Raw genomic sequence first — 1,153,433 nt, forward strand, 5'->3', positions numbered from 1 at the left:
TCATCACTAATTATATAATTCCAACCTTTACCTCATCAAGGTTGTTACTCATTTGAACAAAAGGGTCAGTGCCTGACCTATGGATTTTATAGAAAATGTAAGAGTAGTATATATGAATATCCTTTGTAATTACTAAAAAAAAGTACAGACTGTGTGCACATGTGGGAAATATATCTGAAATTTAAAAATGTGAAATTGGTCACGCCCATCACTGCCAGCAGCACAACTTTATCAGTTAATCCACTGCTGCCTTTTCAGGCTCACTTTATTCCTGAAGATTTCGGAGACTCTTTCACACATGTGTTGACTGCCTTAAACAATCATGCCTTTTTAATTTTTATGATTAAGTTATTTTTACTGGTTTAGCTCTTGGTCTTCAAATGCACCTGCTGTGGGAGGGTCCATCCTTGGACCCTCATACTCACTAGTTTTCATCTAGACAATCCAATCTGATTCAAGAGACTCAAATTATCATTCCTTCATAGCCAACTTCCAAACCTGTTTTGTCCCCGGCTCCATTATAAGTTCCAGGCCTACATTGTCAATCATTGACCAAAGATTTCCATCTAGATGCTATTCATTCTAGATCAGGTGAAACATGTTATCCTTCTTCTAATCCCAAAGCTCCTCCCACCCTTGGTTGCCACTCCCAGTAGCTGGCTAAGCAAAACTCGGAGTCATCAATAATTCCTCCATTCCATTGAACCCACCTCTGAAATTTCTAATTTATCTGTCCGCAGATCCATTTGAATTTCTACAGCTTCCTCTGAAACTGTTAATTTTTAAAAAAAAAATATCCTAACTAAGCTAGGTGGGGTGGCGCCACGCCTTTAATCCCAGCACTCAGAAGGCAGAGGCAGGTGGATCTCTGTGAGTTCGAGGCCAACCTGGTCTACAGAGCGAGTTCCAGGAGAGCCAGCTACACAGAGAAACCCTGTCTTGGAAAACAAACAAACAAAATATCCTCACTGCTTCTATTTTCTATTCAATCTCTCTTCTTTGGTCAGTCACACTCTGAGTCCATCTCATTAAACAGGATGCTGTGGCGTGAGGAAATCCTCTATTTTGATGCCTACTTGTGGCGAAAAAAGTAAACTGCAAATTTTCTTCATGATATGAGATCCTTCCTATTCTATTTCTGTGCTATTCGTCTAGTGCCCTGCTTACACTGTTGGGGGAAGTTATACACTTTCAGTTTCATTTCCTGGTTCCTGTTTTCTCTCCCCTCTGTGACTGTACTTTGTCGAAAATCTGTACATGGGGCTAGAGAGATGACTAGGTAGATAGAGTGCTTGCTGCTCTTGCAGAAGGCTGGAGCTTAGTTCTCAGCACCCACATTGGGTGCCTCACAGCTACCCTGTAACTCTGTAACTCCAGCTCCAGGGGATCTGACGCCTTCTTCTGTCCTCTGCAGGCACGGCATGGATTTGTGCATACAGACACAATGCGATATATACATACATATATTTAAAACTCCCTTTAAAAATTTGTACATGTTTTGGGCCCATACAAATTGTCATTTTCTCTGTAATATCTCCCCCCTCTTGACCTCTGAGCAAAACTAGTCCTTCCACCTTCAGTACTCATCTGTTTGTAAAATTATATTTTCGTTGTAGAAACAGTTTATTTCAATAAGAAATTTTAAAACATGGAGGAAATATTCAGCAAGGATGCACAAACATCAGAGAAGAACCAACTAAAATTTCTGGGAGTGAAAGAAGCAATCAAGTCAAAATCACATCAGAAAGCGTCGCTACCAGACAGGAGCAATTAGGAAAATGAATTTCAGGGGGGAAGACTAAGCTGAGACAATACTTCATTCAGACACATATAACGATTAAAACAAACAACCAATGATCCCCAAAAGTCTGGGGCACATTCAAAAGACAGAAATCTAAGAATTAATGAAGTAGTAGGAGCTGAGATAAAGTCAAAAGTCAGAGACAATTTATTCAATTAACTTATAAAAGAAATTTCTCTAAAATTAGAGAAAGAAATTAACATCTAAACACAAAAGGCCTTTAGAAACCCAGATAGCTGTAACCAGAGAAATTCTCCACAACATACCATAGCCACAAATGTCATAACCACAAAGCAAAGGCTAAAAGATGAGAGAAAAATTCCAGCTCATATACAAAGGGAGAAGCATCATAATAACATCATATCATTTATAAGAAACATGAAGCCAGGAATGTATGGAATTATATATTTCAAGCTCTGGAAGTAAATGATTGTCAACAAAATTTTAAACTGATGGAAAATTAAGGCAATTAGTAACAACCAAGCAGTATCACAGAAAAATCTTAAATGAATACTATATATGTAAGAAAAACAAAGTCTCATCTACAGAACACAGAAAAGAATATATTCCATGAGTGATCAAAAAGAGTTGGGAAGGAAGTAATAAGGTACAGCACAACAAACCAGAAACCCCTCATGCTAACAGAGAGGGAAGACCAGAAATACTATTAATCTAACCAACCAGAAAATCAACTAACAAAATCACAGGAAATAATCTTAAGTGCAAATGATCTCAATTAAACAATAAAAAACCCCACAGAATAACTGATGGACTTAATAAAGCAAGGTACATCCACTGTCTCTGAGAAACACACTTAGCCAGCAAAGACAAAAACCCACAAAACAAACCAAAAATAGTCAAAAAGTGAAAATCAATGTACCAAGCAAATGGAAACTGTGTACATGCTATGTAGCAATTTTTGTACCCGATGAGGTAGATTTCAAACCAAAACTACGTAGAAGAGATAAAGAGGGCCACTACCTATTAACAAAGGAACAGCTCCTCAGGGAGATATAACAGCTGGAAATATTATTCATTGAGTATTAGGACTACACGTCTGATAAGACAAACACTGAAAGACATAGAATGTCACACAGATTCTGACACGATAATGATGATAGATGTTGAAATGGCACTCTCTGATTTAGGTGGGGGTCTTCCAACCTAAAACCAGCAAAGAAACTTCAAAACTAAATTATACCACAGATCAACTGGAATTAAGTGTTGTCCATCCAACAGATAGTGAACACACACTTAGCAGAACAAGGATTGAACACTCTCTAAAATTTACCATAAAGCAAACCTCAGCAAATACAAAAAAATAAAATAAGAAAGAAAGAAAGAAGTTGACCCTTGTATCTTATAAGACCACAGCATAATAAAATTAAAAATCATCAAGAGAAATTCAGAAACTACACAAATGCTTGGAGACTAAATAGTGAATCATGGGGGAAAAAGTCATAGAGGAACTTTAAAACATTCCTAGGATCAAACGCAAAATGATAGCACAATCTATCAGACCCTCTAGGGTATGGTCAAGGGCTTCCTAAGAAGAAGGTTTATAATAACGTATCAAAAATAAATCCAGTAGATATGAACTATTTAAATAGACATATAATAAGCAAGAGATCCAAGTGCTAATTAAATCTCCCACAAAGGAAAGACCAGGACCACGTGGATTCACTGCTAAATTCTACCAGTCTCTTTAGGAAGATCTAGCAGCCACATTGCAAAGCTTCCCACAAGACAGAAAGAGCAGGATTACTACCAAACTCTTCCTGTGGACCAAAGGCCCTAACCGGAAATTCTGATACTGCTAGAGGGAAACATTCTGAGAAATCAGCATATAGAAGAAGTTTTAAAATAGGACTCTAACAGCACAAAAATTTGCAAATGGATTACATAAAGTAAAACCGATTTTGCACAGCAAAAGGAACTATCAGCAGTGCGGAATCTTTGCTAGCTAAACTTCAAACAGGGGCTTAGTACCCAGAACATACAAAAACCTTCAAACTAAACAATAAATCTGCCTGTCGATAAACGAGCGCATGAAATGAACAGATGGTTCTCGAAAGAACCACAAAGGTCCAGATCTGTATTGAAAATGCATCCAACACCTTTAGCCATCAGACTTCAAAGTTAAACTACTTTCAGATTCTACCTAGCAATAGTCAGAATCTCTACTCCCAAGAGAAAAAAAATGACGAAGCTGGAGAGATGGCTGAGATCACCGGCTGCTCTTCCAGACGGTCTCAGTTTGAGTCCCAGCACCCACAGGACAGCTCCTCTGTAACTCGAGTCTCAGGGGACAGAGATTCTCTTCTGGCCTCTCTGGTCACTGCACGCGTGTGGTGTGCAGACTATATGCAGGGAAAATACCGATACACTTAGAAGTAAGTAAATAAAATATCAAAAGAAAAATGCCAACAAATGCCGTTGAGGATGTGGTGAAAGCTGAACCCGTTTTCACTGCCGGTAGGAGTGGAAGCTGCAACAGCCATTATCGACATTAGCACGGAGGGGTCAAAAAATCAACAGTGAGGACATGAAGCTGGGAAGGGGACATGCTGGGAAAATCTGAGGAAGAGCTGGAGGGGAAATGAAGGATGGTTACGATCATATTTCACAGTATATGTGAATTAAATTCTCAGAATAATATATTTTTAAAAACAAACAAAACCAGAATAGCCTTATGACCCAACTATTCTGCTTCTGCGCATATACCCAAGACTCCATATCCTGCCACAAAGATACTTAAAGATGCACATTTATTGCTGTTCTAGTCACAACAGCAAGGAATTGAAATTAGCCTAGATGTTCATCAACGAATGGGTAACAAAAATACAGTACATACACTATTTTATTTAACCACAATGAAATTATCAAATTTATAGGAAAATTGATGGATCTGGAATTATTATGCTGAACAAAATAATCCAGACTCAGAATAACAAACATTATGTGTTCTCTCTCATATATGAAACCTTTAATGTTTATGCTTACATACACATACATGTATATGCATATATATGTATATATGTAGGTGTAAGTTTGGTTATAGATGTTGAACCTAGAAAGGGAAGATAAGGGGAAAAGAGGGGTGAGCAAGGAAGTGGGTAATAGAACACACTGACATGAAAGAAGGGATACTGGGAGTGGAAAGGGACACGGGGAGAGGGGGAGGGAAGGATCAGCAAGAACATGATGTTTGAAAATGCCATAAATGAAATCTACTCTTTCGTAAGGCAATTAAAAAATATATTCAGAAAGAAGTGATTATCTCTCCTACTGCATTTGACTCAAATGGAAAAGTTGCCTTTATTTTGATTCACTGTGCTAAGTCTCATCCCTAAAAAAAGTTGGCATCCAACAAATACTGAACTAAACAGACCTGGTCTTGATTTATAGATAAATACAAAGAACTAACTTGAGGAATAATATCACATTGATTCTCTCCTCAGTTGTCATAGGAATTAAACCAAGATCATCTGGCTGTGGGTAACAGTGAAAGTATACCCTAACGATGAATTATCTTTTGTGATCCTCTTGGTTTACAAAAGTTTCTTTGGCAAGCAGTGGGGAAGGATGCGGGAAACGGTGACGCAAAGTTCCAGTCAAGAACCTGTAAAATAGACAGAGATAAAACATGAGTGCCTCACTAGTGTTCTTAGAATATCAAGGTGGGAACCATCAAGTACATTAAAAACTAAAGATGGTGTGAAGAGTAAAGGATAGACGAATTGAGTTAAACTGTACAGAAAACTGGGTGTGTGCTAGAGGGTCAGTCCTAAATCATCGTCATGCAATTGTTTTATAGAAGTCTAGAAGGTCCTCCTTGTTATACATGGCATTAATGGGAGCATCAACTCATTCTCTTCTGTGTTGACAGCATCTGCTTTTGCTCTACAGTGGCAGAGTTGACTGGATGACAGAGATATCGAATGCTCTACACAACATCAAAGATTTACTGGGTCAGATTGATGATGCCATCAACCTTAACAACCTAAGCTGGATCTCTGGAAGCCATAGATAGTAGAAGAGACATACTCCTGAAAGTTGTCCTCTGCCTCCACACATGTGCCACAGCATGGGCACTAGCATGCGTGATGTGTGCGCGTGCGCACACACACATATAAACGCTGCAAAATATAATATCAAAAAGATTTACTATCTATCCCTTTTAAAAAAATTCCAACTCTACCATATTTGGCCGTCGGAAAGTCAGTTGATATATTTGTATATTTCTTATTCTATAAGTTAAAATCTTTATGCAAATTTTTATTATATTTTTCATTACTTAAAACAATTTGCAATATATTTTGATCATATTCTTCCTCTCCTCCAAGTCCTTTCAGATAATCTTTCCCTTCCTACACACCCAAATCGAAGTTCTTTCTCATAAAAGGAACAAAAACTCAATATAACATCAAACCCCCCAAAACCAAGAAAAAAACCACATCCAAAAAGAAAAACAAACAAAAAACTCCCAACAAATTGTAACTAAATAAAAGCACACACACACAAAACTACAGATTTCAATTATATGTTGGTCAACTACTCCTGAATATGAGGCCTGTCCTAGAATGGTTGATATACCCAGTGCCACTCCATTGGGGAAAACTGATTTTCCCTCTCCCAGCAGGTAAAAGTGGCAGTTCAGTTGTTAACCTTTACCCTAGTGGCTAGGTTTTCATTCATTCATTCATTCATTCATTCATTCATTCATTCATTCATTCATTCATTCACTCATTCATTCATTCACTTTTTAATACAACAAAATATAATAAGATGAAACAAAAACTATCACATCAAAGTTAAACAAGAACAGACTAACAGAAGGAAAAGAGCATAAGAGTAATCGACTCACTTGTTTATATGCTCAGGAATCCCATAAAAACACTAAACTAAAAGCCATAATATATGTGCAGAGGACATGGTGCAGACCATGCAGGTCTTTTGCATGCTGCTTCAGTCTCTAAGTTCATATGAGCTTTGCTCACGTTGATTTAGAGGGCCTTGTTTTCTTGGAGTTTTCCATCTTCTCTGGCTTTTATATTCTTTCCACCTCCTTTTCCATGGGGTTCCTTGAGGTTGGGGAGGGTTTTGATAGAGACATCCCATTTAGAGCTGTGTATTCCAACATCTCTCATTCTGTGTAATGTCTGGCTATGTGTTTCTATAATTGATCCCATCTGCTGCAGAAGGACGTTTCTCTGATAATAGTTGAACAAGGCACTAATCTATGAGTATAGCTGAATATCATTAGGAATTGTCATTTTATCATTACATTTTTTTCTTTTTTTAGATCAGTATTATTTGGTTTTATGGTATCAGGTTCTTGGTCACGCAGTGCCAGGTATGGGTTCCATTTTGTGGAGTGTTCCTTTGGTCAAATCAGTTACTGGTTGATTACTCCCACCGGCTTCATGCCACCACCGATTGCACTAGCATATCTTGGAGGCAGTATACCATTGTAGATGAAGTGTTCGGGGCTGTCTTGGTGCTTATGTTGCCTTTTGAGAGCATGCAGAGTATGTTCCTCTACCAAAGATGCTGGAACACAGAAGTGAAAGCTGCAGGTAGGCGCTGACTCAACATCTCCTTGTTTAATGAGTTGTGTATGTATTGTCTTCAACAATGGGACCTTGCTGTCAGTTTGCGGAGAGCAACCTATAATCTTGGCAACAATCTGGGTTATTTGGAGATTCCTGTGGGGCCCCTTGGGCTAGCAAGTTAATTAGATGTAACCAAACCCCAGTACTGGAAGCTTCATTTGACAAAAGATGGCCAACTGGGACTCTGTTTCTTCCATTATTTGGTGGTTTCATTTAGATTGCCTTCATATCTGTACATATTTCATTGTTTCTACTGTATTAGGTTTCCATCCTACCCCTCAAATGGCCCCTAATTTAGCTGTCTCTTCCTGTATCCTCCCCCTCAACCCTCCTCTCCTCTCTTTTTCCCTTGGTCCTCACATTCCACCCCCTCCAATCCATAGTTATCCATGCTATTTCTCTGTCCTAACAAGATCTATCTGTTCCCTCTAGTCCCTTACTCTATACCAACTCTCTGTAGTTCTACGGATTGTAGCTTGGTTATTTATCATCGCCTTCACAGATAATATACACATATAAGCAAATACATACCATATTTATCTTTCTGAGTCTAGGGCATCTCACTCAGGATTATTTTTTTTTCTAGTTCCATCCATTTGCCAGCAAATTTCAGGATGTCATTTTTTAAATGGCTGAGTAGTACCTCATTGTATAAATTTTCTTTGTCCATTCTTCTGTTGAGGGACATACAGGTTGTTTCCAATTTCTGGCTATTGTGAATAGAGCAGCAATGAACATGGTTGAGCAAGTGTTCTTGTGGTAGAATGAAGCATCCTTTGGGATATGCCTGAGAGTAGTATAGCTGGATCTTGAGGTAGATCAATTACCATCTTTCTAAAAAACCACCATATTGATTGCCACAGTGGCTGTACAAGTTTACACTCTCACCAGCAATGGAGGAATTTTCCCCTTGCCCCACATCCTTGCCAGCATGAGCTGTCACTTGTATTATAGATCTTAGCCATTCTGGCAGGTGTAATATGGAATCTCAAAGTAGTTCTGATTTGCATTTCCATGATGACTAAGGATTTAACATTTCTTTAAATGTCTCTCAGCCATTTGAGTTTCATCTTTTGAGAATTCTGTTTAGATCTGTACCCCCATTTTTATTGCATTATTTGGTGCTTTGAAATCAAATTTCTTGAGTTCTTTATATATTTTGGATATTAACCCTCTATTGGATGTGGAGTTGGTGAAATTTTTTCCCATTCTGTAGGACAGCCTCCTTTGCCATGCAGAAGTTTTTCAGTTTCATGAGGGCCCATTAATAATCATTGCTCTCAGTGCCTGTGCTAATTGTGTTCTGTTCAGGAAGTGTTTTCCTGTGCCAATGCAATCAAGTCTGTTCTCCACTTTCTCTTCTATTAGGTTCCATGTACCTGGTTTTATGTTGAGGTCTTTGATGCATTTGTAGTTAATTTTTGTGTAGCATGATAAATATGGCTCTATTTGGATTCTTCTACATGCAGGCATCCAGTTGGACCAGCACCATTTGTTGAAGATGCTGTCTTTTTTCCACTGTGTATTTCTGGCCTTATTATAAAAACATCAGATGTCCATGGGTATGTGGATGTATGTCTGGGTCTTCAGTTCTATTCCACTGATCAACCTGTCTGTTTTTATGTCAATACTATGCTGTTTTTATTACTGTAGCTTTGTAGTACAACCTGAAATCTAGGAGGGTGTTACCTCCAGCAGCATTTTATTATTCAGGATTCTTTTAGCTGTACTGCTTTTTTTCCCTTTTTTTGTATATTTCCATATGAAGTAAAAATTGTCTTCTCAAAATCTATGAAGAATTGTGTTGGAATTTTGGTGGGGATCACATTCAATCTGTAGATTGCTTTTGGTAGTATGGTCATTTTTACAATATTAATCCATTTTTTCATAAAACAAAAATAATGAAAGGTATAAAGATGTTATAATAGAAAATGTATAGATCAAGTTCACATCAGAGATAAAGACTTATAAAGGATTTTTTAAAAAGACTAAATTACTTTAAAACTTTTAACATAAGCCTACCTAATTATTCTTCATTAACCAGGGAAAGAAATGAATATTCTTCATCATAGAGTACATTGATGAATCTTTTCTATACCATTTTGCCACTTATAAATCAAAACTTGATTATTCTTACAGGGAAGAAGGAATATTGTTAAATTTAATTATTTTCTCAATGAAGGCAGGGACAGGCTGGAGGGGAAGAGGAGATGGGGGGGCGGGCATATGGAAAGAGACTGAAGAGAGACACCGCAGAGGAGGCTGTGTACCTCATTCTCTGATGGATATGAAGCCAGTCTGCGTCCCGAAGTTAAGGCCATCCCGAACATGGGAGAAAAACTTATCAGGATGGCAGGATGTGCAGAGGTCAAGATCTCCCTTCTGGTCTTGAATATTCTGTGGAAGAATTCCTCCTCGTTCTAGAAGAATCCTTAGAATAGAGATTTTTCAAAAGACAGCAAGAGTTTATGTTCCTGATAGTGACAGCAACATGAAAAAGGCGTGTTTATTTGAGTGGGCACATTCCAGGAAAGCCCTCAGAATGACGGAAGCTGCTGTTTCCTCGGCAACAGGGCTAGTCAGGAAATGGTAGATTCTATCAGCATTTATCACCAAAGCTCAGGTATGACCTGTGCAGTGATCCACACTGCCCTGCAGACCTGTGTTGGCTCTGGGATAGTGTGAGAAAATGATATGCTTGTTTGGGAAGAAGAGCATTTGGTTCAGACAGGGTATACTTTTAATCATCTAATCTCTCTCTCTCTCTCTCTCTCTCTCTCTCTCTCTCTCTCTCTCTCTCTCCTATTCACTAGACTTTTCACAGAAAACTTTGTTCATAAATATTCTGATATAAAATATGAATAAAATTAGTGACACATTTCACTAGTCACATTTAAGAATCAATTGTGATAGATTGAATCCTTTCTACTTGTGTGTTAAATGAGGCAGGGTCTGGGTATGGTTTTACTAACTGGAACAGAAACACAATTCAAATCAGACATCAGTTTTCTTCTGTAGAAATGACAATTTTCAACAGAGATTAAGAAGCAATTCATATATTCAAAATGCATAGGACCACAAATACTTAAGTTGTTACATATTTATATTACCTAATATTTTTATAAGAAATGTTTTCTAGTTAACTAGACAATAAGAATACTTTCAAAACATCAACTTACTTATAGTTTCTATTTCTTAAGAGAATTGACCTAAGCAATAGTTGTAAAGTAAAGAACATATCAGCTATCCTACACACAATTTAACTAGTTTTCTGGAGAGATCAACTTGCAATTTACTTTGCAGTCAATAAACTGTAACAGTCATGATATTATCTTTGATACAAATTAAGTAAGAATACATGCCTTGTTTAAAATGGGTTTTTCCATGTGTGGACGTTAGCTCCTTAAATATTTGCTACCTGAATTGTTTGGGGGAGTTACTTACTGTTCTCTAAAGTAATTTTCATCTCAGAAACAATAAGCCATAACCAAACTTCGGCACCACTCTGAAATCACACACCTGGTAGCTTTTCGGATGTCAACGTAGGGATTCATTGAGTCAAACTGTCGCACACATGAAGGATGAAGATTGTGAAATGAGGTCGCTGATTCTCTGGGAAGAGTAAAACAGCAAGGTCCTACTGAAGGTCCCAGAATGACAATAATGTCTTCCAAATTACAGCCATATTCTGCTACCATAGCATTCACAGTAGCCATGGCTACACCCAACAAGGTACCTTTCCAGCCTGGTAAACGGGAAGAAAAGAAGACAGGAGAAGTTAAAAATGTAGACTTCCAACTGCTTTTATGTCTCAGTGAAAAATGAACAGCGGTGGTTTGTGTATTCAAAGCCCAGGTCTAAGAGATGAACCACAAAGGTATTGACTCCATTCAAGTACCGTCATTACATTAGACACACTTTACAAAGCACCCGACAGAATCAACAATTAATAGGAGTTTCTTTTGAAAAATGGTATTGATGCTTAGTCTCCATAGGAATAATGTCCTTTCAACCTTTTCTCCCTCTCTTTCCTATTAACTAGAGTAATGAAACACATAAAATGTAACATTTAAGCCAATTAAAGTGTCCAGCTCACTATTAACATTTGCAGTATTCAATTTCTAGAATTCTTTCATCTTGCAAATTTGAAACTATATTCATAAATAATTTCTCATTTCTCTATGCCTACACATTTTTGTTTATGAATTTTAAATACTCTACATACTCCATGTGAGGTGCTTCATACTGAACTTGTCTTTCTGTGATTGGCTTATTGGATCAAGGTCTAGAAGGTTCATTCATTACTCATTTGTCACGGTACACTTAGGTTGCTTCTACCTCATGAATCTTATGGGTCAGGATGCTATCAATGGAGAAGCGAGTTCTTTTGGACATCGATCCAGAGTTAAAATTCTAGGTCATATGGCAATTCTATTTTAAACTTTTTAAAGAATCACCATACCATTATTTTAAAACTTGAGGTAGGGTCTCACTGTGTAGCTGGAATCCCCTATGTAGATCAGGCTGGCCTCAAACTCAGAGGTCTGCCTGCCTCTGCCTCCCGAGCGCTTGGATTAAAGTGCCATCATATCCAAATTAATTATAAATGATGTTGATTAGCTTTTCTTACACTTCTTAGCTGTTTACCAATCATTTTTAGGGAAAAAAAAACCCATTCCTTAATTTCTGATCTTCCTACCTCTACCTTCTGAGTGCCGGGATTATAGGTGTATGCCACCATACCTGGTATATATGATGCTATTGAACAGACAGGGTCATCCATGCCAAGCAAGCACTCTACCAATGCAATTACATCCCCAATCCCTTTACCTATTCTTAAACCCAGACGTTGTTTTATTGTAGAATTGCGGGTATTGTTTTAACAATTAACCCCTTATTAGATGTAATGGTTTGCAAATACTTTGTGCCATTGTGTGGGTTTCCTTTCTAATCCATTAATTATCCTTTGATGCACAAGCATTTTAAATTTTAATAAAGTTCAATTTACCTGTCTTTAAATTTGTTTTTTTTTTTTCCTGCTTGAATACCTAAAAACGATTTTTGCCTAATCCAAAGGTATGAATACTTACACTGCTGGGTTTCTTTTTTTCATTCCTAAGAGTTTTATAATTTTCTTACAGTTTAGGACATTGATCCATTCTGACCTAATTTTTTTAATATTGTTATGATAAGGTCAGAATCATTCTTTTGCTCGTGGGTGTCTGCTTCCCCAGTTCCACTGGTTCAAGCATCATTCTTTCCTCATCGGATAACCAGTTTGGCATCTCCGTGGAAAAGCTCTCAACCATAGTTCAGGGCTTATTTGTAACTGGTGGGCTCTCTAGTCTATCTTGTTGGTTTATATATAGTTTCAAATTTGCAAGATGAAAGAATTCTAGAAATTGAACACTGCCAATGTTAATAGTGAGCTGGACACTTTAACTGGCTTAATGTTACATTTTATGTGTTCATTACTCTAGTTAGTAGGAAAGAGAGGGAGAAAAGGTTGAAAGGACATTATTCCTATGGAGACTAAGCATCAATACCATTTTTCAAAAGAAACTCCTATTAATTATCATGTCTGTTATTTTTAATACTAGTGTTACATTGTTTTCAATATCACAGCTTTGAAATGAGTTCTAGAGTTAGAAATTGTGAAATGTCCAACTCTGAATCTTCTTTTACAAGATTGTTGTAACTATCCAGAGCCCCTGGAGGTTACATATGTAATTGAGGATGGATTTTTTTTCCTGTAAAAATGCAATTAGAGATTTGCTAGGATTGTACCAAATCAGTAGATGACTTTGGGTGATAGTTGCATCTTAATAATATTGTTTCCACCTTACAAACATGGGACTTCTAATTATCTCACGCTTCTTTAACTTCTCTTAATATTGCCTTAGAGTCTTTCCTCTCTCCACTTTTCACACTAAAACTCCTCTTTCCAACTAACCATCTCTTTGCACAGTTTTCTACTCTCTCTTTATTGTCTTTGGATTTCCTGGTGAGTTCTAAGATTAAGTTCCTCTCTTCACTCCTGCTTCCCTTCAGTTTCCTAAGGTAAAACCTAAGAGCATTACATTTTCCCTCCATTCCTTCATTCTGACACAAATTCAGCTGACTTAGTTGAACAATAAGGAGTCTCCTCACTCGCTCCTTTTCTCACCACTCCATATACCCATCCTTCTAAAACTAAACACTGGGGAGAGATCTATTTATTTATTTATTCATTCATTCATTCATTTATTTACTTTTTATTTATTTATTTACTTTTTAGATAAAAGGAAGAGATGGTGGAAGTAATAAATATTTAAATAAGAGTTTCAATGTCCATTGAAAACTCATTGAATATATAAGTGCAGAAAGAGGACCAGAATAAAATAGTAAGTTGTTAAGTTGGTAGATAAGATCTCCATAACAAAAACAGGGAAGCTTTGTGGTAGAAAAGGCTTTAGGAAAAGCATGATAAATTTTTCACATCATGATTCTGAGACACCTTTAGAAATGTAGGCAGTAATTTTCAGAAGAAAACAACTCAGTACAGATATTTTGATGACTGGTAAGACTTTTCTACAAATACAAGGATACCTTCCTTCCTCCGAATCCTTCCTTTATCTTCTCACCAGCACAAACATTCATATATACACAGCTAGTTTACAGTAATTTTAATTTCTTTAAATTCAATAAATAATTAAATTAATAAATCATTTATTTTAATTAAATAAAATTTAATTTTTATTAACTTAGTCCCATAGATGAAGTTTAGACTAACTGATACCTGGTAAGCATATAATGTATTCAACTGTATTGTATTTCATTGCTAATTCAGCAATGATTTGAAGTTCACAGTTACAGCTTCATTTTGACTACATCTTGGATATTTTCAGAATAAATGTTTCAAAACCTAACATATAATACTTCTTTTGAGTTCAGATTCAAATTTTAAACTACTTTTGACAATGTCATATAGTGAACCTGACCTCTCATCCGATTCTGTTACTTTAGCTAGGTCAAAAGAAATCCGTGCCACTGGATTCTGTGTATTCTAAAAAGCAAAAGTGTCATAAACTTATAAGTAAGATGAAATTCAAAAGATCGTGTCTCATTTTATATAGGATAATACACATGGAATAATCTAAATATTATTTCAGAATTCCTTCAGGAAAGAAATTCTATAAGTTTGACACAATCTAGCCTTTGAAAACGATTTTTAATCATCTTTAGGTAATAGTCATGGTTTAATACAGTTAGTTAGTTGAACTAAATGTGGCTTTCCATTCATGGTCATAGACAAAGCATGTCTTGTTTCTTGTTTTGTCTTGTTTTCAGTCTCACTGCCTTTCTTCATGTTCTTTTCTCTGAGGACTCTTTTCTATAGCATGCCTAACATTCCCACCCTGCCACCTAGACTTCAAGGATTCTCAGCCAGAGGCAGCCACACCCTAGAGTGTTTAGAAAAGCATAAAGGGCTGTCCTTTGGTTATTGCAAAGACTATGATTATTATGCACATTAAAAACGTCAAGGTCTAAAGATAATTCAATCTGTATGGCAGGATTATCTTGCGCCATATGTTAATAGCATATCCTTGCTTAGAAATACTGACAGACTTAAAACCTACAGATCCCTGAATATCCCTAAATACCACCTACTTAGGGAATACTACTCTGATTCATCTAATTTGACTTGTCTACTCTTTATATCTGTTTCTATAGTAAGAGTACACAGGCCTCATCCTATCACAAAGCAATACAATGAACAGCTTTCCATGCCCATCAAAAAATAATTACGAAATACCTCGTACTGCAAACTAACAAAATCTGAAATGGTTTGTTAAATGCACCTACCAGAGTGAGCAACCCCACATGCTTTCTTGGCAGGATCTGCAAAGATGATCGGTATGCAGTCAGCGCCGAGGGCTGTGATTGTGACTCCCCTCTGGTTGGTGATTATTCCATCGTAAGACTCAGGCTCCTTCCTCCCCATCACCCACACTCCATTGGCGTGGTCGGTCTAACACAAAACACAGAACAAAATGTTTTAAAAACAAAACCTCTTATACTTGGGCTTTTCTAAAAGTACTCATTTGGGCAGAAAATTAGATAATCATGCTACGATTATCCACCTTTATGAATAATAAAATACAAACTGTAACATCTCTGCAGATGCTGCTCACAGGAAAGCAGACTCAAAAGTCATGAACATCCCCCATTAGAGATGAGCAAATCTCTATATTGAGTACTTCTCTCACAAAAGGCAAGTTTCACTTTCTTTGCAGTAAAGTGAAAGTACCAGTGATATTTTTTTTCTTCCCTTTTCTTAGACTCAAGTAAATCTAGAATTCTTTATCAGATTTTTTCCCTTCACTTAGGACCTTAGTTCTCCTGGGTCTTCACTTAAAAACTAATAGCCCAAACATTTTTTTCTGATCATTCAGGGAACTTTCTTCTATACTGATAGGTCGGTAGTGGTTGTATACTCACTCAAAAGTAACTATACTTCTAGAATTGAGTTCTAGATGAGATACATATATACATCCACATATGCCTGTGAGCACACACATATTAATATTTGATCTTTAGGCTATAATGTACAAAGTAGAGAAAACTAATTACAGTATTATCCTAAATTTTTAGATGAAGCACCAGAAACAAAAATTAAGTAGCTTAAAGGTTATATAGTTATTGACAGAGTGAAAAACGCCAATATTTTGGAAAAGCAAAATACGTAACAAAAATTTACCTTTATGCGGTAAAATTTCTCCGCATTAAATCCTGCAGCCTTCGCCAACCTACGGAGATTTTCTTGAACAACTGCCTTGGGATCTCTGCGTTTGGAACTACTGAAAAGATTGAGGGAGCTAAGAGTGGGTATATAAGATATGCCACCTGTCCTTGTGGTAAATCCATGTATGAAGGTATCTGTTGAAGATAAGCGGTAAAGAGTAAAGAGATGCTCTGCAAAAGACAAAAAAGTATACAAAAGACAGTCTGAATCTGCACGGAGCCAACTTGTTTGTTTGGGATGGCTCCGATGAAGTCATCCCTTGATGCACCTGACCCACAAAGTCATAAAATCCCCATGTTGCAAAAGCTGAGCAGTTCACAAGAGTCAGCAGAAAAAAAGAAAAAAAGGAAGTGAGCAACTTCTGAAGAAAGTCTGGGTTTTCACTGCAGTGCAAAGGACTGAGAGTGAGGAGGATACCTGGAATCAGAGGAGATGTGATAATAGTTAAGTCCCCTTTCAGAGCTGGCAGGCTTCTCAAGTATGTTTCTATTTCACCCTGGATTTCTTCCAGTTGATGAGTTGTGGGTGCGTTAACTTCAGGGGATGGTTTCGACAGGTTCTCTCTCCAAGCTACCTGTAAATCTTCAAACTCAAAATCATAAACCTTAGTGAAGAGGTGATCGATAAAAGCCTTCATTAACATTTTCCTGTGCTCGGGTACAATCACCTTGATGTGGCTCAGATTTTTTTCGTCAATTTTTTGTTTAATTGTATACAAACAGGCAGCCACACTGGGGTTACTAACAGTCTCAAATTCTCTCATGAGAAGTGAAAATCCATTTCCTGCTTCCCAGTCACCAAGATCTTGTTCACCATCCCCTTCTTTGGTGACATTACTGCAACGCATTATGCAAAGGAACTTGGCCTTGGGGGCATGGTGGTGGTGAATACCATTCAATGTCTTCAGTAATGTCTGATGGCAGTTTTTCTGTGAGTTCAGTTTTAAACCAAAAAGATCAATCAAGACTGCTTCTGCCATCCTTCAATCACGCACTTTTTCTCCAAGAAAACCTTTGTGCCAAATCAGCTGTAAGAAAAATGATCACAAATAAACAATAAGTTGTACCAGTCTTCTTATAGACACAACAGAAATTTGTGGTGGACAGAAAAGGAAGTGATTTGTGTTAGCACAAAAAATAACCTAAATAAATCCAGAGCCCAGCCCAGAAAAGACACCAAGTCCGGCTTTTAAATTATAGGATGTCAATCTACTGCTATTATATCATTATTCCCATCATGCCTATAAGATTAGATCATATCTCATAGGAAACACTGAGGACTCACCTTTACCAGCAAATCTCTCAATCAATCTCTCTCTCTGTGTCTCTCTGTCTTTCCCTGTCTCTCTGTTTCTTTCTGTGTGTCTTTCTGTTTCTCTCTCTCTCTGTCTTTCCCTCTCTCTCTCTGTGTGTCTCTCTGTCTCTGTCTCTCTCTGTTTCTCTCTGTCTCTGTCTCTCTCTGTTTCTCTCTGTCTTTCCTTCTCTCTCTGTGTCTCTCTCTGTCTCTGTCTCTCTCTGTTTCTCTCTGTCTCTGTCTCTCTCTGTGTCTCTGTCTCTGTCTCTCTCTTTTTCGTTCCTCCCTCCCTCTCGTTTTGTTTTGTGGTTTTTCAAGACAGGATTTCTCTGTGTAGTCCTGGCTGTCCTGGAACTCACTCTGTAGACCAGGCTGGCCTCGAACTCACAGATCCCCACCTGCCTCTGCCTCCCAAGTGCTGGGATTAAAGACGCGCGCCACCACAAATCTCGCTTTTTAAGATAGAAGCCGACCAACACTATAGATAGGCTTTCCCCAACATTTACACAGTACCCCACACTTGGGATGACCACGAAAGCCACTGTCATTTGGATGGGGGGGGGCATTCCTGCCCGCTTGCTGATTCTTTGACCCGTCGTCCTCCCAGTCCTCCCAGTCCCGGCTGCAGCGCCCCTCTGGTGACCCTGGCCCCGGAATTCCTGGCGACCCCAACCATTGCTGACCGCCCCCCTCACACCACCCCACCCCTGCGCCCCGCGCCCCAGGGCACGGGCGCCGTCATTCATTCCCTCCGCCAGCTGTGCAGGGCGACCTCGGAGGAGCCTGTCGGGTGCCCGCGGGGTCGGCCCCTGCGTCCGTCCGTCCGTCCGGGGCTGGCTGACAGACTCACCGCGCTCTCCTCGGCGGTGGCGGCGGTAGCGGCAGCGGCAGCGGGCTGGGGTGTGAGCTGCAGCCTGGGCGATCGCACCCGGAGTCGCCTGCAGTCGCCGTCCGGGTGTCCGTCCGTCCCGCCCCAGCGCGCCGCGCGGCCTCTAGGCGGCTTCGGGTCCCCGCCGGCGTGCTGTTCCCGCCACGGCCGCGGGGCGGCGCCCGGGAGACGCCCGCAGGGGCCCCCGGCGGGGGATTCCCGCGCCGCTCAGCAGTTCCGGGTCAGCGGTCGCCGTCGGCCCGGAGGCTGGGGGAGGCCGCCCGAGGCGGGGGCGCCGAGGCCGCCAGGCTCGCGGGGCTGCGGGCGCGTCCCCGGCGGCGGCGAGCGGAACGGAAGAGCGAGCGAGCTTCCCGGCGGCCCTCGGGGACGGCCGGAGGAGGTGCTGACCCAGCAGTGTGGTCAGCACCCCGACCACCCCGTCACGTTAGCGCCTAGCGCCCTCCAATCCCGGGTCCAGGGAGGGGACGCCGGAGGGTTTTGTCGGGAGTTGGGTTTTGGTTTTTACTTTTTCTTTAGTTTTTTTTTTTTTTTTAAGTTTCCAGAAACAAGTGAGTTGATTCTCATTCCCCACCCCCACCCCCTTTCTGCTTATTCTGTGCTTTCGTTTGGGATCAACATCCTTGCCGGCCGGCCCCCTTCACTGTGTTGACGACATAGAGTTCTCCTAGGTTCCTTTATATATATATACCCTAATAGGACAGAATGCATTCATTCTTAGAGGAGTAATAAGATCAAAATTCAGTACCCTTTATCCTCCAGGGGTTTCATGCAATTTTAAAACGACACTATGGAAATCAAGAACCGTTGTAAATTGGACTATAGCTAACCTTCCACATAGAAGAGAACGTAAGAGAAGGCCTATTCTCTGTAGACTGGGCTATGGAGGAAGGAGAGGGTCCTTTGTCTGCCTTCGTGTTCCTGTGGGTGCTGACCATGTTTTTCCTGAACGAGGAGCCTCTAGTGTATCTGGGAGTTTAGAAGAGTTCTTATAAGTGTGCACCGACCTAGACTTGACTAGAGACCAAGGTAACTAACACACACAGGACCCACTCCAGTATATGTGACCACTTTGGGTTGGGGGGGGATCACATCTGTATTTTCACTGGACACTTTTAGGAAGCCTGAGTGGTAGATGATACACATCTGGTCAGACATACATGCCTTGGCATGAACTTGTTTTATGTCAAGAAGCGAAATGATATTTACAAAGCAGGTTTAGAACATGTTCCCTTGTTTTCTGTGCACAATGGTGAGAGTTCAGATTCTTTTATCTAACACCACTGGCAGTAACAAACAAAACTTTCAAAATAGGGAAGTTGTTCATTGTATTTGCATACCATTTCCTTCACCATCTGGCCTGTCTGATCCCCATTTCTTAATACTCTGACTCCTTTCTCACACTGCTCCCAAACTTCTCAGTCCCGGTTGCCCATCTGAACAAGTAGAACTTCAAAAATAACCAGGATGGAGGTACCCCACACACCCGTTGCGCAGTGAATCAGAATCTCTAGGAGTCAGGCCTGGGCATGTTTTGTTCTGCTTTTCTGTTTTCATCTTAGAGATGATTCAGATGCATAATTCATTTTGAAAAAGAACTGCCTTATTCTCCAGCCATCCAAGTAAAGGCTGTTTTTTCCTAGGCCACATGACGACATTCTTTACACTTGCTGTTGGTTGTACTCTGAACGCTCTTTTGTGAGCGAGCGTAACTGCTCCCGGTTGCTCAATACTCTTCAAGCTTAAACATAACCTTTCTGGAGGCCTGGTTGTCTCACTATGCAGAATAGCTTCCTTAGGACTTTCATATACAGGAAGTCCTCTTCTAGGCACAGTCCGATAAAACATTGAGAAGGCTTGTTAATCACTGAATTGTCCATTTTATAAGAATGAAAGTTATGGTATGTAGGTTATGTCTATGTAAAGCTTTTCACAAGAAAACAAAGCTAAGCCAGAGAATTGTGGAAAAGTGTAGTATAGTATTGTAAACTTATTTTAATCTACCTGCATGCTCATTTGTCAATCAATGAGAAAGTCGAGTCTTTTTGCACATGATCAACTTACTTTTCTGCATTACATCTCTTGCATAAAGCACACAGCTACCCCTAAACATAAAAGATTCCCCATTTCTGTTTCTTTAAGAGGAGACTAATTTAAAGGCACTCTTGAAGCAATCTGAATGCAAACTCATTCTTTTATAGTTTTCTCACACCCTTTACTGTGTCTTTTGAAATTATTAAACATAGACCTCAGAGAAACAAACACTTTATTTCTATACCATATAATTGGTTTGCATAATATTTAATTAAGTAATAAAAGCATAGTATCAAGTATAGCTGGCATGAACAGGTTTGAGAACGGATAATTTATGGTATGGTTGTGTAGTTCAATTGGTAGGCCGGCTCACCTGTGAGTAATTTCCTAACCATGGTCATTAGGCACGTTATGGGAATCAACCACTTAGGGCTTACAAAGGGAGTAGAAAAGGCGAGTTGATTAAAAGCCAAGTGCAAATGGGCTAAGAGCATCCACTCCACCTCTCTATTTTTAATTATTTGACCGTATGTCATAGAAACAGCATTTTGGGGATTGACTGTTAAGAAAAACCCTTGGGAAGTCCCTATATATATCCTTATAATTCTATTGTAAATCTTATGAGATGAGTAGAAATTTTAAGAGCTGTGTCCAATTTTTAAAAATTTGTATTTATTTTGTTTGTGTGTATGTGTTTGTGTGTGTGTGTGCATATGTGTGTGTGTGTGTGAGCTCATGCATGTGGCGATCAGATGATAACTTGCTTGAGTCCGTTCTCTTCTGCTGTGTGAATCTCAGGGATTGAATGCTGGCTCTCAGGGTTGGCTGAAAGCATCTTTACCCACTGAACCATCTCACTGGCCTAGACAGTTGTTGTTAAGCCATTTGAATGAAAGTTTATGGATCTTTACAGAATAGGCCATGTAACCCATGCAGATTTCTTTCTTAATAGCCCCCTGTTAAGTTTGTTGGGGCTGCCAAAATAAATTGCCACAAACTGGGTGACTAAACAAAAATGTGTTCTCTATCAGTTATGGAGAGCAAATAGTAAACTGAAGTGTTGCAACATCCTGGCATCATTTGAAGGTTTTTGTCTTTCCATCTTTTTTTTATTGAAAACATATTTTCATATGATATATTCAGAGCGTACTTTTTTGCTCTTCTAAGTCCTCCCAGATTCTCCTTGCCCATCCATCCAACTCCACATCCCTTCTTTCTTTTTTAAAAAACAAATGAACAAACAAAAACTCAAGAAACACACACACAACCCACAAATTTGAAAACCAAAGCATATAAGCAAAAGACCACCGAGTAAAAAAAATTGTCCAAACAAAGCCACATGAGGTCAAAGTCTACAAAAATAGCATTGAGCTTATTTAGTGTTGACGTCTACTGGTAGGCATAGGACCCACCCTGAAGTGTGGCTTACATGCCCTGTGAGACTGCATTGAAGAAAACGAATGTTTCCTTGGCAAACAGGTACCAACTGGAGACAGTTCTTGGTTAGATGTGGGATCCCATGTGAACTTCCCCCTCTCAGCGCGGGCCCCCAGCTGGCTTGAAACTGCAGACCTTGTGCATGCTGCCACAGTGAGTTGATATGTGCGTCAGCCCTGTTGTGGTGGAAAGACATTGGTTCTTTGGTGCCATCCGTTCCCTCTGGCTCTTACAATCTGTCTGCCTCCTCTCCCACCTAGGTCCCTGAGCCCTGAGGGGAGGGTTTGATCAAGGCATCCCATTTAGGACTGAGTGCTCCGGTATTTCTCACTCTCTGCACTTTGTCCTGTTGTGGGTCAGTGTTAGTTCCCATTTCCTGCAAGCAGCAGCTTCTCTGATGATAGCTGAGCAAGGTACCGATCTGTAGGTATAGCAGAACATTGTTAGAAGTCATTTTATTGCTATGTCCCTTTAGCTGAGCAGTGGTGTTTGGTTTTCCCCTAGCTCCATGGCCACCCTTGCTGTTTCATGTGTGAATTCCAGCTCACAGAGTTGGCCTTCAACCCAGTCAGAGAGCGGTTGGTTATTCCCACATTTGTGTCACTGTTACAGCAGCCTGGCTCCCACATGGTTTGGAACTGGGTTGAGGATCACCCTTCTCCTCTGGTATCATGCAGCGCACCTTCTAGTACCATGAGCTGGTACTAGTTAGAGGTGAAGCCTCTGTGTAGGCACCAGCTGGACCTCTCTGTGTTCTCTGTCACAACACTGGTAAGTGTTGTCTTTAGGGATAGGGTTGTACCATAAGCTTGTGGGGGCCAACCAATGGCCTAGGCAATAGCCTGAGATGTTGGGGGGTTTCTTTGGACTCCCTTTGGCTCAGCTAATTGATGGCACTAGAGGTTTCACTTAGTGACAGAAGATATCTATTTGGGGTACTGTCTCCCCCATTATTTGAAGACTATTTTATTTCTTTCATATATATATATATATATAATATTATATATATATTGTTGTTGTTCTGTTTTGCCTTGTTTGAGACATAGTCTCGTTGTAGCATAGGCTGGCCTCAAACATTATTTTGGGGGGGATGGGGTTATTGATGTTATTATTATTTTAAAATAATTTATTTTCTCTTTGTGTGCATTGTTTTTTTTTTTTTTTGTCTGCATGAATGTCTGTGTGAGAGTGTCAGATTCCCTGGAACTGGAGCTCCAGACAGCTTCGAGCTGCCATGTGGGTGCTGGGAATTGAACCCAGGTCCCCTGGAAGAATAGCCAGTGCTCTTAACCACTGCGCTATCTCTCAAGCCCCATACACACACACACACACACACACACAACACACACACACACACACACACACACACACACACATATATGTATATATATATACATATATATACACACACACACACACACACACACACACACACACACACACATGTAATTTCAGGATGCTTCTTCGGTGGCATGTTTCCATGTTGACCCTCAGATGGCCTTTGGCATTAGTTGTCCCTCCCCGATTCCCTCCATTCCCCATCTCTTCCATACCTCTCCCCATTTAATCCTCCTCCAGCTACCAACCCTGCCACACCTTTCCTTACTAATAAATTCTCTTTCCCTTCCCTTGGGATATCCTTCCCTTTCCCCTAGTCCCCCCACTCAGTAGCTAACCTCCATGGTTCTACTAATTGCAGAACACATGTTGAAGGCTTAAAAGCTAGCACCCACATACAAGAGAAAACATATAAATAGTATTTCTTTTATTTTTTGGTAGGGGGAGAGGGTGCTGAATTACCTTAGTCAAGATGATTCTTGTTTTTTGTTTTTTGGCTCCATCCATTTACCTGCAAAATTCCTAATTTCTTTTGTTTTATAGTCTTATAAACAACGTATTAATATCTCATTGTACCACATTTTCATTATCCATTCATTATTTGATGGGCATCTAAGCTGTTTGCAGTTTCTGGCTATTATGAATACAGCAGCATTGAACACGGATGAGCAAGTATTTGTGTAGTAGGATGTCGAGTCCTATGGGTTTATGTCCAAGAGTGGTGTAGCTGCACATTGGGGCAGATTAATTCCCAGCTTCCTGAGGAACTGTCACCTGATCTCCATAGTGGCTGTACAAGTTTGCACTCCCACCAGCAATGAGCAAGTGTTCCCCTTTCCCCACATCCTCCCAGCGTGAGCTGTCATTTGATCTACCGAGCTTGGCCACTCTGACTGGTGTAAGATGAAATTTCAGAGTAGCTTTAATTTATATTTCCCTGATGGCTAAGGATGTTGAACATTTGTTTAAGTGTTTCGCAGCCCTTTGTATCTCATCTTTCGAGAAGTCTCTGAGTAGTTCTGTACCCATTTTTTAATTGGGTTATTTGTTTTCTTGATGTTCAGGTTTATTTTAATTTCTTTATGTATTTTAGATATTAATCCTCTATCAGATGGGTGGCTAAAATCTTTTCCATTCTGTAGGCTGCCACTTTACCAGAATGATGGTGTCCTTTGCCATACAGAAGCTTCTCAGCTTCATGAGGTTTCATGTATTAATTGTTGTTCTTAGTGCCTGTGCTGTCAGTGTCTTGTTCAGAAAGTCTTTTCCTGTGCCAATGAGTTCAAGCCTATACACCACCTTCTCATCTATCAGATATTCAGGGTATTTGGTCTTCTGTTGAGGTCCTTGTCAATTTGGAGTTGAGTTTGTGCAGGGTGATGAATATGGATCCATTAGAATTATTCTACATGCAACCATCCAGTTTGATCAGCACCATTTGTTGAAGATGTTATCTTTCCTCCAGTTTGTATTTTTGAGTTCTTTGTCAAAAATGGGTGTTCATAAAGCCAGGCACTCAGGAGACAGAGGCAGGTTGATCTCTGTGAGTTCAAGACCAGCCTGGGCTACAGAGTAAGTTCCAGGAAAGGCTCCAAAGCTACACAGAGAAACCCTGTCTCGAAACCACCCCCCAAAAAAGGGTGTTCATAGATGTGTGTACTTATGTTTAGGTCTTCAATTCTATCCCATTGATCAACATTTCTGTTTTCGTGCCAATAACATGCTGTTTTTATTCCTATAGCTCTTTAATACAACTTGAAATCTGGTATGGTGTTACAATCAGCAATCCTTATATTATCCAGGATTGTTTTAGCTATCCTGGGGTTTTTGTGTCTCCATATGAAGGAATAATTTTTTTTCAATTAATGTGAAGAATTGTGTTGGAATTTAGATGAGAATTGTGGTCAATGATAACTTTGATAGTGTGGCTATTTCACAATATTAATCCTACCAGTCCATAAGCATGAGAGATACTTCCATCATCTGGCGTCTTCTTCAGTTTCTTTCTTCAATGTCTTAAAGTTTTTATTTACAAGTCTTTCACTTGTTTGGTATGGTGGTTTGAATGAAAATAGCCCCCATATGCTCATAGGGAGTGGCACTACTAGGAAGTATGGCCTTGTTGGAGGAAGTGTGTTACTGGGGGTGGGCTTTGAGGTTTCAAATGCTCAATCCAGGCCCAGTGTCACTCTCTCTTCCTGCTGGCTTCAGATCCAGATGTAGAACTCTCAGCTATCTCTCCAGTACCATGTCTGCCTGCATGCTGCCATATTTCCTGATGTGATAATGGACCAATCCTCTGAACTGTAAGCCAGCCCCAATGAAATGGTTTCCTTTATAAGTGTTACTGTGGTCATGGTGTCTCTTCACAGCAATAGAAACCCGAATAAAGACACTTGGTTGGAGTTATCCCAAGATATTTTGTTGTTTTTGAGGCTACTGTGAAAGGTACTGTTTCCCAAATTTTTTTCTCAGTATGTTTTTCATTTATATACAGGAAGGCTTCTGATTTATTTGTGTTAATTTTGTTTCCTGCTACTTTACTGAACATTTTTATGAGTTCTAGGAGTTTCCTGGTGGAGTTTTTAGGGTCTTTTCTACATAAAACTGTGTCTTCTGCAAATGAAGATACTTTGACTTCTCCATTTCCTATTTGTGTTCCCTTGATCTCCTTCCATTGTCCTCCTGCTCTAGTTAAGGCTTCAGCTGAAACTCAGCTTTAATCCATTGTGGTTGGATAGGATGCAAAATGTATTTCAATTTTATTATATCTGTTGATACTTGGCTTTGTATCCAAGTATGTGATTAATTTTGGAGAAAGTTCTATGAGCTACTGAGAAGAAAGTATATTCTTTGGTGTTTGGCTGAAATGTTCTGTAGATGTCTGCTTGGTCCTTTTGATTTATAATGTTATTTAACTCAAGCATGTTTTTTTCTATTTAGTTTTTGTTGGGATGACCTGTCTATTGGTGATCGTAGGGTATTGAAATCTCCTTCTGTCATTGTATGAGGATCAACCTGTGATTTTAGCTGTAGTAGTGTTTCTTTTATGAACTTCTCTGCCCCCTGAGTTTTGTGCATAAATGTTTAGAATTGCAATATTCTCTTCATGTATTTTTCTGTTGATGAGTATGTAGTGTCTTTCCTTATCTCTTCTGATCAGTTTTGACTTGAAGTCTGTTTTGTCAGATATTAAAATGGCTACATCTGTTTGTTCCTTGGTCCATTTCATTGGAATACCTTATTCCATCCTTTTATCCTAAGGCAATATCTGTTCTTGGTGGCAAGGTGTTTCTTGAATACAACAGAAAGATAGATCCTGTTTTCTAATCCAATCTGTTAGTCTGTGTATTTTCATTGGGGAATTTGTACTATTAATAGTGAGAGTTATCAATGAACTGTGTTTAATGATTCCTATTATTTTGTTGTTATGATGTGGGGTTTTTATCTTCCTTTTTACTTTTTGTTCTGGAATTGTTTGTTTCTTGTGTTCTTGGGTGTAGTTTTTCCTTTTCTGTTGATTGTGACTGATAGTTTTGTTGGGTATAGGAGTCTGGACTGGCATCTGTGTTCTCTTAGAGCTTGTAGAACATCTGTTCAGGCCCTTCTGGCTTTTAGAGTCTTTATTGAGAAATCAGGTGTTATTCTAATGGGTCTGCCTTTATGTGTGACTTGGTTTTTCCCCTTGCAGCTTTTAATGTCCATTCTTTGTTCTGTATGTTTGTTGTTTTGATTATTATGTGTCATGGGAATTTCTTTTCTGATCCTGTCTATTTGGGGTTCTGTCTGCTTGTACCTTGGTAGGCACCTCCTTCTTTCAGTTGGGAAATTTTTCTTCTGTGATTTTGTTAAAAAATATTTTCTATGCCTTTGACCTGGGTTTCTTCTCTTTCTTCTATCCCTATTATTTGTAGATCTGACCTTTTCAGAGTGTTGTGTATTTCCTGGATGTTTTGTACTTTTTTGTTTGTTTGTTTGTTTTGTTTTGTTTAAGATTTAACATTTTCTTGCACTGAGTATTTATTTCTTCTACTTTGTTTTCAAGACTTGAAATTCTCTCTTCCATGTATTGGTGAGGCTTAACTCTGAGGCTTTTGACTGCCTAAATTTTTCATTTCCAATTTTGTTTCAGTTTTTTTTTTGTTTGCTTGTTTTTGGGTTTTTCGAGACAGGGTTTCTCTGTGTAGCTTTGTACCTTTCCTGGAACTTGCTTTGGAGACCAGACTGGCCTTGAACTCACAGAAATCCACCTGCCTCTGCCTCCCAGTGCTGGGATTAAAGATGTGCGCCACCACTGCCCGGCCAGTTTTGGTTTTTAGTGACTCTATTTCTTTGTTAAATTCTTCCATTTTTACATTTTTTCATTATTTCATTCAACTGTTTCTTTATGTTTTCATGGTCTTCATTCCTCTTTATGGCCCTTGAATATGTTCACAATTACTGTTTTGAAGTCCTTGGCTTGTGCTTCAGCTCTATTACATTTTTTAGGGCCTACTGTAATAGGGTTATTAGTTTCTAATAGAGGCGTGTTATCTTGGCTGGTCATGTGTTTTTATACTGGAGTCTAGGCACCTGGAGTTAAGATGATTAAGAAGTTTCTAGGTTTTGACATCTGCTCTTGGCATTGTTGTGTGGGTGTCCTGTTCTTTGGTTGCTGTTGCCCTTTCTGGACCCTAGGCAAGTGATAGATGTGGGGTCTCTGGCAGACAGTGCTTCCACAAGTTGATGGGTGACAGAAAGGAATGGAGATGGCTAGGAGGAAAGGCTGAGAGTGGCTGTGGCAAAGAGTTAGGGGGATCTGGCCCACAGGAAGAGGTGGGGTCCTCAGGGAATGGGGTATGGTGGGAGGAGGGCTCCCACAAGCAGGCCACAGTAAGAAAAAGAGTAAGTCTGGAGAGAGGGATGAAAGGGCTAGGGGGCCCTGGATCTGTATTAAGAGGTGGGGTCTCCAGTGAATGATGTTGAGATGGGAGGAGGGGTCCTGCAAGCAGGACTAGGAGTAAGTCTGGCAGAGGATCATGAAGGTCCAGAGGGATAGTAAAATATCACTTACCTGAGTCGGAACCTGAGGTAGCCACGGCGGAGCGGGTGTGTGTGTGTGGGGGGGGAGCGTCCAAGGTAGAAAGTGTTTCTGGGCATTTGCAGCTGACACAAAGGAATGTAGAAGAGTTAGAAGGGAAGGCTGGGGGCCGGGAAGAGCTGAGCTGGAGCCCACCAAGAAGTGGAGTCCCCAGGGAGTGAAAGTATGTGGGAGGAGGGACATGTGCAAGCCGGCTGCTCCAAGACTCAGGGTGAGACTGGAGAGATTCTAAGGGAGGACAGGAAGGAGAGTGGGAATCTGTCCTTTTGTCTTATCAGTCTAGGCTATGTGTTTAGCCACCTTCCAAGCCTCCACTATGGTAGTTTTCAATGGTTTGACTTATGAATTTTTTTTGGATGGAGTCCAATAATATGCTTTTTTAAAAAGTGGATAATGACTGTGTATCAATTCTAATGAATTATCAGTAGATGGCAGTCATTGGTTTCTTTTCTTTCTTTCTTTTTTCCTTTCCTTTTTTTAGGTTCCACCATAGAGATCCAGAAAACAAAATAAAACCAAAAACACCACACCCCCACACACACCAAAAAAACAAACAAAAAACCCACAATCTTCTCCAATTTTTTTCAAGAATAGTTGGTGTAATTAAATGTTATGTAAGAGTTCTTCAACTGATATTGATTCATGATTCAGAAATAAATATCAAGAAATACCAGTTAGTTTCTTATCATATGAATCTAATGTTCTTCATTCTTTATGTTATGTCATCAAATATTTGAGGGAGGACATTACTAGAGTTAGTGAATTGAGGAAGAGGCAGTATTTCTGGCTTTCAGTTAAAGCAGAAAGGTAAAGCTAACGATCAGTAAAGAAGCTGGAGAGTCTGCTGAAGGTGGAACTTGAGTTTCAGGGAACACAAAGGGTGAGTTGGGGCATGCAGCTGTGTCAAATTAAGGAATGCACCAAGCTCAGTGGGGATGCATCTTCCCAGTAAGGCATGATTTGAAAGTCTGAAGGCTTCTCCTAAAGCCTGAGTGAGGAGGGATATGGAGTCCAGTGGGGCCAGTGACCAGCTTTGGGCCGATTGTGAAGTGGCACTGGTTCAGAGGGAGAGAGTAGACTTCCTAGGAAGAGAAGTCCATCTAGCAGGAACTTAGAGCATGAAGTTGGGTTCCCTCTTGAATCATGCAAATAGGGTGCTGGAGCCACCTGAGACAGTTCCTCAAACAGGGAAAGTGGGTACAGTAGTGTGAGTAAAAAGAAGAAGCTCAGAGGTAAGATGTCACGCACAAGGTCCTGGGGTCAATCCCCGGCACTAGGGAAAAAATGGTTAACAATCTAATTTGATTCTGACATGATATATAAAGACACGATTCTTCTCTTTAAAAAGCAGTACTCCAGCATTAAGTGCTACTAAAATAACATGAATTCAACTCCCATCACAATAGCTGACTGTGTAAGTTCCTTGATCTGTTTGTGCCTCAGTGAGCTTTTGGTATATATTTACCTCAGAGTCAAATGAGTTTACATGTTAAATACTTAGAACACTACCGAGAGCAGGATAAATATTATACATAATGCTTAAACAAGTCTGAAGTACTTAGCATCCAGCACAAGTAGGCATGGAAGATGCACTTAGCCCTGTAGTCAGTTGGAAGCATTGAGCTAGCTAGAGAGTATGCGTTTTCAAGGCAGGTAGGGAAATTAAGGATGAAGTCTGACCATAAGATGACACAAATAAATAGAGAATGTAATATTTGGCTCCACCAATACTAATCTGAGGCAGTTCTGTGTGTGATGAGGGAAGGACAGAGAGCAGAGGCATGAACAGGGAATGAACTCAGAACCAGGAAGACATCAAGAGTGAAGGAAGTTCCAAGTGAGATCTGAAGGGAGTGACATGAAGACATAAGAAAGAATTCAAACTTCTCGCATGCATCTGACAGTTCACTAGCTAAGCTTTCAGAGTTTCTTCTACTTGTTGTAAGATATTTCTGTGTAGATTTCAATCTTCTTGCTTCAGAAGCAATTCAGTTTTGATTTTCCTTCTTACTTTTATGTAACACATCTGTCATTTAAATTTTAGTTTAGAAGGCATGTGTAACTCAAGTGTGAGTGTGTTTGTGTGTTGTGTTGTGTTGTGTTTAATCCTTAGAAAAGATGCCCAGTGATTGCTGAAACTTCTCCGTGGAGGTTTTCTTCTTGTATGTGTTTAACATTTAGGATATATATATACATACATATATATATATATATATATATATATATATATATATATATATATTGGTCTTGGAAAGTTTGGAATCGTTTTAGTACTGGTTAGATTTACAACATCTATAAAATATTGGGGTTTTGTTAACAATTAGAAATTTCCTTCTGCACAGATGTTAAATAGAAGGTGGTAACTTCTAATCTCAGCAGTTTTTGTGGACATCGAGTCCACTTTTTCATCCTATGAATGTGTATCATTTCCTCTGGACAGACCAATTCTGATGCTGTTTGTCCTGACCCCGCAATGGCCTGTTCTGTCACCTTTCCACTCCTGTGAGTGCAGTTCCCTCTTCCTTTATTGATGGCTAGAGTCCGCATGCCTCCATCTTACCAGCTGCTACTAAGAAAAGGGTAAACAAAAGTCTTCAAACCTGACTAGGACGGCCCTGGTTAAAGTAACACTGGACAGAAATGATGAAATGTTCTTGGAATCATTTCTTACATGTGCTGATCAAAATCTTCTTCAACACAGTACTGGAAATTCCTGCTACTAATCCATAGTAATTACTCAGTGTATGTCAGGTATTGCGTGTGTGTGTGTGTGTGTGTGTGTGTGTGTGTGTGTGTGTGTGTGTACAAACAGGAGTGTGTTATAATATCTTTAATTATGACCTTGGCCCTCCGAGACTTCACAGATAAAGATACAGAAGATAAAGGAAAAAACTTCCTCAAGCTCCTAACAGCTAAAAAGCAGAAAAACCAAAATTTAAATATAGTTTTTCTTTCTTCCTAAATCTCACTTAATTATTGTGTTTAATTATTGATACTCATAGTCAACAGTCTTTAATCATCCTTGTCATGTGTTTAACAACTGTTAGGATCATGAATATGTGTCAGGAAAAAGGTAAAGTGAAACATTATCTCTATTGTTTTGTAGGAGTAAAGAAGGTGAACTAGTTAATCCAGGGAAAGGAGCTAGTAAACAAAGAATGTCAGAAGACAGAGAACAGAAGAAGGAAGGCATTCCTAAAGAAGGTAAGGGAGCAATCCTAATAAATAGCTGGAAGATCAGCAGCACTGACATAATGAACGAAAGGATCATGGTGGTAAAAATGGGAGCAAGTTAGAGGAGGAGGAAGCAGGTGTATTTCCTCAGGAATAGACATAGACAGGGTTTATATGCTTTGTGTAACGTGAAAAAACAGGACTATACAACTAAGAAATGCTGAGAGTATGTGTGAGGGGGGATTTCCCCATAGTAGAGCACACCACTTGGTTATCCAATAACAAGTGGTCAGCCCTGAAAATGTATATACAGGTTACATTATACAGACCAAGCAGGTTGTACTTATGCATTTATTAATATATATGTGTGAATATGTATGTATATATGTATGTGTGTATTTATATATGTTAATACATATATGTATTAACAACAATTAACTTTTAAAAAGACCATAAATTTGAAAAAAGAGTGAGGACAGACCAAGCAGGTTGTGCTTATGAATTTATTAATATATGTGTGTATATGTACGTATATATGTATGTGTATATTTATATATGTTAATACATATATGTATTAACAACAATTAACTTTTAAAAAGACCATAAATTTGGAAAAAGAGTGAGGAGGGGTACTTGGAGGAACTTAGAGGAGTTTATGAGTAATAATTTCAAAACATAAATAATTAAAAAACAGGACTACAATGAAAAATAATCAGTTCTAAGTGGTTTTCACTTACTATGATATCACTGTAATTATAACATGTGCAAGAGTTCTGGATTAGGAAATTAAGACAATCATATTTACTCTATTCTATAAAGAACTGGTACAACACTGAGGTAAGCAACCTTCAAGTGACATTACTATTGCCTTGATCTTGATTTTGCTTAGGGCCAGAAAGGGAGACTATCAATCCTAAATTTAGTTATTTATAAGAAAAAAACAGCCAGGTGGCGGTGGCGCACGCCTTTAATCCCAGCACTCGGGAGGCAGAGCCAGGCGGATCTCTGTGAGTTCGAGGCCAGCCTGGGCTACCAAGTGAGTCCCAGGAAAGGCGCAAAGCTACACAGAGAAACCCTGTCTTGAAAAAAACAAACAAACAAACAAAAATTTTAAGAAAAAAACATTGTTTTTAATGAACTTATAGAAAGAAACATGATTTCCTTAAAATATATGCATTTAATTTTTATTAAATACCTTATTCTTTATCTAGCTATGAGCAAAGAAGACACGTCTTCATTAACAGATGTTGTAGAGCAAGTTGCAAAACAACAACAATCACAAACATCTGAAATAGAAAAACATAAGAGAGTTCTGTTCTGTTTGCAGGTAACTATTTGATATATTCTTTGAAATGTCTCCAGCTTCTTCCGAAGCTTTAGTGAAATGTTGCTTATGGAGACTAACCAGGGGCTGGGATGACAGTTCAGTCGGTAAGGGGCTTGTCACACAAGCAATAAAATCTGAGTTTGATGGCCCATGTAACAAAGCCAAGCATGGTGGTATGGCCTTGGGGTGTGGAGAAAGGCTGATCCCTGTGGCTCACTGGCCAGCCAGCCTAGCCTACCTGGCAAGCGCTAAGCCTGTGAGAGACCCTGCCCCATAAAACTGAGTAGATAGTGCTTGAGGAACACCACCAGAGGTTGTCTTCTAGTTTTCACATTTATATACATACACACATGCATGTGCACAGACACACACACACACACACACACACACACATATACACACTCACACACCAACAGTAGCACCACCACTACCACAAAAAAAGAATGGTATTGGGAGGTTCATTTTAAATTCATATTTACTCCCTCCAGTTTTTGTTCTCCCAAAGTGGTCTATATGAATATTCTGGGTTTATAGAATATCTCACACTCCCATGCAGTGTCAATGTAGCTACAATGTCATTATAGCTATAATGTAAGTACATAAAACCCAGCTCATCACATGGAATCATTTAAAATTCATCCTATGGCATTTTCCATAAAACCATAAATTGAAGTAAATTAGTAAAACCATGTAAGCCAGTAAAGCTATGGTGTCTAAGTGACTAGCTGTTAGTGAACACCTTAAGTAGACGTCCTCTTAAGTTCTTTCCTCTTCATAATGTTCTCTCATCATTCTGCAAGGAACATGGGGACCATCTTCGTCTTGTATGAAACATAATGGAACATAATTACACTCTGTGAATATGACTAGAGAAAGGAAACGGTGTTTGTAAAGGTGTTATTCATAGGCCATAGAAATGAAAAGAACAGGGTTCAGAGCTGAACTGTCCTGCGTGCATGGCTAGGTTTGCATATTTAGCTCTAGACTGAATTTGCCAGTGCCTCTTCTGCCTCCTCCTTTGTAAAATGGAGGGATGATGGGATATTACTGTAAGGGTTTTGTGAGTATCAGTGTCTACTTGTAATTATATATAAGTATCATTTGGGGGGCCACAGTGGACAGTAGGACTTGATTTTGACATTTACTTAAGTATTAATGTATTCACAGATACATAGTAGTAATAATTGTATTGATGTAATATAGATGGTTTATATATACTAACGTTATGTTAGTCACTCCTAAAATATATTTGCAAAATAGAATATAATACAAAGCAATGTCTTAGATTTCTATAAAGAATTTTTATGACTTTTTATAAAACTTCAGACAGTATTTTATTTATGCTGAGAGCCTATTTTTGAATAAAAATTTTACAAAACATTATATTTATTCTTGCATTGTTCATCACCTATAGAGAAGGGAGACAAAAAAAATCAAACAAATAATTTCATGCCACATGGCATCGTCAATGTTAGAAGCATGAATTTCGTACGGATTTAACACAAGAAAGACTTGTCACTAAAGTGATCTTTCAAAGTCAAGATTTAACGGACAACTGGAGTATGGAATACTTGGGACAAGGTTCAGAGTGAGAGGTTAAGAGGCTAATATTCCAGAGATCTCACAGAGGCTGTCATAGCATTGGCATGTCCACAGCACTGGAAGAACTTCGGCAATGGCATAGCATAGAGAAGCCTTGAGAAATGATGGGAGCTTTATACAGTGATAAGAGACTTGTATTGTATTCTGAAGTTGATGAGGTCCAAATGGATTTTAAAGCAAAGATTCAATAAAAAATGTGAAAGAAGGAGAATTCTAGGTCCATAAAAAGTACTCATTACAACATCTACTTAGGACAAAAACTCTCAGCAAATTAGGAATAGACAAGAATTTTCTTAATCCAAAGGAACAGAACATCTGTGTAAGAGCAACCATATGCCTGAGGTTGAAGTAATATTTTCCTCTAGTGATCAGGAACAAAGCAAGGTGCTTCCTTTTATTTTTATTCTAATGATACCAGTAATTCAAAGCAGTGGATCATGTAAGAAGAAGAAGAATGTATCTGGACAGGATGAAGTAAACTTAAAAAGTTATTCATAGCATGGTTACCTTTAGAAAAATCCCAAAGAATCTTGAAAAGGCTATTAATATTAATAAGGGAGTTTTTTAAGTAATAGAATGTCAAGATTAGTATTTTAAAAACTGTATTATGTCTATTTATGGGCAAGAGATGATCAGAAAATTTTAAAACAACATCATTTATTATGGTACCAAAACTGAACAGTTAAGTAGAGATGAATTTGTCAAATAGTTAAGCAAGCCAAGTATGAAAAAAGTTAAAGACCTAAAAGATGGAAAGCTATACCATTTTCATGAATCATGAAAATGTTAGTTCTCCCAGTTTTATACCTAGAATAAAAGCTATCTCAAGCAAAAACACTAGCTCAATTTTGTTTTGACCAGCTGATTCTAGAATTGGATAGAGAGACAGAGAACCTACAAATGGCCAAAGCAACTTTGAACAACAATGTTGGAATTCTTATACTGCCTGGACTACTTTCCAGCACAGCGGCCAGTTTTCTAATTCTACAGATACCAACTAGATCTAAATAGTTCAATCTATTCTGACATTACCTGATGTTAGCATCAGCCCTCGCATGCACACATTCACCATTACACACATAATGATGACAGACAGACAGACAGACACATACATACATACATACATACATACACACACATAGACTAATTAATAAAATTTAAATTCAAAATCCATCAGATTTCAAAATGTAAAGATTTGGAATTTATTGACCTTGATTGCATCTTAATAAGATGGAACAGAGGGAGAAAAGGAGAGGTGGTGGTAGCAATATATTTCTAATTTAAGGGTGGAAATAGATCAAAGAAAACATGCTAAAGCTAGTAACAAAATATAATGGTCGATTACATTACTTTAAGAAAGAAAAGAGATGACCTAATTGGTAGAAATGTTATGTCTCCCTATACCAAGTTTGCACGCTAGTATCATTAATAACTTGACTGTAGCCAACAGAACATCTGTTCCCTTTTCTTATATATGTGTCCATCATTTCATAAACATTTATTGAGCTTTTACTTTGTGACAGGCACTGTCTTAAGAGGAAGGTGGTGATGAAGAAGACAGACAAGGTTCTTGTAGTCACAGCTGCTACTTTCTAATAGAGGAAGAAAACTGTAAGCTATTTGAAGGAGAGTCACTCATTGATATGTTGCAAAGGAGGTAGGATAGGGTAATATGTGAGAGTGATGGGGAGGGTGAGTAGTTACTTCTTATTTCAGTTCAACCAAGGTTCCCCTGAGGAATATAACAACTGACTGTGAATGGTGAGGGGCAAAGGATTTTAAACCATTTTGTTTACTGTTGTGGGATATTTGTACACTATGTGAGGATATATTGCTGTGATTGATTTAATATAGAGCTGAATGGTCAATAGCTAGGCAGGAGGTATAGGTGGGATTTCCGGGGAAAGAAAGGAAGAGGAGGAGGAATTGAGGGGCAGGAGACACAAGGAGACATGAAGGAAGCAGGATGGGTGCTACATCACAGAACACAGATTAATACAAATTTAAGTTATAAGAGCTAGTTGAGACAAGCCTAAGCTAAAGGCCAAGCTTTCATAATTAGTAAAAAGTCTCAGTGTTGTTATTTGGAAGTTGGCTGGTAGGACAGAAAAAACTTGTTACACATTATTATTGCATGTTTGTGTGGCATGTGAATTCGGGCACCCACATGCTACAGTGCAAGGATGGATGTCAGAAGATAACTTTGTGGAGCTGCCTGTCGTCTTCCATCATGGTGTCAGGCTTGCAAAGCTAGCACTTCAGCTGCTGACCTGTCTTGCTGGCCTGAGGCTGAGAATTTTATGGTAGATGGATCAACAATTACAAATGTCCTTAATTAAGAAGGAACTGGGCATAATGGATAAACAGGAAGGATACTGGAAAACAAGTGTGTAGTAAATGAGTAGGAAAGGCAGCAAATAGAGATTAGGATCAATGTATACATGGCTTTAGAAGCCACTTGCAGGGATTTAATTGTGTCATTAATGTGACAGGACACCATGAGAGGTTTGAGCAGGGAAGCGCGCCATGTGTTTTATGTTTTAAAATTTTTTTTCTGCTTACACATGGGACCTAGCTGGTGAAGAGGGGCAAGAATGGAAATGAGATGAGTCAGAAGTCAGGCTGTACCACCTATGATAAAGATATGTCAAAATAAATTTGAGGTATTTATCTATCTATCTATCTATCTATCTATCTATCTATCTATCTATCTATCTACCTACCTACCTATTTATTTATTTATTTATTTATTTATTTGTGCTGGGGATGGACCCCAGGGCCTCATGTGTGCTATACAAATGTTCCGCCACTGAGCTGCATCCTATCCATATATTCAAGATTTTGTTTTGATACCCCAATCATCGAGCTTTGTTGAAAGTGGCAAATAGAATGTAGAGGCAAATGAAAAGAATCAGGAATGACTTCTCAGCTTTTGACTACCCGGTGAAAACCAGTACAGTTTTCAGACATCAATGGACCTGTGGGAGGAGTGTGTTTGGTGTGATTCAGATATTGGCTGAATATGGATGCATAGTTGAGATGGCTCTGCCAGGAAAACAGCAGAGGAGTCTTCCATAGAAGGGTTTGAAGTGAGAGTTCACTTTTGATCATGCCTTTCTTCCAACCCTTCAAATTGATTTACAGGCAGTGACAGTAGTAGACAGAAAGAAAGAAGGAGGACAAGTGTCCTGCAGTTATTTAAGTGGGATTTGATGTAGAACTGGATGAACAACCAAATACAGAAACAAAAAAGGCTATAGACTAGACAAGGGTTGTTTCTCAAGGTGGTCCTGTGGATTATGTTTGTGACTGTGCTGTGCTGATGTGTACTTCTGGTCTCTTTATCTGTATACTCACACTGTGACATATTACTGTTAGGTGACAGATCCTCTAGTTGCCTTTCTCTTTCAGAGCTCAGGAAATAGCTACCCAGTTGATTAGGGTGTGCTGTGACCTCACAGTTCTTACAAAGGATTCTGTGGTCTCCCTCCCATTTGATGCTATGATGCCCGGGCCCCTTGATTTCTAGATCAAGAACTTTATATTTGTCAGTGTTTTCCTAACACAGCATGCAGGCCAGGCCAAGCCAAACTAGGTCACATGGTATAGAGCTTTCCCCTTCAAACAAGCAAACAAACACCATATAATTCAGAGAAATTTCCTTTGTTCTCAGGCTCTGAAAGGAAATGGGGTCTAAAGGCTCCCATGTATGTCTTTAGAGCACCCTCATGGCTGTCTGTGGGTATGATGCTCTCACTCTCCTAATGTTCTCTAAGTTCTCATGGCTAGCTATGAGTCTGTGACTCTCCCAGTAAGGCTCATTCTGAAGAACAAAATCATGTTAGCTTTCTTTCAATGAACCTGTTTTCTCTTGTAATTTATATGTTTTGTGTTCCCATTGTGCTGGACTCATTTCCACCCCTTGAGGCTGAGTTTGGTCATGTGACTAGCTAGAGTGTTAGCCCAATTGAGTCAAGCAAAAAGCTTTAGTAAAGCTCTTACATAGTCACATGTCCACTTTTTTGTGTTTGCTATCATGAGAAGGACATACCTCTGGAGCTTAATACATATAAGACAAAGCCAAGACACCCCGGCCAGCCCAGTTAAAGCCAGCCTAAATCGTCTTCCAGCCAGCACTCATTTAAGACAGCTCGTTTAGTCATTCCCTTCACCCTACTGCCCTCTGCATCTACCCCTTCCCTCTCCAAGTGGCTTCCTTTCCTCCCCCAGTTAGTCCACATTTCTGCTTTCTTTTTACATGTGTTCCACTACCTTCTCTATTTCCCACCTCTCTTCAGTTCTCTTCTTCCTCTATCATGATCCTCTTTCTAGTTTCATTACACATATACACACACACTCCCCATATGAGAGAAAATTGTCTTGTATTCCTGAGACAAGTTTATTTCACTCAATATAACTGTTTCCAGTTGCATACATTTTCCTGAAGATGTTGTGATTTCATTTTCCTTTATTGCTGCATAATATTCTGTTGTGCACATGTACTGTATTTGCTTTCTCCAGTTATCTGTTGGACATCTTGGCTGGTTCCACTTCCTGACTATTGAGATTAGTGCAGCTATAAACATGAAAGTACAATTTTGATTACTTCAGGTATAAACTCAAGAGTGGTGTAGCTGGGTCATAGCACAGCTCTGTTTGTAGAAATATTTCAGAAATACATACCGATTTCTATAGCGGCTGTACAAGTTGACATTCACTTTAGCAGAGAATAAAACTTCATCTTTCCCTATATCCTCCCAAGCACTTGTCTTTTGTTTTATTGGTCATAACCATTATGACCAGGTAAGATGAAACTCAAAGAAATATTAATTTGCAGTTGTTTGATGACTAATGAAGATGAACACTTTTTCAAGTATCTATTTGCCATCTATATTTCTTGTTTTGAGAACTGTCTATTCATATCATAAGCCCATTTATTGATTTGGATTTTTGATATTTAATGATTATAATTCTTTATTTATATATCCTAAGCATTCATCCTCTGTCTAATGTGGAGTTGGAAGAGATTTTCCCCCATTTTATTTGTTGATGACTCTTTCCTTTGCAGTGCAGAAGCATCTTAATTTCATGTACTCTCATGTCAATTCTCGGAATTATTTCCTGTGTTATTAGAAAACTAGTCAGGAAAATCCTTGTCTATGCCTGTGTTCTTCTGTGGGATGATGGATGTGTCTGTGTCAAGGAGGGGTGTATGGGATGTGTGTGCTCCTATGTGGGAGTACATGCATGTGTGTGCATGTGCATATGGAGACCAGAAGTCCATATCTGATGTCTTCGCACAGTAATTTTCTCCTTATCTTTAGAGACAGGGTCTCTCAACAAATACAGAGGTCACCAAGTTGGCTAAGCTGGCTGTTAGACCAGGTCCAGAGATTTGCTTCTCTTTGCTCCAATCCTACCCCAAGGCTGAGTTTGCACTGTAGTGTTCTTTTTTACTCTGTTGTGTAGGCTTATTCCTGGGTATTTTTAAAGCTATTGTGAATACAATTTTGTCTTTGATATCTTTCTTGATGCATTTGTTATAGAGAAAAAGCTACTAGTCTTTGTGCAGTGATTTTTTTTTTGCCTTACTATTTTGCTGGAAGTATTTATCATCTCTAAGAGGTTTCTGGTAGAATATTTAGGGTCTTTTGGGTGCATTGGATTATGTTATCTACAAATAAGGATAATCTGACTTCCGCCTTTCTAGTTTGTCTCATTTTATCCCTTTCCCTTGTCTTATTGTGCATACTGCACTCACAGAGGACCAAAGTGCAGTTCCCAGCACCCATGTCAGGTAGCTCAACTGCTTGTACTTCCAGCTCCAGGGGATCCATAACTTCTTCTGGCCTCTTTGGATAATGTACACATGTACAAAAATTCACACAAAGGTACATATATATCTATGCATAATTAAAAATAAACTATTTTAAAATTGAAAAGAATTTTAAAGAATGGAAAGAGTAGGTACCCTTGATCAAAATTTTAGAACAAACACTTTCAGTTTTTCCTTAGTTAATATAATGTTGATTATATGTTTATCAAATATAGCCTTTACTATGTTGATGTATGTACCTGCTACTACTAATTTCTTCAGGATTTTTTTTATGAATTTTTGTCAGTATTTATTAAACTTTAACAATTCACTTTTGTACATTCACTGTTGTGATCTTGTGGTTTCTTTCAAGTCTACTCATGTGCTGAGTTACTCGTCCCAGTGTACATGTATTGTACCAATCTTACATCCTTGGAATGGAACCAACTTGATCCACACACATGATCTTAATGTATTCTTGAATCCAGTTTGATAGAACTTTATTGAGAGTTTTTGTACCCATATTCATCAGTGATCTTGGTCTACAGGTTTCTTCCTTCTGTTCTCAGCTCCAGTCTGCTATTGACACCATGATGATGCTGGCTTTATTGAAGATGTTTGGTAATGTTCTTCCCCTTTTTATTTTATGGAGGAGCCTTAAGCAATAGCTCTTAAAGGCTTGTAGAATTTGACACTGAATGCATTTAGACCTGGAGTTTTCATTGTTGGAAAGTCTTTTTTTAATTGCTGCTTTAATCTCAGTAGTGATTATGGATCTGTTTAAGCTGTATTTTATTTAATTTTGGCAAGTCATCTATATCAAGGAATTTAACCATTTCTTCTAAAATTTCTAGTTTCTTGGAATATGAGTTTTAAAGTACTCCTTAATGATAACCTGTATTTTATTTCTATGTGTAGGAATTTATCTTTTTTTCATTTCTAATTTTGTTAACCTGTGTCATCTCTCATTTCCCCCCATTTATTTATTTATTTATTTATGCGAGTGTGTGTCCCTACATTGGTGTGCCACTGTGGAGGTCTGAGGACAACTTAGGGGGCTCATTTTCTCATTCACTCTCTCAGGATCGAACTCGAGTTGTCAGGCTTGGAAGCAAGCACCTTTACTTACCGGGCCATCTTGCTAGCTCAGAGCATTTTCTTTTGGTTAGTTTGGCTAAGAATTTGTTAATATTGTTTATTTTTTCAAAGAGCCAATTTTGTAAGTTTCTTTTAAACTACTTACAAAATGACTAGTTTATGCCATGATCTTTATTCTTTACTGCCATCTGCTGCTTTTAAGTTAGATTGTTCTTGGTTTTCAAGGACATTGAAGTACATCATTGGGTTATTTATTCCAGCTATTTTAAATTGTTTCATGTAAACATTCATTATAAACATTCCTCTTAGAACTGCCTTAGCTGTATCCCAAAGGCTCTAGTAAGCTGTGTGTTCATTTTCACTTCCGCATTAGTTACTTTTCTTTTCCTGTAATAAAACATCAGGTCCAGAGGCAACTTAGAGAAGGAAGAGTTTATTTTGGATTATAGTTCTAAAGGGAGAGCCCACAATGGCTATGAGGAATGGCAGCAGGTAAGTAGAACAGGAAGCTGAGAAATCTCATCTTCAACTGTAACTAGAAGCAGAGAGTGAACTGCAAGTGGGAAGATACTTTAAGTTTCCAAGCCTGCCCTCTAGGAAGGTTGTACCACCACCCCTAGAACCTCTGAAAGGGGTACCAAGTGTGCAAATGCCCTAGGCTAGGGAGACTGTTATTATTCAAACCACCACAATTCAATTCAAGGAACTTTTCATTTCTTCTCTGGTTTCTCCATTGACTCACTCATCATTCCAACATGTGCAGTTTAATCTCCATATATTTCGGTACTCTTTATATATTGTTCTATTGATTTTTAGTTTTATTTCACTGTAGTCTGATAAGATACAAGAACTTATTTTGATTCTTTTGTATTTGGTAAGACTTAATTTGTGTCCGGGAATGTGAGCTATTTCAGAGAAGGTTCAATGGCCTGCTAAGAAGAATGTGTGTTCATTTTCTCTAGGGTGGACTATTCTCTATATACCTGTTAAGTCTGCTTGATTTTTGATGTAATTTAACTTTAACTGTGCTACTTTTTAGTTTGGATGACCTATATATAGAGAGATTGGAATCACTCACTCCTGCTGTAGCAGGATTAGCTGACATTTTAGACCCATTATAGCAGCCTCAGTGTTTCATGTATGCATACCTACAATTATTTCATCTTCCTTATGTATTTTCCTTACATATGAGTATGTTGTGGTCTTCTTTATTTCTTCTGGATAATTTTGGCTCAAAATCTACTTTATCGGATACTAGAATAGGTATGTCAACTTGTGTTCAGTTTCTGTTTGCTGGGTAGATTATCTCCCGTCTTTTGACTCTCAGTTTATAGGTGTCCTTACCAGTAAAGTATTTTTCTGGAGACAACAGAAAGTTAGATCTAGTTTTTTAAATCAGATAACTCATGTCCTTTTACTAGTGAATTGGAGTCATGTACACTTAAGGTTATTATAGACAGATGTTTACTAATTGCCATAATTTTGTTGGTTATTTTTCTGGTTGGTTGGATAACTGTTCTGTACTATCCCTCCCTCCTATTGCATTTGATGGATTCCTTTGTTATCCATCCCTCTTCTGAAATTTATTCTTCCCTGTGTCCTCATTATTAAGACTGTCTTCCTTTTCTTTACATAGTATCCCTTCAAATATCTTCTGGAGTAATGGGCTGGTGGTCATGATTTCCCTTCATTTGTGCTTGTTTTGAGAGATATTTATCTCTCAATTTGGAAAAGGCTTTGCTAGATATAACATTTTTACCAACTCCCATTTGTTTATTAAATTTTAGATCTACTTAAATTTATAAAAAGACATGCCTCATATATTTATTGATCTAGCAGACAAAATAAAAATTGCACAGCCCAGGATCAAGCACTCCTAGGTTCAAAGTCGGGATTCCAGAGTTTGTCTCCTTTCCTATTTAACATCTCCGAACTCAGTTTTAATCACTTGTACAATAGTGATAATAATAACTGTTGAGGGTGTTGGCAACTCCTCCATGCTTTGCCTTCCTTCCATCTCCTTTACCTTTCCCCCTATTGAATGTTGACTCTTTTTTTCTGTGTAAATCCACGAGTGTCACAGCAGAATCACCTGGCAGTTCTGGTTTACACTTTGAGAGCACTCACACTGATTCTGGTAGTGACTGGACTTAACTACATTTCTACCACCAACATGTAGGTGTTCCCAGCCCTCCATCTTCTAGCTGTACTTATTGGTGTCTGCTTTCTTAGCTGCAGCACTCAGGAAAGTGGACCCTGCCCCTCACCTCTGCAGTGCAGTAGACCTGACCCTGTTGGTGGTGTGGGAGAGCCAGCTCCGAAGTTGTGAGCATGGGAGAGCTGTCCTCGTTACTCAACTCTCTTGTGGCGGGGGGTGGGGGTGGGGGGTGGTGGTGGGGGGGTTGTTGGGTTGCCCTCCCCCCTGCCCATACACACCTGAGGCAGAAGAACTCCGAGGTTAAAGGAGCAGGAGAGCTGTCCCTACACCTCATCAGCTGCAGCACTCAGGAGAGTGGCCTCTACACTTCACCAGGACAACACAGCAGAGCTGGCCCAGAAGGTGTAGGTGTGGGAGAACTGCCCCTGAGGATGTGAAACCTGGAGAACTGGCCCCTCCCCTCCCGTTGCTCATTGATGCAAGGGATGAACTAGCCAGGGCAGTGCTGGAGAGCTCCCCCTGGTGATGAGGACAGGGGAGAGCTGGCAGGCTGACCAACCCTGCAACTACCCAGGCCCAGAACCAGGGTTATGTGTTGGCTCACCCCAACATCCACCCTATTTGTGATTTGCTGGAGCACTGGGGTGGGGCTGGGCCTGGGGTCGGTCCTGTGGACCCAGGGCTGCAAGATCTCCATGACACAGGGCATCAACAGGATGTCCACGGAGAATCCCATTGAGGGCCCTCGTCCATGGTATAGCAGAGACCAGGGGCCTTGAACCAGACCGATGATTCTTTGTGATGAACATCTGCATGTAAAAATGTGTAGGTAAAGAGGTTTACTGAATAATTCACTGTGTCACTCTGCAGCTTCCATGATGAGATTTTCCCTTTCTCCTTTTTGCTCCCCCTTTCTTCTTTTAAATTATATTTTGTTTTATTTGGGGGTGAGGTGGGGAGAGATGGGTGGGATCAGGAGGCATGATGAGAAACACACAAAGAATAAATAAAAAGAAAGCTAAAAAGAAAACAAATGCCCTCCTTTGCTTTTTACACAGGCAGCCAGCCAGCAGCAGAGGTGTGCTTAGTTTCACGTGGGACAATTTAGTTTTCCCTTTTCAGAAAAACCAAGAGACGTAACTCAGTGAATACATATCCCATGTTTAAGGGGACTTAAAAGTGTGTTTTCCCTAAAAGCTACTTAACAGAGAAGTACAGCAACCCCCACACATAGGAGCAAACTGACCAAAATCAGCTCCCTGCTCTCAACCATATGCATCACCTAACAACACTAGCTTCTCCCGGGCATGTCCATGATAAATAACACTGTATTGTATGCCACTGAGGTTTTGTGCTTCAGCATTGATAACTGATACAGATAAAAATAGACTAGGAAGGGAGGAAGGAAAGTCTGATTTGAGGACATGATGAATTTGAAGTGACCCGTGGTAGATGGGTATAGAACTGAGTAGCCACACATAGTCTGTGAAGCATTAGCAGAAAATAGAAAAGATGGGACCATTTATGTAATTACTCAGTCTGTACATATAGAATGACAAGATGAAATGTGATGACTGAACACTGAGGAAATCCTATATTTGAAGGAGTTGTTGAAACCAAGAAGTAGTAAGAAATAACTGAGGAGCTCCAAAGAAAACTGGTGATGTGAAAACCAGGTTTTCACAAGGATGTGTGAGTAAACAATGACTGATGCCTCAGAAAAGCAAAATAGATACCTGTATATTCATTTTGCAAGTGAAGAAAGTGAGTTTGGGATGGAGTAATTAAGCTCACATGTGGTCATAGAGATTGGTAAAAAGCAGTAAAAGTACTGGAACCTAGTCTTTAGGTTACTTAACTCTGGGCTATATAAATTTTACCATACTGTCTTATTTGAAAGAATACTTCTGGTACCTATGAACACATTTTTTAAAATGACCAATTATCTCCTTTATGCATAAGATGGTAAACTATATAACTTTAATACTTGAGAATTAGATGAGCAAGTAAGAAATATACAACTCTGGGACCCTTCTGTGATTCTAAAATAAGTGCATATTATGATATTGCATGTCTCCTATTATGAATCATTTTTCCTATATCTTATAAATGTATTTTTATATTGTGACTTCTTATGTGCATTATGAATTAAAATAATGACTTTCCTCTCTGCTGAATGCAATGAATTAATAATTAACGATATTTATGAAATATATTACAGATTGAACTTCATGATCTTGAAAAACAAATAGCAGCTGTTGCTGCAGAAGCTAAAGAAACAGAGAAGCAAATGCACCAGCAAGATGCTGCCATGGAGAATTCCAAACTTCATTGTGGACTCTTGGAAGCTCAAATTGAGTCCTTATATTCGGAAAGTGTAAAGCTGAAATTTGATACAGAAACAGCCCAAGAACAATTTGAGGAACAAATGATAAAATATAATGCATATTATGCAAAAATAAAAGCCTATAAAGATAGTTTAGGAGAGACAGAAAGCAAATGCTCATTTATGACTGAACTCTATGAAAAACGAGAGCTCATCAAAAACCTAAAGACAATGAAAGAAGATCTTAGGGAAGATCTCCAGAATCCACAAGGAAGATGTGCAACACAAATACAGGTTTGAAGTGTTACTTATCAAACTCTTCTGTTGTTTGTAGTACATATAGTAATAATTAAATTAATCCAATACCTATAGTTCTACATTCAGAAACTTTTCACGATTTTTAAAACTTAAGTAAGTACATACAGCAATCAGATATATAAGTTAAATAACAATTTCCCAATGTGCAGATGCTTAAAGGAGATATAGATTATCTGTGGCTCTGTGTGTGTGTGTGTGTGTGTGTGTGTGTGTGTGTGTGTGTAATCACATATATGTATATATATGGTCAAAATCACAGTGAACAATTAATCCATTTACTGCAGAAAGTGTAATTCATGAAAAATGTTCACCCTCTATTCTGATAATTCTAGACGGAATAAATTCATGTGATTAATGCTGTTATGCAAACCAGCTGAATTCATAATTGTACAATGGGCATCTTTGTATTCCTCTCACTAATCTTTGAAAGCCATAGAGGACACAGACTTCAAATACCTACCACTCCTTGCTAGAGAATGAAAAAGTACCCTTTGCACTGTTCTCAGGGAATCAGCAACACAGCTATTGCTTCCCTTTGTGTCTTATTTTGTTTTCAAATCCAGGTTTGCTTTGTGGCTATGTTGTATGGCTATGGAAGTAATGTTTTAATCCTGTTTTCCAAAGTTAAATTTTGATTAGGCTAGTTTTCATAAATTATGAAAGCCCTGAAAGTTTTGAATTTATTTTGACCATTGGGTTTTTGACTTGTATATTTTAAATTTTACAAATATCCAGGAAGATATTTCAAAGCTAACGAATAAAATTATGACAGTAAAAGATTCAATCATTGAGAAAACATATTTTATTGAAGAAGAGAAAAAGACACATGAGAGACTAAGAAAAGAAATAGAGGTGAGTCTTAATTATTTATGTTTAAATATTTCATGAGACTGTGTCTTAAACTTATGTTATATTTGTATTTCTATAACTTACTTTTGATTTTCAAAACAGCCAGAGAACAAGGAAGAACTTGACTAAACATAAGCTACTAAAATATAGCAAGAGATAACACTTCTTTCAAGTCTGTGAAAGCATTCAAACAAAGCAAGTAGTCACATCAAATATGGTCTACACTAGGTATGACACATGCCTGTAATCCTAGCACTTGGAAGGGTAGAGTTTGAACCAGCTTGGTCTACAAAGTAATACCATGTCCAAAAAAAAAAAAAAAGATATCTGGTTTGGAATTCTCTGGAATTCATCCAGGTCTCATTCTACTAACCACTTAGTACCTAATTAATGGCTACAAAGCAAAGGCTTAGATGGTCAAAAAGAATGACCATTCTAGATATCAGAATCTTGAAAATAGAGCAAAGAGCCATAGAAAGCATTGTTGCTCTAAACTTCCTGATTTCATATTTGCAACTCTGAGGAGTCAAGTTTAAAAACAGCGAATATCTATACAAAATGAAAATGAGGGTGGGTACTGTGGTTCTTGCCCATCAGCCCAGCATTTAGGATACTAAGGCAGATGGATTGCCATAAATTAGAGTCCAGTCCTGGCTTTAGATTGAGACTCTGTCTCCAAACCAAAGCAAATAAATAAGGAAAATGAAAGGGAAACTAATTTTTTAACATGCAGTGCCACCCTAGACATTTGTCATTTGTATAAATGGAGAACAAGTATGGAAAAGAATGTGCTGTTAATAGCAAATGAAAAATAATTTTCACCTTTAACACAATAAATTGACATGATATGAAAACACCTAAATAATTTTAAGATGAAAAGCCTTTACCTTTATGTATTTTCTGAAAAAAACACCATGATTTTATCTTATAGTTCAGTAGGAATTCAAATTAGACTAAGCATTTCGTTTATAACTGTGTTCTTTTACACATCAATTTATTAAAATGTTGTAAGGTAGTCTATAAGTGGTGTGAAACTAGAAAAATGATTAATGAGACAGAGAAAAGCTCTAAAAGTAGTTCCTGTGCATGAATGACAAAATGGAATGAGCTGAACCGTGCCAGTGGGATGGTGGTGCAGCAGGTGAGTGTGCTTGCTCCCAAGACAAACAACCTGAATACCATCCCGTGAAGGAAGGACAGGCAGACAGACCGTGCTGGTGCAGCTTATCCTCTGACCTCCACACGTGGGCCACTGTGGCATGCACTCACCCTCACACACATGCATCACAGCACACAGCATTACATCATACCCAGCATTACACCATACCCACCCACCCCGACACACACAAATAAATGCGACAACATTGGTTCAACTATATAGAGGATGCTAAGTTGAATTTCCATCTTATACTACCTGTGCTTATTCTCTTAAGAGCACTCAAGAAATGCAAGAGAAAATTTAACTCTGTATTAAATAAACATTTTTAAAGACAAAAATACCTTCACAAACTCTATGGTTAAATATTTTCACTTCCCTAACACTAGAGAGGACAGACTCAGCTCTTAGAAAAATTTGTAAGACATATGAAAGAGGAGAAAAAGTCAAGGACATGTCAACAAAACAGAAACCCAATGAGTATGTGCCATAGAAATAATTAGTTAAGCGTGTGGATCTAAACAACAACAATAAATCAGCAAACAAAAAATGAAAAATCACTTTAACATTTTTTCTGTATTTTCTTTTTAAACAATATTGCATTTTTATTTTTAAATTGTCCTACAAATTAGGTTCCCAGTGCAATTTGCATATGCACTTCATTGTGGTTGTTATTCTTGCCCGTCCTCTGTCGTCCTCCACCCTCTTCTTTACTATACTCTTCATCCCCAGGGTCCCTTTCACTTTGGGCTCGTGTCTTCCTGTGCCCTCCATTCAGGGCTCTTTTCTCCAGGCTCTGATTTCCCCACCTGAGACACATAGTCAGCAGTTAGAGGCGAGGATCTACATATGAGAGAGATAAAGTCTGGTATTTGTCATTTGGAGCCTGGATTACATCACTTACTATAATGTTTTCCAGTTCTTTACATTTTCACAGAAATTTCATAATTTCACTTTTCTTTTTAACTTAATAAACTTTATTGTGTGTACAGACTACATTTACACTATCCATTCATATGTTCTTGGACAGCTATTTCTTTGTTATTATAAAAAAGAATAGTGATAAACATGGCTGTGGAAGAATCTCTGTAATAGGATGAGCGCTTGGGCATATGCCCAGGGGTGGTATATCTTGGCCATATGGAAGTTCTGTTTTTAACACTTTGAAGCATCCACACTGCTCTTTATGGTCGCTTTACTAAGTTGCTTTCCTACCAGCAGTGAACAAGGGCTCCTCCACTTCACACATCTGTCTAGTATTTGTTTCTTTTCTTGATACCGTTTAACTGGGGTGATATGGAATCTCAGAGTAGTTTCAATTTGCATTTCCATGATGGCTAAAGATATTAAACATCTTAAAAATACTGCCATTTGCCTTTCTTCTTTTGAAAATGGTTCATTAGCTCACTTGTTGATGGCACATTTTATTTTTGGAATTTCATTTTTACAGTTGTTTATGCTTTGTAGACATCAATCAGTCCTCTGTTGGCAGGATAAGCTAGCAAATATTTTCACCCATTCTGAAGCCATCCGTTCAGTTTGCTATATAAAACTTCTTAAATTTCATGTCGTCCCATGTGTTAATATTTGGGAATATTTCTTCTGATATTGGGGTCCTAGTCAGAAAGCTCTTGTCTATATGTACATCTTGACGTGAAGTGTATTCTCCGTGTTTTCCTTTAGCAAGTTCAGCATTCCCTATTTTCAATTAAGGTCTTTGACCAAGTTTGAATTGATTTTTGTGCAGGATGAGAGATATGGGTCTAATTTAATTCTTCTGAAAGTGACTATCTAGTTTTTTCTAGTACCATTTAACAATAAAATATTGATAGTTAAAGCTGTAATGTGGTTTATTTAGCTACAAAATTATCACTATTTATAGTTGGAAAGATGAAAAGCACCTTAATTTTAATACATCCTTTATATGACTGCAAATTGCTGAAAACATCTTGTTAAGAAATTTGATATTATGTAATAAGTTCTTACAATAACATGTTCTTAGGTGCCATTGTTAAAGAGAAAGTACATACATTTTAAATGCTTGGCTTAATTAATTTTGATTAATATCTGCACACATCAGAACTGCCTCTTAATCAAGATATTGAACTTCCCGGGCATGTTTAGAAAGTGCTTTTGTGTCTCTTTCTCCATGAAATTGGAATTTCTTCAGTGGAATTTTTAAAAAAACTTTATTGATAAATCACTACATGTAATACTATAATTTAGCATTTAAAGCATCAAATCCAAAGAATTTTAGTATACTTTCTGCCTGGTGTGATCATCACCAAAGTTAATTTCATACATTTCCATCACCCTTTTGTTAATTTAATTTTATCTCCTGCTCAAACTGAGTGATTTCTAGTGCTTTTCTTCTTGATTACTTTTTTTTTCCATTTTTCTCTCCAGTTATTGAGATTCACTGAGTTTTTCACTTAAGATTTAATCTTTTGGTTAAATCTTAAGTGAAAAACTTAAGATTTGGTTAAAACTTTAACTTTTGGTTAAATTCCACTTGATTTCTTAAATTTTCTGTTTAAATCTTTGCAAAGTATTTCTTCATCTTCTTATGTCTTTGACTTTCTGTTGCATGTGCATCGTGACTGCTTTGAACTGCTCATCAGATAACTGTGATGTGGTTACAGAGGTGTTGGTGCATGGGGAAGGTCATTTCTTATTCAGTTTGAGATCTCGGTTCTTTGTATGATAACTAGTTTTCTATTGACACCTGAATTTGTTGCCTAATAGGTTTTAAGACCTACATCATAATTACTTCCAGGCAGCAGCTTAAGTTCATATCTTCCTGGTAGTCTCTGTCGACATCCATTGGAGAGAGAAGAGTTTCTTTTCACTGTGAACCAGGTGTGGGTGTTCTGGCTGGCCCTCCAGACCTCTGCTGCTAGCACCCCATCCTGCACTTGACAGGTGCTTTGCCATTTCACACACACCCTCTGCTCTAATTACACATTGCTGTGTTAGCCCCGAGTACTGGTGAAGGCCCAGTACTGGTGAAGGCCCAGCTTTACTAGGCTTCCTCTGCTTTTACTACAACTTGATGAGAGTAGCGTCTTCATGGGCTCCACTGATTCCAAAAGACTTAGCTTGTTATTACTTAGAAGGCAACACAGCTCAGGACCGCCCAGTTAGCCCACTGAAACCACCCAGCAGCTGGACAGAGAACTTCAATAGTGCTAGCAATGACATACTATGGGATTGTTTTAGTGACTCCTCATATGTGGGTGGTGGAGAGCCACATCTTTTTTGTGGAATTTCTTTGGAGGAGAAGAGTTACTATCTGAAATTGTTCTGTCTTGGGAGGCTGCCATTTTCTTCATCATCTGTCGAGAAAGAGGAGGTTTCCCTGGAGACTTCCCTTCGAGTATTTATTGACACTTCTGATGGCTGTCTTCTCAAGAACCCTCTCTGGAGTATGTAAGAGAAATGGAAATGCATGTCATTCCTAGGGCCTGAATTCTCTACCTGTATTTCTTTTTTCTCTCTAGTTTTTCAGAGGCTTCTGATATTTGTTTTATGTTTGATATTTAGGGTTCTTAGTCACACAGGAAGAACCAGCAAATGAAGACATTTCTGTTTTGTCAGAAATAGTATGGATAATTGGTACTTTAAATGCTAAAGAATAAGAGGCCATTAATGCTAGATTTTGAGGAATTATCCCTAACATCTTCCATTTTTAAATTTTTTTCATCATAAAGTTTCTTGCTCTGAAATTTAATAACTTTTAAGCTTAATAGGGCTAGCTGTATTTTAAGCTTTTCAGTTGTAGTTTTATTGCTTCTAATGTATTAAAAAGTAATCCTCAACTTTGTCACAATATCATATTCATAAATTTAAGTTAAAAGTTTCCACAATAATTATTAAAATGAAAAACAAATACATTTTTGAAAACAATTGTTCTTACTAATTGTTATTGACTAATCATTCTTGTTCTGAAAATAACCAAATTTTTTTAAGAAGGTTGAATTCCAGTACTGGGAGGCTGTACTAGTTATTTCTTCCCGTGAATATTATTTTCTGTCCTTCCTGAGTTTTGTTATCCATGGCTCTGAGACAGTTCATAGGTCATTTTTTTTGCCTTAACTATACCATTGTTTGTTCTAATCTTTAATGTTTTCAAACATTTATGCATTGCATATTTTAGAGTCTGTATTCCTATCCTTTACATTTGTTGTTCAAAAAATAGAAACGGTCTTGAATTTCAATCTTTATCTGCCAAATAATGTTTTCAGTATTTCTAGGTCATATATGAAATGGGAAAAAAGACATTTCTAAATATTTATCCCTAAACGTCTTTCTTTCCTATTTTCTACCTTTATATTTTTAGAAGATGGAGGCAATAATAAAATATGAGTCACCAAGAAAAATTGAGAGAGCATGAACACAATGATTCAAATATAAAGCACTTAGCAACAGTCTGATTTTTTTTTAGCTTAAAGCATAACAAGTGTTATTTGCCAAATTCAAGGAAAAACTGGAGCAGTTTAAGATGATTTAGCAATCGATGAGCGTTTCGAGCAGTATCTTGTGATAACAGACATTCTATAAAGCACTGATGATCTACTGTTGCCTAAATTTTGTACAGTCTGGCCTTCACATTTCAAAGGGCGGGGGGAAAGAGTGCACTTCAGAGCCACTACAAAGAGTGTTTGACTGGGTGCCACACGACACTCGTCTATACAACTGACAAATACATCCATTTATGGATGTTAAGAATAGAAATGATTACAGAGTCAGAAGCCAGTCAATCTATATGAAAACTCCAGGGAAGAAAAGGAGAAAAGGGAAGCTAAAGGCAGTATAAGAATTATTCAAGTAGGACCTGGGAGCTAGCTGAGTGGTTAACAGCACTTACTGCTTTTATGGAAGACACAAGTTTCATTCCCAGCACCCATATCAGCTCTCAACTGCCTGTTGCTTTCCGATCTGGGGGATCTGATGCCTCTGTCCTCTGTAGGCCCTGAACTCATGTGCCCTCACGTGCACATACACAGAAACACACACACACACACACACACACACACACACACACACACACACACACACGCTTAAAGACAATAAAATCTTTAAAAGAAGCATTCAAGTAGATAGCATGATAACATGGTAAGAATTTAGTAATCTAGAGAAAATGCAAAAACAAAGGTTGAATGTTAATTGGTTTATTATTATTTTTCAGTTCCTGTATTTTCCAAAAACTTTATATAAGATATATAATTAAATCTTAATAATAATCTATGACACATAATTTTATAAGCTTAATAATTTGTATCTAATGAAACAGAACAAAATATGATCCCTGATCTGTTGAACTCTTTTTCCTAGTCATATTTAAAATGGAATATACTTTCCTTAATGAAAATGTAAAATAGTAGAGAGAACACTCTATCATTCCTTTGAAACTACCTCCTATTACTCTTTCCCATTGTTTTTACCTCTTACTCATGGTTTACACACAAACACACACTCACAACAAGACATGGGTATATTATATATGTACTGTACATATAATCTGACAACCAATTTACTTATTCATATCTGTCTTAACACAATTTCCATTTTAATATATATTAGCCCACCTTAATTTTTTAATTGCTATAAGACATCCAGCAATATTTCTACACCTTAGTTTCTATCATCCTGCTACATCTAATGAATATTTAACCAGTTTCGTTATTAAAAGTACTGTACTATACATATCTTTTTGTACCAGGAATTAGTACTAGAGAATCATAAGATCCAGGCTCTGTTACGTTCTCTTAAAAATTAAGTAATATTAATTTTTTCAGTAATATATTTTCTCTTAATAATTATGAACAAAATATCTTACATTTAAAATAATTTTATACTGTTTTATAGACTTACTCCCTCATGATATTAATTGGGTCAATAGTAAATTTGGCTTTACAAGATTTTCGTATTAGTTCCTTTCAAAGCCTTGTCTGTAATTTAAACTGGATGTGTGAATAAAATTCCAAGGTCCTCAATTGGAAACAGGTAGAATGTTAAGGAGCTGAGGTTTCAGTATCTGCTCGTAAGAGAATTTACCTTCTTCTGCTACTGCCGAACCCTAGTAGTAAAGACCGCTGTGCCCAAATAGATAGAAGGAACTCAAAGGAGGCAGGATTTCTTCTTACCTCACTGTTCAAAGGGTAGAGTCCTTGACAGGGAAAACCCAGCAGAGTTCATGGCAGTAGGAGCACACAGGTGGCACTCCTCATCTGCAGAGTGGAAGCAGAGAGCTCCTGCTGGGGGATGGCCACTCTCTAACGAACACCCTTCCTAGCCTGTGCCCATCAGGTAGGTCCCATGATCAAAAGATTCTACTGCTTTTCAAAATAATGTCATCAGCTGAGGAACAAATATTCAAACACATCAGCCTGTGAGGACATTTTTTACATTCAAATCATAACACCCATAATGATAACTGAGACAAAGGTGGCTAAAGCCCTAAATCCCAGGACAAAACAGAAATAGACATTCTACTAAGTATTAACTTTTACAAGTTTAAGATGATCTACCAGTGATTTAACTGAAGTTAGAACCAAACTCAACATTAACTGCACTAAAATGGTGACAAATGGTTTTCTAAAAGTCAGAAACAGTCGTGGCTAATAAACAACAGAAAGTTAGTGTTAAAAGAAAAAATACTGATCAAAAATTTTATATTTTATGACATACTTTTTCTTAAGTAAAGGTGAAATAATGAAATTGCCAAATAAGCAAAAGCTGGTAGACCTTATTTCTGGTATATTTTCACTAGAAATGCTAAATGACATTCTTAATGTGGAAAAGAATAATCCTGCAAATAACGTGAAGTGGAAAATATATGGATGAATAAAGGAATACTTTCCTTGAATTGCTTAGAAGTTGATTGATGGACTTCTAGATAACATGGCCGATTCAAACCACTTTTGAGCAAGCGGTGGGTAGTTATAGTAAGTGAAACAGGTTGAGCAGGACTACTATCCTGCTCAGACTAGCAACTCCTGCCATACCCACCACTCATCCTTAAACACCTAATGACAGTCAGGTAACTTGTGCTGACACCATGCAACTGTGCAGCTGTATAGGAGCCACAGTTTGGGATACTCCCTGTGGGCTCTGATTCCCTCTGAACCAACCTAGAAAGTGCATCTGCTAGCAAACAGCCTGCAGAACTTGCGCCACAAGTGAGTCTCTGCCTTGAAAGCACTCTCACTTACTACTGCCCCTGGAAACAGCCTGACCACCACGAATGAGCCCCAGCACCCCAGCAGCCACTAGTGGGCAATGGGTGCTCATGATAGACCTGCAGTCACCATCCCTGTCCCCACTTTATGGGGTCCAAAGCCAAGAAATTCCTGCTGAAAGAAATGTACATTACAGAAGTGCCTATCTGCAAGGCCACATAGGCGTCATGTATCTAACAGCTGATCTCACTGGAAGTCTCTCCAGGAACTGGGAAACTGATAACAATACAGGGGAGGGAGGAATCTCATAGTCCAGTGAGTGAAAAAATTGGACCCAAATCTTCTTTTGCAAGTTACTATCCTTTCCTTTGCTTTTGCTTGGTTTGTATATAAGTTCGTATGTTTTGGTTTTATGGCAGTTTTGTTTCTTTGTTTTTGTTATGTTTTGTCATATCTTTGTTTTTTATTTTCCTAATGAGTTAGTAGTTTAGTTTCTCTTTCTAATTGTTTAGTTTTATAATTATTTGCCATTTTGTATATTGTTAAATCACTGTGTTTTAGCTTTTATCTCATCACAATAGACCTTTCTAATTCTCCATCTTTTCTTCACCTACCTGCCTGCATTTCTCTACTTACAGTCTCTGCCTCCCCTGCCTTCACCCCATATGCCTTCCTTCTCATTCATGCCTTACCTCCTTTTATCTCTTTTCCTGTTCTTTTTCATTTCTCTACCCTTTGTATAGTGTGTTTTCTGATGCTGTGATACCCTTTGCTCTAGAAAGTCAATTACATTTTCTCCAACTAGTATTCTATCACCACTGTCTCTGAAGCAAAATGAGGAAACAGGACCAAAGGGCCTCCTACATCTAGGCAAAAACAGGAGTACTGATAAATAAGTAAGAGATAACGTCATGCCCCCCAAAAAAGCTGCAGAAAACGTAATTCCTAATGAAGACATCCCTATTGGAGGACTGAGACAACCAAATACATTTGGGAAGAGGGAGAGATAAAACAGAGGCATATCCATCAATACATGCACTGAACACAACTAGGAAACACAAAGAATAAGAGGCAAGGACTTACGTTGCTCCATTCCAAACTCCCAACTCCCACACAGTGGAAACACAAAGCCACCGAGATGGCTGAAATGTCTGAGAAAATTCAGATACTATTTTTTAAAAAGAGTTAATAGCTGCCATGTCCTTGCATGGCTTGGGTCCAGGAACCCTGATTAGGATCTATGAGGGACTAAAGAAAGGACAGACACATGTAGAGAAAGGCTGGGATCAGGTAGTCTCGGCTCTCAGAAGAAGAAACTACAGTACCCTGGAAGCTCAGTTTGTGTTTATTATATACATTTGAACAGGGAAGTGGGATTATTGCACTACAGATAAACAGGGTTATTGTGCATAGATGAACAAGGAAACAGGACTAACCTCAGTAAGACCAGGCTCTGTGGGGGAGTCTTCAGGCCATAACCATCCTGGAGGAGAAAGCTGCCGTGGGTGTTTTCTGCACACACTGTCAGCATTTGCACTTGGACCTGATGGATTCTTTGCCATCCCTCCGAACCTCATTCTGGGCAAGCTTTGCCAGTCCCATTGGTCTGAGGAATTTGGGTCTTTCACATGGCCATGCCCATGTCAAGCAACATACATTGACTCAGAACTTAACTTCCCAAATGGCCATATCAAGGATTTAAAAGGAAAAAAATCAGATAACAAACTAAGATCATATATTCAGGGTCTCAGTAAGACAGTCCTGAAAGGAACAAAACAGTAAATTGGTGTCAAAAGTTCCATATGTGGAGGGACATATAATCCAGGATATGGAAACCCTGAAAAGAAACCAGAATGAAATGCAGGAAATTAAGGAAGTAATCTCTCAAACAAAAACCACCACATAAAGTGTCACCAGCAGACACTGCATGCAAAAGAATGAATTTCAGGGTTAGAGGAACAGTTAAGATAATAACATACCTAGACATAGAAGAAGGACATAGTTAATAGGCATGACCAATACTTCCAAGAAGTCTGGGAGAGATTCCAAACCTTACAATCCATCAGATAGAGGGTAAGATAAAAACAAAACAAATAGACAGACTAATAACAAAAATCTCCCAAAAGCTGGAGAAAGAAGTCCACATCCAAACATCTGAGGCATACAAAGGGTAACAGTTTAGTTAACTTCTAGGTCTTAAGGTAGTTGTGTTCTAAGTCATTTGATTTACAAAGAACACCTCATCCTATTTATTTCTTCAATAGTCCACTCAACAAATTTGAGTGCCTACCATCTACCTATTACTTTTAAATTCTGAAGATAGAATGGTAACAATAATAAATAAATTAACAATAAGTAAACATAAAACCTTTTTTTGAGAATGAGGTTAAGGACAAAACTTGAACAGTGAAAATGTATGTAATGTATGTGGTTCAGGGAATGAAAAAGTGAAACACTGGATCTCAAAGAGAAGGAAACTTCACCAAGAAGCTCTCTTTGGAGAATCTCTTTGGCAAAAACCTGAAATACATGAAGGATCTAGTCGTGCAAACACACAAGAAAGCTTTGCAGGCAAAAGGACAACCAAGTACAAAGGCTTTCAAATGTGAATATGCTTGGGCTCATGGAATAGATGTGCAGTTTGTCTGGTATGGAGGCACAAAGAGAAAACTCACAGGAGATGAGATCAAAGTATGAATATATGAGGTCTTCTTCCCTATTTAGTTCAGGGTTTTATGTTGTTTCTACACCTAGTTCTCTTTTAAATTTTTGCCAGTTAGCAATAGTAACTAAATAAGAAGAGCAACCACACATTTCTTACAAGTAAACAAGCTTTATTCTCTATAGAATCACCACATTCTTAGCTACTTAATGGTATTCAAGTCATAAGACAGCTATCAAAATCAGAATGCCACCTGGAGGGGCTTTAAGAAGCTTACAAGGTAACCTTTCCTTCATGAAGTCACCTCTAGGCCAAAACTGCTTTTTAGCCTGTGAATTTAGAAATTTAACATTGTTAGTGTCTTAATGTCAAGTATCCCATATTACTATACAAGCAAACTCTATAGAGACAGGTAATTTATGAATCACAATACTGCATCTTCTTTATGAAAAACAGCTTGCATGGAAATCAAGTCAATTACATGCATCTGAGTGTTGTTGGCCTGTAGGCAGTCTGTGGGGGCATTTTCTTGATTGGGGCACTTCCAATTGATGTGGAAGGGCCTAGCTCACTGTGGGCAGTGCTATCCTTGGGTGGGTGGTCTTGAGAGGCATAAGAAACCACAGTGAGCAAGCTATGAGGAACAAACCTGTAAGCAGCTAAGCAGAGGGATCCTCAGTTGAAGAAATGAATTCCTCCATAGCCTCTGCTTCAATTCTTTCCTGAGCGCCTGCTCTGCCCTCCCTACATGATGGACTGTGACTGGACAGATGAACAGAACAAGCCCTTTCCTCTCAAGCTGCTTTTCAGTGTCTTATCACAGCAACAGAAAGCAACGTGCATTGTCATTAGCCTATTCTTTGTGCTCCAGTTTTATGCCAATGGGTTCTTTTTCTAGCTGTAGTAACATCTGCTGTAACAGCTAGCTGTGGCTTACCGAAGGATAATTTCACAAATCAGTTAGTTTGCAACTCTGATAAAACGGATTAACCATTTTCTGCTTGTTAGGCATCTAGGAACATGAATTTAATCATATTCAGTAACCATATTTTAAAGTATATTTTGTTAGATTATTAATGAATAAGCACACATAGTAGATACAGTATTTACAAATGAATGTTGTGTTTGTTAGTTGTTATCAACTTGACATAAACAAGAGTCACCTGGAAAGAGAGATTCTCAATTGAAGAATTGCTACCATCAAACTGGCTTATGGGCATGTCTGTGGGAGCATTTTCTTAATTCCTAACTGATGGATGTGGGGTCAGACCACTTTGGATGGTACCATCCCTGGACCTGGGCCTGGCTGTTGGGTAACCGAGCAAGCAAGTAAGCAGCATTTCTCCATAGTCTCTGCTTTAGTTCCTGCCTACAGGTTTTCTGCTTGAGTTCCTGCTCTGAAATTCCTCAGTGGTGGCCCATAATCTATAAGCCCCCAAAAGACTTTCCTCCACAACTTACTTTTGGTCATAGGGTTTATCACAGCATCAGAAAACACACTAAACAAATTTATACTTTTTAAAGAAATTCAATATATTGAAAAGCTTCTTTTGGATATAGTTTCATTATTTAATATGTTTGTTATGTTTAATATATTTGGCAAGCTGGGACTCTGTCGTCCCCCATTATTTAGTGATTTCATGTAGAGCACCTTCATATATATATTAGGAAGCATCTATTATATTAGGTTTCCATACTGCCATTCAAATGGCCCTTAATTTTAGCTAACTCTCCCTGTATTCTCTCATCATCCACCTCTCCCCTCCCCATTGATCCTCCCATTCTAGCCCTTTCCCACCATCCATAACTATTTATTCTATTACCTTTTCCTAACAAGATCTTTATCCCCCACCCCTTTGTCCCTTACCCTATACCCAACCTTTTTGGTTCTACAGATTGTAGCTTGGATATTATTGACTTAATAATAGCTAATATCCATATATAAGCACACATATATGCTATATTTGTTTTTCCGGGTCTGGAATACCTCACTCAGAAGGATTTCTTTTCTAGTTTTATCCATTTACCTGCAATTTCAGGATGTCTTTTTTTTTCAATAGCTGTGTAATACTCCATTGTATAAATACATCACATTTTCTTTATTCATTCTCCTGTTGAGGGACATTGAGATTGTTTCTAATTTCTGGCAATTATGAATAGAGCAGCAATAAACATGGTTGAATAAAAGTCTCTGTAGTAGGATAAAGTGTTCTTTAGGTATGTGGCCAAGAGGGGTATAGCTGAATCTTGAGGAAAATTGATTCCTTTCTTACTGAGAAACTGCCACAGTGATTCCCATAGTGGCTTTTTGCATTCTCACCAGCAATGGATGAGTGCTCCCCACTCCACATCCTTGCCAGCCTGAGCAGATGCTTGTTTTATTGTTCTTAATCACTCTGACTGTTTGATGAACTCTCAAGGTAGTTTTGATTTGCATTCCCCTGATACTAAGGATGTTGAACATTTCTTTAAGTGTTTCTCAGTCATTTGAGTTTTCTCTTTTAAGAATTCTCTGTTTAGCTCTGGCTTCGTTAGAGTTTCTATTGCTGTGAAGAGGCACCATCACCACACCAACTTTTATAAAGAAAACATTTAATTGGGGTGGTGGCTCATTTACAGTTTCTGAGGTTCAGTCCATTATCATCATGGCAGAAAACATGGTGGTGTGCAGGCAGATGTAGTGCTGGAGGAGTAGCTGAGAGTCCTACATCTTGTAGGCAACAGGAAGTGGACTGACACACTGGGCAGGATCCTGAGCATAGGAAACCTCAAAGCCTGTCCCCACAGTGACACACTTCCTCCAATAAGGCCATACCCACTCCAACAAAGCCATATGTCCTAACAGTGGCACTCCCTATGAGATTATAGGGGCCAATTACATTCAAACTACCACATTCCACTCCCTGCCTTCCATAAGCTTGTAACAATGTCATAATGTAAAATATATTTAGTCCAACTTTAAGACTCAATAGTCTATCACAGTCTCAACAATGTTTAAAAGTCCCAAGTTCAAAGCCTCTTCTGAGATTCATGCATCTCTTAACTGTCATCACCTGTAAAAATCAAAATAAAAAAACATTACATACTTCCAACATATAATGGCACAGGATATACATTACCATTCCAAACATAGGGAAGGGAGCATAGTGAATAAATTCTGGACCAAAGCAAGACCAAAAACCATCTGGACAAACTCCAAACTGCATCTTCATGTTTGATGTTAAAACACTCTTCAGATCTTCAATTCCATTCAGCTTTGTTGACTGCAACACACTTCTTGGACTGTTTCCACTCCCTGTTAGCAGCTCTCCTCAGCAGGTATCCCACAACTCTGGCATCTCTAACATCTTGGCTTCTCCAAAGCAATCTAGGCTTCAACTTCACACTTTCATGCACTGGCCTCTCTACTAGGCCTCTGTTAAGGGACACCCTTGACACATGCCTGGCTTCTATGACTTTCTTTAGGTGCAGAGGCAAATTCCAGAAGAAATTCCCTTTCTTCTATCTTTAACGCTAAAGTCAGAACCATGTGGCCCAAGCTGTTGTTGTTGTCATCGTCGTCATTGTTGTCATTGTTGGTGGTGTATGTGATGGCTTCCCCTCTTTTGATTTGCTAGTTTGGGATTATTTATTCTCTGAGTTTTCTTGGGTGTAGTTAACTTCTTTTTATTGGAGTTTTCCTTCTAGTGCCTTCTGTAGGGCTGGATTTGTAGATAGAAATTGCTTAAATTTTGTTTTATTGTGAAATGCCTTATTTTCTCCATCTACTGTGATTGAAAATTTTGCTTGGTATAATAATCTTGGCTGGCATCTGTGGTCTACTAAAGACTGTAGCACACCTTTACAGGCCCTTCTGGCACTTAGAGTCTTCACTTACAAGTCCAGTGTTATTTTCATAGGTCTTTTTCTCTTGAAGATTTTAATATTCTTTGTTCTGTACATTTAGTGTTTTGATTATTATGTGCCAAGGGGACTTTCTTTTATGGTTCAGTCCACCTGGTGTCCTGTATACTTCTTGTTCTTTGATATACATTTTTCCTTTAGATTGGGGAAATTTTCTTTCTGTGATTTTGTTGAAAATATTTTCTGGACCTTTGACATGGGCTTATTCTCCTTCTTCTATTCCTATTATTCTTAGACTTGTTCTTTTCATAGTGCTCCAGTTTTCTTGGATGTTTTGTGCTAGGAGTCTTAGATTTAACGTTTTCCTTGACTGAAGTATCCATTTTGTCTATTGTATCTTCAATGCCTGAGAATCTCTCTTTCATCTCTTGCAGTCATTTTATGAGGCTTGTCTCTGAGGTTCTTGTATGAGTATCTACATTTTTAATTTCCAGATTTCTCTCAGTTTGGGGTTTCTTGATTGATTCTATTTCCACTTTCATATCTTGAACTGTTTTATTCATTTCCATCTACTCTTTGTTTGTGTTGTCATAGAATTTTTTAAGGGATTTATTAACTTACTCTTTAAGGGCCTCTATCATCTTCATAAAGGCTATTCTAAGGTCTTTTCTTTTGCCTCAGCTTTGTCGAAATATTCAAAGGCTACTGTTGTAGCTTTGCTAGGCTCTAGTAGAAATATATTGTCCTGGCTGTTATTGATTATGGTTTTTATGCTGGCATCTAAGCATGTGGGATTGGGAAGATTGTAATTTTAGGTGATGATATCTGGTCTTGTCTTTGTTGGGTGGGTGCTTTGTTCCTTGGTTTCTGTTTTCTCTCTGGTTCTTAGGAGAGTGTAGTATCTGTGTGTTGCCTGATAGAAAATTCTTCTGGAGATCTGACAGGCATGGCCAGTGGGGGTTCTAAATAAAATGTGTTTTACTTAGGTAGTGGTAAGTAACATTTAAGAATGGGGATGGGATAGGGAGGGGCTTAGGGGTCCACAGGAGGGAGGAGAGCAGGGTGTTCCATCAGAATCTGCCTAGTCCCCTAGGAATGGGGCAGAGAGTGAGAGACCACAGTAGAAGGTCTGCTACAGAACTGAGGATGACTTGGGGATTGCACTTGGAGGAATGGAGGGAAGAGGTGAAGATTTTCAGTTAGCCTACTTGCTTCCCTGGTCAGAGTGGCCTGTGGGATTCTGGGGAATTCTGATATAAAATTCTGCTGGAGTTGAGGTCAGGGATAAAGCAATGAGTGGGTAGGGCACAGGAAGGTTAGTAGGGGAGCTCTGTGTGGTCCACTGGAGATGGGGGCAGAGGAGGAGAGGGGGCTTTCTGCTGCAAAGTTGGGCATGAGACTGGGGGATTGGATTCAAAGGAGCAAAGGGAGAGGTGAAGACGTGCAGTGAGCCTGCCTACTTCCCTGGTTGGAGTTGTCTGCTGGTTCCCAGGGAACACTGGATGGAGTTGGGGTCTGGGATAAAGCACTGAGTAGGGGGAAGGAGGTTAGGAGGGGAATATCTGATCCCCTGGAGAGGGGGTCAGGGGTGGGGATGGTGGCCATAGCTAGTTTGGTCTGCTGCAGAGCTGTGGATGAGGCTGGGGGGTTTGAATTTGGAGGAGCTGAAGGAGAGGTGAAGATCTCCAGTTAGCTTACCTATTTCCCTGGTCAGTCTATATTCATTTATTTTTAATCCTTATAAAGTCATTTTGTTTTGCCAGCATGTCAACAAGCCTGGTTTGCTAAGTAGAATATATCATCTGAATTTGCAAAATTAGCAAGCATGAATATATGTCTATACATGGTATATTTATATAACTTATTGCAATTTATTTGAAGTGTTAGTTGATGAGTTCTTACTTTGTTTTTATATCAGTATTTTAAAATGTTTACACTGTCATTCCAGTTCTGCTGCTGGTGCACAGTGATGTTTCAACATGATTCCTTTCCTTGGTCATCCTATTTTATTTTGTCTGTTTAAAAATATGCTCTATGAAGATGAAGTAGTATATAGTGTCCATCATACTATCAAAAGTATGTAGTCTGTAAGCACAGGAAAAAGCCCCTGAGCACTAATAGAGGATCTGAGAAAGAGACAGAAGCAAGGGGAGACTGAGCATGTGGCCCAATCTGGGTCCTGGTAGTATATATATATTTATAATAGGTACCTATCTCAGTTCTATTATTATGTAATTGTATTGTTAATTTAAGATAAATATTGAGCTGAAGAGTAGCAAATGCCTTTAAGCTTAACCTGAGTTACATCCCCAGAACCCACATGGTGGACAGTGAGAACCAAGTTCCACACATTGCCCTGTGACTTTCACATATGTTCTCCCTGACACACACACACACACACACACACACACACACACACACACACACACACACACACACACATGCACACGCATACACACACACACACACACACACACACACACACACACACATACACACACCACTAAGTAAATGTAAAAATAAATGTTTAACTATGAGATATCATTTTAGATACATAAGGATGGCTGTTAATCATAACAAATAGTAATAAATATTTTGAGGGTGTAAGGAAATTGGAACCGTCACATATTACAATGGGGAATGAAAAATGGTACTGTCATTCTGGAAAATAGTTCTTCAGAGGGTTAAACATGAAGTTACCACATGACCTAATAACTCTTTTCCTAGGTTTATAGGCAAGGTGCACACAAAATACGTCACACAAAGACCTATACATGAATATTCATAATAGTATGATTGTAACAGCTAGAAATGGGAAACAACTCAAACATTCATCAGCAGGTGGACTAGATGAGTCAAGTGTGATATATCATATGATGGGATATTATTTGACAGTAAAAAAGATGGAATACTGATACAGTCTACTTCATAGCTGATCCTAAGCCAGTTACAGAGAAAACCTATTGTATGATTCTATTTATATGAAATGCCCAGAACAGGCAAATGTATAAAAGGAAAATTAGATTAGTGGTTGCCTCATGCAAAGAGTGGGGTAGAGGAATGGAATTGAGTGCTAATGGTTACTTGTGTTTTAGAAAGTAAATGAAAATGTTTTAAAACAGATTATGGTTATGTTTATATAGTTCTGTGAACATGCTAAAAATAATTTGTCCAATTTAAATAATGGATTACGTGAATTGTTTAACTACCATGACCTATATTGCTTGGGTGTTGACCTGTGTTGCTTGCGTCCTGGAACTCTGACTAGGGGCATCCACACATGTACAAAGCTGGGATCAAGTTGGGGGATCTGCTACTTCCAGTGGAAGGTACCTACTATCACCATTTTGTTGTTGGGGGTTTGGCTCTGTTTTTTGGGGGGTGCACCACCCAGCTCCTAAGTAAATCGCACACGGAGGCTTATTCTTACTTACGAATGCCCAGCCTTAGCTTGGCTTAGTTTCTTGCCAGCTTCCTTAACTTAACTTATCCCATCTACCTTTTGCCTCTGGGCTTTTCCCATTCTCTTACTTCTGTAAATCTTACTCTGTTGCTTGTTGTGTAGCTGGGTGGCTGGCCCCTGGAGCTCTCCCCCTTCTCTGGCTACTTCTAGATCTCTCATTCCAGGTTTCTCTCTATACATATTCTCTCTGCCTGCCAGCCCCACCCATCCTTTCTCCTGCTCTGCTATTGGCCAGTTCTTCATTAGACCATCAGGTGTTTTAGACAAGCACAGTAGCAAAGCTTCACAGAGTTTAACAAATGCAACATAGGCAAAAGTAACACACCTTAAAATATTCTACTACATCACCCTAATTCAGAACCTCAATATGTTTATTAGGCATGGGGAGACAGGTTAGCTAGCCTTGGTAGGAGGACTGCAGGTGAGCAGTTGTAGGCTGTAGACATACTGGAGGAGGAAGCAGCAGTTGCTAGTCTTTGAACACACTAGTCAGTTGTTTATAAACAGTCAGACACTCTTTGGTACTCCTCTTCAGCCCGGTTGCATGGAGAAATGACTTAACCAGTTTCTCATGGCTCAGAGACCTTGGAGTCCTTGACATGGCTATGCCCATCTCAGCAATATACATTCACTCACTCAGAGTTTCCTCTGATTTTAACAAACATGATAGGAACGTTTTGTATAGTCAGAACTAATATAGGAATATTTTGTTTGTTTTTTCACTTACTATTGTTTGAGTATTTTATGCTATTATTATTTTTCAGAATCCTCATACACGAGTATTGTAATTACATCCTTTCCACCCCATACTCTCTCTACTACAACCCCTCTCATGACCTCCTCAATCCCTCTCAACTTCATGACCACCTCTTCTTTAATTATTATTATGTGTTTAGGGATGCCTGCTTGGGATTGGATATCAATATCTATCAATAGATATCAATATCTATTAGGGGGGCTTATTCCTGGAGAAGGCTGATTCTCCCTCTCTTAGTAGCCATTAATTCTCTATAGCTCTTCATTTAGGAGCTATATGAACATAAGGCCTTCATTAGGCCTTATGAGATGCCTCCCATCAATACTGAAATGTCAGCTGGTATTGTCACTGTGTAGGTCTTGTTTAGGGGACTATATTGTGAAGAATTCATGGTGTGACTCTGTCGTGTATAGAGGACACTATCTGGTAGCACATATCCTGGTCCTCTGGTGTAGTCGGAAGATTTTCTGTATCCCGGCCTGCCGGTGGTCGGGACAAATCTCTCCCACTCTCATTGCCCAAGTAAACACACACAGAGGCTTATGTTCATTATAACTGCATGGCCATGGCTCAAGCCTTTTGCTAGCTAGCTCTTATATCTTAAATTAGCCCATAACTATTAATCTATGTATCTCCATATGTTCCCTGGCTTACCTGTGTCCCATTACATGTTGCTCCTTGGGCGGCTGGCTGGTGTCTCTCTCCCTTTCTTCCTGTCTCTCCCTTTGTATTTCCTGCCTGCCTCTAAGTTGCCTTGCCATAGGCCAAACGGCTTTATTTATCAACCAATCAGAGCAACACATATTCACAGCATACAGAAAGACTTCCCCCATCACTCTGGCTCTTACAGTCTTTGGCCCCCATCTTTGGCCATGCTCTCTGAGCCTTGGTGTAGTTGTATTTCTGTGTATCTGCTGGAGACAGGTCCTTCACAGTCAGTTCTTCTCTACACTGTGACCAATTGCGTATTTCTGAAATGTTCATTTTGCTACTAAATGAAGCATCTTTGAGGGGTAAGGGCTATACTTATCTGTGGATAAGGATCTGTATTCGGAATGCAGTTGGGAATTATTCGGATTTAGGAAAGTAGCAGCAGTAAGCTTTCCTCTGGGGTCCATGACCTCTCCAGCTCCTCGTAGTTGACTACCTGGTGTACAGTGACAGGCGTGAATTCCCTCCAAGCACTGAGTGGGCAGTGAGTCCACTCAGACGGCTGTTCATCACCCTGAGATATAGATATACCCCTGCTTGTGCACCATGGGGTACGTCTTGTCGTGCTGGCCGTTGTTGTGGTTCATGGGCTTTACAGCCAGCTAAAGTTTTTAGTTTCTTTACACCCTTGGCATTTTTGGATGCTAAGAGAGCTAGACCTCAGGGAGAAGGATTCCAGGTCAGTTTCAGTTTGGTTCCTCCAAGCCCTGTGTTTGAAGTGTGTGGTGTCTTCAAAAATCTGGTCTTACCTTCAAATTCTCCACACAAAGTAGGAGAGAATCCTTGCCAACTATACATCTAATAAATGATTGCTAACCAGAATACACAAAGAACTAAAAAAGCAGTCAAAAAAACAAATTACCCAATTAAAAATAGGCTATGGATCTGAACACAGAGTTCTCAAAAGAAGAGAGAAAATTTGCTAAGAAGCATCTTTAAAAGTGTTCAGTATTTTTAGCAATTAAGGAAATGCAAATTAAAAGTACTTTGAGATTTCATCTTACCCTGCTCAGCATGACTGAAATCAAGTAAACAGCTAATAACAGTGCTGGTGAGGATGTGGGAAAAGGGAAACCTCATTCACTATTGGTGAGAGTCCACTATGGAAATCAGTGTGGTAAAGTCTCAAGAAGTTAAAGGTGGATGTACACATTATCTAGCTATAACTCTTGGCGTGTGCCCAAAGGACTCAACATCCGACTTCACAGGTACCTTCTCAGCCATGTTCACTGCGGCTCTATTCACAATAAATACCCAGGAAACAGAAACAAACTAAATAATCTACTCATGAATGGGTAATGAAAATGTAGCATGTATACTGAACTCCATTTAGCTGTTTAAAAATGAAATCATGAAATTTTCAGGTAAATGGATAAAACTTTGTTTACCGTTTTTGTGGCCAGACGCCACATCACTTGTCATTTCCACTGCTTCACTACCTTGCAGTGTGTCATTGTCTAGCTCAGAATAAATTTACTCAGCTACCTAAGGGCAAGGAAATAGACCACATCAGCTCTTACATCAGTGGTTCTCAGCTTGTGGGTCACAACACTCGATGGCCCTTTCACAGGGGTTTCCTAGGACCACCATAAAACACAGATATTTACATTGTAATTCGTAACAGTAGCAATATCACAGCTATGAAGTAGCAAGGAAAGTATTTTTATGGTTGGGGTCACCACAACATGAAGAGCTGTATTAAAGGAGTTAGGAAGGTTGAGAACCACCGACTTAGATCTTTTAGACATAGATAGATATAGATATATGTTTCTGTGAGCCACTAACTGTAGAGAACAGAACCGTTTCTCTTAACTAGTGGTAAAGCAAGACATCAGAACAGTTAAATTCAACTGAGTGTAATAGAACAATGAACGATCCATGAATTGGTAAGTCCTCAGAGCCTGAGGAGCTTCAGAAGGCTGTCAGTGGTGTGGGCAGGCAGCATTTCTGGGCAGTAAATGGTACTGAGCCTTACCAGCTGGCAACCGTGAGTTACTGAAACAGGGCTACTGGGATTTGCTGAGAATCAGCTGTGCTACAAACACATACTTTTAAGTTCTCAGTTTAGATGCTAAGATTGCAGCTCATCAGATAGGACTCAATAAAGAGGCACCCGCAGGCCACATTCACTTAACACTGGGTGACTGGCTTGACAAACAGGGTATTCCATCCTGGATGTTTCATTTGGGTTCAAATCCTAAACACCACAATTGGTGAGCTTTGAAATCGTGTTCAAATTACTCTGATTTTCAGTTTCTTCACACACACACACACACACACACACACACACACACACACACACACACACACACACTAATAATACCTACAGCATAAGGTATTATGGTCATTTCATGTAGGAAACTTTCAGCACTAATAATATTTTGAATACTTACATAATTCTTGTTTGTATTGATTATTCCAATGAATGATTTCTAATTGAGTGCTTCTCTCTAGAGGAGTCAGAGCATCTGTTATTAACTGTTGACTGCGCATGCTCATGAGCACTGTTGTTGTGTACTGTTTTCCTAACAGGTACAACATAAGAGAAATGATGCAATTCTTAAGCGTTTGCATTGCCAGGTGAACAAGATTCAGTTAAACAGGAGAAAATGGCAATGGAACATCCAACAACTGGAAAAAACTGCAGCTGAGTTAAAAAAGCGCCTCGGAGTGAAAGAAGCCCAGGAAATACAGAACAGACCAATAGCATCGTGGGAAAGAATATTGTAAAGACCCTTTGGGCTCCTGAGAGCCAGCACCCGGTGGCAGAGGCCTGTCTCAATGACCGATATTTTCTTTTTCCTCCTCCTCTTCCTTCTCTTTGTTTCAGTCAAGTATCTAATGGTTAAAGTGCCTCCTATCTATGGTGCACGGTAGACAGTAGCAGTGCTTACAGGAAGCGAGCAGAAGAGTGTGTGCAGTCAGATGTTCCTTACCCTCCTGATGCCTCCATATAGTAATGTTGAAAGTAAAAATTTAGAAGAAACAGTTGGGTTTCCAAGGACTTCAATTGCTGAAGTATTTAAAGAATAGTTGTCTGTTTCAAACTTTTTATTAGATTTTTTTACAACTGTCTTTGCAATAACCCATGAATATTAATATTCATGATAATATCATTATATGTTTAATGCATCAACTATTTTATTGTTTCCTCTTTTCTCCAGGAGGTAGCAATCATTTCCCTTTGTTTTTAAATAATATATTTTAGAGTGTTACAATACATAAAATTTGTGTTTACTCTTCAGTCTATAAATTCTTTATTCCTATATTGTGACTAAAATAAAATTATAGCATCATATAAAGCAGACATACAATAAAACTCTTCAAAGAGATATTTTTCCACATTGAAAGGCAAATTTTTTTGTCAATGGCAATAAATTGAATGTAAAAACACCTCTGAAGATAAAATTGCTCTCTTTAATGCTCTATTGATCACAACTACAGAGAAGCAAAAATAAATATTAATTACTAAAGACACAGTTTTAAAATATTCACTTGTGGGATTAAATAATTTCAAAGAAGCAACATTGAAAAGATATTTTGAATTCATTTCTCACCTTTCTATGTGCCTAATGTTCAGTAAATGTGTAGCTAATAGAAAACCTATATTAGTAATCTCATTATGCCTGGTGTTAAGAGTCTTAGCACAGTTCAGAATGGTTTACTACAGTTAACACTTCACATGGCTGGGCCTGTAACATAATCAGCTTTGCTCCAAGACTCAGAAGTGCTACTACAGATAGAAAGGGTTAAACTTACAGACTGTGCTCAGCTTGAGACAAGGTTGAACTAGATGCTGCATGTCTAGATATGTTAGCACAATATGCACGTTCAAAGCTCTGGTTTCCTATCTCCCTTTAAGTTTATAATTGTGATCACTAACAGCTTGAGTTATTGTGAAAGGACAGATACAGGCAGAAGGTGCTGCTAAGGAACCCCGAGTCAAGACAGTCCAAGGCTGCAGAGTATGCTTTATTGAGGATTATTGGAGGTTCTTTTCCTATTGTCCTGATAAAATAACCTGACAGAAGTAACTTACAGGAGAAAAGGCTAATTTTATTTGATAGTTCCAGGTTAAAGTTCATCTTGGCAATGAGGTCAGGGTATCAGGAGCTTAGTGCAGCTGACTGCATTACTTCCACAATCAGAAGAACAATGAATACATGCATTGGAGTGTTCTGTTTACAGGATGCCCAGCCCAGGGAATGAGGAATGCCCACCGTAGGAAGGTCTTCCCACCTTTAGTCAAGATAATCACCCAGCCATGCTCAGAGGTCCATCTTTCAGATGATTCTAACTTGTTAAGCAGGCAGTTAACCCTAACCATCACAAGGAATTAGACCAGAAGCATAGTCAAAAGTGGCTACTCGCCCAGTGAATCCCCATGACTTGGGTCAGGGAGAGCATGTAACAGAGTGGCTTGCTTCCAAGCCACAGTGCACCTGGTTTTATCTCAAGCTGGCGTCAACATCAGCATATTCCTGCTGCTGAAGGTACCATATCTAGTCTTATAGCTGCACATAGCACCCTTAGGTTTTTGTTTATTTATATATGCTTGGAAACTATGCAGAGGAGTAAGGAGTCCACCCAGGGCTTCTTGAGACAACCATAATGATTATAATTCAAGACCTGAACTGAAGTCTAGTCAAACTAGAGTCCTCCAGTTATACATTTGAAGCTTCCTTTTTAAATGAAGATACGAAGTAAATAAAGCTACTTGAGATGAGGAGTCATATTTGAGAAAACAATGATCAGCATACTTTTTATAATGATGCATGCACTTAGTTTCAATTTTATGAGAGTTATGTGAAAGATATATTGTTCTTTTTAATCATTAAAGTGATTTCAGATAATGAAAACTTTCACAGTAATCAAGAAGAAATAGTAACTGGATATGGTAGCTCAGGCCTGTGGTCCCAGCGCTAAGAGAGGCTTGAGGCAGTGGAGGTACAGGAGGAGTTTTCAGGCCATTCTGAGCTTCACTGTGGGACCCGATTTCAAATGAACAAACAAACTAACTAAAGAACTAACTCTGCTGGATGAATTTTTTTGTTCTGTTTTATTTTGTCAACTGGACACAAGCTAAGATCATCTGGGAAGAGGAAAATTCAGTTGAGAAAATGCCTCCCTCAGATTGCCCTGTAGGCAAACCTGTGCATCATTCTCTTGATTAATAATTGATGTAGGAGAGTTGAGCCCACGGTGGGCAGTTCCACCCCTGGGTAGCTAGTCCTGAGAGGTATAAGAAGGCAGGCTAAGCAAGCCATGGAGAGCAAGCCAGTAAGCAGTGTTCCTCCATGGCTTTTGCTTCACTTCCTGTCTTCAGGTCTCCACCTTGAGTTTCTGCCCTAGCTTCCCTGCATGATGTAAGATGAAATCAACCCTTTTTCCCAAGTTGCGTTTGGTTATGCTGTTTATTACAGGAATAGGAAGCGAGCTAGAACACCAACCAAACTCAAATATCCCTAAAATTTGAAATATAAGAAAACTGATATTTCAACACATTAATAAAGTGTAAAGTTAGAGAATTGTGTTATTTTTATTTCTACATAACACATATAGAACTACTGTTCTGTATTAGGCTATTCTCTGTTACTATAACAAAATGCCTGATCTGGGTACTTCTAAAGAAAGGAAATTCATTCACTATTCACAATATTGGTAGCTGAAAGTCCAAACAGCACAGCTTCTGCCCTGGCTGTGGATTCCTTACAGTATCTCCTCATGGTGGGTTGCATCATGGTGGGGACACAAACAGAATGACAGATTACATTGTCAAATATCAAGTCAAGGAGCTGCTGAGGATTAGAGTCCTAGGAGAACTGTATTGATCTCTTCTGAGGGCATATCACTGAAGAGGCAAGGGCCTACCACTAGGCCTCATCTCTTAAAGCCTGCACCACCTCAACATCACCGCAGTGAGGACCATGCTCAACACATGAGCTCTTGGGGAACATATTCAAGTCCTAGCCAATCTGTGACAATGTCTTTCTCACGAAGACTTCGGTTTCAAACTCTTTTGGGTAAACCCATAGTTATTTTCTTCTCTTTAGAAGTGCTCCAAGTTCCTGGGGAGGACCTACGTTGTTTTGTCAGCAGGGGTGGGGCTCCTAGGTCAGTGCCATTGTCTGACCTCTTTGGCCTCTGCAGAAATGTCATCTACTCCAACTGGTCTCAAACACCATCTTCTGGCTGTGCTGTACCTGCAGTTGCTTACTGTAGTCATGGTCAAGGTAAATGTTCTGTTTTTGACCATGGCTCTTTTAGTCACTTGACTAGTTGTGTGATTTTCCAAAGCACTACATATATGTCCAATCACAAGGCCTTTCCTCATCTATTCAATTCTGTTGTTGGATGTGCTTGCCAACTTTTAACTGACTGTAAATTGTTATTCTGTCCACGTACTCTTCTCCTCTGATTTCTGCTCTAAACTGACGGTTCTGTAGTTCTCCTTGCTTTGAGTGACTCAGAAGATTTTCTCTCTCACCAAAGCTACAATCTTCTACAGCTATGATTTATAGATATTTCTATTGTGGACTTTAAAAATCCTAATATGAAGCTCAAAACTAGTATGGGAGCTCTTGGTTCTCAGCAGCATGTGCCCTGAGCCTGCTAGATGATACCACCTAAATTATCAGAACCAGGTAATAAATGCAAAGAAACAGTGGGAAGAAAAAACCTGCAACCACTACCTCACAAATGAACTTACAATATATACACTGCATGGGTGAATTAGAGCTAACCAATGTGAAGAGACTGGAATTTTCCAGAAAGCCCTATTTTAATAATAATGGAGGTTCCAGATTGCATGTATTAAAGCCAGGCATGACAGTGTTAAGATGCTTTCATGGCCAATATAAATAACTTGTACATACTATCTTAAGACCAGATCTCATCCAGGCTATTGGCTAGTGGTGCTATTTTCCAAAACACTGTGTATATGAAACAGCAATAAGCAACAGCAATGTGCTGAGTGAACATATGCCTGATTTGGCAAATGGCATACATTATCTCTTCTAGTTCTCAGAATGCGGTTTAAGGTAGATTTTATTATCTCTGATTTGTAGGTGGGCAAATGCAGGCTTAGACATCATGTGTCTAATAAAATAAATTTGACCAAAGCAAAATAAATTTGACCAAAGAAAGAAAATTGATAGTTAAAACTGAGCAGCACTGAAAAGCACAAGTAACATTCCATGAGGGTCAGCACCTGAAAACCATTTTGGTTAAGGAAAACAGAATTTGCTTTGTAGACATTGTCTTGATGTAGATGTAACCATCTTATTAAATAAGAAACACAGAGGCAAATGCAGAGTTAAAAGTCCAAGAGGTCAGAGCAGTAGCTAAGAGCTGAGACTTAAAACCCTTTCTTACCCTTCCTGCCACTGCCATCCTTCCCCTCAGCAAGAGATCTACTTCCTGTGTGTCTGTCTTTTTATTGACTTTCTGTTCTGCCTTCTCATTGGTTGTAAACCCAACCACATGACCTCCTCGTCACTGCCTGTCTGTACAGACCTCCAGGTCATCTATGGTTGGTATTGAGATTAAAGGCATGTGTCTCCATGCTGGCTGTATCCTTGATCACACAGAGATCTGCCTGTCATGTGATCTGGATTAAAGGTGTGCGCCACCACCACCCGGCTTCTGCTATGGCTTGCTATTAGCTCTGACCCCCAGGCAACTTTATTTATTAACATACAAATAAAATCACATTTCAGTACAAATAAAATATCACCGTATCTTGAAACCTTTTAAAGTTCACACAGGAGATGCCCCTGAGACCTTCATCACCTTAAACCAAACACAGAATTCACTGTCCACCTATAGAAGTTGCAGAAGGCTCAGGCTAGTACAGTTTGGGACTAGCAGACTGGTAGTCTGTGATTCAGGAGCGCGTGTAAATTTGATTAGCTGCTTGCTCATTTTTCAGTTGCTCATTCAGTATTGTAAATATTTTATTTTTCATTAACCAAGCTAATGATTAGCAAAGCTAATGATCAGAAACTAAATGTTACGTGCCTGTCACAAATAACCCATGTTATTTGAATATATAATGTGTTTCTGGCAGCACCATTTTTGTCCTTTGCTGATGAATTGGGCAATGTCAAATAAAATCAGGTTTCCTATTTCGCATTAGCTACAGTACAACACTTTCTCTTTAGTGCTCCTGAACTACAAGCAACACCAAGAAAAATAAAGGTTGGAGCAAATACTCATAGCAGACTAGATCCATCCGACACATGGCTAAGAACGAGGTGCTGCACCTTGCTTTCTGTTTTCCGTAATGTTACCTTTAGGTGGTAGCTCTGAGCTCTAGCTCGTTAGAAAAGAAAAGTAGCATATGATTTGATAATGACAGGGTTGCTGTTTTACATAATCCAGGAAAGACAAGACACCAAGTCATGAGACTTCAACCTTTTAATTATTGAGATATTCAAAAGCAAACCAAGTTTGTGTGATAAATACCTTTTAAAAGGTTTCTTACTTGGACCCTCTGACATAAAAACCATGTCAAAATTTGAAGAGAACACTTAAATTACAGAAATTTGCCAGCATTGCTCATTCACAGAGTCCAAGGGAGTTTAGAGGCGGTGGTAACACACTGTCAATCTGAGATAAATGTCCAAGTCCATTTTCCAAAGTAAATAAAATGTATCCTCTACTTCATCTGCTATTATTTCTTTTTCTCTCAGAATTACTTAACATAGAATTGACATATACAGTCCTTGAAGAGGAGCTTCCCCAAGGTGTTTTCATTGTGGTTGCTCCTTGAATCTATGGTCCTTTGTATATTTTATACAGAAAACATAGCAGCCTACAACTGGTAAGGTTGCTTTGTCTTCTCCGACTCAGATTTAAGTAGCTCACGCATAGATGTAGCCATATGTCATCACATCCACTTGGCTGAACATATTTCCTCTTCATGTTATCATGGAACAGCCATTTTTTTCCTTTTTCTTTTTATTAAATTTATTTATTTTACATCCCAAACTCGAACTCAGTTTCCCTTTCTCTCCTCCCATTCCTTTCCCCCAATCGACTCCTCCTCTGTTTCTCTTGAGAAAGGGATGCCTCCCATGGGTTGCCAAGTCCAGCCCAACCTTCAGACAGTCCTTGGTATAAGAGAGTGTGGACTGAGAAATAAGAGATATGAGAAATAACGACGTAGACGTAAAAGGAAAAGACAGAGACACAGAATAGCTTTGGGAGGGCCCTGGGTCAATATCACAGTTGCCCGAGTTTATTCCTCATGGGCACTCTATACACCAGCAAGGGGAGAGGCAAAAGACCTCCCCTTCTCAAGGACACCAAGGTTCAAGTACAGACAAGTGTAAACACTTCTTTAATTCTCAAAACATCTAGTAGCCGCACCCTATAGCAAAGCATCCTGTAAGTAGGCCTTGAAGTATAAGACACCTGGTAACCACGTCTTAGGCTAAAACATCCTATTATACAGCCTTATGGGGTAAAACAATCTTGGACTCTCTAACCTTGAGTCAAGATGGAATAAGGCCACACTATGGAGTCTCTGTGGAACCCCACAATGGGTATCAACAAAGCATGGCATATTAAGTTGCAATACGACTAAGCTCCTCCTCTTGTATTAAGGCTGGGCAAGACAACACAGTATAAGGAATAGGTTCCCAAGAGCCAGCCAAAGCATTAGAGATATTCTCTGCTCCCACATTAGGAGTCTCACAAGTAGACCAAGCTATACAACTGTCACATATATGTAGAGTGCCTAGGTCATTCCCATGCAGGCTCCCTGGTTGTCTGTTCAGTCTCTGTGAACTCTTATGAGCCCATGTTGGTTGATTCTGTGAGTTTTCTTGTGGTGTCCTTGACCCCTCTGGCTTGTACAATCCTTCTTCCCTCTCTTCAGCAAGATACCTGGAGCTCAGCCCAGTGCTTGGATCTCTGCATCTGTTTCCATCAGTTACTGAATGAAGGCTCTCTGATGACATTTGGGGTAGTCATCAATCTGAGTGTAGCAGAATATTGATAGGTATTATTACCATGACATCTTTCCTTCCTTCCTTCCTTCCTTCCTTCCTTCCTTCCTTCCTTCCTTCCTCCCTTCTCTCCCTCCCTCTTTTCCTTCCTTCTTTACTTGCTTTCTTTCCCTCCAACCCTATTTGGTTCTGTCCTAGGTCTCTGGGCCTTCCAGGCTCTGGGTCGTGGCACTCCAGGCAGTGTCAGGGGTGGGCTCCCTCGTGGCATGGGTTTCAGGCTGAACCAGTCATTGGTTGGCCATTCCCATAATCTCTGTGCTACCCTTCCCCCAGCACATCCAATAGACAGGACAGACTATAGGTAGAAGGTTATGTGGCTGGGTTGGTGTCCCAGTCCCTCACTGGAAGTCTTGCCTGGTCACAGGAGATGTCCAGTTCAGGCTATGTATCCACTATTGCTAGGATTCTTAGCTGGGGTTATCCTTGTAGATTCTTGGGAGTTTCTCTTGTACCAGGTTTCTACTTGACCCTGAAATGCCTCCCCACTTTATAGTCATCTCTTTCAGTCCTCTCCTCTCCACCCACCCCCAACCTAATCCCTTATGTTCTCAACCCCACCTGCTCCCAGTCTACATATGAAATATCTTCTATTTCCCCTTTCCAGGGGGATCCATGTGTCCTACCTTGAGCCCTCCTTGTTACCTAGCTCTCTGAGTCTGTGGATTGTAGCATGGTTATCCTTTACAGTACAGCTGATATCCACTTATAAGTGAGTACATACCATATTTGTCTTTCTGAGTCTAGGTTACCTCACTCAGGATGATTTTCTCTAGTTCCATCCATTTGCCTTCAAATTCACAATGTTGTTGTTTTTAACAGCTGAGTAATACTCCATTGTGTAAATGTACCACATTTGCTTTATCCATTTTCTTTATCTCAGACGTTGAGGGACATCTAGGTTATTTCCAGGTTCTGGCTATTATGAATAACACTGCATTGAACATAGCTGAGCAAGTGTCCTTGTGGTATGATTGAGCATCCTTGGGGTATACACCCAAGATTGATATAGCTGGGTCTAAAGGTAAATTGGGTCCCAATTTTCTGAGAAACCACCATATTGATTTCCAAAGTGGCTGGTACCACCATTCTTAAGGGTCTTTCTTAAGGGAAGTCTTCTCTGAGGATACTTCCATCCCTTATGTGTGTGTGTGTGTGTGTGTGTGTGTGTGTGTGTGTGTGTGTGTGTGTGTGTATTTACTTTGCCAGACCATTAGATCACATTCATTTTAGTTATGGATCACACACTCCATCCTCAGAGTCATCCTTTTCCCAGCCTTTATATTAGATTATTTTTTCTAGTGTCAATATAATCTACCTATGCAGTCTCTTAATGATTAGTTTAATTCCTTCATGTCTATTTGTTTATTTGTATCTAAAACACCACTTTCTTACTCAGACCTTTCCTGTTTCTGCCCCCAACAGCCATAGTTTGCCCAGTCTTCAGGTTAAGTTCTCATTTTGGTACTCTGAAGCTTAAGTAGGATTTAGATTGCAAATACTGTCTTCATTTAGAGCTGGCCCAGGCAAGGAAAGGTATCTTGACTTGAAATGCTTCACAGAGAAAAATAGTACAATGATTCTCAATTGTGGATTACAACCCCCACAGGGGTCGCATATCAGATATCCTGCATATCATATATTTACATTATGATTCATAACAGCAAAATTATAGTTATGAAATAGCAATGGAAATAATTTTATGGTTGTGAGTCAGCACAACACAAGGAATTGTATTGAAGGGCCACAGAGTTAGGAAGGTTGAGAACCACTGGCTGACTTTGTCTAAAACACTGTAATAGGTTCAGAGCTCTTCCCAGATCTCAGCAGCTCTGCTGTAATCCCTCCTGAGCAGCCCTTTTGGAATCCAAGCATGCTTTTGACTCCTGCGCTCTTACTGAGACTTTCTTAGGGAGGGCTGTACCCTCAGAAGGACTTGACCGTGGCTTTGCATCTGTCTTCTTTACTGGTCTTACTTCCCTCACTGATTTCTCCTGGGAAGACCTCAGGAACGAATCACTTACTTAAGCATCTTTACCTCAGGGTTGACTGTGGGGAATCCCAAACCAAGTTACCTTGCAAAAATAATCCCACACTGAAATCTCTACTTTTCAAGCAATGAATTGTTCTCCTTCTGTGTCTTCCTCACCCCAGGTCAGCTTCACTCACAGCAGGGAAAGAAAAAAAAAGATGAAGAAACAAGAAAACACTAAGAACCCTGGAAATCTAATCACTGTCCCTCCGTCATTTGCTGTGATTTTAATATGATTTATTTATTTTAAGTAAAAAGGCAAGCCAATGGGCATTAGCATTATTACATATAACTAGTACATCAGTAACAGTACACCATTAGCTTTCAAAGTAATAAATCACTATTTTGTATCATTAATCTTTTTGATATTATTGTTCTAAAAAAGTGCCATGTTGATACCAACAATAAATTAAATAGATAAATTCTGACTCTAAAACTTGAAGATAAAGGTTAGTGTATTTTTCAGCTGTGGCAAGGTCACATGACTACAGATAGATTTATTAGAAAACTCATATAAGCAGACAAAAAGGTGGTATTTGGGGAAATTATGTTAACTGCTTTCATTCCATCTAGAAGACAATGTAAAATGTGTACACTTAAGACACCATGTCCTCATGTTCGCATCCTAGTTTTCGCAAACCACTCACTTCCTGTGTTTTCTAGCATTTAAAGTTAACAGTCATCACTCAGAATACTTATTATTAGTAGTAATAATACTTACTATTATTCCATCCATAGCTCAAGAGCACTAGAGTAACAATCTGGTGCCTACCATAAACATGAACTCAGCAAGATACAAGGACATGTGGATCTATAGGGCAGACCTTTGTAAAGTACAAAAGCCAGGGCAACAAAAATCACAGTAGCAGACAATTCACAGTGCCTTTAAGAATATTTATTGCCAACAATACCAGAACACATTGCTGTTTTTACTATGTCAAAACTTAAAGTTAGTAAGAATTTATCAAAAACAATTTTTAGAGTTGTAGGAATGATTTTTTCATCATTGTATCATCAGTATAACATTTCTCCTCCTAAACCACAAAACATTCAAAATATTAATATTGCTAGTTCTCAAAACCTATGGCATACATTTATATATATTAAATTATAATATATGCTATATATTATATATTAACTACATATTTATGTAATAGATAGTATATATTACATATATACTATGTTTAAAATGTTTAAACTGTTTAAATTATGTCTAAATTATGTTATTAATATAGATCACATACAATATGTTATAATTTTAAACTATTAAAAACATCACTAACTTTGACAGTAGTCAAAATCTATGGCATATATATGTGTAGTTTAAGATTATGTATAATTATAAGCCGGGCAGTGGTGGCGCACGCCTTTAATCCCAGCACTCGGGAGGCAGAGCCAGGCGGATCTCTGTGAGTTCCAGGCCAGCCTGGTCTCCAAAGCGAGTTCCAGGAAAGGCGCAAAGCTACACAGAGAAACCCTGTCTCGAAAAACCAAAAAAAAAAAGATTATGTATAATTATATATTATATAATATATATTATAATTTTAAACCATTAACTTCCCTAACATTAGTTCTCAAAACGTATGACATATATATGTAGGTTAAAAATAGATAATATATAATCTATATATGTAATAACTCATATATAATTGTAAACTATTAACAATGTTACACAAAATTGGGGAACAGATAGAGGAATACCTCTTGAATATTAATATTTATTATTCATCTAAAATGGAAAGTTGACTATGGTGAAGGACTCTACACAGCTTTCTCACTACTTCCTCATGTTAAGCCTTCTCTATGTTAGGAAACTAAAAATAGATAGGGTACAACACACACACACACACACACACACACACACACACACACACACACACACAGATACAGAGGGAGGGAGAGAGAGAGAGAAACAGTGAAATGTAAAACATTGCATTACAGAAGCCAAGCCTTTTTTTTTTTTTAACACAGAATAAGGAGTAATTAATTAATTACAACAAAGGAGAGGTGATTATAACGAGAGGTGACTTTTAAAGCTTGCTTCAAGGGAAGTGTTTGCTCTCATAGATATTTCTACTCTTTAAAATCTGAATGTTCCAGTTTCTTCTCCTCTGCTTCTAAACTAGCTGTAGATATCAAACATACAATAGGTATTTTGCGGTATTCTGGAAGAATGAATGAGCATGATAACCAGTCAATCATTCAACTCATCTTGTTACCCAAATCTCCCAGCATTCCTTTCTGATCTCTCCTTACTCAAATCTCACTGTTGATACCAGAACAGTTTTTGAATAAAGATTTACATGTGATGCTTCTTCTATAAAGAAAGAAAAAAAAAACACTTAGTATGGGCACAAAATCCATTTTATAAGCAAATAGTAAACACTTAAAAATCTGTCAGCAGCCTGCCTTTCCTTCCTCACTTTATCCTGCTCTACCTAACAAATAAACCCTATAATTCAGCCAAAACAAAATTCTAACACTTGCATAAGCATATTTTCACATATTTTTCTCTGCCTGAAATTACTCTCTCCTATACCCAGGAGTCAACACCGACTCAGCCTCTAGGATCAAGTTCAATGACTACATCTCTATAAAGCTGAATTACCATTTAGCAAGGCTCAATTTTTCTACAATGCCACAGTTTAGAATTATTTAGAAATCTATATCATGATTTCCGGGATAGAAATGACTGGATTATAGCTTAGAGAATTGATGCAGCACTTCTTGTTTGGAGTGGGTTGAAATAATTTAAACCCTAAAATATTGAGCTTCATTAAAGATATTCTGGAGTTTGCAATGTAATGCTAAATAAAAGGCATCATTCAAGTCTGTGGCTCTATAGCTTAATACAGTACATTGACCTAACATAAATGAGTCACTGGGTTCCACCCCCAGGAAAACACACACACACACACACACACACACACACACACACACACACATCACACAATACACATATATATGCACACACACACACACATACATACATCACACACACACATACACACCACACCACACACATACACACACCACACCACACACACATACATGTACACATACACACATCACACACACCACAACACACACACACCACACATAAACACACACATACATACACACACACCCCACATAACACACACACGCCAACACACACACACACACACACACACACACACACACACACACATACACACACACACACACATGCCCATACACACACACACCACAACACAAAGCTTTAAAGAAATGTGAAAACTAGCCTCATCTACTTCCAAATTCTACTTTTATATTTTTAGATCAAATCTTATGAACATTTGCCAGTATAAAATGTCTTCTAAGAATGCCTCTTAGGAAAATGGAGTGACACTTTCAGGTAGCTAAGGCGTGCTTAGCAAATGGCAATTTTTTGTATTTCCTCATTATAGACACTTGGAAGAATGCTTTGAAGGGGATTTATGCAGAGAAAACTTAGACACAGTATTCCTTCCTTTCAAAGAGGAAATGGTAAGAAACTCTCTGAAAATACTGCAAAATGAACAGGACTTTAAGGGAGTAAAAATGAAGTTATTAAAAGTGCAAGTCATAGGATTTCTCTGAATATAATAGTATAAATTAATCATAAAGGAATGAATATTTTAGATGATTCCATAAAGTGTCACTGTTTTACTGTTTCCATATAATTAGTAATAATTTTGGAATTTAACTGTAATTCTAATACAGTTTTCCATATGACATAATTTATATTTTTTCTAATTATATCTGTAGAAAAATCATCTTTCGGAAATTAGCCTTCTGTGCCAATTGTATTTTTTTTACACACTGAAGATAACTCTATTGCCTTTAAATGTTCTTAATCCCTTCCCCCCAAATAACAATATTCCATTAGCAATGATTTGAGGGGTTGGGGTACTTTTCTGTGTTTAGTCACTAGCAGGAGCCTCGGCCATACTCATTGAGCGTTGGAGACTAATTGTCTGTACAAAGCGATTTTGAGACTTTCATTATTAGGATGTTTCCCAGATATTTTAATTTTCAGATGCACTTTAGTATAATTATGGCTGCTATAATCAAGGATATTTGAGAAATAATATGCACAGCCAGATGGAAAAGCAGTGAATAACCAATAAGTAACCCACCCCATACTGGCTATATACTAACTATATATTATATACCATATACTATATGCTAACTATATACTAACATATACTGTATTATATATTAATATATACAAAAGTAAATATTTTGTGCTATTAAGAATGTAATTGCTAATATATCTGAATCTGAATTTCAAATCTAGCACTGTTAATATGGTGGATACAAATAAAGCCCAAATATTAAATATGGAAATAAAAATTTATAAATATGCATATTTTAAAAATATGAACTCCTTAGGTTAGTGAAGAGGAAACAGAGTATAAAACATTCTGAATATATTAAGAGTAATATATGTTCTACTTATTTTTATTAAAAACATGACTTGAATTATATTTCAAAGAGCTGGGATATTTCGGTCATTTGCAGGCTAGGCCTTGTTTTCCCCCAGGTTAAATGGTCCCAAATTTTCTATCACGATATGTGTAGTATAATTTCTAGTATTTCAGCCATACAAGCCATGCCTCTTTAAATATACTTGGCCTTGACATTATCCTACAAAAGATGCAGGGTAAAAAGCACCTCGGCTGTTTATGCTAATCCTAGCATGTGGTTTACCAACAGGTGATTTTGGCATACATAGGGTTAACATTTTGCCGCCCCATGGCATCATTGTTTGCTGTCATGTAAGAAGCTTTTCTCACTAGCTCACCTTGGACTATGGGAGAACAAATAGGGTAAAATATTTGAGAATAAACTTTGCCTTAGGATAATGTCTATTGTGACTTGAAATTAAATATTATTCCAAATAATAAAATATGGTTCAAGAGTATTCACAATAGCAAACGTGTTCTTTCTATAAAAAATCTCTAGATCTCTGTCTATCTATCTATCTTTCTGTCCGTCTGTATGTGTGTGTGTGTGTGTGCGTGTGTGTATCAGTTATCGCCATTGGCATCTTTGACACTTGTCCCTTTTCTATATACTTCAACCAGTGGAAGTTTCAAAAGGGCAGAGACCTAGAAATGCCTGGCACATACATAGTAAGTTCAGACCCATAATCTACCTTTCTCTACTTCACTTCACCATGTTTTGACAGAATAATGCTCCTTGCAACAGTTCTGATCATGCCTCAAAACTATAGATCTAGAATATAGAAACAAAACAGAATTTGCTTCGTGGGGTTATTATAATATTAAATATGATAATGATTATAAAAATTTGTACTGTAACTTTAATGCTAATCACCAATGGTGCCCGCCATTAGTACACAATTTGTAACTGAAATCACAGAAGTGAGGAGAAATCAAATCAAGTTACATAACTAGGATGTGTCAAAAGTGGAATTAAAACCCGAGCTACAACCTATTTTTCTTCCCAAATTCCTGCCTTTCCATTTCCTTAGTAAAGAGTAGAGTAATTTTTACTTGATGCTGTTTGTTTTAGATATGCCTACAGTAGAGCAGACTTTTGTGTGTTCAGGGAGCCCTTTCATGACTGGAATCAGTGGTGTTTAAACGAGGACTTTTGTGGTCAAAACATTGTGTATGACCTCCTCCCGAGAATCTTTTGGTACATTTTAGAGCTGAAAAGTCAGATAAAGCCAAGCCTAAGAAGGGGCCGCTGCCTGGGTAGCTAAGGTCTTGTGGCCGGTCGTGGGGCAGAAGCACTGTGTGTGACTAAGGAGTGATTGTATTCCAGCAGCATCAGGGACGGGACAGTTAGGTCAGGAGCAGTCAAGACCAGGCAGGCTTCTGAAACACGACAAGAACTCAGGAAGCCCTGGCAGAGGCGAAGGGGTCATGGTGGATAGTGGGGAACATTAACTCCTCAGGACCTACATTTCCATAAAGGGAGGAAAATGTCCACACTTCCCCAGGAATGGAAATCACGAGAGGAATGCAGCCAGCTTATCTTGGATCTTTCTTTTTATCTCAAGTAGAAGAGTGATTTATTTCTGTGGATTTGTAAGAAGGCTTAGCTTAACCTGTGACTCTTCTATAAGGCAGCCTGCACACCGAGTGCATTTTGGGCTGCTGTTGAAGGAGAAAATTCAATATAACAAGGCTTTTGGCCAAATATCTAACATGTTCCCCAATCGACTTCATCAGTAACAGAGTTAACATTCTGATTTCTGTTTGTTCGTTTAAAAAAATGATATGGCAAATAAGAGCCCAGAAATAAAACAACAACATAAAGGGTGTAAGAAGGATCAAGAAAAAGGACTTTCTCGAGTTTGGGAGATCTGTTATTTAAATGGTTATTCGGAGGAACGCTACGGAGTCCGTTTTTCCTTTGTACCCAGTGAATTCCAGGAACCCAGCTCAGGTCAGCAGGTGGGCAGCGAACACCTATACCCACTGAGCCTCTCCCTGCTGCTCGTTTGCCAATTTATTTTAAAGCCAAGTTCGGTATCTCTGATTCCAAGTGGAGTACAAATACCCAAGTTTACTGAACATCTAAGATATTGCAGACATACTCAAGAACACTACACAAATATGTAGCCTGATTTGATTAATCGCTCCAAGTGGTATGGTTCTGAGTCATTTATTCAGCAATTGCTCATTCTGTAAGTACATATCCCTACAACATGATGTAATCTACAGTGCCGGTCCTTTCTCTCTTTATCTTACACCCTGGTGAGTTAGCGACATGAAACAGTGTAGCAACACAGAACAGGGGATATAATGAGGTCCCCAATACGACCTGAATTTTTTGAAAAATTAACATAAGCTGTGGTTGAGGTGATAATATTTGGATGAAAAAGAAAATACAAGACTGTTTCAGACCAGAGCTGCTGTGTGCTAGAACAGCCATAGTATACCACATTGGGTGGGTGGGGGTCTACGATGGGGAAGGAGGAAGAGAGAATCTTTGAATTGGAGATTTACCAAGATGAGAGTGAGGCCCGGGGACATGCATACCTCTGAGGATCCACACGATTGCTTCAGCTGCTGCTTCTAGCTCCTTTAAGTTGTTTCAGAGGGGAACTAGAGTATCCTTCTTTATACAGTAGCCTGTGAATATTACTACCTCCAATAATTCTGTCAGACTGCTCTCCAAACATGAAATCTTGAGAGGGTGCTGTACCCTGCACCATTAAGCTTACCCCATTCCACAAGGCAATCCTCAGCTGAGCAACTTACTGCTTCAAGTTAACGGGGGACTTACTAACTTTGAGACAAAAAAAAAAAAAAAAAAAAGAGGCCTGTCATAGATCCAAACTTCTTCTTTTTTAAATATTTTAAGACATACAAAATAAGTATTATGAGATAACACTGTAAACAATATGAAGTTTTCTCTTAATAGCAAACGGCAGCTAGTAGATTAATCTTCCTCTAGAATGTGAAAAGAAATAGCCTGGGGAGTTTGGGTTTTGAAAATGATTGAACAAACCTGCTAGAATTCAGCCTCTAGCTCCCAGATCCCCAGCAGGTCATACACAATGACAGAGTAACCCTGGTCCACAAAGCCACTGACACTTGCTAGGTTGTAAAAGACCTCAGGAGTTCACTCGGGAGTCTACTCAGGGTCCAGATCATCCAGATTTCCTAGACTGTCTGGATGGGTTAGCTTGGTTCTGGTTGCTTCATTCCTGGCCTCCTGCATGCCCCCTGCTGTTCCAATCACTTTGACAGATTCACTGCGACAGTTAGCGAACGTGTCTTCAGAGAAGCCACATTCCACACGCTACAAGCATCCAGAGTGAAGAGGCACATGATTCCTGCAGTCTGGGAAACTTACTATTGATTAGAGATGGCAGATGTAAAAAGAAACCAAGAGGCTCACTATTTAATTATAAATATGGAATATTCTCTTCTGCCTGTCTTACTGCATCCATATGAAGTACAGGGGGAAAGGAAACATACTAGTGTATAAAATACATTCATGATTAAGTTATATTTCTTTATTACAGTCAATAGCAAATTACAACCAGAATAAGAAATAAAGAAGTATTACGTTTTACCGAAGATCCAAGTAGAACTGAATCATATTTTGATATAAAATTCACACAGGAAAGGAGGGAGGGACAGAGGTGTCTTTCCTTAGGAACAAAGGTCCTGGAGCAGGGAGGTGTCATAGGAACACGGAATAGCCACACATCGAGGGAGGCAGCAAAAGCCCAGTGCAGGATGGCTTCAGATGAAGGTTGTGACGAGGGAGGGATGCGGGGGTGAAGGCACCCCAGGGCAGCATCTGTAATTCAGAGGAAGAGAGTATATGGAAAGAGACCACACTCTTCGCAGAATACAATCAATGAACCACTACTTATCTCTGTTCAGTGGCTGTGTCCTCCCTACCACTTGGACACATTTCAGAGTGCTTTCCCTGCACTTCTGGTCATTGTCAATCACAGCCTCAGTATATCTTTATAGAACCCTGACTATAACTGATTTCCTATGAGGGCTAGAGTCTCCCCTTCTTTCAGCTGAGGTTTGACTCCATGCTTTGCTGGGGTATGAAGGGTGGGGAACTACAAAACTTTTCCCACTGCTGTCTCCTAAATTCCAGCTCTGGACATCACCACGCTTCACTCACCCCAGTGGAGGATAAAGGCTAAGAAAAAAAAAAAAGGAAGGGCCCATGCTGTTTGGAGATCTGTCTGGAAGGGCAGGACAATGCTGTCCCTCTCCTCTCCTCTGCATGGTTAGATTAGTTAAATCCTCTCACAGGAGGGGACTCGAGCCAGCACCATTCCCTGGTGACCACGGTGACTTCCAAATGACCACTTTGAATCTTCTTTGGTGCCTGGTGATGTGGCATAGAATCCCTGCTCAGGTCCTTTCACTTCCACAGGCAGACCCTGGCGATGACCCAAGTCTGGCTCCCCTCTGGTACCCACTTGGTGCTGTGCCGAGGCTCAGCTCGATGACACATTCGCTGCACTGCCTTGCCATAGCTGTGTTGTAGAACAAGACAGTTACCACTACCCATCAAGAAGCTGAAAGAATGACCATTCTTTTTCCATTTCTTCTTCCTTTCTTTTACCAACTTGTGTTTCGAAGGATGGCCCCAGGGCTCAGTATGTAGCAGAGGATGACCTTTAGCTCCTTAGTCCCTTAATTCCACCCCCTGGGTTCTGGGATTACAGGAATGCACAATCAATTTATAGAGTCAAGGACTGATTCCAATGTGTCAAACATGCTAACACTGTACCAGCTGAGCTACATTCTCAGTCTTTAAAAAAATGTTTTTTTTTTTTTTTTTTTTTTTTTTTTTTTTTTTTTTTTTTTTTTTTTTTTTTTTTTGGTTTTTCGAGACAGGGTTTCTCTGTGTAGTTTTGCGCCTTTCCTGGGACTCACTTGGTAGTCCAGGCTGGCCTCGAACTTGCAGAGATCCGCCTGCCTCTGCCTCCCGAGTGCTGGGATTAAAGGCGTGCGCCACCACCGCCCGGCTAAAAAAATGTTTTTAACCAACTTGTAACCTTATAAATTATATGACAGCCTATGAAGAAAATGGAATAAAATATTTTTTTTGTTTCTTTTTGTGGTACTAGGGACTGAACTCAGGGCCATACTCATGTTAAGCAATTGCTCTACCACTAAGCTATGTCCTGAGTCTTCTTTGCATTTCTTAAATTTGGGAACAGGGTCTCACTAAACTGGCGTTGTATTCTTCCTGTGGCCAATTCAGTCCTTGGACTTGGGATCAGCCTCCTGATTAGATGGAATTACAGAGTGACATCACTTAGCTCAGTTTAGAATTTTCTTTGTAGGGTAGAGAGAAATCACTTCCTCTTCTTTCTCATCCTAAGCTTATTCTGTTATCTTCCTTTCCTGTACTCCATCCCCCATTAATCTCCTCTCAATTCATTAGTAGTCTGAAATTCTCAAGTCACTGTTAGCCATTAATTGTCACAAAACTGGCTTCTGCTTGCCGTGTCCTTTCTAGACTTTCCCTTGTCCTTCTTGCAGCAGCTGGGGATCATCGTGTTTTGACAACTTTCTGTTCTCTTGATCTTGTGTAAATTTTGAAGCTAGCAAGGAAGCCCTTTATTCTGCTCTGGGTGGTGGGGAAGGGGTGCTCTTACCTGAGCACTTATCCAGTATTAATAACAGTTCTAAAGGATCGTGATTACACACTTAAAAGTGTATGATGCTACTGTGCATTCCACTTTATCTCTCAAGAGCTATCAAGTGCTGCTGGGTCAACTTTGACATGTTTAGTTAATGGGAAAAAAAGAACAAAGAAAATGAACCTACAAAAATGACTCTGGGAGTTAAAAAGGAGGCAGCATGGTTGGGGGTCTCTCAAGAATCACACATCTGTTTTCTGCCTCTTATCTTTCTTACTTATCAAATCTTTTTGACTTTTCGGTGACATATCTCTCTTTCCTTAGAATGGCAACAAAATCTAAACCCAGCAAATTCTGATAAGATAAACCTCAAAAAAGAAAAAGGAGACAAGGAGAGAGAGAGAGAGAGAGAGAGAGAGAGAGAGAGAGAGAGAGAGAGAGAGAGAGAGAGAGAGAGAACGAACAAAGCAGGTGGAAGAAATGACTGTCCACAGTGCATACAAATATGTTAGGAGGGTAAAGTGATTTCATATTAACTTTGGATCAGTATTTGATGAGCCTTTCCAAGACACATCCTCCAATTAGTTAGGAGTTCTTTTACAATTGTTTACAAAGTTCCCTATACACTTATAAAGGCCTATTCAGTGAAAATGGCAAATAAAAATGCTCATTCTTTAAATGGCTCAAAACCACATTTTATAAACAAATTATGTATTTCATACTAGCTAATTTTTCCTGATAAACTAGATGTTAGACATGTAGGTTTTATGTTATTATCATTTCCATTGATTACCAACTGAAATGGTAGGGTTCTAGTTGTGTGAAATGCAATTAAACAAATTTCAATGATATGGGAGGGTACTCTTTCTTAATGTGAGTAATTTTATCCTAATGATGTCCATTATACACACATTTATTAGCCATTCACATATACCCCAGACACTTTGTGTACTAGGCAAGATGTAGTGGTAGGCTGAGAGCTACCCCACGCTATTGTAATCAGTGGTAATTCACATCTAAAATCCTGGAAATAGCGCAAAGTGGGCAGTAACCCAGTTCAGCACGATCGTTGGCCTCATCAGCGTCTGGACAGCACTTCTGAGTGGGGGTTGCAGGTTCTAAATTCTGTCCAAGTCACATCCTCCTACAACAAAACAAAAACAAAAAAATCACATCTCTTAACTTGTATTTTGCCCCCAGTATATGTTGGCAGAAATGCTTAGGAAGACAGGGCATGTGAACAGAAAGCTGCAGGATTGTGTTTTACTAGAATTTTCTTTTTCACATCAATTTATAATTTATGCATTAACTAGGCAGGTTCTTTTACTTGTTTTGGGAATCCCAAACCTTGAAATTTTAAAGTAGCCAAGGATTCTAGCTATTTCCATAAGATGTCAGAAGTGGGTCAGAATGTGAATATTGTACGTTGTGTTTATGTAATTTGTTTTGTTTTAGGGACTTTATGTCCGTGTCTGCTTGATTTTTGTAAATGAATGAACTCACATGTATTAAGTTTTTAATATTTAACCCTTTAGCAGGGATTGTGGGCCAAGTTTAAGGAAGAAGGCAAACAGTATTTTCTTAGCTAAGCACATTATAAATTAGAAAGTAGAGTGGTCTCCATTTTCACTGACATTAGAATGACCCAGGAAAATGTTTAAAACAGTAAATCCTTGGCAACGTTCCAGGCCAAATGACTCAAACATGCCTAGGGAGCCTGAGCATGACCATTTTATGAAGTTGTGTTTCTCATATATAGCTAGAGTTGAGGTCCACTGGAACAGGTGAACCAGCCATGTAGTGGAAGACATGGCTATGGCTTTGAAAGACCCTGAAGAATGGGATGAAACATATTCAGAGAATAAGATTTACTGACAGGTATATTTAAGGTGCTGTGGGATGATTCTTCTGTATGCTATGACTGTGTGTTGCTCTCACTGGTTGATGATAAAGCTGTTTTGATCGATGATGAGGCAGCATAATGTTAGGTGGTACAATTAAACCAGGGACTGAGATGAAGAAGGGCAGAGTTGGGAAGATGTGAGTCAGCAGCTCAAGAAGCAAGATGCTAAAGGACCGGTAAGCCACGGGCCACAGATGAATAGAAATGGTTTAATTTAAATATAAGATATAGTAGAATATTATTTTAAGGTGTGTTACTTTTGTTATGTTGCATTTGTTTAATCAGCTGAGAGCTCTTCAGAGAATCCAGGTGTACCTTATCAATTTAAAACTTTGCTCATGCAGTCAAAAAAGGCTAAAAGACATGCAGTAAAAAAGATCCAGACAGAAAAACCTCTAAATAGGGTGTTTTACAATGTGCATAGGCTTAAGAAAGAAAAAAAAAGGTATGGACAGTCATAAAAAGAAGTAGTTTAAAAATAATAAAGTCTTTAAAGAGAGAAGTACAATAATAAAAAATAAGCCACATAGAGATGGGAAATACACAGGGAGTGCGGATCCTGTATGTTGTGTTGATTTTGAATTTTTTGAATGGTCATAAGCAAACAACAGTTGCTAAGAGACATGGGATTGAAAGAGGGACTTATGAAATAAATCAGCCTTTATTTTATACCTTAGGAATGCCTTAACTTTTAAAAACTCAAAAAATATATTTGTCAAATGGAAATTAAAAATGCTCTGGAGTTTTGTTTCCACAAAAGATGAGAGGCTATGGATTCCTTCAGGATTAAAATGGATCAGTTTTGATCAGGTGAGACCTCCTGAAACTTGACAGGTGATATCTATCAGCAAGGTTACTGCTGGTCTTCCCAGGGCTTGGTCATTATCTCAAAAATTTCTCTCTGGGACCCTAAAGATATTTCATCCACAGACAGCAGGAAGAAGTATGGAGAAAATTATGTCTACATTCCCAAGAGTTGGGGTCTATGGGTGGTTTTTGGTTATTTGGTGTGTTATAGATGTTTGTTATCATTTAGGGGAATATAGACCATTGATGCAAATTTAGAGTTATTTTTGTTATACTGTATATATGTTCCTACTCTTGTTTAAAGGATTTCATTTACTGATAAAAATTTAAGGTTATTTTTGTTATGACATATTGTATGTTTGTTTCTGGTTTTGTTTGAGATATTGTGCCTATGCAGTTCATTTGGAAATATAGGGTGAAGTTCTAATTTTTGAAAGCTATTATTATAAACTATATAGGATATTAAAAAACATAGATTAGTGGTTAGTCACTTATAACAATCAAAATTGTAGATATGTTAGGTATGCTTTCTAGATCATATGTATAGATAGATAGATGGTCTTAAAACCTTTCAAAGATGTACAGAATATGGCAATTGAAATGTTTTGTTAACTTAAGGCTTTCCATGACAATGAGACACATTTGCTCCTGGCAGCACCAATTTACTTCAGAGAAGATGATGAGCACTGAAGAAGCTCCTTTTGGAGTTTGCTTTCATTGTGGCAAGGTTAGCCACTGGGCAAAGAAACTACTTTTTCCTTGACTGTTTCTCAATGTGCTGTACAGACTGGACATGCAGGACACACAGGGAAAAAATGTTGAACTTTGCCCAAACAAGGCAGGACAGTCCTTCAAAATTCCTGCTTCACAGAAAAGTCTACCAGATAGTCTGCAGGACATAGAGGAAAGTGACTGATGAACTTTGCCAAAACAAGGCAGGACAGTCCAAAATTCTTGCTTCATAGAAAAGTCAGCCAGATACTCTAGGCCTATAGGCTAAACATGGATGTCCCAACATTGCAGAGGAACTTTGGGTGACTGTCTAGGCAGCCAAATGTCTCTGTTGTTAGATGATATTACATCCTTCTGGGTCTTTGATGGAGTTGAAGACTAAATAATCTAGTTGCAATTTCTCTTAGTTATGATAGAAAGTAAGTTAGGTGTAAAACTTTGGGTTCACCAATGAAACAAAGAGTTGGTTCTTTGAGAAAATCAACAAGATCGATAAGCCCTTATCCAGACTAACCAAAAGGTAGAGAGAGAACATCAAAATCAACAAAACCAGAAATGAAAAGGGAGATATAACAAATGACAATGATGAAATCCAGAGAATCAACAGGTCATACTTCAAAAACCTATACTCTACAAAATTGGAAATCTAAAAGAAATGGACAATTTTCTGGATAGGTAACACATACCAAAGTTAAATCAAGACCAGATAAACAACTTAAATAGACCAATAACTCCTAAGGAAATAGAAACAGTCTTTAAAAGTCTCCCAACCAAAAAAAAGCCCAGGACCAGATGGTTTCAAGGCAGAATTCTACCAGATTTTCAACACCAATACTCTTCAAATTGTTCCACACAATAGAAACAGAAGGAATGTTACCAAACTCCTTTTATGAATCTTCAGTTACTCTGATTCCCAAGCCACACAAAGATGCAACAAAGAAAGAGAATTACAGACCAATCTTCCACATGAACATTGATGCAAAAATGCTCAATAAAATATTGACAAACCAACTCCAAGAACATACCAAAAATATTATCCACCATGATCAAATGGGCTTTATCCCAGAGATGGTTCAACATATGAAAGTCTGTCAATGTTTTAAAACACTATATAAACAAACTGAAAGAAAAAACCCACATGATCATTTCATTAGATGCTGAAAAGGCCTTTGACAAAATCCAACACCCCTTCATGATAAAGGTCTTGGAGAGATCAGGAATACAGGGAACATACCTAAACATAATAAAGGCAATTTACAGCAAGCCAACAGCCAACATCAAATTAAATGGAGAGAAACTCAAAGCGATTCCACTAAAATCAGGAACAAGACAAGGGTGTCCGTTCTCCCCATATCTATTCAATATAGTATTTGAAGTTCTAGCTAGAGCAATAAGACAACAAAAGGAGATCACAGGGATACAAATTGGAAAGGAAGAAGTCAAGCTTTCTCTATTTGCAGATGATATGATGGTATACATAAGTGACGCCAAAAATTTTACCAGAGAACTCCTATAGCTGATAAACATCTTCAGTAATGTGGTAGAATACAGGATTAACAACAACAACAAAAAAAATCAGTAGCCCTCCTATATACAAATGACAAACGGGCTGAGAAAGAAATCAGAGAAACATCACCCTTTACAATAGCCACAAATAATATAAAATACCTTGGGGTAACTCTAACTAAGCAAGTGAAAGACCTGTATGATGAGAACTTTAAGTCTCTAAAGAAAGAAACTGAAGATGTCAGAAAATGGAAAGATCTCCCATGCTCATGGATAGGAAGGATTAACACAGTAAAAATGCCAATCTTACCAAAAGCAATCTACAGATTCAATGTGATCTCCATCAAAATCCCAACACAATTCTTCACAGACCTGGAAAGAACAATACTCAACTTCATATGGAAAAACAAAAAACCCAGGATAGCTAAATCTTTGGATTCACTATGACAGGATAGATAATGCATTATTTTCTCTGAATATGCTAACTGAAAATGGACAGAATATTGTGAATGTAATCCTTACTTGATGATTGTTATTGTATATCATCTTACTATGTTAAAGTTAAAAACCCTTTCATTTTTATTTAGACAAAAAGGGGGAAATGTAGTAGAATATTATTTTAAGGTGTGTTGCTTTTGTTTATGTTGCATTTGTTTAACTCTGTGAAGCTGTGTTATTGTGCCTGTCTAAAATACCTGATGGTCTAATAAAGAACTGGCCAATAGCAAAGCAGGAGAAAGGATAGGCAGGGCTGGCAGGCAGAGAGTATATATAGAAGGAGAAAACTGGGAGAAGAGATCTAAGGTCTAGGAGCCAGAGAAGGAGGAGAACTCCAGGGGCCAGCCACCTAGCTACACAGCAAGCCACAGAGTAAGAGTTTAGATTTACAGAAGTGAGAGAATGTGAAAAGCCCAGAGGCAAAAGGTACATGGGATAATTTAAAATAAGGAAAGCTGGCAAGAAACTACACCAAGCTAAGGCTGGGCATTCGTAATAATAATGTGACTCTGTGTGTGTTTATTTGGGAGCTGAGTGGTGGGCCCCCCAACAAAAGAGTAAAATACTAACAACCACAATAAGAGCTAGTTTGTAATAAGCCTGAGCCATTGGCCAAGCATTTATAATAATATAAGCCACTGTGTGGTAATTTGGGGAGTGGCTGATGGGGATTCAAGAACAGGTGAGTGGGAGAAAAGCCTCCATTTACAATAAGGGGAAAAGCCTGGTGAACCATTGTGAGAGTAGAAATAACAGTAAGTTTGAAAACAACATATTGGATAAAGAATAACTTGCCCACTGGTGTATTGCAGTGCAAGGCAATGTAATACTTTGTTTTTCCAGACTTCACAGGCTACCACATGGGCTCTGCAGTTAATTAAAAGCTGGCATTCTGGAAGAAATTAGTTGCCACAAAATCCCATCAAGACTGGGATAATGGAAGGAATCAGCTGATGGAGAATAAAAGCAACAGAGGAGCCCTCGAAAGCTACCCCTTGCCATGAGGAAGGAGGGCCCTGGGTGGGGAGCCAGCCAGCATATGTTGCCCTGTTCCTAGCCCTAGGACTGTCTTTGTAGGCACATCCTGAGGTTTCCCTAGAGCTGTAGTTGACCATGATCAGAGATACACCAGTGTGGTCTGGTAACCTACCCACTGGGTTAGACTCACTGACGTAGCACCTGGGAATGCACAACTGTCTGGAAGACAGAGATGGAGCTGATGTGTAACCATGGGCTATTCTAGAACAACATCCAAAGAAAAGTCCAGATCACTGTAGGCCCACACTGGGTGCCCACCCCCCCCCCAAATAAGAAGAGCCTGGAAAATGCAGAGATCCCTTGCATTTCAGTAAACTCTCCAAGTGAGGCTCACACTGTCATCCAAGGACCACAGTTTGAGGTGCACTGCACTTGGCTGTTGAATGAGTCCTTTCGAGCACCAGTGAGATGAGGTAGAGAAAATCAGGTGATCCAGCACATTGACTTCTCCCAGGGAGAGAGCTGTGGAAGATACATCCAACTCTGCTATGGTTGTAATACATCCCTCAGGGATCGTCTGTTGTAAGCTTGGTCCCCTGCATGGCAATGATGGAATGTGTCGAAACATTTCACAGATGAGCAAAGTAATTAGGTCACTGGGGCACTGCCTCCAGAACGGAATGATACTGAGCTCGCAGGATGGCTCAGTTGCTCTTGTTGAAAGGGACATAAAGAAAAGAGCAGACTGTTCCCTATCTGCTCTCTGATGCTCCCAGTATGGTGACATCTGCTGTGATGTGGCCTAGCCAAGGGGACGTGAACAAGAGTTTAAACCAATGGAGTCGGCTGCTCTCGGGCCTTCAGCTCATGGCACCTTGAGCTCAATGGACAGGTTTTCTTTGTAAACTCCCCTGTTAAGGTGTTTTATGATACAAGGAAGAAACGCAAACAAGCAACAACCAGGCTGGCAGAATCTCCGTTTCTATCAAGTGGGCAATGTAGACCAAGAATTCTGCATATTATGTGGGGCAGGGCTTCCTTGCCAGGAAAAGTGCTTCTCTTTTTCATTTTCTTTGTAAAGAAAACAATATTTTTGCCCAGATGTGGTTCAAACTGAGGTTAGAGAGGAGAATCTTCAGCTCAGCAGAGGGGTGGTTACTCCACAAACCTGGGGAGGTGTCTCTCGATTTTTACTTTGTCATGCCTCTATGCAGGAAAATGGTGTTTCCTTTGAGAAAAGGTTTCTAAAATATCGTGGCAGGTTTCCTTGAAAGTAATTGTTTCATTTTTATTTAGTAATTTGCAAACATAGGTGCTCGATTGTTTTTAAGTAGCTTGAAATCTTCATGGATGGTAACGCATGTGTTTTACCATATGTAGGTTAAGTATGCACAATACCATACCGTCCTCTTCAAAATGTAAAAGTAAAATTCCAGTAGATGGCACTGTTTACTTCTTTTTTACAAATCCATAGAGTGGCCTGCTTGTTCCTAAACTATGTTTTCACAATTGTATAAATCCAGCCAGCCATTCTGTTTAAAAAACATTATTTACAAGGAACCCAATCATTACATATTTTCTGAGTCCAAACTGGGTGACTCTGTCACAGTTTATTAACTAGAAAAGTGCTTAAGAGTTATCAATCTCGTCTAAGGACAGAAAGCATTTAACTTGATCCTCCTGTTCCTTTCTCCAGAACAGCTGTTTTCTCCTCCCCCACCAACTCACCCCCACACTGCAGATGCTAGCTGATCAAGATAGAAGCCAGGCATCAATTTCAGGTCACAAATGTGCTTGGGCTTAAGTAAAATTGTTTGTATTGAACACTGTCTTTTAAACATTGGAACCCATTTACGAACAGACAAACAACCGAGAGTTTCATATCACATGGAAACAACTAACGTAATCGTTGTAGGTAGAACCTTGAAATCAGAAGGGACCAGCTTTGGAGTTTGAGTCTCAGCTCTCATCAGCTAGCTCCTGGTCATGTGACAACATGTCCTTGTTATAGTAGCCATTCCATATAGTTAACATGAAAAAATGTAACTAGATCAATATGGTAATATCAATATATATATAACATATGGTAGCTATAGAGCATATATGTCATATAGAACACACACACACACACACACATATATATATAACGTATAACATATGGTAGACATTCAGTTAATGCACTTGCTGTTTATTTTATCATTCAAGTTCCATCTTCATTTGTCAGACTTGTCTTACATAAGACATTCTTCCACAACGTCATGAAAGAAAACTCCATCACCACCATTAGCAACATATTTACGTCCATCCTTCCTCCAAGCTAAGCGACGCTAATTCACCATGTTTTCTCATCATTAGCATCAAACCTGTATTTTTAAGCTTCCTGAGCTTTAAAAGCACACGGAGGCAATTCCAGAAGCATCTCTTGCTGCTGAAGGTTAAAGCAGCTGTAGCCTGTAATCTCCCACTCAGCCGCCAATACTAATTTAATACAGAGAGGTGAACACATGGCTAAAATGTTGAGTACGGTGTCTATTTTCCCACCGTGGTTTAAGATTATGAAAATTATAGATTGTCTACAGAAGCTTGTATTTCTAGTTAGTGATAGTTTCCCAACATCACATACTAAATACAACAAACTGCCAACATAGTCTACTATGAATTAAAATTTTATTATCTATCAGTGTTCAATTTGATTAAAATTCAGAAGCCAAGCAAAAAGATTAATACAATGAACGGGAATATCCAGAAGCAAGAAAAATAAATACCAAGTAGTGAAAAGGAAAAAAAAATTACCCTGAGAATTGCAGTTTCTATATTTGTCCATGTATATTTGCTTCACTTGGCTGTCAATTTTAATTGGTCTGCAGCATGCTGTGGTTCTAATATATTCAGAATTTCAATTGTTATCTTTTCCACTTATTATAGTAACCCCAAATGCAGTCTGTTCCTCACAAATAATAGAGGTTTCTCTTATTATAGGAATAAATAGCTTATTAAATCGACTGCTAGTTTTTATACCCAGTGACACCATTCTTCAGAGGTGCAAAGAGTGGGAACCTGTCTCCTTTACAAATTATGTTTACTTTCTGAGAGCAATGGTGATTTATAAAGGTTAGCCCATTGCTAATTAAGATGTAAAGGTTAAAACTAAGACAGGTATATACCAAAATGTTGGGAGCTTGCCACTGGTACTCATCTCTCTCCAATGAGCTTGCTTTTGGGATGTCAAGACTAGCTTTTAAAAAGATGCTGAAGACGGATTTTGGGGTGTCATTGGATCTCTTGGTTCTTCTTTCCAATCTGGCCTCACTGGATAACCCCCTCTTGCTTTCTACTTTGAGAGAGCCAGAGAGAGGGAAAGAGAGAGATCCTCTCTCCTCCCCAACCCGCTACCACACACAAGAACGTATCTGTAAAATGTTGATGGTTTTAGAATTTGAGAGGCCACACAGTGTACTAAAAAGGACAGAGCCTTCAATCAAAGATAGATCTGAGTCCCAGACAGATTTTAATACTTTCTACTTTTCTTACCTTAGCGTCTTATTCCACCTTTCCAAATCAGAGCTTTGTCATCAATTAATTTATTCCACCTTTCCAAATCAGAGCTTTGTCATCAATTAAAAAAATGAGATTAATAACACATTCCCTACAGGAAGTGATTGGTGTATTTTATCATAATGACTAAAATATTGGAGACGTTCAATACTTGATTAAAATTCACTCAAAATTTTAAGCAAAAGTGGGCCTTTAAATAACCTGTTAAACTCACCATCTGCATTTGTTGTTGCAAGTAGTTTGTAACAGTTATTTTTTAAAGATTTCCTGAAGGAAGAAAAAAAAAAAACAGAATCATTTGACAAGGCATGGATCTGTGCACTTAAAGTTTAACAAAAACTGAGCTGAAAATATGAAGTATAGCGAGGTATGTCCGCAGACTTACCCCCAAGAGCCGGCACTGTGGTGCAACACTGTTTGCAAATCCGTCATTTGCTCAGCCGTGTTAGTGAGCTCAGACACACCATGGGTGAGGCCTGACAAGCATTCTTCAATGCCTTGCTTTAATAAAATGATCTGTTTAGGAGTTCAGATTTATTTAGGCTAGTATAAGTATGTTACATACCTTACATATATTCATGTGTGTATATATGCTACCTGTATGTATATATCTAGTGTTACTCTTGCTGTTCCCTGTTTATAAAGCTTAACTAAAATGTAGCTAATCAGTGTATGAAGATTAGCTGGGAATTCAAGGTCAGAGAGCAAGGAGTTGAAAGTTCCAGGCCATTTTCACCGCATGTTTCTCAGACATCATTTGATATGGGAAACTGCTTGAATCCTCAGATGACAATTAAAGGAATAATGATCTTGAACTACCATATATTGATGCTGGCTGAATTAGTAAATTCCGGGCTGTGTATTTTATAGTTCCTGAAACATTAGTAGAGCATCTCCTATATAGCCTTTGTTTTAATAAGATTTTCTTCTGAGAGAAATAATTTGATAGATGATTTGTCCGTTTTTCTGGGAAGTGAAAAGCAGAACAAAACATGTGAAAGTTGTTGAACAACAACAATGCATGTTTGTGGGAGGGGCTTTGTGAAAGGGTGGGCGGTTGTGGGAGGGGCTTTGTGAGTGACAAATGGTGGGTGGTTGTGGGAGGGGCTTTGTGAGTGACAAATGGTGGGTGGTTGTGGGAGGGGCTTTGTGAGTGACAAATGGTGGGCGGTTGTGCGCTAGACTTGGTGAGTGGCAAAGGGTGGGCAGTCTCTTCTGAAATATGATAGCAATTTCAGTTTCCTCAATGAACTATTTTGAACAAAAACATTTAGCTAAAATGCTACCAAAATGCAGCTCAAAAGAGACAGTATGATGGAAAGGATGCACAGGATGTTGATGTCATCCCCCACGTGACTGTACAGATTAAAATAGACACACGATTATTTGATTTTGGCATAATCAGGGGCTGTAGGGCATTCTTAACAACCAATAGGCAAGCGTTGCCCACATCTAGTAGAGCCGACAAGGCTACCCACAGTTTCCTGCCACATCTGTGAAAACAGCCTCTGGGAAACACAGGGGCCGTCTCGTACCCCTCTCTTCATCACTTTCAACTATTGTCAACTATTCTGAACAAACTGCAAAATCCAATTTGTCCGCCCAGCCTCCTTTGAAGTTCACTCTAATACACAGCTGTCTCTCAATGCTTTTGTACCTCTAGCAGAAGCAGAAGACATGAATAGCAGACCCCCACCGCCCCCCATTACAAACCGCGTGCGATCTGGGATTGGTTATCTGGGCTTCTCTGGATGGTGGAGATTTCAACAGTAAATACTTGACACATTTTCTTAATGAAATGAAAAGTCAACCCATAACTCAACAGCCCTTGCATTTATCACAAAGTTAAATGTGTTAGGACAGTGGTCTATGGCCACAGACCTAAGCCAGTGGTTCTCAACATGTGGGTCGTGACCCCGGCGTCCACTGACCCTTTCACAGGGTTTGCCTAAGGCCATCGAAAAACACAGATCTTTACATTATGATTCACAAGAGTGGCAAAATTAGCGTTATGAAGTAGCAATGAAAATAATTTTATAGTTGGGGTCACCACAACATGAGGAACTGTACAGGAAAGGGTCTCAGCATGAGGAAGGTGGAGAACCGCTGCCCTAAGCTGTCGGCCACAGGTAGCGATGTGGTGAGAGAGCGACGGGCCTAGAGAGCAGCACTGAAAGGTGACAGTGCAAGTCTCACAAGTGCAACAGAAAATTCACGGCATGCGGGGTGTCCGGGGGTTCAAGCAGTAGCCCAGGTGACAAGGATGTGAAAGCTTACCACGGTCTCAAAAATTGCTTCTTGAGTCTCGATCATCGTCATATTGATTAATTGAGCAGCTATTTCCCAAGGGCTAGCTGTAGGTTAGCATCAAAGTTAAATGCTATCACACAGCGCCATCTAATGTATCTGCTTCTCGGCACGGTCAAGAGCCACAAGTGCTCACTGAGGTTTGGGCCACACTGGTTAAGAGGAGTTTGGGTTTTCTGTCCCCTGCAGCCATGATGCTGACCTGCCACAGGCCCTTGGACAAAGCATTAACCCTTCCTCTCATTCATTGTGGGCAAATGACAGTGATAGCCAAGCTGCACACTCTAGTTGTTTTTTTTCTTATAGTGTCACTGTGATGCACAAACGAGATAATTGATGTGAAATGCTTTGGAAATTATACGGTATACATTTTCTTTTCTCCTTACAATAGACAGAAATAATCATTTCCACCTATTCACCTCCCATGGATGCTGGTGCTTCGTGGCATGTATTGAACGACAAGGCTCTCTCCCTGGTCTACAAATAGAGGCAGACAGAGTTCCTGCCCCGTGGTTTACCCTGGGAAAACATGCCGGATAAAAAGCTGAGGAAACAAAGAAGACAAAAGCCAGCAGTGATCGTGGATGTGTTTGCAGAAGGCCTGAGTGTTCTTCGAAGGCAAATGCTATGTACGCTTTCCACGGTCCTTAGGATATTTGCTTGTGGTGCATAAATAGTCACATACCCAATGCAGAACCAGAAAAAATTAAAAATAGAAGAGGATTAAAAGGCAGTCAAGTTGAGTAGAGTGGAGAGAGTGAGACATAGTCCAGGTGAGTCCAACTGATGTGTAAGGCATATTATTATTATTATTATTATCTTACTTATTATCTACCTTACATTCTAGTGAGTCTGACATGGGCAAACACTGGTGTAGGTGTGATATGAACAGAAACTCACCTTGCAAGTTGACTTTTTTCTACAGAAACTATATCAAGTAGTTCAGCTTGTCATCAACTATGATACTATTATTAAGCTTTGAAAATATTAATATTCAATATTCTTTTTTTTTTTTTGTTTTTTCGAGACAGGGTTTCTCTGTGTAGCTTTGTGCCTTTCCTGGAACTCACTCTGTAGACCAGGCTGGCCTTGAACTCACAGAGATCTGCCTGGCTCTGCCTCCCGAGTGCTGGGATTAAAGGCGTGTGCCATCACCACCCAGCTACTATTCAATATCTATTAACCGAATATTCCCAAATGTGCCAGTATCTAAACAATGTCTTACCTTTTATAAAATACTTCATGAAAGCAATTGAATTATCACAGTAATGTTTTGAGATGAGCATTGCCATGGCCATCATCTCTAGTCTGGAACTGAAAACATTAGGACAGGAATTGTGAAAATAATTCAAAGTTAAGACTGTAAGGGAAGGGATCATGGCTGAACCTCGATTTGTGTATTCTCCTTCTGCAGGCCACATAAACTAATCACAGTCTAAAATAAAGCCCTTTTATGAAGGAAAGGAGTCTAGAAGTTAAATGTAAAAGCTCACTGAGTGCATGGGTTGAATATTGTCGTGTCTGTCCTCACTCCTCTCTCCCTAATCTACGCCAGCACCTACAAGGCAAGCCCATTGGCTTCCATGAGAAGGTCTGGTAAAATGGCTTCTGAGGTCTACACTGCACATCTCTGTGAGTCTATATTGGTGGATGGTGATTCTATGCATGAATACTACATATTTCTTTCACAATATTGTTGGGATGCCCAGAAGAGTGCCTTGATGTAGCATTCCCTCAAAATTCCAAGGTATTTAGTGTTTGTAGGCAATCCTATGAAGTACAATTTGAAAAGAAGGAAGCAATGATTTTAGAGAAAAATAAGACAAAGTCATAATTGACATTTCAATTTCAAGAGTTATATAGGATTCTTACAAATTTCAGTAATGACAGGTTAGCTGACTAAAACACAAACACATCCAAATAATTAAGCATGGCTGTCAACAAAACATCAGTAATTTCCTTTAAATTTCAGTTTTCTAGGCTCAAAACAGATTACCCCTTTTCCCCTTTGCCAGAGTCTTGGTGAAAGACTGTGCCAGATACTGTGGAAAACAAAACCCCAAAATACCCTCTGGGGTGCAGGCTAGCATTCCCAGCCACATTTATTTTTCTCTTTCTTCACAGTCAGAACAAAATTTCTAACAAATGGGAGATCTTATACTACAATAAGAATGGAATCTTGTTTCTCCTATTCTGGACCAGTGTTGCTATTCTGGAAATTTAAAATGTAAATTGCCCCATGAAGCAGCTGCTGAGGGCTAATTTCCATTTGTGTTTCATTTTCCCCTTCTATAATTGTCATAGAATGAAACTGCTGAAATTCTCAAGGATTAATACTACCCAAACCTACCCTTATTGCGTCACCGTCTGGAGTTTCTCTGCTACAGCATTAGAGAATTGTGTGATTAGAAGAGTTCCTGACTGATCATTACATACGGTATACATACTTTTTACTTAGATTCCTTTAGGTGGTGCTTCACAGCATGTGCTGTTACTTTTTTGTTTGTTTGTTTCTTTTGGTCAACTTCATATAAACTATAGTCCTCTAGGAAGCAGGAGCCTCAGTTGAGATGGTGCCTCTATTAGGCTGGCTTGTAGTCAAGTCTGCGGGGGGATACTTTCTTGATTAATGATTGATGTGGGAGGGGGGTCCTGCCCACTGTGAGTGGTGCCATCCCTAGGAAGGGCGTGGGTGGTGTAAGAATGTAGCTTGAATGAGCCATAGAGAACAAGCTGGTAAACAGTATTCCTTCCTGTTCTCTGCTTCAGTTCCTGCCTCCAGGTTCTGCCCTGCTTGAGTTCCTGTGGACTGTAATCAAGACATATAATCCAAATAAACCCTTTCTTCCCCAAGTTGCATGTGATTACTATGGTTATAACCACAACAGAAGGGAGACAAGCATCCACCATCCATCTCACCAACTCATTTTAGATACAGTCACTTTAATCGTCAGAAAACTCATCATTATACTTTAATCCCTTGCTCATAGATGAAGAAATGTAAATCCTGCACTGAATCTCAGCACACGGAGAGTTGACTCTTGGAAGGCCTCAAGTGTGAAAAGAACTTACATTCTTTTATGCCTAAAACCATATGGTTCCTATAATATGAAACTCTCTGAGTGCTTGGGGCTGGATTGTGTAAGACACAGCCCTTTAGCGATCTTCACAGTCATGGCTTAGTCTACAGTTTTACAGTTTCAATACACTGAATAATTGTGTTGTCCCAGGGGGGTGGATTCCTGATAGTTGACATCTTAGGAAACGGATGGTGTGATGGCAGGGTGGAGGGGCATGAGTTGGACAGAAGGCACAGGGAAGATGTGCGTCTTCTCCATCTGACTGTTCTTTTTCATATCTTTATATATCTGGACATTTAAATCCAATAGCATTTTCATTCTTCAGATTGCAGGTTACTCACAGGAAGTATGTAAAGGGAGATCATCTGTGATAAATAGATATTCTCAAGTTCATGCAGTAGGGTTCTTTCTGAGTAGAGACATAGCTAGTCAGGCTTATAAAATGAAGGAGAGAGATGGCATGTTGAAGAAATACAGAAAAACAGACAAGCGAGAAGGGGGAGAAACTCCACACCCTCATATTCTTTAGACTCACGCCAACATTAGAGAGTAAGGGAATGCCGAGTATTGTCTCATATCTTTACAGAAAGTCCTGACACATAAAGACACAAAATTATTCCTATTTTCAGATGAGGTAACCCAGGCATAGCGGGGTTCAGAAACTCTCAAGTTCACACCCTGTGATACAAATCCAGCCCAGTCTGATGATTGATATTTCCCCTTTTCATGTTGCCTATCTTACCACTAAATATAAATATCCATTCTGGTGATGGTGGAGATGAAGTGTATAGAGCATGCTTTAGCACTGCCACTGAAGTAGTTTAATAATAATAATAATAATAATAATTAATATTAAAATCATTTAACTTAAAAAATTTAAATTTCACTTGAGGATTTAGTACATGAATCCTGTATTTACATCATTTTCGTGTTTCCCTCTTCTCCCTCCATCTCCTCCTATGTCCCTTCACTCTGTCAAACTCATACCTTTTAAAATTATTATTGTGATATTTCATATATATATATTTAGATATATAATCCACTGAGTCCCTTTAATGTTGCTCCTATGTGCATATGTTTAGGGCTGACCATTCGGGACTGGGTAACCCATTAGGGGCTTGTCCCTGGAGAGGACTGAATCAATCATTTTCTCTCTGTCCCTCTTTTCCTCTCTCTCTCTCTCCCCCCAGTAGCCATTAATTATTTTTATCATTATGGTCAAATATGGTTTCGTTATATTAATTAAAGTCTGATTTTTTTTAAATGTAATCAAAGGGCATGGAAGTAACTGGCCTCTATGGGCTTCATATTAGCCACATACCATACAGGAAGGGCTTTCTATGGCTTCCCACTGCTCAGGGACTTGGCTCTGAATCACTGGCTTCATGCTGCTTAACAAATTTTTCTATTTCTGCCCTAATCCTTCTACTCAGGTTCAATGCCATAAATAAAGTCCGTCTCAGAAAGGACTCTGGTTTGTCTCTCTAAGACCTTTTTTGCTCCGATGTGGGTCTGTGCAAACAAACACGGAGCACATTCTACAAGGAAGAATAAAGAAACACGATTTCCTGCCAGGGGAATCTACTTTCCTAGGTGCCGAAATTCACAGGTTTGGTAAACAGGACTAGTTCCTCTGTCTAATTAAGGCTACATCTGTGTCATCAATTCTTAGATGTTTCTTTCACAATTTAGCACCCACCAAAACTTTTCTGTGCATATTGTTATTCCCTATATATAATTTCCAAGATATATTGGGTTTCACTACTCTTGCATTTTATTCAGTTTTTTTTTTCTTTGTATAGAATGCAATTCAGGATGGCAACTTACTTGTTTAAAACTCTCACCATTTACAATATAGGGTGAACAGTCAGTGGATGGCTATATTCCTGCAGTGACTTGAATGGGATGCTTCCTATATTTTTGGCAACTGAATACTTGTTTCCTAGTTTGTGGCACTGTTTTGGGAGGATTAGGGGGTGTGGCTTACCTGGAGGAAATATCATTGAGGGTGAGCTTTGATGTTTCCAGAGTGTGGGGGACCCACGCCCACCTTTTTCCCCCAGGGTACTCTTGAGGAGTGAGGGATGAGACTTAGATAGAAACATAGAGGGGAGAGAGAGAAAGATAGAAACACAGGATACTCTCGGGAGGGCCTGGATCCTTATCCACCAGCCCCTTCTATCTTTTCTAAAAGGCTTTTAAAAAGAATGTCAAGGGTTTAAAAAGAATGACAAAAGACCCTCCCCCCCACCACAGCCAAGTGCAGACCCTTCCAAACACCTGGTAACCATGCATGTGGTCAATCCATCCCCTTATGCAGCCCTGCTGGGTAAAGCAAGCTCAGGTCTCACTAGGAAACCTCTGTGGGCTCCCACACCAGAGTCATGCCCAGTTTCCAGGGCATTCTCTCTGCTTCATGCCTGTAGTCTGAGATGTGAGCACTCAGTTGCTGCTCCAGCCACCTGCTGCCAGCTACCCCCCTTTCTCCATCATGGACTATTTTCCTTCTAGCACCCCATGCCAGATAAACTCTTCCATGAGCTACCTCGGTCATGGCATTTTATCACTAAGACAACTCCCACAGACAAACCCACCTGATGTTTCGACCTTTCTCCTTGTCTTCCTCCCCTCTTTTCTTCCAATAGGTGTTTAGCTTTCTTTTTAAGAAAGACAACCAGATTTGCAGAGTGGGATGGTACGGCTTGAGGTATTTTTACTTTGGGGACCTGCTGCCATCTATGCAGTGAGCAAATTGACAAAATGATAAACCTTGCCACACTTTTTTTTTTTTTATTAAATAAAATATCTTCCTGGGGAAAACGCAACAAATCAACTGCAAAAGTAGGCGAGTCCATTGGAATTTTAGCTTTCATTTGCATTAATTATTGAGGACTGTTGGACACCTCTCCCCATTTTGCCTGTAGCAATGGACATAAAACATAGATTTAAATAATTCACCACCCCTGAGCCAACGTTCTGCAGACCTAATAGATGGTGACCCCAGTGACTGGTTTAAGACTGGTTACTTATTGAAATCAAGACTCTTTCCTGCTCCATCAGGGAATGCAGTACTATGTCCAAGGTTAGAGCTGGACCCGCTTTGGGGGATGGAGGTTAAGTAATGCAAAGCTTCCACAGAATGGCCAGGGGCCAAGGAGCATGGCTTGTGATTCCAGAACACGTCAGCAAGGTAAAATTAAACTTGTAGAGGACCATTAAGAAGGACTCAGTGTTAGAATGGGGAAAGCTGAGAAGTAAAGAAGTAAGTTTTCAAGGATGCCCAATTCAAATCCTTTTTTCCAAGGTCTTGCTTGAGTAACAAGCCCAACTTGAAAAAGAAAATGAATGGGAAGTTTTTTGAACTTTTTATTACCATCTTTGACTTTTTTCTTGCTATAATTATAACATTTAATAGCTACTGTTCTAGTTAAATAACATTTAAAGAAAATAAATATAAACAAATGTCTATGAGGGTATACATTAAAATATGAACCATGATTGGCCCCTACAAGGTAATGTTTCTGCATTTTTTCTTTATATATTTTTGTATTGTGTATGTTTTCTCCCAGTGAGCACATCTGTGGGCAGTGAACTGTCATTTTTTTTTTAAAGAAAGGAATTTTAATCACTGGTATTAATCTGGAAAATGAATGTTTTCAACTTAAATTAGGGGGCAAAACATCACCGAGGAATCAGAATCTGTATAGTAGAGAAAAAAACCATAGTAATTAAAAACAGATGAACAGAAAGGCTTGGGTTTTTGCAATAGTAGCAGAATTTACAGAATTACAGCACCTCTAGAAGATGGAATCTGCAATTTCCTGCATGTATCACTTTCTGCCAACTTTTGGTTGTGGTGGTGTTCTTAAAATATCCTTGGAAAGGACTCCCAGGAATCATCAACCCCATTCAGTGGTACAGTCTTGCAAAAGTTGCTACCCTTGTTTCAAGAGCTTCACAATCATGTCTGTCTTCCAAGTTTCTGCCACACACTTGATGTGGTGCCAATATTCCATAATTCCAGGGAACCCATCTCATGCTGCTTCATGGAAGTTTCTTAAGGAACCTATAAGGAAGGTGTTATCCAGCGTGTACAGACGAGGCAATGGAAGAGTGGTAGGTGAAGCCTCTAAGGTCACATGGCAGGTCACTGTTTGAAATGGGATTTGGACTCAGGTCTTATGGTAGAGAATCCTATGCCGTTCTCATGTTGTACAAAGACCACCTCTAAAAAGGTCAAAGGCCAGCATGACAGTCCTGGCTCCCCCACATGCAACCTCTGAAGCCTATAGGAAGGCAGATTATGTAAGTGTTTGGTACTTGAATTGTTGGGCTTTCAACATCCAGGTTGATTATGTAACTTTATGTTGATGGCCCCCTATATTAAGTGGGAGAGGCATCCTGGTTATACTGCTTTCCACCACTAAAACGTTGTTTCTGTGGATTACTGATTTTCTATTAATTATTTGAAAATCATATTTTTAAAGGTTATATTAACTAAAAATATCTCCATTAATAAGTAGAAATAAACCAGGTAGGAAGAAAATCACATGACCTAAGGATAATGGTAATACAGTCTTCTATGAAAATTATCCAAGAATGGATTGCTGAGTCTTCACAGGTAGGTTTCAAAATGTATCGTGGCCCGACATATCCCTTGATGGGTTAATGTAAGGTCTAGCATATTGTAATCTATTCTTCTCTGCCTAGGGAATCCTCAAAGATAAATAATCCACAGCTTCCCCTGTTGACACCATCCATTCTAACTTCTCAGCACTTTTCTTCACACCTTCAATTCAAGTTCAGATCACAGCACCAAAACAGGAGCTATGATCATGTAAACCATTACTATGAGGGAGTGTGAATGGGAAAATATGAGTGTGGACTTGGCCACTAATGTTCAATCATTGACCAAATGGTCTTCTTACCAACAGCTTCATTAACTCTCTTTGGTAATTAAAATAGAAGTTTATTTGCTGCAGGTGGTCAAGTGATAAATTTTGCATATGTTCACTCTTTTATTATTCTTAAAAATAATGTGAACTAAACTGCAGACATCTTAAAGCAAAGCACCTCATTCCTATTGCTAAGGAAGTCAGAGGAGCAGAGCTGATTATATAGTAGATACTTGGCAAGCACTTGTTTAGTTTACTGGTCTGCTTGTGCATCCTCTTCATATTGACAAGTAAGTCATTAGATTAAAATAAAGAATCTAAAAGAGGTAAGCTAGAGCTGAAAATTGAAAGGATGTAAAGGACCAATTCTAAGTCAAAGAGGCAAGACAAGGCTTTTTTTTTTAAAGTGAGGTTTATTGAAATATAAATGTGTATAATTATATATAATACATATACACATACATATATAATAAAATTTATCCTTTGGGTGTAAGCAAAAGAATGAGATACTAACAAGTCCCTAATTTGCTTTCCTACAGCCACAAATTGACAACATGTAAAAGGATCTATATTAAGCATGGATCTTTACCGCAGAATGTGTACCCATACCTCTCTGAAATTTGCTGCAAAGACGTGTATATTCCAATGTTCATTTTCCTGGAGAGAGACTCCTGTTAGCTTCCAGGAGATCTGGAACTCCACACAGCATTAGATTGATCAGTATGTAGCATGCCCACTGTGCCCAATATCAGCACTGATGGCTGAAATAGATACTGGTCCACTTCTGCTTGGAATAAACTGTAAGTTCCTTTCTGGGTTTTGCCTTTCCTTGTGATGTCTAACATCTGGTCTGAATTAAACTTCCCTAAGAAGTACCTGGAATAAGACCATGCTAACAGTAACAGCCTGGGTATACACTAAGTAACTCGAGCCTGCTTCTTGTTCAAGGTTCCACTCTGTACTGAGCTGGCACTTTGATTTTAGGTGCTGGTCAAGGTTCTTTTTATCATTTAAAACTCAAGTGGACTCAATGATCTGGGACCTAATTATGAGGGAAATCACCTGTATCCTTATGTGAACTCACAGCCACTAAAACCACAGCAGCACTTCAGCTAACGGTTCCTGCCTTCGCACTTCAGAGGATTTGGGGCTGTGTGCTCCCAGCAAGAGGAGTTGACTTTGAAATTCACAGACCATCTTCCTGCCGAAATCAGCTGGTCTTTGGAGGTGGAAGCAGCTGGCTTTTTATTTAGACAGACAGACTGATCAGGCATGACCAAATCAGCTGTAAGTGTTTGCCCTCGGGCTCTCTGTCACAATCCTGTGTTTCTAAAGAAGTTAATGTTTGACTGCTTTATAGCAACTATAGCACAATGAAGAAGAGCTGTTACATTAATGATTTTCCTTTTTAGGGACAAGTCTCCGGGCTATACATTTCATTACTGCCTACTTCTAAATAGCATGGAGATCTAGACACTGGTATTTTAGTTCTCACTACTCCTCCAAACTTTTATCTTTTAAACATATTTCTTTTGCCAGGCGGCAGTGGCACACACCTTTAATCCTAGCACTCGGTAGAAAGAGCCAGGTGGATTTCTGTGAGTTCGAGGCCAGCCTGGTCTACAGAGTGAGATCTAGCACAGGCACCAAAACTACACCAAGAAACCCTGTCTGGAAAAACAAACAAAATATTTCTTTTATTACTTTTAATTATGTGTATGCATGTGTCTTGCATGTAGGTTTGTGATCATGAATGCAGGTGCCAGAGGAGGCCAGAGGTACTGGGTCTCCCTAAAGTTGGAGTCACAAGTGGTTTTAACTGTGTAACAGCGACAGTGGGTACTGGGAACCAAACCTGGGCTCTTTCCAAGAGCGGTAAGCGCTCCTAACATCTGAGCCATCTCTCCAGCCCGGAAACTTTTATCTTTAAGTCAGCCAGAAATATTAAATGTTTGAAATTGCTATTCTTCCTTTTCATTGTTTATTTGTCCACGTCTATGATGTATCTTTTAAACAGAGGTGAAGTACAATTGTTAATGTGCCTACTTCTAAGACATTGGCCTCTTACAACTGTCTTGGTGGTGACAAGGTATTTGGAGAAGTCTCAGCTTTGCTGGCACTGGCCCACTCCAGCAGATAAGACAAGCATGTGGAGAACCGTTGTAACTTTCCAAGGCCTTGGAAATTATCTCGGAAGGCTTTGCTGTACATTTGTTGTCTACTTTGGCCGGGGTGGTGGTGGTGGAGGGGGGCATTCTGCATATCTGTTCACGAGTTTTAGAAATTCCTTTCAAGTAAGAGTTTTAGATAACCTAAGCTTCCTATTTAACCAAATGACAAGAATTCCAAGATCACAGCAAGTGTCTCCTAAGAAGACTGTAAATGGAGCGACAGTGGGGAAGTCATTGAAAAGAGACCCCTAAGAGAAAACATAAAATGGATTTATTTGGCAGCATTCAGATAAATCCTTTTTAATTTTCACTTTATTTCAGTTATAGTTCACAGCTGTGGAATAATGACTGGCGAGAGAGGCAGCTCATCGAAGAGCCTGAGTTCAAAGGAACTGAAATTGAGCGTGGAATGTGAAATGGAGGCCTCCTGCTTCTAAGAAGATGACTGGGAACAGTGAGCTGGAAGGCAGCAGCAGCCTTAGCAGCAGTCCGCAGTGACCTTGCACGGTGTGGGCCAGTGCTCAGGGCCTCGCGCCCCTGACAGAGGAAAGCTCGCTTCGGACCAGCTTTCAGAAACAGACCACCACATTTAAAATCTCCTTTCCTATCCTCTACTACAGAAGGGAGTGTGTCAACTGCTTAGTACGTGTGACTTGGTGACTTTACCATTTTGTTAGTTTAGGTTGGTGTCCCCAGGACCTTTAGCCTTCTCTCATGCAGAATATATCACTGAGTGCCTTTCTGAGTGCTCTTTGCATGAATCTTTTGGCAAACTTGCCCAATGGGTCAGCCTTCTCTTATTTTCTTTCTTTGCACCGGGTCCCTGCAGCCAGCCAGAGGGGGGGAAAGCCTTCACACAGGGAACTGGCCTAAGCTTAAATCAAGCAAGCCTAGTGGGATGGTAATGACATTCCCAGCATCCAAGTTTCTGCCTTCAGGATATGTGAAGCTAGAAAACAATGTCATTCATTCAACATTTATAGAGAACACACAATGTACAGCGGCACCGTGCAAGTACTGGAGGGCAGGCAGAGTGGAAAACACAACCCGAGCTTGAGGATTCCTGCCAGGAAGGGCATATCAGCTGTTACACAGGCCTTACACTCCTCCAAGGAACTCTTGGGTGAATAAAGTCTACTTATTTAAAACAAATAAACAAACAAACATACTGACAGGTCGATATACCTTTTAGGAATAGGACAGGTAAGCAATTTAACTATAATTTCTAAGATGTTAGAGTGCTCTGGTGATTAAGGAGTTCCTGGACCAGCCTACTTGAAAGATGCACTACTTGTATGCCTGAACAGTTGGCAGAATCCTAACAAAGAGAAGGCTGGTATTTTTTTTTTTTTTTCTTTCCTTTGTGGAAAGTGGATAACTTTGAGGGAAGTGGCTTCCAAGGAGATCAAAAGGTAACATTTCGTCTGCTGTGCTCCCAACCACTGTTGAGGTAACCTAACATCCAGAGTATACCCTCTCTGCCCAGGGTCAACCCTAGACTAAGCTGGATTGAGCAGTGCACCCCACGCTCGCAGCCCGGAGTCCACCGCGTGCACCCGAGTTCCCTGCACCCAGAAGCTCCGGCCTGGCGCCTCTAAAGTCGCCATGGCAACCATGGGGTACCAAGACCAGTCCCTGAACGTCCAGCCTAGAAATCCAAACCGGCAGCAGCGGCACGAGCTGGTCCCCCTCGGCCCCTCCCTCGAGGGGATAGCGCGATCCTGTGCAGCGACTTGGGCAGCATCGGCGGCCAAGCGCTCGGCGGGCCCCAGGCCGGCCGGGATCCCGGGCTGGAGCGCGCCACGCCGCCTTCTCGACTGGCTCCGCCGCGGGGCCAGCAGCTCCTCTGGGCGAGACAGGCGGCCCATCCTTCCTCCGCTTTACGGATTTCCGGGGGCGACGAATTTTGCCTCGGTCCCTACGAGCATCTCTCTCTGCGCTTGGCTCTTCCCCCCCCCCCCGCCCCTCGCGACTCCCCCCACCCCTGGGCGCGCGCGCGCACACTCACTCACACTGGCAAGGCGCGCGTGCGCACGCCCGCGCGCCCGGAGCCGCGGAGTCTCCAGCGCCCCTGAGCAGAGATCCCACTCTCCCGGGCGCTGCTACTCACACAGGCTTCCAGCCGCCACGGGGCGTCCTCTGTCTGCGGCAGCGGCGGCGGCGGCGCGAGCGGCGGCTGCAGTCTGGCCCCGTCTGGCTGCTCTGCGCCCCGGACGGAGTCCGGCAGAAGCGCGATCGGGAGGAGACGCCGAGGCGAGGAGGAGCCGCGCCGCGCCCCGCGCTCGCTTGCCTTGAATCCCCGCACCGTAGCCCCAGGTAAGCGGCTTCCGCGGCCCGCAGCATCCCCGGGGTTGTCGGTCCTCGCAGTCCAGGGGGGTTGGTGGTGGTGGGTTTCCCGGTCCCGCCCCCGCCGCGGCCCGGGGACCAGGAGGCACCGAGAGGAGTGGGCGAGGGGGGAGGGGAGCGGAGCTGGAGGTGAGGCTGGAAGGCAGCGGTGTGGGGGAGCCCCCTGCGCCCTTTTCCGCCGCTCCCCGGGCTCCCGCACTTTTACGCGCTGGGGGTGCCCGGCGCCCCACACAGCTGTTCTCCGCTCTTTTTGCCGCTGGCCGGCTAGTGTCCGCTCGGGCTCAGCGCCCGCCACGCACCAACCGCCTCCTTTGCACCTTGGACAGCGCACCCCGCCGCTCGCCTCCCGGGGACCGCACCCGGGACCCCATCCTGCCCGTGCAGCCCTCCGGTTGTCCCCTTCTTCCCACAGTGTCCCCCTCCTGTCTTGTATAGCATCTCCCTGCCTTGGCGGTCTCCACTCTGGCGCGGGCCAGAAACTTTCCTCCCCGCCCGGTCTGCGCGAGGTACTATTGTTGTTATTTGTGTCTGTCCCTCTCGCCGGGAACTGGACACATGGACAGGTCTTCCTTGGCGGCGGACGATCGCCTGCCTTGCCCAGTCCGAGACGGCACTGGGCAGCTGGACTCGGACAACGGGCCGGAGCCTCGGCAGCTGGGCGCCCGCGGGTTCCCAGCCTCTCTGGACACGTGCACTCCTCCCACGGACGCGGCCCCTCCCGGACCACCCCATGTCCTCCCCCTGCACGGCCACGGCCACCCCATAGGTTGGACACCCGGGATCGCGGGCTCTGATTGGCTGATGGCGTAACCCCGCCTCCTTGGAGGGGGGTGGTTCTGGAGTGTTGTGGTTGTCATCCTGCAGCGAGCACATGGGGGAAGTGGGGTCGACAGGTGGGGAAGCCCAGTTCTAAGGTATAGTCATTCCAGTGTGGGTAACGGAGCCACCTTCCTTCCTGTCGTTTACACCGTACGCCTTACTCCCTCTTCCGCAGTCTTCCACTGTTTAGAACCTTACAAATTTTTAAATTTGGCTAAGATTATGTTTGTTCATTGGTAGCGATTTTTACAAGTAGCTTTAGGAGAATGCAGGAAACAAGTGCACAAGACGGAGATTCACAGCAAACTGGGCTGAGGATTAGAGTTTGGTCCTTTGGAGGAAGTCATGGAAGGGTGCTTACTGGATCTGAAGAGGGCGGAGAAAGGAGAAAGGAAACTGATTGATGTCAGAGACCCTGGTGCTGAAGAAGCCCAAGAAGAAGGAAGTGGTGGGTCATTTGTAGGTGGAGACATGAAGTCCCTGTGAGCTGTACTGGGAGGCAGCTGCGTTCTGCCGGAGACCGCTCTCTGGGAAAGTAGTAATTTTTATAGTACTTAGGTAGTGATTAACACACTTTGCTTTTTGTTTTGCCAGCGGTGCACTTTTGATAGGAGACTTACAGTAATAATGTCTGCCCACATAATGGATATTGATTATTCCGCTTTCTTGTAATATGCAGATTTGCAAATGGTAATGAATTTCGTCCCTCTAGAGGGAAGCATTAAAGTGCTTTTGAAATATCGTGAGAGAAGACGAATGAGCATTGTGTAAAATCCAGACTGTCCTGACATTGTGTAGTTCCGTTCCAGAAATGCGTATAAATGATTTTGATTTCTCTTCACTTCAAAGCCCGATTGCTTCTAGCATTGTTGAGCTTTAATTCCTTCAGGCTGTTTTGATGTTGTGTCTGTACATCTTAAGAATATTGTAATTCTTATCTTTAGTAACCTTGTCAATGGGAAGCAGGCAGCAACCGACGCAGGGTAATGTTGACAACTTTATACTGAGTACACCATGTATTATTTTATTTGTAAGCTGGTGAAATATGCAAGAGGAACATAGCATGACTATAATTCCCCAGAGACTCATATCCAAACAAAGTGGAGAATCATGTGAGGCTATTCCGGGGAGAACAATTCAATTATTTTTTAAGACGAATAAATTTCAAAGATTCCTGTGTGTAAACAGCAACACTAGTTGAATGATCTTTGGATGCACTGGCAGCACATATTAAGTCAAACAGCTTATTGAATATGTGAGATGATCAAAGGTGATGGCACAGCTTCCCCACTTATTATTACATAAGCAGGGAGAAGAGCCTTGCCGTCTGGAGGACTTCATACTCAAGGAACAGGGTTGGACACATCTGATGAATCTGAAGTCATTGCTGTTGCTGAGAAGATGATTCTTACTGTGTTTTTATTTCTCTAGTTCATGCTGATTTTCCCACATGGATTTAGATGCTGGCTGTGGGCCTACGAAATCTAGATGTATGTAGACTAGGAAAGAATGTGTATCATAGCACAAACCTATGTGCAAAATATATATTGATATCTGCATACAGTCACAAATTGATACACATAATTTTAGGGTACATGCAATGTATTCATATATATGCATTATTGTCAGCCTTAGAATTTTTGCTTATCTCTTCTTGTCCGAAAGGTGGCCCTGTTTTAAACTGTAAAAGCATTATCACCAGTAGAATTGGCCAATAGATCACAGAAACAGACAATAGTATTTTGTTGCCAGGCAACCACCTACTGTGAACGAAAAACAAAGCAGTGACAGCTGCTTGCACATCCTGAGACTCAGCCTGTAGCTCAGGCATCGAAACCGTCCACATAAGACGTACCTACAAGTTGCATTTCAGACAGGTGGACCTATCTCTTTTTAAAACCGCTATTAAAATAATTTTGAATGTTTTGGTCGTAATAAGAATTATGTGGTTTTGCTGAGCGAAACAGAGCAGCTGATTTTGATTGCCCTCTTAATCTCGGTGTAAACAGAAACACCCAAGTGGGAGAGAGGTGTAGACCCTTCCCATTCTCCACTTCAGAATCGTTAAACATTGTAAACACATTTTCGCCACTGTCAGGTGCTCTTGGGATGTTATAAAAACTTGAGTTAGGTCTGTGAATAGATGGCAGCCTTTTACTGCTAAAAGATTCGCAGAGAGGGATGCTCTCTAGCTCAATCATTTAATTCTGTGCGTTACTGAGGAAGAAGCGGGGGGATGTGACAGCCTGGTGACAACCCACAGGATACCTTCACTGGGAAATACTTGACGATTTTCTCCTCTGAATCATTCTGTCTTCATCCTTTATTTACATAGAATTTGTAGCTGGGATTAAATCAGGATACTCAGAAAGTACAGCAGTAATTGCAAGTAAAGATCAGTATGGACACACAGGGCTACACTGTGGTCTGAGAGGCACAGCATACAATTTATTCTGCATCCAGTCCCATGAACCCACCTCTTTCCCAACACTTGGAAGCTCAATGCCTTGCTAGTTATTTATAGATTTGAACAGTCTTTAATAATCTCTTATTCTGTGTGAGAATTTTTTTGTGTGTGTGTGTGTGCGCGCGCGCGCGCGCGTGTGTGTGTGTGTGTGTGTGTGTGTGTGTGTGTGTGTGTGTACCTTTGTGTACAGGTTCATTCTCATGCAGAGACTAGAGGGCGTACTTGGATATTGTTCCATCTGCCTACGTCCACTCCACTTTATTTTCTGAGCCAAGGTCTCTTGCTGGCTTCAGGCTTGCTGACTAGGCTAGGCGGGCTGGCCGGAGAGCCCAGGGCTGCACTTGTCTCCACTGCCCCAGGGCTAGGCTTACCAGGATACACCACTATTTTTTTTTTAATTAGATGTGATTTTTGTCTTTTGTTTTTCAACAAATTCAGGTCTTTATGCTTGTTTAGCAAGTAATTTACCAACTGCATTATCTTAACAGTCCCAGTGTGTAAATTTTTGACGGTGGTGAGATTCAAGATTGTGTTGGTCAGTTTGTCTTTCTACAAGAGTGCAGATATCACAGTTTCCTACATCACACATGATCTAGGGTCTTAAGTGAAGGTGACACTGAATTTACCGTCATGTTCATTTTAGGGTTCTAGCGTGCCTGTAGAAGGTCAGTCTCTAAAGGTCTAGATGGTTGTAGTCTAGATTGTTCTCAGACTCAAAAATGAACACGAACATATTATCGGTGGTAAACTTAGAGCACCCTGCACAATTCCAGCATTTCTTCTAACCTGAGGAAATGGATTGCATGCATGATACGTTTTGAAGTTCTTTTTGCTAGTAAAGAATCTGCATTCCCCATTGCCCATCGTTGATGAGCAGAGTAAGCATTTAATGATAACACAAGACCTTCAGTACAGGAACCAGTGTGCACTGATGGGGGGAACAGTGGAGTGACAATATTAAGTACCATTGAAAAGACATTCTCACCAGAAAAGATGCACTTTAGCAGATTGGTAGGGGGGATAAATTGATTTGCAGCATGTCTAACTTAGCTTTAGAAGCCTGCTATTAATTTGTTCTAGCTAGGAAGATTTTCAAACAATAATAGCTTGGCAGATTTCAAGTGAACTCCACTGGTTTACCCAAATAAAAACACAAAATGTTTTCCATTGTTGGAGCATGGTTTGTCCACAATAGGTATTTGTTTTGGAACTTTGGAGAGTAATCTAAATTTTAAGGTTATTTAAGAAAAGAAATTCTGACACTTCTAAATGCATTTGTATAGTAGGGTGTTAAATATTTGATAACATATTTAATCTGCTGGAATCCTGGAATTTCGTTTCCCTCTCCTATTTTCTCTTATAAGATAATGTGTTTATAGGTACAAACAAATAATACACAACACTCAATGCCTTTTCCTTTTGCTGTTTATATCCTTATGATAGAATATAGTTGGAGTCAGTTTGCTTTTTTTTAAAATGTGCTGAAGAGATGATTTAAATAAAAGATGTTTACAGTTTCAATTTCCTTATGCCATCTTCTGCTCTTAGATCCTGTAAACTCTCACCCACCCAAATAGGATTATTACTGAAAACAAACAAGTAAATGCATAAGCAGCATGCCATTGCCACCCTGCAGGCTAGCCAGCCAAGCATCCCTTCCCACCCTTAGAAATGTGTTTACTTCTGTGCACATATACATGCATAGGAAGTTGAAAGGTCTATAACTCTTGTGGATAGAACTAGTATTTGACTGGAAGATTTGTGTGTGGTCATATTTAAGGTGAAGATAAACTATTCAGATTTTTCAAAATAGGATAGCATAGAAAGAATCAAGTTTACCCTTGTTGGAAAGTTTGTACAGTTATTTGATAATAAAACCAACTGTAGCAGCTGGAACAATATTCAGGACTCACAGCCGGGCATGATGTATGACACCCCAGACATGCTCTGTGGGGTTAGTCCATCTTCCCTTCTTCTCTGTGTAATAATGCAAATGTTTCAGTCTTCCTCCAAGTGAAAAGTAGAAGCTTAGACTATGGAGAAGACAGTACTGTCATTTTCTAATAGCTTTTATATTAACAAATCTGAAATAGCTAACTTAGCCAGTGATTTTTGGGAATATGCTTCCTCCTAGTGTAAAGTCACACCAGAATTATTGATTTTTTTTTCCACAAATATAGCCATCCCTAGTATGGAGCAGCTCTTTAAGAGCCCACAGCAACATAACAAAGGTTATGGCTGTAAGTCCGAAGGAATACTTTATTTGGCTGGCACTGGAGAGTAAAGTCCGCGAGCTTCATGTAATTATCCAGGCTGGAATGCAGCCAGGGCTTGGTGGCTAACATCCCAAATGGTGGGGAAGTACCATGGATGAGGTGTGTAGTGACTTCAAGTGCCTTGGTCTCATTTGCAAGGGGACACCTTGTGCATCTCGAAAGCCTCAGAAGCCATTGTGCACATACAGGACAGAGCTCAGAGTCACTGTTGCTATCCAGATGCCCAGGATTTATACCATCGAGAAAGACCTTTGTCCTGATGCGTCTTGGTGATGGAGGGTGGGTGAGGACCCCGGCCTGAGTTCTGATTGCTCATACCTTTACTTCCCACTGCTTGGGTGTTTGTCTCCTACGAAGGGTTTTATTCCTGGATGCATATCGGCACGTCTTTCATGACATGTAAGGTGATAAATGGTTAAAGTAAAGTTCAATATCCCTGGTTAGGAAGTCTATAGTCTACAAGTGGGAAATTCCATGCCTTACATTATGGGGTGGGGATGAGCTGCTGTCTAGATTGTGGGTATAATAAAAATATAGTGTGAAGTTTCCTTTAGACTACATGTATATAAAACATAACTGAGTTTTATGTTCGGGTCTCACCCCTAAGATGTCTCATTATATGTATGTAAATATCTGCAAATAAAATTCAAAATACTTCTGGTACCAAATAGTTTGAATGATGGATATTTTTAACCTATGCCTTCTATAGGGATTCCTGACTGCCTTACATATATATCAGTGATCAGTATACATTTGTCTGGTTCTAGTAGTGAAATTGTACTTACTCTTTTTTTTTAGAGCCATTTTTTTTCTTCCTGGTGTAGGGGCATTCATAATGCCATCTTAGAGACTATTTCTTCCACAAACATTTATTGAGCATTTGCTGTATGAATGGTACTGTACTTGGCTCCATGGTTTATAGACTCTTAATACTTCATTCCAGCTGTTTGGAGAGAACATTTTTACTTTCAGAAAAGTACACAAATTCATTGTGCTCTTCAAAAGAGTTGACAGGGTCCACCAAAGGTTTTGAAATTTAGTGAGTTCAGCCAGCCCATCTCAAATCTGCCTGTTCACAGGACTCTCATGCCATACCCGTCATAGTGCTAGTTTGCAGATCCTACCAAGACCCTTAGGAATGTGCAGAGACATAGCTGGGGGAGAGGCCAGAGTCAGCTTCATATTCGGCATCAGACACCCCATGCTTCTGTAAATATTTCCCCCTTCCCCTCTTATGTTGTTTAGCTTGGTAGTGTAGTAAGTAAATGGCCTTCACAGTGGACCTCAGCATAGCTGAGCTGGCTCATGATAACCATGATGGCCATGATGGATGCCCTGTCCTGTGTCCTAGAGTTGCACCATGAAACTGCTCCTCAGTAACCCAGAGAGGCTGTCTGGTACCCTGGGGAGTTAAAGGCTGTGTCTCTTCCCACCATTATACTGGTTCCCAGGCAGATAGCTTGCACTTACATTCTATCTGAGGTCTGCGGCAAGTTTGGGAGAGCCAGTGTCGGGTGATGATGGAGTGTTACTGAAGTCCATAGAGGAGGACATTGCACTTTAGATTGGGAGCTTAGAAAGATCACTCTGGCAGATGTGTGGGAACTAGATCAATGAGAGAGGGGTTGGGGGCACGAGACCAGCTGGGAAGCAGGCTTGCCCCGGCAGTGATAAGCACTTATGTAAAGGTAGTCAGGAGCACTTAGGCTGCAGATGGAGATGCAGGGAAGGACTGGAGATGCAGCCTAATGGAGCGCAGCCCAGAAAGTCAGCAAGACACAGACACCTATGGCATGTCACCCACTGCCATGCCAGAGAGGGTTCAGTCTTCCACCTTGTGCACCATCACCCTGCTCCGCCCATTAGGCTCGACAGCCCTGGGGTGGCTGTGGCCTCTTTCTGTTTAGCTTATAATCTTACCCAGGCTTGCTAGAGTCAAATTGTAAATTCAGACATAAATAAAAGACGACAAAAAGATAAATTGCAGAGTATAAATAATTCACCACCAGGTCATTAAAGGAGGAAGGTTATATTTTACAGGAAGGATTTGTGGAGTTGTACAGAAGAATTGGAGAGATCTTTGATGCATGTTCATTTCGTGATGAATAGTGATCTTCCTTCTCTCTTGCTTGTGGCCAAGAAGTGATGTTTGTCCACCGTCAGTTTCTGGGAGAGGACCATGGCTCCCTGGCTTTATGGCTATTGTTTTCCCTGCTGCTCTGATAGCAGGTATTTTAGCTAAGTGAGTGAGTGCTAGCTGGGGTGGGGCTTTCTTTTTCCTTCTCGTTCTGTCGTAATGCCCAGCTCTTGACTGCAGTTTCCCTGGCCAGTTTTTAGTCCACACGCTCCCAAAGGAGATCAGGGGGTACAGAGACCAAGAGAAAGAAAGCAGAAATCCATAAAGGGAACTGTTTTGAATTAAATGCCTAATTATGAAATGAGCGAGTTAGAGCTTGTTAGATGATATGAAATAAGATAAGGCGGCCTTCTAATTAGTATTGTGTGAATGCTAATATTCTGGCTCTGTCTGAGGTAAGACTGAAAGCTGAACAATCAAACAAGGGAAGCCTATCACCACCCTATTTTTTTTTTCTAAAGTGTCATTGAGTCAATGACAAACAAAGACCAAATTTTGAAGAGCTAAAGAATGGGTCATTGAAGAGCTTTCTGGTATATGATTAACAAGAAGAACAAAGAGTTATGAGAGCGAAAACACTGTGTGTGTGAGTATTGTAGAGGGCTGGAGCATTGTGGGAGAAAGAAGGTGAAAAGAGACGTTGCTGATGGAGGATGTTGTACATATGTGAGCATAGTAGAGGGCAGGAGCACTGTGGGAGAAAGACAAAGAAAAGAGATGTTGCTGATGGAGGATGTTGTACATATGTGGACAGTGTTTGAGTTGAATTATGTTTTTTTTAACTTTTAAATAATGGTGAATTCACATGTTATTGTAAGAAACAATGCAGAGACCTTATGCATCTCTTTAGCTAGGTCTTGCAAAGACAAACATCTTACAAAAACAGAGCATATAGCAGTGGTTCTCAACCTGTCAGTAGCAACCCCTTTTGGGGGGTTGAATGACCCTTTCACAGGGGTCACTGCCTAAAACGATGGGGAACATCAGATATTTACATTGCCATTCATAGCAGTAGCAAAATTACAGTTATGAAGTAACAATGAAAAGAATTTTATGGTTGGGGTCAACACAACATGAGGAACTGTATTAAAGGGTCACAGCATTAGGAAGGTTGAGAACCACTGGCATTTAGTGTAATCTTATAGCTAGGATGTTGAGGTTAGTATAATTCTACCAGTTATACTGAGATTTCACAAGGTTTTCTTGCTTGCATGTGCTTGTATGATATTCATTTATTTGTCATCATTTGATTTGAGACCGAGCTGGAAGTCACTACGTAGCCAGGGCTGGCTGGCATCAGTATTCAAGACCCTTCTTTCTCTGCCTCTCTAATGTTGAGATTCTAGGTGTGCGCAACTACATACAACGCAACACTTACTCTTGAAAGTCACATCATTTTCCATTTAGCTGGTCTGGATTGGTTCTGGCTAAATTGTAACCGAGGAAAGGATAATACAGAGTAAGTGCCCCTGGTGTCTTCCCATCCTTGGATTCTGCAGAGTGGCATCAGGGGTCACCTGACCATGGCGGGAAAGTCAGAGAATTGTTTCAGTTGCTTTGTTTGCTCCTGTGACCCTTGCATGGCCCTAAGAAGGCTTCTGAAGTGTTTTGTAATAAAAGCTTGCTCATGGAAACTCACGAGGATACCTCCTCCTACACTAGTATGTCTGTCCTTCCCTCTTCAGCTGGGTACACTGCCCTTTGTCCTTTTCTCCTCTTCTCTGTTTAGGAAGGAGCTCACTCCTGAAGGCTGCCTTCCCCAACCTCCAAGCCAGCAGGTGGAAGCTGGTAGTGAGAACGACCAATCCATGTTTATTTTTGCTTTGGGTAGTATCCATGGTGACAGAACCCCTCCTCTGTCTAATCGTTTGTGCTTCCACATACCTTCTCTCACTATCTCTACTCACTAGTGATGTAGGCCAACGATGTACTGTGGTCCCCCTGCTCTTAAGAACCTCTTCACCAGGTCCCATTGCTGAAGACAACACCTACTCAACTCATTGAACATGGAGATGTTGAGCTGGTACCTAAATAGAGCCTTCCTCGCTGCATTCCAGTGTGTTTGTAGAGCAAAGTATGCTGCATGCTACCAAAGAGAAATGTGAACACCAAGCCAGCCACAGACCCTTTGATCTACAATGAAATAATGCCTGTAAGATAATGTATGCTAGTGCAGTGGTCACGCAAAGCTTGTGGGAGTAACCGACCAATCGCTGACTTGACTTAAGGCCCGCTCCACGAGATGCAACCCATACCCAACCCTGCTTGGGTGACCAAGAACCTGAGACTAGATAGCCCAGGGACCTGGGGTAAAAGTCAAATAATGCAAGGCTAAAGAAAAAAAAATGTAGTGATAAAATGACTCCTAATGATATCCTGCCGTACTCATAGTTCAGCTCCTTGCTCAGCCATCATCAGAGAACCTTCCTCTTGCAGCGATGGGAACAAATATAGAGGCCACAGCCAGACATTATGCAGAAAGTAAGAGACCTTAGAGCACTCAGCCCTAAATGGGATGTTGCCATCAAAATCCTCCCGTCAGAGCTCAGGGAACTTATGGAAGAGGAGGCAGAAAGAGTGTAAGAGCCAGAGGGGATGGAGGACACCAAGAAAACAAGGCCTTTTAAATCAACCCGAGCAAAGCTCGTGAACTCACAGAGACTGAAGCAGCATGCTCAGGGCCTGTACCAGGTCCTCCGTGTATATAGTATGGCTTCCAGTTTAGTCTGTTTATGAGATTCCCAAGTGCGCAAACGAGTAGGTCTTTGGTTCTTGTGCCTTCTTTTGAGCTCTTTTCCCTCGGTTAGTTTGTCTTGTCCAACTTTGATGTGATGTTTTTCTTACTATACTTTTGAAAAATGAGTGAATGAAAATCTAGCCACTAGGGTAAAGGTTAACAACTGAGCTGTCATTTACACTTTCTGGAAGAGAGAAAAATCAGTTTTCTCCAATGAAGTGACACTGGGTATATCAACAACTCCAGGGCAAACTTATATGACCAACATATAATGGACTCCACAGTTTTTCTTTTTGGGTGTTCATTTTATTTTCTTGATTTTTGGGAGCTTTTGTTGTTGCATTGGATTTTTTTTTTTTTGAGAAAGAATTTAAAGTTGGGTGGATAGGGAGGGGGGAGTATCTTTAGGGACTTGGGAAGGGAAGAATATGATCAAAATATATTTAAATTTAAAAATTGTTTGAAATAATAAAAAAGAACCTCTAGACCATCTGATGGCTTGAAGCTGCCCATTCCTCTGTCATCGGAGTAAGCAATTTTCTGTTGTTTCCTCAGTGGGAAAGGTGTGAGGGGTTTCTGTTTCCTTAAGTGGACATCTTTCAGTTCCTTAAAGCACAGAGATGATGCAAATCTGATAATCCTGTATTCATAATCACACCACTGTACTCCAGTCTCCATCTCTTTCCTGACCATTTAGGACTTTGTTTCAAAGTACCAGGTTCTCCTTGTCAAATGATTTGGCATCCCGGAAGTTTCTTTCCAATGTCTTTGTTGCTGTCTTCTAACACTCCCTAACCCCCACCCTCCCTAACCTTTCCTCCTGCCAGCAGTTCTTTCTGAGCCCATGTCTGTGGAATACCCTTAACATATTAACGTGCTTGTGGGTCAAGTCTCTGCTGCATCCGGGTTTACATTTACTGACGTTGCACTTGTCTGCATTAAGATAGCTTTTGTGTGTTTTCTTAGACTCCTCTGCCTCCCTCCTGTAGAAGTATATGTGTTTCCACAACCAACACAGTGGTAAGAATGCTGATGAGAACGCTTTGGAAAGAAGAGAGCTGGACTCAAGTAGACTCTTTATCTATAAAGCAAGTGACAAAGGCAAATTGGGGGCCACCAAAGGTAGGACTGTAATGTACTCACACTACCTTGAGGAAGGGGCCACAAAATAGTTAGTTACTTTGCATCCTGAGAGATGGTGGTGGGGCAGTGATTGCTCAGACACCCCTCTCCCCCAAAATGGTCTTATTGGCCATTGATTGACGCCATATTGGTCCTTGAGCTTCATCTATCCATTCTCCAGGGCACCTAGCCAAAGATAGAGTTGGGTGTTGGAGCCCTTTTTTAAGAAAAAGATTAGAGCAGGGCGGTGGTGGCGCACGCCTTTAATCCCAGCACTCAGGAGACAGAGGCAGGTGGATCTCTATGAGTTTGAGGCCAGCCTGGTCTACAGAGTGAGTTCCAGGACAGGCTCCAAAGCTACAGAGAAACCCTTTCAGGGGGAAAACAAACAAACAAACAAAAGATTAGAGGTATCCAACCGAGATGCTCACAAGAGCACATCAACTATCTGAAGTGCTCTAACCTTAGATGCCAGAAACAGCCCACTGACCATTGCAGCCTGCATGGTGGATATTCTTAGAATTAACAACTATCTATATTGTCACCAGCCATACAGATGCAGAACGTGGAAAAATGCAGACCTTTGGTAAAATAAATTTAAGTATTGAAGGATGGCCTTTGGAATGGCCACTGAATGTGTTCTCCTGGCCTCATGGTGGGCACAGGGCATGGGGGTGTTTTGTGGGCTGGTGCACATGGTTATGAAGGGATGGGTCTGTCTGAAACCTGCCCATAAGGCTACTTGCTTGCCTCTGCTCTCGGTAATGATAAGAAGTGGTGAGTGCTGGGCTGTGGGTTGTGGATTAGGTGGCTCTGGACGAGCTGACAATGGAAAAGAAATAAGCTTATTTCAGATGAGCATAAGCTTCAAGGCAAGTAATTAAGACACACTTCAGCTTCATGGGAAAATTAGGATTCGAGTTAATACAAGTGCCGGGCTGGAAAAAGACGAGTCACCTGCTCACCTGTAATCAACGAAGAACTGTTTAGTAACAAAACATCAATTACGCTTGCGCTGGTGTGACTTTCTCCTCTTTCCCTTGCTATTATATCACTGAACTGACTGAGTCCAGACTCCTTTTCCCTCTGGTGACACTCTATGCACCTTTCTTTCTTCAAGAGGTCCATGCCTACACGAGAGAAAATAATCGTTTCTTGTGCTATATCTCCCACCACCCCAAGTCTTTTACCCATTTCACTTACATCCTTCTACAGAGATGCACACTCCCTCTCCTGGTTACACAGTCTGGTGCGGTGGTGTGTGGACAGAGTTTTAAACTCTACATTTCTAAGTTTTTGAGACTCAGTTTTGACGTGTAACACACAGTAGGTATTTGGAAGTCATAGACTCTGCTGATTCTGTTTATTGCTCAAAGTGCTCACCACTGTTAGTGTTGGGTGAGCTCTAAGTAGTTTCTGATTCTGAAAAGCTGCCTGTTAAAGTATTACTTTTGACCCATGCATTTTAAATCTCACACAGCATTGTGACCTAGCTTGATATTCATTTTGGAGTAGAGATTTAATGTTTTGGGAGAAAGGCATGCTAGATAGTCATTGTGCCAAATGAATAGGTATTTATTGTGCCAGGTTCACACTAGATGCTGAGAACACATTAGTGACTGATTATTCCCGGTTCCTGGGAGTTCATAGCTTACTGGTAATGACATTAAATAAGTAAACACAAAATAATTATATAATTGGAACTTGTGATAAGCTCTTGGAAAAGACAAGTTTTCTCTGTAAGAGTATAATGAGGGTACAGTGGTCAGGGGAGTCTTCTAGGGGAGAGTAATTTATCAATTAATGCCTGAAGGGTGGTTAAGATTATCCAGATGGGGAGTCCTATGTGTGGTGCCTAGAAAGAGCTTGGTTTTTGGAAACTAAAAAAATAGCCAGTCAACATTGCTGGGCATCAGATAGTGAGGGAAGGCTGTGTATAAGAAGGAGGCTGGTGAGACTGATAATGCCTTCTGCTCTGTGGCCTGAACTTAAATATTCCCTTAGGAGTGCTGGGGAGCTATTCAGAGGATATCATCTGTCCTTCTTTTCAAACTGAGGAAAGTTCATACAACATAGCGTGAAACATTTGGAAATGAACACTACAGTTGCATTTAGTGCACTTGAAAGGTTGTGAAAGTACCACGTGTGCATCCTCTAAAGCGTTTGTTTTTTTCTTTGCACATGGAAACCCTGTACTGGCACAGTCACCCGAAGAGGCAAGGGAAGTGCTGAGGACTGGTGTTGGTATTCATGATCTTTCTGGGGAGCTTAGAGAGGACTCAGAAGGGGAAAGGCTGGAAGCAAGAGGACCAACATGGGGATGATTTGTCAAGTCCAATGGTTATGGGCTCCTGAGCAAGGCACAGGGATAATGGGCCCAGATAGAGATGATTAGAATGATCTGAGACAGAGTCACACAATCACGTTTGATTATCTGCAAGTGATTGAACACTCTTGTAATTATGTACGTCGAGCCTGTCTGGAATGCTTGGTAGACCTATAGCTACTTGAGTCTAGCCCAGATAACTGGTGCAGAAGGACTAAAGATGGTCCCAGAAGGATTCTTACTGCGGTGAAGACATGAGGACCAGCCATGGTTTTCTTCTTGTTCATTCTGTACTGAAGATTAAAAGCGTCCAACTGCCCATCTCGGCAGGATTGCACTAGTCCTGGGTATAAAATAGACAAATCACAATTACACATATACTTAGAATTTTGAGTGGGATAAATGCTGTTTGGGGATTCTCTATAACTTGATGCCTAAGCTAAATATGCAATATAAATGTTTGGTTGGATAGAATTTATTTTTGATTTTTTTTCTTGGAACAGTATGACTCTCCCAAAATGCAACAGTAACGGACTGAATAAATGCAATATAGCCATTTATCATAAAAGAAATAAATTATTAGTGGAAATTAACTTGTAAAAAATATTACCTTATCTTTGTGAAATTCCTATTACTTTAAAGAAATGTTCATACCAATTAAACCGATTTTAGAAGCTAGGGTACTTGAGACTATTTTTTGGAGATCTAAAAAGCTATAGTTAAATTTACCAATAAACAGATCACAATTTTTATCTTGACTTCTGATCTGTTTGTCCACAATGGGTGTTCCCAGCCCAAGCAAATCTGTGGCACTCAAATGTGCGTAGCCCAACAGTGTTCAGAAATCTTTGAAATAATCATTCCTCAGCAGTCTATACCAAATGGGCTCAGTGATAACTTCAGAAACAAAACTAAGAGGGAGCCATAGTCTTTTGGTTCCCTTGAAACCATTACCTTGGGAAGGCTTAAGTGACTGAAATAAAGATTTGAACCTTATGGACGTGTTAGGGATTTGTCCAAGAAGAGTGTGGCTATCCAGCCTCCTTCGGGGATAAGCCAACCTTCTCTGCCCGGTACATTAGACCTGCGCCCAGCTGCCCTCTGCACCTCTGAGTGGCCTCCTTGATACGTTGTCTGTTTGCTCTGCCATCCTCTGTCTGTCCCGTGTGAGCATTCTTGGGTTAGATGAAGCTCAGTTTCTGAGAGAAGAAGCTTCCTCTTGATCAGTGCTATTTCCAGTCTCCTGGAGGATGGAAAGACACTTAGAAACCTCTGGCTGTGCTCCTCTTTCAACGTGTGTACATTCAGCCCTGAAAGAGGTGCCATTGCTTCATCACGGAATCTTATAATGGCATAATATTCTGAGTGCCTGGCTTGTTTCTTCATTATTTTTCTTCTCCCAGAACATTTAAGTTTGGAGAGAGCTTGGAGGCAAAGCTGTCCATTTATTTTGTAATACAGACAGAATCAGTAAATACCCAGGTTATTTTTAAGTTTAATTTTCTCCTCACAAAAAACGCATGCCATTATGAAATAAAACACTATAAAAGATGCGGGAAGAACAGACCATTCCTCAGAAGCCCCATAGACAACCGTTGCTGACACTTTAGAAAATGTGTCCCTCGCATACCTCCCACTCTGCTGTGTGTGGAGGTGGGTGGGAGTGAGTGGGGTTGAATTCACATAAACACTACATACAAACAACATTGTAAACAAATGGGAGTTTTGATTTATGTTTCTCTACAACCTGTTGTTTTTTTCTAATATAATGTAGGCATCATTTCATTTCAGATGGTGTGTATAATATATATGTATATATAATATATGATTTATATATTTTTATTAAGAAAATGTTTTCATTCATTTTATACATCAAAGATCCCCCTCTTCCTTCCTTCCCCCCGCCCTCTCCCAACCCATCCCCCACTCCCTTCCACAAGAAGTCAAGGCCTCCCATGTGGAGGCACATTCAGCAGAGGCAAGTCTAAGCCCTTCCCCCTGCCTCAAGGCTGCATGAGGTGTCCCATCATAAGTAGTGGGCTCCACAAAGTCTGCTCATGCACCAGAGATGAATTCTGAGCCTACCGCCAGGGGCCCTCCCAGGCAGATCAAGCTACACATCTGTCTTACCATGCAAAGGGCCTAGTCCAGTCCCATGCAGGCTCCACAGCCATTGATCCAACTTTCATGAGTTCCCTCTAGTTTGGTTTGGTCGTCCCTGCATGTTTCCCCATCATGATCCTGATGCACTTGCTCATAGAATCCGTCTTTTCTCTTTTTGACTGGACTCCTGGAGCTCTGTCTAGTGATTGGCTGTAGATCTCTGCAGGATAGCTAAAAGAATCCTGTACAACAAAACCACTGGAGGCATCACCATCCCCTACATTAAGCACTACTATAGAGCTATAGTAATGAAGACAGCTTGGTATTGGCATAAAAACTGACATGTGGACCAGTGGAATTGAATTGAAGACCCTAACATTAACCCACACACCTACGAACACCTGATTTTTGGCAAAGAAGCCAAAAGTGTACAATGAAAAAAAGAATGCATCTTCAGCAAATGGTGCTGGCATAACTGAATGTCAGCATGTAGAAGACTGCAAATAGATCCATATCTATCGCCATGCACAAAACTCAAGTCCAAGTGGATTAAAGACCTTAACATAAATCCAGTTACACTGAACCTGATAGAAGAGAAAATAGGAAGTAGTCTTGAACACATTGGCATAGGAGACCACTTCCTAAATATAACACTAGTAGCACAGACGTTGAGAACAACAATTAGTAAAGGGGACTTCCTGAAACTGAGAAGCTTCTGTAAGGCAAAGGACACAGTAAATAAGACAAAACGACAGCCTACAGAATGAGAAAAGAATTTCACCAACCCCACATCTGACAGAGGGCATGATTTGTATTTTTAATGATTGAATGCTTGTATTGGGTACCTTTGTGCTGGCTAGTTTTATGTCAACTTGACACAAGCTAGAGTGACTGGGGAGGAAGGAACCTTAACTGAGAAAATACCTCCATAAGATTGGGCTGCACACAAGCCTGTCAGGTATTTTCCTAATTAGTGATTGACTGGGGAGGGCCTGGCCATCATGGGTGGTGGAACCCAGTGGTCCTGGGTTCTATAAGAGAGCAGGCTGAGCAAGCCATGGGAAGCAAGCCAATAAGCAGCATCCCTCCATGGCCTCTGCATCAGCTCCTGTCTTCAGGTTCCTGCTCTGTTTGAGTTCCTGTCCTGACTTCTTTCAATGATGAACAGTGATGTGGAAGTGTACGATGAATAAACCCTTTCTTGGTTTGGTCATGGGGTTTCATCACAGCAAAAGTAACCCTGACTAGGATAACGTTCATGGTAAGAAACACAATTCTTGGGCCAAACTGGCATAATAATGATAAATCTATCGAAAAACTCTGCTGTTGTAATTTGAGTGTTCCTCTCAAAGGTCCGTGTGTTGAAGGCTTGGCTCCCAGCCTACAGTGCCCTTGGGACTGTGGACCTTTTATGAGGTAGGATTAGGACTCCTAATAAGACTATGACCTTTGCTCATCCTCACCCTGCTCTCTGGCTTCCATGTGGTGAACAGTGTTCTCGACTGTGTGCTGCCACCATGATGCTCCACTTCTGAGGCTTCCAAACCGTGTGGCTAATCAACCACAGACTGCAGCTTTTGCAACCGTGAGGGAAAATGAACCCTTGTAAGGTGATTTTTCTCGGGTATTTGTCGTGGTGGCAGTACAGCAACCACACCATTGCCATTTTCTCTCTGCCTCAGATTTAGGGAGTTTACGCTGATTCCATCTCACCCGCATGAGTTAGGAACTAAGTTCTGAAAAGCCTTTCAGAGTTGGTAGCTAATGGTGTCTGCTGGAATTTTCTCCAGTGTTGCTGACAGACATGAGTTTCTAATTTTTATTCCAGAAACCACGGCTGCTCTGAGTACACTTAAAATATTATCTTGATATTCATGTGGTGACAGCCCTTCTGTAAATTACTATTAAAAAATGTTGGATCCAAAGTTTACATCTTAATAGCCAGGAGCTATCTTATTTATAGCATGGTACTTTTGCTAATAATATGCTGGTATCACTCAACTGCCTGTTGGAAGTTTTTTTTTCTTTAATATTTATTTGTTTTGTTGTTGTTGTTTCAAGATTCTAAATCTTTTAAGTAGACGCTTCAGAGCTAAAGGAAGATCTCAGATGTCACAGTTTCTCTTAACAGAACAATTTTGAAATGACATCATTCGAAGCTGATCATAGCCGCTGTAGACAGAAGTGATGTATTCTACCAGTTACGAGCCTAGTTTCTGGTGGGTGATAGCCCAGAGGTTAACTATTTAGAAGCCTCTGGGTGCCCACCTTGTCTGGTTGATGGCAGGTGCTGGCTCATAGGAGCCATTACTATCTTCCTTTTCATTTCAGTATGTGTGGGAAAGACCAGTGAAGCATGATGGGAAGTCCAGGGGAGTTGATGACCATTCGTATGTTTTCTCTGTGCTCTCAACTAGTTTTGCTGAAAATCTTGTGGTTGAATTTATTGGAGAAAATTAGCTTTAGGGATCGGTGATTTCTGTAGCGGCCAGGCCTTGTGGAGGCCACACTTTTGAGGCAAGGAATAAGGAGACTTACTGAGCTGATGGACACTCAGGGACCCAGTGCAGACATGCAGTGTAGCAGAATTGCTTGGATTAGTGTGGGTGAGAAGGGTGTGTGAATAGAAGCCTGCTTGAAAAACTCAGCCTACCGTGAATATCGTTTTAAAAGCTTTTATTTATTTTTACTTTACTCAGGAACTGGAGTTACAAATGGTGGTGTGGTGCCGTGTGGGTGCTGGGAACCGAACTGGGTCCTCTGTAAGACCCCAACAAGTGCTCTTAATGGCCGAGCCATCCTTCCCGATCTGGTGGCGAATGTCTTGGAGTGTTCTCAGGCATGTGTGCATAGGATCCTTTTTCATCCCCACAGCAGCTGCTGATGTCAATAAGAGTAAACTGTAGCACAGAGAAGTCCAGTACCATGTCTGCTGTCCTTGCTGGTAAGTGGAGGAAACAAGAACGTGAGTCCTCTCTTCTATTGTGTTGTGTTCCACAATGCCCCTCTACTTTAACACAGAAACTACTAATAACCAGCTTTCTTTTATTTTACCTGATTTCAGAGAAAGGAATGCAACACTGAATATCAAAATAAAAATGCAGCGTTGGAGAGATCCTCCTGAGAACCGCTATTAAACATGTTTGGTATTGCAGAGGGCTCAAATGGAGAGGGTGACATACACAGGGAACAGGGAAGTCGGGTCACTGGCAGCGACGGGAACAGGCTTGCCTGCGGAAAATGACTCTGTGAGTTGTGAGTTTTCACAGGCAAGAAACACACGGAAGGAGGCCAAGAAATACAAAGAGACCAGATAAAGTGATGTGATATATGTCCATGTGTTTTAAACCTATAAATGTGTTAAAGAAATGCTAATAATTGCCAAACTAGAAAGGTTCATCACGGGAGCATGCTCACCTCTGTAACGGAAAATTTGATTACAGTTAGAAGTTTGGGGGAGTTTGGGAGGTGTTTGAGCTTGCCTGCTGTTTTTATTTGGATCGAGTGTGTTAGAGGGATGTGGATCTAGCAACTCAATCAAAATGAGACAGAAGAAAAGGACAACTTATACATAAAGAACACATTATATGAGGCAAATATATGAACAGAGGGGAAGAGAGAGCTTGGGCTTAGCAGAGTTAGTGGATAAGAATAATGGTTTCCTGGAGTTTCACAACATGGCCAGGCCTTCTGACATTTAGAATATGGAGGAGTTCTTTGGCAGTGTGGGCCAAGAGCTGTGCCCAGCTCTCTTCGCCTCCCTTGCTCCTTCCATATCTAATTGCTGGATGCCAGGTGGAGCTGGAGGGCACTGGCAGATTGAGTGGTCCTGGTGAGTCTCCTATTACATCTGGCAGCAAGTGCACCGCTCTCCACGGGCTCCTGCTGGCTGCTGCACACTGCCCGTGTTGGTGGAGTCAGCCAGTGGACAGCTGATTCAGAGCCATGGGGGCGTGCACAGAGCTTTGGCTCGTGGCCAGCTGTATATGGCAGACCCTGCTCACCGTTAAGTGCTTCAGGGGGAACTGAGTGCATTCTTTCCCACTGACGCTCTAATGAGCCCATTACAGAGTATTTGCTGCAGTGTCTCTTTAAGTCGCCTTTATTGATAATAGACTCTCTTGGCCAACTGCACGGATCCCTAGGAACTTCCCTTTAACGCGCGCTCTAAACTTTTCCCTCCAAGCTGGAGGCAGCTGCCGTCTGTCCCTTCCATCAGTGGCTGGGGATAGCCGTGGGCACCGATGACCTATTGTCTTAAACAAAAATCCCCAAAATAGATGCAGAGTGAAGTTGAGTTTCTGCATCCTTCAGGGCAGCCCTTCTGACCTCAACGTTAAGACAACCCGGGAGCAGCACGGGGCGTGTGTGTCAGTGAGCAGTGCATGCTTGAGTGGTCCTTGGTGTCCAGGGGGTGCACCCTCATCTCAGCACTGAAGATGCTGTTGCAAAGCCCCAAAGCCCCAAGTTTGTGCCCACATCTCTTTAGTCCCAAAATCTTAGCGTGAAATATTTAGTACCCTAGGAAAGCTAAATTAATGGTGAGTCAGAGTAATTAAGGCAAAGTAAATAATCTCCAAGGTTCTCACTCCCCCGTGAAACTAATTTCAAATCTTATCCTTCATGTGTTAAAAATAGTTCTCTGCTAATTCAAGATGCCCATGCACTGTGCTGGTGAAGTGCACTTCAGTTCTGTTGAAAGGATGCAGATTAGAGAGTTATTTTCAATTGGGCACTTTTTTTTTTTTCTCCAAGAGAGGCATTCATTCTGGCGTCCTGAAAGTGCGAATCTCTCCGGGTGAGCGGAGAGTGGAGTACAGCTGCAGCCAGGCAGATGACGGGCCAGCGAGCTTAGGGTAACTTGCTGCTGGAGCATCCTTTTCGTCCTTTCAGTGAGAATTAGTTTCCAGCCTCCTCTCCATCGATGAGGCTTGTTCAGCTTGTGCAGGGGTTTGATGAGCCAAAGCCTGACCTTGCTGTGTCTACTCATTTAGAAAATAAGTCCACCTGTGGCCCTGGGGGATGGCTCATCGGTAAACGACCCACTGCACAAGCATGAGGTGCTGAGTTTGGGTCCCCAGAACCTACATAAAAGCTAGGCTTGGTCTGAAACCTCAGCACTGGGTGTAAAGATGTATGTATATTACATATATTATTTATGTATTTTTATTTTATTAATGTATTTATGTATATTTATGTAATATGTATGTACATAAATTATTAGGATCCCAGAGCTCGTTCACCAGCCAGCCTGGCCAAATCATTGAGCTCCAGGTTCAGTGAGAGACCCTGTCTCAAAAAATGTGGTAGACAACAACTGAGGAAGACATTTGACATCTATCTCTGACCTCCACTTGCACATGTACACATGCACACACCTATATGAACATCTACACACACACACACACACACACACACACACACACACACACACACACACACACACACACACACACAGTGTATTTTGCTCCAGTGAGCAATGGAAACACTGGAACTGGAACATAACTTTAGTTGGTGTCTGAAAACACTTAGAGTTACAGGCCCACACCTGCTTCTTGTTTATGGATTTTAGAGGTCAAAGCACTAAAGCACCTTTGTGGACAAGGGAGACAGGTGCATTACTCTATTTGCCCAGGGCCTGAGGGGCGGAGTGATGGCTTGGATTGATGTGCTTCTTCCAGTGGGTGGAACTCTTCAGGGCTTGTGACCTTGGTCTTGATCAAGTGAGAGCACTTTCTCTTTCTTTGTGATAAGAGCATCTCTCTTGGTTGAGGAAGAAGAGCTGCCTTTGGAGAGAAACGTCTAACATTGGTCCTCCATCGCCTCAGCTGAACTATGAGGTCATGACCATTGCGTCGTATGCCTGCAAATCCCTCTGTGACCTCTTTCTCCAGGGCAATGATGCTTTGCTTTGGAAATGTTGTGAGGTGGTGGCACAAGAATGGAAGGCACAGGATGCCATGTATATCACACAGTTGCATATAGCCACCTGACCAGAGCTAAGCAGTGGTGATGCCTGTGGGCGGTGGCTTTAGTGAATTTTTTATCTTCACAGATACCTAGCTTTGGTACCACTTAACCTTTTAGAGGGTGAAATGCCTCTTACTAAATTTTTATTTCTCTTTCTAGCAAAACAAAACACATGAGTGTAGGCATGTGACATGTGCAAGGGATGATAACTTCTTTAGGGCATGTGAAGACATAAGACAGTCATGTTATGACTTTTTAACATCACTATTGATATCAGAGCAATAATGTGCATTTGTACAGTGCCCGGAAGTATGAAAAGTCAAATCTTGCTATTTAATTATCACAAATGAAGTGGGCAGTAGCCCTTCTGTTTTAAGGGCCATGATGATGAACTTTGGTCATTGTTTCATCTTTTTTTTTTTTTAATATCATACCTATTTACTGTGTGCTTCCTCATGTTAGAGGAGATTAGCTTGTACAGAGATGACCCCGTCCTTTGGGAGTAAGTAGGCAATAAGGGGAAATGGACAGCAGTGGGGAACAGTAGTAGGAAGCTGTCACTTTCAGATTGTTGGAAGGGTTCACAGACGTGCTGGGGATTAATGTTTAACGGGGGAGGCGGGCTGCCAATCATAGAAGTTAAGCCTGCCTCCAGAGGGGCTCTCCATGTAAAGAGAAGCCGCAGCACAGGGACAATGACCACAGTGTGGGCAGAGTAGTAGCATGAAGTAACCAGGACACCGAGGACATGTAGAAAGGCCAGGGAGGTGAAGCTTGTAAACGACAACCCGGAGGACACAGCATTTTCTGTACCCCAGCCGATGATTCTCCTTTAGAGTAGGGCCTTCATGTAGCCTCCCGCCCCGACTGCATCCCGAGTCCCTTCTGTACAGGCACATTGATGCATGCAACATGTAGGGATTTCACCCAGTGCACTTACCCCATTTAGCCAGAGGCATGAGCTTGTAGTTTGGTCAGCATAAGCCTCTGTGTGTCTCCAGGGATTAGTTCAGGCGCTGTGAGGAGGGCCGAGGCCTGGGTGTGCTCAGCTGAGTGGTTTTTGGCAGGTAAAGCAGGTGTTACTGTAGCCATGGGTAAATAGGTGGATTGTTCCTGCACGCCCCGCCCTGATGTCGAGGTCGCGGGGGTTTTATGTATTTGGTGCTGGGGAATATAAACACTTCAGTAATTAATTTGAAGGTGATGGTGTTTTGAGCTAATTCTGCTGGTTAAAAATAGGGTGTGGGTCTCAGAGATGAATAAGTGCTAGAAATAAGTGAAAACAACTTAAAGAGAGTGGGGGGGGGGGAGGTACAGCGTGTTAGCTGTTAGCTGAGACTGCGGCTTAAAAGCAGGCGATTTTGTTGGGTTTTGTACACTGTATGCTGTGTAAAGAACAAACCTTTCCATTTTTTTCTTTTGCCACCGAGAGCCATGATGTTATCTCTATAATTGAAAATAATCTTCTAAGGTTGCTCTTTAACTGGGTTTACACAATCCTCTTTCAAATCAGCTGCTATCTGCCCTTACATTTCACAGTAAATGCTGCTGTCTGCACAGCCCTTGCTAACAAGAAGATCAAGTGTAACTCCTTCATGTTGCAACCAAGTATTGCCATTGTAATGATCCCAGCAGGCTCCTGGTTGTGCTGTTGGGAGTGGGCTTCTTTCTCACCTGCGTCTGTAAGGCGTGTGAGCCCCTGTTTACAGCAATGTGCACTTTCTCAGATACCTTGAGGATTTCACTTTCCCAAGTCCTTTAATTGTTTTATGGTTGGAAATATTTTCGTAGCTGTTTCAAGGTTGTTGCTGGGGTTAGGGCAAGGTAGGTTTTAGGATTTTTTTTTTTCCTTTAGCTATAACAGATGTGACATACAAGAGAGCCCTACATTCTCTGTTTATACCTTCACTGACCTCATTTTGGCAAAGTTAGAAAAACAGCATGCCTATTAAGCTGCACTAGGCAGGTTTTGAATAAATGGTGGTGAAGGAGGTAAGCATTAAGGTATGCTAGCCCAGAATGCTGCTCAGAGCAACGGAATAATCTTTGGAATTCTTCAAGAGCAGGGCATATTCTTGTGTGCTCAGGATTCAGATTCTTCATGATTATGTGTCTGTGCAATATTCATCAGTCTTCCTAGACAGCATTCACATTTCACTGTTGTTACATTACCCCAGTTGCATTATTAATTAAAAAAAAAGATTTTAGTTCTAGCTTAGCAACATATTCAGTAGCGTTTTCTTCAAATCATGTCTGCCGATTGCTCACTTCCTTAGGGAAGATGTCAGTCAACAGCCATGTAAAGATAATGGCCCATCAAATCCTATTTAAATTAGAGCCCAAACTGGGCCGAGACATCACAGGAAGGTCCTAGCAGGTGTTGGCCGAAGATGCTTTGGGACATGGGCAAAGTTTGAGGACCTAAAGAGGGACAAGATAGGGAGGGACGACACTGAGGGAACTTCCTGTGCCTTGGTTCTCCGGCTGCTTTTAGATAGAAGTTTTACTTTACGATGTCAGTTGGGATGTTTGGATTAACAGCTGTTGTAGACTATTTGTGTCCTCCCTCAACTTCCTGTTTAAATAGCAGTGATGCTTCTAGAGGGTTGCTTGAAGCTTTGGATGTGATTAGGACGTAAGGACAGAACCTTCATGGGTGATATTAGTACCCATATCAAAGAGGCCAGGAGAGCACTCATCCCTCTCATCTTGCGAGGACCCAACGAGAATGTGACATCTGGGAACCAGGAAGTGGGCCTTCTCAGACACTGACCATACTGGCACTTGGTCCCTGAACTTCTTAGTCTATTGAGTTATAAGAAATTAATTGCTCCTGTACATAAGCTATCTAATATGCACCAACACAAATGGACTAAGAGAAAGCCTGACTTTTCTGTTTGACACCCATGTAACTAACTTCTACAGTCAAATCTAAATATCCTTGGGTGAGAAATAACAGAAATAAAATCAAATGGCCTGAAATGAATTTTGTACAAATTTGAGAAAAGATTCATATACTATATATACATCAATAATAAACAGTAGATTTATGCGTCATTTTAAAACTAGTTACTTAGTCATTCTAGGCTACCCATTGCCTTGATTAATGCCATTAGTAGGGATAATTGAAAATTGATTGACTCACTTAGACACCTTCCTAATCTCATTAACAAAACTATGATTATTCCATAAATACTTCATGTTGCATTTCACCAGCTACTTATCAGTGTGTGTTTTAGAAAAAAAAAACAAAGTATGCTCTGACTGTAGAATAACATTGTTATGAACAGTAAGTAGTAAGAGAGTGGACCTCCTGCCTGATTGCCACAGCTGGCTGCCGACAGGGCCCCTTCAGGATCCCAGGACTCTACTGGAGTCTTCCCTTCCATCTGGAAAGTGCATGCTGCCAGGTCACATCTGTGGGAGGCAGAGACCCAAGCTGTGCATGCGTCTTTCACTCTGTGTTGTACATAGACCAGTTCATTGCTTCCGTGGATCACTACTTTAAAGACTTACAGGCACAATCTTAGTTAAGTTCCAGATTTCACACCACAGTTAATGGACTAGACCAGAAAGAAGCTCAAATCTGCCTGTTAAAGGGCTGCTTCCTTTACCCACTGTCTTAGTTAGGGTTTCTGTTGCTGTGAAGAGACACCATGACCACAGCAACTCTTATAAAGGAAAGCATTTAACTGGGGCTGGCTAACAGTTCAGAGGTTCAGTCCATTATCATCATGGTGGGACATGGTGGTGCGCAGGCAGACATGGTGCTGGAGAAGGAGCTGAGAGTTCTTCATCTAGATCGGCAGGCAGCAAGAAGAGACAAGAAGAGATACATGTCCTCCCACAAGGCCACACCTACTCCAACAAGGCCACACCTCCTAATAGTGATACTCTGTGGGCCTATAGGGGCCATTTTCATTGAAACTGCCACAGCTGAAAAGTGAGACTTGGTGCTTTAGAATCCCCCACCCTGTATCTTCCTCTGTCTCATCAACGGTTGTCGTTGACAACATAGGGAGGGACTGAAAGGGCCTCCTTCTTTAGGTCATACGTGTCCCCAAGCTCTGAGCAGCATATCCTGCCAGAGGCGGAATGACTTGGTACTCAAGTTTAAATTACCTCAGGGCTACTTTAACTTAGAAGTTTCTCACATGATGGAGATGTGGCCAGCTGAATATGACATCGCTCAGCAGCTGTCTCTGTCTCAAACACACCCATGCACATTAACCATTATCCTTCAATGTGTGCCAAGAAGTCCAGCTTTATTAGGCATATGGTGTAAAAAAAAAAGCACAAAGGGAGTGTGTGTGTGTGTAGTAGCTTTGTCGGAGGTGCCCGTCTGACCTAGAGAAGGGTAGAAATACATGTCTGAACTTTCTAGATGGATGCCTGGATTTTCTCTCGTTTCCTCTCTCCCCGTGTTCCTGACTACTTGGAATGACAATCTCAATTCCTTCCCTGTAGAATCTGTAGTATTTTGCCTATCGAGCATGGAAAGTGATAGAGGCTTTGCTTAAAGTATCAAGATGACTGTGGTCATTTCAAAATGACAGAAATGAGGTGAGGGGGGAGGGCTCAGTGTCTGTGACCCAGTGGCACATCGAGAGAGGCAGTCCTAGCAGAACTGAATCCATTCTAGAAACAGTTCACTTGGTGATACCCTTGTAGGGAGTCAGCCAAGTGAGTGCGCAAGAGTGGACCTTTGATCACGCAGTGTCTTTTCTGTGCAAGTGTGCAGTATGTGTGTTGTTGGGAAATGATGTGGCTTTCACCACAGTATAAGAAGTATTGAATCACTAAATTGACTTCAAGCCATTTCTGGGTGCTCTCCAAGGGGTGAAAAGTCCATCTGGTGATGTAGACATATGGGAGGACTTCCTTTATAAAGTTTTAAATACTTTCTATACATTTATTTTTGTACAGCATAAAGATAGTTTCCTTCAGAATAAAAATACCTTTAAAAATTTCTAGTGAGCTTATTTCCAATGAATTTGCTTTTCTTGCCTCAACTTTCCCATCGGAGAAGAAAATTTGATATCTCATGTGTATCTGATCTGCAAGTTTTATTTTCTGGAAGGAAAACTAGGGTAGAGGGCAGGAAAACCCTCGGGCCCTACCTGTGACTGGCAGCATCTGGATGCTTGGTGCCTCGGTATTAATAATTGTATTTGTCTTTTCCTTTATCTCAGGGACTTGGGGAAAGTAAGTGACCCAACAGGGCAAATATATGAGCTCTTTCCATCCTCCAAATGTGCATTATCATAATCATAATTGGCATACGGCCCACTGCCAGGGAGGTGGTCCTTGTTTTCTCTACTTTGTGATATTTGTAATCCCGTAAAAAAGCCCAACAGCCCTTTTCCACTGAGGATATTTCCCACAAATACCACAAACTTGAACTTTGTTTTAGGCAGAAAGTCTCTTAATGTTAAGTTGGTGTGTCATGATGTCTGTTGGTTCCCTTGGAAACACTCCCTTTTGTTCTGGCTTATGGACCACAAGGTAGAGAACATAGCTAGAGTGAGCAGGCCTGGCTCAGGGAATGATGGCAGAACCAGGCAGCATGGACAGGTGTCTGTGGGCACAGTGGTCCCTAAGGGCGACAGTGCCTCACTGAGCTGGGGGCGTTTCATGTTGGGGCAACCATGCTGGTGTGCGCCCTGGGCTACATGGATTGGTGTGGAAGATGTGACAGATGGCATTCAGGATCATCAGAGAGAGCCCTGTTCCTCTGCATATGTTGGGTTGGTTCAAAGCCTTCTCAGCACGGATGCAGAGTGTTAACATTCGTAGTGATTACCAGGGATACTGGGAACGGTGCAAACTATAATCATTTGTCTATTGCATTGATATGAGATAGTGCATACTAGGTTGCATTTCAGAAGGATTTGTTCTTTAGAAATCGCAGGGGATGCACTCCAGCCTCATAGAGGATGCACATAACCAGGTCAGGATTCTTGCTCAAGGTAGCAGATTAATGATGGGGTTGTTTTCTCCTTGGATGGATGAAGACAGCATCCAAGAGAGGAAGAACTTAAAGCTTGCTTATGTCTACACATTGAGATGTCACTCATTGTCTTCCCAGTAACAAACAGTCATACCAATGGAAACAACCCCCGTGTTTAATAATCTTATCATATGACTGCGATGTGCCTTCTAGTGTTAGCCTTTGATAAAAAGTTTGACAGTTTTGTGCTATTCTGCAAGACAGTAGCGTCTCCATCGCTATAAGTTTAAAATAAATGACAACTTTGAAGCACAGACTGTTAGTAGCATGAAGGGTTGAACAGTTTAATGGAGTTAAGTTGTATGACTCCAGGATTCTGTGGTTTAAATCTGCATTTAACAGTCTGTCTTTGGCACATTAGAGTCTGGTCAACCCTGAGCTCTAGTGTCCATTACTTCCTGACATGTGACGTCTTGGTTCCATCCTGTAGCTTCTTGTAAGATAGAGTTAAGATAGAGTCGCTGTTCTCAGCGCTCTGGTCTTGGAGCACACAGACCCCCTTTCCTTCACTCTCTATTTTCTAATTAGCATCCTGATGGCACAAGCTGCTTGTTCCTGGCTTCATTGCTGTTAGGACCCAAAGATGACCTGTTCTTAAATAGATTCTAAATTTTTAATTAGGCGATGCCAATTTGTTTTCTGCTATGATTGCTACTCATATTGTCTATACTAACAGCTATCCATTCTCTAAGAATATAACAACCATTTCATTTAATTGTCTAATCTTAATCCTATTAAAAGTACTATTTGTTTTGTCCCCTTTTTATAGATGAGAAAACTGGGGTTTAGGATAGGTCAGTGACTTTCTCAAAGCCACCCAAGTAGTTAGTTTCAAATTAAACTTACTTTGTGATCAATTTAAAAATGCAGATATCAAGCCAAGAGGTGGTGGAGCACGCCTTTAATCCCAGCCCTCATGAGGTAGAGGCCAACCTGGTCTACGGAGTCATTTTTTTGGACAGCCAGGGCTACACAGAGAATCTTTGTCTCAAAAACCCCAAACAAACTATCAAACAAGTGCAGAGGTCTCCTGTACCCTTTCCTTACTTTGTCTAAAGATACATATGCAATAACGGTCAGGTCCTGAGAGCTGCAGTCAAGTCCCCTTTCTGTCTCCACAAGGATCTCCCACGTTACCTTCCATTGCCACGCTCACCTCTCCAGCTTCTTGCCCTTCCTGAACCATGTGACCCTTACAACCCTGTTTCCACAATTTTCTCTATTACAGAATGCTACATAAATATGATTTGTACCTTTTGGATTGGCCTTTTTTTTTTTTTTTTTTTGGTTTTTTCGAGACAGGGTTTCTCTGCGTAGCTTTGCGCCTTTCCTGGAACTCACTTGGTAGCCCAGGCTGGCCTCGAACTCGCAGAGATCCGCCTGCCTCTGCCTCCCGAGTGCTGGGATTAAAGGCGTGCGCCACCACCGCCCGGCTTGGATTGGCCTTTTAAAAAATAACTCAGTACCACTACCTGGTCACTCCTGAAAATTGTTGTGTGCTTCCATAAAAGATTTCATTTTATTGTTGAGTAGTCCAAGGATGAAAATGATCTTCCTCTTCCTCCTCCTCTATATCTTCCTCCTCCTCCTTTCTATTTGCAGTGTGGGGACAGGAACCCAGGACCTTGTTCATGCCAGGCAAGTGCTCTGCCACTGAGCTCATCTCCCAGTTCAGCAGTAGCTACAAAACATGGCACCACCAAATAGTGGGGAAATGCAGAGAAACGAGATGGTCATGCATTGTTGTTGAGAATATAAATAGTGCAAACACCATTTGAGATTTTCTTGTAAAGTTTAATGTTCAAAACATGTGGCTGCCTGCCAACTGCATTTTTGAAAATTAATACTGGGAAGAATAAAAACAAAACTGTATTCAAACAAAAACCTGTACAGGAAAGGTCCATTAAAACTTTATTTTTCACAGTAGAAATGTGAGGGAAAAGAAGAAAAGTCTTTCAATAGAGAAATAAGTTAAAAACTATTGAGCTGATGGAACTTTGATCAGATCAAATTCTTCGGTGGTAATCTTCTGTGTTTTCTCTGGCATCTGCTTCTCCCTGTCTTTCATGCTTGAAGATGATGTTTCTGTTAGTGATACTCACCTGACGACAGGAATACCACCGTAAATGCTCACATTCCACCCTAGTCCCTCCCAGTTAGGGAAGGACCTTGCAGTTCTCATCCAGTATGGAACAGAGAAGTGATTAATTTTTTTTTTCTTGCATGTTCTGAGCAGATACAGCCCCAGTGATGTGTCAGGGAAAGGACCACATGACCTCTGACCTTGCTTTTGGGGAGAACAAATGCAGTAAAGAAGGGTGTGGTGATTAGTTAAGCAAGCATCCTCCTTAGGGGCAACAGGAACAGCAGTGCATCTAGGTATTCAGGCAGTCAGCATGGCTTGCTATGTAGACTTTGCGTCTGGGACCAAAAAAATAACCATGCAAATTGCAAAGAGGTAGACAGAGAAAATACTTAGAGCCCAAGTTCTGTTACTGAAATGTTGGGTCTAGATTCCTATTCAGGAAGTGTGGTTATAATAGAATGAGGAAAAACACAAGGCATGCTGGTCCCCCTTGGTGCCTCAGTTGTGGTGAGGGATTACACTGCTTCACATTTCAGAAACCATTACAGGAGGGGCCATACACAATAAATCTAAAGTTTCCCCAAATCACTTGGCTGATGGGCTTAAAGGCTCACTCAAACTATCAAAGGCACAGGAATTCAGGCTATGTCTCTGCTCATCTCTCCCCAGCAAACTCGTTTCTACAGCATACCTTTTCCTGAGAGTGGTTATGATCAACTTTCTTTGTCCTCCAAGGCATTGGGATGTTAATCTTAATTCTTATTTCCAGTGTCCTCTGGCTGGGTTGCAGGATACAATATCAATATATAAAAATCAATTGTGCTACTATAGACTAGCAGTGAACAATCAGACACTGAAATAAAAATGCCATTTTACGATAGCATCAAGAATATGAAATACTTAGTAATAAATCTAATAAAAGATTGCAGCTAGAGTTTGTATCTTAGCAGGAGAATTCGACTAAGCTTCCTACGGTTCTGTCCCTGGCAGTGCCCAAAGGAAGAGTTCAGGACCTCAACAACAGAACCATGAACTATTTACTTTTTGGAGAAGTTAAAGGAAATTCTAAATAAATGGGGAACTACAATGTGTGCATAGTCAGAAGACACAATATTGTTATGATGCCTGTTTTTTCCCCAAATGGATATACGAAGTCAATATATCCCGGGAGGTTATGATATTGAAAAGATGAGTCTGAAAGGCCATTTAGAAATGGAGAGAACCCAGAATATCCAAAACATTTTTGGAGAGGATAGATAGGGCTGAAGGAGGATTAAGTCTGATTTGAAGGCTTCTGAAGTAATAGTAATCAAAAGGACTTGGTACTAGTGTCCCAACAGACAAATAGGAAAGTGGAACAGGAGAGAGAGAGAGCCAGAAATGGACTCACAACTTTATAAACTAACTTTAGACAAAGATGCAAAGACAGTCTGGGAAAGGTTTATTTCACAAGTGATGAAATGAGCACAGAGCTATTCCTTATGTAACATTTAAAAATTGAGCATGAAAATGGATCAAGACATGATTGTAACACTTAAAAGTATAACTCACAGAAGATAGAACACGCTTGGTTGGGTTGGACAAAGATTTCTTTAATATAATGTACACTTCACTAAAAAGACAAGTTAATATATTAAACACCATCAAAAAACATTCAGTTAAGAATGCAAAGACAAGCCACAGACTGGGGGAAAAGCAAAACCCCTATGTCTGATTGTCTGATTTGCAATTCAGAATATATAGATTACCCTCAAATTCTATGAAGAAAACAATTCACTGAAATTGACAAATGATTTGAATAGCTACACCACTCAGAAGAAGTATGGGTGTCAAATGAGCACGTGAAAAGATGCTGAATCGTGCTAGTCATTAGAGAAATGCAAATTAGAACTCCAGTGAAATCATGTAATAGACATATTAGAGGCTACAATGAAAACAAACCCTACTGAATGTTGGCAATTCTATAGAAGAAATGGAACTTTCTGTTATGTGCTCTTAGTAGGAATGTAAAATACCGTGTCCATTTTTGAAAATAGTTTAGCAGTTTGCTGCAAAAGGAAACATGTACCAGCCATGATCTACACCCTCCCATTTCTATGTGTGTATCTCGGAGGAAAGGGAACTTGTCTTTATGAAGACTTCCATGTGAATCTTCATAGCAGTGCCCTTCTAATAGCTGCAAACCTCAATCAACCCCACTGTCCATCAGCATTTGAAAAGATTCATTCCCAGCAGTCAATCCACACCCATGCTGAAAGTCCAGCAGTAAAATGTAATGAGCTATTGATTTCATGCAGCAATGTGGATGAATCTCAAAATAATTATGCAAAACTCTGACGACTACATACTGCATGACTTCATACTCTCAGAAATGATGATGTCCTATAAGATTAGAAAGGAAGTCGGCGGCTTGGGTGGGAATGGGGATGGGCAGAGAGAGGGATGAGTGTGAAGTAGAGCTGGCAACTTGGAGTCGTGACTGTTCATTATTTTGACTATTCTGATGGCTTCACAAGTGAACACATGGGACAGTTTAGGAAAATCTACACTTTAAAGAGTGAGTTTTCTTGTATTTGAATTATTTTCCAAAAAAGCTGTTAAAATTGTTCCTGTCAAACAGTGTGACGGCCAGAAGACCACAAGCGCTCCAGGACTTCGCATAAGTGCTCCGCCTCATAAGGGCTGTGAGTCCGTTTTTCTAGTGGAAATGGCTATAGCTCAGCCGAGAAAGTTGACCAAGCATTGTTGAAACTGCTACAAAGAGAAACTGTTCTAGGTGCGGTAGCAGTGAGTAAGGATTGAGGCCTGTGATGGAGCGTGGCAGAACAATGTGAGTATCCCCTGGAAGGCAGTGCTGGAGGGGCTCTGGCAACCATAGAGGTGGGTGGAGCGAGAGCAGAGAGAGGCCAGACTACACAGTTCATCTTGGCATCCTGTAGTGTGAGGATATTAGTTCACAGGCATTGGAGAGCTGCTAAAGGCGTTTAATCGGAAAAGTGTCAGGCCATGTTTATGTTCAGGAAAGATTATTCTCACACCAGAATGAATGTTCATGAAGATTAAAAAAACACAGGATTTTAATTAAGAATATTTTCCAGTCATAAAGATTTTTATTTGAATACTTCTTGTGTAATTATTTTGTTTGAATAGACTCCAAAGAATAGAGCATGTAGAATTATGCACTGAATGCCAGACACATAGCTGTATGCATGTGGATCTACATTCCTGATCCTCCTGGCTTCCTCTGACCTAGGTGACATAGAGAGAGCATTTCTCAGTCCTACTCCAATAGCCTTTTGACAAAAGTTTCCAGATCAGAGGTTTTGCCTAAATCTGAATTGTAAAGGTGCCCTGTGCAGAATTCCATCAGAGTGGAGTTGAGAATCAAGGTTGGCAGCCTGGAACTTGGGAAACTCTCTCAATGTGTTTGGATTCCAGCTCTGCGAGCATTAAATGCAGGCGCCTCTCTCCCTCCCTAGGGTGTGTGCAAAGTGCCCTGTAGTGTTGGAACCTGCAATGTGAGGCAGCATTTCATCCCTCAGCTTGGATGATACATTTTGGGCATCATTAAGGGATGCTGGCATTACAGTGCAGGCATGACCACTGAAGAATGGAGTACTCTGATGGTCACATCTGCCTGTCTCCGCCCTGAATACTTGACTGCCTGCTAATCTTTGGGTGCTAAATCTGCACTGTGCCAAATTTTACTTCCCTTTCAAGATATAAAGCTTCCTGTTTTCTCTCTCTCTCTCTTGTTCGCGAATGGACTTTTAGCCATGTATGTTGGAAAATAATGTCTGCAGGGGACACCTCTCTGTGCTTCTGGGAGAAACATAAATACTTCTTAAAGCTTATAACTTTATAATTATTGTAATAAAAAAAAGCAGATCAAGCATTTGGATGTTTTGTGAGTTCTGGACATAATGATGGACATTCATTTTTACAGTGTAATGGAATCACTGAGATATATGTCATGTGCTTTGAATATTCATTATACTATACATTGAGAGAGTTGAGATGACATACTGCAGAGTCTTGAATTTATAAAACTCCGAAGCAACAAACAACAACAAACACGAAATGGTGAAATATCAATGAGAACGGTTTCTTGCCGTCATTCCGCCAAGATGATGAAATATACTCAAATACCTAAAGCCATGGGAGAAGCAAGTGTTTCTTATCATTATTTTTACTGTTATTTTCACTTCAGAAAATGACATCATCGGTCCCATTCTCAGAGACCAGTGGTTAGTGTCGGTTTAAATTAAGTCACACCTACTAATTGCCAGTTGAGGATCAGGCCTTGTTCCCTTCTGGGAACCAGCTGAGGCTTCTGCTCCTGTGGTGTTGACGTGGGCCTTGCTGTTGTCATGAAGTCCAACGTCTCCATGGTTCCTTTCTCCAAGGCAAGTTCCAGCAAGGGCCTCAGAAGGCACCTGTATGCACATATTTAAAGAGCAAAGTTGTGTTTACCCTCAGAGTATATAAAAGAACCATTTCAAACTCTTGCTTCTTTCTTGCACAGGAATTCTGTGGTTATAAAGCCATGGGATGCGGGGCAGTTCTAGTCACTCGCTGGAAATACACGAGTCTGGACTGGTTATCTTCCTTGTCCTCATTAACATCAAATATTTTCATGGAATAATAAACCAGACCAACTGTGCTTTGTGTATACTAAATATTCAGTAACATTTTGATTCAAGAAGGGTGAAGAAGTTCTTTGTAGCTTGATGGGATACCATTATAATAACTACCATTGCAATAACAATACCCAATAATTACAAAGTGCTGTATACCAGGCACTTTTGCGTGTGCTTTACATATGGTTACTGATTTGAACCTCATAACACTCCTGGGAGATACGTGTCTGAGTTATAACCTCTGATAAATTGACAGAGCTTGGAAGTGGAAGAGTAAAATTCCAACCCAGGCAGTCTGTTGTGAAGACTTGGTGTCCTGAAGCAGTCTGCTGGTTGCCTCCTAGTAATAGACTCTTTTAACACTATAAATAAATGACATTAACCACTAGAACAGCGTTACTGCTATGAGAATTGAGTATTCACTGTATGAAATACTACACTGAGGGCTTTGCAGGTATTATGTAGTGCTGTGTGTGCACTGTTTAATCCTCTTAATGTTTTGAGCTGGTTGTTCTTTTTCCAACTTATCACAAACCTAGACATGTGTGGATAGTGGCGATCTTAATTGAGGAAATGCCTCCATAAGATTGACCTGTAGGCGAGGCTGTGCAGTATTGTCTTGATCAATGATGGATATGGGAGGCCCAGCTCACGGTGGGGTGGGGCCATCCCTGAGCAGGTGGTCCTGGGTTCTATAAGAAAGCAGGCTGAGCACCCATGTACAGCAAGTCAGTAAACACTATTTCTGCATGGCCTCTGCTTTCAGTTCCTGCCTCCAGGTTCTTCCCTTGAGTTCCTGCCCTAATATCAGTGATGCAGTGTGGCCTGAGAGTTCCAAGGTGAAACAAACCCTATCCTCCCCAGGTTGCTTTTGGTCATGGTGTTTATCACAGCAGTATTTCACTTCACAAATTACAGTCCGTCATAGAGAGAAGTCAGCGAGATCGTGAAGGAACAATTGCCGACTGGTTTGGTTTTCATGGCTTGCTCTGCCTACTTTTTTATACTACTCAGGACCACCACCCTGCTCCTGAGGGCTGGGCCCACCCACTTCTATCATTAATTAAGAAGATGCACCACAGACTTGCCTCCGGGCAATCTGATGGTGATAATTTCTCAGTTAAGTTTCCTCTTCCCAGATAATTCTAGCTGTGTCAAGTTGACAAGAACCAATCAGGACATGGGGTATATTATCATTCACATTGTATAGAGCAGAAAACAAGGTTTATAATGATGTGTTAGTAAATTTGATTTAGGGTTCAAACCCAAATCCTTGACAAAAATGTTTGTTTTAAACCCTATGGGAAAAAGTAATAAAAATAACTCAAGTTAAACTATTGTATGAGTAAGCTGCATTTAAAAAAAAATATAAATCATGTAGTTAGATTTGAACTTTCTAAATATACAAGTAATACATACTATAGTTCTATACACATAAATCCTGTGTATGTGTGTGTGTGTGTGTATTAGAATGTTGTGATTTCACAAATAGTGTTTTAATTTTCACATTTGAAAGTCTTATAAGTGATGGGCTTGATGACTGCATAATGCCTTCAGTGCTGGGGCCAGACTGCCAGGAGCAGGGTTCTTGCCTCTTGTGCTATGGACTTCTTTAGCTGGCTGCTGGAATCTGTGGCCTCTTCCCAGAGTGAAGTGTGTAAATGTATTGAATACCAAGCCTGATAGGGCTTCAGCCATAATGAAATAGTTGTCAAAGTATTTAAACACATTTGGGTTATAGCAACACATATTCCCCTTTGTTATCATATCTTAGGTCTTGTGGTGGCTATAATGGCCACTATAATGGTGATGAACATAGGTTATATTTTGACACACTTGCAAGAATTGCACTGAGATATGAAAGCATTCATGGCTTCTGTTGGTGACAAATAGACATGTGCTGTTACTTCTGTCATGAGTGCTTTAGTTGTCCAAATTCATAATTGAAATTCTAATCTGAGTTTAAATACTTCCATGAATTCTATCCATGGATCTCCTTAAGCTTCAAGGATGATTTAAGCACCTCTGGATGGTGCTGCTTAATCTTATACACTACAAGGGTCAGGTATGCTCTTCACATCTGGATCTTCAGGAATTTTGTCTCAATTTAGAAAGGATCTGGAGTTGCCTTACTGCACCATGTAGATCTTGACTCTAAAGGGCTCTTCCTGGACTGAAGGTGTAGAAATACTTTCCTCTCTGCATTGCTTGATGGTTACTTGCCTGCTCATGAACTATAAAGATGCGCTGTCCTCATTCTGGAGCTTACCTTTCTGAGAGAAGGCAACAGCTACAGAAATATGCCCCTAAGACTAAGGATGGTGTATGGTGGCAGTGAGGCTTGCTTAGGGGGAACAGTAACGACAGTGGCAGTTTGGCAGAGATGTTGATGATAAAAAGAAATTATATATTAGAGGGGAATAGACCCATGGAGAATGCCATTCTTTTCCTTCTCCCTCCTTGTATATTCATGGTATCATATGCTACCAGAGCATGCTGGTTTATCTACTCAGAAGCATTTTAGAGTATCTACTTTGTGTCAAAAATTAAGCTGTCATTGATATGTCATTGGAATCTCATAATTCTTTGAAATTACACCTGCTTTGTCAGAGGAGAGGCCTAGGGCAGATTGTGGTGATGATGTGGTTGCCAAGGGAAGAGGCCATCATCTGTATTATACCACTAGATACCACGTACTTTTGTCTCCATTTCCAGCCTTCTGTCCTGGAGGGGCAGACCCAGTAACTGAACAGTTTAGCGGCTCCAGTTCCAGGCAGCATCTGGGAAACTGACTTGGTCTAACATGATATATAAAAATGGTAATTTTTCAACAGAAATTTGATAAACTTGTTATGGATAGATTAACTGCGTTCTGAAGTTTGGGTTGCTGTCTGGAAGCAAGAAAATGGATTTCTAGTTAATGGATTTGGAGGCAGATTTCTTTGTGCTTGACTGGCTTTTGAAGAACTGGCAATGTGCTAGGAGTTCCCTCAGAAATTCTGTGTAATCTCCTGTTTTTATTCTGTGCTGTTTTATTTACTGTTATTCATTAATTTGTAGGCTCAATTTATTTATTTTTTTACTATCTACTTTCTTTTTCAGAAATCCCTTGTCACATTGTCTCACATCTTTATGGTCTTTTGTATACCATGAAATATCTTGTCTTGTGTTTATGGTCAGACAATGTTCTTATTCCTGCTTCCTGTTAGTGTGACTGGCTAATTACTACCTTGCTCGGAGCCCCCACTTTTACCATTACAAACACTGCCGTGAATATTCACATATCTTCTGATCTCTAGTAATCCTTTTTAAGTGTGTGTGTGTGTGTGTGTGTGTGTGTGTGTGTGTGTGTGTGTGTGTGTGTGTTTATGGTAAGTTAAAAGTTAAAGGAAATTTCAAAGGAAAATAGATATGCTCCTAATTCTGTCACTTACACCCAATGGCTTTGATTTCTACATATTTTCTGTCAACCTCTACCCTCTGTAATCCTAGTTTTATGCCTTTATCGTTTTGTATCTTGCTGTCCACATTTACTATTCTCTTGTAAGCGCTTCCCTATGTCAGTGCTCCCTGCCCCCCCCCCCCCACGTCTTTAATGGGGATAGACTGATCTTCGGCCGACTCGGTTGCCAGTTGCTTGTCCGCAGTGCCTTGCAGGTTCAGGTGCTATTTTACCTCACGCCTTAGTACCGCATCTCTCTCGAGAAGCTTCTTTCTCTTTGCTCTTGGAAAACCTGACCAGACTCCGCCAGCACCCTGCCAGCACCTCCTTGGGGCTCAAGGCCCCGTCACTCTACTGCTCCTAAGCCAGTGATGATCGTCTGTGAGTGAACGTACGGGGAGCGCCCACACTTGGAACTTTCCTTGGCACCAGAGTTCCTCTGCAGACGCTGCCTTCTGGAGAAGCCACAGGTAATCCGTAACACTAAGACACGTTGTAGCTGTAATTTATATTCACAGCCATCTACGCCGTGTCAGTTAGGCGGTTCGGCACCAAGGAGAGTGGCTGTTTGCTTAAGCTTAGGTTCAAGGTCAGTGGAGGGTTTACTGTTTAGGCCTCTGTGGGTGCTGTTGGCAAGATGTAATTTTTCCATAATAAATAAAAAGCCAAACCCTGTATAAACACACTTTAATAATGGTGAGAGCATTCACAGAGCTGTACACTGAGGAAATATTAAAGTTCGCACTCCTGTAGCTTCGACCTAATTGAAGCAAATAGTGGTCATATTTACACTCGGGTTGTTTGTTTTAATATCAGTTCTTGGAGTGCTTCATCACGTGTCACCCGTCCCTCTACCCACAACTGCTTAGCAGTCCATTCCAGCGTCCTGCCTGCTTTGTGTCTGCCTTCCAGGCCGGAGGACAGATTTACAGTCTCCTTTGTGTGCCTTGGAATCCTCGAGGTGGTATCCTAGACTCTTTTCCTCGGAACATCCATCCCAGTGCTGGAAGACACAGCTTCCTCATTAGCTATTGGTTCACTGGGGAAAATGACTTCAGGACTTATTAGGGTGAGCTAAACTCCCGTTGTCTGTTTCTATAACAGGTTCTTAGAACCATGACAACGGTGCCCAGAACCTGTTTTCCGAGAAGCCCTGAAGTCTCAGGCTTTTACTGGAAAGGAACATTAGCTCATGCCCTTCCTCATGCCCCGCAGATTGAGATTGTCACTGAGATGGAGACACTCTGTGGGATAGAAAGGAGTGGAGAGTGTTTTGTACAGAAAAAAAAAAAAAAAGAAGCAAACAGACCTTATGCAGACAAAGGAGCCACAGATCCAGGACTTATTTCCTCCCTGCCAGGGCAGCCCCTGTCTAACCCCCCACCCACCCCCAGCCAGGGAGGGAATCAGATCTCTTCAAGGGACACTAGAGCTGCTGGGGCCTTTCACAGTGTCACTGGATGAGCTTATTGATTGTGCCTTGACCCTCTTCTCAAGGGTTTTAATAGAGCTTGAGGATTTATGCTTGAGAGCCCCCTGGGCTGGACCTATTAGAAAATGTAGCACAAAGCATGCTTAGAGAATTTCTGAGTCGATAGAAAACACGGCTCTCCTGCTTCCATGGAAAATGTTCCAGCGGAGTGTGATTGGAGGGGTGCCTGCGTCCCATCTGCCCTCTGTCCCCTCACCTGTGGCGAAACTTACTGTTCTACAGTAACTTGTTTGCTGTTGGCCATTTTGTTTCTAAGGAAGAGGAATAGCATTTCAGTCCTCAAGTGAGATTATCAAAGTAGCCTCGTGATTACTCTTTCAGCTCTCCCTTATTTCTTCCCAGCTGTTTACCATACAACAGCCAAAGAGATCATGTTATAGACAGACAGAAACTGCAGTGTGCTGACCTCAAAACCCCAGACATCAGCTTGAGAGTCTCTTTGACACACTATATGAGGTACTTTTCTGTCGCTGTGACAAAACACCATGGTCAAAGCGTTTATAGAAGGAAGAGTTTATCTGGGGTTATAGTTCCAGAGAGGTAAGTGTCTGCCATGGCAGCAAGGGGCAGTTGTGTGGCAGGGGCAGAATCTGGGAGCTCTCACGTCTTCAAATGCACGCATGAAGCAGAGAGAGCAAATTAGAAGTAGGTGAAGGCTTTTCACTCCCAAATCCTTCTTCCAGGAAGTCCATACCACCCAAACCTTCCTAAACAGCGCCACCAACTGGGAGCCAAGTGTTCCAATGCTGAGCCTATGGGGGGCATTCTCATTCACACCACCACATGTGTCCATGTCCAGTCACTCAGCAGAACCCATCAGTTCAACTTGAGAACCACCTAGAACTTTAGCAGTTCTCACCACTCCCCTGTCCTGAAGGAGCCACCGCTGTCACTACACCTCTGAGGAAGTGATGACTAATTGTCTGTGCAAGCTTGACTAGGCTGTGGATGTCCAATTAACTGCCAAGATATTTACCAGTAAGAATTCTTTCCGCCTGATTTCTCATCTCCTACTCTGGACCACTGAGACCTCATACACTGTTCCTTTTATTCTCAGGCCTTTGGGTTTTAACTGGGTCTGTATCACGGGTAGTTTTGGTCACCAACTTAACTAGAATGTTACTGTATTATCCTCTCTGTTGTTGGTCTTTAACATATCCCCAGTACGCTTGAAGAATTCTGGCACAGAACAGACACACGGAGAATATTTGCTGAATGAATGGATCATGGAAGATGGCAGTGAGCAGCTGGGGTCAATTAATCTCCTTAGTTGGAACTGGGGAAACTAACAGAAGTGGTGGATAATATAGATTTTTTACAAAATATGTCTTTGTAGATGGGTGAGCATGGCCCATGAAGGGCAGCCCTGTTTAACCATGAAGATGAAAAGCGGGGATCCTGGGTGCTAGCTGAAAAGTAGGTTAGATGGAAGGGAGTGGAAGCAGAGGCAGGCAGGACCTAAGACAACGACACTTCACAGTTTTAATAGAAGCAAGTGCTAAGCTGCATTGCCGATCAGCAAAACTACTATGAATATGTTCGTTTCAGAACTTTTGAGACCAAGTGTCATTCACATATGCTTGCTGTAATGAGCCACCACAAGAAGGAATTGTGCACACAGAACCCGGGAAGAATGAACTACCGTCTTGCTGTCTCTCTTCAGCGTTAGCTTCCTTCATTTTTTTCCTCCTAAAACATCTCTCATATACAACTAAAGAGCTATTGGTTGTAAAATGCTTCTATCTGAAAAGAAGTTAATAAAAATGTTGTTTCTATTCAAATGTATAGGAGACATGGGATATATAATAGAGATAATGTGAGCTTTACCTTTAACATTTATAATTAAGAACCAATTCCATTGTTAGTCTATACAGTATGAGAGAAAGGCAGTTTACCTTAGAATAGAGACTTTGAGAATATGACGTTTTTTTTCATATAATGTTAAAGAGACTTTCTATAAATTATTATACGGACTGTATAATTGGCTACGTAACTGCCTGTTACTATGTTGGAAAAAACTGATTAAAGGCTTCTACATGTAAAACACTAAGGCTGAATTTAGAAAACCGTTCTCTTCTAGATGGTATCATATACTGTGTACTCTTGGGGCCTGGTTAAAAGGGCTTTTCACAAGAAATAGTGTGACATTTTTAATGCTTTATGATTACATTTGGAAAATGACATCTTTAAAATAGTGTTTTCCCTAGTCATTTCACTTAAAATACACAGAATTTGTAAAGAAACTAATTATGATGATGAATTTAGGTCTAAATTAAAGTTGAAATTCTTCAGAAAGAAAAGAACAGTAGTTTAAAAGTGTAACCCCATTTTCTTTCTGAACTGATTTAAGTGAACCTGAATCCCTGGTCTGTGTGGGATGTGGGAAGGAATGCGAATCAGCCCTCACACTCCTGCGTTTGCAGTGGAAGGTCCATTGTGTGTTCACTGGGATTGGGAAATTAGATATATGAGAATTTAAAATAATAAAAGTCAAACAGACTTAAGATATTGACCAATTATGACTTTTGTGGTGACATGTATATTTAATCAGATGGTTTCTTCTAGAAGGTCTAGCCTAATATCCTTTCTTGTGAAATGTGTTACTATATATAATTACGGAAATATACATTATAGGTAGAGTATGTAACTTGTGCCAGGAAGTGGTGTCCTTGGCCAGAGAAATTAGTCCTGAAGAAGTTGCCCTATCTATTTTGAATAGTTCTGTAAAGGACTCTGTCACTAGTCTCAGATCCTTGCTCTTTTGTTTGAGATGTGTGAGCCTCCATTAACATTCAGAACCACTGGGTCCAGAAGTGGCAGATATTCCCATTATCATCCAGGAAAGAGCAAATGTGAAGGACCTTGGAAAGCAGAAACACCAATTTAAGTTATTATTCTAAAGTTGATCCCTGATGCTGAGGTGTCTCGACTTTATTACACACATCGTTGCCTTGATATTGGAAATCACAAGATGCAATAGGAAATGCATTTGCTGGTCAGTGGCTTTTTCCCCCGTGTGTGTGTGTGTGTGTGTGTGTGTGTGTGTGTGTAAAATTGGCTTCCACTAGAAGTCTGTAGAGTGGATTAGGCCTGGGTTTAGGAATATACCTTCTTGTTCAAGTTGGCTGTAAGACTAGCCAAAGTGGTATTTCAGGATTGAGGTGGAGGAGGAAGTTAACAATCAGTTTTTCTCTTCTCATCTTAACCAGGTGTCTTTGTTGTCTCCATGTTTTTAATAAAGACTGAATATTACAATGCTCACCTCCACTGTTGGAGAGGCAGAGTTGGGGGGGGACTTTGATCAAAATGTATTATATACATGCATGAGATTCTCAAAGAATAAATAGAAACATTTTAGAAGTATTAATTTAAGTGGGATAAAGCATTTTTCCAGATACCATGTGGCACTTTGTCCATGACTGTTTGAACAGAAACTTAATTTATGATTTTTCTTTTCCCGGAAAGCTTGCTCATCTGATTCAGTTCTGCAGCCACACTGAGATGGAGCATTTCTTATTGCTGGGGTCAAGTTAGGGCCTGCCTATCGTAGTATTTCTGGAGATTAAGAAAAAAAATTCATCCAGTGAATCATTTAGGCTCATATTATCCTATCTTTAGAAAAATAGTTTTTAATACCAGCACCCTAGACACACAGCCTATTGCATGACCTTTTCAGAGGGACTGTGCAGGGTACCGTGCCTCATGTGCTGACAATTTTTGATCATTTTCTTTGCTATAATGTGGGAAAATATAAAAAAATTTACAATAAAGCTCTTCATGTTTTGTAGCCTACATTAATAATTAAAAGATCAATAAATGCACTATAGCAGACGTTTCTACCCCAGTATAAATGTGTACAATTGAATCAATAAGGTACATTAAACAATGTTCCCTGCAACCAAGCTGACTGAGAGCACACAGAGTGGATTTTTAAAAAGTCAATAAAAGGGGGGAAATGGAAGGAGGAGTTGGTCCTGAAAATGGGTTTTGATGATCATCCTCTGCTGCTCACTTCCCTTTTACAAGGCTGCACTTTTACGGGAAGTGAGGGGGAGCAGGTCCTTTCCAGTGCTGTGCTGGGGTCAGAGCTAAATGGACAAGCTGCTGTTGTAAGCCTTCAATGACCTTCTGGGATGATTCTCTCTCTCTCTCTCTCTCTCTCTCTCTCTCTCTCTCTCTCTCTCTCTCTCTCTCTCTCTCTCTCTCTCTCTCTCCCTCCCTCTCCCTCTCCCTCTCCCTCTCCCTCCCCCTGCCCCTCTCCCTCTCTCTCTCCCCCTGCCCCTCTCCCTCTCTCTCCCCCTGCCTCTCTCTCTCTCTCTCTCTCTCTCTCTCTCCCTCCCTCTCTGTATACTCGCACCTCTGTTTCTGTCTGTCTACAAGATCCCAAGTTGTAATCATGGCCTTTGAAAACTCTGTTACTAGATTTTTACCTTATATGTCATGCTTTCTTATGCATTTAAATGTTGGATATTTTGATAACTTTTTACATGTGTTTTATATGTGTCTATGTTTGCATATGTACACATGTGTGTTCCATGACAGGCATATAGAGGTCAAAATAAGACTTCTAAGAAGTCAGTTCTGTCAATTCTTTCTTTCCACAGTCTGGGTCTCAAGGATCGAACCTGGGCCAGGCTTAGTCACAAGGGCGTTACCCACTGAACCATATTTTTAGGCCCATGTTGATTGAGTGTTTTGACATAGTGTAGGAATATGTTCTCCATTTTTATTTATTTGTTATGTATACAGTGAGTGTTCTGCCTGCAGACCAGAAGAGGGCAACAGATCTCATTGTAGATGGTTGTGAGTCACCATGTGGGTGCTGGGAATTGTACTCAGGACCTCTGGAAGAACAGCCAGTGTTCTTAACCTCTGAGCCATCTCTCCAGCCCTCCATTTTATATTTAAATGATCAATTTCTTCTCTCCCTTCCTCTTTCTTCCTTCCCTCTCTTTTTACTCCCTTTCCTCTGAAACAAATCTGGTTTTATCTGGGCTGTTTGATGCATATTATAACCAAGTACTGCCACTCCCCCCCTCTTTTTATTTTATTTTATTTTATTTTATTTTATTTTATTTTATTTTTTTGAGACAGGGTTTCTCTGTGTAGCTTTGCGCCTTTCCTGGAACTCACTTGGTAGACCAGGCTGGCCTCGAACTCACAGAGATCCTCCTGGCTCTGCCTCTCGAGTGCTGGGATTAAAGGTGTGCACCACCACTGCCCGGCTTTTTTTTTGGGGGGGGGATTAAAAGCTTTATTTATTTATTATGTATACAGTGTTCTGCCTGCATGTATGCCTGCAGGCCTGAAGAGGGCACCAGATCTCATTATAGATGGTTGTGAGCCACCATGTGGTTGCTGGGAATTGAACTCAGGACCTTTGGAAGAGCAGCAGCCAGTGCTCTTAACCGCTGAGCCATCTCTCCAGCGCCACTCCCCCTCTTAAAGATTGAGCAGCATGTGAATTGTAGTTTGGTGGAGAGCCTGCCCAGCTCATGGTTGGCAGTGGTGTCTCACAGATGTATCTTCAGCATAATTTTCTCATCTATAAAACTAAGGTCCAGAGAGCTCTAAAAATATAAATAATAGCAAATTCTCAGATTTTGTTTTCTAGATCATTCCCCCCATTCTTGTGAATTTATCCCATGTATCTGCTCCAAACTATCCAAACAAGAGTCTCCTTCATGTCACATTTTTGTTGTTGTTGTTGTGTTTTTGTCCATTTTCTCACTTGCTGCTGATTTTATTGAGGGACAGACGTACCATCTATATGCTCATACCTGCAGAGTTAAAAACAAGTTCCCGTGGGCTCTAAAGCATGAAATGCAGGGTGGAGGTTGACCACTGGCACCTTCAGATCCACCTCATTGCTTTCTGCATGGTTCCCTTAGGAGGGAAGGGAGAGCAGCTTCCTGGATCCCAGTGATACTTGGGGTTTGAAAGAGTTGAATTGCATTAGAACTTTTTTGTTTCTCATTCCGTGGTGGATAAAAATGTCTAATATGGAAGGTCTTAGACACCGAGATAGTCCACCCATTGGGAATAATTCCATGCTGTTCTACTTGAAAGTCAAAACAAAACAAAAAACAAACAAAACCCCAAACTTAGAAGAGCCAACTCTTGAACTGATTTTCTAAGGACTCCTATTAAGTGAGGTGGCTTGAAACAACAACAACAAGGAAGAGCAGCTGGTGGCGCACACCTGTAATCCCAGCACTCAGGTAGCAGAGGCAGGTGGATCTCCGTGAGTTGGAGGCCAGCCTGGTCTGCAGAGTGAATTTCAGGACCAGGGCTACACAGAGAAAACCATATCTTGAAAAAAACAAAAACAAGCAAACAAACAAAAACCCAAGAAGTGCCTGGGGTCTGGGAGACTCAGGGTCTGAAATCAAGTGTCAGCAGGGCCGCGTTCCTCTTGTTACTGGTAGGAGAGAATCCTTGCTCCCAAACTTTATCTTCTGTTGGTTTGCTGAACACCATTGGCTATCCTTGGCTGTGCTCCAGCCCATAAGTCCTTGCACGACATTCTGTCTACTCTCTTTTCTCATAATGACATCACTTGTATTACATTAGGACTTGCCTAATGACCTCATCTTAAAAGACTATTTCCAGATAGAGCCAGAGCCAAAGGTACTGGATATCAGAATGTCCACATATTTGGGGGACACACACACAACTCAACTGATAAAAATTTCTGACTTCTTTTTTTCCATGTTGAAGCTGTTGTAGCAAGTCTTTGGGTAAGGGGGTCAGCTAGAGGATCAGCAATCCCAGCAGTGTATTTGGAAAACAATTTGTCCGTACAAGATAAAAGGAGAAAGCTTTTTAAGAGAGTGCTTTTGGTGCACTGAAAAAACTGGGTCTCCGTTTTCCTTTGGAGCATCCAGAGCCAAGGCTAAATCACCAATCGGGTAGGGCTTACTCTAATGCCTTTTGATGCTTCTGACATGTTTGTAAAGCCCAAGATTCGTTTGTGCATAGAGGTTATTATCTTTTAGTTCTTTGTGTAGAAAATAACCTAGCTGATGGCGTCTTCCAATAACACAGTCACTGTGTCTTCCAGAAAGTGGTTGCTATTAGGTCTCTGCACTACTTTTGCTGCAGAAGGCATTTTATGTACCATTTGTTGTACTTTTTCTTGTTGTTATTTCCCCACGCGGTTGGTACACAATTATTTGAAGGGTATGAAATCTTTATATTTTTGTTCTGCAATCCTGTAATACTCAGACTTTGGTAGGGGTGGGTATATGAACATATACCCATGAAGATATGAACATATATCTTTCAGTCATAAATTGATGATCTCAGGGAGGGACTAGTTAACAGCAAGATCTAGCTTGGAAGTAGCAGCCTCTTTTTTCTTTTTTTCTGTGTGGCTGCCCAATTAAGTATAATTTATGTCAGTGATGTGAGCTGTGGCTGTTTGCAGCTTGGACGCTGACTTTGCCACATTTGTAGCGGTCTGATAGACAGGTGGGAAACCTGTTTATTTTGTTTTCCTGGGGCAGAGTGAGGGCAGAGCATACTCAGTGGTTGCTAAGTGCCAATGCTCAGAACCTTCATCATCAGGACCATTGCCTGGCGAGCGTCCCACTCTGAACTTTTCAGGTCTAGCCTACTGATATTTGGGATTCTTATTTGAGAACACCTTGCTGCAAGATTTAATGGGGAATACATTTCAGCACCCTTTCACTTTAATAGAAAGTATATTGCTGTCTTATTAAGGATAGCTTGTGTTATTGGCACTTCAATGTTGAAAATTAATTCAATTTTACATTAAAAAATCGTAGGTGGCTGGTTGGGTAGCCAGTGTTTCTATACATATATTTTAATGACTTGGTATAAAAAATGAAGCTAATTACATGAGAATTCAATTATAGAGGCTTAAATTGTTTATATGTCAGTTTTGAATAGTAGTCTTTGGTAGTAAGGATTTGAGCGTGAGATAACCATAGATTCAGTGTCATTGTGTCCCTAGTCACAGGGAGTGTGGGAAGACAAGTGTCGGTCTTTGAATCATAAAACAGACATGCATCCCAGAGTTCATCTTGCCCCATCTTGTGACTTTGGGCAGTTCTGTCCTTTGTCCGTGAGGCTGCATGAGAGAATCTGAAAATGTGCGTTTTGGAGTTGGCCCAGTAGATCCAAACGCAAGGGGCATTAGGTGGGCCTGGCAGTGTGACAAGGTTTTCAAATTATCTTCACATTACAAATGACTCCTGTAATGTTTGAAGTGAATTCTGATGCTGTTACTATTGATTTTAATTTTCTCTTCCCTTTCCTTCTCTGCTTGGGATAAAATGTTAATTAACTCTCACCTGTGAAACCTGTGTGACTCATGTTGCTTGTTTAATTTAGATTACAAACCCATGGGGCCAGCTTCTTTTCTTTCCTCTGCAGTACTAAGGACCTGGAAGGCAGGAGCGCTGATGTTCTTGTGTATGTTAATAGTCGGGTGGTGCGCTTCAGATGTGCTTATTCAGAAGTGAAGAGTTCAGGTTGTTTTGTTTTGTTTTTGTAAACTGGAAAATACTTTATTTTGCTTTAGGCTGGTCGTACAGTGACTTCATAAGGAATGCTAAGCTAGATACTAAACTCAAGTTTGAATGTATTTTGAATTATGTTGGTTATTCTGAGCCAAAAGCAGTTCCGCCTTCCATGTAAAGGTTATTTTAATCATTTTCCAATCTCCTTTCATTCCAGAATAGTTAAGCACCCCCCACCCCTTGCCCCCACCAACACACACACACACACACACACACACACACACACACACACACACACACACACACGCCCCAAAGAAAGAGACAAAAACAGGGCTGGTATGAAACCTAAAAAGGGTTGGCTAAGGGAAGGAGTCGAGATGACAGGGACACAGGTGGCTGTGATATTCTGCCTAGCCATATCTTCAGCAGAAACTTTTTTTAAAAAATTAAAAACTTGCCGGGCGGTGGTGGCGCACGTCTTTAATCCCAGCACTTGGGAGGCAGAGGTAGGCGGATCTCTGTGAGTTCGAGGCCAGCCTGGACTACCAAGTGAGTGTCAGGAAAGGCGCAAAGCTACACAGAGAAACCCTGTCTCGAAAAACCAAAAAAAAAAAAAAAAAAAAAATTAAAAACTTAGTCATTTGGTATAGAAAGCTCAACACATGGAGCATGACCTAGAAGTAAGTCACATATTAAAATAATTCAGTCCCCAAACCACTCTATTTGAAGTATCTGAGTAGAGAAAACCTCTTTATTTAAGACAGACCTGGAAAAGCCAGCCAAATCAACATAGTTAGAGTAATTTGGAGTGTATCGTAATTTGATGTGATTATCCAGGGACATTACCTAGAACTTGGCTGAGTTCCGTGGCGTGGAGAGAAGCCCAAAGAGAACGGGCTTGTCATCTCCAATGACTCCTCCTATTTGTTCAGGAAGCATATTGTGTGTGCATCACATATGTGATCGTGCACTCTGCTAAGAACTGGGTGAGCAGAGGTGAGTCATGCCCTTGAGAATGAGAAACACCAGAAAGAAGAAAAGGGGAGCCATATTGAAGAACAGTAGGGGGTCCAGGTGGCGGAGGAGCACTGACTGAGGAGTGGTAACTAGATGTGTCCAGGAGACAGAAAAGCTTCCAAAGCAGGTGTTTTTAAGTCGAATTCTGCGGGGCGATGGGAGAGCAGGAGTAAAAGCACCCAGTGACCGAGGAAAGAGACTGAAGAATACGATAGAAGATGGAGAGACCTCCCGTGCTCGAGGATTAGAAGAATTAATCATTGAAAATTACGCTTCCACCAAAAGCAATCTACAGGTTTGATGCAATCCCAATACAGATTCCAAGGTCACTCTTCAAGGACACAGAAAAGCAATCCAAAAATGTATGTGGCTTGACTTTTATGTCTTTTCGTTTCTAAAGTTAGATTCTCAATTTAAGTGGACACATTTGACATTGTCATTTCATTTAATTTGTCTCAACATTAATTTTGAAAACTTGATCCCACTTTGAACGAAAACATTGGCTTTGTGGAAGTGATAGGAAGCCACATGACAGAGAACGCACAATGCTTTCTTAAGCTTATCTTATTTGTTTCTTTCTGGTATGGGGAATTAGGACCTCATGCCTACTAAGCTTTTTCTCTGCCTCTAAGTTACAACCCATAACACCAAGATTCCTTGATTAAGGGTATTTTAGATGCCAATTTATTTTTTAAGATACTCTTATCACACAGAATGGTACAGAAATGTTTTCATAAATAGTTGAAAAAAAATGAGGGTTTGGTTGGTTGCTATTAAAGTATTCTAAAATCTTTATTTTTGCACATTATATAGGAGTTAAGTATTTCAAGTGCTAACCATGTTTACATTTGGCACACATCTTCATAAATAATGCAAGGAATGCGTTAGTCTAGACCTACTTAAATTATCCAAAAACACCAAATTTTCAGAGTAGGAATGACTAGGTTTTCTATAATTTAATCCGAAGATTGATATTTTAATCTGTATTAAATAGATACTTGTTCAGATTCATAGGTTAACTTAGTATATATATTCATGTACAGAATACATATTGAGTGAATATGATTTGGGTTATATGAATATAAAATATAGAACTGTGGATTTCTTGTTCTTAGTTTAACCACTTCTTGTTGAAAAGCCTTAGAGAAAGCAGGTGTCTTCTTTGGGGCTTAGTTCTTTCATGTAAATAAGAAAAAGAGACTGAACTGAGTTACAGATTCTGTGGTTATTATTCTTTTTTAAATTGAGGCATGGAGCTCACCGTCTTAATGGAAGCTCATGGTGGTAACACAGTACATGTAGATGAGGTAAAAGGTCAAGGCAGGGCAAACAATCTTTCAGCTCCTCTAGCATCAACTATTTTCATGTCTTGTGAATTTCACCTTCTGGCCAGTTAGAAATGAGCTACCACCACACCATAGTTAGAATTGTTATCAAAAGACAAAATAACAAATGCTGGTGAGGATGCATGGACACGCTATGTAGCATTGCCAAGGAGTTAAATTAGTCTTACCATCCTTGAAAAAAGTGTGGAGATGCCTCAAACCACTACAAAGCAGGCTATCACATGACCATGAAGTTTCACTACTGGGTATAAATACAAAGAAGCAAAACAATTATACCAAAGAGATACTTGCACTCGCGTGCTTATTTTGCTACTAGTCACAATCAATAAAGTAGGGAATCAGAATAGATGTCCATCCGTGGATGTGTGGTTAGAGAAAAGAGCTGTATATATGCAGAATATTATTCAACCAAAAAAGACTGAAATCCCGTCATTTCAGCACTATAGATGGAAGGAGAGGTCAGTTACTTTCAGCATAATAAATCATAGAAAGATAAATAGTACGTGTTCTCGAACCCATTTGTGGAAACTCAAAAGTTCTTCTTGTAGAAGAACAGAGTGGAATAGCGGTCTTTAGATCCTGGTGGAGGCTGGTAGGACAAGAAGGGATAAAAAGGGACATCAAAATACAGAGGTGGAGAATCTCCTTCTGGTTCTGTAGCACAGTAGGGAAACCATTGATGAAAATAATCTTTGGTGTGTTGTATTTGATCAGATGAAGGAACCTGAGAGGGAACAAGCAGGAGCTTTGCTGGCCGAAGAAAGGACAGAATCTTAGGTCTCCCTTCCCTTCCCATTCACTCAGTGTGTGTGTGTGTGTGTGTGTGTGTGTGTGTGTGTGTGTGTGTGTGTGTGTTCATGGTGGCCAGAGGTCAACTTCAGGTGTTGATCCCCGGGATCTGTCTGCCTTGTGTTTTGTACAGTCTTTCTCTGGATCCTGGGGCTTGGTAATCAGGATACACTGACTCACAGGCCAATAAACCAAAGAACCCTCCTGTCCCTGCCTCCCTGCAATTCCAGGAAGGGGATGCTGCTGATGTCATATCACACTATCTCAAGCACCTGAATAGGTGTCTGTGTCACATGCAGGCCTGGTGCTCTCAGAGGCCAGAAGAGGACATTGCATCTGCAGGGAATGGAGGTACAGTTTTGAGCTGCCATGTGGGTGCTGGGAATCAAACCCTGGTCTTCTGCAATAGCCGGAATGTCCTTAAGTGCCTAGCCCTTTCTCTAGTCCCTTACTGAATTTCTTAATGACACTCATAATACCTTCCCGTTACCATTTGAAGCAACAGAGACTACTGCTTCTCTGCCTTTGGGCTGAGATCAAGTATACAATGATTTTTTTTCACAAATATGCATGATTGAATTGTAAATGCGGTTCATTTTTTCCCTACCTTGTTTTGTAGAACAAGTGTTAATGACATATTACCTCAGAGGAACGAACAGTTGGATAAGTCTTGAGAACTCCTACTTCCCATTCTATTCTCTTAGACATTTTCAAATGCACGAATAAGCTCCAAAACTTCTGTTGTAAACAAATGTGTGCTATTTTAAATAGTTCACGAATGAGTTCACAAAAAAAAAATCTTTTTTTATTTTCTTTCAGAATCTATTACTGTCCAGAAGAGTTCAGTCACAGTTTACATGTCAGAAAACACTGATCCCATCGTCTGAGCTGTTCAGATGATCTCTGAGGGGCGAGGGTTTAAATGCCAGGAGGAGTTCTAAGCAGTGACTGAGGTCTGGAAAACAAATTGAAAGTAAACACAAAGAAACAAAACACACATGCTTTTATATCCCGCAAAGCCTTTTACCTGGTACATGTTGTCAAGATTGCCCTTAATATCACATTAAGTAAGAAAATCCACCTACAGCCCTGAGTCTGGGGCCAGCAGATGTCTCAGGCTGCTGAAAGTGCTTTCTGTTCAACCTGACAACCTGAAATCAATTCCCAGGATCCACGTGGTGGAAGGAGAGAAACATCTCTCACATGTGTGCTATAATGTGCACATGTGTGTGCTCTCACACTCTCTGTCTATCTGTCTGTCTCTTTCTCCCTCTCAATAAATATAGTTAGCAAGACCCCAGTAAGTCATGTTTTCACTAGTTTTATTTTATTTATTTTGTGATGAAGGCCAGAAAAAAAGTTACTTTGGATGCCAGCCTGGTCTGATTCATCAGTCCCTGTTTCATCGCGTCCCCCGCCCTTTCTTTACCTTTCTCCAGGGACAAAATGGTAAAGAAAGAGCAAAGAAAAGTGACAGGGGGAGAAACTGGGTTTATCAAAGCCCAGAGGGTGTTAAATTCCAATTGCCAGCATCTGACACCACGGTCTCCGGTGCACTAGAAAACCATATATTTTCTATAATAGGAAATGCTGCATAAAGAACTCTGGTTTTAAATTTAAAGTGATTTCTTGTTAGGAATCGGTTATTTTGTATATCCATCTAACCTTTAAAAAATTGATTTCTCTAACATCAGAGACTCAACAGGCAAACGCATAATATTAATGCTTATAACTTCAGTGGATAAATTCATATTTAAAACTTTCAAAGGTTGATAACATTTGTCTTAGTTAGGGTTTCTATTGCTGCAACACAACACCATGATCAAAAAGCAAGTTGGGGAGGAAAGGGTCTATTCATCTTATACTTCCACATTGCTGTTCATCACCAAAGGAAGTCAGGACAGGAACTCAAGCAAGGCAGGAACCTGGATGCAGGAGCTGATGCAGAGGCCATGGAGGGGTGCTGCTTACTGGCTTGCTCAGCCTGCTCTCTTATAGAACCCAGGACCACCAGCCCATGGGTAGCACCACCCACCATGGGCTAGGCCCTCCCACATTGATTATTAATTGAGAAAATGCCTTACAGTTGGATATCATGGAGGCATTTCCTTAACTAAGACTCCTTCCTCTTTGATGACTGTAGCTTGTGTCAAGTTGACACAAAACCAGCCAGTACATTATTTTATGTGGTTTCTAATAATTAAGGATGATGACATTAAGAAGTGGGGGAGAAAGAAAGTACAGAGGGGCTACATAGTATTTTTCTATCAGATGGCCATCACCTAATTGAGAAATTCCTTTCTCCAGACTTGTGCCGGTCTTTCTTCCGAGTCCTCTGCTTCTGTAAGCACGTGAGCTTCAGGGCTGCCTTTTGCTGTGTGTCCTCTGCTGGCATTGACTCTGTTGATCTCAAGGAAGCTCGCATCTAAACAAACTTGTTACAACAACCTTGCAATGACTGTCCACTTGGCTGTGTTGTCTGCCCGCCAGTAGAAGGCGCGGACTGTATCCATTTTTATTTGTGCCTACTATGTCTACTGTGTGGGAAGGAGGAGAACGAGTCCAGTGTGGGATACCCCTTCCAAAGGCAGGTTCAAGTAAAGAGTGGGTGAGAATTGCCTCTTACTGCTGGATTCAGAGAAGGTGTTGTTCTTCAATTGCCATCTGGTTTAACAGGTGTGAAGAGGAATTAGTTCTAGAATGGTCACACACAGTATGGAATTTGAGTCCGTTAGTATGGTTTGCGGACATCTGCCATTGCTCTGCAGTCCAAGGTGGTGGGAAGTACTCCAGGAAGGAGCTTGCAAACATGGAGCATGCTGACACGTGTGACAAGGGGACAGCCTGGAAGGGCAGGGAGTTCGTTAGTGTCAGTCTTTGGATTACACACAAAAGTCAACCTCTCCTACCTAAAGAAAGTCATTTCCTGTTGCCGAGATGACTCGGTGGCAAAGGTGCTAGCCACTGAGCTTTATGACCAACACCCCCCCCCCCCCCCCCCCCCCCCGTGGTAGAAGGAAAGAGCCAACTTCTGTATGCTGCCCTGGACCGCTGTATGTACACTGTAGCATTTGCACTCACACACACAGGCACACAGGTGCGTGGATATGCACACGTGTGTACTGACACACAGAAGATGTAAAGGCTATGGATTTAAGGAATACACGGATTTAATTCTGACCCCAGTAGACTACCACTTCTACTGAGGCCAGTTATCTTTGCCCCTGCACACTGGTTGAGTAAGGTGCTGGGTAAGTTGTGATAGAACTGAATGGTAAAATTAAAAGCTTTCAAAACAGACTGTAAAATCTCATTGTTCCTTGTCTTTTTATTGTATGATTTTCTGGTTCTTGCTTTTTGTTTTTTCCCTCAACTTCGGGCCACACTTTTCCCTTTTTGTGCTCGTATATGGTTTACTTGAAAAAAAAAAATCACCATGCACTCCTATAATCATACGGGCACCTGGGAAGTTTAGAGCATGGAACTTGTCTTTGTATGGCTGATAACTGGTGACGAGCACCGAGGAGCTACAGAAGAACAGCGGAGGGGAGCAGCCACGTTCCTTGTGGAAAGCTCTTGTGAGAGAGAAGTGTGTCACAGGAGACGAAAGATACACCTTTATTTCTACGGTTCTTGCTGCCTGGCTCCTGCCCTCGTCTGGGAGAGAAGCATGGTGCTGGCTGATGACTGGGGAGCTCTTTCAAGCCTCATGTTTGGACCACCTGCCAGCAGGAGACTAGCACCACTACCCATGAGCTCTGGAATCTGTGCCGTTTAGGTGGGTGATGGTCAGTAGAAATGATGAATTAGCATGGCCCAGCCCTTCAAGTCATACATTTCAGGAAGCCAAGGTCCTTGAAAGTGTCCGTATCAGGCTCTTATCAATTGGCTTGAAGTTGCTTGGTCAGTGGGAATGGATAACTCATTCCATTTCCTTGAAAACACAGATTTGAAAGATACAACACTATGGCTGGTAAGAAGCGACTCAGTAAAGCGCTTGCTGTGTGAACACGAAGACCTGAGTTGAAATCCCCAACAACCTTGTAGAAAAATCGTTGTTGGCTGTATGGCTCTGTTACTCCAGCACCAGAGAGGCAGAGACAGGTGAATCCCAGAAGTTTACCAGTAAGCAAGCCCAGCTGAAAGGACAAGTTCAAGTTCAGCAAGAGACCCTTCCTCAAAAAATAAGGTAGAGAACAATAGAGGAAGACCACCAACATTGAAACACTCATGTGAAACATAACATTACCCCTCCCATCCCATACACACCACCACCACCACCACCACCACCACCACTACCACCACCACTTTTGGACTGAGGACATGGCTAAGCTCATTTGGCAAAGTGTTTGCTGTGTAATCATGGACTTGAGCTTGATCCGCAGCACCCACATGATGGCATGTACTTGCCATCTCAGGGCTGGACAAGAGGGAGACAGTGGTTCACTGGGCTCACTGGTCAGCCAACCCAGCCTAACTAGCAAGCCCTGCGTTCCAGAGAGAGAGAGAGACCTGATCTCAAAAACAAGGTGGATAGCTCCTGAGGAATGATACCCAAGGGTAACTTCTGAGCTCCGAGTCTATGTGCACATGTGCACCCTCACGTGCACAAACATACAGCCATGTACAATATGTGAATAAAATAACATGCTTTTATGCTGCCTTCTAAATTCAAGTCGTGAGGCTGGAGATATGACTTAATGGTTAAGAGAGCTTGACGCTCTTCCAGAGGACCTGTCTTGAGGCATCCATGTTCGGCAGCTAGCTGACACTGGCATGTAAGTCCAGCTCCCAGGGATTGATGTCCTCTTCTGGACTCCATGGGCACCTGCATTTAATTTAACCTACAGACAGACCCATACATATACACATAGTTAAAAATAATAAAGGGCTGGAGAAATGGCTCAGTGGTTTGGAGCCAGAGACCCAGTGCCCTCTTCTGGCCTCTGCGGGCAACTGCACACACATGACATACACATAGACAGCAACACATATACTCATAAATAAAAATTAAAAACACTATTTTAAAAGGGGCAGGGAGATGATCCAGTGGCTCAGAACACTTTATGTTCTTGCAGTGGTCCTAGGCTCAATTTCCACCATCCACATCAGAATCCTGTAATTCTAGTTACGGAGGATCTGACTCCTTCTTCTGACTGTGTGAGCAAAAAGGCGTTCATGTGGGATGTATACATGTATGCAGGCACTCACACATACTCATAAAATTGAAAAAAAAATATAAATCTCTAAAAGAAGTAAATCTTAAATGAATACCAGTCATCAAATCAATAGTTTTTTCTTTCATTCAAAAGCCAAAATAATCTAGATGTGCTATGTAATAATTAAGGGAGGTGAGCAGCACATCCCTATGATAATATTTCAGTTTTCTGTAAGCAAGATCTTTTATCTTGGCTTTGTCATAGCACACATACCTGACTCCTCCCCTTTCCAATCCACCTGTGCTCCCATGATGAGACCAGTAGGCCTGTTTTCCTACAAATGTCTGATTTCATTCTTCTTCACACCTGAGTTAAAATCTACACCATCTATACTTTCTTTAGATAGTCATCAGTTAATAGAAATCAGGTTTGATTCCATTTCTTAGCTTTTGTCAACAGTGTAGCAATTAACATGCACGTGCAAGAGTAGCTCTGGTGTGTTGCCTTAAAATTCCAACAGTGTGAAACCAGGGGTAGGATCCTGGGTCATAGGGCAGTCCTAGTTTGAGGCTGGTGAGGAACCTCCATATGGTTCTCTATAGTGGCTGCACCTGTTTGCATTCCCATCCCAGTGTATGAGGGTCGCCCCTCCCCTCCCCTGTCCCTCGCCACCAACACTCACCAGCGTTTGCTGCTTATTTTCTTGATGCTGGCAGTTCTTACAGGGGTAAGATAGAATCTCAAACCAGCTGTAATCTGCACTTTCCTGATGACTAAGGTTATCAAACACTTACTGGCCATTTATATTTTGTCTTTTAAAAAAAGATTCATATTCATTACTTTTTAAAAGTGTGTGTGTGTGTGTGTGTGTGTGTGTGTGTACACGTGTGGGTATGTGATTGTAGTTGCTTGCAGAGACTAGAAGAAGGCATCAGATCCCCAGGAGCTGGAGTTAAAAGCAAATTGTGAACTGGCTGCTGCGGGTGCTGAGAACTAACACTGGTCCCCTGCAGGAGCAGCGCCTCCTCTTAACTAATGAACCATCTCTTCAACCTCTTCTCTTCTTCTCTTGAGAGCTGTCTATTCAGTTCATTTACTGATGGGATGCTTTGGGGCTTTCTGTACTTAAGTTTAGAATTTTAGAAGTAGATTCTAGATTGGATGTACAGTTGGTAAAGAATTCCCCCCTTCCTGATGCTGTCTCTCCATTCTGCTGATGGCTCCTTCACTGCACAGGAGCCTTTTAATTCAATGCCTTCCAATGTGTCAATTCTTAGAATTATTTTCTATGCTGTTTGAGTCCTTTGCAGAATATTTTTTGCCCCTGCCCATATCTTCAATTGATTTGCTTTGAGATATTAGCACAAGCAGTGTCTTTGAATGGAACCGGAAGCCAGTATATCAAGTTAAGTAACCTAGACTCAGGAAAAAATAGCCCATTTTCCCCTTATTTTTGCAATATAGATGTGTGTGTGTGTGTGTGTGTGTGTGTGTGTGTGTGAGAGAGAGAGAGAGAGAGAGAGAGAGAGAGAGAGAGAGAGAGAGAGAGAGAGAGAGAGAAGTTGAAAGAATTTTGAGGGGGAAAGGAGATCTTAAGGAAGGCGGAGGAAGAAAAGGAGGATCATAACACATGTATGACATGAGAACAGGATGACTGCTTTTGCATTTTGAAAAAGGACAAAGTTCCAACAAGACCAGAAACAGGGGAATCAGGCAAAGTAGTAGGATGAATAAGAACAAAGTATAAAGAGATGTGTGAAAATACCCCAATGAAACCCATTAATTTGCCTGCTATCTTAAGAAAACAATAGTGTCAGTTTTCTATAGGTATGGATATTCCTTGCTCCATTCACAGCCAGCTGAAGCATTTATGCTGACTAGATGATGTAGAACTCTTTCTTGCATGGGTTTAAAGAGCAGCTAAGTTTGTGTAATGAATGTGTGAAGTGGGGGCGAGCTCTCTTGAAAGAAAACGTAAGTGTGAGCTGGGGAAGGACATAAAAACAGAAGGAAGAAAGGAAGGGTGAATTAGTTAAATATGAATTAGAAAAATTCCAGAGTCTTTAGCTTCATTTTAGTTTGCAGTTGAATTTCCTCCAAAATCCATTGCTGGAATCCATTATAGCGGCATTCTTGACTACTTTTCATACGATCTCTATTTCTTGATTTGTCTCTTGAGGTCCCGCTGTTGTGTTTGTCAAGGGAATGCAGAAACAGATAAAGAGGTCCTTGTGTGAAGTGCACACAGACTATTTCATCGTTGTGGTATGATCATGCTGCCAAGGAGCGAGGGATGCCTTGTGGTTCGGGGACCCCCTCCCTTTCCGTCGGTGTTGGAAGCACTGATGAGACATGCCAAGGAGGAGGAAAGGCAGCAGACTAATAAGAGGTAGGGCACGTGGAGGAGGCCAGGCTTGCTGGAACAAGCTCTCTGGGCCATGGGCACAAAGAGAGGCCATTCCTGTTTGTCAGCTGCATGCACTCTCTCATGCGTGAAAGCCTTTCGCACACATTTGATTTATTTAATTGAAAGGAACTGATGGAGAAGTAAAGTAGCCCCTTCCATTTGAGCAGTAACAAAAGAAACATGAAAAATGGATCCCTGGAATATTTTCCTGGTGTTCACAACATTATTTAAAAGATCTAATGTGATGTCATGTATGATTTATGTGGTGTGGGTGTTTTCCGACTGCGTTTAAAGCAGATAGGTATTAGAGTGTAATATATTATGTTGCTTCAAGTATCAAAACCGTTCTGGTGATGGGGGGAGATAAGGAGTTGTACTGCTGATCAGATAGCCCGGAATAACTGTCTTCAGTGGTAAAGCTTATATTGGGACATTTTTATCCTAATGAAATATTCAGGATTCTCATTTCCTTCCTCTTTGTAGCTTCGGGGTTTTGTCCAACTCTTTCTCTTACTCTGTGTCTGTCTCTCTCTCTTCTTGTCGTGTGTGTGTGTGTGTGTGTGTGTGTGTGTGTGTGTGTGTGTGTGTGTAAGGCATCTGTATAGGTGCTCTAATACCATCACCAGTGTGAAGGAGAGGAACAGCTGGACAGTCTGGGATCCCATTTGTAGCTATGACATCTCCCTTCTTATTTTAAGTACTTTTGGTGGCTCTCACTTCTTTACCCTGGCTTTGCATTATTTAAAAAAGCGTTTCCAAGGCACCTGTACTCATAGAGTGCTTTGTTGAGTATGAAAGGATTAAGAGTTTTGAATGCTTTTAGGAACAAGAGTTGTCTGTCTTCCAATTCTTAATTTTCAGTTGGAATTTGTGCTGAAGTCATCTCAAGACAACCCTAACAGGTAGTGTACATTACCCTTCTGCAGCTCTGGGCTGGAGACCTTTAAGTGAGCATCACAGCTTTGCTTCCACAGATCTTGGTTTGAGTTTTGTTCTGGGCTTTGCTGCTAGGGAAGTGAACAGTAGCCCACCAAGAGGTACTCACACACCTGCTACACTTCAGGGTTCCCAAATGTAGCTTTCCTAGATGGAGCGCTAAGATGTTTAAATATAAAAAGCTGCACAACATGCCTTCATATAGGACAGAGAGATGTTGCCTGAGGGGCCTGTCTCCCCCATGGCTGCCAAGGTAGAGGCAGAGGTCCAGGTTCAGTGATCCTTGCTTGAATACAGGTGAGTTCTGGATTCAGTCTTTCTGTGGATGAGCAGATGGGGGGAAACCTGGCAACTCAGTACTCAGGCTCATGCTCTGGGAGGTGGGGGATCCAAACACCTTTGTTTCTTTGCCTTTTCAAAGGTTCTGTTTTATAGTGATGTCATCCTCCTGGACAGACTCAGTGTGTCTTTTAGGTTTCCTCATGGTCCAGATGGATGCTGCCGTGTTTGTGTGAAAAGGATGCTATTTGGGGAGTGTTTCACATTCAGACTGGGATTTGTAATCATTCTCATTTCTTTTAGCATTTAGGTAAATGTGCCCAATTTCTCTGAATCTTGGAATTTGAATTGAATTCAGTAGAAGGGAGATGCTTTTGTGATCATGGACAAATGAATATTCTTCAATACTCTCAATAGCTAGAATTATGAGAAGTATTCCCTACCTCATGTATTTGTTGTTATGACTTAAAAAGATAGTACATGTGAAGTGCCTCTCATAGTGTCTAGAACTCAAGATGCACCAAGAAATAACATCTGCCACCAGTATTACTATTGATGCTTTGTGTCCAGTCTTTATCTAGTACTACATGTTCCTTCAAACTGTGTTTTTCAATGTACTTTTATTATCTCCAGGGACAGACAATTTATTATATTCCTAGACAGGTCCATGTTTGCTTCTTTGGAAATTCTTATTCATGTTGGTTTTTCTTCCTTATCGTTACTTTATTCCACTATTCCCTAAGTTTTTTTTTTTTTTTTAAATTTTGAGACAGGGTCTTGTTATGTAGCCCTGGTTGGCCTGGAAATCGCAGTGGTCTTCTCTGCCTCTGGAGTGCTGGGATTACAAGGCATTACTCCCCAGATCTTGACTGTGACCTCACAGAGCACCACTGAGCATACTCCCAGCTCTACATTGCGTCCTCTGTGTGTACATGTTTGTGTGTGTGCACGTGTGTGCATGTGTGGACAGAGACTGAGTTGGGTGTTTTCCTCCTTCATTCTTCATTCTATCTGTTTGAGACAAGGTCTCACTTGGCCCGGAGCTCACTGATTTGGCTAACTGGCTAGCCAGTGACTCCCAGAGATCCTCCTGTCTCTTTCTCCCCAGCACTGATATTACATATAAGTGTTGCCGCTGTGCCTAGCTTTTATGTGGGTGCTGAGTATTCGACCCAGGCCCTCATAATTGCATGACAAGTGCTGTCCTGGCTGACCTTTCTCCCCAGCTTACCTCGTGTTCATTCTTAAACTGTCTGCCCTGTGACAGACATCCAACCGCTAGACCTTGTTGGCTGTGTCCCCCCTAGGTTTCCTTAGCTTCCCCAGGTCTTGCTGTGAGGTCATCCACCATCCCGCTAATCTTCTGTAGAGACCTGGTAGCTTTTTAAACACAAGCACTTACGTACAGGAAGCATATTTCTAAATTGCTTTCCACGCCCATCATCTTTTAAAACATGTTATTGTCCCCGTTTCCCAAAAGTGAAAATTGAGACTCACCAGGGTTCCATCCATTCTGTTTGATTCCATAGCTAACAAGCTGCTGGCCTGGTTTGACCCGGTACCCTCTGATGGGTCGTTGTCTATGTCCCTGTCTAAATGCTGCCCTGTAGCTCTGGTACATCCACTACAGAGCAGAAGAGGGGACAGTTGTCTTCTGGCTTCTAAGATTGTAGTTGGTTTTTTTACTCTTTGGGGGCCTGCCACCCAGCTCCCAAATAAATACACGGAGACTTATTCTTACTTATGAATGCCCGGCCTTAGCTTAGGTTGTTTCTAGCCAGCTTTTCTAACTTAAGTTATCCCATTTCTCTTTAAATACTTTTTGCCTCTGGGATTTTATCTTTCTCTATTCTATATACCTTTCTTTCCTTCGTACTCCATGGTTGGCTGTGTGGCTGGCCCCTGGGGTCCTCCTCTCCTTCTTCTCTCGAGCCTGGATTTCTCCTCCTATTTATTCTCTCTGCCTGGCAGCCCTGCCTACCCCTCTCTCCTTGGCCGTTCAGCTCTTTATTAGACCAGTCAGGTGCTTTAGACAAAGTAACACAGCCTCACAGAGTTAAACAAATGCAACATAAAGGAATGCAACACATCTTTGCATCATTAAACAAATATTCTACAGCACAAGTGAATGTAGCACATCTTTAACTAATATTCCACAATATAAGATCTTTTGGTATTTGTCTTCCTCATATCTGTTGATGTAACCAACCGTCTTATTAAATAAGAAACACAGAAACAATGTAAAAGAGAAAGCCAAGAGGTCAGAGTTCAGAGCTGAAATCTCACCCTTCCTCCTGCTGTGTCCCAGCTTCCCGAAAAAGAGCTATTTCCTTGTGTGTCAGTCGTTTCAAAGTCATTCTGCCTTCTCATTGGTTGTAAACCCAAACATGTGACTTCCTTGTCACTGTCTGTATGTACAGCCCTCTAGGTCTTAAAGGCGTATGTCTCCAATGCTGGCTGTATCCCTGAACACACAGAGATCTATGGGATTAAAGGCGTGTGCCACCACCACTATGCTCTTTCTATGGCTCTAATAGCTCTGACCCCCGGGCAACTTTATTTATTAACATACAATCAAAATCACATTTCAGTACAATTAGAATACTACCACACATATCTAACAAATACTTACTGAAAACTGAATGAGCACAAAATGGTAGCATGTGCTACAATCACATAGATCTGTTCCTGGAGCAAAGGCCTTGTGTTCTGAACACGCCTGTCTTAGTGGCAGGCTCTCTCCCTCATTTGCTTGATCCAGTGCAGAGTGAAAGGATTGGAGCCCCCCATTCAAAATTCAGGAAACGGTGCCATTATTTCCTCAGACTCTTCATTTATGGTAGTTTTTTAAAAAAATTTGTTATTCAGTATAATTCAATGTGGAGAATAATTTAAATATTAAGTAATGACTGAGATTTACTCTCATTTTTATGTTATGAAATGCTTGTGTTAAACGTACACACGGGGGCTCTAAACTTGTAGAGGGAATCCCTAAAATTATGCAGTGAAAATGCTACACCCAATCATCAGTTGGTTTTGTTTCCTGGGATGTCCGTATTCTACCTGCTGCTTTCTACCTTGATGAAAAAGCAAAGTGAGTTGTGAGCGGCCCCACCTTTCTTTCTGTGCTGTGCTATCTGGGGTAGGGCGTTAGCTACTATTTAGAATGTGGTTGTCTTTTTTCTGTGTGACTCCCAGTCCTAGCTCACGGGAAGGCATCCTCCTGGGGCTGTCAGTGTGCTTACTCACTGCTGACTCACAAATGCACTTGGCATTGCATCTCACTCATCTCCCACATGTTTTGGAGTTCTATTTTCATGGGACACTGAGAAAGCCACATGCAAATGAAGTAGAAAGGAACAGTGGACACGTGACCTCCTCTGTTCACCACGTGTGTTCCTTTGTCCTGATAGACTTCATGCAGCAGATGTTCAACAGGATCATGGCAGAGTATAACCAAGAGCAGACCCTTGGAGGGTGGGGCTCTCTGTGGCCGCATAAGTAATGTCTATCGGACAGCCCTGCCTGGTGGGAAACCAGCAAAGGCTGTTTCAGGTTGAGCATCCCTAACACAGAAATCAGAAATTTGAAATGTCCTAAAATAGAAAACATTCTCCTTGGTGCTAACTTGAGACCACAAGTGGAAAGATTCTGTGCCTGACTTCATGTGACAGGCTGTAGTCAAAATATAAGCACACTAAAAATACCATGTAACATTTCAGGTATGCGTATGTGATACATAAATGAATTTCATGTTTAGACTTGGTTCTCATCCCAAGATGTCTCATTATGTGAATGCAAATGTTACAACATCTGAAAGAATGCAGAATCCAAAATGTTCCTCTGAAGCATTTTAGTAGTGATCCCCAAGCTGTCCCGGGCAGATGGAGCTGAGCCATAGTGAAGGGCTTGAACACCTGTGAGAGTTTGGAGGTGAGGGTGTTGTTTGAGCAGGTGGTAAGGGAGATCGCTCATAAGGAGGGGCATCGGAAGGGCTTCCACGGGAGAGGAGACCTGTGCCGTGCCCCTGAGGGATGGTAGACAGAACCTGGTAGTTCAGAGAGCCGCTGCAGACCAGAGTAGCCTGAGCAGAGAGAACGTGGTGTGGATATAGATCACTTGCCGTGTGCAGCGTGAGAATAGTGAATAAGATCGTTGCTTCCTCATTCTCATTTATATTGCATAGGGTCTATAAATCTGCAAACACAATCCTGAGAGAAACATCAGATTTATATGTGTGATTTTTCAATAATAGCCTATGTAATTTATATTAACTTTAGACAATTTCCCCCCAAAATGAAACACTATTAATTCTCTGCCTTGCTCTTGGAATGATTACAGTTAGAGAGATAAATCTTGATTTCTCTTTTCAAGTGTGTCGCCTTGAGGAGAAGATTAGGCATACATGCCACATGTTCTTTTCTTTATACCTGAACTTGGGAATGTTGCCCTCAGGTCTCAGAAGCAGGATATGAGTTCTGACATGTTCTCTGTCAGCCTAAGAGAGGAGGCCACAGTTAGCTTATTCAACTGGATAGGCTTCAAATTGGGAAGTATAGTTTATTAGGTGGCAAACTCCGTGGCCAAAAAAAAGTAAGGACTTTGGTATTTTGGCTGGTCCCAGAGGGTGCTTCTTGCTTTGTTTCCCCTACAGAGCTCATCCATTCTTAGTGAGCTCCATTAGGCTCTGGCGTTTGCTTCTTTGTATTTCTGTATCAGTGTGGGGCCTGAATCACTAGGCTTGTCTGTGAGTACCTTATAGCTTGGTACGTTTATGATATCCCCTCTTTTTACCCATGAGCTCTGTATCTCTTAGCCCTGGAACCACTGCATTGTGATCTCTAAGACAGGAAAATGTCAGGCACATTAGCCACTCAGAGCTGAGGTAGACACCCGGGCAGCTAGAGAGCAAGTCAGAATCTCAGAAAATGAAACTCATGAGAGAGTGTGTGTGTGTGTAATGCTACAACTCAATGGGAAATGTGAAAATAGTTCTTTATGAAATGGGGGTCTTCCTTTTAAAAGGCTTAGGAACCTTTGTGGAAACTTTTATCTGGCATTGATCTTATCCTGAGAACAAAGCTCAACATCTAAACATCACCCTAGAGGCCCCGCCTCCCAAATTCATGGCCCTGGAGCTGAAATATATAGCATATGAATTTGATGGGAACAAATTCAGACCATAACTTTTGACCCAGAGCCCCAGATTCATCTCCTCCTCCTCCTCCTGTCATTCTATCCCTTGGCTTCAGTCTCTTAATTTCTTCCAGCATCAAATTTCCCTGCAGCTGTGAGGCTGTGAGCCCAGAGGTCACATGCTTCTGAAATACAATGGAAGGATGGGCTTGCATTTGACATTGCCTTCTGACAAGGGGACATAGAAAAGAGGAATAAAGGAATGCAAATCCTTTGTAAGTCTTAAACCTGGAAATAATCTTGGCGTTTGTTTCCCGCCTTCCAGACCCACTGGGCTGAGGATTCATCCCCCTCTGCCCCAGGTCTGTTAAATGTAACCCCAACTTTAGTTTTCACACTGAAATTCTTTGTCTTCAGCTTTTCAAGGCTGACATTGCATACTGCTGGCTCCATGTTTAGGGGTTTTGGGGTAGCTCTTGCACGACAACTCCTGTAAATTAGCACCTCAAGATTCTGCCTAGGCCTGCCAGTTAAAGCCCTTTGGGGCAGCTGCCAAGATTCCACATGGCCCACTGGAACCACAGTTGGGATATCCAAGGAGTACAGTGCTGGAATGTGGCAGCCCTGAGCAAAGAGCCCTAAACCCCCATACATTCCCTGAACTCCTCCTCTGAGACTGTCCTGCTCCCCAAGCCCTATCTCCCCAGACTCAGGATGGGCATGACAGCCCCTCATAGTGAACTCTAAAATATTTATCAGCTCATCTCCCATTGTCCTTCTGAATTGGGTATGGTTTCTTCTCTCTGTGTTAACCCATTTACCCAATGGTTGTTTGGATACACACTTGGTTTTTCTTCCCTAACATTAGGCCTTATTGCTTACATGGCTTCGCTAAGAACGTCCAAATTTATCTTCTCCTTCCATTTCTGTTAATACCATCTTTAAATCATTTCTATGGACTAAAATTTTGCTGTAAGAAACAACACAGCACCTACCTCGCATGCTTTGCTGATTAGAGATTTCTTCTGCCAACTCTCCTAGTCCACTACTTTAAATTCTGCCTTCCCCGAAGTCTTAGGACACCGAGGGAACTCAGCCAAGTTCTTTGCTGCATCGTAGCAAGTTTGCCTCTTCCTCCAGTTCCCAGTACTTCACCTTCATTCCTTCTGAGGAGTGATCTCTTCGTATTTCTGTCAGATTCCCACCATCACTTGGGGAAGCCCTAGGATGACTAAGGACTTGCACTGGAAATCCTTGTCTTCTGACCATCTCACCAGCACCACCCCAGATGCCTGACTCACAGCAATCCTTGATTTCCTCGGTATTCACTTCAAAACTATTCTGGCCTCTGCCTGTTGTCAGCTTCCAAAGCTGCTTCCACTTTTTTTTTTTTTTTATTGTCATAGCTACACCCTACTTCCGTGGAACTAGTTTGGACTTAATCCATTTGTACTGTGGTGACAAAATATCTAGCTCTGAGTAATTTATAATGAGGAAACATTTTTCACAAGCGTGGAGGCTGGGGAGACCATGATCATGGCTCTGGCATGCAGTGAGGGCTCACATGGAAGTTGGTGCAAGGGTATGCATGAGAGAGTAAGCCTGCAAGCCCTTTTTATAGTGGCATCAGCCCAGTAAATGCCTCCTCTGTGGTCTCACTTCCCACCATGATTGCATGGAGTATTACGATTTGTAGCTGAAAGTTTTCCTGTGTCCTGCTTGGGCCCTGCAGTCAGGACGAATCTCTCCCACCTGCGTTCTGCAGCCACTTGGTCCCAAATAAACACACAGAGGCTTATATTATTTTTCAAACTACATGGCCTAATGACTCAGGCTTCTCACTAGCTAGCTTTTACATCTTAAATTAACCCATTTCTATAAATCTATACTTTGCCACATGGCTTGTAGCCTACTGGTACTTTTACATCTTGCTTCTCCTGGTGGCGGCTAACAGTGTCTGCCCCTCTCTCCTTTCTCCTCCCATTATCTCTCTTGGATTTTCCTGCCTGGCTCCATCCTGCCCTGCCATAGGCCAATGGAGCTTAATTTATCAACCAATCAGAGCAACACATATTCACAGCATACAGAAAGACAGCCCACAATGACAATTCAAACACATGAATTGTACATTTCTTTGGTAGTATAGCTTTTTGCTAAATTTTGAATAGAATCCTATAAAAATCCTTCAACTTTGCTCTTTTTCAGGATTTTTTGATAACCAGATCATTCATATTTTTGTATGACAAGAAGTTAGTGTCATGTCAGTTTTTGTGGAAATTATGTTGATAATAGCATCCACTTTGATACTATTAATACTTCTATTTCATCATCAGGTATATGGGCCATCACTTATATCTTCATGTTCTATAGCATTTTACAGTTTGAAAAAGGGGTCTTTCATGTTTGTTACATCTGAAAATGCTGTTAGAAGTGTAGAATGTTGAAATAGTCTTGCATTTTGGGTTAAATACTGTATCCATGGGGTACTATTTTTTATTTTATTTGCTAGTCTTGGTTTACAAACGCTTTCTTAGGAATTCTTGTTATCTTTGTCTGTGAGTTATATTGGTTTACAGTTTCCCTTTCTTGTAATGCAGGTACCACGCTTGGGTATTAGGGCAGTAGCAGAACTGCTGGATCATGCGTTTTCTTCTTTTTGATTTATTTCTGAGAATCAAGATTGGGTTTGCTGACATTTATTATTGTTTGTCTTTTTTCTATTTCACTTTTTTCTACTTTATTAAAGCTTCCTTTCTCCTTAAGTTGACAGCATAGATCATTGACATTAAGCCTTATTTAGTACTTAATATAAATCCTCAAAACTTCTAATCATTAGTTTATAAAGTGTTTTGAAAAATTTTAATATATTATTAGTATTCAGTTCTGTTTTTAACTTCGGCCTACAATTTCTTTTTGAACACACAGGTGGATTTAGAAAGATATTGCTCAATTTCCCAATATTTGGCATATTGGATTACATTTCTACACTATGTTACTGATTTACTTAAATGATTTATGAACAGGTAATATTTTATATGATTTGATTCTCTTATGGACTTTTATGTTCACATATATGATCTATTAAAATTTCTTTCTTAAACTAATACATTTATTTATTTGTTTGTTTGTTTGTTTTTTGAGACAGGGTTTCTCTGTGTTGTTTTGGTGCCTGTCCTAGATCTCGCTCTGTAGACCAGCCTGGCCTCGAACTCACAGAGATCCATCTGGCTCTGCCTCCGAGTGCTGGGATTCTTTAAAAGTTCTTTTGTGTTGGGACTGGAAAGGGCAAAGTACTTAAGCATCCTTGCTGCTCCTGCAGAGGACCCACATTTGGTTCCTAGCCCTGTGTCAGCTGGCTGACCTGTAAGTCCAGTGTCAGGAGATCCTATGCCATCTCTAGACCTCCACAGGTACTCACAGTGCTCGCTCGCTCTTTCTCTCTCTCTCTGTCTCTCTCTGTCTCTCTCTGTCTCTCTCTCTCTCTCTCTCTCTCTCTCTCTCTCTCTCTCACACACACACACACACACACACAGATATTTAATGGAAAGCATTTCTAAATTTATTCAGTTATAATTGCATATATATAATGTTCTTTGATCAAATCCACTTCCATTATCCTCTTGTCTCCCAATAAATGCCTTTTTTCCATGCCCACTCCGCAACTGCTTTGACATCTTTTCTTTGTATGTGTGAGAGATCCATTGAATCTGAGTTGCCTGCATGAGCAGGGGTCAGGGACTATTTTTCTTGAGTGGGAGATAAGCTACCAAGGAATATTTTTAAGTGTGCTTGGCAAGTATGTTTCCTAGATCAGTTCTGCTTTGCTGAGTTTAATATTCTATACATTTAGGTTAAACTTAGCAGATAATGTTATTGGGGGAGTCAGTTGGCCTTTGGGGTTCTTAGTCTCATTAATAAAAGAATTAAGAATGGACTCAGAAGGAAGCTTGATGACTATTTTATTAGAGTTTGGAAGGAAAGCAACAGAGCAGGCGAGGGGTAAATTTGTGCAGCTTGGAGAGAGAGGGACATGGAGAAGAGGAAGAGGCAGCTGTGTGTCTTGAGTTAGGGTTTAAGAAAACAGGGATAGTCTTCAATGGAGGTTGGCAAGCAGCTGTAGAAAGGGGTGTGTTTATGGCTGGGTGTGTCTTTAGACAGGAAAGTTATAAAGCCTTAAGTGTCAAGGAAAATAGACTTAGGTTCTTGGCCAGTATCTAAAAAAGAAACAGAAAGAAGGGAAAGAAAAAGCTGTGTGCTTTTTGAGGTAGAACTCCGAAAAAAAAATAGGCAGTCTTAGGGCTGTCCTGCCCAGCGGGAGCTCCGTAAACAACTGCAGGAAGGGAGTGCTTTCTGAAAGTCTAAGAATAACCTTATGAGGGGATAATTATTCTTCCCATCTCCTTAGAGTTTTTCCATCCTGTGGAGTGATCTCAAGGAGGAGTGCTTGGCAAGCCCAGTTGGATTCACTCTTGAGAGAGGAAGAGAAGACAATGGCATTTAGTGCTAAAATTTTGGAATAGATCAGAATGTTGTGTTTCTGCGCAGAGCCAAAAGACAGAACACAGATATCATTCCTTTGACCAGGAGAAGGTAGTTTTCCTTCAATGGGGCTCAACAGAGTCCAGCTACCTCCACCTTTTCTTATGGTACTTGCGATCCCAAGGAGGGACAGTTGTGATGGATTCCTTCCTGGTGTTGCTAGGGAAGTGGAAGGCGAGGCCCAAAGCTGACCACGAGAAGTCCACCCTTAGTGACCTCCCAGGCTGCTAACCCCTGCCAAGCTACTTAACATTAATGTTGTTATGATTAACTGTGGCCATATTGCGTTGTCACTTCCCAAGAAAGGAATGTTTAAACCTTACTCTTGCCAGTTTTTAGTGTAAATCATACTCTTGGGAGTAGACATTCTGGATGGGATGCTGCACTAAGGAAATGGTCCTTTCACTTCGATAATGGCTCTGCCATTGTAAAGTACATTCATTTCTTTCTGGAATTACTCATTTGTTGAAGTCTGCCTTCTTCAAGTATTCCCCTAGCCACATTCTTTTTCTTTTTTATGAATTAATGTTTGTTTTAATCTTTTCATTAATTTTTAGTTAGGATGTAAAGTAGTAGTTTCATCATGGCATCTCTCATCCATGTGTGTCATGTATGACCCCCCACTCCCTCCCCTACTCCCCTCTCCAGTGTCTCCCCCTCCAAGTGTTTACCTCTCCTCCTCCTTTTACCTTCCGCCTCTCTTAAGATTTCTTCCTACATTCCTGTTATTCTTTTCTAGTTCTATGTTTAACAAACACCCACACATAAATACACATATAAACACACACACGTAAATACACATATAAACACACACACGTAAATACACATATAAACATGTACATGTAAATACACATGTAAACACACACACATCATTTTAAATGTAGCTGCTGCATCTGAGGGAAAACAGTCCTGTTGGTTGTCTTCCTCAGTACTTTGCTTAACATGATTTCCAGTTGCATCCATTTTCATGCACATATTTCATCTCATTTTCTTTATGGCTTCAGAACATTTCATTGTGTGTATGTGTCCTGGTTCATCTGTTGGTGGACATCTAGTTTGGTTTTATTTTCTGGCATTCATATGTGTGAATGAATATATATATTATATGTTATGTATAATGTTATAGTTATATAGAGAGATATAAAAAATAAACTCTTCCTTCTGTCTTGAGTCACCTGAAGTTTACTTTTCAGACTGTGTAGTTGGCCGCTGTATTATATAGTATAACCATCTGTGTTGTAGAGTTGTGGTGTAACTATAGTCAGTGTATAGTCAGTGTCACTATTGGAGTTTTTCTTTAAGTGTGCAGCCCTTTGATTTGGCTTTTGGTGGTCTCTTCTGTTCTCATTTGGGATGATGTCATCTTAGGACTACTTTCTACTTACTGTTGGTTTTTTTTCTTCTTTTTCTTGTTTCTCTTTTCTAATTTCCTTTGAATTCACAAGATTTACTTTTGCTTAAAAACATTCATTCATTCCATTTAATATTCTATATGATCCTCCCTCATTTAAGATACTCTTACTTTTATCATGTCTCTGTTAGTAACTTCATTCAATTATTATCTACAACCTTCCTTTCTTATCAAGAAAAACCACCGAGGCTCTGATATCTCGTTATCTGTACCATTTTGGCATTTTAGAGTTTTAGGTTTTTTGTTATAAAAGACAATATTTTAAAGTTTGAGCATGAGTTGGGGGGCTTATTTTAGTTACCATTTTGTTAAATATTGGATAATGTTCATTTTAAAATATACTCCACTGGACTCAGGCTTGCTGTTAAAAATGGAAGGTGTGAACCTAATAAAGAAATCACTTTAAAGGAAGGCTCATAGAAAAGTGGTGAACAGTGTTTAGGTGGTGGTGGTGTTTTATAGTGATCCGTTTTTTTAATGGACATTAGGGGAAAATAAATCTAAGAGTTAATGCAGAATTTAAAACAAGTTCTTTCAACTCTGATTCTATCATCTGTTTGCTGTGTGTTTTGCCTTAAAGGATGGTCAGCTGCTCAGTAAAAATCTGTCTGGAAAGATTACTTAGATTTTTCTATAGAACTCAGGTATAGGTTCATTATGGAACATCTGGCAATAGAGAGGAAGAAGACAGATAACCTAATATTCTCCAAGAGTTCTAAAGACATGGCCAAGCATCGTTCTGGAGCTGCCTGTGTTTATGGCCTCAGAAGTCATGTCCATTCAAGGGGTTGGCCGTACTCCTTCTTACTTAGCATTGAATAGGCAAGCAATGGCAAAGTGTGGGCTAAAGAAGAAAAGGCTGGAGGCTTGGATGAAGCGGTTAGTCCACTTGTGCCGCTGTAGGGGAGGTACTCTATACACCATGCCCAGCAAAGGAGGCACGTGGAAAGAACCACCACATACTCCTCTGCCTCCCCCCTCATCCCTCCTCAGGGTCTTCAGTTGTCTGTCATAGGCAATTTCTGCTGTTGTAGCAAAATACCTTGGCCTGGGTAATTTATGGCAACAGAAATTTGTTGCTCACAGTTATGAGGCTAGACCTGGTATGGTTGACAGTAGCACCTTTAGTATCTGACGAGGGCCTGTTCCACATAGATGCTACCTTCTCTTTGTTCTCACATGCAGAACGGGTGAAGGAGTTTCACTAATACTACCTCTTAATACTGTTTCACCTTATGAAGTTGGTGGGTGTGCAGGCACATACAGACCAAAGCATCACATGAGATCACATTCTAGACCTCCAAGTCTGCTGGTCAGTGGTCTCCTGCCTATGCCAGTGAGTAAGGTTGAACCTAAGGAAAATCATTAGCCAACTATTTTAGCATCGGATAAAAAGCTCTCCTCTCAGGAGCTGGAATGATAAAGCACTCATAACTCCATTCCCTGGTGCCTGGCTCTATTTGTCCTCTTAATTGGTTTGGAACTTACAAAGGGTATTATTATCCATCCTTTAAGACTTCTATATACTTTTGTATTATGATGATCAAAATGATAGCAATATTTGATATCAATGTCAGTAGTAAGAAGAATATAAATGAATTGAGTGCTATGTATGTATGTATGTATGTATCTATCTATCTATCTATCTATCTACCCTATATATCTACATACTAATCTATCTACACACACACACACACACACACACACACACACACACACACATCTAAAGAGAGTTAGACCAAGTGAAAAGATCAAGTCAAGTCTCAGTAAGTTTCATAGTGAATGATTCCACTTATTTTTGAAATGATAGAATTACAGAGATCTAGAACAGATGAATGGTAGTCAGTGATAGGACGGGGTAAGTAATGTATGGGGATTCCTTGGTAAGGATGGAAGAATTCAGTGGATTATAATAGTGGTTATAAGAGTCAATTCACTGGATAAAACTACATGTGTCTGTGTATCCACACACTATGCTAATACTGGTAAAATTTGAATAAGACCTAAAACCTATGTATATACATATTATGCCAATATATTTTCCAGGACTTGGGAACTATGTAAGATGGCATCATGGAGGCAGATTGGACAAAGTGTACACAACATCTGTATTATTTTTTGCAACTTCCCTTGAATTGATAGTTGTCTCCAAATACAATATTTAGAAACATATACGGACATTGTCACTTAATCTCAAGTAAGAGTTAGTAAGCCAGGGGATGAACTGAAGTTCAGAAGGCTTCATGTGGAGGATATTTTCTAGGAATAAATTCTGTCTCTGTTTAAGTCATGATACAAATAATCTTGAAAACCCCCTAGACTGTCCATTCAATAATAAGTTTCCACAGTTCCACCAGTCTCTTCTAAAAGCTTGTTCATGGAATCCAAAACCCTTCAGTTCTTCTGTTGCTAGTTAGACGGGCTTGTGAATTGCCTGGCTGTCTTCCTTGGAGTCTGATACTTAAGAAGCTACGATTCATCTGTGAATGTATAAATGCATTCTCATTTAGTAATGGTTGTAACAAGAATCCAGATCCTTTCTATAAACAAAGGATTGGGGGAGGGAGTTCAGACTTCGGAACAAACAATCGCTGCCATTGGTAACAACTCTTCTCTCTCCAGGCATGCACCTGTCTGTGTTCACTCCTTAGCAGCATCGTAGACTTCGAAGCCTATTAGTCAAGATCTGAACCATTTTCTTTGTTCTTGCAATCTCTATATGCAAACTCAGTAGCCTTTGAGAGCTAATCTCCCTGTGTGCAGAGTAATTACAGCAAAGTAAATAATCTCCAGTGTTGGGATTCCCTTTGGAAATGGTTTAATATCTTATCTCTCAAAACTAGTTTTCATTGCACCCGAAAGGCCTGAGAAATCCCCTTAGTATTCAGAAAAGGAGTAACTTTCAGAACACTCTGGAGCCCCTCTCCAGCCATTGTTGTTGTGTGGGGACATTTTCCCCATCCTATGAAAAAACCAGCTCTCTGCTCCCTTTACCCAGCCTGTGCAGTGTGTGCGGGTGGGTGGGAGTACCCTCTGTATAGCCCACACTTCAGTTCAGATTTTGTGAACTGAATCAGAAGTTGCTGTGGGCAAGGAAAGTGATCTTTGTGACTGTGGATCCTTCTATGGGGGAACATCTTTTTCCATCCCCCTCTCTCAATTCTATAATGACACTCCAATATTTTATTAGGGGCCACCCAGCTTCCCACAACACGTTCTGAAGAAGCCTGTGTGACCCTGTAGGTGATGATTTCCTGGGATTTGTGTGTATGTCAGAGGGGTCGTGGTGCACACTGTAAACACTATACATATGCATGAGTTGGACAGAGGGCAACCATTGGGTGTCATTTGTCAGGGGACATTCACTTTTTTTTTTAAACCAAGGCATCTCCCTGGGACATGGACTTTACCAATAAGACTCAGCAGATTGGTCAGTGAGTCCCCAAAATTCTGCTTATGTCAACCTCCCAGGTGCTGGGTTTACAAGCATGTGGTACCTAGCTTTTTAAATAGATTCTGGGGATCGAACTCAGGTCCTTGTGCTTGCGCGACAAGTATTTTGTTCACTAAGCCATCTCCCCGGCCTCCTTACTGGAAGTAAAAGAAAATCCATTTATTTATTTGTTGTATGTGTGTACGCACACACGCATGTTTGCCATGGCGTTCATTGTTGAGCTCAAAGGACAACTTGTGGGAGTTGGCTCTCTCCTTTCGTCATGTGGGTTTCTGGGATCAAACTCAGGGAGTCCGGTTTTGGGATAAGTGCCTTTCCTGGCTGAATCAGCTTGCTGGACCCCCTGCTGGGATTTTTCAGCCTTGATAAGGGTTGTGGTGTTTGTCCCAGTCTCCCTACAGGCTTCAGGAGGGGTTATTTTGCTGTTGCTTCCTACATCCCATGACAGCCAGCACCTAGTCTGAGCTCTTTGCTCCTGTATCTGAAATGACGGATGCCAGACCTCAAAGTACCGAAGCAATGTTTGCTGTTTGAGCCGTGAGCTTGTTCTTCTCACAGGCTGTGGACAAGTGTATGGCTGGAAGCTCTGCCCTTTGCCTAAGGTTGGAACTACAGGAAGAACCTCCAAGCCTCCGTGACTCATGTTCTTCCCACAGCAGGACTGTTAGGCGACAGGTTGTTTGGAACAAATATATCTCTCATGAAGTGTGCAAAGACATGTGCTGCTAGCAGTTTGCAGCCGTTCCAGAATCGTGAAAAGTCTAGTGTTGATTGAAGCATTCTATCTTTGATCATGGTGTTAAGATGGTTTTTGCTCTTACTTTTCCCTCAATAAAATATGAGGAGGAAACAACTATTCATAGCTGTGGTGTTTTATTTCTATTAAACGTCAGCATTCTGGTGTTCTAACAGATGCCTTTTGAGAGCCCTGCATGGTTTGTACACATCTGTGATCGCAGAATTCTGCAAGTGGAGGCCAAAGAATTGTAAATGTGTGCTCCACAGTGAGTTCAAGGCCAGTCAGGGCTACAAGTAGTCTGGCTATTTCAGACCCTCTAAAAGGATTCCTTTAAATAATTTAAGTTGTTTGAATTTGAGCTCATACTGTTTCATAACCATCGAGTCTCACATTTTTGTTGTGATGTTCTTTGCTATTTTTCTGATTACGCTAAGAATTGTAGTCTTTGGAAATTTGTTTCCAATTTCATATAACTGGTGTTTTCCTTGTCTTTAATAATACTTTTTAGATCTAAGTTAACTGTTACTTTCTGATGTTATTCATGAAGAATGTGTCATTCATAAGGTTACAAAAATAAGGGAACTTGAGACTAACAAGCAAAGCTTTCCTTGTGACTGAGCATCATTGTTAGATACAGTTAGGTGAAAACGTTAGTGAAAACCAGTGAGGTGGAAAGGATTGCCTAGTGGCTTCTCTCATTCTTCTCCTTCCTCTATTTCTCTTGTGCTCCAGTTACTCCTCCTAACGCTCAATGCTGTTTGGATAGATTTCCTCTTCTTGTTTCTTTCTCTCTCTTCTCACTCTTCCCGATGTAGGTGTTCTTTGGGGATCCATCTTTGCCTTCCTCCACCCCACACGCTCAATTCCTTTCAGCTCTGAGCCTTTCCTGGGAGGACAGGAAGAACAATGGATGCTCCATCTACTGTAGCATATGAGAGCCCACATCAGTCATGCCTCCCTAGGCGGGGTGCAGAGAGAGGGGTGGCTGGGTTCTGATTGGTCCTCAGAGCCCAGCAATCTGTTCATCTTGATGTGTACTAGATCCTTCCTAGAACTTCATGCCTTCACACTAACTTGGCCCTCGACTAGACCTGGGGTGGATGCCACTCAGCTTCCGAGTTAGTAGCAGGTGATCTATTCTGAGACGGTTCACTTTTCTCACTGGAAATTCCTTTTGCCATGTGTCACAGGCAAAATTAAAACTCTTACAGATCAGTACTAGGTAGGTTGGTTAAGCCTAAGTTGATGATGTCCCATAGAGAGTTGTAGTTGGATAATCACTTGCCAATCGCAAGGCTTGCCCAATGTTGGATCAGTTTTCCTAAGTCCTTACACTCTCTCACTTGGTCTCCTTTGCAACCTTGGTGGCCAGAGTATCTGCTGCCATCGGTCTTGTAACAGAGTGTCCTGCTGCCATGGGTCTTGTAACAGAGTGTCTGCTGCCGTCGGTCTTGTAACAGAGTGTCTGCTGCCGTCAGTCTTGCAGCGGGCTGGCTTTCTTCTCCCTCTTCATCACTCTGAAGGTGTCAGCAATGGCTTTCACTGGGAGAAACATTTCTGAAGCTCCGATTGGCCTTGTTGGCCTACTGGGCCCCAGTTGCAAGTCCCCTGATATCTTAAACTCAATATATGTCTAAGGTTGACCTCTCTCTCTTATCAGCACCTCCTCTAGGCTTTACCTTGATGTTGTTAGTGACACAACCATATTTCTCATCTTCCACACCCAAAACCTGGAGTTACGTTTCCTTCCGTCAACTTCTTCACTTTTCCTATTCAGCCATCGGCAAAGGGTTGATCCATCACAGACTCTGGTAGCTTTTGAAAAGTCTTCATTCTTGTTTATTTAGTCTCTTTTTTGTTTAAATGGGTCCCTAAGCAGGATGTAATTCCTCCTTAATTTTCCCTCCACAACTTTGTTATTACTTAAGGGCCAGTAAAATTGTTTTCTGCTCCTTCAAATAATTTCCCTATGATGTGTCTGGCTGGAAATACTCTTTTTGAAGGAACAAAACAAACCCCACAATGTATTCCAGAGTTATTTTTTATGTCTGTTGAATTGTCCTTGGTATAATGAAAGAACTTGGGATGCAGATATTAGAGCCCCCGCCCACCCCTTTGTGAGTCCCTTATTGGCACAGGGAACCCCACCCAGATGGTCCTGAATCATTTCAAGAATGCTGGGCATTATTGGTATCTGGGCATGGATAGCCCTGATCTAAGCATCCCAGTAATTCTGTGCTTCTTTAACGCACCTAAACTATTTTGTTGTGTTTATATTAACAGAATGCCAAAATTTCCATTCTTTATCAAATATTTCTATAAGCACTTTCTTTTTCCTCAGCGGAACTTCTCAACCAGAATGCAGAGGGGGCAGAAATGAAGCAAGGTCCAATTGCAGAGAAAATGGTACCACCACTTTAGAGAACGGTTGACATTTACCCAGCAGTTCTCCTCCAGGTATGTTCCACAGAGAACTGAAAAATGCGTGTCCACATAAACAGCTGCTCACAGATAGTAATAGCACTGTTCATTGTTCCATAATAGAAAAAGTGGGAACACCCAAATATTCATTACCTGATGAAGGAATGGACAAACTGTGGTGTATCCATACAGCGGAATTTTATTTGAATATTAAAAGTGCTTAGGTATTGCATTATAAATGAATCCTAAAGACAATGGTCTAAAGCAAAAGTAGCCAGCAACAAATGATACCATGTTGTATGATTCTATTGATGTGAAATGTCTAGAATATGTAAATCCATGATTTTGCCTCTTGTGAGTTGTAGGTCTGGCATAGGCAATAATGTCTAATGAAATTTTTTTTTAAGATGATGAAACTTGTATGGAATTAGATGATATTTTATTAGGTTTCTGTTGCTCTGAAAAAGTCCGTGACCAAGATCAATTTGAGGAACAAAGGATCTTTTTTCATCTGACAGTTCCATATCACGGTCCATCACTGAGAGGATCAGGGCAAGAACCCAAACAGGGAAGACACTTGGAGGTAGGCGCTGATTCACAGGCCTTAGAGGAGTGCTGCTCACTCCTTGCTCCCCATGGCTTACTCAGCCTGCTCTCTCATAGTCCCCAGCCAACGCCCACGGACTGGGCCTTCCCACAGCAACTACTAAAGAAATGCTCTACAGGTTTGTCTACAGCCTGATCCTTTGGAAGCATTTTCTCAACTCAGAGTCGCTGTTCCCACGTGACTCGAGCTTTTATCAAGTTGACATAAAAGTAGCCAGCACAGATATTATGATAACGTCACAGTCACTTGAAAGCTGCCCAAGCTAAAAGGCATTGACGTCTCTTTTGAACCCACAAGGTGACTAAGAGCAGAATGAAATCTTGGAGCCTCTGCCTTCGTTTTTCTCGTCTCCTTTAGTTTGGGTCATGCCTATGCCTGCCAAGCAATGCCTGTGTCCCTCTCTGTTGTGGTTTGAATATGAAATGTTGCAGAGAGCTCTGCTTGAGGGTTTGAAGACTTGGTCTCCAGCTGATAGAGCGTTTGAAGAATGTTCTGGAACCTTTGGGGGTGAGGGCCTAGTGAGGAGAGGTCGGTATTTGGAGACAGGCCTTGGGGTTATAACTTGGCCCTACTTCATGTCCTTTATCTGCTTCCTGGTCCGTGGAGATATGAGCAAACAGACCCGCATCCCTGCAACCATGTCTTCCCATCATGCTGGACGGAACTGAAATGAATCCATCCCTGCTGGTGTTGCTTCTTCTTGTTCAGTATCTGGTAATTTCAATAGGAAAAGTGACTAAAACATGAACCTGTCTCTTCTTCCCTCCTCTCCCCTCTCATACACACACACACACACACACACACACACACACACACACACACACACACACACACACACACTAGCACTGAGAACACAGAGATACATTTTTATTCTAAGCATGCCCAATCTTCTTGGATTTTATGAACCAGAAAAGCTCAGAGGACAGAGCATTCATCCCCCATAGGTGAAGGGAATACCCTGGAGCAGAAGTATTCATTTTACAGGAAACAGATTGATCCTTCAAGCAAAGGCACGGACTCCTGAGAACCACCCTGAAGAACCACGACTGAGACAGTGTTTCCCTAGCTCACTCCTTTCTAAGCTCGTGTCTCTATCCTATAGGTGGACTTCAAGTTGCTAGGCCTTCTTCCTCCCGATGCAATGATTCGATTCATCCCCATTTTCTACTATTACTTGTCTTTATGATTTTCACATTGGAAAAGGCAGCTGAGTCTAGCTTCTTCAGGTAGCTGGAATGGTTGTTGTTGGCCCCAAACTCAACTTTGTGATTATAGTAAACAAACAAACAAACAGAACCTCTGAATTGTACACTTGGAAGGGTGAATATTCGTTGTACCTGAATTATATCCAAATCCTTTACTAATAAGCCAGGTGAATAAAAAGTTAGAGCATTGAAAATAACCAGAAAGTGTTTGGATATATTTTGTTAAATTATGGAGTCCTTCTTGTCACAGTTAGGTCAGTTTAAACACTTTACAAGTGAGAAAAGTTGCCAGAGGTTGGGTGACCTTACTTGGGTTCCTGCAGTGTGTGGTTGGGTAAGGGCCATTTTTGGAAAGACAAGCTTGTTCCACTGACGGTGTTGCCTTTCAGGGAGCACATGCCTTCTGTTAGGTGTGTCTGTGTGAACACAGCGCTCTGCAGGTATAAAACGAAACTCCCGGGAAAGAAACCAGACCTGTCGGAAAGGTTTTACAAGGCAAATGAGAACTGAGCCTTTTGTTCCTATCTCTGTCACTGACAGTATTTGGTCCGTAGGAAAAGACAGTTTTGTTAGAAGGGAAGTTAAACCAACACTGCATTATCTTCCCATTTCTTCTATAATGTGACTTGTCTATTGAATTCCCCAAACTAAATCTGATATAATTGCTAGAGAATAACCTGCCCCTTTAAGACAGTGGTCACTCTAAGAAAGCAGATTCCACAACCTGAAGAGATCGCAGTTCCCACAGCAACTCCCTGGGACAGAGGGCTAAGAGGCCGTCTGTGCAATGGCTAACAGCAGCCCCTGACTTACAGTCCCAACCAGTACCCCGATCTTCCACGTTCTCTGTCCTGTGTGATGTGCTATATGATAAATCACATGCTGTGATTTAGTGAGCTATCCCTTTGTTCAGGGGCTTTGTCTGAAGAGGCTTCTCTGCCCCATCTCTATGGCCAGCTCCCTGTTTCTCTCCCTATCCAAGTTTGAACGGGAAACCTCTCTGTCACTTTAAGGGACTGTTATGCTGTTCTTCATGTGTTATTCTTTCTAAGCTCTCACAGTTAACCCAGACCACAATCCTGAGGCCCTTTCTTCCAATAACTTCATTCCTGATGGGCAATTATGTGTCACATACTTTCCTGAGCCAACTGCTGCCACCACAGTATTATGTTTAACAGTGATGCTGAATAATATATCAAATGAAATTATTAGTTACAAATAAAAATATAGTAATTTGAATATTAAAGCCCAGTGTTTCCTAACATTACAACTAGCTGCTCCTCAGGACGTTATAGCTATACCATCAAACTGGCCAAAAGAAAACCTAGAATTTAAGGATAAATTATCTTCAATACTCCAAACATCAAGTACAATATTTATAAAGTGCTAGTAACTATAGACACAGGAGAAAACATATAATTCATTTAGTTAAAAAAATACAATTTTTGGTTTGCCTGTTTCCATCGTCTGTTGTCTTTAGTTCTTTAAACCACATTGTGTTCTTGCTTATTTTAATTTTGGGTTTAATACTCCTAATATACTTATATGTTACATATAAATGTTATGTCAGATATATAGGTTTGGAGGGATCAGACCTGGGTCATGATGACTGATGGATTTAAAGGGATCCACAGACTTATTTGTTCCTGGATTTACTATCCACTCCTAGAGATTGCTCTCTTGCCTTGTTAGCCTCATCTTTATTAGGTCCTAAGGCTAAGCTTCCCGAGTACCATGGGAGATCTCCACATGTTCAAAATGTGATTCTTAGCCATCGGGAATGTATTAGTTACTTTTATATCGCTGTGATAAAAGACCATGACCAAGGCAACTTATAGGAAGAAGGGGCTTTTCGGCTTGTGTTTTCCAAAGGATACGAGTCCACCATGGCAGAATGAAGCATGGCGACTGGAGGAAGGAGCTGAGGCTCCCATCTTCAAATAGTGTGGGTGGAACCGAGAACTCAAAATGGTGGGAGTCAGCCTCTCATGAAACACCTCCTCCAGCAAAGCCACGCCTCCTGAGCCTACCCAAGTGACATCACTAACTGGGAAGCAAGTTTTCAAATGCCCGAGACTGTGGGAGACATTTCATTCAAACCACTCTGAAGGGGAACTGGAAACTAAAGATTCCAGAAAAAAGGAAAAAGAAAGTTATACTTATGTTAGAACTTCCACTGATGGAAGGCTGATGGATGTACTAGAACTCATGAAAATTGGAATGCAATAGGTCTGAGCCAATAGGCTATCTTTATCCCTTTTAATACCCTTGCATTAAACAGCTCTGTGACCCAGTATCTTACTATATTGCAACTATTAGATAAATCCTTCTGAAATGTACTAACAGACCACTAGCTTCTACCAGCCCCAAAGCTAAGACTATCATCAGCATCTATAACCTGCTATAATCCACCTGCCCAGTGTGCAGCCAATGTATTTAAAGAGGGCCTTGATTTATAGCTTCCCTTTGTTCTTTAACTATAAACCTGTCATGAAAAAATGCCATGTTGGAGCATGGTATCTGATGTAACATTGATCTTTGTTCCTGGGTCATACTCATATTTGGCTCCACAATAAGCGATCTCTTATCTCTTTAGGGTGAGAGTTGTGTTTTTGTGTTGACAGGTGCCTGGGGATATGAGTTTGAAGTCTGAACTTACTTGTTCAAGATGAAACCCCATTATTGTCTTCCAGTGCCTTGAATAGTGTTGTAGATTGTGCTCATTAGTATTTTTCACCCCCCCCCCACATGTGTTTTCTATTCTCTACAAACAGACTGCTTGCTGGTCATGTCCATGCTTAAGGGTGGATTTCATTTCTTATCTGCAACATGTTGAAAAGTCAAAAATTCAACAGAGTAAAGTGAAGGATTTTAATGAGCCTGTTTCAATGGGAAGAATCTTCATCAACATTGATGAGTGTCTCAAAGATGAGGGAGAAATCCTGTATTTCATCTAACAAGAGGTTTGTGAAGGAAGCTTTATCTACAAAGGCTGACTTATTGATTAGAACTTGAGTGACTTTGGAGAAGTTGGAACATTGCAGGTCCAGAGACTAATTACTAATTTTCTTGGGCTATCTTTAATCCCCTTATATGACCATTTATTGTTCCTTCTGTATGTGGCCTAATACCCTTGCTTGTGGCTGGTAGGTAAATCTTGACATATATGAACACACACTTCCATAGCTTCCATCATCCCCAAGGCCAAACAGGTCTTGAAGTGTCACCTGAGCCATAGAGCAGAGATTTACCGTCTTTGCTATGACCCATCTTGCTATGTGCCAACCAATGTATTTGAGACATTTGTTGATTTATGGCATTTTGCTTTTTCTGTTATTATAAAAATTTTATGAAATTGTTCATTTGTCAGAGCATGGGATTTAGGGTAGTCTAAATATGTGTTCTTGGACATGGTCACTTATATTTGACTCCAGAATACACTACCTCTTATTCCCTTTGAGTTGATTATTGTTTTTAACTAAGTTTCTATTGTTTGATTTACCAATAAAGACTCGGGAGCCAGATACAGGTGTGAAAAACCTGCTAGCTCAGAGAGGCAGAGAAAGCACCTAGCTGACATTCCCTCTTCTACCTATGTCCCAGAAAGAGAATCTTCTCCTCTGCCATCTCAAACCAAAAGGATCTCCAAACTCAAAAGTCCCTCCCTACTATTTCCTGTGTCCCCCTCTTTCTCTTCCTCCCTCCCTCTCCCTTCCTCTCTCTCCCTTCCTGACTTTCCTTCACTCTCTATGGCTATTTCCAGTCAACTGGTTGCTTGCTCCTCCTGTTGACCTATGGAGTGTTGTTTTTATCTTATCCTATTTACCGTAAGCAGAAAGCTCTTGGATTAAAGGTATGTGCTAGGGCTGAGCCATGCCACAGCTAGAAGCAGGTTTTTCCAGCAAACACCACAAGATATCCTGAAACAGTTGATAGTTGTTTTTATACACTGACAAGTTACTGAGGAAGGGTACAAATGGGTTATGTCTTGGAATAAGAACAGGCAGAGTAGTCTCTTACAGTGCCTCTGTTTCAGCTCCCTCTTCTCTAAAATTAACTATCAATTAAAAATCATTCCCACGCTGGTGTCTGGTTTTATAAAGACAACGGCCATCTGGAAATATCACTTGAGGGAATTTGTTATCCCCATTTTACGGCTCATTGACCCTCTGGTGGTCAGTTTTAAAGGAAAATCAAAAGACCAAGTTAGAGTTGCTCAGAGGACAGGGGAGAGAAACTGGCTAGACAGTTTAGACCAGGGGTTCAGAAAGCAATAGTTGTCAGGCCGTTTTTGCCCCTCCCCGCAAGGGAGTTCTGGTTCTCAGTTCCTTGTTACATCTCACAATGTACACCCCTACTTAGAATCTGCATATGAGAGTGTGACCAGACGCTAATCCCTTTTGGCTTTGGAAGGGGACCTCTGGGTTCTTATGGTGGAAATGAGGCATGTCTGTTCCCCAGTTTCAGCCCAGCTCCTTCATAATCTTAGGGTACCCATTCTCCAGAGCAAGCTGTTAAAAAAAAATCGTTAAAGATCATTGATGACAGGCTCCTCCCTAATGGAATCTATTTCTGCCCCTGGGTGTAGACCTGACATTCTAATCTGTTCCAAAGGTTAGAACATTACAGACTGTTGTCTTCTCACTTAACGTTTAATCCATCTGGGCCTGTCAATCACCTGGCCAAGAGCTCAACCCTCAGGAAAGCTGCCATGCTAAGAAGATGGGAAGAATAATTATTCTCTTAATGAGGTAATGTACGTTCCCTTCCTAGGAAGGTTGCAGGGCTTGCATCATGTAGTATTGCAGAGCCTCCTCATCTTTCTGAATCCTAAATCAGAAAACCGTAACTTTCTCTTTTTCTTCTTTCTATTGCTTTTCTTTTCTTTTTTTTCCTTTCCTTTTTTTTCTCCCTCCAAGATAGGGTTTCTCTGTGTAACTTTTGTGGATGTTCTAGAACTTGCTTTTAGACCAGTCTGGCCTCGAACTCACAGAGATCGGCCTGCCTCTGCCTCCCGAGTGCCTGGCTTTCTATTGCTTTCCTAAGCACATGGTCCCTGACACATTGGGCTTCCTCTCTCTTTCCTAAGTTCCTCCCTGCTTACACGTGGCTGCTAAGGAAGTGAAGGGCTTCTTCTCAGTGGACTCCCGGTTTCCTGCTCTGTTGATTTTCTCTCCAATCCTAGTAGAAATGTCTGTGGAGTTCCTTCTGAGTCCGTTTTCAGACTACTTTGTTAAAGAGTGAGAACCTAAAGGGGGGACCCCACCTTCCGTGTTAACATGCGATGCCTACCCTGGGGCTCCCAAGGTTTCTGCTAACAGAAAGACTGCCTGTAGGGACCACAGTGACCGAAGGGTGTGGCCGCCGACTGCTCAGCTGGTGCCTGTGCAGATGGGTCATGTAGACTCAGCCTGCAAGGAGCTGTGAAGGAAATGGAATGAGGGGTTAATTTTGAGTATAAGAAGTGGTCAAATTTCCTAAATGTGGGGTTATTAAAGTGTGTTTTTGTTTTTCTTTTCATAGACTATCTCTATTACAAATTAGTCTTTTTTTGTTTTCTTTTTTTCCCCCTCTCTCTCTTTTTTTCCCCTAAGCCTAATCTCCATGATTTCACCATATGGAAACTGTGACTTTTAAAAAGAACTTGCTCTATTGAGCAAGCTTGGTACATTTTTCAAATGTTTCTTGACATTAACAGCTCTATTTCTCAATTAGCAAAGGGAATAAAGTTGATTATGCATATCCATGGGGTGACAATTTACATCTGATTAGCAGCTCTAAGGTAAACATTAAAAGGTCACTATAAATAACTTCTACTTCTTTTGTTCTCCGGCCAGTCACTGAGTCCCAGCTTCCCTCTGCTCCCGTGGTTGGTGGAATCCCATTTTTAAAATGGGAGACCTCAGTTTCTGTTGTACAATCAAATCTGTGGAATTTGAAGCTCAGTTAGTTGACATTTTGCTTGGTTCATTTTTCCTGTTCTTCCGATGCCCATCTGCTTTTGTGAGAACTATTAGTGACTCAGCTGTAAAACAACAAGAAACGCGGACAAGGCTTGAGCACATCTTGATGACTCCTTCATGGATTTCTCTTTCAGCCTAAAAGGTCTTCATGTTTTTTTTTTTTAAATGATAAAACAGGTAAATGAGTTGGGGGTGGTGGGGGCCATCCCACCTCTTGTGTTATGAAACTGATCAGCCATAGAGTACAAAGCAATTCCTTTTGTGCTCTGGAATCAGAACGGAAGCCGCCTTTTGTGGGGAGCAAAGAAAGCCCCGAGTGAGGGAAGTCCTGAGTCAGTGTGTACTGTTGACATGGCCATGGCCATGTCAAGAGTCCCAAAGCTTCGAGCTCAGGGATGGCAGAGCCGTCCTCCAGGGACCAAATGTGTTGACAGCGAGTGCAAAAAGTGTCCACCACAGCTTCCTCCTCCCAGGTATTTACAGCCTGAAGATTGTTTCCTTACAGAGACTGCTCCTCCTGAGATGAGCTGAACGGGTTTCCTTGATGCTGCTGTATTCTGTAAATCCTGTCTCCTAGTGTCTCTGTCTATAATAACCCTGCCTTCCTTTTTCGGCTGTGTGTATAACCCTACCTCTCTGTTCAACTCTGTATAATAAACACACTGAGCTTCCTGAAGGCTGAAGTTTCTCCAGTAGCCCTGACCACCCAACCCCCCCCCAACCCCCGCCCCTTTCTGACTTTGTGTGCCTGTTTGTCGTTTTTTTTCAATACCTCCTTACCCCAGTCAAGTCCATTCCTGGACGTGTGTGCATGAGAATGGTTCAGATAAGGAAATTGATAATATTGGTTCAGAGGAATTTAGGTAGTCCTGTGGATGTGCTTGGAGAGTCCTACTTTGCAATTGCTACAATTAAGTTAAAGAGATGTGGTCCCTTTAAATCTATGCATATGTAGACAGGATTTTGTCTTCTTTTTGTGTTGTTTTTTTTTTTTAATAGTGGTTACTGTTAATAATGATTTTTGTTATAAATTTAGAATTCTGAGGCAGTGTAGAGCCAGAAGGCAGAAAGAGAACTTCAATGGATGGGATTGTGTTTATTAGCATACACAGCCATGGACAGCCTCTTTCCTGTGGAGAATTGTGAAGTCTGCCCCAGGAAACAAGTTGGCTGTGCCCCTTTATAGGGGTGGGTCAGGGGCTTGGGAATGATGAAATCATGGCAGCTGTAGGGGACTATAAGTCCCTCTGTCCATCTTTCCTTCCTGAAATTGTTGGCTCAAGGTGAGACAGAGTATCTTGGGAGAGAGGCTGTCTCAACGGACTTTCCTTTCTGTACTGACCTATAATCAAATGACTGGTCAAAGGCTGAGCAAAGTCATCTGTAATCTCATAGGAATCCTGTGTAACAACCAGGGCACTCTCTAAATATATGCATGCTATTTGTAAAAACAATCATATAAACTTCAGGTATATGATGAAAGAAAGGTTTGAAAGATTCCCATTTCCACCTTTTAGAGATAATAATATACATTTTGCTAAATATTCTAAGGGTTTTTGTTTTGGCTTTCCTTTTCTTCTGAGCATATAAACATGCTTATTTTAAAAATAGAACTATATTATTTTAACCCAAATTTTGAAAAATTTGTAACATTCATCATTAACCCTGATTTATGGATATATGATATTATTATTAAATAACATGACTAGGTTTACTGTTCAAAGGGCTACTATAATTTTTGGCTCCTTGATGGAACTTAAGTTGTTTACTAGGATAAATTCTGATGAAGATTCTGAATACTTTTACACTGTTTGTGAGATTTTGATCAGTTCACTTTCCCGTGGTGGGGTTTGATGGTGTCCACTTTGCCTGGCCTTCGTTAACGCTTCGGCACCCTTCAATCCTTAGTTCTCCACACAATCACCATTGCAAGTTCGAATGTATTTAATTTTGAAGTTTAAATACTTCCAGGCAATTCAGAGGCATTTGTGTGCTTTTCTGGTCGTCTGGCTTACCTGTTCTGGCAGCAGGTTTTGGATTTTTGTTTGTTTTGTTTCGCTTTACAAGAGCTCTTTACATATTACAGAGATTAGCCCTCTGCCGATTAACTCAATATAAATTAGGTACTAGGCAATGTGCCAAATATGCACAACTCCCCATGATTGTTGTCTTTTCACTTGAACTTAGAACAGTCCCTCCATTGAAGAGATACTTAATTAATCAAATGTATTGACCTGGAGTATTGGACTGAAAAATCATTCCTGGGGAAAATCTTCTTGCCCTAAGATTATAGAAATTGTCCCTAAAATTTTCTTCCAGTTCTGTGATTATTAAACTATTTGGAATTAATTTGGGAGAGACATAGTTGGTAAGGATCATAAATTATTTTTCTATATTGCTTATTCCAACACTATCATTTTAGAATCCACAGTTTTCCATTTTTTTAAATTATTTATTTTTATGCTTGTGGGTGTTTTGCCTACATATGTGTCTGAGCATGATGTGTGCAACTGGTGCCATGCAGGCCAGAAGGTGGTTTTTGATCCCCTGGAGCTGGAGTTACAGACAGTAGTGAGCTGCCATGTGGGTGCTGGGAATCAAACCCGGGTCTTCTGGAAGAGAATCCAGTGCTCTTAACCACTGAGCCATCTCTCCAGTCCACTGAGCCATCTCTCTCGTCCCTAGTTTTTTTTTGTTTTTATCATACACAAAGTTCCCATGGGTCCTTGGATATAATTCTGCTTCTTCTATTTCATCCCATAGCTCTTTATTACCATTGGCTTATTCAGAGATACAAGGATGGATCATCAAACAAATATGTGGTGATATTATGTATGTGCTCTAACAAATAAAGCTTGTCTGAAGATCAGAGGGCAAAACCAGCCACTAGTTTATTCATAAAGGCTAGGCAGTAGTGGTACACACACCTTTAATCCCAGCATTTGAGATCTCCTGCCTTTGCTCCCAGTACTTGGGAGGCACACATACCTTTAATGCCAGCACCAGGAAGGTTGAGACAGGAAGTGATATGGCTGGGCAGAGGGAGGAATATAAGAGGGGAGGAGGCAGGAGCTTAGTCCCTTTTGGCTGAGGAGTTGGTGAGGTGAGAGGTGGCTGTGGCTTGTTCCTTTGTTTCTCTGATCTTTCAGCATTGACCCTGATATCTGGCTCCGGGTTTTTTATATTAAGACCAATTAGGATTCGTGCTATAGAAACATTAGGGTTGCTTCGAGAGTGGGGAGTCTGAGAGTAAGGCTTGCTTCTAGGAGGTGAGCATGAAGGAACTTGGAGGGCGTAGCAGGTAGGAGTGCCTAAGAGAGAGTTGGGGATGATGAAGAAGTGGAGAGACTTGAATGTGAGTGAAGCCTTAGAAATAAGATTTGGCTCTCGTGTGTGTGTGTGTGTGTGTGTGTGTGTGTGTGTGTGTGTGTGTGTGTCTATGCAGTAATATGAGGTACAACAAAAAGCTGGGCCAAGTTTGCTCCTATGGTGTTTGGAGGGTTTCTCCTGTCATATAATTAATGTAGATTTAGTCTGAAATAGTATCGTGTGTTTTAAGCAGATGTGAGAAACACTCTGTTTTGTGTTGTAGATAAGATTTTGGGCCGGGCGGTGGTGGCGCACGCCTTTTATCCCAGCACTCGGGAGGCAGAGCCAGGCGGATCTCTGTGAGTTCGAGGCCAGCCTGGGCTACCAAGTGAGCTCCAGAAAAGGCGCAAAGCTGCGCAGAGAAACCCTGTCTCAGAAAAAAAAAAAAAAAAAAAAAAAAGATTTTGGGTGGTTTTGTTGTTGTTGTTGTTGAAGATGAATTGGAAGGATTTTAGAAGAATCACCAACTAGGCAAGGATTCTACTGATCAGGAGTTTCTGTAGAACATGGCAGGGACCTGGACTAAGATGGGAATGACAAAGAGAAGGAGCAGAGGTAGATGAGAGATGTGCTGGTGGTGATTTGTAAGGAAGGATGGACAGTGCAGTTGGGAGAGCAGAACAGTTAATGTCTTCAGTCCCTAGACGAGGAGATGGAAGTGTCTTGTGAAGAGCAAGTTCTGGTCAGCTTCACTCCTGCAGGTCCGGGAATCTGACAGCTGTGAAAGATGTCACTAAACAAATTTGATAGGTTTCAGCCCGGGTGCCACCTCAAGGCATTAGATTTAGTGTTCAAATAGTGAATATTGCACTACTTGTTCCTTTGACCGACTGCCCAGGGAGTGTACACATCATCTCACCCCACTCGACTCCCACTCCTGCCCCCTTTTTTTCCCCTACACTAGCTGACAGATTCCAGAATGTTCTTCAAAGTATTTAACACAGAGAGGGGAAAGTTATGGTTTTCCTATTCCATACATTATCTGTATCATCAACAGGTTTCTAGATGTATCTTGCAGATGAGATTTGAAGCTTGCAGACGTTGAATAATGAAAACCCTGTAGAAGTCATAATATGAAAAAGTTCTTGGCTGGAGCTGATGGAAAATCTCATTTCAGAAGCCAGGGCACAAATGTAACTGTCCAAAGGTTTTCTTTGATTACATGTATCACCTCTCAAATGGAACACAGACTTAATTTGCTCACCGAGAAGCTAGTTCCAGTTGTTAAATTCATACCTGACATGGAAAGGAGTAAGCGACAAAGAGCATGTGTGGCCTCCGCTACGGAATTGCCAACCAAGTGTCGCCAAGTGAGGAAAGTGGGCAGCGTCGTCGCTCTCTTCAATTTACATTTATTGAATATCATGGTGTTTGAAGTCAGGCTTATAAATACTTGGTCACATTGAGTATGTTAATAGTTTAAGCTTGGCAACAGTTTATCAGCTTTATTATCTTTACTATCTGTGTACCTTCTGGACCGATGATCTTTTAAAACTCTGCTTGTCTGTTTTCCCTCAATCTTATTTATAAGCAAGACTGACGATCATTCTGCCAAAATGAGTATTCTTGATGCAGACCTCTCCGAATCATCTTTGGACCTCAAAATCCTTATGTTCTCAAGAGAAAGTAGAAGGTAGAGTGATGTATACCACTCTGCTGTTTGATGATGTGATGTGCCAGAGATTACGGGTTCTTATCTTTCTAGCTGAGGCCTCCTGTGTATAAGAGCCAAAAAGGGATCATGCGCATCCTTTATGGACTGTCCTGGGCTACAGACTCATATGTATTTTGTAAAAATGGAGCAGGGTTTGAAATGTCATAGAAGTTAGCATCTTTTCTTTAGTCTCCTCACTGTGAAGAGGTTTAGGTTGATGGTGGAGGCAAAGGCTTGGGAAAGAAGAGAGCATGGAGAGCCATGGAAGAATGGAAGCAAAACAGAATTGCATTGTGGTAAAGAATTCTGAAAGTCCTGAGTGCCTGTGTATACAGAGACAGGCCTACATTCACTCATCGTCACGTTAATATGTTTATGTCTGTAAGGTCACATAGAATTTTGATGCAGTATGTACATTTTATCTGTGTAGGTTGATGTATGGACATAAAACTGAATCAGAAAAAAAAATGAATACAATGATACGTAGCCCTGAAGCAGTCCATTTGCATGAGAATGAAAAGCTGCTTTTGGAGCAGCTGATTTTGCCATTTTCTCTTAAATGAAAGTTGGCTCATATTTCATCTAAATATTGGAAGTATCCAGTGTGTGTCAGCTTGTCGGAGACAGACTCAATGCTTAATGATTAAATTTGTACTCACTCCTGCATCTGTCCACCCAGCATCTCGGGCAATTTCCTGCTTTTATTTTTATTGTTAGTTATTCTGATTCTCTGAATCCTCTTTTTAATCTCAGCTTTTCTCTCGTCTTTTAAGCTCTGAAATGGGTCTCATCAGCTTGGCCTCTTGAGTTCTTCATTGTTTTCTGAAATCTTTTTTACCCATTATCTTAGTTACTTTTCTATTGTTGTGACAAAGCATCATGACCAAGACAACTTATGGAAGAAAGCGTTTGATTTTGGCTTACAGTTTCTGAGGGTCAGAGTCCATGATGGCAGAACAAGTGCATGGCGGCAGGAGCAGCTGAGAATCCACATCTTAATCAGCAAGTAGGAGGCAGAGAGACACTGGGAATGGTCTGGACTTTTGAAACCTCAAAGCCCATCCCCAGTGACATATCTTTTGCAACAAGGCAATACCTCTTAATCCTCTTCAAACATTCATACCAACTGGAGACCAAGTATTCAAACATGTGAGCCTTCGGAACCATTCTTATTCAAAGAACCCCATTCCTCTTCATGCCTTCCTGGGTTTTGTATGTATTTTTGACTCAGGTGCTAAACACTAAGCAACTGTTCACCAGATTCACTCTGTCTCAGAAGCACAGTTAATGCTGCTGTTTCCCAGCTTCCCCTGTAGTGGGGGTGTGGTCATGTGTATAGAAGCTCTTTGTAAAAATCTTCTACAAATGCTTCTGGCTTCCTCTTTCTTCCTTCCTTCCTTCCTTCCTTCCTTCCTTCCTTCCTTCCTTCCTTCCTTCCTTCCTTCCTTTCTTTCTTTCTTTCTTTCTTTCTTTCTTTCTTTCTTTCTTCTTTCCTTTTTTTTGTTCAGTGGAATGGATGCTATTATTCCAGAAGCTCCTGAAATCATTGTCCCCTTTTTCCTTATCTGAGTTCCTTGAATCATTATGCTGGAATAGATTTAAATATATTACTAAAGCCATTGAGTCTTGGTGATTTGCTAATATAACTTAGACTACTTTGCTGACTAGCTTCTTGTCAAGTTAATACAAGGTTGGGTCATTTGAAAGGAGGAAACCTCAATTGAGAAAATGCCTTAATAAGATTGCCTTGTAGACAAGTCTTTGGGTTGGGGGGATGTTCTTGACTAATGACTGGTTTGGGGGCTTTCTTAGTTAGGGTGAAGAGACCCCATGACCAGAGCATATCTTATAAAGAAAACGTTTAATGGAGGTGGCTTGCTTACAGTTTCAGAGGTTCAGTCCATTATCATCACAGCTGGGAGCGTGGTGACCTGCAGGTAGCCATGGTGCTAGAGAAGTAGCTGAGAGTCCTATATCTTGCAGGCAAAAGGAAGTAGACTGAGACATTGAATGGTATACTGGGCATAGGAAACCTCAAATCCCATCCCCACAGTGACACACTTTCAACAAGGTCACACCCACTCCAACAAAGCCACACCTCCTAATTATGCCACTCCCTATGAGATTTGGGGGCCAATTACATTCAAACTATCACATTCTACTCCCTGGCCCCCATAAACTTGTAACAGTATCATAATGCGAAATGCATTTCATCCAACTTCAAAAGTCCTCATAGTCTGTCACAATCTCAACAATGTTTTAAAGTCCAAAGTTCAAAGTCTCTTCTGAGGGTCATGCAATCTCTTAACTATAATCACCTGTAAAAATCAAAATAAAAAAGCAGATCACATACTTCCAACGTATAATGACATAGGATATACATTACCATTCCAAAACTCAGGGAAGGGAGCATAGTGAGGAAATACTGGACCAAAGCAAGACTGAAAATCAACTGGACAATCTCCAAACTCTGCAGCTCCATGTCTGATGTCAAAATGCTCTTCAAATCTCCAACTCCATTCAGCTTTGTTGACTGCAACATACTTCTTTTTCTTGGGCTGGTTCCACTCCTTGTTAGCAGCTTTCCTCAGCAGGTATCCAGCAACTCTGGCACTTCTAACATTTTGGGTTCTCCGAGGCAATTCAGACTTCAATTTCACAGCTTCATGCAATGGCCTCTCTACTAAGCCTCCATTCAGGGACACACCCCTGACACATGCCGAGCCTCAGCAGCTTTCCTTAATATCCAGGGGAAATTCTGTAACCTTTTTCTTCTATCCTTAACAGCAAGTTTTGCTGCTTGCTGGGGCTGGAACATGGCCCCCTTATTTAATTACATCTTCACCAGCTTTCTGCCCTTCACTGCCTAAGCTTGGCTGTCCTGAAACTTGTTCTGTAGACCAGGCTGGCCCCAAACTCAGAGATCCACTATGCTCTGCCATCTCACTGATGGGAATAAAGGTGTGCCTTGCTACACCCGGCTCGAAGCTTTTCTTTAGTTACTTTTCACAAGTTGGAAACTTAGCTGGTTGGGATCTTGCCCTGAGGTCACCACTCCTTTTATTCCATTTCTTACTCTGTTTATCTACTTCAACACAGGACTTAGCTCCATTCTACTTTCTGGTGTTCTTTTTCTCCTCAAATATTTTTCCTTGCTCAGCTTGTTCCTCTTCATTATAAATCTTCATCAGAGTTAACACTAATAACCACACAACAGAGTATATACTGTGTTGTTTTGAGATTTTTCTCTGCCAATGGTATTAATCCAAAACTCTTTACTTTGGATTAAAGAAAAAGGAGAAAGGCAAAAAAAAAAAAAAAAAAAAGCCACTTTGTGCACCAAAATATCACAAGACCAGTCTCTAGGCCACATACTAACATTCTTCTCCTCTGAAACCTCTTGATCCCCACAGTTCATCATCACATTCAGCACAACTGTCTTCTATGCTCCTACTTAGATGGTCTTTAGGCTATACTTAAAGCATTCCACTGCCTTCCTTATCCAAACTCCCGAAGTCCGTATTAATCTCCAAATAAAACCGTAGTCAGGCCTATCACAGCAATACTCCACTCCTGGGACCAACTTCTGTCTTAGGGTTTTTATTGCTGTGAAGAGATAGCATGACAACAGCAACTCTCATAAGGAAACTTTTTAATTGTGTAGCTCCCTTACAGTTTCAGAATTTCAGGCAGTTATCATCATGGCAGGAAGCATGGGGCCTGCAGGCAGACATGGTGCTGAAGAAGTAGCTGAGAGTCCTACATCTTGCAGGCAACAGGAAGTTGACTGAAACACTGGGTGGTATTCTGAGAACAGGAAACCTCAAAGCCTGCCCCCACAGTGACACACTTCCTCCAACAAGATTATACCCATTTCAATAAAGCCATACCTCCTGATAGTGCCACTCCCCATGAGATTAGGGGGACCCTACAGTCAAACTATCACAAGGGCTGAGCCCACTGTAGGTTGTACCACCCCCTAGACAGGTGGTCCTAGTCTGTATAACAAAGCAAGCCATATAAGCAAGCCTGTAAGCATCACTCCTCCATGGTCTTTGCATCCATTTCTACCTCAAGATTCCTGCCTTAAGTTCCTGCTCTGACTTCCCTTTATGATGGGCTATATTCAGGATGGACTTGCCATTCAAATAAACCTTTTCCTCCCTAAGTTTGCATTTGGTTATGGCATTTTATCATCATAGACGACAAACTGGGACAATGATCTTATGATCACTCTTGATTCCCTAGAGCCTAGTTCTTTTTTTCTGAAAGCAAGATTGAAATGTCTGTTCATGAGATGTGTCTTGAGTGGTACTCTTCAAGTGTCTTAAACTAGAGTGTATTTGAACTGACAGAGTCTCCTTCCTCCCCTGTCCATTTTTCCTGAAAGTCAAGCCATGGCTGTCCAGATGTCCAGGCCCCAGCCTGGAAGCTGTGCTTTGCTTTTCTGGCTGCCACATCCTTGATGGAGCCCAGAAGTTGGCATGTATCAGCCTTGGAGCAAATTCAGCTGCCTCCTCCTCCTCCTCCTCCTTCTTCTTAATAGATTTTTTAGCTGGAAGTCTTTCATTTGTATGGTTTTTGTTCTTGGTGTTGGTTTGTTTATTTTTAATGTCCTCTTTCTCATTAACAACAGAAGAACTGGGCAATAGTTCCAGAAATCATACACTGACAAAGCTTAAAGGTTTCTTACCTGGTCGTACTTAGTGTTTTCCAAACCCTTTTCTAGTCAGTTGCCAGAGTCTGCTCATGCTATCTTCTCACTGTTCTCTTGGACTCAATGGCTTCTTTGCATTTCCATCGTTACCTTTAATACCCCATTTAGAGTGTGGAAAAAATAACACCCTACATGGCCCCCAGTGTATTTGGCCCCAGAGTCTTGCAATCTGTTCTCAATTTGGTGGCCAAAACAATCCTGCTCAAAGGAAAATGTTGAGAGGCTGCTTGTTATCCTAATGATACAACTCCCAAATCCACATATCTTTATGTGCAAACCAAGTGTCTCTGAAAACTCATTAAAAAAATCACCATCTTGATTAAAACCCTCCAGTGCATTCCTTCACCCCCCCTCTGCCCAGACTGTCTCTTTCCTCCGTGCCCTTTAGCACTCACTGTTTCCCGTGTTACCACAGCTTCTGTTCTTTATTCGTCCTATTTTTTGTCTCTTCCTTCCCACTGACCATAACTTCCACAAGAACCAGGACCGTGTCTGCATAGGATGTTGTGGGGTCTGCAGCATCCATCCATCATACTTGAAACATGGTTAGCAGGCCATGGGCAGCACTGGAGGAAGGCATAGTCAGTCCCATTTCCTGCCCCCATTCGCCAAATCTTGTTGAAGTAATGATTCCCACTATTTAAATTACTTAAATCTAAGGAAGACAAGGCATAAGCCAGGCTGGCTTGATGGGTACAAGAATGTATTAAGAAAGGAAGAAAAGCGGGGGTGGGGGGGGTGGAGTGGGGGGACGACATGCCTTTAATCCCAGTACTCGGGAGGCAGAACCAGGTGGATCTCTGTGAGTTCAAGGCCAGCCTGGTCTACAGAGCGAGTTCCAGGACAGGCACCAGAACCACACAGAGAAACTCTGTCTCGAAAAACCAAAAGAGAGAGAGAGAGAGAGAGAGAGAGAGAAGGGAAGGATGATGTATGGTATAATCATCTATGAAACTCATTCATTAAGCACCCAGACATCCTGGATACCTAATCTTCCAAACAAAAGGTGACCCTTCCCCAATCCAGCAGTGTCAGTCATCTCTAGTCATAAAGAACAGAGGAAAAGTTGTTTTTTTTTTTTTTTTTTTTTTTTTTTTTTTTTTTTTTTTTTTTTTTTTTTTTTTTTTACCATAGAGAGAACCCCAGGGCCAGCTGTCACGGACTTGCTCTTCCGCTCAGTCTTCCATTTGTTTGTTTAACAAATGTTTGTTAAGTGTGATCCAGATGCCTGGGATTGAAATGGGAAGGGGGAAGGAGCTATTATATTACTTGGAAAGCAGACACCTAAAATCTAATTATAGGACAATATAGTAAGCACTGCAATTAGCAATTTGTACAAAGTAGTCGGGGAGCACACAGGAGGAAGCGGGTTCTGCTTTCACCTGCTGCTGGCAAGATGAAAATGGAAACGGATGTACATTTTTTTTTTTTTATGGAGAGCAAAAGATATGGATAAAATTTACCTCTGTTCTGCTTCAATTTTGCCTAAATAATTTCTCATAGATGGTATGCTGTTTTTCCATATGAAAATTTGCTTGCCAGATGGAATAAGTCACTGCATTTGGACCAGAAGCAGCAGAATTTCTTAGACATTCTTGGATGAGTCATAAGAGAGAAGACAGACATTCTTCTCATGATGTCACGCCTCCTCCCCGAACTCCCCAGGAGACACATAGGAGAACTCAGTTCCTGGGCATGGACCTTTTGAAATAGCTAAATGGGGGTGAATCACGCTTGAATAAGCGTGGTACCACATGAGCACGGCACAAGTCTGTAAAGGACTCTCTTCAGGGGTCACATGGCTGAGAACCGACCCCATGCGTTGTGGGCAAACTTTTATGCGGCCTGACATTAGAACCTCCTTCTGCCTCATTAAGCAAAATAACAGAAATGAACTGACAGTGAGTTTAGAGGGATCTGTCACCTTTTTACTTCCAGTTTCTTCAGTTTTTTTTTCTGGTTAGCTCTGTGTGTGTGTGTGTGTGTGTGTGTGTGTGTGTGTGTGTGTCCGTCCACAAGTGGGTGAGTGTGCACTTGTAGATGAGCATGTGGTTACCAGAGTCTCTCACTGAGCCCAGAGCTTGCAGACTCGTCTAATCTAGGGAGCCAGCTTGCACCAGTGTCTCCTGTGTTTTGCTTCTTGAACTCCCCTTGGAGCCATAGGTGAGTCACCGCACTCATCTAGCTTTTAAGTGGATCCCGAGGATCTGAGCTCAGGGCCTCACACTTCTGCTACAAGTGCTCTATCCTTTGAGCTGTCCCCCAGCTCCCATTCTGTTCTTCTTTGGTCTTTCATCTCTTCCCTCCTCCATTTAAATTTCATGGAAATAGTCTGATCCTGGTTGAAAATTTCCTTGGACAGTGATAAGCAGAAATAATTGGTAGCGTGCAATTTAGAGCCCATCTGCCGTTTACCTGGAGAAAGTGGAATGAGCTTCTTAAATTCACTAAGCCTTGATTTCCTCATCTTAAAACAAGATTCCTAATCAACGATTGCATTAGTTACTTTTCTGGTCCATGCGATACAAGCAGCTCCGTGGAACTGTTTACTTGGGCTCCTAGGAAATGGTTGTGGTGGGAAGGGAGTGGTGACCAGTGTGTCCTGTCCACGTGCATTTTATTGTCCTGGAGTGCATTTTATTCCCATCTTGGTGGATCGGGAAGCTGAGAGCTCTAGATTGTAATTACAGGTGGACGTCACTCTCAAAGGTACATCTCTAATGTGCCAGCTAGGCAGCGTATCTCAAAGGTCACAGAACCTCTCCAAAAAGCTGGGGGTCAGGCTCTCCAAACAGGAGCCTGTAGAGGACATTTCTAATTCAAACCATTTATCTCCACAGGCTGTTTGGAGGATTAAATGAGATAGTGCAAATAAAGTTCCAAAATGTCTCAAGAGCTTCTGGGTTATCTTTTGTTCCAGAGTCTTAACAGCTAAGCCTTGCTTTGATTTCTTCCCTGATTAGTAGATAATTTTTTCCTTTGTCATTCCAACCCCCACAAGAACAAAACTTCACTGAAAGGGTATACTAGAGCCCACGGGTGACTTTACCTTTCTTAGATGCTTGGTCAGTTTATTTCTTAGTTTTTTTTTGGCTGAGACTTCATTTGTGACTGAAAAGTTCTCTTGTTGATGTGTGTGTGTGTAAGACAGGGTTTTGCTCTTGATATTTGTTTCATAGTCCATATTAACCTTGAACTCCTATAATCCTGGGATTATAGGGGCGAGCCACCATGCTTATTTTATAATTTTCGATTTCAAAGAATTTACACTGTGTGTGTGTGTGTGTGTGTGTGTGTGTGTGTGTGTGTGTGTGTGTTTCTGGATTTTCTAAAAAATTGGAACAACTGTCCTGGCTCTTGAGCAGGGGCTGTCTCTTAAGTGATGGGCCAGGCCAAGTTCTCCTCTTCGAAGTGTCCTGGAGGCAACCACAGCTGAGCTCGGAGTGGAGCTCACAATCTTCAAGTCAGATGGAAACAGGATTACAGACGTCCATAACACATTAATATGTACCCATCTCCCAGCACCTTAGTAAATATAGATCTGCCATCATCTAGTGCCTTTTCCCCAGAATTTCCTTTTGAATTAATGCCTTCCATAGTTCAGAGTCCCAGCTGCCAAGGAGAGTGACTCACTTCTCCATTATGTAAGCCATTAGCAGATTACTGCTCAGGAGCTAGAATACCTTGCTCTAGGGGTAACAGCAAGGTGCCCAAATGACTCTCAGCTGTGCCCTGGCACTGGCTCACCTGGGTTCCCCAGAGAACCCACACTTAGCTCTCAGCTCTGAGTCTTGCACAGAGACCTCATTAGCATCACAAAGCCGCTCCTCTCCTCTGCCTTCCGGGCAGTCACCTGCCCAAGGGAAAAGGCAACTATGGAAGAGGAGGTGATTTGCAATTACCAAGAAGTCAAAATTCTTGCAAAAATTGCGCCTTGACTAGATCTGGATGTAGGGAAATAGGCAGAGATTCAGTGTGGGAAATGTCATCTGAGAGAACTTGAAATTTGAGGCAGACTCCTTGGCATCAGGTCCTGCTTAAAGCAAACACCAGAGAAAATGACCTTGGGGATCCTGGGAAATTGAAGAAGAACAACATGATTTACACAATGAGGCTGAAAGGAAGGGGAATGCTTAAGGAGCAGTCATTTCTAAAATGCTGTAGCTTTGAAAGCGATTTCAACGCTCAGATACTTATATATTTGCTATTTAGCTATGATTATGAAGTTTTTGTTGTCTGGAGTACAATATATGCATTGTAATCAGGCAAACAATATTGCTTCCCCCAAACCATAGAAGACTTAGTCAGTGTCTGTGATTGAGTGGAGCTGCAATGCCTGGAGGAGCCTTGACTTATTGAGCTCTTAATCCTTCCTCTCTGAGGAGGTCCTATCATTTGGTGTGCGAGATGCAAACACGGGGAATTCAGTTGCTTCTGAAGATTACCTGTTCTCTGTGGGGTGGCAATCCTCAGAGGAGGTCCAGGCCTCAACCACAGATATGATTATTATCTCCCAATGATTGCTACCACTAGAGTGGATTAGCAGTGCTGTGGGGACCGAGGATTTAGAAGCCAGTTTGCTTGCCATTCATGACCACTCAGAAGGTCATCAGGATGTGCTACATATCAAATATCGTGTTTGTTGGAGGCTTCCCGGGGATCAGTTTTTACTAGTCTTAATTTGCACACATTCTTCTTTCCCTTTGATTCTTCTGTTTTAGATTCCTGTCAGATAAAACTGGTGAAGTTCTTTCTATCTGGTCACTTTGGTTCCTCAGTGTTAGGTAGCAGTGAAACCTGGAACAAATGGCTGAGTGAGGCACCTATTTAACATCTCAAAGTAGATGCTGGCCAGTCTCTCTCACCCATACTTGTTACAGAGTCCTAGCTCTTCTCAGCACTTCTCACCCTGCCCCCTACCCTCAACCTCTCAGGCCCCTGAGCTTAGCTGACCTCCCAACTTCTCTGATTCCGATATAACCTCAGCCACGGTCAGCAGCTCCTCCTCAGCTCCCTCTCTCCTCCCTCCACCCCATGGCCTGGTTCTGTCTGCTGGCCATGTTCAGTTTGGACCCTTCCAGATGCCTCTGGCTGTTCTTGTCCTCATATCTACAATAAACCTTCTCCTCCATCATACCTGGGAGCAGTCATGTCCTCATTTTTCATTCACTTAGTAAGAGAGATACAGTCATCAGCCACACACACAAGAGTCAAGAACTTTACATTTCCTGACTGCTCTTATCGGTCATTAAAGCATTGTTTCTCGAAGAACCTAAGGAAAAAGACCAGCTGCACCAATAACTAACATTTAAGATACTTTAAAAAAGACAGACATGTTCAGGTGAGAGAAATACTGTTCCCTGTGAGGACTTTATGGAGTAGGTGACTTTAAAATGCCCACCCCCACACAATAATCCAAGTTTCTGCAGGTGAGGTTGTTTCCTGCCTGGATATGCGTCTTCATCATTGGCTTGACGGTCATTTCTGGAGAGGCAGAAGAAGAGTTCTTTATCCTTGGTGTTTTGTGACATGGTCCAGTGATGGACACAGAGTGGGAATCTAACATGTTCATTGATTTGGTCTTGTGCCAGAGGCAGGACATTAATCATTCTTTCTAATGGGAAGTGAAAAGTGAGATGGTACAGTGAAAATATTCAACTCAGTAGAAAACCAAAGGTGGTCTTTGTCTGGCAGCCCTGTTAGGACTCTTTAACAGGGCATTTTCCCTTCTACCTTTTTTGGCTTTCTAGACCCTAACTTCTTGGGTACCATACAAAAGAGGAAGTGAAAGTGAGTGAGATTTACAGCTTGAGTCTGGTGAAGCCTCTAGTCATCTTTGGAGAAGGTACCATTTGCTGCTTCATCCTGGGATGAAGAGATTGCAGGAAGCCAGCGGAAGTCGGTCTATTTCAAAATCTCAATGGCTTTAGCCTGGTTCTGTTTTCTTAGACATTGTTTGTTTTGCATCTAATTATGAAATGCTAAACTGAAGTCAAAAAATGGCCACCACTATTAGTGAGGTGAGCTCTGGTGCAATCTAGGAGTCAGGGGATACCAAGGCCTCCCCTCCTACCAGCAGACCTGCCTCTGTCACCAGGGAAACACAGTAGGGCAGTACCTTCTGGATTCTCCCCTTTCTTCCCACCCAGGTTCCCCAGCTATGGATTATTCCAAGGCCATTGGAAAGCTTGTGTGGCTCCCAAAGGTCTTCTGGCCTTGTAGCACCGGATTCCCCAAAGACTTCCTAGAAAACTACAAGAACTTCAGGGTCTACACATCAGCCAGTTATCAGAGGAAGCGCTTCACCAGTGTATGCCACTGGCATTGGCCTGCTTGATTCCTTCCTTCCTTCCTTCCTTCCTTCCTTCCTTCCTTCCTTCCTTCCTTCCTTCCTTCCTTCCTTCCTTCCATCCTTCCTTCCTTCTTTCATTCCTTCATTCCTTCTTTCCTTCCTTCTTTCTTTCTTAATAATTCCAAACATGAAGGCTGAGGTAACTATTAGATTTGATGTCCCACATTCTCCCTGTGAAATGAAGTTTGTATTACTAGCTAATAATTCTATTCTATTAAAAACCCAGAATTGATTTTATAAGCATGGCAACTAGCCAATACATGAAAAGTTCTCCATGGGCCCAAAGGAGAACATGTAAAATGCCATTTCAAGTGCCAAGTTCTTTTCTAATGCTTCTTGTTTTCTTTCACAGTATTTTGGAAGTGGCTTAAATCTAATTGGTTCCCTCAGGATCTCAACTCCTGTTATATTTGTGGAACATCTTTTATTTATTATTTTTTCTAGAGGCATCTGGAAAGAATGAGTTGCTGCTACTGGCTGGCATGCAGGATAGGATGATGCATGAAGCAACTTTTATTATTAATTAATTAATTAATTAATTTTATCATCATGAATCCTTTCTTAGGAACTTTCAAGTATTGGCTCAGCTCTTTTCAATCTTTGAATGTTTGCTTTTTCCTCTTTTTTGGGAAGCGTGCCTAATGTTGATTTTAAAGTAAGAATAACATCTGTGTCCTAGCTAGCCTGAACTGTCAATTTGACACAACCTAGAACTTTGGAGAAGGCAGTGTTAAGATCAGATCTTGGCCTATAGGCTGGTCTGTGGGTTTTTTATCTTGGTTGGTAATTGATGTGGGAGGGCACAGCCCACTGTGAGCAGCACCATTCCCTGGGTAGGTGATCCTGGCCTATATAAGAAAGGCAGCTGTACATGACCCTGGGCATTCTAGCAAGTTGTGTTCCTCCATGGTTTCTCCTTCACGTTTCTGCCTTGGCTTCCTTCAGCAGTGAACAGTCTAGAAATGTGAGCCTACCCTTTTCTCCCCTAGGTTGCTTTTGGTTGTGGTATTAACCCCATGAAACTAGAACATTCTATAGTCGTAACTACCCCGGGTAGCTGGCCCATCTCAGCTATGAAAGAAAAAGACAGACAGACACATAACAATAAAGGATAGAGTTGTCTAGAGTTCCCTCAGGGTAACACACACCAAGTGTGGCTCCATGTATATCTAGATTATGCAAAGCAAACATCTATTTCCACCGTGGAACTACGGTACTTTTAGTGGCCCAGCTTCAGGTGCTCCTGCCGTGTAAGGCACGGGATCAGAACCTCTCCCTTCATTATAGTCAGTTTGTACATTTTCAGCTCCACGTGGAGAAGCAAATATGCCATCTTGGTCCCAGAGAACGGGAAGGGGAGGGTGGGGCAGGCAGAGCTTTGCTGCTAGCTCTTAGCTTCTAAATGTTTGTTTTAGATTCTTATCTATCAGGCCCTGCAATCTAACAACAGGAAAGACGGCTTGCAGAGTTGTTTTTCATACATGACTGAGAGGCTCTGGCTTCGGAGCTTTACTATTCCGTTTCAGCGTGGAGGCTTAGCAAAAGGGAACATGGCTACCCAGGCACTGGCTGGCACAAAGCATGTTGCGGAAAGACCTTCAGGAACCAGATATGAAGCTGGCTGGCCAAACTGCTGAGCTTCTGGTGGCTCTGGGGGTAGAAAGAGCTTTGGTAGCACTGGGAAGTTCATTCCTCCTGCGGGGTGGGGGATCAGTATTTTGAAGTCTGTGTTGACAGCTGCATCTTCAAATATTAAATCCTTCCTGTCTTAAGCATGGGCTGGAAGAGTGACAGCGAGTTCTGAAGCTTCCTTTTTGATTAAGGGTCTCCTTTTTATTTATTTATTTATTTATTTATTTTATTTGTGTGTGTGTGTGTGTGTGTGTGTGTGTGTGTGTGTGTGTGCGCGCGCGCGCGCGTGCACATACATTATACATGCATTATAGTCTACACGCACAAGTAGAAGATCTGTTCAATTGCAATCTGGTGTCCTGTTACTGGTTGGGCAGGCCTTGTCCAAGCATAGAAAAACTTAATTTCAGGCTTAGCCAGCAATGAAGTTAATAATAAAACATATTTATTGAATTTAAAACAGCAAGATTCTTGCTAATTCATTTAAAAACATTTCCCCACATTTTCTTCCCAAGAGAAAAATTTATGTTTCTGCCAAACGGGACGAGGGCCAGGCAGACTGATGCAGTCCCCTTGTTGTCCTGAGGGAGACAGTAGGGGGGTATGGGATGAGTCCAGCTTCAGTGTGTGCATTATACAGCTGGCTCTTCCTTTTTCCCATGGGTAAAGTAACAGGTTTAGATCAGGTGCGTCCTCAGGGTCTCCCCACATCTAACATTCTATTAGAATAAACATGTGACCAGTAGGAAGAGACACACAAAGGAAGCCTGGGAACCCGGGCCTTGAGGAAGGGCATTTTCCGGGAGAAGGATGCTTGCTCTTCTCCCTGCACGTCAGCCCTTGCCTTCCTCGTGGTGCTGAGAAACTTCCACACTTCTCTTCTGTGCCTCCACTCTCTTCTCTGGAATGTTTCTTTTCAGTTCTCTCCCACCCCCAACCCCCCTACACCCCCCACTCTGAGGAATAGGCCTAGTTGGGATTTTTTCAGGCTCATGTAGGAATTATTGATGAAACCTGGAATATATTGGAATATAATTTTCTGGGCTATTTTTAACCTTTTTTCCAGGATTTGTTTTTTGTTATGGTTTCAGTTTTACTAACTTTGAAAATGATTTATTTTAGCTCCTGGGTTGTATGTTTGTAGTGATGACAATCATGATGATGATACCCTGAGTATTTCTTCCTAATACGCTCAGCTGTTCTTAATACTATGAGTATAACTTAGTTAAGCCTCATGACAATATTGTAAGAAATTTACTGTAGTCCCAATCACTGTTCCTATAAGGACACTGATTCAGGAAGGGTAAATAACCTGGCAAGGTTTGACATATAGAGGAAAGCTAAGATTCAGTCCTGGGCAACCATTCTCTAATGTCTGCCGCTCTTAGGCACTTGGTCTTATTGAGTTTCCTCTAAGGTAATGTGATATATTGTATTCATTTTCTTACACCCTTTGAATTGGTATAGTGCTCAAGGAAAGCATACTTTGTGTAGAATTGAATTAAAGAAATACCACCTATCTGGACACCATAGCTGAACATGCCTTCCAGACTAGACTCAGCTGGCCTCAGGTTTCTTGGGAGAAACAGTCCTCATAATACCCTCAAGTGTGCGTGTTGAGCAGTGATGCACTTATTACCTGAGTGTGTCCACTTTATGTGTGAACTTTATGAATTAATTTAATCTGGAGGTTTCTATTTTAATAAAATAAGGTTGGAGTTTAAGGAAGCCACATTGAATTTTCGTGCAAACACTGAAACTACTGTGTTATTTAAACAGAAGTATTGATAAGCTAATATATGAACCAAGTGTAGATTGAAGAAATAGCTAGGCCCAGAAGGTCAGTGAGAACTGTACTTAGTTATTAGAAAAAAGAAGCCTGCAAGATTCTGTTTGCCTGAGCACTGCTGACTTATTTTGGGATACAGTAGGCTTTTCAATTATTAAGAACACATGACACAGGAAAGAAAGATCAATATGTTTATACTCCTAGCTCAATATTTCTACCTTATTGGTGGTAAGAGAAAAAAAATAAGAGAGCTGATTTCTTTTATCTTTGTTGCCATGGTACAAAGTTAGTATCTTCTTATAGGATAGATATCCCATCAAGTGCATAAAATATATTGTTTATTCATTAGAATCTCCTATACCACACCTTTCTGATAGTCATATTTCCAGCAGTTCCACTCACTATCTGATACACACACACACACACACACACACACACACACCATGCTCATGTGTGCGTTTACTGTTGGAAATGCTTTTTAGGGATAATTGAGCGAAGTTGCCTTACTTTGCCGATGAAGAAATGCAGCCTCAAGCAAACAAGGGGCCCATCCAAGGATTATGTAAAGCTCTACACATAGGAAACAGCAATTACACAGTTTGTAGACTGTTGACTCTGGCCGGTCGGTCACTGTGTGAATAGTTTTGAGGTCCTTTTATTTTTCATGTGAGATTTTAGGGAGAGCGCAGTCTTCACTGGCCGAGAGGTGGTTGTTGGCTCCCTCAGGAGACACATGTGAGCAGTGAGACCACAGCTGCGGAGCACCCGGGGATTCATTCTTCTTAGGTCATTCTTCGAATGTGGCGATGGTGTGAACTCGTTCCTTCCTGGGTCTTCTGCCTTCCAAGGGAAAAAGCTGCTGACCATGGAAAGAAACAAGATGGGTGGATATTGCACAGAAGTCTGGGAGCATTCAGTGTAGCATATCTAGTTATTTTTTTTTTAATTCAAGGAATGCCTACTTTTTTTTTTTCCAACATCTGATCTAAGTTTACCACCATAGCCATAAATCAGAGAAGATTCTTCTTTCTACTTCTGATTTTAATATAGTGGTCAGAAGAAAAAAAATTTTTTTTAATGCTTTCAGATATAAAGAGTATTGCTGCCTAAAAGAATGAGCTTTAATTCTCTGGGGTGTTTACTTCACAAACATTTTCATTCCCTGGACACCTGCTGTGGGTGACAGCTGATCTCTAGACCGTGAACAGACGTGTTTGATGTTAGTGCAGGAAACTGTCAGTGCAAAGAAACTTGATGTCCTGCCATTAATTTTAAAACAGCCTTTTGTATATGGAAATACATTTATTAAGGTGGTTGTTATATGAAGCAAGGGGTCATGGGAAATGTGAGAAAATGAGAGGAGATAAATGGCCTCCATGAAATTCAGTCATGTAGACAGTATGCTGTCTGCAGTTTCATTTGTGTCTGGCCTAGTATTTAATATCATCCTCATTGCTTATGGGGAGACTTGGAATCAGGGGGTGAGGTCACTTAACCCTGATGACGTAGCTGGTAAGCAGCTGGGCCAAAGTCTCTATCTGAGATTTTCCAGTCCAGGATGGATCTATTGTGTGTACCCGATGCCAGTGGCCTTTAATTCCCCAGCTGACAGAGAGTGTTCGTGTTCATTACCTTTCTCACTAGTGTGACAAAATACCAACAAAGGCCACTTAAGGAGGAAGAGTTTGTTCTGGGGCCATAGTTTGAGGGAGGAATCCTCTATTATTGCCTTGTCAGTTCTGAATTAGACAAGTCCAGATGAGTGAAAGTCATAGGATGAATTCTTCTCAAATTATGATGGAGTTATGCCATGCAGTACCTGTAGTGAATTGAAAAAAAAAAATCTGAAGTCAAAAAGCATTTTATACCTTCTCACTGAACATCCTAGCTTAGTGATGGTGTTCCTTAGTGGATGGCCTCTTCACCCGGGTGGTCTCCTCATTGGCTGGGAGCCACGACACTCTATTGATGCCTGGCTTTGCAAGAGAACATTGACCCACACATCGCTAGCTCTAGAGGACATCGAAACTGACCATCCAGATGTCACAGTGTGTATAATTTGACTGATATAATCACAAACTGAACCACCATAAGTCAAGGATCATCTATTTATAAAGCACAAACAAAACAGATGAACAGTATTCTCTACAAAGCGCAGACCCTCCTCACAAGATCTTGGGTTTGCATGCCGTTTATTCCACAGTGGTGCACTGTACAATTTGTACACTGTAAATCTCTTTGGGTTTCTATTTATCTAATAGTACTTACGTCTGATTGTGAGATCGAAAAGACAAAAGAGTGCACAGTGCTTTTGACAAGAGAGCTAGTGTGTGCTGTTTTACAGGTGCTCCACAGTATTCACTGGTGTTTTCACAGTATCCAGTGTCACACAAAGATAAAGGGACATTTAGTGTGGGCTCACACTGAAGTGAAGACAGACACAGGGAGCTGAGGCAGGTGGTCTTCATTGTGAAGAGTGAGGACAAGTCAACATTTCCCTTTTCGTGACCACACAGCTCTTTCCATTGCCAGTGGCAGGTGCCGTTGCATTGTGAGTCCTTCTGTTCCCAACTTTTGAAGTCATTTTGAGATGCCTCGTGGTGGTGTGTTCTAAGGGACTCTGGCCAGCATGACTGATGTGGTGAGCGTGGCTCTGACTGGCCCTTCCCTTCTCCCCCATTTCCTCTTCCTTGCTAAACCGTTAGATTACATTCTAAAGCTAGCCAACATCTATTCCCTTATTTGGCCACTTCCTCTTCCTGAGACTGACTACCAAAGTCCAGCTGCCAGAAGCCCTCTTGGCTCACCTAATTAACAGGCCCAATTAAAATGAAACCCCTCATCTTAACACAAGTTTTCCCCGTGTACTGCCATTTTCTTATGTTCCATGCCTGTCTCCTCTCTATCCAGAGGCAGTCCATTGTCTTTTGGAACAAATACCACCCCCGTCCCTTGTTCCCTTCCCCTTCTCCCTCATCCCATCCTCTATCTCCTGTCTTTGTCTCTCGTTCCCTGCTCTCTGTCCCTCTGGAGCAAACAAATCTCCTTTGTGCTGAGAACTTGGACTTGAGGATCCTGAGCTGATACTTTTCCTTTCCGTGCTGGCTTCCGTCTTGGATCCTCCGTGTATCTGCGCCGCTTTCTTCCTGCCATTCCTGCTTATTTGTTCTCCAGGCCTCCCAGTCACAGCCCATCCCTGACACTGCCTTAGTACCGCCCAAAGATCAGGATCTTTGGGACAGACAGATCCCGTGTAGCTGGGTTAGTTCCAGTTCACTCTCTTCAGCTGCTGCTCTTGTACTCTCTTTGCACATCCATCACCCCACTCAGCTCAAAGAGGAAAGAACATTTTAATGTTGGAGGAAGGTAGAGGTGGAAACACTGTGTGCCCAGGCAGTGGAACAGTTTCTACAGGGCAGAATACACGAGGAAACAAGACCTGAACAGAGGAGCTTGGCTTGCAATCCTCAGCAGTTTCAGAGGGACCACCTGACTGTTTCTGTCATGTCAGGGCAAATCCCAGTTCTCATGAAAGCATTTGGTTAAGACAATCCGTGGAGGATGAGACCGAATGACTCTCTTAAGATACAGGAGTGCCATGTGTTTAGCCCTGAAGAAGGACTTTTCTAATCGAAGGCAGGGTACAACTGGCTAGGCTTCTCAAAGCCTCTCCCTGGACTCTCTTCTTGGAGTATTCTCAGTTCAGTTCTTGTGGGAACCAGTAAGCATTGTCCGTCTGTGGGGCTGTGGAGTCCTTTGGAAAATACTGTTGAAAAGCTGTAGAGAGGAGGTGGACACATGAGCAGGAAAACAAGCTCCACACAGAGGAACAAAATGCATAATGCGCGACTCCCAGGGCAGAGGTTGACACCCCTTCACTGTTTCCTCCAGACTACACACTGTCATAAGGTGGGTGTCCTCAGAGCTTCCAAGGAGCTTCTAAGGAGCACCTGGTAGGTGAGCGATGGAAGCCTTGCTTTAAAACTTGCCTCCATCATAGGCGGGCGGACAAGACAGACCCTCCAGGCTCCCCAGGTCTACCTCCAATGTTTGCTTCCTTTAAACTGGATCTGAGTTCCTTCAAGCTAATCTGTCTCCTCTAATCACCCCTTTAAATGTTACAGAGACCACACCTGGGAACTTGTGGGCTCTAGTATTGTTCTTTTCCTATAATTTGTTCAGTGGTTGTTTGTTTTTGTTTTTTGAGACAGGGTCTCTATATATAGCCCTGCTGTCCTGGAACTCACTCTGTAGAACAAGCTGTCCTAGAACTCTCAGAGATGCTCTTGCCTCTGTCTCCTAAGTGCTGGGATTACTTGATGGTGTGTGCCATCATGCCAAGCCTGTGCTCAGTGTCTTGTGTGTGTGTGTGTGTGTGTGTGTGTGTTTGCGCTTGTACATGCGTGGACACTGGGGCCAATCTCAGCTGTCTTTCAAGCATCCACCTTTTCTCTGGAGACAGTGGCCTGGAATTCACCAAGTAGACTAGACTAGTTGGCCACTGAACCCCCAGCATCCCATTGGGCTCTGCCAAATTCAGGGATTACAAGTGCGCACCGCCATGCCAGGCCTTTTCACTCAGACTCTGGGGATTTCACGCAGAAAAGTGAGTATTTTACTGACTGCACTCTCTTCAACCCTATTTTTAATTTCTCTTTGTGAGACAGGGTCCTGCCATGTAGCCCTGACTGGATTAGATCTTTCAGTGTGACCGAGCTTGCCTGGAACTTGGGGAGATGGCCCTTCCTCTGCCTCCAGAGTGCTTATATGAAAGGAGCACACTCATAGTGCAGCCTTGTTCAGTTCCTTCAGTGTGTTCTCTGAGAAGATAACTGAGAGCTCCAGGGGAGGGTGTGTACACAGATCCCGAGAGGCCTCCTGCGTGTCCTTCCCCAGATGGATTTTCTCTCCATGCATCCCCCAGGAGGGCATTGCATGAGCATGTGCAGTAGAGGCCTGCTCTTGATAATTTAAATGTCTATTTAAAAATCTGTGTCACACTGCACCTTAATATTTGATTTTCTCTCTGTGAGGCTGGCTTTGGTGTTAACGATTCTTTCATTTTCTCGGCCACATTTTATGGATTATTTAACGGCCATGGAGGACAGGATGAGACAAAGGGAAGGGACAGAGGAAGGTGGCAGCCTTGTCCCTCCCCAGCCCTTACCTCAGGAGAGGAGGAGGTGGGGGGATGGCCCCACACTGAGAGCAGTGCCTGCAGGGCACCCTGAGAGAAATGCGGAGGTGTGTGGTGCACAGAGTGTCGAGGAAGCCCGGGTGACTGGCTGTGAGATCTTAGGGGGACTTCTCATTGACTCTCAGCCTCCTTGAAGTTCATGGCGACCACAGCCGTCCTTTCTCTCCACTCCCTGGAGAACTGGTGAAACTGTTCAAAGTTTACTTGGAATTACACAATCACGATATTGAAGTTACATGCATTTACATACGATCACACACACACACATGCATATGCAGTCACATACATATATGTTGTTCGGCACAGCCTCCAATGAAGTGTGCTGGTTAATTTTTTTTGTCGTCTTGACACAAGCTGGGCCAACTGAGAAGGTGGAACTTCCGTCCAGAAAATGCCTTTATCATCCTGGTCTGGAGGTAAACCTGTGGGATATTTTCTTGACCAATGATCAGCCTGGGAGGGCCCATCCCATTGTGGGGCAGTGCCAGCCTGAGCATGTAGGTGGTCCTGTGTTACATACGAAAGCAGGCTGAGCTAAGGACGGAGAGGGCAAGGCAGTGAGCAGCGTTCCTTCCTGTTCTCTGCTTCAGTTCCTGCCTCCAGGCTCCTGCTGATCTCCGACCCGCCTTTGCTCAATGGTGGACTTTGCTCAATGGTGGACTTTTCTCAATGGTAGACTTTTCTCAATGGTAGACTGTGCTGAGGATGTGGAAGCCAAACAGCCTTTCCTCTCAGGTTGTTCCTGTCTCAGCATTTAGCACAGAGAGACTAGAACAAGAGGAGATCAAGCAAACAAAACTTGAGCTCTCCGATCTGTTTCCTCTCTGCAGTCATATTGCCACACCGTTGTCACCTGCCAGTGGCTTCTGTGAGGGTCCCTTCTCGGTGCTGCATATTCAGGAAATTGGGACACAGCAATGGCACATATCCATCACCATGGTATCACACACAATATTTTATGCTTTAAAGTCCTCTATGTTCTGCCTGTTCAGCTGTCCTTCTCCACAGCCCCTGGCAACCATTCCTGTCACATAGGTTGTGTGGCCTTTTGTCATTGGCTTCTTTTTCTTATGAATATGAATTCAAAGTTCCTCCACATCTTTAAAGGAGCTTAGGAATTCTGCTGTCCTCCCTCCCATCCTCCCCCTCCACGGCTTGATCGTGTAGTTACAGTGTATTTAACAAACATGGCTGTTGTATTTTCTTCATATCACTTCCTGCCCTCTGATGTTTTCACTTTTTTCTTATCTGTCCTTCTCACTAGAACGCCAGCTTAGTGGGGATGGAGTTCCAGTCTGCCTCGGGTCCTGGTATTCTCACAGCACCTGAAAAGTGTTTCTGCATAGTAGGCGTTTTCTGCATAGTGGGTGCTCAGTAAATGTTGTAAGAGTTGCACGCCGTGTGACCCGAACATGAATTCCCTTTGTCTCTAGTCTTCTCTCCTACTTGGTTTTAAAGGTGACAGGCTCTCTCATTCACTTTGCTCCAGATTTCCAGATTTTGTTCAGAGGATGAAGCAGAAATTCATGTTAAGTCACCGAGTCTGGGAATTATTCCTTGTTCACCTTTGGCTTCTGAAGCTCTGTGGGTTGTCTTCTGAATTTAATGGGCCCCAGGTGAAAGGCAGTTGGAAGCTTCGGTGGGAACCAGTCACGTGGCCAGAGAGAAGGCAGGCAGAGAAAACGATTAAGGGAGAGTGGCGGGGAAGTGCGTTCCATCATTTGTTGAGTCACACGTGGTATTCAAAGCTGTGTATAACATAAAACGGGAATTAGGGGACCAATCTGATAGAAAATGAGGGAGCACACGCAGCACCCAGCACTACAGGGATGAAGGCGTTTCTTTAGATGTTTGACTCATTTACCAAACTGTAGTGTGATCAAAATATAGGCTAGTTCCAGGGAGAAATAATACAGTCACTGTTTGTGGTTCAGTGGTGCCCTTAGGGGCACAGAGAGGCCTGCAATTTCATTATTGGTTTTCTAAGTAACTTTCTTTAAGGCTAACAGACTTTCTGGGAAGGCCAAACCAAGGGAAGCAGAGTTAATGTTCTCATTAAAATGTTAAAGAGGCCTTATTCATGAACGAAGGAGGCTGTACTTGCTACATCCTTGTGAACTATGAAAATATGTGTTGATCTTTTGCAGAGGGTTCCCCCGGGCCCTCTGTCACCAAAAGCTTTGCCTAAACAGGGCTTGGCCACTTCTGGGCATGGAGTCATTGATCCTCCGTACTGTGTCTTCTAGGAAGAACTGGTGATGGGGTACCCCCTCCATCAGACTGCTTTCTTCCTGTAGAACCTGCTTGACTGGGCTGAGAGGAGAAGATGTCTGAAGATGCTGCAGCGCTGGTGAAGCCAGTTGCCCTGCTGACTGTGGATGAGATTCCTCCCGGACTCTGTCATCCCTCAGCATTGCAGTTTAGAAACAGCCATAGGACTTTGTAGATACTGAATGCAGATGCCAAGCACAATGCTGATTTTATTTCTGGATCCCCCCCCCACACACACACACACTCCCCAGGCACTAAACATGAGTCTTTATTGGCTACAGCTAGTTCAGAGGGATGAAGCGGGAGGACCAGGTGACCTAGCCTGCAATGCTTCAACGGGCCGGTTAGGGGATGGAGAACTCGCCCAGGTAGCGGCCAATCGATCATCTCTGGTTTGATTTCCACCTGGCTGAAGGTCTTCCCGTTCTAGACACCCACCATGCTGCCTACCGTCTCGGGCAGGATGATCATGTCCCTCAGGTGGGGCTTCACCACCTCGGGCTTCTCCATGGGCGGTGCCTCCTTCCTGTTCTTTCTCAGCTGCTTGAGGAGCCAGCACTGCTTCCGCCTCTGGCGCACGCCGTAAAGCTGCGTCAGCTGTGCATAGGGCACGTCCAGCAGTTGGCCCAGGTCCACGCTGAGCTCGGTAGGTGAGCTTGGTGAAGGTCCGCTTCTTTTTCTGCTCCACTTCAGCATTCTTGGAGGCTGCTCTTGGAAATTGCTTTATACTGATATTTACATGAAACTGAAATTATAGAATGATGGTCTTCATACAGGTAGGAAACCATATCACTGGAAAACTCAACATGAAATTTAAGGAAAATCAGTTAAAACACCCTACCTTCACTCTAAATCCACGTTATTAGAAAGCCTTGCTTGTTGGATGGTAGCAAGTGCGACTCTCATGGTTTGTACCTGTGATAGTAAGTGTAGTTTCTGGGGAATGGTCAAAAGTATCAAAGAAGAAGAGAAGTCTAGCCCAGGTTCATGGCTGATATTCCCCAAACAAAAGACACTCATAAAAAGAAAGACATACAAAATTTTTCAAGTTTTTATGAGATAGTGGAGATTTCATACAATAATCACCCCAAACAGTTGTTAAGCTGGTGGGTTTTGTTGTTACCGAAGAAGTAGGTAGTTGTGGACAAAGAGGTTTGGGCAAAGGAGTGTGATCTACTGGTTGTAAATGGAAGGAGGTCTACCAAGGACTTTGATTCTTCTGGATGTCTCCATATCCTTGGCTCCTTTGATTTATATGTAGAGGGTTTACCTCTCATGTGAGGGCCTCTGTTTCAAGAGGTCAGAAAAATTCTCTCCCAAGTTCTAGTGGCCAGAATCAGGCAAGAAGGGCAGGAGAGAAGGTGGAGACCTTCCTGCCTCTGCGGTTTCTCAAATGTAGTGTCGCCATATTTGGGGGAATAGCCCTCAGTATTATTAGTTGTAAGTTAAACTGATGAGTTTTAAATATTCACTCCTACTCAGATCAGACTAATGTTGAAATATGTATGTCCTAGAAGCTGTCAAAGCATTTTCTTTTAAAGAATGAACTCCTTGTCCAAGTGAGTACCTGGCATTTGTAAACTGTTTCCAGTGTGAGAGCCAGAGATGTGAGTTATGACAGATAATCCTGAAAGATGGTTGACTCTGTAGATTTCTGAATTGCTTAGATAGAGGTGTAATGCTTTTAGTCCAACAATGATATGGATATTAGTGTTAAAAAGAACCTCTAGGCATGTCTGTGGAACACTGATGCTACATAGTGAAATACGTGCTTTTAATCCCAAAGCAATTTAGAGTGACATGTAACAAACTTGCAGGCTCTTCCTTTCACTCTTCGATGATTGACAAGTAGTGTCTTACAGTCACTGGGAAACTGCTCACCTGACCCAGACATTCAGAAAGTGGCTTCCCACAGTTCTATCCGGCATGGCTCAGCAATCTACATCTCCTCACTTTAGCCAAAGTAGAAATCCGGTAGTTGATGTGGTCTGTGGAGCAAGTGCATTCTGGGGAATTTCTTAGTTGACTGGAAAATGCTTGTGTGTGGTGTTCAGGCCCTTACTCCCACCTTTGAAGAAATGTGACTGTGATGAGACCTGAACAATGCACCTTGGAAACAAACAGAACCATTTGCTAATGTGGTACAGGATGCTGTCTTGTTAATAACGTTTGTCTGCTTTGTAGATTTTTTTTTCTATTTTCAGATTTGTTGTTTGAATGCTAGTGGTCACATCTGACTGCCCAAAGTAATACTTCACATTCTAGTGCAATTGTATCCTAGATCCTATGTTGTGTTTGTAACTAGGCCAAAAAGTTAAGGGAATTTTTCCAAGCCCATCAGTGTGAATTATTCTCCTCAACTAGACTATCTTAACATTTATAATCACCAGTGTGTTGATTGTTTGGCTACTTACTCATTTCTCCATCACATATTTAGGGCATATAGACTGTCCAGGCACTGGGATACAAAAGGTCAGCAAACTGGATCTTGTCTGGGTTTTATTCATAGTTCACAGGTTGACTATAAAAGATTGAACTACTTAAAAATTACTTTTCAGCAATTTAAAGATCATATGTGAGATTGCCACATTACAGCCTATGCTATAGAGTTCTTCTTCCTAAATGCATTGGACATGAGAAGCAGTACCAGGCATTTCTGTATTATATACAATCTTCATATTAAGCTGTACCTTGTGAGGCTTCCTGTTTGGACACTGAAGGAGGCTTCTTGTGTACTGTAGTGTGTGTTTATCAAGAACCACTTTGTAAGTGCCTGCTGGTGCCATTGAGGGGCCTTGTATGGGGGTGGGGCATGCTTCATCCCAGGAGGGTGTGGGATCCTTGTATGGGAGTGGGGCATGCTTCATCCCAGGAGGGTGTGAGGTCCTTGTATGGGAGTGGGCATGCTTCATCCCAGGAGGGTGTGGGATCCTTGTATGGGAGTGGGACATACTTCATCCCAGGAGGATGTGGGGGTCTGCACAGAGAGGGATGAGACTAAAGCCAGGATTGCTGTCATGGTACACTTAGGCAAAACTAGGGAGCAAATGAAACCTTTGCTCAGTGTATGTCACCCCCATATGGCTTCTAAGCACAATAGCTAAACATTCCAGGTTTGTCCTACAGTTTTAAATGCCAAGGAAATGCTAGGCTATTGCATTTATTTAAAAAAGTCTTCCTGCCCCAACTGTTGACCTGGCACAGGTTAGGAGGATGTGAGAAGTCCAAGCCTTACGTTGACATGATGAAGGAGTCCAGCATTTTCCCGGCCATTGCTAAGCTGTGTGTTTGGCTAGGCTGGCTGCATGCTAACAACAGCGACTCAGATCTGTGACAGGCAAGAGGGCACAGCAGAAGAGAATGAAAGCGTGGGTATAACAGGGAAAAAGAGAAAGTGGAAGGGAGGCACAGAAGCTATTTGATGTCCCTTCTTTCTCTCCCTTCCCTGTCCACAGAGAAGACAGGATAACAAAGCAGGTCAATTGAAGAGGGGGGAAAGAGTGACCGAGGCCGGGGGTAGGAGAGAGCTGGAGGTGGTAAGGGAACCAGAGAAGGCACAAGAATAAGTGGGAGAGAAGGAGAGATAAGAACTATTTAAATGCAGGAAAGAGATGGGCGCAGAGCACGCTTTGGTCCTACCGAGAGCCCTCAATTGCTCCCAGTGGTGCATCTACCAAATAGCCAGTGTCCCTTGCGGAGGGCATTCTCCTGGCTCTTGTATGAGCTTTAATGCGATTCCCTTTCTGGTCCCGTTATAACTGGCTGAGGTTTCATTGACACTCTGTGTGATCAAATGGCAAGCGTGGAGGCACAGCTCTGTTAGCCCTTGCTGGGCGCCGCAGACTTCTGAGTCGCTGCTTCCTGCATTTGATGTCTGCCATTCCTCCTTGTCTACAGGTAGGAGAGTTAAAAGGGAGGAAAGCACACCTCTGGGCTACCACGGTTATGGCTCACGCATACAGATATTCAAAGACGCTGAAAGAAAAAGAGAAAATCACAGTCCCATATTTTCTTGAAGTAAGGTAGTTGACTCTTTCGTTTCTGGTTCCGTTACATGCACTGACAAAGCCACACACTATACCCTCTGGAAGATCTAATTTTTGTTACAGGATTCACTGTAGCATGCCTTTCAGACAGCTGGTGCCGAGCAAGGCACTTTCCGAGTGGGCATGAATACCTAAGTGCATACCTTCCTGTTAGAGCAACCATGCCATTTTGTAATTTCTGTTTTCCCTCTTCTGACTCTTTGGATGATATTGGGTATAACTGAGGAGCTTTTGGATGTTCCTTCACAATTAGTCTATGCGTTCTGGAAAAGGAAGGGGGTTTAGTCAGCAGCAAAGGATTTTGGAGGGGTTGGGAGACCATTTGTCCTCAGATTCACACACCTGTGATGAAATTGTGGGCTTCAGATCTGGGGCGCTCCGTACTTGGATCCTAGGAACCACAGTCACGATGCTTGGGGTCCTTTAAAACTGGGCTTCTCAGGCTTCAGTCTGCCTGGGTACCAGCTGAAGCCCCCGTGAAACTGCAGAGTCTGGTGCTGTATGCCTCCCAGTGGACTCTCAGTCCAGGCTGATGAGTGTAGACCATGCTCGGAAAAAGAGGGCTCTGAAACCCTTTCCAAAAAAATCAAGTTTTATTCAATGAAAATATCTAAGTATATTTTATAGTTTGCAGGACAATAGATTTTCTTAGAAAAAAGCTTAAATAGCTAACTCAGTTCCAGTTGGAAATATATAAGATAAATAATGCATCTGCCTCCCCAGCTTTAGGCACTAGTGAGACCCTAGCCCTAACACCGGACTCAGTGTAGCAAACTTTAACAACTAGGGCTTCTTTAAAGCAGAACTATCCTGTGAGAGATTGACAGCTTAAAGGCTCTGTTTATGGTGAGCAGCTATTGATTGTTCCCAGGTTAGCATGGTGCAGAGCCCTTCTGCAAGGCCGTTCAGTTGGAATGGGCTGGGCATAGAAGGGGCAATGTTCAGCTCAAGTTCCTCCAAGTGAAACCTTGCATCTGCTTACACGTGTTCAGTTGGCTCGGAAATTGATGTTTGGAGTTTCTTCTAACAAGATGGCCTTTGTTTTGCAGGTCCTTGGCAGCCAGCATGGTCGTGTATTGATAAAGAGGAGAGAAACTCATCGTGCTAAGGTAAAGGAATGGTTTGTGTGGCCCAAATGACAAGCAGGGCTAATGTCAGGGGGCCACTGTATGAGGACTGACTTGACTTCATCATACAGCTTGAGGTCGCTCTCTCGCACAGTGATTGATGCCTGTGTTTCAGGGGTCTGTAGTGTGAAGCCTCAGTGAACTGACTTGCCTACGAGGAGCATCTGCAGGGCCTTCAGAAACCAACAGAAACACTGTCATAGGAGGTCATGTACCAATTTCTACAGAGTAAAGTAGAATTATGGCTGTTCCTCCTTTTTGTCAGAAATCTCTCTTTTCAACATTAATGTAAATACTGAAGACTTCAAATTAAGTCTTCTCATCTAAAGTTGTCCTAAATCCCCCCACCCCGCCCTTTTCGTTAAAATCCATACCTCACAACTTTGATCTGCCCAAATAGGTCGTTAAGATCAGTTTTCCATTAACTTTTGTTGATTTCTTTTCTAACAGTCTTTTCAGAGGATTAATGGTCTCCACTGAGAGAAACCATCTCTTTCTCATATGGCCTTTATAAATCTGACACAGATGTAGCAGTCTGGTTAACTGAACCAAGCTATGAGTAGAAGTGGCCCCCACCAGGAGTTGTATTGGCCATGACAATGAACTGGGCTTATTTCTTTGGTGATTGAATCTGTGTCATTGTCTCATAGTTTTGGAAGCTGTGTGTCTACAATCAAGGTGTCCTTGGGGTTTCTTTTTGGTGTTGTGAGGAAGAGTAGGGTCCAGCTCCAAATTCTGTTGTCTCAGGCATTCCTTGGCATACAGATGACACCTTTCCCCCAGGTGTCACATCATGTCCCTTCCATGTCTGTCTGTCTCTGTGTCACAGGGCATTGGGGGGATTCCAATGACCTACTCTTAACTTCATCATCCTTGCGGGCCCCATTTCTAAAGCAAGCTATATCCACATGTGCCGGAAAGCTAGGACCTCTGCATCTGTTAGAGGGACATAATCCACCCGCAGTCCTGTCCAAGTGGCACTTCTCTTGGTATCCACTAACAAGTCTTAATATTCACTGAATGAATGAAAGACCACATTGGCCGTGGTCAGACTGAATTAGGAAAAGCAAAGTGCACTTACCAGAGGTGTGCAGGCTTCATTCCACTCCTTCATTCCATTACCTCCAGTGAATGCCTCCAGTCTGTATCGTCTAAGTTACACTACACTGTAAGTAGATAAGATGCCTCTTTTAAAAGTTGTATAGAAAGTGGGTTTAAAAATACATATACAGCTCCTGTTGTGAGTGGTCCTTGCTTCTCTGCTGGCATCCAGGCTGAACCATCAATTTGCATACTGCCTCCATCAGTACCTCCAGATATCTTTGCAGCCAGTTCGGTGCCATTTAACTCATAGCTGGGCTGTTCTTCCTTCCCAGCTGCATTGCTTTGCACTTATTAAGTTTAATGTTCTGTTTCCTAGCTTTAATTCATAAATGCTATCCTGAGATGGATCTGCCCTCACGGCATCGTCTCCCATTTCTATGCTTCTCTAGCTCAAATTATTAGAAGTTACCTTTTTAGCATTTGTATTTGGGTATTGGTAAGACATTAAGACACTGATCCTCAGGTAGAACTTAATGGCTCTGTTTATTCCTAGAGATGTTTATTTGTGAAATTTTTACTTCCTCTGAACTCTGTGCTTTCTTTCCAAGTCTGCTGTTGTAGGGAAAAAAAAAATAGCTAAAAGAACTAAAAGGAAGCCTCCTGCTGAGAAGCATAAAGAGCTGGAGGTAGTTTTCTGCCTGGAATGAGTAGATGGTTTAGGAAACCTGTGAGTTCTCCTATGCCCAGGATGAGTGCTGTATGGAGCTGATGTGAGATGGAAGGACAAGGTCTAGAGATGGAGGGTCAGAGCCAGGCTGGGGCTTCCTGGGAGTCTACCCTGTAGGCCCCTTGGAATCACTTACGTGCGGACATTCCCAGCCCACAGGAGTTTCCGTGTTCCCTGGATGAGGCTGCCCCAGGGCCAAGTGGGTAACACTGGTTTCTAAGCTGGTGGCTTATAAATAGAACAAAAGATTGCTAGCCTTTTTCCAACCGATATTTGTCCTTAGAAAATTGGTAAGTCAGATGGCAGTTATTTATGACACGTGTGGTGTGTGCCGGCATGATCCCACCAGATGACATGGAGGATTGCTCAGCTTCATCTTGATGCCTCCACAGCTGTTTTCTTTGTTGCACTCAAGACTGCTGCCTTTGACTTAAGGGCTTCTGGAGCTTTCCATGTGCACTTCCCTTGTTTGGTCTATTGAGGATGTCTGTAGGGCTTCTTTAAAACAGTTCAGTGTGCTGTAGTTGCGCAAGGATCATGTCAGGGTGATGGTGGGGTTACCGTCTGTGGCTGCAGGAGGAGCGCAGTGAGCAGTCACACGCTGGTCATTAAAGTCTGCCGAACTGGGTGGCCAGCGACTGCGCTGTGCACTACCGTAGCGGTAAGATCTACTACATCTCATTCTAATAACTGCGTCATTTTGTGTGGACCTTATACTCCTCTGTTATGGAAACATCCCAGAAACAAAACCCCAAGCCCCTCTAGCATTTAAACCTTAGCTATCTTTGTTGCCTAATCTTTTCTTTGCTACCATTCTGTATTCTTCAGTTTCATTGATCTAATATTTGAGAACTTGGACATAGGATTTTCGTGGGATGCTAATATTTGTTGTTAGCTCTGATTTTAAAACCTGAGAAGTCATTCCTGTATTCACTTAGTCAATGGTTAACATGGTAGAGTTTTGTGTGTGTGTTTTAAACCTGTTAAAGGTTATTTATAGTATTTAGAGAGTATCCTAATTTAAACAAATCCTCTGTTTTGGGGATAGGGTCTCTCTATCCCATCTGCCACTATGCCTGGCACAATCGTGTTTTGACTCAGGCTTTATCAAACCTTCTTAGGACGGTTTTTTTTTTTTTTTTTAATGCACACAAGGTAAAATGGGAACCTAAGTGTTGGATTTCTCTGGGTTCATCTTTCGCCCATGGCACTCCCTTTGTTTCATTTAAAATCTGCGAGTCAAGTGATCCTGAGCTGGAAAGTTAAAGGGAGCGAAGAAGAGCAGAGGGCTCCTGGCAGGGAGGAGCTCAGAAGTCTGCGTTCTCCGTCATCTGTTGCTGTTTCTTGCATGTAGATAGCACTAGGCGTTGGCCAATTCCTGTAATTCATGTTTTTAAGCCCCTTACCCCAACTGCTTCTCTCCCTCTTCCTCTTCTTCTCCTCTCCTCCCCCTCCTCCTCTCCCTCTTCTCTCGTCCTCCTCCTCTACTCTTCCTTTTCTAGGTTTTTCTCACTCCCCCCTTTGCTTGCTTATTAGTTCCTTCATTCATTTGTGCATTGCCTTTCTGCCATGTACCAGAAATTGCTCTGGGAGAAAATGTTAAGCATATTATCATTCTGATGCTGATGGACAGTCATGCAAAAGCCACTGGTGTAATTCAGCCAGATACTTCACATGTCTTTCAAACAGGAAGCAGGACAGTAAAACTGGCTTGAGGGAGATAGGGAATGTTTTTATGGAGAAGATCGTAAAGAGGTGGAGATTGGGAGAATAGAAAAGATGCTGCCATGTAGTTGAGCACCATGGAATAAAAACCATTCCAGAGGAGAGGAGATGGGGCTGCAGGGAGCTGGGTGTGCTATGTACTGCATGTTGACAGGATATTCCTGGAGTATACAGTGGAAAGAGGGAGTGAGATCGGATGAGGCACTTTATAAGAAGGTGGGAAGTGGACCTTGCTGGTTCTTTTGCACACAGCTGAGCGGCCTTTCTATCTCATGTGCACAGCAGTTGCCGCCCATGCATCCTGCACATTGCAAGCAGACTGACGGTTCATAAGGGCATATATCCTCTTTCTTCATGACTCTCAACTCATTGCTTCTAAAGGAAAGCCAGGCCTCCTCAAACCCTTACTCACTCCATTAAGTTGTGTACTCAGTGAGACTTGTCCATTTTATTTCTCATACATCATTTCCTACTTTTGTCTCTCTGCTTCCATTTCCCAAATCCTCCTGTCCTTCAAGACTACCTGTGATATATATATATATATATATATATATATATATATATATATATATATACACATACATACATATATACACATACATACATATATATATATATATATATATATTTTTAATGGAAACTTTTCTCCTGACTGATCTTTTTTTAACCTCTTCTGAACTCCAGGATAACTTCCGATGACTTCTCAATCAAAATTTTCGTAGGCTTCTTTGAGTCACAAGCTATTTTTACAAATGCTCAGTAAGATACCCACACACTGAAGGGAAGGGCTTGATGTCTTTCATGTAGCCTGTCTATGTCAAAAGGGCAGCTTCTTGAGTTTAACAGACATTGCACCAATGCTTTTCCAGAGAATGGAGCTAAACAGAGTTTCTATAATTTGGGAGGCTCTTACTGTGATTGATTAGTTGTCATGGGGAGATGCAAGTGTTAATATGCTATCCATATGGAACTCTCTCATGGAAGACTGTCAGTGGAGGTGGAAGAATTGCCTTGAGCAAAAGGCAGACATAGTACAGAAAGGATGTCAGGTTTAAGGGGAAATCGGATGAACTACCCTAAGGTTTAGACATGGGAAGAGGACACACTCAGCCATTAGGCCACATGTAATTGTCTCTGACACTGAGTGACAAATGGCCCAACAGGCAAAAGCACCTACATTGCATTAAAATTATTACATGAAATGACCTCTGGAAAACTTGATTCAATTTAAGTCTTCTCAGTTACAGTCCCGGAGACAATCACAAATTCAAAAATATATTTATGAAACTGTGTTGCTACTGAGCTCAAAAGACCATAATCCTATTACTTGAGATTTTGAAAAGGGTAAACATGAGTAACTGCAAAGAGATATTGATTAAAGAAGTAATATGAACAGGAATAATGGAATTAAAGTAATTGAGGCAATATTGGGCCTAATGGACCTTGTTCCCTTAGTGCTTTTCTTCTGATTTTGCATTGAGTTGGCTCTAAAGTCGATTGGACTGTGTGCATCGAAAAAAGACACAATGGAAGAATGAACATTGCTGTCTATAAAAAAATCAATCTGTTTTTCTTAAGGAAGAGCATCAATCAGTCTGTGAAATCAATTAACTGGGGTTTTTTTTTTGCATTAGTTTATAACATAATGAAACAAATGATGAGACAAGACTATGTGCCTTAATCATAGTAGATCTCAGTAAACATTTCTTGAGTTGATGGAAGGCTAACAGGGATTTAAAAGTGAACTGGTGCAAGTCCCTTTGTTAGTGTGAATTTCCCCCATGTTCTGTTGGCTCGACAGCCTGTATCTGTAAAGGCAGATTACTCAACTTCATTGATTCTTTCACTGAGATGAGTTCTCTCACCTTCTGTCAGCAGGCCAGGCCAGCTTTGGTGACCTTGTATCTCTGGGTCATTCTGTGTCCTAAGTGGCTTTTTGGAAATCCTGACTGTCATAACTATGTTTCACTAAAAGATTTTACATTTTGGAATATTACTTTAGTGACAAAACTCCCTATGTATGTAACATCAGTATTTTCTTCCTGTCTTCCGGGCTCTGGGCTTATGTTTTAGAATGCATTCCCTATGGCAGTTCATTAAGATTTCTGCCACTCCTTATTATTAACCTCCACCAGTTTCTGCCCCTCCGGGGGTAACAGATTTGCTTTTCATTGTATCACTGCACTTTGGATAAGTCTGTGGTTCTACTTAAAATCCTTCTACATATATACAAGCATGTGTGCACTTACATACATATAATTAAAGCCAGTTCTCCTTTAGGCAGTAGTGAGGTTTTTGTTGGTTTTATCCACACTGTTAGAAAGTCATTTTAGTGGGATGAGTGGTCCTGGGCCTGGAGAGTTGCAGGTGCACAATACAGAAGGTTTTTTTTTTTTTTAAACCTGCAAATATTTCAAAAACCGTTATATTTTCAATCTCCATAAATGTATAACTTTAAAATCTGAACATCACTCAAGTAAGAAGTTTCCTTTCTCCTTTCATAGGATTGTAGGGAACTAAAGTGTTTACAAAATGTTTCAACATCTTGGTGATCCGCTTTGGTGAGAAATGGAGAATCTTAAGACACTCAACGCAGCTGTGTTATGTGCAGAAGGGTTTTCTTTCTTATGTGAAGAGCCCCGATGTATATATTCCTCAATCAATTAATCATACTCTGTTGTACATAGTGCAACCTCTGCAGAGAAATGTCTGGAGCCCAGGTTTTCAAAATTGAATCGAAACCCTTCTTTCCTCCGTTGCATTGGCTCTTCCCATCCCATTGTCTTGTCTGCTGGAGTTTGCTCTGAATGTCCTCTTTTAGGCCGATGATCAATGCAAAGTACTGCTCTCCCTTTGAGGATATGTTCTTATTTCCCACAATGAACAGTGCATTGTTAGGGCAATGGAACATACTGTTATGTAAGATGAATTGCTAAATGGTCTTATTAATAAAAAAATCCCAGAGCTAGATATTGGGGTAAAAACTGAAAGGTCAGGGAAGCAGAAAGAGGCAGCCATGTTCTTACCACTTGGAGATCCTCAGCCCAAGAGAGCTACTTCCTGTATACCCACCCACGCCTGTATCCTTTCTGTCCCTGTCATCTCACTTCCTCTCTCCGCCCAGCTGCATCACTTTACTCTTCCTGTCCAGCTCTGTCACTTCCTGTCTGTCTGTACAGACACCCAGACCTCTATGGTTAACTAGTGTTGGAATTTAAAGGCATGTGCCACCACACCTGGCTCTGTTCCCAATGTGGCCTTGAACTCACAGAGATCCGGATGAATCTCTGCCTCCCCAATGCTAGGATTAAATAGCATTAAATAGGCATATACTACCATAGCCTGCCTTCTTATGTTTACTATAGTGGCTGGCTTTTTCCTCAGATCCTCAGATAAGCTTTACTGTGATGCATAAATAAAATATCACCACACTATTACATAAGAACATTCAGGTACCAAATCGAGTTTCACCCAGATGTCCCAGTCTGTTACCCCTAAACATTGGATCTTATCCTAATGTTGAAAACAAATTGTATAATCTCAGTGTTCAAGGATTCTCAATGCCAGAGGCTAAACACTGATTGAGAGGTTTAAGATTAAAGATAAATATGGATGAGACCCAGGGTTATGACAAATAAAACAACAATAAATCTATAGATAGCGAACTTCATCTTTTAATAAAAGCCAGATGAGAAGTTGAAGCTAGAGAGCTGTAGCTTGCATTTCTGACTGCACTGAATGCTTTCTTGCTGCCTCTGTGGTGTCTGTCCTCTCAGGGGAGTCAGTAGGAACACCGAGTGTGTGAGTGGGTGGCTCTCTGTTTCTTGTGCCTTCCTTTGGGCTCTTTTCCTTCTCTTGGTTAGTTCTGTCCTATTCGGATGTGTTAATTTTTTTTTCTTCTAATTTTATTTTATTTTTATTCCTTAGAAACTCACTTGTTTTCTAATGAAGGACAGAAAGGGGATGGATCCAGATGGGAGGGGAGGTGGGGAGTAACTGGAAGGTGAAACTTTAATCAAGATATATTATGTGGTGGGGAAAAAAAATCTATTTTCAATAAAAGGAAAAAAAAAATTAAAAAGTGGTACCTCCCCCCCAAAAAAAGATGAATACATATGTTATTCCTGATCCTTCGGAAGCATAATTGAAATGACTTTTGAGGGATTTTTCTTGAAAACATGAGTCAGCAGCTACCTCATTTTTGAAGCTGGAATGGATCTGAATGGGGTGATGACTTAAGGGCTGAGAGAGTGGACTTTGAATCGGGCAGAGGAGAACAGAGGACAGTATCCCAGTTTTGGATTGAAAACCTCTGCAGAAGCTCACACCTAAGAATCAAGAATCCTCCTGAGCCACAGACTTGCTGTTCAGTTTCTGGTTCTCCACCCTTTTATATCAGCAGATGACCAAGGATCACTGGACTTTAAGGAAAACTATCCTGATAGGCCGAAGCTAGAGCATGTACTCAGAACAAGCAAACTTAGAGAAAAGAGAACTTTGTAGGAAATAGTCTTCTGAAAAAAAAAAAAAAAAAAACAAACTCAAACAGAAAACCTCTAGAGCGATAAAACAAGATTTCACAGCTATTGACTACACAGAATTTATAAAGATTAAAGATAATGCCATAAGAATTTCCTAGATAGTGAGTTAAATATAGAAGATAATAAAATAAATAAATAAATAAATAAATAAATAAATAAATAAATAAATAAATAAATAAATAAATAAATAAATAAATAGCTGATAGGATCTGTTCCTGAGGTCCAGTATCCAAAAATAGAAGCATCAGAGGGAGAGAATGTGGGTCAAAGCACTGAAAACTATCTGAGGGAAATTCAGCATTTCCTGCAACCTACAACTAAATGTAGGAAGTTTGGGGTCAAAAGAGAAAAATCATGTAATTGTGAAACTTTATAAATCTAGATTGTGTTCCAGTAAATGGCAAAATCCGCTAATAAGCAAGACCCGGGGTCTCAAAAATGGCACGAGATGAAAGCCCGATGGGGAAAAAAAATAGCCAAGGTGAAGACAGAGACATCTGAAGGCACAGCCAAGTGATGGGTGTTGGCATCAACTGATCTAAATGGTAGAGGGTAGAGAGGTTCAGGGGAGACTTTGATGATGGCAAGGCTGAGAAAGGAGGCCTAAAGAGTTGGAGAGGATTTGGAGGAAACATAATAAATTCATGGGAAACCACTCAGAGAGCACAGTGATTAGCTCTAAGACCCAATGTAAGGCAGAAAAAAATATAAAGTCATGGGATACGGTATGGCTTGACACCAGTAGTCTCTCTAGAGCTCTGTGACTTAAGTGTGGGCATAGAATCCAAGTGTGGTGCAATCCTAAGACTTCCAAAAATAGTCTATTCATATTTTAAAAAATTATTACATTTAAACCTGAATTTTTGTATTGTGTACATATTTGTACATGTGAGCATGGCATGCACTTCTTGTGGTGTGCTTGTGGAAGTCAGAAGACAACTTGGAGGAGTCTGTAATGAGTTTTTTTCTGTCCCACCAGCCAACTCCCCCAAATGACATGGAGACTTATTAATTATGAAAGTATAGCTTATAGCTTAGGCTTGTTCCTAACAAGCTCTTATAACTTAAATTAACCCATTTCTATTAATCTACCTTCTATCTCGTGATGTTACCTCTTTTCCATCTTGCACCTCCTGTTTTCTTTCTGTGTCTCCTGGTATCTTCTGTGTACCTAGATTCCTCCTCCTCTTCCTTTCCCTCCCTGGAAATCCCACCTGTACCTCCTGCCTAGCTATTGGCTGTTCAGCTTTTTATTACACCAATCACAGCAACTCACCTTCACACAGTGTACAAATATCCCACAGCAGTAGTCAGATCTTTCCTTCCATTGTGTGGGTCCTGGGAATTGAACTCAGATTGTCAGACTTGGCAGCAATCACCTTTACACTCTGGCTTGTATTACCAGCCCTCTTTTCAGAATTTTAACATAAGCTTGTTGATGAATATACATTTTCAAACACACTTTTTTGACCAAGACTTTAGTGATTCTCTGTCAGATATTTATTTATTAGTTGCTGTTGTGATTTGGCTTGTAAATGTATTGAAGATTACATCCTAAGGCAGTGCCTTTATTGGAGGGGTGACAGAGCCTTTAAGACATGGGCAGTATCTGGTGGGCAGTAATTGGGGGCTTAGCTTTAAAGGATATTGGGACCCTTTAATCTTCTCTTTCTGCCTTCTGGCCACTCTGAGGTGAACGGACCGTCTCTGCCATCTGTTCCTACCATGGTGTACCGTGATGCAACAGGCCCAAGGCTCCAGGGACAACTCGAATGACAAATTCTTAAGTCAGTTATGAGAGATATTTTGTCAGAGTGTCATAAACCCTACTGACACAGTCAGTGTTAGTGAAACACTACACAAGCAGTAATTTAGAAAAAAAAATCAAATTATCTCACTGCTGTTCCAAATTCTTCAACAGTTAAAATTATAATTAAAAATTTGACAGTCTGTCTTTTTCTTTGCTAACCCAATGCGATACTCCGGTAATTCGATGAAGTCCAAAGCCAGTTGAATTTCCCCATGAAGAATTATGAGTTAAAAGTAAATTATACTCAGTGGAAAAAACGTATTTGAGACCCAGGAATATGACAAATCAGATAACGTTAATTCTAAAGGTGGCGAACTTCATCTTTTAATAAAAGCCAGATGAGACGTTGAAGTTTGAGAACCGTAGCTTGTATTTCTGACTTCTCTGAAAGCCTTCCAGCTGCCTCTGTGGTGTCGCCTGAGGGAAGGTGGTGGGAGCACCCGCAGCCACTCTGGAAGTCCATTAGCTGTGAAGGGAGAGGAGCCATTGGGCCTGCGCACGGGGAACGCCGTGTGGAAGGGACTGTGAGCACTGCCCGATCGGCGCCCTTCATATTCGGCGCAGACACTGGAAACAATGGTGCTTTAATTTGGTGCTCAGCTAATGGCTGCTGATTTGTTCTCATTTTCCAGGCTTCTGCTATGTCCTTAGAATCCTCACAGGGGTGTTGTGCTTTTAGCTCGAGGTCTCTGTGCTTCATTTTCCCCTTTGTTCTTCAAACATGCGCTTGGCTTCACCCTGCTTCATCTCCTGAGAGGCTCAGCATAACGCGTGGTACGCACTGAATAATTTGGAGGAATCTCTGACATGTCTTGATGATGTTAAATCACTCAGAATCCTGGGAAATAGCCCTCGCTTGCATTAGCAGAAGATTAAGTCAGGTGAACTTTAAAGTCTTAATTTTTAAAAAAATTTACATTTTTACCAGTGGTGATTGAGCAACGTTGATATTCTTCCTGCTTGCATTACTGATTACAATTGCAAATGCTTGCAAAAAGTTCTAGAATGGCTTCTTGCTGCTCCATATGGAGTAGGCATTATTTTACCTATTTAATGCCTATTAAATATTAAAAACACTTTACCAAATATATCTCCATAACTATATGTAACGTGTGCATACATCATAATGAGAAGTATATTCTGATATGTATGCCTAACACTGGCTTCCTTAGGGTTATATTATAAGAGAATTTGCCAAGAAGTTTAAAATTTTGAGAGGTTTCTTATTTGAGACATCATTATGGGAAAAGGTAAAAATAGAGATGCTTGCCGATGAGGTCAGGATAGTGATTTTTCAGCTAGTTACTATCATTTTGCATCAGGACTTGCTGGACATGAGCCCAAAATGATCTGAACCAGGAAAAGTGGAAAACCATGGTAAGCTAGTTATTTGAAGGTGGGATCCAGGACAGTTACCAACCCTTGAACTTTCCCAGTGACAAATGAAGGGGTGTCATTTGTGATCTTACAGGAGCTCTGTTCTGGGTGGAGACTCAGAGGCCAGCATGGACATAGAGCTAGCTACAGAATGGGAGCTAGTGCTTCCCCATCATGTGGCAAGTAGAATGGGTACAGCAGGCATGGGGAGTGGGGGGAGGGTGGGCGCAGTCGAAAAGGGGAGGGTAGGCTTGCATATTTCAGGTGGAAATTTAATTTAAAGAGAAACATTTGGAGCATTTGAAGGTAAATGACATGATCAAAATGACATTTTGGGGTAACACTGTGGACTGTAAACAAAAAATTAGAGGAGGAGACAGCTGATTTCAGGAGAAGATGGGCTATAGGGAGACAGGTTGGACTTGGTGACAGGAGTGATGTGACAGCTGATAAATTACAGATAAGCATTGCTGTCTTGGAGAATACTCTATCTACAAGTCTAAAAGTAACTAATTACATTTTAAAGTAGAAAAAACCTAAGATAGCCAAAGGATTATCCAAGAAATATCCAAACGCCTTCTGGAATAGACAACCTCTCTTTCCAGTTGTGACAAGAGGACAGTTTGCAAAGACAGAAGCTGACTGAATCAGTTCCCTTAGGGATGCCTTCCCAACCCTTCATCTTCGCCTGCTCCCAGAAGATTCCCCCTGACCTCAACCAATAAAGGAGTGTGATAAGGTCAGAGGTCAGGGAAGGAAGGGTCTGCGAAGCACCTGTGCACACCAGTCATCAGATGCAGCTGTGTAGGTGGGCATTCCCTGATGGCCCGCAGACGGAGAGGGGCAGAGCTGCCTAAGCAAATACCTGGAGCTGCTTCATGGAGAGTCCAAGGACAAAGACAGAGGGAGTGCTTGGCATGGCGTTCAGCCATGAGCTTGCTCGCCTAAGCTAGACCCAGCCATTTGCGTCATTAGAGCAGGCAGTCCAAACTGTAATTTGAGGCTCTAGATGGAGGGCCATGTCATTTGTTAAGTGTAGCATCCATAGGAAATTCATAGGGTAAACACACAAGAATACAGCCCCAGAGTGACATGTGTGAGCATGTGTTCAGCTACCAGAAACATTTCCATAGCCTGTCCTCCACAAATGTAATTCTTATTCTAGAAAAGCTGTTCTTTTTAAAAATTATTAAAAAAAATTATTTGTAGGTTTGTGTGTATGTGTGCATTGTGTGTGTGTGTGTGTGTGTGTGTGTGTGTGTGTGTGTGTGTGTGTGAATATGAATATGTGCACATGGAAGCCGGAAGTTTAGAGGTTCGGATTTCCTGGAGCTAGCGTTACATAAGGTTGTGAGATGTCCAATGTGAGTGTTGGGAACCAAACTCCACTCCTCCGGAAGAGCAGAAGGTACACTTAACTGTTGAGCCACTTCTCTAGACCATAGCGTTATGTTTTTAAAGATCTTTTTGCTTATATATTATGTCTCTCTCTGTGCACATGCCTGCAAAGGCCAGGAGAGGGTGTCAGAGCTCCTGAAGCTAGAGTTACAGGTCTTTGTTAGCCTCCCAATGTGGGTGCTGGGAACTGTGCCCAGGGTCTTCTGGAAGAGCAACAAGAATTCTCTATCAGATTCCAGAATTGACTGATTTTCTTTAAATGGGTACCCAGGCAGTATACTTTCAATCCAAAGTAAAAGAATTACTTACACCAAGAAAGCATTAATTTTTATATTGCAATTAAAATCACTCAGCCCTGACCCCCACATCAGAATAGATTATAATCCCCATGAAAAAAAATTGAAACAAAAGGCCCTGGAGCCCTCTCCATATAATTGATTCACCAATAATTGGTTTTCAGTACTTGAACTCAATTCCCAGAACCAATATAAAAACAAAAAGCCAAACAAAATACAAAACAGAGGTAGGGGTATGTGTGCTTGTAATCCCAGCTCTGGAGAGCTAGAGACAGACAGATCCTGGAGGCTTGCTGGCCAGTCAGCTAGCTCCAGTGCCAATATCCAGGTCCCAAAAAGAGGTCCTGTTTCAAACAACAAGGTGTATGCTTCTCAGGGTCAGATTTCTCATGGCTTATACACACACCAAACAACAACAACAACAACAACAACAACAACAACAACAGTAAAACCTGGGAGGAGTTTTGCATTTTATATTTGTCACTATTTCCTGTTGAAAATGAATCTATTAATTGTCCTCTCATCCATCTATCTAATCTATCAACTGCCCAGTGTGTGTATAAAAATTATGTGTATGTGTCCATACCTATACACAGAAGACTGAATTTGAGGGAGCTACTAAGTCCAAACCTCACAGCCTAGACCATAGTCAGGAAACTCCGGCAGAAGTTGGTGTTGCATGGAATCGTTAGAGGCCAGGCCTGGGTTTCCATGTTCCAGTCCTGAGGCACAATTTCTTCATCTCTTGGAAACCCAGGTTTTGCTTTTAATACTGTCAGTTGCTTTGGCAAGGCTCATTCTCATAGCCAGAGTTGGTTCCTTTGCCTGACTTTAACCGATTTCAGATGTTAATAGCATTAACAAAACACTTAGGGGCTGGAGAGATGGCTCCGTGGTTAAGAGCACTGGCTGCTTTTGTAGAGGACCCGAGTTCTTTTCCCAGCACCCACATGGAGGATAACAACCGTCTGTAACTCCAGTTCTGGGATATCCAACACTCTTCTGGTTCCTGTCTCCACTGTATACACAGAAATACACACAGGCAAAATACCCATATACATTAAAAAATAATAGACAGCCACATCTCGCCTATTGTCAGCACCCACCACTCGTGTAGCCTTGCAAACACACACTGTCACCACAGCTCTTACTTCCGTTGTACTTGAAGAGGAGAGCATTTTGCCTGGTTCGACTGTGCTGTCACCATTGATACAGTGGTGGCAGTTTTATTGATGTTTTAATTTTTCTATCAAATCGTAACTAAGATAATATTTTTGAAAATCTGGACAATGTTAGCATCTTTTCTGTGTCCCATGCCCGTGGCTTCATCTGCCTCAACTTAGGAGTTGGCATGAACATGAATTAGGTGAAAACTGGGTTGTTTGTTTTGTGCCAGGGCATTGTGTTGCCCAAGCTGCCTTTGAATTCAGTAGATAGCCAAGAATGACCTTGAACTCTTGATCCTCCCAGGATACAGTGTACACAGTGCTAGGAATTGAAACCCAGGATTCCTGTGTGCTAGGCAGGCACATTGCCAACTGGGCTATAATCCATTCCCAGCCTGGGTGATGTGAATTTGGCAGGACTAGGTTATTGACTTCTGGAGTTCTGCAGTGAGACTGTTCAGCTGACTTTGTGACAGTCACATGGGATATGGGGAGTTAATATTTTCTGGGAAGAATTTTAATGTTAGAATTTACTGTCTTTTGCACATATAAATTTGAAGCCTTAATGTTATGCTCTTCTGGTTATTTGCATTTAATATGCATGCAAATTCACAATGTATACTATATGCTGAGAACATAATTTATAAATCGGTACTTTCCCTGGTTGTTAGCAATTTTGGCCGCTTTAAAAATTAATGCTTTGAAGAAATATATGTTTGCAGATTTATTTGTAGTATCTTTAGTTTCCCGAGGAAAAAAACCATATATTGTATGTTCTCTACAAGCGAGGCAGACCTCTGCTGTAATGTCCCCGGTGTTTAAAAAAAACTTATGCACAAAGGGAAACGTGAAAATGCTTTTATTTATCTTTCCTGTAAATGGGTTTGGAATAGATGTTACAGAGGTTTACGTTCACCAACAATGCTGAAAAATATGTGTTTCTGAAGCATGATTGCATTGTGCAGCATCTTGCTACAATTGGGTGTGAGTAACGTCAGTGCGGAACATGTTTTGAGTAAGAGAGGACATATTATAGTTGTAGGTGGGAGAAGATCCGTTCACAACATCATGGATAGCAAAGGCATCCCAGAGAGGGCTCTGGGGCCTCTCAGGCTGCCTTTTAGCCTTGTTGTCTTGGCAACTAAAACACAGCCATCCGTCCTTTCCCCAGGCAGGGAGCTCCAGTCATCCTTGATTCTGCAGTGACCTTTTCTCCTCCCCCTTCCAATCTGCTTTGAGGATCTGCCACGAATGTTCAAGGCAACTTCAGATTTCCTCTTCCCTGGATATTTTCGACCAGTCACCACATTCTTTTCTTTCCCTTTTGGACCATTACAACCTCATCACTGGATCCTGGCTGCTTAGGATCAGTTCCTCTTCCATCACTTCCCAGTAAGCCTTTCCAAACCTTCCTGTTCAGGGTAGAAGTCAGGTCAGTTCAACTTGGACCCTTGGGATACATTGTCTGCAAGGCGTAGACGCTCGCTTTCACCTGCAACAGTCTGCTCCAGCATCCAATGAAGGGTCAAGTTGTAAACATTCCCCTTCACTACTTAGTCACCTTCCATGCCTTTATCTGCCCCAAGGACTTCCCTGCTTTCTGTGTCTCTGAGTTACCCCATCCTTCTCTCAGAATCACTATTCTTTAAGTGGTGATGAACAAAGGCTCCTATAGGATCCTGAACTTTGTGTGACTCTAGTATTAGTGGTTGCAGGGAATGAGCTAAGTTCATCTGCCCTGCATGCGGTGACTCTAAAGGTAGGTGAGGGCCCATGTAATCATGCAGCCTGGCAAAGGGCAGGAGTCCTGAATTCTTGGCTCTCTTCCTCATGTGAGTGAGTGCAGAGGAGAGAGAATGAGCCATGGGAACAAGATGTCTTGGTTTTTCTCATTCATTTGTGGGCCAGGGTCATTGTCAATGACTCTACCGCTTGGTATTCTATAGTCCTTGACCCAGAGGATGTGTGACAGTCCAGGTGCATCAAAGTTAAGTATCCTGCTGAAGAGAAACTATCAAGAGGCAGAGCTTGCTTAGAAACCATGAATGATACAGAATCCTGCTTTTGAATTATTGGGCAGTATGTGACGAGTTTGATGTTAAATACTTAGTGAGAATAACCCAAATTGGTGATAATTGTCATTTAGATAAAATATTCTGCAATGGTTTCGCTTCCTGTCCCTTCCTTGGCATTTCTGTTTCCCTCTTCCTGCCTCTCCTCTTCTCTGTTTCCCTTTTCCTCATACCTCACCCCTTCTCCTTTAAAAAATAAGCTATAAATTGAAGACCCTGACATTAATCCATGCACATATGAACACCTGGTTTTTGACAAAGGAGCCAAAACTATACAATGGAAAAAAGAAAGTATCTTCAACAAATGGTGCTGGCATAACTGGATGTCAATATGTAAAAGATTACAAATAGATCTGTCACCATGCACAAAACTCAAGTCCAAGTGGATCAAAGACCTGAACATAAATCCAGTTACACTAAACTTAGTAGAAAAGAAAGTAGAAAGCACTCTTGAACGCATTGGCACCGGAGACTATTTCCTAAATAAAACACCAACAGCACAGACCCTGAGCACAACAATTAATAAATGGGACCTCTCGAAACTGAGAAGCTTTTGCAGGGCAAAAGACACAGTCAATAAGACAAAAAGACAGCCAACAGAATGGGAAAAGATCTTCACCAACTCTACCTCTGACAGAGGATTGATCTCCACAGTATATAAAGAACTCAAGAAACTAGACATCAAAATACTGAACAGTCCAATTAAAAAATGGGCTAAAGAGCTAAACAGAGAATTCACAAAACAAGAACTACAAATGGCTGAAAGACATTTAAAGAAATGCTCAACATCCTTAATCATCAGAGAAATGCAAATCAAAACGACTCTGAGATACCACCTTACACCTGTCAGAATGGCTAAGATCAAAAACACCAATGACAGCCAATGTTGGAGAGGATGTGGAGCAAAGGGAACACTCCTCCACTGTTGGTGGGAATGTAAACTTGTACAACCACTGTGGAAATCAGTATGGTGGTTTCTCAGAAAATTAGGAATCGAACTACCTCAAGACCCAGCCATCCCACTCTTGGGCATATACCCAAGGAATGCTGATTCATACCATAAAGATACATGCTCAGCTATGTTCATAGCAGCACTATTTGTAATAGCCAGAACCTGGAAACAACCTAGATGCCCATCAACGGAAGAATGGATGGAAAAAATGTGGTACATATACACAATGGAGTACTACTCAGCAGAGAAAAACAATGAAAGCATGAAATATGCAGGCAAATGGATGGAACTAGAAAAAATCATCCTGAGTGAGGTAACCCAAACCCAGAAAGACAGTCATGGTATGTACTCACTCATAAGTGGATTCTAGATATAAAATAAAGATCAGACCACAACCCATAGAACCATGGAATATATATATATATATCTATCTCATGGAGGTCTCTAGGACAACTGTGGCTTATAATAAATTTCAGTTTTACTCAATTATTGAAAAAAAATAGCCAAATGAATGGAAACACATGAACTATGAACCAAAGGCTGAGGGGCCCCCAGCTGGATCAGGCCCTCTGAATAGGTGAGACAGTTGATTGGCTTGATCAGTTTGGGAGGCAACTAGGCAGTGAGTCCAAGTCCTGTGCTCATTGCATGAGTTGGCTGTTTGAAATCTGGAGCTTATGCAGGGACACTTGGCTCAGTCTGGGAGGAAGGGACTGGACCTGCCTGGACTGAGTCTACCAGGTTGATCGCAGTCCTCGGGGGAGGATTTGCTCTGGAGGAGGTGGGAATCGGGGGTGGGCTGGGGGTGGGAGGGGGGAGAATAGGGGAACCTGTGGCTGATATGTAGAACTGAATGGTATTGTAAAATAAAATAAAATTAAAAAATAAAAAATAAAATGAATAAACAGAACAAAAAAAATAACAAAACAAAACAAAAAAAACCAGAAAAATAAAAAAAAAACAGTGGCTAATAAATATAAGGAGACTGTTACTGGCTCAGAGAGGCATTTTTCCTACCTGATAGTATCGTAGGCAACTCCAACCTCAGGAGTACCCTCCTAATTGTCAAAGAAAATTTATGGACATGGAAGTCTCACCCTGAGTCCAAGAAACCTGAGTCTACTTTAGTTTTGGACATGTTCTGATCACTCCCTTGGCTTAGTATTACCAAAGATGTTTGATCGAGGGGGCCATGTTGGGGTTCCTGAGAGAATGCCAGGAGTGAGGCAATTTTATGGGAGCCTGACTGAGTCATAGGGTCTGGATGCTGAGGGATCAGTGGGTCCTAAAACCTCCTTTTGCCGAATTAGCACCCACTAACCCCCGCCCCCAAACAACAATAGACACCCCTCCACAAAACAAGAAGTAGAGGTGGGCACAGTGGGACCCTGGGGAATGCCAGCCTGCTTCTTTAAGGCTCAAGTGTCAGGAGAGGTGATTTTTTTTTTTTTTTTTGAGATAGGGTTTCCTCTGTGTAGCCCTGACTGTCCTGGAACTCACTCTGTAGACCAGGCTGGCCTCAAACTCAGAGATCTTCCTACTTCTATCTCTTAAGTTTGGGGATTAAAGGTGTGTGCCATTGTACCCAGCTCTAGGGCTAGGAAATTTTAAAAATATATTTTAAAATAGTTACCCTTAAAAAGAACAGTATGCCACAGAGAAATATGTGGTCTGAAAAGCTAGAAACATTATCTGGCCCTTGACAAATAAGGAAGGCTGATTTCCATAAAGAACTAATCAGATATACTCAAAAGCCATTTTGGTAGCCCTGTTTTGCAAAAGTGAGGACCAAGGTTGGAACTGGGTTCCATGCTGACTGAGCCTTGAGGTTGGTGTCCTGGAGAACATTATTTGCCAGAGAATGTCATAGTTGTACTGATGTGACCTGTATGTGGCAGATTGGTCTAGATCTGTGAGGTAGAGGAATTCATGGGAGAACTGGGGAGAAGGGCCAAGGCCTGCTGCCAATTTGTGGATAGTGCTCAGAGAATTCCTACCTACCAAAGTCACAGCACATATGAGCACCATAAACGGGGAGGGTAGTGGTTTTCGGTTCACACTCTGTTTTTTGTAGTTTACAAAGTGTTTCTCATTTTGTAATTGTGAGAGCCGTTTGAGGCAGGAAGCGTGAGTGTTATTGTTGACCCCAATTTATAGAGAAAAAAAGGATTAATCTTTAGTCTGGCAAGTGTCTTCTTCAAGGTCATAGAGTTATTATGTGGTAGAGCTGGAAATCAAATCCAGACATCCTGGCTCCCAGACCTCAGAAGCAATGAATTCTCACTGCGCAGAGTGTCGACCCTATACGCTCAGCATGGAAGTATTCCTGCTCAGTATTGATTCAATATGCCGTGAAGTTCGTTGTGTTAACACAGGAAACAACAGGAATGAGTAGGGGCCTCCAGGCCTGGCATGGTCTGGTTTATCTCAGCCCAGACACCTTCTCATGCAGGAAGGTGGGAGTGGAAGGAGCTGTCACCAGATAGAAGAGGCAGTTGCAGTGTGCCAGGTTGTCCTTGCAGGTCTAGGAATACTTGGGTCAGAGAGCAAACATTAGAATTCTCTCTCTTGCATAATGAACTCATGAAAGAGGAAAGTATGAGAAGTTGCATCAGCTAATATAGAATCTTTCCTAAATAGAAGCTGTTTTCACTATTTTACTGTACATGTTGGACCATAGTGCTACTCAATAAATAATCTGAGTGGCCTGCGTTCTGCATTTGTGATTCACATATCAAAGACTATATTCCTATGTGATATGATAGGGGATAGGCTTATACCTCCTCACTCACCACCTCCAAACTTGGGTCTGTCGGTCAGGATGAAATGCACAGGAGAGCCAGCTGAGGTCCACAGAGATAGTGGTGCTCCCGGTCTGAAGCTGAGCCGCAGGTACCACAGCCCATGCCACTGATGAGTGCTGCGGCACTGGGAGATTCATCCCGGGAAAGGCAAGCAGCCTTTGCAGGGACTCTGACTACATCCGTATTCAGCCAAGGAGAACGGCGCTCCTGCTGAGAATGATGGCCAGGGGCTCTGGGACGGTGCTGCCTTTGCACTGTTCATAAAATATGTTAAAAAATAAAGCCTTAAAAGTCATGTTTGTGAAGAGTGAGGACAGGAAAATGAGAGCAGCAATTCACAGTGTACTTATCCTCTGCAGCCAGAAGTGGTATCAATTTTTAAGCATGGTATGTCTTGTCTCCTACAGATTCTTGCCGGGGGGTTGGGAGGTGGGGGGTGGATGGGAGGGGGAAGCGGGCAGGCCATCCATGGGCTGGATTCTTACAAGCTGTTCTGGAGCTCTGCCTGTCTGGCTCCTTATACCTTTCAGATATTAGCTCAAGTGTCACTTCTTGGAGAGCCTTACACCCACCCAGTCTGGGAATCCTGACTTCTCAGCTCTGGCCTTGGGGTTTTCTACCTCCTAATCCTGTCTTATTTTCTTCATGGCACTGGTTGCTGCTGGCAATTAATTTATTGATGGTTTGTTCAGTGTCTCTCTTTCTTCTGGACTGTGAGCTCCATGGGAGTGAAAGCCAACTGAAGCTCTGATTTACTGTGGAGTTGTGGAGCATACAAATAGTGTCTGGCCTTTGAGAGGTACTCAGTAAACTCACTGAGTAGATGGTACTCAGTAAACTCACTGAGTAGATGGTACTCAGTAAACTAGTGAGTAGATGAATGTGTGTGAATGAATGGATGGATGGATGGATGGATGGATGGATGGATGAGCAAATTTATGTTTTCCTGTTACTTAGTCCTTTAGTACAGTACCTAGCACTGGGGTCTCTTTCTACTAGGAGAATCAAGAGACTCTTAGTTATTCTCCTTGCTATGACAAAATACCTCTTGAGAAGCATCCTAAGGGTGGAGGGATTTATTTTGGCTCGTGGTTTGAGGGATACATTCCGTCACAGCACGGAATACATGGCAGTATTGGCAGTTCCAGGCTGGGGCAGTAGGCATATGAAGCAGCTGGTTTACATCTTGAGGGATGAGGAAACAGTGGTCTGCTGAACCAGAACTAGAAGGTTCACTCCACCAGTGACCCTTCTCCTAAAGTTTCTACAATGTTCCCAAGCCATGCCACCAACCAGGACCAAGCATAAGACAAAGGAGTCTACAAGGAGTTATTTCATCATCAAACCATAACAGAGGCTGTGCTTGTTTTCTGCTGTTGTAGCCACAATGAGGATAGCTTCACAGGCTTGAGCAACACAACACAGGTCCAAATACAAGTGTCTGCAGTGCTACATTTCTTAGTAAACTATCCAAGCCAAAGAATCTATTCTCCAAATGGTAGAGGCCACCCACGTTCTTTAGTTTGTGGTACCCATCCATCTTCAAAGGCAACATTAGTGGGTCGAGTCTTTCTCACATGTCTCTGGTAACCCAAAAAGTTCTCTGCTTTTAAGGACTAAGGTGGTTAGATTGATTATTACGTGAATAATCTTGAGTAATCTCAAAGGTCTTTAACCTCAATCACTAAGGAGGAGAGCAGCCAGCTAGCCTGATAAAACCACAGCTGCCTTGTTTTGGGTGGCATGCATAGGCATGTGTGCTAGCTACTTCCCACTGAGCCAACTCGGAGTCTACCGCTGCACCTGGTGATTGGTGATGCATGACCATAAGAATGCTGGGGGCCAATGAGAAAGAGACAACACAGTCTCCAGGTGCCAATGGGAAATCAGGAGGGGTTATATAGGTTCGCCCCATATCTACAATAAATGAGTCGACTGCTTGTTTCTCACCTGACTCCCGGTGTCTGTGTCATTGATGCAGCACCTTCTCACACCCTTCCCCAAGGGGTGTCCAGATAGGGTGACCCACAACAAATCACATCTACAAAGTCCTTTTTGCCATGTAAGGTATCATATGTAGATTCCAGGGTCAAGATTCTGGACCTTTTGTATAGATGTACAAAAACAGCAACAGCAAAGAATGGTGCTCAAGCCAATGCCTCATTTCTCTCCTAGGGTATTTATGGTGAGAGAGAGAGTCTTCCTAAGCTATCATTCACTCAGTGAGAACTAATTGTGAAGCTTGTCACATTCCTCTTGACAGCTTTGTTCCTAATGGAAGAATTGACCTAGGTTAGAGACCAGATTGCTAAACAAAATGGGACCAGTGGCCAATGTGTTCAAAGCGTATTCGGGAGTAGCTGTAGTGATAAAATGGTTATGGAAGATAATATGTGTTGTGTTTAGTGCTATTGGAGAAGTTTAAGATAGTATTTACAATCACCTTGTAATTAGAAGTACTATTTAATCCTCATTTTATAGATGATAAAACTAAGACATAGATGATTACCTAGGTAATGCCTGAGCCAAGATTAAAAACTCCAGGCATCCTGGCTCTAAATCCTGCTCCCTACCACAGTGCTTCTCTACCTCTCATGGGGGAAATTAGTAACTAGCTGAAGGAGCCTACGAGAGGGTCAGCATTGTTGTTGAAGAACAGAGCCTCAATTTTTATGCACATGTGTGCATTATTAGGGCTTCATGGTTTCTACCTTAGAATCCTCAGAACTCAGAACAGACCCCACTATGATCAGGCATAACTACCTATCCCCAGAGCCTGGAGATATAGAAGATGTTCTTACCTGGGAATCACCCAGCCCAGGGGCATTCCCTCTAAAGGGCTGGCATGGGTGATACTCTGTACTGTGTACCCTGCTAAGGCTTGTTTGGACTCTTGTGTCCTATGAAGAAGCCCTGACCTTGTTTGCTAGGCCTCGGCCTGGGTCAGCCACTTCAATACATAGAGCCTCTGTAAAGAGAGAATCTAAACAGTGTTGTCTAGATCTCTAACGTGAGAAAGGATCATGTGAACATTGAGAACTGCAGTGTTGGTGATAAGTACCCACTGAGTAAATGGGGTGAAGAGGAGAGCAAATATCATAACCTCAGGGCCCTGATGCTGACTGGTTTTGGTCACCCTGAGCTGAACTGGACAGCATGATTGAGGTAGGAAATCATCTCTGCACAGCTTCCAAGGGAGACTGACTGATTGCAGGAATTTTACAGGTCAGCCCATGAAAGCATGTAATCCGTCAGGGTGTGGGAAGGATAGCTCGTCTTTGTCATATAGACCAGGACTTTAGTAATCCAACTGTGGTTATTTTAGTAGCAGAGGGTGGCCAGGCAATCAATCCCATTTCTATTTTTCTTTTTGGATTTTCCTCCCTTATTTTCAAAGTTGTTTGACAGTTTCATACATTCATATAATGAATTTTACTCATGTCACCATTTTCCTCCTTCTCCCTCTGGCGTTCTTCTTCTCGGTGAGTCCCCCTCCTAGCTTGATGTCTTTTTTTCTGTGTGTGGCCCATGGAGTTTAATTATGAGTGTGAATGCGAAGTTATTCAGCACAGCGTGGGCAATCTGTGTCTACACTACTGAAGAAAATGATACCCTTCCCCCAGCAAGTGCTGCTAATAGTCCCTCCAGGTGAGGTGGGGCCTCATAGACCCCCTCCCTCATCTATGATAAAATATTGATGAGCCCAATCGTGTTCAATAACAGCAGCCCCCATGAATTCATGAGCACAATGGCCATGTCTTGTTTAGAAGACATCCTCTCATCCTCTGCCATCTCATATTCTTTTCACCTCCTCAGCTGAAATACTCCATGACTTTTGGAGGAGGTGCTGTCTTCATTGGGACCCAACATTCCACTATCTTATGCTTGGCACTTTGGTCTGTTACAGGTCTCTGTTGAGCTACCAACTGCTGCAGTATTATGCTTCTCTTGTGAAGGCAGTGCTAATCTGTTGGTATAAACCAGTATATTTTACCGTTGATATTTAGATGACAAAATGATATTTAGCAAATCAGTAATAGTAGGTTTGTTCCTAGAGCCCGTGACTTCCTCACCTAAGGGCTGTTAACTAGGTTTACAGAACCAAGCACGAGTTTTCTCCTGTGGAGTCGGCCTCAAATCCAATAAGATGGATATTGGTTGTCCCCATAACGGTTGTGCCACTATTATATTAGAAGCCACATCTTGCCTGATAGGATATTTATCGTAACTCACAGGGTTTAGCAATGATTAAGATTGTTGATGACTTACTTATTTTTCCCAGTAGCATGCATAGTACCTTTTGGGATCATGATGACTAACCACAATGGAGAATGCTTTCAGTTCACCTACAGCTTGATTTCTCCAGGACATGTAACTGAACTGTTCAGTGTCATCAACTTCTAGTGGCAAGACATTTATTGAATGATGATGCTGTTCTTTAATGGGTTTGTATCTAATTGCTTAGGCACAAATGGCAGATATAAGGTTAAGATTTTTTCATTGAACTTAGTGAGCACCTACAGATATTTATTTGAATAGTAAGTTACAAGTTTGTCTGTCAGGGACATTTGAGAGTTTACCCTGCCTGTGATGGTCTGAATGAAAATGTTCCCCAGAGGCCCATAGGGAGTGCCCCTATTAGAAGGTGTGGCCTTATTGGAGTAGGTGTGGTTTTACTGGGGAAATTTATCACTGAGTGTGGTCTTTGAGATGTTAGAAGATCAAGCCAGGCCCAGTGGCTCAGTTTCTCATCCTGCTGCCTGCCAGTCCAGGTGTACAAGTCTCAGTTCTTTCTGTAGCACCTTGTCTGCCTGTGCAGTGCCATGCTTCCTACCATGGAGATAACGGAGTGAACTTTTGAACCTGTAGGCCAGCCCCAATTCAATGTTTTCTTATATAAGAGTAGGCATGGTCATGATGTCTCTTCACGGCAATAGAACCCTAAGATACTGCTTGTAAGTCAACAAGTCCACAGCATCACAATGCTGACCCAAGTCACAGAACTAGAGCAGAACAAAGGATGTTACTGTTCCTGGGACAAAAGGCAGCATAAGCTTCTGTACTCTCATTGGCTTCCTTGTTACCCAGCTCTGTTGGAGCAGGGCACAGAGGTCCAGACCTGGTGGATCTGTCACAGCTGAAGATAACAAACAGTCTTTAGGAAATCACAAACATGCCAGCATTTACCCCAGGGGAAGGCCTCTGGCCAAGGAACAGAACCATTTCCTTGCCTGGAGGGAGATAGAAACTCCACCCTTACAGGCTCTTTGCCCTATAAACATTCTTGAAAAGGTCCTCTGGGACAAATAATGTTACAGAATGAGAATTGCTTCCTAATAGGAACTAATGCATAATTAGCTATATTTCTAATAATTATCCTCAAACTATTTTTCTTAAATATAGAGTTGTACCAGTGAGTTGATAAATTCTGAACACAGAGAAGGAAAAAAATTCTTCACTTCATCTAGAATTCAACTTAATAATTTGGGATTAGGATTCAATCAAACTTGTTGTTAAAAAACGCAGTTTCCATAGCATTCAGAACTTCCAAAGAATTGGTAATTAAATGTCATTTTAATGAGAAGTTATTTGTGTGGAATGTGTGAAGGGCATGTAATTGTCTCTCATCAGATGAGAGCCAATGCTCTGACAATGCATTATACTGATTGGTGCTTATGTAAAGATTTTTGTTGAGGAAAACATAACCTTTCCTTTGATTCCCATGGTAATGTTCTAAGCAGATCCTTAATAGGAAAATTATTATTTAGTGTACAAATTCCTTCATCTCTGATTCTTCAATTAAGTCCTGAAATGAATTGCCTTTTTAAATAGTCACTATTAAAGATAAAAGACTATTACTGCCTACTCAGTGAGTAGTCAGTGATAAATTGGCCCCAAGTGAATTGGATAGTCCACAGACAGTTAAGCGCAGAATATATTTTTTAAGTTGGAATGCAGTGCATGACTCATAGGAAAGTTCAAGGACCCCATATTCCATAAAGGTTGGTATTGTCCCGTGAACGTGGCTTTATGCACAGCTGGGTCTGTCTAGCTGTTAGACTTCCTACTGCAGCAATTCAGCCAAAATATCTGAGTCTCAGCCTTCTCATCTATAAATTGTAGCTAATGATTACTACATCAAGGAGTAGTTGTGCATCCTGCATGAAATAAGTTATTTGAGGCTGATGTATTCCTTTAATAATGTAAAAAGAATATTGAATTCAGTTCAGGACCATTATAAGATTTTTTTTGATTACTTTCAGCTTGGGTGAAGCTTTAAATTCTTAGTTAAATTCCTTTTCTAAAGCACTCATTTATTGTCTATTATTTTTCTAGTTATCAGGTGCATTGGGGAATTAAAATCATCATTTAAAAATCATCCCATGGATATCAAAAGCTCATAAATTGTTAGATGCTAATGGGAAAGTCAAGAATCTGCTCCAACTTATTATTGTAGGCGTGCACAGAGCTACCTCGGGAAAAGCAAGGGCTGGTTTCAATTCCCAGAATAAAACGCTTTGCAGAATTTAAAATATGTCACTCACTATAAAATTAATTCAATTATTTACCAACTACACACATACTAATCAGAGTTGAAAGTGTGATAGGCCATGGGGAAGAATGGCTGGTTACCTTTCTGTACAAGTGCCTACACAGAGAAATAATAACAGCTTATGTGTGTGTGTGTGTGTGTGTGTGTGTGTGTGTGTGTGTGTGTGTGTGTGTGTTACTCTTGGTTTTATGGGAAATCAGGATCTGAATATTTAAAAACTAATTACAATTAATTAAGATGACTAAAAGAGCTGTGACAGGTTGGGATTCTATTTTTATCAGTTTAATCAATTTCTCCAATGAAAAGTAGGAGAGAGGTTTTTAGATCTGACATGTGGCTCTAAAGCTTCTCAGTGAGAAGGGGTTGAGCAAGCACCGCAAGAGGGAGGCAATTTGGGCTCCTCCCAGAGGAAGAAATTCTGTAACCTCTAAAACAAGTGGCTACGGTACGCTTAATATCAAGGCAGACATGTCTGAAGAGGTGAAGAAAAGGGAAAGAAAGTTAATGTGTTTCAGTGGATGGAACGATAGAGGACAAATATAAGATGCCCACCTTCCCCTGTGTGATCACCATTTGCTGCTTCATACCATCATGCTAACTTTTATTATAGGTTTATACCTACTGGTATGTTTATCTGTACATGCCTACAGCAATACAGTTGATTTGTGTTTGTATAGATGGTGTGTATATATGGATATGTTTAGTATGCCTTCAGACTATGTATAAAATGTTAAATATTTTACTTAGTAGACATTGGGCTAAATATTTCCTACATGTGTGCCAAAACATTTAAAAAAATAGCAATTCCAAAGGAAGAGAACAATTTGGAAGCTGTGACAAAGTTATTTCAAGTTTCTTGTTCCTGATGGTCACTGGATCGTGCTTGGCTTTGTTTCTGTTTGGTCCATCTCACACTGAATAGGCATCTACCTTCCATGGGTAGGATGCCATGCTGGTTCTGTATTGTCTAAGCTGATCACAGTCACTAGCAAGGTTCCTCTGTTCACTCACACCAGAGAGTAGGCAGTAGAGACACAGAACTTCCTGCCCATCTCAGCCCATGGTAACCCATGAGAGAGGGGGTTCAGAGTCAAACCTTTGCTCATAATAACCTTGTCTTGCAGTGGAGAAGCCCCCATAGTGTTGAGGGTAGATGTTTTCAAATACTACATATTTCTAATTATTTTACCATGAAAGACTGTGAAATGAGTTCTTCCACCTCTTTTTTTATTATTATATTTTTCTTCGTATGATCACATACACACACCTTTTAGAAAAACACAGTTATTGTATAAATGAGGCTATTGGGCAAATATTTGAAGTTCTAACTCTGGTCTCTGTTAGACAAGGAAATGGATATTCCAGTACGTAGAGTTGTGGAGACCACGGCAAGTCATCCATACACAGCTGCAGGCTCATCATTTGTTAGATAGCATCTTGGATGAGTAGTTAATTAAGTAAAGGAATCCAATCCTCTCAGAATCTTGACGAAACGAGGTGTGTGTTTTCTTCTCCTAGAATAGGGAGGCAAATTGGTCTCTGATCTGTTGTGGCCATTTCTGGGGCACTTCTGCTGACTTGTGTTTCTATTTGAAAATCTTTTGTGTCTCAGTGACCTTCGTGCCAGGGATGCCCATTGGCTAAATTTAATTGCCTTTCTAAAAGTATCATCCCCGCCCCCCAGTGATTACCTCAGCTTACAAGTAATTAAAGCATGATGTGCTGGAAATGCTTTTGTTTCAATTCTCCCTGTTTCTCACCTTATTGATGTGCTTATTTATCAACAAATGACTGACTCCAGAAGGCAAGTATTTCTCTCAGCTTTGTCAACTGAGTCATTCTGGGGATGTTCAGGACAGACAATCTAGGAAGAAAAACAGTATTGGACCCTAGTGTTTGTAGGTGTGTGTGTGTGTGTGTGTGTGTGTGTGTGTGTGTGCATGCAGGAGATCATGAGTATTTTTTAAAGAACCATGTATACAATGTTTTGAAATTAGAGGCCCAATTATATAATAACTGTTATTCATATATGTATATATATATATATATATATATATATATATATATATATGCATAAGCTTCTTGAGAAGTTGTTAAGCAAGTCCCTAAAATTTTTATTTAGATATATTTATTTTATGTGTATGAATGTTTGCTTGTATGTGAACCATGTGCATGCCTGGTGCCCACAGAGTTCAGAAGGGGGCATAGAACCCCTGGAACTGGAGTGAGCCATGGTTGTGAGTGGCCATGTGGGTGCTGGGAACTGAAGCCCGAGCTTTTGCATGAGCAACAGGTGCTCCTTAACAGCTAAGCCTTCAGTCCAGCCCAGAGCAAGTCTTCTTTTGTAAAGGTAGGATAATGGCTAATGACCTTACTGTGGTCCAGATAATGAAATGCGCCCCACAAAGCGCCTGGTTTGGGGTAAACATTCAGTTCATGTTGTCACTGCCACTGATCAGTGTGGCCTTTGCAAGTGTTGAGTGTATTTTAGGACTTTGTCAAACTGGAAAGCTTCTTTCTATTTGAAGTCTCCTGGGAGGCACCCTGGACTAACTTTTTAGTGTTTTCTGTTGCTCTGTGTTCTCTCCGTGTCTAACTGCAGTTGACTTGATTGAAATCCCACAGCCATTACCAAGACTCACAGGCTTTGAGGGCAGGACTCCTCCAGGATTATGTTGGGACAGTGTTCTATTGAGAGAAGGCATTCAAACAAATTAGGACAGAACCATGCAGCAGGGAGATGTCACACCCGGGTTTGTTTCTTGTTACTTATTTGTTGTAAGGTTCCTAAGGTCACCTTCTAGGACTCAGTAGTTTTGAGTCCCCTAAAGCCACATTTGTAGACAGAGATGACGCGGGTCTAATCTGCTGATGACTGGTCCAACAGATTTTTTTAAAATCTCTAAATCTATGTTCCTTAAATATTTGATGAACCGGTATTTAATGGAGACATAATGATAGAAATGATTTTTAGTTAATCAAAATATATGCTAATGGTCTTAGTAACTCATTTGCTGTCTCGGGCCAAGGCAGGATCAATGACATTGTTGATTTTGCTGTGGGTTGTTTGTGTGTCTGTGTATGTTTTCTAAATCAGTGATTATGGGCCTTATTGAAGGCTATAAATCTTTGATGACAATACATCTCACCCCTTCCCTTCAGTTGAGCTCATTTGGTCTCCAGGTTTTAGCAGCAGTGCTGGGTGCTGCAGCCAGAGGGTAGATGGCATCAGCAGGCTTTCATTGACTAGGTGGGTGGGGCCCTGGCTTTGTTCCATTGGAGAGTGCTGTATTTGCATTTTCGGGTTATATAAAGCATCTCTGATTAAAGTCAAGTCGATTTGTACTCAATACTTTACATTCTGAAAACTGGCTCTCTAGGAATTGGCCCAGTGCTCTGAGCATGTTGGTGAAGGGTTTTTGTGTATCAAGCATCTGGAAGAATCTGTTAAGTAGTAGGTCTACAGAAAATTTATTTTTTTTTTCATGTCTAAGTTGCCATGGCTCTGGATGCACTAACTGTGTTAGGAAGAAAAAAAGAACATAGTCATATTTAATGCAGATACTGTTTCTAGAGGGTCTTCCTTTCTAAAATGTTAAAATATGAAAAAAAAATCAATATCCCCGAATTGCATGGGAGTAGATAGGATAGTGACTGAAATTTCCATTGTCGTTAGATAACAGTTTTAAACTATAAACTTTTAATAGCGTGTAAATTGTATTACATGGATTAAAACCAGACTCTCTTTTTAGAGGGTCTAGAGTCTACCTTTAATGTAACAAATTTAGGCAAATATTTTAAGATAAATTTTGCAACTTTGTGAGAATATATTTTTGGATAGTCATGGTAAATTTAACGATAGATGTAGAAGTAACCAACCATCCTATTAAATAAGAAACACAGAGACAGTACAGGGATGAAAGCCAAGAGGTCAGAGCAATAGCTGAGAGCTAAAAACCTTACCCTTCACTGTCGCTGTTATCCTACCTCTCCAAAAGAGAGCTGCTTCCTGTGTGTCTTTTTTATAGTGTTTCTGTTCTGCCTTCTCATTGGTTGTAAACCCAACCACATGATCTCCTAGTCACTGCCTGTCTGTACAGACCTCCAGGTCTTCTATGGTTGGTATTGAGATTAAAGGCGTGTGTCTCCAATGCTGGCTGTATCCTTGAACACACAGAGATCTACCTAGCTCTGCCTACAAAGTGCTGGGGTTAAAGGCGTGCACCACCACCGCCCAGTTTCTGCTATGGTTTGCTAATAGCTCTGATCCCTGGGCGGGCAACTTTATTTATTAACATACACATCACATTTTAGTACAAATAAAATATCACCATAGATAGATAACACTTTTACTTAAAACTGGATTGAAAAAAATCTAAATAAATCTCTTGAAGATATGTACTGTATTTGTTTTGCTTTGTTGTGGAGGTTTTGAGACAGTCTTAATCTGTAGTTCGTGTTGGCTTCCAACTCTAAGTCTGCTGTCTCTGCCTTCCTGCTACTGGGACTATCGTTGTGTGTCACCACACCGAGGCTGTGAGGGTGCTTTAAACATGAAGCTGTGCTGGGTTATACTCAGGTTGTCATGGTTTCAGTGAAGGATTCTGGGGAGAGCTGATCATCAGAGATGTAGTGCTGGTCCCAACTCAGATTGTCCAGTCAGTGCACTTGACTGATTTTAGTTAATAAATATAAATCTAACCAAATGCTAGGTATCTCAGATTAGTATCATTGCCCAAGACCAAAAAATTTATTACAAAACTTTGGATTCTTAAGTTTTGTGCAATAGCCATAGATGAAATCGCAGACTTTTGGAAAGTTTAAAATTGGTGCCCAAACCTCCCATGATTTGATTACACAATGTCACTACCATCAGTGATTTTTTTTGTCTAACCTGCTATTTGGATGCATTTCACCTGCAAAGAATCCTTTATTAAACTTGAGTCATCATAGTCTAAATATAGATTCTCCTCTACATCTATCCCTCCCCCTCCAGAACAAGTTATATATAGTATGCAAACAGATTGTGCAACAACCTTGGAGAATAAAGTACAGAGCCATAAATAAATGAAGACTTGGTGTTGCTGGGAGATATATGGACTAAAGAGAAAGCAACAACCCGAGCCATTTGTTTCGATTTTCACTTGCTACGCACTGCACAGACAGCAACATTTGGGTTTAGCTGGCCAGGAAGTTTATTAAGTTAGAAACCAGCTCCTTAAATTATAGCCTTTGCTAAAGCTTGATGCATTTAGAGAAACTCTTTGAATTAAGGGGTCAAATATTATAGTTTTCTTAAAAAAGACCCTGGACACTAGTGATGATAGTGTGAGTTAATTCCATTTCCTGGAGTGAGGTCTCACTGTGTGGACACAATGTACCACTTTGGCTGAGATGCTGTTTTCAATAAATATGGAAATTATGGCTTCCAGTGCAGTGGCCTGGTAGGAAGTCTCATGGGAAATAGCTTGGAACTATGTGATAGATTTGAAATTAATTCCTACCCCCTTTCTGAAGTAGCCAACCCATATGTACAAGATGTATCATTATTTTCAGGCCATCTAGAAGGAGGGTGAAATAGAGTTCTGTTTTGTAAAATGAGTCTGAAGCAATACAATTCTGGCCCACATGTCTTCCTCTGAGGGCAAGCGGAACAAAGCAGGTTCCGCATCATGAGGCAGCCCTCATGATGGTGGTTCTAAGTGCTACTTCCTGTTGACTCCTTCTCGCTGCCGCCGCCGCTGTCTTGGCTAGTTCTGATGACTCAGCAGAAAATGACATGCATGCATGCATGCATGCATACATACACAGAGAGAGAGAGAGAGAGAGAGAGAGAGAGAGAGAGAGAGAGAGAGAGAGAGAGAGATGAGAGAAACAGAGAGAGAGACAGAGACACAGAGAGAGACTGTGTAGTTTTCTACCTCGTCAAGTCTCTAAGATGGTTTTTCTAAGTTTGAGTTTCAAGCTAATCCTATGTTCTCAACCTCACAAAATCTGTGTGAACAAAGGTGAATGAAATGTGCCTGTCATTCAGATTAGAGGAAACATTGGAGATTTATTATTTCAAAGATTTGGAGGACACCTGTGACTAAGAGTCGGGGAAATGGGAACTGAGAAAGCCATTGGGAGGCTGGGGCTGTAGTTCAGTGGCACACCTCTTCTCTGGTAGGCATTGGTGGTGGGTTGGATTGGCAGCACATGACCAGGGTAAAGGTGTGGTTTAGAGGGGGTAATCTGAAAAACTCTTAGGATGACGTGGAGACAGTCAATAAGCATTCACTAAAGAGCCAGCACTAACACTCCTGGCATCCTGGCTGCTTCCCACCGAGGTCAGAGACACCCAGGCTGTCCATTCTCTGACCTCACCCACTGCTGTCAGTATCTGGGGACACAGGGACTTACGGGGCCTCTCCTCTGGGCCCTGGGAGCAAAGGCACCTGCGTGTGACATCGATTTCCCCTTCCCTAAGAACTATTGATTCTGGCTGTTCAATGCTCTTTCGTCGTTGTATGTGGAGATCTCCTGTTGTCTTTAATCCTGATCCACAAGTCTGACGAAATAGGCAAGATTGACTCTGTTTTGTTCATGTCTAACTCCATTCAGAGTTCATAGAATTAATATTCATGAAAACACATGTTTTGGGCGACTGTTGTGAGCTCTTGGGAAGTTGCCCGTGGATAACTTCATAAGGCCTGTGCATCATGATTGCTCGAATTCTGTGAAGGGTGAAGAGCCCTGGGCCCCATTCACCAGGCTTTCCTAAGCAGCACCATTAGAAGGGTGGCATTTACCTTCATACAAGTATGCCCTCGCGCTAGTTGGCTCTCTCCCACTCGTTTCAATGCACGAGATGCTGTTGCTGGAGGGCTTCTCTCCAGGTTCCCCAAGCCCCGCAGTCCCACAATCCACGTATAAAATAATCACTCAGACGCTTATATCACTTATAAACTGTATGGCCGTGGCAGGCTTCTTGCTAACTGTCCTTTTATCTTAAATTAACCCATTTTTATAAATCTATACCTTGCCACGTGGCTGGTGGCTTCCCGGCGTCTTCACGTGCTGCTTTTCTTGGCGGTGGCTGCAGTGTCTCTCCCCCAGCCTTCCACTTCCCAGAATTCTCCTCTCTCCTTGTCCCACCTACTTCCTGCCTGGCAACCTACTTCCTGCCTGGTCACTGGCCATCAGTGTTTTATTTATATAGAATGATATCCACAGCATTTCCCCTTTTTTCTTTTTTTTAAAAAGTAAGGTTTTAACTTTAACATGGTAAAATTACATATAACAAAACAATTATTGAGCAAGAATAACAGTTACAATATTAAAGAAGATGTCGTATCTATCTTATATTTGTGAATTTAAGGTTTTATATCTAACTTATCTTTTATCATAACTGAGGGAATTACAACTATCTAGTTTTCAACCACATCAAAGACCTGAGAAGGAACATAATGGTACCTGAGAAATGGTAGATGGATGCAAGCAACTTTCGGGAATCTTGCAAGAGTAGACCAAGACAGCTGGCAGCCTGGACAGTCACCTAATGTTTCTCAGCATTGTTGGTGCATTCAAATTGGCTACAGGCCTAGAGTATCTGACAGACCATTTTTAGAAGCAGGAATTCTGAGAGACCATCTTACCCTGTCTTGGCAGAGTACAGTGGTCGCTTTCCTTGTGTCCCGCTTGTCCAGAAAGGACAGCATTATATTTGTACTGTCAGCCGTCAAGGCAAGGGCAGTTCTTTGCCCAGTAGGCCATTTTGTGCCAAAAAGACAAACTTCCAAATGGAAATGTCTTAGAAGCCCAACATTCTCTCGGGATCAATTGGTGCAGCCAGGAGCAATTGTGTCTCACATCAACAGAATTCTAAGTTATTTAAATGCCATATTCTCTAGGTCTATGAAGTGTTTGAAGATTACCTATCTATCTGAAATATATCTATGTATACCTAGAAGACTTAAATAACATGGCTACAGATATGATTATCATAGATGACTAATTATTAATCTATTTTTTAATTATCCATTATAATTTTAAATGAGTTACATAAACATAATACCTCAAACAAGAATAGAAATATATATATATATACAGTATAACAAAATTAACTTCAAGTTTGTATCAATAAACTAAAATTTATACCAATGTAAAACATTTTAAACATAAACTAAAATCTATACCAATGTAAAACATTTTAAACAAGTTGTTCTTTAAAAGTAGGTTCATTAATCTACCCTTTTATCTTATCATCTCTATATCCTCCTATATATCTATATCATATCCTCTTTTCTTTTTTAGAAAGAGATCACATTTATAATCAACCTGTTTTAAATAAAAATATTGGGTTTTTCTCTGTCCCACACCAGAGGGCTCTTCTGATTTGGGACACAAGAATCTCTTAACCATTTTTTTTTTAAAGCAGTATGTCTGGGTTTAGAGGGGGAGTGAGCCAATTCCACCTCTAAAGCCAGCTTGGTATATTTGGGAATTTGGGCGTAGCATCTCTTACTACTTCCTGCTGGAGGGGGGCGCTGTATCTTATGGGGACGCAAAGAAAATTTTAGGCCTATGGGGTAGTCCGTGAGGCTGTATTGTGTGAACCAGTTGCCTTGAAACCGCTCTGGATGTTGGATCATCTGGGCCATGGTGTCATCGGAGACCTTTCAGGGGGTCTTGGCTGGTGAAACCTGATGTATCTTAATCTGGAACAAATTCACAGCCTCTGGCTTTCTGTGGAAACAAAAGCAGAATCTCTTTTCCAAAGCAACATGTCCTTAAATCCAAATTTTGAAGTGAAGGTACCTTTAAAATATACATTTTGGCATAACTCAACAGCTTTTGTAATCAAATGTTTTTTTTCAGTTACGAATATCAAAGAGAACATAATCCAGATTCTCTGTGTGGTAGCCATCTTGACGTGGCTTATGTTTTATATTACCTCGAGCCTATTGCTTTAAGCTGCACCATTGTAAGACTGAAACAGGGCTGTGGCTGCTGGCTCCGCCCACTTCAGCTTCCCAACATGGCGGTGGTACGTTTTCCGCCAGCTCTGGGAGCCATCAATTCTCAGAAATAGTGGGTCTAAGCTTTTATCAAAGCAGCATGTAGCCCAGAAACCTCTTTGTTTTTTTTTTTTTTTGTTTTTTGTTTTTTTTTTTTTAAATACTAGTAAAGACTAAATCTACCACACAGCTTAATTTGCCGCTGGCAGACGCCTCATTCCTGCCATACTGCCGGTCAAACGCACACGCCAGGAACCCGCCAGTGTTCAAACCTGCGTTTTGCTCTGTCTAGCTGCCCATATGAGACAAGAAGCAGGAACCTGGTTTTGGCTCTGTTTAGAATTGGTTACTAAATATTCTCAGGTTTCAGGTGGAAACTCGAGCCGTTGGGCGCCATTTGTTGCCGGAGGGCTTCTCTCCAGGTTCCCCAAGCCCCGCAGTCCCACAATCCATGTATAAAATAATCACTCAGACGCTTATATCACTTATAAACTGTATGGCCGTGGCAGGCTTCTTGCTAACTGTCCTTTTATCTTAAATTAACCCATTTTTATAAATCTATACCTTGCCACGTGGCTGGTGGCTTCCTGGCGTCTTCATATGCTGCTTGTCCTGGCAGTGGCTGCAGTGTCTCTCCCCCAGCCTTCCACTTCCCAGAATTCTCCTCTCTCCTTGTCCCACCTACTTCCTGCCTGGCAACCTACTTCCTGCCTGGTCACTGGCCATCAGTGTTTTATTTATATAGAATGATATCCACAGCAAGATGCCGTTTATTCTCAGCTGCCATCTCTGCCGTCACGATTCCCATCTTACAGATGAGAACTCCAGATTTGAAAAGTTATAACTTGGTCAAGTTTTCAGATTGGAAGGTGGCAGCATTCCTGCCCCAAGCTATTACTCATTGTCCCATCCTCTGCTGGGCACCACCTGACATGCTTGCTCGCTCTTTTCCTGCCTTTTCCCAAGCAGCAGCTTCTTCCCTAAAGATTGACAGCTGTGTCTCAGCACTTCTCCAGTGATGGTCTCTCCCCTCCCCTGAGCTCCTTCCTGACTTGTCAGCTTGGCAGTCTGCCCCTAAGACTTTGGTTTGCTGTTGTCCTGTCTGTGTTACAAAGGACTTCGGCAAAGCAAGCTGGACAATTTGAACATCTCTTGTGGATGTTTGGATATTTGCCGAATAATCTAGAGCACCAAAATACAGGATAATTTTTTCTTTTGAAATAGTGTTTCTTAGGCATGAATTCTCAGATTGGTTATCCAATACCAAGTTGTCAGTCCTGCCTGAAATTGTGTGTGTGTGTGTGTGTGTGTGTGTGTGTATGTGTGTGTGTAAAGTTATATGGACTGAGCAGGTCTATCTAGAAATAAATATTCACATATATGTAACAATAGTTACAGAAGTAGAGGCCAAGAACTTGAGAGATCAAGGCAGGGTGTGCATGGGAATTGTTGGGGGGAGGAAACAAAAGGGGGCAATGATGTAATTACACTTTAATTCCAGAAAAAGAGAGAGAATATAGGTTGAGCCTCTCCAATCAAAAAATTCAGGCTGATTCATGCTGACATTATTCCACAGTAGAGAATTCCAGGCTTAATCTCATGTGATGGGTTCTAGTCAATGGCAGTTGCATTAAAAATATTATAAAAAATTACATTTAGGCTTTGTATCCAAGGTGTGTGAGTGTGTGTGTGTGTGTGTGTGTGTGTGTGTGTGTGTGTGAGAGAGAGAGAGAGAGAGAGAGAGAGAGAGAGAGAGAGAGAGAGAGAGAGAGAGATAAGTGAATTTCATGTTGAGGCTTCAGTCTTATCCTTGGGATCTCTTCATCTGTTTATATATGTGTATTTGCATGTAAATGTGCACGTGTGTGTATGTTTATGTATGGATACATGCACACACACAAGTGCACATACACCACACACATACTCCAAATCTGAAAAAAACAAATGTGAAGCAAGTCTGGTCCCAAGCACTTGACATAAGGGATCGTCAACAAGTGTTTGCATTTTAAAATGCCATAACAAGAACTCTGTCTTCAGGAACTTTCAGAGGAACCATAGAGCATTGCAGTGGGCAAACTGAGGCCCTGTGTACTTAAGTGATGATACCAAAGTCAACCTGCTGTTCTGGGGTTGTGCTACTTCAGAATTGCAGTCTTGTGAAAGGGCCCCACTGCTCCCCTCCATGGCCAAATGACTTCCAAGACTTTCTTAGTTGGCTTCTTTAGGTTGCCCTGGCTCCTAGACTTCTTGCTTTCTGTCCCTTGGATTGAGGTCAGAATGAGGATTTTGTTGGCCACTGTCCAGATGCACACGAGCATGTGTACACATATACACAGTCCAGCAGCAAGGCAAATGCAGTCTGTTCCCCTCCACACTGGGGTTGTATTTTGCTACAAGAAGCTGCCAAAGTTCACCGGAATCCTGATATACATTTTTTACTGATGTTGAAAATTCTAAACATCATTTCTCGCTTCTCATGTGTGGACATGGCAGAAAATATATGAACTGAATGTATAGTTCCATATTTAAAATACCATTCTGTCACCATATCTTTTTCAAAAGACCAGAACTGTCATTATTCGTTCTTTCGATCCCCCCCCCCCACTTCTTTGCAGGGAGCATCAGTAGAAGCCGAGTTTGTTGATACAATTGCGGCCTTGTTTCCTATAATGGGCACTTGTTTAAACAAAGAAATGCTTATCAGGGGAAATGATAACTGTGATAAATTGCCTGGCTTTCGTGTTTACTTGCTGGTTTCTGGTGCTGCGAAATCAGTCTGAACAAAACGGAACTGCATGTCCTTTCCAGTGGCGCCGCCTTTCCCCACTGCTTGTTTGGAGATTTCCCCTCTTGTCCCTTGACTCAGACTCGGTTCTTTTGTAGCACAGCCCAGGTAGTAATCCCCCATTTATTCCTTACTGTTTACATGTATTTCCACACAGATTCTCCTCCACATCCTTAATGCGTCCCTCCATCCCTCTTTCTCTCTTTGTTTCTGACCTTCAAAACAGCTGCCATAGAAATGTGTGCCTGCGGTACCTGTTCTCGGCACACATGCCCCACACGTGGGAGCACTGACACCCTGGGGAGCCACCACGTTTGACTGACAAGCAGCAGGTGTGCCTCCTATGGTGCAGAAAGGTGCTCCAGAGATATGTCCACACGCACACCTTTTGTGTTTATGACCCATTATCATTGTTATAGTGTCTTGGACTTGACTTCTAAAGACAAAAGAACATGTTTATAGTGTCCCTGACTGTCAGGCCCTGGATCAGCCTTTCCCAATGCTGATCCAGGAAAAGACAAAGCATTGCCCATGAAGAAAAAGATTGAAAGGCGTGTGTGGTATTCCTAGAGGAATTAACTTATTACAAGGCAGCTGGAGCTGAATTGACAGTGACCGTCACCAGCTAACACTGTTTCTGTACAGTCAAGAACACTGGGATGGCCAGGTCCTGTGGCCAGTGCTTCGTGAATGTGTGGAATTTGTAGTCTGTCTTCTGTCCAGTAACTTTCTTTTTGCTATCTTCGTAGAATGTGAGTCCCGGACATTGATGACCTTGTTTGGTGAGGGGGGTCAGAAGGAAGAACTAGCCCCATATGGTTAAGTCTCTCTTCTTCCATCACAGCCATCACATGAGATCTAACTGGGTCTAACTGGGTGCTGGAAGAATCTTCTAGCCATGGATTCTGGCTTTTCTTGAGTTTTGTTTTTGGTGAAGGGTTGGGATCGACAAATAGGCAGTGATGGGGGTGGGCAGGAATCCCTCACTTCAGTAACTTCATTTAGTCTAAGACAGTAGTTCTCAACCTTCCTAACGCTGCAGCCATTTAATGCCATTCCTCATGGTGTGGTGATCCTCAACCATAAAATTATTTTGTTGCTACTTCACAACTGTAACTTGCCACTGTTATGAATCATAATGTAAATATTTTTGGAGACAGAGCTTTGTCACAGGTGTTGTAACCCAACCACTGGTCTAAGGTGAGTGTATGTAGACCCCAGGTAAGCAACAGGAGGACCCATGTGCCACTTCTTAGGCTTCCACATATGTATAATTCTCTGCCAGGTAAAGAAGAGACACAGACTTCAAAATGATACTGTGGGAGAAGGTACTATTAAAAGTGATAAAAGATTTAACATAAAATATAGACTCAGAATAGATAATAATAAAACACAACATACACTGTGCTGGTTTTATTTCGAAGACGATACTTGTATGGATGTGGCTCTGTTTCCCTGAATAATTTGTACATAGGACTTTGTGCAGAATGCTCTCCATCTTTCTACAGTCATGCTCTCACTTTGGTCCTCAGTACCCTTGTAGTTTATAAACTAGAGGGAGCATAGGCATGTGACCTAGTAACCATTCTAAAGCACCAGGGAGGCAAATATAGCTTTGTTCAAGCTGGGCAGGGCTTCCTCCATCCCAGGAAGGAAGTACTCTCAAGCTCCCTAGTTGGTTGCCAAGAGTATGCAAGCTTGCCCCTGTGGGCAGGTTCACCCACACTTGTGCTTCTCACTCTGAAAGGTAGCTTTGTGTTGCCAGGAGCTGCAGTCTAGTAATCTGGACTCTAACAGTATGCCCCACTAAGAAAATAACTAAGACATATGTGGAAGAGGATATGCATTATGGTGTTAATGAAACTGGCAAAATGTAGAAACTTAAATGTCCTCACATAAAGGAATGTTTAAATAAATTACAGCCCCTTTCTAAGGTACAGTATTATTATAGCCATTAAAGACATGCTTTTTAAGGCCATTTAACCAAATGGGAAAACACATTATCTTAAGTGAACAAAGTGGATTTCACAATGATATTTATGATAGGAACCCACTTTATCAAAAGAAAAAAAAAAAAAGATTGCCAAGAAAGACACTGGAGCAAAATACCCTGACTACTCAACTAATTTTGGTAGTTGGATGACATGGGAAGTAACATTTTTGTGTGTGTTTCCTTTTCCACAAATATTGTGCAGGGAGCAATTATTCGAAGATTTTATGTGTGTATTCACACAGCTCTTTAGCGCTCCAGGGAAAGCTCACAAGGAAGTCATCCTCTGCTTCCATGCACATGTGTTTTCCTGTGAAGTCGGACCTTCAGATTCTTGATAAGCAGAAACAAAAGCTTCTGGGGAGGTTGAGTGTAGGGTGGGATGCTTTAAGTGGGAAAGGGTGCCTCCATTGTATTTCTTCTTAACACTGCAGGGCATCCTCCTTTTACTAGTATTGTTCCTGTCTTGTTCTCTGAATGCTTTGTGTATACCAGTGTTGGAAGTTTTGTTGAAGGATTACCAGACAGACATGCCTGAGAAATTAGGATGTGATATAGTGAAGGCAAAGTCGGTGGATTGCTTGCTGTTGAATCCATGGTCTCAAACTCACTTCCTGGGGCCTTTGCAGATGATGCCTATGGTAGGCGTCCACTCAGAAGCTTCTTTGAGCTACTATCAGCAATATGCCTTCCACTCTTCAAATAGTCTCCTACATATAGATCAGACCAAAAGAAGCATATGCTGAAAGGAAAATGGAAAGACTGGGGAGTCATCCCAATAAAATGTCACAAGTAGAAAGAATTTTTTGAATTGAATGCAGCATGATGTGGAGTTAATTAAGAGAAGGTACCAGGAGCCAGAATAAAATGACCCTCCTTAGAGTAAACCATTGGTAGTGTGGATTTCTGTGAGTGAAGGTGGCTTTGAAAAGCTCACTGACAGCTTTCAGAGTAAATAAAGGGGGTAATAATCAAAGAAGGAGACACCTACCAAACACCCACTTATATACTCAATTATTCTTTATCTGTGCTGCAGTTTCCTGTAGGAATTCCTTGAATTGGCAATGAAGAAGTTGATGTGGGTGGTGGTGACGCACACCTTTAATCCCAGCACTCTGGAGGCAGAGCCAGGTGGATCTCTGTGAGTTCGAGGCCAGCCTGGTCTACAGAGTGAGATCCAGGAAAGGCGTAAAGCTACACAGAGAAACCCTGTCTCAAAACAAAACAAAACAAATAAACAAACAAAAAAGTTGATGTAGAACCTGGGCCAATCCGGTGTAAAGGGAAAAATAAATAGTAGCGGGCAACTTTTTAGAATGAAAGCTATTAGCATGAAGTGATGTCAGCTCTACAGAAATGTAATTGGCTCAATGGAAGTGTAAAGGCAAATTAGTCATCTATGAAAATCAATTAGCTAATAACTATTGAATTTTAAAAACACATATTTCCAGGTTAATGTAGATGAGTCCTGCCAGTTCTTTTCGTTCAGTGCAATTAAAAAGCCTTGGCATTACAGCCCAAACCAGTGAGCATTTGCATGCTGCAGAAGGGGGAAGGAAAGCTTAAGGGCACAGGAGGGATGGCCAGATGTCACAGTCCCAGTGACCTCCTACTGCCTCTGGCATTTGATGCTGAAGGACGTTGCTTCATCCAGGCTCACAAGCTCTTTATTTGAGAAAGCGAGTGAACCTGAACCAAATAAACCCAGAGAATCTTATACCAAGGAATAATTAAGCAGACCAAAGCAACATTCAAGAGGAGGTTTTGAGTAGAAGAAGGGAAAAGCACCACTTTCCCTATCAGACAGACAGGAGGACCGTGTACTGTTCACCAGGAAGGACGGACAACAAGGGAAGAGGCACCACGTGTGTGAAATGCTGAAAAACTATTAAAAAAGAATAAACATTTCTTAATATGGAGCCAGTCAATAACCCTCAGGAGGAAAGAGGAAGTGACAGCGGGCCCGGCCCAAGGCACAGCTAGAGGAAGTTCTCTCTGAACAAGGCGGAAAGAAGGAAAGAAAGGATGCTGCAAAACCAGGAAGGCAGGAAGAAGGACAGCCACCAAAAACAAGGCGAAATGCTACAGTCATCCCTTTCCTTCTGGGTCTCATAAGTTATGTTTGGTGGTTGAAATGATGATAGCAGTACTGCATCGTGTCCGTCTAAGAGAATGTGGAAAGTTGTTGAGTTTATTTTAAATGGGGATGCCAAAATACTAAGATGAGCAAGTTTCCTGTACTTCACTAGAGTTAATAAAATGCCTACCAATAAGACTATAAAAGTTATGTGCACATATGCAAAGTACCCAGAGCAAGCACTAAAAACCGTGCAAAGAAAAACTTGAGCCAACAGGGAATTCTGCATTTCTAACCTACTTGAAAAACACACATACAAAAGAAAACAGAGAATTGAAAAAAAAAAAAAAAGAAATAATAAGATGATAAACTTACAACCAAATACATTAGTAAGGAGAGTAAATTCAGGTAGTTTAAGACATAAATGGCAGGGTAGATTTTAAAATCGGCAAATGTGTGTATTACAGGAATGTGTCTCTACAGGGGCTAGAGAGATGGCTCGTCAGTTAAGAGCACAGGCCGCTCTTGCAGAGGAGGACTTGGCTTCAATCCCCAGCACCCTTATGGCAGCTCACAACTATCTCTAACTCCAGTTCCAGAAGTCTGATGCCTTCTATTGACTTTCACGGAAGTGAGGCATACCTGTGGTGAACATATATGCAGGAAAACTGTCATATACATAAAAATGAATCAAATTTGTTAAAGAAATGCAGCACTTCAGTTACATGCATTGCACTAGCATATCTTACAGGCAGGACACTATTGCAGATCAAAGTGTTCATAGCTGGGTTGGTGTTTATGTATCTCTTTTGGTAGTATGAAAAGTGCCTTCCTATACCAAAGATGCATACCCAATGGGGGTGAAGGCTCTAGGTAGGCACCGGCCAACCTCTCCATGTTCACTGAGTTGTGTAGATGTTGTCCTCAGCAATAGGACCTTGCTGTCAGTTTTTGGAGAGTAACCTATAGTCTTGGCCACAGCCTGAGTTGTTTAGAACTCAGAAGTAACCAATTCCTGGTCCTGGAGGCCTCATTTGATGACAAGAGATGTCCAGTTGGGGCTCTGTCTCCCCATTATTTGGCGATTTCACTCAGTATACATAAGTGACTTTAAAAATTCCTAGGCTTTCCTTTGTTGAGAGCATTTGGATGACTGATTTGATCTCATTTTTTCCTTCTCTTTAGAATTTTCTCTATCTTTAAAAAATTAATATATTTTAACTTATTGGTGTGCGTGTGTGTGTGTGTGTGTGTGTGTGTGTGTGTGTGTGTGTGTGTGATGCGTACATGCACTACAATGCAGATGTAAAGGTCAAAAGATAGCTTTTAGATGCTCTCAATTGCTAAGCTATCTCACTGGCCTTTGTTTAAAATTACTTTTTGTAGATTATGTGCTTCTAGGAATTTATCTTTTTCTCTAAGATTGCTGCTTCAAGAAGGTATAGCCTCTTCACCTTTTATTTTCTGTAGCTTTCCTTATGTTTTGTGCAGCTAAAGATTTGTCTGTTCTGTTGAACTTCTCAAAAGGTACTGTTACTTTATGTTTGTAAAATACTGTTCTTGAGAGGTAATTTATAGACCTTAAAATTTCCTCAAAGTTTACAAGCATGTATATACAAAGTTGTGGGACAATTATAGCAATATAATTTTGAACCTTTTCAGTAATAGGGTGGTACTGACCTACAAGCTTCATCCCTACTGGCCAGCTTTCATAGTGCTTAAAGGTACTACCAAAGGAGAACACTGTGACTCCTGCAAACTATAATTACAACTAGCCTAGCAACACATGCCCATCGGTGCAATAATGGCATGAACATCTGGAGAGTAACCAGTTAATTTCTGATGAATTTGAGTACTGATTCCCAAGATGAAATCCACACCTGGCACCATTGTTGAGCCAAGAACCTATGACTAGACAGGCCCCAGGCCCCAGGGGAGAATCTAGTACCATTCTGCTACATGGGCATCATATTAAACGGACTCCTACTGACTTATTATTCCCATAAAGTAATGACCCTCTCAATGTTCCTTAGAGAAGTTTCTATTTGCAGTAGATAGGGGTTTAACGGCAACACAATTCTCTGACCAAATTGCAGAGAATAGGAGATGGCAGAATGGTCAGCTCTAAACGGGACATTTATATTGCACCTCTCCTCTTCAGGCTCAGGGATCATTGTGGAGGTGAGAGGGAGTTGGAGGAAGAAAGACTGTTAAGATCCCAAGGCAATGGATACATCCAAGGAAACAGTATTCTCTGGACACAGCAGGAGAGATGCAAATATGAACGCACATTGACTGTTAGAGCATGTACCAGCCCGTTGTAAGCTCAAGCCAGGCCAAATAGTATGGAGAAGGGAAGTGGACATGAAGTCTCAGTCCTGACGGAGGGTGTATTAGCAATTGACAGCTGCTGGGAGAGGGAGAATCAGTTTCCTTTAAGAGCGTTGCCCTGGTAATTCAACCTCACTCTAGAGAAGGTCACACATCCAAGGCTACTTGGGCAGCACAGATTGGACTTGATAGATGAAAACAAACAAAACAGAAAGACAAAGCGCAGTTGCTAGTCACGGGGCAGAGGGTCTGGAAGGAGTCCGGAGGGAGGGGATTTGATCACAGCACGATGTATAAAATTCTCAAAGAAGTAATACCCATTTTAAATATTCATTTTCTTTTTTATGTATAAGTATGTGTGATGGTGTGTGCATGCAAATGTGTGTAGATACCCAAGGAGGTCAGATGAGGGCATCAGATCCCCTGGAATCTCTTTATTTACAGGTGGTTGCCAGCTACCAGTCATAGGTTCTAGGAGCCCAACTCTGGTCCTCTGCAAGAGCAGCAAGCACTCTTAACCACCTAGCCATCTCTTCAGAACCAAAGCCAACTTTTAATTGCTCAGATGCATAGATTCACTGTAAGTTAGGTTTATTGATGATATTGTAGAGCTAAGCATAAGGTCACTGTAAGAGAAATAACATGAGTGTTCCTTGTGTCACGTTTATGAAACCTAGTTCTATAGTCTGCTAGACAGCACTGTTAGTCAATTTAGCTAATTTATTTTGTGACTCGTGACATTAAAATCTCTTTCTGTTCACTTAAATCAGTCTGTCTGTCTACCTGTCTATGAGTGATAATCCAGTTCCTTTCCTGATTTCTCTGTTTTCTTGTGTGTTGTCTTAGAAATTGAACCTAGGACCTTATACATGGTAGAAAAGCAAAATACTCTGCCACTGAGGTGCATCCGCAGCCATCCCACCTTCTCAAATCATTAAGACAAGCTTTGCTAAGGCATGCTGAGCCCTGTGAACCATTGGGTTCAAGTGCAGTTCCTGTGAGGTCAGTCTGTGATTTCTTTGCTAAAATCCCCACCTATCAGGTGGTCTGGTCTTTGTGAGACCTGCTCCTCCACCTACTAGCTAAGCATGTCTTCTTCAAAGGAACTGTCTGTCCTACCTGAGGATGTCTAGAGGCTAGCTTCTAGAGCAGTTGAAATGGCTTTCATCTGCTTTCCTTTTCTTCACCCCTCATCAGCTTGGCCCATTAAGCACATTTCTAAGAACTCTTTAATGTTGTCACACTACCAAACATATGTAAAGATGACTATGATTGCTTAGATACGAAAGACAGAATTAACAAAGGGAAAAGGGAAAAAAGCATTCTGAATGTGCTACCAGACCGTTGGAAAGCAGGAAGAGAGTCTTTGTTGGTGTGATCAGTGCATTAGCTGGTTGGAAGGCAAAGCAGCATTTCCGGAACTCAAGAAAAAGAGGGAGGAACTGTGCCAGGGGCAAGCCCAGGCCTCCCGGCAAGGCTTCCGGCTTCGGGAAGGCTTATGTGTTTCCCAGACTGGACATGTCATTGATGGTTAAGCCACGGTCCATGGTTGCCAGCATTATTGTGCAGTGTGGCTTTGCCCAAGAAGCATTGCTAGAATACATTAGAACAATGATTGAAGATTTTACTTGCTCTGTTGAAATAAGTTGAATTACATGGTGCAACATGGTTTTTCCCAAGTGGCTAAAAGTCAGTGACTTAAGATATTTACAATGTAAGAAATGTGTGTTCCTGATAAGGTTGGGGAGTCAGCTTTACTTAAGGGAGTAGTGCGGGTCTTCATCATCGTCTAAGTAGCCCTTGGAGATCCCCCGGGTTGCGCCTTGATTTCTCTCATTATAAAGTACATCTGAAATGACGGTTGCATACAGACATCTAGAGGAGACCAAACCAGATGTGTGACAGAGTCATGTTTGCAAAATTCTTTCTTCAAATCCTTCCGTGTATATCTGGCATTTAACATTTAAACATTTACACTGAAGGATTATTCTAACCGTTGCAATTCTTGATGCCTGACAGATGGATTTGAGAGTGTGTGTGTGTGTGTGTGTGTGTGCGCGCGCGCACAGAACTAGGGTGGGGCATGGAGGATTCCCTAGGTATCCTGTGCTGGAGTATTTCTGGTCACAGTGGGGAAACAAGGTATCTTCTAACTCAGTTTCCCATATATATCAATCACTCAGACAATTCAAAACAACATTTAGTAAAGCTCTCTCAAGGGCTAGGAGGAGATACCTGCATTGTCACCCTTGTTGAACCATTTCTGTTGAGTATTTTTATACAGGTTTCAGAATCACTGGCAGTGTTGAGCTCTCTCTGCTGAGTATTTTGCACACTGCGATAGCAAGCTTCACCAGTGTTCCACTTTAAAATGGTCTCAACTTGACCGCTCCCTCTCTACTGAAATCTATATGCTGACTGGTGTTTCACAGAGGTTTGTTCTTTGGCAATGAATGATTAATTTTCAATATCTACATTGGAAAATTGTTACGTTGTTTTCTAAGAAATTGCCTCTTCTGATAACTACTAAATGAGACTTGAATTGTACGATCAGACTGTGGACTTGTGGGGGATATTCCAATTTGAAAGGCAAAGAGCAAAAGAAATTTGACATCTGTTTTATAACTTTGCAACTTCATCTAAGTGATCTGCCTCTGCCCTCCTGAGTAGCTAATGCTATCCCACAGTGCAAAGCTTTAAAAAAAAAAATGTGAGATGAAGAAGGCTGAAGCAAGTCAGAGCATGATAATTAATCAGCGTGTGAATTAACTCTGTGTTCTTAAGGGAAAATAAAATTTCCCTGACTCCACTTAGAGTAGAATGTATCACAGTGTCAGTTTGAAATAGCAGCAAAGCTTTCGTCTTCCTGGGCATGTTGTGATTGAGGCTCCCCGAGGTATGTTTATGTTTGTCTGTGGGCTGTGTGTATTAGAGGGCTCCATGTGCTCCATGGAGATGGGAGCAGGGAGGATGGCCAGTGGACAAGCGTAAACACACACAGTTGAATGTAAAACAGAAGAAAAGTACCCACATGCATGCCATCAGCAGGTTCCGTGTTTGGAAAAGCTATAGCTCATTTGTCACGGGCAAAATGCTGGGAAAAAACCACAAATGCCAGAGCACTTTGACTTTATAATAACACATTGGAGGTGATGTCTGGACCTTCTCCGGATGGTCAGAGCAGATGGTTGATACCATGTGCCGGGAACAGGCACTTTGCAATTCTCAACATTTGGAAATCTGCCATGTTAATTTGAAATGGATGAAAATTTTAACAGGATTTTTCGCAAACTTATGAAAGGCTAAAACAATTTAAAACTGTGGAGGATTGGAATTTATTTCCTGATAGAACAGCTCTACAAATAATATTTGAAATTCAGACGAATTGACTGAAGGCTTGCCTGAATGTAAAGGCGATGTGCTTAACGAAGCAGCTAAGAGAACAGGAAACTGATGCTTTCCCTACTTTGGTAATGGGCAATTTCAGTGTTTGTGTTGCTGCCCCTTACATTAATTCTTACGCCATAACAAAATAATAGTTATCACTTTTCAATGCAATTATAATTGTGTTCAAGTGTTAATGATTAAAATAACACGGCGAGGCCTATATTAGAAATAAGAGTGATTATTTTTTCAATTGCAAGTGTGAGGCTTTATGGAGAGAGTAATCAGATGCTGTATACATGCTGTACTCCATAACTGCTTTGCCTTTCCTATTTGCGTCTTAGTCTATGAGCTGTTGACACTAGCCGAGGGGGTAGCATCAGGATGGTGCTGAGGTAGTCTCTGGAAAGCCAGAGTTGCATATCCCTGACAGTGTAGCTCAGACTCAGCATTGCTCATTATGCTCAGATGTCTATAAAATATAAATACAGACAAAGTAACTATTTTATTAAATTTGAACCAGTGGGTAGATTTTATGAAAATATTACAAAATCCATTAAAAGTATTTTCCCCGTTTTCATGTGTGTGTCTGAGGTGTGAATATTTGTGTACATGGTTTTCTTGCTCCCCCCCCCCCCGTGTGTGTGTGTGTGTGTGTGTGTGTGTGTGTGTATGTGTACATGTGGAGCCCAGAGGTTGATATTAGGAATAATCCTTCATTCTTACCCCTTATTTATTGAGGTAGAATCTTTCAGTCAAACCTGGAGCTCACTGATACAGCTAGTCCACCTTGCCAGCTTGCTCTGGGGTTCCCCAGGTTCTATCTTTAGAGGATAGAATTACTTCTGCATATACCCTGAATTCACGTGGGTTCTGGGAATGCAGACTGCAATCTTCATGCTTGTACAGTAAGCACTTTCACCACTGAGAGCTCTCCTCAACAAAGAAAGGACTTTTAAGATATCACCCTCCATAGTTACAAATGAGTTACTTAGGCATAGACAAGCCTAATGAATAACACATGCAGAAGCGAAAGGAAAGATTTTCATCCATAGAGAGTCTCCAATAGAAAGTAACCAGTTGTGATCTGTGGGTGTGCTGGCCACAAAGATGAGCAGTATCTATATGTATCAACCTGATCATAAAAAGATGGAGAGGTTGGGGAAAGTGTCAGGTGAAAGAATGGCCTACAGCTTGCAGGGACTGGTCTCCTGCATTGATTGAGTGCCTGCCCTGTGGCAGGCTGTCTGTGGGGCATTTTATAGACATTGTGATATGAGAAGAACAAAGAAAGACAGATAGCAGGATGATGGGCAGAGAGGAGATTAGAAGGAGAATGCAGGTGATGTTGAAATATGTGTGATGAATGAGAAGTGGGTGGTTCGCATGGGTGTTAGTGAAGAGGCCATCGACGGATTGGCTCTTGCTGGGGGTATCAAGAGAGGACGGTCTCTGCGGCTGCTGTCTGTCACTCAGTGGTGGCTTGGGCCTGCTTTGTGCTTGTGCACAGCACATTAGTCTTGAAGCAGGTGTTTAGTTCATGTGTGGGATGAGGGAGGACAAGAGGGAGGATGGTGGACATCAGGAGTATTTTCTGTTTGTTCACTAATCTGTCCATCCACGCATCCTCCCACCTGCCTAATTCAAAACTCAGAAAGTGGTTCTCATCTAGCTCTTCCTGTGATCAGCAGCCCAGCTCCTGGGATCAGCACCCACTTCTAACTGCAGCTGTTTTCCGTGCTGTGCCCCCATATAGCATGTTCATTATGATGCCGCCTTGTCAACACAATGTAGCATAGCCATGAGATCCCTTAGTGAAGGTATGCACTGGCAAAATACACTCTAGGAAGATTTTCTTTTAGCCATTAAATTGGTGGTGTTTTGGGAAAATAAATCATCATTGTGTCTTTTGACACCTAGGACAGTGCTTTATAGATAGACAGACACAGAGACACATACACACATATATAGTGAGAAGGCCTTCTCACATCTGTCACAGCCTAACACCTACTCTGGATGCGACCAAACGTTTCTCCAGTCGCATCAGCATCCTCTGCTGAAGGAGCAGTGGGGTCTTGAGTATGAGGACTGCAGTGTTAGAACCCATGGTCCTTTCCTGGTGAGTGGCAACTGTGTGAGCTTTGGTTTCCATAGTGGTAGGAAGAGTATGATAATGTGTGCTCTGCAGAATTATCAGTCGAGGCATAGGAAACACTGTCTGGTGTCCTGGGAATTTTCTGAGCATCATTGTCACGGCGGCCAAGCATCTCTGTGCCCATACCCATCTGTGGCAGCTTTGCTCCAGGGCATGAGTTAAGTTGATAGCACTAGTGATCGTTGATAATTATAAGGAAGATTTTTGCAGTAAAACTGTTTTGGGACACTGATTACTCCAGGGCAGAGAAAAAAAGCACATTTGTAAAGGAGCCTCTGCGCACAGCGAGTGAGAACTGTATCTTCTTGGCCCACTTAGTCCAGCGCCTTAATGTCATCCTCCTCCTCAAAACCCCTCCCACCTTCCCCATGGAATCCTCACCTCCTCCACAGTGTTCCCCAAGCTCAGCAACACCCCCGTATTGCCATCTAAGACTGATTAAAGTCCCATTAAGACTTGTAAGTGGGCCAGCCCTGTCCTCTCTGGTAAAGGGATCTTGCTCAGCAGAGCTGGCCTCACTGCACCTGAGAGGACAACACACGTCCTCTGCAAGTCCGTGCCTGCTGGCTGTTGCCCTCACAGTTTGTCAAACTGCCCATGAGCTCTCAAAAAGAAACATACTTTAAAGGAATCTTGTCAGACATTGCCCTCAATTTGAACAAATATTTCCTCTAACTGTATATATGGCCTTGTCATAGTCTCTTCAATCTAATATTTGCTCTGGAAAGTTACAGTAAGAGCGACAGGCCAGGTTTGTGGTGATTTTTTTCCCTAGTCTACTCTTTTGCTGTTTCTTGGTTTGAAGAATGCACAGAGGCTGAGGCACCCTGGAACTTCTTAGATCTGTGCGTAAACCATGCGGGTGGAGTAGGCCCAAGGACACGGCTGTGCTTAACAAGAGAACATTCTCGACTCATCCCTAAAAGCAAAGGTGTTGTATTCTAACACTCTTTCAACTTGGTTGAATATAGGAGATAGAAAAAATATTAACTGATTTAGCCAGTGCTTATCTTACTACTGCTGTGTGCTAAGTAAGCATCATAAGTTCATTGGTGAAAGCATTGAACCTGGGCCTCCATGAAGCATACTCTTGTCAGAGAGGAGCCAGGAGGGTCATGGTCTAGCCAGGCATCCTTAGAAAAAAGCATTTCATTAGTAATTTGGCTCTAGATCAAAGAAAAGCCTAATTTGTAATGTTTGTGGATCATAGCCAACTTCAGGAAATGATCGTGACACTGGTGAACGAGAACTGGGAAGAAATGGGTCCAGTCAACTTGTGGAGCTGGAAGGAGATGGCAAGAGCAGCCATCAAATGGAATGAAAAGCTACCCCACACTGCTGGGTGTGTGTTAACATGAGCTGGAGGATGATAATGGTGCGGGGGAGAGGGAGAGGCAGTGCAGGGAATGGGATGGAGTCAGGAATACAGGAAGCAGGCCTGGTAACCTCCGGACAGATTCTAGAAGGAGGAAAGGAGCCAGAGTGCACACGCCCAGGAGAGAGAGTTCAGTGCATCAGGAGCAGCAGGTGTGGTTTGTCGGGGTCGCCTCCTGGGGAGGGCTTGCAGGGCTTGTTCGTGGGTGAGATGGGAGAGCAAGTGGAAGAGTGACATGGTCTGAACAGACGTTCTAACAAAATCCTTGAGAACAGGAACTAAATGGTGGCAGGGCCACAAACTAGGAGGTGAGTTAGAACTGGCGGAGTAATACACGTAGTAAATCTGGACTTAGTAAACCCCAATCCCTGATTTGGACCAGGGTTATGTTGTGTGAGAGCCAACGGGATATGAAGGCACGTGGCCGGAAGTGGCGCGTCGGGGAGGGCACCGGCACTTGGGCAGACTTAGACCCAGGGCTCTGTCTGCGTCTGGAGGCCTCCTTCCCACTTGTGTGTCTTCCGACTGCTCGTTTCCCTTTGCTGTTCATGGTCATGGTCAGTGAGCTCCGTGATGGCAGGACCATGCTCGTTCTTACCCTGTTGCTGGTGCCTCGTACAGGGCCCGCTGCGCCTCTGGTCCCCGGGGCCATGTTTAGTGAGCGTTTATTGTCCTCTCTTCATCATTCGTGATCTCCATACTGCTATCAGGTCTAAATGGTGACCCAGCTGCACATCTTGGCCTGAAGAAAAGTGAAACATGGAGTGTCTAAAGTTAGTTATCGCCAACATTAGAGGGTATCACTGCACAGAACCTAGAATCACAGCTGTCCGTATCGCTTGTTCTATAGAATGCTGCTAAAGGCTTTTTTTTTTTTAATTTTGTTTTGTTTGTTTTGATTTTTTAAGACAGGGTTTCTCTGTGTAGCCCTGGGTGTCCTGGAACTAGCTCTGTAATACCAGGCTGGTCTCCAACTCACAGAACCACCTGGCCTCTGTCTCACCAGTCCTGGGATTAAAAATGTGGTGGCTGCTAACATTTTGAACTCTGAGAAAGGATGCTGTTTTGCAGAAAACATAGTGGATTATTTTTGCCAGTTTCATTAAGTCTCTTTCATTAAGAGTCAACTCTTGAGTGACTCCAAAGCAGAGGACGGGCTTCCATGTCTAGAGGACAGTAAATCCGAACCAGTTCAACTGCATCACTGCAAATGAAAAGACTTTGTCCCCACGGAGCTTCCTTTCTGCCAATACTGTTTACGGTGACGATTGCTGTTTTAAAATTTTGAAACTGGAATCCAGCTGTAGTGGTGGAAAAAGCAGATGAGCATTGACTGAGTTGTGTGGGAGACAGACATGCAATTTAGACCCTAGCCCTCGACCCCCATAGGTCCTTCGCTCCTTTGCCCAAAATTTCCATGTCTGTATTAACATGACCTGAATGGTGACCATGGGAGAGGTGGGTGTGTCATAGCATCTATTCTTTCATCATTAACAATTGAAAAGCCCTTTGAAGACCCGAGACTGAGTTTAGCTGGGAACAAATGAGGATTTGGTAGAGAATGTCAGCAGCTCTGAAGTTTGCAGTTAGAAGCTGAGTATGAAAACCCAGGTGCCTTTCCAGGCGAATGTAAAAAACCCCACACACCCTGCAGAGGAGTCCACAGGCCGCTTGTTAAGAGTCTGTCCTCTGTTGGGTGATGGGGGCTGTGGAATCCACATGTGTCTCCAGAGGATCTTCATCTTCTCCTGTCACAGCATGAGTCCCCATCTGGGCCAGGGAGAAACAAACAGGTGCCAATTTGTCAGTGGCTTCCAAAGTTGATTGTTTAAGATGTTTTTTACCTAATTATAGTAATTATGATATGATGTATTTTTTCCATATAAGTACTGGAGCTTGTGTCTAGGGCAGGTCTCTAGGGAAGCTGTTCTGGAAGCAAACATCCTGTTGCTCTGGGAAGAGAGGCCTGCAGAGCTCCTTGTCTCCTCGTCTGGGAGAGGAGACCAGGCTCTTATATGTCAGCCTATAGTAAGTGTTAGTGTGGCTGAGTGTGCTCTAGAGTGAGTCAAAGTGTTAGTGTGGCTGAGTGTGCTCTAGAGTGAATCAAAGTGTTAGTGTGGATGAGTGTGCCCTAGAGTCAAAGTGTTAGTGTGGATGAGTGTGCCCTAGAGTCAAAGTGTTAGTGTGGATGAGTGTGCTCTAGAGTCGAAGTGTTAGTGTGGCTGAGTGTGCCCTAGAGTCAAAGTGTTAGTGTGGCTGAGTGTGCTCTAGAGTCGAAGTGTTAGTGTGGCTGAGTGTGCTCTAGAGTGAGTCAAAGTGTTAGTGTGGCTGAGTGTGCTCTATAGTCGAAGTGTCAGTGTGGCTGAGTGTGCTCTAGAGTGAGTCAAAGTGTTAGTGTGGATGAGTGTGCCCTAGAGTCGAAGTGTTAGTGTGACTGAGTGTGCCCTAGAGTGAGTCAAAGTGTCAGTGTGGCTGAGTGTGCTCTAGAGTGAGTCAAAGTGTTAGTGTGGCTGAGTGTGCTCTAGAGTGAGTCAAAGTGTTAGTGTGGATGAGTGTGCCCTAGAGTCGAAGTGTTAGTGTGGATGAGTGTGCTCTAGAGTGAGTCAAAGTGTCAGTGTGGCTGAGTGTGCTCTAGAGTGAGTCAAAGTGTTAGTGTGGCTGAGTGTGCTCTAGAGTCAAAGTGTTAGTGTGACTGAGTGTGCCCTAGAGTGAGTCAAAGTGTCAGTGTGGCTGAGTGTGCTCTAGAGTGAGTCGAAGTGTTAGTGTGGCAGAGTGTGCCCTAGAGTCAAAGTGTTAGTGTGGATGAGTGTGCTCTAGAGTGAGTCAAAGTGTTAGTGTGGCTGAGTGTGCTCTAGAGTCAAAGTGTTAGTGTGGATGAGTGTGCTCTAGAGTCGAAGTGTTAGTGTGGCTGAGTGTGCCCTAGAGTCAAAGTGTTAGTGTGGCTGAGTGTGCTCTAGAGTCGAAGTGTTAGTGTGGCTGAGTGTGCTCTAGAGTGAGTCAAAGTGTTAGTGTGGCTGAGTGTGCTCTAGAGTCGAAGTGTCAGTGTGGCTGAGTGTGTCCTAGAGTGAGTCAAAGTGTTAGTGTGGCTGAGTGTGCTCTAGAGTGAGTCAAAGTGTTAGTGTGGATGAGTGTGCTCTAGAGTCGAAGTGTTAGTGTGGCTGAGTGTGCTCTAGAGTCGAAGTGTTAGTGTGGCTGAGTGTGCCCTAGAGTCGAAGTGTTAGTGTGGCTGAGTGTGCTCTAGAGTGAGTCAAAGTGTTAGTGTGGCTGAGTGTGCTCTAGAGTGAGTCGAAGTGTTAGTGTGGATGAGTGTGCTCTAGAGTCGAAGTGTTAGTGTGGCTGAGTGTGCTCTAGAGTCGAAGTGTTAGTGTGGCTGAGTGTGCTCTAGAGTGAGTCAAAGTGTCAGTGTGGCTGAGTGTGCTCTAGAGTGAGTCAAAGTGTTAGTGTGGGTGAGTGTGCTCTAGAATCAAAGTGTTAGTGTGGCTGAGTGTGCTCTAGAGTCAGGCACAGATCTGATGATTGCTCAGGCTGATGTCATGACTTGGGAACTGGAGATAGTGTTTTCTTCTTGGGATTCTCATGGAAATTATTGAGTTAACGACTAGAGGGCAACCCGAGGCCCGAATATCCTGACCACTGTGTGTGAGCTGACAGTTCGATGTTGCATGTCCCATGTCAGCTCCCATGCTCTGCACACACCCTCATACACTAATTAACCTTTTGAATCCAAGTGCCAAAAACGGAATAATTCAGAAATTGCTGCTGTATTGCTCATCACGTTCAGTGGGTTTTTGGCTTTGGCTTTTACAAGTGTAACTCCCTTCTGTGCAGATGCTATTCTCAATATTCCTTGTGTTTACAGATTCGTCTTTCATCATGTTCTTCCAGGCAGCCACAGTCCAGTTAACATGGTGCATGAGAAGATACACTTGTCCTTGGTGTGGACATCCACGCCAATTGTTGTTTTCATCTTTGGCATTTATGCTGGCTGACAATGTAAACCCTCTATGTAAAGAGTTGCCCCCCTCCCCTGAACCTCGAATTCCAGACTTCAGAAGGAGCAGAGATATTTGAATGGGCGTATCTGTGCATCTTGGAAGAATTTCTTCTGCCTTCTTTCCTTGCATTCCACATCCCTCCCCCGACCTACCCAAGTGCAACTGGGGCTTGTGTTGCTAGGGCCAGTGAGAGAGGACCACATTCACCTGCCCACACTCTGTCCCCGCTCTCTGGCTGGCCTTAAAGCTTTCATGTGGTTCAGCCCTTTAACTTGGGAACGTCTGTCTCAGACAGGTCCCAGTTTTGACAGGAGCAGGAGTAGTAGTGTCCTCACTGTAGGATGGTTTTTAAATGGTCCAAGACCTTCCAGGGGGATGCCTGGCGGATTGTTTCAGATTGGCATTCATGCATGCAAAGGGAGGGGGAGGGTAGTAGATGGTAAATCTCAACTGGTCCTGAGGGTATGGATGCTGTTGTTTTCTTCCCCCATCCTTTGTGACCCCCACTGAGTGAGAATACCTCTGTGTACCTCCTTTTAAATCCCCCTCTTAGGTGAGCTGGGAAAGGCTTGTTGGCTTCATTTCATTTTAGAGGTTTCTCTGCAGACAAGGTAACCAGGATTCTGGGAACATTGCAGCTGCCTCACAGACCTTGAAGGGCCCATGATACCTCTCAGACACTCTCTCAGCTCACTCTCATCTCCTGAATATTTTATTTCTGATCCCATCAGTAGGTAAAGGAATTTGATGGTTTCCTCGCTTTGGTCCTTTTCCCTAGAACTCTGTCAGCCTGGGGATATATTTTGGATAAAGGAGTAGAATCACTTTGTTGCCAGTGATAAAAAAAAGTCTAAAAATGTGCAGGTAGGAAACAGACAGGAAAGTCATCCCTGGCAGCGGTTTCCAGCAGACTCCAGGCCACTTGTCTCTATGGCAGTAATTATTAGCAAAAGTTATAATCCAATTATAAGAGCAGTTTTTGGGATTAGCACACATTTCTCCTATCAATATATTAGCAAAACTTTGCAGCTGAGTAAGTTCTATGATAGTTACTGATGTTTTTTGAGCTTGTCAAGTATGTAAAAATACTCAGCAAAACAATTTCTCAAAGTATTTTTATATGGAGATCTGACAAAAGAATAATTATAAAGCATCTTCTGTTTGAGTGAGATCTGTTGTGTGCTAAAGGACTGTAGACTTTATCAGAATCAGATTCGATGGTAGGAGAGTGTGTGATAAATATTACTGTTCCCGGGGCCCTGCCTCTGCACAAGAGATGAGCAACCTCGCAGATGTCAGCACATTGCCTGAAATTGGCTTAGCTGGATCCTGGAAGCTATGTTCAGGAAAATCTTAATCCACTCATTCATCTGTCCCCTCCCTCCATCCCTAATGTATTTCATTATGGCTATCAGTATGTCTTGCATAGTGATGTAAAATCCAACCAAAGTAGGTTTAAAAATTAACTTTAATCACATAAGAATAGATACTAGTATTTTCTAATTGATGAGCAGATCAAGCTGCTATTATTTTTTCCTGCAGTTTTGTTTCTTCTCTGTTTTATACTAAAAATATGATAATGACATTTTAAATCACCTGTGAATCAAACCGCTGGAATGTCCCCATGAGTCATTCAGTCACGAATTTTCACTTGTCCTAGATGTCCAAGATTTTAAATGACTAATATAGACTAAGAAGAACTGGTTGCCTTGGTAAATATACCAATTAGCTGGCATACATTAATACAGTTCCTGAATCCAGAAGTCATATTTAAGCTGTTTCTGTACTTTATATATGTTGTTGGATTCCTTTCCCATCTCATGTGTAGGTTCAAGTGGGTCATTTCTCAACTGAGATGAGTAATTAGGAATTTGCTAATCATACACCATAAAAATACACGTGGCACTTTTTCATCCCTGTCTCTCCAGACTTACTCTTTTTCCTACTGCAGCCTGCTTGCAGGAGATCCTCCTGCCACCCTACCTCCATTCCCTGGTGACTTTATCTCTTGGTGTTGAGCTACGATCCCCCTAGCTCTTTCCTACAGATCCTCTCCTTCTTCTTTCCCAGCCTATCTTTATTGCTTTGTGCCACCAGCCACCAGGCATCAGAAACACTTATTACGAGACTCCCCGCTGGCCACACTGGACTGGGATGCAGGTGGGTAGTTTTTAATATCCTTCCTGTCCTCCAGTCTGCTTCTTTCAGAATTATTCTTAGTCGTGTAGCAGCCTTGCTGTAGGACCCTTCTTCCCACCATGACTCTACCATTTAAGGACCTCATCTCTTGGTGGAGACCCCAGTCATCCCAGCTAGTTCCCTCTGCCTCTCAATCTTTTCTCTCCGCCCATCTCCATTCCTTTCTGTCCCCACTGACCCACAGAAGCACTCTCTACCAGGGATCTCACAGCCACCACACTTGCCTAGGATCCAGAGTAGATAACAGCAAGCACAGGAAAGACACCCACCTATCAACCAGAAGACCAGATATGGACACCAAGACACACCTCAAACATTGTAACTCAAGATGTCTAGATCCCTGGCAAAACCACAAACATGGACAGCCTAAGTTTGCCTCCTGCAGAAGCCAGTAATACATTGTAACAGTTTCAGAGAAATGCAGATTAGCTGAAGAATAAGACAGGGACTTCAAAATAGCAATTACAAATAAGTTCAAGACCTTAAAGAGGACATGGACAGATCCGTTATTGAAGACCATAAAAACACAAACAGTTGAATGAAATAATGGAAACATTTCAAGTCTTGAAAGTAGAAATAGAATCATCAAAGAAAACCAAAATAAAACTAGAAATTAACAATTTAGGAAGTCAAACTAAAATCTCAGAGGAAAGCCTCACCAATGTATTACAAGACATGGAAGAGAAAATTTCTAGTCTTTAAGGTAGAAGAAGTAGATAGATCTGTGAAAAAATGTTAAATCTGAGAAATTCAGGCACAAAACATCCAGGAAATCTGGGACACTATGAAAAGATCAAATCCATGAATAATAAGGGTAGAGGAAGAAGAAGAAACCCAGGCCAAAGGCACAGAAGATATTTTTTAACAAAATCATGGACTATTTCCCCAATCTAAAGAAGGAAAAAACCAAAGTACAAGAAGCAAACAGAGCACCAAATAGATAGGGTAAAAAAAAATTCCCCATGTCGCATAATAATCAAAACACTAAAAATATAGAACAAAGAAAGATATTAAACACTGCAAGGGGAAAAGACCAAGTAACATATGAAGGCAGACCCATTACAATAACCTGACTTCTCAATGAAGACTCTGGAAGCCAGAAAGGCATGGAGGCTGTTCTACAAATCCTGAAAGACCATAGATGCCAGCTTAGACTACTATACTCAGAAAAACCATCAGTCACAATTAACTGCAAAAGAAATTTAAGCAATTTCTACTTATCAGTCTAGTTCTACAGAAGACACTAGAAGAGAAACTTGAATCTAAAGAGGTTAATGGAACCCCAGAAAACACAAGGAATAAATAATTCCAAAACAATAAAAAAGAGTGAGGGTAACAACAAAATTCCAACAATCAATAAAAAATAGCTTATTGATAACCCTCAATATTAATGGTCTCAATTCCCCAATAAAAAGATACAGAATAACAGAATGGATTAGAAAACATCCAAGAAACACATCTCAACATCAAGGATAGCATCACCTCAGGGTAAAAGGATGGAAAAAGTTATTCTAAGCAAATGGACCCAACAAGCAAGCAGATATAAGTATTTTAATATCAGACAATGTAGTCTTCAAACCAAAGCTAATCAGAAGAGATACACATCAAAGGAAAAATCCACCAAAGGATATTACCATTCTAAACATGTATGTTTCAAACATAAGGTATGCAAATTCATAAAAGAAACACTGTTAGTGTGTAACTCCAATGCCACATTTTCCCCAGTAGGTAGGTTATCTAGACAAAAATTAAACAGAGAAATGCTGGAGTTAAATATCGTCCTAACAGATATCTACAGAACATTTCACCCGAACACAAAAGAATATACCTTCTTCTTAACACCTTGTAGAACTTTCTCCAAAATTGACCACATCTATAGACACAAAGATAGTCTCAGCAGATACAAGAAAATTGAAATAACTGCATTCTATCTGGTCATCATTGTTTAAATCTGGATATCATCAACAACAAACAACACAATGTATACACAAATTTATGGAAACTGAAAAATAATTATTGACTGAAAATGAGTCAAGACTGAAATCAAGAAAAAAAAAACCCAAAATTTTAGAATTGAGTGAAAATGAAAGCACAACATACCCAAGCCTATGGGACACAATGAAAGTGGTTATAGCAGGTAAGTTCATAGCACTAAGCACTTACATCAGGAAACTAGAGAGATATTGTATTAATACTTTAACAACTATCTAAAAGATTAGAACAATAAGAAGTAATAATAGCCTATAGATGTAAGTTTCTGTCCCACCCGGTCCTGTAGCCGCTCAGTCCCAAATAAACACACAGAGGCTTATATTAATTATAAGCTGTTTGGGCTATTGCTCACACTTACAACTAACTAGCTCTTGTGCTTAAATTAATCCATAATTCTTGTCTAGGTTTAGCCACATGGCTTGATACCTTTTCTCAGTCCAGCATTCTCATATTAATTCCTCTGCACCTGACTGATGACCCCATCTCTGCCTTTCCTCTTTCCAGAATTCTTCTAATCTGGTTGTCCTGCCTATACTTCCTGCCTGGCTACTAGCTAATCAGCATTTTATTAAACCAATACGAGTGACAAATCTTTACAGTGTACAAGAGCATCATCCCACAGCAGTAGCCCAAAAGAGTAGGAGAAGAAGGCAAGAAACAAACTGAAATAATGACATAAAGACAAACAATGTCACCTCCAGGAACAAGAACTTGAAATTGATGAATTTCAGTCTCATGAATTTAAGAGGTGACAGCTTCTCAGAGGTGACATGTTTAGGAGATACAGGGGTGGAGGCTTCAAATCACTGCCTTTTATTCTCAGTTTGGTCTTCCAGGCCATGCTTTATAAAACCTATTGGAAACCATATTACAAGCTTGTATTTTGAGCTTATTATTTTGTTTTTTTAATTTTTATTTTTAATTATGTATTAATCTGTTTCTCTTTGTATATTTGCACATGGGTGCAATTGCCTGTGGAGGCCAGAAGAGGGTACCAGATCCCCTAGAGCTAAAGTTACAGGCTGTTGTCAGCTGCCCAGTGTGGGTACTGAGAACCAAATTCAGGTCCTCTGCAACAGCAGTGTACTCTCTTAACCACCTAGCCATCTCTCCAGCCCCTCTGAAAGAGTGATTTTCTTAGTCATGCTCATAATACAGGAATGAGGGCAGAATGAAGACACTAGCCTTTATCATATCAAAGACCTAGAGAAGTAATGTTATTGACTGGATTATGAGTGCATAAGCTAATATTGTGATCCTGTTAAGCCTATCTCTTGAATATATAAAAATTGTAACTGTATTTATGTGACTTAATTTTATCAGGTCAGTGGGAGAAAGTAAAAATAACAAATTTACATAAATTAATTGGAACAAATTCTGAATTGAGATTTTTTTCCCAAGAGCCATTTAGAGATGAAATTTTTTGTTCAGTTTGTACCATTTTACTTCAGAATTATGATTTTATTTTGCATTTCTATTGTTCTGTTAGAATGACAAACAACTTATAAGGCCCTCTCTGCCTTCAGCTGTGTCTTTCACATTATAGTTTTAAAAAAATATTACAAGGTTAAGGGAATCAAACTAAAACCCTTACAACTATAGCCACATTGTCTAAATCATTATTTCTGGTGCTTATGACTCCTACTCTGAAGTTTTATCAATGGATAGTAGAGGATTATTTATATTTATAATTAACTAAATTATTATGCACCTATATAACTATGTAACAAGTTTAAAAATAAAGACAACTGCCGGGGAACACTGTGGAGTTTTGATCTGAGTCTAATGCTTCTAATTATAGATTAGGAACATCAAGTCAAGTTGCGCTATATTGTCAGTGCACAAGATAGCTCTTTGTAAAAGCCTGAAGTTTTATTAGTTTAGGAAAAGCTGATAGACTATCCCAGCCTTCATAAAGGGTAGAATTGACATGCAGGCATTTTGCAGGTATAAAACCATTCTCACCTGCCATTTGGGGATATAAATCAGCAATATAGGGCTATTATCCAAGAGGGAGACAAGATCTGGAATTGCGTTAACAAAAATGTAGGACATGAGAGCCATGAAATAAGTCATGCACTATGTTCAACATTGATAAGACACATATTAGAGTCTAATTTTCAACTCCATATTTTAAATACAATATTAGGAAATTGGAGATGGGCTAGAGAAAAGAAAATGATTTGAAATTACAAAAGTTTGAAATCTGCATTCTATATAACCACCAAGGTAAAGCCTGTAAGGTATCATGGACGTAGGGTTGAGTGGGTCTCCATCTTTGGAGTAACTGGGAGTAACTTTTGCCTGCCGCCTTAAGTCTGTCTTTAAAGGTAAAATTTTAGCATTAGAAAAAGGAGTCACAATCCAAAGTGCAGTTTTCTGTTTCTCAAATCTAGTGCTGCTTACTGGAAATACAAGAGTCAATGGGGCATGTGTCAGACTATGAAAGACCTTTTCTTTGGGAGAAAGAAACATAATTATTATTTTGGTTCTCATGATAAACCATCATTTCATACATTGACTTGTTTATGTCTCAGAAAACTTAGGAGTAATTTTCAAGGTTCAGCTTGCTCAGGCTGAGTTTGGAAAGAAGAGTGAGTGGCCTGAGCTGAAGAGAGCCTAGGAATGAACCACAAGATGAAGCCCCAGGTCTGGGGTACCTAGAGAGGAGTATAATGAATGTCAGATGCAGCCTGCTTGGGTATTAGTGATTCATGTGACAGTGTGTCAGGGACAGTGATCAATGAAGCAGGATTTTTTTGAGGTGGCACCACAAATGTGGAAGAGCCCTGGTTGGTCTGTTTACTTCCCATCATTGCTCTTAGAAATGAGTACAAACGTAATGGCCTTTAAACAGAACAGTTGTAATTCTGGAAGCCAGAAGTCAGAGTGTCAGCAGGGCTGTCTTCACACTGGACGTCACAGACAGGAGTCCTTTGTAGCCTCTTCCTAGCTCTGGATGGCTCTTCACACTTATTTCTGCATGGTTGCTTTCAATCTTCAAAACTAGCAGTGACAAGAACATGTGTTTCTCACACTGAACCCCTCTCCCATTGCCCCTTCTAACTCTGTCAGGGTAATGTGATTACATTGAACCCACCCATGTAATCCAGTACAAGCTCCTGTATCAAGATCTTAAAGCTGAGGTTCTGGGAGTCAGTTTGTTATTCAGCTCACTGTAGTAGAGATGGAGACAGTAAGTTAAGTTCATGCATGAGATCTTGTCAATCAGCTGCCAGCTGGACAGCTGGTTCCTTTCTGAAGATGCAGGGGGTTGGGAACTTAGATTGTAGTTAGGCTGGAGAGGAAGCCATGTTGAAATGTTTCAGAACAAGGAGATGGAAAGAAAAATTAGCTGTAAGAGGTCCTTGCTAGCAAACTTAAGTTTGTCAACTTCTTTGTTTCAGTGACTTAAAATGTAATTCTAATATTCCATATGAATCAGAAACTTGTCATTTCATTGGTCACCTTTGCTTTTAAAGTAGTACTCAGTACAATGGAATAATGATGAATGTTCTGTTTCTGAGAACTGTGTTTGGAATACAGCCTTGGGGTGTTATTCGGACCCAATGTCAGTGTCTCATTTTAAAGCCCTATACTTCCTGTTCTTGAATATTCTGCTTCTAGCAAAACTTTGGGTGTATTTCTTACAGGGCTCTTGGCCGTGCTGCACACAATAAATTATATGTGCACTTTGAAAGGTAACACTATGAGTGTCTCCCAAGCCTATACCTTATCACTGCAGTATTAGAACCCCGATCATCTTTGGCCTTGATGATGATGTGGAGAGAATGTGGGTAGGGGGAAACATATACAAAGAAGAGCTTCCTTCCAAACAGCAGTGCGGCTCACTGCAGAAGCCAACAGCTCCAGCCCAGTTTCTCCACTCATCCTCACCCCGGTGAGCAGAACTGATGGTAGGTGCTGTTTCTGGGCTTGTGCAGTGGCTGTTGCTGCCAGCTCCTCCCTCGCTGGAGGTAATTAGAGTTCCTCAGTTCGGGGTTTGAGCGGGCTTCATGCTGCCCTATCTCTGGCTGCAGGAGGAGAGAGGACCAGGCAATGCCTGTGCCCTGCTGAGTCTTAGATTCTACCATTTCATTCTGTGCACCTGCAGGAACATTTGAAGGAAAAAACCACTGCTCACGGATCTTCAGGATCCTTTGGATTTTCTCATCTGAATTCTGATGTGTTCAATAAACTAAATGTTCACGTGTGGAAGAATGTAGACGTGGAGTGTTTGGGACCCGAGAGCACACAAGGCATGGCCCTTACCCTCAGAAAGAGCATCTTGTCTAATAAGAGAGGCGGGGGCTCTGCAGATGTCTGCAGTGTTGTAGTGGGGATGAGGGAATTGCGTGGCGCCAGCAGGAGAGAGGCTCCCTGTGCTGAGGAAAATTCGTCATCAGAGCTTTACTTCTTAAGAGTTAATATTTAACTGGGAGATTTCCTTCCAGCTAGCTTTGATAGTACTGGGAGGTTGCTGTGCAGACTACTGAGGTATAAAATGTAGCAATGGTCTTACCCAGCGCCAGACCCTCCATGCTTCAGAACTGACCTGGAGGCAGGATGTTTGCAGTGGTACAGTGGTGACATGACAGTTATGGTGACTGACACCTTTGCCATTGGATTTGAGGCTTATGGCTTCCGAGAGAATTCGATGTCTTGGTCAAAAGCCCATGGCTGGCCAAGTCATAAGCCCCAGGGTTATTGTTAGTTTGCTAGACAGTTGTGTTTCAAATTGCCTTCTCAGTATTTACACTTACACCCGTAGACCTGTGTTGCTGTCTGTCTTGAACAGAAAAAGCTTCCTTTTTGCAGTGATCTGCAGCCATTTGAGAGATGTGTAACTGATCAAAGTGCTGAGAGTAAAAGACTGTGAATACTCATCCCTAAATGAGACATCTTACACACCCCCACACACATGCATATGCACATGCACACACATGCACATGGAACCAGCACCATCACTACCACCATTGCCTCAGGGAGCATTGAGGCAGAAGAGGCGGAAAGAATGTGAGATTTGGAGGAGGGCTGGGAAGTGCTGTCTTCTGGACGTGACATATGGAATGGCTGCTGCACTTATGAGCTCACAAAAGCTGTGGATACCTGCACCAGACCTGGACAAGACCAAGCCAGATGAAATTCCAACATAGATAGGGAAGTGCTCGCCACACCAAAGCCCATACTGAGGTGTTATTAGCAGTTGATGGCTGCCAAAGAAGGGAGAGTCAGTCTTCTTTGAGGGTGTGGCCACTGTTATGTTTTGTATATTTCAGTGGATGGTTCCACTCCCATGCACATGGGCCTTAACTGGACTTAGTGGAGTATCCAAAAAAAAGGAAGGAAGAAAAAGAAAATGCAGATATGAAGTTGGGAGAGCAATGTTAGGAGGTATCTGGGGAAATGTCAAGAGGAGAAAATGGGGCTATATATGACCATATTTCATTGTACACACGTTTGAAATTCCCAAAGATAAGGGTTTTATTAGTACAGAGGATACTGGAAAGAAGTTTATATGGGTAAGAATCTGAACATTTAAATTAGCAGAGGTCTGGAGGTGGGGGTCTGGAGGTGGGAGGTCCGGAGATAGGGGTTTGGAGGTCTAGAGGTGGGGGGGTGTCTGGAGGTGGGGGGTGTCTGGAGGGGGGGAGTTTGGAGGTGGGGAGAGGTCTGGAGGTGTGAGGGTCTGGAGGTGGAGGTTTGGAGGTCTGGAGGTGGGAGGTCTGAGCAGAGGAACTGTGGTAACATGATTATGAGGGAAATGTACATTTTTCAGAAGATTTTTTTTGAAACTTTTGTTAAAAACTGATAGTTTTATCTCATGAAGATATAAGAATGTTTACTATATTTTTCTATTTTGGGGAAATCTATTTTTATATGTGACATAGTATAGATTAAATTTTATACTCATTTGATAGCTACTAGAAAAGAAAGTATTTTCTGTTTCCAAGGGGCAGATATGATATAAACTATCTTATGTGTATATGCTTACATTATATGTGCATTTATATGAGAATATGGAGATGTAGGTAACACTAGATAGGGCCTACCATTGTAATATGTTACCACTAACTGTGAAGAGAAAGAGAAGAGTACTCCCCTTCCCTTTTTCATCTTCTGTATTCTCTCCAGAGTCCCTGCAGACTCTGTAGGTGGGAAGGCTCTGCATCCTGTATACCTGCCTCTTCCACTGAGGGCAGATTGGCATCCATGACTTCGAGTAAAGACCAGATGAGTCTTCCTGCTTAACTTATAATCTAAAGCTAAGACAGTGGTGGCAAGGGCCACACCTTGACTGGACTGCTTAGTATGCATCTCTCTTGCTTCCTATTTACACCTTACTCTTACATCAGGACTGTGAAGATGGACTTGGGAAGTCAAGGATCCCTTTGTCCCTCCTCCCAGTGTGCTGAATGAATCTTCTTTTTATACCTTTTACCATTAGAACAAAACCAAGAAATATCTTCTATCAGAATAGTAGGGAAAATATCATTTGTAATTGAGAACCACTGATGTTTGGAAAATAGGTTTTTAAAATATTTTCCTTATTTATTTGGTAATTCTGTGTATCAGTAATAAAATTTTAATGTAAATATTTATATAGGTCTAGCAGGTTGGCTCGGTGGTTAAGATTGCTTGTTGTTCTTGCAGAGGACCCAGGTTCGATTCTTAGCACCCGCATGGCAATTCACGACATCTGTAATTCCAGGGCATTCAGTGCCCTCTTCTGATCTCTGCAGATCCCAGGCATGTGGTGCAGACTACATGTGAGCAAAATGTGTGTGGATAGAATAAAATGAAGCCAAAAAGTTTTAAATTATATATGAAAAAATGGGTTTTTCACTCCTCAGATAAAATAAAACCAGTGGAATGGTAGTCGTAGAAAGAATCATTAAGACCCACAGAGTGCTAAAATGGCTTAAGGCTCATCCCTTTCCTCATTCTGCCTTTATGCTTAGGTGTGAGCTACTATGCAATGTATCAAATAAGCCACTCTTCCAGTGACCTTAAAATAAGGTCACACCTTATCTTTCCACACTGAGTACTAACCTTTCTTACCACCTGCTTCCATTAATCTCCCAAAGGGCAAGCTTTATTAAATTGACAAGCTTTTGAATGCCCACAAAGCTTACTAGATAACATGAATATGTGGAAATTTAAAACTTCTCAAGGTTCCAGAATAAGCACATATAACCTTATGTTAATATGTGTACATGTTGGGAGGGGACAGAATATGTAGAAATTTCCCCCCTAAAAATAAGGACTGCATTTCCTTCAGTTCTAAATACACTCAGACTGTGTGCCAACAGTCCAAGAGCATGACAGTATTGAGGAACTTTTGGCTAGCTCATCAGAATTTGGATGAATCCCCCCAAATGTGTGGATAGGATTTGAAACAGCTTAACTGAGGCTAACACACACTGACATCCCGTCCTTTGTAAGGTGGTTGAAAATGACTTTCGCTGCTATAGGAAGGAGAAGAAGTATGTATTTTTAGGTATTCACCTGAGCATACAGAACTGTTCTTAGAGCAGCTATTCTATTCTGGTCAGCACCTGAAAATACCCCACATAACAGCTGCTCCAAATCTACTATGCTAAGAATTAAGTCGTACAGCTCCGTTAATGCCATGTAATGTTATTTGTTGGTGATAAAAGAGCTTATAGCCATTTACAGTCAAAAGGGGGAGCAGGAGCCGAGGGGTGACTGACCATGCACACAGATCGCTAAGGAGTAGAATATGATAAAATTCAATGAGAATGAATGTTAATGAAGACTACCAGTTATTAATCTTTTCTGATGTGGCCAGTGATTTAGGTCTATTGTTTATCTCAAAGTTGTGAGCATCCTAGGTTATGTCCTAAGACTGTAGATCTAGAAAGCCCCTGACTCATTCTCAGTCTGCACCTGCCCTAGGTTTTCCAGGTTGCCTTTCCTTTACAAGAGGGGTAGTCACTGGCTGGGATAGTCCTGCACACATAGCTTCCACTGCCTCATCCCTGGTGCTCTTGCTTATCATATTGCTGGCTATCTTGAGAATGGCCTTGAACTTAGAACCTCTGGGGGAGAGGTTGACGATTCGCTGTCTTGACTCTGCAACCTGCATTGGGATAAAGGATTCTTGGAGTTTTATGAATTTAAATTCTTCCTTTCCAATTAAGATCCATAGCATTGCTGGTTGGGTTTTGCTCTGCATTGTTTTTCTCTCATTTAAAAACCTCAAGGTCTTTGATTTTTCCCTCCTTCAGCCTTGCCCTGAGTTGTCTTTATCATGAACCTTCAAAGCTTAGCTCTGAGTTCTCTGTTTCTAAGAACATCCTTGCTCTAGTTCTCACTTCCTTTTTTTTAATAAAAAAAAGTGTTTAATTAGAAGCGTTCAGAATGTCAACAAAACAGCTGCATTTCCCCTACAATTCCAGAGCAATATTCGAGTAACAGAACAATTATTTCCATATACACTTCATCGGAAACAACTGCAGGTGGAGCAAAACAAAACAAAACACTGCTGTCCCCATGTATAACCAAATTGTATGCTGTGTACCAAAAAGGACTTGCTTTAAATTTCCGTGCCAATTTACAGCCCCCAGACTGTACCAGGCTAGGTCAGTGGCTCTTGGAAATACCACCAGGACAGGGCTAGCTAAAGCCACATTCAACAGTTTTATCTATATCTATATCTATATCTACATCTACATCTGCATCTACATCTATCTCTCTATCATCTATCTATCTATCTATCTATCTATCTATCTATCTATCTATCTATCTATCATCTATCTGTCTATCTATCTACCTACCTACCTACCTATCATCTATCTATCTATCTATCTATCTATCTATCTATCTATCTATCTATCTATCTATGACACTGTACAATTTAAAGACAAGTCTTTCACAACCTTACATTTCATTTTCTTTTTTTCTTAGCAGGAGTGAGTTTTGTACAGGGGACTAAATGCTTCATAGACAAGAAGAAAGAACTGTACTAGAACCAACTTATTCATCATCTTCCTCATCCTGTTCATCATCCCCTTCCTTCTCTTTCTTGCTCTTTCAGCCCTGACCAGGCTTTCTCACTGCATGAGGTTTCGCTTTAGTTCTCTGGGCAGCAATAGTCTCTCCCTGGTTTTCCTTCAGCTCGGCAGCCTTCTCCTCACAGGGCTGCTTGTCTTCCACAGCAGTGATGTCCTAGGTCTCTTCCAGCTTCCCTGCAGCATCACCGGTGGATAAGCCAGGGTGGTTTCCTTTGATTTAGGGTTGAGACTCAGAACATGACAAGATGCAGGATGACGAGGCCTCTTGGGTGCGTTGAGGTCTTTGCACTTTTTTGTATCCCCTTTTGGGGGATGTGGGCTTTCATTTCTCTTCCGTAACAAGCTTGTCAGCCTTTTCCATGTCCCCTGAAAAAAGCATCCTGTGCTTCTTGAGCTTTTCCCGGCGCGTTTGCACAAGGAACTCATGTGATGACATTTTTGCTCTCAGCTTCTTAGGATCTGGTCTCTTTTGACTGGATCTGGTTGGTTTTCCTCTGAGGCGCAGAGTCAACTAGTGCCTGTGCTTGCCCCAGCACACTCTCTATGGAGCTCAGTGTTTGTCCAGTTCTCATTTCATCTACCACTGATTCCTTCTGTTATCTTCGGGAGACAGAGATGTAGTCCCTGTGGTGAAGGCCAGCAGGAAGACATTGGTTCTGTTAGGAAGGGAGTGCAAATGCATTTGCCGGCGACTGGAGGCTGCCTCTTGGTCTACATCTGAGAATGCTGGTGTGCGAATTCTAGCATCAGTGGAAAGTATTAGCATGGTCATGGGAGTTAAGGGCTGGACAAGTTGGATGGGGGATATTAAAAGCCAGAAAATAGAGTGGCTTTCTGATGCATGGATCTCTGCAATATCTCCAGCAAAGTATAAAATTGTCTCCATCAAGCATCTCTGGGTACAGATAGGTTACTCCTAACACCAGTTGTTTCTCTTAAAGATAGAAATTCTTAAAATCTGTTAAGTCACCATTCCTCTTTTATAACTTTAACTAGACTAAAAATAAAACAATGGAACGAGAATTCCTATTTCCTCTCACAGTCCCTGGTCTAGTGTGCTTACTTAACCCCATGGAATCCGGAAAAACTTCTGGAACCAATGTAAGAAGGAGGAGGAAATGAGAGCCAAAATGAAGCCAGATATGATGCTTGAATTTCTTGTGCATCATTGACTTAACCAAGGTGCCCACTAAAGCATGGAACCTGGAAATATTGCAGATAAAGCTGTGGCCAGGACGTGCTCGATACACTCCTGCCGAGAGGTAAACAGAAGAAGTACTCAGATCAGGAACAAGGCACATGTGGGTAGAAACCAGAAAACAGGGAAACAAGGTAACTAACTGGATTATGCCTCTTGGGTGGTACTTTCAACAGGGTGCCTTTCTAATAAGGTGACATTTGACCACTGAGATCACTGTGACCAGGTGGTCACTATTTGGTGTTCCATTCATTATGATGAAGAATTGGAATGCTGGTGACGTAGCGGCTCAGTGGCAGAACACATGCGTAGTGTGTGCAAGGCTCCGAGATCAGGCCCTAGTACAGCATCATTCAGGAACACAAATGTTTTTCCTCAGTTGCCTATTGAATATGTGTTAAGTTGGAGTCATCTCTTGGTTGAGATTGTACTGACTATCGAACTGACCAAATCTCTGCTTCACATCCCCCCTTTCCTGTCATAATTTAAATGGTCTTTGTTCCGTGAGTTTTGTGGCCATGGACAGAGAACTGCAGTGCTGTGACTTTAAGGATCCAGGTTTTGTTTTGTAAGAACAATTAATTAGGGTATGGACAAGGGAATAGGCGGTTGTCAATTCACAGAGAATGAAGTCAGCCAGTGATAATATAAATGAGTTTGGGATCTAGACTATTCTGTGCATGAGTTGTGTGATCAAAGCAAAAATCAAAACTTTACTTATCTTTTGACAGCTTGGCAAAACCCTTCATTTTGCTGCCATTTCATCCTTTGGAGTTGTTCTGGACGCTCATTTCTTCACCTGTGCACATTCTCCATCTGGCTCCTGGCCTGCTTCATGAGCCCTGATATGGTTCTGTGGTTTCCTCATGTGTCATGACATCGTCATTCTTCAATCCATCTCTCTCTGTGCTGAGCTCTTTGAGGCTCGGGAGGAGGGACCGTGGCATCTCCTCCTTTGTTTTATTATTGTTTTTTTATTGGGTTGAAGGTCATGTCACATAGAGGTGACTGATTGAAAGTGAGTGATTCAGTGACTTCCAGTTCTTGACAATGCTGTGCGATCACCACCTCTGTGTTAGTCCCAAATACTCTCACATCCCCAGAAGGAAACTCTGTCCTTGCTTGGCAACTGCTCCCTGCTCTCTGCTTCCTCCCCAGACTCTGGCAAAGGCTGCTTGTTACATTTATATCCTTGGTGGTTTGCAAAATACCTTGCCAGAGTAAGTGCTTAACAACTTTTTACTGGAATAATAAATGGATTAAAAATTCCAAAGAGAGCTGTCTTGATTTCAGTTGCTTTATTCATCCAGACGATTTTGGACTGACCACACGCCAGGCCATGTGCTGGAGTGGGGGCTGGGGGGCAGGGCACAGGAAGTGAGCAATGTAGCTACATTTTTGCTGCCATGAAGACTATAATCTGACTCAGTGTTGGACAGTAGAAATATTATGTGTTTCACATATGATATTTAAATTTTCTAATAGCCAAACGTATTCATTTAATGTTGCTATTAAAGTTTCTGCAAACTAGTGACTGAAATCAGCTTAAACATGCTTTTTTTAAACTTATTTTTTGTTTATTTATTTTTTTAAGTTTTCTTTTTTAAAATTTATTTATGTTAATGTGCGTTGGTGGTTTTTTGTTTTGTTTTGTTTTTGCCATGGGTGTCAGGACTCCTGAAACTGGCATTACAGACAGTTGTGAGCTTCCATATGGGTCCTGGGAATTGAACTCAGGACCTCTGGAAGATCACTCAGTGCTCTTAATCTCTGAGCCATCTCTCAGCCAAACATGCTTTTTTAAATTTTAATTTTTTTTTATTTAATGACACTGAATAGCAGAAGGCTCATGTTGGTCCCAGTGCTAATTCAAAGTGCCAACAGGCTGTATCTCTCGTGGAGCAATGCATATAAATTCTGCCAAATTCCAGGTGAATTTTACCTGAAAGAACATCTCAGTTTGAGCTGAGCACATGTATTAGTCACCTTTCTCAATGCTGTGACAAGTTACCCAACGTGGCTTGTTTAGGTGCGCAGTTTGAGGGTACAATCCAGCATGGTGGGAAATTGTATCAGCAAGACACTGAGGCAGCAAGTCACGTGCCACCCCCAGTCAGGAAGCAGACCACGATGGCAGCTCACTGTACAACCCCCTTTTTCTACAGTTCAAGACCAACCCACCCCCAGATTGGTACTGCCTATATTTATGATGAGGTTTCCCACCTCAATTTATCTAATCTGGAAATTCCCACAGAACCACGGGCAGAGCCAGGTCTCGATCCTGCCAGGTAGACAACTAGCTGGGACCACACATGCTACATCTGACTCATGTCTTCCCCATTGCTCCTTATAGTTCTTGGGAGCTCCCTTGGCACTGAAAAAGTGATTTCAGGTATGGTGTGTGTCAACTAAAAGTATAGAATTCCACAAGACCATACGCCAGAGAATCTACGATCATGGTGAGGTGTGGGAGGTCCCCTAGAGAAATCAGAAAGCCAAGTTACAAGAAAATAGGGTCTTAAGAGGGTGAGGTTATACACCCCCTGCCTCTGTCTTACTTTTCTTTTTTTTTTTCTTTCTTTTTTTTTTTTCTTTTTGGTTTTTTGAGACAGGGTTTCTCTGTGTAGCTTTGCACCTTTCCTGGAACTCGCTTTGGAGACCAGGCTGGCCTCGAACTCACAGAGATCCGCCTGCCTCTGCCTCCCGAGTGCTGGGATTAAAGGCATGCGCCACCACCACCCGGCCCGTCTGCCTTACTTTTCTATTACTGTAACAAACACCACAACCAAGGCAACATATAAAGGGAAATGTCTAGTTGGGCTTATGGTTTCAGAGAACTGTAAACCCGGACGGTGAAGTAAGGCATGGCAGCCAGAACGGCAGAGAGCCCACATCTTGGTCTCGAATAGGAGGCAGAGGCACACTAAGAATGGCAGCAGTCTTTTGACATCTCAAAGCCTGTCCCCAGTGACACAAATCCCCCAACAAGGCCAAATGTCCTAACCCTTCCCAGACAGTCCCATCAGCATTCAACCATGAGCCTATGGTAGGGGTTCTCAACCTTCCTAATGCTGTGACCCTCTAATACAGTTCCTGATATTGTGGTGACCAGAACCATAAAATTATTTTCATTGCTACTTCATTACTGTCAGTTCACTACTGTTCTGAATCATAACATAAACATCTGTGTTTTCCAGTGGTGACCCCTGTGAAAGCGTCATTTGACCCCAAAGAGGTCATTCTCGTGTAAGCCACCAAACTGCCTTTCTGCCTTCAGTGGTGGTCTTCACTGCCCTATCACTGAAGTCCCAGTTAATGCTGTACCCATCTCAGCAGGAAAGAGAGAAGGCTGGAGTTGAATCTCTTAGACTGTTAATCCTGCTGTTTATAAATTCCCATTTTCTCTATTCTTAACCTTCCTGAGTATTGTGTTTTGATGGAGACAACATTTTTGTTGTGTTATTTTCTGTCACAATATATCCATTAGACCAACTCAGTTTATTTGAAAAGAATGTGAACTCTAATTATTCCTTAGGGTGTTGTTGTTGTTTATTTTTGTTGATTTAAAAGTATTACTTAAAAATATAATACATCTCAAGCAGCCATTTTCAGGACCCTTCTCCTGCCAAGGCACTTGCCTCTTCAGCACAGTAAAGTGGGTACCCTTCCCTCCCTCATCACTAACGCCATGGTCTTGGCTGCCCTTGTGGGATGACCTTACAGAGAGGAGTGGGAGTACAATTTCATCTGACCAAAGCAGAGATTCTGTTGAGTGCAGAAAACCACATCTGAGCATTTTCTAAATTACAGAGGCATCTGTGAGTCTTTCATCTGGTGGCAATCCTTATCCTGCTGCTCTGAGCCACGGGGACACACAATATATTCTTAATAACCACCACATAAGAATGGTTTGCAATGTGATGCTCTCCAAAAGAGTGTTCCTCTCAAACAGAGGCCACAGAAGGCAGAGCCACATCTTAGGAACCATTAATAAAACAGATTTCAGGTGGCAGGAGGGGGTGCTGGAATGATGCTAAGGAAATCTTCAGAGTTACCTTATAACACTTCCATGCGTACTCAAAATCTCCTGCTCCCACAGTCTGGCGGGAAGGTCACAGTAACAGTGTAGTGTTCTCACGTTTCCATATTTGGTTTTCTGAAAACCATGCTCTTCTGGCCAACTTCCCTCTCAACTCTCCTGGGTGAAGCAACTGATGCCTGCTTCCTTTCCCAAGGACAGCTCAGACATGAAAGGCAAGACATGAGACCAGACTCCCTGTTCCTTCCTTAGAGATCTAGTGCAAGCCTTAATCTCCTCCTTCAGGGCATCTTCATGGTGGTCCCATCGCAGTGACGTTAAATGTTAAAATAATAGGTGATACACTCCATTCTTAATGTGTGTTTCCTCTTGAAGCTCAATATGCTTCCAAATTATGGCTGCTTTAAAGTTTAGTCTGTGTGAACATTAGTCCAGCAAGCAGTTTTGAACAAATGGCTCCCACAGTACAACAGGGTCTCTTCCTCCTCTCAGCTCCCCGGGATCCATTGTTGTGTCCCTGGCTATTCTCACCCCACCTCCCACCTCTCACCAAACGGGCTGAGTCCTTCTACCTCTTACCCTCTGGTACTCTGCTCTTAGTCTAGTCTCGCTCATGCCCCACTGTGAAGAAATTTCCGCAAGGGAAGGAAACCAAATGCACGTCCCTCACAGGTCCATTTCCTCCCTGTCACATTTCCCTCTGCCACACAGTTTCTGGGATGGTAAGAGGTGCAGGCAGGATGTCCTTTGGTGTGTCACTACAAATGCCAGGCTCAGTGTCCCAATCCTGTTCACCCAGTATCTCTGCCCTGAATCCAATCTGTGAGAGTATCCTCAAGGACACACTGTGATAAGTATATTGGTGAGAAACCAAGGGTTTCACTTTGCAGGTCCCCCAGGCTTGATGGGTGTTGAAGAACACAATGCTTGGACTGGGATCAACATGAAAATGCATGCTTTAATCAGCTGTGGCAGTTTCTGAATGTTCTTCCTTCTCTTATAATTTCAGTGTATAGTAAAGTGCTGTATGTGTGATGCACACAGGAAGTCATTCCCATGACCACCGTCTAAGCATTGATTTGAACCAGCAGCATTAATTTTAGTGGAGTGAATGTGTCCTACCTTGGAGGTCAGTTAATTGAATATGTGTTGTGAAGGCTCAGGCTGGAAAGATTCTTCCATCTGTGGACCCTGCTGACAATGATGCACTTTCACTAATTGGATGTGGAAAGCTGTTTGGCAGTTCACTTTCCTGAGTGTCATTTTTATAACCTTCCATGACCTCTGCCTACCTGAAGCGTCCGTCACGTGGTCTCTTGTTTCCCCCCACCCACCAGTTTGACACACATATTATTACTTCCTAAATAGCACTTAGTCTGTCATATGGAGCATTAGCCTTGAAGATCTGCGGTCCATGTTGTAATTTTGAGGATGGAAATTGGTTAAATGACAGCAGAAATATGGTAGTTCATGAAGGAAACTCTTTGCAAGTTTCATTTCCTGTTCTGGCCATTCATATCCTTGTCACTAACCTCATTAGGTCAAGGGCTTCCAGGCATTTTATACAGAACTGGTGTGTGTTCCGGTGACTGTGGCGCACATTTTTTAGCATCTGAACAGTGATTTTCCTTCCTGTTTGGGAGGATAGTCTTTTTCAAATGTCTGCAATTTTTAACTTGAAAAATTAATATTGCACAATGAGTTTTGCCTCAGGAACCCTTTGAAGCTGGATTCTAAAGTTCAGCTCACATTTACCCCAAGTCTGAGAACTCCTCAGACTTGAAGGCAGCAGCTGTGAAGGTCAGGCAGATGAATTAACTTCCTTGTCAGGACTAGAGTTATTGGATGTTGTTCTTTTATTATTATTACTTTTATTTGCCCTAGTTCCCAGGCATCCAAGACAAACAATACGCCTATGCAATGGATTTGAATATTCAGGGATTCCTTCCTTATTGTCATAATGACTGGAAGAACAGTCAAAGTCATGTTGAATGTAGACACAGAGAGAAGCATGCATCTCCCTCTGTGCATGCCTGGATAACAGCCCTGTGGTGCTCTGCTGCCAGCAAGCATCTGGAGTAGTTCACCACCACCAAACAGATGTTGGTGTGAATTGGGTCATCGTAGTAGCAGAGCACGCACACATTTCTTTATTCTTGCAGTGACAGCCATTATATTTCCTTCATGCTAATTTTGACAGTGGCGCCCTGCTCTGAAATATGAATACATTTATTACAGTGAGGATCGGAATCAAGGGGTAAGATTCAGACTACCTCCAGAGGATTTATAAGATGCCGCCTCCTCGTTCACATAATTCTCTTGAATTTAAGGTGTGGGATAAGAGCAAGGGGAAGCGTAAGGAGGTGTGGGTTCTAATGTAGACATCGTTGGGACTTCCTGGTTGAGGATAACAGGAAGAGTGGCAATTCTTAGGGGAATATCAGTCCTCTGAAAGAAGTCACTCTTGTAAGAAAAATGGACAGCAGGAGGACGTTGAGCCGTGACATTCAGTGAGTCCTTGTCACCAGCCGTCATTAGCATGCAAGCCTGCTGTTAGTTTTCTGTGTTTTATGTTATGGTCTTGACCAAGCAGGAGCTCCTGAAACAAGAGAAGCAGTTAATATCACACAAGTTATTATTTCTTTCTGGAATGCTTTATATTTTTAGTACCAATGAGATCTTTCTCTTGTCCCAGTGTGCCTCTAAAAATTTAAAGAGAATCAAAGAATGCATAATTTATATCTGTCCCAGAGGTAACAGAGTGACTCAATGGTGTCCATGAAGGAATGATTTTAAATTTCATGTCTTATGCAAGAGGTGATTTTTATGTGAAAACTGCAAGGACCGGCCTCAGGGATCTCTAGGTAATTATCCCTCTGACAGCAGAGAGAGGTTCCAGCGGGATTATTGCTGAAAGCAGTAGTGAGTCAGCTATGCCCTTGTGAATCATGGTGCATCACGGTTGCCACAACGGAGCACATAGCAACGGATGCCCTGCACAGATCACATCTCCCTTTCACCCCCCTGAGAACTCCAGTGAGGCCCATGTGTCTCAAAAGGCGGGTGAGTCTAGATTTCCTGTGGAAGAATTCAGGGCAAGAATGGATGGACTTTCTGCTTACCACAGCAGTCCCTCAAATTTGTTTTCTTCACTCTGGTCCCCAGGACGCTTAATGATGAAGTCAGTGAATCTATTAGTCTTGAAGCCATGGGTATCCTGACTCCTCTCTGCTGCTTGCATTGTGCCAGAGACTCCTCACCCAAACCCCTGGGCATATGGGATGCTGGATTTGGAAAGGCCTTAGTGCTTCCAGGAGAAGAGGTGTTTGAATAATATGCTGCTTTCAGCTTTGTTAAAAATCTATGCTTTGTTTGGGGCCAATCTAGTTTTTAGCATGTGCTTTTAAGCATTTCACGGTAATTGTGTTCTTCTCTGGGAATATTAGGTGCCAAGGAACAAAATCATGTAGCCTAGTAGGGGATGGGACTTCTCTAAGCAGCAAAGGGCTAGTGGACCTGGGAAGAACTACATTTCTCTGTTGCCCCTTGTTTATCATTGTATATGGTATGTATGTGAGTGCGTATGTTTTTGTTTTGATATGGCAATCTTCATTTCTCATCAGAGAAGGCTTTTGTTCAGCTTGCAGTCTCTTAGTATGTGGAGTGCTTTCTGGGTCCTCTGTTCTCTTTGCCTCAGAGATGAGTGTGACTCCCAGCCCACCCCTTTCCTGTATGTATATGTGCACAATCAAACACAGATGGAGAGATTTGCCATTGCAACACCTTCATCTCTCAAACAAGAACTGACTGGAGCTCTTGGGTGCCTTATCTCTTTTTAAATATAATAATCTCAATCAAAAGTGATTTTAAGCAATAATCATTCAACAGAGCTTCTCCCATGAGTTCAGATCTAGTTAAGTAAATCAAGAGTCAGACAGATTCTCTTTGTGTACACGTTGAGACTTTTTTACCAATATGACAGAACTGGAGGATGTGGCACATGTGTACCAAAGCCCCCTCTGAAGCAGAGGACTCCTCTGCCATCCGTAGAGCAGCTTAGCCCCAGGCCTGTGTCCAGACAGCCTGTGCCAGGCACAAGAGAACAGTGGGCTGAGCCTGTGTATCTGAGGAGTTTAGGGGAGAAATGGACACATTGTGCCTTCTCCCGATGAACTGATTGGATAAATCATTAATTCTCAAGGAAAAATGAAAGTAGAGCCTGCCCTTCAGAGAGTTTACTTTGTCTTCCTTCCATGGGAACAGGAGGGGCGGGGTGGGTGGGAGGGGGACAGGAGTCACCATCACTAGGGACTGGGGAGCAGGTTTCCTAATTGTAGGAAGCACAGACTCTCTGCCTTTGCTTATCTGTGAATGATTCACCCCACCACTCACCCATCTTCCCCTCCACTGCCCATCTGGGCAGCCCCAGAAGGTTTCCCGCCCACTGAAAGTCTCTCTTGAGTCTGGCTGATACATACTCATTTGCCTCGATGGCAAGTTGTTTCACGTGCCTTTTGTCTCCAGTGATACTGCTGTCAGTGAGGTCCCACTTTCCCCTGGAAATTCTAAAGGTCTACCATGTGTGCTTAGTTTTTGTTTCTTGTTACTATCATGAGACCCTAACCTGGTCGATACCCGTTCTTATTCTAAATTTCACATGCCTTTGGCATATGAGGGCTCTAGGCTCTTCTCTACCATCCTCCTCTGTCATTCTCCCTGTAGTTTCTTTAGGGGTCCCCCCCATTTTAGACTAAATGTCAGGTAGACTCTTGGTCCCCCTTCTTTTTCTTGTCTTTCATGTGTCTCCTATATATCCCTGGCTTTTAACCCTGCCTATGTGTGGATGGATCCCAAATGTCTATCTTCAGCTCTAAACCCTTTGTCCAGTTCTTGTCTGAGGTTTCCAATTTTATGTTTTCTTTTCTGGTATATCTAACTGGGAGTTTTAAATTTGAATGTTCTCAAGTGAGACAAATGATATTTTATTTGATAATCTTTTATTTTTCCTTTCCTTTCCTGGTTAAAGTCATCAATATTCTATTTGCTCCCCAAATAGAAAGTCTTGAAGACATCCTCAGTTATATTAGTGTCTTGGACAATGTTGGGTATTAAAGAAACGGACACCTGGTAGGGGGATCCATGAGGATCAGAGGTTCAAGATCATCCTCAGCTATATGGCATGTTCAGTACCAACCTCGGTTGCATGAGACACACACACCCCATTCAAAAAAGAAAGAAAGAAAAAGGAAAGAACACAGAGACAATGGTAAGGATTTTGCTCATGATAGGTTCATAGGCATTGGTTTGAACTGATTTAAATTAGCTCATACAGATGTCTGTGACTAGAGAAATCTTTACGGGAGAGGCATAGGCTACCCCAGAGAAGGTAATGACTAACTTGTTCCTGGGTGTGGTGCAGGGTCACTTATGAACTCAGTTCTTAACTGAGTTTTCTCAAGTAGTTAACAAATGAACGCGTGCGAAAAGACAGGAAAGTCTTGGAGCTCTCGGAGCATCACGGCATGCCCAGGTTGGTTCAGGGAGAATGAGCTGGATGGAGAGCTGTGGTCTGAAGCTGAGCCAGGCAGCTGTGCCAGTACAGAAAGAATGTTCGTGTTAGGCTCAAGTTTTCTGTTCATACTCGAAGTAGAAGTTTGAATGAAGAGACATCGTCTCCATCTGGTTCTACACATAGTGATTTCAGGGGTCCCGTTCTTTTCTTAGCACCCTGCCAAGAGTATCTTCTGTGTACAGCCACAGTAAAATCAAGAGTTTGAAGGTGAAAATCACCAGGGCCAGCAAGATAGCTCAGGAGGTAAAATGCTTTCTTCTAAACCCCACAAACTGAATTCATTCCCCAGGATCTGCTTGAAAGAAGGAGAGAACCAATTCTGCAAGTTACCTTCTAACCTCCACATATAGTGCTGTGGCTTGTAAGTGTTCACACACACACACACACACACACACACACACACACACGCACACACGCACACGCGCACACGCGCACACACACGCACACACACACACACATACACAGAGACAGAGAGAGAGAGAGAGAGAGAGAGAGAGAGAGAGAATAAATATTAACTAGTAAATTGAGTAGTGAAGACAATTTGGATGAGTATTGGAGGTCTGTCTGTCTGCTTACACACTCATCAGCTACTTTGATCTGTCCATCTGCTTGTGTTGCCATGGGTGCTTCTGTTTTGTTTTTTTTTTCTTGTAACACTTTCTTTTCTCCCTTCTTTCTTGGAAAGATACAACATTCTTTTAGTGATTTGTTGATGTAAGTTTTATACTCTTCCTTCACAGGTTAGTGTAATCCTCCAGTCAGGCTTGTCCTGGAATTCTCTGTGTGGGGAGACTTGAATTCTGCTGCATTTCCATTGCTTTCTTAGTGGTCTGTTTAAGTTGTTTAAAATTTTTTGATCTGATTTTATAGGTCATATTTGCTTAAGAATTTATCCAACTCTTCTAGATTTTCCAGCTTTGGAGAATATGAGTTCAAAAAAAAAAATCCTCTAATCAATCTTTGGATGTCAATAGAAGTCAGTTGTCTCAACTGTCTTGTCCTGTCTAATTTTATTACTATGGGCCTTTTCCCTTGGTTAGTTTAACTAGAGATTTGTGAACATTGTTTATCCTCTCAAATGACCAAATCGTTATTTGACTGAATCTCTTTATTGTTCTTTTAGTCTCTTATTTCATTAATTTCTGCCTAAGTCTATTACTGATTGCCACCTCATGCATTTGGGCTGGGCTTCTTGTTTTTGTAGAACCTTAGATTGTATCATTGTATTATTTATTCAGTGTCTCTCTGTTTTTTAATGAAAGCACTCAAAGCTATGAATTTTCTTCTTAGAACTGCCTTATGTGTATCTGGGAGGTTGCTATCATTTTCATTTGGTTTTAGGAGTTTAAGAAGTTTTCTTCCTTATTTTTTTAATGACCCTGTATATTGTAGCTGGTGTGGTGGCACAAGCCTTCAATCCTAGCTCTTGGGAGGCAGAGGCAGATGGATCTTTGTGAGTTTGAGGTCAGCCTGGTTTATATAGTTCCAGGATAGCCAGGACTACATAGTAAGACCCTCTGTCAGAAACAAACAAAAAGGAAAAAGTGTATTGTTCTACCAGTATTTGTATAATATTTTTGTTGTTTTCTTGCTGATAGGAAAGTAATTGCCTTTCTCATTTTTGTATTTGTTACTGATTTTCTTGTGCCCTAGAATATGATCAGCTTTAAAGAGTAGATACTAAGAAGAACATATCCCCTCTGTTGGATGAACTATTCTGAAAATATATGTTGACTCCAGGTGACCAAAGTATAATTTAGCTTTTAAGTTGTTGTGTTTTATTTTGACATTTATATTTGGGTTTTATTTTGGCAATTTTTAGTTTGTGAAACCAATGTAAAGATGAGAGTTGATACAAAGTCTTTATTAGATCATCACAAAAAATTCCACATCTGGACATAGTACAGACATCAACAGATCATGGGGAGCCCAGCCCCAATGTATACATTTTCATTACAGCTCCTGTTTCTGTGGCCCGGGGAACATCCTGGATTAGGGGGAAGAAAGATTGTAAAGCCAGAACACCAGGAAGTCTGCTGTGTAACAGTCTCTCCTAGAAACGGCTGCATAGATAAAACCAGGACATTATCAGTGGATGTGATAACAGGCAAAGGGGGAAATTTCATGGAGTTCCATCCCCAAACAAAGCACTGGGAGCACTGACTGCTTGGAGGAGAATTAGCCTCTCTCAGGGATAAGGTCCGTCCCCCCCCCCCCCCCCCCCGTATTGAGTTCCAATACGGAACAATCAATCTTGAAACCATATACACACCACCAACAAAAACAGATCCAGCAGGTTGTATTCATATCTATTTTTGCATAGACAAATGTGCATATATATGTAACAATACCCCAAGAAATTGGCTATTGAGAGTGGGGTGTCAGGGGAGCGGGTTGAGGGCAAGTAGGTGGGTGAAGCTTGAGGGAAGACAGGGAGAGGGGCAAAATTTAATTTTATTACAATTAAAAACATATTTAAAAAGAAAAAAGTTTCCCATTGTTACTGCCTCAGGGCCTGTCTGAACTTTCATGCCGTTTATTGTTAGTTTTATGAAATTGAGAGCCTACTTACTCCTTGGTGCATATTTACAACTGTCATTACTTCTTCATAAACGTATTGATATGCAGTGGCCATTTTTCCTCTTCTAACTAGTTTTGGCCTAATGTGTACTCTCTCGGCCATGAGTGGACAGCGGCTTGTTTATGTCTCCCATTTGCTTGGTAGTTGATTTTTAGCTTTTGACTCTCAGTGTTTGACTCTCTTTGCCACGATGCCCAGAGCAGTCCTCAAAGACAAGAGAAGCTGGACCTTGGTTTTCTTTCAGTCAGTCACTCTGTGCCCTTTACTTGGTGAATGGGAGCATTTGCATTTAAGACTACTATTGAGCCGGGCGGTGGCGGCGCACACCTTTAATCCCAGCACTTGGGTGGCAGAGGCAGGAGGGTCTCTGTGAGTTTGAGGCCAATCTGGGCTACAGAGTGGGATCCAGGAAAGGCACAAAGCTACGTAGAGAAACTGTGTCTCGAAAAAAACAAACAAACAAACAAATAAACAAACAAGAGACTGCTATTGAGGGGTTGCTATTTCCTATGGTTTTGTTTGTCTGTTTTGTTTTTGCTTGGTTGGATTATTGGTAGCTATTTTTCTTCTTTCCCTTTTAATATTAGGGGTTTACTGGATTAGAAACTATGGACTTCTTCCAAGGGCTCCTCTACCCACCTATTTTTTTCCTTTTAAAAAGGTAGAAGTTCTTATTCTCGTGTATGTGAAACCATCTTTCTTTCTCTGTGTATGAATCTCTTTAAATCTCTTCCTTACTGCTGGTAAGGTTTTCATAAATAGTCCTTATTTGTGCTTGTCCCAATATTTTTATTCTTCAATACTTTTAAGAGATAACTTTTCTGGGTATAATAATCTCTGTTGACAGAGCTTAAAATACATTATCCGATGATTTCCTGGCTTTTAAGGTTGCTGATGAGAGATTTTATGTTATTGTGATGAATTTCTCTTATAGGTGAGCTGGTGTTTTTCCCTTATAATTTTAGGTATTGTCTCCTTTTCTTGTTGTTCTTTTTGGATTTTTAAAAAATGTTTCACCTATGAGAGGTCATGGAGAGGTTCTTTTCTAGTTGTGTATATTTGGATATTCATTTCTTTCCCCCGTTTGGGAAATTTTCTTCTATCATTTCATTCAACAAATTTCCTGTCTTTAGACTTTATCTTAGCTCCTTCTACCTGCTATGGGTTGTTTTTATGTGTTCAAAGAGATTCTAATTAGATTAAGTAGGAATGGGTTCTAGAAAGGGCTAACGTGAGCTAACAGTGTTATAGAAAGGCTATTTGGACAGCAGTGAGGCTGAGGAGGGGGAAGGTGGCCTTGGAGGGGAACCTTTGAACAGGCTATTGAAGTACTGTAGATGTAAGTGATGGATGGATTATGAAGGAATACACCCGTGTTTAAGGACAGAGAGCTCTTCCGTGTCCATTAACTGTTTCTTAAAGCTTCACTTTATGGCACAACACAGTTTATTCAATGGCTTTCTGAAATATAAACATTTACTGTCTATACATGCTATAAGCACAGAGGATTTGACAGGCTTATACTTGTGGGTAATAGACGTCATAAAAATCACCACCTTGAACTGTCTGCCATGCCCAGCCTCGTCATTCTTAAGTCAGACGTTTGGATTGGATAGCTAGCACTAGAGATACAAATTAACTTTTGGATGAAATGGGTCTCGTCTTCTCAATAAGATGAGTTTTTAAAACTTGATGGCTGTAGGCATGAAAATAAGAATGATATAATGATCACAAACTGGCAGATCTGTACAGGGACTTGACTTGCAGCAGATGGAGAACCTGATACTGGAGATTAGGACGCCCTTGGAATGGAAGGATGACTGAGTGTGGAGTGAGTGTCTCCCTCAGGGACTCCATTTCAGGAGCTTGGCTCTTTCTTACTTGTGCGGTCCTTCTTTCTTAACCTGTAATCTGCTTTGACTCTTTAAAGTTCAAGTGGAGTTGGTCCATCTAAGGAAAACATTTCTGAGCAGAGGTTGACAGACAGGTACACACTGGTTTGGTTGAAATCTGATTTTCTCCCATTTGGTGACCTGAATGATCAGGGGAGTCTCTGCCTTTCCTGTGCGAACACACTGGCATGGTTGCTGATCAACTTCTTTAGCACAGCTAGAATTTAAGCCAGGTTCTGAGTGTTCTTACTGTATATCATTCTCCATTGGGAATGTATGTGTCCTCGGCCTGTGTTTGTTCTAGAAGGTACCATGTATACCATGGTAAGGAAAAATGGCTTTTGAATTAGCCTTTCAAGGCAAAATATTTATCTGACAGCTTTTACCAAAATATGTGGCTCTAGTTATATGCCATCCTATCTAAGTCAACTTTATAAATAACAGTGCCACTTGTCAAAGAAGTGAGAAAAGAATGTTATCCTACCACAAAGGAAGATTCATTGCCTAGGGATTTTTCATATTATGTTTTTCAAGTACAATAGATCAAAATTTTTATAGCAGGGGAACATTTCTGTGGTTTTTAGAGGCCCAAAGTAAACATCTTTAAATGTCAGAATGCTTTAAAACCCAAACAGGCTGTATTCTCATTAGAGAGAAGCCTGGCTAGAATTCATAAATTGAAATACTCTGCCATAAGTTTATTGTAAACAAGAAACCTAGAAAAGGCATGTGTGTTATTCCATAAATATCAAGCTTTGGGTTTTACATGCAAAAAATGTGGGAAGTTACATAATCAACCCCTGACTCATTATCGTGATTTACAGATCTACTTTTGAAATGCCTTTTCTCCTCCTTGTGGACTGTGGGGAGGAGCAGAGGAAGCGCAGATTAAACACTGACCCCTTCCTTGGAAAGGACTCCTTTGCTCTTCAGGTCCTTTTGAGAAATTTTGATCATTCACGACGCTCTTGCTCCTCCTTTTTGTAAGATTAATTAATTAATTATTAGGGCACAGCAAAATAGAGGTAAGATGATCTTTGAGAGTTACATTAATCATTTCAAGTAATTAAAAAAATTTTAACAAAGCGCTTTAGGCAAGCAGTTTATTAGATACAATTTTGTTCATTTTAAAACATTAAATATTTAAACGTATGCTAGAATAGCTAGATAAAAGGGAGAATGATAGAATTCGTTGGGCTGAAGATCACATTATTTTTAAGACAATATTAGAGGGAAAATGAGATTTTAAAAAGGAGCGCTGGGCTGCGGAGATGGTTCACTAGGTAAAGCCCGTGCCATGCCAGCTTGGGGAAATGGCTGAGAATCCCCACAACGCACATCAAGCCGGGTGAGATGGTCACATCTATAACCCTGTGGCTGGAAGGGAGGTGGGGACAGGAGAATCCTCAGAATCTCACAGGCCAGCTGGCCCAGGGTATGCAGTGGGGACCAACAAAGGAACCCTGTTTAAAAAAGATACATTACACTCTGAACCTCTGGTACATACACACTTACACACACACACAGAGAGAGAGAGAGAGAGAGAGAGAGAGAGAGAGAGAGAGAGAGAATGCTGACGGAGTTTCCTCAGTGGTACAGCACTTGGAAAGCAAGCTCAAGGTGCTGAATTTCATCCCTGGAACTGGAAAAACAAAAAATGAATGCTGGTGTTGAGGAAAAGCTCTTAATGCTGACCTCCTATTTAAAAGCGTCCCTCTAGTGGCTTGTCTAGGTGCAGTGAGGATGTTCTGAGACCTTGTGGGTAAGATTTGCCTGCATGTTTCCCCTCCCTGCCTCCAGGCACTGAGGTGTTAGGAGTCTGCACTTGTACTTTCTCCCCTTAGTCTATCGTGAGTTTTAAAATTTCTTGGGAAACCCAGTCAGCAATTGGCATGGAGGCACTTCGTTCAAATTATAAATAAACAAATTGATGTCTTGGATAGAACAACACTTTTTCTTGGCTGTGTCTGCTTCTGGAAAAGGATGTTGGTCTGCTTGTTCTGTATATTTTTATTTTAGATAGTCTGGACAAGGTCACTGGAAATATAATAGGTAGGAGTTTAGCCACAGGAATTCCAAATAACTTAACTCCAAAAATAATAATGACCTACCCTTTTATTTTACAGGAGTTTATACTTGGCATATTCTTACAGATAAACATGAACATTTAAACTCATCTCATGTAAACGATAGACATGTTTCAGTAAATTGTTGAACTCATTAAAGATCTAGTCTGTGTTAGCATTCTGTCCTAATAATGACATTCCTGAGACAAATTAGCTTGTTGAGGGGAAAAAATGCTTCTCTGGGATTACAGTTCTGGAGATGTTAATCCATGCCTTGTTGAACCTGTTGTTTGGCACCTATGATGAGGCAGAACATCTGGAAGAAGTATAAGGTACCACAGTCTCACATCTGGAGCCAGGGGAACAAATAAACAGAAAATAGAAAGAACATCTCCCCAAGGATCTAACCCTCCCACAGGTCCCCACATCTCGTGGTTCCTGCCAGCTCTCCATCATGCCAGCCTGGGGGCTACAGTCTTTCCTACATGGGTCTTTGGGAAATATTCAGCATCTGCATTTCAGTGTGTCTTCTGAGAGTGGAGACAATAGCTGCAACAGCTTCTACGTGTTCTCCTCAGCTGATAGAGTCCAGATAGCTCAGTTCTTAAGTTCTGGCCTTGTAGTTAGAGTTTTCCTGCCTTGCCCACAGTCAGGACAAATCTTTGTCACCCGCCAGTCCCACAGCCGCTCAGACCCAACCAAGTACACAGAGACTTGCTTACAAACTGTATGGCCATGGCAGGCTTCTTGCTAACTGTTCTTATAGCTTAAATTAATCAATTTCCATAAATCTATACCTTGCCACATGGCTCGTGGCTTACCGGCATCCTCACATGCTGCTTGTCATGGCAGCGGCTGGCAGTGTCTCCTTCCTCAGCCTTCACTTCCCAGAATTCTCTTAATTCTCCTCTCTGTTAGTCCCACCTATATTTCCTGCCTGGCCACTGGCCAATCAGTGTTTTATTTATTGACCAATTAGAGCAATTTGACATACAGACCAATCCCACAGCATGGCCTTGCTTGTTTTCCTTCAGAAATACTAATTTGTTCCCCAAATATCCCAGTTATCTTTGTATTGCTTCAGCTACAAAGAGTTTTTTTTTTTCAATTACATCCTAACAGAAGATAGACATGACATTGACATTGAGAATAACAATTTGTATATTCTAAAACCATAAATAATATATGTTTATTTATCCTAGGTATTCATCTTTTTTGAAGATCAAGTAGAATGAAATTCATGTGATTAAGTAGCGACAAAATTCATGTGCCTCTTCACTGGTGTTTTTCTTTTTAAAAATTGCTATATTTGAAATCTTGAAAACACCTAGAATTTATAAGAAGTAGAATTTTGTTCCTTGTAAGCGTGGAACAATCAACCTTTTTGAGAAAGCATTATGGTGGCTGGAGAGATTGCTCAGTGTTGACAAGCATGTACTGCTTTTGCAGAGGACCCAGGTTCGGTTCCCAGCACCCACACAGGCCAGTTCCTAAATGCCTAGATAACTCTAGTTTCAGGTGTACCAATGCTCTCTTCTGGCTTCTGTGGATGGAGGACTATACTTACATCTATACACACATAATAAAAATGAAAATAAAATCTTTTTAAAAAGAGAAGGCAACATGACTTCCTAGGAAAAGTTGATTTTATTATTTTTAAAAAGTTTTTAAAATCTATTGTCTAATACCAACTGGCATATTAATTCATGGTAATAAATAACAAATGGAAAACACATGTAAATGCTGACATCCCCAGGGCAACTTATTTACATCAGAATTTGTATTAGAAAGCAAAATTTTAACACCAAAATGTGCAGTTGTAACTTGGCTCAAGAAAACAGGCAGCTCTTAAATTTCCTCATCACAATGACCACCAGCCATAAGATCCTTGCTTCTGTAATATGCTTGGTCGTTACTAACATTTAAAAAGAAGACCAACCAATGAGACAGAAAAAAAAGTAATCCCTTCAAAGGCGAGAGTCATTTTCTGTCCACCAGTGGTTTTATTTTTGGAGAGATCCCCAAGGTCCTTTCCTGAGGTGGTTGTTCACATATTTAAATGTCAATCTGGGAAGGTAGGTGGTGTTCCAGCACCTCCTTGGCTTCCTGTAGTCTTGATTTGCTGGAACCTCACTTTGTGATTTGCTCTTGTCTCAAGTGATTTCATCCACTATACCAACTTGAAAATTCAAACAAGATAAAGAAACCAGAAGCAGATTATTTTCCCCCTTAACAATAAAATTCTTTTTGACAAGTGTGGAAGTTTCTCAGCCCCATTTCCCAAAGAGCTATCCTATTGATGCTAAAGCTAGGAGCCCTAGTGAGTCTCTGTATGGAACCCCTTCACTTTTCTATTCAATGAGCACAGGAATCCTAAGGGCCTGTAGGTCCTGCAGAGAGAGTGCCCAGGTCATAGAACCTCTGAAGACCAAGAAGCCTCCCTATAGTTTTTCCCAAACACAGGGGAATGGTCACACCTCTCATGGCACATAGCAAGAAGAAGCCTCATGGCTAAAGCTGGGATGTTTTTAGCCAGGGTTGCATTTACCTTCCACTCACTGAACTCCAGCCTGGCTGACCCCCTTTGTTCCATTCCCAGCCTTAGCCCCCTGCTCTTGAGTTCCTCTCGGTTGGGGGGCTTCTCATCTAAGCCATCAGTCCATGGATGACTTCCTCAAAGAAGTCTCCCCACCTGGGACAATGACCACTTCCATTTTCTTACCAGCACCCAGGGAAGCAATTGTATTCCCCCTCTTCAGAGCTCTGTGCCCTGCCCTGTCTGTTCCTCTACTGCTCTTGGCCACACTAAAGTGGAAGCTCCTAGCGAGTGAAGACCTTGCTGCTCTTCATTCACCTATTGTTCCCTCGCAGCAGAGCTGGTGATAGCATTCATTGGATGCAACTGAGAAACTGCATCTGAACAGCATCAGGACCGCTGTCCTGGTGTGACGAGGGGCGGTAGTGACCAGTCTGCAGGGTTCTCCAGCCTGTGCAGCAGGGTTTCTGTGGGACAGGCTTTTGAAATATTCTTCTGATTAAACTTCAGGGAACAGCATTCCTTTATAAATTCAGGATTAGCTGTTCTGAATTGCAGCTGATTCCATTTCCTAGTTGAAAGGCAAGAATAAGTAAACATTGTATTATTTAAACCAATAGAACGCCTCCAAGAGGTTAACTTCTTGGCCATCTACACATCTCAAAAAGGCCCCTTCTGTCTAGAGGCACTCAGGGAAGCTTAGAGGTCAGGCCGTGTTTTTGTTGAGATTCTTCTGGCTTTAAAGGCATACCACTCTTTGCTTATTTAGAGCAGAGTATCAGATATTTTCCTTTGGCCTCAGATTGTATACATGAATTCTGCACCTGTATGCGTGTGTAGCTACATGAACACATTAAACATGCTTGCGTTGAACACAAACACACATAACCACAAATAAAATGCCTTCAAGTCTAGAAGATTATCCCCACTCCTAAGCAAACTGTAGCTGTAGTCACATGGAAATTAAGAAAAATACTTTGTTGTACCTGCAACAGATGATGGATGGGTTGATTACTTTGAAAGAGGCCTCAAATGTGATAAAATCCATCAGTCCAACAGAAGAAAATAAGAACAGGAATGCACAGTTCAAAGGAAAAGCTAGTATCTGACAAACTGCCTTATTAATGATGGAAACAAAATTGAAATTTAAAAGACAGTATTTTTGATTGTCAACTGAGGACAGCTTAAACTGCTGGTGAGGGGCTGGAAGACAGCTCAGACCCCTGCTGCTCTTGTGGAGGACCTGGGTTCCTTTCCCAGCGCCCAGATGGCTCACAGCCACCTGTAACTTCCCTTGCACTCAATGTAATGCCCTCTTCTGGCCTTCGCAGGCACTGCACTCATGTGGTGGTTACACACAAGGGCAAAACACTCGCACACATAAAATAAAAATCAATAAATCTGAAACTGTTGATTCTACTTCATAATTATAACCTGCCACACTGTTGGAAGGAGTGCATACTGGGAAAATAATTTTGAAGGTGCTTTAGTTGCATTTATCCCAACTACATACTTATAACTGCACTATAGCATTTTGCATATTTTTTGTAATAGTCAAGACTTGGAAGAAATATAAAAGTGTACTAGTGGGAATACAGAGGATGTAGTATATCTCTTCAGCATTATTGGTATCACATTGCATTAATAAGACTTTCCCTGTGATCATAAATATCTAAGAAACAATTTAAAAGGAAGAATCATTTCTTTTGACTCAAGGTTTTGGAGGTTTCAGTCCTTGGTTGCTTGGACCCATCCCTGTGGGCCTGTGGTGAGGCAGAGCATCTTGGTGGAGCATGGAGCATGTCATGAAGAAGCAGAAATGTTCACCTCATGGCATTTGAGGAGTAGAGGGAAGAGAAAGGTCAGGGATCAAGATAACGCTTTGCAGAGTATGCCCCAGGACCTTGTTCCTTCAGCTCTGCCCACCTCTTACCTTACACTGCCTCCTGATAATGCCACCATCTTAATCCATGTAAGGATTAATCCATTAGTCAGTGTGTAGACACTTGCCCAAAACCCATCGTCTGCCAATCAAGCCTTCAAGACAAGAGTCTTGGGGAGACATTTCTTATTTAAATGCAACAGCCATAAGTAAAACAAAGTGGTCTATGTCAATCATAAGGAGCAGTGCTCCAGAAGTATTTTATATAATAAAAAAGCATATGTAAATGGAATAATAAATGCTTCCAAATAGTTTAAATAGGTACCAGCAGGTAGGCACACCTGCTGCATTTATGAATGTTTGTTTGTACAAGGCTGAACATAATGTTGTTTATGTTGATTATTTAGAAAGTGGAACTGGTGGGAATGGAGCTGGCATTTTTGGATTTTTTTTAATTAATTAGTTTTTTTGGTTCCGACGTATAATACTTGTAAGAGAAGCCCAAAGGTACGCATGAAGCACTGACGAAGGAGATTTTATGCTAGTATTTCTAAAGAGTTAGTTAACAACAATATATGCTTACATATGTGTTTTATAAGTCACTTTTAATAAAAGGGAAAAATTGGAAACCAAATGAAGAAATCCACACTTGATTCATATTGTTACCCATACCTTTTTCCATGTGGTCCCTACTCATAGGATGTTTTAATTCCTATTAGAAATTAAAGTTCTTGGTTAAAATTTACATGCAGTCTGTATTTTGCTAGGCTCCTCCACACGGGATTTTCCTTCGGATGTGGATGTGGATGTGGATGTGGCTCTTTTTCAACTGTTTTACCCCTGGCAGCTCACCTGAGTGGGGATGGGGGTGCAAACCCACATATTCTCTGTGATTAGGCTCCCTGCTGCCTTGTTCATGGTCAGTTACCTAGGATTGGGGTGATTCACACAAACAGCAGCAGCATAGTAGCAGCAGCAGCATGTTTAAGGAAATACTCATTTCCTTGGTCACCCATTCTGCCTGAGAGACAAATTTGTGTTGTGATTCATCTACTGAGTTTGACTTTCCTGTGAATTGCATATTGTCATCCATCCCCGGTATGAAGGAAAGCTGTGTGTGGAATCCTGGATTCCAGTGCTATTTGTCAGCAGCAAAAGTACCAATTTTCTCCTAGAAGAGACTGAGCACTAAAAATAAAAGCTCACAAGGGTATGTGTGTGTGTGGGGGGGACATTTAAATAAGAATGCTTGTGTTTGGAGGGGCTGTTTTGTGACCCCTGTCCTTTGCACATTTGAGGGGTCAGCAGGCCAGAGGGCATATCTCACTGAGTACTGTTGACTGAGCCCTTGTTCCAGCCCAGCTGCATTCTGCAGGAACTGGCCAGTAGACCAGATGGGAGTGAGTTTGCCAGATTTAGCTGAGAGGATGTGCAGTGAGCTGGGAACATCCCTTGTATTGGATTTTTGCCTTGTGTGTGGCACCTTTTGGTTATAGACTCAAGTGCCTTCCAGAGAAGAGGAGCAAAAATCAGAAAGAACTCCTTTCTAGTGTTGTTTGTACTTCACCCTCTAGAAGAGGGAGTTTGGGAGAGAATTTAAGTGGTCAAAAGAAAAACCAAACCAAAACAAAAACTCTTTATCACAAAGAAATGTCAGCCCCGAAGACCATGTTGGCTGTCTACTGAGAAGTCTACTAGTTTCAAATCCAAATAAGAGCTTTCTTATAAAAATCTACCTCTCTTGAGTCCTTGTACCTCTTGTTGCCTTCCTGGCTAAATTGTGCTATAATCATCCATTTGGCTCTCCTATAAATGTGAGTGTGGGGGGAAACACAGTGAATGGTCCCGATCATGGCAGCAGAAAAGTTAAAGTGCCTCCCTGTCACAGAGGCAACAGTTAGTAGAGGAAAGTCGGCAGGGGCAGCAAAGGCGAGTGAGTGGCTGAATCACTGTGGCCTGCCAGCAAAGCGCTGAGCTGTCCCTGACACCAGCACAAACCCAGATCCATTCCAGAAGCACCCTGGCTCCTTCCAAGCACAGGGCTGAGTCGCTGTTCCAGCCTTGCTATGCCTCAAGGAAGTGAGCAGTGTGCTAATCATTTTCCACTTAACTGCTGCTTGAACAAGGACACCCAGAGGAATCGTTGAGACCGGAGACCGCAGAATGCTCCTGGCCCGTCAAACGCTGTCATCAGTGCATTGGCTGGTGGTCTTTGTGCTGAAAGTCTCATAGTTGTTATGGAGGACAGTGTCAGGGCAAACTGTATACTGAGCTGGTCATCTGACAATGATTTTAGTGGTCTCTATGAGTGGGCTTCTGGGCAGTTCATCTCCAGGCTTGTTTCCCAGCACCCAGACTGGACCACAGACACAACCCTCCAATCAGCTTAGCTCATACACACTTCTCATGTATGGTTCTTCTCTCACCACCTCCAGCTTATTTTCTTGTGATGCACTGTGGTGGGGCACCGGGCTGGGCCTCAATATCCTGAAATTTATCATGTGGGAGATAGTGTGAATATGGATGAGCATCAGTGACAGCTGGTTAAGGTCCAGTGGTCTTGGCTTCTTGGCTGATGTCTTCTCACCTTCTTGGTTTTCCACCTCCAGCCACATGTAAGTTTTCTTCTTTAAGCCCGGCTGCTGAACCTGGCAGGTGTTTGGCTATCAAGTGAGTTAGGACACAGCCTTTGCTGGATGCTGTGCCTCGTACCTAGTGCCCATCCCTTCTTCCTGTTTGTTCTTCCCACGCAAGAGAACTTGTCTTATATTGTCAGTCATACCTGTTCTTGTTAGGGAATGTTTTCCCAAACAACCATCCTCCTGGTATCCCTTCCCTGAAGCTGCGGCTTGCTTCGTTGCTCAGAAAGCCATTTTCTATGATAAGCAGACATTCTGCGAGTCAAAGACTCATTTATGGAAACACATACCCCCCTCTCCCCCCATTTCCCGCATCCCCCGTCATCTCTTGGTCACAAGCTCATTTGACTCTGCTTCATGTTCCCGGACTTAGAGCTGCAATAAGCATTCATCTGACCTGCCAAATCTCTTCCATCCTAAGAAAGAGGCTTGAGGCTTGAGACTCAGACAGTCTACCCACTGTCCTTGCTTTTGGGGACCTGCTCCTCATCTGCAGTGTCCATTCTCTCTGACTTGGGCTGTGTGCTTCCACCTGGCTTCCATCAAGCTTCCTGTACCGATTGGAATATGTGTCCCTTTCCTCCCTTATTTCCTCAGGTCACAACCAGCTCATTTACCACCTCCCAAGAGCCCTTCCCTGACAGCCTGTAATAAAGATGTCTTTTGAAAATCCACCACATCCCCCTGCTGACACATAAGCGAATATGGCGTTTCTGATCGTCACCTTTTTATATCATAAGCCAAATCTTCAGCTAGTTAACTTTTTATGTGTGTATGTCTTCCTTAAGAGTGTCAACCTTTTTGAGATTAGAAACTTCTGGACTCTTTTAAAACCATATAATTATCATCAAGCCTGTCTAACATTTAAGTGCTTGAAAATATTTGTTCAACGAAAAAAGTCTTAATTAATCACAAATGAACATTGTGAGTTGCTAGGGAGCTTGGCTTTTGTTTGCTGATGATCTCCCAGCTGTAAGTCCTCTAAACACATCTTAAGACGTGAGGTCTTCTTAGCTTAACGTCCCGAGGTTGGAGAGATCCCCAGTAACTTGAACTCCCAAGAAAAACTATTTTAATTAAGCACTGCAAGTGCAAAGCAGAAGCAAGTCAAAATATTGTCTACCCTCTCCCATGCCATCTCAATAAGTGAGGAACTACAGCGCTCCAAGGGAAAGGCTGATTTCCATGGCAACACTCTGCCAAATCCTTCTTTTGGTTTTTGTTACATGTGAGAAAAGACAAATAGTCTTGAGCTTACAAAAGAAAACTGGACCGGCAAGCCTAGCAACTTCTTCTAGTTGTTTGCATGTTTTCCTGGGACCCTCAAAGACAATGGGCCTGATTAAGGGGTTAGGGAAATTTACTGTTGTTCACACCCCTCCCGATACAGTGAGAACTCACCTCGGGATGCTGCGTACCATACAGTGAGCATCTATTGCTGTCGAAGTGCTTTTCATTTTAGGAAATGGGGCCCAAAGGATGGTGATTTAAGAAGTGTAAGTGGAGGGTGGTAGAAAGATTGAGAACTATTAACTGGGAGAGGAAGCCGGTTGTGACTCCAAACCATCCTCTGCTTTGATTTCTCCACTCCGTGCTCTCTCTAGAAAGCAGTATGTCATCCATAGCTGCAGTGGAGCAGATTCATACATATTTACTAGTTGCAAATTAGAAAGTGCAGCCTGGAGAAGGGCTGTGCTCTTTGTCTTTCTGCTTCTCTTCCCTCACTGATGATTCAGTGCTCTTTATACACCCCGAATCCAGAAACCGCTTCAGGAGCTTGTCATATTCCGTGTATACCAATAAGGTCTTTGTAATTTAAATAGAGTTTTATTTTCCAATTTGGAAGCTTGTAGGGGAGACAGACTGAGGTTTTCTCCATCCTGTGTCAAGACTTTGATGCAATGATTTATTAAGGTACCAGTCGAGATATTGATCCTGCTAATAGCTTCTGCCTGGCCTCACAATGTTTTACATTTTCCTCGTCTAAAAGACCATATTCCCTTTCTCCTCATCTGATTGACCATAAACGCTTCGGCCTTTCCTCAGTAATTATCTCACTCACTAAAGCAGTGGGTAAAAGTCAAGTATTTATAGACTAATTAGTGAAGTCAACATGTCTAAGTGGAATGTTTTACAGAATATCAAGAAGTACCACATAGTGCTGTGAAATGAACAAAATTTGGTCCACAGAGAGCGAGGGCGAGAAGACAAACGGTCGAGAACATGCACACTCCTGGAGGCAGCTGCTGGCTCTTGGGTGACTGTTAGGGCTCAACCCAGGCCCTGCTCTCCTGACGCACTTTTCCATGCAGCTTCTCACCTTGGGCGCTTTTCCTTTTTATTTTTTGTTGTTGCTCTTTTTTTCTTGTTTTTCTTTTTTTTTTTTTAACTTATGGAAGCTTTGGGATATTAGCATGTTCTGAGTCTATTTCATATTTGTTCTTTTTTTTTGGATTTTATTGTGTGTGTATATGTATGTGTGTGCCTGATATATATATACATATACATATACATATACATATACATATACATATACATATATATACATATATACATAAATACACACACACACACACACACACACACACACACACACACACACACACACACACATATATATATATATATATATATATATATATATATATATATATATATATATATTCCCTGTTTGCATGAATGCAGGAGCTTCTGGAAGCCAGAAGTAGGTGTCAGATCCCCTGGAACTGGAGTTACAGATAGTTGCAAACTACCATGTGGTGCTAGGAATTTACCACCGCCTGCTCCCTGCCCCCACCATCCTCTGCAAAAAAGCATTAACGTGCTCTTAACCTCTGGCCTATTTGTTCAGTCCCAAGATTTGTTTTTTAGACTTTGCTATCTCATGATATGAATGGAATCATCAATAGATCTGATAAAAATGCAGGAAAGAGCCATTTTATTGCATGTGAGGTTCCCTTGCACTTAGCAAATGTCTTGGAAGGTAATAATTCTTGCCTAAGGTAAAAAGGGCTTGGTTCTGAAAACAGGCAAAGTGCCACTGGTGTAACAATACATAGATGGGTGGAGGAGTCGGGAAGCCTGGTTCAGGGTGCGGAGGAGACAGCTCAGCAGGTGAAGAGCTGATGACCTGAGTTCAACCTTGGGACTCGAGAGGACATGGCAGGAGAGAATTCACTTCTGAAAATCGTCCTCTGACTTTTACATGTGCCCCATGGCACATGCACACCAGCACATTGCACACATAATACACATCATATATATGCATATCACACATACACATAAATAATAAATATATATGTGTATATATTTAATATATATATATAAATAATAAACATATATATGTGTGTGTGTATGTATATATTTTTTAAGGTAAGAAACCTGGTTTTCAGCCTGCATTTGTAACCAAGTCCACATGTTCTTGCTGCCATATGTGTCTTGTTGGTGTTGGGCAGGGTTGAGGTACCTATTTCTTTGTTTTGAAACTAGAGATATAAAAACCATTATAAAAATCAAAGATGATAATGTCTGCTAAATTACTTTGTAAACTGTGGAACTAGAGAGAAGTCATTGTTTTAAAAAGCATTTCCTGGGGCTGGAGAGATGGCTCAGTGGTTAAGAGGACTGGATATCCTTCCAGAGGACCCAGATTCTGTTCCACCCACATGGCAGCTCAGAGCTATCTGAAACTCCAGTTCCAGGGGATCTGACACCCTCACATAGACATACAGACACACACAGACACACATGCAGGTAGAACATCAGTGCACATAAGAGAAGAATAAATAAAAATTTACTTCTTTAAAAAGTAAAATAAAAAAAAAAAGCATTTCCAGTGGTTTTAAGGTCACTGAGGATTTCTTTCAAGGTAGGCAGCTTGCAGCCCTGAATACTGTTAAGTGAATAACAATGCTCCCTTTTTGTTCCTGTGTTCCTTCTGATCAAGTGGATACCTTTGCATCCTGTGTACATTTTTGGAGAGGTGAAAAATCTTACAGGGGTCACAAATATGCAGGAATGTTTCATTATGTAGGGCCCAAGTGCAATGCTTCTGTGTCCCTCCCTACAGGTGACATTTGCACACTTGGACAGGTACTGTGGGCTTTTGTTTAGTGTGCCAGGTCTAGATTGAGAAACAACAGCAACAAAACCACGTCTGCCTTAAGTGATGATCACCAAGTCTTTCTCATAGTTGTGCCTTCTGATTGTTCATTGTCTTTAAATCCCCTACTTCTCATTATTTGCAGCAACCGACAACTTGCAAAATCAGAAGCCAAAGCAGACCTGAGTCCCAACAGGGAGACCGCAAGGGGGCCCAGCACGGGAAGTGAGCTGGTTCCCAAGAAGTGGTGAGTATTACAAGCTTGGAGACAAGAGCTTTACTTTTGACCTCTCTTGGGGCAGCCAAGGGTCTAGCCCAGGCTGCCTGAAGAACTGTGCCTCCCTGCTCCCATCTTTGTGTGTGTGAGTTAAAATAATGGTGACCCTGCATTCAGTAGACCCGTGTTGTTACTGTATAGACGACTCAGTGACTGTTTCCCAGTTCAGCATGGTTGTCAGAGCAGGAGGATCCAGTCCTAAGTCCAACAGTGCTGCTTATGTTCAGTTGTGTGGCCATCATTGTGTCTTGCTTATCACCCAGTGGGCCTGGCACCCATGTGTAAGGACCAGTGGTGCCATTAGGTTGCCTGTGACTGCCCATATCTCCCCTTTCAATGCCCCTTTCTAACCCTGACAGAATATCATAATCTCCAGAATTAACTTTTCTTTGTAGGCATTCCAAAAATGCCTACGTTTTGATGATGTTGATGGTGGTGGTGGTGGTGGTGATGATGAATGATTAAGTCGGGACAAAATCACATCCCTAAACTAATTTATAATAAAGTTTCTCCTCCCCTAACTAAGGGTGTGTTTCTACTTTAAAGCTGAAAGTCTTCAAAGTTTGCTATTTATTTGGCTAAAGTATGGTTTGTTTATTCATTATCTTAGCAGAGCACTGAAATCCTAGTCTTATATTGATGTGTGTGAGATCAGGTAGGTCTTATGCTTGGGTTAGTCCTTCCACACTTAACTGGAAGGTTACAACCAGTCGTGACCTAGGCAGAAAGCATTATATCACCCTTATCATGTTTATACTATTTATTCCCTCTCATCAAATACAGTCCCAGTGGCCATGATCTTAGTTGGGCCGATCCTGTAGGCAGTAACAATTTTAGTAAATGGGAGGAGGAGGGGAGTTGAAGAGATGAACGGAGACAGAAGGAGGGCAAAGGGCAGCCAGAGCTTAACCTTAGCCCCCAACGTCTCTTCTGGCCCTGGGAGTTTGTGTAAATGAGAAAGAGAAGGGGCAGGAATAGGGGCAAAAGGAAAAGAGAGAAGGCTTTTTGAATACAGTAAAAGGCTCCAGGCTAATAAATATGTTATGATGTGTTGTTTATCTCTTAGACTAGAGGTGAGCCCTTTCCTGTGGCTGCTACGAATTTCAAAAATGAATCAGCTTGTAGCCTCCCTTGTAGGCCCCCTTCAGGACATCAGAGAAGTCTCCCTCAGTGAGGTTGAGGCTGTCAATGAATACTTCAGCATTTTCTTTTTAAGCATTTGCCTCCCTCAGTCAGAACCCTCAAAGAGGGTTGGTGAGAGATCAGATATCTGTCAGAGTGACAATGCTTGGGGCCTTGGCCCGTCCTACAGAGGATGGAGACTGAGATTTGGGCATCAGGGCATGGGGGGGGGGGGATCAAAGACTGGGATAGAATACCCAGACAGGTCAGCAAGATGCTGAAATACAAGGAGGCTCAGAGTAAGATTTAGTTTCTTAAACTCAGCTTTTGCGTGTGTGTGTGTGTGTGTGTGTGTGTGTGTGTGTGTGTGTGTGTGTGTGTAGAATTGAAATGCCCCTAGCTTACTGAGTGTCCCTTAACTGGAAATGGCTTCACCCTGTAGCTCAGGGGCATCTGTGCTGGTCATGCTCCCCTGCTCTGCCTGAGACAGCCATGGAAGAGGCAGCTTAGGGAGTCCCCAGCAGGCTGGAGCAGCAACCGTACCGTGGGACAGTGGGTATGATTGTAATTGCCATGAAGGTGCTGAGGGCTCTTCTGCGCTGTGGTCCTCCCCTCATCACATACAATCGTCAGGGACTGCAGCTTCTTAAACCTGTGACGAGCAAAGCTGACTGCACTGCAGTGTAACTTTTTAGATAAAAGTGGCTTTGGGATATCAAAATGCTCCATAGCGTTTAATATACCGGGATCATTTTGAAATAAATATGCCACCACGTAATTGTTAGAAGACAAATAAGCCCCCAAACCTAGTTTGAGAGTTCCTTCCTGAAGTCTTCTCACTGGCCACTGGCAACTCTGTTCTGGTAGGATTGAGTCCATAGAGCAGGGTTTGAGAAAGCATTTCCTAAAGAGATAAGATCTCCAATTTTACCTATATTAAAACCTTGAAAGTAAAGTCTCTGAGATGGCTCAGTAGGTAAAGGTGCTTGGCACTTAGCCTGAGAACCTGGGTTTGATTCCTGGTGCCCACATGGTAGAAAGAGAGAACCAGTTCTTGGCTATTGGACCACCATGTGTTCGCCTTGGCACACCTACCCCAAACATCATGCATGTACACACATACTAATAATAAGTGAAACAATTAAATAAACATTCTCTTGTGGTGGTTTGAAGGAAAATGGCCCCCCAAAGGAATGGCACTATTAGGAGATGTGGCCTTGTTGGAGTAGGTATGACGTTGTTGTAGGAGATGTTACTGTGGAGGTGGGCTTTGAGGTCCATATATGCTCAAGCCATGCCCAGTGAGACAGACTATTTCCTTTTGCCTGCCTATCAAGATGTAGAATTCTCCAGCACCATATCTACCTGCACACTGCCATGTCCCACCATAAAGATCATGGACTGGACCACTGAACTTAAGCAAGTCACACTAATTAAATGTTTTCCTTGTGAGAGTTACTATGTTCATAGTGTCTCTTCATGGCAATAGAAGCCCTACCTAAGACAGAAGTTGGTACTGGAAATGGGCATTGCTGTGATAGTCCTGACCATATATATTTGAAAAATACAGACTTGGGGAACTTGAGTTAGGAAATCAGTGGAATGCTTTAAGCACTGCTTAATGGGCCAAACGAGTAGGAACATGGAAGACGGTGGTGCTGAGTGTGATTTGATGAACTGTGAGGCCTTGCTCAAGAGGTTACAGAGGAGAATAATATTAATATGTGGCCTAGAGATTATTCTTGGGATATTTTGGTGAAGAATGTGGCTGCTTTTTTGCCCTTGTCCAAAGAGTCTGCCTGAGACTAAAGTGGGTAGTTTTGGGTTAGTTCCTTTGGCAGAGGAAATCTCAAAACAGCCTAGTACAGACTCTGTTCTATGGTGGTTAGTGTTAACTCTGATGAAGATTTATAATGAAAAGAAGCAAGCTGAGCAAGGAAAAATACAAAGTATACAGATTGAGAAAAGGGACACAGGAAGCAGAATGGAATTAAATCCTGTGTTTAAGGAGATAAACAGATTAAGAAATGGAATAAGGGGAGTGGTGACCTCAGGGCAAGACCCCACCCAGCTAAATTTCCAATTTGGGAAAAGGAATTAAAGAAAAGCTTAGAGCTGGGTGTGGTGGTGCACACCTTTAATCCCAGCAAGGGATGGCAGAGGCTGATTTTGAGGCCAACCTGGTCTACAGAGCAAGTTCCAGGACAACAAGCTGGTGAAAATGAACAAGGGGCCCATGTTCCAGCCCCAGCAAGCAGCAGAACTTGGCAGAATCAGCCATGTGGTTCTGGAGTTAGGGATAGAAGGAAGGGGCCATGGAATTTGCCTCCATGTCTAAGGACAGCCACTGAAGCCAGGCATGTATCAGGGGTGTCCCTGAATGGAGACCTAGAGAGGCCATTGCATGAAGCTGTAAGTTTGAAGCCTGGATTGCTTTCGAGTTCTCAAGATATTAGAGATGCCAGAGCTATGAGATACCTTCCAAGGAAAGCTGCTAACAGGGACTGGAACCAGTCCAAGAGAAAGAAGTGTGTTGCAGTCAACAAAGCTGAATGGAGTTGGAGATCTGAAGAGAGTTTTGACATCAGACATGGAGATGAGTGTTTGGAGTTTGCCCACCTGGTTTTAGGTCTTGCTTTGGTCCAGTATTTTCTCACTGGACTCCCTTCCCTTCATTTTGGAATGGTAATGTATATCTGTGCCATTATATGTTGGAAGTATATTATCTGCTTTTTGATTTTGATTTTATAGATATCAGTTAGAGATTGCATGAATCTCAGAAGAGACTTTGAATTTCAGACTTTTACTTAAGTTTGAGACTGTTATAGACTATGGGGACTTTTGCAGTTGGAATGAGTGCATTTTTTGCATTATGATGTGGTTATAAGCCTTTGGGGGCCAGGGAGTGGAATGTGGTGGTTTGAAAGAAAATGACCTCCAAAGGGAGTGGCACTCTTTGGAGATATAACCTTGTTGGAGTAGGTGTGGCCTTATTGAAGGAAAAGCATCACTGTGGATGTAGGCTTTGAGGTCTCATATATGTTTAAGCCATGCTCTGTGAGACAGACCATTTCCTATTGCCTGCCTATCAAGATGTAGAATTCTCCAGCACCATGTCTGCCTGCACACTGCCGTACTCCCAGCCACCAGGCTCCCCACTATGATACCGGACTAAACCTCTGAAACTGTAAGCTGCCACCACAATGAAACATTTTCCTTTGTAAGAGTTGCCGTGGTCATGGTGTCTCTTCACAGCAATAGAAGCCCTAGCCAGGACACTTGTCTATGGTGATTCAGGGATTCCAGAACTGTTACCGAAATACAGCAGAATTACAGTGGGAGGCTGTTCTCTAACCATTATGGATTACTTATGATCTAACTCACAAAAAATCAGGAGCCATATTTTGTGATATGAAAGCCTTGCTTTTATAGTACAAACTGATGGTTTAAATCACTGTTGTGATATCTCAAATGGTTTATTGAACCCAGATAGTTAATTCTCGTAAGGCAACACAAAGCACAAATTCTCTGCCTTATACAAGCATCCTGGAAAGAGCTGTTAGAAAGTTGTAAGGAAAAAAACGTTATGGCAGTGTTCATTCAGTGTGTGCTGGTGGGAAAGTCACATGACACCCCGGGAGCTCTGTCTTCTCAGGTACTGTGGTGGCTAATTCCTGCACCAGGCTACCTCGAGATGCAGGTGGAGCTTCATCCAATCTCAGGAATTGGGTGTACTTTGTCTACACCCGGGTAGAAGGTGAGAAACCTGTGTTAGCAGAACTTTTGAGATGCCCCATGAAGAATGGCACACTTGGGTCTTTGACTGGAGTCCCTGCATCGTCCATGTGCCCCAGAGCTGGAGTCGGGTGCTTAGTGGCATTTGAGTAACTCTTATTTGAGCATCACATTCAACATTGCGGCTTACAGCCTGACCCTCGTGCCTCAGTGTCCCTCCTGAAACAGGAAGACATGACTATGGACTTCAGGGTGGCCTAAATGGTTACTAGAACTCAAGCTTCCATGACGGACCTGAAACCTGCAGTTCTGGAGCTGGATTGTTATAGCAAGATAACATTTGTATTGGATACCTGAGAGGCTCAGCACACACAGACACACGAAAGAACCTTCTAGATTGACTTACATAGTCAGAGTATTTAAAGTAATTATAAATTTCAGTTATGTTAAAAATAAAACACCATCCAAAAAGTCACGCATCACTGACCCCAGGCTGTTTTTGCATGAGATGTCTTTGATCATAGTGGAGGCAAAACTCCTGCTTTGGTGAAGTGGGGAGATGGACTGGAGATCCCAATGAAGCTGGTAATAATAGTCATAGTTATTTCGATGGCTTTGGGGTTAAACACAAGGACCACGAATTAGCACTCAGTATGCTGCTATTCTTGTCTCTTTCGGGGCTTAATGGCTAGCTAAAAATACATTTGTCAGTCGGTGAATTTTCAAATTGCCACCAATCCACCATTCACAGGGCTGCTCTCTCGCCCTGCAGATCCCTGGGAAACCCTGGAAACTTCAGGGCTAAGGACAACTTTGTTGAATTATCAGAAGTCTGCTTTTTTTTTTTTATAATTCAAATCTGATATTTCGATGGGATATGATAAATATAAATTCTATAGTCATTCTTTTTTCAGTTAACTTGATTATAAATGAAGCATCTGGCTGGGTGTGGTGGTTCAAGCTTGTAATCCTAGCACTTGAGAGACAGATGCAGGACGATCAGGTTTTCAAGAACCATCTTTGACTACATAAAGAGATCAAGGCCAGCCTGGGCCACGAGAGACCCTGTCTCAAAATAAAAACGAACAAATAAAACCAATACAGAGCATAGCAGAATAAAGATATCTGGAAAGGTTCTCATCATGTAAGCACCTCGGTCCACCCATGCCCTAACCCATTAGGCTTGGATTTTTTCAGTTAAATCTGCCCATGAGTTCTCCCTGGTCCTCCTGTCACTTAGAATTAGGATTCTGTGACTTGAAACTGGAATGATTCTAATGATGGCTTGGGCAGGGATAAATGGACGGGCTGGGGATTGTTTTACTTGTAAGGAAATTTGTTCAATTTTTATTTAAAAAGAAATGATGCTACTTTCCTCATAGTTTGCTTCCTCTGAAAGAGACACTCCTTTTTAATGCGTTCAGATGATCAGAAATTGTTCCAAAGCAGCTGTTATTTCTGAGCATAGTTTGTATCTGTTACACTCAAAAAAAAAAAAAAAAATCTGCTGAGTGGTGGTGTTTACACGCCTTTCATCCCCGCACTTGGAGGCAGAGGCAGGCAGATCTCTGAGTTTGAGGCCACCTGGTTTACAGAGTGAGTTCCAGGATAGCTAGGGCTACACAGAGAAACCCTGCCTTGGAAGAAAAAACAAACAAACAAAAAAGATAAACACACACAAAAAATAATAAAAACCTTTAACCATGTATAGAAAACTGGCCTTTTGCCCGGCGGTGGTGGCACACGCCTTTAATCCCAGCACTTGGGAGGCAGAGGCAGGTGGATCTTTGTGAGTTCGAGGCCAGCCTGGTCTACAGAGCGAGTTCCAGGAACGGCGCAAAGCTACACAGAGAAACCCTGTCTCAAAAAACCAAAAAAAAAAAAAAAAGAAAGAAAGAAAGAAAGAAAGAAAGAAAGGAAGAAAGGAAGAAAGAAAGAAAGAAAGAAAACTGGCCTTTCTGTAATAGTTTTAATGGTTTTTGTGATCTTCTGGCCAGTCTCTTGCAGAAGAGAGCCCTACACATGTGGGAGTTGGGAACAGTGATGTGTAAGAAACAATTTAAGGTGTCCACCTGCCTTGGGCAACAGCACTGAGGGTCGGGGATGACTGTTTTCTGGGGTTCACAGACATATATTGTTATTAGCACAGCCCCCCACTTTCTGAGCTACCTGTCTAGATGTTAGCTATTGTTTGGTCCTAGTGTGGGTTGTATGAGCCTCTCAAGCTCCAGGATGTGGTGCATCAGCCATGGTTTGTAGTATGTGATGACAGCCATTAACTCCGGTTTCTAGACAGAAGTGTTCCCTTTGGGCCTATGTGAATGAAGTGCCCTGCAATTGCACCTGCATTTATCTCATTGGTGATTATTTAGGAAATTCACTTTCAGATCTTTCTCTTTGATGTCTTTGATGTCTTTATCAGTTCCCTTTTTCAATCAGAGATAACTTTTATCTTCACATCATTAATGAATGTATTTAAAGTTTGTTCTTCTTACATAGGTTTCTTGTCACTTCCTGGCAGCATGTAGTAAGTTACTATGTTCTTCCACAGGGCTCTGTGGGTTTTGTGAAATCATGTCATTTCCATGCTTTTGTCTTTGGTTTGTTTTCTATTAGGAAAACCAAAGAAGATACAGATTTAAGACAATGAACTTGACAAAACTAACACGAAAAGCAGATGGTGTTGCTAAAATCTTTTCTCCTAGAAGTAAAATTCAGACTCCGTTACAGGCTCTTCTTGCCCAGTTGGTGGATGGGCCCGTTCTGGCATTCTCAGAGACATAAGTTGTCATCAATTCTGAGGCAAGAAGATGTGCCAGGCTGATTCTTCTATGATTTTATGGTTGGCTGAGCCAGCTTAACCAACAATGCTGCAGGCATTGTGGGAACAATAAGCCTCAACAGACCCAAGGGGAGGTGTTGACAGCTCAGATGGGAAGTGGGTAGTGGAGTCCTGCCCATGGCTGCCCTTTTCAGAAGGCATGCACTTCCAGGGAATTCCCTGCAAATCAGGCCTGGGCATGCAGGAGCGGGGCTTGAGGGTAGGGGTGTTTATGGTGTGCAGTCACTGTTTTCTGGGTTTGGTTCTTTCTGTTCGGGTTGAGACAGTAAGGGATGAGTACACTAGTAAGTGGGAGATCTCTTATTTTTTACAGTTGGTTTATTTAGAACAAATTGTCTGTTTTTCTCCATTGAACTACAAATAACAAGAAAGCAGAAATTGAGGAGATGGGGAACACCTGAAATGCAGTCATTTGGTGAGGGTGGGGGTCTTTAGAAGTTGAAGACATCCAGAGAGGTGGCAAAGGACTTCAGGTCCCTTCTGGATACCTCCCTCACTGTGAGAGTGACATACGATCCCCTTCTGTACCCATAAGCCCTTGGGGGATGTGGCCCCTGCTGCTCACCAGTGACCTGGTACCTAAAACATTTAGGTAGAGCTCAGCCTCCTTCTGCTGCCTGGGCTGCTCTTGACCAGAACCAGGGCTTGGCAGGTCCTTCTGACTCTTCCTTTCCAGCCTGAGCGGCGCTGTTCTGAAGACTGCCTCGAACTCTGCCCATGATGGCTGGCACCCCATACCCCTTTACTCTCCATTGGCCACATGCTACCGTGTGTGTGTGTGTGTGTGTGTGTGTGTGTGTGTGTGTGTGTATCTGTGTGTGTCTATGTCTGTGTCTTTCTGTGTGTCTGTATCTGTGTCTGTGTGTGTGTCTATGTATGTGTGTGTGTCTGTATGTGTGGGGTGTGGGGGTGTGTGTGTCTGTGTCTGTGTCTGTGTCTGTGTATGTGTGTGTATGTGTGTGTCTGTGTGTGTGGGGTGTGGGTGTGTGTATGTATGTGTATGTTGTTTGCTTGTGTGTTTCGTCTTTCCAACCAGAATGCCTGTTCTATGAGGGCAGGGAACTTACTCATCACTGGATTTCCAGGAGCTCAGTATCACGTACTATAGGGTCTCTATTAATATTAGAACTTTCTAGACCTGTTTTAAGTGAGGATCCAGCATCTTATGTTTCCCATAAACAAAAGGTTTCTTGTTTTCTGTCATTTAAGGGAAAATTTCAGCCCGTTAAGATAGCTGGCCATGCAGGCAGAATCTGCATAGTCTCCCTGGGAATCGGGCAGAGAGGGAGCAGAGGCCATAGCAGGTCATGATACAGAGCTGGGCATGAGAGTAGGGGGTTGGATTTGGAGGAGAGGAGGTTGGAGTGAAGATGTGAAGCTTGCCTACCTACTTCTGGCATGGCTGGCAGGTTCCCGGGGAATGCCCTCAGGAGTGGAGGTGGAGACCAATGTGTGAGGTGGTGAGGGAGTTATAGGAGAAGATCTGGAGGTGGGGCAGAGAGGAAGGGGAGGCCACAGCAGATAGTTTGCTGTGGAGCTGGGGATGGGACTTGGGGATTGGATGTGGTTACTCTCCCCCTCCCAGTACCTCTCAGGGTCCCTGGAGCTCCACCAAGGTTGCTGCCTTTATGGAGTAAGGTGGAGGGAAGAGTATGCACAATTGGACATCTGTCACCTGTGTAGAGGAGGTAGGAATAGCATCCTCTTCTGTCCCCAGGGAGCCTGTGCCCAGCCACACAGCATAGACATTGAAAACATCAACAGGATCTCCAGAGTTTCCTGTCTTTCTCTATTTGTGCCTTCAACTTTATTTTATGAACATTTATTCCTGACACTCGCCAGAAAGTAGGAGGAGAAGCTGGCTTATGGGCTCTGACCATCAGGTGACCTCTCATAGGAGCTGGGGCCTCAGGTCCCAGGAGAAGCTAGCTCACACGCTCTGACCATCAGGTGACCTCTCACAGGAATTGGGGCCTCAGATCCCAGAGGCCATTTAGGATCCTACTCCTCCTCTATTCCTGCTCATCTGGGGCCTCATATTTATATCCTGAGAAAGGAGATAGAAGCTTGACAAAGAGATTACTTTGGTGTGATCGTTTAATTGCAGGATAGTCAGCAAATGGCCACCCTAGGTCCACTGCAAAGGTACATGCAGACAAATTGCATTTTCATTTTCACCTTAAAGACTGTGTGAAGGGGGAAGCCCAGTGGCTTCATATACTTCGGGATTCTTCAGAAATGTGCCGGGCGTTTACCCACCAACCTCACAGCTCCCCAGAGTTTTCTTGAGTGCGAGCAGCAGGAAATATTAGATAGAAGGATTTAGAATGTGGAGATGAACAGATAGAAAATAAAGGATATCCTCGAGAGGGCCTGGAACCTATTCCAATGAGCCCTGACTGTCTCTGCTCCAGGGTATTTATAGAAATGCCAAGTGGGTAGAGCAAAAGACCTCCCACCCCCCACTTCCCCAGCCCAGCCAAGTGCAGACCATCTCAGACACCTGCGCTCAGGCCCATGGTCCAGTCATCCTCTCTATGCGGTCCTGTTGGGTAAAGCTACGAGGAACCTGAAAATGGGCTCCGACAGAAATGGCTCTTATCTTATTCGAGTATGTAGAGCCTGTTTTGCCTGAGATCTCACTTTATTTTAATACTATCTGGAATTCCTTTGAGATAGCAGAGATATGTTCAGAGGATGAGTCTCACCTCCCCTGGACTCAGTGGTACTGCTGATGAATGTGGCGTCATTGGAGAGGTGACTTTGGAGGTCACAAAGGGGAGTTGGCTAATGATTTAGTGGACAGAACAGTGGGAGATGGTTTGGGGGTTTGGGGTGCTGGAGCAGAAGAAATGTTTTTAAAAGAGAACAGATTACTGGCTCTGCTTAAGATGGCTCGCCATAAGCTTGTTTCGGACCCAGACAATGGTTCTTTCTTATCATTAGTTCTTTCCTTTGAAGAGAAGAAAGCACATCTGTCCCTCCCTAGATTCCACTTGACCAGCAGGCACTTTCAATTACGAGCTTCTTCCCAGAGCCAAGTAACACACATTACAGTCCTGCCTGGTACGGTGACACTTACTTGATGAAGCTTGACTTTTGTCCCAGTGGTAGCTGGATCACGTGGAAGTCACATGGTTCCTATTGTGCTTGTTTTTCTACTCCCCAAATTTAGCAAGCTCTAGAGCCTAATGATTGGGCTTACAGTTATTTTGGCAATATGTCCATTGTGTTTTAAAGAAAACACAACAGCACCAATCCCTCGTTGACTTCTGTCAGCTTTTATCAAGCAGCATCTATGGATCTGAACATGCATGGGTCCCAAAGGGAAGAAAAGAGATGAACTCTGGTCTTCAGGTCAGCGGAAAGCAAGATGCTTGGTTGGGTGTCAAGAAGCCGAAAAACAGTGGCATGCCTTCTCTCTCATTTTATTTGGATTTTAAAGAATAAATGCCTAACTTTTGCCAACGTTTTGGCAAATATCATCTCTTTGCAACACATGCAGCCAAGGAGACAATATTAGCATTAATTTCCAGCCAAGGAAACCGAGGCTCAGAGCAGGCGAATAACTCTCCAGGTCTGCAGAGCTGGGAGTTAGTCTCATTCGCTAGGCTCTTGTTTTTCAGATGAGCAGTGATTTAGATGGGAATGTGTTTCCAAGTAGAGCCACCTCGGACACTAATTGGTAAGGTCATCCATGGAAGCGATAAAGGAGAGAGATGACCTTGAGAGTCTTTAAAGGCGTGCCTTTGGCTGAGGGACGTGAAACCTGCTCAACAGAGTCAGTGTGAGGTTTTGAGAGATAACTGAGTATTTCTGGACACTCAGAATCAATGTTTTCTTCTCTGCTCCATTTTTGGTAACAGGAATGAAAAGAAAACTCGGCGCTTTGTTCTGAAGATAAAAATACAAGCAAAAAAGATGACCAAAAGGTCTTTAGTGTAACAGTCCTTATAGTTGGAAAGAGGGGACAGGGAGACTAGATGCTATACTTTGGTGATTTTGGACCATAAACCACGATATATAAAGCATTTTATAGGAGAACTCGATGCCCATTCCTATACAATATATTAACGTGTATATGAAACAATGTCCTAGGTATCTTCCTCTTCTTCATGCCCAGGAGAACCATCCAGAGAGCAGACAGCAGACACTATAACCCTCCCTGCCTCTCTCACATTTCCATGTCCAGCATATGTCATCTTCTCTCTGCGGAGCACTGAATCTGTCTCCTCAGATTCATATGCTGACATCCTGTCCAGCAAGGCGATGGTGCCCGGAGGTGGGGCTCTGAGGTGTGATTTGGTCCTGAGGCAAGAGCCCTCACAAAGGGGAGCGAGTCCCAAGAGCGCTCTCTGCCCACTCTGCTAAGAGAGTACAAACCGGAAGTCAGCTGACTGAGAAGCAGGAAGCAGCCCCTCTCAGCAGGCCCCAAATTTGCCAGCACCATGTTCTTGGTCTTCACAGCCTGTTGTTTATGAGTCCATAGCATTGTGCTACAGCAGCTAGGGTGTTCTGAGACCCTGGGCCTTAAATTCCAAAGACCTTTGGCATCTCCACTGCCTCATTCTGGAGCTGAGGGGTGTGTATCATCTGTTGTTGGTGCTGTGCAGTTTATGGCTGCTGAGGGAGTTTCTGCTGCCAAAGGAACTCCCCTTTGGGGAGATGCTTTTTGACATAATTTTATCACTGGAAAGAGAGAAAACTTTGATTGTGATGCAGCAGCCTTCTAATCCTATTAGAAAGTTTTCCTGTATATTTTAGAGCTCAAAATTTGAAAACCCAGGTGCAGTCTAGGCCCCGTGAGTGCTTTGTGGGTTATCATTTTCAATTGTAAATTTGATTTTTATAACAGGAATGCCTCTTTTGAAAGTAGTGGTGCTGGAATGTTCTATTGAAGATAAATATAAAAATTATCTTTCTCCAGGATTATCTCTTTTGATTTTCTTTTTGTGTATGTGAAAATGCAATATAACAAAACTTTAATTTCTGTGGAGGCAATGTCAACCTGGCCTGAGTTCTGAAGGTTTCTGACTGAATTGTGTCATTTTTTTACTTTCTGAGAAGAATAGTCTGTGTTACACTGTTTAGTTTTATTTGAAATCATTTTCATTAAAATTATAGAGAAAAATATTAAGGAAGGATTGAAAAGGTTGAAACAGAGAGATTTTCAAAAATCTTGCAATTTTTCAAGTGTATTAAATGATGGGAATAAGTCAAAATAATAAACAATAAATTCGATAAGTGTTCTAGAAGTACTGGGTTTTACTGCAGATATGAATTTACCACAGATACTTCCATTTAGGCTCTTGATTGATAAAAACCACAGCTGTCTTCCTGGATGCCATCTTCTCCTGTTACCCCCACCCCACGCCTCCAGGGAAGCATTTCTGGGGACTCTCCATCAGAGCAAGCCTTTTCCACCTTCTTCTCAAAGGCACGACTTATGTGGGGAAACAGGAGTTACCTGAACACTAAAACACGTTCTTATTATCCACTCCACTCCAGCCTCGTTTTTTTGCTAATCAGTTCTCAGTATAGTGATTTCACTCAGTAAAAGGATTTCACTAGTGGTGTAGGTTGTGGTTGAGCACTTGCCTACTACACAAAATGTGGGTTTGATCCCCAGCCCTGAAAGTTAAAGAGGAATGGGAAGAGAGTAGACCCCTAGGCGGCTGGAGGGGTATTTCTAACCAAGTCACAATTCCCGAAAGCACCACAGGATCCAGCTTACAGCAGAGTTCTGTTTGCCTCTTGGTCTCTTTTCCATTCCTTTAATTATCTTGAGGTCTTTCCTCCCCAAGGCCTCCCATATATACTTCTGTGTGGCAAAATTACAAGCTTTGTTTCTTCAAAGGGCTCCACTTGGGAGATTGAATGTATATTATTTATTTTAGATAGAACCCCAAATGCTTTTCTGACACTGCATGTATTTTATGTCACAGAATTTGGGGACGATCTTCAGTGGAAGTGTGTTTAGTAACATGTTTTACTAAAACCAATGTTGACTGCGAACATTATAGTTTCCAAAGCACTTATACAAATCTCATTTAAATTTGGTTTAATCCTCCTTTGGAGATGAGAAGATGATAGACTTAAAGCCAAATATGGTAGCAATCATATAAATTGTAAATAGACATAATACTCTGATTAAGAGTCATTATCAGACTACATATTCAGTTTAATCCTGCTTTCAAGAGTTACATATAGAATTAAGTAAACTTCAAGAGTTATATCTAGAACTAATTAAACAATAGAAAAAAATGCAAGGACTGAGTTCTCACATATAAAAGATAGTCCCAGTAATGCTATTAGTTAACACCAATAAGACTTAAAAAATTACTGTCATAAAATTGTATTTTATAACTCTAAAAGCTTGATTTCACATGGAACCTGAAATAGTCCACAAGCTTTATTCAATGATACACAGGCCAACCAAAGGAGAGATTTATAGAACCAAGAGGAGGAAGAGAAAAATGCAGAAATGATAAGAGATTCCAGTTTCTTTATTGATTGAGCATTTTGTAAAGTAAGCATTCTGAAAGTTTGCATCGCATGATAGCCTTTATTTGGGGATGCAGAGACACTGACTGTCCAGAACAGAACAATCCCATCTTTTCCGGGACACGCAGAGCCCCTTCCTTCAACTTGGTTGGCTGGTGCATGAAAGTAACAGTCTGGAAGGACTGCAAAGGCTTGACAAGTGGATCGAAGGAGGAAAGAGGTCAAGAGTTGGCCTTGATTCATCAAGCTATAAATCAGCAACACCGTCTCTGAAGGCAACAGTAAAATCTTAAAGATTTCCACATTGTAAAATTAAAAATATGTTTCCAACTAAATAGTAGGTTGGAATGGAGATTGCAATGCAAATTCTCAACTATTTTGACCTGATTGATATTAAAAAATTTGACATATAAAATGTTTAAATGCAACTCGTGCTGTCTTTAAATGAATGTTACAAGAACAGCCGAACTAACTGGTAGTGGCACACCCCTGTGATCCCTAGTCCCAGCACTTGAGAGGGTGATTTGCAGGTCAGCCTGGTCTACAAAGTGAATTCCAGGACTGTTACACAGAAAAGCCCTGTCTCAAAACAACAACAACAACAACAAAAAAGCAACTGAGGGCAGAAATTTATAAAATGGAGATTAAGAGAACAATGCATAGAGTCAGTCAAACCAAGAATTAGTTCTTTGAAAAAGATAAATTTGACAAACCTCTAACCAAACTAACCAAAAGAGAAAGAAGACGTGGGTTCTAAAAATTTGAAAGAACAAGGGAGAGTAGTTACAATGCACTCCCAGTGAACTCTAAATGATCATTAGGTAATAAGGTGAAAACTTCCCCAAATCTGTAAAGTCTAAAAGTAATAGATAATTGCTAGGCAGAAAGGATCACCGAAACTAAACTAAGAGGATATAAGCAACTTCAGGGATCCACAGCAAGTGTTGAGATCGAAACAGTAAGTAAAAGTTGTCCCACAGACAGAAGCTTGGGGCTGGATGGAATCAATGTGGATCTAAGGGAACCTTTAACGGACAGCTACCACCAATCAGTGCGTCTCAAACTGACCCACTAAGCATGAAGGAAAGGAACACTACAGACTTAGTTCTGCAAAGCCAACATACTATGTAAGTAGACATAACTTGAGATATCACATATGAGCATCTCAGTAAATGTAGAAAAAGCACTTGACATAATTTATCCCTTTATGATAAAAATTCTGAAGAAACTAGCAATAGAAGGAACAAATCTCAATGTAATAAGGGCTATATAAAGCAAATCTATAGCCAACATTATACTAAATGGGGGGAAATGGAAGCATTTCCTCTAAAATCAGGAGTGAGCAGAGAGCATCTATTTTCTCTGCTTATTCAACACCTTTATGCAATCGAGCTCTTAACTAGAAAAGCAGGACAAAAGGAAGAAATAAAGGGGTAGGAGTAGTAAAGGGAGAAGTTAAGTTATTGCTATTACAGGTGAAATGATCAGACTCCATCAAAAGCGTATTAGATCTGATAATACTTTTAGTACAGTTGCAGAATCGAAATTCAACACATAAAAATCAGTAACTTTTCTAGATCCCAAAAATTAACTTGCCAAGAAAAAAAACCATCCTATCCACAACAGCTTCAAAGAAGTAATAAAGTGAGACTAAAGCTACCAAGGAGATGGGCTTCTTCTTCTCCAATGAAAACAGAAGAGACAAGTGGGAAAAGATCCTAAAGGACCGAAAGAGCTTCAGTGTCTGTGGACTGGCAAGGTAACATTGAAAATGATACTGAAGTCAGTCTGCAGATGAACCCCGGATTCCACTCTTCATAGAACGTATTAGTTACTTCTCTGTTGCTGCAGTAAATGCCACGGCTAAAAGCAACTTACGGTTCCAGAGGGCTAGAGTCCAGAAGGCATGGTGGGCAGGCAGGAGCAGGAAGGTGACAGCTTACATTTTAGTTCACACACAGGAAGCAGAGAGGGAGAAACAGCAGTGAGACTATAAACCCTCAAAACCCACCCCCAGTGACTTCCTGGAGCAAGACTCCACCTTCTAAATGATCCCCTAAGAGCACCACCAACTGGGAACCGAGTATTTAAATTATGAGCTGGGGGTGTGGGGCATTATTCTTATTCAAGCCACCATATATTTACTAAAATTCACAACCCAGCCCCCCAAATAGCCAAGGCAGTCTTTAGCAGCAGCAACAATGCTAGAGATATTACAATATCTAATGTAATCTTACAAAGTCAGCAGCAAACACAGCATTACCACACAAGTAAACCAACGGAATAGAGTAGGGGACCCGCAAATAAACACACCCAGCTACAACTACCTACTTCTTGACAAACTTGTCGAAAGCATGCATTAGAGAAAAGACTGCTTCTTTAACAAATGATACAGGGAAATTTTGATTTCCACATGTAGAAAAATAAAACTAAAGCCATAGTTTCCACCTTGCACAAAAATCAATTCAGAATTGATCAAGGAGCTTAATATGAGACCTGAAAGTTTAAAGGTACTGGAGGAAAACATAAGAACACTTCAGTCCACAGGCATAGGCAAGAACTTCCTAAAACTAACTCCAGTGGCCAGGAAATAATCCCAAGGATTTAGAGATGATATTGTATTACATTTAAAAGCTTCTAAGAAAGGAAAGAATACAAAAATACAAAAAGGGCCTAGAGACATGGCTCAGCAGTTAAGAGCGCTGGCTGCCTTTCTGTTGAACCTGATTCAGTTCCTGGCACCCTCATCTCATAATGTATAATCACTTGTAACTTGAGTTACAGGGGATCAGATGCCTTCTTGTGGCCTTGGTGGGCACCCACATGCATGCGGTAGACACACCAAACATTCTTTAAGTAAAATGCCTTCTTCTTTTTTAATATGCTCTGCATAGCAAAGGAAACTGTCAGCATAGTAAACAAACAGACTACAAAGTTGGGGAAAAAGTAATTTGCTAGCTACATACTGGACAGGAGATTAATGTCAATATATATAAAAATTAAACTCCAAAAAACCCCAAATCATTAACTAGTAAATGGGCTAATGAGTTTGAGTAGATATTTTTCATAAAGAAGGAATATAATGGCCAAGAAATAATACTTAGAAATGTGTCCAGCAAACATAGTAATCAGGAAAATGACAAAGTAAAACTTTTTGGTACATGTATGTTCTCCAGACATGATAGCGCATATGTGCACATGAGCCTACAGTAGCTGTGATAGCACATACAGGACTTGCAAAGGCTCAGGGCAGTCAAAATCCTAGCATGGAAGAAGGAACATGGGCATAAAGTCCCACCCTAACTGAGGAGCTATTAGTATTTGGCGGCTGCTGGGAGAGGGAGAGTCAGATTATTTCAATGGTGTAACAGCTGGTATATCAACCGGTATAGACAAACCCATGTCTAAGGTAGCTAGTCTATCAAAAATGGACTCATGGGGTTGAAAGAGAGAAAACATAAAGTTGCGTGGGTAGGCTGGTGCGGGAGTGTTTGGGAAGAGTTAGGGGAGGAGGATGGATATGGTCAAAAGCTGTTGTCGGAAATTCCTGAAGAATTCATAAAACATTATTTAAAAAAACAGTTCCATGGGATTGGAGAGATAGCTCAGCAGTTAAGAGCACTGGCTGCTCTTTCGTTGCTCTGGATTCAGCTCCCAGCACCTGGATGCTATCTCACAACCATCTACAACTCCAGTGCCAGGGAATTTGACAGCCTCCTCTGACTTCCAAAGGCACCAGGCATGCACATGGTACACATATACATGCAGGCAAAACATTCATACAGATAAAATAAACAAGTATTTTCAAAAAAATTAAACTGTTTTGAAATTCCATTTATCCCCAAACAGAAAGGCTACCCCACTAAAGTAAGAAACGGCAAGTGCTGGGAAGGGATGGGGAAGGAGGGATTCTACTCACTGCTGGTAGAAATGGAAACTTGTATAGGACCTGTAGACGTCAGTCTAAAATTTCCTCAAAACACTAAAACATAGAACTACCATATGACCTATCTATACCACTCTTGAGTGCATCCAAAGCATCTTTCAGTCAACACCACAGAGGCACTTGTACATCCTTGCTAATTGTTGCACTATTCACAGTATCCAAGAGACAGAATAATCAAACTAGGTATCCATTAACAGATGGATGGTTAAAATATGATACACACACAATGGAATTTTATGCAGCCATAAAGAAAAATAAAACCATGATATTTGTAGGAAAATGGTGCAACTGGAAATCACATTAAGCAAAATGAGCCAGATTCAGAAAAAAATGGCATATTTTCTCTTATATCCATGGTATTAGGGATGACAGAGAGCATCACAAGAGTTCTCTGCAGATTTTAAAATTAGACTGTTACAGACCGCCTTGTCAAGTAAATGTGATCTTTATGAAAAATATAATAGCAAGTTTGTTTACCACTTTAGCGGTCGTGGGACCTGGGAGAAGGGAGCTGATAAATGAGGCAGACTACAGTATCATGCAATAGCCACCTTTATTCAGAGCATCAGACACTATACTCTGAGGGTTAAGAAGAGTCATGTGGGTAAAGTATACAGTCACAAAGACGAGCCTCACAGGACAAAAACATGTTTTTCTATAGTGGCACATATACAAGTAACAAAAGCCAGCTGTAATGACTCATCTGAAGTCAACCCACTCCTATCCTCCTATCCAGTACACCTGGGAGGGGCATGAAAATGCATCCCAAGAATAATTTTATGTTTTTTTAAGAAACTGTGATCATAAGACTCTTTTCTTGGAGTTTTCTCACAAGCACTCAGAATTCTTCTCACACAATGGATCGATTGTGTTTCAACACAAGTTAAATTGCATGATATTAAAAATAAGTAAGTGAGAAAATTTGGTTTTTACCAGGTTGGCTTAATGTAAATTTTACAGTAATTTTGTAAGTATTCATTAAAAATCAACATTCATCTGGGTCAGTAATTCTTATAGCAGGAATACATGTGGTGTATGCACATGTCCACCCAAGTCTTCAGTCTACCAGAGGTCCCGCCAATGTTTAGTTACTCACCTTCTCTATGTATGGCTTATGAAAATGTTTAGAAAGGAATTGGAAGAATTGCGACTTTATTTTTGAAGCCATACAGAACTTGTTTGAAGACGGCTGTAGATGAGTTGGTTCATTGTGATTTTAAGTTGGGATTTACATGAGGACCTATATCAGCGTGAGGACAGACGTGGCGGGCATGATCAGGTGGCCCTCAAGGACAAGTGGAGGAAAACAACTAGTGTTGAGAGGATGCGTGGTCGTCTTCCGTCTAGGAGTTGTGTCTAGACCCCAGCGAGCACACTCATGGGAAGTTAGATGCTAAAGAAATACCTGGTACGTGGGTTCTGCCTCCAGGTGCATGTGAGGACTCAACTGGGAGATGCCTGCCCCACACAGCCCTCAGAGTTCAGGCAGACTGAATATTGCTTCTTGCCCGGTTCCAGTCAGTGATAAGCAGGCAAGGAAATACAATTTGACTGTGGCGTGCCATCGTGAGAAGATAGAGAAAACATTGATTTTCAGCCGTTTACTCCACCTAGTTTAATTTTGAGATACGTGTCTCATCTCAGGGAGACTTTGATAATTTAACTTGAGAGCTTATTAATTTTTAGTGAAGTATTTTGATACAGTTGTCCAGCTTCACAGCAGCAGTGCTGAGAGCTACAGGAAATGTGTGTGCGTGCGCGCGCGCACACACACAAACACATACACACACACACACACACACACACACACACACACACACACGCACTATCACAGTCACTATCCTCATTGTCTACCTTCCCTGCGTTTCCCATGCTCCCTCATCTTGGGGTGAAGACACATCTTCATGGCAGTTCTTAGGGTGTCTTCGGCTCCAGTGTAGATTTCTTGCGCACGGCTCAAGAGTGAGAGTCTCACATGCACTTTGTGCAACGTTTTCCCGATGAATGCTGTTCAGCAGCAAAGCTGTTCCATTTCCTCCTCAGCGACGGTCTCCCGGGGCTGCATCTCTTACCTGTGTGCCCCAAATCGTTGGTAACTTGGTAGGAACTGTGGCTGCTGACACTTTGTTAATCTAGGTGGTCATATTGATTTGATGGAGAAATGCTTAGGAAATTGGTCAAGCTCCCCTCTGTGTCTGGGAAGGTGCCTCCAGAGGAGAGCGGATCCTGGTCTGATTAGCATACTGATGGTTTTGGGAGGCAGGGGTAACTGGCAGAGGTACAGCCTATTTGAAAGAAGCAGGTCACTGGGCACATGTCCTTCGGAGCTATATCTTGTCCTGGGCCTCTCTCAGTCCTCTCCCTGCTTTCTGGATGCCATGAGGTAAGCTTCCTCAGCCACTTCTTCCACTGCCTCACCTCAGGCCCCAAACAAGGGACCCATCTGGAGACATGCCAAAATGCATCCTCCCCCTTCATTAGCTTTGCTCAGGCAGTTAGTCACTGTGCGAAAGACTGCTGCGGGTGCACACCCTTGGAGGAGACCCACCTCTGAGGCACAGGGGTCGTAGTCCAGGAGTAAGCGTTACCTCCATCACATTGGCAGATGCTACTGAACAAGTGTTACTCACGTGTTCGGTTTCTGGTGCTCAGTCAGACTGGGAATAAGTCACTCTACTAGCTTAGTTGTACACTTACTATAGAATCTCTCATATAAGAGTCTGGCGTGTACACACACACACACACACACACACACACACACACTTCCAGAGACCTCTCAGCGCTCAGGGTAGACACCATTGTTGTCAGGATTGCTGCCTTGTTGTGGAAACTTCTTTCCTTGTCACTTTGTTCTCTTCCACGTGGACCTGAGGAGGCTCCTTTAGTCCCTGCTGTGAAGTGGTCCAAAGAGAACCTGCCTCCCTGTCCTCTGCGTAACACACATGCCTGGCTCTACAAAGAGAGCCTTCACTCAGGTACCAGGAAAGACCGTTCCTTGCACTGACCTCAACTAAAGGTGATCAGTATGACACTCTCTACAGTTCTGTTTAAAATGCTCCTTGGTGGGCATATAGGGTTGTGAGTGACCAGAATAATCGTGCCGCCATACCAAAGATGATGCTGTGTTGGAAGGCGGAAGGTGACCATGCAGGCCCTTTTGTGTCTCTGTCGTCATTGTGGTTAAGAAGCATATCTTTTCTTGCAGATGAGGCAGGCTTTCAAAAATGAAACTGCTTTCTAGATACTCCAAAACCTAATTATCTTCTACCCTCATATGGTTTGAAGCCTGTAGGCAAAACATGGGGGTTTTGTCTTAGATGAAAGCAAATCAGTAGTGCCTGTCTCTAAAGCAAATGGTGTAAACTTTTCTATGTAAAAGGCCACATTTCTTAAATTCAAGACTAGTTACCTGCTTCATTAAGAAACATGAGTGCAAATAAATTTTATGAAAAAATTATGGAAAGCAATTGGCTAGAGAGTGATTCCAGAGGTTAATGTGTGTAGTAATTGGCTTATTTAGGATGTACCGTCAAACAAGATTCACCAATCATTTCTAGTTTAAGTAAATGATACAGCATTATAGCAATTAAAATATGATTCATTTTCCAAGTGTTTCCACATTAACTTAAAAAATAATCATTTGGGTTTAATCCAAATCAACAAAAAAATATACAGCATCTAAATGGGGCATTTACCTTCCCAGTGCTTTTTCCTGCTGTTGAATTTGTAGAACAGTGCAAGCTAGAAACCTGCTCTCTTCACTGCAGAGCTTAAAGGATATTCTCCTAAGGTGTATACCTTCCTCACAACCCCTATTTATTTATGCCGCAGGTCATAATTCCAGTGAATGTGACACTGCAGTCATTCTTACAGTCACAAATTATAATGTGTATGTGCAAATTATAACTTTCTTGCACAGAGCAAGGAGCAGAGAGCTGTGTGAGGTGAAATAAGAAGGATAAGTAAAAGTCATTTGATACAGTAATGAAAATAAATTACGATGGGTTTTCTAACGGGGGAGATCCTTTGCCCCTCTCATGATGCTTAGTTCTGCTGCATTAAGAGTTTCTAGATGACAAATGTCACAGTGCCATGGCGAGCAGGTAGCCTGATGGATGTGCTGACCAGCCTGTGGCTGAAACGTTGGGCCCGAATCTTGCATTTGGTGACATTTTAGCTCTACCCCCTTTCTGAGGCTGATGGGAAGGCATTCTCACTGGCATCTGTTGTTGTTGTTGTTGTTGTTGTTGTTGTTATGAGAAGAGCTGTGTTACAAATGCCTCGGGTACCAAAGTAGCATGTGGTGGAGAGGTAGCAGGAAAGTAGAATATGGGAGAACCCAACCAGGACCAGTGACACTTCCTGGGACCCTAGTGAAAAAAAAATGGCATGCTGTATCTCATTAAGAAGGGGAACCAGTCTTCCAATAGGATATATGCTTAGTTGGGTATGACACATTCCACATCTTATTCTTGTACTTTTGGATCCAAGTGCCATGCAAAGCAATCGAATATTTGATGATAATGGTGGTGGTAGCATGAGCTGGATCAGCTAACCTGTGGTTACTCAGCATGTTCTGTGTGTCAGGCAGTGTTTTCTCTGATGACTTTGTGGATGGGTTCTCTGTCCCTACACTTGAGGGGGAGGATTTCAGTTCCTTGCTCAGGGTCGCACAACTGGTAGCCGAAACCGAGCTCAGAATCTAATAAAGAAACCCTGCACAAGTGCAGATATCTTAGTGAACATCGCATGGCTCAGGACTTCGGTTTATTCCCATGAACTTGGACACATGTGTTTTGCATTAGATGAGAGCAAGTTTTCTCAACCTTTTGGCATTTCAGACTGCCTGAGCACATTAGGATGTTGAGCATTATCCCTCTCTGACTTCCCCACAAGTTTTTAATGGCAATGCTAAGCCACAGATGTCTACCACAATTTCCAAATGTCTCCGAGAGTGGGAATGTGTTGTCTGTTGAGAAGGACTGGCCTTGAAGACCCTCTTAGGTGTTGGTTGTTTAGGAGCACCAGTTCCTACTAGAGCCATCTGGAAACACTTGAATTTGCCAAGAGATTAAAAGCATCATTTCCAGCAAACCCCAGAAGACCTAGACTGACCTTCCTCTGCATGTCAGCATCACTGTCTTCAACCCCAGAGAGCGAGGGGATGGGAGGAACATGGTGTCTCGATTTCCCCCTCTTGTCTGTCTCTCTGTTACTGAAGTGAGAGAAGACAAAGGGACCAAGGTCAAAACTCACCGGAACCTGTGTGCAGTATGGAAATCACTTTCCTAATTGGGAAGCAAAAACCAGTAATGTAGAGGAGGAGCCATGAACAGAGTGCCGTGCTAGTGGGAAGAATTTGAACAAACAGTGGCTATCGAGAGCCGACCTTTTCTTGAGGACACAACTCTGGGCCCAAGGAACACTGGGGAGGGCCCCGTGGGTGATTGCACACTTCGCTCCACTCTCCGCTTTCTTGAGACTCTCTGTTGCTCAGGATCCAAACTTCCTGTAGTTGGTGTATCAAACAGAAACACATATGAGATCAAGAACTATGATTCGATTTACAGCTACAAGGGCCAATGTAGGTTTCTGAAAGACAAATTAAATTCATACCCTTGAAAAATCAGTAATGACATTTCCCATGTTCATTTTGCATTAAAATAAAAGCTCTGCCATAGGGGCTCATGGCTTTAGAACCTTTCATGACCATACTGCTCTTTAGTGTTGCTCTGTAGCATTCTGCTGTGGATCCCCTGGACTCTTTGAAAGAGCATAAGTATCTATATAAAAAGGGAAATTTCTAAGTACTTTAGAATACAATTGAGGAAGATGGTGTGGTTTAAAATTACTTAGGTAGGATCCCCAGAGATCACTTGAGCTTAATGAGGCTAACCATGTATATATTAATGTATTAACAGTTAATGTTAAAGAATGAGAGCAACATTTTATAGAAGTTATATATTTTAGAACTCCCTAAAGACTTTTAAACATCTGATTAATCAGAAGTCAAACAATCAGATGTAAGAGAATCTCTATTTATAAATCACAGATGGGGCCACAAGCTCCTACTACCACAATCCATTCTTACCCTGTGAAGAAAAGAAGAGGCGGGTTTAAAACAGTGTCTCTAATGCATAGAGGCCAATGCAGGTGGTCAGGTGGTAAAAATGGGAAGCTATCAAAGTGCCACAAAACTAAGGTGCCAGCATTTCACCTGACTATGAACCATAGATAAGGAGAAATATATTCAAGGCCCAGGGTATGTTAAAGAAAACTGCTATTGGACTAAATAAAAATAATTTTTACTCAAAAATCTTTCAACAAATTGGTAAGAGTCCTGGAAAGATGAGATAAATTATTGAAAAAGGAGAGAGGTGAAGCAGGAGGAGGATATAGTTCTACAGCTGGAGGGAACTAGAGTCCCTGGCCCATCTGCTCCTGAGAAGATCTCTGTGCCCCATGCAGCAAAGGCTCATGGGATTGGAAACTTCTCATTAGGCCCTTCGGGCTGTTCACCAGAAGGCTTCTTTTCCAAGATGTATATTCTGGAGTTAAATAAAGGTATGTTAATGAGCAACGACCTCCTCTTCCTCCTTTCTTCCTTCCCCCCTTCCCCCCCATCTCCCTTGAAAAGCCATTTCAGTTAAAGAGTACAGGGAGATCTAGCCTCACATAGGCCTGTGGTTATAAAGGGAGAACCTCTGCCCACCTTTTCACATGGTTGTATATATTGTTACTTGATAGTGCACACAAAACGGAAAAACTGCCCTGATCCTTTTTAAGCTGATGAGCTCTATCCACTTGGCTTTGCCATGTCAACTCAAATGTCAGCACACCGCAAAGGGAAGATAATGCTCTATTGTTATGAGAAAGGATTTTGTCTGCTAGACACTAAGCATAGATCTTAGGAATGCTTAGGTGTCTGCAGGTCATCATTTGAGAACTGAAGGTATGGGGAAACGTTTTAAAGTATAGAAAAGCACATGGTATACTGTGGAGTTCTAAAGGGAGAGAGGGATTATTGTCATCATTTTAAATTATATATTTAACTTAAAACATACATGATAAAACCAGAAAACAACAAAAGGTAAAACTACATAGAAGTTTTTTCTTTAATTTTCTTTTTATTTTTAAAATTTATTAAAGAAATTATTTTGTAACAGAGTTGAGTTGTTAATTTTTTCATCCTCTAAAAGTGAAACATTTTGAAAATTTAAGGAAAATCTAATCCCATTACTCTGAAAACATTTTCACGTGGCTATTTTTGTACTTACTCCTTTTTTGTTTTCATTTTGCTGGGTGTTTTTCATGAAGTAATACCATTTGTTTTTCCCCTTATTATTTCAGAATATTTTATATGGCCTGAAAGCTTTTTTTTTTTCAGTTACATATAAAATATTCAAAACTCTCATTGCTGGTACGAATCCTGGCTTATATTGAGATGAACTGGCTATTCTAACTGGCACCCAGTGATGTGAGCAACTGCACTGCTTTCCTGTAGGGGAGCAACAATGATTTTTCCTGAACCGAGTTTAAAGAAATGTAATCATCACATTAATATTCCAACAATTTTAGATCCTTAATTATGCTAATTTGATTTTAATGATTTAGCAAATTTCTGTTTGTTCTTAATGATGATTTAAAAATAGCCAGAGGTACTTTCAGTTCAGGCACAGTTTTGTTTAATATTATTGTTGCTGTAACTACACTCTTAACTTTTAATCACTCTCAGGCTGTCTTATTCTACACACAACTTGGGGCTAATGTGCAAGGGTAACTCCTTAGATCCAGGCAGTGCGTTAAGTCTGCATGTGAGAGAGCCCTGCTTCTTGCCATTCAAACATCTCCCAGCCCATAAAAATTTCATTTCTTGGCATTGCCCGCATGCTGAGCTGCATGCGAGGGAACTGTACACAGGTGTGTCTCTGTGGGGTCACTCCCAGATGGATTCCCATCAGAAGTCATAAACAGAAAGTAATGAGATGACAGCATCTCTCCTTTCTACAATTCTGGTCCTTTTGAAGAAAATTTTATCTGTCCATCACAGATGAAATCCCCTAAACATCTTGTCTACTCTGATTATATACTTCAGTTCTCCACGATATCTGGGTCAAGCGTGTTATCACCATAGCATCAGATGATATATGACAACTGATAGCAATTGTCGAAATGCTCTGCACATGGGATGTTTTGTTTGGTAGCTTCCTGTCTGTCCCTAGACAGTCTGTGCTCACAGGGCATATGAAGTGATAAGCGTCTACCGAAACACTGCACATCCATGAGGGAGCCATCCTCACATCAATTTACTGATACAGATGGATCCGGATTCCTAGCACCCGAACTCAGACTGCCCGGTGTTGGACAGCTTAGGGTAGCAGCTGCAGATGTTGGTCCTGTTTACATAGCTATGCAAGCATTAGTTTGTTGTCTTTTTAACCTGATTGGACTCTTGAGACAGTTGGTCTGGGGTTGATCCCAGATCTTCCACATCCAATGCCATCATTTAGGGAAGTCATTTAACCTTTTTCTGTCAGTGTCTTTATCTGAACAATGGGAATAACACTTGTAAGTATTAAGTGAGTTACTGATGTTATTTTTTTGGGGATAGCAATACTCAATATTAATTATACAATGGCCCACACTCCTATATTAACAACCAAAGCTAAAATGCTCCATAAGAGTTCATGTAGGCTGGGAATCCATACTATGTACACTAGCCTCATAAAATTGTACTCCTAATAGAAGAAAAATATTTGACTGCTCAGTCTTAAGAAATAAAGACACCGAATATTGTAGTCAGAGAGCAAAAAGAAGCTACTACTTTACAGTAAATATGAAATGTTCTTTACATTTAAAAAAAATCGATGCAGCAACTAAATAAAAGAACAAAAGATACTGAGTGTCGAAATGGGGATTTGGTCGCTCCTCCCCAATTACAAATCAAGGTGGGAAGCTGGTGGGAAGGGTAGGATGGAAAATCAATCCAGGAGGTCAGATATTTATTGACTAGGAGTTGCGGAAGGGGGAGAAAAATTGGAAAAGTAGATAATTATCAAAGAAATTATCAGAGAAATAATGGGAGATAATGGGTTTATCTGAAGATAGATTCTGTGCTCAACTCATTCCCTAGCCATCCTAATTGCTGCATCCTTTGAGCTTTTGGGACTTCTGGGGTAAAGAGAAAGTCCTGAATGTTTGTAGGTATGGGTCAGGCTCGAAGACTGGTTGGTGTCATATAAGGAAGAAAGAACAGCCTCATAGCTTGTTTGTTTGTGGCAACCCTGGGTCCTGCAATACAAAGGCTCATCTGGACGTTTCCATATAGTTCTCATGGGAAATAATTGTGAACCCAAGATTCTCCAGTGTGAGGCAAAGGGACTTTACAGGTTCAAGTGTCCTCTAAAAGAATAAACTACAGATCTACTAGAGAAAAATGAAATATAATGGTAGGATAAGAATTTGCATGTATTATGTATGTAATATATGTTTTAGTGTACATATGTGAGCTTGTGGGTGAAAAAGCTCTTGTAGGAATATATGTGAGGCCAGATGTAGACAACAGGTGTCTTTCTCACTAGCTCTCCATCTTATTTTTTGAGTCAGGATTTCTGACTAAACTTGAAGTTCACTGATGCAGCCAGATTAGTTGATCAGTAATTCCCGGGGAGCCGCCTGTCTGTCTCTCCTCTCCGCAATGTTGAGGTTATAGGTGTGTGAGCCACTTCCCGTGGGTTCATAGGTGCTCAGAACCCCAACTGAGGCCCTCACACTTGTATGCCAAGCACTTTACCAACTAAGTTATCTTCCCATCCTCAAGTAAGGCTCAAAAAATGGACAAGGAACTCAATTCGTACTGAATACTGAATTATAGAAATTGTACATATATTAAAATCACTAGGATGGTATATTCTGATACAGCTCTGTAATCCTATCATTTGAGAAGCCTGATGCAGGAGTATTACTGTGAGCTCAAAGCCAACCAGGGCTACCTAGGAAGGCTGTCTACGCAAGAAAATGAGAGATATTCATCTAATAATATTTAGTACTAGTGAATCCAGGATACACACTCATGCACACATTAAATTATAATAGTTACATAAGCTCTTTTTAGAAGGTAACATTTAAATGTACAGCCCACTGGATCCAGCACTTCTAGCTGTAGGTTTCAATACTAAAACAATAAATACCTGAATAAGTACAAAGAGTATGTCCAAGGGGCTTTATTAGATGACTTGGGTAACTAGGCTAAGAAGTACAATCTCTAGATTCTCTGTAGCACTTACCTCATTTAAATAGTTAGCTTTTGTTGTGTTTTGTTTTTTGTTTGTTTGTTTGTTTTTGAGAGAAGGTCTCATGTGGCCCACATACTTGGGGAAAGGTTTTTGTTTTTGTCTTTTAGGAGAATGAAGGTTAAGGAATCTGAAGAACACTGGACAAATGAGACAACTGAAGAAAAGGGACAAATCATCTATCCCAAGAAACAGAGTGAAACGGTGTATGGGTATATATTATCTAAAAAAAATTTTATGTCTTCCTAAATGTTTGTTTCTGCTTTTCTCTAAAGATTTAACACTACTGGTCTTCTAACAGTCCCAGTTCAATTAAAATTTAAAGCTGACTTTGGAGTTGGAGAATGGCTCTCTCCTTCTTTAAAATCAAGCATGTTGTTAAAAGGAAAATGCAAACTCCCTGTATCATGCCAGAATAAGAGCCATCTTCTGCTATGGTACAGGACAAAAGCAAAATTAATTAAGGGACTATTCTATTACTAATCTCAACTCTGATTCTATTCTGATTCTTTAAACTTTTCTCAAAGTATAAATTTTATATCAAAATTTACAAGATTAATATATATATATACATTTTAAACTTTGTTAAGATATGAATGGTCACATAGAGTACTAACTAATTCTAGAAAAAAGGCTAGCTGCATATATATGTTTTTGTGTTCGAGTCTCTTATCAGTTTTCTGCAGGAAATCATGGCCAGGCCTAACATCAACTGAAGTCTCCAGAAAGAAGATGGGGCCCCACAACAACAACAATTCCACGTGGACAATAATAATATCATTAAGCTGACAAACATCATCCACAGATCAGCTTTGAACTACAAGGTGCTCAGAGCAAATTTGAGATGACTAGCTGAGATGATCCAGTCTCAAAGACTACTTGAATAAGGACTTGAGATAAACCCTCAACTTTGGCATTATACACAGACTGGATAATGAAGGATATAGTTACCTCTCCTAGAATTTGACAATTAACCTAAAATTTTTCTTTCAGGATAAAGAAAACTTCGCCCATACCCAGCAGGAAGCAATTTTAAGAATACGACGCCCACATTCCCAAAGAGGTGGTGTGGGGCGGGTGGTTTTTTGGTCTTTTTAATGGGTTTTGGGTCTGGGATAATTTTCAGTATTTAGGGGGGTTGGTTACAAGTTATTGTCAAGGGTTAGGAAAAAGGCTAAGCAAAGGAGATTAGATTTAAGGTTCTTGTTTAAAAAAAAAAAAGAAAGAAAGAAAGAAAGAAAGAAAGAAAGAAAGAAAGAAAGAAAGAAAGAAAGAAGGAAAGAAAAAAAAAGAAAGAAAAGAGAAAGACAATTACTAGTTTTAAATACTTTACATTGGATTGAATTGTTTTATATTGTACACAAATTTGAAACTGATATTGTTAGAAAATGCTATATGTATATTTCTAATTGTATTTATTCCATCCATTTAACAATGTAATGCAAATTTCTGATCCTTGAATGTTATTATTATCAACTATCAGGATATAAAGAAATGAAAGCTAGTAGTTAGACATTATCATAGAACTTGTAGTCATATTAGATATGTTTTAAAAATTGAGCAGAGATGTTTTAGACAGGTCATCTTCAAACCCTTCAGAGATCTACAGAATATGGCATTTAAAATGTTTTAATAACTTAGAAAATTTTTCTTTTTTGAGACATGTCGGCTCCTGGCAGTACCAATCTACTTTAGAGAAAATATGGGCATTGAAGAAACTGCATATGGAGTCAACTTTCATTCTGGCAAAAGTTAGCCACTGGACAACAAAGTATCCTCGAATCAACAGGACAAAATGGACAGACAGATCATGAAACAAGAGACTACTGATTCTTGCCAAAACAAGTGTGGTTATGGCTTTATCAAAAGGCATCTTCTGAGGCCAGGACAATATGGCCCCATCCCTGAAGTGGCCTTCGCATCCGGAAAAGGTACGGTGCCCTTTTCTTCGAAGGCAGCTTAACAGGCAGAGGGCCGATGGATTCTGTTGTACAATGGAACAGCAGCTGAAAGCTCATGCCTCTCAAAAGTAGACTGGCATTTAATAGAGGGATGTGGAGAAGAAGGGGATGCTGAGATGAAGCCATATATACACAGCCAAGAAGAATGGACAGCTGAATTAAAAAACTGTCAACAATTTCCAGAATTTAAAATCCTGAATCATGACAGGACACTAGTGGAATTCAGGTGTTTCTGGTACGTGGACTGCTCTCACCCAATGTGAGGTTGAACTGTTGACCTTGTGTACATCCTACTTCACAAATGAGTCTGTCAGATACACTAAGCCTATAGGCTGGAGATGATGCCCCAACACTGCGGAGAAACCTCAGGTGACTGCCCAGGCAGCTGGCTGTTTCTGTCAACTCACAAAATTTTTTTGGAAGTTGCTTGCATGCACTTCCTGTTTTTATTTTTGTTAGCTAATATTATTCCCTTCTTGGGTCTCTGAGGGAGTTGAAGATTAGTTAGTTATGGTTGAAGATTAGTTAGTTATAGTTGAAAATTAATTAGGATAGAAAGTACATTAGATACATCTTGGAATTATCAAAATAGGATAGATAATGGAATTATTTTCTCTGATTCGTCAAATACCTGTTTAGGTATTTATTACTTGTATATATTGTATATAGTTATTGTACTTTTGTATATAGTTTTTCTTTTGTTAGTCATAACCTTTTGCTTTTTTTCTTTTTATTAAAATAGAAAAGGGGAAATGTGGTGGTAATCTAATTGTATTGAAATATTATTTTGATTTGTACTGAAATATTAATTTGATTGTATGTTAATAAATAAAGTTGTCTGGGGGTCAGAGCTATTAGAGCCATAGCAAGAGTGTGGCGGTGGTGGCACACGCCTTTAATCCCATAGATATCTGTGTGTTCAGGGTCAGAGCTATTAGAGCCATAGCAAGAGTGTGGCGGTGGTGGCACACGCCTTTAATCCCATAAGATCTCTGTGTGTTCAGGGATACAGCCAGCATTGGAGACATATGCCTTTAAGACCTAGGGGGCTGTACATTCAGACAGTGACGAGGCAGTCATGTGTTTGGGTTTACAACCAATGAGAAGGCAGAACAACATACTTTAAAAAAACGAACCGACAGGAAGTAGGCCTCTTTTCGCGAAGCTGGGACAGCAGGAGGAAGGGTGAGATTTTAGCTCTGAGCTCTGACTTCTTGGCTTTCTCTTTTACATTGTTTCTGTGTTTCTTATTTAATAAGACGGTTGGTTACATCTACACACATAGACCTGAAACTATCGATGTGTTCAAAGTTGGCACTGGACTCTTGACCCTTCTGCCTCCGTCTCCCCATTGGTTAAATCACAAACAAGCCCTACCACACACAGCAATGTGCTAAATGCCTAGGGCTTCAGACATCCTGTGAGTCCTGGGAAACTGAGGTCTCATTAGGAGAGAGATCACACCTGGACTGTTTCTCAGGCCGCACCCATACACTCAGCAGAGATGTTGAGTTGAATCTTCTCCAAATTCAAGTGAATCAAATCATTTGGTTTTGAGCTGAAATGAAGCTTAGAAAATTTCAACCCCAAAGGAAACCCTTTCTGGAAATTATGACAAAGTGAAAATTGGTTCATAATGGAAGTCGGTGTAGTCTGTAATTTTATGGTTTTCCAAAGAGTATATCATCTCACTTTGCATTGTGTTCACTTAATTAGGTGTTTGAAATATGGAAAACAATATTTAGAAGAAGGCAGAAACAGTCTTAATGAGACTCAAAGAGCATAAACAAAAAGAATACATTCAGGTGTCTTTACATTATAATCATACAAATAATAATTTGGGCGTAGGAAGGGAGCTGGCTCTTTTATTACTTGCCATCACTCAGTCTCTTTGTCACCTACATAATGCAGTTTTTTTTTAAAAGATGCATCAGTCTAAATTCACTGACAGAGAATGAAAGTTTTTTAAAAGTATAATATTTTTAGATTTCTTCCCAGCCAGGCTTAAATTAGATACGTTATGAACCATGGTTGTATAAAAGGATTTGGAAATGTAGGCCTCAGAACTAGCATATAAAAAAAAAAATCAAGTTCTCCTTATATAGCATACACTACCATTTTCAAAGGAGAGGAAATCTGTCGCTTTGATGAGTGGGTGGAGTTGGAGGGAGAAATGCAGAAGAGAGCGGAAGCTAGTGACAGGAAGTGACCACAGCTGCCTTCAGAGTTACCCTGGCATCGCGAGTGTGAAGCATCTAGTGCAAGGCGTTGCCTGCTCTGCTCAATACCTCCTAGATTAATACTGCATTATTTATTTGTCAAACTTCTGTTCCGTGAGTTTTCCTATGTCTGAGAGAAGGCTTCCCTTGGCCATGGATCTTTGTCTTTATTGCTTAAAGTTTGTTTTAACCTATTTTCCCTTCATTTTTGAAGTTAGAGTATAATTACATCATTTCTCCCTTCCTTTTTCTCCATCTAAATTCTTTCATATACCCATTCTTGCTCTCTTTCAAATTCATGTCCTGTTTTCATTGGTTGTTGTCATATGCATATGTCTATGTATACACATATATAACCCCAAACATAACCTGCTTAGTCTGTATCACACACACACACACACACACACACACACACACACACACACACACACACACACACACATGTATTATGTATGTATTCAGGATGGCTGTTTGGTATTAGATCAGCAATTGGTGTACTCTTTCCTGAGAAAGACTATTTCTCCCAGTATTGAGACTGTGGGAAGGTTTGTCTTTCCAAGCCATTTCCTACAGCACAAATACCTATGATAGGCCAAGAAAATAGACTATATCATTATGTCATCACCCAAGGGCTTCCCAAGACAGGACTTGAAGTTGGTCCCCTTGAAGTGTGGTATCTTCCAATTAGTATGAGTAGAAGGGTAGAGATAAATTATATCTTAAATTCATTTTAGAATATAAAAGGTGCTTTAAATTTAAATGCCTTGCTAGACACTGTGCTTGGTTTTCCCTTGGTTTTCTAGTTCAAAGATTTTTTTTTAAAAGAGTTTTAGGAAACTCTGCTTTTCTGTTATAATAGCGAGGAAAGTTGTTTTGGAAACTTTTGTGCTTTCGCTGTTTCTCATCCCAGTTTTTCAGGGCCAGAATAAAGACTGAAAATAATGAGTATGAAACAAAGGCTTTCGACTGTGAGATGCAAAGGTTTTAATTAAAGGATGATGGAAAGGCGATTAGTTCTCCAGATCTTTAATAAAGCTAGCCAGTTCTCCACCGACACTGTAGGAATTCTGCTCTAGTGAGCTGGGGCATTTTGCTCATAGACTAGCAACACTGTATGCTTTTAATTAACAGTTGTACTTTGATTTCTTGGCCACTATTGAAAGAAAAGTGATAGCAAATAATACATTATTTCATAATCATATTCAAAAACCTTTCATCATCAAGTCTATGTAGAGAATCTTACTCATTACGCATTGCATGGCTCAAATACCAGACAGTACCTCCTTCTCTTCAAGTCTACTGTCCTAAACAAAACTATTAGGCAGAAATTAATAGGACACCAGCCAATTCCAGAATTAAAATACATGTATTAGTATTAGTTAGCAGGTCACAGAATGAAGAAAATCTTTGCACATCGTATATCTGATGAAGCTAGTATTCCAACATTACAATAACAGCAGTCAAACGGACTGCTTCATTACAAACTAACCACAGCACTGGACAGACACTTCCTGGGAAAGATACGCAACTGACCACTACGTCTATAAAAGATGCTGCCGGTTCATTAATCACTGGAGAAATGTACCTCAAAAGCACAATGAGATGCCACTTTACAATTCTTAGCATGGCTAGTCAAAACAAAAGTTTTTTTTAAAAAAGCAAAAATAAAAAAAAACAGAAAGCAAATCCATGAGTATGTGTTGAAACAGAACCTTTGTGTACTGTGGTGGCAATATAAAGCAACATAGATGATGCTGAAGAAAGCATGATAGTCCTCAGAAATAGTCAAAATAGAAACCACCATGGATTCCAGAAATTCCACTGTGGGTCTGTGCCCCCAAGAACTGAAAGTAGGGTACACTCAAGCCCATAGCAGCAGCATTCATAATGCAAGTATCAGCAACTGTAATGTTCAATAATAGAGGAGCAAGCAAACTAAGTGTGCTGTAAATCTATAACAAACTGTTGTCCATCCTAAATGGATGAGCCTTGAGGACAGTTAAAAATATATGAGATACCTAGTATAGAAAGTTCACGTAGACAGAAAGTAGATAGGTGGTTGCCAGGGCCTGGAGAGAAAGGAACTATGTTTACAGTTATAGGATTTAAGTTGTGGAAAATGAAGAGTTCAGTGAGTGGGCAGGTGAAGTTATACAACACTGGATGTGTTTAATATATGCCTCAAAATGATTGAAGTTGTAACATTTATGTTACATGTATTTTGCTGCAACCAAAAATTAAAAGTATATGTGTATGTATACACACAGCATTAACCTCAAATGTGGTACCATGGCTGTGGCCTGCGGGCCTTAGCCAGACAGCTTTTGGATTTGGTTTCTTTATAACACTTGTCAAACAGCCCCTACTGGCGTGTGTGATTATGGACACTAGGGACATTAGCTGCTGTTCATGCTGTTAGGGAACTGATGAGGGCAAAACGACACAGTGAACCCCACAACCAGTGTGTGTGATTGAGCTGCAGGTGGTGAAGTAATAAATAAAATGAAGCAGCGGGTTAAAGACAGAATGCTAAAAGCACGGTTGAAGAAGTGATCAGGGAAGCCCTCTCTGAGTGAGTTTCTTCTAAGCAGAGCTATTAGTGCAGGTGTGTGCGTGTGTGCGTGCGTGCGCGTGTGCGTGTGTGTGTGTGTGTGTGTGTGTGTGTGTGTGTTTTCAGATATCTTGGGGATGTATTGTGGGGTGGAAGACACCCATTTAGCAACTAGAACTCACACAAAACATTACAAGCTGGTGGTGAGCTGGGCTGTGTGATGTCCTACATATGAATCACTGGTCTGGAGGGATCTGGTGGGTGACTGCCCATGCCTTAGTGCTGACTATAAGGGGTTGCTTGATGGGATGTTGTTGTTGGAATATTAGTTTAGGATGTGTTACATTTATTAATGCTGTGTAATATTTGTTTAATGATGTAAAGATGTATTCCAATCTTTTATGATGCATTTGTTTAACTTTGCGAAGCTGTGTTACTTTGCCTGCCTAAAACACCTGATTGGTCTAATAAAGAGCTGTACGGCCAATAGCAAGGTAGAAGAAAGGATAGGCAGGGCTGTCATGCAGAGAGAAGAGAAGAGAAGGAGAGAGGAGGGAGAATAGGAGAAAGGTAGGAGGGCTCCATGGGCCAGCCACCCAGCCACCCAGCCACCCAGCCACCCAGCCACCCAGCCACCCAGCCAGCCACAGAGTAAGAAGGAAAGAAAGACATATAGAATAAATAAGGTAAAAGGCCCAGAGGCACAATTTAGAAGAAGTGAAACAGGATAATTTAAGTTAGAAAAGCTGGCTAGAAACAAGCCAAGCTTAGGTCAGGCATGAATAAGTAAGAATAAGTCTCTGTGTATTTATTTGGGAGCTGGGTGATGGGCCTGCAAAGAGTTTAGAAGAAAAAAAAAGAACCAACCACAGGATGTGTTTGTATTGCATTCTCCAGAGCCAGAGCAACACCTCAGATGGCAGATGGTCCTTTTATCTTCTAGCATAGGGGCCTCCAAGGCGGTGTGGAGGATGGAAGGGAGAGAGACTGATGGACGGGGCTCCCTGATGCTGCTTCCAGTGTACCTCTACATTTGCCAGGAGATGCTGCCCCTCGCTCTGGATCTTCACTTCCTTAGCTGGCTACACCAGAACAAAGTTCGGCTCCCAAGAGAGACCCAGAGTCACTCTCACGACCCTTGATTGTCACATAGAAAACAGTTAGAGATGAGAGACTGCATTGAATGTTCCCTTCAGCCCTCACAGTTCTGGGCTTTCGTCTTGTTCCTCTGCATTCCACTTTTACACTTATTTAACCCAGACAGTTTAGAGCTAGACTCTATTTCCTGGGAATCTCTTTGGGGTGTGGCTGGGGGACTTGACCATAGATGATTCTGATACCATGAGTCCTGAAGCCACACTTTGAGAATAAACAGACTGGAGACATTGGTGTAGGGAAAAGCCTTTCAATGGATGGGATGGTAGCAATTATTATTGAACTTTATGGATTTAAAATAAAATAAAAAAAAACTCAGAGAGTAAAATGATGGATCCAGGGAGGCATTGCTACTATATCATGGCTAAGACAAAAAAATTCTATGTTCTTGCCCCCAAAACACTCCTTCCCAAATAGAGGCTTATGGAACCATGAGCCATATTGAGCAATTATAGAACAGTGGTGTTTATAAATAATCTCCATTTAGTCTGAGATTGTGACTTTCTAAATGTTTTGAGTATTATACTTTCACTAGGCTATAATAGTAATTGTGTGTAGTGGTGTAGTTTTTGAAGGACAGAGGACTGCAGGAAAAGATAATGTGGTTGGCAGACAGTGAAAGCCTGCTGTCCATATCTTCATAGTATCACCCTGGTCCTTGAAGGAGTTCCAGAGAACCCTGCTGTGGTGGAAAGTATATTCACACAGAGATGTGACACTGAGAAGCTGATCATATCTCCTTCATTAATTTGCTTCGTAACTTTTGGCAAATCACTTCATTTCTCTGAGTACACGCCATCATCTATGATTTTGTGTGCTTAAGGATAAATTTTTATATTTTGAAATACAGAGATCATTAAAATGGATTAGAGCTGATTTCCCTCATTAGGAGTAATTCATCAGCTCTGCCATATTTGTGTGAAATGACTAATACAAATTTTTTTTTATTAAACCCAGTACACAAAAAGCTTATTAAGCCAATACTGGCATACCCAAAGTGGTATTTTATTTAAGGCAATTGCTATTCCCTAGTAATCTAGATTTCTGTGGTTTAGTCATAAAATTATTAAATTATCTGAATATAGTTAATGTAAGACTCATTTTTCCCATGTCTTCATTTTTTTTTTGCATAGTTTTGCCTCTTATTTCAGGGAATGGGTACAACTGAGGCAAATTTCCCCTTGTCAGACTCCGACCTCTCGGAAAAGACCACCTTCCTGTCCACAGTGGCATTCCCATGATCTTGTCCATAAATGCACGGTCGTGGACTTAGGATTTGAGCAGATTCATGATGCCGTACACATTGCTCCGGGGATGTCTTTCGAATACTCAAATGCCCTGCCAACTGTTGAACTCAGCGCTTCTAAGTGTCGCGGCCCTCTCCTGACTTAGTGTCTGTTTTGTCACTTGTGTGTTAAGGCCTGCTGTCTGCTGAGCCCTGAGCCAGGTATAGAAGACACCATTCAGACTCCAGGAACTCTGGAGTTATCCCGAAAGCAAGTCAGTGTGGTGTAATACAATAAAAACATAGGAGCATGTGTGTCTTCCGCTAAGTGTTCACACCCAGGCTTTCTTTAACATTCAGACTAAGCGAGGAGATGTGGCTACGTGAATCTCAGGAGCAAACAAGTCCTCGGCAGAAAAGGATCCTTTGAGTGCAGGTGGTACCAGCTGTAGGGAGATGGTGCTGTCCTCTGGGAGATGGGGACAGCCGTCCATCATGTGAGAAAGAGAATGCAGGTGCCACCCTCCTACCCCTCCTGATGGGAGCAGGAGGATCCAGCCCTGAGGAGTCTTTGCTCTCTGGGATGAAGCTCTACCATCTCTGATGACAGTCCGGCTTGCTTCTCTCTGGTTCCCATTGTCAACCCTGATCACCCAAGAGACGATCAAGAACCCGAGACTTGGGGTTGCCCTGCAGACACTTTGTATAGTGGTTATTTCTTTGCTCTTTGCTCTAAAATTATTTTTTATTGATGTGTGTCTTTCATAATGTAGCTAAAAAGAAAATTTAACTGGTCTCTTAATGGGGGAGGGCAGGTTTCTAGACACAAGGAACCACTGTATCTCATGCCAATGGTCTGGGCCAGCGTCAAGCACCTTTTGCACTCTGACACAGTGAGATGGTGGGTCCAAGCATGCTCGCCGGCTTTTGTTTGGAAACTGGCTGTGACCTCTTGTATCTGTCCCTGCATAAATGAAAATTGTGTTTCTAGCAACGTGTCCAGACATCATTACTACATTGCTAGAAGTTCCTCCGCGGGTTTCCCTCCCACTCACCCTTCCTCCCTTCAGCTAAGTTTGAGGCTCTCTCATTTGGTGCGGCAGATGACACATTGAAACACTGCCACACTGGTCTTTTCATCTTTATGTGGGCGAGCTGGTAGGCTTGAAACAGCACGGAAAGGATCGGAGTTCCTGAGAGCCTGGGTTCCTCTTCCTCTGGACTCCTAAGGTTGTTATTGGCTGCATATATTTCACATTTGACGATACATAGGAGCGATTTTGGGTGTGGTTCTTTGAGGACAGAAATCCTCTCATGGACAGATCTTCAGTGGTGTCCATGTTAGTTGAGCCTGACTGAGTGGCTGAGAGGATGAATGAATGAGTCTTCTGATGGAGGTCCTTGTTGCTCCGTCTGCCAGCCCAAGGTAATTCCAGATAGTCAAATCTAGATAGTTATTTTACCCCACACCGAAGTATTTGATATCAGAACTTAGCCTCTGGAAGATATATTCAGTAGTTCTCATTCTCACTGACTTTGCTGATTTGGACCTAGGAAGAGGTGCCTATAAAAACTGAGCCTGTTCTAACTCTCCTGGCTCTTCCCGGAGGCAGAGGTGTCTACACCACAGTTCATGCTGTTTGGGGTACAGCCAAAGGAGGTTACAGGGTGCAGCAGCCCCTCGAGACACTGCAGCCCTCCTGGTTCTCTCCTGGCCTTTGTTCATCATAGCCAAGCGTTTGGCTCTTCATGACTTAGGAACAAGGACCTGAGTGCTCAGGTCAGGCTTGAGGTTCACTCCATCATTGTTTGCTTCATGGCCTTGGACAAACTACTGCTACCGTCCATTGAAATGATAAAGTCTGCCAGCCAGGATTGTTGCGGAAATTAAATAAGGCATCTAGTAAATGGTGGTTTCCCCTTTTCCTCTTCCTCTGTTGGAGGGACAGTGAGTAGCTGGAGCATTCCTTCTTTGGTCTGATTAGTAGATGTTCTATTTCAAATCTCTGCAGTAGTATCACATATTTTGAAAGCACAAAAGATCTCTTGTGAATTTGAAAAGATAATGATAAAATCTCCAGCAGCTAATAAAATGAGAATCCTTTTCTTTGCAGGGAAAGGCATCACATTAGCGCTTTTTTGTTTTTATTTATTTATTTATTTTTATTGTGGTCCACGATAGAACACAGATGTCTTTAAACACATCTGTGGGATGAACTACAGCAGGTTAGGACTTTTTGGCTTGATGCTTTCTGGGCCTATGCAGTTGAGCCTGGTAAACATGGGACTCTGCCACGTAATGTGTGTACCCTTGACCTTCCCACAGGTCCCGTTTCTGTGACTGGTCTGAGATGCTGCCAGAGGCCCCTCAGCAGTCCTGGTTTTGCCAGCCTACTTTCTTGTCCAGTCAGTGTGTCATCATGGGAAGTCTCCAGCATGGCTGACTGTTTATTAGCTGTCTTAGTTTACCAGTTTTTAAGTCCTGGTTATCCAGGGAGGAAGAGGGAGTTACCGGGAGATGGTTTCAGGAGCAGTGGTCAGTGCAGGTGATGGTCGATGGTCAGGCTGAGTGTGCTGTGTGGTCACTGTGCTTCCTAAATATGAGCCTGCTCTATCCCTGCCCTCCCATGGCGCCCGACCCAACCTCTCCTGGTTAGTGCTGGCATCGCTGCGTTCTGAAGCCTGGCACTCTGCCACTTCTTCTGACCCTTAGGCATTCCACTGTGTCTTTTATCTCGCTGTCCCCTTCTCTTCAAATCTGTCCATAAATAGTCCCTTTTATCTGACCAGGGGCCACCTTACACAACCATTGTACCTCATGTGAGGACAGTTCTCTGTGTAGGTATACATGCTGTCTCCTTCTCTATATAAGATCACTGAAGAGAGAGACAATGTTTTACTACATTCCAGACCCCACCCAGCTAGTAGTGACATTAGAGTATTTTAACAAATTCAAACACAGCATATTCACAAAATTATGCAAAGTAGCTTGTCCCTTTTGTAATGAGTTTAGAAAATGTGAACATGGAGCTTATGTGTGAGAGGGTGTGTCAGTATCACATTTATGGGCATATAATGAGCTAACAGTGAAGAGGTTCTGGGGAGATTTGCTGAGGAAGGCCTCTAAAGCCTGTTTCGGATACACTATGAAGGAACTGAAGAATGAGTATTATCCAGGGCCCTTTGATGGGAATCTAGAGCAGCAAGCAGGAAGCTCTGTCACATTGTGAAATTGTAGTCCATTTGTTTATTCGCTTATTTAGTAAACACCCTTCAAAGCATTTATTGTAAGTGAAGCAGTGACTGGGTACTGGGAACGTTAGATGAATGAGATCCAGGGCCCTTGGGCAAGCTTATACCACAGTGGGAAGCCAGACACATTAGTAGACGTTTAAAAAGCAATCTAGATGTTCAGGGATGAGGGAGACATTATCCATTTCCCCAGGGCCCAAAGGGACACTACAGACATAAGAAGTCCAGCTCCAGCTCCTTCGGCTGCCTCAAGAGCACAAAGCAGAGACAACTTGTATGGAAAACAAGGCCATAGAATATGAGCCTGAGACTGCCAAAACGCCGTGACATCCAAAATTCCCGACAGCACAGGGGACAGAGTTCTGTGGGCGTTCTGGCTTCCGGTCTGCTCCCTCTTGCTGCTGGCTACCTCTTCTGCCTAAGGCCTGTTCCTCTTCTCTGCCCCGGATCTGCAACCTGGATTCTCAGTCTTTGGAACCAAGTACAGCTTTCTGCCAGATGGGGATGGAGACCAAGAGGAACTTTTTACTTAGCTACAAGTTCTGGAGATGACAAGGTATTTCATTTGTGTGGAGACAAAGGACGGAGAGAGGACTCAGTGGCCAGTGAGACTGTAACAGTCCGTTAGATGAGCATGTGATTAAGAGGCAGAATCAGGTGGTGTCTGAGGGTGGGAGAGGCATGGGTTCAGCGTGTGATATCACTGAACTGAATTTATTCTGTGGCAGAATGAATTACCATTCATTCTGAGTATGAGCAAATATGTGTCCCAGATGACCTGACCGTATATCATGGGTGAAATTGTACCCAAAAGAGTCATCACTAACAGGGATGAAATGGTAATTTATATGCTGGGAACTAGCACCCAGGGATAGTTTGCTGTTTTCCCCACCTGTGCGCTTTTGAGACCCTCAGACTTTTTGAAAAGAAATAAAATTTGCCAAAGATTCTTGACTTGGATAGGGGGATTTTGATGTGGATCCCAGAACCACTCATTTCAATTCTATATTTAAAGAAAATGTTAAAACTGATAGAGATTCTACTTGTTTGTATTTTATATTATTTATCTTTTTTTCTAGGATAGATCCTGAGAATATGTATATTATATGAATTAATTTAATTCAAGATGTTTAGCAGGTACTTGAAGGACTCATAAAGTAGTTGCTATAAATTGTACAGTCATTATTATATCTAATCAACAAGGACATTGAGTTCTTTTCTTACAGTGTTAAAATGAATAATGTTTGATATTTGTACATTTTACACTGTTGCATGAATAATTATTTAAGAATCTAGGAAACAAAATTAAAATCTGGCCACCTTTTGAATAACTATGGATTTATGATTCTAAAGCATTTTACATGAAAGATGACTCCCCCATAGTAACTGAACAAACACTGGGTTCACACTAGTGCTCCACTTCCTTTAGTTACTATTGAAATCACTCCCTCTCAAGACACTAGAAGCAATGACAGAAAACTAGAATGGCTTTTCATAGACATGGTCACCTAGCTGTCCCTGTATCTTCCTGCTCATGGATGATGGGGTATGTGGTGGTGGGGATTTCAGAGCAGGATGATGGGAGAGGATACCTATATGTCTCAATTACCAGAAGGAACCTAAATGCCAATCAGTGTCAAATTGGTTAAGTTAATACACACAGCATGCCTACTGGGAATGACTGAATGAAATGGAAGGCGGGAAGAGTTTCCAAGAGAGGCAAACATGTTAGTGTGTTTGGTGTGTTCTTTATATCGAGCAGTGCATTCCTCTGATGAATTCTATTTGGAGGATGCTTCATCATCTCTGACTGTACATCTATGTTCCCTAACTTAGGGTGCCATCAGATCCCCTTTGAAGGACAAAGTAGGCATCTTGTCTACACTGGGAAAAGTAGGTATCTTATCTGTTGTGCTTTACCTTAGTGGTACAGATACAACAAACATTCGTTTCTCATAGTTCTAGAAACCATTCAGTCCACTATCCATGCAGAGTCAGCAGGTCTTGGGAGGCTCCTTTCCTTATTCCTATCTCTGATTTTACAAGATAGGAAGGACGAGAGATTGTTTGGGGCCTTATTCTAAGAACACTTGTCTCAATCTCAGGATATAGTGCTCCTCTGTCCCCAAGACTCACCTTCTAATTATATTGCCTTGAAGATCAAGACTTTACCATAAGAGTTTGGTGAGGGTAGGTGGTACTGTTAGACCATAGCAGCAAAGACAAATGACTCAGACCATGGTCAGTTAGACCTGTGACCTTGATGGCCCAGACCTGTGACCTTGATGACTCAGCCCAAAGGCAGTCTCACTCCTGAGCTTCGGCCCAAAGACCTTAGGTGGAACTTACTGTCTGAGGTACAGCCTTCACTGAACTAAACTCAGTACAGAATTTAGAGACCTGAAAACTATAAACTGCATACCTCTGGTGCCCAAACCAAAAGCCTTTAAACATATTTGCAGCCATGAAATGCACTTATGAGATCAAGTATAATCTGTGTTGTCTAGAGCACATCTGGGCTACTTGGTGGCAATCAGAGCTCTCCATCACTGCATTAGCATAATGAGTTGAGCTTGTTTTCATCTGAGGGTGCTGTTGAAAAGGAAAGATTAATACAGCGTGTTTCGGCTAACCCCAAATTCTGTTTTGTATTTCTTTGATACAGATTCTTTGATGTGAGGGCAAACTCTAAATCTCTTTTAAAAGAAGAAAAATGCCCCTGAGACTGTGTAACATGCACACAATCTCAAGAATGTAGGAGACTGCACAAAACGAGGAGCTAAGGTCTGTGTTGGGAGCTGGCAGCATTGTTAGTGGAATTTAATTACAGCTCAGCTGGCTTTCTGCTCGTGAGAAAATGTTCGCTAAGACTGCAGAATATTTCGCAGCTATCCTATGCAGTTGACTAGGCCAGAGAGAACAGGCCAGATAAACACTAGCTAGTGCTTTAGGTAAAGCACTAACCAGAGTCTCTAAAAGCAGGAGACACGGAACCAAAACCCAGTGCCTCTGTTCTTTTCTCTTACTCTTCTATGCAAAGGAATTTAGTCTCTCCAGATAGCACTGGTGATCATTATAGTCAGGAAAGCATGGCCTTTGTGTAGTCAGGACAGGAGAACTGAAAACTTTTGCTTCTGCTACTGGGAGAAAATGAGCCTGAATTCGTAGGCCAACCTTAACTTACCTAATCTGGTTGCACACTTATAGCTCCAAGGCTAATGTGCTCTAGGTACACACTCCTACAAATGCAGCAAATGCACACTTGAAATCCTGCATGGAACACATGTTCATAGACCCCAAAGTTGGAGTCCTCCTGACATACATTATAATCACACAGGCATTGTACCTGGAATTAGGTAGGTACTCATCTGTCAGCAATGGCTTTGATTTCCTGCACTGCAGACTTTTAGTCAGAAAATCAGTCATAGACCATGTGATCAGAGGGATTTAGAAACCTTTGGTGAATTCTGCCATGAAGGGAATCACTGTTCTTTATGTCATATACATGTGGCTTTCCACAAACTTTTTGTTCATTGCTAGACATGTAAAGTAGAAAATAAAGAAGCCTCAGTATTTGGCCAAAGGAGGGACTTCTGCCTCATCTTGCACCTTGATGGAGTGTTTGAGGTCTTGCCTGGGAGGAAGAATTTGTCACATGAAGAAAGAAGTCGAGCTGGATAAAACTTGCATAACATGTGCTCCTGTGAATGGAATTCTCAGTATTTTGAGGCCTCTAGAGATTGCGTGGATCTGCAGGACTGGCCTATGGAGTGCTGCCATGTGGACTCTGCAGCCACAAAACTGAGGACACGTGTGTAACCATCTCTCAGCTTCTCTGTGATTATATATGTGGGTATTGTAATATTATGTGGGTAAGGTTGTGAGACTTTAATCAAGTGACAGACGTAGCATGTAATGAAAACCGTGTAATCATTTATCTCGTTCATGAGATACTCAAATAATGAGTAAAGAGATCGTAGAAATGTTGTTCAGGAAAAGCTGGCTAAGGATCCAGTTGAACAGCAGAAGAATCAGAAGTCCTCTAGTTCTTCTGTGAATGAGAGTGCAGATTCTTGGCCCCACCCTCAGATGTAATTCTTAGAACTTGGCTAGGATCCAGGAATGTACATTATTCAAAACCCACCCCTAATGCTTGGTTACCATGTGGACTGTCTCGGAATCTTATGAGAGCTTCCTTGAGCTTTACCCTTTGGGGGCGTGCAGAGCTCCTGGACTCACAAGACCTGTTCTTCTCATCTTTGTTCTGCCGCATACTGGCTGTGAGACCTCGAGCATGTCAAGGAGAAGTTTGTAAATGTGAAGCAAAATATGTATCGGAAAAGATACCAATGATGTCATCCCTGCTGTGTGGTCTTGTTATTGACATTGAAAGTGCTTCAAGCTACAGTCTAGCAGAGAAAAGCCTGATTAATCACAGTGACATGGTTTCTTCATGAAGGAGAGTTGTGTTTCAGGTGGGTCCTACAGCTTTCCTGGAAACTGCCTGTTCATGTAGCCAAGTGGCTCCAGCTAATATTCCTGTGCTTCATGTACATGGGTGACAGGAATTATTAGACATTTGTTTTGAGAAATTTTTACAAAGTTAGCCCAAAATGGAATTGTCAATAGGCTTTCCTATATCAACTTAAACAACTTAAACATTTGGGAGATAATTCGAAGAGGTTGGATTGGCTTAGGACCAGAATCCAGCACGTGACTGTGGAATGCCAGGAGGAGAGCTGGCTGGCTGACAGCTAAGTATCCGCATCATTCTTTTCTCTACAGATGTGTCTGGCCCCGAGTGCCAGAGTGAAGAATGAGAGCAGATTTTTCAGGAGGGAAGGAAGAGAGGACACATTTTAAACTTTATTTAGATAAAAATATATTTACTGCTAGATCTAAACATTGAAATCATTCTTTCCTGAACTATAGTTGCTCCTGATTTAAGAATTTAGACACTGCCTTGAGGGATTTATTATAAAGGAGCTAAATACTTAGGACTAAAAACGAAAATAGGTCTCAACTGGAAATTTCGGATCTATAACACTGGTTTGGATTGTATCTTATTCTACTCCAGTTTTAATAGAACCCCATAGGACAAAGAACCAAAGGCTAAAATTGCCTTGGTCTCTAGAGGTGGACACAAAGGAGATGTTAGGGTTCTCCTCGACTCACAAAGATAAATGCTAATATGGCTGCTGCTATAACTGCTAAAAGAAACAGATGCCCACATGTATGTGAATGCAAAGGTAAACAATCATATGTGAGTATTTGTAAGCTCATCATTAGTATATGCATTTCATGATGTTGTCTTTGGCAGTGTTTGTTTATACAATTAGTAAATACTGAGTTTCAAGATTTTTTTTTAAAATTTGAATCACTTTTTAAGCTGTTATTAATAGCCAAGAGTTAATAGCTTCTTAAAAAGTGGTGAATTTTGTTGTTTTATTTTATTGACTTTAAGTACATTCATTACTTTTGCGTCATTGGCCCATTTCTATTTTTCTTCTGTGTTATTTTCCCTATTATAAATAATTTCATAAAGAAGACATAAACCATAGTGCGGATGTGCTTCCCACGTTGACCCATGATTCACAGGGCTCTCTAAAAATCTCCGGGTAGAGCAGAAGGACAGTCACTCAGCTGTAGATGACTCACCTGACTGCAGGAGAGGTCGGGATTAAGAACAATAGAATAGTCCCTACATTGTTTATTACCTCCTGAGAACATGTGGTTAGTTACCCTCTCCAGAATAGTAAAGCTGTAAATAGTCATAGCAGAGGAATCTAGACAGAAGATGTATCACAAAGGTAGAGATGGTTCTCACAGGCATCTGTCTCCAGCATGTTTTTATCCCCCTCTGCATGCTCTCTCCACTTTTTAAATGTCTCCTTCTTACTTGTCCTGGTTAGTCAATTGTTCTGTTCTTTGTGGTCCTCAATGCCTTTTAATTTTTCCTGACCTCCTACTATTTATTCTTAAAGTCTCAGGACAAATGTTCTTCTGGAACCCTTTGTGACCCTTCTCTAAGCTCCTTCTAGTGTAGCGTGCTGTTCTCCCTTTATCACTGCACTTGGAACAAAATCAGTCTCCATTCCTTTAACGTTGCGTCTTCCTGGCTAGGCAAGAAACTCCACATTGTCAGTGTCTCTGTTCTCTCTCTCTCTCTCTCTCTCTCTCTCTCTCTCTCTCTCTGTGTGTGTGTGTGTGTGTGTGTGTGTTCTCTGTCTTTCTCTCTGAATGCTCAGCCCAGTGCTTGACACATTTAGGGTACTTGAATAATGTTTTTTGAAAGCCTGATAAATGGAAAAATGAAATGTTCACAATGAGGATAGATGCTGACCTCATGAAGCAGTTTAGCCAGTATTATAATTTAGCCAATTGTATTTTCAAAGGTAAATAAAGATTGATTTGATTTGTTTATTAATGATCATGCAATGTGCAAGGGATAGGTAACAAGTAAATATGAAAGTCAAAGCCTCAAAGCTGATGAGATCAAAGTTACACTCTTGGGTAGAAGTGAAAAATAATGACAAAACAATAATAACAACAAAAATAACCTACAGCATCCACACAGGTTCTTCTGAACCAACCATACCCACATTGGTTCATCTGGAAAGCTTCTGCAGATGCATTACTAACATGGAATTTCTTTGAAAATGGCTTTGTTACTGAGTCATCCACTAGATACCTCTAGCATAGTGCTGGCAAGACTTTCCATCAACTGTGTGCTCATTGGCAAAGCGTTTCCAAAATATTACAGTGAACTTTGAAGTTGTGAGCAGCCTCTTCAGCAGCCTGTATGACATTTCCATATTGGTGGGTTGTTTTTTTTTTTATTGCATTTTTTCACACATCACTTGAGTGCTTCTTGTCAACCTTTGTTCTCAGGAGGTATAGGTTTGAATTCTGGATGCAGATGTGCAAAATGAGGCCAGCAAGATGGCTCAGAGGTAAAGGTGTCTGCAGCCAGGTCTGAGGACCTGAGCTCAATCCCCTCAGCCTAAAGGGCAGAAGGAGACAACTGATGCCTATGAGTCCATCCTCCCTGTGACTTCCACAAGTGCCTAGTGTGTGTCTGTCCTCAATACACAAAAAGGTCACTTAAATTTTTTGAAAAGAAAAAAATCTATACAGATTGGAATGAGCAAGTGTGTTACACAATAAAAGTGCCCAGTCCATAGCAAGGAAGGTGGGTGAGAATTAGCACTATGTGACTCTGGGAGGACCTCTGGGTAACTGCTGTGTGAACCGCCTCTGAGGAGCTGCTTAGGGATAGGAGAACTCAATCAGATCTTCTCAAACGATTAATACAAATAATAATATGGGTGTAATATACATAGTAAATAGGCATATGCATGCTGTAGGTGTAAATTGTGCACATAGAAATATATGTATCATGTTATGCATTCAGTTATGTGTATATATTACACATACATGAGCTACTGCAGGTTAGTTCAGTAATACATTGGTGCTGCACTGGGGTGTAGGCCTGATGGCCTGTGGAAAGGAAATGTCGCTGCTGCCATCTTGGATCTCCTAAAATGAACCTGGAAGATGATTACAGTTTGAAGCAGTTGCTGCTGTTGATGGTGTTTCCCCTACAAGGTGGTGAGATGATGCAGCCCAGTGGTCCAGCATTTCCCAGAGCACTCTAAAAGACTGAATCAAACTCAGTGAACTGGCATATTGCTCTGTGTCTTAGTTTAGGAATTTTAGAATTTCTTGGCAAACTACCATTCCCAAGGAGAACTCTCTGACCTAATTTAGCAAGTTCTAAATGAAGCGTCTTGCTCACAGCCTGGGGAATGGGGTTCAGATGGGGCAGGCTGTTTTCTTTCAGCTTTTTCCTTTTAAAGTTCCAAAGCAGTTCAGGTCACTGTGATTTGCTTATGTTGAACTCAACTGATTATTTAGAATTCAGCACTCATGGATGAAAGACGTGGTACAAATACAAAGGCCTAAACTCTGTCACGTCAATCCATAAACCATCCTCCTCTGAATGAAATTACTGTCCAAAAACACACCAGCTCTCAACTCTAAGAACAGGCGTAAAGCTGCTCTCAATTAAAAGAAAAAAATTGTTTTCCAGCTCAAGAAGCTTTCCATCTCCAAGTAACTTTGAAAGGGCTCCCTAAAAGAGAAAACACATTTACCAGTGTGCTGTGAAAAGCAGGCAGAGAATGAATGGGAACCCTGAGGCTGCTTCTGTGATTAAATGCCTCCGCTCATATCCTTATTTTATCCAAACACATCCTTTATTGGGCTGGCATTCCATTGGCCTCTTTAAGGAGCTAAATGTGGAAGAGAATAAGTTCATCAAGGTGAAAACACCAGAAGAATTCGGGAATATAAAATATGACCTTACCCTTGCATGGTACCAGTTACAGAAGTTCACAGTGTGGACATTGCTAGATTTCTTTGTATTTTCTTCCATGCCTATGACAGTAGGCACAGTAGCAGCCACCCTATGGACATCAGTGCTTACATTGTGCCAGGCCTGTTTTCAGTGACTTACATGGAGCCATCCACTTAATTCTCACAACAATCTAAAGAGCTAGCCACTGTTACCACCTCTTAATTTCCAGATAGCAAAGCATGAAGAAATTAAACAATGTTCTGATCATTTACCTGGTAAGGCAGTTGAAGGGATGGGATCTGAAACCAGGCACTTGCATTCCAGAGTTTATACTCTGAACAGTTCCAGTGTATCACATCTCATCTGGAAGAGAGTGTGATTTAGGGCCCAGTGTTTGGATTGAAATGGCTCTGTCGAAGTTCTTAGGTGCTGGCCCCAACAAGGATCCAGAAGAGCAAAGAGCATTCCAAGGTCAAAAGGGTTTAGATGTGCAAGCACTTTCATCTGGACTTGTCACAATAAAATTAGAAAGTTGCTACTCATTTTTTAAAGCAAATAACAGTATCTTAATGAATGCCAGTCTTCTAGACTTTCGGATTTAGCCACAAAAGATTCAGCATCCAATTCTTCTGCAGCCTCTAATTCCTGAAGAGAATTGCATGGTAACTGTAATGCCAGTAGCAACTATCGCTACGTCTGAGTACGGGATGGAGAGGGAAGCCAAGTCTTGTCCTTTATCAGTCCTAGAAAGCCTGTGAAGGATCACACAGGATGACATGTGGATGCTATTAGCTCTGATCCAACCTTCACTGGACAACCCTGCAACATTGAGAGAAACTAGTTTGGTGATGTCCTTGTCCGAGTGAGGTCTGCACAGGCACAGAGATATGCCTGAAGTCATCACTACTGGTGGAACTTTCTGAGACCTAGCTTTTGCAGAAAAAAACAAAACACCCCTAAAACAAAGGAGTAGCTATGTAATTATAGACCTGCCCGACCTTGAGAACATGTTCTGCAGACTTCTAAGCTGCTACGGAGTTCTAATTAAGGAAAGCATGGGGTGTGGAAGAAGCTCAGGTGTTTTCCCCTTTCTTCAGGACAAGCAAGTGGGCACCTGCCTTTGAAGCCCCTGTAGGATGTAGAGTATTGAATTCCATGTATTTTCCTGTATCAAATGACATTGGGGAAACAGGTCATTTAAACTGTTTAAACACACAGCAAAAGGAGGTAGGAAGTGACTGAGAATGCCACCCAAAGCCTCTACAATCCTTCGTCTTTGCATGTTTGCCTTTTCTTTTTTAATTTTTTTTATTTTTATTGAGAGATTTTTTTTCTATTCGTTTTACATATCAACCACGGATTCCCCTGTCCTCCCTCCTTCCACCCCCAGCCTTGCCCCCAACCCACCCTCCATTCCCACCTCCTCCGAGGCAAGGTCTCCCCTGAGGAGTCAGCACAGCCTGGTACATTCAGTTGAGGCAGGTCCAGGCCCCTCTTCCCTGCACTAAGGCTGAGCAAAGTGTCTCACCATAGGCCCTAGGTTCCAAAAAGTCAGCTCATGCACTAAGAACAGGTCCCGGTCTCACTGCCTGGGGGCCCCCTAACAGTTCAAGCTAAACAACTGTCTCACTTATCCAGGGGGCCTAGTCCAGTTCCATAGGGGCTCCTCAGCAGTTGGTTCACAGTTCATGTGTTTCCACTAGTTTGGCTAGTTGTCTCTGTACTTTTTCCAATCATGGTCTCCATAACTCTTGCTTCTTTCTCTCTGTCTCTCTCTCTCTCTGTCTCTCTCTCTGTCTCTCTCTGTCTCTCTCTCTGTCTCTGTCTCTCTCTGTCTCTCTCTGTCTCTCTCTCTCTCTCTCTCTCTCTCTCTCTCTCTCTCTGACTCCTGGAGCTCCGCCTGGAACCCAGTCGTAGATCTCTGCATCTGCTTCCATCAGTCACTGAATGAGAGTTCTAGCATGACAGTTAGGGTGTTTGGCCATCCGATCACCAGAGTAGGTCAGCTCAGTCACCCCCTTGACTATTGCCAGTAGTCTATAGTGGAGCCATCTTTGTGGGTTCCTGGGGACCTCTCTAGCACTCTGCTTCTTCCTGTTCTCACGGTGTCTTCATTTATCATGTTATCTCTTTCCTTGTTCTCCTACTCTGTTCCTGATCTAGCCAGGACCTCTTGCTCCCCTAAGCTCTCTTTTCCCCAACCCTTGCCTTTGACGTCTGCCTTTTCTTTTTAGCCTCCACTTCACTTGTACTTTCCTGAGTCTGGATTGTAGATTAGTAATCAACAACCCCAGAAGGTCCAAGCCACACTATAGCAGCTGTAGTAACCAGCTGTGGTAACCCAACTTGAAGTACCATAATCCGAGGCTCCCTGCTCTCCCCATGTCATTTCAGTTATATCATGTTCAGTGGTGAGGTGCCGGTCACTCTCATGTTGAAAACTGGGATGTGACTCACAGACAGTTAATCCCTGGTGATTTGTCATCTGGTCTGCTAGACTCATACAGGAAGTGAATTGCAGACTCGGGCTGTTTCAGGCTGGCCTCAGTGGCTGCAATCTCCCCATGCTGTATTAAAAAGCAAAGAGATCCATGTTAGGAGCAATGATACTTTAGGACAGTATTACTCACTACCTGGAGTTTTTACAAATATCTTGCCATTTCATTATCCCTAACAACTAACACCCCTGAGGCAGACCGTCTCTTTCCTAAAGTGTTGCCGTAGCACTCCTGTAGCAGGGCAGAATATCCGGATACCTCTGTGTGAGGTTTCAAATGTTATGTTTTCAGTTTTGAATTACCAGCAGGACCTTATGTAAATGCTGAGGGTTACATTATGAACCATAAATCTAGCTGGAAGATTTCCTGGTAGATTTATATTCATGTGAATAAATATTTTGTGTCTATTTATATCAACAGCACATATGTAAATGTTTTTAGAAATTAAAAAGAGGAAGGACTTACGATAAAAACTATGCTAGCTCCCACCTCCGGATTTATTTGCTCAGAGAAAAACCTATAATTATTTTAATTATTTCTATATTTGCATTTTTCGTTAACCACTTATAACTTCCAAAATATTGGTAGTATTAGATCATCACATATGTGTGCATATACATATGTACGTGTATGTGTGATCATAATCTCTTGCTTTATCAAGGTTCTTTGTTATTTGTTGATTTCATACCTGGGTGGATAAGTGCCTAACTTCTTTGCAATACAGTGTGACTTCTAGTTCTAATTATCTCTGTACCTTTACATAGTAGACATTGCTGTAGTTTCAGTCTGGAGTGTTTGGCAGAGGCCAACCTGTTGACTCTTGTCTTCAGCTTGGCATCACTGGTAAGTTACAGAACCTTTGAGAGGTAGACCCTGGTGGTAGCAGGTTAGGTTACTGGGGATCTATTCACTGGAAGACAGTATTGGATCTCAGCCCTTTCCTGTTTCATGTGTCACTGCCCAGCCAACATGAGATGAACCTCACTCTACCACACATCTTCTGCCCGCTTCAGACAGAACATGCCCTTCCTGCCAAAATCAGTGCAGCCAAGTAACTAAGGATTGAAATCACATGCCCTTGAGCCAAAACAACTTTTTTCCTTGTTTTAAGTTGGTTATTTTAAATCTTTTTATTAGAGACCTAACTAACAATGTGTTACTTCCTTTTTTCAACTAGAAAATAGTGGTTTTATTATAATGTAAGAGTATTCCCATTCTAGTTTCCTTGTGGTACTGTAACAAAACATCTGATGCTGAGCTATTTGTAAAATGCAGACGTTTAGTAGATCATTCTGAAGTCTGAAAATGGTCCAGATGACAGCAGTTTCAGTGCCTGGTGAGGCTTTGTTCCATGGATGGAATCATATATCAGAACTCTTACATAAATGGCAAAAGAAGCAGAGATGAACTTTGCATTTCTCCATTCCTGGAAAGCAAACTGAGCCTATGCTAGATCCCTCCAGACACATCAGAAGGCACTGATGCACTGAGTGATGGGGACGCTCTCCTGACATACTCTCTGAAAGGCTCCACTCTTCACAGGCATCTCAGCGGGCTTAAGTCTAAGTTTGTAGATTCTAAGAGGCACTTTCTGGCCATATCATTTACCCTTCTGTGACTTCTCCTTTCAGTGTCTTCCAGTTTCTCTTTACGTTATGAAGGGAAGCATAATTTACACAATATTTTTATCTTTATATTGAGATTTAGATGTTCTATCTATAGATATATTCTAAAGATTAACTTATAAATAAATTACTACTGTGTTGTTCTGTTGCACCAAGCCTTTTATCATTGTGTAACCATCTTTATCTCTTGCAAATCATGTTTAACCTTTACTAACCTTTACTGATAAAGAGGCCGTCCACCTCTGCTCATCCCAACTACTATTTCCCTGGACTATTTATACTTTCAGCCTGTGTCGGTGAACTTAAGTATTTCTGTTGGGGATATAGTTGAATTGTGTTTGTGTATTGCGTGTATTCAGCTTCTGCATATTTTATTGGTGAATCAAATCCTTTTATATCTAAAGTAATAATTTCTATTATTTATTACTAAATAAAGAGTGATTGCTATTTTGCTGTTTCAGCTTGTTGTAGTTCTTTCTTCTTCTTTTGCTATCTTCCTCTGTTGAGTTTTTATTTTGATATATTTCTGTCTTCCATACTTTCTTCTCTTTGTAATTAATCTGAAGTTGGCATAAAACCTCATGAGAGTCTGTTTTATGATAATTATTTTCATTTTCAATCACATATAAAAATTTATGCTTTTATTAGGCACATGTACTTGGTTATTAATATCTAAATTTACTTCTTCTTTTTTGAGGGGGGGGGTTTCGAGACAGGGTTTCTCTGTGTGGCTTTGGGCCTGTCCTGGAACTCACTCTGTAGCCAAGGCTGGCCTTGAACTCACAGAGATCCTCCTGCTTCTGCCTCCCAAGTGCTGGGATTGAAGGCGTGTGCCACCACCGCCCTGCTTAAATTTACTTCTTGTATTGGGCATCCACTAACAAATTTTTGTGTTTATTCTTCATCTTTTAACTTTACATACTAGTATTAGTGTTGTTAATGATTAATGTGCCACCATCTCAGTCTGTATTATTTGTATTCACCTGTATTTTCATTTATCAGTAAAATGAATGCTTTCATATTCTTTCTTGTTATGATTTGTCTCAAGATCTCCCTTTACAGCTCCTTGTAAGGGAGGTCTGGTGTTGACAAGTCTCTTTCTTTATATTTGCCTTGAAATGTTTTTCTCTCATTCAGTTCTAAAGGCGTTTTTCAAGGATGGTATTCCTTGGTGGCAGGTTTTTCTTTTTCTTTTCTTTAATCATATTGAATCTATCATCTTATTAGTACATTCTTATGTGATGAGTTTATTTTCTCTTTCTTCTTTTACATTTCTTTGCTTGACTTTTGACAGTTTAATTTTATGTTGTTTTTTATGAATGTGAATATTCCTTTATATATCTAAATTTGAATGATTTTCAACCATTTTTTTTTTTTTTTTTTTTTTGGTTTTTCGAGACAGGGTTTCTCTGTGTAGCTTTGCGCCTTTCCTGGAGCTCACTTGGTAGCCCAGGCTGGCCTCGAACTCACAGAGATCCGCCTGACTCTGCCTCCCAAGTGCTGGGATTAAAGGCGTGCGCCACCAACGCCCGGCTTCAACCATTTTTAAGCCTTCTATCTTAATTTCTCTATTTTGAGTTTTCTATAGTGCATGTCCATTTCCCTGATAATGCCTCATATCTGAACAACTTCAACTGATGTGTCTGCAAATGTATTTATTCTTAAGCTTGATTTAACTGTTGTTAAAGCCTCCTATGAAACTTAAGTTCATTCATGATAATTTAGGTGTTGACTCTTACTGTTGTTGAATTTTTGATTTTGTGCATTTATTGTTTCTCTGATTTTATTTAGCCGTTCTCTGTAGTTCACTAAAGTTCTTTAAGATGATTATTTTTGATTCCTTGCCCAGAAGGTCCTAAATCTCCATTTCTTTAGAGTTGGCTGCTGATATTTTGTTCCTTGGGTACTGTGATGGTTCATTTTAACTGTCAACTTGACACAATCTAGAAACACTCTGGAAGTCTAGGTAAGAGGTTGTCTAGATTGGGTTGCCCTGTGGGCGATTGTTTTGAGATGGGAAGTCCTGCCCACTGTGGATGGCACCACTCTCTAGGAAGTGGCTCCTGGAGTGTGTAAGAGTGGACAAAGTGAGCCGTGGACTAGAATGCATGTGTTAATTCATTGTTGATGCTTTTTTCTGTGTCAAACTGTGACCAGTTTGTCTCAGGCTCTTGTTCCTGTGACCCCTGTTATGATAGCCTAATTTTGAGTTGAATTCTTTCTTCCCTAAGTTACCTTTGTCAGGGAATTTTGTCACAGCAATGAAAACAGAATTAAGACAGATACTTTGTAACCTTATGTTGTTGTCTGTGTATTTGAAGCTGTGGCCTCCTTGTAGACTAGTGGTTTGTGGGAAACCCTTGGATGACCAGCTCAGCAAGGAGTTCTGGGCTGGCCAGTTGGTGTGGTCTGCCTGTTGGCTGGTTGATGGAAATCTATGAAGCACCTGTGGCCTGTTGAGGTTGATGCTGGGGTTGCATGTATGAATATTAATCTTAATTTATAAACACCCAGGCAGCCTATGTCTTTTTAGAAATAATTGTTGTGTCTGTTAGTGGTGATGATACTGCTTGTGCCCAGTCATGCTGTTCTTATCAAAACTAAACACTGAACACAATCGAATTACTACAGTCAAATGTTACTCTATCAACATTATCATGTACCACAAGTATCATATTTATTTCATCTTCATCAATATGTAGCAGTCTAATAGTTTTTCTTTCACTGTCAGGACTTTGACAGGTTTGGAGAATAACAGTTAAATATAGTCATTGTTAGTCTGAGGGTTCCCGGGAAGCCTGCTACAGAACTGAAGTTCACTCTTTGTCATCTCAGCAGCACCTGACACATGCTAGCTGTGTGACTCAAGTGCTGCTGTGACGTGTGACCACTGGTTGAGGCAGCATCTGCTGCCCCTCGCTAGTCTCTCTACTGGTCCCAGTTGGCTTTTCTGCACTGTGTTTATTTCAGACAAGCAGCTAAGTCCAGTATGCAATCCAGTGAAGTTCTGCCTCCTAGATTAAAGATGTTAAAAGGCTCTTAGGCTTGTGTTAAAGGTAGATGTCGGGGTTATGAAATAGTGTAAGGAGTTGCTTTCATGTTGTTTAATGATATTGTTTCTGGTTAAATGTTTTTCACATTTATTGTTCATCATTTGACCTCATCTATTGTGGTTACTATAGATTTCTTGTTACTATTTTCCTCATTCCTTTTACTTTTGAATTATACTTTTATTTCCTGTATATGAGTGTTTTGCCTGCATGTATGTTAAGTTCCCTGCATGGGTGCCTTGGTGCCAGTGGAGGCCAGAAGAGGGTGCTGGATCTCCTGGAACTAGAGCGAGTGACACTTTTAAGTTGCCATGTGAGTGTTGGGAACTAAACCAAGGTCCTTGGCAAAGCAGCAAGTGCTCTTACCTGCAGAGCCACGTTCCCAACCTCTCCTACATTTCAAAAAATTAGAATTCTCCAACGAAGACACTTGTCCCTTTTTTGTTGTCTGTCTGTCCATCTGTTCATTCATCTCTTTGTCCGTCTGTCCCTCTGTCCGTCCATCCATCCATCCATCCACCCATCCATCTATCTATCTGTCTGTCTGTTTATCTAGTCATTTTCCTGAAAGACTTTAGATATTATGTAATTATATGTTCTCATAGTATTGCCATTTTGAACCTCAAATTGTTCCAGTTTGTGGCCACTGGAAGATCCTTGAGCTTGGCTCCTGTGACTTTTGATAAACTAAACCCTAGTTTTTATTGTTTATATTTTTAACACTTCTATGCTTCCTTTCACTGTAGGTTTCCTCAAACTAATCTATAATTAATGTTGCTAATCTATAATTAATGTTAAACTAACCCACAGAGTAGGCTAATCAATAATCCCATAAATATTTATTGAGTGTTAAAAGACTATGTTCGATGCAATGGAGAACAATGAAGTTTAGGATATAATTTCTGCCTTCCAAGATCCTGTTAGGCCTTTTGCAAAGATAAAATAAACTAAGGGAAGATAATAAAAAATACATGGTAGAAAAAGATTAAACCATGAAGGCTAGTGTTCTCAGTAAAGGAAAAAGCAATATGTGACTTAGTAACTAATGAAAGGGGCCCAGAAAAATGGATGTCTGGTCAAATGAAATGGCAATGAGCAGACAGTGGGGAGATCATTACTACTGCATATAGCAAGCTGTTAAAGAATGAAAGATATCTTTGATGCAATAGACAAATTTCTTTTTTAGTAAGATAAAATTAAACATCTTTGATGCAATAGACACATTTCTTTTTTTTAGTAAGATAAAATTAACTAAAATTTATAAAAGAAGCAGAAAATGAGAATAACTATATTTTAAAAATAAGTAGAATTAGCAGCCGGGCGGTGGTGGCGCACGCCTTTAATCCCAGCACTCGGGAGGCAGAGCCAGGCGGATCTCTGTGAGTTCGAGGCCAGCCTGGGCTACCAAGTGAGCTCCAGGAAAGGCGCAAAGCTACGCAGAGAAACCCTGTCTCAAAAAACCAAAAAAAAAAAAAAAAAAAGTTTAAAAGCCGGGCGGTGGTGGCGCACGCCTTTAATCCCAGCACTTGGGAGGCAGAGGCAGGCGGATCTCTGTGAGTTCGAGGCCAGCCTGGGCTACCAAGTGAGTTCCAGGAAAGGCGCAAAGCTACATAGAGAAACCCTGTCTCAAAAAAAAAAACCAAAAACAAAAACAAAAAAAAAAAAAAAAAAATAAGTAGAATTAGTAAGGGAAATTATTCTAAAATGAGGATTCTAGTACAGATGCACTGTACAGATGCTGGTGAAATTCTCCTAGCATTTATGAAATAAATTATACTAATTTTAAGCAAATTCAGATGTAAGTAGAGATAGTACTTTTAAGACTTTTTAAAGACTAAAATATGTATTCAGTGTATAGAACTAGGGAACATAAACTACAAGAACATTTCTAGGATGTGAAGAATTAACATAGACATATGCTTATGAAATGCAATATACTTTTAGACACCATAACCGCTACACAGTCCTGTTTGTGCTATAACAAAAATCACACATTGATATTCCTTGTGATTACAGATGCAAAGCTGTTCCAGCACAGAGATGTAACTCCCAGTCACTTTAGTGACATAAAAAAGAATGAAGCATCATGATCAGTTTAATTTATTTCAAGTATATCAGCATGCTTTAATTTTTGAATATTAATAATGAATACTAAATATTAATTTGTGCTGGTGTGATAAAGTATACAACTCATCTGATTATTATAAATAGATTCAAAGACAGGACTCTTAAATGTTAATACATAATTATGATTAGAAACTGAAACTTTCTAAAAGTAAAAGAGATCTTCTTTAATCTTACTAAAAGAAGTCAGTGAAAAACATGTAAGTAATAATAAGGACATATTTTCTTTCAAAATCAATAAAAGGCACAGGCCCTACTCTGGCTGTTTTTAAGTAGCACTGTGTTGGAGGTCTGAGTCTTTTAATAAGGCAAGTAAAAAAAAAATAAAAAGCATAATTTTGTGGAAAAGGTTCACAAATTTACATATGACATGACTAGAAGTCCAAAAACTTCCACTTGAGCTGGGAAATTTGTTGAACATAGCAAGGTCTCTGGAATCAAGATCAGTGTAAAACATTCTATCTCTGCACACTCAAAAATTATAAAGTAAAATTACAAGTAATACCACTAACATTAGTATTAAAACCACATATACTTGATATTATGTTTAAAAAATGCAAAACAAACTGAAAATCACTTTTAAATGTATGAAAAATTTAAGAAGACAAATAAACAATCATATTGTACAGTGAAGACTGTTTTAACAAACTGATTTTTTTTTAAAAAAGATGCAATTATTGAATACAATCCCCAGCATTTTATGTGGCATTTAATAAATTTGTTCCTGAAATTTATATAAAAATACAAAGACTTGGAAATTTTAAGCCACTTTTAAAAATATATAGCAATACCAGGAGGACTACCACTCTGAAAGATGGCATTTCACATGAATCAGTAGAAGGAAATGGATTATCAGGAAATAGACCAATGTGCACAGTCAAGTGATTATTAACAAAGGCTACAAATGTAGTTTTCTGGGTTAAGGAAAGAAACAAAGTTAGTCACTGTCCTTTATTCATTGAAACAAAGGAAAAAACACTCACCCTACTCCATATAAAAAATAGCTCCCAGTTTGTAATAAACCTTTACATCAAAGGAAAATCTACAAACTTTCAGAAATGAATAGAATATCTTAGAATGACAGTAATTATTTATTAGGATACAATAGATGAGAAAAACAATAAGTTAAATTTAACAAATATGCAAAGTTCCTCATTGAAAACATTGTTCATGGTCCAGACACAGAGTGGAAACTTAATTTGCTGTACATTAATGAGAAAAATAAATCAAATAAAAATGTATAAAGAATCTTTACATCTCAATTAAAAATAAACAAAGAAGCTAGGTTCAGTGGTATAAGCCTGTCATACTAGTTGCTTGGAAACTCCTGAGGCAGGAGCATCATGAGTTTAACACTGGGCTGCAGAAAAAATTAAAGGCCGGCCTGGGTAACTTAGTGAGACCTTGTCTCAAAATTAAAAAAAAAAAAAATGGCTAGAGGAGTATGTTAGTGAGAGAGGCCTTGGGTGCAATTCCTAACACCACAAAAGAACTTTTAAGAATGCAAAGAAAACCTTTTAGTCAATGTGCAAATTACTTAAGCAGATCATTCATAAAAGAAGATGTAAGAAAATTCAATAAACATTTGAAAATGTAGTAATATTATTAGTCAACAGGGAGCTGTAAATCCAAGTAGGAGTTCACTTTCTTCAGAATCATTAAAACTAAAAGTACGAGACACCAAATGTTGATGATGTCCATGCTAGTAAGGGTATGAAATATTATAGCACTTCTTAATAATTTTCTAGTTCTTTATGAACTTAAACATGAACTTTCAGCATGGCTGAGCATTCTCATACCTAGTTATTTACTTAAAAACTTAAATGAAAACATACATAGTCCTTTTTTGTTTGTTGTTTGTTTGTTCATTTGTTTTCTGAGACAGGGTTTCTCTGTGTAGTTTTGGTGCCTGTCCTGGAACTCACTCTGTACACCAGTCTGGCCTTGGCCTTGAACTCACAGAAATCCTCCTGGCTCTGCCTCCCTAGTGCTGGGATTAAGGCATGCACCACCACTGCCTGCCCATGGTCCTTTCCTTAGTCACTGCTCTATTTCTGTGAAGAGACACCATGACCAAGTCAGTTAATAAAAGAAAGCGTTTACTTGGGGCTTGCTTACAGTTTCAGAGGGTGAATCATGATCATGGTAGAAAGCATGACAGCATGCAGGCAGGCTTGGGGCTGGAGGAGGAGCTGAGAACTACATACTGATCCACAGGCTGAAGTGAGGGGGGGGGAGATCGAGGGAGGGAGGGAAAGAGGGAGAGAGAGGGAGAGGGAGAGGAAAAAGGAGAGGGAGAGGGGCTGGGCTTGACATGGCTTTTTAAACCTCAAAAGCCCACCCCCAGTGACACATCTCCTCCAACAAGGCCACACCCCCTAATCCTTCCCAAACAGTTTCATTAACGGGTGACTAAGCACTCATGTATATGAGCCTATGGGACCATTCTCAATCAAACCACCATAGTCCAATATAAAAACATAAAGCCCCAAAATTGGAGAGATGAATCAGCAATTAAGAATCCTGACTGCTCTTCCAGAGGTCCCTGGTTCAATTCCCAGCACTAATAAGGAAGCACACACTGTCCATGACTCTAGTCCTGGTGGATCTGACACCCTCTTTTTACCTCCTCAGGCACTGCATACATGTGGTGCACAGACATGCATTCAGACAAAATATCCACATACAAATGAAGGAAAAATATAACTTCTTAAATAAGAATGTTCATAGTCACTTTTTTTTTTTTTTTTTTTTTTTGGTTTTTCGAGACAGGGTTTCTTTGTGTAGCTTTGCGCCTTTCCTGGAACTCACTTGGTAGACCAGGCTGGCCTCGAACTCACAGAGATCCGCCTGGCTCTGCCTCCCGAGTGCTGGGATTAAAGGCGTGCGCCACCACCGCCGCCCGGCTACACTTTTTTTTTTTTTTTTTATAATAGCCAAATATTGGACCAACCTAAATGCCAGTTATGAAAAATAGAAATGGACAAGAGAATGTGAAAGAAATTATCATAAGTTCATCCAGTAGGCTACTGTACATATGCAATGGAAGGGGACCATCAGAAGTGATGGAAATGCTTTTTATCACGGCTGCCTGAATGTTACTTGGGGTTGTACACTTGACAGGAATCATGAACTGTGTGCTTAGGATAGTGTGTTTGACTGTGTATCATTTACACACCAGTTAAATTGCTTGTGTGGTCATTGAGATTCTTAACTCAGTGTTCCTATGTCAGCATAGGCCAGCACACAATCACTCTTGCCTTCCTTTGCCCGGGAATATAGACACACCCAGAATCTGCTCCTCACATTTTGTCTGTCTTTCTAACCACTTCCCCATACCTCCACTCAAAACACTGCTGTGCTTTTGAGCTATTTCTCTGTTCTCATTTTCAATTCATCTAGCTGCTGAAATTTATTCTCTGCATTGTTCTGTTTCTCACTCCCTCCCCCCATATATTCCTACTGCTGTTTCTTAATTCCGTCAAGGGTCTCTTCCTGATTATTCACAATATTGATGGTACATTTGTCTCCACATCCTAGTCACAATCTGTCTGACAGAAAGTACTTCTAATTTATCCCAGACCACTCTACAAAATTTTCAACTTTGTTATGCTGGAATTTATATTAATCATGTTCTCCAACTACAAAAATAAAAATGTTCCCACTCTAGTCTCCAGAGTGATTTCCTGTCATCTCTGTTTCTTTGCTGATCAGATGGAACATTTGTACCATCTGACAGTTTTGTCACCTGTTTGTGTCCTTCTTGAAGAGATTTGAAATTCTGTATGAGGTTAATTTGGAAAATTGTCCTTTTTTAAATTATGTGAAGATGATGCTAGCAAAGTTTGATTACTTACTCGTTTTTTTTTTAAATTTAACTGAACAGATACATACTGAGCACCTAGTCCATGCCTCGGCCGGCACTGAGAGCCATAGATGAATTTGCAACTATCATGCATGTATTCTCTGAAAAGAGTTTGAAGCCTACCACATTAGAAACTTAAGTAGATACAGTTCATTCAGCATGTTAATCTCTCTCTCTCTTTCTCTCTCTCTCTCTCTCTCTCTCTCTCTCTCTCTCTCTCTCTCTCTCAAATTTTAATGTGCTAGTGGTCTTGTGGTCAATATAGAAAATTTTGACCACTGTGAGTTGCTTCGGGGTGTCATTTTTGGTTGGATTATAGGTTATGTAGGTAGTTGGTAAAAGTGTTAGTTTCATGTCCCAATAGGCTTTGAACTTTTTCCCTCTTCTACTGAAAGAAAAACCTAGTTTGTTTGACATTTAATTAGAACAATTGGACTGGTGCAGGTGTCTGTGAAGATGTTCCTGGAAAAGCATAGTGTTGGAGTCAGCAGGCTGAGAAGAGGTCTTCCCCAGTCTGGGTAGACAGCATCCTAGCACTGGGGCCTAGATGGAACAAGAATGCAATGGAATAGCCAATTCCTGTTCTCTTCCTTGGATCTATGATACCCTTCCTTTCTGCACATGGATCTTAGAGCATCCATGTGCTATAGGAATCCTATCATGGCCTCACAGTCTCTGACCATTGATCTGGGTTTGCAAGTTACACCATCCCCTAGTTCTAAGAATTCCAACTTGAATTAAGCCACATTTGAACTTCCTTGATTATCCAACCTATGTCTCAGTCTAAGCTGTTCCCCTAATAATTTCAACTCTGAGTGTGTCTGTATAGAAAGATGGAGAGCCTATCAGTCTGTCTCACTGGAAGACCTTGTCTAAAACAGTAAGGCTCCTCCAGAAAAACAGAGCAAATAGCATTTGTGTGTGTGTGTGTGTGTGTGTGTGTGTGTGTGTGTGTGTGTGTATGCATGCATACACATGTATACACCTAAGTTCACACATGGACACATACATACAAGTAAAGTCAAAGATTTATTTTGAAGCTTTAGCTCATGTGGTCTGGGAGACGAGCAAGTCCAAAATCTGTTTTGGTAGGCCAGCAAGCTAGAACTCCAGGGAAGAGATAGTATTGTAGATTGAGTCTGGGAGCAAATGATGTCTTCTTCATGGGATCTCAGGCTGTTTCTCTGCAGGGCTTTCTACATTATGGAATACAAGGTTCATGGAAACATCTACTGACTACAGCATTATTTTCATTTTTAAAAAATACCTTTACAGTACCTAGAGAGATGTTGGACCACATACCTGAGCACCAAGGCCCATATAATTGCCACAGAAATCTGGCCATGGCTTGGCTCAGACTCCTAGCTCCATTCTCTCACAAAGCTTTAATCAAGTCTTTGATTGCCAAGGCCATGGTCTTCTCTACTGAGCGAACTGGCTATTGGCTTAGAAACTTCCCCCAATTCCTCTCCATAAGATCATTCACAACATGGCAGTCAAGATCAGCGGAGCAAGAGCGATGCCGCTTCTCATCACTTTTCTCAGATTCTAATTCTGAGGTAGCCACGAGGCCTACCTAGCCTGTAGTTACAATAGTGTGAGACACCCAAGGGTATAATACAAGTATAGAACCATGCAAACAATCAGTGCGAGGCCTGGCCTTGCTGTGTGACCCACTTTCAGTCTCCAGACAGAGGGAAAGGGAAGAGTCTTTTCCTAGTACAGATAAACAGTGTACACTCGTGCTTGGTTTGGAGCAGGCGCACAGCACTAGAAGGAACTGGAATTACACGTCTCATGGAAAAGTCATCAGAATTAATGGTCTGGAGCAGTCTCAACTTGCGGATTGCGACCTCTTTGGGGGTCACACATCAGGTATCCTGCTTATCTGATATTTACATTATGATTCATAACAGAAGCAAAATTACAGTTATGAAGTAGCAATGAAATAAATTTATGGTTGAGGTCACTGCATCATATACTATATTAAAGGGTTGCAGCATTAGGAAGGTTGAGAAGCCCTGGTCTGAAGTGAGTTAGCTGTCTTGATTGGAAATTCTAAAGTAAAGACAAAGTAAAGAGCAGGCTTCTTGATCTTTCATTTACAGTCTATTTTGGATTGGCATTAAACATTTAATTAAATATTTAACATGAAGAAGGCAAGGGAAAAGACAATCAAAGTTTGCCTATGAGTCAGAAGTCAAAAGCCCCACACCTACCGTTGGAAACTTACATAGTACTTTCATCTCAGTCTGTAAAGTAAGACTGTAAGAAAAATTCTCTGGTTTGTTATTGCTGCTGTCTGTTGCACAATACACTGCCAATGCAGAGGTCCATAGGAAACAGGCGATGACCTCACTGAGAAAGAGAGTAGGGAGTGGTGGGGAGTATGAGGCTGGAAACACAGGCCTCTGTTTGCCCTCCTGCCTCAGCCCGTACCAGCCTTCGACATGAAGAAATCCATCCCATTGTTACCAGATCTTCCTTATTCATTAAAAAAAAAAAATGTCCATTAACCCAAGTGCTCTTATAACTGGGTAATTCTGATAGCAGCTTCCATGGCTGTGTGCTCTAGACACCTGAAGAATCATTAGCAGGTCCCCCCTAGGTGCGGTATTTTACCCCTTCAGAGAAGACTGTACATATCCCGGTTGGGACCTTCCATTCAGGAGGACTGTGGACTATCTGCCAGGTAGGTCAGGTACACCTGGGGGAACAAGAGAAGCAGGGGAGTCCATCCTACCTGTACCAGCTGGTTCCAGGGTTGGGGGTTCACTGTCCTGTAGCTAGTAGACTGCTTCCATAGATCTAGAGATCTGCCTCTGAGTACCTCTCTCCTGAGGCTGGAGATGATAGAGGAGCACACATTTCCAACAAAGAATTTAGGTCTGATCCTTGAGAAAATAGGATGCCCTTGTGGGCTCTTGAGTAGTGGAATGTACATAATTAGAACAGCACTAAAAGTTAGTTATGCATTCATTTACATTTGCATATGTATCACCATGTATGTGAGAGGATAACAAATTGTTTGGCGTTTGTCAAGATGACTACAAAGAGGGAAGCCTTGCTGAGAGTCTATGGTGATCCGTACAGAATGATGTCATGTTTAGAATGGGAGGGAGGAAGGGGAAGATTGAGATGGGCGAGAAGTATCCATGGCTCCATCCATTTTGTAAATGCTGTTTTCTTCTATTTTAGAGATTGTGGCAAAGGAACACAGACTAAGATTTGTACAGTAAAGGGATTTCTTTGCTCCCAAGAGGATGTTGTCTCTTCCACGTGGAGACTGTAGAAAATGGAGCTTCTGGCATGGAGAATGAGGCATCTTCTAGAAGGGCCCTAACCCAGTTAATAAGAACGGAGGAAGAAGGCCCTCAAGGCTCAGTCACATCTTCAAGTCATCACCTCTTAATAATGTCACGTTGGCAAGGGGCACAGTTAAAGCACGGCTTGGTCCTTGGCAAAGGTCTCAGGTGTAGGCGGCAGAGAGGGTGAGAGAATTGAAGCCACTCCAGGCTTTTTATTCTCCTGCTCAGTACAGTCTTGTGCGAGTCTGGTACAGACAAGGCAGTGTGGCTGGGTGAATCCTTGTGAGTGCATATATTCAGTGGGATTGTGTTTTAAACGTAGAAACAAGAAGATTCTTGCTAGGGTTCTTTTGAACTCCAGAACATAGAAGGATTAGGGATCTCCATTACTGCAACAAGAAGAATGATTTTTAAATGAATTTAAATTTATCTTTAAATGAATGATACAAAACCAAATAGAGTCTCGGTTTCCCTTGCTTCTTCTGGTGAATCACAGCCACCGTCAGCCACCATCATCCTGCTCCGTGCTTGTTAAAATGGAGCACATTTCATTCTACTTGCCAGGGTAAAGGGGCGTGTGGGTTCTCTCCACAGTGACAAGCATGTTTTCTTGAACAATACCTATTAAAGGTCACATTGACGATCTGAGTCAGAAGCCCTATGATTTAAATTTGAGCCTAAGTTTAAAAATGGCATGTCTAGAGCTTGCCAGTTTCCATTAAGAACCACGGTGTCGTTTTGAATTACTGCCGAACTGAGCAGGACCCTGCAGGATATTGTATCTCTTAGCAGAAGGCGTGCATGTTCTCCTTGGCTCCGGTCTCTGTCTCTGTTGTGGCAAAGAAAATGATGTCAGACTTCATGGACCTGCTTTCCTGTCAAGTCCCTAATTTTCCCGTAACATCTGAGATGGAAACTTTATCATGTCTGGTTCATAACGCTCAGCATGAATGTTGCTTTCCTTACTGAACCTTCTTGGCTTCCCTTCTCCCTGACAGAGGGAACCTCAAGCCCTCTGAGGTCACCAAGCATATGTACCCCCCCCCATGGTGTCACTAGACTCTCCAGCCACAGGGCCACCACCTCAGTCAGCTCTCCCTCACCCTTGTGGGGATCTTGCTTCTTGCTTAGGGAAGGCTGTGCAGGAGAAATGAAGTGACAAAGTTCGAGTCCCATGCCCAACGTCACACAGAATGATGAAACAGGGACTCTCCAGGAAAGTTGAATTCCACATCTCATTCTCATTAGTACCAACTTCTTAACTAGCTGTATTCCTCTATGAGACAGTCAATTTTCAGGGGCAGAGGAAGGACAGTCTTACTGTTTCCATATTTCTTGAATTTTATAAGTTCTTAATTGACTCATACATCTCCAGTGTGTAGTGGCGAAGTGAGTACTGTTGGGATTTTTGGTAAGCAGACACTCTTGTTACTTTAAATTTGAATGCTAGATTGTGTTGAAATGGTAATAAAGAAAGGAAGAGGTGGTTAGCCACTGTGGTCTGTTTCTTCTGCATTCCCATAACTTAGATTCTCCCCACCCCCATTCTCTGTCAACTTCATCTTCTTTCATGTGAAGTTGAACTCACTCTGTGTGTCTCTGTTCTCTTTTCTCCTGCATGTACTAGTCCCCAACTTTCCAACCTTGAAAACACCGTCAACTTCTTCTTCCTGTTCATTTATATGTGACTTATGTTTCACTGCCGAGTACAAAATTAAAAGTTTTTAAAAGTTATATGTGGCGATCCTAGCTCCTAGATCATTTTCCAGCCTTTCTGAGGTGCTTAACTAGTGCAGTGCTGTGGTATTGTGTTCCCCAAAATATTGTGCACCCTAATAAACTTATCTGGGGTCAGAGACAGAACAGCCACTAGATACAAAGGCTAGAAAATGGTGGCAATCATACCTTTAATCCTAGCACTCCAGAGGTAGAAATCCCTCTGGATCTCTGTGAGTTCAAGGCTCCATTGGAAACAGCCAGGCATGGTGACTCACGCCTTTAATCCCAGAAAGCCAGCCTTTAATCCCAGGGAGTAGTGGTAGAAAGCATAAAGGTATATAAGGCGTGAGGACCAGAAACTAGAAGCATTTGGCTGGTTAAGCTTTCAGGCTTCTAGCAACAGTTCAGCTGAGAGCCATTGGGATGAGGACACAGAAGCTTCCAGTCTGAGGAAACAAGACCAGCTGAGAAGTTGGCCAGGTGAGGTTAGCTGTGGCCTGTTCTGTCTCTCTGATCTTCCAGCTTCACCCCAATACCTGGCTCCAGGTTTGATTTTTTTAATAAGAACTGTTAAGATTCCTGCTACACAGTGGCAAAAGTACATGACATTGAAGACTTACACACCGAGGGAAGGTTTGAAGTGTTCAGTTGCTGGGTGTTGTTCAGAGGTTATGAGGATGGCTGGTAGAGGGCAAACCGTGAGGCTGTGTTGCTTTCAGAACCATGATGTTAATTGACTGAAAAATGGAAATAAAAATCCAGAAAGAGCCCTGTCAAAGCTTACTGAGGGCCCTCCAGTCATTCAGGTGGACATAGCCACTTGCCTACTTCACTCAGGGCATCCTCAGAGGACGTAGACTCAATTCCCACCATGTCAAAAGAAGGAAACTGTGAGTCGTGTAGAGGGGCCTGTGGAAATGAGAAGTGTGCGTTGCTCTTGTTGGCATAGCAGAGCAGACAAACTGCACTGTCACACCAGGGAGCTCCTTGGTTTCCAAGGAACTCTCTTTGTTTGCTTAGGAAAGAGAGTTGGAAGGGAAAACTGCATTGCTTAGGCCTGGTTGTCTGCTTTTCTCAGGGCCCAATAGAGTAAGACAATATTTGATATAAACCCAAAGCAAATTAGGAAACACAATTTCATAATTAATTTAGTAATATTTGAACTTGATCTCTCTGGAGGTTATGTGTTTCTCATCAGTTGTGTTTATGAAATCGTTTTCTCAATCTCATAGTCTCCATCATGAAATGAGAGGAAGAGGCGGCCAGAAGCACTCTGGGTTTTAGTAGAAACAGGACTTAACCTTGATCTCAGGAAGATTTGTGTCAGCTTTTCTCAGCTGCAGTGCAGGGTGGCCATCCCCCAGCCCTGCCCTCCATATGAAGGTCCTGCCCAGATCGATGCCTGTAGACATTTGGGGAGTAGCCATGCTGCTCTGGTGCTCACAGCCTGCTCAAAGCTTTTCAGTCTGAGCCCATGACATGAGGGGAAGTGGAGAAGCAGGATTGTTTATAAAATATTCTTGACTGTTTGCAGTTTCTGAATCCAATGCTCAAAGTTCTGTGTTTTGCCTCTCCATCTACCAATAAAATGATTGGGGGACAAATCATTAATAGAAATTAATAACATCCCACTAGATTAGTTAGGGCTTCTATTGCTGTGAAGAGACATCATGACCACAGCAACTCTTATAAAGGAAAACATTTAATTGGGGTGGCTTACAGTTCAGAGGTTTAGTCCATTATCATCATGGTGCTATATGGTGGTGTACACCCAGACATGGGCTAGAGAAGTAGCTGAGAGTCCTACATCTTGACTTGCAGGCAACAGGAAGTGGTCTGAGACACTGGGCATGGCTTGACCATATATGAGATCTCAAAGCTCCCACAGTGACACACATCCTCTAACAAGACCATGCCTACTCCACAAAGCCACACCTCCTAACACACCTCCTAATAGTGCCACTCCCTATGAGCTGATGTGAGCCAATTGCATTCAAACCACCACCTGTACTTTCTGAGCATGGAAACTGGGTAGGACAGGCAGTTGGTCCTGATGCTGGAAACATCCCCTAACAGTGTGCTTTTCTTTGCTTCCAGAAGCATTTGGCATGTCAGAACTATACTGTCTTCTGTGGGAATTCCTTTGAGCAGCTTCTATAAAACACTTTTTATGAATACGTTGTTTCAATCAAGACCTGAAAGGACAGATATCCATCTTCTTCTCTGCAGGCCATTTTAAGGTTTGTGTTATTTATTTCCATTTTTATTACCAGATATATTGTTAATTTTAAGGGATTTTTCTAAAAAAAATTCATTGATAATCCATTTCAATAAGAGCTCTGCAAGTAGATAATGCGCAAATTGTAAAGCTTTAATTTAACTGGGAGATAGACATAAATAAAAGAAAATATGCTGTGGTACATCTCATTCCCATTATCTCATGTTCTGTATGATGCTTCGAAGATATTAGAGATAACGTAGGTTCCACATTGGCTGTAAACAAACTTTATTTCTAGGTTTACAAACCCTTAACTGAATAGATTCCATTAGTTTATATTAGCCATGACCAAATATCAGATTTTGCTAGATATTTTTAATCAGCTAGTACTTACGCATAAATGCACTTTGAAATATCAAAAATCAAAACTGCATTTGTCAGTATTAACTAGTGCTGTCATCAGGGCACCCTTAAATGTAGAATCTCAGTGGACCAAGTGTCCTCATTTTGTTCTACCAGGAAGTATTCACCTTAACGTTTCTTGAATGATAAAGAAGGTGTGTGTGTGTGTGTGTGTGTGTGTGTGTGTGTGTGTGTGTGTGTGTTTGCATTTTGAAAAGCTAGCAATTCTTTTGCTCACTCAAGGAGCAAGCTTGCTGGCAGGGCACAGCTTTCATCTGGAAGTAGACTTGCCTCTGAGATTGCACCAAATAAAATACTTTTATTTTGAAGACACTGTCTGACAAAGACTATATTTGGTTCATGCATCTTTCATGGCTGGAGCAAGCAGCAGAGTATACAGAGTAAGGCCTGGAACACAGAGTGGACAGGAACTAAATAAAGAGCAAGTGAGAAGGCACATACGACCTCCCAGCCTGACACATCTTTTCCCCAAAGGCATTTATTTCATTTGGTGGGACTTTTATTCTGTCCAAGGTGACAAATGTTTTTTCCCTAATAGACCTTTACTGTGTTTTACTTTTTTATTTCTTTTACGTCTACTGAGAAATCAGAGCAAATTTTACTGCAATCCTGGGCTAAATTCCAATCTTCCCATTTCAAAACCTCCATTGTGGGGCATCTTGATTAGCTTGCCTTGGAGGGCATGGCTGTGGCTATTTATTAAGGGATGGGGGGGTTGATGGGAAGTTGTGCCCCCATCTCCTACTCCACCTCCAGCCTGCAATCTGGTAGCTTGCTGGATCCTGATGCCTGTGTCTATAGAAACAGACACACTGGGAGGACACACCTGAATGCACCTTCTCATCTGCAAGCAAGATTCTGCCTCACCTGTCTAGTTTTAACCCTTCATACCCAAAGATTTGGTTTCCTTTTATGATACTGTGAGATTATTTTTAATAAATCACAGAAAACATGAAATCTACCCCGTAACAAAATTTTAAGTATATGGTTAACTTCATGTATATTATGAACGTGTTCTTTGAGAATTGTAGTAGTTTGTCTTCCTAACTTAAATTCTACACCTACTGAAAAGCACCTCTACATAGACCTGGCGCCAGCCCCCACCCTGCTTCCATCTTCCATGAGTCTGACCGTGATTACTTGTCCTTCTGGGACAAACTTCTTTCACTTTGCTTCTTTTGTAATATCCTTTTCTGGGCATATGCTACACTGTAAGACATTCGTTTGTCATTGTGTTTGTGCCTGTGCACATGACGGGGAGTGGAGTGTGGGTACCAGACGGTGGATATGGAGGTCAGAGGGCAGCTTTGGGGAGGTGGTCCTCTCTTTTCACCTTTATGTGAGCTCAAGGACGCAGACTTAACCCACCAAGGTTTACCAGCTACGCCATCTCCCCACCTCTCCTTTTTTAAAAAAAATTATATGTTGGTAGTTTGTGGATCTACATGTTGATTATTAGAAATAACGTTTAATAACTAAGCCATGAGGATGTCTCTACAAAGCTCTTTTCTCAATTCCTTGGATATATACTCAGAAGTAGGATTGTGGGATCATATGATAATTCCCTTTTTAATTTTTGAAAAAAAAATTTGTGCTGTTTTCCTGAGTGATGATTAACATTTGAACACAGCCAACAGTGTTCAAGCACTATGGTATCTCTATGTCTTATCAACGCTTGTTCCTTTTTGCTGATTTAATAATATCCTTTTTGATAGGTGTGAGGTGACAGATTTCTGTAGCTGTGACCTGGTTCCATGATGACCTAACACAAGTTGACCATTACATATCTGCTTAGAGGATATCTGTTCTAGCTCTTTCTCATTGTTGTTTAGCTTTTTGGCTAAATATCATTTGCTTTTGGCTCTTGAGTGGCAGCGACCCATAGGTGTTGTATATTAACTTCTGCATGGATGGATGAAGAACAGGCTCCATATCACTCTGTCCATTGCTTTCTCCCACACACAGAGGCTTTTTACTTGATGTTATTCCATGTGTCCATGTTGCTTTGGACATCATTCTACCTTTGGTGTAAAAAAAAAAGGAAAAAACATAGGTAGAGATAATGTTAAGGAACTATTTGTGCATGTCTTCTATTCATATCTTTTTCGGGAGGTGGCCTTAGGTTTAAGTCTTCAATCAGTTGAGGGTTGGTTTTAGTATATAGTTTAAGATGAAAGAACATCTCATTCTTTCCCAGTTTCCACAAGATGGTAGAGAGACTTCCTTTACCTTATTTTGTAGCTACCAGGACTCAAACTGTCAGAGACCATTTGATTGAGTGTAGGTCCTTTTGTGACTGTCCTCTGTTGTCTTGATCTACTTGTCTGCTCTATATTGCATAATTTTCTTTTAATTACCATGGCCTTGTAGTCTATTTCCATGTGAAGAAGTATATTACAGGCCCAGAATGCAATTTTTGCTTCTCAAAGTAATTTGGTTATTATTGTTCTATGGCATTCCATATGAATTTCAGGATTATTTTTCCTATTTCTGTGGCAAATTCGATTGGGCTTTTGAAGAGATTGCATTGATTTTTGTGAATCACTTTGGTTAGCATAGATATTAGAGCAAAATTAAAGCTGTTAATCTATAAACATGAGGTCTTTCATTTGTTTATATATTCCCTTGGGTTTCTTCAGCAATATTTGGTAGTTTTCAGTATTCAACTATTTTGTCTGTTGCTTTTGTTCCTAAGTGTTTTCTAGCTTTATATTTTTTTATTGATTAATTTTGTTGTTTGACAATTTCATGCTTGTATACGCTATATCCTGATTACCCTCAGCCCCTACCCTCTCAAACTCCCTTCCTCTCTACCAGTCTTTCTCCCAGGTCCCAGACTTTTGGTTGTGTTTTGCGAATCATTAATTTTAAATGGGGCAATCTGTGTGACCATTGAAATAGAAGTGTTCACTAGATCCTGACCAGATCATTGGAGAGGGCACAACTGAAAACAGTGATTTCCTTGCTTTCTGAATCTATCAGCAACAAACAATTTAGCAGTGAGAGATAGGAGCCTCTGAATGAGTGCCTCATCCACTGATGCCTGACTGTAGACATGCCCATTCTTGTGCAGAACCAGTGTGGGCATCCAGAGATGCTATGGGTTTATGATTACATGGCTGCATCTTAACCATGAGATGACCTCTTACAGCCAAACTGGTCTTCTGACTCTGAGATTTTTTTCACTCCATCTTCTAAAATGTTCCCCAAGACTCAGAGGGTATGGGACAAATGTCTAGTGTAGTGCTAAGTTGTCACATAATCTTGGTATTTGAACAGCCATGGATCTATTCATTCTCATTCCCTGGAAAGGCAAGGCTTCTCTGATTAAGACTGAAAGTAGCAATTGTCTATAGGTAGAAACATGAATATTTAGCAGGCAACTCAACACCGTGTCAACTCAGCTAAACCACCTGTTCCTGAGTATTTTATGTCTTACGGTAAATGAGATTGTTCTTGTAATTTCCTTTTCGACTGTTAGTTGTTATTATGTAGAAACAGTGTACTTTGATGTTCATTTTCTATCCTGAAACTGTTGACTTTATTAGTTCCTATGCTTCTATGTGAAATCCTAAGAGCTCTTTATAAGATGATGTCATTATCAACAGGTGATTTTATTTCTTCCTTTCCCATAATGATGTTTTTAATTTCTTGTACCAACCAAATTGTATTAACTAGGACTTTTAATGTTATGTTGATAAAAATGTGTCAAAAATGGTATCTTTTCCTTGTTACTAATTTTAAAGGGAAAATTTTAGGTTTTCTTAATTGAGTATGATGCTCAAATGGGCTTTTTATTCATGACTTTTATTATGTCAAGGTAATTGCTTCCTATACCTAAATTGCTGAGTAGTTTTGTTTTGTTTTGTTTTGTTTTGTTTTGTTTTAATCATGGAAGGGCATTAAATTTTGACAAGTATTTTTCTTTATCTACTGAGATGATCCTGTGATTTTTATGTCTTTTTATTGTTAATATAGTGTGTCATATGGAATGGCTTCTGGGTGTTGAACCATCCTTGCAGCCCAGAGGAAAATCCCACTTGTCTTGGTCTATAATTTGGGGTAAGGATTTTTTTTAATCTCTGCTCATGGGAAACACTGGCCAGTAGTTTTCTTTCCATAGAGTATTTTCGCCTGGCTTTGGCAACAGCCTTGGCCTGTGTAAGAGTTTTTGTAGTAATCCTCCTCTTCCATTTTTTAAAGAGTTTGAAAAAAGATTAGTGTTGATTTTTCTTAAGTATTTGATAGTTTTCCAGTAAAGCTGCGTAAAGCCTTTCTTTGGTGAAAGGTATCTGATCATTGTTAACTTAGTAGGCAGTTACAGGTCTGCATAAGCCTTCCTGTTCTTGCAGAGTAACCACTGGTAGGCTGTAGTCTAGTTGTGGTCTAGGCTGTAGTCTGCTCCACTCAGACTATCCAACTTCTTGGTATCTGGTTGTTAATTTTGCATTGTTGATGTAGCATGGAATCTAATGCCCTCTCCTTTGCTCTGGTTTTACCTATTTGAATCTTTCTCAAGAAAAAAAAATGTGTATTTCCAACCTCTTGTGATACTAATGGATTTCTTCTTCTAGATAAAAAGCCCCTTTGTACCATTATAGCATCATTTTTCAAATCATCCCTTTCCCCCCTTTTGGGGAGAAAAGCCCATTTTATGTTGTTTCAATAAAATCTTTTTCCTGAAAAATTGTATAATTCAAATTTTAGCCATCTAGAGATCTTCATTGCTCCTGTTTTGGAGTTTCTTAAGTTACTGCATTTCACTTTAAGAGCACAAAGAAAGGAAGGGGGCATTAAATGTTATCTACTAGTATTTCTCAATCACCGCTTTGGGCGAGGCCATTCTTTGTGGCCTAAGATTGAATTATGCATTTTAGAATTTTTCAAGTCTCTGGATTTCAAAAACCAGAAGCTAGCAACTCCTAATAATTTCGGCCATTGTGATATATTCAGATCTCCCCGCCCAGTGCTGAGGAGGTCTGCCGATGCCTGCATGCCTCACTTGACACTGATGATGTAGTTGGCGAACTGAATACAGGCTGGGAATAGGCCTTTTCTGCTCTATCATATTTCTCGAATCCCTGGGGTTTCCAGCCATCTAAAGGTAGATGCCTCTATCTATGCTCTTTTATAGGACTAGTACTTTTAGTTTGGTACTTAAAGGAAATCACGTTTGTTTGATTCAAGAACATGTTTAAGAGGAAGATCATGTTAGTATTTAGTTCAGGGAAATAAGAGAGAAAGGGCATCTCTGAGGATGGAGAGGCAGCTGGGCCTGGACCTCAGAAGTGTTTGTACAGATATTACAGCCTAGCAGTGGTATGTCAGTTGTATAGATACCACAGTGGTAGTTGGTCAGTTACTAAAATCGGAAAAGGGGAAAACAAACAAACAAACAAACAAAAAACCACTGACATCTGAGGAAAGTGTATAAAATGAGGGATTCTTTTAGTACACACCTTAGTTTCTGTTTCCTTCCAGGTCATAGGCTTCCTCAAAACTTAGAAGATCAGTCTGTGGGGAGCTGGCTGGCAGACGCCTGGATTCTGATTTGCCTTGGCTACCTGCTCACTCTGCCCTCCTCTTCCTTCCTCTGACTTCTTGCTAGCTCATCTTCCATTCTTCATGCATTCTGAGTGTGGAGAAATGACTTGACCAGTTCTGTTCCTCCTCATTCTGCCCCGAGCTGGAGCCAAGTTCTTGATTATAAAGACAAAGAAACACTTGACCTTTGTGAATTTGCCCACCCTCAAAGCTTTGGTAAGGCTCCACCTCCTTGTGACTTATAATGATAGGTGTAGGACCTCCCCATGGAAAAGTCAATATTATTCCTTTTTGTTGTTTTGGAGTTAGTTTTATGTAAAAACAAATCACGGAATTCTCTACTCCAGAGGTTACTTCATAGTCTAATGAAAAAAAAAAAAAAGTCATGGTTTAAGGGAACAGAGTTCTAGGTTGGAACATCTCACTTTTATAGTGCGATTACCCTCAACATCTTTCTTAGCTTCCACAAGAAGACACAGAAAGCATGGAGATGAGCCCAAGACTGCTAGCAGAATATAGTCTTTGCTTCCTAATAAGATGAGAAATTCTGTGTGATAAGGTTTCTCATCTGTAAAAGGTCACATTTATGAAGAAGGAAAAATAACAACAAAGGACTTCCATTATCATACATTAGTTATTTATGGCTCCATGCCTTAGCTCCTTGGTGAGGTTTTTTAAAACAGTGTTTCCTTGTCTTGCTGTCTTTTGTACATAGGACACAAAGTTATATTTGGCTTCACGGAGTTTCTCATTTCCTGAAATAGACTACCAGCTCTGTAAACATTGAAGAATAAATATTAGCTTTATGAGAACACGTTTCTTTACTAGTTGAAAAATAGCATGTAATAAAAAATACAAGGATGTAATATTGAAAATTATAGATCAATATGCCTTCTTATTGTGGATGTATATCTAATCCTTACACGTGGAGTCTGTGTTTTCAGAAAAATGCATTCTGTATAATGCCACTTGTGTCTGTGATAAATGTCCATCCCTCATATTTAACGATACATCTCAAGTGACTCTTGCCTTACTAGTGAAATGTTTGGGCTTATTTTCCATTATGATGTTGAAAATGCTGTGGTTCATCGCTCTGAATGCTAGGAATTTCACACAATCCAAAGTTAGTAAAATGTTTGTAGATTCCTTCTTGACGAAACATCCCCACCTCACCCTCCCCCCAAAAAGGAAGCTGCCTTGGAATTACATTAGGAAATTTTGAAAGAAAAGGAAATTTTTGTGAGGGATGTTTTTAAGAGCCAGTTGTGACCTTGCATAGCTAGTCGAAACTTTTAATTGTGCAAACTGGCGTCCAAAATCCATTTAAAGTAGCAATGGAAATATGCCATCCATCAAGTATGGCTCCAAAACCTTCCATTCACAGCCCACAAGAAGGAAGAGTAACTCACATGAAGAGGGATGTGATGAAACCCTCTTTTCAAGGGAAAAAGCAACCTAATTGTGTTCCAGTAATTCACTCCCATCTAAGGATGGCCACCAGTTGTCAAAGTGCCACTGACTTCTTTCATCACATACAGCCTCTCTTCTGCAATGACTCTGTGTTGTTCTCATGCTGAAGACCGGAAGTGATCTTTATACTTTAGCTCAGAAATACGACAAGCAGGCCTAATAGGAATGTGTCTTTCTAATCATCTGCCTTGCTGCACTTTCTCCAAATGATTCCACAAAGCTGATCGACTGCTATTGTGAAGAGGTTTAAGTCTGAGTGAGAGCCTGAGTATCCACCCCATACTTTACAGCGTTGATGTCACAGCTCTGGTTTTTAAAGTTCAAAAGAAAATTGCCATCCTTCCTATTCTTCCTTCTACTGACTTAATGTTTTTCACTAATTGTGTGTGTGTGTGTGTGTGTGTGTGTGTGTGTAACTGTCATTAAAGATGTTTGTGTCTACATATCATGTGTTACTGTTTTTCAGTTTACATAGATGGAATCCTGCTAAATAGCCCTTGGCAACTTGTTTTCTTCTAAACACTGTTTTTAAGCAGTGTCTCCTTTATTAGCCAGTTTTCCACATAAAAAGTACCATATGTCCAACTTCACAGAATAGTATTTATCATTCTTTTGTATCTTATGGACAGTCACCTGCCTAGTCCCATCTCTTCTTGACATTAAATGTACAAATAAGCTTTTGATGTGATATGCTCAGCCATATGCTACTGCCAGAGACTCAGCAATGGGAAATCCCTGCTTTTTATATCCTATTGTTCAAGTCTTAGAAGGTCTATTAATAATATTAAAAAAAAAGAGCCGGGCGGTGGTGGCGCACGCCTTTAATCCCAGCACTCGGGAGGCAGAGCCAGGCGGATTTCTGTGAGTTCGAGGCCAGCCTGGGCTACCAAGTGAGTTCCAGGAAAGGCGCAAAGCTACACAGAGAAACCCTGTCTCGAAAAACCAAAAAAAAAAAAAAATAATAATAATATTAAAAAAAAAACACTAAGCCAGATGTTGGGGTGAATGCTGAAAGATCAGACAAGCAGAACAAGCCACAGCTAACCTCATCTTGCCGACTCCTCAGTTGATCCTCAAACTGAAAGCCTAGCCTCTGAGTCCTCATCTGAAAGGGTCTCAGCTGAACTACATTTTCCTGTAGTTCCTGTTTCCTCACATCTTATATACCTTTCTCCACCCTGCTGTCACTTCCTGGGATTAAAGGTGTGTGCCACCACTGCCTGGCTCTGTTCCCAGTGTGGCCTTGAACTCACAGAGATCCAGATGCATCTCTGCCTCTTGAGTGGTAGGATTAAGGGTGTGTGCCACCACTGTCTGGTCTCTATATCTACTGTAGTAGCTGTCTTTGTCATCCAATCCCCAGGCAAGTTTATTAGGGTGCACAGTATATCACTACAACATCCTAACAGACAGACAGACACACACACACACACACACACAGAGAGAGAGAGAGAGAGAGAGAGAGAGAGAGAGAGAGAGAGAGAGAGAGAGAGAGAGAGAACCTGTCTTTCTCATTTTATTGGCTTTTATGTTTTATTTATTTAATTTTGGGGGGCGGGTGGGTTTCAAGACAGTGTTTCTCTGTCCTGGACCTCACTTTGTAGACCATGCTAGCCGCGAACTTACAAAGAGCCTCTGCCTCCCACATGCTGGGACTAAAGGTGTGCGCCATCATGCCCAGGCTTGTCTTTCTTTCCTAACCACAGTTTCTGTTTTATATGGCTGTGTGTACAAGATGTATCAATCTTCTTTTTTATTTTTTATTTTTTTAATGAGTTGTTCTGAAGATGGTTTCCCAGCCCCATCTCAGTCCAGTCTAGTTGTTTCAGAAGGGTGAGCATCGCCAGCAGCAGCAGAACAGGGATATAGGCAAACTATGAAGAGTATAAGGGAGGACACCTTCCAGTCTCGCACGTCTGACATTCAGGTGGCGTCCACAAGGGATGCTTTTGGAAGTACATTTGCACATTTGTTCACACTCCATTATCTCAGAGGTCAGCTCATGCAGAGGCCTTTTCCATTAGACCAAGAAAATTTTTTCTTTTTGTCCTTGGATTTCGTAATAACATTAGGAAAAAAAATGTACATGATTCATAAAAGCTTCAGTACCTTGTTAAATATTTCAGACCAATCTCATCGTAAATGTTTTAGTGTCTGGTTCCTTCAGAAAATGAGAGCTATTGAAAATTCTCAGGTGAGGACTGGAGTGGTGGCTTAGCTGTGAAGAGCACATGCTGATCTTACAGAAGACCCTGGTTCCGTTCCCAGCACACTTGTCTGTAACTCTACTCTAGGGCATTCATCGCCCTCTTCTGGCCTCCAGGGGCAACTGCACTCGGGTGCAGTTACACCACACAGACATACAGGCACACATATAATTAAAAATAAAATGAAATTGGATGTGGTAGCCTACACTGTCAATCCAAGCTCTTAGGAGTTCGAAGTCGGCTGTTATCTAAGAGTTTGAGGGCAGCTAGGTCTACATACAGAATGTCACCAAACCAGTTGGGGGACAGAGTGAGACCCTGTCTAAAACTGAAAAATAAAAAATCTACATCTTTAAACCTTTTTTTTTTTAGGTGATAAATATTGGTGGATTTGGGGGATTTTTTATGAAGAATTTTTCCTAGCATCTGATAAATCTTATTTGAGTGATCAAATAAACAAATTAATTAGTATTTGTAGATGTACATGATCATTTATTCTAGTGGTATTTCTGAATTCTTTTTACATGTCTTTTATCTGTTAGAACAATGAACTTCAACACTTGAACCTCTGTGATTCACAACAAGTCTAATAAGTAAATGATCGGAGTTTACTGAGGGCATCAACTTCCAAGAGATCAAAATTAAAGTGTAGGGTTCCTAGTTTACTTGGGCTCTGAAGAAGTGTCCTCCAACATTAAAAGTTTACAGCACATAAAACTTAAGAACATAGGCTATTTCCAAATCCTGTTTGGTTTTGCCACTCTACGAAAGTACAACTTTTCTGGGAATTGATTATATTTTTGCACAAAAGCATGTTTTGAGCCAATCACTACCACTAAAACAAAACAAAACAAAAATCCAGCAACTTAAAAACCTGAGCTGAGAAGATGTTTCCCCTGGTAAAGTTCTTGGGAACAGGCAGGAGGATCTTCATTCCCAAATGTAGGTAAAAATTCAGGCAAGGAAGTGCATGCCTTTAATCCAAGAGCTAGGGAGGCAGAGATAGACGGGTCCTTGGAACACCCCAGTCAGGTAGCCTAGCCAAGTTGGTGAACTCAAGTTCAATGAGAGGCCCTATCTCAAATGATAGGGCCCAAGGGAACTGAGGAAGACTGAAGACACCTGACCCCAACTCTTGGCTTACACACACATGCACGCACACACACACACACACATATACACATGCGCACGCGAACATTCACATACACATGCATGTACACAAATTCGCACAAACATGCATTCAAATGCTTATGCACAACCCACATGTGCAAATACACACACACAAATTTCAAGAAAGAATAGAAGCAATTATATCTAGAATAGATGTAGTCTTTCTGGTTCAGTTACTGAGTTGTAAATGATTTTTTCCTTTTTGTATACTTCAGATCATGACAGTGTAAATGATCTTACCACTTTCCAAATGTAACTTTCTATCTTAAAAACACTTAATAAGTACTGAGCACTGCCTTTGGTCACCCTGGGCAATGCTCTGGTCATTACTGAAAGTCAAGTTTATAGGGCTCTTATTTCCACACTGCCCCCCCCCCTTAATCTTTATTTTTGTTGTACTTGATGGAATTCTGCTAAGCTAAGATTTGTGCCAAGTTTAGTTTTCACTAGACTTCTGTAGCTGAATATAAGTCCTCAGGAAATAGAGTTCCTGTCAGAGATTCGGACATGCACTCCCTATCGTTGCTCTGCTGCCTGCCAGTCATCACACTGCCTAAGGCCTTGTGTGGATGTATGCCATCAATGGGGAAATGCTTTCCAACGGTGGCTCCTGACTTTAAGTAGGACTTTCCTAGGGTAGTATGGTATTCATAGGGTAACATAATTTGTGCTGTTCTCTTACCAATAAGTTTATCACGTCTATCAGCACCAGCATCATTGGGTTCGTATTTAAGATGCTCCTTAGTAAATGTGATGTGTTCTCAACAGATTGTAAATTCTATTTCTGATTACTTTAGAAAACCAAACTGTCCATCCATCTGCATTACCATTACATCTTCATCACCACCGGACCTACAGCCTTCCATGTTTTCCTGTCCATTCTCTCTCAGGGGGCTGGAGTAGAGTGACTGACATTTATATAATTTCATACGTGTATGCAATGAAATATGGTCATATCTACCCCACATTTTCCTCTTCCAACCTCTCCCATCGCCCCCAACATGCCGCCCTCACAACTCATCATCTCCTCCTCCTATTTTTCTTTATAAAATAACTCACAGTCTAATTAGTGCTGCCCATATCATATGAGTATGGGCAGCCTACTAGTGGCTCCTGGGAAAGAAGCGGATTCTCTCTCCCCCATCAGTAGCTCCACTGTTAGCAGTTCAGCCTTGGGAGCTCCTCCTCCATCCATGCTGGGGATCACCTTTTGGAACTGAGGAAACAGGTCTTGTAAAGCCCTGTTGTGGTCCTACTGCTTTTATGCCTTTTGTTTTTATTTCAGAGCCCAGGTAAATTTTTGTAAGTAGCAATTACTACCAAGTAGCTTAGGGGGAGAAAGGTTGGTCATGATGTTGAATTATGCGTTTTTCAGTCAAAACTTGAGACAATATCCACTACAATCTGAAATGGCACATAGAAGAGTAGAAAATGAAAAGCATGGGTCTTTATTCAGATGGGAAAATCATCGTCTTCATTTTGAATAAGCTGGAACCTGAATTTGGAGTGTTTTGTGTGGAAACGCTGTGCAAGATTTAAAGATAATACATCATTACCAAAAGTGTTGAACAGACAAAATTAGATTAACAGATCTAAGCAGAAAACAATGCTGGTGTTAGGCACCTAGGAAAATCATTAATTTCAAGAGTGCTCTTAGTACATGCAACACAGAGATAAATACTTAGGGATGTCGAGCTTCAAGGTTGCTTGCTAAGAGAGAAATCCCTCCTGGAAAGCCTCCCAATGTGGTGAGTACAGTCATATTTTTGGAATCAAGTGATGCTCATTGTCAAGGGCAGTGGTACTCTTGGGTAACTTCTGTAATATAGGCTTACTGCTGATGGAAATCTTCACTATAGTACTAAACATCTCATCCTCATCATGAATCTTTAATTCCCCTCCAGTATTTTGACTCTAAGATGATCCACTCTGAGAGGAAATATGGAAGGCTGGACTTAGGCCAGCATAAGGAGATTATGTTGATTTATCCAACAGTGAATTTAAGTCACTTGTAAACTTCATTTGGATATAGGTCTCCTAATGCACTTCTTTTAAAAATGAGTACTGTTTACAGTGAAGAGGTGCTTTAAGACATTAGGTGTATTGTTGGTGTGGCCCAGAAAATAAGTGATTGTTTTCATTTACATATAACATTTGATTTCCTCTTAACAGTAACAGTTCAGTCTGGGAGAATAAAACATTGATGTACAAGTTACCTGACTTCTGATTGTATCTCCATGAGAGAAAGGAGTTATAGGTTCAGATATTTGTGTTCCACTAGCCTGAGAGATGAGAGAGGGGAAGATAAAGGACAATGGCCGACCAGCTTTCTCTTCCCCACAGTCCCAGGATTTGGCACACAGCCAGTGTTTCTATAATTTAATTTCATCTCCTGACAGCACTGAGTTGGTACCAGTGGCTGAAGTTAAGATCGGGAGTTTCTTTCTAAATAAACACAAGAAACTATGTTTGTTTGTTTGTTTATGGAAAAGACATTTTTACAGATTCTTTCCCAAAATGTGGATGACACTTGAATAAATACCGCAAGTGAAAATTTTCCAGATAATTTTCACAAGACTGTTTCCATTTATTTGGAATTTTCCACACACACAGACAATTTACTGAACAGTGAAATCACTGTTAGAAATTCCACCCTAGAGCTGGGGGTGGTCAGTCCAGAGGCAGACGTGGGTGATGTCTATGAGCTCTGGGCAGCCTGGGTAACATAGTGAGACCCTGTCTCAAGAAAGAAAAGCAAAATCCATCTCTAAGGTTTAGCAGGCTGTGAGATCATGCGTCTGCTTAGAAGGCTGAACTAAGCAAATGAAATTTTGTTTCACTTAACAGAATTTTATATCTTTAAATTTTTTGGAGTAAAAATCCACTAGTTAAAATTTTTTAGATTCCTCAGGAGTATATATATTTGACAGCTTACATGACCCCAGTCATAAGAGGAACAGGGCTCTCAAAACTCCGGCTCAACTTGCTCATCAGAAACATTAATTTGTAAGTCATGGATGTATTTTGAGAAACTCTACTTGCAGGGAGAGCAGTTATGTGTATAAATTCTGTAGCAAATACAGCTCAACTGTTTTCACTCATGCTTGTCTTAGCAAAGCAACCCAGCACACATAGAAGTTCTGGGGACCCTCGTCCTCAGTGAGAGCATGCTGTCCCTTCTGTGGGTTGAAGGTGTCAATGCTGCATTTCTATATGAAAAGGAGGTGACGAGACCCAGTGCCATTAACCTTTTATTTTTACTACACATGTACTTTTTTTTTTTTCTAAAATCACCTCACACAGCTTCATTTTGCTGAGGTCCTGGAAGGCATGTGTAGAAGTTGGCTCAGAGCAACTCACAGCAACCATTTAAGTGGTTGCTGGACAAATAAATAAGACAATTAATTAAAGGTGGCCACAGCAGGTGACTTAGCCAAAATCCTCTAACTTCCATGGGCTGGATACCAGATGGAAAGGGTCCCCTTCCGTGTTCCGTCTGCAAAGCCCAGTTCTGTTTATTGCTGTGGCTTTTGGCAGGCTCTCTTTTCTTGGCCCTGCATACTCCTTGCCGTGTGTGAGCATATTTTCCTGGAACAAAAATGAAGGAAATACTGTTTCTAAAAATATGCTTTATGAGTTTTTAAAACTGCAATCCTCCTTTCTACTAGTTCATTCACATAGGGATCCTGAGAGATGACATTCACAGGAGAAGAAAAAAAATAAAGGAAGAAAGAAAAGAAATGGCCAATCTGATTTCATCTATACAACAAATCTAACAATATTTTCATAAAATAGGTTAACTCTTCTATTTCTGGGAAATTTTATTTTTGTTGGTTTATAGACACAGGCACCCTGTTCTTACTAAAAATAGTAACTGTATTTTCTTATTACTTAGTCATACCAGAAAGTTCTCTTTGCACATATTAATGAATATAATTGCATGGTAGGTATTATTTGTTACTTAGAGTTTATAAATGAGAAAATTTAACCATTGACCTTTTAAGAAGCATGACTAGTAATGAGTTAATTTGGGGTCCCTCACTTTCCTTTTCTCCCCCTTCCTCCCATCTTCTCCCCTCCCTCCCCCCCAGTGTCCTCTCCTTTCCTTCTCTCTCTCTCTCTCTCTCTCTCTCTCTCTCTCTCTCTCTCTATATATATATATATATATATATATATATATATATATATATATATATATAATTTTCCCCATTGTCTTTTTTATTGCAAAAGATCAAGCTTTCGAGATACATTATTTTTATTTTCTGATACGGTATTGTGGAAAAATATTAATCATACAAAAAGTGGGAAGAGACGTACATTGACAGTTATATGTTACCAAGATAGATCATTGTAGCCTTCCAGACATACATACATGAATTCAACTTACTTCTGGGAATATTTTAAACTAAGCTGTAGACTTTACTACACGTCTGTACATATCTCACGTGTGCGTCATGGCTAGAATTCAAATTTCACATATAATAAAAATGCACAGTTCTCAAGTAAATATTTCCCTGAGTCCTGACAAACTTATATGCCTATGTCACCAAAATCTATATGTCACCCTAAAACGTGCCCTACTCAACCCCCAAGAGCAAACAGTACTTTTTCTAGAACATTGTATGGGTAGAAATCACATATAATAGACTCTTGTGTCTGGCCCCATTCTTACAGTGTGTCTGTTTCTCAGCTTGCCCTGTGTCTTGGTTTGCTGGTCACTGTTTCCTATTTATTGCTGTTGCCTTCTTTGCCTTGCCGATCCATCTCTTACTGATTGACACCTGGACTCTTGAGCAAATGTGAATGAGCTTCCAAGAGCATTCCTGTACAAGGCCTTTGATGAGCATGGACCTTCATCGGGCAACATCTAAAAATACTACTGTACACAGGTGCAGACTTGGTTTCAGGAGATTGCTTGCATTCCCATCAACACGTTATATTTTAGTTACCCACATCCTTAGTAGCACGGCTCTGTCGGTCTTTTTTTCATTTTAGCCATTCTGGAAGTTTCATAGCAGTGCTATATTGTATTCTGAAGTGCATTTTCCTTGACCAGTATATTGAAATCATTTTCATGTGGTTACTGTACATTCATATATCTTCCTCTATAAAGTGCCCATTAAAGTAGCTTCTCATATTTATACTGGATTATTTGTATTCTTATTTTTTTTAAGAAAAGCATTCTTTATATAAAAATATATACGTGTGTGTGTGTGTGTGTGTGTGTGTGTGTGTGTGTGTGTGTGTGATATTAGTATTCAACAAATATGTGTTTTGATAGTGTGGTCATTCAGACTGGCTTTGCTACTGATTCTCTCAACAATGCCTTTTGGTAAGCACATGTTTTCATTTTTGGGATATATTCCTCAAGATTTTTTCCTTCATTGCTTTTATTTCTGTTCTCATTTTTAAAAACTCTTCAACTCAAATCAAAGTAATTTTTATTAATTTAACCTTACAGTTTTATTCTTTATGTTTAGATTTATGCTTTATAGTGAGCTAATTTTTTGTTTATTATATGAGGTCAGTGTGGAATTAATTGGTCCCTATGTGGATGGTTAATTTCTCAGCAGTATTTGTTTAAAAAATAAATAAACCACTTGACTTTCCTTATAGAAATTCCTGGGTGCTATTCCCAAAAATCAAATACTACTATACTACTCTATGTATTTCTCTATCTGGGGACTCTGTTCCATTCTCTTGATTGTTTATCTCTTTTTCCAGTACCACAGTGTATGAGTTACTTTTCTGTTGCTGTGTTCAAACACCACGACAAGACAGTTTATAAAATGAAGAGTTTATTTGGCTTACAAGTCCAGAATAGTCTACAGCTTTGTTTGAAATATGTTCACAAATAAGCTGAATTCATGTATGGGAAGGGGGCTGCAGTGATAGATATACCTTGGTAATATATAAATATCACTGTAAAATTTCTTTCCATTTTTTGTGTGATTAATAGTTTTTTACAATACCATATCAGAAAATAAAAATAATAAATCTCAAAGGCTTGATATTTTGCAATTAGAAGGAGGGATGGGGGAAATGTAGGGAGAAGGAAAGAGAGGGAAGGGCAGGAAGGGGGAGGGAGGAAAGAAGGGGGAAGGAGGGGAAGACGGGAGAGAGCAGGGGACCCTAAATTAACTCATTACTAGTCATGCTTCTTAAAAGGTCCATGGTTAAATTTTCTCATTTATAAACTCTAAGCAACAAATTATACCTACTACATAGTCATGCTCATTAATATGTGCAAAGAGAAGTTCCTGTATAACTAAGTAATAAGAAAATATTGTAGTTATTATTTTTAGTAAGAACAGGATGCCTGTGGCCATAGCTCCACAAAAATAGAATTTCTCAGAAGCAGAAGAGTTAACCTATTTTGTAAAAATAGTTGTTAGATTTGTTGTATAGATGAAATCAGATTGGCCATTTATTTTCTTTTGGGGGGATGGATGATTTTGGGGGGATTGTTTGTTTGACTTGGGTTTTTTATCCATCAAAGTGGGAGGACATGGCAGCAAGTGACAGAAGCAGGAAGCCTCACATCTTCAAACCACAAATGATGCTGAAAGAGCAAACTGGAAATAGGATAAGAATTTAAAGTCTCAAAGCCCACCTCCAGTGACATATCTCCTCCAGCAAGGACCCCCCCAAAAAAACCCCCCCAAACAGGGCCATCAACTTTGAGAACAAATGTTCAAATATCTGAGCTCATGGAGGACACTCATTCAGACCATTACATATGTTGTACTGATTAATGTAGATTTACAGTTAGTCTTCTGGTCAGGTGGTATAAGCTATCTGTTCCTTCTTTTCAAGAAGTTTATATGTCCTGCTTCTTGTGACCTTTTATATACATTTAAGACTTAGATTGCTGGTTACTAAAAAATAAAAACAAAATCAATCAACCAAGCAGGATCATAATTGGGGATATGTTGATATTCAGCCTCAGATTGGGAAGAATTGATGTCTGAATATTGAATTTTCCAATCCATAAACTTAAAACGATCTTTCCACTCATATGGATCTTCTTCAATATCTCTGAAGGTATTTTGATGTTTGTATTTAAAAAAAAAGTCTTACATGTCTATTATTTAATCTTGGGGTTTATATATATACATATATATATGCATATACATACATATATATATATATATACACATGCATATATATATGTATATATAGTAAATGGTGAGTTCAGTGGTTTGAATGTATTTCTTGGCTGAGTTTACAGAGAAGGCCTGGGAATAGTGTGGCCATGGGAATATCAAGCATACTTGGTACCCAAGATCTTGGTCTCCAATATCATCAGCCATTGGTGGGAACTAGAGTTCTCTGGGAAGTGGCTGTTTTAATGACTGTGGTGGTAAACACAGAAGGTAATGTTGGAGCACCTGAGTTAAAGTGGCAAAAACAAAAGGATGCACAATGCCAAGGGGACAGGGGCCGACCTGAACGAGCCCAAAATAACGTAGTATGTGAGTACCGTGCAGAAGATGAAAAGAATATGTGTGAGTTCGTCTCGATACAGATAAACTACAGAAGGAAGCTCTTCCTTATAAAAGAACTCCACTTAGAATAGGCAGCTCTACCTGTCCTGAACCTCTCATAAGTGTAGATGCCAGTGGTCACTGACTTCCACAGGAAGTATAAGAATGCTATTGTGCAGAGACCTGCTAAAGATTGTACCCATCAACTAAGTGGCCAAGGTCACCAGTGAGGAGTCACGGTGGTATCACTTAGCCACCCCCTGCCCCCTGCACCATGCTGCTATGTGAACCTAGCCTCTGTGATAGTCTTTCCAGTAACTGTGGTCAGTCATCAACAACCCCAAGGGGGACAGTTTACAAAACACGTGGCCACTCCTTCTTAAGATAGTTAGCATCAAGGGAAACAGAAGAAGACTGAGGAACTACAGAACTGTCCCCATCCATAAGACACTGAGACTGGACGGCTTGGCACAGTGGGCTATCCTGGATTAGATCGTGGATCACAAAAAGGAAATTACCGGAAACATAATTGGGTTAAAGTGAAGGTGAGGCCAGTTAGCAGTACACTGATGTCACTTTCTTAATTGTGGCAACTGCATGGTAATTTCAATATTAACATGGTGTAAATGGAGGAAGAGTATCTAGGAAGGTGATGAATTTGCAACATTTCTGTTAATCTAAAATTATTATGAAGTAAATGTTATTAAAAATAGTAAGAATAATGAGTTAAAGACCTGGTACATGAATAAATGTTATCAAATATGCCATGGCTGAAGTAGGATCTCAGGTCCAGGGTCTCCTCACTCCTGTGGCTCCTTCCTTTCCTCCTAGGACTCCCCTGGATGTATTTGGTAAACTGTGATACTCCAGGATGAAATCCAAATTCCTTGACATCGTTTCTGGCACATGCAGTGTCTTACCCTTGCCTGGCTTTTATTTTCATACTTGTTGACCTCTTGTTCCATGTCTGTTTCCCTCATATATTCAGATGGCAATTCCTTTGATTCAGGTTGACTGTGACTTTCCTCTTGATGTTACACATACTATTCTTTCAACTTGAAGATTATTCTCAAGCTTAGTCACCCTCAGAATCTCTTAAAAATCACCCCAGACAGCTGCAAAAATGACTTGGGATAAGAGCCTTTGCTCTTGCAGAGGACCTAGGTTCAGTTCCCCACAACCATCGTCTGTAACTCCAGTTCCCAGGGATCCAATGCTCTCTTTTGGCCTCTGTAGAGACCAGGCATGCACATGATGCACACAAACACCTCCGGGCAAAACACTGATATGTATAAAATCTAATTTTTTTCAAAAATTGTCTTAGAATTCTCCATAACAGCACATCTTCTCTCAAAGGGCTCTTAGGAAGGGAAGATTCATCCTGAAATCATTTTCCCAGCAGCACATAGTCCATCCTACCCGCCTGCACACATACTTACTGCATGCATCATTCCTGAAGTAAAAATTCCTCTGATGTTCATGTCCTCGTGCCAGATAGTAAGTAAGCACAGTGCCTGGCGTGTATGCAGCATGGATGAATATGTGCATACATGAATAAAAGATAGCAAATTTATTAAAAACCAAGTTGTTTCCTCTTTGTTGTCTTTAAATGTATTTGACTCTGACTAGCACAGTCAATGAATTCAGTCTGTTAATCAGCAAAAGTATCCCAGTTGCCACCTTAAAAGGAAGAATGTTACATCAACAATCAATCATGGGTTAGGAGAAGCCCACAGGGCCTTACCTGATTGGCTGCTGGTGGACTCTGGGGGAAGTACAGTCATTGTCTTTAGTTGTAGACCCAGTGGGGTGCCCAGTGTCCACTGGGCTCTAATGGACAGTTCCAAAACAGTCACACTATTGATTCTGGTTATGCTCTGTAGTTCTAAGCAAAACCAAAACAAGTGAAAGTCTGAAAGGCAAGTAGAGAAGAAGGTGGAGTATTAGTTGAGATAGGACAGTATGAATGGAGAGTTGAGGTTTATAGTAATCAGAGTGTACTTTATATGTGTACAAAAGTTTCAATGAACACATGCCAATAAAAGCTATAAAATACTTTTAAAGGGCACTAGCCTTCCAGAAATAATAGTATAATAGTGATTCAACCAAGATACACACAAACACACACACACACACACACACACACACACACACACACACACACACACGATATGAGGAGTAGCTTTCTGACCCTAAAAATAACAGAAAGTCTGTTGGTATATAATTTATAGTGAGTGAAATAGGTACTATGCTGTTGCCATTCAATCTGTTGGTGTTAGAAGGCATCGTCGCTAATGCACACTGTATGCATTTATCTTCATTAGTCATTCCAAGGAGATGGTTTCTGATGCAGGTGGGTGAGCTACTCCCAGGCATTTTAATTTGCCAGTTATTGTACCCATAGCTAAGAACAAATAGTGATTAGTTTCACATTTCGCTCACTAGGCAGCTTAATGTTCTTGTCACCTTATATTGAGTTTTAAATGTGCAAAGCACAAAGAATGTCAAACATATTTCTCAGGGGTGCAGGGGTAGGGTCATTCCTAGCCATCTGAATTGCTTCAAGATACAGCAATTAAAGGATCTGGTGACTAGTAACAGCACAACATTACAAGATAATATAACAGAAGTGTATGGAAGATGGTACTATAAGTGCAGAGGGTAGATTATTAAGTTCAGATGACTCTTTTAATTTTCTTTCACAAAAGCCACCACTTGCTAGTATGTGGGATCTGCGTGCTGGCTTGCTGAGTTGGATTACTACCATTCAAAAAAAGAAAGAGCCCCTGGTGTGATCCCATTGATAAAATACCCTTTGCTTAAGCACTTTTCTTCTTTGGGTATTCTGAGGTGCCAGGGGTCACCCCAAACAGAATGAGATGTAGTGATGGTTAGCATAATGAATATTCACTACCTTGCATATTGGGCAAGATGCTCTAGCCATTACTCACTGATGTGTTTAAAACAAAACACCTTACCCTGCATGGTGGAAAAGTTCCCCTTGGAAGAGCCCAAAACATGGAGCAATTTTGTCCCTGTTCTTTTGCTTAATTGTCTGGGAATCAAATTGTCTCATTTCTGGAGACTTAACCTAGTGCCATTGTTAGCAGAAAAGATTATTTATTGTTTCAAGTGGGCATGGGGAAATGTTAAGCACACAGCATCCCAAATACAAACTTTATTTGTTTGTCTCTTAAAGAATTTGTTTGCATATAATGTTGTGTTCACACCACCGATAAGAGAAATGTATTTAATAACTACTCAGAATTAATATGCTGTAGTATGCATGGCTGCCTAATTTAATTTATCTCTGATTAAGCCTATTATGTTTGAGATCACTTTACAGAAGAGACTTTTGCCAGCTGTAAGCTTATTTGAATTGTAATATAAGTTAATAATGTGTGAAATAACCAGTGGTACCCACTTCTAAATGTTAATTGTGCCAGCTGACTTCCTGAGTCGATGCATGCCCAGATCATTCATTGACATTACTTAATATCTTGCATTAAAACCTGTATTAGAAAAATGTGAAAATTTACTTCTTTAGTAGGCAAAGACAAATGCAATAGTGCTGCTTTAATTCCAAAACCCAGAAAAATGCATTATAAAGGGGAATTTGAAAAAAAAATCAATGATTAATCATATAAAATGATATTGAAGATAATACTTGCATACCTCTCGTGTGATTTCTGTTCTAAATATATTCCTTCATTATCAAATCATGGGTGAATCAAATGAAGCATTAACCTCAGAGACTTGGCAGTGATTTCCCCTAGCATCTGCCTTGGTATCTAGGCCATCAAGTGTCTTCAATAGATTCATCAGGAGAGAGAAGGGCCTTTGCTATTACTGCTTGGTGGCTTCTCTCTATATTATAGAGCAAATTGTTCATCATGTTTATGGTATGCCAACTATGAATCACTGGCCAAACTAATTCTCCTTTTAAATCTTTTAAGCGGTTATCTACAAAACAGTTATTATGCTGTATTCTCTTCATAGTAATCATTGGCCTGGTACATAGTTCCATGCAACCTATAAATTGTATTGCTTCACATGTAAACTTAATTATCTATAAATGAATTTAGGTTTGATAATCTTATAGCTTCTTACTCAGCCTTTTTTTTCTTTCTTTTCTCCCAGTTTGGAATGCTTTCTCCTGCCATCTGATGTAATTCTACCCAGCCATCCAGGCCCTCTTTAAATCTTGCATGCCCATGACAGGTTTTCTAACCATCTCAGGCCGTTGGCTACTTCCTCTGTAAACTCGTCTTGTAAGCAGTTGCTCCAGCCATCTTGTTTTTAAAAATAGTGATATTAATAGCTGGTGATGATTGATGATCAGAATGCACATATGACAGGGGAGAAACATATGTAACACAAACCCTATATGAATACATACATGTTGACCGCTCTAAAGGCAGTGGACCCTGGAAGAATAGATCCTTAAAAGTGGGGCAGACTCATGCAATAGCCAACTTTATTGAGAACACTAGACAGTTTATACTCTGAAAGTTAAGAAGAATCACATGAGTAAAGTGTATAATCACAAAGACAAACCACATGTGGCAAAGGCATATTTTTCCATAGAGGCCTAAACAAATAACAATAGCCAATTGTAATGAATAATCTAAAGAAAACTCACTCCTATCTGCTACACCTGGAAGAGGCATGAAAGCACATTCCAAGGACAATTCTCTGTTTTTGAAGAAACTGAGAAACTCTTGTCTTGTTTTCTTGGACTTTTCTCACCAACATTCAGAATTCCTCTCATGCAACCCATTCTTGGACCATGTTACAACACATACATACATGTGAATAAGTATAAGCAGTTTATATGTTTCATTTGTACATATGAAGTAGATGTTGGCATGCTTGCTGCATTTTAAAAGGCAGAGTACATAGAGTGGATTTTGTTGTTGTTGTTAGAAGGGGCTGTTTGTGTACCTGTAGCTTGAATCTTGGTAAATGTAAACTATTGTTTCCAAGAAACACTGAAATACTGCTGGGTAATTAGAACATGCTTGCCACTGTTCTTCAGGCCTGTTGCATCAGGAAGGCATTTCGTGTTTAAAAAGCTAAGCAGATGATTCCTGTAAGTAGCCAGAATTGAGATCTACTGGTATCAAGGAAACATAAATGTCATTAAATCCATTCATCCATCTGGTGCTTTATTGCTTTCTACAGCTGTTTAGCAATGACAGAAGAGTACTTCTAATGCAGGGATTGAAATTGCAGCTCTCTAATGGTGGTATCCATGTCGCATGCAGACCTCCTCTCAAGCTGCCACTCAAGGTGACCCAGTTTGGGGACTATAAGAGAGTACTCTAATAGCAGAGTCTAACATAGTGGGGCATCAGTCCGTCCCAGGCAAACCAGAACTGTTGTTTGTCCTGCCGCCAACTCATTCATGTGCTTGGATGGTACAGAACTGGGTTTTGATACATTTTCTTCTAGTGAGGAAAAGGGTGCTGCTTTGGATAGACTTTTTAAATGGAAAGATAAAAACGGCTAAAACATTGAAACCTTAGCAGTCTGGAGAGAAACGAGACACTGGGGAAAAAAGCAGGGGATAAAAAAGAAAAACAAAAGATTCTCAGACTTTTTGAAATTAAAATGACACATCACAAGCATAAAAATATTCATTCACTCCTTATCTCTGGTATGTAGATTGATTAAGAAAGATTCTGTAATGAAGAAAGCATGAAGAAAAAAAAACCCCAAGTGTGTGTATATAATCAGCTATAAGTCTATAAACTCCTCGAGGGTCACTGGTTTTTGTTTTTGTCTTTTTTTTTCTTAAATGAGAGAAGACTTCCAGCAATTGCATGGAGACTTGCCAACAGCTGAGTTCCGGTTCCTGTCAGGAACCCAGAAGCATCTTCATCTGCCATACATCCTTTTCTTCCTACCAACACTTAGCAGTCTCTCCCTTTGAGATACAAGGAAATGTCAATCGCCTAATAGGAAGGGGAATGTATTTTCACTTTTAATAGTCTGATTTACATGATAGCATTAAAATGATTATGAGAATCCCTTTGAGTTGCATCTTGATGACATAACATGGTCCTGCAACCTGAGAATAAACTTATCCACTGTTGTCTCTTATTTTAGTTACATTGATCACTGAGCAGTCGGTCTGAGTGCCTCATGGTTGATTCATTTCATTCATTGATTGCCAAAATGGCCAGATGTGTTTCCAGCAATCTGACTGTCTTCATAACCAAATCAAATCAACTATGCAGCAATTCAGCCAACGGTTGAGTGTCCAGCTGTCCTAGATACAACTAGCAATGAGATATTAAGCTATACTTGGAAATGTCTAGTTTCGTTGAAATCATCATAGCTTTTTCTGATGCTCTGTAATTTATATGCAGCTATAGGAGGAAGCATCAATAAATAAAAACGTTAGCAGGCTGTACTCTGACTTCTTCCTCAATGAAAATAATCGAGCTAGATTTGTAAAACATGTTAGAATCAGACACTGACCATCAGCTCATTCCATCTTTTCATAGTCTGTTAATAGATGTTACCTGAAAGCAATGAAAGGAGGCCCTGTAGTCATATAAGTTCACATGCCAGATAAAACAAGATCAAACAGGAGCCGTAGAGAATAACATGTAGCACTGACCTTCCAGAGTGGTAGAGGGGAGGGCAAGAGATGGAAGACCTTTTCCAAATGATCAAATCTCAGAACTCTCCTGTGAATATGTAGAGGGACTCCATCTGACCTCCTGACTTCGTAGTTAAGCAAACTCCCTCCAAAACTGTGAAGAAACTGACACAGCATCTCACTTCTCTTTGTCTGGGGGCCTGCTTTCCTTTAACTACCCATAATCCTCTGTATGCACTTTCTCCCAGAAGGTGACTGACAAGAGTTTCCAGGTTGTCTGCTCATGGGAGTGAAAACTCTTCACTTTCCTTCCTGTGTTTTGAGAAACTGATGCAATAACTCCTCAATTGATGATTCGTTCCAACTTTTGGAGCCAAAGGTGAACTCATGGAAGGAGGTTTACTTTACTCTGTCTGTCATCCCCTAGAAAACAGCAGAGCGCCCCAGAGATGACTCAGCCATACTGCACCAAAGTTCAGTTCCCAACTCCCACATCATCACCACCTGTCACTCCAGCTCTAGGGAATCTGATGCCCTCTTCTTACCTCCACAGTCACATGCTGTCACATACAAAGAGATACACACATACACATAAATAAAAATAGACTCTTTCAAAAAAGGAAACAACCATAGATTAGGACAGTTGGGCAGTGTATACCGCTGCCCCCCCCCCCCCGACACACACACACCCCAGAGTCCTGAGAGAGTTAGCATTTGATTTGTGTGAACATAGGAAGTTCTTTGGGTAAACAAACTGGGCCAGACTAAGCATATGTCAATGCCAGGTAAAGCTGTAAAAATTGAAATTTCTGGTGTTGTGAGACTGAACGTGTGCGACTTTGTATTTTCCTATTCACGAAATCTCAGCAAAATTATAGAAAATTGTTCTTAAATCTATAAAGTTGAGACAGAGAGAGCAGGTGAGAGAAAACCAGTGATACCACTCAGAAGAGATGTCAGCCAGTTTGAGGACAATGATAGCAATTGAGGAGTAGCTGAGGAATGTGGACAGAGGCCATGGAGTCTTCCTTTGGGAACATCTCAGGGCTAAGAAGGACTCTAGGGGTGAGACTAGCTAGACAGGATGATTGTTTCATGTTGACAGGGGCATTAGCTCCTGGAGTAGTTACAAGGCGTAGTTAGCCTATACTCCCTGCCCCACCACGTGGAGCCCACATCCCATCCTCCCTCTTTACACCTTGAAAAGCAGTGATAGGCTGCACCAGTCAGAGATGCTTTGGACCCACCCGGGGAACCAGACCTGGGGAAGGAGATGAGGCTGCACAGAGAGGGCGAGTGGGGCCCTCTTGCCCCCTGGGGTACATGCATTAAGGGGCCACTTCCTAGGCAAGACTTTGAAGACCTGGAGAAACTGAGTGGCCCAAAGATTGGCATTTGGCATCTTACTCAAACAGATTCCAACCCAGTTGTCATCGGGGTCAGCACACCTGGTCCCATCAATGTTTTCCATGGAAACTACTCACTAAATACACAGGAATTACACGTTTCTATATTTAAGTATATACTATTTATAAAAATATCTTAAATGTAAAGAGTCACTGGTCACTTAAATAGAACTCTCAATATAAAATAAAATATAAAGACAGAGAGAAAGAAGAGAGAGAGAGGGAGAGAGAGAGAGAGAGAGAGAGAGAGAGAGAGAGAGAGAGAGAAGAGCAGAGACAGTGTTAAGGGGGCTGGGAGAGGATGACTTTGTGAAGTAAATGAAGGACTTTCAAAAATCTGTAACATTTTTCAGAAAGATGAAAAGCACTACTATAGTCATCACATAAACTAAACATTCTATAAAAAATGAAAAAATCAGAAAAAATATATATAATAAAAATTATCATTAAAGTATAATTTATATTATATGTACATATAAATATACATATAATAATGTGCATATATACATATATATAAATACAAATATATGCACACACACATATATTTGAATGTAGAAAATAAATTCAAGTTGATTTCCCAGAAAGCAACTTAACAAGCAGTGATAGAGGATGGGATGGGGTTGAGGTAAAAAAATAAAATAAATTAAATAAAACCAGTGAATTAATCCATAAGGTTCAATATTTTTCCAAAGGAGTTCCAGAAAGAAAAAGAACAACTCTGTGGGATACAAGATAAAAGATAATAAAAGAAGACATTTCAAGAGAGAACCACAGGTGTCTACAGATGTAAAGGGACAAAAAAGTGCCCAGAACATTGGATAAAAAAGGTCCTCATTATAATGGTGCTTAGTGTGAAACTTCAAAACAGCAGGATTAAAAAGAAGCTTCCAGACCCTTCAGAGAAATCACAAAAGTCACTCATGAAAGGGCAGGAATACCAATGGTGTGAGCCTTCTCAACTGTGGCACCGGAAGCCAGCAGGCACTGGAGTACAGCTTAAAACTCCTAGGAGAAAAAAATTCCTCCTTACTTACAGTTCATTTAACCAGGCGAACTGGCAAAAAGCTTGAGTCGAGTTAAGACACGTGCATGGTCTCAGCAAGTGTGCCTCCCATGGACTTTCCTAGGAAGCAGCTAGGAAATGTGCTGCCATAAACACAAGCATGTGAATGAGAGGATGGGATGGTGAAGGGTCCCGGACAGGGGGAACCAACACAGAAGAGCACAGAGAATTACGAAGCACAGTACTGTTTAAAAGAATGCCCTGGCCAACAGGTGGGAACACCTTTAAACCAGACAGACTGATCAGGCCTCTTGCTGGGAAATGGGTCTGACAGATGAACTGCTTGGCTTGACCTTATGAGAGGGAGTTTCAGTAAGGGTTTTGTAGTTCTTTGGATAGCTTAAAAACATTATAATAAGCCCAAAGAGTACAAGACAATAGCTGTATCAGAAGTGAACCCTTCTACTATTTGACTCTATTGTGCACAAGACTACATGGATATAACACTGTAAATATTATATTCATATAATCCCAAAATTGCCTGACACATTGGAAAACGAGGGAAGAAAACTATCTTGTTGGGAGGTAGTGATGGGATAAGAATGGTCAGTTTTTCTTCATTTTACATATTAGTAAGTTATGGCATAATGTCTAAATGGTATGATTTTAAAAATATCAGTGTATATTCTAGTTAAATAAAAGAAAACAAATATAAGAGTTGGAAGGTGAAAGTAGTGTCCTCTGTGATGGGACTGAATCTGATAGAGGTTGGGGTCAGGTTAGAGTTACTTATTAACAAGTCTTCCTGCACTTGGACAAGATTGTCGGTGAACCAAACTGAGAACAATGGGGGGAGGGGCAAAAGTCCTATAATATAAGAAGTTGCTCATTTTAGCAAATGAATACTTTTCATAATAAAAAAATGAGAGGAGGAAAGAAAAGAGGGAAGGAAAGAAAACAAGAAGAGAGAAAAGAATTAAAAGGTAACAAAAGACAAGAGTGGTCACCTCTGAGAGCAAGAAGGGGTTTAGGAGAGCGGTGAGGAGTCATTGCTGGCGGGTTTCAGTTAGAAGTCTTGCAATATTGCTATAGCACTGTGATGATATTAAGTTGCATTCTAAGTTAGTAGAATCACAAATAGAAGTTATAAAACGGAGGTGTCTACAAACACCAAATGAAAGTGAGAGCGTGATGCCTGGTGCTAGTGTCTTCCAGAGCCCCTTTGTTTCATTTCTAACAACAAAGTAAGCACCCAGGACCCTCTGCTACGCTTACTGCAGCTGACGTTTCCTGTTATCTGCACCAACTCTCCACATTCTGTATCCGAACTATACTCGACTTATGGGATCACCAATTAGTTGAGTATAGTTCACCTGGATCTTTACATATGATCTTTACCTATAATGCAGTTATTGCTCACACTGTGCTCACCCTCCAAACTCCCGACACTCAAGCTCACACCTACCAGACATCACTTCCCACCTTCCCTGCTCACCTCCATTCCCTGGATACTTGACCTGTTTCCTCTAGGCTCCGATTCCTCCCTGAGGGATTTGTGAGGCCTTCACAGCCTGGCACTGCCTTTGGCACCACCTCCCACACACTGCTGTGAATCATGGGAATGCCTCCCTTCCCCTGTCTTTGTAAGGGACCTGGAAGGTCCCGGGAGCAGGCAGCTTCCGACACTGTTTCTTTTTCCTTCTTGTGCTGCCTGGGAGAGCACTGATCTAACCTAGGTATTGCCTCGGATATTAATTAAATGAGTAAACTAATTCTTTATTAAATGTGAAATCTGTTCAATCATATGGCCCAGCGCTAAACATCTGCATCTACATAAATAAATATTACCAGTCAGTAAAAATGCTTTTCTTTTGGTTTTCGGGAGGCTCACACGTGTTCCCTCCAAGGAGGGGTCTCCTGAACAGAGCCTGCAGGATAAACTTTATCTGAGACTTCTGTTTATGCTGCCTTCATAGGGGATATGGAAAAACTGTCTTCTTGGAGGTTCACAGTTTAGTTTGATGGAGTAGGAGTTGCAGATGGTCTCTGGACTGAAATTGCAGGCTAGATGGCACCTGGGCCTCCAGGCAATGATGCCCTTAGACATCAGCCTGGCCTGATGCACAGCAGTGCTGGCTGAGATGGACCAGGAATGGCAAGAGCACTAATATGAAAAAAGAAGTCCAGAAATCCCCAAGGCTATATTGAAGTCACCTAAGGTTGGGGTAGAGCCATGGTTCTCAACCTTTCCTAATGTTGTGACCCTCTAATACGTGTTGTGGTGACCCCAACCATAAAATTAATTCATTGCTACTTCATAACTGTAATTTTGCTACTGTTATGAATCATGATGTAAGGTATCTGATATGTGACCACCGTGAAAAAGCCTTTCAACCCCCAAAGGGGTCACAACCCACAGGTTGAGAACCACTTGGTAGAGTCTTAAAGACCCTGAATCCACATGGCACACACCTTGTTTAGGTCCCTTCATGTTCAATCAGGTTTTATTCTACCATCCCAGATCTCTAAATAGCCACTCAAAATGACCATCTAACAAATCTCAAACATTCATTATTCAAGTAACACAGTGCCCAGAACTGTTACGGTGTATACAAATATCGGGAGAGTGTCCCTTGGAAAGAATGCAGTAGATCCACTAAGTCCTGGCATAGTGAGGCCTTTAGCACCACAGGCTGCTGCAAGAAAAGATTAGTGTGGAGCAGGAAGTCCTCAACTCCCACCCTTCCCATGAGGACCTCCCTACAGCTGTGCTGATAATTTCATGCAGTCCCAATTTCCCTGCTGCTTCTCCGCAAACATCCATCCCTATCTTTTTTGCTTGCCTGTGATTTCTCTTTAATGGGAAGCCATGTAATAAAGGATTTTGCCTCTTTCTTTACTGATTTTCTTTCAGTTTTTCTGGAATAACATGCTGAATTAATTTGTGTGAAGACAGTTTCTTTGCATAGGCCAGTTTAAGAAGGCCACACGAGTCTAAGGAAATGGTCTCTGAGCCCAGGGGCATGCCAGAGAAGGACTAACTCTTTATTGTGTGTATCTTACCAAGCACAGATCTTCCTTTTTTACTTTATTTCTGTTGTTGTGTGTATGTCTGTGGAGGTGAGCCTCCAGTTGTTGGTCACTCCTGTCACCTTGTGTGAGGCAGGGTCACTTTGCTGCTCACTACCGTGTGCAGGCTAGCTGGCACATGGCTCCTCGGGATCCTTCCATATCTGCCTCCATGGCACCACAGAGGCAGTGGGATACACACACGCACTGCCATGCCTGGCATTACGTAGTTTCTGGGGATTCGAACCTGTACCCTCACACTTGCTCATCAAACACTCTATCCACCGAGCATCTCTCCAGCTCTCATATACCCCTTTTAAAAAATAAAACAGTAGTTTAAGAGAGGCCCCTTTACAAATGTTTTATAAGTAAGCTGTGACAAATTTGCCAGCCACATAAGCCATTTATGTGTAGTCCTAAGAATGCACTTTTTAACTTCTCTTCTTTTCCAGAAGCCAGGTTGTAAATGGGCTGCTGTTGGTGTCCACAAACTTACCAGATTACGAATTCTTTACCAACTGTGTCTGTTTCTCATCTGAACAATGCCATCTGTGCCTAGGCTGTGCTGGAATTAAACATTGGTTTTCGGCCAGATACATTTTTCCAACTTTTCAGCCAGGTGACCCAGGATAGGTCTTAGATCTCCATTCCCTGATGAGTAAGATCGGGATAAAATTTCCCACGCGCAGACAGTAATTGAAGAACAGGCCCAGATGTGTGTGTTTGGTGGCTCTCAGCAGCTGGTTCAAGACAGGGCTTCAACATCAGGTTCTGTCCCTGTAGAAGGTCACCAGAGTGAAAATTCCTGGTAGGTTTTTAATCATTAGCTACTCAAAATGTGGCCGTAGTGTCACCAGGAAGTTTGTTAGAGCTACAAAGTCTTGGCCCCGCCTGCTCTGATGGATCAGCCTTTGTACTGTGCACTGGACCCAAGCCAGGCCTATGCACAGGAAGTCTGAGTAGCATTTTCTACCTGTAGAAGTCTATAAATTTTATTTCTGATTTTTAAATTTTTTCTGTCTTTTATATTTTTATATCTTATGACCTTATGGACTTGAGTGGAGACAAGTTCTCCTGGTGATAGCAAATTGCTTAGAAGTAGTAAATAATTCTCTGAGCTCTACTTTGCCAGACCAGATAATTCCTGTCTAGATAATGCCTGTTCTTACCCCGCCGCTGCCTCTCTCTGTCAGCTTCCTCCAGCCTGGAGATTCTCCCTATCCTAAACACCAGAGACACCACACCTGTACCTCACGGTCTGCTGAAATCCTCAAACCAGCCAATCCCAAGCCTTCCTCCACGACTCACCTGTTCTTTCCCAGGAACAACAATCTCAGCTCACTCTCTCTGCCTCCCGACCAGACCAGCGTGGCACTTCCCCCGTGAGCTTCTGGATAGCCTGAAATACCCCTCAACACCCATTTGGGGTATTATAGCCTGTTGTCATTATCATGGCTGTCATTTGCTGAGCTGTGGGCTTCCCCATATAGGAATAAAACCTGCAATCCTAGTGACACGCTAGAATAAAGCTGCCCTTCACACTTTTTAGCAGCTACTTTTCAAGCCTTTTAGAGCAGCGAGGGTGGCCTGCAGAGCCAGGTGTCCTAGTCGGGTACAGCCAACAGTAGAAAACTCTACGAGAATGCTAAGCTGCCTCATCAGTCTAAACTAGCTTTTAAATAAAGATGATAGCCATGTCCAAGGCTGTAAATCTGCTTAATGTGCCTTGACTGTGTTGAAGGCCAGTGGTACCCCTTAGCCGGCTTCGAACACCTCGGACACTGCCATTGCAAATGATTAAGCCATCTAGGACAAAGGAACCATTTGAATCAAGGCACACAAACTTATTTACCATATTAAAAAATGTCAGGGAAACAAATATATCCATTGATTTTTTTCCCTGTAGTTTCTTAATATATATGCTTCAGATAGAACCCTCCCCCCCAACCTGGCCAGGGAGCAGCTGTCATGTAAGCAACTCCTTGCTCACCTCTGTCCCTCCCTCTTGTCTCCTGTTCTGAGGAGAATCTGATTGGGTGGAGGAGAGTTTGCCAGAACTGAGGTCAATGCTGGCAGATGTTAATGTAAGCTAGACTTTCTCTCTATGATCCGATCCAATGGGTGGAAAAAGCACCCCTCTAAAAATTACTCCATGTTTACTAGAAGGAATCTTTTTGTTTGTTTGTTTGTTTGTTTGTTTGTTTTTCTCTTAGCCAAGTTCTTTTACCATGATTTTATTAAGTAATTACAGTTTGGTTGGTAGTTTTTGTTGGGACTGCTACTAGAAGGGGAAACATTATATGAATTGTCTTGTGGCCATCAGAGTAATTTTCGTTAAAAAATAACTTCATTTGTTAAGATCATAATCAAGAGTCAGCTCCAACCCCTGGGTACATCATACTCAATACAATGCTACTGCCAGCCAGTGTCTACAGATAACTTGTTTGCCTGCATGTCCGACACATGTCACCTGAAACCAGGGTCTTGTTCCTTGAAGTGCTTTGTTTGATGGTTCCTTGACCGTTTTCCAAGAAGCCTCATTTGCTCAAGGGAGCCTGGCCCTGGGAAAGGGTGTTTGCATCTGCTTAAGAAAGTGTGCCTGAAATAGTGACTTATTTGGAACTGGGAACAGAATGGAATGGGAAGGACAGATGAGCCAGTTTGAGCCGGCAAAGAACAACCTGGCCCTCTAGACTCTTATAAAAGGGGCTGTGAGCAAAGCACTTTGTGGAGCCTGGAGCCAGCAAGACCCATCTCCGCTCAGCAGGCCTTGTCTCTGTACAAACCCCTTTCTCTAACGGTGCCATAAAGTACACGATGGCATCTTAAGCTTCGCTTAAACTCCAGTTATGGTGCGGGTTTCCCGGTTCAGCCCCGCAGACTCCGCTGCAGAGACTGCTCTCCAAGGTACGTTGCCCATTTGAAACTCAGTCAGGTTCTGTGGATGATGTTCACCGCTGGTGATGGGATCCAAGTCACAGTGCTTCCTCTGTTGCCAGGAGAGCTGACGTGTATGCTGATGCATGGGCTACCTGAAGAGAGGGCTTGGGCGCTGCTGCTTTCCACTGAGCTGAAAACAAACCATCAGTCAAGGAAATGGGGTTGGGGGAAGCTCCTCTGCTATCTAGAGGAAGGCAGAATGAACTGCAGACTAATCCAAAAACAGCCAACTCCTGCCCCTGTGTGGCTTTTGGGTCTGTGCCTTTCCTGTTTCTTCCACTCTTTCTTTTAATCTCCTCACTTTTCTACCCAATGGAATCAAGTTCATTTGTTTATTTTCATAGCCTGAAGCCTTGTAACTCTGAGCTGGCAAAGATGATGAGAGAGAGAGGCTCTTTAAATCTTAAATTCCTCAAGTTAGATTAATTTGTATTTTATTAATCTTTCTCTTGTGTTTAAGAAGAAGAAAAGAAGAAGAAACAAAGAAACCATTGGCCACATTTAAAACTGGCAGGGTTAAGTGTGGATTGAGTCCTGTTTAGATACGGGGGTAATGAGAATTGTACCTTGTAAAAAAAAATTAAATCTATCTTTGCACAATTAGCAAATTATTAAATGACCTTTCCTTCAGTGTCTTCGAGCAATTGCCTGTTCCCACTAATAGGAGAACATGTTTTACAAGGTTCACGTTGATTAATTGACAAATGCTGATAAAATCAAAGCAGTGTTAAAACCCAGTGCACCAACAGCAACATAAATTACATTTGTTCAATAATGTTCCAAGTGGCTATGCGTTTATGCTTTACCTTTCAATAAATATCACTGTCTCAACTGAAACATCCATGGTGGAAATTTATCTCTGAGGAGGACTGTCACAGGCTGCACAGCCTGAGCCCAACATTTCTATATCTGTACATGGTTTTAGCTCAGTTAAAACCATCAATGACTGTGATTATTCAAAAAGGATGCATTATACTTTGTATGAAAATGACATAGTTTAATATAGTACTTTGAAAATCATATAACCTCAAGTGACTTTCATTTGCCTTATTTTTATTTTATTTTTTATTTTTAGTGTCAACTACCCGAAATGTTCTAAACAAATTGCCTTATGTCACTCATAAAGAGCATCACATCCTTGGCTCACTGCCAGTGAGCTTCTGGGTGCCACTGAGGTGCTTATAGCTGGATTGTGCTCCTGTATGCTTGAGACATGGGGATGGCTGCCAAACCCAGGCTCCTGCTTTCAATAGGAACGAGTTGCTGTCTGCAAGGGTCTCATGTACCATGTCAAACCCAAAAGTCTAGACAATTCCAGCAGGAAAAAGAAGAGCTTCAGTGGATAGGAGAGTCTGTCCCACTAGGTGCTACTTCTGTTGTTTTTCATACCCCTGGGATAGACTTTCATACTCTAGTGAAAGATGGCCTTTAGAAATGCCCAGTTCCCCCACCATTACCAATGCCTGCATTATGTAGATTGTACTTGGAGCCCCACAGTCTGAAATCATTCCTTACTCTGTACTGATGGACCACGTCCCCAATTCTGACACTGTTATATTTGACACATGGCTGTTATGACTATGACTCTTAAAAAAAATACACACTAAAAGGGAATCACTTCCTTCAAACATCGTTTTCTTTTCTAGAATCAAAGAGCATCTAATGCAAGCCCTGTTTTCTGTTGTAAACTGAAAATACTGTGACCAGCCCAGGGTCCCACAGAGAGTCAGGAACCAGCCAGGGACTAAGACTGGCCCGAATCTCTTGATCTTGGGAAAGTCCTTGGAACCTGCCTCAGGGCCACACCCTTGGGGAAGACAAGTGGCCGACCTGGGTCCAACAGTCACCTGTTCAGTGTGGGAGGGAAGAAGTGACGTCACCAAGGCCCACCCCCAGTTTTTCCTCCAAGCAGCTTCTTTGTGTAGATGACTTGAAGGCAGTGACTGATGCTCTTTTCATATCTCTCTTGTATCCTACATCCTGTAAGTCCTGTCAGGGATGAGTTCACTTGGTTTTATGGACTGTGAATGAGCCAAGTGATGCTTCTGTGGATGGCTCTCGGTTCTGACTCTTCTCATGCTTTGGTTGGGTGAGGCACTCTAGTCTTCTCTTCCTGCTCCCAATGGCTGGACACCATCCATCTTCACTAGCACAGGGGAGCCCCGGGGCCACTGTCACCCCTGCCTTTGTCTAGAACTTCAGAGAGAGCAAAGGACTCTCCCACTGACCATTCTTTCACCAGAAGGACATTGTCTCACCCTCCTTGGTCTCTGACAGAAGAGAGGCACAATACAGACTTCAGGTCAGCAGCAAGTCTTTGTTCCCACTCATAAGAGGGTGATTAAGATGCTGCATGCAGATGATAGTTCCTTTTCCTTCTTTTAGCAGATCCAGGTACTAATTGCCATCTTTGTGGTCCCTAGAGCTGGTTGCCTCTGTGGACCTCCTCCCTCCCCTCCCCCAGCTCGTGTGACTTTTTAAGAAGAATGGGAAAAGATGCAGCCACACTATGCCCTTCTTTGTACAAAAGTAGTTGTCCCCCCTCATGGGCACACTCTTCTGGTACTCCCCTAGGTTTCTGCTTTGGTAGCACAGAGGCTCTCTGCATCCTCTCCTTCTTCTCAGCAGGTTTCCTAAGCATTCCAAGTCCTGACAGCTAAATAACCTGCTCAGAAAGAATCCATCTGGCTTGAGAAATTTGCCCCATGTTAAACAATGCACACCTAAACATTTTAAATATGTGGGCATGCCTTTGTAGGCATGTGGTATATGGATGTGTGTGTGTGTGTGTGTGTGTGTGTGTGTGTGTGTGTGTGTGTGTGTTCATGTGCAGCACATGTACATGTGTGCATCTGTGTGTTAAGCTAGAGGTCAATGTCCTGGGACTAAGTCAGTCATTATCTACTCACCACTTTCTTTTTGAGGCAGGGTCTCTCCCTGAGCCTAGAGCTGACCAATTCAGCTATACTGGCTGGCCAGAGACTCCATGGTACTTTCTGTCTTCTCTCTCCAGTGCTGAGCTTACAGACCTGTTTGGCTCTGACTGGGCTTACACGGGTTCTGGAGGAATGAACTTGGATCCTCATGCTTGAGTGTTATAGATGGAGCCATCTCCCAGCCCCAGAAGAAAATCCGTTTTAAACATGGAATTTGAAAATGTTGGTGTGGGCAAGCTGGTTTGTTTCTGGTCCTTGGAACGCCTCCTCTGCCTGGTTTAATCCCATCCATCCTGTAAGACATCATGCATCTCTTCTGCTGAGTTCCCAGCCATCCTCTGCCCATGTCTCACTCTTGGTCACATGGTTGCAAAGCAGCTTATTCCAGCAGCACCAGGGGATAGCATTTATCTCCAGGATATTAGAGCCAGTTGATACACATGTCCCCCAGCCCAGTGTGTCCACGGGGGCAGTGTCTGATTGATCTCACATCATCTGCCCAGGGCCTAGTGGAGGCTGTACCCTGGAGTTCTGTATGGACTGTTGGCCTGAACCAAATTGGCTCAGCACTTGCTCTTGTAGTATAAGGGCTCTGAGTTTCCAGAAGGTGCATCAAGAAAAGTGTCTTTGGAAAATTCCTGAAGACTTAAAGTTTTATATTCTTATTTTTAGTATGAAAATATAAAACCATGCATGTATTTCCATATATATGAGGATACTACCTTTGAGTGGGGAAGAATTTTTATCACAGATTTACTTGCTTTATGTGAAAGAGGTAAACGTGTAAATATAGAACCAAATATGTATTAAAATGTACTAAAACAGCCACGTAGGTTTCTTCTGTAAGTGACAAAGTTGTCAGAGAATTTTTATAGAGAAGAATTTTCTCAAAACGATACAGGCACTCCAATGTTCCAGTCAAATTTTTCTTGGCCTGAACTTCATGGATTTCTAAAGTATGTTTACAAGGCTGGATGTATTCCTGAGAAGATATTTACTTTATACAATAGGTACCATGGACTTACAAAACTAGTAACACCTCTCACTGTCATAAAATCTGTTTGTGTTATGTATTATTTCTGGAATAGTTAACAATAAAATCACCCATGTAGACCTTTAATGATTTTAAATCTCATTTGAAGGACCCTGCGTGCTGTACCTTTGACTTGTGAAAACTGAGTGCTAATGGGAATGCTGTGGAGAATCAAGAACGAAAGAAAAAATATCAGAACAACACTGTCCCAAATCCCCAAAATATTGCATATGGACCTGAAATACAATATGATCTTTATTTAGATATTTCCATTTTCCTTTTTACCTAGATTGACTAAAAGAGACTTACAAAGAGATGTGGCTTGTGTGTGGGTGGGGTGTTGTTGGTTTAGAGGGAGTAGTTCAGTCCTTGAGTGTACCATTGTATTCAGACAGAATGCAAGGTCGCCAATGCCTCTTCTCCCTGACGAATGAGTAAATGGAGTTCTTTTAATAATACGTTCATTGAAAAATAATATTTCTGACTATGGAATTGTCTTTAATAACCCTCGGGATATATCACGTGGCAACCCTGGTTCTTTTAGACTAGGTTTTTCAGTGCGTAAATAAAACACTCCAGTGCTGACCCTTTTCAGTAAACAATACTAGAAATATTGAGTATCTTTAAAATTCAAATGCAGCTTATGAAATGTGTTTTCATTTTCATGGACAGCTGAGACCTGGCTGTACTAATACCCAGCTAATCTGAGGTCTGGAAAGAGCCTGAGACTCAGTCAGACTCTGGCTTCTCAGCTTGCTTTGGCCCCAAGGGCAGAGTCTCCGAGGTCCCATTGGATTTCATTCTCTCCTTACATTGGCATTTTGATTTCCCCCAAGATCTTTCTCTCACGTCCAAGGATTTGTATCATAAGCATCTCATTTAGGCTAATATACATGCCTCACCCAATTTTAATTAAGTAGTAAAGCTGATCTTTATTTATTAGAAATTTATTTTAAACGTCAATATCCCTCCTCATTTTCTCTTTTAAAATGTCCTTACTTGTCTATCTCTTTTCACCCTAAAAAATATCTAAGGGGAGCTCCTCACCTCATTAAGAGATGTCATTCAACTTTTATTACTGGTCCTTGGGATGACAATATACACAGCCATATCCCACATTGCTGACCATGAGCAGCAGATCTGTGGTCCTGCCCTGGGGCATGCAGGTTCCAGGGCATTCTGAGGCATGCAAGTTCTAGGGCAGGCAGGTTTGGGAGCAGGCAGGTTTGGGGGCAGGCAGGTTACAGGGCAGGCAGGTTACAGGACATGCATGTTCTGGGGTCTCCAGGCAGCAAAGCTTCATCAGTTCCACTGCATTAAAAATTAAAGCCTGCCCAGAAGCGGGCTGCTCACCCTAGCCTAGAGTATGTGGTAGCCACCCCTATTAGTGAGTATGGTAGAAGGGCACCCCGTGTCCTTTTTCTTCATCTCCTTTCTCTGTGTGTCTTCTGACTATCATCTTTTCTGATTGGAAAACGGACACAACCATGATAATTCTGAAATATCCTGAATGAAATACTACTTAGGAAAACATAAAACCATTTCAAAAAAATGACATACATAAATTCAAATTGAGTACAACATAATTCCTAGTGTGTTCATTGAAGTCTCTAGCTAACAGAGTCCTTTTGTGATTATAACTACCAGAGACAATCATCAAATGATATGAACACAGGCTTGCATCCTAGACTTTAGTGAATTTTTTGGATGGAATATGGAGTCATTTCTATTTCTTAAGCCTGTAATTTATACATCCAGCACTGTGTAATGATTGCTGAGCTTCAGAGTGATAGTCTGAATACATCAAAATTAGCCTAAGCCGACAGCACAGTTCTCCGTCTGCCTTTGTCTTTCCTGACTGAGATGGATTTTAAGAGTACTGGTTGGTTAATTTTGTAAAATGCCTTTGATTTAGCCAATGCTCCCTGCTGATTAAATTAAGTTTATGCAATTTGGGTATCACTGAGTGTGCATGTAGCCTTCTCCGTGTGTCCTATCAAAAGCACACATCCCGTCATCAGTGGAAGCCATTTTTTCTTTTTAGCCAAATTACACCTCGATCAGAACATGGTTTCCATCATTCTGATAGTCTAAGTCCATATTTAATATTTATATTCTCTTATAACTGTAATAAGCATTTTCACCTGGATGGAATGATACTTGCATACACTATTGTTATAATTAACACTTTTGGAAGATTTGTCCGACCTTGTGGCATTGGGACAGGATGTTGTTACTTCTCTCCTTCTATGTAGTTTCACATTTGAGAAGCAGATGGTCTAGTTACAAAAAATAAATCTTTAAGTAATACCTTGTAATATTGTAAATATATTTACAATTTTGTGTTAGAAATACTGAGAAAAAGTTCATGCAGAAAAGACATATGTGTGTGTGTATATATACATATGTATATATGTGTATATATACACACACAAAGAAAATCATGGACCTTGAAAAAGAATAGTTGGGACTGGAGAGACGGCTCAGCAGTTAATAACCCTGGCAGCTTTTGCAGAGGACCCAGGCTCAGTTCCCAGAACCCAAATAGTGAACTCTTTTGGACTCCCAGGGCTCCTGCACACCCATGACGGTGTGTGGATATACTCTTTCACATATACAGTCACACACACACACACACACACACACACACACACACACACACACACACAAATAAAATTTTTTAAAGCAAAACAACAACAACCAAAGAATGCCTTGCTGTAAGGGAGCCCTAAAGGTATAAGAAATACAAGAAAATGTTCATCCAGTCTAGCCAGTGACCTCAGTCAGCACTCTCTGTGAGGCACAAACCCAGCAATTCATATCACACGTGTGGACCCACAAGGCCCATAGATACAAAGGCCATCTCACAAAACATCCTACCCAATATTAAACTGATTGTTGGTCAAACTGTGTTTTCTTCAAAAAAAAAAAAAAAGCCTTCTTTCCTTTCTTCTTTTAATTGACTTTTTGAAGTTCCCCATTGGCTCTAAAATTATAGCCCTCCTGGCTGTCACATTCCGATGCTCATCGGAATCAACTTCAGAGCTCTTGTTTCAAATTCTTGACCCTTACATAGGATTCAGAGAAGCCAAATCTTCCAAGGTGGAAACCAGGTCTGTAGCTGGAGTTTTCTCCAGTCCTGCCCAGCCCCATGGACCCCACAACTGCTTTTAAAATAACCATTCAGGAGCTCATATTCATTAAACTGCTCGGCCATTAACTCAGGCCTATCGCTGTCTAGCTCTTACACTTAAACTCAGCCCATTTCTATTTATCTATATCTTGCCACGTGGCTCGTGGCTTACCAGTACTTCACATCCTGTTCCCCATGACAGCGGCTGGTAGCGTCTCCCTGCCTCAGCCTTCCACTTCCCAGACTTCTCCTCTCTCTTTGTCCCGCTTATACTCCCTGCCTGGCTACTGGCCAATCAGCATTTTATTTATCAATCAATCATCCACAGCACAGGTTTGTGTACTGAAAACCCACTTGGGTAGACCTATGTCCGCCAGAGACTGAACACCATTTTGTGGCTGGTGACATGCCAGCCTCATGCCTACAGAGGGAAGCAGATGACCTCCCACCCCCCACAACCTCCCAAACATATCGATGCTGTCAGCTTAGTCAGAAGCATCTGTAGATGCTCGTGTCGTTCTCCTGGACTAAAGGAATCCTTTCACTGTCCCTGGCCTTAAATATGCTGCTCCTGTCTCAGTTCCCCCAAGCCAGAAACCTGGGAGGAGTTTTTAATATCGCCTCCAAGTGCCCTCACCTTCACCCTCACCTGTCCCTTATACCTCTCACCTATGCATTCCACTTCTCACTCGTAACAGGAATTCCAGAAACTTCTCTCAGCGCCTTCTCCTCTCTCCATCTCCCCTGCTACTCCCTCATCTGCTCTTGTGATTTCCCCGGAATGGGAGCCCAGCACAGGCTTCTCTCCCCGTGGATCTTACCTTCCACTCTGACGTAGAAATTATTATTTTAAATTACAAATTTTATCCCCGTCGCTCCCAATTTAAAGCACTCTGTTTGCCACCCTGCTAACTACAAGGATGCTGCTTCCTAGCATGGCCTCTCCATTTCATCATTTGCCCCCTAAATTCCAGACAAAAAAAAAGTCTTACTTTTCTATACCATACCACCCACTGTTCACACCCAGTGCTTTTGATCATCATGGTGCCCATGTCTGAAGAATCATTTTGTTCCTTTAAACATCCTCTCCTACAAATGTTCACCTCTGTACATCCTTCAAGAAAATCTGCAGTCACCATCACCGGCCAGCTAATTGGTTCTCCCTCTGTTGTTTCTGTTAACTTGCATTTTATTAAGTTTGCACACCTGTCTTCACACCTGCCTGGATAACCCGAGCTAACTGCACCTCCCTTCTTTGGAGTAAGTGCTTGCTTGTATAGAACTTACAGAACTTGCAAACGGTGTTGCACAGAGTAGTCTCTGGATGCCTAGGGAAAGAAGCGTGGACCGGATTCGTGATTCCTCCCCAGGAGCCTCCGTCTTTTTTAGAGTATTGCTTAACAGGTGTAATTTATCATTTGCTTCCATTCTCCTACTGATATGTGGACATCACTCTCATGATTGATCATTTCCCCCAACTAGTCAGTAGTCAATCTAAACCTGTCACCAATGCTTTGGAGTCTACCAGTCACTGTAGCTCATTTTTGAAATTCAAATTTTTCGCTGGGGAGGGACTTAAGTATTTAGCCTATTGTCCAGTTACATTGGTGCCCTTTTTTTCTGAGAAGAGCTGATGCAAATGACCCTCTCATGGTTTCCACTTTACCTCAGTCTGAAGTTCATACTTACATTGTTTATTGTCTAATGTAAAGGTGATTTCACTCACAAAATGAGAGTAGAGTGCTATTGACATCTGCTTATTAGTAATGGTTTTAACCCAAAATGTTGCTGTTTTTCCCTTGTTCTTCTCTTAAAACTTTGAATTTTACATTGTGTGTGTGTGTGTGCACATACACATGCATTTGTACATGTATGTCATAGATGTATGATGTATGAATGTCTGAGAGGCAAGAAGAGATCACACCCCCTGAAGCTGGAGTTACAGGTAGGTTTTGAGCCTCCTGATATGGATGCTGGAAACGGAACTCTGGTCCTCTAGAAGATCAGAAAGTGTTCTTAATCACTAAGCCATGTCTCTAGCCCTTAAAATGTTTTTTAGAAACATTCTATATGCTACCCACACCACCTGCAATGTTTGCTTCAGTATTTTGGAGCAACACTGTATGTAGGTTTCTCTCCCCTAAACTGTTGCTCTAAGAATTGCCCCCACACATCTGTGACTACATTTACCTCCCTGCCATCTCCATTCACTGCTTGTGCTTTTAGAGTCTGAATTTATCAGAGGAGCTCCTGTAAGACAGCGACTTCTGTCGGTAAAAGAACCTCCTCCTCTTTTATTCTGAGTCTGGCTATTTCATTCTGTAATTAAATGTTTGTTCCTCTCCTAAACTTAGTGGAGCTGATTGGTGTTCCCATCACACATCCTGCCCTGAACTTTCCAAATGCACCTCAGGAGGCCGTCCTTGGGTCTGGGTAAGAGCAAAGCTGTCTGCCCTCACTGTCAGGGACTCCAGGCTGTAGCACCTTCCCTCTGAGAGCCTGGTCACCCTCACACCATTGAGGATTTTTGCAGCCAGTCGATACATTTGTTATATACTTTCTTCCCTGTCACCAAACGTTATGAACACACTACCACCATTGCTGCCCTGATTTAATGAGAGCACTGTAAATCTGTCCGCTGTGACTTTATTTAAAGCTCTCCTAAAATATACCATAATATTTTGTACATTGTTTTGGTCTCTTGGTTAATGAATTCTGAGATTCCTTTCCATGCTGTAAGAGAATGCTTCATTTTCCTCCTCCTAAAGTGATCTTCTTTACACTGTGCACAGTAAACCCTAGTTTTAGCATTTCATGAGTTGGTAAGTGCATGTTTATGTTGCCAAGACTCCCCTAATCTTTCTGAGCTATCTTCTATAAAGAGGCTTACTTCAGTTTTCCAGTTGATAAACCAGCATTTTTATATAGGAAAACATTGTACTTAGCATGCATGGATTTAAATCCCTTGACATTTTTCTCAAAGCCACATTTTGAAGAATAAAACAACATTTTAAAGACTAAAAGTACCATTGTCATTGCATGCATGCAGAGAAGGCATTCTCTGAATAAACTTGCTAAAATGTAAATAGCAGCCAGGCAGGCTCTGCCCTATCAGCAGCCTCCGACACACTCCCAGTTTCACACATCCTGGTCCCTGGTCCCTGCCTGAACTGATGCCCACTCCGGTCTCTGCCCACTAAGGATGTTTGTATCCTTAGAGACTCTGCTGCTTCTGCGGCTCTTGGCATCTTCCTCACACCTCAGATGAAAATAACATCTTCCTCTTCTCTTAGCCATAAGTACTTTTTTTTAGCATTAGTTTCCTTAATATCTATGATTGATCGCCTCTGTCTCAAGACCCATCACTCTATGAGTGGAAGTAAAAACTGATGAGTATGCAGGATTTAATTTCTTAAGGACCATTTTTTTTTAATGTGCCAAAAGCTGCCTTAAGTACCAATACCATATGAGTATTTTATGTCTTCTTTTTAAACTGGAATAAAATATATAGGAAGTTAATTTTGTTTAGCTTAGTTTCTAAAGAATTGGGAACATAATCCTCCTTATATACTTCCCAAGTCTTGGATGGTATTAGAAAGACCTTAAAAGCTAGTTGCAATGGGGGCCGGAAGGACGATTGTCAAGAGAATGTCAAAGGAGGCAGCTTCCCACCTCCTCCTTTCTCAGCCATCGGTAGCATTGTCAGTTGGGACTGGGAAGTGGGGGTGTGGGGGTGTACACATTGCGCTACGAAACAGAATGAGCCCAGGTGGACAGCCAATATTCTGCCCAAAAATCTGCCCTTCCCTGTAATGCCGAGCACCGGTGAGGTGAGCTCCCAGCAGTGCCTCTGGGGGCCCCAGTGTTTCACTGTGCTCCAAGTTAAAGGCTTTCTGGCCAGAAGAGTGTACTGGAGTGCATGGTCCATCAGTTTCATGTTTTCGAAAGACCATGAAGCAAAATAAATGATGTTCTCTGGTGAGAACATAGCATAGCCACAACCCACCAGACAAATCCTTACAGTTCGTCTGGAAGCTGTCTGGTGAGCATCGTGCTCAGAGGCTGCTGTTGTTTCTTGCCTCTTAATGCTTGAAAACTAGCTGAAGAAAGACACACATACAGAGGTCCCTCCCATCCCAGATGACCATGAATGCAAGATGGGACATATAAGGGACGCAGAACACTGGCTGTCAGAATGCCATTGTTCACTTTCAGTAGTGGATACAAACATAATCATTTCACTACAGCTATATAGTTAAAATATATGTTTACTTATTTATTAGTACAAGTATCTATAAAGTACCCATTTCTATCTCATCCTATACAATAATACTGGTAAAGTCCTACTTTTAAAAATGTCTTTCTTTCTATCATACACTAGGTTGAACGCTATGAAAGCGCCAATATTTTACTAGTTTTTAAATCCACAGAAACATCAATTTCACATGGCTCAGAGCAAATTTAACTATTAAAAATTAAAATAATGGGTTTCTGCTCCCTGTTAAGTACCCTTGGGAAACGCTGGAGTGAGAGGGGCAAGAATTGATCCTGTAAAGTGCCTCAGAGAAGGTGGTCCTTGATGTGAGCCAGAAAGGAGGGAGGTGTGGAGACGTAGACATGCACACAGGGCAGCACCTATGAGTACCAGCAGCCTAAAAGAAAGCTGTAGGCCCATAGGCAGAGCTCCTGTCCCCTTTGATAGAAATTCTCAACTTCTGTGATAGTTTCTGAAAAGCGTGTTTAAAAACCTCTCCAATGGCAACTGAAAAGTTACTCTTGCATTGTTACTAATGCCTAGAGTGGGATCTAGTATTTCCATTACAGCATATGTGGTTTTCACAGTGTGGCCATCTTGGCAGTGGCTCTGTAGCCTGACTCAGCAGGCATGCATCCAGCCTGATGAAGACAGGTGCCTGGGCTGTCAAGTCCTTCTGCAGGGTCTAGTGCCAAGGTTAGCGGCTCATAGGCTCCAGTTCGTGCTGGAAGCTGCTTTGGCCATTCCTGTGGACATCTTGATGTCTTTCTGGCCGGATCCTACTTCGCTAAGACTTCAGCCTCCGGCCTTTGTCCTTACCAGTTACTTGTAATGGGTAACCACCCAGCACATTCCTCCAAATTGACTTATGAGAGTCTATCAAAGGTCGTTTTCCCAGCATCAGTTGCTGTGACTGCCGTACGCCTATCGGGCCTGGCTGAGCCCTGCTGGAGGTGTGTTCCAACAGAGAACAGTGGCCATCTGACCAATGGGCCATGGAACATGAACCGTGGCTTTGGAATGAAAGGGGAACAACTGTTTTATAATGGGCTGAAAAACTCACTGAATGCCCCAAGGCTTGGAAATGTGCCATCTTTATTTTTAGAACTAGCTATAATTTGAAAAGTGAGAGCAGAATTTATTTCCTTATATTTAACGAGAATTAATAAATACAGGTATGAGAATGTTTATTTTTTCTTTTTAAAGATCTTATTTTTCTAGACCACTTTGAAGTTCATAGTTATATTGAACAGACGGTAAAGAAATTTCCCATATACTTCCTGTACTCAGATAGGCATTGGTCCCCCACCCCATTATTAATACTGCCACCAAAGTGGCACATTGACTACAATTGACAAACCTACATGGTTACGTCATTCAAAGTCCATAGTATGTTTGTTGTGTGGGATTAATTATTGCTCTGTGGCAGAATGAAAGAATCATGGCTATTCCCTTGAGTTAATGATACCCCCTTTTTTAAAAGTCAACAATAATAACCACAAAAAAAACTACATAAATTAATCTCAGGGCTGAGTGAGGTAGAGGCTAAATCACCTACAAGTCTTTAAAATGTCAGAGTCATCTTATTTCTTGTGGATGCAGCAGGCCATAACTTCTGATGATTACATTTCATTTTCCTTGAAGATAGAGCGAATTATATTTATTTAAGTGAATCAGCCAATATGTTTGTATGTTTGCATTTTTAAATGTAGGTTTTATTATTAATATATTGCTATTACCGTAGGAGTAGGAAGGCCAGAAGATGAGGATACTGCTGAAGCTGGTCTGTTACTAGGTCCCAAAAGGAGGGGACACATCTTGCCATACTACAGCAAGCGTGGGACAGACTAGGGAGGCAGCACTCTGTCTATCTCAAGAAAGGAACTGAGAGGAACACTAGGCAAGAACCCTTTCCTGTGCTTTCCCAGGAAAGAACGTAGGTTTAGGATTGGCTAGGACAGATAATTTAAGCGAATTTGGGGGTGAGGCACTCTCTCCAGTGGCCTCGTTCCTGGCCCTGGCATGATGGGAACAAGAACTGTGGCTTGGAGCCTGAAAACCCCAGAACAGAAAGCTGTTTGGGAGATAGATGGTGGGCTCCTGGTCCATTGGTTCATACTTGTAGAGCAGCTCCCAAGTGACCATATGATGTCCTGAGAAGCTGGCTATCCCTGGGAGAACCAGTTTCCTCCAGCATCTGTAAGACCACAGGCATGAGCATCAGAAATACAGAAAGTAGAGATGTAAGTAATGCAGTGTGTGTGTGTGTGTGTATGCATATGCATTCACACAGTCAAATCAATACATTTGAGTGTGTGGGAGAAGGAGGATTTATGTATATACTATTAAGCACTGTTTTGGCTTGTGGCAATTTAGCGCAAAGAAACATTTTTAAATGATTAAAAATAAGCCTATCCCCATGGAAGACTAATTTACCAAGGAACTCTCTTTGTAATATAACTTCAGATCCTAAGAAATCTATAAAGAAAAATAAGGCTTATAGAAAGATGGAGGGTAACTGAGCTTGCGGTTGTAAATAGAGGCCATTCTGGTCCAAGAGCAAGGATTTGGGTGGTGTCAACAGAACTGGGCTAATGGGAGGAAGATAGCTTATCCACAGGCACCCTGGGGAGCATGTGCAGCATCGCCAAGCCAGGATCATGCCTGGCAGCCTCACAGGAGCTTAGCAGGCCCATGCTTCCAGAGAAGTCATAGAACTTGAACTTGTAGAGGTAACTGGCAGCCGGACACTGAAGGGCCTTGGAGACCATGTAAACACGGTAGGAAGCTGCTTGTATGCATGACTGTAGTCAAAACTGCAGCCATCTGAAGATGAGAGCTAAGCAAGCTTCGGTGTCAAATTGCAAATGAAGTAGCCATTGCTTTTTTTCTTCTGTCTTTTGCTCTCAACTATTAAATTATCTTATAGTCATTTGAGATGCCTAGGTTTACAAATGGCAAAGTTTAATACCTTCCTCCCAGAGGCCTACATTCACTAGTTATTTTTATAGTTTAAAACAAATCAGACAAATAAAACCATCCCCCTACCATGCAAAGGGACAGTTTCAGGTCATGACGGAAGTCACATTCTGTACTGCCGAATGGGCTGGCATACATGTGGCATTTAAATAAAATGGAAAACAATTTTAAAAACTGTCACACTTCTGTTAAATGTAGAGGGGGAAAACGCTGTGAACAATCAACAATTTGCTTTTATTTTCTATTAAATCAGAGTGGTTTTTGCGTTGATATCGTCTACAGAATATAAAGTAAAATCTACCCGCAGCCCACTTACTGTAAGAGCACCCACAAAGAAAACCTCATTTCAAATCTAATTGCGGACATTGTTTCTTCATTAAAAATTCATAGGGTTTGAGAATGTGTCACATGAGTACTGGCATCTCCATTTTTTTTCCCAGCTCTTTCCCACTACCATTCTGATCAGAATTTCAAAACACTCCCGTCTAGAAAGATGTTCTCTGAAGAGCAGTCAAAGAAAAATGAAATGGAGAAAGAGAGACATGATGAATGTAAACAGAAAGAGTCCCCAGACAGACAAGAACCCCCCCTTGCTCTTTCAGCACACACACCTAATGGACGGGGACACCAGCCTTACCCCACACCCTGCATCCTCCTGTTGCTGCAACTTCCTCATCTCAGCAACTCCTGAGTGTGTCAGTGGCTGTCAACAAGTAGGTGCCTTTGGGAGCCCACAGAAGACACTGTCCTTCTACGCCCAGGCTCTTCCTTCCCTCCTCTCAAATGGCCAGATCAGAATGCCAGGCCATGGATCATACTGCACATGGTATTTGCTGGAAATGGATGAGACAAATAGTGCTAGCAGCCATTTTGGTGAGGTGGTCCCCATGCTGAGCCTTTCTTGCCTCTCCTTTATGTTTTTGTGTATTCGCATCAGGAAAATCGAAATATTGTCTGGCATCCTTAGGAATGCTTCAGTCAACATTAGGTTACATAAAAAATGATGGCCCCATAAAAATATAACCTAGCTGATAATTTCCTCTTGTATAGTGATAGTGGATACAGCCATCCCAAGATTGTAACTTAAGACATATTCTTCACTAGGGCCAGTGCTAAGGGCAGCCCACACACAATTATGTATAGTGTATAAGACAGTGATCTCCTTAACTTTGAGTATAATCCTTCTACTGATAGTGTATAATATTGCACTCTCATTATCTTTGAGTGTAATCCCTCTACTTACCAAAGTTGCTGTAAAGCAATGTGTCGTGTGTGCTGGCAGCTAAGTACAAAACATGGAATCTACATCTGCCTTCTCCTTGTACCATAAATAAGAGTCATAGAAGCACAGAATGGGGTGTACTGTGGAGCCATAAGCTGAGGAAAACAGAAAACACTTCTTCTCATTCCTGTCCCAAGGGGTCACTGCCACCTTCCAGGCACCTCATGTCTCCTTGGTTTCTCGGTCGCTCAGTAGCTGCCCTAGTCTGTCTAGGCCTGTGAATCTCCTCCATGATACTCGCACACTCACGGAATGGTGCAATGATACATAAACAGCCCCCAGGTAAACGAGCTGTGACTGTACAGGGAAACTGGTGGCTACCATAAACTAGAATTTTAACTGAGTCTGCCGAAACTGTGATCATTTGGGTGGAGGAGTGTGCTTCTCCCAACTTCCTATATAAACTGACAGTGGTTGTGCTATGGTAAATAAATTTTAGAAATCACCTTTTCTCCTCCTGTAAACTTTTACATTGGAGCTTGGCAGGGAGCTTGCAAATTGAAAAACAGTTTTAGCTCAATACAATTCTGATGGTGAAGATGCAGCTTCAACTTGGCCATTTTATTTTGCACCACATTTTTGCTATTAATTCACATTTTCTCAAGTTTGCCCACTTTCTATGTAGCCTGCTCAACTACTTGATTCCCAAGTGTGTGATGCATCCTAAAGGTTCCTGCCGTGGATGGCCAATGTCCTGAATTCTGGGTTTTCGATTGAGACGTCAAAATCACACTACCATGCTTTCCCTAGTAAGATCTTCTGAACCAAAATGTTTACAAAAACCAAATTGGCGGTGCAGCTTCCAAACCCTGCCACACACAGGCTCAGCTCACCTCATCCATCACCCTGCCGGCAGTGAGTCAACCCACAGCGTGGGCGGGAAAGCCATAGAGACCAGAATACATACTTTCTGCAGGGTGGGAGCGGATGAGTTGCAATAAAGGCTGCGTAGTCACGTGATCAAGAGTATTATCCGGGGAAGACTGTCTTAGGGAGATCTGGATTTCAGCTGTCACAGGAGCTGGCAGTTCTGCAAGTGATGTTTCATTCTTTCAACTCATACGAAACGCAGTGTATGTCAACCCCTCCACTGCCTCCGGAGATGAGAATTGAAAAGCATCAAGTGGAAGAGCTCAGGAAAGGGGCTCACAGGGGGCCTGTGACAGGAGCCCCCCTCTGATCTGCATGTCTGTGCTCCCAAACTGCTTCGCACACTGCCTAGGAGAGGCCAAGAGAATGTTGTCCCCAGACCAGTTTCTCTTCACAGGGACTGAAGAAGTAGCTTCCGCAATGGGCAATAACTCTACCAAGCACATAGGAGATCTCTGATTAAATTTTTTAGCTTCCACAATGGGCAATAACTCTACCAAGCACATAGGAGATCTCTGATTCAAGTTTGTCTCTTCTTAACTAACACAGACTTTTGTTTCCAGAGTCTTGGGACTGATGGTCATCCCTTAGAATAGTAATTATTATAAAATCTGGGTGTTCTACCTTACTCAGCTTAGGAATTCTTAGAATCCCCCATTCCCCGTTTCTGCAGGTCTTGTTTATGGTTTCTGTTGGAAGGAGAAGTACATTCCAGGCCTCATAGCTGCCAGTATAATGAGATTGCTTGTGCTAGACTGTACTGGGTACAAGAGAAAGAAATCAGATGGAAAGGGGGAGGAGTCTGATGAGATGAGGGAAAATAATAATGGCCTGACTTGACTTCCCAGCCCAGGAGAATAGTCCCAGGCAGTCCCTGATGACCACAGATTCACTTCCCATCTCTGTCTCTCTCTCTAGACATACACTTCATCCATTTTTCACACCAGTCTATCTATATAGCCCTTCCCTGATGCCCAGGCTGTCTTGAGTTAAGGCGTAGCAGCCAAGCTGTCAGCATATGCCAGCACTTGCTGCTTTGAACATTCCATGGACACCTTGCAGAAGCTGTTCAACAAGCATATTTGCTTGCTTCAAAACACACCTCTGGCTCTAGAAGGCTCTAGCAGGACCACAACTGTGGTGAACTCTAGATGACCCTAAATCCCTTCCCACGCTGCACAAAGGGGAAAACTTCCTTTAGTGGCCCACGAGAAGGCCTGGCCCTTGGCCGGTACCAGTGCAGCCCTTCACTTTCCAAATCGACTGCCATGATTGATAGCATCTTTGCCACCTTCTCTTTCTTAGCCATATACGTAGGCTCTTCAGCCTGCGTTTTGAGTCAGCAAAGAGACACCCCCTTGCTGTTCCCTGGCGTTATGCATTAAGCCTACTAAAAGGCCTTGCTGACTTCGATCTTATTAGTAGAGTGAGCTGTGCTCGTCGTCACACAGACGTTAGAAGCAGCTACAGATTGGTAACGACAGCAAAGTTTTCGGTGGCCCCCACCCACGCAACAGCAGTGCCAACAGTGACAGTAGCCGTAGCAATGAGATGGTGGCTGCAGAAGTCTTGGGAGTGACTGAGGCAGAAAGGACAGAGAACACAGGCAGGGAGATGGGAAGGTTTTCGAGGAGCCTTCACTGAGAAACTCTAGACCTGAGTTGCGGGGACCATTCCAGGAAGCTGTGTGGTCTTAAGGACCAAGAGTCTCAGGCATCCTAGGTCTAAGAACTGTAATATTCACTGTTGTTAGGCAAGGGTCCCAGCACTGGAGGGCTGTTCGTAAGGCTGGAACACTAGCAAGTAACAGCTTTGCAGCTGACTGCTGCTGCCAATCCCTACCACTTACTATAGCTGAAAGACTAAGATTACCACAGCCGCCAAATGCTGAGGCCACCTATAGTTAGAACCCAGGGCAACAAGCCTCCATCCTTACTGCCTAGAGCCATGTCTCTAGCGTCTAAACCCTTGGAGCAGCAGGCTCCTAACCGCTCAGCCTGTAGAATTGTAAAGCTCTGGGTCTGCCCATCTGGTTTCCAGGTCTTGGGAACTCAAGGGCCTTGGATCGTCAGTTGTGATAGTTAAACTTGATTGTCATCTTGATGAAGTTTAGAATCGCCATAAAAAAAAAGCCTCTGGGCGTGTCTGTGAGGGAGTTTCTAATTAAGTTAATTGAGGTGGGACTGCCCACCCTTAATGTAGGCGGCAGCCTGCCATGGCTGGGGGGGGTCCTAGACCGCATTAAAAGGAGACAGTGAGCCCAGCAGCTGTGTCTATGTCTCCCCGACTGGGAGATGGTGTACCCAGTTGCCTCAGGCTGCGGCTGCCTCTGCACCGCCGTCCCTTCCACGATAAACGACACGCTGCACCGCAAGCCAAAACCGCTTCCTGCGCTTGCTCCTCCAGGTGCTTTGTCATGGCAGCACAGTGCATTGCCGATGGTTGGAAAGGGAAGCTGGAGTCGGGGGTTCGGGGGTGGGGGGAGTGTCTGAATAATGACAGTGATCCCTCCTGATGCAGGGTTTGGTGTTAGGAGACTGTATTTTCACAAAGCTGGAAATCATGGGTTTTGTTTCCTGTTAGCTATGTGTCTTAACCTCTTTTGTTTACCTCCGTTTTACCTGTTGGTAAAACCTGCCCATACTGTTGAGTTGATGGGTTGGTTAAGTAGGAACACTCATCTCCCTTACCGTGCATACTAGTATAATAACCGCCTTAACCACCAGAGTATTCGGGGGGCTGGTGGACATTTGGAGTGGACAGCCACTGCAGCTCCCGGCTGCCCCTGCTTCCTGCACCCTGGTGCTCAAGCACCGCTAGTTGCTGGGTAGTTTCTTAAGTCATTATTCTGCAATAAACATCATCTCAGAGCAAACGGTAACATTTAGGATTGCTCCAGAACAAGAATATCAGAGGACTGGAAGAACAGAAGATCTTTTTCATTAAGCCTAGAAAGGGGAAAATGTGATAATACCACTGGGAATTCTTTTAGACTATTTGTTTAGGTTGGGTTTAAGCCATCTTGCTGTGAAAATAAACCGTGGTAGCAGTAGCAATATTCTGTAATTCCCACAAAGCACATTCAGCATAATTTCTTTTTTATAAATAATAAAACCATAAATAAATATGATTACCCTAAACTAACATGAAAATTATATTCAGGACCCTAGGCCTGATGTTTTCCTCTCATATCTGAGTTTTTCCAGCTCAGTGTTGGCCTGTGCCTCCCTCTGTGGTCCTCTTCCCTCTGTCTTCCCCTTTATGGGCCCGGAACTGGAGGTGGGCTAGGGGCGGCATGTGACCTTGAACTGCGTTTGTTGAGTGGAGGGGAAGTAGAGCTTTGCCTCACAGGCTTTCCGTAGGCAGGAGACTGAGAGGGCCCTGAACCTGGGTGGAGTTCAGCAGCTTCCCACTCCCAGGTCTCACCCCATATCTTACTTACCCCAGGACTGGATGGCACTCACATCTGACAATGTAATTTGCCTATAGGAATTTTTGGATGAGAGTTTGATAATTTTGCGTTTGAAATTATTCACTTAGGAGTTATGGCTTTTCATCTAAAATCAGCTCTGATTTCTCCATAATTGTGTGGACTCAGGAATTCTGCAAAGTGAGAAAGCCTGCTGACAAATGATTTCAACTGTAATGACTTCCATCTGAATGCTAAATTTGACAAGAATTGTCCTAATACAAAATTTATGGATATTTAATGAAATAATACTTTATTTTAAATAATGCACTTTTCACTGTATGCTAGAACAAAGCATTTTCAGGTCTCCAACATTACTATGGGTGTCTCATGCCTCAAGTGCCTAATGGATAACGCAGTCATAGTTAAGGGAACGGGCAGGGGCAGGGGCAGTGGCCCCTTTCATCCTGAAGACTGGTAGGGAAGAGATTCTCCTGAGCCTAGTCTTCCAAATGCCGTTCCCGCTCCCACATGTCTGGCTTCTTTTGGTTTAGGGGATTTTTGTCTGCTTTTTTTTTTTTCATGTATTTTTTAATTCCTTGAGAGCTACACATATGTATAGAAATTTGTCCCTTTCACCTACTAGTACCCTGTCTCTTCCTCTTTCCTTCTGCTGAACCCCCCACTTCCTGTTAAGTCCTCTTTCCTCCTGCTAAAACCCGCCCACTTCCTGTTAAGTCCTCTTTCCTCCTGCTGAACCCGCCCATTTCCTGGTAAGTCCTCTTTCTTCCTGCTGAACCCCCCCCCCACTTCCTGGTAAGTCCTCTTTCCTCCTGCTGAAACCCCTCCCACTTCCTGTTAAATCCTCTTTCCTCCTCCTGACCCCCCACTTCCTGTTAAGTCCTCTTTCCTCCTCCTGACCCCCACTTCCTGGTAAGTCCTCTTTCCTCCTGCTGAACCCCCACTTCCTGTTAAGTCCTCTTTCTTCCTGCTGAACCCCCCACTTCCTGTTAAGTCCTCTTTCCTCCTGCTGAAACCCCCCCACTTCCTGTTAAGTCCTCTTTCCTCCTGCTGAACCCCCCCTACTTCCTGTTAAGTCCTCTTTCCTCCTGCTGACCCCCCACTTCCTGTTAAGTCCTCTTTCTTCCTGCTGACCCCCACTTCCTGGTAAGTCCTCTTTCCTCCTGCTGAACCCCCCCTACTTCCTGTTAAGTCCTCTTTCCTCCTGCTGACCCCCCACTTCCTGTTAAGTCCTCTTTCCTTCACCTGAAAACTCCTACTTCCTGGTAAGTCCTTTCTCCTCCTGCTGAAACCCCCCACTTCCTGTTAAGTCCTCTTTCTTCCTGCTGAAACCCCCCACTTCCTGTTAAGTCCTCTTTCCTCCTGCTGACCCCCCACTTCCTGTTAAGTCCTCTTTCCTTCTGCTGAACCCCCCACTTCCTGTTAAGTCCTCTCTCTTCCTGCTGAACCCCCCTACTTCCTGTCCCCTCCTCCTCGCGTCTGTTGTGTGTGCGTCACCCACTGAGGTTAAATAGGGTTCCCGCATGAGCATGGGTGGGAGGATTTTGAAGCATGGACAACTTAACAGGGACTGCACCACTGAGCAAAGCCACACCCCATCTGGCTGCCACCACTAACTGTCAGGGTCCCTGGGGGAGGAGCGGAGCCTCAGGATGAAATGTTGACTGTCTAGATCTCTGTAGCTCATAATGATGCGGGCAACTGCCGCTGCAGTGACTTAGGAGTCCATGGGTCATGTCGTGTCCAGAAGACGCTGTTTTGCAGCAGTCCTGCCCAGCCTCTGCCTTCTACAGTCCTGCCACCCCTGAGTGTCCCCCGAGCCTTTGGTGGGGAGATGTGATATAGGTGTCCCACTCAAGGCCAAACACCCCAGAGTCACTTATCTCTGTTCTTTGAGCAGTTGTGAGTCTCGACATTGACTGTTGTCTCCTCCAAATAGAAGTTCTCTGATGGGGGCCGAGAGACACACTAATTGATGGGAATGGGAGGCTCACAAGGCGGTTTGATATTAGGCCCAGTTAACAAATTAACAGTAGTAGGCTCTTTCCTGGGGCCTGTGACCTCCCTGGCCATGGACTGTTGCCCAGGTTTACCGCACTGGGCATGCCTTTCTCTTGTGGAGCGGGGTTTTACCTTCAATCAGCAAACAATCGATTGTCCCCATCAGTTGTACCTACGGGCCTGTCTTCCCAGACCGCTTGTTATTATAGCTGTCAGAGTTCACAGCTGGCTAAGACTATTGTTAATGGACTTTTCTCCCCCAGGCAGCCTGCATCACCCCTCCCAGCACTATAAAAGGTAGCCAGCAGAGAGGAAGCTTCCAGGTCACTTTCAGCTTGATTTCTCCATATCCTGTAACCAGCATATGTGGTACCTACAGCAACAGGGGCTTATTTTCAAGTTCTGCCAGGCAACCTGAAGCAGTAGCATCTTTGGGGTGACCCTGGCCAGTTTTAGGAAGGTATCCCACACTTGATACTGGGATATTTGTTTCATAATTTGTGCTCCGGAGGGCGCATCCTCCTCCTGTGTAAGGCGCCTCCATCCAACTTCTTTGAAAGCTGTATTTGTACTAAGCACCCTTAGCATCAGTTATCTTTGCCTCATCCCCTCCTCTGCCCTCCCTTCCTAACCCTCCTGCCACTTACACCTCCCTCCCCACCCTTCCCTTTTGCTTCTTCATATAAAGAAGAACACTTGACAGTGATTAAGGGAACAGTTTGGCTTCTTAAAGGGCCAGTGTCTTCTCATGGATTCAGAGAAGGTGAGGGTGGAGGGTAGTGCATCTACACCCTTAATGGAAGCCAGACAAGATAGGGGCAGACCTGTTAGAACTGGAGCAGAAAGGTGTGGCAGTGACCTTCAACCTGCCTCAATGTCACAGTCGTCCCTTGAGCATTATTCAGTAGGTGACCGACCTTGTGCTTCTGGTCCTGCTGCCTCCTCCTCTTGAATGGTGGGACGACAGGCTTCACCACCATGCCAGTTTTACATGGGGCTGGGGCTCAGGATTGAACCCAGAGTTTGTGCACTCGAGGCAAGCCCTGAGCTCCAACTCCAGCTCCCAGACAGTCTTTCTAATTTCTGAATCACATATACTCCTAGAGTTTAGAAGCACTTCTGTGTGCACTCCCCCCCCCACACACACACACCTCCACCATCAGAAGCCTGACTGTGTTCAAGCTCCACAGGCCTCCCTCTCCCCCAGGTGCCTCCCTGTGAGTCCTGCTGAACACAACCACCAGCACCAGGGCCTTATCCCATTTCCTCAGAGTGCTCCCTGCCAGACTAGAACCTTCTAGCAAATGCCCAGCTACATCTGCACCAGGCTTTGTGCACCCTTCATTTCCCTAAGAATGCCAGGAAGCTTTCTGTCTGGGCCACCACGAAGTAAGCACACTATTTGATTGGAAGCTGTGAATTCCACCATCCTTACCCTTACCCACTTGTTCCTCACCAGAGCAAGGGCCATAGGTGGTCTTTCAGAGAACAGAAAGCTAGGTGTCTGTGGGAATTTAGAGGAGGAGAAAGTTAGGCCTCTGGCCTAGAGCAGAGGATTGGAGAGGTGTGAGCTGCTCTGTCTCTAAGTCCCGGGGCATCTTGGCTACAGGGCTAATGCTTTATTCATTGGGCTGCAATGACATCATTAAGAACCCATTAGCTTAAAGAGTAACTAACTCGTTCTTTGTGACTCTACTAAAGGAAATGTTAAGCAGGATGAGCGGCTGGTTCAGGCTGGTCAGGGTCTGATCTGGATTTTATTGCAGGTAGATTTCCATAGCCTCAAGCAGGGCTCTGCCCTGGGCTTTTTGGAAATAGATAACTCATTTACCAGGGTTTGCAGCTATTTGGGGGTCAGTTATTTACCCAGGACAATTAAAATGTTTCACTTTGTGTCTTAATTTGTTTTCCATGCATGGGTCAAGGGATAAATGAGTATATAATGAAAACACTGAGCCATCCACAGCAGAGGTTGGACAATGTTGTAGGATCTGCTCCCTCTCTCTCTCCCCCCCTTTCTCTCCCCCCCCCTTTGTAAGAAGGTAATGTTTGCAGAAAGTGTTTTCTGTGTATCAGTGTGGCCAACAAGAATGTGACAGATACAGTATTTTCATAGGATACATGTGTAAAATTATTCTTTAATGTGTTTGCCCATGTTCTCAGTATGAAGAATGCATCTCTTTTGATAGTTCTGTCTTTGAAGCCTAGAATCTGCCTGAAGTCTTGCTCAGATATTGGCTCATTTTTCTAAAGGAGCCTTTCCCTGCTCTCTCTCTTGCTCAATCCCAACAGCCCATGGCTGTGTTGTTTCAGATAAAGCTTCCATTTACCTATGGCTCTCTGGTCGGTTTACTCCATGGAGCCCCACATGTGAATTTGAAGAAAAAAGAGAGTGAAAATTCAGAACGGGCTTAGCAGTGGCAGGGAGTTGGCTATGTCCTCGTTCACCTTCATAAATGTAGCTATGACTTGCTTAGGTGGTGGTGGAGACCCAGTGACCTTCTTCCAGGGAGAGCTGGCACATTTTTTTCTAAGGCTGCACATTACTGTGGAAGTAGGCCTGAGGCCAGAAGTCAGACTTGGATCTCTTCTCCATGTGAGGGGACAGGTAGAGAGGGAACTTGTCCAACCCTAGGACTATTTGAAATGGTGGTCAAGCATGAGCTAGGAATGGAACTACCTGTCGAGAACATTTTGGAAATTTCTGTACTGTGAGAAATTGGAAGTGATGAATTTTAAGTACCATTTAATTCTGCACACCATGGTGCTCTGTGAACTGAGGTGTGTTCGTCGTGAATCTCAAGGGCTCTGCTATAATGAGGGCTCATCCATCCAGGCTCAGGTTTACTGGTGATGGTGCTTCTTTTAACAACTCACTCACCATCAGGGTAGAACAATGCTAATTATTTTAATATTGATATATTTAGAAGGTAGAAAGCAACTCAAGAGAACAGATAGTGTATGGAGGGTGTTGATTGACATCTGTCCACAAGGGGACTGGTTGAGCTATTGTATTTTCTACAATTAGTCTTCAAATATAACATTATCCTTTCCAGGAAACCTGAAGTGGTCTCTGTGTGGAAGGTCATGGCTTTTAGAAGCTGTCTTCAGAGACCTAAAAGTTATAGATGGTTATGAGAGTACACAGGTCCTCTTTCCTTTCTGTTTTTAGTGGAAAGAATAGTGCTTTTTCCAGAAGGTCTTAGATTGCTCTTTGATTATTTGTTCAGTCTAGAAATAGGGAGTGTAGCCTTTTTGAAAAGCAAAGGATTCCTGAGAAAAATAATTGTACCTGTCATTTCTCGACATACATGGACACACACACACACACACACACACACACACACACACACACACACAGATCTAAAATGTTGAATAGTGTTTTTCTTGTGTCAAAAAGTAATTGGTTTTGCTCTTCTACTCATGTTTGTTTACTTAGATGGATAAGTCTCTTTTGGTCATGTTATTAGATTGTATGATTTCAGAGGAACCTGCCTTCCTCTTCTTGCCTGCCTGCCTATCCACCTGCCTGCCTCCTTGCCTGTCCATCTTTGTGTGCCCTTCTCTTGGAGACAGACAACATGTTGAGGGTGAGGTAATACCTCACCCATTCTGTGATCATTACTTACCTAAGATAAAAGGAAGATGATTTACAGCTTAAAATTGGCTGCTTGACAAGGTAGAAAAATGGAGGATATAATCACAGTCCCCATAATGGAATGTAGTGTTTGAGAACTGGCCAGATCTGCTTTTCATCTTCTGTGGTACATGCCAAATTGAAACTCCTTTCTTCCAATGATTTCACCTCCTTCCTACTATACATTTATGCCTCTGTCATGCTAATGTACTGGTTAGTGGGCCTGGAGATGCAGTTATTTATAGATCTGGGCTATTTCGAACAGCAGCTGCAAGAAACCTCACAAAGGGAATGTATCGTGATAACCCACCCTTGACCCTGCACTGGGGGAGATTTGGGACCTAAAATCCCAGCAGATGACTTGTTGGGGGCACCAAAAGCTCGTCTTGTATTCTCTGACATATTTCTCCTAAATTATTTTTTTCTGACACTTAAAGTCCATCTTTATTTTTGCTTCTGAGAAACATTCTCCCTATTGTATTCTTTAGCTTTCAAACCTCCACGCCTTGGGATTGAGCCCTGGCATCAAACTGGTGGTGATGCTCCTTTTTTTTCTTTACATTTCCTTTCCTCTTCCCATGTACACGTGCATTTGAAAGTGTATAGATAGATAATATTTACGTGGAAGCGGTGAGGGGGAGATCCTGCCATTTTCTGCATTCTTGCTGGAGATTGACAAGTTGACTTAATCATCCTCAGTTTAGTGTTGACTGATTCTAGCAGTGAAAGGGGAGTTAGCTGTGTCTGCACTTAGATCCATTCTTCAGGTAAGGGCTCAGGAAGAGGGGAGCTGAATTTGTGGAGCGAGAAGCACTGGTCCATGAAAGGCACAGAATGCTGGCACAGGGGAACGATTCCGTAACTCCTTAGCCTTTTTGTCATAAAGAGAACACTGAGGGAAGAATGTGTGAAGTGGAGATGGTCTCTCTTCACAGGTACACTGTGATGGGAATGTGTAACCTGACAGTTATGAAAAGTCTGCAATGATTTTATCACTGTACAAGGAATGGAGGGTTGTTAAAGGAGAATGTTCAATTCTATGGATTTGATGGGAGCTGTGACCTGGTTTGCCCTCCCTGGATTCACCTCTGCAAGCAGTGGCCTCTGCATTCTCCTCATTTCGAAGAAGGATCCTCTTAACTTTGTTTAATAGAGTGTCACTACTTGTGGCAGGGTAGAGGAACTGGAGAGCTGGCTCAGTGGTTAAGAATATTTGTTGCTCTTGCGCAAGACCCTAATTTGGTTCCCAGTACCTACGTATGGCTCACAACCAACCATCCATAGCTCCAGTTCCAGGGGCTCTGGTACTGACTTTTGACCCTGCAGGCACCAGGGATGCACATGGTACACGTACATATATGTGCAGGCAAACACTCATACACATAAAATAAATAAATGCAAAATTTAAAGGATAATACTGCTTAACAGATCTCCCCATCAATTTGTTCTACCTAAAGCTCTCCATCAAAACCTTAGTTTTCTTCTTTGACACTAATTAACAGATAGTGATCATTAATAAGCAGTCAGAATCCTGTATATTTCCCAGACTTAAAAACTTCATAATATTTTTTCATCTAGGAGTTTAGGTTATCTCTTATCATCCATCTCTTCCTTACCACTTTTAAGCTATTTCAAAGTGTTCCCAATACTCAGAAGAATTAAGAAGCAATGTAAGAGTTTGCTGGTATTTCTGCACGATGTGTTGTGCTTGCTAGCTTCAGGGTGGGCAAACCTGATGAATCGTCTTAATCACCCTGAGCTTAGAGTTGATTAGAGAGTAGAGCTAGAACAGAGTGCCATGGGAGCATAGAGAAGAGAGTCCACATCTCCTGTCTTCTTCCCTAAGAACACAAATGGCATCTTTCTTCAAGGTCATTGTGATTGACATTGGATACTTTCCTGTGAACCATCTGATATTCTGTGGCTTGATTAGTGACCTGTCTCTATGATGGTGGCCACCACTGATCCCTTCTCGCAAACAGAGACCGTGAAAAGTGTTAGCTTTTGTATGTTCTTACCATGTTTTTGGGTTGTTGTTTGTTTTGTTATTTAAGTGTTTGCATGCAGGAATGTATTTAGGTTGTTTGTTTTCCTTTCTTCTTGTTGTTTTTGCATGTGTATGAGTGTTTGTCTGCATGTATGTTTGTCCGTGCACCACACATATGTAGTACCCCTGGAGGCCAGAATAGGACATCAGATTCCCTGGGACTGGAATTACAGATAGTTGCGATACACCATGTGGGTTTCAAACCTGGGTCCTCTGGAAGAGTTGCCAGTGCTCTTAACCAGTGAGCCATCTCTACATCTCTCCACCACTACCCCCCCTCCCCGCCCCTTTTAAAACCATGTTTTAAAGAGCAGTTTCATTCTGTCCCAGAATTTACAGATTCCTCTCATCTTCTGAGCAGTGAAACACTCAGTAGTGAAGATGACATGTTCACCTTAGAAAACAGTGGAAAAACACTCTGCAGAGCTTGTCTTTGTGGTCTCTGTTTGCGAAAAGAAAACAAATTTACAAGACAAATGTAAAACACACAGCTTTCTAGTGGTTCTTTAATGGAAAGGTTGCTCTGGAGTTCCCTGGTGCTCCAGTAGGATCAGCAAAGCACCTCCCATGTTGCCATAGTTGTTTTAAAAACATGACACTAACATATGCACAGCATATGTCTAGTTGTACGATATCCCATTTTAATCTGTGAAATGTCTCTCTAAACGATGAAATGGTCAGCAGGTGTCCTGCTGAACACCAATAGTAGATAGGTTCTTAGCGATGGAAAGACATGAATCTGGGATGAAAACGCAACCTTTTAGCACACACGTAAACTATAGCTAATAAAGAGTTCCTAACAAATGAGGCTTCAGCTATCATGTAACGTAAGTTTGCTTTGATCTCATTCAAAGACATTAATAAAGCCTATTCTCTCATTGTAATGGTTTTTCTATTAAAGTAGGCATGAGTCTAAGGAATTAGGTCAAGTAAATTTATTTTCTTAATCAAATATTTTGAAAACCCAGCTGATTGTTGTCCCTTTTAACAGGAAACTCCTTTTTGTGGAAAGCCACAGGTGGATTTTCTTCTTTAAAATATTTGTCCTTAGTATGTATAGAGTTAGAAAGGACTAGAAGGCACTACACTTTCCCAAGTAGAAGCAGCCTATTCTTCTCCTGAACTAGAGTGCTCTTGTAGGCTTGATAAGACATTTTTGTTCAGTTGATATAACCCAGTGAAGTACTGAGCCAAATGTATCTTGTTAAACATTTGGGAAATTAGGTGTAAGATTTCTGCCTTCAGTATCTTTCACTAAAGAACAGGTTGGAGGTCCATTACGCCCAGGCAGAGCTCTCCTGTTATTCTTGACACTCTGTACATCTGATTGCTTTATAATAATAATCCCTCAGTAAACCCTGTAAGCAGAAACCGCCAATTTCATAATTTGTCAGGAAGCTCTTAAAAGCTTTTGTATTTGCATAGAAAGGAAAAGCTGGAGGGGAAAAAAAATCATCCATCTTTTATATGATGCTATTTTACAAAGGAATTGTGGGGAATGAAACAGCCTGCTACAATTTAGGTGTGGTACAGAAAACTAGGGCAGCACTTACTTTTAGAAATATCAAGTGTTATTCACTGTTTTATAATTAATTACATAATTATACACCAGAACACAAAGATCCCAGGATACCTTAATAGAAACACCGCACTTCCAAATAAAATAACAATAATTATCACCTACTATATTCAAAGTACTTTATTAGCTGTAAATCTTAGCTCCCTGTATCTGTGTGTAAATAAACATCATTAAGAAATATTAATCTTTCCTATAGTTTAGAAATAAGAAAACGAAGGCAGGGAAGTTGATTTGAATGATCAATTAAGCATCGCTGTCTTGAATGGTTTAAAGGGGCCGGGATCCAACAGTAAGAGTAAGTGTTCACAGAGTACAAAAGTCACTCTTGCATCCATTCATAAATTACCAGGTAGTAATTAATATTTACAGTATTCCTCTTTGTTCAAGTCCATGTGACCAAATCAGCTTAAAATTTTAAAAAGTGTCCTGTCAGTCTTGAGACCACTGGAAGTACCTGGTAGGAATGAACTTGCTTCAGAGACACCAGCCTAGGTACCTAATAGCCACATGAAGTTGTATGTAATTAAAACCATTGGGTTGGGAAACTGGAGAGCTATAATAAATTGAAAGTCACAGAGTTCAAGATAGGGATAAATGAAAGTTTACTAACCACAACCTGCTAATAAAGCGATCTTTTTGAAATGGCAGCAGTTTGTTAAGGTAGCTGTGTAAGATGTAGATAGAGGCCATGGGCCCCCAGGGTCTTTGATACCCCTGTATAGAGCCGCAACCTCCACAGGGAGAATTACCAGTGGGACAGACAGTGTGGAGCCAAGACAAGCTAGTGCCATCCCTGTAACACTGTAGAAAAAGTCAAGGTTAAGCGTAGCCGGAGAGGCACAAGCCATAAAGCCGACAAGGTAAGGAGATATTCTCTGATAGAGTGTTCCAGAACTGCAAACTCATTAGACAGGAAGAAAACTGTGTGATTGATGTCCATTTGCAGAGATCTGAGCTGGAGGAAGGGAGCCAACCACACTTCATTTAGAGAGCCAAGTAAGACAAATAGTGACCTTGTGGTGATCCGAGGCTGCTCCACTACAGGGCCATTGAAGAGAGGAATGAGACATGCTCGTCTGGCTCTGCCTTGGTGCCCTGAAAGGGTTGGAGCAGAGAGAAAAGGACTCTGGGGCGTTGCCAAAGTGCTGATGAGTGGACAGGGCCTACACTCAGGCTTGCTAAGTATTTGCTGAACTTGGTTTATATGTAAAGAATCTGTCTTGTGCTATTTGTTGCCTATGATAATTGTACAATCCATCAGCACTTTCTAGATTCATTTGCTGCTAGTGTTTAACAGAAAGTTTTGATGTCTGTGTTCTGAATACAGTTTGTTCCCCAAATTGGAATCATCCACTGCTAGGTGAGAGGTAATTGGGAGAAAAATGCCCCAGCGTCTCATTTGTTCTTCTTAGTGACAGCGCAAGATTCATGGAACTACAAAAACCGCATGCTCATTGTGCGCCTACCCTTGAGATACTGAGACCTGAGCTTGCATTTCAGCTGAACTGGCAGGAAGCTTTCTGGCCTCACTGTGCTTATTAAGGAGTGGGCTACTGATACTTGGCCCTAAGAATCAAAGACTGTATGTAACTTGAAATACTCAAACTATACTCCAAAACCAGAGTATCTAAAAGTCTGAACGGAAATGTGACTGGGGGGGGGGGGGCGGGGGGCAGTAAATTTACACCTAACAAAAACAAATATTTAACTCTAGTTGTCATCTCAAAGTCTTCAGGTCGCTCATCCAGGTTTGCAATTGGCAAAAGTCACTTAAACGATGAACGTGCGCATGGTTGGCTTTCGCATTTGTAAGGGTGGAGAAACGGCATTATAATCTTATCATTAATGTCACAGAGAGGCCCTTTGTAACTTTGCTGTGTGTTGTATTGTGATTCGTATTTATTAGAAAAACGCTTTGAGTATAACAAAAGACATATCTCTCTATAAATATAGATACACACAGGCATGCGTACATATATACATATACACACTGTGTGCCATGTAATTCTGAGGAAAAATTTGGACCAGACAAACTTGGGCGGCTTAAATTCATCATTTGATAGAACTGAAAAACAAACGTTTTGCCTCTGCTGCTTCAGCCTTGTGCATTTCTCCCCAGGCCAGGCCCTGCCTGTCTTTCCTCTTGCCTTTTCTGATGAGTGTTCGCTCCTTTGCCAGCCTTACAGAAAAAGAGGTCCTTGCTTTTTTGATTCTTCCTCCCCGCTTTTTGTCCTCCTTGAATACATTTCACAGATGACCGTCTTCCAAAATAACAACATCAATTAATGTCTTTTTTAACTTGAAAAGAAATCATGTTCGCCCGAGTCCGCCCTGGCTATTGATGTACAGTGTGTGGAAGAGGCTGTGCTGGTGCTGATAAGGCTCAGAGGCTGAGGCCGGAGACTAAACCCCGACACACTGAGACGCCGGCCCTGGGCCAGGGGAGGTGATAAGGTGACCCATACAATCTCCTGAGCGGAGAACCGTGCCACAACACTGCGGGTCAGCAGTCAGCACCTGAGTAATGTCCCCAACGCTAGAAGTGGTTCTTTGTGTTCCGTTCTCTGTTGAAATAGACAGCAGTCCGTTACTCTTTACTGCGAATGCCCCTTCCTAACCACAGTCCTCTCCTCTCCTGCAGAGTCCAATGCTGTCCGAGGGGACCCTCCGCTCAGCTGTCAAAGCACGCAGGCGCCCCATGGTGCTTGTAACTCAATGGTAGATGCAGCGGCTGCCTTCGAGAGCATTGCCCAGTGTCCTCAGGAGCTCCCTCAGATGATGGCAGCAGGTAAAGGTTGGTGGCCAGTGGGAGACACAAAAGAGATCTTTTGCGTTTTTACCGGAAAGCTTGCTCAACCATGAAAATCAGTGTTGAATCAGGGGCCAGAGCCTGGGGACAGGAGGAGGCTATGAAACTCAAGAAAAGAAAAAAAAAAGAGTGCTAAATCAAATTTATCACAGTTTTCCAGTTTCCTTTTTTTTAATTTAATTTCTGCCATTTGTTTTCTAATTTTATTTACTGGTTTTATTAGCCAGTATTTATAAGGGGTACTCTAAAAAGAGGCCATGAATTTGAAAGACAGCAAGGAGGGGGTTATGGGAGGCGGCTGGAGGGAGGAAAGGGAAGGCGGAAACTATGTTATTACAATTTTAAAAAAAAAATAAAATAATGATAAAGGAATATTCTAAAAAAAAAAAAAAGTCATTTTAGATGGACACGTGCATTCCCTTAGAGGAACTGTGCTTCAGCGATCACCTTACCAACCCAACCAGGACCTGTTCTAGTCCTTGGCAAGTGGTTTCTTGTTGGATGGTTAGTCAGAAGGGACGCCCGGACCAGCATAATGCTCGGAAACAGATGCATTTATCCAGCTTGCTCTGCTAGGCAGTTGACTGCCCACTGCTTTCTTCTAGACCTTGTCTCTTAGCAAGTGTTGCCTCACAGAGAAGAGCAAAGTGAGTCTTCATTTCTTCCCCAGAGGTCCTCTTTTCTGGCATGCTGCAAACAATACGGATTCCGTGTCATCAAGTTCCCTTCTAGAAAGTTCCATGAATGCACTTCCTTATGCCCCCATCTTTATGCTTCCACCCTGATGCTTTTACATCTGGAGAGATTATCGGCGTGGTACAGATCACAGCGCTTTTTCTAATGTCTTGGCGATGTGCTGAATGAAGCCTCGCGCCTTTAGAAGCATGGTTTCCTGTAAAGGGAAGAGCCTTGCCTGTCAACTCTAAGCCGTTTGTTTCTCCTTGCAGCAGCTGATGGTTTGGGGAGTCTAGCCCTGGACACCACGCAGCTCAACATGTCCGTCACCGATCCCACAGCCTGGGCCACAGCTATGAATAACTTGGGCATGGTTCCCGTGGGGTTGCCTGGCCAGCAGCTCGTGTCTGGTAAGCCTTCCTTCTCCCGGTTTCAAAGACGCGTTGCGGCACTGCCAAATACTGTGGGTGACAGGTGTTCCACGGTAATCCCACTCCAGGCCGGTGTTGAACATGGCTCTTGATTTTTTGACTGGGGCATGTCTGGCTGTTTGCACCAGAGATGGCTTTCGTCTGCACTTTGCTCTTGGCAGCCACAGCAGCCCGCACCCTCACCGCTGTTGGTACCCGCCGCATCTTCTCTCCACAGCCTCGCAGCGGCAGCCGCGCTCCCCGAGTGGTAGATGGGGTGGCTGATAGCGTCTTTCCAATTTGTGAAACTTACTCTTGTGCACCGCTCCGTTCGACCGCCGTCTCCTCTGTGATAGCTCGGGAGACACGTGTTCGGTGGCTGCTTCCGCTCGTGTTCCCGTGGCGCAAACGTGGAAGTAGAAGATGGCCGTTGAGGGTCACTTGGCCAGTACTGAGGTGACGCATGCAGCCACTCAGCTCAGCTGACACCAAGTTCATACTTCGCTGCCTGCCACACCCTCAAACAGTAATTCAGAGCAATCAATAGATAGCATATTTAGAAATGTCAAGTCAAAGGTCATTTAAAGGTTTTACTGCCTAATTCGGTATGTGTTTCTTGAGGGTTTTATGTGTGCTTTGTAAAACAGGCTTTGAGAAATACACACACACACACACACACACACACACACACACACACACACTTGTAAGTATCAGCAAAAAGCATGTCTCAGTTGAAACAGAAAGAAGCGAGTGATGATAGAACTAGAAGCTGATGTGCAAGGTCGGATGTTCAGTGGTGGGTGGTAAAGATGCAATATGGCAGTTTGCTGCTCAGTCCCTGGGGCTCTGAAGGGAAGGGGTATCAGATGGGAGATGAGCTTTGTCTGCAGAGATGGTGGGACTCGCATGTCCGCCCAGTCACTCAACAAATACTACAGCTCTACTGGGTACAGCGGCCTCAGCAGGGAACAAATGGGCTCATCCCCACCCTGGGGTGTGCTTTGGTGGCATGACCACCAGGTACTATACTGAAGGATGTGTTCAAACCGCGTAATAATTGTCCGGTTGTCTTTGACCGCCAAGTCCAGAGATGGTGGATGGTGTGCACTCATCTGGAATCAGCTCTCTTTGCAATGTTTAATTCTGCCCACAGTGCTAAGTCCCAACTGCCCTTCCTTCTTTCCTTCACCCCTGTATCCGTTCCTCTTTCCCTTCCTTCATCCATGCTTCCTTTCTTCCCTCCCCTTCTCTTTTGTCAACAATGTTCATAAACAAAAACCCCACTAAATTATCTATATTAAATTATAGTTATAGATATGTATGTATGGTTTCTCTTCAAAACCTTCTAAATTCATTTTATATGCATCGATGATTTCCCTGCCTGTAACTCTGTGTACTACGTGTATGTCTGGTGCTCACGGAGTCCAGAAGAGGGCATTGGATCCCCTGGAACTATGGCCATAACCAGTAGAAACAGTTGTGAGCGACTGTGGGACCTCCAAGAGTGGAATCCAGGTCATCTGGGAGAGCAACCAGTGTTTCTGACCACAGAGCTACTTCTCCATCCCCATGGTTTCCTTTTAGTACAGCAAGAAAGAAGGAGCATGAGAGGAGGTCGGTGACAGGAAACTGTGAGACAAGAAAAACCAAGGAAAGAAAGAGACTGGATTGTAGCCAGCTGAGACACTACGCACCTATAATTCCAGCACCAGGGAGGCTGAGGCAGGAGGATTATGAGTTTCTGGTCAGTTTGACTATGTTGCTGGTGAAATCACACCTTTAAAAATACCCTAGAATTACTATAATTGAAGCTATTCTGCTGAATGGGTGAGTGTGCACACATAAAGGACGTTGTCAATGATTTGCAAATCAGTTCATCCAGGCCCTTTTCAGAAGCTTGACCAGGCAGATACTTCCTTTTGATAACACAAGAGTAAAGATTTGTATTTCCCCACTCACCTCTTCCCAGCTGCCTAATTGAAATACTCACACAGCAAAGAGGACTCCTCTCTCATCTCGGCTCCCATTTCTCTCAGAAAACGTGTGACTTCTAGAGGAAGCCCAAACCTCAATAATTCATTATTTTTTCTTCACGATTTTGAGTCTTCTGACATTTTAACCATGACCAATTTATGATTTTCCTAGCAACCTACCATGAAAAGAATTACAGCCCTACTCGTTATAGAAGATTTACCGTATCTGCCCCGAATTGCGTTCTCTATCTGCTGTATTAGCCAGGCAGCCTAAACTGGTTTTGAGCCTTTCAGGGTGTCTCCCGGCTTTTCTTCCTCACTTCTGTGACCTGATGAGGTAAACTGCACTTGGCTATGTTCTCAGGACCAGCTAACTGCAGATATTGACCCATCATCCTGTCTGGTTCTGTTGAGATTGGCTGGTCTTTGTGTGTTTTCCTTCTGTCTTTTTTTTTATGAAATGTTTCAGTCATTGTGAATATGGAATTTTTTTCTTATGTATTTTGTGAACATATCAACTTCAACTATTCTCCATTGTTTGCTTTCATGTTAAAAAGGTAAATAATCCATCAAGTCAGTAGCCACACTCTTAAGTATTTCATCCATTTCTACTCCTTTGTTCTGATTGAGTTTCTTTAGAGCAATATTGAACCTTTTTTGTGGTGTGATCATGTCTGCTAAGATCTGTTATAATACATGTTAAATAAGTAGCTTATGCAAAATGTGTATCTGTGTGTAATAAGTATTTGCTGAAAGTTGGCTTTTTATCCTATTTTTTCCTTTTTTAAAGCATTTTGACAGTTCCATACACGTAACGGTGAATTTTGGTCCTCTTAGCCCTCATTCCCCTCCGTCTTCCTCGGAAACCTTTTTCTTCCCAACAAGCCTCTTCCTACTCTGGTGTCTTCCTGTGTGACCCCCTGAGTTTGAGTTTCTTGCCTGAGTGTGGGGTAGGCGCCATTGGAGAAAATGACCCTTTCTCCCCCAGCAACCGTGAACTTCCATAAGACCCTCAGGAAGGAGTGGGGTCTCATGAACCACACCCACACATGACCAAATGTTGAAGACCCAGCCTAGGCACAGGTCTTCCGCAGATAACTACAGCTCCAGTGGGTTCAGGAGTGGAAAGCTCAGGATGTTACTGTCGATCCTGTCCCTGTCATTTTTCCTGAGCTTTTGAGGAGGTGACACAGATGTCCCATTTAGGGCCAGTCACTCCACCATCACTTATTCTTAGCATTTGAGACAGGTATGAATTTTTTTATTAACTGTGTCACCCCCTACGACAATAAAAGTCTTTGTGATGAAGACCAAGAACAGCGCTACTATAAAGATATAAACATGAGCATTTAGAAGCAGTTTAAGGGAACTAGAAAGATGGCTCAGCAGTTAAGAGCACTGGCTGTTCTTTGAGAGGAGCTGGGTTTGGTTCGTAGCACCCATATTATCATAAGCATCCTTATGCATCCTCACAAGCATCCTTAACTCCTGTTCCGGGGATTTGGCTCCCTCTTCTGGTCTTGGTGAGCACCAGGCATGCACACAATACACATACATATATGCAGGCAAAGCAGTAATATATTTAAAGAATACAAATAATAAAAATAAAGCAGTTTGTGATCATAACCATCTAGCAAAACAGTAGTATTAGTTTCACCATTAGGGCCTGTGACCTCCCAGGCCAGGTTTAGAAAACTAGGTATCAGTTCACTTCTGTGAATCCTGTGAATCCCTGTTTCCTTAATTTTTGTTTTGGGAAAAAAAATATAACTGTGAGCATTTTAAAGCATAGTCAGGACTTCTCATCAATTAAAGTAATTTTGCTTGGTCGGTTCTTATGTGTAGAACTAGTAGGTCAAAGAAGAGCATATTTTAGAGTTATTTACTGTATACTAGGCAGTTAATTTCTTTGATATGTAGTTATATTTAGTTTATTAATTTTATTTGAAAATATGACAGGCTGTTACTTTACTTTGCATTTTTAAAGATCCAAATTCCGTAAGAAAATTCTCCTAAAGGTCTATGCATTGAAGGCGTGTTCTCCAGCAAGTGGCTTTACTGGGAGGTGATGGGGCCTTTGGGAGGTGGGGCCCAGTGGGAGGAAGTTAGGTTGTGGGAATATGTCCTTAGACAGGATGTTTGAATCCAAGCCCTTCCATTCCTCTCTCTTTGATTTGTGTTCATGGCACCATTTCTGCTCTCCAGGGAACAACAGCTGTGGACTGAAACCCCTGAAGCCATAAGCAAAGGAAACCTTTTCTCCTTTCCAGATGATTTTCCTCAGGCATTCCATCACAGTAGCAGAAAGCTGGCAACACACCCTGTTTTGCTTTTTTCTCCTGTTACTTATGTTTCCTATTATAAATAGGTTATTCTCATTATGAGCTCTTTTTACCAACTGTGGTCATGGATCACTTTTAATTGGTTTATGCTTGCTTACTTTTTAAAAAAATATATATTTTAACACTCTGACTTCATACTTCCTAAAATATTTATCTAGCCTCGTTTTTTTCTTCTTAATATTAATTCCTTTAAGAAGTGTTTCCTTTATGAATTCTTCATTCTATTTCTAAGTGCAGAATAGTTTGCATACTCTGGGGGTGGATATATGTATTTTCAGTTTTGTACTTTCTCATTAATTCTCCTATCTTTTGTGAGAAATCAGATTTCTATGAATTGTAGCATGAATCTTAGAAGGTCTTATTAATAAAAACAAACATGAAGCCAGGTACTGGGGTGAATCTGGAAGATCAGAGAAGCAGAACAAGCCACAGCTTCCTCACCTTGCCAATTCCTCAGCTGATCCTATTTCCTCAGACTGGATAAAGCTTAGCCAGCTAGTTCCTGGTTTTCACGCCTTTATACCTTTCTGCTTCCTGCCATCACTTCCTGGTATTAAAGGCTCTTATTACCATGCCTGGATGTTTCCAGTGTGGCCTTGAACTCACAGAGATCCAGATGGATCTCTGCCTCTGGAATGCTAGGATTAAAGACATGTGCTACCACTGCCTAACCTCCACATTTAATATTATGGCTGTTCTGTTCTCTGACCCCAGAGAAGTTTATTAGGGTGCACAATATTTTGAGGAACACAATATCACCACAATGAATGTCTCTTGGGTTTTAAAATATCTGTTATATAATAGTGATCTGTTTTTATTCTAGCAACAAATTGGTTGATTCTTTCGGTTCTATAATTTGTTTATGGGAAGCTCTGTTGTCCCTTTTTACTGCATTTTACGTGTAGAACTATTTGTTCCTTCTTAGCCTAGCCAGAGTACCATAGGCTCAGTGTCCAAAGTGGCCACCTCTGGAGTTCTTCAGTGTGACTGTAGAATGCTAGAGACCGTCTTTAATGTTTCAAAGGGAACTTGAAGATTATTTAGTGTAGCATCCCTTCCAAGAAATCCTCCCTGCAGTAACTCTGACAGGATTATAGAAAGGCTCAGTTTATGAGCTCTTGGCTTTCTCCCAAAGTTCCTGATATTTCTAAATGACCAAGTACTCTTCCCATATTTGTTAAAATTAAACTGACACTAAATCCTGTTCCTCGATGCTTCTTCAGTTTATTGAGAGATTAAAATTATCAGCAAAGCAAAGTACACATTTTTCATATCCCTTGATTTTATCAAAAGGATTTCCTAAGAAATTGCATCACTTATTATCACCATGTTACTTTTCTGATGTGCTGTCTTATGCTGCCATAAGTACACCTCTGCCATTTATCACCCCACATCTGCTTCCACTTTCAGAAATGCCCATTTACCTTCCTGTGAAGTTCTATGTGAGATCATTGTAGTGGACTTGTTTGCTCTTGTCCAAAATATAGCATTCGATTGTTATGCATCCATCCTGCATCCTGTGCTACAAGGGGATGCTGCTTTCCTCCACTTACTCTTCCGTGTGTGTTTCATCCCCATAATTGTTGTCAGGGTTTGTGATTTTTGTTGTTGATGTTCATTTGTTTTGCTCTCGGTGTTTTGTGCGTCGTTAGAGCCATGCTTTCTAAATTGCTCTGTTGTGATCTGTGTCCCCCGTTTGTCATTAGGTGGGGTGAAGGTTGCGTTATATAGATGGCCTGACAACCGTGGCCAACTCTGGGTTAAACACGGGTAAATTACTTTCTTTGTGGATTTTCTCCGAGTCTTTGCTATGTTGATGCGTGGTGTTTTCACAGTGTGGAAGCCGGTGTGTAGGATTCTGAAACTTAATCCATCCTTTCGGAAATAGCAGCCAGTATTTCCTGAGACACCAGAGTGCAGCCGTCTGCACTGGTCATTTCCTGTCAGCCACTGCAGACCTTCGCCAGGGCAGCCATATGTCTTTGCCATGTATGTCGTCACTCACATGACCTCGTCTAAGATTGTGTGTGGGTGTGCTGTAGCTGAATGATGTCACTACCTAATTCCACCTTTCCTAACAGCTGTTCTTCGCTCAGGTCTTTCCTGAAACCTGTTCTTGGTTCTCTGTGATGCACATTGTCCTGTATAGGGGACCCCCACCCTGGTGTCACAGATCAGAATCTAGCCATCAAATCCTAAGCTCTGACCATCTGTGCAGCCAGGCACTCACTTCTTTGTTGTCCAAGTCTCTCTCTCTCTCTCTCTCTCTCTCTCTTTCTCTCTCTCTCTCTCTCTCTCTCTCTCTCTCTTTCTCTCTCTCTCTCTCTCTCTCTGATTTTAAAAACTTTGTTCTTTGAAGCAGTGTGTGATGGCTCAGAAGGCATATGAGTTCAAAGCCAGCCTGATCTACAAAGAGAGTTCTAGAACAGCTAGGGCTGTTACCTAGAGAAACTCTGCCTCAAAAAAACAAATTAATATATAAATATAAATAAAATAAAAATGTATTCTCATTATGTAGATACACACAAAATAGATCTTGATCGTATCCACCCCTCACACTCCCCTCCCTATTCTCCTATCACATCTCCTTCTTCCTAACTTCATGTCTTTTTAAAATAACTTTAATTGATGTTTTCACTGTTTAATAATTTCATACGTGCATATAATATGTTTTGATTAAAGTTTACTCCCCATCCCAGCCCCCCACTCTTCTCTTCCAATTCATTCATGCATTCTTTTTCGAAGATCCACTCTGACCACTCAGTGCCACCAGTTTGTGCATTGGTATAGTGCTATCTACTGAAGCATGTGTAGAGTCTCAGGGGCCACATCCTTGAAAAAGATTGACTCTCCCTCCCTCAGCAGTTATCAATTCCAGTAGCTCTTCACCTAGGGAAAATCAACTGGAAGAAGAGTTGTAGAGCAAGAGACTGTGGATATCTTCTGGTCATGAGATTATATCTTCCTCTTTGCGGTTTTGGGGCATCTCCTTTCTTAATGTCGACACTTTCTTTAGCTGTCATCGATTCAAGTCGACATGAATCTTTCACACTAAGTTCCTTAGCATGCCCTCTGTTGCACCTGAAAATGACATCATGCTCCCTTTTAGCTGCAATGAGGGCCACATACATCGGAGTGCTACACCCTCACTAGGGATTACCTTGAAAGCAGGAACGACTCTGTCTATCTGTGAGTAACTGTTAACACTCTTCATTGCCCTGAGTTCATTCCTTGCTGTCTTCTCTTTACATGTCCCTAGCTCCCTATCCTTGCCAGCTCCTGCCACTCTGAAAGGTTGACTCTCTGACTCATGGGAGGGCTAGCGTGGGATAGTTTCTCCACAGTCTTCTTCATTATCCACTCCCCTTCCCTGAGGTTTTCATTCATTTTCATTCATCTCTGCTTCCTTGGACTATTTTTTTTTCTAGTTCCCTTCTTGGGTTGCTTAATCCTCCCAGGAACACCTTTTATCCTCTTTAATGTGCCCAGATATGAAGAGGCATTTGCTAAATCCTTTCATCTCCTCAAGCATCGCCCCTTTAACTGGGATTTACTGAGCCAGATGTTGTGCTGAATGCTGGGATTACAAGACATAGACCTCACTGCCATGCAGCAGAGTCAGTGGAGAGACAGGAATAGGAAATAAGCAAATACAAATCAACAGGGTGAGTGGAGATGTTTCTGATAGGTATGGATGCTATAGGGTGCCACTACAGAGTGGCAAGTATGGCAGTGGTGAGGTGGCCACCATATTTCTGCAAAGGACTTTCTAAGTACTGCAGCAGATCACCCATGGTAATGTGAAACATTGGCAACAGGTCATTAGATACAAGGCTGTAACAGTTGCACAAATAAGACAATAATAAAATAATGCTAGTCATAATCCTGGCATTAGAGATATAACTATGTGAAGGGCCTCAAGAGACATTTACTAATGATTATAGAAACATTATAAATGGTCAACCATCCATGTGGGATATAAGGAAAGTGAAAAAAATAACCATGAATCCTCAGAGTCTAGCCTTGGAAATTGATTCGGTGGTGGGGAAGGGAAGGAAAAAAGAAGGACAAGGACAAGTGACTGTTTTCCTGTTGGGCATGACAAGTCTGAGGAACCTTTGGGAAGGAAGCATGCAGTGAGCAGTCTACTCTATGGGACCTTGGCTCAGATAGGATAGGAAGATGGAAAAGTAGCTTTGGCACCCATAACACATGATGGTCTTGCATGCCATGGGGACTTTCTGCTGTGAAATTAGGGAAGTTCTTTTGTGTGCCGTGCTAATGTCAGTCTGATCCAAATCCCTCTCTCTTATTTCGTGTGACCTGCTAGATTCTGTCCATTGTTTGGTTACAAGGCTCAACATGAGAGGTGAGGTCTAGGGTAACAGATGCATCTGGAAAAATCTGCTATACACGGTCTCCTTAGCTCACGGATTCTCAGGGAACTCTGTGGATAAACTACCCCTGCAGGCTTGCATTTAATATTAAAATAGCACCCCTGGCAGCACAGTTCCCATCTCAAATGTCTCATGTGTTCATGAAGATGCTTATGGGCGGGTAGGAAGCCTAGCACATAGCAGTGGGGCTCTCAGAGATGGTGCTTAGAGCTCTCTTTTGTTCTCATTTTCTAATTGAAAGAGTCCCCATTATCCTGGGTCAGGAAACAGGTAGGCCCCTGCCTCAGAGTTCATGATCTGTGAACCATATTTCATATCCTTGGGATAGTTTTGTCCCATGTGACACAGGCATTTATCCTTTTCTCTCCAGGACATTAGGACAGCGTGTGAGTAGAGTTACTCATGCACCGTGATATTCCAGAGGTCCAAAGTGCACACTGTATTTTATAAGGAACCAGAGAAATGAGAATTTGCATGACAGGTGATGTGCTTATGGAACATGAAGTAGATGCTGTGGTGGTTTGAATGAGAATTGTCCCCCATGGGTTCATGCATTTGAACACAAGGTTACCAGCTGGTGGCCTGTTTGGGGAGGTTGTGAACCTTTAGGAGACAGAGCTTCACTGAAGGAAGTACATCACTTAGGTTAGGTTATGAGGGGTTATAGCCTGAACCTATTTCCTGTTTGCTCTGTCTACTTCCTGTGTTGATGGAAATGTTCCTGTTAGTATGCATATCTTCCCCACCATTATGAATTTTAGCTCTCTGGAACCAGAAGCAATAAAACAAAAATAAAACAAAAACTACAACACAACACTCTTGCCAGGCAGGGTGGAGCAGAGCTTTAAGATCAGCACTCAAGAGCTAGAGTCAAGTCAATCTCTGTGAGTTTGAGGGGAGCCTGGTCTACATAAATGAGTTCTAGACCATCCAGTGCTACATAATGAGCTCCTCCCCGAACCAAAAGAACCTCTTTCTTTCTTCCTTAAGTTATATTCTATCACAGCAACAGAAAAGTAACTAATACAGATACTATATGAATAATTATGCAAGTGATTAATTGCCAACCATGGGTCATTATTGAGAGAAGGAACAGGCTTTTACCTAGAGGTTCTTGGGGAGAGGTTAAAAAAGGCTTCCCTAGAGAAGTAATAATTTAGTTAAGCCCTGAGGAAAATCATATATTTTCCCTCACAGAGGACATTCTAATTTGCCTGAGGACAGGAAGAAAATCTATAGTTAAATTCACATACCAAGACTGATTTGAGGGTCCTTAACCTGTTGCATGTGTGTGTGCGCATGTGAGTGTGCACATCCATGCATATGAATATATATTGAATCTTTTTTATAATGTCAAAGTCTTTTATTTGTTAATATGCAGTAATTGCACAGCGAATTCTGCATCATTTTTTTCATTTTACTCCCTTTAATTATTCTGCAGCCTTACTTATGTGTTCATACTATGATCTTAAGTTGTGGAAATATCACATTATGCATTTTCATGACTATCATTTATCTAATAGATTGTGCTGCTTTCTATGGGCAAGAACTTAATTCAGACTTAATTCATCTTTGTATTTTCCCTATTATCAAACTTAGAGCTTGGGGCTCAGCAGCTATATAATTGAGTAGATTTACTATTTTATTCATTTATATGAATAATTATACAAAACATGAAAATCAAAGTTTTATCCTGGGCCCTTAGACATTTCTATAGTCTTTACATCTTTAATCATGGTGAGATGTCAAGGATGACTCCACCCACTGCCCCTGACTGACATGGCTGATGTATTTTTCTCCTAATTGACCATGATCTTCCTAGAGTGTGTCTGTTCTAGGAATGCATCTTTCCTGTCATCCCCCACCAAGTTTATGCTTTCTTCTATCTTTTCATGCATCTGGAGTGTGTTCGTGAGTTTCTTTATTTTACATTTCTACTATTTCTATTGTCTGTGCCACTTCTGAGTCTCCTTCTTATGACTGATTTCTCTCCCAGCCATGTGGTCCTTTTCTTTCTTTGCATACCTAAGTAAGTCTGTGTCTGTCAAACACTTTGATGGATTTTTTTTTTAATTTCCTCAAATTTTTTTGGAATTGGATCAGAATATGGTCAAGGTCCTTGGAAACAGTTTTGATTCTCTCAAAGCTTCCATCAGGTTTGGGTAAGTATATCTAGGGGAACCTCTAGACTACACAGAACTTAGACTAATTTTGGATGAAATACTTTGGGGTGCTTTTCTCCATGTATTGCAAGGTTTTTCCCACCTCTGGCTTCTGGGAACTTGACCCATTTTCAACCCAGTTTGAGCTTCAGACCTAGCTCTCTGCTCATCCTTTCCCCTGGCTTTTGCCATATTTTCCTCATATTTTTTCTCATAACCATTATGATGACATGAGGCTGAGGACCCTAAAGGCATGTGGACACCACATCTGATAAGTCAGACTCACGCACTTTGCCCACAGTACCCTGAGGATACTACACACTTAGGTAGAAGGCAGACTCTGTTTGGACATGTTCCAGAGAGAAGGCTGAGGCCATCATAGGCTCGGTTTCAGATGTTTCTAGGTGTTCATCATCCTGCATGTCCCATTGTCCCATCTCTGAAAGATGTCACTTCACATATTCTCCTCATTTTTTACCTGAGGTAGCATATAAAGTCCATCTCTATCATTGCCTCGTGGCTGGAAGGAGAAGTGTTCAAAGTCTTTGCAAACATTTGTCTGTACTCCTTGGAGATGTGAGTTGTATAATCTGAGGGTGTGATGTGCGTGACTTAAGGAATGCCAAAAAGGATAGTAACAAAACCTGTCAGTTACATGAAAGTAGAAGGGGGAACCTTTGGAGAAGAGGAAGAGGATGAATGGGCAGAAGAGGGGCAATAAGAGGAGGTAATATGGGCACATGATGTACTTGTATAAAAACACACTGAAACATACTATTTTGTACAGTGCACATATGCTCCTGAAACCCAAAACATGACATAAAACAAATTACCATATTCTAAGAACTTACCGATGATTGAAAATTTAATGTAAGCTAAATGCTCTAAATATCTTTCTTTGTGTACTCTTCTGCTAGGTAATATCAGTCACCTTATAACATATGTAGAGAACAAAAACCTGGGTGACACTAATTAACTTACCCACCATTGCTGAAATATAAGGAGGTGATTTTGGAATTGATACAAGCTCTGCTCTGCTGCTAAGCCTTTTCTACTCTATCAAGATTTGTGGAGAAATAACTAAAGAAAAGCCTCTTACAGCTTTGACTTGTGACAGTCCTATCTCTACACTTTTTATAGAAATCCTTAGCTCAAAACACTGCTGGTAAGGAAGGAGAGGCATCATGGAGATTTTATTATTATTATTACATTGGCATTTAAGAGACTTCAATTATCTAATTTATATGCATGTCACTTTTTCTTGTGGTTGAAATTTGAAGATTCCTAGGCAACCTTTTAGGACTTGGAGTTCCAGGGATCTAGAGCTTGTACTAGTGCCTGACAGGCAATAACTTAGTGATATAAACAGGCTGCTGTGAATAAGACTATCAGGTTCACAATGGCCAAATATTGTAAGTATGAGGATGATGTACATGTACTGTATGAAAATAAGAAAGTTCTTTCAAATAAAAAATATACTTCAAATATTTTAAGATTAACGCAAATAAGATGGACATAGTTCAAGTCAACTTAACCCTTTACTTCATGGAAGATGCAGGAGGCAGACAGATGTGTGTGTTGCTCTGGTAACACAAGTACCAAGAGCTCCTACTGACGGATTTCCTCTCTCAGGAAAAAAAAAAAAAGGAGAGTCAGACAAATCTACTGATTGCAGGCTGGAAGCTGGAAACTGGAAAATGTGAGAGGGGAGAATGCCTTTAAGGTCCTCACCAGGGTGGGCCACCAGGGTGACTGAGAAGACAGCAAGGTTTCTAACTACAATTTGAGAACCCTACACAGCTTTCCCTTGATGAGTGGCTCTTCTTGGGGGCCAGAGAAGGTGGGTTACACACAAAACTAGGTTGAACAGCTAATTTAAATTTAATCAAAGGATAATGACACAAAGATAGGACCAGACATTCCTTCAAGAGTGTAGAGATGACCATGAAGAAAGGGAGGGTTGACTATGGGGAGAAAGTGGAGAGTGGAAGGAACACACAATAGTGAAAAGAAGAGGAAGTGAAGGTGTGGACAGAGGAGGGCAGCCTACAGCTGCAATAGATTGGGATTTTGCTGGTAATAATTTTGTCATTAGACAGTGAAACATCATCTCTAGAAGATGCAGATAGTAGCTTTAGAGCCTATGGGCTTTGGTTTGAATCTGTGTTCTTTCCCTCAGGTGTATAGCCTCAAGCAAATTATGTAACCTCTCTGGGTTGTGTATCCACATGGAGGGTTCTTTTTTCTATTAAAAATAGATTTTTTTCTTACATAGTATACCTTGATTGTGGCTTCCCTTCCCTCCACTCCTCCAAGCTTCTCTCTACCCATCCAGATTCACTCCATGTCTGAGTCTCAATAGGAAACAGGCTCCTAGGGGATAATAATAAGAAAAAATAGAATAAAATGAACCAACATAAGACACATTGAGATTGGACAAAACAAATAGAAAGAAAAGAGCCCAAGAGAAGTCACAAGAAACAGAGACCTTCTTGTTCACACAATCAGGAACCCCATAAAAAATAAGCTGTAATATATATGAAAAGTACCTGTTGCAGACCCACACGGGCCCTGTGCATGCTGCCTCAGTCTCTGTAAGTTCCTATGAGCTTTGATCATGTTGATTTAGAGGGCCTTATTTCACTGGCTCTTACACTCTTTCTGCCTCCTCTTCTGCTGGGTTTTCCGGAGGGGAGGGATTTTGTTTAGAGCTGAGGGTTCCAAGGTATCTCACTCTCTGTATAATGTCTGGCTGTGAGTTTCTATATTTGTTTCCATCTGCTGCAGGAGAAGCTTCTCTGGTGATGACTAAGCAAAACATGATCTATGAGTGCAGCAGAATGTCCTTAGGAGTCATTCTGTTGCTCTCTTTTTTAGTCTAGTAGTATTTGGTTTTACCCTAGGCCCTGGGCTATCTAGTCTCAGGATCTTGGTTACCCAAGCAGTGTTGGATATGGGTTCCATCTCATGGAGTGGGCCTTAAGTCAAGTCAGCGATTGTTTTGTTACTCCCACAAGCTTTGCGTGACCATTACACTAGCACATCTTGCCGGCAGGACAGCATTGTCAATCCAAGGATTTGTGGCTGGGTTGGTGTTTATATTTTGCATAGAAGGAGATGTTAAGGTCGATGTCATGGAATTGTTGCAGTGTCCAGAAGTGGTAATATAGGGTATTATTAGTTATATGTGAGGGAGACACACATGTTAGTTTTCTTTAATCTCAGTAGAGAACCATAGAGGAAGAAGTAGGGAAGGAGAAATAGTGATCTTAAGATATTTCCTATGAAATGAATAAAAACAGAAAAGTTGGTCTCTGTGAAAAATGTTTCCCTTGTCCAGATTTCTCCCATTCTTGTCCTGTACAAGCCATATGAAGGCAACAAGTGTGCTCTCAGTGCAAATTCACAACTAGAAAGTGACTTGTCTGAACAAGTCTCACAAGTGACTTGTGTTGACACTGCCTGGGCTGTCCATTCCTGGGCATGCTTTAGACTTTTTTGAAACATGAAACCATCAAAACTGAAGTTTAAGTTCTTGAAGCACCCCTTGGGGCCTGAGCATGGCTAAGGAAGCTTTTTGGGTGCTAACTTTTATTGTCTTCATTACAACACAATTCTACAGTTGTAACTGACTTTTGTAAAAGTAGCTGAGCTGAAAAGTGCCTGAGAGGTGATCACAGACACAAATTTAAAACTTGTACCATGATTGGAATGTATGTATCCTGTGAAAACTCAAGGTTGAGATTCTAGTCACCAAGGTTTTAGGAAGAAGGGCTGCTAGCTGACCATGCCATGACACCAGAGACTTCATGACTGGGACTCATATCTTTATAAAAGAGATCTGGGAGACTACCTGTCTCCATCTACCATGTAAGGATGCAATGAGAGGGGGCCAGCATGGAGCATTGAGTAGGTCTTAGCAGACACTGAATTTGTCAGTGCCTCAATATTAGGCTCTCCTATCCCCAGTGTTGTGAAAGATAAACTTGTGTTGTTTCTAAGCTATCCAGTCCATGTTAGTTCCTTACAGGGGACTTAGGAAACTAAAGCACAGGGCTTACACACTTCTAATCCACACTTTTACCTTGATTAAAAACAGAAAAAGCTGTCTTAGGCAGTAAGACGGACATCATTGGGGTATATAATGCATCACTTTCCTCCTCATCTGGGGCATTTTCTTATATCATAAAGGATATAATTTTGACCTTGAGCGTTCTCTTCTGAAGGTCCCTGCCTGCAGAAGGAGAGGAGACTTTATCCTTAAGGAGAGGGGGAAACAGCATAGGCTTCAAGCCTCCTAAGTCTTTCAAACCACGAGGGCATCTTTAAAGAAATATCCCTCCCATCAGTGGATAGGACGCTTGTGACCTCCATCAGTTAATGCGTCCTAGCCATTTATTCCATCTCAGCAGGAAAAATAGGCCTCAGTGCCCTAATGTGAGCTGACTAAAGCCGCCACAGGGGACCCCTTGCCCAGAGTGAGCCATCACTGATGAGATTCTAACCAGAGACACTTTTGTGAGCTGTGCAATCACTCAAAATGCTCATTTTGTATTTGCAAGACTTAGTGGCAAGACTCTTTTGGAAACCATGAATTTGAGAACATCTCTTTGAATTTGTTCATCCCCAGCTGTGTGAAAATACTGCCTAGTCATGGGTAGGAAAAAGGCAATTTAGAAAAATAATAGAAGAAAAAGATGATTTCATCTTTGTCTAGAGTTTCTATGCTATCCCATTGGGACTTGGCCAGAATAGGGGCAGAGCAGAGATTCTGCAGAGCATAGAGGATACCAGGGTTGCACAGTGAAGACAGGCAGGGGTCTAGAAGTGCAGAAAAGGGCATGAGCACAACAGTGAATGGACAAAAAGCAGAGAGTGCTGCAGGCCCTGGGTACACGACAGTGACTCCTGTGCTGCCATCAGATAACTGTGGGCAAGTGTGAGAACCACTTGCCTTTCCTCGCAAAGATAGGAACATTTATTCACGCCAGATAGGGCACCAATCACAGACAGCATAACAATCCCACCCAAGTATAATGATTGGTGAAGCAGTGGGTTTATTGGGCTCACTTATAGGAGAGTAAGTGAGTAACCCCAAAACATCCACATCACCATAATGTCCCAGCCTAGATAGTTAACTGTGTCCCCGTAGCTGTATAGATGGAGTCCTGTAAGCTCTAAGTTGCGGTGTACTTGCTAAGGTGATAAGACATTCAGCCGAGGTTGAGTTGTCTTCTCAGAGGGAAAGTCAGTTGAGGCCATTTTCCTTTCCTTTATGGTGTGGTATGCCTCCTTCATGAATGTGCTCCACCAAAGGAATATAGGGACATGCCAAGAATGGCTGATGGAACCAGAGAGTGTGTTGCAGTCTCTAAAAGTAATACATAGGGAATGAGATTATAAGCAACCTATAGAAGTTACATTGCACTATTGTGAGTGAGACTGTGGGACTGAGGCGGAGCTACCTGTGCTACCTATATCCAGAAAGACCTGACCGATGTAAGGGATGAATTACAAGAAGTCATCTACGGCCATACTACCCTGAATGTGCCCCCGTCTAGTCTGATCACAGAAGCTACGCAGAGTCCAGCCTGCTTAATACTTGGATGGGAGAGTTACAACAAGAAAAAGACGTGGATGCATTCCTCTGAAATGCACACTGTCCTCTAAAATGACATAAAGAGTTGGAAAGGGAGGATGAGATGGAGGTGTGGGCTCACTCTTCGTTAAAGCTAAGAATACTAAGAGGAAAGAGATAGCAAGTCACACAGATTTCCAAGGTCCCACTAGGCCCCCCACTGAAAGAGGATGCTCAGTTCCCTCCCTTAAAGATCTGTTATTTAGTTATTTAGAAAAACAGCCACCACCCCCAACCCCATTAAGAACTTAAGACATCAATACTCCTGATGCTAAAACAACTTGCATCCAGTTAATTACCCTCAGAAAATAAAGCAACATAGCAACACAGTAACCACAAGCCCAGTGTGCCTGTAATTAAGATAATCTTTTTGGTGGCGATGGTGTCTTTTGTTTGTTTGTGCATTTATTCTCTAATGGATCCAGAGAGCCCCTGCAGAGTTAATCACACCTGTAACCTTGTGAGTGATGTGGGAGAATCACTCTAATCTCTTATGGCTTTGAAGGACCAAGTCCAAGAGCAGGAGGGATTGCTGCCAGCTTCAGGGCCTTGGACTCTGCAGTGGCATATGCTGAGTAAAGCAATCCTGGAGTTTAAATGTGAAAATGCGCAACCATGAATATACACAGTAGCTTAGATGCTCAATATGTTACGGTCTCAGTTCAGGCAACTGTAGGAAAGGGTATACTGCTTGGTCTGCTCTTTAGGTGAAAGATACCTGGGGAATGCATAGCTGAGATCCCACCTCACTAGCCTTGTGTGCTTTTATGGTCAATTTTTATCATGATTGTATCTGGTTTCTCTCCTCTTTATATTTGGTGGTAGGGAAGGAACCCGGGGCCTCTTCAGGCTGAGAACTCTGCCACTGAGTACATCCCAGCCCTGAATTTCACTTCTGAATGTTCATCTTTAAAGAAAACCAGAGACTTCATGGAAATAAAAGAGCCAGAAATGTACATTATAATCCCACATTCCTTGCCAACACTCTTGCACTCATTAAATTTATGCTCAGAAGGGAACTGCTGTGTGTATACAAGGTGCATGTGATGGGCTTCACTCTAAGTGGCTTCCTGCAGGGTCATGTGATTGGGTGGGAAGGGTAGGAAAGGTTGTGATTCTCTTCTCGTGAAACTGGGCACCTGAAAGCAAGATGTGGGACAAAAATAATGGAAATGTGTTAATAAGAATGTGTTGTGGTGGGGTGTCCACTGTGAAGACAGATGACGGCTCTAACTGAGTGCTCCTGGAAGCATCAGATGGAGAGCTAGAAAGGGCTTCTGATGGGAATATCTCACACTGGCACTCAGTGCTTTAATCATTTCCAGGGACATTTGAGAGGCAGCGTGTCATTTAAACATTAATGAGCTGCCTCAAAGTGGGAGTGTCTCCCATTATTTCTGTGCTCAGAGCAGACCCTGTTAATTTGACAGAGAGCCTCCGCTCCTGAGATAGGATGCATCCTCACGTTTCAGTGTGATACCCGAGGCAGCCAACACCAGGACTGCTGTGAAGAGACCTTTCTGTTAACCCAGATCCAGTCAAGACCTTTCATTCTTTTCATTTGTTTCCTGCAAATATTTTTTTAATGTATGTAAGTGGGTGTTCAGTACTCACCTATAACTTCCCTCATGATGTCTAGGGTGGTGATTAGAGTTTGTTCCCTTCTTCAGATGAGTGATACATGGACTTTTTCTTGATGGAGTTGAAACCCTATTTGTTCTTAGTGACCTTTAGTGGCTCCATGGGGAACTCCACAGGGCAAAGACACATGCCTTTATATAATGCCCCATGAAGTTGCTAGGTTTGGTGAGACGACAGTGACATTGGCTATGCCTGGAGTGGGCTTTCTCGTGTTCTTAGTCCCATCATGGCCCTTGCTGAGACCCAGGGTACTGAGTGGCACTGATTGTTGGCTACTGCTCTCCAGTGGATGTGGTACCCTTTCACAAGGCAGGCTGGAGAGAGTGTGGGTAAGTCCTACAGAGCAATGCCTTAACACTTTTGATGAGTGATAGAGAAATCTCCAGGAATTCTTGTCTCTTTCCTGGTGCCAGATGAAGGGCATGCCAGGCATTTTTTTTAATCTTTCTCTGAATTACTAGACATAAAAGACATAAAAGGACAACTAAACTTTAACCATGGTTTCTTAATCAAAAGTCTGGATGACCAAGAGGAAGCTACATTTTTCATGCATTCATTATAAGCATTTTATAGATCTAATACATAAGAAAAAAAACATTATTATTTCACAAAGCCTCTGAGATAGGGATCAAATTAATGAGCCATGCTCATTTCTTTGCATTTGTAATCAATCTCCCTAAGCTTGCCTTGTGTCATTTTAAATCCCCATTACTTTCTTTTTGTTATGACACAATGTTCAGTTGCCCATCCTTATTTTTATTATATCTGTCCGTCCACCCATCCATTCATCTATCCATCTGGGTATCCATGGATCAATATAATCTTCATGGTGATAAGCCTCATAAGAGAAAGAACAATGCTTATTCATCTAGGTGCCCTTTTTGCCTCATGAATTGGTGTCATGATTTGAATATGAAATGTCCCATTAGGTTTCTGTGTTGAGGCTTCATCTCCAACATGCTCCTTTAGAAGGAGGTAGAGACTACAGAATACAGAGGCCTTGTATGAGTTGCTGTTTTACTGCTGTGACAAAATGAGCAACTTAAAGTTTAATTTAGTTTACAGTTCCTGGAGCAGAGTCCATAATAACAACAGGTGAGGGCATGGCAGGAGGCAGCCAGAGCTAGGAGCTTAGAGAGTGCACCTCATGAGTGCGCTTGAAAGCACACAGAAAACAAAACAAAACAAACAGAAATCAGAGAGAGTAAACTGGAAGTGGGATAAGATTATAAACTCTCAAACCCTTATCCCAACCCACGACCGGCTTCCTTTGGTAGGCTCCACTTCCTAAAGGTTCAGTAACCTTCCTAAACTGGGAACCAGGTTCTCAAATACATGAACCTTTAGGGTGGCCTTTCTCATTCAAAGCACCACAACCCTGTTGGAGGAAGTGTCACTGGAGGCTAGGCCTTTGAAAAGGACATCCTGTCCTTTCCCCTTCTTGCTGTGTTCTTCTCTACTTCCCGCTTACCAGGAGGTAAGTACTCTTATCCTCCACATCCTCCCTCCACTGTGATGTCCACCCTCACCTCAGCCAGCTAACCATGACGGACACCACTGAAGGTGTGGGGCAAAGTAACCCTTCCTCCCTCCTCATGCTTTCTGCAAGTATTTGTCATGATGAAGAAAAAGAAAAAAAATCTAGCACAGTTTGTATTCAACAATGTGTATTGAAAAGAATCTTTTGCCTGTGTGTGTGTGTATGTGTGTGTGTGTGTGTGTGTGTGTGTGTGTGTGTGTGTGTGTGTATGTGTTTACCTTTCTGTGCCATCTCTTTTTGTTAGAACCATAGAAACCATTTTCCCCTTTGCTTTGCAAAAAAGAAAAGAAATTGGAATGCGCCTTCCCTGAAAGCTCCCGAGCATCTTTTATTGGGTTTTAGGCCTGAGTACCCACAGCAGGTAGCGCTAAGAATTTATACATCAGCTTCCTGGAAACAGTTACAGGTGCTTGCAGCCAAGTACATGTCAAAGAGGTGAAGTAGTATTGTGTTCTAGTGCAAATGAACTTCTTTCCTGCAGTAACTCAAAAACACACAGGGCTTCACATTATTTTCTCTTATTATTTGTGTTTCATCTTCTTTATGTGAATTATTTATAATGACCAGTGTACAGTAGCAGGAATGCCTGCAGAGCTGTGTCTGATTTTGCCTCAGTCTTTTAGGCACCAACTTAATAGTGATCATGATAAGGAATCCTTCTCACCTCAGCATCCTTGGACCATGCTTTTTTATTTTTATTTTTTTATAGAGCTGCTGAAGATGCAGGAAAAAACACATAGAAAAGATTTATTTAATATAGGTTCATGCATGTTATACTTGGAATGAAAAAAAAAAACCAAGATTTTTCAAAGAGCTTAATAGCTTTGAATGAAAAAAATACTGGAATTTTTTTAAGTGTGTATATTAAATAAAACCAGAATTTTTCAGAAAACATTGAAACAAATTCTGTTCTACCTAGAAATAGTTTTCATATGTGCATATGGTGTACATGCATGTATGTATTCATGTTTGCATGTATGGTTGCATGCACATACATTTGTGTATGTGTGTGTATAAGCTTGGAATTAAGAATATTCCTCAGTTGCTCTCCACTGTGTTGAGGTAGGATCTCTGACTACCCTCCACTGTGTTGGGGCAGGGTCTCTCACTGCCCTCCACTGTGTTGGGGCAGGGTCTCTCACTGCCCTCCACTGTGTTGGGGCAGGGTCTCTCACTGCCCTCCACTGTGTTGGGGCAGGGTCTCTAATGCCCTCCACTGTGTTGGGGCAGGGTCTCTCACTGACCCTGGAGTTCACTGATTTTGGCTACCCTATCTCGCTGGCTTACCCTGGGGATACAGGCAGCAGTTAAGATTACCTGCTCAGCTTTGCATGTGGGTGCTAGAGATTTGAGATGTGGTCCTCATACATACTAGCAGGCACTTGATCCACTGACCCATCTTCCCATGTCCCAACAAATAGGTTTTTTTTTAAAAATTAATATTATATTTCCCCCTCAACTTCAGAGATTTCTAACTTGAGTTAGGAAGGTTTTTTTTTTTCTTTTTGTGAGTTTCATGTAGCCCAGGCTGGGCCTTTAATTCTGTATGTAGTCACTGATGACCTTGAATTTCTGATACTCTTGCTTTTTACCTCTTATATGTTAGTATTACAAGAATACATCACCATACCCAATTTTATATAGTGCGAAAGATCACATTCAGAACTTTGTGCCCATTAGTATTGGCCATTTTTCTCATTGCTGCGAAATAATACTTAACAGCAACAATTTCACCAAGTCGGGATTTATTCTGGCTTACAGTTTTAGGGGTACAGTCTATCATGGAAGTATTGGTGGCTGGAGCAGGATATTACTAGTCACATTGCATCTGCAGGCGGCAAGCAGAACTCTATGAATGTTGGTGCCCGCCTTGCTATCTTATATTCATGGAGCCATGGGATGGTGCTCCTTCACTTAGAGTGGGTTATCCCATCTCAGTTAATCTAGATAAACCTTCATAGACATTTCCAGGGACTTGTTTCCATAGTAATTCTAGATCCTGTCAAGCTGATGACCATTGTTGACCATCACACTAAGTAAATACCCTGCCAGCTGAGTTATATCACCAGCCCCTAATTTCGTAATGTGACAGCATCCTTTCTCTCTATCTTCCCTTGGCCACTCCTACATTTATTAAACTATTTTCACCATGAAGAGCTCGTGTTAATTCTCCCTCCATGGTGGTCTTACCCTGGTAGTAGAGACAGATAACAAACAAACAACCGAAAATTGTCAACTATGATGGAAATGATCCCGCATTGAACTGAGAGAACACAGAGTGAGGAAATCACTTAGATCGTCTGGTGGGCAAGCAAGGCTTCTCTGTGGAGACAAATACTAAGCTGTGACTATGATGAATGAGAAGAGCTAGCCCTAGAGAGAGTGGATGGAAAGAACCTGAGAGGGCACCAAAGGTGGAGAGCTTGACATACTCGAAGAAGTCCAGGAGAGCCAATTTGATGGATGAGGTGGGGACATTTAGGAGCAAAGTTTAAAGGCATAAACACAAGCCCTGTGGGTCCTGGGAAAGAACGTGGACTTAATTCTAAGGTAAACTGAAGATGGTTTGTTTATTAACTTCATCATAAATAGATTCCATGATAGATTTAAATTTTGAAAGGGGAGAGGAGTCAAGGAAGATGAGGGAGGCTGCTGGGCTCAGCTAAGAGGCTGTGTGTGTTCAGAGCTGAGAACAGCTGTGGCCTGGGCAAGGCAGTGAGTTGGAGAGATGAGGACAAATTTGCGATATATCTTTGGGGTAGAGGACTTAGTGTTTTGTGATGGATTCCATGAGAAGGAAATCAGAAAGACAGCAACCAAGATGAATCCCCACTCTCTAACTTGAGCAACTGGGTAGGAGATGGTATTTCATGAAATGAGAAACTGGGAAAGAAGGAAGTCAGGGGAGAGAACCCATTGTAGCAGGAATCGTAAAGGGCCTTATTAATAAAATCATACCTGAGCCAGGTATTGGGGTGAACGCTGGAAGATCAGAGAAACAGAACAAGCCACAGCTTCCTCACCTCACCAATTCCTCAGCTGATCCTGTTTCCTCAGCTGGAAGCCTCTGAGTCCTCATCCAGGTGGATCTCAGCTGAACTGCTGCTCCAAAGCCTTAACCAGCTAAAAGCTTCTAGTTTCTGGTCTTCATGCCTTATATACCTTTCTGCTTTCTGCCATCACTCCATGGGATTAAAAGCTCACTTTCTGGGATTAAAGGCGTGAGTCACCATGCTTGGCTGTATCCTTGAACACATAGAGATCCAGAGGAATTTCTGCCTCTGGAATGCTAGGATTAAAGGCGTGTGCTACCACTGCCTATCCTCTATGTTTAATATTGTGACTGTTCTGTTCTCTGACCCCAGATAAGTTTATTAGCGTGAACAATATTTCGGGGAACACAATACCACCACAAGCATTCAGATTTGTGCAGCTAAGGCTTGCCCTCTCTGGGAAGTTTAAATAGTGATATTACTGCTAAAGGGGCAAAAGATACGTGGCCCTGAAATTAGAGCCAAGGGTGGCTGAAGTAGTCATGTATAAAGATACCTGTGTTGCTTGGAGTAAAGACTATATGGGTGCCGTGAACACGATAGAAATTACATAGACACAATAGAGGAAAGGGAGGCAGCTGGGGGGTGGCTCTGGAAATGCTGCAGTTAAAGCTTCAGAAAGTGACAAGCAGCAAAGGGGATGGAGAAGAAGCAGGCGCCCAGAAAGCAGGAATGTGCAGAATTACAGAAGGCAAGTCACAAATTTCGGCCATGTAGCAACTAGCAGGATGGATTTTTTTTTTCATCCATCTGATGAGCCAAGTTCTAAACACACAAAAAGTTGGAGAAGGTGATTTTGAAGTCATTGGTGATTGTTACAGTCAGGTTGTTGGCATGGAAGCCGGGATGATAGGCTGAAAGTTGGACCATGTCAGAAGTATTGAGTGAGATGGTACCCAGCGAGGCCCTGTGAAGAGGCAGAAGTGGTCCATAGAGAACACAGGTGAGTGAAAGAAGCACCCCAGGATACTTATGGTTAGCTCTTCTTCCTTTCTGCTTCCTGATGAAATTTGGATCAGTTATTTTTAAAATGTTTTTTAAAAGGAAAGAGAATAATGAGAAATGAAAACTCAGAACACCTAAGCAGACAACTCTTAAAGGTATTTGTCTAAAGGCCATGCTGGTGTGTTGCGAGGTAAGTTGAGGAAGCTATGAAATCAAGAGAAAATGGAGACAATGTAAGAGTCAGACGGTACTCTATTGGAAATGAATTTATACCTGGGAAAGAGATAGTGACTGAGGACAGAGGGGCAGGGGTAAAGAGTAAAGTTCTTGAGAAGATAGACGCCCACACTTGCTGGATTAGGTAAAACTTTTTCAGCCAATAATGGGGATAGTGCAACCAAGACATGGGAAAAACAACCAACCAACCCCCCAGTAAGTTGCTGTTCCAGGGTCACATAATCAGCCAACAAAATTAGGGAACTGGCAAACTCAAAGTGAAATACAAGTTCAAGCCTTGAACTTACCAAAGTTTTATAGACTTGCTGACATTATACTTGATAAATAATTGAACAAGTATGCTATGTGCCCACTGAATAATGAGGACTGGGCACAGCTATGGGCACAATGCTACTTCTTCCTCGTGAACAGCCTCTTTTTCTAAAGAGTAAGTTTACATGTGTGATGCTCATTTATATGCCATGACTGCATATCCTTGTGTGGTAACTCAGTCTAAATATTTACTTTGGTTAATTAATTGATTATTCTGCAACTCATAGAAGTCCACATAATTAGAATTGTGATTTCTTCTATTGTGGAATAATAAGGCTTCCCTTCTCTGTCTGACCTACTCTGCGGGTACAAGCAATCCATTAGAGGAGCAGACCTTCCATACATCCACACCTTTTTTTGAGCAGTCACACTGCATTTTCTATTTGAACATACGTTATTTTTATTTATTCTTTCACATAAGCTAGGTCAACAAATCAGAGTATCAACAAATCATCCTCATTCCACCTCTTTGTCCAAGGCTTCCTAGAAATAGTGTTATCCTTAATATAATAGGCCATCCTTTGTTTCCCCAGATTCTAGTAGAGTGCCTTCATGGAATGGGGGTTTGTGCCTAAAGAAAGAGGTATTTCTGCATAAACAAGATGACTGCATTTTCCTTTGTGAAGTTCCCAGCAGTGGCCTAATGCAACAACTTTTACTGATTAGGCATATGGAGTTAATAAAGGCTCAGTTTTTTTAACCTCTGTGAACCTCAAGTTCCTCATTAGAAAAGGGGCCAATTCTAAAACATCTTCAGATGTTCTTTTTTTAAAATTAAATGTGTTTTTCATAACATAATTGATCCTTGAAAGAAAGAATCAGGTATATTATGGAAAACCTATTTAGTTTTTAAAAAGAAAATTTGAAGATGTCTTAGAATTGACAAAAGCCTTATAGACTTTAGATATCCAGTATTGTATTAGTCACTGGGACCAAATGTCTTCCAGAAAAGATTGAAGAGCAAAAAGAACTGTTCTGGCGTATAGCCTCAAGGAGCTCAGTCCATCATGGCTGGGAGGGTTTGACAGAGCAGTGCACATTATAGCAGAAGGAAACCAAGAGAAGTATGCCAGTTCTTGGCCCACTCTCTCAGGTTTCTTTTATAACAATACCTACTGCCCATTGTACCTAGGCCATGGGGCATTCAGAGTGAGTTTTTCTCCTCACTTAAGCGTGTCTGGAAATTCTCTGTCACACACACACACACACACACACACACACACACACACACACACACACAAAGAGGCATGCTTCATCAATCTCCTCAGTGAGTCTAAATCTACTCAAATGGCCCGTGAATAAAACCTGTCACAAGTCTGTGCCTTATGAACTTGACACCCAAACACATCACTTTAAGCCAACTTCTGGCCTCTCAAAACACTCCTGCCCATATCCAGGAGCCCCTGGTCTTTAACAACTCCAACAGTATGCAGAAGCCCAAGTTCAGTATCTCCACTGAAACTAAAGGCAGGCTTTTACTTGTGAGTCCCTTGCTTCTGGAACTTCTAATAAGCACAGAGTGCAACTATTTCAAGTGTGAATAAAATAATGGCTAGGAAGGACCCCACCCCCACAGGATCAGATCCCAGGGAGGCGACCATTGAATCCTGTAGGCTTACGTTCAGTGTCGGAGCTTGTGCTACGCTGATGGGAGCTACAGGAGGCTAAGGCAGTCCCACTTCAGCCTCGCTGTCTGTTTCCCACAGAGCATCTCTTTTGAGCTGGTTCTGCTTACTAACCATGCTTTCTATGTCACTGATTCCACATTCCTTGCATTTTTAGCTCACTGTAGTTTCCACTGCAGCTGAGACTCTACCCATTCAGCTTCATGTTTTGTCCTCTTGAGTCTCCTTGCAAAGATGTTGAGCCTACTAGACATTGACCGGACTCCTAGGCATCCTTCTAAAAATCTAGGTAGAAGGATTCATGACCCTATGACACTTGTATGCTGCATGCTTAGAAAAACCAATAACATATGAATGGTACAAAGCCAACTATCAGCTCAAGCAATATCTAGTCCACCTTGGATCATGCCTGGAGTGGTCTGAGTACCTCCACAGCTGAACATTGGAAATATTTCCCTATGCACAAGATACTCCATTGGTTCTCTCGTCTCAAGAGAAATTCTTTCAAATGAATTTAGAATTTTACACCATGAAACTCGATTGGTATAAAAACTCCTTTTTGCCCCAGTACAAAATTACTAGCTTCTCTTTAATGAAACTGTTCTCTTTAACAACTAAAACAAACAAACAAAAAATAACCAAAAAAAAAAAAAACAAAACAAGAAACAAAACTTGTCAACAACTGTCAGTGTCTGGCCAGACTTCATGTTTTTCAAATGCTTTGGCTCTGCTTTTGCTTCCTGGTCACCCGACTAAAAGCAGCCTGCAGTAACTGTGCCACAGCCTCAGTGCTATGGTGTTTTGAAATTTCTTCTGCCAGATTAACTAGTCCATCACCCTTAAATTCAGCCTCCCACAGAGTTCTGGATGTGGACAACTTAGAGACAAATTCCTTGACAGAATGTGACATGAAAGACTGCTTGTCTTCCATCCCACCTGAAACTTCCCGAGCGCAATCTTCACTGTCCACACTTTTTGTTGACTTTCTCATGTTTTGAGCTCCAGCCAGAACTGCACATTAAGCCGTGCTTTTAGCATTCGAGGGCTTCACTAACCTCCAAATCCTTCATAACTCCTCCTACAGACTAGTCCCAGAGGCCTAAGAATCAGTCTCTTTTAATCACAGCAGCAGCCCAATCCATGTGTCCAGCTGAGGTGTTAGTTACTTTTGCCCTGCCAGGATCACATACTGACAGAACAACTTAAGTGCTAAAAGATTTCTGTTGCCTCGCAGAGGATGCAGAGCATCCATCATGGCAGGAACATTCATGTGAAACGGCTCATGCATGGCAGAAAGGAATTAGAAAGGAGGGAACACTGGTGACTGGCTGACGCTCTCCCTTTTCCAGACCATCAGTGGTGCTGCCCACAGCCAGGATATACCTTCTCCCTCTGTTAATCCTCACTGATAATGATCTCATAGCCTCACCAATTCCAGGGTGATTCCAAAGGCAGTCAAATTGACACTGAGGATTAACCATCACAAATATTTATCTAAGCTTCTCGATCTGACCCAGAGGAGTGTGTACTTTCACCTTTATTATTACCTGGTTGCCCACTTCAAAAGTTCAACCTGTTTGTACTTACACTAATAATGGGTCTTTAAGATCCTGTTACACCTTCCCATCTCAATGGAGAATGCTCACATCCATCTGTCCCCATTCACCTGACTCCTCTGACTTTGAGCTACTCCCAATTTGCAGATCATCTGAATAACTGCAATTAGTGCATTTGGCCTTCTGTTTCCCATTTGAACTGTTTCTTTAAGATCAATTTCAGGTCAACTGAAGATAAGGTCATCTCAGTTCATCTGAAGCATACCCCAAATTACCCCCAGAAGGATTTTTCTGCCTATACTCTCATTAGAGATGCCTGGATACATGTTTTCTTTTTAATATTCTTACAAAATTCATGCATCGTTAAAAAAGTTTTCTAGTTACATAAGAAAGAAAGAAGCCAATGCCTTCTTTGTATCTCCCAGGAACTACTATATAAAGAGCATCCTGATGACATTGGTCCCAGATGGAAGCCTGGCAATGTCACATGTAGTTTGTTTTCTGTTCTCTCACCTGCTAGTTAATAATGAGGCAGGCTCACAGTTGGGTAAGATTGAACTACTTTTGATCAGTGTTACTCATTCAGAAATACCTTTCCTTCTCTCTCCCCATCTCTGCATTCTCCCAGCACCTCTGAGGACTGTCCTTAAGTTCCATTTAATTTGAGTAGCCCACCCAGATAATTCTGGGCAGTTTTAACAATGCTGTTTCCTACTCACCTCCAGGCAATTTTGCTCTTACCATCGGGTTTGACCTGGATTGTAGTCATTTTGTTCCCATTATTTGCTCTGTTGATAGGATTCTGTAAAGCGAAGCCTCTCCACATGCCAGGTGGCATTAACATCAAGGCTTTTCTCTGCACTTGATTTTACTCTTTGCAAGCAGAAATGCACCCTAGCACCATGCCAGCCATATAGATATATGTGATTACCGTCAGTTGTCTCGCACTTGTATCTCTTAGACAGATTCTACCCTAAAGGATAATGAGTAAAATGGACATGATGCTCTCCTCCGACAAAATCATTTCTATATCTCTCAGCAAGGAGGCAAAAATTGATTATTATATTTGGCTTTCATATATTGTTCATATTATTCCAATGTGCTTTGTTAGGAACCCTTCCCTAATGATTTTTTTCGCCTAATGATATATATTTTTTTCCTGTTTAGTCTTCTGGCTTATTTCAGTGAGTAAGTTTAGATCCGTTCAAACAAACACCTTTTCTGCATTCTCACACAGCAGGTTGGGTTTCTATTTAGATCATGTTTCCTAAGTGACACCAATCCACTTAATTCCATCAGCCTTCATTGTTGATGTTGACTCTGTCTCTAATGCCAGCATTTTCCCGCTCTGTGGCTTTCAGGATATAACCGTGCATGTCATTCATGTGTCTTTTATTAGTAACTGCTGGTGTCCTGGACATCCTGAGCTTCTCCAGCTGTGGAAAAGCTTCCACCCACCTATGGCTAACATTGTCTCCACAGCCTTCGGGCAAATCACTCATGTTCATTTTCATTATGTACCATGATCTCCAAGTCACTAATTTACCAGTGCGAATCTTCAGCCTGTGTTCATAAAGCTGCATGTGTACATCTGCTTGTGTATATGACCTTGCATCTTATATATGTCAGTATTTTATATATTCTACATGTTTATATGCATGTATATGCACATTTATATCAGTATCATGGTTGTAGGCATAATCTAGCAACTGGAATAAAATAAAAACTCCTTACAGGTGTTGTCTTTTTTGGCTTTTCAAATGAATGACTGCCCAAGCAGAAAGTCAATAGGCATACAAGATAGTAGTTATCAGCTTAGTAGTGGGCATGAAGAGGCTCTTAGAGATGTTCTGTTCAGTCTCACATCTTGCTGTATCCTGACTCACCAGGCTGCATCCACACTGACTTGCTTTCAGTCCTAAAGCATACTTGGCTTATTCAGGCTTTTTCTGGATCCACATCCTCCCTGGAATCCCTTCATCCTAATCTTCCTGTTGTGGATGAATTCTCTGTCACTAGTTCAACTAAAAACCCATGTTTCTAGACAGTGTGTCCTTATGAATGCTTCCTTCTACCCCAGGGAACCACATGCATCTTTGTAGCAGGCATCTGTTACTGAGCAAAGCTAAAGGTTTTGTGTTGTGTTTCGGTTCTATCTTTTTCTACTGAAATATCAGCCTGCCCTTGGTCCTGCCTGCAGTTCTCACCCACTGCCTGGTTCACAGAAAGTTCTGGTTAAGGCCTGCTGGGAGAAAGAAAACTGGAAGTTTGTTGATATGTGTTTGTTCAATTCTAAATTCTCTGGTGCTCACATTTTAGAGTTTCAGTTTTAAAGATGTTTCACAAGTTCCTCCACCCCACAGTCAATGTAATTAAGCTGTGCTTTGATATTTGAACTTGATTCCTAGCAGGAATCTGAAAGCATATGTCAGAGGTCACTGCAAATAACAAACTAGAATAGTTTTGAAATCAGTTCTAAATATATTAAAGGAAAACCTAGGGTACAGTCTCTGTTTATGAAATAGATAACATTTAAAAGTTAATTTCTCAAAAAGAAACCCCCCATGATACCATGTTCTTAGGTCTCAGCTTCTAATATCAAACAGTAATTTTAGTTTTTTTAATTGTTCAAACAAAGCTAAACAGTTTACATCCAAAGAGTAGTTTTAAACAATGGTCCTTAGTAAGCATTAATTTTGGTTGATATTTCCCCTTACATATATTCTGAATGGGAAGCAACTATCAAACATAACATTTGCTTTGGAAAATAGCCTTTATGGTGTTGTGATTTATGCTTTCTTCTCTTCATGGAAAATTCTGCCCATGCTGAAGTAAACTTTTGCTTCTGAAAACTGTTATATAAAGTTAAAATTTCTAATACATCTAACCATCTAGTCTTCAATGATCTCCATGGGAAAACAACAATAAAATGGTTACACAAAAAATTTAAGCATCATCAGTATGTCTCAGTGACATCAGGGAAGCACCATGGATCTTTTCTCATTCATTTTTCCCCCAAAGACAGTATTGTTTAAAGAACTTGGAATGAATTTACGAAGGAAATTTTCAGTAAGACAATTTTATTGTCAAACTTTTGAGTACATGAAAGTATGCAGTACACCAATATTATAATTTAGGAACTTGAAAATAACTTTGTTATGAAACTTGGTGTATTGCCTCGCACTTGCCTTGTCTACAAATACACAGACAGATGCAATTAATTGTACAAGCTTCCTGTTATGTCAGATGTATAGTTGTTTCCCACTTTTCCCCGACCTGTTGAGTGCATGATTTTTTGTCAATGAGTATTTCACTATATACATCATGTTGATCCATTCAAATCTTTGCTAAAATAGTTATCATTACCACAAAAATATATGCCAGTGATATCAGCACAGAGTATCTTGATCTGGTTTGAAAATTCCAAATCCTAAATGGCCACACTGATTTTGTCTTTTGTAAATACTGTGTGTCAGGTGTGGTCGCACACACTTGCAGTCCCAGCTTTCAGGAGGCTGCAGACAGGGCATAGCCCAAGGCTCGCCTAGACAACATAGAGAGTTTCAGGCTAGCCTGAGCTGCATAGTGGAGGCTAGCTCAAAAAACAGCAGCAATGGAAATCCCTGCTTATTTGTCTTATTTATCTCCTACTGAAACATTTTGTTATTGGCTTATTCAAGTTTTCTGTACTTTGAGGATTTCACCCCTTTATAGTGTCACAGATAAGCATTTTAAAGAGAGGTTCAAGTTTGGTTTAGTCTACTATATTTCTTGAGAATTGTTACTTAATATGAATGTCAATCTTACATTTTTCCCCTTCAAAACAAATCTCGAGAGTTTTCTGGTAGACATCAATGATTGATATTATGAAATAAAATTTCCTCTTACCAACTCATTGTCTTTGCACCTTTTTATCATGAATTCTTCTAAATGCCTATGGAAGTAGACTCATTCATCTGGGCATCTACCAAGACTCTTCCCTCTCATCTGAGAAGCAGGGAATCTCTCTCTAGGTGTTGATGTCACAGTGTAGCTAGGAACACCGTGACACCATCAGGCCATTTTTTTTCCTTTTCTCTGAGCTTTCTGAGGCATATTCTTTTCAAAGACGTTAGTGCCAAGTAGCCTCACTTTACCAGGTCCAGCCAAGGAAGCACCAGCAAATAAGCGATTTCATTCCAGGAGTGTTTCCCTGCTACTCAGAGATGAGCCAGCAATGCTGATCACCCCTCCGTGCTCAGATGGGACAAGAAACCAGTTTTGCCCAGCAGTATCTGATACCATCCTTCTTTTAATGGCTTCAGAGTCTGTGCATTGTTGGAAAGTCTGCCTCCTAACAGATTTGTTTTCCTCCTAAATGCCTTTGCTCAGAAAATACCACTTCCTTTTGGACTGAAAAGCCACACGACATAGCAGGAAGCCTATAGGCTGAGAGCCAGACAGTTCCATCCAGAAATGCTCTTCCCAGCCATGAGGGCTGAGGCAAGTGATTCGTCTTTCATCTTCTCTGGCCTAAGTTTCAAAATTCGAGGTCTGGTATCCTCTGCATGATGTTGTAAAAAGAATAAGATACTGTCATGGTACCCTTTATGTGAGGTAGTGTGTGCAGAAAGGATCCAAAGCCTTTGTGCTGTAACTGCAGACCATGATATTTGAGAAGCCGGTCATGTCCAGTTCTCCTTTCTAGAAGGTTTTGCTGCATCATTCAAGGAAGTGCCTCCTTTGTATTGCTTGTGTGCTCACCATAGGAAAACAGTATAGACGCGCCACCATAACCCAGGCTCCGCACGTGCTGTGGGGCAGCAGAGCCGTGTTAATAAGAAGCAGTGATTGCACATGTTGTTTACAAACCAGGCGTTTTCCTAAGCATCTTATAGTTACAGCCCTGTCTACTCCTCACCCAGTGAAGTAGGTGCTATGATTGCCCCGCCTCTACAAGTTAGTACATGATTGCCCAGAGGTGCTCCAGAGTCTCCTGGGAGTCACACAGAGGGTGGTGTGACTGGAGCGTGAACATAGGCACTCTGGCTCCACAGCTGACAGCCCTGGGCATTTTCTCCTTCGGCCTTCTTGTAGTGGAAGCCTCTACATTCTGGGACATTTACTTTAGAAAGATGTCAAAATGCCTGCTGGAAGGAGGGAAGAGGGGTGCTCTCAGTTGAGTGCCATTAACCCGCAGGGGATTTCCAGAAGGAGCAAAGCCATTGACAAATAAATCCATGTGATCTGCCAACAACAGACTGGCTCCCCCATGTCAGGAGAATTGCTGTCCATGGGCATAGTGTCATTTCTTGTTTGGCCTAGAACCCTTCCTGTAATTGAAATCCTAGCAACAGTGGCCACAGGAGACAGAGGGAAGCCTTTGTGGATAATGCCATGGAAACTGTTTCTTTGTCATACCTCAATAGACCCTATTTATTGAGCATCTAGAAGTTATTTAAGGTGTTACTTCTAAAGGAAACATCAGAGCCATGTGTGAGCTTCCAATGGGTTGTCAACCAAAGTGATACAATTAAAATATTCACTGTCCCTAGCAACTCTAGCTTCATACTCCCCTTTGTGCCTAGGAGAATGATACTTCCTGCCTCAACTGTATTTTAATCACGAATAGAGTTTAAGGTTTGCTTGCCTTGAATCTTTATGACTGTGACTTTCAGCCATCTGTGCTTTCTCATTCTGCTCACAGCTCCAAGAAAGTCTTGAAATTTAGCACATTGGGAGAAGAATTTCTATGGAATAAATTCAGATGTACAGTGACATCTTAAGTCTTACAAGTTTTTATGTTACTTGAGAGACATTTTCTCTCTTGGATTGAGTTGAAGGTGAGAATTAATCTAACCCTCCCAAATCATCTACAGTTCTCAAACTCTTCTGAGGTTTGGGGGCCATCCTTCATGCCAGATTGTGTTCTGCTCATTCATAATCCAAAATACAGTTCTTATTGATTTGTAAGATCGTAGAATTGGCATGTAGCTGACTGTGTTTCTATCGAGATCTATTAAGTGTCCTTTACTGTACACAAGAAGCTTTATTTGAACACATCTGATAGTTTTTAAGTTGGTGTTAGAATAGCAGCAATTCCCACCTATAAATAAATCAAGTACACCCTGAGACATAGACCTGTGTGGGTCTTACTTGTCACTGTGGCAGTGATTTCAATATACAGATGATCTAAGGGACATGTTACTGTTTAATGAAGTATGACTGACATATGATGAGTGCAGCATACCTAAGCTCTATCATGTGATCAGCTGTAGCCTATGTACATATGCCTGTGAAATTGTCACTTTCAAAATAGGAAACTTATTAGTCATGCTAAATAGTTCACAGTTCCTTCTGTATTATTCATGCCTCACACTCTTTCTCCACTCTATCACATTCCTAGGGAACCACTTCTCTTCTGCCTGTCTGTAATTATTTTTATGACAAACTTTCATATGAATGGAACTCGATGGGATTTACTCAATGCCTGACTTCTTTCATTCATTAAAAAGAGTTATTCTGAGAGTGACCCTTGTTGCCCTGTATGCCACTAGGTGAATGTGCATGTTAAGAGGTGGCATCCTTGCCTGGTTTCTAGTCTTCTGGTATGTACATACTGACAGGTAGTGAAGGTATGTCTTTATCACACAGAGGAAGTTTCCCATGGGAAGTTTTCTTTAGCTAAGTAAAAGGACGCTGTACTCTGCCAGATGCTTCCCTGTACCTATTGAGATGATGTACATCTTTTCTTTTTAGTCTGGTGTGGTGTAATTTCATTTGGTTTTGTTGTGGTGGTTGTTGTGTTTAATGTGAAACTAGCCTTGTATTTTCTATTTGTTCATGAGACATTATCATTTATATAGATCATTAGATTCAATTTGCCAAAAGCTTAGATGCAAATTTTACATAAAAATTCATGATAGATGTTGCCTATAATTTTCTTTCCTTCTGTTTTTGCCTGATTTTGGTATCAGAGGAATGATAGAATCCTAAAGTCAGTTGTCAAGTAATACACATGCATTCACACACACACACACACACACACACACACACACACACACACACACACACACCATTTTTCGTGTATCTGGAAAAGATTGCATATAATCAGTATTTCTTTTTCTTTACTTTTTCCAAGGTTAATTCCCTACTGGGGCCATCTAAGTTAGACTTTCTTTATATGAACAGTTATATATAGAAACTCAACTTCTTTAATAGATAACTGGCTACATAAATTATTTCTTCCATTGACTTCAGTACTTGGTGTATTTCTTGATTTTACTTGTCATATTTCTTGACATAGCATTCCTTTATACTTGATAATGTAAGGTCTTTAGCTCTGTCACCTTTCTCGCATCTATTATCAGTACGTTTGAATCCTCCCTTTTCCTTCGATGGCTCACTACAATTTTCTTCATTTCACTGATCTTCACACACAAAACATGGTGCCTGGCTTGATTTTTTTTGGTGTTTATTTTCATAGTCCATTGACTCCTGCTGTCTTTATCTTTTCCTGGTTCCCCCTGTCCTGGCTTTGGTTTGCTGCTCTCTCTCTGGTTTTCTCAGGAGGAACCACTGTCAGTGCTCCGCAGCCTTCCTGCTTTTCTCCCAGAGCCGTTGAGTGCTGTGAACTTCTCTGCTAATGCTTCCTTAGCTGCATCCCAAGGGGGGTTGTGTGTTGTATTTTCATTTAGTGTGAAATGCTTTTTTAATTTCCCTTTTGGTTTCTTTCTGACCTACAGGTTATTCTGAAATGTGTTGTTTAGTTTCCAATTACTTGATGATTCTCTAGGTATCTTCTTATCATTAATTTCTAATTTGATCTCTTTGTAGACTAATAATACGAATTCTATGTGTGATTTGTGTCTATATTATCGACTTTATTTATGCCTAGAATGTAACCAATCTTGATAAGTGTACCATGTGTATGTAAAAAAATAAAGAAAAAGACAGAGATAATGTTTTATGTTGCTGTTGACTCAAGCATTCTATAAATGTCAGTTATGTTGACTAGTTGCCAGTGGTGTTTAAATTTTCTATATCTACTGATTTTCTGTCTATGCATTTTAGCAGTTATTAAGAGGGGGTTGATATTTATAGAATATTGATTTGTATAAATTTCACTTTTCTATTCTATTAGTTTTTAACTGCAATTCTATTATTCATTACAGAATGTTTGAGATACTTATATTCACTTGATAATTCATCTTTTGATCACAAAGAAATGAATGTTTACATATAGTAATAATTTTTTGTCTGAAACCAATTTAGCCTGTTATTTACTGGTATTTGCATGGTCTAGTCTTTTAGTTCTTTTATTTTTAGCCTGTTTGTGATGTCATATTCAAAATGTTTTCTTTTAGGCAACATATAACTGGCTCTCACTGTTTTAAATTCAATCTGGTGAGGCCTGCTTTTTAATTGGGATTTTTAAACCATTTCCTTTTACTATGATCATCAGTATGACTGCACTAAAATTTTATTTTACTGAATGATTTTGTCTATTCCATGATTGATACGAGTGTTTCTTTCTTTTTTCCTTTTTTTTTTTTTCAAGACAGGGTTTCACTGTGTAGCTCTGGCTGTCCTGGAACTCACTCTGTAGACCAGGCTGGCCTGGCACTCACAGAGATCTGCCTGCCTCTGCCTCCCCAAGTGCTGGGAATAAAGGTGTGCACCACCACCACCCAGCTCTTCCTTGTTTTGTAGTATCTGTGATTATAACTATCTCTATTCTTGACTATTTCATGTCTGATCACGCTCTTGTCCTATTTATTACTCTTCCTATACATTTTACTTTTGCATATATTATAAACCACAAATAATACTAGTTTTATATTTTCAGTCAATTATCTTTTACTTATTATTTATTTTTTGTGTGTATGCACATGCATGCACACACATTTGCACATGCACATGAATGACATGATTCATAGATAGTGATGAGTAGGCTAACTGTGGGAGTCATTTCTCTCCATTTCCATGTGAGTCCCAGGAATCAAACTTAGGTCATCATCAGGTGTAATTACTGTTTTGTTGTTGTTGTTGTTGTTGTTGTTGTTGTTGGATTTTTTTTTAATAAACTTGACACAAACAAGCTCAAGTCATCAAAGAGGAGGGATCCTCAGTTAGGGAAATGCCTCCAGGAGATCCACAGTAAGGCATTTTCTCAATTACTGATCAATGGGTGAGGGCTCAGCCAATTGTAGTGGTGCCATCTTGGGCTGGTAGTCCTGGGTTCTACAAGAAAACAGGCTGAGCAAGCCATAGGGGAGCAAGCCAGTAAGCAGCACCCCTCCATGGCCTCTGCATCAGCTCCTGCCTCCAGGATCCTGCCCTGTTTGAGATCCTGTTCTGACTTTTCTGGCTTCCTTCAATAATGAATAGCAATATGGAAGTGTAAGCCAAATTAACCCTTTCTTCCCCCCCCCCCAATTTGCTTTTTGGTCATGGCGTTTTATCCCAGCAATAGAAATCCTAACTAAGACATCAGGCATGGCAGCAAGTGCCTTTGCCCACTAAAAGTTTTATATAATCAACCACACACACACATATTTACCATTTCTTTTACTCATTATTTTTGTGGGTCAAGACATATCTTATATAATTCATCCTTTGGCTTACATAATTTGTCTCTTGGGAGTTCCTCCTCAATACTCCTTATGGATTTGATGATGGATTTCTTTGAACTTAGCATCTCTGAAAACAGCTATCTGTTGATTTCATTTTTGACAGATTTTCCCTGGGCTGTGTATGTTGCTCTTTTGCTTGTCTTGTACATCTTTAGAAGTGCTACTCCAGAATCTTCTTACACAGTTTCCATCAAGAAATGTGTTCATGTATCTTTTTCCTTGATGCATTGAGAACTTTGTCTTCATTGTCAGTTCTGAGTAACTTGATTATCGTGTATCTTCATGCACTCTTACTCATGTGTCTTGCATTAAATGTTCTAGAGCTTTTCTGATGTATGAATATAGTTTCCATCAAGTTTGAATAATCTTCAATCGTCTTTCTTCAGATAACTTTCTGAACAAATACTTTAGACTGCTTGAAGTTTTCTCTCCACTCACTAATGTTTTAGTTGATGTGTTTTTATATTATTGTTTCATTTTTGATAGTTTCTTTTGCTGTTACCCAAGTTCACTAACTTTTAAATAAAATGTCTGCTCTCCATTTAATTTTAGCATTTCCATTTTAGCAGGTGACTACTCTCTGCTTCGTACTCTCATCGTCTACACATTTTTTTGGAAGTTTTATCTGTAGCTAACATTTTTAGTCTGTCTTCTGCCCTGTTAACCATACAGAACACCGTTACTACCATTTATTTGTGTACCAAGGTTGTTTAATGTGTGATTTAATATTTATAGTGATTTTTTCTCCTGATCCTAGGTCGTGTTTTCCTGCTTTTTTGTGTATCTGCTTCCTTTTAAATTGATGCTAGAATAAGTAAACACAAACAAGGTAGTTCAAAACAGTGCCAACTGACCCCTACAGTTCTGTAGGTTTAAAGCCTATGTAGCGCTCATGTGGCTGAAATCAAGGCATCACCATGGCTGTGTCCCTTTCTGAAGGTTCCAGGCCAGAGTTTGTTTCTGTACCTTTTCTGAAGTCTGTAAGCATTCGATTTTTTGGCTCATGGTCTTTCCACCTGTAAGGCCAGAACAGGCTCTTTCTCATATCAAGTCATTCGATTCTTCCCTTTTGTCTCCTGTTTTTGAGGACATTTGTAATATGAAGTCCACTGAGATACCCTAGAATTAATCTATCAGAAGGTCAGCTGATTAGTGCCACCTGCAGCCTAATTCTCTTTGACATATAAAATAAGATGTTCAGAGATCCAAGGCTTAGTTTGTCACATCTGGCAATGTTTCATTGGTTGCCAGGTGCTGTAAATTTTACCACGTTGAGAGCTAGATATTTTTTGTAGCCCCATAAATATACTTGAGGTCTGCTCCAGAGCACATCAACACATTTAAGTCAGTACAAAGCAGTGTGACATTTTGAAGTTTATTAGGGGAGGTCAGAGAGGCTTTCATCAGGGCCCTGCTACTTAGGCAATGGCGGTCTCGGTATTCTGCCAGATAACCCAGGGATTACAAGGCTTTGTGCTGTAGCCAATGGAGATGACAGAGACCACAAGCTCCTCCTGACCGTCATTGTCTTAATGAATTGTTTTCTCTGATCGTGTGTGTGTGTGTGTGTGTGTGTGTGTGTGTGTGTGTGTGTGTGTGTGTGTGTGTTTTGTCTCTGATATCCTGACCCATAAAATACCTTGGCTACTGCAAAGATGAGCAATTATATCTATACTTGGGGGAACTGTTGTGCTCTTTCGGGGCTGTGTCCCCCTGTGTTAGAGGAGATGCCTCTCCTGGCAGGACGCCACACCATCACACAGTCCCTTTCTTTGATCCTCTCCTCTCAGGAATCATTACCTTGCACTGTCTGATGTCCAGTATCTGAAAACCACGTGTCATACATTTTATCTGGGTTCTTAGTGGATTCAGGTGGGAGAGTATATCCAAGCACAGTTTACTCTCTCCTTGCTGGAAGTAGAAGTCAAACATCTGTTATTTGACATGTATTCCATTTTGATGATAGCAACAATGATACCCAAATATTTAAAACTGATAGGTCTTGGGTACTGACCAAACAGAGCAGATGCTGGCCTGAAAACAATGATATGGTCATACTTGTGTTTACCAGGTAAAGATCACTCATGTCTTATGTAGTGGCCAAATCTCATAACCCTTATTGTTCAGTTTTGTCACTGACGGCTCTGATGAGACGCAAAGAGCCATGCAAAAGGAGTGCTCTAGATTTGAGTTCTGACTCTGACAGACTGTTTTTAATCTTAATATTATTTTAATTATATGCATGGTGGTACATCTGTGTGAAGATATATACAAGTGAGTGCAGGTGCCCATGAAGCAGAGGATCCCCACTCCCCGCCAGAGCTGTAGTTATAGGCAATTGTTAACAGCTTGATGTAGGTGATAGGAACCAAACTCAAATCCTCTGCAAGAGCACTTCATGCTGTTATCTGATGAACTGCGTCTCCAGTCCTCGGACTCTGCCTTTTTAGCTCACAGTGATTTTAAGTTCCCCATTCTTTAAATTCTCCTGCATGGTCTTCATGAGCCTTCGGTGGGATAGGGTGTGGAAATTTGCCTTACACCTTGCCTGGCACCTGGAACACTGAGTAGAAATGAGGACTCCCTTCTCTCCATACCTTTCTCAGTGACCCACCCGGAGGGAGGCATTCGGGCCAGCCATGGGGTTCTGCCGATGGCAGACTGGTTCCTAGACGATAATTCATCCCCAAGTCAGAAGGGCAGGTAATCCAAAAGAATCATAAGTATACAGTGGGATGGGAGGACAACCCTGAGTAGTGAGCCTTATGGGTGACCTTGTGTCCTTCTGAAGTGGAATCTGTTCAGGAGGGAGCCAAAGGAGAGGCCAGAGGAAGGCAGCCCAGCCCAGGAGAGGAGGCAGAGGAAGAGTGGCCAGGACTCAGTTAGTCGAGCTTAGGAGTGGCCTAACCTACCTACATGTTCCCCACTCAGGCCTGTTTGCTCCTAGGATGTTAGCATGGCAGTGATGGCCTGGTCCTGCCCGGACAGATAACGTCAGGGGCAGAGGGCGCGTTGTGACAGAGACTTTGTAGGACTTGATCTCTCTGGCATTGTCCTCCGAGATTAGACCCTAGGCTCTCCACATGGGCTTTTGTTCTCGTTCTGGCGACGGTACCCTCTACTGGTCAGGGTTTTCTAGAGTAACAGAACTTATAGTGTGAATCTAGAGAAACAGGGACAGACCGAGAGAGATACATACATATAAATGGAGATTTATTAGAATGACTTACAGGCTGTGGGTCAGCTAATCCAACAGTGACTGCCTATGTATGGAAGATCTAAGAATCCAGTAATTGTTCAGACCACGGGGCTGGAAATCTCAGCTGCTCTTCAGTATATGCTGGCATTCTGAAGAAGTATGTTCTAGTGCCAGTGAATGGACTTGCTAACGAGGGTGAGCAGGCAAAGAGAAAGAGCCTCCTTCTTCCCTGTTCTTATGTAGTAGGCTGCCAGCAGAAGGTGTGGCTGAGATTAGAGTTGTTCTTCCCACCTCAAAAGATCTGGCTTACAGGTGTGTTTTCCCACCTCAAAGATCCAGGTTAGAATGGATCATCCCAGTTCAAATGATTTAATTAAGCAAAATTAAAAAAAAAAAAATTCTCACAGGAGTGCCCTGCCAATTTTGGGTTTTGGTTAATTCTAAATGTGGTCAAGTTGTAACCAACACACAGCCCTTTTGTCTCTTTTTGGGATTTTGGTTTTAATTTTCCTTTTCAGCAAAGTGGGTGTTTACTCATAGTCACCTGTTTGTGTTCCTGCCACCAAACATGCCTCCAACACAGTGTCTGTTGAAGACAGTAAGCAATGAGTGCCTATGGCTTCCTAGCTTGGAACACAAGGGAAAAAGCTACTGAACAGAGAGACCCAGGCAGATCCCCCAGTGCACATTCATTTTACCTTACCACTTTTCTTTCAGCCTTACTTGGCTCTGTTTAACAAAAGCCCAATGCAGAAGGAATTCACTTCCCTTGTGTCTGCTCCATCACTCCGTGGAAGAAAGTTAAATACTTACGATAGGGTTTTCAACATTTTTTGACTGACTGACCAAATGTATTTCAAAAAAAAAAAAAATGAAAGGATCTGGTTTTGTTACAGTCAAGAAAACATAATTGAATAAAGGCATGAATGCCCAAGCTACCATTTCTATGCTGGCAAATGGACACCCTCATTCAGTTGCAACAGCAGATATAGATCAGCTGGCCCTTGTTCTGTTTCTGCAAAGAAAAAAGGTCTACAATCTACTCTTTGCAACCTCTGTCCTGCACCCATGGGCGCGTCTGATGTATACTCAGTCTGAGAAGGCCTCTGATACAGAATGCCCCTGTGTTGAGAAGAAGAGAAAGGCATGTAATAATACAGATAAAGAAAGATAAATAAAGTAAATACCGTGCTTCTGAGAGGGCAACTCAAGCCCCAGGCACAGCTGCTCTTTGACCCAGATATGGATCCACAGAACGCTCTGTGCTTGGATACAGACACAGTGGCTTCGTCACACGGATAGCGTGCACCAAGATAGGCCCCTTGTAGCTCAAGACTCATCCTTCTCCTTCATTGGGTGTTTGCTTGCCTGATCCTGTCACCACTCTCTGTCATAGCCCTGGGCCGCTGTGTTTGTATCACAGTGGACCCGGAACACCTTGGACTCTGGATGTTGACCTGTCTCTGTACCTCTAGCACATGGCCTAGAACTTTTAGGTTATGGATAAATGTTTAGTGAACACGTATCTCAGAAGGACTTGGGAGCAATCAAATGAAAAAGTAAAGCTCCTTAGTTTCCCAGCTATTAACACAAAACTTTCTAGAGAGTCCTACCATGGACAATGGCATAGTTCTACCGAGAACCACGGATTGCAATGAGAAGAATGAGAACTCATCTTTCTCCCCTCCTTTTCCTCCACATCCTCACTCATCATGTTTCTATATACTCTTTAAATCACACTGACATACAGAATAACATATTGAATTCTGTTTCTGCTCAAGACAGGCACTCACTTAGCACTACTGTGGCATCCCAAAGGATATTGAAGTAGGGAAAAAAATCCAAACTATAATTTACATTTTTGTATTGATTAACTGTTTGTAAATTGCTGGCACATAAATATCCGTCATACAAACCTGACAGTTACATAAATGCTAGGAAGTAGGCAGGGCAGGGTTTTTCCTTACGTCTGAACCAAGCAGCCTGAGGTGGACATAGGGCTGAAGCTTCCTGCTTCTCCCATCTGCTCACTGCCTCCTCTCTCCATAGAAGCCAAAGGCAGGTAGACACTCATTGTGGTCAGGATGGAGTGGACCATATACTGTCCCTTCTGTGATTCCGGGTTACTGAGCAAATGCCTTCAGTCTTTCCAATCTCAGGTTCCTTATTTATCTATAGAAGAAGGAAAGATCATAGAGAAATGTGTTCTAGACCAGCACACATAATGACTATGCCCAGATTCTGAAAATCTAGCATTACATACAGGATTAAGACCTATTCGAAACTAAATGTTCTCGGTATGAGAATGAGATGAAACCCTCTGAATGGAGAGCAAAAAGATTCTTCACATTGACCACTGGGGAGAAAATAATTAGTTCAAAATGGACATCTCAGTGATAATCCTTGCTTTCAACCCTGAAATGCCCAGAAAAAAAGAAAAATGTTTGGAGTTTGTCTTTCATGTGAAAGATTATACCTCAGATTTCTAATGTTGGGTAGCAATTGACCCATGCTGTGGCAGAAAGAGCCATCAAACCGGTCACTGAGGAATACTCCTCAGCTATGATGCCAAAATGTGTTAGTTACATTATTCTACATTATTTTACTTCTCTGGAAATTTAGCCATAGGAATATTCAGGATGTTACCAGAAGTAACTAGTTACAGGAGACAGGAGCTGGCACTGGTACCATCTACAGTAAGATAGATACACTGCATAAATATTAAAGCCATCCAGGCCTAGAGGTGTGACAAAGTGTTCTCTACGCCTGCTGCCGCTCAATTTTAATTTAGTATAAAGGTATGCATATGCAAATGTGCATAAGGTAGGCATTCATTTAGATGAATAAAATGGGATTACAAAGGAAATCCCAACTTTATTGGGAAAACAGAAATGTAGAACGTGGGAATGAGGGCAGCTGGAGTGTCTGGTTGTGACTTCTAAATCTTTCTGACAGAGAAAGCCTAGAGAGAATCTAGAGGAAAGAGCACATCACATCCCAAGTGCAGAGAGATAGCTTGGGTCCTGGGAAAAGGAAATTTTTAATATTTGGCCCTTGGGCAGATTTTTGCTTTAGGGAAATTTAATGACAGTGACTTTTCAGTTGTTTTCCTAAAAGACCTTCAGACTTCCTCCCAATTACTTCTTTTTTTTTTTTTTTTTTTTTTTTTTTTTTTTTTTTTTTGGTTTTTTTTTCGAGACAGGGTTTCTTTGTGTAGCTTTGCGCCTTTCCTGGAACTCACTTGGTAGACCAGGCTGGCCTCGAACTCACAGAGATCCGCCTGGCTCTGCCTCCCGAGTGCTGGGATTAAAGGCGTGCGCCACCACCGCCCGGCTCCCAATTACTTCTTAATGTTAGTATACACCTGTAGTGGGCAGTTGTTCCAGCTTTGACCTGGAAGTACTGCCCCTAGTGAGGCTTCCAGTAACTACCACGCCTACCTATGACCTGCCCCTGGGGTGGGGCCAAGATGGGAGCCCTTAAGACCCAATATCCAGACGTGCTAGGTCTCTTGGTTCCTCTTGATCCTGGATGCTAAATGGTAGACCGAGCAGAGTTCTCTAGAGAACACCGCTTGACTGCACTCCACCTCTCCCGGAATCCTGTAACCAATCCCTTTACTGTGTAAGCTACCCCAAAATAAGCCTTTTTAACTACATGGAGTTGCCTTAATAATTCCCCCAATATACACCATAAAACATGACCACACACTGAAGCAATTTGTAAGACACATACACTCATACCACAACACAGACACACACACAGACACACACACACACACACACACACACACACACACACACACACACACACACCACTGGAATTACTAAGGAAAATCCAAGTTTCTTAGAAAAACAGAAATGCAGAACATGGCAATGAGCACAGCTGGAATGAAGCCTGGTTGTAACTTCTAACCTTTCTGAAAGAGTGTGCATATTATGTGGTATGCACACATGTTTCACACACAGATACACATGCACTATTCATTATCAAAATGATAGCCAATATTTACCTGGTGTTTACTGTGTGTCCGGCATGCTTTGAAACCCTTTGCATAGTTTAAGTCATTTAACCCACAGAATGACTTTGTCTGCTAAGTCTTTCTTTGCTAGTTTTGCAGACTGAGAGATAAGGCACAGAGAGTCAGTGAAGCAGGAGAATCTGTCCTTGAACCTGGAATTGGCCTCACTACCTGTCTAAGGTGTCTTTCCCTCTGATTTCTCTTCTGTCCTTCCATCCTCAACTCTAGTTACAATTTTGACAGGAGACATGTGAACTCCGACTTATTTTTATGTCTGCTCATTTATTGTGGCCTTGTGGCTTGAACATGGGGCCTTGTATGAGCTGGTGAGCCACCACTGACCTTTACTCCAAGATTTTCCTTTTAAGTCTTTTCTGGTTAAGTTCCATGTTGCTCCTTAAGTTGTGTGTGGTATAGAGAGCTATTCTCTTCTAAGTGTTCTAAGCACTCCCAATCTGACTGACAGGGGACAGCCTGTGTGGCTTTAAATGGTTTTTTAAGTGGATTTAAATGTTATTCTCCTTACCTTCCTGCTCCCCTGACTCATTACTGTGAGTTCAAGTGCTCCTTGCTATAGCTATGAGCTCCAGGGGTGGGGAGCAGGTCTGACTTCAGGGTGTCATACTGCTGAGCGTGCAGAGCCACGTCCACCTTTGCCCTCTGACCCTGGCTGCACTCTCCTCGCGCTCCTCATCTCCCTGTAAAGCTGCCCTCCCACGGTGATCCTAAGATGAACGGCTAACAGAGCCCTTATCGTTCTTGCTATCTGAGGATCAAGAGAAATGTAAGGAATGCCAGGTGTTAGGGGCTTAGAATCGTATGTCAACTTATGCCGTGACATTGTGGACTGAACAACCAAATATTGCTTTTGATTGTCCCTAGAGAATGAACCCTGTGACTCTGTAAATGTCACCATCTCTTTCATTCCCTTAACCAATAAGCTACAGAACGTGGTACCGTAGAGCAAGGATTGTACTGGCCCCTGAGACAGAGTGACAGTTCAGTCACCCAGCTCTCGTTGGCCATGCCTCTGAATGGCAGCATGATACTTACCTATGATTTGAAGCCCACTCGGTGTTTACATTTTTTCTGCAAGTCCACAGCCATATGCTGATGTTATTTAAAGAGATCATTTCCATATTGTTTTAACCCCTTCTGATAGGAAGTTGAAATTGAAGCCTATATAAATTACGTAGGCGATGTTATAAATTTTTTAAGTTAAATATTGAACAAGTTTTCCTTTGTTCTTTTGTTTAACTTATGAGATGTTATCTATCTGTAAGCTGCTTCCATAAACTGAAAGTGAGGTTGATAAAAAAAAAAAAAGTCACAAAGCTAATCCATGCACATTGCCTTGGAAAGACTCAGACTTCAAAGGGGAGACCCTCTGTAGATACCCACGTGCTGCAGAGGCCTACCTCTCTATGCGTAGCTAACTGCTTACATCATCAGGGCATTGGCAGGCTCTTTGCCTGAGTTCAAACAAAGGGAGGAACCCTGTAAGACAAGGACATTTTGCACACCAGAAAGAAGCATCCTAGCATGGCTTGCTTTATCTTTCAGTATACAGATGGGGTCTTACCCCTTAGAGAGATAGAGTAACGTAAAAATAGATGTGAATAATTTAAAATATTTCTTAGGTGCTTGACTATGTGTTCGTTTCTCAAAACTCAATGTTTTTTTTTTGTTTTGTTTTGTTTTGTTTTTTTGGTTTGGTTGTTTTTTTTTTTGTTTTGTTTTTTTTTTTTCTCTGCTGTCAGCTCTGGCACCAAAAGCTTATTAGCTTGGACAAAGCAGAGAACACATCAAGAGATTGTTTAGGTTTTCTTTTTCTTTTTCCTATCATTATGTAACAGCCCCACTGCACAAAGTCACTTAACATAACATCATACAGAGAGAAAATTAATCATCAGCTAATGAGATGGGGATGTGGAAAGAAGTTTGAAAGAAGTCATTTAGAGGCCCCAATTAGGCCCTATTCTAGTGGGTCCCTCATGGGCATTGATTGCTAGCTGAGCTCAGGCCATGAGTCTGAGCGGGATGTGGGAGCAGAAGGCGGAGGAAGGAAGGGGGGGGGGAGGGTGAAGAGGTGGGAAAGGAGATGCCGGAGCTACAAAGAGGCCTTTACAGTGCTTTAGACATGGGCTAATGAGAACCTAAATTAGGAAGGAGAGTGAACAAAATGATCCAGAAATCTCTTCAAAGGCAGGCTGTAACTGGGCTTAGCATATGCCTGCCCATCACCATCTGCGGAGCTTCTGTCCAGTAGCTAAGCGGAAGGGCGATGACCTTACAGGAAGTTCTGTAACCTTCTCTGGGTTGTTGGGACAGAGGAGGGGCAGGTGTCTGGCCCTGTGGGGAGTTTGCAGACTGCAGGAGGGAGATGCAGAAACAAGGAAGGTGGTGGGAGCTGGGAAGTGATGTCCACGTGATATTCTCACACCAGGACCTCAGTGAAATCCCGCACACGTCTCCAAGACTTGGCAATAGTTCTCCAAACTAGAAGTTAACAAAAAGCAAAAGTTTTGGAGGGAATAAATATGGGGAAGAGAGTTCAGGTGGACTCGCCTCATAAGTTATTTCTACAGACCAAGAACCTGCCAGAAAAGCAGACGATAATGTCCCTTCCAAACAGGGCAGCAAATGGACCTTGTCTGCCTCTGCGTCTGCCTCTGGTCAAGGTCAAGCTTGCTGGTGAATGAGAAGGGGTGAGAATACTCTGGAAGAGCCATCTAGTCATTTTATACAGAATGAGGACCAGGGAGGGACTAATTGAGAGAAGAACAGAGCCTAAGAAGAGAGAATGAGAAATTAGATGTGACCATTGCTGGAAAATACCAGTAGTAGGAAAGAAAATTAGATCTGGTCCCAGGAGCCCAGAGTTCAGAGTAAGGAAAATGGATTTAGCCACAGGTTACTAGGTCTCGAGCAGCGTGAGAGGATCTGTTTCACGTGTGAAACCCCTCAGGACACGCACAGAATTCACTGTCCCTAGACATGTCCACAGGTAGTCTGGGTTCTCCCTCCCTGCCCACACTCACTGGCTTCATAACGTTAGAAAAGTCATTTTAATCTCTGGGAATTAATTTCTTCAGCACTCGGTTATGACCGTGGAGGAGTGACCACCCCTTTTCGGCCTCAAACTCCTCAGACCCAGAACCTCGGCTCCACTGTCAGCTCTTCCCCGCCAGCACAGTTTGTGGGTCTGAGGCACACCCTGCCTTCAGTCAGGGCTTCTTAAGCATCTGTCTTTCCTAGCTCACTAACCCACTTTACTTCTACCCTTGGGGGTGTGCCTTTTTTCTATTTAATAAACTGCTTCTATTTCTATCACCTAAAAAATGAAGAAAAAAAAAAAAGGACTGAGTTCCAACAGGCCTAGGCACTGTGGTGTGGTAGACCGATGGTGGCAGCCCAGGTCTGTGCACAGGCTGTGCTCGGGGACTGCGTTCTCCTAGCCTGGCCCCCAGTGCAAACACATAGCTCAACCATTCGTGAGCGCTTGCCTCCTTCAGAACACGTCTGGTGTCTCAGATGCAGGCTCCGGACCCAGGTGTCTGGAAAGATCCGTCAGACCATCTTTGAAGAGTCGGTTTTCTGTGCTTGTTTTGGTCAGGAGTTTTGAAATGGTCTGCACTTCCTGTCATGTCCTCTTTTCAAACATGGTCACGAACCTCCTCGCCCAAGTCAACAGTACTTAAAGTGGCTGTTGACGGCTGCACTCGCGTTCCAGCAGCACCACATCCCCGGTCAGGGAGCCAGAGGGTTATATGGATGGAATGAGGTCTCTGTTTATAAACTGTACACGGCAAGGCTGGAGGGGCCCGTGTCGGATACGCATCTTGGGTTTAAATGGGGAGCATACCGCTCCACCCCCCAGAAAGATCACAGGCACGTTTTCAATTTCACTTCCCTAAAGACCCTGCATTCACTTATCTTATAAAGTACACTGTTACCTTAGCATGTAATCTGTGTAGCTGATTTGTTCTCAGCGACTCCGGAGCAATCTTCAAGGTTTGTTTCCTCACAAAGGGAAAACCTAAGGGGAGTTCTGCCTCCAGGGAACTGGTCTGAGCATTTCTTTCTCAGAGAATAGTTAGAAGTATCTTTGCACCTATCATCCCAATAAACATATTTTGGAGATAACTTTTTTACATGCCCATCACTTTACTAGAAGAAATCATTTCTAAAGAAATAGGTTGAGACTGTAATCTCAGAACATACATAGGTGGCTGAGACAGGAGGATTGTAAATTTCAAGTCAGCCTGGGTTACATAGAAAGCTCTAGGCAAGCCTGAGCTATATTGCAAGACTCTGTCTCAAAACTAAAAGGTAGGGAAAGTCAACTGTTAACCACCTTAGGGTCCCTTCCCTGACACTGTCTCCTTATACTGGTTTCCAGCGTTCCCATAACAAATCAGGTGGCTTAAAAACAATAGATATTTATTCTGTGCTTTCATATGCAGCAGACCGAGAGATTGAGCAGTGACTGAGAGCTCACATCTTGATCCACAATAATGAACGAGGCAGAGGGAACTAACTGGGGATGATGTGGGCTTTTGAAACCTCAAAGCCCAGCCCAGTGACTCACCTCCTCTGACAAGGCCACACCTCCTAATCCTTCCCAAGCAGTTTCACCAAACATTCAAATATATGAGCAAGGGGACCATTCTTATTCAAACCACTACAGTATACGTGCTGACATTATAGACAAGCAGTGTTCATCAGTTGAAACTGGAGACTACACTGAGAAAATCTCTTCATTCTAAACTCTATGTAACAGAATGCCTTGTGTATCACCAGGCTCCCCAGTAGCCTGATTATGAGTCTTAGTTGAAGTCAGTAACTCATCTTATAAAGGAGAAGTCATGCTGCCTGTTTTTTCAAGGCCCCTCTATCCCATCTTTCTGCCCCTCTCCAAGTCCTGGGACCTAGCACAAGGTCAGAACCTGTAGACACTCTGGCCTCAGGCAGGAGAAAAAACCCAAAGCCCCACCCACCCTCTGACCTGTGCTGTATGCCTGAGAAGTAGGGTGGCACCTCTGCCTCTGCCTCCTTTGCTAAAGCCCAGGCCTTGCTTCTGGCATCTAAACCCTATCTTGCTTCTTCAGCCCGAGACTCAACAGAGCTAACCTGCCAGATGCTTAGCAGTTCTTAACCTCTGGCCCTGAGTTCTTATTGCTAAACCCATTCATTCCCTATGGGCTGAGTCAGAGCCCTGGACCAGAGTAACCTGTGCCCCGTAACGTGTGGACAGGGTTCCTGACCTAGAATGCTTGCCCTGCCTGGGCTGGGTCTGTGGACTACTGGCAGTCCGTGTGCTCAGTCATTCATCAACATCTCAGGCTCCGGGGGAAACCTGCAATGTTCTCATTTACCCTGATTGCTCTCTCCTTTTTACTCTCTTGGAACACAGTGTTCTGCCTCCTGGGCCAGACCTGCTTTGGCACCAACAGCTCGTCTCTGTCCCCCTCAGCCCCAGCCCCAGCCTGTCTCCTCTGCTCACACCCGACCTAGTTATATGCAGCTTTGATCTGGGAGAGACCCAGCTGCCTTTATTTCCCCCCCCCCCCCAGTGAGGAAAGATTCTCGCCTCAAACAGGACTCTCCTCCCTAAGGTGTCCACTGAAAACAACAGAGCAAGATCAAGCCGCTACTTGAGAAAAGTCTGCAAAGAAGAGAGGATGGGGGCAAGTCACCCAGCCGAGGATCCAGCTGTCAGATGTCTGGCATGCAGGGAACTGCCACTCCAGCAAGAAGCATGAGGGCACTCACCAGCTTGCATGGCACTGTCCCTTCTGGTCTGCAAGATACCTTGTGCTTTCTCAATGTACCATGGTAACTTGTCCTGTGCTCCTCCTCATGGTAGAGCTGGGGAAGTTCCTTGGAATTCCTCATGCTTTCCTGGAGAACTCTTAGATTTGGCTCATGTATTCAGCCTTTTCTCTGGTTTCCCATCAAACCCTGTGATTCCCCACGTGAAGAATTTTTACAGTTATCCTTGGTAGATTGCAGTAGTAGTAAGTGCTAAAGAAATGCTGAATGGATTAGTGAATGAATGAATGAAGCTAATCAGTTGAGCTGTCATCCCACTAAAACCCTAAATGCAAATTCTCTGAACCACACAGATGTCCATCTTTTTTTTTATTTATTTTATTATTATTATTATTATTATTATTATTATTTTACAACACCATTCAGTTCAACATAATAGCCACAGAATCCCCTGTTCTCCCCCTCTCGCCCACCCCTCCTCCTAGCCCACCCCCCATTCCCACCTCCTCCAGATCAAGGTCTCCCCCAAGGACCGGGGTTGACCTGGTAGACTCAGTCCAGGCAGGTCCATTCCCCCCTCCCAGACCGAGCCAAGTGTCCCTGCATAAGTCCCAGGATTCAAACAGCCAACTTATGCAACGAGCCCAGGACCTGGCACCAATGCACAGCTGCCTCCCAAACAGATCAAGCCAAATGACTGTCTCATCCGTTCAGGGGGCCTGATCCAGTTGGGGGCCCCTCAGCCTTTGGTTCATAGATCCTGTGCTTCCATTCATTTGGTTATTTGTCCCGGTGCTTTATCCAACCTTGGTTTCAACAATTCTCGCTCATATAAACCCTCTTCTTACTCACTAATTAGACTCCCAGTGCTCCACCAGGGGCCCAGCCGTGGATGTCTGCCTTCAGATTCCTCAGTCCTTGGATGGGGTTTATGGCACCACTATCTGGGTGTCTGGCCATCCCATCACCAGAGTAGATCAGTTCCTGCCGTCTCGTGACCATTGCCAGCAGTCTTTTGAGGGGGTATCTTTGTGGATCTCCGTGGGCCTCCCTAGCTCTCTGCTTCCTCCCCTTCTCACCTTCTCATGTGGTCTTCATTTACCATGGTCTCCTATTCCTTGTTCTCCCTCTCTTTTCTTGATCCAGTTAGGATCTCCCACTCTTTCCCTCGACTGTCGCCCTTCATTGTTCCCACTCATGACCAGGCTATTCATGTAGATCTCGTCCATTTCTCCGTGTCTTTTTTTGGGGTCCCGTTTTCCAGGTAGCCTCACTGGTGATGTGAGTAGCAGTCTAGTCATCCTTGTTCCACATCTAGCATCTTCCTATGAGTGAGTACATACCATATTTGTCTTTCTGAGTCTGGGTTACCTCACTCAGGATGATTTTTTCTAGATCCATCCATTTGCCTGCAAACCGTGTGATGTCATTGTTTTTCTCTGCTGAGTAGTATTCCATTGTGTATATGTGCCACAATTTATTTATCCATTCTTCAGTTGAAGGGCATTTAGGTTGTTTCCAGGTATTGGCTATTACAAACAATGCTGATATGAACATAGCTGAGCAAGTGCTCTTGTGGTATGATTGAGCATTTCTTGGGTATATGCCCAGGAGTGGTATAGCTGGATCTTGGGGGAGATTGATTCCCAATTTTCTAAGAAAGCGCCATATTGATTTCCAGAGTGGTTGTACAAGCTTGCATTCCCACCAGCAGTGGAGGAGAGTTCCCCTAGTTCCACATCCTCTCCAGCATAAAGTGTCTTCAGTGTTTTTGATCTTAGCCACTCTGACAGGCGTAAGGTGGTATCTCAGAGTTGTCTTGATTTGCATTTCCCTGATGATTAGGGAAGTTGAGCAATTCCTTAAATGTCTTTCAGCCATTTGGGATTCCTCTGTTGAGAATTCTCTGTTTAGTTCTAAAGCCCATTTCTCAATTGGACTATTGGTCCTTTTGATGTCTAATTTCTTGAGTTCCTTATATATTCTGGATATCAGTCCTCTGTCAGATGTGGGGTTGGTGAAGATCTTTTCCCATTCTGTAGGCTGTCGCTTTGCCTTGTTGACCGTATCCTTTGCTCTACAAAAGCTTCTCAGTTTCAAGAGGTCCCATTGATTGATTGTTTGTCTCAGTGTCTGTGCTACTGGTGTTATATTTAGGAAGTGATCTCCTATGCCAAGGCGTTCAAGACTATTTCCTACTTTCTCTTCTAGCAGGTTCAGAGTAGCTGGATTTATGTTGAGGTCTTTGATCCACTTGGACTTAAGTTTTGTGCACGGTGACAGATATGGATCTATTTGCATCCTTCTACACGCTGATATCCAGTTATGCCAGCACCATTTGTTGAAGATGCTTTCTTTTTTCCATTGTATACTTTTGGCTTCTTTGTCAAAAATTATATGTCCATAGGTGTGTGGGTTAATGTCAGGGTCTTCAATTTGATTCCATTGGTCCACATGTCGGTTTTTATGCCAATACCAGGCTGTTTTTATTACTGTAGCTCTATAGTAGAGCTTGAAGTCGGGGATTGTGATGCCTCCAGAAGTTGTTTTATTGTACAGGTTTCTTTTAGCTATCCTGGGTTTTTTGTTTTTCCATATGAAGTTGAGTATTGTTCTTTCCAGATCTGTGAAGAATTGTGTTGGTATTTTGATGGGGATTGCATTGAATCTGTAAATTGCTTTTGGTAAGATTGCCATTTTTACTATGTTAACCCTGCCTATCCATGAGCATGGGAGATCTTTCCATTTTCTGAGATCTTCTTCAATTTCTTTTTTCAGGGACTTAAAGTTCTTGTCATATAGGTCCTTCACTTGCTTGGTTAGTGTTACCCCAAGGTATTTTATGTCATTTTTGGCTATTGTAAAGGGTGATGTATCTCTAATTGCCTTCTCAGCTTCTTTGTCCATTGTATATAGGAGGGCTACTGATTTTTTTGAGTTGATCTTGTATCCTGCTATGTTGCTGAAGGTGTTTATAAGCTTTATCAATTCCTGGGTGGAATCTTTGGGGTCACTCAAGTATACTATCAGGTCGTCTGCAAATAGGGAAAGCTTGACTTCTTCCTTTCCAATTTGAATCCCCTTAATCTCCTTATGTTGTCTTATTGCTCTGGCTAGAACTTCAAGTACTATATTGAATAAGTATGGGGAGAGTGGACAGCCTTGTCTCGTTCCTGATTTGAGTGGAATTGCTTTGAGTTTCTCTCCATTTAATTTGATGTTGGCTGTTGGTTTGCTATATATTGCCTTTATTATGTTTAGGTATGTTCCCTGTATTCCTGATCGCTCCAAGACTTTTATCATGAAGGGGTGTTGGATTTTGTCAAATGCCTTTTCTGCATCTAGTGAGATGATCATGTGGTTTTTTTCTTTGAGTTTGTTTATATGGTGTATTACATTGATGGACTTTCGTATGTTGAACCACCCTTGCATCCCTGGGATGAAGCCTACTTGATCATGGTGGATAATTGTTCTGATGTGTTCTTGGAGTCTGTTTGCCAGTATTTTATTGAGTATTTTTGCATCAATGTTCATGAGGGAGATCGGTCTGTAGTTCTCTTTCTTTGTTGCATCCTTGTTTGGTTTAGGAATCAGGGTAATTGTAGCCTCATAGAAGGAGTTTGGTAATGTTCCTTCTGTTTCTATTATGTGGAACAATTTAGAGAGTATTGGTATTAACTCTTCTTTGAAGATCTGGTAGAATTCTGCGCTGAAACCATCTGGTCCTGGGCTTTTTTTGGTTGGGAGACCTTTAATGACTGTTTCTATTTCCTTAGGGGTTATTGGACTATTTAAATAGTTTATCTGGTCTTGATTGAACTTAAGTATGTGGTATCTATCCAGAAAAATGTCCATTTCTTTTAGGTTTTCCAGTTTTGTGGAGTAGAGGTTTTTGAAATATGACCTTATAATTCTCTGGATTTCCTCAATGTCTGTTGTTATGTCCCCCTTTTCATTTCTGATTTTGTTGATTTGGATTCTCTCTCTCTGTCTTTTGGTTAGTTTGGATAAGGGCTTGTCTATCTTGTTGATTTTCTCAAAGAACCAACTCTTTGTTTCATTAATTTTTTGTATTATTCTCTTAGTTTCTAATTTATTAATTTCACCTCTCACTTTGATAATTTCCTGGCGTCTATTCTTCCTGGGAGACTTTGCTTCTTCTTGTTCTAGAGCTTTCAGATGTGCTGTTAATTCACTAGTGTGCGATTTCTCCAACTTCTTTATGTGGGCATTTAGTGCTATGAATTTCCCTCTTAACACTGCTTTCATAGTGTCCCATAAGTTTGGGTATGTGGTGTCTTCATTTTCATTGATCTCTAGGAAGTCTTTAATTTCTTTCTTTATTTCTTCCTTAACCCATTGGTGATTCAGTTGAGCATTATTCAGTTTCCATGAGGTTGTAGGTTTTCTGTAGTTTTTGTTGTTGTTGAAATCTAGCTTTAAACCATGGTGATCTGATAGAACACAGGAGGTTATTCTGATTGTTTTGTATCTGTTGAGATTTGCTTTGTGGCCAAGTATATGGTCGATTTTAGAGAAAGTTCCATGGGGTGCTGAGAAGAAAGTATATTCTTTCTTGTTAGGATGGAATGTTCTGTAGATATCTATTAGGTCCAATTGGGTCATGACATCAGTTAAGTCCTTTATTTCTCTGTTAAGTTTCGATTTGGGAGATCTGTCCAGTGGTGAAAGTGGGGTGTTGAGATCTCCCACTATTAATGTGTGGGGTTTTATATGTGGTTTAAGCTTTATTAATGTTTCTTTTACATATGTGGGTGCCCTTGTGTTTGGGGCATATATGTTCAGAATTGAAACTTCATCTTGGTCGATCTTTCCTGTGACGAGGATGTAATGTCCTTCTTGATCTCTTTTGATTGATTTTAGTTTGAAGTCTATTTTGTTGGATATCAGGATGGCTACCCCTGCTTGTTTCTTAAGACCATTTGATTGAAAAGTCTTTTCCCAGCCTTTTATTCTTAGGTAGTGTCTATCTTTGAATTTGAGATGTGTTTCTTGTATGCAGCAGAAAGATGGGTCCTGCTTTCGTATCCATTCTGTAAGTCTATGTCTTTTTATAGGTGAATTAAGTCCGTTGATATTAAGGGATATTAATGACCAGTGATTCTTCATCCCTGTTATTTTTGGTGGTAGAGTGTGTGTACTTCTCTTCTTTGGGGTTTACTGTTGTGGCTTTATCTATTGCCTGTGTTTTCAAGTGTGTATCTGACTTCCCTCGGTTGGAATTTTCCTTCTAGTGCTTTCTGTAGGGCTGGGTTTGTGGATAGGTATTGTTTAAATCTGGCTTTGTCTTCGAATGTCTTGTTCCTTCCGTCTATGATGATTGAAAGTTTTGCTGGGTATATTAGTCTGGGCTGACATCCATGGTCTCTTAGTGTCTGCATTACATCTGTCCAGGTCCTTCTGGCTTTCCAAGTCTCCATTGAGAAATCGGGTGTTATTCTGATGGGTTTACCTTTATAGGTCACTTGGCCTTTTTCCTTGGCTGCTCTTAATATTCTTTCTTTATTCTGTACATTTAGTTGTTTAATTATTATGTGTCGAGGTGACTTTTTTTGGGGGTCTAGTCTGTTTGGTGTTCTATAGGCTTCTTGTATCTTCATAGGCATTTCCTTCTTTAAGTTGGGAAAGTTTTCTTCTATAATTTTGTTGAATATATTTTCTGTGCCTTTGAGTTGGTATTCTTCACCTTCTTCTATCCCTATAATTCGTAAGTTTGGTCTTTTTATGGTGTCCCAGATTTCTTGGACATTTTGGTTCATGACTTTGTTGGCTTTAGTGTTTCCTTCGACTGATGGAACTATTTCTTCTACTGTATCTTCAATGCCAGAAATCCTCTCTTCCATCTCTTGCATTCTGTTGGTTATACTTGCATCCGAAGTTCCTGATCTTTTACTCAGGTTTTCTATTTCCAGCATTCCCTCTGTTTGTGTCTTTTTTATTTTTTCAATTTCCCTTTTCAGTTCTTGGACTGTTTCCTTTGTTTGTTTCATTGCTTTTTCATGATTTTCTTTCAGTGCTTTATTGTTTTCTTCCAGGACTTTAATGTTTTCTTCCAGGACTTTATTGTTTTCTTGGAGGGCTTTATTGTTTTCTTCTAATTTGTTTGCCCTTTCCTCTAGTTGTTTACATCGTTCTTCCAATTTTCTTGTCTTTTCCTCTACACAAGCCTCTACCTTCTTCATGAAGTTACTCATAAGGCTACTTTCTTCTGCTTCTTCCAATTTTTGGTGTTCAGGTCTAGATGTTGGAGGCGAGCTAGGTTCTGGTGATGCTGTATTGCTCTTCATTTTGCTGTATGTACTTCTGCCTTGACGTCTGCCCATCTCCTTGTGGTTCCTTCTTGGTCTTATCAGTGTACTTGTTTCACAAAGAGCTGACAGACTCAGGAAGACTCTCTTGTCCAAAAGGGAGTTCTCCTGTCCAACTCTTTGGTCCAGAAGGGAAGTCAGGGGCAAGCTCTGGTCCAGAATGGCAGTCGGGGACAGGCTGGGAGCTGGGGGCCGGTCTCTAAGTCTCAGGAAGTGGCTGGGGTCTCGGGCAGATGGGCGTGGGGGCAGGGCGCGGAGACTGCAGGGGCTGTCGGGGGGCTTGGAAAAGGGGATCCCTCCCGGTGGGGCTAGAAGGGGAGCTGTCCGGTGGCCAGAACCCAGCGCCAAGCTGTGCAGGCCTCCCCGCAGTGGCTGGTGCCCAGGGATGGGGTCCGGGCTGGACCCGGGGACTCACCTCTGGTCCAGAAGGGAAGTCGGGGGCAGGCTGGGGGCTGGGGGCCGGTCTCTAAGTCTCAGGAAGTGGCTCTGGTCCAGAAGGGAAGTCCGGGCACAGATGTCCATCTTGTCCAGTCTCTGCCACCAGCTATGGAAGCTGCAGCATGTCTGAGGGCCATGAAATGAGTTCAAGGCTAGCCTGGGCAACTTAGTGAGTCTCAAATTAAAAAGGGAAAAGAATGCTGAAGGTAAGCGCTTGTCTGGCATGTGCCAGGTCCTTGGTTCAGTCCCTGGTACTGAAAATATACAAGCTCATCTCAGAAGTAAAATCCCGGACCATAAGACCCCAAAGCCAGACTCCTGTTTCAGCCATTCATCCTTCCAACTGAAACAAGAAACACTGCTAAGTTCCTGCTTCCTGCCACCCATGTCTTTGGAGCCAGGGACACAGAGAAGAACTAGACAGGACCACAGTATGAACGACCCTTGTTTCATCTATGAGCAGTGTTTCTAAAAGGTGGTGCTGTTGCTGAAAGATAAATGGCACTGGTGGCAGCGCTGGTTACAAGCGGAAAAGTCACAGATCATGGCCACAACTACCAGAGTTACAAGGAGCTTTCTTAGAAGGAAGGGGGGGTAGGAGGGAAGAGAGCCAGGCTTGGGGGGAGGGAGAGATGACGGAAGCAGAGCAGAGAGCAGGGAACAGAGAGAGAGAGAGTGGGGGTCCGCGTCCAGCTTTTTTAAGGCATGACCATGTAGTCTCCAATGCCCGCTGATGACATAAGACGCGAGACCCCGAGCTGCACATGTCCAGGATCCTAACAGTTTCATCCTTGAATGGACCTTCCATGCTGTAGTGTGAGCTGGCTTTCTGTTTCCCTCGAGTAGAAACCCCAGCTCCTGGTTCATGGATTTCACAGGGGTAGCTCTTACCTGCCAGGCGGGGGGACTGGTGCCCAGCATTTGCATGGCCTTTACCTGTGGCCGCTGAGTGTTGTGTTAGATTTTTAATGCTTCTACTTCAGCTTAATAAGCTAGTACATAATATGCTTTTATGCTATTTGAGAAATAATTCCTATTTATGCAAATATTGTTTAAAAATAATGTTTTCTTTTTCAAAAAAAAGAAAGAAATGACTAATCCTTGCCTTCTTTCCCACTCACATGCCGAATCCTGGATCCTTTGAGGTCCAGCATAACTTGTGTTAATTCCTTTCTAAGCCCCTTTCAAGCCCCTGCACTCACCATGCAGATTTCATTAAACCTCATAGTCTCTTCCTACTTACTGATGCCTCAGAAAAGGCAAGGAGACTCCCGTTACATACTAAACATTCTGCTCAGGAATATACTGTCTTTCTGTCTCCATTGCTGAGTATTTATCTATTTGGCCTCGGGATAGAAAGCAGACAGGCGTCTGTTCTGTTCGAACTAAAGGCAAATGCAAGCACCAGGCTCCCATCTCATTTGCGGGAAACATCTGTTTATTATAATGCACGGGGCTCGAGTTTCAGGGTTTGCAGTCCTGAGTGGCTCCAGCCTTAAATCATCCTGTGTTGGCAAACAATAGCGAAGGCCAGGCCAGGAGAGAAACAGATGTATGGGCTGAGATTAAAGGAAGAGCACAGGCAGGCCAGCGTTCCCACCACCGGCATCTGTGGCTAACGCACTCACCTATGGAAGCAGTGTTGCAGGGACTGTAACACTGAAAGCCTTTGTGCCTTGAACTTCTTTATGATTGTCATCTACATGAGCAGAAGAAATTGTGAGTCTGTGTGTGTGTGTGAGTGAGTGTGTGTGTGTGTGTGTATACACGTGTGCGCACGCGCACATGTGTGTTAATTGTATGGGTACATTTTAGATGTAGTATCCTGTATTAAATGACTGGAGGCCAAAACTGTACCTTGTGCTGGCAGCCAAACTTGGTAATGTGTAAGAATTTCCCGCGTGGCACTGGTTTTGAAAGCATGAAGGGTTCATGGAGAACAGCTGAGGCTTGGCACGATGAGAAGCCAGGAGAGGGCGTTAGTGAATGAGCAGCATCAGCTGAAAGAGGAGCGAGCCAGTAAGCAGCATCACTCCGTGGTCTCTGCATCAGCTCCTGCCTCCAGATGTCTGCTTTGAGCTCTTGCCCTGACTTCCCACCATTATGCACTATAAGCTGGAAGATGAAATAAACCCTTTCTTCCCCAAGTTGCTTTTGGTCATGGTGTTTTAGCACAGTTATAGAAAGGTAACGAATCTAGCAATGAATGAAGCTGGGTCATTTTTAAATGAGAACATTGAAACCATCATCTCTCTATATTTTTAAATATGGAGCCAGATCTGGGCCCTTGTTCCAACTCTGTCATTTGTCTGCTTTATGATGTAGGACATTTTACTTAAATGCTGTGAATGTCCGTTTGTTTGCCTATGAGGTGTCATAACGCAGTGAAATCTTGTGATGAACTTGTAAATAAACCAGTTTGGTCTCATCCTTGTCCATTTCTAAACTTTTTTTTTTTTTTTTTACAATACTATTCAGTTCTACATAATAGCTACAGATTCCCTTGTTCTCTCCCTTCTTGCCCCCCTCCCCTTCCCCCCAGACCACCCCCCATTCCCACCTCCTCCAGATCAAGGTCTCCCCCGAAGACTGGGATCGACCTGCATTTCTAAACTTCTATATGACTTCTTGATATCACTGTTCTGAGCCCTGTTGTCACAGAATTGTGGGATCCTGGAATGCTGTTGTTGTTGGAATGCAACACACATGCCACACACCCAGAATGAAAGCGTCTGACTACAGCCAGGCTAGTACACTGGGGCTGTGGATCAGGGCCACCCTGCTTAGGCTGCTCCACCCAGGGAGAGGTGGACATGTCTGCAGTGGCTAGAGGACTCCTGTGTCTTCTCCCTAAAAGGAAAAGCCTGGCCTTCCATATCTTCAAGCTTCTCTACAAACTCCATCATTGCTTTTGCTGCTGGGTTTATCTAGCTGCTCAGCACAGCTACGAAAAGAATAAAGCTGTACATGGCCAAGGTTCCTGTGTACATGAGAACCGAACAGGAGATGGGGACATAAAGGTCAAAGGGCAAATACCTAAGAGGAGACAGGGAAAGACAGGAGATGAAGAGGTGGTTTAATTTCGTGCTTTCAGCGTGGCAGATGATCGTCATGTCTTCTCTTGGTGTGACCATCTGCCTACTAACTTTATCTTACTGAAGAGAGTGTTGTCCTCTTAAAAGAAAAAAAATCCCCGAGAGAGGGATGCCCCTTGTATCTAGTTGTGCAAATATCCCTTTGGTTAGAAAGGGCTATTTTATTTGTTTTTAATGACAGATAAATCAGATCCATTTGTCACACGCAGAATGATGCCTTAAGGTGTTAAAGTATGTGTACCCATGGGGAAGTGGGTCCATTTACCTACCCTTGAATTGCCCCATGGAGTTGTTGTTTTCATGGATGGTTGAGAACCTTCAATGCCTCACCCCCATTTGGCAAAATGTTTATCATTAGAAACCATAGTCATTAACATGGACAGCGATCTCCAGAACCTGCCTCTATCCAACTGTAATTGTCTATCTTTTGACCAACCTTCTACCCAGCCCTACCCAGTAGACTGGCAGTCACCATTCTTCTCTGTTCATTCAATTTTATTTTTATTTTTTTACATTTTGTCATAGGGCACTTGGTCATATTTATAAGTCTGGCTTATTGCACTTACCAGCCATCCATAATGCCACGAGTCCTTCCTTTGTATTGCTGGCTGGTACCCCACTGTTCACACACCATAGTTACTTGATACATCTGTCTGCTCATAAATCTGGGTTGATTCTCCATCCTGGCTATTGTGACCCCTGGTGCAGTGCACGTGGAAGTACAGATGTCTCTTGATCATTCCCTTTGGATATCTACCTACCAGTGGGATCACTGGGCCCATGAAAGTTCTGTTTGTACTGATTTCCATAATGGCTGCATTTATTTATACAAGGACTCTCTTTTCTCTCTGCCCTTGCCGACACTTATTATCTTTTTTAAATCCTTATATATCACCTTTGACATTATTTGCTTCATTGTCACACTTAGAAATCAATTCAGCATTTTATATGGAAAAATCTATCCTCTGTGGCTCTGTTTAGTTTTGTAGTTGTTTTTGATACAAGGCATAAAAATTTCAGAAGGGTGGGCCAACAGTTTATTGATAGAATAAAAGGGAGTAAGTGTGATTATATAATAGAATTCAGAAATATATATATAGCTAATTTTATACCTGCGTGCCTCTAACCCAGGCATAGCAATTATAATCACTCTTTCGTGTCAGGCCCCTTCCCCTAGGAGAAATGGGTCAGGTGGGACTGGGGTGACTGTTATAAAGCATGCACATAAAAATTGAACTTCCCCAAATGTAGGTCACTTGGGCAAGAAGGCACTTCTGATAAAACTAGGCTGACAATTAGATTTTCAGGGCACTTCAATGCTAAATGTTCTTTCTGTGCTCTAAATCATAAGACGGTGTAAACAATAGCCTAACATTAAGAAACAGAAAATTGCATTCCCTATAATAGCAGAGCTTCGTGGCACATGGTTCCATGGCACATGGTTAATACGCTGTGTTCTGTTCTGCCGTGCTACTATTTTAAGGAATATAATTTCCTTTTTGTATAGTTGCAGGTTCTTCATTTTCCTCTTTCTCTCCCTTTACCCTTCTAGAATAGCTTTCTATAATGCTACATCATGTGCCAAGAAAAACCCTTGAAAAAGAGAAAAAGTAAAGTCGGCTAACCTGTGCAGGACAGTAACACAAACAGAAACCGTGGGGTGAAAAATCGCTAGCCAAAGTGTTGTCTTGTGTGCCTTGCAGACTCGATCTGTGTGCCAGGCTTCGATCCAGGCCTCAACATGATGACTGGAATCACCCCCATTAACCCGATGATACCAGGCCTGGGACTGGTACCACCCCCACCCCCAACAGAAGTGGCCGTCGTCAAAGAAATCATCCACTGCAAAAGCTGTACTCTTTTTCCCCAAAATCCAAGTAAGTACAAGAGAGAAGTATTTGCTTTTTCCTTTGCAATGGCATTGTGTTCATTTTCAGATGTGAGATGTTCTACACAAGGCCTTTAACTTGTGTATTAGGAGAGGTCCATAAGGGCGTGTCCGTGCATCTGTCCAACAGCTGAATAAACACTGTGAAGCCAGTACGTGGGCTCTGAAAATTTAAGTGTAACTTTAAGAATCTTTTCTGTGTGCAGTGAACTAGGATTTTCTGGAAAGCATCATGTGAAAACTATCACTCTTTCTAGCTGTTCACAAATGGGAAAAAAAGTCTGAAGTGTGTTTTGTTAGATAGAAATTTGAATTAACCTGGCGGTTGGCAATTTCGGAGAAAGGCGAGAGGTGGGAGGAATACGCAGCTCAGAACTTCTGGGCCAAATCACACTCACTTAAACGACCTACATATTTGATTAATTTAGCCTCCGATACTAAGTTTATAGGCTTAAATAGCTAGAATTTTTAATTCATATTAATCAGTGTTGCCTGTTCAAAGCGGACTTTTCAGGAGATTGCTTTAGTAATCTACATATAAACCAGGCAAAATGTTGTGGCAGCATACGTTTTATCTTTTCATACGGCCTCCTCAAACTTTAATAGTGTGCTCCTTTAAATGTGAATAATCATGGAGGTTTTATTCCGACTCAGCATTTTGCAGCCAGGTAGGTATTGTTACATGCTTTCACGGCTGTGTGTCCCTCTGCCTGGGATGCCGCCCCTCCATCTGGCAAGAAGACAAAGCAGTAACAAGCCAGGGTTTTTCATCATGTTGTCATTTCATCAGGTTTTGTACTTTGTGAAGCTCTCTCCCCTCCCTTTTTATCTTTTATTTTTATTTTTTTTATTTTTCTGGGTTTCTGATTTATGAAAGAGAAGTGACATCATGCTAACGTGTGTTATCTCGGACAAGCATAGCAACTCTGTGTAGAAATGACCATGAGAAATAAGGGTTGGGAGGAGGAGGGGAGACAATCAGGAAACATAAGAGCCCAGGGGTGAGATGGGGCGCGGGCAGGGGTCGGGGAACATACGTTGGTGTAAAAACTGATTGGGCCTCAGTCTGGAGAGAACTGTGCCAGCCTAACTTTTGCCCGGTGAACGTGGTAAAGAGCTGATCACTAAGAGACAAATCTCCGTGTTTCACTGTGTATTAGATCTTCCGCCTCCTTCCACGAGAGAACGACCTCCGGGGTGTAAGACTGTGTTTGTCGGAGGATTACCAGAAAACGCCACGGAAGAAATTATTCAAGAGGTCTTTGAGCAGTGCGGAGATATTACAGCCATCCGAAAGAGCAAGAAGAATTTTTGTCACATTCGCTTTGCAGAGGAATTCATGGTTGATAAAGCCATTTACCTTTCCGGTACTTCGCTTTACAAAAGGGGTTTGCTAGGCATCTTGTCCTGTTTTGTGATGTTAATACGAGCTCATTCCCTTTTGCCTTAACGCACTGTAAGTTCCAGCAGTCTGGGGCAGGAGAAGGAGGTAGTCGCCTTTTAGCTTGGCTGCCACGTGGTGCTTTTTGTTAAGCCCTGTGCCTCTCCACAGGCAGGATTTCCTACCATCCAGTCTTGAGGAATTCCACGGAGTTTCTAATTAATGTTCTCAAGTGCGTATTAGATGAAAAGCAATATTTTGAGTACTGAGGACCATTATTATTATTGGATGTAATCCTCTGGGGGAGTAAAGTACTCTCTCAGAATAATTTCAGTTTTTTAAAAGTGCATTTACAATCTTCACCCCAGGGATAGTGAAGCAAGAGCCTCCTCCTTGCAGGGAATTTGCTCCTGAGCCTATGATAGGCCCACAGTCTGTCATCACACACTTGGTAGTTTAGCAGCCTGCTCTACCATCCTTAACCTGAGGACCAGGTTTTAGGAGAGTTTGGGGAATGTTAAAAGGAAGCCTAGTGCCACCTTCCATTTGGGGTATTTATTTGGACAAGTATGTTGAGTCAGTGTACAAAACTCAATCAAATCAAAAAAGATGCTGAGGCTAATATTGACAGTGACTGTAGAAGTATTTATTTTTTAGATTCCACTCACTGTCCTTGGCTCATACTCGAGTTACATTTGTGCAGTGGACCACTCTGCAAACCACCTACCTAATTCTAAGCAGAGGTAACTTGGGATTCGAAAGAGTCCAGTTTTCCTAATGTCTGCAGCCAGCTTCCACTGCCACAGCCTTCTGTGTAAGCTCCAGAAGCCTTAGGTTTTCTGAGCAGAGGCTCTCTTGCTCTAGATGGGGATCAAAAGAATGTTAAGACCCTTACTGTAATTAAGCCATAAAAGTGAAAAAATCAAGTCTGACCATTCCACAGTGGGAATGAAAGGCAGACCCAGAACAAAGGCATTTTGCAGTGCACACCCAACTGTTAAACCTTTGGGGATACTGGGGAGAGTAGGGTGCTGGCTGTCCATCTCCCTCAAATGCAGAATAGCCAGTTTACCAGCCAGGAAACTTAGATGGGTTCATCACATGAAGTGCAATGTGGGAGCCACTGGGTGTGAGATTGTTATTTAACAAAACAATCCTGACCAGGATAAAGAAGGACGGATACTTCTTTCCCATCAGCCTGCCTGGAAATCTGGCCTTTAATCACTACATTCAATCAAACTATTAACTACTCATCCATAAGACTGTAACTTTATCTCGAGTGATTGAAGAAGGGGGTAGGTGACTGGTCCTTTTCAGCACTAACACAATTCAACTTTTAGACCAAATGAAAAACTCGAAAGATGCTAACAAGGATGAACAGTGCCAAACGTAGACATAGAGGGAGGTATAGACTTAAACTTGGATTCTCCTGGGTCGCTCTTGTAGCCAGAGGAAGCAGAGGCCCCACCTGGAGCCTCCCCTGCCTGGGTGCAGCGAGGTCTCCAGCTCTGCTAGGGTGGCCTCGGCAGCCTCAGCTGCAGAGCAGAGCTGAGGAGGTCTGAACTCCCAGCTAACTGGGGGGTGGGGGCAGGAAGGAGAGAAGGTTGCCCCTCCTCTGTGCAATCTCCTGCAAGCCCAAACCCAGCTGGAATGCCTAATTTTAGGACCACTTTCACATTTGAGGGCCCGGCTAAGTTTAGCCTCGGCCTCATCAGAGTCTCTTTTAAGGCTGTAATGATGATGTTCGGATGAAAGAGAGGACCAGAACTGTTTTAGAAAGTGATTCTCTGGATGCAAGCGGGCAAAGTTGTTTGATCAGCCCCGACAGCTGGCCAGTACCTGACCTGCTGGTGTGGCTCTCCACAGCCCACCACTAAGACATAGTTTGCGTCCGCATTAATCCTGCTCACATGTGAGTGGCCATTTGTGTGGCTGATGGGCATTATTATGTTTCCAGGTTTTTAGATGCTGCTGCGGCAGCCTAGAAGAGAGTTCAATCAGATGGGATCTGTAGGACCTGTAGCAGATTTGTAATTTCTCAAAGTGCGAAGTGCCCAGCTGGGGACAGTCCAGCTTCCATAGGCATTTGTAGCTCAGCTTTACCCCAAATGCCACTGTTACCCATGGAAATGTACCGTGACAAGGTCCACGCAGCACAGCACAGCACAGTACTTCCCAGCTGCATGTCACTTGCAAAGCCCCTGCATGGCAAAGGTGCTTATTTTTGCTTTCTCTTCTAGCAGCCCTGGCAGACATGCTCCCACTAAGACTTGAATTTATGTTATGAAAATCTGAGTACTCCAAACTGAAGAGCAACCTCACCCTCAACGCTTGCTCATTTGAAGTTAGGCCGGCTGGCTGCATTCAGTCCAGTTGACCTCTCACACACACTACCCAGTCTTCATGAGTTGGATAGTTCACAGTAACCTCCAACCCCTAAGGATTCCAATTTGTGTGTGTGCGCGCGTGTGCGTGTGTCCTAGCTTTGGGCTCTTGCCCAAGCAAGCCTCCTGTGGCCTTCAAAGATTGCATGGACAATTTGTGTGGTACTGCGGGCTGGATGGGGTGCTATGGGGCCTCTTGATTGAAGGTAAAATATTCTCCTGCATGCCCCCAGAGGATAAGTGGAAATAAAACAGCACTACCAAATTGCCTGGGTAATTGTGGCTTCTCTAGCAGCTGAGAGGAAGCTGAGCGGGCTGTGTTTGCTAGGGGAATGAGGCAAAAGGCTGTGAGCAAAGTTTGGGAATTTACTTAGCAGACCCCTTTAAATACCAGAGATGTTGTTTATTTACTCATACTCTGCCTCTTTCCAAAAAGAATTTGAGTGCCTATGCAATAGAGTTATAGTACATTGAAGAAAAGAAGGAAAAAAAAAAAAAAAAAGCAAGACCGAAAAACATACTACATGCCAAATTAATTTCTGAACTCCCTAGAAGCACAGGGAGGAAGGGGTGGCCAGGATTTAGTGCCTAGGTTCTCAGTTGGTGATGCGGGACCTGAGCATGGTGAGGGTCCCTCTGAGAAACTTCCCGGGGCTCGCGGGGGTGGGGGTGGGGGTGGGGTCTTTATCTCCACATCTGTGTTTCATGGTTTACTGATTGGGAAGATACCTGCCTCCCACCTCCTAGGAGGGAAAAGTATCCTCACCTGTCCAGAGGCCAGCGAAACAAGTGCATGGTTGCCTAGCCTGTGGGAAGCCCGGACCAGAGCGTGTGTCCCCCTGAGCTGGGGTGACCTGGCTCTCCGATGCTTTTAGGTTACCGCATGCGGTTAGGGTCTAGCACGGATAAGAAGGACTCCGGCCGGCTCCACGTCGACTTTGCCCAGGCCAGGGATGACTTTTACGAGTGGGAATGCAAGCAGAGGATGCGCGCCCGGGAGGAGCGGCACAGACGCAAGCTGGAGGAGGACCGGCTGCGGCCACCCTCGCCACCGGCCATCATGCACTACTCAGAGCATGAAGCCGCCCTGCTGGCTGAAAAACTGAAAGGTAAGGAGGGACTCCCGCCAGAGTCCGCCTGCCCCTCCGGCTTAGCCACTGACTATAAGGAAGGAAAAAAGGAGAGATCTTCTGTAGATGCCAGGTACCAGTGTGTCCTGCCCTTGCAGGCCGCTTGGAAGTGGGGGCGAGCTGGAGTCTGCAGACCCCTGGGTTCCATCAAACTGCTAGGGACAGAGCTGTTACTCTGTGAAACTCTCTGTCTGAAGGGCAGAAGGGCAAGCAGGCCCAGCCCCAGCAGCAACCTGTGGTCCCCAGCCTGTGCTCTGTGAGCCCGGGCAGAGGCCTCACCCACGAGTCAGCATTTCCTAGTGCTCTCCAAGTTCTGTGGAATGTGCAGGTCCACTAGAGACTGAAAGCTTTTCCAAGACATCTTTACATACAGTGCCAGCGAGGGTGTGTGGACGAGAAGAGAGAAAATGTAGACAGGTCCCTGTCTTCAGAGGCGGGCTTAAAGGAACCGTTGTCACACCTCCAGATGAGTGACAAGAGAGGAGGGACAATTCTTTCATATACATTTCTTGTATACGTCTGTGGGTGTGCTTAGGTCTATTAGTGACCGAAGTGAGTGCGCTGGGCGACATCTAGGCATTTTATAGGCCAGTGGTAGGTGGTGATCAGAGCTCCTGAGGTTGCCAGGTGCTGTCAGGGCCATAGCGGATCACAGTTGCCACAGGCAGGTGTCCACAAGTAAATGAGTGACCGAAAACAAAGCAAATGGCCTCAATGTCAACTCAGGCATGTACAACATGCTCTGGGAATGGCGGCGAGTGTGGACACAGTGGGTAAAGGGATCAGGAATCTCTTCACAGAGCAGGCAGGATTTGAATTTGGTGGGGTAAACAAGATTTCTCCCAAGTTAGAAAGATTCCTAAAGGCAATCTAACCAGAGGCTGGAGCCCCAAAAACAAAGATGCACAGGAAACCCAGAGGACTTGGTATGGGCACTGCATTCCTCAAGTAAGGTAAGGCTGGAGAGTGAGTGTCTCGGCTAGAAGCCCGGGGCTGTTGTTGGCCTTGGTTGTTCTGTAAACAGTAGAGAGGGTTTCACAAATGTCTGATGAGAAGACATTTTGGTTGGTTCTCGAGGTTTTAGAGCCTAGCTCATGTATTATTGGCAGTGTCTTAAATGGATGGGATGGTCTTACTGAAGGAAATGAACAAAAAGCTGCCTATCACCAATTTTAGGAAGATTGGAAATGGCATTCTATACTTTGTCTAAAAAGCAGGGCATGTGCTTGTAGCCACCATTCCTGTCAGATCTGAGGACTCCTAATTAGCTACAGTTGCCACTGAACTGCCCCTCTCCAGCTACTGAGCGTTGCCTGCCGGTCCCCTTGGTAGCTGCCCAGACGCTCCGAGAAGGCCCAGAGTCTAGGCATTAATATGCAGAGACTGTTCCTTCAGTAAGACACATAGGCAATGCAAGTTCAGCCTAAATGGTATTAGGAAAATACAGAATGAGAAAGAACATTACAACCAGGAATGCTCATTGGAATAAATACTCTTTTTGTTAACGTCAAGTGAATTTTGTGGTACCACCCTGTGGTCTCCGTGACCTGACTGTTTTTAAGCCCAGCTAGCTCAGTCAGTAGAGCGTGAGACTCTCAAGATGGGTTCAATCATGGCCACGCCTCGGGTCTGTACTACGTGGAGGAATTTCATGAAGGTTTGGCATCTACATTATGTTATTTTTATGAAGCGAACATCAAAAGTGCCAATTGCATGTATAAGGTACATGGCATTTGCCTCTACTTTTGGAGGATAGCAGATTGGGATGTCAATTTGCTAGAGTAATTTGTGAGCCTTGCCATTTCAAAAATGTATATTTATATAGATGAGTATAATTTGCAGAATTCGGAAGCTGTACCTTTGCCAAGTACCGTGTGTGATCCCTTGAGGAGAGAACAGATTGGAAATTTTAATAGATGGTTCTTACAGTAGAATGAACGAGCTGCAGATACATCTTAGGCAAGAGTCAGGTAATACCATGCTTGACAATTTCAACCCAAGCACAGAGTTTGGAATATAAACAGCATTTAATTGCTTAGGAAATTGGCTGCCTCAGAGAGGAAATCCACTCTCTGCTCCTTAGAACCCTGTAAAGGCTGGCAGGAAGAGCCAAGGAAACTGTTTTCCCTGAAGATGATTTCACTGATGTAGGGATATAAAATGCAGTCAAGATGGAAGGTACAGAAACCTGTGTCAGAAAGGAAGTGGAAATGCAATCTGAAAATGCCTGATTGGATTTGATTTTTTTTTCTCCTATGAGAAACCTTGTTATCTTAGGTTTATTAGCTATTTTTCTCCCATTTGACACCATACATGTTAATTTTTGTAATTTTGATTTTGAAGATCATCCACATTCAGCAAAATCTGTATCAGTCAAGTCTTTATTATGACCTGCAAGGCTTTCCACATAGTTGCACATAGTAGGTATGTTGGGCAAATTAATTCCTTTCTTTCTTCTCCAAGAATTTGAATATGTGGGAATATTGCATTTCTGGCCATAAGAGCTACTAAGCATGACTGCAAATGAGAGAAGTGATTATGTTAGCCTGCTGCCAATCAAGGAAGAAGTATTTGCTAAGTGTTTTACAAATACCTGACTCCGGGTACTGGTGCTAAGTACTGGGGAAAGAGAAAAATACCATACCAGCTTCTGCCTCATAGAATCTAGGTTTCTTGGGCAATAAATGAAATGACAAATCATCCTGCACTTGCTACTTAGAATAGTGGGTTATGATACATATAAATACTGTTAGCAGCAGTGTGCACTATCATGCAAGATGCTTTCTCTACAGAGATAGTCAAACCACTGAAGCCGCTAGCATGGGAGAAGTGGGGAATCTTCGGAGACCCGATCTCCCCATCCACTGGCTGCTTGGCTTTCTGAAGCCAGAGGAAACAGAGTTGTAACTGGGTAGTGTCTGAGGCACAGAGTCACCAGGCATCAGTTTCATTAATACAAATTCTAAAACAGAAAATCAGTGGGCACCCTGCTGATTAAATAGACATTGTTGTGAGACAATTCAACTTAATGAAGACTGACTGGGAAGTAACTGCGCAGGGACCTGAAGTTTATGGCATGGCTTTGGGAAAGCGAGAAGGCGCTCAATAGCACCATAATTACACTTTATTGGAAACAGTGGCACCAGGCAGATGAGATAATGAATTCCAGGGTTTCTAACACAGACCAAGCAGCCCTGAAGGGGCCGAGGGTCTGGGCCGCACAAGGAAGAGATTGATTCGACCACGAGGAAGCTTTATATCTTCATTCACTGGAGATTTCTTTGGGCAAGAACATTTTAAAAGTTTTCCAAGTACTTTCTCCCATTTGTCTCTCTCTGTATCGAGTAAACTTCTGACAAAGTTCTCCAACCAATGCCCTTGGGAACCCCTCGTGTGCCACTGAGGACTGAGCCCTCTGGGATTATGCTCATAGTTTTCAAAGAACTGGGCTCAAAGAACTGGGCTCATATTTGCATAGAGTATGGCTAGCATCAGTAGACAGGAGCGGAAGTGGTGCTGGCATTCTGTAGGTGGTTGTCAATATTTATGGTTCTATGGAAGTAAAAATCAATAATGCTATGAGCCCAGTGGACATTCCATTAGCTAGCAGCCAGACCTCCTCCTTCAGGCCAGGAAAATATGAAGCACAGGGAGCCTCCTGGAGAAGCACCTTTTGGGTATTATTGACCTTCACAGAGGCAAGAGAGGCCATTTCATTTAGAAACATTTTGCTTGGCCCCACAGTGGAAATAATCAGTACTCTTTTGTATTGCCCTCTTAATTTCTCCATTTTATAAATCCTGAGTAATTGAGGAGATTGTGTGTTGGGGCAGAGGGGAGCATTAACCACTTAAGTAGCCTTTATGTGCCATTCTGGTTAACTGATGCACAGACAGTTAAGCAATTAAAAAACACATACTTCTCTGGGCCAAATTCTCCCTTGAACTAGTTTTAGCATCTTACTGTTTCTTCATTAATTAATGAGTTAAATAAAATCATTGGAACATGCCCAATTTGTATTTGCAAGATAGTCATGATTTCTCTGCCACAGATTCTTTAATAACCCCAAAAGTGCACCTTCTTGGAGGAATGGTAGACAGACACTATCTTCACAGCTAAAACCCCCAGCTTGCAGAAGGTGGTAACACTTGGTCAATCTTAATCAGCCTGGTAGATGCTAATGATGGAGGAAAGGCACCAAGAGGTAATTTTCATCTCCTGTGTGTGCCAAGGGAAATTCAGAACACTAGGCAGGCTGTGGGCATGGGATAAGAAACTTAGGTGGGCTGTTATGCCTTTGTTTATGGCTGGGTCTATAAAAGGATAATAGGAGAGGTTCCATGATTGAACAGAAAGGAGAAATAAATTTAGAAGATAAGTCTGCTGTGGGTATCACTCTGTATTAATAAAAACGCTGATTGGCCAGTAGCCAGGCAGGAAGTATAGGTGGGACAAGCAGAGAAGAAAATTCTGGGAACAGGAAGGCTGAGTTAGGAGACGCTGCCAGCCACCGCCATGAGTACCAACATGTAAGATACTGGTAAGCCATGAGCCATGTGGCAAGCTATAGATTTATAGAAATGGATTAATTCAAGATGTAAGAACTAGATAGCTAGAAGCCTGAGCCATTAGGCCGAGCAGTTTAAATAATATAAGCGTCTGTGTGTTTATTTTATAAGTGGGCTACAGGACTGCCGGGGATTGGCGGAACCCGGAGAGAAAAACTCCAGCTACAACAGTCCATAACACCATTTTGTTTGTTTTGTTTTTCTCCAAGAAATAGACACATAGTGATTTCTGGCTAAGATGGTAGCTGGAAACTCCTCATGTAATTTGCTTTACAAAGATATCAACTTCTACTGAACAAAAGTCCCTTGCATTATTGTAGAGAGGAATTATTTGCATCATTCGCTTCCACAATTTGTGTTCTCCCCGCTCAGTATTGTAAAATAGCCTAGTCAGACAAGCAAAAGTACACGCCCCAATGAAGGCGAAAGTGGGGTGCAGGGTGTGGACTACTATCTCATTGAGAGGTCCACAGTGATCTCTATGCTATTTCCAGGTCTTAGATAACCTTTTTCTTTTCTGGTTGGCAGTGACGATTATTCTTTTATTGAAAGTGGGGATTTAGAGACAGATACTTGCAAAGCTCATAAAAATCACATCAAATCCTTTCAAAACTCACTTAAATTTTAGTTACTACTTTCCATTTCAGGTTTGTGGTATCTCTTAAGTTAGATTAGCTTCTAACCATTTTACCTGGCTTTCCCCAATCATTTCTTGCAGTGTGTCTGAGACTTCCAAGTGTATGTAACTTAAGGGGTGACATGTAGTTGCAGTTGGGGAGGGGGGGTGTCTGAAGAAAGCTGAGTCGGCATTCTTAACAAGCTCTCAAAGGACACCTTGACTTGTGGACTTTGAAGAGCACATTACCCTGCTGGCAATTTTAATGTCTACTGTATAGCAGGTGTTTCTCCAACATGAGAAGAGGGCACACAGGGTCTGGAATAGCCCAATGAAAAACAAGATGGCATGGCTTCCGCTGGGGACGCTAAGCAACAAAAGATGAGCATTATAGTTGCTTACTTAGCCCTCCAAAGCTAACAAACTGCTATCACCTCTCCTAAATTAAATATACTTTCAAAAAAACGTTTAATCGACTGAGAATCCAGTTAGCTATTTGGCACCCCGGGGACTCTGCTTGTCCTCAAGTGTCCGACATCACTCTTAACTTCCGTCTCCAGTGCTCATGACCTCAGAGTTCTCAGTCATGACATATGTGGACAATGACGTGTGAAAACCCTCCTTAATATAAAATCCAACGTCTTTAGTGTCAACTGTTGAACCTTTTACTCATGGGATTTGTGTCTTGCCTAGCATTAATCGCTACATATCTTTGAAAACTAGATAAAGTCTGGACTGCAGACAGAAAGGGACCAGACGGTTACAGTGTATTTGGGAAGTTTCCTTATAGTAACAGCCCCTGGAGCTGGAGGTAAAGAGGAGGCGACCATCACTATACAGGGTGATGATGTTAGTGGAGTTCATAGGGAATGGTGGAAACTCAGCAGAAAGACACTCAGTTCACACCCAGGTGGCAGGGAAATCACCTTTGTGAAGGTGACATAAGCTGAATCTTGAAGGAGTGACAGCCAGCCAGGGGATGGAGACTACCAGAGGCACTAGGACAGAAGCACAGAGGCCGTGCCCACAGTGCCTATCAGAATGGGCTTGGCAAAGAAACGATATTCTAGAAGGAAAATGCCCCCTGGGGAGGGAGGCCGGCAAGCACGTTTCCAGTAATGCAGGCAGAGGGGTGTACTGGCAAATGGTCCGTCCACACCCCTCCTCAGCACAGCCCTTCCCCAGTTGGTGCTGTGGAAAGGCACACGTGCACACTCTAATTTCTAAACTTCACTCTGCTCAGAGTTCTGCCTAAGCACGGACAAGGAGAGCATTTGGAAGTTTTCTAAGTGCGTCTTGGATGTGATTTTCATGGGCAGCGTTAATTTCCTTCCACATGAATAGCTTTAATAACGCTGCAATCTAAATCCTGTTTAAATTAGTTTATATTGTTTTCTGCTTTCTCGGTGATCTTTCCACTGAATACGAAATTGAATTTACAGTTGTGAATTGAAAATGACCGTCCTCAATATGCTCCAGTAGCCATCCAGCAGGAGTGACTGAGTCGGTGTTAATAAGTATAAATTAAAGTCACTTCTAATATGGTAACGAATGTTGACTGGCATTTCTAAGCATGCCTCAACTAACATGTTTTAAATATAATGTGAATGTTAGTACATCAATCATTATTAGCCTGCCAGTTTCAAAGGCGAACTTGGATGAACTTGGGAGTTTTCAAAACTATACACTTCCCTTAAATTAAGGGGATTCTGCCTACCAATACCTGCTAACAGGTGAGAGAGCCTCTTGGCTACCTGTGTTTTCCATACTGGGATTTCTGTTGCTCAGCCCTCTGAAAACTATCCATTAGCTGCTCCTTGTAATTTCAGATCAACTTGTGCGTCAGTCATAAGAGCGAGGGCCACTGAGACATGGTTTTCACTCTGAGCAGACACATGCATTTTACCATTTTAAGTGCGTTCTTTCTGACAGAAGTTTCTCTATATAGGAAGTAACAACGAGGGGTGAGATTGGGGAGGAGTACCCATGTATCCAGGGAAGAGAACTGAGCAGGATGGGCAATCCCACTCTTTCCTTTCTGCTTTTCCTTTATGAACTAGAAAAAAGAAAAGAAAAAAGAAAAAAAGTTGAGGATTCTCCATTTTCTCGGTGCTATGTGGAGGCTTAAGTCACAGCAAGGGTAAAAAATAGCACATGAAGTCAGTGTTCTTTTCTGTTGTTATTCTTTTTTAAGGGGGAAAAAGGATTTCTTGTAAGCATCAGGTTTACTCCTGCTGACTGTCCCAAGCTCCATTCTCCTAACATATATTGGCAGGGAGAGAGGGGGAGGACATGGAGGGGGGCGGAATTTATTCTGCCTCTAAGAGTCGCAGTGGGCCTCTCTACAAACATAATGCTAAATTATGGGCCTCTCCATGGGCTGAGGGTAATGTTAAGTTGGATGATGGATTTTATCTTACACAAGCCGCTTCGGTCCATGAAATGAGATAAGAAACCACAGCAGCTGGAGTTCACAGAGGGTTGAACTCGGACTGAAACCCCAGACTTAACACAATTTGCGTGAGTCAGCATGGGTATTAAACCGTGCTCTATGCTCCAGGAGCAAAAGTTACAAAGAAACTTTAGTCCCCTGGTGAGTGTGCCTCAGCCAGTTATCTCCTCCCATTTCAAGGGTAAGCACGGCTTTGCTAGGGTTGCTGGCGAGCTTTGATCCCTAAGCCCAGGAGGAAACACCATCTCTTGGCTTGTCCTAAGTCAGCAAGAACAGCTTGGAGTCTGGAGAAAGGTAGACTGTGTTCCTCCACGGATCCCAAGCAAGGGGAGGCCTGCCCTGATGTGTCAAGCATGTAACAGCCATACTGGGGAAATGGTACCTGGCTAGGGAGGCGGTCTCAGAAAAAGAGGGCTAAAGATAGCTTAAACAGCATCCTGTAGGGTTTACAGAGCACTCCTCAAACAGCATACAAAAAATCAGGCAATGAATGATTTTTCTTTCAATCGTGTTAAATAAAAGTAAAATTTCCTTCCAAGTCACCTTGTGTCTACCTGGAGTGTGTACATGTTTATAAACCTGAGCAATACAGGAGGCATCTCTGCAAGTCCTCCGTGGCATGGACAGGGCCTGGATAGAGAAGTAAGTAGGTAAGTATCCGGACAGTGAGGTCTAGTTTGGCTCCCGATGTTGAGGATTAAAGAATCTTTCTTCCTTGGTTAAACAAAGGCATTTTCCCTATCACATTGCTTAGAAGTAGAAACATACAAACGAGAGCTTTCTCCCCTCAGTTTTGTTTAGAAAGTATGCGAGGAGCCTTCAGCAGTGGTCCCATCGATTAATGTTGCAATGGCTGGCATACAACTTCCAGTTGTAATTAACTGACTCACCCTCACACCTGCCTTCCTCCACCTCCACGCTGTACAGCCATTCCCAAACAAGCCAGCCTGCTTGTTGTCTTTGAAGGAAACTTTATCATTTATTTACAGATGCAGCCTCCTTCCCCACTTCCTACGCCCACCCGAGGCTCAAATGAAGTTTAAACGGGCTTTCCAATAGCCGCCCAAAACAAAGGCTGACCACCTCAGGGAACACACCCCTTGTGTGGAAAACAAAGAAATACTCGATTTTTTTCATTGTACTGAAATCTGTTATATTAAACTGAAAATGAAATTTCTTTGGAATTTCAGAAGAACAAGAAATGGCCTTATTTCTCCCGCCTGCTTTGGGTACAGTAGCCTGTATTACAAGAAGTTTTAAGCTAACTTTCCTGTCATCCACACATTGACATTAACGTAGCTATCTGTTTACATAACAAAAATAATATACATCATGTAGTATTTCTGATAAAGAAATAGAATGAGGGCCGAATCGGTCCATAACAGTTTTTTTCTTAAGAAAGCCTAATCTAGGTTTGATGAGAACAGGGCGGCAAGTTATAGCTAAGAATGCCCAGTACAGCTGTGCTCACGGGGAGGCAGCTGAGTGAGAAGTTCTCCGTGGTTCCGTGGAACCAGAGGATGAAGAGAAAAAGATAAGCTATGGAACGACAGAGCAGTCTTCCAAGGGATGCTGATTTGCCGAGTTCGGAAACAGTGCTACGGGGGGAGACCTCGCATGTTTCCAGAACCTGGATGAAGTGGCTCTTTCTCGCCTCCACCTTCTTCCGTTCCAGACGACAGCAAGTTCTCGGAGGCCATCACGGTGCTGCTGTCCTGGATAGAACGCGGGGAGGTGAACCGGCGCTCGGCAAACCAGTTCTACTCCATGGTGCAGTCGGCCAACAGCCACGTGCGCAGGCTCATGAATGAGAAGGCCACCCACGAACAGGAAATGGAGGAAGCCAAGGAGAATTTTAAAAACGCCTTAACCGGGATCCTCACCCAATGTAAGTAAAACCTTGGGGGCCATCTCCTCTGTTTTGGCTTGGCCTATTCTTTTGCACCCATTTTTATGTTTTCATGTGGGGGTAAGTAGTTCAGAAGTCTCCCATTTTACTCCATATCGAATGGTACACCTCATAACCGATTCATGTTCTGTGGCATGTGGAAGCGCACGGACCCTGCCCTGAGAGCTTGCTTCTCAAGGTGAGCGACATTTCTGTAGCTTTTTCCCTCCGAACACCGTGCCTGGCCCCCAGGACGGGGCAGCCAGGTGCACGTGTGAATTGGCTCGACCTCAGTTCGCACCACACCGGCAGAGCGGCCACTTCCCACCCGCAGGCTGTCCACACAGACCTGTGTGTCTGTCCACTTGGGGCTGATAACAGAGAATAGGCCTTGAACATGTCCCGGGGTTCTGTTTAGGGAGAAGTTACCATCTGCTAAACCCCCCCCCCCCAGGGCCCTTATGAGGTGAGCTTTGGCTGTCTGCATGGGTGACTCACGAATAGACTTTTGTCCTTTCTTCATTTGGAAAGCAAATTGCCTTAAACACTTAATGCCAGTGATTTTTCATGTCTAGATCCTGAATTGATGAAGGAGCATAAATGGAGCTTTCTAATAGAACAATAGTCACGGTAATTACCCCGGGGCTCTATTCAAAAAAAAAAAGGGGGCGTCGACTTTTCCCGTGGCACTCTGCATCTGTAGTTAATGTCAGGGCAGCACAATGCAGCTCAGCTGCTGATGGCCTGTCGCTTGGTAAAAGCCGTTGAGCGACACTGTAAGGGGCCTACGCTCCATTCCATTCCACTCCAGGTGCAGGGACCCACACGCGACAGCAACACATGCAATTTACATATTCATTCTGAAGATAAGTGTTATGTGCAGTGATCGAGTGTGCCAAAATGCCTGTCACCCCTTTCATCAGCGGAAACCTAAGGGATGATGTGTCTGTTAGGATAGGCAGACAGAGAGGGATGACGAGCCAGGTTCTTGCATAGGAAAGCGTCTCACATGACTTTGTTGCCAACAGACGGTTTTTGCAGTAGCACAGAGTAAGTACCGTGCAATGAGTCCCCAAACATAGACCGGTAAGTCAAATGCTCGGTGTAAGAACACTCTGCCTTTAAAGCAAAGGACTGTGGGAAACAAGAGTGCTCTGCCTCTCATCGACCTGTACCGCATTAGCAAGACTCATCAGCATTGGACAAGGGCCTTGGACCCAACTGTGTAGGTCCAGCCATGCTAGAGTTGGGGCTACTAGGTGGAGAATAAAGGAAGTTAATACTGACTCTAGCTTTGAAGGAGGAAAGACAATAATGGATGAGTGGCCAGAGAAAAGGTAAGAGTGGGCTGACGCAAGAGACAAGGAGAGAAGAAAGGCTATACAACCTCAAGAGCACGATTCCGATTCCGGGGCAGGGGGCCGGGGCTATGGTGGGAAGCCATGTGCCCGAACAGCAGTGTGGCGATGACTGCCCACTTACTTTTGCTCAGGGGACTCAATTCTAAGCAACTTCCCATCAGTGTGGAGTTGGCTGTCTTCCTTTTGCAGGGACTTCAGCCCTTGACAAGTGAGGCCATGGGGGGAGGGGAGCAGCCAAGGGTTAGGACAGGAGAGAACCATGCTTTCCTCCGCAATGATATGAAATAGGGGCCAGTTAAACTGGGGCTGAAAAGGGAAAGCACACCTTCCTGCCATTGTGCAGGTGAAAGCCATCCATAGTCGGACAACAGAGAGGTAGACAGAATGTGATGTGTGGCATCAACGAGCCTCACGGTGGTAAGGCTTAGGGTGGGCCGTCCAGCCTTGGAGTCTGCACTGGATGCTTGAGCTGGGAAGAGCATGCTAGTCAGAGAAGTTGCCATCCTGGAAGCCCACGCCAAGTGGGGATGGCCATCAAGATAGTTCTTTAGCTCCTCAGCCTAACTGAACTCTTTCTTTGCATTCTTTTTTTTTTTCACTTTTAAAATTTCTTTTATATACCAACCACAGTTTCCCCTCCTTCCTCTCCTCCTGTTCCCTCCCTCTACCTCCTTTCTACCCCACCATCCACTCCTCAGAAAGGGTAAGGACTCCCATGAGAGTCAACAGAGCATGGCATATCAAGTTGAGGCAGAACGAAGCTTTCCCCCCACATCAAGACTGAGCGAGGCATCCCACCATAGGGAATAGGTTCCAAAAAGCCAGCTCATGTGCCAGGGACAGATTCTGGTCCCACTGCTAGGGGCCGTACAAATTGACCAAACTACACAACTGTCACTCACATGCAGAGAGCCTAGGTCAGTCCCATACAGGCTCCCTGGCTGTCAGTGTAGAGTCAGTAGCTTCCTTGAGCTCTGGCCAGCTGTCTCTGCGAGTTTTCTTGACTTCCCCCCCCCCCCGCTCATATAATCCCTCTCTTCTCTCTCTCTCTCTCTCTCTCTCTCTCTCTCTCTCTCTCTCTCTCTCTCTCTCTCTCTCTCTCTACTGGACTTCAGAGCTCTGCCCAATGCTTGGCTGTGGATCTCCACATCTGCTTCCATCAGTTACTGGATGTAGGTTCTATGATGACAGTTAGGGTAGTCACCAATCTGATTACAGGAGATGACCAGTTCAGGCACCCTCTCCACTATTGCTAGGAGTCTTAGCTGGGGTCATCCTTGTAGATTCCTGGGAGTTTCCCTGGCACCACATTTCTCCCTAATCCCATAATGGTCACCTCTATCAAGATATCTCTTTCATTGCTCTGCCTCTCCATCCCTCCCCTAACTTGACCATCCTCATCCCTCATGTTCCCATCTTCCATCCCCTCCTCTTTAACCCCCTCCTGCCACCAGTTTACCCAGTAGATCTCATCAAAATAATTATTTATTATTGCCCTTCCCAGGGCAATCCATGCATCCCTCTTAGGATCTTCCTTGTTACCTAGTTTCTCTTGGGCTGTAGATTATAGCCTTGTTATCCTTTGCATCTACTATCCACTTACAACTGAGCACATACCATTTTTATCTTTCTGAGTGTGGGTTACCTCACTCAGGAAGATTTTTTCTGGTTCCATCCATTTGCCTGCAAATTTCATGATATCATTGGTTTTTACTGCTGAGTAGTACTTCATTGTGTATATATATTGTATTTTCTTTATGCATTCTTCAGGTGAGGGACATCTAGGTTGTTTCCAGTTTCTGGCTATTACAAATAATGCTGCTATGAACATAGTTGAGCAAGTGTCCTTGTGGTATGATTGAGCATCTTTTGGGTATATGCCCAAGAGTGGTATTACTGGGTCCTGAGGTAAATTGATTTCCAGTTTTCTGAGAAAGTAGAATACTTATTTCCAAAGTGGCTGTGGCTGTATAAGTTTGCCTTCCCACCAACAGTGGAGGAGTGTTCCCCTTACTCTACATCTTCTCCAACATAGGCTGTCATTAAGCTTTTTTTTATTTTAGCCATTCTGACAGGTGTAAGATGGTATCTCAGAGTCGTTTTGATTTGCATTTCCCTGATAACTAAGAATGTTGAACAATTCTTTAAGTGTATCTTGGCCATTTCAGATTCTTCTGTTGAGAATTCTCTGTTTAAATATGTACCCCATTTTTAATTGGATTATTTGGTATTTTGATGTCTAGCTTCTTGAGTTCTTTATATATTTGGGAGATCAGCCCCTCTGTCAGATGTGAGGTTGGTGAAGATCTTTTCCCATTCTGTAGGCTGCTTTTTTTTTTCTTACTGACAGTGTCCTTTGCCTTACAGAAGCTTTTCAGTTTCAGAAGGTCCCATTCACTAATTATCAATCTCAGTTTCTATGCTATTGGTGTTATATTCAGAAAGTAGTCTCTTGTGCCAGTGTGTTTAAGGCTACTTCCCACTTTCTATTCTATCAGGTTCAGTGTAACTAGATATATGTTGAGGGTTTTGATCCACTTGGACTTGAGTTTTTTGCAAGGTGATAGATATGGATCTATTTGCTTTCTTCTACATGGTGACATCCAGTTATACCTGCACCATTTGTTGAGGATGCTTTCTTTTTTCCACTGTATATTTTTGGCTTCTTTGTCAAAAGTCAGGTGTTCATAGGTGTGTGGGTTAATGTTAGGGTCTTCAATTCAATTCCATTGTTCCACATGTCGGTTTTTATGCCAATACCAAACTGTTTTTATTATTCTAGCTCTATAGTAGAGCTTGAAGTCAGGCATGGTGATACTTCTGGAAGTGCCCTTATTGTGCAAGATTGTTTTGGGTATCCTGGTTTTTTTGTTTTTCCGTATGAAGTTGAGTATTGTTCTTTCAAGGTCTGTGAAGAATCATGTTGGGATTTTGGTGGGGATTGCATTGAATCTGGAGGTTGCTTTTGGTAAAAAGTGCCTGTTTTACTATGTTAATCCTACCTATTTAAGAGCATGGGAGATCTTTCCATTTTCTGACATCTTTCTTAAAGACTTAAAGTTCTTGTCATACAGGTCTTTTACTTGTTTTGGTTAGAGTTACCCCAAGATAGTTTATATTATCTGTGGCTATTGTAAAGGGTATTGTTCCTCTGATTTCTTTCTCAGCCCATTTATCATTTGTATCTAGGAGGACTACTGATTATTTTGAGTTAATCTTGTATCCTGCCACGTTACTGAAGGTGTTTATTAGCTGTAGGAGTTCCCTGATAGAATTTTAGGATCACTTATGTATACTATCATATCATCTTCAAATAGTAAAAGTTTGACTTCTTCCTTTCCAATTTGTATCCCCTTGATCTCCTTTTGTTGTCTCATTGCTCTAGCTAGAACTTCAAGTACTATATTGAATAGATATGGAGAGAGTGGACAGCCTTGTCTTGTTCCTTTGTTATGTTTAGGTCTGTTCCTTGTATCCCTGATCTCTCTAGGACCTTTAACATGAAGGGGGGTTGGGTTTTGTCAAAGGCTTTTTCAGCATCTAATGAGATGATCATGCACCTTTTTTCTTTCAATTTGTTTATATGATGGATTACATCGACAGATTTTTTGTATGTTGAACCATCCCTGTGTCTTCTTCAATCACCCAACCTTTTCCTTTTTATGGCTTTCCTTTCCCATTTGAATAAATTCTTTGACTAAAATCGTATCAGCACTTTTCATACTATCCTCCCGCCAACAAACCCCATCTCAAGGCCATATATAGAAGTCCTGTTATTTCTACCTGAAAAAGCATAGCTCTGTGTGACACATTGGTTTCATTTTGATGATCACTGCTCACAGTCATGGTGCCTAGGCTCTTGAAATTGCCCAGTGTGTCAATTAAATGCACTGTCCACCACTGGGTAACAAAAGTCCCTACCAAGCTGGTTGGTTTCACACACAGAAAAAGGCAGATGCTGGACCAGTCCAGTGGTTCAAGGTTTCTAAGAATGCCATTATCTTTCTTTGGATTATTGTGTAGGATGATTTGCTATTACCCCTGACATTGCATCTCTTCTTCTAGATTGAAATCGTGTAGGAGAAAAAGAGGAAGGACTGATATCATTATGTTGAGAAAACATAACTTTCCCAAAGACCCTGTGGCTTAGTTAGGGTTTCTATTGCTGTGAAGAGACACTATGACCTTGGAAACTCTTATAAAGGAAAACATTTAATTGAAGGGGCTTGCTTACAGTTCAAAGGTTTAGTACATTGTCATCATGGTAGGAGCATGGCAGCATGCAGGCAGACATGGTGCTGGTAAAGTAGCTGAGAGTCCTACATCTTGCAGGCCACAGGAAGGTGACTGGTCAGGATCCTGAGCATAAGAAACCTCAAAACCACCTCCACAGTGACATACGTGCTCCAACAAGGCCATACCCACTCCAACAAAGCCACATCTATGAGATTATTGGGGCCAATTACATTCAATCTATGATATTCCACTCCCTGGCCCCCACAGGCTTGTAAGAATATCATCATGCAAAATGTGTTTAGTCCAAGTTCAAAAGTCCCCATAGTCTATCACAGCCTCAACAATGTTTTAAAGTCCAAAGTTCAGAGTCTCTTCTGAGATTTGTGCAATCTCTTAATTATAATCACCTATAAAAATCAAAATCAAAAAGCAGATCACATATTTCAACATATAACGGCACAGGATATACATTACTGTTCCAAACATAGGGAAGGGAGCATAGCGAGGAATTACTGACCAAAGCAAGATACAAAAACAGCTGGGCAAACTCCAGACTCTGCATCTTCATGTCTGATGTCAAAATGCTTTTCAGATGTCGAACTCTGTTCCGTTTCCTTGACTGCAACATACTTTTTTCCCTTGGGCTGGTTCCACTCTCTGTTAGCAGCTCTCCTCGGCAGGCATCCAATGACTCTGGCATCTCTTAACATCGTGGGTTCTTCAAGGGAATCCAGGCTTCAACTTTACAGCTTCACAAAATGGCTTGTCTACCAGACCTCCATTAAGGGACACCCCTGACACATGCCTGGCCTCAGCAGCTTTCCTTGGTCTCTGGTGCAAACTCCACAACCTGTTTCTTCTATCCCTTAACTCTAAAGCCAGAACCACATGGCTGCTAAGTTCTGCTGCTTGCTGGGGCTGGAACATGGCCCTTTCACCTGCTTTCTGGTGATTGTTACCTTCACTGCGTAAGCTTGGCTGTTCTTGAACTTGCTCTGTAGACCAAGTTAGCCTCAAACTCAGAGACCTGCCAGCCTCTGCCATCCAAATGCTGGGATTTAAAGTGTGTACCACCACACCAGGCTCTAAACTTTTTTTTTTTTTATAAGTTGGAAACTTAGCTGGGTGGGATCTTGCCCTGAGGTCACCACTCCCTTTATCCCATTTCTCACTCTATTTCCTTGAACATAGAACTTAGCTCCATTCCACTTTCTGGTGCTCTTTTTCTCCTCAAATATTTTTCCTTGTTTAGCCTGCTCCTTTTCATTATAAATCTTTATCAAGGTTAACACTAATAATCACACCACCGAGTCTATACTAGGCTGTTTTGAGATTTCCTCTGCCAATGTAATTAATCCAGTACTCCTCACTTTAGCCTTGGGAATGGCTCTTCATACAAGAACAAAAAGAAGCCACTTTCTTTACCAAAATATCGTAAGACCAGACTCTAGGCCACATACTAACATTCTTCTCTGAAACCTCTTGATCCCCACAGTTCATCAAATGACACTCACCACCACTGTCTTCCATGCTCCTACTAGTATGGCCCATTAAGCAGCACTTAAAGTCTACATTACTCCAAACAAAAACATGGTCAGTCCTATGACAGCAATACCCCAGTCCCTGGTACTAACTTTTTAGGATTTCTATTGCTGTGAAGAGACACCATGACCTTGGAAACTCTTATAAAGGAAAACATGTAATTGGGGTGGCTCACTTACAGTTCAGAGGTTCAGTCCATTATCACCATGCTAGGAGCATGGCATCATGCAGGCCGACATGGTGCTGGCAAAGTAGCTGAGAGTCCTACATCTTACAGGCCACAGGAAGGCAACTGAAACACTGGGCAGTATCCTGAGCATAGGAAACCTCAGAGCCTGCCCCCATAGTGACATGCTTCCTCCAACAGGGCTATACCCACTCCAACAAAGCCATACCTCCTAATAGTGCCACTCCCTATGAGATTATAGGGTCCAGTTACATTCAATCTACCACACCCTGCATGCCTACTGGGCCCAACAGGCTACACATGCCATGCCCAACAAGAAACGTGGGAGATATAATTCCTAGCTGGTTCACTGATATCCAGAATAATCTTGGGTTGCTTACAGTAAGGAAGAGGAAATAGCTCCTGGGAAGCCCTGTTTCCTTTCCTTTCCAATTCCCTTCTCACATACCATCTGATAGACAGCTGAGCCACCTCAGGTGGCTTCCTGCTGTACTCTAAGTAGTTTTTATGCTTCCTAGCTATCATCGCTCTCCAGCCTCAGTATCATATTGCCCTGTCCTTACTGTGACCATCCCCTGCAGTCTCATCCTTCCTGGGTCCAACAAAGCCATCTCCTACCTCAGAGCTTTCATACATTTGGTCCCCTCTGCCTGCCATGCTTTCCCCCTACTATGCATGCTGGAATCTCTCTCATCCTTTAGGCTTTAGTTGAAAGGCCCCTCCTCCTGGGAGGTCATTCCTGTCCCCCTTCTTCTGATGGAGTTTCCATCACAGGACCTGTGCAGCACCTACCCAGGTGTATGACAGTTTGCTGGACTTTGATAAGGGTTGTAAGAAGGGACGTTACAGTCATAGAGACAGACTGGGGAGGGAATGAACTAGTAAGCAATGGCTAAACTGCAAAACAGGTGAGAAGAAAGCCTGAAACAGTGCATTCAGACATTGTTCACAGCCGTGTGTGGTACACATCTGGAATCCCAGCACTGAGGAGGCTGAGGCGTGGGTGTGAGGCGGCCAGCCTACACTAGATAAGACCCTGTGTCAAAACAGAAAAGGAAAAAGGGAATAGGAAGGGGGAAACTTTTCATAGGTAACAGGGTTTCAACCTGCATGTGTAATGAATCAAAGAAATCAAAGAACACTTGCTGGCTGTGGTCTTATTGGAAATCAGTACGCCAGACCATAGTTAACAGGCTCGAGGCTGTTAGGAGGGCTGAGCAAAACTCACCAGAGAAAGTGATGCTAGACTCTTCTCCTGTGTCACCTTCCAACCACGTTTAGGTTTATCACGTACCCACCACCCTCTGGGATGCTCCCCTTAGCTCTGCAGTTTGGTTCTCAGTAGTATTACAGTAGTGGACAGTTGTCAACAGACTGTGAAAACCCCAGCTGATGCTGACAGTTCTGTGCTAGCCGAGGAGTACATGTCCCATCTGGAGCATGGAGGACTTCACAGGTATCCATGAAAGCCAGACTCTTCCAGGATGACTTGAAGACAGAGGTGGTATTATGTACAGCCTGTGCTCAAATTAAGCAGAATAAGAGGGTTGCGTGGCTCCATTAACAACCTCCATTTTCCATTCTCCTATGTGTGCTTTGTACAGCAATGACCACTCCCTGAATACCAAGAGAAGCAAACCTCACATTCACTGTGAAAATATTAGCAGTGACCTCACTGGCCTGGTAGGCAATCTCTGCACTCTGTTGCCATTCTCTGCATGGCTCCAAGGACTGACCTAACTGGGGCAGGGAGGGGATGAAGAAATGACAGACACATAGATGTGGAGAAACTGGAATTGAGTGGGCTGGGCTCTCTGACAGAACCATAGCACCTGGGAAGTTCAGCATGTTTACTATATACAGTTGGACCAATAGGCAGAGTTATTGCATACAGCTAAATGAAGTGGAAGGTTTAGCTAATTTTAGTAGAAACAGGTTCTGAAGGAGAGCAGTCTTCAGTTCATAAATAAGGAGAGGAAACTATGGGGGACATTTTCTGCACACACTCAACATAGTTACTTGGACAAGAAGAAGGCTTTGCCACTCCCAAGGGGCACTGGGGTCCTTAACAAGGCCTTGCCCATGTCAACAACATACTCACTCAGGATTTCACAAGCTCCCTCCACCTTGTGAATGAGTCTATCATGTCTCCTGACCTAAGCTGTCCTCTTTCTGTTGGGGTTTTGTTGGTATATCTCAATCACCCTCCTAGCTTCCCGGGCTTGGTTCAGTTATGGGGACCTGAATCTGGCGTTAATACCACATGACTGTTTCTAAGACTGTAAACATGCCGATTGACATGTCTGCTGAGATTTCCAAAAGCAGATCCAGTCAAACCCATTCATCTGTATTAATAATATCCCTGGCAAACTCCACATGAATTGCATTTGGCTTTCTCACACAGAATGCAGTTGGGGTTGTGGAGCACTGATATTCAAGGGCTAGCATCACAGCTTACTTTCTTCTAGATGGTCTCCTTATTAGGCAGTAATCCCAAGTGCCCTCCCCCATGTACAAGGTCCCCAGTGCCTTTCTTCATAGCATCCCACTGCAGCCCATACAGGAAGCAGCCAGGAATGCTGGGAAATCATTCTAAGACATCACAGAAGCAGATGTACTGACAGGCTAACTTATTCCAGCAAGTATAGCAGACCTGACGTCATGATAGGGCTTGCTTAGCCCCTTCCAGGAGAGTCCAGTGCAGAACTCGAGGCATGGTGGGCTCCTGTGTGTATGTTGCTGGAAACAGCGGAGAAGTTGAGCAAGATGAAAGAAACTTCATACAGGAGTCCAGAATGCTGGACAAGAAGCATACACTCATCTCATTGGTTTGTTTGCCCTCGTCTTTCCTTCATGTGCAAAGCAAGCGCTCAGAGGATTGGTTCCGTTGCCAGCTAGCCATCTTGAAGAAAGAAACCTTGACGTTTATCATTTCATAGAAAATGGAAGAGTGTACACCGAGCATCTGAGGCTGCCGTCTAGCTTGGCTGGTGCTACACTCAGCCAGCATTTGCACGTCATCTCGCTTTGCTTTGGAGTCAACTAGACATTGTCTCCACCCAGGCTTTGCCTTAAAGTGTCAAGAATCAGTAGCTGTACTCAGCCCAGAGCTGGAGGTTTGTGACATTTCTTCACTTCTCTAGGGGTTTGTCCTTGACTTGTGACCATGAATGTGCAGTTATCAGTTGAGGACCTCGGTCCGTCCTGGTATGGCACCGGGGCTTTCTCTTCTCTTCTGAGCCATCTGGAGTAGGGATAAAAGAAAAAGGGAAAGTGGCAGGCCTAGTGAGTCGTATGTCATCTCAGGTCACATTTGTCTCACTTGGTTGTCAACTTCTCATTCTGTCTGTTTGGTAGAACTTGTCCACGTTTTCCTATTCGTAGACTTTGGGGTTCTGATCTTTGCTTTTAAAAGATGTATGCTTCCTAGGGACTCCCAATAGGCCTGCCCACTTTGAGTTTTATCAGTCCCAAGCAAAGCTTGTCATTTCAGAGATCTGACAGAATCAGTTTAGAAGTCCAGGAGGCACGTGCCACCATACTCACATCTTAATATACATGCCAAGATGATCAGTTGTGTAAACCTTGTTACAGCGCGCGCGTGCGCGCGCGCGCACACACACACACACACACACACACACACACACACACACACACATCTAATCAGTTACACATTCTGTGACTTTCCTTCCTGACTTCTTTTCCAACAAGCTTCCTGCTGAAAAAGAAAAAGGGGAAGAGTAGAGGAGGTAAATGAGGAAGCAGATAGCAATAGAAAGGGGCCTGTTGATATTAAACGAGGAATGCATGCCATACATATAAGTATGAATAAGAAGGAAAAACTCTAATGTCAGTGAAGGACAAGAGTCGTACTTCTAATTGTCCTTCAATCTCTGACCCTTGGCCGTCTGGATAGTTTGTTTTCTAGAGCCATGTCTGGATTCTTTGTTTGTTTGTTTGTTTGTTTGTTTGTTTGTTTGTTTGTTTGAATAAAAACTAGAAATGCTCAGGGGAGGATATGATTATAGCTGTGAACTCAAGCTCACAGGAAGAGATGAAGGGCGACACTGGCAGCAGAGCAAATATAAATGTTACTATGTGGTTAGAAATTGAAATATGTACTTCCAGCACGCGCCCCTTTCACCCCATTCCAAACATGCTCTGCTGTCTTCTTGCCTGAAAGACTTCTCCTCCTCCATACCAGATTCAAAACCCACTGCCATTCAGGCTTCCTCCTTGAAGCCTGTCCAGTCTGTTAGGACCCACAGCCATACTCTCTATGTGAGTCCTTAACAACTGCTAATTATTTTATGGGCAACAAATTTATTTGTGTTCTTCTAGAATGATTTCATGCCAGAGATGCAAGCCATGTGTACCTACGTCTTTCTTCTTACCTCACCACAGCACTCTGGAGCTTGGACTGTTTGTAAAAGCACACAAAAGTCCTGAGTACAAGTGTCCATCATTGACCACTTATAGAGGGAAGCATTGTTTGTAAGAGCACATACACACACACACACACACACACACACACACACACACACACACACACACATACAGTCCTGACTACAAGTGTCCATCATCCATCATTGACCATTTATAGAGGGAGGTGAAGCTGGTGTTGGAAATTGGGTTGAAAACCAGTAACATCAGAACATAGTATGAAGGTTTTCTAGGTGTGTGTGTGTGTGTGTGTGTGTGTGTTTGTTTGTGTGTGTGTGTAAATTGTGATCTCAATTACACACTTAGCACTAAATTACTGACTTAGCACTAAAATGGATTCTCTTTAAACTAGAGCACACAAAATACACGTACGTTATGGGATAGTAGGTTCATCTTGTTCTTACTCGTCTTTTTTTAGCCTTGCTATGGTAACTGCTTCAACCACCATGCAGCCTAGCGTTGTACACTTAGGAGACAGAGTGGCGTCAGTCACATCTTCAGTTTTCAAAACAGCAAATGATGGAGGTGCCTTTGACTGGGTCTGAGGAGACACCGGCTCTCATCTCAGCTCAAGCAGTAATTAGCCATATTCCCTCAGGAAAGTCTTCTCAGCCCTCGAGTCTCTGTGTCCTCCTTTCTGTGATGAAAAGGTTTGCCCGGTAATTCCCTCAGGTTCCTGAGGTTCCATCAAAGCCCCATAGCCTCACCATAAGAACAACGTAGATCCTTGAGCATTTCTGGATATCTAAAGGCAAAGGGCTGGCAGGACCCACATGATGACCAGTTCACCTCAGATGATGAGAGAAGAGAGAAGCAGGCAGTCGTCCCTGCATGTGCACCAATGCCTAGCTCTGGTGGCTGCCTCTGTGGAGCTGCTGTGAGCATCAGAAGTCACGTTCCCACCATGAGAACATGTGCCTGGAGCCCTGCAGGTGCCAAAGCTGGTCAGAGTTATTGTCAGAAATGGCTCTGCAGTACCCTGACATCCCCCCTGTCACGTCCTCATCTGTCTTCTCAGCTGAAATTGTAAAAGCCTCTGCTGCTGGAATGAATGATTAAAATCATCCCACAAATATTTGCTGGAGTGCTGTTAAGTGCCAGGTCATATGCTAAGTGCCCGGATGAAATATGAGGGTTTCTGACCTCTGTGCAGACGTGGTCCCCCTTATAGGCAGATGGGTGTCCCTCCCCTACATTTCTTCTGCCTCAAAAGCGCTCTCTGCAATCATTTACTTCTCAGGAACATCTTGGGCTAAATGTTTTTTATTTCCACCAAGGGAAATTTGGTTGCTGTGTCCCCTGCTGTCGAAAAAGAATTTTATGAAGTGTTAAAATGTTTTCCCATGTCTGGAGAAGTCATTGCCATAGCTCATCTGAGGGAAGGGGGTAAAAAAAAAAATCTCTGCGACGCCTTAGCAACTTGACAGCTTTTCCATTTCTCGTCAAAATCATGCTGATAGCCATTATTTACTAATGCATTAAATGCTCAAAATATTATTTCCACTAAAAAGAAAATAGAACGAAGAAAAGAAAATACATCCTTTGATCTCGGGGAATAAATATCCAAAGAAAATAATGTCTGACGGCTTCCAAATGAAGGAGGAGCACCAAATGTTCTATTTCTCACAGACCAAAACTGACAGAAGATACTAAAAGCTTGCCACAACTGAGTGGACCCTTTTTAGTGTCTTTCTTTTCAGTTTTACCAAAAATACAATTCTAAGTTAAAAAATACAAACAAAAACAACTTTTTTTAATCGTGTACACACACACACACACACACACACACATGTGCACGTGCACATGTGTGCGCGGGCAAATACCCACACAGACAGAGACACACACAGAGTGAGAACAATTAAGCCTTGCCCTCTAGAACAAACAAGAACTAGGGAAGGCTCCATTTCAAGATTCAGTGTGCTCCATTATCATTAACGAAGCAACTCAGGATAGACAGCTTTTACCTAGTACTAAAACCAGAGGTCCCCAGTCTTGCAGACTGAACAAAAGGCTTCTGTCAAGTGTGGGCGGGGCTATCTGTTAGTGACTTCTGTCAAGTGTGGGCGGGGCTTTCTGTTAGTGACTTCTGTCAAGTGTGGGCGGGGCTATCTGTTAGTGGCTTAGGGAACAGATCTTGGCTACTTTGGACAAAAGCCACACAAAGTGTTTTTCTGCAAAATTTGTTTAAAAGGAAGACATTCAAAGTGAGAACAAGCCACTGTGAGACAGAGATGATGTGTTCTTGAGGCAAAGAGTGCATCTTCGCATCGTTTTGCCAAAGGAAGAAATCATCCCAGGAGGAGTGTGGGATGTGAGTGGATTTCTCCTGAGACCTAAACAGAGCAGATCCAAAACCCACGCAGCACAAAGTTTGCTGACCCTGACCCAGAGATTTCCAGCACTTGACAACAGATTAGTATTACCTACAGTGGTGGTTCTCAACCTGTGGGCTGCGACCCTTTCACAAGAGTCTCCTGAAACCATCAGGAAGCACAGATATTTGCATTACAATTCATAACAATAGCAAAGTTACCGTTATGAAATGGCAACAAAAATAATGTTATTGTTGGGGTCACCACAGCATGAGGAACTATATTAAAGAGTTGTGGCATTAGGAAGGCAGAGGGAATGGGGGAGAAGGGTAAGGCCTTCCAGAGCCACATACTCAAGTGGGCAAGTGTCCCTTCAATTCTCGTAGAGTCTTTCAAGGCCAGCAGAGGCCCAAAAGAAAAATGAATCGCTATTTGGGGGTCACAAGGATGAAAATGCTCTCAGAACCGAGCTTTGTCCTCTCCCTACAAGAGACCACGCTCTTCACTGTACCCCAGCTACTGAGAAAAGGGCCCATTTCCTGAGTCTGGACTCGCTTGGTTGGTTGTGAAGGAAGCTGCAAATGTGTGTGTTGGTGGAACGGAGACTTGGCTGATACGTGATTCTTTCCTTCTTCCGCCTGTCAAGAAAAGCCAGCCATAATGGCTTCTGACCTGTTGTTGGCCGGGAAGAGGAAAACAACAAGAGATAAACCAAACCAACCAAACAAACAAAACATTTAGGGAGCATAATCGGAGAACAATTAACAGTAGCTCTCAAAACCAATAATCCCGATACTCCTTTTCCATAGCCACTGCCAGAATCTTTTAATAAAGATGTTTTTAGACAGTTGTCAGAAACCATGTCTGAACATGCTCATTGGAGCCTTATCACTGTAGACACAGGATCAACTTCCAGGATACTGTGTAAGTGAGACAAAGCAAGACACAGGAGCAGTGCTAGCATTTGGTGCACGGGCTACAGAGCTGCACACCTGTGCACTGTGCGCATCCCTTCTTATCTTGCTGCCTGTGCCAGGATCTCCCAACGTCCTTTGTTCTTAGGGAGAGGAGCTGGTGAGGGGCTCACGCTCGGAAGGTCGTCTTTTACTGCTCACTTTGTTTCCTTTGTGTTATGTACATACATTACTTTTGTTGAGTCAAGAGTGGAAATCTAGTCAGAGAATTTGTTGGATTTATAAAGCCTTGGAAATGCCGTACGTTGCACGGACCCATTGCATTTATAATCTCGCGCAGTTTTCTTCTGGTGCTTCCCACAAGGTTTGGATGTGTGCATTACAAAGGCGCCGCACCTTCACACAGCCTCTGGGGTTGACCTAAGCAGGAGAGCAAGGGCATGAGGAAAGGGTAGACACAGAGACACAGAGAAAAGCTGGAAGCCCGTGGGTTGGGCTCTCTGACTGAGCCATAGCACCTGGAAAACTCAGTGTGTTTATTATATGCAGTTGAACAGGAGGTGGTGGTATCATACACCACTGAACAGAAGGCAGAGTTATTATATACTGATAAACAAGGAGGTGGGATATATATATATATATATATATATATATATATATATATATATATATATATAAACAAGCAGGTAGGATTCTTATATACAGCTGAACAAGGAGGCAGATTTAGCTAATCACAGTAGGAGCAGGCTCTTTAGGGAAGGAGCCTTCCAGAAGGAGAAAGCTATGGTGGACATTTTCTGTACACACTGTCAACATCGGTGCTCATACACAAGGAAGTCTTGGCCATCCCTCTTGGCCTCACCTGAGGAAGACTTTGCTGCTCCCAAGATGCTGGGGCACAGGGGCCTTTGACATGGCCGTACCAGTGTCCACAGCACACTTTCACACTCAGACTTCACCTGCTCCCTATACAGGGGGATCTGAAGTTCACCTCACTGAGCTAGGATTTGTGAAGATCTCCATGTCATTGTCTGCCTAATATCTTTGTGTTTGCTTGAGCAGTTTGACCATTTCCTGCTTGCTTGGAATTTGCCAAACCAAGATCCTCCTGTTTTTTTTAAAATATTTTTTCAGTAGCCCATTCCTTAAACCGCTATTACGCCTCATCTTACCAGGCAGTTGAGAAATCAAATTTGAGGCTGGGATTTGGGGGTTCAAGTGAATTCAGTGTCACATGATGGCCTTCTGAGTCATCTCAAGACAAAGCCCCTAACTGCCCTGTCATTCCTCACCTTGGAAGTTCAGTCCAGGCCTCTTTCGCACATTGCTGCCATGGTCCCCCGCTTCCCTGGCTATCATCCAAGCAGCTCCTCCTCTCAGCCACCAGCTGGGGTCCATGAAGGAGTCAGGAGTTTCCACACCTGACCTCCTCCCCATGGCCAGTGCTTACTGCTCTTACTGCTCTCCTTGGGCACCTGGTAGACCGGCTGGGTGCTGGTCCTGAGATGGCAATCCGTGATGGCATTCTCTCTCTGGCAAGTCTCCCACCTATGGTCAATGCACACCAGTTCTACCACTCCATCTAAAGCCTCATTTCTTCTTTTGTCCCTCCTTCCCATGAAGAATTCCCCACCCCCAGCTTTTAGTATTTAAAGACAACAATAACAAGCCAGGCGAGGGAGGTCAACTATTTCCTTTGGTATATGCCTTTGAAAATCCCTTCTGAGCCATTCATGGAGGATTTGGAAATATGTTATCCCTTAAAAGCCAAAAAGGGAATTCTTCTGAAACCTACAGAGTTAAGGCTCTATCATGAGCCTGATAGCATTAAAAACAAAAATTAGGCTTGCAAGATTTGTTTGAGGTGCTTTATGTAGGAAAGCCTGCTGCTGGGAAGAATGTAATCAGTTGCTCCAGATATTTGGGCCACTAAATGGATTTAAGTTCTTTTCACAGCTGTGTAGCTGCAGCACAGGATATTGGAGGTACCAGGGCTGTGGGGGAGAATGCAGTGAAGGAGAAAGGACTATATTCTTGCTAGATACCTGCCTTTCCATCTTAGTGCTTTCAATACTTCTCTGCCCCATGCTAAAAATTCAAAGATCTCATACAGCCCCAGCATCTGACATCTGTATCGGATGCCCCACTTTTCCTCCAGAGCATTTGTTTAAATGGAGTCTGGGCTCCATACATGAATGTCCTGTTCTAAGCAATGCTCCTCTTCCTGAGGAAGGCTAAAGACAAGTGCCTCTCGTGATAGTCCATAAAGAAAATCTTGGAATTCGAGGCCACACTCTGTTCCTGCTAAGGAGGCCCAGGGAATGCCACCGTCACTCTCTCGTGCCTCTGCCCTAGGGCTGGGAGATCCCTTGCAAGGGAGGATGCTAGATGGCCAAGACATTGGAAGTGGGTTCCTACACCCAGCAAGACGTCATGTAACACGAAGTGGTGCCAGAGGAATCCCAAGATGCGCGGAGTGGAAGAGACATGAAGATAGGTGTAGAGACTCTGAGAGATGGAGGCCTTCGGTTAGAACAGCAACCACAGGTAACCCAAAGGCTGCTCTAGAAGGACAGAGGGCTGAGAAGAGAGAACAGTGACTTGGACTGTTGACTACTCACCTGGAGGCAGGAAGCTTTTCCTGGGCGCATCCAGGTTCAAGCGCCACACACTGAATTTACAAACACATACCCTTTGCCAGCTCCAGTATGTCTGGTCCATCAGTGCCCTATGAAGGACAACCATGTACATCACAGCAGGAAAGATGACACCGAACAGCCTCCAAAATTAAAGACACCTTGACTTGGGGAAATTATATTCTGCCTGGTGGGGTCACCTTAAGTTGACCCACTGGAGATCACAGATTCTGATGTACGACCGATCCATCCTACCATGAAAGTGGCTGCCGCAAGAAGAATAGGTGACGAGCCATGCTGCTAGACTGCTGTCCAGTGGCCCAACGTGGGTATTTTAACTGCAGTTCATTACAATTCCATGACATGGAAATGAACTGCTTAAGACTTTGGGTCAAGTTCCTGATGCAGTTTTCTTGGAAGCTGCTTGCTGAGATGTGCACATACCCTCCGATAGACTCTTTTAGTGCGTGTAATTTAGTGGTTTCTGTGTATTCCCTTAGGCTTGCAATCACCATCAGTCAGTTGTAGAACAGGGTCATCTCTTTAAACAATTCCTTGTAATTGTTTAAACAAACATTGCAATTGTAGCTGTCCTTTATCCTTCTCCCAAACCAGAGACAAACACCTTTCTATGTCGTTAGTTCCTTCTTCTGGACATTTATGTGGAGGGAATTGTCATCTGTGGTCTTGATGATTAACTTTACTAACCAAGCATAGTTTTCTCAAGGGACATCTGTCCTGTCATAAGTATCAATACTTCATGATTTTCCATGAATTTCTATTCTACATTGTGGTATTCCAATTTTCAATTAATACATTACTTCGTATCCTTTCATATTCTCTTTGGGTATTCTGAGTGAGGTTGTTATCAGTATTTTTTAAAGTAGTTAATTAAGTTACTTTATCAGGAAAGAAGTCTGTTCTACACCCAGCAGATGTCCAAACATCTGGGATAGGGGAAAGCACAAGAGAAGATTTATAAACTATTTAGTTTTGAATAAATGTTCTTATTTGTGTGTCTATATGTATGTATGTATATGCATGTGTGTGTGTGTGTGTGTGTGTGTGTGTGTGTGTGTGTGTGTGTTTTGCCTACATGTATGTCTGTGTACTACCTTGTAGCTAGAGTTTTCCGGCCTTGCCCACAGTCAGGACAAATCTCTGTCACCCGCCAGTCCCACAGCCGCTCAGACCCAACCAAGTAAACATAGAGACTTATATTGCTTACAAACTGTATGGCCGTGGCAGGCTTCTTGTTAACTGTTCTTATATCTTAAAGTAATGCATTTCTACAAATCTATACCTTGCCACGTGGCTGGTGGCTTACCGGCGTCTTCACATGCTGCTGGTCATGGCGGCAGCTGCAGCGTCTCTCTCTGCCTTCCTGTTCTTTTATTTCTCCTCTCTGTTATTCCCGCCTCTACTTCCTGCCTAGCCACGACCAATCAGGTTTTATTTATTGACCAATCAGAGCAACTTGACATACAGACCATCCCCCAGTACAGCCAAGTGCAGACCATCTCAGACACCTGCACTCAGGCCCATGGTCCTAATCATCCTCTATGCAAACCTGCTGGGTAACGCCACAAGGAACCCAAGAAGGGCTCCCACAGGACATACATTAACATCCCACAGCACTACCTGAATGCCTGGTGCCTGTGGAAGCCAGAAGAGGGTGTCAGATCCTCTGGGACTAGGAGTGACAGACAGTTGTGAGTCATGTGGGTACTGGGAATCGAACCCTGTCCTCTGAAAGAGCAGCCAGTGATCTGGGGGCCAACTCTCACCCCAAGAAGTGGTTTTTAACATTGAAGTACAACTATGTCTGTGTGCATGTTGTGTGTCTGAATGTGTCTGTACATGTGCACATGCATAGCCCATGGGATCATCGCAAGAGGGATTTACAGCCCCACAGGGTAATTGACAGTGTCGTTAAGGCTATGTGTCTCTTTCTTCTGTTTGCGTCAGCCTGCTGGGCAGAGTAGGCACTCTGGGATGGCATCTAATGAAGACTGGCATCCCTGCAAGCTTCCGGAGGGTTCATCACTGACTTTCCTCATGGTCCTCAGAAAACCCAGTTTATACAGAACACAAAGCAGAGGGCAGGCAAGAGTTGCAAGACGGGCCTGGCAGATCTACATTTTCTGACTGAAAGCAGTGTCAATTATGTTCCAAAGTACCAGGGATATGCTTTGTCTGTTTGTTTTTAATAAGTAGCACTCATGGTACAGGGTTTAAGCTTCTTATCTGAAACAGAAGCCTGGAGTCCTTTCTTGCCTCACAGGCTGCCAAGGTGGCAAAGGCACCTTATAGTGTCCCGCCCCGAGTGTGTTCTCCCTACAGCACAGCTGTCTGTGAGCTGCTGCTTTGAATAAGTGCCGACCATCCTGAGCTGCCTGTATCCCTTCCTCTGAGAAGCGAATTACTTTAGTTAGTAATTACTGTGGCTTCACTGTGCCTAGAATGAGCAGTGTGAACAAAGCCAGGGAAGCATTAAGTGGTCATGTGGATCACGGACTTGAGTCTGTCCCAGAGACAATGGACGACATACGGTCTTCACCTGGGACATCAAGATTAGCACCATCCTGGTTTGTGGTTTTAAAGCCATGCTATCTTTGCATTGCATTCATTGGGACACTGTCTTTGAAATGCTGCTTTCCCCTAATGATGGATTCATCCTCACCCTAGCTCCCTTTCATGAGCCTGAGCACTCTTGTGTATAAGACAAATGTCTTGCTCAGAAGGTATCTACAGAAACGGAGACTGAACTGGGCAATGTAAATGCTCTGAAAGTAGTTTTCAAACCCAAGTTGAGTTGCACCATTTTTACCTTTCTGAGTTGTTGTTGTTGTTGTTGTTGTTGTTGTTGTTGGTGGTGGTGGTGGTATGTAGGAAATGTAAAAATCTCATAAGAAAAGGATATACTTAGATCCCATCTAGTTTTCCTTTTAATTATCCTATAAGAGATTGAGAGAATGCCCAGAGAATTTGAAGCCTATCTTAGAATTCTGGCATCTTTCTGAACCTCTATTCATAGTTCAGCCCCTTTTGGGCAGCCTTCAGCAAATACTCAGGCTCAATACGTCCCAGAGCCAGTTCCCTGTCTTTTTTACTCAGACCTCCATCTGTGCTTGTTCTCTGTATCTCTGATGCTCATCCCACACTTGAGTCAGCCTGGCTCCTCCCTCTCCTCTCCACGCCCCCTTGCTGCTTCCTATCAGAAGGCTGCTCACCCCTTCATTCAGAGCTGCTGCTGTGACTCAGACCTCTCCGTGTCCCCCACACCACTCACATTGGCACGTGTCCCCTGACCTATGGCAGCAACTGCATGGCCTGGATTAACACATAGTCCTTCCCCGTTTTTTCTCTCATGGCCTTAGCCTCCTCCCTTCCAGCTATTTCCATGGAAAGTCCTTTCACAGCTCCAGCCTTGCAGATTTCTCTCCTGAGCAAGTCACCAGCTAAGGCCTGACAAAATATTGCCTTCTTCCTGACAGGATCCCTTATTCCATGATCCTGACTTAGCTACTCTACTCTGTTTTCCTCAAAGTGGTCCAACATACTTCTCTTGTACAGAATCATTGTCTGCTTTCATTTCTTTATCATCTCCAAGACTTGGATCACATCAGAAAACAATAATATCTGATGTGTACATTTCTAGTAATCAGCTGCCTGGTACTTGACCAGCTCCCCAGGTGTTTGTTGAATGAATGAATGAATGAATGAATGAATGAGTTTACTTCATGGCCTCAAATAAGGCATATACCTTCAGTCAGCAAACCTACCTGAGTATACGTGGTATTTTCTCCCTTAACCTATACCATAGTGAACCAGACTTTAGCTTCTGTCTCATTCTGTCCTCCATGTTCGTTAGTGGCATATCTCCCCTTTAAACCCTCCTCCATTTATGAACATGCATCATTTACTCTTCACTGTAGCATCTTCATTAAGAGTCTTCTCTAGCAAAGAACAGAATTTTGATTATCACCACCCAAATACTACCCCTAAACACCATAGCGTTTCCTCTTGTAAATGATGCCAGGAAAGAGCTTTGCTGTTTAAAGCCATGGAGCCTCATGGTCACCAACCCTGCCTGTTGACTTTGTCTGAGATGACTTCTGGCTTCTGCGGGGCTGACCTGCAAGAGACAGCTGAAATACCAGTGATCCCAGCCTGCAAGTAGATAAAGCAAGTGTGGACCCCGGGTGGCCACAGCATGCTACACACTGAGGGCAAAGGCAGATGAAGCCAGCGCTTAGGGTAGCTCTGGGTGACAACCTAAAAGCCTATTCGTCTGGGTGAGGCAGAGCAGGGATGCCACAGAAGCACCAGAAGAATGGAAACCACCTCTGTGGAAAATGTTCTTGTTAAAACTGAGAGGAACAGATTCATAGAATAATATGAGAATGGGGTCTTCTAGATAAGTTTACAATTGAGATTCTTCTCAGGGAGAAAATAGCAAAATACAAACATTCCATGTGAAAATACCTGGAGATCACGGCCAAGAAGTATTTATTAGCATTATAGGAAATATTCACACCGTCATGGGAATGGAACACACCTTACTCCCCTCTAGCACAGGGGTTCTCAACCTTCCTGATGCTGCAGCCCTTTAATACAGTTCTTCATGTTGTGGTGACCCTCCAACTATAAAAATATCTTCATCGCTGCTTGATAACTGTAATTTTGCTACTGTTATGAATCATAATGTAAATATCTGATATGCAGGCTATCTGATATGTGGCTCCTCTGAAAGGGTCCTTCGACCTCCCCCCAAAGGGGTCGTGACCCATAGGTTGAGAACTGCTGCTCTAGCACCTTGTGTTGCTCATTTTGTGTGCTAATCTTTTGCCACTGAAGGTCACTCGCCTTTGGGGGCTTTGCTGTCATGACATTTTTTGGATGTCTGAAGATGTGGAAGAGAATTGAAGCCTTCTTTTTTTATAATAGAGCCTCAAGAATCACTTAGGAATTATGGGATACAGTGCTAGCATCCATAAGAACTGAACTCAATATTTAGAAGTTCAGGTTTAATCATGTGATTGACTCAAAGCACTAGTTTCCTTAATCCCATGCTTACCAGATCAATAATTATTCAAACAAGACTGAGTCTATAGTTGGTTAGCTTCATACCTAACATCTACTAAGAAGACCCCATCCCTTCCCATCCCTTTCACGATTCCTCAACATTTACCATCCAAATAGCACTGTTCCTGGAGGTAACAGGATTAATCGATGACGTCAAGATGATAGAATTAAAACCCCAAACGGTGTGAGAGTCAGGAGGGGATGCTTATGAAAGTTATTGTGGGATACCAGCAGATAGGGGATGGACTCAATAAAGAATGGAGAACCACCCATGGTACTGAAGTCAGACTCAAGACTAGAGCTGCTGCTCAGGTGATCTTTGGTCTGTCTTCACAAGAAATGAGTAGCACCTATTACCAGCCAATGGGCAGGAGAACTGGCTTCAGTCCTTAGAGAAAACAAACGGGGGTGGGGGGGCTGGTTCTAGAGGCTGAGGAAGCTAGAACACAATGATTCATGGCCCCAGGTTGGACCTTGGACACAGTAGTGTCTTCAGCGGGTTGTACTTAAGCACCTTGAGATGGAGAACAAAGAAAATCAATACATGTTGGGTTCTTGGTCTTCAGACGCTCCACCCTAATTTTACTCTGAAGCCCCTAGCCAGGCAGGACTTCATATGACCTTTATTTGTATGACAGGAGCAGGGTCTGCATATCTATAGATCTAGGTCTATAATCTGCCCTATCAGATTTATAAACAACAACTAAAGGATGCTCCAAGGTAGATGCCCATGATCCTTTCCCCAGTCATCTATAGAATTTGTTCTAACCTAAAGTTATGGAGACAGACTTGAAGGGAGACATCCCCAACCTTGCTAAAATGTAAGTACAAAAAGGCACAAATTGGATGGATATTGATGATGTTGTTTCTGCTGGGACATCATCCATAGACTCCTAGTGTCTTTGCTTTGCTTCCCTATAGTGATCACAACATAAATTACCTTGTCTTGTTTGACTTCCTTGTTCACCAAAGTTGAGCAGATTGTGGCCGTTTTCAACGCTTCTACCAGACAAAAAGCCTGGGACCATTTCTCGAAAGCTCAGCGCAAGAACATAGACATTTGGCGAAAGCATTCTGAGGTTGGTGATTTTACTGTTATTTTCTAACCACCATCACACAGCTGGATTGGCAGAGCATAGAGTGGCTGTAGCCGTTAATGGTTTTGTTACAGCGGGCAGTCCTTTGCCATGGCCCTGTCTCATTGTCCCCTCCCTAGCCAGCTCTACTTCGTTTCTCGTCCAGAAAAACAGCTGGCTTCACACTTAGAACAATTTTCCCTCCTCTCCAAGGGAGAGAAGCATCTTTCCCATTCGTAGTAAAGAGCTTGCTCAGAAACAAACCAAGACGCTTTACCTACAATTAGACTGAAATATATATGTAAAAGCCAATTTAGAAAACTAATCGTTAAGTACGGAGCTTTTCTTCCGCCATCTATGTGGTGATGACAGTTGGCTCTTTGGGCTTGAAACGGCAAGTACGTCTTCCTCTCCATATCTTCTTGTCGTCAGCCATGCCGGTCCACTGGGCTAGCCAGGAGGTTCTGTCACATCTCTCCCCAGAGCAAAGCTCACGATGGGGGCAAATGTCCAGGCTAGCTGAGTTCACAGCATCAATGCATGTGTGAAGTGTGAGTATCCCCTGCCAAGGAAAGAGGTCACAACTTGACTTTCCTTGCCACCGAGACAGGCCCAACTGTGTCCTTAGTCATTGGTCATCCAGCTGTTAATTTTGACTCCACCTGTAGTGTACGCTTTGAACCTGTAATGTAAAAGTAAGTATTCCGTCTTCCTTTGCTTCTTTTTAAGTGAGAGAATGGTTTTCATTTGGATGCTTCTTCATTCCTAGCATGTTAATATTAAAGTTCTCTAAAAGACACTCCCCTCTTTCAAAACTCACAAAGTTATAGAAGGTAAGGTTTATTTATGTGATGGTTTTGGCTCACACTTGGAGAAATAAGTGTTTTATGAAGAGTTTGAGGAAACACAAAGTCCTGTGACATCAATCATCCGGGTAGCATTTTTAAGTGCCCATTAACTAATGCTAAATTGCAGTTGAATACCAATGGCACTACATGTAATATCCACATGAATACTAAATAGATCCTTTATTGTCGCTGTTATTATGGCGAATGCTGAATAACTTCACAGTAATGGGCTGCTGGAAACAGTAGTGTTGTTGTCGGGTAAGGGCATGTTTAAGTGGAGTTCACTAGCCTAAGAAGGTGGCTGGTGATTGATCCAGCTCATGTCCACTCTTGAGGATTGTGAGGAGGAGGTAGGATTTCTCTTGAATTTTTCAAGGGCTCCCAAAACAAAGGAAGGGTGTGTGTAGTTGATTCTCTCTGACACCAACATGCAACCCAAGTCAAAGTTGATTTTCGAGAAGGGGAAATAAAAAGAGGCCTCTGTTGATGGTACAGTAAAGACACTGAGGGTTATGAACACTCAAATTGGAGTCTAAACTATGATTCAATGATGATTCAGATCTGGGAATGGAGAACCTTTGGATGTTTTAAAAATCCAGATAAAATCAAGTGTAACTAAGGATATTTTAACAGATACCCATAAGTGCCAGGATGCTGAAACTATGTGGGCACAGAAAGGCTTCTTGCTTTCTCAGTCCTTAGGGATGGAATGGAGACTCCAGAGGGATGGAACGTTACTCTCAAAAGTCCCTCCTGCCACTTCCAACCTTATCTTTTGGAAAACAGAATTCTAAATTACCTTTTATTTTCTCTCCTACGTGTTGCTTAATTGATTAAATACCAGTTAGTAATTTAACATTGTGGATGATTTCTCAGTTGGCATATAAGCTTGATAATTGGCTTGATTTTTTCCGCATTCCCATGTACAGCATCTGTTAATTACCTGCAACACCTCTACAGATTTATTAGAGTGTGTTAGTGATTTACTGCTGAACCACGGGCACCTTGTGGAAACACCCTAGTTCCCCTCCCTCCAGTATTTTCCCTTTGTACCACCCCCCCACACACAAAACAACTGTCATATGACAGTTTGTCATTAATTGCAGAACTAAGCAGCTGCCCTTACAGCCTTGTTTATTCTTTCCGCCTGGTTTTTCCTTGTTTGGGTTTTTTCAAGCCACCTCTTTGGGAATTGGGCTCTTCATCAATAGAAAAATTAGCTGTCCATTGCCCAGAAATGTCCCCACAAATCACCCGTGGTATCTACCTCCAAGAGCTGGTAGACAGATTCAGCCCCTCTTTCTTCTAGATGGCATGGTTACAAAGGGAGGTGGTGTTTATTGTCCCAGTGGTCTCCAGGGACTGTTCTGTGGCTGTCTGCCTTCCTGTTTCCCTGTCCTCCACAAGGGTAATTTCTTGGGTGCAGAGGTATGCATTAGCATATGTTAACAATGATGAGTTTCCTTCCACCCTGCTGCAGTTCAAATCTGTGAGCTAAGGAAGGACTTCCAAAGCCAGGGCAGCAAAAGGACGTCCGCTGGGTGGGCAGTAGTCATGCCCCAATAAATTGATGGAATTGTTTACTTTTATTGTTACTCATAGACTTACTATACAGTAAAATTATCTTAGTATTTGACTTTTAATTAGAGGCCTTTAAAAGAAGAAAACAGAACAATGGAGGCCTTTCTCTGTTCTAAGTCTTTTTGAGAACAGTACATGCTCTGAGAACAGAAGGCTTAACAATTCCATAATACACAGCTGGGTATAAAATGATGATATAGCCAATTACGGTAAACAATTACATCATTCTGCTTTTTAGGAACACTGGTAAGGATTTTATGTGTAATTTGGTACCTTTTACAATGGATTTCCTAACATACCATTGCAGCCAAATACCCTTGTCTTAATATTATCCCCCTTTATGGGTGAGTAGGCAGAAGCTCAGTGAAATTTCCTGACTTGATTTCAGCCCTTGCCCTAGTCACTAAACATGGCAGGTCCTCAGATCTGTGGTTATAAAACCAGTGCTTAAGCCATTGCTACCACAGAACTACAGCCCCATGAACATGGTAACAGGCTGTAAAAGAGAAGACCTCTCTGTGTTTATTTGATTCAGCATCTTTTGAATTTTATGCCGTGAATATATGAATGGCATGAATGTTTGGATAAATCATAGTCAGGCACATACATACCAGCTCAACACAGTGTCTAGCATGAGACCAAGAGTCTTTTATATGCAGGGCCATAGAAATGGCTCAGTCTGTAAGCAAACATGAGAATGTAAGTTCAGATCCCTGGCATTCCTATAAATAACTACATTGGAATACACTTGTGATTCAGAGCTGGAGAAGTGAAGACAGGAAGTGTCTAGAGCTTTATAGACCCAGTCTAGCTGAGTCAGTGAGAAACCCTGTACGAAGAAAGTAAGGTGAAGAACAAGAGAGAAAAACACCTACTTCAATCTCTGGACACACGGACACACACACACACACACACACACACACACACACACACACACACACATGTGCGTGCCACATATATACTAAAGTCTTTTAAATGCCTTAATTCATTTACCCTCCTGTAAAGCATTAGTACCACAATGTTCCAGTAAGCAAATTGAGCAAATAGGTGTGTAGGAGTATTCTTAAAGCTATACTAGGACCAATCTGAATGCAGCCTCCTTAAAATCCCATTGCCCACATCTTTGTTAGCAGTTGATGCGACTTCTGTGTGCCATCTATGTAATGGCTGTTTCTCTGTAACCTTGCGGTAGCCCAGTTGGAGCAGACAGATCCTCATTTTTATAAATCAGGAAACTCAGACTGCAGTGACACCAAGGAATTTACAAAGAGCCCTTCCAGTCATTGATGAGCAAGGATTTCTCCCAGGTCTGACAGTGAAGCTTCCTGTCTTTCTCCTAACCCCTTTCAACACTGTTCTAGACTTTGGGTGGAAGCTTTAGACTTTAAAAGTTGATATGTGAGCCGTAACCTACCAGAGACCGTGGGGAGATGGTACGATGATGTATGGCTGTGTTTCTGATGTTCATGTATCCTGTGCTTTCAGGAACTCCGGAACGCTCAAAGTGAGCAGCTCATGGGCATCCGCCGCGAGGAGGAAATGGAAATGTCTGATGATGAGAACTGCGATAGCCCGACCAAAAAAATGAGAGTTGATGAATCAGGTAATGCTGGTAACCGCCGGGTCCCCAGAGGTATCCTAGCGAGCACCGCATCTTACGTGGGGAATAAGTGCCAGGAAATGGCCACATAACTCACTTTTATTTGAGTTGCACTAAACTTTCATCTTTTGAGTGACTACATTTTATTAATAGAACGTTAAACTCCTCCTTGGGAACACGGTGATTTAAATTGCTCCAGTTGTTTCTCCATATGTAGATCTGGGGCCATTATCCTTCTTTCAGGGACCTGTGCCTGTACCCATAAAACCCCTTTTCCAGAGTGTGGCAGCCACAGCTGATGCTAAATTACAGATGAAGTTTGGTTTCAGTCCATGTACTTCTTAGAAAATGTTTAATCCCTAAAGAAGCTTACTAACCAGCTAGCATGCTAGACAATTAAACATTCCCTCCAATACAGTTCACCTAACTTTTCATGGAGATGGGGCCACACTTGGTACCAAGTGAGGGGCATCTACTCCTTGAGTTGAGCGGAGCTTAAAGAACGCCTTCTTTGTGCACTCTGCCTTATCTGAGACTGATTAAAACTGTCTCCTAGATTCACAAGTGAGTCCTTAGTGTTTACAGGTCCAATCAGACTGGAGTCACCAAAGGAAGGTAGCTGGTGAGAGGGAAGGGATATTGTCCGATGGACCTGCCAAGACCAGCCGTCACCAGCCCGGCCAGAAAATAAAATTAGAGAAATGTAATAAGGTCCATCTTCTTGTGTGTACCAGGGAATAAAACAGACACCTGTTTCTGGTTTCTAACTGAAAGATTGCAGGCGACTGGAATAGAGGATCTTGGCTAATTTGTTGGTAGAAGTGGAGGGGTAGAGGCAAAGACACCCCCCCTTGCCCTCTGAAAATAGGATGACAGTAGGTAGACTATGTAGAAGATGTGCATTGATGATGTGCATGTTTAAACACAGTGTGATCATTTACTAACCCAACATGACATAGTACTTATATACTATTTTCCTAGGGAAGGGACAGGGTAAGGACTGTGGACAATTCTGGGTAACAGTAAGTGATTTTTAGTAGTACACCATGAGCCTGGAGAATATGGGACACTGACCTTAGACAAAGTCAGGGTGTCAGAGCAGACAATGGACAGTAAATGGTTCTCTGTGTTAAATGGCATCAAAGCCATAGTAACAGGCATCAGCCTCTCTCCCAACACTATCAGGACCCACTGAGACAAACTTGTAGGACAGGGGAATGAGACCTGGCATTTTGTAATCAAAGATCTTTGGGGAAGCCCACTTGATACTTTCTGACATTGGAGAGCCATTGCCCTAGGAAATATCACTTTCCTCCTGAATCCCATCCTTGAAGTTCTTTAGAAGCTTAGCACGCAAACAAACACCGTATCTCAGGGACTCCCCAACCCCGTTGTCTAAAAGCTAGCCCAGCATTTCCGTCTCTCATTAGATGGAGACTACCTTTCTCAGGACTGTCCCACTCTAAGCTGTGAATCTGGTTATTTGAAGAGAATTCTGTCCTCACGGGCACTTCTGTAAGTCTTCATATATGAAAAGAATGGCTATTCATGTGATTTTCTGGAATTCCATGTGATCTTGCTATAAAATGTTTCTTTTTCTAAATGGTTTTTAACATTTTTGAAGATGAAAATTGGATTCTTAATATCCTTCTGTAAGGTGAGAAAGAATTGAGTCAGTCTGAAATTCTGAGTTGAACCTGTGCCTTTTGTATATGTAACATTTCTTTTTTTATTTTTTAAAAATAATTTTATTCATTTTACATACCAATCACAGATCTCGCTCTCATTCCTCCTCCTGCTCCACCACCAGCCTTCCTCCCTGACCCACCCACCCCCCACTCCCTCCTCCAAAAGGGTAAGGAGTCCCATGGGGACTCAGTAAAGCCTGGTACATTCAACTGAGGCAGGACCAAGCCCCTCCCCCCTGCATCAAGGCTGAGCAAGGTGTCCCACCACAGGTAATGGGCTCCAGAAAGCCCGATCATGCACCAGGGATGGATCCTGATCCCACTGCCAGGGGCCCTTCAAACAGACCAAACTACATAACTGCCTCCTGTATGTAGAGGGCCTAGTCAAGTCCTATTCAGGCTCCACAGGTGTCAGTCTAAAGTTAGTGAGTTCCTATGAGCTTGGTTCAGTTGTCTCTGTAGATTTCCCCATCATGATCTTGACACCCCCCCCACCCCCCGCCCCCTTGCTCATATGATCTCTCTCCCCTCTCTTCGACTGAACTCCCAGAGCTCGGCCTGGTGCTTGGCTGTGGATCTCTGCATCTGCTTCCATCAGTAACATTTCTTTTTAAACACTCTGTCAGTTTCCGTAGGGAGAAATGCATGTGATTTCACAGTTTGTTTGGGATAGGCTAGCATAAGGATGAATAAACAGTAGGTCCACTGAGCTGATCTGGGAAATCACATCAACAACTGTACATCCATAGGACTGATGCCGGAACTTAGTTTTAGACATGCCCACGGAGGCAGCAAGGACCTGTGCCCTCCTCGGGGACTAGCACTCCCCCCCAAAGGTCTGGAGAGCAGTTTCCCAGACCTCTCTTGGTTGATGCACCAGGCATCCGATGAGAGCGTGCGGTATGTCCTACACTTTGAAGACTTTCCCCAGGCATGTTACTTGGTCAGCGGAATTAATGAGCAAATGCAGTGCGTGTTGGCTGCCATGTACCGAGGGAAGAGATGAAAGGGCTGGGGTTCAGATGCCAGGCCTCAGAAGTCCAAAGTCCTTTTCGTGTTTCTTCAAATGAGCTGGGCCAGAGGACGTGGCATGTGGTTTCGGCAGAGAGCAGAGGACTGATTAAAGGGATGAGTAAGCAGCTGACCATTTCTATGCCACTGGGCCCTGGAGATCCTGCCCACAAGCAGGCCATTGTTTTCCTTTCAGCCCTGAGTATTCAGGGACATTGCCTGACGGCAAGAATTCCCATCTGCTCTTTGGACTAAACCATGCTAATGACGGCATGAAGCAAAGGAGCGGGGACAGAGACCTCATAGACTGAAGGAAACAGCCTTGCCCGTCACTCATTTTTAGGTACAAATGTGTGGCTGGCTGTCCTCCACATGGGAGCTGCTTCCCCACAATGTCCGGCTCTGATGAACCAATGGGAGCTGCCAAACATGAAACTGAGAGTCTCTCTCCTCTACAGGAGCCATCTCTGGCCTAGCTCCTCTCAGCTGAAACTTTTTCTTCTCTTTGCCTCAAATATCTTAAGGAAATAGCCGGCCCAGAAATTCTTAGAAATTCCAGGAAAGAACACCCTCTAGGGGACCTTCTGCCTGTGATAGGAGGACATGGTGAAGCCATACTCCTCAGGGTGGTCAGGCTGGCGCTCCCGGTGCCAGCTTGGCATACCCTCTCCCCGCTAAGACACTCACAACCGCAGCAGGCAGGAGCGTTTCCCAATGAGACAGAGCAAGACTTTGTGTCTAGAAATAACACAATCGATTATGCATATAAGGGGTTGTATGATACTTTTGGTTTTATTTCTAAATAACCAAAATATTTCAATGTGCCTCTGCTTTTCTGGTTGTAAAGACTATATCATTCTATTTTTTACTTTTCTCTCTGTGAAATGATTAGCAGCATATCTTTGGCTAGAGTTCCCTGGTTCTGCTTTAATATAGCTCTTGGCAGACCATTCACACTCCCTCATTGGTTGGTCTTAAGAGGGAAAAGGCATTCGTTGGAGCAAAACTAAGATAGTGATGGAAATGGAAATGATTCTGCTAATAACTGAAAACCCTGACAGATTTATCAAAGCATCCATTGAGGAAGATGAGCACCGTCTTCCAGAGCCTGTGAAGCTGGCTTTTGATAAAAGTGTAAATGGGTTATTGCTTAGTTTGCCTCCTACTGGAATCAAGCCAAACTTTTAAATCCACATCTAGTCCTCCGTCAGCCCCTGGTCCCCTCCCTGTCTCTGTCCTTCCATGGTCTTCTCTCCACATGGACAGTGGAGGTGGGACAGCCGCATACAAAGGAGGGGGGCAGCCACACCTGGAAGGCTTGGTGTGGTAGAACCCAAAAAGTTTTAGAATCGTTAGAGTTAAACAAGCCGTTGTATGTTAGGGGCTTGTGCCTTTACAAATAATGCCAAGTGCAAAATAATTACTCGGTGGTACTCTGCTTATGGTCTCCATTGTTCTCCAGCACCTGGCCCGCGACCTTGCTCCAAACAGTTAAAAGTACGCTGACCTTCACACACATCCTTCCCTTGCATCTGCCCCGTCATCTGATCGTAATGTTCTTTCTTGATGTCTTTCTTTCACAAGACGATTAACACTGGGAACATTTGCTCTGATTCGATTTAAAAGGCACATGTTAAGATGCATATTCAATGAGGATGCTTCCTTTTGCCAAAACATTCAGAACTTGGTGCGAAAACTCAGTGTCACACAGAATAGGCATCTTTCTGATGACCAAAGACATTTGTAAATCACCACAGCAGCACAGTGAAGGCACTGTGGCTCCAAAGAGAGGGTTAGACCTGATGCCCCTGCCCTCCAGGGGATGTGATGGATGCCTTTTAAAGAAATAAAGCATGGTATGCTAATTAAGGCACCAGGCTGAATAACAGGTATGTCCTAAAGCCAGGAAGTGAAGTGTGGTATCATCCATCCCTGCCTCAAGGTTATGCTATCCATCCAACATTCCATGCATGTTCAGAAAACACAAATTTTAGAAAAGTGGAAAGACAAGGTTCTTGCTTAACGACAATACTTAAACCTTTCTACAGGACATAACAAATGCTTTTAGATTCTAACTGAACCTCATTTAAAGTCTGGGTTCTTTATATGAACATGTGTGTGTGCGTGTGCATGTGTGTGTGTGTGTGTGTGTCTGTCTGTCTGTCTGTCTGTCTGCCTGTGTCTGTGTCTAGGCATGCATATGAGTTTATAGGGCAGAAGGTGACTTTCTGGAGTCACTCACCTCCCAGCTTGTGTAAGGCGGGGCATCTCATGTTATTTCTGCCACTGTGCTGTGCATTCCAGACTAGCTGGACCTCAGGCTGCCAGGTGTTTCTCCTACCTTCACCTCCCACCTGATGAGGTATAATTGATGGGATGACCACATCTAGCTCTTTCCCCCCACTCTTTTCTTTTTAAAGTGGGTTTTGGGGATGCAAAATCGGGTTTTCAGGCATGTATAGTAAGCATTTTTACCCACCCAGCCTCGCCCTACCCACAAATACTTTTTAAACAACGAAGTGTTCTCTGTGTTGTCAATTTCCCATAGAAACTCACAAAACCATTTTTGTTTTATTGTTGTTTTTAATTTCACCAAGAAGTTGAACAGTGATTTCCAGCAGCCACATCAAATTAGGGATTCAATTTTAATTAGAATACCAGTGTTTGATCTGAATAGTTTTATCCATAGCAGGATGCCTTGGATTTAAAAATATGAATATTAAGGTTGTCTTTGGCTGCCCCCTTGATTTCTTGAGTTTCAAGATTACCTTTGGTTTTCTGTTACTGCATTCCCCTCCTAATTACGTTCTGAACGCCCAGTGGGGTTGCCCCACAGGGAGTCTGAGAGGAGACTCACTGCAGCCCCATACCAGCCAAGCACAGGGGTTACTAAATACCAGCTAGAGTCTGACTCAAGATGGCAGTACGGATGGCAGCTTGCCTGAGGCTGCCTTTTGGGAGGGAGGCCAGGACTGTGCTCTGGGGCAGCTAACCACAGAGGTTTAGCACCTGGCAGAACAAGAGCTGTCTGCTGTGGAGACTGGGAGGGTTCCATTGATAGCCACATGCCGGGGCCCATGCTCCCCGAGGCAGGGGCAGCATTGAATGGAAGCTAGAAGGACAAGCTGCTTTCCTGTGTCCTGACAGCCTTGAGCATCTCCTAAAAGACCAGTGGCATCTATTTAGGAAGGACCCCTGAATCAAAGACAAGCACGTGCTTCTCGGGCTCAGCTGCATGTCTCCTGGGAACCTCAGTGCCAACGAGGGAATAGTTTTGTTTTGTTTTTATACACTGTGCAAATCTTACCAATGGACTTCAAATAAATGTTTATTTTCAGTTGAATTTTTTCAGTTCCCTGATTTTTATGTACAGTTACAATTCCCTGCCATAATGAACAGGCTTCTTAAAAAATACAAAAACCATTTCTCCTTGAAAATTGATTTACCTTTTAAATACCTGGAGGCAGATATTATTAAATGGATCTTGTAGGAGCTCTTTCTGCTGGAGGCTGTCCAAATGGACCCTCTGCATCTGGGTTGTAAATTCTTGATCTTTCTGTAAATTTATGCCCTTACTGTTCTGTGGTACCTAGCAATGCCACAGTTGGCTCCTGACTTCTCTCGTAATGAGCAAACTTTCCATAACTGACCACTTCCAGGAAAATTGCCCTGTTTTTTTGGATCTAAGGAACTCCCCAGGACTCCCCTGCTTTGCTGCCCTTCCTTAAAACTGAGTGGAGCCCTGGTTAGGGTCCAACACTTGTGCTCGGCCTGGAGCAAGGAAGGCTCCCTCAGTGGCCTCCCACGGTCACTCAGCCTAGTACTCCAAGGTGCGTTTACAAGAATGGGCTCTGTGAGTCTCTGGCTTCCTGCCAAGCACAGTGAGCCCTTCTGAACCCTGCAGAAGGCCTGGGCTACTAGGTAGGTAGCAGGCAAAAGAAGGGAGTGAGGAAAGTTAAATCGTTGTCTGAAAGGGAGAGCCAAGAGGGCTTGACTGTGAAGGATTCAGACATTGGGATCTCAGCCTCACCCCTTGCATACATCTCACAGGAACCCAGTCTTTTCCACTTCCCAGAACACCATCATCTCTATTCCAGCTTCCTGTGGTTGGGGGCATTTCATTGTGTTAAGGCTCATAAGAGACTTCCCCCCATTTCCTTAGCAGGCTCTAAGGACACTGAGGGAGTATTTATGTAATAAGATGCAAAGTTGCTATGGAAAATACTATAGCAACCTAACACCTCCTGGAGCCAGGCAGGGGCTTGTAACAGCAGTCTAAATTTACATTTACCGGAGTGTCATTTTATCGACACTCTTAGTATCTCAACCTGACAGGATGTTAAAATATGTTTTCAGCTCAAGTTTGAACAAAATTAACACAGTGTTGTTGGAGTTTCAGTGTAGTCTCCCTGACTTCTGGAAAAAGCTATCAGAATAATTCTGGAAGGGGTTAGATGGCAGACTCCCGGTGAGTTTGTAGATTTCTATTGTTTGGCTAAACATAGGGCTAGATTGCCTTGCGTTAATGACTGACTCCCCCTTTACTCCGTGAGCAATACAGAGGAATGCTTCTGATCATGAAGAGAGAACTCGTTCTCAACACTCTGTGTGCTGGCAAGGGCTCGCTCACCTGTGATTTCAGTAGAAGCTCCTAGAAGGTATTTTCAGCATGTTAGCTCACTGCCCTCACCTTGAGAAGCAGCTGGCATTGTTTAAAAGCAAAACTATTTTTCATATACAAACAAAATATAGTCTCTTAAGGAAGTCAGTGGTTAAGAATGGTGAATATAGCAGAAGATATGGCTGTTACAGTGCTCTAGAAAAAGTTTGAATTTCTAATGTTTTGCCCTTCTGTGTAGTAGAACTATCTATTTCAATGTATTTTGTAAAGCTCAATAGAGACAACGTTACATTATTTGGGTTTTAATCAGGCCTGTTTATATAACACATCTTTAAAAGCCTTCTGATATGCTCATGACATTAAAAAAAAATGCAGAGCAAGTCTGTGTTCCTTATTGGCTCCTGGCTTTTTCTCACAAATCATTGGGAGATGAGGCTACCATGGGTCTTTGGTCATAGTGAACACCTGAGGTTCTTGAGGCCTAAATACTGGAACAGCCCTCCAACACCATGTTTCAGATCCATTAAATGTGAGTGTGGCTGAGAAGCCATAGATATGTAGGCCAGTTACTAATGAAAAGTTCATATCCATTGATTTTCTTCTATGTCTCTCCATCTAAAATCTAAAAGTGTGGCTCCAAGGCTGTCAAAATGGGACACTGGCCAAAAGAATCAATATCAGACCATATTAAAGCACACGCTGTTACATCTTAGCACCATGATATACTGCTGATGGGCATCGATGTCCTCATCCTCCTCTGCTTTTCTGTTTCATTGTTCATCTAAGCACAGTTGGTGGCATCAAGCTATTAGACCCTGACCAGACATCATCCTGACCAGGGAGCCACATACTAATGGAAAAGGAACTTGAAAAAAGTAATTGTCTTCTTTCTTATTTTCAGGAATTCCACTTGCCATTGTATGTTTATCTTATAATTGGAAGCCCTGGAAATCGATGTTTAAAGCAACCTACAAATTGTTATTATATTATGCTTTTCTGTGTCTTCGAGATGCTTCTCTTGTATCGATTGAGTAGTTTTGATTCTTGGAACAGACAATGTGTTCAGCAGCTGGGGCATCCCAGTTTCAGGGCACAACATGTAAAACCTCCTGAGAAATTTTTAAGGAAGAAAATTTTTTTTTCTTTTTTTTTTGGTTTTTCGAGACAGGGTTTCTCTGTATAGCTTTGCGCCTTTCCTGGAACTCACTTGGTAGCCCAGGCTGGCCTTGAACTCACAGAGATCCGCCTGGCTCTGCCTCCCTAGTGCTGGGATTAAAGGCGTGCGCCACCACCGCCCGGCAGGAAGAAAAATTTTTTATTTAAGCTCCAACCAGTAGCAGAGACATGGAGAGAATCCTATCTGGGGCAACAGTTGCATGACAGTGTTAACTGCAGAGCTTCGAGCTGGACATTGCCAAGTCCACAGTGAGGCCTTCCTGATTCTGCATCTCCTGCATTCCCACTTGGGGCATGTTGAGTCACTGCAGCTTGAAGCAGTTACAGAGATTTTCATCTCCCAGAATTGCTTAGAAACTTGCAAATATCTCACTGTACTCTTATACACACTGCACTGGAGTATCAGTTAGTGATGCATCTGATCAGATCTGGAAAAGGAATCATGTTTTAGAGATTTTAAATGGCACAATAGAAGGTTCTCAGTGTAGTTGCTAAGTGATAAAAGCACTTACAAAATGGCATATGTAACTCCAAATGTGTGCTTATATATGTGTTATATTCAATATATATATATATATATATATATAATGAGATCTATAAGGAAATGGGTAAAAATATTTAGAGTGTATATCTGTAAAAGATGATAATTTGATTTTTTTATTTTAAATTATTTTTTTCTTCTTTGTGTACTCCCAAAATGTCTACAAGAGGTATGAGGTGTTGTCTTAATAATACTATGAGGCACATTAAGTTTAAAATTCTGAATCAAGAAATGTTAGCCAGACATCAGACTCACATCTGGATGGGGGTGAAGGTATAGCTTTCAGAAAGAAGGGTACATAGAAAAGCTGATGACAGAAAGCTTCAGAGTTCTCTTTATTAAAAAAAAAAAAAAACTGGCTGTGAGTAATGTAGCTGGTATTGAAGAGGAGAACACGATTAAAGGTCAGTTATTCATTTCAACAATCCCAAAGTCCAAGCTTCCTCTGCAGTAACACCGTGGCCTTACTGGTCCTGCAGACACTAAACCTGTAGCAGAAATGCTTCCTGGAATGGTAAGTCAGCTTGGTGCCGACAGTTTAAGGAGCCTTAGGAAGTTAGCTGAACAGTTCCCACAAGCATTGCATTGTAAAGGTGCACCCAGTAAACTGTTTTTAAGTCCACTCCAACAAAAATAAATATTCAGAAAACTGGCACAGTCTGTTTTCTGGTTGAATGACATTTTCTTAAAGAGTGTCTGCTATATGGATATAGACAGAAAGAAGAAACAATTTGAAGAAATGTTGGGATCGGCTGAACCATACACGCAGTCATAACCAATGTTCTCTGTTACCTAACTCTCCAAAGTGATAAAGAGAAAAATAAGGCTACTTCTCTCTGAACACGAGCACACACTAAATGACTGATCTAAGCTGCAATATCAGCCTTTTGACTTTTCCCATCGTGTTCCCCATTTTCTTTGCACCCCCAGGGCCTGGGAGAGAGAGAGAGAGAGAGCCCACAAAACTATCAGTGTATCGACTCACATCTAATTCCAGAACTTATTGAAGTGCCTCTCCCTGTTGCCCTGTCCCTGGGGCTTTTCTTTATGAGATATGCCTCTAAATACATCTTTAAAATAAAAGTCTGAGGGAGAACACACAGGGCAATATCAATCTCACTGCAGTTCCCACACCCAGGGAAGGTTGGCTTTGGAAGAGATGCTGAAAGCCATATGTTTCCTCTTTCCCCAATATTCTGAATTTAACAAGGACCAAAACTGAGTCTTTGTACCCCCAATAATAAGTGAAATTGCTTAATAATTATAAAAAGTGAGTAGTGGACCTTGTTGCATTATTCTAATTATAAGTTGTAAGGCTCAGTCTCTAATATATTTGGCTAGTCTTTGGGGGCCAGGATAAGAGCTTTCATTCTTCTTTTAGTGACCTACCAGTCAGTTTCTATTTTTATCTTCATACCAGACTCTTCTAGTATAGTTTGTGTAATCCTAAACCATCCCTTTCCCTGGCCTTAGCTCTTTGCCTCTGTGAATCATCTTAAGCATTGTCACGATACAAAGCAGTGACAAAACTGAACAACATTCATGAATCCTACAATGTGTCTGGGACCATGGCTTTTGTCTGGAAGTGCCAGATTAAAGGGGAAATTGCTAAAGTCTTGTAAGTCTAATTAAGACTCAGTCCCTGAAGTGAAAGTATTGCTCGTAAATTCCAGAAAGCCCTCCCAGCCTGTGATCAGTCCTCCTTCTCCTAGAATAGCATCGGGTCCTGGGTCCACACAGTCTCCCCTGGCTGCACACTCACCGTCCCCACCAAAAGCCAGCAGAGAACCCTTGATGTAAAGAATGGCAAAGGATGAGAGAACCTGAAAGAAATGACTGTTCATCTCAACTGTGAGCCTGAGAGAAACCTTTGTGTGCTTAGAGCTGATGGGGTGAGCACATGTGAGGTGGGAGAGTCTCTCACGACCGACCGTACCCCTTGCGGGGCCCTTTTCTCTCCAAAGGCTCAGCATTGTACACGGTAGGCAGATGATGGATCATTGGATAGATAAGAAACGACAACTAGGAAGAACTAATTTCTCATCTCCTGGGGGATGTTTCTGTTCTTCATTTGGAGCCAAACATGAAAACAAAGACTCATTTCCCTTTACTTCACAACATTCTCATATTTTTCAGATAAGGACCCTGAGATGTTTGTTCCAAGTCCGAGAATTGGTACCAATTCAAAATCCCCCCACCCACCCATTCTCTGTCTTATGTGTGTGCATGTGGGGGGCCAGAGGACAACCTTGACTATTGTTTCTCAGGTACCTTTGGGGTTTGTTTGCCCACCTTCTCCCCCACCAGCCTAAAACTCACCCTGCAGGCCAGGCTGTTTGGCCAGCTGGTGAGATCCAAGGATCCAACTGCCTATGTCTCCCACTGCAGGGGTCACAAGCATGCACTGGAGTACCTGGCCTTACTTCTTTTAACCTAGGTTCTGGGAGATCAAACTCAGGGCCTCACGCGTACAAGGCAAGCCCTTTACCTGAGCCTTCATCCTGTCCCCTCGCCTTGTCTTTTTCCAGTCTCCTGGTGCCTCCTTCATAGAGTCCGTGTCAGCCGGGCTCCAGTGTTGATAGGACAGGACTATGGAGGGACAGAGACGCCATCTCCCTCATGATCGCCGCTCCTCAGCAATCCTGGGTGGTCCCCCAAGTTACTCCCCCTCTTATCTGTGGAATTGGGCTTTCCTGCTTGTGTATCAGAGACTCATGTGTGACTCTTTAGGGCGGCAAGGATGAGACATCCTTTCACAGTTTATTAAATCATGGGGCAATACGGACAGGTAAAGGACAAAGCTAAGAGAAAGAGAATGGTATCATTTGAAATTAGAACTAGGTTGAAATTACTGCAAATGAAAAATACATCTTTCTTTTTTATTATTAATATTTTTATTATTATTAGTGAAAGTTGTTAGGTCCTTGGGCTTTTCGAATAGAAATTAACATTTAAATTAGACTTTTTTTCAGCTATGTAACATTTAGGCTCCTAAGGAATATTATAATTGATGCCAGACCATGAGCACTGTGTTAACAAAGCGCTTTATAGAAAGCTCTCCACAGCACTTTCTCTCTCGAGTTCAGTAGGAAGCGAGTAACAAGAGAACTGCCTCCTCCAAGGAATTCCTTTAACCTTTCCGAAACAAAATATTTCATGCTAATTCCTGCTTAATTGGAAGGAAGTCATTTTTAAAAAAAAAAAAAAATCGTTGACTATGGGCTTGAAGCCTGTTCCATCCCTGACCTCTTTAATTTAATCAAGGTCACCTAATAAACTTGCCCAAACAGCTCTATTTCTCAATTAGAAAAAGATAGCGCAGTTTAGAAGCATTTAGTGTGTGATTAATAGTGCTGAACTGGGGATTCAGTACTTGCAGGGCCTTTGTGAGGAGCTGCTGGGGAGAATGAAACATTCATACCTGAAAATTATACTCATCAGAAACTCAAAACAAATCACTTTAATGAGCAAAGCAAAAAAAAAAAAAAAAAAAAGGCTGAGCGAGGTTTGTGAGGAAGGTGACTGTGCTCAGTATAGAAAGGCTCTTCATGTCTGAACTTCTCTCTCCAGTGGAAAAAAAGCTGCTATAAGTTAGCCTTGCAGACAGTTTATAAAATACACGCTGCTTTTTCTGCCCAAGGACTCCAAAAAAGATGGGCTCCAAGTTGCCCAAATCAGGCTTCTAGAGAACTCACATTCCAGGGCTGGAAAGAAGTAACAAGAGAATGTTAGAAGTCTGGGACCAGAGCCGTCTGTGTGGATGAATTACTCAGTGTTCTGAGAAGCCACTCTTGGCCGCCTCCTGCGTAGACTTTCCACTTCGTGAGCTTGAGGATGGCCAGACTCCCCCGGAAGCTGTTTTGAAGAGGATGTTATTCAGGTGGTGAATCATTAGAATGCTTGAGAAAGGAACATGCGAGACTGAGAACTGGTGTCCCCAGAGCAGTGCTGACCAGCATGGAAAAATAACGGAGTCAGACCAAGCCAGACTCCTAGATGCAGCTTAGTGTTGTTTCTGGGACAGCTTGCCAAAGGGTGTCCCCTCCTCCGGCCATCAGCTTTCTTAAAGGCAGCATGCGCTCCTGCTTTGTTTCATTAATAAGATTATGGTAAAGAATCAATGAAAGGATTTATGGCAAGTTGAAAATACTTGTGCTGTAATGGAGAGTAATAGCAGAAGGTTTAAACACGGTATAAATGAGTGTCCCAGTCTGGGCTACACATAAGAATCACCCGGGGGACCTGCTACAGGTACCCATGCCCTGGGTTAATGCCCAGTCATCTGTTACTAAAACACACCCCAGGCGAGTCTGAAGTACAAAGGATGGAGAGAGGGCCTATAAATAACATTAGGGTGGATGGCTATTTGTGGAAGTAGATGGGAAAGGAAGGAAGGAACAGACAAGACAAGGTAATAGAATATGAGAGACACTAAAACCAAGGACAACGGTCACCATGTGTGATGGACAGAAAGTGGCTGGGCCAAAGGAAAGAGAACGGAGAGGAAGCAGTGTCCATGAAGAACTTGCCTGTGCCAGCACATTCGGAGTATTCACTGATTAGTGTAGGAAGGGTTGCTTGAATAGGGAAGCAGGATGAACTGGCCCAGAAAGACCTGGTCCCGGTGCCCGAGTTCCTGCCGCCTTGATGCTGTTCTAGAAGAGCAAAGATTGTCCCCCTGTGTTGGTGGTCAGAGAGGAAGCAGGCATGCCAGGCATTTTCCAGGGAGTCACATGTTTGTAGCCCGTGAATGGCCTGGGAAGAGCTTGCCCACCTGAAGGACCTCCTCTCCTGTGGCAGAGGCCAGGCCAGAGGCTGAGGTTCAAGGGTGACTAGTTCTTAAAGGTCAGTCTGACCTCCTCAGGGTGAGATCCACAAGCCAGCCATGGTTAGGAAGATAGCTGCTAAGAAAAGCAGTGCGGGGATCAGGAGGATGGAGGCTTAGCCTGGAAGATCCACGGAAGCACTCAGTCACAGCATCCAGAGCAGAACAGGAAAGAGATTAAGGAAATGTGGAAGTATACCAGAGGCAGCAGAGATGCCTAGAAGACCATGCCTGGTGAGGAAAGCTGGGATAAGGTTCTTTCCCTGACAGAGATGCCATTAGGAGGCGCTGAAAGAGATCAGGTGTCAAAACCTAACGGAAGACGAGACTAGCAGATATTATAGGTGGCATTAGGTTCCCGCTCCTCCGACCCTGCTGCACAAGGTGACGGCTCTTACAGTGAGGGGCTGCTCCCAAGTAAGGTGGGGTGAGATTGCACGTGGAGAGTGGGGCGTCTTTCTCAAAGCACAGATGCAGCTGGGCAACGCTCAAGAAGAGGCACAGAGGGCTGCTGGACCACCTGGGCAGGATGCCTGTGCTTCTTGGGAAATGGTATTATCATTATTATTATTGCCATCATCATCATTATCATTATTTTAGTGTGTGTGTGTGTGTGTGTACAGTACATGCATCAGGAAAAGAAAAATAATGCTTTTTAGGGGGGAAGATTCATGAAGAACATTCAGTCATCATCTGCTGAGCGAGACAGTTGTGGGTTGGAGGAGTGTCTGCTGCTGTGCCTGGCAGACTCAGCTGGGAAGCCTTGTTCCTTCCTCCACGGGTCTTGCCCTTCTGCCTAGGCCTGTAGTTCCCAACCTTCCTAATGCTCTGACCCTTTAATACGGTTCCTCATGCTGTGGTGACCCCCCCCCCAACACCATAAAATCATTTTCATTGCAACTTCATAACTGTCGTTTTGCTGCTGTTATGAATTATAAACATTTTTGGAGATGAAGGTTTGTCAAAGGGGTTGCGACCCACAGGTTGAGAACCTCTGGCCTAGGTGCCTCCTCCTGGAATTGGCCCAGTCCTTGTTAAGTCAGTTTCTACTCCGCACTCTCTGATCCTGTGTCACTTCCGCTTCCTCCCCAGTGCGCTCTCAAACAACAGCATTTCTCCTCTGGCCCCCACCCACCCATTGTTCACTAACTTTTCAGGCTCTCCTTCCTGCTAGCCTCTGAGGTCAGGACAATCGGGGTAAGAGCCCGGCTCCCTGGGCCAGCCCTGCCTCAGCTTAGCCCGGGGTGCCACTCAGCCGGGGTGGCCCCTAGTCTCCCCTTCTCTCACCCTGTGGACCCCAAAGTGTGCTCCGACTTGAGCACATCCCTCAGCACTGGTGACGGCTGGCCGACTTTGCCATTGGAAGTCAGCGTGCCTGCTTCTTTCCCTTATTTTCCTCTGAGGAAGAGCGGGGAGGGCAGTAGCATTGGCGAACCGGAAAAGGGGTAGAGTCTGATGTGAGTCTCCACGGTGTCAGGAGCCCCGGCCACACCTCACGGGCCTGCCCCTGCTACAGACGTCCTCATTAGGAAGAGCTAAGGTGGGGAGGGACAGAGGATGTGTTTTCTGAGTCACCTGCTGCCGCTCACGCCTCCAGGCTCACATTTAAGCCGTCATAATGTCAGGCTCTAGTTTACCTGAGCTCCTCAAATTACCCTTATTCCACCGGCCTCACACAAAGATGGAAATAGACACTGCCTTGTGTGTCTGTTTAGCTCTCCCTAATAATAGCTAATGTGCAGACGATAATGCACACTGCAAACATAAAATGTTATGTCAATGCTAAGTCCTAATAATAATAATCCTGCAGAAATGTAGCATAAGGAATTTCCATGAGCAATTTGAGGACGATTGTTGCTTCAGAGGGAATACAGGTATTATTGAGAAGGAGACCAATTGTACTCTGCTGACTCCGGAAGAGGCTCCATAGCAAAAGACTGGTTTGTTGGCAGATATATGCCTCTATGCCCCCAGCTCTGTGCCTGGCCACCGGGGGCATGGGCAGGGATAACAGCCCCAGGGCTTGGGCATTCGTGGAGGTGTTTGGTGTTTTCCTCTGATCCTCATCTGTCACCAACAGTAGACCAGGGGACAGATCTTTGGGAGGTCAGAGCTTCGGGAAGAGCGTCTCTGCCATTTCTCCTCCAACTAGAGGCCACAGACAACAAAAGCAGCAGATGGGTGAGTTCCAATGATTAGGCAGTGTACATCACCTTCGGGTTATTTAAGGAGCCAGGATATCTGGTCCCGGGAGTTAACACAATTAAGGGAGCCACATTAACAACTTAGACTTCATGAGCTCAGAGACCAGTGAGCATCCCTGAGCCCTTCTAGAAGACAGAGGGCATAGAGAGGAGTCCCCACGTGGTTTGTGTGAGGGCTCTGGATTGCAGAGGGGTGGGAGTCATTTCTCCATGGATCAACCCCGCTTTTCTCCTGTGGAAAATACGTTTATTTTAGACTAGGGTCATCCCGTCTGTTTTTGTAGCTAGGCCTCCGCAACAGAACTCTGCCCACACAGCCAGGGTGGACCGCTTGACCTCCATTACGAACCAGCCATCCATTGTGGGCCCCCACTGCCCCCTTTCTCAGACGGCAGCATTCAGCTGGCTTCGGGCCACCCGTAGGGCCACAGTCTGTGCCATTAACCAGCTGTGTCTCCTCAGCATCGCTGACACTTGGTCCCATCACCTGTAAAATAGAACTGATAATCATATCCACGGTGTCACGTTCTTGTGAGGGTGGAAGGGAGCAAGCACTGTGGATGGTGTGTTCAGCCTTCATGTTTGGGTTTGGATTTGTGTGTTGTTGTTTTTTTTTCTCCTGATATTGTGGTGGTGGTGGTGGTGGTGGTGGTGGTGGCATTAGCAGTACTGAATGTAGGGCCTCATGAAGAGAAAGCAAGTGCTCCACCAGCCAGCTACAAATCTAGTCCTGAAAGTTGTGTTTACCACTCTTACTATAACTGTAGCTACTGCTGTTACTTGGGGAAAGTGTGGCGGGAAAGCGGATTGGTGACTGTAGCTTTTGTCCTAGTCTCCCCCTAACTGCTAGGGAGGTGCTGAGGATGGTGGGTAGGGCTGAGCTTTCACGGGTGTGAAAGGCGCAGGGGACATATGGAATTAACCAAGACATACAACCAGACTGGCCAGCCAGGCATGTTGTTCCTTCCGAAGGCACTGTCCAGACAGAATAACCCAGGCTAGCTCAGGAAATGGAGTGGAATGAGCAGGAGCTTCCAGGTGTGGTCTCAACATCGGTCTAGTCCCTTAGCACCACCTGGCGACCTGGTATGTTTGACCTTCAGACCAGATACAGGAAACTACAAATATGGTAAAGTCCAGAAATAGATGTTTCAATCAGTCAACCAAGAGATTCTAATACGGACTAATATTTGAAGAGTGTCAAGTTAAGGTAACACTGGAGGCCATAGGAGGTCCCAATTTCCATGGCTTTACAGAAAAAAAAAAAAAAGATTTTTGATCCCAGAACAGTCTATTTTATGTCCGAGCTATCTCGGAGGCAAGAAGAGCATTGGGGACTGTGCCGGTGTCACAGAGGGCCCTGGCCTGCATTCTGCCGGTAAGAACTGGTCCAGCACACCTCCTGGTATGGTCACCTCTCACCTACTATGGCCACTGCATGACGCCGAATAACATTTTCAAACAGGAAACAGGTTTGAGAAGAGAAGCATGGGTTGGGTGCAGAGCATGATGGTCTCTGCCATAGAGCAGCCGATGAGGACCTTGGCTACCCCACGGGCATCCTGATGCAGAGAAGCAGATAGACCTATGAAAGGGTCCTCAGGTCACCGACTCTTAGCCACAGCCCTTTCTTTAGACATCAGAAGGCAAACTTCTGACAGAGAGCGGAGCCCCTGAGGCTCTGAGATACTGGAGGATCATCTCCCAGGCCTTCAGCCTAACTCTGCCTCCTTGTGTATAAGGACAATTGCCTACCTGGACAGCAGCCAGTGAAATCCTTAGGAAAAGACTTCCTTTGTACATGGGAAAGAAATACACAATTTAACCACATCCTCCCAGCATTCTAGAGTACAACTGGCAATGTAGAGAGAGAATGTTAAATACAGCATTCCCCAAAGACACAAAGACGAACAGCTCCAGAGAAATGCAAATATTGCCAGCAACAATATGTTAAAGCATTTTATTATTTAGTTACATCTTGCCTGAGCATGAAAAAGATATGAACACACTGTCAGCTTACTGGGACATAACCCAAAATAACTTACATTTTTCATATATTGCTAATTATTTTTCTGAGGCTGGCTCAGGCTGGTAAGAGAGAGATTTCAAGGCTTTCACCAGATTATTTACTTAAAGAAGTTAAGCATGCCATTATCTGTTCCCATGGAAACCCAGTCAGTAATCCAGGCAATGGAGGAGGAGGTCACTTTGACCATAATTAATATAGAAAATAATGGTTTATATAGAGTCTGGTAAAGGATACAATGAGATGCCATGTAATACCTTTAAACCTTTTCCTCAGCAATGCAATGTAATCTCTGGATCAGTTCTCGCAGACCAGTGACACTTCAGAACTTTAACTAATTCAGTGCTAATTCTCCAAACACAACGCCGTTTTTCCTCAGCGGGAATTTACCCAATGCTTTTAGTTGCTCTTTTGTTTCAGACAATTCCAGTATCTAGAATTTTCTAAAGTACACAGCAAGTAAGAATGCATGAGTGTGTCTGTCAGCTTTACCCTTCCTAAATTGTATATAGTATGGCTCCTTGCCTTGATTTCTCAATAAATAGTAGGTTGGAGAACTAACAGGTCATGATCCAGGCACCACTAGATTCAGTGGGGCCTTTACATTGCCAGCGGTCGGTTTCATTGTGCTTGGTGTGGTTTACCAGTAGGCTGTTGTGTGGGATTCTTTTTACCACTGGAATTTGGTGGTCCACATGGATGGCTCTTCCTAAATATTTCAAATTTATTGGAACATAGCACACTCTATAAACGTTTTTATTCAGAGGTAGATACTCATTCATTTTAATCCTCACACTTATTTGAATAGTGGATTTCTTGCACTGTCTCTTAAGGTAAATTTTATTGTAGAAGCTTGGTGACACATTTATCAAGACTGTTTAGTACAATGTCCCAGAAAAAAAAAATTCAAGCAGAAAAGAAGAAAAATGAGTTGACCTTTCAAGTTTCTGGGTTTCTAACCCACCAAACACTGACAGGCATTATTAGGACTTGGTTTCTTTCAGAGTTCTAGTCCCAGAAACATAGCACAGCCTCTGCCAGGCAGCCTTGTCAGAGGGTTACATGTGGGGCCACTGCGGGATGCCGAATAACGTTTTCAAGCAGGAAACAGGTTGCCTCAAGTTAACTGGAGTCAATACACAACTTCTCACCCTTTAGAAAATAACAACTTTGCCACCACGGGTATGGCCAAGTTTGGTTTTTGTAAATGTTAAGCCTGAAATTATTTAATCGGGAACATAAATCAGTCGTGTGCCCTAATTACGAAGATGGTGATGGGATTGGTTATGGTATTGATGTTTTGAGGGGTAAGGAAATTTACAGCTGTTTCCTTTCCTCTTCCCCCTTTTAAACATCATGATCTTGCATTCCTGTTCCAGGGGTGTACCCTGCTTGCCAGGCACAGTGGTCATGGCTTAGACAAGAATAAGAACTCTCAGCTGGACCACTCCATAGGCTTATAAGACAAGCCCTAGAATAATGGATGGGACTTTCCCTGTATGTATTTATGTTCAGATGATTTATTAAAATAATGCTGCTGGCACATGCTTTATATCTGCTTGCATTTTTGCTACACAGATTTGAAGATATCTTGCAGACTATGCAATTCATTTGGAAAATGTAATTTTCATCCCTGCATACTAATCGATTTCCTCACAAACACCTGCTATCAGTTATGATAATAAAAATGCCACTCTGAATTGAAAAGGGGCCAAATAGAGCTTCCCAAGGAAATGACTTAAGTGTCTTTGAATGCCACCGAATGTAGTAATGTGCTCGTGTAGTGCCAACACTTTCTTCATCGTTTGCATCCTCAGTGATTTTGCCATGTCACAGCATCTCTCTTTGAAATAGTGCCTCATAGCCCTTGCCTTGGGGAGCGGTGAGCTGAGCGGTGAGCTCAGGACACCCTGGTGTCTCAGGGTGGGGCAAGATTTGAGGGACAGCTACACAGTGTTAGAAGGCATCAACCCGTGCTCCTAGGGAAGCTCTGGGTTGTTTCTGATTTTAGAAGTCCATGGAAGGTGTAAACGCACCTACTCCTTGGCCCTGCACACCCATATACGCCAAATCAAATCTCCTCCACTCCTTCTCTTCAGCCTCCACTTCATCACCCGCACCATTGCCGAACTAATCTTCCTAAATCACTAGTTTCATCAGACCCTTCCATTCCCCCAAACACCTTCAGCACTTCTCACCCTGTTGGGTCTGAATGCTCCCATCCTGTCGTCTCAGGCTCTACCTTTTGCTCACAGCTTCTAGGCCACTAATCGTCTCTTAAAGCAAGTGTTTCTCATTACTGTCTAGAATGGCCTCCCTCTAATGGTCACTCCTGGGCCTTTGCTTATGGTCTTGCTCCTGAGAGCACCTTCCCCAGTTCTAGGATTTTCATATTACAAAGCAAACCTTTATTCTATCAATCTGTAGTCTCCTTTTGTTTTTCAAAACCCCTCTAGGATGTATTCACTTGTCATATACCTTGATACTAAGTTGCTTATTTATTTATTCAGTCAATGTTTATTGAGTACCTACTTTATGAAAAACATCATTCTACTCTTTTTGTCCTTTAAATGCATTAGTTTCCTTTAGGAGTGTCAGTTTTTTATTGTATTTCAATAGGACTTGGAGAAAGTGATATGTCCTGTTGTTCTCTTTTGTGATCTAAGATGCCAAGACAGACTTGGGCATAAGGAAATATGCAGTAAATGCTTGTTGACTAATTGATCCCTAATGGCTTTATGCTGGGAGTTTCCTGATTAATTGCATGTTCTGTTTGATTAGTATTTCAGTATGAACTATACATAGATTATCATTTTTGCAAAGTGGAATACTGTATAACACTAAACTGTAAAGCTATTATTAACATAGTTTGATGTTTGCTCCTTGGGGAGAGAATTTGCTGGGGCCTCAGAGTGCCTGAGTAAAGCTCTACGGTCATCAGATGTTCAGTGGTGCCTACAGGTTGCTAGCTGACCTCATTCTGGCCCTAGGCCGTGGCAAATGTCAGGTGGGACATAGACATGAACACAGGGGGCTCTACCCTATACCTTTGCACACCCTAAGTCAAAATCCGTGGATCCACTTCTAGCAACAAGCTAGTAAACAATGGCTTCCCCAAGGGGAGAGAAACAGTGGGCCACTACATGAAGAGTGTGTGGGAGACGCTAGTTTTGAACAGTTGTTAGGAATTGAACTCACATGAACTGACACAGCAGTGTCAGTTAGAGCTTGGCTGACTGACTGACCGGAGCCCGGATTTATGTTTTGTCTCAGTTACTTTGACCAAACTGGTGATCCATTTCTCTCTGTCTCATATGGCCATCACATGTTGAAATAGGGATCAGTAGACTCACATCTAGGCCTGATGGGGCGACTCGGTGGGCTAGTTCATATGAAGAAGCCCCTGATCCAGGGACCTGACTGTGGCAGTAGCCAGCAGACCATTGTTATGCTGCAGAGCCCACAAAGCATGAGATGGAAGGGGAGCAGGACAAGAGATTCCTCCCCTCCATCTGTCTCCTACCACCCTATCACTCAGGGTTAGACGTTTCTGGAGCCTCAAGATGTCTAAGACCCTGAGCAAACTGCCTTGATTTCTCAGTGAGAAGGAGATGGGAGATTATACAAATTAAGTCTTTGTCAACACACTGAGACTTTCAGGTTTCAGGGAGGAGCAGAGCTGCCACTCAGCCTTGTAGGCAGAAAAGAATTTTAATCTGTCGGTGAAGCAGGTGGAACTAGGTTTCCATTCTGATAGCAGTTAGAGAAAACAATGTGTACAATTTGTCCCAGCAATAGAGCAAGAAGGAGCGGTGTGCATATCTGTTCCTCCCTCCCCTGGGAGGCTGCTGCATGCCTCAGCCTGGGAAGCAGCCACTTATTTGAAAGGAAGAAGGGTTCCAAGAGGCTGAGCAGTCGCACAGCCCAAGGGAGGACAGTCAAGCAGTAGATATGACGGTTGCCAAGAATCCTGAGCACCCTCAGCACTGAGCATGGCAGATTAGCTTTTGGGAAGGTGTCCAGCTTTTTGTCTAGCATATGAGCGGTGCCATCCCCCCAAAAATCAATTCCTAAGGTGGTCCACACCAACTGTTAAACAAAGAGCTCTGAAGTAAGGCAATCAGAGTTTAACTTGTAAGTTGATGTGAATCCCAGTTTAGGAGAGACTTTCCTACCAAAGGACACCTCAATCTGGCCAGGAAGGTGACTCCCCAAACTTCTTCTATTTCTCACACAGCCCTGGCTGCTCAGGCCTATGCCCTCAAAGAGGAGAATGACAGTCTCCGGTGGCAGCTGGATGCCTACAGAAATGAGGTGGAACTGCTAAAGCAGGAGAAAGAACAGCTCTTCCGGACAGAGGAGAACCTCACCAAGGACCAGCAACTACAGTTCCTGCAGCAAACTATGCAAGGCATGCAGCAGGTACTGGCCACGTGGTGCTGAGAGAATGGATCAGTGTGCATTTGCATGGGGGTGAAAGACAGCCAGCCATTGGTTGGAATGGGTGAAGGAGGAGAAAGGATGACCAGAAAGCTAAGTCCATGGCAAAGGAAAGCGCTGAAGGCTATTGTGAGAGCTAGACTCTAGACTCTGGAAAAGCCAAGCTAGGGGAATCTGTTGAGAATCACCCTGAGGATAGGAAATAAAAGGCAAGAATTTGGAGGGTTAAAAAGTGGTATATGAATGTGTGTGTGTGTGTGTGTGTGTGTGTGTGTGTGTGTGTGTCTGTCTGTCTGTCTGTCTGTCTGTCTGTCTGTCTGTCTGTCTATGATATGTGGTCAAATTCTTGTTGACTGTAATAACATGTTTTATACTTAGAGGAGTCTTAAGTTCAAAGCTTGACAGCTGATCTTTCCAAAGCTATGTGTTTGGGTTTTTGTTCATTTTCGAGATCATCATCAATACAAAGGATATTCTTCCCGTCTCTGGATTATTCTTAGGGTCTAGTCAAGTTTAAGAATTGATTGTTGGGTCTGGGAAGATGGCTCAGTCTGTGAAGTGCTTACCAGGCAAGCCTGATGACATGAATTCAATCCCCAGAACCCATGTCAGAAAGCTGAGTGTGCTGGCAGGACTATACTTACAATCCCAGCACAGGGGAGGCACAGACAGGCACAGCCCCAGGGCTCACTAGCTCCCAAGCCTAGCCTAATTGGCTGGCTCCTGTCTCAAAACCCAAGGGGCCTGAAGAATGATACCAAAAATAGATCTCTGGCTCCACATGCATGAATGTACATGTGGTGTGCATGTCCTGACACACAGGAACACACACACACACACACACACACACACACACACACACACACACACACACACACGAAGTGATTGCTGATGGAATGGATGAGTCCTGAGTTGGGGCTACAGAGCTATAGGAAAGAAAAGCCATGCTTTTGTTGAAGAATACCAGACTGCAGTCTGGCACACTCCATCCAAAGGCCTCTTGACTCTGGAGAATTTGTAGCTGTCATTAAAAAGAAGGTGGCAGCTGTGATCTGAGAGCTAAAGGGAGCCTGTGCTGTGGGAAATGTGGAGAGAGGAAAACCCAAGTATGGACAGTTAGGGAAGCGGAATAAAAAAGATTCATAGATGGATATGTATCTGAACACATCTGTTGATAAATAATGTTCTCCAGGCATTGGGGTCTTTGAGTTAACTTAAAATAATAGAGCATAAATGGTCACCATTGCACATGGGCATCTTTTAATTACTCCTTTAAGGATACAAAACCAACCAATGCTTTCTGGTGGAGGGGGCATTGTTTTTGTTTAAACCAGAGAAAGCTATTAGGTTGGTGGGAAGCTTGACTATGGTGAATAGAGTGATTTCTGAATTCCCCATATTCACTGTTTAAGTGGCTGTTCTCTTAAACCAGGAGCATGAATGGCCTACAAACGTGTTTTTATGATTAGGAGTGACTACGACAGAAACATGAGTCAGACCAGGAAAAATAATTGAGAAGGAAGAGTATAAAAAAAAATAAAGTTTAAAAAAGGATAACATGTTGGAAAGTGAGAAGTGGTCAGGCCATAGAGACTGTCTTAAACATCTCTTGCCATTTTAAAGCAATTTTTTGAGTCCTGGCTCTGAGTCCTAACTGGTTGATGTTCACAGTGTGTGTTAGACTAATCAGTGAGATTCAGAGGTCAGAGCCAGCCAGGAAAATGTCACTGCAGTCATTGCTCAGGTCCCTGCACTTGGAAAGCTGATGTAACAGCTGCTGTGTGGGGTTCCTGGGGTTGTCCATATGCCCCAACAAGGGGCATGGGGATGAGGCTTGCCAGCATGATAATCTGTCCCATTTTCCCCAAAGAACATGATGGCAGACACAGCCTGTAAACTCCTGTCACACTTCAGGCAGCAGGCCCTCTTTGCCTCCTGAAAAGATGTCTCTAATTTCTTTAAAAGTAGATAAAACCTTGAGGCTTGTTGCAGCGTGCAAGATTGTTCTACATTGGGGAGACACCTGCTGGGGTCTCAGCATTGGAACATGAGCCATGCATCTTCTCCACAAAGGGCAGTGTTGGGACTCCTTAGTCCTCCAGAGGAACAATGGCTGGTAGAGTTCCCTTTGCACAATTGTTCTGTTGATAGGAAATGCACTGTAACACAAAGGTTTGCTTGTTCTTGTAGTGTGGGCTTGAATTCAGCATCAAAACTGGTACCTCACATTCTGAAGGTTACAAGTTCAAGATCTAGGCATCAGTCAAGTTGGCTCCTTCCAAGGCTGTGAGGAAGAAGCTGTTCTTCCAAGTTGCTGGTGGATTGCAGACAGTTGGATCTTTACTTAGTTTGCAAACTAAGGTTTTTTTTTTGTTTTTACAGTTTTATGCTTTTGTTCTTATTTGATGTTCTCCTTGTATGTGTATCCAGATTTCTGCTTTTCATAAGAACACAGCTCATGCAAGGTTAGGGGTCTACCCTTCTCCAGTTAGACTTCATTGTAGCTAATTATGTTTGCAGTGACCTCTTTTCCAAATAACCTCACCTTCTGTGGTTCGGAAGGGCTGGGACTTCAATATACAGACAGGATGAAATGTCTGAAGAATCATAACAAGTCCATGATAATCAAAGATATGTATTAAGTAAAGGATGAAAGGGCCTGGGCTAAGAGTCAAGAACAGCATGGTACTTGTGGAACTCTGGCTTGTGTGAGATTCATGGCATCATAAAGATTAAGGCAGGTGGGATCAGAGCTGCATCAGCACACCATGTGTGTGATGCTTCCTTAGTACACAGAAGCACTTTGCCCATGGCCTTTACAATGGTTTTCATTTTTATTGGTTGTTAAGTAGGTACATGGCTACTCTGAGGCAACACATGTTTACAATGTACATGCTTTTAAATGCACATATTTCTACCATGATCTATCATATAGGAATAAATTACTACAACTAGCTCAATTTGGATCTCACTACAAAGGATCCTAACAACTGTAAAATACATAGTCAGTTTGTCATAACAAACACCTGAGATTTGTAAACGTAGGTGTTTTGCCCATGGGTTCAGCGGGTTTTGGGCATGGTGAGTTGGGTTTGTTGTTGCTGGGCCTGTGACTATATAAAATGCCATGGTAGAGAGTGTGTGGAGAGACAGAACCGACCACCTCTAGCAGTCAGGAAGCAAAGGAGAGAAGAGGGGGTCGGGGTACCAATCTCTCCAGTTCAAGGGCACATCTCAATGACCTGAATTCCTTCTACTAGGCCCCACTTAAAGGATCCACCACCTTCCAACATCAGACCCTGATAGTATACAAGTGTTCAGCATTATCAGCATTTTGAGGATATATAAGATTCAAACCATAACAACTCTACTATGAGATTTCTGTAATTCATCTCCATTTGAGAGAGTCTTGCTACAGCAGCAACAACAACAACAACACACACACACACACACACACACACACACACACACACACACACACATACACACACACCATAATAAAGAGTCTTAAATGGCCTTAGAAATAGCAGACAATTTTTAAAATTGCCTTCAAGTTTAGCCCAAAGTTTCTGATATTTTTTTCCTTTTTTAAGCCCTGGCCAATATGTTTCCCAACGTCACTCCCTTTCTTACGTGTTTATGAAAAAAACATCATGAAGCAGAGTTCTTAAACACAAAAAGCCTTAGGGTGACTTTGTCCTGTTGTTTCTAAGTTTGACTCTACTCTACACATGAGTCATAATTTAATAATATTAGACATTTCATACCTGAGGAAATAACAGCTTGTAGCCATGGTAACATGATCGCCTTTACGAAGCCATATGACAACAATTAAGTTAGCCTCTCTCTGCTGGAAGGCTAAGAAGGTTAGTGCCATTTTTTTGCTTTCATTTGTATCTTTAGGTATACAAATAAAGAATAAACATTTTAAGCTCTGTTCATCTTCAGATTGCTACACTGAGTTGATTTGTTAGATCTAGTAAAATAAAATTTCTTCCGTAGATGCATTTAGTTCTATGAATGTTGACAAATGCAGACACTCATGTAAGCATCATGTGACCATCAATATGTTAGTCATTTCCATAGCCGTTCCCTCGGGCCCCTTGTTATTCAACCCCACTGCTAGCATCCACTGAGCTGAAATCTACACTTAACAGCTTGCCTTTTCCAGGATCTTCCAGTCTGCAACCCTTTAAGACTGGCTGCTTTCACTTAGCATGCACTAGAAATTCCTCTGCATTGCTCTGCCCCTTTGCTCCATTTCCTGCTGAGTAGAATTTTATTGTTAAGTGAAAGCTACAGGTTATATCTAGTCACTGGTTCATAGACATCTACATTGTTGGCACAAATTTGCGGTGAATGTTCATTTACAAGCCTTCTATTTAGACTAACTTTGTGTTTTTTCTTGGGTAACTACCTATGATTGGAATGGCACAGAAAGCATCCTTCTTAAGACAACGCCATTATGTTTCCCAGAATGCCTGTACCTGATGAATCCCCGTGAGACTGCCGGAGTATTCCAGGTGTTCTGTGCCCTTGACAGTTAATAAGTCGGTTTGCTGTTAGCCACTGTAGTAAATGGAGGTAGTGTCTTGTTGTGGTTGGTCCATATCTGAATTTAAAAGTATTTTCATTTTTACTCATGATCATAGCCCAAAAGACCGTATTCTTAAAACATAATCTTAAAAATCATATGCTTATTATGAATTGTTCTTTCACAAGTTTTTAATGTGTGTAATACATTTGGTTACTCTCTCCCTCGCCCATTCATATTTCCCTCCTGTCTTTGTCAGCTGCCCCATTCAAAAAAACTTCTTTCTCATATTCATTTGGTTTGGTTTGGTTTTGTACCCCCAAAGAGTTTGACTGTGGCCATCTGTGTGATCATGGGTTTGGAACTAACCAAAGCTTAGTAAGATTGCCAGTGGATATTCAAGTAGGCCCTATGCCTCCCTGTCTCCCAGGATCTGTTAGTTGCTTCTAGATCAGCATAAGTGGTAGGCCCCATGAGCCTCTTGTCCATTCATAACCAGCGGCAGGGCAGGGCAGACTTTCATAGGCCCAGTGCCAGTGGGCACAGTTGCCATGAGTTAATGATGGCGATGCCCATGCCATGCATAGAAGACGGAATTACACAGCCCTTCTCCCTGCCTTCTGACTCTTACATTCTTTCTGTCTCGTCTTCCATAGTGTTCCCTGAGTGATGAGGGCTACTCTAAATGTCTAAGCCTTAAGCTGTCCTTTCCTCTTAGCATCTCTGGAGCCACGAGTCTCTGTATTCACCTGTTTTCAGCATGGAGAAGCTTCTCTGATTAAGGCTTTTAAGTCTGTGTATATAAACGTATTTAGAAGGTGTTTTGATGCTGTGTCAATTCAGCTAATCAGAAGTCACCATAGGGGCTAGACCTCTTCAGTGATGGGTTTGGGACTGGGTTTACAGTACTAAGCACAGATCCCTTTTTGTAGAGTGGGCCTCAAATCCAATCGGAGTTGTTGGTTACTCTCCACAAATAGTTTTGCCATTTTTGTATCCATGGTTACATCTTGCCTGGCAGATGGGTATGATAGAATTCGCAGATGCGTAAGACAGTTGTTGTCTTTACCCCTACCTCTGTCCCACAACCAGCATCCTGCACAGTAGCAGCTAGCACAATAAGCATTAACCAGCAGAGAGAAAGCTCGGTTTCACCTTGATTTCTCCGTAGATTGCATTCAAATTGTGTAGTATCTTCATCAAAAGTGTCTAGTCAACTTTTAATTGGGTTTCCAGATAGTAGGCTTACTCAGTTAAGAAAGTCAGATGTTGTACTGGGGCCCATGTGAGACAACTAAGAGGACTGATGAATATTCAAAAAATCAATGGGATGCCATTAAAACTGATGATCACAAAACTGTGTATGATTAATGATGATTGTTAGAGCTCCTTCATAAATACTTAAGTGGATGCTTTTTAATAGCATTATCAAAGACAGCCTGAAAATCAGCTATGGTAGGCCAGTGAACCCATCGGCCTGTGGGGAGTAATGGTTTACCAATGTTCTAGCTTGACATTAGTAATGCCCAGGGCGTTTAGCTCTCTTGACAACATTTACCAAGGATCGATCAGGAAAAACAACATGAGCAAAAGAGGATTATTATGAGGAATACCACTTTAGAAACCAACTGGGTATTTTTCTCTTTGTAATCAGAGTAGAACATACATATGATTTTCTTTATTTGTTATGGCACATGGATAAATGTTACTACTTTATGAAGATACAAAGTCTTCAATAAAGTAAGATTAATTCCAGTTAGTTGTACTAAATTTGGGGTGAGAGTTTGACTGTGGAATATATATGTATGAAATAAATTCTAGCATTTTGAAGTTAGAACATCAGTAAGTATATTTAGCCACTTGGAGATGTTAGGCCTGTCTTCTTCATGCTTGTTTAAATGACTCAGTTGCTTGGTAATTACTTTCTTGTAGATATAGAGAAAAGTTTAGAGTACAGCCCCTCTCCCTACCCACATGTAATGATGTGTATGTGTTAAAAATCAAGACAGAATAATGGCATCAGGTATGGTGCCAGGGTGGTAACAATGGCAGCTGTGGAGGTAATGGTGGCTGCCATGGTAGTGGTTGTGGTATTGAAGGTGGCTGTGGTAAGAATGTGATGAGCATGTTGACTGAGGTAAGAATATTGGCTATGGTGATGCTGCTGGATATGGTGATGATATTGGCTATGATGAGAATTCTGACTGGTGAAAACTGAACTGTGATAGTGCTGACTGTAGCGATGATGTTGGCTATAGTAAGAGTGTTGGCCCTGGTGAGAATGTTGGCCCTGGTGAGAATGTTAGAGTGCTGTTGTGATGATGGCCTTGGCTGTGGCGAGGACTGTTGCCTGTAGTGAGGATGTTGACTGGTGGTAATGTTGGTTGTGGTGGTAATGGTGACTGTTGTGACAAGGCTGGCTGTGGTGGTGACATTAGTTGTGGTGACAAGGTTGGTTGTGGTTAGAGTGTTGCCTATGGTTACATTGGTGGGCTGCAGTAGAGATGTTTAGTGTTTCCATATTTAGAGAAGCATAGGAAAGATGATAATTTCTTTGTAAAACTTACTTCCTAAAACCTATGGAAATTCTTGAAGGTACAGCAGTCCCGGTTCTACAGGCCAGCTTTTAAAGGCCCTACTACAGAGAGCCAGGAGAGCAGCACCTGTAGATGAGAACACAGAGGGATGAAGTAGGAGTTGGCTTCTAACAGTTGTCTCTGATTTCTTGATTACTTTCTCCTTTGATTCCTAGGGTTGAGTTTCTTTCTGAAATGCCTGCCAGTCAGCTAGACCTGCTAGGGTATTGCTTCTTATCTTTTTTTCTACTATTTTCGGTTTTGACTTTATCTGTTATCTATTCTATTGAGCTTCTGGCTTGGTAATCACATTATTTGATTTCTGGAAGTTTATGCCTTCTCTGGTTATTGCCTTTTTATGTTTTATTTTTATCTTTCCATTGAATTATCTTCTCAAATCTTTTTGAGCATTCTACATAGAAATTTTAAAGGTATTTTTGCTCCTAATTTCTACTAATTCCAGTATTATTTGGGTTTAGTTTTGTTTTTGTGCACATCTATGCATGCATGTGTGCATATGTGTATGCTTGTGTGTGTGTGGTGTGTATGTGTAGTATGTGTGTAGTGTAGATGTGTATGTTGTATGTGTGTGTGATATATGTGTATGTTGTGTGTTTGTGTATGGTGTGTGTGTGATGTATATGTTGCGTGTGTGTGGCATGTGTGATGTATATTTGTATGTTGTGTATGATGTGGATGTGCATGATATGTGGTGTGTATATGTGTGTGTGTACATGATATATGTTGTGGTGTGTGTGTGTGTGTGTGTTTAACCCTCTCTTTCATATAGAGGCTTGTTCCAAGCAAGGTGATGGCTGGCCATCCATTCAGACTTAGCATGAAGGACTTGGTTTGCTTTCTTGAAAGGTGTGTGGGTGTGCTCGCTGCGGAAGCTGAGCCTCCTGCGCATGCTAACTGAGGCCTTCCCAGGTAGCAGTTAACTCAGGGTGTATTGACCACACACTTCATCTTAAGGAGAGCTTGGGAAACCTTAAGTACACAAATTGATTGTAGATTGTGAATTCCCAGAATTCCCTTCCTTTTCTCATTGATCTTACAAGTTTCTTCATTGACAGGCATGTGAGTTGGGTCTCTGGAGGAAGGAACACACATGCGTACAAACTCTAGATCCATTATGTTAAACGGAGCCTGTTTCCAGGACTTTAACTTGAATCTAGTCCTTGACTGAATACTCAGCTAGCATGTGGCCAAGATAAAGGAAGCTGAGGCAGGCAGATATTAAAAATTGTGTGGCCATCCAGAAATGTGGGAGAGGAAGAGCAGCAAGAACGTTTTATGGTTGTCTAAAAGGAAGGAATAAGGAGTCTATAGTAGTATATTTTGGAGTAAAAACAGTGACTGTCTTAGTTAGGGTTTCTATTGCTGTGAAGAGACACCATGACCATGGCAACTCTTATAAAGAAAAACATTTGATTGTGGCTGGCTTATAGTTCATAGGTTTAGTCCGTTACCATCATGGTGGGAAGCATGGCAGCATGCATCATCCCTCTGAAAAATAATGAGGCCAGTGGAGGAATCAATGGAGGAGCCATGGTGCTGGAGAGGAGCTGAGCATCAGGAAAAGAGTGAGACACTGGGCCTGGCTTGAGCATCTGAGACCTCACAGCCCATCCCCAGTGACACACTTCCTCCAACAAAGCCCTACCTCCCAATAGTGCCGCCCCCTATGGTCCTATGGGGACATTTTCATTCAGACCACCACTGTGGCCCAGGATGAGAGGGAAAGTGTGTAACTGAGACTGTATAGGTAGGAACGTGAGCTGAAGAGGCTGAGATATGTAACGAGAAGAAATGGCTGACTCTGGTAGCCACTCCCTTTATCTTGGTCCTGGAACCGAGAAAAGGGGTTACCAAAAATAGCAGTGGCGGGGGGCGGGGGGGGAGGCAGAGGAGGATAAACATAAAACCAAATCTGGTGGTTCTGAGAAGCCTTGCTTCTAAGGACTGTGAGGAGTTCAGGATGATCTAGATGGGGCTGAAGAAGACACAGGCATGGAAAATGCCTTCAGCTGACAGCCCTCCTCAACTGCTCTTGTTTATTTAACCAAGGAAACTGGCACAAACCCAGAAGAACAGGAAGCAGAGAAAAGGAGAAATCCCCCTCAAAGAAGACATTCAAATATTTTAGCATGATTAGTTGTGTCTGAAGAATTTTTATGAAATACCTAGATACCAAGTAGTGAATGTGAAAAACTACAGATGGATTAGTCTAGAATTTAAACTGTAATGAATCATCAAACTCTACCTTCTGAAGAGACTCCATGACCCTCAGCTGTCTAGTTATAAGGAAGAAGCATCCTGAACATGATGATCAGGTCGTTGACTCATTCAGGAAGAAGTTCATTAACAATATTACCATAATGTTTTTAATGCATGAAAGTATTATACAGCAGAACAGGAAAGAATTCAGTACCACCATACAAGGCAAGGACATTTCACAATGTAGAAAGGGCTTTCTTTTCAAAGCTGTAAAGCCTTCAGCTTTTAAAGGTTCAAAAAAGAGGTGTGTGTATAAATAGACATGCACACATAAAAACCCGATGTCTTTGCAAGCTGCAACTGCAGAGGCATGTCCTGGGCTTAGCCCATTCTATTTCATCTCCCCAAATGGTGATGCAGGGGAGATGAAATAGAATGCAGGTCCATCCTTTCTTCCCTGAGAATTATTCACAAGGATTTCCCCACATTCATATTAAAAGTCCCTGGCATTTTGCTAGAAGCAGAAAACCTCCTACCCAGGAACGTCTTAAATGTGCCTTTAGAAGGGGCTCAACGTCAAACAGAGCATCTTACTATGGAGTCTGCCTCGGCCTTCCTTTCTTTTTGTTCGACTACCTCAGAGTCTGTCCTTCCATTTGCTTCCCAGTCTCCTGCCCCTGCTTTGGCTTGATGCTTTCCAGTGGCTCATTAGTGACCCCAGGATCACGAGTGGAGTCTACCAGCAGCCCTTGTGTTACATTTGCAGATGCCCTCTCCCAGACATCTAAAGGAGGCAGCAGCATCTCGATTCAGAGTGAGACTCTTGAAGAGACCGTTAGCTCCACTTGGAACTGGAAGCACATGCTATGCCCCTCTGTCGCCTGCGTGGAATGACCGCACCTGACATCTGTTAGGGATTTAGAATTTTCACAGCACCTTCCTGTTGGACTCTGGAGGAGGCAAAAACGGCTGTACCTGAGGAGAACAGAGAGGAATTCTCAGAGTCTCTTAGTTTCTGGCGAGGACTGGCCACTGGATGCCTCGCTGTCCTCCCAGGACACAAATCAGAGGATGAGAGACAAGCCGTGCCCACGCTGCCCAGGGCATGGAGAAGATGAAGGCACCGAGTGAGTGGAGGCCAGGGCAGAATCAACTTGGCTCTTTTCTACCCTGCTTTGGGAACATATGACTGTCTAAGCCTCAGGTTCTTCACCTGGCCAGTGGGTCCTGCAAAGCTCACCGAGGCTTTGTTGTCGTAAAATAAGATCACACATGTAAATGCCCCGAAAGGCAGTTGTATGGTGCAGACAGTTACTACTGTATCCTAGGTGAAAATATGACGGGCCTAAAACTAAAACTAAATACATAAATTGATGACTCAGGTTTCGTAAAGTTAAGTCTGGGCAGTCCTTGGTCCATGTTCCATGGTCCTGTGTGGCCCGTGCTGATGCATCGCCCCTCCCAATGGGTCCCTCCCCCTCCCCCCAATGCCTTTATGTTATTTCTCCATCCCGGGATCCCACATCCAGAATTCCAGGCAAGGAACCAAGTCCTATAAGTGTCAAGAGAATGGCCCAAGGCCTGATGTCACCTAGCAGTGTGGCAGCTCGAGCCCAGGTCTCTCTGACCCCTCTCTGAGGCCATCAGTTTCTGAACCATGCTTGCTGGAACGTCAGTGCCTAGGAACTATCGTCGTGGTAGCAGAAGACTGGTAGAACATTCTAGTCCAGGTTAGGGGACTTCAACAGTAGCAGCCTCTTGCTGCCTCTGTGTCATAGGCCCCGGGTGGGGCTTTGCATGAGCAGAATAAGAAGTAGCAAAAGGAAAATATCACACACACACACACACACACACACACACACACACACACACAGCTTGTATTTATTGAATTTAAACTAGGGAAATAAATCTCTTCACTTCTGGGAGGGGACTGAAAAGCCCTAATGAAACTTAACTATTGGCGCCTCATCTCATCATGAGTCCTCTCGTGCCTCCATTAATTAATCTGATCATCAAATGCATCCTCATTAGTAATCATCCCTCTGAAAAGAAATGAGGCCAGTGGATGAATCAATGGAGGAGCCAGGGGTAGAAATCATGGACCACCCTGCAGACCATTAGAATCGTTGGCCTTCTGTGGCCTTTTCTCGCTTCTGCTGTGAGGAATCTCAATTGTCTGGTAGCCTTGCAACTATCACCAGGAGAGTCAGGACACAGGACCTTAGACTGTGCCACTCTGCAAGTAGTGTGGTGACCTTTGAATGACCTTCCCTTTCACCACCCCTTGTGGAAATTGCCTCTTGACTTATGTGCAGTATTACACTCTCCAAGTACCAGATTTATAGTGAAAAGGATCTTTTCTTAAATGTAGTAAATCAAAATGGAGTTTTGCCGCAGACACACTCTGGCCTCCCCTGTTCGGCCATTGCCATCTCTCTCCTTCCAGCCACAGATGCTGAAATGAATCCTTGTGGTCTGGCCTTGACTCCAAGCCTGTATGGCCTGCCAGTGCACAGAACCCCACCCCCCACCCCACTCACTCACTCACTCACCATAAAGCCCCGAGCCTGCTGGCACCGTGGCTGCCTGCACGTAGCAGGTGCCCTGCTCCCAGCCAGCCTGATGCCATCATCCGCCTCCAGAACTGGGTTACAGTCGGGAGGGCATCCTGCTCCAAGATCTCTCTCTCTGCAGCTGCTTCGAAGAGGCAGCGGGGCTCAGAGCAACTGCCCAACTTCCTTCTCACCTGAAATGAAGGCTGTGAAAAGAAAAGAAGGCAGGGAGAGAGGGAAAAGAAGGAAGTAGAAAGAATGGGGGGAAACGTTTGTTTGAATAGCTAATACATGCAGAAGAGAAACAGAGGTGGTGACTGGTGTGGGCTCCCAGGTCTGTTTGGCATCTTGGTTTTTGCTTTTCCATTCGGTGTCAAAATATATGCTCAATTGAAGAAAACTTAGAAGCATGGAGGATGTATAGAAAAGAAATTGTTCATAGTATCACTACCCAGATAGTTAACTGTTTAACATCTGCTCTTGCCCTTCTGAAGTCTTTTTTCTTTATGCTCACATAAGAATATAGTATTAATCATGTTGAAATATTGACCAGTGGGATAGCCAAACTTAGTCAGTTTAAGTTTCTGCAACTGTAACCAGAGTATAGAATTGGGAATTCAATTCCAAGATGTTCTATGGTTAGTTAAAGACTATGTTTTCTCCTCTGTTTAACAAAGCACCCTGAAGAGTCATCAAGGGAAACTTAAAGGGAGTTACTGCCCAATCTGGCCCTGCTTTATAGACCACCCTCTTCAGTCAATTGATTGGTGGAAACAGCGCCACCATGGAGTTCTCATCTGGATGCTACTTCTTCAGTTGGCAATTTCCTGCTAGTTCTTGAGTCTATCTGTCTGTCTTTATTTCTTCCCTTGCCTTTCAATCTTCTCTCCCTCTTTGCCTCTCTCTCTTTGCCTCTCCTCTCCCTCTCCTTCTCCCTCCCTCCCTCCTCCCCCCTTCCTCTCTCCCCCATTTCCCTTCCTTTCCTCTCCTCTCTTCCTTTCCTTACCTCCACAAACATAATGTGGGGTAATTTTAGCAAATAGCTATAACGTTCTTTTTTTTTTCTCCGAAGTCCTGTGGAATGCCGAGAAAGTAAAAGGACATGCAAGCTTCTGTCAAAGCTTTCCAAGAAGAGATTAAGTATTACAGTCATGCTTACAAACGAAAGGCCAGCACTGTGGCTTCTCAGAACTTTCTGTTCTAGTCTCTTGATCCATTCTATTGACCACAACCCGCATGGCCACAATCCATTTCTTGGGTCTTTTTATTTTTTATTTTATTCACAGGGTGTTTTATTCGCTTGGGTGTTCACTGAGTGGGCCTCACTAGTAAACATGGGGACTCTCACTAGAAAGTGACAAAAACATGTTCCTCTTGTTAAAAAAGAACTGAGCACACAGGAAGACAAAGATTGTAAAATGATACACTACAGTAGAGAGCAATAAGACCCAACACTGTATATTTGAAAGATTAATAAAATAGAAAAAAGTTGGTGTTATTGATCAGTTTGAAATCACAACCTGGGAAGCTATATTAAAGGCAAACAAGGTTATACCCCTAAACCCAACAGCATGTGAGGACAGCAAGAAGACCTTTGTGACACGTTTTTAAATGGAGCCAATGAAACTTGTAGGATCGAGTGTCTTATCACTATCAAATCAGATGAAATCGAGAGTCTGACTGATCTCAGTCTTAAAAATCGAGTTAGCGGCTTAAGTTTTATATTCCAGGAAGAGATACAAATTGCTTTATGGGGCAAGTTCTCCATCCTTCCGAGGGCAGGCGCTGCCGGTCGTCAGAATGCACACGGAGAAAGTGGAAGGAGACAGGAGAAGGCTTCTCAGTAGTTTATAAGGCTTGTAGACTCCGTCCTAGCCACAGGGCTGTGTGAAGCTGGCCAGGGAGTCAGGCCAGTCTCCTTTGTGAATATAGTTCTAACGGCTGTATGTACTGAGGTTTTCCTGTTACTGCTGCCATGATTTCTCCTATAACTATAGTTCAGTTATGACTGGTGACAGAGATTGAGACAGGAGGATCTCACATTTGAGATCAGACTAGGCTGTGTAGAGAGGCAAGGCCAACATGTCCTACATAGTAAGACCCTGTCTCATTTTTTTTAATTAAAAGAAAAAATAATCTGCAATTTAAAGCAGAGAGAATCTGTAATAGTCCAGCTGCAACAGGACCACCTACCTTCTCCTCAGAGACAGGCTTTTAACTGCTGTTTCTCTCTCCTGACCTGGGAGGAGCAACCCAGGAGGAAGAAGGGTTGAAACCTGGAGCCTGGGGTCCATAGTTACCATGAGACTGCTAAAGGATAGTGTTCCAAATTGGCCTAAGTGTTAAAATAACTGGGAAGTTTGGGGAAAATTAGCACTCGCCTGCTTCCACTTCCTTTGTGAGAAGGGAACATGCCTGTCTATTCATGAAGTTTGTTCTGGAGCCATCTAAAGATTCAAAATAATGAATATATGGGTTGTTGTTCTCTCCTGGGCTGGATTGGATTGTAGAACAAGTTCAAGGCCTGCTTGGACAACTTCACAAAAATCTTGTCTCAAAATACAAAGTTAATAAAAGGCTAGAAAGACAACTGCATGTTAGAAGGCTTGTTTAGCATGTGCAGGCTTATAGGTTCAGTCTCCAGAACTGGAGTCAGGGTGGGGAGCAAGTAAAATACTCTCCCACACATGTGCCTGGTTAAAAATCCTAACACTGAACCAAAGACGCAAGTATTGGTGGTAATAGCCATTGGTGATGATGCCACAATGAACCCTGGGTTGTCTCTCAAGTGCCCAAGGTAGATAAAACCCAAGATCTCTTAAAAAACACCCTTCCAACGGAGGCCCCAGAGGTTTGTCCTCAAGTCACCTGTGTAGGGTATTCTAGCTGGCCTCTCTCACCATGACTGAGTTAGAAATGCTACAAAGAGAGAACATGTCTCTCTTGGCCTTTGCAGTGCATTGCAAAGACCCATCTGTTCAATCATGTCCTCATTTGACGGAGGTAAATGGGCCAACCTGGCTGGAAAAGCAGGCTAATATCTTAAATCTCGGTACATGTGTCCAGAGGTTAGGGTGATAGCCAACTCATATAACTGCAGGGGAAAGGTGGTAAGAATAAATGCATCTTAGCAAATTGGATTAGCATTTGCCCAGGGATTGCCCGTGCAGGCAATGGGGAGAACAGCGCTATCTGCCCCTCCTTCAACGGGGCATTTGACGCCTTCTCTTGTGAATTGCATGAATGGTATTAATTCACGTCGGGTTGGCTGGCTGTGTTTGGAAAATCAACAGAAGGGAGACTACTACATGACTGGAGTGGGGGGGGGGGCAGACAACAGACCTTTCTTCTGAGTACCAACCTGCAGTCCCCAGTACCGCCCACTCATGTTCGTTAAAAGCCACTTGACCTGCCTGGGTCTTACACTGCCAGTTTCACAAAGAGGATAATGACAGTGCTTTGTTTAACTCGGTGCCTTCGGCCATTCCAGGAGCCTCACATCACTTAGTGGATGCACCTAAGTCTCATAATATCCCGCTGGTAAATATTGTTTACTTAACTTCTGAAGAACACGCAGAACAGGAAACTGAGATGACCTTGCAAATTACACTAGGAAGAAAAAGCATCCGAAAAAGAGAAAGTGGGTTTTAAAGCCTTCCCAACCACTTTCGCGTCTCTTTTCCCTTGCTCAGTGTGGAAGAAATGAGTTGTTCCGTGGCTTTGCTGTGCTGGCTCATCCTCAGGAAGCAGTTCTGACAGGAGAATGTGAGCAAAAGAGGGAGAGCAGAGGTGCAGAGTGGCCTGCTCGGGCTTCTACAGCACACTCCTCTGAGATGCTGGTGCATGGCTTATTTGCCCGTTTGCCAACCCTGAGCTGTATTTCCTCATAGGAACAGAGGATATCATGACTAATAACCCCAGGAGGTTACATGAATGCCAAAAATTATTGTCTATACCAGAGTTTCCTCCCAGGGCATAGTCAAGTAAATGAAATTGTCTTTAAAACCACATCAGATAAAACATTTCCTACCAACTTCCAGCCAATAATCCAAGGTCATGGTTTACCTTTCTTAGATGATGGACACCCCTGGCAGGTAGTGGCTGTGCACACCAGGAATAGACTCTTTGCAAGCCTTTGCCTCTCTAAATAGCATTGTTTTCTGTGATAATCATAAAAATTGGTAGTAATAATGGTCAAGAAATATGTGCAGACTTGAGATTGTCTTATGGTGAACTTCAGCTGTATTTATATCTATAAGAATATGATACAGTGCAATGAACAGGAACACACAGAAACTAACTCTATAATTTTTGAGCCCACCCATTTGAACTTTGATCCTCTGTGGCAGTAAATAAAAGTTTGTAAATCGCCGGGCGGTGGTGGCGCACGCCTTTAATCCCAGCACTCGGGAGGCAGAGCCAGGCGGATCTCTGTGAGTTCGAGGCCAGCCTGGGCTACCAAGTGAGTTCCAGGAAAGGCGCAAAGCTACACAGAGAAACCCTGTCTCGAAAAAAACCAAAAAAAAAAAAAAAAACCAAAAAAAAAAAAAAAAAAAAAAAAAAAAAAGTTTGTAAATCATTATCTCCTAAATAAAAGCAGATCGCAATAAAACCAAACAAATGCAAAAGCACATGCAGCAACTACTAAGTATGTCGTGGATGTGACACACTGACTTGTCTCCTAGTTTTAAAGCAAACAGTCTGAAAAGAACACACTGCAATTTTCAAAATAGTAACATTTGATATGAATGTTTCACACAGGAACTAAAATGTGCATTTCTCCTTAAAAAACAAAACAAAACAGGCAGGACCTCATGGTTCTCTGCCTCGCTTTTAAATTTTAAGCAGAGACTCCAAGTTGCCCTGATAGGTGGTTAGCTGTGGCTCAGGCTTTGTAGTAACTCTGCTGTCAATGTTTATCTTGAATCTATCGTTGAAATGCAAGATGTATGCAGTGCCAAGCAAGCACAAATGATTCTGAGTCCAAACAAATGTGTATCGGGGCTGGAGAAATGGCACCGCAAAGAATACTTCCTAATGTTGCAAAGGACCTGGGTTCAGTTCCCAGCACACACACACACACACACACACACACACACCGCGGTGGCTCATAACCACCTATAACTCCAGTTCCAAGGAATCTGATGCCCTCTTCTCGCTTCTGCAGGCTCCAGCACACATGTCATATACAGAAATGCAAGCAGGCACACACATAGAAAGTGGTAAATGAATCTTTAAAAAATAATAACAATAACATGTAGAAGAGCCCTTCTTTGTGAGCAGGTGTGAGCCTGTGTGTGAAGGTAAGCCGGGGAGAGGGTGATAGATGGGCACATGGTACAATGTAAACATCTTTGTGGAACAGTGGAACATACTAGTCTGAAGACTGAACACATCTCATTAAATTTCAGCCGTACTGGGAACAATCCTTTAGCATTTAGATCAATAGATTTTGTGAAGCAATAGTCTATTGCTGATTTTGCACAGATTTGCTTGTATACTATGATCATGAATGGACCTTTGATTAGTTTAGTTATTGTTTTAAAATTCCGTATCACTATACCTAACTGCTGCACCTCCGTCTAACAGCTTGGAGGTAGGGACCCTATGCCTCCCTGCAAGCCTAACCCTCAGGTCTTTCCTGTTTTCCCATTCTGTCTGTGGCTCCAGCAGTCTTAACAGAAATTATGCCACCCTTAGGGAATTTTGCTTTATTAAAGGATTCTTGGACCTACCCCCCTCCACACACACACATAAACACACAGACACAGCTCTGTGTAGCAGGGGAAATCTTATGTTATTACAGGCCAACCCCAGAGAATTTAGACTGCTTCAGCTCAGGGGTGCCATTTTCTGGGGGCTCTTCCCTCCTCTTCTCCTAGCCCAAACATCTTGGAAAATCTTTCCCTCAGATGTTCACAAACATCTTTCACTCCGTGCCCTTTATCAGACTTGGGGAACAGAATCCCTGCCAGCAGACTGTTTTGGGGGAAAACAAGTTGTTTTGTGTTGTAGAACCACCCCTAGGAGAACCCAAACTTGTTTCTGCTTTCTCGCTAATCTCCTAGCTGTCCAAAGCAGCTAGGGTACCAGTAGACTTGCCCCCAGGTTCAGGCTCTTGATCCCTCAGGGGCTGATCTCCAGCAAGCAAGCACCCAGGGCCATACAGCTCTGGTACTCCGACTTAACAGGAGGGTCAGAGGTTGGGACCATGCTTCAGGCAACCCTGGGCTTTAAAGGAAGCCTGATCCCATCAACAAAAGATTGCCTTTCTGTCTAGCAATGAGAATGGCATTTAAAATTCAATATCAGGAAAGATATTGACGAGATTAAGGGCCTCGAGGAATTGATTTATGAGGAAAGACCCAAGGAATTAAATATGTATAGCCTGGTGTAATAGGATATTAGCTCTGAACACAATTTCATTTCTAAGATCCAGCATTCCCGTTATCAGTCATCTGAATGAGGAGTACTCTCCAGGAGATGTCCCTCCCCCAGGGGTCACCCTGCCAGAGGCAGAGAAAGGGAGGAGCCAGGATTGATACAAGGGCCACCAGCTTGGTTCCCCTCAACCTGATATAAATTGAAGTGCATTTTCCTCGCCAGGTGGGAGCAGATGACATTTCCAACCAGAATAGATCTTGGGTTATATTATCACCTCTCGCAATAAGAACATTCCAGCTGGTTCCATCTCTCCCTGTTCTGCAGGTACTGGGTGGTAAATGCCAATCTGTCCCTTGAGCCACGTTTCCCTCCTTTGTCAGAAACACCACTGCACATGCTTGCGTTCAGGTTATAGCCTTGCTCTCAGGTTGTGAGCATCCGCGCTTGATTGCTCCATCCCAGCTTTCCCTCTCAGTTGGAGACTGGCTCAGGATTTTCAGGCACAGAGTAGAACAGGCTCAGATGACCTGGCCTCCTCAGCAGGGCCTGAGGTTGATGTTCCTCAGCAGGGTCAGTATTACTGAGAACCAAAGCAGAATGAAGAAGTAGAGTCTGGAGCACACACCCCCCCCCCCCCCCGCAAGGTGTGTCTGGGTGAAATATCACTCCAGAAGGATAGAGTTAAGGAGTGCGCACACTCGCATCGCAGAGCTAAAGCAGGTCAACGAGCTGACAGAACTGACGCCATGCACAGCTGTGTTGCAGGCTGAAGTAGTTGAGGAAATCGGGTTGGAGACAAGGCGTTTAGACACAGCGAGGCTGGCTGCTCACGGGCATTGCCATGGAGCCCAGCCATTCAAAGTGCTGCTCCATTGGACCATCCAGTCACACGCATCATGGCCTTGGGTGGAAATTCCTTCAGGAAATTCCTGGCCTGCCTTCCTTAGGTGGTATTCTACTGGCCTTCAAAGCGTGCCCCACTGACTGGAGCCTCTGATTTATAGCACATTTGTGAAGGTAGAATAATTTTGTTAAAGCTGAATCAAAATGACTGAACATGTCAAATTTCAATTCATGACAATCCATGGACTCAAAGATTGAGGGGCTCGCTTCCAGTGGAACAAATAATTCAGAGGAGAGCCCCTGAGCCTGTTCTACTGACCTGGAATCTGATCACCCAAAAGCTTAAGGGTTCTTCTGTAAAGTACACTGGCCATAGTCAGTATTAGAGTGTATTGTTGCCCCAAGTTAGTTACTGTGTTTATATTAACATCCTTGTGACCCAGCATTTTGAAGACAGTCCCTACGGTTTTTGTTGCTGCTGTTTTCTGTATCCTCCATGTTATCTAGCCCAGGGTTGGTTGAAGGAATAGATATTAACAGAATGTTTTAGGACTGAATGTAGAGCTAAGCCTTGGTGATAGCCTGGAGCAAAGACAAGATGGAGGGAGACAGAGAGAAGGAGTCAGTGGGTGAGTCACCATCACGGGAGCTCCAGCCAGTATCATGAGGTCACCAATTTAAATAAACCTAAATTTAGAAAGGGTGTTCACTCCTGCCATCTTGGAAGGCACAAAATCAGCATTGTATTTCAAGGTCCTCTCCATTTTGTGACGTCCACCACCTCTCTCCCCCAGGAGCTCTGTAGGCTGCCAACGAGTCCTGAGTTCTCAGCACCGTAAGTGACCATTTCCAGCACAGTGCTGTTGGTCTCCTTCATACAAGCCACATACCCTGTCACCCCTCACTTCCCTGGAATCCAGCCTTACATCATCTGCTAACTTTATTTTGGTAGCAAAATTACAAGATTTAGGAAACCAAAATACAAGGAAGGCTTGCACTTTTTTGTTTGTTTGTTTTGGTTTTGGTTTTTGGGGTTTTTTGTTTGTTTGTTTAATGGTAGCACATGTCTTTAATCCTAGCATTCTGGAGGCGGAGATCTATCCGGATCTCTGTGAGTTCAAGGCCACACTGGAAATAGCCAGGCATGGTGACACACCCCTTTAATCCCAAGAAGTGATGGCAGGAAGCAGAAAGGTATATAAGGCGTGAGGACCAGGAACTAGAGCCCTTTAAGCTTTTAGGCTTTTGAGCAGCAGTTCAGCTGAGATCCTTTCGGGTGAGGACTCAGAGGCTTCCAGTTTGAGGAAACAGGATCCCCTGAGAAGTTGGTGAAGTGAGGTTAGCAGTTTTTAAAGGAAGGCTCAGCCCACCATACTGCTCATAGAAGTGTTCACAATAACATCGCCCTCAGGCTCGCTCCTAAGAGGGAATAATGAATGCCTAAGTTCAGGACGTTGCTAGGAGGATTCTAAGTTTGGCCTGTTCTGATTTCCATTTAAAATTGATGGTGCACCATGGTCGCCCAGGTAGAAACTGCAGTTTGAGGTGAGAAAATCATGCAAGTGGTAGGTCTCTCTCAGACAGCGCGACCTCAGGTATATGACAGCCCTGTGCCACTGATTCTCCCCTCTGTAAAGAAATGGAAATGTGACCTCACTTATTCCAGGGCTCCAAATAACATTTGTAATGCTCTTTGAATTTGTTAGAAAGGAAGACCCATCACACACCAAAGCCTCCATCCCCAAAGAGCATTACAAATGATCTTATTAAATACATGGCCTAGAAATATCAAGCCACGTCAGGTGCAGCATTTATTTACCTGCTTCTTGTCCGCTAGAGTGTTTCCACTTGATTGGCATATGGATAATTGTCTAATTGGAACACACTCAGTTGTAACCACCCAAGAATGTAATAGTGCATCTGTTTAATGCCATACTCTCAAATGTTAAATTAAAATTATGCTGCAGTCAGCCAGTCTAACCGGGAGACACTTCTGATTAAGTTCTAGCTGCCTGTGAACGTCTGTAATTGAGGCACGTTGGTACTTAAAAATTCAAACTAGAAAGAATATTATACAGTCTCATAAATTTCAATGAAAAGGACCAGAAAAGCCGACTTAAATTGTCTAGTTGTAAACTATCTCACTTTTTATAGGGCGCCTAGTCAAATGAAGGATAGCAGTTTGAATCACCACTGTTTTTGAATACATAAATATTAGATTCTCGGGTTTCTACTTTGTAAACCAAAGAAAGCGTTCATTTTACAGAATGCACAAAACACTCTGAGGGTATTGGCTTTCTTCTTTCCTGCAATGGAAGTTTCTTTGGGGGAGAGAGTGGGACATGGGGAATAAATAACATAATTATAAATCCATTGATTAGAATTATTTAACCTTTTAGGAAATATCCTTCGGATTAAGGATAGCTAGAACTGCCAGAGTAATGAATCAAATGTGTCAGATGGAGCCATAATTCTCCTCTGAGGTTGTTTTTAGATCTGTATACCTAGAACAATACATTATCCAGTGAGGGAGCCTTGGATAGCTTTTGTTGCTTCTCTTTGCAGAGTCATAGTTTAATTGCAAAGAAGTAGGAAAATCAGAGCAAGCATTCATTCATCCTTCCATTCACTTGCTCATTGACGAACTACTGAATGAGCTAAATTGTCGCCTTTCGCGTTGATGCCAGTCATCTAGTTGAGGACATGGGTGTGAACTGGACACAGCAGCAAGTGCTTTGGAAACAGAGACAGTAGATAAGCTCATGGTGTTTGGGAGATCGAAAGACGTCTCCACAAAGAACCCAAGGTATGCTGGAGTCTTACGTCAGCTGGACACAAGCTGCAGCTGTGTGAAGTGAGGGACACTCAGTTGAGCAAAATGCTTTCGTAAGATCCAGCTATAAGGCATTTTCTTAATTAGTGATGGATGGGTGGGGCCATCCCTGGGCTGGTGGTCCAGGGTTCTAGAAGAAAGCAGGCTGAGCGAGCCATAGAGAGCAAGCCAGTAAAGCAGCACCCCTCCATGGCCTCTGCATCTGCTGCTGCCTCCAGGTTCCTGCCCTGCTTGAGTTTCTGTCCTGGCCACCTTCAGTGATGAAGGAAGTGTAAACCAAATTAACCCCTTCCTCTCCAAGTTGCTTTTTGGTCATGGTGTTTTCATCACAGCAAGAGAAACTCTAACCAAGACACAAGGCTATTGCATTTAATTGTGTTGGTTGCCCTGGACAGGGATTCGGGGGGGGGGGCCAAGGAATTTACAGTATCCTTATGCCAGGGAGCCCTTCTAATTCTTGTGGAACGAAGAATGGATGTCAGAGGAACAGGCAGCATCCAGGGGAGAGCGGGTGGCGTCAGTGAGAGCAAGGATAGGGTAAATAGCAGAACAGGCGGGTTGGAAGGAGGGTGCCCGTGGCGGAGGAGAGGGGTGGTTGACAGGTAGGCAGAATATGTGTTAACAGGCACAGTTTGAAACCGTATACCCAGCTAAGGGGCTTGTGCATACTGAGAGGAAGTAAGAACCTAACAGACAAGCTTTGCAAAATGCCAGTATACATAGTATGCCAGCTAAAGCTATGGGCACAAATAGGGTCACTCCAGAGAGCATGTGAGGAGAAGAAAAGAAGCTGGTACAAGAGCTGGCAGCATCACAATTAACGTGGAGTGCTGGGGACTGGAACCACATTGCGGCCAGCGAGGATCAAGTGAGCAGTGAAGGTACCAGTGATTCCTATCCTGGTTACTCATTAGCGTTATCTATGGAGGCTTAGGAAAGTAATCGATGCCTGGTTCCCACCTCTAGTCATTTGGAGTTAATTGGGCTTCTGTGGGTCCTAGAAAGCTGTATTTTTAATACTACTTGGGTATTATTGGTGTATAGGAGGAATGAAGATCCACTTGTCCTTGACTGTCCTTTTAAGAAATGTAAACAAAACTCAGAACTTGCAAACATCTGATGAGCTGCCCGTAGTCACAGGGGAACAGATAATGGACATTTTTTAAAAATGCAGGGCTATGTCCTGAGTGGCTTCAGGGATTGACCTGACTAGAACAGGGAGTGAATAAAGCAAAGATAAACACGGGACACACAGAAAAGCTGGGATCACGTGGCTTAGGCTCTCGGACAGAGAAGCTGCAGCACCCCCAGAAGGCTCGGTGTCTTTATTATGTACAGTTGAAGAGCGGACTGGGTTACCACATGTAGCTGAACAAGGAGACAGGATTATTATATACAGCTGAACATGGATGCTGCCATATCTAATCTCCACAGGAGGGGCTCTGGAGGGGAGTCTTCAGGCTGTAAACATCCAGGGGAGAAAGCTCGAGTGGGCATTCTCTGCACACACAATCAGCATCCACACAGTCCACACACCCCATGGATCCTGCTGAGCCTCAACTGGGGAAGACTTTACCATTCCCATGGTTCTGCGGCATTGGGCTGTACCCATGTCAAACGGTGCACGTCCACTTAGGATTTCACTCGCTCACTACAATGAGGAATCTTTAGATCCCGTTATTGACAGTGACTGAAGTTTTTCTCCCATGTGTGGGGAGGTAAGTGTTTCCCCACAGTAACCCTGTGGGTCAGCTTCCACATATAACCTTTTAGGCATGCCCTTGACCTAGAAGTTGTGTGGCTAGATCAGTGTCTGTGCTGGCGTGTTCCACTGTGGTCTTGTACAGACTGGGAGAGCTGGAGGGGGCTGACTCGTCACTGGAAGTGCAGATTAGATAAGTTGGGTCCACGTACCCCATCGATACAATACAAAATGTTAACATGGGTGGATCCTAAAAGTCACATTGAAAAATATAGTAAACCGTAAGAAATATGGCAGTACTCCAGAAAAATACATGCAGAACAACATCAATTTACGTGTTTCAGAAAAAACTAAGTTCAAATAAAAGTCCAGACATTATGAGCATTAAAGTGATGGTTCACACATGGGAAGAAAAGGGAATGGGGCTGAAAGCAAGGATTTTGTTTAAAAGTACAATTCCATGGAAGAATGAGATTATATGGAAGCTTTCATGGGGAGTAAGGTTAGGGGAAAGGTGTGTGTGTGTGTGTGTGTGTGTGTGTGTGTGTGTGTGTGTGTGTGTGTGTGTGTACAGATGAGATGGAAGGTTCTACTAAGTGTGTGTATGTCTGTGTGTGTGTGTGTATGTGTGTGAACATGCAGATGAAATGGAAGGTTCTACTAGGTGTGTGTGTGTGTGTGCGTGTGCGTGCGTGCGTGCGTGTGCGTGTGTGTGTGTGTGTGTGTGTGTGTGTGTGTGTGAACATGAAGATGAGATGGAAGGTTCTACTAGGTGTATGTGTGTGTGCATATATGTGTGTGTGTGTGTGTGTGTGTGTGTGAACACGCGGATGAGATGGAAGGTTCTACTAGGTCTGTGTGTGTACGTGTGCGTGTGTGTGAACATGCAGATGAGATGGAAGGGTCTACCAGGTTTCTCATGTGTTCAATGTTGATAGTAACAGCTAAGAGTTGCTTCCAAGGCTTTTCTCCAATCTTAAGTCCATTTGATTTTTTCCCGAATTACTACAACAGTGTGTGCCCATTACAGATACAACAGAAAGTTAACAAGCAAGACTAACAGGTCACAGACTAGCTCCTGTGTAGACGGTATCCAGTCCCCCCCTATGGATATGGCCAAATTAAATGATGTTCATTCATTGCTTGTTCATGTATGAGCGTGGGTGTGTGTATGCCACACAGCACATGTGGAAGTCAGAGGACAGCCCTTGGTGTCAGCCTTTGCCTTGCACCTTGAGATGGAAGTCTCTGGTTTTACCAGTGTGTGCACCACACACGAGGCTGCGTGGCTCTCAGGTTTCATGGGGCTTGCCTCTCTCCACCTCCCCTGTCACTATAGGAGTGCTGGAAATCTAAACACAAACCTCTGCACCTAAGTTTATATGGTCCCTGGAGGCTTCTGTTCACATGTGGGAAGTCTCTCATGGCTAGATTTGTAATTTTTTTAATAAGTAAACTCATCATCATCACTTGAGTCAGAACACCAGGCAACCTCAGACTGCCCTCTGGTCAGTGACAGATGAGAATGAACAGGGGCACAACCCACTATTTCTACTGGCTTCTAGGTGCTTATATCTGTGCTGCAGGACCTCAGAGGCTCCCACATTTCTGCTGATGCACAGTTCAGGCTTATGAGCTGTCAAAGGGAGCCACAAGAGCAGAATAGGGGGAACTAAGCTGTGAGAGAAATGACTGTTTACAGAGAGAAACCAAGGGAGATTTTTAAATCTATACACAGTTCCAAAATAGGCAGTTGTACTAACAAGACCAAGAGAAGGAATGAGGAGAGGGGGTGTTGGTTTTGTTTCGGTTTGTTTTGGTGTAGGTTTTGTGAGTACTTCCCATGCCCAGCTGCACTAAAGCAGTTGGTATTGAAGATCCAGTGAAGTCTTTCTGAGTGGTGTCCATAAGCATGAGAAATCCAGTATGAGAGTTCCCTTGGACTCTGTGGTTAGCAACTGGCCAACCATTCTGTGGCCTAATGCCTGGAGTCAGCCCCTTCCCAGCAGGAACACGCTACTCCTTCACATCCATAGAGAGGCATTAGTAATGTACCACAGCAGGAAAATATGCTCTTCTGTGTTTTCAAACTGGTCCTTTGTTGTCAAGAGGCTTTGAGTACACATCGCTGTTTCCAGGGCCTGATTTGCAGCACTTGAATGCATTCTCCAGCCTGTATGCACATTAACCTCAGAGAGTCAGTGCAGGGCGGTCCTGGGCTTCGGGCAGACAAGGTAAGCCTGGAGATGAGTTACAATTGATAGGGACAAGGAAATCTCAAGGCTTACAAAATTCCTTCAGTGGCCCTGCTTGAACGCAGTGGTGGAGGCCGTAGCTTAGTGTTTTGACAGCTTATATCAGCAGTTTTCTCAGCTGATGTATGGATTGCAATTGGGCTTCAGTCCTGCTGACCCAATAAAACATCGCCGTCATAACAGAGGAAGCAGAAAGGTCTTTTGTGGTCCCTGCCACCTGGGGAAATAGCTGGATGGTGTTGCCATAAAGCTAGCTTTGCTTCGATGTGGAAATCAGGCAAAACTGAGAGGTTAGTCTGTGTTTTCATTCTTAGCTTCTTTTTAAAAAGGAGGTTTATTTTATATGTATGTGTTGTGTGTAGATATTCATGGAAGCCAGAAAAGAGTCTGGAACTGAAGTTTCTGTTACCTACTCGTCTGTGGGTTCTGGAAACCAAACCTAGGTCTTCTGAGTACCTCTCTCCAGCCCCTTCTATTCCATATGCCAGTTTGTTTTATAAACACGATTCTATAATTTTTACAGATACTCATTGGTCAGAGGAATATAATGGTGTCTTCACAAATATTAAATATCAGTAGCATAGACAGCCTACATGTGTGTCCAAAACTGCATTGCTCCTTACCTATGTGGGGGAACCTACCACAAAAAGTTATCGGGTGTCCAGACGAAGCTTTTGTGCTTAAAAACAAACAAGCAAAACTCCTGTTGTTTGGAGGATAGATTGACCATCTTATAGTCACCTGGCCTTTGGTCCCCCTCCTCCTCACACTAACTATCGGTTGATTCCACAGCAACTGCTGGCCATCCAGGAGGAGCTGAACAACAAGAAATCGGAACTGGAGCAGGCGAAGGAGGAGCAGTCTCACACACAGGCATTGCTGAAAGTCCTCCAGGAGCAAGTAAGTGAACAAAACCCTGCCCTGGTCCCCAGATCAGTCCCGACCCTGCTGACACACGCTGTCACACACACAAGCAGGGCTCAAGGAACCCTGCAGGAGACTGACGCTGCACTCGGTCACAGCTCCTAGCAATTCCACCACGTGGGATCTATAAAGGCATTCTCGATCACTCCGTCCTCACCCCCCCCCCCGTATCTACTCTGACAACCCAAGCCCACCCAAGTTATGTGATTGTTTCTTGCAGAAGACAAATGATTTTTGATAACATTTGAAACTACTGACAGTGAAGCCATGTGTCAGAGTAAGCCACGTGTTTCTCTTCAGTCTAAGAGCGAGGAAAATGAGTTTAGCATAATCCATGATGCTCCTACAGACACGTGAATAAAAGAGGCTGATGCAGAGAGACATTACAAATGTATCTTTCCTGTGTGTTGGGCCACTTATCTGATCCTAGTGAGCCACAGAATTTTCATGTGCAGTCCGGGAAGCTGATCGCCTCGTTCTGGCTCAGATACGGAAGTGGAGCCTGACTTTGATCAGTGCATGGGGAGGTATTGACTTATGGTAGGGTGAGATGGGTCCGCAGGGTGAAATCCAAGCCCCATTGTCTCTGCTAAAGAAGTCTGCTTGCCTTGGAAGTACTTTCCAGTTTCTGGCCTTGGTTTTCAGGCAACATCTAATGAATGCTAATCCTTATTAGCTCAAGAAACACATACAGCAAGCCCAGCCCTCTTCAACCAAAATATAGATTTGTTTTGAAATTTCTACTCCAATATACTTATAAGGACTTTATTTATGCAATGTAAATACCTTCAAAAGAGAAGTTTTGGCCTAGTGGTGGTGGCACATGCCTTTAATCCCAGGACTAGGAGGCAGGCAGATCTCTGAGTTTAAGGCCAGCTTCGTGTACAGTATGAATTCCAGGACAGAGAAACCCTGTCTCAAAAAAACAAAAACAAAAAAGGAAAGAAAAGAAAAGGGGGGGGGAGGTTTAGCCAGCTGTGACTCAGTCACTTCACAATTGACTTGGAATTTAAAAAATATATTTAGTTAGTTTTCACTGAAAGTAGAAGCGTTTTGTGAGGGGAAGGTGATTTTAGATAGTTCACAAACATTCATGGATTTGAAGGAAAGGCCTTTATAAAAATAATTGTTACCAATGCAGGTTCAATAAAGACGCAGAGGCTGAACCTGCAAGGGTTAGGTAGGGTATGTTAGGTGGAGCTGAAAACTCTGGCCAATCAAGTCCACAGTGGCCTCCTTCCTAGGATGAGAAATGGCATTGTCACCCTCACCGTGACATTTATTAAAGCCAAGTCCATATTTGATCTGGACCTCACAGACAGAACTTTGTGATTGTGCTGGTCTCCGTGGTGGGTTTTTTGGTTGTGGGGGGTGGGGCTTGTTTTTGTGTTTTAGATAGCATATGCTGGAATAGTTGTCATGTATGTATTTCTCATTTTTCCAGATGACTCAAATCCTGCACACTGATAGAAGGTCTAACCCCACTTATCAAAAGAGATGAGTTGTGCAGAATGTATCAAGGGAGGCTTGTTGGGGTGTGTTTTAAAAAAGCAAAGCACATGCACAGGCATGGGTGAGCATCACGCGCCACTCTCCATTGCTAAAAAAAAGGGAGAGACTGTGAAAAGAACTCAGAACAAACTGCTAAAGACCTATAAAGTATGACTGAGAAAAAAAGGCGGAGCCTTTTCCATCTGCAGCGGTAATGGTAATGTGGAATGAATGGCTTCTTTTCATGCAAAGGCACCCAGAGCCTGAGCCCAGGAGGCCAGTGAGACAGGGCAGCCAGAGCTGTCTTATTACTGAGCAGTTAGTCTGCAGACCCCTCCCCTGCTGTCCCCAGCAGCCAAGCAGAGGGCAGCAGGATGCAGTAGACATGCTTCTTCTATCTCTGGGCAGCATCGCCCTTCCTTCCCCCAGTCCAGTCCCTCCCACATGCCTAAGCACTGCCTCCTGAAGCTTGCTTTGGATTTGTATAGAGTAAGTACAAGTGAGAAGTTCTTTTTTGACGCCATCATAGATAATGGCCTTCACAAACACCTACACACACAGGGAAACATATGTCCTCTCTGGGATTTTGCTATTAAAAGCAACTGCCGCTGGCTGGGAATCCTGACAAGTCCCGATCTCCAGAACAGATCCTCATGGGCTTTGCTCCGGCAGGGAGGACAGGGTCACCCTCTGTGCTGGTCAGCTCTGTCCTGTGACTTGCAGCTTCCCAGCCCCACCAGTTCCACACTTTCTTCCCCTTGGCAGTGAAGAGAGCATCCATCGTACACTTGGAGATATTCTCTAACACCTATCTCCCAAGATACTTAGTGATATTCCCTAACCCCTATCTCCCAAGATACTTAGAGATACTCCCTAACCCCTATCTCCCAAGATACTTAGAGATACTCCCTAACCCCTATCTCCCAGTATACTTAGAGATACTCCCTAACCCCTATCTCCCAGTATACTTAGAGATACTCCCTAACCCCTATCTCCCAGTATACTTAGAGATACTCCCTAACCCCATCTCCCAAGATGTCCACACCTAGCTCAGGGAAAGGAGCACCGGGCGGTAGGGAGTGGCTTTCAGGGCAAAGCAGTAAGGCCAGGAGCCTCCACTGCAAGGAGAGGGCCTGCAGGAATTCCCAGGGTAGACAGGAAGTGGGAAGAGAGCAAGTGGGTGGTCACAAAGAGAGGACAGCTACGGGGCATAATGTGTAACGGGAGACTGGGGAGGAGGGGAGGATGACCTCTGTCGTGTGTACTGGTAAACATGTGAGTCACACTGCCCTTGTGCAAATAGTCCTTTCCTTCTAAGCTGAGGAAGACTAAAACCCCCTGATCTAATCACACAAGGGGGGGGGAGGGGGGGATGGAGAGAGAGAGACCGAGACCAAACACCAAACACAGGGAGATGAGCAGAGAGGGGACTGAAGAGGAAGAAGAGGAATTCCATAATAAGAAATTTTAAGCCAAGGAAGGCTATTATTTAGTCTCCTTGTATGCTCGGATAGATGATGTTCCCATCACTTTGTGCCTTTTCCTATTCCCATATATCCTACGTTGCTCCACGCCCTTGTATTGTTAAGCATACAACCATTGATGACGTAGCCCTAAGAAAGAGCTGACAAGTTTCTGTCGCGGTTAATTGGGTTAACACGAATGTGACCGTGAGCCTTAGATCGCAATCAGCTGCCTCATGTCAAATCCTCTGTCACCATGCCTTTAGCGAAACCTCTCTGGTGACGTGGCCTTCTTACAAAAGTTGAAGGCATCCCCAAAAAACCCAGCGATTCTTTCATTTTAATATACGCACATGGCCATAAAGAACCAATGTTCTGAAGCAAGCATGGGGGTATATATGATTTTATTTTCTTCCAAATTTTAACAAATTCTTTCCCACCATGAGTGTTTTCTATTGGGCAGAAAAGCAGGCACGGGCCTTGCTGCCCGAGCATCACAAGCTGGGAAGAAAGGTGGCCCAGGGGCCAGGCCAGCTCTTCCCTGTCCTTTGCCTTCTGTTACCACAGGTCTACTCTGAGTCAGGATAGGATGAATGCCAACGCTACAGGTCTCCTAAAATCTCCAATAGCTTGTTACTCTTGAGCAGGGTGGGGGCGCTGTTAAAAATCTCATTTGCAAACAAATTTTATTGCTAAAGCTTCTGTGACCAGAGAGATGTGTTCCTCGTGGTTCGTCACTTCAAAGACGCAAATGTCTTCCCCTGTTAGGCTCTGTTGATCATTTATTTAGCCCTGCCCTCAAGACGTGTATCGCAGTACTGCAGCGTGTTCTGGGGCTGGAAGCCTGTCATTCCCCAGTGATCATTAGCATAACATCCATTAGCTGATGACATCCTGCAAATACTGCAGGGTTTAAATTAATGGCAATCCCACCAGGAAATGAAACCATTTAGTATTCCGAAGAACCGATTTTAAATATCTTATTTCTATAGAACTGCTTTCTAATCTTGCTGAAGAAATAATGACCAGGATCCCTTTTTATTTTATTTATTTATTTATTTTGCCAGCCGTCAAGCTTTATAAAATATTGGTTGCGAACTGATTTCAATAAGATTCATTGTAATTATCTGTTCCATCTGTTTGTCCTCGGAAGTTTTATAAAATGCAACCTCAGATGAATCAAAGTTAACAGGATGATGTATGCTTAGTGGATATGCTTGCTTATTCTTTTCTGTTGTTTTTCTTTTAATGCTGCAGTTAAAAGGCACCAAGGACTTGGTGGAGACCAATGGCCACAGCCACGAGGATGCAAATGTAGGTACCACAGCTTGGTGTCTGCACTTCTTGCTGGACGTCGGTTGAATCCCTGGGGCATGGCACTTTATTTATAACACAAAGGAAATCAGAAGCCCTGCCTCTCAGGAGCTTGAGATCATTCAACAGATTTTTAATATAAGCTTTGATAATAAGATGTGATAGACACTCACCATTATTAGTACCTTTGTTTACCAAAAGTTTCAGCTTAAACGTCCATCAGAAATTCTAATTACAGTGAGTTTGCTGGAGATCTTTACTTTTCCAAAGCAACATGTGTTGGGAGAGCAAATGGGCAGGACCCAGCATGCTAAGTTGTGTATAGATTCTGTTCCTATGACATTTGCTTGTCAGTGAGGATGACAAATGATTGACATGCTGAAGAGGTCTCCGAATACCTCCTTATGCCCAGCATGCCCTTTAAAAGTGCACCTACCTTTGGTTTATGTTCCAACCCGTAGTAGCACAGTGCATCTGCTTTCCTTACGGAAGGAATGATGGCACCAGATCCTGGTTAGTGAGCGCCATGTCTTCTTCTCTTACTCTTTTTAAATATCAAACTCTACAAAGTTGTATCTTAGGAATCCCATGCTCTCGGGTGGAGTAACACACCTTGCTGAGAACTATCCCTCTGTGTGCGTGGTGGCTTTGTATTTGTCCTTTCAAAAACTCGTTCTGCTATCTGTTTTGTGTTTGATTAGCTTCCTCACAGGAAATGCCCACTAAGCAGTCCTTTTCTCAGAACACCAAATCAGACATGGTAATGAATGCTTGATTAAGCTAGAGCTAGAAGAAATTATATATTTCATGTTCACTCTTGTTTTAATTATATGCAGCACAAAGCCTAATAATCATAGTGCCCAAATCTCCCTCATTGTAATTACTTACTATTCCTACCCAGCAGCTTTTAAACGTGGGGTGCTTGATGGCGGGCTCATTGTGTTGGTGGCAGTCTACTGAGTTCTAGCAGGAGCAGGCAGGGATTCCGGAGGAAGTTCAGGCATGCTGTCTACTCTCAGGGAACTTACACTTGGGCCAAGGAATGAAGGAACACGGGCTGTAATGTGATCAGAAGAATGAGACAGCTGGGTGAGACACAGTTCAAAACCCAGGCCTCTGCTACTTACGACCTCTCGGCTTGACAAGTTATATGACCTTCGCAATCCTCATTGCCTTCACTGGTGAAAAGGGTGGCCAAGCTTTGCTGAAAAACACATCAGGCCGGGCGGTGGTGGCGCACGCCTTTAAACACCCAGCACCCAGGAGGCAGAGGCAGGCAGATCTCTGTGAGTTCAAGGCCAGCCTGGTCTACAGTGTGAATTCCAGGAAAGGCACAAAGCTATACAGAGAAACCCTGTCTCAAAAAACAACAAAAAACAAAACAAAACAACAACAACAAAAAAAACAAAAAACCCACCGTGGGCCAGGAGAGATGGCTCCGTAGGTAAGAGCGCTCCCCGCACAAGCAAATCATTTAAATCGCCGACACCCGAATGAAAACAAAAACTAGGCATGGCCACGTGTACCCATGACCCCAACATTGGAGAATGAAGACAAGAAAACCTGGGAGGAGGGAGCAGCTGGCTGGGAAGCCTAACCAAAATGCCAGTCTTCAGGTCCAGTGACAGGGTATCTCAGGAGAGAAAAGTAAAGCTAGATGGAGGGAGATACTTCCTCCGGTTTCTGCACATGTGTGCAGAGGACATACATCCACATTGCATACACCACACACAAATACACAGATACATACACACACATATACATACACAGACTGACACACACACCTCTTGTCAAAACATTGTACTGAGTTAAGGTTCATGGAAAGCCTTAACATGTAGCTGTTGTGTGGGTTTGGGTTTTAGGTTGTTGTTTTTTTTTCAGGCTGGGTAATGAAAGCAGCTGTCTGGATCTATGAGGGTTGGCTGGCTTTGATGAATGGGTAGGATGGAGAGCTGGTGAGCAGAGTTGCCACACAACCCCGTCCCCATTCTCAGGATCAGGATATATGTAGCCTTTGGCTTCCCATTCCGAAGTTCATCACCCTCATTCTTAACCCCGATACTCCTCTTCAGAACTCCAAGATTCCACAGTCTCAACCCAAACTTTCATATCTATTACACTTACAGCCTGTTCTGCTGTGCCTTCCAAGGAAATTGCTGTCTAGTTCAACAAGCGAGACAAAGTACAGTGTGCCTCAGTTTCCTGGTCTGTAAAATGGGAAAGATATTTCCCTTCCTTTAGGATTCCCCTGAGAAACAAACAAGACTGTGGATGTGGTAACACCCTGAAATTGTGAGGTTCTGTCTGAGGAAGGAGTCATAAACTCAGCTACTGGATGGCTTGAAGTAGATGATGCCCATAAACTATCAAGACATGGAGCCCCACGGCCCTCTCTTGAGAAATGCCACTTATTATTATAAATGTTGTAAACAGGGCAGGTTTAAGGTCATGGAGGCAGGTTTTTAGACATTGCAGATACTTATGTAGGGCTCATGAGGTAGACTTTGCATTCAGCTCAGAAGGCCATTAAGCATGGAGTTCCAACCAAGTGGGAGAGAGGAGCCACAACTCCTACCCAGAGTGAGTGAGGAATCTGGGAATCCAGGTACTCCATGCCAGTTCCTGCTCTAGCACCTCCCTGCCTGGCAGGCTGGGCCTTTTCCACGTCTACCAGGGTTTTGCCAGCTGGTGGGCCGCTCGCTTCCCCTTATGTTTTCCTGTCTGTAATTTTGCCCCCCGTGTGTGGTTCCCCTGAACATCTGCCCACTCCAGCTGTATACAGAGCAGGGAAGCCCATCAGTTGTTTGGGCCATGCATTAGAGAGTGGAGCTGGATGCCTTGTAGCGATCCCTCTGCTGTCTGAAAGAAGTCTCTAATTGACCTGCCCATTAACCCCAAGTCCTGGGGAGAGACCAGGCTTTCAAACCAGCACAAGAGAATTTACTTCCAATATGGTCACCAAGGTGACTGGGGCAGGCTGTCTGACCCTGGTGAAGGTCACCTTCCTCCTCTGTACATAGGTTAGGGGAATTGAATGTGTGAACACGGCCTGCCACACATACTCAGCAGAGTGAGTCCCTTCTTCTCGCCTGCTTTGATGGTGTGTGAGGGAGAAGGCAGGGCCTTGGCAGAGTGGATCTCAGTGCAGAAGATAATGCTGAAGGCCGTGAACTAGAGGCAATTTGTTAAGCTATATAGGTTTGTTCACTGTAACAGTTTCTGTCTAGGGTCAGAGTCTTCCACATTATCATTCATTAACAATAGTTCTGTGGTGAACTGACACAGGCCTAGATGAGTGTTCCTGTGAGAGGTCACACCTGCTGTTTAAAAAGACAGATAGGACCTGGGTTCGGGTCCCAGCCCTCATGGCAGCTCACAGCCATCTGTAACTCCAGTTTCCAGGGATCTGATACCCTCTTCTGGCTTCCACAGGCACCAGGCATGTCCAAGGTACAGATATATGCAGTCAAATACTTGTACATATAATAAAATATATTATAAATATATTGAAAAGCATAATAAAATAATAAATAAATACAGTGTGTACCTTTTTTAAAAAATTCCTGAAATTTTCACATTAAAAAAAATACAAAAGCAAAGAAAAATAACTTAATGCCTCCTAATTTAGAGATAGCCACATTTAACACTAGTTCGTGTTTTCCATCACAAACATGACCACAGGGAAGAACCCATTGTAGCAGGAATCTTAGAAGGTCTTATTAATAAAATCAAGCCTGAGGCCAGGTATTGGGGTGAACACTGGATGATCAGAGAGACAGAACAAGCCACAGCTAACCTCACCTGGCCAACTTCTCAGCTGATCTTGTTTCCTCAGACTGGAAGCCTCTGTGTCCTCATATCCGAATGGCTCTCAGCTGAACTGTGCTGCTCAAAACCTAAAAGCTTAACCAGCCAAATGCTTCTAGTTTCTGGTCCTCACGCCTTATATACCTTTCTGCTTTCTACCACCACTCCCTGGGATTAAAGGCGTGATGAGTCACCATGCCTGTCTATATCCTTGAACAGATGGATTTCTGCCTCTGGAATGCTAGGATTAAAGGCGTGTGCTACCACTGCCTATCCTAAGTATCTAGTGGCTGTTCTGTTCTCTGACCCCAAATAAGTTTATTAGGGTACACAATATTTTGGGGAACACAATACCACCACACCCCACAAATAGATAAATTGTATTGTATTGTCTTACAGTTTACAACTTTTGATTCCTCATTTATCCTAAGTATTTTCTTGCCACCGACTATTTTTCAAAGACGTGACTCGGTGGCCTGTCTAATGTCGACATGAAACACGCCTGTTAGGCTTTCAACTCCCGTATGTCACTCATCCCACTGGTTAACGTGCCCTTGAGCATGTCTCGGTCTCCCGTTTGCTCCCTTCTTTGGTAGCCATGTTAGGACTCATGGCAGGAGCTCTAGACTGTGGCCCTGGTTGTGTGTGAGAAAGTCAGTGTGACAGCTGCACTCTCACGGTGGCCTTGAGCCATCTGAAGGCATCCACTCGGAGGCTGCTCCAGCCTTGCTGTTGACTTTGGCCTCAGTGTCACCACCCAACTTGTGACAAGCTCGTGGCTTATTCACTGCTTATGCGTTTTTATTGAGCACCAGCAGAGTCTGGCCAGCACCTGGGCCTGGCGCTCTTGAGGTTTAAAGTGGACATACCCTTAAAAACACGCCCCTGTACCCAGATCAGCAGATCTGTTAGTATGTGCCCAGGCTGATTTAAAACCGCGTCCAACCCAAACAGGTCAGCTTCAAAGACCTTGCGGCCTGAGAGAACTTCCATAGTCCCAGCCCACACTTGCTGGTTTTCTGTAGTAGCTTTGGATCTGGATCTGGGTATGTCGATGGCAGGCGGACAAGGCCAGTCTCTCACTTGCATCCAGCTTTAATGTTGGTCTGAATTCCATTGTCTTGAGGTACCTCATTTATTCCAGACCCCATTTCCCCTCCTGCCAATCAAAGCTGGTAGGAGGTCCGTGGCAATCACGCGTACCGTATCAAAATCTTAAATTGGAAAAGGTATCCGCTCTCATCGTGTGTCTTCCGGATGCCCCCTTCTTCACACCAGTGTGCCCACTGTCCTAACGTGTACGTCTGTGTTTGGCACATGCGTGGGAGAAATGCGGGGGGCAGTTAGGAGCTGTGACACGCGGTGGCAGCAGAAGCCCGCGGGGCACGGGGCAGCTTGCTCCGTGTGCCTCCCATGCACACATCCTCAGCTCTGCTTCAGGAGAGCTGCCACCCGTGTCCCCCCATTTACACAGTTCAGCTCTCGCCCATGCGGAGGTTAAAGGGATCATTGGCAATCTGTGTAGAGGTTTAACGGGTGATGTTGAAGGTTACCGCTGTCAAGCATGACGCCGTTCCCACCCAACGATAAAACAAAACACAAAAGCAAAAGGACCGCGCTGTTTTTCACACTGTCTCCTGAAGAAAGTAAATCCTCAGAGCTGTCTTTAAACCTGTCAGAGCAAAGACGTTAGCAGGGTGTGGAAGAGAGAGAGAGAGCACAAAGAGCATTCTTCAGGGTTGGCCCACAGCGGCCGAAAGCCGTCATTAACCGCGTGTTTTAACGGTGTGCATGAGGAAGGTCCTGGGAGTACCAGTCCATTGCCTAGTTTCAGAGTGTCTTGATGTGGGGTAAAAGCCGATAAGCGTGTATGTACTGTGCCCCGAGCAATTAAAAATAAACAACTCCCTTGGGGAAATGGATCATAGTCTCAAGGGAAAGAAAAACTCAGGTTGGATCCCATCCTTTTTCATAGTGGCCTAGCCCCTGGGGACCTTGATCTTAATCTGAGAAAAGAAGAGAGAGAAGAAAGACTTTTCACCTACCCTGCCCATCCCATCCTGCAAGCTCTGTCAAGCCCTCTGAGGTCTGGCCCGAGCAGAACGCTGTGGCTCCTCTCTGTTCTTCTCGCAGCTGCTCTCTGGCCGTCCCGTGCTGCCCTCGGCCTGTGGAGCCCCCCAGTTTGTGTTCCCATGCACCCTGCCGTCCGCTCACACTCAGCAAACCCACGGAACTCTCCAAAGGAGGAAGCAGAGTCTAGGAGCAAGCACCAGATCCAGGCGCTAAGCTGTCTCAGCCCTGGCTGGCTATGCCAGTGATCGCCCGAGTGCCACCCAGTGGTGCCCTGAGCGTGTTTTTCTTGCCTCTGAAATGAAATTCATATCTTACCCACCTCTCAGGGCGATTATCAGGTATCTGTAGAGTTCAAGTTTCACATGCCATGGGCTGTGCTAGGCTCTGGAGTATGTAATAAAGACAAACAGAGAGAGGTGGGGGAGGAGAGAAAGGGGAGGGGGGGAGAGAGAGAGAGAGAGAGAGAGAGAGAGAGAGAGAGAGAGAGAGAGAGAGAGAGAGAGAGAGAGAGAGACTGGCCCTTCAAAACTTCCTTGTCTCTTTATACTCTGTCAGGCCTCTGTCTTCAGATCAGTAGCCCCATGGCAATGGTGGGACCCAGGTAACTCTGGGGGCAGGAGGACCAGCCCCATGGAGGAGGGAGGACACGGCACTATGTGATAAATGATACACATCTTTAAAACCCTAGGGAAACACAACTGGAGCAGAAGTAGCCACTGTGCCCCGCCCCCCTTCAGAGAGAGATGGACCCGGGTCTGTGGGTGTCCAGGCCACCCATGTATATGCCTTGAAATGGAGATAGTGGGTGCATTTTTCAGACACCCTCTACCTGTGCTGTGCATCTGACCCGGTTCACAGGTCATACACTCCCACTCAGACCCGGCTTCTCCTTCCACTGTCCTCCTGATGATACCCCTTCCCTTCCTGTCCATCCATCCACCAGAAACCCTCTTCCCGCTGCTCCGCGTTTTCTGCAGTCAGTTCACTGGGGGGCTTGCTGTTTGCTAGGGAACCCATAATCCTCCCCCAAACACACGTCTCATCCCAGAGTCCTTGATGATAGAAGGGACTCTGTTGGTACACCACCCCTCCAAGCCAGCACAATGCAGACCTCCTAGGAAGGATTGGACAGGGTTCGGATCTCAAGGGCAGGCAGGCAGCACCAACCTCTCCACGACCCTCCTGGTCTGGTAGAATAGTTTCCTGCCCAAGCACCTCGCTACCAATTGGCAGGGGCTGTCCACAGCTGGAGCCTGGAGCTGGGGCCTTGATAGTGGGAGGATCCTGCTGGGCCAGCGAGGGCTGCTGCTTTTCAGCCCTGTACGTTACTCAGGAGCCTTGGTTCTCTATAGAGAGGTTTACTTTTCTTACTTAGACTGTTAGGTGTCAATAGTGATTTCCGTAGCCCTTAGTTTCCGCTTACGGTGAGACCGGTGAGGGAGAGGCGTACAGTCTCGCTATACCAGTCTGGGCCCCACACCGGATCTGGGATACACAGCCAGATCTGGACATGTTCGGTGGCGTCGCCAGACTGAGTAAGGAGAACTGAAAGTGTCTCTTCCCCTTGGCCTCGTTCGAGAAAGCAGGCAAAGGAATAAATTTCACACTGTGTGACGTGGTCAGCCACGGCTGTAGATACCTGCATGTGTAAAGCCGAGAGCAGAGCACAGGCCTCTCTGAAGACAGAAGGGCTGGCCACAGGTCATCCCACCTGTTGTAAAAGCAAATACAACAACTGTTGGAAGAGTAGTAACTTTTATAGGAAGATTGACAACTTTTATAGCCTGTACACAAACATATAAGCAAAACATAAAGGCTCCTACCATGAAGTGTTCTTGGAGAGCACTTGGACATGCCAAAGCCTCTAAGGGAAAAGATAACCATCTGCAATATTAGCATTCACGAGTGTGTGTTTCCACTTTGTCTATTTGCTCCTTTGGCACCGCATACGTGTATACTCATCTTCACAGGATTTACAGCACATCATGTAGACAGTTTTTTACAGCCTGGCTTTCCTACATGAATCACAGGCATTTCCCCTGTTATTAAATATGTTTTCTTGATATGATTTTTTTGTGATGACCTAATATTTCATCCTTCCGATGTACTCCAGTTTATTTTATCATCTCTGCTGTGGGACTCTGTTTTTGCTGTCATAGATAGTATGCAGTAAATGTCCCGGAACAATGTATTTGTTAATCCAGCCATCATCTAAGCACTTTATAAGTGGAAACTTTGGCACTGGGTTGGGATTTAGGCATAAAAGGAGATCCACTGATCCTTTCAAAAAGATTCAAGATCACCCTTTTCTTGGCAAGTGATTAAATAAACAGCCCCAAGTACTATCTGGATTTACCTCATAGAGATTTACCTCCTGCGCTCCTCAACAGGAGAGGAAAAGAGTTCCGAGGGAAGAATATTTGCACTTTGAAGAGTAAGGCAATCACATCTACTTCATAAATAATTCAGAAGAACAATACTTAGATATGCTATTTGGAGTTGTGTGCTGTGGGCTGGCCTTCTTCATGGCCTGAAAGTGCAGAGCCCATGCTCCACGTGGATTGTAGACCAAGGCTAATGGAATCGGGCCACCACCCCAGAAAAGCTTGTCCACTCTATCCAGAGAGTAAAGTGCAGCAGAGCAGACCGATTCATTGAAAGAACAGAGAGTTCTAACCTCAAATAGCAAATTAAGCTTCTGCTCATGATTGTGGACAAGGCAGTCCCTGTAAGGTCCAAAGCACCAACAGGAGGTGCATATACATTCCACAGAGCTATGACCCAAATGCAGGTAAGATGTTCTAAGCCATACATACCTAGGGGGCTCCGTCCCAGCACTGTGCCCTCCCATGCATTGTGGCTTCCCACTGCCTGACATCCTAAGCCAAACTGAAAGGAGCATCAGTAGCATTTGTAAGCTGATCCAGGAGCCAAAAGGTGGACAGAAACAGGATTGTTCTAGGGCCTCATGGAGACAATAGGGATCTGCCAGAATCAGTGTCTGAAAACAGTGAGGAGTAAGATACAGCAGCAGGCTAGACCACTTTCTTTAGCTCTGTATGTTACTCAGAAGTCTTTCTGAGTCTGCATTTATTTATTAGAATAGTAAACATTCCACAGTAGATGCCTTTGATCTTGGTTTCTGCCAACCACTTGAGACCAGGAAATGGAAGTTATGGAATGTGGTCACCATGATGGACTGTTCAATGAACTCCCATCCTTGATGTTGGTCTTCATGTGGACTTCCTGCTGAGCTGCCTGACTTTCCTCAGATGGGTCTACAATGCCACGATCAGTGCCTGATTATCGGCTATTTCTCTCTGTTCGGCTCTGACCTCATTCGTTATGTTACTAGATGACTCACAGGATTATGACAAGTCATTCAGGAAATACGTAGGAAGATAATGAAGAAAACAGGTAGGTACCGTGGTAGGATGACGGAAAAGGGGAAGGTGGGAAAGACCAGACGGATCCCGCAGAAATTGCTTCCTGTTCATCACCCTCTGCCATCCACCCGCCCTTCTGAATCTACCCCGGCAGGCAGCAGAGCAGCAGAGCAGCAGCAGCTGACATCTCGGGGTACCCTGCCAACTCCAGCAGTGAGATCTGTTTCTACCAAAGGTGCGATTGTGGCTACATCAACATCTCAACTTTATGTAAAGCTAAACCAAAGAAAAAGCTATTAAATGCAAGGCAAGAAGTTCAGCTGTCAGTACACAAACAAAATTACCCTTGGGCTTCATGGAAGACACTGCACCATGGCAACTGGGAAGTAAATATTTCTATGTTGCCCACCACCAAATGAAGTGTGTCCCAAGCCTCCTTCCAGACTCAAACTCAAAAAAAAATCTCTGCTCAGCTGAAGACTCCCCTCCCCAAGCCTTCCCCAAGGCCTGTCTGGGATGTGAGTTCGCAGCCCACCAGTGGCAACTTCATCCACCCTCCGTCCTGCACGTCCTGGGAGACCAGAAGAGCTTAGAGCCAGATGGAGTGTTTTCATCAAATCTTCAAGAAGGTTGTAAACCTCAAGCTGATGGCTCTTAAGTTTCAGAACCTTAGCAAGCAGATCATGTGAGTCCCCTGCGGGCCCCTGATGGGCCAGCCAAAACTAGCCTCAGAGGAAAGAGACAGCAGCGTGCTTTGCTACTTTTAAAAATGATGTCCATGGTGTCCATGAAAATGATGTCCAGAGGAGCCCTGGCCCGTCACCCTTTCTGGACAGCAGCCTCCTGTAAAGGAGACTTATGACCAGCCCCTCTGCCCAGGTACATGGTGGACCATCTCCAAACCCCACAGTGATCTCGTAAAGCATTTCACCAACCATGGACTGTTCCATTGATTTTTTTTTTTCAAATTTCTGTTCGGTCTTACTTTGTCCCCCACCCCATCCCCCAAATCCTCCATGCCTCAGCCCTTTCCATCCCTGAAATTGCCCTTGTGGTGAGGTCCATGGCCTGATAACTCAGCATCACGTCATTTCTATTATGTCAACCTCTCTGGAGGATTACAGAGTGGCTTTTGCTGTCTGGACAATTTCCAGACTGTTCCATGTATGCTGATGAGCTACTTATGTTTATGAGGCTCACAGAATCTAATTTGCACTGGCAATTCCTTACCATGCCAGCTTTCAGAATGATGATTTGAAACGATGAAAAAGGCCTGTGAGTGCAAAATTTAAAACCTGATGTCCATGTAGGTCTAATCCCCTGCCTCCCACACCATACGCCCACATACATGTCAGTCCTGAGCCTTTTTATATGACAGTGTTTGAACTGGTCCCTTGCTCAAAACAGAATTACACTGGCCTGCTATCCTCAATGAATGGCCTTAATCAACAGGTCAGATTCGGCTAGGTGAACCATTCATTAAAAATTCTAAATAATTAGATTTTTCATTGATAATGCAGCTTGCTCCATCTATCATGTCATCCTTTTTTGCCTACATTGCAAATCCCACCTGTTTTTCAGCCTCGCTCAATACCCACTGCTCGGTGCCTTCCCCTACGTGATGATCCCCAATCAATGACAGCTTTCCAGAGTGTTCGCACAGTATTCCGTTCCGACCTTTGTGAATAGGCCGGACTCGATCCCCAGCCTGTGTGTGCCCTCTTCAGGACCAAGCTCAGCAAGGAGTCTGTGCAGGCCAGCACGTTTGTAACACCCACTGACTGATGACGGAACTGTCACGGCCATTCCACAGCCTCATACATCACTGTGTGTCTATCCAGCCTAGCCAGATGAGGGGGGAAACCCCTTCTTTCTGTGTATCATCTGCAGGTGGTTATAAAGATATCATTACAGGGAGGTCCAGTCCCTTCCTCCCAGACTTAGCCAAGTGTCCCTGCATAAGCTCCAGGTTTCAAACAGCCAACTCATGCAATGAGCACAGGACTTGGTCCCACTGCCTAGGTGCCTCCCAAACTGATCAAGCCAATCAACTGTCTCACCTATTCAGAGGGCCTGATCCAGCTGGGAGCCCCTCAGCCTTTGGTTCATAGTTCATGTGTTTCCATTCATTTGGCTATTTTTTTTAATAATTGAGTAAAACTGAAATTTATTATATGCCACAGTGGTCCTAGGGACCTCCATGCTATATATATAGCTTCTATGGTTCTATGGGTTGTGGTCTGATTGTTCTTTATTTTATATCTAGAATCCACCAATGAGTGAGTACATACCATAACTGTCTTTCTGGGTTTGGGTTACCTCACTCAGGATGATTTTTTCTAGTTCCATCCATTTACCTGCAAATTTCATGCTTTCATTGTTTTTCTCTGCTGAGTAGTACTCCATTGTGTATATGTACCACATTTTTTTCATCCATTCTTCTGTTGATGGGCATCTAGGTTGTTTCCAGGTTCTGGCTATTACAAATAGTGCTGCTATGAACATAGCTGAGCATGTATCTTTATGGTATGAATCAGCAAGTTGATCACAGTCCTCGGGGGAGGACTTGTCCTGGAGGAGGTGGGAATGGAGGGTGGGCTGGGGGTAAGGGGAGGGCGTGGGAGGGGGGAGAATAGGGGAACCCATGGCTGATATGTAGAACTGAATGGTATTGTAAAATAAAAAATATATATCACAAAAAAAAAGATATCATTACAGTTAGCTACAAGGGTCCTGTAGATTATGAAAGTCAGAATTGAGGTGGGTAAGGATCACCCCATTCAAACATCTTATTTTCTGGATTTTTACCTGGTCTCTTTTCTTCTGGAATTGCTGCATGCATGTGAGTATTGCTGAGGTGGTTATTGCTTTGTTTCTCTTGGTTTGGGTTTTGATGATAGAAATGGGACTCTTCCCTCATTGGTTACCCCCAAGCCCTGCGTGTGAATCTTATTTTCCAGGGCAGTATTCTTAACCATTGGGAAGCAACACAGCCAGAGACCTATTTAAAGCAGAGGGGGCTGGGCCCCAGTGTATAGGTTCTCATTAGGTAGATTCAGCCTAGGGCCTGAGAAGCTGCATTTTTGTTTGTTTGTTTGTTTTCAGAGCTGAGGATCGAACATAGGGCTTCACAGATGCTCAGCAAGTGCCACCAGTCTGCAGGCCACACTTTATATACCAGTGCCACCTGCTATTCAGCCCAGGCCAGGCCAGAAAGATGTCACTCTGGGCCTCTTTTTATCACACCATGTTTTGACATATTTTACATGCTTGGCCCTCATCTCCACCCTTACTCTTGGAGAGAGCAGGAACCACCATTAATCATTTTTTGCACCTTATTGTCTAACCCCAAATCTGTCATTACAATAGATTCCCAATACATAACCTGGAAATAAAGAGTCCCAGAAGATCAATAAAGTCAATCAAATGAAGGGGAGGGCTCCAAATATCTCAATAATACATGGGTTTAATCCAAAGGTTCAGCTTTGCTGCTACATAACTCCAAAAAGGAAACGTACAGTTCGGAATTGCCAGAATCTGGTGCAGAAGAAATGACATCCATTGAGAGAATGCAGATTATTGGCATACTCCTAAAGAGGCCCATCTAAGTCCATGGGCCAAGCATTGGAGTGTGGCAGACACAGTTGCTGCCCTCTGGCAGAGGGCAACCCAGTAACTAAGACAGCAAAGAGGATGTCACACACACACACACACACACACACACACACACACACACACACGACATAGCACTTAGCCTAGGGCTTTACACTTGATCTTAGCCAAAAGGCCGAGAAGCGATAGCCTAGGGCTTTAGCACACATAGGGAAGCTCTGATTCCCTGAGAGGTTGCAGACAGGGCAACATCGATTAATAGCCCCAGAGTCTGAGTGCCTGGGCTCAACCTTGGCACCGTTACTTTCCAAGTATGTGAACATCAGCTACTTACCTGATTCGTGCCTCAGTTTTCCACATGAAATGGAGATAATAATAGTTCACAGCACCTGTCATCCATCAAGCACTCTGTAAGAGCAATTAGTAATACCGCCGTTCACCAGTATTTGTGTTACTGTATCAAATACTGCATCCTTCAAGTACCATACCATGGCAATCCCAAACACTCAGCGCTTGATGTATTTCTCATGTATGACATCTGCAAGAGGGCAGCATAGAGAAAGTGGCTAGGTTTGGGCATGTTGGGAAGTGGGGTATTTAATGTCAGCTGAGCTTTCACAGTATGCCAGGCAGATGGCTTGAGCTTTGATTTGCTTTCCTAATAATCAAACGTTTTTCTTCCCCATTCATCAGAGTTGATCCCATCTATTCTCGTGACCTAATTTACCATGCTAAAGGTCAAAAAAAACCCTCTAAGTTTTAATAATATCATTAGTAATGTAAACTCAGCAGGTGAAAATTATGATAGTGAATGCATTGTAGCAGGGAAAAATAAGAAATGTCATACTGAGAAATGAACTGAGAAAATAACATGCCAAGAACGCCATAATACGATTAATCTTTACCAGCAATAGAGTCAGTATCGTGCAAGATAAATCAACCCGACTAATTCTGGTTGCACATACATACATTAAAAAAAGCATTTCACTTTAGTTTCTTCTCTTTGCTGCTCAGTTTTTATGAGGAAGGAGATTTTTCACGCCAGTGCTTTTTCAGACTATGAAGTATATGGACCTGTGTAAATCCAGCCGCTCAGGTTACACTTCTCATGCATTGGAGAGTAATGCACACCTATTTTTCAGAGCAAGTGTGTTTTTCACTTCGTAGCATCTACCATTGTGGCATATTGTAAAACTAAATAAAATGCTGCTGTTTAATTGAAAGAATGAGCGGAGCTATTGGAATAAAAAGAAATCTTTTTTTCCTTTCCTTTTTTTTTTTTTTTTAGCCATTTTTAGTTAACATGATGGTCACAAAGCTATGCCAAAAGAAAGTCATTTAATTGACTAGAGACTACCACTTGAGCATGTTGTGAACTGTGATGGCCATAATTAAGCTCTGACCCAACCAGCAGCGATGCTTATAGTATTTAATGAGAAATGTTAAGAGATTGAAATTCTTCTTTCTTATCAAAGTGTGTGTTCTTTGTCGGGGATTCTCTAGTCTGCAGCATGCATGAAGGATTCTTTTTTCCAAATGAGAACTAATCCACAATGATGCCTGCCTGGCCACAGTGGGCCATGTTTTTCTAGTACCTGTGTTGTGACCTCCCATGCAGTGTGCCTGCCACATTCTACTCTTCATCCCAGGGACTCGGAGGGACCTGGTTAGGTGGGGCCAGTTGTGGGTACAGCCACCTTTTCATTTTTCTCCAGATTGGGATGGTTTCTTCAAATCAATCAATGTCCGTTGATTCCTAACTGTATTTTTGTTTAAGTAGCCGCAAAATTCAACAACGTTTGGACTAAATCCAGTACTGGCCATTTGAACCGCCCCCCCCCTTCAGTTCCATTTGATTGGAACTGATTGGGCTGCCATGACACTTTCATTCTCCAGCTCTTTACTAAACACGGACGGTAACAGCAGGCTTTGTGTTAGACCCCAGGGTGCAAAGATGGAAAATGGTGGCTCCTCCTTCCAGAGTGCGAGTTGGGAAAATGCTCACACATATACTATATGTAGGAAGAGGGTTGTATGTAAAATGTAAAAATCATACTTCAAATTTATAGTGTTTTTATCTGTGTGGTGAAATTTCACTTGCTTTTACTTTCTTTTAATTCTTTTAATTCATAAGGAGAAAGCTAATGGCTGTTATAGAGAGTAAAACTGAATGAACAAATCTCTTCTGCCTTACCTTTTTAAAAAATAAAAAGTAAGGGAAACCCATTTTGGTCTTTTTAAAGCTCCATCTCAATATAAGTTAATATTTAAAATCATTGAAAGCATTAATAATGGATACTACCTAAAAATTAACTTCTTTATGTCTGTCTAAAAGGAAAGAATCTTGGTTACTTTAAAATGATGGAGCAGTGGGAGCATTTATGGACCTAAAGATCCAAAGTGGGTGCATTGTACTTTGCCACCAGTCTCTTCTCTTCCAGCTCCCCGTGGACTTCATGTAGCTCCCCTTAACCCCGGGGCCGCTGACCAGATTCCCATAATGGCTGGTCGGCATCTCCCACACAGTTTATCCTCTCTGTGTATATGGTATCGCATTCAGTTAGCGCGAGTCCACAAATATCACTGAAGGGCCAGGATTTCTTCTTTCCAGAAAACAATGGCCATGGCTCTGCAGACAGCAGTATGCTAGTACTAGATTGTTCTAAAGTGGAGAGAAAGGCAGACTGAGCATCCAGAGTCCTGGTGGGTCTGTGTTTGAGACTGCTACTGTATTCTGCTCCTGCCTCTACCAGACAGCACGTGTGTGTTAGGATGAGGTGGGGGGTAGCAACATGAAAGTGATCCAGGAGGGGGCGTTTGCCACACAAATGCCTCCCAAGCTCGTCTTCCATTTTCCCAGCTGCCTTTCCAAGATCTTAAGTCCAGTCTTTCCAAAGGAAGCTGTTTTACCTGCTTCTCTGTGATTTCTCATCCTGGAGTCATTATCTGTTAACCACCAAGACTGGCTTACATGTTCACTGGTGCCGCCTTCCTGAGAGTCCTGATTCCCACATAGCATCTGCCCCTTCTTCCCTTACAGCAGCTTCCACACCCTCTTTTCCTCTCTTGGCCCTCAGAGGTTCTGCCCTAATACATAATGCTCAGAGTGTGGCTGGATCTGAACCCCGGGTCTCTCTGCTTCTTCACCTGCCCAGCCAATCCTGCACATGGCTTTCCCTTGTTCTCTTAGAGGTCACTTTGATCTCAGCCCCCCTCTGGGCACAGTCCAAACCAGGAGAGTCTGTGGGGCTGACCTGTCCATCCCTGCTCCGCTCACCGCCACACACACTGGAGTGGGAAATCACACAGTTCCCCTGAAAGTCCTTCACCACCAGACACCAGCAGGCAGCCCGTCCCTACTGAGACTGCATCCCAGCCACCCTCCACATGGCCTCCAGCCTTATGGCCCTTTTGCTCCATGACTATGCAGTAATCACTACTTGCTAGGCCTCCTGGGAGCTCCTGCTGGCTCCCCAGCCATCCAGTATTGGCTGGCCCTCAGTAGGGGACTGTCTCTGTGTTCCACCAGCACTCAGCATTCATATCATAGACACATTCTCAGTTGAAAAAGATGTCATGGGTGACAGAAGGGCATTCTAAAAGTCACAGTGTTAAAGCTTGAAAGGAGCCAGTGTTGGCTCAAGTTCTGAGTCTGCTTCTTATTTTATCACCTTTGTCAAGTTCATAGCTTTTTTTTTTTTTATGCCAAATGTTACTCATCTGTGAGGTGGGAATTTAGACCCTGACCTCATATGTTAGGTTTGTTTTGTTTTGAGTCAAGGTCTTGCTGGACTTGAACTCATGGTCCTCTTGCTTCAGAGGGTTTCGATGAGAATTAGATGGGTTCATATTTGTAGAGTGCTTATTACGTTCCCTGCCTCTAATAAGCCCCACATATGTGTTGGTTGAGTAAGTAGAAATTAAGGTGGTCTTAAAGTCATCAAGAAAACTGCTGTGCGTAGATCTGACCCCTAGCCCCAGTCTTCACCTGCATCTCTCTAGAGTGTCGCTCAGGCCATACAGCCGCTTCTCGCCTACTTTAATCATTCCTTGGGAAAGCTTAGAGAACATAGTTCATGGAGCTGTCCACAGATGTAATGCCTGTGCTGTGGATCCAGCCAACCCCGCTGAGGTGGTATGTCTCAGAATATTAAATATGGTCACATTGTGATGACTTGCTGCATCTTGGCTGAGGGCAGCAGCCCAGCTGTCTCCTTCCCAGTGACCTCTCAGACACTGACACCTGGGCCCCTGGGGCTTACCCTGGGCTGACTCACTATATCAAAGGCTGCTAGAGAAGGCTGCTAGAGAAAGCTCATGACCTTCAGGACTGGCAATGCCAAGGTCCAGAAACCAATGAGACTTCAGGATTTCTTTTTTTCTTTCTTTTTTTTTAATGACTATGCAAATGATTTTATTTTTTTTAGAATTACACGCATGAATACAGTATTTACATCATGTCCCCTCTCTCTTCCCTTCAACTCTTCCTACATTCCCTGCTCCCAATTCCTGCTTAAATTCATGGCTTTTATTCTTTAATTATTATTGTTACATGTATATGTTTAAATACATTCTGCTGAGTTCATTTAGTGTTGCTCATATTTGTATGTTTAGGGATGACCACTTAAAACTGAATACCCCATCAAGGGGCTCCTCCCTAGAGAAAACTAATAAAGAGCTAGAGGTAGATAATGACTTCTGGGAAGGGAAGAATCAGTGTTTTTAATATAATATTTTTATTCTCTGAGAATTTCATACAATGTGTTTTGACCATGTTCACCCCTTACTCTTCCCTCTGTTTCCTCCCAGATCTACCCCACCTCCTTACTCCCTCCCACCCCTTACTTTTGTTTGTTTTAATAACCTACTGAGTCCAACGTGTGGTACTCATATATTCATGAATATGGGGCCAGCCACGGTAGCATGGTTGACCTACCAGGGGACATAGCCTTAAAGAATACTGAGTCTCCTTCCAGAAGCCATCAACTGTCACTAAGCTCCTCAGCTAGGACTGGAAGACCATGAGTCCCTCCATGCTAGGATGTTGGCTGGCTAGATCTTCTACAGGCAGGTCTTTCTCGGGAATATCAGCTGCTGTAAATTCATAAGAGCACCACCCCACCCCACCCCCAGTCCTGTTAAGAAGACACTCTTCACTCTAACCCTCCCCACCCTCTGGCTCTTAAGTCTCTCTGCCCTAGCTTCCTTGACAGTCTGAGCCTCAGCATTTCTAAGCCACCAGAATTCCATATGATCCTGCTCATTCTTGGATAAGAATATATTCTTCCCTTTCATAGAACCTGGGAAATTACCATTTAACCACTTATTCTCACCATCAGTGTTCTTCTAGCCCATCTGATATTCTGCTTTTCTCCTCCTCCTCTTTACCCTTTCCTCCTCATTGGCATCAGAAATGCAACATGCTGGCTGCATGATTCATGAAGTTTTGGAACAGGCTATAGAGATCTTTCGTGTCTAAGTTTCATTTTTACAAAGAGAAAGTTGAAACAAGAGTACACAGCTGGTCCGTGGCAATTAGCTAGTGACTGGGTCCTTCAGGAGGATGTAAGAGGTGTGTCTCAACTCTTCCTCCTCTCTCAACCACAATCCTAATCCTGTGAAGACTGGGCTAAAGGTTATTGGAGACCAGCATGTCCTTTGCTAGATTGTTTGTCTGACTTCTGACCGATTTGAAAGATAAGGAAATAGCTGAATAGCATCATAACTGTTGTCCACAGGGCCTCTGATTTCATGAAATGTGATGTTTATGAGTGGGGCACACAAATAAACAACACAAGACTATAGGACAAGTAAGGCCGAGAGAGAGAGGGTGAACCTTGTGCAGTTATGTTGGCAAAGTCAAAGGCAACCATGAATTTCTACCATACAGATCTTTTTGATTGGCCCATTCCAAGCAGCCATGGAAGCTGTCATCAAGAGGGCCGTAGGAGAGGTCACATGATGGTGGTCTCTACTTTGAAGGTGTGGGTATGTGGAATATTACTCAGTATATTATTTAATGAAATACTTAGCTACTAGAGATGCTTTCATAGAGATCTTCAAAATGAAATTTGCATGTCATTGGTTTCATTTCCTTTTCAATTATAAGGCTAACATAACAAAATTGTCACAGGATATTTTGCAAAATATCCACTATTCAAACACAACACAGTTAACCTTTTTGTATACCTATTTTTAAAAGATTGCAGGAAAGATCTAACGGTGTGTTTTTGCATGGATTCAGATTAAATGCTCATTCTATATTCTGTCAGTTCCATAAATAATAAAAGTGAATAATGATGTATTCCAGTGCCCTTGGAGACGTACAGTCTTCAAATTTGGTTCTCACAGCCGCCCTGGGGAAGAGACATCGAGTATTGCCCTTTTTCACATAAGAGAAAGCTAAGGTGTAAAGCAGCGCTCTACCTGAAGCCATCCAGTGTGTAGATAGATAGACCATGGCGACAGAATCAGAGCACAGCTTCCACTCAGCCAAGTGGGCTCACTTGCTTAGATGTAGCAACTGCACTAAAAGTTTTGTTGCAGAAACGAATAGAGATGGAAGCCAATTCTCCTCAAGTGTTTAAGTGGTCAGTTGCCGCATCAGTGGCATGGAAGTGGCTGCCAGATAATGAAAGTTTGCAAGAAACAAGTTCCTTTGGGACATACGGGACTTGTGCTATGTATAAAAGTGTTTAAGTTAGAAGTATCAAGACAAAGGGAGAAGAGAACATTCTAGGAACCAGAGGAAATAGAAAACCACCAAGCTGTTACCAACTTCATTTCTACTAGCTAGCTTTCATAATGCTGGAATGTTCTCCCAATGCTACTGGGTGATCACAGCTTTACCCACCTGGGAACTACACTAATGCCAGCCTGACAAGATATGCCCCACTGGTGTAGTAGTAGCACAAATGTTATGAGATTAACCAACCACTTTCTGATTGGCTCTACAAGATGAAACCCATGCCTGGTACTGGGCCAGGAACCCATGCTCCCCTAGGTCGTAGACCCTAGAGGAGAGGCTAGTACTACTGTTCTCCTAAATGAACATAATAATAAACGCCCTCCTAAGTTCTTATCTGTATACTTACGGAGTAGTTCATCTCTCAACCTTCATCAGAGAAGTTTCTTTTTAAAGTAGATGTGATTAATTCAGAACCCACATCTGGTCAACATGTAAATAATAAAAGACTTGAGTGTGCAGTTCTGAGTGGGACCTTATATCACACCCCCTCATTCCAAGGCTCAGGGATCATCACAGGAGAGGTGATGGAAAGATTATAAGAGACAGAGAGAGTAGATATCTGTATCCATACAGTATTACCAGATGTGACGGTATGAACTCTGGTTCTGGGGCTGGGACCACATGCACAAGACTTGCACAAGGTCAAGCAGCCAAAGTCACAGCATGGATGAAGGAAGGGCTTGGGAAGTCCTACCCCTGTCTGAGAAACTACTAGCAACTGGTAGCTGCTGTGGGGAGGGAGACTCAGTTTTCTTCAGGAATTATAAAATTAAAAAATTTTAGAAGAACATTGAGAAGGACTTGAGTTCAGTTTTTTTTTAATTAAGTACATGATGAGATTTCATGAAGCATAAAGATATGAGCTGTACCCAGCCCCCACATTTTAGACAAGTAGATTCCTGTAAGTGCCAATAAGTTATTAGTAAAAGAGCCAAAGTAAAAGTCTGAGTTTATAGAATCTCTCCCACCTCCTTGTGGCCACCCCTCATTTTAAATTTGAACCATGCAATGATCAGTTCAAGTGAACAAAGGCCACTCACTAGTCAGCTGATAATGAGGGACAAAGGCTTATTCATAACTGAACCCGTGAGCATGAAATGGAAGAACTTTGATGAAAGGTAACAGAGAAGAAAAAGTGAAGACTGAACTTTAGCAAAGACCATTATTAGGATATCAAAGAAGGAAAATGGAGGTGATGGACCAGAAGAGAAAAAGACAAAACCCCGTAAAGATGAAGTGAAAAATCGGGACAAAGGCTGGGACCTCATATGTAACAGAAGTGAAGCAAGTGGCTTACCGTCGCCAATGTCTAATATATAAAATGAGACAGTAACTGTCAGGAAGGTGACTGGAAATCCTTCAGAGGGTCTTTAGATAGTATCAGAGAGCAAGTTATGACTATGATGCTAGGTAGCAAGGTGATCTGTAAATAGAGCATTCCCAGCCTAACCGCCTGGTCTCAAATAAACACACAGAAGCATCTATTAATTACAAAATGCTTGGCCAGTAGCTCAGGCTTATTAATAACTAGCTCTTACATTTAAACCAACCCATTTCTATTCATCTATATATTGCCACGTGGCCCTTGGCTTTACCTGTCCTCTAACATCTTGCTTCTTGGGTGACTGGCTCACATCTTTCCCAACTCTGCCCTTTCTCATCTAAGTCCTCAGTTTGATTGTCCCACCTAACTTTATCCTGCCTTGCTATCGGCCCAATCAACTTTATCATTAACCAATGAGAGTAATACATATTCACAGCATACAGAAGGGTTCTCCCACAGCAGTGATCGATGCAGTTGGTGGACACCACGTACACAGGAAGTTGTGCTGGAGAAAGAAAGCAGAAAGGCACAGAGGCCACTGGACTAATGAAATGAAAGACCCATGGGGAAGAGTTTGTATTCTGGAGAGTCTGTATTCTTTGTCTGGGGGACTAGTATACATGGGAGGGAAGGAAAGAAAAGGCACAATTCTAGCTCTGCAAGCTATTTTATCCATTCCTCTGTTGATGGACACCTAGACTGCGTCTATAACTTAGCTACTGTGCAGTGTCTCCATAAACATAAATGAGCAGGTCTCTGCAGTGTGGTGGCTTAGATTCCTCTGGGTAGATTTCCAGAAGTTACAGAACAGCTAGATCATATGGCTGTTCTATTTTTAGTTGTTTTGTTTTGTTTCGAGGAACCTCCATACTGATTTTTATGGTTTCTAGATTAGTTTATATTCCCACCAGCAGTGTAAGAGGTTTTTCTTACCTAGTTGGTGGGTTTTTGCTTATTTGTTTTTCAGTATTAGCCATTATAACTGTGGTGAAATGAAATCTCATGTGTATCTTTGATTTGCAGTTCCTTGATGACTAAGGATATTGAGCATTTTTAATGTGTCTTATTTCGAGTGCCTTTTCATTTTCCATTTCTCAATTGTATTATTTGTGTCCCCCACCCCACCCCATTTGGGCTTTATTTTTTGAATTTTTTTTATGTATTCTTGGTGCTATTCAGCAAATCCCATTCTGCAATCTTTTTCTTCACTGTTAATTTTCCCTTTGCTATGCAAACACTTTTCAATATTATGCATTCTTGGCTGTTAATTCCCGTAATTTTATCCTTAGTTGTTAGAATCCTCTTCAGAAAGTCCTTGATTGTTCCTATGTTTGAGGTGTTTTGTCTATGTTCCCCTCTAGCAGTTTCAGATTTTCAGGGCTCATATTAAGGTCCTTAATCCATTCCAAGTTGATTTTTGTATAGGGTGAAAGATGTGGATCTAGTTTCCTTCTTATTATGTAAATATCCAATTTTCACAGCACTATCTGGAGAAGGGGCTGCCTTTTCTCCAATGTATGTTTTTGACACTCTTGTCAAGAATTAGCTGGAAATATCTATGGGAGTTTAGTTCTGGGCCATCAATTCTATTGATCTCTCTGTCTGTTTTAGTGCCAGTACCACACTGTGGTTCTGCAGTAGAATTTGAAAGCAAGTGTTTGGGATTCATTGTGCTTTCATATGAAGTTTGGGATTGCTTTCTATTCTGTGAATGGTGTTCTTGGAATTTTAGTGGTGAATGGGTTGAATCTGTCAGTCACCTTCAGCAGAACACTCCCTTTTACAGTGTGAACGTGGGAAGTTTCATACCTTCTAGTGTCATCTACAATGTCTTTTCTTCAGTGCTTTAAATTTTTCATTGAATAAGCCTCCTCGGGTTTATTCCTGTGTGATTTTTGAAACAATTACGGATGGGATTGTTTTCCTGTGTCGTCGTCGTCCCCACCCACCCCACCCCCCACCCACCCCCCACTCCCCACCCCCCCACCCCCCCGGCATGTTTGTTGTGAGTATATAGAAAAGCTACTGATTGTTGCATGTTGATTTATGTCCTGCAGCTTTGTTCCATGTGTCTTCCAGACCTAAGAGTTTTCCAGTGGATTCTCACGGGTCTTTTAAGTGTCAGACTATATCATCCACATATAGGGCTACTTTGACTCTTCCTTTCCTATGTGTTTCCTTTTTATTTATTTCTCTTACTCTGGCTAAGGCTTCCATACTACTTCTCCAGTGTTATCCGCCAACATGACTGTCTCCTAGACCTTTTGTTTAGTGTCACCTCGTACTTAGTGTCCCTAAAAGCTTAGAATTCCCTGGCATATATGTATATGTATGTATGTATGTATGTGGCATAGATAATATTTTTGAAGTGGCTGAAAATGGAAACACTAATTTCAATTGAGTAAGAGTAGAGAGAAAACACCCTTGTCTTACTCCAGAGAACATACTCTCTATTTCCCCTTTAGTATAACATGGGATGTAGTTGTGTTGCACATAGCCTTTCGTCTGTTTCAGTCTTTGGGGCTTTTGACCCTTTGTCCATTAACGATTTCCCCCATTAATCCTCTGCACTCTGCTGCCACTATCCACGCTTATCTACTTCCACCTCCACTCTGAAGTGTCCAGGACCTGGGATATCATTTCCAGAATGCCTGGTAGGAACATCATTCATACCATTTCTATTGAGTAAAGGATATCTATATAGTGGGAAAACAGATAAGAGGCCTTCATTATTTATGCTACTAATTTTAATTTCTCTCATTTGATAAGACCTTTTCCATTGACTAGAAAGTTATACTAGTAATAAAGACAGTGAAGTTTTTAAGAAAAGGTAGCCAGGCATAATTTGTGATTCAATATTCCCCAAATTAGATAAGTAGAAATACCTTAAGCACACAGTATGGGAATTACTGTTTTCTAACATCTCTGTTAGAGCTTTTGGTAGAAATACTTTAATTCATCCAAAAAATAAGGAGATCTTCATAGCACAATTCAAGGATATGTCCCACCTTAAGAGGATTTTCAGAGTTCAAGATTTAAATTTTATATCATCTGATACCCTTGAGAATTGTCACCTTTAGTGTTAAACATCATGGTTTGTCTCCATGAGGAATTGTACCTATAGAGTCTACTTAAGACTTATCACATGATGTCTGTCATCCTGGCCTCACCAGACTGTTGACTTCACAAAGATGCTCCCACTCCACACAGTGAGGCTGAAGGGGTAGTCTCCATGTATTGAGTTGTGCTATAGGAAAACAACAGAGAGCTGAGGGAAACGGCCTGTGGCAAGTATGAACTGGGCAGCTCTGTGTCTCAGCGAGTCAAGGGTCTTCCTGCAAACACACCTGAGAAATGCCCCATGGAAAGAAGTGTGAGGGCTCTGCCTCTTAGATAAAAAGCTTGAACATCCCATATTCTTTCAGTGATTTTGACAAGATGCCATAGAAACCCTGAGGTGAGAATTTCTGAAACTGAACACATCACCTCTGGGAGTTATACACTTCTCTATTTTCCTGTTCACCAGGCAGGCACCTGACTCATTCCCAACATTTATCTCTGTAATTCCACCTCATAAATATCCCTTCTGTTGCACTCTGTACATTATGAACTTAGATCTGACCTCCCTCACTAAGAGGTAAAAATGGCTAGACTATTATTGTGGGTTCCCACTTTGTGTCCCTGTGTTCCCTTTCATTTGCCTCCAACCCAGTGTCCTAGAGTACAGGGTTATTTGTGTAAAACCCTGCACTGCTTAAGGTTTCCAGATAAAATTTGAACTCTTCAAGGTCATCCTGCTTCTCCAGTTTCATCTACCAACATGCCTGTTTCATAGACCTTTTGTCACCATGGGAGGAGAAGGGGCTCTAGAGAAGGACACAGTAGGACACAAGCATTATGAAGCGGGGGACAGGAAAAAGCAAAGGGTTGAACATGCTGGCTGCCCTCCATCATCTACTTCCCTTATTCAAACTGGATCCTCAACTGTGTGCTGGCCCCAGGATTCCACTCAGTCTTAGCAATTAATGTGGGCCCGCTGTCTGCTAAACTCTTGTGTGTAATTTCATTTATCCTCAATTATAATCCAGGCTGTGAGCATATCACCCTCTCTCAAAGACATTCTTTCCACTTAGCTCTGAGGTTCATCACTATTATTTTTTGATGATGCAACCATCATCCTGGTTAATGTTCTTCTACGTTTTTTTTTTTCGTCCTAATCCTCTCTTGGGAGACTTTCATAGAGACTTAGTCTGCATTCTGCTTAGCAATCTTACCTTCCCAGGCCTGCAAGCCCAATGCATGTCCCTGTTTGTCCTTAGTGTATACCATGCACAGAACTCAGCAGACTCCTTGAAAGATGAAATGTACATAGTGCTCCTCTGCTCCTATTGAGAAAGCCTGATCTGAAAACGCCATGTGTTGTTTCATAAGGAATTCCTGTTGGTATCCTCATTACTCTGTAAAATGTTCCATTCCTACATAAACTTTAAGGTTTGCTCTGTTTTAAAGTTCACTGTTTAAAATGTTTCTGGACTTATGAAATGACTCAGTGGTTCAGAGCACCTGCTGCTCTTTCAGAGGGTCTGAGCTTTCAACTGCTTATTACTCCAGCTCCAGGGGACCTGACAGTCTCTTCTGGCCTTTGTGAGCACCACACACAAGTGTACACATACACACACACACACACACACACACACAATTATTTTTTAAAAAAGAAAGGTAGCATCTTTCATATATATTTATATATAAAATTCTTTTTTAAAGAAGAAAGGTAGGCTGGGAAGTGGTGGAGCACGACTTTAATCCCAGCACTCGGGAGGCAGAGGCAGGTGGATCTTTGTGAGTTCGAGGACAGTCTGGTCTATAGATCCAGAAAATCCAGGAAAGGTGCAAAGCTACACAGAGAAACCCTGTCTCAAAAAATAAAAAAAAATAAAAAGAAAGAAAGGCAGTGTCTTTCATCAGTAATAACATTTTATGGACAACTGGTCCAGATATAACCTCAGATCATCCTGAATCCTGTTCACAAGGGATGTTCTTTCTCTTTCTCCCCCGCCTCTCTCTCTCTCTCTCTCTCTCTCTCTCTCTCTCTCTCTCTCTCTCTCTCTCTCTCTCTCTCTCTCTCTCTCGGTGGGGAATGTGTGTACATACTCTCAAGCACACACTGTGGTTGAACTTATAGCCTCACATGCTAGAGAAGTACCCCTGCTTTGATCTGCATACCCAGTGCTCCTGGGCACATTTCTGCTGTCTTAGACCTCATTTGGTACCTTCTAGTTAACCAATATCTTCCCTCTGGCCTGTCATCATATCACTGTGATTCCTTTAATTCTGTACCCACTATCACCTTACTCAGCCTTGACCTCTCTGTCTTTATCAGGTGAGTTTAATCTTAAACTGAGCTTCCAAAACCTTCACCAAATATCACCACCCACAGTTCTGTGGGAGAACTTTCATTCCTGGCAATTTCTCATTACTCATGATTTATAAAGTAGTCGTGTGTTAAACTAAGCCCTATTTTTATTGGCACATGCTGAGGTCATATGCGAATGCCATCAGATGAGATTCATGTACTTTGAATTCTCAGCATGCCCTCAACAATTTCTAATTTCTTACCATCTAATAGAAAGAGTGTCCTTCACTCTTGTTCATTATGATGGCCTTTCTTTAAGATCCATCTTTTTCTTATTGATTAATAATATTTGTACCTCTTTATGGGATATAATATGGTGATTTGGTAAAAGAATACAATGTATGCTAGCCAGATCAGAGTAATAAGCTCCTCCATCTCTTCACTTGTTAATTATCTTTAAGTGTTATACATTTTATATCCTTTGTTAATTTTTTTTTTGAGAATTTCACACATGGCAACTGTATTTTATATCCTCCCTCCAACTTCTGTCATATCCCTAACCCCTCTCAAATTCATGACCTTATCGTCTTTAATTATGCTAAGTACATGTAGATATACATATAATGAATACAGTCTGGAATTCCTGTAGTTGTGCCATAGGTGTATGTGTTTGGAGCTTACCACTTGGGAATGGATAACCTATCATAGAGCTTACCCTAAAGGAGGCTGATTCTTCTTCTCTCAGCAGCTCTTAGTTACCTGTAGCTCTTGATCTAGGAGTAGGGCCTTGTGAGACTTCCCTCCTTCACACTGGCATGTAAACTGGTATGGTCTTTGTGCAGGTCTTATTTAGGCTGCCAAGTTGTTACAATTTTGTAAGTGTAACTTGCATGCCAAATAGAGACGAACTGTCTCAGTGCAGATCTGGTCCTCTGACTCCTATAATCCCTCTGTTCCTTCCCTCATGATGCTCCCTGAGCCTTGGGTAGAAGGTTGTGTTGGAGAAGTATTGATTCGGGCTGGGCACCCCACAATCACTTGCTCTCTACATTTTGACCAAGTGTCAGTTTCATAATCATTCTCCATCCTGCTACAAGAAGAAGCTGGTTTGATGAGGGATGAGTACACTCGTCTGTAGATAGAAGGATAACATCTAGACTGCAGTTGGGAATTAACTGGTTTAGGATAATGGCAGTAATAGGCTTTCCTCTAGGATCTATGGCTTCATCAGCTAAGAGTTGTTAGCAGGGTACAGAGTACCTGGCATGAATCCCCTCCTATTGAACAGGCCTTAAGCTCAGTTAGACTCCTGTTGGTTACTCCCAAGATATAAGTGCCACCGTTGCACCTACTGGAATATCTCGCTATTCTGGTCGTCATTGTGGCTCCTAGGCTGTACAGCTGGGTAAAACTAATGATCATTTTTTTTTCCTTGGCAGCTTGCACAGCACTGTCAGATATTATAAAAGCTAGTCCTAAGGAAGGAAGCTTCCAAGTTACTTCTCTCTCAATTCCTCTAAGTCCTGTGTCCAAAGCATGTGCTGTCTTCAGAAATACAGTCTTATCTTCAAGTTCTGAGAGAACCAAGGGCAAAGGCAATAGTCTGTATCATTGTAGAAGGCTCTTTGACTCCTGGGCAACAAATCAAAGGGGAGGGGGTGTTAGATAATCTGTTGCTCTTAAGGGGAGCATTGTCACCCATATTCAATATGTGTAATATATATACACCTGTATATGTTATACATGTATTTTTTAAAGTATCTTCCTATGGCTTTTCAAACATCCTCTGTGTTATGTACTCCCACCATGTCAGCCTTCCTGCCCCTTCCCAGTTCAACCCTTTGCTTTTTTCCTGTTCCCTGCTTCATAATGCCTGTGTCCTACTGGGTCCCTCTAGAGCCCCTTCTCCTCCCATGGGGTGAACGTTCCCCCCTCCATCACACACTCCCTGCTGTTATCTGCTGCCTCACCCCAGGCCCAAAGCGACAAGGTCAAGACACCATTGGCTGAAACACCACCACCATGAGCCCAAATACATCTTTCCTACTGTTAATTTATTTTCTCATGTGTCTACACAGCAACATGATTTTGTTTTTTGTTTGTTTGTAACTTAAGAAGACTTGGTTTGTGGCCTTAACACATAATCTTAGGGAATTTTCAGCATGGTGATAAGAAGAATGCATAGTCTGCTCTTATTGCATGGAATGTTCTCACATGTCTTTTAGATGCATTCACTCTGTAGTATGGCTCAACTCAGGTATTTCTTTGTTTCCTGTCTGGATGATTGAGAAAATTTGGTATTGAAGACCCCAACCTATTATTGTGTTATAGGCTGTTATTTATCGCTTTAGGTGGTCCTTTAGGTGGTACTTTAGGTAAAGTATTTTGTGGGCACATATATATTTCTAGTTGTTATGTCCTCTGCTGAGTTGTTTTATTAATGTATGGTAACATTTTTATCTAGTGCTTTTTATTTAGATTATTCTTTATCTGGTGTATCACTTTGGTTTTGGTTTTCATTTGTGTGCCATGTATTTTTTTCAACATTTCATTTTGAATCTACAACCAGTGACACGAGATTTTTTTTTTTTTGATGTTTTTGTTTTGGACAGCAGATAGCAGATTTTGATTTTGGTTTTATTTTGTCTATTGTTGTTTGATCTGTTTGACTAGTCTGTGTCTTCCGATTGAGGAAGTTCATCCCTCTACACTCAGCATTGGTGATGATCGTGAACTCCTCCTCTCGTTTTGTTAATTGCTTCCTGCTTGTGATGTGTATCCTTTGTTTGGGTTTCCTTCTTGTTACCTACCCTGGTGGTCTGGTAGCTTTCTGAGATGCCGATGTTTAGTTCCGTTTCTCTTTTATGTAACTGTTCTTCTGGTGAGTTTATATATCTGTGTTGTTTTCATGAAGGTGGCTACCATCCTTTTGTTTCTAGTATTCCTATGAGCATATCTTGTTAGGCTAGTCTCATAGTGATGAATTCTGTGATTTTTTCCCTAACAGATTACTGGGTGCTTGGCTGGCAGGTTTTGTGTGTGTGTGTGGGGGGGGGGGGATCTATTGTTTATTTTCTTTCAGGAGTTTTGTTATGTCATCCATCCTTTTCTAGCCTGTAAGGTTTTATCTAAGAAACCTGTTGTAAATCTAACGAGAATTCCCTTACATGCGACAGGAAGCTTTTTACTTGCTGTTTTTTGTATCTTTATTTATTCTGTACTTTTACCATCTTATCTATGGCTGTTTTGGTGAAGCAATTGTTTGTTTGTTTGTTTGTTTGTGTCACATCTAGTTGGGTCCATCGAGTTTCTTAGAGCTGAATGTCTGTACCACTTTGAAATTCAGGCATATTTTTGCTATTGCTTCATGAAGTAGATTTCCAGTGCCCCTTTCCTTCTGGAATTTTTACTTTCTCATTTCTTCATGTCACCTGTCTTCATTTCACCTTGTGAAAGTCCCTTAGCATAATTATTTTGCGTTCTTTTCATGGATTTCCTTCAAATTGGGATTATTTCTGGAGCGAGGGGTCATGCTTCTTTGTTTCTTATATCCATACACCGCCTGTGCCTGTGCAGCTGGTGGAAGAGCTGCCTCTTCTAATTTTATAAAATAGTTTGTATGGAAAAGTATTTTGTTTTGTTTACATTGGATGTGTGGTGCCAGTTGGGTAGGTCTTTTGTCTTTGTTGTGGGTGAGCTCAAAAGAGTAACCTGTGTGTGATTTCTTTGGCTATGGTGATCTCAGCAATGTCTGTCAGGTCTCAGTGGTCTAGATTACAGTGATTCACGACTGCAGTTCATAGAGGTTTCTAAAGGCGTGTGTTCTCAGGCATCACAGCATATAACACTTACGGCACTGGGGCCAGTGATGGCAGCTGCCACAATCTTGATGATACAAGATGTCGATTGGACTGTCCTAGATCCTAGAATAAATACAAGTGACACCAAGGATGTAAGAAAAAATAGTCCCTGAGCCACAAAATGTGAAGGAGACCCTCCCTGGGCCCTTAGGGTGAATGTAGGAGATGCCTGGGCCTAAGGAAACAACTCTCACAGTTTTTCAGTTACTGGATGGGATGTTTCCCATTTCCCTGTTTCCCATTGGATGAGCACAGTGATAGTGGGGTACATGGCACTGGTGACCACAGCTTCCTGGTGTCCTTGTGAGTTGTTCTTGGGCTTGTAGTAAGTACTGCAGCCGTTCTTCTGCAGCTCTGGAACCCGGATGGTCTTCTGTAGGTCCCAAGAGACAAGTGCAGATGATGCCAGGGCTTTGGCATCAGTGTCTATGGCACTGGTGCTCATGGTGCTGTTACCCACGTTCCTGATGGTGTATGATGTGGAGGAGACCATCCCTGGGGCCTATGGGCACCATTAGAGCACTGGCATCTGTGGTTCTGTAGCTATAGGGTATGGATGAAGAGACAAGTGTGGTCGATGCAGGGACTGTCTACACTTGTAACTGCAGTCCCAAGGAGGAGACCTCCCGGAGTTCTGTGGGACTTTGTCCTGTGGCTCTGGCAGGCTACTAGTCCTGAAGCTGTATGGTTCTTTAGGGGCTGCCAGATACCCTGTGAAAAAACACATGTTTCAAGGTTTTTAAGGTAAAATGGCATCTAGCAATAACTTTTAATTGCTTGACATCTGGACATTGGGAGGATCTGTGTTCCTTCTTTGGGGTAGCAGCCAGACAGCCCACAAGCTGGTCTTAATCCTTTCTTAGGACCAAGGAATTCTGAAGTTGCCCCACTTTTATGATGGGGTTGCTGATGCTTTACCATTTGCCTTCTCCTTGCTGAGCTGAGTGCCCCTGCCTCCCAGCCAGGGACCTAGGTTAAAGCTGCTGTTTGCTCCAGTCTCTAGGGCGCCCTTCTGACTCTCATGTGATGTGGGAGTCCAGTAATCTTCCTTGCTGATTGCCAACATTCTCCTGCATCCACTCACCCCAAGATACCATGTTCTCTTTGTTGCCCTAGTACTGACCCGTGGCAAGGTTGAGTACAAAGTGCGTGTATTCAACCATGCTGAATCTCCCTCAAGTGGAGGGAGCTACCTTCCAGTTAGCAGCTCCCTTCCAACAAGATTCAACTTCCCTCGTGATTGTACATATGTGCAGGCTATTAAAATTCTATTACATCACTTTCTATTTCAAGTCATAAATCAATAATGGGAGGAGATGGGTTAAATATTTGTCTCTATCTTTAACTTTTAGAAGACCATAAAAATAATCCCAGACAGCCCAGTCTCAACATGTCACGTGTGTACAGCTCTTGTTCAATTCCCCATTGTTTAGTTACACACACACACACACACACACACACACACACACACATATTCTCCATGCTTTGGCTTACCTGCCTTCCCCTCTTGTGTGTAAGAATTCATTACTGCTCAACTTAAAAACTCCACCTACAGCCCGTATTCACTCACGTTAATCAATTAGTCTTGTGCAAGCTTTGACATCTCCCAAAAATTCCATGTTTAGAATAAAACATATTAACCATATTAATGTGGCTATGGTCAAATACAGTCTAAGTGAATAGAGGTGTTTGGTTTGTTTGATTTTTCAAGTGCCAAAAATCTAAGAGTTTATGTCAAATTCGCTACTCTCAGAGACTATCTTGGTTGTGTGGGAGTGGTTAGGAGCCTATTATTGAACAAATAATTAAAAGATTTTGTCTGCACTTCTGAGAGGAAGCAGAGGCCTGTTAAGAGTTTAAGAAAATGGGTGGGGTTTTTTATTAAAAGCCATGGGATCTGCATAAACATCTACATGGCTTTTGTGTTTCTACTTTATAGGAAATCAATGTGTTGACAGTTGCATTGGTTAACCAAGACCGGGAGAACAATACTGAAAAAAGAAGCCCAGGCTTAAAATCGGAGAAGGAGGCCCTGCTGATAGGTAAGCAGTCTCTTTTCATTGTCGATGTACAGAAGTCATTCCCAGAGAACCAATGTGGACAGTAGTTCAGTAGTTCGCTTCCACCGTGTTGATAATCTAAACAGCAGAGTGCCCCCCGCCCCGGCCCCCCCCCCCCCCGCCCCCTCCCCCCCTCTGCGAATCAGAGGTCAGACTGATTTCATCAAGATTTCACAATGTGCATTTCAAATGAGTGTCACACAGACTGGCAGAGGTTCCTCTCGTCGAGAACTGGGAACATTAAGTAGCTGTCAGAGAGAAAACAGGGCTCAAGAAAATAGGTTCATCTGCATCTCGTGTGTCAGAAGTCTGCATTTTAAAATTTAAAAAGAAGTCCAGTTGGTTCTTGTCCAGAAGTTCATAAGCCAAGCCAGGCTTTTAAGCAGTTTTGACTCTGGAGATGAGCCTCTCAGCCCCTTAGCAGAGACTCCATCCCAAAGACAGCCCCAAGGCCAGACCCGTAATGCAGATTATTAATTGCTGTATCCAGAGTAACGACATTAGGATAATCAGTCTAAACCAGACTCCCATGTCCATGTGGATTAATTTAGCCAAAATGAACAAGAAAAGCTGGCTCCTAACAGAGAGAGAGAGAGAGAGAGAGAGAGAGAGAGAGAGAGAGAGAGAGAGAGAGAGAGAGAGTTAGTTATTATTTAACTACAATATCCACTTGCCCCAAAAGATACCACCAGTTTTTATGTCTGCACTGAGACAGAACTCTTATTTCTTAAATCTTTATCCAATTGATCCAGGCAAAGTGCTTACTCTTCCAGAAAATGTTCTTGGGGGTGGTGTGTTGATAATGTGCTTGGGACCCCACCTTACAATCCCCTCCCAACCCAAGAAGAGAGGACCGTCCTTCACCTGTGACACACAACCTTGGTCCAGGCTGCACTTTGGCAGAGACCACAGTTTGGGGTTCCAGGTTCAGCCTGGCTCCTCTGCAGAGTGCTTGGCTAATGGTGAGGATCGAGGCCACAGTGCACACGAGGCGAACGCTTCTCCCCCAGGTCATTATCTGGCAGAAGCAACAGCCTCTAAATATTGCATCAGCTCACACCTTAAAATGACAGGTTCACTGGGGCCTGCAGAAGCCCGGCACAGGAGAAATTAAATTCAAAAGATAGTCCAAACTTCATCCATCACATATAGATTTTTCAACTACGAGGTTATTGAATATGACATCAACTTAGAGATACTCCAAGGAAAAGCAATTATTTTTTTTCCTCTGATGATATACAGCTGTAATAATATGCGGGGCACATGTTTCAGAAGACATGCTGATGTCTGTCGGTTCCAGAAACCCAAAATGAGCCCATGTGTAGTTACTAACTGGCTTCTTCTCCCCTCAGAAATTATTTCCAATTGTGACAACTGTTTGTTTTATTCTGTATAACTGAGATATGATTATTGCCCCCACAATGCTCTGGGTCTATAACAAAACTCATAATGATCTATAGAAAATTTTCTAAAAGTGTGAATAATGCTGACCACTTACAAGGTTTTAAATTTTTGAACAGGCCACCACTTGAATTTCCTTTTCACTGGAGATTGCCTCATATTTTGTTTTATGTTCTCCTTGGAGAATATGTTTCATTTATGATGACTTCTAAATAGTTCTGTATTTACATCAATATATATATATAGCATAAAATATATGTATAGACTATAAATGTTTATATCTACAAATTTTAGTCAATTTCCACAAAAATTTAAATATATGCTTGATTATTATACATTCTAAATTATTCATAATTATGTGTATATATGTGTATATACATGTGTGCGAGTACACATGGAAGCCAGAGGAGTTAGATGCCTCGGAAGCTGGAGTTGGAGGCAGCTGTGAGCTCCCTGATATGGATGCTTGGGATCAAATTTAGGTCCTCTGTAATACACAATCCTAACTGCTGAGCCATCTCTCCAGCCCCTAATTATTATACATTAATGGGAGTAGACAGGGAGGTTTTGTTTATAACTTTCTGTCTCTGCTAATGTCTTTAGTATCAGAAAAAAGAAATTAGCTCTTTGAGTGTAATAGAAAGAAAAATATGCCAGTATCTTCAATAAAAGCATGCTCAGCAGACTGCTTGTTCTCCTCAAGGTTCATCTTTGGAGCCAGCCTACCGGTAAACAGTGGATTGCAGTAAACGAGAACAAGGAATCCACTCGTCTCAAATCACTATACGAGAACCTTTCTGTTCTAAAGGATGCTGGAGACTGGAGTGTTTGATCAAAACAAACCAAGGACTGATTTCTCCTTTTAATTCTCTATTGGTAGTTTGCCTTCCTCTAGTGATAGCATGACAAAAGATATGACTTCTCCCCCAAACCCACTCTCTAGATAGCCATATTTCTATTCTTAGAAAATTTAGAATTAAAAGAGAGCAATCCTTCTGACTCCCTAAAAGGAGCTATGATGGGAGAAGTATCTCCCAGCTGGGCAGTGGATCCTGTGGAAGGAAGGCTGCCATTGCCTCTGTTATTAAGTCCATACCTCTCCATCTTAGTCACCATTCACGTCACTGTGGTGAAGTATCCACATATGAGTGACTTAGGGGAGAAAGGAATTATTTTGGCTCACCGTGTTGAGGTTACAGTCCATCACAGTGGAGACACAGCCGCAGGAGCATGAAGCATGTTCACATGGTACCCACACACAAGCAGCAGAGAGAGATGAATGCTTATGCTCAGCTCACTTCTCCTTTTTTACTCTTCAGTAGTATTTTTATTAATTCTTAGAGAATTTCATACAATGTCTCTTGAGAATATCCACCACCCGTTCTTCCCAGCTTTTTCCAGATCCTCCTCCGTGTTGCTTGTTTGAAGAATCTATCTTGCAGCAGCCATCTTGGTCCTCCGGCTCTTGCAGTCTTTCCACCCCAGAGCCTTAGGTGTACAGGGTGCCTTGTTAATGCGTTAATTGGGTGTAGTTATCTTACAGTCAGTTGACCTCTTCATTTTGACCTCTTCATTTTGACCCGTTATGGCTTTCTCTAGTTGTTTTAGTCTACTGAAAAAAAAAACACGCCTCATTGATGGGGGCGGGGGAGCTACAATTAGCTGTGGTAGAAGAATGTAAGTCTTTACAACGCAGTAGGAATTATACTGGTTCAGGAAAGCGGGAAGTAGTGGGTTCTCCTCCAGGTTCCATGTCCTCACCAGCCACAAGTACTTGGCTAAAGTTACAGAGCCAGGCATGAATTCCTTCCCGTCAGTGGGTGTTAAGTCTTAGTCTGTGGCTGTTGGTTACCCCTAGAAGACAGGGCCACTGTTGCATCTCTCATGACATCTTGCTGTGCTGGCCACTGTTGTGGTATGTTGGCGTCAGAGCTGGATAGGACTATGGGATGCATTTCTCCTTGGAAGCTTGCACAGCTTCTTCTGATACTAGGAGAGTTGGTCATCAGGGAGGAGGCTTCCAGGTCAGATCTATAACCATTCCTCCAAATCCTGTATATGAAGTGTGTTGTGTCTTCAGGCACCGGGTCTTACCTTCTTTTTCTGGAAGGTACCAAAGACAACAGCAATTGTTTTGGAAATTTTTTCGACTCCCATGACCAATAACTCAAAAGGGAATTTTGTTTTTAGTCTGGGGGGAGGAGGTGTTGTCACCCCAATTATCATAGCTTCAATTAAAGTATTTATATTTGTGTATGTGTGTGCATGTGTGCATGTATGTGTGGCGTGTGTGTGTTTGGTTTTTTGAGACAAGGTTTCTGTGTGTGGTTTTGGTGCCTGTCCTGGATCTCACTCTGTAGACCAGGCTGGCCTCAGATTCACAGAGATCTGCCTGGCTCTGCCTCCCAAGTGCTAGGATTAAAGGTGTGTACCACCACTGCCCAGCGTGTGTGTGTGTGTGTGTGTGTGTGTGTGTGTGTGTGTGTGTGTGTATGTGTGTGTGTGTGTGATTTTAAGCAACCATAAAATAATGTAATCCCCTGTGGATTTTTCAACACCTAAATGTGAGCTGCAGCCCTCTCCAGCTAACCCTAGTCTTGCCTGCTTATTCCACACTCGTGACCCTTGACTGCCCAAGGACTGTGCATAGACTTACTGAGACTTGGTGTGGTAAGCTCCCACTTGGCTCCTTCACAGCTCCCACTTGGAAGTTCCTGTCTCACAGAAACCTGCATGTGACCTCTCAGCGTAAAATAGCTCTCCACCAACCCGAGGGCACTCACTCTGTGTGCTCTCGCTGGTTCTTTTTGTATGCTTATGTTTCCTTTAGTCTTTGTGTCTACCACCCATGGTGGTCATCTAGACCGGAAATCCACACACATGGCCCTTTTCCTGACTTGCCTCTGCTGTGCCCAGCGCCTTGATGTCATATTGCCACAAAGTGCTTAATGTAAAAACACCAGAACTGTGTGGTGGTGAGGAAAAGCTAGTCCTATCTGGTGAATCCAGACGCTTGGGTAGCGAGGATCAAAACAAGGCTAAAATAGATGGTCCTGATGGAACGCTCTTGTGTAGCCTGTTAGAATGGCCCTTCCAAACGGGATCTGCTGCTCCTTACGCAGAGCTGGTTTGCATTGTCTCAAGTAGCTTTCGGGGCTCTGAGACATGTAAAGCACCCCAGTAGGACAACATCTGCTCCTTTTATCTCACTTAGATTGCCGGCTTACAGATGCCTTCTGCACTACCAGGGACACATTCTTAAGCAGGGAGGCCACTGCTGCTGACAGAAATGGGCAGGGCAGCAGAGCCCACCTGCTCAGCTAAGCCTCCACCTCCGTTCCCCATGTCCCTGTTACCAAGCAGAGTCTCAGAAATGAGTGTCCATTTGGAGACAGACATGTCGGCACTTTTCATTAACTTTGGAGTTAATGAAAGCCCCTCCCCTCTTTTTTTTTTTTTTAGAAACTTTTTATTTTGCTTTATTCTTGGGGATTTCAAATATGTACATATACAATGAAATATGATCATATCTATACCATCCATTTTTCACTTTTAACTCCCCCCATACTAACTTCATATCTGTTTTTTAGATGGCTTTTGTTTTGTTTTGCATGTGTGTGTACCTTTCTAAGTTCATCTAGTTTGTGCTGCATATAAATGTGGGGGTGTGGGACCACCCACTGTGGCATGAGAAACCTACCAGTGGCCATTGCATCACAAGCTACCCATCATCTCCTCAACTGATACCCACTACTCAGAGCTCCTCAGTAAGGGGTGGGGCCTGGCAATCACCGGCCCCATCTCTGCCAGGGTTTGGGCTGGCACCTAAATATTCCCACCCCTAGTCCTGGGCTGCTCTCAATCTTGGTCAGGGGAGCTTCTTGTCACAGTGAGCAGCAGTCGATGGAAGAGATGCATAACTGGTCGGAGCGCTGGGAGTGAGAGATGGAGTTCTAGGCCTAAGTGGGTCAACTGCATGGCCAGGCTCGGGAATACTGTAGAAGGGGCATGCTGTGGGGGGGGGGGGGGAAGAGCCAGAGGATGGGGAGGAGTACTGTGAAATGCATCTTGTAGACATGGCGTGGCTATCGTGTGCATGAATTCACAACAGCGTTGGTTACCTACACACCACCTGCCTAGCTATCCATTCCGAGGAGCAGCCCAGTTCCTTTCAGGAAGCAATAGAGACTTCATTTATAAAGCTGCCCCCAATTGAATCTGATTTTTAAGATAAGAAAACTGAGCCTACAGAACATAGACACTGCATTTTCTCAAGTAGTCACTTAAAGATGTTAAAATCACCATAGTCACCTATGATGGTCCCTATTATGTCAAAAAACTATAGATCAGAGAAAGGTAGGTCTGCATAGACTCTGAATAAAAGGCGGGCTCTCTGTGTCTCAGAACAGGCAGTCTCAGAATACTGATATTTCAGACTGATGGAGATGTAACGTTCCTGCCATCCTCATGCAAACCTCATCTGAACAAACCTCCAAAGACAGTCATCAAGAGTACTCGTCTAGACTCTTCAATTCTCTATCCTTAGCCTAAGGATAAGCTGGGAGCTTGCCTTTGAAATCTGGCTGCCACTCATCCGTGAGCGTCCCACATATCACAGAGGACAAACTCCGTCCCTAATCAGTTCAAGGCCCCTGCAAATGTAGGATGACCTCCTGCTCGGCCAGTGCTTGCCCTGAGTGCATTTTAGGCAGGTGACCCTTGACTCACGAGTATTGGTTCTCACGGTACAGAGTGTGGGAGATGTAATACACCTTAAACCTGATTAAAAACTTTAAAGTGTCCATCTGAGCTCGACCTTTTCACCAAAGCAGTACATGGTCTGCAGAACTGACGCCCTCGCTATTTTGCTTTTGGACCCGGGAGCAGCCGGGGTGGCAAGGTCGTGCTTTTCAGTTCGGTCCTGACACTAATATCCAGCCATTAGCCGGTACAACCCTGATGGTTGGTCCTGTGATGGAAAGGTTTCCTGCCAGAGCGCCTGTTCCCAGACCTTTGCCAATGACCTTGTACGTTACAGCTGAGAAAGGAGAGTCCCAGACTCCCTTCCGCCAGCAGCCACGGCCTGTGGAAGCCGCACGGCAGGAGGCGCACGGAGAACGTGTTGGGATGTGGAGTACACACTTTTCATAACCAGCCACTGTAATTATCAAGGACACTCGAGGCAGCGTGATCTGACACAGCTGTCTGGGCCGTTTTCAGACCCACAAAGTCCATGGAGAGAAAAGAGACCGTTTAACCCTCCTCCCCAAACTGCAATTTCAGATTGGTAAATCAACTTGGTAGTTGAACTGCTTCCAGGGGCCTCTGTTCCGAAACACCTCTGTTCATCTGTGCCTCGTCCCAGAGTCCAGCCACGCTAACCACTGTCGTTCCCATCCCGTGAGACAGTGTAGTCTCTCTGCCCGGTCACCGTCCTGTCTGCAGAATGTGCCGTTACTGGACGCTGGTTGAGAGGTGTTGGAAACAGCCAGACCGTGACTCAGTTTCACGGAAGTCCGGGAGGTTAGATGGCATTTGTTAACCGAGCCTTCCCACTCTCCTCCAAATAACTTCTGATGTTTGTCTTTTTCAATTCAGGCATCATATCAACGTTTCTTCATGTCCACCCTTTCGGAGCCAATATAGAGTATCTGTGGTCATACATGCAGCAGCTGGACTCGAAGGTAAGTTCTTTCTTTGACTGAACTTTCATTGTTGGAACTTGGCACGTTGCTTGCTGCAGGTTGATGCTGTGTGATCTGCATTACTACAGAGCCACATTCCAGGACCTCCCGAAGACCCAGGGTTTGGGCAGACCGTTGTCATCTCCTTGTTTTTGCCTTTATATAAAGAAAAGTCAGTTATTTAAAGTGACAGTGACTTGTCACTGTCAACAGATGCTAAAGTGCTTTGAAAAGCTTGTGAGAGATTTGAAATCACAGATTGGCCTGAAAGTTTCTGAGACAAGGGGGAAGGCATTGTGAGAGTGACTGATGAGGCCGGTTCCTTAGGCCATGTTCACACGAGATTCCGTGTGAGAGACTTCACGTGGAGGGGCCATCACTGTCGCTAGCTTAAAGATCTGATATGATGCTCAAGAAAATGCTATCAATAGCTGTTTTAACATTATTCTAAGTGTTAAAAAATAAAAAATGGCTGGTGAGTTATTCTCAGCTGAGCCCCTTACGGCTCACACTCGGAATCAGACATCATCATGCCATTTTTCTAAAGTTCAGCTTTCTCGTCTGAAAATTAGCAGTGTTTTTTGGCAAATGCAAAGAGACAGAAAAAAAAGGTGCAATGTCTGTGTTAAGGTGAACAGTTGAGAGGGCCTGCTGTTGCTAAAGCCACTTCCTTGCCCAGGGCTGGCTGTGAGAGCCACAGGAGCGCTGCTGACAGCAGCTAAGGAGGGAGCCAGAGAAGACTGGCCTTGTCTGAGCAGCTGCTCAGCCTGCAGCTCTGTGTGCCTGCAGCCCCTGCAGCTCTGTGTGCCTGCAGCACCTGCAGCTCTGTGTGCCTGCAGCACCTGCAGCTCTGTGTGCCTGCAGCGACATCTAGGGCATCCCCGGTACTCAGTGGTTAGCACAGATTGCAGGATCACATTATCACACTGCATCCTCGTTTGATGCTGAAGATTTCACCTACACATGATCATAGAGCTGCTGGAGCTCCAGGTAGACCTGGTATTTCCCCTCTGAGAGGAAGCATCTGGAACTGCACGTGGATTTTTGTCAGACATTTTGTGCCTCTCTATGAAGGATGAAAGGAGTTAGATTTTAGACTTTAAAATTTGTTCTGTTTGTACACATTAGTTGTACATATTAGGGGAGCTTAGCGTGGTGTTTTCCTAAATTCCTGCAGTGTGGATTGGTTAGCCACCTCCTGTCACCCCTTCCCAAGAGCTAGTAATCGCTATTCTACCTACATCAAGGGTTTGTTTCCAAATGAGTGAGGTGTAGCACCTGCCTTTCTGTGCTGGCTTATTTCACTTAACATAATGTCAAGATTTCACTCTTTATAGATGAATAATTCTATTCCACATACCTATTCATCTGTCGATTGACACCCAGGCTGATTATATAGCATGGCTATTATAAATATTATAATAGGATACATGAGTAGGTAGGTATCTCTGAATCCTAAATAAGATTTCTTTGGGTAAATACCTAGAATGGTATAGTTTGATCATAAGAGTTGTATTTTTAATTTATTCAACATTTATTTTATGTCTTGGTTGCTTGGCCTGCATGTATGCACACCATGAGTGTGCAGTGCCTGTAGAGGCAGGAAGAGGGTAGATTCCCATGGAACTTGGCTTATAGATGGTTGTTAGGTACAACAAGAACAGTTAGTGCTCTTAACCACTGAACCATCTCCCTAGTCCCTACGTTTAATTTTTTGTGGAAACTCCATAATGATTTCCATGGTGAATGGACAAGGTACAGTCCCACCAGTAGCACATAAGGGTTCCTTTACCTCCTTCCTAAGCAGTATTTGTTATTTGCTCTCATAGACCTTCTAAACAGGGTGATATGGAATTTCCCTGTAGTTCTGATTGGCATTTCTGTGGTGGCTAAGAGTGTTAAACATTTTCATATATTGGCCATTTGCACTTCTCTTGAAAGCTGTTAGTTCAGTTTACCTGCCCATTTACTGACTGAATTATTTCTCATTGTTATTGTTACATATATTCATAAATATAATTACAACAGTTAGAGTCCATTTAGTGTTGCTCCGATGTGTATGTTTTAGGAATGACCACTGGTATTTGATAATCAATTAGGGGTTCATCCTTGGGAAAAACTAATTGCTCCTTTCTCAGTAGTCATTAATTGCCTGTAGTTTTTCATGTAGGGGTGGGACCTTGTTAAATTTCTGCCATCCACCCTGGCATGGCACGTCAACTGGTACTGTCATTGTTCAGGTCTTGTCTGGGCTACTGTATTGTTGAAATGACATGGACGAAGGCTCTCTATCATATATAGAAGACACAGTCTCACAGCCGGCATCCTCTGGCTCATAAAATATTTTCATCCCTCCTCTGCAGTGGGACTGGGCGTGGGTAGTTCTTCTTGGCATTTTGACCATATCTGGCTTTCTGTAATGGCCTCTGCTGCAAAAAGAAGCTCCTTGATGAGAAGCAAGAGCTACACTGATTTGTGAGTATAAGGAGAGCATTTAGAATGCACTTAGCAATTACAATGGTTTAGGAACGTCGCAGTAGTACATTGTCCTCTAGGTTCCATGGGCGTGGCAATGGATAGTTGGCTAGGTTTAGAGTAGCAGGCATGCATTTCCTCCTATTGGGCAGACTTTAATCCAGTAGAGAGTAGTGGGTTATTGCCAAGATATAAGTGCCACATTGTACCTGTGGAGATGTCTTATTGTGACTCCTAGACTCTTATCTGAGTAGGCTCTGACAGCTGCATAGCACTTTCAGATACTGTGGAATGCTAATCCTCAGGGAAGAGGCTTCCAGGTCAGTTCTGGCTTGATCCTACAAGTCCTGAGTTCAAAGTCAACAACAGGGACTTACCTTCAAGTTCTGGGAAGTAACCAAGAGCAAGGGCAATAACCTGTAATTCTTTTGTTGGTTGATTTTTTTGAACTCCCCTGACCAAACAACTCAAAAGGAGGTTTACCTTACCTGATATTAGAGGTTTTGTTAGATAATTTATGGTTCTTGGGGGAGCATTAACACTTCAAGTGACATAACTTTATATATCCACATATGCTTTTTGTATATTATATGTAATTATAGGTAAGCATAAACTGCAATTCCCTATGACTTAGTCAAACATCCTTAGTGGTTTTTATTCCTTTTACCTCTCTCTTCTTCTATATTGCCCTCTGCCCATTTTCCTATTTCCCTTTTATAGCACCTGTATTCAACTATCCCCATGTGTGTGTGAGACACTGTTCTTAGGGAGACATGAAGAAAGATCTATTCACCCCAGATAGGTCCACATCATGTAGCCAAAAAAAAAAAAAGGTGCAATGTCTGTGTTCAGGTGAACAGTTGAGAGGGGCTGCTGTTGCTAAAGCCACTTCCTTGCCCAGGGCTGGCCGTGAGAGCCACAGGAGCGCTGCTGACAGCAGCTGAGGAGGGAGCCAGAGAAGACTGGGAGCCAGAGAAGACTGGCCTTGTCTGAGCAGCTGCTCAGCCTGCAGCTCTGTGTGCCTGCAGCCCCTGCAGCTCTGTGTGCCTGCAGCCCCTGCAGCTCTGTGTCCCTGCAGCCCCTGCAGCTCTGTGTCCCTGCAGAGACATCTAGGGCATCCCCGGTACTCAGTGGTTAGCACGGATTGCAGGATCACATTATCACACTGCATCCTCATTTGATGCTGAAGATTTCACCTACACATGATCACAGCGCTGCTGGAGCTCCAGGTAGACCTGGTATTTCCCCTCTGAGAGGAATCATCTGGAACTGCACGTGTATTTTAGTCAGACATTTTGTGCCTCTTTATGAAGGATGAAAGGAGTTAGATTTTAGACTTTAAAATTTGTTCTGTTCGTACACATTAGTTGTACATATTAGGGGAGCTTAGCGTGGTGTTTTCCTAAATTCCTGCAGTGTGGATTGGTCAGCCACCTCCTGTCACCCCTTCCCAAGAGCTAGTAATCACTAGTCTACCTACATCAAGTGTTTGTTTCCATGAGTGAGGTGTAGCGCCTGCCTTTCTGTGCTGGCTTATTTCACTTAACATAATGTCAAGATTTCACTCTTTATAGATGAATAATTCTATTCCACATACCTATTCATCTGTTGATTGATACCCAGGCTGATTATATAGCATGGCTATTATAAATATTATAATAGGATACATGAGTAGGTAGGTATCTCTGAATCCTAAATAAGATTTCTTTGGGTAAATACCTAGAATGGTATAGTTTGATCATGAGAGTTGTATTTTTAATTTTTTTCAACATTTATTTTATGTCTTGGTTGCTTGGCCTGCATGTATGCACACCATGAGTGTGCAGTGCCTGTAGAGGCAGGAAGAGGGTAGAAGAGGAACTTGGCTTATAGATGGTTGTTAGGTACCATGTAGGTGCTAGGAATCAAACTATGATCCTCTGGAAGAACAGTTAGTGCTCTTAACCACTGAACCATCTCCCTAGTCCCTACGTTTAATTTTTTGTGGAAACTCCATAATAATTTCCATGGTGAATGGACAAGATACAGTCCCACCAGTAACACATAAGGGTTCCTTTACCTCCTTCCTAAGCAGTATTTGTTATTTGCTCTCATAGACCTTCTAAACAGGGTGATATGGAATTTCCCTGTAGTTCTGATTGGCATTTCTGTGGTGGCTAAGAGTGTTAAACATTTTTATATACTGGCCATTTGCACTTCTTTTGAAAGCTGTTAGTTCAGTTTACCTGCCCATTTACCGACTGAATTATTTCTCATTGTTATTGTTACATATATTCATAAATATAATTACAACAGTCAGAGTCCATTTAGTGTTGCCCCGATGTGTATGTTTTAGGAATGACCACTGGTATTTGATAATCAATTAGGGGTTCATCCTTGGGAAAGACTAATTGCTCCTTTCTCAGTGGTCATTAATTGCCTGTAGTTTTTCATGTAGGGGTGGGACCTTGTTAAATTTCTGCCATCCACCCTGGCATGGCACGTCAACTGGTACTGTCATTGTTCAGGTCTTGTCTGGGCTACTGTATTGTTGAAATGACATGGATGAAGGCTCTCTATCATATATAGAAGACACAGTCTCACAGCAGGCATCCTCTGGCTCATAAAATATTTTCATCCCTCCTCTGCAGTGGGACTGGGCATGGGTAGTTCTTCTTGGCATTTTGACCATATCTGGCTTTCTGTAATGGCCTCTGCTGCAAAAAGAAGCTCCTTGATGAGAAGCAAGAGCTACACTGATTTGTGAGTATAAGGAGAGCATTTAGAATGCACTTAGCAATTACAATGGTTTAGGAACGTCGCAGTAGTACATTGTCCTCTAGGTTCCATGGGCTTGGCAATGGATAGTTAGCTACGTTTAGAGTAGCAGGCATGCATTTCCTCCTATTGGGCAGACTTTAATCCAGTAGAGAGTAGTGGGTTATTGCCAAGATATAAGTGCCACATTATACCTGTGGACATGTCTTATTGTGACTCCTAGACTCTTATCTGTAGGCTCTGACAGCTGCATAGCACTTTCAGATACTGTGGAATGCTAATCCTCAGGGAAGAGGCTTCCAGGTCAGTTCTGGCTTGATCCTACAAGTCCTGAGTTCAAAGTCAACAACAGGGACTTACCTTCAAGTTCTGGGAAGCAACCAAGAGCAAGGGCAATAACCTGTAATTCTTTTGTTGGTTGATTTTTTTGAACTCCCCTGACCAAACAACTCAAAAGGAGGTTTATCTTACCTGATATTAGAGGTTTTGTTAGATAATTTATGGTTCTTGGGGGAGCATTAACACTTCAATTGACATAACTTTATATATCCACATATGCTTTTTGTATATTATATGTAATTATAGTTACGCATAAACTGCAATTCCCTATGACTTACTCAAACATCCTTGGTGTTTTTTATTCCTTTTATCTCTCCTTCTATACTGCCCTCTGCCCATTTCCTATTTCCCTTTTATAGCACCTGTATTCAACTATCCCTATGTGTGTGTGACACTGTTCTTAGGGAGACATGAAGAAAGATCTGTTCACCGCAGATAGGGAACCAATGACAGATCAAAGTAAGGATAACACCAAAGTCCAAATTGGTGCATCATTGAGTTTTATTGTGTTACTTATCAGAACAGAGATGACGTAAAGATAGTTGTATCACCAAAAGCCCGCTGCAGGATGGGTGACCCCTCACAAAAGATGGAAACCTGGAGCACACTACAAAACTTTTAGGCTACTCACCAGGTTGCAGAGTGTCCTTTTCTGGTAGACCAGCTGCTCTCCACCATTTCTGTGCAGTTCGGTGGGCTTGGCTTTCTTCCAGACAGTTCAGCTGGTCTGAAAATGCTTTTCAGCACTTCTTACTGCTTATATATACCTGGGAAGGGAGGAAACTATGAATCTGGTCAGTTTCAGGGACTTCCTGAAGCTATTTTTAGTTTTTACTTCATGGGCTTATATTGTTTCTGATCTTAGATTAAATTCTTCCAGCATTTCCCTATTTTGTATGATGTTAGCTATGGGTTTTTCATGTACAGCCTTTATTATGTTAAACCATAAACTAATGTATTCAAAAATTTTATTATGAAGGGATGTTGACTTTTATAATATGTGTTTTCTCTACTTACTGGGATTATTTTTATCCTTGTTATATTAGTGTGATAAATTATATTTAATGATTTGTATATGCAGAATCACTCATAACTTCATCATTGTCGTGGTACTTAGCTTTTTGCTGTGCTGCTAAATTCAATTTGCTAGTATTTTGTTAAAAAATTTTGCATCAGTGTTTATCAGAGATGTTTCCTTTCTCATCATGACCTTGTGAGGTTTGGTAACAGGGTAGTGCTGGCTACATAGAATGAGTGTGCCAAGGTCTTTGAATTTCAGTTCTTCAGAATAGTTCACGATGAATCAGCATTAGTACCTCAGAAGTTTTGTAAGACTCAGTAGTAAAGCCATGTGACCTTGGACTTTTCCTTCATGGTAGATATTTTAGTATGGATCTCATCTCATTGCTTGTTACTGGGTTAGTAAGGTTTGTGTCTTTGTAGTACAAATTTGGTGGGTCACTTGTGACAATTCTCTTAATTGTATTTAAACTATCTGTATTGTCTTGAATTTCATGAGTTTTTTGTATAATCAGCTTTTGAGTTCTCTGTAGATATTCTGTTTATTTTAATTGCTTTGGAATGTGCTCCAAGAGAATTTTAAATTTTTCCATAGTCTTTGTGTTCTTTCACTGAGATTTCTGGATATGATGGATCAGCTGCCACTGCTTTTGTTGGGGGAGGAGGGGTCTTCTCAGAAAGTAACTTTCTCTGATCGTGGTCTCAGGATGTCAGTTTGTTACATAATGTTGGCTCTGAGTTTTGTCTGGGCACTTTAGACAAGTCTGCTTGTAGGTTCTTTGACTGTGTTTGGAGTCTTTGGACAGTTGTAGTCTGGTGATACAGAGAGATTCACTAGCCTCTGCAGGCCACACAATGTGAGCACACAACAGTTCAGGCAGGTACGATGGAGCTTGGAAGGGCCATGTAATGGTGTCCCCTGTTGAGCTCTGGGGTTGGTATAGACCCAGACCCTACATGAGGAGAGACAGAGGCAAGAACCTCAGCTCCCACTCTGGGATGCCCATACTCAGTCCTGACAATAGTGGGTGGTGTCATTAAGGCACCGTGGCTGGGAGACATTTAAATAGAATAGCAGTAGGAACTGGGGTTCTTTCTGCTGCCACTTGGGAATGCCCACCAGCAATGGGACCTGCAAAGCGTCTATCTGTGGATGCCTATGGACAAGACATTTCTCCCCTCTGATTCCCTTCTTCTGTAGTGGACATAAGCTGGGCCTCAGCCAGAGCCTTCCTTCATCCCAGTATGCTTAGGGTTGGGATAACAGCCTAGCTACGGTGTGCCAGGCTCCTCAGTCAGCCCTGTGGTCAGAACAGTGCTCCCTCCTGCTAGGGTAGGAAAGGTGCCCGAGAGCCCGGTATGCGGGAGGGATGTGGGAACCACATGGACACCTGCTGTCTGTCAGTGGTGGGATGAGCCTTGGTCCACATCATGTAGCCATGGTGAAATCCCTAGGACCCCAGGGCAGTTCTAGTAGAGAAGACAACAATATAGTTCCCTCAGGAAGGAAGGGCCCAGGGATTCCCTTCACCTGCACTGTTGCCCACCCTCAGGGAAATTCGCACTCCTCAAGCCTGAGGTAAATGTATCACAGAGGACAGGCAAACTGCCGGGTGCCAGGGCCTGCACCACACATCCTCTCTAGCCCAGCGAGCCTACGGGGATATTTAGGCTTTTTTTAATCCAGAATTGATGAATTCTGGAATCCCATGTCTTCAGAGCTTTAAAGAGAGAGCAAAATAATAAGAGGGTTTTTTGCCCTCTAAGCATTCACCAGGGCTTTGACTCCACATCAGTTGCCAAAAGGCTCACAGTCCTGGCTCTGCAGGCAGCCTGGGGATGCTGTGGGTCTCCAAGGCAGCAGCCAGGCCCAGCGGCCTCCGGTTAATCAGAGTGAACTGGGAGTCGTGGCCCTGGGCAGAGCTTTGGTTACCGCTGCGTTACGGCGCCATGGCTGTCCCACCACCACAGAATTTGCCGCCTCTAATAAAAACGCTTTGTGGAGTTTCCACTCAGAGCAACACAACTGTAAGCCAGCGTTTAGATTCTCTTCACCCCTCTGCTGAGGGAAGCAGGAAAAGCAGGCCTGGTGCAGGCCTGTAACGTAACTGCTTTTACTACCATTTCCCCGAAGGCTGCTTATGGGGATGAAAGTGATTGGGAATGGAAGGAAGGGCAGGAGAATTAATTTAAATTATGCTGCCCATGTAAATTGTTCATGGCTCCTAAAACCATGTAGCCCAATAATAGGCCATTTTCCAGTTAAATATTGTTCTTGGTAATGACATTTGTGCGCCCCACACCCCACACCCTTGGCTTTTTCCCAGCTACCCACTCTCACTCACCCACCCGTCTTTTATCAGAAATGTGAGGCAAAGTCAGGCAGGGCAAGGGCTTCAGGAGGCTTTGCTGAATCTTCAGAACAGACAAATCCATTTGACCAAGGTTTCAGTCACCTTGGAGTGGAATCCCAGCTGTGAACTAGCCATGCCATCCTCCCCATCCCACCCCCACCCCACTGATATTAAGCCACACAGACACTGGAGCAGAACTGTGGCAACTGGCTGTGTCCTGCCTTTCCTGCTTCGCTCCCTCTAACTGCTCAGCTGGCTGTTAACAGCAGCATATATATCATGGTGATGAGTATATGAGAACCAGCCCTAGTCTAGAGCAGTGGTTCTCAGCCTTCCTAATGCTATGACCCTGTAATACAGTTCCTCATGCTGTGGTGATTCCCAACTGTAAAGTTATTTTGTGGCTACTTTATAATTTTTGCTACTATTATGAATCATAATGTGTAAATATCTGATTTGCAACCCCTGTGAAGGGTCATTTGACACCCAAAGGGATTGCAACCCACATGTTGAGAACCACTGGTCAAGAGGCTCGTCTCCAATTTACAGCCTGAACCCCAAACTCCTAGTGTGGAAAATCTGGTTCCAAAACAACAGACCCATATGACAACAGATGCTGCCAGATGCAGGCAGGCCTGCCTCTGTGGCAGGACACCACATCAGCTTGGGTGCTCAGAGATGTAGGTGAGCATTTTTCACCCAGAAAAGATCATCGGCATTTTAAAAACATCCCTCTGCACATGCAGAATTTCAGCATCTTTCTAGTTTCCAGGAGATCTTGATTTTGCCTTTAATGGCTCAGTGTTCTCTCCTGGACTGTTGGCGGATGGCGAAGGTGGGTGAAATGTTCCTAGTGGAATGTTTAAATTTCCCACATGAATGCTCATCACCATGATATATATGCTGCTGTTAACAGCCAGCTGTCACCGAGCATTAATGAACTATTGCTAAGACAGACTGTAATGAATGTGCTTTTTAGATAGCATAGCACCTCCAGAAGGGAATAGACTCTCCACTTAACTGCAAAAGAGGGAAAAAACAAAACAAAACAAAAAAACCTCAACAGTAAGAAGCAGAGAGGGTCTCATGATACCCAAACAACACTAGGACATGTCAATCTTTTTCATGTGGTTACTCCTCCTGACCAGGCGGGAACAGGGCAAGCTGCCAGCATACAGCAGACATATAAGCTTGAGTTCTGCTCTCAGAAAGCTTATAGTTGAGAAAATGGTGTAACACGTAAAAAAATAAGAGTGCTTGACTCACATGCACAAGATCCTAGATTTAATGTCACAGTCCCACCCCCACCAAAACGTATTGTTAACTAACTTGAAAACCAGACATGAATGAGTAAAGTACCAACTTGGGCAGGGTGAGATCGCAGTCAGAGATCTCAGAACCCGAGAGAAGAGCAGCCTGGAGGCCAGCTCTGGCCAGAGCTTCCTTCTGAGATGTGAACCAATGTGGCATCTCATCCCTTCCTTCTCTTGTTATTCTTCAAAGTCCTCTCCTCCTCTTAATCCTTCCTTGTTTATCTTTTCCTCCTCTGAGCCTCCCTTCCTCTTCCAATTCCTTCCTGTGTCCCTTGTAAATCCTCCCTTTTGCTCCTCTTCCTTCCTCGTCTACACTGACTACTTATCCTACGGCGTCTGTGCTTGCCGGTACCATGCTTGATGCGGGAATGAACACGATTCACACCCACTCTAAAGGTCAAAAGCCAGTGTGTCCTGTGGAAGAACTAGGGCTTCGCACTTGGCCTCGCTGACTCCCCAGCCAGACACAGCCTGGGCTGGCATCTTCTCAGCACCCCAACGGAGAGCCCTTCCTGGTCCCGCCTGCCTTACCTGACAGTATGGGACATACCGTCGCTCCATCGCCTCACTAACTTGTGTGCCTGCGTCTCCAGGCCTGGTGAGGAGGCTGTAGGCTTGAGGTAGAGCCAACAGAGCAGGGAACAAATGCAGCCAATCTCACGGGTTTCCTCTGTGATGTCACACCATGGAAGCCCCCAAGTTATTACGGATTTTCTTTTCACCTGTTTGCTTTTGTAATACTCATCACAGTTCACGCCTTCCTGAAGGAATAACTATCAGAAGCCTGAGAACATCCTGGTAGGAAGGGACATTGTGGGAGGAAAAATGACGAGAGGTAGTGACTTCGTAAGGAAGATGAGATGAGGTAAATAAAAATACTGCTTATTCCCAAGTGCAAAACATCCTAAAAGCATCACCAGGAGCTGGGAAAGACCTAAAAACCATCACGCTGGCCTAGAAGCAGTTTCTCATCATCTTCCCCGATGTGCATGGTGACTGCCTTTAGGAGGGGTCTAGGATCATGTAAAAGCCCCTCATTTGCAATCTGTGCTGGGTGGGACTTCATCTGAAGTGCTCCTCCCCTTCACCGTACAGCAGAGCCCGGCTCTTGGCTGACACTACCAGCAGCAATGATAGCTCACTACACTTGGGAAGCTTAAGGGACTTTAAGACTCAGTTTCACTGCTCCCGGGGTAACTCACTTAACGCCTTTCCGCCTCAGTTTAACTGTCCACAGTTTTTTGTGTTACATGTGTTGACTACGTGGCCCTTGAAGATGGCGCAGTGGGAAAAGGCACTCGCCACGCAAGCCTGATGACTTGGGTTCTTTTCCTGGGCCCCACATGAAAGTAGAAGGAGAGAACAGATGACGTGAAGGTGTCCGCACACTTCCACACGCACACTGGCTTTTGTGCACCCGCAGAAGTGAGAAAATTAATAAGAGCAGCATGGAGTAAATAGTGCATAAATTTGCTTGCCGTTCATTTTCTACTACAACAGTGCGCCCAAAGGCGCCTCAGTTTGAGCTCTGTGCCACAGCCCAGCGCATAGGCAGGTTTTCAGTGGTTCACCCCAGAACTCACACTAACAGGAGAAGCCAGCACTCAGATCAAGTTTAGAGCATTTAGTGAGTTTCTTGCCAGTTAATCCCTAGTCTTATGAATGAGAAAACAGGTCCAAAGAGTACAGTACCTAGATGTAAGTGTTGGCCATGGCTGCCCATTGCCTGCGGTCCCTTTGCTTGTGATTTCTGGGGTGGTGCTCAGCAGCATGGAAGTGTGTGTATTGGCTGGTTTTGTGTCAACTTGACCTGAGATAGTCATCAGAGAGGAAGGAGCCTCGGTTGAGAAAATGCCTCCATGTGATTCAGCTATATGGCATTTTCGTATTTAGTGATCAATGGGGGAGGACCCAGCCCGTGGTGGGTGGTGCCATCCCTAGACTGCTGGTCCTGGGTTCTGTAAGAAAGCAGGCTGAGCAAGCCATGAGGAGCAAGCCAGTAGGCAGCTCCCCTCCATGGCCTCTGCATCAGCTCCTGCCTCTAGGTTCCTGCACTGCTTGAGTTCCTGTCCTGACTTCCTTTGATGATGAATATCAATGTGGAAGTGTAAGTCGAATAAACCCTTTCCTCCCAGGCTTGCTTTTTTGGTTATAGCATTTTGTTGCAGCAATAGAAACCCTAAGACAGTGTGCGTGAGCTGATCCATTTAGAGTTCTCAGGGTTTGGTTGTTGGTATGGACATCCATCTACCAGTATCCACCACACAGAAGCCCAGCCCTCCTCCGCACAGTCCCCTCACTGCCAGCATTACCCCATGAGTACAGAGGCATGACCAAAAGGCTGTTGTTAATCCTCTCCATGCAGCCTTCTGATAAGAGCACGGCACTCCAACTATAATGCCTGGACCCAAGCCAGCCCCACACTCACTCTGTGGCTCACCCTGACCAGGTTACCTGACCCCTCAGTTTCCATATTTGTAAATGATTGCCTACCTCATGAGAGTGTGGTTAGAATTATAGAACCTCGGGGTGTTTTGGTTTTAAAAATCTGGTTCAGCAGATGCAGAGATCCACAGCCAAGCACTGGGCTGAGCTCCGGGAGTCCTCCCGAAAGAAAGGGAGGAGGGATTGTGTAAGCCAGGGGTGTCAACGTCATGATGGAGGAACCCACAGAGACAACTGACCTGAGTTCGTGGGAGCGCATGAACTCTGGACTTAGGGAGCCTGCATGGGACCAACCTAGGCCCTCTGCATGTGTGTGACAGTTGTGTAGCTTGGTCTGTCTGTGAGGCTCCTAGCAGTGAGATCACTGCCTGTCCCTGGCACGCTAAGCTGGCTTTGGGGAGCCTGTTCCCCATGCTGGATTACCTTGCCCAGCCTTGATGCAGGGGGAGGAGCTCGGTCCTGCCTCAACCTTGATGTGCCATGCTTTGTTCAAGCCCATGGGAGGCCTGCCCCTCTCTAAATGAACATGGAGGAGGAGTGGATGGGGAGGGGGTAGATGGGAGGCAAGGAGAGGGAACTGTGATCGGTATATAAAATAAATGAAAAATTTTAGTTTAAAAAAAAAATCTGGCTCAGTCATTGTTAGACCTTCCCAGGCAGCTGCAGAGTGGCTACATGTGCTTACTGCTGCAGTACCACAGCCTCCAGAGTAGACAATGTCTCCAGTTGCTTATTTCCCTTCAGAAATGTAGCGGTTTCCCTCCTTCCTAAGATTTCCTCCTGTGTTCCCCAGGGAGGGAATAGTTACCCTGGATACTGGCTATTGGCTCACCCCACGCTGCCTCCTCACTGCTGTGGCCTCCGCTTGATCTGGGGGGAGACGGCCCCTCCAAAGAATGACGCCCGAGTTTGACTGGCATCACCTCCTATAAGAGAAAGAAAGGGGTTTGTGAAGGGGGTACCATGCCCGAATAAAGCCTAACAGAACTGCCTCTTCCTTAAAGTAAGGAAAAAAGATTTAGAAAAGGGAAGAAAAGACTTGTAAAGGGGCAACCTGGCCTCATAAAGCATACAGAAACTGTCTTTCAGCATGAACTTTGGAAAAAGGATGTTGAAAGGTTCCTGGAAAGAAGTGGTCCGGGCTGGAGAGAGGGTCAGCAGTCAAGAGGACTTGCTACTCTTCCGGAAAATTTAGGCTCAGTTCCCAGCACCCAGGTGGTAGCCACAGCCATCTGTGACTCTAGTTTCAGAGGACCCGATGCCCTCTTCTGGCCTCTAGACACTGCATGCCATGTAGTACCCAGACTCAGCAAGCAAGACACTCAGACACATAAAACTTGGGTTGTTTTGTTTTTGTTCTTTAGGGAAGGAATGATTGCTGTAAAGAGGTAGACATGACTGGCCTGATTTAAACAGTATGTGACCTGTATATCGATAGCAACACCACAGATTACTCAGCTAACCTGTACAACCTTCATGTTTTTAGGTGTGTCAGTTAGGTAAAGGAAATGTCTCGTGGGCCTAACACTGAGTTTGACCACATATCTCCTGTACTCATCTCATGTGGCCTTGACCATAGACCTTGACCTTCTGTCACAAAACTTCAGACACTAGCATTATTGTCTATCCATGTACTAGATGGAGACAGAGGGGTTTTTTGTTTTGTTTTTTGTTGTTGTTGTTGTTGTTTTTGTCTCTTATTTACTTGAATTACTCCTCCCAACCACCCAGGAGGGTGATATTTCTATTACACATGGAGGAACTGAACGTCATGGGTACTAAGTGAGCTGCCCAAGACCACGCTGCTTGAGGCTCAGGCCAGAGTCTAATCCATGACTGCCTGACTGAAGCCTCTCAGAAGACTTGCTGGGGGAACTCATTAAAAATAGATTCTCTGGGCTACATTTCTAGAACACGAACCCAGGGTCTCCAGAGATGCAGCTAAGAAAGCTGCTCTCTGAACAGGAGCCCCAGGGGGCTGGTGTTTCACAGAAGCACCTTTCTTGCCTGGCTGGCCACTCCAGCTGAAGAGCAAGCATATAAAGCAGACCCGTGTCCAGGCCCAACCCACATGCCCAGGTCTCTCTCAAGCTGTCATTGATATCAGCCACACATACCTCATGGAGTCTCATGGAAAGAAGTGAGGATGTAGAAGAATGTGCTCTTCCAGTGCCTGTGGAAAGGGGGTACTTTGCAAGGTCACTGTGAAAACAGTCTGTTTGGTGGCTTTTTTGTGAGTCTAATGATCCTTCTCACATGGTTTTATGGTGCAATGCATTCAGATTTCAAATTATTCACACACACAAATATCAGACTACAGTCTATTAGGGGATGGGGAGATGGTTCAATGGTTAAGAGTACTTATTGCTCTTCCAGAAGACCCGAGTTCAGTTTCTATTACCCACAGCAGGTGGCTCACAACTACCTGTAACTCAAGCTCTAAGACCAGACACCCTCCTCTGGCACACCTCGCTCCCCCCACACACACACGTATAAATACAAGTATTTTTAAAAGAATATAATCTATTTTACCTTTCAGAAATGCCTCTATTTAACTAAAATTTTACAGTGTAGGCTTAGGAATATTGAATATATATGGAATGTTTTCCAGGTGAATGTTAAATATGGTTGATTTGACATTCTCTTAGAAGATAGGCCAAAAAGAGAGCCTTAATATTGCTAAATGGGAAGTGTAGAATCTACAACAGTCTCTCTGTGGCAGTTACACCATGAAAAATGATCATCACTTTGATTCATGGCGCAGTTCTCTGTGCCCAAATCTGTGCTAAGCCAACAGCTTTGACACCATCCTTATTAAGTTTTACTCCCATCTGCTAAGGCTTAAAGAGACTAATTATCTGTCTAAGGTTCATTTAACTCTTAACAATAGCAGACAGGAGTTTCAAACAGTACCAGCCCCCAAATTAGCCATATTGGTATACATGTTCTCACACTGTACACCAGATTAGGATACAATCAAGCAAACAAGAACAGTGACTGTGCTAGACAAGATCAAGTTCATTCGTTCTTAATTTAAAGCAAAATTCATTATTAATGTAAGAAGTCCCTGCTTTTTAAAAAGAAAATCTAAGGAAAATTTTGAACTAAAACACTTGTCTAGACATGGTGACATTTTTTTTTTTTTTAATGACTGGCTATCAAGATTTTCACTGCTATACATTTGAGGTTTAGTCTTCATTTCTAAATCTTTATCATCTTTAAGAGAAAGAGTTTGAATAGCAAGAAATCCACCCTTAAGGCCTCTGGTTCCCGATGAGCTACAGAAAGTGTCTGCCCCAGGCGGGTGAGGCTGAGCACAGCAGCGGTAAGGATTTGTTCTGAGTCTTTCATGTCAGGGAAGGGTAAGACATGGCTCTGCCTGCCAGGCATCTCTCCATCTACAGGAAGGGTGAACCCAGAAACTCCTGCCTCACCCCACACCCACGCTGCCGGCTGCTCACGGATAGGGCAAGGGTCCAGAACTTCACCCTCCTGCTTGACAGCCCAGGAGAAAACGAAACGTCTCAGTGGAGAGTGGGACTTGCCTACGCCTGTCCATTTCTAGTTTTCAGGTGGACTCCTTTCCCAAAATTGACTTCTCTTTCTTCCTAACAGATATCTGCCAATGAAATCGAAATGCTTCTGATGAGGCTGCCACGCATGTTCAAACAGGAATTCACTGGCGTGGGAGCAACGTTGGAAAAGAGATGGAAGTTGTGTGCCTTTGAAGGAATTAAAACGACCTAACTGATGGCCAGGAAAGCTGGAAATGAAGGGGTCCGAAGCCAGCCAGGGCTGGACGAGAGAGGAGCAGGAGGGCTGGGGTTGGCCAGCGTGGGACCTGTGTGTAGCCACCAAAGCCTTGTTCAGTGACATCTGTGGCGTTTTCTTGTGAGTGGAAATGTAATTGTGTACCAGTTCCTTAAACTAGACAAAGCCTCATACTTTGCTATGACAGACCTGTCCCTATGAATACCGAGCAATGATTCCACAGTCAATGACCACAAAAATCTCAAAATAGGCATTGTTGCAAAGTAGAACACCGAGCAAATGCTTAAAGTTAATGGCGGTGTAGCAATGGTGGTTGCTAGGCTACAGAGTTGTATATGTAATGTATAGTTGAAAACATTAAATGACATTTTCCTGAAGGTCTTTCTGTTAATAAAACAAAAAAACCAACAAAACAAAACAAAAAAAATGTGATTTTACAGTGGGAAAAAAAATCATACCAAAAGAAAACTTGAATATGTGTCTGAACAGTTATTGTATTTTGTAAATTAAGTTATATGCTGTTCCAGGGACTTTTGCCTTATTGCAGAGGCAGAAAACTATGATTGGACTCCTTGAGAATGCTTTATCAAGGATATTATTTTTCTAACGTAACAGTTCTCCATCGTGCGTTCTTTTCACATGGACTACATAACAATTTTCATAAAATGTGACTAGAGGGAAGAACTACATCTGCTGTCCTGTGCTTGGTATGTAGCATTCAGGTTTATGCATCGAAAACCATTCGGAAAATATTCCTCTTACAAATTTTATAGCAAATATATTAATTTTTTTCAATAAATCTTGACTTCTACCATATTGGTTTTGTGTAATTGTTTTGGTTGATACGTTTTTATTCCTTCTTATAAAATCCTTTTCTCGTTTTTTTTAGTCCTGTGTACTAGACCAGCACTTTAAATGTATTCAATAAGAGACAAGTGACGCTAAGAGAAAAAGCATTGCTAAAAATAGAACACATACAGTCGGTGTTCAGAAGGTGCAATGCAGGAGAGAATCCAGTACTGGGGTGGATGTGGCCAAAGGACCAAGATAAAAGCATCTCAGTGTAATCACTACCAGCCTTACTGTTGTCTTCTGTCCTGTGGGCAGGCACTGAGTACCCCGTCAGCTCATCTTGTCGCTGTGGGATGTTTACATTTGTGTATCTTCTGTAAAGCATGTGTTAAGAAAGGAATGGAGTCAGTCACACAAAAGCTCATCAATTTAAACAATCTGGTCTTCCCTCCTTTGGCCACCAAGTAGAGGAGAATGTGGCTTTAAGTTCCCTTTCCTTCCTGCTTTATTATATAAAATCCCCAAAAAGACAAGTATTCAAGATATTAATTTTAAATGAAACGTTTCCAGAAAGACAGCTGAACAATGAATGGTCTTTGAAGTCATGAAAAGATAGTCATGACTATCTTTCCTATTGGACATTATTACCCTCAGGTTCTTTTTATCGAACCCTGGAAAATGAAGACCCTTATTCATAACTCTCATAGCGTCTACCGGTGTGTTTTGTTCAGGCTCAGTGCCAGCACTGTGTGTGAGGAGATGAGTGAGGAAAGACCTCCTCTCTCCTTAATGCACCCAAGTTTGTATATGTGAGGTTCGTGGCAAGGAGGATGTGAAAGGGATGCTGTAGGCACCCAAGCGAATGCCGTACCAACTGGGCATGGTGGCCCATGCCTACAATCCCAGCGCCTAAGAGGCTGAAGCAGTCGGATTGAAATTTTTAGGGAAGTCTGCTCTACATAGTGAGATCCTGTCTCAAGAAAGCCAACAAAAGCAAATCCTACTATCACATTAAATACTGGTGGCATTCCCTACCACCCAATGGTGCCTGTGGCCCTCATCATGATGACAGATTCCTGGACTATGACGGTCAGAAAGCAGAAGACATCATTTATAGATAATGCTGTTATAAGGCAGCCTAAGGGGTTCACCTGAAAATGGGGGGTGTGTGCAAATTCCATACATATTCTAGTCACGGTGATAAATTGTTGAGTAGGGATACAGAGGAGGGTCCCACAACATGGTTGGTTCTGACTACGAACATGGGAGTGGTTTTCTGCATGCTGCATGCTTCTGAGCATGTCCGGGACTTACATACATCATGCAGGGAGACAGCACAGAGTGGAAACTATAACTCAGGCTCTGAACTTAGAAGTGAGTCTGGGGGAATACACTCACATTGGTCTGGAGTCTCCATTGTGTTTGTCATCCCAATTTCTTTAATCCTGGTGGTAACACTATATGAAGATATTATTAAATTATTGTCCCCTTTTGTCACGCATGGAAAATGAAGCTTGGACATTTATATAACTTGGCTTTCTTTGCAGTTTGCAATGTTAGTCTGAGATTTAAATCCAAGGTAGACGCCAAAACATGTTCTTCTTTTTACTTACACATTCTTCTAGCTCAGTCTGTTCCCAGACCACTTATGACCCCTCTTTTCCTCCCAAAGGTAATAGCTTGGCAGAATCTTGCCTATATTTTTATTTAAGTTTATCTTTTGATAAAAAATATATCATATGCTTACTTCAAACATTCGTAAGTGTACAATTTGGCAATATTAAACACATTCACAATGCCAATCAATCACGCCTCTCTGTATCCAAAACTTCTTAATCACCAACAAACATCTAGCCCTGGCAGCTATCTCTCCTTAACAAACAATAATGTTGTACTCATTCCCACTACTGCCAAGTCCCTGTACTTCCTTTATCTTCCCAAGTCTGCCTCGTGTTACAGCGTGAGTCCTTCTCTGTCCACCATCCATTCAGCTTTTGTCTTCAACATCCACTCACACTGTGGCAGGTATCACAACCTAACTCTTCCTGTAAGGCTAAATAACGTTCCCTGGTTTGGGAAATCTTGCTGCCTCAGTTCATCTTTGTCGTCTTCTACTGCAGCAAAGAAAAACCGCCAAGCTATATGTGAAAAGAATCAAAACCAGCTTTCAGATGTATAGAAAAGCATGGTTTCATCTGCATCACCCCATTAGTTTCATCAAGGATGATAAAAATGAAACAACATCCTCAAAGAACTAATAAAATATATATTAAAAATGAAATGACAAGTTTGCAAAGATGGTATTAATTGTTGAAAATACTCAAATTCTACACAATGAAATATAGACAAAATGATTTTCTTCATAATAAGAGTTGGGACTGCCTTTTGAGAACAACATCAACCACTTACCCACCAAGATGTGTCCATTGCTACAGCAGTGACATGCCTGTCTTGAGGGGTAACCAACAACTGCCTGACTAAAGGCTCACTCCACAGGAGGGAACTCATGCTTGGTACTAGAACCCTAGCTGAGAACCAATATGGTGTGTTAGCTAGGGTTCCTGTGGCTGCAACAAAACACCATAAACAAAAACCAAGTTGGGGAGGAAAGGGTTTATTGGGCTTACACTTCCACATTGTAGTCCATTACCAAAAGAAGCTGGCAGAGGTGCTCAAACGGGGCAGAAACCTGGAGGCAGGAGCTGATGCAGAGGCCATGGAGGGGGAGGGGTGCTGCTTACTGGCTTGCTCCTCATGGTTTGCTCAACCTGCTTTCTTATGGAACCCAGGACCACCAGCCCAGGGGTGGTCCCACCCATGATATGCTGGGCCCTCCTCCACCATCACCAATTAAGAAAATGCCTTATAGCCAGATCTTATGGAGGCATTTTCTCAGTTGAGGTTCCCTCCTTTCAGAGGACCCTAGCCTGTTCAAGTTAACCTAAGACCAGCCAGCACACAATGGTTAGAGAGGTTACTGACTGTAGGGAAGAACCTACTTCTATCATTTTGCTAAACTGATGCCGTATCAAACTTCTAGATGCTTAGACTCATAGATTATTCTAACTCAGGCCCCTCCAGAGAAGCTTCTTTGTACAGGAGATGACAATTAGCACAGAGAACCACAGCTGGCCAGAGTGCAGAGAAGTCTCTTTGAAGAACTCAGCCATAAATGAGACAACTGTATCATACTTCCTCCCCATGAGGCTGACATCCGAGAAGAGACCAAGCCTAAGAGGCTAAGGTTGGGGAGGACAGCTGCAAACAGTATCTTCTGCTCATTACAGGGCTGTTGCATGCGTGGAACTCACAGCCACTGCAGTTGCCTATACAAGACCTGCTGCACAAGTCAGTCTAGTCGATATTCCAGCATGAGCTGGGGGCGGGGAGCTCACAAAGTCTCACTCCTACTTGAGAGGCTGCTATAGCTAGGTAATGGATGTGGGGGAGAGAAAACCCACATATTTATATATATATAAATAGAGGGGTTTGTGCAGAGTGGATTTGATCAAAATAAGATACATTCATGTGTGAAAAAAATGAAAGAAGGATAAGGGTTAGAGAGGAAAGATAGAAAGTTCAGGCTAAACAGCCTCAAATTGGCTTTTTTGCTTGTTTAAAAAGCTCCGAATCTTCGGGTGTAAGTATAAACTTTAGAGCAACCACAGAAACAAGGAAAGTAAAAAAGGACCATGGCCAGGGGAAGGGGAGTCCAGAGGGAGGAATAGCAGGATACAGGTAGTATGAAGAGGGATATGGAAAAATCAAGGGGGCTAAATACAGAAGAAGAGGGAAGGATGGGGATAAATAACACTAAGGATGTTTGGAAAGCCTAAAAGACAAGAGCCATGGACCATCTAACTCCAACACCAGGCATGAGAAATCTCCTTTGGAGTTGTTGGTCAGGGGAGTACAAGAGATGTCCAAAACAGTATGGGGTATTGCAGTTGCTCATGGTCACCTCCAAAGATCCTATGGCTCATGACACGTACTTCAGACACAAGAAGATTTGAGCTGGAGCTGACCTTGGAAGTCTCCTCACTGGGGACTAGCTTTCATAGTACCAGAATTCTACAAGTTGCCAGAGGAGGGAAACAACCCATAGTCCTACCCAGCTATGATGTCTATGATCCAGCAAAGCAGTATATTCCTAAAGGTACAACAGTGGCACTCGTATCTTGGCAGTAACCAACAACTGTATAGTTGGACATAAGATCTACTCAACAGGAGAGAATCATGCCTGGCACTGGAAACCTAACCAATACTGCCCAAGGCTGGTGAGGTCATTGATCTGAAGAATGGAACCTACTACCACCACTTTACTACACCAGTATAATACCTAATTGAATTCTAAAACATAGCCAAATGTATTAGTTGCTTTTTTTTATTGCTGTAATAAAACACTGTAATTGAGGCAATTTATAGAAAAAAAAAAAAACGTGTTTACCAGGTCTTATGACTTCAGAGAGTTAGGGGCAATGATACTGTGCTAGAGGTATCAGCCATCAGCCATGGCAGCCAGAGAAGAGGCTGAGGGCTCCCATCTTGAACCACAAACACAAAGCAGAGAACACACACTAGGCATGGTACATGGCTTTGAGACCTCAATGGCCGACCCAATGACATTGCATCCACACCTGCTAAACCTACTCAAACAGTGCCACTCACTGGAGACCAGGGAGTCACCTAGCTGCACCCAGAGGTGACATTCTCATTCCAGCCACCACACCACAGATCCGTGTAGCTCTCAGCCCTCATCAGAGCAGCTTCCCTTTGCAGCAGACAGAGACCATGGCAGACAATCATCCCTGGTCAAAATGCAGAGAACAACCAACAGCAAGGTGCCCAGCCCCAATGGACACATCTACAACACAACACAGTTTCTACACTAACGGCTCAGAGAACAGTTTAGAAGAGGGGGTGGAAAGATTGTAAGAGCCAGAGAACCAAGAAGTCTTCTGTGAGATTCAATCTCCTAGAAGTGGCAGGGAAGCTATTCTCTGAAACCACAACAATATGGTTGCCCAAACAAGACCTGAACAAGTATAAGACCAATAGACATGCTAACATTGTCTTCGAGTTTCTATTGCTGTGATGAAACACCATGACCAAAATCAAGTTGAGGAGGAAAGGGTTTATTTGGCTTACGCTTCCACATCACTGTTTATCATTAATGGAAGGAAGTCAGGACAGGAACTTAAGCAAGTCAGGAACCCGGAGGCAAGAGATGATGCAGAGGCCATGGAGGGGTGCTGCTTACTGGCTTGTTTCATATTGCTTGCTCAATCTGCTTTCTTTTAGAACCCAGGACTGCCAGCCCAGGGATGGCACCACCCACAATGGGCTGGGCCCTCCTCCATCAATAACTAAGAAAATGCCTTATCACTGGATCTTTGTTTTAGTTAGTTAGTTTGTTTGTTCATTTGTTTGAGACAGAGTTTCTCTATGTAGCCCTGGATGTCATGGAAGTAGCTCTGTAGACCAGGCTGGCTTTGAACTTACAAGGATCCACCTGCCTCTGCCTCCAGAGTGCTGGGATTAAAGGCATGTGCCACTACTGTCTGGCTACAGGCAGATCTTATGGAGGCATTTTCTCAATTAAGGTGTCTTCCTTTCAGATAACTCCAGTTTGTATAGCAAGTTGGAATAAGACTAGCCAGCACAAACATGGGATGGGGAAACTACCAATAAACAGTCAGTGATGCTTCTAAATACAACACAAGAACCATATGAAAGACACAATACCACCACACATGGCAGTCGGGGCCAAATGCATTCAACAGTAAGGAAACTGTGCTCTACGCTGCCATTCTCCATGAGGGTCAACAAGGTACACAATCTTCAAAGATTAAAAGAACTATGAATTATGTATTTTTAACCCAAAGAAACATTACTGGGGGAAATTACTGTAGTAGCTAGAATAGACAATAGTGTTATTTTACAAAACATACATTATTATTGTAGTTGCTAAGGGTTTCATAGTCAAGGACTCCAGTACATCTAGTAATTACAGACTGATTATGTTAATCAAATTAGCTGTTCTGTCCAAGCAGTTAACTGTTGCCTACTCGGTAAAGATGCCCAGAGAAGCACAGATGTTCACACATGCCAGTCACTTCTTAAATAATGTATATTCACTGGGACCAGCCTATAATGGAATGTTCTAACTCTGTGGGAGAAAAAAAAAACAGGCCCACAAAAATAAATTGCAGACAGTTTACAGTAGAAAATAGTGTTTTACTATACAGAGCAGAAAAAGTGGTTAATGTACAATCGAAAGTGCATCACATGTAATGAAACGTATTTTTTGTCTAGCAAATATATTTATTGTGCTTTGAAAATTGTAATATCTTCCCCTGCACAGAGACATTTCTATCAGAAAGCTCGTTTGCCGTGTGAGGGGGAAACTCTTCTTCTTGTTTACTGTAGTTGTCTATCTCCCTATCAGCCCACAACACTTGTCAAGTTCACTTAAGAAGAGCTATGTGTAGATAAGAATGGGACGGAATTGGGGACCAGAATATTCCATCTCATCTGCTTTAACACCTGAGGGAGTGCCATGTAATCCATGGCATCTGGAGGCAATCTCATTTTTGAAAGCATTTTTCTTTACAGATGAAAAGTCAAAAAATTGGCCAATTTAAGGCTTTTACCAATAAATAAATCTTTTACCTTTGAGTATATTTACGCATAAGCGAGCATTTCTTCCTCTTGTGTGCTTTGAGATAGAACGTGAAGTATGGCATGGGAAGTCAAACATTGTCTTTGAAAGGAGATAAGAGATGAAAACAACTGCGGGCCATTCGTTAAACAGACATTGATTGTTATGTCAAATCAACGCATCACGGATTATTTTTATGATTTACAATCACAGTAAATCAAGTTTCAAGTATGGAGTGCTATGAATTCTCACTGAGAATAATTGCCACTCCCTACGGCTGAGCAGAAACTGGTTAGGATTTTGCCCCATGACCTGTTCCTCAAGCACATGATGGAAGTTTTAGTTCAATGCACGCCAGTGAAAGGCTGGGCCTGGTATGTGGGCAGAATGAACAACAGAGAACAGCCAGCAAAGATTGTGCCAGTCTGCACTGAACATTTTGTATTGGCAGTCTGTGACTTAGGACAAGTAAATAAACACACAGCCTCTTGGTCTAGATGGGTACATCTCAAAGGCAGTGCCATCAAGCGGTCAAGAGCATCCTTCTAGAATCGCTCCGTCCAAGTGATGATGGGAACTTGATTAAATCCCTGAGGTATCTCCCTGATATGGGGTGACACTATTCTTGCCCATCATCATGTTACAATGTTATCTATTCACTGGGTCTTACTAGGTCATTGGAGACAATGCACTTCTCTCTTGGCCTCAGAGTTTACCAAGTTTTTCCCCTCAGAGGCCCCCACCAATGCATCCAGAGGAATCTGCTTCCTGGTCTCTCTCTGGAATAACAGATGCTTACATTCAAAATAACAGGAAACTCTACCAATTCCAAGAACTTTGAAACCAGAATTCTAACTTCTCAAGAAATCCAGATTCCCACAGCCTCCCTGGGAGATTGTAGCTACTCATGAAATAAATGAGAAGCTGGACAAGTTTCTAACTCAACCCAGGCCTCTTGGAAGCGAATCTTGGCAAAGCATACCTGGTGTGTTTTCGCAAAAATAAAGTACTTCAGAGGAAATAGATTATCTTATTCTTAAGACAATAGGGCTAGATATCTTAGTCCTTGTGCTTGCTAGATTTCTGTCAACCTGACCCAAACTACAGTCATCTGAGAGGAGGGAGCATCAATTAACAAAGTGTTTCCATAAGATAGGCTGTGGGTCAGCCTGTGGGGCAGTGGTTCTCAGCCTGTGGGTCATGACTTGTTAGGGGTCACCTAATGCCATCAGAAAACACAGATATTTACATTACAATTCATACAGTAGCAGAATTATGGTTATGAAGTAGCAACAAAAATAATTTCATGGTTGGAAAGTCACCATAACATGAGGATTTATATTAAAGGGTCACAGCATTAGAAAGGTTGAGAACCACTGCTGTGGTTGATATATTGTGCACCCCAATAAACTCTTCTGGGGGTCAGAGAACAGAACAGCCACTAGATAGACATAGAGTCCAGAAAATGATGGCACACACACCTTTAATCCTAGCATTCTGGAGGCAGAGATCCATCCAGATCTCTGTGAGTTCAAAGCCACACTGGAAACAGCCAGGCATGGTGACACACCTTTAATCCCAGCACTTGGGATCCTATGTCTTGCTTGGGAAAGATACACACCTTTAATCCCAGGAAGTGATGGCAGGAAGCAGAAAGGTATATAAATGGATGAGGACCAGGAACTAGAGGCTTTTTAGGTCTTTGTAAGTTTTTATGCTTTTAGCAGCAGTACAGCTGAGATCCATTCAGATGAGGACTCAGAGGCTTTCAGTCTGAGGAAACAAGATCACCTCAGGAATTGACAAGGTGAGGTTGGATGTGGCTTGTTCTCTTTCTCTGATCTTTCAGCGATCACTCCAATACCTGCCTCTGGGTTTGTGTTTATTAATAAGACCTTTTAGGTTTCGTGATACACACAGCTGTAGGGCATTTTCTTAATTAGTAATAGATGGTGGAGGGCCCAGTTCACTGTGAGTGACGCCATCCCTGGGCTGGTGGTCCTGAGTTCTATAAGAAAAGCTAAGAAAGCCATGGGGAGCGAGCCAGTAAACATCACACACACACACCCATGGCCTTTGTATCAGGTCCTGCCTCCAGGTTCCTGCCTTGCTTGAATTCCTCTCCTGGCTTCCTTCAGTAATGGACTACAATGTGGAAATGTAAGCCCAATAAATCTTTTCCTCCCTAACTCGATTTTTGGTCATGGTGTTTCATCACAGCAATAGAAACCTAAGACAGTCTTCCATCTCAAATAAAAATGGGAGGACCATTTTGGTGGGGAAATTGATGGGATAAAATCTGGCATGTGCTTCTTTGATTCATAGTACTTTATGGAAAGGCGGTAGATATTTTCCCCTACAAAGGCACCTAAAACCAAAAGAGATATAGGGGAGAAAGGATGAAGAGAACTGATCAGTATCTTTTTATAGTCCTCAAACTTGAATGTTCAGGATAGGACACAAGAACCCCCAACTCCTGCTTTGTTCTTATAAACCGTTTGATTTCCATGTGTATTCATTTCCCATAGGACCTTTCACTATGAACATTCATAAGACTGGACCATTGATGTATCAAGTCAAGTACAGTGGTATTTTTTAACCAAGTAGGAAGTAATACTCAAGTGCACTAATGTATAAACATTCACTGATGGATATTGAGATGTGAACAATGTTGAAAGTGTCAGTGGTCCTTGCTAGCTACAGGCTTACAGGGCCCTACTAGGGAGGAAAGGGGTTAGAAAAATAACCAGTCAGGGCATAAGCAAATGCAGAGGGACTATTGAGGGACCAACCTACTTAGAAAAGTAAATATTTCTCATCTGTAGTGTCTCCTGCCAGCAAAAGATTCTGAAAGTAAAATAAATAGCTAGGACAAGAAATTAATCAAGTGTCAGTCTCAAAGATGCTCTATTATGACATCTGGCGGGGGGGGGGGGGGGGAGGTGGAATCAGGAAAGTTATGGGAAAAGAGGAACCCCTACATGCTGCTGGTGGGGATATAAACTGATGCAAGGATGAGGCCAGCTGTGCTCTGCCCTAAGTGCCTCCATATTGTGTGAAAAGTTGGTTTTTCAGGCTTTTCTTTGTCTTGGGAAGCTTCATTTTATAAGCGGCTTTTGACTCCATTTTGAACAAAAGGATAGGCAGACCCACAAACTATGTTATCTGTCAGTCCCCAGCCAGCCAACACAGACTGACAAGTACGGAAGGTGTTCTCTAAGCTTATCAGGGTGAGCTGAATCTGTAGGGAAAATATGGGTACATTAAAATCGTATCAGGGAGACCATGTCTAAGAACGTATCCGACAAATCAGACCAAGGAAAGGGTGTAACTCTCCTACCTGGACCCCATAAAATAATAACACGGAACACTGTGGTAGCATGGTCCCACGTGAACCAATCATCTGATACCTGGTATGTGCATCAAGGCTGAGAAGATGAGGACTCCTGACTGTGCCTGGGGAGCTCAGCTTCATCTCCCTGTAGACAAAGCCTAATCACCCGCCTGCCTGTCTTACCTTTTCACCCATCCGGACTTCACCCCGAACCCTCCATTTCTTTCTCTTGGACCTCAGTTCATCTTATAGATTCTCAAACTGTGACCTCAGCGGCAGCTCCCTTCCAACACGGCTCTGCTTCATTATCACTTCAGACTCATTCTCAGCCTACTTCTGAACTCTGCTAGAGTCTCTTTAACTTGTATCCATTCTGTGAACCAGAGAGACATATTCACTCTGTGCTGTGTACTATGTGATATGAGAGTTAGGATCAATGAGTCTGCATCCTCCTTACTCAGGTTACCAAGGTAGGTAGGATTATCTGGCAAATTGCTGCCATTGAAAACTCTAAATCTTGTGAATTTACTTGTGAATAATATTTTGAATCTAATTCAATATCTTATGATATTGTAGAAAGGCACCAATGTGTTCATCTATGTTTCTGGCATAACATGCTCATAATGTACAGTCACTGTGAAAATCAGTATAGGGATTTCTGAAAACAACAAGAACCTACCATATCCCTCCTACCTAAGGGACTCTTAAGTAAACATATCATGGAGATATTAGCAAATCCATGTTTATTGCTGCACTATCCACAAAACCTAGAAAATGAAATCAATCTAGAAGTTCATCAGTGTCTGGGTAGATAAGAAACTGTGGTACATATACACAGGGAATTTTTCTTCATCATACAGAAAAACGAAAGCATTACACGTTCAGAAGAAGAGGTGAAAGAGGAAGTCATTGTGTTAAGCAAATAAAACAGACTAAGAAAGACAAGTCTGTGTGTTTTCTCTCCAATGCATGATAGAGATTTAAATGGGGGGGGGAGGGGGTGGACAGTGAAACCAGAAAGGGCAGCATACGAAAGAAGAGGTCCTGGGCGGGAGGAGGGGAAAGAGAGGATAATGGAATACAGAATGAAAGCAGGGTGGAGAACTATATGACGAGCCGGAAGGGGGCAGCGAGCATTGGCCGGGGGGGATAGGAGACAGGAGTGGAGGGGAATGGGTGGGTCAGCACAAAGTAGGGTAGTGCATGCATAGAATACCATGTAAAACTCATTACCTCATATTCTAACGTTAAGAATTTAAAAAAAAAAAATTACAACACACACATACATACACTGGGGGAGGGGGGAGAGGGAGAGACAGAAACAGAGAAACAGAGTCAAGGAGGATATTAAAGAAAAAACATCCCAGAGGGTAAGGCCCAGGGTCAGAAACAGTGGCTCGTGAATCACTCTGAGGGAACAAATTGAGGCCTAACCAAGGGCTCTCCCTCTCTTCTGAAAGAGCAGTTCCCAGCACTTGTTTTGTTTTTTGAGACAAAGACTTACTATGTGTCTCAGGCTGTCCTCAAATGCCCAGTCCCCTCACCTCTGACTCCAAGTACTAGGATTACAGGCATGAGCCACAGTACCTGGCTTCTATTCTTTTTTTTTTTTTCCAGCCACAGTACCTGGCTTCTATTCTTTTTTTTCCCCGTGTGTGTGTGTGTGTGTGTGTGTGTGTGTGTGTGTGTGTGTGTGTGTGTGTGTGTGTGTTAGGAGGAAGAGTGTCTTTAAGTGTCTTGGGTGGGGGGTGACATATTTTTCCATAGATCAGTAACATGAATAGTTAAGAGACATTCAGCTTCTGTATCAATTTCTACTCCAATTTCTTATCAGATTTCTATTGATACACATAATGCTATATAACCCAGGCCATCTAAAAATCAGTGGTTTATAACCACCATTATTTACATGTCACCTGAATTCATAAATTGGTGATTTAAATTGAGGACACCTTTGGATCCGTCTGGACTCGCTTGCATGTTTTTTAGGCCAGTTGGTCACTGGCTGAGGCTCACATTTCTAGAGGGGCTTTGCTGGTGGTTGGCACAGACCAAGCTTAGCTGTGATAATTCCACTGTCTTCCATGTGTGTTCCACCAGGCCAGCTCTCACATCGTGCATTCATGATCATTATAAAGGAGTATAGAAGACACTAATTGTAATTCACGACGATGAAGAGTATCAAGAGGGAAGCCTTCGCAGCAGAGATAAAGATGTTAATAGTAATTATTGTCTTGAGTTCCAGACAAGAAAACCAAGAGGCAGGAAAGTTACTCAAGGCACACAGAGGAAGAGCAGTGGGGCTCAAGGACACGCTACCCCTGGCAGCTCCCAGCATCTATCAGACCTCTGATCCCACCCACCCACCCAGTGTGGAAGGTCAGCTGCAGCACAGTGGCAGAGAGACAGTCTGCTCGCTAAAAACTGGCTTTGGTTCTGGCTTACCCACCAACTAGACCTCGAGGTGGCTGAAGCATCTTTCAGCAGTGGATTGGAAACACCCTTCTCCCTACGCTCCCGGCAAAGCTCAGAGAGGCAAGAAAATATTCCAGTGAAGACTGTGTCGGGACACAGGAATCCCTCGAGGCTTTCCCATCCACTGTAACAGTGATGACATAAGACTCACTCCCTTATCCTGACCGTAACAAATTCAGTTTAAAAATCTGTTTATTTCAATTGCTTTAATATTTTCATGATCCTCTTCCCCTCTCTTTTCTAATTTTCCAGTGAAGTCTCAGTGATGCACTCCAGCAGGGGCATATTAATATTCTGAGGAAATATAACCCGGGCCCTGTACAGTCTAATTTTGGAACATTCATTACGGAAATAGTTTGCTTCCTCCTGTCCTATTTTTCTTTCCTTCAGATTGTCAGCCCGATGGACTACATTAAGCTAGGTGGTGACTTTCCTCTATGAAACCTTTCTTTCTTTCTTCATCCCTTTGTCAGGGATGGTGGGAGGCCCCGGACACGGGGAAGCCACAGCCCTCAGCTGCTCTGAGCTTGGGCTTGAACCGGAGAGATGAAACGCAGAGCCGCAGAGGCTGCAGGACAAAGCACCAGCAGGCTAGCAGGGACAAAGGTACTTTGTTAGCGAAGTTATTCACCGCCGTAGCATCCCCCACCCCAGCTTCTTATCTCATCCTGCTAAAGCACTGAGGTGGGCTGGTTTCAGAATCACTTTCAAGTCGTTGAGTATCTGGTTTGGGTGAGCTAGTACTCATTATATCACATCCAGAGAAATCCACTCATTTGGAGAAAACAATCTTAGCTACCCTTGTGCTCCTACAATATAAAGCAGTGTGGCATCTATGTTTCTAGTGACATCAGCCAATGCCAGGCATGCGGGATTGCTCACCCTTCCCAAGTGCAAGATGGCTCCAGGGTAAGTGTCTAGCCTCAACGCCGTCGACATTCTGAACGGTGCCCTTCGCTATGATGCAGTCATGCACACTAGAGGATGACCCTCAGATGATGACTGTATCCCCTATCTCCATCATGACCATCCAAAATGACCCCATACAGAGCTGAATGTCTGGAAGAGGTCAAAACAATCTCCCATGGCTAAGAATTGGTGTTCAAGGGTATTAGGCCCACCCCACCCCCCAAAAAAATTCTCCACCTTTTTGATCAAAATTGATCTCATGGCCACTACTACCAATTACTGTCTTTGGGGTAGCCAGCTTCCCTCCAAGCCCCTGAAGTTGAGGTTGGGTGCATTTGAGACTTCCCTGGGGTTGTTTATATTAAAGCTTTTATTTAGTAACTATTGTTTTTCACGCCTCCTAAACCATCACCTTTTGTTCTCCTGATCACCAGCTTCTAGAGCTTTCCATTAAGTTTCCAACCATGAGTACATTTTCCAAAGATTATAGAACTATTATTCTGGAGCAACTTGGAACCAACTTAGTGACAGATTATGAAAGAATCCAGTCATGTGACATGGCACTAATTCAGTCATTTTCTCACTGTGATAAATCGCTGCAGCACACCACAGGATGTCCCCTTGAGCTCTTCCTTCTTCATGCTGAAATCTCTGCCTGTTTCCTCAGAGAACTAGAGGTGGACTAAGAGTATTACAATGTTAAAAAGTCCTGAGTCCCCCCCAAAAGTAGTTTCACTGATTTTAAGTCATAAAGTGTAAGATGAGAACAAGGATTTAAAAAAATAAACTTTTTCACTTACAATTTTTCCCATACAATATATTCTTATTGTATTATTCTCCCTCCCCCAACTCCTCTCAGATCCTCCCCACCCAACTTCATATTCTCTCTCAACAAAACAAAACAAAACAAAACAAAACCAGAAATCAAAACAGACCCAAGTCAACTGGACAAACAAGTAAGCAAACAAAACAAAACCCCACAGAATCTGTTTTGTTTTGTACTGGCCAACTATTCCTGGGGATGGGTCCTGCCTTGAAGTGTGGTTGATGTTCCCAATGAGAGAACACAGATTTGAAGGTGGATTTGGCTACCATTAACACCATGATTCTTCAGAAAAACTTTGAACGCTATCAGGGCTTTCCACTTTTCCCACCAACTCCCCTCCTCACACAACTACACACACACTCTCGTATCATGTGCTAATCACAAGTCAATAGTCTATACTTAATAGTACAATGTTAAGCCGGGCACAATGGCACATGCCTATAATCCCAGCACTTAGGATGTGTTAGGTAGAAGGATCCAGGAGTTCAAGGTCACCCTGGTCCACATGAAAGCCTACCTTGAACAAACAAACAAAACAAAACCATAGTGTTTACTCTGCCGGGCACATTCTCACTTCAGTAACAACCCAAAGCAAACACTTCCTTTATTCCTATTTAACAATTGAATAAAGATATGTGCACCTTGCTCCAGATAACATACTGAATTTGTGGAGATAGATCTGTGGTTAAAGTGCTTGCTGCATAACCAAGAGGACCAGAGTTTAGATTGTCAGAATCTGCATAGATGTTGGGTAGGCATGGTGGCTCACCTGTAATTCTAACCTCCAAACACGGAGCTAGAAACAGAGTATCCCCAGAAAAAGATGGCTGGGGAAAGTAGCTGCATTGGCAAGTATTGGGTTTAATTGAGAGACCCTACCTACCTCAAAGGATAAGATGAGAGAGATATCAAGGACAATTCTTAAATCAACTGTAGGACCCACACACACTTCCATGCATATAAATGGCACATGTTTACATTCTCACTTACATACACACATGTACTCACATGCACACACACATACATGTAAACCACACATACATGTAAACCACACACACACATGAAAAGAAGAAGGAGAAAAGACCACATAACCAATAAGAGCCAGGGCTGGGGTGGCTCCAGAATATTTTAACTACCTTCCAATCCTCTGTAGAGAAGAAAATATTTACAGTTAATAAATGTATGAGTCAGGGTTCCCTGGGGCAAATGAATAATTGGATGGCTGAATATTACTAGATAGGTGATAGAGAGTTGATAGAAAGATAGACATTCTATACAGTAGGTCTCATGGCATTATTGGGGCTGGTGAGACTGGAATCTGCCAGATAGGTCAGCGGGCTGGAAACTTGGGTAAGAATTGATGCTGCATTGTGGAATCAAGGAAGGCTGGTATCTTAGGGTTTTATGGCTGTGAAAAGACACTATGATGAAGGCAACTCTTATAAAGTAAAACATTTAATTGGGTCTGGCTTACAGTTTCAGAGCTTTCATCTATTATCATCATGGCTGGAAGCATGGTGTTGGAGCGGTAGCTGAGAGCTCTACATCTGGATTGGCAGGCAGCAGGAAGAGACTGCCACACGGGGCCTGGCTTGAGCATCTCAGACCTTAAAGCCTGCCCCTAGTGACACACTTCCTCCAACAAGGCCACACCTCCTAATAGTGCCGCTCCCTGTGAGCCTGTGGGGGCCATTTTCTTTCACATACCATAGCCAGCAAGCCAGAAACAATATGGCAGTCCTTAAGTCAAATTGCATTTCCTTTGGGAAATGGATCTCGGCTCTGGAGCCCTCCAACAGATTAGGTGGAACCTGTTTACAGTATAGAAGGTGATCTACTTTATCCAATCTTCTCTTTCAAATGCTAAATAAAATCTTTCAAAATACGCAAACAGCCACATCTAGACTCGTATCTGACCACACCCAAGGATGCCATTGCCTACTGTGAAGTTAACAAAGATAATGAACTGTGATGTCGCCAGGTGTAAAGGTGTCTGCCTATAGTCCATGGAGCCCTTTCTAGGACATGGAAAGACAATGCCTCTACATACAAGAAGTAAACTTTAAGCAATCAGCCATCAGCCCCAAGAATAAGAATAAAGTGACCATAGCACCCTAAGCACTCACCGGTTGCTCTGAGAAAAGCTGACCCTTGCTGCCTCACTGAGAACGAAGTGTGGTTTCAACCCATCAAAACGACAAAGCAGTGGCAGAACTACAAAGAGGAACACAAGGAAAAGTTAAAGACGAGCTCTTTCCTCAGAGGAGGGAAGAAGTGAATAACACAGGCTGCGACAACCCTGGAGTCTTTGGACTCTGTCTACCTGAAAATCAGAGCGAGCTCATTTTAGGGAGGTCTCCATGTTAACAGATAAGATGTTCCCCAGTGACTGACAGAACAGAATTCTGAAGGACTTTGAAAACTCCTTCCCACTAGACTCTCCTTCTAGCATCTAAAATGGCTTTAAGGCTATTCGCTGGCACAAGAAAGTATGCCCTGAATTCTTGCAAATAGCTTCGTCTAGACACAAGCTTCGTCTAGAGACACAGCTTCCTTTGCAAAGGAGTCCATTGTCTGCATCTCTGGCCTATTTTGCAGAGGTTTTGTGTAAGCGGGGCTTTGGGTTTTACTGTTTCTCCCTCCTAATAAAAAGTGATTAGTGAAAGAAGTCCACATCGGATGATGTTTTGTATTAGAAGCCGGCCTGGGACCCAGGTAAAGTTCCTTCTTCCGGCTTGGCTCAGAACTGGCTGCAGTTCCTCCTGCTGTGCCTCTGGAGAGAAAAGGGCCTGAGTGCAGTGAGTTTGTGAAATGTTAACAGGGTATAAAAAGATAGAGGAGGGTTAGGGATACCACTCAGTTGAGAAAGCACTTTCCCAGCATGGACAAAGTCTTGGGTTCAATCCCCCATCCTTGGATTGGGTCCCCACAAGCTGGACAAGGTGGCACACACCTGCATTCCTAGCCCCCAGGAGGTAGAGGCAGGGATGTCAGGAGTTCAAAGTCGTCCTCTGCTCCATAGCAAGTTCAAGGTCAACTTGAGATACAAGAGATCCTGGGGGGGTAAAAAAGATAAAGATGACTCAGTCATCCTGAAGAGACAGACCATAGCTCCAAGAGTCCTCCTATCCTTGTTTTCTAGCTTTGAGCACTTACTCCGTGCCTCAGTTTACCCACCAGCAACACTTAAATGGTTTTTAAAAACTGGCCCGCCTACTCCCTACCTAATATGTAATGAATCAGGATATTGGAACATTCTGTAATTTCAGAAGTCTATAAATCAAGCAGAGCAAAATATAGAAACCATCAATATCACCACCCTAGGTCAAAGACAAGATTTCATTTCCAGGCTCTGAGGCTAGACTGGTGGGTGTAAAGGCTGATGGCTGGCCCACGGCTCTCGTCGCCACATTCAATGTGTTCGCCTTCAGATCAAGGAGTCATTAGAGAAAGCCAGCCTCCCTGTACAGCCACACTGTCATAACAGCAGTTTGACAGAAATGGAGACAGATGGCTGCTCAGCAGCAGATTTTAAAATGAATTTACTGTTTATGAAATGTGCAAGATGGATGACATCAGTGACAGAGTCTTTGCTTAAAGGGACAGATCAAGGGGGACAAGGACAGTGACCTGGACATCCTTCCCTCGGCCCTCCACACCTGCCAATCCCCAGGCAGGAGACCAGGGCTGGCTGCCAAGTCCCCAAAAAGGGAAACAGTATCTAAACTCATGGTGACACACTCAAAACAGATTCCGCTCCGCGGTTCTTCACATTGGCAGAGAGGATGTCAGCATGTGCCAGCTGTGGGGGGGAGGGCAGGGGAAAGAGCAAGGCTTCCCTTCTGGTCACTGTCTTTGAAACAGTGTGGGGGGTGTAGAAAGAAGCACCCCCACCCAGCTGACAACGCCCTGCACAGGAGTGGGGCACGCGGTAACGAGGTCACAATTCTTACAGATACGGTGCCGATCCTCATCCAATCTCATGTTCGACAGACTCCAATCATTATTCCTTCCGGTTTCCTGCCACTATCAGTCAGCCCACCCCAGACTGCAGTGAGCTTTACAATGTCCTCCTTCCACAATATCAAAGGACGTCAGCCGATCCCTACTAGCCTGTGTCCTTGACATTTTCTCCAAGACGTCTCCAGCTTTGATTAAAATAAAAACAAAAGCCACTCAATGCGACGCACTCTCTGGGACTTTGGGGATGTCTCTGGTGCCCTCTCTCAGCCTCCTTGAGTCAGTGACATTGAAGGGGACACAGCTGAGTACAGCACCTAGGAAGCAAAGACAGCTGGGTGGGTGACACGATGGTGTCCCCTCTCGCTAGCCCATCTGTTCCCTTGCCCTTTTCTGACAAGTGTTCCAGAATTATGACATATTGGTACGTCTCAAAAACCCCTTGTTCCCTGGGCTAGGGAAGGGGCTCTGTTGGTACAGTGCTTGCCGTACATGCCTGGGTACCTGAGCTCCATGCCTGGCACCAACAGATAAAGAGCCAGGCCAGGCATTGCAGTGCAAGCCTGCGATCCCGGTGGTGGGGAGATGGAGGGTTCCTGGGGCTCGTTGGCCACGCACACTGGCCACATTGGTGAGTTCAAGAGTCAGTGAGAGACCGTCTCCAAACATAAGAATGATTGAGGAAGGCTCCTAATGTTAACCTATGGCTTCCACATACATGGCACATGTACACTCCAAAAAGTACTAATTCTCAAGACAGACAGCGTTGTTGGGTAAATGCCTAGAGATGACTGTAAGCTTAACAACTCCAATTTGATACTTAGCAGACAGAAAAGAGCAAACCATGGATTCTGGCCATTTCTAGGAAGTCTCAGATGTCTGTTCCTTTTGGTCCCCATTTGAGGAGTTGACTATAGAAAGGACTCTGTGCCTGATGCAGCTGGCACTAGAATTCTGCCATTGCTAGACATAGCTAGCCTACCCAGTCTTAGCCTGCTTCAGCTACTGTGAATACCACCAGAGTTTTCTAAGCTGAGAGACTCCCTATGGCCAGACACAACACAGGGATGTGAAGTGGGAGGAGAGTAAGATGTCAGCCAATCAAACAGCAGAGGCCAGGCCAACAGAAGGTACTACTTCCATGATGCTAAAACACCAGGGAAGAGACTGCCATCCTGATCATAGCACTTGCTTCCTGATGCTGGGCTTGTTTCCAGTCTCTCCGGTTCCCTGCTGTACTTCATGCTTTGCGTCTTGGTTATCCTCAAGGGTGTTTCTGTTTCTTATGGTTCACAAGAGCCAATCATAGCTAGAGTGTCGCTGCAACCTGAGTTAGCTGAACATTCAACAGATGATGCTTGCCTTGAAGTGGAGGTAATGGCTACTTTTAGTACTCAGTGGAGTTCCCTGAATTCACCTACCTGTCCATTCGGTGATTTGACCCTCATAATGGAGATCTATTGTATTCGTATTATGTGCCAAAAGTGAGGTGCCAGGTGCCACAGGTGCAGTGGACCTCAATTTCAAAAGCATTTCTGGACCTCGAACATCCTAGCCTACCATTCTCTTATTGCCAGGCAACCGGCAGATGCAGAGTTATCCTACCCTCAGTATTCCCAGGCAGAGGTTACTAAATAAGCACCACTGTTGGGTAAACATTGCATTCGCTCAGCGGATCAACAAGCTTAGGGGAGTTTAGTTGTATAGACAACCGAAGAGAGAACATTCTATCTAAACATCTAAGAAAACTACTGAAAGGTTAGCTCTCCTATTCAGAACAGGCTTGACAAAAGGAAACCATCAGCAGAAGAGCGCCATGGAATCCTGCAGCAATGCTTTGGTTGATGGTGTATTTCTGATGTGTCCAGCCTGTGTGGTTGTAGCCTGCACAAATTGGTCAGTATGCAAAAGGGGTTCCAACCAAGACTCAGAGGAAACGTGAGACAAAAGAAAAATTAAACATGATTGTCATCCTGAGGACTGAATTTTAGGGAGCAATGGTGCTATAGTTATCCCTTTTTTGTGTGAGTTAGAAAATGATGCCTCCTCTGGGAAGATGAACCCCGACACCAGCACACAAAGCTCAGAGCACAGAGTCCAGGCTTGACCTCTGCCCTCATGGCCCTCATGGCGAGGTGCCTTTGTGTAGTTAATAAGCTATAAATCCTTACTCACAAAAGGGAGGAAGGGAAGAGAGAAGAGAGAAATGGACAAACCAAGGAGGGCGAAGGAATGAAGGAATTATTAGAAAAAGAAAGCTTGAGATAGCAACAGAGGAAGAAGAGGAAAGAAGAAACTTAAACAAACAACAACAAAACAGGAAAGATGGAGCATGTGTCTTAGACTTGTTTCTAATGGCTCCTAATGCTTGGCCATGATGGTGAAGCCAGGCCAGGAGACACATGTGACCATTCCGTTGAATTTAAATGAACGCATCTGTCTAAGGACTGACTCCTAGGCAGCTCCATGACTAAACTGAACACAGATCTGGGAGAGCTCATGCTAAAATGCCTGTTCCAGGGAAAGCCTGGAAGGAAATGAATCAAAATGTCTACCGGATGTCCTGGAGGCATCAAATAGGTGTGATTAATTATGACCCAAATGAGCCATTTCAGGAGCATACAATTTTGTTAGACAATTTGAAAGTCAAGATTAAATAGAAGAAAACAACTAATCAACCAAATATGAACCAACCAAGCTAGGCCCTTGCCTGCATGACACATATTTTTGAGGCATATAGTTGCAGGAGTTTAGTAAAATTGCTAGATATCTCACGGGCATTTTCAATCCCTGCGGGGTTCTGTTAAAAACATCCTTAATCCACTCTCTCCACTCACCATACAACAGAGATTCCCCTCCCACCTACCCTCCATCCTGCATATGACCCAGTTTTGGAGACTCCTGGGTAGCATCTTCCTGTAGCATGTGTTATTTCCAATATCGGCACCTGTGGCTACTCTTCTAAATAGCGGGAGCTTAGAAATGTCCCTTCAGAGGTAACTCAGAAGAGCCCCAGTCATTGTTAAGCTAGTTGCTTAAGCGAGGAAATAACTGGCTGCCTACTGAGAACTGAGCCTCATGCATGTGACCCAAGATGTGTGAAGATCAGCAGGAGAAGACACCATACAAGAGGGAGGAGCGTTGCTAAAAATAAAGCTGACCCAGAAGCTCTTATCACAGCCAGGCCTCGGTGGAGAGGTCCTAGAATTCGGTTTCTCGCCGTTTTTCATTCAACACGGATTTGCTATTTGGAGTGTCAGTGAGGTAGTTTCTGCAGATACAGGAAGAGAACACTGTGTCTCACCCTTGAGGACTTACAGTCCCATAACAAAAATAATGGTGCAATTCATTATTTAATTGATCTGAGGCATGACTAGGAGTGAGCCACACAGAGATGTGGAAAAGAACAGACCACAGGGAAACACGATCCATGCAGACCCTCTTGGGGCTAGCATTTCCGCTCGGGTCATAGGATGTGATCATGGCATAAGACAATGGTAGGTCACTGCGCTCAGTAAGGCCAACTTAAGTGTCACCTCTATTTCTGAATTTTAGAGAGAGTCGTGGTTTCCCTCCAGAGCTCAGTTGTCTGGGAGAGACATACGTGATCTTTTCTGTGAAATGGCTACCACATGAATCTATTCTAGAGAATAAATACATCAAGAAGCGGTTACCCTTAATTCACTTAATATGATTATCTCGGAAAGACAAATGATATGTTGTCTCTCATTTGTGTCTCCTACATTTTATAGGAAACACATAATGTCATGTATGGACTGAATGCAGAAATAAAACTGTCTAGGGACAGAGAGGACTAATGGGAACAGGCAGAGTTATGAGAAAGGGAGTTGAAGGGTATGAAAGGGTATAGACACAGTACAATAGGCAGGTATAAACACTTGAAAATAACTAGCTGATCAATTTAAAATAAAAAGATGCTACACTTAGCATTTCAACCACAGGGCCACCCAGGACTCCTCAAGTCCCTTTTCTACCTTCCTAGCTTCAAACAGAGCTGCTGAACCACTTGAGAGACCTCTTAGCTTTCCTTGGCAATGGGTCATGACTATTTCCTTGGCATGAGTCTAGTTATTTCCATCAGCTCGGGCTTCCTGACAGCCTGACTGAGGCTGCCCTGTTCCTCTGCAGGGACAGAGCACAACTTCTTAACGTTAACACCATCAGTTCTTCTTAAGATGAGTAAATAGCCCAAATGGCCTTAGTATATCTTCTTTGGACATAGATGTAGGCTTGCCATTTAATCATTTTAATTCCTTTTCTATTCATCTTAATCAATGAAACACTTCGGGGGTGGGGGGAGTGCTTGAGAAGGAGAATTACAGAATTATGTTTGAGTAATAGTCCTAAAATAATTTATAAAAAATTCCAATCCTTTCACTTCCCTTCCCTGACTGATGGTACAGAGTTGAGGAATCAATCGAGATGTTCCTCTGAAAACATAGTATAGAATATTGCAGGGGAGTAAGACATGGACAGGAACCTCACCATTCTGGGATTACGGGAATTCCAGGGGTGGAAGGGAGCTCTGGCCTTGTATGATGATTAATCTTCATTGTCAAAGTTAGATCTAGAACCTTGTGGGAGACGAGTGAAGGCCATCTCTGGGTGTGTCCATAAGGAGGATTAACTGAGGCAGAAAGACTGACTCTGAATGTGGGCAGTACTGTCCAATGGGCAGGGACTCAGACAGAACAAAAGGAAAAGGGAGAAAAAAAAACATCCAAGTGCTGGCAGTCCCCCACCCCCCCATCTGCTTTCTCTCCACCATGATAAGAACTTCTCTGCTCAGCTACACCCTCTCTCCCCCAGTAGACTAAAGTTGAGTCACCAAAAATACTCCCTCCCTTAGGTTGCTGTGTGGTGGTGACAGGAAATACAATGATACACCACCCGGCTTTCATCTCTGCCCACAGGGGAGTAGTTAAGAACAGTGCTTCAGATCTGGGGAGGAAGGAGTGATATGGTCAGTCAGTGATGGGCCAGAAGCTCAGTGAGTCACAGAAAGCATGCCAAGTTCCCATCCCTGGCAGAGTTCCTGAAAATCTACAGGCTTTTGAGCTTGACAAGGAAGGGTTGAAATCTGAGCTGTTTACCTGGTTTATCATCTCAAAATGGAAAAAAAAGTGAGGCTGAAGAAGAGTCATGTAAGAAATCTTCAAGACCTCACCTGATTCAGTGACTAATGTCCACTATAGCTGTGGGGGATTTTCCCATGTGACTATCCTATAACATCAACTTAGTCACGGGAACAGTAACGACCCACATTGTCCTTGTGTGCAAGCCCCCTGAGGGGTGCAGGATCACCAGCCTTTTGGAAGTTCTTCCCTTTCACTTCTGCAGATCTGCACAAGGATTGCCCCCATGAATCCAAAATAAACGGGTCTATACCTATAAGCAGACTTAGCAGACTCCGCACCTCCCAGGAATACATGACCCTTTTCCAGTATTGTCTGGGGTAGAACAGTCCTTACCAGTTCTAGTCCTGGTACCACAGATACAGGGTGTGGGAGCACTCTGTCATGTACCACTTGTGATGCAGGCATCCTCTTAGTGCCAAGCTGTGCTGCAGTATGAGGTAGAGTGACTTTAGCTTCTTGAGTATGGGTTGAATCGGTGTATATGGTTGACAATATCGCCCACAGGCTGATGTTGCTGTATTTGGCAAACAGAAGGGTAGATGGGCATCTGTGTAACTGCAGAGAGTTTTCTCCATCTCGTGGCAGAGAGAAATGTCAGGGATATTCAAAATATGAGAAGCAGTCAAGGTACTGTTGCTAGCTTGAAGACAAAGGGACAAGGTAGGAAGAGATGTGGCCACTAAGGGTGAAAAGTGACCCCCAGCAGAAGCCAGAGGAAAGGTGAGGACCTTAGTCCTATAACTGTAATGAACTGATTTTTTTCTAACCCTTGAGTGAGATTGGAAGTAGATTCGTTTCCAGAATTTCCAGTGTGATTGACACTTTGATGTCAGCTGTGTGAGAGCCTGAACAGGGAAACTGGCCCCTTCTGGCCACAGATTGAGAGATGATGAGGGGTGTTGCATTGACCTGCTAGGTTCTTACGTTCTGTTGTACTGAACAGAAAACCAATCAGTGGGGAAAGAGGAGAAACAACCTTCCCTCCTGTCCAACAGCTCAGGACAGGATTGGTCCTGGCCCTGTACTGCACAGTTCAGGCAAATGGACCTGGTTTTATTTGTCATTATCACTGTTTCCCAAAGATCAGACATTTCCTCAGTTGATTTTAAGACTAAGGATTGTTATTAGTCTTCAGACTTAAAACCCTTCTAGGGCCTTATTTCTTTATGGTGACCTCTTATAGGAAGTTCTGTGATTCCAGTTTGAAGAGATGAATGGAGTTATGACCATTCATTCATTCATTCACTTAATATGCTTATCACATGCTAAGCTTGCTTTGGGGTTCAGGCACTACAAAAGGAATCTATCAAAATCCCAATTCTCATGGAGCTCACATTTACATAAGGGTAAAAAGACAAATGTTTGCTAGGTGACACCAAGGTCTATGAAGTTAAACAGGACAGGGTGAGGGGGGTTAAGAGCAATTCAGAGTGTTTCTCACAGAGTGATCAGTAATGACTTTTCCAATGGGTTTCCATTTAAACAGAGTAAGAGTAAGCTGGGCAGATATGGGGGAAGACCAGTACAGGGAGGGTGGGTCCATGGTTAAGGAAACTGGAGGCCCTGAAATGGAGAGTGCTTAGCATAACATTAGAGCTGACATCCCTCCAGGAAATGAGCAAGGAAGAGAGAGGCCGCACATGAGGCCAGTCAGGCCTTAAGGCTAGATCCCATGGGACTACAAGGGATACCGAAGAACTTTGAAGTTGACCCTGAAGGATATGGAAAATAATAGAGACGTTAAAACAAATGTGTCCCATGATTGTTTGCATTTTTTGTGGCCAAGGAGCTAGAGAAGGCCTTGGGGAGTGGAGCAGCTAGTGGACCAGGGAAGTTTCCTCCCACCCCACCCCCAGAGTGACTTTTTAGAAAGGTACGGGAGGAGACAATGAGAGGATGCTGGGATCTGACTATATCAGAAGGGTTGTGGTAGTCTAAATGAAAATGTCCTCCACAGGCTCATTATTAGGATGTCTGTTCCTAGTTAGCGGTGCTGTTTACTGATGTTATAGCACTTTAGGAGGCAGCCCCTTGATGGGTGAAGCACATCGTGTAGCTGGTGTTATCTCCAGTTCTACCTGGGCCTGCAGCCGCTCAGACCCAAATAAACACACAGATGCTTATATTATTTAAACTGTTTGGCCTAATGGCTCAGGCTTCTTGCTATCTAGTTCTTATATTTTACATTAACCCATTTCTATAAATCTATACCTTGCCATGTGGCTCGTGGCTTACCAGTTCTTTATGTCATGTTTCTCATGGTGGCGGCTGACAATGTCTCCTCACTCAGCCCTCCTGTTGCCAGAATTCTCCTCTCTTTTTGTCCCACCTATGATTCCTGCCTGGCTACTGGCCAATCAGCACTTTATTAACCAATCAGAGCAACACATTCACAGCATACAGAACATCCCACAGCAACATCATTTGAAGGAGAGTTTTAGGTTTTATAGCATGGGCCCACTTCCTGTTCTCAATCTTTGTTTTCTATGTATACATGAAATTTGATCCCCCTGCTCCTGACCAGCCTCCTGCTCCCATTGCCATGCCTTCCCCGCCATGATGGACTGCATCCCCTCTGGAATTGTAGACTCAAATCCATCTTTTTATTCTCTAATTTGTTCTTGGTCATGGTATTTTACCATAGCAAGAAAAGTAACCAAGACAAGGTAGTATTGAGATTCATACATGGTTTAGATATGAAATGTGCAAGAAAGAACATAGAACAATCCACACTATTGGGGAATATTATTTTAAGATGTGTTACTTTTGTTTATGTTGCATTTGTTTGATTCTATGAAGCTGTGTTACTGTGCCTGTCTAAAACATCTGATGGTTTAATAAAGAGCTGAACGGCCAACAGTAAGGCAGGAGAATGGATAGGTGGGGCTGGCAGGCTGAGAGAATTAATAGGAGGAAAAATCTGGCATGAAAGAAGGAGTAGCCAGAGGAGGAGGAGGAGGAGGACATTCGGGGCCAGCCACCCAGCTACACATCAAGTCACAGAGCAAGAAATAATGAAAGGTATACAGAAATGGAGAAAGGTGAAATCCCAAAGGCAAAAGCTAGATGGGATAATCTAAGTTAAGTATAGCTGGCTGACAACAAGACAGACATTTATAATTAAGAATGAGTCTCTGTGTGTGATTTATTTGGGAGCTGGGGGTGGTAAGCCCCTCAAAAGAGCTAAGAGTAAAAAAACAACCAACAGTACCACACTTCTTGCAAAAGTATTCTGAACAAGGTCTCTGATTCATTAATTAGTTTGTCTCATTGTTGAGGATGAAAGAGTATAATAAAGCATGCCATCATTCCCAGAGCAGGGTCCCCCAGCTCCAAAAGACTTTCACATCTTCATCTTACTGGAGTATCATGGTAAAGTCTGAGTATGAACCTAATGTCTAGAGCGGAGTCATCAGAACGCCAGTTGGATAACTAATCCAGACTCTTTCACAGATGCTACAGCATCTCAATCCAGTTGTTACTTTTCTACCCGAGCAGAGAACAACTCTTGGAACTCTTCTGGCATGAACACTACATATGGCTTCTGAATGTAAGGTGTCATTTTATAAATAAGAAGTTTAAGAAAATGTTTCATATCGTGTAACTAAACAGAGCCAATGTGAATAATATGGGTGGTGCACTCTGTGCAAGCTCACAGTAAACCTGGGAAGGCTACGGCATAAACTGAAGAACAAAGAGTGTGAGGAAGGAAGCCAGGTGGTGTGTGACTCCAGAACTGGAAGAACAACACAAAAGAAAAGATGTTTCTTCAGTTCTCACCCAACAGAGGGGCACCCAGACTTAGAACTAACCCCCCAAATTAGTAGTAGCAGACTATCTGGGCTGTTCTTCCCCCAGCAGGCTGCCGACCCTTTAATAACAAAGGAAAAGCATTTAGAGACCCTCCAGAAATTGTCAAGGAGATGCTTTGGTGCCCTCAGGCCTCACTTGGGGTGGGTCTCTGCAAACACAACAGCCAGGAGAATCAATCTGTGTGAAGGAGGAAGCCAGTCCAGTTCAACACGACTCAGCAGTTGGTGTTGGTTCAAACTTTCAGAGTCTGACACACCAGATAGTTTTTTGTTGTTGTTGGTTTTGGGTTTTTTTTGAGGCATATTTAAGTATAACAATTTGGAAAAAAAAGGCATAATTACATTGAAACTCTTTTCTAACTACATGTCACCTCTTTCATAAAGATGAGTTAGATAGACTGTATGTGACATCTTAGGGGCCTTTGCAAGGATCTGGTGTGGTCTTGGTTGTACAAATAGTTCAGAGGTTACCAGACCATTAACCATATCCATTCCCAGCCTCTGGGCAGGAAACAGGTTACACATCTCTTCCTTTGAAAAGACAACCCCCTGTATGCTTGGTTTCCCTGGTGGTTATCTGTGAGTACAATGAACCTGTACCCTCTACATTCACTCCTTCTCCACTGAGACACAGAGAGTGAGGTAGACCGAAGCCCCAAAAAGCGAGAGCCAAAGGCACCAGGCAGCTCTTCTTAAAGGCTCTTGGTCTCCATGGTTCTGAGACACTAAGGCAAGGACGAGTCCCAGAAACTAAGCCAAGCCAAGCAATTCCTCAAAGGCTCTGGAAATTAAAAATCTAGAGCAAACTTTAAAGCATACAATGATTCGAATTTGTCTTTAGTTCAGGGTTGGTAGAATAAATCGGTATATATGGCAGGCTTGAGCAACAGGGCCAATAACACATTCTCCATAAAAGGTTTTATCTAGAAACTGAGATGCCTACGTAGGGTTGCTATCAGCCAAAGCCCTTAACCTTAGCTTTATGTTTTATATGCAGGCAGACTGAGGTTAAATGGAAATACATGATTTTATTGGCATACAGGAAGCAAGAGACATTGGGCTGTACATAAAGCTCTAATGCAGAATGTGATTTCCACTAAGGTGCTTTGGGGGGAATACACATAAAAAAAGGCTTTCAACTCAAATTGAAATATGCTTTTGAGCGACATTTCAGGTTAACAGATCCCCCTTCCCCAGATGTCTGAAGATTTCCTTTTGCAGGTGGAAGTGTAAATATGAAAACAGTCCATTTCACTGCATCGTGGTAGAATTTAGGGTCCCAGGGATATCAGGACAAGGGTTAGCCAAGAGGAACAACGAAACACTTCACAAAGGTCCCAGAACATCCATCTCGAAAGCAGTAAACAAAATAAGCTCGCAGCTTTCAGAAGCAAAGCTTGGAAAGAAAGTCGAACAATGGGGTGCGTTTGGCTGGGGTAGCAAGATGAATTCATCAACATTTCAAAGACAGTGTAGGCACAGGAAGAACCAGGTGATGAGCAATTCAAGGTGAATAAGACAGCCACGTGGCAATGCCACCTTGGTCACGTACTCCTAAGTGGTCTGCCACATTATACCGAGGAGGAGGAAAATAGCGGTTCTTGTGAAGGCCAATGTGGAATCCCAAGAAGAGAATTTTCCTAATACTGCCCAGATTTTTTTTTCAAAACATGTAGTTAATTAATAAAATCTGGTTTCTCCTTTCACAGTGAGAAACTTTAAAAATATATTCGTATAAATAGAGACTGATCTAAGCTATGAAATCAAACTACATGTCCATCAGTGGATGAGGGGATAAATAAAATGTAGTAGGGATGCACAAAAGAGAATTCTTCAACTCGAAAGAAAATGAAATCCTGTCGTTTACAACGAAGTGGATGAATCTGAGGACACTGTTTTAAGTGAAATTTTACACATACAGAAAGACTCACACAGCATGTTCTCACTCACATACAGAACCTCAAAGTCAGTGCAACCGAATGTAACGTAGTGACTAATGGAGGGTGGGAGGGAGGGAGCCTGGAATGAACAAAGAAGAATAGCTTTGAGTAGTTCATGCTATATGCCTGTGTGAAAATACCACACTGAACCCTGTTAGTACAAACAGTTTATGTATGTCAATCAAAAACTCATATATTAAAAATTTTATTTAACCATGGTAAGATTGAAACCAGGGCTCCAAGCATGTGAGGCAAGCGCTCTTCCATGGAGCTACATCAAAACCTCCAAATAGTGCATTCTTACTTTTTTTTTAAGGGAAAGTATTGTTTCAATCAATAAACATCTGAAGATCACAAAAATTGAAAAGTGTGAAGCCTTGGCTAACCATGAAAGGGAGCTTGGAACATAATGAAGATGCCAAGCTTGCTGAGGAATCTTCTAGACTATAGAATCTATAGGGTTTCCTACATTCATTTATAGCTTACTTTCTAAGCAATAGATACGTGAAATACAGAAAGTAAGTTTAAAGTATAAAGAAGCTCTATCTTGCTAAATAATTTGAATTAAAGTAATGGTTTGCTTTTAAATATACTTTCCCCAGATTGTAAAATTAGTATATATTTCAGCACTTTCAATGAAACTATAAAGAAGCAAAGTTTTACTTTTATTGAGAATTTTGTACATGTGTATAATGTTTTGCTTGAGTACAAACCCATTTTTAAAATGTGTGATCTCATCAGAGTTAAGTACATTAGAAACTATAAGTATAGTTTAGATATATTAGTAACATATACTATTTTTTTTAATTGTAGCTATTTTTCTTTACCATCAAATACACTCCAATACATGACTTTGGCTCTCCCATTAATGTACCACAATTGTGTTGTCCTTATTAAATATTTAGTTTACAACCAATTTGACCTATATTGCATGTTATACGATCTTTGCAAATACAAATATTTTCTGACCACTAACAATTTCTTTCTGATTTTGACCAAATTGGAGTTGTTGGGTCCAAGAGGCATGGGTTAATGGATACACTTTTCACAAGGTGTGTACTAAATCAGTTTAATTGTGTGCGTGTTAAGGATGCTTGCATCGGCAAATCCTTGAGAAAGTTTACCCTTCATAAATCTGTAAGTAGACTTCCGATTCCTGCATTCATCAACCTTCTACTTGGGAAGAACAAGAAAAGCGGCATGAATACATTAAAGGAAATAGTTTTAAAGGCATGAAACCTAATAAGAAAATATTTGGTGGGGGCAACGATTTAGAAAAGGAAAAAAATGTAAATGTAGCATTTAGAGCATTCTGTTTGTGACATATATCTTTGGTTCTTCCTGGTACTAAAATAAAAATGGAGGTGATGAGCCTAAAATACCAGGAGAAACATCAGCTGTCTCATCGGGGGTCAACGCTAGGAGGAGGTACCCTGGGAACTACACTAAGTTTTCAGAATTGGGAGCCAAAAGTACAGTGAGCCAGAAATGCATCTTCCAAACACTTTGAGACAGCTTGACAAGGTTAATAAGATCAGCTCCTTTAGTCTAAACACCTTCCAGCAGCAAAGGATCATCTTTGCAAGAAGATAGCACGACCTAGAGCCACAGTTATGTTCATTCCAAAATTAATCATCTGACAGTGGAGTCAGTGAGATGGCTCAGGGGGTCTAAGTGCTTCCTGCAGAAGCCTGGCAACCTGAGATCAGTCCCCAGAACCCAGAGTAGGAGGAGAAAACTGACTCCCTAAAGTCATCTTCTGACCTCCACATGCACCCCATAGCATGTGTGTCCACATGTGTGCACATACACATCACACATGTGCATGAGCACACAAATGAATTATATATATATTATATATTATATATATGATAATATATATTATATATGTAATATATATAATATATATTATGTATATGATAATATATTATATATATATATAACTTGATGAGATATATATATCTCATCAAATGCTGGCAAGTGTGCAGAAAATGAAGGGCTTTTATTCACTGCTGACGGAAGCATAAACTGCTGTATCTAAGATGGAAACCAGTGTGGAGGTTTCTTAACAAACTAGAAACGGAAGAACATGTGTCCCAGCTGTGCCCCTCCTGGCTGCCCACCCAGAAGACTCTAAATCAGCATCTCACAGAGACGCTTACTGGAAGAAAACCATTTGCCGGTATGACTCAAGCCTTCTCCTTAATACAACATATGTGAGGCCATAAAAATCAATCACAATATATTTAGAAGGGCTAAAATCAGACAAAGTGAATTCTCTGACCACAGTGGAATAAAATTAGAAATCCGTAGAGAAATTCAGGATATTCATGAACATGCGGAGATTAAACACCATAGCCCCAAATAACTAATGGGACAAGGAAGAAAACATAAAAAAAAGAAAGAAAATATCCAGAGTTGTTTGAAAATAAGACAAAACAAAAGCCAAGGTATTACAACTTAGGGAAGGGCCTGTACGTAGGGCTTAAAGAAAAAATGGTAAAATTGTAAAAAGAGAGAGATTATAGCTCAAAAGCCAAAACATTTTCTTTACAAAAACAGACAACGAAAGCCAAATTAATCCCCAAGCAAACACAAGGAAGGACACAATATGTCAGGGTGTATACAAATGACACGAAGTCACTCAGTGGAAAAATGGTCTTTTCAACAAATACCAAGCTCAGTACGCACAGGCACCAAGGGGAGCTTGGACCCCACACCATGTTTTGACTCAAAACATATTTGTTCAAAAGAAAGCAAAGGCTTATGTGCTCTAGGCAATGAAAAGATTTTTTTTTAATTAACTCATCATGTCCTTGCAATGGACACCTAGAACATAAGCAACCCCAAAAAGAGATATGGTGAGCTTCATCAAAACCGCATTTTTGTGGATCCAAAGACATTGCTATGTTTTGGATGTAGCTTGTCCCCTGAAGGTTTGTGTGTTAGAAGCTCAGCCTACAGAGCAGCTATGTGAGAGGAGATGGAGCATGTAAGAGGTACGACCTAGTGGGTGGTAATTAGGTCATTGAAATATTGGCCTCTGAAGAGATCACTGCCAGTCGTGTGGACTACTTTCTCACAAAAGTGAACTGTATAAATCTAGGCTGCCCGGCATGCTTGGCTCCTTCAGCACAAGCCTATTCACCTTTGACTCCTCCAGCATGTTGTAAACAGAGATGATCTACCCAGATATTTCTCCACTAAAGAAAATACTCAAGTGGCCAGTAGGCACATCAAAAGATGTTCGACATCATTAATCACTAAAATAATGAAAATTATACCAGAATTAAAGACCAGTTGGTGCTCCTTGGGGGTGTCATTAAGCAAAAATGCAAACAGCAACAACTGTTGTCCACTTTGTGGAGAAACTGGAACTTTTACCATTGTGGGTGAGAATGTAAAACAGGGCAGCTATTTTGAGACACATTTTGGCAGCCCCTCGTAAATTAGATTGAGTCACCACAAGACCCCACATTTTCATTTCTAAGTAGAAAACCAAATGTGATGCAAGATGTTGTACACCAATATTCATAGAAGCACTGGTCTAATAGCCAAGAGACAGACAAACCCAAATGTCCCCAATGAATGAGTAGGTAAAGTGCAATCCATACTTTAAAATGCCATTCATCTCTAAGAGGAAGGACGTACTGATTCTTTATAGAAAAGGGAGGACTATGAGAAATATGTGGAGAGAAATCAGACACATCACAGGTTAGATGATTCCATTTAAATGGAATATCAGAGTTAGATAAATACACAGATAAAGTGACTTGGTGGTCGCCAGAGATTTTAGGAGGAGGAAGTAGGAAGTAGGAAGTTAATGTATGTGGGGTTTCTTCTTGAGCAAAGCAAATATTCTTAAATAATGGTGATTATTGCCACATGTTGTAAAGACACTAAAAAAAATCATCAAATTGCATTGTGTGTGTGTGTGTGTGTGTGATTGCCAAGGATCATTAAGTTTTCACTAGAGCAAGTATAACCAATGCTTTTCAACCATTCCTCAGACCGTTAATTCCAAGCCCTACAAAGCAGTGTTTTTCTATCTGACATACATAGCATTAAAACTGATACCAACAGAGTGTATAGCACCAGTCTGACCACTGTGGGGTGCAATGGGGCGGAGGCCAACAGCTTCAGACTCTGTAGAGACATCATAAATGCAGCGTGTTAATGCATAGTCATGTGACCGTCATGCTGAACTCTGATGTCACCGTTCAGATCTCATTCATTCTATGCTTCTAAGACTGGATTTTGAGACATATATGCAGGGGTTTTCATTGGCCCTATAGAAGTTTACACCTTAGCTTTCAACCCATGATTTCAAGTTTTCTTGTTTTTCTCAGATTTCCATGCATGTGTACCAGTTCAGTCTGACAGTCCCGCAACCATTTTGAGTTGTAATCACCATGGGTTCCCCAAAGTAACTTTAGCCTTAGGTGTAGTGAAACTGTGTATATGTGTATGCACATGTTTGTGGCTATGTGCACATGTGTGCTGGTACACAAGTGTCCCCATTAGGATTTCTATTGTAGTGAAGAGACTCCATGACCATGGTAATTCTTATAAAGGAAAGCATTTAATTAGGGCTAGTTTACAGTTCAGAGGTTTAGTCCACTGTCATTATGACAAGAAGCATGGAGGCATGCAGACAGACATGGTGCTGGAGAGGTATCTGAGAGTTCTACATCTAGATTGGCAGGCAACTGGAAGAGTGAGACACTGGTCCCAGCTTGAGCAGCTGAGACCTCAAAGTCCACTCCCAGAGACACACACACTTCATCCGACAAAGCCACACCTACTCCAATAAGGCCGTACCCCCAATAGTGCCACTCCCTATGTGCCTATGGGGGCCATTTTCATTCAAACCCCCAAAACATCCACGTGTCGCTGTGTGAGTGTGGAGACCAGAGGTCAACACTGAGTGTCTTTCTCAATTACTCTCCGCTTTACTCCTTGAGACAGGTTCCCACACTGAACGCAGAGCTCACTGATTTGGATAGACTAGGTGGCTGTCAAGATCCTCACATCCCTATCTCCCCAGCACTGGGATAGGCACATGGTGCCATGCCCAGATTTTTACAGGGGTGCTGGAGATCTGAACCCAGCCCTCGTGATTGTGCAGCAAACATTTTATGGATGGAGCATCTCTCTAGGCCCTACAGTGAGTTTTCCTGCATATCTGTCTGACAACTTTTAAAGTCAGAAGACCAAAGAGGGGAATATGAAGCTGTACAGCCATTACATCCTTGCCTCCAGGGTACTTAGCTCAAGATAAACCAAGTACAGGGGGTCACTTTGGTCTTAATTTATACATGTTCATGTGCTCCTCTTTCTGGTCTAAATTTCAAGGTGATTGGCCTTTCTCTCCCCCAGGACCACAGTTCCATCCATGAGTCTTTCAGTGAGTTATGCTCTGGGCAATCCTAAGTCTACTGGTCTCTTTTCGCTTTCACAACATCTTGGTCAGTATTTATAAACTAGATCCTCATTGACCTGGAACACTGTTAGCAAGCACATGAAGTAGTCCTTCTTGTGTCCATCAGTACCGGGATCTACATCAGGTCACTAAAGAGCCAGAAACAAAACCTGATCAGATACCACCCCAGCTCTTTCTTCAGGTAATCAGCTAGTGTACTAATTTGGTCCCCGTTTACAGTTCTTGAATATAAGCTATGCTACTATCATAGTAAACCCATATATTTCTATGAGTTAAATCCTTATTTAGTGTTTATCCTCATTCAGTGTTTGCCTAGAATGACGGCACCCCATGTGTGGTCAGAGAAGAAAGAGAAAGAGCTGAATATCTCACGGAAGACTTGTGAAGTTGGGTCTGAAATGATGCACATCATTTCTACCAACATCCTCAGGGCCTTATCAGTCACATAGGCCCAAGTCCAATACTTCATAATGTAGTCTTCTTATGTGTCCAGAAAGATTAATTGACATTGACTAACATCTAGCAATAGCTTTGTTTGTATAATAAAACCCTGATGATTCTCTCTCTCTCTCTCTCTCTCTCTCTCTCTCTCTCTCTCTCTCTCTCTCTCTCTCTCTCTCTGTGTGTGTGTGTGTGTGTGTGTGTGTGTGTGTGTGTGTGTGTGTGTGTGTGTGTTTGATGTACATGCTGGGACACAGGATCCTGTGTACATGAAGAACCCAGAGGAAGTCATCACTGTTCTACCACTCCCCTCCTCAGTCATTTGAGACACGGTCCCTCACTGAACATGGAGCCAGAATGGTGACCAGCAAGCCCCAGTGATCTTCCTCTCTCTGCCCTCCATGGCTCCAAGATTAGAGCCAGAGCTACAGCCTTGGGAACCTGAACACAGGTCCTCACACACATGAAGAGCATGAGGAGCATGAGGCATGTGCCCCTACCTGCCAAGTCACCTCCCTCCAGATTTTGCCTTTTTTGGGGATGTCTTTCTTTTGCATCTCTGTGTCAGCATTGAGACATTTGAGTCCTGCTGTAGACCTGGAAATGCACCCCTCAAAGGGAGAAGGAACTTTTTACCAACATAACAATGTGGAAAAGATGGTAGTCACTGGTGCGGTTAAACAAAGCAGACCAACTTGTTCCTCAACCCAAAGGAATTTTGTGCTAACTCTAGTTCCACCTGCTGAGGACACTTGAGTCTTTCAAGCAACCAAGCTGAATATGATCCCTTGTTGGCCCTTTCTTCTTCATGGTCTCAAATCTGCTCCAAGAGCAAATACTCTTGGATGTTTTGGCACAAAATGTGAGAGATTTTTTGTTTCATAAATAAACTGTTGTCTAGAAAAATGATACTTAGAAAGCATTTCTTTTTAAAGGAGACTCTGGCCCTAACCTTAATCCAAGGAGCAATGACCTATATATTGGTAACAACAACAACAACAACAACAACAACAAAATCACAACAGAGTACCATATGTGCCACCCCAGGTCTTTGTGATATGGAACTATCCTAAAAACTAGCATTCACTCACTAACCCAAAGCCTTTCTGGCAAACAGAAATGACCACCCCCACATCCATACTGAGACGCATCAGGCTTTAGAGGTAAACTCATCCAAGTCTGACCCTTCAAAGGCATAGAGAATTTGTAGTTCAGTATCAAGCACTTTCAAGGGGAATAAGATTATTTGTTCATTTATTTATTGCTAAGAAAGAACACCTAAGAACACTGTCCTTCTCCGGTCTGCTTTTTAGAATTCGTTTGGCTGGCAATGGATGAGGTAAGCGACCACGCTTGAAGTAAGATGTGATGATTCTCTGCTTTCTTGTTTCACTTGCCTGCTTTTGGGAGAAATGATAGGAGTCGAGAGCTAGCTTCATGCTGAACATGCTGAACAGTGTATTCTCTGAGAAGCTCTTTCCTACCCCAGGCTAGCTCTTACTGGATCATATCCCTAAGGTCCTTCTCTCAGAAGCTGATCTATCCTCATATTGCCTTCTCAGAGAGCCAGGCCTCTTTATGATTATTCAGTCCGCTGATTAGGTGGGGCCAGTGAGATTGCTCAGCAAGCAAAAGCACCTGCAGCCAAGACTGGTGACCTGAGTTTGATCTCCTGTCCCCACAGGATGGAAGGAGAGAACCCAATCTCACAAGTATTCCTCTGATTTCTACATGAGTCCCTTGTCCCAAAATCAATGTAATTTTAATTTTTTAATGTTGAATTCGGTAGTGGTTACCTCTTCATAGTTAACTTAGTAATTAGAACTTAAAACATTCTTGCAGCCAGCAGAAAAATCTAGGTAATTCATGTATCTGTAAAAATTCTCCTAGACCCAAATCATTTACAACATGACCTTCAGTTTTGCCCTTTCCTAGGTGAGATCAGCATGATAACCAGAGCAATGTGATGAGCTATAGTTGGCTGAAATGCTGTGAAGACTGCTTTTCATCTTGCATCAATCACTGTGCATGTGACTCTGTCAAAATCTGTTGTGCTACAGGACTGATGCACATATGAAGTCACAGAGACTGTCATAACAGTCACAAAAACTATACAAGTTCAAGCCAGATAGAATCCCAGCATGAAGTAAGGGAAGTAGGGACCAATTCACCCCCAATCCAGAACTACAGGGTATATCAACCACACTCCAGGGCAAGCCCCATGCATGGCTCAGGAGAAGTTGGCCAGCACAAAATAGACTCCGTGTTTGTGTGTTTGTGTGTGTGTGTGTGTGTGTGTGTGTGACTTTTGTTGTTTGTTTTGTTTTGATTTGGTTTGGTATTTTCATGTTTTGGTTTTGATGTTGTTTTAAAAGGAGAAAGAACATGAAGTTGAGTGTGTAGGGAGGTGGAAAGGACTTTGGGGGAGTTGGGAAAGAGGAAAAGATACAATCAAAATAGATTGCATTAAAAAATTTAAACAAATAGAAAAAATCTGTTATTCTACTAGGATGAGTAAATTTATCAATTGTCCCTCTGACATCCATATGTGCTTGTGTACTGGCTGGTTTTGTGTGTCAACTTGACACAAGCGAGAGTCGTCGGAGGAAGGAGCCTCCGTTGAGGAAATGCCTTGATGAGATCCAGCTGTAAGGCATTTTCTCAATTAGTGATCAATGGGAGAGGGCCTAGCCCATGGGAAGCTATAAGAAGGTAAGCTGAACAAGCCATGGGAAGCAAACTGGTAAGCAGCTCCCCTCCATGGCCTCTGCATCAGCTCCTGCCTCCGGGATTCTGCCCTGATTGAGTTTGTCCTTGCACTGTTTGAGTTCCTGTCCTGATTTCCTTCAGTGATGAGCAGCAATGCTGAAGTGTAAGCTTAATAAACCCTTTCCTCCCCAACTTGCCTTTTGATCATGGTGTTTTCTCATAGCTATAGAAACCCTAACTAAGGTAGCTTGTGTGGCATTCTCTTCACCTCACTCATACACGAAGTTTTCCCAAGAACAAAGTCACATCATAGAATCTTAAAGCTCCTTCAAATTTAAATACACACATGGAAGAACAGTAACCCCACAAAACTTCTAACTGATCTTAAAAAGACTTCATAGTCACACATCACTAAATTAGGAGGATATTCTGAGAAATATACCATTAGGTGATTTTATTATTATGCAAAGATCATAGAGTGTACTTACAGAAACCTAGATGGTATAAATAGCCTGTCATATCTAGGATAAATGATAGACAGACTACTAGATGAAAGACAGTCAGATAGGCGATAGACAGACAGTTATGCCATGGCACCTAACTTCTTGCTCCTAGAGCTGTGATGAGCAAAACAACTTGAAATTCAGTTAAGCTTAAGAGACTCAGTAAGTGGCTGGGAAGGCTGCTACTAGCCTAATATGGTGTGCTATTTTATAGAAAAAAAATTAATAAATAGGAGGATTCTCTAGTACAAAGTATAATATATTAAATGCATTAAGTAGCACCATGTGTAAGTTATCAGTATCCAGTACTAAATTTTGTATATAATTGCATGTACTATAGTTATATATGGGCTGGTAGCTATGTATCAACAGCATCACCACAAATACATGAATAATAAGTTACACCGTGATGTCACTAGGCAATAAACATTTTTCTGCTCCAGTATAATCTATGAGCCCACCATTGCATATGTGGTCCCATGCTGGGCAAAACACTATTATGTGGCACCCAGTTGAAGCACATCTGTATTACTACTCTCTCTGGAAGTGCAAAGCAGCCTGGCTTTGGAGTCAGGAAACAGTCCTGGGCTCTGCCTCTTATCATTGGTTGACCTTGGCAAAGTTATTTAACTGTCTCCTTATCTCTAAAATGCTAAGAATAAAAGACTTCATTCTGCAAAGGTTCTAAGGAGAAAACTAAAACCCCCTTAAAGGATCACTACACTTGGACCTTAATACAAAGGATTATTCTCCAGGGCAATAGAGACTCTGAGAGTCAGAAGGAATGGGACTCACAAAGCAGATGTTTTGAACAATAGAAAAAAAAAATGTATTACCTCTCAGGAAAAAAGCCAAAAGGAGGAAGTAGAGACCTGGAGTCCAGACCTGGCCACTTTGGTGGGAGGAGAAACATCCTCCTTGCACTACACACACATACACACACACACACACACACACACACACCTGGAAAGCAGCAACCTGATGCTTAGGGGCGAGGTCCCTGCACACACACACCTGGGCCTCCAAGTGGCCAAGCACACTAGAAACCAGACAAGACTGGGACAGGGCCTGCAGGGTCAGGAGGTCCGAGTGATGGCTATGCTGTCAACTTGACTGCATCTGGAATTAACTAACACCCAAGCCAAAGCTGGGTACACCTGGGAGGGAGTTTTCTTCATTAAATCTTTTGCAGCGGGAAGATCCACCTTTAATCTGGGCCATGCCTTGTGGTGGCAGCCTCTATAAAGGATGTGCAAGAAGGGAGCTTTTGCTCTTTGCTTGCCCTCACTCTTGCTGGCAGATCCTTTCCTTCACTGGCATTAGAGTCTGCTTTTGGGGATTCTGGCGTATACTGAACACCAGCTGAGACATCCAGCCTCGTGGACTGAACAATGAATGGATTCTTGGACTTTCCACTGGTAGAGCCATTGTTGGCCTTGCTAGACGACAGCCTGCAAGCCATGCTAATGAATCCCCTAAGAAAAATAGACAAATACGGGGACTGGAGAGATGGCTCAGTGGTTAGGAGGATTGACTCCTCTTGCAGAGGACCCAGGTCCAGTTCCCAGCTCCTACATGGAGGCTCACAGCCATCTGTAACTCCAGTTCCAGGGTATCTGATATCTTCCTTTGGACTCCATGCCTGCAAGCAAATGGTACACCCACATACACACAGGCAAAATACCCATACACATTTAAAAAAACTATAAAAAAGAAAAAACAAATACATATATACTTAATATAAATATCATATATTTAATATAAATATTATATCTATATAATGAGAGAGAGATGCATTTTATCAGTTCTGTTCCTCTAAAGAACCCTGAATAATACACAATACAAAGACAGGACCAAAGCTGAGAGCAGAAAGTCACCTGCATAAAGTCGCTATGAAGATTAATATAAACCAGAAAATACCTAGGAGCAGCCTTTGTAAACTGCAGTGCTCTGGAAAACATCAGCAGGTGTAGTGTATAAGATTCATCTCACTGGAAACACCGGGGACGTTCCTCCCTCCCCAGAGCTTCCACTCACGTCACTTCTTACTTCTGTCTGGTCAAGTCCATCTCGGATTCATCCACTTCATCCCCCTGCCATACATTCCGTGTCCCTGACATCCAGTTAATATTGGGTGGAGGAAGCAAGCAAAGAAAGTCAGAGGGAAGAAAGAACGGAAGAGGAGGGAGGGGAGAAATGGACTCTCCTGCACTTAAACCAACATGTCCTGTAAAATGTGGCCCCTGTCGTAAGCAGTAAAGGCAACTGTGGTGGTATTGTGTTCCCCAAAATATTGTACACCCTAATAAACTTATCTGGAGTCAGAGAACAGAACAGCCACTAGATACAGAGGCTGGAAAATGGTGGCACTCATGCCTTTAATCCTAGCATTCCAGAGGCAGAGACCCATCTAGATCTCTGTGAGTTCAAGGCCACATTGGAAATAGTCAGGCATGGTGACTCATGCCTTTAATCCCAAGAAATGAGCCTTTAATCCCAAGAAGTGATGGAAGAAAGCAGAAAGATATATAAGGCTTGAAACCAGGAACTAGAACTGGTTAACCTTTTAGGCTTTCAGAAGCAGTTCAGCTGAGTTCCATTTGGATAAAGACACAAGCTTCCAGTCTGAGAAAACAGGATCAGCTGAGGAATTGGCAAGGTGAAGTGCCTGTGACTTGTTCTGCTTCTCTAATCTTCCAGCATTGACCCCAGTACCTGGCTCCAGGTTTGTTTTTATTAATAAGACCATTTAAGATTCATGCTAGGGGCAACTGAGAAGAAAACTCTTGTCCCTGGGGGGTTAATTCAAGCATTATGGAATGCTGAGAGGCCCTGAACCCCACCTTTTATGAACACCAAGTTTCCTCTGATAGGTGGGACACAGCCACCCACATTTCTAATTGTCAGCATGGTGGCTGGCACTCCCTCTCAGCTGAGGGTACCCATATGCTCTCTAAGGCTGGCTTTGGGGAAGGCTTAGGCTTCCCTTTTCCCAGGCTCCACCCATAATGCTTCCTTTTCTTGTTTTATGTGGTTTTATGATAGAATTTTTCATTGTCACGTCTGTTTGGGGAAAGAACAGCTAAATAAAGTGTAAATGCTCTCAATATTCATCACCGACATGCAATTCAAGGGACATAAATTGGCTCAAAGGAAATTAGAGGAGATGAACACTGTCATAAGGGAACCATTCATCTCAGGATTAAAAAAAAAACTTATTTATTCCAAGACAGGGATCTCACTGATTCAATCACCAAACCTATAGGCTAGTTACCAGGGGGTGTTCAGGTGCCTTTAAGTCTCTGTCTTTGCCGAGTTTGTGTTCTAGTGAGCGATTTTGAGACACGGCCAGTCGAATGGGGTCAGAACACACTGTACCATAATATTTTAAGATGGAAATTTAAGAAAACTTCAGATCTGGTGAGATGATTCAGTTAGCAGAGGCCTTTGCCATGAAGCCTGAGAACCTTAGTTTGATTCCTAGAGCCTACACAATGGATGGTGAGAACCAGCTCACACAAGCTGTCTTCTGACCTTCACGGGCATGCTGAGGCATGAGTGAGTACATGGGTGCATGCATACACATACACAAACACACACACACACACACACACACACACACACACACACACACACACACAAAGAAACAGGATGTCTGCTGTGAGATTGAGAACCCCCAATTTGTTAAAATGTAGGGGTCCAGGGAAGGAGACATGGGCCTGTGAAAGTGTATGAAAATATGTACTGTGAATTAGTCCTAGACATGTCAGGGAAGCTACTACACACCCACAAAGTATCACCAACATGGCTGCCTAGACAAGACCTGAACAAGGACAACACCAAAAGACTTGCTAACATGGAAGGGAGAAATCTCACAGGGCCCCAACCCTAGAAAGAGCAACTGAGGAATCATGAGAGCATGAGAAAATGGTCTTCCTAGGGAGGAGTCCCCCAACTGTTATCCAGTGCTAAGTGGTCAGCCTTGAAATTATATGAGCTAAGAATATTGTAATTACAACAATTAAAAAAAATCAGAGGACATGAATTTGAGAGAGAGCTGTTCCTGCTGCTGCTGCTGCTGCTGGTGGTGGTGGAGGTGGAGGTGGAGGTGGAGGTGGAGGTGGAGGTGGAGGTGGAGGTGGAGGTGGAGGTGGAGGTGGAGGTGGAGGTGGAGGTGGTGGTGGTGGTGGTGGTAGTGGTGATGGTGATGGTGGTGGGTGATGGTGGTGGTGGTGGTGGTGGTGGTGGTGGTGGTGGTGGTGGTGGTGGTGGTGATGATGGTGGTAATGGTGGTGGTGGTTACTGGGGAGGGGTTGCAGGAAGGAAAGGGAGATATAATGTAGTATTTTAATTTCAAAGAAATGTAAATGAAATCAGACTTCAGACTTGCCACCTTTCCCCATCCTCCCCTGAAGCAGGTCAGCTGGCACAGGTGGGGATTCCCTAGCCTTCCTACGAAGGAGGTCACGAGAACCTCCTGGAGGAGGTGACCTTCTTATACCCCAAGAAAGGAGCATCTGTATCTCTAAACACAAAGACCTGAATAACTTAGACTTATAAGTCTTGCTAAACTCACCTCATTTATCAACACTAGACTAGACATCCTGTCTTCTTATGTATCTCCATGACTCTCCACTCCACATCAGCCCTACCATAAAAAATAAGTAGGTGTAACCAATTAATTCTTTGCGCCCCTGCTTCCTTAGGAAAGCCCCTATGTCATGTCAGACTTCTAGTAAATATGCTTATTGTTCTTTTGTTAATCTGTCTTCCATTACAGGGGCCTCAGCCAGGAGCCTAACAGAGAGGGAAGAAAGCATAGTTTCATTCTCTACACAGCAAGGAGCTTAGAATGTCACTTGATGGGGGACAGCAGTTACTTAGCACTTGCAAGGCCCTGAGTTAGATCTCCCCCACCTAAAGGAATGCAGCCTCATTGTAGTGTGTTCAAAGTTGACAGCAGCAAGGTTCTTGAGGACACTCCTGAGTGTGTTCCACTTCAATAACTATTCTAGGACGCTCTGAAAAGCATGGGAGTTGACTGGTCCATGCTCTGGACTGGTGACTTCCCATCACAGTTAAGGCAAGGTCCCCAGAAGGTGAAGCAGCATGATGCTCTTAAGTGATAACCACAGGTTCAGCTCACGCCCACCGAGGAACCCACAGCTGCAGGCAGCTGCTGCCCAGACACAACCCATTCAACGACTTCACAAGATGATCCTTCTTCCTTGCTAGGCCAGCTGACTCATTAGCCTCTGGGTTGTTCTGGTGGTGCTGTTATTTTTGCTTTGAAATATCAAATGGAGGTACGGACACAGGTACACAAAATATAAATGGCTTCTCCTGATGAAATGTGTGTTGGAGCAAGCTCTTCCACTGAATGCATTCACTTAGGTCACTGGACTCCCAATTTGCTAAAATGTAGGGGTCCAGGGAAGGAGACATAGGCCTGTGAAGGTGTATGAAAATATGTACTGTGAATTAGTCCTTAAAAATGAAAAGGCTGTGTACTTAGAAGTAGTGAAATCTTTGTTCAGAGTTCCTCCTGCTTGGGCTGTGGATGCCCAATGTGATTCATAAGGGCCTCAAGTCTGCTTGGGCTGCAGACATGCTGAGAAATTACCCGATAATCTCAGAGGAAGACAAGCTTATCCTTTCTCTGAATTTTCAGAAATCCAATACGTGTCTCCACTAAGACAAGACAACTGTAATACCTTGTCATGGTGGCCCCATGTCAGGAGTTTCCAGCCCAGAGCTCAGGATCAATACACGCTATGCCAATGACCTTGTCTAAGAATTGATCCTGGCCTTGTGTCTTGTAGAGCCTTAGGGAGCATCACAGAGTCACATAAAGCAGAGCCACATGTGTACATTGCAAAGCTTCCAGGTGTAAACAAAAAAAAAGGGTGGGGGAGTTTCCTTCTAATAGAATGATAAGGACTTTGAAAACACTTTATAAACTATAAATAAAACACAGGCAGTTGCTAGTTGTTGTTGTTGTTGTTATTAGCATCCATTTAAGTTTTTGATTGGGTCTGGAGAGATGGCACTGTGGCTAAGAATATTAATTGCTTTTGTAGAAGACCTGAGCTTGATCCCAGCACCCACATTCATAACTCCAATGTCAAGGGATTTGATGAACTCCTCTGACCTCTAGGGTCACCGGGCATGCACATGGTGCACAGACATACATGCAGTCAAAACACACACACACACACACACACACACACACACACACACACACACACACACACAATCAAATGAATACAACTATGAACCCTTGATTGGTCTGACATGATGGTGCCCACCTCAAATCGAGCATGAAGAGGCAGAAGCAGGAGGAACACTAGAAGGTCAAGTTCAGCCTGGGTGACATGGTAAAGACCAGGCTAGCTAGGGCACTGCCGAGAGATCCTTCTCAAAGAGCAGGAACAAGCATCTGGTGGTTGCAATCGATGACCATCAACGAACATACATCCCAGGGAGGTTTCACTGTAGAAGGCAGAAAGCTGGGTTCATTTGAGGACTAGAACTATCTATTTTTTTAAAAACTGTTGTGCTTAGGGGCTGGAGGGATGGCTCAGAGGTTAGGAGCACTTATTGCTTTTGATGGGCATGTGGATTTGACTCTAAGCACGCACATGGTGGTTCACAACCATCTGTAACTCCAGTCCCAAGGGATCCAACACCGGCTTGTGACTTCCTTGGGTACAAGTCACGCATATGGTACACATACATGCAGGCAAAACATTCAAACACATAAAATAAAATAAATAAGTCTAATATTTATAAATGCTGCAGAAGAAAACCCCGAAGACTAGCTAAGCATGGTGGTGCATACTTGTAATTCCAATACTTGGGAGGGAGAGATAGAGGATCATTGTAAGTTTGAGGCCAGCCTGGTCTACGCTGTAAGCTCTGGGCCAGTCAGGACTATGTAGAAAGATTATGACACAAAACAATAACAGTAACAATCAATAACAATAACAACAACAGTAACAATAACATCATCCCATGGACTTTTCGATAAAGAGGCAGAGAAAAGGTAAAGAAACTGGCAATTAGGGAGAGAATGGGAGGGTGGGGACTCTGGATTCCAAAGGATGAGACGTCTTGCATGTAAAGCTTCATTGTGCAACACCAAATTATAAACTCCCCTTATTGATGCAAAGATAGTTCAATGTGCAGAAGTCAATAAATGCAATCTAGCGTATAAGCAGACTCCAAGACAGAAATCACATGATCACCTCAATACACAGAAAAGACCTATGATAAATCTCAGCATCCCCTCACGATAGCAGCTCCGAGGAGACAAAGACCAGCATGGACACACCTTAGCACAACCCAGGCTCCACCTAACAATACCAGACAGGGGAAAGCTCAAAGAATTTCTTTTCTAAAATCTAGAACAAGACATGGGTATCATCTCTCCACTCTTATTCAAAATGTGCCTGAAGTCTTAGAGCAATGAGGCAAGAAAAAGAAATAAATAGGAAAGAAGTCCAAGTATACATATTTACAGATGATACGATACTATACTTAAAAGAGCTTAATGCCTCCACCAGAAAATTGTTTGGTCTGATAAACCATTCTGGTAAAACAGAAGGATACAAAAATCAGCATATAAAATCAATTTTTCTAAGTTCAATAACAAATATACTGAGAAAGAAATCAGGAAAATAATCCCATTGAGTAATAAAGTGACTAGGAAAAATCTTAACCATGAAGGTAAAATGCCCACAATGAAAATTCTAAAACACTGAAGAAAGACAGTGAAGATTCTAGAAAAGAGAAAGATCTCTTGCGCATGTGGATTGGCAAAATAATAATGTAAAAATGGCTTTCATATGTACCAGGCTTTTTCTTTTGGGCCACCAACCAGTTTCCAAATTATGACACAAAGACTTATTATTAGTGTTGAATGCTCGGCCTAGCTTAGGCACGCTTCTGGCTAGCCCTTTTAATTTAAATTAACCTGTTTCTCTTTATCTACCCTTTGCCTCAGGGCTCATTACCTTTCTTACTTCTGTATATCTTATTTCACTGCTTCTCCTGTCTGCTGGCTGGTGTCTGCCTGGCTTCTTGCCCTGGGCATGTCTCTCATTCTCTTCTCCTCCTCCTCCTCCTCCTCCTCCTCCTCCTCCTCCTCCTCTTCTTCTTCTTCTTCTTTTTCTTCTTCCTCCTCCTTCTCCTCCTCCTCCTCCTCCTTCTTCTCCTCCTCCTCTTCCTCCTTCCCTTCTCTCTCAAACCTACATCTCTCCTCCAATTTATTCCCTCTTCTCTGCCTGTCAGTCCCACCCATTCTTTCTCTGCCCAGCTATTGGCCAGTCAGCTCTTTATTAGACCAATCAGGTGCCTTAAGCAGGCAAGGTGAAACAGATACAACACATCTTCACATAATTAAACACACATCCTTACATTGTTAAACAAATGCAGCATAAAAAAGTAACACACCTTTTTACCGTGAAAGTAATATTCTACAGCATAAATAAATGGAACACATCTTTCCCTTGTTAAAATAATAATCTACAACATTCATACTAAAAAAGATCCATATACTCAGTGTAACCTCCACCCAAATTCCATGATAGTGTTCACAGGAATAAGGAAAAAAACCCTAAAATTGATATAGACACAGAAAAGACCACAAATAGACGAAACCAAAGAGAAAGAACAATGCTGACGGAATCAGAACACCTGATTTCAAACCATATTACAGAGCCCTAGTAACAAAAACAGCATGACACAGGAATAAACACAGAGACATAGATCCACAGAATAAGGACCCAGAAATAAGCCCACATAGCTGGAGCATCTGGTTTGTTTTTTACAAAGATATTTTTTTTAAAAAAAAAATGTGCACTGGAGAAAAGTCAGCATCTTTGTCAATGTTGCTAGGAAAACAGGGTATTCGTATGCAGAAGAATGAAAACTACATCTCTACCCTGCACAAAAATACATTCAAAGGGGCTAACAGTCTTAATAAAAGACCTGAAGCTGTGAACCCTACATGGAAACTCTATAAGATGCAGGCAGAAGACAAGACTGTTTAAGAAGGGCTTGGCTTAGGGAGTAATCCTAAGAATTGACACGGGGGTCACGTGTAACTAAAAGCTTCTCTTCAGCAAAGAAAATGGACTAAAAACAGCCTACAGGATGGAAGAAAATCGTTACCATCTATACACTGGATAAGGGATTAAGGTCTAGACTCTATATAAAAAAAAATCAAAATACCCCAAAATAAGAATACATCCTAAAATTCATATAGATGCAGAAAATACCACAAATAGATAAAGCTAAATAGAAAGAATGGTACAATCAGAACACCTGATTTCAAACTGTATCGCAGAGGCATAGTAACAAATAGGTAAAAATCCAGTAAGTGGACTGTGGTAGTTTGGATGTAATTGGTCCCCAGAATCTCATAAGAAGTGTCACTCTTCGGAGGTGTGGCTTTGTTGGAGGAAGTGTGTCAATGTGGGGGGCGGGTTTTGAGGTTTCCTATGCTCAGGATACTGCCTAGTGTCTCAGCCAACTTCCTGTTGCCTGTAAGCCAAGATAAAGCCAGCACCACGTCTGCCTGCATGTCGTCATGCTTGCTGCCATGATGATAGTGGACTGAACCTCTAAAACTGTAAGCGAGCTCCCTTAATTGTTTTCCTTATAAGCGCGGCCGTGGTCACAGTGTCTCTTCACAGCAATAGAAATCCTAACTAAGACAGAGACATATGAATAGAGCAGACAGTTCTCAAAAGAAAAAGTACTAATAGCCAAAGGAGAAATGAAGGGTCATCATCAGGAAATCAAAGAGCACAAATTCTGGTGAAAATATGAGGGTGGGGGGAGATGGCTATTCTTTGTTGTCAGTTTGACTACATTTGAACTAAAACCCAAAAGTGGAGGGTACACACACCAGGAAGGGATTTTTGCTTAATAAGCGTTAGGAAGACCTACTTCTAATATGGATCTTTGAGGTAGAAGATACACCTTTAACCCAGATCATTTGAGCTGGGAAAGTCTACCTCTAATCTGGGTCACACCTTCTGCAGGAAGCCTATATAAGGACATGGAGGAAGGAAGCTTTTGCTCTTTGCCGGCTTGTTCTCATCTTGCTAGCAAGTCCAGTCCTTCAACAGCATTAGAGTTTACTTCTTTAGGATTCCAGTGTCTACTGAAGACCATCGTCCAGCCTCATGGACTGAAAAACTATCGGATTCTTGGAATTTCCATTCATAGTCAGCCATTGTTGGATTTGCTGGTCCACAGCTGGAAGTCATCCTAATATATCCCATAGAGATATGAGAGAGGAGACAGACAGATGGACAGAGACAGAGAGATACAGAGAGACACAGAGAGAGAGAGGAGATTCATTTTATAAGTTCTGTTAGAGGACCCTGACTAATACAAGAGGGAAGGGTGGGGGAGGAAAGAGGAAAAGAAAGAAGGAATAGAAAGTTGTAGCAAGCTAAGAATAATATTTCGAGCAGGAAGGTAGTCAGTAGCTTCACAAGGGCAAAGCTTTAGGGTATATAAAGGTACTGTGCTCCCAAATACCACCACCACCCTGCACCAGTTTCCACACTTATAACTGAATTCACCCATCAATAATGTGTCTTCCCATTCCAGCCTTCTCCAGGAGCCTGCCAGTTTTCTGGACCACATCATTCCCCAAGACCTGGACTAGTTCACTCAGCTCACTGGTTTCTCCAGAAATAACTGGGGTCCCTGGAGGTTCTCACGATTATTCAGCACTGGGGGAAGGGGGTGGTAAGGCAGAATTGAGGTAATTTTATCTTCCTCCCATCTTTATGGTACTTCCCATGCTGGGGAGCCATCAGATGCTATCAAATGAGCCATAGAAACTAATATGGCTTTAATGAAATGAGGGCCTTGGACTGACAGTACTTTATTTTAAGGACTCTCTAGGCTGAGGAAGCATAATTTATTCATATCTTGACACTCCCCAGGAAGAGAAAGCAGATGGTTTATCTATTTCAAAGTTGGAATGTGAAGGACTAAGATCAATAGGTATGATCCCATGATGAACACCACTGCCTGGCTGGGCTCCAGACCCCTCCTCCTGCTGTAAAGAGGGAAAGTGTTAGAGGCTCATGTTCCTTTTCAAGTGACAATGAAGGAACAGAAAGATGTGCACTTCCGGGATTTATCCTCCCCGATTATGGACGGAGACATGATGAGAATTCTCTTGTTAGGGGGTGAAACAGATGTTAAAGGGCATGGAGGCCATTGGAGTTGGATCCCTCCCTCATGGACTTTGCATCCCACCTCCTGTTTCCTTGGCAATCCTAGAAAAGGAAGCACCTCATTAGTACTTAGATGACCACATAAACCCAGATATGTGTTTTTTGTGAGGCCCTTTAACGCAAAGCTACTCTTCCTGTTAAGAACAAATCTAAGGTTTATCTCTGGCCCTGGGTGCAGGCCTGACATTCTAGGATACCTCAAACATTTCACACTGTTATTTTTCTCCTTTTAAGAATGAATAAAAAAATGAGAATGTGAGGAGGAGGCTTATTGTAGATATGAGGGAGAAAACAGCCAGAGGCGTCTGGGAGGGTCCAGACTGAACCAGACCAGCAGATGAACTGGGCCATGAAAGGAGAGGGAGGGGTAGGGGTGGGGGGGAAGGAGGTGAGAGGGAAGAGAAAATGAGAGAGGACACAGTGCAGGAGAAGGGGTGCAGGAACCAGGAGGCCAGGAGAGAGCCAGGAGACCAAAAGACTGCTTGATCAAAATGGTGGAGGTTATGGGGGGCGGGTGTCAGAGGCTGGGAGAAGAGAGAGGTTTAGGGCCCAGGGAGGGGTGAGAAGTGCAGGGAGAAGCCACACCTACTGTGGAAGACTTGTCCCAGGGATTCTTTGGGACTTGACAAAGTCGACTCAGTCGTGCCTGTCAGTCATCCAGCCAGGATTCCAGCTCTCCCACCCCCACCGCCCTTAAATCCCATTCCCCTTTAGATGTGATAGAAGGGAGGGGTAATTTCCCTTCCCTCAATGCGGATGCTTGCGGGTGTTTGGAGACTGTCCCCCAGGCAGCGCTGAAGAGCCCTCCTGATTTTTTGAATTCCCACTCGGAAAAGTAATTTTCCCTTTTTCTTTCGGTTACCGATTACAGCGTGGACATGCTTTCCTAGAGAGTCTGGGTTTTCTTACTTGTTCTCTCATGTGTCGTCACCTACACCCCCCACCCCACCCACCCCCAGCACATTTCTGCTGTGGATATCGTTCTATATAAATAAAACACTGATGGCCAGTGACCAGACAGGAAGTATAGGCGGGACAAAGAGAGAGGAGAATTGGGGAAACAGGAAGAAGGAGGGAGAGACACTGCAGCCACCGCCAGGATAAGCAGCATGTAAAGACGCCGGTAAGCCACCAGCTATGTGGCAAGGTATAGATTTATAAAAATGGGTTAATTTAAGATATAAAAACAGTTAGCAAGAAGCCTGCCACAGCCATACAGTTTATAAGTGATATAAGCGTCTGAGTGATTATTTTCTATGTGGATTGTGGGACTACGGGGCTTGGTGGAACCTGGAGAGAAGCCCTCCAGCAACACAACTTCACCTGTGCATTTGGGGTGTTTGGTCGCTTGCTCACTCCACTGCACACAGAATGGGTTTCTTCTTCTCCATCTCCCCCCCTCCTCACAGTGGCCAAGATTTACAGTTTGCCTGCTCGGTTGGTTTTCTCTGCCTTCCAGTTTCTGGGTTGATTTTTTAAAATGCTCTTATGGATGAGACTAATAACCCACAAAGGGATCTTGGAGCTCCTTGGTAACCGATGATGCCCAATGCTGTGCTGCCCAGATTTCCACAGTAACATTTTCATATTCTGTGATTTTTTTTTTGTCTTTGGACATGGTGAGATGAAATACAGTGCTTATAGTAGTGGTAGCCTTCTTACAGTCATAAAGGGTGTGGACAAGAACTCCTAGAAAGAAGCTGTGAAGGCTGCTTGGGCAGGCTAGTTTGATGTCAACTTGACAGGGCTTAGAGTCAGCTGGAAGAGGGAGCCTCAACTGAGAAAGTGCCCCGACTGGATTCGTTTGTGGGCAAGCCTGTGGTGCTTTTTCTTAATTGACCATTGATGTGGGAGGGCCCAGTTCTCTGTGAGTGGTGCTACCCCTGGGCTGGTGGTCCTGGGTGCCATCAGAAAGCAGGCTGAGCAAGCCATGAGGATCAAGCCAGTCAGCAGTACTCCTCCATAGCTCTGTTTCAGTTCCTGCCTCAGGTTCCTGCCTCAGGTTCTTGCCCTGACCTTTCCACTTCATGGTGGATTGTGATCTGGATGCATCAGCTGAAATAAACCCTGTCTTCCCCAAGATGCTTTTGGTCAGATTCTATCACAGCAATAGAAACCCTAAGAAAGTTGCTGACCAACTCAAGAAAACTTCGATGACTATGGAGAATCCAATAGCCTAATTATAGTTTCTTTGGGGCCATTTTTAGCTCCCTTGCCCTGTTCTGGATCAGACTTAACATCCCGATAAACAGATAAAAGGCCTTTGGAATGTACTAACTTAATAAAACCCTATTCTCCACCATTGAAAGAGTTAAGAGTGCTATCAGAGAGTGTCAGAGGCCTGTAGCTGAGATTTCTCTGCTGAATGTAACTGCCCACTTAATGTTCCCACCAATGTATTTTTAAAATTGCTTTGATTTACACCTTTCTTTGTTCTGTTACTCTAAGAATTCTATGAGAGCGCTTCCACATTGGAACATGGGGCCTGGGGAAACCTAGTTCCATGTTTCTAGGCCATGGTCACTCAAATTTGGCTCCAGAATAAACTATCTCATTCCCTTTGAAGTGAGAGCTGTGATATTTTTTTTTTTTTGCATCATACTTTTGAATTTAGTTGTGGTAAATAGTAAAGAACTGAGAACGTCCAGGTGACAGGACAGGGGCCTATGAAGGTTTGTTTGTGAAAAGGACATGCACTTAGGAGGCAGAGGATCTTGAATTTGAGACTACCCTGGAATATACAACAAGGCTCTGACTCGAAAATGAAAGGAAAGATCTAAGACGACCCAAATACACGTGGCCCTGGTGGTGCACGCCTTTAACCCCAGCACTTGGGAGGCAGAGGCAGGCAGATCTCTGTGAGTTCGAGGCCAGCCTGGGCTACAGAGTGAGTTCCAGGATAGGCTCCAAGACTACACAGAGAAATCCTGTTTCAAAAGAAAAAAAAAAGACCCAAAAATTATAAGTTTGTATGGTGTTGGGTGGGAACATTTGCAAGATGGACACAAATTTATCTCAGAGCCTTGCTTGTCATGCTTTGCTGTTCAGGTCACGTGCTTCCTGTGGTGCTTTGAGAGAAAATGGCCCCCAAGGGAGTGGCACTGTTGGGAGGTGTGGCTTGGTTGGAGTGGGTGTGGTCTTGTTGGAGGAAGTGTGTCACTGTGTGGGTGGGTGAGCTTTGAGATATCTTTTCTCAAGCTCCAGTCAAGATGTCTCTGAGTCAAGATGTAGCACTCTCAGCTCCAGCCAAATCTGCCTGCCGCCATGCTCCCCATTCCGATGATAATGGACTGAACCTCTGAAACTGTGAGCCAGCCACCTCAATGAAATGTTTTTTATAAGAGTTGCCATGGTCATGGTGTCTCTTCACAGCAGTGAAAAACCCTGACTAAGACACTTCCTGGGTTGAAGTTATTAGGGGAATGGTGGAAAGCTTTAGAGTGAGTTGACAGAGTTACTTCTTGCAACTTTCTTCAAGATTATGACAGAAAAAAAAGATAAACATGGGTCAGAGAAGATCTGTTAAGATGAAGAAGGAAGGAAGGAAGGAAGGAAGGAAGGAAGGAAGGAAGGAAGGAAGGAAGGAAGGAAGGAAGGAAGGAAGGAAGGAAGGAGAAAGAAAGAAAGAAAGAAAGAAAGAAAGAAAGAAAGAAAGAAAGAAAGAAAGAAAGAAAGAAAGAAAGAAAGAAAGAAAGAAAGAAAGAAGGAAGGGTTTTCCTGAAATATTCTGTAGCTGAGAAAACAACTTTTTCTAGGCAACTCGCCTTCCAAGGGACAATATTCCACAAAGCTCCCCGACTTTGTAAAGCTTTCCTGCAAGTGTTTCAGTCTCCCACACCTGACAAAACTCACTGTTAGACAAAGGCCATGCTGCATTCCAGGAATTTGATGGAGTAGAGTATCTAGCCCTTCATCTCTCTTCATTATGAAAGACTGAGGCCAGACCCTCACCAATAGGGAAAAGACACAGTTACCGCCTGTATTAAAATAAAAACCAAGCCAACTTCCTGTACCACCCGCTTCCTAGGCCACTTTGTGTTCTGATGATTCCTTTTGCAAAGAAGAAATAGCTTTGCTGAGCTGCTTTCCCCTTGTCCCTATGCTATGTTCCTTTGTGTGACACCAAGATCATTCTTTGATTCTAGCACACTCATAGTTCAAATCTGAGATGACTCAAGGTTCTAAAGGCTAGGTAAAGTCTTAAGGAGAGAGGTGTAGACTTAAGAGATAAGCTTGCCTACAATAGAACCCACCCACCCCACACTCCTCTGCTCAGCATTCATCCTCAGCAAAGTGGGCTAGCCTGAGGGGAAAAGGTCCACTGTGATGATGCCTCTCCACTCAGGGTACCGCCATTTACACTGATACAGAGCTGGACGCTGGCCATGACAACCAGGAAATGCCCCCAAGCAAATCTCCTTTTAAGAAGAAACGTGTTGCCAGGCATGGTGGCACACATGCCTTTAATCTGAGCACTTGGGAAGCAAAGATAAGTGGATCTCTGTGAGTTTGAGGTCAGCCCTGTCTACATGGCGAGTTACAGGCAAGCCAGAGATGCATAGTAAGATCCTGGGGATTTAGCTCAGATGGCAGGATGCACTGCATCAAACTGGGTGTGATTCCAACACAGGGGAGGTACAGATGGGGTGGGGGGTAGGAGTTCAAGGTTATCCTCAGCTACATACTGAGTGCAAGGCCAGTCTGGGCTAGAAGAATCTCCTGTCTACACACACACACACACACACACACACACACACACACACACACACCCTTTGTACTAACTAGGTGTGGTGGTGGCACAAAAATAGCCAACAACTGGGAAGCAGAGGCAGAAGGATCCCTAGGTTCAAGCCCAGCCTGGACAACTAAGCTCAACTCTGTCTCTAAATAGCTGTTGGGGATACAGTTAGTGGTACAGTACTTGCCCAGCATGTACAAGGTCCTATGCCTGAGGAACCTGCCTGACTCCATTTTGAAAGCAGGAGCCATTACCCTGTATTGTTAAAAATATGTTTCCGCCCCAACCCGTGACCTTGCCTTGAATTGAGAACACCCAAACCCTCTCCAGCCCTCCCCAGTCACATGGCTACCACATGGTGATGGCTGCTGCATTTTTGAGATTTCCCTCTACTTCCTACGGCTCCATTGTCCTCTGTAAACCTGTGTTGCAGCTAGCTACTCATGATTTTTATTTCTTAAAAGGGGCCCTAAGAAACAGACTCAGGAATTCTCCCTTTAACCCAACTTAGGAGGCAGCCACTGGCCAGCTCCCAGGTACACCCTGAAAAAAATCAAGCTTGCTTCAAATTCGGCTCAACATTCTGGTAACCGTCTTATTCTTGCCTGGTGGGATGAACAGGCCCAAGCGCTTCAAAGCCAGGGTGGGCAGGGTGAGTTTGCAAGGAGTGTGGTTTATTCTGCTTTGCAGCTGAAACCGCACTCTTGCTGCAAATACTCTGGTCAGCAGTGAATTCAGCAAGGGCATGGCCACTTCGGTGCAGGTAGAGCTCTGCTAATGAGCCATCTTTGGTCTGAAGGTCTGCAGGAGTCAGTAAACACCATCCGGTCTGCCTCAGTGTGAGGCTTACCAATCCCTCTCCCTCCTTGGCTTCTTCCTCTTCCCAGACATGAGAGCTCCATCGCAACCTGGTGACCTTCCCTTCCAATGCTTTCTCTCCTTTTTATATTGTACAATGCTAGGCCCTGCTACCATGTGGCTTTTGAATGCTCCTCAAAGCCACATGTGGTCGAGGTTTGTTGCCCAGCCTGTGCTAGCTCTGAAGAGTGATAGACGTTTTTAGAAGTGGGGCCACGTTGAAGGAAGTTAGATCAATTGGAGGTGGGCTCCTGAGGCCCTGGCTCCTCCTTCCTACCCTCTCTCTTTGCCTCCTCCACTGCATACTCCCATCATGACTTAATGTATCTCGGTCCCAAAGCCACAGGCTCAAGTGACATGGGTGAAAATCTCTGAAATCATGGACCAGAATAAAACTGTCTTAGTTACTTCTCTATTGCTGTGATAAAATGCCATGACCAAGGTAACTTACCAGGAAGAGTTTGTTTGGGCTTATGGTTCCATGGGGATGAGTTCATGATGGCAGAGAAGCATGGTGCCTGGAGCAGGAAGGTGTGTTTCTTGAACCACAAGCATGAGACTGAGATTGTTGTGGAGTATTATTTTAAGGTGCATTACTTTTGTTTATGTTGCATTTGTTTAACTCTGTGCAGCTGTGTTACTTTGCTTGTCTGAAACACCTGCGTGGTCTAATAAAGAACTGGCCAATAGCAAGGCAGAAGAAAGGATTGGCAGGGCTGGCAGGCAGACAAAAATCTGAGAAGTGAGAACAAGGAATGAGAGAAGGAGGAGGAGAACATCAGTGGCCAGCTACACAGCAAACCGTGGAGTAGGAGTAAGATTTACAGAAATAAGAGAATGGGAAAGCCCAGAGGCAAAAGGTAGATGGGATAAGTTGAGAAAAGCTGGCTAGACACTAAGCCAAGATAAGGCCAGGCATTGATAATTAAGAATAAGCCTCCCTGTGTGAATTTATTTGGGAGCTGGGTAGCAGCCTCCCCAAAAAAGCAAAAACAACAAGAGAGTGAATTAGAAATGGCGTGAGTCTTTAAACTCTCAAAGCCGGCCTCCGGTAACATACTTCCTCCAAGAAGGTGACACCTCTCAAACCTCCAACAGCACCATCAGGAGGCACCAAGTGTTTAAATGGGGACAAACACCATAATAAACTTACCACTTTTTAAACTGATTGCTTTTGAGAATTTGTTAGAGTCCCATGAAGATGACTAACAGGCTACCCGGCCCATCCTGCCTCCCATATCTCACAGCATTCACCTTTCCAAAGGACCAAACTTAATACACCGAGTACAGGAATTGACTGGAAGCCGACAAACAGAAAGTTCACTAAGATGTTGATGCCACAGCATGACGGGAGTGAACATAAGGCAGGCCAATGAGCTGAGATTAGCAAATCCTGTTTGACTTGTAGGACGGCATTGCGATGCCCCAAACGTGGTGGAAAATGGAGTGACCTGGAAAGGCTCTGCAGCGTCTAGCGGCAGCCACCTCCTTAGTGTGCCAGGTGTGCCATGGGGACAATGAGCAGAGGACACCTCTCCGAAGAACAGAGTCCTAAATGCCAGGCAGGCTAAGCAAGGAACCAAATCCTTCCTCCCTCCTCCTCCTCCTCCTCCTCCTCCTCCTCCTCCTCCTCCTCCTCCTCCTCCTCCTCCTCCAGATCAACAGGATTACGTGTATACTAACAACCCATGACTCTGGTGCGTTTCCTCTCATCCACTTCTCCAAGCATGGGTCTTAGGAAGGCATCCTTCCACTGCACCGCTGCATTTGCAGCTGGAAGCGTGCTTTTCACTATAGACTTATGCACTGTTAGAGTCCAGATTCAGAGGGTGAAAAATCTCTCAGAGGGGCAGGCTACAGTGACTGCACGATCCTGTGCATCTGCTCTCCCCTCGTACAGTGGAAGATCATTCTGCCGCAGGCTGTGGGGAGGGTTGATGTCTGCCGCTGCTGGGCAACCAAGGGGATGAGTGCCAGTTAGTCCTTTGGCAAGTCAGCCACAGTCATGCCCAGCATTGTCTTAGTTTGTGTTTGTTCTACAGTGGAGCGTGAAACCAAAGCTCGCCTTTGCTCTGTCAGCCTTTGGAGACGGGGAGAGAAGTAGGGGTGGGCTGGAGGATGGGCTGGCAAGGCTTTTAGGAAGGTGCTTGTGCTTCTGGAAATGGGGAGAAGAACTGCACAGGGAGAGCGAGCGCTGCTCAGCCACAGCATGACAACTTGAGCCGGGCTTCCAAGCATTTACTGGGTGACCAACCTTGGATTTTAGTCATTGCTAAGTGGATTTTCAGTTGCCCGGAACAGCTGTTCAGTGATCTGACCCCTACTTCTCTGAAAGGGGGTTCAGCTTCTGCCGTGATCCGGTTTTCTATAGACAGTCATTTAGATGTTTAAATTTAGATATTTCCTCATGTGAAATGTGAGTAAATCAAAATCCTAATATTGAGAACTTTTGTTCCCGTGACACTGAATAATCACTACTTAAGGAATTCCCAGCCTGTGCAGTCCCATGCTGTCAAGTCTCAAGTCACTGGTTCCGTTGGAAGTGCAAGCATACTATCCACTCGAGAGCCAGAAGAGTGTGCCTGGACCTCACAAGTGATGGAAGTAACAAGAGCTCTATGGTGGGTCTCAGGCCCCGGTATTGAGAAAGGACCACTGCCCACACATTTGCCCTACAAGAAGGGCGACAAAGCTCTATGGATGAAGAACTAGTCTGACACCTTTGTGTCCAGCAGCTCCAGGGACTGGGGAGAGCCATCTTGAACAGTGTGTGTCTAATACCGAACACTATTTTATCATCATCCAGTCCAACACCCTCACTGTACAGACGGCAAGCTGAGGTCCAGGGCTGGGGGTGAACTGCTGAATTTGTGTTGCTGTTGCCACGACAGAGCAGAGCTGGGACACTAAACCCAAGTCTCCTGTGGTCGGCCAGTCAGGGCCCTGACCCACTGAACCTCCTTCCACGTGAGGAAGGACAGTCCTGCTTTTCCTCCTTCCTAAGCACGTAATACAGATCCACTGTAACTAGACCTACCAGAAGTCCCACGAGGAACTCTGAAGAACTTCCGAGGAATGAATGAATGCTGTGGTCTAACAAGGAAAACACTGCTTGGTTACTGACAGAGTCAGACTTAAGAGTCCAAACTTGTTCAAAGATTTGATTTTTTTTTTTCATCTTAAATAATCCACCGAAATGGAGTTCCATGTCGACACACCAGGGACCTTAGACTTCATAGCCCTTAATTAACATTTGCTGAGTTGAACTGAGGGGAGCCATCTCTATGGGGTCAGAAGCATCGTAGTCATAGATTTAGAGAAATGTCTTTGCAATTACATTATTAGCAGCATCATTGGGAATCAGGTTTTCTACCAATACTATTGGTGTGAGGAGATGAAGATTGCCATGTTTCTCAGAAATACATACAACATGCTTTAAAATAATTAGCATAACTTGACCAGCAAATTAACTCAATATATTTCATGGAGTATCCCTTTTTTGGTACATAATCAAGTTCAGTTGGGGGCTCAACAGTAACGGGTAACAGTATCTTTCTGTTCTCAGGATTGTTTGCTCTCTAGAAATAAGGATACATGTCTATATCAAATGGACAGTTATGTCATAAAGACACTATAATGCACATACATATGTACATGAACTCACACGCAGGCAAGTACCGAGGGGAGAGGCAGCTTATGGACTTGGCAATGAGCCTTGACAGACAAGTACCTTCAGCTCAGTGGCTCCTCATTCATCCCCCCTGAGGCAGTGATGGTGCTGGCTACAGTCATACATCCAGCCTATCTTGACCTGATAGATGTTCGTCATTTTCCTAGTGCTGCGACGGGGGACCTGAGAAAGTCACCTTCAAGGAGAAAAGGCTTATGTTGGCTCTTGATGCCTGTCCATGGCTGCTCAGTTTCATTGCCATGGGTCTGAAGCAGGGCAGAACATCAGGGCAGCGAATGCATGGCAGAGCAGAGGAGCTCTCCACGGAGTCTGGGGAACAGAGACCGGAGGAAGCAAAGGGTCCTTGAAGGCCATGACCCTCCGTGTCCAGCTGCTGCAACTACCTAATAGCCCATTTTCAACTCTAGTGGTCCACTCGCCTCTCAATACTGCCACCAGGTGGGGGCCAAGGCTTCAACATACGAATCTTCGGAGCTAGTTTATCCAAACAATAGAAGTTCTTGGCAAGCACAAAAGGACCTGGTACTAGCTTGGGAGTGGGTAGTAGAGGGGCCGTGCATAGTATGTGAAGATAAGGCTTCCCAGAGAGAGTGGCCATGGCGGTGATGAGAAGGGAGAACAGGAAGTGAAGAGGTGAAGGGAGAATTTGGAATATGGAAATCAGAGGAGGAAGCAGAAGTGTTGAAGACTATTAATTTAAGGTGTGTTACTTTTGTTTATGTTGCATTTGTTTGCGTCTGTGAACCTGTGTTACTTTGCCTGTCTAAAACACCTGATGGTCTAAGAAAGAACTGGCCAATAGCAAGGCAGGAGAGAGAGAGAGGCAGGGCTGGCAGGCAGAGAGAATATATAGAAGGAGAAACCTGGAAGGAAGAAAAAAAGTAGTAGCCAGAGAAGGAGGACATCAGAGACCAGCCACCCAGCTACACAGCAAGCCACAGAGAAAGAGTAAGATTTACAGAAGTAAGAGAACGGGATAACTTCAGTTAAGGAAAGCTGGCAAGAAACAAGCCAAGCTAAGGTCGGGCATTTATAATTAATAAGCCTCCGAGTGTGGTTTATTTGGGAGCTGGGTGGTGCTGCCACCCTCTTATCCCCCCTCCCCCACCAAAAAGAGCAAAAACAACCCAGAGGAGAAGCATTACAACTGAGAAATGAAAGCAACAGGGACAGAGAGCCAGAAGCAATGAAAGCTGGAGAGGAAAGCAGGTCCTCGGCAGCCGGGCTCGTGATACTGGTCTTTATTAGGACAGAGGCGGAAAGCCACTGCAGAACGTCAGTTGAATGGTTTCTTTGGTGAGTATTTTAAAACACTTATTCATGATTCAGGACTGAGATTATTTATTTAACTACGTCAGCAAGTTAAGAATAGAATGAGATACTGCTGATAGAGGCTGAAAATTGTTCTCAGAAGAATTCTGCCTCCAGCACTGATGGGTGTGGAAAATTCCACAGCGCCCCCCCCCTTTCTCTGCTCATCATCAGCACTCACCTGAGTGCCCACCGGATGGGGATCTGGTTGTTTATCGGGGCAGGAGAAGTCTGGGCTGCATTTGTGTCGTGATAGATTTAATATATGCCTGCTCACAGCATCAATGCTTTATCTGAGGAATAAATGGAAAGTTATTCCAGGCTGAGAGGCTAAAGAGACCGGTTTATGGAAAAGAGAGCCTCCTTATGCACACTTTCTGTAAACTACAGATCAAAAGCCAGAAGAGGTATGCCAACCATGAATAATGAAATCACACAGCCAAAGGTCTGCACAGAGGCAGATTTCCTGATGATTTCTTTTTGAGGAAAAAAAAAAAATCAAGGCTCGTGTGCCTCCGCCTGAACGCTTTGAAGATAAGTGCTCTGAAGGCAGAGCAAGATAGTTATCACATTCAGTAGAGATAGGTGCGCTTTGGAAATTGGGTTCATTTAAATAGCGTGTCCTAGAGTGCCTTGCCAGATAAAGAGGGTCAGAGGGCCTTTCATGGAGTTTGAGGGACACTTTAATCTCCAATAATTTGGTTGTTCCATGATGTCAGATGGCTAAGGACTGAGTAGATATATCCTGAAAACTGTACTTTGGACTAAAATCACAAGTCTACTTCCTAAGAACTTCCAGATGTGGCAAAATCTTGAGGGGTACGGGTTGGGGGACAGCGGTCACAGTTGGAGTCACACCGATATCCCTTGAATGGTTCCTGCTCATTCACTCCCCATCCCCTTAAGCTTCAGCCCTGCCATCTTCCCACCCTCAATGCTAACCCAGCTGTTGGCTGTTAGGGAGGGTGAGCAAGCATCGTTGTGTGCGTGAGGGTGTCCAACTGGGGGACTGAAAGTGCCGTGTTCTAGGATGCCCCTTCACATCCCAGACATACAGACTTTCATGGGCAGTCACTTGCTGAGGTTACCAGGATTATGTGATGGACAGAAGCAGTGACCCGTGTGCGGTCAATACCCACCTCATAGAAAGGAAAAAATGAGGACTTATCCCTGCTCGGTCCCCTTGGTCAGTCTGTCTGTCCTCATTTTTCCTTCTACCTTCTCTCTCCTCACTTTCCTGCTAACTTCCCAGAATATCAAGCCTTTCCCATCACGTTGCCAGTTACGTGAAAGTCATAAGTGGATCAAGGGTGGGCCCTAAATCCAAGGTGATCGGTGTTTTTACAGAAGAGGAACGGGTAACAGAAAGATGGGCACCTGGGCTAGGGAAACAGACCTGGGTATACAGATGGAAGCCAAAGAATGCTAAAGATGGTCCACAACTCACAGAAGCCAGGAAGGATGGTGGGGGATGGGGTGGGGGTGGGGATGGAAACACAGTGGTAGCCTCCCAGGGAGCTCATCTTACCTTCATTTTGGATGTCTAGCCTCACGAAAACAGTAGGATGCTACTGCTTTGTGCCATTCTGCCTGTGGCCATTTGTCCCAATGGCCTTAGAAATCTAAGTGGAGTCATCTTCTGTCAGAGTTATTCAGTTCTTCTGGTTACAGTTCAATATACGTGTGTGTGTCATCCATCCTTAGGGACTGGGCTACATCTATGCTCTGGATTCTAGGTTATTTCTGAGTACCTCCCAATATAATACAAACACTTGGTCAGAGTTCTGCATCCCCTGTCTATATAACACATTCAAGTGTGAATTGATCTCTCCCACATGTCTACTCACTCCTTAATCAGTTTTCCTCTAGCTCAGTGGCCTCATTGAATACCCGACTCCCTCAAATCTTGCTGTTACTTTTGATTCTGTCTCTTCTACACTTCTCTCACTGTACTGGGTGGTTTTGTGGGTCAACTTGGCATAGAGTCATCAGAGGAAGGAGACTCAGTTACAGAAATGCCCCCTTGAGATCCAGCTGTGAGGCATTTTCTCATTGAGTGATCAATGGGGGACGGGCCAGCCCATGGTTGGTGGTGCCATCCCTGGGCTGCTGATTCTGGGTTCTATAAGAAGGTAGGCTGAGCAAGCCATGGGAAGCTGTCCAGTAAGCAGCATACTCCACGGCCTCTGCATCAGTTCCTGCCTCCTGCTCCTGCCCTGTTTGAGTTCCTTTCCTGACTTCCTTCAGTGATGAACAGCAATGCTGAAGTGTAAGCCACATAAGCCCTTTCCTCCCCAACTTGCTCTTTGGTCATGGTGTTTCATCGCAGCAACAGAAATCCCAACTGAGACGCTGGCCCTTCACACTGGAAGAGTGGTGACGTAGAAAGTGTGGCAAACTCAAGAGATCTCCACGGTTCAGCTCCTGACGGACTGCGTCTTGGGGAGGATGTGTAGGGTCCAGCCATGAGCCATTTCAGGTAAGAGAGTTGTGTGGATTTGTGATGTTGGAGTCTGTGCTTTCCAGATTACATCGGCCTACAATAAGAAACGAGTTCATAGGCCGGGCGGTGGTGGCGCACGCCTTTAATCCCAGCACTCGGGAGGCAGAGCCAGGCGGATCTCTGTGAGTTCGAGGCCAGCCTGGGCTACCAAGTGAGCTCCAGGAAAGGCACAAAGCTACACAGAGAAACCCTGTCTCGAAAAACCAAAAAAAAAAAAAAAAAAAAAAAAAAAAAAAAAAAAAAAAAAAAAAAAAAAAAAAAAAAAAAGAAACGAGTTCATGATAGGGTGTGGTGGCTCATACCTGTAGTTCCAACACTCAGCTCACTGAGACCGGAGGACTGTTGCAAGTAGGAGCCCAGCCCAGCTACAAAGTAAGACCTTATTTCAAAAACAACAAAAATAAAAAAAAAAATAAAAAAAACAACCAAGGTCATAATTCCACCTCCTTTTTGCAATCAAAATCATTGTGACAGGAGACCTCCTCTGTTGTCTGCAGGACCTGAGTCTTCAGAAGAGGCCTTTGTTATTTATTTCCTGATGTCCTTCAAGGGATGTCTCTTCTGTGTTAACAAATTAAACTGGCAAGAGAAAGGGCAGTAGGCAGGGCATTTTTGGCCATGCATGTCAGAACCTATCAGAGGTTCACTAAAAACAGAATAACCAGCTCCCATTGGTGAGAAAGACACTGAGAATATTCATGTAACTGAAGGAGCAATGGAGGAGACCCCGGAGAGTACCTGGTACCCTCAGCCTGCATCTGTTTATTCATGTTCTGGTTCTGCTTCCCTTGTCCCCATGGAACAGCATGATTGACAGGAACTTCTTGCTTCACAAAGCCAATAGGAAGGAAGAGCTTCTCTCCCTGTCTTCGACTTAATCTCACAGCAGAGTATGATGGACTGTGGCTCTCATACCCAGTGCTGGCCAGCAGCCATATCAGGGCAAAGGTCACAGTAACGGGCCAGACCTGTGTCAGGAGAGCATCCCCACAGCTAGGAGATGAGGTCTGTTGCCAGAAGAGAGTAAGTGATGAAAAGCCATGGATTACACAGTCACACCTATGTCTAATTTCATCTTTCCTTGCTGCTCTGATTCCTCTATGTCCACACCTATGGCCTTGAAAGCTGTGATATAAAGTCTTGTCCATCAGGAGATCCAGAACACAAGCCACATTTAATCCCCAGTCACAGGAGTGTCACCAAGGAGGAAAGAAGAGGGTTCTTCCATTTGGAAACTCCTTGTCTGACATCCAAGGATCTCCTTTTATCCCCATGAATTCAGCAATGGATGTAGAAGGAGAGCTAGAAGCAGGACAATGACAGTATTGTCATTGGCACAGACAGTAGTTGTGCAAATGTATTGTATTGGGCACAGACAGTAGTTATTAGTATCAAAAGGAAAAGGAAGAAGTCCTGGGGACTGGGAAGATGGATGGCTGGCTGACTCAGTGGATAAGCACTGGCCACTCAAGCGTGGGGACCAGGATCAGTGTTTGAATCCCCAGCACCCATATAAATGCTGGGTGGAAATGGACCCCCCCATAATCCTAGAAGTGGAGAAAGATGACCCCCAGGGCAAGCTGGCTAGCTGGTCTAGTACCATTGGCAAGCTCTGGGTCTAACTGAGAGCCTTGCCTCATTGAATAAAGTGGAGAGTGAATAAGGAAGACTCCAATGTCAGTCTCAGGCTTCCATACACAAACACGTGTCCCCACACATGCAGACATGCTGTGTGTGTGTGTGTGTGTGTGTGTGTGTGTGTGTGTGTGTGTGTGTGTGTGTGTGTGTGTGTGTGTTTTACAGAGCAGAATGACCGTCAATAAAATAGTCTAACCTAGTAGATTGTGATTCTGGAACATCAGAATCCGTGACTATCTGTCTTTCTCCAGGTATGTGGTCGTGGAGGTTCTCTAGAACCCCATTGCATGTGTTCACCTTCCACCTCCAGGCCCTGATGCTGCTCTCCAAGGACTTCAGCTCTGCATCACTACATCTCAGCTGGATCAGGGTCAACAGTGAGCTGATGGAGCAGAAATGATGATATGTAAATCGAACTAGCTGTCCCAGAACGAGACCCCTGATCCACCTTTTGGTCTAAGACATTTGTCACTGGAGATGAGGCTGGTAGTTCTGGTTGGCCCATCCTGATCCAATGCCAGTCCTGGATCTTGACTGTGGTAAGTCAGGAGAGCCAGAGTTATCAGCCAAAGCTGATGTAAAGGGACCATTTAGCCCAGTGGTTCTCAATCTTCCTAATGCTGCAACTCTTTAATACAGGTCACCCCTCAACCATAAAGTTATTTTCATTGCTACTTCATAACTGTAATTTTGCTACTGTTATGAATCATAATGGAAATATCTGTTTACAATCATCTTAGGTGACCCCTGTGAAAGGGTTGTTTGATCCTCCACCAAAGGAGTTGTGACACACGGGTTAAGAACTGCTAGTTTAGAGCTATCCTCACTTGCATGAAACACAGTGTGTGTGCTTACTGGGAAAGGCCTGGGGAATAGGACTTTGTATCTTTTTTTTTTTTTTTTTTTTTTTTTTTTTTTTTTGGTTTTTTTCGAGACAGGGTTTCTCTGTGTAGCTTTGCGCCTTTCCTGGAGCTCACTTGGTAGCCCAGGCTGGCCTCGAACTCACAGAGATCCGCCTGGCTCTGCCTCCCGAGTGCTGGGATTAAAGGCGTGCGCCACCACCGCCCGGCTAGGACTTTGTATCTTGACAGAGTGTAATTAACACATCATCTCTCTATACAGAGCTGGACGATGGATGATACAGCCCCACCATAATTACTCCCAGGAAATACACTGTAATTGTATCATCCCATCCAAATGTATTGGGACAAATGTTTTGGGCAGGACAAAAGACAGACTGGAAAGTGCCCATGCCTGATTGACAGAAGGAGGTGGGAGGCAAGGGGGAATGGGAAGGAGCTGGTTAAGCAATCACTATAGGTGAACATAGACCATGACATGGAAGATGCTCATACTACAGTACAGAAAGAGCAGAATGTAAAAGGGAAGAGACCAGAACCCCAGGTGTCTGTTGTTTTTGTGTGTCTGATTTGGTTTATTTCTGAAATTGTTCTGCATGGGGCTTTCTTGTGCAAACAGACTGTCATTGCCATTGTATTGGCACAACATTCAAGGCTAGGAAGACTCTTCTCAAGCCAGGGCTTTTTTTCTAACCATGTATGGCTTCTTTCCACCTTTCTCTGGCCTGAATCACAACAGGAAGCTTCTTGAGATGTTTTCCCCTTCCTACCCCCATTCATAGTTGGAGCCACTAGGGGACATGAAAAGTCCAGGGCTCCAACCTCTTGTGGGATGGTGTGACATGTACTCACATATATGCACACATAAACCCACAAAGTAAAGACAGCTATTTCCTTAGAACCTGAACAATGATAATAATAATAACAACAACAATAATACTCTAGAAACTGATTACTAAATAAACCAAACTATAAGAAAGGCAGTGCCACAAGGATGCCCATCTACTGCAGATGTTGTAGAGATTTCCATATGGCGGGTGGGTTGGGGTTGAGCCAAGTTCTCCCTCACCACCTTTCTGAATCTTAGATCCTATTGTATAGGAGAGTAACAATAAAAATAATACAGAGTCACAATAAAAAGAATACAGAGGGCCGGGCAGTGGTGGCACACGCCTTTAATCCCAGCACTCGGGAGGCAGAGCCAGGCAGATCTCTGTGAGTTCGAGGCCAGCCTGGTCTACAAAGTGAGTTCCAGGACAGGCTCCAAAAGCTACACAGAGAAACCCTGTCTCAAAAAACAAAAACAAAAACAAACAAACAAATACAAAAGGTAAAAGTCACAAAGGAAATATTCTTCTTTGCTGTGCCATATATCCTGGGCCTCCTGGCAGGACCCACTCAACAGAGTGGCCCTTTATCATGTTTCAAAATACCAACCAACAGCTGGGATAGCTAATTTTGGTTGTCAATATCACTACATCTGGGATCAATGAAAACCTGAGTAGCTGGGCATGCTTATGAGGGATTTTCTTTGATGGGATCATTTGAGGTGGGAAGACTCACCCTAAACCTGTGCCACACCTTCTGGTGGTATAAATGAATGTGGAAGAAGAAAGCTCTTGCTTTTTGCCTGCTTGCCCTCATCCTCACTAGCAAGTTCATCCATCCTGTTGCTGAGGTATTCCCGTGCTGTGTTAAAACCAACTTCCTTGGGATTCCAGCATCAACTGAAGACCAGCAGCTCTCTAGGAATCCTCTGGGATGCCAGCAGCAGATTGGCTAAGGAGATACCCAGCCTTGTGGACTGAGAAATGACTGGATTCTTAACCTTTTCCTTGGGTGACAGCCATTGCTGGACTACCCTAACCCCCACCTGTAAGAAACTCTAATAAATCCCCCTTAAATACATATCCATACACCAGTTCTCTTCCTTTAGAGAACCCTAATACAGCATCTGCTTTTCTTCCAAGAGAACCTGCTCCTCATGGTGTACCCATCTCCATTCTGTCCTTTTTTTCTTTGCCAAGTTCTGGTGGCAGTGCCTCCATTCCTCACAACCACACACAGCCTGAGAGGTGGGTAGCAAGTCCTGTTTAATATCCAGGTGTCCAAAGGAGAGTGTCTGCTCCAAGAAGGACTCAACTTGAGTCCCTCTCCCTAGTCATTAGGACAGAGCATCTGATGCTAGGGTCCCCTAGGGAAAAGTTTCTCAGTCTAGTGTAACAGAGAGCATGTGGGGCCGGTGCAGCTGAGGCTGCCCAGATGTCTTGCCCAGGGTCACATAGCCTGAGAGTGGCAAAGGAAGAGTTAAAGGCAGCTTTGTTCATTTAAGATTTTCTGTAACTCATTAGAAACAAAAGTTTGCTACAATTTTCCCTGTTATATCATTTGGAAAAAATGATTCCTGAGTTATAAAGGTCACTTACACCTTAACAATACTTCAGCTTAAAAATTCTACTTATGTGTGATTAAATTGTGTAATTTAGAATATGATGCTGCTGCTGTATTAGCAAGATAGACACACTTAGTGATGCTCACTTCTGAACACAAAAGAGCCATTTAATTTAAACAAGATAATTCAAACGTCTTATGTGCCTAAAGCTCATAAAGCACCATTTCATTAAATCATGTTTTCATTTATGTAAGATGATAGTCATAGCTTTCATTGTTATCGAAGCGAGAAGATTGTGGTGCATTGTTATTAAATTATGGCCATATCAGGGAAAAAATACTTTTGAGACTGGAATACCTTTTGCGACATTGATTTATTTACCAATTTCATACATAAGCATTGTGCATCTGCCACGTCTGGGTGTGACTCTGGACACCTGGGGTGCAGCAGCCTTCCTCTGTAGGGTAAAGTGGATGGAGGTGGGAGATGTAGAAGTTTGGATAGTGGCTCCTGAAAGGTGTCAGTCTCGAATTGCTAAAGCCTGTCAATGTCACGTTACGTGGAAAGAGGGCTTCCCCAGGTGTGATTAAACATGGAGGCAGGGCTGGAACTGTGCAGAGCACTACTGGTGGCCTACTCAATGAGCTCCCTTATTCCAAAAACCGCTCTTCTGGGGCTATTTTAATTAATATCTCCACCATTTCCTCAATGACAGAGGGTAATACATTGGACAAACCTTTTTTTTTTTTTCTTTCTATCATACATGACCAACAAAATGGTAAAAACATCACTCACCCCCCTTGTCGGATGTAGGTAGCAGTGCAAAGGGCTTAGAACAGGGGATGTCACCAGGGAACACAACTCTTAGCAGCTACACTCATCTTCACCGTCCTCGTGATCCTAATCCTTCATTCCCATTTCCATCCTGGCTTGTCCTCCCTCTATGTAGCTGTAAGTTTTCCTGTGTCCCACCCGGTCTGCAGCTGCTCAGACCCAAATAAACACACAGGGGCTTATATTAATTATGAACTGTATGGCCTAATGGCTCAGGCTTCTTGCTAACTAGCTCTTTACATCTTAAATTAACCCATTTCTATAAATCTATACTTTGCCACGTGGCTTGTGGCTTACTGGTACTTTGCATCTTGCTTCTCATGGTGGTTGCTGGCAGCATCTCCTCTGCTCTCTTTTCCTCTCTCCTCTCTCTCCAGTCAGAATGTCCCACCTAACCTTATTCTGCCTCACCACTGGCCAAACAGCTTTATTCACCAACCAATCAGAGCAACATATTTTTACAGCATACAGAATGACATCACCCATCACCTCTTCCCACCTTTCTATCCCCCTATCCTCTGTGGCAGATTTAGTCTTCCTAAAGAACTGCTTTGATCTGCTCACTGTCCTCAGACACCCCAGTCAGTGTGACATTTTCTCCCAGGTGTGCAGTGTGAACCCCACAGGCTGGCTCTTCTCCTCTCCCAGCCTTCTCCCTTCCCTAGTTATGTCCCACACCATAGTCCTCCAGTGGCTCTCCATTTTCCTGAACACACACACATGCCCAGCTCACACATACACACTTGAGCATGCATGCACATGCATGCATACATACATGCATACATACACACACACACATGCACGCACAAAACCGCATTTGCCTTTTCGCCTAACTTTTGGAGCTCCCTGGTACACAACTCCCATCCCCAGCACTTCCTTCTGGCACTTCTTATGGTGCCTGTTAGTGTGGCTTTTCCATCTCCGAATCCCTCTGAATCATTTCATATTTCCACAGGGCCCTCCCTCTCCCCATCTCTGAATAAAAGCATCTGTCCATCTCTTTGTTGGATGGGACAAAACCCTGTATCTTGCCTATCTTTATAGGAACACCTAGATCAAAACAACTTAATCTGAGGCTGTGCCCCAGAGACAGCTCTCTCCGACAGCCTTAGTAGACAGGCAAGGGTGTGGGTGGTGGGGAGGTATAGTCTGGGGTGGAAGAGAGGGACAGTTTGAGCTGAGAGGAATAAATGGTAGAGGCAAGATGCAAAACAGGCAAATGTCGAATCTTTTCTCCATAGAAGACCCAGGAGGTCTGACCTAGTAGATGATGAGCCCCCACCCACAGCTCCCTAGGGGAAATGATCCAGAGCAGCCAACCTTTGCCCACTCAGCAGTCATGATGGCTGAGCAGAAAACATCACAGTACCTGCCCAGCGGCTCTCCATTTTAGGATTCCTAAATGAAAGCCTCAAAGCTCCATAGGTCCTGCACAAAGAGGCCTAGGATGTGGTTGCAGGGGAGGTGACCTGAGGGAGGAAAGTCAAGGGCAGAGCTCACAGGAACGCCAAGGGGCCTGGGGTCTGAGGAGAAACAAAAGGCATACCATTTGCTCTAACCCTTCATGTTGGAGAGGATTCTGGAAGGCTCAGTTCCCTAGAGTGGGTGGCTGTCTTTCTCACTGCCAGCAGGTTCTTGGCATATTCATTTTCATAGAAGAAAGGGGTTTACTCCCATGTTTGAAAGAAGTATATGAATGTATACATCACCTCCCTTAAAGGAGGGGGAACCATGATTCAAGAGAAGCAAAAAATTCTGGAATCTTATCCTGTATATTAGTAGGGGAGGGGCTTGGCCTTAGTAGGAAAAATGGTACTTCTTTCAGGCTCAGCACCTCTCTTATCTATGCTCAGGCACAGTCTTTGGTCCACACTGGGTTGACAGACACACACACACACACACACACACACACACACACTCACACTCATACACTCACACACATGTTTCAGGAGGCCATGATGGGCTTTTGGTTGTGTGCCTCTAGTGACTAGCCTCATTAAGCTCAGTTCTGGAGAGGGAGTAAGGTATATTCTGTCCCCAAGGATGCCAGAAAACTGCAGTCCCCAGGGCTACTCTTGCTGTATTGTTGGGTCCTTGTTCAGCCCGCAGTAAAATGGATCCAGTTAGAGGTTTATACTAGAGATTTTAGAACCCTAACCTCCGCCCATCCAGGAAAGAGCTCCATGTGTCTACATATTAGTTTGGGCTATGAAAATAGGTGATGTTTTAGTCAGGGTTGTCTAAAGCAGGGGTCCTCAAGCAGGGGTCTTCAACCTTCCTGATGCTGTGACCCTTTAAGACAGTTGTTCATGTAGTGGTGACCCCCAACCACAAAGTTATTTTTGTTGTTACTTCATAATTGTAATTTTGCTACTGTTATGAACCATAATGTAAATATCTGTGTTTTCCAATGGTCTTAGGCGACCCCTATAAAAGGGTTGTTCAGCTGCAAAAGGGGTCACAACCTAGGGGCTGAGACCCACTGCTCTAGAAGAAAGAACCAAGGGAATGATACATACATACATAAGTAAGCTTTAAAATAGTAACAACAGACTAGGCGGTAATGGTGTACACATTTAATCCCAGCACTTAGGAGGCAGGGGCTAGAGGATCTCCCAATTCCAAGTCATTCTGGTCTACATAGTGAGTTTCAGGACAGCCAAGGTTATAGAGAGAAATCCTGTCTCAACCCTGCTCCCCGGTAAAAAAAAAAAAAAAAAAAAAAAAAAAAAAAAAAAAAAAAAAGTAGCAGCAGACTCACCCCTGAGAGGCTGAGAGCTTGGTCCTCAAGGCTGGATATCTCAATGGTCACCGTTGGTCGGTAATAGCTGCCTCTCACTGCCAGTGTGAGGGGCAACTAGTCCACAAGGCCAGTGACTCAGTAGTCCCAATCTGCTACCTGAAGTTCAGAAGGCTCCTGGAGAGCCGCTGGTCCCTGTTCTATGATGAAAGCTCGGAAGCCCTGGTTCTGCTACCACAAGGTCCTGTCCATAACCAGGTGGGTCACCCCACATCAGTCAAGGCAAACAGGACAGTTCTTTAGTCAAGACTCTCTTCTCAGGTGATCCTAATAGGTGGGGGTCTAAAGCAAGAAGAGTCAAGGAGGAATTAGCTGGCCCTGCCTATGGGGTGGTGACTTCTGAGCCCACATGTGGAATCAACACACAGGAGAGATAGATTCATGACCAAGAGATGCCAGAAAAAAAAATCCAGAGGCTTCATCTCTAGATTGCACTCCCAGGACTGACAGAGATCACCCTGAAGAACAAGGATGCAGGCTCCCTGCCACACCTGTCCATGGCTTTCACCCCCTGCCAAGTTGCTAACTCTTCACAATATGGAATTGCATGGTACTTATCTCTACATTAACTGTTAAACTCTGAGCCTGGCTGAGTCCACTCAGGTTGATTGGCCTGGACTGAAGCGGGGTGAAAACAGGACATGCTTGTGTGGATCTCCAGGGAGGTTGAAAGGGCCTAACCAGGTTAAAAAGACACCCCATCCCCCAGCATCACTGGTCATCTCATTGGAATGTGAAGTAAATGACTCCTACCTAATAGCCAAAGAAAACAAGAATTTTTAAATACAGAGAATAAAAGGTTGTAAAATGTGAGTCAAAGTTACTAAAGAAATTGGAGGCCTCTCTGATTTCATACTTCACTTTCCTACACCTCTGCTGGTCTGGGTTTATATGTGAATAAAGGCATGACATGAATGTGTGCATCTCTCTCTCTCTCTCTCTCTCTCTCTCTCTCTCTCTCTCTCTCTCACACACACACACACACACACACACACACACACACACACTGCACTTGTTCCTCTCAACAGCACATATTCTAAATGACTATTCAAAAGAAAATCCTTGAAGAAATACCCAGTGAGATTATCATCACGAATCTTTCACAGGGCACAGGGACCCTCTTGTCATGGCCTCTTCTAGGGGACAACAATGATCCAGCAGCTTTCTAGTGACTAAGAGCAGGTAAGTAAAATTGATGACCTGAGATTCTGCCGTAGGGCATTTGTTTCAGTCAATTATTGAAGTTACTGCTGTTTTTGAAATAGTGTTTGCTTTAAATCTCAAATAATGTAAATCTCACCGGCAGGAAGAGTCCCTTAGCAGCCATTCCGGCACCACTGGAAAAGCTAGAGAAGACGCCGAGCAGCTACGGAGCTGTGGAGACCAGGGCTCATCATCTGGCTGGTGAAACAATCGTCTCTAACATGCAGTGGGAAGATGAAAACTTCTGCTTGGCTTCCTGCACGGTGTAGCAAGAAGTCAGCAGCTCATCAAATTATGGCATAATAGGTCATTTACACAAATCATAACATGAGCTTATAGGATGCTGCTTTGCTATGAATAAAATAAATGCACCAATATAGGGAGGAATTTCTCCCTTGTTAATTCTTATATTTTGTTTGTATTTAATACACCATTAAGATCTGAAGCCCTAAAATTTGTTCGCTCAACCAAAATTTACTGGCATGCTCTGTGTCCTGTGCGAGGCAGTAGGCTCAGGGGACTCTTCAGAACTTGAAGTCTATTGAGTGAGATCAGATATGCTCACTAGGAAATGCAATTGCAATCCTGTTGGAGGGGCCATAAGAGGATGTGTTAGTGTCCTAGGACAGCTATACCACTAACTGCGTGGCTTCAGACAACAAGTCTATTCTGTTCACATGGGCCAGAACTCTGAAATCATAATGTTGGCAGACCATGCTCCCTCGGAAGTCTCAAAGGAAGATTCCTCCCTGTTTCGTCCGACTCTGTTTGCTGTTAGCAATCCTTGTCTTCCTTCGGGGTCTACCCTCACCATCCTCAGGCATTTATTTTCTCAGTGTGTCTCCTCCTGTATGGCACCAGTCATACTGGGGTAAGGGCCTACCTGACTAGAATATGATCTTCTTATAACTTACGTAAGGTATAATAACCCCGGTAGTAGAATACTATTTTAAGGTGCATTACTTTTGTTTATGTTGCATTTGTTTAACTCTGTGAAGCTGTGCTACTGTGCCTGTCTAAAACACCTGATGGTCTAATAAAGAACTGAACAGCCAATAGCAAGGCAGGAGAAAGGATGGGCGGGGCTGGCAGGCAGAGAGAATACATCAAGGAGAAATCTGGGAGAAGAGAAGAGATGGAGGAGTGAAAAGACATCAGCCAGAGGAGGAGGAGGACATCAGGGACCAGCCACCCAGCTACACAGCCAGCCATGGAGTAAGAGTAAGATTTACAGAAGTTAGAGAACGGGAAAAACCCAGAGGCAAAAGGTAGATGGGATAATTTAAGTAAGGAAAGCTGGCTAGAAAGAAGTCAAGCTAAAGATGTGCATTCATAAAAAAGAATAGCCGGGCGGTGGTAGCACACACCTTTAATCCCAGCACTCAGGAGGCAGAGGCAGGCAGATCTCTGTGAGTTCAAGGCTAGCCTGGTCTACAGAGCGAGTTCTGGGACAGGCTCCAAAGCTACACAAAGAAACTCTTGTCTCCAGAAAAAAAAAAAAAAAAAAAAAAAAACTCATAAATAATAATAAGCCTCTGTGTGTGAATTTATTTGGGAGCTGGGTGGCGGGGCCCCCCCCCAAAAACAGTAAAATACCAAAACAACAAGCGCCAATGTGAGGTGCCAATTGTTGTCCTTTTCTTAAATTGTTTGTTTTTTAATTCACAGCTGTCCAAATCAGCAACTGCAGCTTTGCCACTACCAGCAGCAGTCAGGCCCCCAGGGCCACAGCTGGAGGGAATTCTGCTCCCTCCTGCTCCAGCTCTGGCAAAGCTATGAAGGGGACTTAACTAAACCTCTGTCCCTCTAATTCGAGATTCAAAGGTTAAGGTGGGAGTCTGGTCTTCAGAGGCTGCATAGCAAGTACTCACCTCCTCTCCTTGCTTGCATCCTCCAAAAAGCCCCTCATGGGTCTCTTCACCCCTCCTTATAAGCCCTTTCTCACCTGGCTCCTCCCTCCCACTTCCTGTCAGCTAATTGCTGACTCAGCCTCCTGACCGCAGGTGAATTTTATTTAATCAAACACATCTTTGCACCATTAAACAAACGTTCCAGAGCATAAACAAAAGTAACACATCTTAAAAAAAATATTCTACTACAAACCCCCATCCAACTGAAGTCACCTGTGAGGTGTCAGGGGTGAATCTTCAATCTGTCTTTTGGTACAAAATCAAAGTGTCCTTAGATGTGATGCTGGGGGCTGGATAAGATATCTATGGGGGGGCTGGAGAGATGGCTCAGAGGTAAAGAGCACTGACTGCTCTTCCAGAGTACCTGAGTTCAATTCCCAGCACCCACATGGTGGCTCACAACCATCTGTAATGAGATCTGGCACCCTCTTCTGGTGGTGTGCAGACATATATGTCAGCAGAACCCTGTATACATAATAAATAAATAAATCTTTAAAAAAAAAAAAGATATCTATGGGGTCAGTCACATCCTACCTCTGCTACAGAAGGAAGGATCTAGCAAAATCATTCACCTCTGACTCATGACCAGTGCAACGCATAACCCCACAAATGTCTGACTACCTCAGAGAGCTCATTCTGGTTGTTCCTCCTGCAGGAGTTTCAGGACAGAAGGTCCCTTTCTGATTGTAAACTTGAATAGCCAGACTTTAGGTGGATGCTAAGGAGGGATTCTATCCTGCTGACACTGGAAAGCGAGTCCAGCTATTCCTTTCTCTAGAATGAAAGAGAAGATGGTTCTGACCACCACCAGGGGTTGGGGGTCAGGGGAGGTGTCTTAGCCCCACCCACAACTACTGAACAAAAGCACCCACTTTTAGTAAGCCCCCACCCCTTACTGTGAGACGTGTGTTCATTAGCATCTGAGATGGTCTTCTCTCCCAGTAGTGATCAGAAAGATACTGCCGTCTGGTTGCAATGCGCGCGTACCCTTGCTGATGTCATTGACATTAGCAGAGACGCGCAAGGCTAGACACCACTTCCTACATCCCATATGTTGCTTGTGAGCTTTGGGATCCAAAATAGTTTTTAACCTTCTTGGTTATTCTTCAAGTGGCATTTTCTCAAAATTTATCTGATGAGTTATACATACATAATTTAAAAAGTTAATTTCTAAGGGTTCTGCAGTCATCCTCTCTCATCTGTTTTCAGTAAAGCATATGGCTGAAACAGATCGAGCCCTGAGCAGGAATGATCTCAGCTGGCTTTTGAATCCACTCTCCAGCAAGGCAATCAGAAGCCATGTGGTCCGTTGCCTCCCAGGCACAGGCCTCTGCATGAAGCAGGTTGTAAGAATTTTCAGGAAACAGTGTGACCTGAAGGCACTGAAAGCTGAAAACCACAGGGATTTGTTTGTTTGAGATAAAGCCTCAGTATGTAGACCACATTGGTCTTACAGGATCTGCCTGCCTTTTCCTCCCAAGTGCTGGGATTAAAGGTATGTGCTACCATGCATCTACCCCAATTCAATTTACCATGTAAGGTGAAAGTCTTGATGGCAAGTCTGTTCAGCATTCCCAGAGAAGAGATTGAATTCTATAGACCGTACCTTGTAGTTGCTTTTTTCACTCTTTGGGGGCCTGCCACTCAGCTCCCAAATAAATACACGGAGACTTATTTTTACTTATGAATATCCAGCCTTAGCTTGGTTTGTTTCTAGCCAGCTTTTTTAACTTAAATTATCCCATTTCTTTTTAACTACATTTTGTCTCTGAGTTTTTTACCTTTCTTTATTTTATATATCTTTCTTTCCTTCTTACTCTGTGGCTGGCTGTGTGGCTGGCCCCTGGCATCCTCCTCTCCTTTTTTCACTCCTTGCTCTCTTTCCTAGATTCCTCCTCCTATTTATTCTCTCTGCCTGGCAACCCTACCTATTTCTCTCTCCTGCCTACCTATTGGACATTCAGCTCTTTATTAGACTAATCAAGTGTTTTAGGCAGGCAAAGTAACACAGCTTCACAGAGTTCAACAAATGCAACATCTTTGCATCATTAAACAACTATTCCACAGCATAAACGAATGTAACACATCTTAAACTAGTATTCCACAACAGTACCTAGTTTGAAACAAAACCTTGGAAAGAAGATGGTACATTCTCCCAAATCCAAAATGTAAACAAAATATAAATCTGATTTAATTTTTAGAGTATTTTCCTGTTCAGTTACTGTCCACAAAGCTTTCAAGACAAGAATTCAACACACTACTCTATTTCCTCAGAGTGTATTTCAGCACTTTATTTTTAAATGCCAAACTTTTTTAGGGCCTCTTCTCTAGCAAAGTACAGTGCTCCATCAACCTATTAGCTGCCAAGCTTCAAAACCTTTTGAGGGAGGTGAAACAAAACACACCCACAAACCTCCCACAAGGCACCACCATTCCAGAACAACAAGTGCTTATCCTCAAAATGGCTTCCAACAAAATATATGCTCAGACATCTGAATTGCAAGTCCAGCCCAAGAAACCTCCTATACATTTGCATGAAATATTCTTTCCAACAAGTTCCTCCTGGGTGAGGAATTTTAAATACATGTTTTTCTTGTTTTGTTTGTTTTGGTCAGAAAGGCAGAAAAATGGCCACAGTTGGTCAAGAGTTATATTTCTCAGAGCCAGGAGATTCCAATTGCTTTCTCGCTCCATCACTCCATGGGACCAATAAACAGCCAGGCTGATATACATAAAACTGCCTTGGCCTCACCAGTGTACACACACACACACACACACACACACACACACACACACACACACACACACGATTTCTTTGTTCCCCTCCAGGTAGAGCCATTCCAAACCCCTGACATCCCTGAAATATGTACAGCCTCAGAAGCAATAAAGAGACGAACATGAGAGAGAGAAGAACTCAGCTCTGGATGTGCCCTCGAGACAGTTGTTCCTACAGTGAGGCTTTGTTCTTGTGCAAGCGAAACACAGACCAAATTCAACTCTGTCAGCAAGGACACTGGCATAGGCCCCCCAGATGGGACTGGTCAGAAAAACGACCTGTGTGAGAAGAATTGACATGGCTGGGCAGTCACTGTTAGTCATAAACCCCCTCGAAGAGCCCAAGATCTGCAGAACACAAAGATCGAAAAGGTTTAAATGCTGTAATCTCCATTTATAGACTTCATAGGACTCCATCTAGGCCTCACAGCTATGCCTGCCCTGTATATCGGCCGTCAGCTTTAGCACGTGTTCACCATGATGGGGGCACAGGGTTCAGTGACCCAGGATCCCAAGCTTCCTCCTGGAAGTAGGGTCCTGGGAAATTTGCCTGTCTACTTCCAGGAAGGGGGTTCATGGGAACAGATGCTCTTCTCTTAGGTTAACTTCCCTAAGAAGCTTGGCTGAGAGGGTAAAATGGGACCATTCTGTCGTCTCTCAAACACTTTCACTTTCATTTTTTTTCCTTCTCTTCAGACTCCATGGGAAAAGAGAATTAAAGTAAATAAAGTTGAATACCCCTAATCTGAAATCAGAACTGCATCCAAATCTGAGGTTTTCAGGACTCACGTTATTTTAATATGTGTATGTCACATCGTTTTTCAACTCGGAAGCCCTTTTTACCCCCAGGCATTTTGGATAAGGGACATCCAAGCTGCTTCCAACAGTGGGTCTATGTTGAGTTTGCTGCGGATTGTTAGGGACATTGGAGAGGAAAACACTTGGTAGAAAGTGTTTGGCTTCGGCTCTGTTCTTCAGAGCCTTGTGAGCTAAGGAGGACACAGAAAAGTGAATGTTTTTTATCACATGGTGGGGAAGTTCTAGTGCTGGGTGGTGTGGGTGAGGGTGGGGGGGTGGGGGGTGAGGGGGTGCTGGGGGGGGAGGGAAACCATCTGCAAGGAGGGAGGTAGTTCCCAGAACTGCTTCCTCAGAGGAAGTCTGTCCCTCACGAATTCTAAGGGACAAGTTAGTGTAACAAACCCAGTCGTCATTGCAATTGTATTGGGTCCCATAAGCAGACAATAGTGTCCTGGGTTCGAAACCAGCCCCTGCCTGGGCACATCACTTAGCCTGAGTGGACCTCTCTCTGAATCTGTAGCAGACTCTGTCTTGCAGAGTCACTGTAAGCGGGAAAAACACCATAAAACATACACAGTGCTCACAATAATGCCACACAGTGATCACAGTAATGCCACTTCCAATAAAGTAACCTCTATTGGTCTGTAGACTGAGTGCTAGATTTCAAGCTAGACACGACGGACCACATTTTCAAAAAGAATCCCAAGAAGGGAAAGATTGGTTTGACGCTGCTCTCCACCTTCCCAAGTTGGCATTCAAAACGACAATGCCATCCAGGTGCCCAGGGCATGACATTAGCAAAAGGAGAAATCTTCCTGGCTTCCCTTAGTGTTCTCAGTCTTTGAAGGGAACTTAAGGAGTACCCCCTCCCCCCGCCCATTCCTATGACGGGAAGAGAAAAGCCATTGCTCCTCCTTGCTCTCTCTGCTCCAACTGCACTGGGCTGCAAACACACATGCAGCGAGCAGGCCGCCTCCTTGCGGCCATGGCTGTTCCTCCTGCCCTTGGTTGTTTAGGTCGTTGCTGCAGCCTGAGGTCCCTCCCTGAGTTTCTCTGTAGGTACAGGCTCCTCCTGGAAACGTCTGTCCCGCTTCCTCTCCTTTCCCCCTGACTTTTCTGTGTACTGTCCCACACCCTCTTGCTGGACTACGACTCCAAAGATCCGGGATTTTAAAGTTTTTTAAAGTTCACTCCAGTATCTCTAACCCCCAAGAACAGACTAAGCAGTCTATAAATATTTGAGTGAGTGCATTATTTTTTCTTTCCTGTATAGTTTCACAAAACATGAAAATGGATACTTTCTATCTATCTTATTTTCGGATGTCAATGGACGGGTCCTTCTCAGAAGACTACCTGTTTTAATGGTTGAGGAATGGAAGGAAGCTCAAGAGAATCTAGGCAACCGTGCTTAAAACACAAAGGTGCTTCGTGAACTTGGTGACTGAATGCAAAATGCGCGTTTGAAAAGCACACGTACCTTCGGACGGAGTAACAAGTACCGGGGTGCACCACGGTCACCCTTTGCCTTTTCTCCTTTGGTGTTTCTCCAGCAGAGGTGGGATCCTCGTGGTGAGCTCCATATTTTCCCTCTCTGCACCCCCAGGACCCTACCGCCCTGTGAAACACAGCCCAAATTCCTTCCTGGGCTGAGTGCAGCCTCTGAGTGCTGCAGGGGGAAGCTAACGGCTCCCTAGGGCATGGAACCCAGAAGTTGGTTTATTAGCACCAGCTGCAACCCACCAATCACACCACAGACTTCACACACACACACACACACACACACACACACACACACACACACACACCGCTCGCTGGCTGGGCCAGGTGCATGAATAAACCAGCGCACCTGTAAATAATGAAATATTCACACGAGGCAGAGGGTTTAGCAAGACCGTGAGGAGGAAACTGAGTAGAGAGGGTGAACACTGGTTCACTGTCCTCTGGGCCAGGGAGAGCAGTGTGTTCAGGTGTTTTCGGTAGGCACGCGCTCTCTCCCCCTCTGACTACCTGGACATTGTGTGACTTGGAATACAAATTATTTAAATAAATCTCCTCGGTCTCCAGGGAGAATGAGTGCAAGCATCTTAGATGTTTGGCCCCTTCGTTTCTACTAGTTTGATTTTTTCCAATTAAGAAAGAAGGCCCATAGGGATGTAGTGGCTCTCACCTGTAATCCTAACAGTTTAGAGGATGAGACAGGGAGATTGTGAATTCAAGGTCATTCAAGGCAAAAGAGGGAGACCCTGTCCCAAAATAAGAACAACAAAGAAGAGATTCCCCACTTCTGAAAAGCAACTGAGGGCTGCGGATGCTTGCCTGCCGTGCACAAAGCCCTGGATTCAGTCCTCAGCACGGCATAAACTGGGAGTCACCGCTGAGTCTGTGATCCTGACACTCAGGAGGTAGAGGACAGAGGATCAGGAGTTCAGAGTCAGCTTCTTAACATAGCCAATCTGAGGCCAGCCTGGGCTACAGGAGATCCTGTCTCTTTCCCAGAAAAGATTTTTAAAAATCCATATTCAGGTTGGTTGGGAATGGGGGTACACCTGTAATCCCAGTACATGGGAAGCAGAGGCAGGGAGATCAGAAGTTCAAGGTCATCCTCAGCCACATAGTCAGCCTGGGAAACACAAGTCGAGACCGTCTGGGGGGGGGGGAGTGTGGGAGAGCATTAAGCAATCCTTCAAACCTCAGCTTAAGGAGACTTGAAGTTTCCACCGCTGGCTCTAAAATCAGGGATCATTTAGCAAACAGAGAGGAATGGACAAGCTTCTGAGAGAAGGAGGCTCATGCTTTTCACCGCCCATTCCTATCCTAAGAAGCTGTTTCAAGCCTGCAGCTCAGCAGCCTTTAGAGAAGAGCCCCAGGGGGGTGAATGACCTGGGTAGTTTTCTCTGCTCATCCTCCAACGGAGCCCCGGGCAAGAATTATAGTGTAGCTGTGTACCGGGAATCCGAAATCCAGGACGAGGCGGTGTGAGGACGGAGTAAGAAGGGAGAGCTTTAAAAAAATAAACCCCGAGGCCAGTGAGCTGGGCAAAGTGAGTGCAGCGCACGTTTATTGAAGGGAGCCTGAACTCTGGAGCCTGTGTACAGGTGGAAGGAGAGGATGGAGTCCACAAAGCAGTCTCTTGAGGGTCACATGTCACCGGTGCACTATTCACACACCTTCCCGAGAGCACACACACACACACACACACACACACACACACACACATTTTTAAATTAGCAAAAATTACAAAATAACCCCTGGTACAGCATGGCTGCCCTGTACACAGCTTGTTGGTCGGGAATGTTCACAGGCTGCTCCAGGGTGTGTCCCCTCAGTTTGTAAGAGGCAGCAGCAGCAGGCCTGCCCGGGGAGGGGGCGGGATGAGGACACACAGGACCACACCTCAGTTCTCTACCGCCTACTACCTGTGCGCCACGCTCATTTCCAGGCACAGCCTCCTCCTTTATGTCTTCAGTCATTCCTCAGGAGTTCCTCAGGCAGGCAAGTTCACTACTGGTCCTGGAATGGAAGAGCGATTTGGACTGATTGTGTTTGGACATGGGCCACATACTCAGGGCCATGGCTTAGATTTGGGGGTAGCTCCAAAGCTTGGCAAAGCCAGTGAGATGCTGGTAGGTAGGACAGGTGTGAGGGGTAGGCAGAGAAGGGAGCCCGTGGAGGAGCCGTTCTTAAGGTTTGTGGTCAGTACAGCGAGGAGCCTCACGGGGTTCTCCCAACTCCCAAACTTAATACAAAATTGGGTGACAAAACATGTTTTGAAAAACCACTAGCCATGCTTTCTTGGTTAGTGTGGTTGCTTAAATCCAAACCAGGTGAGGGATTTACTGATAGAGTTGGACATGCCACCACCCCACCTGCACTCATCCCAAAGCCCCACAGAATTGATCTTTTTTCTTTGTATACTGGGGATAGATAGAACCACGTGCGTGCGTGTGTGTGCGCGCGCGCGCGCGTGTGTGTGTGTGTGTGTGTGTGTGTGTGTGTGTGTGTGTGTGTGTGTGTGTCCCCTGTTCCTGGATTGTGCTTGCTCTGTCCAACTAACACCTCTTTTATCTCTACCCAGCCTTCTTCCTTTACAAAGGAATGAAGTTCTTAGTGTTTACGCCTTAGAACTTAAGATGGTGACCTTGACTGATACAGAAGCCTCAGAAAAGATTGCTCCGCGTTCCAAGGCAGCAGGTGCAGTGAAATTGGCCCCAATGAGAAATGAATCAGACATGGGAAAGAGGGCAGGAACACGGCTGGGTTGGCAGGGGCCCAGCCACTTCTACAGGCCAGATTTCCTCAGCCCTGTCTCCATCCTGCATCCTGGGGCCAGTGCTACACTTTTTACTTGATCACACTGGTTGGAATTGGATGCTTTCAGCTGATAACAGCCTTGGAAGCCAGAGCCACAGAGCAAGGCACAGTTGGTGGGGCCAGGGAGGTACATCAGTGAGCAACGTTTCCTACCCCTCATGTCCGCGGTTCCTTCCACCAAGCATTGGATGTACGGCAGAGGAGGTGGTTTGAGGTCCACTGAGCAATTTCTTTAAAAGGGGATAGAATAGGCATAAAAGATGTAGAATATGCATAGGGAAAATATGCATGTTACTATAGATGATTCGGTCCTGTGTACCTGAGGGCATGGTAAGATGTGTGTGTGTGTGTGTGTCTGTGTCTGTGTCTGTGTCTGTGTCTTTGTCTGTGTGTGTTAGGAGTTGTAAGGGGGAAAAATGAGGCCAGAATAATATCTGAGAAACATTTCTCGGTGATTCCCTGGCCCCCCCACTAACACACCACAGCACAAAGCCCATCCATGTGGCTATAGCCGAGGCAGCAGATAAATAGAAATCTCTTTGCCATTGCCCTGTGCCCAGAAAAGACAGAGCCTCTTCCTGCCCTCTAATTGTTCTGCCTACAAGATCCATTGCAATGCCTTTTCTTTCTTCCGGAGGAATTCAAAATTAATTTGGCTTCCCAGCATCTTGTCCTATTTTTATGTAACTGCTAACTGTTCATTCAAAAATAAAAATAAAAGGATCATGGAAGATGCATGCAGCTGCCTTTTATACTTACGGATGAAAAACTGGTTATGAAGGAGGTTAATGTTGTTATTCCAGGGAGATAACCCTGGTTGCTATGGTGAGGAATCTTCTGTCAATCATCCCAATGAAGTTGGCTCCTTTTATAAGAATGGCCTCTATTAGAGCCCCAGTTGAAATCTATTTGCCACTGAGCTTTGACTCAAATGTTTAACTTAGTGGACGGGTCTGTGTTTTATCAATTGGAATACTGTAGACTTTAAATGTGGTGCCTAAGAAATGCTGCTGGGCTTTCCAAACACACTCAGAAGGGGCCAGTTTAACAACTCAGTCTGGGATAGCATCTACTGTCTGAGTAAGTACAGAAGGGCTTTTGGAAATGAGAACTAGCCATAACCTGGAAAGGAACAGCCACAAGGAATTCAACAAAACAGAAGGTGTGATTCACTGTTGAATGGGACTTCCTTTGATGGATTAGCTGATTGACTGATTTTAAAAATGGAATGGTTTTGATCTGTGGCGTTCACAGCTTAATGATCTGCCTTTCTGGCTGAAATTTATTAAGGCAATAATCCACAAGAAATTGGCTGTTTTCAGCCCTTTATGACTTGTTATTTAACATTTAACAGAATGGCTATTTATTTTGCAAACAGCCAATTCTGAGAGGTTTATTGTCATTGTAAACCGTAATCAACTGCTTGTCTCATCACCGGCTCTGCAACAGATAAACCGGGCAGCTGCAGCGGGGAGACTGGAGTAGCTTCTGCGTTGGCATTCCGGATTGCACAGGGGATGATGACTCCACCTTGGAGCCCCAGCCTGTCTGCGGTCACAGCCACTGTGTCTGCAGTCACAGCCACTGTGGACTTGCCTTCCCTGTGAAATATCTGCAGTTGCCGTTCGAATAGGTTCCAAATACGATAACACTCCTAACAGCCTCTGCATTTTCCCTCCAGTTACTTACATGGGAAAAAGGAGATAAAGCCTGGATGGACGGAGCAATGTTATAAATTACATTTTGTTTGTCCCGGTGTCGTAGAGGGAATTAAGTTTCCTTGCTTTGTGGAAACCCGTGTTTGAGTAATATATTCCAGCGAACTCTCAGCTCTTTTTGTCGCACGGTCTCTGCTTTGGCACTTGCGGGGCTGTGAGATTCACGGCTGGGACTGAGTCCTGGACCGTGATTAGATCTCAGAGATGCTCCGCAGCTGGGACCTGGAGCCCAGGTGATTTATAAAGGACACCATGTGTCTCAGAGCCACACAGATACTCTTGGACACCTTTCATCTGAGATGTTACTGATTTCTGCTGGGAAATGGAATCCCAGCACTGAGGGCACCAAGGGGGTTGGTGGATTCAGAGAAGGGGTACCCTGCATCTGGGGCATTGCAACTCCCCATGAAAGAGAACAGGTCTTAGAATCTTTCTGAGCCTGTTCACATGTCAAAGACGCAGACAACCATCTCACAGTCTCTCCTAATAGATAAAGATTATCCTGAGGAGTAAGAAGTATTGAAAGGCCAACTGTGAAAGGATAAAGTACAGCCCTTTAGTTATACGTATCTGAGTTATTCAGCATATCTGTGGGTAGAATGACTCCATCCAACACCTACAAAGATTTTGCTCTGACATTTGCTATTTGATGTTGTAAGAACTGAGACATGACTTCCTCTACCAGAAGCGTTCCGGGCATGTCCCCTTATTAGAGTCCCCACATACATCATTTTCTCTTTACAGAGAAAATTGCGTGAGCCCACCTGTGCAGCGGGGTGGGTGGTGGAGAACTCAGGCTTGGGGCAGAAGGACCTACCTTTGACACAAAGGCTTGGTAGCTCCATTAAGGGTATGGCGATCCTGGGGTATGTGTTATTATATTTTATTTTTTTAAATAAAAACCTCAATGTATTTCCAAGCTACCTTAATTAATACACACACACACACACACACACACACACACACACACACACACACACTCTCGCATGCATGCACAAGCTCAGGTCTTCATGTGTGCATAGCAAAGCTCTGTACTGACAGCGCCCTCCCCAGCTTCACTGTGCAAATACGGTTTTAAATTCTGGGCTCAGAAGATTCAAGGAACATAACGAAAGAGAGACAGATGAGGTATAAGAAGAGAGCAGAACAGAAAAAGATGCATCACAAAAAAAAAAGAAAGAAAGAAAAGAAATAGATGGGAGATGGGGATAGGGAGAGCCGATAGGAAGCATCCAGCAGATGTATCCAGTATCAAGAAACAGGAGGGAGGGGAGCGAGCGTGAGAGCCACACACACAGCAAGAGAGAGAGAGCCAGAGCAGACAGTGACTGTAAGTCTCCTGTCCTCCTGGGAAGCCGACCAAGGCCCTCATTAGCAGCTGGGGACTTAAATAATACCAGGAGTGGAAACCTCAAAAGGAGAACCAGAGAGAGCCCTGTTTTCTGCAGATTTGGCTTAAAGGGCAAGCTCATTGACAACATGACAGACCTGGAATTGGGGGTGGGGGGACATCTTCCAAATCTCCACAGTCTCCTAAAGCAAGTGTGAGAAAGTGAAAAAGTGTTCCCTTGCTGGGTACTGACAGGAGACGCTTGGCCTGGCTGCCCTGCAGGGAGAGAGTGGGGTGATAGGTCTCAGAATTCTGTCCCTGGAATCTTCCCCCACTCAGCTGTGGTGAGGGGCAGGCACAGCATGGCAGGGATGTTAAGAGTCCTGTGTTTTGTCGCCCACAGATTTCTCGTGCAGTAATAATGGCTATTTTATACTTAGCATCTGTCCTTTGTCAAAGACCACGCTAATGTCCTCTGTCTTTGTTTACCATCTCCTTTATTCCCCTTGACTGTCTAGCTATTCTGATACGTGAAACAATATTTTTTGGAATTTTCAAAGTAAAAATACACATAATTCCACATAGCCTCACACGGAACCTACTTTTGCACAATTCTAGTTAGGATGCATCTGCTATATTTTTATTGATACATTTTGTCCTCGTTTGTTACCACTCTATCTGGTGGAGTGAACCGGGGAGAGTGGGATCTAAAAAGGCGGACTAAAGTTTCATGCAATAGCCAACTTTATTCATTGCATCAGACAATTTATATTCTAAAGGCATTCTGAGGATTAAACAAGGTCATGTGAGCAAAAGTGCCCTTAGAGTACAAGTTGCATACAGTCACAAGGGCAAGGTCACATGAGTTTAGGCTTATACCATCTAGAGGTCAAGGGCGTGTATACAATCATGAGAACAGCTTGCATTTGGAAACATCATCTGAATACTAGTGGATGATGGGTAATCTAAAGGAAACTCACTCCTACTTACCACACCTGGGAAGGGCATGAAAGCACATTCCAAGAACATCTCATGTTATGAAGGAACAAGCAGAGGTTACAAGACTCTTGTTTACTTGGAGTTTTCTCACAAGCTCTCAGAAATCTCCTCACACAGCTTCATCCATGGACCGTGTTCCAACATGCATTAACATAATTAGCACAGCAGTCCCTTCCTTTGAGCTTGAAGAAAGACGTTTGTCATAGAAATTGTTTGGTCATCCTACATCAGACCCTTTCAGTCTATGTTCAACCCTTGCTGCCCCAATGGACATGAGCTGAGGACTTTGATGTGACCAGCAGGGTCCATGTTTCCCTCCCTGCAAAGCCCCTGCTCAGGCTGAATCTCAGGGAGACGGGGTGTGAGATATACCAGATTGGTAAGCTGTCAGCTGTTGTCTTCGGTTGTTGAAATCTGACTCCAGGGGCAAGAAGGCTCTCCCTCCTCTCAAATTCAAGCATCTTTATCTCAAGTGTCCTTCAGAACTCTCTGTCTTCGATCAGGCTGGTGCCCAAACTCTGACAGAGAGAGAAGAGAACAGCAAAAGGCATTAAAAAAATGTGCCCCTGAGAATGTACAAAGTAAACCATTGCCAACAGAGGCTACTGTCTGTGGTATAAATATGCCTGTGGAGACACTCTGTCCAGGAACCTCTCACTCAGGAGCTCCAGCATGGCTGCTTTCAGAAGGAATTTTCCAGTCGCTTCACGTCGCTTTCTTTGCTCTCTCAACTGGGTTGCTTCAGCCATTTCTGCTGCATGTTGTAAGAGCCCCATTTGGTGTGTTTGCTATCTACCTGCTATCTGTCTATCTATCTATCTATCTGTCTATCTATCTATCTATCTATCTATCTATCTATCTATCTATCATCTATCTATCTATCATCTATCTATCTATCTGATATTTACTATTTGTGCTTTTCCTATTCTGTAAATATATACTCAATAAGCTCACTCATTTGAAATCAAAAGCATGGCTATTGTAAATCATCCTCCATGCAGAACCCAGGGGATGTAAATAACACTTCCCCAAGAGGACAATGCTTTGAATGTCCCCCTACTCAAAACTTGTCTTTCCTCCAACCTCTATGTTGATAGTATTTAAAGGTGGACCCTTTGAGGGATCAGGTAAGACCTTCAGACATAAACAGAGGAAGAAGGAGCCCTGGGCTGGCGTGTGCTTTTTCTGCCTTAGCACGTGTTGTCTTTTGTCATGTTAGGACACAACAAGGAGGCCTTGACCAGGCGCTAATCAGATGTGGTGCCATGCTCTTGAACTGTGACGCAGATAAAAGCCCACTCTTTATTAATGACTCAGGCTTGGGTGTTTTGTTCTAGCATCAGAAAATGGGCTAAGATGACCACACAACGGGACAGCGTTTGCATTAGCCCAGGCTGCAGAGCCTGATCTAGGCCCAGAACTGATGACCATAATGGTAAGGACTCTAATCAAGGTTGCTTTACTGTGATACTTGTGAAGTATCCAGCCAGACATGACAGGAAGGACATAAGATGAGGCTGCCGAGGAGTAAATGGGGCTCTCCCATCTGTCCCCACAGACACCAAATGTAGATGAATTTCTAAACGGTTTTATTAAATAAAAAACATGGAGCCAGAAATTTGGGTTAAAGCCTTAGAGAGATCAGGGAAGTATGGAAAGCCACCAGCTAACCTCACCTCACCAACTCCGCAGCTTCCAAAGAGCGTGACTTCCTGTCTATCCAGGCTTATATGCCTTGTTTTTCTGCCCTCTCATTGGCTCTTAGCCCAGCTACCTCACTTTCTCTTCCTACACAGCTCTGTCGCTGTCCGTCTGTCTGTACAGACCTCCAGGTTCCTATGGTTGGTACTGGGATTAAAGGCGAGTGTCACCACGCTTGGCTCTGTTCCCTAGTGTGGCCTTGAACACACAGAGATCCTGCCTGCTAAGGGATTAAGGGTGTGTGCTGCCTGACTTCTTTGTTTACTTAAAATGGCTGGCCTTTCCCCCTTGATCTCCAGGCAAGCTTTATTTATTAATGCACAAATAAATATCACCACATTTCAGCACAAATAAAATATCACCAAAATCAAACGTGACACAATCCTGACAGCTCATGTGGGCTTGAAGTCCACAAAGATAGAGAAGGCAGGATCACTGTCCCTGCTTCTGTGTTCCCCCCACTGTCAGCTACAGGAAATGACGATGGCTAGGACCCCACAAGGCAGGAAAGATGGCTAGGACCCCACAAGGCAGGAAAGATGGCTAGAACCCCACAAGGCAGGAAAGATGGCTAGAACCTCACAAGGCAGGAAAGATGGCTAGGACCCCACAAGGCAGGAAAGATGGCTAGGACCCCACAAGGCAGGAAAGATGGCTAGAACCCCACAAGGCAGGAAAGATGGCTAGAACCCCACAAGGCAGGAAAGATGGCTAGAACCCCACAAGGCAGGAAAGATGGCTAGAACCCCACAAGGCAGGAAAGATGGCTAGAACCCCACAAGGCAGTAAGCAGGCTAGTGTTGTCCAGTGGATCTTCCTGCAATAACCAAAATGTTCACTCTCTGTGGTCACAAAGTGGTAGTTGTTAGGTGAGTATCACTGAGTGCTCAGTGTATGCCTAGTGTGCCTAGAGAATTAATTTTAATTATATTTAATGTTGACTGATTTAAATTAAACAGCCACCTGGGATTCCTGCTGCCACCTTGGACACCATCCTCCCAGGCTCGGAGATTCCCGTTCCGAGGCATCTCTCTCTATGGGGGATTGTGCTTTAGAGCCTGTGAGTTTGGGTCTCTGCATCTTCGGGACTATGTGGGCAGTGTGTTCTCTCTCTGTGCACATCCTTGGGTTTCCCAGCAGTTTGGCTTTCCCACATTCTCTGTGTAGGTGGACAGGAGAGAAAGAGACACAGCTGAATGCACCAGGCAGTCTCGTGCGGGCCACCAGAGCCCACTCAGGCTGTCCGGTCTCAGCACAAACTCATCAGAAGGATATTTAGAAGGGCACAGAAGAAACCCTAGGAGGGCAGAACCAGGTCCGGGGCCCTTGCCTCATGAGTAGCGGCTTGGGTCACGTGAAGAGGTCACAACCTCTCTCACCAATACCTCTAGCTCCTGTCACTGGATGTCACCAGGCAGGATGGTTGCGGGTGTTTGCAGTCACTGCCAGCATCCTCGTCGTCACCCAACTCTGACTGGTGGCACCTGGGCCACCTGTCCACCTGCTCCTTACACGGAAGAGGCCAGAAGAGCAAGCAGCTGATTCCCTCAGCTGCGGCACAGGAGGGGAGAGCCGTGTTAGTTTAAGGCAGTGGGGGTCTCAACCTGGGGGTCAAATGACTCTTTCACGGGGGTCACATAGTAGATATCCTGCATGTCAGATATTTACGTGAAGATTCATAGCGGTAGCAAAACTAGAGTTATGAAGCGGCAACAAAATAATGTTATGGTTGGGGGGAGGTCGCCACAACACAGTGTACTGGATTAAAGGGTCGCAGCATTAGGAAGGTTGAGAATCACTGGTTTAAGAAATTCCAAGAAGCTAGCAAAGCTACTCATATTCCCTAGGGATGGCAGAACAAATATTCATGATTACTATACTCACCCAAATTTTCATCGAGGCTAGCAAGCTCTAGTCCCTGTAGATTGAGTAAAGGTTATTGGTAAATCAAGCAAGCTAACAAAAAGCCATACAACCAGCTCTCACTGGATTGGCCACCCTGTAGCTGGAGTTATCTCCAGTCCCGCCCAGACCCCACGGTCACTCAGATCCAAATAAACACACAGACGCTTATATTATTTAAACTGCTTGGCCTAATGGCTCAGGCTTCTTGCTACCTAGTTTTTATATCTTAAATTAATCCATTTCTATTAACCTATATCTTGCCAGATGGCTCATGGCTTACCAGTATCTTAACATCTTCTCATGACGGCTGGCTGGCAGCGTCTCTCTCACTCAGCCTTCCACTTCCCAGAATTCTCCTCTCTCCTTGGCCCGCCTATACTTCCTGCCTGGCTACTGGCCAATCAGCGTTTTATTTATTAACCAATCAGAGCAACACATTCAGAGCATACAGACCATCCCACAGCACCACCCTGCCCATTTCTCTGCCTGGTCCCGTGGTGTGATGCCATAGGTAGACAGAAAGGACATATGTGTCACAGCCACCTAAAAGAGCACATCCACCCTAAGGGCACTGTGGAGGACATCGTTCACGGTCACTTACAAGTTCTTGTTCATGAGGAACCATGGGGGAGTTTTATCTTCAGTCTCAGTAAAGGGAGAAGCAAGCCTCCTCTGAGCAAGTGGGAACAGTGTGAAGCAAGGAAGCAAGAAGCAGGCACTATTTTCAGTCAGTTTCTGGAAAGCTTAGGGCCAAAGCCGTTAGCTACCTGCAACCCAGGAGAAGTCCAAGATCACAGTATTTCACACATACTTTCTTACCTTTTCTTCCATGTTCTCAGTGGTGAGTACCCCACACATACAGAGCACACACTCTCCACTGCCACGCTAAATTCCCGGCATTCCTCTACATTTCCAATCCCTGGGTCCTCTGCCTTCATTTTGTCCCCAAGTTTGAAGTAAATGGTTTATTTTGTCTTTTAACTATCTTTGCCATCCTTCTTAACTCCTTCTTATAGAGGGTCAAATGAAAATACATAAGGTTAGCCATAATTATAGTTCTACAAGTACCAAGTACTTCCAGTGAGCTGAGGATACGAACAGGTTGGGGTTCTTCCCAAGGAGGGGCCAGGGGACAGTGCTGTGGAGAGAGTCTACAAAGGACAGACCGGCAGGTCTCCACTGTGAGAAGGAAAGTCAATGAGTATTTCTCAGGCCTCATAAACAACACCAGCATTGATTCTCCTTTCCAGTGCTATTGCTCCGCAGTTTGGCGGAGAGTCTTTCCATGCCTGCACTCCTAGAAGGCCTGTGGGTCATATTTTTGCCTTCTGTGTTTTCCAGTTTCCAGGCAGACCAAGGCTGGGAGGGAGAGGCCTCTGGAGCTACATGAAGGGGCTCTCTGCTGGCCCACTTTCATCCCTTCTGCCCCCATTGGCTCCTGCTTCCTCTGACAGGTGGGCCTGGCATGGTGGCCAGCCCCTTCAATTCGCTGCGGGCAGCTCTGAGGTCTGTTCATTGGCTTTGGAAAGAATCACCCAAATAAATCCACTCTCTTTTGGTGGAGTTTGCAGCCAAAGTGGCTTTCTGGAGAGCAAATGGTGCCCAGAGCAGTTTCTCTCCCGTGTCTGGTGGAAAGGAAGCATGCAGAGACAAGAAAACAAGTGCTGGATGCCATCTCTCAGGCTGTGGGCAGGCTCTCCACCCTGCATGGTGACTGCCTCATGAGCTCGGCTGGAGGGTGAGTCAGAGGAGAGCGAGAGACCAGGGTCAAGTGGCCCTTGACCATCTACATGCTGAGCCCTGGCTGGATCCCAGTCTCTGCCACCAGGAATCCAGCTAGACTATTTCAGAGATTCTGCAGAGAACCCAGGGTTCTTTTCTCGAGGATTCACTTGTCTCCCTGATGGGCCCTAAACGAGATGCTTCTAATCTCCCACGGGAGGGACTGGTGTGGCTGTGGGAGCCATTGGAGGTGCGAAGCTCTTTTGGTGTATGGAGTGGGGACTCCTTTTTCCTGAGCCCAGCACTGCAGGAGGGAAGCAGCAGCTTGTGCTGTAAAGAGCCTAGCTTTGGGTTTCTTGTTGTGATATTTGGGTTTAGAGATTAGTATTGACCTCACTAGCTGGGTGAGCAGGGAGTTATTCTCTCCAGACCTCAGTTTTTCTTCTCTGTGCAGTAGACAATAGTTTTGTTTACCTTGTACTTTGTGGGCAGATTTTTCTGTCCCTCCTGCCAGCTCCTAAACCACAACATTGCTGGGTCCCGCCCAACTATCAAACAGTCCTTGAAGGGAGGAGTGAGGATTGAGAAATAATAGATATGAAAAATAGAGATATAAAGGACAACCCCTAGTGTAATAGAAAAAGACAGAATAACAAGAATAGCATCGGGAGGGCTCTGGGTCAATACCACAATCGCCCTGAGTTTATTCCTCATGGGCTTTGTATACACCAGCAAGGAGAGACAAAAGTCCTCTCAAGGAAAAAGTACAGACAAGTGTAAACACTTCCTTAATTCTCAAAATATCTAGTAGCCATGCCTTACGGCAAAGCACCCTGTAAGTAGGCCTTGAAGTATAAGACACCTGGTAACCATGCCTTTGGCCAAAACATCCTATTGTGCAGCCTTACGGGGCAAAACAAGCTTGGACTCTCTGACCTTGAGTCAAGATGGAATAAGGCCACACTATGGAGTCCCTGTGGTCCCCCACACAACATGGAGACTAATTATTAATTATGAATGCTTGGCCGATAGCTTAGGCTTGTTTCTAACTAGCTCTTATAACTTAACTCATTTCTATTTGTTTACTTTCTGCCTCGTGGCTTTCTGACTTTTGCTCTGTACTGCCCACGCTGCTTTCCTGCTTCCTCTGTCTGTGGCTGGTGACTCTTGAATCTCTGTCCTTTTTTCTAGCGTCCTCTCTGCCCCGAAAATCGTGCCTAGCTATTGACTGTTAAGCTTTTTATTAAACCAATCCAAGTGACAAATCTTCAAAAAGTACTATAGTCAGCATTAAGAAGAGTGGTGGCCGGGTGGTGGCACACACCTTTAATCCCAGCACTCAGAAGGCAGAGACAGACAGATCTCTGAGTTCAAGGCCAGCCTGGTCTACAGAGAGAGTTCTAGAACAGCCTGGACTATTATACAGAGAAACCCTGTCTTAAGAAACAAACAAGTCAGAATGGGGGCTGGAGAGATGGCTCAGCAGTTAAGAGCATATACTACTCTTCCAGAGGACCAGAGTTTGATTTCCAGCACCCATGTTGGGCATTGGCCTCCTTAGATACCTGCACACACAAGCACATACACAGAATTAAGAACAATAAAAACAAATCTTTTAAAATTAAGTCAGAATGAATGTAACATACACAATACTGTCTGTCATTTGTTTTCCCTTCTGAGCCCAGGATTTCCTGTTTCCCAGAAGTTTCTATCAATGAACCAGCACTAAGTACATTAGGCCAGATATACTGCAAGGGGCTATGTGATAAATCAAATTTCCCAGGGGTTCAGGACCCTGGGAGAGCAGATGAGCACAATAGAACACAATGAGGGAGTAAGGCGTATAGGATCACAGACAGACACAACTAACTGGGCTGTGTACTAATCAGGTTCTCCGGAGGGAGAATCAATACACGTGTACAGACAAAGAGAGGGGTTTATCTTAAGAACTCGTTTATGAGGCTATGAGACCCGGCAGGTCCAAACTCTGCAAGGTGAGCCAGCAGCCGGTGTTGAAGTCTCAAAACATCTGCTGGCAGAATGCCCTTTTCCTTGGAAGATGATACGCTTTGTGGTAGAAAGGTCTTCAACTGACTGCATGAGGCCCATTCATACTACAGAGGCCAGTTGCTCTGTGAAAGTCCTCTAAACTGGGCATGGTGGCACATGCCTGACCACATGGGTGGCTGAGGCAAAAGGATCTGTGATTTCAGTTCATCCTGGGCTATATAGAAACTTCAAGATAAACCTACATAGCTACATAGGTTGAATAAATACATAAATAACATATATGTTAATCTTATTTAAAAACTTGCCCTAGACACATCCAGAATGTTTGATCAAAGATCTAGGCATTGTGGCTCAGATGCATTGTCACAGGATTAAGACATTACACTGTACCCAGTGCTGAGGAGACTGTCATCCCAGTCTCCATCTCCCAGCCTGAGCTAGGAGCTTCTCTTCCTGCTGCCAGGACACATAGGTCTTATGACAGGCACATGGCTGGCTCAGCTGAGTACTCTAACCACTGACACAGGGCTGGCCAGGCACACAGTAAGTGCTTAATACGTGCTTACAAAATAGGCAAGAACTAAGAGACCGTGCTTACACCACTGATTCCACTATGTCCCCTCTGCCGCCTTCTTGACCTAAGAGGATGTCGGAGTCACTCACTGCTTCTCCTCCACTTGGATTCCTTCACCTCACCCAGGAGCACACAGGGCTGTCCGGCAGCCAGATGCCAGCGCCCTTCTTACCAGCTCTGACTAGGTGGATTCCTAGGGCTGAGGTGTAGCTCAGTGGTTCAGGCTTGCTCTGAATGCAAGAGAACCTCACGTTGGATGTCAGCATTGCTTAAAAGGTGGAAAAACCTCCTTCCTCTCTCTGGTAGCCCAGGACCTCAAATAATTTTCATTCATTCATTAGAACTTGAATTAGACACACACACACACACACACACACACGCACGCACGCACGCACGCACGCACGCACGCACGCACACACGCACACACACACAACACCTGCAGGAAAAATGACTGCACAGTGTAAATTTTGACACTGATTACCCATCATCCCCCAAGAAGTCTAGAGGGCCCTTTGGCCAGGCTTGGGACAAAGCAAGACATACAATGCCGAGGACAATGAGGGCCCTGCTATGGAGTCTCTGCCAAGTGATGGGCACGTCTGATTGCACGTGATCATCACGAAAACTTACAAAGCAAGGAGGCTCGTATCTTTCTTTGGCACCCTGAGTCTACGGATCGCTTTTTCAGAATAATGCTTTTAAATGCGTACCCACAATAATAACAATTGCAAAGGAAACCAATTAGTTTAAAATACAATTTTCATAAAATTAAAAAGCTTCCCGTGCCTCATTATTAATGCATTAAGCATCAAGAGCTAGCAGCAAGTCTAAAGAACGGTGGTAGGTCTGAAGCTCATGAATGCAGATGCTACTTGGAGACCTCTGCAACAACTGTAAGGTAGCATGGGAACAGCTGTTCTGTGGCGACAAAGACTCCAGGTGCTAACAAATGCTACTCACAGAATCAACTGAGATGCTCAATTTCAGTTAGGGGCCGGTGAAAACAAAAATGATTTCCCCTTACACCAAACAATAGATTCCTCTGTTTCATCCACAATGGTCCATTATCAAGGTAAATCACTTTGTCCCTAATTTACACATGAAGGAACTACTTCAGAGAGACTAAGTAACCTTTCAAGGATCACACAGTTCCCAGAAATAGTCCGCCCCTTCAGCTTGATATTTTTCACTGATATTTTCACTATCAGTGTTTACCCATTTTTACTGAGCATGCTGCCAATCACCTGGAAACCATGGTACAGTGGATAAGCCTGGCTCACCACAAGAGGTTCTGTCTCAGTAGGTCTGCCTAGTGTGTGGGGGTATTTGCAAGAGATCCTGCATTTCTGACTTGCCCCTGTGGTCCTAAGCTGCTGGGCTGGGGCCATGCTACATTCCCTGATGGTTATGTAGGGAATCCTGTCGAAAAGGGACAATCACTTTGGGCATGCGGTACTGAGTCAAGCTGCCTGTGCAGGTGGATCTACAGTGCAGACTTTGTTCCCATCCTCTCCAGCTATGACCTTCTCCTCATCTTTGGGCACGATGCTGCTTTAGGCCCCCATCTCATTTTGTTTAAGGCTGGTCTCGCTTGGGGGAAAACATTGGAGAAGGAAAAACCCCAGAGTGATTAGTCTGTTAGGTCTTGAAGATACCCCCATCTACCTTCTTTGAGATAGTTGAGGGTTCCCTCTCACACTCCTCGTCAACCTCAAGCCTAGCTACTTTGGGATCTAAGCCTCTGAGGAGCTGGTGGGGAGAGCCTTGCCCTGGGCTGGAGTCCAGTCCAGTGGCGCTTTAACTAGGCTGGGCAGGGAAAAAGGAAGGAGCGTGGAATGAGGCTTGTGCTTGGCTCCGTCCCCGAAAGCTGGACACTCTGCCTCGGCTTTAGGATTTTTAAACCAGATGGTTCTAAGAAACAGCCAAGAATCACTTGTTCAGTGAAGGGAATCAGCTGGGCTCGTGGCTGTGGAGAGCCAGCCCCAGGCCAGACACTGACGGCTCATAGGCAGCGCTTCCCTAATCCTCACAGCCATCCTGAGCGGGTGATCTTAGGTCCACTTTATGGATAAGGAGGCTGAGCTCAGAGCATAAACAACCACAGCCATACGACAAGCAAGTCTAGGACCCAGATTTGAAATCCTTGCTGGTCTGTCTCCTGAGCCTAAATTCTTCGAATTCTTAGAATCATTCCCGAATAGACATGACATAAAAGTAGTACATTTTCTTACTCCAAGATCTCACACTTTCCCTTTCATTTAGTGTTGATTGTCTTTGGGGTGATCACGTGCTTTAAAGATGCTGCAAACCTGGAACACCCCACCACCACCACCACCACCCCGCCCGGGCCACACCCACAGCAGACTTCAGATCTACAGTGTCTTTTTTCCAGTTACAGCTCAGGTAGGTTTCTCTGGCAGAGAGGACTCCTGTCCGTCTCCCCGGATGCCTACTTGGTGTCCTAAATGTAACATGACAGGCGACAAATGCTGTGAGAAGCCAGGAGGTCCTTGACTGTGCTCATGCTGGAACAAACGACTACCCCGAGCGGCCTCATCAATTACCAGCTTCCACTTTAGAAGGAGAGCAAGGGTTTCAGGAACTTGGGCTGAGAGGCATCGGGGTGAGCTTGGCACTGGCCTGGCAAACAGCAAAAAGAAAGCGTCTTTGGGGTTAGACTCTGGGAGCAGAGCCCGCTCTCCCCCTTTTTGATTGTGGGACCGTGGAAGGCAGTTTGGCCCTTGAGGCCCCGCTTTGTATGAAATGAGGTTAAAAATAGCTCACAGTCTTGACAGGGTAAAAGAGAGAGCATGAACAATGGTGCCCGCATTAGGCACTCAGTGACTGACAGCCGGGACTCTGTCCTTCTGGTTGTTACAAACCGGCTCGTGGCTCTCTGCTGGTAAGCCGGCGATCAGGCCATTAGCACTGGGAAATCAGTTATGTTAGAGAAGGTGTTTGTGTCTTTGCAATGTTGTTGTCTCTTCAGATCTTGAGATGTGCATGTTTGTCTCCAGGCATTTCATGTTAAGATAAATCCCCAAGGCTCTGTATAAAGATGTGCTAAAGGGACCGCCTTTCCCTAAATACAAGATGGTTGTAAAAAGGACGCTGGAGTTATTCATCAGTAATCTGTTATTCTTTTAAAATTTACTTACTGCTGTTGTAATATTTGAACAGTATCTGAAATGTAAATAAACTCGATCAGGGACATCTCAAACCGTGTCAGGGAAAAGGAGTGTTTTTGAAAAAGCAACTGTGTGCAGGTGCAAAAGCCCATCTCTTTAACATCCAGACAATTGCCTGAGGTCCACGTCATTATGTCAGGGACCCAAAGGGCAGCTGACGAAATTGCCACAAGATCTCTTCTGTTAGCAGAGAGTGCCCAGGACTTACACAGGTCCAGTGACTTGGGAAGAAAGTGCTCCTCCTGGCCGTCCCTATGAGAGCACCTAATTCAACTTGTTGTCTTGACCAATAAGTAGTGTATTGGCTCCGGAGGAGGCAGACTACTAGAACCCAAGTTCTCCAAGTCTTTAAGGTTAGGAGGAGTCAGAAGTGTTCTTTGAGAAAAGTTGCTATCTTTTACATACTTTACAACATGAAACACAAAACCCTCGGATAAATCTTGATTCGGTCACTCAGCCTGCACTGGTTCAAGCCAGACAGAGTCTCAGAACTGAGAGGGGGCGTGGATATGATCTCTCATCCCTAAGAAGCTATCTCCAGTTGATAACCTCTTGCAAAGGAAAAGTTCCTTTTCTCCGATGGAGTCTCTCTAGGTATACAAACCATACTTAAGGACGGGCCACCTGCCCAGTAGTAGGTAGCCAACAGAAAACAAAGTTCATTGTGTTTTGCAGATTTTTTTTTCAGTCTCACCTGTCTTTTGCTTGTACATTATGGTTTCCGATTATATTTATTTTTTGGTGGTGGTGGGGCTTTATGTATGTGTGGATGTGTTTCTTGTGCTTTTTCACTGTTTTATTCTGGTTTGTTTGCATTTTTTATTTGTTTGTTTTAGAAAGAAGGAAAAAGAAGGTGTGGAATTGGGTAGGTGGGGAGGCTGGGAGGATCTGGGAGAGGTGGGGGAGGGGAAACAGTGATCAGAATATATTGTACATGTTTTCATTTAAAAATAACCTTTACTGAGCAATTTAAGTTAGGCCTACAGAATTTTCAGAAAACGCCTGCACAAGAACATCAAGGCTGTTCTCTGTCTGCTCCCAAAGCACTTTGGCTGGGAGGATAGTTTCCCAAGGGGCATCATCGTAAACATTAGCGATAGGAAGAAACGACTAGATACCATGCCCCAAAAGTCGACAATACATATGGACATGTCCGCCTAATGGAATGTAGGGGTAAGCAAGACCCAAGAGGACTGTGTCAAGTGAAAGACATCTTCACGGAGAGCTGAACTTGAGCAGATTCCACCAGAGTGACCCAAGGCATCTACAGACGTTACCTGGCAGCTCCTACCTGGCTCTGCAGAACTTGCTAGCTGGCTTCAAGGCATAGGCGGATACTTGCCTGGGTGGGCTGCAAAAGAAACTTCCATTCCATCAGTGTGGAAGGATTGCAGCCTGGCGCCTACACAGCTCTCTACACATCAAGGACTGTGTACTTGACATTGGCTAACTCATCGAAGCAGCTCCAAATAGAAAGTGTTTCTGTAGTGCCCACGGTAGATTTAAACGGACTTCTCAGCCACCTGCAAAATGGAGAAAGATTGGCAAGAAATAACAATCCAAAATCAAACCAAAACTGAAAAGCCCTAACCTAGAATTCTGTAGTAGGTTCTACGTGAGGTGCTTCCCCATGCACAAGAGAACAGGTCAGGTGCAGCGTGGTGGGACATGCCTATAATCCCAGGACTTTAAAAGCTTTGGCAGAAATCCCAAACACTCAAGGACAGTTGGGACTACACAGCCAAACAGAGCCAGAGAACGTGCATGTGGAGACAATGCTTCAGCACCAGCGATGCTGAAGATGCACAGGCCAACACTGCTGTGCTTCACAGAGATACACACAGCGCCTTGAACGAACACCTCCTGTGTACAATGGCACAAGCCAGAGTTGTTTGGGAATAGGAAACTTCAGTGGAGAAAATGCCCCCACCAGACTGGCCTGTGGGCAGGTCTATGGTACATTCTCTTGATTGATAATTGATGGAGAAGGGTCTGCCTCACTGTGGACTGTGCCACTCTGGATTGGTGGTCTTGGGTGCTATAAGAAAGCAGGCTGAGTAAGCTATGAGGGGCAAGTCAGTGAGGAGCATTCCTCCATGGTGTTTGCATTAGTTTCTGCCTGGAACTCCTGCCTTGACTTTCCTCAGCAGTGGAGTGTGGCTTGAGAGTTGTAAGCTGAAATAAATCCTTTCCTCCCCAAGTTGTTTATGGTGATGATGTTTTTATCACATCGATAGAAACCTTAACTAGACACCTCTTCTGGAGGGGTCCAGAACATGCCATGTGTTTCCTTTATACCTTTCTCGTCAGTCTGCGACTCACTCTCTTCAGGCAGGTGAATGGTATTCCAGAAGTGAAGTAAAGCAACTGTCTGAGCTGGGTGGCGAGTGCAACACACGTGTGGGTCAGCAGGAATCACCACCCACAGTGCGTGTGTGTGTGTGTGTGTGTGTGTGTGTGTGTGTGTGTGTGTGTGTGTGTGTGTCTACCCACGGATGCAGGAGCAACTCGTACAAAACAATAAAGCAAGCCAAGAGTAGTCAAGGAGAACACAGAGGCCTTCTTAGAAGGAAAGATTCCTCAGCCATTATGGATCCTGCCATGATGTCCCAAAGGACACGACTACAAGCACTCCCATAGGCTAAACCATCTCTGGAAGTCTGCAGGGACAGGGAGACACAGGCTAATGGAAAGCGATTCAGCTGCCTTGCATATCTGTTCCAGAAAGTCAGCACCCTCATCAGTAACTGGAACACTAAAAATCTACCAAAGCTCTTCTGGTTGACCAATTTGTCCCCTAGGCCAATTTATACCACAGCAATTCCCATTGCCACTGGCGTGCAAGGCTCAGAACCATTACCACCTGACCTGCTGCTGACCTCCACTAACTAGGTGCTCAGAGCCAGGTATTTCTGTTCAGTCAGGGCAAGGGACGAATTTGTCAGTGGACTGTTCTTTCCCTAGGAGTAACTGTCCACCAGGCTGTGAAGGAAAAATCCCCACTCCTATGACCCTGTTAAATCCCGAAGGCTCTCAGACCTGCTGAGAGACCTCACTCAGAGACCCCAGAGGTGAAGCTGGAATGGGCTAAGAGCATTTCTGAGCCACACAGCAGAGCTGAGGATCTGTTCCTTAGCTGTCTTTGCCCTTAAAAAAAAAAAAAGTCACTCCAAGAAGGAACAGGGCAATACACTCAATGTCTATGCATCTCTACAATACATGCAAAAAATAGTTGCTTCACATGTATTTTGAGCAAAAATTTCAAATCAACAATTTCTTCACTTTTATCTGTTTTCAGGTCTTCTGATTTTCATTAAAAATTAACACACACACACACACACACACACACACACACACACACACACACACACATACACACACACACACCGTGCCAGATTGCCACATGATCTATCATGGTAATGTGTTGCTATATCTGTACAGAAACTTGACGTTCCATACACAAATCCCAGGCACAATCAGACAAAACATGTTCACATATGGTTCTGTGTTTTGCTTTTAATTCATCAGACTGGCGTGAATAACGTATTCCTCCTCTGTCAAAACAAACTCAAGCTCCTACTTTATCCCTTCATGTCATGTTAGCTCAACAACCCCATCATCCCCCTTCCTTGATGGATGTGAACACAAAAAACGCATGATGGCAGCGATAAGACCTTCCCAGGCTATGTAAAGCATAGCAGCACATACAGTACCCACTGAGTGTCTGATGGGCCACGGTGAATGTGGCTGTAAGGATGTCTGTGTTTTGAGAGGCCAAGTTTATATACATGCAAGTACATGTTTCCACAGACACATGAACAAGAGCTGAGGTGAAGGAAAGGCCAAAAGGAGAAACGGCTCAGTAGTTAAGAGCACTTGTTGCTCTGGCAGAAGATCTGGGTTCGATTCCTAGCACTTACACAACAGCTCAACCATCTGTAACTCCAATTCAATGGAATCCAATACTGTCTTTTCACCAGGCGGTGGTGGCGCACGCCTTTAATCCCAGCACTCAGGAGGCAGATGCAGGCGGATCTCTGTGAGTTCGCGGCCAGCCTGGTCTACAAAGCAAGTTCCAGGACACGCTCCAAAGCTACACAGAGAAACTCTGTTTCAAAAAAACCACACACACACACACACACACACACACACACACACACACACACACACGAGGAGAAACAGCTTTGCGGGTATCTCCTTTTAGCTGAGAGCTGAGCTGTTGCCCTCTTCTTCTCTTTCTGAGACCTACCTGTGTAGACATATTTATTAATACATTCCGGGGCTGACAGCTCAGTTGTGTCAGCATTTCTGTTCCCACAGTGCCTGTGTGTGAAATTCTGTATGCAGTCAAAACTGCTGAGGGCTAACAAATGGTAAAAAAAAACCTGCGACAAGAAACAAGGAAACAGACTAAGGAGCCAGACACTTGACTTCGGTTGCAGTACATTGTAAGACAGTTAAGAACCTAAATTTTAAAGTATTCTTGGGCTGAGTTCTACTCCCCTGGCCCTGATTATTTTGACATGAAAAGGAAAAACCCAAGTCTTAATAAGAGCTTCTGAGAAAATGCTCGTTTCAGGTATATTCCTCCATGAGGCAGGGTCTTGTGATGGTGCCCAGGCAGGTTGAAAACTCCCCATCTCCACCAGATCCTGAGTCCTGGAATTACAGGGGTGCCACAGTGCCTGGCGTTCACCACTGCCTTTAGGAAGAACCAGTCAATAACTTGTCTGCAGGGATGCCTGGCCTGAGCATCTCACAAAGCACAGGAAGTTAAAACAGATAAAAAGGCTCCCACAGTCTTTTAATAAAGAGCTCACAATGTAGATGGGATTATATAACACACAAGGTATTCTTCAAGAGTTCTACAACAGAAAAATTGAGTGTAAATTCAATTTTGGCAAGTAAGATTTTATTTTAACTGTGTTGGGAAAAACTGTATCGATAGATGCATCATAGAGTTTATCCTTTATGATGTTTAAAGGAAAGCAAATGTAAGAATATTCCCTTTCATTTCTTTAAAGTTTAGTATAAAAGAAATAAGTTTTGTTATCTGGAGAAAAATAGTATATATTTTCACATTTTTTAAAATTCCTATTTTTAAGGGGTGGTGTGGGGGTTGGTGGGGATACAGGAATATAGTCTATAAGTCTAAAGTAGAATAGAGAAGGCAAACTGAATAGCTAAGTACCAGGAAGCCAATCAACACAGCCTAATTCAGACCCATGTGGGCTTAATTAGGGAGGGCTGTGTCTGTGTATACATGCTGCTCTTCTGTAACACTGCCCTGCACAACCTCTCAGAGCAGCCTAACAGAGGCAGACGATGCAAACAGAATCCCCTGTCTCACCACCAAGAACAAACATTATTACCTCATCTCGTTCTGCCCCAGAGACATGGCAACAAAACTATAAACTTACGAAGTCATCTCTGAAGCATCCATATTCGCAGAACGAAAGAGCAAAGGCACCAGTAACTCAGCTTGACATGACTCAGTCAATGAGGTGGCTGTGGGATGCATTTCTTTTTGAGTCCACGTGTGGTGGTTTGAAAGAGAATGGCCCCATAGGCTCAAGGATTTGAATGCTTGGTCATCAGGGAATGGCACTACTTGAGAAGGATTAGGAGGTGTGGCCTTGTTGGAGGAGGTGTGGCCTTGTTGGAGGAGGTGTGGCCTTGTTGGAGGAAGTGTGTCACTAAGGGTGGGCTTTGAGGTTTCAGAAGCCCATGCTAAGCCCAATGTTGCTCCCTCATCTTGCTACCTGTGGCTCAGGATGCAGAACTCTCAGCTGTCTCTCCAGCACCATGTCTGCCTGCAGGCCACCATGCTTGTCCCATGATGCTAATGAACTAAACTTCTGAAACTATAAGCAAGCCCCAATTAAATATTTTTTTATAGGAGTTGCCTTGGTCATGGTGCTTCTTCACAGCAACAGAACACTGATTAAGATATTAGGTGTCCCTAACACTCAAGGAGTTTACATTTCTGCCATGGACACTGGTCGTCTGAGTTAGAAACCATTTCATCTTCGGATTACCACTACTGCAAACAGTTAAGGGGTTAATCTCCAGTCAGTCTCAGACTGGTGGCTAATGCTCTGTAGAGTCTGCTAGAAAACCCTTTAAGGGTGCAAATGCAATTTGGAATTTGGAATAAAAGCATGGCGTGGGCATATAACTGAGTTATAAAAAGCACATTTTAATCATTTTTGTGTCTGCAGTGTTGATTGGACCCAAGACCTTCCACATGGCTAGGAGGAGCTCTAGCACTGAGCTACACTCACACCCCAAAAACTACTTTTAAAACTTTATACAAAAGCACCCAGCTGCTCCAAGTTCTCTTCTTGTTTCAGTTCCCAGCCTCCAACCAGTTGGCTCCCGGCCTCTTAGCTCCTTTCAATAAATTCAGTCTTGTTTTGTTAATTTACCGAACCATCTCCTTTTCACCCAAAGTCAGAGGCTTTCCTTTTGTGGAGTGCCTTCTGCACCTAGTTCTGGACATTCTCCTTGTGTGCTCTCTCCAGAATGTTCAAATGCAATCTCATCAGGGATCGCTCCGGCCCCACGTCAGAGAAACTCACACTACGCGGCTTACAGCCGAGACTGTGCTATGCACAATGAGAACATTGAAAGCCTTTGGGCAGTTACCCAAGACTCCTGAAGCGTGACACTAGATTCTTCCATACATAAGCCTATTTCACACTCATGATCCAGGTCACAAGAATGAGCCATAAAGTGATGCAAACCCCATAAATGCTTCTCACATACTTGGGGCATTGCTTCAGCATTGGTGAGACAAACTGGACTGAGATCCTACTCCCATCTTTAGAAAAGAATTGCAATCTTAGAGAGATTCTAAACTCCCGGGAAGCCTTTGTTTCTTCATACAGGAAAAATAGTCACACCTCTCTCTTAGGTTAGCTCTGAAAATGAAAAGATAATGTGGGTAGAATGTCGGCAAAAGTGTTCAACAAACATTAGGTATAACTAAAATAGGTTGTGGGGCTGGAGAGCTCGGAGGTTAACAGTTGCTCTTGTAGAGAACATGGGTTCGGTTCCCATGACCCACACGGCGGCTCCTAACCATCCAGACTCCAGTTCCAGATCTTCTGATCTCCCTGGGCACCAGGCAGGCATGAGGTACATATACATTCATGCAGACAAAAGATTCATCCACTTAAAAATATCTAAAAATAAATCAATTAATCAATAAAAAAAGCTTGTGAAAATCAAGTGGTTTCTCAACCTTTACAACACTGCGGATTGGGAGATGCCAGCTCAGATTTCAGTGTTGATGGTGGGTGCTGCAGGGCACTGCTGACCAGATGCCAGGGGGAGGGTTAGCACGCCAGGAAGAGAACCAAACACAACTTAAGGAACGTGCATTTCAATTAAGCAGGAGTTTTTATTTTTTTTAAATGCTTTTTATAAATTTTTTTTCTGCTCAGCAACAATAAAAAGAAAAAAAAAAAGCACTCAGCTGAGAACAATAGCTACTCGGCTCCTAAAAAATCATTAGAAGGAACGTTTTCTTTGTCTACCACACCTAGCAATTTTGCTTGTAGGCAACGATCCAGATCACTTAGATTCTACCTATAAAAATGAGGTCAGAGAACCTTTTCAAAAATTCAAGCTAATAAATTATACTGGCAGAAATTTTAATTTCCTAATGTAACTACACATAAATAAAATTTGGGCTCATAATCACAAAACGTTCTTGACACCTAGATAGTACTGACCTGGCGCTAATAGAACATGCTCTTTGTGTTGTCTTTTCATTAGAAGCAAGAAAGGATGCTGACACACCCTCTCCCTCAAATCCTCCTGCAGCCAGAGTTGGGGGAGTGACTGTAGACAGCATGGTTCCCACTCTGTGGAATGAGGCAGACTCCCTGGTCTCAGCAGCTCGCCTTAGGTTGACTGAATCACAGAAACCTCTTATTTTTGACATTAAGAATCTGGTTGATTCATCGGTTCCCACAAATGTCATTAAACTATTTTAAGCTAATTATGAAATGTGTTGAAGATAAATCACAGAAAGCTATTTTCTGTATTCAAGGTTTCCCATGACAACCAAAAATTTCCCCCCTACAGGCATGTAATCTTAATGGCCTTGCTGGATAATCAGAAGTAACACAACTCTTGAATTTTCTTGTTAATAAAAAAAAGTAGAAGGCAAGTCACCTGTGTTGAAAACTATTTCTTCTATTTCGTTTGAACCTTTGCATTTTTTAAGAATGAATGTATTTTGTACCGGTGGCCATGTCAGAGCAGCAGCAGGTGGCAACTGACTTCAGAGGATCAGCCCACAGAAATGAAATGCACTGATGGGTGACTCTCAGATAGGCAAGGCCCCAGGAGCCTTGGCCCCAGAATGTCTCTTGCTGCTGCCATCTTTCTCTGGTATCTGGCATGGTGTGAATGGGTGTGGGGAGATCCCCACTGCCTTTAATGAGGTGTGATTATCCCATGGAAATACCCTGTTCTACTGGGCATTTTAACCTGTGGATTATTATGAAGATGATTTCCTCCTCAGCTGTACTGTTTTAACGGAAGCAATGATTTTCTACAATCACAGTGGTGGTTTAAATAGGATTTTGATGACTGAAGGTCTTTTAATAAATATAGTAAGGGATTATGATAGAGGTTAGCTTAGTGGAAAAACTAATACAGGCAAAAGCAAAACACGGTGTTGTCCCCGCCCCTGATGAAACAGGGGCTACAGAGGACAGAAAAACAGAACAAGGGAATGCCACACAGCTAGTTTCTCCTCAAGAGCCATATAGACTGTGGCTTAGATTAATGATTAAGAAAAACAACTGAGTCCCAAAAGCTAAGGTAGCTCAAGTTCTTGTAATCTTAATGTTGAGAGATGTGTTCACGGGTTTTGGTGTGTAACATAGCTAAAATAAAGCTTGAAAATATGACTTAAGGTTAGATTAAGATGTTTTGTGTTAATAGCGCTGAAGAGAAAAACGTTGGGAAACCATCTAAAGTTTAGAAAGGCACACAGTTGAGTGCGGGACTCATTAAGGTCAGGGAACAAGAACAAAGCAGCCCAATTATTATTGGCTGATGTGCCTTTCTTGCTAGGATTGGTTGGCGACCAAAGATGATGATTAATTCCTTGTACTCATTTCTGACTTCAGCTTCCTGATGTAAAGAACCGTTGAGTGGCTATGCACCCTGAGGATTTAAAGTAGAAATGACTGATTGTTTTTCATATATAAAAGTTTAGGTTTATGATTCTTTTAAGATTGCTTATAAGATTACCTTTTGAGATAAGTAATAAAGTGATGATACTTTCTTTGTAATCACAAAATGCAGCCTGCCAGTAAGAGAATTGGCTGATAAAAATATTATGCTTGCTTACATTGTTAATCTATAACAAGTTGCTTGGATGTAAATGTATGTGGGTTCTTGGGATAATTTGTTTTTCATCTATAATATGTAGGATGTTTAATCATGTAAGAGAAATGGAAAACATGTTTTTTTTTTACCTGTATTCATTATGATTATTCATTTGAAAAATAGAATGTAACCACAATGTAATTTTAATATTGCCTGAAAGATTTTGTTTGAATATATAAGGTGTAAAGGAAAAGTAAAAGACAGAGAGAGAAATGAAAGAGAACAAAGAAAGACCTTAAGAGTGGATGTGTGTTTTTGCTTTTTCTTTCTTTTCACTGACCCTGGAGAGTTAAGTTGCCAGCCACAGAGAATTAAGTTCTACTTGATCAGATAGAAAAGTCAAGTGCAGTGACAGCCCACTGACTCTGCTGGCCCACCTCAAACCCTGCGCTGGTCCTCACGGTGTCAGTCATTTCCACCTGTACCACCTTGGTAAAATACATTACCAAGTGAAATACAAAACAAAGTTTAAAACTTTGGTTTTTAAACATTGTTCAAACAAAACACAGGATATGCTCTGGGGGCTAAAGAAAACAATGCCTGCTATATCCAACATTCTTTTTCTTAGCTAAATCTTTTTCTTAACCTTTTACATTACATTGCAGATTGGCACCACTAAGTATAATCTAATTGTCCCTACACACTACTGTTAGCTGTTCATAAGAAGTGCACTTTCTCTTTGAAGTAATTGTGTTTCTAAAAGGTCTTATTCTCAGACTTAAGTTCTTTGTGTAAACAGAAACTGCAACAAAGCTTAACTGAGCCGAATATGCAATGACAGGAAATATATAAAAGCAATCTTTACTGAAGATAGGCAACCATTTAGATAAGCTTTTTACAGATGAGGAATTGAAGGTAAACAGTTTGTTAAAACCCAGTTTTAAAACTACACCATCATTCAGAGAATTACTACTGAATTACTATCTGCCCCAAATGGTATTTGTGCCAACTGAAGCTCTCTGAGCTCAAATCCTATAATTAACTGACCCATCGCAGGATCTCATACATGCCACATGAGTGCTTTATAAAAGTGCTCTTTCTGTTTCGGGTTGTTCATAAGTTTTGCTTCATTTCCTCGTTTTGGAATATGGACTTGCGAAGTTCCCCAGGCTGGCTTGGAACCCGCACTCCTCTTGTGTGACCCACCCAGGTGAGGTGCATCACACCACAGTGGGCCCCCGTCCATGACGGAATTTTTTCTTTTAAAATTTTGCCTTTGTCCAAAAAGTTTGCATGCTGCTAAACTGAAGAGTTTTGTGTTAATTCTGTTGGCAGGGGATATCTCAAAACAGCCTAATATTGACTGTTGTGTGGTTATTAATGGTCACTCTTACACAAATCTATAATGAAAAGGAACAAGTTGAGAAGGGAAAAATACAAAATGTACAATTTGAGGGAAAGGAACACCAGGAAGTGGAATGGAGCTAAATCATGAGTTCAAGGAGATCAAACAGATTAAGAAATGGAATAAAAAGAGTGGTGGTATGCACCTTTAATCTCAGTACTCGTTCAGGAGGCAGAGGCATGCAGATCTCTGAGTTCAAGGCCAGCCTGATCTACGGAGCAAGTTCCAGGACAGCCAAGGTTAGGCAGTGAAGAAAACCATGGAAACGAGAAAGCTGATGAAGAAGTAATTGAACAATGGGGCCATGTTCCAGTCCCTAGCAAGCAGCAGAACTTGGCAGCTTTGGACACATGGTTCTGGCTTTAGAGTGAAGGATAGATGAAAGGTACTATGGAATTTGACTCTGCTAATGAGGAAAGCCACTGAGATCAGGCATGTGTCAGAGGTGTCCCTGAATGGAAGCCCAGAAGAAGTCATTTGAGTGAAGCTGTGAAGTTGAAACCTGGATTGCCTTAGAGACCCCAAGATGTTGGAGATGCCAGAGTCATGGGATATCTGCTGAGGAAAGCTGCTAACAGGGAGTGGAACCAGCCCAAGAGAAATAAGTATGTTGTAGTCAACAAAGCTAAATGGAGTTGGAGATCTGAAGTGTTTGACATCAGACACAGAAACACAAAGTTTGGAGTTTGCCCAGCTGGTTTTAGGTCTTGCTGTGGTTCAGTATTTCATTTTGCTCCCTTTCCTCCAGTTTGGAATGGTAACGTATATCCGGTGCCATTATGTTGGAAGTATGTGATCTGCTTTTTTATCTTGATTTTATGGAGGATCACAGTTAAGAGATTGCATGCATTTCAGAAGAGACTTGGAACACTGAACTTTTAAAGAGTTGAGACTGTGATAGACTATGGGGGCTTTTGAAATTGGACTGAATGCATTTCTGCATTATTATGGCTACAAGCCTATGGGGCGTGGGGGGTGGGAATGGAATGTGATTTGAATAGGAATGGCTCCCATAGACTCATGTATTTGAATGCTTGGTTCATAGGGAGTGATTCTATTAGGAGGTGTAGCCTTGTTGGAGCCTGTATGGCTTTGTAGGAAGTGTGTACTGTGGGGGTAGGCTTTGAGGTCTTCTAAGCTCAAGCTATGCCCAGTATGATATACAGTCTCCTGCTGCCTGCGGATCAAGATGTAGAACTCTCAGCACCTTCTCAAGCACCATATCTGTCTGCATGCTGCCATGCTTCTCACCATGATAGCAATGGACTAAATCTCTGAAACTGTAAACTATCCCCAATTAAATGTTTTCTTTCTAAGAGCTGCTGTGTTCATGGTGTCTCTTCGTAGCAATAGAAACACTAAGACAGTTATACACCCACAAATTAAGTAGCTTCTCAAGGTCAGGGACATGCTTAGTAGGAAAGTGAAATGAAGGAGACTCCCAGTTACTTCTGGGGTGACTCATACACACTAAGTACAGGGCTTGCTTTTCACAACAACTCTGCCCATCATTTACTTTGAGAAACCCTTCACTCTAATCACAGTAACTGATACCCATTTCTACCAATTCTGATTTCAGGAGAAATACTACTGACTCACCAATTATATGGTATTTTGTGGTTGTTTTTTGTTTTTGTTCCAGGAAGACCCTCAAGTACTGAGATTTAAAGTACACTTTTCTTCTCTGCACTTCATTAGCATATGATCTGTATCTGTCTGATAGTATTCCTTACTTTTATGATTTATCTCTTCTCTATACAAAACTTCTTCTGGGTCAGGCTCCATGGCTGGTTCATACATGTGGCTCTCCTCAGAGGATCCACTACAGTACCTTATACATCATAGCTGGGTCAATAAATATTCATAGAATGAATTATTGAATAAATATACATAATAGGAAGACTATAAGTAAATGTAAACTCCTTATATTTCTCCCAGCTCTTTCCAGCTTTTCCTCACAGGGCTAGTTTTGTAAATCCTTAATCATCTTAGTGGCTCTCCAAGTTCTCATGCTTTAGCCATAAGGTCTTAGAGAGCAGAGTTCCCTTTAAAATTCCAACAACTGCTGAATACATCACTATTTAGTAAATTACATCCATTTTGGATTTTTTCCCCACGAGGTAGTAATCACTGTTTGGTCTCAAAACATTTAAATTCCCTGACACTGAAGAAGTCCCAAATTCTTGTAAAGAAAGGGACAGTGAGGGCATATCCATAAGCACTGAGAAAAAAACTTTAACTCAGCTTACAAATCTCAATACCATCATGATGGTCACACCTTTCTGTGTGTGTCCGGAGCAGAGAGAGGAGTTAGACTAAATCACCAGTCTTCAGAAGTATAATGTTACATGAAATAATGTGGCAAAGCACAGCTGTAGGATGTATGAAATCCCCTCACAGGGAGTGAAGGGCAAGGCCATGTGTCTTTTATTGCTGCACACTTAATGACAGAAGGACAGATTTGGTCAGTAATGAAGCAAGACCATGTTCCACAATCTTCTGCAGGACTTTCAGAGCCTTGTATTTTGTCTTCCTTTGGTATGGTCTTTCAGCATCAGTTAAGTTTGGTGGATGCTTCTAGCAAGTCCTTTGCTTCATTTATTTTGGATGCTAAGTAAGGAGATCCACCTAGGAGGACAAAGAGAAATGAATAGTTAAAGCCTGTGTCATTACTGATATTTTAAAAATTCAATATAGAAAAAAAACACAACAACTATAATTCAGGTATTTTCCCACACATTTTTCTTTTGACAAACTATTTTATATGCTTACCAGAAGTCAAAACAGCACCAATTAAACTTATTTAGTGAAGTATTACATGTACCCATCGTTCAAAATATAATTTCTGAGAAAAATATAAGTTAATACATTTTGGAGATCAGCCCTCTGTCAGATATGGGGTTGGTGAAGATTTTTCCTATTCTGTAGGCTGCCATTTTGTCTCGCTGACCATGTCCTTTGCCTTACAGAAGCTTTTCAATTTGAGGAGGTCTCATTTATTAATTGTCAATCTCAGTGTCTGTGCTGCTGGTGTTTTACTCAGAAAGTAGCCTCCTGTGCCAATGTGTTCAAGGCTACTTCCCACTTTCTCTTCTATCAAGATCAGTGTAACTGGATTTATGTTGAGGTCATTGGTTCACTTGGACTTGAGTTTTGTGCAGGGTGAAAGATATGGCTGTATTTGCATTCTTGTACATTAGTTATAATCAGTTGAAAAACACTTACTGGTTATACAGTTACCACATAGACATTTGGCCAGAATATTTTCTAAAATATTACATGTATGATTAAGTAAACAAAATAACAGTTTCTTCACAGTTACATCTCAAAAGCAATAAATATTACCTTTCAGAAGGAGCTAAATCCATCTAAGGGGGTCTTTTCATGTCTTATCATAATTTCAGAAAATAAACACTTGTTTAAAAGGCACATATATAATACATAGTGGTAAGAATCATACTTGCTAAGATAAATGAACTAACACTACTAACTGAGTGAAAATAAAAATAATGCTAGAAGAAATTCTCCTGTTCTCTGAAATGATTCTATTACAAGACTATTTACAGTGTAGTCTTGGATTTACAATACCCTCAAATAAAATTAAGTCAGTTATTTTTTAGAGTGCTTTGCAATCAATTATTTCTAATGCAAACATCAAATTGAGGTGAATTTCAAATACAGAATCATTATAATCATAAACAATGCTTATTTGACATACAAAAATATCCCCAAACTGTCACATTAAAGCTACACATCATATCCTAACTTCTATTCTAGAACACTGACATTGCTTAATGCTTGAACTAACAATCATCTTACAGTTTCCAGTCTGTTTTTATTTTGAATTTTTCTCTTCAGTACAAACTATGGCTGTTGAAAATATCGTAATGCCTCAAAACTTTTACGAAAACAAAAGTGTTTAGATAGTATAGATATAAACCATCCTGGCTTTATGCAGGTCTTCAGTTGTTACCACCTACCACTTCATGAAGGAAAAAGCAAGCAGAGAAAATACATCAACAAACATGGGCTGCAATAGAGCTGGAGGAAGCTATATTTAGCTTTTGCTTTTGAGGATACCAATGACATTTTCATATCAAGATATGAGACATGATAAACATTTAAGGAATATATCACACAGTGACCTTGAGTACACAATGAGAATTACAAAGAAAGTTCATAACCCTATAAGTTGATTTCATGATTATCTCTAAAAATAACCTTGAAACACGTAAAGCTCATCTTTATCAGTTGCTTAAATGTTTGAGTTAGCAAGGAGTTGCCAGGTACTTTGTGTGCTCTAAAAAAATATTAAAATATTAACTGATCTTAGCTATAACCTTTAACTGGTCAATATACATTCTAAATATTTAAATTATAAGTCATGATAGGCTCACAACAGAAAACAAATAAAAAGAGCACAGAAGAGTAAAAATCTTATTAAACATTATATTTATTTGTAGATTATCTAATATTATTTATTTAAAAACTCAGCCCAGTAGATGTTGGTTAAAGGAGACCTCATTTTCAAATAATATAAAGTTTCACATCAATAAAAATAAAGTAAGCATTGCTACACTAATTATCACAGGAAAACTGCTTTAAGGCAAAATGCAGTAATAGAGATGTCACGGTGTTTTAAGTTAGTCTATGGGATAAAACAATGAGATTTAGATTTTGTACATTCCTAATATCTTAAGATCAGAACACATAAAGAAAACATCGTCACAACCAAAAAGGAAAAATACACACCCCATAATCACTGGGAGGTTTAGCACACGTCTCAATAATTGATTGAACAACTACAGAAAGGGTAAGAACATCAAAATAAATTACATGATGAGCAAATGTGATTGAACTGATGCTCTTAAGACATTCCACCCTTGAAAAGCAGAATACAGCTTTAAAGCTGCAAACTTAGAACACCAAGTCTCAGCAAATTTAAAAACATCAAAATCAACAAGTGCATTCTGTTGGCAGTGACCAGCCAAGCTTAGAAACCAAGTATTTTGAGAATAATACAGATCAATTTTATAGAGCTCAACTTTTTCGTAGATTCATCTGTTGTATTTTACAGGTCCCCAGGGCTCAGAGGTGACAAGCACTTGCTGCTCACCTGAGCTGCCATCAGTCAGCTGTCTGTGAGCTCCAGCTGCAAGAGATCTAATCCTCTGGCCACTCTGTAGCCTGCCGCATTCACATGCACACACCCACATGTAGACTCAAACACCTACACATAATTAAAAAACTAAAACATTTTTAAAAAGCCACCAGATTACGGGAAAAATGCAAGTTATATACAATATAGTACTTGAACAATGTTGACACACAATTCCACAATTGTAGAATTATGATAGAAACCAGCAACATATCTAGAGGGTCTCAATGTTTAGAAATAATTCACATATAAAAGAAAATATCATAAAATAAATTAGCATTTAAGAGAGTCATTCAACAAATTCCGAAGGATAGTTTCTTTTCCTTCTTTTTTTTTTTGGTTTTTGGAGACAAGGTTTCTCTGTATAACAGCCCTGGAATTTGCTCTGTAGACCAGGCTGGCCTTGAACTCACAGAGAACCATCTGCCTCTGCCTCCCAAGTGCTGGAATTAAAGGCGTGCACCACCATGGTTAGTAGTCAGTTTTTTTAAAACAAAACAAAACAAAACAAAGGACCCCTAAGATTGCTCATCAGGCAAAGGCACATACTGAGCTCTACCCTCAAGACTCAAATGGTACAAAGAAAGAACTGATTACCACAATGTGCCATGTCACACACAGGCACACACTCCTCCCCCCCCCCCACGCATGCACGCACGCACGTACACACGCACGCGCACACACACAGCATACACATGAAATAAATCATAAGTTAAAAAAAAAACAACCAAACACTTTCATGCTAAAGTGAAAATTTTAAATGAAAAATTAATTCCAGGAAAAACATGGCATCTCACAACCTGTAAAAAAAAAAAAAAAAAATCTGAAACGTCAAAAGCATACTATTTACTTAAAGAACTGAATCTGAAATTAAATGCCTACCCAGAATTTTATCAACAAATCCAAGCCCTGAAAAAACAACCAACCAACCAACCAATCAACCAACTAATCTAAACACAGAGATGAAAAGGAGAGCATAATCATCTTTTTATATGTCTAGGGGTTAACTCTTATAATAAACTCTGATGGAGCTATCACAAGAAAGGAAACCATAGACCAGCACCTCTTACTAGTGTAGATTCAAAAACACTATGCTCACTTATCCAGTCAGACCAAATATGACCAAGTCAGGCTTATATCAGAAGAGCAAGATTGACTTTAGTGAACATTCCAAAGTTAAGCAATGTAACTCAATGCATTGACAGCTGAAGCAAAGCATACCATCCTCTCAGTAGACACAGACAATTCAAAACACCGTTGTAATGAACTTTCAATGAACTAAGAAGAGACAGGAGTGTGGTTTGTGTGCTAAAGCCATCAGACGACTGTCAATGGCACTGTTAGTGGTGAAAGGCTGGACTCTGGATCTGAGGTGAGGACAAGAGACAGCAGCTCTCACAGCTGCCCATAACACCACATGGGAGGGACTTGCCACGTAGCCTTTCCTCCCCCACCTCTTCCTAACACAAAAGGAATAAAGACCAGAAAGAAATGGTCACTGTTTAAAAATGATACCAACTACTCCACAGAAAACCCAAAATGATCTAAAGACAAATCACTGATTTCATTAAAAAAAAATCCAACAAGTTGATGGATAAAATATAAAATATTTGAAAGTCAGCATTTCTGTATCCTAATAAGTAACTGTATGATTGTTTCTGAAACATGACAATTTATAGCAGAAAACCTACAATCCTAGGATGGAGAGATGGCTCATCAGTTATGAGCATTTGTTGCTTTTCCAGAGGACAAAGATTTACTTCCCAGCACCTACATCAGGCAGTTCACAGCCCTCTGTAACTAGAGCTCCTGGGTCTGATGCCTCTAGCCTCTGTGGACAGCTGCACTCATGTGCACTACCCACACAAACACAAACACCGATACATAATTAAAAATATCCATCTTTACCTAGGGGTTGGGGTGGTAGCTCAGTGGAAAAGGACCAGATAAGCATGTGCAAAGTCCTGGGCCCAATCCCAATGCCTTCAAAACAAACAAACAAACAAACAAACAAACAAACAGGAACCAATACCTAGCAATAAACAGGATAAATCACAGACATGACTGAAACACAGACACTGAAAACGGAAACAAAGATGATCTAAACAAATGTTCCTGTTAAGTCAATAACTAAGCTCCAGTCCACTGGAGCACAGAAAGTGGGTATAGAGTAAGGGACTAGAGCAGTGGTTCTCAACCTTTGGGTTGTGACCACTTTGGGGGAGGTGTTGGATGAACCTTTCACAGGGGTCACCTAAGAGCATTGGAAAAACACAGCTATTCGAATTATGATTCATAACAGTAGCAAAATTACAGTTATGAAGTAGCAATGAAAGTAATTTCATGGATGGGGGGTCGCCATAACAAGAGGAACTGTGTAAAGAGTTGCAGCATTAGGAAGCACTGAGAACCACTGGGCTAGAGGAAACAGATAGATCTCATAGGAAAGGGAAATGAATAGATAGATATGGATGGGGGGCTGGACAGGAGGATCAAGTCAGGAGGGGAGGGGAGGAGCGGGGAGGCAGGTAGTGGAAGAGAATACAAGAAGAGACTACTGAAACTGAGAACACTGTGGAGGAATATGGAAACCTAATGCAGTAGAAACTTCCTAAAACATATACATATATGAAGGTGATATAAATGAAATTACCAAATTATTAATGGGAAGGACAGAGTCCCAACTGGCCATCTCTTATCACTAAATGAAGCTTCTAGTGCCAGAAGTGGGTTAGATTTAATTGAGTTGTTGGCCAAAGGGGCCTCATGGGAATCCTCAAACCACTCAGACTGTTGCCAAGACTATAGGTTGCTCTCCCACAAACTGACGGCAAGGTCCCACTGCTGAGGACAACACCTACACAACTCATTGAACATGGAGATGTCAAGTTGGTGCTCATATAGAGCCTTCACCCCTATGTTCCAGCATCTTTGGTACAGGAAGGTATTCTGTATGCTACAAAAGAGAAACATAAACACCAGACCAACCACAAATCCTTTATCTACAATGGTATACTACCTGCAAGATATGCTGGGGCAATGGGGGCACAAAGCATGTGGGAGTAAGCAACCAACAAATGATCCTACTTAAGGCCCACTGCACGAGATGGAACCCATACCCCAGACTGCTTGGGTGACCAAGAACCTGAGACTTGATAGCCCAGGGACCTAGGGTAAAACCAAGTAATACTGGTCTAAAAAGGGTGTGTGTGTGGAAATGTAGTAATAAAACAATCGCTAATGATATTTTGCCATACTAGATTAGTGACTTGTTCAGTCATCATCAGAGAAGCTTCCTCCTGCAGCAGATGGGGACAAATACAGAGACCCGCAGCCAGGCATTACACAGAAAGTGAGAGACCTTGGGACACTCAGCCCTAAACAGGATGTCTATCAAATCCCTCCCCTCAGAGCTCAGAGAACCCCAGGAAGAGGAGGCAGAAAGATGGAAGATCCAGAGGGGATGGAGCACATCAAGAAAGCAAGGCCCTCCGAATCATCAGGAGCAAAGCTTCAGAACTCACAGAGACTGAAGCAGCTGCATGGTCTGCATCAGGTCCTCTGAGTTGATAGGATGGCTTCCAGTTCAGTGTTTTTATGGGATTCCTGAGTGTGTGAATGAGTGGGTCTCTGACTCTTGTGCCTTCCCCTGGGCTTCTTTCCTTCTGTTTATTTGTATTGCCCATCTTCACTATGACAGTTTTTGTTTTATCTTACTATATTTCATTTTGTTATACTTTTTAAAAATGAATGAATGAAAACCTAGCCACTAGGGTAAAGGTTAACAACTGAGCTGTCATTTATACCCACTGGGAGAGGGAAAATCAGCTTTCTCCAATGAAGCAGCACTGGGTATATTAACCACTCCAGGGCAAATCTCATGTTCAGGAGTAGCTGACCAACATATGATGGACTCCACAGTTTTTTTGTTTTGTTTTTTTTTTTTTGTGTGTGTGTGTGTATTTTTATTTGGTTATAGCTTGGTGTTTTGTTCTGTTTTCTTGGCTTTGGTGGGAAGCTGTTGTTGTATTGGGTTTTTGTTTGTTTCTTGAGAAAGAACTTAAAGTTGAGTGGGTAGGAAGGTGGAGGGAAAGAATATAATCAAAATGTTTAAATTAAAAAATGTTTTAAATAATAAATGATAACAATAAAATAAATGTTCCACCTTGTTTATGAACAGGAAAATTCAACACTGGAAAGATGCCAATGTCTCCAAACAGAATGTGCATTTGGACTTCAACCATGAGGCTAGAAGATTTGTGTGTGAATGAACACACATGCAAACTGATAAGTTCTTCTTTTTTTTTTTCTGTTCTTTGGTTTTGGTTGTTTCTGTTGTTTAGACCATGCTGGCTTTAAAAACTTAAGAGTAATCCTCCTGCCTACCTTGAGAGATCAGTGACTCAAGACAAGCAAGATCATGTCTGGATTTTATAATGCTTAACTTACGTTAAAATGAAAACAGCCAAATAGCTAAAAAGACATTAAATAAGGAAAAGTATGAAAGACTTTCACTATTAGAATAAAGCTTTGTATAAGTAAAGCTACACAGTCATATAGGTTAGGACAGTGTAAAACCAACACAAAGAACCAATCATGAAAGGAGAGAAAATACAGAAATATCTACTGTGGACTAATCCTTTACAAAATGTGTTGCTCTCATTGTTAATAAAAAGCTGATTGGCTGATAGCTAGGCAGGATTTTAGGGGCAGAGAGAATGCTGGGAAAAAGGGTGAAGTCTGAGGAGTCTCGGGAGTTGTGAGAGACACAGAGAGAAGCAAGATGAACATGCTGTGTTTAAAGAAGGCACAGCCAAGTGGCAGATGGTAGATAAGAAATATGAGTTAATTAAAAATGTAAGTTAGCTAGTAACTAGCCCGAGCTATCGGCTAAGCATTTATAATTAATATTAAGTCTCTGAGTGGATATTTGGGGGTGACTGCTGGGACATAGAGAAACTCCACCTATAAATATCTGATTATTTGATTTATCAAAAGTTTACACTACAGGTTATTGGAGAAATGATGTCCTTTTCAGTAAGTAGTACTATGATACTTGGACCTGAAATAATCAAAACTTTACCACTGCCTCAGAGCACACATAAAAGCACTTTCCAAAATACAATGTTTAAACACATCATCATAGCTTCGAGATTTTCATGACTTTGTGAAAGGCAAAAATTTCTTAAGATAAAAAGTAACCCATTGAAAATAAAAATGTTAAACTGGGTTACTTTAAAACTAAAGATTTCTGCTCATGAATGAACACCAGTAAAAGGATAGAAAAACAAGCTGCAGAAAGAAGATACTTGCAATACAAGGACTCTTACCTGGAACATTCATATATGTTGTTCACAAAGTCAATAAGAAAGAGAGACAAGCTGGGCGGGCATAGTGGTGCATACCTGTGATCCCTATACTGGGAGGTGGAGGTAGGAGGATCAAGAGGTCATCTTTGGGTCCATAAGGAATCTGAGCCATTTCTTAACTCAGGTTCTACTGCATTGGTGGGTCCACTCTGTAATACTTTATTGATTTGTGTCCTTTTATTGATGTGTACCTCAAGTTTTAAAGTTTATGTCATCACTGTGTAGTCTGATAACCCTTCAAACAACCAGTGTTGCGCAAGCTCTGACTGGGCCACGGGCCGGGGAGAGCCACTACAATGCACTGCCTCACTGAGCTCTCAAACTACATCTGCATTGATTTGCTTCTTATTTTCATTAGGTAGAGACCAAATTCACAAAAATCTACCCAGCTAACAGCCCCAGAGCTAAGCCGTGCTGTCTGAGCCTGCACTCTTCAGTCACCGGCTCACACCACGTCCTTCCTCCAGCTTCCCAGTTTCCTGCTATAACAACATTGGCTGCTTCTTTCTTTCTTATTTTATTCAACCCCTTAATCCGATCCCTGGTCTTTAGAACACTGAAATCGTTTCCTTGTGATTAATCTTGTAAAGCTTGTGCCTGGCTACCATTCGATAATGAATTCCTTGGAAGGTAACCATGTCTTCGGTCTCTTTTATTCACATCACTCTGCGCATGCTCATGAAGTGACACGTCTTTGATGGAAGGAATGAAAGCAATGAGGCCCTATCCAATATGTTCTTATATCAAGTACCAGTTCCACAGAAGCATTTCTCCCAGAGAGAGAAAGCAGGTGAAAATCCTGTTATGCAATTCTCATGATAAGAAAACACAGCAAAGTAAAAACAGTTAAAGGAGCCTATAGCTTTGGGATGTGTTTCCCAATCTGATAAGGGACATTCACAGAATGCTAGGCCTGAATCCACACCCAATGGTAAAAGACTAGAATTTTCTCCTAAGATCAGATAAAAAACAAGGATGTCCATTTTTATCACTTGTACTTATTTAACATTTTACTGGGGTTTCAAAGTAAGGCATTTGGTAAGAAAAAGAAACAAAAAGCATCCAGATAAGAAAGTGGTCAAAATATCCCTATTAATGGATGATATGACTTCATATACTTACAACCCATTCGAAGGAACACACTATTAGAAGTAATGATTTCACCAAGGTTGCAGAATATAAAACCAACACACAAAAATCATTGCATTCCTATACATTTGCACCGAATAACCCAAAAAAAATGAAACCAAGACAATAATTCATTCACAACAGCATCAAAAAGAATAGGAAATTAGAGAAGTACAAAATTTATACTCTGAAAAAAAAATCACAAAACATAGATACAATTACAGAAGATTTAAATATACGAGAAAACATCCCACACCCACCATCAGATCACTTAATACTGTTATAACAGCGAAACTCCACAAACTGCTTTACAGATCCAGACAATTCCTATCAAAACTCCTTTGTAGAAACTGAAAAGCTGATAGAAAACTTACACAGCATTGAAAGGTACCCAGAATAGCCCAAGCAATCCTGCAATAGAAGAATAAGTAGGGCTAACACTGCACAACGTGAAAATTTCTTTCAAAGCAATTATAATCAAGACAGTGTGTTGTACTGACACAAGGACATATCAATGGAACAGAACTGAGAAGCTGGAGTGGGAAGGGGGCGGTCCATTTAGCCTGCTTTCTATTGTTGGCAGAAAACACCATGACCAAAAGCAATGTGGGGAGGAAAGGGTTTATTTTAGTTGACATGTCACATTCACAGTCCAAGGCAGGAGTTCAAGCAAAGCAGGAGTTCAACAAAGAGGTGAATCAGAACCAGAGACCAAAGAGGATCACAGCTTTCCGCTTGCTCAGCTTGTTTTCTTTAGCACCTAGAACCTCCTGTAAAGGGGTGGTAGTGATCTGAGTCCTCCCATATCACTCATTAATCAAAAACAAACTAACAGAAATTAAACAACAACAACTCCCCCCCCCCAAAAAAAAAACCAAAACAGCCCTACAGACTTGCCTACAGGCAATATGATGGAGGTGTTTTCTCAACTGAGATACTTCTTCTCACATGACTATAGCTTGTATCAAGGTGACAAAAAACCTAAGCAGGAAAAGGGCTTCTTTCTTTACAACGGTCTAAAGTTTACTGTGATGCTGGCTCCAAGCATCTGCTTCTCTATCATGCAGTTCTGAAAGGCACGCTTTAACTCAATAAATATGAACTCCTTATCTCAACAAGGTGTGTTTAATGAAATCCTGTAGACTCAGCAGTGCTGGGTGAACAGATGTTAGCTGAATGAAGAGAGAACAGAGCAGAAGATCGTGGTGGTACCTGGGTTTTAATAAAGACACTGTATGTCCTTCCTATAGATTATGACGCATAAACGTTTTTTGTAGTTTTTATACTAAGAAGCCTTGCAGGCTTTGAGAGCAAGTATATACTCATGGCTCTTTTTCACGTCAAACATTGCCAAATTTCTGTCCTATATGTATGCAATTGATGCAGGAATGTAAAAGAACATTTATGTTGATTTAATTGTAATCTTTTCTAACTCAATCTCTCTAGCTGATACAATACAAGCTTGCTCAAAATTACCAGGGTTTCCCCACATTCTTTTCTGAAATGTCACAACCCTCTCTTGCAGCTTACTCCATTTCTTCCTTTTTCTCACAAATCTCAAAAAAAGTTGTCTAAGTGTTTTTACTTCTAAATCAGTGCCAGCTGAAACTGTTTTTAAGGTCACAAATAATTTTCCATTTTCCTTTCTTCCTCCTCCATCTTTTTTTTTTTTTTGTTTCTTCAAGACAGGGTTTCTCTGTAGCCCTGGCTGTCCTAGAACTCACCAGGCTGGCCTCCAACCCAGAGATCCTCTGCCTCTGTCTTCTGAGTGCTGGGATTAAAGGTGTGTGCCACTACTGCCTGGCACAGATTCTTCAAACACTAAAATCAAACAAAACCCATGCGCCCACTCCCCACCCTCAGCTTCATGGTCCTCACAGCAGCTCGGCTCAGTGGGTTTTCTTAAATGTATTCCCGTCTCAGCTTCTATTATAATATTTTCTCCTTCCATCTCTTTTGCTGATTCTTCCTAATTTATAAACATTTGAGTTCCTCACACCTGGATACCCAGCCTCTCCCTCTATCTGATACATATTTTCACTTTCTATAACTTTGTATTTGGTACTATTTTTGTAGTGCTGGGGACTGAATCTAGATGTTTTGTACAAACAATATAAGAAGTGCTCCACTACTGTGCTATATTTCAAACCCACTAAAACAAAACAAAGAGAACCCAAGACAAAGTCTTCTATGGCAGCCAGCCTGGCCTTGAACTCAGCCTCTGGGATAGCTGGAGTTACAAGACATGCAGACTTCTCTTTTGGACTCGTGATTTGTCCATCTTTCTACTCTCCAATTCCACCTGGATTATCTCCTGAGTACTACATCTAACAACAAGACAGTATTCTTGTTCTCCAATCTTGTCTAAAATCTATCTGCCTTTTCTAAGTCATCTTTCTTTCAATAAACTGTTCTGCTACCAGTTTAATTCTTTAATTCAGATTCAATCAGAAGTAGTTTATTTCTAGCATCAATTGAGAGTAACTACTAACTATCTCAAATTCATTAGCTTCTCTTCATCCTGAAGTAGGTCTGGGCTGCTAAACAATCTACTAGCCGATTCATCTGCCTGTGAGATGCTTCAAAAGTAAGCTTCTTTAACTTCTGCTCTTGGTAATGATGGAACAACTTGTATCAACTTGAAAATAACCAAATTAAAGGCAAAAATGATTCTCCCCAATAAAATCAAAACAACAAACTCCTTCCTGTTTCTTAGGCTTATAAAGAGGTTATTCAGGAAATAAGACTATAAGTATGCACAGGTTCTGGAAGTGACATGAGGAAGCTGAAGATGGTATTTTGACATTTAACACTCCCTTCCCCATGGTATTTGCTTGTTCTTGGTGTGGAAAAGAAGCTAAAACACAGGCAAATGGCCGGGGAAAGCTGCCCAAGGGCGGGCCTGCTCGCTATACATGTGCTAGAAAGACAGTATTAAGAAAGGTTTAGGATCTAATGTGGGGGCCGGGGGTGGGTGGTGGGTGGTGGGTGGGGAGGTGGGACATGGGAGGCTAGGGTTGAAACAGAAATCTCTTGACAAAGTTTTCACTCCAAATACAATCAACTTTCGGACTTGAACAAGGCAGAAGAGAAAGGTTTAGAAAGAAGCAGGAGCTTCAGTTTCTAAACATTTCTGATGTTCAGGGGAACAGCAGTGATAGAGGTCAGAACCAGTTCTGATGAACACCCTTGGACCTGGTTGGAAACTTCAGAGGTTCTCAGACATCAGACTTTCTAGGGGACTTGTTAATCAATATACATTGCTGGCCTTGCCCATTTTCTGATTCTGTAGGTCTAAAGTAAGCCCAAGAGTTTGCTGCTAGTGCCCAGAGTACATCTTGAGAAATACTCCACAATGAAATACATCAACACTTGGCTCATTTGGAACTCTCAGTGAAGCAGTACTTTCCAAATGATCAGTGAATGATGTTACAAAATCATACTTGGATATAAAATCAATTCAAAGTTCATGACAGACCCATACATTTTATGCAATGAACTTCTGAAATTCATTAGTATGGTTTTAGATTCCAAGTGCAACTAATTTTAAGAAACCACCATTGCTGAATTCTGGTTCAGCAGCAGAGTCCCCCAATTCAGGCACCCTGAAAACAATCTTTCCTCTCCCAACTACCTAAGTATGTATTTTCTTTATCTACTTAAAGAAACTACATACTATAAGAGAATGAACACAGAGAATGACATGAGAATATAAGTAGTTTTTACTAAGTCAGAGTAGAGATAAAAATGTAAAACAATTATAGAGTATTATATATATATATAAAACACTAGAATTGTGAAAAAATTATGAAAATGCAAATGTTATAAGGATTATACTACTTCTATTAACACACATTTAAAAATATTAAATACATAAATTTAGACTGAAGAGAAAAGAAACTAATTTCAGGAGGTGAGTTCCATTAAAGTCTCTGGGTTTGATCCTAAAACAAAATGGAGTATTTCTTATAAAATCAACAGTGCTTAAATATAATAATGTATACTTAATTTAAAAAAATGAACATGCTTTCACCTTAAACTATTTCTCCTTTCACTTAGTTTTCTTTCAAGCTTTTTTTTTTCCTTTTTTTTTTTTTTTTTTTGAGATTTTCTGGGTAGGCCTGGCTGGCCTGGAACTTGCTCTGTAGACCAGGCAAGCCTCGAACTCACAGAGGTCTGCCTGTGTTTGCCTCCTGAGTGCTGGGATTAAAGATGTGCACCACCACTGCTTGAATTCCTTTCAAGTTTTGAAGGACACATTTTTCTTTTTCCACCCCAGATCATCTGAGAAGGAGAAATCAAAACTGAAAGACAAACTCACTTTAACAGAAGCAAAACCACGACAGGTAAGCACTGGGATGTGAACAACTACCATGCCCAGCCCAGCTGACCAATTCCCCATAAAGGAACCTGAAACTAAAGAGATGGTGGAAATGCCTGAGGAAAAAAAATCCAGAATTTTACTTTTTAAAAGAATTATCATATGAAAGAACAAATGGATGAATGAATAAAGAAATTTATGCAAGACCTTGACGACACAGTCTCCAAAGTGAACAAAACAGTAAATTAGAAGTGAAAGTCCAAAATAAAGAGGAAAAATATTGAAACATTGAAAAGGAGCAAAACAGAAATATTTGAAATGAATGAGATGATTGTTAGATATCAAAGAATCCCAGGACAAACAACTAACTGAGGTACACACACACACACACACACACACACACACACACACACACACACACACACACACACACTACATATATAATATATATGAAAATTTTTTTCTTTTTCTCTTTTGTTTTTTCAAGATAGGGTTTCTCTGTGTACCCCTGGTTGTCCTGGAACTCACTCTTAGATCCAGCTGGCCTCAAACAGAGAGCCACATGCCTCTGACTCCTGAGGGCACAGGGCACACTGTCTATTTAGAGGTTTCTAATAGAGGTGCCTATTTAACATATCAAAGTAGCCTCTGGCTGCCAGTTTCTCTCTCACCATGGCTAATACCTGTTACAGACTCTTGTCTTCTGTCAGCAGTTCTCACCCTGTCCCCTACCCTGACCTTGAGAATTTATGGGATAGAAGGAACAGAAATAAAATCAAACGGAATAGACAGACTACTTAATGAAATTATAGCAGAAAAAACTCTCCAAACTTCAAGGAAAAAAGCAGATGTCCAAACACAAGAGGTCTACAAAGCTCCCAAAAGACATGAGAAAGGAAACTCTCCATGGCATATCATAGCTAGTATGTCAAAAATGCAAAGTAAAGGAAAAAAAAATCCTAAAAGCAGCATGAGAAAGATATTGACTTACATGCAAAGGTGGAAATATCAGAATCACCACAGACTTTCCATCAACAACAATAAAAGCCAGAAGAGCTTGGAATAAAACATGTCATGTTAAATAACTGGGGACCAAGAATGCTTTACCCCAAAAAGGTATCTTTCAAAAACTGACGGAGCCATTAGGATATTTTAAGACAAACACAAATTAAATCAATTCACGACAACCTAACCAGCACTGAAGAAAACTCTTAATGGAATACGTTACAGAGAGGAAGAAGTTAAGAGAGTCTCCTTCAGGAAAATACATGAAAGCTTACACTCCATGAAAGTAACTGAAGAACATAGTAGACCTGGGAAAGAAACTGCCATGTCCAACACAGCAATGCAGTAAATCCTCAGAACTAATATGGGAGAAGAAAAAGAAATACCAATAACCTAGCAAAACAAAACATCACCTAGCAAACTGACAGGAAAGACCAAACCCCTTTTGATAATAATCTTAAATGTATATGGCCTCAACTCACATTAAAAAGACACAGACTAATGGGCCAGATTGAAAAACAAGAATGAATTATATGCTGTCTGCAAGAAACTCACTTAGCCAGCAAAGATACCCAAAACCCAAGATCAAAGGATAGAAAACAAGCTTCCAGCAGCTGGACATCAAAATGAAGCAGACATAGCTATCTTTATATCAGATAGTGAACTTCAAATCAATGCTAATCAGAAGATAAAGGGGCATTACATCTTTAAACAGGGAACCACTCACTGAGATATAATTGTAAACATTTATGCACCAAACACTGGCACCTCTAATTTCATAAGACAAACACTAAAAGGCATAAAAGGCCACGTCCGGGCTGACACAATATAAGAATACCTCACTCTCATATTTAAATAGGCCTTCTAAACTAAAAAGAAAAAAGCAAAGATACTTCAGAGTCAAATATACTATAGATCAACTGGATTTATCAGATGTATATAAAATATTACCAAAAGATAGAGGAATCGACAGCCTTTCGTTTTCCTGTGGAAACAAAAGCATAACTTCTTCCTCAATGTGACTTTTTACTTCTTTTTTTGAAGTTGAGACATTTTAAAAATATATATGTTGGTTTAATTTAGCAGTTTCCATAACACAATGTCTCTCAGCAATTACTGTTTGTTCACCAGCAATCAGAAAATTGAAAGACAACACAATAACATACAGGATCCAGAGTCACTATGTATTTTTCATCTCTATGTGGCTTATTCTTTTTTTTTTTTTAAATTACTTTACTCTTTCTTTAAAGACTTTATTATTGTAAAACTACTTATTTATTTTTATAACTGTCTATACCCATTTTTTTCTTAAGCCTATGCACATTATTAAACATTGTAACCTGTTTAGAGTATTTTTCTGTCTGAACCTGCTTTACTGCGTATCTGTAACATTTTCTGTTTCATGAGCAAAACTTTAAACCCGACATGTGGTTTAGTTCATGGCATACTGGCTGCTCAAGCATACAGGCAGCTTCCAGGAGACAGGTCTCTGTATTGAGGCCAGCATGAGAGACATGAGACTAGGAAGCTGTGTTTGGCTCTGTTTTGGGGTGTTTAGAACCATCAGACAGGGTTTCTCTGTGTAGCTTTGGCACCTTTCCTGGAACTCACTCTGTAGCCCAGGCTGGTCTCAAACTCACAGAGATCCGCCTGCCTCTGCCTCCCGTGTGCTGGAATTAAAGGCCTACATCACCACTGCCTGGCTGTTTAGAATCTTTTTCAAACTTTCTCAGGTTTTATGTGTATATACGCAGCAGGACATTAGGCATCTGTCCTGCCAGCTCCCAAATGACCACACAGAGGCTTCTTATTAATTACAAAAAATTGGCCATAGCTTAGGCTTGTTACTAACTAGCTCTTACAACTTAAATTAACCCATATCTTTAATGTACATTCTTTTATGTGGCTCAGTTACTGGCTCAGTTACCTTTACACTAATAGGCATTTTTCTCAATAGCACATCAAACCTTATCCAAATTTAGTCATATCTTAGGACATAAATCACATTTAAAACAATAAAAATAATCAAGATAATTCCTTGAGTCCTATTAAAGCATAATGGAATAAAGGTAGAAATAAGAAAACTACAGAAATACAAAGAAACTAAACAATACAATTTTTAATGAACAGTTGGCCACTCAAGAAATTAGAGAAGAAATTAAAAAAATCTCTAGAGACAAGTAAGAACACAACCTATCAGAACCGCTGGGATACAGCCAAGGCAACTGAAAGCTGTAAGTGCTCACATTAGAAAATCTGAGAGATGTGAGTTCACTTTTTTTTATTTTAAAAATCTGAAATTTTAAATGTAACACAAATTACTAAATGGTCTTATTAATAAAAAACAAAAACACAAAAAAACAAAACAAAACAAAACAAACCCCGGAGCCAGGTATTGGGATGAAAACTGAGAGATCAGAGAAATAGAACAAGCCACAGCCAACCTCACCTTACCAACTCCTCAGCCTCCAGAGAGAGCCACTTCCTGTATACTCACACCTCTATCCTTTCTGTGCTCTGCTATCTTACTACCTTTCTCTGTCCAGCTTTACCACTTCCTCTTTCCACCCAGTTCTATCACTTCCTGTCTGTCTGTACAGACCTCCAGACCTCTATGGTTAACTAGTGCTGGGATTAAAGGCATGTGTCACCATGCCTGGCTCTGTTCCCAGTGTGGCCTTGAACTCACAGAGCTCCATATGAATCTCTGCCTCCTGAATGCTAGGATTAAAGGCATGTGCTACCACTGCCTGACCTCTATGTTTAATATAGTGACTGGCTTTATCCTCTGATCTCCAGATAAGCTTTATTGGGGTGCACAAATAAAATATTACCACACTTAATAAACAACCCAATAATGAACTTCAATAAACAGCCAAACCAATTAGATGGAAAGAAATAATAGATTAGGGAAGACATTAATGAAACAAAGACTGAAAGGACAATGTGCTAAACCAACCAAAAGAGTTGGTTATTTGAAAAAGTTAATGACTGACAAATCCTTAGGCAATCTGATAAAAAGAGAAGATGCAAACTAACAGAGTAGAGATCTGTGTGTATGTGTTGTAGATTATTATTTTAAGATGTGTTACATTTGTTTATGCTGTGGAATATTTGTCTAATGATACAAAAATGTGTTTCACTCTTTTATGTTTCATTTGTTAACTCTATGAAGCTGCGTTACTTTGTCTAAAATGCCTGATAGTCTAATGAAAAGCTGAACAGCCAAACAGTAAGGCAGGAGAAAGGATAGGCTGGGTTTCCAGGCAGAGAGAATAAATAGAAGGAGAAATCTTGGAGGAAAAAAGAAAAGAGCAAGAGAACAAGGAGAGGGATGCTAAGGGCCAAGCACCCAGCCACACAGCAAGCCACCAAGTCAGAGTGAAAGTAAGATTTACAGAAATAGAGAAAGGTAAAAGCCCAGAGGCAAAAGGTAGATGGGATAATTTAAGTTAAGAAAGCTGGCAAGAAACAAGCCAAGCTAAGGTTGGGCATTTATAATTAAGAATAAGCCCCTGTGTGTGATTTGTTTGGGAGCTTATTGCTGCCTGGAGGGCCAGCCTCCAGCAGCCCAGGGTATGCAAAAAAAAATCTACAAATATGACAAGAGCTAATCTTTTCTATCTGAGAGCTAATAGGAAACACATACTTTCTGATGGTAACTCTCTTTTTACTTCATCATGAAAAAAACTCCTCAGCAGAAAACTCTAGACAATATATGAAATAAGGAAGAAAGATAGCAGGGCACAGAAAGGATATAGGGATGAGTATACAGGAAGTGGCTCTCTCTGGAGGCTGAGGAGTTGGTAAGGTAAGGTTGGCTGTGGCTTGTTCTATTCCTCTGATCTCTCAGAGTCGTATCGAATAATCTTGAACAAACATTAAGAAACAGAGCATAGGCGGTGGTGGTGCACACCTTTAATCCCGGCACTCGGGAGGCAGAGGCAGGCAGATCTCTGTGAGTTCGAGGCCAGCCTGGTCTACAGAGTGAGATCCAGGACAGGCACCAAAACTACACAGAGAAACCCTGTCTCGAAGAACAAAAACAAACGAAGAAACAGAGCCATTCTGATGACACAGTTATTTTCAGGCTAAAGATGTCACTCTCACTGGCTAGAAGTGAGTAATCATGGCAATGCTTTGCTGTGCAGACAGGAGGCACACAGCCTGAGCGACATCACAGAGAGTGACATTCAATTCAGGACCTAAGTTATTTGGCTGAACCTTGAGCCTTGTATCATAAAAGTGAGGTTAGGAGTATGTGCAAGAGTCAGTTGCTGAGAGGATTTGTACAGGTAATTGTGTCTTTAACGTTATCAGCCAGGCTTTTGCAAGCAAAAAACTGGCACTAAAGTTGCTTAATGCCTGACCTTGATTCTACAATTAGACACCTGGGAACTTGTCCTTGAGCAATTCATCTCCAGGGGCAACTAGTCTATTTTGGATTTGCTCTGAGGTCTGTAATTGTCTTGAAGCCATGGAATAAAGGCCTGGCTAAGAAAGTATATTTTATTCAAATGCCAAAATTACACAGCATAAGTCATCCTACTGTCAATTCACAGACAGAACTGTGCCCAATAAGCGGAGAACACACCACCAGTAGGCTGTGCGAAGGGTCCCACAGTTGTTCTTCTTAGGGAGGAATTGTGATATCACATGAGAGAAGTGCAGACAGAAACACACTGATTCGCAGTCAGTGACCCCACAGTTTTTGCCAAGTAGGGTCCCCATCAGAGAATTATTCATCTGGTGGGTTGACTTTATGAATACAAGCTGTCTTCTGCTGCATATTTCTTGCAGACTCTGGTAGGAGTTGGGTGGCAAGCCCCCCAAAAGAGCAAAAGTAACCAACAACATGTGTGTACATGTATATGTATTTAATATAACATACATATAAATATCACACACATATACACACAAACATGTTTTTAATTTCTTACATATAGGAAAACATTAAAAAACACCATCTAGACAGCCTGGAAAAAAATCCCTGCAGGCAGGTTGGAGTTGTACTTCAACTGGTGAAGTGTTTCTAGCATACAGAAGCCTTGGTGTGGATCCCAGCACCTCAGTAACCAGGTGGGGCAGGGGGAAAATCAAAGTTCAAGGTCATCCTTAGCTACATAATGAGTTTGAGGTCATCAGGAGGCTCGGCTATAGGAAGACCTGTCTTCAAAAGGGAAGGACAGTCTGTAGCTTAGTTTTCAAATTTGCCCCATCTGTCAATCTTCCCTCTTGGATGTTCATCACACAGTATATCAAACTACTGACTTTATAGAAAATAACCTCTTTCTTCAGCAGTTAAAAAAGTTGATAAACTAAGACATTAGCTTCAAACCATCAGATCAAAGACAGCATTAATCTTCTAACTCACTAAGTTCACTTTTTATTGAAAGTCACCTGAATGCTCATTTCAAACTAGTTACAAAAATATTATTTCCAGCCATTTCCCACGTTCGTTTTCTGGAGTCGTTTTCTTTGCACAACCTGATAAGTTAAAGCTTGTTGCACACACGCTGTTCTACGTTTATCTCACCCACTGGTAACAAACAGAAAGGTGACTTTGGTCAGAGTTGGGGGAGCACAGATGTGAGTTTCAGTACTGGGAGAGGTTAGCAGCTGTAAGGGCTTACAACACTTAGTGCTGACCTGGCCAGGACAACTCTGCTGGAAAAACAGAAAAGGTGGGGGCAGAACTGGATTGCTCATCGCTATGCTTTGCAATATTCCTAGCTTTCTCCTTCCAAGGTCAAGGAAACATTTTTGTTGAAAAACCTATGACTTCCCTAGAGATAATTTTCAGATTTATGAGTCAGTATTCCAACTTCATCACACATAGGAAGTACCAATATTCCTCTTAGTTTGCTGTACTTGTGCTTCTTCCCAAATGCGAGGTACTTTTTATTTTCTTATTACTGATAAAATAAAGTGATAAAATACTCAGACAAAAGCAGCTCAAGGGAAAAAGGGGTTATCTCACAGTTCAAGGTCTGTCATGGCAGAGAAGTCAAGGCAGAAGGATCTGGAAGCAACTGGGCACACAGGATGCACAGTTAGAAGACACCAATGAACACATGAATGATAGTGGTCAACCAGTGTTCTTTATCTTATACCACCCAGAATTCTTTGTTCAGGGAATGGTGTCATCCACAGTGGGTGGTGGGTCTTCCTACCTCAGTGAGTGTAATCAAGATCATCCCCACAGGCAAGGATATAGGTCTGTCCCCCTTTGACAATTAACACCAACCATCACAGCTAGTACAGGACTTAGGAAGTCCATGAGCTTAGGAAATTCCAGATGTTTTAAACTGAACAAATTAGCAATTCTATGGGGGGAATAACCCACAGCATCAATACACGCTTAGAGGGTACAAAATCTGAAAAGACTGAGAGATCTTTCTTAAATGTGTGATCTGAAGAAAAATACAGAGTACAGTTCCTTCCTTCATAGGTATAAAATATGATTACATTAAGTTCCACAAACAAAAGGACTTTAGAATAAATCCCTGTTTTTATACATGATAAATGCTAAAATCTGGAGAAATTAAGGGAATGTTAAGGCTACAATGCCAGCAGAAAATACTAGCTTCCTGCCTGCATGGCTCATCCTTTCTCACTCAGTTGTTCACACAAAACCAGATAGGAAGGCACTGGTAGGCATACTGGCATCCAAAGTCTGATATATCACACACATATGATATATATCTGATAAATAAATTATCTAAGAAGAAAACAAGTCCTTATTTTGGGTATTACTGGGCCATTTTAATTTTTTAATTTTAATTTTTATGTAAAACAACATGCTCTCTTGGATACATTTTAGAACTTGCTTCCTTCCTGGTAGAAACAACCAACAACTTATCAATCATCTGACAGACAGGAGTGCTTAATACTATTGCAATCAATCACAGCCAAGAGCATGCACTTGACCCAGAAGGGGCAGAGGACATTCAGGAGAAAAGGACTTCAAGGAGGCACTTAAACACATTTCTTGCTCAGTCAATTGCTCTGAAAGCAAACAATAAAGAACAAATTAGTTGAGTGGATCTTTCAGTAACTGCTGAAGCTCTTTAAAAAATTTCAGCAAAATCTCTTTTCAAAGTTTATTCTCTTGTTTATTCACACTAAAGAACAGCAAGTACAAAACCAATGGCGATAATGTTCAGTGAAAAGAATTTTTATAGTAAGTAATTAAGTTGAGAAAGCTGAAAAAAAAAAAAAACGCTTTATTTTGGTGTCAAAAGGAATAGGAATCCAAAATTCGTTTTTAATTTTTTCCAAAATAATTACAAAACTGAAAGTCTATAAATAAGAATCTAAGAAAGCCTTCGCTTTCCTGCCCCCACCCCCTTGACTTCCGAAATACAGTGCAACTTTTCCCATCTGTTATTTTAAAGCAAGACAGTAATGAACATATGGGGCTTTCTCTATCAAGCAGCTGTAGTGTAGTTAAAGTTATAATAATTGTCTTTCTGTAAGATAAATTTACATTAAAAACCTGGCCAGTGAGAAATAAATAGCTCAGCCGCAGAGTCTTCTTAAAATTTAAAAATTCATAACCATCTATGACAAATTACAGAGATGTAGAGGAAATCCCTAAAGCTTCTACTTTTATCTTTAAGATTTAGTAGATATAATAGATGATGCACAAATCAGCTTATTCCACCTCCCAGCTCATAGCTCATGTTTTCTTTCTTGATCAAAATGTGGGAACATTAGTGAGTTCAGATACTCATCCCTAAAGCCAGCAACTAAGTTCTTGGAAGTTAACAGTTCAAATCCACTCTTTCCATTGAGTCACTCAACTCTGAACTACAAGCCCACTTGCTTACGAGGAAAATCTCCACACACGTGGCGCCTAAGTCCGCTTCAGCCCTGTATTACTCATGTGAATTGGAGTGAACTGAAAGGAACTCATAGCACATCTGACCATAGGAAATGGAGCTACTACCTACCTTTGTCTGGATGGTTCAAAATCATCATTCTCTTGTGTGCTGTTCTAATCTTGGCCTTGCTAGCAGATGGGCTGTAAACAAATTAACAAAATGCAGATTATAAATTAATGATTTATATGGGTTTCAAGAAATTAAAAACTAATGAGAATTTCACCATCTTGTGGACAAATATAAAATTACAAGCTTTACACTTAATTCTACTAACCATTAAAATAAATCATGGTGATTCAATACTGTATTATATTCTCCTTCAGTACTTTATAATATCTATCCTCATTCTCAGTTTTAAAAACTGAATAAATAAAAGATGGGTTGGAGATTTAGCTCCATCATAGAATCCTTACCTAGCAGCCATGAGACCCAAGGTTTAGTGCCCAGCACCAAAACAACACACCGCCACCACAACCAACAACACCCCACATACACAGGCCAAGAGAGTCACACTATGCACACTACAAGTATCGAAAGTTTACGCTTCTAAGGTCATTTTGGAGGAAGGTGACATATACCATCGAGGTACTGGCGTTCCAGAACTAGTCTGCTAGCTTTTTAGATCAGTCTTGCTGTGGAGTACTGGCTGATGCTGGTCAAGGATACTGCCCAGTGCTAGGACAGTGCCCGCACGTGAGTTCTAGAATAGTATAGATATTCTATAATAGTATATAGAATAGAAGGCCTTCTGTCAGACCTTCAACAAGCAATCTCCAAACTCCACAGAGTTCAGAGTGTATCTAGCTTTGTAAGAAAGCTGTGGGAAAGTGTGGCATACAGCAGCCTACAATGTGAGTGGAAATGAAACGAGACAGTGAAAATAAACATAAAATTACAATGACGAAACTGATTTATTCAGAGTTACAAGCATTTAGTTCATTTTCTGAGCATGAAAAGAATTTTAGCACCAACAGTAGAAGTTACTGCACCTAACAGCTCTTGTATTTAAGTGACTTAACTTTACCAGGCTTCAAAGGGGTAAGTTTATAGCCAGCTTAAAGTATGAGGGCAGTTGTGAAGCTCAAAGGAATCTGAATGGATGAACTCTGTGTTAGCAGGAAGCACGCAATTTTAGTTATTCAGGTCTAAGTTCAAAAATCTTAACTCTACTGCTCTTCAGCTATGAAACTGTCTTGCTCATTTAAACTCTCTGAGTTATAATTTCTCATATGTAACATAAATACAATGAAGCCTATCTACAAGGATTACTTTAAAGAGTAAAGGATGTTTATGAAAATACATTTTATATGTATATGTATATATATTTGTACTTTTAAAGAACTTAATGTAAACAATCTAACATTTCCTGAATGACTCAGAAGCACTATCCTGAGAATGAACTAAATGCAGCTCTCCGAGTCTGCAGAAGTTGGCTGATCCTTCTAAAGAGCCCAGAATGCTGCTTAAGATCCTCCTTCTGTTTGAACAACACCTCCCTTGCCATCAGGTGTCAATCTTTGATTCGGTTAGTGCTCCAATTTCCAGCAGTTTCTTGTCAATTACATGCTACCACTAACCTCCTACAGGTAAATAACATTGCCATACATGTTAATACATCCTATTAAAGTGTCACATGCCTAAACTTCTAGCATTCAGGAGGCTGAGACAAAAATATCTTGAACTCAAAAAGGCTATGTAACAAAACTGTCTCAAAAGATAAGATCCCTGTGAAAAAAGAACTATTACTGGCTAAATGAACAGACAAACCATTCTTCCATAAATAAAATAAACAAGTTCTTTTATGCAAGGTCCTGAGAATACTTCTTTTGATTGTTTACAGAAACCTTATGGGGAAACATTTTTAAACTTAACTTTTAGGTAGCTCTCAAATAGATACTGTTTGATTTCAAAGACTATTGAGTTTTGAGAAAGTAAAGTAACAATTGGATATTTACAAGAGCTAACTTTTTATCTAATTGCGTAAGAAATGAAAACCACATCACTCTGAAAACCAGCACAGTTCCACTTCCTGTGCTGACGTGCACGGATCCTTCTGTTTACGGCGCTCTCCAGCACCTCTACACTGGTTATACTCTCTTGTTCTGGATGCCCGACTGTACATACAAATGACTTACAGGTACAGTCTATGACCTGCACTTAAGATATCATCTCAGATGGAATATGCAATGGGTGCTTCATGGATTTTATAGTACCCCCCCAAAAAAACCCAGCAACAACAACAAAAACCAAAAGACCCAAAACCAAGAGCAACAATCACAAAAAGTAAATTCCTTAGATGAAGGCTCTAACTAGTGAACACTGACAGTATACAAGACTATTCGTTATAAAAATTAGAAACCTATAAAAAGAGCTTCACAAGACTGTACCTCACAAAGCTAATTACTAAAAACTAGATATCAATTTAGAAAAGTACCAATTTGTTGTATATATTTGAAGAAACATGGTGTGTTAGCTCTTATTTTGTATATCAAGTTTTAATTGAATAGATGAAACAAAGTCTGAAAGTCACCTCAGTTACAATATTCTTGAAAATCAATGGCATTGCCTATTTTAAAAAAATTTTTTTATTAAGAAATTTTTTATTCATTCCACATACCAACTACAGATCCCCCCTCCTCTTTCCTCCCCTATCTCCTCCTCCGAAAAAGGTATAACCTCCCATGGGGAGTCAGCAAAGCCCACACATTCAGCTGAGGAGGGTCTAAGCCCCTCCTCCTGTATCAAGGCTGTGTAAGGTGTCCTACCATAGGCAATATGCTCCAAAAGGCCAGTTCATGTAGACGAATTTCTAAATGGTCTTATTAAATAAAAAACAAGGAGCCAAATATAGGGGTGAAAGCCTTAGAGATTAGAGAAACAGGGAAAGCCACCAGCCAACCTTACCTCACCAACTCTGCAGCTTTCAAATGCGAGTTACTTCCTGTCTACCCATGCCTTTATATGCCTTGCTGTTCTGCCCTCTCATTGGCTCTCATAGCCCAGCTACCTCACTTCCTCTTCCTACACAGCTCTGTCACTTTCTGTCTGTCTGAACAGACCTCCAGGTCTCTATGGTTGGTACTGAGATTAAAGGCATGTGTCACCACGCTTGGCTCTGTTCCCTAGTATGGCCTTGAACACACAGAGATCCTGCCTGATAAGTGATCGGATTAAGGGGCATGTGCTGCCTGACTTCTTGCTTACTTAAAATGGCTGGCCTTTCTCCCTTGATCTCTAGGCAAGCTTTATTTATAAAATATCACCACATTTCAGCACAAATAAAATATCACCACAAGTTCATGCACCAGAGAGAGATCCTATTCCCACTGTCAGGGGCCTCTAAACAGACCAAGCTATACAACTGTCTCACCCATGCAGAGGACCCAGTCCAGTCCAATGCAGGCTCCACAGCTGTCAGTCCAAAGTTCCTAAGTTCCCACTGGCTTGGTTCCCTTCTATCTGTAAGTTTACCCATCACGGTCTTGATGCCCCTTGACATTGCCTATTTTTCAAAAAGTAACTTTTTTCTACACAAAACCTGAAGTACTGTGTACATTGAGGTCTGACGCCCATCAAACTATATTAAAGTGAAAACGCATGGAAGAAAAGTTGACGTACACAAATATGACAATTTAAAACCATGGCCTTTAAGACAATTATCATCTTAGTGGTGAGCTTTGAAGATGGGGGGAGAATTCTCATTTACATGCAGTTTATTCCCCTTCTGGTTTTGCTATATTAAAACTCTAAATCATTGCTACATTTTAATGATGTATTTGTTGCCCAGACCACGAGTTTTAAAGTGTTCCCTGGAATATGTTTGACTGGCAAGGGAAGGGAGGGTGGGGTGGGTGGGAGAAACAAGGTGTGTGGAACTGAGTGGCATTCTTGAGCCTGTAGTAAACAGAGTCAATAAGTTGAGGGACAATAATGCTCCCTGAGTAAATACTAACTAAGCAAGGAAATAGTTAGCTAACTAACATGGTCCCTTTGCTTAATGCCAGCCACTACTTTCTCTGACGAGGAAAACTCCCATCTCTTAGTTTTAAATAAAGCACTAAGCTAAAGGAAGTCCAGTTTTCAAAAATTATTATTGCACTTATTTATTTGTATCCACACATCTCTCTCTCTCTCTCTCTCTCTCTCTCTCTCTCTCTCTCTCTCTCTCTCTCTCTCTGTGTGTGTGTGTGTGTGTATGTATGTGGGGGTGTGTGGGGGGTGTATGTGGGTGTACCACAGTATGCAGGTAGACAACTGGTTGAGAGAGAAATCAGTGTCACAATAGGGAACCTTGTGATGGGACCTGGAGCCTAGGACTCCTTGAAAAGAGCAAAGAGTATACATAACTTCAATTAATCCAGACCTTAAAAGGCAAAAATGTGCTATATCCTCTTCTGGGTTTTATTTTTAAATTTTAAATATAAGCACAAACTTACTGTAATTCCCTCCACTTCCAATTTTCAAGACAATCTTGGCCACAAAACAAAAATACTTATGCAGCACTTACCTTACACCTAAAATAAGACTAGCTTCTCGCCTACTCATTTTCTGCTCAAATCCTCCTTTATAGTAGGATGAAAGGCTCTGCATGGGAAAGAAAGAGCAAGAAATAATTAGTTCCATGCACAGGGTAGCATGACCTCAATCCCCTCACACCGCTACAGTAAGAGCAATGCATTTTATTAGAAATCAACTTGAAATTGCAGGGGAATGCACTACACAATGATCCTTTCATAAAACTCTAACCAAGATGAATGCAAAAAACATTAACAGTGTTTTCAACTTCACAATGCATTAATTTTCTCTACTGAGATAGAACCAAAGGACAGGGATCAGCAAATGCCAATGCTTTCCCTAAGCACTGAAGTTCTTTTCTCACTGGATAGCCTTGACCAAGGCACTTATATTGATATGGCAGGTATCTGTTTGCCTTGTATCCTGGCTGACAGAGAAAGAAGAACGTGTAATGGTAACAGACAGGAAAGGCAAGAGAGGCTGGGAAACTGAGCGGCATGGCCGTGGTGGCTAGAGAGTGAACTAGGAAGCCAGGAGTCTTAAAAAGCAATGGGACTGGATTGTGAGAGGCCTGGTTGGTGATGGAATGAGAAGTGAGAGCACTGGAGGAACATCGTTTGGCTTTGTTTTGGAAGGATCAGTTCGAGTCTGAGGAGTGAAAAAGAACAAGGGTGGACCAGTTGAAGAACAGACTGTAAACTCTCAAGGCACTGGGACATAAATGAAGGCAGGACCTGAGGATGTGGGGGAAACGGTCAGAGACTTTTCAGGTCTTTGGAGAGCAAACATTTGCTTGGTGGACGACTATGAGATATGACAAAAGGAGGAATTACAAATGATGCAGAAGTTCTGCACTGTCCAGATCCCTCCTCGGGACTGAAGGACTCAAGACACAGAGCTGCACTCACTGAGCAGCCTAGCTCTGACCATTTGAGACCAAAGTCAAAGGCATGCCCTCTTCCCAGAGCAGCCTGCATCTGAAATGCCTGGCTGAGGTGGAATGAGCTGCAGTTCTCCAAGGTCAGTCGTTGGATGCCACTATACCCACTTCCCAGGTGACGCTATGCTCCTAGCCCTCTTCCAATCACAATGGACCATGGTAGCTGTGAGGCCCTGGTAGCTGTGAGGCCAGGCCTTTGTTAAGAGTGCACTACACTATAACTTGTTCCTCTAGCCTTGTCTTGCTTTGAAGGATGCTGCGTCAAAGACTGTTCCCTAAACTTACAGCTCTCCAATTTTTGCCCCAGTCTGCTTCTCAGAGAGCCCAAGCCATGCAAATGCCTTTAAGATTTTTGGCCTAGAACTACCAGACTGCTTTTTAACGGCTAAAGGATGGAGCAGTTATCAGTTGTAGGAAATAGATATGATGAGGATGGTTTCCAAGTCATTAAATTGAAGCTTCTATCTATTTCCAAGTGGAAAAGAAGTTCAATCCAGAGAAAGCCCATCAGAGTCCTCAGTGGGGACAGTGCTTAGTGAAGATAGACTGAGCAAGGTTGCCTAAGGAGAGCAAGTACAGAGACTGAGCCTGAGTCTGTGCAAGAACTGAAACGGAGGAGGGATCAGTAAAGGGCTCTAGGAAGACCACGCTATGCCCTAGGAAGAAAACGGAAAGTGAAAAGCGAGGAAATAAAACATGGTTTCAAGTGTTTCGGGTAGGTAAAAGAAAATGTGATCTGAGAACTGACCCCATTAATTAGCAAAGAGAAGGTCAATGGAGAGGCAGGGCTGGGAGTTCCAGGCTGTCAGCCTGGGCTGAAGAGAGACCTGTCTCAAAAGACAGTAGCAACTGAGGTGAGCTGAATTGCCGGGTATGGCGGAGCACAGCTGGGATCAAAGCACTTCCGAGGGGGAGACAGGGGAGCACAAAAACCGCAGCTCCCTCGGGCTACATAACGACATCCTGTCTCAAAGCGGGGAAAACAAAAAAAATCAAAAAGAAGAGAGAGCGAGAAATCAGGAAAGAGCAAAGAAAAGCAATTATGTTAGGGGCTCTGAACAGCTTTTAGAGAGAAACATAGGCATGTACGATTGAACACATACACAATTCTAGGCAGAAGACTGCATTTTTGCAATGAATAATAAGTAACTATAGTCACCGACTACAGTATGTATCAGGGGTTGCTTCCAGAACCGGTCGGTCGTATTGAAATGCTTAGGTGTACAAGTCTGTCATAGAAAAGCACAACACAATATCTGCAAATAAGCTGCCCCCCTCCTCCTGTACACCGCAAACCACCGGCAGATCACTAAAACAATGTAAATGACATGCAAATCAACAGTGGCTACACTGTATTTAAGGATTGATGGCAAGAGAAACCAGTGCTACATGCTTAGCTCAGGTGCAGTTTCCCCTCCATGGTGATGATCTGCCGAAAGTAAGACACAGCACCGATGATTCACTAATCTAACAGGGTCATGAGGAGTCACACGCCCTATTTCCAGTGTCATGTCATTTCCAACCCACTACAAAAACAAACACACACAGAGACTGGAGTAAACCTCAAGCCAAAGCTGGAGAAAAACTGGATACTTAGTAGAGGGAGGCCAGATGATCTTAAAGGCTCTCTCAGCAGACCAAAACCTTTCCTAGGTGCAAGCCTTATCCTCAAATGAAAGCTGGTTATTTGAGTTGTTTCTGGCAGGCATCTCTACAGCAGTACATTGGTTCTTCTTTTGGTCTTAATTCATGCTTCAGGCTGACACACTTTTCCTTTACAGAAAAGGTATTCCTATGACTCCTCACCCACTGTGGAGAGCTCTAAGACTCTAACTCAGCATAAGATAAACTGATGTTCCCCAAACTGTCACTCCCTCTATGGTTACAAGTCGCTACGCTTAAAAAGCAACACTAGTATCTATGCTATTTTTATTTTTTACCAAGTGGAAATGGGGCCACAGAAAAGTCTCCTCAAAACCCAGCATCTGCAAGAACTTCCTATCCTGCAACACTGCCTTTATTACAAGTCAGTAACCTTCGCACAGAAACCATCATGCCTTCTAGAAGATCGTTTTGCAGACAGGAGCCTAACACTCGGGACAGCACACAGAAAGACAGACACGAGGAAGTAGAAGCTTGTACTGCTCAACACTGAAATATAGGCCCATTTCTTCAGAGGAAATCCTGCCTTCTACAACCAAAAAAGACAACTTCAAAAAGAGATATTTGTACAATACACTAATCTATTATCTTTAAATCACTGTTTGCATTTGGAGAAGGCACAAAATTATAACTTGGTATCTCCCTCCTCTAATCCTAAATAATAATTGAAAGGGTATTTGAGGCTTGGTAAAATATATCAACACCAAATTGTTTGGAATATAAGGAGATCAGATGCTGTAGTTCATTCTCTGAAAATGCTGCGATCCAAAGGAAACGTCCAGACCCATGAACATGATTTTGGTGGTTTGAAAGAAAACGGCCCCCAAAAGGAGTGGCACTATTAGGAGGTGTGGTTTTGTTGGAGAAAGTGTGTCACTGTGCAGGTGGGCTTTGAGGTCTCATATATGCTCAAGCCACACCCAGTGAGTCAGTCCTGTTGCCTGAAAGATGTAGGACTCTCAGCTCCTTCTCCAGCACCATGTCTGCCTCCATGCTGCCATGTCCTGCCATGATGATAATGGACTGAACCTCTGAACTGTAAGCTGCCACCACAATTAAATGTTTTCCTTTATAAGTGTTGCTGTGCCGGGCGGTGGTGGCGCACGCCTTTAATCCCAGCACTCGGGAGGCAGAGGCAGGCGGATCTCTGTGAGTTCGAGGCCAGCCTGGGCTACCAAGTGAGTTCCAGGAAAAGGCGAAAAGCTACACAGAGAAACCCTGTCTCGAAAAACCAAAAAAAAAAAAAAAAAGTGTTGCTGTGGTCATGGTGTCTCTTCACAGCAACAGAAACCCTAACTAAGACAACGATATTACTACAAGTAATAATTATGTCATTGAGGGTGGAGAGATGATGCTGTCTACTGAAAACACCCTAGGATGTACAAATAATATTCTATCCAAGAAACACAAACAAGCAACAACAGGAGTCATATTAATTTCTTTCTGAAATTAGTATTAAATGATGGTGTCATGTTATCAAAGGAGGGCTAAAATAACTCAATCAAAAAAGTGTTCATTAGCTATTTCAGTCGGTAACATGAACAATCCTCTACTAGGTGAGAATGCTTATCATTCAGTGTTAGGTGAAGAAATGAACTTCATATCTGAGTTATAGAGCCACAAAAGGATGACTTCAAGTAAAAGGACAAATTTATAAATAGAAAATTAAAAGCCTTGAAGAAGATAAATGACTCAGGACTCTCTCAATTCTTAAATTAGGAGTAATTAGGCATTTGTTGAACCAATTAGTACTCATTTATACATTTTAAACAGTAAACAAAAGGCACTAGTTCAAAATAACAGACTGCATCATAACGGTCTTTTGTCTCCCAAAGTGCCTTAGAAATAAAAAAGTAAATATTTTCAATAAGAGAAAGCCATAACAGACTTAGAAAATAAGAAATCAGTAGTAAGCCAGAAAGTTTAAACAAATACTGATATTGAAAAACATGAAAGACGCATATATGAAAAACTATCACAGCAACCCCAAATATCAGGAAAAACAAAAACACTAGGAAAGAATAAATTCTCCCCAGGAAACCAAGAAGAAAACATTCACTTCAGAGGCCATTTCTTTTTTAAGTATTGAGGTTTATAGCAAAGAGGGCCCTCCCTATACTCATCTAAATCAGAGCCTGTGGTCTAGAACATGTGACTTCCCCTCTGACTAAGGAAACGGACAACCAAATACATTACACCATGAAGAAGAAATAACAATGACTTCTTAGAAAGTACAATCTTCCCTTGCAGGGGCCGGAGAAATGGCCGGTATTAGGAACACCTCTTGCAGAGGACCCATGTCATGCTGCTCACACCTGCCCATAAATCCAGCCCTAGGGAACCCAACACTCTTTTTTGCGCTCCTCAGGTATTTGCACCCCTATGTGGACAAACCCACACACATACACATAATTAAAAATAAAATAAAATGTAAAACATTTCCCTTGTATAAAATTCAGATGAACTGTTTTAAAGAATGACCACAGCTAACCACCAGCCTGGTGATTTTTAAACTGTGGAAGAATTGCAGAATGTAGAAGAAAAACATTATCAGGAACAAAAATGAGATGAAAGAGCCAGACACTAAAGGACAAACTCAGATGCCAGCATCTTCTAATACACAACCTAGAAATAGAGAATTAATAGAGGGAAGAAATAATCAAAGAAAAACAGCAGTATGAAAGAATAAAAGAGAGTCTCCAATTAAGTTAGAGTTCATTAAGAATCCTGGTGAAGATAGTAAGATATCAATAATTAAAGAAACAAAGTAACTGAAACCCCAAACCAAACAATGGAAACGGGGGGGGGGGGCGGGGGGGGCAGCAGTGAGGTTGCATCCCATCAGAGACATCTACTTCTGTTAATCAGGGACCACTAGATTTCAAGCAGAAAAGAGTCACAATCAATAATTAACCATTAATAATTGTGCAGGCAACACACATCTTGTTAGCAGAAAAACAGTGAAAACATTCACCATCCAAGCACACGATGAACTCTCACTCCAGCCAGCATTCCTATATAATAAATTTTAAATATATGACTAAGAGAAATGGGATTTAAGAACAAGACAGTACAAAAATAAAAGAAAAAAAGAAAAAGAAAAGAACAGGACAGTAAAACTTGAATAAAGTAGAGCATACAAAACAATAAACAGAAAGTCTGTGAATGAGATAGTGGAATACAACTGCACATCCTATTCTTTTAGTAACCCAACTTGGTTCAAAAATGAGTACTTCTCGAATCCTCTAACACTGTATTTATGAGGCAGCTGGGACTCGTTAATGTGAAGAGAAGCTATGCACATACTTCATGTTTCAGTTTCTCTGGACTGGTTAGTATGTAAAGAATTATTCTTGAAGATGACGATGATTAAGATATTTTAAACTATTTCTCTACAAACTATAATCACATTTTGTTTTAAAAAGAAAAAGCTAGATTTATTTAAAAAAAATCATCACAAGGAAAAGGGTGGCACATCAATCACTTTCCCCTCCTAAGAAAAGTCTTGCAACATGCCCAATACCAGCTGCCCTGCTGTAGGCCTCTACTGAGCGGTGCAATGGTGAAAATATTCTCAACGCCTTTTTCTCAGTACAGTGCTCCAGGGAGCTTAAGGTTTTCTCTTTAGGATATACATACATATATCTACAGAGGATCACCACAGCAGAAGCAAGGTAATTCTTTCTAAATGTGTTTCCAGTCACAAGTGACACACAGGGAAAGATGAAGACAACATGCACTCAATGAGCCCTGTCACAATTTCTGTTAGGATCACTCCTCTCGTGTCTCTATCATACATCACCATTCCCTCTCAACGACCTCCAGAGCTTTTGCTCTGGCTCACTCTTGTCTATACTCTAAGCGGTTGGCAGGACAAATGATAACTTAAAACAATGCCTGTCTTGACCTTTCCCCTGTTCAAAATCTTCTGTACTCAGAAAAGAATGAGAGGCGCTGTCACGGTCTATGGGCCCTAAGAGACCGGGCCCGAGCTGGCTTCTCTTCAGACACTACTGGAATTATCCTTGCTGCTGTGCTCACCCCACCTTGGGACCTCTCAGTGCTCCTACTGCTCAGAACACTTCCTTCAGATGCTCATATGGTCCCTGTCCACATCTCCTAAAAGGCTTTGCCTGGCCTAGATGAACGAAGGTCCTTCTCTTCCAGTATTATTCTTTCTTACACTGGTTTGGATTTCTTAATGATACTTGATAATTTTGGAAATTATATACTTGCATGTTTTAAATTGTTTATCTGCACTAAAATGTAAAACATAAATTCCTAGAGAGAAGTATGCTTGGCCTATGAATATATTTCACTGCCTATAATATCTGCCATGTAGCAGGTACACAGCGAATACTAACTGAACAAATGCTGAATATCTACCTATGAATATGTTAGCCAAATCAAATATAAATGGGAAGCAGAAAACACACCTATACTCCATAATCACAGACATGCATTCTCAGATTCTAGAAGAATCTCTTGCAGTTCTTTTGAATATGGGCTGAATTACTTTCACTATGTCTTCCTTTGAAGGGCTGTCATTAACTAATCCCACAGGCCTGTAATGTCTTTGCTAACAAACCAAGCTGATCGAGTCCAGATCTGTTCCTAGTTTGCAAAAGGCAAGGCTTACACTACAGTGATCAAAACTGCAATTCACACTGTAGCTTTTAAAAAATGATTTATTTATTTTTATTCATTAATTTTTTTCTATGCATTGTTGTTGTGTCTATGTGAAGGTGTTGGATCCCCTGCAACTGCCATGTGGGTGCTGGGAACTATACCCAAGTCTCTGGAAGAGCAGCTAGTGCTCATAACTGCTGAGCCATATCTCCAGCTCCCAATACACACACACACACACACACACACACACACACACACACACACACACAGAGTTGCTGTTTCATTCTCATTTTCATTCATTCTGCACTTCTTTTAAGTTTATAAAAATAAAAAATATCTAGAATTCTGCTGAATGAATGAATAGCTGTAGTTGTTTTTTTTTACTCTTTGGGCTTGCCACCCAGCTCCCAAATAAATACACGGAAGCTTATTCTTACTTATGAATGCCCAGCTGTTGTTTGCTTTTACTATTTTTTGGGGGAGCTGCCACCTAGCTCCCAAATAAATCGCACACAGAGGCTCATTCTTAATTATAAATGTCCAGCCTTAGCTTGGCTTATTTCTTGCCAGCTTTCCCGAACTTAAATTGTCCTGTCTACCTTTTGCCTCTGGGCTTTTCCCTTTCTCTTACTTCTGTAACCTTACTTTCTTACTCCATTGCTGGTTGTGTAGCTGGGTGGCTGGCCCCTTGCATCCTCTTCCTGCTCTTGCTCCCTCTTCTTTCCTCTCAGATTTCTCCTTCTATTTATCCTTTCTACCTGCCAGCCCTGCCTATCCTTTCTCCTGCCTTGCCATTGGCTGTTCAGTTTTTTATTAGACCATCAGGTGTTTTAGACAGGCACAGTCACACAGCTTCACAGTGTTAAGCAAATGCAAGTAACGTACCTTAAAATAATATTCTACAACACTCAGCATTAGCTTGGCTTATTTCTAGCCAGCATTTAACTTAAATTATCCCATCTACCTTTTGCCTCTAGGCTTTTACCTTTCTCTGTTCTATATACCTTTTTTTAACTTCTTACTCCACGTCTGGCTGTGTGGCTGGCCCCTGGCATCCTCCTCTTCTTCTCTCACTCCTTCCTCTCTTCTCATTCTATTTATTCTCTCTGCCTGCCAGCCCTGCCTATCCCTCTCTAGCCTTGCTATTGGCCATTCAGCTCTTTATTAGATCATCAGGTGTTTTAGGCACGCAAAGTAACACAGCTTCACAGAGTTAAACAAATGCAACATAAAAGAATGCAACACATCTTTGCATCATTAAACAAATATTCCACAGTATAAATGAATATAACACATCTTAAAATAATATTCCACAACATATAGTCCTATAAGATTTTGTGGTGGAGTTTTGCAAAGTTATGTTTGAGATGGTCAGGTGCAGAGATATTAGGAACTAGTTTCAAATTTCAAGCTGAAATACAGTGTGCATAAGCCCTACTAAGGTAGAGGCTTTGTTTTTTGTTTTGTTTTACTCAGTTGCTGTTTTCAGTTCTCAGCACAGGGATTGGTAAATGGTGGGCACTCACTAAATGGTTACTGAGTAAATAATAAGTAGTTCAAAAGGAAAAATAAGACAGGTGTGGTAACCTCAATACTTGCTATATGGGGCTGGAGGACCAAGAGAGTTCAAAGTTAACATTGGCTAAACAGTGAGATGCTATCTCATAAAACAAAAACCCAAAGAGGCTAGATATGGTGGTGCGTGTCTATAACCACTCGGTAGATGGAGCAGGAAGAGCAAAGAGCTCAGGCCAGCCTGGGATACACAAGACCCTGCTGGTGCCAAACATCCAGCACCCACATCCACATAAGACCTGAGAAAGCTTAAAAAAGGTTGTAAATACACAAAACAGGAGCCAAACACAGCTTCCTAGTCTCACGTCTCTCATGCTGGCCACAGTATAGAGATGCATCTCCTGGCAGCTGCCTGCAGGATGAAGCTATCCACCAACCACCAAGCTTTACTGCCATACACTAAGCTGGACAGTGCCATTAGCTGACACAACAGTTTAAGATTTGTCTCATGCAATCAAAAAACAATACAAGTGCTCAGTAAAAACAGATCCAGAAGAAAAAACCTCTAAATAGGTCACAGTGTGTTTAAAAATATACATAGGCTTGGGAGAGAGAAAAGGTATATACAGTCACAGATTTAAAAAAAAAAAAAAGTTTAAAAATAATAATGTCAAGTCCTTTAAAAAGGAATGAAAAACAACAACAACAACAACAAAATGCATAAAGATGGGAAACACAGAGTCTGGATCCTGTATGTTTGTGTTTTCTTTGCATTTTCTGATTGCTAATGAAGGAATGACAGCTGCTAAGACACAATGGATTATGAAAACTGTTGGATTAAACCAACCAATCTATTTTTAAAATGTCTTGACTTCAAAATGGAAATCAAAAAAATATGTTACTTTGGGGAAGAGGTTTTGCTTTTATTTCCATAGGAAATGAGAGGTTGTGTATTCATTCCAGGTTGATATGGACCAGGTTTGATCAGGGAAGATTCCCTGAAAATCCTGGCTACAGACATAAAGAAATAAACCTAGAAAAACTACAAAATACATAATATATATTTTACCTGCTCAGTCATGAAACAAAAAAAAAATTATCTTTGGCTAACTTGTGTACAAAATACAATCTGAAGATGGAAGTTTTCCTGTGTCCCACCCAGCTCCACAGCCACACAGTCCCAAGTAAACACGCACCCCCGTTTGTGAAGCATATGTTAAAATCATGGTCAGCTTGTAACTGAATTATCCCTCAAGACTGGAGAGATTTGGTTACAGTAGTCTTAGAGGCTGGTCCACAATTACAATGGAGGACCTGGTGGAAGGATGAGGCTAAGACCATTAAAAAACGAAGCAAGGTTAGAGGTATGGAAATCTCCCAAGATCAACTTGGAGAGGGTAATTATGCTGATACACAAAGACAATCTTTATATGATAACCACACCCTGGCCTAATGGCGCACAGCAGCTTTGAATGCTTGGGACAGAATTGAAGAAGTAGGAAAGAAAATTGAGTCATTTACTAAAGTAATACAGGGCCCAAAAGAAACCTTTACTGATTTCATACCAAGACTGACTTCAGCAGAAAAGAGAATGATACCAAATTCAGAAGCTAGACAAATAATAATTGAATCTCTGGCTTTTGAAAATGCTAATGCACAATGTAAAAGGGTAATTAGGCCATTAAAGGCAAGATCAGCACCCTTGGAGGAATGAATCCAAGATACAATCAATATTGAATCTCATCATGATGAGGAGAGGTGATTTCCAGAGTTTGAAGAAAAATAATAATGTCAAATGTTTCAATTGCAGTAAAAAAAAGGTCACCGGAAAAAAAGGACTGTAAACAGAGCATTCCTAGAAACAATGTTTTTTCAAGAAATAATCCTAACAGAATGCCTCTTCCTTCTTGATTATGCAGAAGGTGTGGCAAAGTCAGACTTTGGACTAAGGAATGTAGGTCAACAAGGGACAGATAAGGTGATGCCTTGCCTTTGCAAGCTGGAAACACCCTGAGGGGTCCCTCACAGGCCCCATGTCAACAATCTATACTTGTATTAATATAGACATGCACGTTTCCTTTAAAAGTTTATGTATTTTCAGAACAAGGAAACCAGGCACAAATAAAAATGGATGGTCCAGATGATCCAGCATCTCAGAGAACCTATCTTGCAGTTTCCTCAGAGTTCTGCATCCAGAACAGTTTCAAGGCTGCTGGCTGAGATGATCCAACCTCACAAACTACTCCAGTCAAGACTTAACAATTATCCTGATTTTCTCAAGGTACCCCAAAGATTCAATGCCCACAAACAATAAGTAGTCTAGAGAGCAATGCCCAGATTCCCAAGAGATGGGGTATGGGTGAGTTTTGGTTATTCAATGGATTATGAATGTTTGTCATTATTTAGGGGAGTTGGTTACAAATTGTGATTGGTCATAGTCAGAAAAAAAATCTAAACAAAAGGATTTAATTCAAAGATCTCTTTCTAAAGGAAAAAACGGGGGTATGATATAGGAATGATAGGATAAGAGTGCAGATTACTGAATCTACTTTAACCCCCCAAAACAACTATAATCTCAAAATATTTTATATTGATATAGATTTTTGTTTAGTAATACAAATTTAAAGTTATTTTTTGCTATACTATATGTATGTTTCTACTCTTGTTTGGGGTATTGTACTTCTGCAATTCATTTAAAAATGTATAATTAAGAAATACAGGTTAATAGCCATCTACAATAATCAAACTTGTAGTCATATTAAGCATGTTTTCAAGGTTAAACAGATATATTTCAATATATTGATGGTCTTCAAACATTTCAAGGGCCTAGAGAATACAGCATTTAATATGTTTAGTTACCAGGTTTTTCTTGACAGTTAGACACATCTGCTCCTGACAGCACCAATTTACTTCAAAAGCAGATGATGGGCATCAAAGAACCTCCATATGGAGTTTGCTTTCTTTATGGCAAAAGATAGCCACTTAGGAAAAAAATAAAACAACAAAGACAACAACTGCCCTTGCCTCAACTGCTGACAGTATACTATTCAAACTGGACCATGAGGATGAGAAAGAAAGAAAAAAGAAAGCACCTGCCAAACTTTCCCAAGACAAGGTAAGACAGTCCTTCAAAATTTCCTGCTTCTCAAAAATGTCTGTCAGATATACTAGGCCTGTAGATCAAAGTTGGATGCCCCAATGTTACAGAAGAACTATGAGTGACCGTCCAGGCAGCCAGATGTCCCTGTCCTTGGAAACATTACACCCTTCTGGGGTTTTTGATGGAGTTAAAGACTAAATAATTAAACTTAAAGTTTTCCTTAGTTATAATAAAAGGTAAATTAGGTATAAAACTTTAGACTAATAGATAAGACAGATAATAGAATATTTTCTCTAAATTTGTCAAATACAAATGGACTGGATATTGTAACTGTAATTCTTACTTGATAACTGTCGTATATAATTTTATTATGTTAAATTCTTCCTTTTTAATTAGACAAAAAGGGGGAAGTGCTGTGGAATAATCCTTTTGTTCAATGTATTACTTTCATTGGTTATTAAGAGCTGACTGGCCAATGCCTAGGCAGGTTTTTTTGAGCAGAGAAAACACTGGGAGGATGGGCGAAGTATGAGCATCATGAGGAGACACCATAAAACTCAGGGCGAGCAACATGGGAAGTATTGTAAACAAGCTTCAAGGAAGCACATAGATTTATAGAGATGGGTTAATTTAAGTTATAAGAGCTAGCTAAAAACAAGCCTAAGCTGTTGACTGAGCATTTATAATTAATATTAAGTCTCAGGATGGTTATTTGGGTCATGGCTGGTGGGAAAGAAAAGTATGCCTATACCCTGCTTCAAAACAAGAAAACAGACAGTAAGTTACCTAGCAATCGTCAAAACCAGAAACAGAAGTTCATGTATAAAAATCATAGACTAAGAAACTTAAACTAAATCCATAGACCAGACAGACTAATAAATGATGTGAGGAGGTGAACTTCTACTTCTTCCTGACTTCTAGGTGGGAAGCCTAAGACATGCTCTGAGTTGCTTTCAAGTACAACAAACAACCATTAAAAGTGCTTTCTAATTACAGCCCCATTTAACTTACAGGTGATGAAATCTTCTTTGCTGTTTCTGTGATTACTTGTTCTAGAGGTTTCCAGATTTGAAATGCATAGCGACCTAAACAGTAAATAGAACAAATACTAATATATTTCTCATAATCAGTGTCAATCATTACTTTTAAGGTGCTTATCATACATCATTTATTGATATAAATGCTATTTCAAATTTTATTAAAAAGACTTACTATTTTCCAAACTTCTATTTACTAAATAGACTTTGACTTTAATATTATCATAGCCAACACGTATGTACCAAGTTCTAGTTCATGATAATAAAATCAGAAATTTTCAATGTTTATATGTATATTATACACTTATACAATGTTATAGAATACAGTAATACCTTAATACTCTTTCCACAATAAACTGACTAAAACAAGACACTGTTTATAATAGTCACTTATGATACTAAATGAGTAATTATATTGCCATTTACAATGATAATCACACTGAAATACATAGAAAACAAACACCTCACACACATGATACAGGACTGCAGTTAGTAGAGTAACCTGCAGAGCAAGAAAGCAACCACGTGTGAAGCTCTTAAAGATTTCATTATCTGTTTTTCTTACTTCCAGTCTTTATTTTCTCTAAAATCTTACTTTATTTTTATTTTTTTGTTGTTGTTTAAAGGTTTACTCTCATTTAGAATTTCCAGTGATTCCAGTGATTTCTCATCAATAAAACTTCTTATCACTCCTACCTCCAAGGTACCTCCAAAAGAGTTTGGAAATTATTTTCAAGTTGATATTTTACAGACTACAATTACTATTGGAATTCAAAGTATTAAAATAATGATTCAAATTTACATTTTCACAATTTCAAGTATCATATTAGAGAAAATGTCTCTAATTTGAGCATTCAAAAATTCCTAAATTTGATTAGGAAATGTAAACCCAAATAGAAAACACGTGTTTATATTATCCTTAAAAAATAGTAAAAAAAAAAAAAAAAAAAAAGTCTGTGACAAGAAATGATAGATGTTAAAGCAAAATTGCTAAACTGGTCTTTGCCAGAGATTTCCTATAAATTTACTAAAGACACATAACTTGAGTTTCTGCTCTAAAAACATACCTGAGTTTTTGGAAGAAGGACTAAAATCTTACTTAATTTCCCTTTCTTAAGCATGCTAATATTCCCTTGTGTTGACAAATAAGAATCTAAAGCAAACCAGATCCTAAAGTCACTCTGAGGGCTTCAGACAAGACCGACATCAGCACACACACTTTCTACTTGTGCCCTTCTCACCAAGTTGTGCTAGAAAACTGTGTAAGACACCACAGACCTAACCCCAGAGGGAAAGATCAACACCCAAATCTTCCCCGATAGTTTACCACTTGATCCATACATAAAACATCACTTTCAAATCACTCAGAATTCTTCAAAACCACAACCAGGCACAGCAAGCAATCTCCTGCCTCAGTGAAACAAAACAAACAAGAACAGAGAAGGCTTCGGAGGTGATGTCTGGAGATTCACTGAGACACAAACTAGATCTCATTGCTGCCCAAGGAAGCACAGCAAGGACAGCTTCTCCTAGCTCTTGCATTCAGTTTATTTGGCTCTGGGCAAGTGCTGCTATTCTAATTTGTAACATGAATTTCTTATATACAATGCACACACAAATTTTTGTCATTGTATGAAAGACAAGGAGACAAAATACATCTTTTTCTAAATTAAAATGAAAAGCTCACAGTTGAATTTATAATTATGCCTATTCTATAATAGTACTAAAATTGGTTTATGTTTATGACAACTGTCAAAATTTCTTTAAAAACATTATTTTCTTCTCATGAAAGCTCAGAAGTAGTTAACTACAGTCATGCAAACGGTGCAAAGCCCTGCTGGCAAAACGATCTAAAGGCTCTGAATCATGGGTCTTGTTGATTTTAAGTTCTGATTGTTTTAAATGAGAACTGTGTAAAATTAGATACTGTATAGAACCAATAAAACTGTCATTTTCTATTAGAACTGAATTCTATGACACCACAACAGAATGTAGCTTTATCCAAAGAAAAATGCAATTAACATAATCAAACACATAGGATTTAGAAACAAAAACTTAAATAACATGGTGTAATGGTTAATTTTAATTGTCAAGTTGACATAGTCTAAAATCACCTGGGAATAGTTTCAGTAAAGGACCATCTTAGATCAGGTTAGCCTATGGGCCTGTCTGTAGGAAAATGTCTTCATTATATTAACTGATGTGGGAAGACTGCCCACTATGGGAGACACCATTCTCTAGGCAGAGACTACTGAACTGAGTAAGAGTGGAGAAAGACTGTCGAAGACAAGCATGCATGCATTAATTCTCTTTCTGTTCTGACTATGGATGTGAGTAGCTGATTAAGATCCTGGCACCTTGATTTCCCTGCTATAGTAACTGTAACTGGAATTGTGAGCTAAAACTAACTCTTCTTTCCCTAAGTTGTTTATCAAGGTATTTTATCAAAGCAATAGTAAACAAAACTAACACAAGGAAATATTCTTAGATTAACATTTAGTTAGGGAATAGCTATGTAATTTAATGTTGTAAATTAATGACTGAATAAGTATCTTTAAAACTACCCTTTCTAGTAAGATAATTGTGGCAGTGAATTACACTCTCCTGAGTTTATAAACAAACAAACAATATCAATATGTTAGAAGATAACTAAGTAGTCAAGGAATAGCTATGTTCATCAGAAGGAAATGAGAGCTTGAAATGTGTGAGTCCATATAAACATGAGAGCATAAAGGAACCTCCATCACCTGTATTGCATGTTTTAAAGATTTTAGGACCAGAGATGGCTATGGGGGTAAAAGTACTTGTTATTCAAGCCTGACAACCCAACTTCCATCCTGGGAACCTCTGTGGTGGAAAGAGAACTGACTCCCTAAAGTTGTCATCTGCCATCTACTTATCCTCTTATCCTGTCCAGGCCTTTTTTTTTTTTTTTTTTTTTGTCTTTTTAAGATTAACTTTTATTATTTATTTAGGTGTATGCATGTGTATTTGTGGGCAGGTGTCCACAAAAGCCAAAGAAAGAGTTGACTCATCTGGAGGTAGCGTTAGAGGCAGCTGTGAAGTGCCTGATGTGGGTGCTAGGAACTGAACTCTGGTCCTCTGGAAGAACATCAAGTGCTCTAAACTGCTGAGACATCTCTCCAGCAGCTTTCTCAATTTATCGTGTACCACAGTGTGCACAACACCGTCAGAGGATAACTAGGCCACTGGGCCTCAGTTTTGACCTGGTTTGAGACAGAGTCTTTCTACTGTTAACTGTTGCACACGCCAAGTTAGCTGGTCCAGGATTTTCCAGGGTTCCTCTCGTCTCAGCCTTCCACTGTGCACCCGGATTACATGAGCTACTGTGTCACGCCTCTGCATGTGTTTGGGCTGTCTGAACTTGGATCTTCAGGCTTCCGTAGCAAGTGCTTTAGCCACTGAGCCATCTCAGCGGCCCATGCTACAAATTTCTTATCGTTGGACACTATAAATAAAACTGGAAAGAGCATGGCAGGAACATCAACCATTATGCAGCCAGCTGTCTTAGCTCACTGACCAGTAATTTTCTTTATTATAAGGAATTTCTTATCTATGTTTTGCTTGACTGATCACTGCTAAGTAACTGTTACCGGTGGGCAAGTGGGAACGCAGTGTGTCTAAAAAGCAGAACAACGTACCTGCAAAGGCAACAGCTGCAACGCCAAGTCCCACAGCTATCAGCCTCCTTCCCTGCAGAGGGAAAACATCATTTATGGTTGTGCACACCAGTCTATGAAAGTAGATCACCTTAATGACAACGATAAGTACAGCAAATACATTTTCTTCAAGTGCTATTATGAAGAATATCACTTAAAAATCTATACTACCTATGAGACTATAAATGGTGCTTGCTTTACTGGCTAATTTTCTTTTCTTTTTTCCTTTGGTTTTTCGAGACAGGGTTTCTCTAGGTGTAGTCCCGGCTGTCCTGGAACTTGCTCTGTAGACTGGCCTTGAACTCAGAGCTCCTCCTGCTGAAGGAGGCAGGGACTGGTGAGGAGCAAACAAGCCAGCCAGCAGGCACAGGACAAACGAATAAGGAATCAAGTTAGAGAGGTCAAGTGTCGTGCACATGTTCTACCCTTTTGACATTGTGACATGATAGCGTTAGCAAAGTTTACATGCAGGTACCAGGCAATCAAGTTACAAAACAACAAAAAACAAAAACAAAAACAAAGAAACCCCAAACCTTACAATTTAAGTAAGTTTATAATTTTGTGTTGGGCCAGGCCGCATGTCGATCACAGGCTGGACACCCAGTGGGGGACCTCACAGGGAACATCAGGACTTCAGCCTTGCTATGAATGACAGAGACACCACTGTTTCCAACAGGGGCCTGACATTATCAGAGAATTCTAAGGATCTCTAGTTGTCATGCTGAAAAACCAACAACAAAAGCTATACAGGATCAAAAACATGCACAGAAACGAATTAGAAGTATTTCAAAGTAATCCAAGAAATAATAATGGGGATTAGTGATGAAAATGGTAAACTTGTAGATTTCCGTATTTTGAAGGTAAAAAGATTTTCTGGTACCGTATGTAGTCTATGAGAGAAAAATCTAGAATGTCAAAGTTGCTGTCTTGAACAACTACAAAAATGAAATGCCTTTCCTGAGGGGTCAGACTAAGAGCTTTCCAGTAGGAAATCTGATGAGCTTTCTTTGGGCTTACTTGCAAAAACCAGGATGAACAAATAAGACACATTGTACAGGAATTCATTAACACTTGGTGGAGAGGGAGGGAAAAGAAGAATGAGCAGGATTAAGCAAAACTGTTCTTTGTTATCTGGCAGGGACGCAATTCTCAAGGGTTGATCGCAAGCAAATCACTTTTGCTGAACTCAGTGTTTTATACTGTCTTATTATTTGGTTCAATTTCCACAAAGAAAGCCTTCTGAATTTCAACAACATCAAGTAAAAGGGGAAACGTGGAGAGGGACTCACAAAGGCCGCTGACACAGCAGGAAGATGTGGGGAGAAGTCGGAAGTTGTTACAGGAGCGCTCCCCAAGAAGTTACAGGAGTGTTCCTCAGGAAGGAAGGGAAGAGGGGCCTGTGCTGAGCCCAGCTCAGGGGCTGGAAGCTGGGTAGCCTGCGTTACTATGGTAGCCCTGGGTTCCATCCCTACCATCCCAAAACTAAAAAGGAGGGGAGAGTGTTTATATTCACACACACAAAACGTCGGACCGTAAAATGACATTTGGAAGAGAACTTCCACAACTCTCTCACCTGAAAGTTTCAAGTGCATGAAGTCTAAACTGGCTAACCCACGTTAACCTACTCAGCCTTTGGCGATGCGGTTTCACTTCCACAGTGCGCGCATGCGCCCCCCTCCCCTCCATCTCGAGGAGAGGCAAGGCTAGGGCCCAGTTCTACAATCTGCTTTTAAGCCACTCAATTTCTTTTAAATCAAAGGCAAGTTTTGAATTCTACAATAACACTAATGAATAAGTGTGTGTGGGGTCCGCAAAACAGTGTAACAAAAATCAAAAGTCAAACACGGGAAACAACTCTTGGGCTCCCCCCAAGTGAGTTGTATTCCACTCCTCAGTGTAATGAATGAAATTTCTCCAAACTCAAAGCTCTTCTACATAACGATTTCTTGGGAATAATCTTTTAAATACTATTTTGGCTTTATTCAAAATAATGTTGTGAGTCTTGCCTGAACTTTCTCCTAGTAACATAAAAAGCTCTTTGCTCACATTACACTATAATGTGAATAAATGTATGTAGTGGAAAATCTTGCTCTAGTAACAAACCAGGCCTGGAAGCCTTAGAGAGATACGAGCTGTGGTAGGTTTGCCAACCACGCCACAAATCTGTTTCAGGTTCCTCCTTAACCCAAATACACAGTGACAGGCAGTCCATGGGTTGACCTGGCTAGACTCTAACTCTTGGAACTGCTGTGGAGGTGTCTGTAGACTCGGTCAACACTCATTGTCAGTTCAAGACTATCTGATCATCTATGAAGGCCTCAACCTGTCAACTGAAAGGCATTCAAAAAACAAAGTTGAAGGTTTCCCTGCGGAAAAATCAGGTCTGAAGTGGCGAGGCAGGGCTGGAGGCAGCTCCAGGCTACAGGCGCAGCTCAGCAGTAAGGAGTTTGCCTACTACTGAGTTTTCACCAAGGTCTACGGTTCAATCCCTGGCAGAAGACATAAAAACAAAGGTCTACGGTTCAATCCCTGGCAGAAGACATAAAAACAAAGAACAAACAAAAATTGAACTCCTATCTTAAAGTTTTCTGCCTGGGTCCTATCCTATAAATTTTAGACTTGCTAGTCACAAAATACACGCCAATTTCTTAAAATAAACACATGTATTACTTTGTTCTGTTTCTCCAAAGAACCTAACTAATACAGACTTCTGGTGTTTAAGCCCTGAGACTCACACATGCTCGGTAGTGTTCTACACCAAGCTATGTCCTCTTTTCAGGCTTACTCTTGATACATCTATTGGGCACAATTAAATGCATCTTTAAATATTTAATCTTGCTATCAGTTACATACCAGGCACAAGGCTAGGCCTGGAGATACAGATAAATAAAAAGATCTCTTAAATGTTATAAATTCCCTCAAAACAAAACAAAACAAAACAAAAGATATGTCTACCAAAACACAATAATTTTCTTTTACTCTTATTCCCTATAAATGTGTCTAATTTCCTGTAGAGCTTCCCAGATCTTTGAGCCAAAAATGTTTCTTAGGACAATCAAGGAAAGGTACTACTAATTGCTAACGGGTCTCAAGTCTACGTACCTGACCCTTTCAATTCTTAGATTATGTCACGGAATACGTAAAAATTGTTCTGGGTCATTTCCAAGAACACATAGTTGTAATCTATCCTTTTTGTTATCTCCTGCTATTACATCAGTGTGTCATGGTATTTAATGCAAGCTCAATCATTAAGTATATAAAATAATATTTTTCTAAGATTTTTAAAGCTTTCAACTTCTTTAACTTGTTGCCAGGAAGTAGTAGATCTGAGGAGCTTTAAAAAAAAGTTTTCTAGGGGCTGGAGGTTAAAAGCACCAACTGTTCTTCCAGAGGTCCTGAGTTCAATTCCCAGCACCCACATGGTGGCTCACAACCATCTGTAATGAGATCTGGCGCCCTCTTCTGTATACATAATAAATAAATCTTAAAAAAAAAAGATTTCTAACAATCTCCCTTGTGATGTGTGCAGAGGCCCACAATACTGTGTGTGTGTGTGTGGGGGGGGGTGTCTTCCTCTAAATCTGCAGGTGTTTAACAAGAGAGCTGAGCATCCACCGTCACACTGAGCAGGATAAAATGACAAGGAAAACAAAGGGACATGGAAGAAAAAGACCCCCTAGATCCCTCTCCCACACTGAAATTGGTTTATGTCTCTCTCTGACATAAACCTAAAGGATTCTGACCAGCTAACAAAACCACCTTTTTTTCCTGAGCTCTACTGAGATCCCAGGAACAGTAGGCCTTATTAACATCTTAAGGCAAAGGACCAAAGTACACCATGAACAGCAGAGACCTGGAAATAGACCTTTCCATGGCCCATCCTGGAGTAATAGCCTAAGATAATGATCACATAAACCACAAACAAATGGTGGCATGGAAAACCCCAATCCTTGCCTTTCTGTTGCTATATAACCCTGAGACTGCTGTACATATTCTGAAGACAAATTACAGACCTGTGGCTCTTAGTGAGACCACTGGAGAAAGCTCCTCTTCCGCTTTCATTACTCCTGGTCTGTCTTTACAGGGTGGGTGACTGAGTCTGGTTACTTGGGACTCTCTGGAGCCAAGGACTTTGTCTATCTCTGGTATTAGCAGCAGGATAAATAAGCATCCAAGCATTAAAGACGTCAATGCCATCCCCAAATTCTCCCCTCTTCATAGAGCTCCAGCTTCCTAACTCCCCCTCGCCGCCGTTAACTCTGTTCTATCACAGACCACATTGTAACGCCTGTCTTCACCACACCAGGAGGCTCCGGAGAATAAGAATCAGGCTTTGTTCACTCTCTTATTCTCAATATACAGTACTCAATAAGAGCTCAGTAAGAGTAATTACCTACATGGAGACACAGATGAGGGACAGGTGGTTAGGCATCTGAGTGTTTTGCTTCTAAGTCAGAGCCCTTCTCAGAAAAGTAGAAACAAAAATGAAGGATAGTGGGGTCAAGGGTGGGACAGGGAGAGAACGAAGATTATGTTGTTAAACCTAAATTCTGATTTGGAGTTTATTCTCACCTTGCTATCATCTTACGTCATTATAATGTGAAGAAAGAGGCCCTTTTCACCCAACCAACTCCTTTTGTCATTTTATTATTACATTGACTTCTATTATTATTATTATTATTATCATTACTACTGCTTTTTGTCCAGTGTCTTCCTGAACTAATAGAACTAATATGATCCAAGTTCCAAATTCTTTTGCTCCTGCTGTGGTTTAAATCTGAAATGTTCCTGACAGGTTTGTGTTCTGTATATTGGTCCCTTAGCTTGTGGCACTAACTTAAAAGGGAGATTGGGGGAACTTTGGAAGTGAGGCCTAGCTGAAGGAAAAGGTCACTGGAAGTGGGTCCATGGGGTATACTATCCATGCCCACATCCTGTCTTGATCTCTCCTTTCCTGTGGCCCAACAAGTGAAACATCTCTCCATCCACGTGTTCCTTCCACTAACACGCTCTGTCCAGTCCCACAGGACCAAGTGACCAGGGCTGAACCCTGACAAGTCATCAGCCCACAGGAACTCTTCCCCCGCCGAGTTGTTTTGATCATGATTCTATTACTAACGCAAACGCTAATACAGCCAGGCATGATGACCCACAACCTTTAATCCAATCACTCTCAAGGACAAGGCGGCCAGATCTCTGAGGCTGAGACCAGCCTGTCTACATGAGTCCCAGGGCAGCCAGGCACTACATACACAGAGAGACAAACAAAACAGAAACAGAAACAAACAAAAAAGGTTACTAATACACCTACCTTCAAATCAGCCTTCTCCTGCCACACACTCCATCTCCATAACACTCAACTATAAACTTCTCACAACAATAAGTTTATCTGTTGTCTTTTGGGAGAAGTTATTCGTTTCTATTTATTTCTAAAGGTATAAGAAATATATGCAGAATTTTTGGTACAGAAAGGTCATTTTATGAAAAAAAAAAAGTTTCTGTTTCACTTTCAAAGGGCTTCATAGGCTGTGTCACAGAATCTAGAGCTGTAAGAAAAAGCAAACCCAGCCGAAAGCCACATTCCAAGAGAGACACTGCGACCAGAAAAGTTGCATGCCTTGCGAGCTGCAGCTGTGTCTGCACTAGAATTAGAGCTCAGCTAGTATAATTGCAGCTCTGCATCCGTACCCCAGTGTTCCTTAAAAGGAAAAGTATACCCAATGGATGATAATCACTACTTGCCAAGGTGAACTCACAATCAAACACCCCTATCTGACTCTAATGCCCATTCACAAAACCCTTATAATTGTCTTAAACAACTCATCACTGGGTCATTTTTACAGACAACCTAGAGGATGATTTTCTTCTACTTAGCTAAACTAAAACTAGAGACTAGCACTTGTCTGTGATGTCCCAAACACTTTATCCTCTATAATGCTATCTTCCTTCTCCCTTTACCCAAAGTGCATTGCAAAACCCTATAGTAAAGACGGCATCGACACTTTGATGTACTTAGCAGTACTAGTCCTTTGAAATGCTTTAGCTGGCACCATGTGGCAATGTGTCATAGTGCTAGCACAGAAACTCTTAGTAATGAAAGACACATTTCATTTTTTTCCCCCAAGACAGGGTCTCTCCGTGGTTCCCTGGCTGTCCTGAAACTGGCTGGCTTTGAACTTAGAGATTTGCCTGTCTCTGCCTCCGAGTGCTGGGATCAAAGGTGTGCACCACCAAGCCCAGCGAAAGATGTACATTTTAACCAACAGCTCAAATCTGAAAAGCCAGAAAGCAGCCCAATGAATAATCTCTTGATGCAGGAGATTGCAAAGTGAACTCCATGTCTTGAGGGTAATTTCATCATAAGAATCAAACACTTTAAATATCTTACCTATGGCATTTTACAGCTTTTCTTATTTCTTCTTACTTGGGAATTTGAATTTATCTCCTTTCCAGAAACTACTCCCTTCCCAGCACCTACTTTACTGTAAGGCAACAATCTCAGACAGACCGTTTTCAGAGCTGACAGTTTTCATTATATATTATCCATTTCTTTCTCTGAGTTAAGGGGAACTCAAACCAATCTGCTTTGAAGCTTAGGAATTTATAAAAATATCTAGCTTCATCTGAAGACCCTGAAAATTATCACAAAAGCCAAGGCCACAAATCATTTCTTGGAACTGGACTTCATCCATTTCCTTTATCTAAATGATGGAATGGCAGTGTTCTACAACAAAAAGGACTGGGTTCCTACCCCAGGCCTACCACTTACTATCAGAGTAACCTTGGGAGATTTAATTAACCTCTTCAAGTCTCAACTTTCTTATATGTAAAATAAAGAAAAATAGCATGAACTCCACCGGGTAATTTTACAAGGAGAAAACACTATCACAGTACCTGGTGCAGAGCAGACATTCATTAAATGTTCATTTGCTTCCTCCTTAACGATTTAGGCATAATGAATAAGAACAGGAATATCAGGGCTTCAGAGATGGCTTAGTGGTTAAGGCTGTTTATTGCTCTTCCCGGGGATCCAAGTTCAATTCCCAGCACCGATGTTTGGAGGCTTGTAACTCCAGTTCCAGGGAATCTGACCTCCACAGGCACTCAGACAAAACAGTCACATACAGAAATAAAAATCAACCATACACACACACCCCTCACTAGTATTCTAATATTATTATAGGGGCAGAAAAGAAAAGGAAATTTTTTTTAATGTTATAAAAGAACTTAATTGAGAAGATTGTGCAAAAGTGTTTTTAGGTGAGGGCAAACAAAATCAGGGAAAGGAACTTACAGTAGCTAAGAGTGAACTTACACTAAAAGTACCTAACGTAACCATCTATACAAATCTCATAGTCAGAAATGCTTACCATATTGAGAAAATATAAACAATAACCTTACTGTTAGAAATAGTTTCTATTGAGACTTAAAAACGAGAATAATTCTAAATCACATGATATTCTGACTAAACTGCAGAAGATTACAAGTTTCTCTAACTGAAAGAAATTCACCAATTAAGTGACTTTCTTCCCCTTTTCAAAGTCTGGCTCGCTCACTTTTCTACAGATTTCCAACACTAGAAACAATGGGTCTGAACTCAGGAAAACCTCTCACTAACTTGTTCTTGAGGACACAATGACTCTACAATGTGCAAGGATGGCTTGGCTCTGGGGGCAGTGTCAAAGGGCATCAGACAGGCTCACTACTGCTGAGGAGTCCCTAGGCTTGGAGACTGAGCAAGTCTCCTAAGGGCAAAATTCCCACCTGATTTGACTCTGGATTTACCACAGCATTTAGAATAGGCATCTTACACTAATAATAAACATGCATTAGAGAATGAAAAAAAATGATAGCATTAACACATCTGTCCTGAACTGGATCCAGCTTTATAAATACCCACCATAATAACAGAGGAGTTATTACAAGGTTGCAGAGCCTAAAACACTTAGTACCTGCTTATGAAGTAGGCTTGCTGTTCTCTGACCTTGGAGGTAGTTTATACATAGGTTTATAAATCCTGGTTTATACACATTCTGCATACACAAACCCAGTTTCTATCATTTACACACCCAATGTTTCCCAAACAATATATTAAGCAAGAATAATCAAACTTAAAATTTGGGGGGTTCTATTTGGCGGGGGTGATGGGCACACCACTGCACACATGTGGAAGACGGTGATCAACTTATGGAAGTTGGTTCCTTCCTTCCATTGTGTGAGATGGAAAATTATTCAAATGTTCAACTACCATGAATTAAAAAAAAAAAAAAGTAGAAAACTAGGAAAACAGCTCACTCCACCCCAGCTGCTGCTGCTAATTTTTTTTTAATCACATCAAAACTGTTTAAAATTTCCCTGTGGCATTTTATTCTCCCAAACAGTATAAGCAGTAAATAACTATCATCTAGATAAGTATAAATTGCCTGAAAGCATTTTAAAATGCTAAAACATCTGTCTTGAGGCTGCATCACTGGAATTCAAGATAGACAATAATTGTGCCAGAGGGATACAAGAACAGGAGAAAAAAAAAGTTCTTCTCAAGGAGTGATAGTTGGGACAGAAAAAGGAAGCACACACTAAATAATTATTTAATTGGCATTTACCATATAAACACGCCAGGCCTTTTACTAAGCTCTGGAGAAAGAATAGTGAACAAGACAGATATGTACTCATGTTTCTTATCCTCCTTTACAGCCAATAGCAAAAATATGTACCAATATGATATGGGAATCAAATACCCACATACTATAGCTATGTAGTAAAAGACTAACTTTTTAGTAAACAACTACATGAATACCATCTTCCAATTACAACACCATGGAAAACGTACATTTTAGGTGCTTACAAAAATATGAATATAAATCATTTTGATAATGTATTAGTTACTTTTCTTGTTGCTACAACTAAATACCCAAGGAAAGCAAGTTAAGCATGCACATGATATGGCGGCACACGCCTGCAATGCCAGCACTCTGGAGTTGGAGGCAAGAGCTTCAGAAGTTCAAAGTCATCCTCTACACCTAGAGAATTCAAGGGAAGCCTGGGCCATATGAGACTTCCTAAAAATAAGAAAGGGGGGCTGATTCAAGAAATAAAGTGAATGAAGGATTCTTGGCTCATGGTTTGGTGCACAGGCATCTCCAGTCAGGAAGTAGGAAGATAAAAGCTGGTTCTCAGGACACTCTGTCTGTCTCCTGGGCTGAAGCTGTCCACACTCAGGGTAGGTTCTCCCTCCTCAGTTAGCACTCTCTAGAAACAACCTCACAGACACACCCAGAGGTGTGTTTCCTAGGTGATGTAATCTCGGTAAGCTGACAGTGGGGACTGACCATCAGAGCGATAATAATAAACTATAATAAAAGCTTGTATAACCTTCGAAGCAAATGAATAGGAGACAATTTTCTCCTGCTGCAGAAGAGGAACAGGGGTCAGGGCAGGCTCTAAGGCAAGGGTCTTCAAAAAGGAAGTAGAAGTTTATTTCAGCAAAGAATGTTAATCAGAAGAGAAAGCTTTAAAAATGTCATAGGAGTAGGAAATTCCATATAGAAATGGAAACCCAATTTAACTACAGCATGCAGTGAATGTGTAGTCCAAAGGATGGGCAATGTGGCTGGTGAAGCCACCAAGGATTAACACATGAACTGTCCCGTATTCCACCCTGACGAAAGCTGAGAGCTGGGTAGCTTCACGGTTTGATAACAGGAGTGGCCTCCTTACTGATCTGTGCTGTACTAAATAACTGGCGGCAGTGTGATGTTTAGAAAGTGTGAGCCATCAAGGCAGAGAGACCAGTGGTTAAAGTGTATTACAACAGGTAATCCTCTGCTACAGAGGAGAGATGGTAAAGACGAAGAGAACAGCAATAAAGAGTCAAAAGCAGATCAGAGATCAACCTAGGTAATTCAAGGTCAGAATTAAAGGAAAAGAAGAGTTGATGGCTTTACGCAAGACATGGGAAATAACAGGAGAATCAGCATGCTTGGGGACAGATCACATAACAAGTACATTTTAGATAAGCTAAATTTTTGTGTTTTTGTTTGTAGGACTCATTGATAAGCAAATGGAAATACTTACTCTCCGTCTTTTGAGAAAATCATTCTTCTCATTCCTTCCTATTCCAAAGCAACATTTCTGATTCGAATACTACTACATATCAAGTACTAACATAGATGCTGGACAGTCATACCAATCTATAAATACAGCTTATGCCATGGTAAAGCAAGGACAGAATCAAGGTTAAAATATTATAATAATCAAGGTTAAAATCACAAAATATAATCCACGTGATTGCCAAGAGAAGTTTCCAAGTATGTCTTAGGAGATGTTAATGGATGGTAAAGATAGGAGTGTTCCATTATTTGGGAGCAACAAATGCTTACTAGTACATAATAAGAATAAGGTTTTAGCTAATATATTGATAGGTTTTAGCCTTTAAGTGGTGGTTATAATGAAATGTAGGTGGCTAATTGTCTTACATGTTTTACTATCCTAATAGTATATTATGCTTTCTGGAAAAGTAATGGAACTCAAAGGCTACCAGTTCAAACTTGGTTTTATATAAACTCTTTTAAATATTGGTAATAGTCTATTCCCAACTTAAGTTTCTTTTCTCCTTTTCCATAAGAAGTAATTTTGCTAGACCACCTTTGACAATGGCATCTATCAAACAATTGTAGATTATATAAATACTTATATACAATAAGTATTTTGCCTGTTTTATTCAGCCTCTCATACAGGTTAATGAACATTACATCTTAATCCATTAAGGTAAGCTTCATAGCCAGGTGGTAGTGGTACACGCCTTTAATCCGAGCACTTGGGAGGCGGAGCCAAGAGGATCCCTGTGAGTTCCAGGCCAGCGTGGTCTACAGAGTGAGTTCCAGGACAGACTCCAAAAGCTACACAGAGAAACCTTGTCTCGAAAAACCAAAATAAACAAATAAATAAATAAAGATAAGCTTCATGAAGAAAAAGAGTTATTTGATAAGAACAGACACAGAGATATAGTCTATAAATATCAAAATACATCTCAGTAAATGAAAAGGTTTTCCTTAACTTATAAAACATCAGTGTCTACTATTTTCTTTTTCTGTTTTTTTGTTTTGTTTTGCTTTTTTCAAGACAGGGTTTCTCTGTGTAGCCTTGGCTGTCCTGGAACTCACTCTGTAGACCAAGCTAGCCTTGAACTCACAGAGATTCCCTCAGGCCTCTACCTTCTACCTTCTGGGATTAAAGGCATGAGACACCACCACCCAGATCAATGTCTACAATTGCCAGGCCATTTTTTTCCTTTCCTAACATGTACCCCTTTGTCAGCTTCCCATTTATTTTCAGTTACCTAGAGTTATTATCAGTAATCTTGTCTACCTCATTGGTTTGATTTTGGATCAAGGACTCTCAACAAAATCAAGAATGGTCGCTCCGGGACATTCTGAAAATTTTGTGAGGCCCTTTGAGGTCCCACAGTAATTTGCATAAGAGGACGGGTACTTTGTGGACAGTGGACTACCGATTTCATGTGAGACCAGCCAACAGAGCAATAAAGAACCAACCCTGGCCCTTAAGGTTTTACAAGATACCAGTGACATGAAGTAGGCGATAGCCAGTTTATGCTCCTCTATGCTAAGAACTTTCATCCATTTACACCGTGTCTACTGTTTTCAGTACCGACTGAATTTTCCATAAGTGAAGTTACCCTGTAAACTGAGGAGGTATTTTCAAAAAATTACCTCAAAGTGTCCACCTTTCTGGAAAAAAATTATTAAAAATAACATTAAATTAAATTTAAAAAAATAAATGAAATTAAAAATAAAAATAAAATTGGAATGCTATTTGATAAGCCAGGCAGTGAGAAGGGTGAGGCAGGAGGATCCTTAAGTCGAGGCCAGTCTGGGATACACAGTGAGTGCCCGTTTAAAAATCAAGATCCTGATGGCTGGCGGCTGTAGCTGTCACACTTACAACTGCTTTGGACTGCTGCAATAGGGGAGCAATATGCTCACTTTGTAATATTGCAGCCTCTAACGTAATAGCGCGCAGGCATTTACAAGTTCAAAAGGCAACATGTGACTAAGGAAACAGTTACCTCACCTTTATGTTTCAGTTAGACTATTGACTAAAAAAAATAACTTTACTGACTCTCCTATCAGGATATCACAGGAAACTTTTAAAAGTTCTTGGTATAAAAAACCGGCACTGGCGTGGACTGGTGGAGAATCACCCACACCTGAGCATGCCTGAGGCTGGCTACTAAAAAGACCTCCTAACTTAGGTCCTGAATGCTCTACACTCCTACAAATGGAAACCCGCAGGGTGAGGCCGACAAGAGTTCGAGCCCCGGGAAGGAAAGAACCTATTTCAGCCTGAATAAATCGCGTGCACTTTCTGGGTGGACCCAGTTTGGGTAACTCCAGATTTGGGGGGGACGCTAGAGAAGCATCTCTCCCTCCTCCCTCACGCCTTCTTCACGCCGGGGTTCTTAACTACTTTGCCCAGGGAGGTGCCCCTGGCCCCTCCAGGTCCCCCCCAGGCCGCCCAGGGGGTCCCGGGGCACTCTTCAGTGACCGTGCACGGGCCAGTTCTGTGGCCCCGTGTCACTCGGCGGAGGAGGCAGCCTGCGCGGGGGGGAAACTTGGAGATCTTGGGGTCCATGGGTGCGGGGGCCCGGGAGGGGAGCGCGGGACGGCGGCCGCCCGCAGACTCACCGCTGCGTGGTCGATGTCGGCGTCCGGCCTTTGGGTGGAGGGGGGCAGGTACTCGGCGTAGCGCAGCCCCTCTTTGGAGGCCACGCCGCCACCGGTAGCCATAGCAGTGAGGGTGGCCCCCAAGGACGCGCTGCGTTGCTACGAGTCTACGAGACGAGACGGCCGTAGGGACAAACTAGTGCGGGCGGGTTAGCTTCGCGCTCTGGGCAAAGGCTCAGTCGTATGGGTGGAGACGCTGTAGAGAGACTCTGGTTCCCATTGTTACCTCCCAGCAGTTTGTCCCGTCAAAGCCCAAACTTGTTTACTTTTATTTGTTTGTTTATTTTGCAGGACCTCCTGGGGCTAGACGTGTTGTGTTACCTTCCACCACACCCACCACGCCTGGGGTTGAGGTGGGACTTGTTAGGTCTGTCTTGAGTTCCTCTGAAACCAGGCTGGGAGAGACACCTGGGTTCCGCGGTGGAGCCTGGGAGTAGAGACATGCTTGGGGTTTCCTAACTTGACCTTCCCAGACAGAAATAACTATGATTTTACATGTAAGTGAAATTACTGGGGAGGAACTGGTGACCAAGTAGCTATTTTTGAGTTAATTTGAATATATAAAGACTTACTTTATTAATTTTTAGGTCAGGCTCCTTGGAACAAATATTAGACAATAAACTGAAGCTAATACGTTTTCTAACCCCTGGACCGACTTGGCTGTTGGTTTGCCCTTTATACACTTTGCAAACCAGCTTACCAGAGTTGTTTTTTTTCTTTTCTTTCTATTCTTGAATTAAAAGTTTTAAGAACCTATTAATTTATCCATGGAGTTAATATTATGTGCATGCTTAGGGCCTGAAGGAATTTACAATCCAGAAGAAAAGATTACACTAACACCGTGCTAGTAATATATACCAGAGCATGAGCATGCTGGATTAGCTGCAAAAGCAACAGCATTAGTGTTTACAGAAAGGAACAGCAGCGATCATGAACATTTCCTTGGAGGCTCAGCCATTGAGACAGCTCAGTAAAAAACGTTTTGTTTTTTTTTTTGTTGTTGTTGTTGTTTTGTTTTGTTTTTTGTTTTTTGTTTTTTGTTTTTGTTTGTTTGTTTTAGTTTGAAGAGGAAAAGGGCCAGAAATTCCACTTGGAAAGAAACACAAAGAACTGAAAAGGGTGGTGTGTAACATTGGGTTAAAAGTATTTCAAGACTCTTTAGAAACATGATTTTTATCTAAATTATTAAGTCAATCCATATGGTGATATTTTATTTGTACTGAAATGTGATTTTATTTGTATGTTAATAAATAAAGTTGCCCAAGGGTCAGAGCTATTAGCAAGCCATAGCGAAAGCTGGGCAGTAGTGGTGCACGCCTTTAATCCCAGCACTTGGTAGGCAGAGCTAGGTAGATCTCTGTGTGTTCAAGGATACAGCCAGCATTGGAGACACACGCCTTTAATCTCAATACCAACCATAGAAGACCTGGAGGTCTGTACAGACAGGCAGTGACTAGGAGGTTATATGGTTGGGTTTACAACCAATGAGAAGACAGAACAGAAACACTATAAAAAGACAGACGCACAGGAAGTAGGTCTCTTTCAGAGAGGTAGGGCAACAGTGACAGTGAAGGGTGAGGTTTTTAGCTCTTAGCTATTGCTCTGACCTCTTGGCTTTCATCTCTGTATTGGCTCTGTGTTTCTTATTGAATAAGACGGTTGGTTACATCTACAAATCCACAATTATTTGTGAGCAAAACAAATGAGTGGGACTGGAGCCTACATATCATTCATTCATCATCCATTTGTTCAATTTATTCAATAAATACGTATTGAACATGTGTCAAGTTTTAGACACGGTATCGGGGCATTGTGCCTTTAGCATCAGTTAAACAAATGAGGTCTCCAAGTCTTTGGAGTTTAGAGTCTAAGGGAGGCTAATGGTGTATCCTAGCAGCTGGACCCTAACAGTCATAGGCTGCTAGCCTGGAGCAAACAAGCAATTAGAGCAAGACTCATGCGAGCCAGCTCTTTTTAGAATGTTGCACCTGCTCAAGAGCTGGAGGGGAAACTTCCAAAGCAGAAGCCAGGAGAGGAGGGGGCTGGGGTGGAGAATAAGCCATGGAGAATGAGGCAGGGGAGACAGCTATGAGGAGGAAGGTGGCCAGAAGGTTTTGAGAGATCATTGACTGCTTCTAGACTTTCCCAAACTCCCTGCCACTGCTGCCTTGGTTATCTCCTTCTACAGAAGTGGCCAGTGTTCCAGAGAAATCTCATCCCCAGTGACCACTCAGCCCTCAGCCTTTGGTTCTTCAGCAGGCTCAACCTTACCAGCAAATAACGAGGAAAACAAAAGCAGTGAAATCCTTTCCTCTCCCCCAAGGATCTCTTCTTGGTTTAGCTAAACTCACTTCTCTGGCTTCCTTGAAAATGATGATAAATGTTGTTTTGTGAAATAAAAAAGAGAGGTGTGTTAAATTTCTATTGGTTTTCTTTTAATTACTTATACCATTTCAAAGCTATATTATGTTCAATGGGCCTTGTAAAACACAGGCAGAAATTGGTATATATTTTGGAAATATTTCAGTAAAAGGGAGTTTAAAGTTCTGTTAGGACTTTCAGTAAAAGAACAGGGAGTCTTAACCTCTCTATGCATGTTTCCTTATCAGTTGATAAGTTGCTTAGCAGTATCACCTCCCCTGTATGCAGCAAATGAGTTAGCTTTGTAACTGTCTTAGAATGATGACTATTATGGATTGGGTAGTAAGTGCCCTTCCAAAAGGCTTATAAATGGAAGGCTTGGTTGCAATTGGCCAGTGGATCATGAAGGCACTGAGCTAATCAATAGATTAATCCACTGATGGATTTTCTATTTGATGGTATTATTGGGAGGTGTTGGACATTCTCAGCGGTAGGGCCTAGTTGGTGAAAGTAGACTACTGGATTGGGTCCTTAGGGCTTATAGCTTGTGTCTGGTTCCCTCTCTGCCTCTTGGCTACTGTGAGGTGAGCAGCCTCTTCAAACACAAACTTATACTTTGTTCTTCATTAATACAGGCCTACAGCATTGGGTCCAGCCAACAAAAAAAGAAGCCACTGAAACCATGCACTATGAACTCCTTCTCCTTTTAAAATTCTTTCTCTTTGTTATTTGTCACAACAACAAAAAGGAACTTAACTAATTGCCTGGGATCTAGTAAATTCTGCAAAGGTATTACTATTTCTGTTTTTTCAATTTCTTTTAAAATTTCCTATGTGAGTATACTGTATTTACATCATTTCTACTCCAACTATTCCATGCCCCCAAACCCCCTCAAATCTATAACCTCTTATTCTATAATGAGCATTGTTTTACACACACCCTACTGAATCCAATAAGTGTAGTCGGTATGTACATACATTTAGGGCTGACCATTTTATCATCTTTCAGGAGGCCGATTCTCCCTCCTCCATCAGCTATTAACCCTGTGGCTTTTGTGTGTTTGTTTTGTTTTGTTTTTTTGAGACAGGGTTTTCCTGTGTAACTGACTTGGTTGTACTGGAACTCGCTCTGTAGACCAGGCTGTCCTTGAACTCAAAGACATCTGCTTGCCCTTGCCTCCCTAGTGCTGGGATGAAAGATGTGTGCCACCACTGCCCGGCTCCCTGTAGTTTTTTATCAGAGGGTAGCCTTATTAACCCCCCCTCCCCCACATCGGTACGTTGACTGGTGCAGTCTTGGGCAAGCACCTCTGCTTTTGAGAGTTCATGGGTACTGTATCACTGTCATCTCCAGATGACACTATCTTGCGTCAACTACCCCAGTCCTCTGGCTCTTACGCTGTTTCTGTCCCATCTTCTGTAACGTTCCCTGAGCCTTGGGCATCAGGATTTTGTTGTACATGGTGTCTCAATTATGGATAGGCACCCAGGAGTTGCTCATTCTCTACCTTTTGATCTAGAGTAGCCTCTGATGAAATAAGATGCTTCTTTGATGAGGAGGGGAGAGCTGCACTAATCTATGGTGTGAGGATAAGTATTTCGAAGGCAGATGGATACTATAACTATTTAGTAGTAGGTTCTCCTCTAGCATCTACGACATCATCAGTTATGGGTTCATGGCTACATTTACAGCACCAGGCATGAGTACCCTCCTATGGAGTGAGCTGTAAGATATAAGAACAATTAACAAGAAGCTTGCCATGGCCATACAGTTTGTAAGCAATATAAGTCTCTGTGTTTACTTGGTTGGGTCTGAGTGGCTGTGGGACTGGCGGGTGAGAGAGATTTGTCCTGACTATGGGCCAGACAGGAAAACTCTAGCTACACCCACCTTTGAACAGGAAGTCACCACTGAATTAACCCATTGGTGAATTAAGAGCTTTCATGATCCAAACAACTGGTAAAGTTCCATCAGCTGGCAACCAACCCCTTAATGAATAAGACTGACAGGAGCGTCATATCCAAACCACAAGGCATGATGATGTGTAGCCCTGTTCCCTTGTGTATTGAAGCCACACCACTTACATGGAAAAAAATGTGTAATAATACATGAAAGAAGTTAACTAGCTGGACTGGGTTAATTTAAAAATGATTACCCCTCATATTGCTCGGATACTTGCCAAAATATTCATCTCCTGGTATACTATTGATTCCACATTAATGTAGGGGGACAGTGAAACTCCTTGCTGTTTGGGGGACCTGGCTGCAACAAGGAAATATGGCTGTGGGATGGTTTCAGGGCTAATCTTACATGGAATTAAACACACACACACACACACACACACACACACGACCCCAAAGGAAGTCAGTAGGGGATAAACCAAACAAAAACACGTGTAAGTGCTCTTCGTGGAGATAGCCACTTTCTAATGGGAGAAAAATGGGTCTCTGCACCCGGTAGGTTTGTCTCATGGTCACCGGGAGCAGATCAGCTGCTTGGGTGCCAGCTACCAAGAATCCCTTGGAGGAAGAGCTGGCAGGAATACCCATGTTGTTTTCTGGAGCCAATTTGCATTTTGTGCTTTGTTTGTCTGAGCCAAAACAGCACAAACTATGCCAAACCTGGTTTTCTGATTATTTTCAGGCTGATTGAAACTGGCACATGACATGGTTTTATCTAATTAACCCACATGTGGTACAAAACAAAACAAATTTGAAATGGAAAGCTCTCTCTGTCTTCATTGAAAGACAGAGGTGAATATATAATTATTTTGTCCTTGTCTTTCAGCCACATTTACAGTTGTGTGAGGAGGTATTTTTCTAATAGATAGCAAGACACATTCCATGTATTCTGTGTCGATAATTAAAAGTGATTATGTTTTACATTTTCCCAAATTGAATATTTTCCTTTACAACATCTGCCTAAAAAGGAAAAAAAAAAAAGAAATATGTGGGAGATGTGTGCTCCAATAAACACAAGGGTTGCTCTCTCCACACATACGCTTCTGATGTTATATGTGTAAGAGTTGTCTCATACCAACCAATTTTCCAATTCTCTGGACATCCACTGTGTTCTACAATCCAATTCTCACACTAATCATCCTAGAATTAGCAGAATTAGTGCAGACCCACAGGTTAATAATTTGGTCCCACAAGATTGTCCCCACTTCAGTTACCAATTGCAGGTTCCAGAATAGCTTCTGTAACTCTGACTGACTGTCTACAACAGGGAGGGCACAGGTCCCATGTCATCCTCTTCCAATTTCATAATTTGCTATAAAGATTCACTCAACTCAGCGAGGCTTTTTGTTTACCATGACTACTTTGTTATAAAGGACACAAGTGAAGCACACCCAAATGGAAGAGATTCAAAGATCGGGGGGTGGGGGGACCCAGGGCTTCCAAGCCGCCTCAGCTCCTGGATGTGTTCATGAGTCTAGAAATTCCTCAAACTCAGTTGTTTAGGATGTATTACCGAGGTTTCATTACATAAGCATGGTAGAGTAAATCATTAGCCCTTGGTGACTGAACTCAGTCTTCAGTGCCTCTCCCAGTCTGGGAGACTAGTGGGTATGGCTACAAATCCCAATTCCTCTGGCACCCAGGACACCCCTTTCTCTACCCTACCCCACCATCATAGTGTCAGATATGGTTGAAAAGAAATTGTATTATTGTATTAGTTACTTATTTCTGTGGCAAAACACCTAACAATTTAAGATAAGGTTTATTTTAGCTCCCAGGTTCAGGGTACACCGCATCCTGGTGGGAAGGTCATGGAGGGAAAAGCCTAGGGCAGCTGGTCACATTGTATCTCCAGTCAGGAAGCAGAGAGAGGTGAATGATACTTCAGTTTGATTTATTCCTTTTTATTCAATCTAAGACCCAAGCCCAGGGAATAGAACTGCCCATGGTGGGCAGGTTTTCCCTCCTCAATTACGATAAACTCTTATAGATTGGCCTATGTGCAAACCCAACTAGACAATCCCTCACAAGCATACCGACAAGCTCGTATACTAGGTGAAATTAGTTCCTGTCAAGCTGATAATAATATTCACTGTCACAGGGCTCCTTATGAATGACATATGTCTATAAGGAAAAATTTAAATTCTATTATACTTGCAGCAATGTCTGTCTGTATGTGTTTTCTATTGCTGCTGTAACAAGCTGTGTCACACTCATTTATATTGGCTCAGACTTCTGCAGAATCCAAAGGAGCTCAGCCAGGCTCTATATACTGTGTACCCTGATGCCGAAGTCACGGTGTCTGTAAGACTGCCTGCCCATCTGGCAGGCCTGGACAAGAATCTTCCAAGCTCATTCAGGTTGTTGGCAGCATTCAGTTCTTGTGGTTGTGGCGCTGAGACCTGTGTCTTCCTTTTGGCTATCAGTTGAGGCCATTACAAGCTCCTTATGTCCGCTTTCCGGCCAGCAGCAGCTGCTGCGCTTCTTGTGCCTTAAAACTCTGACTTCCTTTTCTGCTCCCTGATGATGAACTGTTTTTAAAGAACTTAAGTAGCCTGTGTCTCTCATAATAGTGTTTCTCAGGATCAAATGAAGCCAGGCATGGTGGCACAGAAAGAATGCTTGTTCCAGAGCTGGGGGGGCCACAAAGCAAGACCTTGTTTCAGAAATGAGTAAATAAATAAATAAATCTGGGAGTTTAATGATACTTACAAAAATCCCCCCTGTCATGGTACCTACATTAATGTTTGATTAAATAACTGGAAATAAGAATCTTAGGGAGGGCAGTCTTTAGAATTCAGCCTACTGTATTATCTATTTACCAATTTATAGATCAGCAGGTATCTATTGGATAACTAACTATAGAAATGGAGATATATGTATGCTTACTTGTATATGTTTATGCATACACATATTTTCTATGAATATCTTTGGAAAAAATGCCCAGAAGCAATGACATTCTGGGGGGGGGGGAAGAAAGGTATCTGCTTAGCACCTAAATCATGGTTCATAAATACTATTACTCAATGAAATAAAACATGACTAAGTAGAGAAATAACTCTATTGTCTGAGGCAGGGAAAACTTAAGTCTGGGACATCCTCTGTATTAGAAAGTAAGGGAGTTCTCAAAGAATTGTAGAAGGATATAGAGGCCTGTGGTGGTAATCTAATTGTATTGAAATATTATTTTGATTTGTACTGAAATATTAATTTGATTGTATGTTAATAAATAAAGTTGTCTGGGGGTCAGAGCTATTAGAGCCATAGCAAGAGTGTGGCGGTGGTGGCACACGCCTTTAATCCCATAGATATCTGTGTGTTCAGGGTCAGAGCTATTAGAGCCATAGCAAGAGTGTGGCGGTGGTGGCACACGCCTTTAATCCCATAAGATCTCTGTGTGTTCAGGGATACAGCCAGCATTGGAGACATATACCTTTAAGACCTAGGGGGCTGTACATTCAGACAGTGACGAGGCAGTCATGTGTTTGGGTTTACAACCAATGAGAAGGCAGAACAACATACTTTAAAAATACGAACCGACAGGAAGTAGGTCTCTTTTCGCGAAGCTGGGACAGCAGGAGGAAGGGTGAGATTTTAGCTCTGAGCTCTGACCTCTCGGCTTTCTCTTTTACATTGTTTCTGTGTTTCTTATTTAATAAGACGGTTGGTTACATCTACATCTGGCGCCCAACGTGACAAGAATCCATTAAAAACTGCTTGGCTTGGCGGTAGGTCCGCTTTCCCGCAAGGGCGGCAGGCGGCCCGCGGCGGCGGCGGCGGCGGCAGCGGCGGCACACGGCGGCTGGCGGCGATCGGCTTCTTAGTCCGAGCTGCTGGCGTCCTAGTCCGGGTAGCAACTTCTAGCCCGGGCCTAGGTCTGTGAGCAGCTTGCCTAAAGCCGGTGCTACAAACAACTCAGACCTGCCCTGCCGAACAGGGCCCTGCCTGTAAACGCACGTGGTCGGAGCTTAAGGAAGCCAGACCCAAGCCTTGACTCGGCACAAGAGGGAACACGTGGCTGCATTTAAGCTTTAGCCGGCTACGCTTTCTTGTGCGTTCTCTCTTTTCTCTCTCTCTCTCTCTCTCTCTCTCTCTCTCTCTCTCTCTCTCTCTCTGGATTTACACCTGGGACACTAGGTGGCTGCTTTGAAAATCCCCTCGGATTTCTACTGTTCTACGCAGATTTGGTAAGTCATAATATATCAGATATTTTAAAGGAAACTATCTAAAAGAGAATTTTTTTCCACATTAAAAAACAAATGGGTTTTATGTGTACATTGGAAGAAAATTGGTTTTGTTCGAAATTTTAGGCAGTCTGGCAATGGAACAACTATATAATATTAGTATTGGTGGAATTATGCACCTCATCACTATAATAATCCACATTTTAATATTTAAAAAGATAGTCAATTTAAGTGCCAGGATAACAGCGTTAGAAGAACTTGTTAAACCTGTAAAAATTCAGACAGAAGAAATTAACAGTGAAGTTGTTTCAAGTCGGGATCATAAGGTTGCAGAAAGAAAGCCTGTTTTCACACAGTCACCCTTAATTTATCCTGTAACAGTACAGCAGATGCCTGATCAAATGGCTACACAAAATACTTGGGCTCCAATTGAAATGTTGGATTTAAAAAGGTTTAAGGAGGCAATAGTATCTTATGGCATGCATTCCCCATATGTAAAGCAAATGTTAAACACTTGGTCAACATATAATAGGATAGTACCACAGGACTGGCGGGACCTCGCACAAGGTGTTCTGGAACCCAGCCAGAGACTTCAATTTCTGACTTGGTTTAAGGAGGAGGCTAAAAACATAGAAAAACAATGGAGGGGTAAAGGAGTACAAGTTTGCCAGGATCAGCTTATGGGTGAAGGCCAATATGCTTCAGCACAAGCACAATGTTTATATGATGTCCAAACCCTAATTTTATGTCGAACGGCAGCCTTGAATGCATGGGACAAAGTTGAGGAACCAGGAAAAAAATCTGAGTCATTTACAAAGGTGAAGCAAGGCCCAAAAGAGTCTTTTACAGATTTTTTACAAAGACTGGCTTCAGCAGTAAAGAGAACGGTCTCGGATTCAGAAGCTGGTAAGGCAATAATTGAATCTTTGGCCTTTGAGAATGCGAATGCAGCATGCAAAAGAATAATCAGGCCATTAAGGGCAAGATCTGCACCTATGGAAGATTGGATTAGAGAAACAATTAATGTTGAAGCTGATGAGCATGATGATACATGGGTAGGAGAAGTAATTTCAAAAGGTTTGAGGAGTGTTAGATGTTTTGGATGTGGAAAGCAAGGACATTTGAAAAGGGACTGTAGACAGGTCATTTCCAGAAACAATGTTTCTTCAAGGAACAATGGCAACAGAATGCCCCTTCCTTCTGGAGTATGCAGAAGGTGTGGTAAGGGAAAACACTGGACCAACGAATGTAGATCAACAAAGGACAGACAGGGTAATCCTTTGCCTCAGTCTTCGGGAAACTCCCAGAGGGGCCTCGCGCAGGCCCCCAGTGCAAATCCAGTTCAAACCTTTCCGGCAGCCATAGAGGAAATGCCTGCTCTGGAGAGCGATTAAATAACCAAATGCCTATTGGAATAAATCATGCTGGTCAGAATGATGAAACAGAGAGAATAGAAAATTCAGGAGAAAACATAAAGAAAATTTTTTGGCAAACTTCTATTAATGAACAAAGACCAAAATTAACGATAAAAATAAATGGTGTTTTGTTGTCTGGTCTGGTAGACACAGGTGCGGACGTTACCATAATTGCACCAGAATTTTGGCATCCAACTTGGCCTCTTCAGGAGGTAAACGTTCAACTGTTAGGAATTGGGACATTATCTCAGGTGAAACAGAGTGCAAGATGGCTCGAATGTATAGGTCCAGAAGGACAGAGAGGAAAATTAAAACCATATGTGGCTAACATAACTATGAACCTGTGGGGTCGAGACTTGTTGCAACAATGGAATACTCAGATTAACATCCCTCCAATCTCAGAAACAAATCATAAACTAGCACATGTTACTGAGAGAAATATTAGAAGATATTGTTCTAATGAGTGGTCACCAGCCATCCATATTATACAAGAACAGGGCACAATAACTGATGATCTTCCAAAGACACCAACAGCTCTACCTTTAAAATGGTTAACAGACAAGCCTGTATGGGTCCAGCAATGGCCTTTAACAACAGAGAAACTCCAGGCTTTAGAAGAGCTGGTAGAAGAACAGTTAAATGCTCAGCATATTGAAGAATCAACCAGCCCTTGGAATTCTCCTGTATTTGTTATTAAAAAGAAATCTGGTAAATGGAGAATGGTAACAGACCTTAGGGCAATTAACAAAGTAATTCAGCCAATGGGTTCTCTACAATCTGGGATGCCTTTGCCTACTCTGTTACCAAAAGGATGGCCTCTCATAGTTATTGATTTAAAAGACTGTTTCTTTTCAATACCCTTACAAGAAAAAGACAGAGAAAGATTTGCTTTTACAGTGCCTACTTATAATAATTCTCAACCGGTTAAAAGATTTCAATGGAGGGTCCTCCCACAGGGAATGTTGAATAGCCCAACTCTGTGCCAATATTTTGTACAACAGCCATTGGAAGTGATACGTAAAAAATTTCCTAAATCCATAATTTATCATTATATGGACGATATTTTACTAGCTGACTCAAATGCAGATACTTTAGAAATAATGTTTGAAGAAGTAAAGAAAATTTTGCCTCGCTGGGGATTACAAATTGCTCCTGAAAAGATACAAAGAGGAGATTCTATTAATTATTTAGGATATAAAATAGAGCTACAAAAAATTAGACCCCAAAAGGTGCAAATTCGGAGAGATAGACTACAGACTCTTAATGACTTTCAAAGATTATTTGGAGATATTTCTCATCTACGAACTATTGTTGGGGTAAAAAATGATGAACTGACTAATTTGTTCAAAACCTTAGAAGGTGACAAGGACTTAAATAGTCCAAGAGAATTATCACCTGAAGCTGAGAAAGAATTAGCCTTGGTAGAAAAGAAAGTGCATGAAGGACACGTGAATCGTATTGATCCAAAGCTGGATTGCATTTTGGTTATCTTACCTTCTAGGCGTTCTCCTACTGGAATATTAATGCAGAGGGAAGATATTATATTGGAATGGATATTTTTACCAAATAAACCAAATAAAAAATTAAAAACTTATGTGGAAAAAATCTCTGACTTGATTTACAAAGGAAAAATGAGACTTCGTCAATTAGCAGGCATAGACCCAGCAGAAATTGTCGTACCATTAACTAAGGAGGACATTGAAAAATTATGGACAGAAAGTGAACCTTGGCAAAGAGCTTGCAGTAATTTTTTGGGAGAAATTAACAGCAAATATCCCAAAAGCAATAGAATTGATCTTATAAAGAGAGCTGATTGGATCTTGCCTCGAATTGTACGGCAAAAACCCATATCTGGAGTTCGTACATTTTATACAGATGCCAACAAAGAAGGAAAGGCAGGTTACAAATCAGAAAATTTAAGTAAAGTGGTTCAAAGTCCGTATAATTCAGTTCAAAAATCAGAATTGTATGCTATTCTGTTGGTATTAATGGATTTTTCAGAACCTCTCAACATAGTAACTGACTCTCAGTATGCTGAAAGAGTGGTGTTACATATTGAGACTGCAGAATTTATCCCTGATGCTTCAGAATTAACTTCACTATTTATTCAATTACAAGATACAATCAGGAAAAGGAATCATCCTTTATATATAACTCACATTCGATCCCATACTGGTCTGCCAGGCCCTCTAGCACAAGGCAATGATGAGATTGATAAATTATTGATAGGAAATGTGCTGGAGGCCTCAGAATTTCATAAAAAACATCACGTCAATAGTAAAGGTTTAAAAAAGGATTTTTCCATAACCTGGCAACAAGCCAAAGAAATAGTAAAGAAATGTCCTACTTGTTCCTTCTACAATCAGACGCCATTACCAGCAGGATGTAACCCAAAGGGTACTCAGAGAAATGAAATCTGGCAGATGGACGTGTTTCACTTTGCAGAATTTGGAAAATTGAAATATGTACACCACACTATCGATACTTATTCAGGATTTCAATGGGCAACTGCTTTGAGTTCTGAAAAAGCTGATTCTGTAATCACTCATTTGCTAGAAGTTATGGCCATCATGGGTATACCTGCACAAATCAAAACTGACAATGCTCCATCATATGTCTCTGTTAAAATGAAACAGTTTTTTGCTTATTACAATATAAAGCATATTACAGGCATACCACATAATCCTACAGGTCAAGCAGTTATAGAAAGATCAAACAGAACTCTAAAGGATATGTTAAATAAACAGAAATGGGTAACAAAAACCCCCAGAAATAGACTGCATAATGCTCTTCTAACTGAATTTTCTGAATGCCAATGAGAAAGGAACAACAGCTGCAGAGAGACATTGGATAATAGAAAAAACTACAGAATTAAATCAGCCTATATACTTTAAGGATGTGCTGACCTCAGAATGGAAACCAGGGTATGTATTACATTGGGGACGTGGTTTTGCTTTTGTTTCTACAGGAGAAGATAAGCTGTGGGTACCATCAAAATTGATAAAGGTTCGATTTGAACAAGAGAGACCTCTTAATTAGAGGAGGTGATAGTTCATCAACCAGCATGAACATCCAATTTAAACTAACTTGTATCAATAAAACATGCCTTTTCATTTCATCAGATAATAACTTGCCAAAAAGGAACATCCCCAAAATTAGTCTTGGGGAAAGGTTTTTGTTTTTGTCTTTTAGGAGAATGAAGGTTAAGGAATCTGAAGAACACTGGACAAATGAGACAACTGAAGAAAAGGGACAAATCATCTATCCCAAGAAACAGAGTGAAACGGTGTATGGGTATATATTATCTAAAAAAAATTTTATGTCTTCCTAAATGTTTGTTTCTGCTTTTCTCTAAAGATTTAACACTCTTGGTTTTCTAATAGTCCCAGTTCAATTAAAATTTAAAGCTGACTTTGGAGTTGGAGAATGGCTCTCTCCTTCTTTAAAATCAAGCATGTTGTTAAAAGGAAAATGCAAACTCCCTGTATCATGCCAGAATAAGAGCCATCTTCTGCTATGGTACAGGACAAAAGCAAAATTAATTAAGGGACTATTCTATTACTAATCTCAACTCTTTGATTCTATTCTGATTCTTTAAACTTTTCTCAAAGTATAAAATTTATATCAAAATTTATAAGATTAATATATATATATACATTTTAAACTTTGTTAAGATATGAATGGTCACATAGAGTACTAACTAATTCTAGAAAAAAGGCTAGCTGCATATATATGTTTTTGTGTTCGAGTCTCTTATCAGTTTTCTGCAGGAAATCACGGCCAGGCCTAACATCAACTGAAGTCTCCAGAAAGAAGATGGGGCCCCACAACAACAACAATTCCACGTGGACAATAATAATATCATTAAGCTGACAAACATCATCCATAGATCAGCTTTGAACTACAAGGTGCTCAGAGCAATTTTGAGATGACTAGCTGAGATGATCCAGTCTCAAAGACTACTTGAATAAGGACTTGAGATAAACCCTGAACTTTGGCATTATACACAGACTGGATAGTGAAGGATATAGTTACCTCTCTTAGAATTTGACAATTAACCTAAAATTTTTCTTTCAGGATAAAGAAAACTTCGCCCATACCCAGCAGGAAGCAATTTTAAGAATACGACGCCCACATTCCCAAAGAGGTGGTGTGGGGCAGGTGGTTTTTTGGTCTTTTTAATGGGTTCTGGGTCTGGGATAATTTTCAGTATTTAGGGGGGTTGGTTACAAGTTATTGTCAAGGGTTAGGAAAAAGGCTAAGCAAAGGAGATTAGATTTAAGGTTCTTGTTTAAAAAAAAAAAAAGAAAGAAAGAAAGAAAGAAAGAAAGAAGGAAAGAAAGAAAGAAAGAAAGAAAGAAAGAAAGAAAGAAAGAAAGAAAGAAAGAAAAAAAGAAAGAAAAGAGAAAGACAATTACTAGTTTTAAATACTTTACATTGGATTGAATTGTTTTATATTGTACACAAATTTGAAACTGATATTGTTAGAAAATGCTATATGTATATTTCTAATTGTATTTATTCCATCCATTTAACAATGTAATGCAAATTTCTGATCCTTGAATGTTATTATTATCAACTATTAGGATATAAAGAAATGAAAGCTAGTAGTTAGACATTATCATAGAACTTGTAGTCATATTAGATATGTTTTAAAAATTGAGCAGAGATGTTTTAGACAGGTCATCTTCAAACCCTTCAGAGATCTACAGAATATGGCATTTAAAATGTTTTAATAACTTAGAAAATTTTTCTTTTTTGAGACATGTCGGCTCCTGGCAGTACCAATCTACTTTAGAGAAAATATGGGCATTGAAGAAACTGCATATGGAGTCAACTTTCATTCTGGCAAAAGATAGCCACTGGACAACAAAGTATCCTCGAATCAACAGGACAAAATGGACAGACAGATCACGAAACAAGGGACTACTGATTCTTGCCAAAACAAGTGTGGTTATGGCTTTATCAAAAGGCATCTTCTGAGGCCAGGACAATATGGCCCCATCCCTGAAGTGGCCTTCGCATCCGGAAAAGGTACGGTGCCCTTTTCTTCGAAGGCAGCTTAACAGGCAGAGGGCCGATGGATTCTGTTGTACAATGGAACAGCAGCTGAAAGCTCATGCCTCTCAAAAGTAGACTGGCATTTAATAGAGGGATGTGGAGAAGAAGGGGATGCTGAGATGAAGCCATATATACACAGCCAAGAAGAATGGACAGCTGAATTAAAAAACTGTCAACAATTTCCAGAATTTAAAATCCTGAATCATGACAGGACACTAGTGGAATTCAGGTGTTTCTGGTACGTGGACTGCTCTCACCCAATGTGAGGTTGAACTGTTGACCTTGTGTACATCCTACTTCACAAATGAGTCTGTCAGATACACTAAGCCTATAGGCTGAAGATGATGCCCCAACACTACGGAGAAACCTCAGGTGACTGCCCAGGCAGCTGGCTGTTTCTGTCAACTCAAAAAATTTTTTGGAAGTTGCTTGCATGCACTTCCTGTTTTTATTTTTGTTAGCTAATATTATTCCCTTCTTGGGTCTCTGAGGGAGTTGAAGATTAGTTAGTTATGGTTGAAGATTAGTTAGTTATAGTTGAAAATTAATTAGGATAGAAAGTACATTAGATACATCTTGGAATTATCAAAATAGGATAGATAATGGAATTATTTTCTCTGATTCGTCAAATACCTGTTTAGGTATTTATTACTTGTATATATTGTATATAGTTATTGTACTTTTGTATATAGTTTTTCTTTTGTTAGTCATAACCTTTTGCTTTTTTTCTTTTTATTAAAATAGAAAAGGGGAAATGTGGTGGTAATCTAATTGTATTGAAATATTATTTTGATTTGTACTGAAATATTAATTTGATTGTATGTTAATAAATAAAGTTGTCTGGGGGTCAGAGCTATTAGAGCCATAGCAAGAGTGTGGCGGTGGTGGCACACGCCTTTAATCCCATAGATATCTGTGTGTTCAGGGTCAGAGCTATTAGAGCCATAGCAAGAGTGTGGCGGTGGTGGCACACGCCTTTAATCCCATAAGATCTCTGTGTGTTCAGGGATACAGCCAGCATTGGAGACATATGCCTTTAAGACCTAGGGGGCTGTACATTCAGACAGTGACGAGGCAGTCATGTGTTTGGGTTTACAACCAATGAGAAGGCAGAACAACATACTTTAAAAATACGAACCGACAGGAAGTAGGTCTCTTTTCGCGAAGCTGGGACAGCAGGAGGAAGGGTGAGATTTTAGCTCTGAGCTCTGACCTCTCGGCTTTCTCTTTTACATTGTTTCTGTGTTTCTTATTTAATAAGACGGTTGGTTACATCTACAGAGGCCAGCAAGAAAGGGCTCTCACTAGCCAAATGTGACAGGGAAAATAAGAATAGTGTTTGGTAGCCAGTTGGATATTAGTAAGCTTAAATGTTGAAGTTAGAGTTCACGCTTATCATCAGCAGGCCTCTGAAGGCATGAGATCTGAGGTATATCTTTGCTCTTTGATAGAGATATGGCATTCTAAACCATCCAAGGGCTCATAAGCCACTGTTTGGTAAAGAACAAAGACACACCACTGTCCTTCCCTCATGAATTAATCCAAATGAGGCCCTGGAGAGACTGGATAGACAACTCAGGGGTTCAGAGCACTGAAGAGGACTTGAGTTTGATTCTCTACATCCATGCGTGTTTCAGAATCACTTGTAACTCTAGCTCTTAGGCATATGATGCTTTATTTTGGTAGTCTCCAGCATCTACACTCACATCATACACACACACACACAACCTTAAATACAGTTATTACAAATAGGACTGTCAATCACTCAGACAAGAAAACACTCTCCAGAAACTTTAAGAAATAGTATGATGCCGGGCGGTGGTGGCACACGCCTTTAATCCCAGCACTCGGGAGGCAGAAGCGGGCGGATCTCTGTGAGTTCGAGGCCAGCCTGGGCTACCAAGTGAGTTCCAGGAAAAGCGCAAAGCTACACAGAGAAACCCTGTCTCGAAAAAAAAAAAAAAAAAAAGAAAAACAAAACAAAACAAAACAAAACAAAACAAAAAAAAAAGAAATAGTATGAAACCTGCCTACAATTGTTAGGTTGGCATAGCGGTCCTTTTAGCCACTGAGCACTCTCAGCCTTGAGAATTCCTCACTTTAATAAGCTCTGAGTTATAAATGCTGCCTGTCTTCTCCTCTGTTCTCTGGGTGTCTTGTATGAATTAATTCAACAGAGATGAACAATGACCAGGGAACTGAAGGGAGTCCAGAATGAAATCCCAGAAACAACAGTAATATATTATAACCTGTCGAATAAAATAAAGATCCAGGAGTCACTATTTGTATAAACAAATGGAAAGGGCTATTCTCCATCTCAAGGAGAATACTAGTTAATGTAGAAGGAACGACGAAGTCTGAAATTGCTATTTCATATTCATAAATGATTCAGGCGAAAAACATCCATGGATGCTAAAACCAGTGGGTAAAAGTTTGATGAGGAGCTGCATGTTTACATAGCCTCAAAGTATCTCCCCACAAATTGCTTATCAACTGCTTATTAATTATTTAAAAGCCCCACAGTGGAGAAACCCAGCATGTGTCATCTTAAACCAAGTGATTATAGTCTACACTGCCAAGAACAGGACAAACCATCACCATGCATTTCCCAACGTGGTACATTGAGAGAAACACAGCATCCTTCTACAGGATTCCTGCCAAAATGCATGGCGTTGTTTGAATCTTGATGAAACATCACACAAGGGCAAATTAAAAGACACTCTGCAAAGTTATTGGCCTGTGCACTTCAAAAAACATCAAAAATCATTAGGAATAGGAAAACTGGGGATTTTTCTGGCTTGAAAGGAATCAAAGAAACACAACAATTGAATAGTCCAGAATCAATTCCTAGATCATGAAGGTGGAGGAAGGGAAGGATTTTACTTTTTTTTTTTTAATCCTCTACTGGGACAACTTGGAAAATTTGAGTAGAGTTCATGTATTAAATGGGAATGTGTATCAGTGTTAATTTCTTGATTTTTATGGGTATGACCTGGTTGCTTAAGAGGGTGCCCTGATTATTAAGAAATGTATACCGAAATACTACTAAACTACACTCAAGTGTTTCGGGCAAAGAAGAGACTTTGGAAGCCCTCCATGGGCTCATCAGGTTGGGTTCCCTGGAGTGTTGGATTTGTGAATTTGGTGCATCTGAAGGTGTTGTATTGGGAGAAGAGTGCTTTGCAGACGCAACCATTGCATTAGCTGTGGTCACACTGACTAGACCTGAGCTTTTATAAGGAGTGAGGGATGGAAATAGACACAGAGAAGACGTGTTGTGATGGCAGAGGAGAGGCTGCTGTGATGTAGCTGCAAACCAGGGACACTGAGGATTTCTGGCAAATATCAGAAACTATCCCAGGAAGAGACAACACTGCCTGAACTTGTAGCCTCTAGAACTGAGGGAGTAAATGTCTGTTGTTTTAAACTATCCAGCACGCCTTTAATCCCAGCACTCGGGAGGCAGAGCCATCTGTGAGTTTGAGGCCAGCCTGGTCTACAGAGCAGGATCCAGGACAGGCACCAAAACTACATAGAAACCCTGTCTTGAAAATCCAAAAAACAAGACAAAAAAAAAAAAAACAAAAAAAAAACAAAAAAAACAAACTATCCAGTTTGTGGAATTTGGCTGTGGCAGCCCTAAAAGTGAATAGATGCTTTTGGGTTTCTGTCTGTTAACTCTAGTTTCTATGTGTATGATCTGCAATTTAAACTAGTCATTCAGTAATTGTTCCTTTCTCATGTGTTTTCAGCCTTCTAAGCCATCCCTCTTCATAGACTAGTATTGACCTAATCAGAATAGTGAGCAAAAAACTGCTGCAGGTGTTGATGTGGTCAGTCAGTAACTGGTGTTCTTCAGCCCCAGTGGAGCTGTGAGACAGGGTCACCTGAGGCCCAGTGAGTGTTTATAAATCCACGACTCCTCACCCAGGAGGAAGACTTCCTCGGGACATTCTACCTAAAATTCCATACTTACATTCACTTCCCTTTCTTCTTTCATTTTTCCTCCTTACTCGTCTTAGTTACCTGTTGCTGTGTAACAGATTAATTATTCTTATGGTGTGGCTCAAAAGAACATTAAACATTTATTTTTCCAAATGACAACGTGTGTGTGTGTGTGTGTGTGTGTGTGTGTGTGTGTGTGTGTGTGTGTGTGTGTGTGTATTTGGAAACAAAGGCTTGCTGTATAGCTCAGGCTAGCCTTGAACTCATGATTTTTATCACAGCTTCCCCAAACTGGGATTACAGGCTCTTGACTGCTTGGATTCATGTCTGTGAGTTGGAAATTCTAAGCTGCATGCTTTTTGGCTATCGTCACAGTGTCAGCTGGCTCGCAAACCTGCAAAGCAAAGCAAAACAAGATGTGTTCTCAGGCTGTGAAACATATTGCTAGAGGTGAAATATTGCCGTGGTGTTGACTGCTGGAGGGAACTGCTTAAAGAAATGACTGCAAGAAGTCAAGAACCCCTGAAGGCTAGCTACTGCTGTGTAGCTTGGCTACATAGCTAAATTTTTTGCAGGAAAATGTAGGCAGACGTGAAATGTTTACGTTGTACCCATAAAGGGAAAGGTATTGCCCCCATTGCCCCCCTTTCCACATTTTCATTGGCTAGGTTATTTATGCGTTAGCTGTAGATAAAGGTGAAGACTCAGAGAAGTCAGAGCAGCGGGAATGAAGGAACCCTGGCGCCCTTGCCACTATGGAGACACTATGGTGGTCCCAGCTTGCATATGCTTGGACAGGTGCCTAAAAGCAAGCTTCCGGGCCCTGTCACTCACAGCCGTTTTGTGTTTCTGTTACTGGAGTTGAACCATGGTTTAGCCATGATAAGGTACACTGTTGATGTAACCAACCGTCTTATTAAATAAGAAACACAGAAACAATGTAAAAGAGAAAGCCAAGAGGTCAGAACTCAGAGCTAAAATCTCACCCTTCCTCCTGCTGTCCCAGCTTCCCCAAAGAGAGCTATTTCCTGTGTGTAAATCGTTTCCAAGTCATTCTGCCTTCTCATTGGTTGTAAAGCCAAACACGTGACTGCCTCATCACTGTCTGAATGTACAGCCCCCTAGGTCTTAAAGGCATATGTCTCCAATGCTGGCTGTATCCCTGAACACACAGAGATCTATGGGATTAAAGGCGTGTGCCACCACCGCCACACTCTGTCTATGGCTCTAATAGCTCTGACCCCTGGACAACTTTATTTATTAACATACAATCAAAATCACATTTCAGTACAATTAGAATACCACCACAGTACACAGGTGAAAGGACCTAAGGATGAGTGCTAATGGCCAATCAATACTGAAAAACAAATAATGCAGGTGAACATCTGTGATCCTAGCACTTGGAAGGCTGAGGCAGAAGGATTGTGAGTTTCAGGTCAGTCTAGACTACAGAGTAGGCTACACGGTGCTACTCTATTGCAAAAGTGAGTAAAAATGACAAACACAGGGCTTCCTTATAAATAATGGTAAGTTTAGAATCTTCCAGTTTATTCATCTGTTATTGATCATTTTAAAATTTTCTTTTTATTCTTTGAAATCTTGATCCTGGTATCCCTTAAATACACCTTCCTTCAAACTTTATATTCTCTTAACATTAAAAAAAAAAAAATCTGTTGAGTCCATTCTATTCACGGGTGTAGGGTTCTCTTCTGGGACATGGTTGATCTTTCAATGGAAACACACTACAAAGTCTCTTCTTCCCTCAGCAGCCAGCAATGACCAATAGCTCCTTAGTGAGAGCTGGGCCACTGGAAGCTCCTTCCTACTCCATACTAGAATTTTTAAATGGCTTGACCTTGTGCAGGTCTTATGCAAATATCTACAGTTTCTGTGAGTTATTCATGAGTCCCGTGACCATGTCATATTCAGAGGTCAGCATTTCAAAGCCCTCCTCCTCATCCTTCAGGTCTTACATTCTTTCTGTTCCCTTTTCTTGATTACTGTTCTATTGCTCTAAAGAGACACTATGATCAAGGGAACTTATAAAAGATTTAATTGGGGGCTTCCTTACAGTTTCAGAGAGTGAGTCCTATAGCTAGAGTTTTCCTGCCTTGCCCACAGCCAGGACAAATCTTTGCCACCCACCAGTCCCACAGCTGCTCAGACCCCACCAAGTAAACACAGACTTATATTGCTTACAAACTGTATGGCCATGGCAGGCTTCTTGCTAACTGTTCTTATCGCTTAAATTAATCCATTTCCATAAATCTATACCTTGCCACGTGGCTTGTGGTTTACCGGTGTCTTCACATGCTTCTTGTCATGGTGGCAGCTGGCAGTGACTCCCTCTGCCTTCCTGTTCTCTCAATTCTCCTCTCTGTTAGTCCCACCTATACTTCCTGCCTGGCCACTGGCCAATCAGTGTTTTATTTATTGACCAATCAGAGCAACAGATTTGACATACAGACCATCCCACAGCAGAGTCCATTATCATCATAGCTGGGAGCATGGCAGCAGGAAGGCAGATATGGTGCTAGGGCAGTAGCTGAGAGCTTGCATCTGATCAGCAAGCAGCAGGCAGAGAGAGAGACAGAGACAGAGACAGACAGAGAAACTTTTGGCCTGGGCTTTTGAAAATTCAAAGCCCACCCCTCGTGACACATGTCTTCCAACAAGGCCACACCTCCTAATCCTTCCTAAACAGCTCCACCAATTGTGGACCAGACATTCAAATATGTAAGCCTATAGGGGACATTTTCATTCAGACCGCCACACCACTCTTCTGCCACGTTCCCTGAGACTTGAGATGGAGGGGCCTCTTCTACAGCTGAGCACTCAGAGTCACCTATTCTCAGCACTTTAGACAGTTACCAGTCCCTGTATTAACCACTGCCTTCTGCAGCTATCAATAGACAGGCTTCGAGTAGTTTCTGGTTTTATGTTCTAGTGTAGAATGCCAATATGAACATTCACATATGATGTTAATGAATACAGGCACACAGCTATGTTGTACATCTAACAGTGGAATGACTAGATATGCAAATATTCAGTTATACATATTCCTTCAGTTTCTCCTAAGGGGATATGATAATTTACAAGCCCACCAGCAAAGTATAAAAGTTTAGTTGTTTTACAGACTTTTCTGTAATCTTTTTAGCCATATTGTAGATATTTATTCATTTTAGCCATATTGTTGAATAAGTAGTGATATATTATTCTAATTTTTATTTGCATTTTCTTCTTGCCAAATGGAGTTCCTTTTCATATGTTTATTATTCATTTGGGTGTCTTCTTGTGTAAAGGACTTGTTACATATTTTTAAATTGATTTTATTTAGTATTTAACCTGGGCAAGTGTTCTTCCTTTGAGCTGTCCCCAAGTCTCTAACTCACTTCAAAATTTTTGTGACAGAGTCTCCCTTCTTCCTTAGTTGCCCAGGTTGGCCTTGAACTTGCTCTCTAACTCAGGCCAGACTTCAACTTGTGATCCTCTTATCTCAACTTCCAGCATAGCTGGGATTACAAGCCTGTGCTACCATACCTGACTCATTTTAGTTTTTGAGGGTTTAGATTATTACTGTAGTTGGAAGTTTTCCTGTGTCCTGCCTGGTCCACAGCCGCTCAGACCCCAATAAACACACAGAGGCTTATATTAATTATGAACTGTATGGCTATTAGCTCAGGCTTATTACTGACTAGCTCTTACACTTAAATTAACCCATAATTCTTATCTATGTTTAGCCATGTGGCTTGGTACCTTTTTTCAGTTCTGCCTTGTCATCTTGCTTCCTCTGTATCTGGTTGGCAACTCCTGACTCAGCTTTTCTCTTCCCAGAATTTTTCTTGTCTGCTTATCCTGCCTATACTTTCTGCCTGGCTACTGGCCAATCAGCATTTTATTTATCAACCAATCAGAGCAACACATATTCACAGCATACAGAATGACATCCCACAGCAGACTACATTTACTGAATATAATGTTGGGCAAGTGTTACAAACATTTTGTACTTAGAGATACACAAGATAGTTCAATGGGGCTGTAAGTGTGGCAATTTAATAAGATGGGGTCACAGACACCCCAACAAAACTATCATTCAGTAAAAACATCCTAAACTGAAAGACATTTAATACTCATAACCTCCTGGGCATCACAGTACACTGTAGCATTCCAGTTGTTGCCCTGATGATCATGTGGCAGACTGCAAACAACTGCTCAGTATTGGATAACAATAGACTTTCACTCCCTGTGAGAAGAACAGAAGTCATCACTATGCCACCCTCCACAGTCTGTATACTGGTGTCCACTGTTTCCTGTGCCAGTATTTAGGAGCATCATATATCCCTTACTTATTTTTCTGAATCCAGTCATCACATTTATATACCACAAGCTATGTAAAACATATTTATTACTTCCATGTCGACAGCAAAGACAGACATCTCAGCTCCATCATGAGCTTGTTCCCTAAAGGAACCTGCCCCAGGTAGATGGAGTCTCGACTGCCCATGCCCAATATTGCACCACAGTTAAGTGGCCCCCAAAAGCTGCCTGCTCTAGATGACTTACTTCAGGGGCCATGTGACTCACTGGACAAGCGTTGACGAACACACTGCTTCTAGGAGAGAGAGGAGGAAATTCTGTGTTGTTCTGGGCAGCTCTTCTGTAAATTGAGAAAAGGGGACAGGAAGAAAGGCTAGGCTATCTAGGGAAGTGCTTAACTACTGTATACCAGCATCTTCTAAAAGCACTTTTGAGAGCTGTAAGAGAAAGATGAGAGAACTGGTTCTGGCCACCCAGAGAACTGTCCTGTACTGGTGGATAAATCTGGAGTCCCATACTTCCTCAAGACTGCATGTATCCTCAACCTAACCTTGGTCTTCTCACTTACATTGCTAGGAATAGCCTCCCTGATAACTTAAAGAAGGGGAACATATAGTTGGCTGAACATTAAGTCATGTGCTAAGCCTGTAACCAACCATTCTGGCCTTAGAAAGATATTTTCATAAAATGTTATGCATGTGTATAAGTTCACATATGTGTATATGTTCATACACATGTGTGTATGTACACATGGAGACCAGAGGCTTATGTCAGGTGTCTTCTTCAATTGCTTCTCTGGTTTATTTTATTTATTTATTTATTTATTTATTTATTTATTTATTTATTTATTTATTTATTTTTGAGACAGGATCTCTTATTGGCCTAGAGCTCATCCATTAGGCTAGACTGGCTGCCATCAGGCCATTCTCTTATCTTTGCCTTCCCAATGTTGGGATTATAGACTGCACCTGGATTTTTACAGGGGTGCTAGGAAACAGGACTCAGGTCTATTTGCAAGTTAGTTACCAGCCATCCTTCACACCCCATCAGCAACAAAGATATTCTAAGATATTTATGTCCCTCCCTTTGGCTAGTGGAACACAGATATGGGACCTAAGGACTCCCATGCTGAGGAAGCAAAAGGCTTTTGGCCAGCCAGAAGGAAATGTCTTCCAGAAAAAGACTTCACACAGTTGACTTTCTGCAGGACAGGGAGCCAAGAGCCTAGATAAGGATGTCAGTGATGGGCAGGAACACTCCCTACAAGGACAGCTTGGTCGTGCATACTTGTTGACCTCTACTTAAACCTCATGTCAGGACACAGAAGACGTTCACTATTGCTCAGTAATTTTATTGGGCCACTGAGGAAGGGTGGCTGAGCCCAGCTTGTTAATGTTGTCAGAGGCTAGACCTGACCCTAACAATTCTAGTAACAATCTTGTGGGGGGAATCCCATCCCAAACTACAAGCCTGGAAGCCTTCAAATGTCGTGGGGATTCCTAAGGTGATGACTTCTCTATGTAAATCCAAGAGAAGCCTAGGGATTATCCACAGCAATGGAATTTTTGTCGCCTTCCAGAAGTTGTTAGGCTAGAAGCATGTCACGAAATAGCTACAGTTTCTAATGCCATCCAGCAAAGACAACAGAGTCTCAGCTTCACTAAAAAGTGTGCTCCTGTGCCAGATTTTTTTTTTTTTTTTTTTTGCCAAGGTTTTACTATGTAGCCCAGGCTGACCTCAAATTCACCATTCACCTGCCTCAGCCCTATACCAGGCATTTCTATATTGGTCAATAAAACTACAAATTCTACTTAGTTTCTATTCTGAAGGGGGTTTAAATTTAAACACGCATTATGGATAAAGTTCTGTGATGTTTAAGAAATTGGAAACCAAAAGCCTTGGGAACTAAAATTAAAAATCCTTTGGGCCCCGATAACTCTAAAGTAAGTGCCCACTTACGCTGTATCAAGGTGTCATACATGAGGCACTTTCCCATCTTTACCTCATTCAGCCCTCACAAACCCTGCAGAGGTGGATGGGCCGGCCAGGTGAGGCGGCTTGATTTATACTGCTATCCCACTGATGCAGCAACTAGAGTTCAGATCAGTGGTTGTCGGAGGTCAGGAACATCTTCACTGATGTCACCAAGTCCCAACTCAAGCTTTCTGTTTTTGTGTCTCCCACTCTTCCCCATGTGGTTGCTTGTTCTCTGGCACACTTGGACATATTCACAAAGGCTTTGAAGTCCACCATACTGTTGGCTTAGAGTCAGAAGATCAGACCTATGGGTAGTTCCCTTAAAAGTGGATGTTTCCTTTTTAAAGGCACAGGTATTTGGTAAAATCTGAACAGTGTTCAGATAGTTTCTGTTTGAATCATTTATCCCTAGTTTAAGAGAACAAAAAACACTCCCAGGGAATCTCCAGGCCAAGGTAGCTGACAGAGTCTGCAGAAGTTTCTTAAGTTAGGGGAAATTCTTTCAAGCCCCACAGCCAACAGAGATCTTGTGAGAGCTAGCACGCAGCGTGAGAACCTAGAGATGGCAGCTGCTGTCTTTCCCTCAGGTCTGAATTTCCAAAGAAATCAGCCCCCTGCCAGAGGAACATCACTAAAAGTGCATTTCTAGTCCCTCATTTGCCAAGAGATGGTATTCATTATCATTGCAAGTGCAGGGAGCAAGGGTACAGCTTTCCACTGCTCAGTACGGCCTTTGTTCTGTACAGCAGAACATGCTATTTTAAGCCCCACTCAATCCATTTGCCATTGGTGAACATTTGACAAGTTGTTCACAAGTCTATCACCATAGAAATGATTTGATCAAAACCGTAGGGGTGAACAGAAGAGTGCTAGGGCTTCTATTTATTAATAGTGTTGACTTTGATAGGTCTAGAAACTTTGTTGTAACTGTTTTGGCTCTGGAAAACAACGCATGGCTGATGGTTGGGAATTTTATATGGAGTGAAAACTACTTGAAATTGTAAATTTCATCAAGAGATATAGTTAGTGGCACTTGTCTTGCAAAATGTAAAAAGCCAAACTTTGATGGGAAAGGCCTATATTCAAGTTCTGTTTCTGCTACAGATGTGTACACTACCTGGAAAGTCACTTGGCTTTGTGGAGTTTCTGTTTCCTCGTACTTAAAATGAGACAGTTAGGTGATGAGCATGGAGGCAGAGTACTAATGTTCTGTCTGTTTACCACAGCAACTCTAGTGCCGAGAGAGCAAGTGGTGTGCACTTAGCCCTCAGGAAACCTTTCTTGCAGGAACTTGAGGACATCTGTCCTTGTGGCATCTTATTCTATAATGATCGGAGAAGGTTTTAAAATATGAAATTGTTGCAGTACAAACATGTACAATGCACACACACTCTACAAGTGAAGAGGTGGTAAGGAACATGTGACATTGACATAACTCCATTGTTCAAAGTGGGGGAAAACAGCTTTAACAGCTCTCCTGGATTTGCTGCCTTAATTTGAAAACTATTTATTTTCTATGTCTGAGTGTTTTCAAGAATTTTGTCAACCTCTGTTTTTATTGTGTGTGTATGTGGGTGTTTTGCCTGCATGGAACTCTGTGTACCATTCTATGCAGTGCTGCAGAGGATGGAAGACAGCATCTCCTGGGACTGTGGTTAAAGACTCCTGTGAGCTACCTACCATGTGGGTGCTGGGACTCGAACTTGCATCCTCTGGAACAGCAACTCGTGCTCTGAATTGAGCCATCTCTCAGCCCTGTGTATGCCCATTGCCTGCATGCCTGGTGCAAAAGAGGGCACCAGATCCCCTGGAACTGGCGCTGGAGTCACCATATGGGTGTTGGGAACTGAGCTCGGGTCTTCTACAGGATGAGCAAGTGCTCTTAACTGCTGGCCCAGCTCTCAGGCTCTGACATGTTACTCTAACTTCACAGTGAAGCATAAGATTTTAGGAAGCAAGACTAGCCGGATGGCTCAGTGGTTAAAGGTGCTTGCTGCCTAGCCTGACATGGGTTCAATTCTTTCAGAATTGAAAGATGGTAGAAGGTGCAAAGAGAGAAGAGACTCCCACAAGTTGTCCTCCATTCTCCACATAAGCTCTGTAGTGTGGTGGTATGTGCACCCACATATAAACAAACAAAATAAATGAGTATATGTAAAAAAACATTAAGGATGTTGTTTATTTTCAGAAATGAAGACGTTTCATTAAGGCCTTTCACATCAGCAGAAGGTTCAGAGTTGATGCATCTTATAAACTCATACATACCAATGGGAGGTTAATCTAAGGAAACTAGCTTGAAAAATCAAACCTCTTGGTTTTCTTGGGGGGGAAAGGCATATGTGGATATGTTACCCAGGCAAGCCAAACTGAGGAGGGTTCTTTTTGGGTTGATCTTGTTCCTTAAAGCTCACTGGACTGGCTAAAATTGCTCACTTTACTTCTGAATTTCCAGTCATTTTAGAGCATTTTTCTCTGCATAATTTTTTGAATTCTCCTTTTCATTCTTTCTCTCCCCAACCCCATAAGTCCTTTGCTCATATTAAACTCATTGACCCAAAGGGATGAGTAAATGAGTATTTCCCAAGGACAATGATATCTTAGAAGAAAGCCATTTGCTAAATGAATATCTAATCGGTCAAATTTCAAGCAATGTAACAGTTTCAGTGGATTTTGGGTCAGTCTCCTGTCTCCTAAAATGTATTCCTTCTCCATTATGTGATATGGTGGTTTTTCAAACACTAAAAGCCATGGGATTCTTGCATGAAAGAAAATTGGGCATCATCTCAGTATGTAGGAGAGAAGGAATTGAAGTGCTTGGTTGGAGCAGGGACAGGGACCCCAGGTTTTCCAAAAGCCCCCAAGCCCTACTTCTTTTCACCAGCCATTTCTGCAGTGGCACACACCCCAGCCGCCAGGGTGGAAGCCAGGTAGACACACACAAACACATATGTGGACAGGGAGAGAGTAAGAGATATGCAAATAGATAATACATCCTGGAATGTCCTAAAGAAGCTTGTAGACACCTACTGCCATGGATTTTAAACAGAGAATATGGTCTGATTCTGTCTCCTGTTTAGAACTTTAGTGCAGAGCATATTGTATGATAAATATTGTCAAACAAATATATTCTTGAAATCAGTACCACCATTACTAGCTCTTGGGGGTGGGGGTGGGGGTTCCCCTAACTTGCCTTTTCCCTTACTCAAATGTTAAATCCCGTGCACCTGACAAAAAAAAAAAAAGTGATCTTCTCTTTGAAGCAAGAGCTCCTGTGGCATTCCCCTAAGCACACATGACTTGGCAAAGTACAGCCTACAGGCAGACCATGGTGGCCCTCTTCTAAAGCATCATGGCAGCTGTGCACATTGCTGGAGCTTTCAGATAGGTGAGGACGTGGCAGCCTCTGGACCATGGGCATTTGGGGCTGGGTAACTCTTTGTTGTGGGGACTGTTCTCTGGATAGTGTTTTATATTTAGCAGTTTTCTTGGCCTCTCCCTACTAGATGCCAGGCATCCCTCTTCCTCCAGGCTTCACAGAAAAAAAAGTGTCTTGAGGCTTTGCCTAATGTCTGCTGGAGGCAAAATCAACTCTGACGACCATTGATATGAATTATCTCCATAGTCCTCACAATACAAGGTTGAGATTGTGACTTCATGTCACATTGTGCAGATCAGAAAACTGGGACCATGAGGAAGGCAGAGACTTAGCTCTGTCACGGGGCCAGCGTGTGTCCTTGCTGATCTCAAAGTGGTGCAAAGGCTGGCCCCTGATCTCTCTGTTGACCCTGGTGCTCAGTTCTGCCTGCTATCTACCTGTTCTAACACACCCACCCCATGCTTCTAATGCTCTCTGAGCTCTGAGAATCTCTGGCCCACTTAACCTGAGCTCCGATGCCTCGTTGAGGGTGCATAGGAATCCGGACCCCTGTGGCCACTACTTTCTCCCTTCCTACTTTATCACCCGCACTTAACTACTTTTCAATTGTATTTTTTTTTTCATTAGCTATCAAACATGCAATTGTCTTCCTGCTCCCAGCACGGCAGTCCAGCTTCTGGGTGGCCAGTTGCCAAAGCAGAGGGGTTCTGCCACAGGAAATCACCAGGACAGGTACACACCGCATAATAATTTGACAGCAGAAACCCCTGTCATAATGTCTCCCCCCCACTCCCACCCACCCCACCCTCGTGACCTCCCATGCCTTTTGGCTTAGTCTCAAATGGCCCGTTTTCTGAATTAGAGGGCTAGTTCCTAGCTCTCCGGTCCATGGACCTTACACGTCTTCCTATCATTTCAAGTGTCCAGTGACATTGTTAGTGTTTGTTCGCCCGCTTCCCAGAATACAGGAAGAGCGTCACACATCTTTGTGTGGCCCGCACTGTGGCTAGGGATGAACCCAGCCACGCAATCACATCAGAATTATCTGGAGCATTAAACAAACAAACAAATGATGCCAGAACGTATCCCAAGACCTACAAAATTAGTCTTACAAATCTGTTTAAAAAAAAAAAAAAAAAAGGAAAGCATTCAACATAGTTGGATCGCTGGAAGCTGTGCTTAGGGCAGGCATTTAATCCATAATTTCTTGGATGTTTAGTCAATTACTTAGCAAGGCTAACAGGCCATCAGCTCTCCTTAGTCCTCAACTTGCCTCTCCAACTCTGTTGGGTGTTTGCTTTCTTCTGATTTCACTTTCCTTTTCCCCTAACAGCCAAGCAGCAGTCACCACTAATAAATGGCAATTAAAAAAAATTTTTTTTTTGTCTCATTGGTTTTAGTTATTGACCTAATCCATGGGGACTCAAGGTAATATGTTCCCAGTCTCCAGCCTCCAACAGTGACCTCAGATTAGGGATCCCTGTTTAAGCAGTTCCAAAAGTATTTTCAGGACTCTGCAACAACCGGAAGCTGCCCATGGCTTATCTTAATGACCCTTGGTGCTCTCTGCCGTGGTGCTGAGGCTTTAAGTCCACTCACCTGTCGCTGGCTGACCCAGCTCAGTCCATCACCCCTGCTGCAGGCTGGCTCATCCCAGGCTGTTAACCTGTCATAAAGTCAGAGGGCCCCTGGGTAGAGAAGCAATGAGGAAGTTCTCTGCTGGCCCTGAGGGTGGTTAGAGAGAAATCGAAACTCAGCTGTTAAAACCGCTGTGCTTGCTCTTCAGAACCCTCTCCTCGAGCCTCCCGGGAACCCTCACCAGGATCCTTCCCGCAGAGGCTGAGGCTCGGACCCAGCGGGAGGGCTGTGGACCATGTACACCCGCAGTAGGGTGGTGGGCCCAGGCTTGGGCACTTCCTCCATCTCTCGGGACCACGCTGGGGATGGGCAGCGCAAGGAGCTGCACCAGCAGCAAAGTCGGAGACAGAGTTTGGAGATGCCGGCTCCCAAGGACCCTATGATGGAGAGGCAGGGGCGCGCTGACCAGGGGAGGTAAGTATTCAGCAAGCTGCCTCGGATGCGGGAAGTCTTGGTCCCAAACATGATCAGGCACCAGGCACCTTCCAGGTCTTTGGAGATTGAAACCATAGAGGCCCAATAACAGGGATTTTGAAGGAGTTAAGTGTCATTTACCTCAATAAAATTACCTATGAATTTCTTTATTATGCCTTAAATCTGCCAATTGGCAGATCTTTAGAGCATATTCTGGCGCCCACTCCACTGATTCTTGTGACTGGCTCCTGGATTAAAAGATGGGTGTGTTCTGGGCTTCTTATTCATTATGAAAGTAAGTTTTCCTTTATTGGAGAGGGGAGGAAGGGAGGGAGGGAGAGAGGGAAAGAGGGAGAGGGGGAGAGAGGGAGAGGGGGAGAGAGGGAGAGAGGGGGAGAGGGGGAGAGGGAGAGAGAGGGGGAGAGGGGGAGGGGGAGAGAGAGAGGGCGAGAGAGAGAGCCTAAATGAGGTCATTACACCATAGTAAAGGCAAGAAGGACTATGATACAGAGTCCAGATAGCCTCAGAAGCAAGTTTACATCATTGTCTGACTCCAGATAGACTAGCCTCTTGGGACCAGTGGAGTACAGCTGGGAGTGAGGACCTCAGCCTCTCAAAGCTGAAGGCATTCTAAGCAGGAAGAGAGAGGAGGCGTGCGTCTTTGATCTGTGGTTTAAAGACTACTGATGGCATCCTGAAAGCATGTGACGTAGAGTGTCTGCCACCCTCTCTTTGCACCAGGTGGAATGGGTTTTTTTTTCTTTCTTTCTTGTTTCTTTTTCCACTCAGCCCTGCCTGTGGTTTGAAGTGCTGCCTCTGTGAATTAGAACTGTCCAAACTGTTTTATTTTTAGTTTTCCCCCTTTGCAACGACTTCTTTGTTGCAGGAAAGACAAATGCCGGTTGCTAAGGAACAGTTATATAACCTTATGACCAACAAGCAGTAGAGTTTCTCTCATCATCACCCGCCCCCCCCCCCCCCAGCTTCTGAAAGAAGCAAGGTTATAATACTATTCAGGGTAGAGTTACCCTCAGCCGGGGCAGATGGTCTGGGAATCAATTAGAGACGGTGGACTTTCTCTCTGGGTAACTGGCATCTTGCCACAATAGAAGTTCATTGACCTCAAGTCACATACCTATAAGCGGGTCTCAATGCTTATGAGTGGTTAATGATAAAAACCCATTTCCAAGCCTTTTATTAGAAAGCAGCTGTTTAGACATAACCACTTATTTGTATGCTCCTATCATCTCACAAGCACTAATCAGTTACATCTTTCTGTTTTCTGATTTGATGGTAATTACTCCAGCATCTTGCTGGACCAAATCGCTCAGAAAGGGGCAGTTTTCTGTTAGATCATTAGAGGAAATTCCTGAAAGAATTCAATTACTTCTCACAGACTAAATGTGCATCGCTGGTAGCCAGCAGAGTATTAGAGAATGCATTCCACTTTAAGCGGTTAACATCTCAGGTCTTGTTTGGAACACTCTGGTTCATCTTGTATCTTCATCATTCACTATGTCCACTTTCTCACTTGTTTCCTTAATGGAATCAGTAAGCCAAGGGGAATGGTTGAGTGATAAATGGCCATCTCTGTAAAAACAACAACAAAGAATTAGGAAGGTCTTACTTAGTTTGGAGAGAGAGGGTGTGTGTGTGTGATGGAAAATAAGAAAGGAGGATGCTAAGTGCCATAGTAGTTTATTTGTATGGGTAAAGTAGTTTATTTGTATCTGTGTTCAACCTTCGAAAAATTCGTCTGGAAAAACGAGTCCAGTATGGGGATTACAAGTATCGGCTTTGATGCCTAGTAGATGGGTTCAACTTCTGATTCTATGGTTGCTTACTCTCTGAATAACATGCTGAGCTACTGCATGTCTCAGTTTTTTCATTAATAAAAGTGAAATAATAGCAGCCTTTAAGCCAGTATTCAGTCAATGTTGGAAGCTGATGGCCATGACTTCATTTAACAAGCATTTATTGATGATGATGCTATCACCCTTAGATTGTTTATGACTTGAAAAACCATATTCATTTAAATTCCTTCTTACTAAATAAACAAAATACACTAGTGCGCTGGTAGTTTTGTGCCAACTTGACACAAGTTAGAGTCCGTTCAGAAGAGGGAACCTCGGTTGAGAAGGGGCTTCCACCAGATTGGCCCATGGCAAGCCTGTGATGCATTATTCTCTTGATTAAGGATTAACCTGGGCGGGCCTAACTCACTGTGGGTAGTGCCACTCCTGGGCTGGTGGTAATGAGTGCTATAAGGAAGCCGACCAAGCAAGCCATGAGAACAAACTAACATGCAGCACTCCTTCATGGTTTTTGCATCAGCTCCTGCTTCCAGGTTCCTGCCTTGAGTTCTTGCCCTGACTTCCTTTGGCGATGGAGTGTGACCTGAGAGTTGTAAGCTAAAAGAAACCCCTTCCTCCTAAGTTGCTTTTGGTTATGGTGTTTTAATCACAGCAATGGAAAACTAAGAGAAATTGGTACCAGGTCATGGGATATTGTAGTGGCAGACCTGACCATGTGTTTTTGGGAGGATTGTGGAAGAACTTTGGGATTTTGGACTAGAAAAGGCATTGGGTGTTCAGACCTTAATGAGCTCTGAACTACTGAACTGAGCTGAGCTGTTGTGGGAACTTAGAAGATAATGCAGAGAGCAATACAGATGAAGGAGGCCTGGCTTTGAAGGGTCAGAGGAATGATTTACAAGTCCCTTAAAGACTCTATCAGGGCCATTTGAAATTTTGAATTATGAACTACTAAAGTGAAATCTCTGATTTGCTGGGACAATCAATACTGGGCCATAGGGCCTGAGGAATCATCTTTCATTAAAAGGAGACCAGCACCATTGAGGCAAAATCCTCTGGGAAGCATCTCAGCAGAGTCAGCACGGAAACTGTGGTCCAGAGGTGGCCAGTGCTGTACCTTGTGTTGGCAGCCAGAGCTGGTAATGCGTAAGTCATTCATTCAGGTCATACTTTGAAGGTAAGAAGGTGTCATGGAGAGAAGTTGAGGCTTGAGACCGGGTGGCAGGGGTCGAGTCCCTTAAGAAAGCCCAGGAGAGGCTATTGGTGATGGTGCTGCCCAGTTCCAGTGGGTCCCGAGCATTTTGGAGAAGCCAGCACCATAGGAGAGGCCAAGGACAGCAGCTGCAGAATGGAGCCAGCCTTAGCCTAGGAGACAAGCTGGGTCTGCTGCAGAAGGTGGGTCCAAGAAATAGAGCTAGCTGTCCGGACCCTTTGGAGCCTGGAGGGTTGGAAGTGGAGTCCCAGAAGCCAAACACTGAACTTTGTTTGTTTGTTTTTTGAAATAGGCTTTCTCTGTGTAGCTCTGGCTGTCCTGGAACTCACTCTGTACACCAGGCTGGCCTCAAACTCACAGAGATCCACCTACCTCTACCTCCTGAGTGCTGGGATTAAAGGCATGCGTCACCACTGCCCAGCCAAATCCTGAACTTTTAATACCTTTGAACTTTGAGTTTGCTTTGATTTGATTATGACTTGCTTTGATTCTTCCTTCTTTGAGTAAGAAATTGTGTATTTTTCTTTAAAATTTTACAGGAGTCCACATCTAACAGACTTTGGAATTTTATAGAGATTTGGGAATTTTAAAGAGATGTTTGAGTTTTAGACAGACCAGAATTTTATAGAGGCTTCAGTATTTTGGAGAGACTGTAGGTGTTTTAGAGAGACTGGACATGTTAAAGTCTAAAGTGCTTGAATTTGTAATGCTGGTGGGACTTTTAAAGTTTGGAGTATGTTCTATATTGTGATATTGATATTAGTGACATCTTGGGGACAACAAGAAAGGTTTGGGTTTAATAGTGATGTGTTTGCATATCAAGTTGACAGGATGTCAATTGTGCTGGGAGTTGGGTGTCAACTTGACAGAAAACAGTCATTTGGGAAGAGGGTAGGCCTATGGTACAATTTCTTGGTTGATGACTGATGTAAGAGATCCCAGCTCACTGTGAATAGCATCCCTCCTGGGATGGTGGTTCTGGATGCTATAAGAAAACAGGCTGAGCAAACCGTGAGGAGCAAGCCAGTAAGCAAAATTCCTCCATGGCCTCTGCTTCAGTTCGTGACTCTAAGTTCCTTCCTTGAGTTCCTGCCCTGATGTCCTTTGATGATAGACTGTGACAAGGAGGTGTAATCAAAATAAACCCTTCCTCTCCAAGTTACTTTTGGTCATGGTCTTTATTACAGCAATAGAAAAATAACTAAGACAACTAGGGAAAAAATAAAGGATCTATGAAGTTCTTTAAAAATCAATGATTCCTGAACTGTGGCAGAATACCAGATAGGCTAACTTTTATTTATTTATTTATTTATTTTACTGCATTTGAATTTCAGTTATTGCAAGTGTTTACTATTTCATATTGGCTTTTATAGTTATTTTTACTTAGTGATATGTACCTTGTCCCCAACTATTATAAACTATTCACACAGATTTAAAGAGAAACAAGAAGCTTATGTAAACTTGTAATCTAAAGCAATCTTTTATTCTCTTTGACTACTTTGCTTGCTTCTAAGCTAATTCCACTTACATCTATATGGATATTAAAGGTACAGGTTTTCAGCCTGATTATACTCAATTGTGGGCCATAGGCTCTTGCTTGTGTTAGTGATAAATGCCTGATACTTTTTGAAAAAAAAAAAGACATTCTGAAAATGGACCAGCAGTATAGAACTTCACTATACAGTAGTTAACTTTAATATAATTTAGACACAACTTCAGTTTACCATAACACACTTATGGTCTACTATATATGGAGTGCTATAGAGACATAAAGACTGAACAGCCATAATAGCAAATACTTATGAAGTGCTTCCTGTGCAACAGTGCGTTACATATGCTAACAGCCTTACAGTAACAGAGGAGCCCTAGCTCGGGACAATTTAAAACGTTGGAACAATTATCTACTTAGCACACTTCCTAAGGAGTTTTTTTTTTTTAAATCTAGTTGATGGTACAGATACTTCTGTAAAAACTATACAAGTAAATTTTTGTGTGTCCTACAAATAAAGCCAGTACCTGAGCTAGTTGTGAAGGAAGGAAACTTTTTCCTAACCTGTAGGAGAATGAGAAGTTGTATGTATGTAGATGTTTATGTTGTAGGTTGTGATGATTTGATTGTCAGCTTGGCAGGGATTTGGAATTATCTAGGAGACAAGCCCGCAGTTACACCTAGGAAGAATTATTTAGATTAGACTAGCCTCGTGAGGAATTGCTTTGATTAGGTTAACTGAGGGAGGAAGACACACCCTAAAGGAGGGTAGCATCATACTCTGGCATTGGGTGTAGGAATGCATAAAAAGGAGGAAAGTAGCTGAGTACCAGCATCCATTACTTCCATCTTTTTGACTGTGAATACAGTGTTATCAGCTGTTTTAAGTTCCTGCTGCTTTAATTCCCCTGTTGTGATGGACTGTGCCCTTGCACCATGAGCCAAAAATAAACCTCTGGTAGTTTGGAAGAAAATGGCCCTCATAGACTCATATGTTTGAATTCTTGGTGGAACTGTTTGGGAAGGATAAGGAGGTGTGGCCTCATTGGAGGAGGTGTGTCACTATGGGTGGGCTTTGGGGTGTGAAAACTCCATGCCATTCCAGTTAGCCTCTCTCGTTGCCTCACGGCTGTTGTCTCAACATGAAGTAGCTCTGAGCTACTGCTTCAGTGCCATGCCTGCCTGCCTGCCGCCATGCTCCCTGCCATGGTAGTCATGGACTCTACTACCCTCTAGAACTGGGAGCCCCAAATTGAATGCTTTCTTTTATATGTTGCCTTGATCATGTTTTGTCATGACAATAGAAAAGTAATTACAGCACTTTCTTTCTTGAATGGCTTTTGTCAGGGTATTCTATTACAGCGACAGGGAAAACCTGAGGTACTGGTTTGTTTGGCTTTTTGAGATAGAATCTTTCTAGGTAGCCAAGAATACCCTGAACTCACTATGTAGCCCATACAGACTTTAAACATGTGATCATTTTGCTTCAGCTTCCTCAGGTAGATTACAGATATGCTCTACTACCCCGCTTTCAAGCAACACATTGGTAGTTATTAGAGCCTATAAAAACCAATTTACTATTTCCTTCTCACTACAGTGCTCCAGATTTCAATTTCCTGTCTCCATGTGATTAAAGGAAAATAAGTTTTTGCCAGTAGATGCTAAATGGCATGAAAGCATCAGGTTTATTCTTCCTGGAGATGGAGAACTGGATAGTATAGAAGCTTCTCTCAATGTTATGAAATAATGGTACATAGGAAAAGCTCAACGGTTGTCTTAATGAGCAATCTTCCTGATGGCTCAATATAGATGGCTGTTCATTAGGGGATTATTTAACTCAACTCCCAGACAAGGCTCATAAGCACTTAGAAAGTTTGTAATGTAACAGATAGTGTTTAACTCTTAATGATAATGATGCAGTTCAATGAGCTGGGTAGGTGCCTCAACTACTACCAGATTCTAATAGCAAGCTAATTAGCAGAGGTCTGCTTCCTTAGGTTACTCTTGGAATGATAAATGTGTTGGAGCATTGCAATACTGTTGTTACATGATGTAAATTAGTTATAGCCTCAAATAAGCCAAGTATCCTTGCAAAAACAAAAACAAAATAAACATGCACCCAAAATAACAATCAGTTGGGTTGTTCATTACTTACCTAGTATACATGAAACCCTAGGTTCAAGCCAGCATTACCAGACAAGCAAAAACAATGGTTAAAAAAGGACTTAAAATATCTCAAATGCTAAACCATTCATTAGATCTTGTACAGAGTGCAATCAACATTATTGAATTTTATCTTCAAAATAAACACCTTGCCACCCAACAGATAAGGAAAGTAAGTCTTGGAGGATTAAATGAGTTTCCCAAGTTTCCATTGCATTTCCTAATCAGTAGCTAGAACTCAAGTTCTTTTCTACTGGAGAAGAAACTGCTCAGGAGCTGGGAGAGGAAGTGATATCAAAGTTATTTGTCGCCTTATTGTTTTATGTCCACATCAAGAAAAATTCAGTGGGTCAGCGAGAATACTAACACAGAAGTAGAAATGTGGTGCTTATTTTCAGCTTCTGAGGGAGAAACAATTTCTTTAGTCACCTATCCCTTGGTTCATGGCTGAGACATCTATAGCAAAGTCAGATTCACAAGAGAAAAGAATACGAATTTATTTGGTAGATTGTATGTGACATTGGAGCCTTCAGAGATGATGACATAAGATACAGAGAAATCTTACACATTGATAAGTTTTCTCATTACTGTGACAAAATGCTTGACCAAGGCAACTTAAGGGAGCAAAGATTGACTTTGACTCATTATTTCAAAGGGTACAGTTCATGGTGGGGCAATTTCATGGCAGGTGGAGTATATGGTAGAGGTTTGTGTACCATGTGACCATAGACAAGACAAAAGAAATGCAGCCTGGAATCATAACAGATGTGGACATAACTTTTAAAGGTTTGCCACAAGAGCCCGACTGCTACCAGTTAGGCCCCATCTCTTAAAGACTTTACACATTATAAAATAGTGCCACAAGGGAGTGGGGAGATGACTTAGCAGTTTAGAGCACTTATTGCTCTTGGCTTGACCTGGCTTCAGTTCCCAGTGTCTACATGGTGCTCATAACCATCAGTTACTACGATTCCAGGGGATCCCACATCCTCTTCTGACCTCCAAGGGCATCAGACATGCATATGGTACATGGACTTATATGTAGGCAACACACATACACACACACACACACACACACATAAAATAAAATTAAAAAATATAAAATAAAATATTAAAAACAAAATACTGCCACAAGCTGAGTACCAAGTACCCAGAGCATGCCCCCGTAAGGGACATTTTGTATATAGCCATAACACCTATTTTTATGCTTAGGCTTGATGGAGGGTAAACAGTTTGTAGCTATGTGGTTGGTTGGAAAGGGTTAGCAACTAATAATCCTATAATAAAGTGAAGAAACAAAGGAGGCCTGCTTGTACAGATTCTTCAAAAGAGAGCTTTGAATTGTGGGCCTTATGACCTACCAACTCCAAAGGTTAGAGAACTCCTTCATGGTCTGCTCCAAGGGGTGAGGAAAGGCAGACTTTCCTGTTTTTATTTTCTCAAATGCCAAGGTGCCATATTTTTGAAAAATGTGCCCTGAATCCTATCACTGTTTCTAAGTTATTTTCTAAACAATTTAGAAAAGTAGTTTGAAGTGCCGTGTGTGTGTGTGTGTGTGTGTGTGTGTGTGTGTGTGTGTGTGTGTGAATCTTTTCTCTGCTGCCTTCTACAAATGATACACAGCTTGGTTGCCTCCTGCTAGAGCAGGCTGTTGTCATTGTCCCTAAGCAACCTGAACCACATGGTGACTTTTGACCAAAACCTACAGTGAACAATTTATTTGATATTGTGACCTAGGACATATATCAACATATATGAAGATATTTTCAACCAAAAAGAAATTTCACAAAGCAATTCTCACTACATGTGTTCCATTGACATTTTCTATTCTTTTGTATGCATGAAACACACATGTGAGTTTGCACATGCATGCACATACAATGGGGAAGCCAGAGCAGAGGATGTTGGGTGTGTTTCTCCATCACTCTGTCTTGCTGCCTTAAAACAGGGTCTCTCACGGAACCAGAAGTTTACATTTTTGCCTAGGCAAGCTAGCCAATATGCTCTCTGGATCTGCCCAGCCTTTCTCCTCAAGGCTGGGATTGCAGGCCTGCAGAGCAACCATGTCTAGCTTTTTATGTCTGTGTTGGGGATTTGAACTAAGGTCCTCAGGATGGCAGAGCCACTGCTTTTACCCACTAAGTAATCTCTCCAGTCCCCATTTTCTATTCTTGTTCATTAGAAGGTAAATTCATCGCATGATTTCATAAAGCATGCGTGGGCTGGCACTTACAGTTTGAAAAGTACAGCTCTATGCAGAGGAGTTCGTTAGAGTGGATGGAAAGAAAAGACATTTTGGTTTGATTAGATCAAATTTACCTTCCTGTTTATGGAGGAAGGTATAAATTATGCTCCTGTGAGAATGAATTTCCAACTTTCTTTGTGCTAGACCCTGCTCCTCGATGTGGTACGCGTTTGTGATCTGCCAAGTCTTGGGGAGCAATCATTTTTGTTCAAATACAGTATCATCAAAAATGAATGGACATTTTTCAAAAAGCCTTTGACAGCTGCAACAGTGAAACAATAAATCAACAGGATGATGAAAGCCCAAAAACACATAATACCTATAATAATCAGTAGAAGTGTTGCAGAAATGAGAGCAAAAGGAAACTTAGCTCAATTACACAGTAAGGTGACTCACTTCAAAGTCAGGAGAGTGCCGTAAGGTTATACATATTGTTAAGGTTAATTGCATCTATTCAGAATGTATTTGAGTCTGAAACAAAAGCTTAGGAGAAAAAAAATGATCAAAGGAACAGACAGCTTTGGAGGGTTCTATTCTCTATCAGAAAATCAGCTGTGATGGCTCCTTTGTTCTGAAATGTTTGTGGTTCTCCCTCCAAATAGGAAGATTAAAAAGCAATCTATTAAAGTAATGTAGAAAAATGCAAGATATTTTCCATCATTAAAACAAAGACTAGAGCAGGGTGTGGTGGCACATATCTTGGCATTCAGAACACTGGGGCAGGGGATCACTAAAGTCCAGTCTGCACTACATAGATATGAAGAGATCTTGTAAAGACAGACAGACAGACAGGAAGAAAAGAAGAAATAAAGGGGAAAAGACCCAGTATGCTCCTCAGTTCCACCGTCAAGAGATGGCGATGAATCTATTATTATTATTATTATTATTATTATTATTATTATTATAAATCTTTTTGCTTTTTTGTGATAGGATCTTGTATAATCCAGGCTGTCCTTCAACTTCTTGAAACTCAGGATCTTCCTGTCTCTGCATCTCAAGTGCTGGTTTTAATCCTCTCCATAATAATAACCCCTGCCTCCAGACCACGAGACATTCCATACGACAATATACTTAGAGTTCTTAATGATGCCCCATCATGCATGGTCAAGGGAATTGTCCTAGATTAACGGCCTGAAGAGACAAGTGAGATTCGTGACTGAGTCTAGGATGAGGTGGGAATAGGGAGGAATTCAATGACACAACTTTGAAATCTGAATATAATTAGGTAAATTCCATGTGTCTGATAATATTTTTATGTATAAGTAAGATCATCATTTTCTTGGAGATATATGCTATAGTGTTTAGGGGTTATATAACATGACCCTGTAGCTTAATTTTTTGGTACACACACACACACACACACACACACACACCAAAACAAACAAACAAAAACAAAAAGCAGGCGAGAAAATAAATATGTAAGACATCCAGAACCGATGACTGTGAGTAGAGAGTGGTGCTCTTTATTTGACTAATGTTGCTTGTCAGGCTTTATTTATGTATGTGTGATGTGAGGGGTGAAACTCATGCCCAGTACACACTGGAAAACACTCTACCCCTGAGTCAAACCTCCAGCCCAGCCCAGCCCAGCCCAACGCTTCTAAAGAATTTAAAAATAAACAGTAGGGAAAGAGTAATCCTTGGTAACATCTTAAGGCTCATTTTGTTTCTCTGCTTTTTCTTTTCCTTTTCTCTTTTGGAACCCAGAGGACTTAAAAGAAGGTTTGTCACAGAGCTATGGACTTAAGGTTTTGCAGTTTACTGTAGGTCTATTATATTTCAATAAATGAAGGAGCAAAGCCTGGGCTCAGAGCGGTGCTGTCCTTTGCAGGGGAATCACATCCGCTAATCTTTCAAGACATCTTTCTCAATCCCATTTTGTGTCAGGAGGTGGGTCTTGTTACCTCTGTGACACACAGAAAAGAATCAAGGAGCTATGACACAGATGTTAGAGGGAAGAGCCAGGGCCACAGTTGTCAAAAGAATTAAAAACAACAACAACAACTATATATGTTTATGAGAAAGATACAGAAAGGGATTAATTCAGAACCCGAGGAGATGGACTAATGATGGTTGAGGGTCTAGTACCCAAAGCAGTCATAATATATAGTATATCTACTTAATACTACATGCAAAACAGACCCCTTCATATATATTCCAAAACAAAGCTTTCTTTAGGTTTTTCCTACAAAATATGCCCAAAGGTAGCTAGACTAGGGCTGATACAAATACTTGGCAGTTATAGTAGAACATTGTTGCTTTGTTTTAATTAAAAAAATGTATGTGTATGTGTGCATGTACATGTGTGTGTATATCACATGTGTGCAGGTACCCCTAGAAGACTACAGAGGGCATCGGATGCCCTGGAGCTGGAATTACAGGCAGGTGTGAGACACTGCTTGTGGGTGCTGAGAACCAAAGCCACTTTTCCGGCTCCTGTTACTTTCTGATACTGTTTTTTTAAATTAAATTTATTATCATGGTATGTGTATGTATGTATTACATATATGTATAATGTGGCACCCATATGCCATGGCGTATGTTTGGAGGTCAGGGATACTTTTGGTAGTTTTCTCCTTCCACTGTGGATGACAGGAATTAAATTCAGGTTGTCAAGCTTAGGTGGCAGGCCCTTTTACCTGTAGACCCGTATTTTTTGGACCCTGAAATTATTTGAAGCATTTTTTTTTTTTTTAAATTTTAACCTATGAAGTGGATAATTGTCTCCATTTTAGTAATGGGGAAAAATATAGAGCAACTAAGTGGTTTGTTCAGAGTTGTTAGCTGGGAAGCAGTGGGATGAGGTTTGAAGCCAGGCAGTTTGAGGCCGGAGCAGCACCAATGTGGTAGCTTCACAGTCAGAGGGCAGACTAGCTATTTGAGCATCAGCTCTCCCCTCAACACTTCCAGGAAGGGAAATGCAAGCCAAAGCTTAACCTGTCCATCTCCATTTAGCAACATGGTCCTAGAAATCTTGCTCGATACTTCTACTAATACGCCAGTGCCCCAAATAAATGGTGTGGTCACACTTAGCTGTAAAGGTTGGAGACTATAGACTCTCAGCCAGGCACATTGTCAACCTGGACGGTTTGGGAGTGCTGTTAGGACAAAGTGAAAATACACCTTGGCAGGGGCCAACATCTCTTCTGGTTCGAAAGCTGAGGATAATCAGGCAGAAAAGTGGAGACCAATCAAATGACCTAGATCTTTGGCAATGCAAGTCAGGGACCAATCAACGGAAGAAAATCTAAGTGGGGTCATATTCTTGGCCCCAAGTGCTGATTCCAGAGGACTGTTCGGATCTGCTGGACAGTGCTTTGTGCAAAGCTTTTTTTTTTTTATAACAGTGAATGTTTGAAACAAATGAAACAGCTGTTATGTTAGGGCATACTTATGGAGCCATTTAGTATTAAGCATGGTATGTATAATTTAATGGAGAAACCATTTAAAATGGAAAATAAGGTAGAAAATGTACTTTAAAATAGGACTACACACTGGAGAACATGGCTGGGTGTACTGATGTACATTTGTATCAATTCTAGCGCTTGGGAGTTTGAGGCCAGCCTGAGCTACAGGGTAAATATGAAGCCAGGGTTGAAAACATAATGAAATTTTGTCTCAAGTGAAAACAACAAAAAGCAGAGAACATAGATTAAGTGGAAGTTCAGCCAGATAAAACAATAATTGCAATCTTTGAGAAGTGGGTGACTTTTTTTTTGTTTGTTTGTTTGTTTTGTTTTTTCGAGACAGGGTTTCTCTGTGTAGCTTTGCGCCTTTCCTGGAACTCACCCTGTAGGCCAGGCTGGCCTGGAACTCACAGAGATCCACCTGGCTCTGCCTCCCAAGTGCTGGGATTAAAGGAGTGCGCCACCACCACCCGGCTGAGAAGTGGGTGACTTTTAAAGTTGTTTTTCTACATTGTCTTACATATGATTTTCAAAATTAAAAATAAGTTGTTTTGTTTTTTTTTTTACTCTGCAGTATTCTTTGCATGAACTGAAATGTATATCACTAGATGCCGGGATTCTGAAGAGTCTTAAGTTTAAGTTGAATGAAAATAAAAAGGAGAAATGTGTAGTATATTTGACACATAACTAGCTGTGAGGCAGTTGCCATCCTGCTCCACTGAGTTATCCTTTAGAAGACAGCTATGGCGGTTTGAAAGAAAATGGCCACCGTAGGGAGTGGCACTATTAGGAGGTGTGGCCTTATTGGAGTAGGTGTGGCCTTGTTGGAGGAAGCGTGTCACTGTGGAGGTAGGTTTTGAGATCTCCTATGCTCAAGGGATGCCCAGTGTGACACAGAGTTCTTTCTGCTGCCTTTGGATCAAGATGTAGCACTCTCAGCTCCTACCCCAGCACCATGTCTGCCTGCATGATGCCATATCCCACCATGATGATAATGGACTAAACCTCGGAAACTGTAAGCAAGGCCTCAGTGGAATGTTTTCCTTTATAAGAGTTGCTATGGTCATAGTTTCTCTTCACAGCAATAGATAAGACAAGAGCCTTGCCCCAGTTTCCTGCTCTTTTCAACCTTTAACTTGAGATTCCTATTTTCTGTACTTTTGTTATTTTGTTTTGAGGGGGGAATTTTGCTGTATTTCCTAACTAGTGTTGAAGTCCTAGACTGAAGTGATCATCCAGCCTCCTGAGGACCTGAGATTTAACTCACACACTACTTTGACCAACTAACCCAGGCTGCTTCTAAGGTTGCCTATCTAACAAACCTTGGGAGACAGGTATACTCTTTCCAGGACAAAGACCAGATTGTTTTATGACCCACTGTAACAATGGTAGATTTTAGGGTATGGTGGCATGTACCTGATATTCAGTCTCTGGGGAAGCTATGGCAGGAGAATTGAGAGGTCAAGGCCATGCTGAGTTCCATCCTGAGACCCCGATTCATAAAACCAAGAAAAACCAAAGTACAGCATGTCTTAGCTGCAAGGCAAGCCTACCAGGTGCTCAGTGCTCACCACACTGCCCCCATGGGACCTAAGGCCAGACAGCTGAGGTGAAAAAGTTCCTGGTCATGCTGCAGAGGAACGAAGTCTTTTGTCTCTGACCTGGAATCTCATGTCTTCCAGAAGACAAAGTGTCCCGGAAGTGAAAACAGACTCGGTTAGTCACTTGTAACAGTTACATCAAAATTTCAGACCTGACACCCATGTTCTGGAAACACAAATTTCTTCCAATTTTTCCTGAGAAAGCAATTTTATACATTTTATAAGTTTACCTATCAATTGGTCCCAATCTCATCTTGGTTTTTGGCCTCTCAAAGGTAGAAGTTCTGTACAGTATTATTATTTTTTTCATGAATGTTCTTTGTATCTTTATGGTCAATTGTTCTTGCTAGCTTACTTTTTTCATGTATAGCATTTTAGGACATATGCTTTTAAGTGAAGCAACATACCATCTCTGATCCACCCTCTCTGTAGCTGTGCATTTTAACTGCCCAGATTGCCTCAGCTAAATTAATACTGTAGGCATAAAATATGTATCCAACAATGAGCCTCTAGTAGGGTGTGTTTTTCTAACTTGTGCAAACTGGTCATATCTTATCAAGACACGGGAACCCTAGGCCATGTATTTATGTGCATGCAAAACACCCACACACATAAAATAAAAATAAAAATGTAAAATAGATAGTAAAAATAATAAGCTTCATATCTCCACACTGAAGGCCATATAACAAAACCAATATGGAACCCCATAAAACTATCTGGTGCCTTTCATCCCCCTGGTCATTCTCCCCGTTGCCAATTGTATCCAAGATTTAAGATTTTCTTGAACTATGAAAAACAGTCACAAGGGAAAATGAGGTTCACTTTTGGGGTTCTTAGTCACATTAATAAAAAGAACTTAGAAATGAACTCAAAAGAAAGCTCTTGGACAATGTTTTTAGAGTTTAAGAGAAAACCATAGTGTGGGTAAGATAATAATCATGGCAGCTGCCAGAGGATGGAGAGAAGTCATGCTTGTCAAGTTAGACATGGAATAGAAATGAGAGTCTATTAAAACAGGACCAAGATACTCTGAGGAGTGGACGTGAGTGAGTGAGCTGAGAAAAGGGCCCCCAAACCATCCAGGAAACTGGGTGCATGGGTTTTTTTTTTTATGCCTCCCTCCCTTCCTGCTTGTATGTTCAAGGCTTTGCTTAACACATTCTCTGTCATGAGATGATGCTGTGGGAAGGAAAGGCTTCCAGTCTTGCTCTGAGGACTTTGCATGTTAACACTGAGCTAGCCTTTTTAGTTCCTACTCTCCATCATAGCATCAAGCCAGGTTTCGACCGGACGGTAAAGTCCACACATCTACTATTCAGCTTGAAGCTGTCTGTAATTCACTCATCTATCTCTTCCTGAATATCTGCTATCCAGTACATTTCTTTTTTCAACCAAACCAATGCTGGTCTTAATTAGAAATTTAAATTACATCTGGTACAGTTTGCACACTCCAGGGGATATATGTGTGTAACACCTTTAACAGCCAATCTATTTTTCACAGCTTGCACATAGCAGTTTTTTTTTAATAGAGTGCTTATTGATGAGATGTCATGAAAACAGCCGAGAAGTCTACATAGGAGATGCCCTTGTGTGACTAGAGCCCTCACAATGGAAACATGGCTTACACATCTTTTTGCTCAAGTCATTTTTTCAAGTATGTATATGTGCTTGTGTGTGTGTATGTGTGTGTGTGTGTGTGTGTGTGTGTGTGTGTGTGTGTGAGAGAGAGAGAGAGAGAGAGAGAGAGAGAGAGAGAGAGAGAGAGAGAGAGAGAGAATATGTGTGTGCACACATCTGTGGAGGCCAGGGGTGCCCATATCTTCCTCAGTTGCTTCTCCATTTTGTGTTTTGAGAAAGGGTCCGTCCATAGCTGAACCTGGGGCTCACTGATTGGCTAGGCTGGCTGCTCAGCAAGCCCTAGGGATCTGCCCGTCTCTACTTCCTTCAGCACTGGGGCTGCCTCTCTGGACTTTCCCCATAGATTCTGGGGGATCTGAACTCACAACCTCATGCTTGCACAGCAGGACTTTTCTCCCTAAGCCATCTCCCCCGCCTTTCTGCCCTCTTTAAAAATGATGTAGAAAAGATATTGGACTTTGTTTAGCCTGCTGTCTCCTGGGCCCTCCACTCTGTCTCACAGAACTGTGCTGTTGTGAATTGCAAACAATCGTACCAACAGATATTTCATTAAATTTCAATGAGATAATTAAGGAAACTCATTTTCAAAAATATATATTTGTTTCGGCAGCTAAGATGTTGCTTCATTAGGAAATGACCAGAATGCTAAATGGAGACCGCTTGAGCTCGCCCGATCAGCGCCTCCAGAATCCACTTGGTGAAAGGAACGCCATGAAGCTAAAATGGCAAAGGTCTGCTGTGGGTGGGAACTAATTGGTTGAGAACATTAATAAATTATACTTGCTATTCATGTCAAAAAAGTTCAGAGAGAAGAGATGAATATTTTTGATCTGTCAGGGCCTTGCACTCTGCCACTCAATATTAAAAATAAAAAGCATATCCTTAGACTTCAGCTCCTCTTCCTTCTGCAAAAAGGGGAGAGAAAAGCTGAATCATTTGGCGGTGCTTTCTTATATTCATATGTTTTTGATTTGGCATTTTCAGCCAATAAAATATTGCTAAGGCATTCTCTCACATAAAATGTGCATGACTAGGACCAGTGTTAGAATTAGGCTCAAACGCTTTTGATCCAAATCCTTTATTTTCAGGGCTAGTTCATCCCTTCTCTCTTATCCCCTCTCCGTGATACATGGGTACTATCAACCACACACAGCATCCTGCATTTGTGGGCAGTCCTGTTCCCAGGACAGTTCCTCGGACCTGGAGCCAGAGAGAGAGAAAGATGGGAACAGCCCTATCGGGTCACACTGTTTTCTGTGCGTTGACTAGGAGTCCTTTTGTCTCTGACCCAGTAGTCTCATGTCTTCTGTGATTGACAGATGCTACTGTACTGTCACTGGACTCAATCAGATTAGATGCTGTAAACTACAATCTTCTGTAAACAGATGTTCCCCTCCAACTCTCTTCAGTAATAAGAAGACTGGAAGTTTCTCTGTGAAACATTCTTAGCAAGCTCATTTGCTCTGTCTTTAACTCGGCAGTCTTCTTCCTTGAAGTTTGCTGCTGTTCTGGGTTCTTTGTAGATCTCTTCCTCTGCTTGGGTCCCTGACTACCTAAATCATCTCCCCCTAGAGCTTGTTTGGATAGTCTTGTCGCCGAGTTATGCTGGTTTCTTGAATTGTTCCTAACTAAAGTTTAAGATCGGTGGAAGGGGTTGGTGTCTGGGTTTGACACCTCTCCTAAGCCCGGTAAATCTCTAGCATAGTAATTCTGTAGTAGATACTCAGGTAAGTGTTCATATTGCTTGGATGTATTTCAAGGGCTGAAGTTACAGGAAGTGGGACCAGCTTTCATCACAGATGAAAGAACAAGGAGGCATATACACAATAGAGTTCACAAAGCCATAACGAAAAATCAAGACATCTGCAGGAAAATGAGTTCAATTAGAAATCGTTGAATCAAATGAAATTAGCCAGGCCCAGGAAGACAAATGCTACAATTTTCTCTCCTATCTAGAACCTAGATTTAAAATTACCCATATATGCATGTCTATATATGTATGTTTTTAGGTCATGAAACTAGAAAGGGGAACATGGGAGCTGAAGAAATTTTAAGGGAAGTGGGAAATAGGAAACTAGAAAACATAGAACAATGACGAAAAGCAAGTGAGTGAGTGGAAAAAGGAAGAGAAAGAGCTGTAAAAGGAGACGTTGTGGAGGAGGGAAATGAATCAGAACAAAGTACAACGACAGGTATGCGTGAAAGTGTCATTACTTAGTGTGCCGAGCCAAGCTGTTCATATAGGGGTGGTGGGTGAAGTAAAGAAAATAGCCATATTTTATGCTTTCTATGTTTGGTTGAAAAATCAGCTACAGTTAATTGGTGTGGGTCAAAAGTACCAACTTCTGAGTCTTAGCACCATTGTTTAGTTAATCTAGTGATTTTTTTTAGTATATGATTTACTATCTGTGTATTTATAAAAAATTTATTAATCTCTAAATAGTTTTTTGTTGTTTGTCTTTGAGACAGTGTCTTTTATGTAGCCCTGGCTTGTCTAGAACTGGGTGTGTAGATCAGGCTGTCCTCAAACTCACAGAGACCACTTGCCTCTGCCTCCCAAATGCTGGCATTAAAGACGTGCATGACCCTTGTTATCTTTTCAACACATCAAGACATCCTAAAACAGTTTCTTAGTGCTTTTGTGTTTCTATAACAAAATACCTAAGAAGGGTAATGCATTTTTTTTTTAAAGAGAAATTCATTTGGTTCACAAATTTGGTGGCTAGAAAGTCCCAAGAGCATGGTACCAACACCTACACACCTTTGGGCTGTGGGAAACAGTGGAGTGGAAGTGGGGGCAGGCACGTGAAGAAGATCAAGAGGTGACTAGCTCTGAGTTCTCACACTACTCCTTCTTACCTAATCTGGTCCTGCGATGCCCAACCCACTTTTGTGAGAATGGCATTAATCCCTTAGTCCCTTGTAAGAGCATGTCCAACCAACATCTCTTAAAGACATCCCCCCCCCCACACACACACTCATACACTGGAGATTAAAAGCTTCAACATGGGTCTCACTGGGGATGAACCATACCGGCAGCATAGTAGGTATAACAATCTACAGCAGTGGTTCTTCAAGTGTGGTACCTCGGGCAGCGTTTCCTATTGCTGTCAAGATGGAAGTAAAAGCAGAAGGCTTGGTGGGAACTGAGGCAGATGGTCACATGGAGTCTGCAGCCGGGAAGCAGAGTGGTGCATGCCGGCTCTCCGGATGCTTTCTCCTTCCCCATTTTTTATTCCATCCACATTCAGGGTGGGTCATCCCTCCTTAGTTAATCCTCCTGGAAATGCCCTTACGGACAGGACCAGGAGGTGTTTCTCCTAGGAGAGTTTCAATCCTGTAAAGATGACGATGAAGATCAACCCATGCCAACATCGACTGGGAACTTATTTTTAAAATATGCGTGTTATCGAGCCTCACCCCCGAGCCGCTGAATCGGAAACTCTGCCCTTTAACAAGCCTGCCAACAAGGCCTCCAGGTGATTCTGATGTATGGTAAAGGTTAAGAGCTGCTGATGTGCAGCATAGGCAAATCCCCAGCCTGGACTCTACATCACAGTCTCAGCACCGAGGACGGTGCAGCAATTGCACAGTTGGCCTTTAAATCCAATGCCTTGCGTTTCAGCTTTAAGACTCTGTAGAATGGCTCACCATTGCATCATGTTGAAGCTTCCAGATACTACTCACAGAATTGCAGCTCCCAAGCTCCTATAAAGCACTGGCAATTGAGGAGTGAAAAGTCTTTCTCGGGGTGAACAAAGACTATGTAACAGATAAGGGATTAATTTCCAGTGGCAGTCTCCTAATTCTGTATTCATAACGTTGTATGCATGCTAGGCTACCCATGCACCATCTGCTGATATACATTAGGTAATTGGGCACCCAGCAGCCCCATTTGCATGCAAAGGTGGTTGCACACCTCACATTACAAGTCTGAAATTAAAGTCCAGGAAGGAGCAGGCTGAAGGCTCGCAGCTAGGAAAATAATGAGATAAGGAAAAATGGCTTCTGTTAATCAGCACTTTTGGCCTCTACTGTTCTGTCTTTGCTAATTTGCCCTTAGAAATGGGACATCCCAGGTAGAAAAGAGACTTCTAAGAGCATCTAGGGGTTTTGTTTTAAACCCATACTTATAAGATGGTTGCATTTATCCACAGCATTTTCTCCCAAACTGCACCCATATGTATGCCCCAGTCTGTTACTGTACTTTTTAGTTTTACTTTATGAAGTATTCATGCTCTGGTGGGACCACATGCCCCGGCTCAAAAAGAGCCACCCCGGCCCAGACTCACAGCTGGGATCTGTGACACTGTACTTCAGTTAGCCCTCACTTCATCACACAGCCGCTGTGAGCTGGGCACTGTGACACGGATCTGAAATACATATCAATGAAGCCTACCTCTGCCCTTAAAGGTCCACTGTGTTTTATAGAGCTCAGTATTTCCTGTATCTCTGTGTGGAATATTTTTACTTACAAAAAAAAAAAAAATCTGGGGAGATGGCTCGGTGCTTACTGTGTAGGCAGGAGAGCCTGACTTTGGATTCCCAGTACCCAGGGGGAACGTCCAGCATGGAGGGGTGTGTCTCTGACCCCCGAGACACAAGGGAGGGATGTAGAAGGAGCAGAGATGGGGGCCGGGCTCTGGCCAGCCAGTCCAGTCAAAATAGGACTCCAGGTTCAGGTCCCATCTCAAAAAATAAGGTGACAAGAAACAGAAGACACCAATGCCAACCTCAGACCCTCACACGTCCATGAACAGGGAAGTGTACCAGCGCATGCAAGGGCACACACACACACTTGTACCTCACCTGTTAAAGAAAGAACAAAGATAAAACTGAACAACAACAACAAAAAGAATTTTTCTTTGTTGTTGGCCTTTTTTACTCTTGGGGGGGGGTACCACCGAGCTCCCAAATAAATCACACATAATTCCTAATTATAAATGCCTGGCCTTAGCTTGGATTGTTTCTAGCCAGCTTTCCTTAACTTAAATTAACCCATTATCTTTTTCCTCTGGGCCTTTTCTGTTCTCTGACTTCTGGACATCTTACTCTTACCCCATGGCTTGCTGTGTAGCTGGGTGACTAGCCCGAGCCCTTCTTCCTCCCAGGTTTCTCCTCCTCTATATTCTCTCTGCCTGCCAGCCCTGCCTGTCCTTTCTCCTGCCTTGCTATTGGCCACTAGACCATCAGGTGTTATAGACAGGCACAGTAACACAGCTTCACAGAGTTAAATAAATGCAACACAAACAAAAGTAACACACCTTAAGATAATATTCTACAACATTTCCTTGAGTCCCATGTTCACAGTGTCCTTGTTTCTCTGGGCTCCCGATTATGTTCAACCTGTATCCCCAGGAGAATGAGGAGCCCAGGAGATCAAGGCTCATAAGCATCAAAACCTAAAAACAAGAAACAGACCAGTGGGCTAGTCATGTGGGTCACAAAGAGGATGTGGCTGCATGGCAAAAGACTTGGACTCTGGTTTGTCTGAACAAAGAATGCACCAGATGTCCTTCCTGGTGTTCCTTTTCCTCCAAAAGTGGGTTACAAGAGGACGAAAATCAATCTTAAAGCGGGTGACTCCCAAGCGCCACCTAGAGGAGTGATGTCCCACACGCCCCGCCTACCATGAACCAGTGGTGAGGGAATTCAGCAGGAACTAGTCACGCCCACTGCCCTGTGTTTGTTTATTTGACCCTGTCCACCTGTTCTGCAGCTAGTTTGGAAGGAAGCGGAGAACAGAGCTCTTAAGGAAGGTTATCTTCCCCCATACCTGTCTGATGGCATGAAAAGGTTAATGGGCAGATGCCTTAGGAATTGGTCGTGATAACCACTCTCTTCTTTTTATTCCAGCACAGGCACGTACACCCTGATAGCACCGAATGCAAGTCGAAGGCAGAAGATACAGAGAAGTATGCACACACATTCATCCAAGACTCACAGTGCTTCTCATTGGCCTTATAATTGTTTTGGTTTTTTTAGTATTTTTATTTTATGATTTATAGAGATTCATTGGATCTCACCAAGGCCTTTAAAAAAAAAAACCCTAGCAGTTTTAATTATACTTGTAAAATTATTCTATTGTTAGCCCTTCTAAGTTTGTTTCTCTACATTAGTAACAGAACTCATGGCATGAGTGAGTGTAAGTTTTGGATTTTTCTTGGGTTTAAAAGAACCTCACACCTGTTGTTATTGTTTGGATATGGGCCCGGATATATCAGGCAACTTGGTGATATTTTAATGGTGCCATGAATACCTTTGAAACAGACAAGCTATATATTAAAAAGATCATAAGTAATTTTTACCTTTTTTGATATGTTCCATCTTCCCTTAACGGACATTTTTCTTTAGCTTCTGTATTCCCACACTTCTGTAACAGTTAATCTAGCCTCCACAGTTTTATCTTGTATAATCACTTTTTTTTTTCTAGATAATAACCTAGAAGGCAGGGACCACATCTTAATCTCTTGCTGTGTGCCTTGTACTTCAGGCACAAGCAACAGGTTTAACCAAGGCACAGTAAATACAAAGCTTCTAATGCTATAGCATTATTTTTAGTTGCCGGGAGAGATAACGTTCATTGAGCTCACAAGGACAATGTGTGCCTGTCCATGGCAGACTGTGCAGCTGGCTCTGGAATTCTGTGCTCTCCCTTATTAGGTTATTGTTAGGGAATGCAGTGACTAATGAGGACACAATGGCACAGCCAAGAAAGTCATTATCTAAAGGGACCACACTCGTCAAGTATCAACCTGGGTGGCACAGTGAGTCACTATAGCAAATGACATCGATCTGCAGTTGACTATGGGAACGGCAGGCATTTACCCAACAGAACCCCGAGGTGCCGACATCTTTTAGGCTGCGAGTTCAAATTTCTAACAGGGACTTAAGAGTCAAAAATCATCTGGGGTTTTGAAGTGTTTCAGAATTTTTCTTTTACTAATTTGGAAGTTTTTATTAATGGTCTTTTGGGACAAGCCAGTCTAACCGAGATCAGGTTCTACGCTGGAGCAACAGCACTAAAATCTCGCGGGCGCCCCCTGCTGTCTCGAGCCCTGAATATTTGGTCAATGAAGAATACAGGGGTGCCAATGCGCAGTGCAGTCTCTCTCTCCAGAGTTGCAGCCCGCTTGGGAAACATTCAAAATAAAGCAAATACAGGCACCAGAATTCTTTGAGGATGTATATTTACCTGGATCTTATTGACATATGAATATTCTAGTTTTTGTACACATTTGCTATAGAAAACCTTTAGAAATAATTCATGAGGTTTTCAGAATGTCGGTATTAGAGGGAAAACTATATTTCTCTGTATTAGTAGGAGTTTAGCTGTTGTTCAAATTTGCACCTTCTGTGCAGACACTTGGGAAATGCCATGGGGTGGGTCCAGCCTTCCTCCAGGGGTGGGGCTGGGAGGAAGCATCTTTTGCCTGGACATCTTGTCCTCTGGTTCCGGAGACTCGGGAACTGCTCTCTGCTAGTGGTTTTGATGTTTGGGATGACCGGGTTTCTTTCCAAATTCTGACAGTCGATGACTTGCTCTTTCTCACCTGGTTAGTTGCTGAGCAAGAACTGGCAGACCTGGAGAGGTGGAAGCAGCAGAACCGGGCCAAACCGGTCCACTTGGTGCCACAGCGGCTGGGTGAGTGGCAAACGGAAAGCCAGAGCCGGTAGGCAGGGTCACTCGCCTCGCCTGAGACCTGCCGTGTCTGCCGTCCTTCGTTCGTGAAGGCTTGTTCTGTGGGTGTACTGCTGGAGATGGGACCCCTCCGACAAGAAACACTGAAGTGCGCGGGTAGATGGTTGTTTCTGGTATTCTGCAAGGAGCCAATGCACCTGCCACAGTTGTGTGGGAATAAAGTGATGGCTTAATTGGCAAATAATTTAGAGCCTCTTAGATGATCAGCTCTGAAGAAAGCTTACCTGGGGCGCCGCAGATGCCCTGTCACAGCATCGTCAGGCTGTGAGGAGAAGCCATCACAGCATATTCATCACGGCAGTTAGATGCTAATGTGGCAAACGCGAAGGGAGAGTCAATTCGGAAAGCAAAATGAGAGGGAGCTGGGGACCCAGCTGTGGGTGCAAAGAGAGATGTTACTCGGGTTTCCATGCTAGGGCTGGGGACATTTGAGTTGGCAGAGCCGGTGTTGCTGGCGTGATGGGCTGTCTAGATCCCCTGTGTGGGGTTTGGGATCTTTAGAAGGGATGTCCCCCAATGGGAGTCATTTGCTTCCTGTCTTGATGTCTCTTCATGGCCAAAGCTTGGCACATAAAGGTTTAGCACAGTTCCAGTTCATATGAAGATACTGCCACCATAGTCTGAGAGAAATAAGAACAATGTAAAGCTAATTTGGAAACTAGCTATAGCTGTCACTCCGTATATTTGCCCGTAGCGGAACAAGCCAGACTTGAGGAGCCCAGTCCAAACGTGTCCTTCTTGACAGGCCCTTTCAAGCGGTCTTCCCCATGATTTTGAGGTGAAGTAAGAAACTACTGTTTGTTTTCCTTTGTCCTTTGAGACAGTCTTGTTCCAGCAAGTAGTGCTCAGTGCTAGGCACGGGCCAGACTTGGTCACCTCCAGGGTGACTTGGGATGTGTACTCTTTCATGAAATCCACACTATTAATAGTGAAAACAACATGTTGCATCCCTTCTCCTCCAACTCAGGAAGACAGGCCATCGGAGGTGCCTTTCCTGAGACCGGCTTTCACAGCCCAGGCTAGTCTTTAGGCCATGAACGTCTTGCCATCTTGTCTCTCTCTCCCTAGTATTGGGATTGTAGATTTGCAACTCTGCCCAGTGTCAGCCAGATCGTCTTGAGGACCTATCCAACCGTGGACTTGTGCTTTTAGGCTTGGATTCTCAGCATCCCCTTTCCTCCCAGAAGCTCATGTTGAGGGTGGTTTTCATTAAACCCCTCGGTCATCTTGGTATGAAACCTTTCTTTCCCAAACACAAACACAGAAGGAGGTGGAACTTAGGGAGACATCCTTCCTCAGCCCCCAGCCTTCCTCACGCAAACTCTTTTATAGGCTGAAGGGATTTTCTTGAGCAGATTCTTTAAACTGATTTTTAGTTCTCCCTCCTGGATCTTTCTCCAGGGCCTGGGGACCACCTCACTCTGGAATTTGGAGAGCCTGGCCCCTGTTGTTTTACAGCCTCCACAGAAAATGAGCAAGATCTCAGTGTCTGCCTATCTGCTCTATGAAGTTGTCTTCGTTAGGGTTTCTGTTGCTGCAACAAAACACCCTGACCAAAATGCAAGTTGGGGAGGAGAGGGTTTATTCAGTTTACATTTCCATGTTGCTGTTCATCACCAAATGCAGGCAGGACAGGAACTCAAGGGCAGGATCCTGGAGGCAGGAGCTCATACAGAAGCCATAGAGGGATGCTGCTTACTGGCTTGTTTCCCCTGGCTTGCTCAACTGGCTTTCTTTTTGTTTGTTTTGTTTTTGTTTTTGTTTTGTGACAGGGTTTTTCTGTGCAACAGTCATGGCTGTCCTGGAATTTGCCTTGTAGACGAGGCTGGCCTCGAATACACAGAAATCTGCCTGCCTCTGCCTCCCAAGTGCCGGGATTAAGGTATGAGCCACCACCGCCTGGCTTCAGCCTGCTTTCTTGTGGGATCCAGGACCACCAGCCCAGGGATGGCACCACCCACAATGGGTAGGCCCTCCACATTGATCACTAGTTGAGAAAATGCCTTACGGCTGGATCTCATGGAGGCATTTCCTCAACTAAGGCTTCTTCTCTCTGATGACTCTAGCTTGTGTCAAGTTGACACACAAAACCAACTAGTATAGAAGTATCTAGAAATAATCAGGTATGTGTCTCTGTTGGGAGATAGGTGGCTTTTAAAAAGCAAATTATAAAATGTGTTAGCCCTTAAAATGAGTTTTGAAAAAATGTTTTAAAAAATATTTAGACATTTGGCTTCCTCCATTTTTTTGACTCTTAATTTATCGCCTGTGTCTCTATCACTTAAAATTTTGTGATGATTGTAGGAACTACAGAGAATAGTGTGACAATAGCAATAAAGCTTTATTATTCCCAATTCTTTCCCATCTTCCCTAACAGAAGGGGACAACCAAACTGACCTCACATAGCTCAGAAGAAAACTACCTTCAGTGTCTTTATCAGATCAATTATAAAAACCTCTGTAAATGCAGGTTGTTTTCACATAACTTCTGAGACAGTGACTCCCAAAGAAAGCTGACACTTTTAGTAACCAAAGCGCCAGAGAATTATTGCAAAGAGCTCTCTCTTTTTAAAGAGAAAATGTATTTATTGTTGTTTTGTGTATGTGGGCGTCTTGCTTGCACGTATGATTGTGCCCCACCACGTGCAAGTGGCACCCGTGGATGCCAGAAGCCGGGGTCAGATCTCCCGGCATTGGAGTTACAGACGGTTGTTAGCTGTGATGTGGGTGCTTGGAACAGAGCCCACATCCTCTGTAGGAAGAGCCAGTGCTCTTAACTGCTGAGCCATTTCTCCAGCCCATGAAAGGAGTCCTTTTTAACATAAATACCAAGCTTGTATAAACACGGAGAAATCACCAAGTGACAGCTCTTGGGCTGATTGTCAAGCTATGAGGCTTTCTGGCCCCAGATAATTCTGGTTCAAGAGTAGGAGCAAATAAATCATTGTAAATCATCATTGTAAGTCCTTGTTTTTGTCTTGAATACCAAAAAAGGGGGGGAGGCTGTAAATGGCATGATGGACTAACAATTACTAGGTAGACTATTTAGAAGACTGGAATAAGTGATTTCAGAGTACTCAGTCTAAAAGGAATAAATGCTGCACTCCTCCCAAGGCTCAGGGATCATTGCAGAGGAAGAGGCAGAAAGAGTGTAAGAACTCAAGTCTGTGCATAACTATGAGGAAACATCTTTCTGGACACAGCAGGGAACCTGCACATATAAACTCAAAGTGGTCAGGACAGTATGTACAACAGCTGTGTAAGCCCAAGCCAGACTGCACCAGGCTTTTTCTTTTGGGCCCCCAACCAGCTCCCAAATCATGACCCAGAGACTTATTATTAGTTATGAAAGCGTGGCTTTACCTTAGCTCTTATTTTAATCTGTTTCTCTTTATCTATGTTTTGCTCTGGACCTTTTAACCTTCCTTCCTTCCTTTCTTTCTTTCTTTCTTTCTTTCTTTCTTTCTTTCTTTCTTTCTTTCTTTCTTTCTTTCTTTCTTTCTTTCTTTCTTTCTTCCTTCCTTCCTTCCTTCCTTCCTTCCTTCCTTCCTTCCTTCCTTCCTTCCTTCCTTTCTTTCTTTCTTTCTTTCTTTCTTTCTTTCTTTCTTTCTTTCTATCCCACTTCCCTGCTCTGGTGTCTGTCTGGTGGCTGCCTGGCTTCTGGCCCCTGGCATGTCCTTCTCTTTCATCATTGTTCTCTGTTCTCTATTTATTCTCCCTGCCCACCAGCCCCACCTAGCCCTCTCCTGCCTAGCTATTGGCCATTCAGCTTTTTATTAGACCAATCATGTGCCTAAGCCAAGCAAGGTGAACCAGCAACACATCTTTACATAATTAAATAAATGCAGCATAAACAAATGCAGCACATCTTTACATCCATTAACAAAGGCAGCAGAAGCAACTATAACACACCTTCACAGAGTTAGAGTATTATTCCACAGCATAAACAAATGTAACACGTCTTTACATAGTTAAAATAGTATTCCACAACACCAGACCAAACATCAGTATGGAGAGGGGAGTTGGACACACAATTCTACCCCTCACCATGGAGCCACTAGCAATTGTTAGCTGCTGGGAGGTGTGTATGCAGGGTGTTCTCTAAGCATGCTGTCCTCAGTAAGCTGACTGTTCTCTAGTGGGAGACCACACACCCAAGAATCTATGGGCAGCACAAATTAGTCTTGAAGAATTTAAACAGGATGCACAGTTGAGTGGGTAGGGAAGAGGGGTGTATCTGTGAAGAGCTGGGGGAGGGGAAGTGGATATGATCAAAACAAATTGTATGAAACTCTCAAGGAACTAATAAAATATTGAGAAGAAAAGAGTGGTTTATAAAGAGCACATACATCTGTGGTGAGTCAAGAATCCCGAGGGTTTGGGGGGTTCCCTGCTTGAACATAGGGCAGCAGAGGTAGGGGAAGAAAAGCAACTGAAGCCTTATTGGTCATTGTCTTTACTGGGGTAAGGAATGGCCATACTGAAGCAAGAGGAATGTTCCATATTACTTAATGTCTAGTGTGGCCCTTCAGATATGGTTTCAATCTAGGTGAATACTTTAACATTAATGATTGAAAACCCTAGTGTTATCATCCTTTAAAGAACAAGGTCTCAGCTGGGCAGTGGTGGCGCATGCCTTTAATTCCAGCACTCGGGAGGGAGAGCCAGGCAGATCTCTGTGAGTTCGAAGCCAGCCTGGTCTACAGAGTGAGATCCAGGACAGACACCAAAACTACATGGAGAAACCCTGTCTCGGGGAAAAAACAAAAAACAAGGTCTCATCTTTCCATCCATTGTCTTTTAAGTGGCCACCACTCAGAACTTTGGCTGTGTTCTGATGTTGAGGGATATGAAAATGTTGAACTCACACTTACCATGCATTAATTAGTACTCAACAGCTGGCATTTCCACTTAATGCTCCTGTTTTATCTTTACGGCTATTTATTTATTATTTATCTTCCTTAGGTGGAAGCCAGTCTGAATCTGAAGTCAGGCAGAAACAACAGCTCCAACAGATGCGATCTAAATACCAGCAAAAGGTCAGAATCCATTTCTTCTAGTTGAATTTCAGCAACAAATTTCAGTACCAACATTTCCACATAACCATGAAATAACACAGTGACCCAAAATATAAAACCTTCAAATCAACTGCAAAATATAATTCTCCAAATAAAAAAAATGCCAGGAAGCGAGAAGAAAAAGGAAAAGTATCTAGAAGTCTTACCCAAGCCACGCATACTAAGCGTGTCTTTTGATTAAAGATAGTCCTTTAAATTGTGTATTAATTATAGTTTAAGATTACTGTTTTCATTCCAGAGAATGGTTTTGTTTATTTCAAGCTAGTGATAAAAGTAGTACAAAAATGATTTAAGATAACCAGTGATTTTTGCAATAAATAATTTGGAAAATTATTTGCTTTCTCCTCTTGTGTGTATGGGTGGACACACACACACACACACACACACACACACACACACACACACACACGCATGCACAGAGAAAGAGAGAGTGAGAATGAGAGCTAGATAGAGCAAGAGAGAGAGCGTGTGCTCGAGATATAGACAGACCGACAGACAGATAGACCCATGAAGAAACACTGAAATTCTCAGGCAGGAAAAGAAGCCTGGCCATTCTCTGAGATCTAAGTGGCTTACAGTAACAGCCTATAATCATGGTGAGGTAGATCACAAACAATACTGTAATTTGCCTTTCATCATAATTTTGTGTTCCACAAGTTCAGACTGAAAAAATGGTAACTGTTTTTTTGTCCTCTGTAATCTCAATACAATTTAGCTAAAGAGAGATGAGTCTCTACGAATCAGGAAGGAAGCTGAGGAAGCTGAGCTCCAACAAATGAAGGCGATCCAGAGGGAGAAGGTGAGCAGGTGGAGGGGGTGGGCTGACGTTGGCTGAGGTCAGCGCTCTTCTAGACACTGTCTGCATCCTTCTCGTTTAACCCTCCCTGGAATCTGAGATGGTGGCTATTATCCAATTGTGCAAATGAAGAAGCGGCAGAGAGAGGGAAGATAAGGTGCCCAGTGGCCCTAGAATTAGGTAACTGGGATTCATAGCCCAACACACTGGCCTCAGAGCTGGGTTTCGGAGTCACCACACCCACTGGGGCACCTCTTAGCAGTGTGCTTGGCCAGAAGGCAAAGCCACAAGTGAGAGAGAAGTCAGTGGGCCACTGCCGTATTTGTATGCAGATACTGCGTTTTCTAGGGTGAGCTCGGTGAAGGTGAACACAGCCCTCTTACCACTGAGAAAGAGCATAGGCTGGTTTTTTATTTAGTATTGGTGATGTCAGACTCTTTCTCAACCTGACAGCCATGCTTTTGTTTTGATATAGCATCCAGAGCTTGGGGAAAATCTCTTACAAATGTTTGTTTGCTAGAGAACAAGAAACAATACAGAGATGGTATAACCACCCCCCCTTCCCTTCCACAAAGGCCTGAAAAGTAAGGTTTAGTGTGGGGGCTTTGAGAGCAGGGAGCTGACTCATGGTTCTGAGAAGTGTGTGTGTGTGTGTGTGTGTGTGTGTGTGTGTGTGTGTGTGTGTGTGTGTGTGTTTGTGATACCTGTTGCAGATGCCTTTTAGAAACACAGCTGTTGCCTGCTTGTTTCTCTCTCTACCCCTCTCTCCTACCCTCCCTCTCTCCCTTCCCTCCCCCTCTCCTCTCCCTCTCTCCCCTTCTCTTCCTTCTTTTCCTCATCTCTCTTTCTCTCTTTCTATTTTCTTTTTCCTTCTTTCTCTCCCCTTCCCTCCCCTCATTTTAAGCAATAGACTTACTTATTTTATTTGTTTATTTATTGATTTTGAGACAAAGTCTCACTATGTAGCCTTTCCTAGCCTAGAACACACAGAAACATATACCCGCCTCTGCCTCTTGAGTGCTAAAATTAAAGGCATGCACCACTACACCTACCTATAATAGATGTTTTTAGCAGTTAAAGTTAAGGAAGCCAAAAGCTAATGGTTTATGGAACACTGGGCAGGAATACAGGTTTTCTCCTCCTTGTAGGAATTCTCTTTTTGCCTGGGAACAGTCTAGATTCTTGGAAAGTCTATCATTATTGTCTGACCTTGGGTAGGCTTCCAACTTTCTCAAAACTCTTCCTGTAAAATGATTCTACAAGTACCACCTCCAAAGTTCAAGAGCAACTTGTTGCCATAGAGATGCAGGTGGCAGTGAGCCTGGACTTGTACCTACAAACTGTAATAAAATGCTGGATATAAATGTATACAAAAAGCACAGGTAGTTTGCTTATAAATTTTGATCCACTGATCCACTACCAGTTGGCTATCTATTACACAAAAGATCTCTACTGGTTCTCTCTTTTACCACACTTCTGTTCTTTGTTGCTTTCTCCTCCTCTCTCCCACTTGAAAAGCTGGAGCTTTGGTCTGTGCCTGTAGGGACGGAGCACATCTTGCCCAGTCTTCCTGCACATTCAAGTGGGACCAAGGAAAACACCACCAGGGACCGGATTAAAGGCTAATAGAACCTGAAGAATTTTTGTTGTGGTGGTGGTTGCATCTAAGTCATGTTTAGTGTCATTTTGTCCCTGTAATTGGCTGGCTTGTGGGTTGCTTATAGTTCGTTTCTTCATGGCTTCATAACACACGTTCTTAATGCGTGGGTGAAACTCTGATTCTTCTAAGTCACACCACCTCTGTAGAGCCACAGCAGTCTTTGGGCCCTGAAACATTAATTGGATTAATCTTTCTAAATTGATAATTATGATATAAATTTGAAAGTGATGGAGAGGGATCGGCTCTCGAGCCTTTCTCATGAGAAGGGGAATGAGAAGAATGGGCATTACCTGGGATTTGCTAATGTGCCCACTTGGATGTGTACTGCAAACTGCATCTTGCCATGCTTCCTGAGATGATTGCTGTGCAGATGAAATTTTGTGGAGTATTAATTTAAGTGAGTCTTGATTTATCTGGCTGCTTGGCTTTCACTGTCACCGGCTGAATATGGTGAAATATTTCTGTTGTGTATAAATCTGTGACCGTTCATGGCTCTGTATGCTGGTTTAGTAGCTTGTGTCAGACCGAAGAGTGGATATTCGCTTTCCAGAAGTGACATATTCCACATTGCCAGTGTGATAATGGCTGGGAGAAGTGATAATGACTATGCTTATGGAGCACTTAGTCTTTAAAATGCACAGCAAATGCATGCACGGACACCAGCCCGCACAACTCTGCCCTCCTCCCCTGGCAGGTGGATAGTGAGTGGCCAGGAAGTCTGAGCCAAGGCAGAGCCAAGAAGCTACGCCACCCAGGAGACTGGCCAAGCCCTAAGACACCCGCAAGGTGTCTTTCTTATTGTAACCTGTTAGTACATCAGTGGATCGATGTATGCATTTAAGGAGAGTCCTCACGGGCCAGTCACTTCTTCAAAGTCCCAACAGTGACCACTGCTTGCCATGGGGATCACGTTTTTCATATATCAGCCTTTGAAGGGCAACTTCATATCTAAACTACAGTAATAGGTTTTCATAGGTCACTACAATACTTTTTTCAGCTAAATTGAATGTTCTGAGAATAAATGTCCATCATACCCTGTTCATAATCATATTGATGAAATACTCACTTGATTTTTTCCATACTTTCACAATATTCACAAACCTGAAAAATGAAAACCTTCCACCTCTGTGTTAAAGACCTTCCCTACCCCTTGGATCCATCTTACCTTACTATCTGTTTAGTTTGAAATAGTATACAGTGTTATGTCTTTTCCAGATCCTTCCATCTAATTATCCCAATTTCCCTGTATCATCATAACTTTGGAAAGTGTTAAAAACAGCTAAAGATTTGAGTGGCATCTAAAGCCTTTTCTTGATCCTCAAGCTGTAGCTACCAAAGTCACTTGCAGCAAGAAAAGTCGTTGCTTTTTTATAGACCCCAAGAAACATAGGTAATTTGAATGCTGTTCAATGCTGTAGGAACAAACCAGTAGAATATAAATTATGCATATTAGATGTAAATATATTCATATACTTATTTTTAGGGCATCATACTTGTTGCCTCCTAGTTCTGTAAGGCAGGTAGTAGCAAGGACTAATGGCTTTAAGGTCAAAATTCAAACTCATGAAATTACCTGAACGTTGTTTGAACTGGGAATTATTTCCAATTCTGTACACTCTCAAGCCACACAGGTTTCTGAGAAATATGGTTCTTAACACTCTGCACTTCTTTGGGGTGGCATTGGAACAGGCAATATGTCTTTGGGTGTTGAAATGCTTTCATTAATGAATGTTGGAATGAGAATGGTATCTCTGGAACACAGGCATTAAGAGTATGGGCTGTTAGCTTGCCTGGGATCCATTTGCCTTAATTATAAAATGGATTCAATAATAAGGACAGGAGAACTGAAGGGTAAATGTACAAAGTCTTTTAAGCACAGTGCCTAGCTCTTAGCTCTTATTTATTTACTTTTGGTTTCACTATGCTACTCTAACTGACCTGGAATTTACTGTATAGACCACACTGCCTCTGCCTTCCAAGTGCCAGGATTAAAGGCATGTACCACCATGCCCAGCCCTAGCTCTTAGCCTGTGGTAAAGGTGCCCTACCCTAATTATAAGTATAGAGAAAGGCTTTATAGTCTTTCATTTCATTTGATTTTAGTCTGCAAGGAAGGCAAAGAGAGGCTTACTGTTACTTATCACAGATTAAATGGGGTCAGTGATTTCACGTCTGTGAAGCCCACATCAGTGAAATTGCTGGAGGGAAAACGCACTTGGCACTCTTGGCCATGTCTTATTTCTAGGCTTCCAGTTCAGCTAAAATTTTAACATTGACCAATATCTACTAGTTTTCCTTTGTGTGCTTGGCCCTAATCACCAGGGCCTTTGCTCACTTTCTTTTCCTTTCTTTCCTTTTCAAAATAGAATGTCCTCTGCTATATCATCGAAATAAAGGCCATTAGGCTGTGACCATCCTTATTTTTCTATTATTTTACTCTTTGTTACTTTTCTACTTTCTCCTTCCTCCCTCCTTCTCTCCCCCTTTCTTCCTCTCCCTCCTCCTCCTCCTTTCCCCTCCTTCCTTATTTCCTTCTGTACTTTGACACTTTTACTATATAGCCCAAACTAGCTTCGAACTGCTGATTTCGCTGCCTCAGCCTCTTGGTTGCTGGACTATAGGCCTGCATTATGATGTCTAGCTCTTTGCCGCTTCCATCTCCAAACCATCTGAAGAGGAATAAGAAGGTGTCTCTTCTTGATGCTATGCTGGAATCTTCCATCTGCATTCACTCTCTCCTCTCTTTCATTCCTTCAGGGACCTTGTGTTTTCATTGGTTAAGCCCCGCCCCCCACCCTGCCGTTTTTTTTTTTTCTCTTTTGTATTTTTTTGTTTCTTTGCTCAGTATAGACTTTTTACTTAATTTTCTCATCTCAACAAATCACACTGCTGTACTCTTACCTACTTTCAACTACTCTACCCCAAGCATCATGGTCAACTTCTTGAAAGCCTTCTCTTTAGCCTTTGATTTGAAATGTGAGTCCATGGACTAATTTTAATACTCACTTGAACAAGACAGAGTTTTTGCTTTAAAAAGCACTGATGCTATGCCCATCAGACCAAGAAAATGAACCCTCTGGATCTTTTCTTTATTTGTTTCTTTGTGAGTAAAGCTTGGCTTCTGTCTCTAGTACTTGTCTGGTACAGGTGTAGACATGACAAGCAACGATATTCTCAATAGAAATATGTATTATATATATGTATATATACATAAATATATATGCATATGACTTAAATTAAAAATACCATGTGTGTTGATGACATCATAAGACCTAGAGTGCCAAAGTCTCCCTTGTAACTGAATTTGTAAGACTACAGAATGGTCTGGGGAAAGCAATTGTTCATTTTTATCTAAGCTTTTGTCAAGAGACTTTCAAAGGAATTTTCTCTTCCAATATGTAAGAAAGGGAGAGCATTATGGCCAACTATTCAAATTACAAAAACTGTAAAAACATATAGTATTTTTCAACTGCATTGAGTGCGCACACATACAACAGATCCTTATAACCCAGTAAACAAGATACGTAAGAAACAGTGGTAAGAAATTACGTATTAGATAAGCATGTTGTCAACCTTGTTCCTTAAATGATTTTAAAAATTTGAATAGTTTAATAATTTCTCCCAAGGAGGGCATGATGGTGCGTCCCAGTTCTTGGGAAGTAAAGTGAGGAAGACCAGGAAGTTTGAAGCCAATTCAGGCACAGGAGACCAGGGCCCAAGAAAGATAACAGCATTTCTTTCTTTCTTTCTTTTTTTTTTTTTTTTTTTTTTTTTTTTTTGGTTTTTCGAGACAGGGTTTCTCTGTGTAGCTTTGCGCTTTTCCTGGAGCTCACTTGGTAGCCCAGGCTGGCCTCGAACTCACAGAGATCCGCCTGGCTCTGCCTCCCGAGTGCTGGGATTAAAGGCGTGCGCCACCAACGCCCGGCCAGCATTTCTTTATGGATGTATTTTAAATTAGCCAGCATCTCCCTGTTAAACATCAAGTTTTATGCTACTGTAAATTACAGCTGTATAATGTATGGATTTAAAAACATCCCTCCTAAGTGCTCAGGGACACAACCTCTAGATTCCACACACTTCTGAAAAGCCAAAGTGCTCCCCTCAGAAAGTTGATGGCAGCTATCACATGGAGGCAGAGGCAGGAGGATTACAAGTCTGCATCCCAACCTCTCCAAAGCAACCAGGCGAGAAGTGCAAGTGAGCTGGGAACAGAGGGGCAGCTGTGAGTGTAAATGGCTGCAAGAAAGGCGGAGTTAAAATATGGCTGAGGGATGGAGATGGGGTGAAATCTGTGATTTCAGGGCTGTTTTTAAGCCTACAAATCTATGCTTTAGCATATAATACCTGTGATAAGCCCTTTTGTGCCATCTTTTACTCACCTAAATTACTACCCAGTTTCTATGTATTTGCTTTTATACATTTAGTGACATCCACAGTTCTTGCAAGTGGAATGTTTTGTGGGGTGCGGGATTCTATAGCAAGTGAAACAAAAAGTTGAAGTCTCAAAACAGCAACAGACCAAATCAAATCAACAAATGAAAACTAAATCTCCAAACCTCCATACTTCAAATGTCTGTGGATCTCCTTCTGAAGTTGTTATTATTACTTCACTTCTGAGCCTCTCTCTTGGCATGTTTAACATAATTTCTTCATTTCTCTCTTGTCTATATCTTTTACAGGACAGGTACTTCTCTGTTCATATAATAAATATAGTATAATATATTGTATCATAATATATGTGTATAATAGGGCATTGGATAAATGTTTGTTGAATACATGTGATTCAGTGATATTATTCAGGTCTCTTAGCCAGTGGTAGTGTCCTGGCTGAGTTTCCTTCTGCATTTTTATTTGTACACATACATTTGGGTGAGCTGACTAAACCTAAGTATTTGGACTGATACAGAAATCTCTTCCTATGTTGGTAGACATTGGATTCAAATCCTCAAATGTTCCTCCATTTTACAAAATACTTGTTCATTGCTTTTTTGCTGAGGGATTGATTAATAGACCTTCCCTGGGTAAATTGGGCTAATGTGTATCATTATGAGTCAGAATCTATCAGGGAAGAGAGTAAAGCTGGTTTTCTCAATTACTGACCTCCATGAAGGAAGCGTGCTTTTGTTTCTAGATGCTGGTGTGACTTTCTCCGCGTTCTCTAAGGAGATTCCTGACCTTGGTTTAATCAATACGTCCTGTTTACATTCTGCTCGCTTGCAGACCTCCATCCATTGGTGCCTCCACCTCAGGGATGTGGAGAGATCATCACAATCCAGCCTGTTTGGGCTCACTAGTCAGTACTTTATCTAGACGCATTACCTATTTGGGGTTAAATTCTTCTTTCATTTCCTTCCTGGGATTCTGTTTCATTAACAGTTTGCTGCTGCATAACTGCTTCCTGGATTCTAGAGTACTTTCTATAGGTTTTGTTTCCTTTTTTTTTTAAAAAAAAAAAACATGGAAAACATCTATTTTGCCTGTCAAAATGGGAAAGCTCAGTGTACTTTAAGACTTTTATGAAATGAATATGAATAGCTTCCCATCTTTGAGTGATGGAGCCAGATCCCAATCAGAACTTAAAAGCGATGATTCCTATAACTCTCTTTCATAGCTCTTCCTCTGGGAAAATCCATTTTTTTTTTTTGTTACTGTTGTTGTTTATTTAAACCCAGCTGCTTTCTGGCATTCCTTTGGACTTGCTGAAAACTTCTTTTCTCCTGTGTTGTAGAACGTGTTTCCACTCCTTATTAAATTTAATCTTTGTCTTGAGAATGTTATCTATTTTTCTTTGGCATGTTAAAAAATGACCATAGTGTCAGAGTGAGCAAAAAGCAAGTGGGTTTGGTGGTTATTTAAATCAGGTTCAAATGTGCCAGAGCCATGGTGACAGCAATATCAATATGAAGTCACATGTCTGAAGGCGCTCTAGACAACTAATTAAAAAATAGAACTCTTTCTAGTCAAGTGGATAGCTTTTTTCAGACATAGGCTACTCCATTTCTCCACAGCTTTAAGTGTCTAAGTCACAAGGGAGTTGGATTGGGTTATTGAGAGTCTTTTCCTGAATATTTTGGTAGAATGTGTGACACACACACACACACACACACACACACACACACACACACACACACACACACACTTTGAATGAACTATTTAATTGTGCATTATTTAACATGTTTGGTGGGGAATTTCTTGTTTCCATCAGAATATTTCACAAACTCACTTCCATAAAAATGGATGTTGCTATCATTTGAACTGAAATAAAAATGTGAAATTTTGATTCTGCAGTTTATCCAGTCAGGTTGGGAGGGGGAGCTTTGGGAACATCTTGGGGCCTCCATCATAGTGCTTGTGGGTTATGAGAGGGGAGACTATCTTGGAATTTCTGGGACCATGGCAACTCAGGGATTTGGGGTTTGAGATAACTTAAACATCGTGATTCTTCCTAAATCTTCCATAACAGATCACATTTTGATATTTTAAATTTCAGAGTAACAAACTAGAGGAGAAAAGGCAACTTCAAGAAAGCCTCAGAAGAGACGCATTCCGAGAGCATCACCAACAGTAAGTTTGTGCTCTCGGAACTTTGTTTCTTTATAGGATTATTGTTCAGGTTCCGGGCTCTGGAAAAGGATAACTTTTCAAACATGGGGAGTTATATTGTGGGCACTATATTAATCATGGAATTAGAGATTGGGACACTCATACTCATCAAAGCGTTCTCTAGCAGTCAAATGATAAGCAGTATTCCGACTCAATTTGAGGAATTTGTCCCTGTAAATAAGTTAGATTCCAGGGTACTTCTGATTATACTGATCTCCAGAGCATTGTGTAAGGAGGGTGGTGTTTGAGGTGAAATATCTGCAATATCCAAGTGAGGTCTAAACTAAGTAGTATTATTTTGTGTGGTGAGGGCTGTTTTACTTTTTTTTTTTTCTTTTGATTTTTCCAGACAGGGTTTCTCTGCATATACCTGGCTGCTCTGGATATCACTCTAGACCAGGCTGGCCTCAGACTCCCAAGTGCTGGGATTAATGGCATGTGCTACCGCACTGAATCCGTTGTATTTTTTCTTGCCAAGAGTTGAGATATTATTTATTAATTATCAATGGTTATAAACCAAGGTAATTTTTCTAGTGTGATTCCTGAATAATATTATTTAATATGCTAATACTATACTTGGATAATGCAGAAAATCTGTTACATCCTTTAAAGAAACCACAGCCGCATGAATAGAAAAGGAGTTCCCACCCGGGTGCATTTCTCCTTACCAAGTTAAGGTCAGAGCTGGGGAGGTTGAAGGATCTGCCTTCAGCCAGTTGAGACAGGGCAAGACAGGAGAAATTCTTGGAGTTTCCAAAGGTTGGAGGCTGTTCTACACAGCCTCCTGTCTTTTCAAAGTCCCCCAGCACCTTGAGTTTGTGTTTTACTAAATGCTAAAGATCAGTCACCCTTTAATGTAAAGAAGAGAAGGAGGCCCTTGCTCCCAGCCACCGCACACACGATCGGCCGAGCTGAATTCAATTACATGCACATTTCACTCAGGCTCTTTCTCCTGCTTATCACGCAAGTCCGGGTTAGCCAGGAAAAAAGGAAAGTTGGCTAGAAAAAACGAGAAGTATCTCAAATTGATTTTTAAAGCCTATTGAGAAACACAAGAAGTATAGATGTGTCAGGGTTTTTTTTTTTTTTCCTTTTAAGAACATTGTGTTCAGAATTACTTTTTAAATTAAGGAGACCAATAGCTGAAGAATCGAATGACCATTATATAGCTGGAAATGTGAGAGGAACTTCTTAGAAAAGGTGGATCCTCTATAGAAAGGTCTTTATCGCTTTTTCTTAGAACCGGTTTAGAGTGGGAGAAAACGCCTAGCAAAGCCGTTAGAGTCCTAGCAGCGCAAAAATTTCACCAAACCGCTCCCGGGCCCTCGGCCTCCCACGCCCGAATGAGATTCTCTTGAAGCTGTCAGGCGAAGGAACACAAAACAGAAACCAAATAAGCAGTTCTTTCAAACGAGTCGATACCTTGCCAGTGTCAGCATGCCGTGCTGGGTGGTGCGAACGGCAGACCAGGAACAATGTGTTTTTGCCGTTGAGAAGGGCAGTCCTGGACTTGAGCAGACTGTAAACCCAGCCGCTGGAGGAACGGGGAGAAGGTGCACCATGGCCACCCTAGGTACCCCAGAGCATCGGACCGTGCTCTTTCTTCACACCTTGTTCCCGACTCTGTTCATTTGCTTCTGATTATTTTTAGTGTTGTCAATTATTTAGCTAACAGGCAGAAAACTAGGCTTTTATTGACAACCAAAGGCACTCTCCTGAGTATAATAATGAAGGCAGTTTATTGAATGCCTGTGAGGTTGCTTTCTAATTGTACGCATTAATCTGCCCATGCAAGCTGGCTGAAAATACACAAGCAGATTGCACATGCAGATGGAGCACGCAGGATGGATTTTATGAAAAGACCTCCACAATGCACTTCTGGAGCACTGTCTTTTCCTTAAAAATCGAATGGCTGTGACTATTGCCATTGGCAGCTGAGAGCAGACCCGATTAATGACGCATTAAGTTTGCCACTCTGGCTGGGGACGTTCTCCAATTTCACAACTCAGAATTAGTTCTAGGATTCTCGGACCTGAAAGCAGAGAGTAGAGATGGGCCTTTAACCTTGGCATAATTTTCACCATGACTTTTAGTCTCTACTTACTGCCTATAAAAATTCAAATGTGCTTTTTTGGGTGTGGGGTGGTGGTGGTGGTGGTGGTGGTGGTGGTGGTGGTGGTGGTGGTGGTGGTGGTGGTGGTGGTGGGTACTTTCCTATGGGCTGATAGTACAGAAGGATGCCCAGCTCTGAAATGACAGTGAAGGAGCCTCCATTTTTAATATCAAAGAGAGATTGTTATTATTTACAACACTGAGTAAAATAAATGTCAATATTTTAATTTTTTCAGATTTCCTTTCCTTTCTCTTTTAAAAAATGTTTTATTCATTTTTTGAGAATTTCACATAATTATTTTGATCATATTCAACCCAACTCCTCCCCTTAACTCCGCCCATCTTGCTACCCACTCCCCAACTTTTTGTCCTTTTTCTTAGTCTAATAATCCACTGACTCCAGTATATTTTAAATTTTAATGGTAATTTATCCTAGGAGTGTTGTCATTTTTATAATTATGTCTTTTTATCTTTTTAATTGTGTGGTTTTTGGATGAATTTTAGTATGGATTGAGGTGTAGTCTTTTTTGGTATTTTGTTGTTTGGTTTTTGAGACAGGGTCTCACCATGTAGCCCTGGCTGTCCTGGAACTTGCTGAGTAGATTAGGCTGGCCTTGAACTCACCAAGAGCTGCCTGTCTCTGGCCTCCCTGAGTGCTGGGATTGAAGGTGTGTGCCACCATACCTAGCTTGGTTTTGAGCCTATTGAGGAATGATAGTGAAGGCCAGATAGGGCCAGACAATTTGCTTTCTGGTAGTAGGAAAAATAGTATTCTCTGAAGATTTTTCTGGGAGCATATGAACTGGCATGTTTTAGATGCTTAAAATTATAATTCATCTCTAGTGATTATTTACTGTAAGATGATGTGTTTATGTCACCTAAGAAGTACGAAGTGCTGGGCTCTTTCAGATTGAAGCAAGACACTGCTATGTAGTTGAGAAATGGGACGTCAGGCTCTGTGATAGATACCGAGTCTTGAAAAACAAGTTTAATCTTTGGGTTAAATTTACTAGAGGTACATCACACCCCCCACCCCCAAACCCGCCCGCTTTACAGATACAGTCTTGGGTAGCTGAAATTTTCCAAAGTGACAGAGATAGTAAGTAATTCAGCCAAATTTAGGCCCCAAATTTTGGGAGATTTTGAAAAATAGATAATCTGAGGGCACAGGGCACCTTGAAGGTCGGGAATAGCAGGGCTGGTGGTGTGACGTGACAGCATGGATTCTTGAGGTGAGACTGTCGGAGAGGGCACAGCAGCTCTTTTCACTGAGTTCTACATTTGGTCTAGGGTGGGCAAAAGAAAGGCTGGAAAAAAAATTAGTGTTCTCTCCAGTCATCAAATACGGGCAAGACCCCCACTCCCCGGGTCCAACCCTGATTAATCCTGTGGCTGATCTCAGGTTAGAGGGGATGAGTGTCATGATCTATCTGCGGTGTGCTCTTCTTTCAAGGTACAGTCTCCAGAACTGTTCAACAGGACCGAGAGGTTCAATTATTTAAAGTTTATTCATTTACTAGTGTATATGGTGTGTGTGTGTGTGTGTGTGTGTGTGTGTGTGTGTGTGCATGCGTGCACACGTGCATGCGTGTGCATGTCCAGTGTACCTGTGGAGGTCAGAGAACAACTTTCAGATGTAAGCTTTCTCCGTCTACTCTGGGATCCTGGGATCCAGCTCAGGTTATCAGGTTTGTGAGGCAAAGCACTTTTTTTGGCCACTACGCCATCTTGCTAGCCTGAGGATTTCAGCTCTTAAAACTGTGGTTGGAAAACCTTTTGGAACCAAGCCCATTTCCCAAAAGAACCTTACTCCTAAACTGCATGCACCTCCCCACAGCTCTGCCCTGGGACTGTAATATCAGGAAGTTTTACTCATCCCACCGTCGGACCCATGCATCTCTTTTATTTCCACTCAAATAGTTATGTGTGCTAAGTTCCTCAGAGGCACATCTGCATCTCTTTCAGCTTCCCAGAGCTGTGAAGCCAGACAGGTCTGCTGAATGCGCATACTTTGGCCCCAAGTTTACCTTCTAATCTGCTCGCAAAACTTCTAATGCCCTTCATGGGAACTTCTGAAAGACACTTAAGGGCTACAGTGTTCCCTTGTCCATGTGGTAGGCTTTGATCCAACCCTTGAGTTTTATAATTTAGGTAAGGTGACTGGAAAGTCATCCTGTTCCTAACTTTCTAGCATATGCTAATGAAGTGAACTCAGAGATATAAAATCCCTGAGTCTATTTTGTTTCGAATGAAAGTGAACAGCTTATGAAAGATCCGGTCTGAGGGAAGTCCTTACTGATGAGTGTTAAGGCATGCTGTTGAGGGGAAGGGCACATCAGATTTCTACCCTGCAGCTAGCAGGGCCTCTGTCACCCATGTCCTTTGGTTCTCTCATCTTGGCACTTATCACATGCCTGTTTCTTCTGTGTTCCCTGGTGACCCTAGGGACTCCTGCAACATCTTTTCCAACTATCTCTTCTCTTGATTTTCTCAAATTCGGGGTCACACTTAGTTTTTCAATTTGTAAATTACATTGCTTTATTATTGTGTTTATGTGTATTGTGTAGGCACACACGTGTGGAGAAGCCAGAGAGAGTTGGTCCTCTCCACAATTTGTGTCCCAGGGATTAAGCTCAGGTGGTAAGACCTGGCACCCTTACCTGCTGAACCATCTCACACCCCCCCCCCAATTTAGTTTTTAAAAAACATAGATTGGGTCACATTATGCCCTATTCCAAAAGATTTTATTTCTCATTCCTGTTGCCTAAAAATAAACTCTAGTCTCTGTAGTTGAACTTGAGGGTTCTATGAGGTGCCTTAGTAAGATATCAGAAGGAACTTACAGGATTTGGGTCTATGCCAGGTGAAAGGTCTGAGGAAGCAGGGCTTTGCCCTGAGTTTTCTGGTATCAGGAATCAGGTTGTTACATGGCTGTCTTATCCCTTTTAAAAATCAGTCATGGGTGAAGACCAGAGCAAGTCCATACTGCCACTGACAAAGCAGTGACAGTCATTCCTTATAACCAGGATTTTGAGGTGTTTGGTCATTGTTATGGTTTGTAGAAGGCTTGTATGCTTTTTCGGTGTTCATACATTGTGGTGGGTTGAAAGAAAATGATTCCCGTGGGCTCACAGGGAGGGAGTGACACTATCAGGAGGTGTGGCCTTGTTGCAGTAGGTGTGGCCTTGTTAGAGGAAGTGTGTCACTAGGGGATGGGCTCTGAGGTTTCAGAAGCTCTAGCATCTCCCTCTCTTCCTGCTGCCTGCGGATCCAGATGTGGAGCTCTCGGCTCCTCTCCAGCACCATGTCTGCTTATGTGCAGCCATGCTTCCCACCGTGCTGACAACGGACTAAACCTCTGAACTGTTAAATCAGCCCCAATGAAATGTCTTCCTTTGTAAGAGTTGCTGCAGTCATGGGGTCTCTTCATAGCAACAGAAACCCTAAGACAGACATGTTGCCGAGTGACTTTATACTTTATATCACAGTCATACAACAACCTCTTCCGGTGTTAATATTACACGGAATTGTTTACTTTCCACAGGAGAACACCAAAGCCTAGACATCAGTACTAGGTTCATTTTCATTTTTCTCTGTAACCAAAAAAAAAAAAAAAACTTTTTTGATCAGAGTCTTATTGTAGAACAGTCTAACTTAATTCTCTTCATCGCTGGAGCCTACCATTAGTGTCTCCCTCCTGGGAGGGAAGAGTATTTGGGCCTTGACTTCCTTAGTCCAAATTGTAACGACTTTCCTCCAGCTGGAGAATGTTTTAGAGCCTCTTTGGGACTCTATTCCCTCAAGTACACCATGGAATGAATGCTGCTGATAGCTGCTACTCATAGGAAGACTGATGAATACAGTGCACAGAAGATGCTAACGTATGTATATAGTGCTCAAGGCAACATGCTGGGCCCAGTAGACGGGCACAGCCAGGAGGAAGGAAGACAGAGTAGCGGAGCTCAACCTTGGCTATGGTGGTAATCTAATTGTACTGAAATGTGATTTTGAATGTATGTTAATAAATAAAATTGCCCGGGGGTCAGAGCTATTAGAGCCATAGCAAGAGTGTGGCGGTGGTGGCACACGCCTTTAATCCCATAGATCTCTGTGTGTTCAGGGATACAGTCAGCATTGGAGACATATGCCTTTAAGACCTAGGGGGCTGTACATTCAGACAGTGATGAGGCAGTCACGTGTTTGGGTTTACAACCAATGAGAAGGCAGAACAAAATACTATAAATAGACAAACAGACAGGAAATAGGTCTCTTTTCGGGAAGCTGGGACACCACAGGTGGAAGGGTGAGATTTTAGCTCTGAGCTCTGACCTCTCGGCTTTCTCTTTTACATTGTTTCTGGGTTTCTTACTTAATAAGACGGTTGGTTACATCTATACTTGGCCCTAGGGCTAGACCCTGGGAACCACTTTTTGAATCCAGGAGATTCACAAAGGCAGCCCTGGGGCCAAAGCCTGGCCCTGGTGAACACAGCACACCTTGGGGAAGGTATGTCCATCCTGGAGAAAAGTTCTCCACAGCCAACTTTATCACTTCCATGTGGTTCTGAAAGTCTCTCTGGAGGAAAAAAGAAAAAAAAAAACAAAACAACACAAGAAAAGGGACTCTAGACAAATAAATAATGAAACAAAGAAGGAGGAAGATTGAAATGGCAGAAAAATGTCAAAGAAAATGAGATTTATGGTTCAAATATGTAACTGGCCTCCTTTTCCCTCCTTTCCCCATTTTCTTCCCCTCCTGTAGCTAGAGTTTTCCTGCCCGGTCCACAGTCAGGACAAATCTCTCTCACCCGCCAGTCCTGCAGCCGCTCAGACCCAACCAAGTAAACACAGAGACTTATATTGCTTAAAAACTGTATGGCCGTGGCAGGCTTCTTGCTAACTGTTCTTATAGCTTAATTTAACCCATTTCTATTAATCTATAAATTGCTGGGTGGCTTACCGGTATCTTACATCTCGCTTTTCATGGCAGCGTCACTCTGACTCAGCCTTCCATTTCCCAGAATTCTCCTCTCTCCTGTCCCACCTATACTTCCTGCCTGGCTACTGGCCAATCAGTGTTTTATTTATTAACCAATCAGAGCAACACATTTAGCATACAGAACGCCCCACAGCACACCCCTCCCCTCCTTTCCTTCCCTGAGCAAAACCAGGATGAGGTCAAGAGCACGGAGGACTGTTGCACTAGAAGAGAGAGACACGAGCTCAAGAGAAGGGTCTGAGCTGCACTAAGTGTGGTCCCCTTTGGTGCAAGCACAAAGGCTTGTGAGCTCCTGGTGCCAACTGAAAAACTGGCGTGCACGCGTTTAGTTGTGCACACTAATCCACTATACAAATAGGAAATATAACAACAGGGGGAAATGTGACACATGACAATTTGGTCATTACAACGAAAAGCAGAAAAATGTTGAATTTTTATGGTAAAATATAAGAAAGTAAAATATTAAGTCTAACAAGCTAGTGCTTCCAAAAGGTATATAAATCATGTTTATTTATTTTTAAAAATCCTCTTGGGTAGCATAAAAATAAATATCTAACTCTGTGTTATTATGAGTAACAGCTATAAAAGAGTTAAAATCAAAAGCGTGGAAAATATATCCATAAATGCCAGCAAAAGAAAGCAGATGTAGCAATATTAATATGAGACAAATTGAATTCTAGGTGAAAAGTGTTCAATATTTTATGAAGATAAATACATAATCCCAAAGAAAATGAAACATAAATCTTCAGTAACATAGATTTGAAATGTATGTAGGACACAAAAATTAGACAAAATACTATTATATAGTTTCTAATATAGCATATGGATTTGCTGAAATTTTCTTTTATTTAGGTAAATCTCCATAGAAATGAATCAATCAAATAAGCCAAAAGAGTGACATAAAGAATAAAGACATTGAATAATAATTACTCCATATGATTTTATAGACATGGTGATAAAAGCACTGTACCCAGTATATGAGAACACATTCCTTGTGAACATTGTGTTAACTTCTATAGCATTGACCATGGCCAAAACCTCAGAGACTGTTGGTATATTCCAAATGTCTCTCCAAATCCTGGATAACCCTAACTCTTGAAAAATATAGTAAAACTAGAAATTGTGCAGTAAGACATTTTAAAGTCACAAAAATTTAAGTGCTCCCTTTTACTCTTTTTTCCTAGTTTTAAGACGAAGTTGCTATGTAGCCTAGGCTGATCTAGAACTCAATCCCTCTGCTTTAGTCTTATGAGTGTTGGGGTTTTGAGTATGAGCCACTATGAAGAGCTTAAATATCCTTTTAAATGACTAATGTGGAAAAGTAGAAATTAGTTTGTGATAAAAGAATAAGAATTTTAAAACTCTGATAGGTATAGCTACATGTTCATAGTTTTGTAACCAATAGATAATTAGATCCATTAAATGCTACAGAAGATCCACGAGGAAATCCACAGTCATATGAGAATTCAGTACTTAAGACTTTAGCTATCTATGAAGCAAGTGTTTCTTAAAATCAGGATCAAACAGATGGATGATTTGACAAATTGTATTGAACAAATACAGTTAGAATATAATGGTATTTTATAATTTTAAGGTTTATTCCTTTTAAAATATTATAGAAATCCCAGAAGCAGTGAAGAAAATAAAAAGACCTAAGGACATAATGCTTTTAACTTTATAATAGAAGGCATAGTGAACAAAACTACATGTAAATGGTGGTCTAAGAGAAAACGTTGCCTAAAATATAATGGGATAAAGACCTAATTCACAAAGGATTTTTCCACAATATGATAAGCCAACTCTAGGAAAACTGACAAAGTACTTGAATATGCAATTAAGAGGGAAATATTCAGAGAAACATAAATACAAATTTTATGACTTCAATGAAAAGTATCAATGTATTGATAATCACTAGCATTTGGAAACATGCTTTCATTGATTGATAAGGAGTACCTAGTATGTTAGTATGTGTTCAGGACTGCACTAGGTTCTGTATGTGTTGTGTGAGCAAATGAATGTGATTCCATGACTAAATATGGAAATTCAGATGATGCTGCCAAAGGCATACATAGTTGGTGGTCATTTCCTTACAGGAGCACAAGTTAGAGAGATGTACAATGACCAAGAGAAGTGGGACCCAGAGGAGTAAATCTCCTCAGTGTGATCAGGAACTCCTGACTCACTGAGAAGTTGACATTCGAACTGAGGGCACATGGAAATTTGTGAGCAACTATGTAGGACATGTAGATTTAGAAATTGTGATGTTACTATAAACCATGCAAATGGATAAAAATCACTTAAGAGAGATTATAGATTTGAGAGATGAGTCATGACCAAGGGTGGAGGAGCTCTGTCATTTAGAGTTTAGATTGATGTGTAAGAATATCTGAGAAGAATGGTTGGGTCATGGAAATGAAGGGACACACATTTCCACAAGGATAGAACTGTCAGTTCTCCATTGCTGCTCAGAGGGGAAGTCAAGGCCCTGCCTCACCAGCAACTAAGGAGGAAAATGTTTGGCTCAGGGATCATCATACAGTGTGATTCAATCAACCAAAAAGAAGCTGGCTTATTAAGAGTTTCAGTGAGGGGCTGGAGAGATGGCTCAGAGGTTAAGAGCACCAGCTGCTCTTCCAGAGGTTCTGAGTTCAATTCCCAGCAACCACATGGTGGCTCACAACCATCTGTAATGAGATCTGGTGCCCTCTTCTAGCCTGCGAGGATACATGTAGACAGAACACTGTATACATGATAAATAAATATATAAATATTAAAAAAAAGAGTTTCAGTGAAACTTGGAGAAGGGGTTGTGAATTCAATGAGATGGGCAGTAGCTAGACAGATCAAGTGGGCCATAAAGAAGCCAGATTTGTATCTAGTTCCATGGGAAAACCACCAGAATCATCATCATCATCATCATCATCATCATCATCATCATCATCATCATCTCCAACTCCTCTTCCCCTACCTCTCTTTCTCTCTTTGTCCCTCTACTTTTTCATTTTAAAGAAGTAACCACTCAGGTAGCTGTACTGAGACTGTATCTAAGGAGATGAGAGGGAAATAGAGACATATGAATGACATTATGTAGTAGTTTAGGTGGGAGTTTACAGTGGCTTTACTTAGGGTGATTTTCAGGCAGAGAACAGAACAAATACCTATTGTTTGGAAAATCTGTATGGAACATGAGTAGGATATGCTGGTGTATAGGAGTGGGGAGAAGGAAGAATCAAAGATGTGCTGTATTGGATGAGTGGTGGTAGCATTCACTGAGATGGGGACCATTAGGTATGAATCAAAGTTTCAGGAAAAAATACCAAAGTTTAATTTTTAAAGTGCTAAGCTTGAGATACCTGGGAGATGTGAAATGAACAGTTGCACATATCAGTTTGTGAGTAAATATGTGGGATGTATAAGTTTAGAAATTACTAGCATATTGTATAAATATAAGCCATGAAATGCATGATATCACTTACGATAAACTGCATTTGAGCAGAATCCCAGGGCCAACTATACAGGAGCTAAACTCATTTAGAGTTCAGGTGGATGCAGAAGTCCATCTGAGAGGCAGAGTATGGAGTGTGGGGTCTTGGGAATCAAGAGGGCTAGACAGTTCTGCGAGGAGGGATTTGTTAATTCTCCATTGCTGCTGAAACGCTGAGCGAGAGGAAGCCAGTGTTATGACTAAGAGGAAATCACTTCTGATCCTGACAGGAACTAAAGATTTGGATGAGAGTGGGGATGGAGCCTGATTGGGATAGATGCAAGACTAAAGGGAGATGGAAGTAGAGATGCCCAACTCTTGAGTAATTTGAGAAAGAGAACCAAAAAATGCTGTAACAGGAGGAGGTTGTGGGACCAAGGGAGAGTTCCTAAAGTGTCTACACTTGTGTGAAGATACAACAAAGTTCACCAGAAGAGAGAGAGGACAGAAGGGAAATGAAAGGAATAAAGTTCTTAAGGTCTAAAGGGTAGGTTAATGACAATGTAAATCAAGGGTTTAACCAATGGCTAGAAAGAGGCAGTATATGTACACACTAATGTTGATGCACATATGAGTTTGGTCTTCCTCTCTATTCACTTCTCCTTCCTACTTCTAACCCCAAACCCCTGGCATGTTCCTTCCCTCAGGTCTTACTCAGGACCCCTGCTAGAGACTCAGGGGGTACAGGTGTTTGACTTGATCTGGGTCTGGCAGGTTTTTTCAGACAAAATGATGGAAGGAAAGAGAGGAAGAAATAAGTTAAAAGCAATTGTGAGGATATTTATTTTTTTTAAAACAAAATTGGTTGTGATATTAAAAGCTATATAAAAAGTGAAGATAAGTGGAAGCTGATGGTCAGAAAGGAGTTGGGGAATGGTGACGATGATTTAGACATCCCAAGAGAATGGATACTTACTGTAGGGAGAGTGTTTGAAGGAAGATCATGGCATGATAGAGATTGTATCTAAGAATGAAATTGACTGCATGGTAGTTTGCAAAGAAGACACTTGTCAGTGGCACTAATGTCTAGCCTGTGAAACTATGTTGTTTAGGTCTGAAATGTTCTTTCAAAGCTCTTGTGATAAGGTTTGGTTTTTACTACAGTGACATTCGGAGCTGGGGCTTTGTTGGAGTGGTTGAATTGTGAGAATTCAGAGCCAACTGATGGTGCCATCATTTGATAGGCTATTAGGAGGTGATAGAAACTTACAAATTAGGACCTAAGGTGAAGCCCATCTCATTAGTCTTTTCTCTCCCTCATGACTGCCAACTGCCATTAGACAAGCAACTTTATTCTGCTATGCCCTCCCCATCAGATGTCCTGTCTTGACTATGATGGGACAAAGTGATCATGGATAGAAACTTCTGAAACATTAGCCAGGATAATCTTTTCTCCTTAACATGGATTTTCTCATGTATTTTTGTCATGGCAACAGAAAGCTGACTAGTATACTTTATGTGGTTGACATAAAGTAGAAAAAAGCTTTTAGAGATGAGAAAGTTGAGAAATAGAGGTAGGGTGTGGCAGAATACAGATCTAACTCAGATGAGTGTAATGGATGGAAAGAGGGGGAAAAGCAGGATAAAATTCTTTACAGAGAGAAAGTAGGGTATCTGTGTTGATGATAGCAGTTGACACAGGGAATGTCTTGGTTACTTTTTCTGTTGCTGTGGTAAAATAGCTTGATAAAAGGAACTTAAAGGAGGAAGAGTTTATTTTGACTAAAAGTCAATGTTACTGTCTTCTATGGTGGGTGAATCACAGCACTTGACACTCCGTAGTCAAGGAGCAGAGGGCAATGAATGCTTATGCTCAACTCACTTTCTCCTCTTTATACAGTCTGTCATCCCAGCCCAGGGAATGGCACCATTTGCAGTGAGTAGGTCTTTTCCCCTCAACTAACCCAATCAAGATAATCTTTAACATGCCCAGTGGCCTGTCTCCCAGGTCATTCTAGACCTCATTAAGTTGACCATTGTGCTTAACCATTGAGGGAGGAAGGACAAAATGTTCCACAAATAAGAAATGTTTGACAAGAAAGCTGACTGGCAAAGAGAATGATATAGTCTTACTTTTACAGGTATTACAGAAGCAGATGTTTTTATAAATAGTGAGGCAGAAGCAATGATCTACCAGCAGCATGGGGAGCAGCGAAGATGCATGGCCCACTTTCAGGCACTGAGGGACATGTGCATAAGAAATGAAATAGCTCCATTTAGGGGGTACAATGGTTAAGACTGTCGACTCAATAGATTCTAGACTCAATAAGGAGGAGCCTCTTGGCATGTTGGTAAGAGATCACCTAGATTAGGTTAGTTGATATAGGCAGCACCATTGCGTGGGCTGAGAGTCCTGATGGCTTCATAAAGAGTGGAAAACACCATCCCTTCTTCTCTGCTTACTAAACGTGGGTGCAGAGTTAGCTATCAGCTGTGTCGAGATCTTAACACCATGATGGACTATACCTTCAAACTGTGAGCCCAAACCCTCTTCCTTCTTTAAGCTGCTTTTGTCTGGTATTTTGTCCCATCAATGATAATGGACGGGACCTCCGAAACTGTGAGCAAGCCTCCAGGTAAGTGCTTTCTTTGATAAGAGTTGCCTTGGTCATGGTGTCTCTTCACAGCAGTAGAACACTGACTAAAACAGACGTTGATGTTGTGCCCAGATCTTAACCCCCAGAGAGACCACCAAGGATGAGCATACCAGAATGCAAAAGCAAGGTTTATCTGTTACAAGTCATGACAGGGAACTCAACTCAAGCCATCTCAAGTGAGGCAGAGAAGAGTTCCTCTTTCTTGGGGAAGTTAGTTTTTATAGGCAAAACCCATAAAATTTCTTAGAGGGGAGGGGGTTAGTACAGGTCCATCCTTGATTGGTCCAGTTTTTCCCAGGCCTGGACTTTATCTTATTCTAGCTTATCTGTTTGCCCTGTCAGGAGTTTTACAACTCATCTCCGGGGTCTGGTCATGTTATCTCCGGAGAGGGGCATCTCATGGTTAATTGGTTACCATCAGACATCCTGACTCTGTTCTTTTGTTCCTGGGGCTGGCGCCATCATTTCTTGGGACTTGAAACTGGCCTGGGTCTATCTATATTGAGATATCTTTGTCTAAGGCCCCCTTTTTGAGACAATAGAGTGAGGGTCTTGTTGTGCCTAGATCACATCCCCAAAGCCAGCACTATACCACTGGAGACTTTAGGTACAGAATGCAAAAGTAAGGTGTTTTCTAAGTTTACAAGCCTCCAGGGAGGCTCTTCCAAATCTCTCACTCACAGCAGGGAGGTTGGAAGGAGCGCTCCCCTTTCTTTGTGAGACTAGTTCTTAAAGGCACAGACCGTATAATTCATTTTAGCCCGCCTCCCTTTTTTAGTCTTTTGGTCGAATATCCTGACTCTGTTTTCCAAAGTCCCTGTAGCAGATACAGCCACCTGGGGAAAAGGGGTCTAAGTTCTTATCTACACTTAGGAATCCTGGTTTAAGCTTCTCTTTGTCTGTAGGGGATAGAGTGGGAGGTTTTACTGAGGTATCACAGTTGGTACCAGGAGTGGGGTATTGCCGTGACAAGCCTAACCATGCTGTTGGTTGGCAGATTGCGAACTTTAGGACCTTGGATTAGGAAAGCAGTTGGGTGCTTTAAGCAGGGATTAATGGACAATACTAGTAGAAGCATGGCAGACAATGCTGACAGTAATGTAGAATGTGGTGGCTCTATTCAAGAAGTTTCAGAGAGGAAGAATATTAGTAAGTGGCCTAAAGACCATTCTTGTGATATTTTGGCAAAGAATGGGCTGCTTTTTGCCATTGTCCTAAACATCTGCCTGAGGCTAAATTGAAGAGTTTTAGATTAATGGCATTGGCAGAGATTTCAAGACAGCATAGGATCGACTGTGTCACATGGGTGTCAGTAATTAGTCTTATGCAGATCTATAATGAGAAGGAGCAAGCTGGACAAAGAGAATTGTAAAATGTACAGTGTGAGGAGAAAAGGAGCACCAGGAAGTGTAAAGTAGCTAAGTCTAGGGCTCAGGGAGATAATGCTAAATGGAATAAAGGGAGTGGTGACCGCAGGGCAAGACCTCACCCTGCTAAGCTTCTAATTTCTGAAAAGGAATTAAAGAAAGCTTAAACAGTGGAGGAAACCATCAACAACAGGAAATTGATGCAGATGTAATCAGAAAAGGGGGCCAGGTTCCAGCCCCATCAAGCAGGAGAACCTGGCAGCTTCAGTCACATGATTTGATTCTATCATTAGGGTCAAGAATACAAGAAAGGGTTTGTGAAAGCCTCTGATGCCAGGCATGGGTCAGGGGTGTCCCTGCATGGAGGCCCAGAGAGGCCATTGCATGAAACTGTAAAGGTGAAGCCAGAATTGATTGAAGACCCCAAATTGTTGGAGATGACAGAGTCATGGGATACCTGCCAAGGAAAGCTGCAGGCTGGGTGTGGAATCAGCACAAGAGAGATAAGTGTATTGTAGTTAACAAAGCTGAAAGGAGTTGGAGATCTGAAGACAGCTTTGGCATCAGACATAGAGATGCAGAACTTGGAGTTTGCCCTGTGGTGGTATTGTGCTCCCCAAAATATTGTGCAGTCTAATAAATTTATCTGGGGCCAGAGAACAGAACAGTCACAATATTAAACATAGAGGTTAGGCAGTGGTAGCACATGCCTTTAATCCTAGCATTCCAGAGGCAGAGATCCACCTGGTACTCTGCGAGTTCAAGGCCACACTGGAAACAGCCAGACATGGTAACAAGAGCCTTTAATCCCAGGAAGTGATGGCAGGAAGCAGAAAGGTATAAAAGGTGTGAAAACCAGGAACTAGAGCCTGGTTAAGCTTTTAGGCTTTTGAGCAGCAGCTCAGCTGAGATCCATTTGGATGAGGACTCAGAAGCTTCCAGTGTGAGGAAACAGGATCAGCTGAGGAACTGGCGAGGTGAGGAAGCTGTGGTTTGTTCTGCTTCTCTGATCTTCCAGCATTCACCCTGGCTTCAGGTTTGATGTTATTAATAAGACCTGTTAAGATTTGTGCTACATTGCTCTATTGGTTTTGTTCTTGCTTTGGTTCGGTATTTCCTCACTATGCTCCTCTTCCTCCCTTTTGGAATGGTAATTATATTCTGTGCCTGTGTTTGTTGGAAACATGTGATTTGCTTTTTTTTTTTTTATTTTTTCAGGGTTTAGAGTTAAGAGATTGCTTCCAGTCTTAGAACTTTGGACTTTTGAAGTTGGACCGAATGTGTTTTTGCATTAATGTATGGTGGCAGGCCTGTGGAGGCCAGGGAGTGGGATATGGTAGCTTGAATAAGGATAGCTTCCTTAGGCTCGTGTATTTGAACGCTTCATCACCATTGAGTGGAACTCTTCCATAGGATTAGAAGGATTTGGCGGAAGTGTTTCCCTGAGTCGGGGCGGGGGGGGGGGGGGAGGATGCTTTGATGTTTCAAAAGACGATGATGCCCGATCCAGCCTCTTGCTTCCCCTCCCCCAACTATCTTTGCCTGCAGATCAAAATGTAGCTCTCAAACTGCCCCATTGCCTGTGTGCCACCACGCTCCCCGCCATGGTGATGATGGACTAAACTTCTGAAACTGTAAGCCAGCCCCAACTACACGCTTTCTTTTATAAGAGTTGTGGTCATGGCATGTCTTCACAGCAGCAGAACATTGACAGTAGCTAATTCAGAAGTTGGGGGAAACACCTTTCATGTAGAGTTAAGTTTCAAACAATGCATTAAAAAAAGGCCTTCCCCCTCTTTGTTTGGCAATCATTTTCACCTTAAAGACAAGATATAAAAATAGTATTATTGCCATTAACACCTTCATCTAAGAGAATTTAATAGCTTATGCAGCTGTGGTATAATTATCAACATCAGGCAATTAGCATTGGTGCAGTACTATATATGTACAACACTTTTTAAAAGTTCACCATTTTTTTCCTCCAAGTCCTCTTTCTATTTCAGGATCTGATTTAAGGCATAGAAAACATCTAGTCATCATGACTCCTTAGTTTTCTTCTATCTGAGGTGTGACCTCATTTGAACAGCTTTCCATTTGGATCAGGCTGCCCTTTCTCCTGATTTGACTGAAGATACACATTTTAATAAGCAACACTGTAGAAATGATGCCACTCACTCTCGGTGCATCCTATCAGAAGGTGCATGAGGCTTGTGTCCTTTTCACTTGTAATGTGACTGCGGCTGTTTAGTTAAGGTTCTCTGCACTGTGAAGGTACTGTTTCCACGTGTGATTTAGGTGCCTTCACTGAGATCTGTTAGATGATACGAGTGTTCTGTTAGCCCCAACTCTTGCTCAGAGGGTTTATTAACCCCATGTGGAGCATGTAAGGAAAATTTTATCTTTTACTTTGGTATTTACCTAGTAATCATTTCATATTTGAGGGAAATTTTTTAAAATTGGGACTATCTGGTACATGTGTGGTGTATGTCATGTGTATGTGTGGAGGCCTGAGGAAGATGCTATTACTCTTGAAGGGGTAATAATAATAATATTACTAGTATTATTATTAACCTTCTGATACAAGGTTACAGGTATAAGGTTATTGGACTTCAGTTGAAGATCTTTTGTTTTCATGGCAGAAAGTTCAGAAGGCTGAATGGAGGAGGAACAGATATCCAGAGAATTATAGGATTGAAAAATTGAGTGGTAATGAATGATGGGGGGGGGTATTAGTTTTCTATTATCATAATAAAATGATTGAGATACTAAAATTAAAAGTATAAAAAATTCTTTGGCTCACAGTTTTGGAGAGTACAGTCCATAATTAATTGCTTTGGCTGCTCTGGGCCTGTGGCAATATACCATACCCAGATGGAAGTACATGGTGGTATAAAACTCAATCTCTTGGCAGAGCAAGAAAAGGGAGAAGAAAACACTGGAGTCCCATGATCACCTTCAAGGGCACATCCTCAAAGACCCAAAGCCCTACCTGTCAATAACATCTCCCTGGGGACCAAGCTTCTATCAGCCTTTGGGGAAAGTTTTCAATCTCAACTTTGTAACTGGGAAAGTCTAGGTTATTTGAAGGTGCCTAGGATAAGAAATATATAAGACAGAAGATTGATACTCAGTGGAAGGAAGTTGTTTCAAATTGCTCATTTCAGTACACATAGTTTTAGGGGTGATCTTTATTTACATACAGCATCTTGGCACCATTATGCATGTCTATATGAACATATACTAGGAAATAATTAATTTGTAAGTATATATCTTAGTGCAGTGTTATGCATACATAGATGGTCACTAGAGTAACAAATATTCATCAGTAAAAATGTGGTAGGACTGTCTTTAGCTGGTAACAGATTAAGTCAGATGTGTAAGAATTAATAGGGACGAGATCCAAAAGATGATATTAATTGAAAAAAGTAAGAATAACATAGAGTATCACAGTATTCCATATAGGGGAAAATATTCCTGTTTAGGGAGTAAAAAAGTTATGGTGAAAAAAAAAATCCTAAATCGATAATTTAGAAGAGTATGCTTTCCATGCGGAGTGATAAGAGCTGGTATGTGACTATGCAGTTCACGTTTGTCCTCCAGCGGTGGGAAACTCAGGCAAATGGAGCCTCTACCATGCTTAGCAAGCATCTTCCAAGCCTTTGAGTGCCACCATCAGACAGGAGGAAAGAGTCCTCAGAATCATGCCAGGAGCTATAAACGCGCCACTCCAAGCCTGGCCCATCCATCTGCTCTCATTTCTCAGCCCAGAGCTCAGACACAGTGGTGTCTAGTTGCGCGGGAGCAAGGACATGTCATCTCCTCTATGCCAAGGCATGGAGAAACTCACTTGAGAAGAGCTGGCCTTTCTGCTTTCTCCTAAGCACTTACCATCCCCTGAAGGAAACCACTCCTCACCCGAGTAGCTTCCTAAGCAAATGTTTATCAATTTGTAGGAAATTGCCCAGAAAGATACATATGGAATGATTCGTGCTGAGTAAAATATTACATAGGACATCATTATTTTATTCCTTAAACTTTTCTATTTCTATTTTCGATTCCTTTTTATTTTATTCATACGTTACTTTTATGATGAAAAATAAAGCATTAAGAAACCGTTAAATAAGTATAAATAATTATTTTAAATACATGATTAATTTAGCAAAATTTATCTTTCCCAACATTTCTAGATCATTTCTTTGTGATCTCGTAAATGGGACTTATGTATCTATTATAGCCTAGTTTCTCCTGGATTTTTATTACATAGGCTTTGCTAGTATCAGAAGATGCATGACTATCTTTTGTTCACACCCAGTTATGGGAAATGGGCTCATGTGAAATAAGGCTTCCAAAGTACACAGTGGTGTACACATTGCCTGTGTGAATGGAAAAGCGATTGCTCACTCACCCAGACTTCACAGTACCAAAGTTAGGTTTGTGAACCTGTTGGAAAGTAGGGAAGAATGTCCTGCTAACACTTGCACAGACAGTTTCTAAGATACACCAATGTTTTATTTCCAAATGTGTTCTATAACATGAATTATTCATAAGTCAAAATCATATGGATCTAGGATAATTATGTATATTAACTATCCATCTGCAGGACTGTGGTAGCTCTTAAGATCATGGTGGGGGTGGGTGCTTTTAAGACGCAGATTTCTGGATTCTATTCCAGACATGCTGGGATGTCTGAGGCCTGAGCCCAGCGGTCCCTAAGATGCTCCATTGACAAGTCTCAGGTTTGCAGTCCCAGGTGGGGAGGGTCTTCCAACGGGCATTTGGAGAGTTATTGTCCTAGGAAGCTATGATGGAATTTCTCTTCTCAGTGCAACCAAAGCGCCTATGCCTTTTCTCTGTTTGATAAACCACTAAAGCTGTGTTCATTTTAAAGGGAAACGAAATACTATAGAGACTGTCACAATGCTATCATTCTCTACCTTTTCCCTGTAGTCATCCTGTCCGGATGTGGTAAGTATCCTTCCCCTCGAACTAGAGACACACCTGTAGGTGAACAAATTGTGTTTATTGTTGAAGCAAAGCAAAACAAATGCTATAGAGAATAGTGAAGAATGAGGAGGGAAAACCATCGGAAAGAGGCAAGTATAGGATTTGGACTTCGGTTAGGTAATCAGGAGAAGAGTCTAAGTTGGCAGAGGGTGGTGTAAGGGCACAGGAGCAGTTTGTGATTGGGTGTCTTGATAAATTGTCAGCAGCGTAGGGGTGACATCACAACCGGAGGAAGGAGCTGTGCCTGGAAAAGGAGCAGGAGTCTTTCACTGAGTTGGGGGGAGATGTGGGTAATTTGTGGGTTACATCAGATGCAGATGCAGATGCTCAACACAGAACACATCTTTGTGTGGCTGGATCACTCCACGATAACTGTTAGGTGAGAACGTCAGATCAGCTCTCAGATACGAGAGCCATTCAAAAGGATTCGTGATGTAAATTAACTCATTTCCTTCTTACTTCCAGTTCCTTCCACCCTTCCCCTCATGTTTTTCTCCTCTCTTTTCTCTTCCTTCCTGGTCTGGGATACTTACAAATGATGCTGGATTCTGTGTCCTTTCTCACTTCTCCTTAGTTGTCAAGAGTCCCCTTAGTATTAAACATCTAGACATTGCACATGTTTTCGGCTCCACCAGGTGTTGTCAAATTTCTTTCCCGGGTGACCAATTTGCTTTCCTATCAGCAATTCGTAAGAGAAGTTCTGCCAGATTTTCTCCTTAGCATGGGGCCATTTTCCACACGTAAAAGTATTTTTTTGGCTTGTGTGGTAGTGTCTTGTTTTAATTTTCCTATTCTCAATTGTTACTGAGATGGAACATCTGTGCACGTGCATATTCCTCCATAGGAACAGTCGGAGTGTCCTGGCTGAAAGTATGGCCTCTGCAGTTGGGATGTCTGCGTCTGAGTCCTGGTTCTGATATTTGCTGATTGTGTGGCCTTGAGCTAGTTGCTTCTGTGAACTGATAAAATCTTTGCAAGGTTGTCAAGAAGTTGTAGATGTAAGGGTCTCTCAACAGGGCTTGACACACGTGATATTATATTTATAAACCCTAAACCATTGTTGCCATTTGTGTTATTAATTGTGTTTCTTTTTCAGTGAAGTGTACATTTTTATCTCTTACCCACTCGTAGCTTGGGCTCTTTGTCTTTTTGAAATTTGATTTATCAGTGTTCTTCATGCATTTTGCACAATAACTCTTTTATTATCTTCCTTTGGTCATAAATATTTTCTGTGGTTTTCCTTTTTATTTTATATGTAGTGTTTGCTTTTCATGTATTAACACAAATACACAGAGCCGAAAGTGTAAATAAAAATGATACACCTTAGTATTTGGCATAAATATGATATATGGTATGGTGTCTCTTAGCTGGCAGATATAAAGCAGTATGTTGGCCTTTCTCTCTTATATTCTTTTTAGCCTAAGGATAAAGAGCCTATAGTTACGACATAACTGTATTGTCAACAACACAAACATGATCAGGCAGAGGCAATGATTCAGCCATGGCAAAGAGTCCTTAGGACCACATCTGGCTTGCAGAGGGCTTCGTTTTGTTTTGCTGGCTTCATTGTTTGCTTGGGGCCAGCAGGGTAAGCCTGCAAAGTTTTCAAACTTTTTAAATTAATTGCCAAATTATTTCACATCAAGAATTTCAGCCATCTTGGTTACAACAGTAAAACCTGGGCCATTTGCCATTGCTGGCTTGCTACCCATCGGCAATGCTGGTCTGCCACTAAGTAGCAACTGACCCCCTTGCATGGGAAATAATTTTCTAGTTTGTCACCCACCCCCCCACTCCACCCCAACATGATCAGTGTTCTCCCTGTCTTTGACTCCATTGGCAGATACCACTTACTGCTTTATCTAATCCCATGTTTTCTTTACTCACGTACATTGCCTGTCTGGACGCACAGGCAACTGAGTCTGTGTGTTAGCTAAAAGAAGGAAAGATCAGGTAAAACTGCCCCCTCCCAACAGCGCTAGAACCACTGGGGGTGGGGTGGGGACCAGTCATCATTTATAGTTTTCAGTGAAGATGACTTCATAATTACAATGATAATTTAAACATAATATAAAGCTGGTAGTTTAACTCTTTTATGCCATATACTCGGGTGTTCCCTAGGGCAACATAAATACCCATCAGTGAGAATGTTAAGTGCATTCTGTAAAATAGGACCCTCTCCTATTTTACATTATTGATTTCAAAAAGTCAGGCTGTGCGATGTCATTGGCCTCTGCCTATTCCGGGCAAGGTGATTCATCCTGGGCTAGTGGACAGGCTGCTTGCTGTCATGGCTGAATCTCGTGCTTCTCGGGCTGTGTACTTTGTTTGCACCTGCTTGCTCAGCTCAGGCTTCTAACTTTGCTTAAACTCCACATTCTACCCAAGAGTCTATTCACCATGATGTGGGCATCTTTGTTTCATTTCTAATTCCTTGAATTTTCTCCCCTCCCCTCCAACTGTGTGCCCCTGGTTCCTATTAGACCCCTGTGCTTCCTGAGATGCCCATGTCCTAGGTACTGGATGACCTGAATCTTAGTTTTGGTATTATTAGCAGAGGAAGAGTGGAAAGGAGGAGGAAAATGGGAGCAGACGACGGGAGCCTGGAGCAATATATAAATCAGGCTTCTTTGAGGTGTTTGGTTATAAATGTGGAGTAGGAAGTAAAAATTCCGGAGGTTACACAGGGAAAGGAAAAAGAAAACCAAGTTAGTCAATGGTAGGCGGAGTGCAGCAGGACTTGAAGTAAGTACCTCCAGTGTTCTGCGCTTGACATAGGTGAGAAGAGAAACTGAATGGGGATTTGGATTGAGGAAAAACCAGAGGCCCTCTGACAGATCTAGTACATGGCTAGTCTGCAGTATTGTGTACATTTGGGTATGTGCTATACACACTTGTGTGTATGTAATTGCGCATGTTAACATGTGTATGTGGATGCATGTATACATGCATGTGGAGGTCAGAGGTCAACTTTGAGTGTTTTTTTCTATTACTTTTTTTCCTTAATTGATGAATTGATTAATGACACAAGGTCTCACTATGCAGCCCTAGGTGGCCTGCAACTTGCTGCATAGACCAGGCAGACCTCCAACTCAAAGAGTCTTCCTGTCTTTGCCTCAGGAGTGCTGAGATGAATGGTGTGGGCCATCACACCCAGCTATCACTGAGGTGATGTATTGTGGACCTTAATAAAATTTACCTGAAGATCAGAGAACAGAACAAGCCACTCGATGAAACATAGAGGTCAGGCAGTGGTGGCACACACTTTTAATCCTAGCACTTGGGAGGCAGAGATCCATCTGGATCTCTGTGAGTTCAAAGCCACCCTGGACTACATGAGATTGACTCAGTCTAGGAGAGAAAACAGAGCCAGGCAGTGGTGACACACGTCTTTAATCCCTGTACTGGGAAGCACACACACCTTTAATCCCAGGAAGTGATGGCTGGGCAGAGAAAAGCATGTAAGGATGAGGAAACAGGAACTAAGAGCCCTTCAGGCTGAGGACTCAGGCATTCAGTCACTCAGAGGATTCGTGGAGCTGGCGTTTACCCCAATATCTGGTTCCAGATTTTTTATTTAGAATTTTTTTTTTTTTAATTTCAAACGACATATCTCCTTATGTTTTAAGCTAGAACCTCTTATTAACTCTGGAACTCACTGATTTGGCTAGACTGGCTGGTCAGCAAGCCCCAGGGAGTCTCCTGTTTCTGAGTTGCCTGCACCAGGACTACAGGTGTGTGTCACCAATGTTATTTATTAAGTGGTGCAATGTTATCCATTAAGCGGCGCTGTTTACCTTGCAAGAAAAGCCACGAGGCACAACAAAACCCACCATAAGAGTTTATTAAGGGAAGGGAACAGAAGAGGGTGCTTAGGCCTATGGAAAGATGGTGCAGGAAGAAAGGGAGGGGATATGTGGAACCCGCTTTTATAGATTCCCCCTGCACATGCGTATATGGGCTTAGGTAGCTATGCCACGCATGCGCATAGATTACGTGAATGCACTGCGCTCAAGTTACACGGTCATGCAACACACAGGTTACAGGGCCCTGGGATGATTAAGCATCCTGCCAGCCCATGAGCAGTCTTGGGGGAGTGGCTAGGAATTCCGACAACCATGCCCACCTTTTTATGTGGTTCCTGGGAGTCTGATCTCAAGACCCCGTGTTTGTACAGCAAGCACTTTGTTGACCGAGTCATCTCCTCAGTCCAAGCGGCACTTTGAGCCTCTAAAGAAGGAAATTCATCTCTTTCCTTGAATCAAATGCAGAGGTGTGCGTGTGCGTGTGTGTGTGTGTGTGTGCGTGTGTGCGTGTTGTGGGGATGTCTTTCTGTGTCTGGATAGAAGGTCTATGGTCTATTTCTGTTTCAGAATCTTAAAGCACTCACGGTCCCTAAAGGGGAGAGAGTTGTTGGCCTTTGGGCTCTGTGTGTCCTGTGAGTAGTCAGAGCTCTGTGGGATTGAGATGACTAGAGAAAGACCCCTGGAGGGTTAAGGGCTTAATGTAAAGCTGAAGTGGAGTGAGATGTTGTCTGGGATTAGTGTCCCACAGGTCTTGTACTGACGGCTGCTGTCAAACTCGAGATATACACAGAGGAAATTAAGCACCATCCTGTGAAGTCACGGGGAGGATTTATCTCCGTCGATAATGCCAAGTGTAAAATCTGAAATAACAGGTTCACATTTCACAAACCTAATTTTATATTTTTAAAACATATGCTCTTCAAGACGCGGTCTTGCAAAAGCACTTAGCTTTGATTTCCTACGGCACCGGCATCGTGATCTCCCACCTTTTGTTCTCCTTAGGTTATTTTTAGGCATCACCCCATGACAAGCCAGGCTGGGATCCAAAGGCACAGTAAGCAGGGCTATTTCTAGTCTTTTGGAGCACTAACACCTCTTTGTTTTCCCGGTAGCAAAACTGCTGAGTTCTTGAGCAGACTGGACACAGACCGGAGAAAGAGAACTGTCTGTCAAACTGCTCCTCATGCTTCCCAGTCCTCAGTATGGGTGAGTGGAAACTCCTGCAGGGTAGGTACTGTCCGGCACCTTTTGAAGAAATGTTTAGAGACCAAAGATTAAGGGCCCAAAGTGACAGGTACAGCACAGAATGATCTGGAACCCTGATTCACCCCCCTACCACTGCCCCTTAAGATGTAAAACAATGCTTGTATTTGTTACCATAACACGGGTATCTGAAAAATTTTTTATCTTACCCAGCCGTCCACCTATACCCCCTCCAATCTCTTACCTTGTACAGAATAATGGGGTTTATAGATGAAATTCTAAACAGTCTTAGTAAATGAGAAACACAGAGCCAAATACAGAGTGAAAGCCGAAGAGATCAGAGCAAGAGCCACGACTACCTTATCTGACCACCTCGCTGCCATCGCTTCCCCAAGAGAGAGAGACCTTCTTCCTGTGTGACTTGTCTTTTTATTGCCTTTCTGTTCTGCCTTCTCATTGGCTCTAAGCCCAGCCACATGACTTCCTTGTCACTGCCTGTCTAGACAGACCTCCAGGTCTCTATGGTTGGTACTGGGATTAAAGGTTGGGGTCACCACGATTGGCTGTGTCCTTGACCACACAGAGACTCTGCCTGCCATGTGATCGGATTAAGGGTGCGTGCCACCACCACTGGACTTCTGCTTAATGGCTCACTTTTACCTCTGATCTCCAGGCAACTTTATTTATTAACATACAAATAAAATCACATTTCAGCACAAATAAAATATCACCATAGGGTTTCATTTTAATATTTTTATGTATGGATACAATAAACTGTTATCATATTAACTCCATCCCCCATTAACCCCACGGCCCCTCTGTCTAGTCTTCCTGGTCCTTTTCATTTTCCCAAATATTCCTTCTATTTTCATGCTTATAATTTTTAATCTTGATTCTCCATGTGAGAATATACATTTGACATTTGTTTAACTAAGGCTCGCTTATTTCACTTGACGTTGTAATTTCCCATTCAACCCAGTGTCCTAAAAACGACACAATTTTGTTCTTTGTAGTGAAAGATACTCTATTATAGTATTTCTACCACATTTTCTTTATCTTTCATCCACAGACAGGTACTTAGGTTGACTATAGGATTTGGCAATGGTAAATGAGGCTAGGTAAACTTGGGCAATCGGATACATTGTATGCTGACATTGATTCCTTCACCTCACCAAAACATTTATTTCTATATAAGGCCTAGTTCATTCTCTACACCAGATGACCCCAGTAAGGAGAGAGAAACCAATATTTAGGAAGCTGTGTACCGAGTTCAGAGCTTAGCACCATCAGAAAGCCCCACTGCTTTTTGAGGAAGAAGCGTGTCAGTCAGGCTGTGTGAGGTGCTTCCTGGTGGAGGACACCTGAGCTGAAGCTGACAAAAACGAGTTAGTAAAATGAAGAGAGCTATTCCAGGTGTCCGAATTCCCTGGCACCAGGTGTCCAGGCAAGGGAAGAGCACAGCGGGGCGCTGGGGATGGTGCCCCACATAGATTCGAGGGAGAAATAAGCCAGAAGGCTCCGGAAGCAAGCAGGGCCCTGAGGAGCTTTCCTCAAATGGGGTATCAGTGGCAAACTGGGTGCGGCAGGTTGTTTTCTAGGTTGTGTAGCATCTCCGGCCCCCAAATGCTAGTAACATCCCCTCGACCAGTGGCTCTCCACCTTCCTAAGGCTGTGACCCTTTAATCCAGTTCCTCATGTTGTGGTGACCCCCCAACCATAAAATTATTTTCATTGCTACTTCATAACGATAACTTTGCTACTGTTATGGGTCATACTGTAAATATTGGATATTTCCAAGGGTCTTCCATGCCACCTTTGAAAGGATCATTTAACACCCCCCCCCCAAAGGGTTTGCAACCCACAGGTGGAGAACCATTGACCTAGACAATGAGACACCTAGAAATGGCCCCAACAGGAACAAGGAGGATTCAAGGTCTCTTGTATTTTCCTGGGACCACACAGACGATGGTGTGAAGGATAGATCCAAGAGAATTGAGAGCAAAGAACCTCTAAGACTCTGGTTGGGGTCTAGGTGCCACGTGATGAAGAATTCAACAAGTGAGAGTGGATGTGGTGGGCTTTGAAAACGGGAAGGGAAAAATGGCCAGACTTGGTTGTTGCATGCTCACTGGGGGGAAAATATGATGCCATGCTTAGAAAAAAGATCACTCTTGCTTCCTGACCTGTAAGGATCCTGTTTTATATTTTTCCCCTGTTTCTGATGTGGTGTTGTATAATCTACACTTGTCACTCGTCAGTGTGAGCTCTATCATTGTGTCACCCCAAATCCGTCATCTCACTCCCCTCTCTACAGAACCCTGAGGGGGAGAATGGAAAAACCGCAGGTCACAGGCATAAATTATGTGTGGAGGGCAAGTCCTAAGCAAGTCTGGATAGCCTTGTGGCTGTGAGGGAACAAGGACAGTAGAAATTGGAGCACTAGGGCTGACTTGCCAGTGTGTCTTGCTTTCTAGTTGGGAGCTTTGGAGTACTGCGATGTGAAACATCAGCAGGACTGTGTCTGCTTGCTCTATCGATTTTAACTCATTTCTTTGACTGCACAAGACCATCCTGAATTTTAACAGTGTCGTCTATAACGCATCAGCCATGTCTCCCAGAGCTGCATATTCTCTGGATTGATTAGTGCACACGTAGCACCATCCTCGAGCTATCAATAGGAAATATGGAGCAGGATCAGCCCCAGGATGGTTCCTCATGAGCTGCTTGCAAGAGATACTCGATTTTTGACATCAAACTATTAATAAGTTGTCAGTGTTCGATATACTTAACTGAGTTTTCACCCGTAGTGTGCTATTCTCCTTCTGTCTAATCCATATGCATAGAATTCTGAGAAAGCTTTGTGCAGCCATTTCTAATGCTTTAAGAAAGTCAAATATGTACATTGCACTTGTGTGAAAAACGTTCATTCTGTTAAGAGGATACCTAGTCGATGTCCAGAATGTGAGCCATGTCCCACTCCCATCTGCATGTATATGGAGAGCTGAAAGGATTTAAATTATTTTTGTCTGTTTCCTAATTTTATTACACTCTTCAAAGCAACTTTTCTGAAAAGCTTTTCTCCTACATTTAAAACTACTATCTCATATGTATGTTCAATGTCTCCTGATCATATCTACCCCGCTGTCCCTACTGGCTCCACCAGCACAACTTTCTCCCAGTTTTATGTCCTCTTTTTCTTTTTTTAAATTTATATTTTTACTAAAATTTTTTCATACAATATATTTTGATATTCTTCCCCCTCCCCCAACGCCTCCCAGGTTCTCCCCACCTACCTCCCCACCCAATTTCATGTTCTTTCTCTCTCCAAAAAAGAGAAAGAAAACAAAAAACAACACAAAACCCCACAAATCTAAAGAAACAAATGGAAAACCCATTAAGACAAAAACAAAACATAACAAAAACAATAAAACTAAACAAGAAAAAAAGCAAACAAAAACCATGGAGTCTTTTCTGCATTGAGCTGCTACTCCTGGGATTGGGCCTGGAGTGTGGTTGATAGACCAAATGGCACTCCTTTCCCAGAAGATAGTATTTGCAAATAATTTCTTGCTTAGGGGTGGGGCTTTGTGTCCATTTCCCCTTCTCTGTTCTGTGAGAAATCTTTACAGGTCTTGTGTATTCGTGTCAAAGTTTCTGTGAGTTCATGTGTACATCAGTGTCTGTTTGGCACTGTTTCCTGGGAGTCATCCACCATCTCTGGCTCTTAAAATTTTCCTCTTTCATATAGATCCACATAGAGGGGAGGGCCTTGATGAAGACGTCAAAGGACTGAGTGCTGCAATCTTCCACTCTCTGTATATTGCCCAATTGAGTTTAATAAGTGCTGCCCATACATTTGGGAGTAGGTCATCTACCAGAGGTCCCACTCCTCGGGAAACATGACCCTTGACTCTCTCTTCCCTACCTGGCTCCTTCACTAAGGATGGGGTCTTATAACCCTCCATAAGATAATATAAATATCATACATATATATATCTTGCATAGGTGGACAAAGCTGCTTCCGAAATGCCTAGGTTAAGAAAGGAAATTCTCAGTGCCAGGCATGAGTTAGCTTCCCATAGGTCTTTACACACATTTCTAATTTGAACATACAGCCATCATTGGGAGATAGGGATTTTATAAATACTGTGTAATTATATGGATGAAAAAGGCTGTAGGAAAATTCCTTTGTGTGTTAGAATAAAGCTCTTTGAGGTTTAGGACTCCAGACAAAAGACATCTGAAGAATTTGTTTAGACTTAGATGGTGTCACTCTCTCCAGTAAATATGTGTGTGTTGGGGTTAAGGTGGGGCGGAAATCCTTTCTTTCTGAGATATTAGCAATGAATATTCTCAGATACGTACTAAATAGTTTGCAGTCCTTGCTTGTTTTACCCTCCTCTGCAAAGAATAAGGTATATATATTCATTGAGAGTTTCATTTCCATACAATGTGCTTTGTCATACTTACTATTCATCTTTTCTTAGCTCCATCTCTACCCTTTCCTACCCACCCAACATTGTGTCTTTTTTGTTAACCTATCAAGGCCTGTTTGTGCAGCCCAAATATTCTTGGATGTGTGGCCTTCTACTAGAGCATGGTCAACTTCCTAGGGGCTATAATCTTAGAGAAAACTGTCTCTCCCTCTCCCAGTGACTATTAATTGCCAATACCTCCTTAGCTATGTGTGGGACTTCCTGCCAACTCCCTTTTCCATTAAGGTGTTTGGTTTGGCTTGAGTTTGCACACGTCTTGTGAGTTCATCTGTACAGCTTCCTTGCTTTATCCAGAAGACAGCTTCCTTGTGGTTATCCACTGCCTACTCTTACACTCTTTCCACTCTCTGGTCCACAATGATCCCTGAGCCTTGGGAGGAGGGGTGTGGTATAGATGTTTCATTTAGGGCTGAGCATTCTATTGTCTCTTATTTTCTGTACTTTGGCTAGTTGAGGGGGTCTCTGCTAATCACTACCTATTGCAGATAGAAGCTTCTTCGGTGGGGTTTGAGAGATGCACTGATCGATGGGTATGATACATCATTAGCAATCAGTTTACTACTGTGTCAGCTTAGCAGTATAATGGTAGTGGTTTCTCCTCTATGCCCATGAACTGTTTAGCCGTAGGTTCTTGGCTCAATAGTGGTGTCTAGTATGGATTTCATTTTGTAGAGAGGGACCTAAATCCAATCAAAAGGAGTGGCTTGCTCCTATAATGTTTGTACCACTAAATTACAGCCCAATCTTCTATTCCTTAAAGTCCCTTAGTGGCTTCCAGTATCTCCAATAATAAAGCCAAAATGTCTTAGCTTAGGTGCAATGCTTTTTATACTCTCCACACCCCTGCCCACCTCTCTCCCTACCACACCCCTGCTCTTTAGATGTCCCCTCACCAGCCCCTAAGGTCTCGGAGGACTGATCTTGATGTTTGCTACTTCATGTGTGATCCTGGGACCCACAGCATTGGTCATCTGGGAACATGCAGAGATGCAGGTAGATCTCAAGCCCCATTCCAGACCTTCTGAGTCTGAACTTGCTGTTGAATACGGCCCCTGGCTGATTCATGTGCATGTTTATGTTGGAGAGAAGCTGCCCTGGGGTTATCTACTCACTCTGCTCTCCACACTCTGTATGAGTTGTTTGTTCGCAATTTTTATCCATGGGTCACATGTTCATTCCTTTAAAACATTTCACGATGCTCCTATGTCTGCACTCCTCTGCTCTGTTTTGTCCTGTTTGCATACAAACACCCCAAAGTCCTTGTATTTTCTGCTGTTGATGCAACAAACTGTTGTTGGTTGTTTTTATTCTTTGCTCTTTGGGGCCCCACCACCCAGCTCCCAAATAAATACACGGAGGCTTATTCTTACTTATGAATGCCCGGCCTTAGCTTGGCCTATTTCCAGCCAGCTTTTCTTAACTTAAATTATCCCATCTACCTTTTGCCTCTGGGCTTTTACCTTTGTGTATTCTATGTTTTCCTTTCTTTCTTACTCAGTGGCTGGCTGTGTTGCTGGATGGCTGGCCCCTGGCGTCCTCCTTTCCTTCTCCTTTTCTCACTTGTCCCTTGTCTCTCTCCTTTTATTTATTCTCTCTGCCTAGAAGACCTGCCTATTTCTCTCTTCTGCCTAGTTGTTGGCCATTCAGCTCTTAATTAGACCAATCAGGTGTTTTCGATAGACAAAGTAACACAGCTTTGCAGAGTTAAACAAATAACATAAAAGAACATAAGGCATCTTTGCATCATTAAATAAATGTTCCACAGAGTAAGTAAATGTAACACATCTTCAACTAATATTCAACAACAAAGAACCACTGTAGACTAACAGTGGGTAGCTGTGAAGGGCAGCCAAAGTTAAGAAGGACCTGCACTGAGGGTGTCTTGATGTAAGTGAACTCAATTACTTTTTTATGTTTCTGGGGGCCAGAAATCCAAGATGAGTCTGAAGACACTAAAACCGGCAGGACTGGTTCCTTCTGTGGAGACTGTGGGCATCGGTGCCTTGCCTTCGGTAGCCTCTGTCACTCAGGCTGCCTGTCCCATGCCACATCAGCTGGGTCTCTTCTTTTCCCTCTGCCCGCTCTGACCTCTTGCCTTTTTGTCATGTGGACTCTTGGAATTCTACTGGGTCTCCCCAGCTGATCGAGACTAGCCTCCCATCTTGTTGTTCCTCTTGTCTTAGGTGGTGATATGAACATATTCTAGGGAATGGAGTGGAAATATCTCTGGGAGAGCATTTTGTACCCTTTTGGTTTTTGGCAATATCCGTTAATATGCATATATTACTATCTCTTGATGACTTTCAAACCTTGCCAACTCATTTCTTCTTTTCATTCTCTCAGCATTACCAGTGTTTCGGGCTTCCCATTACTATGCCCTATCCGAGTGTCTTTTCCTTGCCCAGCCAGTTAGTTAGTATAATCTGGTTGCACTGTCTGTCTTTTGCAACTTGTAAACATTTGAGAAGGTTCTATTTTATTTTTGCATTTTTTTTTGATCAAATGTTCACAGGAAACCATCTTTAGTCTTTCCAGATGTCCCACCCAATACTTCTGGGCTAAAGATTCCACACATATTCCATTTTGTGACTGTCAGCTAGCTCCTTGGTTCTGTCTTCCCCATTCAGATGCCACCTCGCTCCTGCTCTAAATGCAGCTTCTTTTTCTAGTCCACAGTATAGGGGTTGTTCTGGAGCTTTCCTTTAGCACAGTGGGTCAGAGATTCCTCTGCCCAGTGAACTGATCTGGGGAGCTTTAAAACTTGTCCATACTGTGCATGAACTGGCTTTTTGGAGCCCACTGCCTATGGTGGGATACCTCGTACAGCCTTGAGGCAGTGGGAGGGGCTTGGACCTGCTTCTACTGAATGTATCAGGCTCTGCTGACTCCCCATGGCAAGCCTTACCTTCTTAGAGGAGGGAATGGGGGGTAGGTTGAGGGGGAAGGCTGGAGGGGCAGGAGGAGAGAAGGGGGGAATCTATGATTGGTATATAAAAATGAATAAAAAATTTCTTAATAATAATAATAAAAAAAACCCTTGTCCATGCCTAGGTCACACCCCCAGAGATCCAGCTACAGTGTGCCCCGGACTGGAGGGTTTTCAAAGCACCCAAGGCAGCTGTGAAGTGCAGCCAAGGTCGAGAAGGACTCTCTGAGTGTCTTGGGAATTGCCTTTATTGTCTTTTTATCTCCAGTTCCCCGACTTTGGGATCTCCTTGGCTTCTGCTTGTATGCTTTGTTCCTTTGTTTCAATGTAACATCTTGTCTAATAGTTTCCCTGGAGAAGACACAGGGAAGGCAAATGCGTTCAGGTCCTTCTGTGTGGGACACTATTTTTACAAGCCCCCCCCCCCACCCCCTTTGCTTGCAGTTCCAAACTGGATAGAAGTTGGCTCCTGAGTTTTGATGGTCCTGCTCTTCTACTTTTCAGTACTGGCTCCTGAGCAATCCAAGGGCATCTGGATTTTAGTTCTTAAAGGAGCTTTGTAAACCTGCTTTCCTGGGGGAATAGTTTAACATCCCCCTTTCTTCTCCTGACAGTCCATAGTGATGTGACTGAGTAGGAGGGTTTTTATTACTCATTTTCAACTTGGAAATTCATTTCTAGTCCTAGATAAGTTTCTAGTGCTACTTTCTTTTTATTCATTTCGCTTCATTTTCCCCTTATGGAATTCCTATTTCTCTAATCCCAGGCCACCTGGATTTATTTTCCAATTTTATCTTTTAAACATTTTTTTTTTCTCCTTGAATTTATCTTCCAGTCCCTTTAGCTCCTGCCTGCTGACACACTTTCGTGACTTTATCCTCCAAGTGTTTTATGGATTTGATTGTTTTTGTGGAGGAGGGAAATCTTGGTCGTTTTCTAGGAATCTGTCTCCAGTTCTTTGGAAAGAATGTACCACCCTTTTCATTTGGGCGGCCACAGTGCAGGAGACAGGTGAAAACCCCACGGAGGGCGTCAGCCTGCAGGATCCTATGTAGCCTTTGCCTGCTCACCATTGTTGCCTTCTAGGCTTGCTGTGTCTGCTTTCATTTTTGCCAGAGAATACACTTTGGATTTCCTGCGAGGGCTGAGAGAATTAGCACTTGAGTTTTCAGGACAAGGGCAGGCAGAGGAGGCAAGCAGATATTTGGACTTCCTAATAATTTCTTTCTTTCGTCTTTATGTGGCCCAACTGGCTCCCCAAATAGCTGGTGCATCCATGTATTACACCCTCATGCAGCTCTGAGGAAGAAAAAGGGAGGGGGCTGTCTGTTTGTGTTTTGAATGTGAAATGTCTCCCATAGACTCATGTATTTGAACACGTGATCCCAGCTGCTGATGGTGTCTGGGAAGGTCACAGAACCTTTAGAACAATGGTTCTCAATTTGTGGATCACGACTCCCCCCTTCACAGGGGTCAGATATCAGATATCCTGCCTATCAGATATTCACATTCCGATTCACAGCAGTAGCGAATCAGTTGTGAAGTAGCAGTGAGATAATTTGGTGATTGGGGGTCACCACAGCATAAGGAACTGTATTAAAGGGTCACAGCCTTGGGAAGGCTGAAGACCACTGCTTTAGAAGGTAGAACTTCACTGAAGGAGGTGGAAAGTTGGGGGTGGGCTCTGAGGTTTTATAGCCTGCCCCCTTCTCTGTTCACTCTCCACTTCCTGACTGTGGATGCAATGTGACCTTTGGGTTCCTGCTCAGGGCATTTTGATCCTCTCACAGTGGAGGAATGGGCCCCCTTGAACTGTCAGCCTGAATAAACTCTTCTTCCTTTAAATGGCACCTTGTCAGGTGTGTCACAGCAAAGAGAAAAGGAACTAATCTCCTCTGCCCTGCCCTCTGTCCCCTGCCAGCTTCTCTTGTATCACTTTTTGTTTCTTGATCAATTTGGCTTGATATATTTCCATCTGTGAGTGATGATGTCTCTTGACTAAATCATTTTTTGTGTTTATTTTTATTTCTTATGTGTATGGGTGTTATTACCTGCTTGTATGTTGCACTATATGCGTGCAGTGCCCTCAGAGACCACGAGAGTGAATTAAATCCTTTGAAACTGGAGTTAAGATGTTATATGTCCACCATGTGGGTGCTGGGAACTGAACTTGGGTCCTCTGAGAGAACAGCTATTAATCCCTCTGGAAGAGAATAAGACCATCACTCAAATTCTTTGTTCAAATTAAACAAGCTTTATTTTCTGTCAGACAGGGCTGTTTCCTTAAAGTGGGGTTTGGGAAAATAACATTGAACACGAGAAAAAGTGAGGCTTATATAGCCTGAAGAATTACAAGGCTGGGGGTTTCTTAGGTTTTTTGGTTATGTAGGAACTTGTCAGAACATCTCAGAATTATTTGGCAGAACATCTTATCTTGGTGAAGGTCAGGGTATAGAGTGTCAGAGACCATGTCAGATTCCAGAAGATGGATCAAGACATGATCCAATCCAAATTTTACAGTAAGTAGGAATGGACTTATTTTGACCTTGTAACAACATAGCTTAAGATGGAGCCAGGTTGGTCCATCACAGTCAGTGCTGGTAACCACTCAGCCATCTCTCCAGACCCAACTTCTCTTGATTTTTTGAAAATAGTTTGTTTTATTTTGCTTTGTTTTTAGGTTAATCTTTGAGAGAAAAATATCTAGAAGTATAAACATCCTTACTCTATCATCTGATATGAAAATTTATCTTGGGATGATATGAAGCCCTCCAGGTTTATGTGTTGAAACCTAAACCTGACCATTTTTGAATGTGAGCTCATTTGAAGATAGGAGCTTCACAGGGCTGATCAGTATGAAATTCAACATGAAACTGAGAGAGTTACATATAGAAGGAAGTGGTAGGAAAAAGAAAGGGATGAAATATGACCCCTGCAAGCCAGATAGGAAGTATGGGGAGGCAGGCTGAATAGGACCCTGCAAGCCAGACAGGAAGTATACGGAGATGGGATAACTATGACCCTGCAAGCCAGACAGGAAGTATATGGAGACAGGGGATAAGTATGACCCCTACAAGCCAGACAGGAAGTATGGGGAGACAAGGGATAACTATGACCCTGCAAGCCAGACAGGAAGTATATGGAGACAGGGGATAAGTATGACCCCTACAAGCCAGACAGGAGGGATGGGACAGATAAATCCCTTCCTCACAGTCAGAAGGAGTAACCTTGATTTTGAAATTATCATGTCTAGAGCCACGAGACAGCAGATTTCTGAACTTTGAGCCACCTGTCTGGGCTGGTTTGACAATGGGAGCATGAGCAAACTCTTTAGTCAACATTGTTTTTCTAATTTAATTTTTTTTCATGCAGTGTGTTTTGATCATGCTTTTCCCTTTCTCAACACCTCCCAGTTCCTCTCACCTTCCTACCCACCCAACTTCATGTTCTCTCTCTCTCAAAAAAGAAAAAGCCATCAAAAACAAAAAAAAAAAAATCAAAACAAACAAAGAAGTCAGTAAGACAAAGAGAATTGCCAAATGAAACAAAACCTCCACAGGAAAGGCCCCCTTGGAGTTCATTGGTGTTGACTGACTACTCCTGGGCATGAGGCTTGCTCTGCAGTGTTATGGTTATGGATCCAGTGACACTCTGTTGGAGAAAACAGATTTTCCCTTTCCCATCAGGTATCCATTGCAAATATCTTCTTGATTAGGGTGGACCTGGTGTCCACTTCCGCTTCTGCGTGCTGGAACTTTGTCTGGTTTGAACCTGTGCAGGCCTGTGCCTGCTGTCACGGTCTCTGTGAGTTCCTATGGGCATCAGCCTTGCTGTGTCTGGCAGACACTGTTTCCTGGAGTCTTCTACCACCTCTGGCTCTTACAGTCTTTCTGTCTCCTTTTCCACACAGACCCCTGAGCCTTGAAGGATCAGGCTTTGATGAAGACATCCCATTTAGGACTGAATCCTAGCTAAAACAATGTGATTTGTCATCTGTTCATAGGATGTTATTCTCCCTTTTTTTCCCTGAATTTTATTGATTCTTTAGGAATTTCACATCATGCACTTTAATTATGCTCACCTCCCAGTCTCCCCATATCCTTCCCTTACCCATGCAGTGCCCCCCAAAAAGAAAATTTTAAAAAATCAAACCAAAACAAAACAGAGCAGCCAATCAACTGAAAATAAGAACAAAACAAACGAACAACCCCCCCAAACCTCAAAACCACATCTTCACTTTTCCTTCTTTCCCACCTCCCCATCACCTCTTCATTTGTCCTGGTGGCATTAGTCCAATCTGCTTTCGTAGCAAATATTCATTGCAATGAATCACTGGTCTGGTCCAAGGCCTCTGATTTCTAGTACACCATCATCACTGGATCCTCACTGAAATTCTGGGATATCCTGTGGCCGCCCTGAGTCATGGAGATCCTGTGGGTATCTTCCCATAGGACCAGTCCCTTCACCAGCCCCAGCAGGTCCTAGATGGGGTAGATGTCAGGGTGGGTCAACCCAAGGCCCAGCTATAAGTCTGGGTGGTAGTTGAGCTGGTCAGTCTGGGCCATTGGGGTCACCTGCCTCAGGCAAGAGGACACAGCCAGCTCCCCTATGCCCATGCCATCGGATTAGTTCTCCCTCACCTGTGGTGAGGGGTGGAGGCATCTCTCCCAAGTGCAGGGGCCAGCTCTCTTGCTACAGTGTTTAGCAAGAGACAGGGCCAACTGTCCCAGGCCAGTGAAGGGTGAGCTGGCTCAGCATGTCCCTCTGATTTTTTGTTCCTATGGTTCCCTGAGGTGACACAGGCCATAGACATCACCACAAACCTGAGCTGCAGCTGGACCACAGACTCAGACATGGCCTTTGGCAGCAGCTCAGGCCAGGATAACATCCTGGCTCCTGGTGGAAACATTGGCCACTCAGATCTGTATGGCCCTGGAAGAAGCATGGTTCTCAGGTACCAACATGGTCCCAGGTGGCTATTGAGACCCCAGACAACCACACAGCCTTTGGTTGTACTAGAAGCCACAGATGTCAACACAGATCCTGGCTGCAGTAGGACCACAGATCCAGGCATGGATTCATGGCAGCAGTCCGGGTCTGGATGTCACCATGGTCTCAGGTGGCAGCAAAGGACACCCAGATTGGCATGGCCCAGTGGCAGCATGGCCCTTAGACACACGACCCCACATCGTGGCCATGATCCCTGAAATCAGCAACCCACAGTGGCAATAGGAGCCACGGACATCAAGATGGTTCAGCCATTAAGCACTAGGTTCACAACCAAAAATAGTCTCCTTTCTTAATCAGTTTCCTATTCATTCTCTGAAATACAGCTTAGCAACACCCAGTTGGAGAAGGTGTCTTTGGCCCTATTTGATTAAATGCCACCTTTTCTAGCTTCATATGTTACAATAGTTAACATGCCTTGGAACTGTAAATCGCTGTCTCTCTGACTTCCACACAAAGTTATTAAAGTCTGAAGTTTGGGATCTTGTTTTGATGCAACTCTTGCATATAGGTGGCTCAGGTATTGTTTATGAATGAATGCATTGTAAGCATTCAGATATTGTTTATGAATGAATGCATTGTAAGCACAGCTTTGAGAAAAATGGAGAAAAGTGTGCATTGGCTTAATGACAAAAGTGTCAATTACTATATCAAGTGGATATTTAATGCTATACAAATATTAATGCAGTGATTTAGACTTGGCTAGTATTAAGAACTAAGAAAAAATAGAAAATAAAACATATTTTCTCCTGTATTCCTTTAAACAGAAACTTCCAGTCCTGCCTAGAGATCCCAGTTGGGTAAGCATGAATTAGGGTTGCAAGTAACTTTGAGCTCTCTATAGCTAAGGTATCATGTGACTCCTCAGTTCTTGTGGCCTTTTATATGGCACCTCATATGCATAATAAGCCTCTTATGTCTCAGCTGAAAAATAAGACTCATATTCTGATAAAGAACAATGTGATACAATTTATAAGGAAAGGATTCAAGTAGAATTCATGTTCCTTGTTCAAGACATAATATTTACTTGCATTCTGCCTTGCTCCCTGGGTCTCATGTGGAATATTTGTGATTAAGATTAGCTTTCTCTACTATAAATAGAAAGGGCATGAGAGAACCACTACCCACTTGCTGTGGCTTATCACAACTCCATTGTTTGGGTATAGAGATAAGAGAAAGTCGTGGTGTGGAGGTTGCTTGTGTGATGAAGCAGGCTTTGGATGTTTGAGGGATTTCTGGACACACAGAGCTTCACGAGCCTCAGTGATGCCTCTGCATGATGTGATTCTGAAAGCCTCTCTCCCTCCCTGGAGAGTGGTTCTTGCTGGTCGATGGTGGGAGATGGATTTTTATGGTTATAAGAATGGGGGGATGATCTAAGAAGTACTTGAGAAAAATTATAGTATGGGAACAGGGGGAACCAACTACATAGGCTAGCCGGATTTCTAGTCCATAGAACGAGGCCTGAAATATGGGGCTTTCTCACTCGCTGCTGCTGGGAGTTTTATGAGATGGATGCAGTTTCGGGAGCACTAGGTTTTCAGGTGGTGCTTCCTGCCTTTTGGAGGCTGGGACTACAAGTTCAGTGTGAAGTAGAAAAAGTACATGACACTTGAACAGAATATAGATAGTCTGGGCTCACGATGGGGTTTACACCCAAATAAACCGATCGTAATTTGAAAGTATGGCAAGTCAGAATGTATGTAATGTATCTAACCTGGGGAACACCCTGGCTTAGCATCCTCGCAGGCTGTGGAGCGTCAGTCATTTATCCTCCTGATTGCATGGCTGGCGGAATGTGTGGCTTGCTCCCACCGCCAAGCATCCAGAGCTAATGTGTTACTACATATCACCAGACTGCGAGAAGATCAAAACTGCACGCACATCACTTTTGCACGACCATAAAGTTGAAAGAAAAAAAAAAAAACCTCACAAGTGAACCATCATAAGTCAGGCACCATGACTACTTGCGATCTCATACATTTCATAATAATTGGTCCATAGGACAGTGTGTTGGGCTACGACAGTGAGTCAGAAAGACAGCAGGACATCCTGTTGAAGGTGCTGGCTCTCTCAAAGCTCCTGTGGTCCAGAAAAGGCTTTTCATCTCCTCCTCTTGGGAATAGAACTGTGTGTCAGGTACAGATAAAGGCTTAGAAAGAAATACATCTTTGGAGTTACGTGTTATCAATCACCAATTGGCAGAGTTTAATAGATACCACAAATGAGCAGTGGTCACGGTAGTGATTCTACAGCCAGTGTCGTTACTGTTTGTCTGTGAGAGGGACCAATCAGTCGGTTGGAATAATTGTGAAATCTTTAGCTTTCCACCAGAAGGGATGAATTATGTCAGTTATCTCTGAGGAGAAATTTTACAGCTTAATTAAACAAACATTTAAATCATCCTTTAAAATGTGCTAGATGATTGTGCTTACACTAGCCTTCTTTTTATATATCCCAGGGGATGTCTTCAGATGTATGCATAAATCACTCAATAAGCAAGTGTGTATGGAAAGCTTAGTGTATGCTCCACATGGAGGCTGAGTTATTAACAGCAGTCCCTTGGTAGGAAGCTGGATGCACTGAATTGATGCTTCTCTGCTTGTACCTTTGCAGGCCAGTAGCCAAATACACAAGGATTCTCTACGGAAGGAAGACAACCAAAAACCGCAGAAGATGAGGGATGGACAACATCAGAAGGTATTTATGAGGCCTTCCTTGTTACTGCAGATTGCTTCAAGTACCAGGTGCTTTTGAAGGCTTGCTGAACAGACATTTTTAGATTCTTAAAAAGATTTTGGAAAAACTGACAACACATTGCAGACAAAAGATGGATTCTGGATTTGTTCTATGGAGGCGGCTCCTTCCAGCCAAAATGTTTACTTATGTAGCCCTACAGTGGGTTGTACCGTTTTGGCCACAGCCAGTGCTGGCCATCCACAGAGAAGGGGAAAACACACACGTGAGCACAAAACATAACCAACCCCCATGTGAGCCAAGGATAGATGAAGTTACAAATGGCATCCAGCGGGGAGTCCAGGGCTTTGAATGGAAGAAGTGTTATGAAACTGGGGTAGACATCTGTACGCACATGTATACACATACAGAGCATCTGGCACACTTTGAGTGATGGAAATCAGTGAGACGAGTGCAGAACCTCCTAACTTCTGAATGGCTGGATTTCACAACTAAAAGTTTCTAGTCTGGTAATTAAAACTAAAATTGTGATTTGATGGTCAAGCATGCTTTCCATGAGCAGGCTCTGGTAGTGGGGCAGATTGGTAATTCAAAGCAGACAGAGAAGTCCTGCCTTGTGCTTTTAATTGTATGGACATTCAGGACAGTGTGGTAACCCGTGCTGTAGGGAAACAGATGCGAAGCTGTGAGAACTGCAGTGTGGTCCATCCCGGTGCTGACTGCCTTCTCCTCAGCCACACCCTGGCTCGTCTAGAGGATTCCACTCTATATGACATGGCCTATGTGCCAGAAAATGGAGGGGCCGTTCCAGGCCAAAGATCCAATCCTAGTTCATCTCCCTGTCTAGGGAAATTCCATTCTGCATGAATGTGATTGGTTTTCACCATGAACATAGGCTGTAGATTTGGGCAACCAGGCTAAGGGAGATTACCTTTCAGTGTTGATTTGAAAAAGTCTGTTCTTCTCATTAATTATCTTTCAGGTAAATTTCCTTTTTGTCTTTCTGTATTTTGTCCAATAGTTCCTGTACTTCATTGTTCTTAGTGTTTATGTGGCATTTTCCTATCACTCAGTTTTTACCCCTCTGTGTTACTGGTCTAAAATGTATGTCCAGTGATAAAAGTGGCTGATTTTCTTTCACTCAGTGTCATGGTCTCTTTGCATTTGTGGTTTGATATGTCCTCATTTTCTGTGGTTGGTAGTTCATTTGCCCATGTTTGTACTCTTGCCACACAACTGACATTTCATTCACCATGTTTTCTTTATTTTTATGATCTCTGGTTGCATTTTTCTCTGTTGTGTTTATTAATCACTCCTCTCCCCTCCCCTCCCATATTATGAGAAGATTTACAGTGCTTCTATTTCTGTTTTTAATCTTGCTGCACCGACTCTGCTTGTCTCTTCAGATCTGAAAATGCATGCATCTTTCTGGCTTTCTGTCGGTGTCTATTCCCTTGTTCCGTCGCTGCTCACCATTCCCAGGACATCTATCAAATGGATTCCAGACAGGCAGGATCAGTTCTCCATACGTCTTCACTCTTCCTTCTGCTCCTTCCCTCTGCATCTCATTCTGAAGAAGGCACTGGATCATCCCATTGACTGCAGTCTCTCAGGACTCTGCACTGTGTGCTTATTTGACACATATATTGCATTCATTTGCTCACCCAAACCGCTCATTGGCTTTATTGTAGCAATGTTCCGCTTTATGAATCTAATATTCTCATCTCTCCACTGATGGTAACTATCCACATATTAAACTTTCTACTTCATATACCAACTGTATTTCCTGTTTTCTCTCCCATGCATTTGTTTCTTCGTGTTTGGTGATTCTTGCTTATGTTCGCCTGGACCCGAGATAAGCAGCCACTGTCCTTATGTGTGGTGGCTTGTTCTGTGGTCACAGATCCCTGGTATACTATTTCTCTGAGCTCATTCTCTACTCCTCTGTTTGGTGTGATGGACTGAGGAGAGAAGCCAACACAAAAATGCCCTGGATGCCCTTCTCCAGCTGGTGGCCCCAGTAGAGATGTTGGTATTCCTTCACGAAGCTCCCGGGGAGGCACGGTTAACTCAGCTCTAGTGCATCCTGCTCATGCAGTCGTCCTCCATGTACTCTATTGAGGGAGACCTGCTTCCCCCGCCCCCCCCAGGGTGCTCTTGAGGAGGGAGAAGTGAGAAGTATGTAGACAGAAGTATAGAGAAGAGAGACAGTTAGAAACACAGGATAGCTCGGGAGGGCCTGGGTCAAAACCCACTGGCCCCTTCTGTCTCTACTAAAGGGCTTTTAAAGGAATGCCAAGGGGTGGAGCAAAAGACCCCCCTCCAGCACAGCCAAGTGCAAACCATCTCAGACACCTGGTGACCATGCACATGGTCAAGCCATCCCCTAATGCAGCTTTGCTGTGTAAAGTAAGCTCAGGTCTCACTAGGAAGCTTTTGTGGGCTGCCACACTCCATGTAACTTACCCTGTCCTTTTTACCTTGTTGGCCTTTCCTATCATTTTTAATAGGTTGATTGTACTCCCCGAGTTTTGTATGGTTATCGGTTTAATTTAGAAAGTGAAAAGGCAACAAAGGAAACCAGAAGGCACTCAGATAATTAGGAAACAAAGTTGTTATGGAAGCCATAAAAAGTTGTAGTGCTAGCATCTTATGGGAAATGCACGCAGAGCTGTGCACAGAGAAAGGAAATTACAACTGTTAAATCCATTGAATACATAAAAAGAAGAAGAAAAGTCATGAATTGCGTACCAAGGAATTTACAGCAGAAACAATAAGTGAAACTAAAGGAAGTAATTAAGATAAGAACAGAAATTAATAACTTAATAATTAGAAACTTGACGAAGCAGCTGTTTAGAAACTCCAGCCGCGCATTCTGTGATAACGTCAGCAGGCTGAAGGGATCTGCAGCAAGTGTGATTTGGAAGAGATTAAAGGAACAGACACAAGCATACAACCTTAGATCTGGGGGTCCAGAGAGGCAGCTTTGGGAGGATTATGCTCCTGTTGCTGCAGGGAAGGCTATGCTAATAAGTTGAAAATCTCCATGAAGTGAATGACTTTCTCGGAAAACATAAAATGACAAAGAATTAAAAAGTGCACAAAGACAAATGGAAATACCTTGATCTGGAAAGTTTCCTGGGAGCTCCTTACCCCAACAGACTAAGCTTAATGTTAGAAGTAAGTTCTTCGGAATTTTTTACATGGCAGATTTTTTTTTTTCATTATGCTTAGAAACTGTTCCAGATCAAGGAAAAGGATTAAACATTTTAGGCTTTTTCTAAGCTATTGTTTAAGTATAGGTACATAGTAAGTGTGTGTACATTCACACAAAGAAAGAGAGAGAGAGAGAGAGAGAGAGAGAGAGAGAGAGAGAGAGAGAGAACACAGATCTTTTAGATATAAAAGTTTCAAAAGCTAAAGATTTAATACTGAAAAGAAAAGTAGAATTTTTCTCTTAAGTAGTAATTTACCAAGATAAAATAGTTTCTAAAAATGCAAAAACTACCTGTTAGAATTTGTTATATTTTATTTTTTGCTATAGGAAAACTACCGAAAAAAAAATTCACTGATTTTGTTTGTTTGTTTGTTTGTTTGAGACAGGGTTTCTCTGTGTAGTTTTGGTGCCTGTTCTAGATCTCCCTCTGTAGACCAGGCTGGCCTTGAACTCACAGACATCCTCCTGCCTCTGCCTCCTGAGTGCTGGGATTAAAGGTGTGCACCACCACTGTCTGGTGTTCAGAGATCTTTTAAGTGGCAGGGAAAAAAAGATAGACTTTTAAATTAATTCTATCAATTAAACAAAATTTTATTAAACTATAATAAAAAGGATATTCTTAGCATAGCCTTCCAAACTAAAACCCAATATATCTATCATTAGTGCCAAAATACCAAAATGAGCAACATGGGATTCTTATAATTCCTACCATATGAACCAAGATCATTCTGGAAATTCTGACATAGTGTTCTTCAGATCTGTTTGAGGCAAAACTGTTAATATTGCATGGAACAGCTTTGGGAATTATTTTAGTCAACTCGATAAGGCAAGAAATGAAAATTTAAAAGGAACATTTCTAATTATTGGAAATAAGCTAATATTAATGGATGATTCACCCACACAACCCAAGAGAGTCTGTTGAAGCATGATTAGACAGAGAGAAGTTCATAAGAGAGGTTGGTTACAAGAGATATATCAAGAAGGAACTCTCTCAAATACTAGTGAAAATTGATTACAAAATATAGTGAGGTAAAAAGGAGCTCATGAGCTTAACTGTGTAAAAAAAAAAGCCATTTAGTAGCTTGAAACAAACCAACCAACCAATCTCCAAAGCATAACTTTCCTTTGCCCATAAAAGTCCATTTGGATAGAGCAGAGATGGTAGTGTCCCTGAGTGGGTAAGCTCTACATTGCAGTAACTACAGGTGTATCCAAGTTAATTTGACTTTAATTCCAATAAAATTTAAAATACTTTGACAATTCATTTCTAAGTCTCAACTCTGAGAATAATGCAGAAACTTTGGAAAAAATGACCACCTGATATATGTGTTTGCTGGGGTAAGGACTTACAGTAGTGGTTACGATACAGTGTAGACAAACAGGATGCTGTATGTGTTTGCTGGGATGAGAGCTTATGGTAGTGGTTACAATCTAGTGTAGACAAACAGGATGCTGTATGTGTTTGCTGGGATGAGAGCTTATAGTAGTAGTTACAATATAATGTAGACCAACACGAAGCTGTTACTAGGACAAGAGAAACTAAAAAGCCCTTGGGTAATATCAAATTCAAAAAGCAGTAGTTGTAAATAGTATTTGTTTATTTATTTTTGACAGAGTATGTAATAGCCCAGGTTAGCCTTGAGCTTGTTATCAATTCCCACCCCCAGCCTACTGAGTGCTGAGATGATGGACCCATAGCAACCATGCCTGGCAAATATATACGTTTGTTCTGAGAAAATAATCACAGATGCCCACAAGAAGTAGGCACACATTTTTTTTAAATGATTAATGAAAACTTGAAACAATTTGTTGACTGGCAGAAGACTGGAAGGTTCTGGAAGTCCATATGGCAGTTAGCAGCGTCCTTGAATGACAGGAATATGTTCACATTGGTGACAATGGAAACAGAGATTAAAAATAGAGCGCAGACAGATTGTTAAAGTTGCCTCCTGCTACTGCACCCTGTGTGGGTTGCTGCCCTGCCCAGCCTTGCCTGTTGTGTTGATGGTGCTGTTATTTGCCTCATGACATTTTGTCAAGATCAAAAGAGAGGAAGCAGGTTGGGAGTTGATCCTCGCGCCTGGCACATGCTAAGCCTGATAATGTGAATCAGGGTGGGAGGCTGTAATCTGTATGTTTAATCAGGAGGAAAATACAGGGGCTTGTTAAAGGGGGCTTATCTCTGGGAGGAGAGCTTTCTGAGTAATTATTTGTTGTCCTTTATACTTTCTGTAGTTTCTAGATTTTTCTACAGTGAATCAAACCTCCAGCAAAGGAAAAGCTTAGAGAGAGAGAGAGAGAGAGAGAGAGAGAGAGAGAGAGAGAGAGAGAGAGAGAGATAGTGTTGATGAGAAATGTTCTGGTGTGAAATGTATCTGGGTGAAAGGTAGAGAATGGTGAAATCAAAGATCATGGGGCTGGACTCCCCTTGTTACTATTGACACTAAATGATAGAGCTCCCGGCACTAGTCAAGGTAGAACTTAGTCACACTCTGCATCATTTCCGGTAAGTGTTCCACCTCACTCTGTAATTTTCTTGACTATCCCACTTCACCCTTTGGCGCTCACGTCCTTCGATTTGGTTGGGCACCTCTTTTCGAGCATCCTTTCCACCTTGGTCTTGCTGGTCAAGGTCATCGCTGTCCTTCTGGGAGGGAGCCTCATCAGAGCCAGGCTCTCTTTAGACTTCCCCATTCCCTCAAAGTCTTCCGCAGCAAACATCCAAAGGCAGCAAGTGGTTCTTTTCCTGTCCCGGCTCGGCCCTCCTGCTTCCACTTGTGCTTTTCAAAACTCCAGTAGAGCTGAGAGAACATCCTCTCCTGGGAGAAATTCATCCCACCAAGGCGACGGCACTTTAATGTTTACACGAAGCAGTCAGGCTGAACCATGTCTGTACATGCCACAGTCAGAATCGGACATGATCTCAAAACCGCCCTATCCACATCGTCGATTAGTGCACTAGGAGTTGTTTTGGAGCCTGCCTTTTGCTCCAGTCTCACCGCTTCTCAGAGCTCCCAACCTTGCACACACTTGAGTGTGGTCCCATGGCTCCTCTGTTGGAGTAGGGCGCTGGGAGGGAGCGGAAGCACAGGGCTGATTTTGCTTCTAGCAGGAAATGCCCACTGCTCTGTGGCTCTCTGTTAGGCTCGGCTCCCAGGGCTGATGCTCGGAGCTGTGCCGCGGCTGTCCAGCACAGCAACCTCCCTACCTCCTGACTAACCTAGCCAGCCCCCTGTTTGCAGCAGATTCCTCACCTGTAATAGGCCACCAGGTCAGTGCTTGCAGGTTCTGTTCTTGACACCTCAAGATGGTATCTTACCATTTCCCGGAAGTGCTGCCCTCTTTGTCTGGAGCTCTCAGTGCCTGGAGAAGACCCTCCCCTCCCGCTCCTTGGAGAGCTTTTATGGATATACTTTAAACACTGAATATTCATTTCTCTGGTTTGTGTTTCTGTTTTGTATTCCTGTGTTATTGTTGAGACTTACATTCAACAATGCATTTCTTTTTGCTTCGTTCCATGGTTCTTTCTGGGTCCGCTTCCATTTTAACGTGGTTTCCTTCGGGGAAGAACTGCATCGCGCTTTATCTGCACAAATCCAGGTGTCTGAGGAGTGGCTGGTACTTAACACGCACGCACTGCGTGAGATAAGGGTCGAGTGTCTGGTGTGTTGTGTATCGCGGAATTTTGATTTTCTTTGTGTTGCAGTCTCAGTCCGGGGAAGCAGAACAACTTACCTTGTACTTTTTCATCTGGGTGTTGCCCTTCCGTGTGAGAAACCGAGGAAATGAACCACAAATATGCTTAGGAGGCATGCAGACACATCCTCGATGGCTGTCAGTTCAGCAGAACAAATTAATTAGTAGAAATTATCTTTCTTGGTACCAAAGAAAAACGGCCTCCCTTTGGAATACACTGTGCTGATGATCAGAAAATAAGCCCGGGCGCAGTGGCTCCAGCCCCTCCCCTCTGCCATCTGGAACAATGTTCTCACATGGTGATGCCTCATCAGCTCCCTGTCCGCACTTCCCACCAGATCTTTATCTCTACTCCCCATTCTTAGCCTCTGCAAGAGGATGATGTGCATCACCCTCTTCCCTGCCTCTTTCTTCTAGCAGTTCTTCGCTTCCTAATATACTAACTTCCTGTTTTGTTATCTCTACATGTTAAAAACTGTACCTATTAGAATCTTTTTATTTATTTTAATTAAAGTAGAATTACATCTTTAAACAAGGAAAAACTTATGAAAGCAGAAGTGGCCTTTTGCATGAGTTATAAACCCCCACAGATGGTCTAAGGAAGTAATATGTACATATAAAGATTGCAAAACCTAAAGTGTATCAGATGTTAAAGCTTTCTCCCTCTATCCATCTACCCTCCAAGTTCTTTACCAATGGCAATGACCAGTTTCTTTCATTGTTCCACAAGATATTTTATATATGGCAGATGCAAGCATATAAAGGTTGAAATGGGGGCACTGGGGAGATGGCTCAGTGGTTTAGAGCACTTGTTGTTCTCAAAAAGGATGTGGGTTCAATTCTTACCACCCACATGGTGCTTCACAACTGTCTATAACTCCAGTTCCAGGGACTGACTCCAGCACCCTCACTTGGTCACAAGTTTCCTTCATCTAGAATAGGAACTGTAATAGAGCAAGGGTCTCATCTGTCTTGTGCACCACAGTAGGGCTGGCACATCCATCTAAGCCTGGCTCACCACAAGCCTCTCAGATATTTTGTTCAAGGAATGCATGAAACACATCCAATTAGCTTATGTATGCCATCAATATCTCCTTGTTCCTATTTTACTTATTTTAAAGCTGGTGTATGGTATTTTATCAAAATGGGAGTTATATATTTTTTTATTCAGCTGAATTTACCAATTTTCTTCTTGTGTAACTTTCTTTGCTATGTTCATAAATTTACCTATACTTGCTTTGAAAATGTTTGTGATTTCATCTTTAAGGTTCAAATCTTAGACTCGATAGAATTTATGTATATTTACAAGTGAAGGATCTAGTTTTGATTTTTCTCTTAGTAGTTGCTCTATCAACCTTCACTCAACTGTCTGCTAGACAGCCTCAGCACAAGTCTACCATAACCACATTTCCACAGGCATTCGGCCTCTTGCCAGACTTGAGCTGTTTAAATAGCTAAGTTTCAGGACACACCTTAATGTCTGGTAGATCTACTTCTTTCTCATTATTTCCTTGCACATGATGTCTTTGTAGCTATGATTACATTCTAGGATTTTTTCCTTAATAAATTCCACAACAATTTTTTTAATCTTTTTTTGCTCTTGTATGTTTATAAGAACAAAAGAATAGATAAGGGGACTACAGCAAAAATTAAATGTCTTATTTATTTATTTATTTATTTATTTATTTATTTATTTATTTATTTGCTTGTTTATTGGTGAGAATCAACCCAGAATCTTAGACATGCCAGGCAAGTGCTCTACAAAGAATCATACTTCTAGATCTTTAGCAAAAATTTTGTAGCTGGCAAGCGATAATTGACTGAGTGAAACAGAAAAGGCAGAACTCATATTCAAGAAGCTGTAAGACACAGGCTGACTAAAGTGCTGGATGTGGAGGTATGTGGCCCCTGCCGAGGCTGGGTTAAAAATAAAAACAACTAGTTAGTTCTACAGTGTAAAGTGGTCAGCCCTGATATCACATACACAAGTGACACTAGACAACCTCAGCAGGTTGTAGTTAGACATTTATATATATGCATATAACAATGACAATCAAGGAATTTGAGAAGGAAGGTGTCGGAGGGAAGGGCATGGTGGTGGGGGTTAGAATGAGTGAAGGGAAGGGGGAAGTGCAGTTAGTTTTTAATAAAATTTTGGAAATCTTAGTGAGGAGCTGCAAGAGCCCTAGGCCCTCTCTGCCCCCACACTGAATGTTGAGAGAAGTGTTTAAGAATGGAAATGGGCTATATGAGGAGGGGCATTGGGATTGGCATGAAGATAGTAATAAAGACATATAAATCTCATTCCATAATAGGACATAAAATTAATGTAACCAGAATTAATAAGTAGAATAGGAATGCTTATTGTGGAGATAATTTAGACAGGTAAGCATGCACAAAAGAGGAATTGAAAATGGTATGGAGACAAAGGTGGGCAACCCCTGCTTTCGCTTTATATAAACCTGGCAACTGCTAGGATGTGTTCTCATTCTTTGACTTATTTTTTGAAACTGAATCTTAATAGGTAGCCAAGGCTAGCCTCAAACTTAGTCTTTGGGCCCCAGCCTTCCAAGGGCTTAAATCACAGACCCGTACCACTCTGCCTAGCCATTTGACAGAGTGTTAAAACTTTCTGTATATATTAAGATCAAAAGGAAGGAGGGGGAGGATAGTGTTTGGGGGTAGAGCACCCAGAGAGCCTGTCCACGCCCCTGGCTTTGGTCCCAAGGGGAAAATACAATTAACAGATTAAAAGAAACAGATGACTTTATGTCATTGTGGAAAAGTGAGAGCTCTAGCACTAGGCTTGGCATCTAGATTCCGGGGAAGTGTTGAATGGGTGGATAGTATGTCATTGTTTTGAAAACTCTCCAATTTCCCTTATTAGCGCTGTATAAGAATGAGAATAGACTAATGGGCTTTATAGACGGATAGGCAATAAATTTAGAGTATAATGCATAAGAAACAAGTGTATTTCTTTGGCAATGACATTTGAATGAAATTTAAAAGAAAAAGTCAGTGTGAATTTTTAGTTTGTTTTAGACTTTTCACAAGGTGGTTCTAAAACACTAGCCATGGCCACAACCATTCATTGGTATGCGTTTGTCAGAACATGACAGTAGAGTTTCTACCAGAAAAAAATCTCTTTAGCCCAAGGGCTGGCTTATGACTTGGGCCTGGTAGTTTTCTTTCTTCTGCTTTTGTCTGTCTTTGAAAATAGGATTAAAACTTGGTCTGCCTGAAGGCAGGTGATGGGTATTCAGGAAATCCTGGCACTTAGTCCTATGGTGTAAGAGTATAAATGAATTATCCATGGCCACAGGAGTTACTGCTTCCAAGAAAACAACTGGGATGTTAGAAACTGGAGACTCACAGTCATGAGATGTATTTGGAACACCAACCAGGGAGCCTGAAGTTCCGATAGCAGGAGAAATAACTGTTTAAAAAAAAGATGTAACTGTTATTAAGGCAGATCTTATTCTCCAAGGCTGAGAACGCTTTGCCAATAGAATTGCTCTGCAGAACGGAGTCCAAAATTTACTTTTAAGTTGTAATGGATTTTTACTAAGAAAGAAATGTTACAAAAATACTATGATAGTATTGTGTGATATTCTTTTTTTTTTTTTTTTTTTTTTTTTTTTGGTTTTTCGAGACAGGGTTTCTCTGTGTAGCTTTGCGCCTTTCCTGGAGCTCACTTGGTAGCCCAGGCTGGCCTCGAACTCACAGAGATCCGCCTGGCTCTGCCTCCCGAGTGCTGGGATTAAAGGCGTGCGCCACCAACGCCCGGCTTGTGTGATATTCTTAAAGGAACTAATTTGATTTGTTTTTCTTTGTAAGACATAGATGAGTTTGAGTCATATTGTATTGTCTTCTCTGTGTTTTGTACACCTTGGTCTAATTTTCTTGACCATGCACATTGGCTTTTTAATCTGACAATTTTACACTCACAGAGCTATTCTGTTAGACTAATCTGCAATTATTTTTGCTGCCTACTTATAGAGGGAAAATAATTTCATGTCCAAATAGATTTAAGTAGAAGTTTCAGAAGTGAAATGTTGCCCCAGCTAAGGTTAAATGTGTAATTGATTTGGGTGCCGTCTGTACAGCCGTGTTAATTGAAAACCATATCTTCAAACTTTTATTGTTCCTAGAATCAATTACTGGAAACTAAAGGACAACACCAAGAGGAAGAAAGAGCCCAAATCCTTCAAGCTGAGCACTGGAGGTATAACTGGCCAATAAAATAAGCATCCTTGGTAAAATCAATTACTTATAAAGTTTTGCAGCATTTTGGGAAAATGTTAGAGCAACATTAAATAATGTTCTGGAATTAGAATCACTTCTAAACCTGTGTGTGCTATGCCAACTGCTACATATCTATCTATCTATCTATCTATCTATCTATCTATCTATCTATCTATCTATCTACCTCTCTCTCTCTCTCTATCTATCTATCTATTCATTTGTATACATGCATATGTACATGCATACAGAATATCCACACTTCTTGGGTTAAGTACATTCAAACTCATATGAGAAGGCTGAATCACAGGGTTGGAGTAAAATGGCTTAGTGGTTAAGAACACTTATTGCTCTTACAAAGGACCTGAGTTGAATCCTTAGCACCCACATCCGGCTACTCACAAATGCCTGTAACTCATTATTCCAGGGAGTAAAACCTGTCCCAGGGAATCTGACACCATTACTGGCTTCCCTGGGCACCTGTACTCACATGAGGTTGCATGTGTTGGCTTAAAGAGAGAGGGCCGAACCACACTTTCTGTTTATTTAGGCTGTTATTTTGTCCCCTTCCCTGCGACAGAACATCACATCCCTCTGAGACCGCACGTTACTGTTTGTAAACGACTTTGGCATTATTGGATTGATATAGATGGTTAGACACCAGTGCTTGGGAACAAACACTTGGGAAAAAACTCATTAAAGGTATTTTATGTTGACTAATATATTAGGGTGGGGGTAAAAAGTCAAGATAGAAGCAGTAAGCGATTTTTAATAGATTAAGTACTCTTTATTTTCTAGATTATAATATAATTACATTATTTCTCCCTTCTCTTTCCTCCCTCCAAACTCTCCCATATACTCCTCCTTCTCTTTTGAATTTCTGCCCTCTTTTTTTTATTAATTGTTATTGTGTGTGTGTGTGTGTGTGTGTGTATGTTGTGTGTGTGTGTGTGTGTGTGTGTGTACAGATATATCCCTGAATATATCATGCTCAGTCTGTACAATGTTACTTGTATGTATGCTTTCAGAGCTGACCATTGGGTATTGGATAACCCTCTGGCATGCTCTTCTCTGGGGAACAGTTTCTCTTGCTCTCAGCATTCCTTGGTTGCCGGTAGCTCTTTGTGTAGGGTTGAGGCCTCTGGACTTTTTTCCATCCACTTTGGCATCCCTATGGGTATCATCTTTTTTTTTTTTTTTTTTTTTTTTTAGTTGGTATCATCTTTATTCAGCTCATGCTTATACGGTCATGTTGGTAAGCTTTATGGGTGTAGCTTCTGACATTAGTAGCCTACGCAATCTCATAGGAAAGTCCCTAGTGTCAGATGTGTTTTGAGAATACCTGATGAGACTCGACATAACATGTGTTAGGACATCGCTAATAACGCTATACTGACCGTAGCTGTAATGATAGGTTCTTCCTGCGAGGCCTCTGGGTGGAACATCTTAAAAGAATTTAGTGTAATGGCTTTCATGATTTAAGGAAGCATATTCTTTTTGAAAGCAGATGACTTATGTAACTTCCCCTACCACTAAAATATGTTTTTTTTTAAAATTTTATTTGTTTATTTTTATGAGTAAGGATATTTTGCCTACATGTGTGTCTCTACACCATGTACATGCTTGGTGCAGGTAGAGGCCAGAAGAGGGGCATCAAATCCCCTGGGATAGAATTACAGACAGTTATAAGCCACCATATAGGTGCTGGGATTTGAACCTGGGTCTTCTAGAAAAGCAATGAGGGCTCTTGACCGCTCTGCCATCTCTCCAGCCCCACTGAAGTGTGTTTTTGAATTGTAATGCTTTCATTTTGTAAATGAGGGACTTTGAAAGATGTCTAGTAGATGCTCCAGTTCTGAAGGTGCCTCTAACTGCTGGTGAGTACTGATGTCCCTTTGAGTAGACTTTGCTGTTTCTACAGTTCTCACAAAGTACTTTTAAAATGTTAAATGTGAGTTTATATGTTTTACTCTGATTTAGGGAAACATCAAAACCTTGAGACATTGGTTAGATCATTTTGTTAGGTAAACTGAGGGGAGGAAGGGACCTTTATTATTGCCTATGAAGTAGGCCATAAATTATCTAGTGTTTTTTATTGGTTTTGCTCATTTTCTCCTTAGAAGACTTTTGGTTAGAATAACACTGATATTGTTTTTATATATACAGTGGTTGCTACCAGTAGCCAATTATTCTTCTGGGTTAATTAGATTAAAAAGCCTTAAGCATATTAAAGATAGCAATGTGTCACATTAATAGTCCCCATTGCTAATACATTAACCTTTCATGGGTGCCAAATAAAAGTGCATGCTATTTGGTTAGTGGTGGAAAGGGTTGCATTTTTGTTACAGGAATCTTGGCCATCATTTTTTAAATTTATTTTCCATACTGCCAAATACATAAATATTGGTGGAAATGTTTGTTTTCTGTACCTATTTTCTCTTTTATTGATTCTGGTGACACATAGATCCAAATTAAACCCACCAGGAAATCTCTGTGGATAATAAACTCAGTAATCAGGTTTGAAGCAACTAACCAAGCCTTCAGACACATATTTTATATTCTTGATCAATTTTTGAAACAAGTGTGTATTTGTACTGCCTTTAAAGTTTATAGCATGCATTCCCATGGTATCATGAGACACACATCCCATAATTCCTTAATGAACAAAAATAGTGGTGCCTCCTCTCAAGGCAACAACACAAACTAGGTAGTGTGCACGTAGGGTATATACATTAGGTGTACCCTGGGGGCATGATTTCATTAGCATGCAAAAGGCGACAAGCATTCTCCTGTTTAGAAGTTGACATAGATAAGCACTCAACTCTGCATTTATGATAGAAAGCTTGTGGGATTCCACATGAGCTTTTCAATGAGTGCCACAATGAGTGTACACCTGGAACTGCACCTGACCCCATATAACTACTTAAGCAAGGGAAGCACCTAAGAATCCCCGCGGAGAGCTGAGAGATCACCAGTTTAAAGGCTCAGATGGATCTGGACATAAATCATAAACCCTACTGATTTATGAAAACTCAAACCATCTCTGAGTAATAGTTTTTAATCCAAACTAACCCTCAGGGAGAAAAAAAACCAAACAAACCCAGAGTACAAGTTTGACAACAATAAAATATACAGTCTCAAACTAGTCAACAAAAATGTAACAGGAATCTTTCCTCGCTGTTTGGATTCTTGTTGCCAATGGAGAGAAACAAGCTGTGAATTCCTTGTCTTTGTCTCTGGTTGACCCATTCTGCAGTGGGCAAGCCAGTTGAGGATCTTCGTAAAACACCATGGGGAGCTCAGTCCCCCTTCCTCTTAGTAGCCAAGCTTGTGGGTGAACTTGCTTTATGAAAACCCAGACAGAGCAGTTGACACCGAGCCATGTGTACTTTGTACTACACATCAGTGAGCTTTTCATGGCACAGCCTCTCCTGTCCACGGCCATGGGATGTAGGGAGCATGTGCTGAGAAGCCCCATTCACTCAGTGAGTACGTTATCAGGGCACACTCAGCCCAGGCTCTACTCCAGGTAATGGGGTGAACCAGCGAAAAATAGTCCCCAACCACATGCAAATCACAAACCCAGAAACAATCACACAGTGAGACGTTTCCAAATGGTGGTGAATACCATGACTGTGATATCAGAGTGAGCAGCTGGAGGTGGCAGGTGATTAAAAGGCTTCACAGGAGAGCTAACATCAGAGGGTGAGGAAGACACTGGTGCACAGAACTCAGAGGCAGAGACTCCTACAGAAAGGGCCCCTTGCTGTCAGCGAAACAGCAAGTGCAGAGGCTGTGGGGTGGGGGGGGATGAGATTAGACTTTGCATGCCAAAGTTTGGATGACACTGGATGAAAAGGAGTAGAGTATGGAAGCTGGTTCAAAGTAGGAAGGATGAAATATGAGATTGCATAAGACAGTGACTCTTCTCAAGCCATGGGAGACTTTTAAGCAGAAGGAAGGTGTCTCTGTTGGTTTAAGCCACGGCCCGCGGAGGCCATGCCGATGAAAGACAGCGCTAGATGTTGCGATGATGAAAGAATTACGAGCCATGGTTACCTTTCTAGAGCTTTATTAGTAGACAGAGACAGAGAGAGAGACAGAGAGACTGCTCAGAGGGAAGAGAATATGGAGGGAGTGTAGAAAGAAAGAGCACAGAGAGGGCACACCAGCTTTTTAGGCTGGGACGCCATTGCAGGCAGGTGACGTAATTAAGGACATAATCCTTACATCCTTAGTCACTGTTCTGTTGCTGTGAAGAGAAGCCATGAGCAAGGCAGCTCTCATAAAAGAACACATTTAATTGGAGCTGGCTTACAAGTTTTGGAGGTTTCATCCACTATTATCATGGCAGCAGACATGGCAGGCATGGTGCTGGAGAAGTAGTTGAGAGCTACATCCTGATCTGCATGCATAGAGGGGGATACTGAGCTTGATGTGGGCTTTGAAAAACCGCTAAGCCCACCCCCAGGGACACACATCCTCCAGCAAGGTCATACCTCCCAATCCTTTCAAATAGAGGTCATACCTCCCAATCCTTTCAAATAGCGCCACTCCCTGGTGATTAAGCATTCAAATCCATGAGCCTATAGGGGTGATTCTTATTCAAACCATCATTGGAGGTAAGATCACTTTTCCAACTTGGGTCGGGGTGGGGTGGAGGTTGCTATGTGAAGAATGAATGACAGGATAGGATAGAGACAATAACCCAGAGGGGTGATAGGACATGAGTCAATTCAGGATGTGTTGATTAGTGAGACAGTTAAGACAGTTAAGTAAGTGGTTTGTATGGGGTGGGAGATCACTGGGGAAACGACTGAGGGAAAACTCCTCCTTATGACTGACCAAAACCCTAGATAAAGGGGTTGGGGAGATAATCAGCCACAAGGGGCTTGCTGTGTAATCATGAAAACCTGAGTTTGGATCCTCAGTACCTGGGTCGAATGAGGGACCCATCTATGGCCCCAGTGATTTGGTGTGGAGGGGATAGAGACAGTGGAGGCATGTTGGCCAGCCGGTCTAGCCAAACTGAGCAGCCCAAAGTTCCATGAGAGACACTGCCTTAAATAGAGAGAAATTGAGACAAGCACCCAGTGTTCACCTCTGGCCTACACACACACACTAAAAACAGCATCAAGTGTGTTCACATCCCAGAATGCCTTTGGTTGTGTTGCTCACAGGGCAGTTTCCACCAGTTAGCATTCAAGGCCATAATTTAGTAAGACTTTTCTCAGCCTGCCTGCTGAGAGATTCAGCATGGTGACTCAGACATGAGGTCCTGCAGTGGGCCACACTGTGGCACTTGCCTAGGTTTCAAGGATGAGAACAGAAAGCTGAGATGCAGCCACAGCCTATGGGGAATAAACTTGTAGAGAAACAGCTGGTCAATCCTCAGAGATCAAAATGAACCCAAACACAGCTGACATCTTGGCTGGCGCTGAGTGAGCTCGGACTACATGACTGGGCCACCCAGCCATTGTTTTCCTGCGGTTCCCCATCTCAGAGAGCTGTGACTTTGGCCATCCACCAGGACCTAATTCTGCTTTCCATGACTGCACAGGAGGCAGATGTGCTCAGTTCCCGCCTTCCCCTTCCTTCCACAAATTCATGCTGAGTGTGAGTAGCTGCTTATGCTAGGTGCTGTTTCTGCCCCAAGAACTTTCTAGTCTTATCTTCTAAGTTTTTAAGTCTCTCTGTTGCTATTTACCCAGCTTCTGAGTCCCTGTCTCTATGCAGCCATGCCTAGGTGACTTAGAGGATGGTGTTGAAATGCCCATAATACAACTATTTAGAATAATAACTAATTATCAAGTGAGCCTCCAGGTAGCCATCTGTAGAAATAGTCAGCGCATCATATCTGAGAGTCTGTTCATGGCTTGAACAGACTGAACTGAAAATACTCAGAAAAATTCTGTATCTATAGATTTTCCTGCCTCATTCTTTAAAGAATACAGTGTAATAAGTCTTTTACTCGTTACACAGCATTGATACGGTATTAAATATTATAAGTAACCCACAGATCATTTAAAACATATAGGAGGATATGTGAAGGGTGGTAGTGCTATGTCATTTTACAGAAGAGACATAACATCAGTGTCCTTTGGTACCTACAGGCAGCCCTGGAGTCAACCCCTCATGGATACTGAGGGATAACTTGTTAGACCGTCTCTGGCAGCCTCTATCCTGACCTTTGCGAACATGATTGTCTTATTAATTCAGATTTAAGTTTTGAAGTTGGAGGCTGTAAGTGTGGCAGAACATCAGAGAAAGGTGTACTTATTCTGCCTTTTGGAACTTGAACTTCTCTTCTCTCCTTACAGCCTGCTATTTTCCTTCTCCTTTTCTCTAGCCTGATTCCGGATGACTGATAGGGCCATAGAGCTTAAGAGGAAACGGCTCTGTCCTGCCCAGCACCGCCACAGAGCTTTCTGCCACCCACCCCACCCCCCATTTAGTTCTTCCTGGTTCTTCCATCTCTAGCCTCTGTCTTATTCCTTGGCTTACTTGGGTGACCAGAGCACTAGCTAAGATGATGGAGACCCAGTGAGTGAAACTTTCAAGTCAAGAATTGATGCCCTTTTGGCTTGATACACACCAGTACCAGCCTCCCAGTAAGGGGCTGTTAGCAGACCCCATGCGTCACCGGATGGAGGTTTCCATAGACCTCCTCTAAGCCGAGGGGAAGAAGCATCCCACACCAGTTTGTGCAGCACATTTGCTTCTCAAACCTGTTATCCCTGCAGCAGGCTTGCTACTTATGCACATTTTTCTTTGTTTTAAAGGGTAAATAATGCTTTTCTGGACCGACTCCAAGGCAAAAGTCAACCAGGTGTCCTCGAGCAGTCTGGAGGCTGTTGGAATATGAATAGTACCAACAGCTGGGTGAGTTTTTTTCTTTTCTCTAAAAAAGAAAAAAAATCATGTTTCCAAGTCAAAGGATAAAAATAAGTGATCACTTAAAAATATATTGTGAATTTCCACCAATCATCATCATCATCATCATCATCATCATCATCATCATCATCATTGTGTACTGTAATGGGCAGCTGGGGTAATTAATATAAATTCAGCAGGGAAGAGAGTGGAGGAAAGAAAGGAAGGGGGAGGGAGGGAGCAGAGAGAGGAGGAGAGGAAGAGGAGGAGGGTAAGAAGAGTTTCAGTTTGGGTCAATTAAAAGACAAACAACAGGACACCTACCTTTTGTTCTTAGCATGTGCCCGGCCTGGAAGGCTTTTTTTTTTTTTTTTAATCACCTTTGCCCAGACCTGCAACAAAAACAAATGAACATTTTTACCCCCAAGGAAATTTGAAGTGAAATGTGGTTATGAAAACACTAAGCATTCTTCTCCAGTCATGGGCCTCCTTGTGAACCCAGCACATCAAAGAAACTAGGATTTAACTTTTCACTACAATATGATTTAAAAAAAAAAGCCCTATAGCCAAAGGTATTTTTGGAAGATGAAATATCCTTACATATTTCTGTGGGAAAAACACCCTTGCAATTCTATGTGTTTAATGTGTTTTTGTGTGCAATATATTTTTGAACCAATAACAAAACTTCAAAATATGTGTGACTACAAGGTGTGCAGAGTCAAAACTAATCACAATTTATTTTTTAGTTTAATTAAATCCCAAGTGAAGGAGGACTTAAAAGTATTTGGTATTTGTGTGTGTGTATGTGTGTATGCATACATATGTGTGTGTCTCTCTCTATATATACATATATGTATATGTATATGTATATTTGGAGTGAGGAATATTTGGAGTGAGGAGATCAGATGTGTGTGTGTGTGTGTGTGTGTCTATGCATACATATGTATGTGTCTATACATATATACCTGTATATTTGGAGTGAGGAGATCAGATAGATGTTTTTAAATCATCAAAATCCAACAAAATAATCAAGTGCTGGGCTGGTGAGATGGCTCAGTGGATAAAGGTATCCATCATCAAACTGATGACCTGAGTTTAATCCCTGGGACCCACATGATGGAAAGAGTGCTCTCCCACAGGCTGTCAGCTGACCTCCACATTCATGCTGTGGCATGCCCCACCTCCAGATAAATACATAGAGTGTTTTCTAACCTGGAAACTAGGAAATAAATAACTCGAGAAATAGTTGAAGTGCAAAAGCTCACTGTGTACTAACAATCTTATATGCAGGACTCCTCAGAAGGCAGCTAGAAGTTAAAACTGGTATTTTTTTTATTAAAATATACATATTGAAGATGATTGACCATGAGCACATTTGTAGAGAATGTGTCTTGGATGGGTCTATTTTATTCACAATGTATGTTGATTTGCTCTGCTATGGCATTCAGAATCTGGACAATGTGAAAGAGGGAGAACACATTTGAAACTCAGTCTCTGGGTTCTGAGATGTAATAATCCATACAGTACTGACTTGTTCATGAGGCTTTGTGTGTAGGAGACGTAAGAAAACATACTTCAAAATCAAATTTTGTCCAGGATTTGAAACTCCACTCTTGAGTTTTCATCTCTCCACTACTCAGCAACTTCCAGGAGTCCTCGGAGAAGTGTCTAGGATCCAGGGAAGGTGTGGGAACATGTGAATGCATACATAGCAACTGGGATTCAGCTAAGGAGATGACTTAAAGCCCAGCTCCGCAGTGACTACTGGCAAACCTTGGAGAGTGGGTGACAAATTGTTGCTTAGACTCAACAGATCAAAGAGAAGACTGCTATGTTCTTAGGACACAGTGGTGACAATGATTGATAGGAATTCCTTAGATTGTTCTTTTTTTAAGCCTTGCGGTACCCTTCCCACATCCCACTGTATTTTCCCACAACGCTTTCTCCTCTGCCATATTTCCCCTAACACATCTATTTATACATTTGTCTGACTGTTTTGACCTCTCTTCATAGAAGGATGGGTCTCTTGGATTGTTTTGCTTGCTAATATACGCCAAACAAGAAGCCATGACTAGAATCTACTGCACACACAAGAGAACAAAGTCGTTGAGATTTTACATTATGAGCACAACAAAAGATTTAGGAGAACATTTTGATATAGTAAAATGAATAGGTATTGAATTTAAAAGAGCTGTGTAGGAAGCATTTGCTAAAATAAAAATGAGACTTGGAATAACGAGCAAAACCAAGATATAATTAAAGATGGCCCAGGGGCTGGAGAGAAAGCTCAGTGAAGAGGGCTTGATGCACGATCAGGAGCACCAGACCCCAGAACCCATGAAACAAGCTGGGCTTTTCCCAAAGTGTGCGAAGAATGAGCGACTGTGGAGTGTTCATCCCCAAATGGCACATCTACATCTAAAGCTCAGAACATCACAGAAGAGGTGTGGGGGGGTGGGGGTCGTAAGAGCCGGAGGACCAGGAGGAGTGTGATGACACTGTCTTCTGGACACGACAAGGCTGTAACACCCGGGAACTCCCAACAACGTGATTCCCTGCACAAGGCCTGCATGAGACCTCATCAGCCAGCATATTCCAGCACCCTGCATGAAGAGCACCCATGGTGCTATCCCTAGTTGAAGAGCTATAGAGAGTTGGCGGCTTCTAAGGAAGAGAAAGTCAGTTTTCTTCCAAGACACGCTCCTTGATAGTTCAACCAAAGTACCTACAGGCAGTACTAGTTGAACTCCATAGGTGTGTGTGTGTGTGTGTGTGTGTGTGTGTGTGTGTGTGCATGTGGCAATAATTATGGAGGAGCACTTCATGAATTTGAGAATGGACTGTGTTGGGGAACATGGAGAAGAATTGGGGAGGGAGGGAATAGAAGATATGATGAAAATTCACTGTAGTCATGCATGCAATTCTCAAAAAGGTACAAAAAGGACTTTTGCTCATAAACATAGGTTTAAAAATCATAAAATGTTTATAGACCTTTAAAAACATTAGGTAATATAACCTCATTAAGTTATACCTATCTCAGAACTGCAAACACGATGCTCCAGTTTGAGTTTCTGTTGTGTGATAAGTGACATGGCCAAAAACAACTTGGGAAGGACATAAATTATTTCCTCTTATGGTTACAGTCCATCATGAAGAGATGTTAAGACAGGAAATCAAGGCAGGAACCAAAACAGAGATCATACCTTGCTTCTCATGGTTTGCTCAGCTACTTTTCTTGGGTAGCCTGTATCCATCTGCCTGGGGTGGTACTTCCCACAGTGGCCTGGGCCCTTAGACACCAATTAGGAGTCAAGAAAATGTCCCTCAGACATGCCCATCAATAGAGGCAAACACCCAATTAGGGTTCCCTCTTCCTAAGTGTGTCAAGTTGGCAACTGACTCTCACGATGGTACCTGGCTTATCATAAAACAAGCCATAAAAAACCTCCTAAAATAATATATCTCATAAATTTTGTATGATCATTTCTACAGATAGAAAGCATTTGATAAACTCAAGTGCTCATTTGTAGTCAAAAGCTCTATCAAAGGAGAAATAGAGGGCAAGTTTCTTTATTTAATAATAAAACAGAACTTCATAATAAAACAAAACTTCAACAAAAACCTTTCTGTTGAATTATGTATAAGTATTGAAAAGGAAAACAAATCTATAAATTACATCACATATGATGTGATCACCTACATAGGAATCTCAAAGAATATTTATTCATATTAGAGTAAATAAGGGCTCACCAATGTTGACTTAGGTAGAATCAGTATATAAAACCCAAATTCATTTCTACACATTTAGAGCAAACAAGAAAACCAAACCAAAAACATCTGATCAAAAAATGTGAGAACTTTTTAAAGAATTATAAGACATTTCAGAAAGACTCTAGGGAATAAATAATGGCAAGCTGTATCCTGTTAAAGGATAGGGATGAGTTCCCAGTCTATGGTTTAACTAACTGTGGAAGCATAGAGTCAAGAAGAGTTGAAGATAAAGACATGTACCTGAGTATTTAATTACTTAGGATGGCTCACAGTTGATATTGGCAGGCCAAACATTTGCAGGCTTTTGATGGAGGACAGAGCAGTGGAGAACACGTCCCTGGGGGCAAATGGACTCTGCAGCAGATGTGTTGAGGACCCATGTATACCTATTGGAAATTAGACAGCACTCTCCTGACACCATTTACAAAAATCAACTCTAGGGGGAGTCAAGCTTATAAAGAAACATGAAACCTTTTTAGATTTTAGAAGAAAATTAAAAACATTATTTAAAAAAATTGACCCAAAATATAAACCAAAAATAAAAAGTAACTATAGCTACATTAAAATTTAATATATCTGGGCTGGAGAGATGGCTCAGAGGTAAAGAACACTGACTGTTCTTCCAGAGGTCCTGAGTTCAATTCCCAGCACCCACATGGTGGCTCACAACCATCTGTAATGAGATCTAGCTCCCTCTTCTGGCCTGCAGGGATACATGCAGACAGAACACTGTATATATAATAAATAAATAAATAAATATTTTTTTAAAAAATTTAATATATCCATTCCTCAAAGGACCTCAATCCAAAGTCAGAAGAGAGTGCCAGAAACTGGTCTTTTATTCTGGGTGTATTTTGTAAATACCAATCAGACTAGAGTTAGTATGTAGGTTATATTCCAAATGGGTCATTTATTTAGAAGTGAATGGATGGCAATTGAGATTCTCTAAGGAATATGAGGAAAAAAGCTCTGCCCTCAATGATGGCTGGGAGGAAACATGGGACCAGTAGAAAGCCAAAGGCAGAGAAGAAAAGGAAGAAGGCAAAAAATGAGGGACTATGGTAAAAATCCATGGAAAGAATAGTTTCTAGATATGTCACATAGATTCTTGGACAGGAGGCCCCTGATAAGTGTATGCTGAAATGACAGATAGGATTGATCTTTATTTCTTAAACATTTTTATTTCATTATAGCTTGATATTGCTTAACGTATATAGTTATTCTTCAACAATTTTAAGTGACATATATTTAAAAATGCATTTTTATTTTGTAAAGTTCCATGTTAGTTTTCATGAGGCACCTGATATTGAACATGTTAAAAGTCACTGTCAATTATATGTTCAGTTACAATAATAGGCAAGACTTTGTGGGATATATCTCTGAATGCTTTGTCTTCAAGGATAGTTAAGAACTTGACATGACCTCTGAGTTTCCATAAAGGGCTAACAAATCAACAGTTGTCTGTATTCCAAGTGTAGTGTGGCCCAGTGTTACAAAAAGATGATCCCTTGAACACAGTGGAGGTGGGGACTCATTACTCCGTCTATCAACCTCAAGGTCGCCTTAGAAGTCATCTTCCTGGTGAATAAGCCAGTGTGACTCCACTAATACATTTTCATTCCAGTTCCTTTGACCCTGATCCTGTCCTTGCTGTGTTTGTTGAGGTACCAACACTTATGAACTCTAATATTTGTGACCCATGCTGGCCTGTGTGTAGCAGCACAGTCACTAAGATGTCATTGGATAAGACATTAGGACCTCAGCAAAGACCATGTAGCAAACTAAATGCACCACGACTTAAAAATCAAACTCATTTCACTGGGACTTCAGTCATTAAAAAACAGAGAAGGTTACCTTAGTCTGATGCACTGAATATAGTTTACAGGAACTCCATTTTGGGTTGTACGAGCTCCAGATTTTATTTTGCTGTTTGTGGTAATTTATGTTTCCTTTTTATTTCAGGGTATATGAGAAACAGTCACTACCATCGGGCTTTCTTCAGCTGACCTTGAAAACTCTCATGAGATGCTTTTCCTTCACGCAATTTTGTTTGGCTTTAGTTTTCATACCTCAACTTCAACTGCCCACCTACTCAGCTGAGGGGTTGTGGGTGGCCAGTTTTCCTCTGTCATTAGTTATGTGTGGATTTAGAGGCTCATTACCGACTCGTGTTTAATCTCTACTGCCAGCATAATGTTACCTTATTTCTCCTAATTAGTTCTGCCTCTTATTAGAAGGCTAATTAGAGCAATGTTAGTAAAATAGTAAAAGGGAATCATGTGACATTCAAGGTAGTTAGAGCTGTGGATGCTGTAGGCTTGTGTCCCCTAATTGACTTTTTTTTCTTTACTAATTCTTACAGCAGGTTTGGGGATCCTTTGGGGTCTTTCTGAATTCCTATTTTCTTAATCTACAAATTTGAGCAAAAGGAGATCTCTTATACTTTTATAAACAAATTTATAAATAAATTCCCAACTACTTCTATATAAATGGGTCATTTTTTTAAAATGAAAAATTCTCCAAGAATCTGATTCTAACATTCATTTTTACAGTCCATATAGATCAACCACAATGGGCAGTCACTCTTGGGTCTTCCCTTGGTCTTTATACATTGATTACTGCTATTCCCCTGATTTTCAAATGGGAAAAATTTGTTTATTGGAAAGCCAATATGTTTATAAAAATTAACTAGACAGCTATAGCCCTTATCTGATTTGTAAGTATGAGGGAAACTTATCTTTTCTGTGTTCTGTGCAACCTAGTTTAATTAGCTCTCCTGTTCAAGCTCTGTGACCTTGAACAAGCTCATCATTCTTAGAGTAAAAGAATATTGATCTCTCTACTGTGTAGTTCAGTCCCATAGTCACCTTTCTATCCTCCAGGGTGCATTGCATTTAGTCTTTCATAGAATAAAGGTTGGAGGAATGGGTGTGTGTGTGTGTGTGTGTGTGTGTGTGTGTGTGTGTGTGTGTGTGTGTAATAGATATATAGGTAGGTAGATTATAGACAGATAAGTTATAGAAAGAGAATAAACAGGTAGATAGACAGAACTCTAATATTTATTAAACCAATAATACTTTGTAGCATCAAGACATCTTCTATTTCACCAAATGCCCTGTTAAGATTAATTTTCCAGATCTCTATATTCAGGGAAACATTGGGATTTGAAATCTTGGGCCATGACACATGACCAGGGCCATGGTGCCATGCAGAAAGCTCCATATTGGGTGGGGTGAAGGTGGCTAAGAACAAATGGTGTTCTGGCAATTTCTCTAGAACAACAAAAAAATGCAGATACTTTTGTTTTCCTGTTCTCTGCCAACAGAAGCTGTGTGAGTGCTGACACTAATATGAAGTGTTTGGTCCATTTGAAACACTTGTTGTTGTCATATATGAAGAAAGCTGAATCCCTCAGCCTGTGCTGGAAACACTGCCAAACCAATTGTCAATGTGCTGTGGTAGCAGACATTTTGCTGCCATGGCAAGCAGCCACTTTAGCCATACACATGGCAGCCTGGCTCCCTCACAGATGTGTTTTGGTGTGTGTGTTCAGGAATGGTATTCCCCTCTGTGGTGACCATCACTGGTGGATCCAGGGGTAGGTGAAACGATGCATTCTTCTTTTGAAGGCTCTTGGGGGAAGTTGGCCCAAATCTCCTTCTTAGTATATGAAGTTTTCTATACTCCCCAGCAGATTGTTCATGTGTCTGGTTCCACTTTTTTTTGAAAGTGCAGGTATGGAAAATTACAATATCATGGCTGAAATTATGAATATGTATGGGCTGTAAGTATATTTCTAAGGAATTTCTTGAAGTATGTAGATGGAAGTTACTAGGAAAGAAGCATGAACCACTGCCCGAGGGACCCTACTATTATGCCTTTCATTTTTAACCAGTCTTGTTGAACCAATTGGAATGAATTTTGACTTTTAGGCAACTCTGGATAGAAAATCCTCAAGTCCTGTCTGTATTTCTATGCTTTGAGGGAGCTTTCTTTTTTCTGGGAAAGAAGCAAATTATTGTAAAATAATTTATGTGTTATAGAAATAAATATTGACTGCTACAGATGAGCAATTAACAAATTGACAATATTTCAGGTTTTATTCCTAGATAGTTATAATTAAACTTTGTTGTGTATCCTTCTGGAGCCTTTCCAGTATGTGTATCAAAGGATGCTGTGTAGACTGTTGGCTGAGAGTGAGCTCCTAGAGTTTGAACTGGTGATTAAAATACACACTGATGAGGTTGTCTTAATCCACTCAAGCTGTTTGAAGAAGCTTCATGAGTCTGGTTAGCTTATGAACAGCATATTTATTCCTCATATTTCTGGAGACTAGAAGTCCAAGACAGGGGGACTCCCAGACTTGACATCTGGGGAGACAGCACTTTCTGGCTGACCACCTTCCTGGCATGTTCTCGTGTAGTAGAAGAGGCAAGGGGTCTATCTTGAGCCTCTTCTATAGAACACTGATCCCATTCATATGGAGTCTATCCCTGTGACCTGATCACCTCCAGGAGCCTCCATTTCTTGATGCTTATCACTGTAGGGATTGGGATTTGAACATATGACTTTGGTGGGATGATCTGTTAGTTCCTTATCTCATCACTGTGATAAATGTCTGGCAAAAACAGCTGAAGGAAGGAAGGGAGGGAAGGAGGGAGGGAGAAGGGAGGGAGGGATTAATTTTGGCTCATGGTTGGAGGATGCATTCCATCATGGTGAGGAGGGTAGGGTGGCAGGAGTTTGAGGCAGCTGGCCATGTTGGAAGCAGATGGAGGTGAATTCTATTGCTCAGCTCATGTATTTCTCCTTAGATTTGGTCTGGGACTACAGTCCATGAAATGGTGCCACCCTCGTTTAGTGTGGGTCTATCAGTTAAACCTCTCTGTAGTTAAACCATTACTACACACACAGAGTTTTGTCTCCTTGGTGACTCTTGAGTTCTGCCATACTGACAGTTGATTAACCATCCTGTGGGGGTAGAAACATAGGAGCCTTGACCTAAGTGATAAAACATTCTTCTCAAAGTGCTCTGCTAGTATTTGTCAGCACTGGAAGTGTACAATGGCACCCCAATCTGTGCACTTTCTCTAGTAGAATTAGCAACTTTTAAATCTTTGCCTATTGAATGAGTCAAACATGTCAATAGAGAGGTTACCCTCCTCTTCCCATGTGCTTCCTGCTCGGTGGCTTCAGCTTTGTGGAGAGGAGAATTTAGGTGTGGGTGTACCTGCAGGATTTGCAAAAGATCGGTATATGATGAGGTGTGATTTCACACATACTCTTCTAATGTTTGTGGAGGATCTTAGCCTTAAGTCCATTATTGAAGTTTGAAATATTTATATATTTCAATTTACCAGTCTTTTTCTTTTATTTCTGCTTGGTATCCATTTGATCAATTTTAAAACATACACATCAACACTTGGCCTAGTGGCCATCTGAATCAAACAAAAGATGCCAGCTTCCTCGTAGTAGATTTAGTTCTGAGTAACATAGGATAGATTGTCCCATTCCTGATGTGACACAGCTCTCTGTATTTGCTTTTTACTAGTTTATTATTTATTTATTTAATTTATTTATGTTTTTGTACTAGATACATATTTCTGTTTAGATTGAAAGAAAGCATTGGATTGTTTTAGCTGTGCTGGCTAACTGAGTCAAGGTCTTGAGCGTTCTTGGCAAGCGCTCTACCACTGTGTTATGCCTCCATCTCTTGGTTTCTTGAGGCAGGTTGTACTGTGTGGTTGAGGCTGGCCTTACTATGTAGTCGAGGTTTGCCTTGAGGCCATGATCCTGCTGACGCTTCCCCCTTAATATTGGGGTTGCAGGCACACCACAGCTCCTAGCTAACACAGAATTTTTTTTCTTTGGATTGGTTTTGTTTTACAAAACATTATGGGCAGCCTATGAGTCGGTTATCTTTCAAAAAGTGTGAGAAATTATATTGTCATTATAGCAAATGTAGATATACCCCCTCCAAATAAAACTCTTGACACTTGTAAATATGAAAAATTTGGGTTGAAAGTCAAAATTTTATGACAATCCACGCTAAAATAAACAATTGCGTTCTGAAAGCGTATAAGCACTGAAACCATGTCTCCACGCCTGACTGCAAATTGCAGGCATTAAGCAGATAGGTCATGATTAGGTATACCTATTTATTCCCAAGCAAAGGGACCTGTGGAAGGAAGCCTGCCTGTCAGAAGAGGGAATAAGCATTGTATTAGAACAGCTACCAGATGCAAGGAAATAGCAAGAAGGCTGCTGGCCCTTTGTTTCTAACTCAAACTAAGCATGCAGGAGCTCGCTTTGTCCTGATGTGCACAAAGCAATGCTGGGTGCTGTGCGGCACATTTACATGAGGCTAAAAAAGTACACCTTTCAAGTCACTCTAAAAACGGCAGAGAATAAATGTACTCCAGGCCATTTTATTTTGAAGGAATGGGCTCTGTTTAGGAGTTCTCTTCTTTTTCAAATATGCCATTGCTCTAGAGTGGGGTTTAAAAAGCATCATAGAGGGAGGATTTTTTTTTTTTCCATTATGTTCTTAGACTTATAGGCTCAGGAGTAGCATTTTTTTTTTTTTTTTTTTTTTTTTTTTTTTTTTTTGTAAAAGGCAAATGGGGAAACACTCCCATGACATTTATTGTCATGATATTGTGCCATCTGCTGGGACAGAAGATGCAGGGCGGCCCGCACTGCAGCACACACAGCCGCCACAGCTAATTTGTCACAGTCCCTTGGCTTTGCTGGCTGCTCAGCTTCTGGCTGTGTGCTGGAGTCGCCCTTCTGACAGTCCCCAAAGATCATAGGCTGCAGAGGAGCTGCTGAGAAAGTGACATTCTGGTCTTTACAAAATGCTAAGCCAGTGACCATCACCGGAGTCTACACTAGCTAGAAATGTTTGTTTTGGGAACCGGAGTTAACGCGAGAATGAAATGTAGCTTAGGGCCAAGAGAAGAAACAGGAGAGGAATGTTTGACTTTGAACAGTTTGAATTAAGAACTCGGAAGTCAACATTTAAACTATTTATAGTCTAGTCTGCTTGAAATATGAAGTAAGAAGGCATGAAAGGGAAGTGCTCTGGGTCCTCTTTGGGATTTGGAGCAGTTGCGATAAGATACCCATTTCTGGCCACACTATGCAATCCCATCTCTCCCTACTGTCTTAACTCATTCTCTCTCCTCCACGCGACACCGCTGCCATGCAGAGGCAGAGCTCTGTTCACACAGGCTCTCTCTCGGGGACCTGGCCCGATGGAGGTCCCTCTCCTCCTGCACTTGCCCTACAGCAGAAGAACACAGTGGTTGTGCCTCACACCCAGGCAATGAAATGCTTTCTTCAGGAAATGGCACACTTGGTTGTCAAGACACTGTCTTACCTTGGTGTTCATACTACTTCCCAACTCAGGAGTTCCACCGCAGAGCCTGCCTCAGCCTGAAGCAGCCGGAGATTGCGTGTGTGTGTGTGTGTGTGTGTGTGTGTGTGTGTGTGTGTGCGCGCGCGCGCGTGCCACCATGTCCAGCTAACAAATGCAATGCCTATTCATCTGTTTTTCTAAGTGTATGTATGAATGAAAGTGGACAGATGCCACAGTGTGTGTGTGTCGGGGGAGGAGGGGAGGTCAGAGAACAACTTTTGGGAGTTCCTTCTCATCTTCCTCATCTTCCACCTTGCTGAGGCAGGTGATTTCCTGTTTCTGCTGTTGTGCTGAATACACTAGGCTAGCTGGTGTCCATCCTGTCGATGCCTCCTGCCCCCTTGTAGGAGTACTGAAATTACAGTGACGTGCCACCACATGTGGCTTTTGTATATGAATTCAGGGGTTGACCTCAGGTAATTGGGCTTGCACAGCTTGCCCTTTTGCCTACTGAGCCACACAAAAGAACATCTCCATTTTTTTTCCATTATGCTAGTCAGGACAAATTATATGGCCATCTCTATCTTTTTATTATTATCATGCATTATTTACACACAATAATGAATTTCATTGTATATATAATCATTTACCCCAGTTAACCTTTCTTGTCCCCATGCCCCATTTACTTATCTTTAAAGACACTTGGAAAGAGGATTTCACAATGTTCTCAGAAGAAATTAAGAACATTTGTAAACAGGATGAGTAACTACCCCAAATGTATAAGACTCACCCATGAAAACTTCTAATTAAAGATGCACATACATGTGAGGTATATCAGATACCTACTGCAGTCCAAAATCTGTTATGGGGATAGTACAGGTCAGGGACTGCGATAGATAGCGAGACTGCCATGATGGACAGGTCAGCAATAAGGAACTTTGGGCTAGCAATGTGGCTTAGTGGAAGAGTATCTGTGTAGTATTTGGGAAGTCCTGGATTCAAATCCCAGCACCATATAAAACCAATAGACAAAAATCTCTCATTTGAGTTAGGAGCATACACAGCTAACCTAAGTAAAATATAATAAGAACTATGCAGAAAGATGAAGCAAGAGATAAAAGGCACAGGTTGAACCTGAAACTTTGTGCATGCATCTCAAGTAGTTTACGCTTTTCAAAAGCCATAAGAAGGGAATGGATCAAACTAGATATTTGTTTAAATAAGTCATGAGTGATTGACTTATGGGATCCAGATTTGTAGAAGTCAAGAACAAAGTCTGAGTACGTACTTAGGAAGATGTAGGGGATGACATCAGCCCCGGTGAGCAGAGATGGAGGTCCCAGGCCAGAGCAGTGAGTATGGCTAGGGGGAAAAGAGTGCACATGTGGAGTTTGTAGGGCAGAGACAGAGCGACAACTCAGAGGTAAATTTCATATGTGAATACATTGATGGTGACATGACCATGAAGGGAAAATCTGAAGAATTTCAAAGGCGGAAGAGGGTATAGTCAAGAAGAACTTCAAAAACTGAAAATCTAAAAAAGCTACTCTGCCTTGTTCAGTGCCTTACTCCCAGGCTTATGTGTGGTGCCCGCTCATACTAGCCACGCAGGAAACATTTACTGAATGAATAGGTTGATTTCAGGAATAAAACTGCCCTTGGTAGAAATAAGTATGGTGTTGGCTGGTAAGGGGTAGGATACAGAGAACTGGAGGAAAGCACATTGTACTGATGTGGGTGTAGAAATGTTTTGGAAGGGAGATAGAAAGAGAGACAGACAGACAGACAGACACAGAGAGACAGAGACAGATATAGACAGAGAGACACAGAAAGAGAGATCCACAGGACTGAGATGGTTGTAGCTGAGTATGAAATGGAATGGGGGATATATTGCAGTAGAGGAGAAGCACCCTGGAGAAACTTTCAGGCTCTTGGAGTTTCTCACAAGTAGTTTGCCAACTCCATATGTGACAGTCAAGGATGGAGGAACTCTTGGTCCAAGAATATCAGACTACACGGAATAGTTTTCATAGCCTCAAGCCCTGCTGTAGGCAACCACTGACATGAGCCAAGTGGCTGGCCTTGCACACTGGTATGTGTAAAGGATGTTGGCAAAGGCTGTCCTTTAATTGCTGTGGATGGTGAACAGTGACCCTTTGGAACAGAAAGAAGAACCACTTGATCTGGGAGACGCAGGGGTCCCGCCCTGTGGTTCACTAGTGTTGAATTGTTGGATAATTCTCTTCCTTGGCTACCGCACAGGACAGTGTTTCCATGAGTTGACGAGGTAAATGGTCTTAGTTAGCATGATGGCAAAGGTAGAAGAAGGGCAAGGAAGTGCTGACTTCGTGGAAAATGAAAGGACTCCATCATTACTAACACTGCTCGCACTTCCTCCCGTCTCCCACCTGCCCCGTGCGCGTGCAACCTCGGCAGTCTACCCCCCCCCATCCTTGCATCGTCCATTGGCAGGAATTCCACTTCCATAACCCCCAGCCCACTCTCCCTGACCCAACTTCTCAGCCACCCACCCCTGTCAGAAAGGACTATCTGGTTTTGTCTCTGGCACCTTGCATCTACAGCCTACCAGGAAGGCTGGAGTTTGGTGGACAAATGAATCCTTTGAGATTTGTGCCAGCCCAAAGGAAGGAGCTTGGGATGCTGAGATGGTACTTAACACTTGGAAAATGTAGATTTTAAAGAATCCAAGAAAGCACCGTTACAATACTATTCCTGAAGAGCAGACTCAAATGAATTGGTGAGCTTTTGAAGCTGTCATTCATTTCCAGGCCATGTTTGATGTTTTTGAAGCTTTAATAGACGTAATACACTGTATTCTGAATAGATCCTCCCTCATAGCCTCATCCTCATTTTTCTTGCCTCTTACCTCTCCCCACACAGCATTTTAAAAACTTTTATCATACACACACTTTTTAAAAAAGTATAAGCCATAAATGAGGAAATGTGTGCAATATTTATCTTTATGGGGTTGGGTTAGTTCATTTATATAGTTATCTTTAGTTGCATCCATTTTCTTTCAATGACATAACATTTTTTTCTTTATGGATGAAAAAAACTCCATTAAGTATACATACTACATTTTCCTTTGAAGTTATAATTCTGTCTTTGCCATCCATATGCTGGGAAGACAAGAGAAGATGACATTTAGAAGCAGCGTCCTGTACACTCTACCAGAAGGTTCATATTGTAAAAGGGCATGTACCAAAAAGTGGAAAGAAACCTATTTCCAATGCTGATGTGAAAGAGATGCTGAAGGGAACTGGGGGATGACCATATAGGTGAGAGCACCTACTGGTTAAGCATAAGAGCCTAAGCTCAGTCCACAGCATACATACAAAAACTGGGCGTGGCCATGCGAATCTGTATTCCCAGTGCTATGGAGGATAGAGACAAGAGAATTGCTGGGGCTTGTTGGTCAGCCAGCCTAGACAGAAAATGGGGAGCTCTGGATTCAGTAAGAGAGCGCATCACAAAGGAGGAAGGTGGAGAGTGAGGAACAGGAGTTCTGACAGCCCCTTCTGGCCTCTGCTGGCCCCTGTAGGCACATACAGAGGTGTGTCTATCCCACCCCCACACATTGGAGAGAGAGAGAGAGAGAGAGAGAGAGAGAGAGAGAGAGAGAGAGAGAGAGAGAGAGAGAGAGAGAATAGTAGATCAGGCCCAAGAGGCAGAATGAACAGAAGACTTTGAGTTGAAAGGCTCAGGGTAGTGGAGGGCTTTTAAGTCCAGAGCAGGAACAAGGAAGAGGCCAGCTGCTCAGGCCAAACAGTGTGATGTTGATGGATGACACAAAGAAAGCAGAACTCCTTTTCTTCCATTTGCTCCTGTCTTCTCTGTCAAGGAGAGTGATCTTTGGACCAAATAGGCTAGAGTGAACATTGTTAAGAGAAAATTGAAGCTCAAGATGGGTGAAGAGATTATGCGAGAGCATGCGTCCCCTGTAAATGAGCCTACGTGTCTGGCTCCGAATGAAATGTAGAGCAGGTGCCTGAGAAAATGCTGCATGAGTTCACCCAGCTAAGCAGGGAGAAACTCTGGCTGATGGGGAAGGAAGAAATACAAAGGGCTTGGGAACAGGCAAATGCTGTGAGCTACGGATTGTAGAAGTCAGAGTGGGGTACGGCCCTGGGTATCCAATTCAGCCCTTATCTGCTTCACTAATGTATATTTAGAGATGTTTTAGGGATATTTAGGGACTCATAACAAGCCCAGCTTATCCATCACACATTTTATTCTTGTCTTTAATACGTTAAGTCCCTGATGTAGCATTATAGTCGTTGAAATCATTCACTCCCTTCTCCCATTTCCACGAACACTGTGCTGGTCTTGTAGAGAAAAATAAAAATGGCACAGGTTTGGCTCTTGAGTGCTTACCATGTGAATTTAACTGTTTGTTTAGTCAACAAATATCAAGTGCAGAAAGAGTTAAAAAAAACAATTTCAATGTAGAATTATTGTAAGTCGTAATTCTCCTTATTAAAAACTGGGAGACACTTCCACATTCTCCCTTTTTTTCTTTCAGAATTTGTTTTACTGTCTCTGTGTGTGCAAATCTCTGTAACTACACATCTGGCCTGCCTCTCAGAAGTGCTTCCTTCAGGCCCCAAGAACCACCTCTTTGAATGAATCATTAAAGAAGGCAGGCTTTAAGTCTGTGTCAGAAGACAGCTCCAGCTGTCCTGACCGCAGATCAGTGAACTTATACGATGCAAGCGTGGCTGTATCCACTTAGCTGTAAGCAGATGAGCTTTCCTGGTGCTTTGAATGTTATTAGGCAAATTTTCTGTAATGTATGTCACTTTCTGGTTAAGTTCTTAGTCAATAATGTTATTAAATCCTCTTCCACTCTGAGGAAAGTTGTTTTTTTCTGGTCTGGGAAATTTTGTTTTCCATTATATTATGTGTCTTCCTATGTGTCAGGTACTCTTCCAAGTACTGGGGATATGGCATTCCATAAAACACAAGTCTTGCCCTCATGAAACTTCCAGTGTTGGAAGAGAGGCACTAGCAATGAAAATCATATCTAAGCAAATGACATAGCTTATTAAGAGGACTAGATACAAGAAAGCAGGTATAAATAGCACACAGAATCTGGGCTTTCTGGGGACAGCTGATGTCCAAAGGAGAGGATGAATCATCTCCAGCGAAGTAGAAGATGATGTTTGAGTTGAATCTCGCAGGAGGGAGTGGACTGAAATGGCTACTTCAATAGACCTGACCAAGCAAAGGCAAGAATGTCCAGAATGGAAGATAAGGTCAAGAGAAGTACTACATTGTGACACCAATAAAGACGGAAAGATGAGCAAGCTTGGCCTCAATGCCCAGAAGCCCTGAGATGCGACCAGGAGACCAAACCTAGGAATCAGTAGGATACAAGAAGAGGCTGAAATAGAAAACTAAAGGCAGGGAATTATTCAGTGAAATTCTAGCAGAGAATTCCCCACATCTAGTGAAAGAAATGGACATCCAATTTCAAGAGGCTCTCAGAACCCCAAATAGATATGACAAGAGAAGATCCACAAAGAACCAATACTAAAGGCTATAAAGAAAATAATGCCAAATCTCCTACAAAACCAAGAAACAATGGAAGGTTGTATTTCAAGTTTCAAAAGTAAATAACTGCCAAGCAAGATTGCTCTATCTTTGAAAATTGATGAAAAAATATGCACATTTTAAAATAAGCAAAGACTAAGGAAGCACACATTCCTCAAGCCAACACTGCAGATACTTAATGACTACTGTACACAGAGGCAGAATCAAGAACACAGAAAAGAATAACTTTGAGGAGAGGAGTAGATAAATGGATAAAGAAGATGTGGGATACACACACAAAGGACTTTTATCCAGGTTATAAAGAAGAATGAAATTATGACATTTGCAGGAAAATGGATGGAACTGGAGGTCATTATGTTAAGTGAAATAAGCTAGATTCACAAAGATAGTGTATATTTTAATTTCATATGTGGAATCTCAGTTCAAATTTACAAATACATAGGACACAAAAATGGAAAGGCAGTGATCAGAGGGGAGGGAGAGGTGGAGGAAAAGAAGAGGAGTCAAAAGAGTGTTAAGGGATTACCTGTGGCATAAAGCAGAAGGAAGGACCATTTGGAGGGTAGAAGGGATGCTCAGGAGGGGAGAACAGGAAGGGACAAAATATAATATCTATGAAAATGTCACAATGAAACCCAGTACTTCATATACTCACTAAAAATAATTTTAAAAAAGAAAAAAAATAAACTGTTACTACAAGAAGAAAAGAGAAAAGAATGGAAAGCCAGGCTGCTTGGAGGACTAGCAGATCTGATATCTAGGAGACAGAAAATATTTAACCAATGAAATGGCAAAGGCAGCAGAGTGCTTGGGGAAGGCTGGGCAATTGATGGATGTAGAGTTCTCTCCTCTTGGTCCTTCCGTTCCCTCTCTTTGCCTTGCCCTATCCCTTCTATTCCCTGATTTTCTTGTGTAATTCCTAGTGTTGGGTCCATAAAGCTTGCCCTCAGCTGCCACCCTTAGCTTGCCTGCACATGTTGCTCATCAACCACATAGCCCTAATCCTTGTTTGTTTGTTTTTTTATTTTCCATCTTGTTTGAATGTATATGTGTTTGTGTGTGTGCATGCTTGAATGTCTGTATGTGTGCTTGTGTGTAGAGGTGAAGGGCAGAGAAGGAAAGACCCTGACAACAGATGGCATCTCTCTCCTCTGTTTAAAAATCCACCATGAGGACAAGGATTATTTTTCCTATGACTATTAGTGCTGGTCAATGGTACTTCTGGATGTGAAGTTCAGCTTTATACCAATAAAAGATTTTAGAATTATTTGAAAGCTGACAAGATACATTTTTTCAAAAGAATCTTTTTGGAGGGAGGGGAAGATCTTGGGAAAAATGTAGACCACTGGGCCCCATTCAGGATTTATACCACATGTCTTATCACCAAGGACCAAAGATTTATCTTCTAGTAAATTCTCAAAGATACTGAGTACACATCAGGGAAACCAGATTTCTCTCTCTCTCTTTCTCTCTCTCTCTCTTTCTCCTTGAGTGTGGGGTATCTGTGACTCTATAGCCAGAGTGACCAAGAAGTTTGTATTTCGAGCTAGTTCACCTTTGAGAAGGAAAAAAAACACTAAATTAGCCATGAACATCTTTAAATATTCATGAGTCGGCAATTTAGTTTCAGTTGTATTGATGGGTTGATGAGATAGTCATATTCCAACACTGTCTAAAAACACTTTTCTTTACCAAAATTAACATATGTCTGTGTACACCAAGGTAAACTTACAACCTTCTTCTATTGAAAATCAAGCATTAGACAAAATCAGGATTATTATTTCCTTAGTTTTTTAAAAACACATTTGTCTCAAACTATCGCATCACTGTATCTTCCTTAAGAATGTGATTTTCATCTTAATATGATCTTGCTGTGTCAAATAGGAATTCTCTTCAAAGTTGTATTTTATGGCTAATAAATTTGAAATAAACCTTCGATTGACCTCCTCTGTAGACCAGAGGTTGTCTGAGAATGTGCTCCTGCTACCACACTTAATTGGATTAGTGGTAAAGCACACTATTCTCTACTCTAATTTATCTTGAAGGGTACTAACGTTTAAATCTCTACTTGGAGGATCTTTCTTCAAACACTATTTTACTTGCCAAATTAATTTTGTCTATTCATTATTTTTTTGCCTAATTTATATTTGTCAAAATTTAATTTTTCTCAACTCTGCCTACTCCTATAATTTAAAATAAGAGCATCAATAAAAGTGTCTGTCTCCTGTGGGGAGTTAGAAATCACATCAGTGGTACTCACTGTGATACTGGGACAGTGAGACCTGTGGTTATGCCCTGAGAAGAGGAACATAGGCTTTGGGTAGCCAGACCCAGGACTCCCAGAGGACACACTTGTCACACAGGAGAAAGGAATGATAGTTCAGAAAGTCGACATGCTGTCATGTCGGATAATCTAGCTCAGCTGGAAGGCTGTGGACCTGCCCTGCTTAATTCCTAAATGAAGTCTGTCTGTCTGTGGCCCAGAGGCATAGGATTATGGCATCTTGCCTTCCTCCCATCTTCCCATCTTACTCTGCAAACAAATGGAGGGAATAGCAGCAATCTTTCTGAGATCCGAGTCTGAATACATTTCTGACAATGTCTTGTGAAGTATTTTAAGCCCTCAATGGCCATTTTGTACTTCCTTTTGCTTAAAAAGAAAAAAAAAATCTGTCCATAAATTGAGATACTCCAAAGATAATTATAGAATTTTAACAGTGAATGAATTGAAGTCTTCTTTTGGTTTCGTGACAGTGCAAGATTTTGGAGTGTGCTCCAACAAGATGGAATCCCTCATGCTAAGTGTCACATAATTAACCCAAAACTTCAATGAATCAGGTTCCAAAGCAGTCCAGATCTCAACACAGATTCTTGTCACTGCAAATAAGGGACTCCTTTCTGCTGTGTTGTCTACAAAAATGTACCCCAGAGTTAACCAATTGGATTTCCTGTAATCTATTTGTTTGTTATCATCTTGTAAAACCTACTGTTCAGTGTGGTGATATATTATGTACCCCAATAAAGCCTACCTGGGGATCAGAGGACAGAGCCAGCCACTAAATTAGACATAGAGGTCAGGCTGTGGTAGCATACACCCTTAATCCTCTCACTCGGGAGGCAGAGATCCATCTGGATATCTGTTAGTTCAAGGTCACACTGGACTACTTGAGAGAAACAGAACCAGGCAGTGGTGACACACACCTTTAATCCGAGGAAGTAATATGGCAGGACACAGAAAGGTATTCAAGGCATGAGGAAGCAGGAACTCTCTCTCTTGAGGCTGAGGATTTTGTAAAGGTTAGCTAGTGGCTGGCTGTTTTGCTTCTCTGATCTATCAGCTTTCACCCCAATATCTGGCTCTGGGTTTTTTATTATAGACCTTTTAAGATTCGCATTACAGTTCAGTCATCACCCCGGAGGAGCTGCTGTCGTTTCGATTTGTAGAAACGACTCCAATTCATAAGTTGCAAATAAAAACCAATTAGATCCATTACTAAATCTGTTTTAATTTGCCTTTTGGCAGTAGGGGTACATTTTAGTGTCTTGCTGCTTTTCAACCTTGTTATCTAATAATCTCAATTATCAGAGCATCTAGAAAACTGGAAAATTTGGGCTTAACCCATTTAAAACATTTATAAAACATTTCTAACTGATTTAGATAAATACAACTCAAACTCATTTTCAAAAACATCCAATAACATTATGGGACATTTAGGTAGATTATAAAAATTATTTATTCAAAGATTCAAATGATTTCAAAGTTCTATGACCAGCAGACAGTGAAGGGTGAAGGCATACTAGTGCCTTGTGTTTGAATTTGCAAAAAAAAAAAAAATATGTAGCTCAGTTTAACTGTGTGTAACATTTACATATTTCTCAGCAATGCTACTGTTTGGATGCCCATGGAGTATCACTATTTACTTGATTATGGAAATGAATTCTATTGCAGCCACACCAAATTCCAAGATCCTTTCTGGTCCACATAGTTTGTCACAGTTTATTTTGCAAGGTCTGTTTGTTAGATTCTCTGTGACTACAGGGGTGAAAATATTCCTTTTTTCCAAGTAAAGAGAGGGCGTCTTTCACAGAAGGGCCTCTGGGAGGGATCAGGAAACCCTTGCTAGACCTTAGCTCTGCATCACGGAGAAGGGGAGAAGGAGACAGTGACCTTCCAGCTTTTATGGTTTTCCCCAGATTCCTCCAGCTTAGAATAGTCAGTATGTCAAGGTACCATTATTTTGGAGTAGTGCCCTAAATTCTATTGATTTCACTTTCTCATGCATAAGAAACAGAAAATATAATTATTTAGAGGAACAATTATTTGACCAAAACCAAGTGCCATGCTTTCTACTTTCTACTATGTTTCTTCTGTACAGTCGTTGGAAGTATGCACTGTAATTTGAGTAGATTTGTATCTTCTGGATATTATGTGGTCAATGATGTCATGTCTCTTGGGGGACCATGATGAGTAGCAATAAGCACTTTGGAATTTATAGTTTTACCAGCTCTCTCATCGACAGAGTATTTGATTTTTTTTATTGACTCTTCCATTTCATCTTTTTCTTATTCCATTAACTCCAAATTATTTATTTCAAATTTAAAATGTGTTATCAAATACTAACCATTTCATAGCTGTAGATTCATACAGCATGCCATTAATGTTATAGTCATTGTACAAGAGCCGTGAGACTCTTATTTTTTATATGTCCCCTGGCAGGATGCTCAGGTTCTGCTTCACAGCTACTTAGATAAAAATGTCTCATGTTTTCTATTGACTGCACTGAATGGTGACCTCCTGGCCTCAGACATCTCTCTAATTGAGGCCAAGGTCACTACACAATTGACTGTTATGCTTGAGAGTGACAATACCAAATCTTTTCTCCTCATTATCCCGGATGAAGAGTTAGCTATCCCTGACTGCCAGTGCCCAGGCACTTCATGCGTTCAGCAAGCACCCAACAAGCTGTCCTTGGAAAGTAGGTGTTAGTCATATCATGGTGAAGGTTGAAGTACAGAGGTGCAAATGCAGAGAGGAAATTGGGGCTCGAGGGAGAAGGAGGGAAAAGGCAGATTGGGTAAAGGAAGATGCGCAGCTGTGGTATGGGTTAGACAAAGTTGGAGCTAACCTTTCTCTGGAAACAAATGTGGCGGTGTCCCATGCGGAGCTGACGTAGCTGGATTTGTACGCACCAACTCACTCAGTTGCCAACTGTGGACTGTCCTAGAAGGGGCATGTCCCTCAGTGGGGCCACCCTTTGGTAAGACTGACCCTGAAGAGGCTGACAGCTAGAGGCTATTCACTGGACTGCTCACAGATGGGCATCTGCACATCACCTCATTTGGGTCTCACGTGTCTTTTCATAGAACTGGCAAAGATGAGCTAGTTTATCTCTGGAAATTCTCTGATTTAACCAGCCTTAAAATAATTCAGTTCATTGCCCACATCTTACTTATACCAGTCAAACCTGTATCAAAAGCACCAAGTGATGATTGTCCTGGGCTCTGGCAGCTTAGCAAGGAGATGCTGAGATGTAGATGTAAGTCTAGCAGATTTGTTGAGGGATGCTAATCTTGAGATTAGTTTCTCTGGAAGGGGAAAATGTGTCCTAGGATTGGGCAGAAGGAAAAGCTGGCCTGTCATTCAGTCTCATACAAGGTCAAATTTGTAGTTGTCTGTGAAGATGGGTGAACTGCATATCTCCTTATAAATCAGCCATTGGTTATGTGTGCCTTGGGGCAAGGTGTGGCCATAGCTGAGTTGACGTTTGTCATTCAGAGCAATTCTGAACAGAGATGTGTGGTGGTTTGAATGAAAATATCCCTATAGAGTCATATATTTGAATGCCTGGCCTCCAGTTGGTGGAACTGTTTGGGAAGAGTTAGGAGGTGTAGTCTTGTTGAGGAGGTTTGTCAGTAGGGGTAGGCTTTAAGGTTTCAAAAGCCCTTGCTATTTCCAGTTAGTGTGCTCTGTGTGTCTCTCAGTGTCTCTCTGTCTTTGTCCTGTGTCTGTGTCTCTGTCTCTCTGTCTCTCTCTTCTCTCTCTCTCTGCCTTGCGGTTGTTGTCTCAAATGTAAGCTCTCAGCTACTGCTCCAGCGCCATGCCTGACTGCCTGCTGCTGCCATGCTACCTGCCGTGATGGTCATGGGCTCAACCTCTAGAACCGTGAGCCCCAATTAAATGATTTCCTTCATGAGTTGCCTTGGTCATAGTGTTTTGTCACAGCAACAGAACAGTCACTAAGACAGACTGAGAGCTGGGGCCTTCTACCAGGTGCTCACCTGGTAGCTGTGAATAGTTCTGCTCTGGAAGGTGCTTTGGGAGGCACAGCACTGACTTCTGAAGTCTGCAGAACCCATCCTGACCGACTTTAATGCAGCTCTTCATCCCTGCGAATAATACTTGGCTCATTGTCACCCGGCACAAACACTGGCCTGTGGTGAGGGGCTGACACAGCAGGTGTAACCAAAAGGGCCCTGAGCAAAACAGGAACAACCCATCCATCTACAGTGCACTTTCAGACATCGTTTATGGAGGAAGAACAATCTGGTGGCTTGGAAGGTGAGTGGCAAGACCCAGGAATCTTTTGAACTGACTTCCCTTGGATTTGACTCAAAATGCAAAGGGGTTTAAGTAGGTTATCTAATTCCTCTTGTCTGCGTATACAGCGCTTTCATACGGACAGTGGTTCTTTGCATTTCCAGCAACCCATCCTTCCCAATTAATCATTGTGCCTGTTGTCTTGATCACTCAGCACACCCCACAACCCACTGTCATTCAGAGTCAGCTGGCTTCAGGTTCCAGCATGCCCTGGGCGTGATTATTTGGCCTCACTTTCCCTTATGGTGGGAGCACAGGATTTTTCATACCAATTGTAAAACATTAAACCTCATGCCCACCAGCCTTTACAGAGTCCCTGGAAGCCCACCCTGTTCCAAATGAGGTACTTCTGCCAAAATGACACAGCGAGAGGCTCCGGGCACCAGAGGGAGGCTGTTGCGTTTTGTTTTGTTGTGGACTCCAGCCAGGGTTGAGAGAAGGTTAAGATACCTTGATTTAGCTCTCCATCATTGTCAGGCCTGGTACACAGCACTACAGAATTGAAAAGGAGGAAGATACAGTGGGGAGAGCTGTTGATCAGACATCGGGAGGTCTTGGTCCCAGCCCCTCTCCACCTCCGATGTTTCTGGCTCTGCTATGGTCATGTCAAACTCATTGTGCCATCCCCCACTACCAAGAAATGAGGAAAGTGGACACGGGACAAAAGGTAAGGGACTATGAAAGTTCTTCATCCCACACTGGGCACACTCTGATCTCACAACCCAGTGCATGAAGACTCTCTTACTAATTCTGTACATTGTAAGTCAGGATAGCAATTCCAGGCAAATATCTTCAATATCCTGCAATATATATATATATATATCTCCCCTAGGGAAACATTCAGATGAATCTATACCAATCCTATGTGCAAGAGAATAAAGTATTGTGGTTAACCCAAACGCTACCCCTCCACACTTCTTGTTATCCCACCAGATAAATGTTCAACATTTTCTTCAGTGCTTTGTGTTTCTTAATCACTTGCACAAACTTCGTATTTCTTTGTATATGATTGTGCTGTGTTTTATGCTGTTTCTCCAAATATATTCTTCAGTTTACTAATTTTCTCCCGGGCTGCTCCTCATCTGCTTTTTAACCTACGCATTTAATTTTTAAATCTTAATGGCTTAGTTTTAATATTTAAAGGCAATATGCATTTTGGTTTTCTTTTCACTTTGCCTCTTTCTTTCGTGATCCCCAGTGTCTTCACTGTCATTTTTGTGCTTGATTTACAGTCTCGTTCAGGTTGTGTTATCAACCACTCTAGACTTTTCAGTGTTAGAGCTCTTACTCTCTGCCAGCTCCCTACCAAGTGGTTTACTTTCTTGGGTAGGTTGTAATATTTTTGCTGTAAACTGCAGTATCTGTAATTCTTGCTTGACATTTGTTTTGTTATATGTAATCTTACTATGTTAAAGTTAAAACCTCCCTTTTTGGAAAAAAAAAAAAAAAAAGAAGAGGGGAAGTACTGTGGATATCTGTATGCTGTGAATGTGTTGCTCTGATTGGTTAATAAATAAAGTGCTGATTGGCCAGTAGCCAGGCAGGCGGTATAGGCAGGACAAAGGGAGAGGAGAATTCTGGGAACAGGAGGGCTGAGTCAGGAGATGCTGCCAGCCTTTGCCATGAGAAGCAAGATGTGAAGGCAGAACTGGGAAAAGGTACCAAGCCATGTGGCTAAACATAAATAAGGATTATGGGTTAATTTAAGATATAAGAACTAGATAGCAAGAAGCCTGCCATGGCCATACAGTTTATAAGTAATATAAGTCTCTGTGTGTTCACTTGGGTCTGAGTGGTTACAGAAGCCGGGTGGACACAAAAAAACTCCAGCTACAAACTGCTACACTAGGATCACTCCTGCCCCTTCCCCCCAATGTGTATTCATGTACTCTTGTGTAATGCTTTTGCATTTACTTCTGGTTGGATTTTCAGAGTTCAGTGGTGGTAGTTTTGTTCTTGTTTGTTTTTAAATTTTATTCTCCTGGTTTGAGTTGCTTGTATTGTGTGGGCATCTTAACTTTTTTTTTTAATTTGGCAAATATCTTTTCTGCATCTTAACTTTTGATGCCTTATCTAATGTGGGGTTCTATCACATGAAGATTTCCAGGCATGGTTTCTTCTTCCAGAATGACCAAGTGGAGTTTTTCCATCTTCCTTTTTTAAGATAGGGAAGTTTTTGGAGGAACATCACTAAATGCTGGAGTCTTGCTTTCTACTTTCTGTCTGATCCCACCTTAGAACTATGACTCCCTTGTCCCAGAAGATAAATGCCCTGCGCTGGTTACCCTGGGTATTCTACCCATGCCCTTTGGTCTTTTTCCATTTTAATTGACAGTATGGCCAGTCTGGCTTAGGTTATCTTTTTTTATCCTGGTTTCTCAAGATTTCCCTCCTTCCTATGCTGTCCCCATCTACTGCTCCTTTTCTCCATCCCTCCCTTCTTCTATGAGCCCTGTGTGTGTACCCCAAACACCTCTGTGTTTTCCATACAATCAATAGCCCAAGAGCGCAGCAGTGGGCGGAGCCGAAGCTGTAAACCTACTCACGTCATTTGACCAGGACTCTTGAGTGATTTTTGAAAAACAAAATAGTTCATGCCACTTGTGGTAGTTTGAATGTAATTGGCCCTCATAATCCCACAATCCCATAATCTCACAGGGGGTGGCACTATTATGAGGTGTGGGGGCAGGCTTTGAGGTTTCATATGCTGCCCAGTATGCCAGCTGATTTCCTGTTGCCTGAAAGAGGTAGCAGTCTCAGCTCCAATACCACCTCTGCCTGCACTCTGCCATGCTCTCTGCCCTGACAATAATTGACTGAACCTTTGAAACTATAAGTGAGCCACCCCAATTAAATGTTTTCTTTACAAGTGTTGTCGTGGTCATGGTGTCTTTTTACAGCAATAAAAACCAAAACTAAGATACCACTACTCAAGTTCAAGTTACCGGTGATTGTACTTTGATATATAAACTCGAAATTTTGGCTTAAATTGTCCTATATGAGTTGTCCCCTGGCTCCCTGCTCAGTGAGAACTCACAGTAGTATCCCTTATTCAATCCACCATACTTTGCCTTAGAATTGTGTTCTAGGCTGTTTTTTCTGTCTGAAATGACAGATCCCTTGGTCTTTGTATGACCTCCTCAAAACCTGATAATGGTGTTGTTGCCTTTCTGAAAGGGATTCCTAGCCATACTATGAAGGCCCTTGTCCTCCCTTGTAAAATCCTGTTTCATAGTCTGCACAATACATATCCCGGATGGGATGAATTTATGTTTATTTAAGGAACCAGGTAACCGGGCTTCCAGAAGTGGAAAGAAGGAAATAACCAAGAATGAATCCTACATCTGATGCCTCAGCAAGTGAGTAGACACTTTTCAAAGAAAGAGATGAAGGATGAGGATTGGGATTTCTGTTTTAAAGATGCTTAGGTTGCGTTTTCATGCCAGGATTGATAGCAGCAAACTGAGGTGCTGAGGCAAAGCTATTTACCAACCCAAAATAGAGCACAAAAAGGACACAGGTAGAGCAGGCAGGGTTTTTTTTTCTATATAGAAATTAAGGGAAGTTACAATGTTACCAAGTAGAGTGTCATTTATGTAGATTCCATATCTGGATATATAATAGTAGGCATCCCATTACCTTGTTAAGAAGAAAACTTATAGCATTCGTTAGTTATCTTTCTTGAGATTGGCCATTTGTGATAAAGTGCCGTGTGTCATCAGGACATCACAAATCACTTGAGTGAGTCACCAAATAGTCAGTGTCTGTTTGTTGAAATTTAGGAATTTCTGCTTTTATTTTTGGTCTTGTTGTCTTCATGCTTGCTGAACAGATCAACAAGGTAATATCACTGACAATGGATGAAATGTCTTCAGAGCTAAGTAGGGATATCAGAGGGCCCTGGTTGGCACTGCTACTCTGTCATGGGTTGTAGGACCACAAAATATAAAGGAATCAAATGCCATTTGTAAGAGGACATAGAGTGATTACCCTAAGAGGTAGAAGCCCAGACTGTGACGTCACTTGGAGGCTGAGAGATCCTCAGTGATGGGGGACAGATATTGATGGTAATGGTTACTATCTCTGTGACAATGCCATCTGGAACTTAATGGCCTAGAATCTAGAAGATACAAATGTACCATAAAATTAAGCAAATAATGGCTGAAAAGAGGAGAATTATACTGGTGAGCAGACCAAGGAGAGGTTGTAATTGGAAGTGCCAGTCCCTTGTGCTCTGCCATAGGAGTGATCTCTCTGATGCTCTCTGTCTTAAATCAGATATCTGCTTTGCTCATCTTCTAGCTGATCTCAGGCTACCCCTGGCCAACTGGCATAAATACAACGTTCTTCTCTCAGACCCAGGCATGTACCACTTTGGGCTGCCATATAAGCATGTCATGGGCACAGCAGTTTGAGTGAAGTAAGAGAGTCAACCTGGCCCAAAGGGACCACTGATTAGGAGTTGAGGGCAGACAAAGCCAGCAAGCTTCTTCAAGGATTGAGAGGTGCTCTTTGAGTACATCATAAGCCTTTTATATATGGTGATAAAGGGAAGTAACTGTAGGGGCTAAAACAGGAATGAGTACATGGATTTTAAAAAAGTAATAATGGTTAAAATTGGCATCATGAGGTAATTTCAGGAAGCCAGGTAAGAAGCCTAATAATAGGAACTGTGAAGATGAGAAGAAAGTTTACACCTAGCGTAGGGTCTCAGTATAATGATGGTTTAAGTGAATAAAGATGAAGGAAACTCTAGGGTAGGGAGGACTTGTGTCTAGGAAATGTCTAAGAAGTCTTCCTGGAGGAAAAGGACTGGGATGAATTCTCTAAACTGGGTTGGATCTTGCAGAATACTGAGTGAATAAAAAAGAGCGCCTGTCACATCACACCATGAAACTCAGAAAGGTTAGAAAAACAACCTCTATCACTCATTAGCATCTAGAGGTGTTTGAGGGTGGAGCTCTGTAAGAAGAGGCTCAGAGGCTCACACATTTGAACTTCTGGGTCTGGAACAATCTTAACTCTGGACACATGAGTCTACAGTGATAGGTTGTATAACCTGACTGTGATTGGAGATGTGAGCCTCTATCACTCATTAGCATCTAGAGGTGTTTGAGGGTGGAGCTCTGTAAGAAGCTCAGAGGCTCACACATTTGAACTTCTGGGTCTGGAACAATCTTAACTCTGGACACATGAGCCTATGGTGATAGGCTGTATCACCTGACTGTGATTGGAGATGTGAGCAGCATTTGATAAGGTCTGGTCTTAACAGCTTTAAGCAGTCTTTTGTCCTGTGGGAAAGTTGTCAAATAGATCCAATTCCCCTAGTTAACGAGGGACACCTCTAAAATGGCGAGGGCAGACTTGGGGCTGTACTCCCTGGAGGAGGAGCCTACTGTAACGGATTTCAAAGATGCTGATGTGGGTTGTAGACTTGAGAGTAATGCGCCATCTTAAAGGTGCTCTTGGGAGGAGAGTGGACCAAGGCTGTTGGGTTTCAACTATGCACTGAGAGATATCATAAGGGTTAGATCATCTCTCTCAACCTTTCCAGAAGATTGAAGATGCCAAGTAATGTGCAGATGCAGATAATGTTTGGTTTTGAGAGCTTCACGCATTCCCAGAGTGGTACTAGAAGTGAAAGCTTGGGCCGTTATTAGACTGTAGAGACCAGGAGAGCTCTAAGTGAGGAATAACATGTTCTGTGAGGACAGTGATTCCTTCTGAGGCTCCTTTGTGCCACAGTGAGTTCTATGCCTCTAGAGAAGGTGTTCCACCAGAACTTACAGATATCCGAGGCCATCTACTTATATGGCATAAAGGCAGGTCGCTAAAATCTATTTGCCAATCTTCCCCAACATAATTCCTTAGATTGGTGGGCTATATAGGAGGGAAGGAAAGGACCTTGAGGGCTTCTTCAGGATCACCCTGACAAAATAGGACGATGTTTAGAAATAGGCTGCAAACTTTGGGACATTTCTATATCCATGAGCAATGGCTCATTTAGAAATTGGTAGACTTTGGTCCCCAAATGTTTGGCCTGATAAAAATTGTCAAGGATCTTCAATTGAGATAATCCAAGGGTCAGCAGCTTATTCTCTTGGGTTTATAACCATCTCTCTTTGGGGAGTATCTTAGTTAGGGTTACTATTGCCGTGATGAAAAACCATGACTGAAGTAACTTGGGGAGGAAAGGGTTTATTACACTTCCACAGCACTGTTCATCATTGAAGGAAGTCAGGACAGGAACTCAAACAGGGCAGGAACCTGGAGGCAGGAGCTGATTCAGAGGCCATAGAGGGGTGCCGCTAACTGGCCTGCTCCTCATAGCTTACTCAGCTTGCTTCTTAGAGAACCCAGGACCACCAGCCCAGGGACGGCACCACTCACAATGGGCTGGATCCTCCCCCATCAATCATTTCTCAATTGAGCTTTCAGAATACTAGCTTGTGTCCAGTTGACATAATATTAGCCAGCACTGGAGAAGAGAGGAGGGTGTTGTAAAGCTCTGATATGAAGCCTTTGGGCTTTCTCTAGGAGTATATCACTATGTAGGAGAATGGGATTGGAAACCAAGGAAACCTAGTTACCTGTTTGGCCTGTGAATATACTCTTTGTTTTCTAGAAGGATGTCAAAATGGTCATCTTAATGGGCCTTCTGATGTCTAATGGCCACCTAGGTTGGAAGTCAAATGAAGTGCCAACATCTTAGGAGCAAGTTTAACTGAGACATTGTGGTCAGTGAGGAGAATTCTTTCTGTCTAGGTGGCTACGTGCCTGGTTACATAGAAAGTACAGCGTGAATGTGGGGGAGTGTGAGCTCTCTCATTCCTGCTTTCAGATGGAGAGTCCTAGTGAGGGCAATTAGTTCTGTAGTTGGGATGATATGGAATTACCTAGAAGGTGTAAGAATCTATGGTCTGTTAGAGGCACACTACTGCAGAGCCTGAAAAAATAAATCTATGTCTTGCCTCCATAAAACTACTACCACCCGTGAATCAGATAGCCTCGGATTGGGAAAGTAGTGAACATTACAGCTGTGGTCTAGCACCGAGGTAGAGTTCATTGTCTTCACACAGGAACTCTACAGAGAGGCCTCTGGGGGAGGGTCTGGTGCTAAAGCAGCAAGATCTCATTTGACAAGATTTTATAATAAGTTCTGGAGTTTACATGAGAAGAGACTGACCCTGTCTGATAGCCAAGCACCATAATCACGAGAGTGGAGAGAGGCTAAGAGAAGCAATGAGAGGCTTCCCCACGTGGGCTACCAAAATGTTGTGGCAATAATAATGATGACAAGCCAAAGGCACGTATATGGAAGTAGTTTATGAAACAAACATAAAAATTTAATAAATAAAATAGTGCTGCAGAAAGGAGAGATGTGGTGGTAATCTAATTATACTGAAATATGATTTTGATTGTATGTTAATAAATAAAGTTGTCCGGGGGTCAGAGCTATTAGAGCCATAGCAAGAGTGTGGCGGTGGTGGCACACGCCTTTAATCCCAGAAAGCCAGCCTTTAATCCCAGGGAGTGGTGGTAGAAAGCAAAAAGATATATAAGGCGTGAGGACCAGAAACTAGAAGCATTTGGCTGGTTAAGCTTTCAGGCTTTGGAGCAACACAGTTCAGCTGAGAGCTATTGGGATGAGGACACAGAAGCTTCCAGTCTGAGGAAACAGGACCAGCTGAGGAACTGGTGAGGTGAGATAGCTGTGGCTTGTTCTGTCTCTTTAAATAGACTAACAGACAGGAAAAGGAGCTCTGATTCGGAAAGCTGGGACACTGCAGGCGGAAGGGTGAGATTTTGGCTCTGAGCTCTGACCTCTCGGATTTCTCTTTTGCATTATTTCTGTGTTTCTTATTTAATAAAACGGTTGGTTACATCTATAGAGAGAGACACAGTAAGTAAGTGAATTCCAAGAGGGAGAGAATTGGAGCTCTTTCTGTAACAGCTAAAGGAAGCTACTTGGTTTGTAATCATTGATGTAGGGTCATATCTGGATGCATGAACAGGCATCTCACGATCCTATTGTGTAGCACGATTTCCGGCATCCGTTTCTTCCTTAAAATTGGCTGTTTGGGGTAAAATGTTTGGTGCAATGTGTCATTGAGAGCTAGGTTACAAGGAATCAGTGTGTTAAAATGTGGAGATTTTTGTTTTTACTTTTGACAGTGTGGCTTCACAATTGCTATTCCTCACCCCAATGGATTAAAAACTGTGAAGTTGGACGTAAGAGTCTAAAACTCCCACCACAGTCTGTGATGGAGATAAATGCTTGATTGACATCACACACAGCTACTATGTAAAGCCACATGACTAGATAATAGGAACTTGGAGATGAAGAAATGTCATTGGCAAAAAGATGGCAATGCATCTCAAGAAACAATGCCCAATGTGGAACAATCAGACCTACAAGGCAATGCCACTCCATGAAGACTCTCATAGTCAGCAGCATCAAGAACTTACATACTTCTATTATTCCTTTTTAGTTTATCACTCCTGCCAGTCAGAGTTTAAGGTATAGAAAGCCAGTGGTAGTGGCTATGGATCAGCTTCCTCACTAATTGAACTCAATCTCTCTACACAAACATACAGAATGATCACATAAATATTCCTTCCTTCCTCCTTTCCCACACAAGTAGTTAGAGTGGGTTCTGTCACAGATGACCAGTGGGTATTGCCCGGTACAGATAGTTATGTCCAGACTCTGAGAAGGTTTATTTTCTCAGTATCCCCAAAGGCTAAGGAGAATAGAACAGAGAATTTCTCCCCTCTTTGTTTTGAGGAGAGAATTGGGCACTTTATTTATAGTTTGGAGGAGTGGGACATTTCTAAATTTCATCAGATGATTTAATCCAAGGTGGGAATTAGGCTCTGATGTTTTGAGACATGTGATAAGGTTGAAAGATGGTCACCTATGGTCCTGGTAATGGAGTGAACAGGCTCCCTGTCTACTGCGGCTTCCTCCAGCCACACATCACCACCCTGTCTTTAAATCTAACTCACTTACTGCTCTCACTGTCTTCCAGACTTATTCAGGCAATAAAAGGTTTGCCTAGCAATGCAGATTGTTTATGTAGACCGCGAGGCTGCAACTACGCAATATATCCATGCCCTTGCTTTATGATTTCAGCCAAAACCAAATTAAAGTCTCATGATCATCCATGTTCTGGAAGCAAGGAGGAATATTTTAAAATTTACATTTTCATCGATCTCTTGCCATGAACAAGGCTGAAGTTCCAAGTGCTGTGGATTTCTAGAATTCATGTGGCACCCCTCCTGCAATAGCTGTTGTCTTTGTTATTCTGATTTGATGAGCGGGCAGTTAGAAATTAAATGATGAAGAGTACACTTTAGCATATGACATTTTCATTTGCAGAAGCCCAGCAAGCTGAGTTCGCAGACTTGGAATTAGTGTATTCATCTCCACAGGTACCCAGAAATGAAATGAAATGTCACCCAATGCAGTAGACACACCTCACTGCTGTCATAGCCCGAACTTTCCTCCAATAAAATATTGTATTGAAATGAAATGAGAACCCCAACCCTGTACCATTAAAGCTTTAATGAGCTTTAGAATGGTGCACACCCTTGACACTTCTCCAGCGGATATTTTACTATTCACAGGGCAATTGTTCAAGGAATATTTTTTTTTTTTTTTTTTTTTTACTGTTATTATGTGATATTTTTTTTTTGGTTTTATTATTATTATTATTATTATTTTACAACACCATTCAGTTCAACATAATAGCCACAGAATCCCCTGTTCTCCCCCTCTCGCCCACCCCTCCCCCCAGCCCACCCCCCATTCCCACCTCCTCCAGATCAAGGTCTCCCCCGAGGACCGGGGTTGACCTGGTAGACTCAGTCCAGGCAGGTCCATTCCCCCCTCCCAGACCGAGCCAAGTGTCCCTGCATAAGTCCCAGGATTCAAACAGCCAACCCATGCAACGAGTCCAGGACCTGGCACCAATGCACAGCTGCCTCCCAAACAGATCAAGCCAACTGACTGTCTCACCCGTTCAGGTGGCCCGATCCAGTTGGGGGCCCCTCAGCCCTTGGTTCATAGATCCTGTGCTTCCATTCATTTGGTTATTTGTCCCGGTGCTTTATCCAACCTTGGCTTCAACAATTCTCGCTCATATAAATCCTCTTCTTACTCACTAATTAGACTCCCAGTGCTCCACCAGGGGCCCAGCCGTGGATGTCTGCCTTCAGATTCCTCAGTCCTTGGATGGGGTTTATGGCACCACTATTTGGGTGTCTGGCCATCCCATCACCAGAGTAGGTCAGTTCCTGCCGTCTCGCGACCATTGCCAGCAGTCTTTTGAGGGGGTATCTTTGTGGATCTCCAGGCAGGGTTAACATAGTAAAAATGGCAATCTTACCAAAAGCAATTTACAGATTCAATGCAATCCCCATCAAAATACCAACACAATTCTTCACAGATCTGGAAAGAACAATACTCAACTTCATATGGAAAAACAAAAAACCCAGGATAGCTAAAAGAAACCTGTACAATAAAACAACTTCTGGAGGCATCACAATCCCCGACTTCAAGCTCTACTATAGAGCTACAGTAATAAAAACAGCCTGGTATTGGCATAAAAACCGACATGTGGACCAATGGAATCGAATTGAAGACCCTGACATTAACCCACACACCTATGGACATATAATTTTTGACAAAGAAGCCAAAAGTGTACAATGGAAAAAAGAAAGCATCTTCAACAAATGGTGCTGGCATAACTGGATATCAGCGTGTAGAAGGCTGCAAATAGATCCATATCTGTCACCGTGCACAAAACTTAAGTCCAAGTGGATCAAAGACCTCAACATAAATCCAGCTACTCTGAACCTGCTAGAAGAGAAAGTAGGAAATAGTCTTGAACGCCTTGGCATAGGAGATCACTTCCTAAATATAACACCAGTAGCGCAGACACTGAGACAAACAATCAATCAATGGGACCTCTTGAAACTGAGAAGCTTTTGTAGAGCAAAGGATACGATCAACAAGGCAAAGCGACAGCCTACAGAATGGGAAAAGATCTTCACCAACCCCACATCTGACAGAGGACTGATATCCAGAATATATAAGGAACTCAAGAAATTAGACATCAAAAGGACCAACAGTCCAATTGAGAAATGGGCTTTAGAACTAAACAGAGAATTCTCAACAGAGGAATCCCAAATGGCTGAAAGACATTTAAGGAATTGTTCAAGGAATATTATACTATACTAATCTTCCCTCATTTTTTTAGATTATGTGTTGAATCAATTAAATTGCAACTTATAAATTTCTGCTTGGAATCTCTTAAGAAATAGCTTTCTACTTTAGTTGTAGGTATTGGATACAGTGTCTGAAAGTGTCCTCCTCCCTGAGGAGTCGATCTTTCCTTTCTCGTCGTCTAGCTGTTCATTTCGGCGGTGTTTATTTATGTGTCACATCCTTGTGTTTCTTCTTAGGGTGACAACGCTAAGGAAGGTGATCAAAGTCTACAGGTCGTTATGGAATCTCCAGTTTAGTCTGGTAGGCTGACAGCAAAACCAGTGACTGGAGCCTCCATTCTGTCTGGTTTACTATTCTCCAGGCAAGTTTACGTCCTATTACCTCATCATTATAACCGGATGTACCTAATCATCACAAAATGAGTGGGAAGATCTGTGAGGCAGGTTCCCACCGTTCTCCCCACCGTATGAAGAAGGGAAGAGACAGAGGAAATGTTAAACAACCAGGACAGGGGCTTATGGTCAGGAAGTAGTACTGACAACATGATGTGGCAGATGTTGTACTATGTGGAGTCCAGATATTTCGAGAACATGACGTAGATACTCTTCATTGTTGTCTTAGCCTACTGAGGCTGCTCTGAGAAAACCCCCATAGACTAGGTGGCTTTAATGACCGATTATTGCCTGACAGCCCTGGAGTCTGGAAGTCTAAGATCAAGTTCCAGTGGGTTTGAGTTTCTGGTAAGGTCCCCTCACACATAGATAGCTTTCCTGTCTGCCCCCACCCCTTGATGTCTTCTAATAAATGTACCAATCCTAATACAAGAGTCCCAGACTCATGATTTTACCTAACCTTGATGGCTTTCCAGAAGTTATGCATCCAAATATTGTCATTTAGGGTTTGGAACTTCAGTGTGTGAATTCGATGGACATAATTCAGTTGATAGTGTCTGGCTTTGTAAGTTTTCTGGGTTAAAGGCCTTACTCTAGATAATGAATGATATTTAAGAACTGTGAATGAGACTGTCTCCAAACAGAAGCCTCAGCTACAGCCCAGCATTATTCTAACTATCCTATTATGTGACTGCTAGCTTCCTAAGGTCCTTAATCTTTGAGAAAACCTGTGTTGTTGTAAAACTTGTGCAAATACAGTTGTTGCTGGGTACCTATGGATGTCCATAGATGCTCAAGCTCCTTATATAAAACAGTGCACTATATATATAAAATAAACTATGCACATTCCCTCATGTATGTTAAATCATCTTTAGATGGCATTGTATCACTCGGGGAATAATGGCAGAAAAGCCTACATCTTCAACACAGACACAATTTTTTTTCATTCTTTTTTAATCTGCAATTAGTTGACTCTGCACGTGTGGGTTTGCAGATGTGGAACACCAACTACAGAGCATAATTATAGATGAATTACACATAATTCTATAGTGAGTATATATGTGACTGTTGAGAGTGTGCATGAACAGACACATATGTGGAAGACTGCAATAATTTTTTCTGGTACTTTCATATGCCTGGCATTTTTTAGTTGGCCTTTTTTTGGAACGTAGTTGTATGTTACCATACTTGATGACTATGGATAGAGTATTATTTACATTCCCATTTTATACGTGTAGGAATAGAAGGCAAGCTTCTTTTCCAAGGTCTGCACTTGGTGTCTATCTAAGCTGAGACAAGGCATGTGCCGTAGACCTAAACTCCCCGATCAGTGCTTGTCCTCTGCTCCATGGCTGCCTGATGCTGGCGCGCCTTCTGCGGGACACATGGGCTCTGAAAGAGACGTTCGCTGTCTGCAGTGCACTCTGCTGACATTTCATTTTGTTTCCTTGCCATCCACGCTCACACACCACAGTGATGCTTGCTTCAGTGCATCCTGAAGCATTGATTTCCAGTCAGCCCCCATCCCAAAGTCCCTGCCACACACCCAATCCTATTTGCCTCCCCTCAGCTCACTGTGTGCTGCCTCTGGAAGCTCTTAGTTTGGTCTTACTACTCTTACATACAGGTGTCAGAAGTTTACTACAGCTACCAAGACATCAGGATCAAGAAAACAATTAGGTTTCAGAAATATGTGCATATACTGTTTTTTAAAAATTAAGAACAGGCTGGGAGTTGGTGGCACATGCCTTTAATCCCAGCACTCAGGAGGCAGAGGCAGGTGGATCTCTGTGAGTTCGAGGGCAGCCTGGTCTTCAGAGGGAGATCCAAGACAGGCTCCAAGGCTACACAGAGAAACCCTATCTAGAAAAAAAAATTAAAAACAATAGCTGGGTATGGTGGCACATGCCTTTCATCGCAGCGCTTGGGAGGCAGAGGCAGGTGGATCTCTGAGTACGAGGCCAACCTGGTCTATAGGGAGTGTTCCAGGACAGTCAGGGCTACCTGGAGAAACCCTGTCTCAAAACAGACCAAACAAACAATACCAAAAACCCAAGATAAATAGAGATTAAGAATAATCTTTTATTTAAAAAAATCTATTTGTATCATGTCATATAAACCCTTATGTTAGGTTATGTCGTATTGCTTTTTAAATATGAGCTCTTGCTTGTATTTACCCCTACTTAGCATTTCTCCATCTGTATCAACTTCCACTTCCATATTTGTAATGTAGTATAGGACCTCCAAATAATTCTCCATGCTCATAACAACACATATAAATATTTATGTCTATAGATAGCCTACAAATCTTCATGTTTATTTGTAAAACCAGGGCTTTATTTACAAATTGAGATCATATAATCTGCTTGTTCTTCATTTTGGTTTTTGACTTAACAAGGAATTGTGCATTTGAGCCTCGACATGCTAGCAGTACCATGAGTACCTGCTTCTCAGGAGGCAGTTCTCTGTGGGTTCTGGATGGCTGGTTCTGTATTGGAAGTTCCAGGCTAGCCAGGGTTACAGAGTGAGACCCTGTTAAAAATTGTGGACATTACTCTAGGTCAGTTGGTAGAGTTTCAATTTATTCTCTATGTTTTAATTCAAAAGGAGAAATTTAAGACATACACAAGGATAGTGAAAATATGTAGATTCCTCATTGCCTGTTACCTGGTTTCAACATCTATTGACATTGTGCTAATATTATTTTATCTGTAGCTGGCTTTGTATTTATTTTTGCCAGACTTCCTTAATATAAACCCAGACTTTGTTCTTTTATTTAGCACAGCACTCTTTAATATATATCACTAACAAGCAGGTAGCTAGTTGTAAAAACAAAGTTATAGCATTATACTAATATCACTTATAGCCTAATTTAAAATGATTCTTTAAACCATCCAATTCCCAGGATATATTCTAATCTACCCTGTTTCCCCTATAAACTGTCTGGCTTGTGTGAGTGGGGTCCCAGTGCAAAACATTGCATCTGACTCATACAGCTGATAAGTCTCTCTGATGCTTAAGAGTTTCCCCTTCTCTTTCCTTTTTGAAACTTATTTGATGAAGTGACCCAAATGATTTTCCTTTTACAATCCCCTTACGTTTGGCCAGATGCATCCTCGGGGTGCAATTTAACATGTTCTTTTGCTCTGTGCTTCCTTTAATTCTCTGTTGAATATAGAGGATCAACTACAGTTGGTATTCTTGTAGCATGAACACTTAGTAGCTACTGCTATGAACTTCCTGCCATATCATCATGAGTACTGGGGCCTTGACGACAACAACAACTTCTTCTTCTTCTTCTTCTTCTTCTTCTTCTTCTTCTTCTTCTTCTTCTTCTTCTTCTTCTTCTTCTTCTTCTTCTTCTTCTTCTTCTTCTTCCTCTTCTTGCTTTGACAACCTCTAATGGTAATCAATATGGTCTTTGTACTTCTATTTATTTATTACATGTGTTTCAAGGTCTCATTCCTTGGCAGACAGGGATCCCTCAGATACTCCTTTGCTCTTATGCAATGAGACTCTGGTAGCTTGTTGTGGTCGCCTAACTTCCTGGTACTTAGGTAGCCTAGATCTACCCAGTGTATTTCTACATTGGATTTAGGTTGAGTCATCTCTCTGAGGTGGATTGGTTTCATTTAGTAAGAAGTGACATCTATAGGACACAATTTTAGTTCTAAAATCGTGTCTACATTGTATTATAGGACATATCATGAAATATTTAACTTTTCCCCTTGCTCACATTCACTTTGCTTACAGTTTTTATAGATCGTATCAATTCCAGAGCTACACACGAGACAGGATAAAATTGTCCACAAAGGTCTTGATGACCCTTCCTTCATCAGCAGAAGGATAAGACTGAAAACTAAGATGTGCAGAACTGGAATTTGTAGTAGAAATCCCGACAACCCAGTGTTAGTAAGGACTTGCACACAATGCTGCTTTTTCAGCTGGATAGAGAGTTTCTCCTTTGCCTCGTGGAGAGCTTCTTTAGAAGCCTAGAGATGGGATTCTCTCCTTTCCTCTCTCCATTGGAGAAAAGTTTCCCTTTGTTCCCTTGGGGACTTTAGTGGAAGCACATTTTCTCTTTGCCTCTTCTAACTGTGCATCTGGCAAAGGAAGCCTGCTTGCCCTCCAAGTCATCTAGCAGCTTGGACCTCTCATGTGCGCCATACAGCTCTGGATGGAGGTGCAGCTGTGTGCCATATTGGCAGTACATTTTATTCTCACAGAGGGCATTCTTGCCTTCTTGATTCTACATTTTATTTCTTTGCCAATCACTGGACAGTGTGAAATGGAGGAAACAAAATTTATTGAGAGCTTTCAGCTCTATAACTAGCAATAACCATTCCTGGCTGGTGACAAAGTTCCCCAGATGCACCCTGCTGTATAACCCTGATTTCCGAGCTCATTGTAAATCCACCACACTACACTAACACTGCCAACTGTCCCTCTTTTAGTATCTACATAAAAAAGAAAGCTCCTGGCAACGCTCTTACAGCTTTTAATAATGCTTATGGACTTCACAAAAAAGAAACTTTTGTCAGAATATTATATACGTTACAGAGAAGTACATATAAGTACGCAGCCTGTGGAGTTTTGCAAACTGAACACATTCATTTAATTTGCACTTGAATCAGTAAATAGTATGTTATGAGCACCCCGGGAGCCTCTTTATGTTCCTTTCAGTAAGTATGTGCCCTTTTGCCCCCAATGCCAACCATTTTCTGATCCTTAAAGGCACAGATTAATTTTGTCTGGCTTTGTACAACTAGACATACACTATGCACTCTTTGGCTTCTTTCCGTATTTGTGATATTTAACCCTTATGAATATGTATAACTATACATTCTAATTATTGTATGGTATTCTATCATATGTCTCTACCATAATGCATTTGCCCATTGTTTTAAAAATAAATGTTGAGTGGTTTCCAATGTAGACTATTACAATTTTGGTGGCCATCACCACTCTAGGTACTCACCTTTGCTGAACGTACACATGTGTTTCTCTTGGGTATACCCGTGGGAGGGAGATTTATGGTGTCAGAGCATGCAAAAAAACTTCTTTGTTAGATAACTCCAGATAGTTTTCCAGGTGGTTTTTACCAACTCATACTTCCACCATCAGTGTGTGAGAGATTGGGATAAGATGCATCATTGCTGACCCTTCAGCCTTTCCCTCTCTCTTTTACTATGTATACTTTTGAGATTATGGGTCTCCATAGCACATGACTACCTAATGTCAGCTTTTGGGTTCTATTTGAAATGTAGCAAAGTGTTGGGGTAGAGTTGACTGATCCTAACAGCATCCAGGCTTTTCTCATCCATGGTAGGAAAGGGATCAACTGGATGCGGTCAGCTTTGCATGTCATCAGAAAGAAAAGGCTTACCATGCAGTGACGGAAGAGGGTGGTTATTGTTGCATAAATGCCGTGGCAAGCTCTGAAGACATCAAAAGAGAAATATCATTCATATTTCCACTACAGTAATAAAGTAACAACAAAGTTTCCACATCTACAAGCATACCTAAGTTTTATATGGCTGACTTCATAGTCTAGACAAATTTCACATTGAGCTCTTTTTTGGGTTAAATGTTTTATCTGACACACCCTCACATTTTGTGTAAAAACTCCCTTCTTATATGTATTATATATGAACCTATATATAATTTAGATCGCCTCTACTGCTTTACTGTTGTACACAGGTCTATAGAAAAGAAATTCACCAATTTACTTTCTGTTTTCTTTTTTAAGAGATTAATTCAGGAGGCAAAAATCCTAAGAATATGATATCCAAGTAGAAAATTTTAATTTTTGACTCATGATTTGTGCTACATTCTTCTTTACAAAAGGTTTTGTGTAATTTGTACCAGAGAAAGCCACCCAGCCTTCTCAGAAACAGTCAGTGCAAGTGTTGACTTCTAGTAAAACATGCTTTGTCAGGTTCATTGGGTTCCTAGTCAAAATATACAACAGATGGTAGGAGTAATTCCGACCACTTGCAGGATTGACTAGGATCATTCAATTTTATTTGTAATAGTCAATTATTGAAGAAACCTGAATTTTCATTGGCAAGAAAATGGATAAATTGTGTATATCTAAATAATTGAATTTATGTAGCAATTAAGAGCAATTCTAGGTGCCTATATGGCAACTGGATGGATTATGAAATAATTGTGCTGAGTGAAGGATTTCAGAGGGAAAAAAATACACAATCATTATGAATAACTGTAAAATGCAGTAAAATGTGGTGATCAAGAACGAAATGGTGGTTGCCTTGGGGATCTGGGGTGGGAGCAGAGGAAGGTGGAGAGGGAAGGTGGCGAAAGAAGACCTGGGTGCTTTGGGTTTCTCTGGGTGTGCTTATTATCTTGATTACGGTATGATTTAATGAGGACACACATAAATCACAACTTACCACATATTACCAATGTAAATATCCAGGTTATATACAGCATCAATTATAACCAAGTTCTTTAAAACAAACTGTACTGCTCAGTATTCCCAACAATGGGGAGATCAAAAGAGAATTAGCATGAATTCTTTCGGGTAGAGTGCAATGGGTTCAAGAAACACAATTAAGCATACCATAATATAATATTGCAATGGCAGTAATTTGTACCCCTTATTTTTGTATCAAAAAGGAAAGAAAGATGTGTTCAAATCTTAACATAGGAATCAATGACCTTATTTGGAAATGAAGACTTTGCAGACTGTTGGATGATGATGATGATGATGATGTGTGTGTGTGTGTGTGTGTGTGTGTGTGTGTGTGTGTGTGTGTGTTTAGAAGGAGTAACGAAGCGGGCGGGGAGCTTTGTGTAAGCGGAAGCAGCAGTTGGAGCAATAAGGGTGGGAGCCATCAGGAGCTAGGAAAATGCAATGGAGGCTTCTTCCTAGAGCCTCCAGTGTTGTGGCACTGCAGATTTTAGAACTTGAAGCCCTTAAGGAGTGGGACAGATTAAATTTCTGTTGTCAGCCATGAATTAAGTATGATAGTGGCCACTGGAAACCAGCACACAGTGCGTATAAAAATTTGCTGACTGGTCTAGTCTAAATAACGGTGATAATACCAAATAGGAAACACAAGGTTATGCTGAGTGCCAGAAGTCTGCTAGACCTTTTTATGAAATGTTGTGTTCTCTCCTTGTTTTGATACCTGCTCTTCTGGAGTCTAATGTTGTCCATGTCTTTATATTAAGATATTAGCACAGTGATTGTTCAAAGTATTATATCTAGACCTTTGGGAGTCCCTGAAACCCTTCTGGGGGCCTCTGAGGCCAAATGCATTCCTGTTTCATCCTTTCACTGCCCTGACATTTGCAGTGACAATGTAAAGCCAAGACACATTGAATTGCTGACATCTCAGCACAAACCAACAAACCCAGGCAGCACCTCAAAGTGCCCTGGCAAATGTCTTAGTCCTGATCATTATGCAGTGGTAGAAAGGAATGTCCCTTAAGAGTAACCTTGATGATCCAGCAAAATACTTAATCTGATTAAATGTTGCTGCTTGAATGTGCACCTTTTAAAATATTCTATGTGATGGTGTGGGGCACACAAGCAAAGCATTTCCATTATATATGAAAGTGCAAAAATGGCATTCCTGTGACTCCCACAAACAGTTAACCTGGACAAACTCTGGTTATGAATATTATTCAGAAACAGGGTCGTTGGGAGATGTGCATCTTCGTATTTAGAAGCTTGGAAGCGAAGCAGCTATCAGTGAGACTCTGTGTGTGTGTGTGCGTGTGCGTGTGCGTGTGCGTGTGCGTGTGTGTGTGTGTGTGTGTGTGTGTGTGTGTGTGTTCATGTGGAGGTGAGAAGACAACTTCAACAACCTCAAGTGTCCTTCCTCAGGAACAGCCGTCTTGTTTGTGGAGATGGAGTCTCTCACTGGCCAGGAGTTCATTGATTTCACGAATGTGGATGGTCAGAGAGCATTGGGGATCTACCTGTCTCTGCCTCCCAACACTGAGATCATAAGCCCCAGCCACTACCCCTTGCTTTTCACATGGGCTGCGGAGGATCCAACTCAGGTCTTCATGTTTACTCAGTAAGTGTATCACCATCTGAGCTATTGCCCCACCCTGAGATTCTGTTTTTCTCAGTGGGAATGGTGTTTTCTGTAAGAGCTTACACATAGGGTTCAGGGAGCCATGGGCTTTGCTTAAGGCTGAGCATAAAGGACTGTGATCTTGTTTGGAAAACCAGGCGCCTCGGATTTCCAGCCCACTACCCTTCCCATTCGCTGCACAGGACAGGTGGCTTTCCCCATTTCACGCCTCCCCTCCTTGAGAGAATGAGGAATGCTGCAAAAGAAAGAAATGCCAGGTGGAAAAATTGACAAGTCAGACATTACACAGCCACTTAATTTTTATCTTGTAATTTTCACAATCTGAGCAACCAAGTAGAATCCATAAAGAAGATACTAAAACGTGGCCTAATAAAATTCATCTGACCAGGGCTACCGGTGTCCAAGTTTTTGTCTTTGGCTTTGTTTTGCTTCATTTTAATGGCAGCTATTTTCTAGGCCCAGCACTCACTTTGACAAAAGCTGGGCTGGATTGCCAGTTGAGATACGGCGCAAAGCTTCTATGATTAAGGAATTCAGAATCTATCCAACAGAAAGCCTTGAGGGCAGAAAGAAACACTGAGGGAGAAACATCTCAACATCATGTACAGATGAATGCCCGAAATAAATATTAACTGTTATTTCTGCAAATGTTCCCACTGTTTTATGGACTTCATTTCCCCCATTTGTGAGTCTGCAATGTATTCAAGCTGCATTCTGGGCTTCTGCTCATGATGATCTTCTCAGCGTGGGCTGGGTCAGTGTTTGTAGCTCAGCTGGCTGGTGCCAGAGTGAAGAGCTCCTCTGATTTGATTCCACCCTAGGCACTGAAGGATTTTCAAGATTTTCCTCTTAATATTTGGCTTTGCTTGATAATCCTAGAGCATGCTGGGAAATCTCAGCAAGAGGAAAAATTTAGTAACCACAGGGAAGCCTGCTCTGAAGGCTGTGGCTAAGTATCAAGGCTTAGGAGTATGACTACTAATGATTCTTGAATGTTCTGTTTCTCACAAGGTTTTCCTTCAACATAAAGTGTGTAGGCTTGGGAGGGCAGAGGGCTTTTAGAAAACTCAGCCATCCCCAGAAACACAAACAAACGCCTGATTGAGCCATTCCCCATGAGAAAAGCCATTAGTCAAAAAGGTGCGTGGAGCCATATGGCTCAGCTTGCAATTCTAAATTTCAAAAGCAAGAGTTGGCAAAGGGTGGCATGCAATTTCTGCCTCGTGATTTTCATCCTTTTCTTTCTTAGTTGTTAAAGGCTGACCTTGCCTTAACATATCCTGGATTGAAGACTGTTTTCTGCTTCCCAGTATTGGAGAGAGTGCCCAATTCTGACACAGACTTTATAGCCAAAGAGGTGACTAAATCTCGAAGGCTTGGAGGTTTTCTTTGTGCAAAGCAACGCCTGTGCTTTTCTTTATAGATTTGTTCCTTTGTTTTTGGTTGTGTATGTCGCTTTTCTGCCTTTGAAATGTTTAGGTTGGATTCTCATTCTGTCTAGGTGACCCAGGTCTGAGCTGCCGCCGCGCGCCGCCGCCCCCCCCCCCCCCCTGCCCAGAGGGGCAGCTAGGGATTCAGGCTCTATTTGCAGTGGGCGGTGGGGGAAGGGCTCATCTTGCTGGTTGGAGCAGGATGCTGAGTGGCTTTGCTGATGTGTGAGACAGCAGCTGAGCCTGATGTGGAAGAAATCTATCCAGAGGTGGTGTATGTGCAACATGCACTTCCGTAAGCACGAGAGACCTCGCCTCGTGACTCTACCTACGAAGTCTCATCCACGGCAGTCGGGATGAGCACACAGTCCCTGTATGCAGGAAATATCTACTGTCGAATCTAATCGCCTTCAGTTCACTTCCTACTGAGGAAAATGCAGGAAGTTTGAACACAATTGGCTCTTGTGATTTAGGTCATCCTCATTTTAAGTAAGAAGAGAAAGAACTGGTGAGGGTAGTTTATATAAATCCGCACAGTTCTCATTATATTATATATAATATATATATATAATATTATATAAGTTTTATATACGTGTATTATATATAGTATTATTTAAGTCCATACATACCTTCCAAATTTAAAGACTTCATTGATTTTTCTCATTGATTTATAATAAACATATTGAAATAACCTGTAGATTTTGACATTCACAATTGTCTTCCAAGTGACTGTGGCGGATTGAATGAAAAATGTCCCCCACAGCTGACACATTTGAACACTGGGCCCCCAGTTGGGTGGCGCTGTTTGAGGAGCTTATAACACCTTTAGGAGGAAGAGCCTTGCTGGAGGAAATCCAGGGGTCAAGGGGGGACTTTGAGAGTTCTGAGTCTCAGTCCACTTCCAGGTTTCTCTCTGGCTTGTGTTTGTGATTAAAGGTATGCTCTCTCATCTCCCTCCTCCTGATGCTGGATGCCATGCTCCCTCGCCATTATACACGCTCCCTCTGGAACCGTAAGCCAAAAGAAACTATTTCTTCCATAAGAAATTGTGGTGCTTTATCATAGCAACAAAGAGTTTTTAATACAGTGACCCTTTTCATTACTTTTTATTGGTTTGTATTAATTATATAAAAGAATGGGTTTCATGGTGATATTTTCATACGTGTATAGACTGTGCTATAATGTTTGGATTGTATTACTCTCTCTTGTCCTCCCATTCCTCCTATTCCCAGATGGTCTCTACCCTCATGTCCTGCTTTAAGAATACAGATTACTCATAAGAAATAACATGTGACATTTGTCTTTTTCTGTCTGATTCATTTTACTCTGTTTCCAATGTAGAAGAAACAAAGTGGCTTCAGAGCCAAAAGCCCTTAGTAGCTTCTCAGTTCTGAGAAGGAGGGTAGTGCAGATGAGGCACAGGATTCCCGAAGCTTCGCGGATCTCCTAGGGTATCATCAGTCTGAGGGAGGACCAGAGAAAGGGAATAAACAAGAATACTGATAAGAACTTGGCTCCTATGAAGGCAGAGGGCTGACTGCCTGCCAACTCCAAACTCTGTAAGGCTTTTGAAGTCTCAGGAGTTGTGGTCTGGGGTCTGGAGTCTCTAGGGCAGCCTAAAAACTCTGGCAAGGTCTGTGTGTTTCTGTGCTGAGGCAGCAATTCTTGTTCTCTGGAAAGCTCAGTTCTTGTTTCCCCACATCACTAACTGATAAATGTTAGGTCTCACCAAACTCACAGACATCGTGAAAGAAATTTCAGCTGGAGCTGGAGAGATGGCTCAGTGGTTAAGAGCTCTTGCTGCTCTTCTAGACACTGGGGATGGGCTTCCAGCACCCTTATCAGGCAGCTCAGAACCACCTGCAACTCCACTTCCGGAGGATCCAATGCTCTCTGCTGACCTCTGTGGGCACCCCCACACACATGGTGTGCACACGCGTACACACGACAGGTAAATAAGAATAAATATTTTAAAAAGAAAGAAATTCCAATCAAATGCTCAAGAGAGTTTTAACGAAAAATTTAACAGAATGCAAATTGCTGAAAAGGAACCAAATGTTAAACATAGCTCAGGTACTCCTGAAGAAATGCACTCTGGGTGGTAGAAGGGGGAAGGTAGAGGTTATACATGAAAATTTGCTAAACTAACAGAAAAAAACTCAGAAAGGGGTTTAGGGAACTCTGAAAAAGAGGCTTTGAAAAGACGTGGATGGGGCAAGTGAACACAGGAGATGGAGAAGAGGGCATTTCTATGAGAGGAAAAGGACCGAGAAGTTAGAGGACGAGGTGATGGGGCCGGGAGGAAGGACTGCATCCGAACAGACTGTGTGCGGTTTTCTTGCCACTATTTACATGGTATTAAATATTAGAAATAGAAATCTTTAAACATGGCTAAAGTCTAGGTTATATCTGCTTTGGCTACAAGGAGAAGGATGGGCAGTTATTCCAGATGATGGATATTGTACAGTAACAATGTTAGCTTGTTGTATCTTCTAACATTATGCCGTAATCCTTAAACAGACACACTGAAATTTATTCTCAAACGCCATCATAATCTTGTCACTAGGAGGAGGCATGGATAAGTAATCATTGTGACAGAGAAAAGAATAGATATGAAAAGCCATGAAATTACATCCATATTCATAGGACAGGCTAACTTGATTTCAAATGTGTATGATTTAAATATGATAGATAAAACTTTAATTTTAAAAAACAATTTAGAATTGCCTTATATCTATAGTTGAAAAACACTTTCGGTCTACCCCCTCCTCAGAGCTAAGAACACATGCTAGGGAGGCCCTGGCTCCATACTGAGCCACACCCCCACTCCCAGAAGATCATTTCTTGGCAAAACTCCAGGAGGAGTACATTTGATTTTGGAATCAGTTGTTTGTTAACTGTTTATTAGAACTTCCACAGAAACTTCTGGTCCTGTGGTTTTTTTTTTTTTTTTTTTCAGTTTTAAAGAGAATTCTGTTATCCTAATGAGCATGGGCTGTTTCAAGCTCTCTGCTTTTTTACATGTGTAAATATCAATAATTTAACCACTTTAGGGAACTTATCATTTTTCCCTGTTTTTCAAATTTATTGACAAACTACCATTGTTAGTTTTTATCAGGAATCTATCATTGTGACCATTTTTTATTCCTAATTTTATGGTTTTCCTATTGTTTCAGACGAATATTTCTAAAATTAGGTCAAATTTAAAAGGCCACCTTTTTGCTTTGTTGACCCTCTTCATTAATGACATTGTCTTTCTATCTTGTTACTACTTCTGCTCATCTTTATCATTTTGTTTTTCCTTATTTCCTTGTTTTTAAATGCCTATTTTTCTTTCTTAAGATTATTTTATTTTTAGTTATGTGTATGTGTGTGTGCCCACATGAAGTCCCACAGGCATGCAGGTGCCCTCAGTGACCGGAAGAGGGTATTGGATCCTCAGCATGAGCCACCATACAGTTAAGTCTTGGGTTTGTTCCTCCATGACCACAATAGGTACTCTTAACCACTGAGCCATCTCTCCACCCCCCTCACAGACTTTTTTTTGTATAGGTTTAGATTTGATTCTTGGTTCATTGACAGAAAACCTTACTTTTTTTATTCTGGTGAAAATACTTACAGCTTTTTACCAACTTTTGTTTTGTAGTCTTTGTTATTTTGACTATTAAATGTGATTTCACCTTTGATCTATGAATTGTTTAGAAGTGCATTTTTAATTTTCCAAAAGCCTTAAACAACCTATGACTGTGATTGAAGAGGTGGCTTAGTGATCAAGAGTACTGGTGCATTTCCAGAGGATTCAGGTTCAATTTCCCAGCACCCACATGGTGGTTTACAACCATCTGTAACTCCAGTACCTGGGCATCTAACACCCTCTTCTAGTCTCCATGGGCACCAGGTATGCATGTTGTACACAGACATACATGCAGACAAAACACTCATATTCTAAAATAAATAAATAAAAAACTAAAAGTAACAGGACAGTGATGTCGAATTTAACTGAATCTGACAATTCAGATGATAGTATTCTTCAAAAAGTTTGTTGAGACATTTGTGAGATCAGTTTTTATAAGCAGTCCATATATGCTGAGTGCAATATTTATTTCCTAGCTGTGTTTTACAAATATACACTATTGTATGGGGGTTATTTGTTCTATTCTAGCAAAAAGCCTCCCATAGGCCATACAGTTTGTAAATAATATTAAGCCTCTGAGCAATTATTTTATAAACAGCTGTGACACCATGGGTGAGAGTGATTTGTCTGGACTTCAGGGGCTGGGCAGGACCAGAGATACTTCCAACTACAGATGTCAGAAAAGATCAGTGGAGGAAGGAGGGGGTGGTGTGGTTTTCAAGAGGAAATGGTGAAGTATGCTGAGGTTAGGACCTTTATTACCTTTAAAACCTTTCTTCTTTTCTTCAGACATTTATTCATTTGTTTGGGTGGAGGGTCACATGCTACAGCATGGAAAAGTCAGAGACAAATTGTAGGAGCTGCTTCTCTTCCTCTACCACCAGGGATGGCAGCACCTGTACCCACTGATCCGTCTAAGCACCCCCTTTATTGTCTTTAAATGGGGGTTGAATAGAATTTTGAAACTGAACACCAGAAAGATTGGACCAGAAAATGTTAAATCTAAAAAACTCCAAACACAGAATATCTAGGAAATCTGGGACACTATGAAAAGACCAAATCTAAGAATAATAGGAATAGAGGAAAGATAAGAAACTCAGGTCAAAGGCCCAGAAAATATTTTCAACAAACTTATAGAAGAAAACTTCCCCAATCTAAAGAAGGAGATGCCTATCATGGAACAAGAAGTATACAGAATACCAAATAGACTTGACTAGAAAAGAAATTACACTCATCACATAATAATCAAAACACTAAATGTTCAGAACAAAGAAAGAATATTAAAAGCTTCAAGGGAAAAAGACCAGGTAACATATAAAAGCAGACCTGTTAGAATTACACCTGACTTATCAATGGAGACTCTAAAAGCCATAAGGGCCTGGACAAACATTGAGGAAGGAAGAGGACTTAAGGGGCCAGCCACTCAGCCACCCAGCTACATAGCCAGACACAGAGTAAGAAGGAAAGAAAACATATCCAGGGGTAGAGAAAGATAAAAGCCCTGAGGCCAAAGATAGATGGGATAATTTAAGTTAAGAAAAGCTGTCAAGAAACAAGCCAAGCTAAGGCTGGGCATTTATAGTGAAGAATAAGCCTCTGTGTGTGGTTTATTTAGGAGCTGGGTGGCAGGCCCCCCCAAAAAGAGAAAAGAGCCCAAAGAGCAAAAACAACCAACAACAGTAGCATTATGTTCCCAGTCATCCAGCTCATGAGTAGAGGTGTAATAGAGTAGAGGTAGCTTAGAGGTAGAGGCATTGACTGATGCCTTTCTCCTTCCAAGGAATATGCTCCTCTTAGATATTAGGTTGCCCCATAAACTAACATTGAATTTTTGTCTTCCTACCTCCATCAAGGCTCTCTTTCTCTCTCCCTCCCTTAGTTCCTTTTGTTTTTGAAACAAGATCTTTTTGATTTTCCCAGGCTGTCCTTGCTATGTAGCCCAGGCTTGCCACGGACTCTTGTTCTTCATGTCTCAGCCTCCTGTGTACTCTTACAGCTCTTTCTGAGGAATAAAATCTATGAAGAAGTAAAGACCTTTGTGAGCTGTGTGCAGGTAAACACTCATGTTAAGAAGCCCATCAGGCATCCACCTAAACATACCCACATAGAAACTACAGAATCACCTGGAACAAATGGTCCAACCGAGTTCTCTCTGGAGCATCTTCCTCCACTGTCTAGGCATTGGATTCCTGGCACTATGCAAAAGCTGGGATTTAATACCTGGTTTTTCCATAGCTCTGTACCATATCTTGTTTTCTTTTTCTCTGCTTCTCCTGATTTTCTGTTGTCTGCCCCAGTGGCTGGTGACCACAGCCTTCTATACTGCCTTCCTCACCACTCTGTGCCATAGACAGCTTCTCTCTCTTCTGGGCACACGGTGAGTCCCTAGTCAATGGTCTGGCCCCTAGGCTGTCCATGCAGACTAGGGTGACCTTCACAGATAGCCCTGTAAGGGGGTTTGTCTGAAAGCGACTGAGTCAGCCCCCCTGGGGTGTGCAGCCCTGTGGTCTGCACTTTAACAGGCCTTCTAGTTCATTCTCATGGGGCCAGTGTTTTGCCAGTCCTGCCCTCCCAACTTGACATTATCCCTAAGCACCCCAATCCTTTATGCCATCCTCTGCAATGGCTTCCCTCAGTGGGGTGACTCACTGGCCTGACCCAAATATAACAATTGTTCTGTCCCGTTAATGTGCTTGTTTCTATTGTTTGGGCTTTTTAGAAAATCATATGCCTAGAGCGGCTGCCTGCCCTTTGTAATCACAAATGGAATTTGCCCTTTATTTCACAAATAACCCATTTCCCCCAGGCCTCATCTGTTTGTAGGTACAAATAAAGGCACTTAATGTTTATTGCCCAAGTTTTACTGACTCATGCCCACACCTACATAATACAGAAAACTCAATTCCCTGCGAAAATCTCCCCCATGTGTTTCTGAGGGGTCTCAGCAGCTGCTTTGCTTGGCTACACATTGCTGCTAGCTGGTGGGATTGATTTTGGATTCATTTGGCTATGTTTCCCCACATCAAGAAGAGCAATGGCCTTCCCGAAGATGAAGATTCCGATGTCCCCCTTCCCCCAGATAGGGCAATGGCTTCTTCCTTCATCTCTCTGCCCCACAGACACAAACTCCGGGGGAGCTAGGAACGTGTTTCCAGGCATCCTGACTTGCATGTAGCCATCGGCCTTTGCCTGCGTGGCACAGAGGTGGGGGTGGGGAGTGCTGATGTGCCCTGATGCTGTGTTTTCTTTTTCTCCATCTCAGCAAAACTCCCTTTCCAACAACCCTGGCGAAGCCATTTCAATTTCTGCACGCAGCACCTCTCCGCAACACCCCAGAGAAGTACGGTATTTCCAGCCCAACTGCATCCCTGAGTATTCACAGATAAACCTAAACAAAGCTATTGAGCAGAGTCTTAGTCTTATGGATCCTGTCTGCCACCAGCTCATCACACATACTCAGCTATGACTGAAGCTCATTTTTACATTAGGTTGAGAACACACACACACACACACACACACACACACACACACACACACACTGGTTCCAGTAGATTAGGAGTCTGTGGTGGTTTGAAAGAAGTTGGCCCCCCCCAAGGGAGTGGCATTATTAGCAGGTGTGGCCTTGTTGGAGATAATGTGTAACAGTGGGGGTGGGCTTGGAGGTCTCTTTTGCTCAAAGCTTCCCTCTGTGTGACACGCAGTCCATTTCCTGTGGCCTGCATATCAACGTGTAGCCAGCACCATGTCTGCCTGCACGCCACCACACTCCATGCCATGATGATAACGGACTGAACCACTGAGACTGTAAGTGAGCCACCCCAATGAAATGTTTTTTTTATCAGAGTTGCTGTGGTGGCCATGGGAACTCTTCACGGTAATAGAAACCCTAAGACAGAGTCACTAGTGAAAATTGCTTACATAAGCTTTTCACAAATTTTAGAGGCCGTCAGAATGATAGAACCTGCTGTAGTTTGGGTCTTAAGTATTCTCTAAGGTTCTTATGGTAAAGGCTTGGTCACCACTATGGCACATTTGGGAAGTGGTGGTGTCCTAGGTTGTCCCCTGTTTCTGTGATAAAACACTGACCAAAAACAGTGGGAGGAAGCAAGGGTTTGTTTGACTTACAGGTCCATCATTAAGGGACGTCTCCATGGGAACTCAAGACAGGAACCTGGAGGCAGGCACTAAAGCAGAAGCCACAGACTGCTGCTTACTGGCTTGATTCCAGGCTTTTATTCAGTTACTGTTGTTGTTTTTAATAAATCACAAGCCCACCTGAATAGGGATGGTATTGCCCACAGAGGGCTGGACTCTTCTACATCGGTTAGCAATTAAGAAAATACCCAAATCAATGGGCCCACAGGCTGATCTGATGGATACTGACAATCAAGATTTGCTAGCTAACACAAGTAGAAACTAGAGGAGGTGAGGCCCAGTGGGAGGTTTTTTTTTCCCCTAATGTCTTTAGGGGAAGACTCTTGTAGAGGAATGCAGAGTCCCAGCCCCTTTTCTTTCTGCATTTAGTTCCAAGGCTATAGATGAGTGGTTTGGGTCTGTCATGCACTCTCAGCATGATGAACTGCATCTCCACAGGCCTTACAGCTTTATTATGAGGCATCAGTCGAACCCAGGAGTCCGAATCAACTGCTTCTCTTTGTAAGTTGATTGCCTCAGCTATTAGTTACAGTTACAGAGAGCTAACCAACAGAGAACCCAAATGATACCTGTGCTAATTCAAAACCTAGCAAACAAAGGGGACACAAAGACTTGCTGTTCATTTAAAACACAGCATCCGATATTTGAATTACAGAACACAAAAGGAAGGATGCAAACAGAAAAGTAAAGTATATGCAAGATGGTACATTATAAATGTAACCCATTCTCTCCTACCTTCCTCTTCATTTACCATGAAAGGCCAGCTGCCATGGAAAGCTGTTTCTATATCCATTACCGTTCCTTTATCAGAAAGGAAGATAAAACCTTAACAAAGGAACAGATGATCTGAGGCCATTGGTTCCTCCAACTCCAGAACTGCTTTAGAGAGGAAGTTGCATCTTTGCAGAATTATTATTATCAATCAGCCTTTATTGCTTCGGCTTTCTTTATTGCATTCAAACACACAAAGTAATGAAAACATATAATAAAGAGAATAAAACACGCAATGCATCACTGTGCAGATATTGCAATCATAGCAAATCCAATGTAAATGCCCTACAGGGAATACTTGAGTCTTCCAATGCATTGCTAACAGTTTGCATGATACTACATTCCGTTATTTATCTACTAAAGCTGTCATGCTTTGCTAAATATCATGGCAGCATCAACCCCACATAACACTTCTCCTCCCCATCCTCCAAAGGGGAGGCATATTTCTTTGCTGTCACTAGTTTTAATGTCTGCAAAGAGTAGCCTGGGCTCCTGAATAATTAATGTATAACGATTACTAAGCTATGGGTAGTTTGCTATTCTAGCCCCTCTGGTCTTCCCAATGTTGCTTGCTTTAATATGCATTTCCAATTGGAACCAAGAGGTAGTAAAAGCCGTTAAGACAGTATGGAGCTCAGTCAATAATGATTTAGAGTTTGGACGCATCCTGAGTTTTTCAATCTTGGCTCTCAAGCCCCATCTGCTGCTCATGCTCTGACTTGGTTCTCCTTCTGCAAATGCTTCTGTGAGGGCAGGTTTTCTGCTCTGTTGACACTTCCTCAAAAAAAGTCAACACTCAAAAGTTCAAGTCAGGTGTGCATTTCCTCCGCAGTATTTCCAGCTGGGGAGAACATGGGCAATGGCTAGATACCCTTGGGGTGTTTCTGTCAGTTACATACACACGTCAAGCAACTTCGTGATCTCATGCAGTACAGGGACTTAACAAACGTTGAATGCTGTGGATTACAAGAGAAATACATCCTAGAGACACTAGGAGAGGCTTCTAATGTATCTGCAAGGGCTTCAAAGGAAGGGACAGGAATTTTATCCCAGAGAGGACGACAGAAGGGTGGTGTGAAGATAGGCTCAGCTATGGCCAGAGGTGTCTGTTCCAAGTCTCTCCCAAGATGAGATCAGATGATATTGCTTCCCACGTGTCAGAAGCTATGGCATCCTGAAAGGCAGACCTGGGTCATCTTGTGGCCTTGCAATGATTTAATGCTCCACAAACATCTAGGGAGGCACAAATGGGCATCAGAACAAGCGCTAGTCACTTCTTGAGGGACTTTTATTTTCTTAGGTACTTGATTTGGGAATGGACCCATACCATGCAGTGGAGGACTAGCTAACCTATCTGTGGAATGCAAGTAAATAAAAGAATATGCTGTGTTATTTTCTGACCAAAGGGTCACTTAGAGCTTGTTGTTCAATAATGTCAGCATCTCCCATTTCCCCCTTTTTGAAGTCCCCTAGATATCCTCATTAAGTGAAAACAAAATTAATATTTTAGAAATAAATATATAAATGCCCCTAGTCTGATTCCCTAGAAAGATCTGTTTGCTTCCGGTAGGAGATACTGTTCATTTTGTGAGGGGTTTTAGAAAAAGGTCTTTGGCTAAGTGGATCCTGGTGACCACCATTAGCACAAGTCTAAAAGGTCAAACTTGCTATTTCCTCCTCACCCTGCAGATCAAGCCTTACGTGTAGTGATTGGTGCTTTGCCCTTTCGAGCACTTAAACTGTTGCTGGCTTTGGCCCTGGCTTAAATAGACAAGACCTGTGTTGCCAGGGGAACAAATGGAAATTAGGCTAGCACGTGTTCAAAGCTCGTGGTTGCAATTGGCTTGCTAACGAATCATTTGCGGGAAAAGAATGAGGTGAGATAGAAATATCAGCAGGATGACCCAAACACCTCCATGGGAAGGCGTATGCTACAATCACAAACTGAATAGCAAAGCCTGGAAGTATTATGGTAGATCTCGAAGACAATGTCACCACCATGTCAGATTGCTGACACAGGCAATCCGGTGTTTGGAGGAACCATTGGGCAAATCCTTTCCAACACACTGATTGCTGATTTCCATAATGGTAGGGGTGGGGATAGACCCATGGGAGCCCAAAGAATGGGTGTGTTCATTCCCAGAGGCTCTCTTCATACCTCTGTCCTATTCTTCCTGTCATCAGGGCTCTGCTATCCTTTTCAGTCAGTTTGGTTCCTTCCGTGAGTGACACATATCATTGAAGGGGAGGGAGGTGACTGTCTCTGTCAGGTGGATGAGGCAGAACTTCACTCCCGATTGGCATTAGTCACAGTGACATGAGATTGCGGTCACTCCAGTGCTGGGTCTTACACCATGAAGCTTAAAGGCCTCTCCATGGTCCTCCATTCCATTCTGTGCAATCTTTCTCCTCTTTCTCTCAACTCTGAAATCGATTTCTGGACTAAGAGGCACAAGAGGCACACAAATTCTATTTTTTCTTTAACTTTGCACCAACCTGAGCCGCCACTTAGCTTGTCAAGCATGAGTAAATAATTTCACTCTATTATCCATCTGCTTTCATATTGCTGGGGCCTTAGGTAATTCATGCCTCACTTGTATTAGACAAGATACTTTATGAGCTGCATGAAGAAATCTAAGAAGATGAGAAGCTAATGTGGGAGGAAGATTGAGCATAGTTAAAGTCTTCAAAAAATCATTAGCCTGCACAATTTGTTATATATGCCACAAATTCAAGTATGTGGGACCTTGGATGGGATAATTTAAGCTCTCTTTACCTTCATTTATTCCCATTTGTAATGGGAATAGTCATTACATCTATTTCCTAAAGTTGAGAGCACTAAAAGGTACAATACATGTACAATTATTTGTATACTACTGGGGATGTCCCCTGAAGATATGCTCAGGGCTAAGGGGGAATGTGGAAGTTGTTGTAGAGGCTGAAAGGATGATGATGCTTCTAAAATCTACTGACCAGAAACTAGGCCATGTTCAGAACATTCCGGACTGAAAAGGGAAACGTGCCTGGGCTTTAAAACCAAAGCACCTGGCTTTGAATTGTGATTGACAGGTTTATGATATTCTGGGTAGTTACCCACTGTGTTAGTTTCCTGTGGTTGCTATAGCAAATTATCATAAACTCCATAAGCTTAAAATAACAGAAACTTATTCTTCTGCAGTTCTGGGGGGCTGAAAATCCAGAGAGAGTATCATGGGGCTGAAATCAACATCTTTGCATGGCTTTGCTTGCTTGTAATCTGTTCCCACGTCTTAGTGGCTGAGGATGCTCTTTTGTTCGTGGATGCATCTCACTCTCCTGTCCCCGTCTTCGTGTTTCCTCCTCTCTGTCTTTGTCTGTTGTAGGTTTCTATGCTCCTGTGTACATGCAGATTCTGTCCTACATCTTGCAAAATGGTTTTATGATAATTCAAAGTTGAAAGTCATAAGGAGTCATAAGACCTACTGGGAACAAATGTTGGTTTTGTTCCAAATGCATTGTCTCGGCACTCTAATTATTGTATGAGAGCTAACAACTAGAGTTCCAGTTTCCTAGGAGCTGATAAATTATTCAGTTGAAATACTACAGGCCCCCTCTTTGCTGGACTGTCTTTTAAGAACTGAAATCACAGGGGTAAGAATTCCCTGTCTTGAGGAAATTATTTTCCATTTGCTACAGACAGACAAATAAGGATTGAATACACAGTGAGGGACAGCATGATAGAATGTCAGCAATGGACCTGGGGAGATGACTTGGTGATTAAGCACTTGCCCTGAGGACCTAAATTTGGATCCCCAGAACCAATGCAAATGCCAGGTGGGTGTACGGTCCGCCTTAATTCCAGCCTCAGAAGGCAGAGACCAGGGGAGTCCCCCAAATCAAGCTGGCTAGTGGGACCAGCCATATTGGGTACTCTGGGTTTGACTGACAGACTCTGCTTCACTGAATAAGGAAGAAGAGCAATCAGAGATGATTCCCAACATCAACCTCAGGACACCACATGCATGTGTACACACATGCCCATATAACCCCCCCACACACACACACACTGCTCACAAACATGCATATGTATACAGCACGCACACACACACATGCACACGCACACGCGCGCACACACACACACACACACACACACACACACACACACACACACACACATGAAAAATGAAAAAAAGACTATCAGCAAGGATGCTGTGGCATGGAGTAGGGCTGGAGGAGGCTTCATCTGGCATGCAAAGGCTCTAATGGCCTTCAGTTGTGCTGTTATTGTTTTTTAGTGGGCTACAGCGCTGGGGCAGACTTACCTTTTCTGAAGAGGTGACCCCCTTAGTTGCTTTGAGTCCTAAGTTAAGCATATCATTTCTCCTCCTCTTGATGTCTGAATGTAGAATGGAGTGGATGGTTATACTGTGGCATGTGAGGATAGCATTCTATTTGACCCTTCTCCTGATCTCGATGGTCATAAAGAATTCCATTAGGGGGACACTTTTCAATTTAGCACAAAGAATCCAGGAAGACCTCCTAAGCCATTTCCCTCTACTTCTCAATTTAAACATGCCCAAATCTTTAATAATAAAAGCAAATAAATTATGAAAATTTCGTGGCAGCTGGAGGGCTCGACGGAGCTGGTCCTGCAAATGAATGTGTAATTTTGTCATGTTGATGGGAGAGAAGATGTTGATCGGTGTGTTGTTGATTCATTATCATGCTAGCAAGGACCGCTGCCTCGTGATTTCCTGTCAGATCCCTTGTTCAGCAAGCAATGGAGGTAGACATGGGAATGTGTCATTTGTACCCACTGGGAACAAATGTTGTTTTTGCTTCCAAATGCATTGTCTCAGCACTCTAAGTAATTATTGTATGAGAGCTAACAACTGTAGCTCCAGTTTCACTGGAGCTGATAAATTATGGGTATCTTACTTGGAGAGACAAAGCATATTAATCAAAAGATAACAATTTCCAGTAGCGCATTCCAAAGTAGCAGATGAATGGCTCAGGCAAAGAGTTTCAAAGACATTTGGAAGAAGTCTTCTCTGGGAAAATCCTTTTAGGTGATGGGTCCAGAATTGAGCTTCAGCGTAGAAAATTGTCAGAAAGATAGGAAGGGCTTCACAGAGCTATGAGAGAGTACCACTAGAGAAGTACAGAGGTGACAATGTGCTAACGTGCTATGGGGCAGGATTTAAGGCTTTGTTATTGTTATTTTGTGTTTCATTTTGAGACAGGATCTTACTGGGTGTCCTGCTAACCTTGAACTTACAACCCTCTTGCTTCTGCTTCATGAGTACAGGATCATAATTGTGTGTCAGCATGCCCAGATGAAAGACGCTTATCCAAGTCGAAGTAGTATGACTACAACAAAGACTTTCAATAGACTTTTGCTAAAGTCATTGACTCCATTCTTGGGTCTGAGATGCCCAATCGGTAACTGAAAATGAGACAAAAGCTTCACACCTCCAATTTTTAATGCCTTTGTCTCCTTTGCAAACCTAAACTTTGGTTGAGACTTGCTAGTCATTTAAGGTATGTTCATCATGAAGTTGAAATAGTTCTAAATTTACCCAATATGTCTTCATTTCTTCCCACTCTAAGGCTGAGTAAAATATTTTCATGATTCTAGGTGCAGCAAGCATTTCACACAAAACACTGAATCTCAGGAACTGGGGCCTCTCCCCAAAGCAGGAGAAATTATCTTCTGATGGGAACTGAAGTCCTTCTCCCACTCAAGCAATAGTGCTTTTCTTGGTGTCAGAAGGACCCAGCGGGACTGGACCTGAGCTCATGATGAATGGAGCACCTATTTAACTAAGACTACATGACTACGTACATGTCTGCTTGTCCACTTTTGCTCTTCTGTCTATATAGTTCAAATAGTCCTAGTGCTACTGTCAATGTTGAGAGAAAGGGCATAAGACAGCAATCCCCGTGGTCCTTCCTGCTGTGGTCATACTGAGTAATTCCCCTTCTTAGTCCAATACCACTTATCTCTGTACCATTGAGGTATCAGGTGATCAGATCTTGTGTGTTGGTATTCCCAGAGTCAGTCCACTCTCCTAGGAGCCCATTAACATAATTAGAGGCACATAGTTATAAAATCTGATTTTCAATAGTTAGGTTTGGTTTGGATGCATTCATTGGTTCACCAGCTACTTACTAGGAATATACTATGTTCTCTCTTTAGCTCTGAGGTGAAGAAGTTTGTATTTTGTAGTTTCGTTGAGGACCGAGGTGAAACATAGACTATCACGGCTTGGGAAAAGGTTGCCTTGTATAGTGTGCATTAGGTTAAGAAGATGAAAATGAAGAGATGAGGGAGGGAAAAAATTACAAAGGAAGGACTTGGTAAGGGAGATAGCAAAAGAAATGGATTAAGAGATGCTCGGGAAAGTGTCGATTCTTCTTTATCTCCATAGAACATTATGATGGAGTGTTTGTTTGTTTTTTTTTTTTTAACACATCTACTTCCCCTCCAGGCTTTTCAAAAGCATGAACCACATCTGATTTACCATGCCCCCCATCTCCAGTCCTTGTTCATATGTCTAGTGTGTGACACATTCTCAATAAATGTTGACTTTCTGATCATTAAAATCACTGGATGGGAGATGGGAGAAGGGTCAGTTTCCCGGGAACAGGGGTGCAGGGTTGATTGGACACAAGAGAAGAACCATCTCAGGATTGTCAGTAAGTGAAGATGTGCTTCTGGTCTGATCGGTGAGACATTTGTGGCACTTGAAATCATGAGAACTGACTTAAGTTTCTAGGCTACATTTTAGAATCAAGAAACATAGCTTCCACGAGTGTTTTAGGTTCCTGGACAGGTTTAGCTGTCCCCCCATGGAATAACTCACCCTGTTGGAGGAGGGGTGAGGTGGGGGAGGTGAGGGGGAGTGGGAGGAGGAATGAGAGGGGGATCTTTAGTTGGTATGTAAAAAGAATAAAATTTTTTAAAGGAGAAACAAAAAGAAAATATAATTAAGTTTTTTTTTTAATATGTGGCAAATTACTCAAATTTTAAATTTTGATGATACTGTTTAAAATCTAAAATTCACTTTATCATTAACTGGAAGATAAGCCTATGGGTCTCATTTCATACTATTACTCTATAGCACCATGATAGTAATTTTGCTGATACTAATTTTTGTTTTTTTGGTTTTTTTTGGTTTTTCAAGACAGGGTTTCTCTGTGTAGCTTTGTGCCTTTCCTGGATCTTGCTCTGTAGACCAGGCTGGCCTTGAACTCACAGAGATCCGCCTGCCTCTGCCTCCCGAGTGCTGGGATTAAAGGCGTGTGCCACCACCCCCTGATACTAATTTTTAATTGTATTTTTCATAGTGTATTCGATAGTCAATGTGACAAGCACTTCTTTTGCAGCAAGTTTTGGGAGATACTTTTGTAGTTTTTTTCTCAAGTAAACATTCAAATAATCAATTTAAATTTTATTTGTATCATTTGGGATTTTGCTTGAATATGCAATTTATTTGCAATCATTTGGGAAGAATAGATAGCATTATTAATAGTGAATTGTCACATTACATGTTTCTTAATTTGTCAAAAATTTTAAAATATATTTTTGTTTTATTTGTTTTTAGTTGTTATTAAAAATTTGTTTATTTTTATATCCCTTAGTAAACCTTTTCATATAGGCTTTGAATATTACTTTTTTTTAAAGACTTTATTTTTTATTTTAATTTTATGAGTTTTTCCTCTTTATTTAAATGCACCATGTGTGTGTAGTGTCTGCTGAAGCCAGAAGAGGGTATCAAATCCCCTAGGACTGGAGTTACAGATGGTTGTGGGCTGCCCTGTGGGTGCTCAGAACTGAATGCTGGTCCTCTGCAAGAGCAGCAAGTGCTTTTAACTGGTGTGCCATCTCTCCAGCCCCTAAGGGGTAGCCCAGGCTGGCCTCCAATTCACGACCCTTCTACTTCTGTGTCCTCAGAATATCTTACAGGCACACACTACCACAACCTTCCATTGTTTCTCTTACGTTCATTCCTGAACATTCCTGAGTGTGTATGCCATTATGTAAATGACATTTCCTATTACTTTCTAGTCATCATTTATTTGTAGGAAGGAAGTGGATTTTGCAAACTGCACTGCTACACACACATATCATATCCAAAACTGTGCTGCCGATGAATTATCACCTTAAACATTAAAAGAAAATCAGTTAATTCAAGGTAACACCACAAAATATATTCATAATACAGAAGCAAGGGGATTTTTTTTAAAAGAAATCAACAAAGACAAAATAAAATGAAGTCAAGCAATACATGATGACTTGGATTACATAAAAATTCAGGTTTTTTTTGTTCAGTGATGGAGTGTTGGGGAATACTATTTTAAGGTGTGTTACTTTTGTTTATGTTGCATTTATTTAACTCTGTGAACCTGTGTTACTTTGCCTGTCTAAAGCACCTGATGGTCTAATAAAGAACTGAATGGCCAATGGCAAGGCAGGAGAAAGGACAGGCGGGGCTGGCAGGCAGAGAGTACATGCAGAAGGAGAAAAGTGGGAAGAGAGATCTAGGAGCCAGAGAAAGAGGAGGACTCCAGGGGCCAGCCACCCAGCTACACAGCAAGCCATGGAGTAAGAGTAAGATTTACAGAAGAGAATGGGAAAGCCCAGAGGCAAAACGTAGATGAGATAAATTATGTTAAAGAAAGCTGACTAGAAACTAAGCCAAGCTAAGGCCGGGCATACATAATTAAGAATAAGCCTCTGTGTGTGATTTATTTGGGAGCTGGGTGGCAGGTCCCCCCCAAAAGAGAAAAAACAAACAACCACAATGGAGACAGACAAAAGAGCAATTGCAGGAAAATTCTAGCAATGTATAAAGCAACAAAAGTTCAATATCTAGAACTGTGTAAAGAAATATAGAAAACATCAAGGAAAAAGACAGAAACCCCGACAGGAAAATGAACAAAAAGAACAGCTCTTTATTCAAGAAACTAGAAAATATGTAAAAAGATGCTCAAATTTATGAGTCATCAGAAAACTGGTGTTTGGGAGAGATACTAATTATTTTTCTCGTGGAGGAAAAGTTGTGTAATACCCAGTGTGATGCAGAGAGGAGAGAGTCCAGAGAGTCGCTGTGGGAGGGTGATGGATGTCACTCCCCTGAAGGGCAATATGGTGCTGCTTAGTCAGCTTGTAGATCCAGACCAGAACATGTAACTTCCAGTAGCATTTCCCTTGCAGCACATGCCCCAGAGACCCCATCACACAGGTTAATATGGTGATAGATGAAGATTTCCATCACAGAGGTGTGATGAAAGCGTGAAGAAAACCTGTTTCTTTGTCATTACGGGATGATGGATACATGCTGTAGATTGCTATGCAGACATTCAGAGCCAGGAGACTGGGTGCTAACACAGCGCCTGGTTTAAAAAAGGAAAAGTTTAAGAAACATAGCAAAGCAGAAGTGGAATAAACTCTATAGCAGGGTGTCATTTCTGGCATCTAAAATGCTGCCACATAAACTACGCATTGTGTCTTCCTAGAACATGGGAAAACTGATGGATGGACTTGAATGAATTGTTACTCAGTGATGGAGAAAATGAAATGGGAATGAGAAACAAACATGAAAGAGAATTAATGAACATGTGAATGAATTTAGAAAACTCTTGTTCTAAATGATTGTGGTGTGTGTGTGTGTGTGTGTGTGTGTGTGTGTGCGCATGCGCGCACGCACGCGCAATGTGTTTGTGGGGGGTGATTGGCAGAGTACAGAAGAGGGTGTCAGGTCCCTCAACGAGGAATTACAGGCATTTTTGAGCTGCCTGACATGGGTGCTGGGATTAGAACTCTTGACCTCATGATTGAGCAGCAAGTGTTCTTTGTTACTGAACCATTTCTCCAGCCCCTGGAAAAACTTTCAACTGCCCAGAGGAAACAACCAGAATGTGTTCACCATCACCATACAACTTTTGATTTGGTTAACCCCAGCTGGGCTAAACTATTGCAAAGATGACTTAATACATGTAGACAGTGAATGATCAAATGTCTCCTCCCTAGTAATTGCAGTGATTATAGAACCATTGCTTTGTGGTTCCGGTAGCCTCCTCGGGGAGAGTCAGCTGAGCATACTTATCAGAGAGCAACAGGAAGAGCAGAGTCATTTTGCTTGCATATCATTCACTTTTGCAGAGTTGTCTTCACATCTTACCTGGTACGGACGGCAACAGCATTTTGATTGATAGGTGCTCAGCCATTTCTTTCTGAGGCACAGGTCCCGGGATGGGTCTCTCTCTTGAGAGGGATGGTGTACACCTGGAAAAAACCCTTTCTAATATAGGCGAGTCTCTTCCAGGTAGGATTTTATATTTAAATGGTAATGATAGCAGGGCTTCTGTTAGATGGTCATCACGAGGGAGTCACGCTTTTTATCCCTGATTTTTGTGCTCCTCTAAAGAGACTGGACTGCTTTCATTCCTCATGGTGTTCTGGGCAGGTATAACTGCCGTGGAGGAAGAGATGAACTCAGCCCGGTGTACTATAAAGTAACTTTATGTCCCCTCCTGTGGTCCTTTCACACCAAGCCAGTGTGCTTGTTAAGCCAAATAGATTTTCCAGTAACTTCTAGATTATAAAAAGTTCTCCCTCCATTACTTTGCGCCAAAAGGACTGCCTCAGTTCATCCATTTAAAAGTGTGAATAGGTTAATAATAAAAACTCTGAACTTATTTTAAAGCTTGAGTTTTCCAATTCGCTAACCAACTCTGCCCTGGGCAGGGACTCGGAAGCTGGGAGGGAGGGGACAACATCAACTTCTAGATTTCCTGCCTGCTTTATCGTCGCATTACGGCGCCTTCGTATCACCCCCATGTAGCCGCCTCTGCACTTTGCAGGGGTGGAGCTGGAAGCAAGCAAAACAGATAAGGAAAAGAAAGTTCTTCCTGCATAGACAAAAGTGCAGAACAGAATGGGAACTGACCTGGGCACTCTGGGTTTGGACGGCACAGGGCAGGTCCCTTTCCCAATTTTAGGCTGGTCGCCTTAGATGAAGAAAGGGGAACTGACAGGCCCAAAGCTGTAAGGAAGCGTGTTCAGAATTGGCCTTGAACATGTCTGGCCAGCCCGGTGGATGAAGAGGGGAGACCGTGACCCAAGGCCTGCCGGAAGGAGGAAAATCCCACCAGGTTTGGAGGGTGAGGAGGGTGAGGAAGAAGCTGGTGTTGGCCGTCTTCATTACCGAGCTGTAGCCCCTTTTCCTGTCTGTCTGCCTATCAGGGATCTATCTGGCTCGTAGCCCTTCACTACAATCTTCAAACCCAAAGGGAAAAATTGTGTTAGAGGGCACACTAGAACGTGAACAAGGGTAACATGAAGGAGCGGCTGGGGGAGGTGAGGGAGGGAAGAGTCTCAGGGCCAACGAGATCTCCATCGATTACTGTCAGTTGCTCCTCCATGTTTCTGGTGCTCCGCGCTCTTGTTATTCCAACCTCGTCCTTGCACTACGTCACATTCTAAAAGCATCCTTCACTTACACCTTCACATACCCCATGTACCTCTGCCTACTCAAGTCTAATCTGCTCCTTAGGGTGTCTTTTACCTTTAAAATTTTTAATGCTTTAAATTTTTTGATGGAAAAGGCTATATTTGCCTAATTTTCAGACTTTCTCTTTTATAATAGAATGTAATTCCTAGTTCATGTTTTCTTTAGAGTCTCTCTCTCTCTCTCTCTCTCTCTCTCTCTCTCTCTCTCTCTCTCTCTCTCTCTCTCTCTCTCTCTCTCTCTCTCTGTGTGTGTGTTTAGCACTGGCTGGCCTGGAGCTTATGTAGAACAGGCTGGCCTCAGACTTCTGTCCCCTCGGCTTCCTGTCTCTGCTTCCTGGATGCCAAAATTAAAAGCAAGCACCACCCTTCTTTGCCTTTCTCTAGCTTTTATTTCCTCAGATATTTGAAACATATATGTTATGTATCCTCACTTAATTATTTGACTATTCCACGATATGGAATATAGTCGTTTAACTCGTGATAGTTCATTTCTTCATTTTTAATAGTTTTTACTCTGTAAGAATGCAGAGATATGATTTGAGTGATGGTCCTGGTTAATTTTATGTCAGCTTGAAATAAGCTAGAGTTATTTTGGAAGCAGGGAATTCAACTGAGAAAATGTTTCTACCAGCTTGGCCCTGTAGTACATTTTCTTGATTAACAATTGATGTGGGGAGGGCCTAGCCCACTGTGTATGGCGCTGTAGGCAGGTCATCCGGAACTGTATAAGAAAGCAGCCTGAGCAAGTCACAAGAGCAAAGTCAGAAACCAGCCCCCCTCCAAGGCCCCTGTTTTAGCTCCTGCCCCCAGGCCCCTGTTGGAGTTCCTGCCCTGACTTCCTCCAATGTAAACTGAAATAAACCCTTTCCTCCCCGATTTGCTTTTGGTCATAGTGTTTATCACAGCAATAGTAGCCCTAACTAGGACAGGGACCTCAGGCCATTGTCTTTTCTGACGACTCAAAGTCAGCTTTGTCTCCATGTTAGTTTAATTTCTTTACCCAATTCTCCAAATCACTAATCATTCTACTTTATTTTATATTTGTGTGTGTGTGTGTGTGTGTGTGTGTGTGTGTGTGTGTGTGTGCTTGAATGTTGTGGACACATACATGCAGGTACCTGCAGAGGCCAGAAGAGGGCGTCAGATTCTCTGGAGCTACAATTACAAGCAGTTGTGAGTTACTGAATGGAAGAACTGGGAACTGTAGTCTGGTCCTCTAAATGAGCAACACGTGTTCTTAACTGCTGAGCCATCTCCCCAGACCCCTGTTAATTTGTCTTTAAGCCATTCCAATCTTCTGTTGAAGCGGTATATTGGGTTAACTTCCTTTATTGTGGTTTTTGTTGTTTAGATCTGGGATCCACCCCACCCCCAACCCCCACCCCAGTTTCAGTTTTCTAATGAATTCTCAATTTCGTCTTCCAGCTCCATGAATATACTAAGTTAATCAGAAAAAAAAGTCTAATAACTCTATCTTATCTCCCTTTAACATCTGTTTTGTTCTATAGCATTTCCCTTTAATTTCATTCATATTGTTGTGTCTTTGTATGTGCCTGGTTCTTTTTTAATTGAGTGCTACTCTTATGAGAAAAAAAAAAGTGCAGAAATAATTTAAAGCCTAGTATAATTTCACATTTCTCAAGATGAGATCTAAGTTTACTTCTGGCACAAACTAGGGGCTGTAGGTATCCCTAGGCCACACTGATCAATTCATGGGGATGAGACGACTCAGCCTGGCTCCTGGTGCCCATGAGACCCTGCTTAGTCCCAGTCACCCTTATTCCTAGGCTACATTCCTGTTGTATGAATATAGAGCTCACTCTTCGGGCAATGCCTCCACTCCAGTGTTGGCTTTCTATTTCACAAGGTGTCAGAAGCTCCTAGTCTCAGCTTTCATGGCAGCCAATACGCCTAGAGCAGAAGCCCAGCTCACCTAGCAAAACTTCACATTTCCCTCATAGCTTGCTATTCAGTTCCCCACTGTTAAGTCCTTGAATAAATCAAACATGTATTTTTGTGTTTCCAGCTTTTCAAATTGTCCTCAGTAAGAAGGTTGCTTCTATTGGCCATCATCAAAGAGTTCTTAGTGCACTGTTTTTAATTAAAATATTTTTCCATCTACGAAGGCTGTCTGCTGATATTGTTGGTCTTTCTATTTTCTTCTATCAGGGTGCTGAGTTCATCAAGCTTGTATTTTCTCTGTATAGCTGCATAGTTCTCTTTGTAACTAGTAGTTCTCAACAGTTAGGGCAGGGTCGATGGTCTCTTTAGAGAGCTGATCACCTATTGGTAAGTGATGAAGGAATAGTACCTGCTATACTTTTGAGCCACCAGGGAATAATAATAGAACAAAGCCATTGACCTTCTGCTGATGCTCAGGGAGGAACCCACTTACCTCCAGATCTCATTCTTTATAATCATAAGGATTGGCAGCCATGTATCCACCTGTGTAGTTATTTTCCAGCTCAGCTAGGATCAGAAGCATCTGATCCATGGGAAAGCTGATTCTGTATGACTTTCTCCAAAATGATGTATAGGCTTCCTACAGCTAAGCAACCTTTCTGCCTTGGCTACACAGAGGAAAATTGTCCTGAAGTCCTCTTCTTCCCAGAATTCTCCTGTTTTTCTGAATCAAATCTTACGATTTCAAATCTTTATCTCTTAGTGGTATTTGAGGATCATTGGACTTGGTACCTTCCTAAGAAGATGATGGTGATGGTAGTGGTGAGAATGATGATGATGAAAATAGCTGGACCATTATTTAACCTTTATTAAATGCCAGCCTTTAGGGCTGGAAAGATGGCTCAGTGGTTAAGAGCACTGGGTGTTCTTCCAGAGGACCTGGGTTCAATTCCCAGCACCCACATGGCAGCTCACAACTGTCTGTAACTCCAGTTCCAGGGAATCTGACACCCTTACACTAATGCACATAAAATAAAATAAAAATAAAATAAAAAAATAAATAAGTTAAATGCCAGCCTTGTGTTATACACTTTATGTGCAGTACATACACTACCCTCAAGAAACCATACACAATGGTTTTGTTGTCAATATAGTTACTTAAAAAGATGAATAACTGGTCTATGTTATTAAGTTGTAGTGAAAGTATTTTTTTTTAGAATTTTTTTTATTATTAATATTATTATTATTTTACAACACCATTCAGTTCAACATAATAGCCACAGAATCCCCTGTTCTCCCCCTCTCGCCCACCCCTCCCCCCAGCCCACCCCCCATTCCCACCTCCTCCAGATCAAGGTCTCCCCCGAGGACCGGGGTTGACCTGGTAGACTCAGTCCAGGCAGGTCCATTCCCCCCTCCCAGACCGAGCCAAGTGTCCCTGCATAAGTCCCAGGATTCAAACAGCCAACTCATGCAACGAGCCCAGGACCTGGCACCAATGCACAGCTGCCTCCCAAACAGATCAAGCCAAATGACTGTCTCACCCGTTCAGGTGGCCTGATCCAGTTGGGGGCCCCTCAGCCTTTGGTTCATAGATCCTGTGCTTCCATTCATTTGGTTATTTGTCCCGGTCCTTTATCCAACCTTGGCTTCAACAATTCTCGCTCATATAAACCCTCTTCTTACTCACTAATTAGACTCCCAGTGCTCCACCAGGGGCCCAGCCGTGGATGTCTGCCTTCAGATTCCTCAGTCCTTGGATGGGGTTTATGGCACCACTATCTGGGTGTCTGGCCATCCCATCACCAGAGTAGGTCAGTTCCTGCCGTCTCGCGACCATTGCCAGCAGTCTTTTGAGGGGGTATCTTTGTGGATCTCCGTGGGCCTCCCTAGCTCTCTGCTTCCTCCCCTTCTCACCTTCTCATGTGGTCTTCATTTACCATGGTCTCCTATTCCTTGTTCTCCCTCTCTTTTCTTGATCCAGCTAGGATCTCCCATTCTTTCCCTCGACTGTCGCCCTTCATTGTTCCCACTCATGACCAGGCTATTCATGTAGATCTCGTCCATTTCTCCGTGTCTTTTTTGGGGTCCCGTTTTCCAGGTAGCCTCACTGGTGATGTGAGTAGCAGTCTAGTCATCCTTGTTCCATATCTAGCATCTTCCTATGAGTGAGTACATACCATATTTGTCTTTCTGAGTCTGGGTTACCTCACTCAGGATGATTTTTTCTAGATCCATCCATTTGCCTGCAAACCGTGTGATGTCGTTGTTTTTCTCTGCTGAGTAGTATTCCATTGTGTATATGTGCCAAAATTTATTTATCCATTCTTCAGTTGAAGGGCATCTAGGTTGTTTCCAGGTTTTGGCTATTACAAACAATGCTGATATGAACATAGCTGAGCAAGTGCTCTTGTGGTATGATTGAGCATTTCTTGGGTATATGCCCAGGAGTGGTATAGCTGGATCTTGGGGGAGATTGATTCCCAATTTTCTAAGAATGCGCCATATTGATTTCCAAAGTGGTTGTACAAGCTTGCATTCCCACCAGCAGTGGAGGAGAGTTCCCCTAGTTCCACATCCTCTCCAGCATAAAGTGTCTTCAGTGTTTTTGATCTTAGCCACTCTGACAGGCGTAAGGTGGTATCTCAGAGTTGTCTTGATTTGCATTTCCCTGATGATTAGGGAAGTTGAGCAATTCCTTAAATGTCTTTCAGCCATTTGGGATTCCTCTGTTGAGAATTCTCTGTTTAGTTCTAAAGCCCATTTCTCAATTGGACTGTTGGTCCTTTTGATGTCTAATTTCTTGAGTTCCTTATATATTCTGGATATCAGTCCTCTGTCAGATGTGGGGTTGGTGAAGATCTTTTCCCATTCTGTAGGCTGTCGCTTTGCCTTGTTGACCGTATCCTTTGCTCTACAAAAGCTTCTCAGTTTCAAGAGGTCCCATTGATTGATTGTTTGTCTCAGTGTCTGCGCTACTGGTGTTATATTTAGGAAGTGATCTCCTATGCCAAGGCGTTCAAGACTATTTCCTACTTTTTCTTCTAGCAGGTTCAGAGTAGCTGGATTTATGTTGAGGTCTTTGATCCACTTGGACTTAAGTTTTGTGCACGGTGACAGATATGGATCTATTTGCAGCCTTCTACACGCTGATATCCAGTTATGCCAGCACCATTTGTTGAAGATGCTTTCTTTTTTCCATTGTACACTTTTGGCTTCTTTGTCAAATATTATATGTCCATAGGTGTGTGGGTTAATGTCAGGGTCTTCAATTCGATTCCATTGGTCCACATGTCGGTTTTTATGCCAATACCAGGCTGTTTTTATTACTGTAGCTCTATAGTAGAGCTTGAAGTCGGGGATTGTGATGCCTCCAGAAGTTGTTTTATTGTACAGGTTTCTTTTAGCTATCCTGGGTTTTTTGTTTTTCCATATGAAGTTGAGTATTGTTCTTTCCAGATCTGTGAAGAATTGTGTTGGTATTTTGATGGGGATTGCATTGAATCTGTAAATTGCTTTTGGTAAGATTGCCATTTTTACTATGTTAACCCTGCCTATCCATGAGCATGGGAGATCTTTCCATTTTCTGAGATCTTCTTCAATTTCTTTTTTCAGGGACTTAAAGTTCTTGTCATATAGGTCCTTCACTTGCTTGGTTAGTGTTACCCCAAGGTATTTTATGTCATTTTTGGCTATTGTAAAGGGTGATGTATCTCTAATTGCCTTCTCAGCTTCTTTGTCCATTGTATATAGGAGGGCTACTGATTTTTTTGAGTTGATCTTGTATCCTGCTATGTTGCTGAAGGTGTTTATAAGCTTTATCAATTCCTGGGTGGAATCTTTGGGGTCACTCAAGTATACTATCATGTCGTCTGCAAATAGGGAAAGCTTGACTTCTTCCTTTCCAATTTGAATCCCCTTAATCTCCTTATGTTGTCTTATTGCTCTGGCTAGAACTTCAAGTACTATATTGAATAAGTATGGGGAGAGTGGACAGCCTTGTCTCGTTCCTGATTTTAGTGGAATTGCTTTGAGTTTCTCTCCATTTAATTTGATGTTGGCTGTTGGTTTGCTATATATTGCCTTTATTATGTTTAGGTATGTTCCCTGTATTCCTGATCGCTCCAAGACTTTTATCATGAAGGGGTGTTGGATTTTGTCAAATGCCTTTTCTGCATCTAGTGAGATGATCATGTGGTTTTTTTCTTTGAGTTTGTTTATATAGTGTATTACATTGATGGACTTTCGTATGTTGAACCACCCTTGAATCCCTGGGATGAAGCCTACTTGATCATGGTGGATAATTGTTCTGATGTGTTCTTGGAGTCTGTTTGCCAGTATTTTATTGAGTATTTTTGCATCAATGTTCATGAGGGAGATCGGTCTGTAGTTCTCTTTCTTTGTTGCATCCTTGTTTGGTTTAGGAATCAGGGTAATTGTAGCCTCATAGAAGGAGTTTGGTAATGTTCCTTCTGTTTCTATTATGTGGAACAATTTAGAGAGTATTGGAATTAACTCTTCTTTGAAGATCTGGTAGAATTCTGCGCTGAAACCATCTGGTCCTGGGCTTTTTTTGGTTGGGAGACCTTTAATGACTGTTTCTATTTCCTTAGGGGTTATTGGACTATTTAAATAGTTTATCTGGTCTTGATTAAACTTAGGTATGTGGTATCTATCCAGAAAAATGTCCATTTCTTTTAGGTTTTCCAGTTTTGTGGAGTAGAGGTTTTTGAAATATGACCTTATAATTCTCTGGATTTCCTCAATGTCTGTTGTTATGTCCCCCTTTTCATTTCTGATTTTGTTGATTTGGATTCTCTCTCTCTGTCTTTTGGTTAGTTTGGATAAGGGCTTGTCTATCTTGTTGATTTTCTCAAAGAACCAACTCTTTGTTTCATTAATTTTTTGTATTATTCTCTTAGTTTCTAATTTATTAATTTCACCTCTCACTTTGATAATTTCCTGGCGTCTATTCTTCCTGGGAGACTTTGCTTCTTCTTGTTCTAGAGCTTTCAGATGTGCTGTTAATTCACTAGTGTGCGATTTCTCCAACTTCTTTATGTGGGCATTTAGTGCTATGAATTTCCCTCTTAACACTGCTTTCATAGTGTCCCATAAGTTTGGGTATGTGGTGTCTTCATTTTCATTGATCTCTAGGAAGTCTTTAATTTCTTTCTTTATTTCTTCCTTAACCCATTGGTGATTCAGTTGAGCATTATTCAGTTTCCATGAGGTTGTAGGTTTTCTGTAGTTTTTGTTGTTGTTGAAATCTAGCTTTAAACCATGGTGATCTGATAGAACACAGGAGGTTATTCTGATTGTTTTGTATCTGTTGAGATTTGCTTTGTGGCCAAGTATGTGGTCGATTTTAGAGAAAGTTCCATGGGGTGCTGAGAAGAAAGTATATTCTTTCTTGTTAGGATGGAATGTTCTGTAGATATCTATTAGGTCCAATTGGGTCATGACATCGGTTAAGTCCTTTATTTCTCTGTTAAGTTTCGAATTGGGAGATCTGTCCAGTGGTGAAAGTGGGGTGTTGAGATCTCCCACTATTAATGTGTGGGGTTTTATATGTGGTTTAAGCTTTAGTAATGTTTCTTTTACATATGTGGGTGCCCTTGTGTTTGGGGCATATATGTTCAGAATAGAAACTTCATCTTGGTCGATCTTTCCTGTGACGAGGATGTAATGTCCTTCTTGATCTCTTTAGATTGTTTTCAGTTTGAAGTCTATTTTGTTGGATATCAGGATGGCTACCCCTGCTTGTTTCTTAAGACCATTTGATTGAAAAGTCTTTTCCCAGCCTTTTATTCTTAGGTAGTGTCTATCTTTGAATTTGAGATGTGTTTCTTGTATGCAGCAGAAAGATGGGTCCTGCTTTCGTATCCATTCTGTAAGTCTATGTCTTTTTATAGGTGAATTAAGTCCGTTGATATTAAGGGATATTAATGACCAGTGATTCTTCATCTCTGTTATTTTTGGTGGTAGTGTGTGTGTACTTCTCTTCTTTGGGGTTTACTGTTGTGGCTTTATCTATTGCCTGTGTTTTCAAGTGTGTATCTGACTTCCCTCAGTTGGAATTTTCCTTCTAGTGCTTTCTGTAGGGCTGGGTTTGTGGATAGGTATTGTTTAAATCTGGCTTTGTCTTCGAATATCTTGTTCCTTCCGTCTATGATGATTGAAAGTTTTGCTGGGTATATTAGTCTGGGCTGACATTCATGGTCTCTTAGTGTCTGCATTACATCTGTCCAGGTCCTTCTGGCTTTCAAAGTCTCCATTGAGAAATCGGGTGTTATTCTGATGGGTTTACCTTTATAGGTCACTTGGCCTTTTTCCTTGGCTGCTCTTAATATTCTTTCTTTATTCTGTACATTTAGTTGTTTAATTATTATGTGTCGAGGGGACTTTTTTTGGGGGTCTAGTCTGTTTGGTGTTCTATAGGCTTCTTGTATCTTCATAGGCATTTCCTTCTTTAAGTTGGGAAAGTTTTCTTCTATAATTTTGTTGAATATATTTTCTGTGCCTTTGAGTTGGTATTCTTCACCTTCTTCTATCCCTATAATTCGTAGGTTTGGTCTTTTTATGGTGTCCCAGATTTCTTGGACATTTTGGTTCATGACTTTGTTGGCTTTAGTGTTTCCTTCGACTGATGGAACTATTTCTTCTACTGTATCTTCAATGCCAGAAATCCTCTCTTCCATCTCTTGCATTCTGTTGGTTATACTTGCATCCGAAGTTCCTGATCTTTTACTCAGGTTTTCTATTTCCAGCATTCCCTCTGTTTGTGTCTTTTTTATTTTTTCAATTTCCCTTTTCAGTTCTTGGGCTGTTTCCTTTGTTTGTTTCATTGCTTTTTCATGATTTTCTTTCAGTGCTTTATTGTTTTCTTCCAGGATTTTAATGTTTTCTTCCAGGACTTTATTGTTTTCTTGGAGGGCTTTATTGTTTTCTTCTAATTTGTTTGCCCTTTCCTCTAGTTGTTTACAGCGTTCTTCCAATTTTCTTGTCTTTTCCTCTACACAAGCCTCTACCTTCTTCATGAAGTTACTCATAAGGCTACTTTCTTCTGCTTCTTCCAATTTTTGGTGTTCAGGTCTAGATGTTGGAGGCGAGCTAGGTTCTGGTGATGCTGTATTGCTCTTCATTTTGCTGTATGTACTTCTGCTTTGACGTCTGCCCATCTCCTTGTGGTTCCTTCTTGGTCTTATCAGTGGACTTGTTTCACAAAGAGCTGACAGACTCAGGAAGACTCTCTCTCTTGTCCAAAAGGGAGTTCTCTTGTCCAAATCTTTGGTCCAGAAGGGAAGTCAGGGGCAAGCTCTGGTCCAGAATGGCAGTCGGGGACAGGCTGGGAGCTGGGGGCCGGTCTCTAAGTCTCAGGAAGTGGCTGGGGTCTTGGGCAGATGGGCGTGGGGGCAGGGCGCGGAGACTGCAGGGGCTGCCGGGGGCTTGGAAATGGGGATCCCTCCCGGTGGGGCTAGAAGGGGAGCTGCCCGGTGGCCAGAACCTGGTGCCAAGTTGGGCAGGCCTCTCAGGAGTGGCTGGTGGCCAGGGATGGGGTCCGGGCTGGACCCAGGCACTCACCTCTGGTCCAGAAGGGAAGTCGTCAGGGGCAGGCTGGGCGAAAGTATTTTTTCAAACTTGCAAGATATTCTCTTTTGATTATTTCCAGATGAAAGCTGTGCATATCTAATATAATTTTATTTGCATATTTATTTTTGAAATACTCACTACAAATAGCACAACAAGCCATATTTAGTATTGTATTTAATCAAACTTTTGAAGACTCAAAGTCCAAAGTGCAAAGATAACCTTGAAATTAGCATTCATCACTCCAAGACTTTGAGTTTTATTTGCTACTAAGTAGCAATAGAAACTTGAGAAAATTAAGTGACATTTCTATGGTTCTCAATTTATTAATGAAATTATATTATAATGAAAGAATTGGCTTAGATGATCCCTAAGACTCTCTGTGACATAAAATAAAGGAAAACCTATTAAGAGACATTTGCAGGTAGGACTTGGAACTCACCTTTAACCCCAGTACCCAGGAAGCAAAGGCAGGCAGCTTCTATGAGTTTGAGGCCGATCTAGTTTATATAGCAAGTTGTGTAATACCGAGTGCTACATGAGAGGCACTGTCTAAAACAGAGATGCTTGTTGCCTCATGTTTACTTGGAAACAATGGAAGAGGGTATCAACAGAAAAATAGATAAATATAATATACTCTGTGTGTGTGTGTGTGTGTGTGTGTGTGTGTGTGTGTGTGTGTGAAAGAGAGAGAGAGAGAGAGAGAGAGAGAGAGAGAGAGAGAGAGAGAGCAAGAGAGCCCCAAAACAATGAAATTCTATCCTTGATGGCAGTGGAATGTATCTGGAGGTGTCATATTTAGTGAAATAAACCAGACTCAGAAAGATAAAAACTTTGTGTCTTCATTTACTGAAAGTTAAGAAGGGCAAGAAGTGGTGTTAGGATGTGAGTCGATAGCCGATACCAAAGGAGAGTTAAATAGAATAAACAAGCTCTAATATTCTATAGACAGCAGGGGGAGTCTAAGTGTGTATGTGTGTGCACGTGTATGTATATATGTAAGTATATATGTGTGTATGTATAGATGTATGTATATATATATATATATATATATATATATATATGTATGGGGGAGGTATATATCATCTGAAAAACTGAGAGTGAAGAATGGAAGGTTACACTCAGGAACTGCTCAGTGTTTACTGAGGAGGACATGCTAATGGCCCTGATCCCATCATTACATATTGTGCACAGGCACGGAATTGTCACATGGGGCACCATGTATCTGTGTAGTTATAATCAAAAGTAAATAACTAAAAATTAAAAATAGACATTTCCTTGAGATAAAAATGTTTGTAATCTTAAAATATTATACAAATCAAATTGTGTTTAAAATACAATTGAAGAGAGTTATTTTATTAGCTCTTTGATTAAGCAGACCTGCCTTCCCTACTTTAAAAATCGCAATTTCCTATTTTCATTTACGTGGCGTACTTTAAACAAGATGTATATTTTCTTACACAGATCCACATCCAATGCAGATACTGGGAAAGCATGTGTGGCAGGCTCGGTTGGCTGCTTTCCTTCAATCTCTCCTTTCTCTTTTCCAGCTAATAAATGGACCCACTGAGCTCAGTATGGCAATATTCCCAGCTAGAAATGCTAGAGCTACCAGCACACAGCGGAACCATGAGCACGTGACAGAACACTGGCCAAGGAAACATGAAGTGACAGCTTCTAGAACTCGCTTATGGACTTCTTTGTTTTGTTTTGTTTTGTCTTGTTTTGTTTTTGAACCACCCTTCCTCCTTGATAGCCTTCTTTCTTTCAACCTAGAGTGTCCATTAAGGCTTCTAAGACCTCACAGGCGAGATACAGACCTCTTGCAACCAAGTGACAAATGTCGAATGCTAAGGGTGACAGAGGAGAAAGACCAAATGGCATTGTCGACAGCCCAAACTTGCATAGTTTAAGTTTCTGCTGAATGTGTACATAACAGTTTCGGTGAGCATTAGTTGTAATTCCCCATAGTAGAAGGTGATTCAAGTTTCGTTCTAGAGCTGCACTCAATCATATTTAATTTGCTCTGAGTGTTCGTATACCTAGCAGATGTGTAATCCATTCCAAGTCATTTATGTACACACACACACACACACACACACACACACACACTCACACTCACACTCACACTGCCCAGCAGGGTGGCCCCACCTTTAATCCCAGAACTCAGGAAGCAGAGGCAGATGGAACTTTGAGTTTGAAGCCAGCCTGATCTACAGGGTGAGTTTGAAGACAGCCAAGGCTACACAGAGGCACCCTCACAGCCCTCCACCCTCCTGACTGGCAGTGTATCTATCAGGTGCAGAGTTCTAGCATCAAGAGTCCTTATCTTCCAACTAGGCACACTGGGTGCCTCCCAGGACCCCATCCTGAAGACAGCTAGTCCTAGGACTCCGCAACCTCTCTAGGATTCCGAAGCTTCCATGAACCTACGTTCTGTAGTCATAGCACTCCTTCTAAAGAAGAAATCAAACTTAATTCTCAAGACAATAGCAACCAAGGCTGAAGTTACCCAGCTGCTAAGCAGCTGGGATGGGATGGGATGGGATGGGGCAAAGCTGGCTCCCCTCCCGACGATTCCCCACTGTCTCCGCTACTGTGTTTTCAAAATAAAAGCCACCCACTTTCTGCTTCCCAGTGAGTATAGGTTAGCCCATCACAACCCTTACTGCGGTAAGAGTGGGAAGGAGTGTTATCAGTTGCCCCCTCCTCTGCCGCCTTTTTATTTATTTTTTTTAAATTCAGGATCTCCATGTGTAGCCCAGACTGACCTTCACTCAATATTTAGCCCAGACTGGTGCTTTGAAATCAGCATCCTCCTGCCTCAGCTCCCGGAGCACCACAATTACAGGCACTCACCAGCACACATGAGGTTTTTTTCCTCGATGAGGAAAGAACTGTGCGGCTTTTTAAAAGTGGACCCCTCAGGCTTCTCTCATCTCACTTTTCTCATCCTAAATCGAGGGTTGTCATTTCTGCCTTGACTTTGCATCTGTGTTTTGCCTCGTCAAGATTCAGTAACAACAACAACAACAATAACAAAATGAGATATTAACAAAGAAAAAAGTTGAAATCTTTAGGGGAACAATGTGATATTATAACAAGAAAATTGATAAAACAGCAGATACCATAGCTGGCAAAATGAATTTTAGCTTTGGCATCCCTAGACACTCCTTAGTTCATTCTTAGTGAAATATATTTCAATCTAGAAAGAAACAGGGGCCCTGCCAACCATTATTAATGCTCACTTGCCTTTTAATTGAAGCACACTCTTAGAAAATGCCATATGCATCTGGGGAAATACAATGCACGAAGCGTAAGAATAAATCTTTTTTGAGATCCCGGGTATCTTTCTCTTTCAGTCACGCCACCATCTTTCTGGTTTATCGGTCCCCCCCCCCTTTTTTTTTTTTTTTTTTGCTAAACGTTCATGGTAATGCACACATTTCCCTTTTCCAGTAAATCACCCTTTTATAATTTGGCTTTCTTTCCATCTCAGCTTCCCATCAGAAGGGCTTTACCTCAGGCATATTGCAACCAATTTCCCCGTAATTAATGCCATATCTGCCTCAGAGTCCATTTCAACTCCCAAATGAAAATTGATGAGGCAGCCAACCACAAACAAGACTCACATATCACTGAGGAAAGTATCAGGCTGGGTTCCGGGCTTTGACGTTACAGGCCTGGATGAGAACGGGGGAGTTTGCTGGTCTTTTGCAGTGCACATTGCTCATAGTAAGTGTCTGCAAATTGCCATTAGCAGACGAGGAAAGGGATTTTATATGACCCCTATCAAATTCTGCCAGAAAGACTAATGATTAGAGGGGGCTGTGTTACAGGAACTGGGACTTCACAGCACATGAAATAATGTGTCTAGACTTGATCAAATGAGCCACACAGTGCAACAAAAGTCACCGGGCAAAGAGTAACTGCCCACTTAGGTAATTTCTCCCTATTCAAGTGGGATGCAGATGGTTCAGCCATGCCATTGCCTGTTGCTTAGGAAACAACTAAATCCTCCACCCACAAGCCTCGACTTTAGATTTCAGGGTGAGGGCTGCATAGGACATAAATGCATAGGGTAGCCATAAGGACGTGATCAAGAACACACTCATTCATTCTGTTCCTTCACTCACTCGGTTTTTATTTACCTGTATTCTGGGCTCTATTTGATGAATGAGAACAAACTGAAAAGAGGGAGGAAGGAAGGAAGGAGGGAGGGAGGGAGGAAGGAAGGAAGAAAGAGAGAGAAAAACACCATTTTTTCCTGCTGTGGCTGATGCTCTCAGGGCAGAGTGGCAGGGACTAGACAGACAGATGCTCACTAAATAGAAGGCGCTGGATGCTCTCATCAAAGAAGTAGCGATGGCATCTAGTCAAGCACGCGTGCAGGCATTTATGCATGAGGTGTTTGCAAATTGTGTGTGTGTGTGTGTGTGTGTGTGTGTGTGTGTGTGTGTGTGTGTGTGTGTAAAAGGCCACTGGAGCTTTTAGATGGAGCTAGCGAGCCAGGTTCAGAATGAGGGATTGGAAAGAATGCAGAGCGTCTGAGGTCTGCAACGGCATGGTCAATGGCTTGTTTACTGTCATTGGAAAGTTAATCGTTGCTGTAACCAGGATGTAAGGGGCATAGGAAAGAAGGCTTGAGAAAGGCTTCCCGATGCTAATCCCCCAAATACTAGGTCAGCAGTGTGAACACGGCAGATGTGAATATGACTATGAAAACATGCACCTATATGCATGTGTATGAATCCATGTACATGTGCATACATTTGTGTGTATGTCAATCAGCAATATGTGCCTTTTGTTTGGGCATCCCTTTATCATGTTTGTAGACACATCTCAAACATGAAATGTAGACACAAGCTCTTTCCTGCTCCCAAGGAAAGGACTTAACATCCCAGTTGGAGTTCTCTGGCTTTGGTTTATCTCACCGATACCTCCAAAGAGGTGGCAGAGTGCTGAGACACAGAATCCCAGAGATGTATCTGTTTCAGAACAGTGTGCCCTCGGTGGGAACATAAATCACACTCGCTTACTGACTCCACAAAGTCAACCTCTCTAAGGCTCGGCCATGCTGTCTCATTTTCAGACTGCTGTGAGCAGTGAGTAGCATGGTGGGTGGGGGGAGGAGTGTGATAAGAAGGGTACAGGAGAAGGCTCATGTGACCTCTTGTCAAGTATACTCTATAGAATCAGTGGATTCCCCAAAGAGGAGCCTGCCTCCAAAAGGTAAAATACTACCAATAAAAATGTACATTGGGCTGATGGCCTAATACTACTGCCTTTTATACTCTTTATATACTTTTATACTCTTGAATAAGCTGATTTGTTTTCATAATTTATTTTATGTAATAAAACTATTAGTCTCAAAAGTGATAAGTCAATTTTATGATTATTGAAATTCTTAAAACAGACTGATGATGATGATGATGAATGGCAATTCTTCGTATTCAGCGATACCTTACCTAAGTTCTGCTGAATTAGAAATTCCTAAAGGTACTTTGGGTGGAATGTTAGATATATATATATGATGGGCCGTTTTCAGCGTTTTAACCTCAAGGACATGGAACGGTTGGAAGGGATTCAAAGAGGGGTAATAAACTCTGATGGGGCTGGCTGAGCTGGCTAGCCACCCGAGAAGACAACACTGGTGTGTCAGCTTCGCTGAGAAAGCACCTTCCCGGGGCGGCTCTCACTCCCCTGACATCCCACTCGCGCTGAGGGCTGAGGACATTATTCACGGCCCACTGGCTCTGGGGCAGCTGTTGCGTCTTCAAAGATGCATGGAGTGGGCCTGTTTAGAGGTCAGTGGCACACTGAGTGACCCCTCCAGCTCCTTCATTCTATTTTGGCCCTTGGAGGTGGCCTAATTATATAAGGGGAGGAGACTCATAATGCAGGCAACTCAAATTTTTTCGCATGTTATGATTTACCTTTATTGATAAAAAAAAAATAAGCCCTCATTTAGTTTCAAAGTTGTCATACCCGAAGTTGGTAATAAAAACGAGTTTCAGATAGTCAATAATCTTGCTTTCACAAAGCAATGAAACTGTAGTTTAATGAAACTCTTGCTCATGGGTCTTTCAGAATCTGGATCCTTGAAGGGCATGGAGGCTTCAGAACAATGACCTGAGTGCAGCTGCTGAGTCTGGGAGACAGACAGGTCAGTGTAAAGCACTGGGTACCTAAGAGATGGTGTGTGCTGGGACCTGGGAGATGGTGTGCTAGGGCCTGGGAGATGGTGTGTTGGGACCTAAGAGATGGTGTGTGCTGGGGCCTGGGAGATGGTGTGTTGGGACCTAAGAGATGGTGTGTGCTGGGGCCTGGGAGATGGTGTGCTGGGGCCTGGGAGATGGTGTGCTGGGGCCTGGGAGATGGTGTGCTGGGGCCTGGGAGATGGTGTGTTGGGACCTGGGAGATGGTGTGCTGGGACCCGGGAGATGGTGTGCTGGGACCTGGGAGACAGCTAAGTCACTGGCTTTCATGTTTCATCCCAGAAGACCTGAGAGGTAGAAAGCTGAACCCATTGCCAAGTTCACCCCAGTTACTGGCTTGAAGAAGGTGACCCAGAGCACTGGGAGGTTAGAAAATCCCAGAGTTTTGTTGCTGTTCTCTTTGTTTTTATACGGAAATTGTTCTTTGTGTATATTTTCATCTACTTGAATCCACTTTTATGGGTCTATTTTACTTTGGACTTTTCAGAAACATTCTAGACCAGATTCCCTTACAGACGCATAAGACAGTGAGACCCTGTCTTGTGTGAGGCTCCCAGCTCACCATGTCCATGTCACCAAGGGAGGTGGCTCTCCCGCAGCAGCCCTTCCTTCAGCCTGTTGAGTCCCTGTAGGTGCCTCCACCCACCAACCCAACCCGATCTCTTCAGTGTATGTGTGTGTGTGTGTGTGTGTGTGTGTGTGTGTGTGTGTGTGTGTGTGAGGGTGTGAATGAAGAAGCTTGCATGCCAATGCATGCCTGTGGATGTCAGCCCTTGCCTTTCATTTTGTTTCAAAGAGTCTCTTCTCTGGTTTTCTGCTACATATGCCAAGCTACCTGGCCCAGGAGCTTCTGGGAAATCTCTCTGCCTTCCATTTCTTCACAGGGGAGCTGGGGTTGCAGATGCTCGTATTGCATGCTGGGTTTATGAGGGCTTCCAGGATCTGGGCCCAGTTACTCAGTAAACACTTCCAGAGCCCCTTTTCTGTCTCTTTTGACAGGACCTTACTATGTAGCCCTTTCTGACCTTGAAATCATGGTCTTCTTGCCTCAGCCTATAGAACACTGGGATTACATTCTCCCAGTTTTTTTTTCTTAAATATCTTTATCACTAGGAACAGTTCTATTTCAAGATCTTTCCCTGGGCATTTTCTGCGTCAGGCTTGTTGCTTAAGAAAGCCTATTAGATTTTAAAAATCTATTCATGTTCACATGTTTCATTCGGTAGAGTGAATTATCTGTATTTTAAAATTGTAAGTTATCCTAATAAAAAGTAACATTTCACACAGTGGATCTCTTTAATACACTCAGACTTAGATCTCAAGGGCAATCGGAAGTTCAAGTTTCTGCTTCCCCCAGTTCTAAGGGAAAACCCAAAGAGCTTGGAGTGAGTTTGCTCAGTGCAGTGGTTTGAGCACGGACAGCCCCCCCCCTGCCCCCCCCCCAGGCTCAGGCAATTGAGCTCTCAGTCCCCGGTGGGTAACACTGTTTGGGGAGGCTTAGGTGGGGTGACTTCCCGGAAGAAGCATGTATTGGGGGGCTGGCTCTGAGAGTCTATATCCTTCCCCTACTTTCAGTTTGTTCTCTCTGCTTCCTTGTGGTTGAGAGTGTGGTCTCCCTGCTTCCTGCTCTGGCCCCATGCCTGCCTGCTGCCATTCTCTCCCACCATGACACACTCCTATTCCACAGGAACTGTAAGTTCAAATAAACTCTTCCCCAAATGAGTTGCCTTGGTCATGGTGTTTATGGACAGCAACAGAGAAGTAGCTAATTTACTCAAGAATATGAAAGACTCAGAGATTCAGGATGATCTTTGAGAATCTTAGACTCCAACGGCACTTGTTATTTTATCCCACCCCACTCAAAACTTTAGGCTTGGCATTTTCTAAGGAGCAGAAGGATAAAGGGTGAGGATTAAGTTCAGTCCTCAGATGCCCTGGGTTAGAATTCTTCTTTAACTCCACCCACAATTTTCCTGTGGATGAGTACCATAGCAGACGTAACTTGAAGGACATCCTACAGACTGCATGGACATGATGAGATATCCATTCGGTGGCCCCAAGCCAACCAGAACCACGTCAAGCTCAGCAGTTAAGGTAGAAGAGAAGACAGAGAAACAAAGATTGAATAATAAAATGGGTGAGCAAGCTGGCTGAGCAGAAGAGAGTGTAGTCAGCCTCTGCCTAAGGTAGAAATCATTAAGCACTCTCAGTATCCATAAGTGGAGAGAGTGGCAGACAGCAGCGTTAGGGTTAGAGTGACAGGGACAAGGACATAGAGTGAGACCCAGCCTTAGGGCTGAACAGCCACAGAACCAGCCACAGCAGAGTAGAGATAACAAGGGAGCAGACTATAGCACAGCAAGGAAAAGCGTGGGTTATATGTCATCATGGACTTCTAACAGAACGCTATCCTAGTATAGTCCAGCTGTCAAAAAACAAAAATAACAGACAGCTTATGAATAACAGAAACACGTTACCCCAAGATCTACAGGGCAGCATGTATAAGAATAAAGACAACAGCAGGTCTGAGTGCTGGTGGAGCTCTGCCTTCTAGACCCTTGATGGTTGCTTCTATGCCTTTCTGCGGTAGAAGGAAGAGAACACATTCCCTTAGGCTTATATCGTGAGAGCATTAATCCCATTTATGTGAGCAGAGCCCTTATAACTTAGTCAGTCCCCTCCAAATTCCCATTCCCTAAAATCATTTGGGGATGAAACTTTCAACATATATTTTTTTGGGGGGAAAGACAATTCTAGTATCAACTTACAAATCTCAGTAGCTCCCGAGGATGACACCACTGGATCCTGGCCAAGCTGTAACCAGTGCTTAGAATGATGAAGCTGAGCCATCCAGAACATTTTCAGTTATGAATGTATTATATGGAAGACTGCAGAGATGTGTAATAAATTCTGAGGTATTTTAATAAAATCTAGTTGAAATTTTAGTTTTTATCAGTGAAGGCATAAACATTTCACTATTTGCAAGTACAGCCAGTTTCCAGTCATCCCAGGTTACTGAAGGATAGCCAAAAAAATCACTGGTCATGTTTGCAAAGGCATGGGTGTGCAAGTGGGCACATTTTAAAGAACTGACTCTATTGCTGGTGGAAGTGGATAAGGGCAATATAGGGTTGCAGAGCTTGGGGAGCCATGGAGGCATCCATCCCAAGACAAGGTCTGTATTTATTTAAATTCAATTAAATGTAATTGCTACAGGCTACTATAGGAAGTAGCATGAGGATAGGACTCGATAGCAAGATGAGAACTAGGGTAAGGGAGTGAGGTGTTCTTCTCAGATACAAGATATAAGAGGTGAGAAAAGAACAAGGATTAGAGCAGAGTGTGGTGGCACATGCCTTTAGTTCCAGCACTTGGGAGGCAGAGGCAGGCAGATCTCTGAGTTCAAGGCCAGCCTGGTCTACAGAGTGAGTTCCAGGATAGCCAGGGCTACACAGAGAAACCCTGTCTCAAGAAAAACAAAACAAAACAAACAAAAAAATCAAAATTAGTACCACAATCCAAAATGAACAAAATAGCTGATTTTTTTTTAAAAGGGCACAGAACCAGCAGTGACTTTGAACACCTCTGAGAGAGTAAAAATGAAGTGACTGATTACATTTCAGAGTGAAATTAGGAAATTATAGGGATGAAAGAAAAAAGTCGGGTTCATGACTTAAGTGCCTGTCCATCACTGATCTAAGGGAAATAGAGATGAAATGGCTTTGGGGAGGGTGTAGATGCGTTCCATTATGAGTCTGCCACATCTGAGATGTATCTGGGCTCTCAAAGAGAGGAAGTCCAGCCAGACCTCTGGGATGGCATCAACAAGTGGTAGGTTCTCACATGCAGGTGCTTCTGGGAGCAGTGTACAGGTGAGCCTGTCCCAAGAACACACACACAAAGGAGAGACGGGACAATGGTATATTAAGTAAAATGAAAAGCAGTGGTGCCATTTATATTCTGCTAAGTAGCAATAATTATAAGTATGTAAATGAACCGTCACAACAACCCTAAAAGGCCTGTGTTACTATCACCTTAAAATGGATGAAAAAAATGGAATCTAGAATGGTTAAGTTAGCTGGGATTTACATGCAACAAATCCAGTGTAAAACCTAGACACAAACTCAAGAAGTCTGAAAGGGAAGGAGACAATGTGGCTCCGGGAGTGTAGAACAAGGATTGGACTCTAGTGTTGCGCTTCACACACTGTGATCTTGGCCAGCATGTGGGGCGTTGACACAGAGTTAGGTTAGCTTTCTACCCATTATGTTCTCCAAAGAGCACAGTAGTTTTGTGGAGAGTGATGTGGCGGGACACACATGGGTGGAAAAGAGGGTTAATGTGTCTGGACTGCACTTCCCAAACTCTGAGCTCTGAAAAGAAGGAAAGGGGGAACCCTGCCTGAAGAAGGCTTAGTTCAGTCAGAAGCCTCCTCCCACAGACATGTGCCGGGGAGAAGTCAGAGGCTTTCCTTCCTGGGAGGGAAAGGCTCTTAAGAGTGAAGAAAATTCCAGGTCTAAAAATAATGATGACTCGCCACTTGAGATGTTTTAACGCTTTTGAAAATGCTTTTATGTACATGTGATATGTGGTTGTTAGACAATCCCGTGGAGTAAACAGGTGGCATCCACAATTTATAGATATTGAAATGAAGATTTGGGAGAAGGTTAAAAATAGATTACGAATAGTCAGTGCTGAGAGATCAAGAGACTCCTTCCTGGCTCCAGCTGGAATGGAGAATAGAAATAACGGGTAGGTTCTAGAATAGACAGGAAGGGAGTGTTTCCAAGTAAGAGGGTTGCTAGTGGGAAGGAAGAGCTGAGTGTGGGTGAGAATCTGTGGGAGGGAGAAAAAGAGCGAGTCTGGTCTTCAGCTGTTCATCAAGGCATGCCCAACCTGTGACATGAATGCCATAATATATATGTGACTGCATGTGGTCAACGATAGTTATGCATGCAACCTAACTCAAGACAGCACCTTATTTAAAACATGGTGTGTGTGTGTGTGTGTGTGTGTGTGTGTGTATGTGTGTATGTGTGTGTGTGTGTGTTTATGTGGTTATTTTGGTAACTTGATTGTGTATTTTTTGAGTGGGCATTGTAGATGACAGCTTTGTGCCAAAGTGTGAATCCCTGCATGTGCTTGACAGAGACATTGGAAAGGACTGCAAAGTTTACCTTCGCTCCCACAACACATAGAGAGCTCTGCATGTTCTTAGATATTTGAGAGAAGTCTGAGATTGTTTATAGTATTTGGGCTTTTTTTCCCCTGGACCCTTTGACATCCAGATTATGGAGATACTTGAACTGCATGTGGTTGGAACATAGAGCTAATTCTTCCAGTGCACTGTCTGCACCCTCTGCACTGAACCCACAGCGTTTTTGTTCACAAGTAGGAGGAACTGAAATCTGAGTTTCTTTTTGTTTTGCTTGTGATGATCTCAACCTCAGTTCCACAGAGGCTCACGAACAAAGCTTGCAGAAGGACAAAAGATGACTGATACTTCGCATCATGCTAGTTAGAGGGAGAGAGGCTTTTGCTTCATTAGATTTACTTAATAATCACAGAGGCTGGAAGCCATGCAGAACTTGGATGGAGACTGTAGAAAGAGGAAAAGAAGCTGAAGGGAAACTGTTCATTAAAGTAGCCCAGGTCTGAAGCTGTTCATGTTAGCGGAGGACGAGACTCATCAGCAGGCTCCTGACATGGCCTTTGGAAAGAGTGGTAACCATTTTATTTAAGAAGTGGCATTTCATCCAGGTTCTCTCATTTGCATACTTGTGATTTCATTTGCATATATTTTACTGTGCTGTTCCCTAGAAATATATTCACTTATTTCATTCCCTTCTTTAAATTCTGTGCATCCTCTACAATACCAAGAAATGTAAAAGACCAAATATGGAGGAAAGTATTCTTGTTAGAAAGGGAGACCATTCTGGAACACTTGTATTCTGCCTGCCATGGGTTTCTTCCCTTCTTTACCTTGTAACTAATCCCTCCTACTTTCTCTTACAGCTACATCACAGGAGATCAGGGTTTCCTCAGTTCCTAACTGACCTGATCTTTAGCCCAAACTATCCGATCCAATCTATTTTTCTGCCTCCTGAATATTTTCCCACTCATCCAGTGCTCAGGGGCCTTTAAAGTTAGTAATCAAATGTCACTCATTCCACCCATCACATTCCAGATTCGTTTTTAGAATTTAAAGCATTTTTTTTTATTTGATGTGTATTAGTTTTGGTTTGTATGCATGTCTGTGCTCCGCATATGTACCTGGTACCTGTGGACACTTCGAAGAGAATGTTGAATCTCCTGCAGCTGGAATTACCAACAGTTTTAAGCTGCCATATGGGTGCTGGGAATCCAATCCAGATCTTCTGCAAGAACAAGTACCCTTAACTGCCAAGCCATTTCTCCAGCCCCTCATTCCAGGTTCCCAATTCCTACCATCCCATTATAAAGTTGCCAGAATCAATAGCTGTATGTATAACCCAAAGTCCCTTATTCCAACTCTGCTTCTCCTCTCATATCTTCTGTGCAGCATCTGTTCTCCTCTGTTCAGTTCCTTCTTGGAAAAAATAGGGAAATGATTTTCAAAGTGAGAACAATGGCAACATTAGAAGGGCTAAAAACTTCATCATCATTTCATTTTTATATAAGACAGGAAAGGCCAGAGATATAAAACAGATAAAGACTTTAAGAAACAGAAAAAGAATTTAAGAAGGAATTGAGTTAAGAGAACATTGTTGAAAGTAAAGCTATGAAACATCTGTGCCATTTGCTAACTCAAAATCAGCTGAAGTCTGGTTCTGGGGGTAGAAACCTGAATACTAAAGGAAAAGTGAGGGATGGAGAGGGCAGGAGTGAAACAGTTACTTACTAGTTTGTTGCCTTAATGGTGTCCAAAATCCTATGAAATGGATGGAACATTGGATTGAAGGGAATCTAGGAGGGTAGCCATGCTCTATGAAGTTAGCGGCACTGCCTGTGCTTCTCTTTCTTGTTCTACTGGCATTGGTATAGTCTGGGTGGTCAAAGTTGGCCCAAGCCCTTCATGATCCAACCCAGTGAGAAAGGGAAGAGGAAGCAAGAGACAGAGTCTTCTTGTATGAGGAGAAACTGAATCGTGCACACCACTGTTTACATATGTGGACAGCAGCAAATGGCGGCACCTAGCTGCAAGAGAAGCTGGTCAGAGAGCTTGTTAGTTAAAGAGAAAGGAGAACAGTATAAACCAGGGGGGCAATTAATAGTCTCTGTGCTTAGTCATTGCCTAAATCTAAACAGATCTGAATAGACTATACAGAGTTTCAAGGGTGACACACATTTAGGTGGCAGAAGTGGGGTGTGCTGGTTTTTGAGGGGAGCAGTAAATGAGGAAGGAAATCCTTAGAAGATAAATCTTGTTATTATGGATATTGTGCTTTAGTAAGAGACTCTGAAGTCCCTGACTCTGGCCCATGGTTGTATATCCATGGAGTCAGAGAACTTTTTTCTATACAGGATGGATAGAAATTTTAGACCTTATAAGTTGTATGTTTTCTGCCAAATCTACAAAGGCAGCCTAAACAACATGTAAGCTAATAAATATGATTGTTTTCCAATAAAATGCTACTTACAAAAACAGGCTAAGAGCCAGATTTGGCCAATAGGCCACACTTTACTGAGCTCTGCTTTTGTCTATTGCTTTAAAAATGCAGTCCTTACAGCTGACATCTGGCCTATCAAATAACATCCTTCCATCTACCATTCCTCAGGAATTTATTTAACTGAATTAATTCTATACCAGGACCTGGGATACACAGAACTTGAAGTAAGGGGGTTGATATCTAAGTAGATCTATTAGGAAGCAATTTCAAAACATCACTGTGATTTCTCCTATAGATGTAATGGAGAAAATGCCCAAGTTTCCTTGGATATCAAGAAAGACATGAGGCAAGACTTGTGCTGGATCTTGAGAACAGGCAGAACTATCCCTGACCGACTAACATGCAGAGGAGTCAGTGTGTGTGTAAATTGGGAAATAAGAGAATTTGGCTTTTTTGAGGTGCCACCAATGTGTAAGGAGAAGAGAGACAAAGGCTTTGATGTTCAATTATAAAAGGTTATTTATAAGTCATATGAAGAATTTTGTTCTTCTTATAGGCAGTGGGGACCCACTGATTAGAATTTTCTGAGCCAAGCAGTGACAGAATCAAATATGAGTGTTGGAGATTCCAGCAGTGGCATCAATGGGGGTGAGTGTGACTAGCCGAAAGCATGGGAGTCGGGAGTATTGTGTGTTTGGTGGGATGAGATGGAGTGAGTGACCAAAGCTTGTCAGGGGCAACATGGAAAGGGGTCAAGAGATTCTTGGGAGATGAAAATGATATGAACTGTTGACAACTGGAAAGAACTTTGCAGAGAGAAACAGGGTGAGCCCTGAAGCTCAGCCTCTGTAACCTGGTGACACTGATCAAGACAGAGAAGGGGACAGAGAAAGGGGGTAGATAGTTTGGGGAAAATGACAGGCTTTTCATGAGCTAGTGGCAAATCTTGGTGGCTCTGCTAAGCCACTGGATGTATAGTATGCCAGTTGTTTGGGAAATTCTGAGGTAGAGTTAAAGACTTGATTAATTAAGGTACTTGGATTCAGAAACAGGGTAGTTACTTTCCTATGTTCTGAGAAATTCAAATTACAAAATCAAAATGGACAAATACAGAAGTCCATGGAAACATTAAAAGATAGATATGAGACACAAAGTCAAGTTGAAGCTTGTCTATGCTAACAGCAGACTTCACTTTTTGCACAGAAGTTCGTTTTAACTAATACACAGAATTTGGCAATTGCCTGGTTCATAGTCTTTATAAGATGAGACATCTGTGATTTAGGAAAATCTGGTGGGTCTTGGTCCTGGGATATGAGTTTCCAGTGACAGGTGGCAGACAACTTTTCTAATAATCTTGTGATAAAAATAAAATCAGCTTCAATGGACTGCTATGTCTTTGGATTTTCAGAGCATTGGGGTGTAAGTTTGTGCAACTGCAAGTTTATGTGAGCTTGAGAGTTCCTGATCCATCTTAAGGTCCCCAGGTTGATCATTCTTCTTGGTTGCCATGGAGAAGAGAGATTGGACCAAATAAAGTTCATAAAAAGATAGTTTTCCTCTCTTATTTTATGAACTTTGTTTAACTTTCTTCTCTTATATTTATACACTTAAATGATTTCTTGAAGAGGTCAGCTTTGAGAGGGCAGGGGTTTTCCACATCATTAGGTGCAGGCAAGAAAAAGCTTTTCACATTGTAAATCTTGCAACTAGATTAATGGAATACTGTTTCTATGAGCCGTTTTATCTGGGACGTGGGAATGGACTTTCCCTGGTCTATTATTATCTAGGACTTTTACCCATCTCTGCTAAAAGCTTAGTGAGTACTCCTAGAGTCAGAAATAGAAGAGAGGCAGGCTCTCAATCTCTTCTCACAAAGAGCATCTCCCCAGTGTTTTACCATCTGGGTTTCAGTTCCTACTCCTAAGCAAAACCAAATCATTACGGGCTCTGTGAAAACATCCTTAGTGCAGTGACTTGCATTTGTTCATAGTTATCCATCAACCTTTGGTGACTAAGAGATGTTGGGACTTGAGATGTTAAAGGGGATAGAGTCTAGGAAGGACACATGCAGACAACAGCTGCAGTGGGACACATGGCCATGCAGAGTTCTGAAAACCTTCACTCACCAAATTATTGTTGGCATTTGTCGACACTTTCTAATCCACACCTGGCATGAGTTTATGGCCTTTTGGCAAACTATAATACACAAAAAGGAAAGTGATATAACATAAATATAGATCATTATAAATTATCAAGAATATGAATAAACACTTTAAAATATCCACTCTGCAGACCAAGACATGATTGGCAGATTGGCAGGACGATCCCATATTCATACACACATCCCTTCCCAACAGCAGCCTCACTGTACCACCATAGTCATAATCTTCACTTTTATGACAGCTTTTGGGCATCCATAAATGCTGGCATTTTGAATTTTATATAAGTGGAGTACACACACACACACACACACACACACACACACACACACACACATATAATCTAGCTTCTTATGATCAATCTTATACCTTTATCATTTATTTGAGCCATTGAGTGCTGTGGTTGCCATTTTCATAGCACTACAATATGTTATTGTTGTACAAGACCCAATTCCTTATCCATTTTATTGTTGGTAAATCTGAGTAATTCCTAATTTGAGTAATTGGTAAATTTGAATGATTCCAAATTTGAAGATTTCCACATTGCATTTTTTCAATGACCTACATTGCTCTTCTTTGATAATGAACTTTATTAAATATAATGAGGTTTGAAAGCTGCCAACAGCCTCAACAAACTCTTTTTTCTGAAATTGTCTTCTGCAGGATCATTTGGCCAAACTTATCTTCTTTAATTAATTAATTTTATTAAATATTTTCATACAATATATGTATGTGTATCAATAATATTGTGTCTGGATGATGCTGTTTATTTGGAGTCATCCACCACTTCTGACCCTCATAATTTTTCTACCTCTTCTTCCACATAGATCCCTGAGCCTCAAGGGGAAAGCAGTTTAATAAAGATATCCCATTTAGGGTTGAGTGCTCCAAAGCCTTTCGCTCTCTGCTCATTATCCAGTTGTGGGTCTCTGTGTTAGTTCCCATCTACTGCAAAAGGGAGCATCTCAGATGTGAGGTTAGTGAAGCATTGATCTATGGGTAGAGTAGAGTGTCATTAGAGGCCATTTTATTACTATGTTCCTTTAGCAGAATAATAGTACTTGGTTTTTCTCTAGACCTGTGACCTATCTAGTCTTGGGATCTTGGCCCCTTAGCAGTGTATATATGTGTTTCAATCCAAATAAACAGATGTTGCATGGCTAGCAAGGGGCCATGGGGAAGGAGCAGTTCTCACAAGGAAGGAGAAATAGAATATAGCACATACCAAACTTACCTTTTGATCACACGTGATGCTTCTGACAGTGTCTTGTAAGTGATAAACACTAAAAATAGTGAATATTAGTTGCTCTGATGCTGCAAGTTTTACACTATCAAAGTAAGTTTACCGAGATAACATTCATGAATGTACACAGTGCCAGGCATTGAGCGCTAGCCCTTCTGATGCTCTGTGAAGTAGAAGCTAAGATGGTCTCCATTTTCAGATGAGAAACTGAGGCACAGAACTGGTTTCTCTTACATGCAATCATGTAGCTGTTTAATATCACACCTAGAATTTGGCCTAGGTAACCAGAGTCCATGTTTGTGCTCCCAAGGTCAGACGAATACCTCAAACTAAGAGCAAGCACTGAAAAACCATTCAGAAGGAATACTCCCGTAATTAGGTTTGCAAACACTGCATGATGCTTAGTTCTGATCAAAATCTCAAGCAAATAGGGAAAGCAGGAAGAATAAACTACCCAGCAGCCTCTCTTTCCATACAAAGTCTTCAGTGCCAAGCACGAGAGCTACTTGCTTGCCAGCACCATTAAATGTCTGGTAGATGAGCTCGAGGAAAACATGTGGAGCTGGCTTGATGAGTTTCGGCAGCTCCCTCGTTTTGCAGTTGGTGGGAATCATTAGAACTCATTCTGAGCAAAGCTCAGCTTGCTCATATCCTTCCTCCATGGAAACACTCCGGGGCCATGCTCCTAAGCATCCCATCCTGGGACTCTTTCTGGCAGAGCATTTGTTTTTAGCTTTGCAGGCACAGCTGTGAGGTGTGGCATTGTCTTCTTGCATCCAGAAGCAGAAGCAGTCAATTAAGATCCTGATTTATTTATGCCTCCTTCGTGTTTTCAATTGAATCTCTTGTTAAGCAGGGTTCTAATAATATGATTTATCACAATAAACAGCAGGGCTCCTGCTTTAATTGATTTATCTTTTCTCCACATAAAATCCCCCTGTTTCTGGGTCTTTGGTATCAGGCTTTTCCATCCTTCTCAATCCCCTGATCTTTGTTGGGTGATAAATTCTACAGGGACTAGATTTTCTTTAAAATTATACATATGGTCTCTGTCTTAAATCATTCATTTTCCCATGTGCTAAGTGCTGACTATAATCATTCCTTGCATTTACTGAAATTAGCATGGGGCTTCAAACCATTAACTACAAAGAAGAGGTTTGGGGAAAAGGCTCCCGCTGGTCTCTGAATGAAACAGTCGATGTTGTGTTAAGAGGTTTTGATCTGACGTTAATTTCCCGGCTTTAATGTATTCTTAACTGTTACATGCGGAGTGGTCTGTCTTAAAAGGCAGTGTATTTGTGGAGGGCCATTATAGCCATTCTCTGAAATGGATCATTTTGTTTCACACATGCTATAGAATCTGGAATTTCACCTTTACTCACCTCCGTTTCTTCTCTGAAAACTACTCCATAGCTCCAAATTCCTCCATCAATGGGTTGGCTATATGAGTTCATAGCAGCAATTGTTCATAAAGTCATATTTCATAGCATGTGCTAATAGAGTAATGAAATGCATTGCAGTAACAATATGCTCTACGGGCTAGGATTCCATGGTGAGACTCTGTCACTGTGTTTGGTGGGCATCGGCTTTTCAACGTGCCTTCCACTGTGAGGAAGTAAAATGCTCTGTACAATGGAATAGAGAAAGTGGGCTTCAATGGGAATTTCTAGAAGGCAGAAAGTAGAAGAGCCCGTGACTAAACACTCTGACATTCACTGTACCATCACCTACATTTCTACTCTACCACCTGAGGTGGTTTGGATAAGAATGGCCCCACAGGCTCAGATGTCTGAACGCTTAGTCATCAGGGAGTGGCACTACCTGGGAGGGATGTTGGAGTAGGTATGGTCTTTTTGGAGGAAGTGTGTCATTGGGGGTGGACTTTGAGGTTTCAAAAGGCCAGTCAGGCCCAGTGGTTTCTTCTTCTTCTTCTTCTTCTTCTTCTTCTTCTTCTTCTTCTTCTTCTTCTTCTTCTTCTTCTTCTTCTTCTTCTTCTCTCTCTCTCTCTCTCTCTCTCTCTCTCTCTCTCTCTCTCTCTCTCTCTCTCTCTCTCTCTCTCTCTCTCCTACCTGGGGATCCAGATGTAGAACTCTCAGCAACTTCTCCAGTAACATGTCTGCCTGCATGCTGCCATGCTTCCTGCCATGATGACAATGGACTAAACCTCTGAACTGTAAGCCAGTCCCAATTAAATGCTTTCTTTTATAAGAATTGAGTGCAAACTTGTACAGCCACTTTGGAAATTAGTATGGCGACTTCTCAGAAAACTGGGAATCAATCTACCTCAAGACCCAATGATACCACTCTTGGGCATATACCCTAGGGATGCCCAATCATACCACAAGGACACATGCTTAACTATGTTCATAGTAGCATTATTCATAATAGCCAGAACCTGGAAATAACCTACATGTCCCTCAACCAAAGAATGGATAAAGAAAATGTGGTACATATACACAACAGCAGAAAAAAAAGACATCATGAAATTTGCAGGCAAAGGATATAGAAAAAAATCATCCTGAATGAGGTGACCCAGACTCAGAAGGACAAACATGGTATGTACTTACTCATAAGTGGATACTAGATATAAAGCAAAGGATAACCAGACTACAACCTACAGCTCCAGAGAAGCCAGCTAATAAGGAGGACCCAAAGAAGGATGAATGGATCACTCTGGAAAGGGGAAATAGATGAGATCTCATAAGTAAACTGGGGGCACGGAGGCGGGGGCAAAAGAGGGTAAGGGATGGGGGACGAGAACATAAGGGAATGGGATGGATGATTGAGCTGGAACAGGAACGGAGTGTGAGAGCAGTGAAAAAGATATCATGATAGAGGGAGACACTACGGGAATAGGGAGAAACCTGGTACTAGGGAAGTTCCCAGGAATCCACAAGGATGACCCCACCTTAGACTACTAGCAATAGTGGAGAGCGTGCCTGAGTTGGTCTACTCTGGCATTCAGATTGCTGAATACCTTAACTGTCATCATAGAGCCTTCATCCAGCAACTGATGGAAGCAGATGCAGGGATCCACAGCCAAGCACTAGACCAAGCTCCTGGAGTCCAGTCGAAGAGAGGGAAGAGGAATTCTATGAGCAAGGGGCATCAGGATCATGATGGGGAAATCTACGGAGACAACTGAACCAAGTTAGCGGAAACTCACGAACTTTAGACTACAGCTGTGGAGCCTGCATGGGACCGGACTAGGCCCTCTGCATCCAGGAGACAGTTATGTAGCTTGGTCTATTTAAGGGGCCCTGGCAGTGGAATCAGGATCTATCCCTGGTGCATGAACTAGCTCTTTAGAGCCCATTACCTCTGGTGGGACACCTTGCACAGCCTTAATGCAGGAGGGAGGGGCTTGGACCTGCCTCAACTGAATGTACTAGGCTTTGCTGACTTCCCAGTCAGCAAAAGGGAAGCCTTACCCTTTCAGAGGAGGGGATGGGGGTGGGTTGGAGGGGAAGGCTGGTGGGGAGCGGGAGGAGGGATGAGAGCGGATCTGTGGTTGGTATGTAAAACGAATAAAATATTTCTTAAGAAAAAAAAGAAAAGAATAAAAGAGTTGCTGTGGTCATGGTGTCTCTTCACAGCAAAAGAACACTGGCTAAGACAGACCGCTGGAGTCCAGCTGCTCTTCTTCCTGAACTGAGCAACTTTCCCAAGCCCAGCAGCAGGCTCCTGACTGGCAGCCTCAGAGGCCTGGTCTGGCTCTTCATCTTCCTCCTGCGGGCAGGTGTTTCCTTGCCCGACCCCCCACTGGTTTTGACCTCTGTGGACTGTTGCTCCTCTATTGACCTCTTCTGGATCCTCCAGAGTTCCACAGGGCGCACCCTGCCCTCCCTCCCCCCTCCCCCGCCCCGCCCCGGGCCCGGTTCTGTTCTCTCATCTCTGCTCCTCTCTGGTTTACCCCCCCTTCCTCTCACCTCTTTGCCGCTCCCCTACCCACCACCCCATCTTCTTTCCCCACCTAATCACAGATGTGCTTCCAACAGACCCTCTGCCATATGGGACTTCACCTTCTCTCTTTGCTTCTTACGTCAACATAATGCTACACATATCACAGCTCGTTGATTTTACAACATGTATTTATAAGGTTACTTTTTATAGAGAAAGCTAGACTTCTGAAACGTCACTGACTTCCACTTGATTTTTTAATTAGCATGCAAAGCTGCAGCTTTCTTTACGTCATTTTGTTACATACTAAGTTTTAGTAAACTGTTCCCTGCCTTCTCTGTCTCCTCTCTCCCCACCCCTGCGTGTACCCTTCTGTCTTCACTATTCTCCCCTTCCGTTTCATGTAATGTATGTTCTGTTACCCTCACAGACTGTTCCCTTAACCCCCCACCCCCACCCCCCGTGCTATGTTCATGGTTCTCTTCCTGGTTTCTTGGCATCTACATACTCCTCCCACATAAATACACAGCAGTAAAAATTAGAAGACAGGATTTGTATACGAAAGAACATGTGTTACCTCACCTAATATTTTCCACTTCTATCCATTTTTCTTTATGGCTGAATAAAATTGCATTGTGCATATATACAACATTGTTCTTAGCCGTCCACCTGCTGAACATCCTTAACATTTAATGATATCAGTTAAATCATTTCAATTGTCTTCCTGGACTTAACGTTTAGAGAAGAAATTTTGTCTGGTGAGATGGTTGACTGGGTAAAGGCATTGTCTACCAAGCTTGGGGGCCAGAGCTCAAACCCCTGTATTCACATATGTGTGGAAGAAGGGAACCATTCCCTACAAGCTGTCCTCTGACCTCCACAGGTAGAGAGAGAGAGAGAGAGAGAGAGAGAGAGAGAGAGAGAGAGAGAGAGAGAGAGAGAGAGAGAGAGAGAGGTGATCTTAAAAATTAAAGGAAGACATTTCTTTCTCTAGAACTTTTGTTTCTAGACAGGTCTTAGGTGCCTTCAGATCTAAGCTTCATGAACCAGGAAGTTTGTCAAGAGATCACGCTGCACCCCCCAGTGTTCAGCCCTGTACAGTGAGTTTACTAATTGTCCTGACCTATCTGAACTGTGGTTTTCAGCAGCCGCAGAGGTTCCCTTTTCTGGCCAGACTAAGTCCATTGTGTAACTGGCACACTAAGATAGCTCTAACATGGAGAAAAACACACAAGTGTCCCTCCAGAGGTAGATGGGCATTGATTTTCAAAGCAGGGATTGATTACACTTCAGGCAATGGACTGATTTAGGGAGAAAAGCAGAGTTGATGAGGCCGAGAAAATGATTTCTTCTGTATGGTTTCTTCCATAAGCACCAGTGCAATTAGGAACTCATGTTAATTAAAAAGGTGCGGAACCCTTGGACATTTTCCTCTGGCCTTTGTCACATACAGGGATGGTACTGAAAACAGGATGAGGGGTTGCTTTAGAGGAACTGTATTGTATAGGTAGTAATGCCAGCTCCAGGGGAAAGAAAGCATTTTAGTAGATTCGGTCTTGTGCTGTAACATGCCTCGGCTTTTGAATCACAATAATATGCAGTTGATTCATATGGGATATTGAAGGCTATCAGGGAGGTATTTCTCTTGCCTCTCCCTCAACATCTCTTCCATCATGCAGCTTCTGCTTCTCATTTTAAAAATCAAATTTATCAGGGAGAAATTTATCTCTTCTGGGTTTAAGCACATTACTTTTTGAATCACACTGTAAATGTAAAAGGATGCTCTGCTTTACCCTGCTTAGGTATTAAATATCAGGGATGCTATCTCTTATATTCTGATTAATTGAGCCTAGGAGGGACACAAGAATTTGCATTTTAAAGCATCCTCACTAAGTCTGGATATGGATTAATATTCTGATAAATACTATTCTAACTGTATATCTTACACAAGAACAAGGCATCAATTATTAAATGTCTTCAGTTTACTTGGTATTGCTTTTCCCCTACAGTGTTTTGGGAGTTTCAAAACAAACTTCAGGAGGGCCATGCAGGAACATCGCCTGCAGTGTGGAACGGTTGCCTTCAAAGACAGCTAACCCTCTGACTAGACTCAGCAGTTAGCCCGGGAGTGCACTGGGTTTATGTGGCCAGCAGTGGGATGACAGTGATGTGGACGGGGAGTCAAGCTGGAGTCCCTTTCTGGGCTGTGTAAGAACAAGTCTTTCCTTTCCTTCTGCACCTTAGGCATGCCAGCCATTCCCCGTCTCCCATAAAATGACACCCAGTGAACCCTACCTTCTAGCAGCCATACTCTTGGGTAATACCCTACCCGAGTGTGGAATTTGGACCTGGTGGCTTAATTCTAATGCATACAACATCAACACCAGACGTTATGGACTAGGTTATAAATGGCTCTGACGCCCACCTCACACACATTCTAACCCTGAGGTGGTCAGTCACCATTTTGAGTTACCTTATTGAGATATCTGTGACTGGAAAGAGAGGACTGTCTCTAGCTGGTAAGAACCCAGGTTCTGAATGCACTAGCTCCCAATGCACAAAATTCTGCCACAACCACCTGAGTGAGCTTGGCAGTGGGGCTTCATCACAGCTTCATCACACACCTCGGTTGCAGCCTTGTGGACTGTGGCTAACTAACACCTCAGTTAGCCAGCTAAGCCATGCCCAATTCTATGCCCCACAATCAAAAAGTGATACGATAAATAATGCAGTTTGAAGTCATTGACCTTTGGAACAATTTAGTATGTAATGATAAGTAACTACCGATTTGGGGAACCGAGGGGCCTGAAGGAGGATGTAAACAAGAAAGGTGAGGAATTAATGAGCCCATGCTGACCCTGCACCATGCTTCCATCCAGGGATGGTCCTCCCCGAAGAGGCTGTTCTGTCTGCACTCCTCTGCTGGCACTGAAGGGTTGCCTTTCAGGGCAAACTGCTCAGCCTTGCTGTTTCTTCTGTTAAGTTTCCAAGAATCTCAGCAGCGCCACCCCCAGGACACACATGACTGTCTCCTCTAAAACTTGCCACTGAGAAAGTGGCCAACACTCATGGTGGGAGTGTTGTTCCCAAACCCAAGCTGCTGGGCAGCAATAGTCATTAGAATACAAACATTAAACTGTGTAACATTTCTGGGATTGAGAATGGCATAGGAATTTTGGAAAGAACCATGGTAGTTTCACATATACTGCAATGCAATGCAGATATAACATATGAACCAAGTGTACTTCTAAGTATCTCTCCAAGACAAACTAACGTTCAAGTAAGACTTACATTCACTATCTCTATCGAGTGCTATGTTCAAAGAGTTCAGAACTAGAAACAACACACATATTCATTAATGGGTGAGTGAATGCTGGAATTGTGGCACATCTATGCAACAATCATTACTCTGCAATGAAAAGGAATAAAGTACTGATCTTTGTAATACGATGAATCCTAACAGAAGCATTACACTAAGCAAGAGAAGCCAAACAAAAATCCCGCTTCTGTAAAATTCTAGAAAGGCCAGACTACAGTGGTCAAGGCTGTGATGTCCATCGGTCACAGTTTGGTAGAGGAAACTGACTAGAGAGAGCCATGAGGGGAATTTACAGAAATGTTAATACCTTGACAATGCAGGAGAGCTCCCCCTGGTGGTGAAGACAGGGGAGAGTTGGTGGGCTGACCAAGGCTGCAACTACCCAGGCCCAGAACCAGGATTATGCGTTGGTGTGTCCCAGCAACAACCCCATCTGTGATCTGCCAGAGCATGGAGGGGGAGGGGGAGGAGTTGGCCCTGCAAACACAGGGCTTTAAGATCTCCATGACTCAGGGTAGCAATGGGATGTTCAGGAAGAGTCCCAGTGAGGGCCCAGGGTCGATTGTGTAGCAGAGACCAGGAGCCTTGAACCAGACCAGTGATTCTTTAGGATGAACACCTGCATGTAATAAAATCTATAGATAAAGGGTTTACTGTGTGACTCACTGTGTCACACTGCAGCCTCCATGATGAGATTCTCCCTTTCTTCTTCCCCGCCCCTTTCTTCTCTTAAATTTTTTTTGGGGGGTTAGGGGGAGCTGGATGAGATTGGGAGATATGATGTGGAGACATCATGTTAAAGACACAATGAATAAAGAAAAAGAAAAGATTTTTAAAAGAAGGATATGCCATACAGTGGTTAGAGACACATCAGTTGATAGTGTGCGTACTGTGAGGCAGCCAGGTAGCAGGCTGGAGTAGTCTGCTTTCTTCTTTGCTGTAGGGAAATATCACAGTTTTAGAGACTGCAATTCTGTACAGTATGGTGTTCCTTCTGGCTCTAGGGTCCCCTCCCTACACTACCTCATAGTAGCCGGTATCATGAGGGGGGAGAGAGAGAGAGACAGAGAGAGAGAGAGAGAGAGAGAGAGAGAGAGAGAGAGAGAGAGAGAGAGAGAGAGAGAGAGAAGAAGAAGAAGAAGAAGAAGAAGAAGAAGAAGAAGAAGAAGAAGAAGAAGAAGAAGAAGAAGAAGAAGAAGAAAAGAGAGGAGAGGGGACGGGAGAGGAGAGGAGAGGAGAGGAGAGGAGAGGAGAGGAGAGGAGAGGAGAGGAGAGATCAAACAGGGAAGCCATTGTGCATTTGAGCATATTCAAAAAATTACTGAGTATGGTTTATTGGACATAATGTTCTATTTCCACAGTCGTCCATGAGAGAATATACAATTGTCTAAGAACACTTGGATATTTACAAAATGGCTGCTCACCAAGAGGGACAAGGAAGCATCAGAATTGCTGTCTTACAACTGCTGGGCTTTTCCTGAGGACGACCTGGGGTCTCATAAGAGCCACATCAAGTCCCCTGAGAGTGATGCCTCCCATAACTCCCCATAAACCTGTGGGGCTCCACATCACAACAGCTCTGTCCCATCTCCACACATCAGCACACTGAGGACAAAACTCCCAACACAGGTCCCATTCAGTACAATCAAACGATGTCTGAACCATAACACAAGAAGTTTTCCAGACTCTTCCCAACAGAGACAAGAAGGATAATTAAAACCCAGAACTCGTGTTCCCTTAGCAATTGTTTAGGATTGATAGCAAGGAAGGAGCGGGGAGCACATTCTGTCCCTGACTGTCTTGTGGCAATTATAAAATGGAGACCAACTTTGCCTGGCTGTATTACCTTTATTACCTTTTGAAAATGCTTTGCTGCCCGCTATTGCCTGCACCTTGGAGGAACTGTTCTGATCACTTCTCCCCGATAACCACTGCCAGGCCTCCCCAGTTGTGTAGCTTCCTGGGACCCTTGAAGTACATCCCAAACCCAGAGGGAGGCCAGTCTGATAGCAGACTTTGAAAACATCCGTATTGTTCAACAAGCATTATGGACAGCTTTCCACAGTTAGGGTCTCTTTCAGGTATCAGCAATTTTAGATAAAATGGTTCCTTGAAATCCCTGTGTTGATGGTGATCATTGTGAGCCAGAGCAGCACAGTCTCCAATTGGTCAAAGCACTAGGGTTACCTAAAACCTTCGTGTGCCCTTTCTACCTCCTTGATTATCTTTCTCAGTGTCCTTTTCGGTGAGCATCTTTTTTTTTTAAGCTCCCTAAGCTACCACATCTTTACAAGTTTGAAATGTGGGGCTCTAGCTTTAGAGGAAACATTATCTTCTCAGAAGGGGGAATCAGCAAGAAGGGATCCTGCACCAGTTTACATCTATTAATTTGTCCTTCTTACGGGCCGGTGACATTCACCTGCCCATAGGATTGTAAAAGCCTCTGTTGGAACAAACGCTCCCGAGAGTTTTTGATACAAGGTTGCAGCATCCTCCATGCTTGTTATTCCTGTTATTCTGTACCATGAGCTGACGCTGACTCAGCAGGTACCTAGGCCAACCAAGGTGCAAAAAGCCCATGATAAAGTGCACGTCAGCAGTTCACAGAGATAAAAGGCTGGGAGTGGAAACAGGGGAAGGTTAATGTGGACTGTTAGGGCAGCCATCATCCTCTACCTCTTAGGAGGGTTACCTCACAGCTCACCCCAGTTGTATGGGGTTTTGAAAAGCTACCTAACAACCCCTAATATAACAGTGTGATCTACACAGAGTACTTGAATCAGTGTCAGGGTGCTCAAGAAGCTGCTTCATGATTAGGCAAATGGCCCCTTAGTCTCTCCACACTGATGATGGACAGTACGAGCCATAGCAGCATCGTCTCCATCTGGTCAGAGGTTGTTCCTGCTTTCCCAAGACTGCCTGACAGACAGGTGGGACAACCATGCCCCTCACACCATCCAAAGAAACGTCAGGTGGAATCGGAGACCCGACAATTGAGGCTCTTTAGAAGCCTTCGACTGATTTCATATCTTTTATGTTAATGGCTGCAGAGAGAAGGCAATTATCAATGAGGGAATTTTGTTTTGTTGTTGTTATTTTGGGTTTTGGCTGGAAAGGGTGTGTGTTGGTATTGTAACAACTTCTTTTCAAATTAATGTTCAATCTCTCTTGTGAAATAAGGTCTATCTCAACAATTTCTTCATTGGCTGACATGAATGGCATTAAAAAATAAAGATAAGGAAGTGACAGTTTTTAATTTGACTGTATAGGATCACTAATTTTTGGCACACACAAGAGAAAAACTGGTGAAGAAAGTCATTATTAAACATATCTAATATGACACTGTGCCGTTTGCAGAGAAACCGGACTGGCCGTTTCTCATTATCTGCTCATTTGCATGGTCTTGTACGAGTTCTTAAGATCTTCAAAGACAAGACTTGAGATCAATTCTTTGGGGCTGTTTTCTGTTCTGCTGAGAGCGTTTGTTACTGCCAGGGGCAGGTGTGTGCATGAATTAGCTTACCCATGTCAAGGTCAATCACAGCTGTCGAGAATCAGCCTGGCAGTAGCAGACTGAAGAACACAGATTTCAAAAATGACAGAAATGTGATTGAGTCAAGAGAACCAGAAACTGCAGGGCCACAGTGAATCTCATTGCCTGGTGGAGATAAAGGTAGGAAGAGGCATGTGGCGCTCGTCACTGACTGTGTGGCTTCGTGTATTTTCAGGTGTGCAATGGGCAGCTTGCCAGCAGCTGTCACCCAGGGAGAGGGGTCCAGTCACTTGTCCCCTTCTACTCCCCTGAGACTTCACTGGGACACTGGAACTCATAAGCAGCTTTTACTTTGAAAGCTTTGAAAGCCCCTTTATTTTACAGATTATATGTGATAAACCTTGCTTATTATCTGCTCTATAGATTGCAAATCTTCCAACTTCTTCTTCTTGTTGGCGACATTTATATGAAGATGGGATTATGTGTAGGTCTGGAGTTTATATTAGTATTATTTTATTCATTATCATACAACAAACATATACCAAGCCCCCACTTGCCAGGAATACACAGATAAGCTATCTATTTTAGAGATTATGCATAGCCTCGGGTCTTGATGCTTGCTCAGTGTGCTGTGCTGGAGGCCCTGGGTGTAACTCTAGACTCTGGTTTTGCTGGACGGCATTTTCTTTGCGTGGCTGAAGAGTTTCGGGGAATGGTCCTTTGAGGATCTACCTTGGTTGAGGCTTGCATGGTTGAATGTCTAAGCAGAGCAGCACAAGACAAGGCCTCCTGCTGAGTGATATAGCCTGAACAAAGAAATGAGAGGAATTTCAAGGTCAGTATTTTTCTTTGAAAGGTTTATTTAGTTTTTGTTTTATGTGTATGAGTACTCCACATGTGTGCCTGCTGTCCCCAGATGCCATAAGAGGGTGACAGACCTCCTAGAGCTGGACTTGCAGGTGGTTGTCAGCCAATTGGGTGATGGGAAATGAACCCAGGTCCTTTGCAAGAACAGCAAGTACTCTTAGCCACTGAGCCATCTCTTCAACTCAATAATTTTATGGAACAAAAATATTCACAGAGGCAAACAAAAGTTCTACTTCCATGATTAGCATTCCCTGGTTATACTATCCTTGAGGAGAGGAAGTGTTTATTTTTTATTTTGCATTTTTCCTTCAGTGGGCACGATGGTTAATCTTCACTGTCAACCTGATTGACCTAAAGACTGTTGAGGCACACCTTGTGTGTCTGTGAAGGTTATTTCTAGAGAAGATTAACTAGGGGAGCCCCTTCCTGAATGTGGGTGAGTACCCATACTCTCTGTTCCCTTCTTCCTGGCTGTCAGGATGTGAAAAGCAGTCCTGTATTACCCCTTCCATGTCATGATGGACTGACACCCCTAGAAACCATGAGCCAAAATAAGTCCTTCCTAACCAGAGTGGTTTCTGTAAGATATTCTGTCACATGAATGAGAAGAGCTAAGTAACACAAGTTACTATAGTCACCAGCTAGCATGTCGAGACATTAGGAAAGAAACTTGAGTGATGAGTAGCCTTCTCATGTGACTTACCTTAGTTATCAAAACTTTCTTCAATTCAGAGAAAGATATTCTCTGGTTAAAAAGATAAAAATGATTTCGTTCAATGTTTCTCAAAATACAGACTTCACTGTACCTACTAGATGCTCTGAATAAGTGTGCTTTAAAAAAAATCCCATTATAATTCAAAACTCTACTCTCTTCAAAGACCTTCTGAAATGGAAGCCCGGAAAGCAAGGCATGGGAATCTGCATTTTAGTAAGATGATAATTAGATTTTATGAACATTACTAAATGCCTCTGTGTTTAAGTTTATTGGCTTCTTTGGCATTTGGCTCCGAAAACAAAACCACCAGATGGTGCTTCCACCATATTTCAGACACTCTTCAGTAATCACCAAACTCTAGGTCCTCATTTACTAGTTTTATGACTGTGGTAAAGTTATTTAACTCATCTGGGTTTTAATTTTCTACCTGAGTTGGGAGGACTGTGCATGGAGGGGACAAGCAATTAGAGGTGTTCCTGTAGGATAAAGGATTGACAGCCATGAAGCCTCCCAGCAGGTTGATGCTCATGATGTGTTCATGTCTTTTGAAACCATGGTTTCATCTGAGCTTTGTAAAATGTGAGTGGATTTGGTAGAAAGGGAGAAAGCAAAGTATGAGCAGATGGAAGCCATGGTCTTTGGAGAAGTCACCTCTTGCCTGAAGTCCTCATTGACGATGGCTGACTGAATGGTCTTCATCAAATTACAGAATTTGTGTGGGATCCTGGTTCTGTAACTATATTGAACATAATGCCCTTGGCAGGATGTAGGGGCTATGCCAAATGCTGAAACACATAGTTGTTATTGTTGGGAGTAAACTGTCTTTGATCTTACACAAACAGGAAGGAGGGGAGCCATTGTTTCAGCTTATGTTGGCTTTCCAAGTCCAGTGTATTGATCTACTAGATCAAGTTCATATAAATCTCAGAGAGTTGTTAACATTTTATAAGAATCCATACTCTAATTTCTTTAAACCCTCTTAATTCACCTATAAAACTTCACTGTCTATTGTCAGGGATAATCATTTTTAAACTTGGCTAGCCAACCATGTTGATAAAATAGGTCGGCAGAGGCCATTCTTCTTGGATTATTTATCTGGAGATGTGATTTCTGGCTATAATGAAAAGTTCCCTGCTGATATGCCTGGTTCTGGTAAGGTAGTTAAACTCACCCAGCTGCTGCTGGTACCCAAGGCTGTGAATGTATCGGGTCTGCAGGGCCTTCCACTGGGACCTGGAGTCATAAATCCTCATGATGCTGTAGAAGTAGCGTCTCTGCCCTTGATTTAGGTCCTGTTAGAACAAAGAGGTGACTTTGATAAACCCCTATGTAATTAAAAAGTGTAACACATTCAAAACTAGTGTCCACAGGAATAAGACACTTCTCTTAAGATGACACATATTTTTAAGGAGCCTGGGGCATGAATAATCAGGAAATTTCCCTTCACCATTTGGGTAAACAATCTTCTCCATGTCTGGATGACGATGAAGGAAAAGGTGTGGATGACAGGGAAGGAGAAGGTTCTAGGTACTCTAAGTCATAACTGTATACTGAAGGAGATATAAATGCTTCCAGGATGTGAGGATTCTAGTGATCTTTATTGAGAAAAATAGGTTGTGGGAATCTATACAGGGCCTGATGGATGGAGGCTTCCAGAGAGCTGAGATGTTCAATGGAAGTTCCCAGTAAGGAACTGGGACAGACAACCAAGTAGACAATGTGCTAGGAGATTAACATTGGCAGTAAAAAAAGGGCCATGGGAACAGAGGAACCAGGCATGGTGGTATATGCCAGCCCTTAGGAGGCAGGGGACATAGGAGCACTTCAAGTTCAAGGCCAGCCTGATCTACCAGTGAGTTCTATGTCAGCAGGGCTACATAGTGAGATCCTGTTTCAAAGAGCGAGAGAGGGAGGGGGCGGTAGAAAGATCAGAAGTTTGAAGTCCTTCTTAACCACATAGTAAGTTGAAGGCCAGCCTGGGCTACATGAAACCCTGTCTCAAAAATAAGTGGGGAAACTGTGATAATGGCATGAACCTTCTAGAAAAGCCAAGTTAAAATAAGTTTGTCCTGGATACAAAATACCCAGGAGACAAGTTTCAAAGCCAACTGGAAACCATGTGGGGAAATTGCTCTTACACTTTTACATCTACACATAGGCTAAGGCGACTTACTGGTTAGACATTTTGGGTGGGACTAAAATCTGAAATCTGTGAGACAATTTGATTTTAAGTCTAGAGCCTTTTAATTTGATATTAAAAGTAAAAGTAGCAAGGCCAAGAGCCTCACAATGCAAGACATCAATTCACTCCCAGTTTCTATATTATGTATGCTTGGGGATAATACATTTGAAGAAGAGAATGGATTTCATCCCTGAGTAACTAATTAAGCCTTTCATATGATTGCAGACAAGATAATAGGAAAATTGCTGGCCCACTTCAACAGCAAAGCTCCCCAGTACAATGGGAATTTTCCTTACATCAGATCAAAAAAAAAAAATCTTGAAAGTTACAGTTTTTATTTTATCAAGAAAAACTATGCCTACTTCCTTGCCTGTGTAAAACTTTAAACATCCTAAATGAGAAGCCAGTAGCAGGTTCCGTTTCTCATATTCTTACATTGCCTCCTATCTTTCTTGGAAGAGATGGAAGAAAAATGAAATCGCTACAGAGAGTTCCTGTGTGAATGGCTATAATTAGCTTGGTGGGAAAGACATCTCAAGCAGGAAGCCACGATGTTGATGTTGCCAATTAAGTGAGTTCCCATGGTGGTGGGACAGCCAAGAAAGGAGAAGACCGCTTCTCAGACTCCAGCCATTGTGGGTGTTTAGGGTTAGGCTGTCCAGGTCCACCTTCATTCACTCCTTCAGTAGGTACTTACTGCGGGATCAGACAATACCCACTTCCCACACAGACAGTCGAAAAAAGTCCTCAACCCTCCAAAGAAAGAAGAACAGGCATCCCTCTTCCAACAAGATGTGGCACCTTCAGTAATGAATTGTCAACAGCAGAGGCAGACACTTGAATGCGAGGTATTTGTGGAACATTCTGGGACTGGTACTGCTTTTTCAAGTTTCTCCTCATTTTTCTTTGTCTTGTACCTCCAAGGAATAACAGACACAGAATCAGTTTTCATCCTGTTTGACCAGCTTTGGGATGGACCTAAGACAGTTAGTAAGCAAATAAGTAAATATTTTTCCCCACGAAGAAGAATATTTTCTCCTATTTTCCAAGTAAGGAGATGTTTGCAGTCTACTAGCATCCTGTCTTTTCCAATCCTCCCTCATTCTGATGGAAGGAATCATCCAGAGTCTTTGTCTTCCTGCTTCCCTGTGTCCAGAGTGGGTATCTTCTAGAGACATTCCAGTCTGTAGCAGTTACTTCTTTACCATTTTAAATAGTGCTGTAAGCTTATCTGGCTCTAAAAGAAATGTCTATGTCTTTGCGAGTTTGCGGGGGGGGGGGGGGGGAGAGGGGGGGCGGCGGGCGGCGCGGGGGGGGGGCCCAGAATTCAAATTGGAGAAGAAAATAAGATTATCCATCCTTAAATACTGTTGGCATTTGATTAGTTTCCATTTATTTAGTTAGTAAATAAGAAATAATTTTAGGAAAAGGTGATCACAATACAGCTATGCTATGAAACCCCCTAGGTCATTAAACGTTCCCTAAAATACAACTGCTGGCAGACACAAAGTATATCCGTTTCTTGCACCTTTAGATCTACAGTTTTACACCACAGTGCTACAAAATAAACTGCGACTCCATCATGTTTCTCTCCCCTGCCTGACAAAGGTCAGAATGAAGGACGTTTGTGCAGGGACAACATGTCCTTTCTCAATGGATTAGGGTTTAGAATCTAAGGTCTATGCAATAAGGGAAACCTAACAGTCTGAGAAGAAAGAGTGTGTTGGTTAGGGTTGCAGAGGCAAATAGAAATCCTGAGCATCTTCCTCTCTGCTCACTCCTCTGCCCTTACCAGTACAAACTACAGATGACAGAAAAAAAGGACACAACAAACCAAGTGTAGCCACAGGTCCTCGGAATACAGCAGACTGCTATCAATACCTATATCACTGGGTAACTAGAGGAGAGGACCTGGAATAATGGCCACTCAGACGTGAGTTTCTTCCCTTGCTACCCCCTCCTGCCGTCTTCATGGTGGTAGCCATACTGCCTGCATCATAGTTTGTTGAATTCACTGAGTCGTGAGTCCAGTGCTCTCAGTTGGTGTCTGCGTCATCTCTTTCTACCTGCCCCCAGTGAATGCTCATGCATGCACATACACATTCTTCAAAATATTTCAACAGCCAGGCGTGGTGGGGCACACCTTTAATCCCAGCATTTGGTGGCCAGAGGCAGACAGGTCTCTGTGAGTTCCAGGCCAGGCTGGTCTCTGCAGAGAGCTCCAGGACTACATAGGGAGACCTTGTCTTAAAACCGCAATGAAAATCCCAATACATGTGAGAATTATGATTGGCTCAGATATGAGGTCTAGCCATGGGGATCTTCTATAGATGAAATTTATTATAGAAACATCAGTCAGCATCCCTTTGTGTTCTGTTTCCATGATATAAGCTCATAAATAAAACTATGAATATTTTATTTAATATCACTTTTCTTTAGTGGGCACCCAGGAATCTGTAGCAATCAAGACATACTCTTTGCATGTTCTCTCTGATTGAAACCCACGTTCTTTCCTGCACTCAAATTATTTCAAAATCCCTCCTCCCATTTTCCAGGTCTGCAGAGCAAAGAATAAATATTCTTCAAAGTTAGAATGATTCCTTCTGTCTTCAAACAGTGCGAGAAAATGACTGATGATGTTTCTTGTGGCAACAGCTCACGTATGCTTTTTCTTGGGCTATTGCTGAAGAAATCCATCTTACCCATTCAAGTGGTCTACACAGGATAAAGTTTGCTTAAAATGCCTGGAGAATGCGTGGAAAAAAACAACCTACTCGTTAAATGAAATCCAAAACCAAAAGACAAATTTGCTTAAAAAGAACTTACCTTATACTGTGGGTCCCTGTTTTAAATGCTAACATGCATACTCCAGGTAGCTTTCTTGCAATGTTTTCTAGTCACACAGCAGTCGCAGGAATTCCGTGTGTTGATAAACTAATATCCAAGCAACACCAGGAGATGAAACAAAGAACTGGGGAAACTTGGCTTCATGCCAAGTTTGTGGGTGACATTCAAGAGCACAGCTGAGGGTTTTTGTTGCTGTTGTTGTCCCAAATTTCATATCTAATGAAGGGTCAACTTCTAAACGTTTATATCTGCATTGTATACAGGAATAGCAGAAAAGTTCATGGTGATAGGTGCTCAGGATTAAAGGTAAAGAAATCTATTAGTGCAACAGGCCACTCCATGCGTATTCCCCAAATTTGGAGTCAGAAATATCCATTCCCCTTGCTCAGAATGGTGAAGAAATGGTTCCTTACAGAATTTGACTGTGATAACCTATGGAATCACATCATAATTCAACACAATGTCCTTCTTCCTATTTCTTGGGGGGAGAAAGATATTCTCTACACTCATGTTGGTTAGAAGCTTCATGCATGGCAGAAGATATTGCCTTTCTCTGTGATGGCGTTACTATTTCTCAAGAATCCTTTTTGCGGGGCGATGTGAGGGGTGTGCCAACATGGAAGATTAGAAGCAGTTTCCACGAGATTCCACGAGATTCCACGAGAAAAGTCAGATGGAAGGGGGAGGGATGTTAGGCAAAGAGGGGAAACATAGAAGGGTGTGAGAAAACACAAAGGAATTCAGAGACAGAGAACAGCATGGAGAAATACAAAGGCTAAGCAGCAAAAAGCGAGGAGCCAGTCCAGCAGGCTCCCAGCGGAAGAAAGGGAGCCAAAAACTCTTCCACAATGTAAGCCAGGCCAGCACAGGACTGGTGCAATGGCTCGCTGAGTAAAGATGTTTGCTGCCAAGCCTGACAACCTGAGTTTGATACTCACATCCACACTGGAGAGAACCAACTCTCAGCAGTTTTCTACCGATCTACACACACACACACACACACACACACACACACACACACACACACACACACACACTCATGTATGTGTTTCTTCATATGTGTATGAAGAGAGTCAGTCCTACACACAGAACAAGTTTAGAGTTCTCACAAGTCCTAAATCCATCCGGGGATTTGGCTTGACAGACTTGTGGTGCGCCACAGTCAGAAGTCCATGTGGCACTCTCTACACTCGGGCTGTTCCCAAACCGTCAGGGCCGGGGGCATATTGCTTAAGACCGGACTGCTCAGGTCTGAAAACACTGAGGGGTCCGCACGTAGCAGTGATGGCTCCTCTGAGAACTTGATAGGGACATGCTTAGAAAGCTGCAGGAGGCCCGGACTGTGAAGCCTGGTGGCCCTGCTTTCTTTGGCTGGAAACAGGTAACTCCATGGAGATTGATAGCCTTGAGCCAGAAGTCAGCAAGGCTCTGGAACTGCATAGCTTCCTCTTTGCCATGCAGTTCTCAGGTCCCGTGGACATTACTGCATACTCTATACTGTAGGGTGTTTAATACTGAGCAAGATTGGGTCCTTCAGCAATCCAATCGGTGCTTCATCGCCTCTCCCACACCCCAACATCCTCAGGAGACACCCCTTTGCCTTAGACATTAGCAATCCAAAGATGTACAAGCTGAAGAATCCCCTGAATGGGAACCTGCCTGGCCCGCAGGGACCAAAGCTGCTCGTGGTCAGAAGCGGTTCCTCGTACACAAAGAAATGATTAAAGCAGCTGACCTTCAACCATGCCGGGCTCAGCACCAGGTCAACAGAATAAAGCTTTCATTAGTTTTGCCATTTGCTTTTCTATTGGTGGTTTAGCAGTTGCTTTTAAGTATATTTCGATGTCTGATTTTTGTCTGGTGTTGTTATTGCTTTTATGACAACTTATTACCTTCATGTTGAGTGGTTCGAGATTTGGGGCCCTCTAGTGAAGACTGCTCACTAAAGAGACTCACAAAACCAGAAAATATATCCATCCCAATAGATGCATAAATCATAACACAGAAAAAAGCAAAAACCATGAAAAACCAAGGCAAAAATTATTCTTCTAAAAGATCGTAATTAAAAAATGCAAAGACACTGGGTAATGGATGAAACACTGGGTAACAGATTCAGAATTTATTTAAAAAAAAAACATCAGTGACTGCAAAGCAGATACAAACAATCAGACTATTGAAGCAAAAACTCAATTCAGGACCCGGAGAAGAGAGGAGAAACATAGATGGGAATCGGTACCATGGATGAGAAACTTGATACTGTGAGCACGGGAAGGGAAGGGAAATTGAGCCAAAAAGCAAATAGAAAAGTTGGAAACACATCTCCCCCAAATTAGACTGGCTAAGACTAAGCAAACAAGTGACAAACGCTTTTGAGACCGTAAGGAGAGGGAGCCGCGTGCATTGGTGGGCTCCAGCAGAGGGACAGCCTCTGTAGAAATCAGCGTGGTGCTTTCTAAACATCTAGACAGAGATCTACCATGCGACCCAGCTACAGCACTCCTGGACCTGGGCCGAAGAACCCTACTTGGTACAGCAGAGCTACGCACTCACCCCTGTTCATCACTGTTCTCTTCACAAGAACAAAGACACAGAAACAGCCTCGATGTCTACCAGCTGAAGAAAATGTGGAGGCAGTATTCGTTATGTCTCCGCTGCTGAGACAGAGCACTCTGACCAAAGCAGCGTAAGGAAGAAAGGATTCCAGTAGGATGGAGTCCATCAAGGCCGGGAAGGCATGGCGGCAGGCTGGGAAGGCGTGACAGCGGGAGCAAACGCCTGGCTAATCACGTTTCTCCCACAGGTGTCAGAAAGAACACGAAGAGGAGCAAGACTATAAACTCTCAAAGCTGTCTCCCGGTGACAGATTTCCCCCAGCAAGGCTCCACTTCCTAAAAGCCCCATAATCTTCCCAAACAGCACCACCAACCGGGGGTCAAGTGTTCAAATGATGAGGCTATGGGGGCCATTTCTCATTCACATCAACACAGCACCTATACATGATGGGATTTTATTCAGCTATAAAGAAAATGAAATTAAGAAAGTGGAGGGATGGAACTGGAAAACATTCTACTGAATAAGGTCACCCAGACCCAGAAAGAAAAGTACTGTGTGTTCTAACTCATATGTGGACCCTAACTTTGATTCTTTAGGGTTGTTTTTTTTTTTTTTATTTTGAGTACCATTAGAAGCTAGGGAACTAGAAAGAGACCATTTGTGGAGAGGGGGAAGACAGAAGACAGTGGTATGAAGGGGGAAGAGGGAATACTGATGGGGAGATAAATTTAAATGGGGAGAGGGATGGGAGGATAGGGAAGAGGAAGGTGTTGGAGGAAAATTACTAACATTGAGAGTGATTTAAAAAGCCCTATAGGCCATATATGCACACACACACATAAACACACACACACACACACATACACATACACACACACACACACACATGAACGCACGCACGCACGCGTGCACACACACACGCATACATTGGAGCTACCTTACATAGGGAATAGTGTGTAAAAGTCCAGTGTCAGGTGTGAGATACATTCCCTCAAGTTATTGGGTGCAGGTGTCCTAAGACCCCTGAAACAGTACAGGGAACTGTCATTGCTGTTGATTGCTCACAAGAGCTGCATGATAAGACCTTATTGTAAAGACATCAAATACTTTAGTCATAGGACATGGGGAAAAAATCAAGTTGGTACTGACCAGGAGCAACAGTCGTACCTAGCTGTGAACCCTATGAGTTACAATAATGACTGACATGGCAAGATATGCCCATTGGTGCCATAGCAGCATGAATGTTAGGGGAGTAGCCAACTGTTTTCTAATTGGATTTTAAGGCCATACCACAGGAGGAAACCCATATCTGGTACTGTAAATCTGGCCAAGACATCATGGCTGGCAAACTCACAGGCCCCAGAAGTGAGAGTCTAGTCCTATCATTGTGCTAAATGAACACAATATCAAGCTGCCTTCTAAATGTGTATCTCTGTACCCACAGAGTAGGGCTGTCCTCAGAATCCATCAGGGAAGCTTTGTCGTGCAGTGGAAGGCCGTTAGTGCAGAAACTTGCAACTTACCAAAGTGTAGAGGATAAGCGCCCATGGCATGCTCAGACATAATGGGGCATCTATATCCTCTGTTCCTTAAAGCCCGGGACCATCATGGAACAGGAGGCCAGAGAGGACAAGGGCAAAACAGTGTCTTCTAGACATGCCAGGACAATGCATCCATGGACTCACAGTGGCTGTTTGCCTGCAAAATAACTGCATGAGATAAAATCAGTCAACAACATTCCAGTATGGAGGGGAGAGGGGCTCAGGAGCCCCACTCCTAGCTGAGGCGCTATTGACAATGGATGGTGTCTGGGGCAGGGAGAGTCCATTTTCCTTCGTGTGTGACCCTTGGTAAGTCAGTTATGCTCCAGTAGATGCCCTTGCATGTAGGAGGACATGGGCAGCATGAAGACTCGGGGGCTATGATAAAACAGGACATGGAATTGGGAGGAGACAGGATTAGAGGACACATCTGGGAGGAGTTGGAAAGAGCAGAGAAAATATGATCAAAATAGATTGCATGCATGGATGAAATTCTGAGTTAATTAAAATAGTATATATTTAAAAAGAAATATTGGAAATGCAAACTTCAAGGACCCAAATTAAAAATCACAGTGGAAATCATCATCAAGTAGAAGGAAAAATGCCAGAAATGGGGCGGGGGAAGAAGTATTATATTTATTTATTCTTGTCTTTTTAATTTCTAGAAGTACTTAGACACTAGTGCTTTATTTTAATTACCACATAATTTACTTTCATAATTCTGAAATACAACCTAGAAAGCAAACCTAAGAATTCACAGAGTAGATGAAGAAGCTGAGGTGAAAACTAAAAGCATAGGAAATATATTTAATAAAACTATAGCAAAAAAAAAAAAACACCCCTCAGTCTAGGGATGAAAATGGACATTTAAACATAAGGGGCATTTATAGCCTCAAGTAGCCATGACCAGAGAAGAACCTCTGTTACAGTCAAGACATCAAAACTGTGAAGCAAATAAACAGCGTTAAACCTGTGAGGGGAAAAGGCCAATTCACCTCCAAAAGATGAAACCCAAGAATGAATGAGATCACAACTGAAACTCCCAAGCCAGCCGGGACTTAGAATAGTGTGGGATGCTAGACTCTGAGCCCTGAGAGGGAATAACTGCCAACCAAGATTCAGATATCCAGTAAAGTCCTATAAATTAAGGGGAAATGGAGACATTCCTCTATAGGATTTTAGCTTCTTGTCTAGGGTTGGGGCCCATGAGATTTTACCCAGCCACACTGGCATGTCAGCTGCTGAGGCCAGTGTTAAGGTTTTGTTTAAGCTTTCGGACATGGAGTTGCCCTGTCATTTCTAGAAGGCACAGTCTTGGAACAGGCTTGCTGGTCCTCTGGCCCTTACAATCGTCCTGGGCTCCGTTCTGCGACATCACCCGAGCCTCGGCAGTAGAGGTTGTGCTATACCTACACCAGCAGCTGCTGGGCACCCCGTGGCCAGCTGTTTTCTGCATTTTGACCAACTGTAGATTTCTGCAGTTGTCTCTACTTACTGCAAACAGCTTTTCCGATGAGTCGTGAGAACTCCATATATCTGTGATTATAAGGATAAATATTTAGGATACTCACCAAGTATCCTATTTTTTTTTTTTTTTTTTTGGTTTTTGGAGACAGGGTTTCTCTGCGTGGCTTTGCGCCTTTCCTGGAGCTCACTTGGTAGCCCAGGCTGGCCTCGAACTCACAGAGATCCGCCTGGCTCTGCCTCCCGAGTACTGGGATTAAAGGCGTGTGCCACCACCGCCCGGCTAAGTATCCTATTTTTAATGTATTTTTCATATATCATTTTCTGACTGACTCCCATTCTCTCTTCCAGCTCCCTCCAGCATTATTGACATAGCCAAGGTACAGAACCAACATACATATAGATGAACAGATGAATGAATTTTTAAAATGTGCATATATTCAATGGATTATTTTCCACAATAAAGAAGACTGAAACCATTTCATTTTGCAGGAAAATGGGTGAAACTAGAGATTAGGTTAAGCAAACTTAGACAGACTCAGAAATATAAACATCATGTTTTTTTCATTATATAGCAAATATATGTGTGTACATATATGTGTATATACATACATATATTTGATAAAGAATTAGAGTGGGGAGAAGGAGAGGACAGTCAGAAAGAATAAAAAAGACATGCTTTCTCTCACATGTGAAGCTTGGCTATATACATACATATATATGTATATATATATGTGTGTGTGTATATATATATGAAAGACATGAAAATAAAAAGGGGGACATTTGCAGGGAGAGACAGCACTGGTAAGAGGTGAAAGGTGACAAGAGATGGCAAGGGAGGCAAATGAATGAATTACAATAATCCACATGTATTAAATATCATCAACTTATTTTATATACCTACTAAAAATCAATTAAAAACTGTCACATATGAAGGAATGAATTAAAAAGGCACCGTGAATACAATTTATCTGCAAAGAGAAAGAGTTTGAGGGAAAACAAAAGCAGAGATCTCAGAAGAAAGCATGGGTGGAAAATTCTTTGGCCGAAGGGAAGAAAAGGCTTCAGGAGATAAGAGCATTGAATCGCACACCTTAAAGATGAAAGCGTTCCACAGACTTAAAGGTTTGCAACTCTTGTCAATAATTTGAATTACATTCCTTCTGGAAATGAGCATGGATGGTAGAGACGAGATCAGTCAACGCCGGCGGAGAACATGAAGCCTCACACAGGACCTGAGGGTTTGCCCATTCTCTCCTGGGAGATAAAGAACTGTTGTGTGCAGAGCTGAGATTGCCCACTGAGTCTTGATCTACATCCTTGGATGTTTTTCCAGAATATGACAACTTTCAGGGCACACCACATCAGCGGATGTTGTACACACTTGTTCACTCATTACAGTGTGCTGTCATGCCCAGTCAGGGAAATACTAACAGATACAGGTGTTTGATAATGAAGGTGTTTATCTAAGGCAGTACGTTATAGAAATAGCAGCTGGGATAAAACAAGGCAAGACTGGGTTATCCTAGCTATTACCCTAGCCATTACTAAGCTATTACACTAAACTACCTTGAATAGAAGAGAGCTCCGATGCTCCGACAGTTACCACATATAGTTGCTTCCGTCTTCAGGCCCTAATTGCTGATATGACGGCTGTCACCACTGCTGCTGTCTCTACTGCTGCAGCTACTAATAGAGATAAAGGAAGTTAAGGGAAGAAAAACAAAACAAAACAAAACAAAACAACAACAACAACAAAGAGCTCTGTTTTCCCCAAACCTTCATGTCTTGTATGCCCCGGATGCCAGCTTGCAAGGAATTCTGGGAAATGCATTTGTAGTTTTCCTACTCCCATGGGAAAAGAAGGGTATAGAAGGGTAATGATAAACCTGGAAGAACTCTGGGCAACACACATCAGCAATAATGTAAGAAGGCACTATGGTCTGGGAGCCAAGAATTCAGACAAGACGTTGAAGAACTTCAAAACGTGCCCAGTGTTTACCCCATGTTACTGAAGACTGAAACTTCTTTGTAAGAGAAAATGGAAGGAAACTGGCCGGTTGTGCAGATGGTTACCAAGAATGAGATGTAAACTTTTAGACAATATCTTAAGATTTAATAGTGATGAGATGCTTTATAGCCTCAATTAAGGACAAAAAAATATTTGAGTGCATTTCTGAGGGCTAGAACAAAACATTTCAAGTGGAATAAAACTAATTACAAGCAGAATTTTTGTAGAGAATACAGTATTGGCTACTGTTTGAAATGGAATGCTAAACCCAAACTCCTGAGACTAAATGAAAGAGTTTATTGAACTGTTACAGAAGTTAGCCAGGGAGGAAAGGCTGGTGAGGCTGGTCCAGCAAGTTCTCCTGCTATGTCCCTGGAGCAAGACATGGTATCGGCCAGTAAAAGGTCTGTTGGATCTAGAAAGTCAAAGTATGTTATAAAGTGACTTTGAAGTGGTCAGCGCAAGTTGATCATTGGCTGCATTGGCTATAGACCATAGGTGGCTTACCGGAAGCAGGGACAGCTTTACCCTAAGAGTGCAGTTTGTAAAGAAGAGCAGAATTGCCTCCGGATTGGCTGGGAGACTGTGTGCAGTCTCTCCTAGGTTCTCACGATAGGATTTGGGCTAAGGTGTGCTGGTCAGTTTTTGCAAACTTGATACAAACTCGAGTTACCTGGGAAGAAGAAACTTCAACTGAGGAATTGCCTTTCATCAGACTAGCTTGTGGGTGTTTCTGGGGGGCGTTTCCCTGATTAAAGATTGACATGGGAGGACCCAGACCATGGCAGGCAGTACCACTCCGGGGCAGATGGTCCTGGGTTGTACAAGAAAGCAAACTGGGCAAGTCATGAGGAGCAAGCCAGTAAGCAGCACTCCTCCATGGCCTCTGTTTCAGCTCCCACCTCCAGCTTCCTGCCTCAGCTTCCCTTCATGGAGGACTGTAACCTGAAGTTAGGTAAACTCTCATCTTCCCCAACTTCAATGTTTTCCCAGTCTTCAGTGTTTTATCACATTAATAAATTAACAACCTAGACATAAGGTTTCAACACACATGTAAGAATATGAAATCTCTTCTCTTCTTTGTTTTTTATTAAGAAAAAATGTTATTTATTTTACACATCAAAGATCCCCCTCTTACCTCCTCCCACTCCCCAGCTACCCCCCCCCACAAAAAGGCAAGACCTCCTATGGGGAAGCACATCTAGTAGAGGCAAGTCCAAGCCCCTCTTCCTGCCTCAAGGCTGCACAAGGTGTCCCATCAGAGGTAGTGGCTCCAAAAAGCCCCCTCATGCACCAGGGATGGATCCTGATCCTACTGCCAAGGGGCCCCCCAAAGCAGATCAAGCTACACTATTGTCTCACCATGCAGAGGGCCTAGTCCAGTCCCATGCAGGCTCTGCATCCGTGGATCCAACTTTCATGAGTTCCCACTAGTTTAGTTTGGTCGTCTCTGCAGGTTTCCCCATCATGATCCTGCTGCACTTGCTCAGAATCCCTCTTTTCTCTCTTTGACTGGACTCCTGGAGCTCTGCCTGGTGTTTGGTTGCAGATCTCTGCATCTGCCTCCATCTGTCACTGGAGGAAAGCTCTGGGATGACAGGGTATTCACCGGTCTGATCACTGGGGCAAGCCAGTTCAGTTCAGGCACCCTCTCCACTGTTTCTAGTAGTCCAAGCTGGGGTCATCCTTGTTTGTTTGTTTGCTTGCTTTTTGGTTGGTTGCTTGGTTTGGCTTGATTTCATTTTTATTTTGGAGAAAGGAGACAGGGTGTCCTTTGTGGGAATTACTTTTTCTTCAAATTCCTCTTGCCTTCAGAAACCAAACTTTTGCTCGACCTTGCAATCAAATTACTAACATGCTTTGGGACCATGTAAACCTTTGTATTCAACCTGTTTTCCCATTGCATACTCAGTTTGTTTAAACTTACATAAGTCATTTCCCCAGTTCAAATGATCATTTTTTTTCTTTTTGTTTTTCATGTGTGGGTGGTATGTGCATGTGGGTGTGTATGTGTGTTTTGCATGTGTGTGGGTACACACATGTGCTTCTGGGTGTGTATGTCCATCTTACATGTGTGTTGGTACCCATATGGGAGAGATATGCACGTGGGGGTGTATGTATGTTTTGCGTGTGTGCAGGTACACATATGGGAGGGTGTGCATGTGGAGGCCCCAGGTCGATGTCAGGGATCACCCTCCATTGCTCTCCCACTTTATGCACTGATGCAGGATGTCCCAGTCAAACCCACATCTCACAGCAATGGTTGGTATTGTTAATCAGCTTGATTCTGGGATCCTCCACTGCTTTCCAAGACTGGAATCACAGGCTGGCCACCACACTCACTTGGCATTTCAGTGACTTTCTAGGATCCAAACTCCAGCCCTCCAGCTTACACGCCAAGCATTTTTATCACTGAGCCACCACCTGCCCAGCTCCTTCCCCCTCTCATCAGATTTTCAAGCATTTTTCATTATGGACTCGGAATGTTTTTCTGCAAACAAACTCAGTGTCACGGGTCTTGAGTTGCAGTTACTAGAACTAAAATCCACAGTTGCCTGAAGTCTGTGATTTCTTCCCTTGGTCTCCAAAGCTAAAAAAGAAATTCCAGTAACACAAATTCTGCTGTAATAGGAATGTATCCCTCCTGTCCATCCATTGTCCACTGACAAGATTCATGCATCTTGATTCTCTGTGTCCTTGGGATGTGTCTAGTCACATCTGAAACGGAGCTCGGTTGAATAAGGGAAGGCATCCGTTCTATAATAACTCACAGTTACAATTCTGGAGAAAGATGTTAGTCTTACTGTTCAAGTAAGTCACTGACCTTCTAATGAGGCTCCTAGGAAGTGTCCCTACAAAAAGGCAGACCCACCTGGCCCCACACACTCAGGCATATCCAAGTCCACAGTGTTTCTCAGAGGGGAGAAACCTGGAAACCAATGAAAAACCTCTCCAAGCATAAATCCCAATTTTCAGAGAAGCAAATTAGATTAAAATACCATCTAGTATATGACAATGGATTATCAGAACAACTTGGGAGACCTTTAAAAGAAAATGCTCAGTTCAACTAATGTTACCTGCATGCATATTTTCAGAGCTGATGAATTGGATAACCAATTGGTGTCCTCTTCCTTGGAGAAGACTATTTCTTCTGCTCTCAGTATTCCTTGGTTGCCTGTAGTTTTTTGTCTAGGGTTTAGATAGTTCTCCCTTTAGTGTCAAAACGGCTTTTGGTGGCATCCTTGTTCAGGTCATGTTTAGGCCACCACGTTGATGAGACTTCACGGGTGTAGCTTCTCTGACGTGTCTAGGAGACACAATCTCACGGCAAATCTCAGTTTTTCTGGCCATTAAAATGTTTTGACCTCTCTTCTGCAATTATCCCTGAACCTTGTTTAAATTTTACACCAAAGGTTCCAGACTAACTAGGAGATCAATGACAATCGGTTTCAGTGGCATGCCCTGGTCATTTCCAGTTTGGCAAAGGACCTGGATGAAGACATCATAGACACATTTATCATACATTTTATATGATAGCTGTCTAGATGGGATGGAAAAATACAGAAGGTGACAGAATTAAGACAGAAAGAGACCTTGCTGTTTAGAACAATGACTGTATCTGATGGAGCAGAATTTAATGAACAGTGGGATAACTATAAGAAGACAACATGGGATTTAGGGGTTTGGACACAAGGAAGGAAATTCAGGATGCGCTAGTGAGACTGCCACAGGGATTTGGATGTGCATTGACTGCATCAGCGGAAGTGCAGCTTGTGAAAGAGAGAGACTGGGATTGCACGGCATGCTTTATTCTGTAGTGTTGTGCTCACTCACTGAACATGTGTCCATCGTGTTAGGGGCTAAAACACAAGCGTCAGTCATAGAATGAGCTGGCGTATGTGGAGAAATACTGATGTGGTAAAAGGCCAACAGCCCAAGAGGTTCTACACAAGCAACATGCTAGAAAGAAATCTAAGAGGGTTAATACATTTAAGAGACACTAGATTTACTCTATATATCCCTAAAAATTTAGTATTAGTAAGTTGAAGCCACAGAGCTAAAAACTCCTGAAGGAATGAACAAACTCAGGAAGGAGCATTCCTTATTTTAAGAAGTCTGAAGAAAAACAGACTCACTTGATATAAATACTATACAGAATATTTAAGCCCTGTATTGGGACACTGACCCTATAAAGCTATTTTTCTCAGAGCCATGTATCAGCCATTATATACTGTCTCCTTAGCATCCTACTGTTCCTCAGACCTCTCCAAACATCATCCATGTTTCTCTCCATGCACTTCAGCATCCTAAATGTTGGTACTCACTGTGAATCTGGCCAGTTCATTCATGACTGTGGTTCACTATGCACCATTCTGGACATTTTATGTGCATGAGCTTATTGAAGCCTCCTAACAATACTATGAGGTATATGATATTAACATCTTCATTTGCTTATTTATAACAAATAAAGGAATTAAAATGTGCTATGTCTTATGAAATTAATGCTTATGCCCTCCTCAAATTCACGTGTTGAAATACCAACTCTCAACATAGTGATAGATTTAGATGAAGTCATGATGGTGGGCCCATTTTGGGATCAATGTCTTTATAAGAAAATGAAGAAGGACCACCAACAAATTGAGACTTTGTAAGAAGGGAGCTGTCCACAAGCAAAACAAAAGATCTTTCCTGGAACTTGGCCTGCTTGTACCTTGAACTTGTACTTCTTGGCTTCCAGAACTATGAGAAATAAATATTGTTGGGGCTACCTAGCCTATGCTATTCTGTTGTATAACCTGATCTAAGACAAGGCCCAGTTCCACAGCTAAGTGGTAGAACTAAGATCTGAACTCGGGCAGTCATACTATGGCATATGTGATCTTTCCTCATGGCACAAGTTTAGTTTTAAAGTGAAAATTCTAGAATGATGCCTGTCTCACTTCCTGTTACCTCACTTCCTGTTATATAGGAATCTAATGTAATTAGATGACAGAGGAATAGACACTCTTGAAAGTGGAGATGCATCCCTGAAGGTAAGGAAGCTTTGTATCCATCAACATGATCATGGGAAGACCCTGGGAGGAATATCCTAAATGTTTAGGGTTTTTCTCTAGATTCATAGAAAATGCTGAGTCAGCAGCGTGAAATTACAATGATCGTGGACCAAAGTGACTGTAAGGATGGTCTAATGCGTTGGCTTATGCGTTATATTTCCACCACCACAACCAAGCTGATTAATAAGGAGAAAAAGCATATTGTGTCTCCCAGCCTCAGGTTTGTTCGGCCCTGTTGCTCTGGACCAGTGTTTAGACAGTACATCATGCTGGGAATGTGTGGCCAGCTAGGCATCAAATAAGAAGACAGAAGGTGGCCACAGTCCCAGCAATTCCTCTTTAGAGCATGGCTGCAATGGCTTCACTCCAAGCTACCAGGTCATACCTGCTGAAGCAGTGGGTCTCAACTTTGGGGTTGTGACCCCTTTGGAGGGTTGCCTATCAGATATCCTGTATATCGTATATTTATATTGTGATTCAAAATGGCAGCAAAATTACAGTTTTGAAGTAGCAACAAAAATAATTTCATGGTTGGGGGTCACTATTACAGGAGAAACTGTATTAAAGGGTCACAGCCTTAGGAAGATTGAGAACCACTATACGAAATGTTCTCACTAGTGGCATGTTGCTAACTAAGACTTTAACACATAGCACTTCAAAGGGCCACGTCTGTAGCCCTTAGAAAGACAGTCAAGATCCAAAATGTAGGGGCTTGGGTCATAAAAGCAGAAACAGCTTAAGCTTAAGTGGGTTCCATTTCAATCCTGATGTGTCTCCGTTATCAGCCAGCTGCAGGTGAGAAGTGATGCCAGCAGCTCATGGCTTTGACACACAGGGCTCATTTATTCTTGTCACTTTGGAACAAATGACAGACGATAATTGGTGGCGCTGGATCACCGATTTGGGGTTGCTGTCTGTGACTCCCTATGGTGTGAAGAGGGCACCATTAAAACTCGGGATGTAGCGCTGAGAGACAGTTATCTCCATGTGCCTATTCCTTATCCAAGGGGGAAAAAAACAAAAAACTATATTCCAGAAGCTTCCTGACTACTTTCCCACTCTCTCAATGGGACATCAGCCATGGTTGTCGCCACTGAGCAAAGAAACTTTAGGTTTCAAGGAAACATGCGTCATCCAGGAAACCTGTTCCTGATGTTACTCAGTCTTCAAGACCTGGGCTACCCGACACAGGCCTTTGTATGACAGAAGCCAGTGATTCTCTGAAGAGCAAGCCTCTGCATGTACTTGGCACATTCTTCTGGTACCCTGCCAACTTAAAATTCAGTGGGGCAGAAAAGGACACTCTCCTTGCAGAGGCCATAAGGAAGCATGTCTATTTGATGAAGGGTAACCAAATACTCCACTAAAGGCATGGAATTAGACCAGAGGACGGGCTGACCTTTGTGGAAGCCGAGAGGTGTTTGCCCAGCTTTAAGTAAACCTAGAGGGCTGCCAACAGCGAAGAAGGCGATTAATGGCTTCTAGACCGGAGACCAACAGCCAGCTGCTACAGGTGGCGGCCTGACCCATCCACACCTCAGACAATATAATGGCACTAGACTGCAGTGCTTTTCAGGAGATAATTGTCCTTTTTTATTTCCGTTTTTCACCTCAAGGAAGAGGAAAGAAAATGAGAAAGGAACTATCATTTATTATGTGTCTAGTGTATGCCAGAAACTGTGCTGGGAGCCGAAGATAAACTATTTTATTTATTCATAACCCTCTGAGATAAATATTATTATTATAGTTCTATGAAAGAAAAAAAATGAAGACTTTGGGAAGTAAGTTGACAATTTATATATATCATGTACGGTGGAACTAGGATTTATGCCCACGCTTGTATGGCACCAAGGCATTTATTCTTTATGCTATCCAGTGCTGGCTTTATCACATTTTGTTCAATTTGTTTAACAGTTATTTCTAGAATATTCTATATAGAATTTCATGGAAGATGCTTAATTCCCCTCAAACAGGAAAGTTCTTTATATAGGTAAACTCAAATCCTTTTGTCTCTATAAAACTACTGCCACAACTGGTTAGAGAGAGATCACTCAAAAAATTCCTGTGTCATTAGGTAACCCTGAGAGACTTCTACTTTTTTGCAAGTCCTCACATGCCCAACCATAGAGTTATCCTATAACTAAAACAATTGTAGCTTATTGGTGAGTCACAAAAGACAATGGACACAGAAATATACATTTTACATTAAGAATGATGTCTGCATATGTCTTACATATATAAACATTATTTATATGTATTACCATATAAGTGCTATTTTATTTAAAATACATGACTAGAAATTTATTTTCTAGTCTTTTGACACAAGACCAAGGTCCCTTCTTTGAACATAAGCAGTTAATTTCTGTAGGGAGTACTGAAGGATTGTAGTTATTACAAGGAAAATTTGTTAGTCGTTAGAAAGGTTTTTGACTGAAGGCCATTGTAGAATTGGCTAGTATAGCCCAAGAGATTAAATGTCTCAACACTGGGCAGTCCTTCTGAATGAATCATCACACCCAAGATGTCAATAAGACTGTCATTGGATCATTAACTGATGGGATTTCATGTTAACAAATATGAAACATCCACAATGCACTGCTTAAGAATTACAGCTTCACTGCTTTCGAATAGAGGCAGATCATGGAGGGTGCTTGTGAGACAAATGAGAATCAAGGTCCTCCTTGTTTTTATTGTGTCCCCTTCTTTTGCAGTTATCCTAGGCACATGGAACTGGGCAGCGCATTTTTGAGTGACTTGTAATTATTAACTACTCCAAGTCATTCAGTGTAGTTTGCATAGAAACAACTCTTGTAATCAGTTTATGTAGTGTTTGGTGAAGTGTGCACGTACAATAACAAACACAACAACGTAATGTGGTGAGGAGCACATCCACCTTGGGAAGCACACAATCAAACTGGAACTATCATGGTTGGGGGATTCTATGAAAATAAGGTTGGTTCAGAGAATGTCCACTAAAATATGCTTCCTGGAATCACCATTGGAGAATTAAGGAAGCCTTTTGTAGCTAAATCACAGATACAGTGGACTGAAACCTATTCTGTGGTTCAATTTCTCATTGTCTTAGTAAGTTTTCTGATGCTAATAACACAATATATCAGAATAGCTTACATTTTTATTTTTAATCATATATATGTTTAATTATATGTGTGGATGTGTATTCATGCACATGAGTGCAGGGGCCCACTGAGGCCAGAAGGGGGTTTCAGATCCCTTGGAGCTGGATTTATAGGGGTTTGCCAGCCAGCTGATGTGGGTGCTAGAAACTGAGCTGGTACTCTCTACAAGAGCAGAATCTGCTCTTAATCACTAATCTATCTCCCCAGCTCCAAGCAGGCAAGTTTTTAAAGACTAGAAATACGTTTTAGTTAGCAGTCTGGTGGTGTGAGTCTGAGGGCCCACATCTAGTGATACCTTCTTGCTGGCAACTCCCAAGAAGGTACAGCACAACATGTGACAAGAGCTAGAAAGTGTCTGTCTATCTATCTATCTATCTATCTATCTATCTATCTATCTATCTATCTATCCATCTATCATCTATCTATCTATCTATCTATCTATCTATCTATCTATCTATCTACAATCTCTATCTCTCTCTGCCAGGGTTTAATCATGGAGGCTTAATGACCTTAACATCATACTCAGCATAATTAAGTTTCCATTTTTTCTACTACCTCACAAGAGGAACTAAATTTCAACACATGACCCTTATAGGGCACACTCAAACTACATCTAAACCATAGTAGGCCTTTGCTTCTTTCCTGCTGTTTCTAAGGCTTCTTTCCTATCCATTTCCATCCATAGGAGTCCTAGTCAGTGTGCAATACGAAACCCAAAGAGTGGCTTCACGAGTCATAGCTTTATTTTTCCCTCAAATAGTGAGACCAGAATTCTCATCCTACCTTATCCTTGCATTGTTGCATTTGGATGAGGTGGTTATTTCCCAACAACTCAACTGGTCCAGTTGTGGTGTCACCTCTTATAGGTGTTACTTCAGCTCTGTCCAGTGTTTGGGAAGTTAACTGGTGTTGCTACTCCAGCCTCTCACTCCTTCTAACATCAGAGATCAGTCCTTGCGGCCGTCACCACCAGCCCCTCCAACTTGGGTAATAATGCTCTGGGCCTACACTGTGCATAGTGCTGAGGTTGGCTTGCTAGTACCTTGGCATCAACCTCAAGGCAGTAAAGCACATAGGTTGAGATCTCAAATCCTAGAATAAGAAATTCTGAAGTGGTGAGCAGGTTCCATACTTTTTTACCGGAGTGGCTTTGAAAAAAATTTCTTAACTACTCAATATTTAGCTCTCTCATTTGTAAAATGATTTCAATCATTGCTATGTTTACTAAGGTTGTTCTTAACATTACATAAGATAATATAAGGATGCAATATGATTTCTATCCATGATAATCATGCCTGACACTTATGATTCAGGCACAAATCTAAGACTTTTTCCAGTGCTGAGAATTACACCCGGAACCTACAGTGTGCTAAGCAAGTGCTCTCGCCTAAGATATACTCCCAACTCTGTTCAATCTTCATACCAAGGCTGTGGCTCAAATGCCATTTGTTCTGTTTAATAGATGGAAAATTCTGAGGCCCAAGAGGTTTAACAACATAGATATTGAGTGGAAGTCCAAGGGTTTGAACCCAGGCAGAGAGGCTCCCGAGTTTGACCTGTTCTGCTATTGCTAGACTCTATGCTGTTGTTGGTGTGACCTGGATAAAGGAAGCAGCAAGGCCTGAGGCCTCCCCTGCACATGAGTGCTTTTTCCTGCTTTCCTATATCACCACCAGCTTATGTTCGCCTTTTGCCTTTCCTATAAAGAAGATAGACTTGTCTTCACGCCCTCCCCCAAGTGCTGACTTTTCTCTCCTCTCCAGCTTTCTGCTTCCTCTTTGCCTCCCTAGGAACTGACTGGGTCCCTCCTACTCTCCAATTTAGCTTCAGCAACTGTCAAGGCATAAAGTGATGGATTTCTCAATTAGGGCTAATTGGAGCCAAACCGCATGTCCTGTCTGGATGCCCGGTCCCTCTTGTGCTCGTGTAGACAGCCTGCAATTGTCCAACTGTTTCACCCTACACTGCCCACCACCTGAGTGACTACAGAAGACTCCCCCGAGGCTGGTCCCTTCCCATGAGCGGGATACTGTCCTTTAACTACTGCCTTTGCGTGTTTCTGATCCCTTAGAAGGCACGTTTAGAAAAGCTGTGTTGATGCAACTCACCACCACACTGAAGTCATCCAAGAATAATTCCTCCCATCTGGTAATGGTAAAATAGATATTGGCTAAATTTTATCATGCTAATTTTGCAATTGTATTAAATCCCGTTGCCTTAGTTACTTTTCTAGTGCTGTGAAGAGACACCATGACCAAGGTAACTTGTAAAAGGAAGGGTTTATTTGGGGGTTCACTTACAGTTTCAGAGGGTGAGGCCATGAGCTTCGTGGTAGAGAGCACAGCAGCAGGCAGGCTTGGTGCTGGAAGAGTGACTGACAGGTGGCATCCGAGTTTCGGAGGGAGAGAGGAAGAGGAAGGGAGACAGAAAGAGGGGGGAGAGAGAGAGAGAGACTGGATGTGGGGTGGGCTTTTTGTAAACCTCAAAGCCCACGCCCAGTGACACACCTCCTCCAACAAGACCAGATCTCCTAATTCTTCCTAAGCAGTCTACCAGCTGGGAACCAAACGTTCAAATAAATGAGCCTGTGGGGGCTCTTCTCATTCAAACCACCACACCTGTCAAGGAAATCTTGATTATGAATTATGCCATCTTCTGTAGAGTTACTTCCCAGTGTTTGTATAATCAGAAAAAAAAAAATCACACATCGTGGTTTGAACGTGAAATGTTCCCCATAGGCTCATGTGTTTGAACACTTGATAGCCAACTGGGGGTGCCGTCTGTGGAACCTTTAAGAGGTGAACCCTTGTTGGAGGGAGCTGGGCATGGAGCGCGGGCTTGGAGGTTTTATAGCCCGCTCCACTTCCTGTTTACCCTCTGCTTCCTAACTGAAGATGTAACGGGACCAGCAGCCTCCAGCTCCTATTGCCATGGTTTCCCCCATCACAATGGATCACATCACCTTGCACTGCAAGCCAAAGTAAACTGTGCCTCACTCAACTTGCTTCTTGTCAGGTATTCTGCCCAGGGGATGAGAAACGTATGCACTGTGTGTGTATGATATTGATTCTTAGCAGAAATACGGCGCTCGCCGCAGTTTATGAGATTCTAGGGGAAGCAAAAGATGGCCACCCTTCGGTGCCAGCGGGAGCTTGTCCAGTCTGGGTCGGGCGGTGCTGACTTCACTTCCTTTAGCTGAGTAGTTAGTCAGAGGGAGGCCAAACACACATTGTACTAAGTGAAACTCTGATTATGTTGCTGTCTTGCGGGCCGCAGAAATATATCATAAGAACTCAGCTGGTTATGGCAAAGTCACTACCTGGAGGGATCAGGGAATTCCTCCAGAGGAAGCCAAATCCCAAGGAGTTTTTGGTGTTACTTGGCTTGTTATATATCAGCTGTATTCTGTTATGAAAATCATGTGTGCCTTCATAGTTTTCCCAATTGACTTTCCCCTAAGAAGGACTAACAGTGTAGACTGATCACTCTCTGGACATACACATTCCAGGTATTTGGAGAACAGCCTCAGGAAAGGCTTTCTCTGGAACCAGTTATCTCCCTTAGCCACTTTCAAGGACTACAGGAAACACCACCCACCAACTGCCAAAGACTAACAATGATAACAGCCCACCTGAAAGTCTCCTGACTTAAATTCCACAGGGAGACACCACCCAGGGGGGCGCCCAACTTCCAAGGACTAACAAGTGATAGCAGCCCACGTACAAGTCTCCTGACTTACAGTAAATTCACAAGAGGACGCCGCCTAGGCCAGGTGGACACTAAGTAATAGTTTTACACAATTTAGCTTAGGCCCTTCTTTCTTACAGCCTTACTAACTTTATAGACTTCTAACTACTTACCTAACCACTTCTAGGAATTTTTAGATAACCTTCTGTGCTAACAGCTATGCTCAGCCAGAACTCCCAGTTCAAATCTCCCTGTAATTATTCTTATCACCCCTCCATTTGACCCTGGAAGCCTGGCTTTGCACTGCTAAGGAAATACTGCTTGTAAGTGTATATATATCAGAACTCCCAGGGCAAGAGAGAAGAGAAGAGAGAAGAGAATGGAAGAACGAGATGGGTAAGAACTTGGGAGGAACAAGCTGAGATGGGGAAGAACTAGATTGAAGAGCTAAAAGAGAGGACTAGAGGAACGAGATGGAAGATGAGGAAGAGCCAGATGGGGAAGAACAAGATGAGGAAGAGCCAGATGAGAGAGAAGGAGACAGGAGAGGAGCTGATAGGGGAAAGAACTAGATAGATGAGAACCTAGAAGGGACAGAACTAGATGAAGGAATTAAGATAGAACATAGAGGGGACAGTAGATAAATATAGAGAGAAATCAGGCAAGAAAGGAGCTAGACATGAGAACAGAACTGAAGCTGTGTATAAAGGATGTTATGCCAGAGGAATTAAAGCGAATGGATCAAAGAACTCTGAGTGCGTAGACTGATTTACCGACCCTAAAGATTCTCTGCTGGTTGATAGAGCCTTCTGCGGACCCTGGGAGGGGACTATCGAGGGGCTGGACCCCCATAGTCCTCGTTATTGCTGTGAAAAGGAGTGTGGTCTTTAGGACAGAACATACCAAGGGGATGCTTCACTTACTGAACATCTAGTTCTTTGTCCCCCAAATACTGATGAGTAACTTTCAATCACCATAGGTCATAGAACCACACATAACAACTTAGCAACAGATATGGTGGTGTTTAATGTTCGTGTCTAAGATTTGCATTTATATTGTAAATAAATTACAAAAATGCAATAAATTACATATATACATACATAGATAAATAGACTGATGTGTAAATAACATTGGTACTAGCATTGAAAATTAGGATACTTTTTTGGAATCTCTCCCACATTTATTATTATTCAAGATGGTGATTAAACGTTCATGTAGTAGCTGAGATGCCAATCACCTGGGCTTGGATCTGTGGGAACATCAAAGTGTGTGCTCTGAATGGCAATCCCTCCTTTATATTACTGGCTCTGCCTTACCCTCTCAAGCTTGCATTTGGTTTTTCTTATTGGAGAAGGCAGTGGTGAAATAGGAGTTGAGTAATTCTGCTGCCACCTGGTAAATTGTACTCACGCTCCCCAGCCCTCTGTGCACTTTTCTGATTCTTGTTCCTTGTGCCCTTGCATTTTAAATGTCCCTCCCTGCCTGTCTGACGTTATTTGTAAGTTTTAGTTCGTTCTGGAATTTTGCCTGTTTGAGATCACTTCGTAGGTCTTGGCCATCTATTCAACAAATTTATGGAGTGCACATTGTAACGGAGGAAGAAAGACAGTAACCACCACAGACAGGTGAATTATGCCAAGTATTATAAGGCTAGAGCAATGGGGAAAATGCGACCACATGGAGATTTATAGCTCTGAGTTAGGAGGTTAGAGTTTGGATCTTTCTGTTTCTGTTTGTTAGTTTTTGTTACTGTTATGGTTAATTTTATTTTTATCTTTGTGAGACAAGGTCTCAGCATGTAGCTTCCCTGGAACTCTTGCTATGTAGACCAGGCTGGCCTTACACTCACGGAGACTGGTCTGCCTCCTCTTACTAAGTCCTGAGATTAAAGGTGAGCGTTTGGATTTTGCTTTTTTTACTTAGTTCTTTGGGAATTTCACATCATACACCCCAATCCCATTCACCTCCCAGTCTCTCCATATCCACCCCTCATCCCTGCAACATGCCTTTCCCCAAATTAATTAAAAAACAAAACCAACCAACCAAACAAACAAAAACCCATCACTCCTCCATCTTTCCAACATCTCTTCATTTATCTTAGTGGCATCAGGAACCATGATGTGTCACCCAGTGTACCCTTTTGTCCAATCAGCCCTATTCACAAAATGTTCATAGCAATCAGTCATTGGTCTGGTCCAAGACCCCTGACACACCATCATCCCTGGTCCCTTACTGAAACTCCTGGATATTTGCATGGCCTTTGGTGGTATCAGGGGCCATGGATATCAACCCAGCCCCTGGCTGCTATAGGGCCACAGACCCAGACATGGCCATACCCCAGGCTCGGATGTCACCATGACTCTGGGTGGCAGCACAAACCATCCAGATTTGAATGACCTGGTGGCAGCATGGTCCTCAGACACCAATATGGACTAAGACCCAGGTCATCCACATTGCCTTCAGTGGTTACTGAAGCCATGGACATCAACACAGACCCTGGCTGCTGTGGGCCACAGACCTAGACATGTCCCCCAGTGGCAACACAGGCCATTCAGATCAACATGGGCTTGGGGGTGGCGTGGCCCAGACACCAAAATGGCCACAGGTGGATGCCCAGACCTCAGGCATCCCCGTGGCCTTGGTGGCAACATGGGTCATGGACATCAACACAGACCGGTTGAACTACAGCTCTAGACATGGCCCTAGGCAGCCTCCCAGACCCAAATGCCACCCTGGTCCCAGGTGGCAAGCAGGCTGCCAACACCAACCCATTCCTCACAGCCCTCACTTCTTCAGAACTGCCTCTTGCCACAGCACATGAATCATCCTGCCTCTACTTCTCTCCTGTCTCTCCACCATGTACTAGCTCACCATAATGGCACCACCCAGCACTGCAAGGCTTGGGGTGGGCCTGCGGATGCTTCAGGCAGGCCAAGAGAGTTTGGATCTTAAACGTCCCCCAAAGGCCTGCTGCTGGAGGTTTGATCACCAGCCTTTGGCATACCTGGGATGATGGAGCCTTGAGGATGTGAGGCCTAATGAACAGGAAGTTAGGTAGCTGGGCAATGAACCCTTGAAGGGATTAGTGGGATCCCAGATCTCTTTGCTTCCTAATTACTCTGAGGCAAGTGATTTTGCTCTGCTTCCTACTTCCTACCAAGGTGCTCTAACCACACTTGGGGCCCCAGAACAAGGCAGAAACCCCTGAAATGGTGAGCCAGAGAAACTCTTCCTCCTTTTAAACTGACTCTGTCAGCTACATTGTTGAGGTGATGGGAAGCTGGCTACAGGACCGGCCCGGTGAGCTGTAATTTGAACGGGGTAGCCAAGGCAGTCTCTGTGATCCCTCACCCTCCACAAACGAACAGAGACTGAAGCCTGTGAGCAGGGAACTAACCCTCTGTAAATGGTACTAATTACACACCTCTTCTCTGTTCTCGCTCAATCGCGGGGTTTAAAAAATGGATGTCACATCTATGGCACTCCAGTTTTTCCATTAACACCCCTGTCTGTCTCCCAGTTTCCTTCAGTTAAGGACTAAGATCTACAGGGTAAATATGAATCCAGTTCTTATTTTCAGCCAAGCAACTGGTTATGTGCTTCCTTGGCACATACTAGACACTTAGAAATTATTTATTAAATTGATGGCTAAGTGAATGAAGGCTACTGGCTTAATAATAGAAGGTGAGAGTTAATAATAGATTTTGGAGCCTCTGAGGCTATGTTCCTTTGATGGAGATCCATTAAAGAGGTACTCAGATGAATGGTAAATAGAAGTAATAGCAAGGGGTAGGCTTATTGTTTGGGGTCAGCTCTGCTCTGCCAGCACTGTTAGGAACACTTGTAGTTAGGTGGGAACAGAAGCTCATTGCCAGAGGTTGCCCCTGAACTTGAGAACCGCACACCCACACACTGATTCCCTGGGAATAGGAAGTGGAAAAATCACCCATGAGGTATTTTCCATTCAGCTTTGAATCTCCCTGAGTGAGCTTTTCTGCCGGCCACCACAAAACAAACAACAGCATGCAGTTTTTCCCAGGTTCCCACATCTTGGGCAGGCTGAAAGTCCCAGCCAAAACAATCTTCGAACTCAGCCCACTGTCGGCAAGAAGAGAAAATAGAGATTTCCCAAAGCATGGGGTCTTCTTGACAGTCTACATGGGAGAACTATTCGGAACTCACCTTCCTTGGCTTGAAAGATACCAAGTGGAAAAGTAATGCCTTCCGTGTTCTGTAAACACAGATGATGAGCAAAAGAAATACAGAAGATGGATGATGGTATAATATAGTGCTATTTTATTGGTACTAATATGTGATTTGTATGTTAATAAATAAAGTTGCCCAGGGGTCAGAGCTATTAGAGCCATAGCAAAAGCTGGACGGTGGTGGTACATGCCTTTAATCCCAGCACTTGGTAGGCAGAGCTAGGTAGATCTCTGTGTGTTCAAGGATATAGCCAGCATTGGAGACACACACTTTAATCTCAATACCAACCATAGAAGACCTGGAGGTCTGTACAGACAGGCAGTGACGAGGCAGTCATGTGGTTGGTTTTACAACCAATGAGAAGGCAGAAACAGAAAGTCTATATAAAGACAAAAACACAGGAAGTGGGTCTCTTGGCTGAAGAGGCTAGCTGCAACAGACGGGTAAGGCTCTTAGCTCTGATCTCTTTGCTTTCTTCTTTGCATTGGTTCTGTGTTTCTTATTTAATAAGACGGCCGGTTACATCTACAGTATAATTTATTCTCCAACTTGGGGCACCTATTTATCCCAGCAGAAAGAGTTATAAATCAAGACTTCATAGGCAAACCTCAACATATAGTGACCTATACAGACAAAAATACTGGGAACAAAAAGTATACAGAGAGGTCTAGGCACAATTGAATTTGTGTCTCTTGCTATTTTGCACCCCTCTGACAGGTCCATTCCAAGTCTGGACTCACTGTGCCATAGACTTGTAAACTTTAAGGTGGACTTGGAGACAATCATTATTCCCTTTGAGCCAAAAGATGGTCCGTGGATTGGTAGAATAGACATTATCTGCTAGCTAGAACAGACCTCCAGGCTCTACTTCACCCCAAAGCTACTTTTTAACAAGTAGCTGGGTTGTTTGTACGCATATCAAAGCTTGAGAAGTAGTGATTTAATCCTTTTCACCAATTTAAAAGTTTAGTTCAAGAAAGTTAGAGATCTTGATGGAGTTCTGCTTGCCATACCCAAGGCACTATCTAATTTCTCCCAAAAGGCCCTTCAGCATCTGAAATGCAATAGTTCTCTTGTCTAGAATATCTAAAAATCATGAGTTTAATGGTACAGACCTGAAATCTTGTCCTGGTCTCCACAGATTCAAATGAATCATCACATTCCCCTTCCTCATCATTAAACTAAAGAAATTTGACCATACTGGCCACTGAGTATCCCTTCAAGGTTTGGAGTTCCATAAGCCCACAAACTGTCCAGGCTCTGAGAGGTCCAGAGCTAATGAGGAGAGTCATAGACATTGAGGAATAGGACAGGGTTCTTATTGCCATCTCATATGAGGAAGGAAGAACCCGGAGGACTTCCTGGAAGTAGAAAGATAGACACTGCTGATTGGAGATGGAGCATCTAGGGGCATTGGAAAGATAGGGTATGGGACAATTACAGATGTGAAAAAAAAATAAGACAATTTAAGCCATGACATATGACAAATTTTTAACATCCTTCCTCAGCTGGAGGTAACTTACATTCTTTGCTTTGAGTCTTTCTCTTTCCAGCCTTGGGTACTCATGGCTCACAGGCAACATGCTGGTTCATTTATGTGTCAATTTGATTGGACCTTTATTACCCATTAAAGACTAGCTCAACATTAGTCTAGATGTGGTAGGGAAACGTATTTTTAGATGTGGTTAATGTTTACAGTTAGTTGACTTAAAACAAATTACAAAGCAGGTAGGCCTACTCCAATCAGTTGAAAATCTTAATAGGCAAACCCAATGTTTCAGGACACACACAAAAAAAGAATTTGCCTCAAGACTGCAGTTTAGAAACCCTGCCTGAGTTCCAGCCTATTGGCTACTCTGTACACCTAAGGTTTAATATTGAAATACCAATTCTTACCCAGATTTCCAGCCTCATACCTCCCCTACAAAATTCAGACTTACCACCCCTCACCATTATGTGAGCCAAATTTGTTAAATCTTCATATCTTATTATATATACTATATATTATTTATTATACATGTGTGTTTTATTATGTATTCTATATTATTATGTATATAATATAGATAATCCCAGCTCTATCATTTGGTAGCTGTGTGACTTTAGGGAACTCAGGTTTTCCTTCTCTCAATCCATTTCCTTTAAAGACTTGGCATAGTAATGTGCCTGCCCCAAGTGGCCTATGGGAAGGCTAAGTGAATTCACACAAATGAAGTGTCAAGGTGGTGTATTCAGTAAACACACACAGAAGTGTTAGCTGTCATTGCTGTTGAAAAACCTGACTCCTAATGAATGCTCAGTGTCTGCTAACTGCTGTATATGAAAGCAGTAATAAACAAACAAACTAAAACTGGATGGGGTGGCCTAGGTTTATAAACTGGGTAAACAGGAAACCAGGGCCAGAAGATCATGAATTCCAGGCTAGGCTAATCTATATGTCGAGAACCTGTTTTGAAAACAAACAATAGTGTAAGATGAGACTCTAACCTGAAAAATCATGAAATCCAATGTGAAGAGTGCACAGAACACGCTCCTCAATCTGCATCAGAGCACAGAAGACAGCGAACTCTCTGAATGCCCACATAGTTTGTGAGGCTTCCTGTGGGAGGTGACATTTGAACTAAATCTTAAGAAATGAGTGAGAACTCAGAAGCTGAAGATGTGTGAAGCACATTTCAAACACAGAGGGAACGTTTACAAAAAGCCTGAGGGCAACAGGGGGATGGGATACCAGTGATTCCATGTTGAGACTGAGGTGTCAACAGAAGAATTGCTGCTTGGGAGCACACCAAGAGGGTCTGGAGGTCAGCAGCAGCTGGGCTGGAGGAATATGTGTAAGCTGCAGCTTCAGCCGTAACTGCAATGTGAGAGTCACCAAGGCCACCGTGTTCAGGGAGAGGTGGGTGGCATAAAGGAAGCGGAACTCACAGGAAGGGTTGTGAGGCCTTGAAGGAAAAACCCTTCCGAAGGCCAGGAAGAATAGTATCTTGAGAAAAAAAAAAAGACTGCAAGCCTACTTTCTATGCAATTGGCTTTTCATTTTGTGGAAATGGGAAGATAAAATACATGGCCTTTTGCGTCTAGCTTCTTTCACTTAGCACAGTGTTTCCCAGATTCATCCATGTCATAGGACATCACAGTACCTCATTTCTCTTTATCGCAAAGAAATTTGCTTCATACAGACTGACTTATCTACTCATCAGCTGATCATCATTAGTACTGCTCGCCTTTGGGGCTGTTATGAAGATGACTGCTGTGGTTTTCACAGACAAGGCTTTGTGTGAACATATGTTTTTAACTGTCTTATAATTGAAGATTAGCTAAGTAATGCAATAAAATACTATGAGGTCATTAAAAGGAACGATGTAGAGCTGTGCCTGTTTGTGTGGCAAGATTATCCAGTGAAAGGATGTTTAGGAAGCGGATGATAGTTTCAGTTTTCACCTTCTCCCCAAATGCAAGGTCTGATGTGCAGTCAGCTGCACAGGTGTGTGAGGGGACCCTTACCCCCATGTGCCTGGGCTAAAATGCAAAGAAGGAAGTCAGCCCATTGCTTAGCTTCAAGGCAACCTCATTTCACCGCTTTGGTGAGCTTTTCATGAGCAGGCAATCGAGGTAATTGCCAGTAACTCAGCAGACTTGGTCAAATTAGAAAATACACACAATTATAACTTGTGTGGGCACAATTAAGAAATAAAACAGAAAAATGTCTGTTAATACTCCATAAATGCTTCCCGTACTCTATGTTCTTGGAAAATACTCCAAAATGATGAGCAGTTTTAGTTTTACCCCTGTCCCTCCCTCCCCTAGGAGAGTACCCTCTTTTTCCTTTTGTTTGGGGAAACCTTTCCTGGACAAAGGCTGCTCTGATCTGTTTCCCTGGTGGCTGCTAAGGGGCTTTCTCATTGGTGTCTGCACTGTCCCCTCCCCCCGTGTGTGCCCTGCAGTCTGGCTTGGCTGTATCTCACTCTGACTGTATTTGGGGAACACAGTACTGGGGTCCCCACCCAGTGCCCCCATACTGCAGTCTGGCTTGGCCTTATCTCATTCTGACTGTATGTGGGGAACACAGCACTGAGGTCCCCCCACAGTGCCCCCACACTGCAGTCTGGCTTGGCTGTATCTCACTCTGACTGTATGTGGGGAACACAGCACAGGGGTTCCCCCCACAGTGCCCCCACACTGCAGTCTGGCTTGGCTGTATCTCACTCTGACTGTGTGGGGGGAACACAGCACTGCAGCTGAGCCTTGGAAAGATACTAAGATACTTAGCTTCTACTCCTGTGCTCTTGGGAGCCCTAAGCCACCATGGGAAAAGTGTGGGCACCTTGCGGGAAAGACATGTGAAGAGGCCGCAGAGAAGCACACATGGAAAGGGAGGCCCAGCCATACCAGGGTCCCTTTTGACCCAGTAGTGAAAGGTAGCCGCCCAGGCAGCCTCTGAAGAGAGCAGCAGCTAAGCTTCTGGTTAAACCTGCCTTGGCTACCAAATCCTGGGGGTGGGGGGGTGGGGGGGTCAGTTCCCAAATCTACAGCCACCAAATTCTGGCATGCTTTAGCATGAATTGGTGGGTGACCAAAACACAGGACCAGTTTCTTTGTCTGAGACCTGGGCATCAAGTTAGAAGAGTGAGATTTTTAAGTCCTCATGACTTGAAGGAAGTCATGAGCTTGACAGTTTGCTTTTGTTAGCACACATATCTCAATCAACAAAGTGTTCCCCTTTTACCATGCTCCCTGTTTACAACTTTCCTCTCTCCGTGGCTGACTATGTTCCTTCCCTGCTTCTTCAGCTTCAACCTTCAGGAATCCACTCTCCTCAGAATCCCTGCTCATTGCCCTGTCTCTTCACTGGCCCCTCCAGCCTGTTTCTCTGGACCCTGGTTCTCCTGGTGGAGACCCTGGCCTGGCAGGCTCAGCATCACTAGGGAATCCATTAGAAAGGCAAATTTCAGACACTTCTTCCAACCAGCTGATGCTGCAGCTGAGGAGGAAGCTGATGATCTGCTTTAATAGTCCCTCCAGGTGTTTTCTGATGCACAAAAGTTTGAAAATCACTGAGCTCGAACAAGGGTCACCCAAGATTTTCTGTGAAGAGCCGCAGAGACTCTCCATAGCAACTCCACAACTCTGCGGTAACATGAGATCAGCTACGGAGCACAAAGGAACATTAGTGCTTGAGTTTTGTATAATTTTTAATGCATTAGCAAAAATAATGTGGTTCTTTTGTTTTGCCCCTTAGCCATTAAAAAGCAGGAAACCCATTCTTAGCTCATGAGAGGCACTCAGGCAGACATTGGGCTGGGTCTTAGTCATGGGGCTCAGTATAACAACTCCTACCCTGAGCATCTGATTTGCTGTTCTTGAGGACATACTGTGCTGTGTCTTTTCTTTCTGAGCCCCCTTTCCTTCAAACGATCTCCTGATCTCTCCAGGCCACCGATTCTCCTTCAAATCCTGTGGAAGAAATACTGTTTAAATGAATGACATCTATCTAAGGCCCTTAGCCAGGACCAGCTTCCCAACTAACTCATTTCAGCTCAGGCTTGTGGCATGGATACAGGCCAGGGAGCTCCCAAAACTGATCATCAAATTCACGCTGAGCATGGCCCCTGGCAACAATCCCTATTAACCCATAGCTTGAGCTGGGTGGCCTCTCTGTAATCATCCCAGGCAAGGATGATCTTGGACCAGGTCACATCCCCAAAGCCACTACCGTCCGCGGTTCTCTTCCCAGAGCTAGACAAGGTACCATTCCAAGTGATACCTTCTGGGTGGTCCAGGGAACAGCAAATATGTATCTTGGCACAATTGGTACATAGGACACAGGGAGCAGAGCGGGAGACAGTGGCATTCGAGGCTTCTGATGTTTAAGGCAAACTCTCTCGAGTTGGGCTTCATCTCCCTCTTTCCCTGTGTTCCCTCCTGGGGAATCTTGCAGACACCTTAATGGCTGCGGCGGTTTGTTTTCCCAGGCTGCACAGCCACAAACCCTTGCTGCCACGAAACTGCTTCTTCCCTCTTTGGCACAGCTGCTCTGAGAATTGCAGCCATTCCGGGCTCTGGAGGTAGAGGTAAATGGCAGACAGATGGGTGTTGTTGTTGTTGTTGAGTACTATTAAAAGCAGCAAACATGGGGGGGGGGGTTCTTCTACTGGCACAGCTAAGGAATCTGTTGGAAGGAGAGGAGAAAGGGGTTAAACTCAAGAGCATCTTTTCCCTTGCTGGAAGCCGAACAGACCTCCCTCTTGAATACCGTGAAAAGAGGCCATGTGTCTCTGTGTTTAAGCGTTCCCAGAAGCCGGATCTCTGCAAGAGCCCTTTTGCTGGAGCAGCCCCAAGGACACAGCTCAGCCTGAGCAGAGGGCCCCTTCCCAAGCGGCAACTGAGTCACACACTGGGGGAAAAAAAACCAGGGACCGGCCAATAGAGTTATTAGGGCAATTGTCATCCTGAGCAATTACTGCGCAGTGCGCACTTGACACACGGGATAATGAGACGGGTACAGGGAAATTGGGGGACTTGTTCAAGGTCACCCAGTTAAGTGGCCAAAGCTGACCGCCATTCAGGATGGATTTGGCTCCATGCTACTGCCCAGCACCAACCAGGGCAGCTTTTTATTGACTATGGCCCTTTGAATGCAACATGCCTCATGCTGTTCAAGCACCTTACATAATTACTTCATTTAATCCTCATCATTACATGGCAGACACCATTATTATCCAAATTTACATAAGAGGCAATTGAGGTACCAGACGGGAGAAGGACTCACATGGCTAGCCAGTAGCTCCGCGGCTGGCTTTGAAGTCCTAGCTCTCACCCACTGAACCTCCTCAGGCTCTAGAATCAGCTAGAGAGGCTCTCGGAGCCGGGAGTGCCCACCACTTATTAGCTGCAGCATCTGTGACAAGTCATGCAAAACCCATCGTTTTCCACATGGGCCTCACAGAGCCTGTGGATGGTCCTCTAACTACCTGCTAGTAGACAGACAGCAGGTGTTTAAAGAGTGGAGCGCTAATGGAGTTAACATTGACTTTCAAATCGCTCCCCAAACTAAAGACAAGACAGGTTCATTGCAGAAAATGAGAAAATGCAGATAAGGCTGAAGACAATGGAGGCGGTTACAATTCCAGCAGCTGGAGACTAGCGCTGTTAGCATCTGACTTACATTCTTCTGGTCTCATCTATGCCTATGTGCTCGACTCACGATGTTGAGATTACATTGGATGTTCTATTGTACGAGTTCTTTTTCATGTGAACCCTGTATCTCTAAACATTCTTCTGCAATGCCTGTGTGTGTGTGTGTGTGTGTGTGTGTGTGTGTGTGTGTGTGTGTGTGCGCACTTACGTGCAGAGGTGTTCTTGCATGTGCAAGTTTCTGTGTGTGGAGGCCAGAGTTCAACTTCAGGTGTCTTCATTGCTCTCCACGATACTTTTTGTGACAGGATTCTTTACTGAACTTGGAGTTCACCCATTCAGCTAAACTAGCTGGCAGCAGGCCTCGAGATCCGTCTCTACTTTCCCACACCCCCAGCCCCACCCCAGCACTGGGACCACAGATGCACACTGCCTCATTCAGCTTTTTACTTGAGTACCAGGGATCCTAATGCTTATGCGGCAAGCACTCTAGCAATTGAACCATCTCTCCAGCCCCACGAGGCTATTTTTAATGCATAGCATTATAGCTATGTGATTTTGTTATTTTAAAACGTAGCTCCCTAGTGATGGACATCCAGGTTGCTCCCATTTTTGTCTTTGAAGAGTTGTGGGGTTTTTGTTTGTTTGGCTGGATGGTTGGTTGTTTTCTTTAAAAAACAAACAAACAAACTGACAGACTCTCCCTAAGCAGCTCAGTAAATGTACTATCCATCTAGTCCAAACACAGGCTGCTTTAGAACTTTAGATCCTCCTGCCTCAGCCTCTCAAGTGCTAAGATTTGCAGACACGCTATATGCCCAGCTCTAAGAATAACTTGGCTGAAATAGTTTGTATTAGGTATAACAATAGAGCTCTAGCATGACTTGAGATTGAAGTATCGTGTTTGAGATTGGCATTTCTGCCATTTCTCATCAATACTTACCGTGCAACCTTCTCCAAGTTACCCATCCTTTCTGAGTTCCATTTTCTCTCTGGTGAGTGAGCATGTAATAATGTAAACTCATGAAAATCATCTCAAAAACTAGACTGAGAGCTGAGCACAGGTAACCAAGGTATAGCTGTCAAGTCAAATGGTAGGAATATGTTCAAGCTATGAGATAAAAAATTGTTCTTTTATGTTCTAGAACCGCTGTTCTCAACCTGTGGGTTGTGACCCCCAACCCCTTCGTAGCGTTCACCTAAGAGCATCAGAAAACACAGATATTTGCATTACGATTCGTAACAGTAGCAGGATTACAGTTATGAAGTAGCAAATAAAATAATTTTATGGTTGGGGGTCACCACGACATGAAGAGCTGTATTAAAGGGTCACAGCAAATTTCCCAACCTTCCTTTGAAGGAAGGTTGGGAAGCACTATTCTAGAATGTCTGAGCAATTTATATCCTTGCCAGTAGTAAATTACAGTACCTAGTTTCGTAGAAACATGACAACATTGGGTATTAATATTAAAAAAAAAATACAAGATTTGCCAGCTTGATTGACAAAAAAATAATTTCAGTGTTGTTTTGATTTGCATTTCTGATGGAGTGGATGTTGAATAAATGCTCACCTCTAGGGTGACGTGCGGTTGCCAACTGAGAAGAGAAAAGATTGATGAGTGTACAAAAATAGCTGGAATAAAGGACGGCAGGGTAATAAAACATGCAGCTGATGGGGAGAGACAGGGCTTGGAAAAATGACACCCCATAAGTCTATAAAGTGCTCCCCCAGAGGCCCTGCTCTCATCAGTGCGGGCAACATTTTACATGGGGTTGGCTGGGAATTCCAGGCAGCCAAACACAGTGCCTGGGGGGAAAGATTAAGTTGGAGGGTGGGGAAGCAATGTAGAGGCTAGAGGCGCCTGCTCCTCACAGGCTAGCTGGCTGCACTCATCGCGTTCTCTGCCTCTGCGCGGTGGGGATCAGTTCCCACCGGGCTGTGCTCCCCCCACCCCTCTGTCTTCCCTTGCCACAGTAGAGAGAGGAGGAAGCTCGGCGTGGGCGAGCCCTCAGCCTGAGGACTTCATGCCTCAGCAGCCGCCAGAGAAGCGCACCAACCACTGCCAGTTACAGAGCATCGCAGTTCCGGGAGTTCGCCTTGGCTCTTCTTCAGCTTTATTCCAAGTCAGAGAAAAATGAGTAAGCCAGATGCAGATACAGGGTTGAAGTCAGCGCACGTGACCCTGGTGGATCAGAATATCACCGCCTCCCTCACACGCCAATGGCACTGAAAGGTATTTTCAAGTTCACCGAGTTCAAATGTGAATTGACTTCCTGTCTGAGGTCTTCCACGACGTGTTTGTTACTCCCACCCAGGACTAGGACAGCCCTTACTCCCTGAGCCATGCTCGGCCCTGTGAATCCGTTCCAGTCTTGTCTGAGGATGTGGGGGAAATAAATAATCACCCACTTGCAAGTGTTTCCAACTCCGTGTCTTAGAAAGTCTGCTAACACTTTTAAAAAAAATGTGAAATTGTAACCAAGTACCAAAGAGGTCACTTTTCTCAAAGAACCAAAGCCAGGTGAGTATAAGACTTGCTGATGACAGTCTCTGGCCAAAAAGGGCTGGGGGTGGGGTTGGGATTGGGGTGGGGCTTCCCTGCTCTGAGGTCCACAAACCAGCCTGTGCCTTTCCTCTGCCGTGTTTTGTTCACACTGATGCTTCCAAGAACAACTCTCAGTCCTCCAGAGGTCCTCACCATCCATGAGTTCCGCCATTTCCCAGAACTTCTAATGTAGATCTTTGCCCCATCTGAAGGGAAAGCCCTGATAAGCTTACAGCCAAGATCCTTCTTAGGCTTCCAGAATATTCTATCACTTCCTAAGTACCCATGTATTGGCAAAGGACAAGAATAGGTACCCTGTCCTTTACTTGCCTCTCCTACACCCAAGGTAAACAAGAATCTAAGGTCTCCTGTATGCCCAAAGTTCTCCTTGGCATTCGGTCTCTAAGGTCGTTGACTTTCCTTAGCATCATCTTCTATCTGGGTGCCACCTTGCTCACCTTCCAATAGGCAGTCTCTCCTTTTGTTTTTCGGATCTCATCTCCTAGCTTCCCAGCACACTCGTCTCTGATTGTGTCCAGCAGCGTCACTCCATCTCTAGCATCTGTTAGGATTTTCCAAGACTCTGGAAAGTTTTGCCTCCGTATTTTCAGCCCTTTTTCTGCTTCAGGTCATTCTCCCCTCCAGACCCGAGAGATGTTAAAATACTTCAATGACTTCCCCTTGACTTTGATGGATATTCCAACTCTTTGACATGACCTTCAGGGCCTGTATTCTCAGACATATAGTCAGATTGATCCTGCCCTCTGGCAGCCCAGCCTCTTCCACAATGGCCGCAAGGTCTCTGGTGTTGTATTTTCTTCTGTGTGGACTCTTTCTGTTGCCAGTATTGAATTCATCTGAACCCTTTAGATCACAACCCAAAAAGCCGCTAGAAGTGAAGGCAGCTTGTTTTCTTAACTCTAAGTTGCTATCCTTCTTTTTGTCCCTCAGCTGTGCACCCCCAGCCTAATTGTGTCACAGTGAAGAGGCTCTTCAAGGCTCTTCAACCTGTGTCACATCATTAGTCACACACCATCATGTTGTCCTCACTGGTTGTCCTTATACAAACTTGTCGGGGTTTGCCAGATTTAGCTTTTTTTTTTAATGGTATGTTTCACGGCTTACCTGTTTTTCCCTTGTATTCAATCCAAACTTCTACTGTAGCTCTATTCTTGGCATTTTCTTCTCCCAAATCCTATGGGTTGCCATGGCTGACTTGCTCTTCCAGTCATTTCAAATGAGACTCCTCGGAGTCCATTTTCAAAGAAGTGGGCCAGGGTTGTAAAGAGCAGGCTTCCCGAGTGGTGATTTCCCAGTTCATCATTAATCACCTCCTCGTGAACAACTGGGGAAATGAATTTCATGTGACTGTAGGCAGATAGCAAGCAAAATCCTCTGCTGGGTCCTGTGAGGATGGAAGTAATTTCACGGAATGAAGAAAAAATAAGTTTTCCATTTTTCTAACCTGAGGTTTCTCCTTCCATTTCAAAGTCTCAATAGCTTTCACTTTTATCATTTCAATCAATCACAGGGAATGATTCCAAGGAGTTTATTTGTATAGCTGGTAGAGAGCAAGAGTGTTCCAGTGAGTAGGGTGTGTAAAAAGGTGTCACCAGTCCAATGGGGTCACAGTCCTGTCTGAGAAATAATTCCCACCTCACACGTTAGATTTATTAAACCAGAGGTCTATGGCAGAGGAGAAAGTAATGAGCCATGTGGACCCCTTAGTTCTAAATTGCCTTCACTTACATGTGACCCAGCTCCACATGATGAATTTATTATAGGCTGCAGCCCATAACCAAGAGCTATTCACACTACAGAAGCAAAGTCTTAAGAGGGTAACCCCAGCCTTGACACACAATTACTACCCCAAGGTGTTTGGAAGCTCTGGCAGAGATTCTGACTTATAATCAGTCTAGAGTCTTCCTTGGCAGAATAGGCAGTTGTCCTAGATCTCTCAGTAGCAGTGAGCTCAAAAACAAGACAGAATGTACAGCTCTTGCTCTGGCAGGTGGGACGACAAGCTGAACTGAGGGGGACACAGGGGAACCTAGATTCTCCAGGAACACAAATCTGTGAACTAATGGAGACCAGGGGCTTAACCTTATAGATCTCCCACTGGAAACTAACCACCAACAGAAACAGTCCCCAAGGAAGCCAGCACAGCAAGTGAGCACAAGCAGCAACCTGGATTAGTGCTGCGGAGATACTCTGGATCGCAACATCCATCCTCAGACAGAAAACAGAGCTGCTGAATGTAGATGAACAGTCTTATTAAATAAGAAACACAGAGCCGATTGCAGAGTTAAAAGCCCAAGAGGTCAGAGCAATAGCTAAGAGCTAAAAACCTTACCCTTCACTGCCGCTGCTGTCTTCCTCAGCAAGAGAGCTACTTCCTGTGTATCTGTCTTCTTATAGACTTTCTGTTCTGCCTTCTCATTGGTTGTAAACCCAACCACATGACCTCCTCGTCACTGCCCATCTATACAGACCTCCAGGTCTTCTATGGTTGGTATTGAGATTAAAGGCGTGTGTCTCCATACTGGTGGTATCTTGAACATACAGAGATCTGCCTGTCATATGGTTGGGATTAAGGGCGTGTGCTACCACTGTCAGACTTCTGTTATGGCTTGCTATTAGCTCTGACCCCCCAGGCAACTTTATTTATTAACATACGAATAAAATCATATTTCAGTACAAATAAAATATCACCATAGCTGAACCCCAAGATGTGTCTTACTTTACCATACTTTCCCATACTTTCTTCTTCTTCTTCTTCTTCTTCTTCTTCTTCTTCTTCTTCTTCTTCTTCTTCTTCTTCTTCTTCTTCTTCTTCCTTCTTCTTCTTCTCCTCCTCCCTCTCCCTCTCCCTCCTCCTCCTCCTCCTCTTCCTCCTCCTCCCTCTCCCTCTCCCTCCTCCTCCTCTTCCTCTTCCTCCTCCTCTTTTTCTGCTTCTTCTCCTCCTGCCCTCCTCCTCCATCACCATCCTTATCATCCTCATCATCACCACTATTATTATCTGTGAGCATATAAAAATGGATTTTGTCATGGCACTTTCACACATATCAATACTTTGTTCTAGTCATTTCCCTCTCCCACTCCCCTCCTCCTTCCTTCCCTCTTCTACCTCTTGTTGGTCCCTTTCCTTGTGTCCAGTTCCCACCCACTTCTGTCCTCACACCATGTATATTCCATTACTTTCCTTCTCTTTTTTCTCTTCCCTTTAAGATCTTTTCTATCCCTGTCATACAGTCCCTTTTCTAATTCCATGATGATAGCACACACACACACACACACACACACACACACACACACACACACTAAAATATAGGAACCACATGTGAGAGAAATCATGTAGAAATCTGTCTTCCTGGGTCTGACTTATTTCACTTAAGTTCAGTGATCTCCAATTTTCTTGCAAATGTTTTGATTTCACTTTCCTTCATGACTAAGTAAAATGGCATTAGTAACATGTACCACACTTAATCTATGCTTTCAGCGGTTAATAGAAAACTAATCTAAGCCATCATGACTAGTACACCAATAAACACAGATGTGCAGTTATCTCTATGGTAAAACTTAAGAGGCTTTGGGTATAGCTGGAAGTTTTTCTGTGTCCCAAACCCTCTCAGTCCCAAATAAATACACAGAGGCTTATATTAATTACCAACTGTTTGGTCTATGGCCCAGGCTTATTATTAACTAGCTCTTTCATCTTAAATTAACCCATTTCATTCATCTATGTATTCCCACGTCTCCTGGCTTTACCTGTGTTCCATTACATCTTGTTCCCCTGGTGGCTCTAAACATCTCCCTCAACTCGGCCTTTCCCACTCCCCTCCTGTATCTCTCTTGGATTTCCCACCTGAGTATAGCCTGTCTTACCACTGGCCAAAGCAGCTTCTTTATTAACCAATGCTAGCCACACATATTCACAGCCTACAGAAAGACCACCCCACAGCATTTGGGTATCTGATCAGGAGCAGTACAGCTTGGCTCGTATGGCAGTTCCGGTTTTCGGTTTTTGAGGAACCTCCATCCTGGTTATTACTGTCTCTTTACAAGTTTCCATTCCCACCAGCAGTCTCCTGCCCCCGCCCCCAACACCTCCCTACTCCCAGTACTCACCAACACTTGTTTGTACTCTTGATGTTAGTCAGTCTGACTAGGATGAGATGGAGTCTGAGTACTTTCAATTTGCATTTCCTGGGTGGGTAAGGATGTTGAACTCATTTTCAAATATTCATTGGCTGTTTGTGTTTCTTCTTTAGAGAACCATCTGTCCGGTTTGCCAGCCATTTATTGTTTAGGTAAGTTGGTTTTGTGTGCTTTAATTTTTGTAGTTCTTTATATATCCTAGATATTAACCAATGGTGCATAACTGGAAAATTATTTCTCCCACTCCATAGGCTTTCTTTTTATTCTGCTGATAGTTTCTATTGCTGTGTTAAGGACTTTTTAAATTCATGTAACCCCAGTGGTCAATACTGGGGTCATTTTTTTTTGTGTGTTGTCATAGTCCTTTTCATTAACACCTTGCCCATGCATGTATATTTAAGTGTTCCCTTTATATTTTCCTCTAGCAGCTACAGCATTTTAGGTCTTCATTAAGGTCTTTGCTCCATTTTGATTTAATTTTATATAGGATGAGACATGTGAATCTAGTTTCATTCTTCTACAGGTGGATATCTAGTTCCTGTAGTACTAGTTGTTGGAGTTACTATCTTTGGAAATCTTTGTCAAAAATTATGTGACTGTATCTATGTGAGTTTATTTCTGAGATCTTTATTCCATTCTATCGTTCTATATGTCTGATTTTGTCCCAGTACCAACAGTTTTGGTTATTATGACTCTGTATCATGATTTGAGATCAGGTATTTGTGATCTTTCTAGTATTATTCTTTCTACTTATGATCGCTTTGCTATTAGGGATCTTTTGCATTTTTTTGTTGTTTTTTTTTTGTTTTCATTTTTTAAATTTATTTATTAAATTTAATTTTACATATCAGCCACAGATTCCCTTGTTCTCCCCCCTCCCACCCCACCCCGCCCCACCCCCACCTTCCCCCCAGCCCACCCCCCATTCCCATCTCCTCCAGGGCAAAGCCTCCTGGACTGAGGCTTTGACTGAGTCAACCTGGTAGACTCAGTCCAGGCAGGTCCAGTCCCCTCCTCCCAGACTGAGCCAAGTGTCCCTGTATAAGCCCCAGGTTCCAAACAGTCATCCAAACAGGACCTGGTCCCACTGTCTGGATGCCTCCCAAGCAGATCAAGCTAATCAACTGTCTTATTTATCCAGAGGGCCTGATCCAGTTGGGGGCTCCTCAGCTATTGGTTCATAGTTCATGTGTTTCCTTTCATTTGTATATTTGTCCCTGTGCTTTTTCCAACTTTTGCATTTTCATATAAACTTTAAAGTTCCTTTTTCTAGTTTTGTGAATGACTGGAATTTTGATGGGATTTTATTGAATTCATAGACCACTTTTAGGAAGACAGTTGTTTTCACTATTTTCAACCAATCCATGAACATGGGAAGTCTCTCTGTCACCTACTGTCTTCTTCAATTTAATTCTTAGAAAGTTTTGGCTTGAATCATATTTAAAATATTCAGAATCAATGTTGCTTAAATATGACCCAAACAAAAACCCAGGGATGAGGGTGGTGACAGAAAAGAATCTATTTCAGTTCTTTGGGGCTTTGTTCTACCTTGAGACAGGATCTCACATATCCTAGCTTGGCTACAAACTTTCTATGTACCCAGGGGATAACCTTCAGTTTATCCTAATCATCTTGGCCCCTCGCCCTGCAAGTGCTGGGATTACAGACATGTATCAACCAATCACTGTAGGGGCCTTACTTTATACAACTTTTCATTTTAAAATGTTGCCTTATTTTCAGTTGCATCCAGTTTGAGTTTTTCATAATTTATTAACCACGGGCCTGAACCTGTGTCAGACATCATGACAGGAAGATGATCAAGGCACGAGATTCTCATGGGCTCCGGAGTGGTTGAATGAGTGTGGCCTCATTCTCAATTCTACTTCTGAAGGGTTCCTGAGAAATAACGTTTTTCGGTGCTATGATTTTCTGGAAGGAACTGGCTTACAGATTGAAGAAATACTATAGTTACTCTAAAGATTCCAATTTAATGGAGACACACCCCCCAAAAAGTGGCATGCCAAACACTTGGCCAGAGTTGGAGAGCAGCTGCCCTCAGCTGAGAGTCTTCATGAAAATCATCGAAAGGATGGCTCCTGGTATCAAAGATGGCGTCTCTCTGGACAATTTTTGTTTCTGAAGTAAAATCTGGAGGAAATTTACTATGGGTCTCTGAGCCTGCTGGTTTGTCTTAGTTACTGTTCTATGGCTGTGAAGAGACAAACACCATGATCAAGGCAACTTATCAAATAAAGCATTAATTAAGGCTCGCTTACAGTTTCAGAGGATGAGTCATAATCATCATGGTGGGGAGCATGGCAGCAGGCAAGCAGTTAGGACGCTGGAGCCACAAGCAGGATGCAGAGAGAGAGAAGGTGGGCATAGGCTTTTGAAACCTGAAACCCTACCCCACAGTGATACACCTTCTCCAACAATGCAACACTTCTTAATCCTTTCTAAACAGTCCTCCCACTGGGAACCAGACATACAAATATATAGGCCTTTAGGGGCCATTTTCATTTAAACCACTCCATGGTTGAATGAAAAATAGAAAGAAATAGGTAAGAATGTATATATTCTTTTAAGCCAAGCAGTAAAGGACTTTCTCTAAACACTTAACTTGTTGCAAGCAATGTTTACATTGGAAAAACAAAGCAAATGAGAAGGGTGCTCATTTGCTATGTGTGGCAGCAATGTAGACAGCCATCTTGGATAAAAGAGCACAGAGAGCTGGAGAGAAGGAAGCAGCATGCCCTGACTTTAATATCACAGAATGAGTATTTCCATAATTAGGTTACTGGGTGGAAGTGATTTAGCAGATTAGATCTGCAAGAAAAGACAATCAGGAATGTGATGAAGCCAAGAAAAATGATAGCAAATGGCACTTTTGTGATAAGTCCTCCTCAGAATGCCATACTTGCCCAAACATATGGCGAAAGACAAAACCCTTGCCAACAATTTTGGCTCTAAGTGAAAATGAGAGTTGAAGAAAAATATATACAGTCATATGGTTTCCACAGCTGTAGTCATTGGTTCAAATATTGACTTCAAGTCTAGCAGGCCCTACTGCTTACTTTATAGTGGTTGAGGAAGACTGAAAAATCACAGCCATGCTGTCAGACAAGTTTCTGGGATGTTACTGGTAGTTACTTACCTTAGAGTCTGGGGAAGTGTAATTGAAAGGTTTGGGGAAGCGTAACTGAAGGACTATGTGAGCCTACCCTGTCTAGGGAGATATGCACTGCTTTGCTGTAAACCCTGGCCTGAATGACTGCTCTGTGAACTGTGAGATCGTCTCCTCCCTTTCCTCCAAGCGTCACAGACAGAGATGTCGGCACTTAGGGGATTCATTGTACATTGTGTGCCTTGCATGATTCTGAGATAGAAAATGCTGGAAACCCCCATTTCCTGGTTAATTTCACACTTTCCCCTCTCAGTAGTGATTCTTCTCTCATAAAAGGCAGCCTCCGTGGTTTGTATCTCAGAGGTCACACCTGGGCATTGTCCCCTCAAAATTTCACTGTGTGAAACTGATGGTTCCTGCTTTTCCAGCTTTCCTTAGATGTGGATGCATCAACATTGCAGCATCACCAACACACTCAGTCTTCAGCAACAGACTCGGAAGGCCATGTTGACAAACTCTCTCCCCCTGGAGCCTCCCGAAGTCCCGAGGTAGCCTCGACAGAGCTCTGACCATCTTTACTTTGGAAATCCTTGACTTTTCTTTCTGGTCTGTGAAAGAATAGACTTAACAGGCTGAGAAAATTAATTTCATTCAAATCTTTCTCTGGGTTCTGATGTTTACTCTCTCCGTGGCCTGAAAATGTAGGGCCAGTAGAAAGCTTCTAAGTCCATTAGCAGCCTCTGGGTAGACAGAGCCCAGAACATCTCTTCTCCTGTTGCAACCAGAGTGCACGTGACCTTTTTCTCTTTTCAATAATGTGCTTCCATGATAGTTTCCTTTAGGCAAAGGCTTCTGTAGCTGCAGAGCCCTTGAAGACCTCTAAGCTAAATTACCGCAGGTTCTAAGACTGAGGATGCTATCTCCACCATCCACACCTAACTGTTTTATATAACAGGGACCAAACACCATCCCCCTGGTGTGGAGAGAAGAGCAATCAGTCTGGTGTATTTCCCCACCCATTTTGCCTGACGCATAGGGAGGTACTGATGGGGCTAAGGCATCATCTAACCTGAAGAGCATCCTCTGGCAGGATGAAGTCTTCACCGATGTCCACTTACACACCAACAGCAGCCCTCCAGAGCCGCTAGAACCAAAATGTTAGCTCCCCACACGGGGCTACTTAAATCTAAACTAATTAAAAACAAATACAATTTAAACTCCAGTTTTGTAGTCATGTTTCTACATGTTGTACCATGTGGGGTTTACATGAGGGTGTAGCCAGGGAGAAACAAACCTAGAGTTTTCTGCCTGTCAGCTAAATGGTATGGTTGTTGTGTCTCTCCGCCATGACTGAAAGTTCCGCTGGGCGAAAAGATCTCCTGAACCCCGCTTTTTATAAAGTGTCGGAGATCCAAAGAGACCTGAAATACAGGAACCCGTGGATCTCACTTAACACCTTAGTAAAAAGAAAAATCTGAAGAGGCAGTATGGTCTGCCAGTCCCCAGGCTGTGCCCCTCTTGTCCTGTACCCCAGCAGACTCCATCTGTGCCCACGTTCCCTGACATCTCCCCTGTCTAAAGAGAGAGAACCCAGTACTAGGCAGCTCAGAAAGTTTGCAAAGGGACATTAAATTTTATACACATTCAATCAGCTTCACGCATTTAAATAGAGACATTTAAACTCACATCAGGCACAAGCAGATGTGGTGGGAAATACTGTCAATTAGAAAGCAGCTAATTAATCTTTCTTTGCCACATACACTCTGGCAGGATCTAGAAAGTGCTGTTTTGCTCCGAGCTGTGGGAGTGCTTCCTATGGAAACAATGCATGATTATAATGTTGATTTCTTGACTCTGTGCAGAAGCTGGCGGGCAGAGGGCAGCTCTTGCCAACAGCCACCCTGCAGTTAAAAGGGGAAAGGATTGGAAGTTGGAAAGATACTTTAATTAGTGAACCAGGGCAGTTTCTGTCTCCACTTTTCATATAATAAGCATATTTTATCCTCAGAGCATCTCCCAACTCAGATATTCCTCACTGTATTTTATTTCTGAATCTACATGTGGTTGTATTTTGCAATATACAGAGATCCAGATTAATGAGAGGATTATTGCTCTCCAGGACCTGGTACTGGGCTATGAGCTCAGAATTTGCCTAGTTCTACTATGTATAGATCATTTCTTCATTCCTGTCACTATTACCCTGTGGCTGTCTGTTCAGAGAGAGATGCCCTGAAAATGCAAACAAAAATTAGCATCTCTGTGTATCAATCCAGGCAGAAGCCTCAGGAGCCACCTAAACAGGCTGAAGCTGGGAGCTTGAACCCTGTGCAGGCATTGGGGTAATTATATCGAGGAGAACTTCATCTCATTCCAGAAAGGGACTCCTGAACTCAGTCATAGTATGGCAGACTATGCGTTTGTGTTAGAAACATTTCAAGTTCTGCATTGAAGTGAAATGGCTTCGGCTCCCGTCACTCCTTTGGAGGGGTCTCTTTAATGTTATGCTCCGGATCTTCTGGAGGTGAACCTATCTTGGCCTTTTCGCTTGTCTAGGTAATTTCCATTGATTCATCAAAGTTAAATTGAAGTCGCTTTTACTTGAATCCTCTCTGACCACACTATTTTTCCAAGCAATAGGGAGAGCTGAATGCTTTTGTTTCTCTGTTAGGGTCTCCCATTCACTTCTGTAACTAATATATCACATTAGATTGTGGTATATGTTTATTATTGATTAAATGTTTACCACCCCTTTAGAATGGAACAATATGTGTGTGTGGGGGGGGGGAATATACATCTTCAAATTACTGCTAAAGAGGTAGTGTGGTTTGCAAGTAACCAAGCTATACTTTAGGTCAAGTACTCCACCAGACTCCATCTGCACACACACTCTGACGTCACTGCTATCATGAATAAATGGATGGATGGAGGAGATAGAGTATATATCACGATTTATGGACTAGTGTGTGAGTACCATTCGGTTATGAAAAATGAAAAAGATATTTACCAAGTAAGAAGTATATATTCTGCTTAATAGTACCCTTCTCAAAGTTCAGAATTAATCTAAAAACCGAGAACAAGTTTGTTGAAAGTCCAATGTTCAGATCACTAGGGCACATTTTAATTTCATTCATTTGTCCAATAAGCATTTTTCATAAATATATATATATATATATATATATATATATATATATGTATATGAGATATTTATGTCATCTTGACAAAAGAAAGACACAAGCCTTCCTTTGAAACAGTAAGGCAATGATACAGAGAATACTTAAGTTATGAATAAATAATTAGAAACTGCAAAATGAATAATAGACATAAAGTACATATGCAAATGTATTTGTATGTAGATATGATCGATGATATCCAGAGGTTGTAATTATGCTCTGAGTGTAATTGAGAAAAGTTCATGAAATAAATGGAACTTGAATGGGCCTGGAGAGTGTTATATTTGGAGGGACTAGAAATCTAATACTAGACACAACGATGTTTAACTTCGTGGAGCTTACATTCTACTGGGCAAGACAGACCATACAGACAGAAGCAGTAAACACATGGTGTCAGGAAGGGGTGGGAACTATGAAGAAAAACAAAGTAGGAAAAGAGCATGAAAAGTGACAGAAACTGCTGTCTGGGGCAACAAGGCCATGGAAGCTCTATTCTAGACAGTGTCATTTGAACAGCGACCTGCATGCAGTAGGGAAAACAGACAGAAAAATCCATCAAGATAGCCACCTCATGTGGAGATGACATCAAGTGCTAAGTCTGAGGAGAGTCAGAAGGACAGCCAAGCATTATGAACTAAGGGAAGAGTAATAATCAGGTTCGCAGAGGGTAAGCAGGAGGCTAGCTCCAGCAAAGCCAGATGCACCATGATAGACTTTGAATTTCTTCATAGCTATGCTACAGGCAATTTGGGACCTCGGAAAATGAGGGACACGGTTTTGTTTTAAAGGTTCCTTTGACAAGTGCACGAAGAACTGGTCTTACGAAATCTGGGCAAGGAATAAAAGGTAGGACAATAACCACTCAGTAATGATGAGGATGGTAATGACCTCGACAACGTCAGAGGGCCAGGAGCTGGTTTAAGTGTTTCACATAGATGAGCACGTTTAATGCCACCAGAGCTCCTTGAGGAACTCACTGTGCTAATCCCCACCTTACAGGTGAGGGAAGTGCAGTGCACAGAGTCAGAAAGTGAGTGGTAAGGGTGGGATGTGATCGAATGCTCCACCCATGTCCCTAAAAATCACTCACTAGCTGCGAGGCTGGTAAGTTAGAGTCAGCCTGCGGATATATGTTGAAGGTACAGCCAGTAGGATCTACTGAAGGGTTAGATTTAGTGTTAGAAAGTGAATAGTTGGTGAGAGGGAATAAAAAAACAAAAATGTATGTGTATGTCCTGTGGTTTGAGTGTTTGGATATCTTCAAAATTCGTGTTGAAATTTAATCCACAATACGAGGTGAAACTTTAGACAGTTGTAAGTCCAAGAGGGATTAGTGCCCTTATAAAATGTCCTTTGTCATGGCCACATCAACAAGGTGTTATCTTGGGGGGAGGGATGTCCATATTAGGCATCAAGTCTCGATTTTAGAATCCCCAGCTTAGAATGATAGTGTGCAAGCATTTGCTGTTTATACTTTTCACAGTTTCGAGTATTTTGTTATAGCATCCTGAGTAAACTCAGAAACCCTGCATCCTCTGCAGTGACTGTCCCAGTAGGTAACAGAAGGGAGGAAAAAAAATCTCCTTTGTCCATTTAATTGTTTTTAATGTGCGAGCATCACATGGTCAATATGAGTATCTTAAGCCAAAGCTCAAGTATTAAATATTACCAATTTATCACCAATAGAGCTACGGTGTTATTTCAAAAACAAATAAATGTTAAGAAATGAGCACCCGCACTGTGCCTGTTAGCAAAGATAGCAGGACATTTGGGAGACCATGAAACACCCTCCATTGCCTTTTGATGTTTCCTGAGTGAAACACCAGGGTCCCTCGAGTGTAGTAGTGCAGCAGCCTGAAGATTGAAAGACAAAGGGGGAAAAAATCCTTCTTCTTATGGATGACATTTTTCTGATAATATATGCTTGCTAGTGATCCAATCACTTAGCAGTATTCTGAATGCCCACCATATACAAGTACGCTGATAGCATGTGGAGGAGCGGAGATCTTTAAAGGTTCAGACATAATCGCTGTCCTCAACAAACCTCTGATCATGTGAGAAAGAGCAATCTCGGACGCAAAACTACTTTTTCCCTATCTGTAAAACAATCCAGTTTATTCACGTGATCTATGATCCTTCTCAAAGCTGTTTTCTAATTGTGATCAGCAAACAGGGCATGGCCTTATGTGGCCTTATGGTTCTAAGCAGGCTGGGGTGTGGGTCTTGGTGTTTGAGTACACGGAAATCATTGGTGACAAAGGAGGTTCTGTCACAGCAGGGAAAGCTGATGTGGACAGACCGGAGGGTTGGTGAATTGGCAGTGGTGTCTCTCTCTCCCTCTGTCCCTCCGTCCCTCCCCTCCTTACTCTCTTCGTTCTCAATGTGGGAGATTTTTTTATTTTATTAGTTTTAGTGTTTTAGTCACATATATTGACTGTCAACACAACAGATTTTACTGTGACACTTTCACGAAGGCCCCACTGTTAATGCATGGTCCTCCATCTTCTCACAGTGGGGGTTTTTCCTCTCCATTAGGCGTGATGGATACTGCTTCTTCCATCCTTCAGCTCCAACACTAATATATTAAGGACAGCGGCAGCGGTGGAGGGTGTTGTCAAAGCTGGGGAGTGCCAGCAAGTATAAATAAACATAGAGGTGAGGCTGGTGACATTTCTTGCTTGTTTTAGAGTTCTGAGGAAGAGGTCTAGATAGACCTTTTCCCACTCACTACATTGAAGGGGAAAATTAGGCCTGTAGAATAGAGAAGCCTGGATTAACTGTGATTACTTCTTCACTTAACTGTAGAGTCCTGAGACTTGCCTACCGACTAAAAACGGGAAGTATTTTGTAGGGCTATTTTGAAGATTAAATTAGATGGATATCAAGATAAGGAACACACATCAGACATCTATTACACTGGAGCTGCCCAGTGTTATTGGAGTCTGCTTCTCAAATCTAACCCTAGCAACACTCAGGACATAGGAGGTTCTCCTTCACAGGGCATCATTGCATATCTCCAAGGGACCAGCGGTTTCACCACGGTCCTTGGTTCCCCGCCAACTCTTTCCACCTTGCCAGGTGGAGAGGTGGAAGCTCTGGACTGCTTTTATTTCCTTCAGGATGTTTCCCATGAGGATCTCCTCATCTGTACATCAGTATGTCTGTATGTCATATACATACATATATATGCATATACGTGTGTGTGTGTATATATGTATGTATATATATATGTGTGTATATGTATATATATATGCATATATATATATATGCATTGGACCTTACTATAAATCCTTAGGGCTAATCCTAGCTTTTTAAGTTTATACTTATAAAATAATAACATGCAATCTTAGTTTATGGATCAACAACTATCTCCCAGGGCCTATATACTAATCAGTCTGCATAAATTAATATAGTGGAATGCTCTATGACGTAAAGAAGTTTCTTTCAAACATTTAATTCATAATTACTTATGCTTTTTGTCATAAACAGTAAAGCAGAAAAGTTCAATAACTTCCTTTAAGTCACTAAATCAAAATGATTTAAATCAAAACATATATCCAAAATTACTTTATTTGTCTGGGCATGTGCTAGGCATTGTACAAAAGAAATTGACAGAAGATAATTCTTGCCAGTAAGAATTTACTACTCGGAGAAGGCAAATCAATATCCTGTATCACTGAGGCTAGTTCCATAATTATATTCTGCGGCAGCAGGAGTCAATCTTGCAGAGATGTCAAAAAGATAAGAAAAAGACGAACTCCATAAAACCTCCATTAGCAGGAACCCAGCTAATTGTAACAGTCAAAACCTTCTCTTTCTCATCCCCTCCTGCCTTCATTTTCTGTTTTCTATTTTTAGGACCCAGCAACAAATGACAAGAACATTTCTCATCAGGGAGGTAAATGATGTGGCTGATGCTTGTGATTCTGTGGATGTGCTGGTAGGTGGTTGTCTCGGAGGGAGGATGAGTGACAGGGAGCTGCCAGCAGACACGGGCAGGGAATACAAATGATTTTCCTGCAGGGGTGCAAGCAAGAGCTTTCCTGCAAGAAAAGCTAGGGATGCAGTTTCCTTCACCCCTGCATGTTTTAAGCTAGAGCGCACACCGATGATGCTGTAACTAACAAGGCATGGTAGAGCAAGTCCGCCTAGGCTCGAGGGTGGAGGGGTATGTGTGTGGGAAGGCTTCTTTTCACTTCTCTGATATTTCTCTCTGGTTTGGGGAGTGGGAAGCAGACTTTCTGGTCGTGTATCTACTGCTCCTGGTGCTGCCCAGAGCAAATTATTTTTTAGCTGCATCAAGGTAGGAATGCATTTTGCCCCAGGGATGTTTACCTACATCTTTCATCTCTGCAGGAGCTAGTGCAAGTCAGTCTTGCACATTGCTGGCTAGAAGATGTAGGGCTGTGCCGAGGTACTCAGTACGGGAGACTCTGAGAGCTAGCCATCCCAAGGAGACCCAGATTCCATTCTGCTTGAAGTCAGATTCTCACCACTAAGCTTTAACTTCATCCGGACTTGAAAAACATGCTTGTACAAGTTAGCACTGCACAACTCCAGGGAATGAGCTGTTTCATGACGGTCCTGGACTCACCTCAGACTCTCATTCTCTCCTCCCGGGCACAACTGTTTATCACAGATGCTTTTGGTAATATAAAAAATACCCTACGTCTCAGACACCAAACAAGAGGAAGGCCTACTCTTTTCTACTTCATCTGGGTAGAAAGTAAACCAACACAACATTCATCACATTCTAAGATTTCAAAATAGAATAGGAAAGACAATTGTCTCCACCGTAAATTTGATTTTCACAAATTCATTTATTTGGGGTTCTGTACTATAGATGCTACATAGCCTAACATAATCCATACATAATGAATCATATTTTGGCTACCTACTCACTAGCACCCTTCCATGCTGAAAATTATCTTGTGAGCTTTCCATTTCAGTAAGAGCTCTAAATATTCAGTCTATGAATCAAAAACCTATTAGCTGAAAGTGAACAGTGGTTTGGGAGGTTAATTTGTAATTCATGACTACCCCCCAGATAATACAGGCAAGTAGAAAGAAAGATCAGATGGAATACACAGACAATTAACACATTTTAAGGTGCATGGAGATTGGACAAATAAAGGCAGAGTCAGAGCCAGAAGAGGTGATACACATCTGTAATGTTAGCTCTCTCACTCTGGAGGTGAAATCAGGAGCTTTGGGAGTTTAAATGCCAGCCTAAATTACTTAGTAAAACTATGCCTCTAAAAATAGGGGTGTGGGGGAGGGCTGGAATGCCACTCTCAGTTTAGGAGCGCCATGTCTTTGATTCCAAATTAGAAGTGGTAATTGTCCAATCTCTATTTTCTTGAGTTTACAACAAAAACAGAAGTGTGCAATTCATGAAAGATCGCAGCCAATTGGAATGACATTATCTAATACAAGCAGCACAATTTCCAGATGGAAGCAACAGTTCTTTCTGATTTCTCAAGTTCAGATAATACAAGCCATTTTGTAGCAGCCTCTCTCTGCACAGTCCCCCCCTCCCCCCACCGAGAGGACTCCGCTAAACAGCCTTCTCATCCAGGAAGAGAAAGGTTCAAGGACCAAACACCTTGAGTGGGAGGAAACGACAATTAAACCAATTAGCCATTTCATAACCTCCATCTAGTTTGAAGACAGGTTTTGTTCCAGCTTCTTTATGTTTCGGATGCTCAGAATGTTTTTTACATGCGGTAATCATTATTCTGTAATTACATTAAATGCTAGCTTCTGTGATCTCTCTTGAACCCTGTGAAGCAGTAAAGCAATCCACCTAGGCTATGCTGAACTTTCTAAATTAGACACAATATACTGATTTAATGTGGATGCGGCTGAAGCCCAGTGGGGATAACTCATTATTTGTGGTGGTAAACGTTAACAAATGAGCAAGGATGAAGTCATTGTGCTTTCATTCTTTCCTACACACACACACACACACACACACACACACACACACACACACACACACTTCACCACTCATACACACACCTTTCATTAAATTACTACTCAAGGAATATTTGTAAAATAATAAAAAAAAATCACAAGTCTTATACAAATTGAACTCTAGTTAGATGCTTTATTTCTTTTTCTGAAAGGGAAACCAATACATTGTTACTAGTGAATTTGAGGAATTGAAGATCAGACAATAAAAGATGCTGAAATTTGCTAACAAATGCAGGCTCTCTTGCCAGGTAATAAAATATCCTCTTTGGCGTGATCTTTTCGGCAGGTGAGTAACACTGTATATATACTTACCAGACAAAATTCATATTCAAGACTCTTGATTTTCACAACCTCCCTCGGCCTCTACAGATTGCTAGACACCCAGTGAAGATGTAACCTCTACAGAATCCAATAATCCTTAGAAGATCTGCCAGGCAATGGCCACCATGGCCAGGGCCAAGGCATTTGCCAAAGGTGCCCCCTGTTGTCTCCTTTGCCTGTGTCTAAGCATTTGACCATTTTCTTTTGTCAGAGAAAACCATCTGTTCACATTGTTGTTTCAAAGGAAAAAAAAGATAAGCCAGAGAAAAATCAAGCAATTCATTCAAACCCATACTAGCAGGTGCTAAATAAAGCAAAGGCTAGAAGTGGGGATGCTTAGAGTCCTCAAAACTGACAGTTGAAAGGAACTCTAGAAATCACCTAAGAATTTCACTTTATGGAAAATAAGTTTGAGGCTGCCTTCTTGGTAGCGGAAAGATATTAAATGCATCTCAGGTATCTCAAACTCTGTGGGGGTACACCTCCACTCCCTCTTGGTGCAAAGATTTCACCCTTCCCCACATCATTCACATACCATGGTAAGAATGAGGTGTTTATGCCTGTATTCAGAAGTAACCAAAATTTAAATGTATAAGAAAAAAATATGTATCATGAATGCATGCCTTAATTTTTCTCTAATGGAGAAATGGGAACATTGACTTTATTCATTTTATTTTTTGGTGTGTATGTGTGTCCTGATATGTTTGAAGGTACACATGTATGCACATGTATGTGAGGGACAGAGAGTGCTCTTTACATTGTATATCTAGGCAGGGTCTTTCGCTCAACCTAGTGCTCACCTACTCTGACGGTCTAGTTAGCCGTCTTGTTCCCAGGAGCTCCTGTTTCTCCCTTCTGTGGCCTTAGATAATGAGCAGGGGCTGTCACACACAGTAGACATTCACAAGAGCTCTGGGGTTCTGAACTCGGGTCATCACGTGTGCATAGCATGTGCCTCACCCACTAAGCCAACCCCTAGCCCCAATAATGAACTTTAAAATAGACATTATATGTTTCAAATAAATTATGGTTTGAATGGCTCCCATAGGCTCATATAGTTGAGTGCTTAGTGACCGAAAGTGGAACTATTTGAAGGGATTAGGAGCAATGGCCTTGTTGGAGGAAATGTGTCACTGGGGGTGGGATTTGAGGTTTCAGAAGCACATGCCAAGCCCACAGTCTCCCTCTTTCTGTTGCCTGTAGATCCAGATGTAGAACTCTCAGCTCCTTCTCCAGCACCATGTCTGCCTGCGTGCCACCATACTTCCTGCCATGATGACAATGGACTAAACCTCTGAAATGGTAAGCCAACCCTAATTAGATGCTTTCCTTTCTGAGAGTTGCCATGATCATTGTGTCTCTTCACAGCAGTAGACCAATGACTAAGACATAAACGTTATGAAGTATTGTGGGAAACAGTTCTGCGGGAAGAAATGAGATCCAAATGTCAAGTTCCTTTGATAGGGGATAAATTCCTTATGCCCCACGAAGAGTGAGAAGGTGGTAGCCTTGTTCACTCGGAACTCTGGTTCCTTCTGTGGAAGCTTTTGTTGGGTTGGCAATCTAGCCTTTCTTTGCATGTTAAAGCCCTCTAGCTCCCAAAATGTTAGGGGATCGTAGAGAAGAAAGCACTTAGGTAAAACAAAATACCCTGTTTCATTCATCTTTTACCTTCCAAACATCATCCTTTAAATCCATCCTTTCCTATAGTTTCTTATACATAACCCACTCAGATCTGTGTAGTCTACATAATCAATTCCTGAACACTAAAATTGATTAAATACAGGGGAGCATAGATCGGGATCATTAGATATATGCTATTTAATTGGTGGATTAAAGATACTTACTCATTAGATGAAATTATATTGATACCTAAACAACTTCTCTAATTTATAGCTCATAAAAAGTCAAATTCTGATTACTGTAATCATTTCTTTCAAAATGTAAAAATATGTGAATGTAACTCCATAAATGAATGAGAATCAGAAAAATGATTCTCATTTGTCACCTTGTCTAGGTCTTCAAGACAAAATAAATTGCTATTACTTCATTTTTTAAAGTTTGACTTGTCTCTGCTAATGCTTCAGAGACAATGGTAATGAGCAAAACTTCACAGTCTCCCCAAACTCTATTTAGAATCTTCACAAAGAGATGCTGATGTAATGTGAAGTTCTGGAGGAGCTGAGACCGGCCATTTTGTTTCCTGTACATGTTGAGTGTTTAGTTCTGAACACAATGTCATCGTCCTCTGTTATTAGAAACAAAGAACAAAGAAAACCTCTTGTCACCAAGCTAATCTTTTGTCTGAAGATAGTGAAGCCTTTCCATTTGCAGGGGCTCCTCCACTGTCTCCCCGTTGGGATTCACAAGCAGCCTGCCTGGCGCTTTCTACACCAGAAGGAAATGGAGCCACTCAGGGACTGCACAAAGCCTCATTCCTAGGCAATAGAAGAAGAGCTGTGAGTAGTTGAGCCTCTGTCTTCTCACTTCAAACCCCGTGTTCTCCTTTCTCTACAATCCCAATTACTAAAACCTGTCATTGAAAATGATTAAATTATGAATAAGTATTGTATTTTAGGCTATTAGCAGAAATCTCTATCCTTGGCTTTTATGATCTCTTCCAGGAACCAGTACTTCCTAGCTTTGTGATCACCTTGAAAAGCAATAGAGAGTAGATGTCACACTCCCAAAATGTAATGAGGCACATGAACAATGGAATCATTCCTAATAGAGAAGATATTTTGTCCCAGTAGGAATAAATGAACCATTTATTGCCACTGAAGTATGAAATTTGTTTCTAATGTAGTTAATAAATGCAAATAATTTCCTTCCACTGCTCAGAGGAACTCAACTAAGCAAGACAATGAGGCAATGTTTTTGAGACTGAGTGTGACTCAAAGACTACAGTGCATAAAAGCAAATGCAAACTCTGACACGGCATTGTTTAAATATCAGAACCATAGCCAGAGAGTGGAACCGGAGAAAAAGCTGTACCTAGCACACCGGTAAATCAACGCAATCATTTCCTTACTTCCATCAATTTGAAGCAGTCAGAAACACTGATCGTAAGACAGAAATCAGGCTGTCATGTACAAACTGCTCTTGACTGATCCATAGGGACAAGGAAGTACAAATTTACCGCCTGGCATGGAAAGATGGGACACAAAGTAGGGGTGCTGAGAGAACCCTTTCTATTGCTTTGACCTCCAAAATGACACTAATGTTTAGCTAAAGGGTCTCTAAATGACTATCTGATTACTTTCTGCGTAGTCCAGTTCCCATGCCCAGAGTGAAAGGAGGTTTTCTCACTTTCAGTATTTGGTTTTTACAAAGAAGTTCCTTTGCCCTTATAAGAAGCATAAAAACACATTGCTTGACACATAACATTTGAGGAAAACTCACGCTTTGGATTCTGAAGGATTGTATGAAATCTGAATGCTATCTCCAAAAGCACAGGGTCAGAATGTCTGCAGAACTGGGCCTCGTTCATTGCATGGAGCATGCAACACCATCATGCAACACCGTCATGCAACACCATCATGCAACATCGTCTCTGGTGCTTTGAGGGTAGCTTGACAGCAAGGACAGAAAGTTTACATTTTAGCTCCTGCATCAGCTTCAAATGTCAGTCACTTCCCTCTGCTACTTTGATGCCTGCCTTCTCCATCCTTCCCCTTTCCCTCTCATTCTCCCCACTTTCCGCATCTCCTGCTTGCTCATGGCCACTGCCTCTGTTCCACACAGCTCCACATCTGTCTCCTCACTTGCGCCACCTTGAGCCCTGCTGGCTTCCTAAGGCCTTTCATTCGAAGTTCCCCGAAGAAAACTTGCACAAGCCAAGCAGTTATGCCTCTGGCAGGCCCTGTGCAGAGAGCTCTTGTGCTAAGACCCCGGAAAGTCCATGCAGATCTCAGATGGTACAGCTCCTCCCCTGCTCTGCTCTGTGGAAGCCAGGTGGCAGATACCCACGGAATAAACAGGGAGGCCTTTATAAAAGCAAACAGCAGAGGCTGGGCTGGGTCTAGCACGCCACGCCGTAGAGGAGACCAGTGAGGCCCAGGGGTTAAGCTACCTTCCAGGAAGTCCTTTTCTATCTCAAGTTCTACGACAAACATTTTTAAAACATATTTTTTTTCAATGCCGGAGCCACCAGTGTGATAATTCTCAATCCTGTACGTGTCTGACTTTTTACCTAAATAGAAACTAATCCCCAAGGGGGAAAGGGAGCTGAGGGCAGCGACTCCATATACTACGAGAGCAAGTACTCTACACAAAGGGGAACGAGGCTGATTATGTTTCTGATGTACCGAAACAACCATTACAGACAGCAATTACTCACATTGCCACTAACCCGCTAAGGTGACACAAAACAAGGCAGAATCATAACTCTCCTAAAAGCACCGTCAAGGCCAAGGCCGGAATTTGTCTCCAACACAGATCCATTCATTTATACCTCTACTCACTTTCACTAAGATGACCAGTTTCCATATAAATGGGTTTATTAATAAAAATTGGCAGGTAAAGATATATGATAGGAGGTATACACTTCAGTCCCTATAACATTAGGTTGTATAGTGTTTCATTATTTCATTTTCCCCAAATGCATCTTTCAATTCTAAAAGAAAGTGTATGTTTCTTTAAAAAAAATGTCACATTGCACAGACTCTTCACTCTTTCTATTGCATTTTTTGATAATTGGTTACCCATGACACTATTTTCCTACACAGGCCTTTAATGTTGAAGTTGAAACCAATTATTGACCTGCCTCACAAAAAGTTTGTAGTGGCAGTTTCTTTTCTAAATTAAAAATAAATAAATTTTGAAAAACTGTCCCTAACAAAAAATATTGTTCCTTCACGGGACGTAAAACATCATGTACAAGATACTGACTTTCTTATAAAAAAAAAAAAATGAAAATTCTCCATTCCCAGTAACAACATCCAGAGTGGTGTTATTTCATCAAAATAGGGTAATTTCTCCAGCACTCAGAGTTAATATACTGACTTAGTACAGGGAAATCTTATCTCTATGTCTCTGTAGGCCCTTCAATCAATACTGCTTGAAATAATTACATTGAGCATGGCATGGTGGTCCAGGCCTGTAACTATGGTGGTCTGGAAACAGAGGCCTGGGAATCTTGAGTTCCTAACCAAGACTGGGCTATAATAGTGAGTTCAAGGCCAATCCTGGAACATAGTAAGACTCTGTCTCTGAAAACCGATAATACTAATTAACAATATTATTATGATCTGAATTTTTATTATTCAATTATTATTGTTATTGTTGAGCACTTCTACATTGCCTAACTTTTTAGAAGGTACTGGAGATACTCAGGAGATAAGAGTCAGGTAAATGGTATTTAAGTCATAAGTGTGGAAAAAGATGTTCCAACGTTTGCTGCTACTGAGTACTTCTGCACTGAAGAGGATAGAAAGTGCTGCTTGGAGATCAGACCTACAGTTGATTGTCATTGATGAAGGATTCCCCCAAAGATATTTTCACATCCTATTCCCTTAAACTTGCAAATGTTTAGAAAGTTGAGATTCCTTATTTGGAAAAGGAGTCTTTATGTATGTCATTAAGGATTTTAATGTGGAACCTCCCTGGGTGATGTAGGTGGTGAATGATAAATACTGCTTCGTCTTCTCTGCCTCCTTCTTCTCCTCCTTCATCTCCCCCACTTTCTTTGAGACAAAATCTTGCTGTAGCTGGAGCCCAGCTTTGATCTCATGGTCCTCTTTCCTCAGTCTTGAAGTGCTGAGGTCATAGGCGTACATCATCATGCTTAGCTCTCATGAGCAAGAGCGTAGGAAAGCCTCACAGAGAAAGAGCAGGCAATATGAAGATTGTGTCAGATATGGAAGGGATTAAACTCCTAGCCATTCCAGGACTAGAAGTTGGAAGACACAGGGAAGGACTCCCCGGAGCCTCTGGAGAACGTGTGTGGCACTGCTACCTACCTTGGCATTGGATTTATGCCAGAACTGAGAGAATAATATAAACGAGGTGTGGTTTGTCTCACTTACTGTTCTCTTGCTGTGAGGAGAAACCATGGCCAAGGAAACCCATCAGAGAAAGCAGAGAATTGGAGGCTTTCTTACAGTTTCAGAGGAGGAAGCAGACAGGCATGGCATTGGAGCAGTAGATGAGAGCTTTACATTCATATCCACAGAGAGCAGAGAGGGAGGGAGAGAGAGAGAGAGAGAGAGAGAGAGAGAGAGAGAGAGAGAGAGAGAGAGAGAGAGAGCTCTTAGGCCTGGCTTGACCTTTTGAAACTTCAAAGCCCACTCCCAGTAACATACCTTCACCAACAAGGCCAAACCTACTACAATAAGGCCATGCCTCCTAATTCTTCCCAAAGAGTCTCACTCCCTGGTGACTAAGCATTCAAATATATGAGCTAATGGGGGCTGTTCTCATTCAAACCACTACATTTTTAAGTCACTTAGTCTGGGCCATTTGTTACAGCAGCCATAGGAAGCTAATGCACTCACCTTTTTGCAGGAGACTGTGATGGCTATTTTGAGTTGCTAGGAACTCTGGAATATAGTAGCCAGGGGGCAAAGTTTTGAACATTACATTGCACAGGATTAGAGTAATGGAAAACACCATGTACTACTCATATCACAACAGCAAAACATAAAATGTACATAATAAGAAATTATCCTCAATGGGGTCAGAAGTGAAAATGGCTGACTAGAGGAGCAATACAAATAAAACTCTTACAGATAAACAAAGAACAATAGAGGTTAAAACCCAGGGACTCTTCAGGCTAGACAAATACTCTACCGCCAAACTATATAACTAGCTATACAAGGGGCAATTTAAAATAAAGATTTCTGCAAGCATACTTCTATGAAGAATAAATTCAGGACTTCTCAGCACAGCAGATTCCCACATCCATTCATGCCATAACTCAAAGAACCCTTTGTGTGTGGCTAGTTTGTCCATGGTACAGTGCTGGGTGTCATAACTATAAAATTAACAATAATAATGCAGGTCCTGAAAGTATGCACTCTAGTGGCACAGACTTGGAAGTACATTGTAATATAATTACAGCACAATGAAGTAAGGAGCTGTTAGACTGTTCTAGATGCATAGAGCAGAACACCTAACTCAGATTTAGGGGAAGAAGATTTCTGAGAAGAGATATTTGAGTGGAGTTTTTTAAGGAAAATCAGATTCATGACTTAAACATAGATGATGACAGCCCCGTACAAAGGAAAGGAAAAGTATCAGCTCAGGACCCCCAAGACCAAGTTCTCAGCACAAAGGAGATTTGTTTGTCCCAGAAGGACAGAGGACAGGGAAAGAGACAAAGACTGGAGATAGAGGATGAGGGAGAAGGGGAAGGGAACAAAGGCAGAAGGGTAGGAATATTTGCTCTAGAGAGCAAAGGACACTTCTGGATAGAGAGGAGGCAGACTGGCCCATAGGAAAATGGCAGTTTATAAAGGTACAAGGGGAAACCCCGTGTTAGGGTGAGGTGTTTAATTTTAATTTGGCCTGTTAATTAGGTGAGCCAAAGGGGTCTTTTGAATTCTGGACTTGAATACATTGATAGCTGGACTTTGGTAGTCAATCTCAGGAGGAAGGATTGACCAAATAAGGGAATAGACCTTGGGAACTAGCTTTAGGAAAGCAATCTACTGCTTTTTAACAAATCTGAGGGAGTCTGAGAAAAGGGCAAGGCCTACCAGAGCCACATGCTTGAGTGGGCTAGTGTTCCTTCAACACGTGGGCAAGTCCATATGAGGATGTGCTGCCCAACTTCAAAATGGGCTCTGTGAAGAATTGACAGGTCATTTTTATCAGCATGCCAACAACCCAGGAAGATTTATGTCTTTCTGCGTTTTCCTGGCAACTCTCCCCAGGTAGCTATAAGCCTTCCCATATAGAACAGGAAAAGCTGGAGATCTCACAAAGAGACTTTTACAAGCAATGATTCCCAGATCCAGCTTAGCTCAATCCATCCAAAGAGACAGTGGGCCTACATTTATTGCAAATGTGCTGGGCAGGATTTCCCACACCAAGAGTGTGAGGGATGTTACAAGCAGCACGGGGCTCCTAACCAACCTGCAAAACTTTGAGGCCACCCATAAGCCAAAGGGCACCTTGGGCAAGCTATCAAAAAGCTTGTGACAACCGCTTTAAAGCTCTATCTGTCACTCTGACCCACATCAGAGCTGCCTTATGAGGGCAAGTTAAACTCAACCACTTAAAATGCTATCCCAAAGGCCCATCCCAGCAGGAGTTAGGTCTAAAGTAGACCACAAGGCATAGACTGAACTAGAAAGTGCCCATAATCAATATATAGAGCAGATAACATTGACACTAGGTAAGAAAACTTAAACCTTCGTGGACTTGGATGTCCTTCAAAACCTGGAGGCCAACAACCCCTTAGGATGAGCCTAACTCAGTCTGGACAGGGCTTTGTTTAATCTGATTATATTGTAGCTTAGGTTTACTGGATCCAGCCTATCAGAGCAAAGAGCATGACCAAAAAGACTCACAAAAACCTATGAGTGCCTGTTCCTGTGAAATGAAACCCAAACTCACTACTGAAAAAAAAGAAGGAGGAAGAGGAAGAGGAAAAGGGAAAGAGAGAGAGAGAGAGAGAGAGAGAGAGAGAGAAAGCTAGCAGAAGTAGCAGTAACTGACTCTCTTTGCCTTCTATTCTTAGCCGGACTGTTTTTGTATGTACCTTTAGTCATCTGAGTGTTTTCTCTGTATCACATCTTAGCTGGAGCTTAGAGTCACATCTAACATAATTGTCTTACAAGACTCAATAATAAACAGCCATTTTGCCTCATGCTTTAAATTGTCTTGCCAGCCTGCTTGTGCTTTGGTCTGAATTCTCTGGCATATTAACTCTGTATTTTCTGGGGTGCTTAAACCAGGAGCATCAAGTTCACTATTGTTATTCATGGCTCACATCACAATTAGATGTACCTTACAATGTTGTAGTAAAGCATCCAGGAGTGGTGCCACATGTCTATAATCTCAGCACTGAAAGGTTGAGGCAAGAGGATCAAAAGTTCAAGGCCAGCCTGGGCCACATAGTGACTTCCTAGCCAGTCTGGGTGAATGTGTCAAGACTGTCTCAAGAAGAGGAAGAAAATAAAAAAGTTAGAGTAAAATGATTATGAAAGGTCCTCAGGCTGTGGTGTTAAAATTCCCCTGATGATTCTAAGATCTGTCTCACATTAACACCAAAAGGGTTCCACACTCTAATTTGGACTGGGCTGTATGTGTCTTCCCCACACCCCCACTTCCTGCTCCTACACACCCCCAGCCCCACTCCATCTGTAAGTACTTCCAGGAGAATGATATTAAATTCCTGAGGGAATGAAGAGTGAAATGTCTCTGGGGGAATTTGTTAGCTGTTAACTGAGATAGACATCTTTGGTGAACTCCCCCATTAACGAACATCCACATGTTCTTTCCTTTATTGTAGGAATATTTTTATGGTACAAGCTGAAGATGTTCAGAAGCATTCCCTTCTGCCATTTTAACTTCTCAATTGTGTGTTCCTTACATGAAGTGTGCTAAAATATGTAGGCTATCTTTCCTTCTTGAGTTGTGGCTGTTATCTGAGCATGCTCAGAAATGTACTTCTTTAACTGAGCATGGTCACAAATGTGCTCCCTACCCCAAAAAAAAAAAAAAAAAAAAAAAAAAAATGCTTTCATGTGTGGTTCATCCTCCTGCATTCCTTGGGGGTATGTAATAAACCTTTGTTTACTGTTTACAGAAAGGGCAGCTCTCTAAGGTGGTATGCTTTCATTACTGTAAATGCCATAAAAGGCTTGAGGCCAGAGAGCAATTGCTCTGATTTCTCTGTTTTCTTTATGTGGAATATAGTACACTATATTCTAGAGTCTGCTCCTCTTACAAGATTATTCTATTCCAAGATTGCTGAAATTCTTGGAAAAAGGTGTAGTTCTGATTAGTTTTAGTGAGTCGGTTTCTTTGAATATATTGACTGCCTATCAAGTGCCCTTTGCTCCACTATCAATCATTAGCAGTCTGCATGCTATTACTAGAATCACTTAGCTGAATGAGACTCAGCCCATTTTTGTAATAAGGCTTGTCATAAGCATGAAGGTGAACATGCGGCTTATGACTCACACAAATGCATAAATCCTGGGTGTTCGTAGAAGGAAAAAGCTGTGCCCAGTAGAAAAGATTCAAAGGAAACGGCTTGACAGAGGTGGCCCATGACGAAGGCCTTGGAGGACACCTTGGGTTTTTGAAGACACAGGAGTGAGGTCTTATGGAGCCATGGTTCATGCTGAACTTTATTCTCACTCGTGAACGTTTCTGGAGAGTGGATGCTGCACACTTCTCAGCTTCAGCAATTTTCATCTAATTACATTTTAATATAACGACGCTGGCTGGGAAGTGAGACAGGAAGAAGTTCCCATGATCTAAATGTCCCCGGCTCCCGCTCCCGTTATATCAGCTGTGTCGCCTTTTCCAGTCTTTTTATTTAATTTTGTTTTAAGCAGCTGACACAGTAGCTGGTCTCCTCGTGGCATTTTCTCAATAGCTGTATTTGTGACATCTTTGATTTTTTTCATCGTTTGACAAGAACCTCATCATTGTTCCAATCCACATAGACACTGCTTTCCTTTCCCTCTTCACCCGTATGTTCTTATAGAATAATTTCCACTTATTTAAAATTTTAATTTCTATTTTTTTTTTGTATTTTGCTTTTTTCTTTCTCAAATGCACTCTCTTGATCTGAGAACTTACCTCATTTATTGTCTGCTTTTTCTTTTCTGATATGAACTGTGTACACACACACACACACACACACACACACTCACACACACGCATACATACACACTCACATATTCACGCACATATAACACCCATGCATATATACTCACATGCACACATACATACATACCCATATTCACACACATATACACACTCATACATACATACCCATATGTACACTCTCATACATACACTCACACTTACACACATATACCACACATGCATATACAAAACACACACACATATACTTTTAAATATTACCTTTTGATTTGTCCCTAAAAATGTTATTACCATATAACTGTGTTTTCTGATTCCATTAGCAATAGATTTCTTTATTTTAAAAGCATGTGTCAGGAAGAGTGAAGAATCTGAGATCCTATACTATACCTCAGCTTGTTCTGAATTCTACATGCTGGCAAAAGCCATGAGCCATCCGGGCCAGGCACAGAGGACAGCCTACTGCGCATGGCAATTGCTAGTCCCAGAGTGTGCGCTCTTTGCCAGTTCCCCCAACTCCAGTCCTCTTCGGATGCTGTAGAAGGAGCCAGGCAATGTGTTCTAAGCTTCAGTGCTCCCCTCCGAGGAAAAGGGGGGATCTCTTGCCTGCCTTTCCTCCTTCCTTCTAGTTGGGAGACAGTGAAGGCAGTGGACCCCTCTGGTCACCCTGCTCATGCAAACACAACCAGATCTGAGTCTGGGCTCTGACTGACAGCTGAGCAGAGAGAAACTTCTACTTGGCTAGCCGTGATTATTTAAGAGCCTGGTCATGCAGAGACTATGGCTCCGATGGTAAAAACACATGCTCTGAGAGCCTGTGGACCCCGAGTTTGACACCCGCCCCCGCCCCCAAACAAAGCAGGATGTGGCAGCATAGCATCTATGATCCCAGCACACCTACAGACTTTGGACTAACAGAATGAGAGGCAGACACAGGAGAATTGGCAGGAAGCTGCTGAGGCCAGCTAGCCTGGAGGGAAAGTACGAGAGAAAGAAACCCCACCTCAGCAAGGCAGAAGCTGAGAACTTACTCCTGAAAGTTACTTCCTGACCTCCACACATGCACTGTGACCCATGTGCTCGCTACCTTCCCACACAGGCACTAATCATAAGTACTAACTGGTCACCAAATTAACAATTAGCAATGTATAATAAACCAGAAGGTTTGACACACAGAAGGCAAGAGACTACAAGGAATGTACAACTGGAGATTCTAGACCGTGTTCACAAAGCTCTCCAGATATTTCAGTTTCCTTCAAACGCTAGCACTGCCCTTTGCAGTGTGTGAGTGTGTGTGTGTAACAGAAGGCACTGATAGGACATTTGTGATCCTTTATATTCTTAGCTTGGCAGGCTATTTTGTCTTTGCAAATACTCTCACTTAATTAGCTGTCCCAGAAGGAACTATGCAGTCCCGATTACTGCCGAGCAGTGTAGGTGACAGAGGCTTGACATTAACATGTTTCCTCTAGAAGGTAAACTTTGTCCTCAAAAAATGAATCTTTTTACCAATGACACATACACGTTACTAAGTACTAGTATGCCTTTATACAGTAAACATCAAGGACTGTTCGAAGGAATTGCAAATGCATTCACATGGCTGTTCTAAGAACCTTCTTGGTTTAAAGATGCATTGATTAATCTAGCGTGTGTGTGTGTGTGTGTGTGTGTGTGTGTGTGTGTGTGTGTGTGTGTAATGTGTGTATATATATACACATAGATACATAATATGCATATAGAGAGAGAGACACAGAGAGAAAATAAAGAAAATGGAAATTATATACAATAAACATAATAACTAATGTCATTTATTTGAAAATTCATGTTTTTATTCACCATATAACACACTACCAACACATTCTTGAAAGGTAACAAAAACTTATAAGATAAAATCTCTGTCAAAATATTTATACCCTAGTGTAATAACTAAAAAATAGTCTGAAATAAATATAACAGATAAAAAGTGACAAGTGTCGGCCAGGGGTATGAGTGAGAGCCCTGTGAGACCCCTGGAAGAGCTGCCTGTCTCACTGATGGTCACAGCCCTTGGCCCCCGTGGTCCTTTTTACCCAGACTTGGAATCTTTGGTCTTGAGTAGATGGTAGTTGTTCAGCTTCTTGGATCTTTTCTAACACTGCACTGGAAAAAGCCTTCGTTTTATTTCAGAAGCAGTCATTGGAACGGTATAAGCCATCATTTACGGTGGCCTTTGGAATGAATAAGCCACAAAGACGTCTCTTGAGCTACCATAACCATTAGGAACTATACACAAACAAAAACCCAAATCAATAGTTAAAGTCACAGTGAAATAATGTCTTGTTTCTTCTTTCTGGAAGAGACGACGGCATGAAGCACTCCATTCTCTTTAATCTGTTCTCTCCCATCATACACCGTTGTTTATGATGCTAACAATTATAGCAGTGCAGCCGCATACTCAGTGACTCATCAGCGGCTGCCTTCAGAGGCACTCGGCTGTCGCACACGCAGTGAGTAATGGCTCACCGCGACGTTGCTTAATATCTGTAATCAGTTTTAGTCTGATGCAATTCTCAAAATGCATTCTTCTTCCTCAATAAATGATAAATTATAATGCTATTGCCTAGCAAAGAGAGAGTCATTTTTTCCCCAGCCAAAGATTTATTTCCCAACCAAGTTGTTTTTGAATCCATGAATGTCACTTCTAGTTGTTTCCAATCCTCTAAACAAGTTATCTGCCAGTCATGCAGGCACGTGAGGGCCAACCATAGAGTGTGGAGCCACTTAGGAGGAAAGGCTCTTCACAAATGGAAGAAATGGTCGGCCTGAATCCGAGGAGGGCGTACAAAGAATAAGGAAGTGTTGTTTTTAGCAAAATCTCAGCCATTTGATTTTACCAATAGAGACTCAGGAGCCAGATGCTGGGGTGAAAGCCTGCTAGCTCAGAGAGGCAGAGAAAGCACCCAGCTGACCTTCCTCCTCCAATGAGGACACTTAACAGGAAAGACCTTTCTCCTACACCATCTCAAACAAAACTCCTCCTACTCAATATCCCTCTCTTCTACTTCCTGTGCATCTCTCTCTCCGTCTTCCTGACTTACTCACTCTCTATGGGTTTTTCTTATTCACTTCCTGTCAGCTGGTTGCTTGCTCGGCCTCTTGACTTATGGTTGACTTTATTTAATCCTGTTTACAATAGACAGAAAGCTTTTTGGATTAAAAGTGTGTGCTAGGGCGGTAGCATTCCACAGCTAGAAACCATTTTCCCCAGTAAATAACGCAATCTCGGGACAGTGTGATCAAATATTCTGGAACAAAGAAGGATATACAAGCAGCAGAAGAGAACAGGTGGGGTAAGGAAGCCACAACAACATAAGGGAGCAGAAAATGTCACAATAGCAAAATTGCATGAACTTGGGCTAAACAATAAGAAGGGAGAGTTCTTAAAAAGAGTCTTCAAAAAATTCTTTTTTTTAAAAAAGGAGTTTGCTAGGTAAAGAAATATTGTAAATAATATTGCCAAGAGGCTAATTTAATCTGCATTTTAAAATCCTTTACATTTTTTTTACTAGCTTACCTGTAGACCCAATGAGGGCTGACGGTCTGCTAGCAGTTTCTCTGTGTTCCTCAGACTATATTCCCACCAGACTCCTCTTACTGGATACGTCCCACAGGCACAGAATACTCGATATAGTCAACTGTACACATCAGTTCCTTCTGACCTTGACCTGTTTTCCACTCTGTTTAAGTAGATAGTGTGAGAGTCTTCTCATTTCTTTCCATTTGATCTTTAAGTGGTTTTACAACCCCAAACTCCCAACTTCCCCCTACAGAGCAGGGGTTCTCAACCTGTGGGTCACGACCAGCTTGTAGTTTAATGACCATTTCACAGGGATCACCTAAGACCATCGGAAAATGTAGGTATTTAATTACGATTCAGAACAGTAGCAAAATTACAGTTATGAAGTCACAACAAAAATAACTTTATGGCTGGGGGTCACCACACCATGAGGAACTGTAGCAAAGGAGCGCAGCATCGGGAAGGTTGAGAACCACTGCCCTAGAGGCATTTCCCATGGCATCCAAACCTTTTTTCAATCAGATCCGGCGCAGTCATTTCAGCTCCATTGCCCACCGTGACATACTGCTCATGCTGCAGACTCGGCAGAATTCACCATTAGGTAGATGGCTTTCTGAGTAGCTGCATTTTACTTCTTTTCCTGCTAACCGGAAGGTTCTTCTGACTTGTTTATTGTGAAAACGCTTTGTTATTCACTCTTCTCTGACTCAGAGTTCTACTCTGTGGTCTAGGTTGTCCTAGAACTCTATGTAGTCCTGGTGTGGTAGATTGAATGTAATTGGCTGTAAGCTTATCAGGAGTGGCACTATTAGGAGTTGTGGCTTTGTTGGGGGAACTGTGCAACTGTGGGAGTGGGCTCTGAGGTCTCCTATGCTCAAGATACACCCAGTGTCTCGATTTATTTCCTGTTGCTTGCAAGTCAAGATGTAGAATTCTCCAGAACCTTCTCCAGCACCATGTCTGTCTGCATGCCACCATGTCCCATCATGAAGATAATGGACTAAACTTCTGAACTGTAAGCCAGCCCCAATTAAATGTTTTTCTTTGTACGAGTTGCCATGGTCAAGCTGTCTCTTCACAGCTGTAGAAACCCTAATGAGGACACCAGGTTAGCTCAAATTCAATTACCTCTTCACTCAGCATCTCCAATGCTGAGATTATAGGCATGAGCCTCCATGCCCACTATATGGAGATTAAGAACATGGGCTTTAGAACCAGGGCTGGCTGGTCGTTTTTCATTATTTACTAGTCATATAGTAGTTTACAAGTTGCTCTAGCCTGTGCCTCTGTTCTATCTATAAAATGAATAGAGTATTTACACTGGACAAATAATGTGACATATGAATAGACTATGTCAAAGTGCCTGATGAATGTTGAATAAGTAGTAGCTAAAGACTTTTGAAAAAATACTACATCATTTTTACAGCTCTGCTCAAATGTGACTTCTTACAACCTATTTCCAAATCTCCACAGGTAATTTAGTTGTGTGCCCATGTGTTTAGTTGTGAGATTCTTGATGTCTAGAATCTCCCAAGTCTATCCATTTTTATGAACTTCAACACCCTGTCATATCCAGTACACATTGAGTTTTAGGAATTATCTGTTATGGAATAAAACATAATTTTAATGCATTAGAAACTGACAGGTGAGTTGAAGACATTAAGTTCAGCCCAAGGGAAAAAAGGTGACAAACACATAATCATTTAAAAATGCTGTATAACCAGGTGTAGAACCCTGTGATTTGAACCATAATTTGATTGAAGAGAAGATGGATGTAGATTGGAGAAGCTGAGAATGATTCTTTACCTGCCAGGAGCCGGGTTGCCCTCAACTCAATGAAAACACCTTTCCTTGGGCCCAGTCTGGTTTGGTGGTGGTGTTGAGTTTAACAGCTAGATGTTGTTTTGTTTTAAATCCAATGGATTGAATGATTTTTGCTCACTGTGAAAATTATTTGTCCATTTTTGTCTGTTTCTTTGTATTCGAACCAGGCTCTCATTCTATAACCTAGGTTGTTCTGGGGTTCCCTATCCCAGGATGGCCTCAATCATAGGTAATCTCTTCCCTTAGACTATGTGCTGATTAATTTTTGTCAATTTGACACAGACTAGAGTCTCCTGGGAAGAGGGAACTCAATTGAGCAATCTCCTCCATCAGATTGGTCTGGGGGTGTTGTAGAATAATCTTTTTGTACACTATGAAGATGTGTCTTTGCCAAGGCACCTTCTGATTGTCAATAAAAAAGCTAAATGGCCATTAGCGAGGCAGGAGTTACAGGTGGGAGAGCCAGACAGAGAGAACTCTGGGAGGAAGGGCAGAATGGCCAGCAGGTGAGAGGGAACAGGCATACAAGAAAAGAGGTAAAAGCCATGAGTCATGTGGCAACATGTAGATGAATAGAAATGAGTTAATTTAAGTTATAAGAGCTAACTAGAAACAAGCCTAAGCTATTGGCTAAGAATTTATAATTAATAAGAAATCTCCATGTTGTGATTTGGGAGCTAGCAGGAGGGACAGAAAAATCCACTTACATGGGGTTATGTCTGTGGGCCATTTCTTTAATTTAAGATTGATATGGAAAGGGAGGTCCCAGCACACTGTGGGTGGTACTGCCCTTGGCAGGCAGTCCTGGGTGCTATAAGAAAGCAAGTTGAGCAAGCAATGGAAGCAAGCAAGCATTCCTGCCTGATCACTACCTCAGTTCCTGCCTCCAGGTTCTTGCCTTGCATTCCTAAGCAGTTCCTGCCTTAGCTTCCCACATGATGAACTGTAACTTGTAAGCTGGAATAAACCCTTTTCCCCCAAAGTAGTTTTTGGTCAATGTTTTAATCACAGGAACAGAAAGCAAACTAGGGCAGCCTATCTAGCACTGAGACCACAGTCACGAGCCGCCATGCTGGCGAGGTAATGATCAAGAACTATGTTTGCTACATACTGAGTTTTAAGATCTATCTGTTTAGGAAAAAGATTAAGACAGGGTTTTAATGTATTAGGAAGTGACAGGTGAGTTCAAGACAGCAAGTCCAACACAAGGGAAACAGTGATGAACACAGACTAAGAGCATTCAGTTATTTAATATAACAATTTAGCAAATCATTCAGCTTGAGAATGTGGCTAAATTGGATTGAGTCTAAGAATACAACTAAGCTAAAGTCAGACTAACATGTTTTCAAAGCTACTGTTATTTCTTAATATATAAAAAAAATTGATATAGAACCTGGCCTCCATCTTTCTCCTTCCTTTCTTCCTCTTATTTCTTCTAAATATATAAATTCTGCCATCTGTCAACATAATGTCATTGTTTTGGCACAAATTAAAAGTAAAAATTATCATTTGTGATAATTTTTGGTGAGGGCAAAGGCTGAGGAATGAGGAATACCTTCAAATTCTGTTGTATGTACAACTGTACTACACACTGATATACCCCACCTGGATCCTTTAAACCAGCCTCCAGCTTTGAGATTATCCATTTTTTGATATTGCATCATGGAGACTGCCTCTAACCTTGAAGATCACACTTACCTAAGAACTTTCCTGTGGCAAGCTGTGGCCTCGAGTTTATCTTCCTACCAAAATTCTTCAAAATATGAATTCTGATAGAATGTATTGGTGGTAGCAGAGGCAAGGTTAGAGAAAACAGCACAGGAACCCAAAAACAGCTTGCAAATCAAGAGGTGATGTTACGTTCTCTTCTCAGATGTGGGTAATTGGCTTTTGTAGAGAAGTCTCTTGTTTTTCTGAATAGAGAATGAAAGTTTGTGGCCAGAGATAAACTGTTTAAGACTAAGGGTTCTCAAACACTAGGAAGCAGAAACCCTTAGGCAGCTTGGTAAAACTCTTTGTCTGGCCTCCCCCCACCCCACCCCCCAGAGTTCCAGACTCAGTAGGTCTGGGATGAGTTCTAGTAACTGCGCTTCTACAGGTTCTTGTGTGAGGCTAATGCTACTTTGGGGACCACAATTTACAAAGCTGCACTCTAAACAGAGTGAAAGTGTATATCCCAGTCACAAGACATCTTATGTCTCCTCTCTGTACTATATATCCAGCAATTATAGGTTAAAATTAAGTGTCAGAGCTAGTCAGTAATGAGCCTGAGCTAATGGCCAAGCAGTTACAATTAATACAAGCTTCTGAGTGATTATTTTATAAGTGGGCTGCAGGACCACAGAACTGGTGGGACCAGAGAAACCTTACAACTACACAAAGATGCCAAGCTTAAATGGTTACCTGTATGAAGATTTCATCAACGAGGCATTCTGAAGAGGTAAAATCACAAGGAAAAGAATCGATCAGCCTTTTCTAGAGTCTAGCAAGGAGAAGAGTTTGATCTGAAAAAGACTACAGTGGTGAACATTTCAGTTTCTTTGGGGTAGCAGAAGTGGTGATAAGACATGTTCTTCTGTTGAAATTCATCTAACTATCCAAAATAAAGCATACTTTGTATACTATTTAAATTATACCCTATCAAGTTCCTTAAAATAACTTGTTATTCTAATTATTCAATGTCTAATACTTCTAATTAATAATGTCTTCAGCAGCCCTTTAGTCAACTGAATGAAACATAGTTGTATGCTATGTGACAACATGTCAGCCAAGGACTTACCACTTAGATGATGTTGGCCCCATGAGACTCTGTCAATCATTTACTGATGTAGCAGTCTTACTTTTGTTAAGTCACTATCCCAGGTTAACAGAATGACAGCTTACCATAATCATCTCATAATGCAAGTCTTAGAACTTACCCCCACTGTCTAGAGGACATGACCTATAAAGCACGGTCATCTCCAGATGTGCTGGGATTTTGCTTTTCTCAAAACTGAGTAGTGCAGGGGCTGAAGAAACAGCTCAGTGGTTAAGAGCACTTGTTGCTCTTGCAGAGGGCCAAAGTTCAATTCCCAGCAACCACATATGGCTCACAAAAGCCTGTAACTTCCATGCCCAGGGGATCTACAGCTCTCATCTGACCTCCAAGGGCATCAGGTACACCCACAGTGCACATACATACATGCAGGCAAAACACTAATATACATAAAAAATAAAAATTTAAAAACTGAGAAATATGAAATGATAGTTTGTGCTGCAAAATCGCTAAAGGTTAAGAAGGTATTTCCTCTTTGGTTGCCACCTCTACTCCAGCTTGTTTCCTTTTGCCTTTTCATGAAGATTAGACTCCATCTTTCAGACTGCTCACTAGAGATTAAGTAAATTCAAGGGTTGCCATGAAAACATTCTAAATGGTTTGAGTTCATTTAACATTCTGCATAATAGTATTTTTGCTCATATATCTTATCAATTAAGGAGTAATTTTAGATAAGTGAGTATCATTAGAGAAAGAAGTATTAAGTGGAGGATATTTAAGCACTTATATTGGCCAGAGCGAGAATAATTTGATTAGATAATTTGGACAGATTCCCTTTCTTTGTAATTCTATGAGAAACAAAGGGGTGAATATGAGTTCCCTGGGGGACTGAATGGAACAGATAATCCTGTGGTCAAACAAGCAAAGAGAAGCACGCTGCTGAAGATGAGGCTCTCTGTCTTCATTGAGGATGCTTTAAAGAACCCCATTAAGATAATGGTGTCTCTTGAAAGAACTGTGTGCTTCACGGTGTAGGTACTTGATTAAGTGGTAATTCACCCTCGGCTTATCTAATTGATCTTATTTTCCCCTCCTTCATCCTGCCCTTGAGATACCCAGAAGTAAATGACATGTAACCAATAGCGATTTCTCTGCTTTACTCATCAAGCAATGTCAAACTCCATCCACTGCGACCTCAGGTCCTCTCAGTGCCCCAAAAATGATGAGATGAATTTGGGGAGGAAGAACTGAATTTTCCTGAGAGAGCAGCACCCGGCTTCCCTGAGGGTGGGAAGCCATTCTTAGTGTGTTTTCAGAGAAAGGGGTGTTTACCATGATGGGCAAAAGAGACTTTTCCCTTAAGCCACTAATCCGTGTTCACGATGTAGCCCAGTAAGACACCCCTATCATAGAAGAAAGATAGCATGACAGCTGATGGGCAGCTCAAAGGCCTCGAGAACAAATTAGTGTTTATTCTGCTCCTCATAAAATGTGACATGTTCAATCATCTGCCGTCACACACATGATTGATGAGATTTACACTTCTGACGCAGTCATTCATTTATTCTGGACAAATCTGTTGAGCACCCATCATGGGCTAGGTGCTCTTCTATACCCTAGCAACCTAAGTGAACTAACCGAAATAATTAGTCCCTCTGGCACTTAGCATTTCAGTAGAGCAAAGGAAATGGTTTAGACGCCAAGCACAGTCATAATTTTAGATACAAGGAGATTAAGAGAGATGAACAGAATACCACGTGAAGACAACGGGCATAGATAAAGGTGACACATCCACAAGCCAAGGAACCCACAGTGGCAAATGACAGATGTTGGCAATGAGGAAGTAAAAGCCCTGGCCAGCCAGCAGTTTGATTCAATCTTCCAGCTCCCAGATCTGTGGAAGAAGTCGTTTCTGTTATTCTCTGCCATGGCCTCGTGTTACAGCTGCCCAGGAACACTGCTGCACTCATGATCATAAAGGCCACTGGAATTCTTGATGAGTAGGAATAGATAGCAAAAGAAAGAAAAGTTAAAAAACAAAACAAAACAAAACCCACTAAAATTGGTGGAACTGAAAGAATGCCACTTAGAGGCAATATCTGAACTTCATTTTTTAAATATTTCATTAAAATATCCATACAGTACCCAAACCATATAATAGTTACTCTACTTACTCTGTGCTAAGAAAAGAAGAAGATAAGCTATCCTGTCCTTTGGCCTCCGGATAGGAATAAGAAGAATAGGTTTAACAAAAGCCATGTTTGATAGGCATTTAAAGAAGTATTTAACTGCAAAGAAACAAGGAGAGGAGGAAGCAGGCACCAGATCACCCTGTGCTTTTGTAATGAATGCAGCCCTTCTCTCGTGCCAGCAGAGACCATATGTAGTGCAGGACGCAGGGTACTGGGCGTGAGCTGTAAGCAAGCCTCCTACAGCGCTATGGCCAGAAACTAAAGGGCTTTCATTTACTAAAGGGTCAGTCACCATATTTTAAAGCAAGGGTAGGTTTTCTTCCATTGATATAGGGAATAGATACAGTAAGATCTCCTACAGAGAGAAGCTTCTGCCTAAAAATAGTGCAGTTTGTACTCTCCTTTGTCTCAGAGCTCATTAAAATAACAAAAATAGCCCGGTGGTGGTGGTGGTGGTGGTGGTGGTGGCGGCGGCGGCGGCGGCGGCGGCGGCGGCGGCGGCGGCGGCGGCGGCGGCGGCGGCGGCGGCGGCGGCGGCGGCGGCGGCGGCGGCGGCGGCGGCGGCGGCGGCGGCGGCGGCGGCGGCAGCAGCGGCAGCGGCGCACGCCTTTAATCCCAGCACTCGGGAGGCAGAGCCAGGCAGATCTCTGTGAGTTCGAGGCCAGCCTGGGCTACCAAGTGAGCTCCACGAAAGGAGCAAAGCTACGCAGAGAAACCTTGTCTCAAAAAACCAAAAAAAAAAAAAAAAAAAAAAAAAAAAAGAACTAAAATAACAAAATAATTTTTATAATCATGATGTAACTACTGTTGCCTTGAAACAAACAAAATGATTGTGACTCCAAACCACAAATCCTAACGAACATTTTCTAGACACCATGAAAATTTGGACCAAAATTGGGAGGGATGCTGAGAACTTATGTAAAGGTCTTAAGACCTCAGGTGTGAAACAAGAAACGAAAACCAGTTGTTAAGTCAGTGCATAATGTGAGTGTGGTAAATTTGCCACTTGCTGTCTGTGTAGTTTCATTCCAACTTGACATAACTTGGAGTCATCTAAGAGAATTGAGTCTCAATTAGAAAATGCCTCCCTAAGATGGGACTGTAGGCAAGCCAAGGGACATGGTGTTTTGTCACAGCAATAATAACCTGACTAGGACAGCAATTGGTTCCCAGGACCATGGGGTGCTGTGACAGACCTGACCATGTTTTGGGGAGGACTGTGAAAGGACTTTGGAACTTTGGCCTTGAAAAGCCATTGAGCGTTCAAAGCTTGGTGAGCTGCTTTGTGTGAGCTTGGATGATACGAGTGCTGAAAGCAATTCAGACGATGGCGACCTGGCTCGTGATGTTCCCGAGGAAATTTGAGAGTGCTTTAAAAGACTCTGTCAGGGCTATTTGCCATTTTGAGTTGAAAAATCTACGATTCTGGCTAGCTGGGGCTGAAGAATTAGCATTAATAAGATACTAGAATCATGGAAGTGAAACTTTTGCTTTGCTGGGACAGCTGAGGCTGCAGCTGGAGCTGAGATACTAGAGATGAACAGGAGGTCAGCATTAGTGAGGTGAAATCTTCAGGGAAGTGTTTTCTCAGAGTCAGCACACACCAGCTGTGTTCCAAGAGGTAGCCAAGGTTGTTGTGCAATATCATTTTAAGATGTGTTACACTTGTTTATGCTGTGGAACATTTGTTTTAATGATGCAAAGTTGTGTTGCATTCTTTTATGTTGCATTTGTTTAACTCTGAATCTGTGCTACTTTGCCTGTCTAAAACACCTGATGGTCTAATAAAGAGCTGAACAGCCAATAGCTAGTCAGGAGAGAGGATAGTTAGTACTGGCAGGCAGAGAGAATAAATAGGAGGAGAAATCTGGGAGGAGAAGAAGATGGAGCAAGAGAACAAAAAGAGGATGCTAGAGGCCAGCCAGCCAGCCAGCCATGGAGTAAGAGTGAAAGTGAGATTACAGATGTAAGAAAAGGAAAACGCCCAGAGGCAAAAGGTAGATGGGATAATTTAAGTTAAGAAAAGCTGGCTAGGAACAAATGAAGCAGCTGGGTAGTGAGTCCCCCAAAGAGCCAAAGAGTAAAGCGTAAAATGAAAACAACCAACAACACAAGGTTGTACCTCCTGCTAGCAGCCGAATTGCTAATGTAGGAGTCATCCAATTGGTACTTGTTTTGAGGTATGAAGGGGTCATAGAGGGCAGCTGTGTTTGGCACTGGC

General features: G+C 42.3%; 6 protein-coding genes and 3 long non-coding RNA genes across 35 annotated transcripts; 4 read left to right on the forward strand and 5 right to left on the reverse strand.

Moving 5' to 3' along the window:
• Positions 1 to 789: 789 nt before the first annotated feature.
• Lacc1 (laccase domain containing 1) lies at positions 790 to 18,514 on the reverse strand. Its single transcript, XM_006983832.4, has 7 exons — positions 18,345 to 18,514; positions 16,619 to 17,228; positions 16,157 to 16,335; positions 15,262 to 15,427; positions 10,936 to 11,161; positions 9,687 to 9,847; positions 790 to 5,423 (listed from the first exon to the last, which is right to left on the reverse strand). The coding sequence occupies exons 2-6, from the start codon at positions 17,178 to 17,180 to the stop codon at positions 9,688 to 9,690; spliced, it is 1,293 nt and encodes a 430-aa protein (XP_006983894.1). The 5' UTR covers positions 17,181 to 17,228; positions 18,345 to 18,514; the 3' UTR covers positions 790 to 5,423; position 9,687.
• Positions 18,515 to 18,597: 83 nt separating this feature from the next.
• Ccdc122 (coiled-coil domain containing 122) lies at positions 18,598 to 72,103 on the forward strand. Of its 7 annotated transcripts, none has more exons than XM_076545404.1 (9): positions 18,598 to 18,931; positions 21,894 to 22,004; positions 22,464 to 22,622; positions 30,710 to 30,849; positions 31,376 to 31,473; positions 32,655 to 32,770; positions 45,665 to 46,063; positions 46,823 to 46,939; positions 59,068 to 59,254. In XM_076545404.1, exons 4-9 carry the CDS (start codon positions 30,800 to 30,802, stop codon positions 59,080 to 59,082), a joined length of 795 nt encoding a protein of 264 aa, XP_076401519.1. In that variant the 5' UTR covers positions 18,598 to 18,931; positions 21,894 to 22,004; positions 22,464 to 22,622; positions 30,710 to 30,799; the 3' UTR covers positions 59,083 to 59,254. The 7 variants fall into 7 exon arrangements, with proteins under 7 accessions (XP_076401519.1, XP_042141143.1, XP_042141150.1 ...); XM_042285209.2 differs by lacking the exon at positions 59,068 to 59,254 and adding an exon at positions 69,242 to 72,103 and having other exon boundaries at positions 18,600 to 18,931; XM_042285216.2 differs by lacking the exons at positions 30,710 to 30,849; positions 59,068 to 59,254 and adding an exon at positions 69,242 to 72,103 and having other exon boundaries at positions 18,600 to 18,931.
• Positions 72,104 to 113,471: 41,368 nt separating this feature from the next.
• Enox1 (ecto-NOX disulfide-thiol exchanger 1) lies at positions 113,472 to 679,103 on the forward strand. Of its 10 annotated transcripts, XM_076545410.1 has the most exons (20): positions 113,472 to 113,610; positions 191,307 to 191,422; positions 230,040 to 230,164; positions 231,238 to 231,297; positions 328,753 to 328,854; positions 398,334 to 398,476; positions 463,607 to 463,753; positions 464,722 to 464,859; positions 526,455 to 526,628; positions 527,800 to 528,006; positions 531,280 to 531,513; positions 540,846 to 541,058; positions 564,750 to 564,856; positions 568,768 to 568,885; positions 591,212 to 591,396; positions 618,106 to 618,213; positions 622,449 to 622,505; positions 654,608 to 654,710; positions 661,728 to 661,813; positions 678,132 to 679,103. In XM_076545410.1, exons 7-20 carry the CDS (start codon positions 463,681 to 463,683, stop codon positions 678,261 to 678,263), a joined length of 1,935 nt encoding a protein of 644 aa, XP_076401525.1. In that variant the 5' UTR covers positions 113,472 to 113,610; positions 191,307 to 191,422; positions 230,040 to 230,164; positions 231,238 to 231,297; positions 328,753 to 328,854; positions 398,334 to 398,476; positions 463,607 to 463,680; the 3' UTR covers positions 678,264 to 679,103. The 10 variants fall into 10 exon arrangements, with proteins under 10 accessions (XP_076401525.1, XP_042141154.1, XP_042141157.1 ...); XM_042285220.2 differs by lacking the exon at positions 230,040 to 230,164; XM_042285223.2 differs by lacking the exon at positions 230,040 to 230,164 and having other exon boundaries at positions 464,725 to 464,859.
• LOC143267437 (uncharacterized) lies at positions 412,479 to 427,349 on the reverse strand. Its single transcript, XR_013042550.1, has 3 exons — positions 427,270 to 427,349; positions 418,500 to 418,667; positions 412,479 to 412,856 (listed from the first exon to the last, which is right to left on the reverse strand). It is a non-coding gene; the product is annotated as an uncharacterized LOC143267437 (long non-coding RNA).
• Positions 679,104 to 764,911: 85,808 nt separating the features above from the next.
• Positions 764,912 to 768,044, reverse strand: LOC143267438 (uncharacterized). The gene is made up of 2 exons (XR_013042551.1): positions 767,849 to 768,044; positions 764,912 to 765,702 (listed from the first exon to the last, which is right to left on the reverse strand). It is a non-coding gene; the product is annotated as an uncharacterized LOC143267438 (long non-coding RNA).
• Positions 768,045 to 789,420: 21,376 nt separating this feature from the next.
• Dnajc15 (DnaJ heat shock protein family (Hsp40) member C15) lies at positions 789,421 to 876,057 on the reverse strand. 3 transcript variants are annotated; one of them, XM_042285231.2, is made up of 7 exons: positions 875,925 to 876,057; positions 869,219 to 869,312; positions 832,968 to 833,019; positions 829,280 to 829,353; positions 816,415 to 816,491; positions 811,977 to 812,047; positions 792,513 to 811,029 (listed from the first exon to the last, which is right to left on the reverse strand). In XM_042285231.2, exons 2-7 carry the CDS (start codon positions 869,228 to 869,230, stop codon positions 810,923 to 810,925), a joined length of 393 nt encoding a protein of 130 aa, XP_042141165.1. In that variant the 5' UTR covers positions 869,231 to 869,312; positions 875,925 to 876,057; the 3' UTR covers positions 792,513 to 810,922. The 3 variants fall into 3 exon arrangements, with proteins under 3 accessions (XP_006983889.1, XP_042141165.1, XP_042141164.1); XM_006983827.4 differs by lacking the exons at positions 792,513 to 811,029; positions 869,219 to 869,312; positions 875,925 to 876,057 and adding exons at positions 789,421 to 789,668; positions 845,690 to 845,848; XM_042285230.2 differs by lacking the exons at positions 869,219 to 869,312; positions 875,925 to 876,057 and adding an exon at positions 845,690 to 845,857.
• Epsti1 (epithelial stromal interaction 1) lies at positions 876,052 to 979,422 on the forward strand. Of its 10 annotated transcripts, none has more exons than XM_042285224.2 (12): positions 876,052 to 876,377; positions 897,804 to 897,862; positions 899,509 to 899,592; positions 904,614 to 904,687; positions 905,442 to 905,525; positions 913,673 to 913,746; positions 938,266 to 938,380; positions 951,553 to 951,585; positions 953,402 to 953,485; positions 964,547 to 964,620; positions 971,420 to 971,519; positions 977,244 to 979,422. In XM_042285224.2, the coding sequence occupies exons 1-12, from the start codon at positions 876,199 to 876,201 to the stop codon at positions 977,250 to 977,252; spliced, it is 969 nt and encodes a 322-aa protein (XP_042141158.1). In that variant the 5' UTR covers positions 876,052 to 876,198; the 3' UTR covers positions 977,253 to 979,422. The 10 variants fall into 10 exon arrangements, with proteins under 10 accessions (XP_042141158.1, XP_006983887.1, XP_076401528.1 ...); XM_006983825.4 differs by having other exon boundaries at positions 938,266 to 938,359; XM_076545413.1 differs by lacking the exon at positions 971,420 to 971,519.
• Positions 979,423 to 1,035,432: 56,010 nt separating this feature from the next.
• LOC143267439 (uncharacterized) lies at positions 1,035,433 to 1,066,112 on the forward strand. The gene is made up of 3 exons (XR_013042552.1): positions 1,035,433 to 1,035,639; positions 1,051,580 to 1,051,655; positions 1,065,693 to 1,066,112. It is a non-coding gene; the product is annotated as an uncharacterized LOC143267439 (long non-coding RNA).
• Positions 1,066,113 to 1,071,212: 5,100 nt separating this feature from the next.
• Fam216b (family with sequence similarity 216 member B) lies at positions 1,071,213 to 1,080,288 on the reverse strand. The gene is given in 5 exon segments (XM_006983844.4): positions 1,071,213 to 1,074,121; positions 1,074,124 to 1,074,216; positions 1,076,164 to 1,076,284; positions 1,077,976 to 1,078,091; positions 1,080,001 to 1,080,288. Coding segments are annotated over 4 exon segments (369 nt in total). The 5' UTR covers positions 1,078,075 to 1,078,091; positions 1,080,001 to 1,080,288; the 3' UTR covers positions 1,071,213 to 1,074,065.
• Positions 1,080,289 to 1,153,433: the final 73,145 nt, after the last annotated feature.

Source organism: Peromyscus maniculatus, chromosome 9 (genome assembly GCF_049852395.1).
Source record: "Peromyscus maniculatus bairdii isolate BWxNUB_F1_BW_parent chromosome 9, HU_Pman_BW_mat_3.1, whole genome shotgun sequence".
NCBI lineage: Eukaryota > Metazoa > Chordata > Mammalia > Rodentia > Cricetidae > Peromyscus > Peromyscus maniculatus.

Coding starts and splice junctions, on each gene's coding strand:
- Lacc1 (XM_006983832.4), bottom strand. CDS start 17,180: ATGGCAGAAGCAGTCTTGATTGATCTTTTTGGTTTAAAACTGAACTCA. Junction 15,428..16,156: donor AGAAATTTTACCGCATAAAG/GTAAATTTTTGT, acceptor GTTTTGTGTTAG/ACCGACCACGCCAATGGAGT. Junction 9,848..10,935: donor GACATCCGAAAAGCTACCAG/GTGTGTGATTTC, acceptor CTCTATTCTAAG/GATTCTTCTAGAACGAGGAG.
- Ccdc122 (XM_042285209.2), top strand. CDS start 30,800: ATGGCTAGAGTCCGCATGCCTCCATCTTACCAGCTGCTACTAAGAAAA. Junction 32,771..45,664: donor GAGTTCTGTTCTGTTTGCAG/GTAACTATTTGA, acceptor AATATATTACAG/ATTGAACTTCATGATCTTGA. Junction 46,940..69,241: donor GACTAAGAAAAGAAATAGAG/GTGAGTCTTAAT, acceptor TTTTCCTAACAG/GTACAACATAAGAGAAATGA.
- Enox1 (XM_076545408.1), top strand. CDS start 431,693: ATGGTGCGGGTTTCCCGGTTCAGCCCCGCAGACTCCGCTGCAGAGACT. Junction 464,860..526,454: donor TGGCCAGCAGCTCGTGTCTG/GTAAGCCTTCCT, acceptor TGTGCCTTGCAG/ACTCGATCTGTGTGCCAGGC. Junction 568,886..591,211: donor AATGAGAGTTGATGAATCAG/GTAATGCTGGTA, acceptor TTTCTCACACAG/CCCTGGCTGCTCAGGCCTAT.
- Dnajc15 (XM_042285230.2), bottom strand. CDS start 845,791: ATGGCTACCGGTGGCGGCGTGGCCTCCAAAGAGGGGCTGCGCTACGCC. Junction 829,354..832,967: donor TGCAGCTGTTGCCTTTGCAG/GTACGTTGTTCT, acceptor TTTACTGTTTAG/GTCGCTATGCATTTCAAATC. Junction 812,048..816,414: donor AGTCTTATTTTAGGTGTAAG/GTAAGTGCTGCA, acceptor ATTTGTTTACAG/CCCATCTGCTAGCAAGGCCA.
- Epsti1 (XM_076545413.1), top strand. CDS start 876,199: ATGTACACCCGCAGTAGGGTGGTGGGCCCAGGCTTGGGCACTTCCTCC. Junction 897,863..899,508: donor AAGGCAGAAGATACAGAGAA/GTATGCACACAC, acceptor TCACCTGGTTAG/TTGCTGAGCAAGAACTGGCA. Junction 938,381..951,552: donor TGAGTGGAAACTCCTGCAGG/GTAGGTACTGTC, acceptor TCCTTTAAACAG/AAACTTCCAGTCCTGCCTAG.